General features: G+C 38.9%; 4 protein-coding genes and 1 pseudogene across 4 annotated transcripts; 3 read left to right on the top strand and 2 right to left on the bottom strand.

The window, feature by feature from the left end:
* The first annotated feature begins 58,210 nt into the window (after positions 1-58,210).
* Positions 58,211-535,523, top strand: LOC149216328 (phosphatidylinositol 3-kinase, root isoform-like). The gene is made up of 18 exons (XM_089392772.1): positions 58,211-58,418; positions 79,143-79,286; positions 123,451-123,547; positions 123,811-123,907; positions 148,208-148,366; positions 148,556-148,765; positions 211,701-211,879; positions 258,480-258,627; positions 299,415-299,510; positions 299,725-299,860; positions 374,236-374,357; positions 416,030-416,218; positions 416,420-416,590; positions 468,356-468,493; positions 469,024-469,178; positions 483,777-483,920; positions 534,594-534,741; positions 534,852-535,523. Exons 2-18 carry the CDS (start codon positions 79,181-79,183, stop codon positions 534,987-534,989), a joined length of 2,433 nt encoding a protein of 810 aa, XP_089248898.1. The 5' UTR covers positions 58,211-58,418; positions 79,143-79,180; the 3' UTR covers positions 534,990-535,523.
* A 41,171-nt stretch (positions 535,524-576,694) lies between these two features.
* On the top strand, positions 576,695-577,960 carry LOC149216327 (protein DETOXIFICATION 16 pseudogene; annotated as a pseudogene).
* A 194,989-nt stretch (positions 577,961-772,949) lies between these two features.
* Positions 772,950-775,466, top strand: LOC149216326 (eukaryotic translation initiation factor 3 subunit B-like). The gene is made up of 4 exons (XM_089389910.1): positions 772,950-773,207; positions 773,706-773,852; positions 774,123-774,249; positions 775,390-775,466. Exons 1-4 carry the CDS (start codon positions 773,142-773,144, stop codon positions 775,464-775,466), a joined length of 417 nt encoding a protein of 138 aa, XP_089246036.1. The 5' UTR covers positions 772,950-773,141.
* Positions 775,467-775,485: 19 nt separating this feature from the next.
* LOC149216325 (uncharacterized) lies at positions 775,486-776,484 on the bottom strand. Its single transcript, XM_089389909.1, has 4 exons — positions 776,065-776,484; positions 775,885-775,950; positions 775,722-775,787; positions 775,486-775,581 (listed from the first exon to the last, which is right to left on the bottom strand). The coding sequence occupies exons 1-4, from the start codon at positions 776,482-776,484 to the stop codon at positions 775,486-775,488; spliced, it is 648 nt and encodes a 215-aa protein (XP_089246035.1).
* A 463-nt stretch (positions 776,485-776,947) lies between these two features.
* Positions 776,948-924,530, bottom strand: LOC149216324 (eukaryotic translation initiation factor 3 subunit B-like). Its single transcript, XM_089389908.1, has 4 exons — positions 924,327-924,530; positions 777,920-778,144; positions 777,256-777,402; positions 776,948-776,985 (listed from the first exon to the last, which is right to left on the bottom strand). The coding sequence occupies exons 1-4, from the start codon at positions 924,528-924,530 to the stop codon at positions 776,959-776,961; spliced, it is 603 nt and encodes a 200-aa protein (XP_089246034.1). The 3' UTR covers positions 776,948-776,958.
* Positions 924,531-1,028,289: the final 103,759 nt, after the last annotated feature.

Genomic DNA, 1,028,289 nt, shown 5'->3' with positions numbered 1-1,028,289 from the left:
TCTTGAGGGAAATGTAAGAACCTGGTTTAGGCAGTTACCTGTAAATTCCATTAGGTCTTGGGAAGAGTTAACAAATATATTCAAAAACCAATGGGGTGTGAAGAAATATGCTCTTTACTTTTTGACTGAGTTTGAAGAACTTAAAAGAAACTTTCGTGAACATGTCTCTGATTTTATCAAAAGGTTCAACAAACTTTATCATAAGATGCCCCCTAATTGCAAACCCCCTGTAGCAGTAGCCAAATCTAGGTTTTCAAAAGCCTTTGAAGATGATTTTGCCATAATGTTAAGAGAAAGAACTTCAAGGACTCTTGAAGACATGCAAACTAATGCTATAGAGGTAGAAGAAAATAGGGCTACCTCAGCCACTTTCAAAGCTAAAGAGGAAAAATCCCAAAGAAATATTAAATCTAGTCAAGAGGCCTCTACTTCTTCAAAGACTCCACTCAAGATTCTAAAATTGATGTGATCACTTCACTTCTTATAAATGTATCCAATAGAATTTCCAAGATTGAGACTCAACCTAGAACAGTTCAACAAACAGTAACTCGACCTCAAAATCAAAATCAAGGTCAATACAAAAGAAATCCACAATTACAAATTCTTCAAAGAACTAGTAATGATCAGCAAGTTCCAACTCTTTTACTAAGAGATTATCAACAACCTGATGACAATAGTATGACTATCACTGAATACATTAACAATATGGATACCTCTTCTGGTCAAACCACTATTATTCCTCCCTCTCAACAAAAGTAGGTTCAAGAAGACCAAGATTCCTCATAGGCTTCAAAATACCATGCCTTCTCTGAATTCCTAATTGCAAAGACGAACAAAAGATATGATCTTAGACCTAGACCTGGCCCTGGAAGACCTCCTAAGGAACCTCCAACTATTGAACCTCATACCAAAATTGTTGAAACTAAAACAACTACTATTTGACCATTAAATCGGTCAACTGATACAGCTCAAATTGAAAAAACTATCTTGACTGCATTTAATGTTGAAAAGGAGTTAGAAAGAGTTAAAATCCCTATACCACTTTCGAAAATTTCCAAAAACCCAAAATAAAGTATCCAAATGGATGCAAAACACCTCTGTTGATGTTGAAAGTGATGTTATTAGCCTTCAATATGAAAAGTAACCAATTGTCTTTAGTCCTAGCTCAAATATGAGAAATGAAATAGTATCCCCTTTCTATGTGACACTAAAGACAAATGACTCCATGTTATATCATTGTATGCTAGATTCTGGAGCATCACACAATATCATGCCAAAAACCATCATGGATCATTTAAATCTTGACATAACTAGATCCTATCATGATTTGTACACCTTTGATTCCAAAACAGTACCTTTCCTAGGATTGATTAAGGATTTAGTAATCACTTTTGACCAAATCCCAGTAAAGAGCATAGTGTTAGATATTATTGTCATTGACATCCCTCCCAAATTTGGAATGCTCCTTTCAAGGTCTTGTTGTGCCAAATTAGGGGGAAATCTTCAGATGGACATGTCTTATGCCACTATTCTAGTTTATGGGGGAGAACAACTTAGGTTGTATAGAGAGGCTAAATTTGTCCACACGGTATGCAAAATAGATCAACCAAAGAACCACCCCATTTATGTAATTGATCAAGATTTTGGCTGTTTTCAACTCTCTTCAAATCAAATAAATGAATCTCAAGTAAAAATTGAAGATGTAGTTGAAAACCTGTATCAAATCAAACTGATGTATGGAAGTTGTTCTTTGATGGTTCTTGTACAAAGGATGGAGCAGGGGTTGGGTTTGTGTTAATCTCACCAGAAAAGGAAAACATAAGACAATCATGTAAACTTTATTTTGAGGTTACCAACAATGTAGCAAAATATGAGGCTTTCCTTCTAGGACTACAGTTAGCAAAGAGTTTAAAGGTGCACAGCCTGAGTGTTTTCACTGACTCAGAGTTCATTGTAAGACAAGTTAGAAATATTTGCCAAACAAAGCATCCTAGGCTTAGATCTTATAGAAATGAGGTTTGGGATTCCATTGAAAATTTCTTTGATGCCTTCAACATAGCTTATGTCCCTAGAAATGAAAACATACATGCAGATTCCTTGGTTGTTTCTGCAAACTCCTTTAAGATTCCTGATCAAGCACAACTGTTGTACCAAATCCAAGTTAAATACAGACTATCTATACCTGACAACCAAAAGCATTGGCAGGAGTTTGAGGATGATGAACAACTAAAATCTTTCCTTCAACTTGTAGGTGAATTTTCTCTTCTGCAAATTGATGAAGACAATCTTGATATGGTCAATCCTCAAGCTGTTGATGATCCAAAATTAAATTCAAAGATTGCAGATCATGACATCATACAATTATCAAACAACTTCATTCTTAAGGGGTATAATTCCTTTAGATAAATTATTCGATTATAATGATGTCCCCCGAAACTCTCCATCCATTTCTCCTGAAGATGACACAGAAGAAATCAATATTGGATCCCAAGAAAAAGTGCAAAATATAAAAATCTCTACATCTTTAGCCCCAGAAGTTAAAGATGAATACCTTAAGTTACTTAAAAAATATAAAGATGTTTTTTCTTGGTCTTATGTTGATCTTAAAACTTATGATACATCCCTTATTGAACATAAGATCCCATTAAAAACTAAAGCTAAATCCTACCAGCAAAAACTCAGAAGAATTAATCCAGTTCTTCTACCAACTATTGAGAAAGAGCTTAAGAAAATGTTAGATGCACAAATTATTCTTCCACAAGATATTCTAATTGGATTTCCAATCTAGTACCTATCAGAAAAAAGAATGGTGAAATCAGACTCTATGTTGATTTTAGAAACTTAAATAAAGCATCACTAAAATACAACTATCCATTACCTAAGATGGATCAATTACTTCAACAAGTTTTCTGGAGCCAACAAACTTTCTATGTTAGATGGTTTTTATGGTTATAATCAAATTATGGTGGACAAAGAGGATAGGGAAAAGACTGCCTTCACAACACCTTGGGGTACTTTCATGTATACAAGGATGCCTTCTGGTTTGACAAATGCAGGAGATACATTCCAGAGAGCTATGGATATAGCTTTTGTAGGCTAGGTAAACAAATTTCTTGTTATTTATCTTGATGACCTTACAATTTTCTCTAATTCTGGTAAAAAACATTTATGCAGGAAATTTGGGATATCATTGAATCCAAAGAAGTCTATATTTTCTATCTTAGAAGGGAAATTACTTGGCCATATAATTTCTAAAGATGTTATCAATCCAAACAGAGTATCAACCATTTAGGCATTAACATTACCAAGAAATAAAAAAGAACTTCAGGCTTTTCTTGGTAAAATCAACTTTTTAAGAAGGTTCATACCCAATTATGCTGAAATTGTCAAAGATATAAGTAATATTCTTAAGAAGGGTCATGAAGTTAAATGGACTATCTCTTCTAGACATGCATTTGATCAAATCAATAAAGTTATCTCTGAAGCTCCAACCCTACCCAACCCTGATTATACCAAAACCATTCAGTATCTTTTCCTTTGCCTCTGAAACAAACCTTGCTATTGTTTTACTACAAAAGAATGAAGATTCCCATGACCAACCTATAGCCTTTTTTAGCAAAGTCATGAGAGATGTCAAGCTTAAGTATGACATAATTGAGAAGCAAGCCTATGCCCTTATACAAGCCCTCAAAGCATTCAGGATGTATGTCCTACATTCACCCATTACTGCTTATGTTCCTAACAGTGTTGTAAAAATTGTTTTAACCCAATCAGACACTGATGGAAAGAGTGGTAGATGGATCACTCAGATACTGGAGTTTGATCTAACTATCAAAACAACAAAGCTAGTAAATGGTCAAGGATTAGCTAAGCTTCTAGTTGAATCCAACTATAAAGTGATGGGCATCAAATCTGTTTTGGAAATACAAGGGAAGAATCCACAAGAACCTTCCCAAAATGAAAATAGGAAGAATCCATAAGAACCTTCTGTCTATGCAGAAGTGGAGAATCCACAAGAACCTTCCCAAAGTTTAGATAGGAAGAATCCACAAGAACCTTATATCTATGCAGAAGGGGAGAACCCACAAGAACCTTCCCAAAATTTGAATGAGGAGAATCCACAAGAACCTTTACCTTCAGATCATACCATCTCTTTACACATTGATGAGAAATTTATTTTATCAGATTGGTATCAAGATATTGTAAATTTCTTAATTCATTTTGAGTGTCGTGCATAATTTTCCAAAAGTCTGTAAGACTCTCAAATTGAAAGCAGTTAAGTATTGTATCATAAATGCATATTGGAAGGACCCACTCAATATCTTGCTATTATGTTTAACAGAATCAGAGACTGAAGGGATCATTGATCAGTTTCATACAAGATTTTGTGGAGGACATTATGCTTGGAGAGCAACAACATATAATATATTAAGGGCGGGATTTTATTGGCCAACATTTTTTTTACAAGTCAAAGAATAGATCAGAAGTTGTGTCCCTTGTCAGATGTTTGTTGGTAAGCAAAAATTAGCAGCTCTTCCAATGATCCCAGCAATAGTTTCAACACCTTTTCTTCAATAGGGATTAGATTTTAGTGGAGAGATTCATCCTACTTCAAGCAATCAGCATAGATGGATCCTCACTGCAACAGATTACTTTACTAAATGGGTGGAAGCAATTCCAGTAAGAAATTTTACTGACTCGGTAGTAATCAAATTCATTGAAGAAAATATTTTATCTAGGTTTGGTCGCCCAACCTAGATTGTTACTGACAATGCCACAACATTTTCCAATGTTAAAATTATTGAGTTTTGCTAGAAATATCATATTCTGCTACATCATTCAACTCCATATTATCCTCAAGGTAATGCTCTTGTAGAATCATCCAATAAAAGTCTGGTAAAGGTTATCAAAAAAGCTTTAGCAGATCATAAAAAGAGCTGGGACACTCATCTAATTTATGCAGTTTGGGCAAACAGGATTACTCCAAAGAGATCTACTGGAAAATCTCCTTTTTAGTTAATTTATGGGAAAGATGGAATTTTCCCTACCAATTTGGCCTTCCCTGTTTTAAAGTTTCTATAGGATTCCACTGATGAACCTGATGATTTTTCAAGGAGGATAAATCAAATCACTGAACTAAATGAGAACAGAGATGAAGTTCAATACAAATTGAAAAAGTATCAGAATAAGATGAATAGCCTGTTTGACATAAGAGCAAGGGAAAGAGACTTCAAGGAGGGTGATCTAGTCCTAAGATGGGATTCTAGAAGAGAAGACAAGGGAAAACATGACAAGTTTGACAACCTATGGTTTGGACCTCTAAATATTGTTGAAGTAAAGGGAAACAACACTTTTGTGCTACAAATTCTTGAGGGACTATATTCCACTTATCTTGTTAATGGAAGGTTTCTCAAACATTACATTCAGTACTGCGAAGTTGAAGTAGATTTCATTACTATCATTGTAAAAAGTCTGGTTTATTTTACTTTTCAAACTATTAGTGTGAATTTTTCACAGCAAAGAATCCATAGCCTGAGGAGAAGGCACATGGATCTGCAGGTCCTCTACATTCTACAGGAGAAAGCAGTCCCTAGTTGGAGCCGATGTTGTAACATTCTTTTTTTTGATAAGTTAGCTATTAGATAAAAAATCAAAATGCCATACAAAAAATTATAAGTTAGGATATGGACCAAAAAACAAGATGGAAAATAAAAATGTTAGGAGTAATTATTATTGCAGGTCCATATCAAATAAAATGATAGGGTAGTTTCTCTAAAAAAGGAAGGTAAAATGAAAAAGATAGATAAGCAACAAAAAAACAATATTTGCTTTAGAAAATAAATTAAGGTTGCTAGCTCAAATGCTCTTTGAAAAATGTCCTTTCGATTGATCATGCATAAGTTTTTTAATTACGATTTAATTGTTGTAATAAAGCTTGATGACCTTATAAAATAAGTGACAATGACACTTTTGTCCTATTGGCGGAAATGACAAAACAACACATCGGGCATCGATAACCAATGCGTACTTTTCAACGAAGATCCTTCACTACACCTGGATCAACGGCGGAGGAAGCATTTCGGTCCCCCCCTTGGCCATTTCCCGTTAACGCGGGGGGGAGGGGTCCAAAAATAATTTTTCATGGCTGCCGCTTTTTGCAACGTGGCGCCTCCAAAATGTTTTGGACCCCCAAGGCCCGAAACCACAAACCATTATGACCCTCCCCTGTGAAATCGCTTGCGATTTTTACTCCATTCGACCGTTGATTTCTCTCGCGCCTTGTGCATCCATTATCCTCCATCCAATAACAAACCTCCACATCATCCATCCATTTTCACTTATCCATTCATAGCCCTCCACGTTATAATATCGTTGCCCATACGCTCCATAGCCGTTGTTGTGCCAAATTATCTGTTTAAACGTCCGTTAACCATTAATTCACATTTCCCATACAAATTGAATGCCTACGACTAGATCTAAACAGTCACTTGAGCCCAATTGAACCTATAAATCCTTACATGGCTCCAATCATTGCCACTTTTCGCTTCCATCCATAAACCAAAAGCACCATTTGTCTCTCTGTGTATTTTCGCCACTGTTATCAATTTTAGGTTAAAAGCAGCTTTTGAATTTCCCTTGCAGTAGTGATGGCTCCTAAAGCTAAGATACAGAAGAATGCTGAAGAATGGAATCCCTCCATAGTCTCCCTTGATCTGGATCATATGCCACTTGTAGACTCCTTTTTCAAGATCAATAAATGTGAATGTGAATTTGATTTCTATGAATTACATTCATGGTTAAAACTGAAATATACTGATAAGGAGGATTCCATTCACTTCTGGGAGACTCTTCTGCCATTATTTTCTTTTCCTAAGACCCATCAATTCCCTGATCTAATCTCTTGGTGTCAAGCCAGGTACGACCCTGTGCAAAGAACAATAATGACTCAGGATGGAAAAATGATGGAAAAATCCTGATTACCATCACTGCTCAGAGCATAAACCAGATGCTTATGATACCTCCATCTGATTCCCTTAGCCATTTCTCACCTGCAACTCTCATGGACCTCTACAATAAACTCACTTTCCCACATAGAGCTCTTATATTTGAACTCTTCCTACCAGAAGATGCCGAATTACCTAAGAGAAATCCTCCATATTCATCTTCCATGTTCCCTAAGGCTACTAGACACATTATCTCTTTGTTATCATACCTCCCAGGTTATGAAAATGACCAAGCTGTTGATGAATCCATCCTTGGATTCTTTTCTATCTTTAGCAAAGAATATCAACCTGCCATCATGTATAATTATAGCCACTTTCTAGTTGATAATATACATGAACAGTTTATTAATTTGACCACACAAGGAGTATTCAGGCACAGTTCAGTTATAATTCATCTAATTTTGTTTCAACAGGGAGATCTATTTCTTATTCAGCTGAACAGACAAGATGAGTAGGGAGTGAACAATCAGTGATTCACTGGACAGAGTTAGTGAGAGTAGGATCATTAAATTTTACATTCTCACATTTCATTGATTCATTCATACATCTAGTTCTCCAATTACTCAACAACCAGGTAAAGCCCAAAATTGGAGAAGAAATTAAAAAGACACTGCACCTATCAGAGCAAACCAAGACTGGTGACTGGTACCTATACCAGAATTACACTGAGATTAGGATCTATGGTAGTGAGTTGGCTCCAACTTCCTAAGTATGTGCCAATGAGAATATTCTCACTAGAATACATTTGGAAAATGATAAATATGGATGAAGTCCATTTTCTCTCAGATAAGAAGAAATCACAGTTTAAACTCAATTCCAAAGTAGGGAGTTTCATCTGTGACACTAGGTCTGCAGGTACAGAAGCAGACAGATTGCTAAAGAACATGAAGCTCCATCCAAGCTTCACTTGGTCTTATGATCCTTTTGGGATTATTCCAGCTCTCAGAGTGTAGTTGAAGAAAACACCTTACAACCATACTCCCAAGCCAGAATTGGAGAAGTTCATGAACCAAGAGCAATGGTCCAAATGTACTCTCACAGAAGTTGACGAACGGGTTATATCAACTCCTCAGACAAAGGCTCCTGCTACATAGATTACTCAGCATAAAAGAGCCAAAGAGGAAACTCAATCAACTACATAACCAGGTAAAGAGTACTATATCTTACAAAAGAAGTTGAAAATTAGGCTTTCAATGTCATCAGGAAGAAAGCCACCATAGATAATTGATCTTGGAGAATTGGAAGATGTTTCATTAGTAGGGACCACTGATCTCAAGCCTCCCTCTACTTCTTCAACTCCTTCTTCAACTGAACCTATGGAGATTATCCAATCAACTGAGACCAGCTCAGTAGGAGATACTAATATCTTCTCAACATTTTTGGAAATCAAGCAAAAGAATGAAAGTCTTAAATCTCAAGTTTACAGTAATTTTTGGAAACAGACATCCACTTCTTAGCATAGACTTCTCTCTGCCTTCGACAGTGAAAGAGGAAGGATGCAAATGGAATTTTTTCAGGTTCAGATTCCATTTCCTAAATCCACAGCAGACTACAAGAAGACCATCTTCTCGTTTTATGTGAACCAAATACATCACTTTGATCAAATGGATTTGCATAGGCAATCGGGTGGGATGTTATTTTCCACAATGACTACAACTTCCATGTCTCTTTCCAAGCTCAGAACTACCTTGTCCAATGTACAGTCACAACTTAAGATTGAAAAGTTGTCATCCTTGTCTAAAGATAGCAAATTAAAATCTTTAGAAGATATCATTATCAAGATTGGATATGATCCCTGGGACTGTAAAGCAATTGAATAAATATTGCAAAAGAAGAATGTCGAGATTAAAACCTTGAAGAAACAGTTGAAGCTGCCTTCAACCGAGGATCCGCATACCAAAGAAATGGTAGAAAATGAACAACATAAGGAGGAGATGTTAAAGCTCATTATTGAGAAAAACATACAGATCAAGAAAATGAGGAGCAGATAGAACAACTGCTCAAGGAAAACGAGACAACACAGCTTGATGTGACCTCAGTAACAACAATTCCAATGACATGTGCAGATTTAAGCTCATCTCCTACTAACATTGCTTCGTCTTCAGCGACATGTGAAACAACAAGGTTATCACAGGACCTACAAGCACATAAACAACAAAATGAGAAGTTACTCCTGAAGTTCCAAGCCTTAGAGTCACCAAAGGTGAAAAATGATACCTTGTATGTAGAAGAAATGAAAAAATCACATAAGTTAGAGCTCAAGGTTAAACAGTTAGAAAGAAAGACTCTAATGGCAGACACTTTGGCCCAAGCCAAAGAATATATCTAGTTAGATATTAGCCACTCTATAACAGAAGTATTTCCCTCCATACAAATCATTTTTGAGCAGCAAGAATTGATTGCTAAATGCAAGGCAGAGATAGAGACCTAAAAGGGAGCATTGGGCACAAAACCCAAAGAAGCATTAGGAATGATCAAGGTACTGAATTCAAGGCTAGGCAACATTTACAATAGATAAACATTTCAGATAAGACAACTACTATTTTGGAAATTAAGAAATCCTAGTGAAGAAGAATCTATTAACTCAGCTAAAAACAAAGTGTGATGCTTTGAACACTACAGTCAGGAGGTTTCACTCTAAATTCAGTATATTACATAAGAAAGGTTTACCAGAGATAGTATCATCAAATGATCAGCTAGTAAAATTGGAGGAATATTGTGAAAGGCTTTATACCATTGCAGTAGACAACAGTCAATTTACAGGGATAAAAAGGCAGATTACTGGGAAGGAGTTTTTGGAAGCTTTAATCTTAGACCTCTCCATTAAGTATGAAATTGGTCATCTTTTTCTCACCAAACCCAATTTTGAGAGATATACCGATGTTGATGAGATACTTAGAAGGATGGTAAATCTCGAGATACCTAGTTAGAAAAGGTGGGATCAATTGTGTGAAACAATTGATTAACTTTTCATTCCAACAAGAAGATAGCAGAAGCAGATTTTGAAGGAACAGACATCAACAACTTCCTATCTAATAGGGACACATCATGCAACAGTTTTTATTTTCATATCTTCTTTCAAGCTTTCTTGTAATCAGTTTAGGATATTTTGTTTAGAACTTGTATAAATAACTCTCTTCTATGAGTTATTAAAGGTGGTACCTTTCCATAAGCAATTTTGTAAAAGCATTGATGTACAAGCTGTTTCTGAATTTGGTCTCATAAAGTTTCATTTTCTTCTGTAATTTTTTCATGTGTTTCATTCATTATGTTTATTTTGCATATGTTTAAGTTTTACAGAGATATCAAGTGAGAATAAACGTGTTACAGTTATTCTTAAAATTCCTTTATGAAGTTATTATCATAAAGAGACTGAGATATTGGACTGTCTGTCTAAAAATCTCCCTCTAAATCATAAAATTGTCAGCATCTTATGTAATCTTAAGCATAGTTTGTTTAACTTTGAACATTGGACAAAGGTTTTCCCACTTATGATCATTTATCTTTCTTTCTGAAATCTAAATTAATCACACCCCCTTTCTTAGTATTCTTTCTAAACACCTTATAAATTCAAATCACTGTGTGAAGTCAAATAGTAGCCCTTCGATTATCTATTAGTCTAATCTAAAAGGGTTAATACATCATTCTTCCAGTTTGTTCTATGTATTGGTCCTCCATAAAAACCAAAACCAAAACCCCTAAAACAAATACCTTAGATGCTCTGGCATGATTAATTGACCATTATTATCCCAGAGGAACAACACTACTCACTGCTCAAATTGATCCCACTGATCACTACTCAACTACACATCTGAAAACAAAGTTGTACCAAACCAATCAACCTAAAATGATCAATGTACCGCATTGCTCATGTAAGGCTAAACATCACATGCTCATGAAGTAGTCATCATGTCACACTAATTTTCATTGTACCAAACTGCTCATAATGGCACAATAATCTGACACAACTATCAAATGATGGAACAAACCTAAGTGCCTCAAGTCATCCCTATGACCTGCTCGTAAAGCTCTTAGACTTGAGACAAGGAGGGCTACCAACATATGTATAATTGTTGCTACTTAGATATTCAATGCCCTGGAGCCATCATCACTTACTATAGTCACGTAAAGTCACTATCCAATAGTGTTGCTACAAACCCACTGTATTATTGTTACATTAATGTTGTCATATCAGAGCATTATATCAACATGTGTTATTGTCAATTCAATAAGTAATCAATCCTACTAACGTAAGGGTTCTTAAATTCATGCTACAATATACTTGACAAGACCCAATACTACTAGGTTACTAATTCAAGGTCAAGACTAAGTGTCAAGTTAATAGGCCATGTCAATTTCATTATCTACTATTGCAATCTGAGGAAACTCCTATATTAATGGTGCTACTTGCAGAGGATCAATGTATCAATATCTAATCACGTCATCCATCATTTTTTATTACAAAAATAAAGTTTACTAGTCAATTCATTTTCCAAATTAATATAATGTTCCTTTTTCTGGTGTTACTTATGACATGGTTAGGATGGACTTTCAGAGTTGGGGACAGACAACTCACAGGTGCAAGTTGGTCTCATCAGCGAGCCCAGGGGATTTTAGAGGGGTTTTTAGGAGTTTCTATGAGGCCCGATGGCATTCGCTTGGTATATTCCATCATACGCATAATTTGCCTTTCATTCTAGTGCATTCTGACAACTTTCAAAAAACAGAGTTATTATTGGGTCTGACTCAATTAATTATGCTTAAGGTGGCATTCCGAGAGGAACACTTGACAGAACACCTTAGTCTAATAGCTCGTTGGAACCAAAATGAGAATATATACAGTATGGGATGGTTAGATATAAGTTTCAGTGACCTGAGGAGACATGGTGGCCAATTTACCCTTTTTCCGCATTAAAAGAATATTTTAATTGAAATAAAAGAGGGAGAAGTTCTCCATGATTAAAATAACAATAAAATAGGAGGTTCTAGAGGGTTCGATCAGATCTATGAAAGAGGAATAGGAGGCCATTGGAGGACATCTTGGATTTGACATTTATTCTTGTATGAGAGGTTGAGAACTCAGTTCTCTACTTCATTGGTAGCCCTAGGACGAAAACCCTCACGTATGTTGTGGAGTGTTGGACGAAAACCCAATTCTTTTTTAGGAGAATTCATCCAATAGTTTCATAGAGCTTCAGGGATATTGGAGTGAGGATCATTTGGGTCCTCAATTGGTGCTTTATCGTCTTTCAGTTGATTCAGTGGCAGTTGTTGTTGGAGGGAGAGTGCAGTCGGTGTAGAGTTTCAAGAGATCAGGATCAGCATAGCAACAAAATATTAGGAGGTCCACTCAACTATCATCTTTCCTATTTTGTTTAAGATATTTCCAGTTGTACTCTGCATGATATATTATCATAAATGAAGTTGACACATTCCTTGTGCTGTGTTTTCTGATGTTATTTGAGTTTATGGGTTTATTGTGCTTGTATAATTTCTGGGTTTTTATTTACTAGTGCATTTTGATGTAATCTCGTTGTTTTGTAGAAAAAATGTCAACATAAAATTTTATAAAGAAAACTATCAGAAAAATACCTCAAAATTCCTGAAAAGGGACATTAGAGTGGTATCAGAGTTGTGCATCCTGCCAGCCTAAGGGATTTTCTAGTGAAATTTACTGCAAGAGCACTTCTTCTTGAGGATCGAGTTCCTTCACTCATTGGCGCCAAATTGGGAATTTCCTCTATCTTTCACTCAGCTAGGAAGCAAATTAACAAAGAGGCAGATCAAGGGCTGAATTTCTTATTGGGTACCTGTAGCACATCAAATGCTGACCACCGACATAATTCCAATAAATTGGACCCAACCTCTTTGCACAACAACACATTAAAATTTGACTAGAGTTTCATTCATCATTTTCAGCGGATCTTATAACCAGATCAGGTCAAGATTGAATTAGTGTTGGAATCACGTTGCGCAGAATTGTGCATGGAACGGAAGAGACAATGTCTTTATCATCACATCTGGGTTGTTCAATTATGTTGTAGCAGGTGAATCCCCCTCCAAAATTTTGTCCTGCATCCAATTCAGAGCCTTCCTTGGGGTTTCCTTGATGTTTGCAAGCACTCGAGCTCATCCCATGAGCTCGTGTTGAGTTTTGGCACCCTCTTCGATTGACTGTTCACTTAACATCATTTAGTGTGTTGGTCACAATGTCACGCATGCAACCATGTTCTGGCTACGCACAAAGTTTTTCTTTGTGTGTACAAGTTGTGATCGCTATGTAAGCATCTGTCGCACTCACACACGAAGTTGTATGCAATGTCGTGCAAGTGTCGTCACCGTCATTCAACGATCCATCTCTAGTGTTGCACTTGTCACTCACACTCGTCGGTCAGTCACATTGAGTGTATGTTGTCTTGATGGTTCGAGGTGTCTTATCATCGAGTCATATTGAGTGTGTGTTCGCAAGATCTTGTATGCACAAGTTCACTTTCTCGAACACTTAATCAATTTTTTGAAACTTTGTTGACAGGAACACCCCCTAATAACCGGACCTTCACTGAACTGCATTGCACAGTCTCAGCCCTTAGTGATCATATACTGCTTCCCAGAATTGCACAAAGCTTGAGGCTGCCTCCTAGACAGTCTGCACTGTGCAATCTTGGAGTCGACTTGACTGACTGTCACCCAGAACAATGTAGAAGTTTCTCAGCAAGTCATCTCAATCTGTGTTGCCCACAAGCAAATCTACCAAGCCTCAAGTTGGTCAACCAGAGAGTTTGACCGGGCAGTGACCCTAGGCTTCACTGCAAAAAATTGCGAAAAGCTGCCATCATACCCGACTCTGCTGACTGAAAAAATTGCATAGACATGAAAATTGCGTTGTACTCAGAATTTGCGTAGTTCTATCAGCCAGTCACCCTGTCAACCAATTTGTTGCTCCTCCTGAAAACTACGCAGTTTTCACGGGTTGTATCCCAGCTGCCTGACACTTGTCTTAGCCTAGAAACCACGCAGATATGTCCTGTAGACCAGCCTCCCAGCTCTGCGCAGTTTTGTCTAGCAAGCTCCTGCAGCCTGCTGCCAGCCTCCCCGAAGAACCTACGCATTTTTCACTTCTAATGCCCTCCCTGATGCCTGCACTGTCTCCCTGGAAAAATTACGCAGTTCTTCCCTTCAACCAAGCCAGATCCCACAAACAGTCACTGCTAATCCAGACTGCCCATCTCAGCCTCCCAGTGACCTTTGTGCAATTTTCCTTGATAGTGCCTGAAGCCCGCATACTGACCTGAAATGTGCTCTGCGCAGTTTCAGACCCTTGTCCTCTCTCAGTCACCTACACCTAAAAACGAAAGATGATGCATCATGGTACGCTAGGAGATTTATGGATTTGATGTCGTCTCATCATGAGTGATTGCAGATACAGGTACATGGATGAGACATGGCACAATGATGAATATGATGAAAAAGGAGTGAATGCTAGGAGACTTGTTTGCGAACGGATGAACTCATGAAGCATGCCAAGTACAAGTGAAGGAGAGACATGCACGTGCAACTTAGAGTGAACACCAAGACCATCGAAGACTCCGCACACCTTGCCATGCGGAGGTGAAGTTATGATACACTACGAGCACATTCATCACTCAACAACACTGCAACTCGACATGGACACCAACAACAACATGAACATACTAGTGTTTTCGTGTTGAGTCATGTCATGAGTCATCTCGGTCACACCACTACTGTGGGCCATATTGTTGTAATCAATGTAATGTAACGTGGACGTCAAAGAGACCCACATGTTAAATTGAAGAGTCATGAAAAGTTGAAGAGTCATGTAAGTCAAACAATCATGAGGGAAGTTGAACAGTCACAAGGATCAGTTTCACCCTTGGCTATATATACCCCTCATTTTTACATGCAAAGGAATTTTCACCTTGGCTCCTCCCAAATAACCTTGAGAGTCTGTAATCTTTTCTTTGAGGAGTGAGCAGTGGATTCAACGCCCTGCAATCAGGATTAGTGATGTAATAATGTACCAATATGTCTTGGAACTTTCGCTTAATTCAGAAGCCTGATAACAAGCCAACACGTTTTCGCACATGTATTGTATTCGTTTGTAAGACTATTCTTTGGATGCTTGTAATGCATGTTGCTTTAACCTATATTAAGACAGTTGAACTATTTCAGTTGTTCTAATACATATTCTTTCGAAAATGTGTTGTATAAGTCGTCAACTTTGTCGCTCGTATGGAATATTCTGTCGGACACTCGACAGAACCATTCCCATAAAATTGTTATAATGACCGTCACACTCATGTGGACTATTTCGTTGGGTGTTGTACGTGCTATCCGTTCACTGTGTGTTTGCGATTGCCGCATCCGTGTGGACTACTCCACCAGAAGCTGCACATGTCCTGCTGTGTTGTGTGTCTATATCAGAGTTGGGACTCTTCCCTTTCAACTTGAGATTCACTCCCACCCTCTCCCTCTGCGGTGAAAGAACCTCGACACAAGTGACACTAAGTACTCACCAGGCATGCAAACCTCGCTATTCGAAAACAAATGAAACCACTCTCATGTGCGGACAATCAAGTGCTAAGGAAAATCATTAAGACAATGGAAATTGGGCCATCATACTGGACGGGACTCCTACACCAAACAGTGTGAGGTCTAGTTGGGACTTCATACCGAGGAGATCCTTTGAATGTTTGCAGGTCCAGCACTGTCAACATTTCTAGCGTTAGAAGGAGGGTCGTCAGTTGTTTATGGCTGAATGTCCTCTCACCCCATTCATCAATCATATAGTCAAGGCAATAACTCGCACTCCCTCTCACCTACGCGCATCTCTAAAGTTGGTTACTCCTCACCTCCTAGACCGGGACATGAAATTTCATATCAACACCTTTGCTTTGTCTGTCCCATCACCCGTCCGTTTTCTAAAGCAGTCAGACTAGTCCTAGGAATATAAGATCTTCCATATGCATCAAAGAAGCCAAAGACCACTCCCACAAGAGTTGTTGTATCATCAATGAAAGAAGCAGTCCTTGCCATGCTCGAAGGTCTGCCAGAAGCTATTGGGAATGGAGAGGAACCTCCAATCTTCCGACATGGAGAACAGGAAACCCTCATGATATTGGGTTCATACACCGATACAGGAGGCAGAAGGGAAGGCAACGAAAGAGGCAGAGGTAGAGACAAACCAACAGACTTAGAGCCAGAATTGTCATATTCTTAAGAAGAGGAGGAGGACAAAGAAAAAGACATGGCTGACCAAAACTTGGAATGGATGACTCAGGGACCATTGGCTCTCCCGGGTGCTTTACACAAGATACCAAAGCATTCAGAGAGAATTCTCACAAAGTATGACCCTGACAGAGCAGTGAAGGCAGAAGATCACTTGGACAATTTCTACCTACAATTGCAGACACTCGAAGTACGTTACGGCAATGTTGCATGTAGATTGTTTCCGTGTACCTTGGATGGCCGTGCAATGGTATGGTATCACAGCCTTCCTGTCAACTCCATCCATAATCGGGGTATGTTCAAACATATGCTTTTGGAAAAATTTGCTGATGACAAGACCCCGACCACGTTACTCAAAAGTTGGGCAATTTGAAGATGGAGTCGAAAGAAAAGGTAAAACATTTCAATCAGAGGATTTTGTGCATATTGAACAAGTTTGCAACAGACATGAAGCCTCATGACTCTATCTCTGTCGACTACCATATGTCTGCATTGCCAACCAATATTGTGAAGTTCGTCAAGCAAGCTGTGAAACCAACGTTAATAGAAAACTGTGATGAGCCAATCATTGTGGAGAAAGACCTACACGTGATTGGAGTCATTAAGGATGATGAACCAACAAAGGACTCCAGATATGTGAGTAGGAAGGCCCAGGCTGCGGCGACGAAGGGTAAAGACAAGGAAGCAAGTGACATTGAAATCCTTACTCATCTTGTCAAGAACTTGACAACAGAGGTGTCTGAGTTGAAACAACGAACGATCGACATATCTGCGAGCAGCCAACCTCCTAGACAACATAAAGGAAGCATGTCATTTGGCAACAACCGCTTCCCGGCTAAAACTGCGCAGAGCTCCAGCTAAGTGTTCCACTTGGAACCATGCGCAAACGATGAGTTTTTTTGATTCCATGAAGACGATAACCCGGAAGGGACCGTTTGGAATGGAAATGAGTTGTGGATTAAGTATGCAACCGCACACTAAACATATTGAGCAGTATTAAATGCCATCCAAGATATGTAGACGATGATAAAGATGCTACACTTTATGAGGCATCAAGCACTAGGTAGGTGATCAACATGTATCAACGCTCACAAGCAATGCAGAAAACAAACACCAAGAAACAACCGAAAAAGAAAAATGGTCGATACAATCTAAGAGGTCAAGGGGCTCCCCCTACATTTGGGGAAATGAAAAGCTTGAACTATTGAGGAAGGTTGATCCACTAGTTGTCCAAAAGCAGAAAACACCAAGCAAGCCCAGGAAGACAACAACGAACAAGAGTACGTCCGTGAGCAGTGAACTACAAAACACTCTGTCATACAGTATGAACACGAGTCTAACCCAGGGCATCTCAGCGAATCTACCCTCTCTTGACTACAACATTGTGGAATACATGAAGAAAACTCGCGCAAACATATCTTTGTTCTAGTTAGCTAAGATTCAGAGTCAGCGGGATATTTTTTCGTGCACACTAGGGCAGACATCTGTTGACAGCGGAATCTCTACTAGCAAGGGAGGAAGCACATCTCCCGGTTCACTCACAACTGTGCTCAACACACTCCGGATGGAAGACATGAAATCTGTTTGCCCTCCATTCTTGCTTTCATTTGAAATCTTTAACTACAATGTTCACAACTATTTGGTTGATTCTAGCGCATCATCCAACATCATGCCACTCTTTATTTCCAAGAAGATCACTATGCAATGGAGCAAGACATTTGCACAGATCATCCAACTTGATTGAACGTGTGTGCCAACCATTGGTGAACTTTGGGATGTGATCATTCAATTATCTCATGACGGCCGAGTTCACCAATGCATCAACATTGTCGTTGTGGACATACTGGAAGCATATGGTTTACTTCTCAGCAGAGACCGGTCGAACAATTTGAATGGGTATTTTGCTACAGACTGGTCACACTTGTGGCTTATGTACCAGGGCAAAATCAACCAGATCCAAGTGTTATCCAAGAGATACATGAAACATAATATCACTCCCATCAATGGTGAGAACGAACTGTTGGCTTTCACGGAGCTCATGTTTGGCAACTGCCTCTTGGAAATAACGTTGGGGTGTTATATCGCACAACCAGCCCCAACCCCACCAGACACACAATTAGGTCTCCTTCCTTGCCCAACTGATGGAAATGAAACTTGTATAGTACACTGTAACATTAGTAGCAGTAGTAGTAGCAGTAGCAGCAGCGGTAGTATAAGCACGTCAAACTGTCAGTGTATAGATGAGTTGTGGAGCATGTATTTTGATGGATCAAAGACATAGATGGATGTGGAGCCAGGTGCGTCTTGATTGACCCAAACATAAGAAACATTTGATATCGATCCGCTTGGAGTTCGAGTTCACGAACAACATTGTTGAAAACGAGGCACTCGTGTTGGGCTTGTAAAAGGCCATTAACCTCAATGTTGTTGTGCTCAAAGTGGTAGGTGATTCAGAAATCGTTGTACGACAAGTATGCAACAACATACACTATTTATCACCTCATTTCAAAAGTTTCCATCACAAGGTATGATGACTAATCTCTAACTTCCAAGCATTCAATATCATTGTTGTGCCAAGAACGCATAATGTAGCTGCCAATGCTTTAGCAAACGCAACTTCTAGAATATCACCACTTAGGGATAGATTTACTGTTGAAATTTCATATAAACCTTCTATCCCTGATAGCATAACTAATCTACTTGTTTTTTACGATGATCAACATATACTGCACTTCATGGCCAACATTGATGTCTTCAAAGATGCAACGATTGATGAAGATGAGCACGAGCAGTCTCTACAAGCCGGAGCTGATGACAAGAAAGGTAGCCTCATCCCCAAGGGTGTGGTATCTCTAGAAAATATCTATGCCTTGAAAAACTGCTTTCAGGGGCCAAGGAACAACAAAACCCACAATTCCACCATGATGCACAAACAGATAAACCTGGGAATACAACAAGATCTGAAGTTTGTCAATCTCAGTACGTCTTGCACACAATAGGAGAGGCAAGCCTTTGTCTGCTTGTTCAAACAGTACCATGTGTTAGTTTCAGTCTTTCCATCCTTCCTCCAGTGATCAAATATTCTCTTACAAAGTGGTCTCAGAGTGTCAAGGTCAAATTTTGTCATTTCAAAGAGTCTTCAAGCAAAATTTGGTCACTAGGCATTAGGTCTAGGGCTTGCTTTCACTCCCTCTAAAGTTGTCCAAATGTCGGTCCATGTCATCATTCAGCTGAGTCTATCATCATTCATAGGGTTTTCCTCATCATGTCAGGTTCCATTAGGTCATTTTACACCTTGTTCATACTTCAGTTGCGCCTAGGCAAGGTTCATTTCCCTCTCCTAGGGTTTTGGAGGTAAATTCTCATGGAGGGTCAAATCATCGGAAAAATTTGTATCCTGATGTTCATACACCTTCCCCTATCATTAATGTACCTTATTAAACACTTCCCATCACCGAGATTCCCCAAATTCCTCATTTTTCCACAAACCCTAGTTTCTTGCCACAACTTGGCAATTTTCTAGGCTAGGCCTGTGATTTGCCCTTTTGGACCCCTTCCCCTCACTCCAGCTCTAATATTCCACTTTCCCCTACTTTCTAACATCCCTCCCTACTTCCCAAAATTTCCCCAAGAATTTACAAGGCCCTCATCCCCTTCATTTCGCTTCATTTCCACAAAATTCCTTGTTTCACACATCAGGATAAGTTTCACTCAAAAGATGTTTCAGAGCAATCAAAGATGCATTCTGGAAAACTGAGGGAGGTTTTTGTCCACCACATGCCAAATAAGAAAAACCTCCCTCACTTTTTACACAGGTGTCATGGTTTTAGAGAAATGTCAAAAATACAATCGCCTCAGGAGAATTGATGCACCTCTAAAGTGACCTTGGGAAAATCAGGTTTTCTCCTAGCGTATTTGGCCAAATAACTTTCTTGACGAGTCAAAGGTTAACTAGACAAAAATATATTTCCAATGAGCTATCATGAGCCCAATTTGGAGTTGAGGAAGGCATTCAAAAGTTGACTGCAACAGCACTCTGCCTTGAGGCAACCTCATTTGGCACATTTTGACCAGTCTTGGGAGATTTGATTTTTGACAAGAAAAATGAACTCGAAATTGAAAAATTATGATTGGGTTGGAAATTAGACTCAAATATCTTTCCAACGAGCTATCCTGCGCCCGATTTCGACACCAGGAAGGCCTCCGAAAGCCTCCTGCAAAATGAACTATGTGGCGCGCGGCGCGTTGGGCAGGCGCGCGGCGCATACAGCCAACAAGCCCAAAAACTTCAAAATTTTGCTCCAAAATTGCCCAATATGCTTGGATCATCATTTGTACAAGTAGGTAGGGCCTCCATCTCTGTTTTTTTTTATCCCAGTTTGGTGCTTACTTCATGGTGTTTGATGAATGGTGATTGTTTAAGAAATCAAACCCTACTTCTTCATAATTTCCAAAGCAACAGTGTTAGGGTTATGATTGACAGTTTTGCTACCAAGCTTATCATTCCTCCATCACTCCCTTATTCCATTTTTCCATTCATTTCCTTATTCCCTAAGTTCTCCCACCCCCTAAATTCACATGCCCTAATCCTATATCCACTGTCCCTATGTACCACAGCCCCTTCCTACTTGGCATATTTTGATAATTGAAACAAAAGGCACCAAATTCTCATTTCATACACTTGGAAATTGGAGATAAAGGTACCAATTTCTCATTTTCAACAAGCTGAACATATCATTGGCATAGACTGGTAACACCATGGAGACAGACACCGACACATCATACAACCGAGATAGTGATTCTACCACAGAACTGCATGTACCAGAAGGGCACTAAAATGTCGAAAAAGGGAGGATAGACTTCGAATCTTGGTCGAAGCTTCTTTGGCTGAACATGGCACTTGATGAGGCGCCTTCAGCCCAAATTTCAAGGAATTTGGGGAAAATTTTGTCAATTTTGAAATTTTTGGTTAAAAAAACAGGTTTTTTGCCTCAACGCGTAGTGCACGACCCATAAGATTGGGAGGTCCAAATCACAAATGGTTTGCATTTTTGGATTTGTCATGATAAAATATACATGCTCAACTATTTCCAAGGCATTTCATCAAGGTTTGGGTCCCCAAAAGGTCAAAAAACATGCAAAAAATGACCTCACTGCCCCTTTTTGAACACACAGGAAGCAGTCTTGGGAGAATGCACTTTTGGAGGGGCAAATGGACACCAAATTGGAAAATTCCACTTGGGTTGGAAAGTAGACATCCAGACCTTTCCAACGAGCTATCGTGAGCTCAATTTGGATGCCGGGAAGTGCCCCAAAAGCAGGTGGAAAGGCGCGCGGCGCATAGGGCTCAGGCGCGCGGCGCATCAGGGTTTTTTTTGGCACAATTTTCATCTTCAGCTCAGGAAACGAAGCCAGTTTGACCAGTTTTGACTTGTGATGGATTTTTTCACTCCTCTTGATGTAATTAATGAAACATGATGTAATTTTGGCACTTTATTACTTGTTCTAGAAGATTCATTCACTAAAAAGTGAAAATTAAATGAATGAATCAGTTTCCTACCTTATAGAGGCAAGTTGTTTTGACTGCCTAGATTGTAGTGCTTTGTTTAGAATTGGTTGAAACAGCTCCTAGGATGATGAGCTCGACCCCTAGAGTCAAGGGAATGAGTTAGCTTGCCTATATTATGTATTTTCTTAGTCATTTTCATGGTTGGACTCTTGGGGAAGAGGCTTTGAGACTTTATTGTACATTTTATTTCAGCATTTTGGCAAAGGAAAGACGAGGGTTTTGCAGCACTATTTGGAATTCTTGTGGCTTTATGTCTTGATGGTGTGCCTCTTTCAGTACTTGTAAGTTTTTTATGTGTATCATTTTCCTTCTCTCATCTTCTGCAATTGAACAAATGAAGTGTTAAGGTAGAATTCATAATCTATAATGCTCTGCCTTTAAGTTTGTTTGATCTCTTATGTTTCATTTGTTTAAGGAGAACTCTTCAGGTTTCTTGCTCTCCTTAGCTCCTCACCTATCTGATCTATTCACCTCATTGCTTTTAAGGCATCAAAACAATTGCCTACCTTGCTCCAATCAGATCTCTGCAGAAACTGTGTCTCATCCCCGCACCCAAAATTGCCTTTCCCTTTGATTCAACAAAAACCCCAAAAAATCACCTTTAAACCCCTGCACTTATAATCTAGCCTAAGATTAGTTACAATTTCAGTCATCTCGAGCCTCATTGATTATATTTTTCCGAGATTGACCCGGAGAGAGCCCTCTCCTGTCCTCGTAGGGCTAGCTACAAGGCTGAGCGTGGTTTGATGTTGCCTTGAGTTTTGCCTTCCTTAGCCTGAGGCAAATTCGAGCGTTAACACCATGATGTGTTCGCGTTGATGTATGATGATCTGAAGACATAACACATGTGAATAATCCAACATGTGATTCCAATCAAAGAAGGGGTCAAGCCATTTTAGAAAAAGTTGAGGAAAGTCCATCCATCACATGAACCCCTCATACAAAAAGAGTTGACCAAGTTGTGGATGCACGGATCATTTACAGAGTTCGTCATTCCACATGGGTTTCGAACCTTATTCCTGTACATAAGAAGTCTATGGAGATCCACTTTTATGTTGATTTCCGAAACTTCAACCGTGCCTCAGACAAAGACAATTTCCCTATGCCGTTTATGGAGCATATTTTACAGATAGTATCTGGGGCAGAGATGGTTTCCTTACTTGACAGGTTTTCAGGATATAACCAAGTTCTGGTAGAGGAACCTGATCGACATAAAACTACCTTCTGTACCAAGTGGGGTAAGCTCATATACAGACGAATGCCATTTGGGCTCGTGAATACAAGCAAAACCTTTCAGCATGCCATGGACATCACCTTATGTGGACTCATCGGATAGAGCATAGTGGTGTACCTTGATGACGTGATTGTCTTTTCAAGAAAGGGGTTAGACCACATATGCCACCTGAAGAAGATATTCGAGCGATGCCGAAAATACGGGATTTCCTTGAATTCCAAAAAGAGCATATTTTTAGTGTCTGAGGGGAACCTCCTTGGGCACATCATTTCCAAGAGTAGGATCAAGGTTGATCTGGACCAAGTCTGGACCATTACACAAAGCCGTCACCCAACCAACAAGAAAGCAATGTAGTCCTTCTTGGGAAAGATAAACTTCCTTCGGAAGTTCATCTCGGACTATGCACAAATAGTGAAACCAATGCAAGACATGATCAAGAAGGATGTAGTTTACAGCTAGGGCAAGAGGGAAAAGAATGCATTCACCCATATCAATTAGGTTATAGCAGATGCACCTGCACTTTACAGGCCATATTTCAACAAAGATTTCTTGCTATACACCTTTTCCTCCGACAACTCGCTTGCTTCACACTCACTCGGAAGGATGAGATGAACAATGAACGTCCCATCTCCTTTATGAGTGCAAGCATGCAGGGACCTGAACTCAAATACCTCACCGTTGAAAAACAAGCATACAAAATATACAAGGCGGTGAAACACTTCAGACACTACTTGTTGAAGAACCATTGCATAGTCTACGTGCCTCACCCAACGGTCTGCTCACTGCTTGTACGACAAGAGTTGGATCAACTACGTGCGAACTAGAGGACAGGCTTGCAAGACTATGATCTTGACATCAAGCCAACTCACACCGTCAAGGGTCGTGGTCTCTGCAGACTCGCAACTAAGGTAGTCCATGCACAGGAGGAAGAAGAAGAGCTCATTGGTTGGTAGAAAGAAACCGAGATATGTGATGTAGAGCGAGCACCACCCCTACATGCGAAAACTCTTATTACGAAGATGTGTGCCATGTGAAAATTTATGAATCTAACAAATCGGAAATCCTACAACAACAAATTGATTTGCATTAACTACCTGTTTTCTTCATTTTAACAAGTTATTTTTAGAATTATTCAGAAAATATTAATGAAGATACACTGAAACCTACACCAATATACAAATCTAGTACTCAAAAATAAATGTGACAACCACACAAGGGACACACTTATTTTTGGACTAAACGTCCCTGGAAAAACCCAATGTGATAAAACCAGTGCAACAGATATGAGGGTTTTATTATTAAGCAGATTTTTGAATACAACTAGGGAGCCAAATCTGGCTCACCCAACGAAGCATAAATTGGCAACAGTACCTCTATCTGGAGACAGATATTTTGGTGGATCTAACAATTGGATGAACAAACCCCATTGGTGACTGCGTTGTCCCTAGTGTTGTGCAACGATGGCTGCTCGGAGCTCTGTGTTGGAACTGCGTCACCTCCTCTAGGAGTTGTGTCACCCTCCCAGTGAGCCTTCCTGACTCAGAAATCGATCTGTTGAACTGATGCTCGATCTGCCTCACAGAAACCCAAACATTGCATCTGTGTGACTGCGTCAGCCCCTCTAGCTTCCGCGTCACCCTTGTGGAGTTGCGTTGTCTCTCCATGGTGCTACACTGCCTCTCTGCTATGTATTCTTGGCCTTGGACGAAATTTTTGCTGCCGAACTGCCCCTCTATGCACTAGAAGCTTACTCTGAAATTCTCAGCAAACCACACCCCAAAATTTTGATCTAGCTCAAGTGTTGCTCTCACTATGTGTGTTCTCCAACTGATCCCAAGCCTTCCTTCATACTTTTTCTGTTGATAAATCAACGGTCGTGATCTAATCTCTAATCAAAGATGTGTCCCTTCTATTCGAACACTACTTTGCATAATGGCCAGACTTGATGCAAGCAAAGCATCTTCCTTTCCTTCCATCCTTAGATCCAAACTTCTCATTGAAGTGACCTGTAGATAGGCCACTAGATGTTTTTGTTGCGCCATTTTCATAATCTCTTTTGCTTCGACTTCACCCTTGGTGACTTTGAAGAGGGATGAGGAACACATTGAGTATTTTGTCCTTTACAACTATCTACGGAGATTGCTCTTTCACTCTTGCTTGGGCTTTGTCTTCACCTCAGCTCTGATACCATGTTAAGTTTTGGTATGTTCTATGCTTAGAGAAATTTATTTAATTTTTTCCAATTAGCTCAATATCTTTTCCAGATTAGCAATCACATCATAATAATAATATATTGCAGGTAGAACATAAACATAAATCACAGAAAAAAAAGCCAAGACAAGAGAACACAAGATGTGGCGCCAGCTAGGAACAAACCCCAATGAGGGGAAACCCTTGATCAATTCTTCTTATATGTTCTTCAATAGTTCAGTAAAGAAAGAGATAGTACATATACATCAGAAGTCAACCTTTTGACTTTTCTAAATAAGAGTAGAGATCTTCTTTAGGAAGATGGCATATGAGGAAGCTGATTTGAGCAAACTGCTTCCACTAATCCTAGGTGACTCCATCACCATGATGCACCTCACTGTGCTGCACCCAGTCTTCATGTTGTACTTTATCTTCTTGTTGCACCTACATGTGCTGCATCATGTTGTACCTCACTGTGCCCATCATGTTGCATCTCATTGTAGCATTTATTATCACTGTGCTGCACTTTGTTACCAAATGTTGCACACAACATGCTACACTACACTTCATCACGATGCCCATCATTATGCAGCAGCATTCAACGTCATGTTGAACCTTATAGAAACGTTGTCACATCTTACCATGTTTTGCATTAGTTCAATATTTAGGGGATTCTCTATTTGTTGCAGCAGATTGGGAAACCTTCATCATGGACTGGTTAGGCCATCAAGACCATCCTACCAACCCTCACACATAGGCAACAACATATCAAATACATACCTGGAGCTTGTGCACACTATTATAACATTAGATCATAGGTTAGGGCATCCAAACAATCCTGTTCAACCCTTCTTCCAGCTATAATAGTCCTCTTAAATCTGCAGCTCATCAACCATAGAGAACACCCATCATTCCATGCACAAGTTGCTCTGCAAACCACCTAGGTTTGTCCTTCTTCAATGCAGCTCCCTACTACACTTGCTCGACCCTGTCTAGGGCATCATGCTGCCTATAAAAACACTTCAGAAACCCTCAACATGGCTCCATTTCCTTCGCTGCTGCTACATGAATATGCGGCCTTGTTTTGGAGGGCCTAATACGTCTCAGACTCCAAAACAAGCCTCCCTTCCTACCTGTAATTACCCAAGGAAACTTGACCTATTCACTTGTGAGGTTTCTTTTATTTCTGCCCATAATTTCCCATCGTGACCTCAGCCTCCTGCCTGTAGTAACCAGGCTTCCAAACAGTCTAGAAGGAGGCATAAAGTATGCCTTCCTTCACCTTCACTAGGCTTCTCTCTTCTGCGGCCAAAACAAAGCTCTTTATGCACCATAGATCTTGTCATAAGTCTGCTGCTAGGGCACATTGTGACAGTTCATTTAGGACCTCATAGATCGACATTGTAGGTCTCTTATAGACCTGTATTTAGGGCATCTTCATGACCGCGTTTTAGGGCATCATCTAGATGATTGCGTTTTAGGGCATCATTGTCTTCTTAGGATATCTCCTCCCACCAAAACCCAAGACAAGTGGAGAGGAAGAGATCACAAGAAGTGTGTGTCCAAATGACCTTCAAGGCACCTCTATTTATACTAAAACGTTTAGCACAAGTGATGGCAATTTGGTTGTTGGCCGACCTTGACGAATTGTCCCATAACACAAATAAATTCATATCTCCATGAATACTTGCCGGAATCGAATGATATTTAGATCAATCCCAATGATAGGAATCCAAGAAAAATATCATCTTCCATAAATAAGATGACCCACATGGAGTTTGGCCCTAGATTCCAATTTTAACACAAACATGTTGGCATCAAGGGGTTGCAATCTATGAGTGGTATGATCCGGCAATGTTAACAGGTCAATGCCAAAATTGTTGGCCTCCTCAATTGTTTGCACAACCATGTGGCATCCATGGCCATCTAAAATAAGTAGGTGTTTGTTTTCAGGCGAGACACCACCTGTTACAAATGTAGTAAAGTGACAAAGCCAATTCATGAATAGTTCCTTTATCATCCATGCATGGGGATGTGCTTCCATGCATGCACCTGGTTCATAGTTTTGTATATAGTTTTTTAGTTTTGTTTTACCTTTGAAAGATAAATCCTCGGATTGAAGAACCAACTGCATTGACACAAGAAAGAATAGTGATCCATTCCCTGCTCTTAGGCAAAATCTTAGGCACATTTTTGCTCCCTCTTTTGACAATTACCCACATACCAGAATTCCTTCCCACCTATAAGTGTGTTTCATCACATTTCCATATATAGTTTGGGGCATATGAGTGTTGCTCATATGAAGCAGAAAGAGTGTTATAGAACCTGGACACAATTGTAGGGCGTAGATTTAAAGCCCTGTCTCTATCAAGGCCCCCAAATGTACATAGCACAAGGTCTGGATGCTTTTTTTATATCTACTCCACCATGATTTACCAGGAAACCCATCTTTGAAGGGGTTTGGCCTCCCCTGACAGATTTGAGCTAATGTGGATTTAAGTTGTATAATCTCTAACCCATGTCCCAACTGGGCCATCTCCTTACACCACTCAACCACCTCAACTTCCTCCTCTTCAGTCATAATTGTAATAGGCCCTCTACGCTTCTTATTAGTCAACCCATTTATCCAATAATGTATGTTAGAGGTAGCAATACCATGTTTTTTGCAGAGGCACAGATTGAATGTCCCTTACACTTGATGTCATCAATTACAACTAGCATGGCTTTCTTTGTCCAGCCTCTAATGGAATTACTTTTCTTTGTTGAACTTGCACCTTGCACTGTGGTTGAAGGCAACTCTGTGGTTGATGGTGGGATAGCATGATCTGCCAACACAATTTCCTTTTCAACGAAATTACTGGGCGCATTGGGAGCATTCACATCACCCCCCTATCCTCATTTGATGAACTCGATTGCAGTTGGGCCCCCCTCGCCCCTTGCCTCCTCCTGTTCCTTGTACGATCTACAATAAAAACTCTTGGCATGGTTGCAACAACTTGCAAAGTTACCACCAAATTCTGATTTTAAAAAATTGTATTAGAAAACAAGGAAATTCACTGGCCTTTGCAATCAATGAGCAACAACAATCAGTGCTTTATCTATATATTGTAACTGAATACATCTTGGATCTAAAAATCATTATTGGAAGGGTTTAAACTTCTTTATTTGATTCTTAGATGGTTTTTATGAGTTATCAGGAAGAGCTATTCCTTTTTAATTTTGTAACAGGTTTGACATAACACAATTTCTTCAATTTTTCTGTCCCCTCGAATGATTGTTCTTGGCATTCATTTTATTCCTAGTTGGTAAAAATATGGGTTTTCGGGAAGAGCTATTGCTTTTTCTTTTTGTAATAGATTTGACATAACACAGTTTCTTCAATCCAACTAACTTTCTATGTCCTCAAATCATTGTTCTTGTCATTCACTTTGTTCTTGGCATTCATTTTATTCCTAGTTGGTAAAAAGATGAGTTATCAGGAAGAGATATTCCTTTTTCGTTTTTGTAACAGATAACACAGTTTCTTCAACCCAACAAACTTTTTGTATCCTAAAATCATTGTTTTTTGCACTCATTTTGTTCTTCCCATTCATTTTATTGCTAGTAAGGGTTAGCATGTTTTTATGTAAGGGTTCTTAGTTGTAGTCTCTTTATGTAGTTATTCCCTTTCAAATTCTAGAAGTCTAAGGTGGAGGCATTCGTTTACTAGTGTCTCTCCCCTGTGTAGTTATTCCATTTCAAATTCCTAGTTCCAGTTCTTTTAGTTCTTGCAAGTCAAAACCTAAGTCAAATACAAGTAAGAGGTTTCTTTCCTTCTTATTCTTGTTCCTACTCTATCCTGATTATTATAACTAAACTATCAAAACTATTACAGTTTGGGTTTTCCACACCTAATGGTGCTCTATATGCCTTCAATGTTGCCTCCTACTGTGGTGTAATTCAACCTCAAATAATATTTGGTTTGGTTTTGTTATGCTTTATCTCTAGTTCTTAGAATCTATTGGCTCAATAGTTCTTAGATGTGTTGCGATGTTTGGTTTGCTTGATACTTATTTTGATTTCAGATTCACCTCAGGCACATATCTTTTCAATTTTGTCATTCTTCACTCATTGTTATATTGTTGGAGGCATCTAATCTCAATGAGCATTAATATAGGTAAGAAATTATCCTTACTATTGATTGCTTAGGGGCAACAGATCACACTGAGTTTTTTGTGTGCCAATCAACTTTGATTCTTTACATATTTATGGGTTTGTTGGCAGTATACAACTCCTAGGGGACCCCCTTGAGACTAGAAAATTACTAGTTCAAACAAAGAGCCATAGTCGTGGTAACGCTAGATGGCATATAATTATTAGGCAGGTCCACTGATGCATATTTGCATGATAGCACTCTAAAACCTTCACTTTAAGTTTATGCAGGACTTTGACAGACCTTAACGGAGATAATATAATGTGTTCTCACAGCTATTACAGTTTGGGTTTTTCACACCTAATGGTGCACTATATGCCTTCAATGTTGCTCCCACTGTGGTGTAATTCAACCTCAAATAATATTTGGTTTGGTTCTATTATGCCTTATCTTTGGTTCTTAGAATCTATTGGCTCAATAGTTGTTAGATGTGTTGCAATGTTTGGTTTTCTTGATACTTATTTTGATTTCAAATTCACCTCAGGCACATATCTTTTCAATTTTGTCATTCTTCACTCATTATTATAATGTTGGAGGCATATGATCTCAACAATCATTAATATAGGTAGAAAAATATCTTTGATGTTCACAGCTTAGGGGAAACAGCTCACACTGAGTTTTTTGTGTGCCAATCAACTTTGGTTCTTTACAAATTTATGGGTTTGTTGGTAGCATGCAACATCTATGGGACCCCCTTGAGACTGGAAAATTACCAGTCCAAACAGAAAGGCGTAGTCGTGGTAGGGCTAGATGGCCTATAATTTTTAAGCATATCCACTGATGCAGATTTGCATGATAGCACTCTGGAACCTTCACTTTAATTTTATGTAGGAAATTAAAAAAAGACCTTAATGGAGATAATATAGCATGTTCTTACAACTATTACAGTTTGGATTTTCCACACCTAATGGTGCACTATATGCCTTCAATGTTGCCCCCTTATATGCAGAAGCTCAGCATGGTCCATAAATCAATTGAACGGAAGTGTGATCTATCAGTTTCAGGTCCAAAATATCCAACTTATCCAATTTTAGTTCTTCTCTAATTGGAATAGCTAGTCCTCTAATTCCTTGTAGTTCTGCTCCTGCGATCTTGTAGTTATCTCGCTTTAATTTGATATTGTAATAATTTGATATTCTAATAATTAAAAGAGAATTTCTAAACCAGTGGGTCTATTATTCATTTAGAAATGCTTCTCTAACCAGACAATGAATCTACTTGACATCAAAATTTTCTCTTTGAAAGGATATTCTTTGCTATTATAGTAGTCTGATATTGAATTGCAGGGGGCATTGAAATTGGTTTCTAAATCAGTGGGTATGCTATTCATATAGAAATTCTTCTTGATCTTGTGATCTATTTAACAAGTGATATTGGTTGTCATGGCTTTAATTTACCCTTGTTTCTCAACAAAAAATAACATTATTCATTATTCAACAAAAATGGTAACATTATTCAACAAAAACATACATGTATTCTCTAGCAACTAATGAATAGGATGAATGTAATAATGTGCACCCACTCTATTTGTATGTCTCTAGCAGCTGATGAATAGAATGAATGTAACAGTGTGCACACACTTCGTTTGTATGTTTCTAACAACTTCTGAATAGAATGAATGTAACACTGTCTGAACACTTTGATTGTATGTCTCCAATAACTCATGAGTAGAATGAATGTTTGAGATGAAAATGAGTAAGAGTTTATGTTTTATAGTTTTTTCATATATAATTTAATTTGTAGGGAAGATTGGCATGGATTTCCATCTCCCAAATTCAAATGTGTGGCCTGGATTGATTTGTACATGATCAAATGGCTGATAATATTTGATGGTTGATCCTTGGGTTTTCTTGTTTTTAATTCCTTAATTGAAAAGGTTAGTGTGTTTAATACTTGAATTTAAAGGGTTGGTGTCATTTATTGCATCCTCTAAACTAATTCCTGAATTGAATGTTGTCATTTATTGTCTTCAACAGGTTGAATGGTTAAACACACATGTACATATGGCTGACACACATTTCACCTGTTCTTGTGCAGGTATTACTAAGTAATGGGATGTGTTGCTCGAGTGGATATCTGTAGGTGATTGTTTGATGGGATAGGTGTACTCCTGAATAGAATTCAATGGAATATTTGGTAGTACATTTTGACTTATTTGGTAATTCAGTGTTGGAGGTACTTGGGACATTATGTCTTGTCAACTTGAGATGTAAAGGTTTGGTATTTGACACTTGTTGGCCCAATCAATATGTGGGCCCATTTTGGACTAAATTATAAAACTTAATATAAACTATTTATCTGCATATTTTTTATGTTTTATGAATATTTTTGGATGGTTGTGTGGGACCAATACTATAACTAGTATTTGTTCATGCACAATAATAGAAGGCTCTCCCGTAACTATAATTTTGTTTTGGACAAACGATCTAGCAAAACCACAAAGAGAATAGAGAGGTGGATAGCCTTTTACAGTATGTCCAGAACATGACCTATGGGCTAGGCCGGTCTCCTCCTCATGTCCAATAAAAGTATCCAAGCATACCCACTATATAATCTCGGTTAGGTATTGATATGAGAAAATTACAAATATGTTTAAAGTAAATCTTAAAATCGAATAATTATAAACTTAAATGAAATTTTACTAGTTTAGATTTATGTTCATTATTCATATTTATCAAGTGGGAAAATCTATTTTTCCTCTTTTGTTAAGATTTATGTTCATTATTCATATTTATCAAGTGGGAAAATCTCTTTTTCCTCTTTTAAAAAAGATTTGTTAGATCCAGAGTTAAATGGATCTATATTATTAATTATAATTATAAATATTGATTTTATATTTTATTATTATTATTATTATTATTGAAAAATCAATATATTAAATAAGGGACATTAGAGTATGTTTACTATATTAGACTAGAATTTTATGTTTTTTATTTGTCAAAATTAAATAAAGAACCTAGAATGTCTTTATTATATCAAACTAAAATCTTATGTCTTTTATTTGTCAACATGTTTAATAAAACCACATTAAATTGAACAAAAATCAAATTAACTTCAAAATAAGTTTCAACTAAATAACTTAAACATATGAAAGGTTGAAATTTAAATATATATGAAAAAATATTATAATTAAAAAATAATTGATAATGAGTAAATATTTATTTCATTCTATCTAGAAACTCTTTCGATTGTTATTAAAAAATAATTGATGTTAGATATATTTAATTATAATGAGAGTGCAAATTTCACAATTATTTATATTGAAAGAATTTGAAAAAACTTTTTGGTTGGACACCACCCATAGTAAAGGATTAGAGAAATGAATAATGACAAACAAGCGCTTTGAAGCATTAAATGTGAGAGGTTTGCCAATTAGTAATTAAGAAATAATATTAAATTGATAAAGTGATGGTTAAGAGAAGACAACCAAGATTAAAAATATATATAAATAATTAAATAACAAAAAGATGAGTAAAAAAAGAAAAAAAATTATAAATAGTTTAATAAAAAAATCAAGGAGAGAATTAGGGGACGCAGGAGAGTAAACTAGAATTAATTAAAGAGAAAGACAAATTTGATTAATTTATGAAATTTAACATGGATATAAAAACTTATAAATAAGAAGTAAAATGAATGAAAAATGAAATCTTCAATTTTTAATAAAAAACAATATTAGATATATTTAATTGTATTACCACTAGTACTTAGTATTAATAACCAATGTTTTCCTAACTCATTAGGGTTGTGTTAATAGTAATAATATTTTGCTTTTTGATTATCAAAACATCAATGTTTATTTAATTGTTTGAAACAATGGAAATCAAAGCATACATTTTAACAAGGAGCCACTGCCGTGGCGGTAGTCCCTGCCGAGGTCTGCAGGGACAACACAAATGGATTGTTGTAATTGCACTCAATAGGAACTATATCGATAGATGCTAACCCGCCCCAAGCTTAGTAGGTTGACTCAATAGGAACTATATCGATAGATGCTAACCCGCCCCAAGCTTAGTAGGTTGACGAGCGCATGAGCAGGGCGAAGTAGGTTTTCAGCGGAATGGAATATTGAGGCAGTATTCGGAGTGAATGTGTTAAGATATGGGTATTCATTAAAAAACAGTGTTACATTAAAAATGTAAAATTTTAAAGAAGATATATGCTCAAAAACAGTAAAACAGAAAATGTAAAAAGACATTATTATGGTTATCATTAATCAAATGTTTTTTATTCATTAAGTAAAATATCAAGATCACATATTCAAGCTATAGATAGAGTTGCTCCTGTTGTGCATCCCTTAAATAGCCCCAATAAATAGCCCAGCGCAGAAAGACCAAATCCACTTTGAGTATTGTCTCTCCACAAACATTTTATTTGTTTAAAAAATAAAACAATTAATATATGTAGAAATAAGTAATAATTGAAAAAAACTAAAAAGGTAAATAAACATTTGAGGAGGCACGTTGATCTTGCATGCAAGCCACGTGCCTCTCCTCTCTCGAGCTCAAGTATCTCCGCCATCTGGACAACATGCTTTAAGCATGGCTCAACCGGGGATCCATTGACAATCCTGGAAATTTTCATTAATGTTCTGTAATTTCTAGAATTTGAAACAAAAATGAGAAACTTTTTATTACCTTGAAAACAATTATAAGAAATCTTTATTAATGTTTTGTAATTTCTGGAATTTGTTATTTGAAACAAAAATAGAAACTTTTTATTATCTTGAAAACAATTATAAAAAATCTTTATTAATGTTTTGTAATTTCTAGAATTTGAAACAAAAATGAAAAACTTTTTATCATCCTGAAAACAATTATAAATTAAAAAATAGAAAGCTTTTTATTGTCCTGAAAACAATTAAAAATTAAAAAATGAAAAGCTTTTTATTGTCTGGAAAACAATTATAGATTTACACACTTTTGATTATGGAATTAATTTTCATTTTGAAGTGACTCACCATTTGAAAATCTTGACTTATGTTTTATAATATATAGAATATTTGAAAATTTGAATTATGGAATTGGAATTGTCATTAATTAAGGGATTATCATTAATTAAGGAATTATCATTTTAAAGTGATTACACATTTTGAAATATTTTGAAAATGACTTATGTCCTCTAGATTTCTGGAATTGGAATTGTCATTTTAATGTGATTACACATTTTGAGATATTTTGAAAATGACTTATGTCTTATAAATTTATTGAATTATCATTTTAAAGTGATTAGACATTTTGAAATATTTTGAAAATGACTTATGTTCTATAGATTTCTAGAATACTCTAGACTTTGTAGATTCTAAAATATTCTGGAAATCTTCATTAATATTTTATAATTTCTAGAACTTTTAAAAATGAAAAAAAAAATATTCTAAAAACAATTGTAAATTCAAGAATAGAAATATTTTTATTGTCTTTTATAAATTAAAGAAAAGAGGTTTGATTAAAAAAAAAAAAAAAAAACTCATTTTCATCATTAGTCTAAATAAATTTATAAATTGTATTTTTAAAACCATCACCATTAATCTAAATAAATTTATAAATTTATTCAATCAAAATAAATTTATAAATTATATTTTCAAAATAAAATGAAATTACAAAAACCAATTTTTAAAGCTTATCAATATTCTCCCAATTGCAATTACATCACATACACTACACTTGCAATTACATCACATACACTACACTCTATCATATCATGATAGATATACCCTTTCTACTCTTTCTTATTTAAAAATATATATATTCACCTTTACACATTATATCATTATTTTACAGCTTATTATATGATCATTTTAACAAAAAGAATACTGATATAAAAACAAATATTTACTTAAGCATGATTATATAACTACACATCTACTCTATAAGATTAAATTAAATAACATTACACCTTATTATATTATCATTTTAACAAAAAGAATACTAATATAAAAACAAATATTTATTATCGAGATGCAGTAGATCCAGCCACAGAGCTATCAGTTCCAGGTGTTCTAGTAGTTGATCCGGTCGACACAACTTGATTTTGATCCTGATCTTGATTGAGCTCTTCTCTATTAGCACTTCGGTAAATAATCCGGTAATGGATGAAAAAGTTTGACACGTGTTTCTTACCACAGACACGTTACCAACTGCATGAACCAAATTGGTCAAATGGGGCCCGTTCATCTGACTACGTGTGAACGCCCGATTTTCATCTCCCTACTCATCAATAAACTCTGTTAATGTTCGTTGAATGTTGAATTATCTCGAATTACATTCTTCCTAGAACAGAAGCCGCTGCTGTCAGTTCGTTAAACAGAAGACCGAGAAGCGTCTAAGAGTGCGACCGTTATATTGACGGAAATACTGGCAACAAAGGCGAGTCCGTTGGCTGATTAGGTAGGTAAAAAACAAAACTAAACAAAACATTTGATATGAAGAGAGAAAATATTTCCAGACTTTGAAGGGCTCCAACACATATAAGGGAGTCAAAATAAAACCACTGAATTTTTCGAAAGAATGTTATCCAGAGTTGGAGGGCTCCCTCAAAAAGGTTCTACATGCAATAAACAAGGCAACCTGGAACTTTCTTGTTGATTATAAGAGGAAAACATCAAAAATTGCCCCGAAAAATCTCTTGTACACTTCTTTAAATCCTACAAAAATTCTCAAGTGTCGCACTATTAAAATGAATTAAGAACAGAAGTTGGTGTAGAGCGACTTGATGATACCATAAAAATGACATGGAAAACTCAACAGTATTGATGACAAACGAGCATTGGAAATCCAGTTTTCTCAATATCTATGAATAGCATCACGATTCAACTGCCCAAGTTATAATTAAAATCTTCTTGAAGATTAGTTTGAAAAATAAAGAGACTAGAGCCGCGTCCAGAGGGAGTAAGACTGGTGCAAGCGAGGGTCGTATCCGGGTGGTTAGTTCAAACAGGGGAAACCAAGGTTTGAGAACGCAGATTACTCGCATTGGCGGACAGAGGAACAGGGCTATTTTTATGTGCAATTTTGTACTTTTACTTTCAAGTTTACAGATATTTCCATTAAATATTAAATAAAAAAGAAAGGAATGTCTTTAATAATTCAAGTCAAATGATTAATTGGGTATTGGGTATTTTTATGTTTAAAATTTTGGAAATTATTTTGAACTTTTACCTTTATTTTCAAGGTTCCAGATCACTTTTGATGGACTCCGCCTGTCACAATTAAAGTCAAATTGTTAATTTAGTAGACCTGACAGATTGCGAAGAGAACGCTAACTTCTGCATAATCCGAATATGTTAAAATATAATATTTTAAAAATAAAACTATTGCATGGTACAACTATCCTAGAGGGTACGGCCACCATTCCCTACGAAATGAAAGGTTCCTAAACAATCCTTCACTGAATATAAAACCCTACACAGATCTGGAAAGATTAGCTAACAACTGGCCCAAAAAAGGAGATTTCATTCTTACCACTAATTCGACCAAAACGATGATATTTTGTGACAGAGGAGCTAGATGCCAAGATGCAGAAGCCCCTTTACCAAGGTTCAACAATTACCATCAACAACGAACCCCCACAACAATCACCCAAAACACTAGCCCTAATACAAGCTGTAAAACAACAAAAGATTAAAGGGGGCCACAAAAATAGGCATTTTTTTTCTGAAATACAGTTAAGCCACGGACACATCCTTACCATCAGATAGTTCCCATCGTCGTGTTCCGGCGGCCCTAAACCCTAAAGGAACCAATGCAGCCATTTTAATAAACAAAGAAAGAAACCACGTGACTAAGACCAAGCCATCAGAAATTCAAGAAAAGGTTTTCAGCTTTGGCTAATGCCTCTGAAGACCTAATGCCTCCTGCAGCAAAATGAAAAAGGGGAAGGGAAAGACAGGTATGCCGACTGCCATATAGTATTTGAGAAGTATTTGAGAAATCTGCAAAAGGGCGAGCACGCTGCCATATAGCATTTAGAATTGAAGAACAACGGAAGACAAGTGGCCAACTGAAGACAAGTGGCTACTGCCATGCAAAATTCGTGTTTATGTAAAGTTTGAATTTGAAGGTCTTATTGCGAGGTTGCATAACTTACTGCATCGAAAAAATCCTGTATCCAAAGTTTGAAAACCCTCATGCGCATTTATTGAATGGTTGCAAACATTCTGGATTGGAAAAAAACTTTTAACCAAAGTTTGAACAAAGCTCATGCTGGGAAACTTTGGATAAAGCTATTACACCGGATAATTCATTGTGGATAATTTTTCAAATGAAAAGTTTGGGTAAAAAGATTACACCGGAATTTCATTTTAACATCGGGGCACGTGAAGCGTGCAATAAGACCTCCAATTCACAACTTTGGTTATAAATTTCTTACACCGATATTTGGAGAGATAAACTTTGGTTAAACTGTGATAGTGCACAAATTTTTTTGGTCAAAGGACCGGTTAATGTATGGTCAACAATGGATCGATCGCTATTAGTCCCAAGCAGGGACTAATAATATCAATAAAAAATAAATCCATTACCATAATTCTATTTTTATCTTAATAATAATAAAGTAGTTATGTTAAAAAACATATTGCTTATTTTTAAAGTTAAATATTACTTTTTATATAAAATATAAAATTAAAGTAAGGAAACACGTGCCAACATTTTTTGTTTTTGTTTTTTTTTTCATAATTGTAAACATACATTCTGTGCCAAATTAATTCTAATTACTTAGAATTATTGACGTAAAAGACCTTAGTGTATAAAATATCTTTATGCATATCGCTTACCTCATATAAGCTTGTGCCCTGCATTACTTTAAATTACTTAGAATTATTGATGTAAAAGACATTAACTTATAAAGTGTCTTTATGTATACTGCTTACCTCATATAAGCTTGTGCCCTGCATTACTTTACACCGATAGAAAATGCTCGCTACCCGTCTTACGTTAAAATATCTTTATGCATACAGCTTACCCCATATGAGCTTGTGCCTTGCATTACTTTAAACCACAGAAAATGCTCGTTGCCCCTCTTACATTACGTTTTTAACGAGAGAAAACTGGAGACTGCACCAGCAGGTAAGGCATCGAAAGTCCTTTTCATGGTTGAGTGGTGGAAGGAATGTGTATTAATAAATGTTGATTTGCTTTTCGTGATGGTAATACATGTGGCCAATCGTTGCTAGAAGGTTATTTCTCATTTGAAGAGAAAGCACAAAGAATATTAGGGCAATTTCTATTTCATGGCCTATTGAATACTTATTGAATACTTAATGTGGCTTGACATGCAGGTCATTTAAACTTTTGTCCTCCTTCTCTTAAGGTCCCTCTCGATGGACGTGCTTTCACTGAAAGGGCGAAAGTTTAAATGGCCTGCATGTCAGGCCGCATTAAGTATTCAATAGGCCATGAAATAGGAATTGCCGAATATTAGTAGGCAAGTTGTCTCATTTATTGTATGATGAGAGGAGAGGTTGTACAACAGCGTTGGATAATGGGAGTGCATCTTATAGAATGAGTAGAATCTACTTGAGATCAATTTTGTACTCAACAATGAATGCTAGCAGTTGAAGACAATAGTACCTTAGTTATGATTACATAATAGGTCTATAGCCTTTTAAACTAATTGGATTTTAAATAAATAGAATTAAAAAAATTTAAAAATATATATTTTTGTGTTATAAAGCAGACTTTACAAATTGCTGGTTTAATTATTGGTCAAAATGAGATTAATCCATATTCAGCTCAATATCCATTAAGTTATTACTTGCCTTGCGACAAGAATAATAATGGATGATAATATGTTTTCAACAATTACAATTATATTATAATTATGAAATATTCATATTTACTAAAAATTTATTCATTCCTCCACAATACCAAATACAAAAACCAGACGCATTTTACCAAAATCCATAGGTGGAAATAATAATCATTAAAAAACAACAATAATTGTGTGTAAAAAACTCACTATGCGGTGGGGTTGATACTCCACGACAAACATTAACTATAACTAAAAATGTGATCAGAGCGAGTTGCAAAGTAAAAGAAAAGCAAAAGGGAGGCATGCAGGAGGAGAAGCAGGGTCAGATATACCTAACGTTCAATGGTAATCCAATAATGGCATGTTTTGCAAGCAACACAGGTTGTTGTGGTTATTGCAGTTTCAATTAGCCATCTGTGTTGGCAATTGTTTGCCGGTTTCCACTCATTCATGCATGGAATCTTGTTGTGAAAGCGTGTGGCAAGTTGTCTTATTTATTGTATGATGAGAGGAGAGGTTGTACAATGACGTTGGATAATGGGGGCACGTCTGGTAAAATGAGGTGAATCCACTTGAGATCAATGTTGTACAATTTTGTACTTAACAATGAATGCCACGAGTTGAAGACAATTGTACTTTAGTTATGATTACATAATAAGACTCTAGCCTTGTAAGCCAATTTTATATATATATATATATATATAGTAGTTGCGGGAGTAAAATTTCTTTCCTGTTCTAACATAGAACGCATTACATTAAAATAACCATCTCCTAGAGGAGCATGCATAATGACATGGACATTATATCTATATATATATATATATATAATAAAAAAATTATGCTATAAAGTAGACTTTACAAATCACTAGTTTAACTATTGGACAAAATGAGATTAATCCATATTCAACACAATATCCATTACATTATTACCTGCTTTGCGGCAGGAATAATAAAGCTCCTCTTGAAAAGCTTGGGGAAAAAGTCATGTGACAAGGATTTCTACAACAACTATTGTATGCCTATTGACAAATTCACTTTTTATGCAAAAACAAAACAAAAAACAAAAAACAACTCAATCTCAATCTCAACCTTAACCTTTTTATGGATACTCATGCTTTTGGCCATGGGTAGAGGGGAATTAGACTTGTGATAAGTTTTTGTTGATTCAAAGGTAAGGAAGGCCTCCGTTGTACCACTTTCATCTAAATCAATTGCATAAATTAAAAAGCTATTCGACAGGGATTTCAACACAACGTGCACATGATAGACATATACAAGGGATTTAAAGCATTCAAATTATATACAAGTCATATTGCGAGTTGATTCACACATACAAATCCAACTTTTCCCATTATTCAAAGTCTTGATAAATACATTAGGGATTGCATCCAAATCCTTGAGAATAGGATCAGATAAGCCAATTTTGGTTTAAGATAAAGCTTCGAGCCTTTTCCTTAACAAAATGCTAACAATAACTATTACATGGCAAATTGAATTTATTCTTCTAATCTACACATAACATAATGCAATAAATTATTTTGAACTTTAAAGTTAAAATAAAATTTGACCAATACTCTTGCATCAATAAAATAAATAAATTTTTAACTAATTAAAAATAAATTTAAATATTATTTAAAATAAATAAAATATTTCAATAATTTAAATTACAAAAACTATTTTAATAACAATATTATATATCTTTAAACCTCGTTTAATATGGGATATAAACTTGTCATAACATTTAAGGTTCATCAAATTAATTAAAATGATTTACATGTGTTATTATTTGGCCCATCTACAATTTAGTTTGGGGAGAGATGTACAGGTGTTAGGTTTATGTAAGAAATATTTTATTGTTAACATTTTTTTAAATGTAAGCTTTATTATAATTATCATATTGAAAAGTTCTATTATAATTAACTTAAAAAACATAATTTAATTTCTACGTGTAAATGTGTAAAGCAATAAGAAAGCAAGTCTCATCACCAATGGAGTTTTGGTGTTTATAATCAATTTACAAGAAAGACTGTAATTTTGGTGTTTAGAATCGATTTGCAAGAATCAAATGTCCTAGCTGTGTAGGTTGACATGAATAAGTGAGAAAAAAGAGATGAAAAATTGTTATACGTACATTCAAACAAACTGAAGTGCGTGCAAATCTTTAAAACCTTGGGATGGTTTATTCTCGTTGGCTTTATAATCTATTTTTGCTCTCTTTAGATAAATTTAGAGTTAGATACATCTAGGAAGTCGTATAAGCATTCCTGTGAAGGGAATATCGCGCTAACTGAAAGGCTGGAAGTTGGAAACAATTTATCTTACTGTAGGTAGATCTTTTTTTCAAATTACCCTAAATTTATCCGTCGACATGTGAGCTGCCCTTGTCCATGCTGAGCGCTTCTCACAAGACGCATGCGGACTATGTACTTCTTTTCTTCACCAGAGATTTACTGTCAATTTTAGTTTGCAATATGCATCAACTCCCGATATGAAACCCGAGTTGATCACGACAACATCACAGAGAGGGTAAACGCGCGGGATTTCACAATGACCTGTGCAACTTTTATTTCACGCATTTTTGTTTAAAACTCCAAGTTTTTGGTTTCAACCCTAAGTATTTCCTCCAAATCCAGAAGTATTTAGCTCATGCACATATATTTATAGCCCAGTTATGCCAAGAGTAGAGGATTTTAGGGTTCTGAACTAAAATGGCTCAAAGCTCTGGAAGACCCTCTTTTCTTGATGTTATGCTTGTCCTTTGTTCAAGTGCGTCGAAAACTATGTTTGAGTTTAAGTATGGGGGTTTTACGCAGTGCATTATATTAGATATCATTTTGGGATTCAACTGCGTTAAGTAAGTCATTCATGTATGACCATTTCCATGAGAGGTAGACGTAACTGACTAATTTCTCATGATTTTTGAATAGTTCACTTAGCACTCATTGCATCGGGTGATGCTCACAGGGGTGAAGAAGTGGGATTGAAACTAGTGAAATGAATCACATAGCATCAATCATCACTTCCGGGGCTTGCACCCGGTAACCAGGACTTCCCATGACTTTGAGTTGAAAATGCCTCTTAAAATGCATTAAAAAAGCGCTATGAAATCACCATTTCGACCCCCTTATATTTGAAAAACCAAAAAATCCAATGCTAACACTGTGGCTCTCAGTTCTTCTGAATAAGACAAACATTATTTGAGATCTCTCATTCCTTCCGAATAAGTCACATTCTATTCAAGATCAATGAAAATAATACTCGTGCTATCTGCAAAGATGATTATGTGTAATCCTCTTCTTAAACCACCGAGTTTCCAGAACTCTACCTATGTGCATGCTACACCAGGTCTGCTATTTGACCGCAAAACAAAGTCCTGGAATCAAATTAGTGTAGGTAAAGAATCAAGAGCCACCCCTTTCTCAACCATGAGAATCTGAGTTTCTCTCGCACGACCTCCCCCATCTTACAGAGACCATCAATGAGGGAATTGTAGAAAATAAATTGTGTATGAAATGGATTTGATACTGGCTTTGATTTGCACATGAGACTCATATTTTTCAATCACAATGTTAGGGGGAATTGTAGAAAATAAACTGTGTATGAAATGGATTTGATACTGGCTTTGATTTTCACATGAGACTCATATTTTTCAATCACAGTGTTAGGGCAACAAAGTATTTGGTAATTAAATTATATCCATAATTACGCTGATGGACATTTTATTGTGGGGTTCTTGTAATTATGCTGATGGACATTTTATTGTGGGGTTCTTGTAATTATGCTGATGGACATTTTATTGTGGGGTTATTTGTAATAGCATTGTGTTTATTTTGAAATATGTGGTGAACCTTTTCTCACTCCTAATCAATCCCCTTACCCTCCACCTCTTGAACAAAGGTTTCAACTTTGCTCTTGCTCTTTGCAAGATTCCCATAGAAGAGATTTTTTTTGTTCTATAGAGCTTATTTCCCAAAACCTCCTGTCTCACATCGTTGGAGAAATTTGGCAAGACTGTGGCAGAATTTTATATCACGCAAAACCTCCTAACCCTAACTTATCTAAAGATGAGTTCCAAGCCATCAAGCACCTTAATAATAACCCTCACATCCTTGTCCTCAAGGTGGACAAGGGAAATGTCATGGTCATCATGAACACTATAGATTATGATTCTAAGATGGTCAATCTCTTGTCTTCTTCTTCCTATAAAATCCTCCCTAAGAACCCCCTTAATTCCATTTCTTTGCTTGTGACAAAAGTCATAAAGTCCTCTTCTATTCCTGTGTCCATTCAACGCAAACTCATTCCTCATGCCCCCCAAACTCTTAGAATTTATGGTCAACCAAAAATCCATAAGCAAGATATCCTCCTTCGTCCTATTGTCAGTGCCATTGGAGCTCCCACCCACGCCCTGAGTCATTATCAAGCCACCACCCTTCATCAATTTGTGGGCTCCACTTCCTCTTACATCAAGGATTTTGTTGATTTCATTGAGAAGACTAAACCCATCCCGATTGACGAGAATGACTTGTTGGTCAATTTTGACGTTTTGTTAATTTTCACCAAGATATCTGTCCCTGAAGCTCTGCACTTGATCTCCCAGTAAGTTGACCCCAAAACCCTAAACTTGATCCAAATTTGCCTCAACTCCACCTTCTTCTCTTTTGAAGGCACCATCTATGAGCAGTCTGAAGGCACAACAATGGGCTCCCCCCTATCTCCTGTAGTGGCTAACTTCTTCATGGAACACTTTGAAACCAGAGCTCTCAACTTTTGGCATCTCAAACCCAAACGCTAGTTTAGGTTTGTGGATGACGCCTTTGTCATTTGGCAACACGGTCACCCTGCATTGGACGCTTTTCATTCCCATCTTAATAAAATTTCCCCTCATATCCAATTTCCTATGGAAAGTGAATCCAACAAATCCCTTCCTTTCTTAGATGTTCTTGTTACTTGCCTCCCCAATGGCTCCCTCTCACATCAAGTCTACAGAAAAAAGACTCATACTGATCATTATCTCCACACCCTTTCTCATCACCACCCATCCCAAAAGGCTAGGGTTCTCAAAACCCTCTTCTCTAGAGATTTAAAAATCTCTTCCCCCTAGTTTCTCTCATATGAAAATTCCCATCTAGTCAAGGCTTTCAAAGCCAATGGCTATTCCTCAACTCAAATCTCTAAAGCTCTCCGGTCTGTTGCTCACCCTAAACCCCAAAATTCAAACCCCTCTTCCTCTTGTAACCTTGTCACCCTCCCTTACATTAAAGGGACCATTGATCTTATTGTTAAGATTTTGGCTAAGAAAAGCATAAAAACCGTATTTAAACCCCACAAAACCCTCAAGCAATTGTTCCAATCAGCCAAAGACAAAACAAATCCCATGTTAGGATCAAGGGTTTATAAAATTCCTTGCTCTTGCGGTAAATATTACATTGGTCAAACGGGTCGTCCTTTTAAATCCCACCTCAAGGAGTACATTGCTGACACCAACCATAATCGTCTTTCAAAGTTTGCCATCGCAGAGCGCTCATATATATCCAAGCATTTTATTTGCTTCGATCAATAAAAAATCATAACCTCTACACCATTTCACAATTCTCATATTGTTCGAGAAGCCCTCGAAATTGAGAAGAACCCTAATAACTTTAATAGGGAGGATGGTTACAGACTCAACCATTTGTGGAAATTTGTCATCCACCAGCTCACTCAATGACTTCTTTTCCATCTCTAGTGTCTGTTCCCCCTCCCTAGGGCCTCTTTTTAACCTTTTTATCCTTCCCTTTATCTGGGTTTTCTTGGTCTTCTTATAACATTCTTAACTTTATCTTACATCTATCATTTCATATATGCTTCATCCTCTTATTTGTATTTTATCCTTAAATTCTCTTATTAATTTAATTTTAATTTTAATTTTCGCCTCAATTCTTAGTAGCTTTATTTCCTAGCCATTTTTATTGACCATTGTCTAAAAATTAAGAAAATCCTTAATAATCCCCCATTTCTTCTCTTTATGATCTACAATAAAATAGAGATAAATATGTTCATCATTAATCGGGATATGTTTGTGAGTAATTTCAATCCAAAATCTTCAATTAATTTTTAATAATTAATAATTCATAAAATTCTTACTTTTGAATTCCCATCTATATTGTATACAATCCAATTTTATTTTTCAATCATATAATAAATAAAAGAATCTAATTTCTATTTTTCAATTATATAATAAATAAAAATATCTAATTTATATTTTCACTATTAACAACTCCCGATTTAATTCTTATTATTTTATTAAAAATTGGTTGGTCATATTGTTTAAAAATTGTAATTGGTCAAATATAATTTATTTAATTAAAATTGGACTGTTAATCCAACATTCAAAAATCTCCTATAAAAAGACTCTCCAAGGGTCGTTTACTCTCAAGGCTCTCTGTGGTCCTCATGATGGATGAAGTCACCATCGGAATTACAAAGTATTATTCCGGAAATCTCTACAATTTATTTTTAAAATGTGGTCCTCATGATGGATGAAGTCACCATCGGAATTACAAAGTATTATTCCGGAAATCTCTACAATTTATTTTTAAAATTTGATGACGATTACATAAGCATTATTTATAAAAATTGATAGAACATTTTAAAATGGAATGTTAAATGAAAAACTTCATAATAAAAATAAATTATTAAAATATTTTGCATTTTATATTAATATTTATTAATAATTTCAATTAATATTTTTTAAATAATTTATTTAATTAATTACAAGGTTAGATTTATCTTAACCCTGGATGTATCAACCTTATATCTACCTTAATTTCGTAAGGTGTAAACCTCTTTTTGAGTGCAAAACTCGAGGAAAGGTTTTGCATTGTTTTGTATTTTGAGAGATTTGATCTCTCTCTACGCTTGATAGATCTCAGGTTAAACGCTTAATAGATCTGAGGCTAAAATAGATCTAGGCTAGTATAGGATGAATGATATTTTTAATGTCCACAAGACTAAAAATAGTCTATGGGACCACCAACCTCCTTGCTTTTCACATTTTTCAATGCAATCCTTTTCTTACTCAAATGAACGATGAAATGTTCCAACCTTCTAACAGTGCCCTCATTGAAAAAGACAATGCCAAGGAACTGATGCTAACATATTTCCATAACTGTCTCTGATGTCTTTGAAAGTATCACATTCCAAAATGAAATGTTTTTCCGACTCCACTGCCTTAGAAGTGAAAAATGTACACACTTATTCTTCCCAAGCTTCTTTAGGTCTTTTCCACTGACCCGTTTTCGCAACGAAGTTGATGCGAGTTAGTTCTTAATTGAGCAATACGAATCTTTGCTCTCCACAGAATGCTAGCTCCAATGTACTCTTTTTGTTGGAGACCACAAGACATAATACTTCTTCTTTTTGCCTAACTCTTTTCCTCATATACGTTTACGAAACTTCTCCATAACAAAATTCTTTATTTTCTTACTATTTGTGGGACAAACATTGAGGTAAATATTCATTTTTTGCATCCATTTGTTGTTTTGTCTCATCCATGATTTATTTCTTTCACTCATGCCTTCATTGAAGATAACTTTAGACCATCTACCTACTCCCATTTGCTCAGTTCTTTTTAGGTACATTATGAGACACACCATAACATTGCTTCGATGGGAGTTGCTTTTGTTTCACTCAACATTATCTCATAAGGAACCAAACTTTTTATTTTGAATTTTCTCATGATCAAGCATTTTTGGATTTTCTCAATTTGCTTCCATTTTGAGAGAATGGTGTTGCTAGCCCATTGTTCACACCCATATAATATCACTGGACAAACTAAGAGCCCAAAAAACACTTTAATCATTTTCCATTCCCATAACTTTGTCTCTCCACATCTGTTTTGAAGAGCATATAATGATTTCCACCCTCCTAAAATTCTCTTCTTTCTGCAGTCCTCCCAATTAAGATTGTTGTTGAAATCAATCTTGAGGTACTTGTATTCATTTACTTCTTTAAGAATGTTGCATTCAAAGAAGAATATATGCTGACTCTCCTTCCTTTTATTAGAGAAATCATTGTTTTGGCTTTGTTGGTATTGACTTGCATCCCCATTGCTTTACAAAAATGCTCAAGGGCATATAGGTGCATCTGCAATCACTGGGCCAATTTAACAATCAATACAAGGTCATCAACATATAAAATAAGCCTTAGTTAACTTTGTAGATTTAGCCACTCTTCCAATTTATTAATATATAAACCTAAAAGAGTATGGGATAAAGAACAACCTTGCTTGACTCCGGTGTGGCTTTTAAAGCTTTCTGAAATGCATGATGAAGTTCTAATTTTGACTTTCACCTCTTCATAAAGTCTATGGACAACAATGCTATAATGCAAAGGAATTTCAAATTCTTCCATTCTACTCCACTACTTATCTCTACGGACCGTGTCAAAATGCCTTTTTGATCTGAAAATGAGATCTTAAACAATTATTAAGGTATTACAGACTCATGTGTGTGGATTTGCCTATGTTACTTTGTGCAATGGATCGATAAGATTGCGAAATAAATAGACAGTGAAGTAGTAAAGAAGCATAATAGACAACACACATAAACACAACAAATTTAATAAAGAGTTCACCCAACACTCTTGGGCTACATATCTCGGTCCAGCCTTCAGTGGTGACCTCTCTATTATGTCTTCAGAAACAGAGTTTTTACAAAAGTGAGCTCAATTTGAGTCTCACACAACAGATACAAAACAACAAGGCTTTACTTGGACTCCCCAAGTCTTTCTGAGTACACAGACTCTCCTCACTGACTCTCTGTCTCTGTTTGTTCTCTGTCTCAGCACTGCTTGCCTCTGTCTTATGTCTTATGTGGCTTCAAAGCCAATCTGCGTTGTCTATTCATTTCCTCTCCTCGAGCTTTCTGGCTCCCGGCCTCTGTCTGCTCGAATCCCCCTTCTGAGCATTAAATAATCATTGCTAACACCTTTACGGGAGGTGGCCACCTGTTTTGCAACGGAAGAGTGCATCAGGCCTTTGAAATCCCTGAAACAGCAGCTCTCTATTTACACAGAGAAATGCATTCAAACACGGGAAAAACCGCCAAAACATTGTTCATCGGACTTCAAAAGTCCTCAAATCCGGTCTATACTCCTATCGGGTCCGCCCTTAATCGCTATCGCAAGTCGTAATTGCTCGTTCCATGGTTTCCCTTTGTATTTTTAAAATACATTAAAACATTGGAAAATCCCGCAAAACGGCCCATATTGGACTTGAAACCATATACAACAGCATTAATAAACCCTTTCGGGTCCGGTCTCATCGCATCGACGCTTTATCCTTGGTATTTCATTTATTTAATGAAAACGCGAAATACAAAGGAAAACCCTGTTTTTCGGACCTCAAAATATATCCAATATCGCTTATAATTCTATCGGGTCCGACTATCGCATCGCATATATATATATATATATATATATATATATATATATATATATGTGTATATATATATATATATATATATGTATGTATATATGTATGTATATATGTATATATGTATATATATATGTATGTATATATATATATATATATGTATGTATATATGTATGTATATATGTATATATATATATGTGTATATATATATATGTGTATATATATATATGTATATATATATATATATATGTATATATGTATGTATATATATATATATATATATATATATATATATATATATATATGCGATATTGCGATGTGACTTGTCACAATCGCATATCACACAAGCCCCCGAGCCGTTGCAAGCGCTTCGTTGTAATCTGCCGATGCGATATGGCGGGTTAACTTGGGCCTTCGATTTGCGCGCTTGATTGACGATCCTCGTTGACTCAGTTGATCGCTATCGCAATATTTATGTGGTCTCTGCTGATAACCTCTGCTTGCCACCGCCGATTGCAATTTGCCGATTGGATCTGGACCGTTGATTGGCCAGATCCGACAACTCCTGTGCGTTGCTCCTTTTGTTCGCTGATAAGCCTGTTTTTCAAAGTTTTCTTTGTGTTTTGCCTCCCGATAGTGTAATTCGACTTTTTAAAAGATTCTTCTTATGTGATTGTTCTGATCTTTTAAACGATTTTTGAAGACTTAGAGGGTATTTAGATCCATTTTGGATCACTTTTTGAAGTCAACAAAGTAGCAACAATCCTCTTCTTTGCTCCCCCAAACCTTCTCAATAATGTGTCTCAACGTGATACCGTGATCTACTGCAGAATGTTTCGGCCTAAAACTTGCTTGTTTTTTTGCCCTCTTTTCTTTTACTTCTACCCACTTATTGATTATATTTTCTACCATACTATTGAAGAGCTTTGCAAATAAATAATTGATCATAATAGTTTTATATTTGGAAAGATTATTAACATCTCCACTTTTAAAAAGTAATATTGCTAAATTAATTGTTCAATCTATTAAACTTTTATTCCTACCATATTCTTATAAATTTGGAATGATTAATCTATTTTGTATTAATTTATACAAGAAACATGAACTTTTAACTAATAAAAAAATTATATATTCTTTTAAAATAAATGAAATATTTCAATAATTTAAATTAAAAAATTATTCTAATAATAATATTATATATTTTGTAACTCCATTTAAAATTATTTTAATAATAATATTAAATATTTTTAAACTCCATTTAATTTTGTGTGAAAAGTTGTCATAACATTTAAGGTCCATCGCATTACTTAAAATGATTCACTTGTTATATGGAAATAAATTTCATTTATCAGAAGTTTATAAATGTGGATACATTAACCTATTTTTTAATACAACACAGATTTATTAGATCTGTAATAAAAAATATAAAAAATATTTATAATTGTTTAGATTATTTTATCTTTTTTTTTTTTTGACAACATCGTCTACTCATGTATTATAAAACTTGGAATTCAAAGAGCTATTACAATCAGGGGGGAGATCCAAGAGAAGATATTCAAAATTGGGTACGCAGACCCATAGTTCTCTAGGCTCCTCTTAGCTATTCTAAAAACTGAACTTAAACGGCTATATTGCCTTACATAAGATCCTCCTAACCAGCTGTATTTGCAGTGCATGAGATATTAAGGGGGGTGTTGGGTAACCGAATCGTCAGGGAGGGGATCCCTCCTGCTCGCTCTTGTTGAAGCTTCTCCCTGTTGACTTTCTGTTAGGGTGCGGAGATGGTCGATTACTGCCTCCATATGGATGCAGCGGTCCTTGAGGTCCTCAATTTCTTTTTTCCGCTTCTGCAATTTCTTCCTTTTGGAGTTTCTATCTGCATGGTAGTCTTCAGTTAGCTCTGTCACTTGTTTCTTGAGGGCATTTATCATGACGACGTGTGCCATACACATGTGGCATTCTCTGTTGTTAAAGATGTTGTCCATTGGATTCCTTGGACGTTGCTGGTTTCCCTGCTGGTTGTTCTGATTGGCCATTTTGCAAGAAGCGTTGTCTTTTCTGAGGCTTGACTGATAGGCTGGAGCAGAAAGAGAAATATGGCGCTGCCTATATGCTGGGGCAGGGTGAGCGTGATGGCGTTGCTGATGGTTTGAAGTCGAGTGAGGGAGATGGTGCTGCTGCTGAGTGCTGTCACTGTTTGAAACACAGGCCCAAAGATTAGAATAACAGAGCTCACTAAAAAGAAGGAAAGAGGTTACCCTGCGCGGACAGAGGCCGGGTATGTCTTCTCTCCAAGTGTGGTTCCCCTGAGGACGCCCGCGTGCCCAGTACTCTACAATGCAGACCGCAGTGAGGAACTCGATGCTTCCTTGAACGATAAGACTAGCTTTGCTGCTCAGGAGAAGGCCGCTTTGGTCCTTCCACGGGTTCGAAACTGAGAGAAGGCTGTAAATGAGGAGCTCTGTGTCTCCTTGATCCTTACTGGCTTTGATGCTCAGGACTGTGAGAGCCCTTGTGAGCTTGCTGAGATTAAAAAGGCAGGCGCGTGCCTCCTCCTTTTCGTGCTGTGGGAAACAAGATCTGATCCTGTCCATCACATATTGATTCTGGATGATATGTTTCTGAGCTCGGTGATTTGCGCATGCCTGAGAGCGGTCATGTCTTCTGTCTTCTCCGCCCATATCAATGAGCCCGTTCTTTGTCCAGGTTCCCCTGTTGTAACAGTCGAGAGGGATTTCGTGTGCAGAAGATCGCTGATCTGGTCCTGAATCTCGGGTTGAATGCCTGAGGTGACTGAAGTACAGGGAAGTGCGTCTGGAGATAAGACTAGGGAATATCCTGTGCATAGATTTTTTCATTCTCCCTTACTTGGCCCGCTGGTCTCCTTATGGCCTTGTTTGCCAACTCATCAGCTGCTGTGTTATGGGTTCGAAGGACGTGTTTGAATGAAACATTTCTCATTTCGCTGACCTGTTCCATGATTCGTTCCCGTATTCTGTTGAGGGCGAATTGCTTGAAATTATTGCCCGAGTTCATGGCAGCGATGAGGATGGCTGAGTCCCCCAACACAAGAAGGTCCCTGATACCCGACTTCCTTGCAATGGTGATCCCCTGAAGAAGGCTATAAGCCTCTGCTTTATTGTTTGACAGATTTCCCAAGCTCCATTCATAAGTGATCATCATTCTCCCCTGTTGGTCTCTTATCACTCCCCCTGCTCCAGCTATGCCTGGGTTATTTTTTGAAGCCCCATCAAAATAGAGCGTGTGCGTCTTCTGCCCTTGTATCCAATTGTTTATTTCCTCTTTTGATCCTCTGAGCTTCCACACCTTCTGGCCAGAGCTTTTGATTAGGTTGCGTTTTGGTGATATTCTGTAATTGAATTTTTTCATCCATTCCTTCACCTGATTGACAGTGTACTCCGGATCTGCGTGCTGAATCCCATTTGCTTCGATGGTTTCAGTTGTGAGTGCAATGGTTCTGGCCAGGATACTGTGGACACTTGGCTTTTTGTCTTTAAAGATGCATGAGTTTCTGGCTAGCCATAATTGCCAGCAAAGGTTCGAGGGTATGCTGGCCCAGATTCTCTTGGCTAGGATCGAGTTTTTGCTTGCTGAAGGGAAGAGTTTGCCCCAGCCTTTCTGAAGGAGAGGGACTTGAGCTGGAAGATCCCCAATCTCAAGTGGGCTAGCAATAAGTTTCCAACAAGCTGAGGCAATTGGGCACTCTATAAAAAGATGGTTCAGACTTTCTTCCTCTTTCTTGCACATAAAGCAGATGGATGGCCCCTGTATCCCCTTTTTTCTCAGATTCTCTGCTGTAAGGAGCTTGCCGTGAAGCAACGTCCAGTTGAAGAATTTGATCTTTGGAAGGCTCTCTATTTTCCAAGCGTTCTTGTGATATTGCCAATTGTTTAGAGCGGTTTGGGCTTGAAGCGCTTTGTAGCCTTCCTTAACTGAATAGCTGCCCCCATTAGGGTCCCAAATATAGCTGTCCTCTTTCCCTCTACTTGAAGGAGCTGCACCGGCCAAGGAGAGTTTGAGGTTATTCCATTGCTCCCTGAGCCTATTCGGCATGGACCTGATCTTCCACCCTTTCCATCTATCCTGCTCCCATTCTGAAATGTCATAGAGGCTTGTGAGATTTTTCTCCATCATCCATTGTTGCAGCTGCCTTAAATGGGGGAGCTTTTCCTTGGCCTCCTGTCCCATTATCCTATCATTCCATATACTGGTTTGTTTCCCATTACCTGGGACTTTGGAAATACAAGCCTTAAGTAGGGGCAAGGCCTTCTTGATCATTTTCCAGACCGGGGTACATTGCCTTTCGGCGATTGTGTCTGCCAGTATATTGCTGTTGCTGCCACTTAAGTATTTCTTTTTGAGGATCTCCGCCCACCATGTGCCTTTCTCGGTTATAATTCGCCAAATTAGCTTGAATCCCATTGCCAAGTTTGCAAGTCTTGGAACTCTAATTCCCAAGCCTCCTTTTTCAATGGGAAGGATGACCTTTTCCCACTTGACAAGGCTGAATTTTTTCGATTCTTGCTTTCCTCCCTTCCAGAGGAAGCTTCTGAGAATCAGCTCCATATGTTTATGGATGCTAGAGGGGGCGAGAGTGATGGCGAATTGATATATAGGTAGGGCAGAAAGGACGGATTTGATTAGTACAGTTCTCCCAGCCAGATTGAGCCAGTGCATCCCCCAACCTTGGAGCTTTCCCCTCATCTTCTCGACTAAGTTGGCCCAAACTTCACTTTTGATAGACTCTCTTGCAAGCGGAAGTCCTAAGTACATGAAGTGTGTCCAACTTAACTGAGCTGGGATTTCTAAGATTCTGGAGATCCTTTGGGTTATATGTCTAGGGACGTTCCATGTATAGATCTTGCATTTGTTGTTATTTAATTTACCTCCCGAGGCTTGTAGGAAGAGGTCTAAGATGGTCTTAAATCTCCTTGCCATCAGACTAGAGGCTCCACCAATCAGCAGCGTGTCGTCTGCAAATAAAGAATGGTTGATCCCTTTAGTTCCTCTTATTATATCTACTCCAGTGATTTCTTTCATCCTTCTTTTATTTTCCAGGTGTAGACTTAAGGTTTCAGCCATGATGATGTAGAGGAAGGGGGAGAGAGGGCAACCTTGCCTCAAACCCCTTGTGCTTTTGAAAGCCCTGCAAGGCCTCCCATTGATAAGTGGAGCTGTCCAGTTTTGGGTGACACACTCCATTACCTTGTTGATGAAGAGTCTTGAGATCCCGAAATTAGTCAACACTTTCTCCAAGAAGGAGTGGTTCACCCTATCGAAGGCGCTGGCCATGTCCAGCTTTATTATCATGCCTTTCTCCTGTCTGGCCACGCTGCTATGAATTGCCTCTTGTATCAGGATTACATTATCAGATATGTGCCTCTTCGGGAGGAACCCCCCTTGGTTGTCCGAGATGATTGAGGGCAGGATTCGCTTCAGCCTGTTTGCCAAGATCTTAGAAATTATTTTATAAGAGACATTGCATAGAGAGATAGGTCTGAACCTATCAAAGGATTGAGGGCTTGGATCTTTTGGGATGAGAGCTAAAAATGAAGATTTTACACTGCTGCCCAATTTATTTTTTCGCTGGAAGTTTCTCACCATTCTTATAAAATCTTTTTTTATGGTTTCCCAATGGGTTTTGTAGAAACTTACCGTGAAACCGTCCGGCCCTGGAGCTTTGTCGAGAGGCATGCTGTTGATGGCCCATTCCACCTCTTCCATTGTTATTTCTTTATCTAGGTCACTGTTCTGGGCTTCTGTCACCTTCTCTTCTATGATGTTGACGAAATCAGAGTTGTCTTCATACTGCGGGTCTGCTGTGAGCAGCGTTTGGAAGTGATCTGAGGCAGCTTCTTTTATTCCCTCGTTGTCCGTTATCTCCTTGCCATTATGATTTATCCTGCCAATGTTGTTTCCTGCTCTTCGAACCTTGAGGCAATTGTGAAAAAACGAAGTGTTTTTGTCCCCCGAATTGAGCCAGAGGCATCTGGACTTTTGCCTTAGCTCTTCCTCCTCATTCCGCTGTTGGTTGTATAAGGCTTTACACAGCTCTTCCTCTATTCTTTGGTCCTCCTCCGTTTCTTGGGCTGATTCCTTGTCCTTGTTCCAGCTCTCTAGCTTTCTTTGCAGCTCATTTTTTGCCCTCCTCTCTTCGTCAGCGAAGTCTCTCGCCCAATGTTTTATGGCTATCCTGAGGTGTTTGATCTTAGATTCCCACACGAAGTGTGGAGATCCCAATATCTCTGTCTTCCATGCTTCCTTGACCAGGGATTTAAAGTCTTCTTTGGCGTCCCATGCCTTGTTATATTTGAAAGGGAGTGGCCCTAGGTCCTCCTCCTTTTCTAGACGCAGAACCACGGGCTTATGGTCCGAGATATATCCCTGAGTGATTGAACTGTGGATCCTTTGAAAGTTGGCTGCTGCCTTCTCCTGCACCAGAATTCTGTCAAGCCTCTCTTTGATGTTGTTTCTTCCCGTCCTCTTGTTTGACCACGTAAATCTCCCATTTTGAGGAGGGATGTCAATGAGTTTGTGAGCTTGGATGATTTCTTCCAGATTGTCTCTGAAAGGATCTGTGAAATACTTCCCTCCTAGTTTTTCCTCTGTATTTCGGATTAGGTTCAAGTCTCCTCCCAGATAAATTTCCGCCCCTTGTGTGGTATCCATGTCTGCTTTCAGTGATTCCCAGCATGCGGCTTTGTCTCTGTAGTGGGTTGGTGCATACACATTATAGATTGTGCATTTCTCCTTCTGGTCTGAGCTTTGCATGTCAATTCTAATCCACCATCTGTTATGCGTGTTATTGTTGAGAGTCCATTTGTTTTTTTCCCATAATATTCCTAAGCCTCCTGATGCTCCTATGGCGCTCGTGGCTATTCCTTCATACCTGCTGTTTTTTGAAGTGCTTTGTTGGAATTCTAGGTCGCTGATTTTGGTCTCCTGGAGTAGGAGGAAGTCTGGTTGTTCTGATTTGATTAGATATCGGACTGCGTTTATCTTCAGGGAGGAGCCCATCCCCCTACAGTTCCAAGAGACCAAAATCATCATTTACCTGTTTTATTGTGGTTCCCACTTTTCTCCTTCGACTTCTCGCCGCTTCCCCTAGTCTTGTCCAGGTATGTGTCTATAGGTTGTTGCGTTCCGGTGGTCATTTCTTTTGCTGCATTTTCATCTCTTATCTCCTTGTTTGATTTTCTCCCTACTTTCCTAGGAGGATCCGTGGCTGCACTGGTTTCCTTTGATTTGTTTCTTGTTAAGATCCTTTCCACTGTGCGAGGAGGGGATGCCTGAGGGGGGGAAGAGGGGGGGGTTCTGATGCACTTGGGTGATGGAGGAGGGGATGAGGGTTCTTCAGATGCCAGGGATTCAAAGGGGTTGGAGGAGGAGGGGATGGATTGGTCTAGGCTTGAAGGCTCTTGCTGATGGGGAGGGTTTTCAGACTGGGGTTTCTCAGGGGGAGGGTTTGATTTCTTCTTTTTCCTGACAACTTCCCAAGCTTCTTCCTGTGTCTCCGAGTTGTCATTGGTTTCAGGTCTGGCTTTAGGGCACCTATTTGCAAAATGACCATATTCGTGGCATACCTTGCATTTGAATGGGAGTTGCTCGTAGTCCATCTGCTGGATGTGCGTCCACTGGTCCACTCTGAGTTTGACTGCCTCTGGAAGCCCTTTGCCCAAGTCCACTTCTACGCAGATCCTCGCGCATGCATACATGTTTTCCTTTGGTTCTGATCTGTCCACATACTTCCCTATTGCGTTTCCGATGGCTCTGACTGATTCGTCTGCCCAGCAGTGTAGTGGCAGATGCGGGAGGCGAACCCAAACAGGAACTGCGTTAGGGACGTCCATTTCTGGGTCGAAGTCCGGAGTCCATCGATTGAGATACAACCCTCTGGTGTCCATGAAATATGGTCCATTCCTGAAGATTAAATTTCTGTCCTCCACAGTTTCGAAAAGGAATGTGAAGAAGCCTCGTCCACAGAACCTTATCGCAATTTTCCCATGGACCATGGAGTTCCAATTTCTTTCCACCCATCTCTGGACCGTTTTGGGGGAAGGCCAAAGTCCCGTAAACTGTCCGACTAGCCCACGTTCCGCCAAGGCTACAGCAGATCTCCTTGAAATGGAAGTAGGAAGGGGAATTTCCGGAATTTCATCGAGCTTCTTGATGAATTTTGAGGCCGAGGGGCGGATCTTGTCTGCATTGTTCTCTGGAACAAGTGAAGCAAAAGCTGATTCCAGGTCCGGCTGTCCTGCGCCTGGGGAGCCCATCCTCTGAGCAGCCCCGCTGATGAAAAGGGCGGAGGATCGCGGCTCAGCTAAGAAAAAGAGGCGAGGAGCTGCCTGCAGAGGCAGCGCGAGGATCCAAAGACGAAGCCGAAGGCGGGCAGGAGGCCCAGGTTGCTGAGGGGATAGGTAGAAAGGAGGGGAGGCGCGCAGCAAGGGCTGCGGCCAGGCAGCGGGCCTGCCAAAGTCAGGGATTAGGGCCTGCGTCGGGGGCCATCGCTCCAGCGCTCATCCAGTCGTCTCCTCCATCTGAAAACAAATCCCATTATAATAATATTATTATTCATCAAAAGGTAGTGGGCTTGGCCACGGTTCGGTTACCTTTTCGCACGACGAGCACCAACCTTGCTCGGGATCGAACACAAGACCGGTCCGTCATAACGAGGTCGACCTTACCACTACGCCGCCTCCACGACTTTGAAAGGTAGTGGGCTTGGCCACGGTTCGGTTACCTTTTCGCACGACGAGCACCAACCTTGCTCGGGATCGAACACAAGACCGGTCCGTCATAACGAGGTCGACCTTACCACTACGCCGCCTCCACGACCTTGTTTAGATTATTTTATCTTAATACAATATTACATATCGTAATTTAATTTTCTACGAAAACTCGTAATCACAATGCTATTGGATTTTTCTAGAGGTAGAGTTCAAAGGATTTAGTTAGTTGTTAATGCATTGAGTTTTTCTATATATAGAATTCAATAGAATTTAAAGGAATAATAATGAAATGAAATGATATCTTAAAGTTTATTAGATTAAAAATAATTTATGAGACAATTAGTTTTTTTTGTAATTCAGTGTTTTTCCGATACAAATTGATGATAAAGAATTAGTTAATTAAATTAAACAAAGTTTAAATAGAAATCACATGAAATTAGGGAATAGCTACTAAATAGTATAGAGATGGAATACTGACTGCACCACATGAAATTAGAGAATAGCTACTAAATGGTATAGCGATGGACACTAGGGATCTGTTTCGATACCACGTCACATAATAGTATGGTTTTGTTTGTGCCATAGAATTTTTTTGTCAACGTGAGAGAATTTTTTGGCCGACGTGTTTGAACCAACAATTGTAATTCATCATCAGTACAAGATATTAGTTAGTTGTGAATGTTGTAGTTCATCATCAGTACAAGATATTAGTTAGTTGTGAAGATTGAGGTTGAAGATAGTGAAGTTTTTGAAAGCAAATTGTTAGGTTCGCCAATGCGTGTTATATTTGCCGAACTATTTTGAACTAAACAAGTCAGGACAACATATTAATTAATTGTGAAAATTAAAGTAGAAAAGACTTAAGTTTGTGAAAACGGACTGTTATGTTCGGGAGGCATCGGACAGCGCGAAGTGAAATTTCAGTTCTGTATTTTTCACGTATTTGAAATGATTGTTGCTTCAGAAACCAAATTTTGAAGAGATTCTATCCACCTAGTCGTACTGTAAGCGGCGCTTAAAGGCAGAAGGACTGCTAGAGAATTTCTGCTTTGCGTTCCCAGAATTGATTTCGAGGTTTGAATTTCTTTGTTTTGGGTTTGCTTTTTCTGTCTAGGGTACAATTAAAGTATTTTCGTGTCAGGTTTCGGAGCAAAGATAGTGATATTTTGCATAACTAGTATTTTTTATCTTTCTACATATTTTTTCATCCTCTTGATACATCATGCTGCCGTTAAATTTAAATTTCCTATTATTCTAAGCATTTTCTTACGTGTTTTGAATTCCATAAAGTTTTTGAATCACGGGGTAATGTCAGGCTTGTGGTTTTCATCTCGGATCTCTGAGAGCCGTAAAACATATGGGGGAGATTTGTAAAGGTCAATTAAACGCCATTGGAAATGTTTATGGGATTCTATGGAATCTTCCTCTAAATTTTACAGCATTATTTTGTAAGAATTACAACGCGCAGAAATAAAATTTCATTATTCTCTAAACAGACAAACATAATTTGTTGTTTTTTAACGGCTGCTGTAAAGAGTAAAGTTTCGGAGACTCGGACACGTATAGACCCTCAAATTTCAGGGGTCAATGCAGGTGATGTCGGGGTGCCCGAGATAGAGACCTTAACCCACATATTTAGTATACAAAACCCAAAGCATTACAGTAAAAGAACAATAGAGTCAAAACTGGTATTCAAAATAGGATAATTATTATATTTTTCAAGTCTAAATCATAATGAAATACAATTAAGGATCATATAATTATGTTCATCATCTGTCCTCTCTTACACTGTAAAAAGTCCAGACCGTTTTAAGAATACCGACCTTCCTCAGCGATCAACTAATCATAACTATGGAGATTCAGGAAAGCTTTTCTCCAATATTTTAGAACTATATAAATGATCATAAATAAAATACTTGATTTATTACAAGTTTTTCTTAATGTCCAATAGACCAAAGTAGGTCTCAGTGGACAGTAACAGTCATCATTATCGTCATCAAGAAAAATGAAAAAAAAAACCGAGATGGAACAACGGTGAAATTAGTAGTTACACTCAATCAGCCTTTGCTTGGTCCTTTGCCCCTATGTGCCATAGGAAAATATCAGCATCATCTATGGGAAGCTACCTATTCCATCCCTTTGCACAAGTGGCAACTATGTTCAAGGTGCTAGCTAATGCACAGCTCCAAAATAGGCTTACATTGGGCTTCTCTGGCTCAAGGGTCTATCAGTCACTTCTACAGTGGAAAGGGGTTTTACTCTTCTCTTTGAACATAAAGAATATAGACAATGTTTTGGGATGTGGGTGGAATGGTTTTACTTGAAAGACTGGTTGCGTAGCTTTGGGTCCACGTTTGGAAGCTCAACTATGAACAGATCCCCTTCAAGTGCGATTTTTGCCACTAATATGGGTATGTTGCCAAGGATTGCCCATAAAGAGGAGCTCTGCTCTCTCTCCACCTTTGACTAGGAGGATTGTGGCTTCAAAAAACTGGTTAATCCAATGAATAGAAAACAATCATAGGGCCTGCCAAAAAAGCAACAATGTTCTGAATCTAGAAACAAATTCTTTATATTGTTGGATACCCAACAAGAAGAAGCAATATAACCAAACCCTTTAATGGTTATCCAGGGATTAGTTGCATCAGGTCAAAGCACTAGATAACAAGCTTTCCAAGAGGGAGAAATCCCGGACAAAGAGACAAGGAAGTCTGCTGACAACCTTTTAAAGAGGGGGAAATCCCATACGAAGAGACAATGAAGTCTGCTAAAACAGGCCATGAATCCCGAGAATTTCAGTTTCCGCCACCTGTGAATTCCTGTGGCAAATTTAACCAAAGGGCAGAATCCTTGCCCATCTAAACCTTCTTTCTCTCCTCACTCAAAAGAAGACTTTCTCCCGATGTCACTGCAGGAAGGATAACATAGAAAAGGTCCAAGAACAAGTACTGAAAAAGAAGCAATGGAAAAGGAAGTCGCCAGAAACAAGTATTGGAAATGCAGGCAACCATAAATCATGTATTTTCTCGGTGTAAGAAGCCTGAACCCCTCATTACCATGGAATTGTGGAGGGCCAGGAACCTAGGAAGCCCATTAAGAAGAAAGTTGTTAAATTCGTTAATCAAATCTGAGAACATTGTCATGGTTTTGCTACAAGAAACCAAGCTTAGCCTTGACTCCTTATCATCTTTCTCCTAAGGTTTAATCTTTAACCCTAATGCCTTGTTCCTTATAAGACATCTCCATGACTATTACAAAGTTATAATAGAGTACAATGATGATAATAAATAGAAGAACTCTCTCCTCCCTTTATATACAGAGTAGGCGAGGGAGGCTAACATAAAACAAGTACTTATATTCACACAAGTAACCAATAATATGAAACACCCTCAAGAATGACTCTCGTAGGGCCAATACCATCCTCTAAGATGGTGCACTCTCCAACAAGATGTTCCACTTCTTACTGTGTGACATGTCCTCTCATCTATGCCAACGTGATTACCATGCTGCAACAATTTTCGAATCACCCCAAAAGCTAACACTCCCTCTTCACAAGAAAAGTTCTTTCTATAATGCCAATCAACTCCCTTCGAATTGACAACTTGTGACTTTGATGCGTGTACAAAGCTAAAAGAATACTCCTCTATCATGTTATAACATTAGATCTACTTTGCGAGAGTCATACCCATAAATATGGGTCTTCACACCTCAACATCCAACCAATCATTGCTCACAAAGGTGTATCTCTATTCAAGCAATCAACCAAGATATAATGGGGCAACTTGGTTTACACCACCAAACCAAACTACTCCCTCTTACCCTTTGCTAGAGGCTTGAAAAGAACAATGACCTTTTATGAACTGAAGGAACATAACCCTAGATCATTGTGTCTCATTGAACTTTGAAGTCACTTTATAATAAGGAAGACACCCTATCAGAGATATTTTCCCCTTGCCCATACCCTTCTGTATCGTAGACCATAAATCAAATGCTTTTGTATCCAATGAAAAAGTCATCTTGTTCGCTTCCCTAATGCCAACAACACATCAGATATTTGCTCTTGCTTTTCTCTAATACTTTTTATCAGAGGTCGGCAATTGGAGATACAAGGGTCACAGTGATGTTCAACCTAATACTTTTCCCGATTCCTCAACGTTGATGTCATATTGGGGAAGTCTTCTTGCCTCCATAGATACCCCTATATTAGAGATTGGAAGTCAGAAGAGAGTGTTGTGAAAGATTTGATACATGTTAATTCCTTCTACTTTCTTGGTGCTGACTCTATTGGGGGCAAGCCTTGAACTTAGGTAATTTCGTTATCATCTTTGAGCTTATTCGACAACAATTCATGTCTTGGTCTAAGAGTGGGCCATGCCCTTCAAAACCTTTTCTTTAAACCCTTCCGCAAAGGGCGTATGTTGTCTTTCCACAAGTTCTTTCCGTTTTCTCCAATCCAATATATCATCATTAGGCGTAATGACTAATGGCGCACAACCTTAGAGCATTAATGTTGGATCCTCTATTTCTTCCTCATCGACCCTTGCATGTACCAAATATTAAGACATGCTTTCACAGGACGACTTGCCTTGGTGGCATTAATGGCTAACCTATAGCACATTAGCAACTTGCCTTGATTGCACCTATGCCTTCCCATTTGCGTTAATACCCTTCAATACGACATTAAAGTCTCCACTTAGCTGATATGCCATCGAGAATTTCTATAGACTATTCACTGAAGCCTTGCCATTCACTCTTGTAGTGCTGCATAATCACATTATTCTTTAGCTTTGCATTCTCTCTCGACATAAAGGTCCTGTGCGCACCGCTCAAAGGCTTATCAATACCCAATTCGATTTCACTCTAAATAATACATTAGTTTTGAATTTTTTTTTTTTAATGAACTGTGTATTGCGAAGCTCCTGGTAGTTATTGTTGGTGGGAATCGAAGATACTAAAGCAAAAAAATGTCTAAAACATGTAAGGGAAAGGGGAAAAAGCTTAATTTTGCAAAGCTTGTAGTGCTAGATCCTCCTGTAAATGAAGTATTCTATGGGTATAGCGAAGATAGAATATAAACACAAACAACAGAAGACAAGCCAAGAAAAGAGGACACAAGGTGTGGCACCAGCTAGGGACAAACCCCAATGTGGGGAAACCCTTGATCAAATCTTCTTGTATTCTTCAATAGTTCAACAGAGAGAGAGATAGTACAAATACATTTGAAGTCAAGTCAATACTTGACTTGCCAAAATAGGAGATCAGGCATCAGAGGTCTTCACCATGAAGATGACACAATAGATTTGATGCCAAGGATTGAATATATGTAGCAGGTGATAGGTCTAGAACAACTCAACCAATTACCCCAAAATACTGAAGCTTTCTTTCCATAAGACTCTCCTTTCTTTGGTGCTTCATTGATCATGTCAAGGCTGCCCATTTGGCAACTTCTATATCCTGAAAGGACTGAAACATGTCTTGGCAAACCTGATTACTGGTTAGGGCACAAACTCAGTGTGCTACGACACCCTAAACATCCCCACAGTCCACCTATATACAACGACTAACCTTCATACAGTCCACTGCACCACACACTGCCTTATAAGGCTGCTATCTTTCTGAATGCAACACTTAGAGACCATCAACTGCTGGCTATGGCCTGTGGCCTAGCCCAGCAGTGGACTGTGGCTATGGTCCCTCCAAACAATGATCCAAACAACCCTTAAGTAGCAGTCCTTAGCTCCTCCCTTTTGCGGATACTTCTGCCCAACATACCGAGCTCAAGAACAACTTGAACATACCCAAACAATCCTGAAATGACCACGCTGTCACCTACAACAATGTGGCATTATCCATTATGACAGCGGCTAGGAGACTGTAATTAGGATACGTATTAGGCCTCCTTCTAGACTGCAACTAAGCCTTCTTATGATTGCTGTTAGGATTGCCTTTGACTAGCGGATTGTGTCTCCTCCTGTTGCTGTGTATTAGGGTCTAGATGTTGCAGAGTAGGATCACCCTCTAGCTTTGAATTAGGGCTCAATAGACAACAGATTTAGGGCACCTTTTGACCAACGGTTAGGGCACTTTGGAACAACAGATAAGGCTTGTTAGAACTGCGGATAGAAGCCTCTTCTTGATAGCGATTAGGGCTTGTACTTCACAGCTAATTAGGCCTCCTCCTTGACTGTGGCTATGGCACATTTTACTGTAGCTAGGGCTCCTCCAAGGCTGTGGCTATGTCTCTTCCTTTAAGATTGCGTTTAGGGCAGCATTAGCCCTTCCTTGAAAGCGGATTAGGGCACAACTGAACAACAACTTCAACTCCTAGTTTGGACTGCGGCTAGGGCATCATATCTCTATTAAGATAGTGTAGAGAACCCTTCTTGATTGTGGCCAGATTATCTCCTTTTTTTCCTGCGTCTAGGGCTTCATCATCTAGACCTCTCTTTCGACCAAAACCCAAAACAAGTTGAGAGTGATCATGAGTGAAGTGAGTAAAATGACTTGAAGACCTCTTCTATTTATAATAAAACGTTGAGGGCAAGTGGGGATAATTTGGTTGTTGGCCGACCTTGACGAATTGTCACATAACACAAATAAATTCATATCTCCATGAATACATGTTGGAATCGGATGATCTTTAGATCAATCCTACACCCTCGGCGAGAGGAATTCAAGAAAAATATCAGTAACCATAAATAAGAAGACCCACATGGAGTTTGGCCCTAGTTGCCAATTTTAACAAAGCAACATACTTCTAGATTGGTGAGAAATCAATTGCACCTATGCTCATTCCTAATTCGATACATAGGATGAGGACTACGTATTATCCCATAGAGGGCCCATTATCCTGCAAAGTCCCATTTCCTCTATCCCACCAATTGCTAAACAAACATCTGTGGCACCCCCTTTAGATTGTGAAAATTCGGAAACCCCGAATCCTATTGCAGCAACTGATTAAGTTTCTTCTATTTGTTATAAAAACTGAAATAACTTTGTCGCTCTGACTATTGCGCTACTTGCTGAAGGAGCTGCGCAGCCCTAGCCAACAAACGCAGCAAGAAGCATGTAGCTGCCCCTCAGCGGCCTCCTGCTGCTGGGATGGACGCATCAGAGGACGAAGAGCGTATTTTAGAACAACAGCAAGAAAATGAAGGAACAAAAAAAGCTTTCGCCTCTCTCATTTTTGCAATGGGCCCGACAAAGAACAAACCATCAGTCACCAAGTTTGTTAAAAGATTGGAAGACATTCCTGAAATCTCACTCCCTCTCGCCCTTCCTTGTAAAGCAACACTTTCTCTGGCGGAGCGTGGATTAGTGGGGCAGTTTACTGGGTTATGGCCATCACCCAAAACTGTGCAAAAATGGGTAGAAAGGAACTGGACTGCATCAATAGATGGGAAAATCTCAATCAGGTTCTGTGGAAGAGGTTACTACACCTTTCACTTTGAAACAAAGGAAGATCGAGATTTGATATTTAGGAATGGACCTTATTTTATGGATACAAGGGGATTGTATCTAAACAGATGGATGCCAGATTTCGATCCAGAAATGGATGTACCCAATGCCGTCCCTGTTTGGGTCAGACTGCCACACCTTCCCCTTCGAGATGATTCAGTCAAAGCCATAGGAAATGCAGTTGGGAAATATATAGACAGGTGCGAGCCAAAGGAAAATATGCATGCATGCGCTAGAATCTGTGTAGAAGTGGATCTTGGGAAAGGGCTACCAGAAGCCATCAAAATCAAAGTGGACCAGTGGACGCACATACAACAGCTGGATTATGAACAAATCCCCTTCAAATGCAAGGTATGTCACAAATATGGTCATTTTGCAAATAGATGTACAAAAAAAAAAGAAAATGAAAATGAAAAGAGTGAAGATCTGGAAAACAAATGGGAATAGGTTAAAAGAAAGAAGACAGTCCACAAACAACCAAATCTCTCTTCCTCGCAGCCCTCCATATCCTCCGATCTCCATCCTCTATCACCAAAAGAAGACAATAATCCTCTTGCTAGCCTTAATCCTTTTGAGCCTCTGGATCCTTCAGCCCCCCCATCCCCTGGACCAAGATCCAGATCCCCACAACATACCCCCAACCCCCCTTCATCCCCTCTGGTCTCAAACACTCATACCCCTCTCCCCCCTCAGTAGACAGAATTCTAACAAGAAAGCAGTCAAAGGAAGCACCCCCAAATGTAGAATATAAAAAAAGGCAGGAAGAAAGACAAACAAAGAACTCAGGGATGAAGCAGCAGCAAAGGAAATGGCATTAGGAACGCAACAAGCTATGGAAACCTTCTTAGGAAGGAGTACAGGAAACAACGAAAAAAGCCAGCAAAGAGGGAAAGGAGCCATGCATCACCCAACAACAAATAATGATAGTGGTCTCTTGGAATTGCAGAGGAATGGGATCATCCGTCAAAGAAAATGCCACAAGAGACATTCTGGCAAAAGAAAATCCAGGCATCCTTATGATTCAGGAGACAAACAAATAGCCAAGAAACTGAAAATATCAAAAAAAAATTCAAAAATTATGAAGGGGAAGCAATAAAAGCAACAAGAGCGTCAGGAGGTATCTGCACAATATGGAAAAAAGGAACCTGGGAATTAAAAAAACACAAAAGATCAGCACTAGATTCAAACGGATCTAATGCAAATCAGTACAAAAGAGAAGTACAATGTCATAAATATATACGCCCCAAATCACTACAAGGAAAAAGAGCAATGCTGGGCCACCATAAAAGAAGCACTAAAAGAAATGCAACCTGAGAAAATAGTACTAGGAGGAGATTTAAATTTGGTAAGAAGTATAGAAGAAAAGTTTGGAGGAACATATCACACAGACCCATCTAGGGATGTTCTAGAAGAAATAATGGAACATCACAATTTAATAGACATCCCGCCAAGCAACGGGAAATACACCTGGAGCAATAAAAGAGTGGGCAAAAGCAACATAAAAGAAAGGCTGGATAGGATTCTGATACAAGAAAATATAGCAGCAATGTACAACTCGATCAAATCAAAAGTTTTACACACCACAACATCTTACCATAAACCGGTGACAATAGTCATGGGCAAAATGGAAAACCAGGGACCGCTCCCATTTAGATACAGTTCAAGTTGGGTCAACAACATAGAAATCAGCGAATTAGTCAAGGAAGCATGGGAGCCAAGAGTAACAGGATCACCACAGTATATTTGGGAAACAAAATTAAAAACTGCAAGAACCAAACTAAAGGAATGGGCAAGAGAAAATGAAATAAAAAGAAAATAAAAGAAAAAAGATTTACAACAGAAAATGGATAGCATGCAAATTGAAAAAGAAAGAAGGAAAGCAAGATTATCTAAGAGAGAAGGAAATCTTTTGGGAAATATATAGGGAAATAATGGAAGTCATACAAGCATGCATTTCTACTCCATGGATTGCCCCCCTCATAAATGGAAGGCCCAATAACTTTTTTCAGAGCATAAGAGGCCTTAAGCAAGGATGTCCTCTCTCTCCCTTCCTATATATTATAATGGCAGAAACATTAAGCAGGGCTCTGGAAAAATAAAGAAAGGAAAGAAATATCTCAGGGATCAGAATAGCAAAAGGAATAAAAACAATAAATCACTCTCTTTGCTGATGACACATTGCTGTTGGGAGGGGCATCAACAATAATAGCAAGGAGAATCAAAAAAGTTCTGGATGATTTTTTACAGGTTTTAGGCGGGCTATTAAACAATACAAAATGTAGGATATATGGATGGAATACCCCTCCTAGAACTATGCAAAGGATCTCACAAATCTTAGATATCCTGTATAGGGAAAATGGACACATTTCTTTTACCTGGGACTTCCAATCTCAAAAGAGAACATGGAGGTAGAAATATGGACTAAACAAATTGAAAAAATGAAAAACAAAATACAAAGCTAGGGTATGATGTTGCTGAATATGGCAGGAAGGGTAATATTAATCAAAGCACTCCTTGCAGCACTACCTATCTACCAATATGCAATAATCATGGCTCCAGCAAGTGCCCACAGACAAATGGAGTTAATCTTAAGAAGCTTTTTGTGGCAGGGGGGAAGCAAGAAAACAAAAAATTTAGCCTGGTTAGGTGGGAGCAAGTAGTACTACCTTATGAACAAGGAGGCCTATCAATACAAATACTTGGGCTCATGAATGCAGCCTTGGGAATGAAAATAGTATGGAGACTAATTACAGAAAAAGAGAGCTGGTGGAAAAAGACTCTTATATCAAAATACATGGATGGCTCCAGGAAAAGATTGTTTAATGGAAATGTCCCAATAAGACAATGTACCGAAGCATGGAAGCTGGTAAAAAAAACAATTCCTTTAATGAGTAGATACATCTCTAAAATCCCAGGTAATGGAAAAACAATTTCAATTTGGGAGGACAGAATCATGGGAAAAGAACCACTACAGACTTGTCCAGAAATTGAAGACATACAAGAGTGGATGAAAGGTAAAGGTTTCAATACTTTACGCTCAATCTCTCTATGGAACCAAAAGGAGTGGCAAGACTGGAAAATCTCAGCAATTCCGACAGATCTGGAAGGGCAATGGATCAAAATCAGGCAGCTCCTAAAAGGGGCAATGCCAATCCACCATGATGAGGAAGATGATTATCTCCGAGACCCAAGTGGTGGACACTACACAGTTAGGTCTGGATATAAAATCCTTCAAGAACAGCCAAATCAACAAGACTGGGATTCTTGGAAAATAACATGGAAATCAGAAAGTTTGCCTAAGATCAAAATGTTCATCTGGACTCTTTTAAAAGGGAGAATATTGACCAGTGAAAACTTAAAAAAAAAAGGCTTTCAAGGTCCAACACGATGCCCATTATGCATGCAAGCTGAAGAAAATATACAACATTTATTCCAAGAATGCACTTTTGCCAAAGAATGTTGGCAGCAACTGATAAGTCCATTGGAAATAAGAATAAATTTTGAAAATCCCTTGTCGGATTTTCTTCAGACCTTTGAGAAGGCCTACCCATACACAACAAAGAAGAAAGTCATAATTCAGAGAATATGGAAGTGCACTCCAGTAGTTCTATGTTGGCAAATTTGGTTGACACGAAACAAGTGCATTTTCAAAAATCAAATTCCAAGGATAGGGAAGACCCTCTCAAGAATGTGGGGAGTAACTTTTGAAATCCTCAACGTTAAAGGAACAACACCAACAAATTATAACACTCTTCAACAGGAAGAGCGAGATTGACTCAGCAAAGCCATAATAAATAATAATGGGCAAAAAGGATAGAGGAAGATAAACTCAGGAAATATATGGAAAATAAGAATGAGTGAAGAGGAACTGGCAAACTAGAGGGATAATCAGAATAGATACTGTCCGGAAAAGGCAGGGGCAGGGGGAATAATCCTCGATCCTGATGGGAAAGAAAATGTCACATATGAATGGGGATTGGGACAAATCTCAAATAATAAGGCAGAAGCATACAACTTGTTGATGGGAACAAGAATAATAAAAAAAAGAGAAATTCAAAATCATATATTAATAGGAGACTCAGCCATAATAATAGAGGCAATGGCAAGAAACAAAAATCCAAGCAATGAGTTCATGAGCAGAATTTTTAGAAGAATCAGGAAGAACTTGGAAGGTTTTGGCGATGTAATCTTCAGACATGTCTTGAGAATTCACAATCAACAAGCGGCTTATTTCGCAAACCAAGCAGTGGAAAAAAATGAAGGGAATGTTCGTGAAAACCAGGAGGAATATCACAACTCTGTTCCATAATAATCAACAAACAAAAAACCACAAGTATGAAGCTCACCAAAAGAAAGGGAAAAATAACAATGATAAAAGCAATAAATCAAATAACAACAGTAAAAAATCAACGAAGGACACATCACTGCAGTGAAAGCCAGAAAATCACGAGAATGCAAAGGAAAAATCATGAAACTTCAGAATCTCGCATGAGCAACAACTGGCAGGATGATCGCAATCCTGGTCACAAGAACCAAGTTGCAATCTATCCCATCAAAGGCAGGTCTCGGGCTGCGCTAAATCACTATAAGAATAGAGGGTGCATTAACAAAAATCGTAGCAGCAATCTCAGCGAAGAAATCTCCATTTCCCATGTTAGCATAGTGTTACTTTTGTTTCAAAGCCCCTCCCTGTCTTCTCTAATAGCCCGCAACGTTTCCTCTGTTCAGCACGCAGACTTCCCCTTAAGCCCCCACCCTCCTTCTTACCCAGCTTGCTCACCCCGCATCCCTTCACTCCCTCCACTCAACGATCCATTGCAGCGCAAAGCCTTTCTGAGCACCCTCGCCCTCCATCTACCCCTCCCATTATCTTAGCCCTCCTCCCTGACTGTTATAACCAGATTTTGGTCATCTTTCAATTCTGTCATTCACAGGGACAGAGCTACAACAGGTAGGAAAGTGCAAGACAAAAGGAAAGCGGTCAACATCAGCAGAAGAAGAAGTACCTCAAGCAATACAAAATCAAGGAAGCACAACAAAACAAGGAGCAGTAAGCAGAGCAATAGGAAGAACAAGCAAACAAATCAAATGGAATTCAACCCCATTGAAAAGGCAGCAAGGAATGATGCATGCCCAACATGCAAAGCGAATAAATTCATGATTCAACGCCTGCAAGAGTCACTCAAGGATGTCAGAAACGAAATGAGAATGGAGTATAGCTTCCAGAAAAGAAACATGGCAATGCAGAAAGAAGAAATCATGGCACTGAAAACCAAATGCAAACATCTAGAAGAAGCAGTGGCATATTACAAAAACAACACTATGAGCAATGAAGGAGAGAACTCGGTCAATTATGACAAGAAGAACCAACCAACTCAGGAGCAATCAGTCTACAAGCCATGAAAAAGTGTCAGAGAATCCATGACATGTAAATTTCTTTTCCTAGTAGGTCAGTTTGTTAGGCAGTACTCTAGAATACTCATAAAAATACATGAAGTTTTGAACACAAGCTTAGGAGAAGAGACTGCGTTCCTATCTCATGGCTTAGATGTTTATCATGCTACAGTCAATTGTAATAGGAGCTTGCTCCATCAAAGCTTTTGGTAATATATCAACTACCTGACCTTGTTAAAAAAAAAAAAATTGAACAAATTATCTACTGCATCCTACGGTAAATATCAAAACTAATACACTTTGGCCCCTTCACAAATACAATATTGTGAAAAAAAATAATGTTGGAAGAATAGATGCTCACATACACAAGTACATAGTTATTTTTGGACCAATGTCCCCGAAAAAACCCAACTTGGGAAAACCGTTGCAGCAATTGAGGGTTTTATTATTATGCAGTAGTAAATCTGAGTACAAGACTATGGATGCTCAAATCTAACAATCCATACTGAGAAATGACAAGCAAAAGTCTAGTGAGAAAAATCTCACCCCCACCGGTGATTCGACACTAACCTTGGCTCAAGATGAGCTGCTCTCTGCTCCTTATGCATAATCCCTGTGTAAGCCTATGCAGTGCTGTGTCACACATCTTGGACGACGTCTTTCTCGCTAACTGATTAGTTGTTGTCTGGAAGATCGATTCTTTTGGCCTTTGGGTTCCCACTTCAGGCTTTGCCACTGAATCACTGCTTCTCCCTAGCAAAACAGGATTTCCCGTCTAAAGCACTGTGCTGCCTCTCTGCTCTGCGTTGCCTCTTTGTGGAACTCACTGTCTCTCTGCTATGAACTCACTGGATTGGAAAATCTCCCTCCGACCTTACTATACCTGCCCCTCTCTCACTGCTTCGATCTTACTGAATCATCTCTGGCAACACACAATTGCCAGTCTGGAAATCGATTTCCCAGCAAAATAGAATTTCTTGGTGTCTCAAGTGTGTTCTCCAACCCCCATCGAATTTCTTCTTATAATCTCCCGTTGAAACATCAATGACCAAGATTAAAACATAATCGATGGCTAATATTAACTAGAACTCGATCCATGTCTTCTAAAAGATTCTCACCATTAATTAATACCTTTTAATTAATCATTTTTCCTAAATTTAGACTTAGGCACCATTAAAAAAGATTAATTATTTTAATTAAGTCGTCTCTAGGTGGAATTTCCAGAAACGATTTGGGTTTTGGAGAATGCATGTATTCTAGCCTCTCCACCAAATTTCGTGGCTAGAACACAGCCGATGCTACAAAAACTAACACTCCCTCTTAGTGAGGAAAGTATTTTAGTGCCGCAACCCACTGAAGCAACACCCTGTCTCTGCACCACCTCTTGTCACGCTGTTGATGTCTTGCTGCTCTGCCCATCACTACTGCGCAACTCTGATGTGAGCTGCATCTGTGTTGTTGTTGGCCCTGCTGAACTGCTTCCAACACTGCAACTCCCTCTCCATCTGTTGCTGCTGCAACTACAGCGGAAAAACATCCAAAATACTGAATCAACTGTGACAGTATGACTCATCTGTCACCTGAGTCCTGATTGCTGCTAGACTCTGTGCTGCCACTAAAGCCTCTGCGCTGCTGCTGACTTTTCTCTGTGCCAACTGCATTGCTGCCAACTCAGCTCTACGCTGCTCAATATTTGACCACTACTAGCTACCACATCTATCACTTTGGTATCTGATTGCACCATCTGCCACTAATCCACTGCGTGCTATGGGCTCCCATAGCGAGGTATTGATTCATGAGGTGGACCTCTTCAAGAATCTTACACATCTTGTAGCTCTTTGGGGCTACAAAACCAAGTCACCCCACCTTACTCTTGGAGGTATCTCGGTGATCATGGCAAACTCTTCCTCCAATCTGGAGGACAACTTGTCGATCTTTGCGGAAGTAGCCTGCTTCTCCTCCTTGTCCTTCTTCTTGAGAGAACATTGAGTGCTGTAGTGGCCAAGCTCACCACATCTGAAGCATTTCACTTTGGAAATGTCCTTCCTCCCACGCTGCTCTTGTTGCCCCTTTTGTGCGAGGGCCACATCCTCCTCTTCCTTTACTTGCTTTGTCCCACTGCTGTTGCTATCAGTGATGGCGGTCTTCACCAAATCTCATCTAGTCTCCTCTTGTTGCAGAACAACTCACATACGACCCCTTTCTAGCAACTTTTCTCTGGCCAAAATACTCTGGACGAAGACATGCCATTCTTCAAAAACATTTTTGAGAGCAAATTGCACCAATTTTGTAGGCTGAGGCGCTGACCCTACTGAAGATACATCTTCAGCTGCTCGAAAGATGCCTCGTATAGCGTAGCAAGTACCTCCCACATCTGCCGGGTAGTATCTTTGCCAGCTATGTGAGACACCACGTGATCTCGAACCCCATCAAGAATCAACCTCTTTGCTTTTGTCATCTCCTTCTTGTAGGCCTTCAGCGGATTTGCATCTACGGGTAGAACTACCACACTATTGATGTAAGCTTTGAGATCGTATTCATCTAGAAGACATGGAATTCTTACCTTCCAGATCACGTAGTTGGAGGCTCCCTCCAATTGATCCTGATCTCTCAGCCCTGCTGATGCCATCTCTGCAAAAATGTCGAATTCCTCCTCTTCTCCTCTACGTAGCTGTTGACTGGCTTTTCGCACTCCCTGTTGGAGTGGGCAAATCTGCTCACAACTACTGCTGCTCTGCTATGAAAATTCGAACTTCTAGGCTATTTTGCGCTAGCAAATTGCTGCAAAATGGCTGCGTCCCAGCTGAAAATCTGCTCTGCAAGGAAAAATATTGCGTCTCCCTCTGCCTCTGGTAATCTCTGATCTGGAAAATCTAATTTCTCTGTCGACTCTCTCAGAGAAATAAATTTTCCTCAAAAACTGACCCTCCTGGCCCAAGGATTGCACTGCCTCTGCAGAGATTCAAAATTCTTCCGTCTGCTACTGAGCTCTCCAGCTTATGATCTGTGCTTTGATACCATGTGAAAATTTGGAAACCTTGAATCCTACTGCAACAACTGATTAAGTTTCTTCTATTTGTTAAATAAATTGAACAAATTATTTATTGCATCCTATGGTGAATATCGAAACTAATACACTGCAGCCTTCACAAATACAATATTGTGGAAAAAAATAATGCTAGAAGAATAGATGCACACATACACAAGTACATAGTTATTTTTGGACCAATGTCCCCGGAAAAACCAATCTTGCGAAAATCGGTGCAGCAACTGAGGGTTTTATTATTATGCAGTAGTAAATTTGAGTACAAGACTATGGATGCTCAAATCTAGCAATCCATATAGAGAAATGACTGACAGAAGTCTAGTCAGAAAAATCTCATTCCCATCGATGATCCGACACTGACCTTGGCTCAAGATGAGCCGCTCTCTGCTGCCTCTGCATAGTCCGTGCATCAGCTTACATAGTGCTGCGTCACATAATTCTGACTAGTGTCTCTCTCACTAACTGTTCAGATGCTGTCTGGAAGATCGATTCTTTTGGCCTCCGGGCTCCCACTCCGGCTTCTAGAACTGAATCACTGCTTCTCCCCAACAAAATACGGCTTCCCCTCTGAAGCACTGCGCTCCCTCTATGCTCTGTGTTGCCTCTCTGTGGAACTCACATTCTCTCTGCTATGCACTCACCAGACTGGAAAATCTCCCTTCGACCTTACTATCCCTGCCCCTCTCTCACTGCTTCAATCTTACTGAATCAGCTCTGACAACACACAACTGCTAGTCTGGAAATCAATTTCCTAGAAAAATCGAATTTCTTGGTGTCTCAAGTGTGTTCTCCACCCCCCATCGAATTTCTTCTTATAATCTCTCGTTGAGACATCAGCGACCAAGATTAAAACATAATCAATGGCTAAGATTAACTAGAACTCAATCCATGTCTTCTTCTAGAAGATTCTCACCATGACTTAATTAATACCATTTAATTAATCAGTTTTTATAAGTTTAGACTTAGGCACCATTAAAAAAGATTAATTATTTTGATTAAGTCATCTCTAGGTGGAATTTCCAGAAACGATTTTTGGGTTTTGGAGAATACATGTATTGTAGCCTCTCCACCAAATTTCGTGGCTAGAACACAATCGTTGCTACAAAAACTAACACAGATCACCCAGGGACCTCAACAATGAAGCCGTTCAGTTGGGCTACTATTACTACAACAAATCTACGAAAGAAATGTCTCTAAGAGAAGAAAAATTGGAACCATCCATCATGGAGGAAGAAGTCATTCAGGAAAGCCTAGAGCAGAGGATAATATGGAGTATAATCGATTAGAGCAACCAAAAGGCCGTAATAGACACAACTTGGTTTTAGGATCTCTGGCTACAACAAATAAAGCTACCACATAAAGCTTACCCTTGGGCATAGAGAAATTTGGAACCCGATCAACAATAAGGGTTGGAAACACAACATATAGCATTATTGGAGTCTTTTAAGATTCAATCGGAACAATAGATTGCGCGAGTATCAGTCTCTTTTAAGAGTCAATTAGAACAATAGATAAGCCAACTCAAGGAGGCTCATCTTAGTGAGCTAAAGAATTTGAATGAAAGTCACAAACAAGATATTAATGCAAGGTTGAACATACACAAAAGACACAAATCGACCTCTAGGTATTGAAAGCCCAGGCGATTAGAGTCAATAATGACCTTCAAAAAATACAAAGAGAAAGGACCGATCTCTAATTAATGTGTGGAAATCATAACATGAAGAAAACGAAACAACGATGACTAGAGCCATTAAATTGGCTAAAAGAATGGGGGATGCGGCCATCGAAATGATAGACGAATGGGAACTTGAAACCTTGGAAGTTCTATCTAGCTTCATCTCCATTATACCGATACTTCACAAAGTATCTAAAGTTCGAGCCGTGATATTCCTTGAGATTGAACAACTCCAAAGGGTGAATGAAAAATCAATTGAAAAGTTCATCATCATTCCCACTAGAGAGGCGACACAACTTTGTTGCTATGTCGTTGATATGAAGATGGGCATGTAGAGACAAACAAATCAAGGCTAAATAGTTGGCTGTTTTTTAGGCTTAAGGTCTCAAAATTCATATTTTTCAAACGACAACGTGATCCCAAAATTTCAACAAATTTCAACTATGGGACCTTTAGGGCCTTGGGTCTAGGGTTTGACCTCTAAACCCTTGTTTTGCTTCAATTTTATTACAGTAGTCAAATAATTAGTATCTAAGCCCTAAAATCACATACTAAATTGTCAAAATCATTTAGAATTGCAAAATCTCTATTTTTACAAGTTTTGACCAATTGGGCATCTCTAATTTGACCTAGATCTAACTTTTTAGCTTGCTGGAATTTACTGCATAATTGAAAAATTCAGGTCTGAAGCATATACTGGATAAGGATAAAAAAAATCTGGATTTTCAGTTTCCGGCAAAACTTACTAATTTTAGACATTTTGGGCATCATCTTCAGTATCACTAGCTTGCTGATCTGTGAATAATTTACTGCTGTAATAAATTTATCAGTTCTAAAATTTCTGAATCACATTTCCTAAAAGCCCTAAAAATTGAAAATTTTGAGTTCAAGTGCATTTTTACTATTTTTGGGCATATTGGCCATCTATTTTTGGCATCTTTAGCTTGCTGATATGTGGTTGTCTATTGCTGTAAATTAACAATCAGGACTGAAATATCACTGAATACATGATCACAAAGTGGGCTAAACATGTTAATTTACATTTGCTGGCCTTTGAATTTTGTTATGTTTTATGTGTAAGGCAAATTTCATGATTTGAAGTGGTTTCTTCACTGCTGTTATAACATTGATAAAGTCTGAATTTTTACTGCTGATATAAATTGTCATAGATTTGAAATTGACTTATCTCATCTTTGCACTCAGAATCTGACATTGATCTTGTTGATTGGCATAATATCTTGTGTTTAAATAATCATCGGTGGATAATTTGGTTACTTGAAATTTACACTTGTATCTCTTAACACTCATCTTGTTTAAGATTGTATCACAACATTGTTAAGTACTTAAATAACTTTTCTTAACTCAAGATAATCTCACCCATAATCTCTTGCATAAGCATACTGGATTTAGATTGTTGTAATAATTTACCTCCTAGCTTAAGTTAGGTTGATAGAGATATAGGGCAACCCTTTTCACTTAGCGTGAGGGGTCTCGACAACTCTTCGGTGGTTAACACGGTGACCTTGCAGTTGTCAGAGCCACAATGTCTGCGGCGCCAGAGGTATCGGGTGGTAGGAGCACAACAAAAGGTATCATTAATCAGGCCCTAGCCTGTTTCCTATTGGCCTCCTTCTTACAACTTACCTTGGAGCCCAACTTCAAAATAGTTAAATGAAGGTTACATCTAGATTAGACATTTAACTAAAAATAGCTAAGATCTCTGCATCACACATGGGTCATAGGTTTGCATAACATTTAGGTTAGTCAATCATCTTAAGCAACGGGTGTCCATTCGATCGTTTGGTTCCATTTTATTATAATCAAGACTTTGTGACTCCATTAAGGCACTAGTCTCATATTTTAAAATCTAATCTAATTAATAATCTTGCTTGAATTTAGCCTATGCCACTCATCTGTGTCTCCCAAACAAGTTGGTTTCCAGTTTCCACCTTGTTTTTCTTCAACTCATTCCATAGGGGTTACCCCCCATAACCTGCGGTTGAGAGAGAAGCTAGAACGAAGTGGGTGGGGATTAGAGTGACATCCCCCGCCCCGACTGTTGTCGCGGTGGCTGTACAATCCAGGGGACAACATGCCTCAAGTAGGACGAGTTCTCTTCTATTTATAGGCTTTTCAAGGTGGACGTGGCTCTTCATTTTAGGCTGACTTGCCAACGGCTAGACCGACTTGGTCTTGGAGGGTATTTCGACACTTTTAAAGACAAAAATAATTTTCTTTACAAGGTACAATGTGCCCGATGGGGTCTTCAACTTATTACAATGACACTTTTGATTTCTTGACCTAGGACAAACCCTAGAAGCACTCAATGGGTGCTTGACCTATAAAATAAAAGGCCTTGAGCATGAAATCCATGCTCCAAAAATAATAATAATAATTTTTCTTTCATTTTAAAATTTACAAGAATCAAAAGTTCATTTCATACTTATGAAGACCTAACCTAGTTACACATTTTTCAACAAAATGAGGATTGAGTCTCATAGCTAAGCTCAAAGGAAGATACTCCCTATAACACAATATGATATCATCAAAGAATAACTAGTGCATTTATTACAATGGAGTTTATCTCATATCATTGTTCATTAAGCAAACTTAAGAATGTGGGATAGACTGGTTTACACGAAGGGTGAACATGAGCATAACCTAATGTCATAAAGTGACTTTATTACACAGTGAGTGTTATATTCTAACACTTCACTTGTCCCTATCTGGAATTTTACCAATACCCATGCAAGCACTTGTGCCTCCCTCAAGCAGACATGCAGTTGAAGAAACTGTGCATAAACAATTCACAGATGTATGCATAATGCCCAATATAGAATCTGTAAACATTCATAATATCCATACAATGACCATATGTAACCTTTCATTGCATGGTTGTGAGTGTGCATGCCATTTCAATGTGCAGGGCCTTACAGTCACTAGCTGAGGGAGAGTCTCATGCACTCAGCATGAGCCATTTACCTTGTAAGAAACTTAAACGTCTCGTTTGACCAAGTTAGCATTCCCATGCATTGCCTAAATGCTGTCCTAGATTGGTTCATTTAGGCTTATTGAATACAGATATTCTCATGAAAACTCAGATATTATTTCAGGTGAAATTAAGCCATGCAGCTATAAATTGTCCATATCAATGATGCATAGAATTTAAAGTGAGCAATAATTTCCAGTATTGAGTATATGATTTTTATTTTTCAAAATCAGGTGAGACTAGGTGGAACCGCATCAACCTTTAGAGAGCTGCTTGTAGCATTGTTTAACACAAACAAATTCTTTGATAATAGTAGCAAATACAGGCCCTTTTCCTGGGACCAATCACCTACTTAACAGATAGAAGAGATGGGGATCAACTCTTTGCTCAAACTGTCTGAAAATGCAAAAATCGTACAATTTCATGCACAGTTCATCCTATAGTGATACAATCTTTTGTTAGCTGCAAGTTTTTTGTCTTTTTTCCAGGTGTGTAAATATTCAACAAACTCATGGTTTCCGTCCCTTCTGGGCAATAACCTTGAAGATTATCCTTTGAGGGCATTTGTAGCCCTTCAAATAAGCTCTTACTTTTTGATGGAAGTTTTACATCAGGTTATCTACTCAATTTTAAGGGCTATTTTTTCTTAAATCCTGTATTCCAATTAAAGCTATCTGATTACTTTTAAGAAATTAACTTGTGTGGAATTCTTAAAATAGACTGCGGTCAGTTATTTTAAGAGGAGGGAAAAATAACTGAGTTTTAGTAGTTTAGCTTGACTTATTTTAACAACATTGCTTGGTGGAATTTTGAATGGAATGGTCAACTACTTAGAGAACCAAATCTCATTTTAACAAGTTTGGATATGTCTGTAAAAATATTCAGTGTAATTTACTGAGATAGTGGCATGTGTAAGTGACCTTGATTGATGTACAAATATTTTAACATTTTAATTTGGTTCTATATTTTAAGTAATCTCCACATTGCTTTCGCTATAAGATATTTTCTAGATTCACAGGTATGCATAATCTTTCTCAGCCCTGAGGTGTTCTTGATCACCAATAATCTCCATTCCATCTTTAATCTCAACACATACTGTGAAGCTTTGAGGAAAAATGAATATGCAACTTGTGGCATTTTGGGTGAAATGTAAATTTTGTGCAATTCATTTCTGGAGTTGACTTTAAGCCCAAGGGAATGTGGAGGTCTGAGATCTGATCTTTTCTTTTGTTGCAGGTCAAGAACATTTGGTGTGAATTCCAGTAGTAGCTACAATGAGTGGGAATGAATTTAGGTTCTTCTTGTCATGTGACATCAATTCATCAATTGCTTATCAAGTGGATAAACTAGAAGGCAAGCTATTTACAAATTCTTTCTCAGGTAAATTTCAGATTTGCTTGGCATTTAAACATTTCAATTTTTATCTTACAGGCAAAATAAAGATATGTTAAAAGTGATACGGACAATATGGGTTTAAAATGGAAATCAACTGTTACCTTGATTCAAGTATCTTTTGGGATGGTCTAACTTTTTTCGTAGCATGAACTATGCATTAGGCTTCTGGGATACAGTTCAGCATTTGTCAGTTTCATTTGAATCTGTTTTCCAGAGAATTTCATTTGAATCATACCTTACCAAGAGAGATTAATATCTCTATTCTGCATGCTGCCATCTTTCTTCACCGGGAACTTCCCTCGTTCCAAGGATGTATCTAGGGTAAAGCATAATTTGCAGAAAGCTTGAAGCTTTGTCAACAAACGGCTCAAGGGTGTTACAACAATATACTCAATAAGAGTTCAACATGTCACTTGTGGCAATATAACCTTGGTGGAGAGGATAATGTTGAAAGAAGTTGTCAATGAAAGGTTGTTCAAATCAAAGAGGAAGTTACATATTCAAATAGCATATTTCAAAATATTGTTTTTGGGATTTTAATGCCCCATTTGAATACCCTGTCTTTGAATGCGTTTTTACTCCATTTACCTAGTTCAAATGGAAGCATAGCATATATGGTTGGAAAGCTTATTCCGAGACCTTGCCAATGGTATATGGAACTCCTTCTAGCTCCTTACAGTTGAGGATAAATGATTTTTGAATATTCACTATACATTCTACTAGTTGCACAAGTTGGCCTAGCTAGTGGACAAGTCGGCCTAGTTTAGACCCCAAATGCACTATAAATAAATGTGAGAAGGAGCATTTTAAGTCATTCGATCAAGCAAGTTTGGGTTTGTTCAAACATATGAAGGAAATGAGTTATGAGGTTCATACCTCGTGAACTAGAAGTGAAGAGAACTGATTTGGAGAGACTTTCTAGGAAGGATTTTTGGCACATTTTTGAAGGGGTTTTGGGCCTTGGCTTATTTTGGAAGGATTTTTGGCACACTTTTCGAAGGTTTCTGGCCTTGGTTAGAACTCTGATTGCAGACCTGTTCTTGAGGGCCAAATTCTGCCCCCTTGAAGGCCAAATTTCAGGACTGAAGTTCTGTTGCAAAGAAGGCCGAACTCAAGCTTGTTTTGAGGGCTAAATCCTGGTATGTTTGAAGGCGAGTTTCAGATCTGTTTTGAAGATCTAACACTGTCTTCTATTGAAGAGGCCGAACCCTGTGGAGGAGACAGAGTACTAGGGTCGAGTTCTGCTAATAAGGAAGGCCAAGTTCAAGGATCATTTGTTGAATGAAGTGTTTTGTTTAGGAAGCTGAGTGCCTCTCTGAAGGACAGAGGAGTAGCTACTAGAAAGGCAGACCTTCTTTGACTAATATTGACTCTTGTACAAGCTTTGGTACTGATAAATCAGGGAGTTGGTGCTGGTAAACCAGGGAGTTGGCACTGATAAATTTGAATGTACTCTTCATATATATTAAGAAAAGCATTTCGTGATGTCATGTAAAAATCTGTGTTATGTATATTTATGTGCTTTGCTTTATACCTGTGGATGTGTTCACAAGTTTTTGAAATTAAAAATTGTTAATATTGATTCATCACCCCCCCATTATTGCCGAATATTCCAACAGATAATACACAACTGCTTGGGCTAAACCTAATTGACTCGTAAATAAAAATCACTTAATACCATTGTTATCATTTTAATCTTTCTCATATTCTAATAGTCATAAATCAAGATCTTTGATGCATTTACTCTCTTTTATTCACTTTGGAAGCATAGCTTTATTTTTCAATGAGTAGAACAGACTATTATATTGCCTTTTAAATTTGAAAAATTTTGTAGATTTTTTTTGGAACAGTGCTCTCGAAACAGATGTTGCTTTTCTTATTTGTGTTTTGGCCCAATTTAAACTTTGATATTCAGATGGCTGATTGTCTGTGTACTCCTTTCCAAGCAAATTCTTCTTGGTGATCTGCATATTTGCTGCAACCAACATATCTAGCTAGGTTCTTAAAAATGTGCTTATGAATAGTTCTGCATTAGGCTATTAGTTTCGTCTGCTTCTGCAACTGGCACAATAAATCTGTCTGTTTTAATGGTGCCTTTATGTTGATGACTGGTAAGCTGTGGATTCTTACAAGAGACAACTAACAGCTGACCATCACATTATGAAACATGCTTCCGTCGAAATTCTATGTATAATCTCTGTTTATCCCTGCGATACTATAGTTCACCCTATTTTGTGAGGGTGCTTGCTTGGCTGTAATGAGTTATTGGGCGGTGTTACCCCTCATATTGGATGAGGTTTGTACTTATGATTTTCATCATAATGCTTGTGTTTTTTTATCACAAGGATTGAGCTTGCGGCATTGTACCTGTTACCCTTCCTTTCAGCCGGTGTGTTCATTGTAAATTTTTGATGAACGGAGCATTTTGTGGTACGGAAGAGTCCTTCACTCTCAGTGGGATTTGACCAGTGGTGAAACACTGCATTCTCCAAGAGTTTCATACAACTCCGGTTATCGCAGTGGATCATTGTCAGCTCAAGTTTGTAACCAAACAATATTGTGAGTAGCTTGCGAAGCCAAATGACTTCACAACTAGCTAGACTGGCTGCCATGTACTCTGCCTTAGTTGAACTCAGTGCCACTGAGGTCTGCTTCCTGCTAAACTATGAAATCACTACTGACCCCAAATTGAAGCAACACCTAGAGTTGCTCTTCTGATCTGCATCATTGCCTGACTAGTCTTATTCTGAGTAGCCCTGGAGCCTCACATCATCTCCACCAAGGTACTACAATCCATATCCTATTGCGCCCTGCAAATATCTAAGTTTGTGCTTTGCTGCAACCTAGTGAATTTCTCTTGGTTCCACCATGAACTGGCCAAGGGTGTTAACAACAGAGTTGATTTCTGGCTGAGTGTTGACCAAATACATCAATGAGCCAATCAACTGCTTGTACTGTTTGGAGTTTGCCGACTTTGAAACTTAAGAATCAATATTCTTCGGGTTGGCCACCATTGGAGTGGCCATTGATCTGCTGTCTTCCATCATGAATCTCTTTAGGATCTCTAGTGTACTTCCCTTGTCTGAGGAAGGTCATGCCTGGTTGTTGCCAAACATCAAGTCCTAGAAACTAATGCATCTACCCGATATCCTTCATCTGAAATTCTGATGCTATATTTGACTTGCAACTTGCAACTAGTCTCTCTGATCTGCTGTCTTCCATCATGAATCTCTTTAGGATCTCTAGTGTACTTCCCTTGTCTGAGGAAGATCATGCCCAGTTGTTGCCAAGCATCAGGTCCTAGAAACTAATGCATCTACCCGATATCCTTCATCTCAAATTCTGATGCTATATATGACTTGCAACTAGTCTCTCTGCGCCTGTCATAATGAGATCATCCACATACAACACCAAGATGAGGGGCTCAAAACCAACCAAAAAGAAGTATAGGTTGGGATCTACATGAATCTTGGTGAAGCTTAGTTGCTGCATATAACTGTCAATTCTGGCATACCAGGCCTTGGGCACTTGTTTGAGTTTATACAGGTGCCCTGTTGCTGCCAAAGCTCAAGTCCTAGAAAGAAATGCATCTACCCCATATCCTTCGTCTCAAAGTCTGATGCTAGATCTGACTTACAACTTGCAATCAGTCTCTCTGTACCTGTCAAAATGAGATCATCTACATACAACACCAACAAGAAGTATAGGTTGGGATCTGCCTCAATCTTGGTGAAGCCTATGACCTGCATACAATTGTCAATTTTGGCATACCAAGCCTTGGGCACCTTCAAGTTTGGCATACTAGGCCTTGGGCACCTATTTGAGTCCATATAGGGCTTTCTTAAGCCTGTATACATGCATCCCTTTGTCATGGACCTCCAACCCCTATGGTTGCTCGATGTAGACTTCTTCCTTAATGATGTCTTTGAAGAAGGCGATCTTTACATCCATTTGTTGGATGCTCCATCCCATCTTAGAAGCTATCGAAAGATCTGCTCGAATAGAGGAGTATCTAGCTATGGGAGCAAAATTCTCCTTGTAGCTTGCTCCAGACTCCCTCTTTCTGAGAGAACCCACGAACCACAAATCTGGCCTTGTATTTTTTTACACTGCCATCTGCTGCATGATTTACCTTGTAAAACTACTTGGAAGTCACAATTGAATTTCCCTTTGGTCTCGACTGAATCTCCTAGACATCATTCTTCATGATGAAGTTATGCTCCTCCACCATGGCATCTCTCCACACCTACTGGTTGGCTGCTTCCTCAAAGCTAAAAGGCTTTGAGTCTATGATGCTGACCATCAAAGATATGTATGTCAGAAACTTCTACAGAGGTTTCCTCTTCCTTGAAACTGGTCTTGGGAGGCTCAACATGTTCCTGAGCATCCCACAAGGTCTGCTCTGCTTACTTGGGCCTCTTGAATGATGTCAAAGGAGTTCACTGCTCCTCTTGCACGAAAGGCTTATTATCTCTATAACTGGAAGTCTTTGCTCTTGGTTCCTCTTCTTGAGGCCCCTCTACAACTACTGCTAGGTCCTGAGATTTCCTAGATGCTAAGTTTTCCTTGAACTAGGCATCTCGACTCACCACTGTCTTCCTTTGATTTGTTAGGATGACTCTATAAGACTTTGAATCCTCACTATATCCCACTAGGATGCCCCCCTCACCTTAGGGCTGCAACTTTGTCCTCTTTTCTGTAGGTATGTGGATGTAAACTAGACAAACAAATATCTTGAGATGTCCTATCTTAGGCTTCTTGTATGTGAATGCTTCCTCTGTTATCTTATCCTCCAAAATCTGGTGTGGGCTCTTGTTCTGAAAATACATAGCTGTGTTGCATTCCTCAACCCACTAAAACATCGACAAACTCTATTCATGGATCATGGTCTTCACTGCATTGACGATAGACTAGTTCTTCCTCTCTGCAACCCCATTCTATTGCGGGTTGCATGCCACTGTCCTCATTCTTGCCTCCTTGCAAAAATTAGTGAACTCATTAAACGTGTATTCACCCTCATTGTCTGTCCTCAACGCCTTGATATTTCTTCTTGTCATTTGTTGATTTGGGTAGCATTGGATGTGCTCTAGCCATGAAAATTGGTGGAGAGGCTAAAGCACATGAGATCTCCAAGACCCAGAAATGGTTTGGGCAGATTCTACTCGGTTAAGGAGATATTAAAATAAAAATATTAATGGGCATTGGGTATTAATATAAAACTGAGTTAGAAGGTTCCACATGACATGGATAAAGCCAAATCTAATCTTAGCCATTGATTAGAGATGTAATCTCAGCCATTGAAGGACCAACAAGAAAAGTATAAGAGGAGGCTTGAGGATCAATTGGAGAAAACACCAGACTGATCAATGAGTTCGATTTTCTAGAGCGGGGTTTGCTAAGAGAAATTGAACCAGTGATCAGAGTTGCAGCGAGGGGCAGTGAGTGCATAGCAGAGAGGCAGAGATAGTGCCGGAAGACCAGTGCAAAGGCAAACGCAGAGACTGTAGGAGCCACACAGAGGGCCAGAGGGCCTGCGTCGGTGATGTAGAGGGCTAGGGAGCCAGCGCAGAGCCTCTGTAGGCTGACACAGGGGGTTCTAGGCTGACGCAGAGGCCAGGTGGGTTGACACAGTGCCTCAGAGAGGCGTTGGAGAGTTTTCGTGGAGCATACTTTTCGAATATTTGCTTTCGAAGAGATGTATTACTACCATATTGATTTCTCTGTCGGGTGAGCTGTTGATTTGTGGTAGCATCATATGTGCTTAGCCACGAAATTTGGCAGAGAGGTTGGGGCACATGAGGTCTCTAATACCTAGAAAGGGTTTGGGCAGATTCTAAACAGTTAGGGAGATATTAAAATAATTAATATTTTTAATGGAGTACCTAAGTCTAAACTTAGGGAAATTAAAATATTAATGTGGATTAATATAAAACTGTGTTAGAATGGTGCAAAAGACATGGATCAAGCTAGATCTAATCTTAGCCATCGGTTAGGGACTTAATCTCGACTGTTGATATGTCAATGAGAAAAGTATAAAAGGAGGCTTGAGGGTCACTTGGAGAGCACACCAGAGTGATCAGTCATTCTATTTTCTAGAGCGGGGTTTGCTAAGAGAGATAGAATGAGCGATCAGAGTTACAGTTGAGGGGCATTGAGTACAGAGAGACAAAGATAGTGTCGGGAGAGCAGCGTAGGAGCCAGAGAGAGTGATGTAGTAGCAGCTAGGGCTCACGCAGGGCCATGCAGAGGCAACCGGGAGTTGCGCATTGCTTCAGAGAGGCCAACATTGCTGACGCAGAGGGCCAGAAGGCTGACGTAGGGCCTATTGAGGCTGACGCAAACCCATTCAGGGTGACACAGGGCCAGCGCTGGGCGGAGAGAGGCTGACGCAGTCCAGAAAGGCAGACGTTGGGGTTTTTGGGGAAGATTGGAGCTGAGGAGCTGCCGGAAGGTGTTTTCGGGGTTTCAGTTGGGATATTTGTCTGAAACTGAGAGTTATTACTGCCAAGGAAATTCTCTGTTGGGTAAGCCGGATTTGGCACCCAGATTGTACTATGATGTTGCTTCATAAGAAAACCCTCAGATAGCAACACCTTTTTTCCCACATTGGGTTTTTCGGGGACATTGGTCCTGTTAGTGTCAGTCTTTACAACCTTCCTCCAGTGATCAAATATGCTCTTACAAAGTGATTTTGAAGTGTCAAGGTCAAATTTTGTCATTTCAGTGAGTCTTCAAGCAAAATTTGGTCACTAGGCATTAGGTCTAGGGTTTGCTTTCACTCCTTCTAAAATTGCCCAAATGCCAATCTATGTCACTATTCAGCTGAGTCTATCATCATTCATAGGGTTGTCATTATTATGTCAGTGTCTAATGAGTCATTTTACACCTTGTTTATGCTTCGGTTGCACCTAGGCAAGGTCATTTCCCTCTCCTAGGGTTTTGAAAGCTAATTTCTCTTGAATGGTCAAATCATTAGCAAAACTTGTATCCAGATGTTCATACACCTTCCCCTATCTTTCATGTACCTTATCAAACACTTTCCATCACTGAGATCCCCCAAATTCCTCATTTTTGCACAAACCCTAGTTTTCTAGCTACAACCTGGCAATTTTCTAGGTTTGGCCTGTGTTTTTCCCTTTTGGACCCCTTCCCCTCGCTCAATCTCTGAGATTCCACTTTCCCCTGCTTCCTAACATCCCCTTCATTTCGCTTCATTTCCACGAAATTCCTTGTTTCACACATCAGGATCAGTTTCACTCAAAAGATGTTTCATAGCAATCAAAGATGAATTAGGGGAAACTGAGAGAGGTTTTTGTCCACAACAGGCCAAGGAAGAAAAACCTCCTTCACTTTTTGCACAGGTGTCATGGTTTTAAAGAAATGTTAAAAATACAATCGCTAGATCCAAAGACGGTTGGCCAAAGCACTAAAACGAAGGAAAAGGCCTGATCCCCTCCACATCTTGGTTGAGGCTTCCTTGAAGGAGCATGATGCTAAATGACTTAACTCCAGCACAAATTTCAAAAAATTTTGAGCATTTTTGGTCACTTGTGAATTTTTGGGCAAAAAACAGGTTTTCTCCACCAACACGTCGCGCGCCACGCGCGACCCTTTCGATGGGAAACTCCTTTTCAGGAAAACTCAACATTTTTGGATTTGTCATGCAAAAATACACTTGCTCAGCAATTGCCAAGAAATTTCACCAAGTTTTGAGCCTCCAGAAGGTCAAAAAACATGCAAAAAATGACTTTCTGCCACTTTTTTGACACACAGGAAGTAGTCTTGGGAGATTGCAATTTTGGAGGGGCAAATGGCCACCAAATTCAGAAATTCCACTTGGGTTGGAAAGTAGACATCCAGACCTTTCCAACAAGCCCACTTTTGCCTCATTTGGACACCTGGAAGTGCCTCAAAAGCAGCTCCAAAGGTGCGCGACGCGTTCAGGGTCAGGGCACGACGTGTTGGGCAGTTTTCACAGAAATTCACCTACAGCTTAGCAAAATGCAGTTTTGACTGGATTTGACTTTTTGGAGTAGATTTTGATCCTTCTTGTTGTAAATGATGTAATTTTATGATATTTTGACACTCATTTATCTCTTCTAGAAGATTCATTCATGAGATAGGCAAAAATTTAATGAATGAATTGGTTTCCTAGCTTATAGAGCCAAGTTGTTTTGACTGCCTAGTTTTCAGTGCTTAATTTAGAATTGGTTGAAACAACTCCTAGGATAGTGAGCTCGACCCCTAGAGGCAAGGAAATATGTTAGATTGTCTATATTATGTACTTTCTTGGTCATTTTCATGGTTGGACTCTTGAGGGAGAAGGATTCTATTGTATTACTCATTGTATCTCTGCAATTTTGGCAAAGGAAGAAAGACCAGGGTTTTGCAGTCCTTTTTGGGATTCCTGTGGTTACATGTATTGATGGTGTGTTTCTCTTTGTACTTGTAAGTTTGTTATGTGAATCATCTTCTTACTTTTCCTTCTGCAAATTAGGCAAATGAAGTGTTAAAGTAGAATTCATGATTGCCATGCTCTGCTTTTAAGTTTGCTTAATATCAATGTTTTCATCTGTTTAAGGAGAACTCAAGGTGTTTACTTGCTCTCCTTAGCTCCTCACCAGTCATTCTTGACCATCTGACTCTTTCAAAGGCATCAATACAGTCTCCTACCTTGCCCCAAAGAACCCCCTGCAAAAACTGTGTCCAATCCCCGCACCCAAAATTGCCTTTCCCCGATTTTCCACCAAAATCCCAAAAATCTCAAATCAAACCTTTTATCAGTTTACTAGCCTAAAATCAATGTTCTTTATTGGTTATCTCTGCCCGTTGAAGATCTTTGCCGAGATAGACCGGAGATAGCCCTCTCCTGCCCCGTAGGGCTAGCTACGAGGCTAAGTGGTTTGATGTTGCCTTGGAGTTTACCTTTTTCAGCCTGAGGTGAAATTTCAAGCGCTAACAGGTCCAAAAATAACAGTGTCATTTGGTGTGATTGTTTCTGTTTCCTTCATTTGTTGATCTGTAATATGTTGAGCATGCACTAGTGCTTATTTTCAGTATTTACATTGCAAATAACTTGTTAAGTAACGGAACAAGTAGGTAGGAATAAATCAGATAAAGTGCATGGAGGGTTTCTAACTGGTAGACTTAGAAACTCAACATGAGCCAGGTTGGCACCCAGTTGTACTCAAGAAAGCTGCTTAATAAGAAGACCCTCAAAACTGCTGCACCGATTTTCCCAAGTTGGGTTTTTCCAGAGAATGATTGTCCAAAAATAACGGTGTCCCTTGTGTGTTTGTCTATTTATTTCAGTTGATGATCTGTAGATGGTTGAGACTACATTTGTGTTTATTTCAGTATTTATATGGTTAAATAACTTGTTAAGTAATTAAACAAGTAGGAGAAATTAACCAGACAATACAGAAAAAATTTCTAATGGGTAATACTTAGAAATTTCAACATGGTATCAGAGGGTGTGGTTGCATATCATAGGAGCGTTGAAGACACCAGCTGAATAAGATTATTTGCAACAGAAACAACTGTCCCGAGTGACAAAAGCTGTTCTTAGTAGAAAGTGGCGGAGAAGGGTTGACGTAGAGGGACTGCGTCATCAGTTCAAGCCATAGAGAGGCTAGCACAGAGGCCGAGGAGGGCAGAAAAGGATCAAAAAGAGCCACGCAGAGACCAGGAGGGTTGATGCAGTTGGCTAGGGGAGCATTTCAGCCAGTGTCGGGATTGCGCAGAGCCTAGAGGCTTAGTCCTTCAGTTGCTAGGGCATAGGAAGTTGTGGGCAGATTGTGGGGAGTGAAGCTGGTGGGGTGCTGTTGCTGTCGAGATAGAACAGTACCTAACGGGGCAAAACCAAGGTAGAGGGAGTTGCTACCTAGGCGAATTTCTAGCTAAGAAATCCAGATCAGTGCTGTAGGTGCATAGGAGATCGGAGAGGTGCGAATCGACGATTGGCAGGTGGGTTTCCAGGAGGGAAATCAAGACTCAAAAGGAGTCTAGTAGAGAACTTCTAGGAGGGAAGTAGCGACTCAGAGGGAGTCGAAGAGAGAACTTATAGAGGGAAGTAGAGACTCAGAGGAGTTGAAAGGAAGAGCAAAGAGATGGCCATGAATGGACTGAGGGATCAGGACAGGATGGACATAGCGTCCAACTTTGTCATTTGGAAGGCCAGGATCCTGTCCATTCTAGATAGACATCGCATCAAGGCCTTCGCCTTGAGAAGAATGGCTATCCCAGTTGACGTAGCTAACAATGAAAAGTATGAGGAAGCAATGGCCAAGGTGAAATGCATAATCCTTGATGGGGTCAAGGATCATGTGGTCTAACATATTGCCAAGACGGAAATGATAAAGGAAATGTGGGACACCTTGAAGACGTTGTATCAACACACTTTTGTGCAGAGGAAGATGTTACTTGAGAATCAACTGCAGTCATACTAGATGCAGAAGAGGAGTAAATAGATCACTTCCTCGGTAGATTGAAGGAGATCTGGGACCAACTGACTTCCATAGGGGCCACGCCAGATCAGGAGTTGATGGTGAGGATTGCTCTAAACACAGTCTCCGAGGAGTGGGAGACATTCGTCCAGAGTATTCTGAGCAGAGCGAATCTTCCAGATTGGGAAGAATTGTGGGCGGCTCTTCATCAAGAAGAGATTAGACTACTGTCCAAGATGGGAAGTAACAACAAAGGGGTCCAGATCAAGAAAGAGGAGGAAGAGGATGCAGCTTTGGCATCTGCGGGGAAGCAGGAGAAGAGGAAGAAAAAGGACCTCTCCAAGATAAAGTGCTTCAACTGTGGGGAATTGGGCCATTATGCGAACCAGTGTCCGAGGAAGAAGAATAAGGGAGAGGCATCTGACTCCAAGGTAGCACCAGCGAAGGCAGAAAAGGAGGTAGAGGAGGATGATGATTGTGCCATGAGTGCTCATGTACCTCTAGAGAAGAGTTGGGGATACATGAGCTGTAGTCAAGAAGACTACAGGCGATGAGGGGCAGGATTCTTGAAGTACCCAAACTCTTGGATCATACCTTGCTACGGGAGCCTCGAAGTGAGAAGTAGTAGGATGGCAGATGTCGGTGGAAACGGATGCGGATGAAGCGGCAGAGAGTGCTACAGTGCAGTAGTCCCGGGCAACGCAGAGAGGGCTGCAGTAGTCCCAGAGGCACAAAGGAGGTTGCAGTAGTGCAGGATGGCACAGAGAGGTTTGCAGCTGTGCGAGAGGTAGGGAGTTGTTGCAGCAACGCAGAGGCAACATAGGGAACACATGATAGCAACAGTGAGAGCTTCAACATCGGGAGTGTTTCTAGCTTGACAGGGATGTCAATAGTTGGGTGGATTAGTTACTTACTTCTCAGTAACTGAGTTGCAGTGTAGTAGTTGTTGGCAGTAGCACGATGTAGCATGATGAGAGGGGGTTGCAGTGCAGATGCTGTGTTGGGAGAAAGGACCACCAGTAGCACAGATGCAGAGGGAGCTGCTGTACGAATGCAGCAGTGGCAGTGGCAGGGCCATGGGTAGCAGTACAGGATGCAATGATGCAGAGGATGTTGGGTGGGGAGGCCTAGCATCAGCACAGGTACCGGTGCCGTATAATCAGAGTGATGCTCAGTGTGGAGTATTATTAGAGGATAGTCCTCGCTAATAGGGAGTGTTGATTTGGGGTAGCATCGGATGTGCTCTAGCCATGAAATTTGGTGGAGAGGCTAAAGCACATGAGATCTCCAAGACCCAAAAATGGTTTGGATCGATTCTACCAGGTTAAGGAGATATTAAAATAATTAATATTTTTAATGGAGTTCCTAAGTCCAAACATAGGAAAAATAAAATATTAATTGGTATTAATCTAAACTTGGGTTAGAAGGTTCCAAATGACATGGATCAAGCCAAATCTAATCTTAGCCGTTGATTATAGATGTAATCTCGGTCGTTGAAGGACCAACAGGAAAAGTATAAGAGGAGGCTTGAGGATCAGTTGGAGAACATACCAGATTTATCAGTCAGTTCGATTTTTAGAGCGGGGTTTGCTAAGAGAAATCAAACTAGTGATCAAAGTTGTGGCGAGGGGCAGTGAGTGCATAGAAGAGAGGTAGAGATAGTGCCGGAAGACCACCGAAGAGGCAGAGAGGCAAATGCAGAGATTGCATGAGCCACACAGAGGGCCAGAGTAACTGCGCAGAGGGCCAGAGGGTCTGCGTGGGTGACACAAAGGGCTAGGGAGCCAACACAAAGCCTCAGTACGCTGACGCAGGGGGTTCTAGGTTGGCGCAGAGGCCAGGAGGGTTGACGCAGTGCCTCAAAGAGGCGTTGGAGAGTTTTCATGGAGCAGGCTTTTCGAATATCTGCTTCCGAAGAGAGGTATTATTGCCAGATTGATTTCTCTTTCTGGTGAGCCAGGTTGGCACCCAGTTGTACTCAAGAAAGCTGCTTAATAAGAAAACCCTCATAACTGCTACGCTGGTTTTCCCAAGTTGGGTTTTTCTAGGGACGTTTGTCCAAAAATAACGGTGTCCCTTGTGTGTTTGTCTATTTCTTTCAGTTGATGACCTGTAGATGGTTGAGATTGCATTTGTGTTTATTTTAGTATTTATATGGTTAAATAACTTGTTAAGTAATTAAACAAATAGGAGAAATAAACCAGAGAATACAGGTAAAATTTCTAACGGGTAATACTTAGAATTTTCAACTTCATGTTCTCCACTTGAGCTTTGAATGCTCCGAAATGACTTAAAAAACCTCACCCTTGGTCTTCATGAAGTAGATCCAGGTCTTCCTAGAGAAGTCACAAGTGAAGGTCACAATGTAAGATGCTCCATTTATTAAAGATACCAACATAGGCCATGCAAAATTAGAATGGATTAGATGCAAAGTGCCTTTTGATCAAGTCTCATTGTTAGGGAAAGATGCTTTGACATTCTTGCCAAGTGTACATCCTTTGTGCACCCCCTATTGGTCTAGGCAAAATTCTGGGTGCTTAGTGACAGTCTGTCTTAGTGATGGTAAAGCTCTGTGATGGAGATGCCCCATCCTCTTGTGATAAAGCTCACACTGGCTCTCACTGGTGTGCACTAGTGCATGAGCAGGTTGATCCTGAAGTCTATAAGGTTCCCATCCTAAACTCCAATTCTCATAGTAGTGTCTAGACTGGCTCCCTCTAGGCAAATAAACGCTTGCCCCCTTTAGAATTTAATCTCATAACCTTTGCCTCCATGACCGATAGAAGACAAAAGGTTCCTTTTTAGGTTAGGTACATAGAGTACTTGTTAAAATTGGCAACTAGTGCCAAACTCCATGTGGGTCATCTTATTTATGGCAGTTGATATTTTTCTTGGATCCCTCTCATCGAGAGGTGTAGGATTGATCTAAATATCATCCGATTATGATAAGTATTCATGGAGATATGAATTTATTTGTGTTATGGGACAAATCGTCAAGGTCGGCCAGCAACCAAATAACCCCCACGTATGCTCAATGTTTTAGCATAAAAGGAGGTGATTTGAGAGTCATTTGGACACTTCACTCTTGATTTCTCTCCACTCGCTTTGGATTTTAGTGGAAGAGAAATCTAGGAGGATGAAGCCCTAGACGTAGGAGGAAAGGAGGCTAAACAATACTGCCCTAGCTGTAGTCCTAAAGAGGATGGTCTACCCGTAGTTCAAGAGAGGAGATCCCTGCTCCTATCCGCTGCCTAAAGGATGCCTAGCCGCAAACCAAGTGTGCAACGTACTCCAAGAAATAGCTTTGAAATCGGATGCCCTAACTGCAAATAGAAAGGGTCAAGGAACAACATGGAAGAGGTCTGCTACAGGAGGCCGAGTTTGGTGACTATCTTAAGGCTGAAACAGATCCGAGAGGTTGTTTCTAGGGCCGAGAGGGCAGGCTGCTAGGCCGCAGGACATAGAAAGCGGTTGGAGGTATCCTAGGGTTGCGTTTAGGTGGACAAAACCTTAAGAGGACACCGTGGCATGGGAGGAACTTCTCCAAGGTAGGCCGCAACCCTTGAGGGCCAGTTTTGCTGACTGTGTCTTGGGTTAAGGGCAATTGTACATGCCCTAGCCAAAATTGCAGGTGTAGCAGTGCAAACAGTGGTGACAACAATTTTTTAATGGAGGAATGTTGGGTCAAAGTGTTGACCATAATTGGATCATGATTTAGCAGCCTGTACATGCCCTAGCCAACAACTAAGGCAGTGTGGCAGCATGTCAGAAGTAGCGTCCATCATTATGCAGGAGGTGGACAATATTCTAGGAGATGCAACATTATGGTTGGATACTACAATAGTTGATCCAACAAGTTTAGATACAACCTATGGATGCAACTACATATCTAGATGCAACAGTTGGATGCAGCACCGTGTTAGAGACAACAGTGTAGTGCAGCATAATGATGAGTGCAGCTCGGTGATGGGAGCTTGTGATGAAAAGCAACCTAATGACTGTGGTGCAGCGTGATGATACTTTGCAACATACATCGATCACAGTGATGGGTACAATCATGACTAGTGAAGCATGATGAGATGCAACATAGTGATGATGGGTGTAGCATGGTGCAGCGAAGTGAGGTGCAACATGATGATGAGGTGCAAGACAATGATAGGTGCAACATGGTGATGGAGTCACCTTGGAGAATCAATTGAAGCAGCATGTCTTCAACTGAGTTCAGCTACCTCATGTATTATCTTCTTAGAGATGATCTATGCTCTTATTTAGATAAGTCAAAGTGTTGACTTCTGTTGTATATGTACTCTCTCTCTCTTTGCTGAACTATTGAAGAACATATAAGAAGAATTGATCAAGGGTTCCCCACATTGGGGTTTGTCCTTGGCTAGCACCACATCTTGTGTCCTCTTGTCTTGGCTTGTCTTCTGCGATTTGTGTTTATGTTCTATCTGCAATTTACTATAGTGCTGATGTGATTGCTAATCTGGAAAAGATATTGAGCTAACTGTGAAAATTGAAATAAATTGCTCTAAGCATAGAACACACTTAAAATTAACAGTACCTCTTGCGCATGAAAGGACACTCATGACTCAAGTTGGAATTGTATTATCTCCTGTCCCCTCACTGCATACTTGGCATCATCTCCAAGCTCAACATGGATCCTTGAGTTGTCCTCTCCAAAACTACTGAATAACTCTCTAGCCTATGTCACGTGGCAGGAGGTGCCATTGTCCAAGTACTAGGCGCTTCTAGCAATAAGGCTGGTAGAAAGGTAGAACAAGAGTGGCTGGTAGAAAGGTAAAACAAGAGTGAAAAGTCACTCTCGAACTTGGAAGCAAGCTCACTCAATTGTCTTTGTTGTTGTTGCAATTGTCTACAACCTCTCCTTGCCCTTTTTCCTTTGCGTAGACTGAGAAGCAAAATGGCCATTCTTATGGAAGATATAACATTTGATCTTGTTCATATCTCTCTTCCACCTAGATTGTTGTCTCTCTCCGTAACTATCACCCTTCTTTGTCTTGCTGACCAGGGAAAAGTTTTCATCTGTTGTTCCTTCTCAGTGCTTGCTGGTCCTAGAATCTTTACGAGTCTCCTTTTGGATGTAGTCATCCCAAAGATTTTCCCACTTGGGAAGATACTCTTGGGCATAGATGACCTTGATGAATGGTTCCCAAGTCTTGGTGAACCTATTTAGAGAAACATTCATTAGCTCTTCATCCAATACAACTTCTTTGATAGTTACACGCTGGTCATGGATTTGTCTGATCCTCATAAGGTAGTTGGTCACATTGTCGGAGGGGTTCATTTTGCACTCTCTGAGTGTAGTTTTGAGAATCTTTTTCTGTCTCGTCTTATCAGTTTGAAAAAGTAGTACCAGGGCATCAAGTGTTTCCTTGGATTTGGTTTTTTTTGCAACATGTGGAATTAGATGATCCTTAATAGCTTCAAGGATCACCCTCTGTGCCTTTATTCCCTTATCCAACATTACTTGCACTGAAGGGTCTACTATTGTTGGTAATACCACTGTTAGTGTCTGCGTGCTCCCTAAGTTCTGTGTTGGAGCTAGAGGAGGTTTAGACATGATTTCCCACAAGTTTTGCTCCTTTGAGATTGTTACCCACCATTGTGTGGGCAATATTGCTAGGAGATTTTTTTTTCTCCAAGATGGTCCTTAGCCAACAGCCAGCAGCCCCTTGCAGCCACTAGCTAGCTCATTGTGCCATTTCTTCGCAACCTGAGCCAACCATGTGGTCCCTCGCCCATCTTGCCATTATCGTATGTTTAAAGGTGGGCCTCCCAAACCTAAAGGTATAAATTGTCATTTGGAAATTGAGTAGTGTAGTTTGCTTATCAGGGACACTTCTGGTTATGGATTAATGGGGGGATTCGCCGGAAAGAATGTGCTAGGTTTGTGCTCTTGTCCCCTAGATCCCTTTTAGGTATTAGCCTGAGATTCTAGTCCTGTGGGATCTCTTACAATGACCATTTGGCTCTAGGGATGGTATTTCATGGGAAACCCTGATTTTGGTTGCATGGTCCCGCCCCCTTATCCACTTATATTACCCTCTTTCCATTCATTATTACCCCATTCATCATTTCTCCCACCTGGGTCCACATTCCTCCACAGGGTCCACATAGGGTTAGCATGCCCCATCCTCTTGCACACATCTTGGGGTCAACAGGAAATGTACCACAAAATGCAAAAGATGGTTGGGATAAACACATTTAGCACATGGGCAAAAGCCAATACATGAGCTCTGCCCCACCATCATGGCCATCATCACCCTTGTTCCTATAGGTTTTATGAGCCTCCTTCATCATATAGGAAGCATGATTGTCCCAATCCCTGGTGGACAATGAACCGCCCCACCTTAAAAGGGGGATATTCCCTGCTACATATTACACATCATGCTCTTACCCATTGGGTCCCAAGCAGTTAATCAAAGAAAATCATAAAAAGGCAAAAGACATGTCAAGAAGGGTGGAAAAATCAAGGCTGGGGCACCTCAGGTACCACGATTGCTCCCTCCTACACATTATAAACCCAAGTGTGGGCTTCCCTCTTATTAGCTACCCTTGTACCCCAACATGTGACCTAGGGCCGCCCCTTCTCATTCCCCACTTCATTCACCCATCTGTCACTTGCCACCACCTTTTGAGAGATGTACTTTGACTATATTATCCCCTTTAGAAGTAGAAACCACCTAATAGGATTATTGGTTAACCCCATTTGGATTTTGGGAGACATTGGCATATCCCGAAGCCCATTATGGAAGGGAATGCCATTATGATGTCCCCACTTGTGGTCCATGATTGTTAAGATCATTTACTCGATTTCTCTAATGACTTGTCGTACTGGAAGGCTAGGGGACGCATAGGATCTTATGCAGGATTGCAGATGGTCTCCATCTTGGGTTTGGTCTCCCTATATGGGGTCCTAATCCTCCAGAGGGCTACATTGTCACATGTAGGGTGTGTGTTGAGAGCCATGGGCCTCCATAGCAGTAGATAACACTTTATGGATCTCCACAACCATTCAGAGTTTGCTCGTGGTTCACTCATTGGACGAGGAAGATGCACCTGATGCATCATGCCCAGTTGGCCCCAGATTTTCACCATACACTTCGCAGAGGATCCACAACTTGCATGATGATGTGGCATCACCTACACCATCATCCTAGCCCTTGCAGGCGATCTACAAGCATCTTCCATTTTTTTGGAGACCCATGAGGACACTTGTGTATCCCCACATGTCATTTGGAGCACCACAGGTTATTACAAGGGGCCACCCCCTTGTCCACTGTTTTTGAGGGTCCTACTCTTCATTGTGGCACCCATGGACCTCCTTAGGCCTCTTAGAGGGCCCTACGACATGCATAGATTATTATTTGACCTCTTGAGAGGCTTATTTTTTCATTTATGAGCTAGTTTGTCTTCGAGAGCCCTACGACATGCATAGATTATTATTTGACCTCTTGAGAGGCTTACTTTTTCATTTATGAGCTAGTTTGGTGGGCTTGTCACCAAAAGATGAATTATTAGAACATTATTTTATTTTTGGGCCTTATGTAGGCCAAGGAGGCTAATTCGAACTCCTAAGTTGTGTATAAATACAAGTGAGATGAGCTCATTTGCTCATCATCACTTTGGATTGGATCTTTTCTCTCTCGAGATTTTCGCACTTTTTCTAGAGGATGAATTGGGGCTTTATGGATGAATTTTGATGTGTGGATATTGGTCTATCTTCTCTTGAAGCTTCTCTCTTGTCAATTGTGAATGGTTGGATATATTTTGTTACATGTAAGTACATGCTTTTAATGTTATTCTTGTTTTACTTTGACATATACATTGGATTCAGATTTTCGATGTTCTAGGGCTAATTGTTGCATGTAAGTACATGCTTTTAATGTTATTCTTGTTTTACTTTGTCATATACATTGGATTGAGATTTTTGATGTTCTAGGGCTAATTGCTGTATGCATTTATTGCTTAAAATTGTGGAATTTTGTCTCTATTATAGCATCTCTCAATGTAAGGGCAATGTAATATGAACAAAATCTCCTAGGGGTAATTCTGTCAAAGAATTTGACCTTGATAAGCCATTCCCTTTGTGCATCGAAATATAAAAGTTGCAAGATTGTTTCTCTAAGACCTAGAAGGCTAGCTAAGTGGTCTTGAGGCCTCCTTGACTGGGAACCAAGAAATCCTACTCATATTCATCATAGGATCCATTCTTCCAAAGACTAAGGCACTTATCTACCAAAGGTGGTCAGCAAAATGACATTCTTTCACCTCCTTCCAGGTCTAGCCAAGTTAGGGCACCTAGGGCATCAATTTCCTGACAAGCTAGCCCTACAAAAAGTTCGATCTCCTAGGGTCTCCTGCGTTGGTGTTTCCCCAAGGGCTCCTCCAATTTTGAAGCCATTTCGACAGTGGAGTTGGGAGAAAAGCCAAGCCCTAGCTCCGATATCAATTTGGATAACTCTTTCTTGGAGAATCCAATTTGGATCAGACTTGTGGCATTGGAAAGAGGACACAGAGGTCTACTACAGGTCACAATTTCAAAACTTAAAGATCCTAAAGGACAGAGTTACAGTCGTTTCAAGGTAGAGCTCCTAAAATCAAGAAAAAGCAATATGAGGAAGTGTGTTGGGTCAGAGAGAGTGTAGAGGTTGGAGATCTTGATTTGTAAGAGAGAGTAAATTTGTTGGATAAGTTTAAAATTTTCTATTTTTCCACCCCGGTTTTCAGTTTCACCTTATTTCTCCCATGTAGTTAAATGCCCATTCCCATAGCCATACATTTAACAGACTGAAAAAATAAATATTGCTGAAAACACAAATTTTGGAAATTTTTCAGAGTGCTGGAAATTGCAGAAATAAAAATCAGCAATTAAAAACAGCCATTAAAACACATTAAAACACTGATATTTTTGGTCAACTTGACCCTGGAAAAACCCCCTACAACTCTTGGAGAAAACCAGTTTGAGAGCTCTTTTTTATTTATGGAAAATGCCTTTTTACAGAGAAAATTTTCAGCAAATAAATTTCAGCAAAAACAGAAATTTCCAGCAAGCAAAACTTATCTGTTTTCAGCCCAACAGACAATCTGAAAAGTGTTGTATGAGCTGTACGGACCGTACGGATGTACGGACTGTACGGACGTACGGATGTACGGACCGTACTGACTGTACGGACTGTACGGACGACCGTACAGACTTGTACAGACAGACCTCGAAAAATGTGCAGAAAATCGCCGCCTCGATATTCGTGCTGAAAATTAATTTTTCCACTGTTTTGCTCACAAAAACTGCCTTTTTCTGCTTGTTCTTTATGCTGTTCGGATTTGCTGAAGTGCTGCCTGTATGTGTGCCAAACTGCTGCCTCTTTCTCCTCCTTGTCCAGAAATCTCCCTTGCTCTCTTGCTCTCCTTCTCCCAATCTGCTCATGAAAGAATGGATGATCTTTTCCTCATTTTCCTCCCTTAACCCAACCCTAAATGACTTTTGGGTGATCCCTAAATCCAATGGCTGAAATAGATTTAGATCAATGGCTGAGATTAAATGCTCATTTAAATCTCACTTTCTATTTTTTAATTCACCCCACTTTAATAAAGACCCACTTAGTCATTTATTTCCAAAGTCACTTTTCCTTTCTAATTTTTCATTGACTTTATAAAAGTCACTTTAAAATTAGACTTAGTAACTTTATCACTTAAATTCACTTTCAAATTAGATTTAACTTTATAAAAAATTATAAAGTTACTTTAGGAGAAAAATTAAATTCTTTTGGACACTTTTCCCTAGGCCAAAGATCAAAGCCTTAGGGAACCACCTGTCCTCCGGTACCAAATTTCAACACTCCCTCTTACCGAGGAAGGTGTTCCTCACCACACCCATCTTGTCTCTGAAGTAGACATGCTTGCCCCGTGGTAAGGCTTTGGTAAGAATATCTGCATCCTGCTCATCAGTGGAAATATACTCAAGCTTCACAGCTCCCTTCTGAACATAGTCTCTGATGAAATGATATCTGATCCCGATATGCTTTGACCTGTCATGAAATACTGGATTCTCCGTGAGTTTAATGCAACTCTGATTATCACAGTAAATCACTGAAGGTCTCAACGGCTGACCAAATAAGCCAAACAACATCTTGTGAAGCCAGATGGCCTCACAACTAGCTAGACTGGCTGCCATATACTCTGCTTCCGCTGAACTCAGTGCTACTGACTGCTGCTTCCAGCTGAACCATGACACTACTGCTGAACCCAACCCAAAACAACACCCTGAAGTGCTCTTCCTATCAGAAGCACAACCTGCCCAATCAGAATCAGTGTATCCTGCCAATCTCACTCCATCTCCCTGCCTGTAGTCCAGACCATAATCCACTGTCCCCTGCAAGTACCGCAAAATGTGTTTTGCAGCCACCCAGTGAACCTTCCTAGGCTCACACATAAACTGACTCATCATGTTGACTGCAAAACAGATATCTGGTCTAGTGTTGACCAAATACATCAAGGAACCAATCAGCTGCCTGTACAATGTGGGATCCACCAACTCGGAATCCGAAGCATGAAGCTTCTTCCAGTTGGTGATCATCGGTGTCGACATGGGTCTACAATCCTCCATGTGGAATCTGCTAAGGATGTCCACAATATACTTCCCCTGCCCCAGGAAGAAATGCCCCTCCTCCTGCCACACCTCCAAACCCAAAAAGTAATGCATCAAGCCGATGTCCTTCATCTCAAACTCCGCCGCAAGATCTCTCTTGCAGTGCTCTATGAGTCTCTCTGCACTTGTAATGATCAAGTCATCCACATACAACACCAGAATGAGAGGCTCCTCACCAATCACAATAAAGTAAATGTTCGTATCTGCCTCACTCTTTGTGAAACCCATCCCCTGCAAGTATGCATCTATCCTGGAGTACCAAGCTCTGGGAGCTTGCTTCAGGCCATAAAGGGCCTTCTTCAATCTGCACACATGGGACTCCTTCCCATGCACCTCAAAGCCCTGTGGCTGCTCAATGTACACCTCCTCCTGTATGAAGCCATTGAGAAATGCGGTCTTCACATCCATCTGGTGGATCTTCCAACCCATCTCTGCTGCTATCGATATAATGGAGCGGATCGAAGTATATCGAGCCACGGGAGCGAAGGTCTCCTCATAATCAACTCCCTCTACCTGGGAGAACCCTCTAGCCACAAACCTCGCTTCGAATTTCTCAATGCTGCCATCTGCAGCATGCTTTACCTTGTAAAGCCATCTGGAAGTAACCACGGATTTGCCCTCAGGCCTCGGCACCACCTCCCAAACATCATTCTTCATGATAGAAGAATACTCCTCCTGCATGGCCTCTCTCCAGACCTGCTGGCTAGCTGCCTCCTCATAGCTAGAAGGCTCAGAGTCAAGGATGCTGGTAACCATCGCCATATAACTACAAAACCTCTCAGGTGGTCTACTCTCTCTGACCGACCTCTTCGGCTCAGCAACAGATGTGGCATCTCTCAAGGTGTCCTGAAGCCACTTGGGCTTCCTCTTCCCTGAGCATGCTTCTCCCATAGGAGAATGAAACTCCTCCTCCTCATCACCATCAGTAGCCTGAACTCCTGACTGTCTGTCTGCTGTCCTCCTGCCTGCACCTGAACCTGTAGAAGCTGAGGTACCGTGTGAACTGTCCATCAGTGGACTCCCTAGTGAACTGCTCTGTGAACTGCTCTGCATGCTGCCCGGAGCACCACCCCTCTGGCTCGGCGAGCCACTGCTCACTGATGGACCTGACATCCTCATAGATGTACCTCCGGATCCTCCTGATCCCTGCCCACTGGATCCCTGCGACTGACTCAACTGCTGCTGAGGGTCTGGCTGATCCAGATACTCTAACTCCCGTGACCTCCTAAAGTCCCTGTCCTCCTCGAACTTCACATCCCGTCTGACAACAACTCTCCTCTGTGCAGGAATGTAAATCCGAAAGGCCTTTGAGGTCTCACTGTAGCCCACAAAGATACCCTTCTCTGCGGTGGGCTCTAGTTTGGTCCTCTTCTCCTGGGTATATAGGAGTATGTAATGCATCCAAAGATATGAAGATGACCAAGATCAGGCTTCTTCCCATAGAAAGCCTCCTCCGGAGTCATGTGCCCCAAGGCACGATGCGGACTCCTGTTCTGCAAGTAAACAGCTGTGTTGCAGGCCTCTGCCCACAAGAACAATGGCAACCCCTGATCATGTAACATGGCTTTAGCAGCCCCTATGATGGATATGTTCTTCCTCTCTGCAACTCCGTTCTGCTGGGGGTTGTAAGGAACAGTGAACTCCCTCCTAATGCCTGCCTCCGCACAATAGTCAACAAACTCTCCAAGGGTGTACTCTCCTCCATTGTCCGACCTCAAGGACTTGATCTTTCGACCTGTCTGAGTCTCCACAAGAGCTCTGAACTCCTGAAACCGCTTGAAGACCTCACTCTTGGTCTTCAAAAAATAAATCCAGGTCCTCCTGGAGTGATCATCAATGAATAACACATAGTACTCATATCCACTCAAGGAAACATGAGACATCCGACCGCTCACATCGGAATGAATCAAATCAAGTATCCCCGTCGCTCTGCTGTCATTGCAGGGAAAAGGGGATTTGGCAAACTTGCCCATCGCACAACCTCTGCAAGTATCAAAGTGATAAGTACTGAAATCTGGCACACCTGTAGTGATCTCCCGCAATGTCCTCAAGGCTCCATGATACATGTGTCCCATCCTGCGGTGCCAAATCTCACACAGCTCAGAACTGCTAGCTCTGCTGTCGGTACTACTGCTCAATGCCAAAAGGGGCTGGAATGCAAACTTGTACACCTTTGCATAGCGTACACCTATCACTCTAGCTGAATCAGCTGGAGTGCCCCTGGGATACATCAACACCTGTCCTCCCCTGAACAGTACCTCATATCCTCTGTCCTCCAAAGTTGAGACGGATATGAGGTTCTTCCTCATCCCTGGAACATAAAGAACATCTGACACTTTCAAGGGAGGTCTGGACTCCCTCTGAAATGTCAGTGTACCCACCCCGACTGCTCTAACAACTCTGTCATCACCGAGTACTACCTCAATATCAGTGCCACTCTCTGAAAGCTCTGAGAAGTACTCTCGGACTCCTGTCATGTGGCGTGAAGCCCCACTGTCCACATACCAGATACCTGTAGATGCTCCGCTAATCGAGGGAAAAGCATGCTCCCTCTGAACCTGTGTGGCAGGTGATCCTGCACTAGAGGACTCACATGTAATGAACGCAAACTCCCTGTCAAAACGACCCGCAAAGTCCTCATTCTCAGCTGAAGCTGCCACATCCTGGTTCTTCCCCTTCTTCTTCTTCTCCGGACGCACAACTGCATAGTGTCCCATCTTCTGACAATTCCAACACTTCACTTTGGAATAGTCCTTCTGTGAGTTACCCTGTTTACCTTTACCTTTGCCTTTGCCTCCACCACTGCTTGTGGAAGCCTGCTTCTTCCCTTTGCCTTTCTTGCCTCCTGCCACCAGTGCTACGTCCTCATCCTGCTCAACTGGCTTGGCTTCCCCAAGCTGTCCTTTCCTGATCTCTGTCTGAATACAATCATCCCAAAACCTCTCCCACGTGGGAAGGGTCTCACGTGCACAAACCCCATCAGCAAAGTTCAACCATGAACGGGGGAGGTCATTCACTGCAATACGCACCAACTCAGTGGATGGAATGACCTCTCCAATCGCTGCCAACTCATCTCTCACATTGGTAATCTTTGTGAGATATCCAACTGCACTATCATTCCCCATCTTAATGTTCTTCAGCTTCTCCTTCAGGACCATCTTCCGATTCTCATTGGTACTCTGGTAGAGATTGGACAATGCTGTCCACATCTCATGGGCATTGCTCTTTCCTCTCACATGAGGAATGCAATGGTCTTTGATTCCGTCTAGAATCATCCTCTTACCCTTGTTGTTCTTTCTATTATAAGCTGCCAACTGAGTAGCATCAGTAGGCACAACAACAGGGTGCTGTGCTGTATGCACCATGATATCCCAGACTTCTGCCTCCTCAAAGATACTCTGCATTCTCTCCTTCCAAACGCTGTAATTTGTATGCCCATCCAACCTATCCTCCACCCTCAATCCCAATGACATCTTGGTGTCCTAAAACTGAAAAATAGCACTGCTGTGGTAAAGATAAAACTGCTGTTTATGAAAAATCAGCTTGCTGGAATTTTCTGAGTGAAAAAATCAGCAGCTGTATTTTTTCCTTTTACTGTCCCAAACTGCCCTTCAGCACTCAAGCTCCGATACCATGTAAAATTTTCTATTTTCCCACCCCGGTTTTCAGTTTCACCTTATTTCTCCCATGTAGTTAAATGCCCATTCCCATAGCCATACATTTAACAGACTGAAAAAATAAATATTGCTGAAAACACAAATTCTGGAAATTTTTCAGAGTGCTGGAAATTGCAGAAATAAAAATCAGCAATTAAAAACAGCCATTAAAACACTGATATTTTTGGTCAACTTGACCCTGGAAAAACCCCCTACAACTCTTGGGGAAAACCAGTTTGAGAGCTCTTTTTTATTTTTGGAAAATGCCTTTTTACAGAGAAAATTTTCAGCAAATAAATTTCAGCAAAAACAGAAATTTCCAGCAAGCAAAACTTATCTGTTTTCAGCCCAACAGACAATCTGAAAAGTGCTGTACGAGCTGTACGGACTTGTACAGACAGACCTCGAAAAATGTGCAGAAAATTGCCTGCTCGATATTCGTGCTGAAAATTAATTTTTCCACTGTTTTGCTCACAAAAACGGCCTTTTTCTGCTTGTTCTTTATGCTGTTCGGATTTGCTGAAGTGCTGCCTGTATGTGTGCCAAACTGCTGCCTCTTTCTCCTCATTGTCCAGAAATCTCCCTTGCTCTCTTGCTCTCCTTCTCCCAATCTGCTCATGAAAGAATGGATGATCTTTTCCTCCTTTTCCTCCCTTAACCCAACCCTAAATGACTTTTGGGTGATCCCTAAATCCAATGGCTGAAATAGATTTAGATCAATTGCTGAGATTAAATGCTCATTTAAATCTCACTTTCTATTTTTTAATTCACCCCACTTTAATAAAGACCCACTTAGTCATTTATTTCCAAAGTCACTTTTCCTTTCTAATTTTTCATTGACTTTATAAAAGTCACTTTAAAATTAGACTTAGTAACTTTATCACTTAAAGTCATTTTCAAATTAGATTTAACTTTATAAAAAATTATAAAGTTACTTTAGGAGAAAAATTAAATTCTTTTGGACACTTTTCCCTAGGCCAAAGATCAAAGCCTTAGGGAACCACCTGTCCTCCGGTACCAAATTTCAACAATAAGATCTAGAGTATTATAATCTATATTTTCTTAGTTGGGCCATTATCCCAAGATGGGAGTCCAAGTAATTTTTGAGTTTTATTAATGATGAATTGATTTGTTGGGCAAAAAGCTCTGTGCCTTATTGTGATTCAAATAGTAATTTTGCTTCTGCCTAATATTTTTGTTAGGAACTTGTGTATTTGATCAGTAATTTATTGTTTGGAATTAAATGCTAAGTGCTAGCTTTTGGAAAATCTAACATGATTTGGTAGTCGAAACTCTGAATCAATCTCGAAATTGTAGGTGTTGGGTTCGTATCGCATTGCTGAAGCCAAGTTTGGATGCAATCATTTGAACCAAAAATGATTTTTAAGGGTCAAGGTAAATTGACCGGTTGAGATGAATTTTTTTTCCCGAGTTGATTTCTTTTGGCACCATTTTAAAAAAAGGGCCGTGCGTGAGGTTGACAAGCTTGACAACCCACTTAACTACAAATTGAGTCGAGCTGCTGCCTGGGTTGACAAGTTGGCAAGCAGGTTGTTATGGAAAGATTGGTTGAGGATCGGACGTGTGTAGCAATCAACATTGACAATACAGGTGGATAGTGTGGTATGGCTGCAGGAAACCTAGGTAGAAAAGGGTGCACGATCGTCACAAAGGAGCAATTGAGCGATAGTTAAAGAGTAGGACGGTAGGTGTATTGGCTGATGGCCTAGTCGAGGGTGGCCGATAATGCTATTTGACAGATTTGTTGCCAGGACCAACTGGATTGGAGGAGAATAGTTGCATAGGGCTGCATGTATAGAGTTGGTCGACAATAGATCGCACAATAGTGTTAGATTTTGTAGCTCAGATAGGTGTTATAGTCTTAGGTGGTGTCATTGAGGCTAAGAGCACAAGAGAATAAAATATCTCCAAGCCCAAGAAATTTTTCTAAGGGAAAATTTCTTAATTATATTATTAACTAGTTTTCAATAATTTTCTTAGTCTAACTTGGGAAAACAAGTTAAGTAATTAGTATTAATTGAGACAAGTTGATTTCTCTCTAGTGACTTCTAGAAAAGGTACTTGATAGAGTCAAGATGATCTTAGCCATCGATTGGGATTAGATCTTGGCTATTGAATTCTCAACGAGAGATTATAAGAGGAAATCAATGGGAATCTTGGAGATCAACGAATTGAGGTGTAGTGATAGCGCGAGGTTTGACACGAGTGAGGGTTTTAGTAGTGATTGAGTGAGAGGCATATTCCAGAGTTATTCTTCATTTAAGAGATTTCTAGCTTCAGAGGGAGCTTCGTTGGCTAGTATATTTTTCTGCAGAGAAGGCTGAGTTATTTTCTGGAGCAAGTGCGAGTTTGTTGGAGGAGGTGCGAGTTCTTTAAGAGGCAGTGTGAGCTCGGAAGATAGATCGAGTTTCCAGGAAGGAAAATCGAGTTCCAAAAGGCTGCACATGTGATTAGTGCGAGTTGCCAAAATTCGTGCTACTTTGTCGGAGAGCCAGTGCAAATTTCCAGTTTACCAATGCGAGCTGTAGGGAGGTAGTGGACATTGCAGGAAAGGGGCTGAAGGATTATTTCCCTAGCCATGTTGATCAACAAAAGAGGAGAGAAAAATATTTATGGAAACTTTGCCAATGTATGACAAGCAGTTGTAATATCTATTAATTACAAAATTGTTGACATAATAAAATCTTCATCTATAGAACTGTTTTTCCCCACATTAAGGTTTTTCTAGTGACATTTGTCTTAAAATATCGGTGTCCATTTTTGTGTGGTTTTCTCAGTTCTTGTATATTTTTTATTGGTGAATATTGCAAGTGTTTTTATTCAATATTTGCAATAAATATTTTTGTTGGGACAATCTTAAAAAGGATAGTTTGGATAATTACCAGATAATTGCAATAAGTCTTAGATCAAAGTTAGATTTAGAATTTTCGCAGGTAGTTCGCTGAGACATTACAAGAGAGGTGGTTGGGTCGGTAAGGTGGTGAATAATTGAGGTCTCCAGGTGGGATATGTAGCTATTGACATACAAATTAACAGTGCATGGGTTCAGATCTTGGGGTTAGATGCACAAGGAAACCCCATGGATGCATGGGCGTAAGGGAGCCAACAGGAGTGAATGTGCAGGGTATTTGTTAGTAGTAGGTGTTGTCAACGTGGGGGTCCAATTGTTAAGTAAAGGTTGTGAAGTGACAAAGCAAGCCATGAGAGTTGGATCCACACTTCCATGGGAGAGTAGAGTGTAGTGTCGTGGGTTCCAGGGTAGCAATGTCAAGTGGGGTTTAAGATCAACCAGAGCTGCTACAAGGAATAGGCCAAAGGTGTTGTTAGGGCCATGTGAAAAGAAGCTCGTTGTGCACGTAGAGGAAACGACACAAGAGTGGGTGAGTTGCATCCGATAGCTAGTTCGAGGCCACAACAAGTGGGCTGACCAGGAATCTCAGCAAGCGATGGCCCAAGAAGCTATTGACAACATGACAACAACATGCATGGAGATGGAACGTAGCTTGGGGTCAAAAGGAACCAGGCTGGGATTTGATAACCAACCATCGACAGAGTAGTTGAGCGAGAGTTGTGGATATGTCATATTTGCAGCTATGGGAAGCATCAACTTGCAAAGACAAGATGAGACAAGGCTTTGTGTAGCGATATCTAGTCATAGGCAAAGTGGTGCTCGTGTCGACAAGGTTTTGCTAGGCGTAGTAAGGGTAATGATAGTCAACACAAGGTAAAGTGGCAATGTACAATAGTAGGCTGATAAGAGCAACCAGGGTGTTGAAGAATCAAGGGCTAATATATATATTAGGATTCTTCTCGACTTGATAACAATTTGTGAAGCACATTTACAATTATCTTAGCTAGATCTTCTTCTTATTATTAGAGTGTGTTTCATCAAACTGCTACCAAAACAGAAAGACAAGAACACAAATGTTGGCTCTCTGCCAAGTTCAAAACCTCTCTCTCTTAGTGAGGAAAACACTTTGGTAAGTTTCTTCTATTGAAGTTTCTTTATTGATCAATGCCAAACCGTAGACCCTTGACTAGGATGTCCTCCAAGCACAAGTCAAGTCCTTCCTCCTTTCTGCACTTTGTTTTTCGACACTTAGTCTTCCTTCTTCCGACACTTTGCTCCCCAACACTTTGACCTTCTTCTTCATTCTTTGTCTAGAGATAGACCTTGCTTATGTGAGCTTCTAGTTGAGATGTTCCTTCTTTAATTCTTGGTGATGTCCTTTGCTTATGGAGGCACCCTTTTCTTGCTCCAACGAAATACTTCTTGAGATTGTTGAAATTTCCAAGTCTGACATGTTAGAAATCCCTATTGCATTATCTGGTTTAATTTCTCCTGCTTGTTTATTCCATTAACAAGTTATTTATAAATATAAATAATACTGAAATAAACACAAATGCAGCCTTAACTCATATACAGATCAACAATTGAAATAACTGGGACAAACACACAAGGGACATCGTTATGTTTGGACAATCGTCCCCGGAAAAACCCAATGCGGGAAAACAAGGCAGCAGATATGAGGGTTTTATTATTATTCAGTTTTTGAATACAACTAGGGTGCCAAAAATGGCTCACCCAGTAGAGAATGGCCTCGGCAGTAGTACTTCTCCTTGGAGACAGATATTTCGGCTGATCAACCATCGGATGAACGATCCCACTATAACTATGGCAACTTCCATTGCTCTGCATCACTTTGCAGGGACTGCGTCACCCTTCCCGGCTCACCAACACTCAGTTTACTCCACGAAAATTCTTCCGGCGCTGCCTCTTGGCCTTGTGTCAACTCTGCTAGCCTCTGCACAACCACTGAAGACACTATGTCAGCTCTCAGACCCTCTGCGTCACCCACACTGGCGTCTTCAACCTCTGCGTAGCTCCCAGCTGCCTCTGCGTAGCACCCAACTGCCTTTGCGTTAGCCTCTCCAGGCTTTGTGTCGTCTCTCTGGCACTATCTCTGCCTCTCTACTATGTATTCTTGCCTCGTGCTGAATTGCCCCTCGCTGCAACAGATCACTAGTTTGATTCTCTTAGCAAACCCCACTCCAGAAAATTGAATTGACTGATCAATTTGGTGTATCTTCAACTGACCCTCAAGCCTCCTCTTATACTTCTCTTGTCGAGTCTTCAACGACCGAGATTAAGTCCCTAATCAACGACTAAGATTATATTTGGCTTGATCCATGTCATTTAGAACATTCTCACCCAATTTTATATTAATACCCATTAATATTTTAATTTTCCTAAGTTTAGACTTAGGAACCCCATTAAAAATTTAAATTTTTTTAATATCTCTCCAACCAGGTGGAATTTCCCCAAACTATTTTTGGGTCTTGGAGATCTTATGTGCTTTAGCCTCTCCACCAATTTTCATGGCTAGAGCACATCCGATGCTACCACAAATTAACACTTCCTCTTAGCAAGGAATGTGCTCTAGTAATGCCCCACTACCGAAACATCACACTGATCCTTCGCACTGGTACTTGTGCTGATGCTTGGCTTGCTGCCTCACATCATCTGCACTGCTGCTTCCTGTACTGCTGCCCATGACACTGCCACTGCTACACTGCCACTGCCACTGCTACATCTGTACTGCAGGCTGCAGCGCCTTCTCAACATGTGGCCCATGCTACCCCTAGCACTGCCGCTGCTAACTGTTGCACTGCAACTCAGTTACCGAGAAATAGGTAATTGATTTCTCCCAAACACTGACATCCCAGCGGTTGAAGTTTCTAAGTTTACTTAATTTAGAAACCCTTCATGCACTTTTCCTGATTTATTCCTACCTACTTGTTAATTTTTCTTTAACAAGTTATTTACAAAGTAAATACTGAAAATAAACACCAGTGCATGCTCAACATATTACAGATCAACAACTAAAAGAAACAAGAACAAACACACCACATGACACCATTATTTTTGGACCAATGTCCTTGGAAAAACCCAATGCGGGAAATCCGGTGCAACTATCTGAGGGTTTTCTTGTTAAGCAATATCAAAGTACAATCTTGGTGTCGTAACTGGCCTACCCAACAGAGAATTTCCTTGGCAGCTATACCTCACAGTTTGAGAGAAATCTCCTCGCTGAAACCCTGGAAAACCCTTTCAGCAGCTCCTCTGCTCAAAATTGCTCCTGCAACCCCAACGTCTGCCCAATCTGGACTGCGTCAGCCCCTCTCTGTCTCATGCTGGCCATGCGTCAGTGTTTCTTGGCCTGCGTCAGCCCCAGGACGCCCTGCGTTAGCTCTGGGAGCCTCTGCGTCAGCTACGCTGGCCCCTCTAGTGCTCTGCGCAGCGCTTGGATGCCTCTACGTGGCCCTGCGTGAGCCCCTGCTGGCTCTGCGTCACCCTCCTTGACTACTGCGCTGCTCTCCCTACACAATCTCTGCCTTCTTTGTTCCTCTGTACTCACTGCCCCTCAGTTGCTCTCCCGATCATTGATTCTATCTCTCTTAGCAAACCCCGCTCTAGAGTATAGAATGACTGATCATTTGGTCTGTTCTTCAAGTGACCCTCAAGCCTCCTCTTATACTTTTCCTGTTGACATCTCAACGGTCGAGATTAAGTCCCTAATCAACGACTAAGATTAGATTTGGCTTGATCCATGTCTTTTGGACCATTCTAACACAGATTCATATTAATAAACATTAATATTTTATTTTCCCTAAGTTTAGACTTAGGGACTCCATTCAAAGTATTAATAATTTTAATATCTCCTGATCTGTTCAGAATCTACCCAAACCCTCTCTAGGTATTGGAGATCTCATGTGCCCCAAAGTCTCCATCAAATTTCGTGGCTAGAGCACATTCGATGCTACCCAAAATCAACACTCCCTCTTAGCGAGGACTGTGCTGTAGCAATACTCCTCGCTGAGTATTACTCTAATCATTCGACATCGGTACCTGTGTTGATGCTAGGCCTTCCTGCACAACATCCTTTGCATTGTTGCCTCCTGTATTGTTGCCCATGGTTCTGCCATTGCCACTGCTGCATCTATACGACAGCTCCCTCTGCATCAGTGCTGCTGCTGGTCCTTCCTCCTAGCACTGCATCTGCACTGCACCTCTCATCATGTTGCATCGTGCTGCCCACTGCTTCACTGCAACTTAGTTACTGAGAAGTAAGTAACTGATCTCCCAGTTGGGCTAGAAACACCCACTGATGGTGAAGCTCCCTCTACCGCTGACAAGTGCTCCCTCTCTCTGACCTCCACGTTGCTGCAACACCTCCCTGCATCTCGCACCGTTGCACACCTCTTTGTACCTCCCTGCACTGGTGCAACACTCCTGTGCCTCTCGCACTACTGCAGCCTGCTAGCTTTGTACTATCTTGGGACTACTGCACTGTACCTCTCTGTGCCGCTCCATTCGCATCCGTCTCTACCCACTCAGCCAGTCCTGCTGCTCCTCGTCGGGGCTCCTGTAGCAAGGTCTAATCCAAGAGGCTGGGTACCTCGAGGATCCTGCCCCTCATCACCTGTAGTCTACCTGACTATAGCTCGATTTCTCCCCACTTCCGCTCAAGTGGTGTGTGTGGACTCATGGCATAATCATCGTTTGTCAAAACTTCCTTCTCTGCCCGTGCTGGCGCTGCCTTAGTCTCAGAAGACTCTTCCTTACTCTTCTTCCTTGGGCAATGGGTCGCATAATGACCCATCTCCCCAAAGTGGAAGCACTTGATCTTGGAGAGATCTTTCTTCTTTCGCTTCTGCTTTCCCTCAGATGTTAGGGCCACATCCTCCTCCTCCTGCTTGACCTTGATCCCTTTGCTACTGCTACCTGTCTTTGACTGCCGTCTGATCTCTTCCTGGCGAAGAGCTGCCCACACCTCGTCCAAAGGTAGGAGAGTCCCTCTGCCCAGGATGCTCTGGACAAACACTTCCCACTCTTCTGAGACAACATTCAGGGCTGTCCTCACCATAAGCTCCTAATCCGTTGTCATTCCTATAACAGTCAACTGATCTCGGATCTCATTTAGTCGTTCGAGGAAGGAGTCAATCGTTTGACCCTTCTTCATCTGATACGACCTCATATGGTTCTCGAGAAGCATTCTTCTCTGCACAGAAGTATGTTGGTACAGGTTCTTGAGAACCTCCCACATCTCAAATGTTGTTTCCTTCTCGGCTATATGTGGTACCACATGATCCTTGACCCTGTCAAGGATAATGCACTTGGCCCCCGCCATCGCCTTCTCGTACTTGCCATTATCATTGGGGTCGACTGGGATAGCTATAACCTTCAAGGTGAAGTTCTTGACACGATTCCTGTCAAGCACTGATAATATTCTGGCCTTCCAGACTGCGAAGTTCGATGCTCCGTCCAGTCTATCTTGGTCTCTTACCCCGTGTAGTGCCATGCGCTCCTCTACTTCCCGTTTGGAAGTTCTCTTCTGAACTCCCTCCCAGTCCTGATTTTCCTCCTGGAAATCCTTTGCCGTTTGTCGAGATGCCCCCTACTCTGATCGTCTTGTGCAACTGCACTGCTGATCCAGGTTCCTCGACTAGAAACCCTTAGTAACAACTCCTTTGGCCTTGCTCTGTCAGGTATTGTTCTGACTCCAGTACCTCACCAGCTCCACTCTGCAATATTCCTGTAGCCTTCTAGTCCCCAACAACTGCCTCTCTGTGAACTGTGTCAGCCCTTCTCTGCCTCACACTGGCTCTGCGTCACCCTGGATGGGTCTGCGTCAGCCCTCTGGCCCTCTGCGTCAGTAACGCCGGCCTCTCTGAGGCTCTGCGCAGTTCTCGACTTCTTTTGCGTGGCTCTCGCTGGCTCTGCGTCACACTTCCTTGGCTTCTGCGCTGCTAGAAACAACTTCTGTTACCTCAGGATCGCTGTTTTCTACTGCTATTGCTCCGCTCGGCTGATGTCTCTTAGTCCTCCTGTGATATGCAATCACGCTCTGATAGCATGTTGAAGTTTTCAAGTTTACTTAATTTAGAAACCCTTGATGCACTTTCCCTGATTTATTCCTACCTACTTGTTAATTTTTCTTTAACAAGTTATTTACAAAGTAAATACTGAAAATAAACACCAGTGCATGCTCAACATATTATAGATCAACAACTAAAAGGAACAAGAACAAACACACCACGTGACACCATTATTTTTGGACCAATGTCCCCGGAAAAACCCAATGCGGGAAAACCGGTGCAGCTATCTGAGGGTTTGCTTATTAAGCAATATAAGAGTACAATCTGGGTGCCGTAATTGGCCTACCCAACAGAGAATTTCTTTAGCAGTTATACCTCACAGTTTGAGAGAAATATCCTGGCTGAAACCTCGGAAAACCCTTCCGATAGCTCCTCAGCACAAAACTGCTCCTACAACCCCAGCGTCTGCCCAATCTGGACTGCGTCAACCCCTCTGTGTCTCACGTTGGCCCTGCATCAACGTTTCTTGGCCTGCGTCAGCCCGAGGCCCTGCGTTAGCTCTGGGAGCCTCTGCGTCAGCTACGCTGGCCCCTTTGGTGCTCTGCGCAACACTTGGCTGCCTCTGCATGGCCCTGCGTGAGCCCCTATTGGCTTTGCATCACCCTCCTTGGTTGCTGCGCTTCTCTCCCGACACAATCTCTGCCTCTCTGTTCCTCTGTACTCAATGGCCCTCAGCTGCTCTCCCGATCACTAATTCTATCTCTCTTAGCAAACCCTGCTCTAGAGAATAGAATCACTGATCACCTGGTCTGTTCTCCAAGTGACCCTCAAGCCTCCTCTTATACTTTTCCTGTTGACATCTCAACAGTCGAGATTAAGTCCCTAATCAACGACTAAGATTAGATCTGGCTTGATCCATGTCTTTTGGACCAATCTAACACAGATTCATATTAGTACACATTAATATTTTATTTTCCCTAAGTTTAGACTTAGGGACTCCATTCAAAATATTAATTATTTTAATATCTCCTGATCTGTTTAGAATTTGCCCAAACCTTTTCTGGGTATTGGAGATTTAATGTGCCACAACCTCTCCACCAAATTTCATGGCTAGAGCACATCTGGTGCTACCCAAATCAACACCAGCCATTCTGGAAGCCACGTGAAACTGAAGTTGCCTCTGCTACTATACTGTGCTCCCTCTGATGCTACTACACTGTTGCATACAACTCTGTACCTCTCGCACCGCTGCACCCTCCACTGTGCTGCCTCAGATTTCTGCACTCAAGCACTGCATTGCTGCTCCACTACACTTTGATCCACCCGACATTTGTCATTCTGCTACTGTCGTTAAGGGCTCCCGTAGCCGGATATGATCCAAGAGTTTGTGCACCTCAACGATCCTGCCCCTAGTATGTAGTCCTCCTAACTACAACTCGATGTATCCCCACCTCTTCTCTAGAGGTGCATGAGCACTCATGGCACAGTCATCATCAGTCTCGACCTCTTTCTCCGCCTTAGCTGGAGCTGCCTTGGAGTTGGAAGCCTCTCCCTTGTTTTTCTTCCTTGGACACTGGGATGCATAATGTCCCAGCTCCCCACAATGGAAGCATTTCACCTTGGAGATTTCCTTCTTCCTCTTCTCTTATTGTCCCGCAGATGCTAGAACTGCATCCTTCTCCTCTTTCTTGATTCGACTTCCCTTGCCACTACTCCCCGCCTTGGTCAACCTCCTGATCTCTTCTTGGCGAAGAGTTGCCCACATCTCCTCCCATCTTGGAAGAGTAGCTCTGCCCAAAATGCCTTGGAGAAATGTCTCCCACTCCTCAGAGATTGCATTCAGGGCGGTCCTCACCATGAACTCTGGATCCGGTGTAGACCTTGTGGAAATAAGTTGGTCACGAATCTCCTGCAATCTGAGGAGGAACGGATCTATCTGTTCTCCCTTCTGCATCTGATACGACCGCAGCTGATTCTCCAATAGCATCTTCTGCTGCATGGAAGTGCCTTGATACAAGGTTGTCAAAGTATACCACATTTCCTTTGTTGTGTTCTTTTCAACAATATGTGGTACAACATGATCTTTGACCTTGTCAAAGATCTAGCACTTCGTCTTCGCCATTGCATCCTCATACCTCTCATTTTCAGCTAGGTCGACCGGGACAACCACGGTTCTCAAGGCAAAGTCCTTGATGCGATGTCGATCCAGGATTACCAGGATCTTGGCCTTCCAGATGACAAAGTTGGAAGCCCCGTCAAACCTGTCCTGATCCCTCAGTCTGTTCACTGCCATTTCAGCTCCTCTTCTGGACTCCCTCTGAGTTTCAACTTCCCTCCTAGAAATCTCCCTCTATGTCCTGATTTCCTTGTTGGAAATCCTCCCGCCAAATGTTGAACCGCTCCTCTCCAATCCTCCTTGCAATTGCAACTCGAATCTTGATTCTTGGCTAGAAATCTGTCAAGGTAGCGACTCCCTCTGCCTTGGCTCGGTCCCCTTAGGTACTGTTCTGCACTGACAGAAACAACACCCCACCAGCTTCTCAATCACAAGCTCCCCAAGCCCTGACAACTGAAGAAACTGAGCCTTTCAGGCTTTGCGCAATCCCAGCAACGACAAAATCTGCTCCTCCTAGCCACAACGTCAATCCTTCCTAGCTGAGAAAGATGTTTGGGCACTGCGTAGGTCTGATTTTCCCCTCTCTGCCTCTACGCTGACTCTCCTCTTGGCTCGAAATGATCTTCTCTACTGCTTTTGCTCTGGAACAATGCTGTCTCTTGGGACAACTGCTACTGCTGCAAATTCTTCAGATTATTGCTGGTACCTTCAGTCCTCCTGTGATCTGCAATGCTCTGATTTCATGTTGAAATTTCTAAGTCTGACACGTTAAAAATCCCTACTGCATTATCTGGTTTAGTTTCTCCTGCTTGTTTATTCCATTAACAAGTTATTTATAAATATAAATGCTAAAATAAACACAAATGCAAGCTTAACTCATATACAGATCAACAACTGAAATAACTGAGACAAACACACAAGGGACGTCGTTATTTTTGGACAATCGTCCCCAGAAAAACCCAATGCGGGAAAACCGGCGTAACAGATATGAGGGTTTTATTATTATGCAGTTTTTGAATACAACTAGGGCGCCATAAATGGCTCACCCAACAGAGAATGCCCTCGGCAGTAGTACTTCTCCTTGGAGACAGATATTCCGGTTGATCAATCACCGGATGAATGATCCCATAGCAACTATGGCAGCTTCCACTGCTTTGCGTCACTCTGCAGGGATTTCGTCACCCTTCTCGGCTCACCAGCACTCAGCCTCCCCCACGAAAATTCTTCCGGCGCTGCCTCTTGGCCCTGCGTCAGCTCTGCTAGCCTCTGCGCAGTTATTGAAGCCTCTGCGCAGCTATTGAAGCCTCTGCGTCAACTCTCAGACCCTCTGCGTCACCCTCGTTGGCCTCTTCAGCCTTGGCATAGCTCCCAGTTGCCTTTGTGTATCACCCAACTGCCTCTTCATTAGCCTCTCCAGGCTCTGCCCTGTCTTTCTGGCACTATCTTTGCCTCTCTGCTCTGTATTCTTGGCCTCGTGCCGAACTACTCCTCGTTGCGACAAACCACTGAAATCGAACTCACTGACCAATTTGGTGTATGTCCAATTGACGCTCAAGCCTCCTCTTATACTTTTCCTGTTGAGTCTTCAACAATTGAGATTAAGTCCCTAATCAACGACTAAGATTAGATTTGGCTTGATCCATGTCATTTAGAACATTCTCACCCAGTTTTATATTAATACCCATTAATATTTTAATTTTCCTAAGTTTAGACTTAGGAACCCCATTAAAAATATTAATTATTTTAATGTCTCTCCAACTGGGTGGAATTTCCCCAAACCATTTCTGGGTCTTGGATTATGTGCCTTAGCCTCTCCACCAATTTTCAAGCCCTAGAAAGTCCAAAACTTCGCTCTTCTTCCCTTCTTCGCTGCACTTGGAGACCCTTAGACTTTCCTTTTTGGTACCCTTTACTCGTCCTCTATCTCGCTGATTTCAGAGATGATTATGTTCTTCATTGGGGAGGTCTAATGGCTCCTTATATAGGAGTCCATCTCCTTCTTTTGAGCGGACTTGAGGCTGACTTGTTTATTTCTTCACCATTTTGCTGCTTGAAGGCTTTTGTTGCAGGGAGACGACTTTGACTTTGCTTGGAGGTATTCCTTTTGACTCTAACACAATTATATACATGGTGTAACATGCCCTTAAGGTCTTGAACATTTTCTTTTGACTCCATGAGTCACCTGTAGCACTTAACATGTGCTAGACCTATTTCAATGAGCAAGAAACTCATTGACATATATTATAAAAATAATATTTCTTTTCTTGAGTAAGTACAAATATCAAAAGTACATTTATGAAGGCCGAACCTAGTTACATTTCTTTCAACATAGGGATGGTTGTAGAGGGTCGTGCCATGGACAGAATGTCGCATTGAGCATGATCGAATAACTGCAGGATGCAATGGATAGCAAGGAGTCCCTAGCAGAATTATTAAACAGGGTGGAAAGTCATTGGGCAGAGGATTTGTCGTGACAAGCACAAGTTGGAAATTATAACCAACAATAGGGTACGAAGGACAATACCAAGTCTACTAGAAGGATTGGCGAAGCTCAACCTTTAGAGGGAGAGAGGGAGACTGTACCAATTGGGGGATTGGCAGTAGAGTTTATGGGTGTCTCAATGGACCAAGATAAACCCATAATAGTGCTAGAAGGACTTAGCACAATATCGATGTTAGTGATAGGGATTGAGCATAAAGCTCTGAAGGCCGAGTTGATACTAGGGACTCAATGTTCTAATTTGGTAGATGGGCAGGAGGCCTCTTCCAGATCTGTTAGCACTAGTTGGTATGAGCTAACGTTGATGGATTCTAAGGAGCAGGATTTTAGGAGCATTGTTGGAAGGAACAAGTCTTTAGGTCACATTTTGAAGTAGGTAATAGGGAAATCTTCTAGTTCAGAGGGAGCAACTACAACAACAAATGACGCGATGGGATTGGAGACAGATCGAGGTGGAGGAGGTTCTTCCAGAAGTACCTCCTTGCTAAGAGGGAGTGTTGATTTTTGTAGCTCAGGTAGGTACTTCTAGCTAGTGTCTTGACTAAAAGGACCTTGCTTTGCCTCTTTAGGAGCTTGCATGCGACATGTAGGACATGCATGTTAGTTGCATGTGACATGCGAAGTTTGCATGTTGATTGCATGTAACATGTAGATTGTGCAAGTGAGTTGCATGTGACATTAATGAGATATGCATGTAATGCAAGCTAAATTTATCACTGTTACTTGAGTTAAAGTAAAGAAAGCTAAAGATAAGAAAGTTAACTAAAGTAACTTATCTTTAGTTAGCTTTAACGAGCTAATTTTGGCTGTTGATCTTAGTTAAAAAAAGTTATAGATTGAGCCTAAGGGTTGAGGCAAAGACACAACAACAACACAAGGTTGAGAGCGACATTTTAGTGAGCATGTGTTGGGTTTGAGAGAGTGCAGAGGGGTTGGAGATCCAAATTTGCAAGGGAGAGTAGATCTACTGGATCAGATTCAAAGTATTGTAATTTGTATTTTCTCAGCTGGGCCATTATCCCAGGACAATAGCCCAAGTAAGTTATGAGTTTTATTAATGATGAACTGATGTGTTGGGCAAATATTTGTGTCTCGTTGTGATTCAAATCAAGTAATTTTGCTTTCACTTATTATTTTTGTTAGGAACTTAACTTTGTATTTGTTTAGTAATTTATTGCTTGGAACTAAATACCAGGTGTTGGGTTTCAGAAAATCTAAAGATGTTTGATTTTCTTGTTCACTCACGTGACTTGTGAAATGAATGCTTTCTGTGTGTCTTTGTTTTTTTCCCTCTTTGTCTCTTATAACTTTGACATGAGCCAAAAACCTAATCTTCAATGGTTAAAGATCTAATCGTGAGATCAATGGCTCTCTTTTAATTAAATCATCAAGTGACCCACTTTAGTCACTTTATTAATTAAAGTCACTTTAATGAAAGGACATTCATTTTATTAATTAATTAATAAAGCGAACTTCTGGAAAAAGCATAGGATACCTTTAATGACGATTTCCATATGTGGACACCCTCATGGAATTACTTGTATGAGCTAGAAATACTAACACTTTGAGGACATGTGGCTTGATGTATGGACTGACACCTTTGAACCGGTCTTAGTAGTATTGAGTGGTCTCCCAAAGGGAAAGGCTGAGGAGAAACTCGAGGTCTCACCTTCTTGCTGTTTGATGCTCTCTGGAACTTTGCTTATCATTTATTGCTTCTATATGACAAATTAATCAGGAAGTATGAGGTAATCAGTTTGGTCTTCCTAGTGTGAGGTATGGCATGTAGGAGTTGAGATTTGGGGCTAAAAATATTCCTAATGAAGAGGGCTAAGCACCTTTGATCATAGTATCGAAAGAAAGTAGTAAGGGAGCCTCCTGAGTCCCTATAGAGGCAGTGGTAGCATCCTATGATCTTATAGTATATGGGACATCTGAATATGATGTGCATCTCTGTCTTTGGCTTTCAAAGGTGACACACTTGGCATATCTTATTAGATCATGGTATATGGTTATCTGTCTCTATTCAAAGTCTATGTGAGCTAACCTAGAGCTATCCCAAAGGCATCCTGAGCAAGCACATCCCATGTCTACATGTATAAGGGGGCTGAATGCTCATGCCATCATGTAACTCTAGAAAGTTCTCTAGGTAGAAAGACATCTTTGAGCCTAGGCTCTTTTGGGGTGAGATACTTGAATGTAGAATTTGTAGATATCCTCTAATAGCATGGTTTAGTACTCATCTAGTGAACAATAGATGGTGTGGTGCATCAAGGGAGAATTTGGATGGGGGAAGGCGTTATGGGGATATACTAATCATTTGAAGAAGCTGAGATGCCTGTAAGAACCTATTTCATACTTGGCTTGGGGGAGGGTCTAAGGTGAGATCCTTTGAGGAGTGAAGTGCAAGGTAGGGATACCCTTCTTGCCTAGTGGAAGAGTCTTCGGGAGATTAGACTCTATGAATGAAATAAATGAAGCTGAAAATGACATCGAGGTAAAAAGGATGGACGCCAAACTTTGTCTGAATGACGGGTTATGAGACCATTTGCTTGTAGCAGATGATGCCCCTAAGCAACAAGGTTTTTACTCTCTTTGGAGCTACAAGGTTTGTACTCTACTCTCTCTTGAGCAACAAGCTTGGTATCTAGATCTTGGAGACATAGAGAGTTGTGGGTTTGATAATGGCCTCCTTGAGATAGAGTTTGGTTGAGATATCCTAAAACTTGCCCCTGTAAGACCTCTTGATGAGGGCTAGGGAATCATACACTTTACTTATCCAAGGTTGGAGGGCTTGCCGCAAAACAAAACGAGGCCTTGTGAACTATACTCCTTGGTAAGTGTAAGATGTGGTGATCTCAATCTTTGTCCTTGGGTAGTTGAAATGTAAATATGTAAGCACACACTTTGATGCATTGAATATCAAAACCTAAGTTTTACATAGGATGATCTTGCCTCACTTGAGATCAATGGTTGAGATCATATCTAAGTCTCTTAAACAATTAAATTAGTTATCCTTAATACTTTGGCTTAATAGTCAACAATAATTAATTGACTTTAATTATTGTACTTCTCCTAAGTTAGACTTAGGAAATAAGTTATAAATCGCTTTCTCCACCAAGCAAGCACTTAAAGAGGCAATTAACCATCTTTTACTTGCTAAGACACCAAGCTCATGTAGAAGACCTTCTGAAGCTACCAAGAACTTCAACAATTTTAATGCTTGGAGGGTGATATTGATGATGAGGATCCCAATATAGGCAATGATTTCGATGATACGTAGTTGTTTGTTGTGTCATAAATTTTTTGGATATTAGTTTAATGATTGTCTTGATCTGAATGGGGCATCCACAAACTCTTTTTGAATGATGGGCTGGGGAGTTATTCTCTTGCATTCAATTATATAGTGATAAAAGAGGGCTTAATCTCTCTTAGTGAAGGCCCAATCTATTTGAGCAGGCTAGGTAGTTTTTAGTGGTGAAATTAAGTTTCTAGATTTCTCTTCTTCTCTTCTTATTTCTCTAATATGGGTTCATCAAATCCTCAATATCCACTTTTGAAATAGGTGGAGAGGACAAAATGACAATAATGATATCATAGTTTTCAAAACCGGCCGGTCTGAACTGGAAACCGGTTAAACTAGTCGGTTCATTAGCCTAGCCATCAAATTGGTTGAAAAACCTGGTTTTCTAAGCGACCCACCAGTTTTTTGGTCAGACTAGCCATAAACCGTCTGGTTTACGAAGGAACTGATCGATTTATTGTCAAGCCAACTATGGACCCCGCAGAATGCAGTTTTGTGAGTTTGATGCCATTTTGAGGGAAATTTGGGGTTGTTTCCCTCCAAAAACAACCCCTCTAAGAAAAACATGCCTTCCGTCTCATTTGCCTCACACATATCAACCTTAGCAACTCTAGCAATCAATGGTAATGTTAAATTCTTGAAGTAAAAGGATAAAGTAACATTTCCTTTATTTTTAATTTTCATCCTTTTACTTATTTTTAACATTAGCATGAAATGACTCAGGATGTTTGAGAGTGGTTTCAACCTCATTGGATTTCATATGGAGAAACTAGAATTTTAGAGTCCACTGAAAATTCAACAGACTTAATGGTTTTCAAGATTTCATAGTTTGGGGGTTTCCAATGTTTCCATTTGATTCTATCATGCATGAGGGTATGAGATTGGCGTTTGATTAAGAGCATGGAGCCCTTTAAGAATATTGATGTTGGTGGCATTGATTTTTGAAATTTGTTGATGTTGGTGGTATTGATTGTTGAACTCCTCTATCATATGGTCTTAACAAGAATGTACCCTTTACTCAAAAGACAATAATTGGTTAGGCATGCTAAGCCTTTTTCTACCACATTATAAGGTTGAGGAGATGAACCCTTCACTCAAACCAAAATCATTGGTTAGGTATGTTAAACTTTTTCAATTTCTATCACATTATAAGGTTGAGCAATCCAAGTTTGAAGACTTTGAGTGAGATGATGTTTATGTATCTCTTGTTGATGACCCCATCTTTAGTAGTGCTAAGTCAATGATGAGTTTCATAAGTGATCATGGTGATCAGTGATTTGTAGTTTTGATGTCTATTTCTGTTGCTACTACTACCATTTTACTGCTAAGGTTGCAGAGGAATTTTAGGAGTCCTCAAACACTCAACCAAATTATTTACGTAGCTCATGTTGATGATCCCTTGTCTAGTAGTGGTGATGAGTTTGATCATGATGAGGAGTGATCATGCTGATCACTGATATGTAGACTTGTAGTAGGCCAGTGACCCCATAGCTTATAACATTGTTTTTGGGCTCTAGAGGCCATTTAGAGCCTCATTGATTATGTATTTTGTTGCTGATATGTATTGCACTCGGTGCCAATTTGATATATTCACCTTTACCTCATATATAGATGAACAAACTTTGCATATTTTATCTCTATTGGTCTGGAATCATGGTTTTAAATCTTAAAAATAGTTTTTTCATTAAAAACTAATTATTTCGTGTATTTTTTTAAAGACCGGTTCATTCAGATCTGACTAGTCCCAGTTTGAAACCCGGTTTGATAGGTGGACTGGTCCAATCACTGGTTCTGGTTTTTAAAACTATGAATGATATATCATGATTAGGTTGACTGTTTGGTATTGTTTGATGTTTTTCTAATCTTTATATGATTCTTGAAAATTTCAATTATGTGCATATTTTTGTTGTTACTTTGGTAAAAATGATGTCGTGGCATTATGCAATATGCATGATTTTAAAATTTTTAGTTCATGTATATATATATAGATATGAATACAATGTATCCCTGATGATCCCAATCTTAAGTTAAAGGTTCCGTGCCCATCCCTTTTTTGAACTCATGTATCCTAACAGATTAGAACTTGTTAGCCATTTTTATATTTTCTTATTCTTTTTATATTATGGCCTATTAATATGGACATAAACTCTCCTTTTGGCAAATTGAAAATATGTTCATCTATGCATGGATAGTCAAGTCACAATAAATTGTGCACTATTGCTTTATGCATGGATAAATTTAAAATATTTCTTATTTTAATGTGAGAGATGGATCTGATATTTCTAATAGAAGCTTCCTTCCTGTTCTTCGAAAACATATTCCCTGTTGTTTCTTTGTTTCAGATGATTCCTCTTGCTGTTCCTTAAGAAGTTGCCCCAACTTTGATTCCATTACTGGATCATGTACATTACCATTTCCTGAAACTCATTTCTTATTAAGTCCTGTTTCCCATGTCTAATATTTGGGCCATATTTACTTTCTTCTGATATCTTATTGTAGTGTTGAGAGTTTGTAAAGATCCTAAAGCAACTTATGAAAGTTCCATGATTTTGCAGAGGGGGAAAATTGTATCGAGAATCTCACACCTGAGCTTTATGTTGAGTGTGCTTTATACATTGATGGTGCTCCATTTGGACTTCCCACAAGAACAAGGTTATAAGCAAAATGGACCCTTGAGTCCATTTTATGACAATTTTAGATGTGTTAAGCAATTTTAGTTTTCCATCCTGTTGAGTGCTTGTTATAGTCACAACTATTTTTCGATTGTCCAAGAAATATTTGTGGAGAGGTTGAATGAGATACTAAATTTGTCTTTAACCTTGTCCAATTAAGCTTCACGATTCACATTTTTTTACATTTACCTTGAAGGCCAGTATTCCTGATTTCCTAAAAAAGTTTTCATATTGCTTTCACAGGTTGGAACCTACAGGGAAGCCAAATTGCTGGAATGAAGTTAGTGAGCTGAGTGCAAAGTACAGGGATTTGACTGCTGATGCACGACTTGCTTTCACTGTGAGTTTGAGTAGGATTTGTATTAATGCGCTGTAGATGAATGTAGAATAGAATTCATGGATAAATGGGAGCAAAGAAAATACTTGGGGATATCTAACTGCTGCCATTAATGTGAAATTTTCTTGACATCAAATTTTGCCTTTGCTTCTAGCAATTGTCAATGCTGTTAATTTTTCAATGTTTTATACTGTAACAATCACTTTAACAATTAACTTCAATTACCCAATAACAGTAAGCAATTGTAGATAGAACAGTAAACAATATGCATAATAGAAGACAGCGAAGATCAAATGAGACACGGATTTACATCACAAACCACGGAAAAATCCCACAAGGCGGAAAACCCAACCATATTCTTCTTCTATTAGATGTTCATCAAATGTTCAGCAGAGATACATAGTCCAAGTACATTAAACAACTAGTCAAAGGTCAAATCCTTGAATTTCAAGTCAACTAATCCAATATCCAATCAAAGCACTAGTCTGCAATTTTCAGCCTGTTCAAATTCAAAGTCAACAGAAGTCAACTCAGCCCTAACCAGTCCAAAGTCAATGGTCAAATCAGCTCCAAACAGTTTGGTCAAAGCAGCAAAGTATTCAGCCTTCCTTGCTTGGTCAAACCTAGTCAAAACAGTCCAAGTAATCTGCCCACAAATTCTGGTCAAAGTCAAAGTCAACCTGCAGAAACCATTGCTTCAGATCTGTGGTCAAAGATGCTTAAAGTGCCCAGAAAATTCCAGTTTTCTTCTCTCTGAATTCAGCCTTCTAGAACAGACCCATAAACCAAGTCAAATCACCCAAAGTCAACGCTGGTCAACGATGCCAAAACAAAATTCAACACAGTCAACAAAAATCTCTCTCTCCTTTTCGCACATGTGAGCTCAAACCCTGCAATTTCAGACCAGATCAAACTAAATGAAAAATAAATGATGTGTGTGATGATGCTTCCAAATGATGCCAAGCAAGGTCTATTTATATGTGGTTTAGGTGAATGAATTTCTCCTCTAGGCTGACTTGTACTTTTTGAGATGATTTGGACCCAATTTAAAAATAATACTTTCCCATGTGCAAATTTAAGTTTTCCAAGGGCAAGTGGGGTATCCTTAGGTTTTGCTGGGCTTCCCAAATGGGAAGTTGCTCCCTCCACTGCCAATTTTCAACACTCCCTCTTAGCTAGGGTGGAATTTCCATTTGCATCATAAGTCTCGTCTCGGATGTACATGTCTCATTATCATCATCGCTCGTATCATTTCTCATCTCTGCTCATCTGCTGAACAATGATGTCTCGATCTTAAGAAGAAGAATCATCATAGGGGAGATTAATATACCACCCTATAACCAATGATAATAGGTGAGATACCACTTATCATGAGAGGTGAAGATTAAACACATCCTATTGTCTGCTGATCTCCCACCTTGATCCTCAAGAATCAAGTGGTAGAACACCTGCATCCAATAGCTTGACAACATATTTCCCTTGAGAAAGGAAAATTTCACCAGGTCTCTGCCACACTTCTAAGCCCAGGAAATAGTGCATCAAACCAAGGTCTTTCGTCTCAAATTCAGAGGCCAACTCCCTCTTACATTGGAATATAAGAGGCTGTCCACTTGTAAAGAATAAATCAACATACAATACCAAAATCAAGGGCATACCTTGGACGACTTTGAAGTAGAGATTCAAATCAACATTGCTTCTCATAAATCCAAGCTTCATCAGATAGCTATAAATGTTGGCATACCAAGCCCTAGGGGCTTGCTTTAGTCCAAAGTGCTTTCTTTAGCTTGCACTGAAAAGTCTTCCTGTCATGCACTTTAAAGCCCTGTTGCTGCTCCAAGTATACCTCTTCATCGAAAATGCCATATAAAAATGAAGTCTTCACATCCATATCCCTGGCTAGTAGCAAGAACAACGATAGATCGGATGGTAGTATATCGGGCAATGGACGCAAAGATCTCATCATAGTCCTTTCCCTCTTTTTGGGAAAATCCTCTAGCCGCGAACCTTGCCTTGTACTTTTCAATACTTTCATCAGCACTGTGCTTGATTTTGTAGATCTACTTTGAAGTCACAACAAATTTCTCTTTGTGTCTTGGAACCACTTCCCACACATCATTCTTCATGATGGACTCACATTCTTCAGCCATAACATCCTTCCATATTTGTTCTTTTATTGCTTCTTCAAAATTGCATGGTTTAGATTGTATAATGTTGCTGATAGCTACAACATATCCTTGATATCATCATGGCTTCTTGCTTTCCTTGAAGGGTCCTCTTGCAACATGTCTCTCAACATCTTGTAGAGTGTCACGAAGCCATAATGGTCTCTTCTTGGCAGGAGGATCACACAGAGGGGGATTGAAGGGGTCCATGAGTTCCATGTGATCATCAACAAGATCAGGCTTTGACTTAGGCATAGAAGGCTCTTCTTGCTCATCCATGGTCTTATCCCTTCTTTCAACATTGATAGTGGGAAGAGTGTTCCTTGTTTTCTCAAAGGAAGCATCTTCATCAAATGTTACATCCCTGCTAAACTCAATATTCCTTTGATCAAGTACCTATATTTTATAAGCTTTAGAATTTTCACAATAACCAACAAAAGTACCTTTCTTTCGTAGAGCTTACAACTTGGTCCTCTTTTCCTTTGGCACATGAAAGTAGACGAGGCAACCAAAGAGCCTCAAATGTCCAACTTCAGACTTTACACCTGTGAAATCTTCTTCGGGAGTCTTGTCACCCAAGGCTTTATGAGGAGTCCTATTTTGAACATAGACAACAATGTTAGCAACTTCATCCCAATGAAACTTTGGCAACTTTTGATCATGCACCATAGCTCGGGCCACTTCCATGATAGTCCTGTTCTTCCTTTCAGCAACACCATTTTTCTCGGGGTTGTAAGGTATGATGGCCTTCTTCTCGATTCCAACTTTCTTGCAAAAGTCAATGAATTCATTTGAAGTAAATTCTCCTCCATTGTGAAAGTTGGTGATTTTGATCTTCATCCCTGTTTAATTTTCCACTAGTGCCTTGAAGTTCTGGAACATGTCAAATGCTTGGTCCCTATACTTTAAGAAGAAAATCCATGTCTTGCGGGAGAAGTCATCCACAAAGATTATATAATACAGGTAGCCACCAAGATATGTCACCGACATGGATCCACATAGATCAAAATGTATGAGTTGAAGTATTCATTGGTCCTTCTACTTGAAGGGAATGGTCCCTTCACCTTCTTTTCATTTGCACATCCCTTACAAACTCCATCATGATTTATTCAAATCTCTGGCATTCTAGAAACCATCCATCTCACCTTAGGAAAGGCTTCAAAGTGAAGGTGAGCGAATCTTCCGTGCAACAACTCACATTGATGAGGAGCATCATGAACCAAGGTTCACATAGGGCTCCCACAAACTTTATATAGGCCTTCATTCCGGGTTCCAAGAGTGAAGGCATCTCTCATGCTAATTTTCCTTGGCCATTCATGGACATTCCCGTTGATGAATGCAACCTTGAAAAACTTGTCTTCCATGGCAAAAATTGAGACAAGGTTCTTCTTCAACCATGACACATATAAGACATCATGTATTTGTATGATTTGACCATAGTTCAATCGAAAAGAAATAGATCCAAACCCCTTCACATGATATGTAGAATTGTTCCCAAGAATTATCTTTAAATCAAACTCCCTTTCAAACAAATTTTAGAGGACTTCTCTATAGCTAGTGAAATGTCTAGAAGCTCCACTATCTACCAACCAACCATCAAAAGAATCCCGAAACGAACTAGAAAGACTAGAAACAAGAAAGTACTTAGATTGAGTTTCAACTGCATTATTGTCATACCATGGATTTTGTTGTAGCATTTTTTCGTTTTGATAAGATAAAATATTTGAAAAAATGTTAAGTTAGGATATGGACATAACAATAGTGAATAAAATGTTAAAAAAAAAAATATATCTTGATGATGATGTCCATATCAAAGAAAATGTTAGGTTAGATGTCCTGAAAAATCAAGACAAAAAGAAAATGTTAGGTTAGAAAGAAAAAAAAACAAATAAACTTTGAAAGTGAGCAAGTCTAAATGCCACTACTCTTTTTTTGCAAAATAATGGTTGTGTGCAGCTTGTCTTAAATGCCACAACCCATGACAATCAAATAGTTTAATCTTGACTGCTTCATGCTTTAAATTTGATGTTATAGTTAGAGAATAAAGATTTGGCCAAACTGTTTAATCTTGGCAGATCAGTGGTTAGGTAGAGAATAATAAGGTGCTCATCAGTTTAATCTGAGCCTTTGAGGTTATAAGGGTAGATTTAGATAGTTTGCTTTTGTAAAATAAAAAGAAAGGAAAAGGGTTTGCTAGCTTAAATGCAACCATTAAGTGAAGAAAAAATGATAGGATAAGTAAAGGGTAAGTAGAGCAAAGGTTGCAGAAGTTTGATTATTGATTGGACAAAATGTACATTTATCATGTTTCTATGTCCATGAGGCAATCACACAAAGCAAATGAAGGTCTACAAGATCAATTAATTAACTTCCATCATCCCCATTCATCCCTGTATTTACTAATTTCCCCTTCCTACCTTCATACAGTTCATATTCATTCATTTTCCATAAAAACCCCTTTTCCTAAGGTCAACCCTTTTTGCATAGGAAAAGTGAAAAATCCTATGTAAAATCCCTTTTTACCATGTTAAATCCCCTTTTACCCGAAAAACCCACAAAATGATGTTTAGCCTAGGTATTGATGCATATGCGAAAAGCAAATAAACCATGAAAAGGCATAATACTTAGTGTTTTTCCCTTTTCCGCTCATATTTCATATATTTCCCTTTTCCGCCTACATTTCCCCTTTTTTCGTATATTTTCACTTTCTGCTCTTATTTTCATATTAACACTAACCTATAGTATTAAACCCCTAAAAAGTCCCTTTATATATATTAATTCCCTTTATTAAATAACCCGAAGCCTTTAGTTTTATTAAAAAACTATGTATTTCATAATAATATCGCATCACAAGCCTTTCAAACATGCATCCACTCTCCCCACATTGCGATATGCGATTGCGATGGACCCAGACCCGACGTGATATATATCACAATCCATTGCCATATCGCATCCGCCCCTCATCGCAAGTCCTAGCTGTAACATATACCCTCCGCATTGCGATATGCGATGCGTGACTGACTCGACGCAATATTTCATGCCACATTGCATTTGCCTCCATCGCAAGTCCCGGTTAAAGCAATAACCCTCCATCGTTGCGATCTCCGATATGCGATAGGAAACCTGGACCTGATATCATTTATCCGCCGGCATTCATATTATTTCAAGTCCGCCATATCTATTTTGCAAAGGTTTTCTTTGTTAAATCGTTTTTATAATTTAAACGAAGAATTAACCTTAACCTCCATTTAACCACTAATCTGGGTTTTTAACCATAATAAAGCCATCTGCCGCCATAATTAATCATTGGGACCCTCCGTACTGCTCTTTCACTCCACCACCGTCCGATCTAAGGCATTCAAATCCAGCGACCCTTAGCGATTTTTGGTTGACTCCCTGTACGGGCATTACCCACCTGAAAAGTGGCATTCCACTGTCCTCCCTTGCTATGTGTTAGGCTTTAAACCATTTGGGTGACCCCTTCGCAAAACCACCCGCGCTTCATAAGCGGTGCGAAGAAAACCAAAACCACCTCCTGCATAACGACAAAATGAACACTGTTCATTTTGCGCCATAATTCAAATAGAAGAGTGTTTTTCCATTTAAATGCAAAAAATCACCATTTTGCTCTGTTTTGCCTATTTTACACAGCGAAGCCTCCATAAGCCTCTGCGGCCAAAAAAGCCATCATTTTACCTTCCGATATGCTCTGGACTCCTTCCAATAGCCTTTCAACCTCTATAAATCCATTGAAGACCTTCTGTCACCTATGTTTTTCTTAACAGTTTCTGTGTTTTGCAGGGAAAGACTCTTGTTCCAGTGTTACAAAGGAAAAAGGTCTGTATACAGTTTGAAAACAAATATGAAGGATTTACTGTTGAAAAACACAGTAAAAACCTGAAATGCATAGTAAAGATAAAAAAAAACAGTAAAGGTTACTCTGTAGGGTTAAAGGATATCTACAGAGTTTAAAGAGTATTAGATGAAAGATTAAAATGAAGGAATCAACCAGCGCAAAGGATTCAAACAATCTAGCAGCTTAAAGGGCAAAATATCAAACAATAAAGCCAACACAACCTAAATAAAAGGGACAGCAAGATGCAGTTCAATAGCTGCCCCTGTCTTCTTGCATGAAGATCTTTCCTTTCCTAGAATAAATCTTAAATAGTTTTAGGATATTTTCTTAGTTTTATTATTGTATAAAGAACTCTCTTTTCGAGTTATTATAGGTTCGAAGTTCAAGATTCATTGTTCATTGTTTGTTAAGTTTTGAGTCTTTGACTGTTAATTCTACTTTGAACCTGGAAGCCACCTTTGAAGGAAGCTTTTTTAGACACTTGATGTACTTAGTCTTTCTGGAACCTTAATACAAAGTAAAGGATTCTAAATTTGGTTTTACACAGTTTGTGTTATCCTGTAAGTTTTTCTAGTTATCAATCATTATGTTTACTTCATATGCTTATGACTTATAGAGATATCTAGATAGGAATAATTGTGTCCCAATTTATTCCTATAAGCTCTTGAAGTGATCATCTATTAAGAGAATGGATTAATGAACTGTTTGTTTAGCTAATCCCCTCTAATCAGTAAACCATCAACATCTTGTGTAAGCTTAAGTATACTGCCTTGAACTTTTGGAACGTAGTTTAGAAGGTTTTCCTACTTATGATTGCTCTGTTTTGCAGTCTGGAAACTGTGATAATCATATTATTTTTTGTCTTCTTTTCACCACTATTTTGATCTATATCACTATGTAAAGTCTTATAGCAGCCCTTTGTTGAGATATTAATATAACCCAAAGGATTAATTACTTCAATTCTACATTTGTTTTCATTCATTGGTTTTTAAAAACTAAAACCAAAAAACCCCAAAACAATTATTTTAGATGCTCTGGCATTGGTAGCTGACCTACTACTATCTCAGAGGTACAACAAATTTCTTGATCTCTTTTGAGGACAATGACTTTCTTCACGAGCAGTAGGAGCATCTCATCTTCTTCTATTGTTGAACCCGTTGTTGTTATTGGAGCTTGGAGCACTTCCACTTCCCGGATAATCTCGAGGATATTGACCAAACTTGTTGCAATTGTAACATTGAACTTTAGATGAGTCCCTTTTCACTCTTCTATTGGAGTTCTTGAAAGTTGGAGCAAGCTTGAATTAGATGATCCTCTTGTTTCTTTCCTCTTCTTCTTAGCTTGAGCAGTGAATGTAGTGGGTTCTCCTTCATGCTTTTGAATTCCTCCTCTAGAGACCATCCTAGTCTCCTCTTGAGTGCACTTGCCCAATAGCTCATCAAATGAGGGAAACCTGCCATTGTTGCTAATGGTTGTTGAGCCAAGAGGATCATTCTACAACCCAGTAGGATGTGTACCCTGTCTGTCCGTCATCAAAGTTGAATTTTTGCTCATGTCGACTCAAATAAAAATTTTAAAAATAAAGAAAATTAAATAACTATACAAAATATTTAAATAATGTCGGTTCATTAAAAATTTTCACGTGAAGAAATTGGATACCTCTCAACTCATGTTAGATCCATATTTAAGATGGATCTATGCTGGTAATAAATATCTCCCAAATCATGAGAAGACCTCCAAGGGTGATTAATACCAGCTCTCTATCAGATAAAATCTCTCCAATAGTCAAAACTTGATCCTTGAGTTGGGATTGTTAATTTTCTAGTGTTTTATGCCTGACACAATCACTTACCACAATTCTTCTCAAATTAGCAATCAATTTCCAATATAATTTCAATCTTCCAACAATAATAAGCAATTGTATATAGAACAATAAATCAAATGCACAATAGAAGACAACCAAGAAAAATAGAGACACAGTGGTTTGGTCGAAGACCAGGGAAAAACCCCACAAGGGGGAAAACCCGTTCCAAATTCTTCTTCTATTAGATTGTTAGCAAATGTTCAGTAGAGAGATACAATGTCCAAGTACATAAAAAATGAGTCAAAGGTTAAATCCTTGACTAGTCCAATCAATGATGAGGCCAAAAAGTCAAATATGGTGAAAAGTCAAATTTACAAATTATGGTCAAAGTAAAAAATACTCAAAGATGCCCTTACTAGTCTTGGTCAACGGTCAAATCAACCTCCAAAAGGTTCAGTCAAGGCAACATAAAACTCAACCTCTTTTTCTTAGTCAAACTTGGTCAAAATAGTGCCAAAATATGCCTTTGGAATTGGTCAACATTAAAGTCAACCTTGCGGTCAAAGGGCAACCTCAGATCTGCGGTAAACATGGTCAAAGTTGCCAAAATTTTTTCCCTCGCTTTTGAATTTGGCCTCCAATACAGATCCAAAATCTCAAGTCAAACCAAGTCAAACCATGCCCAAAATCCCAAAAGGCAACGCAAATCAAAGGCCCAAAATAGAAAGTCAATGCAACAAACAAAAATGTCTTCCTTCCCTTCGCACATGTGAACTCAGACCTGAAATTTCAGAGTTGTACGAACTAATCAAGAGAAGATGTGATGTTTGAATGATGCCTCTGAGTGATGTTACATGTGGTCTACTTATATGAGGTTGATGAGGATGAATTTCCTTGCCAAGGCCGACTTGTACTTTTTGTGCAGTTGGGGTTCTATATTAAAAATAATATTTTTTCTTATGCAAATTAAATTCTTCCAAGGGCTGGTAGGTTCCTCTCAGGGTGAGGAAGAGTTCCCGAAGGAGGGTATTTCTCCTTGTTCTGAGTTGTACGAACTAATCAAGAGAAGATGTGACGTGTGAATGATGCCTCTAAGTGATGTGACATGTGGTCTACTTATATGAGGTTGATGAGGATGAATTTCCTTGTCAAGGCCGACTTGTACTTTTTGTGCAGTTGGGCTTCTATATTAAAAATAATATTTTTTTCTTATGCAAATTAAATTCTTCCAAGGGCTAGTAGGTTCCTCTCAGGGTTAGGAGAGTTCGCAAAGGAGGGAATCTCCTTGAGTTGCCTAATTTCAATAAGCATATCCTCATGAAGCATGCTTGAATGCTCTCTCCCATGTTCATTTTGATGTCCTTGAGTTGATTCTTCAAAGAAAGAATTTGGCTCAGGTTGTTGACTTATACATCCCAACCAACTTATCATACATTTCCTTAGACTTCGTCAACTTTTAAATATAAGTGATCAAATGATCTTTCAAGGAATCAATAATAATTTCTTAGCTTTGATTTCACCTTTCTTGTACTTGGACTTGACAGTAGTAGAATAATTTTTCGGAGGCTCAGGTACCTTGCCTTCAACATATTGCATGACATCATTCTCTTCCAAAGTCAAATTCAGCCTGGCCCTCCTTGGAACAAAATTTTATGAGTCATTCAACTTCTCGTCAATCTTAAAATATGAGGTAGACATCTTGACCAAGTTAAATGAACTTCAACAATAGATAAAGTATCTTCAAGGGTGATTGCTTGTCTCCTTGGGCTTGTCTTCACCTTAGCTCTAATACCAATTTAAAATTTTCAATGTTTTATGACGTAGCAATAACTTTAACAATTAATTTCAATCAACAAATAACAACAAGCAATTGTAGATAGAACAATAAACGATATGCACAATGGAAGACAACCAAGATCAAATGAGATGTAGAGATTTAGGTCAAAGACCAAGGAATGACCCCACAACAGGGAATACACAACCAAATTCTTCTTCTATTAGATGTTCATCAAATGTTCAGCAATGCAAGTACATCCAACAACTAGTCAAAGGTAAAAGCCTTGACTTTCAAGTCAACCAATCCAATATCCGATCAAATTGAGAGAGAAAGTCAAATTTGGTCAAAGCACCAATCTGTGATTTTTGGCCCTGTTCAAAGTTAAAGTCAACAATAGTTAACACAATCCTAACTAGTCTAAAATCAACAATCAAAGGAACAAAGAATTTGACCTTCCTTGGTTGGTCGAACCCAATGAAAATAGTCCAGGAAATCTGCCCACAAATTATGGTAAAAGTCAAAGTCAACCTGCAAAAACCCTTGCTGTAGATCTTCAGTCAAAGATGGTTAAGGTGCCAATTTTTTTAGTCTTCTCCTTGAATTTGGCCTTCTAGAACAGATCCAAAAACCAAGTCAAACCAAGTCAAATCACCCGAAGTCAACGCTAGTCAAAGGTGCCAAAAAAAAGTAAAGGAAGTCAACAATAACCTCTCTCCTCTTTGCATATGTGAGCTCAAACCCTTCAATTTCAGACCAAATCAAACCAAATGAAGAAGAAACAACGTGTGTGATGATGCCTCCAAATGATGCCAAGCAAGGTCTATTTATGTGGTCTAGGTGGATGAATTTCTCCGTCAGGCTGACATGTATTTTTGAGATTACTTGGACTCACATCAAAAATAATATGCCTATGTGAAAATTTATTTTTTCCAAGGGCAAGTGGAGTCTCCTTAGGGTTTGCTGGGCTTCCCAAATGGGAAATTTCTCCCTCATCTACTAATTTTCAACAGATGCTAGAGGAAATTACTAGATGGTAGATACTTGAGTTGTAGAACTTCATAGTTCATTATATACAAATCTATGAATGCTTGCCAAAGATTATCTACAGGGAATTTATACCAATAATTATCATTATATGTGGGTCTTACTTCATACAAGGTCAAACAATCCAAACATGATTTAGACCTCTCCATGTATGTTTTCAATTTGCTAGGACACTTCTTGGACAGTTCCAACAATTTACTAACTTGATTCAAAGATGACACTGGAAAATGATGGAAATATATGTCGGGCGTGTTACCTCCTGACATGCATGTGTAATTAGAGGAGACATTTTTCACTTACAAACAGTTCCATAGATGAAATCTATGGTCCTTTCATTGACGCTTGTCCAAAGATGCTTCCTACATTAGCTTAGCTCACTCACATTTCATAATTATTCTTATGAGACTTGATATACATGATGTACATTATTTCATTGCTTCACATTTGTGTTAGTGTCTTATGTACTTATCATGAAAGTGGCAATCATTGGTTGAGTCGAAAAATGAATCTTAACACTGAAAATTTATGTTATTTGCCTTGTTTTGCCATGGTTGGTTTGTTGGAGCTAATAGTAGCTTCGTAAGGTCTTCTGCATAGGCTTGGTGTCTTAACATGTGGTAGATGATTTATTGCCTCTTTAGGTGCTTGCTTGGTGGAGTAAGTGATTTATGTCTTCTTTAAAAAGTACAATAATTAAAGTCAATTCATTATTGTGGACTATTAAGTCATTTTCTAAGGATAACTAATATAATTATTTAAGTGACTTAGAAATTATCTCAACCATTGATCTCCAAGATCTTCTAGAAAGGAGATTAGGGTTAGGGATCTGGGCTTGATGAAGATTATAAAAAGAAGCCTAAGGTAGAGGTGAAGACACGAGAGGAGACACAACAAGGGAGTGAATTTTTTCTAGTGCAAGTGGTTCATTAGGCTAAAGCACAAAGGAAGACTACATGAGGATTCAAGGGTGTATCTAAGAGGCTGAATTGTTGGAAATTGCAACACTGAGTCGCTGAAGAGAGAGGGAGGTTGAATTGGTTAGAGAAGCTAACATGCTAGGGCCAAATTTCTTGAGGCGTAGAGGTAGGCCGAAGGTAAGGCACAAGTTTGATTTGCTAGCGAATCACTGGGCCTAAATTCTCTAGGCCAAGTTTCTCCAAAGGTTGATTTGCAGTAGGCTGAATTCCTTGGGCCGAATTCATCTATTGGGGCCTGAGTTATAGGTTCCAACAAAAATATTTTTCCTTGTAATTTTTCATGGGTCGAAAACCTTGATTTTCCAGATTAATGACTGATGGAGAGTTGTTCTAAGTATTTATTTGTTGCAATGTGTGATTGATCTCTATGAATTTTTATTTCTGTCACCTATATTTCTAGAGGTTAACATACCATTGATTTTATTTTTAAGTACTTCAAAATTTATAAATTGTTGGGAATAAATAATTGTCCCGAGGAAATAAGTCTAGGTTGGTATTAGGAGATTTAAAATGGTATCAAAGCTTTCTAGATAACTCTGAGAGAGATCCAAGATCACTATGGTTTGCAACAACAAGTTTCTTCTTTTTACGACAACGAATAATTTATTTTTTTAATTTTGCAACAGGGGTTTTGTGGCCAAGGTCGATTTGTGAAGATGTCATCAATGAGTAGTTTGCGATATGAATACAAGTTGGATGGGGATGCTAACTTTAGACCCTGGAAGGAGAGGATTACCATGACTCTAAAAATGAATCATCTATGGGATTTTGTGAACATGGACATTTTGTGAAAGCGAGGTGTATAATTTTTGATGGTGTGAGGGATCATATAATTCCTCACATACCAGGGAAGGACACAACACGATAAATGTGGGTATCCCTAACTGGTCTTTATCAAAGAATAAACGAAAATAGGAAGATGGCGATGTGGGAGAAATTAAAAAACATTAGGATGAACAGATTAGAGACTGTAGCATCTTACCTCACGAGGATCCATTAGGCTCATGATGAACTTTCAGTTGTTGGGGAAACTATGAGTGATTTAGAACTACTGAAAGTAGCTCTAAAGGGTTGCGTTAAGCATTGGATCACATTTGTGGATGGGACCCTTGGTAGGAAACAACTTCCTAATTGGAACTGGTTGTGGGATGACTTCATCCAGAAGGATATCTTGGAGACTCATTTACTGGAGGACAACGAAAGGAGTAGTGGGGAGCAAGATGAGCTTGCTCTTGCTACACAAGCGAAAAAGGGAAAAGGGAAGGCCAAATAGAACTAGAGTGGAGGTGGACCTTCTTAGAGTAAAAAGGTGAAGGACATGAGAAACATCTAGTGCTTTGCATGTCACAAGTTTGGGCATTTTGCCAGTCAGTGTCCAAATAGGAAGAAGGGCAAGGGAATGATAGCCATGACAGCCACTGCTCAGATGGATGAAATGGTTGAAAAGTGCGAGAAAAACTTTGCCTTGTTTTCATGCCTTTCTAGAACAGTCCCAGGAGGTGTCTGGGTTGTGGATAATGGAGCCTTGGGTGCTCGAACATTCACAGAACATCATTTGCATTCATGGGCACCTTCGACATGCACGACTCTTGCACTTTGCCCTACATTATTCATGGCATGTTGTGTTGAGAAATCAATAGGGCAGTTAGGTGATTTCTCTTAAGCTTGATAATTGTTTGTGATGTTTTCTTAATTATTAGCTTCCTTTCTTATTATTATGATGTTCTTTTCATCAAACAACTACCAAAACAAGAAGATCAATAATACACAAGAGCACAAGATGTAGGCTTTCAAGGCAGGGCCAAAACCTCTCCTATTGAGAGGAAAACCCACAAATCTCTTCTCTTATTATAGATTCTTCAAATGATGAATTCCAAGACCTCTAGACCAAGACCAATACCCTTCCAAGACCAAGTTGAACTTTCTTGATGATGTGCTTCTCTTGTTGTTAAAATTGGCAACTAGGGCCAAATTTCATGTGGGTCATCTTATTAGCTGATAATATTTTTATTAGATTTCTCTCGTCGAGAGGTGTAGGATTGATCTAAAGGTCATCTGATTTTGATAAGTATTTATGGAGATATGAATTTATTTTGATTATGGAATTATTGTCAAGCCGACCTACAACTCATGTAGGCTCAAAAGCCCAACAGTCGCATCTATTCAAACAACAGTTGTGTATAAATACAGGAGGACTTTTCCTCATTTGCACTCACTCATCTCATCACATCTCTCTCTCTCTCTTGTGCAGAAAAGAGGCTGTTTTCTACTGCGCAAAAAAGAGACTCTTTTCTGCTGCGCAAAAAAAGAGACTCTCTCTCACACGTGGAAGGAAAGCTGCTGAAGCTGAAGCTGCAACTGCAGATTCAAAGATTGACCAGCGCTGACCATTAGATCTCCTCCTCTGAACTGTGTTGTAGGTCCATCTGGACCTCCTCTGAAGGCCGCATTTTTTGGTGGTGGAATCAAGCCGATCCGACGGTTAGTTTGTGAGATATCGTCTGCCCTAGTTTTGATGATGAAGCCGCTAATGCTGATACTGCTGATCTAGGGTTTGCTACTGCTGATATAAATAAGATTTATTGTACTATTTCTCTCTGCTGAATTATTGAAGATAAAAGAAGATTTGATCAAAGGGTTTCCCCACACATTGTGAGTTTTGTCCCTGGCTAGCCGCCACATTTTGTGTCTCTTGTCTTGGCTTGTTTTCTGTTGATTGTTTAATGTTCTATCTGCACTTTACTTATGCACATGTGATTGCTAATCTATGAATAATAATAAGGAAGAAAAGTAAATTGCTCTAAGCATAGAACATACCATAATTTAACATGGTATCAGAGCTGAGCTGAAGACAAAGCCCGATCAAGAGCAAGAGCAATCACCGAAGAGAATATTGGCAAGGCTATCCTAAAAGAACTATGGGGTCCTCAACACTCTTCACTGCTGAAGACAAGCTCTGTGAGAAAGCCGACTATCACGGATGGAAGATGTCTATTGATCTAACCTTGGAAGATCAAGGAGTGTTGGACCATGTGAGAGGCAATATTGTTGAGCCTCCATCAAATGCATCCACTGTTGCCAAGAACAAATGGAAGACTGGAGAAGTCAAAACAAAGAAGATCATCCGGGACTCTATCGACAGGCGCTTGATGGCCTACATCTCCGACCGACACACCTCCAAGGAAATCTACGATAGACTGGTGAGTTTATTTAAAGTTAATGATGCAAATCAAGTTTTGTTTCTGAGAAATAAGCAAGATGAATATTATCTACCAGCTACTCTATCTACCTCTGCTCCTTCGGACTCATTGGGAATTTGGCTCATTGATAATGATGCCTCAAGGAACTTCACTGGTTATAAAGAAGTTCTCCATAATCTGATAGAGAAAGAAACTAACCTGGAAATTGTCCTTGGAGATAATATGAAATATCCCGTGAAAGGTGTAGGCAATGTCTCTCTCAAATTGAATCAAGGTAATACGATCCACTCACAGGATGTATTATATGTACTTGACCTCAAAAAAAACTTGGTGTCCATCTCGGTAATGGAAGACAAAGGCTACAAGGTAACCTTCAGCGATGGCAAGGTACGTATATGGAAAAATAATGTTAAAGATGTCTTCACTCTTGGGTTTTGAGTTGATTCATTATATCAGGTCGGTGGAAGTTCGTTGGGTGTCATGTCTTGTGACACATCTCTTTAGTCCGAACTTTGGCATCGAAGGTTTGCCCACTAAGACAAATGGTAATAGGGATGCCCAAATTCCGAGTAGAGAAAGGTGTATGTCCGGGATGTGCCGAAGGAAAGCTCAAAAGGGGACCATTCCCCTCAACCCTAAGCAAGACCTCCGATATATTACAACTGGTTCACTCAGACATATCTGGTATGATGCCTGTGAACTCCTTGGGAGGATATTCATATTACCTTACTTTTACAGATGACTATTCTCGAAAGACGTGAATATACTTCTTGAAAAAGAAGGATGAAGTGTTCTCTTGGTTTCGACACTTCAAAGCCTTGATCGATAATTAAACTGAAAAGAAGATCAAAATCTTAAGGACTGATAATGGGACTGAATATGAATCTAACGAGTTCCATGATTTTTGTAAAGAGGCTGGCATCAAGAGGGAGACTACTACACCATATACTCCTGAACAGAATGGTGTGGCAGAAAGGAAGAACCATACGATTGTGGAAGCTGTCCGTGCCATGCTCCATGATCAAAGACTTCCGAAGTTTCTATGGGCCGAAGCTGCAAACACCGCCGTATATGTACAAAACCGATGCCCTCATCAAGCATTGGGTTCCAAGACTCCTGAAGAAATGTTCACCGGTAAGAAACCTGACGTATCTCATTTTAGAATTTTTGGAAGCCCTGTATATTTTCATGTGCCGAAAGAGAAAAGGAATAAATTGGGTGCATCTGGAAAGAAAGGAATCTTTGTGGGCTATGGAGAAAATACTAAGGGCTATAGAATCTATGTAGCCGGTCAAAGGGAAGTCGTGATTAGTCATGATGTCACCTTTGACGAAGATATGGCTCTTAGCAAGGTGAACAATCTTCCGACTTTGAGGAGCTCTCAAGAAGCCGACACTAGGGAACCAAAAGAAAAGGATGATGAAACAATGCCTGACGTGGAAGAACCCATGGATCTGATTGATCCTCCTCCACATGAGCCTTCCTCTTCTAGGAAGAGGCCTTCATGGCTTAGGGGGCTACTTGATGATGCTGAAGGACATGCTGCACCCCGAGGAACCTTCCGTGAAAGTAAGAAACCTAACAGGTATCAGGGATACCTGACCATCATGAGCACGATCATACAAAATGAGCTTTCATCATTCTCAGATGCCGTCAAGCATCAAGTATGGAAGGATGATATGACCGAAGAATATGAGACTACTATGAAGAATGATGTTTGGGAAGTAGTTCCCAGACCCCAAGACAAGACAGTTGTCACTTCTAAATGGCTTGACAAGATAAAGCATGCAGCAGATGGAAGTACAGAAAAGTATAAGGCTCGTTTTGTTGCTTGTGGCTTCTCCTAGAAGGAAGGTATAGACTATGATGAGATATTTGCACTTGTTGCCAGATATACGACCATCCACTCGATCATAGCCCTTGCGGCTTCTCAAGGATGGAACCTACATTAGATGGATGTCAAGACCGCGTTTTTGCATGGTTCGATCAAAGAAGAGGTCTACGTGGAGCAACCCGAAGGATTTGAGATTTATGATCGAAAATCTCATGTGTGCAGGTTGAAGAAGGCTCTCTATGGGCTGAAGCAAGCACCCCAAGCATGGTATGAGAGGATCGATAACTACTTGATGAAGCTGGGATTCGCTAGGAGTGAAGCCAATCCTAACCTTTACTTTAAGGTTGAAGATGACAAGCCTCTCATACTGGTGCTGTATGTGGATGACCTCTTTCTAACAGGTGCAGACCCTCTCATTCACAAATGTAAGAGGGAGTTGGCTTCTGAATTTGAAATGAAGGACCTAAGACTAATGCACTATTTCCTAGGACTTGAAGTGTGGCAGAGGCAAGGGGAAATTTTCCTATCTCAAGGAAAATATGTGGTGAAGATATTGGAAAGATTCGGTATGGTGGATTGCAAGCCTGTGACTACCCCGATGGAGCTTGACTTCAAGAAGTTAAGCGGTAGTGCTGCTAGACCTGTTTTACGAAATGCCACCGAGTATCGGCAACTCGTTGGAGCATTAATGTTCTTAGTGAACTCCCGTCTAGATATATGCTTCGCAGTCAACACGTTAAGTCAACATATGGTTGAACCTCACCACATACATTGGATTGGTGCCAAGAATCTGTTGAGATATCTTCGTGGCACAATTACTTATGGGTTAAGATACACTGCCGGAGATGTGAGACTACTTGGATACACTGATGCTGATTGGGCAGGCAATGTGGAGGACCGTAAGAGCACTTCCGGGTGCTGTTTCTCCTTGGGATCTGCTTCAATATCCTGGATGCGCAGGAAGTAGAAGTCGGTGGCTTTATGCACCGTCAAAGTAGAGTATATTGTTGCTAGCATGGCCTCCTGTGAGGCAGTCTGGTTGCGAAATCTCTTCAGTGAGCTGTTTGGATTTACATTGGATACCACCGTGATCTTATGTGACAACCAGAGTGGGATTCGTCTGTCAGAGAATCTCGTATTTCATGATCTCTCCAAGCATATTGATATCAGGTATCACTATATTCGAGATATGGTGTAGTGGGGAGCTATCAGGCTCCAACATATCCGTACAGATGAACAGGTCGCCGACATTCTGACAAAGCCCCTAGGGAAATTCAAATTCCTGACTTTCCGAGAACAACTTGGTGTTGTTCAAAGACCCTTTGATGAGGGACCTGTATGATGCATTGAGCTCTGGGAGCTCCGGGGGGGGTGCAGGGTACTTCTTGGAGCGACATATGACCACAGGGTGATTCACTATCCCTTGGTGGTGTACATGTACACCCCGTGGCGACTATGTAGCAGGATGATTGGTTCTCCTGTGAGGTCTGGATGATGTGTTCTCCATGATGACTATGTAGCAGGATGATTGGTTCTCCTGTGAGGTCTGGATGATGTGTTCTCCATGACGATTATGTAGCAGGATGATTAGTTCTCCTGTGAGGCCTGGATGATGTGTTCTCCATGGTGATTGTGTAGCAAGATGATTAGTTCTCCTGTGAGGACGGGATTGATTAAGTTCTCCTTTCAAGGCATCCTACCCATGCAGTCAGGGACTCATGGGAAGTACCTCTCATTTGATCAATGAGCAGGGAAATGAAGCTAGGGACCATAGGAGTACCGATGGATGCATCCCTGTATCTACCGTGCTTCCTACGCTAGGATGACCTTCATTGATCTGGGATCAATGATACTAGTCTGGGACCAGTGATAGGAGTTGTACCAACTATGACACTAACATTGGGTCGGTTGAGACTGGTCTGGGATCAGTGGGAGTGGTACATACTATGACGCTGACTTCGGGTCGATTGAGACTGGTCTGGGACCAGTGGTACACTCTCTGACACTGTGATACTAGTCTGGGACCAGTGGTAGGAGTGGTACCTACTATGACGCTGACTTCGGGTCGGTTGAGACTGGTCTGGGACAAGTGGTACGCACTCTGAGACTGACTTTGAGTCAGTGGAGGATGATACTGGTCTGGGACTAGTGGTAGGAGTTGTACTCACTATGACGTTGACTTCGGGTTGGTTGAGACCAAGGTTGCACGAAACGGGGAAAGGGGTACGAGTTTCCGAAACGGTAAGCGATACAAAACGCGACCTCCCCAAATTTTGGAAACGGGGAAACGCGAATATATATATATATATATATTAGGACATTTAAGAAATATGTGCAATCATAAAGCATATACGAAACATTCTAATTTATTACATTATGATAAAACTGTCAATTGTCAATGCATAAACTATAAGTATCTAAATTTGCATCACATTTACTCATGAATAATCACATAATGAAAATGGAAATATCCAAAATCAGCCACGAGAAATTTCTAATTTCTTGTCTCGTGCTTGATTGGGAGTCTCTTCCTACATAGTCGAACGACCTTAATGTTCCCGTTTAAATACAAGTTTCATACCCTAGTACCCTACATTCTCTTGATTATTGGGAGTCTCCCTTGCATAGAGGGCTTGGTTCTCTTGATTAAATACAAGTTCCATACCCTCGTACATGATAAAATCCAATGGAAACATTGCAATCCCCCCAATCCTGAAATCCTGAAAAACAAATAAGTCTGTTGGATTTTGAGTGAGATCTAAAATTCTACTTTCTCCATATGAAATCCAATGGGGCGAAAACACTCTCAAACATCCTGAGTCATTTCAATGTAATGTTAAAAATTTAAGTAAAAGGATGAAAATGAAAAATCACTTTTACTTTAAGAATTTAACATTACCATGAACTGCATATCAACACTAGGGCAAAAGCTCACTTTTATAACTTTAGACAGGCATCTGGAAGCAACTAGAAGTCACTAAGCTAACATAAGAATAGATTAGAAAACAAATAAAATAAAAAATAAAAAATAAAAACACGGAAATGCTGAAACGTGGGTTGTATGGCCCTGAAACGCGTTTCAGGCCATACTGGCCACGTTTCAGTTTCGTGAAACGTGGCAGTACGGCCTGAAACGTGTTTCAGGGCCGTACCAAACGCGTTTCAGTGTTTCGTACCTGTTTCCCTACGGAAACGCCCTTCTACCCTACGTTTCTTGCAACATAGGTTGAGACTGGTCTGGGACTAGTGGTACATACTCTAAGACTGACTTTGAGTTAGTATGATACATCCTCGATCATTTCTTCTTTTTCATAATTCGAACAAAAGCAGAGCAGAACAAAACAAAGCAAAGCAGAGCAGAACAGAGCAGAGCAGAACAAAACAAAGCAAAGCAGAGCAGAACAGAGCAGAGCAGTAGAGATCAGTACAGGGCAGAACAAGACAAAGCAGAACAGGCAGAATAGAGTAGAGCAGGGCAAGGGTCAGGCTGTACAGGGCTGTGCATTTGATGGATGAATAGTAGCGACCGACAGATAGATTGCAGATGAAGTTCTCCCTAGTTGAGAGGGAGTGTTAAAATTGGCAACTAGGGCCAAATTTCATGTGGGTCATCTTATTCATGGCTGATAATATTTTTATTAGATTCCTCTCGTCGAGAGGTGTAGGATTGATCTAAAGATCATCCGATTCCGATAAGTATTTATGGAGATATGAATTTATTTTGATTATGGAATTATTATCAAGCTGACCTACAACTCATGTAGGCTCAGAAGCCCAACAGTCGCATCTATTCAAACATCAACAATTGTGTATAAATACAGGAGGACTTTTCCTCATTTGCACTCACTCATCTCATCACATCTCTCTCTCTCTCTCCTGCGCAGAAAAGAGGCTCTTCTCTACTGCGCAGAAAAGAGACTCTCTCTCACACGTGGAAGGAAGCTGCTGAACCTGAAGCTGCAACTGCAGATCCAAAGATTGACCAGCGCTAACCATCAGATCTCCTCCTCTGAACTGCGTTGTATGTCCATCTAGACCTCCTCTGAAGGCCGCATTTTTTGGTGGTGGAATCAAGCCGATCCGACGGTAGGTTTGCGAGATATCGTCTGCCCTAGTTTTGATGATGAAGCCGCTAATGCTAAACTGCTGATCTAGGGTTTGCTACTGCTGATATAAATAAGATTTATTGTACTATTTCTCTTTGCTGAATTATTGAAGATAAAAGAAGATTTGATCAAAGGGTTCCCCACACATTGTGGGGTTTGTCCCTGGCTAGCCGCCACATTTTGTGTCTCTTGTCTTGGCTTGTTTTCTGTTGATCGTTTAATGTTCTATCCGCACTTTACTTATGCACATGTGATTGCTAATCTATGAATAATAATAAGAAAGAAAAGTAAATTGCTCTAAGCATAGAACATACCATAACTTACACTTGTTCATGTCAAACCCAATCAAATCTCTTCTTGTTGCACAACCTCGACCCCTAGCTACAGAAATGCGGCCTCTACTGCAAATCTGAAATTTTGGCCCCTAGTAACAACTGTTGCATCCACATGTGTGAGGAATTTTTGGGCTTTCTAGGCTTCATTTGACCTTTGCTTGAGTTTCTCCTTCTTCTAGGGCTTGATGATGACCTAACAGACCTTCCTTAGACCTTTTTTTTCTGCAATTTCTTCAAGTTCGATCTAGCAGTAGCTAAACCCTAGCCTTCCAACAACAAACGCCTAGCCTTCCTTCTTCGTACGTGAGAGAGGGAGAGAGAGAGATAGCCCAAAACACTTGTCCTTCGTCCTTATACTCCTTCGCTATCCTTCTCTTTCTTCTTCGCTTGGATGAGATAAGAAGTGAATGTATCCAAAGGAAGTTGAGCTCCCTTCTTTATATAGCCTTTCAAGGAGGACAAATTGCCCCATTTGAGGCCGAATTCTTAACTGCTATACCGACTTGGTTTTGGAGGGTATTGTGACACTTTCAAATACAAAAATAATTATTTTTACAAGTTACAATGTGCTCGATGGGGTCTTCTTTATATGATAATGACTCTTTTGAATTCTTGAACCTAAGACAAATCCTAGAAACACTCAATGGGTGCTTGAAATCTAAATAAAATGACCTTGAGCATGAAATCCATGCTACATAAAACAATAATAATAATTTTTCTTTCATTTTACAATATACAAGAATCAAAAGTACATTTCGTATTTATGAAGACCGAACCTAGTTACACTTTTCAACACTCCCTTTTAACTAGGGAAGTATTCATAAATGGTACAGGGACATTCTCAAACTGAAGAGATCTCATAAGAAGAGTCGGATTGGTAAGCCATCTTATAAGCTATTAGTTCAACTTATCTCTTTGCATCATATCAACCAACATTGTTACATAGCAAGGCCTTGACAAACAACTCTATCTCTCCACAAGATCAAAGCCCAATGCTAGTGAACCCAATGACTGATGCACACCATAATCATTGTCTCAAAAGGCGCATACCCCGCCCGGGTGTTTACAGGGTATGTCATTTTAGGACAATTCCTATCTTGGAATGACACATCCTCAAGGAATTTCCTCTTTGACTACTCTTACATCTTGGATGCCCTACCTTATCCTTAATGAGTATCGGAAACCATATTCTTACCCAATCCACCATTCTTTCTTCCCAAAGTGAAGAAAAGAATGATGTGTCTATCTCTCCCTCTCAACTAGGGAGAATATATCAACCAATCCAAGCTTGTCTCTCAAATACACAAGCTTCTTATTAGGAAGAGATTTTGTTAAGACATCAACTACCTGCTCATCCGTGGAGATGTATTGTAGCTTTAACACACCATCTTGTACCAACTTTCGTATGTAGTGATACTTGTTATTTATATGCTTTGTCTTTCCATGAAACACTGGGTCTTCAAATAACCTTATACAACTGGTGTTGTCACAATTTATCACCGTAGGGTCCAGCGATCCTTCAAACAAATCAAACAACAATGCCCTCAACCAGACAACCTCTCTGCTTAATTCACAGGTTGCAATGTATTCAGCCTCAACATTACTCAATGAAACTAATTCTTGCTTTCTACTTATCCATGATATCGAGGATCCCAAACTAAAACCGCCTCCAGTAGTGGTTCTCCCATCCATCTCACTGCTTCCCCAATCAAAATCTGTATATCCAATCAATTGGACATCATTCGTCTTGTCATATTTCAGTCAATAATTGATTGTTCCTTGTAGGTATCTCAGTATGTGCTTTGCTGCTATCCAATTTCTCATGCTTCGACTCTACCTGGAATTGACTGAGAATATTCACTGCAAAACAAATCTCTGGTCGAGTATTTACCAAATACATTAGAGATACAACCAATTGTCTATACCTTGTTGGATCCACAGGACTTGACTCAGATCGTCTCAACTTCTTCAAATTTGTGACAATAGGGGTTATCATGGGTTTGCAATCCATCATGTCAAATATTTTCAACATTTCTATCACATATTTCCCTTGACCTAGAAATATCTCATCTGGACCTTGCCAAACTTCCAACCCAAATAGTAGTGCATCAGTCCTAGATCCTTCATGTCGAATTCTGCTGCCAATTCCTTTTTACATTCTTGAATATGACCTTCCACACCTGTCATGAGAAGATCATCCACATATAGAAGAATGATTACATGCTCATTCTTCACAACCTTGATATAGAGATTCAGTTCAACGGAGCTCTTCGTAATGCCCAATCTTTGAAGGTATGTGTCCATCCCTGCATACCAAGCCCTTGGTGCTTGCTTAAGGCCATAGAGTGCCTTCTTCAGCTTGTAAACATGAGTCTTTCTATCTTTTACTTCAAATCCAAAGGGTTGTTCTATATAGACTTCTTCATCAATAGTGCCATTCAGGAATGCTATCTTGACATCCATTTGATGGATGTTCCATCCCATCGATGCTACCAAAGAGACCAACGATCGTATAGTTGTATACCTTGCTATATGTGCAAATGTTTCTTCATAATCGATGCCTTCTTGTTGAAAAAAACCCCTAGCCACAAATCTTGCCTATATTTGTCTATATTTCCATCTGCTGCATGTTTAATCTTGTAGAGCCATTTGGAAGTTACTGCAAACTTGTCTTGTCAATCAAGTTGCTATGTCTCTACCAAAGGATTTAAGAAATTTTGTATGTGTGAAAAATGCTTCAATCACATGTTTTCTTCATGGAGAAAGTCCTGTCACTCTTCTCGGATTTTTCCAATTAGTGGATTGAAAATCTGAACTTTTGGTCCTAGCACTGAGTTTAACATGCTACTGTGATATTAAGGATACATGATATTTTTCAGCATTCGAATGATTGCATTGTTGGTGCAACCGGTTTCTGTATTTCATGCAACACTGTCAATTTTATGATGAGTATATGTTAGTTTCTGCTTGTTATATCTAACAGGGGCTGTACTAAAAATGTATAGGATGTAGCTATTTGGATTTTTAGAAAGGCGATAAAAATTGTAATTGTCTCAGCTTGTAACTACTTATATGTTTTAGTTCTTATTCTGGAGATAGTGCTATTTTCTTCAGTCAGTGACTCAGTAGAATAGAACTTACTCTTGGATATAACTACATGGTTAACTAGGAACATGCTAAGAACTGACATGGCTATTTGAAACTGCAGGTTTGGGATGTTTCTTCTTCTAAGCAGGACGTGGTCATTGGTGGTGCTACATTCTGTCTTTTCAACAGAAAGAAACAACTTAAAACAGGACAGCAGAAACTTAGGCTTTGGCCTGGGAGAAAAGCAGATGGGTCAGTGCCTACTACTACACCAGGAAAGGTGAAAGTTCAACAATCTAAATGAGAGAAGTCTAGATCAAACGTTCACTTTATACTGCTAAAAGCTTGATATCCTAGATATTTTAGAATGGGTTTTGTTCAGAAAATTTCGGAGTACCATGAGATAAGATTTGTAAATCAGCTTGGGTATTATTTTAAAATCAGAATGCTGATTACTACTTGCATACAGGTACCTAAGTCGGAACGAGGAGAAATTGAGCGCTTGGAGAAGCTAGTCAACAAGTATGAACGTGGGCAGATTCCGCGTATTGAGTGGCTAGATGAACTTGCATTCAGAGCCATTGAGAAAATCAAAGAGAGAGAAAGTAGATGCATTGGGACATCTCATTTACATCTTATTGTTCATCTAGTTCCTTTTGAGCACCAAGTTACTTTCCAGGTTGGCTTTTTAACATTTTTCTTGGTTATCGTAAGAGGGTCAATGTCATCTTATTTATTTCAAAAGCAAAATTTTAATACTTGCAGTTTTATGTTTTTGCAATTTAACATGTTTGTAGGTTATCCTGAGAGGGTTGGTTATGTCATCCATCTTATTTGTTTGAAAAGAAAAATTTAATACTTGTGGTTTTATGATTTTGAAAACTCTTACAAACTTTGTTTGAGCATATGCACCCAGCATTTCTTCACACATGCAATTTGTTCCAGAGCAGTTTTTTATAATGAACATTGAAAACCTGCTTAGCAATGCTGTTGTTTACCATTAGAAGTACTTCTCTATTATGTGTTGCAGAACACTCAAGATTAGATATTTTTTGAGGAAATAAGTGGATAATGTGTAAAAAAAGCAAAACTAAAATATGTACAGCATGTACAGAAGCTCAGACTGTTCTCAGGTTATCTTTCTTAGTGTTAATAAAACTGAGACAAGGTCCAGTTATGCAAAAACATTGTAACCCTTGATGTGTCTTATCAAAAGAAATTTTTTGTCTTGCAGGTGAAAACGTACCTCTTTCTGCCAAATCATAAGGAAAGAAGAAACATAACTAACATTAATGTCAGAGATACATTTGCACCTTAATTTCAAAGGAAATACAAAGCAGTATTCGAAAGCCTGGCAAAAACTAGGAGGACCAACTGTTTAGAGTCACCAGCCAGGGAAAACCTCATAGATTATAAGATAAGTGCAAAGACCATGCACTAAGGACTCACTGAGTATGTGTATTCGATGTATCTTCAAAGAATCAAATCTATGAAACCCACCTGGCATTTAGAGTTTATCCTAGTAGGAACTTCTTATGTAGCAATGGATGCAATTTCTTTGCATCATAACCTCGGGGAGGCTTACCAAAAGACCAACACCAATGTCTTCAAATTGGACCCTATTACCCCTCATTTTGCATGATGCCTATACTAGTGGAATTTTTTTCCCATGCTCGTGATTCTCATCACAAAGAACTTTGGATGGTTAGGGTGTTCGCTTGGTTTCGTGGATTATTGATCACATGGATGATGATGTGCTAGAGGTTTTGATGATGTATTATTTGGTATACTTGTTCAACATAGAGAGATGATGTTACACTTGATCATGTGATGTTCTAGTCTCCATGCTTTGCTAGATGATTGCACATGAAGATGTATGCATCCCTTATGGAATGCCCTTGCAATTTTGGGCTAAGTGAACATTGCATTGGCTTGATCATTTTGTTTGCTTCTGTTGATTTATGGTAGCATCGGATGTTCTCTAAGCCTCAAAATTTTCATGGAGGCTTGGACACATGCATTCTCCAATACCCAAAAATTGTTTTGGGAAATTCCACCCAGAGACAATTTATTAAAATAATTAATTATTTTTAATGGAGGCCTATGTCTAAACTTAGGGAATTAAAATAATTAAAGTGTATTAATCTAAACTATTGGTGAAATTTCTAGAAGAAGGCAGAGATGGAGTCCAAATGATATGAGCCATTGATTAGTATCTAATTTGGGTTGTTGGTTCTCAACTGGAGGATTATAAGAAGGACATCGTTGGGCACTTGGGGAATACATCGAATAGAGTTCAGAAGATCGAATTTTTGAAGCAGAGAGCTGCCAGTGAGAATTCGAAGTGAGATTTTGTAGTGAGGGGTAGGGATAGTTCAGGTTAGATATTTCTCCTGATCCGGGAATACTCAGCTGAGGAGGCAGAGAGAGATCCAAGAGAGGCAGCACAAAGCCAGAAGAGGTTGACGTAGGGTCACACAGAGCCTTGAGGAGATCCGAAATTTGCTGGAGGGATCGATTTCTATAGCTGGAAGCCGAGGTGTGAGACTGGGAGAGCAGAAGTCAGAATCTTAGAGGCAAATCGATCAGCCGGGAGGAGTGACGCAGACCCTAGATAGTGTGACGCTGGGCTGACGCAGTGACTGTGTAGAGACAACGAAGAGGTAGCCAGGGGCTAGTCATTCAGTGGCTGGATCAGCCAGGGTCTCCTATGATAGTGTGAGGTAATCTCACTTATCTCTCTGTCAGTGATATTCTCTGTATTGGATAGCCAGCAGGGCATCCAGAGATTGTATTCAGAAATTACTACTGCATAATAATAAAACCCTCAGCTACTGCATGTGAAAATTCCTAGGCCAAGGAATCCCTACGACAACAAATCTTAATCTACTTCACCTACTTGATTTTTTTTTAAATTACATTCATCAAGTTTTTCTTCTGATTACTGAAGAAAATTACACTAATTAAATATTTGATCTCATGAAACAAAAAACAGAGCAAAGAACAAGATACATAGGACACTTATTTTTGGATACAATAGTCCCCGGAAAAACCTAATGTGGGAAAATTGGTGCAACAACTCTAAGGATTTAATTATTATGCAGGAGAAATATTTGAATACAAATCTAGGATGCTCATCTAGCAATCCTTTACATAGAAAATATTGGTGGAAAATCCGAGTGAGTTGTACCTCACTTCACCTGGTAGAATTTTGATTGATCAGACACAAGACTGGCTAACCCTGACTATTTTTGCATAACCTCTTCTGCCCTCTGCGTCAGCTTTCCCGGCTATTCCGGTAGTTCCCGACAGTTCCGACTTTTGCCCTTTGCGTCGGCTTTCCTCACTGTTCTGGCAATTCCCAGTAGTTTCGGCTATTCTCGACAGTTCCGATAGTTCCCGAAAGTTCTGGTTGTTCCCAACAGTTCCGACTTCTGCCCTTTGTGTCAACTTTCCCGGTTGTTCCGACAGTTCCGACTGTTCCCGACAGTTCTGGCTTCTGCCCTCTACGTCAGCTTTCCCGCTTGCTGCGCTGCCTCTCCGCGAGCCCTCTCTGCCTCTCTGTCAATATTCTCTGGAAAGTCCTTCTCCCGGATTCTCATTGCCCCTCTGCTGCGGAATGATCACTTAATTTGAAATCCATAGCAAACCCTACCCTAGGAATCAAATTCTGGATCAATTTGTTCTCTCTATGTGTTTCCAAATGAACCCCAAGCCTCCATTTTATACTTTTCTTGTTGAGTCTTCGACGACCGAGATTAAGTCTCTAATCAACAAATAAGATTAAAACATGACTTGATCTACCTTCTAGATCATTCTCACCCATATTTTGATTAATACCCATTAATATTTTAATTTTCCTAAGTTTAGACTTAGGAACTCCATTAAAACTATTAATTATTTTAATAAAATACAATTCGGGTGGAATTTCACCAAACAGTTTCTGAATTCTTTAGAACTCATGTGTCTTAGCCTCTCCACGAATGTTCAAGGCTAGAGCACTTCCGATGCTACCAAAAAACTAACGCTGCATCGGTTTTTCTGCATTGGGTTTTTCCGGGGACATTTGTCCAAAAATATCTGTGTAGATGTGTTTTGTATTTCCTTCTTGTTTCCGCATTTATTTAAATGGTGAAGGCTGCAGTGTATTAGTTTCGGTGTTTACTGTAGGAAAACGGTAAAAAATTTGGTCAGTAATTAATAAATAGAAGAAACGTAATCAATTGCTGCAGTAGAAATTTGTGGCTTCCAAATTTTCACAGCTTCATCATAGCATAAAGTGCTTGGCATACACTAAATATCTTGCATGTGATTTGTTACTTGGATGGATGTACATGGTCATGGTTAGGGCTTATTTTCTCCATCGCCCTAACTCTTATGGATGATACATGGATGTATTGGGCTGTATGTGCCATCTTGGAATAATTACACACATGTTGAGGCATATTGTTGGATTACAGGGGGTTCAACCCTTCTTTTTTATGGGAATGATTGTGTTATAGACATTCACATGTTGAGGTCTCCCATTATGTATTCACTTGCTTGATTTGAGGATGAAGTCCACTTTGGAGACTACATTACACATCTGATGGAATTCTCATCTTGGGAGATGCCTCAAGTCTCTTGCGGAGGTTCTTAATGGTTTCATGACCTATTTTGAGGAGACATCCATCTTGAAGAAGGTTGCTTGCACTCGTAGTTGGGAATGTTCCACATTGGAGTAGATTTAGGAGGTTCCGAACCCTATATTTAGGGTTGCATTGCATATTTTGAGGGTGTCCTAGATTAAGGAGCAATAATATTTTGATATATTGCCCATATTTCCTCTAGATTAGTGCCATCATTTGCAAAATATTTTGAAAATGTTGTCATAATAGAAATTTTAGCAAAAATTGACACAATTATGGTGCTTTTAAAGTCTACTACAAGAAAATTTTAGCCACATTTTGACCACTTGTTTGAAGAATGCACAACATGTTTTGCTTGAGCATTTTGTTTATTTGGGGATTTCATTATTGATATATCCCATTGGTGAAGAGAACCATAGATCTTGAGGTCAAGTGGCATATATTTTCATGCATCTATTGGAGGCCTTGTTAACACCTAAATTTTCCCTTGCAATTTTGGAGGGTTAATGACCAACAAATTTCATCAAGCTAGAGGTTGAGAGACATGTATAGATACAATTTTGGTTGGGCAGGGGGTTTTTTCCTATTACTGCAAAATTAGTAGGTCTCATGCAAAGCCTCACTAGGCAATCTAGTCTTATGGCAACAAGAGATCATCCACCATTGTCACCTCAGCTGCCCTTCAACTATTTCATGGCGGATATTATCCCCACAAGGGAGACTTCCCTACAAAAGATCACCATCAAGGTATTCAACTAAGGAGGGCTCAATGGTGATGCAAGGTTTGATAATTGATGGAAAAGTCATTGCCCAACCCTTGAAAAGCTAAGATAAGAGTTGCCTAGAGTTCAAGTGCACTTTTCTAAGACCTTTATAATTTGGTATAAGTTGGGGTTTGTATGTTATGCAGATTTACGGCATGCAATGACATATAACAACTTCAGAAAATAGCGCATGTGATAAGGTCAACAAATGAGCAAAGACTATGAATGAGGCAAGCTAGGTTTAAGTGAACTATGGTTTTGAATGGCTAGGAATGCATATGACAACAATTAAAATCAAGATGTCAACCCTAATTTTGGGGTGGAAACATGCAATTAATGCTAGACTTCACCTTTTTTATATTTATTAATAGGGATATAACAAATGGACAATAAATTGACATGAAATGCAGATTTAAGCTAACCCTAAGCCTAGTTACCATAAATTTAAGAGAAAAAGGAGAAATTAAAATGACCACCACAAGCTAGTCTAGTGTGTTAATGGAGTCTATGATGGCTAGGTCAAAGATAGAGGAACATGGATTAGGTGGGTGGAGGACTAAAATGCCTCTTTTTGAAACCTTAGCGACTTTCTCTAAGTGGAGATTTAAGGTCATAGGAGGCATACACAAAGTTCCTTTGATGGATTCTTGAAAGACTAATTTTGCGAAGGATAAAGAAGCATGATATCATAAAGAACATTGCACTTTTTGATATGGCACAAACAAAGCCTAATTTCAAACATTTGCATGCAAAATGGAAGAAAATCAACAATAAATTTACACCATTCAATCAAGAGTCACTTCATCAATCCAATACAAGTCTCCTCATGCAAAAATATCTCTCCCAAGACAATTCACTCCACCAAGATCACATTGCATCCAAGAGAAAAGAACAAGAGAGCTAGTACACTCTTCTCAACAGAGAGAAAAGTGTTGTGAAGTGTGATGATCCAAAATGAAAGTGACTCCCCTATATGAGGGTAACCAAGTCACTTTTCATTAATTTACAAGTAAAATCCCTAAAAAAGTTTACTCAAGTGTTCTACTAGGCCTAAAGGTCACATTTTGACCTTACAATAGCTTCAAATATGATAAATACATAAAAATAGCCCACATTCATGGGAATAAAGGCTCCCCATGATGATGTCATTCCCTCAAAATAGACAATCTCCCTCAAGCAAGTGACAAAGAGGCTCATGGGTGCTCCTCGCTCCAAGAAATTGAAGTGCATGCATTTATCTCTAAATAACTTCTCCTCCACCATGACCTCATCTCCAAGAAGGTTCATGTCACCCTTCTAAGCCATATGAGGGTGACATGATAGGCTCTGAGGCAAGTGTTGGCACAAGGGCATGATGTATTATCCCTCCCAAGTCATGTCAGCGATAAGCATCCTCATTTGGGCTCTCAAACAAAGCAAATTCCGTTAAATAGGGTCAGGGCCAGCTTGGGGGCATCCTATGTCCTTCTTGGAACATCATCAAACAATCCAATGCCTTGGCTTCCTAGTACAACAATTCACAGGGGGCATAGAACCATGTGGAACCTCATCAAGGCCCAATGTCTATCTCATGAGGGCAACACTAGGGCTACAAGGTCATGTTTTCTCTTAGCAATGGGGAAAACCGTCCTCTAAATGGTGATGGATAGGTGTCAAGCCTTCCTTAAAAGGATATATGTTGTATGAATGATGAACCACCTTAAGCATACCCTCAAGATCAAGTGAGATCAACATCATCAGTGACAAAAAGCGGTTGAATTATCATTGTGATCCATATTGAATGTTAGGGGTAGAAAAATAGTGCATACAAACCTTGCCTTCCAATGTCTTTTTCGCTCAGGATTTGTAGCAGTGACCTTAGAATAAATTATATGATCAAATTGTATGGCAGTATCCTTGCATGGCATAACTTATATGACAACGACAATGAAATATGCAGTGCTCTACAACAGTGACAATGATGTACATGGCGTTCTTATGACAATGTGATATGGAGGTCTGTGCATGCCTCTAATATACTTGTCTATTGCTGGGTTGGTCCTATGAGGCCTAATGTGATTTATGATGGAAGACATATGTCTCATTCTCATTGTACTTTGTATCTTAGCTAAACATTTGTTGAATATCTAATAGACGAAGAAGAATTTATTATGGGTTTTCCCCCTTGTGGGGTTTGGCCCTGGTCTCCAACCAAAATCCCAGTGTCTCTATAGTGTATGCTCTTCTTCTATTTTTGTATACTGTACCTCTACATTGTTGATGTTATTGTTCTCTCTACATAATTTGTAATGACGATATGATGCTATGGGGTGAATGCAATGCAAAAATTTGAAAAAGTTTAAAATACAATTATCTACAACAGAGAACAATTAGTGAAGTTGGGCCGTGATTTTGGAGGAGTGTTGGCCTCTTCATGCAGCCCTGGATTCCCACTTTTGACTTGGTAATAACATCAATTTCTATAGCCCCAGTTTGGGTAAGGCTTTCGAACCTTCCCTTGCATTTTTGGAATCACACATCACTTTCCTCCATTGGGAATGCACTAGGAAAATTCTATCGTAGTTGTCCTGAAACATAATTTTTTTTCAAGGCTACTTATGCTTGCATTTGTGTGGAGATGGAATTCAACAAGGGTTTTCCCGTGGAGATTAATTTGATGGCTTCAAATTATGTTTGCTTCCAAAATATTGATTATGAAAATATCTCATTTCGTTGTAGAGGATGCTATGGAATGAGGCATGTAATTAAAAACTGTCCCAAGTGTTCTCAGAATAGCAAAGACTAGAACCAAATGGTAAGAAGCTGCACAAGGTGAACACTATATGGTACTCAAAGAAGAAGAGCTCCAGGACAAGAAAGAAGACAAGAAGTAACCAGATTCAGTCAAAGAAATCACAACCGTGGAAACAAAATCTAAGAAAGAAAAATCAATTGCCAATGTGGATCTTGTGAAAATTTCTTGATTGTAATTAATAGAAATGTATCTCCCAATTGTTCTGTAGTTTATTTATTATTACGACAAATATCGATAAACTTACAATTGCAATTTTCACAGAAAATAAAATACGTCGCGGAAAATAAACTGGAAGCTAAGAAAATAATGCACACACACAATAAAATGGACACCAATATTTTTGGACTTAAAGTCCCTAGAAAAACCCCAACTTGAAAATTGGTGCAGTAGATGAGGGTTTATTTTATTACTATGCAACAACAAAAACCTGAGTACAATATCTGGATGCCTAACTGGCAATCCTTTGGCAAAAAATTTGGCCAAAAATATAATGGAGAAATTATCTCCCTTTTGCAACAATTCACCCTTCCTCTGGTCTACTTGTTTTATCTCCTCGACAACACGGCTTGCCTGAAACTCGCACTACTGGCCTAGGAAATTCGTACAACCTGCTACTCATCTCAAACTAAGGTGTCCAACCTTCCTTTGCCTCTGGAAATGGCTTGCTCTGCTTTTCGGGTGATCTCTCGGCCTCCAACAACTGAAACGACTTCCATTCTGACGCTCGTACTGGGGTTTATGGTTGCTCGCACTAGCTATTCGACCTCTCTGCAGAATAGTATTGACCTCTTCCTTCCCGCCTCTCCGGCATTGGGAAATTGCTGGGAAACTCCTCTGAAATTCTCTTTGTTTCTCCCTCAATCATTGATGCTCTCCTTCTCTAGCTCGAACTCACTTCCTTGTTGAATCACTGCAATTGGATAACTCGATCTGCCAAGGAACTCACTCCCATATTTTTTCTATCTTCTGTTAATTTGATAGCTTAGTGACAAATTCCAATCATGGGACTAGATTCCTCCTTTCGAGAAGACCAATTTTGACCTTTGAAGATTCAGACATGGGAAAGTGTATTTTTGAAGTGAAGCCCACAATTGCACAAATTGTCAAGGTCAGCCGAAGGACAAATTGCCCCTCCAAAGTTGCATATAAATACAAGTAACCTCAAATTCTTTTGGCACATCATCAACTCAATACATTCCTTCTCCCTCCTCATTTTGATTGGTTCATACAAGTCTGAAGCATCTCTTCGAGGTTCTTGGAGGAATCTTTGATTTTTTTGCGTTTACTTTTTGGTGGGACAACTTGACTTCAGTTGGGCAGAGATTTTTTTCATGGTTTGACTTGCTTTGACTAGAAAAACTTCGATCTCTTGAGGCTGAGTTGACTGGTAGAAAAACCAAGGCAATTTTGGTAGTTTGACCAAGCGTTGACTGCAGGAAATTGCCGATTTGACTACAGGAAATTCTCTCTCCTTTGACTGAGTTTGACTAGGTATTTTGGACTGTTTTTAGGCTGAATTTGACCAGCACATGAGGCCGCATTTATTGCTGATTTGAAGGGTTGACCATTGACTTTCTTAACTGGTTAGGGAAGACTTTGACTGCTGTTGACTTTTTCAGAATTGCAGATTTATGATAGTTGACCAGATTTGACTTTTCATTGGCATATTGGATATCGGTTGATAGATTTGTTGATAAGTCAATGCCTTTGACTTTGACTCCTATTTATGGATTTGGGCTCATTGTACTCTTTGCTGAACATTTTATGACAATCTAATAGAAGAAGAATTTTGAAAGGGTTTTCTTTGACCAAATCAGTGTCTCTTGTTGATGTGTTGATTGTCTCTTATTGTCATTGCTTTTATTGTTCTACTGTCATTTACTATTGATTATTGGAAGAATTAACTATTGTTGAAAATATTGCTTATTGAAGAAGTTAATTGGGCTAAAAGTATTTGACATAGCATAGAACAGTGTAAAAATTAACATGGTATCATAGCTAAGGTGAAGGACAAAGCCCAACGAAGACAAGAGTTGAAGCAAGCATCTGTGGAAAGTTGAAGGAACTCATCTAATCAAACCAAGGTGTCGACATATTTCTTCAAAGAAAATGAGAAGCTGAGAGACTCATCTAACTTTGCTGCATGGAAGATCGGGTTGGAAATCATATCAGAAGACACTAATGTGTTGGAATACATTCAAGGAAAGGTTCTTGATCTCTTGGAAAATTCTTAAAATATGTAACTAACTTTGGTCTTCATGAATATGAAATGTACTATCGATTCTTGTATATTGTAACAAGAAAAGAAAACTTGTTATTGTTATTTTTGTAGCATGGGTTTCATGCTCAAGGTCTTTATTTAGAGGTCAAGCACTCATTCAATGTTTCTAGGATTTGTCCTAGGGTCAATAAGTCAATAGAGTTCTTGTCATAAAATGAAGATCCCCTTGGGCACATTGTAACATGTCAAAATAATTGTTTTTATATTTGAAAGTGTCATAATACCCTCCAAGATCAAGTCGACCTGGCAGTTAAGAAGTTGGCCTCATGGGGCATGTCGTCCTCCTTGAAAGGCTATATAAAGGAGGGAACTCAACCACCTTTGGACACACATTCACTTCTCGTCATCTAAGCGAAGGAGAAGCAGAAGAAGGCTAGCGAAGAAGGAGAAGGACAAAGGTAAAGTGTTTGGGTTATTTCTCTCTCTATCTCACATGTGCGAAGAAGGAAGGCTAGGGTTTTGCAGCGTCAAGGTCGAAATTTTAAAGTTGTAGGTGTTGAGAATTGGTTAGGGAAAACATTTTTTAAATTCTCTTACATGAATACTATTTGTGTAACTCTTCTTGTATTATCGTTGTCCTTATTTATTGTGTGTAGTACATCAAATAACAATCAAAACAATAAGAATAGTGACACAATAATTAGGCTCCAAGCCAAGGCTAAAACCCCTCCTCTTGAGGGGAAAACCCACAACTCTCTTCTTATAGATTCTTCACTAGATGAGTATACTGACCTTGACAATTACATTTGACCCATAACCTCTCCTAGATCAAGACACAGTCATCCTTTATCCATCATGATTGCATCACTAATCATGACCTTCATTGTAGCACACACTGTGATCATCATCGAGCTCTTCCTGAGATAATACCTGAATCTGCACTGTGATGGCGCTCGAAAATCATAGTTCGAACTCCCTTAGATGACACACGAATTCTGTACTGTGGAGACACCCGAAATTGCAATCCCATAGATGCCCATCAAACAGACCCTTCATTCGAACAGACACTGTGGAACTGGTCTGAGGTTCTTCCTGCAATAGTACCCGAGATCACTTCCTGTAATTACACCTGAAAATCACAGAGGAAAATGTGAGATCTTCTCTGACTAGACAGCGAGGGGTACACTCCTTTATATAGTTGTTAGGCTACACATTTAAGCCGACATGAATTGTTGAATTGTCATGTCTATTTATTTGAGCCAACATGTCTTCATTGATGAACCGACATGTCAAATATATATATATATATATATATTGTTGGAGCCGACATGTCATTTCGTTAAGCATATTTTGAGGTCGTTTTATGGATGACTGTGCTTGATCTAGGAGAGCATTATATTGACAAGTGTAACATGATAAAACCTAAAGACATCAAGAAGAAGTCTTTGACCTAAGAATAAACATCTTGCTCATGAAACACAAGAAGCAAGGTGTTAGCGCTTGAGATTTCACCCTAGGCTGAGGAAGGTAAACCTTCAAGGCAACATCAAACCATTTCACCTCGTAGCTAGCCCTACGGGGTATGAGAAGGCTCTCTCCGGTCAAACTCGGTAGATCTTTCAATAGGATGAGCTGACCCAATTAGGAACACTGATATTAGGCTAGTAAACTGATAAGGAGGGTTGATTTAAAGTTTTTGAGGTTTTTGGTGGCAATTGGAGGGAGTGCAATTCAGGGTGTGGGGATTGAGCTCAGTTTTTGCAGGTGGGTCTTTGGGGCAAGGAAGGAGTTTGTGCTGATGCCTTAAGCTGAAATGGATGATCAAGGAAGAAAGAGAGGGAGCTAAAGAGGGCAAACAATGACTTTGAATCCTCTTTAGACAGTGGAAAACATAAATATTAAACAAAATTGAAAGCTGAGCATGGCATGCATGTATTCAAACTTTATCACTTCTTTTGTTTAATTAGCAGCAATAGAATAAGAGATGGAACACATAAACACACTTACAATGACAAGTAGGAAACACACCATCAACTCAATAATCCACAAGAATCCACAATGATGTCTGCAAAACCCTGGCCTTCCTTTTCCTCAAATTGCAGAGATACAAGTAAAATATACAATAGAGCTTCTCCCTCAAGAGTCCAACCATGAAAATGAGCAAGAGAAGGCATAATATAGACCATCTAACTCCTTTCCCCACCTCTAGGGGTCGAGCTCAGCTTCCTAGGAGCAGTTTGAACTAATTCTAAACTTAGCACTAGATAATAGGCAGTCAAAATAACTTGCCTCTAAAACTTAGCTAACTCATCCATGCATTAAATATTCACTATTTACATCAAGGAAGCTTCTAGAAGGGTTAAGAGAGATTAAATCTATCAATGTGCCATGAAAATTATCCATACATCCATCATTTACAAGTACAAATGATCAACCAAGGTAAAAAACAGAGTTTGCAGGCCTGAAAAGTCAAAACTGGCAATTTTAGCTCGAGTGGTCGCGCCCCCTGCTCGAGTGGTCGCGCCCCTTTGCAACACTTTTTGAGTGGGTTCCAGTTGTCCAAATCAAGTGCAAGATGGCTCATTGGAAAGCTCTGTGTGTCTACTTTCCATCCCAAGTGGAATTTCTGGATTTGGAGTTGATTTGACCCCTCAAAAGTCAATTCTCCCAAAGTCACTTTCTGCAACTCAAAAAGTGGGCAGAAAGTCAAAAATTTGATGTATTTTGAGCTTTTGGAGGCCCAAATCTCAAAATCAAGTTGACCCCAAGTATAGGTAATTCTAGTTTTTGCATGCCCTTTTCAAAAATGTCAACTTTTTGTGATTCTGAGCAGTCCTCCCGAGTGGTCGCGCGGGGGGTGAGACCACTCCATAGGCAAAAACCTGTAAATTTCCAAAAAATTTCCAAAATGCTCCAAAACTCTCAAATTTTTTTGATTTTGCTGCTAGGAGGATGCTAATGAGTATCATGATGAGTAAGAGAAGCCTCGGCCAAGATGCGGAGGGGATTTGGCCTTTTTCTCCGTTTTAGTGCCTCGGTCAAACTCCTTGGATCCGGCGATTGTAATTTTGGCATTTCTCTAAAACCATGACACCTGTGCAAAAAGTGAAGGAGGTTTTTCTTCTTTGGCATGTTATGGACAAAAACCTCTCTCAGTTTTCCAAAATTCATCTTTTATTGCTCTGAAACATCATTTGAGTGCAACTTGTCCCGATGTGTGAAACAAGGAATTTTGTCGAAATGGAGCGAAATGAAGGGGATAGGGGGCTTCTAAATTCTTGGGGAAATTTTTGGGAGTGGGGAGAGATGTTAGGAAGCATGGGAAAATGGAATCTCAGAGATTGAGTGAGGGGAAGGGGTCGAAAAGGGCAAAACACAGGTCAAACCTAGAAAATTGCCAGGTTGTAGCTAGAAACTAGGGTTTGTGCAAAAATGAGGAATTTGGCGGATCTAAGGGATGGGAAGTGTTTGATAAGGTACTTTAAGGATAGGGGAAGGTGTATGAACATCAGGAAACAAGTTTTGCCGGTGATTTGACCGTCCAAGAGAAATTGGCTTTCAAAACCCTAGGAGAGGGAAATGAGCTTGCCTAGGCACAACTGAAGCATGAACAAGATGTAAAATGACCCATTAGATACTGACATGACGATGACAACCCTCTGAATGATGATAGACTCAGCTGAATGATGACATGGACTGACATTTGGGCAAACCCTAGACCTAATGCTTAGTGACCAAATTTTTCTTGAAGACTCACTGAAATGACAAAATTTGACCTTGACACTTCAAAATCACTTTGTAAGAGCATATTTGATCACTGTAGGAAGGCTGAAAAGACTGACACTAACACAAGGAATTACAATAAATACATTTTATTCTTCTTTGTTTCTTCTTTTCATAATTATAAGATATTATGAACACTGAACCTAGTTACACTTTTTACAACCCTCCCTCTTAACTAGGGAGGTATTCATAATGACACTAAGTCACACTCAATCACTTTTAAGAGATCTCATAAGAAGAGTCGGGTTGGTAACACATCTGTATAACATCATATCAATCATCATTGTCATAGTGCAAGGTGTTGACTAACAACTCCATCTCTCTACGAGACCATGAGCTACAATGTTGGCAAGACCAATGACTATAAACAACTTCATGGAAAGTGGCCTTCTTGATACATATCTGGAACCTTCGTCATATGGCTACTTCTTCCTCATCATGTTCTTTCAGGAATTTCCATTCACCAACTCTTTGTGCCAGTAGCCTTGCATGAACTCATCCAGATATTATTCAAGAAATTAAAACATAATATTAAATCAAATTGTACATTTTGAGATGGCTTTTCATCATGACATCTTCCTGTAGGTATCAACATCTTTCATACATGTTGACATGTCTCCCAAAGATATCCATTGTCAAGGGTCTTTTTCTTTTTCAAACTTCTATCAGAGTCTTCATGTCTTTCCAGAAGATTTCCTAGTCAAATCTTCTTGGTCTTTTGGATGTTGATCGTCTTCATTGCATATCTCACAATCTCTATTCCCAAGAGCTTTCAATCAGAGTTTCTTGATTGTAGTCAACCACCTCATACTTCATATGAGGACATATTATGCTGATTTCATCTAGTGCGATTTATGCCTTCCTACATCCTTTCAGAGGAGGAGATCCTTTTTCTCTTGATCATGCTTCTCAAAATAGAAGTAGTGATCCATGTTACCTGCAACCATACGACCTAACTTTATAATATTAAATACAAGCATACATACCTTATTTTTACGTTTAGGTCATCTAAGCTTCTTCCAGTAGCTTCCTTGATTGAAAAGATCTTCAATCCCTTAATCTATTTCATTTCTTATGTCATCATACCATCATCTCATGAATTCCATAAGTTGGATTTCATGATGAAACATTTGCTTCCTCTCTAGATTAGTGAACCCTCCATTGAGGATTCCATCAGAGAATCTTGGGAATCTTGCATATCCCCATCTGGTAGATGTTTCCTTTTTGACTTGATGTATGATGAGCCTTGTCCTGGATGACTTCTTCCTTTCCTTTAATGTCCAATGAGGTCCCGAGAGCTACATCCTTCATGTTTAATTGTCATGGATTTTGTCCTTCATGATTCTCATGGTGATTGCACGAGCTCTTGTTTCTAATGCTTCCATGATGTCATGATACATCTTATTATCATGGTCATATCTGTAACAAAATAACTAGGAGCTTATGATAGGATCCTTTTGTGAGGGATATCATCTCAATCATAGTAGAGATTTGTTACTCCCTCTTTCCTTTGTCCTTTTCTTCAGTGTCCTCCATCCTTTCGGCGATATGAGTTTTCTTTCCATAATCCTTCCACAGCATCGAATCTTAGCTATACTATTTGAGGATCAAACTTCCCTTTCCTTTCTGCACATGTTTTAGTCCTTTAACCTTCAATACTTTTGCCATCAACTTTTCTCTATCTAGCATAGAGACCACAAATTGTTGAATGAGGTAACCTTCTTGTTCATGGACATTTGTTACCATGCCTATTAGTTAGAACAATGATGATTATCTTTATCTCCCAATTGAGATCTTATGAACATATTCCTTTATTCTTTGATACCTTCAATCAAGTCTAAGTGATATGACCTTCTTCACTGTATTTCAGAGAGTATATCTTCTAGCATTTCATATCTCTCTTTTATGTCACCTCTCCTGCTACATAGGGATGAGAGGACCTAGGACTAATTTCATATGACTTCTCTTTCGAGGACTATATCTATCCTCCTTTCTTATGCAAGGAATCTTGATGACCCAACCGATTTATAGATCTCCTTACAAACACGAAGTCATTTAAACCAAGGATTGATTATAAACATGAAAGATACTTGTCACGTGAAGAGGAGATCTTCACCTTGATGCTTCCTTGAATGAGATCCTTGCTTGAGCTGCCTAACATGACACAACTGAAATCCTTTTACAAGACTTCCTTTGATACTTTCTTGCACTGTCCAACACCAAGCATCATGACATTACCAAAACTGCTTCGAACTATATGTTATTTAGATCACTTGAGCCTTGAGATACTTTGACTTCTCATACATATGGTTCTTATGATGATTGATATGACATATAACACCGATCATCTTATGGTATTATCATATGGGTTGAACCAGTCACTTGTTTGAGATCAATTATAATAAAGTAGCAATGACAAGGTGAATGATGAGATTACTTCTTAACACTGAGCAACGTCGTGTGGCATATTTCTGTGACATTTTGTGGTATTAATACTGTCACTGTTCGAGGTTTATATCATTGTGTTAGCACTGAATACTTGCTACACTGAAACTTCATTATTGCAGTATCATTTTGATCTTCTTATTGTGAAATCTTCTCATTGTGGTGTCAATGAAAACTTCATCGTTGTAATGGGACCGAACTGAAGTAGTACCCATACTGTGAGACTGTGGAAACACTGAATCATTGAAATGGGGTCATTGTGTAAGCGTTTAACTGTGGTAACATAGCACTGGACTGTGGGAGGCGTAGTACCGAGCTGTGGTACCTGTGGAAACACCAAAATCATCAAAGATCTTCCCTGTAATGCCACTGAAACATCGTTTCTGAGATCACTGAGCTTCTGTTGTATCACCGAAAATATTCTTTCTGAATTGTTGTCTGAACTTACCTCACTAGGATCACCGAACTAAAAGCAACATAGAGATATAGTGTTGAAACAGTGATTGTGTTGACTTCAATCCTTCGCCCAAGAGATAGCCAACTCTTAAGTGTCACTAAGATGCCCTTAACTGTAACTATAGCTCTGATACCATGTTGAGAATTGGGTAGGGGAAACATTATTTAAATTCTCTTACATGATTACTATTTGTGTAACTCTTATTGTATTATTGCTGTCCTTATTTATTATTCATGTGCAGTAGATCAAATATCAATCAAAACAATAAGAACAGTGACACAATGATTAGGCTCCAAGCTAGGGCTAAAACCCCTTCGCTTGAGTTGAAAACCCGCAACTCTCTTCTTATAGATTCCTTACTAGATGAGTATATTTACCTTGACAATTACATTTGACCCATAACCTCTCCTATATCAAGACACAGTCATCCTTTATCCATCATGGTTGCATCACTAATCATGTCCTTCATTGTAGCACATATTGTGATCATCATCGAGCTCTTCCTGAGATAATACCTGAAATCTGCACTGTGATGACACTCGAAAAGCACAGTCCGAACATCCTGAGATGACTCTCGAATTCTGTATTGTGGAGAAACCCGAAATTACAATCCTGTAGATACCCATCAAATAGACACTTCATTCGAATTGAGATACTGTGGAACAAGTCAGAGGTTCTTCCTCCAATAGTACCCGAGATCACTCCCTGTAATTACACCCGAAAATCAAAGAGGAAAATGCGAGCTCTTCTGTGTCTAGACACCGAGGGGTACACTCCTTTATATAGTTGTTAGGCTACACATTTAAGCCGACATGAATTGCTGAAATGTCTTGTCTATTTACTTGAGCTAACATGTCTTCATTGATGAACCGACATATCAAACATATATATATATATATATATATATATATATATATATATTTGTTGGAGTCGACATGTCATTTCATTAAGCATATTTTGAGGCTGTTTTATGGATGACTGTGCTTGATCTAGGAGAGCATTATATTGACAAGTGTGTAGAAATTTCTCATTTCCCACCACGGTTTTCAGTTTCTCCTTATTTCTCCCATATAGTTAAATGCTCTTTCCCATAACCATACATTTAACAAGCTGGAAAAAATAAATTTGCTGAAAACACAAATTCTGGAAATTTTACAGAATGTTGGAAATTGCAGAAATAAAAATTAGCAGTAATAAACAGCCATTAAAACACATTTAAACACTGAGATTTTTGGTCAATGTGACCCTGGAAAAACCCCCTACAACTCTTGGGGAAAACTAGTGTGAGAGCTCTTCTTTATTTCTGGAAAATGCCTTATTACAGTAAGAGAAATATTCAGCAAAAATCAGCAAGCAAACTTTTACAACTTATCTCAACCTTGCTGAAACTCCGCCTTGCTGAAACTCCGCCCTGCTGAAACTCCGCTGTATAGACTTGCTGAAACTTCACCCTGCTGAAACTTCGCTGCTAAAACTCCGCTCTGCTGAAATTCCGCTGTTGAAACTCCGCTCTGCTGAAACTCCACAGCTCACTGTCCAGAAATCTCCCTTACTCTCTTGCTCTCCTTCTCTCAATCAGCTCATGAAAGAATGAATGACCTTTTCCTCCTTTAATCTAACCTCAAGTGACTTTTGGGTGATCCCTAAATCCAATGGCTGAAATAGATTGAGATCTAAGGTTGAGATTAAATGCTCATTTAAATATCACTTTTTATTTTTTAATTCACCCCACTTTAATAAAGACCCACTTAGTCATTTATTTCCAAAGTCACTTTTCCTTTCTAATTTTTCATTGACTTTATAAAAGTCACTTTAAAATTAGACTTAGTAACTTTGTCACTTAAAGTCACTTTTAAATTAGATTTAACTTTATAAAATTATAAAGTCACTTTAGGAGAAAAAGTAAATTCTTTTGGACACTTTTCCCTAGGCCAAAGATCAAAGCCTAAGGGAACCACCTGTCCTCCGGTACCAAATTTTAACACTCCCTCTTACCGAGAAAGGTGTTCCTCACCACACCCATCTTGTCTCTGAAGTAGACATGCTTGCCTCGTGGTAAGGCTTTGGTAAGAATATCTGCAACCTGCTCATTAGTGGAAATATACTCAAGCTGCACAGCTCCCTTCTGGACATAGTCTCTGATGAAATGATATCTGATCCCGATATGCTTTGACTTGTCATGAAACACTGGATTCTCCGTGAGTTTAATGCAACTCTGATTATCACAGTAAATCACTGAAGGTCTCAACGGCTGACCAAATAAGTCAAACAACATCTTGCGAAGCCAGATGGCCTCACAACTAGCTAGACTGGCTGCCATATACTCTGCTTCCGCTGAACTCAGTGCTACTGACTGCTGCTTCTGGCTGAACCATGACACTATTGCTGAATCCAACCCAAAACAACACCTTAAAGTGCTCTTCCTATCAGAAGCACAACCTTCCCAATCAGAATCAGTGTATCCTGCCAATCTCACTCCATTTCCCTGCCTGTAGTCCAGACCATAATCCAATGTCCCCTACAAGTACCGCAAAATGTGTTTTGCAGCCACCCAGTGAACCTTCCTAGGCTCACACATAAAATGACTCATCGTGTTGACTGCAAAACAGATATCTGGTCTAGTGTTGACCAAATACATCAAGGAACCAATCAGCTATCTGTACAATGTGGGATCCACCAACTCGGAATCTGAAGCATGAAGCTTCTTCCAGTTGGTGATCATCGGTGTCGACATGGGTCTACAATCCTCCATGTGGAATCTACTAAGGATGTCCACAATATACTTCCCCTGCCCCAGGAAGAAATGCCCCTTCTCCTGCCACACCTCCAAGCCCAAAAAGTAATGCATCGAGTCGATGTCCTTCATCTCAAACTCCGTCGCAAGATCTCTCTTGCAGTGCTCTATGAGTCTCTCTGCACCTGTAATGACCAAGTCATCCACATACAACACCAGAATGAGAGGCTCCTCACCAATCACAATAAAGTAAAGGTTCGGATTTGCCTCACTCTTTGTGAAACCCATCCCCTGCAAATATGTATCTATCCTGGAGTACCAAGCTCTGGGAGCTTGCTTCAGGCCATAAAGGGCCTTCTTAAGTCTGCACACATGGGACTCCTTCCCATGCACCTCAAAGCCCTGTGGCTGCTCAATGTACACCTCCTCCTGTATGAAGCCATTGAGAAATGCAGTCTTCACATCCATCTGGTGGATCTTCCAACCCATCTCTGCTGCTATCGATATAATGGAGCAGATCGAAGTATATCGAGCCATGGGAGCGAAGGTCTCCTCATAATCAACTCCCTCTACCTAGGAGAACCCTCTAGCCACAAACCTTGCTTTGAATTTCTCAATGCTGCCATCTACAGCATGCTTTACCTTGTAAAGCCATCTGGAAGTAACCACGGATTTGCCCTCAGGCCTCGGCACGACCTCCCAAACATCATTCTTCATGATAGAAGAATACTTCTCCTGCATGGCCTCTCTCCAGACCTGCTGGCTAGCTGCCTCCTCATAGCTAGAAGGCTCAGAGTCAAGGATGCTGGTAACCATCGCCATATAGCTACAAAACCTCTCAGGTGGTCTACTCTCTCTGACCGGCCTCTTCGGATCAGCAACAGATGAGGCATCTCTCAAGGTGTCCTGAAGCCACTTGGGCTTCCTCTTCCCTGAGCGCACTTCTCCCACTGGAGAATGAAACTCCTCCTCCTCATCATCATCAGGAGCCTGAACTCCTCACTGTCTGTCTACTGTCCTCCTGCCTGCACCTGAACCTGTAGAAGCTGAGGTACCGTGTGAACTTTCCATCAGTGGACTCCCTAGTGAACTGCTCTGCATGCTGCCCGGAGCACCACCCCTCTTGCTCGGTGAGCCACTGCTCACTGACGGACCTGACATCCCCATAGATGTACCTCCTGATCCTCTTGATCCTCCTAATCCCTGCCCACTGGATCCCTGCGACTGACTCAACTGCTGCTGAGGGTCTGGCTGATCCAGATACTCTAACTCCTGTGACCTCCTAAAGGCCCTGTCCTCCTCGAACTTCACATCCCGTCTGACAACAACTCTCCTCTATGCAGGAATGTAAATTCGAAAGGCCTTTGAGGTCTCACTGTAGCCCACAAAGATACCCTTCTTTGTGGTGGGCTCTAGTTTGGTCCTCTTCTCCTTGGGTATATAGGAGTATGTAATGCATCCAAAGATATGAAGATGACCAATATCAGGCTTCTTCCCAGAGAAAGCCTCCTCCGGAGTCGTGCCCTAAGGCACGATGTAGACTCCTGTTTTGCAAGTAAACAGCTGTGTTGCAGGCCTCTGCCCACAAGAACAATGGCAACCCCTGATCATGTAAAATGGCTTTGGCAGCCCCTATGATGGATCTGTTCTTCCTCTCTGCAACCCTGTCCTGCTGGGGGTTGTAAGGAACAGTGAACTCCCTCCTAATGCCTGCCTCCGCACAATAGTCAACAAACTCTCCAAGGGTGTACTCTCCTCCATTGTCCGACCTCAGGGACTTGATCTTTCGACCTGTTTGTGTCTCCACAAGAGCTTTGAACTCCTGAAACCGCTTGAAGACCTCACTCTTGGTCTTCAAAAAAAAAATCCAGGTCCTCCTGGAGTGATCATCAATGAATAAAACATAGTACTCATATCCACTCAAGGAAACATGAGACATCCGACCGCTCACATCGGAATGAATCAAATCAAGTATCCCAGTCGCTCTGCTGTCACTTCTGGGAAAAGGGGATTTGGCAAACTTGCCCATCGCACAACCTCTGCAAGTATCAAAGTGATCAATACTGAAATCTAGCACACCTGTAGTGATCTCCCGCAATGTCCTCAAGGCTCCATGATACATATGTCCCATCCTGCGGTACCAAATCTCACACAGCTCAGAACTGCTAGATCTGCTGTCGGTACTACTGCTCAATGCCAAAAGGGGCTGAAATGCAAACTTGTACACCTTTGCATGGCGTACACCTATCACTCTAGCTGAATCAGCTGGAGTGCCCCTGGGATACATCAACACCTGTCCTCCCCTGAACAGTACCTCATATCCTTTGTCCTCCAAAGTTGAGACGGATATGAGGTTCTTCCTCATCCCTGGCACATAAAGAACATCTGACACTTTCGAGGGAGGTTTGGACTCCCTCTGAAATGTCAGTGTCCCCACCCCGACTGCTCTAACAACTCTGTCATCACCGAGTACTACCTCTATATCAGTGCCACTCTCTGAAAGCTCTGAGAAGTACTCACGGACTCCTGTCATGTGCCGTGAAGCCCCACTGTTCACATACCAGATACCTGAAGATGCTCCGCTAATCGAGGGAAAAGCATGCTCCCTCTGAACCTGTGTGGCAGGTGATCCTGCACTAGAGGACTCACACGTAGTGAGCGCAAACTCCCGGTCAAAACGACCTGCAAAGTCCTCAATCTCTGCTGAAGCTGCCACGTCCTAGTTCTTCCCCTTCTTCTTCTTCTTCTTCGGACACACAACTGCATAGTGTCCCATCTTTTGACAATTCCAACACTTCACCTTGGAATAGTCCTTCTGTGTGTTCCCCTGTTTACCTTTACCTTTGCCTTTGCCCCCACCACTGCTTGTGGAAGCCTGCTTCTTCCCTTTGCCTTTCTTGCCTCCTGCCACCAGTGCTACATCCTCATCCTGCTCAACTGGCTTGGCTGCCCCAAGCTGACCTTTCCTGATCTCTGTCTGAATGCAATCATCCCAAAACCTCTCCCATGTGGGAAGGGTCTCACGTGCACAAACCCCATCAGCAAAGTTCAACCATGAACGGGGGAGGCCATTCACTGCAATCCGCACCAACTCAGTGGGTGGAATGGCCTCTCCAATCGCTGCCAACTCATCTCTCACATTAGTAATCTTTGTGAGATATCCAGCTGCACTATCATTACCCATCTTAATGTTCTTCAGCTTCTCCTTCAGGACCATCTTCCGGTTCTCATTGGTGCTCTGGTAGAGATTGGACAATGATGTCCACATCTCATGGGCATTGCTCTTTCCTCTCAGATGAGGAATGCAATGGTCTTTGATTCCGTCTAGAATCAGCGTCTTACCCTTGTTGTTCTTTTTATTATAAGCTGTCAACTGAGTAGCATCAGTACGCACAACAACAGGGTTCTGTGTGGTATGCACCATGATATCCCAGACTTCTGCCTCCTCAAAGATACTCTGCATTCTCTCATTCCAAACGCTGTAATTTGTATGCCCATCCAACCTATCCTCCATCCTCAATTCAATGACATCCTGCTGTCCTAAAACTGAAAAATAACACTGCTGTAGTAAAGATAAAATTGTTGTTTATGAAACAATCAGCTTGCTGGAATTTTTTGAGTGAAAAATCAGCAGCTGTAATTTTTCCTTTGCTGTCCCAAACTGCCTTTCAGCACTCAAGCTCTGATACCATGTAGAAATTTCTCATTTCCCACCCCGGTTTTCAGTTTCTCCTTATTTCTCCCATATAGTTAAATGCCCTTTCCCATAACCATACATTTAACAAGCTGGAAAAAATAAATTTGCTGAAAACACAAATTCTGGAAATTTTACAGAATGCTGGAAATTGCAGAAATAAAAATCAGCAGTAATAAACAGCTATTAAAACACATTTAAACACTGAGATTTTTGGTCAATGTGACCCTGGAAAAACCCCCTACAACTCTTGGGGAAAACCAGTTTGAGAGCTCTTCTTTATTTCTGGAAAATGCCTTTTTACAGTAAGTGAAATATTCAGCAAAAATCAGTAAGCAAACTTTTACAACTTATCTCAGCCTTGCTGAAACTTAGCCTTGCTGAAACTCTGCCCTGCTGAAACTCCATTGTACAGACTTGCTGAAACTCCGCCCTGCTAAAACTCCGTTGCTGAAACTCCACCCTGCTGAAACTCTGCTGCCGAAACTCCGCTCTGTTGAAACTCCGCTCTGCTGAAACTCTGCAGCTCACTGTCTAGAAATCTCCCTTGCTCTCTTGCTTTCTTTCTCTCAATCTGCTCATGAAAGAATAAATGACCTTTTCCTCCTTTAATCTAATCCCAAGTGACTTTTGGGTGATCCCTAAATCCAATCGCTGAAATAGATTGAGATCTAAGGCTGAGATTAAATGCTCATTTAAATCTCACTTTTTATTTTTTAGTTCACCCCACTTTAATAAATACCCACATAGTCATTTATTTCCAAAGCTAAGTTACCGGAAACTCCTGAAGAATTTCCCAGAAACGCGGATCCCCGTTTCCGATACATAAACGGATACGATTCTTGTCCGAAACACTGTAAAAACGTTTTTGTGCCGTTTCAAAAAATCGGAAACTTTAGACTTGGAATTGGATACGTTTCCAAGGGATTTAAATTTTTTTGGATCCGCTTCCGGTAAAACGGATCCACGAAAATTGTGATCAGAATCCACCCTTAAAATGTTAAAAAGATTGAAAATTTGCATAGCCGTAAATACATAATAAAAATGAAGAAATCAGATTTGCAAATAAACTCACTATAAACAGAGACTCATAAAATCTTTTCTAAATCTTTAGAAACAACAACACTCCATATATTTATCAAAAATTCTTACTAAGAAAAAGATAGATGTTCAAAAATGCAAATAAAGGAGTTTGATGAATGTCTTCGTAAAGAGATTTATTTGAGCGATTAATTTTCATTTTGGTTAAGGTTTTGTTAATTGTCATTGATTTTGCTTTTGATTTCATAAATCCCTCCAATATAACAAATCTTCTCTAGCCAATCTTGTGCCTACATATAGTCACAAGACCAAGCTGACATTGAGAAGATTGAAATGTTCAGATAGGTCTTGATGGAATATCCCAATGACCCCATGGGCCTTTTAATTGTCATGCAAGGAAGATAGATCTCATCTGCCATGCATGACACGTTCTTTGAAGGAGTTGGACCCGAAAGCACAAACGCTGTTGCATTTCTGATTACATTATTAATGATGATGATAATATGTTGAATGTTATAATAATCACTAATGATGATGACAATTTTTATGCTGAATTGATGATGATGATTTGTTTATGTTGAATTCATGACGATGACTATGCATTTTTAGATATAGATTCTAGATTCTAGATTCTAAAAGATGAATGGTAATATGAAATATATATATATATATATATATATATATATATATATATATATATATGCATGCCGTTTCCTTGCCGTATCGTATCCTCATATTTTGAAAATTTGTCGTATCCGTTTCAAACCCCGTATCCGTATTCGTTCCCGTATCCGTTTCAGTGCAACTTAGTTCCAAAGTCACTTTTCCTTTCTAATTTTTCATTGACTTTATAAAAGTCACTTTAAAATTAGACTTAGTAACTTTATCACTTAAAGTCACTTTTAAATTAGATTTAACTTTATAAAATTATAAAGTCACTTTAGGAGAAAAATTAATTCTTTTGGACACTTTTCCCTAGGCCAAAGATCAAAGCCTAAGGGAACCACCTGTCCTCTGGTACCAAATTTCAACAAAGTGTAACATGATAAAACCTAAAGACATCAAGAAGAAGTCTTTGACCTAAGAATAAACATCTTGCTCATGAAGCCCATGAAGCAAGGAATTACAATAAATACATTTTACTCTTCTTTGTTTCTTCTTTTCATAATTATAAGATATTATGAAGACCGAACCTAGTTACACTTTCTACAACAATAGGAAGGTCAAAATTGTTGGAAGAAGGGTCTAATAGGTCATCTACTAGCCCTAGAAAAGGAAGCAAGTCAAGTGAAGTTGCTAGGAGGCCTTGAAGACTAAATTTCGCTCACACGTGGAAGCAGTAGAAATTGCAAAGGCTGAAAATTTTAGACTTGCAGTGGAGGTCGAAATTTCGTAGCTGGGGTCGAAGTAGTGCACTTGGAAGAGATTTGATTGGGTTTAACTTGGATAGAGGAAGCACATCATCAAGGAGGTCAAACTTGGTCTTAGAAGGGTATTAGTCTTGGTCTAGAGGTCTTGGAATTGGTCATTTGAGGAATCCATAAGAAGAGAGGAGATTTGAGGGTTTTCCTCTCAAGTGAAGAGGTTTTGGCCCTGGCTTGTGACCTACATCCCGTGTTCTTGTGTATTGTTGATCTTCTTGTTTTTGTTGCTATTTGATGATAAGAACAACATAATAATAAGAGAAGCTAATAATTAAGAAAATAAAAAATACATCACAAACAGTTATCAAGTTGAAGAGAAACCATCTTAGTTGCAGCCCTTTAGATTTCTGAACATGGTTTCAGGGCTAAGGTTGGCTAAGGGCATGATGAAGATCACTACATCCCTGAAGAAATCGTTGAAGCAATGTTTTATGGTGGCAAGTCATCTGAAGCAAGGTATCTTGACATTATGGAATCTCCTCTTATCTATCAAGAATGATATGACCAACACTTCTACAAAGGACAAAGGGTTGTTTTCACACTTACAGGTACATTTGAAGATGAAAACATTTGGGTAATCGACAGTGGAGCATCAAGACGTATGACAAGTGAGCACAAACAATTAAAGACCTTATCAAGAGGAAAATATTCCTACTCTATTGAACTTGGTGACTAGAAGATCTATCCTATAAGAGGAATTAAATCAACATCGCTGGAGCTGGAGAATGGAGGAAACATTCTTCTCAACAACATCCTATTCGTACCAAGTTTGCAAAAGAATTTACTTTCTGTTTCATGTTTAGAAGATAAGGGAGATAGAGTTGCTTTTATAGATGGAAAGGTTATGGTTTGGGATAAAAGTTCTAGCATTGACAATCATAGATTATTGGGATTCGTGAAGGTAGACTCTACAGATTGCTAATACCTCTCTCTCAAGCTTTGGTTCACATTGAAGTAAGTCCATTTGAACTTTGGCATAAAAGGTTGGGACACCTTCAGTACAAAATGTTACCAACTCTAAATTCAATGGTGAATGACATCCATGAACTTAAGGAAGACCATGAAGGAGTGTGTAAGGGATGTGCATTGGGTAAAAATGTTAAGAAGCCATTTGGAAGTAGTACTTAAAGAGCAAAAGAAATCCTGGATCTCATTCACTTTGATGTTTGTGGTCCTATGTCTACAATGTCTCTTGGAGGTCATCTATATATGTAACTTTCATTGATGACCACTCAAGGAAAAATTGGATCTATTTGCTGAAATCCAAGGATGAAGTATTCAACAAATTTCAAGAATTCAAAGTTGAAGTAGAGAATCTTACAGAAAGAAGGATAAAGATACTAAGATCCGATAATGGAGGAGAATACACATCAAAGGAAATCATAGCTTTATGTAAGGAGGCTCGAATTAAGAGGGAGGTGATAGTCCCAAATAAACCGGAGCAAAATTGAGTTGTTGAACAAAAGAATCGCTCAATTGAAGAAAGTGTTAGAGCCATGTTACATGATCACTAGACAACATGACTCTCGAGGAAGCATTCAATGGAAGAAACCAAGCGTAGACCATCTCTGAATATTTGGCTGTCTTGTCTACATTCACATTCCGAAAGATGAGAGAAAGAAGTTGAATCCTACAAGCATGAAGGGAATATTTGTTGGCTACAAAAACACTTCAAAGGCATATAGAATCTACATAAAGGAAGGGCACCAAATAGAAGTAAGCCAAGATGTGATCTTTGATGAAAGTTTTGCATTCAAGAAATCAAAGGACCTCCCGATTGACTCTGATGATGAAGAACTAACAATATTTGAAGAAGAATGCACTAGGGAGGAAGAGGATTCAAATCGTGAAGAAGGTCCCAGTGAACTTGTGCAACGAGTCATAGTCCATGAGAGTAGACAAAGACCTAATTGGTTAAAGTCTACTCTTCTAGATGCAAAGGGACATGGAGAAGCCAAGGGCATGTTTAGAGAAAGCAAGAAGCCTAAAAGATATTCAGGGTATGCAACCTACATGACAGTTAATTGCAGAAGAACCATACACCTTTGAAGATGCTGTCAAACATCAAGAATGGAAAGATGTTATGAATGAAGAATATCAATCAATAATGAAGAATGGAGTTTGGGAAATCGTTCCTAGGTCTGAAGACAAATCTGTGGTAACTTCCAAGTGGCTCTACAAGATTAAACATGCATCGGATGGAAGTATTGACAAATATAAAGCAAGTTTAGTGGCTAGGGGTTTTTCTCAACAAGAAGGCATCGATTATGAAGAGACATTTGCACTAACAACTAGGTATACAACTATACTATCATTGGTCTCTTTGGAAACATCGATGGGATGGAACATCCATCAAATGGATGTCAAGACAAGATTCTTGAATGTTACTATTGATGGAGAAGTCTATATAGAACAACCCTTGGGGTTTGAAGTAAAAGATAGAAATACTCATGTCTGTAGGCTGAAGAAGGCACTTTATGGCCTTAAGCAAGCACCAAGGGCTTGGTATGCAAGGATGGACATATACCTTCAAAGATTGGGCTTCTTGAAGAGTTTTTCTCATCCGAATCTCTATATCAAGGTTGTGAATGATGAGCCCGTAATCATTCTTTTATATGTGGATGATCTTCTCATGATAGGTGTGGAAGGTCTTATTCAAGAGTGTAAAAAGAAATTGGCAACAAAAATTGATATGAAAGATCAAGGACTGATGCACTATTATTTGGGGTTGGATGTTTGGCAAGGACTTGATGAGATATATCTAGGTCAAGGAAAATATGTGATTGAGATGTTGAAAAGGTTTGACATGATGGATTGCAAACCTATGGCAACCCCTATGGTCACAAATTTGAAGAGGTTGAGATGCTTTGATTCAAGTGCTGGTGGATCCAACAAAGTATAGACAATTGGTTGGCTCTCTAATGTATTTGGTAAATACTCGACCAAACTTTGTTTTGTAGTGAATGTTCTCAGTTAGTTTCAAGTAGAGCCTAAGCATGATCATTGGATAACAACCAAGAATATACTGAGATATCTGCAAGGAACAATCCACTACTGCTTGAAGTATGATAAAAGGAATGATGTCCACTTGATTGGATATACAAATTATGACTAGGGAGGTAGTGAGATGGATGGGAGAGGCAATACTGGAGGATGTTTTAGTTTAGGATATTCCTTGATATCCTAGATGAGTAGAAAGCAAGAATCGATTGCTTTGAGTAGTGCTGAGGCTAAATACATTGCAACCTGTGAAGTAAGCAAACAAGTTCTCTGGTTGAGGAAGCTATTGTCCGACTTGTTTGAAGGAATGATGGACCTTATTGTGATATATTGTGACAATACCAATTGTATAAGGTTGTTTGAAGACCCAGTGTTCCATGGAAAGACAAAACACATAAATAACAAATATCATTACATATGAAAGCTAGTGCAAGATGGAGTATTGCAGCTACAATATATCTTCACTGATGAGCAGGTAACTGGCATTTTGACAAAATCTCTTCCTAATAAGAAGCTTGTGTATTTGAGAGACAAGCTTGGATTGGTTGATTTGAGAGGGAGAGATAGACACATCATTCTTGTCTTGAAGAAAGAATGGAGGAATGGGTAATCATCTGGTTTCTGATACTCTTTGAGGATGAGGTAGGACATCCAAGAGGTAAGAGTAGTCGAAGAGGAAATTCCTTGAGGATGTGTAATTCCAAGATAGGAATTGTCCCAGAAGGACATGCACTATGAACACCTGGGTGGGGTATGTGCCTTAAGAGACAATGATGATGGTGTCTATCAGTCATTGGTCTTGCCAGCCTTGTGCTCTGGACGTGTGGAGACATAGAGATATTAGTCAAGGCCTTGCTATGTGACAATGCTGGTTGATATGTGTGAAATTTCCTGAATCTACACATTAGAAACTTACTACAATCACTGGTTTATCATCTCCTACTTGTTTTTACATTCAACAAGTTATTTAATTATTTAAACAACGATGAAAAACACTACTACAGACTACACTGACATAGAGATCATAAACTGAAATAGATATGAGACAATCACACAAGGGACACTGTTATTTTTGAACAATATGTCCCCAGAAAAATCCAATGCGGGAAAACCGGTGCAACAACTCTGAGGGTTTTCTATTATTAAGTAGTAGTTTTGAATACAACTTTGGATACCCTCTCGGCTATCCAGCGATAGAGATAAAATATACTGGCAGAAACCTAAGTGAGATTATCTCACTTCACTTGACAAAATCCCTCTGATGCGGCAACTGGACTGACTATCCCCGACTACCACTGCTCTACCTCTTTGCAGTAGCTGCGTGGGTCTATGTGGAGCACTCTGAGACTCTGCGTCAGATCTACGTTGCCTCCTCTGCCTCCTGAAGCTCTTACGTCAACCTTCTCAGCTGATCCTGTTGCTCCCGGCTGAATTCAAACTTCTGCAGGAGGGAAACTCTTCCCCTGCGCTGGCACTGCGTCAAGCAATGCGTGGGCCCTCCTGGCCCAACGTCAACCTCCCTTGGTCTGCGTTGCCTTTTCTGGCGTCTCTCTGCCTCTCTCTGCTGAGTATTTGAGGTCTCAGAGAAGAACCTGCAACCCCAACTATCCCTGCCCCTCTGCTGCAACTCAGATCACCTGTTCGACTTTCTCAGCAAACCTCGCCCCAGAAAAATCGAACTGACTGATCAATTTGGTGTATCTCCAACTGATCCTCAATCCTCCTCTTACACTTTTCCTGTTGATGAATCAACGACCGAGATTAAGTCCCTAATCAACAACTAAGATTAAAATAGACTTGATCCTTGTCACTTAGAATCTTCTCACCCATATTTTTATTAATGCTCATTAATATTTTTATTTTCCTAAATTTAGACTTAGGAACCCCATTAAAAATATTAATTATTTTAATGACTCATCATCTGGGTCGAATTTCTCCAAACGATTTCTGGGTCTTGGAGATCTCATGTGTTTTAGCCCCTCCACAAAATTTCAGAGCTAGATCACATCTGATGCTACCCAAAATGAACACTCCCTCTTAGCGAGGAATGTGCTCTAGTAATACTTCTCAACAGAAGCATCACACTGATCCACTGCATCGATCCTCTGTGCCCTTCATCCACTACACTGTTGCAACCTGTACTGCTGCCCATGACACTGCCACTGTCACTACTACATCTGTACTGCAACTCCCTCTCAAAATGCTGTATCATGCTGCCCATAGTACTGCGACTGCTAACTACTGCACTGCAACTCAGTTAATGAGTAGTAAGTAACTGAAACTTCACCCAAACACTGACATGCTGGTCAGTATGGATGCCTCGTGATACTGAAGCTACCTCTGCTGCTAAACTGTGTTGACCAATGCTGTTACTACGCTGATGCAATGTGATTTGTGCCTCTCGCACTGCTGCAACCTCCACTGCACTGCTTCAGACTTTGGCACTCTAGCTCTGGCACTGTTGCTCCATCACACCTCATACCAATCGACACTCGTCATTTTGCTATTGTCGTTAAGGGCTCCCATAGCCATATGTGACTCAAGAGTTTGGGCACCTCAAGGATCCTGCCCCTGTGTAGTCCTCCCGACTACAACTCCATGTCGTCCCACCTCTTCTCCAGAGGTGCATGAGCACTCATGGCACAATCATCATCCTCGCCTTCCCTGTCAGCTTTTGCTGGAGCAACCTTCGAGTCAGAAGCCTCTTCCTTGCCCTTCTTCCGGGGGCACTGAGTGGCGAAATGTCCTAGTTCCCCACACTTGAAGCATTTGACCTTGGATATATCCTTTTTCTTCCTCTTTTGCTACCCTTGTTGTCCCGATGATGCGAGAGCTGCATCCTCCTCCTCCTCCTTCTTGACCCGGGCTCCTCTGCCGCTACTCCCTGCCTTGGTCAGCCTCCTGATCTCTTCCTGTCGAAGAGCTGCCCACATCTCCTCCCAACTAGGGAGAGAAGCTCTGCCCAAGATACTCTTGACAAATGTCTCCCAGTCTTCGGTAACTGCATTCAGGGCAATCCTGACCATGAACTCAAGGTCTGGTGTAGACCTCACGGAAGTTAGCTGGTCTCGAATCCCTTGCAAACTGAGGAGGATGGGATCAATCTCTTCTCCCTTCTACATTTGGTACTGTCTCAGTTGATTATCCAATAGCATCTTCTGTTGAATCGAAGTCCCCTGGTACAAGGTGGTCAGCGCCTCCCACATCTCCCTTGCTGTTTCCTTATCAGCAATGCATGGGACCACATGACCAATGTGGCCAAGACATCCCACATCTCCTTAGTGGTCCCTTTGCTTGCAACGTGGCACACCACATGATCCTTGACGCCATCCAGGATCATCCTGTTCGCCTTACCCATCTCAACTTATACTTCTTCAGTGGATCTGCATCCGTTGGGACAACTAGCACATTATCAACATACATCTTGAGGGCATCCTCATCTAGAAGGAAAGTCATCCTAGCCTTCCGGATGACATAGTTGGAACCCCCATCTAAACTTTCCTCGTCCCTCAAGTGACTGGTTGCCATATCTTTCGAAACTTGTCGAACAACTCCCTCTTTCTCCCTACTGCATGGCTTGTGGGCTGCCTTACACACTCCCTAATGGAGCTGGTAAGTCTACTGCTCCTCTGCTATTCAGCAAATGAGAAATACTGATTTCCTTCGGCAAGAAATCACTGAGGAAGTATTCCCTCACTATGCTCTTCTTCTTTCTTCTAACGGCTTTTAGCCTGGCAAAATTGCCCACTGAAAAATCTTCGTCCCACCAATTGCTTCTTACGTTGAGGCTCAACACTGCTCCCTCTACCACAACAAAATTCAAACTGGAAGCCCTTTCTCTCTGTCAACTCACTCAGAGAGACCACCTCGAATTTTCTGCCCTCCGACTAGATCTGCGCAAACCCTCTGGGGTTTCGACTTACTGCCTCCTACAACTTTTCGATTTCCCCTTCTGCTCAGTGCTGGGGTTTCTGGTTCTGTTCTTCTAGTTTCTCCTACACTAGCTCTGATACCATGTAAAAATTCCTCAACAGGAACCCCTACTGCAGCAAACTGATGTTACTTCTCCTACTTGTTAATCCATGCAAGTTATTTACTATGTTCTACGGTAAATATCTAAGTAAATACATCTGCAGCCTTCACTCAATTAACTTATATGCGGAAACAAAATACTAAGCAAGAAAGAAAAATACAAGACATAGGGGACAATTATTTTTGGACAAAACATCCCTAGAAAAACCCAATGCGGGAAAACTGATACAACAACTCTAAGGGTTTTTATTATGCAAGAGAAATTCTGAGTACAATTCTAGGATGCTCAACAAGCAATCTGATACAGAGAGAATACTGAACAAAATACTGGTGAAATGATCTCACCTTGTCACTGGATAATCAATGACTGATCCTGCTGCCCTTGAGGCTCTGCGTCACCCTCTCCGTGGTCTCTGCGCAGAGCTACATCACCTCGGGCAGTTTCTGTGTAACCTCTCCTGGGTATTATGCTGCCTCTCCTCTAGATCCTCTGCTGGCTGAGAAATCGACTTTCTTCCTCCCAGACTCACACCTTGGCTTCCTGTAACTGAATTTCGGCTTCCCTCCGCAGGAACTCGACTTCCTGTCAAGGACTGCGTTGCCTCTGCGTCAGCACTACGTGGGCCATCGTCAGCCTTCTTCTGGACGTCTTTCTGTTCTCCGTTTGCCTCGTACTCTCCGGAAATTCCTTCACCTGGATTCTGACTGCCCCTCTGCTGCAAGATCTCCTCAATAGATTTTCCTCCTTAGAACTTCTCACTTTAGAAAATCGATTTTCTCAATCTTTCTGTGTGTTTTCCAAATGACCCTCAAGCCCTTCCTATATCTTCCTGTTGGACAACCAATGACCTAGATTACATCTTAATCAAAGGCTCAAATCGTTTCGGCTTGATTCGTGGCTTTTTCTACAAGTTTCACCTCTGATTAGATTAATACCCATTGATATTTTAATTTTCCTATGTTTAGACTTAGGAACCCCATTAAAAATATTAATTATTTTAATAAAATCACTTATGGTTGGAATTTCCCACAATGCTTTCTGGGTTCTTTAGAATACTTGTGCCCAAGCATCTCTACAAAATTGGAGGCTTAGAGCACATCCGATGCTACCCCAAACCAACATGGATTACCTCCCAAGATACAAATATCAACAATAGGACCTTCCTTATTGTCCCGAGAGGGTGGTAGATTTAGCTCCTCAATGATTCTTCTTTTTTAGATTCGAGAATGCTTTAGCAGATAGAGTTGAGTAGAGATGGGGCATGATATGACGAAAAGATTCGTGCGATGATTACATGATGTAGTTGGAATTTCTCCCTAGCTAAGAGGGAGTGTTAATTTGGGAGCTCAGTGACAAATTCTAGCCATGGGACTAGACATCATACTTTGGGAGCTCAGTGACATCATCAACTCAACACATTCCTTCTCTCTCCTCATTTTGATTGGTTCGTACAGGTTTGAAGCATCTCTTCTTTTTCACATGTGCGAGGTTCTTGGAGGCATCTTTGAATTTTTGTGTTGACTTTTTGTTGGGACAGTTTGACTTTAGTTTGACCAAGATTTTCTTCATGGTTTGACTTTCTTTGACTGGGAAAACTTAGATCTCTTGACGCTGAGTTTATTGGCACAAAAATCTAGGTAATTTGGGCAGTTTGACCAAGGGTTGACTTCATGAAATTGTAGATTCGACCGCATGAAATTCTCTCCTTTGACTGAGTTTGACTGGGTATTTTGGACTGTTTTTGGGTTGAATTTGACTAGCACATAAGGTTGCATTTATTGCTGATTTGATCGAGCTTATTTGAAGGGTTGACCATTGACTTTCTTAACTGGTTAGGGTAGACTTTCACTGTTGTTGACTTTTTGAGAATTGCAGATTTATGATAGTTGACCATATTTTTACTTTTCATTGGCGTATTAGATATTGGTTGATACATTTGTTGATAAGTCAAAGCCTTTGAATTTGACTCTGGTTTATGGATTTGGGCTCATTGTACTCTGTTGAACATTTTATGACAATCTAATAGAAGAAGAATTCAAAGGTTTTCCCCCTTATGGGGTTTTCCCTTGGTCTTTGACCAAATTAGTGTCTCTTGTTAATGTTTTGATTGTCTCCTATTGTCATTGCATTTTCTGTTCTATCGTCATTTACTATTGATTATTGTAAGAATTAACTATTGTTGAAAATATTGCTTATTGAAGAAGTTAATATGGCTAAAAGTATTTGACATAGCGTAGAGTAGTGTAAAAATTAACATCTACATCCCATCAACTTGTGCTTGTAACCTCTCACTACAACTTCAACGACCATGATTAGATCCTCATCAACGACTAAGATCATCTTAGACTTGACCTGTGTGAGTCTCTTGAGCATTTTGGATATTTCTTAATTAATTCCCATTAATTAATCATTTTTCCTATGTTAGGCATTTTTAATTATTGATCAATTAATTTAATCAAGGCGTTCTGCAAGCTTATCTTTCGAAATGTTTTCTGGGTTTTGGAGATCTCGTGTTCCTTAGTCTCTTAGGCACAAATTGAGACTAGAACACCTATCTGATGCTACCAAAATCTAAGAGATTCTTTGGTTGCGAGTAAGGATTCCCTAGATGCAAAGATAGTGGAAAAGCATCGAACCCTCATTGAAAATAGATTCCCTCTAGAAACCACAAGGAACCTAGTTGAAAAGGAAACTTCTTGGGTATATCAGACGAATGAGGAAGCTCTCAAGAATAATATTGTGCAGTTGCCGAAGAACGATCCACCAGAAATCGCAGAAAATGTGGGTTCGATTCAAGTTGGGAAGAGAGGAAAAGTTTTTCTCCAAGAAAAAAAAGAAGTCAAACTAGATCAAAATAAAATTATAGTGAAAAATGGAATGTAAATTTGTTTGCATTTTGGGGGTTTTTTGAAAAGTATTTAGTTGGAAAGGCACTGAAATTTTTGTGTCATGGGGAACTTGTTTGAGAGTTTGGATTGAGCCTCTGTGCTCAATCTCAAACTCGTAAGGAAGATTGGAATATGTAATGGTTTTGGCCTTGTAATCTGTATTTTTTTAATAATACAAATCTCCACCCATTTCAATTAAAAAAAAAAGATTCATCTCGGTGCAACCAACTTCATTGGCTTTGTAGAATAAATCTTAGTTTTAACTTATCCCATCTCGTTGGGTTTTTTCGATGTCTTAATGTTTATCTTATGCAATATTGTAAAAGCTATAAGAATTTTCAATTGGTTAAATCTTAACATTTAAATGCACTCTCTCTACTTTACTTTATATTTGAAAGGTTGATGATAGAGATTATTCTGTTGAAAATGTAGCTAGTGTCGCTCTTCATAATGTAATTTAATTTCTGTTGAAAAATGGCAGTTGAGGAAGCAATTTCCCCATTTGGGAAGCCCAACAACCCCTAAGGAGACCCCACTTGCCCTGGGGAAAATTAATTTTTGCACATGGAAATATTATTTTTAATGTGGAACCAAGTCATCTCAAAAAGTACAAGTCAGCCTAAAGGAGAAATTCATTGACCTAGACCTCATATAAATACACCTAAAGTCAGATCACTTGGAGGCATCACATCACATCATTCATTCTTCTTCATTGGTTCAATTTGGTTTCAAATTGCAGGGTCCGAGCTCGCACATGCGAAGAGGGGAGAGAGAATTTTGTTGATTGCGTGGACTTTCTGTTTTGGCACTGTTTGAGTAGTGTCGACTTTGGGAGATTTGACTTGGTTTTGGATTTGTTTTTGGAGGCTGAATTTAGGGGAGAGAAGGCCAAATTTTTTTGGGCACTTTGAGCACCTTTGACCATAGGTTTGAGGAAGCTTTGACCACAAGGTTGACTTTGAGTTTGACCAATTTCTGAGGTAGATTTGTGGACTATTTTGTGAAAATTTTTGAATCTAACACATCATAAATCCCTACCGCTATTTCCGGTCTATTATCTCCTACTTGTTCTTTACATTAACAAGTTATTTAATCATATAAAAATCGAAATAAACACAATAGCAGTCTTCACAAATATACAGATCAACAATTGAAATAAACTGAGACAACACAAAGGACACCATTATTTTTGGGCAATCGTCTCCGGAAAAACCCAATGTGGGAAAACTGGTGCAACAGATATGAGGGTTTTATTATTATGCAGTTTTATAAATACAACTAGGGTGCCAGAAATGGCTCACCCAATAGAGAATGCCCTTTGCAGTAGTACCTCTCTTCGGAGACAGATATTCCGGCTAATCAGCAACTGGATGAATAGCCCCACAGTGACTTCGATTGCTCCCTTAGCTGGACAGCGAAAGTTGCTCCAAACTATCCTCAGGAATTGCATCACACTCCAAGGATTGCGTCACCCTCCTATGGCTTTGCATCAACGAATCAACTCTCAGTCTGCCCCACGAAAATGCCTCAGTGCAGCCTCTTCAGCCCAGCGTCATCTCTGCAACCCTCTGCACTGCCTGCATCAGCCACTGCGGCTTCTGCGTCAGCCTCTTGGCCCTCTGCGTCCTCTGCGCTGGCCTCCTCAGCCTCTGCTTCAGCGTTCCTAGCCTTTGTGCTGTCTTCTCCGACACTCTCTATGCCTCTCTGCTATGTATTCTCGGCCTTCTTCTGAACTGCCTCTCGTTGCAACTGATCACTGGTTCGATTTCCTCAGCAAACCTCGCCCCAGAAATTCGAATTCTTGATTTCTCTTGGTGTGTCTCCAACTAACGCTCAAGCCTCCTCTTATATTTTTTCTGTTGACGATTCAACGGCTGAGATTAAGTCCCTAATCAACGACTAAGATTAGATTTGGCTTGATCCTTGTTATTTAGAACTTTCTCACTCATATTATATTAATACACATTAATATTTTAATTTTCCTAAGCTTAGACTTAGGAACCCCGTTAAAAATATTAATTATTTTAATATCTCTTCGTTCGGGTGGAATTTCTCCAAATGATTTATGGGTCTTGGAGATCTCGTGTGCCTTAGCCTCTCCACCAATTTTCATGGCTAGAGCACATCCGATGCTACCAAAAATCAACATATTTTCACTGGGTTTGGCCAACAAAGGAAGGCTGCGTTTGTTGCTATTTTGACTGAAATGTTTGGACCTGATTTGACCTTTGACTTGTGACTGGTTAGGCCTGCATTGATTATTGTTGACTTTGACAAAAAATTGCAGAGTTATTGTTTAAACAAATTTGACTATATTGCTCATATTTGATTGGATATTGGATAGCTGACTTAGTCGGTCAAGGCTTTGACCCTTGACAAATTGTTGATGTACTTGGACTATGTAGTTTTCTGCTGAACATTTAATAGAAGAAGAATCCGGTGAGGGTTTTCCCACTTGTGGGGTTTTTCCCTGGTCTTTGTCCAAAAATCTTTTTGACTATATTGTTCTTGGCTGTCTTCTATTGGTGCATATTGTTTATTGTTCTCTCTACAATTGCTTACTTCATTGGGTGATTGAAATTGAATTGGAAAAATGATTGCTACTAAAAGAAGAATTTGAAAGTGATTGTTACGACATAGAACATTGAAAAAATAACAATTTCATCATCAAAATATTTATTATATTCATTATTATTATTATTTTATTTTAGTCAAAGCATGTTCTTCATGCTTATAAGAGTCAAAAATAAATTATTTTGAGTCAAAGAAAATGTATTAGAGTCATGTTCCATTTGGAGATTCGTAAGATTTTTTTTTGAATTTTTAGAGTCAAAATCCACCAATATGTACAAGTTGGCCCTCCTTGGGAACAAGTTGGCCTAGGATTCCAAGAGCCACACATTCGACCTCCTGGACAAATATATACAGAGGTTAGTTCGATCATCTTGGAGGACATTCAATCATCATCATGATACATATCTTCTGCACCTAACTAGTGGATATCTCATTTTGATTTGATTCTATAAGGGAAGGATTTTTGGGTTTTCCTCCTTGTGGGGTTTCCCTTTGGCTTGGAGCTTGATTTCTTGTGTCTCTCGTCTCTTGTGCATTATGTTCTCTATGTTTTGCTATTGTGTAATTGCTTGATGACATAAATAAACTAGTAAAAACTAAGAAAAAAAATACGTACTAGTTACAAATAATTACCATGATAAGAAATTCTATCAACTATTAGAATTTCAACATATTCCACTTATCAAAATACAAAGCGTTTTATTTGGTCAAACAACCATTGCATTGTTGTTTTCTCTATGTGATTTTCCAGTTTTTTAGGTGAAAATGCATTAGAGGAATTTTGAGGTCTAAATTGGGTCTCCGAAGAAAATGTACAACCAAAATAAACTTTATAAAAACTAATGGGATTCAAGATGATGATGTCAACCATGGGGGATGATTCACAATTTTTACAGTAAAAACGTACAAAGATTAAAAAATAATAAAATAATAAAACTACTTTTTCAACTCATATTTCCAACTTATCCCCCTAATGTTTTACTCAAATTTCAAGCGAGAGTACTCGTTGGATGCAAAATTTAATTCCTCATCCAAAGAGTACTCATGTTGCGTATTTTCGATGGACCCTGCTACATGAAAAATGAGAAATATATTAAAAAACGTGATTGCAATCACGTTTTCATGTATTTTTCATCTCTTGTGTAGCAACGTCCATCGAAAGTATGCAACATGGGTATTCCTTGGATGAGGAATCAAATTCTGCATCCAACGAGTGTTCTCGCTTGAAATTTGAGTAAACCCATAGGGAGATAACTTGAAAATACAAGTTGAAAAAATAGTTTTTTCGTTTTTCCCTCTAAAATTTGATGATGTAATGTAATCTTATTTTATTATTCCCACTATTATTTTATAATTTCCTTAGGAGGCCCATTTTAGACCTCAAAATTCCTCTAATGGTACATGCTAGATCAGGGACACCCCCATGTGGTTGGAAAGCACTAGCATGAATAAAGAGTGAGATTTGCAACTGACACGAAGGGTAAATTTTCCTAGATGTTTCACAAATTCTCATTGCAAAATTTTAAAAGATTAAAATTTAGAAAAATGTACAAATTTTTATTAACAAATTGGAACAGTTGTTTGGGATTGTTGTCAATCTCTAGTTATTCCAACGACATTGGTGAGTTTTTATTTAAATTGCTATATTTTATTTTTCTCACCTAATGACTCCATTGGACATAGGGTCTAATCATATTGGTTGACAAGAAATCCTTGCCATTCGATCATAGCCAAGGCATAGTTCCAGGTCTGAGAGAACCCGAATATCATTTTCTGAGCATGATTAGATTTCTATTGGGAAATTCCCCTAGATTAGTAAGCGTATTATATTATTTGGTAAGTTCATTGCATCCCGCTTCTAATCTTAAATGTTGTCCAGTAAGTGTATCTTCAAAATGCAAGCTTTTGTGATTCATGATTTATAAAAATAATTTCTGGATATATCACGTATCAATTTGAATTTCAATGCGTTTTGAACCACTTATTGTGGTTCATCATCTTGACATAGATGGATAGCTTGAACCAGAGAATAATAAATGGTAGAGATGAAACGACTAAACCCTAACAATCAAAAGTGAAAAGCCTTAAAATAGGGAAATAATATTAAAAGGAAATAAAATTATAAATAAAAATGGAAAAAAGGGAAAAAATCCTCTAAAATTAAAACAAAGGGTAATATAAGAAACTAGTTATAAGCCAATAACTAATAAATAAAATAGAGAGGAATTATGAAAAAGAAAGAAAAATATAATAATAATAAAAATTAGGATCAAGAATATTTAATAATAATAATAATAATTGAAAAACATATAAAAAAATAAATTAAAAAATAAAATAAAATATGAAAGTTCTAAAGATAATTACTAGAAATATTATAATATGAAAGAGGTGAAAACACAAACTAAATCATCAATAATATTAGAATGATTATTATTATTAAAACAATTAAAGTTATATCAAAATAATTATAATTATTATAGTTATAACACATTTTTTTCAGTGTTGCGAAAATTGCGATTTTATTGGAAAATCACGATTTTTTGAGTTTGGAGATATTATCGCCCGATTTTTACGTTAATTTTTTTCACAAAAAATCGTGATTTTTAAATTTATTTATTTATTTTTTTTCGACGATGTTTTTGATGAGGAGGAGGAGCAATAGGAGGAGGAGGTGACACAACCTACCCAAGCTACCTCTGTCACCAGTAGAGGATGTGGTCTACCTTCTGTAGCTCCTAGTTTTTCAGCTTCTAGAGCACAACAGAGTCCACTACCAACTCCACCGACATCTACATCTAGAGGGGCAGAGGAAATCAATGGTATTAGACTTCAGTTATTTGGTTCATTTCATTGTATATGACATTATGACTCATGATATGAGATACATTATTATATTTTTTGTCGATATTTTGAGGTTGAGTTGGGACTCAGGAGTCAGGACTTACTATTCAGGACATGATTCACTGTTATGTGTGATGTAGCACTAGAAATGATATTACACATCTTATATATTAGTTCTTTTATCATATTTATGTGTCAATGTATTTATTTTATGTTGTAGATGCTTTAGATATTAAAAAAATTGAAAAAAATAAATATTTTTGTATGTTACGATTTTTTCCCGATTTTTACCGATTTTTTCCGATTTTTACGGTTTTTTTTCGATTTTTCCCTTTGTTGATAATATCCCGATAACGATTACTGCAACATTGATTTTTTTATTATCAAATAATATTATAATATAAAAGTTAAAAAAAGTTATAACTAACAATATTGTAATAGAAAAGATGCGAAAGCACAAACTTAGATTACTAGTAATATTGAAATCAATGTTACACATCGCGGGGATGTTTTTTTGAAGTGGGGACGCGAAAGTGTCATTTCCCAAAGTCTAGGAAGTGAAGCGTCTTAGAAACATCTACTATATATATTTATATTTTATATATTTTTTTGGATTTATATTAGAAAAAGCATCCAAAATACTAAATTAGTTGTAGAAGACATGAAAACATGCATATCTTTACATAAATGAAGATAGATATGGCATCATTTGTACATCAATGATTAATTTTCTAGCATCAACCATCTAGAATCTAGATTACTCTTCTATTGTCTAGCCTTTGCCTCTACTTCGATTCTCTAGGGATATTAGTCAACATTGCCCAATTTTGATCAAACAGCCTAATCCAAGCCTTATATTATGGTAGAGAAAGCTTAACATGCCTGATCAATCATTTTGACTTGAACGAAGGGTACATTTTTGCTAAGGCCATGACAAAGGAGTTCAACAATCAACAACACCAACACTGGGGTACATATAGGGCTCAATGCTCTTGATTAAATGCCAATCACATGCCCTCATACATGATATAATCCAATGAAACGCCATAATCCCATTGATCCGGAAAACTGTTAAGCTGAATTTTGAATTGGATATAAAATTCTATTTTCTCCATATGAAGTCTGATGAGGTTGGAACCACTCTCAAACATCCTGAGTCGTTTCATAGTAATGTTAAAAATTTAAGTAAAAGGATGGAAATGAGAGATAAAGGAGAATGTCATTTTACTTCAAAAATTTAACATTACCATTAGGGAGCATCTAGGAAGCGTCTAGGGAGCATCAAGGGGCACCTTGGGAGTATTCAGAAAGTGTATTTCCTCACATAACAGTTTGAAATTTCGAAAAAGAAAAAAATCAAAAAAAGCCCCGCGGAACTGTGTGAACTGTCCACTTTCTTTCAGATCTCCGCACGATCCACTGTGGATACACACCCGAACCTCCACGGATCTGCACAGAGTGTTTTAAAAACCGACCGGTCGGAACCGGTAACCGGTCAAACCGACTGATTAGCTAGTCCATCGGGTCAAACTGGCAGAAAAATCCGGTTTGACCCTCCATTTCGCCAAAAAAATGAGCAAACGGGTCCTAACTGGCCGGTTTAGGACGGAACCGACCGATTTGTGGCCAAAACGGCCGGTTAGCTGCCACGACGGCGTAGGACCCACGCAACGCTTTTTCCCAAGTGTTTAGGGTGTTTTGGAGGGAAAGTAAGGGTTCTTTCCCTATAAAAACACCCTCTTGAGGCCTTTAAAAGGCCCTTCTCCCTCTCATTTGGAATATTTGTGAGTTTGATTAGGAGCTTAGAGAGTGTTGAGTTTTCACTGGAGTAGTCATCTTGGAGGCATGGAGTTGGAGTTGGAGCTATTTTGGAGATTGTTTGGCGCTGTCATTGGAGTTGGCATCTTCAAGAGGAGGTTAAGGAAGCTAGTTTGCATTTCCATGTAAGGATTTTCACTTGAAAATTCTTCATTTGACTGTCGTCCATGTATTAAATTCTTTTATGTGTTCTAAACTTCTAACTTCTATTATCTATGTTATCAAATCTCTAGTTCTATGCTATCAAATTTTGTAGGCTACATGTGCATTTGTTTTCCTAAAATTAGCTTTCGTTTTCCATGTTCTTAGCTGCAATTTTTTTTAGAGGACAAATTTCTTTGCAAATTTTAATTATTGAACATGGCTCCAAAAGGCAAGGACAATGCATGGGCTCATTGTGATGTGATTGATGGAACAATGATATGCAAATTATGCCATAAACTTATTGGAGGTGGGGGTATTCTCAGATTGAAACAACACTTGGCTTGGGTAAGAGGCCAAGTAAAGCCATGTGATGCACCAAATGAGGTGTTACGTCCTATTAGGGAAGAATACCTTTCCAAGCTTGAAAAGTTTCATGAGGATAAGGCTAGGTAGAAGGCCATCCAAGATAACATTGCAAGGAAGAGGGAATTATTAGAAGCCATGAAAGAGAGTGGGTATGATGATTATGAGATTCAAGACTCCTCCTTTATCCCTTCCACTAGTGACCCCTTTCACTATGTTCATCCTTCTTTTGGCCAACTATCAAAAGGAACAAAGAGAACAAACATCCAAAGTTATTTCTCATCCTCTGCCAACATTGCCTCTTCTAATCCCACTTCCTCCTAGCCAAATCTTTCACCCACTTTGGATCAACATTGGAAAAAACAATGCAAAAAAACTTCTCATCAATACATTGCTAGATGGTGGTATGATGTAGATATCCCATTTAATGTTTCTCGCTCACCTTATTACCAAGCTATGTGGGACTCTGTTATAGCTGCAGGAAAGGGCTTCAAAGGCCCTAATATGCATGACTTTAGGAGAGCAGTGTGGAAATAGTCGGAAAAAAATCGGGATTAAATCCCCAAAACACGATTTTTTTCAGCGAAATGATTTAATCGGCCGATCTTTTGCAGACTTTTTCCCTGTCGATTAAATTACGATCATATCGAAATACAAAATTGGGAGTCGACCGAAAAAGTTGGCCGTCTCTCCCAGGCCGCGGATAAGAGGTCGAAAAAGCCGAAAAAACCATATTTCTTTGTTGTTTTTGCTCCCGTTCATTCCTGTAGAGAGAGTAGCTGTTTTCCATTGCCCTAGAGCAGGAGATTTGCTAGTTTTGTGGTGGGGATTTGGAGATTTGTCCATTGCTCAACGTGAGAGATTCAAAGTGCCGAATTGCTGCTGCCAGGGATGTATTTTAATTTCTCTCTTAGCCTTTTTTACACAAATGGCTTCTTAAATCTTTCTATAATTCTATTAGTTTGTTTATATCTTATTTTTGGCTAGAATTTTGAAGGGGAAACATTGTTTAGAATCTAGATTGAAGCAAAACTTCAACTTTCAAGAATGAAATGACAAAAATTCAAACCCTTGTTTACTGAATCTGAGTGTTTTCAAGTGACTGAGAAGAGGCATTTAAAATCTAAAATCAACAATTGCATTTGTGTTTGCTTCTTATGTGATGGGAAATTTTTAATTTGTTTCAATTTTGTTTTGTGCCCAGTTTTAAATTCAAGTTCAAAGTTTAAAACAAAATGCCAAGGCTTTTGGACGCTATGTGGGAATATGGTGAACTTGATACTATACTCGAATCTGGGGGGATCAATAGAGTGTATTTGACTTGCAAGTTGTGTGGCAAGTCTATGTCAGGAGGTATCAACAGATTAGAATTCCATTTGGGGCAAATTCTAGGGAAAAATGTTGACCTTGGTCCAAATACATCTCCAAAAATCATCCGACAAGCCATTTAATCTTTGATGGATAAAAAGGGAAAAGACACCAGGGCAACACTAAAAATCCAACTTGTAGGGGCCTCAAGAGTGGGGGGAAATGAGAGTGGCAGTGCTTCTTCAACATCACCTTCCACACCCATATGTCCCAACCCCTCATCTATCTCATTTTTTTTTGTTTCGAGAACCACACTTGGTACACAACCTGGCATCAAATCAACACTTAAAAAAAAGAAAAAGGCAGAAGCTGACAGGTTGGTCAATAAGTGTCTTCTACGGAGTGATGTTCCTTTCAACATTGCCAAGACAAACCCATTCTACCAACCTATGTTTGATGTTGTTGCTGTCGTTGGTCCAAGGTACAAAGTCCCCACCTTTGCGGAATTGAGAGGGCCTCTTCTTCAAGATGAAAAGACTGGTTGCACTTCTAGATTGGAGGAGTTTAGGACATCATGGGAACAAACTGGATCATAGTCATTTTAGATGGTTGGACTGACTAGAAGGGTAGGACCCTTCTTAACTTCTTGGTGATGCACATTTATTATGTGAATTGTTGGACCTCTTCATTCAGGAAGTAGGCCCAAGCAATGTTGTTCAAGTCATAACGGACAACGCTGCAAATTATGTTGCAGTTGGCAAGTTGCTTATGGAGAGGTATCCTAACTTGTGTTGGACACCTTGTGTTTCTCATTGCATTGACTTGATGTTGGGGATATTGTTGAATCATCCAGGAGCATCACAAAATTTATATATAATCATGCATTTGTGCTTAGCTTGATGAGAAAATTCACCAAAAAGTTCAAACAAAGAGTTGGTGCGTCCTGCCATTACACGATTTTCCACTACTTTCATATCTCTTCAGTCTTTGTTGAATTCTATGTGGGATGTGAAGAGCATGTTTCTTTCTCCGGATTTGCCTGCTTTATCTATTAGCCGCAAACCAGAGGGAGAGGGCATATGCTGACTAGTTTCATATGATTAGAGCTTTTGAGCAGGAGTAGAGGAGGTGTGTGCCATTTCAGAACCTTTGGTAAGGGTTCTTCGGTTGGTTGATGGAGACAAGCCCGCAGTGGGCTACTTGTATGAGGCCATGGATAGCGCTGAAGAAGCCATTCATGCTTATTATGAAGATAAGGGAGACAAGGGGTTAGAGAAACAACAGGTCATATGGAGAGTGATTGATGAGCGATGGAACAATACCCTCCATCGCCCCATTCATGCTGCAGGTATCTACCTCAACCCCACATTTTCTTACTTGTGTGGTTTTTCAGATTTGATGCCGAGGTGATGGATGGATTCTTCACTTGTATTGAGAGGATGGTGTCGTATAGCAAGAACGTGAAGATATTTCTAAAGAAATGGAGGTATATAGGATGGGGGGTGGCACATTTGGTTTTACCATGGCTATTAAGAATAGGATGACCAAAATGCCAAGTAAGCTTTAGTTTGTTTCAAACTTTCAAGTTTAGAATTTCAATGTTTTTTTTTTATGTTTCTCATTTTTCTTTTAACTTGTAGATGCTTGGTGAACAAGCTATGGTGGTAGAGCACCCCATCTCCAAAATATTGATGTTCGAGTGCTTAGCCAAACATGCAGTTCCTCTGGGTGTGAGCGCAACTAGAGTGTATTTGACCAAATACACAACAAAAGTGCATCAACTAAAAAAATTTCAAATTAAATTTTTTGAATTCATTTGATTATTTTTAATATTTAAATTTTCTAAGTACTATTTTACAATCTATGACCCTAATACGGATTGGAGTCCCAACGCCTCAATGACATGGTCTACGTCTACTACAATCTTCGATTGTGGGTGAGATGTGGAAGCCAAGGAGTTGGGACAACTTCAGAAACCTCCTGATAAGTATTTGGTTGAGTATAAAGATTTATGGCTCATAACAAGTTGTTCCATCATGTCAGATGGATGGATCGATGGAAAGAACCACACTATCATTAAATTCCTTATTTCTTGCCCTCAAGGAACCATGTTTTTGAGATTAGTTGATGCATCTGATAAGGTGAAGGATGCAATCCTTCTATATGAGCTTTTGGATGACATTATTCAGGAAGTTGGGGAGCAGAATGTTGTGCAGGTCATCACCGATATTGCCTCAAACTATGTTCTTGCTGGAAAGATGCTTGAGTCCAAATATAGGACCATATTTTGGACTTCATGTGCTACACATTGCATATACCTCATGCTTGAGGACATAGGCAAAGTGGAGTGGGTAAAAAAAACTATAGAGCATGCCAAGTGCATTACAAAGTACTTTTACAACCACTCATGGGTATTGAACCTAATGAGGAAAAACACTTGGGGAAAAGAGCTTGTTAGGCCTGCAATTACGAGATTTGCAACTCACTTCCTCATGTTGCAATGTCTCAATGGTCAACATAAAAACCTGCAAATTTTTTTTTTTCTTCTGATGATTGGACTGAATCTCGGTGGGCTTAGACAAGATGGCAACGACACCAAAAAGAAAGTGTTTGACAATTATTTTTGGAAAAGGTCTGTAGAGCTTGTGAAAATTATCGAGCCCCTTGTTAAGGTGCTAAGGATGGTGGATGGGGAAAAATTGGCCATGGGCTACATTTATGAGGCTATGGATTGAGCTAAGGAGCAAATACGGGCAACTTACAAGGTTAGGTTGGTTAAATATGGGCATATATGGGAGATCATTGATAATAGATGTAACAATCAACTCCATCGTCCTATACATGCAACTGGGTATTTTTGGAACCCAAAGTATCATTATAAAGCTCGACTAGGAGATCTACAAGATGGGGAGGTCAGAGCTAGATTGATTGATTGCTTGGAGCGCATGGTCCCTAGCCATGCAGACCAGTTGGAAATTCATAGACAACTTACTCTTTTTAGTATGGCAATTGGTACCTTGGTCAAAAACTTGGCAGAGATGGGAAGAGATGTGGATCAACCAGGTAAGCAATTCCAATTTTCAATTTGTTTTTCTTTTCAAGTTAAATTGTTTACAAATTTACAATTCAAATTATCTATAAATACTTGTAATTTGTAAATAAGTAATGAAATGAACTAAGTTACTAATTAATGTCTTTTTCTTTGCAACACATTGGTGGGAGTCATTTGGCAGCCAATGTCCTCAATTGCAAAAGTTTGCAATTAGAGTCCTCAACCAAACTTGTAGTGCTTTAGGTTGTGAGCGCAATTGATCTGTTTTTGAGCGCATACACACAAAGAAGAGAAACCATTTAGAACAAAAACGGTTAAATGATCTTGTATTCGTGCAATACAATCTTAGACAAAGGAGGAACCAAATGATGAACAAAACACCTCATCTAGATCCCATTGTGTTGGACGATATTGATCCAACATCAGAATGGGTGGAGGAGACTGAAGATCCTGTGTTTGATGTTGATTTTGATATTGACATGGCATTAGCGGGGGATGAAGGAGATTTGGTGGCGCCATCAGAACCAGGATCAGTAGCAGAATCAAGGAAAGACAAACAACCAATGGAAGGCACTAGTCGTGCAGGTTGACCAACTCGTGCTTCCATTAGGTCCACTTCTATTGTTATTGGTGGCATTGCTACTGAGGTTGCAGATCAGGTTGAGGCATCCTCAGACTTCGAACCAGATGATGTCTATGTAGCTCCTGATGATGATCCTGTGTCTAGTAGTGGTGATGAATTTGATGATTGGTCATGTGTACTCTGTAGACTTGTAGTAGGCCAATGGCCTCATAGCTTGCAACATTGTTTTTGGACTTTATAGGCCATTTAGAGCCTCATTGCTTATGTATTTTGTCAATGATATGTAATGCACTCGGTGCCATTTTGATATATTCACCTTTACATGGTATATAAATGAACAAACTTTGCATATTTTGTCTCTATTGGTTTGAAATCATGGTTTTAAATCTTAAAAATAGTTTTTTCAATTAAAAATTAATTATTTAATGTATTTTTTTAAAACCGGTTCGTTTAGACTTGACCAGTCTCGATTCGACCGATTTTGGTTCGAAACCCGGTTCATTAGGTGGACTGGTTCGGTCACTGGTTCCGGTTTTTAAAACATTGTCTGCACTTGATCCTTTCTGGATCTGCAAATCGGGCAACCAAAACTGCGCATCGGGCCCTTGCGTATCCGATTTTCTAGGAATCACCAAAAAAAGGTTATCGGATCTGCGGTTCCACTGATGGATTGGTGGCGGAGCTGTACGGGACACGATTCCGTCTCTGGATCCTTGGTGGGGGGGATAGATCTTGCAACACTAATTGAAATAAATATATTTTTTTATTAAAATAATTAAAGGTATAACAAAATAATAATAGTAAGGAAGAAGATCAATCAAATGTTATCAAGACCAAAAGGAATAGGGCTAAGAAAGCAAGAGGAGGGAAATAAAAATGACAAAAAAAAACCAAGAAGGAAAGGAGGGAGAAAATTAAAAAGTAAAACTTAGGAATAAAGAGAGGGGATCCAACAACGACTTAACTTCCAACCATCATCCCTCTTTAGCGACATAGACCTTTTTTCAATCTCAATGGCCTCCCTAAACTTATGGTGATGGAAGTGATCGATCTTGGCAATGACCTGAGAATCCTCAAGACACGTGCTTTGTCTTTTCAGTGTGCTCAACCAAATCTGAGGAGCTTCTTGAATTCTTTGCTTAATGGAACGACCAATTTGTCCAATGTAGGGAATTTCACAGGAAGATGGGATCAAATACACACCTTTCATGTCTTTAGGATCAACTGGGTCTTTGACTGATCTTAGGGAGCTATGAATCGTGTTCAAGGGTTTGAAGGTGGAAGCATCATCGTGTTTCCTAAGAGCCCAAGCAATCTTGTCTGTATTCCCTTGTATAAAGGGAAGCTGAACACTGGAAGCCAATTCTCTAGGTTCTTTATTAATATTCCAACCTTTGCTCGCCTTTTGAAAAGCTATGATACCTATGGATCTGCTATAGCGGTTCTTCTCAAAGAAATTAAGAAGATGGGTTTTCTCACCCTCTAGGCAACTCTCATCAGAAACCCGCAAAGCACGAGTAGCTAGAGTGTTTAGAACACCCAGCTTCTGGGCTGGATAGTAATGGGAGTCAGCATGAAGATATTGTTCAGTGTGCGTTTTCTTACGAAAAACTTGGTGAGAGAAAGTACCATCAAATTTCTTAGAGAAAAGAACGTCAAGGGAAGGCTACTGTCAACCTCAAACTCCATGGTGAATTTTATGGATCTTCATTGACTGTTAAGATGCTAAAGAAATAGATCTAACTTATTCCTACCACGAGGCCATAAGATGAAGGTATTATCAACAAACCATTTCCACAACTTTGGCTGCAACTGAGCAGAGGCCAAAGCCCTAGATTCAAAATCTTCCATGAACAGGTTAGTTATGACAGGGGAGAGTGGGGAACCCATGGCAATGTTGCATGTCTGTTCATAGAATTCACCTTTAAAGCTGAAAAAAGTAGAGGTCAAACACACTTCAACAAGCTTGGTGGTATCAGGTTAGTGATGTGATTGATCACCTCAACAACCTCTTTGATAGGGATATTGGTGTAAAGAGAGACAACATCAAAACTAACCATGATATCATTAGGTTCAAATTTAATACCCTTTAACTCATTGACAAAAGAAGAGGAGTCTTCAACAAAAGAATCCATATGGCAAACAAGGGCCTTGAGCTTCCGGGGTAAATATTTAGCTAGAAGATAAGTAGGCCTGCCTATTGTATTGACAATGGGTCTGAGGGGAGCCCCCTCCTTGTGAATCTTTGGGAGCCCATAGATCCTCACAGTGAGAGGGTTGATCCCATGTTCCTTTGGGATTCCCTACATTGTAGAAACTAGTTGTTTTATTAATCAAAGAATTCAAGAACATGCAGTTGACATAAAACACTGTAGGACTCGCTTCTCAGCTTTGGCTAAGCACGTTGAGAAGATAAAAACACCACATTAGTATTGAGGATTCTTAGCTCATTGCCAAGATCGATCTCTTCCATCACCGTAAGTTTAGAGAGGCCATTGAGATTGAAATAAGGTCTAATTTGTTAAATCGGGATGGTGGTTGGAAGATAAGCTGTCGTTGGATCCCCTCTCTTTATTCCTAAGTTTTCCTTTTTAATTTTCTCCCTCCTTTCCTTCTTGGTTTTCTTTTTCTTTTTGTCATTTTTATTTCCCTCCTCTTGCTTTCTTAGCTTTATTCTTTTTGATCTTGATAACATTGATTGGTCTTCTTCCTTACTATTATTATTTTGTTATATCTTTAATTATTTAAATAAATTATATATTTATTTGAATATTATTAATAATCTAAGTTTGTGTTTTCGCCTTTTTTCTATTATAATATTGTTAGTTATAATTTTTATAGCTTTTATATTATAATATTATTTGAATTTTTTGTTTTGTTTTGTTATAACTATAATAATTATCATTGTTCTGATATAACTTTAATTGTTTTAATAATAATAAAAGTTTTAATCATTCTAATATTATTAATAATTTACTTTTTGATTTAATTATTATTAAATATTCTTGATCCTAATTTATTATTATTATTATATTTTTATTCCTTTTTCATTATTCCTCTCTATTATATTTATTAGTCATTGGCTTATAATTAGTTTCTTTTATTACCCTCTGTTTTAATTTTAGAGGATATTTCCCTTTTTATTTTTCCACTTCTATTTTTAATTTTATTTCCTTTTTAATATTATCTCCCTATTTTATGGCTTTTTCAATTTTAATTTATTTTTTCTCTCTAACGTTCATGTTCAATAATAATAATAATAAAAATAATAAAATTTTGACTGTTGGGATTTAGCTGTTGCTTCTCTACTATTTATTAGTTATCTGGTTCAAGCTATCCCTCTATGTCCTGATGATGAACCACAGTAAGTGGTTCGAAATGCGTTGACATTAAAATTGATATGTGATTTCTCTAGAAAGCATTTTTATAAGTGTATCTTCAACTGCTTTTTCTTTGATTTTATGACTATTTTTATTTCTAGTTATTGCTATGGTGACTATTCTGCTTATTTTCATCTTGGCTTTTTAGATAGTAGCAGCTAGAAATCCAGTGAGGTTTACCTTTACTACTTATGATGCATTAAATTTCATAAGAATTCCTAATCAACCTCATGATTTGCCCATGTTTAATTATAAGAAATGTTTGCTGGAGTTTGCGGGGAACAACACAATATCGGTTGAAGATCATTTGTCTAAGTTTCTATAATTTGTGGATGGTTTTCAGTGTTGCACACATCGCGATTTAATCGCGATAAAATCGGAAAATCGCGATTTTTTCAAAATGCCGATTCAAATCGCGATTTTTACCCAAAAAATCGGCCATTTTTTTTATAGCGATTTTTATCGAAAAAATCGCGATTTTTACGTAAAAAATCGCCTATGGCGCGGGCAGCGGGCGTTTTAAATGAAAAATCGATTTTTTCATTTGTCATTTAGCAGTCCGCCGCGGAGGAGAAGGAGGAGAAGGAGAAGAAGGGAGGGAGAGGGTTGCCGTCGCTTGTGGGAGCCGATTTTAGGAGGAATCCAAGCCAAGATCGCCAATTTGTCCATAAACCAGGTATGTAGATTAATTTTTTTTTGTTTTGGTTCTCTAAAAACTTTGTTTTTCATTGTTTTTAAAGAATTTTTGGAAATTTTTCATTGATTTGGGATGGGTTATTTGTTATGACTATGAGAACCAATTTTTGATTTTGATTTTCTCATTTTCTTTAAACATTATTTATTTTTTTTGATTTTTCATTGTTTTTTGGCATTTGGTTGGGTAACTTGGGTTTAGAAATTGGGATTTTGGAAATAATTAGCTTGTAATTTTGCAAATGCTAAATTGTAATTTGTATTTACTATTATCATTTATGTAATCCTAAATTCCTATTTCCTAATCCTTATTTTTCCATAGGTTTGCAAATTCAAAATTCAAAAACAAACATGCCAAGGAAATTGGATCCTTTCTGGGAATATGGTGACCCTAAAACTCCGAATGATAGACAAAACTTGTATTGCAAGTTGTGTGGAAAGGAAATATTCGGGGGGGTGTACAGGTTGAAGTTCCACCTTGCACAAATCCCTGGACGTGATGTGGTGCCCTGTCTAAAGACAAATGCTGAAATTATCCAAAAAGCCATGAGAGCATTGGGAGAAATAGAGCACACTAGAGACGCCAAAGAAGAACTCAAAAGGCAACTAAAAAGGTCAGTTGAAGGAAGTGGGCCAAGTGGCACAGGTTCTACTGCAGCGTCAGTCAATCCGGTAGCTGCATCATCATATTTTGTTTCTCGAACCACACCTGGTTCACAACCAACTATTGGTTCAATGCTAAAAAGAACTGAAAAAGAAAAAGCTGACAAGTTGATGACAAAATTTCTCCTCTGGAGTGATATTCCTTTCAGCATTATAAGGAATAATCCATTTTTCCAACCTACTCTTGATGCTGTTGCCAGTGTTGGCCCGGGGTACAAACTCCCTTCTCTTCATGATTTCAGAGGCCGGCTTCTTCAAGATGAAAAGCGTGACTGCACCCAAAGATTGGAGGATTTTAGGGCATCATGGGCACAAACAGGATGCACTGTTATGTCAGATGGTTGGACTGACCAAAAGGGGAGAACCCTTATAAACTTCTTGGTTAGTTGTCCCTTGGGGACTATGTTTATCAAATCTGTTGATGCAACTCATCAAATGAAAGATGCAAAAACTTTATGTGATTTGCTGGATGTGTTTATTTTGGAGGTGGGTGCAGAAAATGTTGTCCAAGTCATAACGGACAACGCTGCAAATTATGTTGCTGCTGGTAGAATGCTTATGGAAAGGCATCCTACTTTATTTTGGACACCTTGTGCTGCCCATTGTATTGATTTGATGTTAGAGGACATTGGGAAAATTCCCTTTATCAAAGAGGTTGTTGACTCATCAAAAAGCATCACAAAATTTATTTACAATCACACATCTGTGCTTAGCTTGATGAGAAAATGCACCAACAACAAAGAGTTGGTGCGCCCCGCCATTACACGGTTTGCGACGAGTTTCATATCTCTTCAATCCCTCTTGAATTCTATGTGGGATTTGAAGAGAATGTTTCTTTCAGAGGAGTGGCGTGCTTCGACAATGAGCCGCAAACCAGAAGGAGAGGCCGTCTGCAGACTAGTTTCATACCAGGAGGACTTCTGGGCGGGAGTGCAGGAGGTGTGCGCTGTTACAGAACCTTTGGTAAAGGTTCTTCGGTTGGTTGATGCTGAGAAGCCCGCAATGGGCTATTTGTATGAAGCCATGGATAGGGCCAAAGAAGCCATTCGGTCCTACTATGATGACAAGGGAGATGATGGGTTCCAGAGACAACTCCTTCTATGGAACGTCATTGATGAGCGATGGAACAACACACTCCATCGTCCCATTCATGCTGCTGGCCTTTTCCTGAACCCTGCATTTTCTTATGCATGTGGGTTTAATTTTGATGTTGAGGTCGTGGAAGGATTATTATCCTGTGTCCAGAAGATGGTGAGAACTTCAGAAGAACGTATGGAGGTCTCTAGACAAATTGAGCAATATAAGTTGTCAGCTGGCACATTTGGCTTTGAGATGGCTGTCATTGATAGGACGGTTAAAATGCCAGGTATTTTTTAGTTTGTAACTTTGTAGTATGTACTTTGTAACTTTGTTTCAAATTTCATTGTTTCTTCAAATTCCATTTGTTTCTTATGTTTATTTAAAATTTTCTTTGTAATTTTGTTGTAGACGCATGGTGGAAGATGTATGGTGGCAGAGTACCCCTTTTGCAAAATCTTGCCGTGCGGATCCTCAGCCAAACATGCAGCTCGTCGGGATGTGAGCGCAATTGGAGTGTATTTGAAAAAATACACAACAAGAAGCGCAATAGGTTAACACTTAAACATTTAAAATATTGCAAATTTCCAAATAAATTTTTGAATTCATTAAAGTTTTAAACAATATTTTTTTTATAATATTAATTATTAATTTATTATTTCATGAACTTTGTACAGGTTGGAGTCCCATAGACTTAATGACATGGTCTATGTCTACTACAATCTTCGATTGTGGGTGAAACAACTAGAGAAGACACCTGATACGGAAGCCATCTCATTGGATGGGATTGACACCACTGCTGAATGGAGGGTTGAGACCGAGAGGCCTCTCATGGATCCCACTGAGGATTGGTTAGTGCAGGAGGAGGGGGAGGAGGAGGAGGAGGAGGAGGAGCAGGAGCAGGAGCAGGAGCAGGAGCAGGAGGAGGAGGAGTTGGAGGAGCAGGAGGAGGAGGTGACACCGCCTACCCGGGCTACCCGGGCTACCACTACCACCAGTAGAGGACGTGGTCTCCGTCCACCTCAGCCTCCTGTAGCTGCTACTACTAGTTCTTCAGCTTCTAGAGCACGTCAGACTCCACTGCCATTTCCACCACCACAGGCACCAGCTTCTACATCTAGAGGGAAAGAGAAAGTTGTGCCATTTTCTCGCAAGAGGGGCAGAGGAAATCAATAGGATTAGACTTTCATTTTATTGTATATGACATTATGACATGATGAGAATCTGAGATACATTATCATATTTTTTGTTGATATTTTGAGGCTGTGTTGGACTTGGGACTCAGGACTTACTATTCAGGACATGATTCAATGTTATGTGTGATTTTAGCGCTAGAAATGATATTGAACATCTTATATATTAGTTTTTTTATCATATTTATGTGTCAATGTATTTATTTTATGTTGTAGATGGTTTAGATATTAAAAAAATTGAAAAAAATTGAAAAAAAATGAATATTTTTGTGCCAAACGATTTTTTCCGATTTTTTCCCGATTTTTTCCCGATTTTAACGATTTTTCCGATTTTTTCCCGGCGCCGATTAAATCCCGATCGCGATGTGTGCAACATTGATGGTTTTGTGATAGAAGATGAGGATGTAGCGATGAAGATGTTTGTACAAACCCTTGAGGGGGATGCATGGACATAATACCTGTACAAATCCCTTCCTGATGCTTCCATTTGTTAATTTTTGTAGCTTCAAAAGGTCTTTTGCATAGGTTGGTGTCCTGGATGTAGGAGAAGTCCTCTTTAGGTGATTGTTAGAGAGAAACAACTAATATTGTCTCACTCCTAAATTTTAACTTAGGAAAGGTATGTTGATTAATTATTTGATTAATGCAGACTTTGGGCTAATGTTTTTCTAAGGATAAATAATTAATTATTTAAGTGACTTAAATGTAATCTACACCATTATCAAAGAAAGCTAGGATTTACACCTCTCAATCACTTCGGAGATTAGGGATTTGGCCTATGAAGAATTATAAAAAGAACCTAAGGGAGAGGATGAAGACACAACACAAGTGAGATAGAAACTCAGAAAGATATTTTCTGAATAACTGGCAAGGGTAAAAATGCAGATTTTGTGAGAGATTCTTAGGTGCTGAAGAAGAAAGAAAAAGATAGTAGGAGATTTTTTCGTGGCTGAAGAAAGCAGCAAGCCGAGCTCGCATGTGTGATGCGACTTCTGGAGAAAGCCACACATGGGATCGCAAGAGAGGTCGAGTAGTTGTATGGGTCACGTGTGATGTGGCAGGGTTTTCCAAGCTGCATGTGTGGATGCACAGGGGCTTGCGTAGGCCAATTGGTTACTGATTTTGCTGGGAGAATTTTTCTCAGGTTTTTCTGTTATTTCCTTGTAATTATGAGAGCCATTTTCCCTAGTTAGGGAATCCATGATTTCTCTGAGAAATTAAAAGATGAGAAGTTGGAGGTTTAATTTCTTTTGCTGTTTTGTCTGATATTTTAAAGTAATTTTTTGTTTTAAATTCTGCTGCAATTTGCTGAGTTATGGGTGCCAAAGTATTTTTTGTTTGTAGTTTTTCGAAATTAATCTATTGCATAGAGAAAAGTTACGAGGGTAAAATGATCACATGAGACGGTAAAGTCTGCAATTGGCACTGAAAATAACACTGATGGATGAGATTCATTCCAACAAAAAATTATAGAAAATGGGGCCACAAACAAGACCATTCATTATTATCAATTGAACTCTATGTTATGGGTAAAGAGGAGAATGCTTATGTGTTCAAATTTAATAACTATTTTTCTAAACTTTATTTTAAGATTATTCAAAAAGATGCATTGTTATTTGAAAGCATACGATGAATTGTTTGGTCCCTTGCTTAGGGCCAACGATCTTCATAATCTAGAGGAAACACATGCTGTTGCTATCAAGCTGAAGAGAAATATTAATGCATCTTGGAAAGTGCAAGCTGCTCAATCCAAGTTGTTTGATCTTCTTAGTGGAGGACCTTAGGAAGTGAATAAGGAAGCTTCTAGTGAATAAGGAAGGATTATGTTTCGAAGATTCGCCCCCTTAACCAAAGGGATGTTTGTGAGCCCAAGCATCATTTTGGACTTTTCAAACTTTTTTCTTCCAAGTGCTTTGATGAAGATGTCAACAATTTGGTCGTTTGTGGAAGAATGTCTCAAATGAATATTTTCTTTACATGATATTGAATGAAATGATACTTTGTGTTCATGTGTTTAGTTCGGTCATGGAATCTGGGAATCTTGGCCAACTTGATTGCCGAAGTATTTTCAACAAGAAAAATAGTAGAATTCAATTTTTTCTTTTGTAAAGCTTCACATATATTCATGAGCCACACAATCTCCTTTGTTGCTTCAACACTTGCCACATATTTTGCCTCTAATGTGGAATTTGTTGGAACTGGCTGTTTGTGTCACCTCTATGAGACAACTGTTGATCTATGGCTCAATGAGATAGCCCGAAGTCGACACTCCATTTTCTTTGCTGTCAACAAAGTCTTAATCAGAGCATCCAATCAAGTTGAAGCCATCCACATTAGAATACTTGAGTCCAAAATCTTGAGTTCCCTTCAAATATTTTAGAACTCTTTTTGTAGTAGACCAATGCCCTTCACAAGGCTTTTGCTTAAACCTAAAAAGATTCCCAACAACGAATGAAATATTTGGTCTTGTGGTCGTGAGGTAAATAGTATTTCCCACAAGTTGTCTATAGATTGCATCTTCAAATTCGTTCCCTTTTTTTATGTGAGCTTCAAATTTTGTTTCATTAGAGTAGAGTCTAGACAGAGGTTTGCGTTCAACCATGCCAAACTTGTTCAATAATTCTCCAATACCTTGGATGTTGAGTCACTTCAATGCCCAAGTAGTAGTGAGGATATCCCAAATCCTGTTATGTCAAAGCCCTTCTTCAACTCTTTTTTTTATGAATGCAATATATCTTCCATTGTTCCCTGTTATATATAGATCATCTATATATGCTTATGAGATATACAACAAATTGTCCAACTTTCTTGACAAACAGGGTTGCATTATCAAGATTAAAGTGTTTGAAATTCAATTTCAAAGATGCTCAGTTTAGTTTTTGTACTAGGCTTGTGGTGCTTGTTTTGGGTTATATAATGATTTGACAAGTTTACATAGTTATTGTTCTTACCAACAAAAACCATCTGGTTGAGACATGAAGAGATTCATTTTCAGGTCTCCATTCAATAAAGCAATCTTCATATCCATTTGATGGACTTTCCATCCATTTTGTGCTAAAGGCAAGGAGAGCCCGCATGTTGGTCCATTTTGATATGGGGTAAAAGTTTCCTCATAATCAAAATCTTCTCTCTGTGCAATCCTTTTGCCACAAGCCTTGCTTTGTGCTTCTCAAGTGATTCATTTGCTTTGAACTTGTTCTATAGACCCACTTAGTCCATTGGTTTGGTTCCAAATGGAGGGTCCACCAACTTCCTTCATGGCGTCCATTCTCCCTCGCTGGGCTCTGATGCCCTTCGTTTCATGAGTCACCTTTAGTGTTGCATTTGTTGGTGTAGGAACCACCTTTTTTGTAAACTCCCAAAGGTCATGCCCTTTCAAAAGCACAGTATTCCTTGCCTTCCAGGACAGGAAGTTAGGCTCTCCATGTAGCCTATCTTCAAACCCGAGACTTGCTATTTCCTTTTCTAGAGCTGATTCCTTCTAACACCCACAAGAATATATTTGTTGCTGGTTTATATATCTGCAAAGATCTCCTTGTAGATTTAATAAATCTGCTCAACTTTTTGTGGATCTGTATTTTGGCCCATTAAAATACCCACAATTTTTTTTGTTGCTGTCAAACTCTTGATTAATATTGTCTTCTTCTCTGCCTCTGAAGTATACGGCCTCCACCAATCTCACTGTTGACTGATCTATTGCTCAAACTTGAAATTGGCGTCCCTCTCAAGTGTGTAAGTTCTTATACCATGTTAATCTTTTTTAACCTCAACAAACACAAAATCTTTCCTAGTAATTCCTTGCTGTAAATTATATTAAACTGCAGATCACTGAATAAAATGCATGTAAAATATTTCCTTATAATTCCTTGCTGTAAATTATATTAAACTGCAAAACATTGAATAAAATGCACAACTGGGATTTTAATTGGTAGATAAAATAAAAGATCGATAAGAGCAAAAAGAGCCAATTTCACACATGCTCACACAGATATCTCTCCCTTCAAATTTGTTGCTCATTAAAAAAATATCTTAGCATACAAGGCTCCCTCACTGGAAAAATGGCCCAATGAGAAAAATACAAGCTACAACAATTTAGATATTTTGATTAGCCACTTGTATGGTCTGTAATATGTATGACCCTTTGATTTTTTTCCAACCTGTAAATCTGCCCTCACAGACTGCTGTATGATTTGTACAGTTCGTACTTGAGACAGTTGTGCGCTTTACGGCTTGCTGTATGACCTGTATGGGTCATACTTGAGATGGTTGTGTGCTGTACGACATGCCGTACTCCCATGTGTGTGCTGCTGTACAACCTGCATACACGAGGGATCATGCTGCCTTCATTCTCTGCTTCTGTTGTGGGATTTGCTGCAGCAGAAATTGTTTATCTTTCGATTACTTGCTACTGGGTTTTGTCCTCTGGCTGTGTTTCTCTAGACCCTGCACACTTGGATGAGAATCCTTCACCCAGGCACTGAGATCCTCACTATCTCGCTGTCTTGTGCTCATTGTTGTTGTCTTTTCCTCCTTCACTTAGCTTTGCTTTTATAAACTTGAGTTGTTGACTGAATCCACAACCTTAATCTCCAAAGTGATTGATGGTTGGGATTAGATTTTACCTCATTTAAGATCAATATTTGAGATTCATCTAATTCATTAATCCAAATAAACTTTGAATTTCATTAGATTAAACTTACAAGAAACACTTTACTTTAATTATTCCTTTAATTAACGTAATTTTGCTAAGGTTAAAGCTTTGGATGACTTCCACGTCTATACACTTAGACCTGCGCGGAAGTACTTATCTGATCCTACAATCATCAACAAAACAGCGGTTTAAATCGTTACACCAAAAGATAAGTCAATATGCACTAGATATGTCCATGATGTTTTTGTCCTTGACTCTAAGTTACATGATGATTCCCATGGTACTAAGGTGACTTTCTTGCAGATTCTTTATATCCAGTGGAATTCCAATTTTAAACTTGTGTTCTCTTTTTTGGTTAGCCAGACCCACGGGGTTTTGAACCGACCTTCACACAAGGAGTGCCTTAAGAGTATGGCATACGCTCTATTGCTGACTGTTCTATAGCTTGTGGGCCACTGTTCACTTTCATATTATCATTTTCTACTCACTATTTCTTTGATCTATATTGTGTGTATGCCAATATTTTTGAGTGCTTGAGGAACACATTTTCATACCTTCATGATGAATAGAAGTTTTTGTGTGCTAAATGAAGAATATGACCTTTGAGGACGGAGCGTCTAGAAGAGGCGTGACATGTAATGAACACAATTAATGTAATTAATCCTAGTTGTTATTAGGTACATCTTCCCGATCTTCAAACTCCTTTGTGTGACCTAACCCTTCATTCACTATTTATCTTGACTTTTGTATTGTATCAAATATGTTATCTCATATCAATATATCTCAATATTTATTGTTTTATCCTTTTCGACATACGGGTCTATCCTTTGCTTTTTGATAACTCCTTGTAACAGCCACATCGTATGTGAAGTCCTCTTGATGGGTTTGGTAGCGTCATTGTTCACCATTATCTTGTAGTAATAGATGAATTGTATGCTACCTCTTTCAAAAATTTTATTTGAATATTTCTTTTTCAGAGTAGGGAAACTGGATCATGACTTTTGTCCTCTGTCTCTACTGCTGCTGTGGCAAATGGTTAGGAAGTGTTGATTCTATAAGTGGAAGGGTTGGTCAGTGCCCTTTGGTATCCTTTTAGCACATGCAAATATGTTCTCTCTGTCAAAGAAATCTAAATGTGGATTATGGGGAGAGCTTATTAGTCATGCTTTTCGATCCAGGTATCAATCCTAACTTTTCTCAGATAATTAATAAAACCATTGAATGGGCTATCTGTACTTTCGTAACACTGATTCCATTTTCCAAAACTTGTGGTGATTGTTAAACTATGGTATGTTCTATGCTTAGAGCAGTTTACTTCTTTTCTTCTTATTAGTCACTGGTTAGCAATCGCATATACATTAAGTAAAATGCAGATAGAACATTAAACGAGCCACATAAAACAAGCCAAGACAAGGGACACTAGATGTGGCAGCTAGCCAGGGACAAACCTCAATGTGGGGAAACCCTTTGATCAAATATTATTTTATCTTCAATAGTTCAGCAGAGTGAAATAGTACAAAATCAGAATTCTGTAATTTTATATCAGCGGCGGCAAACCCTATATCAGCAAAGTCAAACTTGGTCAAACGAGTTGAAATTGACTTCCAATGTGATTGGTCAATTTCCGGTCAACTAGCCCTCGAGCAGCCTGAAGAAACAGCTCTTGAATAGCCCCAAAAACACAGTCAAACTGCTGTTGACTGAAGTCAACCTGCTGCCCAAAACTAGGGCAGTCAACGCTGGTTAAACCTGTGGACGGATTGCCTCGATTTTCGACCTGCCTAGGAGAGGCAGCCACACCATAACCGCACCCTTGATGAGTCAACACTTGGTCAATGTAGGTCAAAGAGACCTTCAACAGCTTCTGCGTCCTCCTTTCAGTGTCCTCCTTCCCCTAATGTGTCCTCCTCCTTCCCACGTGTGAGCTGCTCCTTGTATAACCCAAAGCTAAGGAGAGAGAGAGAGAAGAATGAGTGAGATGAGATGATGAGAAAATGAATCAACCTCTCTTGTATTTATATGATTCACTGGGCATGTGTGCCACACATTTAACTGCTGGCCGACCTTGACAATTTGTCAAGTAAATACAAATAAATTCATATCTCCATAAATACTTGTCGGAATCAGATGATCTTTAGATCAATCCTACACCTCTCGACAAGAGGAATCTAGGAAAAATATCAGCTGCCATAAATGAGGTGACCCACATGGAGTTTGGCCCTAGTTGCCAATTTTAACAATCAATGAAGCCAAGCTTATACTACATGAAACTAAAGGATAACATAAAAACGAGTTGGCTGCCATTGGTGTCATTAGATAAATATTAATTCTAATGAGAAATTCAGCACTTCATAGTGCAGCAATCCATCAGGGTTTGTCTTTAAGAGCTGGATTGCATTTATCATCCAATAGTCCAAATCACAAGGCAGACCAAGATGGTCACTGATCTGCCAAAGAATGCCACAGTGAATTCAGAACTATTTTCCAAGGATATGATTATCCAAGTCCATCTCCATTTAAGGAGTTTATCCTAGTGAATACTGTGAGGTTAAGTTTTAGGATGGCATAAATGTGGCGAGGAGAGAGTTGAATTACTTATTTACCTTGCTCTTGCTAATTTTTTAAGTAAGATCATCTAGGAATCCACACTTGTGATATTCTGTTTTCAGGAGCACATGGGAGTCACAAAATACATAATCATTGCTACAGCTGGTAGGAGACCTTGGTGATGATTGTGCAGCTGTGGTGTGCAGAGAATGGTCCGTGCTAGAAGACAAACATTATGAGGCTTATGACATATCAATGAAGCTAGCTCCAAAAACAAGATTTCCCATTTGGGACATTGCTTGGTGGAGACTACATCCACTACTTCTACATGGTTTTTAGTTAGAATAACCTGCCAGATTCTCCGATGTCTTCTGCAATGCTTTCATAAGAAGAAAACGGACATTGACTATAGTAGTCCATGCCAATGGACACTGGTTTCTGGTCCCAGAAATATGTTTGGTTTTAAAAAATGCTGTTTTAGTCCAATAAATGTAATATTGTTAGAAGAATCTTTTGGGTACACCACCTCAGTTTTGTTAGGATAATGTTTCAGACCAAACATTATTGTGGTCCATATTCAGTAGACACAAGAATATTTGTGGAGAAAGTCATAAATGTTTTTTAGCATTAATTCTACTTCTTTGGTAGTTTCTCTCACATAAGTATTGAAGTATTCAGAGGTGTCTTGATTTGCATTTATTTATCTTTTATGATATTTCCATATTTATAGATGAATTTTTTGGAACTCCACCAGCATATTTGATTTTATTCTAGTCATTATATATAAATGATATTGACTGTCAATTATGAAATATATGCAGGATCTAGGAGCAAATTATCTGTCACCATCTCCAATTTCTTCAACGAATGAGCTAGTAACTGTATGGGATCCAGAAGTAGGACGATTTAACCCCTCAGAAAATAAGCAAGTGAAGCTAGCCAGGAGTTTGACGAGGGGTGTAATTGACCGAGATTTGAAACCTAGTTCTAATGAAAGAAAGTAAGACTCTGCAACATCTTGTTTTTGCATGTGGTTTCTAGTCCTACCTAAATAGCAAGAAAATGTTTTAAGCAGAATTCCACAAGACAAATCTCATATTAGTGTTTAAAATGCGTATATAACATAAACTGTTAGAAGTCTAAAAAATGTTGGCTGAAGGAACGCAATATGTATATACTATAAAGTATTTATAAAGTTGATCCATGGATGAAAAATTTGAATGATGCATGTCAAATTATCAATGGTGTTAATTAAATAGGAACAGTAAGCATGCATCATTGACAAATAAGGCCTCTCACCCCGATTCTCAACATATTAGCATTGTTAAGGGTGGATCATAGATCTGAATTGCATCTCTCTCTAGACACACTCGGACAGGACCACATGGATCTACTGATGTCTAGTTTGGCCCTCTAGTTGGTTCTGTCACTGATGTGCACCTGCTCGGATCTCTTGATCGGCTCGAGGGTGCTGTCTGTACCAACCCAAGGGTCCTGCCTTGTATTAAACCCAGGGTGCTGCTTGCAGTGCTCGAGGATGCTGCCTGAAGCATCTTGAGATTTCTGCTCAAGCAAGGCATAAGTTTGATGTGGTTTCATCTACGTGCCAATGAATTGATACATCTCCAAAAACCAAGCATTGCAGCATATCAAAGGTTAGGTTTGCTTCCTCGTACCCTGCTGCATGGATGGGCATTTCCAAGTGAAACAGTGATGGAAAGATGGGGGACACTCCTAAAAAAGATCCAGAAGTTGACCTACAGCTACATCCTGATGAGAATCATGTGCTTGGATTGGGAGCAGAGGATGGCATGATGACTGAATAGACCCTAAAGTGGGGGTCTCAGAGTTGATTGTTTCCCTGGAATCAGAACATAGCTTACTCTACAGTTTGATTACCACCCTACTGGAAAATAACCCTCTAGAAGGTGCAGCTTTGTGCACTGATCAGTTCAAAACAATGATGGAAAAAGTAAAGGCCTTGACAGAGTGATGGAAGCAATCTGGATATCATCGAAAACTTGGCATTCTGGATGAGTAAAGCAGAATTTGATAGCCATTAACTGTTTGTGATGTATTTTACTTAACTTGATGTACTTTGTAGTTAGCTTCTTCTTTACTTGATTATTATAATGTTTTTATCATCAAACAGCTACCAAACTATGAAGATCAATAACATGAGGACACAAGATATAGGCTATAAACCAGAGCCAAAACCTCTCCTCCTGAGAGGAAAATATACAAGAATTCTTCTCTTCTTATAGGATCTTCAAATGCCGAATTGCAAGACCTAAGAGCCTTGACCAAGACTCCTCCAAGACCAAGTTAACTTCTCCTTTAGTGAGCTTGTCCTTAACTAAGTCAACCCAAGTCAAACTGCTCCAAAACTGCTTCAACTTCTCAAATTCAGGCCTGCACTTTCTTGACTGCAATTTCGGCCCTTACTGCAGAATCCCTAGCTCACACGTGTGAGGGAAATATGGTAAAATAGGCCTCTTTTCTCCTTCGCTTAAGGAGCTGCTTCTTTCTTGATAACTCGGCCTTGAAATCTGATTGTTTTGAGCCCAAAGTTCAACCTTTAGGATGAGTGCAATTTTTTGGTCTTGCTGCAAGAGTAAGATGCCCTAATTTCCTCACACGTGTGAGAAGATGTGCCCTAAAGCAGTCATTTCAACACTTCTCTTTTCACTCCTTTGTTTCCCTTCTTGCTGGTTATTAGGCTTCTTTCCTTGGTCATCGAACTTTTTTTTTGTTGCCTTAAAAGTGTTTTCTACAAATGAGGTCGATGGCTTATATATAGGCTTTCCTTGGAGCCGAATTGTCACCATGAGGTCGACTAGTCCTTTCTTGTAGGCTGACTTGTAGACTGAAGGCTGACTTGCTCTTGAAGGGAGCCTTTTGACTCTTTTGACACTAAATAAATTCCTTTTACATAATACAACATGCCCAATAGGTTTTTTGCTAGTTTTCCACCTTATTCACATTGAATAGGTCAACCCTAACTATTAATATTATATAAATGAATTATGCTTAGAAAATATTATTATTTTAATTGATAAATATATTAATTATTTTTAAGATTATTATTAACTAATTTATTATATCATGATAATGACTAGTTTTCTACCTAATTCACATTGAATAGGTCAACCCTAACTAATAATATTATATAAATAAGCTATTCTTAGATTATATTATTATTTAAATTGATAAATAATTTACAATTTCGATATTAAATAATTAACTATTACATAACAACTATTTTCTAACTAAATATTAGTTAATTTAATAAACATCTCTTCATCACATATTCCTAAATAATTTTATTTCACCAACGGCTAATTTTGAACAGCTTACCCTGGACAATGATACAACCCTGCTATTTATTCTCTCAGATCGATTACTTTCTCACCTTGTCTTGAGGATGAACCACATTAGTTGGTTCCAAATGTCGACCCAATCCTTACAATGTGATTAATTTGAAAGACTATTCTCTACATTATGGATCACAAAAGTCTTAGAGGTAACATAATTAATATTTTTAATGAGTTCCTAAGTCTCAACTTAGGAAAATAAAAATATTAATGGGTATTAATAAGGATAAGGATGAGAAGCTTTTAAAAGATAAGGATCAAGTCTATTTTAATCTTAGCCATTGATTAGGGACTTAATCTCGGCCGTTGATTCATCAACAGGAAAAGTATAAGAGTAGACTTGAGGGTCAGTTGGAGAGAAACTGAGGGAGACCAGTCAGTTCGATTCCTTGAGCGGGGCTTGGTGAGAAATTTGAACTAGAAGACTGGATTGCAGCAAGAGGTAGCGAGTACGTAACAGAGAGGCAAGGACAGTGCCGGAGGACCAACACAAAGATCAAAGAGGCAGACGCAGAGCCACTCAGAAAGACGCAGAGGCAACTAGACTGCGTAGTGACTGGAGGGCTTGCGTGGGTGACACAGAGAGGCCAAGTGTTGACGTAGTGAGGTAGAGGCTAACGCAGAGGGTCTGGGAGCTACACAGAGGCTAGCTGGACTGACGCTGAGCCTAGGAGAAATGCCAGAGGATTTATATTTGTTAGGTGAGCCAATTTGGCACCCTAGTTGTACTCAAGAAAAGTTGATTAATAAAATCCTCCTCTATTGCACTAGTTTTCCCGCATTGGATTTTTCCGGGGACAATTGTCCAAAAATAACTTTGTTGATGTGTTTGATTCTTGTGCATGTATTTGTTTTTGTATAATGGTGTGATATTTGCAGTAGAATTTATTTTAATATTTACTAAAGGGATTTCGTAAATAACTTATTGGAAAATAAGTAGGTAAAATAAATCAGTTGCTACAGTAATAGAATTTTCACTTGGTATCAGAGGAAGGAATCAGAGACAGGAAGGGAAAATCAATTATGGGTCGAGATCATGATGCAGAGGCATCTACGTCAAGACACTCGTGCAACTTTTCAGAAAATTGCAAAAGAGATAGTAATTTCGATTTCTCTATGATGGCTTCCAGGTTGGAAGAAGAAGTTGCTTGTGTGACAAGCTCTGCATCATCAGAGGTATGGTATATAGACAGTGGAGACTCCTGGCATATGACAGGAATCCGAGAATGTTTCTCAAATTATCAAGAGGAAAGGATGAATTTTCAGGTCACCATGGGGAATAAGGTAAAGTGTACTCCAGTAGGCAAGGGTACCATAGATTTTCAAACAGAAACGGGAGAGCGGTTCTGTGCTACCAATGTGCTGCATATGCCAGGACAGGGGATGAACTTACTTTCCGTATCACAACTTCAAAGCAAGGGTTATGACATTTTCTTCATTAAGGAGAAAGTATACGTCAAACACCCGAGTTGGAAAAAGAAAGTGCAGATGGGAATCATAAGTAACAGGTTGTATAGGTTACAACTAGAATCACCAATGGCACTGATAGGCAGTAATGGAGACAAGGATTTGAATGAACTATGGCATAGAAGAATGGGACATTTGCACCATGGGGCTTTGAGAATTCTCAGGAACACTGTAACAAGAGTTCTAGATCTTAGTATAGAACGAGATGATGTATGCAGAGGATGTGCTCTGGGCAAGTATGCCAAAGCAACATTTCCTAGAAGTAAAAACAGGGCCAAGAGTGTACTAGGGTTGATACACTTAGATATCTGCGGACCAATGTCCACTAAAGCTCTTATTGGTGCCGAATACTTCGTCACCTTCATTGATGATCACTCTAGGAAAACTTGGATTTATTTTTTGAAAACCAAGGATGAGGTTTTCTGTCGAATCAAAGAGTTCAAGTCTTTGGTGGAGAATCTGACAGGGAAGAAAATAAAAGTTTTGTGCTCAGACAATGGTGGAGAATATGTCGATAAGGACTTCACCTATTTTTGCGCTAGGGAGGGCATCAGAAGAGAATGGACAACTCTTTACAATCTGGAGTAGTAGAAAGGAAGAAGAAGGCTATCGTGGAAGCAGCTAGGGCCATGATGTATGATCAAGATATGCGAAAATTCTTGTGGGCAGAAGCATGCAACACGACAGTCTATGTCCAGAATAGAACTCCTCATAGGGCATTGGGCAAGATTACTTCAGAGAAAGTCTCCATCGGGAAGACACCTGAGGTCAGCCATTTTAGGATATTTGGGAGTTCAGCATATTGCCGTATACCCAAGGAGAAAAGGAAGAAGTTAGATCAAACTGCAAAGAAAGGATATCTAGTGGGATATAGCGAGAACGCTAAGGCATATAGAATCTATCTTCTAGGGAGTAGGAAGGTAGTAGTTCGACGAGATGTGAAGTTCATGGAAGATAGGGCCTTCAGAAAATCTCGAGAAATGCCTTTCGAGGAGCAGTTAAAAGATGAGCCGTTGGTCAAACCACTTCAACCAGCGGAAGCCAAGAATTCTCCCTCAGAGTAGGAAGAATCACAGGAAGAGGAGCTAACAGATGCACCTACTACCAGAGGAAGAACGAGCCGGGAACTTCAACAGATTCTGCGAGATGCAGAAGATTTCATCGGTGCACCGAGAAACAATAAAAGGGAGTGAAGACAACCAGATAGATATCAGGCCTTAGTAGCTCAGGATGGGGAGCCTTCTAGTTTTTAGGAGGCCACTCAACATCAAGTTTCTATGGATGCGATGGTAGAGGAATACAACTCTATAATGGTGAAAAATGTCTGGGAAGTAGTGCTTAGGCCTTAGGACAGATCAGTTGTAGGTTCAATATGGATCTACAAGATTAAATACGTTGCAGACGACAATGTGGAAAAATACAAAGCTAGGTTTGTGGCTAAGGGGTATGCTTAGAAGGAAGTTATTGACTATGAAGAGACCTTCGCCCCAGTAGCCAAGTATACATCTATTAGAACCGTGATATCTCTTGCAGCACAAATGGGATGGGAGATTCATCAGATGGATGTCAAAATGACATTCTTGAACGGAGTAATAGAAGAGGAAGTATACATTGAACAACCAGAAGGCTTTGAGACACATGAGAAGAAGTCTCATGTATGCAGATTGAAGAAAGCCTTGTATGGGCTCAAATAGGGACCTAGAGCATGGTATGGTTGAATTGATGGCTACTTGCAGAAGATGGGGTTCGTCAGGAGTGACGCAGATCCAAATCTCTACTATCTGGTTGTAGAGAATGAGACTCTAATCCTAGTATTATATGTGGATGATCTCTTCCTGACAGGATCATCTAGGCTCATCGAGGACTGGAAGAAGAATCTAGCTACAGAATTCGACATGAAGGATTTGGGACAGATGCATTATTTCCTAGGGTTGGAAGTTTGGCAGCAGAAGGGGGAGATCTTCCTTGGACAAGGGAGATATGCTACAGAAATTCTGAAGAGAGTCAGGATGCAGGACTGTAGGCCTATGGCTACTCTGATGATCACCAACTAGAAGAAAATTGATGCATCAGAAGGCAAGGATGTTGATTCCACCTTATACAGGTAGCTTGTAAGGTCCCTGATGTATCTGGTCAATACTAGGCCAGACATTTGTTGCGCTGTCAACACCCTCAGTCAGTTCATGGTGGAACCAACGAGGGCGCATTGGGCAGCAACCAAACATGTTCTCAGATATATACAGGGAATAATCGATTATGGACTCTTGTACACCAGAAGAAATGATATCAGACTGAGTGGGTTTACTGATGTAGATTGGGCTGGAAATTCAGTAGATTGGAAAAGTACCTCTGGGTACTGTTTCAACATTGGATCGGGGATGACCTCCTGGTGCAATAGGAAACAAAAATCCGTAGCTCTGAGCTTAGCCGAAGCAAAATATATGGCTGCTAGCACAACTTTGTGCGAAGCTGTATGGCTTAGAAAAGTTCTTGTAAACCTGTTCAGAAGAAGGATGGAAGCGACCAGGATTATGTGTGATAATCAGAGTTGCATCAAGCTCTCTGAGAATCCAATATTTCATGATCAGTGAAAGCACATTGATATTCAGTGTCACTTTGTCAAAGACTGTGTCCAACGAGGAGCTGTGCAGTTGAGTTACACTCCTACAGGAGAACAGGTGGTAGACATCCTTACTAAGGTCCTTGGAAGAACCAAGTTCGCTTATTTCAGGGAGAAGATGGGGATGGTAAAGAATCCATTTCAGTAACAGAAATGGATAAGTATCAGGTGTTGCAGTGCTATGAGCAACATGATGCAACATTTGAGAGAGAGTTGCAGTGCAGATGCAGTGTTGGGAAGAAGGACCAACAACAACACAGATGTAGAGGGAGCTGTAGTACAGATGTAGCAGTGGTAGTGGTAGAGTCATGGGCAATAGTATAGGAGGTAGTAGTGCAGAGGATGTTTGGCAGCAGGCTAAGCATCAACACAGGTACCGGTGCAGGATGATCAGGGTGATGTTCAGTGGTGGAGCATTATTAGAGCACATTCCTTGCTAAGAGGGAGTGTTGATTTGGGTAGCATCGGATGTGCTCTAGCCATGAAAATTGGTGGAGAGGCGAAAGCACATGAGATCTCCAAGACCTAGAAATCGTTTTGGAAAATTTCATCTGAACAAAGAGTTACTAAAATAATTAGTATTTTTAATGAGTTCCTAAGTCTCAACTTAGGAAAATAAAATATTAATGGGTATTAATAAAGATAAGGATGAGAAGCTTCTAAAAGACAAGGATCAAGTCTATTTTAATCTTAGCCATTGATTAGGGACTTAATCTCGACCATTGATTCATCAACAGGAAAAGTATAAGAGAAGACTTGAGGGTCAGTTGGAGAGAAACTTAGGGACACCAATCAGTTCGATTTCTGGAGCGGGGCTTGCTAAGAAATTACTAGAAGACTGGATTGCAGCAAGTTGTAGCGAGTACGTAACAGAGAGGCAGGGACAATGCCGAAGGACTAGCATAGAGATCAGAGAGGCAAATGCATAGCCACTCAGAAAGATGCAGAGGTAGCTGGACTGTGCAGTGACTGGAGGGCCTACGTGGGTGACACAGAGAGACCAAGTGCTGGCGCAGTGAGGTAGAGGCTGACGCAAAGAGTCTGGGAGTTGCATAGAGGCTAGCTAGACTGACGCTGAGCCTAGGAGAAACGCCAAAGGATTTATCTCTATTCGGTGAGCCAGTTTGGCACCCTAGTTGTACCCAATAAAAGCTGAGTAATAAATCCTCCTATGCTACACTGGTTTTCCCTCATTAGGTTTTTCTAGGGACAATTGTCAATAAATAACTGTGTTGATGTGTTTGATTCTTCTGCATGTATTTGTTTCTGTATAATGGTGTGATATTTGCAGTATAATTATTTTAATATTTACTGAAGGGATTTCGTAAATAACTTATTGGAAAATAAGTAGGTAAAATAAATCAGTTGCTGTAATAATAGAATTTTCACATAGTGTCCCCTCAGAGGAGGTCCCAAAGTCTAACTTCCTAGGCGAAGTGAGGGAACAATAATACAGTCAAGATTGGTCAATTATCCAAATCACTCCTTGATCCATATTAGTATGCTGGAGACATTAAGAGAAAGCAGTTGATTTCAAAATGGTTAAAATGGTTTAAGAAGGAATGTTGAGTGAGGAAGAGAAATCTGAACAAAGCAAGAAGTGGAGAATCCTATCATCCTATTATGTTTATCAAATAGGGTTGCTAGCTAGTTGGTTGCCCAAGGAGGAGAAAAGTTTTTTCCTATGGGTTACCCACTTTTTGCTAGGTAACAAGGACCTTTTTCCTAGTTATAACATAGGAGGTAACATGATTCTAGCAAATGATTTTTCCTGCTAAATGGGTGGCTTTGCTATTGTTGCTAGTGTCGCCAAAACAACCACCGTCTACTATCTAGTAAAATGGTTGGCTTCCCCATCCTTGCTATTGTTTCCAAAACAACAATCCTGTTTTATGCAGTGGAACAGGTGGCATCCCTTGAACACGAATGCAGATATCAAGTTATAGGGCTAATGTGTAATATTCCTACTAGGGATTAACAATGATATTCAAGCAAAAACACCATATGCAAACACAAAATTCAACATGCAATTAGACACCCAAAAAATTTCTCAAAAATTGCGCCAAACTAAGCCATTTTATTAATGTGTCAAGGAGATTACAAATGTATGGAGTAGGTGCACCCGGGCTTGTAAAGGCAAGATGGACAAGTCCTAGGTGATAAAATGTGCTGCCTAGAGTAGGTGCACCTGGGCTTGGAAAGGCAAGATGGACAAGTCCCATGTGATATTTCTCCTTCAACCCCTATGCTGGCCCTAGAAATCTACTGTTGCTCGTTGGTAAGGAATTGGGGTTTGACCCCTCTAGTGTGCTCATAAAATTTTGCAAATTTAGCCTTGGAATCTCCTTATGAAACCCATAAAGACCCAGAAAGGGTTGGGCCTAGTTCCAACCTTCCAAAATTAGACCCAATTATAGTGAGCTCCTCCTTCAGCTGGGTAATTCGCACCACCAAGAATTTTGCTACCAAAGCCCTCCAAAAAAGTTGAGCAAACCCCCCAAGAATTCTCCTTATGACTCCTAGCAAAACTCACCCCAAAATTTCAGTAAAGCCTTACCCCACAAGTTCTCTTCTCAAATGATTGTGCAGGCCAAGGACATAATAATTCGGCCTCGAGAATGGCCACTAGATAGGCCCACCAAACCACTGCAAAAGTGGTGCTAAATGCCAAGGTGATGTGGCCCCAAAAGCCTGGAACCAGCTCTGTCCGGAACTATCTCTCCTCAACAATGCGTGGTCCCTTTCTATGCCTAGTATGTTCCAGATGCAACTCGAATCTCCTTGTAATGTCTCCTGGAACAACCCCTCAAGTGTGACAATGGCTCCCCTCAAGTGGCACTCGAAGTCCACCGAAGAAGGAGGTGAGATCTCCCCTTGGAAAACTCAGTGCTAAACAACAATTCATAGACTTGGCTCAATAGCTCAAGCGTACAAGAGAATGTGTTTCTCAAATGATCAGAATCCCCCAAATGATGTCTTCCCCTCATATTTATCATTGAGCTCTCTCTCTCCATGTGGGCCCCATAAATCGATCCCTTTTCCTGTCTCTCCACAAGTGCACTTTCCTCCAAGGGTTCCGTATTCCTCTTGGGGTGCCCCCCACCTTCCACTAAGAAATCAATTTGCCTTATTTTTTTCGTATGTTGGAGTCTTCCCAAGTCAAAAATGCCAAGTGGGGACCTCCTAACCCACTTTTCCCAAGTCTGTGATGGAAAAACTTCAAAATTGGCAAAATTGGTAATCACTTAACAATATGACTAAGTAGGAACATCACAGTCCTCCTTGCTTAAACGTTCCTTGTCCTCAAGCAATTGCAATGATGGGTGCTGGAGTACCTGTTCCCCCTCCCAAGTGGCATCCTCCTCTAGCAAGTCCTTCCACTTCACTAGGAATCCTCGAATAGTCTTGTTCCTGAGCCTCCTCTCTCTCACCTCCAAAATGGTCTCTGTCACCAACACCAAATGCAACACCAAATGCCCCTCATCATCTAAAGGGGGTAAATTGGTAGCCGTTGTCACTCGCTGTCCCAAGGCCTTCTTCAGGTGTGAGACATGGAACACATTGTGTACCTTGCTCCCTGGTGGGAGCTCCAACTCATAGGCAACCTCTCAAAACCACCTCTCCAACCCACTTGGTCATCCTGTAAGGCCTATAAAATCGTGGTTTGAGCTTCTCTGCTCCCTTCTGCTTCAGAGTAGACCGCCTGTATGGTTGAAGCCTCAGAAAGACCAAGTCCCCAACCTCAAAATGCCTCTCAAATCTATGCCGATATGCATAGGTTTTCTGGCGGTTTTGTGTTGTTTGTAAGTTATCTTTGAGAGCCCTGAGGATGTCTTGGCTCTCCTGTATTTCATCTTTGGCCCCTGGGGCCCTGCTGCCTCCAAACACTAAATCAACAAAGGTCAGAGCATCATAACTATATAGTGCACGAAATGGAGAGATGCCTATCGACATGTGATACATGGGTTGTAGTAGTACTCTCCTAGGTGAAGCCACTTCACCCATGCGCGCTGCTGCTGCTCAGTCACGTAGTTGCACTGTACCCCTCCAACCACTTGTTCTCAATCTTCGTCTGGTTGTCGGTTTGTGGGTGATAACTGGTACTGGGTGTGAGCTCAATCCCCACTAATCGAAACAACTCCTTTTAGAATCCCCCTATAGATCGGCCGTCCCTATCACTCACTATGGTCTTGGGGAGACCATGTAGCCTGAAAACCTCCCTGAAGAACAACTTAGACACCTGTGAAGTTGATGATTTTGAAGGTATGGCGGAGAAATGAGTGTACTTGGTTAGCTTATCGACCACTACATATACGCAATCCCTTCCCTGTGTTGCTGGCAACCCTGTAATAACATCCATGCATATACTCTCCCATTTCCTCTCAGGAATGGGTAGGGGTTGCAATAATCCCGCAGGGTGTGTTTGCTCTCCCTTGTTCCTCTGACAAGTATTACACTCTTGTACGTGACTCAAAACACCCCCCTTGAGGTCCCTCCATGTGAAACGCTCCCAGATAGCTCTATACATCTTGAGGAACCCTTGATACCATGCTAGTGGAGAGTCATGTGCAACCTGCATAATCCTCTCCCTCAACTGTGAACCAAGTACCAAATAGATTTGGTTCTTGTAATAAATCACCTCATCCATCACCCGGAATTGGTCATTCGCTACCCCGCCATCAAGGATCTCGCATGCTCGATGATCCTTGGATTTCTCAACTAATAGTTGTGCCTTCCAATCCTGGGTGATGCTCATAAGTGAGAGACTGGTGGGCCTTCTAGATAGCGCATCTGCTACCACTTTCGGTCGGCCCTTGACATACTCTATGTCAAAGTCATAGACCAGAACCTTGCTCACCCACTTCTGTTGCCTCTCTTGCAATTGTTTCTGCGCTAGAAAGAATCTAAGACTGTTGTGGTTAGTCTTCACCTTGAACCTGTTTCCCACCAGATACTGTCTAAACTATTGAGATTTCTAAGTCTAACACGTTAGAAATTCTTCCTGCACTATTTGGTTTATTTCACCTACTTGTTTATTCTTTTACAAGTTATTTAACCATATAAATACTGAAAATAAACACAAATGTAGTCTCAACCATCTATAGATCATCAAATGAAATAACAGACAAACACACAAGGGACATCATTATTTTTGGACAATCTTCCCTAGAAAAACCCAACTTGGGAAAAACGGTGCAACAATTTTGAGGGTTTTATTATTAAGCAGCTTTCTTGAGTACAACTAGGGTGCCAAGCTGGCTCACCCAACAAAGATATCTATCTGGTAGTAATACCTCCCTTCAGAAGCAGATATTCAGCAAGTCTACTCCACGAGAAACCTTCCAATGCTTCTCTGAGGCTTTGCGTTAGCCTTCTGCATCTCTGCACTGGCTCTCTGACCTTCTGCGTCACCCATGCAGGTCTGACTAGCCTCCTCAATCACTGCGCTGGCCCTTCGACACTATCTCTGCCTCTCAGCTATGCACTCACTGCCCCTCGCTGCAACTCAGATCACTTGTTTTAATTTTCTTAGCAAATCTTGCTCCAGAACATCGCATTGACTAATCAAACATGGTGTATTTCCAACTGACCCTCAAGCCTCTTATACTTTTCCTGTCGAGTCTTCAACGGCCGAGATTAAATCTCTAATCAACGGCTAAGATTAGATTTGGCTTGATCCATGTCATTAAAACATTCTCACCTAGTTTTATATTAATACCCATTAATATTTTAATTTTCCTAAGCTTAGACTTAGGAACTCCATTAATAATATTAATTATTTTAATATCTCTCTAACCGGTTGGAATTTCCCCAAACCATTTATGGGGCTTGGAGATTTCTTGTGCTTTAGCCTCTCCACCAATTTTCATGGCTAGAGCACATCCGATGCTATTCCAAATCAACACTCCCTCTTAGCAAGGAATGTGCTTTAGTAATGCTCCACCACTGAACATCACCCTGATCATCCGACACCTGTACCTGTGCTGATGCTTAGCTTGTTGTCCAACATCCTCTGCACTGCTGCCTCCTGTACTATTGCCCATGGCTCTGCCACTGCCACTGCTACATCTGTATTGCAGCTCCCTTTGCATCCATGTTGTTGTTGGTCCTTCAACCCAACACTGCATCTACAATGCAACCCTCTCTCATCATGTTGCATCGTGCTGCCCATAGCACTACCACTGCTACTGCTGTACTTCAACTCAGTTACTGAGAAGTAAGTAACTGATCTACCGAACTACTGACATCCTTGTTAGGCTAGAAGCCTCCTGATGCTGAAGCTACCTCTGCTGCTATCATGTGCTCCCTCTGCTGCCTCTGCATTGCTGCAACACCTCTGTGCCTCTCGCACTAATACAACCACCTCTGTGCCTTTTTGCACTGCGACAACTACCACTGTGCCTCTCGCACTGCTGCAACCCTCACTGCACTGCCAAAGGCCACTACACTCTAGCATTGCCTTGTCGCTCCATTCACATCTTACTTCTATCGACATCCGTCATCCTGCTACTGTCTCTCGGGGCTCCCATAGCCGAATATGATCCAAGAGTTTGGGTACCTCAAGGATACTGCCCCACATCTTCGGTAGTCCTCTTGACTACAAATTGATGTCTCTCCACCTCTTCTCTAGAGGTGCATGAGCACTCGTGGCACAATTGTCATCCATCTTGACTTCTTCCTCCGCCTTAGCCGAAGCTGCCTTGGAGTCAGAAGCCTCTCCCTTATTCTTCTTCCTGGGACACTGAGTTGCATAATGACCCAACTCCCCACAATGGAAGCACTTGATCTTGGAGATGTCCTTCTTCTTCCTCTTTCCCTGCTGTCCCACATATGCTAGAGCCGCATCCTCCTTCTCCTCTTCTTTGATTTGACCTCCTTTGCTGCTACTTCCCGCCTTGGTCAGCTCTCTCATCTCTTCTTGGCGAAGAGCTGCCCACATCTCTTCCCATCTTGGAAGAGTAGCTCTGCCCAAAAATGCTTTGGACAAATGTTGCCCAATCCTCAGAGACTATATTGAGGGCAGTTCTCACCATGAACTCTTGATCCGGCGTGGCCCCTATGGAAGTAAGTTGGTCCCGAATCTCCAGCAACCTGCTGAGGTATAGATCTATCTGCTCCCCCTTCTGCATTTGATATGACTACAGCTGATTCTCCAGTAGCATCTTCCTCTGCACGGAAGTGCCTTGATACTGTCATCAAGGTATCCCACATCTCCTTTGTTGTGTTCTTCTTGGCAATATGTTGTACTACATCATCCTTGACCCCATCAAGGATTATGCACATTGCCTTGGCCATTGCATCCTCATACCTTTCATTATTAGTTGGGTCGACTGGGATAGCCACAGTTCTCAAGGCGAAGCCCTTGATGCGATGTCTATCCAGAACAGACAGGATCTTGGCCTTCCAGATGACAAAGTTTGACACCTTGTCCAACCTGTCTTGATCCCTCAATCTGTTCATTGCCATCTTTGCTCTTCTCCCGGACTCCCTCCGAGGCTCGACTTCCCTCCTGGAAGTTCTCTCCTAGACTCCCTCTGGGTCTCGATTTCCCTCATGGAAATCCTCCTGCCAACTGTTGAACTGCTCCTTTGCGATCTTCTATGCACCTGCGACATGGATCTGGATTTCTTGGCTAGAAATCCCTCAAGGCAGCGACTCCCTCTACCTTGGTTATGTCCCGTTAGGCACTATTATGCTTCAACAGCGACAACGCCCCACCAACTTCCCAATCCACAATCTGCCCATAGCTCCCTAGGCCCCGACAACTGAAGAAACTTAGTCTCTTAGCTTTGCGCAATCCCGGCAAGGATGAATCGCCCTCTCGTCAACTGCGTCAAGCCTACCTGACTAAGTAGGATGACATGGGTCCTTGTGAGATTTTTTTGCATCTCTCGGCCTCTGCATTGGCCCTCTCTTTGGCTCGAAATGATGATGCAGGCCCTCTGCGTCGCTCCTCTGTTGCCTTCTGCTTAGGAACAAATTTGTCTCTTGGGACAATTGTTTCTGCTGCAAATTTTCTGATTTAGTTGGTGCCTTCATCTCTCATGTGATCTGCAATGCTCTAATACCATGTTGAGATTTCTAACTCTAACACGTCATAAATTCTTATTGCACTATCTGGTCTATTTCACTTACTTGTTTATTCCTTAACGAGTTATTTAACCATATAAATACTGAAAATAAACACAAATGCAGTCTCAACCATCTACAGATCATCAAATGAAATAACAGACAAACACACAAGGGACATCGTTATTTTTGGACAATCGTCCTCGGAAAAACCCAACTTGCGAAAAACGGTGCAACAGTTCTAAGGGTTTTATTATTAAGCAACTTTCCTGAGTACAACTAAGGTGCCAAACTGGCTCACCCAACAGAGATCTGTCTGGAGTAATACCTCTCTTCGAAAGCAGATATTCAGCAAGTCTGCTCCACGAAACCTTCTGACGCTTCTCTCAGGCTCTACGTTAGCCCTGCTGGCCTCTGCGTAGCTCTGGAACCCCTTGCGTCAGCCCTCTGCATCTCTGCGCCGCCCACGCAGGCCCTGCTAGCCTGCTCAATCACTGCGTTGGCCCTTCGACACTATCTCTGCCTCTCTGCTATGCATTCACTGCCCCTCGCTGCAACTCAGATCACTTGTTCGAATTTTCTCAGCAAACCCCGCTCCAGAACATCGAACTGACTGATCAATCTTGGTGTATCTCCAACAAACCCTCAAGGCTCCTCTTATACTTTTCCTGTTGAGTCTTCAACAACTGAGATTAAATTTCTAATCAACGACTTAGATTACATTTAACTTGATCCATGTCATTTAGAACATTCTCACCTATTTTTATATTAATACCCATTAATATTTTAATTTTCCTAAGTTTAGACTTAGGAACTCCATTAATAATATTAATTATTTTAATATCTTTCTAACTGGGTGGAATTTCCCAAAACCATTTCTGGGTCTTGGAGATCTCATGTGCTTTAGCCTCTCCACCAATTTTCATGGCTAGAGCACATCCGATGCTACCCCAAATCAACATGAACTTGGCCAATGCATGCATGATGGCCAACATCTCCTTGTCATAGATAGAGTACAACCTCTCATGGGGCTGCAACTTTCGGTTCTCGAAAGCAATAGGATCTCTACCCTTCATCAAAACTACCCCTATGCCCTCTCTAGAGGCATCACACTCCAATACAAACATCTGTGAAAAATATGGTAGCACTAACACTGGACAACTACTCATCTCCTGTTTGAGGCGCTCAGAGGCCTCCTTGCTACTACGTTAGTCCACTCAAACACACTGTTCTTGGTCAGATCGGTGAGGGGTGCTGCCAACTGTCGAAACCCCTTCATGAACTTCTTGTAATAGGTGCAAATGCCCAAAAATCCCCTTAGCTCAGTGACACTCCTAGGTGTTGGCAAATCCAGTATGGCCCTGATCTTCTCCTGGTGCATACACATCCCATCCTCTTCGATGATGTGGCCAAGGTATGGCATCTCTGTCAGGCCAAACTTACGTTTGGACACCTTGGCATATAACTGTTGCTCCTCAAGAATATGAAGCACCTCCAAATGCCTCAAGTGATCCTCCCAAGTCCTACTATAGATCAAGATGTCATTGAAGAACACCAGCACGAGCATGCAAAGTTGCTTGCGAAACACAGGGTACATGCAAGACTGAAAAGTAGTTGGGGCATGGGTTAGCATCAACAAAAACTCGAAATGCCCATAATGGCACTAGGACGCGGTCTTCAGGTTGTCCTGCTCTCGAACTCTGATCTAGTAATAACCTGAGGGCAAATCAATCTTAGAGAAGTATTTAACTCCCCTGAGGTCGTCCATCATCTCATCTATGAGCGGGATTGAGTACCGGTTCTTTAGCATCTTCTTACTCAAGGCCCGATAGTCAATACACATGCAGAGGGTCCCATCCTTCTTCACCACCACAACTGAAGAAGCGAAGGGACTCGAACTGGGCCTAATGTGCCCCAAGGCCAACAACTTGTGTATGTCATGCTCAATCTCATCCCGGTAAGCCTTGGGATGTCGGTATGGAGTGGTGATCACTGCATGCATACCCTCCTCTAACTCAATCGTGTGCTCAAATCCCCTGTCGGGCGACTTGCCTAGAGGAATATCTCCAAAGACTGTTGGATACCTGTCCAATATCTCCTGGATGTCTGGATTCATTGGTCGTTTGTGATCCTGAGCTCCAGTGTCCACTCTATGTCCACATGTCGTAGATCAACCTCCATCCTATGTGTTGACATTGTTTGTAGTGGGTATGAATGCATCCCTCTGAACAACACCAACTTCCCATCTGGCCCCATGGACTCTATCTTAAGTTTCCTCCAATCTGTAGTGACTCACCCCAAGGATCACAACAACTCGACACCCATCACCACATTGGTGTCCGAAACATTGACCACAAAGGAGTGATCGGTCACAGAGTAATTTCCCATAGTCACTGTCATATTAGGGACATATCTGGTGCACTGTATAATCCTATCTTTGGGTACCAACACTGAAAACCCTCAAAGCCATCAGTCTATATGCCTCTTCGCTCCACCATCTGCGCATCAATGAAATGGTGGGTAGCCCCACTGTCCACCAAACCCGCTATGTGCTACCCCTGCATTGTGCCTCAGAGTCATAAGGTCAAATACTTGGGGACACCCCTCAGTTAAGCGATGACCCCTTCAGTGGGTCTAAAAGGGCCTCCATCAAGTGGGGGTAGTGCTCCTCCTCCTCCACCTCCAATACTCTGTGGCTCACCCCCTCCTACATCAACCTCTTGCTCAATGTCATCCTCCAGCTCGCTGTCTAAAAAGACCTCTATATAATGAGCTTTGCCCTTAGTGCACCTATGGCCAGATGCCCATGGCTCCTGACAAGTGAAGCAAAGCTTCCTCCTGCAAAGGTCTCTCTTAGTATCCTCATCCAGCTGGCCACACCCCTAAACATCTCTTTGTAGTGGGGGTTTAGTGTCTCAGTTTGTCTATGGAAAATGGGCTCGAGGTGGCACTGGTTGTCTCGTCCTGAAAATTGCGTCTTGCAAATCCTGTGTGTGGTTTACTGCCTCCTGAAGAGTAGTGGGCCTGCTTGACGTCATTAACCCACGCAAAGGCTCAACCAAGCCCTCTACTAATGTATACAACCTCTTGGCCTCTCACAAGTCTGGCACCATCACTGATAACCTCAAGAACTCCGCAATGTAGTGCTCTGGGTTGCTGGTCTGTTTGAACTAGGTCAGCTCCCTGAATTATCCCTCTTGTCAAAACACTCCACAACCCTTCGTGTTAAGTCCTTGTAAGAAGTCACATCAACGTGCCCTTGTGTGTCCTGTTAATTTTTGGTAGCATCAAAAGTGCTCTAGCCTTGAAAATTGGTGGAGAGGCAAGGCACATGAGTTCTAAAGAACCTAGAAACTGTTTGGTGAAATTCCACCCGGATTGTATTTTATTAAAATAATTAATATTTTTAATGGGGTTCCTAAGTCTAAATTTAGGAAAATTAAAATATTAATGGGTATTAATCAAAATATGGGTGAGAATGATCTAGAAGGAGGATCCAGTCATGTTTTAATCTTAGCTGTTGATTAGAGACTTCATCTCGACTATTCAAGACTCAATAGGAAAAATATAATATGGAGGCTTGGGGTTCATTTGGAAACACACACGGAGAGAACAAATTGATCTAGAATTCGATTCCTAGGGCAGGGTTTGCTAAGGAATCCAGATTACGTGACCATTTTGCAGTAGAGGGGTAGTGAGAATCCGGGAGAAGGACTTTCCAGAGAATACAGACAGAGAGGCGAAGAGAGCCAACAGAGACGAAACGCAGTAGCGGGAGAGCTGACGTTGGGCCAATCTAGGACCGCGCAGCCTTGACGCAGAGCCAGAAGGGCCAACGTAGAGCAGAAAAGCTGCCTGTCACACAGAAGCCAGAACTGCTAGGAACTACCGAGGAAGCTGAAGCAGAGGACATAAGCCGAACTTTGGGGAACAGCCGGAACTATCAGGAACCATCGGGAAAGTTGACGTAGATGGAAGAAGTCGGAACTACTGGGAAAGCTGACGCAGAGGGCAAAAGCGAAAATTGCCAGGAACAGTCAGAATTGTTGGAACAGCTGGGAAAGTTGACACAAAGGGCATAAAAGGTCACACAGGGGCTGACGCAGAGCCTAAAAGGCTGACATAGGGCCTACGTAGGGCCTACATAGTCCTGTGCTGGATTAGCCAAAATTCTACCGGGTGAAGTGAGGTAAAAATCACTCAGATTTTCCGCCAGTATTTTCTTTGTAAAGGATTGCTAGATGGGCATACTAGATTTGTATTCAAATATTTCTCCTGCATAATAATAAACCGTCAGAGCTGTTGCACTGGTTTTCCCGCATTGGGTTTTTTCGGGGACTGTGGTGTCCAAAAATAAGTGTGTCCTACGTAACTTGTTCTTTGCTTTGTTTTCTGTTTCATGAGATGAAATATTTAATTAGTGTAGGCTGCAGAAGTAATTTGCTTCAGTGTTCAGAAGAATAACTTGATGAATGTAATTTAAAAATCAAGTAGGTGAAGTAGATTCAATTTTGTTGTAGTAGGGGTTCCTTGGACTAGGAATTTTCACATGGTATCAGAGCGTTGATTTTGAAATAGGAAGAGCAGATCTAGCGCTGAGAAGTGAGGCCGAAAGCTGCACTTGGTAGCAGTTCGAATCCCCTTGGAGGGATTGCACAGTCCTTGTCGTGAAGCTAATTCGAGGAAATCTCTCTCTGAGTGAATTGACAAAGGTACGATTTCCGAATCATGAGTTTGCAGAGGCAGAGGGAGTGATGCAGAGAGTGCTAGAAGGGTGCAGTTTCTGCCAGGGCAGAATCCATTGAAAAAGAACCAAGACATGTTGAAGGGGGATTTTCTCCTTACAAAACTTTCCGCCAGAAAGTTCGAATTTCTCACTCGCTGGGAAGTTGTGCTAAGTAGAGACTAGAGGAGTCAGTTCGATAGTTGGGTGAGATGGCATCGCATGGGCTCAGAGATCAGGATAGGTTGGATAGAGCCTCCAACTATGTCATATGGAAGACCAAAATCTTAGTTGTTCTGGAGGTATATGAGCTCGAGGCTTACGTCAAAAGTGTTGTAGTTGTTACTGCTGACAACGATCACATGTAGAAATACAAGGCTGAGCAGGGGAAGGAGAAGAGCATGATTCTCGATGGAGTTCGAGATCATGTGGTCGTCTCACACTTGCAGGGCAAGGATACAACTCGGGAGATGTGGGAAGCCTTGTCTTCTTTGTATGAAGGATCTTCTGAACAACAAAATATGTATTTGGAGCAGAAGTTGCAGTGGACTCGATGCAGAAGGTAGAAGGGGTGAACCTCTATCTTCAACGTCTTCAAGACACTAGAGACCAACTTGCTAGAGTGGGGTCTACTCAGCCAACCACGATGGTGAGGATAACCTTGAATGGAGTCTCGAATGAATGGCAAGTTTTCGTCCAAAGCATATTTGGCAGAGAAAAGCTACCTTCATGGGAGGAGATGTGGGCGGCTCTTCAATAGGAGGACTTAAGGAGGGACCTACTGAAGGTAAACCTTAGTGGTAGTAGTGGGAGTGGCACAAGGACGAAGGAGGAGGAGGAGAACGCAACTCTAGCATCGAAGGGACAGCAGAAGCAGAAGCAAGAGGATGACATTTCAGAGGTGAAATGTTTCAGTTGTGGCGAGATGGGCCACTATGCATCCCAAAGTCCTTTGAAGAAAAAGGATAAGGACGAGAAACATGATCCTAAGGTTGCTTCAACAAAGATTGATGAGGATGAGTATGACATGAGTGCCCACACATCTCCAGGAAGGAGATGGGGTGATGTTAAGCTGGAGAAGAGAGGACTACATTTGGGAAGGATCCTTGAGGAGTCCACCTCCTGGATCAATTCCTTGCTACAAGAGCCCAAGATTTAGAAGTAGCGAGATGGACTTAGTGTCAAATGATGCAGTGGAGTGTTTGGAGAAACAGATGCAGTAGCCTAAGACCAGAGATTGATCAACGCAGAGCAAGGTTGGTAGCAGTGTAGTTGGCATAGTACAAGAGTCAGCAACAATGCAAAAGATGAAAGGGTCAGAGACTAGAGTAGTCAGATATTCATTATATTATGTTGAACACATTTAAGTTCAACTAATTTTGGATGTTTTTTAATTGCTTCTCTCATTAACTGAGTTGCAGTACGAATGCAATGCTAGCAGTGGCAGTGCTAGCAGTAGAGCAAATGCAACATATGAGAGGGATATGTAGTACAGATGCAGCATTGGCAATGGCAGTGTCATGGGCAGCAGTACAGACGCAACATCGACACAGTGTTGGTGGTAGCAACAGTGCAGAAAAGAGGTGCTTCAGAGACAGAGCAGCATGCAGTTGAGCAGTGCTGCTAGAGCACTTTCCTCGCTAAGAGGGAGTGTTAGTTTTTGGTAGCATTGAAAGTGCGCTAGCCTTGAAAATTGGTGGAGAGGCTAAGCCACATGAGTTCTAGAGAACCCAGAAACCGTTTGGTGAAAGTCCACCCAGATTATATTTTATTAAAATAATTAATATTTTAATGGGGTTCCTAAGTCTAAACATAGGAAAATTAAAATATTAATGGGTATTATTCAAAATATGGGTGAGAATGATCTAGAAGGTGGATCAAGTCATGTTTTAATCTTAGCCGTTGATTAGAGACTTAATCTCGGTCGTTGAAGACTCAACAAGAAAAGTATAAAATGGAGGCTTGGGGTTCATATGGAAACACACATGGAGAGAACAAATTGATCTAGAATTTGATTCCTAGGGCAGGGTTTGCTAAGGAATCCAAATTAAGTGATCATTCTGCAGCATATGGACAGTGAGAATCTAGGAGAAGGACTTTCCGGAGAATACTGATAACGAGAGAGAGAGCCAGCAGAGAGGCAACGCAGTAGCTGGGAGAGCTAACGCTGGCCAGTCTGGGCTCACGCAGGCTTGACGCAGAGCCAAAAGGGCCAGCGCAGATTAGAAAAGCTACCTGCCATGCAAAAGTCGAAATTGTCAGGAACAACAGAACCGTCGGAACAACCGAGAAAGCTGACGCAGAGGGTAGAAGTTGGAACTGCAGGAACAACTGGGAAAGCTGACGCAAAGGGCAGACACTGGAACTGCCGGGAAAGCTGACACAGAGGGCAGAAGCCAGAATTGTCAGGGATTGTCGGAAGAGCCAGGAAAGCTGACACAGAGGGCATAAGAAGTGACGCAAAGATGACAGAGACTGAAAGGTTGATGCAGAAATAGTCGCGGTTAGCCAGTCTTGTGCCAGATCAGTCAGAATTCTGCCAGGTGAAGTGATGTGAAACTCACTCAGATTTTCCGCCAGTATTTTCTCTGTAAAGGATTTCTAGATGAGCATCCTAGATTTGTATTCATATATTTCTCCTGCATAATAATAAACCCTGAGATCTGGTGCACCGATTTTCCTGCATTTGGTTTTTCCAGGGACTATTGTGTCCAAAAATAAGTGTGTCCTATGTATGTTGGTCTTTGCTTTGTTTCTGTTTCATGAGATCAAATATTTAATTAGTGTAGGCTGCAAAATTTATTTGCTTTAGTATTTAGAAGAATAACTTGATGAATGTAATTTAAAAATCAAGTAGGTGAAGTACTCTTGCTCTTCCGACAGTTCCCTTACTGCAGTAGGGGTTCCTTGGACTAGGAATTATTAGATGGCCAACTCGTGGAACCACCAATCATGTGCCTCTCCTTCTAGATGCAGCGTAGCCATCTTAATGGCCTCCACCTCCGTCATCTCGTTGAGCTAGAAATCTGTATTGAGCTTCTCCACCCATGCCCTAGCCCTGCTCTTGGAAGAGCCATCGGATGTAGGAAGTGTTAGTTTTTGTAGCATCAGATGTGTTCTAGACTTTAAATTTTGTGGAGAGGCCAGAATACATGAAATCTCCAAAAATCAGAAATTGTTTGTAGAAATTTCGCCTAGAAATGACTTAATTAGATTATTAGTCAGTTTTTAAATATTTCTGAAGTCTAAACTTAGGGAATATGACTAATTAATCAAAATTAATTAAGTCAAGGTGTGAATGTTCTAGAAACTCATACGGATCGACATCAAGTTAATCCTAGCCATCGATTAAGATCTAATCTTGGCCGTTGAAGTCTCAACCAAGGATTATAAGAAGAAGTCGATGGGGCTTGAAGAAATCACTTGTGAGGTTCAATTTCACTGGTAGATCGATTTCCAAAGTAGCAACAGTCAGTTGTCGGAGAGACAGTCAGAGAGATCGAAGTAGTGTGAGGGGCAGGGGCAATGATCTGGAGGAAAGATTTTCCAGCTTCGGAGAGGCAATAGCAAGAGGGTTGAGTTATCCCAGAGAGGCTGCATTGAGGGACAACTCAGTTGTCTTAGCGAGGCACTTCGATTTGGAGGAAGGAAAACTCGTTCTCAGTTCCAGAGGCTGGGTAGAAGTCCTAGAGGGTTGGAGGGACGATTTCCTCAACATCCAAGGGCAGATCGACTTCATCAAAGCCCAGTTCGAGGCAAGCTATCTAGCCAACTATGTAGAGCAGCGCAGAGGCTGATGCAAAGCTTTAGGAGGCCGAGTTTGATAGGCAGAGCTGTGTCAGAGATTGCTTGTGGGAGAAGGTAATTCCCTTCAGTATTTTGCCCAGATTTTCCTTCTGTTTGGATTGTCAATTGGGCATCCATAGATGTACTTAGATTTCACTGCTGCATAATAAAATAAAACCCTCACTGCTGCACCGATTTTCCCAAGTTCATTTTTTCCAGGGACATTTGTCCAAAAATAGTTGTGTTATTTTATGTGTGTGTGCTAGCATTTCTTCCAGTTTTTATTTCTTTCGCAGTTTATTTGTCTAGGTTGCAGTGTGATTGATTCAGTATTTGCTGTAGCAAACAGTAAATAAATTGTTAAAGTTAATTAACAATTAGGAGAATTATTTCTAGTTGCTGCAATAGGAATTTGGTGACTGATTTTTCACAGGAAGGTACAACCTCCCGACTATGCGTTGCAAATCTAAACCCTACACATACTCTGAAAATTTGGAAGGCCCAAATTTCTACTGCAACAACTAATTAAGTTCCTAAAATTTGTTAATTATTGAACAAATTATTTACTGCTTCCTACAGTAAATATGGAAAATAATACATTGCAACCTTCACCAATTAAAATTATATGTGGAAACAAGTAATTGAGCAAGAAAGAAATACACAACACATTACACAATTATTTTTGGACAAATGTCCGCGGAAAAACCCAATGTGGGAAAATCGGTGCAACAGCTGAGGGTTTGTATTATTAAGCAATAGTTTTCTGAATACAATCTTTGGATGCCTTGCTAGCTATCCAATATAGAGAATATTACTGACAAAAGATTAGTGAGAAATACCTCACACTAGCACTGCTGATCCCGACTGTTTCAAACAAAGAATGGCTTGTCCCTTGGTTCCTCTACGTTGCCTCTGCGCAGTCACTGCGTAGGCCCAATGTCACAGCTTCTTGGGACAACGTCACCCCTTCTGTTGATCGATTTTCCTCTGAGACTTTGTTTGTCCTCCCGGTCTCACTCCCCATATTCCGGCTTTAGAAATTGACCTCTTAAGCGCAAATACGAATCTCCACAAGGCTTTGCGCTGCCTCTGCGTTAGCCTATGCTGCCCAACATAGCCTTTGCACTTCCTCTCCTGGATCTCTCTCTGCCTCCACTGCTGAGTATTCCCAAATAAGGAGAAATCTCCATCCGGAATTATCCCTACCCCTCACTACAAGAAATCACTTCAAACTTCTCTCTGGCTACTGCTGCATTGTCCTTTTCAGCGATTCGATCGCTGATCTCCCACTCGATGTGCCTTCCAAATGCCCATCAAGCCTCCTCTTAGAATCATTCTGTTGAGAACCAATGACCCAAATTAGATTCTAATCAATGGCTCAAATCATTTTGGCTTGATCCTTGTCTTCTTCTAGAAGTTTCACCCACAGTTAGATTAATACCCATTAATTATTTTAATTCCCTAAGTTTAGACTTAGGCACCCATTAAAAATAATTAATTATTTTAATAAAACTAATTCCAGGTGGAATTTCCCAAAATGATTTCTGGGTATTGTGGAATACATGTGTCGTAGCCTCCCTTAGAATTTTGAGGCTTAAAGCACATTTGATGCTACTAGAAATCAACACATATGAACCTCTGGCTCCTTTGCCCGTATTGCCTTGCTTCAACAAGCACTAATGCTTGAAACACATGGCAACTCGAAACTCTTCCCCTTGGGACTGCCACTCACGAAAATACTCCCACATGGGCATTTTGTCCTGATTCTATTGCTCCGTAGTCTCGATTGTTAGTTTCTGTAGCATCAGAGGTGTTCTAGTCTCGAAACTTTGTGGAGAGGCCAAAACACATGTAATCTCCTTAACCCAAAAATTGTTTTGGAAATTTCACCTAGAAGTGTCTCAATTAGATTATTAGCCATTTTTAAAATATTTCTTAAGTCTAAACTTAGGGAACATGGTTAATTAATCAATATTAATTGAGATGACATGTGAATCATCTGGAAAATCACATAGATCGACTCCAATATGATCCTGGCCCTTGATTAAGATTTAATCTTGGCCGTTGGTGTCCCAACAAAAGATTATATGAAGAAGTCAATGTGTAGATGGAGGATATGTTAGTGGAGTTCGATTTCCTTGGCAGTTCAATTTCCATAGAGCAAAAACAGTTGTCGGAAATCTAGAAAAGAAAGCAGAGACAGAGAGTAGTGACAATGAGTCTGGAGGAAAGTTTTTCCAGATCCAGAGAGCACATAACAGAGAGGAAAAAGAACCACAGTGAGGTTGATGCAGGGACTGCGCAAAAGCCTCTAGAGGCAGTTTGATTTTTCTGGAGAGAAGCTGAGTTTTAGTTCCAGAGGTTGGGAAAGGGTTCCAGAAGGTTGAAGAGACGGTTTCTCAGCGAATGGTAGATAGGATGGCTACATGATGAACTCATTGAAGCTATGCGTGTGAAGGGACTGCGCAAGAGTGACGTAGGCTTGCACAAACTAGTTTGGACGACTCACTTGGAGCTGCAGTGAGAGCCCGAATTTGCCTATCGGGTGAGGAAAATTTCTCACTAGATTTTTGCCATTATTCTTCCATGTAGGATTGCCAGATTTCAACATCCAAATTGTACTCGGAATTTCTCTGTTGCATAATAATAAAAACCCTCAACTGCTGCACCGATTTTCCTAAGTTGGGGTTTTCCGGGGACATTTGTCCAAAAATAACTGTGTTAATATTTTATGTGTGCGCTAGAATTTTCTCGGTTTCCAACACTATTTTCTTCCACAGTTTATTTGTGAAGGTTGCAATGTGATTCATTTGGTATTTTCCATAGCAGATAAATTGTAAATTGATTAAAAATTAGAAGAATTAATTCCAGTTGCTGCAATAGGATTTCAGTATTTGAAAATTTCACACCGGTAAACATGAATGTGGGTATAGTAGCCCTCGTGGGCCCATTGTAAATGTGAGGGTGGCTATGAGGAGTATGAACATCAAATTGGTGGGATGCCCTAGAGCTCTCTCCCACAACGATCTCCCTGTTAGTTTTTGGTAACATTGAAAGTGCTCTAGCCTTGAAAATTGGGGAAGAGGCTAAGACACATGAGTTCTAAAGAACCCAACAACCGTTTGGTGAAATTCCACCCAGATTGTCTTTTATTAAAATAATTAATATTTTTAATGGGGTTAAAATTAAAATATTAATGGGTATTAATTAAAATATGGGTGAGAATAATCTAGAACGCAGATAAAGTCATGTTTTAATCTTAGCCGCTGATTAGAGACTTCATCTTGGTCGTTGAAGTCTCAACAGGAAAAGTATAAGATGGAGGCTTGGGGTTCATTTGGAAAGACACATAGAGAGAACGAATTGATCTAGAATTTGATTCCTAGGGCAGGGTTTGCTAAGGATTTCGAATTAAGTGATCATTCTGCAGCAGAGGGGCAGTGAGAATCCGGGAGAAGGACTTTCCGAAGAATACTGATAGAGAGGCGGAGAGAGCTTGCAGAGGCAGTGCAGTAGCCGAGAGCACTAATGCTGGGCCAGTCTGGGCCCACGTAGTCTTGATGAAGAGCCAGAAGGGCTAGCGCAGAGTAAAAAAGCTATCTGTCACGCAGAAGTTGTAACTATTGGAACCGCTGGGAAAGCTAACCCAAAGGGCAGAAGTCGGAATTGCCGGGAACTGCTGGAACAACCAGGAAAGTTGACGCCAAGGGCATAAGTCGAAATTGCTGGGAGCAGTTGGAACTGTTGGGAACTGCCAGAACAACCGAGATAACTGACGTAGAGGGCAAAAGAGGTGACGCAGGATTGATGCAGAGCCTGAAAGGCTGACGCAAGATCTACACAGAAATAGATGGGTTAACTAGTCTTGTGCCAGATCAACTGGAATTTTGTGAGGTGAAGTGAGGTAAAACTCACCCGGATTTTCCGCCAGTATTTTCTCTGTAAAGGATTGGTAGATGAGCATCCTAGATATGTATTCAGATATTTCTCCTCCATAATAATAAAACCCTCAGAGCTGTTGCACCGGTTTTCCTGCATTGGGTTTTTCTAGGGACTATTGTGTCCAAAAATAAGTGTCCTATGTATCTTGTTCTTTGCTCTATTTTCTGTTTCATTAGATCAAATATTTAATTAGTGTAGGCTACAAAAGTAATTTACTTCAGTATTCAGAAGAATAACTTGATGAAGTAATTTAAAATTCAAGTAGGTGAAGTAGATTCATATTTGCTGCAGTAGGGGTTCCTTGAGGATTAGGAATTTTCACATGGTATTAGAGCATTCATTTTGAAATAGGGAAGAGCAGATCCAGTGCTGAGTAGTGAGTCCGAAAGCTGCACTTGGCAGCAGTTCGAATCCCCTTGGAGGGATTGCGCAATCCTTGCCGGGAAGTTGATTTGAGAAAATCTCTCTCTGAGTGAGTCGATAGAGGTACGATTTCTGAATCGTGAGCTTGCCGAGGCAGAGGGAGTGGCGCAAAGCCTCAGCGCAGTGCTTGAAGGGTGCAGTTTTTGCTGAGGCAAAAATCCGCTAGAAAGGAACGAAGACACGTAGAAGTGGAATTTTCTCCTAGGAGAAATTTCTGCCAGAAAGTTCAAATTTCTCACTTGCTGGGTAGTTGTGCTAAGCAGTGATCAGAGGAGTTAGTTCGACAGTTGGGTGAGATGGCATCGCACGGGCTTAGAGATTAGGACATGTTGGATGTAGCCTCCAACTATGTCATATGGAAGACCAAATTTTTTGTTGTTATGGAGGAATATGATCTTGAGGCCTACATCAAAAGTGTTGTAGCTGTTCTTGCTAACAACGATCAGAAGAAATACAAGGCCAAGCAAGGAAAGGCAAAGAGGTTGATTCTCAATGGAGTTCGAGATCATGTGGTCTCACACTTGCGGGGCAAGGATACAACCCAGGAGATGTGGGAAGCCTTGTCGTCTCTGTATGAAGGCTCTTCCGAACAAGGAAAGATGTATTTAGAGCAGAAGTTGCATTGGACTTTGATGCATAAGGGAGAAGGGGTGAACCTCTATCTTCAATGTCTTCAGAACACTAGGGACCAACTTGCTGTAGTGGGGTACACTCAGCCAACCGCAATGGTGAGGATAGTCCTGAATGGAGTCTCGGATGAATGGCAAGGTTTCTTCCAAAGCATATCGGGCAGAGAAAAACTGCCTTCATGGGAGGATATGTGGATGGCTCTTCAACAGGAGTTAAGGAGGGACCTAGTGAAGGTCAACCTCAGTGGTAACATTGGGAGTGGCACAAAGATGGAGGAGGAGGAAAACGCAACTCTAACATCGAAGGGACAACAGAAGCCGAAGCAAAAGGAGGACATTTCGAAGGTGAAATGTTTCAGTTGTGGCGAGATGGTCTACTATGCATCCCAATGTCGTTTGAAGAAAAGGGACAAGGATGAGAAACATGACCCTAAGGCTGCTTAAACAAAGATTGACAAAGTTGAGTATGCCATGAGTGCCCATGCATCTCCAGGAGGGAGATGGGGCGATATTGAGTTGTGGTCGTGAGGACTACATGTGGGCAAAATCCTTGAGGAGTTCACCTCTTGGATCAATTTCTAGCTACGGGAGCCCAAGATTCAACAGTAGCGAGATGGACTTAGTGTTAGGTGATGTAGTGGAGCGTTTGGAGGATAGATGTAGTAGCTTGGGACCAAAGATTGATCAACACAAAGCAAGGTTCGCAGCATTGTAGTTGGCAGAGTGCAGGAGTCAGCAGTAGCGCAAAAGATTTAGAGGGTCAAAATCAGCAGCAGTTAGATTCCAACATTCATTGTATTATGTTGAACATAGTTAAGTTCAACTAGTTTTGGATGTTTTTCAGTTGCTTTTCTCAGCAACTGAGATGCAGTACGAATGCAGTGTTAGCAGTGGCAATTCTAGTAGCATAGTAGATGCAGTGTTTGAGAGGGAGCCTTCTTGCTCATCGATGTACCATCAGCCCAATGCGATGGAGCCTTCTTGCTCCTCGATGTACCATATCCCAGATAAAGTGGTACCTGATGTCTATATGCTTGGAGCGATCATAGAACACTGGATTCCTCAACAATTGAATCCCCCTCTGGTTGTCACAGAAGATCACGGTGGTATCTAGCATGTGTCCAAACAACTCACTAAAGAGCTTCCTCAACCAGGCAGCGTAACACAAGATCATACTCATAGCTATGTATTCGGTCTCAGCAATGCTCAAAGAAACCGACTTCTGCTTCCTGCTCATCCAGGATATCGAAGCAGAACCCAAAGAGAACGAGCATCCAGAAGTGCTCTTGCGATCCTCCACACTGTCTGCCGATTCAACATTCGAATAGTCATGTAGCTCCACATTTCCGGCAGTGTATCTCAATCCATGAGAGATTGTGCCCCGAAGATATCTCAAAAGATTCTTGGCACCAATCTAGTGAGGCTCAACCATATATGAGCTTCAACATGCTAACGACAAAACATATATCCGGACGGGAGTTCACCAAGAACATCAATGCTAGAATGAGTTTATGAAACTCAGAGGCATTTCCCAAATCAGGTTCGGCATCACTACCACATAACTTCTGAAAGTTAAGCTCCATCGAGGTAGTCACGGGCTTGCAGTTTACCATTCCAAATCTGGAATACAACTCCCTTTTACTTTTGCAAATGAGAGGGTCTGCACCTGTCAGAAAGAGGTCGTCCTCATAAGGTGCTAATATGAGAGGTCTATCATCCACAACCTTCAAGAAATGGTTTGGAGCGGCTTCACTCCTAGCGAATCTCAGCTTCATCAGACAACTATCAATCCTCTCATATCAAGCCCAACGTTTTTGCTCTAAGACATAGAGAGCCTTCTTCCACTTGCATACTTGAGATTCCCAATCATGAATCTCAAACCCCTCAGGTTTTTCCACATCTGAGGTCTTGCTACATGAGGGGAATGGTCCCCTTGTAAGTTTTCCTTCGGTGCATCTCAAACATGTGCCTTCATGCTCTTCTAGAATTCAGGCATCCCTGTCACCATTTGACTCGCATCGTATAGGGCCCCATAATAAGCAGACCTTCGATGCTATAGAAGAGATGTGTCAACTGACATGGTCCCGACTCCCTAATGGACTTCTTGCAACTTGATACAAATTGCCAACCCTGAACCCAAGAATAAAATATCTTGAAAAATTCTTTTTTTTTTTTTTTCAAACATGTACCTTTTCATCGATGAATGCCACCTTGAAACCTTTGACTTCCATTGCCGAAATGGACACCATGTTCTTCTTGAGAGTAGGTACATAAAGAACTTCTTGTTAATGAATCGTGCTACCCTTATTTAATTGAAGGGTAGCATTCCCTACACCCTTTCCGGGATAGGTGGCATTGACTCCAAGTGTAATCTCCACGATTGTTTCCTTCTCTATCAAAGTAGAGAGAGCTTCCTTCTATCCGATGAATTGCCTTGAAGCACTACTATCAATAAGCCAGATTCCCAAAGAGTCTGGAGGAGAAGTAGTGGAGAGGGCCAATATAAGATAATACTTCTTTAGCTTATCAAAAACAAAATTTGATTCTTCATACATGGAGTTCCTTGCTTTCTTTGAAGTGTCGGCCATTTCCTTGATGACTTGCATTACCTGTCATTCCTCTGATCATTAAAGATGTCCTTGGAATGATTGTTATCATCATCAAGTGATGTGTCCCTACCATTCAGACACTCTTTCACATAATGGCCAAAATTATTGCAAGAAAGGCATCTGCCTTTCCTTCCACCCTTAGATGCTTCCGCTGTACCACTCAAATAATATTCTCTGCTGCGATTTCACCCTTCGTGAATTTGAAGGAGATGAGGAACCCATTGAGCCTTTTTTTCCTTTCCAACTGTCTTCGGTGATTGCTCTTCCACTCTTGGTTGGGCTTTGTCTTCACCTCAGCTTTGATACCATGTTAATTTTAGGTATGTTCTATGCTGGGAGAAAATTTACTTCAATTTTCCATATTAGCTCAATATCAATTCCAGATTAGCAATCACATTTAGCATGATAGTAAAATGCAGATAGAACATAAACATAAATTGTAGAAAACAAGCCAAGAAAAGAAGACACAAGATGTGGCACCAGCCAGAGACAAACCCCAATGTGGGGAAACCCTTGATCAATTCTTCTTATGTTCTTCAATAGTTCAGCAGAGAGAGAGATAGTACATATACATCAGATGTCAACACTTGGACTTATCAAATATATACATCAGATGTCAACATTTGGACTTATCAAAATAAGGGCAGAGATCTTCTTTACGAAGATAACACATGAGGTAGCTGATCTAAACTCCGGTGAAGACGCACTGCTTCAACTGATCCTACAAGGTGACTCCATCACCATGTTGCACCCATCACTGTGCTGCACCTAATCACTGAGCTGCTCCCATCACAAAGCAATACCTCATCATCAACAAGCCGCTGCAATACCATGCTGCACCATATTGCACCATGCTTCACCCGTCCTCACTGTCACCTATATGCCGTACCACTATCATTGTGCACTATGCTGCACCATTCATCATGCTTCACTTATCATTGCGCTGCACCCAATTACTGAGCTGCTCATCATCACCATTTTGTTGCATCCTTCATGTTGCTGCAACATATTATGCTACTGCTCTCATTCATGCTTGCTTATCATTATGCTGCACATACAACATCCAATATGTTGCAACCATTTATACTTATCAACCTTAGATGCTTGCTATGGCTTGCATCCTAGTAGAGCAGCTAGGCTATGGTTGTTTAGGCTTCTTTCATATTCAGGTAGTAGAGAACTTCTCTAGGACAGCAACCAACATATTGACAGTCCTCTAACAGTCCTCCTTAACTGCCTCTAACAACCCTCCTAACAGTCCTCTTTAACTATGAATAGGTTCCCTCCATGGATTGTGTCTAGGGCACCAACGTGACACATAAGATTGCGGTTTAGGGCCTGCTAAAAGGCCTCCCTTTGCCGCATCCAAACCCTTAATGAATGTGGCCTAGGACAACGTATTAGAGCTGAGGTAAGTGTCCCTTCTTGTTGCGTAATAAGGCCAACATATAGAGTGCTACACAGAACTGTGACTAGGTCTCTTTTAGACCAGCGTGTAGACCTTTCCTCAGGACAGTGGATAAGACACTTCCTTAAGTGCTGCGGCTAGTAGACTGTATTAGTCTATTATGGTCATCTTCATAGGGTCATCCATGACAACGATAGGCTGCAATGTATATTCTTCTAGGACAGAGTTTAGGTCTCTCTGCGTTTAGGGCATGACAACATTAGAACCCTTGTTCCATGACTGCGATTAGGTGGCATCTTCATTAGGCAACGTTAGGGCTTTATTTCCTTACCAGCGTTGGGAGCTAGGGCATCTTCTTTAGGGCTGCGTACATCCTATTGAAGTTTCTAAGTTTACTTAGTTAGAAACCCTCCATGCACTTTATCGGATTTATTCCTACCTACTTGTTATTTTACTTAACAAATTTTTTACAATGTAAATACTTAAAACAAGGTTGCACGAAACGGGGAAATGGGTACGAGTTTCCAAAACAGGCACGAGTATGAAACGTGACCCCCCCAAATTTTGGAAACGGGGAAACGCGAATATATATATATATATATATATATATATATATATATATATATGAGGACATTTAAGAAATATGTGCAATCATAAAGCATATATGGTACATTCTAATTTATTACATTATGATAAACTTGTCAATTGTCAATGCATAAACTTTAAGTCTCTAAATTTACATCACATTTACTCATGAATGATCACATAATGAAAATAGAAATATCCAAAATCAGCCACGAGAAATTTCTAATTTCTTGTCTCGTGCTTGATTAGGGGTCTCCTCCTACATAGTTGAACGACCTTAGTGCTCTTGATTAAATACAAATTTCATACCCTAGTACCCTACATGCTCTTGATTATTGGGAGTCTCCCTTGCATAGAGGGCTTGGTTCTCTTGATTAAATACAAGTTCCATACCCTAGTACATGATAAAAACCAATGGAAACATTGCAATCCCCCTAATCCTGAAAAACAGGTAAGTTTGCTGGATTTTGAGTGAGATCTAAAATTCTACTTTCTCCATATGAAATCCAATGAGGGTGAAACCACTCTCAAATAGGCATCTAGAAGCAACTAGAAGGCATTAGAAAAACCTAATTAAAAATTAAAAGACAAATTAATAAAAAAAAAGTCAAGTTGCATGTGGAAACGGCATCGTACAGCACAGAAACGCGTTTCTAGCCGTACTGGCCACGTTTCCACCTCGAGAAACATGCCAGTATGACCAAAAATGCGTTTCTGGGCCGTACCGTATGCGTTTCCGCGTTTCTTTTCCGTTTCTCCTCCCCTGCCAGCGTTTCCTGTAACTTAGACTGAAAATAAACACTAGTGCATGCTCAACATATTATAGATCATCAACTAAAGGAAATAGAAACAATCACACCATATGACACCATTATTTTTGGACTAATGTCCCTGGAAAAACCCAATGTGGGAAAACCAATGCAACTATTTGAGGGTTTTCTTATAGCAATATCAGAGTAAAATCTGGGTGCTGAAACTGGCCTACCCAACAGAGAATTTCCTTGGCAGTAATACCTCTCAGTTTTTGACAAATCTCTTGGTTGAAACCCCGAATAATCCTTCCGGCAACTACTAAGCACCAATCTGCCCCAGAAACCCAGCGTCAGCCTCTCTCTGGACTGCGTTAGCCCCTCTCTACCCAGCACTGCCCTGCGTCACCTCGGATGGGTCTGCATCAGCCTTAGGAGGCCCTGCATCAGCCCTCTGGCCCTCTGCATCAGCAATGATGGCCTCTTTGAGGCTCTGCGCAACTCCTGACTGCCTCTGCGTGGCCCTGTGTGAGCTTTGGCTGGCTCTGCGTCACTCTCCCCGGCTACTGCGTTGCTTTCCCGGTACTATCTCTGCCTCTTTGTCTCTCTGTACTCGGTGCCCCTCAGCTGTAACTCCCGATCACTAACTCTATCTCTCTTAGCAAACCCCACTCTAGAGAATAGAATAACTGATCACTCTGGTGTGTTCTCCAAGTGACCCTCAAGCCTCCTCTTATACTTTTTTTTGTTGACATATCAACGGTTGAGATTAAGTCCCTAATCAACGACTAATATTAGATTTGGCTTGATCCATGTCTTTTGGACCATTCTAACACAGTTTCATATTAATACACATTAATATTTTATTTTCCCTAAGTTTAGACTTAGGGACTCCATTAAAAATATTAACTATTTTAATATCTCTTGAACTGTTTAGAATCTGCCCAAACCCTTTCTAGGTATTGGAGATCTCATGCTACCCCAAATCAACACTCCCACTTAGCGAGGACTGTGATCTAGCAATACTCCTCACTGAGTATTAATCTGATCATCTGACATCGTCCCTGTGCTGATGCTGGGCCTTCCTGCCCAACATCCTTTGCACTGCTATATCCTGTACTGCTGCCCATAGTTCTGCCACTGCCACTGCTGCATCTATACGACAATTCCCTCTGCGTTAGTGCCTCTACTGGTCCTTTCTCCCAACATTGCGTTCGCACTGCACCTCCTCTCATCATGTTGCATCGTGCTGCCCACTGTTGCACTACAACTTAGTGATTGAGAAGTAAGTAACTGATCTCCCAATCTGACCTCCTTGTTGGGCTAGAGACACCCACTGATGCTGAAGCTCCCTCTGCCGCTGACAAGTGCTCCCTCTCTGACCTCTGCACTGCTGTAACAACTCCCTGCATCTCACGTCGTTGCACACCTCTCTATGCCATCCTGCACTGGTGCAACACTCCCATGCCTCTTAGACTGCTGCAGCCTGCTAGCCTCGCGCTATCTCGGGACTCATGCACTGTAGCTCTCTATGCCGCTCCATCTGCATCCATCTCTACCCACATCAGCCAGTCCTGCTACTCCTCTTCAATGCTCCCGTTGTAAGGTCTAATCCAAGAGGTTGGGCACCTCGAGGATCCTGCCCCTCATCGCTTTTAGTTTGCCTGACTACAGCTTGATGTCTCCCCACTTCCGCTCAAGTGGTGCGTGTGCACTCATGGCACAATCATTGTCTGTCAAAACTTCCTTTTTTGCCCGTGCTGGCGCTGCATTAGTCTCGGAAGACTCTCCCTTATTCTTCTTCCTTGGACACTGGGTTGCATAATGACCCAACTCCCCATAGTGGAAGCACTTGATCTTGGAGAGATCTTTCTTCTTCCGCTTTTTCTGCTTTCCCTCAGATGCTAGGGAAACATCTTCCTCCTCCTGCTTGATTTTGATCCCCTTGCTGCTGCTACCCGTCTTCGACTGTCATCTGATCTCTTCGTGGCGAAGAACTGCCCACATCTCGTCCCAAGGTGGGAGAGTTCCTCTGCCAAGTGTACTCTGGACAAATACCTCTTAGTCTTCTGAGACAGCATTCAGGGCCCTCACCATCAACTCTTGATCCGATGTCGCTTCTATAACAGTCAATTGATCTCGGATCTCATTCAGTCCTCCGAGGAAGGTGTCAATTGACTCTCCCTTCTTCATCTGATACGACCTCAATTGATTCTCGAATAGCATTCTTCTCTACACAGAAGTATGCTGGTACAATTTCTTGAGAGCCTCCCACATCTCAAATGCCGTTTCCTTCTCGGCTATGTGTGGTATTACATGATCCTTGACCCCGTCAAGGATGATGCTCTTGGCCCTCACCATTGCCTCCTCGTACTTGTTATCATTGGGGTCGACTGGGATACCTATTACCTTCAAGGCGAAGTTCTTGACACGATTTCTGTCAAGTACGGATAAGATTTTGGCCTACCAAACTGCGAAGTTCGACGCTCCGTCCAATCTATCCTGCTCTCTTCCTCTGTGTAGTGCCATAATACTCCTCTACTTCCCTCTTGGAAGTTTTCTGTTCGACTCCTCTGAGTCTCTACTTCTCGTCTAGAAGTTCTCTTCTGGACTCCCTCTAAATCCCGATTTCCCTCCTGGAAATCCTTCTGCCGTTGTCGAGATGCCCCCTACTCTGATCGTCTTGTGCAACCGCACCACTGATTTGGATTCCTCGGCTAGAAACCTTCGGTAGCAACTCCTCTTGGCCTTGCTCTGTCAGGTACTGTTCTGACTACAATACCTCACCAGCTCCACTTTGCAATATTCCCATAGCCTTTCTAAACCCCAACAACTTTAAGATGAGAGCTCCTAGGCTCTACACAATCCCGGCACCAACAACCCAGCCTCCTCAGCCAACTGTGTCAGCCCTCCCAGCTACTGCATGGCTCTACGCGAGGCTCTTTTTGCCTTCCTTAGCCTCTACATTGCCTCTTCCTGGTTCACCCTTGATGATGCAGTCACTGCATCACCCTTCCCTTGCTGTTTTGCTAGAAACAATTTCTGTCACCTTGGGACAACTGTTTTCTGTTGCTATTGCTCCACTCGACTGATGTCCTTAGTCCTCCCGTGATCTGTAATCACACTCTGATACCATGTTGAAGTTTCTAAGTTTACTTAGTTAGAAACCCTCCATGCACTTTATCTGATTTATTCCTACCTACTTGTTATTTTACTTAACAAGTTATTTACAATGTAAATCCTCAAAATAGACACTAGTGCATGCTCAACATATTACAGATCAGCAACTAAAGGAAACATAAACAATCACACCATATGACACCATTATTTTTGGACTAATGTCCTCAGAAAAACCCAATGTGAGAAAACCGGTGCAGCTATCTGAGGGTTTTCTTATTAAGCAATATCAGGGTACAACCTGGGTGCCGAAACTGGCCTACACAACAGAGAATTTCCTTAGCAGTAATACCTCGCAGTTTCTGACAAATATCTTGGCTGAAACCTCGGATAATCCTTCCGGTAGCTACTCAGCGCCAATCTGCCTGAGAAACCCTAGCGTCAACCTCTCTCTGGACTGCGTTAGCCCCTCTCTGCCCAGCGCCGGCCCTGCGTTAGCCCTCTGGCCCTCTGTGTCAGCAACGCTGGCTTCTCTGAGGCTTTGCGTAGCTCCCGGCTGCCTCTGCGTGGCCCTGCGTGAGCTCTGGTTGGCTCTGCGTCACTCTCCTTGGATACTGCGCTGCTCTCCCGGCACTATCTCTGTCTCTCTGTACTCAATGCCCCTCAGCTGCAACACCTGATCACTAATTCTATCTCTATTAGCAATCTCCGCTCTAGAGAATAGAATGACTAATCACTTTGGTGTGTTCTCCAAGTGACCTTCAAGCCTCCTCTTGTACTTTTCCTGTCGACATATCAACGATCGAGATTAAGTCCCTAATCAATGGCTAAGATTAGATCTGGTTTGATACATGTTTTTTGGACCATTCTAACACAGTTTCATATTAATACACATTAACATTTTATTTTCCCTAAGTTTAGACTTAGGGACTCCATTGAAAATATTAATTATTTTAATATCTCCTGAACTGTTTAGAATCTGCCCAAACCTTTCTGGGTATTGGAGATCTCATGTGCCCCAACCTCTCCACCAAATTTCGTGGCTAGAGCACATTCGATGCTATCCCAAATCAATAGATCCTTCTTACCCATGGCAACATTCAGATCTAGGGAATCTCTTCATTAGGGCAGCGCTGTCTCTTAGGATCTCTCCTCCCACCAAAACCCAAAGACAAGTGGAGAGGAAGAGATCACAAAAAGAGTGTGTGTTCAAATGAATAGCAAGCCACCTCTTTTTATACTAAAATGTTGAGCACAAGTGGGGGCAATTTGGTTTCTGGCCGACCTTGACGAATTGTGCCATAACACTAATAAATTCATATCTCCATGAATACACGTCGGAATTAGATAATCTTTAGATCAATTCTACACCTCTCGATGAGAGGAATCCAAGAAAAATATTAGCTGCCATAAATAAGATGAGCCACATGGAGTTTGGCCCTAGTTGCCAATTTTAACAAGTACAGTAGCAACAACAACACAGTGTTGGTGGCAGCAACAATGTAGAAAGGAGGTGCTTCAAAAGCAGAGCAACATGTAGGTGGACATTGTTGCTAGAGCACTTTCCTCGCTAAGCAGTGTTAGTTTTTGGTAGCATGAGAAGTGATCTAGCCTTGAAAATTGGTGCAGAGGCTAAGGCACATGAGTTCTAAAGAAACCATAAATCATTTGGTGAAATTCCACTCGAATTGTTTTTTATTAAAATAATTAATATTTTTAATGGGGTTCCTAAGTCTAAACTTAGGAAAATTAAAATATTAATTGGTATTAATTAAAATATGGGTGAGAATGATCTAGAAGGCAGATCAAGTCATGTTTTAATCTTAGCCGTTGATTAAAGACTTGATCTCAACCGTTGAAGTCTGAACAAGAAAAGTATAATAGGGAAGCTTGGGGTTGATCTAGAATTTGATTCCTATGGTAGGGTTTGGTAAGGATTTCGAATTAAGTGATCATTCTACAATAGAGGGGTAGTGAGAATTTGAGAGGAGGACTTTTCGGAGAATATTGACAGAGAGGCAGAGAGAGCTTGTAGAGAGGCAACGCAGTAGCCGGGAGAGCTGACGCTGGGCCAGTCTGGGCCCACGTAGGCTTGACGCAAAGCTAGAAGGGCCAGCACAGAAAAGCTGCCTATCACGCAGAAGCCGAAACTGCCAGAACAGCCGGGAAAGCTGATGCATAGGGCGTAAGACAGAACTGCCAAGAACTACTGGAATTGCCGAAACCGCTGGGAAAGCTGATGGATAGGGCAGAAGTCGGAACTGCCAGGAGCATCTAGAACTTTCGGGAGCAACTGGAACTGCTGGAACAGCCGGGATAGCTGACGCAGAGGGCAGAAGAGGTGAGGCAGGACTAATGCAGAGCCTGAAAGGCTGATGCAGGGCCAATGCAGAAATAGCCGGGGTTAGCCAATCTTGTGCCGGATTAGCCAGAATTCTGCCCGGTGAAGTGAGGTAAAACTCACTCTGCGAGCATTTTCTGTGTAAAGGATTGCTAGATGAGCATCCTAGATATGTATTCAGATATTTCTCCTGCGTAATAATAAAACCCTCAGAGCCACTGCATCGGTTTTCCCGCATTGGGTTTTTCTGGGTACTATTGTGTCCAAAAATAAGTGTGTCCTATGTATCTTGTTCTTTGCTCTGCTTTCTGTTTCATGAGATCAAATATTTAATTAGTGTAGGTTGCAGAAGTAATTTGATTTAGTATTCAGAAGAATAACTTGATTAATGTAATTTAAAAATCAAGTAGGTGAAGTAGATTTAGATTTGCTGCAATAGGGGTTCCTTGAGGATTAGGAATTTTCACACTCCCTGTGAAGCTCTTTGCTGTGATTTTGCTACCTCATCTCCTTCAACACTTCTTTCTGCCCTTTGGCTAACTCACTCAAGGCTTTCAAAAGTTCAGTGAAGGTTGCCTCCTCTTTGCTGTCTGGTTCTCCCATATTTGCTTCCTCTTGCCCCTGCTTACGACCTTTCAAATCAGGCGTAATCTCCAAGTCTCTTTCCATGCTCCTGTACCTATGCCTTCTATAGGTAATGTTTTGCTCGTCTCCCGGCGTCATAGAAAGCTTCTCCCATGGTTGAGCCATGACCGATGCTATGATACCAGTGTAATATTCCTACTCGGAATTAACAGTGATATTCAAGCAAAAACACCATATGCAAACACAAAATTCAACATGCAATTAAAAACCCAAAAAATTGCCCAAAAGCTATTCCAAACTGAGCCATTTTATTAATATGTCAAGGAGAGTACAAATGTATGGAGTAGTTGCACCTAGGGTTTCAAAGGCAAGCTAGATAAGTCCTAGGTGATGGAATGTGCTGCCCAGATGATAAATGGTACTACTCCTTCAACCCCTGTGCTGGCCTTAATAATTTGTTGCTGCTGGTTGGTAAGTAATTGGGGTTTGACCCCTCTAGACTGCTCATAAAATTTTGTAAAATTATCCCTGGGCTCTCCTCGCTAAACCCACAAAGACCTAGAAAGGGTTGGGCCTAGTTCCACCCTTCTGAAATTACCCCCAATTAGAGCGAGCTCCTCCATTAGCTGCGTAATTCGCACCACTTAGAATTTGGCTGCCAAATCCATCTAAAAGTGCCGTGCAAACCCTCCAACAATTTTCCTTATGACCCCTAGCAAAACTCAACCCCAAACTCCTGGTCAAGCCTCACCCCACAAGTGCTCTCCTCAGTTGACTGTGTAGGCCCAAAGAAGCTCCTTCTGCACATGCCCAGGGAAGAATAATTCGGCCTGGAGAATGGGCACTTGATCAACCCACCAAACCATTGCAAAAATGCTGCTAAATGCCAAGGTGATGCACCCCAAAAGCCTCGAACCAACTTTGTTTGGGACTATCTCTGCTCAAGAATGCGTGGTCCCTTTTCTGCGCCCAGTCTGCTCCAAATGCAACTCGATTTCCCTGTAATGTCTCCCGGAATAGCCCCTCAAGTGTGGCAATGGCTTCCCTTGGGTGGCACTCGAAGGAGGTGAAAATCCCCCTTGAAAATCTTGGTGCTGAACAACACTTTGTAGACTTGGCTCAACATCTCAAGCGTACAAGAGAGTGTGTTTGTCAAATGATCAAAATTCCCCAAATGATATCTTCTCCTCGTATTTATCATTGAGCTCTCTCTCTCCATGTGGGCCCCATACATCAATCGTTTTTCCTTTCTCTCTCTCTCCCCACGTGTGCTTTTCTCCAAGGGGTGCGTATTCCTCTTGGGGTGGCCCCACCTTCCACTAAGAAATCGTTTTGCCTTCTTTTTTTTCCAATGTTGGAGTCTTCCCAAATCAAAAATGCCAAGTGGGGTCCTCCTAAACCACTTTTTTTAAGTCTATGATGGCAAAAATTCAAAATTGGCAAAGTTAGTAATCACTTAGCAATATGGCTAGGTAGGTACTAGGAACATCACACAATGTCATAACCTTCAAAGGTTGTCACTGCTACCATGTTAATTTTGTTTTTGTTTTTTAAACTTGTAGATTAAATGCCAGAGCAGATTCAAAGTAAAAATGCATGCACAAAAAAATGACACCAGGGTTTATGGTGGACAATAGCCCTTGATAGGGTAAAAACTGAAAACTCATTGAAACTTGTAGATTAAAATGCCAGTGCAAGCCCTAAGTAAACGAACTTGTACACAAAAACGATACCTATGTTTATAGTGGGCAGTGTAAAAACTCCACCTAGAAAGGTCATATTATTCCTATGCGTATTAATGGTACTGTTACTGCTCAAACTAACAGGGGGTCCTTGTGGGGCACTTGCTAGGTCGAGCAACAATGAAGCTAAAGCCCACTGTCACCACAGCTAAAGCTTCCCACTATTTACAGACTTTAATTGATGGGAGGAGACCCGATATATAGAGAATCACTTATGAAGGATAGATTAGCTAAGATGGGTGTGAAGTGATCTCAAGGACCCTTTCCTAGCTAAGGCTCAAGAATAGGACTTGCTTGCTTCTCAAATAAGGTACACAACTTTCTAGGAGAAGGGGATGAGCATTTAGGGCTAGGTTCAAGGTGTATGAATTGCAAAGGATCTTCCAAAACCCTGTATCCTTATTGAACTTGGTTTCCCAAGTGGTTTTTAAAGAATTGACTTTTTGAAGGTATGGGACTACACGTGACCAAGTGGACCCAGGTTAGGTCAAGGAAAAGGAATTTAGCAACCAATTATAGTCTTGACCCAAACAAGGAGGAGAAGGGGACCAAAGAATTGATTTTCAGTTGAAGGTGCAAAACGGTTCCTATGAGGAACTAGCCTAGGGGATCTTAGGGCAAAAACCAATCTTGAGGTTAGGGCTTGAGGTATCTCACAATCCCATTGTAGGAATTTCCTCAAATTTGGAGGAGACCTAGGATAGACACCAATGTAGTTGAGGCCAAGAGATCGAAGCTTTCTTGTGGGTGGTTTGTCAGGAAAGTGATTCCCTAGGAGCCCTAATGTGGCTAGACCTAGAATAGAGGAGAGGTGAAGAAAAATGTTTCTTTGAGTGTTCACCTTTTGGTAGACCAGTGCCTAATCCCTTGGGGAGATTGGAGTCAAGAAGAATATGAAGATAAACTTCGTTTCTAGGTCGAGGAGGCTCTAAGACCAACTTCGCTTGTCATCTAGGGCAAATGAGAGTGACCCTAAAAGCTTTTATACTTCGTTTGCAAGGTGAAGTGGCTTGTCAAGATAAATTTGATTAGAGTATTATCCTTAGGAAAATTCATTCAACATACATGGCCCATACATAGAGATATGCTATATAGAAACATCATTCCATAATTTCACAATAAATGCATGAAACAACTAGCCCTAGTATAGCAAAAATTTCATTTTAAATGCATGTGACAAAATAAAAGAATAATAAGATTAAATTTGTACTTACATGTAAGAGAATATATCCAACCACCAATAAACTTGCCAATCATGAAACTCCAAGACAAGAAAAGACAATCCATACATCAAAATTCATCCATGCTCCAAAAATTTCATCCACTAAGAAGGAATAGCGAAAATCTCAAGAGAGATACAAGTCCAAACGAAGTGATGATGAGAAATGAACTCTCATCATTTGTATTTATACTCTCCTAATGAGTTTGAACTCTCATCATTTGTATTTATACTCTCCTAATGAGTTTGATTTACCTATTTGAGCCTACATTAGCCCATAAAATAAAAATAATGTGCAAATAACTAAGTTTTGCTGACAATCCCACCAAACTAGCTCATAAACAAAATAACAAGCCTCTCAAGAGGTTGAGTAATCAATAATGCATGTCGATGGGCTCTACAAGAGGCCTGATGAAGTCCATAAGTGCCAAAATAATGAATTGGACTCCACATAATAAACTTGTGGTGCTCCCAATGGCTGTAAGAGCACACAAGTGACCTCATGAGTCTTCAAGTGTGTCAAAGATGCTTGTAGACCATCTATAAGGGCTCAGATGATGGTGTAAGCGATGCTACATCAGCATACAAGTCTTGGGTCATTTGCCAAGTGCATGGTACAATTGTGGGGTTGGCTGGGGTAAAGGTGAACAAGGTGCATCTTCCTCGTCTAATAGGTGAATCTCGAGCAATCTCTGAACTTCTCTGGGGATCCATGGAGTGTTGTCTACTGCTATGAAGGCCCATGGCTCTCAACACACACCCTACATGTGCCAATGTAGCCCTTTGGAGGGTCAGGACCCCATATAGGGAGAGCATACCCAGGATGCTACTTGCAATTCTGTATAAGATCCGATGCGTCCCCTCGCCTTCCAATACATCAAGTCATCAAGGAAATTGAGTAGAAGAGCTTACAAACCATGGACAATAGGTGGGGACTTCATAATGGCCTGGCCTTCCATAATGGGCTTTGGCATGTGCTAATGTGTCCAAGCTCGAAATGGGGTTAACCAAGCATCCCATTAGGTGGTTTCTACTTTTAAAGGGGATAATATGTCCAAGGTACATCCTTTAAAAGGTGGTTACATGTGATAAAGAGTTGAATGGAGTAGGGAATGAAAAGGGGTAGCCCTGGGCCACATGCTGGGATACAAGGGTAGCTAGTAAAAGGGAAACCCACAATTGGGTATATAATGTATAGAGGGAGCAATTATGGTACATGAGGTGCCCTGACCTTGATTTTTCCACCCTTCTTGATGTGCCTTTTGCCTTTTATGATTTTTAAATTTTCTTTAATTAATTGCTTGGGGCTCAAGGGGTAAGAGCTTGATGTGTGAGATATAGCAGTTGATACCACCTTTAAGTGCGGGTGGTTCATTGCCCACCAGGGATTGGGACAATCATGGGTTGCTAAATGATAAAGGAGGCTCATCCAAGGCCTTGTAGGAACCAAGGTAATGGCCATGATGATGTGGTAGAGCTCATGTATTGGCTTTTTCCCACATGCTAAATGTGTTTTTTCCGACCAATTTTTGCATTTTATGGTACATTTTCCTGGTTGAATGTGGCCATTTATGGTTTTACTTTTATTTTCAGCTGCATCAACCTTCGGGGCATCATTTCAGACCCAACTTAAGGTGTGGGCAAGGGGAAGGGGAAGGCTAACCCTATGTGGACCCAGTGTAGGGATGTGGATCCAGGTGGGAGGGATGATGAATGGGGTTATAATGAGTGGAATGGGAGTGATATATGTGGATGAGGGAGTGGGACCACACAACCAAAATTAGGTTCTCCCATGAAGTATCATCCCTAAAGCCAAAGGGTCAGTAAAAGAGATCCCACGGGACTAGAATCCAGGGTTAACATACAAAAGGGGCCTCGGGGACAAGAGCACAAACCGAGCCCATTCTTTCCGACGAATCCACACATCAATCCATGCCCAAAAGTGTCCATTATAAGCAAAGTACAATACTCAATTACCAAATGACAAGGCATACCTTTAGGTTCAGGAGGCTCACTTTCAAACATACGATCATGACAGTGTTGAATTTTCTAAGTCTATCCGTTAGAAAATTAATCTTTATTCTGCTGGTTTATGTCTTCTACTTGTAAATTCTGGACAAGTTATTTAATACATTTAAATACCGAAATAAACACAGTACAGTCACAACATCTCAGATCATCAACTGAAAGAAAACAAGCACACAAGTGACACCGTTATTTTTGGATAAATGTCCCCAAAAAAACCCAATGCGGGAAAATCGATGCAACTATTCTGAGGGTTATATTATTATGCAGTCTTTCTAAGTACAACTGGTGCCTAACCGCCTCACCTGATAGAGAAAAATACATTACAACAATACCTCTATATTAGGAAATAGGTATTTAGAAAACCTGTCCCACGAAACCCTCTCCGGCACAACTGAAGCTTAATGTTGGTCTTTCTAGCCACTGCGTCAGCCTCCTGTTGACCTGCGTCAGCCCCAGGACCCTCTGCGTCAGCTCTTTGAGGCACTGCGCAACCTCTGGGACCCTCTACGTGGATGACGTAGTCCCTCAGCTTCTGCACTGTCTTTTCTAGGCTCTGCGTAGCTTGGACTGGCTGCTGCTCTCACTCTCTTTGCTTCTACGCTGGTCTCCCAACACTGTCTCTGCCTTCTGCCTCGTACTCACTGCACCTCGCTGCCGATGACTGATTCAACATTTCTTAGCAACCTCGCTCTAGCAAAATGAATGACTGATCACTTTGGTGTGTTCTCTAACTGACCCTCAAGCCTCTTCTTATACTTTTCTCGTTGGTCCATCAACAGCCGAGATTAAATCTCTAATCAACGGCTAAGATTAGATTTGGCTTGATCCATGACTTTTGGACCCTTCTAACTGAGTTTTATATTAATACCCATTAATATTTTATTTTTCCTAAGTTTAGACTTAGGAACTCCATTAAAAATATTCATTATTTTAATATCTCCCAAACTGGGTACAATTTGTCCAAACCATTTCCGGGTCTTGGAGATCTCATGTGATTTAGCCTCTCCATCAATTTTCATGGCTAGAGCAGATCGAATGCTACCCCAAATCAACAGAAAGATGGGTGAGGGTCCACATGGCTGGCTCAGGTGGCGGAGAAGTGGCGGCACAACGAGCTAGTTGGTGGCTGCAAGGGGCTGCCGGTTGAGGACCATCTTGGAGAATTTTTATTCTCCTAGGGATATCACCCATTAAATGGTGGGTAATAGGTACAAGGTACAAAGGACCACAAATTTAATGTGATATTTTAACTTCCTATCATCATAGAAAGAGGATTCTCTTAGAACCAAAAATAGGCTCCATACATGTGTTCTCAATCTCATTTGTCTCACACGACCAATTGTCCCTTAACCATTACATGGACTCTCATAATCCACACATTGCATGTCTGACACTGTCACACAATGGGTAGGAGTTATATTTCATCAGTTTCATGTAGTGCCATAAACTATAACGAAACATGAGTTGACCACTAGAATCAAATGAAGTAGACAGGATAAGAACTTGAACTAGATTATACTAGCATGCAACTAGGGTCCATAGTAGAGGCTAGAAATGAATTGGGATTGATTTACATCTGAAATTCAGATGTAGTTCCGTTCTATATTGGTGATCATCTTGCAAATCTTACCACTAAAGCTGTTGAAACTTTGGGGATTCTCATCATTAACAGCTTTAAAATACTATAATATCTTGATACTAGTCAGATGGACATAACTTTCTTTTGATAGTTAACTTTATAGTTAGTATCTAAAGTTCAGTTTTCAACCAAAATACAGGTTCACATCAGTGGCTTTCTTTTAGGTTAATTTATTTTGTTTCTGATAGTCTTTTGGCTGTTTTCTCTGCCTGAAGAAAACGGGTATTTTTAGCAATTTTTTATACGAATAAAGTTATAATACTTAAAGGAAGATTTTTAAACTTAGTTTTCATTCAAATCTTTATTTTTTGTTCTAAAGGCATAAGGGTACTTGCTTATAGTATTCACACTCCATGAATCTGATTTTTATGGCTTTGACTTACAAGGAGTGGATGTAAATAGAGTGTTTTAAGTCTTTCTGGTAAAGGTTTTCTTGAAACTTTTCTTCCTGGAAAAGGAGGTCATCTGTTTTCTTCTCTTTAAATTGGAGAATAAAGCAGTATGAAATAAGGAAGTTGTTCACTTATTGTTTATATTTCTGTAGGGAATTATTGAAGATATTGAAGTACCCTCCAACACGCACATTAAGAGGAGATGAAAGGCAACTTCTCTGGAAATTTCGGTTTTCTTTGGTTTCTGAGAAAAGGGCTTTGACAAAGTTTCTTCGTTGCGTTGAGTGGAGTGATGCCCAGGTTGGAAATAATATTTTTGCAGTCTTGCACCGTAGCAGATAATTTTGTAAAAGATTTTATATTAAAAAGGGTGATATTTTACAAGACTAGTTTAATCATAGGTAGATTCTGTCATTTCACTTAACAGTTTTTGTTCCTAACGTAAAGGAGTTATTCTCTGTTACTACACCATACTCTTGTATGTAAGGCTGTTATACTGAAATATCTTGTTTTATATAAATTTTCCTATTTGCGTGCTTTCATTTTGTAAAGTTTCTCAGTCACTAGATAATGCACAGCTCATGGTTCTCACCTTGGTTTCCTGCATAATTTAAAATATGTTAGGGAGTATGTTTACATGTAGGTTAAAGTAATTACCAAGATGTTGAAAATAGTAATGGGAAAATTAGGGTCTCTTATCTCATATTTTTGATGATTTTTGAAAAACAGTGCACAAAACCAGAATGTCATAATTCCACAAAAGACATAATCGAAGAGTTATTTTTCTTGAGGCTTTGATAAGTTTTAAAAAAAGTGTGTTCCTTATCTTGTAGTTGACAGTTCCAAGTTTTCTGTACACTTGTGTTGTGTGTCAACTTCTTGTTGTTCCCTATGAAATAATGAAATGTATGATTAATTATATGATGTATCAAGGTTCTAGGGTTTTGGGATTGAAAGTAATGTTAGTTTGGTGATAAGAGCACAAAACCCCTGTTGAAAAATCTTAAGGGCAATGATTAGTGTGATTTCTCTTTCTTTGATAACTGATTGTGATGTCTTTTTACTCACCGGATTCGTCCTAAACCCCCTGCGATTCCCGAATCCGGCGAATCCGACACGATTCGGTCCGGATTCGTGTCCAAATCACAGGGGCGTGTCGCAATTTTCAGGGGCTTGTCACGATTTTAGGACACGTGTCTGGTTTCCAGGACTCACTAAGCTCAGTGCGGGAAAGAAAAGGGCGTGTTTGCTCATTAATATTTTCATTTGGCAAGTGATTTGTGCTGTTGCTGCAAGGAGTAGAGCATTTTGGCAGCTTCATGATCAAGTCTAGGCCCTAGTATTGATATGCTATTCATGGTAATGTTAAATTCTTAATGTAAAAGTGACATTCTCCTTAATCTTCATTTTCATCCTTTTACTTAAATTTTTAACATTATCATGAAATGACTCAGGATGTTTGAGAGTGGTTCCGGCCTCATTGGATTTCATATGGAGAAAGTAGAATTTTAGATTTCATTCAAAATCCAGCAGACTTATCAGTTTTTTAGGATTTTAGGATTGGGGGATTGCAATGTTTCCATTGAATTTTGTCATGTATTAGGGTATGGAACTCGTATTTAATCAAGAGCACCAAACCAAGAGCTTCTGAATATGTCGCTCCCGCTCCCAAGTAACATTGTTCCTAATGATATGGGTTTGGACACCACTGTTGAGTTGGCATTGGCCAACATGGATCTCAATGATCCAGTGCTAGAGCCTGTTAGATTTGATGACTTAGAGGGGTCAACCTCCATACCAACAGATGTAGAGGCCACTATGGATACAGGGGAGGAGGAGGATGCAGAGGAGAGCAGTGGGGACCATGATGATGGGGACAGTGATGTTGATTCTGATGCTGATTGATGCCTTGAGGCTTGTATACCTATAGTTGTTTTATATTTTCTATTTCTATTTGCCATTGGCATTGCACCAACACTACCTATGTAACACATTTTGATTTGATGACTTAACGAGAAAACTACAATTGTCAGTGTGTTTATCTTACTATCTTGTAGTTGTAAGTTGTCTTTCAGTTATGAATTATGAATCATGATTTAAATTTTTAATAGATTTATCATTTATGCGACCAATACCACTGACATTTATTTGAATTTTGTATGTACTCTGCATGCTAATAGCTATAGATGAAGATCTATGTTTGAAATCAATAAATTTGTATCATTAATTAAAATTTGTGTAAGAAATATGATAATATCTAATTTGTAATATATATATATATATATATATATATATATATATATATATATATATAAAATAATATATAACGTGTCCTAACGTGTCCTGTTCCGGGGGGTCAGCGTGTCCGAATCCGACACCACGAATCTCGAATCCTACGTGTCCCGAATCCCCGTGTCAGGTAACAAGAAGAACAAGAACACAGAATATAGGCTGCAAGCCAGGGCCAAAACCTCTCCTCTTGAGAGTAAAACCCATAAATCTTTTCTCTTCCTTATAGATCCTTCAATTGACGAATTCCAAGGCCTTTTGACCAAGACCAATACCCTCCAAGATGGAATCTCTCTGGATGATATGCTTTCCTTGTCCAAGTTAAAACCAGTCAAATCTCTTCCAGTAGCACAACTTTGACCTCCAGTTGCAAAATTTCGGCCTCCACTGCAGACCAGAAATTTTCGGCCTTCCTGCAGTTGTTGCTGCCACACATGTGGGCTTCTTTTGGCCTCCCAAGACTTCCTAAGACCTTCGCTTGGATTTCTCTGACTTCTGGAGTGTGATGATGGCTTCTTTGACCTTCGCTAGACCTGCTTGCCTTCTCTCCTTCAAGATCGAACTTGTAGAGGAAAACCCTAGATCTGCTGTAGAAACCCTAGCCTTCCTTCGCATGTGTGAGAGAGAAATAGCCCCAAAATAAGCCATGTTCATCCTCTTCCTTCGCTTGGATGAGTGAGTGATGTATGTGCTTCAAGGAGGTCGAGTTTCCTCCTTTATATAGGCTTCCAAAAAGGTGGGCGTGGCTTCTCAAATTAGGCCGACTTGCCAGTTGTCAGGCCGACTTGATCTTGGAGGGTATTTTGACACTTTTAAGGACAAAAATAATTTTCTTTACAAGTGACAATGTGCCCGAAGGGCTCTTCAACTTATGACAATGACTCTTTTGACTACTTGACCTATGACAAACCCTAGAAGCACTCAATGGGTTGCTTGATCTATAAAATGAAAGACTTTGAGCATGAAACCCATGCTCCAAAAAATAATAATAATAATTTTCTTTCATTTTACAATTTACAAGAATCAAAAGTACATTTCATATTTATGAAGATTGAACCTAGTTACACATTTTTCAACAACCCCCAAGATACCACGAAATAGACATGGATACGAATCCGAATTCGATAGGGATCCAAGAGATTTTTGAAAAGCCATGATCCGAATATGGTGGGGAAATTCCACATATTAAAAAGACAATAATATTTTTTTAATTTTCAAAAACATGTTCAAAGTTAAAATTCAAAACCAAGGTTACCTGGGAGTGGGAGCGAAAATGGGGAGTAGGAGCAGAAGCGGGAGCGAGAGCGACATTTTCAAAACTCCCGGTTTGGGAGCGAATCGAGGAGCAAATTTTTATATAATATATATATTTTTATATTTTAATGCATATATGTCAACAAAAGCATGTAGAATGATGAATTAGATATAAAAAGCATAAAAACATAGATTGAACCATATAACATCAGTCATCCAAAAGTTATAATCTTCATCAACGACGTCCACAAGTTAGTAACATACAACATAGTGAGTCTCATGATTCATCAATCTTAAAGTTTCAAGCTTTCAAAATTCAATATATAACATTTATCATCATTGATCACCAAAGTTGTAGTTGTGAGCTAAGTGTAACCATTACAACAAAGAATATCTAAAATGAAATGAAACAACTTTCAACTTTCATGAAGCATCATATTCATAATTCATTACCAATGAGTTATTATTGCCAACTTCAAACTTCAAACTTAAATTGTCATATATTTTTTACAAAAAATATCATAATAAATATGAAAGAGTCAATAATTATTAAAACTACTAGAAACTAGAAAAGACAAGTAAATCTATTATCTACAACTTCCTCTTGCCACGAGAAATGTCTAATTTCGGAGCAGGTCATAGTAGTAGTGGTCTTCTAGGAGTCTCCTCTTGCATAGTCGCACGACCAGAACCAGAAGGCACATGCCCTCCACGTGAGTATGTAGATGGAGGCAGCGACAACAAAGGAAAAATAGTTGGAGCTCGAGCATTGGCACTTGTACTGGATGGTGGGGGTGGCATGGTCGTTGTTGCTTCATCATCATCTCTCGAAAGTTCTGCTTCCAATTCTTGAAGATGTATAGTGCCATCCTCCAAATTATCGTCCTCTAGGTGGTTGTCCCAAATTTTGTATGTTGGACCCTCATAAGCTCGATCACAATAATAACTTAACAACCTCAAGTTGTAGTGCACATAAACCAAGCTTTTTGCCCGGTTTTCATTGAGTCTATTTCTTCTCACATTATGTGTGAAACTGAAGGTGCTCCAACACCTCTCTACAAAAGAAGTATTTACAACCTGTAAGAGAATTGTTTTTGCCAATTTTGGCAAAAGTCCCATGTTGCCATATGCTTCCCACCATGTGAGAGCATCAAATATGTCTCTATCTTCCATTTCATGCAAAGAACCAAACAAACCAGTGCAACTGAAGTATCTGCCTAATTCAAGACACAGATTAGCACACTCCTCCCTATCAGGGACTAGCTTGTCTAATGCTTTCATATATCCCTCTTGTACCTCTGGATCTGTATGGGGTTTGGCCCTAACCCCACCCCCAGGTGCAGGTTTGCCCAACCAAGATGGAGAGTAGTATTTTGGCATAAGGATATATGCCAAGGCATGTAGTGGAACATTAAGTTTATTCCACCGTGTACACACACAATTGTGAATCATTGTATACAAGTTGGGATCATTTTCCTGAACAATATCTTTTATTTGCCCCAACATGCTATCCATCTGCTTAGAAACATCACCAATCACTGGTTTATCTGTATCTGCAAAATGAATCATGCTATACTTCCCTCTCACGTGCCCAAAACAGACCATCAAGGGCGGTCTCCTCCACCTGTTCAAAACCTTGCTTGTCAACTCCAATTGTAGGCTTGTCCTTTAATACTTGCTAGTGTTGACTTGATACCATGCTAGTCAATGACTCTTTTACCTTCAAAAGGCGCCTGAAGGTGAGGTAATAGTTAGCAAATCTAGTCTTCGCAATCTTCAACAGCTCCAATCTTGAGTGGCTGCAGAAAAGCCCATGGGTATTGCTATGATTTGTAATAAATTTTATCATTTGTTTGCCTCTCTTGTACAAATCACCAATCCATTTGTATTGTTGGTTTTTGTTCTTAATACTATCATGCATCGAAAGGTTCATTGTGTGAACCAAACACCCAAAGCAAAATATGTTGGGGTATTTATTTTTAATAATTTCTCCCATTGCCTTACAGTTAGCAGCATTATCAGTGATGACTTGGATGACATTGTATCGCCCAATATGTTCAATTGTTTCAAGTAATGGTTCTATGATGTTGATGCCGGTCTTGAACTTCTCTCAGTAATCATATGCTGAAAGGAAGATGGCACCACTAACAGACACAACAAGAACACTTATCAATGGCTTGCCTTTTACATTTGTCCATCCATCAGATACAATGGACACCCCATGCTCAATCCAAGAATTTGTCATTTTACTTAAAGAATGTGATTTTTTTTCTTTTTCATGATCAAGTCCAACGGTTCTAGCCTTGTCATACCTAGGGCTCTTGTATCCTTTGGGGGCATCATTTATGGTAGAAACCATTTCATGCCAATAAGGTGAGCGAGGAACATTGAATGGTATCCCACATGCATAGAGAAACCAGTAAACTTTTGAATCGACATCATTCCTGCACCCTTTGTCAATGAAATCTGATATGGTTCTACGCCTTAAAGAGATGTTTGTCCTGTGCCTCCATATCCACTGCCATGGGAGGATGCTGATGGAGTTCTTTGTGCATGTGATTTTGAGCTATGTTCAAAGAAACCCTTTGATTTTTTAGATTTGTATTGGGCCTCGTCCTCTTCACTTATGTATTTGGCTCTTTCTGTTGCTGACACACTTACACAAGCTTTGATTCCTATTGGTTTATCTCCATCCCATAGCCTTTTCTCACAAAGGTGCCTTCTGGCACGGGTGAATGAACCTGTGTGAATGTTGTTGTAATGGTTGCATGTAAATTTAGTGGTTCCACCCCTTTTCCCTGCTTCAGACCTAGCAACGTATTTCCACAATGGGATTTCGGTCTTGTTTAGTTCTTGGGGCCTCATCATCTCCACTCTCTTCCTCCTCACCAACATACTCCTCTCCAGGGATTTCATCAAATCCACTATAACCCACTTCTTCCTCCTCTTCATCATGATCAACCCTCCTCCTACTCTCCAACACCATAATAACAAAAAAAGGAACCAACAAGAAGAAAATGCCAAGCCATATAGCCATGATGTTTGAAGTTTTGAGTCTGCAAAAAAATGGAGGAATGGGAATGGGAAATAGAGAATTTTTATTTATTTTTTTAGCAATGAACATATAAAAAACAAAAATGCTAGATTAGAGTGTAGATCCTACCTCTTTGGCCTTCAATCCCAAGCTCCAATCTCCCTTGCAAGCTCCTCAAGCTCCTCCAAGCTCCTCTCTCTTGCTCTCTCCAAGCTCCAAACTCTCTCTTGCTCTTTCCAACTTGACAAATGGGTAAATAATGGGAGCCCCCCCCCCCCCCCCGCCCCCCATTTTCCTCTCCCTCTCTGCTGCACGACTTTTGTTTTGGGCTGATACGATCAATTTTTAAGAGGGGGAGGCTCCCCCTCTTAAAAAATCGCTCACGGAGCGGTAAAGGAGTGAACGCTCCCTTAATCTTCCCTCAAAAATAGGGAGCATAATTTTTTTAAAGGTAGCACGCTCCCAAAATTTTCTCCCTTTAGGAGTGCGCTCCTTGCCGCTCCTGAGTAGAGTGTGAATCAGGAGCGGGTTCAGGGGGGAGCTCCCTCGCAACCCTAGTTTGAAGGATCCATTTACGTGGTGGATCCTACATGGAACTGGGTGGATTCATATCTGTATGTGAGACGTGGATCTACAGATCCAACATCAAGATTCTGTAGATCGGAGATCCAGTAACATAACAAAACCCTAATAGCAAAAGAGAAAATCACTCAAACACATTAAAGAAACCTTAATATCGAGTGTCAATGTAATGTTACTAATCCAACTAGCACTTGAGATCAAGGTCTAAGATTGGTGCTCTTGACCATTGAAGTATCCTTGAAGACTTGAAGACTCCATGCCCAAGGATATGTCAAAAGATTCTTGTATCTACAAAGTTCATATATCATTAGAGCTCGTAAGCTTTTTCTTCTTCTTCTTCTCTATTTTACTCAGATTTTGCAAGCCCTGCGAGGATTTTGTAAAGTGATGCTAGCATGATGAAACATAGTCATGTAATAGACCTAGGTAGCTTAGGTGTTAAGTTTAGGTATGTTCTATGCTTAAAGCAATTTATTTCAATTTTCACTGTTAGCTCAATATCTTTTCTAGATTACCAATCACATCAGCATAATAGTAAATTGCGATAGAACATAAACAAAAATTGCAGAAGACAAGCCAAGACAAGAGGACACAAGATGTGGCGCTAGCCAGGGACAAACCCCAATGTGGGGAAACCCTTGATCAATTCTTCTTCTATGTTCTTCAATAGTTTAGTAGAGAGAGAGAGAGTGTACATTTACAACAGAAGTCAACACTTTGACTTATCTAAGTAAGAGCATAGATCATCTCTAAGAAGATGATACATGAGGTAGTTGAACTTAGTTGAAGACATGTTGCTTCAATTGATTCTCCAAGGTGACTCCATCACCATGCTGCACCTATCATTGTGCTGCTCCTCATCATCATGCTGCACCTCACTGTGCTGCACCATGCTGCACCCATCATCACTATGCTGCATCTCATCATGCTTCACTAATCATGACTGTACCCATCATTGTACCGCTGAGCTCTTCATTTCACTATGCTGCATTGTACTTGCAGCTCCCATTGTTGTACCAATGTTGTTGTTGAAGTTTCTAAGTCTACTAGTTAGAAGCCCTCCATGCACTTTACCGATTTATTCCTACCTACTTGTTCCGTTACTTAACAACTTATTTACAATGTAAACACTGAAAATAAACACTAGTGCATGCTCAACATATTACAAATCATCAACTGAAGGAAACAGAAATAAGCACACAAAGACACTGTTATTTTTGGACCAATGTCCCTGGAAAAACCCAATGCGGGAAAATCGGTGCAACTATCTGAGGGTTTTCTTATTAAGCAATTTCAGAGTACAATCTGGGTGCCAAATCCATCTTACCCAATAGAGAATGCCCTTGGCAGTAGTACCTCTCAGTGTGAGACAAATGTCCCATCTGAAACCCCGGATAAACCCTTCGGCAGCTCCTCAGCTCTAATCTGCCCTAGAAACCCCAACGTTAGCTTCTCTATGGACTGCGTCAGCCTCTCTCTGCCCAGCACTGGCCCTTCGTCACCCTGAATGGGTCTACGTCAGGCTCAGGAGTCCCTATGTCAGCCTTCTGGCCCTCTGCATTAGCAACACTGTCCTCTCTGAAGCACTGCGCAGCTCCTGGCTGCCTCTGCGTGAGCCCTGGCTGCTATTGCGTCACTCTCTCTGGCTCCTGTGCTGATCTCCCGGCACTATCTCTGCCTCTCTAGCTCCTGTGCTGATCTCCCGGGACTATCTCTGCCTCTCTAGCTCCTGCGTTGATCTCCTGGCACTATCTCTGCCTCTCTATCTCTCTGTACTCACTGTGCCTTAGCTACAACTCCGATCACTCATTCTATCTCTCTTAGCAAACCCCGCTCTAGAGAATAGAATGACTGATCATTTGGTGTATTCTCCAAGTGACCCTCAAGCCCTGTCTTATACTTTTCTCGTTGACATATCAACGACCGAGATTAAGTCCCTAATCAATGGCTAAGATTAGATCTGGTTTGATCCATGTCTTTTGGACCATTCTAACACAGTTTTATATTAATTAACATTAATATTTTAATTTCCCTAAGTTTAGACTTAGGGACTCCATTAAAAATATTAATTATTTTAATATCTCCTGAACTGTTTAGAATCTGCCCAAACCCTTTCTGGGTATTGGAGATCTCATGTACCCCAACCTCCACCAAATTTCGTGGCTAGAGCACATCCGATGCTATCCCAAACCAACACTCCCTCTTAGCGAGGAGTGTGCTCTAGTAATACTCCTCATTGAGTATCACCTTGATCATTCGTCATCGGTCCCTGTGTTGATGTTAGGCCTACTGCCCATCATCCTCTGCACTGCTGCATCCTGTGCTGCTACCCATGGCTTTGCCACTGCCATTGCTGCATCTGTACTGCAACACCCTCTGCATCCGTGCTACTGCTGGTTCTTTCTCCCAACACTGCATCTGCACTGCAACTCCTCTCATCATGCTGCAGTGCGTTGCCCATTGCTGCACTACAACTCAGTTACTGAGAAGTAAGTAATTGATCTCCCAACTCTGACCTCTCTATTGGGCTAGAGACCCTCCTGATGCTGAAGCTCCTTTTGTCGCTGACAAGTGCTCCCTCCCTAACCTTTGTGCTGCTACAACAACTCCTTGCATCTTGCACTATTGCACACCTCTCTGTGCTATCTTGCACTGGTGCAACACTCCCGTGCCTCTCGCACTGTTGCAACTTGCTAGCCTTGCATTGTCCTGGGAATCCTGCACTGTAGCTCCCTCTGTCGCTTCATCCACATTCGTCTATACCCACATCTGCCAGTCCTGCTACTCTTCAGGGGCTTCCGTAGCAAGGTCTAATCCAAGAGGCTGGGTACTTCAAGGATCCTGCCCCTCATCGCCTTTAGTCCTCCTGACTACAACTCAATGTCTTCCCACTTCTGCTTAAGTGGTGCATGTGCACTCATGGAACAGTCATCGTCTGTCTCCACTTCCTTCTCTGCCCTTGCTGGCACTGCCTTTGTCTCGGAAGACTCTCTCTTACTCTTCTTCCTTGGACACTGGGTCGCATAATGACCCAGCTCCCCACAGTGGAAGCACTTGATCTAGGAGAGGTCCTTCTTCTTCCACTTTTCTTGCTTTCCCTTAGATGCTAGGGCAACATCTTCCTCCTCTTCCTTTTTGACTCTGATCCCCTTACTACTGCTTCCCGCCTTTGTTTGCCGTCGGATCTCTTCTTGGCGAAGAGCCGCCCACATGTCGTCCCAAGGTGGAAGTGTCCTTCTGCCCAGTATACTTTGGACAAATACCTCCCAGTCTTCTGAGACTGCATTCAGAGTTGTCCTCACCATTAATTCCTGATCCGGCGTGGCTTATATGGAAGTCAACTGATCTCGGATCTCATTCAGTCCTTTGAGGAAGGTGTCAATCGATTCTCCCTTCTTCATCTGATATGACCTCAGCTGATTTTCTAGTAACATCCTTCTATGCACAGAAGTATGCTGGTACAATTTCTTTAGGGCCTTCCACATCTTATTTGCCGTTTCCTTCTCGGCAATGTGTGGTACTACATGGTCCTTGACCCCGTTAAGGATGATGCCCTTGGGCCTCGCCATTGCCTCCTCGTACTTGTTGTTCTCATCTGGGTCGACTGGGATAGCTATCGTTTTCAAGGCGAAGTGCTTGACACGATTTCAAGTATGGATAAGATTCTGGCCTTTTAGACTGCGAAGTGTGATGCTCTGTCCACTCTGTCCTGGTCTCTTACTCCGTGTAGTGCCATGATGCTCTTCTACTTCCTTCCTGGAAGTTGTCGATGTGATACCCTCTGAGTCTCGATTATCCTCCTGGAAATCCTTCTGTTGATGTCGAGATGCCCCCTACTCTGACCGTTTCTGCAACCGCACCATTGATCCGGATTTCTCGGCTAGAAACCCTCGGTAGCAACTCCCTCCTCTTGGCGTTGCCCTGTCAGGTACTGTTTTGACCACAATACCTCACCGACTCCACTCTGCAACTTTCCCACAGCCTCCTAAACCCCAACAACCTGAAGGTGAGAGCTCCTAGGCTTTGCGCAATCCCGAAACCAGCAACCCGACCTCCTTAGCCAACTGCGTCAGCCCTCCTAGCTTCTGCGTGAGTCTCCCTTTGCCTCCCTTAGCTTCTGCGCTGCCTCTTCCTGGCTCACCCTTGATGACGCAAGCACTGCATCACCCTTCCCTTGTCACTGCTCTGCTAGAAACAACTTTGTCACTCGGGACAATTGTTTTCTGCTGCTATTGCTCCGCTCGACTGATGTCCTCAATTCTCTCGTGATCTGCAACCGCGCTCTAATACCATGTTGAAGTTTTTAAGCCTACTAGTTAGAAACCCTCCATGCACTTTACTGATTTATTCCTACCTACTTGTTCCGTTACTTAACAACTTATTTACAATGTGAGTACTTAAAATAAACACTAGTGCATGCTCAACATATTATAGATCATCAACTGAAGGAAACAAAAACAAGCACACAAAATGACACTGTTATTTTTGGACCAATGTCCCCGGAAAAACCCAATGTGGGAAAATCAGTGCAACTATCTGATATGGTTCTACGCCTTAAAGAGATGTTTGTCATGTGCCTCCATATCCACTGCCATGGGAGGATGTTGATGGAGTTCTTTGTGCATGTGATTTTGAACTATGTTCAAAGAAACCCTTTGATTTTTAGATTTGTATTGGGCCTCGTCCTCTTCACTTATGTATTTGGCTCTTTCTGTTGCTGACACACTTACGCAAGCTTTGATTCCTATTGGTTTATCTCCATCCCATAGCCTTTTCTCATAGAGGTGCCTTCTGGCATGGGTGAATGAACCTGTGTGAATGTCGTTGCAATGGTTGCATGTAAATTTAGTGGTTCCACCCCCTTTCTCTGCTGACCCGAAGTCAGTCCCATATGAAGAGAGTGTGTCATACCACTCTTACTGATCCCAGATCAGTACCAAAAGAGAGTGAGCTATATCACTCCTACTGACCCGAAGTCAGTTTCATTGATCCCAGATCAATACCACAAGAGAGTGTTTCAAACCACTCATACGGATCAACCAGTTCCGAGAGAGTGTGAGCTATATCACTCTTACTGATCCCAGATCAGTGCCAAAACAGAGTGAGCTATATCACTCTTACTGACCTGAAGTCTGTTCCAATTGATCCCAGATCAATGTCGGTCATCCTAGCATAGGGAGTACGGTAAATACATGATGCGCCCATTGGTACTACTATGGTCCCTAACTCCATTTCCCTATTCATTGGCCAAATGGGAGGTACTTCCTATGAGTCCTAGACTGCATGGGTAGGATGCCTGAATAGGAGAACCACTCATCCTGTCCATAAGTCGCCACGGGGTATCACAGGGGAAGGTTGAACCATTCACCCTGTACACAAGGCACCATTAGGGGAGGTTGAGTCGCCCTATGGTCGCTTGTTGCTCCAAGAAGTGCCCCAAGCCCCCCGAAGTTCCCAGAGCTCAATGTATGCATCATATAGGACCCCCATAAGAGGATCTCTCAACGACTCCAAGTCGTTCTGGAAAGTCACAAATTTGACCCTTCCCTGGGGCTTCGAAAGAATGCCTGCGACTTGCACATTAGTCCCAATGTGATGGAGCCTTCTTGCTCATCAATGTACCATATCCCAGATAAAGTGGCACCTGATATCTATATGCTGGAGCAATCATAGAATACGAGATTTCTCAATAATTGAATCCCCCTCTAGTTGACACAAAAGATCATGGTGGTATCCATCATGTGTACAAACAACTCACTGAAGAGCTTCCACAACCAGGCAGCTTCACACGAGATCATACTCGTAGCTATGTATTCGGTCTCAGCAGTGCTTATAGCAACCGACTTCTACTTTCTGCTCATCCAGGATATCGAGCAGAACCCATAGAGAACCAACAGCCAAAAGTCCTATTGTGATCCTTCACATTTCCTGCCTAGTCAACATTAGAATAGTCATGCAGCTTCACATTTCCGGCAGTGTTTCTCAATCCATGAGAGATTGTGCCCTGAAGATATCTCAAATGATTCTTGGCATCAATTGAGTGACGCTCAACCAAATATGACCTCAACATGCTAATTGTAGAACATATATTCAAACGAGAGTTCACCAAGAACATCAATGCTAGAATGAGTTTATGAAACTTAGAGGCATTTCCCAAATCAGGTCCGGCATCCCTACCACATAACTTCTGAAAGTTAAGTCCATCGAGGTAGTCGCGGGCTTGCAGTTCACCATTCCAAATCCGGAGTCCAACTCCCTCTTACTTTTGCAAATGAGAGGGTCTGCACTTGTCAGAAAGAGGTCGTCCTTAGAAGGTGCCAGTATGAGAGGTCTATCATTCACAACCTTCAAGCAATGGTTTGGATCGGTTTCACTCCTAGTGAATCTCAGCTTCATCAGACAGCTATCAATCCTGTCATATTAAGCCCGTGGTGTTTTGCTTCAAGCCATAGAGGGCTTTCTTCCACTTGCATACATGAGATTCCCAATCATGAATCTCAAACCTCTTGGGTTGTTCCAAACCTGTGGACTTGCTATATGATGGGAATGGTCCCCTTGTAAGATTTTCATTCAGTACATCTCAGACATGTACCTTCATGCTCTTCTTGAATTCAGGCATCCCTGTCAATATCTGGCTCACATCGGTTAGGACCTCATAATAAGCAGACCTCCAATGCTATAGATGAGATGTGTCAACTGACATGGTCCCTAATGGACCATCCTGCAACTTGATACAAATTACCATTCCTGAACTCAAGGATAAAAGCATCTTTGAAAATTGTATTTTCAAACACGCACCTTTCCATCGATGAATGCCACCTTGAAACCTTTGACTTCCATTGCTGAAATGGACCCCAGGTTCTTCTTGCGATCAGGTACATAAAGAGATTCTGTTATGAAACTAGCTCACAAAAGATAGAAAAGATAGATCAACGCCTTAGAAATCAGCCTCTTCGAGGGGGCAACCTCCTTTACATTATACAAATGAACAATTCTTGGATGATACAAATGACAAAACCTCATTTTTATATATATAGGAGTCTAAGGGGTCATAATATAATCATAGCCGACATAACAATAATAATGTAAGGGCACAATAATAACAATAGTGAGCTTCTATGGGGCACAATAATAACAATATGGGGACTACATGGGCACAACAATATAATAAGGGGGTTGTACTAATAACAATAAGGGGTTACAATAGTAGTATAGGGACCTAACATGCCCCTCTTCTTCAAAAAGTGTTGTCCTCAACGCTTGAGTAGTTCTTGATGCTTCTGTATAAAATTCTTGTCCTTCCATGTGGAATCTTCAGTGGGTAAGTTCTTCCACTTGATGAGATACTCCGAAATTGATCGATTTCGTAGCTGTCGGGTTCTTGTTTCCGTGACTGATCCAAGCTCCAATATGATTTTTCCTTCTTCGTCAAGTTCTGGCAATATTGTTTGAACTGGGATCTTCTGCAACTTTTGAATGAGTGGCTACATTTCTTTGTCCTTCTTCCATTCATCCCTTGCTTCGTTTATCCAATCTGGTTGGATAATAGAAATAGCACAAAACAATGCTTCCACATCCTCATCCTTTCTTGAGAGTGCATCTACAACAACATTTTGCTTCCCTTTTTTGTAGATGATTTCAAAGTCATAACCCAACATATTTGTGACCCATTTTTTCTATTCTTCTAAAGATAATCTTTGTTCTAAAATGTATTTAAGACTATCATGATCCATTTTTACCTTGAAGTGTCTTCCCATTAGGTAAGGTCACCATTTCTTAAGTGCATGTAGTATTGCCAACATTTCATTCTCATAAATAGCTTGCTTGAGATGTATCCGTAAAAATACCCAATCGCCTACATCAAAACTTCTTTCACTATGATGTTCATCTGCCTGTTGTTTCATTCGATTCTGCACCAAAGTGGCGTTATCCTTTAAAAGTTGGAGAATTTGTTGTTGATGCTCGATGTGATCTTTCACTACTTGAATCTTTTTCTTCTTGATATGTCCTTCTATCTCGAGAGTTTGAGGAGTCGTAATTTCTTCCAATGCATTACAAGATATGGTTGGATTAATTTTTTGATGCTCGATGTGATCTTTCACTTCTTGAACATTTTTCTTCTTGATATGTCCTTCTATTGATCCGGATTTAAACAGGAACGCAACAAATTACAGAGATAACCATATACACAAAGATGCAGCGGAAATAATACTTCATTTCATTAATGGAAAATACTGAAATATGCTTACAAACAGAAATGGCAATAAACTAGCTAGGGCGATGGTAGCTTATCTCTGAGAAGAGATGTGATGGCTACATGCCTCTGAACTGTGTTACAATGAGGCTCGAAGGCCTATTTATTGTTGAGAAACAATGGAAAAACCCTTAACATTCCAAAACCTAACCCTAGGAGATGAAACGCCAAACTGTGGGCCCCGTTTGGGGGTAAGTTGGTACATCAACTTCCCGGGGTCGTAACTTTGGCATATAATCTCCGTTTGACGCATACAATAGCTCATTAGAAAGATCTATCCGAGCACTATCATTGTTGGAACGGGGAACACCAGTCCATTCCATGGACTCGTGTTGCCCTCGGATTCCCCAAAAAACGTCGTTTAGGGCCTCAAAACGGCTCCGGAAGTTTAGGACCCGAAAAACTGCTAAAAATAGTAAGTTGTGCTACAATTAAGGAAACTGAAAATGCTGAGAAAGACAATGGTGGGGGTCCAGGTGGACCTGGCAGGTGGCCACCAATATCCACCTGGATCATTCCTCCCCCCTTAGGAAGCAATGGTCCCCATTGCGTTGAGCTCCTCCATGAGATGAGGAAACTTCTGCTGAACTTGTTCCCTGGTGAGCCACTTGCCCTGCTGAAGGAGTTGGCCCGCTTTGACAACTCGATACAGTTGGATATTCTGTTGGCGAGTGTTCTTGATCTGTGTGTCCATGATCCGATCAGTTGCAGCTTGTTCCATGCAATCTGGATTTAATTCTGTGGGTTTGAGCTGTTCTGCAATGTCGGATGTGTCTAGCAATGGTGGAAAGTATGGCCGAAGGCGGTCCACATTAAATACTGGGTGCAGGCCAAGGAATGGGGGAATGCTGAGCTCAAATACATTGTCTCCCATAGCCTTAGTAATGGTGTAAGGACCATATCGGAGTGGTCTCAATTTCCGATAGGCTCCAGTAAGGCGTTCCTTTTGCAAATGCAACCAGACTTTGTCGCCCACCTGAAACTTGTGTGGCACCCGATGTTGATCATGTCGCTGCTTGTACTTGGCATTTGATTTCTCAAGAATGTCATGGACCTGTTGGCGAATATGTTGGATGCGCTCAATGAAGCTGGTGGCCTTATCTGTTTCGGACTGGACATGAGCTGAATTCATGTGAGTAGCTGCAAGTGGCATGGCCACATCAATGGGGCATAGTGGCTGGAATCCCAAACCCACCTGAAAAGGGCTATGGCCAGTGGAGCTGTGAAGAGCTCGGTTGTAGCTGTGCTGAACGTAGGGGAGGCTCTCGTCCCATGTGCGTGGATGCTTTGAGTTATACATGCACAGAATGTGCACAATCATCCTATTGACAACCTCTGTCTGGCCATCAGTTTGAGGATGGAAGGCTGTGGACTTCGTGAGTTTGGTGTCCAGCATTGACCAGAGACTGGACCAAAAGGTGCTGAGAAACCGACTGTCCCGATCTGAGATGATAGACTGTGGGATCCCAAAGTGCACCCACACTCGTTCAAAGAAGAGCTTAGCAGTGGCTTCTGCTGTGATATTCTTCTTGCAGGCCATCATAATGGCCATCTTTGAGAACCTGTCGACGACCACAAAAACACAGTCATTTCCATGCTTAGTGGAAGGAAGGCCTGACATGTAATCCATGGAGATGGATTCCCAAGGTCGACTAGGGGTAGGCAACGGGGTATAGAGGCCTTGCTTCTTAATGGTCGGTTTGGCAATGGCACAGGCAGTACATGATCGGATGTACTTCCCAACATCCTGTCGAAGATTCGGCCAATAGAAATAGTTTTGCAGTACTGCCACTGTTTTCTCGACCCCGAAATGCCCAGCAGCCCGACTGTAGTGTGCTTCCCAAATCATCTTGGCACGCTCGCTTGAAGGAACACAAAGGTGACCGAGGTGGCATAATAGGGCATCTTGGAGGTGAAAATCTGCAACCTGCCGACCCTCCAAGAGTGTCTGGTATGTGTGGCCGAATTCTGGGTCGCTTTTGTAGAGAAGTGGCCAATCAGAAGTCTCGTGCCCGCAAGAGTTGAGCACGGTGGTTAGCGCCATGATCGGTGGTCGACTGAGGCAATCTGCAACATTATTGGTGCTGCCCTTTTTATACTTGATATTCAAGTGAAACTGTTGCAGGTATGTAGACCACTTCTGATGGCGATCATTCTGCAATTTCCCTTGGGTCTGTATGAACTGCAGAGGTCGGTGGTCTGTGTGGATGACCGTTTCCTTCCCCAAAATGTAATGCTTCCATTGTCGGCAGGCCTGTACAATGGAATACATCTCTTTATCATAAGTGGGGTACTTCCGGACTGTGTCTGAAAGTGTTTCACTGTGATATGCCACTGGATGTCCATGTTGAGTAAGGACTGCCCCAATAGCATAGTCAGAGGCATCTGTCTCGACCTCAAATGGTTGTTGTAAATCTGGTAACGCGAGCACTGGTGCTGTGCAGAGGCGATCCTTCAACTCCCTGAATGCCTTCTGTTGAGATTCAGACCAAAAGAATTTTGCTTTCGCCCCGCCCTTGGTGACTTGACTCAAGGGCCAAGAAATATGAGAAAATCCCAACACAAACCTGCGGTAGAAGTTGGCAAGACCTAGAAAGCTGCGGAGCTCTGTTAGAGTGGTTGGAGAGGGCCAATCCCGAATGACTTGGACCTTGGCTGGATCGACATGCACCCCCTGTTCATCAATGATGTATCCCAGATACTGAACCTCGGTCATGCCAAAAGTGCATTTCTCCAAATTGGCACATAGCTTGTGTTGCCGCAGTGTTTGGAGAACTTGTCGGATGTGGTGGAGGTGCTCTTCCCAACTCTGGCTGAAGATCAGAATGTCATCCAAGTATACTACTACAAAGGAGTTGGTGAATGGCCGCAAGATGTCATCCATTAGCCTCATAAAGGTTGCAGGAGCATTCGTCAATCCGAAAGGCATGACCAACCATTCGAAGAGGCCCTCCTTGGATTTGAAGGCAGTCTTCCACACATCTGAGGGTTCAATTGGTACCTGGTGATATCCTGACTTCAGATCGATCTTGCTGAAATATTTCGCCCCCTTTAGTTGGTCTAGGAGGTCATCAATCCACGGGATCGGGTACCTATTACGGACAGTGATCTTGTTCAGCGCCTGATAGTCAATACAGAGTCTCCACGTCCCATCCTTCTTCTGTACCAACACTATCGGGCTCCCACAGGGCGAAGAACTCAAACGGATGTGACCTTTCTGCAGGAGCTCCTGAATCTGCCTCTTGATTTCATTGTTCTCCAGAACGGAGCACCGATAAATTGGTCCATTGGGTAGCGGCGCACCTGGGGTCAGATCGATGGAGTGCTTGACTTGACAGTGCAGAGGAACCCCTGCCAGGGAGGTGAAGATGTCTTCGTACTCCTCCACAATCTTGTCCATCTGTAGCTGCCGTGCAGAGGGACCCCGTTTGGAGGCCGCGACCACTGTCTTCTTCTTCCCTTGAGGGCGTATCATCAGGAAAACAAATTTCCTGGTTTTGGAAATGATCTTACTGCATTGTTTTGCAGTAATCAAAGAGATGGCGGCAGGTGGTGCTACCTCTGGTATCCTGAACAACTTATTTCCCAATGTAATAATAACAGCACGGGGCCTTGATTCATACACAGCATGTCGCTTCAACAAGTATGGTTGTCCTAGTAATACATCACAAACTTCAAGGGGAGCAATGTCACACAATACCTCATCCGTGAAGGGCTTGATGTTGTATGGAAGGCGACACTGCTGGCTCACGCGAAGATCTCGCCCTTGGTGAAGCCACCCAATGGTGTATGGTTGTGGATGTGCTGTGGTCGTAAGCCCAACCGCTTCACGACCTCTGCCGAAATGAGGTTCTTTTGACTCCCGCTATCAACAATGAACTGTATCGGGGAGCCCTTTACCCACATCTGGGAGTGGAAGAGACGCTCCTCCTCCTCTGGATCTTCGGGTTCATTTTTCTGGATCTTTGCGGTAGCAACAGTGGCGCTGGGATCCGCATCAATGATCTGCTTCCCTTTTTCATACCCCTTATCGGGTTCTGACTCAGAGTCGGAACATGCATCTGATTCTGAAACCTTTAGCTCAGCCACCAGTGACTGCTTGGCCCGACACTCACTTGTGTTGTGAGTGGAGCTCTTATGGAACTCACACCATTTTCCAGTGTCCTTTCTCGGCTTCGCGGCGTTGCTCTTTGCTTGCAGCTTCGGCTGGTTGTCTTGGGCTGTCCCGCCTTGGCTTTGTCCTTTGTTCTGTGGTTTAGGGGCACCTTTCCCCTGCTTTGGATTCGCAGATCCAAAGTCTCGCTTCTTTTGTTTAAACTTCTGCTCGACCTTGACGGCATACCGGTATGCTGCGCCGAGCGAGGGGATGTTTAGGAACTGTATTTCTTCCTGGATGTACTTGTGCAGGCAGCCACGGTATTTGAGTATCAAATGTTGCTCTGAATCCTTGATACCCAACTTTGTGCGAAGGGTATGGAAAAGATTGGTGAACTCTGGCACGTCTTGGTCCCTTCCCTGCCGCAGCGTGGTCCACTTTATGTATTCATCCTCATAGCTTCCGACAGGGTAGTACTGCTCCTTGATGGCATCCCGGAACGAATCCCAGGTGGGTGCGGCTGAAAATAGTGAGCAGTACTTTCATCCTTCTGCTCGCAGTAGGTTTCCCACCAGTCCTTGACGTGGGGGGCTGCTTTGAGAAGAGCAAAAACAATCTTTTCCCGACTCGAAAATTCATGAACAGAAAAATAACCCTCTAGCAGATTTAACCATTTATCTACGGCATCGGCGTCTATCTGACCCTCGAATATGGGGATTTCAAAATTAACTTGTACCTTAAAGGGTGTGGCGTTTCCAGAGGAGCTGCTGGAAGCCGATGCGCCGCTTCTGGGTAGCCGCTGAAGGATCTGCGCAAAGCTGTCCATCATCGCGTTCCGTTGTCGCTCGAGCGCTTCTTCGAGCAAGATTTTGATGGGATCTCCTGCCCCCTCGTCTTTCTTCTCGTCCGCCATGGGAGGCTGTCGGGATTTGCGAGGCTGGTGTTGCAAAGGTTCAACTAGTTCAAGCCCTAACTCCTTATATCCCGACCTTGTTGGGGACATGCAAAGAAAAACAGAGAAAAAGCAGACCGCTCTGATACCACTGATCCGGATTTAAACAGGAACGCAACAAATTACAGAGATAACCATATACACAAAGATGCAGCGGAAATAGTACTTCATTTCATTAATGGAAAATACTGAAATATGCTTACAAACAGAAATGGAAATAAACTAGCTAGGGCGATGGTAGCTTATCTCTGAGAAGAGATGTGATGGCTACATGCCTCTGAACTGTGTTACAATGAGGCTCGAAGGCCTATTTATTGTTGAGAAACAATGGAAAAACCCTTAACATTCCAAAACCTAACCCTAGGAGATGAAACGCCAAACTGTGGGCCCCGTTTGGGGGTAAGTTGGTACATCAACTTCCCGGGGTTGTAACTTTGGCATATGATCTCCGTTTGACGCGTACAATAGCTCATTAGAAAGATCTATCCGAGCACTATCATTGTTGGAACGGGCAACACTTGTCCAGAAAGATCTATCCGAGCACTATCATTGTTGGAACGGGCAACACTTGTCCATTCCATGGACTCGTGTTGCCCCCGGATTCTCCAAAAAACGTCGTTTAGGGCCTCAAAACGGCTCCGGAAGTTCAGGACCCGAAAAACTGCTAAAAATAGTAAGTTGTGCTACAATTAAGGAAACTGAAAATGCTGAGAAAGACAATGGTGGGGGTCCAGGTGGACTTGGTAGGTGGCCACCAATATCCACCTGGATCATCTATATTGATAGTTTGAGGAGTCGTACTTCCGGCCAATGCATTACAAGATATGGTCAGATTCATTTCTTCTTTCTCGATGTGATCTTTCACTTCTTGAACCTTTTTCTTCTTGATATGTCCTTCTATTTTGATAGTTGTAATAGTTTGAGGAGTGGTAATTCAAGCCAATGTATTACAAGCTATGGTTGGATTTGTTACTTCTTTATCTAGGGTTTGTTCCTGCAGTATATCCTCTTCTTTTGACATTTCTTGTTCCTTTTCTTCCTCCTCTTCACAATCTATGTAGAATAATTTCTTCTCAGCACAGTTTTGACCTTTAGTGTATTTGCTATTACAACTGTAACAAAACCCTTTTGCTCTCTTTTCTTCCAATTGTTGTGGTGTAAACCTTGAAGGTTGTGGAAGGCTAGGAGAAAAAACACTTCCATAATTATAGTCGTGAGTGGTGAGATTCCTTGTTTCCATAATTTAGCTTTCAATTTTTCTTGCCAACCTGAATGCCTTTTCCAATGAATCGGGTTCCCAAAGACGAACCTCATGTTGAATGTTATCCTTTAAAGTCCCTATGAAGACATCAATCCTTTGCTTATCTAGAATATCATTTACCCTTATATTCAATTTTCGAAAGTCCTCAATGTGCTCTGCGATTGAACCCTTTTGTTCGAGATTTATCAGTTGGCTAAAGAAGGTGTTACTCTTTGTATTCTCATAATGTGCTATCATTTTTTCCATGAAAATTGACCAAGTGACAAGTGCTTTACGAGAACAAAGCCCTTTATACCATAAAAATTGATTTGGTTCTTAATATAAATATGCAATATGTACCTTTTGTAACAGTTGAACCTTATGTAGATCAAAATATTGTTCCATCTGTAGTATCCAATTTACCGAATCCTTGCCATCAAACTTCCTCATATCGCCTTTTCTTGATTTTAGGAGTTTGATATTGAAACAATTGTAACTCGGTATCTTCAGATCTCCAAGTTCTGAAATTGCGTCCTGCAGTATCCCTCTGAGTCCTCTTTCTAACCCCACAAGTCTGATTAGAATTTGATTCTCCAACAAAGCGTTATGCACAATCTCCCAATATGACCTGATTATATAATGTTTCAGTAGAGCAAACTTGTATGACGTGCCACATGTCACTGTTTCGACCTTCGGATCTGAAAAATATACACAGAAATCTACAGTCTGTCCTCTTTCTGTAACTTCTTACGAAATTTCAATTTGTTGCTCAGATTAGAATGTAATTTGGGAGTTCGCAAAAACCCTAATTTTCTCAAATTATATCTCCTCAAATATAGCGAGAAAAGAGCTAAGATTCAGACTCGAGCTTCACCAAGAGTTCGGCTCAAATGGTTTTTTTTAGCTTTTGAAATGTCGCAAAAACAAAGTTATAGCGAAAATGCTATGATGACCTGTTTGGAGCAGCGAAACCCTAGAATCCAAAGCTCTGATACCAAATGTTATGAAACTAGCTCACAAAAGATAGAAAAGATAGATCAACGCCTTAGAAATCAGCCTCTTCGAGGGGGCAACCTTATTTACATTATACAAATGAACAATTCTTGGATGATACAAATGACAAGACCTCCTTTATATATAGGAGTCTAAGGGGTCATAATATAATCATAGCCGACATAACAATAATAATGGTAGGGCGTAATAATAACAATAGTGGGCTTCTATGGGGCACAATAATAACAATATGGGGACTACATGGGCATAACAATATAATAAGGGGGTTGTACTAATAACAATAAAGGGTTACACTAGTAGTATAGAGACCTAACAGATTCTTATTAATGAATCGTGTTACCCTCATTCAATTGAGGGGTAACATTCCCTACACCCTTTCCGGGATAGGTGGCATTGGCTCCAAGTATAATCCCACGATTGTTTCCATCTCTACCAAATTAGAGAGTGTACCTTTCTATCCGATGAAGTGCCTTGATGCACTACAATCAATAAGCTAGATTCCCAAAGGGTCTGGAGGAGAGGGCCAATATAAGATAATGCTTCTTTATCTTATTAGAAACAACATTTGATTCTTCATACCTGGGGTTCCTTGCTTTCTTTGAAGAGTCGGCGATTTCCTTGATGACCTGCATTACTTGTCAATGATCCAATCATTGAAGATGTCCTTGGAATGATTGTTGTCATCATCAAGTGATGTGTCCTTACCATTCAGACACTCCTTTGCATAATGGCCGAACTTATTACAAACAAGGCATTTCCCTTTCCTTCCACCCTTAGATTCGTACTTCCCATTGAAGCGATCTTTTGGTAGGTCATCAGAAGTTTCCACTATGCCATTCTAATAATATTCTCTGCTTCGACTTCACCCTTGGTGAATTTGAAGAGGGATGAGGAATCCATTGAGCCTTTTGTCCTTTCCCAACTGTCTTCGGTGATTGCTCTTTCAATCTTGCTTGGGCTTTGTCTTCACCTCACCCTGATACCATGTTAAGTTTAGGTATGTTCTATGCGTAGAGCAATTTATTTCAATTTTCTCAGTTAGCTCAATATCATTTCCAGATTAGCAATCACATCAACATAATAGTAAATTGCGGATAGAACATAAACATAAATCGCAAAAGACAAGCCAAGACAAGAAAACACAAGATGTGGCACTAGTCAGGGACAAACCCCAATGTGGGGAAACCCTTGATCAATTCTTCTTATATGTTCTTTAGTAGTTCAACAGAGAGAGAGAGAGATAGTACATTTACAACATAAGTCAACACTTAGACTTGTCTAAGTAAGAGCATAGATCATCTCTAAGAAGATGATACATGAGGTAGCTGAACTCAGTCGAAGACATGCTGCTTCAATTGATTCTCCAATGTGATTCCATCACCATGCTGCACTTGTCATTGTGCTGCTCCTCATCATCATGCTGCACGTCACTGTGCTGCACCATGCTGCACCCATCATCACTATGCTGCATCTCATCATGTTTCACTAATCATGACTGTACCCATCACTATACTACTAAGCTCTTCATTGCACTATTCTGCACTGTACTTTTAGCTCCTATTGCTGTACCAACACTGCACCATGTACCATTACTGCACAAAGTACCATTGTTGCACCAAGTACCATTGCTACACCATGTACTTGCTGCACCAAGTACCATTGCTCCTATGTACCATTGCTGCTATGTACCATTGCTGCTATGTACCATTGCTCCTATGTGAAGCCACCAATTTGGCTCCCACAGATTGCCCAACAATCTGATCCACGCTGACCCAAAGAACGGATCCAACGCACATCATAACTGCTGCTCCAAGTCTGCTGCACTGCTATTCCTGGTTAGGGCATGTGCATGCTGCAACAACCCTTAAATACCTACACAAACAATCTCCCTTTTGCTATGGCCAAGGCAAGGAAGGTTCCTTCTTACATGAGCTGTTGTTTTGGGGTTTTGTAGCCCCTAACACCTCCATGCTGGCCTGTTTTGGAGTGGCTAGACCTCCGCTGCCTCTTACAACCACTCAATACACCTTATGTTGCCCTTCAAACTGCTGATAGGGCTTGTGGCTTACCCAAAATAGCCTACACTGCCCTTCACCAAAAGTTTAGCACTCAAGAATCTCTTTTCAGAGACAAATATTCGAGCTAATCAACAACCGAATGATTGATCCCACAACAACTTTGATTGTTCTTTAGCTGGACAACAAAAGCTGCTCCAAGCTTCCCTCTAGAACTATGTCACCCTCCAGGGACTGCGTCAACCTTTTCTGCTCTGCGTCTGCCTCAACTTCTAGTTTTCCCCACAAAAATACCTCAGCGCTTCCTCTACAGTCCAATGTCAGCTCTGCTAGCGTCTCTGCAACGTTTGCTGCTTCTGCGTCAGCCTCTTGGTCTTCTGCGTCACTTGCGTTGGCTTCCTCAGCCTCTGCGTCAGCCTTCCAAGGCTATGCGCTGTCTCTTCGGCACTTTCTCTGCATCTCTGATATGTATTCTCAACCTTCTACCAAACTGCCCCTCGCTGCAAACAGATGATGTATCTTAAACCATTCAACAAGATACCATTCAAGATTTAAAGTGCTTTTAAAAAGTGAGCTTATTAGTGTAGAATTAGGATTATGGAACTTCACAAGACAACCAACGTTAGATACTTCTTCAAAAGCAACAAAATATAAACACCACCTCCCACAATGAGCAATTGGAGCATGAGCAGTGAAAGCCTTATGTTCCAATGAAATCAAGTGGCAATTAATGAGCAATTAGGACAGCGTTAAGACAACCTATGACAAAAGTGAGCTAACAGTGAGTAAATTTAGGATTCTGAACTTTGAAAAATTTGGTATAACTGCTTCCTTGGACTTGTGACGAAATAGGTCTAACATTTGGCTCCATATGGGAACACATTGCTTCCATGAAGTGACTTGAGAATCCAGAATCTTGTATCCAAGAAAACAAAAGTCCATCAAATAGATATCCTTTCACAATCCAAATCATCATGCATACATATAATATTTGCTAGAATAGAAAAATCTACTCTAACAAACTGAAATGTAAAGTTATAAAACATAAGTGCATAAAAGGAAAACTAACTAATGACATAAATGAAAGGGAGTAGGGTTAGAGATACTATACAAAAGATGCCCCATTGCATCATATGTCATTTGTGTGGCACAATCTGGAACCCCATGGCATCATGTCATTTGTGTGGTACAATTTGGAAGATCTGCTTGCTGATAGGTAAATCAATAGGCTGCGCTAATTCTTTAATGGGATCATGCTCTACCTCATGAATCTATTTTCCTTTAGTCTTAACTGAACCTCTTTCGAAACCAAGAATCTCTGATTTACCCGAAGCTTTGTTATCTTTTTCTAATTCTTCAACAACATTCTGGGCAGCAGTTACTGTTAAAGTAATAGGCTTGGCACATCGAATCTCGTATTGGTGTCAACACCAAAGGCTTCAACATACTATTCTAACATTGTCTTGTCAGGTGGCTTGTAGTCTTGAGTCATATCCTTTAGAAGACCATTAAATCTTTGATTAAATTTCCCAACTGTCTCATTTTCCCTTTTCTTAATAGAGTTAAATTATTTAACCAATATTTTCCTTCTCCCTTATCCCAAAATTTATCTTTGAATGTGTTAGTGAGGGCCTGTAAAAAGTCAAAAGCATTATCTGGCTTGTATTGAAACCAATCCAATGCAGCCTCCTCCAATAAAAGGACAAACAACCTCATTCTAACATTCTCATGATTTGTATGCATGAGCATATCTTTGTAGAAAGGTGTTTAACTTCTCTATGTGATCAACAACATTGATTGCATTGTTCCCTTGGAAGATCGGAAGCTTGTTCATAGCAGAATCATCTAGAAGATCATGAGGATACCCTTGTATGTTGGCAAAGTTGCAAGCATTGAAATAAGCCATGAATTCTTGATTGGTGAGATTAATGAAAAGCAAGTGGATATCAAGGAGGGCTTCTGTACGAGAAAGATTAAATGCTTTCTAGAATGTAATTTGTTTAATCAAGCTCTTAGAGCCTTTTAAGGATTGGGAGTAGGGTTAAACAAGCTACTAAGATTTCTTCTAGACTAAGCTCTTGTAAATGGATGATTAAGTGGAGTCGCCAACCAAACAGGAAACCAACCGAAATGTCAAGGTGCTAAAGGTCTAGATAAAGAAGATGAAAAGATTAGTTAGATGACAAAAGGTAAGGTGATTAAAAGATGAAGAGATAATGTCACAACGTCGCCATAAAATGTGGCGTTGGTGAGATAGGGAATGATGAAAGATGAAAGATTGAGACGATATCGTTGAAGCGCCGAGAATGACATAAACTCCTCCCTGACAACAGCGCCAGAAAATGTTGTCGCTCAGATTGTATAGGCACAGTGCGACAATGACTCAGGTCGGGGGTTGTCACTCTGATCCCCGACCTCTCAGTTCTAGCTATTTCCCAAAAGCAGAGTATGGGGGGTAGTCCCTATAAAATGGAAATGAAAGGCAAGTTGGCAACCAACGAGTTTGGGAGACACGATTGAATGGCTTAGCCATTTGGTTGATTTAGCAAGATTTATAGATTAGATTAGATCTAGATGTGAGACCAGTGCCTTATGGAGTCATTTTCTTTCTTTATATCAATTAAAGACCAAGTAACTGTATGAACAACTGCTGCTTGAATGCTTAACTATCCTATATGCTATGCAAATCCTAAGACTTAGGTGTGGTGCAAAAATCTTGATTACTTCTAATTATATGCCTTTTCTAGGTATATCCTTCCTCTTAACTATTTTGAAGCTAGTCTCCAGAGTAGGTTGTGAGAAAGAGGCCAAGGGGAAGCAAGCAGAGGCTTGATTAACGATACTTCCCCTTAAGTACTAACCACTCAGTGCCTCTGGCGCTGCAGAGACTGTGGCTTTGAAGATTGCAAGGTCACCGTGTTAACCACTAAAGAGGTGCTAGGCTTGTCAAGCTAGATGAGAAAGGTTTTCCTATGCTTTATCAACCAAACTAATGCTTCGAGGTAAGTTATTAATGCAAGACTAATCTTAGGATGCTCAATGCAAGATTCTTGAGTGCTTCTTGTGTTAAGATTATTCATGTTAAGTACTTCAGTTATGATTTGATCTTAAATTATATCAACAAGTACTTATGAAGATACAATTTCAACCACAAGAGTAACTGCCAATTTAACAAGTGCCGATAATAAACAAGAGATATCCACGATACAATTGCTCAAGTGCTCAAGATAAAATTACCATCCACAAAGATACTAACCAATAATTGATGACAATGATGACAAATAAATAAACCAGAGCACTTATCCACTTAGATAATTAGCCAATGAGACATTATGAGATTGCAAATGTTCTTAGCCAATATTTCTCAACAATTAGCCTCTTCAATGTTAACAAGACAATTTTGATGAGATATGCAATTAGACAAGTGATGTATCTTAAACCAGTGTTGAAAATATCAGTATCGGCAAAATATCGGCGAGGGTCCAGAAAATATCTTATCGGCAATATCGGCTAAAATATCGGCAAGCATAAAAAATAATTTTTTCAGATTTTTAAATATAGCCGATATTTTGCCGATATTTTGAAAATATCGCGATATTTTCTCGGCGATATATCGTTTTGCCGAAAATATCGCGATATTTTCGAATATCGACGATATATCGCCGATATTATCAACAGTAGACTTAAACCATTCAACAAGATACCATTCAAGATTTAAAGTGCTTTTAGAGAATGAGCTTATTAGTGTAGAATTAGGATTATGGAACTTCACAAGACAACCAACATTAGATACTTCTTCAAAAGCAACAAAATATAAACACCACCTCCCACAATGAGCAATTAGAGCATGAGCAGTGAAAGCCTTATGTCCCAATGATATCAAGTGACAATTAATGAGCAATTAGGACAGCAGTAAGACAACCTATGACAACAGTGAGCTAACAGTGAGTAAATTTATGCTAAATATGTCAAACTTTCTCAAATTATGTGACCTTGAGAGCACTTTAAATGTGGACGCAAAACACTTATATCCCTGTTAATATCAGACCTCAACAAGCTTACAACAGTCAGCAAATTTTCTTGAAACAAGCTACATAAATGAAAACCCAATTCATGCAATGATTTACCAATGAGTTAGAGTATTTGTGAACTGAGTTTGTGTCGTTTAGATGAGCTGGATATCACTGTTAGAACAAGATTAGACTGCTGTAGGCAAACAGTGAGATGAGTAAGGCTTTGAGAGGCAAACCAATGGCCCTACGCCCAGTAGAAAATTTGTCCTTTTTCCCAACACTTTGCCAATGAAAGAGGTGTCTGCAACCACCAAAATTATGCCCAACACTGCTGCAAGACACTAAATAATTAGCGCAGAAATCAAGTATTCACCAACAGAGAGGGAATGAGATGAGGTGAGGCCAAACTAAGGCTCAAAGAGGAAACACTAGGCTAGAGGAAGGGACACAACAAGGGACAAATGCCTATATAGGCCTGCGTTGAGGGGAAGGAGACCCTAGAGGCCTGCAGCAAGGCCTCCAAGGCAGGCTGAGAGCTAGAAGGTGGTTTCTGTGAGGCAGCAGAGAAGGAAAAGGGTAAGGAGAGGAAGAAAAAGGGCCGAAAGGGAAGAGAGAGGGGGAATAGAAGGCAGGCGAAGGCCTAGAAGTCTTGCGGCAGGACTAAGGGAGAGAAATAGGGGGGCAGCGGAGGATCCCGAAGGGATAGGGAGTCCCACAGCAGGACTAAGGGAGAGAAATAGGGGGCAGCGGAGGATCCCGAAGGGATAGGGAGTCCCACAGCAGGACTAAGGGAGAGAAATAGGGGGCAGCGGAGGATCCCGAAGGGATAGGGAGTCCCATAGGGCCTGCGGCCAGGCTTTGGCGGCTTAAAATGGCCCACAGCAAACCCCAAAGGGTTTCCGTCCAGCTCTTGGAGGAGGCTGAGGCCTCTAAGCCTCACGACATAGCTAAACAAGGATGGTTGTGGCCCTTAAGGCATACAGCTAGACTAAACACAACAATGGCCAAGGCCTGAGGGTAAACACTGGGCTTGGAGCCCCTAAAAAAATTGAAACCTCTGCCAAATATTATGAATTTGCTTCAGATCTTCAATGTTGCTCAATTTCACTGCAAACTTCCTTGATGTTGGCCCTGCAAAAAATTGGGAGACTAGATCTTATCCTCAAGGGCCTAGATTTAGCTCAAACGCCAACAAATCTTCTTCAAATGGGTTGGATCTCACCTGCACAAATGAAAAATAAAATACCCAAAACCGCAATATATACAAAATTTGAAAAATAAACGCCAAACCCCAGTTGCTGCAAAACAAGGGTTAAAAAAATTTATTTACAAAATTATTTTACAAAATATATTTACAGATATAGAATTATACAATGTTTGAAAGAATTTTTGAAAAATAATTCTTATAACATTGACAATGGCTTGATGTATTTCGAAAGATAGATATTAACCACAGCCTTAATGAAGTAAGAAAATGACATAAATTTGTCAGAATCCAACAAGGCCAGCCTATTCCTGCAGTCCGTGAACTTGGACCCCAATGGCCGAGGAACCTGCAAACTCTATATATTTCTTCAAAAAAACTTGTTGGACACATGGTGAATCAGATCACCTAAGATATACCCAAATTCTACCAATATAATGTTCTTATCACCATCTATTGAATAAACAAGTTTGTAAAATTTTGAGCACAATATAGGAAGACACATACCTAACACATACCATGGATCAATGAGAAAAATACACCATTAACTGTACCCCAATGTTTTTTATTATGAATTTCAAACATTCCCAACAGAATAGTGGCTTCACACCAACGTTTTACAAAATTACATTAGCCAAAGATATCGAATAGAAGCAAAATGCTTTCTATTTATAGGGAAAATCCCTCCAATTGGGAAAATAACGGCTAGTTGACTTGATGCTTGTCAAAATAATCTCTATTGTTGATAAAGACTTGATCAACTTTTAGTCTCTCTCGTCGAAAATATTTATTTTTGAGGAATTTTCGAATTTTTCATAAAAACCATTTTTTATTAATCCAAAAATAATTGTTTTGGATTAATTTCCTCAAACATTTGACTTTGACTTAATGACCAAGGTCCAAGGGCTTACTTTTTCTTAAAAAATCCATTTCTGCCTTGGCGGGGGGACCTTCAAACTTTGACTTCTTCATGACCCACGAAATTTTTGGTCATTTTCCACTTGGCTTAGGATTTAATTTTGTTTTTGCCAGAAAAATTAATTAATTCATTCTTAATTATTTTTCCACCCTCAAATACTTTATCCATGGTGTCTGATTGCGAGGGACCATGTGCTAATTTTTTTTACATCAGATAATTACAAATTCAACCCTCAAAGGGAGAATGCCTGTTTGTTATAGACCCTCATAATGTTTATCCAATTCTGTGACACAATATGATCTAGTAGACCAAGTGATCTGTAATAAAATAATTTAGCTTAATGGCTTAAAATTTCTAAATCACTTTTACAATCGACTAGACTAAAAACACTAGGACTCATCTAAAATTCTATCAATAAATTCGACCCTAGCTTTGGGGTTTAAGTTGGAGGGAAAAACTCTACTGATTATCCATGTTTAGAAACACACATAAGTTAGTGAGACGAAAAACCTCCTAGGATGTAATTTGTCGCTAAAATCATAGGCTTACCTAAGTTGTTACATAATTTAAACGATCGTACTAGCATTATTTACATTACAATTTGGAAAAATTGGTTTTACAATAACATGATAATCGTGTGGCTGATGATTTTGAACTTTGAAAAATTTGGTACAACTGCTTCCATGGACTTGTGACAAAATAGGTGCAATACCTCCCAAGCTACACAAATCAACACTAGCAACACCAACTTAAACTCCATTCAAAGCAAGCATTCATTAAAGACTAAGATAATATAACCATTCATTAAAGACCAAATTTGTATCTTAAGGGCATATTAATATTTCAAACTGAGATCACCTTCCAGTATATAAGTAGACCAAGTTTCGTAAAGGTTTTCTCTACCTTGGTAGGGGTGGCTAATAGTCAACCATATTAGGTTCTTCTAGTCACCAAGGGGAGTTGGCATTTCCAAGGTTAACCTTTCAATCAATAGGTATTGGTGTAATTGAGTGGCAGTGGAGGGGAAAAGCTTCATGGCCAAGTGCCATGGTCAAGGGGACTAACTAACGGGAGTCCACATCTTGAGTCTATAGATGTAATGGCCAAGTGCCATGGTCAAGGGGACTAGCTAACGGGAGTCCACATCTTGAGTGTATAGATGTAATGGAGGTAAGAATCATGGAGGGATAAGTTACCCTGCTTGGCCTACTTTTTCTAACCTTATAGTGTGCCTTTTACTTCTTCATAATAATGCTTTTTATTATGAGTGCATAGCTAAAGGATTAGATCTTGTTTTTTGTGATATAGCATTTAATTTAACCTCTTAAAATGAGGTATTTTATTGCTCATTAGGGTTGGGACATGCAAGGGTTCTTTTTAATGAGGAGGAGCATCAATTGCATAGGAGCCGAGTGATGGCTAATGAGGAGGGTAGAGCTCATGCTATGGCTTTGCCCAATTGCCCATGCGCTCTCTTATCTCCCAACCATATTTCTCATTTTGATTTTCTTTTTCTTTCATTGTGTCCAAAATTTTGCTTTTCATTCTTTTAGGTACATCAACCTCCAAGGCAATGTTTCCTGGTCCTAATAAAGGATGTGGATAAGAGGGTTCCAAATCCTAATGAACCAATGACAAGTTAGACCAAAAGAATGGAGATGGTATAATATGACATGGAAAGTGTTAGGTAGGGTGTAAAGGAGAATGGACACACTATTTCAATCTTTGTTTTCTAAATAGTGTTTCTCCTATAACCCTAAGGTCTCAAGTGAAGGTCCCATGAGACTAGGGCCAAGGATTAACCCCTTGGTAATGTGAGAGAACAAATTCATAGTCAAGTTTGGTTAATTTTCTAGATTGCCACTTTATCTATATTAAATGACCAAAACATCAAGTGTAAGCACTTGATTGCAAAATGATCAAAGTACCTATAGAGTAGCATCCCACCTGTTGATTTGGGGTAACATCGGATGTGCTCTAAGCCTCAAATTTTGTAGGGAGGCTTGGGCACATGTATTCCAAAGTACCCAGAAAGCGTTTTGGGAAATTCCACCCAGAGGTGATTTTATTAAAATAATTAATATTTTTAATGGGGTTCCTAAGTCTAAACTTAGGAAAAGTAAAATATTAATGGGTATTAATCTAATCAGGGGTGGAACTTCTAGAAAAAGGCATGGATCAAGTCAAATCGATTTGAGCTTTTGATTATGTGTTAATCTAGGCTGTTGATAGCTCAACATGAAGATATAAGAGACTTGAGGGTTAGTTGGAAGACACATCAGGCAGATACTCAGTTGCCCAAGAGAAATCGATTTTCTCACTGGTCGAAGTTCGGCAAGAGAAAATTGATTCAGAGGGAGAGTTGAAGGTGGAGGAGAGACAAAGAGGGTTCAACATCAGTCAAGGAGTCATGGATGAGGACACAGAGCAACATAAGGAACAACCCAGGGTAGATTGATGCTGGGAGAGGCAGCGCTGGCTTGTGTGATGCAGGTATTGCGCAAGCCAGTCTAGAGGTTAGAGAAATTGACGTTGGGCAAGCCAGAGAGTCGCAAAGGGTCAAGGAACTTCTCTCTCGGGTCATACACTTGTTCAAGAATGTCTGTAAATATTTCTTAGTTCTATACTGTTGGGTGAAATTTTGTACATGTTGATTTTTGTTGAAGAATAGTAAAGCCCTCATCTGTTGCATCGGTTTTCACGCATTGGGTTTTTCCAGGGACAATTGTCCAAAAATAACTGTGTTATTGTGTTTGTATATGTGCCGACATTTTACTTTCATTTAATTTTTGCAATGTATTAATTGTGAAGGTTGCAGTAGAATACACTTCAATATCTGTAGTAAGAATACAGTAGATAACTTATCTCTGAAGTAATAAGTAGAAGAAGTCATATTAATCATTGCATTAGGATTTCCATTTTAAAAATTTTGACATTGTATCAGAGCTACAGGGAAGCGAAAGAGAAGCCAGAAGATCCAAAGGAATTTGAAATCCCTACTAGAGCAGAAATTCGAATCTCCTAGAGGGCTGAGCAGTTCAAACCAAAGAGAATGGATTTTGTGGGAAAACTCTCTTTGAGTGAGCCGATAGAGAGGTAAGCCTTTTCCAGTCGAAATCTATTAGTGGTAGAAGGAGCAACACAACAGAAGACTCAACAAGGAAGAGACGGTTTTTCCTACAACAATTGCTGAGATAGGTTAGCGTTAGAATTTGGACAATATGGATACTCAAAATATCCAAGGCTTGTGTACCAGATTAGATGAAGAAATTGCGTGCTTAGGTAATTCGACATCAACAGAAGTTTGGTACATTGATAGTGGGGCTTTAGCTCATATGACTGGAGTACGAGAACATTTCTCTAGCTATCATGAAGAACGGATGGACTTCCAAATAACTATGGGAAACAGAACGAAGTGTACCTCCGTAGGGGACACCATAGCTTTTTAGATGGAAGTAGGGAGCGACATCCGAGCCACAAATGTTCTGCATGTGCCAGGATTAGGGATGAATATAATTTCAGTGTCCCAGTTACAGGACAAGGGATATGATGTATACTTCATCGGGAAGAAAGTATACGCTAATCATCTAGGCTGAAAGAGGAAAAAGAAAATTGGGGTTCGAAGTAACAAGTTGTATAGGTTGTAGCTTGAATCGCCAATGGCATTGATAGGCATCAACTATAATGGTGAGAAGAAGCGAAATGAATTATGGCATAAGCGAATGGGGCACTTACGCCGTGGAGAACTGAGGATGCTCAAAGAGACTGTTACAGGGGTACCAGTCTTAAGTAATGAACATGATGACTTATGCAGAGGATGTGTACTAGGAAAGTACGCTAAAGAAGCTTTTCCCAGAAGTAACAATAGGGAAAAGGATGTATTAGGAATCTAGGATTAATACACTCAGATATCTGTGGTCCTATGTCCACAAGGGCTCTTAATGGTGGCGAATACTTTGTCACTTTTATCGATGATCACTCCAGAAAAACTTGGATCTATTTCTTAAAGACCAAGGATGAGGTCTTTGATCATTTCCGAGAGTTCAATGCTCTTGTTGAAATTATGACAGGGAAAAAGATAAAGGTATTGTGTTCAAATAACAATGGAGAATATATACACAAGGATTTCACAGATTTCAGCGCAAAGGAGGGCATCAAAAGACAGTGGACAGGTCCATATAATCCGGAGTAGAATGGAGTGGCAGAACCTAAGTTGCACGAAACGGGGAAACGCGGAAGCGAAACGAAACGGGGAAGCGAAACGAAACGTGACCTCCCCAAATTTTGGAAACGGGGAAACGCGAATATATATAATAATATATATATATATATATTTAAAATATTTAAAAATTATTATTATATATATGTGCAATCATAAAGCATGAATGATACATTTACTTACATAAACATTTAAACATTAAGATTAAATTTACATCACATTTACTACCTGGAAACCCTAAAAAAAATTAAAAACAAATTAAAAAAAAAATTAAAAAACAAGTGTTTTTTTGGGGAAACGTGGCACGTACGGCCTGGAAACGCGTTTCCGGCCGTACGGCCAAGTTTCCGTTTCGGGAAACGTGGCCGTACGGCCGGAAACGCGTTTCCAGGCCGTACGGTACGCGGAAACGCGTTTCCGTTTCGTTTCCGTACGGAAACGGACCCTGTACCTGCGTTTCCTGCAACTTAGGGCAGAACGAAAGAACCGAACTATTGTTGGGGCAGCCAAAGCTATGTTGTATGATTAGGATCTACCTAAGTGTCTATGGGCAGAAGCTTGCAACACGAAAATATATATTCGTAATAGAACTCCTCATAAAGCATTGGGGACGAGAATGCCCGAAGGAGTATTCATAGGGAAGAAGCCGGAATTCAGTCATCTCAGGATATTCGGAAGCATGACTTATTGCTACATATCAGACGAGAAGCGTAGCAAATTGGATCAAATTGTAGAGAATTGGGTATCTTGTGGGATACAACGAGATCTCAAAGGCACATAGAATCTACATTCCGGGCACTAGGAAGATTGTAGTAAGATGAGATGCAAAGTTCATGGAAGATAGAGCTTTCAGGAAATCTCGTGAAATGCCTGCAGAAGATCAGTCAGGAGATGTTACGTTAGTCCAAGAGCCGCAAGGGGGGCTAGAAGGATAGGAAGGAGAGCATACATCTGGGACAAGTACAATGACTAGTACTAGTATTTCCTTAGAGGGAGGAAATGGAGAGGCCTCTCAAAAGATGAAACAACAAAGTGAGGAGGAAGAATTGGTTGAACCTCCCACCACCAGTGGTAGAATGAGTAGAGAAGTGAGGCAGACACTAAGGGATGCAAAGGAGTTTGTTGGAGCTCCTAGAGTCGAGAAAAGGCAACGCAGACAACTAGATAGATACCAAGCATTGGTAGCTCAGGTTGGAGAACCGTCCAACTTTCATGAAGTTGTTCAACACCAAGTGTGGGTGGATGCCATGGTGGAAGAGTACAACTCCATCATGACGAATGATGTCTGGGAAGCAGTACCTAGATCGGAAAATAGATCTGTTGTAGGATCGCGATGGATCTACAAGATCAAGTATGCTGCAGACGAGAACATAGAGAAGTACAAGGCAAGGTTCGTGGCAAATGGGTATGCTCAGAAAGAAGGAATAGAATATGAAGAGACCTTTGCCCCAGTTGCTTGTTACACCTCTATCAGATCTGTTATATCCCTAGCAGCTCAAATGGGATGGGAGATTCACCAGATGGACGTCAAGACAACATTCTTGAACGGGGTGATAGAAGAAGAGGTGTATATAGAACAACCCGAAGGCTTTGAAACTCATGAGAAGAAGTCTCATGTTTGCAGGTTGAAGAAAGCCCGATATGGGCTCAAGCAGGCACCTAGAGCATGATATGGTCGAATTTATAGTTACTTGCAGCAGTTGGGATTTGTCAAGAGTGATGCTGATCAAAATCTCTACTATTTACTGGTAGAGAATGAGCCACTTATTTTGGTACTATATGTAGATGACCTGTTTCTAACTGGATCATCTAGGCTCATCTAGGACTGCAAGAAGAATCTTGAAGTCGAATTCGACATGAAGGACATGGGATTGATGCATCATTTTCTGGGCTTGGAAGTTTGGCAGAAGAATGGGGAGATCTTCCTTGGTCAAGGAAGATATGCTACAAAGATTCTGAAGAGATTTAGAATGCAGGATTGCCGACCCATGGCTATTCCTATGATCACCATTTGGAAGAAAATAGATGCATCAGAGGATAACTAAGTAGATCCCACCTTGTACAGACAACTTATTGGGTCACTTATGTATTCGGTCAACTCTGGGCCAAACATTTGTTTTGTGTTTAACACTCAGTCAGTTCATGGTGGAACCAAAAAGAGTGCATTGGGCAACAACTAGACACATACTTAGGTATGTATGAGGAACATTTAGATATGGGTTGAAGTACTCGAGAGGAGAGGACGTAAGCTTGAATGGGTTGATCAATGCAGATTGGGCAGGTAATTTAGTAGACCAAAAAAGTACCTCTGGGTATTGCTTCAGTTTGGATCAGGGATGATATCATGGTGCAATAGGAAGCAGAAATCAGTAGCACTAAGTTCAACAGAAGCAAAATATATGGCAGCCAACACAGCTACATGCGAAGCCATATGGTTTAGAAAATTGCTTGTGAGCCTATTTAGGAAAAGGATGGAGGTGGCCAAGGTTTACTACGATAATCAGAGTTGCATTAAGCTCTTTGAGAATCCAGTATTTCATGATCAGTCGAAACATATAGATATCCATTGTCACTTTATCAGAGACTGTGTTCAGCGTGGGGCAATACAACTATAGCATGTTCCCACAAGAGAGAAGGTTGCTGATATACTCACAAAGGCTCTCGGAAGAGCTAAGTTTACTCAGTTCAGAGAGAAGTTGGGTATGATTGAAAATTCGTTTTAGTAGCAGGAGCAGGATGCAGTGTAGATGTAGTGTTGGGTGGCAGGACCAACAACAACACAGATCCAGAGGGAGTTGCAGTAGAAATGTAGCATTAACAGTAGCAGTGTCAAAGGCAACAATATAGTAGCAGCAAGAACAACGCAGTAGTTGATGGACAACATGTCAGGCATCAATAACGCAGAGACGATGCTTTAGAGTCAAAGCAGTGTGCCGAGAGGCAATATATTGCTAGAGCACATTCCTCGCTAAGAGGGATTGTTGATTTGGGGTAGCATTAGATGTGCTCTAAGCCTTAAATTTTGCAGGGAGGCTTGGGCACAAGTATTCCAAAGAACCCAGAAAGTGTTTTTGGAAATTCCACCCAGAGGTGATTTTATTAAAATAATAAATATTTTTAATGGGGTTCCTAAATCTAAATTTAGGAAAATTAAAATATTAATGGGTATTAATCTAGTCAGGGGTGAAACTTCTAGAAAAAGCTGTGGATCAAGTCAAAACGATCCGAGCCTTTGATTATGTTTTAATCTAGGCCGTTGATTGCTCAACAGGAAGATGTAAGAAGAGACTTGAGGGTCACTTGGAAGACAGACCAGGTAGATACTCAGTTGCCCAAGAGAAATCGATTTTCTCACTAGTCGAAGTTCGGCAAGAGAAAATCGATTTAGAGGGAGAGTTGCAGGTGGAGGAGAGACAAAGAGGGTTCAACATCAGTCAGGGAGATAGGGACGAAGACACAGAGCAACAGAAGGAACAGTGCTGGGCAGATTGATGCTGGGAGAGGCAATGCTGGACTGTGTGATGCAAGCACTGCGTAGGCTAGTCCAGAGGTTAGAGAAATTGACGCTGGGCAAGCCAGAGAGACACAAAGGGTCAAGGAACTTCTCTCTCGGTTCAGACACTTGTTCATGAACGTCTGTAAATATTTCTCAGTTCGATACTGCTGGGTGAAATTTTGTACATGTTGATTTTTGTTGAAGAACAATAAAGCCCTCATCTGCTGCACCGGTTTTACCGCATTGGGTTTTTCCGTGGACAAATGTCCAAAAATAACTGTGTTATTGTATTTGTATATGTCCCGACATTTTACTTTCATTTAATTTCTGCAATGCATTAATTGTGAAGGCTGCAGTAGAATACACTTCAATATCTGCTGTAAGAATACAGTAGATAACTTATCTCTGAAGTAATAAGTAGAAGAAGTCATATTAATCACTGCATTAGGATTTCCATTTTAGAAATTTTCACACCACCTTCATTTAGGAGGAATGTTGGATGGTGAGAGGTGCATGGCTAATGCAGATGGCATATCTTCATTAAGAAGTGAGCGTCAAGTGCTGCTGGCTGGCTAGTTGTCAAATGTTGGAGAAAAGTTGTTTCCTATGGGATTACCGATTTTGGTGGGCAACAGATAGCACATAAGTTTTTTCAAAACATTGATTAATAAAAGGTTAAAAACCTCATGCAAGTAGATTCCAAGAAAACTTGAACATATTATCGGCAGAGATGAGCAACCTTAACAAAAAAAGTAACTGTAAAATCATGTTTTTTATGCCACTGATCGAAATCTATGTAAAGCACTAGCACAAATAATGCAATGAATAGCACCTTCATCTATCACTCTGAGTGAGACACCATTGATGATAGCTATAGTTTTATTGATGGCAGACTGGTGCAGAACCTGATGGTTGTCAACTACAGCATTAATGCAGTGTACTTGACCAACATCTTCAACTTGGTGATGACAGACTGGTGCAGAACCTGATGGTTGTCAATTGCAGCATTAATGCAGTGTACTTGACTGGCATTTCCAACTCTTGCCTTTCTCTGTCATGAAAGCTCAGGCTGCCTTACAGGGCTGTCTTGTATTCATTTTTCATTTGATTTCATCTAGGGGTGGGTTTTTAACCCCATTCTTTTGCTTGGCTATTATTACGTGTAGTTACTAGTCATTTTGACCTATTTTAGTCTTTAATGGACATTAATGAAATTTAAATTTAAATTTTCAACTTTGACTTTGAAGCTCTAATCAGTGTTATTGGAACTGGACTGGTCATCAAGCAAGTCGACCCCAAAACCAAGAATCGGACCAGAATTGGTTTGAGACCAGATAAAAACAGGGAAAAGAATGGGTAGACCAAAAACTACATAATATGCAAATTTTGGAAACAAACATACACACACACAAATATGCAAAATGCCTTATATATATAGAAAGTTAGGCTGCTTAAAACTAAAATAGCAGCAAATGCAATCCATCTCTGAACCATAATTACATCAACAAAGAAGCTCTAAATGGCTTCTAAAGTCCAAAAACATCATGCTACAACAAATACTTACAAATCATCAAAATCATTGCCTATATTGGGATCCTTGTCATCAATATCACCTTCGAAGCATTACAATAAGATAGAAAAAGCTTAACATGTCAAATCGAGATTTTGTTTGAGTGATGATTACATTTTGACTGGGGTCATGACAAAGGAGTTCAACAGTCAAGGCCTCCAATATCGAGGTACATAGAGGGCTTGGTGCTCTTGATTAAATGCTAGTTCCACATGCTCATACATGACAGAATCCAATGAAAATGTTGCAATCCTCCCATCATGAAATCCCAAAAATTATTAAGTCTATTGGATTTTGAGTGGGATCTAACATTCTTCCTTCTCCATTTGAAATCCAATGAAATTGGAACCACTCTCAGACATTTGGAAACAATTAATGATTATGTTAAATTTAAATTAGGAGAATAACTTCAAGAATATAACATTATGATTAATTACGTAGCATATTAGGGCCCTATGGTTGAATATTAGTCTCTCCCACTCATAAATTATTGTTTTTTTCATTACCATTAATTACATAGCATTATGAGGGCACCATGGTTGAATGTTAGGCTGCCCCACTCATAAAATTCTGTGTTTTCTTAATTCTGCTTTCTGAGGGTACTTAGTTGCATTGTACACCAGTTGGGTCAGTTAGTCCAACTGGTTCCAGTCCAGTGCTGATAACACCTCTTCTAATAACACTAGTTTAATTAGCCCAAGTACTGCCAGTACTCATTCTTTGGGTACACATAGGGTAGTTCTTTTTTGTACTGATTTACACTTCTTTAAAACAAAAGGTAACCATTTATTTTTATTAAGAAGTCTTTAAAACAAAAAATCAAGATAAGGAGAAGATTCCAATAAAAAATTGATTTTCCCCAGTAGTTTTTCTTCAGTTTGAATTGACAATGCAGATTATGCTGTGCTGACAATTATATTTGTAAACTATTGATAGGAAGCCAAGCAGGCACTGGATTTGATGCGGCGGTGGGCACCTATTGACACTGCAGATGCATTGGAGCTATTGTCTCCTTTATTCAAGAGCGAAGAGGTTAGTATAATTTTGAGAATTTTATCTGACCGTTAAGCTGAATATATTCTGTCTATGTAAGTAATGAAGGACGAGGACAATACCAAGAAATATTGGTTATAAGGTTTTATATTGCTGAATTCAGTTTAGAAATAAGTTGTTTTTGCATTCACCTTTAATGTGGTTCAAATTTTTTGAAGTGTATATATATAATTATTTGTTTGTTCTTTAACAGGTGCGTGCATATGCAGTAAATGTCCTTGAACGAGCAGAGGATGAAGAACTGCAGTGCTACTTGCTTCAGCTTGTGCAGGCCCTCCGATTTGAGCGTTCTGAGAAATCGCGACTTGCCCTTTTTCTTGTTCAGCGATGTACGCAAATGCTTAAGCTTTTTGCTACCATATTACATGATTTTTCTTGTTTGAAACACTGGAAGATCAATATTACTTTAAAATTAGAGAATGTGCAAGTCAAAATTTTATCAGAAAAAATCAGTCCTATGCTTGTAACATATGGTTGTTAGAGCTTTTTAATCTTGCATAATATTTGTATTGAGTACATAATAGATTTATATGGTCTTTGTAAAAACAAAAATGTTTCCTTTTATAATCAACAGCAAACGTGTTGAAAACTAAATTTTTAAATTAGCCATGTGTGGTACTTGATCAATGGTTCATTGATTGGTAGCTGCATCGGTTTTTTATTCCCCAAGAGGTAACTACCATAGAGGCACACACACAAGGGTGTGTTGTTGCCATTTCATGATCTTTCTTGCTCAAACTTTCCAGACTGAGACATGTCTCTCATTTTTACCTTTAAACACATTGTGCTAGCTTAGCTGTCATATAGTAGATGGTCCACACTCATCTCTCAGATTGACAGATGCACTTATGGTGTTGGAAAATCAAGAATCTTGTATATTATGTTTGAATTTACTTACTTGATAATTACTTGTGATGTTAGTTGGCCTTTATTACTTTTATTTTCATCAAGCAATTACCAAAAACAATGAAGATCACAAAGAGACAAAGTGCACAAGATATAGGCTTCAAGCGAGGGGGAAACCCCTCCAAGGGGAAAACCCAAAAATACTACTTTTCTTTTTATAGAATCTGTTCAAGATGAGACACCCAAGACCAAAGCCAAAATTCATCCCAAGCACCAAACCAACCCACCAACAATATCTCTTCAAACAAACCAGGTCCTTCCGAAGATAGTGAAGATCAAAGCAGCTTCACTTCAGAATTTCGGCCCTGCATCAAGATCTGCAACAAGGTCTGCATCTTCGACCTAGATTTCAGCCCCTGCAATTCGCACGGAAACCCTAGACAGCTTCACACATGTGGACAGAAAAATATGTTTTTCCCAAGAGACCTGTCTTCTTCGACTTCTTCCTCTTCTTCTTGCCTTTTTCGCTCTTCCTTCTCCTTTGCTATTGCAGATTGAAATTGCTGTCGAGAGTGATCCAAATGAGTTGAAGCCCTTCTTATTTATAGCCTTTTGGAGAGGTCAAATAAGCCTCTTTAGGCCGACTTGTCCTTGTTGGGTCCAACTTGGTCTTGGAGGATAATTTTGCTTTCTTGACTCAAAAACAATTATTTTTCTTTTGTTACAAGGAGTACAAATGGGAGTATAATACATGACAAAAATTCTTCTTTGACCTAGAAAGTCCTAGAAGCATGAAGAACATGCTTTGAACTAGACTTGAGAATGATACCCATGCTTTTACAAATAATATTTCTTTTCCTTTACTTTTATCTTTTTATATACAAAATATACAATGCCATGTTTTTAAAAAGGTCATTATGAAGACCAAAACTAGTTACATTCTGCAACACTCCCTCTTAACTAGGGAGGTATTCATAATCCCATCATGAAGTATAAGGGATCTCAAACTTGAAGTATTCTCATAAGAAGAGTTGGATTGATAAGCCATTTTTTATGCATCTATGTTACAATCAAAATTGTCAACAAGGCCTTAACTTGACAAGCTCAACTTATATGAGAGCATCATGTTGGGAGGCTTTACATGAGATACCACACTACCTCTAAAGGCACATACCCAATCTGGATGTTCACCAAGTATGTCCTTTTAGGACTATTCTTATCTTGGATTATCAATCCTCTTTGACTACCTTATCTTGGATGCCTACCTCATACTTAAAGAGTTTCGATCTATAGATTCACTTATATTTTGTATTTTATGATTCTCAGGAAGTTCGAATGTCAAATGCTTATCCATTCTGTCGGACCCCATTCTTTCTTTATGTCTTTCACTAAGACTTACGGTTGTTAGTCCTGGTCTAGTGCATGACACATAAAGAGAAGAATATACTGTTCATTATCCCTCCCCCTCAATGAGAGAATAGATATCCACCAAACCAAGCTTACCTTTCATGTACTTAAGTTTCTTGTTTGGTAATTCCTTCATTAGAATATCAACTACTTGTTCATTTGTAGGAATATAGTGTAGCTTCACGACCCCATCTTGTACTAGACTTTTGATGTAGTTTGGTATTGATCTGAAATTGAGATCCAAGACAATTAATAAGGTATTACAGACTCATGTGCATGGATGTGCCTATGTTGTTGTGTGCAATGGATTGATCAAATTGCGAAATACATAGACTTTGAGGCAGTTAAAGACTATAATAGATAAACACATAAAAACACAGCAGATTTAATAAGGAGTTCACCCAATACTTCTGGGCTACATCTCCTGGCTAGCCTTTAGTGGTGGCCTCTCTATTAAGTTTTCAAATAGAGTTTTACAATAGTGAGCTCAGTTTGAGCCTCACACACAACAAATGCAATTACAAGAGCTTCACTTGAATCCCTCAAGCTTCCTCTGAGTACACAAACTTCCTCACAGCTCTCAATCTTTGTCCTAACTTTGTCTCGCACTTGCTTGCAACACTGCCCTCCCTGTTTGTTCTCTGTTTGCGGCTTTTGAAGCCATTTTGGGCCGCCTATTCGTTTCATCTCCTCGGCCTTTAGTCTCTCGGGCCTCTGTCCACTCGAATCCCTCTTACAATGTTTTCCAAGTATGGCATAACGCCTGAAGGGGAGGTGGCCACCGATTCTGCAACGTAAGAGTGCCTGGGTCCTTTGAAATCCGTCGGATTCCCAAACGCGACCGTTTTTTTTATCAACACAGAGAAATATGCATAAAACGGGGAAATTCCGCCAAAAACATGATATGTCGGACTTCAAAAGTCCTTTAATACACTTCATTCCCCTATTAGGTCCGCCCACAGGTCATTATCGCATATCGGGAGGGCCCATTCCTTTGTATTTTGGAAAAATATGTCAAACTGCGAAAATGCACTAAAACACTGTAAAATCCCGCATTCTAGACCTGAAATACTGTTCAATATTGTTAATAAACCCTTTCGGGTCCGTGACATCGCATCGACGATTTATTCAACGAAAATGCGATTTACAAAGGAAAACTCAGTTTTCCGGACTTCAAAATATATGCAATGCCGCCTATTTTATTATCAGGTCCATAATATCGCTGCCATCACTGTCATCGGCCCCGCTCCTCTGCACAATTTTGATGCGATGCGGCAATGTGATATATCACAATTGCTTATCGCAATAACCCTCGGGCCGTTTGTAAGTGCTTCTGTAATCCCCGGATAACGATCCTGCGATGTAATACGGGCCGTCAATCTGCGTGCTTGATCGACGGTCCATATTAACTTCGCCAATCTCCGTCGCCATATATATGTGTTAAGCGCCGATATCGCTGTTCACCATTGCAGTTCTTGAGTATATCGCGCTTGATCGAAGGTCCATATTAACTCCACCAATCACCGTCGCCATATATATGTGTTAAGCGCTGATATCGCTGTTCACCATCGCAGTTCTTGAGTAGATCCTGTCGATCTCTGCCGAAGGTTACCGCTGATTGCCATCCGCTAATCGGATCTGGGCCGTTGATCGGCCAGATCCGACGGCTCTGATTTAACATTGTGTTAAAGCGTTGATGGCTCTGTTTACTCTGTTTTCACGGGTTTTGGGCCTCCCGACAGTGTTTTTCTTCATTCTGAAGGGTTTTCTCCGCCATGCTACGGGTATCCCTTTTGCGATAATTTCAATCTTTTAAAGGATTTTGGGCCTTGGGCATGATTTTAAAAGGGTTTATGAAGACTTAGAGAGTTCTCTCAGATCCATTTGGATCACGCCTTCCCACTGAAAAAGGCTTTTGGACCACCAAAAGTTGGTTTTCAAGCATCGCTTAAGTGAGGATACAGCTGCCTCACTTGCCCAATCTCTATCCATTTTGCACTGCTGGGTTTTGAACCTTTGAGTCCAATCCTTAGGTACTCGATATCTCCTCTGCATGTAGTCCTCACCTTCCTGTCCAGAACTGTATCTTCCTGCAACTCATTGAGGTATTCAGGCAACAGATCATCAATGGAAGGCAATTGACTTTGCTCTTCAAGATCTTCAATTAATGAAGGTTCAAACAGTCTTAAATTTTCTGCATTTACTATTGAATAGATGTGCATGTATGCTGGCAGATCAAGGCGGAAAGTATTCTCACCAATTTTCTCAAGTACCTTAAAAGGCCCATACCTTATTGGCTTCAGCTTCTTTCCTTCACCTTGCATTTTGTCCTTGCTGATATACAGCCAGACTTGGTCGCCAACTTGGAAGCTGTGCTCCACTCGGTGCTTATCATGCCTTGCCTTGTATTTGGCTTGGCTCTTTTCTAGTTTTTCCTGCACTGCCTGGTGAATCTCTTGGATTTGTTCAATGAATCTCGTTGCTTTGTCCACATCATTGTGTCCAACAACTGCTATGTCTTTTTCAAAGACAAAATCCAAGGGAGACCTTGGTGTAAAACCAAAACAGGTCTCAAAAGTAGATCTCTGGGTAGAAGAATGTTTAGCACGGTTGTAAGCATGTTGCACATAACATAAGTGTTCATCCCAAAGCTTGGGATGCTTGCTGCAATAACCCTTGAGCAACTGGATCACTGTCCGGTTGACTACCTCTGTTTGGCCATCTGTTTGTGGATGAAAGGTTGTGCTTTTCTTCAATCTGGTGTCCATTAATCCCCACAGGCTTGACCAAAACTTGCCAACAAATCAGGAGTCTCGATTAGATACTATGGAAGTGGGTAACCCAAAATGTACCCAGACATGCTAAAAGAACAATTTCGTTGTTTGTTCAGCTGTAATCTGCTTATTACAAGGTATTAAAATACACATTTTGCTGAACCTGTCCACAATAACATATACATAGTCATGTCCCTTTTTAGATTTTGGCAATCCCCCAACAAAGTCCATGGAAACACTTTCCCAAGGATGGGAAGGAACTGGCAGTGGAGTGTACAAGCCTAGTTTTCTATTGCTGGGCTTGCTTTTAGCACACATGGTACAACGTCTTACATATCTAGAAACTGTTTTATGCATTTTTGGCCAATAGCAGTATCTTTGCAGCTGTGCAACTGTTTTACTTACCCCAAAATGACCGGATATCAGAGAAGTATGTGCCTCCCTAATTATGTTAATTCTCTCTGTTTGTGGAATTCATAACTTTCCCAAATGATACAAGAGTCGGTTCTGTTGTCGCAGGGATTGTTTGGGCAGCGTGACAATGCTCAGACCGAGGGCTGTCACCCTGATCCCCGATCCCTTTGTTTAAGCCGTCTCCTGAGGCTAAGGGGGGTAGACCCTATGGGATAAAGGAAGATCAACTGTAGACTAGTTGGGTTGGGAGACATAGCAAGCACCTGATTGATTTTAGAAATTAATGTACTAGTGCCTTATGGAGTTAATGTTGAAATTTGGTACCGGAGGACAGGTGGTTCCCTTAGGCTTTGATCTTTGGCCTAGGGAAAAGTGTCCAAAAGAATTTAATTTTTCTCCTAAAGTGACTTTATAATTTTATAAAGTTAAATCTAATTTAAAAGTGACTTTAAGTGATAAAGTTATTAAGTCTAATTTTAAAGTGACTTTTATAAAGTCAAAGAAAAATTAGAAAGGAAAAGTGACTTTGGAAATAAATGACTAAGTGGGTCTTTATTAAAGTGGGGTGAATTAAAAAATAGAAAGTGAGATTTAAATGAGCATTTAATCTCAACCATTGATCTAAATCTATTTCAGCCATTGGATTTAGAGATCACCCAAAAGTCACTTGGATCACCCAAAAGTCACTTGGAGTTATATTAAAGGAGGAAAAGGTCATTCATTCTTTCATGAGCAGATTGGGAGAAGGAGAGCAAGAGAGCAAGAGAGATTTCTGAGCAGGAAGGAGAAGGAGACAGCAGCTTGGCACACATTCCAAGACAGCAGTTGAGCAGATTTGTACAGCTGATTCAGCACATAGTGAAAGACAGATTTTTGCACAAACATCGAGGAGCAGTTTGCTGATTTTTCTGCACACAAAACGGAGGTCGTACAACATTTATTGCTGTCCTGTTTGCTGTAATTTCCAGATTGCTGTGAGGCACGGGAAATGAGATAAGTTGTAAATTTGCTTGCTGATTTTTTGCTGAATAATTCTCACTGTAAAAAGACAATTTTCAGAAATAAAGAAGAGCTCTCAAACTGGTTTTCCCCAAGAGTTGTAGGGGGTTTTTCCAGGGTCAAGTTGACAAAAAATATCAGTGTTTTAATGGCAGTTTTTAATTGCTGATTTTTATTTCTGCAATTTCCAGCATTTTGAAAAATTTCCAGAATTTGTGTTTTCAGCCATATTTTTTTTTTCAGTCTGTTAAATGTATGGTTATGGGAATGGGCATTTAACTACATGGGAGAAATAAGGTGAAACTGAAAACCGGGGTGGGAAAACAGAAATTTTTACAGTTAATGTTTAAATGATTATTTATTAAATGTTGCAGAAATATGAACTTTATAATTCTATGATTAACAATCATTTATCATCAAATAACCCAAGCAAAGACTAATTTTGCCAAATGCAAGATAATCAATAAATGCACAATGATGATCCAGCACATAAATTTCTAAAGATTGAATGCTTTAAACAACCATACAATTTAAATGCTAAACAATTACCACTTTCATATAGCTAACTTTAAATAAACATTTAAGTACATTTAACTATAGAAAAGTGGAACATAGATACCACGAAATGCGCCAAAAAAAATGAATTTTCAATTTTTCAGTTAAGCTTTTTTCAAATTTTTTTAATATATATATATATATATATATATATATATATACATATATGAAACAAAACTAAACTAAAAAAAATGTCTAAACTAAAATTTATTAAAATGAAACTCAAAATTACTAAACTAAACTAAATAAATACAATGAAATTTAAAACTAAAAATTATTTAAAAAATCTAATTCTAAAAAAAACTAAAACTTAGATTAATCAAAACCTAAATCGGATGACACTCGAATTTTTATTTTCAATTGTTATCAAAAAATTTAAATAAAACAAAAAATGAGCTGAAATAAATCTAAAAGCTAAAAAAAATTTTACGATTCTAATCAAAACAAAACTATACAGAAATATACATTACCATATCTTCCATAAATCAAAACGCAGACAGATCGAAATCGCTGGTTATTGTTTGCTTGTGCGCAGGTTTTCGACGGCGGAGAAGTCTACGGATGGAGGGCGAAGGTGACAGCGTAATGGCAACTCGACGACAGGGTTGATGGCAGTGTGAAGATGAAATGAACGCAGGACAGGAAAAATCACAAATTTGCTGCGTGAGGGTTCGATGGAGCTCGAATCAGATAGAACACAAGTGAGGAAGCCTGGAATATGACTGTAGAGGGAGCTGAAGGAGTACGTGGCTACGTGGGAGATTTGCGTGGAACAGATGGAGGACGCAGTGAGTAGGAGAGCTGCGTGGAGAGTTGCGTCGATGATCCAAGGGGTAGCAAATCGCTGAAATGGAGCAGAACAGCAACGAAAACGCATGATGGAAGATTTCCAGTGAGGAAACTGCGTGGGAGAGGAGTTTTGGAATAGTGGCGGATTTGAGGGCGTGGAGAATGCTGGTAGCGTGAGGAGGAAAATGCAGTAGAGAGAGAGAGATACGCAGGTGGGCAATGGAGCAGCGTTGGAGCTACGTTGTGTGGAATGTAAGATGTGATACAACGTGGAGGAAATATGATAACAGCAAAAACCCTGAATGGAGTTTTTTTCTTTTTTTTTTTTAAATTTGAAAATAACTTTGCTGGACAGTAAACAAAGTGGAAGATGCTACCAAATAAAACCCAAAAAAAATTTCTCCAGATTTGGACACGATTTAATATCCTGGACTGCAAAACGATGCACCTGCAAAAGCTAGTTCTGAGGCCAGATCTTACCCTCCAGGGCCTAGATCTGGCTTCAAAATCAAATTTCGACTTCAGATCTGCAACCTGCAACTTGTTCCTGAAAACAATGAAAACAAACAACCAGAACTTGAAAATGCAAAAATAAACGAAACGCCAAAAACTCTAAGACGTAGTTAAATAATTAAAGTATTTACAAACTGAAGGCTCTAGGTAGCCAGATTTATCGTTATGGCACAAAAATATTTTTAGAATTTTAAACTTAATGTGAGGTGCTTCAGAAAACCCTTCATGCATTCAGAAGAAAAACTTGAATGATAAGCCCAGGATTAAAACTCGCTGGGCTCTTTTAGAAAACACAATCAGGGAGTTGGTTGGTTTAGCCGAGAACTTCCTCGAACGCTCGGTAATCTAAAAAAAAGGATTTCCTGCACAGCTTAAAATCAACCATTAACATAGAGGGAGAAAACAACAGTGAAATTTAGATCAAATGGAGATACCTGCCATTATATTCAGAAATTAAACTATCATTCAAACCCCAGAGATCAGACAAGATACCTGTGCCTAAATCAATCTTCATCAAGCTATTATCAATGGCTGAAAATAAAATTATGCAGAAAAATAAAACATCTTACAGCATTTCCAGAAAAGTAACACTAGCAAGATTTTCAACCCCAAAGTCTTTCTTTATTGCACAAAAAAAATGACTACAAGAGAGCTTTTTTAGCACAAGACTCATAGATCGAATGATCTCAAATGACCCCTAACACCCTATTTGAAGGAAAAATTCCCAACAGCTAGTTCAAGTGATCCATGTCAAACTAATCTCGACTGTCGATGAGGACCAAAATCCCTTTTAATCTCATCCGTCGAAACTTTAAATGCATTTTAATATATTAAAAAATTAAAACTTTGCATTTATTATTATTATTTTTTTTAAATATTTAATTTATTTTTTAAAATTTATTTTTTTAGTTATTTTTAGTTTTTTAACTTCTTAATTTTTTTTTTATTATTTATATCTTTTATTTTTTATTTTTGGATCCTCGAACTGAGCCTTTGGAAAAATCACCTATGACCTAGGACTTAGGACTTATGAGGGGATTAAAACATTTCCTAACCCTCAAGACACTTTACAAGTTTACATCATGACTTTTACAATTTTACATCTCAAGGGGGAAAACCTATTTGACATAGACTCTCGTAGACCACCCAGTCTTGCGACACAAATATAATCTAGCAGATCAAGCAATTTGAAATAACCTAACCAAATGATTATTTCCAAATTACTTTTAAATAGAATCGAAGCACAGTAGGATTCCCCTAAGATTCTAATGACAAGTCATTCCGGCTTTGCAGTTAGGCTGAAGGAAAACTCTGGTGATCATGGATCGGTGAGACAAAAAACCTTTCGGAACGTAGATTATCACTAGAAAATTAGGTTTGCCCAGGCAATTTACGTACATGACTCAGATTTGCTAAGATTATTTACAATTTACACATGCAGATTGGGTTTACAACATAACATGATCGGGTTGATGATGGCAGTCGAATGGCACGGACATGTCGATCCAGCGCTGTCCCTTTTTGCGAAAAGGGGGTGTATTGCTATGGGTAGTTGACACATAGTTGTCAACATCTGGCTCTACTTGGGGACATTTTGTTGCACTGTAGGAATGTGAGAATCCAGAATCTGCATCCACACAACACACAACAAAATACAAGTAGCGTCCATCCAAAAATCATCATATAACATTAAGCACAGGAAAGATATAAGCTCTTCATTTATTAACTATATAGTAACATGAAAAGTAAATCTAATCCTAAAACAGAAATGAAAACACTGAAAAAGCAAGGAGTAGGGTTAGAAATACAAAGGATGCCCCATGGCGTCAGATGTGTTCAATATGGTGTATACTAAGCATTTGCCTGCTTTCACGCAAATCTGTCGGCTACTTCTCGGATGTGCCATGTCCAATTCTGCATACGGTAGGACTTTTTCCTATCCGAAAATCAAGCTGCTCGCAGCCATCTAATGCATTAAATCTTCTTCTCGTTCTCTTTCTTTTGCATTTTTTCTTTGTGGCAGGCTGTATCACTAATGACATGGAACTTTCTGCTTCAAAGCTCGTAGATGAAGTATGTAATATATTCGTGACATGTCTTTCTTCATTTTGCATTTGCCCTGTCAAGGATGATGGATCAATCTCATAGGTGTCATGAGCTATAACCTAATCTTCTAGACTCGTGGATTAGCCGTGTGAGCCTCAACCTGATTATCAATTTCCCTTTTATCTAGGTCACCTTCAATTATCCACTTTTCAATGGAACAAAGGACCTCATAATAAGATGGAGCTTGTTCCAACAGATAAGGAGGCTCTTGATCTATTGACGTTCCCTGGTTTCTTTCATCCTTTGACTGTTGTTGAATTTTTTGAACCTGTATTTTAATGGCATTTATCTGACTAGAGTGTTCAACCTTCATAGCACTGATTTCCCTAGCATGGCCTTCTTCCATGGTCAATAACTTATTCTGAAGACATATCTGATTAGCTTCCATATCTTTTATTACTTTATCTTCCTTTTCTTTTATGGTCATCAAACAATGCTGCATAAAGTTTATCTCTTTCTTATGATTTGCTTGCATGGTTGTCATATTTTCCTCTAAGCTTGATAACTTGCTTTGCATAAAACTAATTTCTGTGTCATGATTAGTTTTCATGGCCTCAATTTCCTTAGCATATTGATTTTGCATGTCGGTTATGTAATCAGAGTGCTTAATTTTCATGATCTCCATCTCCTTATTATGTTTTTCCAAGTGGGTGCATAAAGTTCTCACATCAGTGGCGTAATTAGTTTGATTGATCTCCATATTTTTTACCATCCGCATTAGTTCTTCTATAATTTGCTTCTGGTCTTCCTTTTCATTGTCAACATTGTTTTTACAATTTGTCCCTGTTTTTCCTCTATCGTGGATTTGATCTGTAATGGTACAGGTGGATGGCACATTCTGATATGAAGAATTGTCTTGAAATCTTTCATCGACAACTGGACCTTTTATAAGATTACTTTCATTCTGTTGCACAATTTTAGGGGCACAAGGCGAGCTATCTGGATAACCATATCTATCTTTAAAAGGATTGAAAACGTCTTCTAAAGAAGTGAAAGAGTCTTCAAGACAATTATTAAACCAATTCAAATCATCACCCTCCAAAGAAAGGACAAATAGACGCATTTTGACATCTTCATGATTATATTGAGGAGATCTACAATATATGATCATTATACGAGTAAACTTGCATAAATGCTTTCTAACAACGATTGAATTACCACCTGAGAACAAAGGTAATTTAGAAATGGCCACTTCTGGAACATCATGGAGAACATCAGTAAAATGACACGGGGTAAACGAATAGTCCATGACGAATAGTGAGGGACCAAATGGATGATAGAAAGAGGTATCTGCTCAAGAAAATCAAGAGATGAAAGAAGTGGAGTCGCCACCTGAACATGAATCTAACTTTAGGATCCAAAAAGCAACAAACAAGCTGATATGAGGGAGGCTTCTTGTCTGGGAAAAAATAAATGAAAAGAAATGGAGTTGCCACCCAAACAAGAAATGAACTGAAGAGTAGGTGCTGAAGGAACGATTAAACGATATGATGAAAGATAAGGCGATGAAAAGATCAAATGACGCCAAAGAATGTTGGCCGTTTGACAGGCTAATGAATGGCGGAAAAGATGAGATGATGCCAAAAAATGTTGACTTTGCCAGCTCAAATGAAAAGATTCCAGATTCCAGATGAGAGAGAAGAATGAAGATGAAATGTCGTTGAAACGCCAGGGACAGAAAAACTCTATCCCCGGCAACGACGCCAAAAAATGTTGTTGCACAGATTGTCCAGGCAGCACGACAACGCTCAGACCGGGGGCTGTCACCCTGATCCCCGATCCCTCCGTTTAAGCCGTCTCCCTGAAGCAGGCTAAGGGGGGTAGACCCTATGGGAAAAAGGAAGACCAACTGGGAACCAGCTGGGTTGGGAGACACAGCAGGGGGAAACAAGCACTTGATCGATTTTAGAATTTGATTAGATCTTTAAATGCTTAAGACCAGTGCCTTATGGAGTTAATTAACTGCTGCTGCTTATGAAGTAATTTAATAATTGCTTGAAAATATTTACAAAATATCAAACATGTAACGAGCATTATATAATCCAATGTCAAGTTATGGTATGCTCTATGCTTATAACAGTTTACTTCTTTTTCTTATTTAACAATCACATGTACATAAAGTAAAGTGCAGATATAACATTAAAGGATCGACAGAAAACAAGCCAAGACAAGAGACACAAGATGTGGCGGCTAGCCAGGGACAAACCCCACAATGTGTGGGGAGACCCTTTGATCAAATCTTCTTTTATCTTCAATAATTCAGCAGAGAAATAGTACAATAAATCTGATTTATATCAGCAGTAGCAAACCCTAGATTAGCAACATCAGCATTAGCGGCTTCATCATCAAATTAGGGAAGACGATATCTCACAAACCGATTGTCGGATCGGCTTGATTCCACCACCAAAAGTTGTGACTTTCAGAGGAGGTTCAGATGAACCTACAACGCAGTTCAGATGAGGAGATCTTCTATTCCACGCAGGTCGATCTTTACTTCTGTAGTTGCAGCTTCAATTTTCGCCGCTTCTAGATTCAAACTAGGGCAGTCGATATCTTGCAAACCGTTTGTCGGATTGACTTGATTCCACCACCAAAAGTTGCGGCTTTCAGAGGAGGTTTAGATGAACCTACAACGCAGTTTAAATGAGAAGATCTTCTAGTCCACGCAGGTCAAACTTTACATCTAAGTTCTGCAGTTGCAGCGTCAGTTTCAACAACTTCCTTCAAACTAGGGCAGTCGATATCTTGCAAACCGTTCGTCGGATTGACTTGATTCCACCACCAAAAGTTGCGGCTTTCAAAGGAGATCCAGATGGACCTACAGCGTAGTTCTAAGGAGGAGATCTGATGGTTAACACTAATCAAACTTTGGATCTGCAGTTGCAGCTTCAGGTTCAACAGCTTCCGGCTTCACATGTGTGAGAGAGAGACCCTTTTCTACGTAGTAGAGAAGAGACTCTTTTCTGCGCAGTAGAGAGAGAGAGATGTGATGAGATGAGTGAGTTCAAATGAGGAAAAGTCCTATATTTATACACAACGTTGGTGTTTGAATAGATGCGACTGTTGGGCTTCTGAGCCTACATGAGTTGTAGGTCGGCTTGATAATAATTCCATAATCAAAATAAATTCATATCTCCATGAATATGTATCGGAATCGGATGATCTTTATATCAATATTACACCTCTCGACGAGAGGAATCTAATGAACATATTATCAGCCATGAATAATATGACCCACATGAAGTTTTTCCCTAGTTGCCAATTTTAACACTCCCTCTCAACTAGGGAGAACTTCATCTGCAATCTGTCTATCGGTCGTTACTATTCATCCATCAAATGCACTGCCCTGTACAGCCTGACCCTTGCCCTGCTCTGCTCTATTCTGCTTGTTCTGCTTTGTCTTGTTCTTCCCTGTACTGATTTGTACTGTCCTGCTTTGTTCTGCTCTGCTCTTGCATTGTTCTGTTCTGCTCTGCTTTTGTCCGAATTATGAAGAAGAAGAAATGATCGAGGATGTATCATACTGACTCAAAGTCAGTCTCAGAGTATGTACCACTGGTCCCAGACCAGTCTCAACCAACCCAAAGTCAGCGTCACTGTGAGTACAATTCCACTAGTCCCAGACCGGTATCATCCTCCACTGACTCAAAGTTAGTCTCAAAGTGCGTAGTGCATACAACTGGTCCCAGACCAGTATCGCAGTCTCAAAGTGTACCACTCATCCCAAACCAGTATCGTAGTCTCAGAGAGTGTACCACTGGTCCTAGACCAGTCTCAACCGATCTGAAGTCAGCGTCACAGTATGTACCACTCTCACTGGTCCCAGACTAGTGTTGCACTGACACGAAGTCAGTCTTAGAGTATGTACCACTAGTCCCAGACCAGTCTCAACTGACCCGAAGTCAGTGTCATAGTATGGTACAACTCCTACCACTGGTCCCAGACCAGTATCATTGATCCGAGATCAATGGAGGTCGTCCTAGCGTAGGGAGTACGGTAGATACAACGATGCGTCCATCGGTACTACTATGGTCCCTAACTTCATTTCCTTGCTCATTGATCAGATGAGAGGTACTTCCCATGAGTCCTAGACTGCATGGGTGGGATGCCTCGACAGGAGAACTAATCAATCCTGTCCTCACAGGAGAACACATCAATCTTGCTACAATTGCCATGGAGAACACATCAATCCAGGTCGCCATGGAGAGCACATCAATCCAGGCCTCACAGGAGAACACACCAATCCTGCTACAGTTGCCATGGAGAACACATCAATCTAGGCCTCACAGGAGAACTAATCATCCTGTTGTACAAGAGAACGAATCATCTTGTCCCACAAGAAAGCGAATCATCTTGTTCCGGTGCGCACCACCAGGGGAGGGTGAGTCACCCTGTGGTCGTATGTTGCTCCAGTAAGAACCGCAAGCCCTCAGAGCTCCCAGAGCTCAATGCATGCAACATGCAGGACCCTTGTACAAGGGTTTCTTGACGATTCCAAGTCGTTTGGGAAAATCACAGGTTAGATCTTTCCTCGGGGCTTTGACAAGGTGTATCGACCTCTACATCATCTTAATGCGATGGAGCCTCCTTGCTCATCGACTTACCATATCCCAGATGATGTCTATCTGCCGGAGAAATCAATGAATATGGGATTCTTCAATAATCGAATCCTACCTATACTTGTTACAAAGAATCACAATGGTATGTGTTCAAACAACTCACTGAAGAGCTTCCCCAACCAGACAGTTTCATACGAGTTCATACTCATATATATGTATCCGGTCTCAGTGGTGCTTATGGCAACCGACTTCTGCTTCCTACTCATCCATTATATCGAAGTAGAATCTAAAGAGAAACAACACTAAAAGTGCTCCAGTGATCCTCCACACTACCTGCCTAATCAACATTCGAATAATCATGCAGTTTCATATTTCCGGCAGTGTATCTCAATCCATGAGAGATTTTGTCCTGAAGACATCTCAGAAGATTCTTGGCACCAATCTAGTGAGGCTCAACCAAATATGAGCTCACAATGCTAATTGCAAAACATATGTTCGGACGGAGGTTCACCAAGAACATCAACGCGAATGAGTTTTTGAAACTCAGAGGCATTTCCCAAATCTGGTCCGACATCACTACCATATAACTTCTGAAAGTTAAGATCCTTGAGGTAGTCACAGGCTTGCAGTCCACCATACCAAATCTTTTCAGAATCTTCACCACATATTTTCCTTGAGATAGGAAAATTTCCCTTGGCTTCTGCCACACTTCAAGTCCTTGGTTCTTCATTTCAAATTCAGAAGCCAACTCCCTCTTACATTTGTGAATGAGAGGGTATGCACTTGTTAGAAAGAGGTCATCCACGTACAATAGCAGTATGAGAGGCTTGTCATCTTCAACCTTAAAGTAAAAGTTAGGATCGACTTCACTCCTAGTGAAACCTAGCTTCATCAAGTAGCTATTGATCCTCTCATACCATGCTCGGGGTGCTTGCTTCAGCCCATAGAGAGCCTTCTTCAACCTGCAAACATGAGATTTTCAATTGTAAATCTCAAATCCTTCGGGTTGCTACACATAGACCTCTTCTTTGATCGAACCGTTCAAGAACGCGGTCTTGACATCCATCTGATGTAGGTTCCATCCTTGTGAAGCCACAAGGGCTATGATTAAGCGGATGGTCGTATATCTGGCAACAAGTGCAAATATCATAGTCTATACCTTCCTTCTGGGAGAAACCCCGAGCAACAAAAAGAGCCTTATACTTTTCCGTACTTCCATCTGCTGCATGCTTTATCTTGTAAAGCCATTTTGAAGTAACAATTGTCTTGTCCGGGGTCTGGGAACTACTTCCCAGACATCATTCTCCATAATAGACTCATATTCTATGGTCATAGCATCCTCCCATATTTGATGCTTGACGACATTTGAGAATGATGAAGGCTCATTTTGTATGATCGTGCTCATGATGGTCAGGTATCCCTGATACATGTTAGGTTTCTTACTTTGATGGAAGGTTCCTCAGGGTGCAACATGTCCTTCAGCATCATCAAGCATCCCCCTAAGCCATGAAGGCCTCTTCCTAGAAGAGGAAGGCTCATGTGGACGAGGATCAATCGGATCCATGGGTTCTTCTACATCAGGCATTGATTCATCATCCTTTTCTTTCGGTTCCCTGGTGTCGGCTTCTTGAGAGCTCCTCAATGTCGGAAGATTGTCCATCTTGCTGAGAGCCATATCTTCGTCAAAGGTGACATTATGACTAATCATGACTTCCCTTTGACTGGCTACATAGCCCACGAAAATTCCCTTCTTTCCAGAATTTATTTCTTTTCTCTTTCGGCACATGAAAATATACAGGGCTTCCAAAAAATGAGAAACATCAGGTTTCTTAACGGTGAACATTTCTTCAGGAGTCTTGGAACCCAATGCTTGATGAGGGCATCGATTTTGTACATATATGGTGGTGTTTGTAGTTTCAGCCCATAGAAGCTTCGGAAGTCTTTGATCATGTAGCATGGCCCGGACGACTTCCACAATCGTACGGTTCTTCTTTTCCGCCACACCATTATGCTCTGGAGTATGTGATGTAGTAGTCTCCCTCTTAATGCCAACCTCAAGTATGCCTGAGTGAACCAACTGTAATATATCGAAGGTCTTGTTTTGGCTTGAGGGGAATGGTCCCCTTTTGAGCTTTCCTTCGGCACATCCTGGACATACACCTTTGTTTTCTACTTGGAATTCGGGCATCCATGTTACCATTTGTCTTACACCGAGTAGAGCTTTATAATGAAGGTGGACAAACCTCCGATGCCAAAGTTTGGATTGAAGAGATGTGTCATAATATATGGCACCTAGCGGACTTCCATCGACCTGATATAATGAATCAACACGAAACCCAAGATTAAAGGCATCTTTAACATTATTTTTCCATATACGTACCTTGCCATTGCTGAAGGTTACCTTGTAGCCTTTCTCTTCCATTGCTGAGATGGACACTAAGTTCTTTCGAAGGTCAGGTGCATTTAATACATCCTAGAATTTCTAGCCTTCTTGAATGGTTGTCCTCTTCCTTGATTTCCAGCATTCCTTTTATCTTTGCTATTGAATTTTTCATTCCTTTGATTGCCATCAGAGGGGTTTTGATCATCGTCCCGGTGTGAGTCCTTTCTATTAGGGCACTCCCTTGCACTTCTTCCCTTGTTTCTTCTTGAATGCATCTAGCCATTAATTCCTTGAAACCAGGAATTACATTATTGTTCAGAAGAGTAGTCCTGAACACGTATCATTTGGATGGTAATCCTCCAAGAGTTGTGAGTGCCATTTCTCTGTCAGTAATAGTCTCCCCAATAGATAGGAGATCGTTCTTGATCTCGGTGATTCTTAAGAAGTATGCTTGCATATTTTCATTTTTACACTTCTTGATTTTCCTCAGCGTATTTCTAAGAAACAAAACTTGATTTGCATCATTAACTTTAAATAAACTCAGCAGTCTATTGTAAATTTCCTTGGAGGTGTTCAGGTCAGAGATGTAGACCATGAAGTGCTTGTGGATAGAGTCCCGGAAGATCTTCTGATCTGACTTCTCCGGTTTTCCATTTGTTCCAGGCAACAGCGGATGCATTTGATGGAGGCTCAACAATATTGCCTCTTACATGGTCTAGCGCTCCTTAATCTTCTAGGGTTAGATCGATAGACATCTTCCATCCGTGATAGTTAGCTTTCTCACGAAGCTTGCCTTTGACAGAGTGTTGAGGACCCCATAGTTCTTTTAGGATAGGATGATTGCTCTTGCTCGGGCTTTGTCTTCACCTCAGCTCCGATCCCATGTTAAGTTATGGTATGTTCTATGCTTATAACAGTTTACTTCTTTTTCTCATTTAACAATCACATGTACATAAAGTAAAGTGCAGATAGAACATTAAACGATCGACAGAAAACAAGCCAAGACAAGAGACACAAGGTGTGGCGGCTAGCCAGGGACAAACCCCACAATGTGTGGGGAAACCCTTTGATCAAATCTTCTTTTATATTCAATAATTCAGCAGAGAGAAATAGTACAATAAATCTGATTTATATCAGTAGTAGCAAACCCTAGATTAGCAGCATCACCATTAGCGGCTTCATCATCAAACCAGGGTAGACGATATCTCACAAACCGACCGTCGGATCGGCATGATTCCACCACCAAAAGTTGCGGCTTCCAAAGGAGGTGTAGATGAACCTACATCGCAGTTCAGATGAGGAGATCTTCTAGTCCACGCAGGTCAAAATTTGCTTTTGCAGTTGCAGCGTCAGTTTCAGTAGCTTCCTTCAAACTAGGGCAATCGATATCTTGCAAACCGTTCATCGGATTGACTTGATTCCACTACCAAAAGTTGCGGCTTTCAGAGGAGGTTCAGATGAACCTACAACGCAGTTCAGATGAGATCTTCTAGTCCACGCAGGTCAAACTTTACTTTTGCAGTTGCAGCTTCAGTTTCAGCAGCTTCCTTCAAACTAGGGCAGTCGATATCTTGCAAACTGTCCGTTGGATTGACTTGATTCCACCACCAAAAGTTGCAGCTTTCAAAGGAGATCCAGATGGACCTACAACGTAGTTCTAAGGAGGAGATCTGATGGTCAACGCTAGTCAAACTTTGGATCTGCAGTTGTAGCTTCAGGTTCAATAGCTTCCGGCTTCACATGTGTGAGAGAGAGACCCTTTTCTGCGCAGTAGAGAAGAGACTCTTTTCTGCGCAGTAGAGAGAGAGAGAGAGATGTGATGAGATGAGTGAGTCCAAATGAGGAAAAGTCCTCCTATATTTATACACAACGTTGGTGTTTAAATAGATGCCACTGTTGGGCTTCTGAGCCTACATGAGTTGTAGGTCGGCTTGATAATAATTCCATAATCAAAATAAATTCATATCTCCATGAATACTTATCGGAGTCGAATGATTTATATATCAATCCTACACATCTCGACGAGAGGAATCTAATGAACATATTATCAGCCATGAATAAGATGAACCACATGAAGTTTTGCCCTAGTTGCCAATTTTAACATCCAAACAATGATTAATTTAACCTGATGCAAGATATTCAAAGGATGCGCAATGTCCCAACAATTAAATTTCAAAAGATCAAAATTCATTACTCAACCATGAAATTCAAATGCTAACCAGCCCACAAAATGATTCAACATTTTTCAATAGCTAATATTTAAATAAACATTTAAGCGCATTTAATTATAGAGAAATGGAACATAAAGACACCAAAAATAATTTTCAATTTTTAGTTGATCTTTTAAAAGAAAAAAAATTAATTTTTTAATTTTTAATTTTTAATTTTTTTTTTTTAAATAAAAAATGAAATCAAAACTAAATCAAATCTTTTGCAAAAAATTAAATAAAATTCTAATTTAAACTAAATAAAAAGATACCTAACCTAATGAACAAAACTACATCTAAAAATAAGTAAAGATCAAATTCATTTTTTTAATTTTATTTTTTGATTTGATTTAAAATAAAACTAAACCTAACTATATAAAACTCTAAATCTAAATCAAATAAAAAAAAATCTAACCTTTTATGAATTTTATTTTTTTATTTTTTTTACAAATGACTATCATAAAAATCAAAATATATGAAACAAATTTACATACACTCTAACTCTTATATACATCCTAATTAGAACAATGCATATATCATAATAACACAATTAAAAAATAAAAAAATAAAAAAATAAAAGGTTAGATTTTTTTTTATTTGATTTAGATTTAGAGTTTTATATAGTTAGGTTTAGTTTTAGTTTTATTTTAAATCAAATAAAAATAAAAATAAAAAAATGAATTTGATATTTACTTATTTTTAGATGTAGTTTTGTTCATTAGGTTAGGTATCTTTTTATTTAGTTTAAATTAGAATTTTATTTAATTTTTTGCAAAAGCTTTGATTTAGTTTTGATTTCATTTTTTATTTAAAAAATCTAAAAAAAACATTTAAAAATTATTATTATTATTTTTTTTAAAAGATCAACTAAAAATTGAAAATTCTTTTTGGTGTCTTTATGTTCCACTTGTCTATAATTAAATGCACTTAAATGTTTATTTAAAGATTAGCTACTGAAAAGTGGTGAATCATTTTGTGGGCTGGTTAGCATTTGAATTTCATGGTTGAGTAATGAATTTTGATCTTTTGAAATTTAATTGATGGAACATTGCTCATCTTTTGAATGTCTTGCATCTGGTAAAATTAATCATTGCTTGGATTATATAATGCTCGTTACATGTTTGATATTTTGTAAATATTTTCAAGCAATTTTTAAATTACTTCATAAGTAGTAGCAATTAATTAATTACTTGGTTAACTCCATAAGGCACTGGTCTTAAGCGTTTAAAGATCTAATCAAATTCTAAAATCGATCAAGTGCTTGTTTCCCCCTGCTGTGTCTCCCAACCCAGCTGGTTCCTAGTTGGTCTTCCTTTTTCCCATAGGGTCTAACCCCCCTTAGCCTGCTTCAGGGAGACGGCTTAAACGGAGGGATCGGGGATTAGGGTGACAGCCCCCGATTTGAGCATTGTCACGCTGCCTGGACAATCTGTGCAACAACAGGTCCTTAACATAGTAATCCAATTCTTCTACCTTTTTGCCATTACTTAAAGCTGCATATACATCTTTAAAGTCTATATCTTGAGCATATTGTTCAATGTAGCTTTCATGCATTACTGAGTTATGCTTAAGTATAGTAGATGCATTTATGATTGGTCTAGACAACATATCTGCAACTTTATTGTGTATGCCCTTTTTATATCTGATGACTAAATGAAACTGCTGTAGGAAACCCATCCACCTATAGTGTCTTGATTGCTGCAATTTAGTTTGTGAGTGCAAGTACTGAAGTGGCTGATGATCAGTATGTATTATTGTTTCTTTGCCCATTAAGTAATGTTTCCACTTCTTCACACTCTGAACTAATGCATACAATTCTTTATCATATGTAGGATAATTAACTACTGCAGAATTAAAAGTCTCAAAATGGTAGCATATGGGTTTACCATGTTGCATCAACACTGCTCCCATGGCATAATCACTGGCATTTGTTTCGATCTCAAATGGTTGTTGAAGATTTGGCAATGCTAGTACTGGTGTTGTACTATTTTTTTTTTCAAGGTGTCGAAGGCTTTCTACTATTTTCCTCCCCACTGAAACACCTTGTTCAATCTTGTCAAAGCATGTAAGGGAGCTGCAATTAAGGAAAAGTTAGCAATAAAATTTCTCCAATATTGTGCTGCCCCTAGGAAGCTTCTAACTTCTGTAGCAAACTTGGGTTTAGGCCAGTTTACAATGACTGCAACCTTAGAGGGATCTATCTTCAGTTCACCACCCCCTACAATATGACCCAAATAATTCAAAGATGTTTTACCAAATTCACACTTTGATAATTTAACATAAAGATTTTCTTTTTTCAAAACATCTAGAGTCTGCTTTACATGCTTCAAATGTTCTTCCCATGTTTTACTGAATACAAGAATGTCATCTAGATATACAATTACAAAATCATCAATAAAAGGCCTGAGTACATCATTCATTACTTTCATGGAGCATTAGTTAAGCCAAAGGGCATAACTAGCCATTCATACAACCCTTGCTTTGTTTTCAAAGCAGTCTTCCATGCATCTTGCTCTGCTACTTTGACCTGATGGTAACCACTACGTAGGTCCAACTTGGAAAAGTAAACAACCTCTTTCAGCTGATCCAATAGATCATCAATGCGAGGAAGGGGATAACGATTCTTGATCGTTATTTTATTCAGTGCTCGGTAATCAATGCACATCCTCCACGAACCGTCCTTCTTTCTCACCAACACTATTGGGGATCCACATGGCGATGTGCTTGGTCTTATGAACCCTTTCTTGAGCAGCTCTTGTACCTGCTTCTTGATTTCTGCATTCTCTAAAACGGATAACCTGTACATTCCGATGTTAGGCAATGGGGCATCTTGTTGCAAATTAATATCATGTACAATTTCCCTTTTTGGTGGCAGACCTTTAGGTTCTTGAAATAAGATGTCATATTCTGAAACAACCTTTTCTAAATCAACTTTTTGTTTAGCATCACATCACTCAAATACATTGGTTTTTTTAGGTTTCTTTTCCTTTACAACCATCAGTAAAAATTGTTTTCATGAATTTACAATCCTTTTCATCTGCCCTGAGTTTATGAGAGTATAATTATTTTTGAGTTTGTGAGCTCTTACAATATATTCTATTCCATCTTTAATAATTTGATACTTATTTTCAGCGCTATAGAAGATGGCTTTTCTATCATACGAGTGAGGACTTCCTAAAACAATTCCACATATATCCAAGGGATTTACATCCAACTCAACCTCATCTACAAATGTTGAACCAATGGCAAACCTAAGTTTACATTGTCTAGTCACTTGTAGCTTTGCTTTATCACATAACCAACCCAATGGATATGGCTTCTTGTGAGGTGTGGTTAGTAATCCCAGCTTCTTTACAATTGCTTCATAAGTTAAATTTACTTGTGAGCCACTCTCAAACAAAGTATCAATCTTTTGATGCTTGGAAATAACTCTAATATGAAAAAGCTCATGTCTTTTTCTCTCATTTTCTTCACTATCAATAGTTTGGGAAGAATTACTAGTAGATGCTTCATAATTTTTACTTTGTATACATGTTGTTGTGATGGTTGTTTCATCACTTGAGTTGGACCCCAAATCCCTCTGAATAGCAGCAACAACCTTCTTCTTCTTGCCATCGAACTTCTTGGGTTTCAACTCTAGATGCAAAGACCAGCAATGTTCATCATCATGTCCATCTTTCTTGCAGTGAGTGCATGAAGGTTTGGCCTTTTGTACAACATTGGCCTTCCTCTCTTTCCATTTATGCTTCTTCTTTTCCTTGTTCTTGCTTGTAGTGGGTTCTAGGTTCACATTTTTGCCTCTAGCCTCTAGATGGGTAGCTTGAACAGATACCTCATCTATGCTAGTAGGGCTAAACATGAGAATGGTATGTCTCAAATAACTATGTAGACCACCTATATACTTCAGCAAAGATTCAGGTGAGTCTAAATAAATGCCTATAATCAAAGCTCTTTTTCTAAACTCTTGGGTGTAGATTTGTACACTTTGCCCTTTCAATTGGCGAAGAGTTTGCCAACTCATCATAGCTTGCTGCATATAGGCTAGTGGATAGAATTGTTTTTTAATTGTAAAAACAAATTCACTCCAGACAGAAAGAATTTTACCATGCTTCTTCAAGTTAGCTTGTGTCCTGCCTTCCCACCATACCAAGGTAGTTCCTCCAAGGCGTAGGCTGGCCAGCTGAATTTTACTTCTGTCTGAATCAATGCTCTGCACCCTGCAATACACATCAATCTATCTGATCCAGTTATTTAGTTTCTTTGCATTTAACTCTCCATCATATATTGGCAAATCAAATTTAACATCTAATTTATTCAATGATGTTTTTTGCTTTGTATTTTCAGGGCTATCAGGAGGTGTGGATAGGGGAGCCTCTTTTTCTTTCCTTTTGCCTTCAGAATGGTCATCTCGAAGAGATTCTTCTATTCCTTTTTCTTGTTTGGAAGTTGAAGAATCTTCACTTCGACCTTTCTTAAATTCTCTATACATTTCTTCTACCATGGCTCTCATAGTCATGAAACTGTCCATGAACTGAGAGTCTGATTCCAAGGGAATTTCTTGTGCCATTTTCCTCCTAGGATAGACTCTACCAATTTCTAGGTTAGTTTCAACCAATTCTCGTTTTCCTAATTTAAGGTTTGACCTAGTTATCATTCACTAACAGTCCAGCACAAGCTTGTCTAACCTTAGAAACCTAAAGCTCTGATACCACTTGATCTGAAAATGAGATCTAAGACAATTAATAAGGTATTATAGACTCATGTGCATGGATGTGCCTATGTTATTTTGTGCAATGGATCGATCAGATTGCGAAATACATAGACTTTGAAGCAGTTAAAGACTATAATAGATAAACACATAAAAACACAACAGATTTAATAAGGAGTTCACCCAATACTCCTGGGCTACATCTCCTGGTCTAGCCTTCAGTGGTGGCCTCTCTATTAAGTCTTCAAACAGAGTTTTTACAATAGTGAGCTCAGTTTGAGCCTCACACACAATAGATGCAATTACAAGAGCTTCACTTGAATCCCTCAAGCTTCCTCTGAGTACACAGACTCCCTCACAACTCTCAATCTCTGTCCTAACTCTGTCTCGCACTTGCTTGCAACACTGCCTCCCTGTTTGCTCTCTGTCTGTGGCTTTTAAAGCCATTCTGGGTTGCCTGTTCGTTTCATCTCCTCGTCCTTCAGTCTCCCGGGCCTCTGTCCGCTCGAATCCCTCTTACAACGTTTCCCAAGTATGGCATAACGCCTAAAGGGGAGGTGGCCACCGATTCCGCAACGTAAGAGTGCCTGGGTCCTTTGAAATCTGTCGGATTCCCAAACATGACAGTTTTTTTTTATCAGCACAGAGAAATATGCATAAAACGAGGAAATTCCGCCAAAAACATGATATCTCGGACTTCAAAAGTCCTTTAATACACTTCATTCCCCTATCGGGTCCGCCCACAGGTCACTATCACATATTGGGAGGGCCCATTCCTTTGTATTTTGGAAAAATATGTCAAACTGCGAAAATGCACTAAAACACTGTAAAATCCCGCATTCCGGACCTGAAATATTGTTAATAAACCTTTCGAGTCCATGACATCGCATCAGCACTTTTTCCTTAGCTTTTCGTTTATTCAACGAAAATGCGATTTACAAAGGAAAACTCAGTTTTCCGGACTTCAAAATATATGCAATGCTGCCTATTTTATTATTGGGTCCGTAATATCGCTGCCATCATTATCATTGTCCCCGCTCCTCTGCACAGTTTTGATGCGATGCGACGATGCAATATATCGCAATCGCTTATCGCAATAACCCTCGGGCCATTTGTAAGTGCTTCTGCAATCCCCCGATAGCGATCCTGCAATGTAATACGGGCCGTCGATCTGCGCGCTTGATCGACAGTCCATATTAACTCTGCCAATCGCCGTCGCCATATATATGTGTTAAGCGCCGATATCGTTGTTTGCCATCGCAGTTCTTGAGTAGATCCTGCCGATCTCTGTCGAAGGTTACTGCTGATTGCGATCCGCCGATCGGATCTGGGCCGTTGATAGGCCAGATCCGACGGCTCTGATTTAACGTTGTGTTAAAGAGTCGATGGCTTTGTTTACTCTGTTTTCACGGGTTTTGGGCCTCCCGACAATGTTTTTCTTCATTTTGAAGGGTTTTCTCCACCATGCTATGGGTATCCCTTTTGCGATAATTTCAATCTTTTAAAGGATTTTGGGCCTTGGGCATGATTTTAAAAGGGTTTATGAAGACTTAGAGAGTTCTCTTGGATCCATTTGGATCAGGTATAGACTTATGGTCTATACAGTTTGTAGGCGACCTTGGCTCTAGTGTAATATTTTGCATACAACTCTCATGCGTGGTACCCTCATTTTTGACAACTTTGATGTTTCCTGTTACCCAACACTTCGTGGGTGATATCCCCAACATAAATTTTTCTCCACGGTGAGCCTCAGCTGGCAGCCCCCTACTAGCTCGCTGTGCCATTTCTCTGCCACCTGAGCTAGCGATGTGCTCCCTCACCCACCTTTATTGATTGTATGTTTGAAGGTGGGCCTCCAGAATCTAAAGGGTATGTCTTGTCATATGGTAATTGAGTATTGGGTTTACTTGTCATGGATACTTCTGGGTATGGATTGATGGGGGGATTTGGCGAAAAAGGTGGGCTTAGTTTGTGCTCTTGTCCACTTGATCTCTTCTGGTTGTTACCCTTGGATCTTTCGTCCCGTGGGATCTCCTTTATTGACCATTTGGGTCTAGGGTGGTACTACTTTGAAAACCCAACTTTGGTTGCATGGTCCTGTTTCTTTACTTGCATATATTACTCCCTTTCCACTCACTATATGCCATTCATTATTTCTCCCACCTGGGTCCACATTTCCATTCTGGGTCCATATAGGGCTAGCCTCCCTACCCTCTTGCCCCACCTTGTGTCACGTGTAACAAACTAAATTTATATAAAAATAAACGCAAATAATGTAAACGACAACAAATAAGATTAATGATTAATTAGTTAGCAATTAATGAAAAGGTATGTCCCTAAGGACATAACCTTTAGTGAAAGGATACTTACCTGGTTATATATACAGGACCCTCATTCTCATTTGTATCATCATATATCAATTCTTTTATACAATATACAATTTACAATTACTATCCTAAGATGGATGTCTTTGTCTACGAAGTATTTTTAAATATTTCTGCTGGTATTTGACTTTTGTTTGTTACATTAGTATCAGAGTAGTTCGATCCTCTGGCCACTCCACCGCTGAACAGAGTCACGGTCTCCGATCCAGGCCCTTGGCCATCCAAGTTTCGTTAACATTGTTGTCGTCGAGATTGAAGAATTTCGCTACACTTTTGGGAGTTTCTCCATTGCTAATTCGTCAGAGGACTTTGGTCATTAAATAAAAAAAAGAAAGAAGAAAGGAAGATAGTCAAAGAAAAAAAGTACATATAAAGATTTAAAAATAATTAAAGAAAAAAATCATATAAAATATGAATGAAATGTTTTAAAGATTATTTGTCTCGATAAGATTGCATCATTTGATCTGAAGTATAAATGCTTGAAGGTCACTTTTCTTTTCTTTTTCTCAACATTGGATGAAGCTGACTTTCCGGGTCTCCTTGATCAAGAAGCCAAGTTCTTACTCACCATCATCCTTGACTCCATATCTCCAAGTGAGTTAGGCATTGACCCCTAAAAATGGTGGTCACCTCCTTCACCTTCTTCACCTTTTACCACTTTTCCCAAGTCTAGCCCTCAAGGTCACCTAGGGCATCAATTTCCCTGGAATTGACCCAAGGAAAAATTTTGATCACTTATATACTACTGCGATAGTGGGTCCTCCCCCTCTCCTCCAAATTTGAGGCAATTCTAGTGGTGGAATCTCCAGGGATCCTAAGCCCTAGCTTTAGGATCGAATTTTTCCTAGGCATCCCCAAGGCTAGACCTCAACAGTATCAATTCAACCTTTTGAAGTAAATATTCCTGTTTTCTCCGTTTCTTGCACCTTGTCCAGGATAGGAACATCATTAGTTGCTGCAGTCCATCCCCGAACTTGGGTGTGAAAATTTGGAAGCCCCAAATTTCTACTGCAACAACTGATTACGTTTCTCCTATTTGTTAATTACTGAACAAAATTATTTACTCTTTCCTCCAGTAAACACTAAAACTACTATATTGCAGCGTTCACTCATTAAATTAAATGCCGAAACAAGAAACTAAGCAGAAAGAAATACACAACACATCTACACAGTTGTTTTTGGACAAATGTCCCCATAAAAACTCAGTGTGGGCAAACCAGTGCAATAACTGAGGGTTTTATTATTATGCAATAGTAATTTCATAATACAATCTCTAGATTCCTTCTTGGCTATCCAATATGTTGATTTGTGGTTGCATCGAGTGCTCTAGCCATGAAATTTGGTGGAGAGGCTAAAACACATGAGATCTCCAAGACCCAAAAATGGTTTGGGGAGCTAGTTAGAGAGATATTAAAATAATTAATATTTTTAATGGAGTTCCAAAGTCTAAACTTAGGAAAATTAAAATATTAATGGGTATTAATATAAAACTGGGTGAGAATGTTCTAAATGACATGGATCAAGCTAAATCTAATCTTAGCCATTGATTAGAGACTTAATTTCGGCTGTTTAAGACTCAACAGAGAAAGTATAAGAGGAGGCTCGAGGGTCAGTTGGAGATACACCAAGATTGATCAATCAGTTTGATTTTCTGGAGTGGGTTTTGTTGAGAAAATTCGAACAAGTGATCTGTTGCAGCGAGGGACAGTGAGTACATAGCAGAGAGGCAGAGATAGTGCCTGAGGGTTAGCGCAGAGATAGAGAGGCTACGCAGAGGCAGCAAGAGACTGCGCAGAGGCAGCTAGAGACTGCATAGAGGCAACTAGAGACTGCGCAAAGGCTAAGGGCAGACAACAATATCATAAATTTGTAGTAGTAGCAGCTATCCCGAGAGACAGAGCCAGAGCCAGAGAGAGGGCCATCGCAGAGGTAGAGAGAGGCAGAAGAGGCTCACGAAGAGCCACGTCATCTTGCTCAGCGAGGTAGGCTTGATGCAGTTGGCCAGAGGAGTGATTTAGCCTTTGCTGGGATTGCACACAGTTGGAAGGCTCAGTTTCTGTAGTTGCTGAGGCCTAAGGATTTGTGGGAAAATTGTGGATTGGGAAGCTGGTGGGGTGCTGTTTCTGCTGAAATAGAACAATACCTAACAGGACAGAACCAAGGTAGAGGGAGTCGCTGCTTTGACGGATTTCTAACCAAGAAATCCAGATCTGAGTTGCAGTTGCAAAGAGGATTGGAGAGGAGCGGATTGACAGTTGTCGGGAAGATTTCAAGCGGGAAAATCAGGACTTAGAGGGAGATTTCTAGGAGGGAAGTTGAATCTCAGAGGGAGTCCAGAAGAGGAGCGGAGATGGCAATGAATGGACTGAGGGATCATGATAGGTTGGACGGGGCCTCCAACTTTGTCATCTAGAAGGCCAGGATCCTGTCAGTCCTGGATAGACATCGCGTCAAGGGCTTTGCCTTCAGAATCATGGCTATCCCAGTACACCCAGTTGATAATGAGAAGTATGAGGATGCAATGGCGAAGGCAAAGTGCATAATCCTTGATGGGGTTAAGGATCATGTCGTACCACATATTGTCGAAAAGAACACGACAAAGGAGATGTGGGATACTTTGACGACATTGTATCAAGGCACTTCCGTGCAGCGGAAGATGCTATTAGAGAATCATCTACGATTGTATCAGATGCAGAAGGGGGAGCAGATAAATCTATACTTCCTTAGATTGTAGGAGACTCGGGACCAACTTACTTCCATAGGGGTCATTCTAGTTCAGGAGTTCATCATGAGGACCGCCCTGAATGCAATCTTCGAGGAGTGGGAAACATTTGTCCAAGGCATTTTGGGCAGAGCTACTCTTCCAGGATGGGAAGAGATGTGGGCAACTCTTTGCCAAGAAGAGATCAAATGGTTGACCAAGGCGGGGAGTAGTAGCAAAGGAGTTCGAATCAAGAAAAAGGAGGAGGAGGATGCGGCTTTGACATCTGCGGGACAACTGGGGAAGAGGAAGAAGGAGAATATCTCCAAGGTGAGGTGCTTCCATTGTGGGGAGTTGGGTCATTATGCAACCCAGTGTCCCAGGAAGAAGAATAAGGGAGAGGCTTTTGACTCCAAGGCAGCTCCAGCTAAGGCGGAGAAAGAAGTCGACACTGATGATGATTGTGCCATGAGTGCTCGTGCACCTCTAGAGAAGAGGTGGAGTGACATCGAGATGTAGTCAGGAGGGCTACAGAAGATGACGGGCAAGATCCTTGAGGTGCCCAAACTCTTGGATCATATCTGGCTATCGGAGCCTTGAATGACAGTAGTAGGACGACGGATGTCGGGAAGAGGCAAGATGCGATGGAGCGACAAGGCAGTGCTAGAGTGGAGAGGTCTGTAGCAGCACAATGGGGGTTGCAGCAGTGCGAGAGGCACAATGGAGGTTGCAGCAGTGCGAGAGGCACAAGGTTGTTTACAGCAGCGCAGAGGCAGCAAAGGGAGCATAGGATAGCAACAGAGGTAGCTTCAGCATCAAGAGGCTTTCGGACTAACAAGGATGTCAGGATTTGGGTAGATCAATTACTTACATCTCGGTAACTGAGTTGCAGTGCAACATTTAGCAGTGGCAGTGCTATGGGCAGCATGTTGAGAGGGAGCTACAGTACAGATGAAGCAGTGGCAGTGGCAAAGCCATGGGGATTAGTATAGGAAGCAACAGTGCAATGGATGTTGGGTAGCATGCGAAGCATCAACATAGGTACCGGTGCAGAAGGATCAGTGTGATGTTTAGTGGTGGAGCATTACTAGAGCACATTCCTCGCTAAGAGGGAGTGTTGATTTGTGGTAGCATCAGATGTGCTCTAGCCATGAAAATTAGTGGAGTGGCTAAAGCACATGAGATCTCCAAGGCCCAGAAATGGTTTGGGGAAATTCCACCTGGTTAGAGATATATTAAAATAATTAATATTTTTAATGGAGTTCCTAAGTCTAAACTTTGGAAAATTAAAATATTAATGGGTATTAATATAAAACTGGGTGAGAATGTTCTAAATGACATGGATCAAGCCAAATCTAATCTTAGCCGTTGAAGACTCAAACAAAAAATGTATAAGAAGAGGCTTGAGGGTTAGTTGGAGATACACCAAGATTGATCAGTCAGTTCGATTTTCTGGAGCGGGGTTTGCTGAGAAAATTTGAACAAGTGATCCATTGCAGCGAGGGGCAGTGAGTACATAGTAAAGAGGTAGAGATAGTGCCTGAGGGTCAACGCAGAAATAGAGAGGCTATGCAGAAGCAGCGAAAGCTACGTAGAGGTAGCAGGAGCCACGCAAAGGCAGCGAAAGACTGCGCAGAGGGTGAGGGGCCTGCGTGGGTGACGCAGAAGGCCAGAGCGCTGACGCAGAGAGGCAGAAGGTTGACGTAGAGGGTTCTAGAGCTACCCTGAGGCTAGTAGGGTTGACGCAGAGCCTTGGAGAAGTGTCAGGAGGATTTTCGTGGGGCAGACTTGCTGAATATCTGTCTCCGAGAACAGGTATTATTGCCATGTTAAAATCTCTGTTGGGTGAGCCAGTTTGGCACCCTAGTTGTACTCAAGAAATATGCATAATAATAAACCATTAGAACTGTTGCATCGATTTTCCCGCATTGGGTTTTTCTGGGTACGATTGTCCAAAAATAATAGTGTCCCTTGTGCGTTTGTCTAGTATTTCAGTTGCTGATCTATATATGAGTTAAGGCTACATTTGTGTTTATTTTCAGTATTTATATGTATAAATAACTTGTTAATGGAATAAACAAGTAGGTGAAATAAACTAGATAATTTAGTAGGAATTTCTGACGTGTCAGACTTAGAAATTTCAACACAATATAGAGAATATCACTGACAGAGAGATAAGTGAGATTACCTCACGCTATCATGGGAGACCCTGGCTAATCCAGCCATTGAATGACTAGACCCTGTCTACCTCTGCGCTCTTTGTGTAGTCACTGCGTTAGCCCAACGTCACACTATCTAGGGTCTGTGTCACTCCTCTCAGCTGATCAATTTTCCTTTGAGATTATGACTTCTGCTCTCCTGGTCTCACACACTGACTTCGAGCTACAGAAATCAATCCCTCCAACAAATTTCATATCTTCTCAAGGCTATGTGCTGCCTCTGTGTCAGCCTACGTTGTCTCTGCATGGCCCTGCGTCAGCCTCTTCTGGCTCTGCATTGCCTCTTTCGGATCTTTCTCTGCCTCCTCTGCTGAGTATTCCCGGATCAGGAGAAATCTCCAATCAGAACTATCTCTGCCTCTCACTGCAAAAGGTCACTTCGAATTTCTCACTAGCAGTTGCTCTGCTTCAGAAATTCGATCTTCTAAACTCTATTCAATGTGTTCTCCAAGTGCCCATCGATGTCCTTCTTATAATCCTTCAGTTGAGAACCAATGGCCCGAATTCGATTCTAGTCAATGGCTTAGATCATTTGGACTCGATCTCTGTCTTCTTCTAAAAGTTTCACCCACAGTTAGATTAATACCCTTTAATAATTTTAATTTCCTAAGCTTAGAATGAAGTCCCATTAAAAATAATTAATTATTTCAATAAAACTGTCTCCGGGTGGAATTTCCCAAAACAATTTCCGGGTATTGGAGAATGCATGTGTCTAAAAGCCTCCCTGCAAATTTTAAGACTTAGAGCACATTCAATGCTACCAGAAATCAACACTGGGCTGGGTCCACTTGGCCCCATATGGTCCCACTTCCCAATAAAGATTACTTGTCAAGGACCATTTGGGAATCCAAGTTTCCCAAGGATTATAGGGATTGAGAACCTTGTCTATAAGTCTATTCCTTCTCCCTCAACCCTCCAATCCTCACCCCTCACCCCTAGAGGAACACGTCCCTTGCTTAAAGAGCAAGCAAGTTTCATTCTTCACTCCATCCATAGGAAAGGGTTTCCGGGGTCACTTCCCATCTATTCATTGACATATACTCTACAAGTGATCCCTACACTACCGAGACTCCTCCCATCGGTGAAAGTCCGTAAAGAGCAGGGAAACTTAGCTGTGGTGACAGTGGGATAAGCCTCCACTGTTGCCCTTAATCTAACAGTTTTCCTCTTAGGAACCCCTTTTTAGGTCCCCTGCTGGTTTGAGTGGTAACATTTCTAGTGCTGTTGCTAGGGAGGAAGTAGGTCTGCCTCCCTAGGGAATCATTGAGGAATTGATTCATTAACGACACTCATTATTCCTCTGGTGACTCCACGCATTGTCAAAACCCCTAGTCTACTTGAAGAAGACAACCTTCCTCCTCTAACTAGGGTTACTGCAAGAAGGAACTGCGAACCATCACCTGGTGGCATTGCTCTCCTTCCTGAATTTGAAGAAGTAAGTGACCCCACTTCGAAAATGATGGATACTTCTGGCACTCGAAACAATAAGATGACCAAAAGTGAAAGACATTTGGTTAGCATATTTGCTCCTTTGAAGCTGAGTAATGATCCCAAGCCATTACTTGAAAAATACAATCGACGGTTGCCCTGGTTCAAAGGAGATGCCACTATAAGTGTCTGTGACTTTGTTGAATAATTTTATTGGCAATTGTCCCTTACGATGATCTTCGATGAAGATAGAATCATGATGCTGTTTGCTTTATCATTTGAGGGACAAGCAAGAGAATGGTACCTTAGTCTTCCCCTTGGATGCATTAGTGACTTCGGTGAGTTTGAAGACCTATTCATGAAAAGTTGGTCTTGCAATGCCCAAGAAACCTTCAAAATTGATAAGTTTTATCAAATATCCAAGGGAAGGGAAGACCTCTGGGAATTCATTCAAAAATTTGATAGGGTCATACGGGATATCCCTGATCACCTAAAGCATTTCGATGCTAATATCCTTGATAAGTTTGTTAAAGTTGTTGGGGCCCACCTAACCTATGCCTTCAAAGACAAAAACCTTCCACATTGGGAAGCCAAAGAGATGGCAATGTAGGTTGAGGAAAACATTCGTATCTTAGAAATGAATGTTGATGACCTCCCTAAAGCCAAAATTGAGACTAAGAAGGAGAAATGAAAGGATCAACATGAGCAAACCCTTCTAGCTATCCTCAAGAAAATGGAAAAGCTTACCGAGGAAATCCATTCACAAGATCGAAATGTTATGAACAAAATCACTGCTTTGTAGAAAGCCCAAAAATCAAATTTTATTCCAAGGGGGAAGCCTTTTCTAGGAAAGCAAGGTGAGGAGGATAAGCCTAGCTCATCTCAAGTCCCAAATACCTTGGCTCCAACCAATATAGTTGACCAAGATTCATCCCCTGGAGATGAGCCTAGTGAGAGTGATGAGAGTGATGATGAAACAAACGAGCAAAGTAACCTTGTCGAATTCGATATATTCAACATTCTACTTGGAGGTTCATACACTCATCCTCCCATCAGCGAGGCCATAACCAAAGATGAGAAAGAGGAGCCTATTCTGAACACTGATGAGCGTAGTGGAAGATTCAAAGGGGCCCAATATTCCCGAAGAGACAATAACAAAGACCCCACAAACTCCAAAGAGCCTAACAAAGAGGACTCTTTTCCCAAGCAAGATCCTCCCAAAAATGTCCCCTCTAAAGAGTCTCCCAAAGAGAAAGTCCTTCCGAGAAATCCTCCGAAAAAGGATTCCCAAACTAAAGCTGAACCAAAAAAGGGCCCTTAAAAGGGTGAAAGCACCAAAAAGAAAGAAAAGGGAAAACATGCTGGGCTTAACATTGACATGGATGTTGCTGTTGGAAAGATGACCGTATCTGTCCCTCTAAAGGAGGTTGCCAAACTTCCCAAACAACAACAACAAATTAGGAAGTACTTGGGTTTTGAAGAGGAAGAGTTACCTGAAGACTTGCAAAACATCCACATTCCTGATCGTAACCCTAGACACGAACCTTTTATGCTCACTTTTGCTATTAATGACCTTTATCTCCATAATTGTATGCTCGACTCAGGGGCTTCTCAAACATCATGCCTTTAACTGTTATGAAGCAATTGGGTCTCATCATCACCTGACCGTACAAGAAGGTTTGTGGATTTAACTCCAAACCTGTGGAAGTGGAGGGTCTCATTAAAGATGTTAAGGTCTCTCTGGCTAGGAACCTTGACATATCCCTTCTTATGGACATTTTTGTCATTGATATTCCTGGTGTATGGGGGATGTTGCTATCTAGGAAATGGGGAGCCACTGTTGGGGGTCATGTCCATTGATTTTTGGTAGCATCGGATGTGCTCTAAGTCTCAAAATTTGCGGGGAGGCTTAGACACATGCATTCTTCAATACCCAAAAATCGTTTTGGGAAATTCCACCTGGAGACAATTCTATTAAAATAATTAATTATTTTTAATGGGACCCTAAGTCTAAACTTAGGAAATTAAAATAATTAATGGGTATTAATCTAAACTCTGGGTGAAACTTCTAGAAGAAGGCGAAGATCAAGTCAATTTGATCCTAGCCATTGATTAGAATCTAATCTGGGTCGTTGATTGATCAATGAGAGGATTTTAAGAGGAGGCTTGATGGGCACAAGAACACATCAGAGGCAGATACTTAGTTACTTGAGTAAGATTGATTTTCTCACTGGTCGAAGTTCGGCAAGAGAAAATGGAATTGGAGGGAGAGTTGCAGGTGAGAAAGGAAGAGAGGGCATGAACATCTTTCGAGAGTGCAAGGCAGCAAGACGCAGAGTAGGAACAAGGTGACGGAGAAAGAGGTAGCACAAAGCAGGAATAGGGTGATGCAGAAAGAGGCAGCGCAGAGGCAGATTGACGCAGGGCCCGCGTGGGCTGCTAGATGATGGGCGAATGTGCGAAGTTTGATGCAGAGGGACGCAAAAGGATTCCGGGGAAGAGGAGTACTTCACCTGGATCATAAATTTGTCAGGAAGCATCTGTAAAATTTCTCACTCTTGTTTTGTTGGTTGTAATTTGTACATGAGAATTTGCTGAAGAATAATAAAGAAACCCTCATTTGCTACACCAGTTTTCCAACATTGGGTTTTTCTGGGGATGATTGTCCAAAATTAACTATGTCATTGTGATTATATTTGTGCCAGTATTTTTCCTTACATTTACTTTCTGCAATATTTTAATTGTGAAGGTTGCAGTAGAATATATTTCGATATTTGCTATAAGAACACTATGAATAACTTATTTATGAGATAATAAGTAGAAGAAATAATATTAATCACTGCAGTAGGATTTCTATTTAGAAATTTTCACATGGTATTAGAGCTAAGGGAAAGCAGAAGGAAGAAGCCGGAAGACCCAATGTTGAAGGAAGAAAGGAATTCGAAATTCCTGTAGGGGCAGTAATTCAAATGTCGAAGGGGCTTGCGCAGTTCAAAGCCAAGAAAATTAGATTTCGTGGGAAAACTCTCTTTGAGTGAGTCGACAAAGAGGTAAGTCTTTCCGATTGAAATTTGTCAGTGGTAGAAGGAACAATGCAACAAAAGATTCAGCGAGAGGGGTTGTCTCAGGTGGGACACAGTTTTTCTTGCAGTAGTTGCTGGGATAGGTTAGCATTAGAAATTGGCACAATATGGATACTCAAAGTGTCTCAGAGTTATCTACTAGATTAGATGAAGAATTCACATGCCTAGCAAATTCAGCGTCAGCAGATGTTTGGTACTTTGATAACGGGGCTTCAACTCATATGAATGGAGTACGAGAACATTTCTCGTGCTATCAAGAAGAACAAATGTACTTCCAAATTACTATGGGAAAACATAACGAAATGTACTCCAGTAGGGAGAGACACCATAGCATTTCAGACGAACGCAGGGACCGGCGTCCGAGCCACCAATGTTCTACATGTGCCAGGATTAGGAATGAACTTGATTTAAGTATCCCAGTTACAAGACAAGGGATATGATGTATACTTCATGGGGAAAGAAGTATACATCAAGGATCCAAGCTGGAAGAAGAAAAGGCAAATTGGGATTCAAAGCAACAAGTTGTGTAGATTGCAGATTGAGTCACCAATGGCACCGATAGGTAGCAACTATAATGGTGAGAAGGAGTGAAATGAATTATGGCATAGGTGAATGGGGCATTTACACCATGGAGCATTGAGGATGCTCAGAGAGACTATTACAAGAGTACCAGCCCTTAGTAGTAAACATGTGGACTTATGCAAAGGATGTGTACTAGGGAAGTACGCTAAAGTAGCTTTTTTCAGAAGTAACAATAGAGTAGAATGTGTATTAGGATTGATACACTCAGATATATGTGGTCCTATGTCTACGAGAGCTCTTAGTGGTGGCGAATACTTCGTCACCTTTATCGATGATCACTCCAGAAAATGTTGGATCTATTTCTTAAAGACCAAGGATGAGGTCTTTGATCATTTCTGAGAGTTTAAAGCTCTTGTTGAAAATGTGATAGGGAAAACGATAAAGATATTGCATTCAGATAATGGTGGAGAATATACGGACAAAGACTTCACATATATCGGCACAAAAGAGGGCATCAAAAGAGAGTGGAAAACTCCATATAATCCGGAGCAGAATGGAGTAGCATAACAGAAAAATAGAACTATTGTTGGGGCAGCCAAAGCTATGTTGTATGATTAGGATCTACCGAGGTATCTATGGGCAGAAGCTTGCAACACAACAGTGTATATCCAGAATAGAACTCCTCATAGAGCATTGGGGAAGAAAATGCCCGAAGGTGTCTTCACAGGGAAGAAGCCTGAAGTCAGTCATCTTAGGTTATTCAGAAGTGCGGCTTATAGTCACATTCTAGACGAGAAGCACAGTAAACTGGATATGACTGTAGAAAAATGGTATCTCGTAGGATACAATGAGACCTCAAAGGCATACAGAATCTACATTCCTAGTAGCAGGAAGATTGTAGTGAGACGGGATGCAAAGTTCATGGAGGACAAAGCTTTCAGGGAATCTCGTGAGATGCTTGTAGAATATTAGTCAGGAAATGTTCCATTAGTCTAAGAGCAACAGGGGCAGCAAGGAGGACAGGCAGGAGGATAGAGACTTGGGACAAGTACAGTGACTAGTACCAGTATCTCCTCAGAAGGAGGAAATGCAGATAGTTCTCAGCAGATGGAACAACAGGATTAGGAGTAGTTGGTTGAGCCTCCCACCACCAGTGGTAGAACCAACAGAGAAGTACGACAGACACTAAGAGACATAGAGGAGTTTGTTGGAGCTCCTAGAACCGAGAAAAGGCAACGTAGACAACCTGACAGATACCAGACATTGGTAGCTCAGGTTGAAGAACCCTCTAGCTTTTAGGAAGTTGTTTAACACTAAGTATAGGTGGATGCCATGGTAGAAGATTACAACTCTATCATGACGAATGATGTCTGGGAAGTAGTACTTAGACCAAAAGATAGATTAGTTGTAGGATCACGATGGATCTACAAGATCAAGTATACTGCAGATGGCAATATAGAGAAGTACAAGGCAAGGTTCGTGGCAAAGGGGTATGCTCAGAAAGAAGGAATAGACTATGAAGAGACCTTCGTCCGAGTTGCTCGATACACCTCTATCAGATCCGTTTATCCTTAGCAGCTCAAATGGGATGGGAGATTGTAACAACCCATCTAATTGACCCATTAATAAAAACGTTAAACTTTATAATATATGAATATATCTATATATATACATTAAATTTTATGATATATAGTTAGACTTTACAAATATAATTTAAAAAATATATATATATCATTAAATGATTATAACATACTTTGAAATGTTATAAGTATACATATATCATTAAATATTTATAACATATACTTGATAAAATGTTATAAGTAAAAATCATTTAATGTATATAAAATATATTAAATGAAATGTTATAAGAAATATCATTAAAGTTATACCATGTATTAAAGAAATGTCATGAATATATATATAAGTTAAAGTATGAACTTATGCAAATAACGTGCCAACATGGATATCGATCAAACTATATATATATATCAGATATAATGGATCGTAAAAAGAATATCTGAACTCATAAAGACTACCCTACCTACTGAGGATTTATTACAAGAAATATCGCAGAGAGACTTCAATGCTGAGAGGCGGTGGCTGCAAGTGGGAGGGCGGCCACCGCCAGGCGAGGGGATATATAGCAGAAGCCTGACCCGGGAGCAGGGGGCGGAAAAACGAGAGAAGAAAAGACTCATTAGCAGGAAACCCAGAGAAGAGATTTTACAGTGGAAGAGCTTTGAGTGATCTGAGTTCTGGGCACGGAGGGACAGAGAGCCTCTGTGGAGAGCTTCTCTGGATCGGGCAACCAGGTTGCTCTGTTTGGTCGGGTGGTATTGGCCATCTCGAAATTGAATCAAAGGATTACCAGTTCAGCAGCGGAATCGGAAGTCAGCAAGCAGCTCAGGTAGGTGCAAATTTCAATTTTATGCATTACTGTTTTCAAATTTCATATGCGTGTCTATCTGGTTACTGTAAATTCGGGATTAGGGTACTACAGAGATTCACCAGATGGATGTCAAGACAACATTCTTGAGCGAGGTGATAGAAGAGGAGGTGTATATAGAACAACCCGAAGGCTTCATACTCATGAGAAGAGAACTCATGTTTGCAGATTAAAGAAAACCTTGTATGGGCTCAAGCAGTCACCCAGAGCATGGTATGGTCGGATTGATGGTTACTTGCAACAGTTGGGATTTGTCAAGAGTGATGCTGATCCCAATCTCTACTGTTTGATGGTAGAGAATGAGCCACTTATTCTAGTATTATATGTAGATGAACAGTTCCTAATTGGATCATCCAAGCTCATACAGGATTGCAAGAAGAATCTTTGAAGTTGAATTTGGCATGAATTACATGGGGTTGATGCATTATTTTCTAGGGTTGGAAGTTTGGCTGAAGAATGGGGAGATCTTCCTTGGACAAGGAAGATATGTTATAGAAATTTTGAAGAGATTCAGAATGCAGGATTGTCGACCCATGGTTACTCCCATGATCACCAACTGGAAGAAAATAGATGCATCAGGAGACAAGGAAGTAGACCCCACCTTGTACAGGCAACTCATTGGGTTGCTCATGTATCTGGTCAACACTAGGCTAGACATTCGCTTTGCTGTCGACACTCTTAGTCAGTTTATGGTAGAACCAAAAAGGGTACATTGGGCAGCAACTAGGCACATTCTTAGGTATGTATGTTAAATAGTCGGATATGGGTTGAAATACTTTGGAGGGGAAAACGTCAGATTGAATGGGTTCATAGATGCACATTAGTCAGGTAGTTCAGTAGACCGAAAAAGTACCTTAGGGTATTGCTTTAGTGTTGGATCAAGGATAATACCTTAGTGCAGTAGGAAGCAGAAATCGGTAGCTCTGAGCTAAGTAGAAGTAGAAAATATGGCAGCCGGGACAACTATGTTGCTTCTAGGGCTTCTCGCTTGCTGTCTTATGGCTCCTTCTTACAGCAGCTAGGCTCTCCCTCTGACTGTGGCTAAGGCCTTCCTGTCCGCGTCTTTAGGCCTTCCTTGACTACAGGTTAGTGCTTCTCTTCACAACGAGTTGGAGCCTTCTTATTGACAATGGATTGGACCTCCTTTGGCTGCGACTAGCTGTGGATATGAGCCTCTTTGAACAACGGATTAGGGCTTGTTCTTCATAGCTGATTAGGCCTGCAGTTAGGGTACTAGGGCACCTTCAAGGCTGCGGCTAGGGCATGGCTAGATCTCCTTCCTTTAGGACTGTGGCTAGGGCTTCTCCCTTAGTCTCCTCTTCACCTACAGCTAGGGCTTCTCCCTCTTGACCTCTCTTGCCACCAAACCCAAACGAGTGGAGAGAGATCATGAGAGAAGTGTGTGTAACAAATGACCTGAGGCCTCCTCTATTTATAATGCCACGTTGAGGTTGAGTTGGGGGTAATTTGGTTGCTGGCCGACCTTGACAAATTGTCAATAATACAAATAAATTCATATCTCCATAAATACATGTCAAAATCGGATGATCTTTAGATCAATCCTACACCTCTCGGAGAGAGGAATCCAAGAAAAATATTTGCTGCGATAAATAAGATAACCATCATGGAGATTGGCCCTAGTTTCCAATTTTAACATTTTCTTATGCGAAATTGTGGAAATTTAATCTTTTGTAGCGTTGCATCATCTCATGTATCATGTGTGAAAGGGTGAATGTTCCTAGAGATTGTTTCTATTGAGCACATCTTGATAAGTCATCAATTATTGCAAAGTGAAGTATAGATTCTTCTAGTCGCTCCTCTCATACCCTAATTGCCATGTAAAGCTGTCTAGAAGGCTCCTTGATTGGTTGTAGTTCCTCTAAATCATAAATCTCATCTTGACTCCATCTTCCCCAAAGGATAAGGTACCGATCCTTCCATAGTTGATCATTTTCAAAGAGAATTTCTCTCACCTTCTCAACTTTTTCTAGGCCAAGCCTCCATAGGTCACCTAGGGCATCACTTTTCTCACAATTTAGCCATCGCAAGAATTTGATCTCATCCCCACAACTGCGCTGGTGTATCCTCTAGAGGCTCTCCAAATTTCACGAAATTTTGATGGTGGGATCTTGAGATATTTCAAGCCCTCGCTCGAAGATCGATTCTTACCCTTGGTTTCCCATTGGCTAGTGACCTTATTGGGATCATAGCATTAAATCATCAAAAAATATTCTTTCTTTGATCTTGTTCCCTTCCCTAATTAGGTCATGCACATACTTGGTTGACCAACTCCATACCTTTGACCTAATTTTGATTCCACTTCACCCTTTGTGGTCCCACAACCTTTTGATTCCAATTCCACAAAGATCACTTAGAAGCCAAGCATTCATAGGGCCTTTTGAGTCTAGGGGCTTCCTTGATAAGATATATTCTCAAACCCTAACCTCAAAGACCCTCTTAGCCCTTCCTAGAGAGCCTATCACCTTGCTTCTAAAGAAAGCAACCCATATCATTGAGTCTCTCTTGTGAATAGGCTTGGGAATCACCTCCTTATCTTATGATTGACTATATATTCTTGTGATTCCATCATACCGAGACTCCTTCCATCGGTGAAGTCCGTAAAGGACAAGGAGCCTTAGTTGAGGTGATAGTGGGCTATTGCTCCATTGTTGCCCCTAACCTAGTAGTTGCCCTATAGGATCCACTCCTAGGACCCCTGCTAGTTTGAGCAGTAACAGGTCTGATAGCCAAGAGCAACATGATGGTTAGATTTTAGCCTGGCACATCCGAAAAGCAACCCACATACCTACCTCAGAGTCGACAGATGCACAATATACACAGGGATGACATCTGATGCCATGGGGCATCTTTTGTATAGTATCTCTAACCCTACTCCTTTTCATTTATGTCATTAGTTAGTTTTCTTTTCACACACTTGTATTTTATGTCTTCACATTTCAGTTTGTTAGAGTAGATTTTTTCTATTCCAGCAGATATTCTATATATGCATGATGGTTTGAGTAGATATCTATTTGATGGAATTTTGTTTTCTTGGGTCATGAAGAAGTCAAATTCGTGGGTCATGAAGAAGTCAAATGTTGGAGGTCTCCTACGAAGGAAAAAATGGATTTTAAAGAAAAATTAAGCCCTTGGACGTTGGTGGTTAAGTCAAAGTCAAATTTTTGAGGAAAATAATCCAAAATAATTACTTTTGAATTAATAAAAAATGGTTTTAGTGAGAAATTCTAAAATTCCTCAAAAAATAAGTATTTTTAACAACAAAGATTAAAAGTTGATCAAGTATTTATCGACGGTCGAGATTATTTTGACGGGGATCAAGCCAACTAGCCGTTATTTTGCACTTGGAGGGTTTCTTTATAAATAGAAGGCATTTTGCTTCTATTCAACATCTTTGGCTGATTTAATTTTGTGAACGCTGGTGTGAAGCCATTATTCTATTAGCAACTTTTGAAATTCATAATAAAAGACTTTCGGGTTCAGTTCATGGTGTCTTTGTCTCATTGAGGTTCAATTCATGGTGTCTTTGTATCATTGATTTGTGGTACATGTTGGGTGTGCGCTTTCCTATATTGTACTTAAAATTTTATAAGATTTGTTTATTCATTAGATAGCGATAAGAACATTCTATTGGTAGATTTTGGTTCTATCTTAGGTAATTTGATTCGCCATATGTTTAACAAGTTTTTTGGAAGAAATATATAGATTTTGCAAGTTCCATAGCTCTTGGGCTCCAAGTTCACAAACTGTCGGCACATGCTAACCTTGTTTGGGCTCCGGGAAATTTATGTGATTTTCTTACTTCGCTAAGGCTCTAGTTAAATATTTATCTTTCAAAATACGTCAAGCCATTGTCTATTACAAAAGATATCTTTCAAAGAATCTTTCAAGCATTGTATATTTGTATATTTGAAAGAAAATAATTTTGTAAAATAATTTTTTGTAGAATATTTTTTCAAACTTTTGTTTTGCAGCTAGTTGGGGTTTGGGGTTTTATTTTAAATTTTTGTATATATTGGGGTTTTGGACATTTTTATTTTCATTTGTGCAGGTGAAATCAAAGTTACTCCAAGAAGATTTGCTAGGGTGATCTAGGCCATTAGGGTAAGATCTAGTCTCCAAAACTTTTGCAGGGCCAACAATAAGGAATTTTCTAGTGAGTTTAAGAGAAATTGAAGATTTGAAGCAAATTCACACTTTGGCAAGGGTTTGTAATTTTTTTTAAAGGGATTTTCTAGCTCCAGCATGGCCCTTTAGCCTAGCCGCAACCCTGGTTTGCCCATTAGCCATAGTCGCTTGCCATTTTTGGCCTAGATACCCTTGCTATGGGCTCCATATGCTTAGCCGCAAGCCTCTAAGGCCGCCGGCCTGCCTTTCCTTGTCTGGGTGTGGGATTCTTCAGGCCTGACCACAGGTCGTAAGGCCTCCTTCCAGCCCTCCGTCCTCCTTTGCTTGCCTTCTGTCCCTCCTCTGATCCCTTTCCATCCTCTTTGCTACCTCCCTTGCCCTCGACCAACCTCCATTAGCCTCGTTGTAGACCAAAAGAGGCATTGACCTCTGTTTTCCTAGATGACAACCCATAAAGGGCACGCTGTGAGCCTTTGTGGCTCCTTTCCTAGAGTCGCATGCCTATTAGGGCTTTGATCCCCTAGACAGTGTTGAAAAGTATAACTAGGTTTAGTCTTCACAATGACGTGTAATTATGATTTTATGTAATTGATGTAAAGAAGAAAATAATATTATTTTTGTAATGCTTGAATCATGGGTTTCATGATCAAGAAATTTTATTTTTAGTTAAGTTTCCCATTGGTTAGGATTAGTCGTCATGTCACAAAGTCTATAGAGTTAATGTCAAAGATGAAAGACCCATTTGGGCAAGAAATCTATTGTAGAAGAAAAATTGTGAATCCTCCAAGACCATGTCACAAGGTCTTCTTGAAGTCAGCGTTAAGATAATTCTAGAAAGGCATGTCGGCCTTGCCACTAGGAGATGTAGGCTCATTTTGAGGAGTAAACCACTATAAATAGGCAACTCGACCTTCTTTCTAGACACAAAATTTCGGTCAAGGATAAGAAAGCTGGAAGAACTACAAAGTTCACAGGTAAAGCAACCTCATAACTAGCGAGGAGAGGAAAAATCGAATTTGTTTGGCAATGTTTTTCGGCTAATATCTTCACACATGTGGCAGAAAACTAGGGTTTCTATAGCAGTGTCATAACAACCCAAGAGAAAGTCACCAAAAGGGTCTCCAAACCAGTGCCATTGCTAGCCGATTTCTCCTAAAGAAGTCCCCAAGTATAGCGAAGGAAGGAAGGCATCTCCAAGGTCATTTCCTCTCCTCCCATGTGTGAAATTGCAGAAGTATAGACTGCAAGTATGTGGAAAAGGGACCGAAATTTCAGATAGCCCAAAAGTGTAGTGCATGAAGACAGTTTGACTTGCGTTGACCTGAGCAAGGAGAAGAAGCATAAAATAAGGAACTTGTGACTTGGTCTTGGAGAGTTTTTATGTCAAGGGTCTAGGTCATGGTCTTGGTATTTGTCAATTGAAGTCTCTATAAGAAGAAGAGTTCGTTTAGGTTTTCCTCTCAAGTTGTTAAGGTTTTGGCCCTGGCTGACCCCCTACATTACATGTCTCTTGTCTCTATTATTGATGCTTTGGTAGTTGTTTGATGAAGAATAACACTATAATAATCTAACTAAAGAAAAGATCCTAAGCTAAAGAAATAAATAGCATTCACAAGCAGTTTTCATTATAGAGAAAACTCCTAGTCCTATTGCCCTAGATTTCTCAAGATGGTATTAGAGCTAAGGTAACAAACTCAAAGAAGGGCATCTTATCAAGAGACACACAAGCATTCAAGAAGGACATCAAACAAACCTAGAAGATAATCTCGAAGTCAAGATCTACAAAGATGTACTGAAACCCTATATCCAAGAAGAAATCTACATCAAAAATAAGTGTTGGGATCCTTAAGTTATCATCAAAAGGCCACAAAGACCCTAATCAAGTTGAAGAGATGTACAATGAAAGTAGCTTGAAGTCTATTTATCCAAGAGAGGCGAGATCAAGGACGTTGTCATCGCCATCAAAAGTTCAACGATAATTGATGCAAGGTCCTTACCATTGAAGAACATCATCAAGAAGTCATCATTGATCATCATCAATAGAGACATCACCATCAAAGGATCTAAAGTGATCTCCCTCCTTGTGGGGTCAAGGATCATTCCTGAAGAGAACTATCTTCATCAAGGAGATGTTTTCTATTAACTATACCATCATCAAATTCAAGGAGGCAACAAGTGGAAGAAGCATCTTCACAAGTAGGTATATTTATGTTTGAATCTGTCAAAATGGATTTTTGCAAGGAAAGCAACAAATTGGTTGGGGCTTCAAACTTTCTTGCATGGAAGAAAATGACAAATCTAAATTTGATTGAGAATGAGGTCATTGTTGAAATTTCTAAGTATTACCCGTTAGAAAATTTTCTGTATTCTCTGGTTTATTTCGCCTACTTGTTTTGATTACTAACAAGTTATTTAACCATATAAATACTGAAATAAACACAATACAGTCTCAAACATCTACAGATCAACAACTGAAAGAAATAGACAAACACATAAGGGATACCGTTATTTTTGGACAATCGTCCCCAGAAAAACCCAACTTGGGAAAACTGGTGCAACAGTTTTGAGGGTTTTATTATTAAGCAACTTTTCTTGAGTACATTGGGTGCCAAACTGGCTCACCTGACAGAGATAAATAATTTGGCAGTAATACCTCTCTTCAGGAGCAGATATTCTGAAAGGTTGCTCCAGGAAACCCTCTCTAGCGCCTCTCTAAGGCTCAGTGTCAGCCCTCCTAGCCTCTGCGTCAGCCCTCTGAGGCTCTGCGCAGCCTCTTTGGCCTTTTGTGTCACTTCTACAGCCTCTGCGTTAGTCATGCAAGCCCTTCTGGCCTCTGCACAGTCACTGCTGGCCTCTGCATGGCTTCCTCTGGCTTTGCGTCTGCCTCTTTGCCTCTGCGTTGGTCTTCCGACACTATCTCTGCCTCTCTTCCTTGCCCTCACTGCCCCTCGCTGCAACTCTAATCACTAGTTCGATTTCTCTTAGCAAACCCCACTCTAGAAAATCAAACTGACTGATCACTCTGGTGTGTCTCCAACTGACCCTCAAGCCTCCTCTTATACTTTTTCTATTGAGTCTTCAACGATCAAGATCACATCTCTAATCAACGACCAAGATTAGATTTGGCTTGATCCATGTCATTTAGAACCTTCTAACCCAGTTTTATATTAATATGCATTAATATTTTTATTGTCCTAAGTTTAGACTTAGGAACCCATTAAAAATATTAATTATTTTAATATCTCCTTCACTGGGTAGAATTTCCCCAAACCATTTCTAGGGCTTGGAGATCTCATGTTCTTTAGCCTCTCCACCAATTTTAATGGCTAGAGCACATTCGATGCTACCCCAAATCAACACTCCCTCTTAGCGAGGAATGCGCTCTAGTAATGTTCCATTACTGAACGTCACCTTGATCATCCGACACCGGTACCTATGCTGATGCTTGGCCTTCCTGCCCAACATCCTCTGCATTGCTGCAGCCTGTACTATTGCTAATGGCTCTACCACTGCCACTAGTACATCTGTACGACAACTCCTCTACATTTGTGCTGCTGTTGGTCCTTTCTCCCAACACTGCATCTGCACTACAACCCTCTCTCCTCATGCTGCATCGTGCTGCCTATAGCACTACCACTGCTACTGCTGCATTGCAACTCAGTTTCTGAGACGATAGTCACTGATCTACCCAACTACTGACACCATTGTCAGGCTAGAAACCCTCCTGATGCTGAAGGTCTCTCTGCCGCTATCCTGTGCTCCTTGTGCTGCCTCTGCGCTGCTCCAACACCTCTATGCCTCTCGCATTGCTGCAACCCTCTTTGCGCTGCCAGGGGCTACTGCACTCTAGCACTCTCTGTCGCTTCATTTGCATCCGCTTCTATCGACATCCGCCATGCTGCTACTATCACTTTGGGGCTTTCCATAGCCAGATATGATACAAGGGTTTGGGTACCTCAAGGATCTTGTCCCTCATCTCTTGTAGTCCTCCTGACTATAGCTCGATGTCTCTCGACCTCTTCTCTAGAGGTACATGAGCACTCATGGCACAATCGTCATCATCCTCTACCTCCTTTTCTGCCTTCGCTGGTGTTGCCTTGGAGTCAGACGCCTCTCTCTTATTCTTCTTCCTTAGACTCTGGTTTGCATAATGGCGTAGTTCCCCACTATTGAAGCACTTTATCTTGGAGAGGCCCTTTTTCTTCCTGTTCCCTTGCTGCCCCGCAGATGCCAGAGCTGCATCCTCTTCCTCCTCTTTCTTGACCCAGGCTCCTTTGCTACTGCTTCCCACCCTGGTCAGCCGTTTGATCTCTTCTTGACAAGAGCTGCCCACAGTTCTTCCCAATCTGGAAGATGATCTCTGCCCAAAATGCTTTGGACAAATGTCTCCCACTCCTCGGAGATTGTGTTTACAGCGGGCCTCACCATTAACTCCTGATCTGGCATGGTCCCTATGGAACTCAGTTGGTCCCGAATCTCTTTCAACCTGCTGAGGAAGTGATCTACCTGCTCCCCCTTCTGCATCTGATACGATCACAACTGATTCTCCAATAACATCTTCCTCTGCATAGAAGTGCCCTGATACAATGTCGTCAAGGTGTCCCACATCTCCTTTGCTGTATTCTTCTCGGCAATATGTTGAATTACATGATCCTTGACCCCATCAAGGATTATGAATTCGCCTTGGCCATCGCATCCTCATACCTTTCGTTATCAGCTGGGTCGACTGGGATAGCCACGGTTCTCAAGGCGAAGGCCTTGATGCGATGTCTATTTAGAACAAACAGGATCCTGGCCTTCTAGATAACAAAGTTGGAGGCTCCGTCCAACCTATCCTGATTCCTCATTCCATTCATGGCCATCTCTGCTCTTCTTTTCGACTCCTCTGAGTCTCTACTTCCCTCCTGGAAGTTCTTTGCTAGACTCCGTTTGAGTCTCGATTTCCCTCTTGGAAATCCTCCTTCCAATAGTCAAATCGCACCTCTGCGATCTCCTATCCTCATGCAACACTGATCTAGATTTCTTTGCTAGAAATCTACCTAGGTAGCGACTCCCTCCACCTTGATTTTGTCCTGTTAGGTACTATTCTGCTTTGACAACAACAACACCCCACCAGCCTCACTCTCTGCAATCTACCCACAACTTCCTATGTCGCAACAACTGAAGAACTAAGCCTCTAGGCTCTGTGCGATCCCTGGTAAGAATGATTTGCTCCCCCGGCCAACTGCGTCAACCCTCCTGGTCTCTACGTGGCTCTTCGTGAGCCTCTTATGCCTTTGCTTCTACACTGGCCTCTCTGTGGCTTGAATTGATCACACAGGCCCTCTGTGTCAACACTTCTCTGCTGCTTTCTGCCTAGGAACAACGTCTGTTACTCAGTACAACTATTTCTGCTGCAAATTATCTGATCATCTGTTGAAATTTCTAAGTATTACCCATTATTTTATTTTTTTTGTTATCTTTTGTTTCTGTATTCTCTGGTTTATTTCGCCTACTATTTAATTACTAACAAATTAACCATATAAATTATGAAATAAACATAATACAGTGTTAACCATCTACAGATCAACAACTGAAAGCAATAGACAAACACACAAGGGACACTGTTATTTTTGGAAAATCGTCTTTGGAAAAACCCAACTTCCGAAAACTTGTGCAACACTTCTGAGGGTTTTATTATTAAACAACTTTTATTGAGTACACTAGGTGCCAAACTGGCTCACCTGACGAAGATAAATAATCTGGCAGTAATACCTCTCTTTGGAAGCAGAGATTCTGAAAGTCTGCTCCACGAAACCCTCTCCAACGCCTCTCTAAGGCTCAGTGTCAGCCCTCCTGCCTTTGCGTTAACCTGAAACCCTCTGTGTCAGTCCTTTGAGGCTCTACATAGCCTCTTCGGCCTTTTGTGTCACTTTTGCAGCCTTTGCATCAGTCACGCAGGCGCTTTTGGCCTCTGGGCAGTCACTGCTGGCCTTTTTGTGGCTTCCTCTGGCTCTGCGTTTGCTTTTTTGTCTCTGTGCTGGTCTTCCGGCACTATCTCTGCCTCTTTCCCTTGCACTCATAGCCCATTGCTGCAACTTTGATGACTGGTTCGATTTTTCTTAGCAAACCCCGCTCTAGAAAATCGAACTGACTGATCACTTTGATGTGTCTCCAACTGACCCTCAAGCCTCCTCTTATACTTTTTTGTTGAGTCTTCAATGACCGAGATTAGATTTGGCTTGATCCATGTCATTTAGAACCTTCTAACCCAGTTTTATATTAATACCCATTAATATTTTTATTTTCCTAAGTTTAGACTTAGTAACCCATTAAAAATATTAATTATTTTAATATCTCCTACACCAGGCAAAATTTCCCCAAAGCATTTCTGGGTCTTGGAGATCTCATGTGCTTTAGCCTCTCCACAAATTTTCATGGCTAGAGCACATCCGATGCTACCCCAAATCGACAACCATGGATCATGTTAAGGGCTCAAATACCAATCCTCCAAAAGAAGATGCTCAAGCACTTGTAAGATTCATGAAAGGGGAAGTAAGGGCTTAAAGGATTCTCATAGAATCCATCAAGGATCCCCTCATCCCATATGTATCTAAACTTGAAACTTCAAGATAAATATATGAAAAAATTGTAGAGTTGTTTTCCGTAAGCACTGCAGGAGAAGTTATCTCATTAAGGAAAGAACTCTACAAGCTAAGGATATCAAAGGAAGAAGGAATAGTCTCATACTTTATGAGCATATCTGAGATCAAGGATATACTTCAAGATCTAGGAGAAATAATGTTTGATAAAGAGATGCCACTTTAGTACTAAATGCATTACGAGAGGAGTGGGGTAACTTTACTTCATGTGAAAATTTCTGAATCTACATATCAAAGATCCTACTGCAATCATTGGTTTATCATCTCCTACTTGTTATTGCATTCAACAAGTTGTTTAATTTATAAACAGTGATGAAAAACACTACTGAAGACTACACTGGCATTCAGATCATAAACTAAAACAATATGAGACAAACACACTAGGGACACTGTTATTTTTGGACAACACGTACCTGGAAAAACCCAATATGGGAAAACCGGTGCAGTATATAGAGGGTTTGTATTATTAAGCAAGCAGAATCTAAGTACAACAGGTTGCTTTTCACACCGGCTAAACTTTCAGAGAAATATCGGCAGCAAGAAATACATATGAGGGTTTACCTCATTCTCTAAGTCACAACTGATCCACTGAATGGCTGACTCCGGTAAGCACTGCGAAAATCCTAGCACAATCTGTGTTGGCCAACGTCTTGCCTCTAGGAGACTATGTCACCTTTCAGCTGGATCGATTTGCTCTCGGGAGCTTCAACTTCAGCCCTCCTGGCTCAGAACATTGAACTCCCAGCAAAATCTCGAACTTTCGACGATTATCTTGCATTGCCACTGCAAGAACCCTCTTGGCCTACATCAGCTCTGCGTGAGCCCCTTCTTGGGTTGCGTAGGCCTCTGCGCTGCCTCTCTGAAGCTACTGTTGCCTCTCTGCCTGGTACTTGTTGGCTTAGAACTCCCTTCCGATCCAACTATTTGCTACTACCCCTCTCACTGCAACTCAGATCACCTATTCAATTTTCTCAGCAAACTACGCCCCAAAAAAATCGAATTGACTGATCAATATGGTGTATCTCCAACTGACCCTCAAGCCTCCTCATATACTTTTCCTGTTGATGAATCAGTGGCCAAGATTATTTCCCTAATCAATGGCTAAGATTAAAACAGTCTTGATCCTCGTCACTTAGAAGTTTCTCACCCATATTCTTATTAATACCCATTAATATTTTTATTTTCTTAAGTTTAGACTTAGGAACCCCTTAAAAATATTAATTATTTTAATAACTCCTGATTCGAGTGGAATCTCTCCAAACGATTTCCGGGTCTTGGAGATCTCATATGTTCTAGCCCCTCAACAAATTTCGGAGCTAGAGCACATCCGATGCTACCCAAAATCAACAGTTCAAGCATTTATGGGAAGGAAGAAGCTACTCCATTCCAGGATCTATGGTCACTATGCAAGATTGAAGAAAGCAGATTGAAGGCAAAGACTAATGTGGGATCAAATGAGCAAAATTAGGCATATGCTACAATGACAAAAAGAAAAGGTAAATTTGGAAAGTGTGGTCCTCAGAAAACGAAGAACATGGCCAAGGTTCAATGCTATGGATGGCAAGAATATTGACACTACAAGAGAGATTGTCCTAAGCTCAATAAGGACAATAACATAAGAGGAAGAGAAGAAGCCAATATCACAGAAGAAATGGAAGAAGCCGAAAAGAAGAAATCCAAGGAAGAGGAAGTAAAAGATCTCTACTATGATTGAGATAGTCTTCCTTACTTAGTTCATTTCAAGTTTTCCTGTTGTAAGGTATGGCCAACATGAGTCTCTGAGGAGCATGATAGGATGCATCATGGCCTCGTAGAAGCATTAAAAACAAGAGCTCGTGACATCATCATAGAGAAGCATGCACGGTAACTGGAATGAAAATATATGGCAATCACCTATGGAAGGATATAGCTCTTGGTAACCTCATTAGAAGTATAAGTGGAAGAAAAAGTCATCTCGTACAAAGTTCATCATACATCAGTCATAAGGAAACATTTGTTGAATAAGGATACTCAAGACCCTCTATTGGAATCTTCATTTGAAGATTCACCATTAAATGAATGGAAGGGTTTCATCAAGAATTCCAACTTGTAGGAATTCGTGGGATGGTGGTATGATGTCGAAAGAAGTAAAGCAAGTGAAGGAATTGAAGTTCTTTCAATCAAGGGAGTTGCTGAAGGAAGTCTAGATGACCTAAAGGAAAAATGAGGTATGTGTTCTTGTATTTGATAATCTAGAGTCATGTCATATGGTTCCAGGTAACATAGATGAATGCTCTATCTCGAGCATGAAGGAATCTCCTCCCTTGAAAGGATGCAGGAAGGCATGGGTCACACATTAACTGACGAAACCAACATAATATAGCATCATATGAAATATGAGGTTGTTGACAATAATTGGAGGAACTATGATTGGAAATTCCTGGAGAGAAAAATGTGTGATGAAAGAAGGGAAGAGATCTTGGAATATGCAACTATGAAGAAGGGAATCAACATCCAAGAACTGAAAGATTTGACTATGATATATCCATGAAAGCTGTGAAGACTTTGATGAAGTCTGAAAAAGAAGGAGACCCTTGAAAATGTACATCATTTGGAGATGTGTCAATATGTATGCATGATGCTGATGCAAATTGGAAGATGTCATGATTAAAGATCATCACAAAAGTAATTTTAATTTAATATTCAATTCATATGATATCTGAATGGGCTTATGCAAGGCTGCCAAGGGAAGAGTTGTGAATGTCTTCCACCACTGATGACCATATAGCAGGATGAAAGATCCTTAAGGGAACATGGCATGAAGAAGGCAGCATGGCATGGAGGAAGACCATATATGAACTAATGGATCACTTTTAAATGAAAGAATCAATGAGATGAACGACTCATGGATGAGGGTGATGGATGTTCTGGGCCCTACAAAGAAGTCCCAAAAGATGTAGACTCTATGACAAAGAAGAAATTCTTGACATCAAAGGAAGGAGTTCTACAGGCAGCTGGTTGCCCCATGATCTCCACTTGAAGAGCTGCTGAAAGCAAGTCCCTAGTCAAAAGGGAGCTTAGACAAGTTGTTGATTAAGAGGGAGCTTGGGTACACTATTTTTATGGAATGGGTTGGTCATCCCTAGTTAATAGGGAGTGACAGATATGGTCCTCTACTTAATGTGTAATGCCCTAGACCAGGACTAACAACTGTAATTTTTAGTGAAGGCCATGAAGAGAGATAGACACATCATTCTTGTCTTCACTTGAGAAGATAGAATGGAGGATTGGGTAAACATATGGCATCGAATACTCTTTGAGGATGAGTTAGGGCATCCAAGACAAGAGTAGTCATAGAGGACTAATATTCTTTGAGAACTAGGAATCGAAGATAGGAATAAGTCCTGGTTGAACACACTTTGAAAACTTGGGTGGAGTATGTTCCAAGAAAGATAATGATGAGGGTGTATGTTCCAAGAGATATAGAGTTGTTAGTCAAGGCCTTGCTCTGTGACAATGTTAATTCATATGATGCTAAACAGATGGGTTACCAATCTAACTCATCTTATGAGAATTCTTCAGATTGAGAATATCCAAGTACCTTGTATGGATTATGAATACCTCCCTAGTTAAGAGGGAGTGTTGAAAAGTGTAACTAGGTTTGGTCTTCATAATGACATGTGTAATTATGATTTTATGTAATTGATGTAAAGAAGAATATAAAATTATTTTTGTAGTTTTTGAATCATGGGTTTCATGATCAAGGAATTTTTTTTTAGTTAAGACTCCCATTGTGAGCTTTTAGGATTAGTCATCATGTCATAAAGTCTATAGAGTTGATGTCAAAGATGAAAGACCCATTTGGGGATGTATTCTTTTGTAAAAGAAAAATTGCGAACCCTCCAAAATCATGTCACAAGGTCACCTTGAAGTTGGCTTTAAGAGAATTCTAGAAAGGCATGTCGGCTTTGTCACTAGGAGATGTCGACTCATTTTGAGGAGCAAACCAATAAATAGGCAACTCGACCTTCATTCTAGACAAATAATTTACGTCAAGGATAAAAAGGCAGTGAGAAGTTCGAAGTTCACAAGTAAAGCAGCCTCATAACCAACGAGAAGAAGGAGAGGAAAAATTGAAGTTGTTTGGCATTGTTTTTGGGCTAATATCTTCACACGTGCAGAAAACTAGGGTGTCTGCAGTAGTGTCATAATAGTCCAAGAGAAAGTCACCAAAAGGGTCTCCAAACCAGCTCCATTGCTAGCCGAGTTCACCTAAAGAAGTTGCCAAGTATAGCGAAGGAAGGAAGGCATCTCCAAGCTCGTTCTCTCTCCTCCCACGTGTGAAATTGCAGAAGTATGGATTGTAGGTATGTGGAAAAGGGACCGAAATTTTAGATAGCCTAGAGGTGTAGTGCATGAAGATAGTTTTACTTGCATTGACCTGAGCAAAGAGAAGAAGTAGAAAAGAAGGAACTTGTGTCTTGGTTTTGGAGAGGTTGTTATGTCAAGGGTCTAGGTCACAGTTTTCGTATTTGTCAATTGAAGTCTCTATAAGAAGAAGAATTTGTTTTAGTTTTCCTCTCAAGTTGGAGAGGTTTTGGCCATGGCTTACCGCCTACACTATGTGTCTCTTGTCTCTTTATTATTGATGCTTTGGTAGCTGTTTGATGAAGAAGAACACTATAATAATCTAACTAAAGAGAAGATCTTAAGCTAAAGAAGTAAATAGCATTCACAAGTAGTTATCATTATAGAGAAATCTCCTAATCCTAATGCCCTAGATTTCTCAATAGACGATGGGCCTGCTAGGCATTGTTTCCTTAGCCGTGGCCCTAATAGGCCTTCCAACCCCTCTTTAGCCCCAAACCCTAGCCCTCTAGGGCTTAGCGTTGACTCTTCATAGCCTATTTATGCCTCATTCCCTCACTGTTGGTGATCACTTGATTTCTGAAGCTAAATCGTGGTGTTTTTTGCAGAGAAATTAGGTAAAATTTTATGTTTTTCAGGTGTCATAACTATTGGAGAAAATTTCGGCAAGTAGGCTAGTCTCCTCCAAGGCCTCAAGGCCTAAGGATTTGATCTCTAAACCCTCTTATTCTCACTGTTTTGCTACAACAATTTAATGTCTTTGATAACAGTGGTAAAGAACATAATGAAGTGGCATAAAATTAATTGGTAAACTATTTAACGTGTTAGCGCTTGAATTTGGCCTCAGGCTGAAAAAGACAAAATCCAAGGCAACATCAAACCACTTAGCCTCGTAGCTAGCCCTACGGGAACAGGAGAGGGCTCTCTCCGAGTCTATCTCGGCAAGAGGTCTTCAAAGGGCGGAGATGACCAATAAAGAACACTGATTTTAGGCTAGTAAACTGATAGGGAAAGTTTGATTTTAAATTTTTAGAGTTTTGTTGGAAAACTGAGCACGACAATTTTGGGTGCGGGGATGAGACAGTTTTTGCAGAGGTCTTTTTGGGGCAAGGTAGGAGATTGTCTTGATGCCTTTGAATTAAGTGAATGGATAGAAATGACCGGTGAGGAGCTAAAGAGAGCAAGAAACCTTCGAGAGTTCTCCTTAGACAGATGAAAACATAGATATTAAGCAAACTTAAAGGCAGAGCATAGAAACCATGAATTCTACCTTAACACTTTATTTACTTAATGTGCAGAAAAGAGAAGTAGGGAAATGATACGCATAACAAACTTACAAGTACATGAGAGAAACACACCATCAACACAAAACACCACAGGAATCCCAAATAGTGCTGCAAAACCCTGGTCTTTCCTTTGCCAAAATTGCAGAGATACAAAGAGTAATACAGTCTAAGCTTCTCCCTCAAGAGTCCAACCATGAAAATGACTAAGAAAGTACATAATATAGGCAAGCTAACACACTTCCTTGCCTTTAGGAGTCGAGCTCATCATCCTAGGAGCTGTTTCAACCAATTCTAAACTGAGCACTACAATCTAGGCAATCAAAACAACTTGCCTCTATAAGCTAGGAAACCAATTCATTCATTAATTTTTTGCAATTTTATGAATGAATCTTCTAGAATAGGTAAAAAGTGTCATGTCAATCATGAAATTAAATCAAATACATCAAGGAGGATACGCGTAGCGCCCCTCTGACGCGTAGCGCACTTGTAAAATTACACTGAAAAAATCTCCCTGACGCGTAGCGCGCCCCTGAAACTGCTCAACTTGCTCAAGAACTCCTCAAATCGACTTTGCAAGGATTCACTTAGCTTGTAAGAGGCAAATGAGTTGCAAATGAGGAGTGATGTGCTTTTATAGGTTTCCTTTTGATTTTTACTTACCCAAAACCCACTTTGTAATGTTTCGAGTGTTGACACTTTTTGAATTAATTGGCTCTGACCTTTGATTTATTTTCTTTGAAAAATTGGTTGAAATGATGATTTCTTCTGAAAATTTTTGCAGGGATAGCTTCTAGGATGCTTTGGCAAAGGAGACCAAGGCTGCACTTCGACATTTGAAGAATTTGAAATTTTGAGAATTTTTACAAAAATGAGATAATGACCTTTGTTTTCAAAAATAGAGTTTTTGAGAACAAGGTGAAAATTTAGCTGTACAATGATGAGAATTTTTGAAATAATGTTTAATGAAGGACATCCCTCTGGCCTACTGGTCCTTTATGACCTCTCAAGACAAAAATGGACTCAACCCTAGACCTAAGACCTTAAAACTTAAAGCAAGATGAATGACCGTTTGAGGATTTTATTTACTTGAACAAACCTGAACCAGCAGTGCCAAACAAGAGGGGAATAACGACACAAACTCCCTCCACCAGGATTATGGCATGCCTAACGGAATGCAACATGATCACACTGATGGGACACCTAATCATGAAATGCAAAGAGCTTTGATCTCTGGTGGAGGGCTACTAGACCGACTCTAACATTGGCTCCAATGGGGATGGTAGCTCTGTGGAGGTGCCAAGAACCGCAAACCTCTGGGAGAGCAGACCAGTGCTTTCAACCATTGGGCGATGGAATCATTATTTACTCATTTGACACAAATTCTGATAGCTTTAGTGACTGCAGATTTGACTGAAAATTGGACACAACTTTGACCAAAACTAACTCAATTGTGGTTAGAAAATGGACTGATAAAAACACCTTGACAAACCTCAAACCAACCAATCTCCATCTTCAGAATTATAGCCTTCACCGCGGGCCCCAGACTGAGGATGAAAGATCAGTACACACATGCGATAAAACAGAAGTAAAACGGTATATACAATGATGGTGACAAGAATAGAAAATGCTCAGACATGGTACCTCTTCAGCAGCCGACCATTGATCGACCCTTCGGGATAATCATCTCCGTTCATTTCTTTGAGAAGAAAAGCATTTTGGCCACGATATGCTACGATCTTATAGTGACCCTTCCATAGATTATCAAATTTGCCGTGCTTCCCTTTGTCTTCATTCCGAGCATCCCACTTCAAAACCACATCATCTATTTGGAAGCCATCTGATTTTGTTTTCTGGTCATAAATCTTCTTTATGCGCTCTTGCAACTTGAGAGTATTGTGAAGAACCTCCTCCCGTGTCTGCTGTAAATGAATCATTTGATTAATCCGCCTTTGCATGGGATCTTCCTCACTATCAGCTTCTTGAAGCAATTTGACCACCGGAATAGCAAGCGAAGTAGGAAACACTGCATCTATCCCGTACACCAACTCAAAAGGAGACATGCCAATTGAATTTTTATGACTTACCCTATCAGCCCACAGTGCATTCACTAATTTTTTATGCCAACTCTTCTTATTGATTTCCAGCAACTTTTTAATGATATTTACCAAGGACTTATTTGAAGATTCTGCCAACCCATTTCCTTGCGGATGGTAGGCGGTAGAATGCCCCAAGCTGATATTGTATTTGTAGCAAAAGTCAACCATTCTCTTTGATTTAAATGCTGCTGCATTATCTGTAATTATCTTACTTGGACAGCCAAAACGCGACAGTATATTATTTTCAAGGCAAGAAATAATTACCGTATCCGTGGCCTGCCGGGTGGGAATGGCTTCAATCCATTTTGTGAAATAATCGGTAGCTATCAATATCCATCTATGTTGTCTTGATAATGTCGGATGAATCTCGCCGATAAAATCCAAGCCCCACTGCTGAAATGGTGCTGATTTCAATTGGTTTGAGAGGCAATGGCTGTAATTTCTGTTTCCCTTGAAAAATTTGGTACTCATGACAACTCTTAACAGCTTTATATACATCTGAAAACAATGAAGGTCGATAAAAACCTGCCCTTAGGATCTTATTTGCTGTAGTCTTCCAAAACAAATGACCCCCACAGTCACCTTTATGAAAATCTTCCACCACTGTTTTGGCTTCCTCCTCAACCAAACAATTCAGCAATATTCCACCGGGATCTTTCCAATATAGTGCAGTTTTGAGGATGCAAAACTTGGCTGCTTTCAACTTCAATGTCCTACTTTTATTTCGAGGCATCCCAGGAGGTGAAGACAAATTTTGAAGTACATATACAATATCAGCATACCAAGGAGAAGAAATAAAGATGTCAGATACCTGTTGTGCTGAATTCTCCTCATTTTCATCAGACATGGAAGCTATCAAATTGATGTCTAGTACATGTAGATTTGTTTCGGCCATCAATTTGGCAAGACCTTGCCCTTTGATCAGCGTAGTGGGTTTAATTTCCACATCATATTCTAATAATGCTGCAATCCACTTTCCCCGCCTTCCTTCCGGTTCTGTCTGTACCAACACATCCTTTACTGCCGCGTTAGGAACATAAGCTATAATGTGGGAATGCAATACATACACACGGAAATCCTTCAGGGCCTTCACAAGTGCAAGTGCTTGTTTTTCAATGATGTTATACTTTAATGTTCCATCTTTAATAATACGGCTGAAAAAAGCAATGGGCTTCTCAACTCCATCTCTTTTTTGCATTAATACAGTTGCCAATGTGTGCTCAGAGGCAAATGAAAACAAAATAAAATCTTGTGTGTAATCCGGACTGATTAGAGTAGGGGCTGAAGATAAAACCAACTTTACCAAATTGAAAGATTTTACTGCCTCTTCGGTCCACTTGAGCTGGCTGTCCTTTTTCAGCAGTTTTGTGATTTCTCTAAGATGCTCAGCAAGATTCGGAATGAAGCGACGCAGAAAATTCAGCTTACCATTAAAGGACTGTATTTCTTTTTTGTTCCGGGGCTGCTCAAGCTGCTGAATAGTTTCAACACGTGTAGGATCTATACGGATGCCATCTTTTGAAATGATGTGGCCCAAGAGCTTGCCTTCACTCATGGCGAAAAGACTCTTCTTTGGATTCAACGAAATACCATATTTTCTGCACTTTTGAAAAACAACTTTCAAGTGATATAAATGTTCTTCATCAGATTTTGAAAATACAGTCAAATCATCAAGGTAAACAACTAAAAAGACATCTTTCTCATTTGCAAAGGCCATGTCCATCGCACGCTGAAAAGTGGCACCTGCATTTTTCAAACCAAATGAAATTTTTGCATAATGAAATGTTCCCCATGGAGTAGTGAATGCGGTTTTGTCACGGTCATCCTCATGCACCAAAATCTGATTGTACCCAAAATAGCCATCGAGTAGCGACATCCTTGATGCTCCAACTACTCGTTGCAATATATGATCCATTTTGGGCAGCGGATAATTGTCCTTTAAAGACACCTTATTCAAATTTCTGAAGTCAATGCATAAACGGATCTCACCGGTCTTCTTTCTTACGGGTACAAAATTGGATATCCAATCGGAAAATCTGATAGGTACTATGATTCCAGACTTGTACAACCTATTCACTTCTTTTTCTATCAATGGCAGCAATTTAGGATTGATTCTCCTCAACTTTTGGCGGAAAGGCTTTTGATTTGGCTTTATAGGAATAGTATGCTGAATGATAATAGTATCATATGTTTTCAGATCTGAATAATCCCATGCAAAGACATTAGAAAACGAAGACAACAATCTGACATACTCCTTCTTTACCTTTGGTGACAATGACTTAGATAGCTTTACCATTTTGGAATTCTCAGCTGCTCCAATGTTTACTTCTTCAACACCTTCTTCAGTTGGTCTCAATGTCGGCTTGCGGGCCACATCATCTTGATCAAAAAGCTCTTCCAAAGGAATCAATCCTTTAGGAATAAAATTATCCTTAAGTTGCAGCACATCCATTTGATTTACCTCATCCGGTTCGGTATCTATGGAGATGTCCTTAAACTCACCCTCAATCTGCAGAAAATCTTTGATTTCTTCATCATCCTGGAAGACTTGCCAACATCGTTGATTATCTGGAACTGTGGGGCGGTGTTTCACATAAATCTCAAATTTGTTGCTGGAGTTCATTGGAATTTTTAAGTTACTTGCTGCCTTGGCCAATGCATCAGCAACACCATTTTGTATGCGGGGCACACATGTGAAAGTATGTTCAGAAAATAATTTCAAAATATCTAGGACAGCATTTCGATATGCCCTCATGCGAGGATGCCTAGCCTGAAACTCACCTTTAACTTGCTTTATCACCAACTCGGAGTCGCCATAGACTGCAATCTTCTTTGCTTTCAACTTGCGAAGAATTTTAAGGCCAGCAATAAGAGCCTCGTATTCTGCCTCATTGTTTGAACAATCAAATGCTAATTTATAAGAACACACTCTCACCTTGCTTGGGACTTTGTCTCGGGCAGAAAAGGGACTTCGAATCCACACACCAATACCAGCATCATCGCTGCCCACAGCGCCATCGAAATCCATGGTCCAAAGACCATCTTCATCTTCCTCCAACTGCTGAAACTGTGTTGCCTTTGTTTTTTCTGTTTGCTGCCCCTTAGCTTCAGCTGTTTGCCTCATGGCAGCTGACTTTTCTTCTCTTTCCTTTTGTAAAACTTCTCTAAAAGTTTCAGTAATCTCTGGTATATCTTCTGTCTGAACTAACTGACTATCTATCTCATTAAAATTATCAGCAAACAAAACAAACGACTCCAAATCTGTATGTACATAATTTACAGGATGATTTATTGGCTTTTCTTTGCTAGTTATCATGTATTTCATCTTTTGCTCCCGATATAACTTTCTCATTTGACCGAAGATTGGAATTGTAGCATAAGAAAAATCGAGCTAAAGTGTACCTTTCAACTTAGCTCCCCAAGATCTTGAAAGCAACATACCAAAACACGAAGGAATATCCGCCACAACCACATCCATCAAAACATTCTTAGCTGGAATTTGATCTAGGCTTACCACCAAATCCTTGATCAATCCGATACACTTTACCCGGCTGGAATCAAATGAATACAAATCATGATATTTTCTTGTGATGTCCAATCCCAGCCTTTCCATGATTGCTTTCGGCATCAAATTGTGCGAAGCACCCAAGTCAAACATAGCATTATGTAAAATATACTCGTGCAACCTCAAATTGATATAGAAGGGAAGAACATCATTTTCAGGAGACTCACCATTCAAAGCAGGCCCAAAAATTAATTCTGGCTGATCATCTTCTACATTTACCGTGTCAAGCATTGGATCAATATTCAGAATTTTAGAAATTTGACCTCGGTAGGTGGTGTTTTTCATGATTTCGGTCAATGGGATAGATAGTTTCAGCTTTGAAATTTCATTCTCCAAACTAAATGCTGAAACGTTTTCACCTTCTTTGGCCGGAACTTCTCTTTTTTCAACTTTATCCTTCATTATGCTTGGTGGCTGATTTACCTTATCCGCTGAAGATGATTGACTTGCTGGGGGATCAATTATATCTTTTCCTTTTGTCTGTGGGGAAGTTGAATCATTTTTTGCTGAAGCACCTTTCCTTTTCTGAATGGGATTTATAGGAACAGCTCGATTTCTTAATTGTCTCTGTTGAGCGGACAAAGCATTGAGATATCCTCTTTGGTACTCCTCCGATTCTTCCTCAAGTGCTGCATCATTTGATAGGATATAATTCTCATCTTGATGTATGATGGAATTTCTCACAAATTCTTCTTCTTCTGTAATATGGGTAGGCAGATCATCAGGAGTGAAAAAGTGATTTTCCTCTCCTATAGTATCACCTTCATCCTCGGATTCTTGGCTAACAAAATTCTGCTGAAGCGGAGGTTTTACTTGCTGCTAAACTGCTGTTTCTTGTGCCCTTGTTTCACGCTGCTTAATTCTGTATTGTGGCTGCTGCGAACCTCGGAAATTAGGATTACGGATCTGTGGTTCCGGCTTGCTGAGATGAGTATTTTCAAGCAACCTTTCTACCCTTTCTACCTTGCGAAGGAGCTGATCTGATGTAGAAGCTTCCTCTTTGATTGTCACTCGCTTTTCGGCTTTCATCCTTGCTCTTTTATCATTCAAATTCGCTTCAACACTAACAGCGATTTTCTGCATATCCTCCAAGGTAGGCGGATCTCTATCTCGCAATGAATAAGCCATCTCCGGATCAAAGCCATCCGGGAATTTGAGAAGTGCTGATTTTCTAGATGGTCTTAAATCATCTGGAATAGCATTGTAAACTGTGTTAAATCTGATAATGTAATCTTGGACAGACTCACCATGATTACGTTTGAGATTGTTGTACTCAGCATTGATCTGAAGTGGATCTTTTCTGATTTCCCATCGATCTAGAAACTGCTTCTGAAGTTCTTCCAATGTGGGTATGCTTCTAGCTGTCAAACCTCTGAACCATTTTCTTACTTCTCCTCCGAATGTTTGTACAAACAAACGCATAGTTACATCCTCTTCATCTATCTCATATAGATCAAAGAAAGTTGTCATCTTGTCTATATGCTGCTGAGCGGAAACACCCTGAGGAGTGCCATCAAACATGGGAATTTTACTCTGATAATCAGCTGGCATATCATGCAGATTTTGAGGAAGAGCAAGTGGGGCAAACCGGGCAGCCATTGCTTTAGGTAGATTGGGTTTAGGAGTAGCAGGTGGAGTAGGTGTAGCTGTAGTATGAGGGGTATAGGGAGGTGTAGGCAGAGGAAAAGCAATATGTGATGAGGAAGGAGAATTGACTGTGGATTCAGGATATGTAACTATAGGGGATATAGAAGTAAAAGGAGGATTGGTCTGTTCGTGCGGAACTGAAGCCGTGATAGTAGATCCAATATTGCTAGATATAGTTTCGAGGAAATCAGCAAGATTAGTGACTTGGATATTCGTCTGAAGGTGTCTTAGGATGAAACTTTCAACCAATTTATTGTGTCTCTCGATTGCAAGGGCAGTAGCAAAATCAGGGTTGGGAACTAGAGAACCAAGTGCACTTTCAGATTTGGTTTTGAACAAGGACAACTCAAAACTCTCGTCAAAATCAATGTCTTCAAGATACTCAAAAACAGCTGGACATGAATGAGATTTGAATATATGACTGGAATCTGAAGCCAGTTTGGATATCAAGGAACAAATAGCCAATCAGCCTGTGCAAACTCTCAACTTATCATCCAAAGTTCAAAGTTTACAAATATACTGGGGTAAAAATACAATCAAAGTGCTGTATTCACAAGCTCACGGAGATGGACTGAAGCAGCGCTTATCTACTTCCGCTTATGCAAAGCAAAAGCGTTTTGAAGGCTACCTGGCATAACTTCAGGCTCTGTCTAAGACTTATGAAATAAACACATCAATCCACAAACAAGTTTGTTCTCCCCAGGTTCTAGTATGGTCGCCAATATGTTAGCGCTTGAATTTGGCCTCAGGCTGAAAAAGACAAAATCCAAGGCAACATCAAACCACTTAGCCTCGTAGCTAGCCCTACGGGGACAGGAGAGGGCTCTCTCCGGGTCTATCTCGGCAAAAGGTCTTCAAAGGGCGGAGATGACCAATAAAGAACACTGATTTTAGGCTAGTAAACTGATAGGGAAAGTTTGATTTTAAATTTTTAGAGTTTTGTTGGAAAACTGAGCACGACAATTTTGGGTGCGGGGATGAGACACAGTTTTTGCAGAGGTCTTTTTGGGGCAAGGTAGGAGATTGTCTTGATGCCTTTGAATTAAGTGAATGGATAGAAATGACCGGTGAGGAGCTAAAGAGAGCAAGAAACCTTCGAGAGTTCTCCTTAGACAGATGAAAACATAGATATTAAGCAAACTTAAAGGCAGAGCATAGAAACCATGAATTCTACCTTAACACTTCATTTACTTAATGTGCAGAAAAGAGAAGTAGGAAAATGATACACATAACAAACTTACAAGTACATGAGAGAAACACACCATCAACACAAAACACCACAGGAATCCCAAATAGTGCTGCAAAACCCTGGTCTTTCCTTTGCCAAAATTGCAGAGATACAAAGAGTAATACAGTCTAAGCTTATCCCTCAAGAGTCCAACCATGAAAATGACTAAGAAAGTACATAATATAGGCAAGCTAACACACTTCCTTGCCTCTAGGAGTCGAGCTCATCATCCTAGGAGCTGTTTCAACCAATTCTAAATTGAGCACTACAATCTAAGTTGCACGAAACGGGGAAACGGGGAAGCGAAACGAAACGCGGAAGCGAAACGAAACGCGACCTCCCCAAATTTTGGAAACGGGGAAATGCGAATATATATAATAATATATATATATACCAGCTACTGAAACAACTGCCAATCTCCAAGAGAAACTCCTTGCTGAATAGTGTGATGAGAGAATGAGAGGCACTGCTCTTTTATAACTTTAGAAATGGTTTCTAGAACAGCTTAGAAACCCTAAAAAAATTTACAAACTAATTAGAAAACAAAAAAAAATTAAAAAACAAGTGATTTTTTGGAGGAAACGGGGCCCGTACGGCCTGGAAACGCGTTTCCGGCCGTACGGGCACGTTTCCATTTCGGGAAACGTGCCTGTACGGCCGGAAACGCGTTTCCAGGCCGTACGGTACGCGGAAACGCGTTTCCGTTTTGTTTCCGTACGGAAACGGACCCTCCCCCTGCGTTTCCTGCAACTTAGACTACAATCTGGGCAATCAAAACAACTTACCTCTATAAGCTAGGAAACCAATTCATTCATTAATTTTTTGCCATTTTATGAATGAATCTTCTAGAATAGGTAAAAAGTGTCATGTCAATCATGAAATTACATCAAATACATCAAGGAGGATACGCGTAGCGCCCCTCTGACGCGTAGCGCACTTGTAAAATTACACTGAAAAAATCTCCCTGACGCGTAGCGCGCCTCTCCTGACGCGTAGCGCGCCCCTGAAACTGCTCAACTTGCTCAAGAACTCCTCAAATCGACTTTGCAAGGATTCACTTAGCTTGTAAGAGGCAAATGAGTTGCAAATGAGGAGTGATGTGCTTTTATAAGTTTCCTTTTGATTTTTACTTGCCCAAAACCCACTTTGTAATGTTTCGAGTGTTGACACTTTTTGAATTAATTGGCTCTGACCTTTGATTTATTTTCTTTGAAAAATTGGTTGAAGTGATGATTTCTTCTGAAAATTTTTGCAGGGATAGCTTCTAGGATGCTTTGGCAAAGGAGACCAAGGCTGCACTTCGACATTTGAAGAATTTGAAATTTTGAGAATTTTTACAAAAATGAGATAATGACCTTTGTTTTCAAAAACAGAGTTTTTGAGAACAAGGTGAAAATTTTGCTGTACAATGATGAAAATTTTTGAAATAATGTTTAATGAAGGACATCCCTCTGGCCTGCTGGTCCTTTATGACCTCTCAAGACAAAAATGGACTCAACCCTAGACCTAAGACCTTAAAACTTAAAGCAAGATGATTGACCGTTTGAGGATTTTATTTACTTGAACAAACCTGGACCAACAGTACCAAACAAGAGGGGAATAACGACACAAACTCCCTCCACCAGGATTCTGGCATGCCTAACGGAATGCAACATGATCACACTGATGGGACACCTAATCATGAAATGCAAAGAGCTTTGATCTCTGGTGGAGGGCTACTAGACCGACTCTAACATAACGCATTGATAAGTCAGTTGAGCATATTTGGTATTCATAGTTTGGGCAATTTTCATATATTTTTAATGATTGTCATCTCTGATGGGAAGGCTTACTGAGGTCTGACATAAACAATGGCATTCTCAACATAAGAAGGCCTAACACATTAAGAATTTTAAGTTGGTTTGATAGTGAGATTGCTCATTTACATATGGCATGCATACGCATCTCATCTTTGCATACTAAAAGTGCTCTAATCTAATCTAATTCACTATTGTCCTAAAGGTTGGTTTATTTCTCATTAATGTGATTGTAACATAAGTAGCAAAAGGAATTTCATTATGTCGTGCTCTATTAATAATAATTGCTTATTGTGGAAAGTGGTGTTTATATTGAGTTGCTCTGGAGAGGTATCTAACGTTTGTTTTCTTGTTAAAGTTCCATAATGTTGATTTTGGGTAGAATCAGATGTGCTCTAGCCACGCAAATCGGTGAAGAGGCCAAGGCACATGAGATCTTGAAGACCCAGAAATGGTTTGGAAGATATTAAAATAATTAATATTTTTAATGGAGTCCCTAAGTCTAAACTTAGGGAAAATAAAATATTAATGTGAATTAATATAAAACTGAGCTAGAATGGTCCAAAAGTCATGGATCAAACGAGATCTAATCTTAGCCGTTGATTAGGGACTTAATCTCAGCCATTGATGGACCAACGAGAAAAGTATAAGAAGAGGCTTGAGGGTCAGTTGGAGAACACACTGAGGGAGACCAGTCAGTTCGATTTCTGGAGTGGGGTTAGCTGAGAAATTCGAACTAGTGGTCTAGAGAGTAGCAGGAGGCAACAAGTATGGAGTAGAGAGTCAGGATTAGCAACAGAAGACTAGCGTAGAAGTAGGAGAGGCAGACGCAGAGCCTTTCAGGCAGACGTTGAGGCAGTAGGAGGCTGCGCAGTCACTAGAGGGCCTGCGTGGGTGATGTAGAGAGGCTCAAGGCTGACACAGACAAGAAGGGGCTGACGTAGAGTGTCTAGGAGCCACGCAGAGGTCAGCTAGGCTGACACTGGGACTGGGAGAAGTGCTGGAGAATTTTTCTCTCTGTTGGGTAAGCCAGTTTGGCAACTAATTGTACTGAAGAATTGTTGAATAATAAAATCCTCCCTTGCTGCACCAGTTTTCCCACATTGGATTTTTCCGGGGTCTGTTGTCCAAAATATCTGTGTCAATGTATTGATTCTTGTGCATGTGTTTGTTTCTATGTTATGGTGTGATATCTGCGGCAGAATTTATTTTAATGTTTATTTAAGGAATTTCATAAATAACTTATTGAAAATAAGTAGGCAAAGTAAATCAGATGTTGCAGTGATAGAATTTTCACATGGTATCAGAGAAAATAATCAGAGACAGGAAGGGAAAATCAGTTATGGGTCAAGACCATGATGCAAAGGTATCCACGTCAGGGGACCCGCACAAATTTTCAGAAAATTGCACAAGAGATTTTGATTTCTCCATGTTAGCTTCTAGGATGGAAGAAAAAGTGGCTTGTATGACTAGTTCTGCATCGTCAGAAGTATGGTATATAGACAGTGGAGCCTCTTGGCATATGACGAGAATCAGGGAATGTTTCTCAGAGTATCGAGAATTGAAGATGAACTTTCAGATCGCCATGGGGAACAAGGCAAAGTGTACTCTAGTAGGGAAGGGTATCGTAGTTTTTCAAACAAAATCGGGAGAACGGTTCCGTGCTACAAATGTGCTGCATGTACTAGGATTGGGGATGAACTTACTTTCCATGTCGCAACTTCAAGGCAAGGGCTATGACATCTACTTCATCAAGGAGAAGGTATACATCAAACACCTGAGCTGGAAAAAGAAAGTGTAGATCGGGATCAAAAGTAACAAGTTGTACAGATTACAACTAGAATCACCAATGGCACTAATAGGCAGTCATGGAGACAAGGACTTGAACGAACTATGGCACAAAAGAATGGGACATTTGCACCATGGGGCTCTGAGAATTCTCAGGAGCATTGTAACAGGAGTTCCGGATCTTAGTACAGAACGAGATGATGTATGCAGAGGATGTGCTCTAGGAAAGTATGCCAAGGCAACATTTCCTAGGAGTAAACACAGGGCCAAGAGTGTACTAGGATTGATACACTCAGATATCTGCGGACCTATGTCCACCAAAGCTCTTAGTGGTGCCGAGTATTTCCTTACCTTCATTGATGACCACTCAAGGAAAACTTGGATTTATTTTCTAAAAACCGAGGACAAGGTTTTTTGTTGATTCAAAGAGTTCAAGGCTCTGGTGGAGAATCTGAGTGGGAGGAAAATAAAAGTTTTGCGCTCAGATAATGGAGGAGAGTATGTTGATAAGGACTTCATTGATTTTTGCGCTAAGGAGGGCATCAGAAGAGCGTGGACAACTTTGTACAATCCAGAGCAGAATGGAGTAGCAGAAAGGAAGAACAAGACTATTGTATAAGCAGTTAGGGCCATTATGTATGATCAAGATATGCCAAAATTCCTGTGGGCAGAAGCATGCAACACAATCGTATATGTTCAGAACAGGACTCCTCATCGGATGTTGGGCAAGATTACTCTAGAGAAAGTTTTCACAGGGAAGACGCCTGAAGTTAGTCATTTCTCAGGATATTTGGGAGTTTAGCATATTGCCGCATACCCGAGGAAAAGAGGAAAAAGCTGGATCAAACTGTGGAAAAGGGATATCTAGTGGGTTATAGCGAGAACGCTAAGGCATACAGAATCTATCTTCTAGGGAACAGGAAAATAGTGTTCAACGAGATGTAAAGTTCATGGAGGACAGGGCTTTTAGAAAATCTCGTGAGATGCCTTCCGAGGAACAGTCAAAAGAAGAGCTGTTGGTTAAACTTCTTCAACCAACAGAAGTAAAGAATTCTTCCTCGGATTAGGAAGATTCACAGGATGAGGGGGAGCAAACAGAGGTACCTGCTGGAAGAGGAATATCTAGCAGGGAACTTCGTTAGATTCTGCTAGATGCAGAGGACTTCATCGGTGTGCCAAGAAACAATAGAAGGGAGCGAAACCAGCTAGATAGATGTTAGACATTAGTAGCTTAGGATAGGGAGCCTACCAGTTTCCAGGAGGCAGCTCAACATCAGGTTTGGCTAGATGCGATGGTAGAGGAGTACAACTCCAAAATGGTGAACGATGTTTGGGAGGTAGTGCCAAGTTCTCAAGATAGATCAATAGTATGTTCGAGATGGATCTACGAGATCAAATACGTTGCAGACTGTAGTGTTGAGAAATACAAGGCCAAGTTTGTGGCTAAGGGGTATGATCAAAAGGAAGGAATTGACTATGAGGAGACCTTCGCCCCGGTAGCTAGGTATACATCTATTAGGACCGTGATATCTCTTGCAGCTTAGATGGGGTGGGAGATTCATCAGATGGATGTCAAAACGACTTTTCTGAATGGGGTAATAGAAGAAGAGGTATACATTGAACAACTAGAGGGCTTTGAGACACATGAGAAGAAGTCTCATGTATGTAGTTGAAGAAAGCCTTGTATGGGTTGAAACAGGGACTTAGAGCATGGTATGGTCGAATCGATGGCTACTTGCAAAAGATGGGATTTGTTAAGAGTGACGCGGATCCGAATATCTACTATCTGGTTATAGAGAATGAGCCGCTAATCTTAGTATTGTATGTGGATGATCTCTTTCTGACAGGATCATCCAAGCTCAGTGGGGACTGCAAAAAGAATCTAGCCATAGAATTCAATATGAAGGATTTGGGACCAATATATTACTTCCTAGGGTTGGAAGTTTGACAACAGAAGGGAGAGATCTTCCTTTGGCAAGGGCGGTATGCTACAAAAATGCTGAAAATATTTAGGATGGAGGACTGTAGACCCATGGCTACTCTAATGATCACCAACTGGAAGAAGATTGATGCATCAGAAGACAAGGATGTTGATCCCACCCTATATAGGCAGCTCATAGGGTCCCTGATGTATTTGGTCAGTACCGGGCCAGACATTTGCTTTGCCGTCAACACCCTTAGTCAGTTCATGGTGGAACCAAAGAGGGTGCACTGGGCAACAACCAAACACATTCTCATGTATGTACAGGGAACAATCGATTATGGATTCTTGTACACCAGGGATAAGGATATCAGATTGAGTGGATTTACTGATGCAAATTGGGCAGGTGATCCGGATTTAAACAAGAACGCAAGAAATTACAGATATAACCATAAATACAAAGATTCAGTAGAAATAACACTTCATTTCATTCATATCAAATATTGAAATATGCTTACAAACAGAATGGAAATAAGATTAGCTCGAGCGATGGTAGCTTATCTCTGAGAATAGATGTGGCGGCTATATGCCTCTGGACTGTGTTACAATGAGGATCAAAGGCCTATTTATTGTTGAGAAACAATGGAAAACCCTAAACGTCCAAAAACCTAACCCTAGGAGATGAAGTGCCAAATTATGGGCCCCGTTTGGGTAAATTGGTACCTCAACTTCCCAGGCTCGTAACTGTGGCATATTATCTCCGTTTGATGCGCACAATACCTCTTTAGAAAGATCTATCCGAGGACTACAACTTTTGAGTGACGAACATTGGTATATGATCCATGTTGGTCCCAGTTTTCCCAAAAAACGTCATTTAGGGCCTCAAAACGGCTCCGGATGTTCAGGACCCAAAAAGCTGCCAAAAATAGTAAATTGTGCTACAAATAAGGAAACTGAAAAACTGAAATAAACAATGGTGGGTGTCCAAGTGGAATAGGCAGGTGGCCACCAATATCCATCTGGATCATCAGGAAGTTCAGTGGATTGGAAAAGTACCTCTGGGTATTGTTTCAACATTGAATCAGGAATGACTTCCTGGTGCAGTAGGAAATAGAAGTCCGTGGCTCCGAGTTCATCTGAGGCAGAATATATGGCAGTGAGCACAACTTCATGTGAGGCCATATGGCTTAGAAAACTGCTTGTGAACCTATTTAGAAGGAAAATGGAGGCGACCAAGATCATGTGCGATAATCAGAGTTGCATCAAGCTCTTTGAGAATCTAGTGTTTCATGATCGGTCAAAGCATATTGATATCCAGTGTCACTTTGTCAGAGACTGTGTCTAACGAGGAGTTGTACAGTTGAGCTACACTCCTACAGGAGAACAGGTGATAGACATCCTCACCAAGGCCCTTGGAAGGACAAAGTTTGATTACTTCAGGGAAAAGATGGGGATAATAATGAACCCGTTTTAGTAGCAGAAATGGGGTGATAGCAGCACAGATGCAAAGGGAGTTGTAGTGCGGATGCAGTATTGGGAGAAATAGACCAACAACAACACGGATGCAGAGGGAGTTGCCATACAGATGCAACAGTGGCAGTAACAGAGCCATGGGCAGTAGTACAAGATGCAGCAATGTAGAGGATGTTGGGCAGGGAGGCTTAGCATCAGCACAGGGACCGATGCTGGATGATCAGGGTGATACTCAGTGAGGAGTATTACTAGAGCACAGTCCTCGCTAAGAGGGAGTGTTGATTTGGGGTAGCATCGGATGTGCTCTAGCCATAAAAATTGGTTTAGAGGCTAAAGCACATGAGATTTCCAAGACTCAGAAATGGTTTGGACAAAATCTAACCTGTTTGGAAGATATTAAAATAATTAATGTGAATTAATATAAAATTGAGTTAGAATGGTCCAAAAGTCATGGGTCAAGCCAGATCTAATATTAACCATTGATTAGGGAATTAATCTCGGTCTTTGATGGACCAATGAGAAGAGTATAAGAAGAGGCTTGAGGGTCAGTTGGAGAACACACTGAGGGAGAACAATCAGTTTGATTTCTGAAGCGGGGTTAGTTGAGAAATTGGAACTAGTGTTCTGGAGAGCAGTAGGAGGCAGCAAGTATGGAGCAAAGAGTCAAGATCAACAACATAAGGCCAGCGTAGAGGTAGGAGAGGCATACGCAAGGCCTTTCATGCAGCAGGACACTGCATAGTCACTAGAGGGCCTCCGTGGATGACGTAGAGAGGCCCAAGGCTGATGCAGACAAGCAGGGGCTGACGCAGAGTGTCTGGGAGCCACGCAGAGGTCAGCTAGGCTGACGCTGGGACTGGGATAAGTGCTAGAGAAATTTTCTCTCTGTTGGGTAAGCTAGTTTGGCACCCGGTTGTATTGAAGAATTGTTGAATAATAAAATCCTCCCTTGCTGCACTGGTTTTCCCACATTGGGTTTTTCCGGGGACTGTTGTCCAAAATTTCTATGTCGATGTGTTGATTCTTGTGCATGTGTTTGTTTCTGTATTATGGTGTGATATTTGCAGTAGAATTTATTTTAATGTTGTTGAAGGAATTTCATAAATAGCTTATTGAAAATAAGTAGGCAAAGTAAATCAGATGTTGCAGTGATAGAATTTTCACACATAATTGTAATTGTGCACATAAGCTCACTCTCTAAAAGCACTTGGCATTAATATCTTGTTACATGGTTGAGTATCTTGTGTTACATCAATTGTCCTTTTGAAAATCTAATTGTCTCTATCAACCTAATTGGCATTTGAAGTACTTGTTCTATTTGTGGAAGCATTAAATCATGCATCTCTTAGGTGTTTAAAATCATTGGCATTGATTGACATTATGTTGTTGAGCTTCTAATGGTCTAAAGAGCATCACTAATTTTATTGAGAAAGAATCACTGGATAATTGTTCGAAGTGGATAAGTGCTCTAGTTCTCTTTCTTGCCATTAATGTCATTTCATGGTTAGTATCTTTCGTGGATGATATCTTTATCTTGAGCATATTGGTGATCTATGTTTGTGAGCAATTGTATCGCGGATATTTCTTGAATTTGGTTGGCACCTGTTAATTTGGTACATACTGTTGTGGTTCAGATTGTCTCTCATTTTCCATTGATAAGTAATTTTTGTCATAATTTAAGATCAATCATAAGTTATAACTAAAGTACTTAACATTAACAAACTTGCCTTAAGAAACACTCAAGCCTCATCTTGCATCTCATCCTAGAGTTTGTCTTGCATTAATAATTTACCTCCTAGCATAAGCCTGGTTGATAGAAAATAGGACCACCTTTCTTGTCTAGCTTGAGGAGCCTAGAACCTCTTTAGTGGTTAACATGGTGACCATGTAGTTGTTAGAGCCACAGTCCCTGCAGCGCTGGAGGCACTAGATGGCTAGTACCTAAGAGGAGGTATTGTTAATCAATCCTCTACTTGCTTCCCCTTGGCCTATTTCTCACAACCTACTCTAGAGACTAGCTTCAAAACAGTTAAGGGGAGGGATACATCTAGAATAGACATATAATTAGGTGTAACCAAGATTCTTGCATCACACCTAGGTCATGCCTTAAGAAGCACTCAAGCCTTGTGTTGCATTTCATCCTAGAGTTTGTCTTGCATTAATAATTTACCTCCTAGCATAAGCCTGGTTGATAGAAAATAGGACCACCTTTCTTATCTAGCTTGAGGAGCTTAGAACGTCTTTAGTGGTTAACATGGTGACCTTGTAGTTGTTAGAGCCACAGTCTCTGCAGCGCTGGAGGCACTAGATGGCTAATACCTAAGAGGAGGTATCGTTAATCAAGCCTCTACTTGCTTCCCCTTGGCCTCTTTCTCACAACCTACTCTAGAGACTAGCTTCAAAACAGTTAAGGGGAGGGATACATCTAGAATAGACATATAATTAAATGTAACCAAGATTCTTGCATCACACCTAGGTCATAGGATTTGCACAACATATAGGTTAGTTAAGTATTTAAGTAGTGGTTGTTCATCCAGTCATTTGGTTCCTAATTGATATAAAGAATGTAAGTTGACTCCATAAGGCACTGGTCTTATAAGTAATTTAATCTAATCTTTAAGAACTTGCTAAAATCAACCAAGTGGCTAGGCCATTCAACTGTGTCTCCTAGACTTGCTGGTTGCCATCATGTCTTCCATTTCTATCTTCCATAGGGACTACCCCACATCGCCTGCTGTTGGGAGACAACTAGAATGGAGAGGTCAGGGATCAGAGTGATAGCCCTCGACTTGAGTCGTTGTCGCAATGCCTATACAATCCGAGCGACAATAAGAATCATCCACCCAAGGTAATGGTAAGAGTTTGGAGGTTTACTAATGCCTGCAGGTCTTGGTTTAATGGAAAACGCCAACATGGTATCAGAGCCTTGGCCCAAGTTCAATTTGCTTGAGTTACATTGGAGGTGGGGAGTTGGACTAACCACCACACCTCTGGGAATCGATCACCTGGACTAACCGCTACCTTGGGAACATGGGACTAACTGCCCACTCAAGGTAATGACAAGGGTTTGGAAGTTTACTAATGTATGTGTGTTTGGGTGTAATGGGAAACCTCAACATGTATTGAGGCAGTTGGGGTTATCAACCAAATGATTCATAAACTTTATAGATGGAAAATAGTATTACACAATGTGAATGTAATACATGATTGTAGTGATGTTTCTAAGTAGATCAATCAAAATTAGTTTGTTAAAAGGACATATTTCTCTAATGTACAAGTCAATTACAGGGAAGCTTTGGTTAGCGTATTTTCTATTAGGCTCTGAAAATAGGCTTTTGCAATTGATTGTAAAATGGAACTTGGTAGAAAACTAGTACGTGTTCTATGCCATTAATTCTAGTTGTTTAGTGTCTGGACTTCAACATGAATGGTGTAGTCTATTATTTTGGCTAATAATATCACATCACTATCCCCTTTTTTTTAAACATATATGCCTTTATTTGATAAATATATTTGGCAGATATAAATGTACTCTTTCTTCCCTTTTGCGGAAATTGCTGCTTATGTTATTACGAAAAATATAACAAGTACATCTGACCTGGATGCATTTAAATGTCCTCTTACTTTTGCCTTGGAATGTTTATGGATAATGGCTTAAATGTGTCTTGTTCATGCTGTTTGTCAAATAATTGTGTTCTAACAGACTATGACCTGTATTTTTGTGCAGCTGCACGTAATATTGATTTGGCTAGCTTCCTTCGTTGGTATGTCATGGTGGAGATCCATGATCCTACATATGCAAAAAGGTTCTACATTACATATGAAATTTTGGAAGACTATATTTTAAAGGTACATTGTTTATTCACGTTTTGATATTCTACAAATATGTCTCTCATGACCCCTAACAATATAAAAAATGAAAAGAAAACACATTGCAGATAAAAGGAGGAATACAAGCAATACAAGTATTACAGTTTTGTCAATGAAAGTAAAAATGAAGAAATCTACTGTTTAAGTCTTTTCCTACACTTCTGGTTTCTTTTCATCATTTATAAACTCTAGAAGAACTAGGACCTGCATAACTACCACCATTGTTGGCATACAAGAAAGAGATGCATATCTTGGTAAAATATCCTGTTACATATCTTGTGGCACTCATGAAAGGCCACGAGCATTCATAAACAAAGGAAAAAATTAGTTCAAAATGGAAAATATAATATTTATGGACATGAAAATGATGGATACAAAGCACAACATATATGATATCTACAGTGGTGCAGGGGTGTGGTCTTGAGGAGTCGTGATGTTTAGTTAGGATAATTAATCATAGATGTGTAAGTATATCACATGCCCTCCCATCTAGGAAGGCTTCATCATTGAAGCAGGAACAAGTGATGATGCTGGAGTGCAAAACATCTACTAGTAGTCAACAACACAACATGTTCTTTGTCTAGTACACAAAATGATCCGCTAATCATTAATATTGGCAATTACGTCTCTTCAGCAATCAAAATAATGTCATAGATATAATGTGGATTTGAGAAATAATCAGTAGAGGATGATTGAACAATAGTGATGCAATAGAAACCTCACGCCTATACTTTATATAGTAATATAATATCTTAAAGGAAGGTTGATTCGATCCTTTGGAAATTGTCATGGATTTATGAGGAAGTGATAAAAACCTCATTATCGTCCCTTGTCATGCACAATCATCTTCAATACTTTCCTTAACATGTGGTTGTACTTTATCTTATTGTTATGAATATAGGAAATAATGTAAATGATAATAATCATAAATAATGAAGTAATTAGTAATTAGGTTGAAGAGGCATGGCTAAGTGAGACATGACTCTCCATGAAGAGGCACTGCCTAGTATATAAGTAGGCCTTTCACTCTCACTTGTATCATCATTCTTACTTATACATTTTAATATATATTCTTGTATCTCAATGGAGATCTACATATTCCAAGTCTTTTGGAGTATTTAACCTGAAGAATGAACTTTGTTTGCTTCATTTGGTATCGAAGCAGTTCGATCCTTTGGTCGCTTCATCAGTGCACAAAGCTCGTTCTTTGATCTAGGTCTTTTGGCCACTGAAATTTGTCAACTTTGTTGCCATTGAAAGCGTTTCGCTACAAGCTTTTGGAGGGTCTCCATTTTCACTATCAGGCCTTTGGCCATTTAAAGAAAAGAATATATTAAAAAAACATATTAAATAATAATAATAATAATTTGAAAAATAAAGGTCATATATATATTATTATTATTATAAAAATTTATATTAAAGTAAATAAATAAATAAAAATTACTTGCACCCTCTGTTGCAGTCTCCACTGTCGACAAAGTCCACAATCAAAGACGTCTGGACACTGAAGTACCCTGAGCTATATAAAAGTGATGTTGGAATTTGATGACTAAAACGTTTCCTGCAATCCCAACCCGGTTTTAATTTCACCTTATTACTCCCATTCAATTAAGTGCCCTTTCCCATAAACATGCATTCAACATATAAAATTCTGGAAATGAATTTTTCAGATTAAAACACAAGGGACTGTCAACACATGTTGAAAATAAATATGGACATAAACAGACCAACAAAACACATAAAAATACACAGATTTTTTGTCAACTTAGACCCAGGCAAAACCCCTTCAATATTCTCTGGGGAAAACCTCTTAGAGAGCTCTTCAAATTTATCTTTCAAGTTCAGGAAAAATACATTTGTAAACAAAACAAAACAGCAAAATAAAACTTATCTCTTCAGCCCAAAACTCCTTGAAAATTGTGCCCACTTTGCCCTGATTTCCATGCCCACTTGAAGCTAAAAATATGTACTGTACGGATATAGATTGTATGGAATGTACTGTATGGATTCGGTACGGATTTCATGGATTTTCATACAACGATACAGATTGTACGATTTTTTTAATTTTTTTCCTCAAAAACTTCTCTCAAACGACGTGCAGCTCCCAACATTAAAAGTTGTTCGTACTATACCTTCTGTAGTCTTCTATGCCTTGATTTTCATGCCCAACTTTGCCCAAAAATCTCTCTTTCAGCTTGCTGCAACAAATTTCTCCTTCAAAACTTTTCTCCAACTCTCAGTGTCCTTTTCCAATCTGTTCATGAAGAATGAATGCAGTCTCTCTTTCCTTTTCCCCCTTTTGTTTCCCTAAATGACTTTTGGGCAACCCTAAGATCTAATGGCTCAGATTCATTTAGATCAAGGGATCAGAATAAATGTGCATTTAATTCTCACTTTCTATTTTTAACTCACCCATTAAATAAAGTACCCACATTGTACTTGATGTCTGAAGTTACTTTTCACTTTATAATTTAACATTGATTTTACCAGTTATAAAGTCACTTTCATTTTATAATGTTACACTTAGGAAAAGAATTATTTAGACAATTTTCCTTAGGTAGAGACTAACCCATGGGAAACCACTTGTCCAAGGTGCATTAAAAATCAACAAGTGACAGGTTCCCAACAGTTGCATTATCGTCCCATCGTTGCTATTGTTCTGCTGTTACACTCAGCACTGAAACTGGCTCCTAAACGCTCAAACTACAAAGACACCACACTGTCTGATGCCTGTAGACAACTGTCATCCCTGCTCACCCCACAACCAGCAGCCGCTATCGCTATTCTTTCTGCTTGTTCATATCACAGCTGTCCAACCGAAAGTCTGTCGACGTATCTGTGTTGCCCTCTGTTTACTTGTGATTCTACCCGTAATTCATTATTTCCTAATCAATTGCTCGACCGTCACGTGTGTCCACCGCCGACCTTTAGACTTTGCCTTGAAAACGCTGTCCTGTGTTATTCTCCTTCGTTTTTTCTCTTTTTTGTCTGGCCAGTTAGAAATTCAAATCAACCTGCGGGCCCATAGTCAGTTTCTCCAATGCGTCGATTAATTATATATATGTAACGTTGACTTAAAACTATGTTATATAGTTAAGTTTTATTATATAATTAATTAATAGTTATTTAAATAGTTAATTATAAAATTAATTATTTGTAATTTAGATTAAAAAGAAAAAGAAAAAGAAAGGGGAAGTTTAGTTCATTGAAAATTCAAGTTTGAATTACGAAGAGGGTTATTCAAAATTATCGAATAGTTAAAGGGTATCATCAAGTTTCAAGTCAAGGAAAAGTTTCTTTAAATTAGGAAGATTAATATTTTAATATAAAAATTAGAAGGGTTATTTAAAAAAAAGAAAACTAAGTTCATCTTGGCAAGAAAAATGGCATCTAATTCGGAATTGAAGAAAGAAAAATTTTTAGAAACCTTACCCAGTTATGCTAAAGCGCTATTTAACATTAAGGGAACTCTCGTAGGAAAAGATGTCACTATTTCTATCTCTCCCGTTGAAAATAAAAATTATATAACACCTAAAATCACAAACCAATTAGTGATTCTAGAGTCAAATATAACCGAAAAATTACACTGTGTTGGCAACAAAAAATATTACATAACCAATTTACAGTTAAACATGGAGGATTATACATTTTATCACAATTCTTAGTTCAAACCCTATGGAGCAATCAAAGTGACATTATTTTTTGATCACCTTGGATGGAAATGTTGGAATTTCTATGTCTGACACATTAGAAACCCTTCATGCACTTTACTGATTTATTCCTACCTACTTGTTCTGTTAATTAACAAGTTATTTACCATTTAAATACTGGAAATAAATACAAGTACATGCTCAACATATTACAGATCATCAACTGAAGGAAATAGAAACAAACACACACGTGATGCCATTGTTTTTGGACTAATGTCCTTGGAAAAACCCAATGCGGGAAAACCAATGTAGCTATCTGAGGGTTTGATTTATTAAACAGTTTCAGAATACAATTTGGATGCCAAATACAGCTCACCCAACAGAGAAAAATCTTGGCAGAAGTACCTCTCTATTCGGAAGCAGATATTCCGGCTGAAACCTCGGATAAACACTCCAGCAGCTCCACAACTCCAATCTACCCCATGAAACCCTAGCGTCAATGTCTCTCTAGCCCAACATTATCCCAATGTCACTTTGGCTTGGCCTGCGTTAGTCTCTGGAGGCACTACGTCAGCCCTCTGGCCCTATGCATCACCCACACTGGCCCTCTGAGACAATGCGCAACTCCTAGCTGCCTCTGCGTGAGCCCTGGCTGGCTCTGCATGAATCCTTGGCTGCTTCTGCGTCCCTCTCTTCGGCTACTGCGCTGATCCTACCAGTGCTATCTCTGCCTCTCTGCTTCTGTATTCACTGCCCCTCAGCTATAACTCTGATCACATTATCAACTTTCTTAGCAAACCCAGCCCCAGAAAGTCGAAATCTTGATTTCTTGGTGTGTTCTCCAAGTGACCCTCAAGCCTCCTCTTATACTTTTCTCATTGACAATTCAACGACCGAGATTAAGTCCATAATCAACAACTAAGATTAATTCTAGCTTGATTCATGACTTTTGGACCCTTTTAACACAATTTTATATTAATTCACATTAATATTTTATTTCCCCTAAGTTTAGACTTAGGGACTCCATTAAAAATATTAATTATTTTAATATCTTCCAAACTGGTTAGATTTTGCACAAACCATTTCTGGGTATTGGAGATTTCATGTGATTTAGCCTCTCCACCAATTTTCATGGCTAGAGCACTTCCGATGCTACCCCAAATCAACACTCCCTCTTAGCAAGGACTGTGCTCTAGTAATACTCCTCACTGAGTATCACCCTGATCATCTAGAATTTGTCCTTTTGCTGATGCTAGGTTTGCTGCGCATCATCTTCTGCACTGCTACATCCTGTACTGCTACCCATGGCCCTGCCACTGCCACTGTTGCATCCGTACTACAACTCCCTCTGCATCTGTGCTGCTCCCCATGGCTCTGCTACTGCCACTGTTGCATCTGCATTGCATCCCTCTCATCATGCTGCCCATAGCACTATCACTGCTAACTGTTGCTCTGCAACTTAGTCACTGATAAGTAAGTAACTGATCTCCCAACTCTGATCTCTCTGTCAGGCTAGAGACACCGTCGATGTTGAAACTCCCTCTGTCGTTGACAAGTGCTCCCTCTCTGACCTCTGCACTTCTGCAACAACTCCATGCATCTCACACTGTTGCACATCTCTCTGTGCCATCCTGCACTGGTGCAACACTCCCGTGCTTCTTGCACTGCTGCCTCAGGTTGTCCTAGGAATCCTGCACTATAACTCCCTTTGTCGCTCCATCCGCATCCGTCTCTACTGACATCCGCCAGTACTGCTACTTCTCTTTGGGGCTCCCGTAGCAAGGTCTAATCCAAGAGGTTGGGTACCTCGAGGATCCTGCCCCTCATCGCATGTAGTCCGTCTAACTACAGATCGATGTCTCCCCACTTTCACTCAAGTGGTGTGTGTTCACTCATGGCACAATCATCGTTTGTCTCCACTTCCTTCTCTGCCCTTGATGGCGCAACCTTGGTCTCGGAGGCCTCTCCCTTGCTCTTCTTCCTTCAACACTGAGTCACATAATGACCGAGCTCCCCACAGTGGAAGCATTTGACCTTGAAGAGGTCCTTCTTCTTCTGTTTCTCCTACTTTCCCTCAGATGCTAGGGCAACATCCACCTCCTTCTCCTTCTTAATTCTTATCCCCTTGCCGTTGCTTCTTGCCTTGCTCAGTCTTCTGATCTCTTCCTGGTGAAGAGCAACCTACATGTCCTCCAAATCTGGAAGGGTCGCCCTGCCCAATATGCTCTGGAAAAACACCTCCCAGTCTTTTGAGAATGCGTTCAGCGCTGTTCTCACCATCAATTCTTGATTCAGCGTGGCCCCTGTGGAAGTCAGCGGATCCCGGATCTCCTTCAATCGATCGAAGAAGGGGTTGATCTGTTCTCCCTTCTGCATCTGCTATGATCACAGCTGATTTTCTAGTAACATCCTTCTCTGCACAGGAATATGCTGGTACAATTTCTTTAGGGCCTCCTACATCTCATTTGTCGTTTCCTTTTCGGCAATATGTGGTAGTACATGGTCCTTGACCCTGTCAAGAATGATGCTCTTGGCCCTCGCCATTGCCTCCTCATGCTTGTCATTATCAGCTGGGTCAATTGGGATAGCTATCGTCCTCAAGGCGAAGTTCTTGACACGATTCTTGTCTAGAATGTATAGGGTTCTGGCCTTCTAGACTACGAAGTTTGAGGCTCCGTCCAGTTTGTCCTGGTCTCTTACCCCATTCACTGCCATCTTGCTGCTCCTCTACTTGCCCCCTGGAAGTTCTCGGTATGACTCCCTTTGAGCCTTGATTTCCGTCCTGAAAACCCTTATGCCAATGTCGCGATGCCCCCACTCCGATTGCTAGGGCAACTGCACCACTGATCTGGATTTCTCGACTAGAAACCCTCGATAGCAACTCCCTCCTCCTTGGCCTTGCCCTATTAGGAACTGTTCTGACTAGAGTACCCCACCACCTCCACTTTGTAACTTACCCACACCCTCCTAAACCCCAGCAAACTGAAGGTTAGAGCTCCTAGGCTCTGCGCAATCCCTACACCAACAAATCAACTTCCCCAGCCAACTGCGTGAGCCCTCCTGGCCTCTGCATGAGTCTGTCTTTGACTCCCTCAGCCTCTGCACAGCCTCTTCTTGGCTCAATCTTGATGACGTAGGCACTGTGTCAACCCTTCCTTGTAGCGACTCTGCTAGGAACAACTTCTATCACTCGGGACAGTTGTTTTCTGCTGTTGCTGCTCTTTCTCAGCTAATGTCCTTAGTTCTCATGTGATTTGCAACCACCCTCTGATACCATGTTGGAATTTCTAAGTCTGACACGTTAGAAACCCTTCGTGCACTTTACTGATTTATTCTTACCTACTTGTTATGTTAATTAACAAGTTATTTACCATGTAAATACTGGAAATAAATACAAGTACATGCTCAACACATTACAGATCATCAATTGAAGGAAATAGAAACAAGCACACAAGTTACACCGTTGTTTTTGGACTAATGTCCCCGGAAAAACCCAATGCGGGAAAACCAGTGCAACTATCTAAGGGTTTGATTTATTAAGCAATTTCAAAACACTGTTAATCTAGGTTGTCATTGATGTCAATATGGCAGTGTTTGTGATGGAAAATTCTTGTGACGTGTGGTTTCCCATTGATGCCCATTGATCATAATACTGCTCATGGAGGATCCAAGGATCGAATACACACATAATAGAAATGGTGGAACCGAGGAGGAAAGATATTGAAATCCATTAGAAGAGAAAGAGTAAGAGTAAAGAGGAGAAGCCATGAAGCCAAAGAATAAGAGGAAGAATTCATCAGAAGTCATCAAGGACGTAGGTTATCGCATATGCCAAGGGTAAGTGTTATCGAAAGAACAAAGAGCAACAACGATATCAGAGGAGCCATATTGGAAGTATCGCATGTAATATATGCCCAAGAAGAACCAATAGGAAGAAAATAGTGGAGGAGCATAAACAAAGTTATTGGAGGTCATAGGAAGATAAGCCACAAGAGCAACAACTATCGAAAGAGCGGAAGAGTGAAGAGAAGTCACAGGAACAAGAACCCAAGAATAAAACCATGTAATAACACCGCATCAGAGAAATTATATCTGAGGAACTTTATCGACGGTTCCATTATATTAAGTTATGTAATATTGCTCAAAACCCCTGATTGCGATATGCATTGCGGACCCAATCGCTCAAATACAACACACCTCAATAAAATATCGCATCCTTTGCGTCACAAGTATTGAAGCCTTGTTACACTCGAATTCCTCGATTGTGATTTGAGCTGCGGACCCGACTCCTTTAATAGAACGCACCCTAATTAATATCGCATCCACCGTATCAGAACCTTTGCGTCGCAAGTTATGAAGGCTAGTCACATTAAAGCTCCGATTGCGATATGTACTGCGGACCCGATGGTTCCATTATAATACACCTTAATGAAATATTGCATCCACATTGGAAGTTATGTATCACAAAGGAATGCCACTTGAAAACTGCGATTGCGATAGCATTGCAGACCTGCTGCACCATTATAGCATGGCTTAATTAAATATCGCATCCGCAGTAATCGCAAAGTTCAAAGGAATGTCAAACTGTCGATTGTGATAGAGTTGTGGACCCGACGGATTTATTAAAGTAGTTTATTAAATATCGCATTCGCCATGGGGTGATATGTGAATATCGGTGTTATTGAATGTTGCGACTGTGGGATTCTCGTGAAGTTGTGATCACGGGATTAAGCCATGACATGATGTGTGGGGACCTCTATTCATGTGGATTTTCATAAAGTTGCATTTGCGAGAGTCTTATGAAATTACGATTGCGATAAAGTGGTGGACCCAATGGGTTTACCAAAATAGTTTAATATAATATCGCATCCAATAGGGGCAATCAACCATCAACTATGTTATGGGCACGACTTGTAAAAGACCTCCGAAAGTTGCGATTGCGATTGAGGTAGTGATGTGGCATGTGGGTCCTCCCTATGGGTATAGAAGCTCCTATATGGTTTCTGTGAATAATCAAGTCTATGGATAAAAGACTGTCTGATATATATTTTTAATATACAAGTCGGCCTCCTTCCAAATGAACATGTCTTTTGAGTATTGGTGAACATCATATAAAAACGAGTTAAAATGCTTCATTTCTAAGTATCTATCTCGGGCATAAAAATAGAGCATAAAGAAGTTCACAATTCGTGAACTTGAAGACAGAGGAAGCTGAAGATCAAGAAGTTGAAGGTCGGGAAGCCAAAGGTCGAGCAAACAAAAGTGGAAGCTGAAGGTTGAGCGAGTGAAGAAGGAAGCCGAAAGGTCTAGCAGAAGAAGAAGGAAGCCAAAGGTCAAGCGACTCTGCTGAATGGGTAAATCTTTGAAAGGCTTGAACTTGTGATGAAATAATAGGAGAAGTACAGATCGTAACTCAAAAGAACAATTCAGTGAAGCGAAATAAGGTTTGATCTGCCATCGTTTGAAGGGAGAAATAGACCACCAGTATTGAAGTATTTGTGAGTATGATCCTTGGAAGTAAGATATTGCGACACTAAGAACAGTGAGAAGCAGTCACTCCTGAAGCACTTACTGCGACAGATAGAACAACAGGTTGAAATAGAGAATTGTTTTTTGTGTAGACATTGAGGCTTAGTGCAACTTATCAAAGATATCTTGTTGAAAAGCATCAGCAGATCTTGGAGACATTATTGGAGATCATGATGGCTATTTGAAATCATCATGAGGTAACTTTGCAGACTTTGTTTGGGCAATATGAAGAGTTGTGAAGACTCCTTCATATGAAGACAGATTGTCATTGATGATGTAGCATGGAGACTACAGTGAAGCTGTGAATTGACAAAATTCAGTGAAGAAGATTTTGGGAGGAAAGAATTACTACCAAACATATCTAGACAATATATAGTAAAGGGTTGGAGCCCTTGGGGTTGGTGCCTTAGAATTGGAAGGATTGGTGTCCTTGGAGTTGATGCTCCTAAATCCAAGGTTAGTGCCTTGACAAGATAGGGTCGGAGCCCTTGGGGTTGGTGCCTCAAAATTTGAAGGATTGGTGTCCTTGAAGTTGGTGCTCCTAAACACAAGGTTGGTGCCTTGAGAAGATAGGGTTGGTGCCCTAGAGGTTGGAGCCTCACAAAAGACCAAGTTGGTGCTTGGCAACAGGCTGGAGCCTTGTATATATTGTACCTAATTTATTGGAAAGATTATATTAATAAAATCATTTATTCCTATTGTTCATTTTGTGTTCTAAATATAAATGATTTAACTGGTAAAAATAACAATTGAAAAGGAATACTGATTCACCCCCCCTCTCAGTATTTCCAACAATTGGTATCAGAGCCAGTACCTTCACTCAAAACCTAACAGCTTGAAGGTTGATCATTAGAACACAAATGGCGAAGCCAAGGAAGAAAGTCTCCATCCTCCTAAAGATGTGCCTCCAATCCTCCTAAAGACGTGTCTCCCTCAACCACCGAAATTGAAGTCAATCAATTTGTGACGGCTCCATTGTTCAATAGGAACTTTGATATATGGGAGGCAAGAATGAGGAATTTCTTAAAGACTCAAGGCATTGAAGTATGGGAATCAGTAATTACTGATAACATGATGAATGGAGAATCTAAGGAGTACAATGCAAAAGCGATGAAGGCAATCTTGAATGGGCTACCAAATTCTATAAAGAACAATTTAGGAAAATGTTCATCAACAAAGGGTATATGGGACAAACTTCATGATCTTCACTCAAAAGGAACGTTGACAATGATCTCTAGTCAAGAAAATGATGGAAAACAACAAGAAAATCCAGAGCCCATCAAGGCTAAAGAAGACCTAGAAAATGAAGAGAATGAAAAAGACTTTGAAGAAGATCTCCTCACTAAGCTTTTGGCTGCCATGGAAGAGATTATCAATTTGAAAAAGGAAAAAAAGGAACTTAATAAGAAAGCACTAGCTGGTGACCAAGACTAAACAAGGAAGAAAGTTGACCTTGTCAAGATTCAAGTACAATAAAGGGATGAAGAGATTGCCAAGCTTAAGAAGGAATTTTATCAAAGCAAAATAAAGCATCATGAAGAAGTCATATCCATGAAAAATCAATTGGATAAAACAAAGAAACGGGAATATACCTTGTCAAGTCAACATGAACAAAGGCACAAGAGCTTGAACAAACTTGAAGAAGAGATTGGTTAGTACAAGGTATAGGTCTCCTCTCTCAAACCTCAACTACAAGAAGCAAGAAAGTTAGCACAAGGCACTGAGAAGACAATGGAAGCATTGACAATCATAGAAGGACAGGTTGATGAAGCAGAAAAGGAGAGAAACACCATGATATGTCAACTAAAAGCAAAGGATGGAGAAATCTTCAAATTAAAATCTGACATCAACCTTCTCAAGGCCGAAACATGTAAAGCTACAAGGATCAAGGAAGAAATGGAGAGCAGTCTAGCTAAGGAAAATGAAGAAATCTTCAGAATGAAATCATAAATCATCTCCCTTAAAATAGAATCAAATGAAGCAATACGTATCAAGGAAGAGTTTGAGAAACAACTTGCTAAGAAGAATAATGATTGTGAAAGATTGGAAGAAGAGATTGTCTCCCTCAGAAAAAAGGTTGAAGGGATGGACAAATTCTTGAAAAGCTCTCAAGCCTTGGATGACATGCTCAGCCATCAAAGATCTCCATTTGATAAATCAGGTCTCGGGTATGCAGGTGAATCCTCAAGCAAGAATGATAATGCTTCAAACAACAAGGACATGAGGCAGCCTGATGGAAATAATAATGCTCGCAGTTCCAACAAAGGCAAGGAGTCAAGGCAACAATGGAAGAAACCCCGCTCCAAGAAGACTTGCAGATGATGTCAAGAATACAAAAGGCGATGAATATTATCAAGGAATCCCAAGGTAGAAAGGCTTCAGAAGTACATCGAGGAATCTCCATCTCCCAGGTACCAAAATTTATTTCTTGGTTATTGTTATTCTTGTACAAACTTTGGACACATGGAAAAAGATTGTAGGGCTTATAATGATCCCCATCAATCTCTAAGAAGCAATTTCGCAAGAAGAAGTCATGAATTCTTATTCATGAACAACATAGAATGCTTCAAGTGTCATAACATTGGTCATATGGCACGTAATTGTAACTTGATTTGGGCACCTTCTCAAGCTAGAACTATGCCAGATAAGAAAGTTACACAAGTATGGAGAAGGAAGCAAATACAATCCGAAAGTCCCTTGAACTCTCCAGCCAACAACACATGTTGTTGACCTGATCTTCGACAATCTAAGCATTTGATGGGAAGACTCTGCCAAAAGAGATGATGCATACAATTAGGGGGAGCCTGTGATTCTTGATCATTATTGCAGAAGCTATTCGTGAAAGGGTCCTTATGAAATCCTTGATGAGCTATATTAACAATCATTCTTTGATAAAGATCATTTCTCAGGAGCACTACATTGAAGAACATGATCTTGTAACCATTCTTTGGATTGTTGTTGAAGATGTTTTCCACTTGATCACTAAGGATAAATTGGAGCAGTAGAGAAGGCCATCCAATGCTAGAGAAATAGGGCAAATAACTATGTTGTTGGTATTACAGAAGTTGAATATCTCGACTCAGGGATATGATGTGAGAACAGGTAAATCAAGGATAGTAATAGAGGCAACCTTCAAACAAACAGACACATCTAGGAATAGAGCTTGACGCAAGAGCAGTTGGAAGAATTTAGCATAATTGAAGCATTGCAAAAGTTGTCAACCAGTAGAAAGAATTTAAAAGACAGCCAAGGACTAGATAATTAAAAAGGGGGAGAATGTTGTGCTGTCGAATATAGATCAACAACTTAAGGAGAAGCACAAAGATACAAAGGAATCATGATTTGAAGAAAGATAGCGAGAATGACAATTTCAGTGGCATCTTCTCTTGATTCGGACTATGAAGGCCTCTTAATTCAGATTGTGGAGACAACAGAATACAGTGTAGAAGCATAAAAAATTGGACTTGGACATTTGGTGTATGACTATTTGGAGTTTGTTTTGAAGCATTGAAGTGGAGCATATTTACACATTGTTGAAAGCATTATGAAGAAGTTCTGAGACATGAAGAAGGGATAATGTGCTAGTTGATGATGAGGCAACAATCCTTCTATCTTGAGTAAAAAGAAGAGCACCATGATAGGGGGAGTAACATACCCATAAAAATATTAAATTCATAAAGAACAGAAGCAATGTGACAAGGGGAGAAATTTGATAGGGGGAGTCCTTCTGCATTGCTTTGCCATTGATGTCAAAGGAGGAGAGAAGAAGAATATTGCCATCAATGATGAAGGGGGAGACTGTTAATCTAGGCCGTCATTGATATCAATATGGCAGTGTTTGTGATGGAAAATTCCTGTGACGTGTGGTTTCCCATTGATGCCCATTGATCATAATACTGCTCATAGAGGATCCAAGGATTGAATACAAACATAAGAGAAACAGTGGAACCGAGGAGGAAAGGTATCGAAAGCCTTCAGAAGAGAAAGAGAAAGAGTAAAGAGGAGAAGCCATGAAGCCAAAGAACAAGAGGAAGAGTTCATCAGAAGCCATCAAGGAAGCAGGTTATTGCATATGCCCAAGGGTAAGTGTTATCGGAAGAACAAAGAACAACATCGATATCAGAGGAGCCATATCGGAAGTATCGCATGTAATATATGCCAAAGAAGAACCGATAGGAAGAAAACAGCGGAGGAGCATAATCAGAGTTATCGGAGGTCACAGGAAGATAAGCCACAGGAGCAACAATGATTGGAAGAGCAGAAGAGTGAAGAGAAGTCACAGGAGCAAGAACCCAAGAATAAAACCATGTAATAACACCGCATCAGAGAATTTATATCGGAGGAACTTTATCAACGGTTCCATTATATTAAGTTATGTAACATTGCTCAAAATCCCCGATTGCGATATGCATTGCGGACCCGATCACTCAAATACAACACACCTCAATACAATATCGCAACCGTTGGGTCACAAGTATTGAAGCCTTCTTACACTCGAATTCCCCGATTGCGATTTGAGCTGCGAACCCGATTGCTCCAATAGAATGCGCCCTAATTAATATCGCATTCGCCGTATCAGAACCTTTGCGTCGCAAGTTATGAAGGCTTGTCACATTAAGACTCCGATTGCGATATGTATTGCGGACCCGATGGTTCCATTATAATACGCCTTAATGAAATAGCGTATCCGCATTGGAAGTTATGTATCGCAATGGAATGCCACTTGAAAACTGTGATTGCGATAGCATTGCGGACCCGCTGCACCATTATAGCATGGCTTAATGAAATATTGCATCCATAGTAATCGCAAAGTTCTAATCCACCTCACATTGCTGCTGTCACTGCTTTGCTGCTATTTCTGCACTGTTGCTGCAACCACTACAATAGTGAGACTGATCCCACTTGATCTCCCCCTGAAATAGAACTGGAAAATCTCTCCTAGATGAAAACTCCTACATGGAGTCTCACTCTGGATGGAACTGCTTGTACAACTGGGAAATTCACATTGTCTGCCTACAACTGGGAACTCGATCTCTGTTGATCTATTGTGTCTTTGCACAGACTTTACCAATGTCCCGACTCCCTTTAGTCTCTGATTGCAAGTAGCTCTGCGTTGTGTATTGAACATTTGATTGTTCCCAATTGTCTCTACGCTTCTAGTATTTAACTGAAGCTATTTCTGCATTATCCTTTAAGATTTGGCTACACTTGTTGAAGACTAATCCTCTTGTTACTGAGTACTATGGGGCCTGATAGAAAAGGTAATGATCCTTGAGCAAACACTCGTTCGATGTTGTGCCTCCTGTTGAAGAAAGTGTAACTAGGTTCGGTGTTTATAAATGTAATTTTGATCTTTGTACTTGTAAAGAAAAAGAATGATTATTTTTGTCATTTAAAAAATGAGTTTGTTGCTCATTGAGTAGATCAAGCAAGTTAGAATCAATGTCACGCTCTTCTTGAGCCTATGTTCTATGTATACATGTCTATGAAATTTCCAATATCCCTCTAAATGACAAGCACAATCCTCTTCGTCATGTCGGCCTTGTTATCACCTGCCGCCTGCACCTACCTACAGGTTAGTGAGAAAAGCCTTCAAACCCACAAGGTGTGGTTGGTGGCAGGGAACTTAGAGAAGGGGTTGTCACACTAATCCCAACTCTTTCCATTTGAGCTATCTCCTAGGTTAGCTAAGGGGGGCGGTCCCTAATGAAAAGTTAAGTTAAAAGATGTGAGTTTCTAAGAGAGTGTTATAGTGAAAATGGATTACTTTTAAGGATTTATGAGCAAATATAAAGTGAACAACTTGAAATAACAATGCGAGTCATTAATATGACAAAAACCATAAAACCAGTGCCTTATAAGAAATTTGTTTAACAATTTAAAGATATATTTGCTCAAAATAAAATGCAATGCTCTCAAAAGAGAAAGCAAAGTAACCTTAAAATGTAAACAAAAATTGTTAGCACAAGATATGTAAGATACAAAATGTTTTTGAGATAATACTCTTTATAAATCAAAACATGTGAAACATATCTTGCCAAAACCCCAAAAATAGTAATTAACTTGGAAATGTAAAAGAAAAGAAGTGCTAAACCAAGACATCAATATGCAATTAGAATTGAAGCATGAAAAGAAAGCACTTGTTTGAAAGGATTACAATACTTGTTTTTGGAATAGACTTTGCATATGAAAACTCAAACCATCAAGAGATAAGTAAAGTAAATGTAATGGAAAGTACTCTTGGTTAATTTTATTAATTATCTCTTCAACAAGATTACAATTTAACTCTTCAATCCTCAAACCTCACTCTCGCCAAAAGATATGGATCTCATAGTGAGGAGTCAATAGAGGAGTAGAAGGTCCCTAAGATGTCTACTTCGACCAACTTATTTTGGAGGTAAAATTTTATTGAGGTTTGGGGCCTTCCTATACTAAAATGCTTAGATGAAATTCATATAATTTTTTTCCCAAAATAAAATAATGTTACATGCAAATGCTTCAAAGAGATTGATTTGCAATGCTTGAAAATGAAATAGTGTTCAACATAAGTTGCAATTACAACTTCAATTGGAGGAATAAAATTAGCTTACAAGTGTTGCATGTGTCTCATCAATGAATTAAAATGATACAAGTAATTTGCTTGAAAGTAAAATTTGTTTCAAATAGACAATGCCAAGAAATTGCTCCAGTATTCAAGATAACAATGTGGCATAAAAATGAAGCATGTATTCAAGTGCTCATGAAACAATTTACGAAGGTAAATGGAAATGAATCGAAGTTTGTTAAGAATATAAAATGCTTGCATGTAAAGGATGAATTGCCCAAAGTAAAGTGTAAGCTTGTAGCTTCAAGCAACAATGAGATAGAGAATGCGAAGCTCAAATGAAATTGTAACAAACTTTAACTTAATGAAATTTGATGGTGAGGTTGTGTTAATTCCCAATTAAAGCATGCATGTAAGTGAATGAAGTATGAAAGCTTAAACCATGCAAATGTCAATCCACCCAAGAAAAGCCTCCCTCTAAATGGGGAGATAGGATACCGTGGGAGAAATCCCAAGCTCCCACAACAAAATTAGATATTTTATTAATATTACAATGAGAAAAGTGCCCTTCAAAGCCCTCAACTAAACTTCAAGAAGAGTCTTCACAATAATTGCTTGAAACTTGGACACTATACTTCCTTTCTTGAGAAAGTAATGACAAGACTTCGCAAAAAAACTTATGCAAGGGAAACAAGGTGAAAGCTTCCTCCAAATGCCCACGGCTTAGAGAGGAAAATGGGCAGCTCTCCTGTGAACTCAACTTGTCCAAAAGAAGCCCCAAAAGAGCTCACCACATCCTTGGAAATCGAACCCCCAACATTTGGAAAAGGTCCTACAAACACTTGTTAGATGTTGTAGGAGGTTGCTCTTCAAAATCTGTCACACAAAAGTTAGCAAACAATCTAAACAATGACTACAAATTACGTTAAGTATTAGTGAAAAATCAACAAGATAAAATGTATATGTACAATTATAGTTTATAAAAGGCTAGGCTAAAGAGTGAGAGTAAACTCTTGTCTTTTTTAGCCATCTTCAAGCTCTTAGATAGCAAATAAAAGAAATGAAGTACAATGTTTTTTAAAAGAGATTTAAATTTAGAAGTGCTCAGCTTGTGTACAAGCTGTGTCAAAACCTTTGCAAAACCACTTTGTAAGATAAGACTATGAAGGATGAAAGAACAAATGAGAGCTCTTTTAAGAATGTATCAAGAGTGGGTTGGTCTCTCCAAAGACTTCCCCTCACGCTTGATTTTGTGATCCCAACAAGATGTTTCCTCAACAAAACTTCAATTGAGAATTAGTTCCATATAGATTTAGCGATAAACAATGATTAAAAACTCTAGAGATTTATTTAAAACCAACTAGAGCATTCTATACTTAGAGCATACTTCTAAATCAAATGTCAACACAATATAATTCTACGTTAACAAATCTACAAGAGCATATGCAAACAAATTAAATCAAAGCATGAGTAAAATGAATTTTACCAATGATCAATAATTCATCACAATCCCAAAGGAGGAACACCTCATGAATGAAACCCCAAAGTCTTTATTGATATTTTTGAAAGTGTACAAGGCACCAATGCTTCTGCAAGCACAATAGCTAGTAACAATATGATACAAATGAGAGCTCAAGGCTCTATTATATAGAACTATGGGAGCCAATCCCAATGTAAAAGTGATTAAACAAGTGGCATGAGGTGACAATCCCAAAAAGAAATTTGAATTTGTTGAATGGAGCTCCAATGCCAAGTGTAAAAATCAAATTCTGGCAAGTGAACATCATTTTCTTCTTCCCTTATGTGCCAAATTCGAATTTTATGATGGAATGACAAGTGTATATGGGTGGTGACCCATGTGGGGACAATTTCCCACAAAAATATCCACCAAATATTCTCCTAAATGTGCATTAAATGCAGAAATTCAATTCCAAGTAAGCAACTTTTTCATTTCATGCCATAAATTCAATTTTATTTGAGCACGTCCTTTCCTTGATTTTAGGAGTCCACATCACCTTGGGACTTCACTTTAACTCCCCCCATATTTTCCACCTCATTTCCACAACATTTAGCATGTGTGGATATTTATTTTTCTCCATCTATTTAAGTTATGGCTTAATTAATTGCTAGATTTCTCACTAAACTTACGAAAAATGGGTTTTGAGGGTTAAAAATATATTTTTAACCCCTCAAAGTGTGTCATAATAGAAAGTTGAGGGTGAGAGGTGCAAATTTCATTATTCATACTCCATACAACTTCTTTAGACATCACTTATTACATTACAAGTACAATTTTATTACAATTTCCGCAGTGCGGAAAATCTAAAAATTTAAAAAATGATTATCTAGATCTAACCAAATCCACAGATTTTTTTTGTGTAATCTTGTATGGTAATATACATCAACTCCATGCCCATGGAGGATGATTATATGAAAGACTCCATGCCCAAGGATGATCCAGAGGACATTTGTACCATCAGATATCATCAGTCAACAGGCCTACAAAAGTCGAATTAAAAGAAGTTGTGTCGGCTTGCACATCTCTAAGTTGGTTCAAGTTGGCTTATTATGGAGTTGAAACTACTATATATACCTCGCTAAGGGTCTGCCCAAAAGTGACAAGTACAAAACTCAATTCTCTATGATTTTCGGATGGTCTGAGATCCGCATTACAAGAAGAAACTATTACAGATGCCCCTGAAGCTTCATGGGTGATTACAGTAAGCAATTACAAGATTGGTGTAGGGAAGATCTCGATACAGGGAAGAACTTTATCACAACCACGATGGATATCACAGAGAAAAACTTGAACTAGCAACCTTTGCATATATTTGATGAGATGGCTTTTGGTAACCCTCGCTTTCTCGACAAACACTCTAAAATGCAGCGGCAATCTTGTGACTCACTATCTTGGCATACACTCTAAAACGCATTCATATACTAATGGATGGAGAGATACACTCTCGACATACTAACAGTGTCGACATATTTAGATCTCGGTGCAAGGAAGGATTACAATCACTATATTTGCGATGATAATCTTTGTGATTCCATAGTATCACACTCTCGACATACTCTGTCTCGGCATATGGATGATAAACAGATCTCACAGTAACACACTTTGGCACGATTTGGATGAAGTCATGATCTTGGTCTAAGTTACAAAGTATTGATCATGAAAAGATCTCTGTGCAGCTGTCAAAGATATATACATATCTCAATATTGAGATCTCATTGTTCTAGTGATGATTTCATTAAAGGTGTAGAGATGATCTCAGTAAAGAAGCAATGAAGATCTCAGTGAAGATGTGACAATCGAGGTGTAGTAATGATCTCATTGTTATAATGAATATCTCAGTGAAGGTGCAGTAATGATGACCTCGATGAAGCAGCAGTAATGATGATGATCTCAGCAGTGACGAAGAAGAGGATTGGTGTCTTGGCCTTGGAATGACTTAATAGGTCAAGGGTCCAGGTCTTGGTGTTCATCAATTGGAATCTCCATAAGAAGAATTTTGTGCGGGTTTTCCTCTCAAAGAGTGAGAGGTTTTGGCCCTGGCAAAAAGCCAACATCGTGTGTTCTTGTCTCATTGGTTTTTGATACAGATAACTATTTGATGAACTAAGCAGACACACTCTAATAATAAGGAAATATTGTACTAGTAAGAAAAGTTAATAGAACCTCACAAATAGGTATTATGGCGAGAAGAATCTTATTAATCTTAATTGCCCAAGATTCCTCAACATGGTATTGGAGCTAAGGTTCAAAAGTCAAAGGAAGGGTAGAAAAGAGACATTCAAGGATCAAGTTTCAAGCAGGGCATCAAAGCAAGTCGAAGGATATCAAGATCTACATTGAAGAATCATCTTGATCAAACCTTAGATCAAAGAAGTAGTCTACAACAACAAGGCTTTTGTAGAACAATAGTCAAAAGATGAAGCATTTAGAATTCGAGTACATGACAACAGTTTTGGTGCTTCCCATAGTTTCGGTCTATGACATATTAAAGTTGCACATTACGAGATTTGTCATCTCAAATCATTCATAATGCATACTACAAGGTTTGAAGCAATTTAGTGTCATCTCATATCATAGGCATCAGATGTAAAAGTCGTAGTAATTTAAATGCAAGCTTCCTATCGCTACAACAAGGATCTCATCTGAAGGAAGCATCAATGCATTTGCTTCAACCACTTTCAACATGATCAAGGTGAAGATTTTATCTTCACATGTCAAGTAAGTATTTTCATTAATCAATTTGGTGAAATGACTTCATAGGTTGGATGGATCATCAAAGGTCCTTGCATGGAATAAAGAGGATTGTCATAGTCCTCATAGAAAAGAGAAGTCATTGATATATATATAGAAAAGTCTCTGAAGGTCAAGCATTGTTTGAATGCACGAAAAAGAATCAAGGGACTCATAGGATTCTTCTAAAATCAGCCAAAGGTCCTCTCATCCCTATGTAGCAAGAGAGGAGACATAAAAGAGATATATGAAATGATGATTCAGTGAAGAAGGTCATATCACTTAGATCTGATTGAAGGTATCAAAAAATGAAGGAATATCATCATGAGATTCACCAATACAATAGCTATTAAAGGAGTTCACCCTAGGGCTGTTGCAACACTGAGGACAACACTTATAACATGAAACACTACACAATAAGATCCAGTTCTGCTATTACTAACAACTCACTATTCATTGGGTTGTAAGGCTTCCACTCATCCTTCGATTGCCAACTGGGACTTCGCTATTTCAATGATGTGCTTCAGGTAAGCTTGCACAAACTGTGATCTAGATTGCCCTTGGTTTTGTTAGTTTTTGGTTGCATCAGAAGTGCTCTAGCCTTGAAAATTGGTGGAGATGCTAAGGCACATGAGTCCTAAAGAACCTAGAAACCATTTGGTGAAATTCCACCCGGATTGTGTTTTATTAAAATAATTAATATTTTTAATGGGGTCCCTAAGTCTAAACTTAGGGAAATAAAAATATTAATGGGTATTAATCAAAATATAGGTGAGAATGATCTAGAAAGTGGAACAAGTCATTTTTTAATCTTATTCGTTGATTAGAGACGTAATCTCAGTTGTTGAAGACTCAACAGTAAAAGTATAAAATGGAGGCTTGGTGTTCATTTGGAAAACACACGGAGAGATCGAATTGATCGAGAATTCGATTCCTAGGGCAAGGTTTGCTAAGGATTTCGAATTAAGTGATCATTCTGTAGGAGATGGGTAGTGAGAATCTTGGAGAAGGACTTTCTAGAGAATACAGACAGAGAAGCGGAGAGAGCTAGCAGAGCAGAAAAGTTGCATGTCACAAAGAAGCCATAATTGCTAGGAACAACCGGAACTGCTGGAACTTGCCGGACGGGAAAGATGACGCTGAGGGTAGAAGATGGAACTGCCAGGAACAACTGGAACCGACGGGAACTGCCAGAACAGTCAGGAAAGCTGACGCAAAGGGCAGAAGCCGGAACTGTCGGGAACAACTAGAACTGCCGGGAACAACCGAAACTGTCAGGAACTACCAGAACAGCCCGAAACGCTGACCTAGAGAGCAGAAGAGGTGACGCAGTAATAGCCAGGGTTAGCCAATCTTGTGCCAGATCAGCTGAAATTCTCCTGGGTGAAGTGAGGTAAAACTCACTTAGATTTTCTGCCAGTGTTTTTCTCTGTAAAGGATTGCTAGATGAGCATCCTAGATTTGTATTCAGATATTTATCTTGCCTAATAATAAAACCCTCAGAGTTGTTGCACTAGTTTTCCCGCATTGGGTTTTTTCGGTGACTATTGTGTCCAAAATTAAGTGTGTCCTATGTATCTTGTTCTTTGCTCTGTTTTCTGTTTCATGAGATCAAATATTTAATTAGTGTAGGCTTCCAAAGTAATTTGCTTTAGTATTCATAAGAATAACTCGATGAATGTTATTTAAAAATCAAGTAGGTGAAGTAGATTCGGTTTTGCTGCAGTAGGGGTTCCTTGAAGAGTAGGAATTTTCACATGGCATCAGAGCATTGATTTTGAAACAGGAAGAGAAGATCCAGTGCTGAGAAGTGAGGCCGAAAGCTGCGCTTGGCAACAATTTGAATCCCCTTTAAGGGATTGTGTAGTCCTTGCTAGGAAGCAGATCCGAGGAAAGCTCTCTCTAAGTGAGACCAAAAAAGGTACAGTTTCTAGTTCGTGAGTTTGCAGGGGCAGAGGGAATGATGCAGATCCTTAGCATAGTGCTTGAAGGGCGCAGTTTCTGCTAGGGCAGAAATCCGTTGGAAAAGAGTGAAGACAAATAGAAGGGGAATTTTCTCCTCAGAGGACTTCCAGCCAAGGAGTCTGAATCTTCACTCACTGAACAACAGCGGAGAGGGGCAGATATACAAGCTCCAACAGGGAGTGCGTAGGCCGGTCTAGTGCTGTGCAGAGGAGAGAGGAGGTCATTCGACATTTGGCAGAGATGGCAGCCACATCTCTAGGAGGGAGGTGGGGAGATTTAGAGCTGTAATTCGAAAGAGCTACAAATGGGCAGGATCCTTGAGGAGTCCACCTCTTGGATCAATTCCTCGCTATGGGAGCCCAAGATTCAGTAGTAGCGAGATGGACTTAGTGTCAGATGATGCAGTGGAGTGTTTGGAGGACAGATGCAGTGGCTTGTGACCAGAGATTGATCAACACAGAGCAAAGTTGGTAGCAATGCAGTTGGCACAGTGCAGAAGTCAGTAGCAGCACAGAAGATTCTAAGGGTCAGAGACTAGACCAGTGAAATTCCAACATTCATGTTATTATGCTGAACACAGTTAAGTTCAGTTAATTTTGCATGTTTTTCAGTTGCTTCTCTCTGCAATTGAGTTTCAGTATGGATGCAATGTTAGCAGTGGTAGTGCTAGCAACAAAGCAGATGCAATGTTTGGGAGGGAGTTGTAGTACAGATGTAGCAGTGGCAATGGCAGTGTCACGAGCAATAGTATAGTAGCAGCAACAACACAGTGTTGGTGGCAACAACAGTGCAGAAGGAGATGCTTCAAAAATAAAGCAACGTGCAGGTGGACATTGTTGCTAGAGCACTTTCCTTGCTAAGAGGGAGTGTTAGTTTTTGGTAGCATCGGAAGTGCTATGGCCTTGAAAATTGGTGGAGAGGCTAAGGCACATGAGTTCTAAAGAACCCAAAAATCGTTTGGTGAAATTCCACCCGACTTGTATTTTCTTAAAATAATTAATATTTTTAATGGGGTCCTTAAGTCTAAACTTAGGGAAATTAAAATATTAATGGGTATTAATCAAAATATGGGTGAGAATGATCTAGAAGGTGGATCGAGTCATGTGTTAATCTTAGCTATTGATTAGAGACTTAATCTCGGCCGTTGAAGACTCAACAGTAAAAGTATAAAATGGAGGCTTGTGGTTCATTTGGAAACACACATGGAGAGAACAAATTGGTCAAGATTTTGATTCCTAAGTGTTAAGTTATGGTATGTTCTATGCTTATAACAATTTACTTCTTTTTTCTTATTATATTCCACTGATTAGCAATCACATGTACATAAAGTAAAGTGCAGATAGAACATTAAACGATCGACAGAAAACAAGCCAAGACAAGAGACACAAGATGTGGCGGCTAGCCAGGGACAAACCCCACAATGTGTGGGGAAACCCTTTGATCAAATCTTCTTTTATCTTCAATAATTCAGCAGAGAGAAATAGTACAATAAATTTGATTCATACCAACAGTAGCAAACCCTAGATCAGTAGCATCAGCATTAGCGGTTTCATTATCAAACTAGGGCAGATGATATCTTGCAAACCGTTCGTCGGATTGACTTCATTCCACCACCAAAAGTTGCGGCTTTCAAAGGAGGTTCAGATAAACCTACAACGTAGTTCAGATGAGGAGATCTTTTAGGCCACGCAAGTCAATCTTTACTTCTGCAGTTGCAGCTTCAATTTCAGCGGTTTCCGGCTTCAAACTAGGGCAATCGATATCTTGCAAACCGTTCGTCGGATTGACTTCATCCCACCACCAAAAGTTGCGGCTTTGAAAGGAGATTCAGATAAACCTACAACGCAGTTCAGATGAGGAGATCTTCTAGGCCACGCAAGTCAATCTTTACTTCTGCAGGTGCAGCTTCAATTTTAGCAGTTTCCGGCTTCAAAATAGGGCAATCGATATCTTGCAAACCGTTCGTCGGATTGACTTCATTCCACCACCAAAAATTGCGGCTTTCAAAGGAGGTTCAGATGAACCTATAGTGCAGTTCCAAAGAGGAGATCTTCTAGGGCACGCAAGTCAATCTTTACTTCTGCAGTTGCAGCTTAAAATTCAACAGCTTCCGGCTTCACATGTGTGAGAGAGGGAGACCCATTTCAGCGCAGTAGAGAAGAGACTCATATCTGCGCAGTAGAGAGAGAGAGATGTGATGAGATGAGTGAGTCCAAATGAAGAAAAGTCCTCTTATATTTATACACAACGTTGGTGGGTGAATAGATGCGACTGTTGAGCTTCTGAGCCTACATGAGTTGTAGGTCGGCTTGATAATAATTCCATAATCAAAATAAATTCATATCTCCATGAATACTTATCGGAATTGGATGATCTTTATATCAATCCTACACCTCTCGACGAGAGGAATCTAATAAAAATATTATTAGCCATGAATAAGATGACCCACATGAAGTTTTGCCTTGGTTGCCGATTTTAACAATCCCTCTCAACCATGGAGAACTTCATCTGCAATCTGTCTATCGGTCGTTACTATTCATCCATCAAATGCACTGCCTTGTACAGCCTGACCCTTGCCCTGCTTTGCTCTATTTTGCCTGTTCTGCTTTGTCTTGTTCTGCCCTGCACTGATCTGTACTGTTTTGTTCTGTTCTTCTCTGCTCGTATTGTTCTGTTCTACTCTGCTTTTGTCCGAATTATGAAGAAGAAGAAATGATCGAGGATGTATCATACTGACTCAAAGTCAGCCTCAGAGTATGTACCACTGGTCCCAGACCAATCTCAACCAACCCAAAGTCAGCGTCATAGTGAGTACAACTCCAATGGTCCCAGACCAATATCATCCTCCACTGACTCAAAGTCAGTCTCAGAGTATGTACCACTGATCCCAGACCAGTCTCAACCGACCCGAAGTCAGCATCATAGTATGGTACAACTCTTATCACTGGTCCCAGACCAGTATCATTGATCCCAGATCAATGGAGGTCATCCTAGCGTAGGGAGTACGAGTTACAATGATGCGTCCATCGGTACTACTATGGTCCCTAACTTCATTTCCCTGCTCATTGATCAGATGAGAGGTACTTCCCATGAGTCCCAGACTGCCTGGGTAGGATGCCTCGAGAGGAGAACTAATCAATCCTGTCCTCACAGGAGAACACATCAATCCTGCTACAATCGCCATGGAGAACACATCAATCCAGGCCGCCATGGAGAACACATCAATCCAGGCCTCACAGGAGAACACATCAATCCTGCTACAATCGCCATGGAGAACACATCAATCCAGGCCTCATAGGAGAACTAATCATCCTGCTACACAGGAGAGCGAATCATCCTGCTACACAGGAGAGCGAATCATCCTGTTCCACAAGAGAGCAAATCATCCTGTTCCACAAGAGAGCGAATCATCTTGTCCCACAAGAGAGCGAATCATCTTGTTCCACAAGAGAACGAATCATCTTGTTCCAGTGCGCACCACTAGGGGAGGGTGAGTCACCATGTGGTCGTATGTTGCTCCAGTAAGAACCACAAGCCCTCAGAGCTCCCAAAGCTCAATGTATGCAACATGCATGACCCTTGTAGAAGGGTTTCTTGATGACTCCAAGTCGTTTGGGAAAATCACAAATTAGATCTTTCCTCAGGGCTTTGACAAGGTGTATCAACCTGTACATCATCTTAATGCGATGGAGCCTCCTTGCTCATCAACTTACCATATCCCAGATGATGTCTATCTGCTGGAGCAATCGACGAATACGGGATTCCTCAATAATCGAATCCCACCTCTGGTTGTTATAGAGAATCACAATGGTATCCAATGTAAATCCAAACAGCTCACTGAAGAGCTTTCGCAACCAGACTGCCTCACACGAGGTCATGCTAGCAACAGTATATCCTGCTTCAGCGATGCTCAAAGTCACCGACTTCTGCTTCCTGCTCATCCAGGATATCGAAGCAGATCCCAAGGTGAAACAGCACTCGGAAGTGCTCTTACGGTCCACCACACTGCCTGCCCAATCAGCATCAGTATATCCAAGTAGTCTCACATCTTCGACAGTGTATCTTAACCCATTGTGCCACGAAGATATCTCAGAAGATTCTTGGCATCAATCCAGTGAGGCTCAACCAAATATGAGCTCACAATGCTAACTAAAAAACATATGTTCGGATGGAGGTTCACCAAGAACATCAATGCGAATGAGTTTATGAAACTCAGAGGCATTTCTCAAATCTGGTCCGACATCACTACCATATAACTTTTAAAAGTTAAGATCCTTGAGGTAGTCACAGGCTTGAAGTCCATCATACCAAATCTTTCCAATATCTTTACCACATATTTTCCTTGAGATAGGAAAATTTCCCTTGGCTTCTGCCACACTTCAAGTCCTTGGTCCTTCATTTCAAATTCAAAAGCCATCTCCCTCTTACATTTGTGAATGAGAGGGTTTGCACCTGTAGAAAGAGGTCATCCACATGAAACACCAGTATGATAGGCTTTTCATCTTCAACCTTAAAGTAAAGGTTAGGATCGGCTTCACTCCTAGTGAATCCCAACTTCATCAAGTAGCTATCGATCCTCTCATACCATGCTCGGGGTGCTTGCTTCAGCCCACAGAGAGCCTTCTTCAACTTGCATACATGAGATTTTCAATCATAAATCTCAAATCCTTCGGGTTGCTCCACGTAGACCTCTTCTTTGATCAAACCGTGCAAGAACGCAGTCTTGACATCCATCTGATGTAGGTTCCATCCTTGTGAAGTCACAAGGGCTATGATCAAGTGGATGGTCGTATATCTGGCAACAGGTGCAAATATCATAGTCTATACGTTCCTTCTGGGATAAACCACGAGAAACAAAATGAACCTTATACTTTTCCATACTTACATTTGTTGCATGCTTTATCTTGTAAAGCCATTTTGAAGTAACAATTGTCTTGTCCAGGGTCTAGGAACTACTTCCCAGACATCATTCTCCATAATAGACTCATATTCTATGGTCATAGCACCCTTCCATAGTTAATGCTTGACGACATGTGGGAATGATGAAGGCTCATTTTGTATGATCGTGCTCATGATGGTCAGGTATCCCTGATACTTGTTAAGTTTCTTAATTTGACGGAAGCTTCCTCAGGGTGCAACATGTCCTTCAGAATCATCAAGTATCCCCCTAAGCCATGAAGGCCTCTTCCTAGAAGAGGAAGGCTCATGTGGATGAGAATCAATCAGATCCATGGGTTCTTCTACATCAGGCATTGATTCATCATCCTTTTCTTTCAGTTCCCTGGTGTTGGCTTCTTGAGAGCTCCTCAAAGTCAGAAGATTGTTCACCTTGCGGTGAACTTTTCTTCAAGAGTCTTGGAACCCAATGCTTGATGAGGGCATCGATTTTGTACATATACAGTGGTGATTGTAGTTTCAGCCCATAGAAACTTCAGAAGTCTTTGATCATGTAGCATGGCTCGGACAGCTTCCATCATCGTGCAGTTCTTCCTTCCCACCACACCATTCTGCTCAGGAGCATGTGGTGTACTATTCTCCCTCTTAATGCCAACCTCAGGTATGCCTGAGTGAACCAACTGTAATATATCGGAGGTCTTGCTTTAGCTTGAGGGGAATAGTCCCCTTTTTGAGCTTTCCTTCGGCACATCCCGAACATACACCTTCTTTCTCTACTTGGAATTCGGGCATCCCTGTTACCATTTGTCTTACATCGGGTAAAGCTTTGTAATGAAGGTGGGAAAACCTCCGATGCCAAAGTTCGGACTAAAGAGTTGTGTCACAAGACATGACACCTAGCAGACTTCCATCGACCTGATATAATGAATCAACACTGAACCCAAGAGTAAAGGAATCTTTATCATTATTTTTCCATATACATACCTTGCCATTGCTGAAGGTTACCTTGTAGCCTCTGTCTTCCATTGCCAAGATGGACACTAGGTTCCTTTTGAGGTCAGGTGCATTTAATACATCCTGGACTTTCTAGCCTTCCTGAATGGTTGTCCTCTTCCTCGATCTCCAGCTCTCCTCTTACCTTTGCTGTTGAATTTGTCATTCCTTTGATTTGCCATTAGAGGGATTTTGATCATCGTCCCGGTGTGAGTCCTTTCTTCTCTTTGCATGAGAAGAAAAGGCAGCAGGAGGACCTTTACCCTTTTTTTGCACTTCTACCCTCGGTTCTTCTTGAATGCATCTAGCCATTAATTCCTCGAAACTAGGAATTACATTATTGTTCAGAAGAGTAGTCCTGAACACATACCATTCAGATGGTAATCCTCCGAGAGTTGTGAGTGCCATTTCTCTGTCAGTAATGGTTTCCCCAATAGATAGGAGATCATTCTTGATCTCGGTGATTCTTAAGAAGTATGCTTGCATACTTTCATCTTTACCCTTCTTGATTTCCCTCAACTTATTTCTAAGAAACAAAACTTAATTTGCATCATTAACTTTAAATAAACTCACCAGTCTGTCGTAGATTTCCTTGGAGGTGTCTAGATCAGAGATGTAGGCCACCAAGCGCTTGTCGATAGAGTCCTGGATGATCTTCTTTGTTTTGACTTCTCCATTTTTCCATTTGTTCCAGGCAGCAGCAGATGCATTTGATGAAGGCTCAACAATATTACCTCTTACATGGTCCAACACTCCTTGATCTTCAAGGGTTAGATCGATAGACATCTTCCATCCGTGATAGTCAGCTTTCTCACGGAGCTTGTCTCCGGCAGGAAAGAGTGTTGAGGACCCCATATTTCTTTTAGGATAGCCTTGCCAATCTTCTCTTCAATGATTGCTCTTGCTCTTGCTCGGGCTTTGTCTTCACCTCAGCTCTGATACCATGTTATGTAGAAATAGCCTGGGTTAGGTAGTCTTGTGCCGGATCAGCTAGAATTTTGCCAGGTGAAGTGAGGTAAAACTCGCTCAGATTTTCCACCAATATTTTCTCTATAAAGGATTGCTAGATGAGCATCCGAGATTTGTATTCAGATATTTCTCCTGCATAATAATAAAATCTTCAGAGTTGCTGCACTAGTTTTCCCGCATTGGGTTTTTCTGGGGACTATTGTATCCAAAAATAAGTGTGTCCTGTGTATCTTGTTCTTTGCTTTGTTTTCTGTTTTATGAGATCAAATATTTAATTAGTGTAGGCTGCAAAAGTAATTTTCTTTATTATTCAGAAGAATAACTTGATGAATGTAATTTAAAAATCAAGTAGGTGAAGTAGATTCAGTTTTGCTACGGTAGGGGTTCCTTAAAGAGTAGGAATTTTCACATGTTCTCCTAACCGTTTCCTTGCTGTCTACTTACTTCTTGAGATGTCTAGATTTGTGGTGGGTTATATTGCAGCTTGAAACCATAGAGATTTTTGGGAATGATCGCTATTGATTTATGTTGCATTGGATGTGCTCTAGCCTCAATATTTTGCAAAGAGGCTAAGACACGTGCAAAATCCAATACCCAGAAATCGTTTTGGAAATTTCCTCCTAGAGATGGTTTAATTAAAATAATTAATCATTTTTAATGTATTCCTAAGTTTAAACTTAGGTAGCCCCAAGGGTTAGCTTGTAATATCGCTAACCCGGAATATCCCTCAAACCCCACCAAAACTCCAACCAAATATGTGCAAATAATATAATAACCCAAAGATGACAAAATAACAGTGGTACAACATATAATAATGTAGACAAGAAATATAAGCAGTTACTCAAAATACAGCGTGAAATGCTAAGCCATTTTATTACACTGAGCAATAAAATGAGTATAGGAGGTGATCAGAAAGATGGTACCTCGACTTGCACAAGGCAAGTGAAGAAATATTCTCAGAATAACAAAGAATGACCTCTCTGCGTCGATGCTGCTAGAAAACTGTCATGCTGCTGCTGCCGCTAGAAAACAAATGATGATTTGGGGCTACTCCCTTCCTCGGAAAATGCTGAAACTCTGGAATCGGGCTCTACTCAAGAAGCCCAGAAAACCCAGAAAGCTTTCCTGGAATAGTCAACCCTCGAAAATCACTCCCTTGGGTATCTGCGCAGTTCCTCACTGCTCTGCGCTGCCAATGAAGAAACCCCTCCAGAACTCTGCCTAAAACTCTGCCAAAAATCCTCCAATAAACAAGGGTGGGTCCCCTGCTCAATCACCCAGCATAAATCCTCCTGCAAAAACCCCAATCCAACACTACTGCCAGAAAGAACTGCGTCCCTCTCTTAGTGCTGCGCAGTCCTCCAGAAAGCTGATGAAACTACTGCGAAATGCTGATAAACTACTGCTGAAATGCCATTGGAAATACCTTGCCCGAGTAGGGACTCGAAGTCCCCCAAGGCTAAGGGTGAGATCCTCGAACGGAGACACTCAATGCACTAAACACTGCTGCAGACCAGCTAAAAAGCCAGCGTGCTCAGAAGTCGAAACGACTAGCTCAAAATGCACATAACTGAATGATCAAAATGAGGGGGTTCCTCTCTCTTTTATAGCCTTTGCCTCTCTCAATCCCAAGGCTCACCTCCTCTTGCGTGGTTCCCCTCTTGCCACGTGTTCCTTCCCTCCCGCGCAGTCTCTCCATGTGTCTGCAGGGGCTCCATTTATGCGTCCCCTTTTGGCCCCCTTGGCTCCCGTTTAAGTCACAACGTTGTGCTACTAGGAAGTGACTTTTTATTCTAAAAGTGAGTTATGTCCCCTGTCCTCACTTTTTTTATTTACAAATAACTATAGAAGGCAAAAATTGAACAAATTCGAATATTCCAATTAGCCATGGCTAATTAGGAATATTACAGTCTCCCCCGGCAAAATGTTGTTTGTCCTCAAGCAACTGAAGTGATGGATGCTGCAAGATCTTCTCACTCTCCCAAGTGGCATCCTCATTTGTCAAATTCTTCCATCTCACCAAGAATTCTCGGACTGTCCTGCTTTGCAGCTGCCTCTCCCTAGTATCAATGATAGCCTCCGGCTGCAATACCAAATGTCTCTCGTCATCCATGGGTGATAGATCATCTGTCACTGTCACCTGCTACCCCAATGCCTTTTTCCGGCATGATACATGAAAAGCGTTATGAATCTTGCTGCCTTGGGGCAGCTCCAACTCATATGCAACCTGTCCAACCCTGCGTATCACCCTGTACGACCCATAAAAGTGGGGCTTGAGCTTCTCAGCACCCTTCTGCTTTAGTGACGATTGTCGGTATGGTTGTAATCGTAGGTAGACCATGTCCCCTACCTCGAACTGTCTCTCCACCTGACCCCTGTCGGCATACAGCTTTTGCTTGTTCTACGCTGTAGCGATGTTATCCTTGAGAGCTCAGAGAACACCCTGGCTCTCTTGGATCCAAATCTTGGCTCTAGGAGCCTTGCTATCACCAAACATCACATCAGCAAAAGATAAAGGATGATACCCATGTAAGGCATAGAATGGTGACATACCAATGGACATGTGATGTGAAGTATTGTAACAGTACTCCCCTAGATGCAACCACCTCAACCATGCTCGCTATTGCCCACTTACATAGTTACGCAAGTAGCCCTCTAGCCACTTGTTAACTATCTCTGTCTGCCCATCCGTCTATGGGTGATAACTGGTACTCGGTGTCAACTCAGTCCCCACCAACCGGAAAAGCTCCTGCCAAAACCTGCCCATGAAACGGCTGTACCTATCACCGACGATGGTCTTAGGAAGATCATGCAGCCTGAAGATCTCTCTGAAGAATAGCTTAGCCACCTGTGCTGCTGTATAGTGTGCAGATATGGCAAAAAAGTGTGCGTACTTCATCAGTTGATCAATGACGACAGAGATACAATCCTTGCCCTGTACCATGGGCAACCCTGTGATAAAGTCCATCGAAATACTCTTTCATTGCCCCTCCGGAATGGGAAGAGGCTGCAATAATCCTACTGGATGGCTCATCTCTCCTTTGTTCCTCTAGCAAACATCACACTCCCAGATGTGCTGGAGTACGTCCTCCTTGAGGCCCTTCCATGAGAACCTCTCCCTAATGGCCCTGTAGGTTTTGGTAAACCCCTGATGTCTTGCAAATGGTGAATCATGTGATGCTTGGAGTATCTTCTTCTTGATCTGAGACCCCTCAGTCAAGAAGATCTAGTCCCTGTAATAGATGATCTCATCGACCACCCTCTACCTATCATCTGCCACCTGTCCATCTAGAACCTCACATGAAAACCTGTCTTTGGAGTACTCTACTAAGAGTTGAGCCCTCAAGTCTGTATCCAAGCTCATAAGAGACAACGTGGCTGGTCTACGTGAAAGGGCATCTGCTACCATGTGTTCTTACCCTTGACATACTCAATGTCAAAGTCATATGCTTGGATCTTGCTGATCCACTTCTGCTGCCTCTCCTATAGCTGCTTCTGCTCCAAAAAGAACTTGAGGCTGTTGTGATTAGTCCTCACCCTGAACCTGTTACCCACCAAATATTGCCAGTACTTAGCCAATGCATGCACGATGGCTAGCATCTCCTTGTCGTATATAGAATACAACCTCTCGTGCAGAAGGAGCTTCCGGCTCTCAAAGGCTATAGGGTGACCTCCCTGCATCAACATTGCGCTGATCCCCTCTCCCGATGCATCACACTCCAAAGCAAATATCTGCGTAAAATCTGGCAACGCAAGCACTGGGTAGCTGCTCATAACCTCCTTGGGCCTGTCAAAGGCTCGTTGCGCTGTGTCCGACCAACTAAATGTCCCCTTCTTCGTCAAATCTGTCAGGGGTGCAACAAACTATGAGAAACCTTTGATGAAATTTCAGTAGTAAGTACAAATGCCATTGAATCCTCGAAGTTTTGTCACGTTTCTCGGCTCCGGCCATTCTCTGATGGCCCTGATCTTCTCCTCGTGGACTCTCACTCCGTCCACCCCTATGATGTGTCCCAGTTACAACATTTCTGTCAACCCAAACTCACACTTAGAGAGTTTGGCATAGAACTGCTGCTCCTGTAAGATATGCAATATTGTCTTAATGTGCTGGAGATGCTCCTCCCAAGTCCTGCTGTAAATGAGAATATCATCAACGAATACCAACACAAACTTCCTCAAGTGACTACGGAAGATGTGATTCATGCAGGACTGAAATGTAGTGGGGGCGTTGGTTAACCCAAAAGGCATCATCAAGAACTCAAAGTGCCCATAATGACACCTGAAGGCGGTCTTGGGAATGTCCTGCTCCCTCACACGAATCTGATGGTACCTAGATCTCAAATCAATCTTTGAGAAGAACCGTGCTCCCCTCAACTCGTCCATCAACTCATCGATCCTGGGTGTGGGGTACCTGTTCTTCAGGGTCTTTTTGTTCAGGGCGTTGTAGTCAATGCACATCCTCAATGTATTGTCCTTCTTCTTCACCAACACCACAGAAGAAGCAAAAGGACTCGTGCTTGGTCGAATGTGCCCAAGAGGCAGCAACTCTTGGATAGCCCGCTCAATCTCATCCCGATAGGCCTTGGGGTGCCTATAGGGGTGGTGATCACTGCCTGTATGCCCTGCTCAAGCTCAATGGTGTGCTCAAACCCCCGATCTAGTGGCTGTCCTGGTGGAATCTCCCCAAACACTATGGCATACCGATCAAGGATGGACTGTATCTTTGGATGTACCGTCTGCTCTGTAGTCCCTGCCTCTGATGGCCGCAGTTCCATTGCCCACTCTATGTCTCCCTTCTGGAACACTGCCTCCATCTGATGAGCTGCCACAGTTTGAGGTGGATATGTGTGTTGTCCCCGTATCTTCTCATCATCCCACTCCATCTCTAGGGTCTTCCAATCTGTCGTGACCTTCCCTAGAGTGATAAGCCACTGAACACCCAGTATCATGTTGGTGTCCGGGATATCGACCATGAAAAAGTGGCCAGTCAATGTGTATGTGCCCATCGTCATTGAAAGCTCTGGAACATAACGAGCACACGTCATGGTCTAATCTCCTGGGACCAAGACTGAAAACCCATCGAAGCTCTCTGTCTGAATACCTCTCCGCTCAACCATTTGTGCATCAATGAAGTTGTGGGTCGCCCCACTGTCAACCAAAAGTGATACCCGCTGTCCACGTACTGTCCCTCGTACACGTAGCATCAGATACTTGGGTACTCCTCGCAATGCTGCAAGGGCCCCTCCGGTAGGTGCAAAAGATGCACCACCTGCTGCTGGCGGTGGAGGTGGAAAAGGTCCCTGTATGGCATGGCTATCTCTTGCCTCCACATCATCCTCGTCATCCTCTTCTCCACTGCTCTCGGAGAAGACCTCAATAAAATGTGCTTTGCCAGCAGCGCATCTATGTCCTGGTGCCCAAGGCTCCTGACATGTGAAGCAGAACCGCTTCTTCTTCAGCTCCCTCCTGACATCGTCCTCAATTTGTACTCGTCCTGGATTCCCCTTTGGAGGTGGAATCCTCACATCCTTCCCCTTAGACTGAAAGGGCTGTCTTTGGGGGTAAGGTGTCCGGGTCCTGGGTAAGACATCTTGTAAGTCCTGGGTCTTGCTGATAGCGTCCTGGAGTGTGGCTGGTCTAGTGGATCGGACTAGACCCTGAAGTGGCTCTACTAACCCCTCAATATACATATATACCCTCCGTGTCGTGGATAGGTCCAATACCATCACGGAGACGCTTAAGAAATCTGCAATGTAGGTCTCTGGGACCCCCGTCTGTTTGAGCCTTGTTAGCTCAACAAAATGCTGCTCTGGATCCCTCCGATGAAATCGCTCCATCAATCTCTTGGTAAACTCTGCATATGTTGCCATTGTAGAGTTCTCGAGTGTAACTATCCTGTGAAACCACCAATCCTAAGCCTCACCATCCAAATGCATCGTTGCCACCTTGATGGCCTCTGCCTCCGACATCTGGTTAAGCTAGAAATAAATGTCCAGCTTCTCCACCCAAGACTAAGCCGAATTGTTTGATGAACCATCAAACATAGGCAAGTGGAATCTACTCGCTGCACGATGAGTGTCACCATCATGGTAATGCTGGTTTCCTCTGTGATGGTCGCGGGGTCTACTATCCCACTGGAGCTGAACAAAGTCTCTGAATGAAAGGGCATCCCTGAACTCCTGCCCATAGGCCTGGTACTCTGCAAAATAATCACCCATATGGCCGGGCTCTGCCTCCTGCTGGGCTCCGACCCCCGTGTCTACTCCTAAGAACGTGGGCATGGTAGAGCGTGTAGGGGAATGCGAGGCCACCTGCTGCACAGTATCACGCTGCTTTGGCAAATGATGGGATGCACCTGATCCCTCACCAATCTGAAAAATCTGTGGGCTCTCACGCTGTCTGGCCTCTACTGCCATGAATCTCTGCCCCATCACCTCAATCTGCCTCGACAGATCCTGTACTGATTTGAGGAGCATATCTGCAAATCTCTTCCCATCTTCGTCTGCCATCAGATCCCTCTGCTCTGCGTCCACCACCAGAACACAGTCTCCCCCTCCGTAGGTGTTCTCCAACGTACGCCCAATGTCTCTGTATCTCCTATCTCTGTAGCAAGTGTAGGGCTTTTCCCCCGGTGTCATATATTGCTAGCTCCACAGGCTGAACCAGATCTATGCTCTGATACCACTGTAATATCCCTAATTGGAATATCCCTCAAACCCCAGCAAAACTCCAACCAAATACGGACAAATAATACAATAACTCAAAGATGACAAAATGACAGTGGTACAACCTATAATAATGTAGACAGGAAATATAAGAATATCCCTCAAACCCCAGCAAAATTCCAACAAAATACGGACAAATAATATAATAACTCAAAGATGACAAAATGACAGTGGTACAACCTATAATAATGTAGACAGGAAATATAAGCAGTTACTCAAAAATGCAGCATGAAATGCCAAGCCATTTTATTATACTGAGCAATAAAATGAGTATAGGAGGTGATAAAAAAGATGGCACCTTGACTTGCACAAGGCAAGTGAAGAAATACTCTCAGAATAACAAAGAATGCCCTCTTTGTGTGGATGCTGCTGGAAAATTGTTGTGCTACTACTGCCGCTAGAAAACAAATGATGATTTGGGGCTGCTCCCCTCCTCTGAAAATGCTGAAACTCTGGAATCAGGCTCTACTCAAGAAACCCAGAAAAAACCCAGAAAGCTTTCCTGGAATAGCCGACCCCCGAAAATCACCCCCTTAGGGATCTGCGCAGTTCCTCAATGCTCTATGCTGCCACTGAAGAAACCCCTATAGAACTCTACCTGAAACTCTACTAAAAATGCTCCAATAGGCAAGGGCGGGTCCCCTGCTTAATCACCCAGCATAAATCCTCCTGCAAAATCCCCAATCCAACACTACTGCCAGAAAGAATTGTGTCCCTCTCAATGCTGCGCAGTCCTCCAGAAAGCTGATGAAACTGCTGCCGAAATGCTGATAAACTATTGCTAAAATGCCAATGGAAATACCTTGCCTGAGTAGGCACTCGAAGTCCCCCGGGGCTAAGGGTGAGATCTCCAAATAGAGACACTCAATGCACTAAACAGTGTTGTAGACCAGCTAAACAACCAGTGTGGTCAGAAGTCGAAACGACTAGCTCAAAATGCACATAACTGAATGATCAAAATGAGGGGGTTCCTCTCTCTTTTATAGCCTTTGCCTCTCTCAATCCCGAGGCTCACCTTCTCCTGCGTGGTTCCCCTCTTGCCACGTGTTCCTTCCCTCCTGTGCAGTCTCTCCATGTGTCTGCGTGGGCTCCATTTCTGCGTCCCCCTTTGGCCCCCTTTGCTCCCCTTTAAGTCACAACGGTGTGCTACTAGGAAGTGACTTTTTATTCTAAAAGTGAGTTATGTCCCCCGTTCTCACCTTTTTTATTTACTTATAGCTATAGAAGACAAAAATTGCACAAAATCAAATATTCCAATTACCCATGGCTAATTAGGAATATTACATAGCTCAATTGGCCGAGTCCCCGTTGTTGAGTACATCGCCAATCGGGAGGTCACAGGGTCAATTCTCCTTGACACCCTTGGGGTTAGGCCTTGTTAGTTTGGTCGACGAGCTTTAAAAGATCCTCTTCGGGGTTGATCCGCCCACATTTTCCCATGGAAAAAAAAAAGTTTAAACTCAGGAAATGTGATGAATTAAAGGTTATTAATTAAATATGGTGCAAATCTTCTAGAAGAAGACGAGGATCAACTCCAGTTAATCTTAGCCTTTTATTATGTTTTATTCTTGGTCATTGGTGCTCCAACGAGAGATTATAAGGGAGCTTGATGGGAACTTGGAGAACTCATAGAGATAGAGAGATCAAGAGATCGAATTTCTCAAGAGTAGTAGTTAATCTTAGCCTTTTATTATGTTTTATTCTTGGTCGTTGGTGCTCCAACGAGAGATTATAAGAGAGCTTGGAGAACTCATTGAGATAGAGAGATCAAGAGATCGAATATCTCAAGAGTAGTAGTGCTGAGTTGTCGGAGAGAGATCGTGTGATCTTCTTATAGTGAGGGGCAGGGATAGTAGTCTGGAGGAGAGTTTTCCAGATCCGAAGACTACAAGGCAGAGGAGGCATAGAGAGGTTTAGTGAGGAAGCACAATACAACACAGAGGCAGCGCAAAGCTTCAGAGGGAGTTTGAAATTCAGTTGGGAGAGTCGAGATCTAGTTCCAGACAATGTTGCATTAATCGTTATCGGGATATTATCGGTGAGGGGAAAAGATCGGAAAAAACGTAAAAATCGGGAAAAAATCGGTAAAAATCGGGAAAAATCATAATATACAAAAATATTCATCTTTTTTCAATTTTTTTAATATCTAAAGCATCTACAACATAAAATAAATGCATTGACACATAAATATGATAAAAGAACTAATATATAAGATGTGTAATATCATTTCTAGTGTTACATCACACATAACAGTGAATCATGTCCTGAATAGTAAGCCCTAACTCCTGAGTCCCAAGTCAGCCTCAAAATATCAACAAAAAATATAATAATGTATCTCATATCATGAGTCATAATGTCATATACAATGAAATGAACCAAATAACTAAAGTCTAATACTATTGATTTCCTCTGCCCCTCTAGATGTAGATGTCGGTGGAGTTGGCAGTGGACTCTGCTGTGCTCTAGAAGCTGAAGAACTATGAGCTACAAGAGGTAGACCACATCCTCTACTGGTGACAGGGGTAGCTTGCGTAGGTTGTGTCACCTCCTCCTCATAGAAAAAAAAAAAAATTCACGAATTTTTCCAAAAAATCGCTGAAAAAAATTGTTGTATTTATTGGGCGATAATATCGCCGGTTTTAAAAAATTGCGATTTTACGATAAAATCATGAGTAGTGCAACATTGGTTCCAGAAGCCAAGGTGTGAGACCAGAGGGCTAGAGGGTTGAATTTCTAGACAACAGGAGATCAGAGGAGGATGTGATGCAAAGCCCAGAGATTTTCACGCAGATCTGCGTAGGTTGACGCAGAGGCAGCGTGGGGCTAGCCATCCGGACCCTGGATCAGATTTGGATCGCTAGTTACAACGTGTGATTTTTCTCACTACCTCTTTGCTAGTTTATTCTATGTATTAGATTGCCAATTTGGGCATCTAGAGATTTGCACTCAGAAACTACTGCATAATAATAAAACCCTCAGTTGCTGCACCGGTTTTCCCAAGTTGGGTTTTTCTGAGGATGTTTGTCTAAAAATAATGGTGTATTTGTGTGTTATTTCTTCTCTCCTGTGCAGTATTTAGTTTCTGCAACATTTATTTTGTGCAGGGTGCAGTGTATGTATTTTGATATTTGTTGTAGAAAACTACAAGTTACTTGTTTAAAGTAACTTAACAAATAGGAGAAATATCATCAGTTTGCTGCAGTAGGATTCGGGTCACCGATTTTTCACAATCATTGCTCCAAGAGGATCTTGATTGCTGGACTGCTACCTTAAAGTGGCCCTTGGAGATAACCTAGCTGTCTTAAATTGACTTCAAGCAAGAACGGTCCCCAAAATAGCCTTAGTGAGTAAGGCCGCATATAGGTGATATCCTAATTTGCCTCAGGCTGGACTCAAAAATCATCAGCGGGTCTCCTGTACGGATAAGTAAGGAGTGTCCTCCACAGCTTTACATTGGATGCACCATAGGAAAAATCACTGGGAGTAAGTCTTGCTGTCCCAGAAATTACTTGAGGTGGCAAGGTGTCCGCATACCACAGAAAGATCTTCGCTGCTCCTGAACAAGGCTTGATTTGACCAGATATTCACCACAGAGAATTCACTTCCTTGTTTTCCAAAACCGAATCAAAGATGCTCCAAAATATTATGCTGTAAGAGGTGTAAAGGAGAGGGGGATTAGCTAAGGTGGGATCACCTCCACCAAACTAATGCAAGGGAAAAGGGTATCAAAACCCTCAGAGCCACAACTCAAAAGAAACAGCAATATTTCAATCCAAATCAATCGTGAGAAAATGATTCTATCTCCTTTATTTATATATTTCTTATGGGGGTTTCTCTTCCTTAATCTGATGTGAGGGTTTACAAGTGTAGCCCCCACTTTGGGCTTTTTGCCCCAGCTATCCCAAATTTATCCAATGTTGCCCCAAGACATTGGATAATGGGTTCTCCCCTTTATCAATGACTATAGCCCTACGGGGTTGGATAGGCTATTTTGCCCCCCTTAGGGCAATTAATAAGAAAGAGACATTACAGCATACGAGCTCCAAATTTCATTCACTAAGTGAGTAAAGGGGCTTTCAAGGTTACAAGTCTCCAAGTATTTTGCAAATAATCTCCAAGCGTGGGCAAGTATGCCAAAATGATGTTAATAATGTGTTCCATGATGCCAGTTTCACCCCAAAAGGCCATCCATGGGCATGTTCATTAATTAAGCAAGAAATCCATTCATATATCTTTTCAAAACCAACATAGTGCTTATGGATGACAACTCAGCATACAACTGTGAATACAAACCTCCCAAACAGGGGTCGAATCTTCTTGTATAGCAATATTAGGAGTCGGGACCAAATCAGGTCAGCCCCAATTAATTAATTTTAAAAATCATAACCTCAAACTAATTTAGGTCAGCTCTGAACTTCTGAGAAAGAGATCACTACCGTCTGAAGTTTGAGCGAGTTGGAAACAGGATCATTTACTTCCACTGTCTGAGGTCTCAGGGCACAGTGAACAGGTCTGAGGGTTGCCACATAATTAAAATATCGGTCCTACTGTTTACCAGGCTGAGGTTTCATGCATCCTTTGACAGGTACCATTTTGTTGCAGGCCTTGGATGCACAATTGGCAGAGGCTTAAGTGGGCAATCATGTGCCATCTACTGTACGAACTCATTTCTCCCAAACTGCTTGTACATTACATCAGACTCCTTTAAAGCCATATGTAAGTACAGCCTGTGTTAAAGTCACCTCATATGTAGCAATCAGGGTCCAGTCTTGATGCTGTTTTATTCTTCTACAGGTCTGGAACAGAGTTCTGAATTATGCTGTGTATACATCTGAACGTTTAGGTTGAGTGCATCACATCAACCATTTCTTCAAATGCTATTACATTTTGGGAAAATTTCTGGGTATATTCTTCATTCGGAGTAACTTGAATTCACTGTATATAAGATTTTCTGGCCTCAAACATGGCAGCCGAATTATCATAGTCTGGTAGCTTTGGATGAACATGAGCCACCCTTTGCTGATCTTTCCCCTTGATTACCTCAATTTTGTGCAGGACAAAATTGTGGGTAATAGGCCCTACAAGCCAACAGCTGCGGTTTTTCCACCTGGAAAGTACCAAAATCGATGATGAATTATATAATGACCAATCTGGATCCTCACTTGATTGGCTTGACATTGGTCCAACACCATTCTCTTCAAAATGTAGTGGTGTTCATGAAATTTGACTTTACTGATTTGGAGAAATTAGTTGCATATTTGACGAAGGCAAGAAAGTTCATTGTAGGTTTCAAGCATTTATGTCCCAGGTATTTAAAGCATAGTTGAAAAAGCAACAAAAGATGGGTAACATTGCGAAAAATTGTGATTTTTGAATGGTTTTGATTGTTAACTTTGAATTTTATTTTTTATATTTTTAAATCATAATTTTTTTTATATCTTTTTATACTTGTCATACCATGCTGTATCTGGAGCCTGGCTTTCAAAAATTCTGTGGATCTGTATCCATCTCCTGTCAACTTCGGGTTATTTTTTAATTTGAATCCTAAATTGCAGGAGATTTCTAAGGATTATAACGCTAAGTTTAATTTGCCTCTTTTAGATCTATAAAAACTTTGTAGAGTTCATTTCATATTTTCACACACATGGCTTAATATATAATGCTATATGGGATTTGATATATAAATGGGATTATTATTAACTTGCCAGCCATGTTTGTCATTTTATGTTTTCTAGATAATTTGCTATTTTAAAAAATCTACTTTTAAAAATGAAATCATGTTGTATATTTTAAAAATCTATTTCTACCCCATTTGCTGAGATTTGGGCAGTTGCCAGCTATAATTGCAGGGCACTGCTATTTCGGAAATTCCAAGTGTCTTGCCATTTGTCCACATGAAGGTCTCCTTCTATGGAATTTCCTCATTTTTGCCAATAAGCAGTTGTATCCTAACTGACCTAGTAACTGTTGAAAAGATGAAGTGTTATTCAGGGAACATTAATGGACACGTCAGGGACAATTGGACTAAATTAACACTTTTTATCCTTTAATCTAGTAGTTATTTTCTGAATGTTGGGAAAATGGAGAATTGAAAGTGTCTTCCTAAAAATGCAAATGTTCATTGATTACAGTACAACCCCGAGGGGAGAGAGAATGATGATGGCACTAAGATGTGGCAGAGTTTAGTGCGTCAGACAGAATTAATTGCTCAGTTGTGCACAATCATGAAAGATGTTAAAACTGTCCGTGGGACTCAGAGGAAAATTGAAAGGTTGCGACAATTACTTGCGGGTCTTATGAGTGAGCTCACCTACTTTGAGGTGGTTATTACACTAAATCATCTTTTCTTTACGTGAGCATATTTTCTTCCAATTGTAGAACAGTGTAGTTATAGGATCTCTATTCTATCCTTAAATTAAAGGTTCCACTATAGTGATAAGTATTATATCGATTGAATTGTCATTTTTCGACGTTAGCACAACTTCAAAATGAATGGCTAATTTATTCAATTTTCTTTCCAGCCAATACCTTTACCTTTGGATCCTAAAGTCCTAATCACTGGGATAATACCAGCGGAATCATCCCTATTCAAGAGCGCTTTACATCCTCTACGTTTGACTTTCAAAACTGCAGATGGTGGAAAATGCAAAGTCATGTTCAAAAAGGGTGATGACATCAGACAGGATCAATTGGTAATTTTCATGTTAACCTTTTTTCTTTATTTGTGAGAGACATGTTGTTTAAAATATATTTGAAGTGATTGAGAATTCACATTCAATCATTCTTTTGTCTTGACTCTTATTTGCTTTGTCATTATAGCATTTAGTGTCTATAAACAATATATATACAAAGCATGTCATAAAATAATTTCTTCTCTTTACAAACTTATATATATTTGCAATTTTTTCTTCTTTTCATTACTTTGTTAGGTGATAATTTGTTGCAATCAAGTATCAGAATACTGATCTTTTAGTTAAGGATATCCCGTATGTAATGTCCCTTTCTAGATTTACTAAAACACTGGCAACAATTCTTAAAAATTTTCTTCATGCATTTGGACAATCACTTTGCTTGCAAACTATTATTCTAATATTTAGCATGAAAACAAGAGAAAAAATTTGATCATAGGGATATTTCTTCAAATAGTTTGCCTACAATTTAAATATCACAACCTTATTCTATAAGTTAACTCAAATATGGCTAACTAATTTAGCCAATCTTATTTGTTATTACTGAACAGAAATTTAAAATCCCAGCACTTAAATATTGTCAGCTGTAGCAATCCTGCAAAAGGCATGACCTGCCTGTATAATAGGCTGCATTCTGTCCTTCATTGGAACAGACTTCGACCCCTACAAAATTCGGCTGATAGAGAAGAACTTTGGCCCTCAAATATCATTAATTCAGCCTGCCAACCAACATAATCTCAGTCTGGATATGATAATTAGTCAGCCTGTAGCAGATGAGGAAACTCGGCCTCCCACATAGCAAATCTTGATCAGCAAATAGAGTATAATTCTCGGCCAACAAGAGGCTGTAACTCGTCCTCCAAGGTTGTTGTGACTTGGGCTGTAGAAATAAAACCTCAGCCTGCTTGAATCTGGGCCTCAGTGAACAAATTCGGCCCAACAAACACTTGACCTCCAACAATTTGATTTCTGGCAATAAGAAATTAGGTCTGCTTGAGTTCCTGGACCCAGTGAAATAATTCAGCCCAAGGAAATAAGAACTGCTGCAATGATAAGGTGTTACTCCTTCAGCTCCCACTAATTCCTGTAACTAAATTCTCCAATCAACACATGCGAGGAATCTGGCTGATTCCTCCTCTAGATTAGCTAGGGTGGATGGGTCCCCCTTTCAAAACTAATTTTGATCAGCTATGGTGTATGATCTCAACACCGAAACTGATCTATATGAAAATTTTCATTGATCTCTTAAGTCAGAACAGAAAACAAAATCAGCAATCCATCCCCATGAGTGAGCTCTAGTCTTCTTTTTAATGATATGGGCTGCCAGAATACCATGAGTGATTTACCATGGCCCATGGGTCATCCAAATACCATGGTTGTCCCCCTTTTACCTTTTTCCCTCACAATAATATAAAGTGACTTTACAAAGTTTTATTCCTTAATTAATCAAAAGTCACTTAATAATCTCTTTTTAGTTTAATTTCTCAATATCACCTTAGAGATGACATTAAATAATCACTTGATTCCATTTTTCTGACTATAACCTATGGGAATCCGATAGGCTAATGAGTCATTCCCCTGCGATGATCACTTGGAAAGGGACATGACAGTCCTCTGTTTCCGAGATTGCTTGTCCTCAAGCAATTGCAAAGCGAGGTGTTGCAAAATATGCTCTTCTTCCCATGTGACATCCTCCTTTGGAAGGTCTCTCCATTTGACAAGACATTCCTTTATTACCTTGATCCTTAACCTCTTGTCTCTGGTATCCAAGATCTCATGAATCAAGACTAGTTGTCCCTATTCATCTAGTGGAGGAAACTCGACTGAAGGTATGACCTGCTGCCCCAATACCCTTTTTAGACAAGATGCATCAAAGTCATTATGCATTCGGCTCTCTTCTGACAGTTTAAGCTCATAAAAAAACTCTCCAATCCTCAGTATCACTTTCTAGGGACCATAGAAACGAGGCTTCAATTTCTTTGCCTTGTTTTTCTAGTTAGATTTTCTTGTATTGTTGCAACCTCAGAAAAACCATGTCTCCTACTTCAAAGCTGCACACAATCCTGTGTCTGTTTGCATATGTCTTCTGCTAATTTTGGGCCACCTGCAAATCCTCCTTAAGTGTCTTGAGAATGTCTTGACTCTCCTGTATCCAGTCTTTGGCCTTGGGAGCTCTATTGTCCCTGAAAATCAAGTCCACTAATGAAGGAGCATCATAGGCTATAGCCATATATTACTTGGAATGGAGTCATATCAATGGGTTTGTGGTAGGTGGTGTTGTAGCACTGCCCACCTAGGTGCAACAATTTGATCTAATCCCGCTGCTCTCCAGTCACAGTTGCACAGATATCCCTCAAACCGTTTGTTTACAGCATCTGTTTGACCATTAGTCTGAGCTTGATGGCTGCTGCTCAGAGTTAGCTTTGTGCCAACTAATCTGAAATTCTGAATAGCTCATGCCAAAATGCATAGAGAAACCTACTATTCCAATTGCTGACAATTAACTATCTTGCTTTTTGAAAGAACAACGAACAAGTGCGCAAACTTCGTCAACTGGCCAACCACGGCAATGATGCAATCTTTACCCTGTACTCTCAGTAGCTCTATAACAAAATCCATCGATATGCTATCCCTCTTCTGCTCAAGAATAGGTAGTGGATGTAACAATCTTGTAGGGTGGGTCTGATCTAACCTGTTTTGCTGGCAAGTCATACATTCCCTCACATATCTGAGTACATTCTCCTTGAGGCCCTTCCATGCTAACCTCTCCCTATTTTGCCTACAAGTCTTGAAATATCCAAGATGCCCTGCCAATGCTGTATCATCGACCACCCACAAAGTCTCCTCTTTGATCTTGGATTCTGGCATCAAATATTTATATACCCTATATTGGTAGTAGATAACATCATTTACAACTCTGTACTCGTTGCCTTGGATGAGACCATCCATTAACTCAAAAGAAAAAATATCTTTGGAATATTCTACCAACAAAGGTGAATTCCAATCTGCGGATATCTGCTTGAGGGAGCAAACTACTGGTCTCCTGGAGAGGGAATCGACAACAATATTCTTGTTAAGATAGTCTTCGGCAAAATCACATAACCAATCTTTTGTCGACGCGTTTCGAACCAACCAGTGTGGTTATTCTTGTTGAGAGATCTTTTGGTAAAAATCACATAAAGAAACTTTTAGTGGATTAGGATTGATTTCTCTTAATTTGATAATTACTTGTGAATTTTTGTTGGCTTCTTATTAATTTTATATTCTCTTCATCAAGCAGTTACCAAAAATGTACAAAACATGAAGATCACATGGAGACAAAGGGCACAAGAAATTAGACTCTAAGTGAGGGCGAAAACCCACAAGGGGGAAAACACAAAGAATTCCTCTTCTTATAGAATCAAATTAAAGTGAGACATCCAAGACCCAAGACCAAGACCAAGACAACCACAAAGATCCCAATTCATCCCTCCTCCAAGTCTCTTCAACAAGTAAAAGTCAACAAAAAGTCAATGCTAGTCAAACCCTTTGTAAGGTTCTCAAATAGGGATTTAAGTGATATTCCAAATAAATAAACAGTGCAGCAACATAAAATTAAAAACAAACATTAAACACCAATGAAACACTGTAAATCTGGAACTGTTGAGCCATATATTATGAAATATGAGAGCATAATAAGTACAATATATAAATGAAGTGGTGCACTTGGGTTTGTCTTAAGGGAAAGTTGGACCAAACCCAGGTGATGGAATAGCTGAGACGATGGTTGTTCAGTTTCTGCACCACTTTGCACTGCACTGTCCGAGTAAAACTGTTGATCTTCTGACTTCGACTCGGTGGAATGTGCCCAAAAACTGCCCAGAAATTTCTGTCCTTTCAAGCTTAGATTCCTTGGACAAAACCCAGAAAAACCCAGAAGGGAATTTCTTTGATTTTGACTTTGGATTTTCGGCCTCCTTGGAGCCCCTCTTTAGCTACTGCTACCAAATTCGATTTGCAGGAAATAGCCTGCAAATCCACCTAGAAACACCCCTCAAATGTTGCTTTCACCTGTGATAGTTGTTTCCTTGCTCCCCGGATGATCCTTGGCCCAGATGGTTGCTCTCCTAAGCCCCACGAAATTGCTACCAGAGGCCATTGCGCAGTGCCTCTGCCCAGAAATGCGTACTTCTATAACTACTGACTGGCTAGCTGCAAAACTCTGAGAAAATGTCCTCAACCCTCTACCTTTCCTGCTCTTGGAACCCCCAACAAGCTAGGGACCTCCTGGCTATCTCAATCCTCTTCTGCGTATTTCTGGCTACCCAGAAAACACATAATCTCCTCATTTGCGTGGCTGGGTGAATTGTAAATTGATGCTGGAACTCCTGCAATCTCTGTGGAACTGCCTCCCTAGGGAGGGCACGGATAGTCCCTCGAAGTAAAGGTTGAATCCTCTGTGCAGAAGACTCATGGCTAAACAGCCAGTAGACTCGCTAAGCAACAAAACATCCAAAGGTAAGTTTGTTTGTTAAATGATCAAAATTCTTGCAAAATGAGAGCTCCTTCCTCTTTTATCACTTTGGGCCCCCTTAGCCTCTTGTGGGCCCCTCTTTCCACTAGTTCGATTTCCCTCCAACGTATTCCTTGGCCAATTCGAATTATTCATGTGGGTGGCCCTCACATTCCATTATCTGCTAGAAATAAATTCGAATTGCCTATAGTTCCTAAGTTTTGCGTACAAAGGTAAGTTTGTTTGTCAAATGATCAAAATTCCTGCGAAATGAGAGCTCCTTCCTCTTTTATCACTTTGGGCCCCCTTAGCCTCTTGTGGGCCCATCCTTCCACTAGTTTGATTTTCCGCCAACATATTCCTTGGCCAATTCGAATTATTCATGTGGGTGGCCCTCACATTCCACTAGTTGCCAGAAATAAAGTCGAGTTGCCTATAGTTCCTTAGTTCTGTGTGTGGGGTCCTCCTGCTAAGCCAAAATTGATGCCAAAATTGTGTACCTACACCCCGTGACTAATACATTTGAGAAGGGACATGACACCCTTTTGAAAACTGGTGAATGTATAGAAAATCTCAGATTTGCTGTGAAGGCCGCATTTCAGCCCTATAACAGCCTCAAAACCACAAAAATTTCGCACATGTGAGCAAAATTAGGGCACAAACAGTTCACTTTCTCTCACCTTTGACTTCACTCTCTCTCCTTTGACTTTCATTGATTTTCTTTTTTTCTTGCACATAAGTTGACGTGAATGGATTGGTGATGAATTGGCTCCTCAAGTAATGAAATTGACTCATATTTGTAGCTATCCAGGAGGTCGAATAACTACGTCTTTAGACCTACTTGACCAAGAAGGGCTAACATGGCCTTATGGATGATATTTTGACTCTCGCTCAAAGCAAAAATAATATTCCATTTTCTTACAAGAAGTCCAAATGGGACATTACATTTCTTTGACTTATAATAAATTTTCTTTTGACTCAATTGACTCCACAAGCATGAAGAACATGCTTTGACTAAAAATGAATACAATGAATGAATATAATAAATAAATCAATAGTACATTTGAATTACATTATGAAGACCGACACTAGTTACATTTCCAACACTCCCTCTTGACTAGGGAGGTAGTCATAATGACACAATAAGATACTTTCAAGTTGAAATATTCTCACAAGAAGCAATTCAAATTGATAAGCATCAACATAACCAACATTTTCAAAAATAGCAAGGCCTTCACTAGACCAAAGCACTGTTGATTTGGGGTAGCATCGAATGTGCTCTAGCCATGAAAATTGGTCGAGAGGCTAAAGCACATGAGATGTCTAAGACCCAGAAATGGTTTGGACAAATTGTACCTGATTTGGGAGATATTAAAATAATTAATATTTTGAATGGAGTTTCTAAGTCTAAACTTAGGAAAAATAAAATATAATGGGTATTAATATAAAGTTGGGTTAGAAGGGTCCAAAAGTCATGGATCAAGCCAAATCTAATCTTAGTCGTTGATTAAAGATTTAATCTCGGTTGTTGATGGACCAACGAGAAAAGTATAAGAGGAGGTGTTGTCACGCAGATTGGCACGACAACGCTCAGACCGGGGGCTGTCACTCTGATCCTCGATCCCTCCGTTTAAGCCTGTCTCCCGCAGCTAAGGGGGGTAGTCCCTGTGAGATGATGAGGCCAACTGTCGACCAGTTGGCTGGGAGACACGAGATACGATTAAGATAAGCACTAAAAAGATTTAATTAATTTAGCAGACCAGTGCCTTAAGAGATTATGGTTAAGATGATTACTTGTTAGATGATATAGAAACGTAAATCGTGAACAACAATCATTTGTCATCGAAAGGTATCAGCTAAATCACATGACCAAAACGATATCCGGCAACTGAAAATTTTGAAGAGATAAATGCCTTAAAACACCACGAGAATCGTAAATCATTAACCAGATATCAATTTCGTATCTCGACTTTGAAAATTTAGATCTCAGCATGAAAGATGATAAATCCCGAAAATGACTGGATCTGACGAAGAAAACTTCCACAATTTTTTAATATTTTTTCAAAGTTTTTTAAATCTTTTTTCAATTTTTTTTTTTTATTTTTTTTTATGATTTTTAAAACAAAATAATTAAAATAAAAATTTAAAAAATTGAAAAAAAAAAGAAAAGCTAGACCAAAATTAACTCTAATCTAAGTCTAACGCTTATATATTTTTTTTTTTTATTGAATGTATATTATTTAAAAAAATAAAAGTAAAACTAAACTAAACTAACACTATATCAAAACTATATCAGAAAAAAAAAAATAAAGAAGATTATCAAAACTACATCTAAAAAAAACTATATTTAAAATTTAAATTTCAAAACTATATCTAACCACAAAAAACTAACACTCACCCACCTCTCATAAAAAACACTTACGCAAATCTAAAAAAAAAATAAAAAGCTCTAACTATGCTAACACTAGACTAAAGCTAACCTACGTCAAGACTAAACCTAACTAAAAATCACAAAACGAAACTAAAATCAAAATTAAAATCTAATTAAAAATCTAATTAAAATCTAATGTACGTAACTATACAAAAATTTAAAAGCAAAAACTAAATCTAAAAAATCTAACGAAATGAAAACGCATGTGCATATGTGATAATGAAAAGCCGAATCGGAAATTACTGAACGCCTGGAGCAGAATTTCGACAGGGATAGAATGCGGCGGACAGAGAAGGATTTAAACAAATCTGTAACTTACCTGAGCCGCAGAGAAATTTTCGAAAATTGCAGAAAGGAGCGACTTCGTTTTGAGGTCAGATCTTCTTACCCTCTGCGTATGCATCAAAGCTCGATCTTCCTGAGTGATGGCCTGCTACGCAAACGGAGAATAGATCACTGCGTTGCCGCGTCCTCAATACCTCTTCTCTGGTTGTTTTGCAGGTATCCGATGGTAGCAACCGGCAACAGGTTCTATTTCCAGGCCGACGTTTGACAATTGAAATAGCTGAGCTTAGAATGATCCACGCATAAAAAAAAATTTACCATCGATCTGGGAATGCTGGTCTCCGGAAGTTAAATATGCTACAACGCTGAAGCTATCCACGGCTTAATAAAAAAATCGTGACCCCAGATGGAATCTCGTGCCACCTTTTGAGAGCATGCAGTTATCATTTCCCAAATAAAATCGTATTGGAGCTGAAAACGTCCCACCAGCTGCTCGTACTGAAATGATTTCGATATACTTCCAGCAGAATCTACTCAGCTGAATTATGTGAAGCCTCAGTTTACACAGCAGAGGCAGAAAATCTTAACGCTGATTCCGTGGGGGACAGGGGTGCTGAGACTGCATGCAATGCCGTGGTTATCTTGTCTAGAAGAAAACTGGTGTTTTCACCGTCTGTAATCTGACTCCAAAGTCTCAATTTCTTCTGATCCAGAAACCCTATACCTGCAAATACAAGAAAAGAAAACCAAAACCCTAATCAAAACTGCATAAAGCAAAAAATCTAAAACCCTAGATCAGGAAAAATTGAAAAAAACCCTAAGCAGCTGATTAATTTACAGATTTGGCCCCTTAACAGCCAGATTCAGCAGTAAGCACGGAAAACATTTTAAAGAACAGAAATTTCAGATCGTCACTGTGAAGATCTTCAGAAAATCTCTCATGCAAACTTAAAAAAAATAAACCGAATGATAGACCCAGGATCAAATCCAATTGGGCTCAGCAAAAAATGCTTGCGGGAGTTGGCTGGTTCAGCCGAGAACTTCCCCGAACGCCCACAAAATTTCCTTCAACATCGAGAGTGTTTCTTGCCTGACAGGGATGTCAGTAGTTGGGTGGTTCAGTTACTTATTTCTCAGTAACTGAGTTGTAATGTAGTAGCAGTATGAAGCAGCACGATGTAGCATGATGGGAGGGGATGCAGTGTTGGGAGGATGGATCAACAATAACACAGATGCAGAGGGAGTTGCCGTACGGATGCAGCAGTGGCAGTGGCAGTGGCAGAGCCATGGGAAACAGTGCAGAGGATGTTGGGTGGGGATGCCTAGCATCAACACAGGGACTGGTGCCAGATGATCAGGGTAATGCTCAGTGAGGATTATTACTAGAGTACAATCCTCGCTAAGAGGGAGTGTTGATTTGGGTTAGCATCAGATGTGCTCCAGGCATGAAAATTGGTGGACAGGCTAAAGCACATGAGATCTCCAAGATCGAGAAATGGTTTGGATAGATTGTACCCAGTTTTGGAGATATTAAAATAATTAATATTTTTAATGGAGTTCCTAAGTCTAAACTTAGGAAAAATAAAATATTAATGAGTATTAATATAAAACTAGGTTAGAAGGGTCCGTCGTTGATGGACCAACGAAAAAAGTATAAGAGGAGGCTTGAGGGTCAGTTGGAGAATACACCAGAGTGATGAGTCATTCATTTTGCTAGGGCAGGGTTGCTAAGAAAAGTTGAATCAGTGATCAATAGCGAGGGCAGTGAGGGGAAGCGAGTACAAGGCAGAGAGGTAGAGACAATACTGGGAGACCAACACAAAAGCAGAGAGAGCGAGAGCAACAACCAGTCCAGGCTACGTAGAGCCCAATAGAGAGCGCAGAGGTAGAGGGACTGTGTCATCCACGCAGAGGCTATTGGAGTGATGCAAAGGGTCCCAGAGGCTGCGCAATGCCTCAAAGAGCTGACACAGAGGGTCTTGGGGCTGACGCAGGTCCGCAGGAGGCTGACGCAGAGGCTAGAATGGCCAATGTTGAGCTTCAATTGTGCCGGAGAGGGTTTCGTGGGACAGGTTTTTTGAATACTTGTTTCCAAATATAGAGGTATTGTTGTTGTATATTTTTCTCTGTAGGGTGAGCCGGTTAGGCACTCTATTGTACTTAGAAAGACTGCATAATAATATAACCCTTAGAATAGCTGCACCGACTTTCCCGCATTGGGTTTTTTCGAGGACATTTGTGCAAAAATAACAATGTCGCTTGTGTGCTTGTTTTCTTTAAGTTGTTGATCTGTAGATGTTGTGACTCTATTGTGTTTATTTCGGTATTTAAATGTATTAAATTACTTGTTTCGAATTTAGACAAGTCGAAGAAATAAACCAATAGAATAAAGATTAATTTTCCAACAAATAGACTTAGAAAATTCAACAAGCACAATGATGGGAGGCATAAATTTGGACACCACCACCTCTCTAGGCACATATCTTATCCGAATGTTCACCAAGTATGCCCTCATAGGATTGTTCTTATCTTGGATACATATCCTCAAAGAATATCAATCCTCGGGACTATTCTTATCTTGGATACAAATCCTCAAAGAATATCAATCCCAAATGCTTAGTCAATCCACCATTCTCCTTCGTGGCTTTACTGGGCTTACGATTGTTAACCCTAGCCATAGTACATGACATAAGGAGAATATAGTGTCCACCCTCACTCCCTCTCAACCCGGGAGGAGACATCTACAAGCCTAAGCTTGTCCCATTCCTTTTCATAGAAAGGAACATTATCAATACGTTAGCTATCTGCTTTATAAATGGAGACGTACTACAACTTCACGACTTCATCTTGCATCATGCTATAAATCATAAAGCACTTTGACCTTTCTAGTTCTCTATCAATTTTCCTACATCAAATAGTTCATCAAATGCCTCAAGGAACCAAACTTTCTTCACAACTTTACATCTTTATTTGTATAGAATTTTGCTTCATGCTTTTCCAAGAAATATCTGCTCCTAGTCATCAATAGTATCTCTATCAGCGTCAAGATTCAATACTATCAACCAATCATTTTCTAGTACAATATCAGAGTTCCTCAATTTCTTGCTAAAGGGTGTTGCCATTGATTTGTAATCTTGTCTCTTTTTTATCATAAGATTGTCTTTTTCTTCCTCCATAGTGTTTATACTTCTTCTATATATATTCTTACAGGAAGCCATACCATATCCCAAACATTATTGATATCATTCCTAATTATTAGAGTTGCCAAAACAATCGATATATAATCTCAAGTCAAGTTGTAGGATTCTTCATGTCAATTTCTGCTGCTAACTCCCTCTGAGGTTAATCATTACTTCCTTCACACTTCCTAGCTTCACATTCTTTCAGGAAGTTATATTGAATAATGACCAATGGTAGTGTCAACAAAAGATGATGTGTTCTGTTGCTAGACCAAGGCAAATAATGTTTGTCATATGTCAAACAACCATCTAGGAGAGTCTTAATGATTTGACTTTCCTTTTCAACTTTCTAACCAAGATATATCATGCATTTTCCATTAACTTTCTTCCCAAGTATATTTCTGATGCATCATGTTCTTCCTTCAACTCCCTTTGAAGATATGAGTCCTCATTTAAACATACATCTGAAATATCTGACATTGATCCATCTACTATTGAATACTATGGGCCCTTGTAGCAAGGGTAATGATCCATGAAGAAGCACTTGTCCAAAGCTATCCTCCTTTGACCCTGCTGAAAATATCTGCAACCCTAGGAACTAGAGTTCAATGTCTCCCCACCTCTCTCTTGGAGGTATAGTTGCATACAAAGAAAATTCATTCTCCAACCTAATGGACAAATTATCGATCTCTATCAAAGCAGTTGCCTGCTCTTGCTTCCCCTTCTTGTCCTTCTTCCTTTTGGGACATTGGGTACTATAGTGACCAAACTCACCACATCTGAAGCATTTGATCTTTGACATGTCTTTCTTCTTCTTTTCTTCTCCCTTTGAGCTTTGTTCCTGACTGGGACCTTTCTTTGCCTTCACTTTAGATGCAAGGGATACATTATCCTTACCTTTCACACACTTCAGTCCTCTGCTACTGCTGCTGCTGATGTTACTCTCGACAAGAGCAAGCCTCATCTCTTCCTGAGTGAAATCGACCCACAACCAATCCCAAACAGGTAGTGTAACTCGTCCAGTGATACCATGGACGAATGTTGCCCACTCCTTGGTGAAACCATTGAGAGTTGTATTAGTGAGGTGTCTCTCCAACTACTGCAAGCTCATCTTGAACATTCTAAATTCTAGTGAGATAAGGAGTAACTCCACCTTTTTGCATCCTGGTGGTCCTCAACTTCTCTTTCAAGAACATCTTTCAGTTCTTGGAAGGATTCTAGAAAAGCATTGCGAGAACATCCCACATTTCTTTCGCAGTATTCTTGACAACTAGATGTGAGACTATATGATCTCGAACTCCATCGAGGATCATCCTCTTTGCCTTGGCCATCTCCTTATTGTAATTCTTTAGTTGTTGCCAGTCTATTTCACACAATGCTCATTTAGTAGGAAAGTGATTATGGCTTTCCAGATACAATTTTTAAAGGCTCCATTACGCCTATCTTGATCTCAAAGTCTCATTGAGGCTATTTTTGAAAAAATCATATCTGGGAAAATAAACCTAGAAGCTCTCTCTCTTCTTGTGGCTCTACAGTTGCTACTCGCGCTCCTTGAGGAATGCGCAAATCTGCTTCTGCTTGCCTACGGAAATCCTTCTCCATCCAATGTACCGCCTTTAGATTCTCACTGAGACTACTCGCTTAGCCTTTCAAATGTCCTTCTCTAGGAACGAGCACATAGATTTCAATCTCGACAAATCAAACTAGCTACTTTGGTAAACTCACATGACTTTCTGCAACTAGAAATTGTAGATTTGCTCCTGAACCTTGATCTGGAAACTCTGTGAGAAAATTGGAAGTTTCCTTTAGTGTGTGCTTTTTGTTTCCACCCAGTGCTGATCTGTTGCTTCAAAAACTGTTGCATATCAACTGCGCCCAAATCTTCTCAATGAACTGACTTATTTGTTCACTAGAACCCTCTATCTGGCAAATCCACACCTGCAAATCTATGCAACTAAGGTTGATCGACTTTTCTGCTGATTGCAAATTGAAAATTAAACCCCTGCCTCTGCAATTTGCACTCCCTAGTGGGCCTCTGCGCAGATCTAGAAATTTTAAAGACTCCCTTTTGAAGCTACAAAATTTCCTCCTCGTCATTGAGCCATTGATCTGTCTAAAAATACGCTTTGATACCATGTGAAAAATCCTTGAAATGCGACAACCAGAATTTATTCTTCTAATTGATTAATTATGCAATTTATTTTATTACGACAAAATAACGAATAAATCACATTGCAATTTCTTCGCAATAGAAATGTTGCAGAAAATAATCTAGAATAGAGAAAATAGATGCACACACACAATTAAATTGAGATTGTTGTTTTTGGACAAATGTTCTCGGAAAAACCCAATCTGGAAAAACTGGTGCAACATATGAGGGTTTTATTATAATTATTCAACAACAAAATATGAGTACAATCAATTGGATGTGAAACTGGCGATCGTCTCCTAAGAAATCATTGGCAAAATATCTGAGGGAATTTTTCCCTTCACCACAAGAAATCTGGCAACAATCTGACCATTCGAATTGGCTATCCAAGAACCCCTGTAGGCCTCTGCGCAAATGTTGCACAATCCTCCACTGCAACTACTCGGAATTGCCTCAATTCTGCCTCTGGTTGTTTGCTACTATTCTCAAAGTGATCCTTCAGCCCTCGGAAAAACGCAATCTGGAAAAACTAGTGTAGCGTATGAGGGTTTTATTATAATTATTCAACAGCAAAATATGAATACAATCAACTGGATGCGAAACTGGCGATTATCTCCTAAGAAATCATTGGAAAAATATTTGAGGGAATTTTCCCCTTCACCACAAGAAATCTGGCAACAATCTAGCCATTCGAATTGGCTATCCAAGAACCCCTGTGCAGGCCTCTGTGAAAATGCTGCACAGTCCTCCACTGCAACTACTCGGAATTGCCTCAATTCTGCCTCTAACTATTTGCTACTATTCTCAAAGTGATCCTTCAACCCTCTAAAAAATTATCCCGGCCTCATGCAACTGAATTGACCTTCTCCTGAGCTCAATCGAACTGCATCCTTGAATCTCCGTGCAAGCCGCTACGCAACCTCCTGGTGGATTACTCGACCTCTCTCAGCTGACTCTTCCAGCACTTGAAAACTCCATTGGAATCTTTGCTGCTTCTCCCTCTCACTTTTGGTTTCTTCTGGGTCAAGCTCTTCTTCCTTGCTCTGCTACTGTAGGTGGATAGTGCTATCTACCAAGGAATTCACTCTCATGTTGTGCTTAATTGTGTCTTCCCCTCTACCCATAGAGTTGCTCTTATAATCTTTCGTTGGTGAACCAATGACCATGATTGGATGTCCATCAATGGCTAAGATCATCCCAAACTCAATCTCTAAGAGTTTCTAGAGAATTCTCACATTTCCTTAATTAATTCCTATTAATTAACCACTTTCCCTAAGTTAGACTTAAATGATGGCTAATTAATTTAATTAAGGCATTTTGCAAGCTTGTCTTGCTAAACATTTTTTGGGTTTTGGAGATCTCGCGTTCTTAGCATTTATGACATAAGTCGAGATTACAACACCTATTTGATGCTACAAAAACTAACAGAGCACTCAGATGAAGGTTTTTGTGGATGCTTCTCAATGAATGGGCGTTTAATAGAAAAATGTGTTTGTATGTGATATGATGAGTAAGTGGTCTTTTCATTTCCTTGTGCTATTATATCCTCATTGGTTGTAAATTTAGTGTTCTTCTCTAGTGGTGGTGGTGCATTCTCTCCTTCCTTGATCAACCCCTTTTCAAGTATTCAAGCGGAGAATCTTGCCTTGACCTTCTTGAAACTTGTTGAACTAGGGTGACTTATTAGGGTTGTATTGGAAAGCCCTAGTTATCATTTTATTTTCACTTGTAACTTCTGAATGAGGAGCCTTATTAGACCTTGTGTGCCCAATGAAAAAGAAAAACTTTTCGATCCTTCTATCACTCCTAATCATTTAACTCTTTTAAACTGTTTTGTGGACTTTACTCTTCAAATCAGCTTGGAAATCATTGCCTTGAAATCCCAATAGTCCTACTCTAGGGTAGTCCCCCTTGAGTCGATAGAGAGCTGGCCAAAAGTGTAGAAGAGGGTTGGCGAGATGATAGTAGGCTCCCTTTTAGCTTCATCGTTGTTGCATTTGGGCTTTAGGACTACTCAAGAGGGGTGGAATTGTGTATAATGATGACCAAAACTCAACATATGTGGAAAGAAGAGGACATCAAGAGGGAAATCCATGAGGTATGTAGTCCAACACACCCAAAACTATTTTAGGTGCAATAAGTGTCCAAGTGCACTAGAGTGTTCACACAACAAAGCTTAAACCATGCAACATGTTGCCAAACATAGTCATTGAGAGGGATAGATGTTAATTTTTGGTAGAATCAAATGTGATCTAGCCTTGAAAATTGGTGGAGAGGCTAAGGCACATGAGCTCTAAAGAACCCATAAACCGTTTGGTGAAATTCCACCCGGGTTGTATTTTATTAAAATAATTAATATTTTTAATGGGGTTCCTAAGTCTAAACTTAGGGAAATTAAAATACTAATGGGTATTAATCAAAATATGGGTGTGAACGATCTAGAAGGCGGATCAAGTCATGTTTTAATCTTAGTCGTTGATTAGAGACTTAATCTCGGTTGTTGAAGTCTCAATGAGAAAAGTATAAGGAGACTTGGGGTTCATTTAGAAACACACATGGAGAGAACATTTGGAATTCGATTTCTGGGGCTAGGAAGCTGAGAAATTCGAATTGAGTGATTAGTTGCAATAGAGGGTTAGGGATAGTTTGAGAGTACTGACAGAGGGGTAGAGAGAAGCTTGTGGAGGCAGCGCAGTAGCCAAAAGGACTGATGCTGGGCCAATTTGGGCCCACACAGAGCCAGAAGGGCCAATGTAGAAGCAAAAACTGCCCTCCATGAGGAAAGCCGAAACTGCAGGGGAATTGTTGGAACAACCAGGAAAGCTGACACAGTGGCCAGAAGAGTCAGCACAGGGCTGACACAGAGCTTGAAAGGCTGACACAGGGCCTACGTAGGGCCAACACAGAATTTTCCAGATCAACTGGAATCTACCGGGTGAAGTGAGGTAAAACTCACTAAGATTTTCCGCCATTGTATTTTCTCTGTCACTGGGTTGCCGAGAGCACCTCCAACATTTGTATTCAAAACTACTGTTAATAATAGAAAACCCTTAGAGCTGCTGCACTGGTTTTCCCTCATTGGGTTTTTCCAGGGACTATTTTGTCCAAAAATAACTGTGTCTTATGTATCGTGTAACCGATTTTATAGTGTAGGTTGCATAAGTAATTTGCTTTAGTATTTGGAGAATAACTTGATAATGTATATTAAAATCAAGTAGGTGAAGTAGATTTGGATTTGTTGCAGTAGGGGTTCCTTGAGGAGTAGGAATTTTCACATGGTATCAGAGCATTGATTTTTAAACAGGTGTTGATTTTTGGTAGCATCAGATGTGCTCTAACTCCGAAATTTTGTGGAGAGGCTAGAACACATGAGGTCTCCAAGACCCATAAATTGTTTTGTGAAAGTCCACTTGGATTGTATTTGATTAAAATAATTAATATTTTTAATGGGGTTCCTAAGTCTAAACTTAGGAAAATTAAAATATGGGTGAGAAGCTTCTAAGAGACGAGGATCAAGTCTAATTTAATCTTAGCCGCTGATTAGAGATTAAAACACGACCATTCATATCTCAACAGGAAAAGTATAAAGGAAGACTTGAGAGCCATTTGGAGACACAATACTCAATAACTCGAGGGAAATTGATTCTCAAGGAGTAAGAATTTGATTTCAGAGGGAGAGTTGCAGGGTGAAGGAAGAGGAGGGCATCAGCATCAGCCAGAGACTGAGGAGGAGGTGACGCAGAGCATCAGAGGGATAGTGCAGAGGAAAAGCTCAGAGAGGTAGCGCAGCAAGGGACGCGGTCCTCACGCAAAAATGATGCAGAGGTGATGCATTGAAGGCTGGAGGGTCTCTGGGGTGTTAGAATTTCTCCAAAGGGAGGAGAAAAAAATTATCTCAGGTGTTTTCTCAGAGGTTCTTCTATGTTCTGTAAAATCATTCCTTGTAAAGAGATTGTTGCTGAAGAATAATAAATAAACCCTCATTTGCTGCACCGACTTTATTGCTTTGGGTTTTTCTGGGGACTATTGTCCAAAAATCACTATGTTGATGTGATTGACTCTTGTGCTTGTATTTCACTATTATTTTCTCCATGCTATTATGTCACAACTGTAGTAGAATTTATTTTGATGTTTACCGAAGGGTCTTGTAAATAACTTATTGTGGAAAATAAGTAGGAGAAATAAATCAGTTATTGCAGTAGAATTTCGTGTTAGAAATTCTCACATGGTATCAGAGCAGAGATCGGGCAATAGGATTAGAGAATCTGCAATGAGTCGTGAACATGATGCTGGAGTAGTAAGGGACTCACACAGTTCTCCTAGGAAAGAGGAAAGCACGAAGAATATAATGGATCACAACTATTCTATGTTAGCTTCCAGATTGGAAGAAGAAGTCGCTTGCTCAGCAAGTTCTGCTTCCTTTGAGGTTTGGTATATTGATAGTGGAGCTTTTGCGCACATGACATGAATACACGAATGTTTCTTAAGCTATCAAGAAGAACAAATGAACTTCCAAATCACCATGGGAAATAAGTCAAAGTGTACCCTGATAGGAAGAGATACCGTAGTTATTCAAACGGAAGCAGGGGATCGACTTCGAGCTACCAATGTGCTGCATGTGCCTGGATTGGGGATGAACTTAGTATCTGTATCTCAGTTACCAAATAAGGTCTATGATGTTTTCTTCATTGGGAAGAAAGTATATGTCAAACATCCGAGTTGGAAGAAGAAGGCCCAAATTGGAGTCAGAAGCAACAGACTATATAAGTTACAGCTAGAATCTCCAATGGCAGTGATAGGTAGCAGTGAGGAAAAGGATTTGAATGAACTATGGCGCAGGAGGATGGGGCACTTACACCGTGGGGCTCTAAGAATTCTCAGAAGAAACGTCACAAGAGTTCTAGAATTAAGTACCAAATGAGACAATGTATGCATAGGTTTCGTACTAGGCAAGTATGCCAAAGCAGCTTATTCCAGAAGTAACAGTAGGTCAAAGAGTGTTCTAGGATTGATACACTCAAATATTTGCGGACCCATGTCCACAAAAGCTCTTAGTGGCGCCGAATATTTCATCACCTTCATTAATGACCATTCCAGGAAGACTTGGATCTACTTTCTAAAAACCAAGGATGAGGTTTTTGATCGCTTCAAAGAGTTTAAAGCTCTGGTTGAGAATCTGACAGGGAAGACGATAAAAGTGTTGCGCTCAGACAATGGTGGAGAATACATTGAGAAGGACTTCATTAATTTCTACTCAAGAGAAGGCATCAAAAGAGAATAGACAACTCCATACAATCTGGAGCAGAATGGAGTAGCAGAGAGGAAGAACAGGACTATTGTTGAAGCAACAAGGGCAATGTTGTATGATTAGGATATATCCAAATATCTATGGGCAGAAGCATGGAACATAATAGTATATGTCCAAAACAGGACTTCTCACATGGCATTAGGTAAGATTACTTTGGAGAGTGTCTTCATCGGCAAGAAGCCTGAGGTAAGTCATTTCAGAATATTTGGGAGTTTGGGATACTTCCATATAACCGAAGAAAAGAGGAAGAAGTTGGATCAAACTGCAGAAATATGATATCTTGTGGGAGATAGCGAAAATGCTAAGGCGTATAGAATCTATCTTCCGAGAAATAGGAAGATTGCAGTACGATGGGATGTAAAGTTCATGGAGGAAAGAGCTTTAAGGAAGAGCAGTCAAAGGATGATCCATTGGCCTAGCCACTTCGACCAGTAGAAACTAGCACCAATATTTCTCCAAAAGACAAGAATCCAGAGGTATCATAGCGGGTGGAGTCTCAGGAGGAAGAGAAAATAGATCTACTGTTAATTTTAGGTATGTTCTATGCTTAGAGCAATTTATTTCAATTTTCATAGTTAGCTCAATATCTTTTCCAGATTAGCAATCACATCAGCGTAATAGTAAATTGCAGAAGACAAGAAGACACAAGATGTGGTGCTAGCCAGGGACAAACCCCAATGTGGGGAAGCCCTTGATCAATTCTTTTTATATGTTCTTCAATAGTTTAGCAGCGAGAGAGAGAGAGATAGTACATATACAACAAAAGTCAACACTTTGAATTATCTAAACAAGAACATAGATCATCTCTAAGTAGATGATACATGAAGTAGCTGAACTCAGTTGAAGACACGCTGCTTCAACTTATTCTCCCAGGTGACTCCATCACCCATCATAGCACTGCACCTTGTCATCATGATGCACCTCACTGTGCTGCACCATGTTGCATCCATCATCACTATGTTGGACCTTATTATCATACTGCTGCAACTTATGTTGCACTTTCCTGTACTGCAACATCTTGTTGTACCTTATTATCTTGCTGCACTCACCAGTACTGCCTCATCCTGTACCTCACTGTGCCCGTCATGCTATCTCATTATAGCATTTAACATCACTGTACTGCTCTTGGCAAGTGTTGTGCACAACATGCTACACTTCACTTCGTTACGATGCCCATCATTATGCAGCAGCATTCCACATCATGCCGCACCTTATCACAATGATGTCACATCTCATTGTTGCACCATGATTGCTTGTTGTCCCATGTACCATGCTCCACCAAGCATCATAGCCTTGCTGTCCCATTTACCATGCTCCACCAAGCATCATAGCTTTGTTGTCCCATTTACCATGCTGTCCCATGTGCCCGTTGCTCCTATGTGGCATTGTCGTGCCTTGTGGCATTGCTGCACCACACTGTCACACTACTAGCACTGTTGTCCCACTGTTAGTTAGCAAGACTAGCCCTCTAGTGCTGCGACCAACCTAGGAGAGGCTCCTCCATGCCACGTTGTCCTCTTGAGGGTCTGTCCACCTCAATGCAACCCTAGAATAACGTCAACAACTTGCTATGGCTCGCAGCCTAGCTTGTTGTAGCTTTCAGTCTCCTCAACGTGCCCAAACAGTCACTTAATTTCTAGTGTTTAGCTCCTCCTCTACTCAGCCTAGCAGCCTGCCCTCTCGGTCCTAGATCCTTGGCCCTCCATCCAACAATTCGATCACTTAAAGTGGCGTATGGCTAGGGCATCATGGACCTGTGGCTAGGGCAGGATGGACCAGCGTACAGGGCAGAATAGTCCTGCATGTGAGGCAGCGTGTAGGCCTCCTTCACCATGTCATATCTCCATCTTGTTAAGGCCTCCTCCATAGTTGCGTTTAGAGGTAAGGGTTCCTTTAGGTCAGCGTATAGGTTCCTACCATAGCTGTGATTTGATCTCCATTAGGGCAGCGTAGAGGTTTCTCCTTTTGACTGCGTCAAGGTCTCATGCTAGGGCTCCTTACCTTCTCCGTTTAGGGCTTCCTCTCCTAGATTTCTCTTCCACTAAAACCTAAAGCGAGTGGAGAGAAATCAAGAGTGAAGTAATGACTATCAAGTCACTTCCTTTTATACTAAAACGTTGAGAACATGTGTGGGTTATTTGGTTGCTGGCCAACCTTGACGAATTGTCTTATAACACAAACAAATTCATAACTCCATGAATACTTATCGGAATCTAATGATCTTTAGATCAATCCTACACCTCTCGATGAGAGGAGTCCAAGAAAAATATCAGCTGCCATAAATAAGATGACCCACATGGAGTTTGGCCCTAGTTGCCAATTTTAACATCTACACACTACAAGTGGAAGAACGAGCCAGGACCTTCGACAGATACTACTGGATGCAGAGGATTTCATTGGAGCTCCTAGGAATGAGAAAAGGGAGATAGATAACCAGATAGATAGCAAGCCTTGGTGGCTCAGGTTGCAGAACCCTCTAGTTTTCAGGAGGCTGTTCAACATCAAGTATGGGTAGATGCTATGGTGGAGGAATACAGTTCCATAATGGTCAATGATGTGCGGGAAGTGGTGTTGTAGGTTCAAGATGGATCTACAAGGTCAAATATGCTGCAGATGGCAGTGTGGAAAAATACAAAGCCAAGTTCGTGGCTAAGGGGTATGCTCAGAAGGAAGGGATAGACTACGAAGAAAGCTTCGCCCCAGTAGCCAGGTATACGTCTATTAGATCTGTGATATCCCTTGCAGCACAAATGAGGTTGGAGATTCATCGGATGGACATCAAGGCTGCATTCTTGAAGGGGGTGATAAAAGAAGTATACATTGAACAACTAGAGGGTTTTGAGACACATGAGAAGAAAACTCATGTATGCAGGTTGAAGAAAGCCTTGTATGGGCTTAAATAAGCACCTAGAGCATGGTACGATTGAATTGATGGTTACTTGCAGAAGATGGGATTCGTCAAGAGTGACGCAGAACCCAACCTCTACTATCTGATTGTAGAGAATAAGCCTCTAATTTTGGTGTTATATGTGGATGACCTTTTTCTAACAGGTTCATCTAGGCTCATCAAAGATTGCAAGGAAAACCTAGCTATAGAATTTGACATGAAGGATTTGGGACAAATGCATTATTTTCTGGGGTTCGAAGTTTGGCAGTAGAAGGGTGGAATTTTCCTTGGACAAGGGAGATATGCTACAATTTTTTTGAAAAGGTTCAGAATGTAGGATTGTAGACCTATGGCTTCTCCAATGATTACCAACTGGTAGAAGATTGATGCGTCTGAAGATAAAGAAGTTGATCCCACTTTGTACAGGCAACTCTTAGGGTCCCTGATATATCAGGTCAATACCAGGCCAGACATTTGTTACATTGTCAACACCCTTAGTCAGTTCATGGTGGAACTAAAGAGGGTGCACTGGGCGACATCGAAGCATGTTTTTAGATATATACAAGGAATAGTCGAGCATGGACTAATGTACACCTGAGGCAATGGCATTAGGCTGAGTGGGTTCACTAACATAGAATGGGCTGGAAGTTCAGTAGATTGGAAAAGTACTGCTAGGTACTTTTTCAACATTGGATCAGGAATGACCTCCTGGTGTAGTAGGAAACAAAAGTCTGTAGCTTTGAGCTCAACTAAAGATGAATATATGGCAACTAGCACAACATCATTTGAAGCGATATGGCTTAGGAAGTTGCTTTTGAATCTATTCAGGAGAAGGATGGAAGCGACCAATATTTTGTGTGATAATAATCAGAGTTGCACCAAGCTCTCTGAGAATCCAATTTTTCATGATCAGTCGTAGCACATTGACATCAGGTGTCACTTTATTAGAGACTGTGTCCAGCGAGGGGCAGTATAATTACGGTACACTCCGATAGGAGAATTTGTTTCAATAGTAGAAGTGGATAGTGTAGGGAGTTGCAGTGCAGTAGTTAGTAGTGGTAGTGATATGGCCAGTATGATGCAACATATTGAGAGGGAGCTACAGTACAAATGTAGAGTGACAGTGGTAGTGTCATGGGCAATTGTACAGGTTGCAGCAGCACAATGGATGAAGGGCAGCATGCTGAGCATCAATATCGCAGAGGATCGATGTTGTGGATTAGTGTGATATTTCTGCTGGGAAGTATTGCTAGAGCACATTCCTCGCTAAGAGGGAGTATTGATTTTTGGTAGCATTGGATGTTCTCTAACTCCGAATTTTTGTGGAGGGGCTAGAACAGATGAGATCTACAAGACCCAGAAATTGTTTGGTGAAATTCCAACCGAATTGTATTTTATTAAAATAATTAATATTTTTAATGGGGTTCCTAAGTCTAAACTTCGGAAAATTAAAATATTAATGGGTATTAATGAAAATATGGGTGAGAAGCTCCTAAGGGACGAGGATCAAGTATAATTTAATCTTAGCCCCTGATTAGAGATTAGATCATGGTCGTTGATATCTCAACAGGAAAAGTATAAAGGAAGACTTGAGAGTCATTTGGAGACACACTGGGCAAATACTCAGTAACCATAGGGAAATCGATTCTCAAGGTGTAAGAATTTGATTTCAAAGGGAGAGTTGCAGGGTAAAGGAAGAGGAGGGTATCAACATCAGTCAAAGACTGAGGAGGAGGTAAGAGCAAATCCAACGCTGAGTAGAGAGGCCAATAGCTGCATTTGGCAGAAATTCGAATCCCCTTGAAGGGATTGTGCGATCCTTGCCGGGAAAGCGGAGATTCTGAGGAAATCTCTCTCTGAGAGAGTTGACAGAGAGGTATGAATTCCAGTTCGTGAGTTTGCAGACGCTGAGGTAGTGACACAGAGCCTCAGCGCAGTGCTTGAAGGGCGCAGTTTCTGTCGGGGCAGAAAACCGTCAGAAAAGAGCGAAGACACATAGAAGGGGATTTTTCTCCTCAGAGAACTTTTTACCAAAAAGTTTGAATTTTTCATTTGCTGGGTAGCTGAGCAGTGACTAGAAGAGTTAGTTTGATAGTTAGGTGAGATGGCATCACATGGGCTCAGAGATTAGGACGAGTTGGACGGAGCTTCCAACTATGTCATATGGAAGACCAAAATCTTAATTGTTATGGAGGAGTACGATCTCGAAGCCTACATCAAGAGTTTGTGGCTTTTCTCCTTGACAATGATCAAAGGAAGAAGTACAAGGCTGAACAAGGGAAGGCGAAGAGGCTTATTCTCGATGGAGTTCGAGATCATGTAGTCTCACACTTGCAGGGCAAGGATACAAACCCGAGATATTTGGGAAGCTTTGTCTTCTCTGTATATAGGCTCTTCCGAACAACGGAAGATTTACTTAGAACAAAAAATGCAGCAGACATTGATGCAGAAAGGAGGAGATAACTCCTATCTTCAACGTCTTTGGGACAATAGAGACCAACTTGCTGTAGTGGGGTCTACTCCTCAGTCTACCGCGACGGTAAGGATAGCCCTGAATGGAGTCTCGGATGAATGGCAAGTCTTCGTCCAAAGTATATTGGGTAGGGAAAGACTACCTTCATGGGAGGAGATGTGGGAAACTCTTCAACAAGAGGAATTAAGGAGGGACCTAGTAAAGGTCAACCTCAATGGCAATAGTAGGAGTGGCACGAAGACGAAGGAGGAGGAGGAGAACGCAACTCTAGCATCAAAGGGACAACATAAGCATAAGTGGAAGAAGAACATTCCGAAGGTGAAATGTTTCAGATGTGGCAAGATGGGCCACTTTGCATCCCAGTGTCCTTTGAAGCAAAAGGATAAGGATGAGAAACATGATCCTAAGGTTGCTTCAACAAAGATAGACAAAGATGAGTTTGCCATGAGTGCCCACGCATCTCCAGGAGGGAAATGGGGTGATATTGCGCTGTAGTTGGGAGGAATACATGTGGGTAGTATACTTGAGGAGTCCACCTCTTGGATCAATTCCTTGCTACAGGAGCCTGAGATTCAGCAGTAGCAAGATGGACTTAGTGTCAGATGATGCAGTGGATTGTTTGGAAAGACAGTGCAGTAGCCTAAGACCAGAGACAGATCAACGTAGAGCAATGTTGACAGCAGTGCAAGCATCAACAACAGCGCAACAGATTTAGGGGTCCGAGACTAGTAGCAGTTGCAGTAGCCTGAGACCAGAGACTGATGAACGCAACAAAGGTTGACAACAATGCAGCAGTCAGCAACAACACAGAAGATTCAGGGGGTCAGAGACTAGTAGCAGTTAGATTCCAACATCCATGGTATTATGCTGAAAACAAATAAGTTCAGTATTTTTGGATGTTTTTCAATTGCTTCTCTCAGCAACTCAGTTGCAGTACGAATGCAGTGTTAGCAGTGGTAGTGCTAGCAGCATAGCAGATGCAACATTTGAGAGGGAGTCGTAGTACAGATGCAACAATGGCAATGGCAGTGTCATGGGTAGTAGTACAGTAGAAGCAACAACACAGTGTTGGTGGCACCAACAATGCAGGAAGGAGGTGCGTCAGAAGCAGAGTAGCATGTAGTTGGACATTGTTGTTAGAGCACTTTTCTCGCTAGAAGGGAGTGTTAGTTTTTGGTAGCATCGAATGTGCTCTAGCCTTGAAAATTGGTGGAGAGGCTAAGGCGCACGAGTTCTAAAGAACACATGAACCATTTGGTGAAATTCCACCTGGATTGTATTTTATTAAAATAATTAATATTTTTAATGGGGTTCCTAAGTCTAAACTTAGGAAAATTAAAATATTAATGGGTATTGATCAAAATATGGGTGAGAATGATCTAGAAGGTGGATCAAGTCATGTTTTAATCTTGGCCATTGATTAGAGACTTAATCTTGACCGTTGAAGTCAAAACAAGAAAAGTATAAGAAGGAGGCTTGGGTTTAATTTAGAAACATACACAAAGAGAACAATTGATCTGGAATTTGATTTCTGGGACTAGGAAGCTGAGAAATTCAAATTGAGTGATCAGTTGCAGCAGAGGGGCGGGGATAGTTCGGGAGTACTAACAGAGAGGGGAAGAGAAGCTTGTGGAGGCAGCACAATAGCCATGAGGACTGACGCTAGGCCCACATAGGCCTGACGCAGAGCAGAAGTGCCAACGTAGAAGCAAAAGCTACCCTCCACACCGAAAGCCGGAACTGCCGAAACAACCAGGAAAGCTGACATAGTGGGCAAAAGAGCCAGTGCAGGGCTGACGTAGAGCCTGAAAGGTTGACGCAGGGCCTACACATGACCAACGCAAAAGTAGCTGGGATTAGCTAGTCTTGTTGCCGGATCAACTGGAATATGTCGAGTGAAGTGAGGTAAAACTCACTCAGATTTCCCCCCATTGTATTTTCTTTGTCACTGGATTGTTGGGCGGGCATGTAACATTTGTATTCAGAATTATTGCTTAATAATAGAAAACCCTCAAAGCTGTTGCACTGGTTTTCCCGCATTAGGTTTTTCTGGAGACTATTTTGTCCAAAAATATCTGTGTCCTATGTATCTTGTTCTTTGCTTAGTTTTCTGTTTCATGTAATCGAATTTAAGGTAGTGTAGGTTGCAGAAGTAATTTGCTTCAGTATACAGGGAATAACTTGATAATGTATATTAAAATCAAGTAGGTGAGGCAGATTCAGATTTGCTGCAGTAGGGGTTCCTTGAGAAGTAGGAATTTTCACAATAGAACTGTATAGAAAGTGGCACATATGAGGAGTGATCTGTTAGGACATGTAAATCATGCCAAGACACCACATCGATGCTAAACAAGCCCACAAATCTTAGGGCGTTTTTCTACAAGAGCCTAACATCAACTCATTACCAACATCCAACACCTTGAAGGGCTAAATCATCATGCAAATGTGTGTACATATGGATTGTTCTCTCAAAATGATGAAAATATATATCGAGGACAACACTACAATTCTGCAAAACACCTTGTGAGGTAGGGCATTTCTTAGTCAACATTAGGAACTGATGAAAGTCATCAACATAATCAGTGTAAAGCTGATGCAATAAGGAAATGTATGCAAAATGATGAGTGTGTCATTGCATGAACCAATAAACCTAAGTTGCCGGAAACGCCGACCCTAACGCTCTAAAACGCTGATCAATGTTTCAGATTCGGAAACTTGTATGGTCCGCCATGGAAAAGGAAAGGATCCATATCAGTCCTGTTTCAGGTTTTTGGAAACTCGTTTTTTTTTGGGAGCTGAACCCTTGGTGTTTTTCAAATTTTTTAAAACGTTTTGGAAAATCCAGATCCGTATCACGGAAATTGTGATACGGATATGGAAATCGTGATACGGATCACGATTTTCTGGAAACGAATCGCTTGCTGAATTCCTTCAAGCCGGAAACAGTAGGTAGTTTTGCTGCCGTGAACGAGCAAATCGCCAGAGGAAAGCATTTAACTTTTTCAAGTTTCAACGTGACAAAACTTAAAAGTTGAAAAACCTAACCTGTGACTTTACCATTCTCATTTTCCATTGGAGCTGTCGCGTAAAACGTGAGCCTGGAGCGTAAGTTTCTTGGAGCCTGGAGGGCTGAGGCTTGGAGTTCGTTGGACAGTCGAGCAACAAGCATAGAGACTGGACAGCGGAATTTGGAACCCGCAGTCGCTACCCGCTAGACAGTCAAGCGACGACTCACAATCTGGACAGGGTTAGTATTTACTTGTTTACTCAGTGGAACTTGTTTACTTGCCCTCCCAACCATGACATTCACCCACCGATGTTCAAATCCACCAAAACATGTTCACTGTTCAGCCACCCCTCAAAAATTTACTCCTTACATGATCAACATATTTGTAGCTTAGTCCTATAAGGACTTCAATACCAGCCTCACAAAATCATAGCAATTCCATTGCATAGCTTGAAACAAACTAGAATATAATAATGAAAATATCATGCCTAACTTACTGGAAATATGAACAAATTCTGAACTTTGAAAAACTTTTGACTGCTTATTTATTTACTATACCAGTATAGAAAATGCTAATGACTTACAGCTTGGCAATTTCAGATGTATCAAAACGAGGGTCAAGACCTTTTCCAATGCCATCCAACACTGAAATACATTTTCAAATATTATCAACACAAAAGAAGTAACCCTCCGGGTACACAGATTCACATAATATTCTGCAAATATTTTCTTTGATGAGAGGCTTTAGAGCTAAGAATCAACCTGAGAGTCAACATCTCAATGACTCCCACCCTAGGGCCTAAACATCTTGGCCAACCCCACCCTCAACATCTTATCTAAACGACTCTAGAGTCTATATGAATGTTGGAAGACAGCTAAACTCACACAAACAAGAGAAGGGCACTCATGTCTCATTGATATAAGATGAGGCTGTTAAAAGAAAGCAAAACAAAAATGGAAATGCTAAACGATTGGAAGAAAGGAATATTTGCCACAATGTGATAACAGAGATCACACTTGGTACACAATAACGGACTGTCCAAGCAACAGAGAGCAAAAGAGTACTAGACACGCAAAATGAATTCTACCAAACAGTCAAGAAACTAATCACCTAAAGGGCAGACTTGATACATCACAATAAGAAGAAATTGTTCAAGTGACAGGGAGTATGATATATGACTTGCAGTTAAGAAATTAGTCACCGGATAGATTGAATCATTGCCACTATTTGAAACTGAGTACCTGCTTTTCCATCTCTTTTGTTTAAAGGTAGGATTTTTGTTGGATTCTACTTGATAAATGGAGCATTCCAACTAATGTACAACATTTTAGAGGTTAATAAAAAGTAAGCAGATTATAGTTTCCTTGTTCTTTTTAACAAACTACCCTTGTCTTGATCTGCAGAATTTGAGTTTGGAATCATTTAAATTCTTTCCAATGATCAGATTGTTTTGCCATCATGCTTGCCTTTCCATGTTTCTTTACCCCTTTAGAGCATCTCTTACAATTTTTAAGGAAATTCGAAAACCTGTCTAGATTGCATTGTGACCCATCAATTTTATTTTGCAGTTTCATTTACATCATCATCATGGCAACTTCAAGTTCAGCCATTTGTGAGGCATAGGAAGTGCAACATGAAATCGAATTTGTCTCTAAAGTTGATCCAAAGTCACCACTTTGGAAATATGTAAGTATTGTTGGGAAGATCCAAGGAGGGGGATCATTGGCATGGGTTTGTATTGAGCAGTGTTGAAAATATCAGTATCGGCAAAATATCGGCGAGGGTCCAGAAAATATCTTATCGGCAATATCGGCTAAAATATCGGCAAAATATCGGCAAATATCGGTAAGCATAAAAATTAATTTTTTCAGATTTTTAAATATAGCCGATATTTTGCCGATATTTTGCCGATATTTTTCCGATATTTGCCGATATTTTGAAAATATCGCGATATTTTCTCGGCGATATATCGTTTTGCCGAAAATATCGCGATATTTTCGAATATCGCCGATATTATCAACAATGGTATTGAGTGTAAAAAGGAGTATAAGGGATCATATACCCGAGTTAAAGCACATTTACTTGAGTTAAAAGGCAACGGGATTCGAATATGCAATGGCCCACCTAAAGAGAATGGGACAAATGGAAATGGTTTAAGCATGGAAAAACTTGCAAAATATCAGAAAGAACAAGATGAGGCAGATGCTAAAGCAAATGAGGCAAATCCTTCCTCTTTAAAACACCCAACAAGGTTGGAAGCATCTTCATCAAAGCCTCCACTTCATTCTCATGGACTTGTTGGTTCAAAGTGGTCTAATTTGGCACTGTTTGAAAGGAGTTTTAATAATGATGCTTGAGAGACGACAATTGCAGCTATAAGTCAATGCATTTATGAAAATAGCCTTCCTTTTAACCTTGTGCGATCTTCTTATTGGGCAAAGATGTTGATTTGGGGTAGCATCGAATATGCTCTAGCCATGAAAATTGGTAGAGAGGCTAAAGCACATGAGATCTCCAAGACTCAAAAATGGTTTGGGCAGATTCTACTAGGTTAAGGAGATATTAAAATGATTATTATTTTTAATAGAGTTCCTAAGTCTAAACTTATGAAAAATAAAATATTGATGGGTATTAATATAAAACTGGGTTAAAAGGTTCTAAAAGACATGGATCAAGCCAAATCTAATCTTAGCTGTTGATTAGAGATGTAATCTCGGCCGTTGAAGGACCAACATGAAAAGTATAAGAGGAGGAGGCTTGAGGGTCAGTTGGAGAATACATGAGAGTGATCAGTCATTCGATTTACTAGAGCGGACTTTGCTAAGTAAAGTCGAATCAGTGATCAATTTGCACCAAAGGGCAATGAGTATTGGATAGAGAGGCAGAGATAGTGCCGAGAGACGAGCGCAGAGGCAGAGAGGCAGACACAGAGGCCAGAGCAGACCATGCAAAGCCCAGCAGAGACAACAAATAGCCAGAAGGGCTTGCGTCATCCACGCAGAGAGCAACAGGAGTGATGCAGAAAGTCATAGAGGCTGCGCAGTGCCTCAGAGGGCTGACGCAGAGGCCAGGAGGGCTGACGCAATGCTTTAGTGGTACTGGAGAGGGTTTCGTGGGGAAAATTTCTAAATATCTGCTTCTGAATAGAGGTATTATTGCCGGTTAGTTTTCTCTGTTGGGTGAGGCAATTTGGCACCCAATTGTACTCAAGGATATACTGCATAATAATATAACCCTCAGAATTGCTGCACTGGTTTTCCCAAGTTGGGTTTTTCCGGGGATGAGTTGTCTAAAAATAACGGTATCACTTGTGTGTTTGCTATTTCTTTCAGCTGTTGATTTGTAGATGGTTGAGACTATATTGTGTTTATTTCGATGTTTATATGTTTAAATAACTTGTTTGTAATTGACAAGTAGGAGAAATAAACCAGAAGAATATAGATAAAATTTCTAACGGGTAGACTTGGAAATTTCAACATGGTATCAGAGCATCGTTGCAGATCACAGGAGAGCTGAAGGCATCAACTGAAGCAGAGCATTTGCAGCAGAGACAACTGTCCTGAGTGAAAGAAGTTGTTCCTTACAGAAGGCGACAGAAGAAGGGTTGGCGCAAAGGGACTGCCTCATCAATCCGGCCCGAAGAGAGGCTAGCACAGAGGTTGAGGAGGGTAGAAAAGGGCTGACACAGAGACCAAGAGGGTTGATGTATTTGGCTAGGGGAACATTTCAGCCAGTACCGAGATTGCGCAGAGCCTTAAGGCTTAGTCCTTCAGTTGTTGGGGCATAGGAGGCTGTGGCAAATTCCGAGTGAAGCTGGTGGGGTGTTGTTGCTGCCGAGTCAGAATAGTACCTAATGAGAAAAACCAAGGTAGAGGGAGTCGCTACCGAGGCGGATTTCTAGCCAAGGAATCCTGATCTGTGTTGTAGGTGCACAAAAGATTGGAGAGACTCAACAGTTGGTATGCAGATTTCCAAGAGGGGAATCGAGACTCAGAGGGAGTCTAGCAGAGAACTTCCAGATGAGAAGTAGCGACTCAGAGGGAGTTGAAAAGAGAACTTCCAGAGGGAAGTAGAGACTCAGGGGAGTCGAATAGAGGAGCGGAGATGGTTGTTGATGACGATTGTGCCATGAGTGCTCATGTACCTCTAGAGAAGAGGTGGGGAGACATCGAGCTATAGTTAGGATGACTGCACGTGATGAGGGGCAGGATCCTTGAGGTACCCAAACTCTTGCATCAGATCCTTGCTACAGGAGCCCCGAAGAGAGAGTAGCACGACTAGCGGATGTCGGTAGAAACATATGCGAATGAAACGACAGAGAGTGCTACAGTGCAAGAGTCCTGGGCAGCTAGAGCTAGCAACCTGCAGCAGTGCGAGAGGCACAAAGAGGGCTGCAACAGTGTAGGATGGGACAGAGAAGGTTGCAACGGTGCAAGATGCAGAGAGTTGTTGCAACAACGCAGAGGCAGTAGAGGGAGCACTTGATAGCAACAGAGAGAGCTTTAGCATCAGGAGTGTTTCTAGCCTGACAGGGATGTCAGTAGTTGGGTGGATCAGTTACTTACTTCTCAGTAACTGAGTTGCAGTGCAGTAGCAGTTAGCAGTAGCACGATGCAGGATGATGAGAGGGGTTGCAGTGCAGATGTAATGTTGGGAGAAAGGACCAGCAAAAACACGGATGCAGAGACAGTTGTCATACGGATGCAACAATGGTAGTGGCATAAGCAAAGCCATGGGCATTAATATAGGATGCAGCAGTGCAGAGGATGTTGGGCAGGGAGGCCTAGCATCAACATAGGTACTGGTGCTGTATAATCAGAGTGATGCTCAGTTGGAGTATTACTAGAGCACAGTGCTCACAGTGGAGAGGCTAAAGCACATGAGATCTCCAAGACCTAGAAATGGTTTGGGCAGATTCTATCCGACTAAGAAGATATTAAAATAATAAATATTTTTAATGGAGTTCCTAAGTCTAAACTTAGGAAAAATAAAATATTAATATAAAACTCGATTAGAAGGTTCCAAAAGACATGGATCAAGTCAAATCTAATCTTAGCCATTGATTAAAGATGTAATCTCGGCCGTTGAAGGACCAACAAGAAAAGTATAAGAGGAGGTTTGAGGGTCAGTTGGAGAATACACCAGAGTGATCAGTCATTCGATTTACTAGAGCAGGGTTTGCTAAGTAAATTCGAATCAATGATTAGTTTGCAACGAGGGGCAGTGAGTACTGGACAGAGAGGCAGAGATAGTGCCGAGAGACCAACGCAGAGGTAGAGAGGCAGACGCAGAAGCCAAAGCAGGCCACGCAGAGCCCAACAGAGACAGCGCAGAGCCAGAAGGGTCTGCGTCATCCATGCAGAGGGGAGCAGGAGTGACGCAGAAAGCCGTAGAGGCTGTGTAGTGCCTTAGAGGGCTGGCGCAGAGGGGTTTGAGGCTGACACAATGCTTCAGTGGTGTTGGAGAGGGTTTTGTGGAGCAAAATTTCTGAATATCTACTTCCGAATAGAGGTATTATTTCTGGTTAGTTTTCTCTATTGGGTGAGCCAATTTGGCACCCAGTTGTACTCAAGGATATACTGCATAATAATATAACCCTCAGAATTGCTACACCGACTTTCCCAAGTTGGATTTTTCCGGGGACGAGTTGTCCAAAAATAATGTTGTCACTTGTGTGTTTGCTATTTCTTTCAGCTGTTGATCTGTAGATGGTTGAGAGTCGAGACTGTATTGTGTTTATTTCGATGTTTATATGTCTAAATAACTTGTTTGTAATTAACAAGTAGGAGAAATAAACCAGAAGAATACAGATAAAATTTCTAACGGGTAGACTTAGAAATTTCAACAAAAGATGATAAAAGTAGTGAATGAAGCCCTAAAAAGGTTGAAGAGCCCTAGATATGAGAAGGTCCGTACCTCAATGTTGAGTGCTGAAAAGTTAGATTTGGAGGCTAAATTAAGCCTCATTCGTAATTCATGTCGCATTTCAGGGGTGCCCATCATTTTTTATGGATGGAAAGATCAAAGGAATAGGCCTTTGATCAATGTGATTGCTCAGAACCTAAAGGGGGCAATGTTTTTGAAGGTAGTGGATTATGAGGGGCAGATGAAAGATTCTCAATATATTGCTGACATCTTGATTGAAGCAATTGAATTGGCGGGGCCAAAAAATGTTGTCCAGGTAATAACTGACAATGTAACAGTGTGTCAAGCAACAGGCCTAATTATTGAAGGCAAATATCAACAGATCTTTTGGACTCCTTGTGCTGTACATTCATTGAACCTCATGTTGAGCAAGATGGGGAAAAAAATTGAGTGGATTCGAGTTATTTTTTAAGAGGCAAAAGAAATTCAAGCCTTCATCACAAACCACCACATGTCCTAAGGCATCTACGGGGAATTTCTGAAGTTGGAGCTCCTTAAGGTACCTAAACTTTAAAGTTTATTTCATAAATTCTAATTCCTTTGACTCTAAATTCAATTATGTAATTTGGATTCTCAAATGTCATGATTCGTGAATCATAATAGTTATTCAATCAAATTATGATTTTAATTTATTGAAACATTCGCAATTTGGCACCTATAGGTTGTCGAGACTCATTTTTCTTCTCATATCGTAGTCTTAACAAGGCTTATGTAGGTGAAAGATGCATTACAATCAATAGTATGCAGTTCTCTTTAGAATCAATGCAGGGAATCCCAATCTGATAGAGCACAAGCAGTGAAAAGGTTGGTTGTTGATGATGAATAGTGGGATAGGGTGGAGTACCTCTTGGTATTTATTAAAGCAATTGTGGATTTGCGCCGTTTGTTTGACACAAATATGCCTAATTTGGGAGAGGTGTATGAAGGCATTGATTCCATGATAGAAAAGATAAGGGTGGTTATAAATGCCATGGAGAATGACCCAAATGAATTCTTTTAAAGAGAAGTAAAAGATATATTGACCAAAAAGTGGAACAAGATGACCACCCTATTGCACCTTTTGGCCTATGTAGTGAATCCAAAATATTGTGCTACAGAGTTGCTAAGTGATCTTGAAAGAACCGCACCAAGAAAAGACCCAAAAGTCTCACAAAGATTTAAAAAGGCTTTTAGAAAGATTTTTGTAGATCTTGAAATTGGGCTTCAGATTCGTGTAGAGTTTGCTCATTTTGTGGGATTAGAGGGTTGGGGTTCTGATATTGATTGTATGCAGGACAAGAGGGTAATGATTCCAATTGAATGGTAGAACTACTATGGTGAGGAACTTCCAAAAATTGGCCATCAAGATGTTGTCACAGGTTGCTAGCTTCTCTTTAGTAGAAAGGAATTGGAGTACATATGGCTTCATCCATTTAGAGAAGCGAAACAGATTGAGCTCTAAGAAGGTTGAGGAACTAGTGTATGTTCATTCAAACCTTCACCTTCTATCACACAAAATAGACGAATACAAATTTGGGGTCGCCAAATTATGGGTTTTGGAACTAGAGTTGCCTGACTTGGTGTTATGAATTTAAATTCATAAAAATTATTAAAATGTTAAAATATTATCTAAATAAATAAATGATTAATTATAATCAATTAATTAACAATTAATTAGTTAAATGAAGAGACATTAGTCCCAAAGGACATGTCTCTTTGATTAGGCATGGCCAGTCAAATCCTATTATAGGAGCATTGCCTTAGACTTGTAATCATCATATTCGAATATTTTCAATTAATAAAATATATTACATTCAAAAAATTGTGTGTATTGACGGCAATCAATTAGCAATTTAGAAATTAATATTTCTAACAGTGCGTTGAATGCCAGGTCTCATATGACTTTGTTTGATGCAGAGTCACCAATAGGTGGATCTTCAAGTGGACATGGCAACAATGCTCCCACTTCTGGAGAGGATGTGGAACATCTTAGTGACAGGAATGCAGACATATTTGATGATATGTAAATGTAATTTATGATGGTGTTTTAGGCTTTAAACTTTTGAACAACCATATGAATTATGAATAATGATAGTAGACTACCAATCGTTGTTCATTTTGTACTTTGTACATTATTAATTTTGGTGATGATGTTGTAACTTGTCATGTTGATGATTGAAATTTGAAACAAAAACTTGATGATATGTTGAATCATGAATGTTATAATAATCATTAATGATGATGGCAATGTTTATGCTGAATTGATGATGATGATGATAGATGATAATTGATTATGCATTTTTAGATATAGAATCTAGATTCTAATGTTGGCCAAAGTTGTCATTGATGTCTTAATGGCATTGTTGAAGATGGGTAAATATGATTACTTTGAATCCCTAGCCTAATATAGGATTGCTTGTTGATGAAACCCTAGAAGCAAACCCTAACCCTAGATGCTTGAGCAAACCGTAGGTGAGAAAACCCTAGATCCTAAATACATGAACACCTAGAAAACCTAACCTGTCTTAAAGAATCTCCTTGCCCTAGTTTCCTTAAAATGACTGAATACAACTAAAGAGATAAGAAGATCTGAAGTGAGAACTTGGACAAGTTGACGAGAGGAATTTGGTGAAGGAACAATTCAAGGACCCTTGACGCAAAAAGGCACATCTTTAAGGAATATAAAATTCTCTTGATCTATCTTTTTCATTGAAGGAAATCTGCTATAGCTAGTTAAAATAGTGAAATGTCGATAATCTGAAGTAAATGACGAGTGCCTTGTGGAAGTTCTAAGTATATTATTGGGAATGGCCCTTGGGTTATTTTAGCACACTGAAATTCGACTACATCTAACGCATCTTCTGTGTGCAAAGAGTTCATATATGTTCCGAATTGTCTCTGATGTCATTGAATTACTCACTTTGGTAACATTTCAGTCAAAATTATTTCTTTGGGCTTATACTTTGGAGCAATGAATTGTACAAGGAAATAAACTAAGTTAAAGCACAGTCTTGGGATAATTTTGATACTCTATTGGACAACAGACCTTGTGATTTGTTGGGATTGATTGGGAAAATTTGTTGGAACTGAATTTATTGCGCTTGGATAAGGATTTGTTGACCTATTGAAGAACTTGTTGAAAATCTGAAGCAAGCTTAAGTAACTTTTTGAAGATTTCTTGACTAGACAATAGGTGGGCACTGTTGAAGAGTTTTTAAAGTATTGATTGAAAGGACCTATTGTGCACCTTTGAAACAGACCAAAAGAAGTGTCCCTTGGAGCAACATTATTGAAGTTTTTTTTTTGCATACACTTGGAACACTATTTGGGAAAAGCGTGAAAACAACTTTGAAGATTAATTTTTGGATTGTTGAAGACATTAATGAGGACCTCATAATGCATTTAGAAATTCCTCATGATGTAACCTTGAAGAAAATTGTTTGGGTGACATGATAGCTGTGGAGACACTTTTTGGAGAACATAAAGTTGTCATTGATGAATGAAGGGTTACTGAAGATTGATTGAGAGCATTGTTGAAGACATTGGTAAGGCTTGTTGCAGAAGTGTTTGGGAAGCCTTGAAGAACATCTTGTACTCATTATTGAAGAATTGAAGTAGTGGGTTGGAGCCCTAGAAGTTAGAGCCTGATAAAGACTAGGTTGGAGCCTGGACCAGTGGATAGGGTTGGAGCCTTAGAGGTTGGTGCCTCATTAAAGTCTGAGTTGGAGCTTGGCACAGTGTAGGTCAGAGCTTGGTCGATTGAAAATTGGAGTCTTCATCTAGGGTTTGAAGCCCTAAACTATTGTTGTACTTGATTTATTGTAAAAAGAGGATTGGAGTCCTCATCATTGATTAATAAAATTATTTATATCATTGTTCATTTTGTGTTCAAGTTATAAGTGATCTTAATTGGCATAAAAAATAACAATTGTAAAAGAAATATTGATTCACCTCCCTCTCAGGATTTCCAACAACTGGTATTAGAGCCAGTACCTTCAACTTCATCCTAACAGCTGGAAGGTAGATCCTTAGAACACAAATGGCAAGATCAAGGAACAAAGTCTCCAAACTGTCTAAAGATGTCTCTTCCTCAATCAAGAATATAGATAAAAACTAGGTTGACAAAGCCCCTTTGTTGAATAGAACAAATTTTGAAGTATGGAAGGGTAGAATGAAATTCTCTATGATGGCTCAAAGTTTTGAAGTTTGGGAATCAATTATTACTAGAAGCACAATAGAAGAAGAATCCAAAGCGCATAATGTAATAGCAATAAAGGCAATTTTGAGTGGGATACCAAATCCTATAAAGGACAAAATGGAAAATTGTTCATTAGGAAAGGAGCTTTGGGAAAAGCTTCAAGATCTTCACTGTAAAGAATTATTGGTCATAACTTCTGATCCAAAAGATGATGACAAAGAACATCAAGATGAATGAAAGAATACAAATGAAAGCAAAAATGAAGGGACCAACTATATAAAGGAAGATGATGATGAAGAAATTCTTGAAGTAGAAGTTGAAATAGATCTCAAGAAAGAGCTTGTAGCTGCCCTAGAAGAAATAAGCAACTTGAAAAACAAAAATGAGGAACTCGAAAGGCAAGCACAAGATGGTGACCATGACCTTGACAAAACAAGGAAGGAAGTTGACCTCTTCAAGCTTCAAGCACAAGAAAGAGATAGGACCTCACCAAGCTTAATGAGGAATTGCATCAAAACAAGAAAAGACATCATGAAGAAATCATATCCGTGACAAATCAATTGGATAAAGCAAAGAAAATGGAAGACATTTTGTCAAACCATCTTGAGCAAAGACATGAGGACTTGAACAAATTTGAAGCAAAAATTGGTCAATACAAGGAAGAGGTCTCCTCCCTCAAATCTCAGCTAGAAGAAGCAAAGAAACAAGTACAAGGAGCTGAAAAGGTGATGGAAATTTTGGCTCTCCTAGAAGGACAAGGAGGTGAAGCAAAAAAAGATAGGAATGCCATAACATGCCAACTAGAAGAAAAAGATGAAGAAATCTTAAGATTGAAATCAAATGTCTCCTCTCTCAAGGCCCAAACATGTGAAGCAACAAGGATGAAGGAAGAAATGAAGAACCATCTAGCAAAGAAGGATGAAGAATGCAAGATGATGAAGGATGAAATTGATCTCCTAAGGAAAGAAGTTGATCAATTGAACAAGAGTCTAAAGAGCTCTCAAACCCTAGATGACATCCTAAGTCACCAAAGATCCCCACTTGATAAATTGGGTCTTGTTTATGCAAGTGAACCCTCAAGCAAAAATGATGCAAACCCTAATGCATCAAACAACAAGGATGTGGAGAAGCTTGAAAGAGATGTTGATGCCCCTAGTTCCAGCAAAAGCAAGAAGATTAATCAAGATAACCTTAAAGGAAACCCTACTCCAAGAAGGTATGCAGAAGGTGTCAAGGATGCAAGAGGCAATGGATATCATCAAAGGATCTCAAGGCAAAGAGACTTTAGAAGTACATCAAGGCAAGCATCATCCTCCAGGTACCAAAGTATATTTTTTGGTTATTGCTATTCTTGTACAAATTTTGGGCATATGGCAAAGGAATGTAGGGCATACAACAAGGACAAATATAATGGTCCCCATCAGCCTCCCAGAAGCAACTTTGCAAGAAGAAATTATGCCTCCTCATTTATGTACAAAATTGAATGCTACAAATGTCATAATATTGGTCATATGGCTCGTGATTGTAACTTGAATTGGGCTCCTAAACAAGCTAAAAACATAACAACCAAGCATGAAAAGAAGGTTAAACAAGTTTGGAGAAGGAAGCAAGTTGAACCACAAGGAGATCACGTGGAATGTGTCTTGAATACTCAAAACATCAATTCATGTTGTTGATCTAATCAATACATCTTTGGTAGATATGATATTTCCAATTTCGATGATAAGATTCTGCCAAGACCATGCATATTGTTAGGGGGAGCTTATGACAATTTGACTATTCTTCCTTGATAAGCCTTGGGAAACCCTTGACATGTCACACATGGACAATCATGCTATGAGACACATAGATATATCTCTTGATGGATCATCTCTCAGAAATTTTTGAAGAAAATCTTGTTGGACAAATTGGTCTCTCTTGCATAAAGACATCATCTACTTCATTCCTTTCCATGCATGCAAAGCTTAGGGGGAGCAATTCCATTGAAGAAAAGCATGATATTGTGTCTTCACTACACATCCATTGTTGAAGATGCCTTCCACTTGATCACAAGGCAACAATCTTTCTTGTCTTGGGTTCCATAAGCAAAAAGGAGAGCAGGAGGAGTTTATGCAGGCAGGGGAGCTGGTTGATCACATAAAGAAATGCAAATTAAGGCATCTCCCTTGCTCCACATTGTCAAAATAAGGAAAGCATGATGACAGGGGGAGTTGCATGAAAATAACAAAAAGTAGCAGCATGATAAGGGGAGTAGCATGACAAAAGGAAGCATGATAGGGGAGAACTTGATGGAAAAGATGTTGTCAGGACACCCCATTTGCCATTGATGTCAAAGGGGGAGAGAATATTGAAAAGGCGAGAATATTGCCATCAATGACAAAGGGGGAGATTGTTGGAAAAAGTTGTCGTTGATGTCAATATGGAATTGTTGAAGATGGGGAAACCCTGATTACTTGGAAGCACTAACCTAATCTAGCATTGCTTGTTGATGAAAGCTACCCTAGAAGCAAACCCTAACCCTAGATGTTTGTGCAAACTCTAGGTGAGAAAACCCTAGATCCTAAATACATGAACACCTAGAAACCCTAACCTATGTCCTAAAGAATCTCCTTGCCCTAGTTTCCTTAAAAATACCTTAACCCTTACCCTAGTCCTAAAACCCTAACCCTAGTTCTGTCCTAATCCCTATCCTTGTTCATTAATTATGAAACCCTAACCCTAATACATAGATGTAACCTAATAAAAAAATTTTTTATTAAACCCTAATTATGAACAATTTCCTAATTCATAAATTATTAAATCCTAATTCCATAATCCCATAATTCCTAAAACTTCTAAAACCCTAATTCCTAAATTCCATAATTCATATATTCTAAATCCTACTCCTATCCCTATTTCAATTGAAATCCTAATAAAAATCTTACTATAAAATTTCCCCAGCTTATTAATCAATTACGCACACATTATTCACAGATAAAATTTTTAGAACACTCGATTACAACAGTGCTGCTCTTTTTCCAACAAAGTTATTATTCAGTGTCATCAAGCAATATACCATTTACCTTGCTACCGACAAATATATTATTCCTATGGGTCTTCATTAAAACTTGGCCTGAATCACATCTTTGAGGTTAAAAACACGCACAAGTATTTCGCTACAACAATGGTGGGTTCCAGCACGCCTAGTCTGCTCATTCACACTGGTCGGTCCTTTCAGCCAACCGATGTGTCCGTTGATACAAACAATGTGCATAAATAAAAAATGGGACCTTTCATTCAAATGATCGAATACAACTGAAGAGATAAGAAGATTTGAAGTGAGAGCTCAGACAAGCTGACAAGAGGAATTTAGTGAAGGAACAATTCAAGGACCCGTGAGGCAAAAAGGCACATCTTTGAGGAATACAAAATTCTCTTGATCTATCTTTTTCATTGAAGGAAATCTACTATAGCTACTTAGAATAGTGAAACGTGAAGTAAATGATGAGTGTCCTGTGGAAGTTCTGAGTATATTCTTGGGAATGGCCGTTGGGTTATTTTAGCTAGTGAAGGACGACCCTTATAAGACCCGCAAGTACCCATGGGTGTTGATGTGTTCTATAGCGAGACGGGTCACTCACATAGGATCCGCGGTCTCTACCCATACTCATCCAAACCCACATAGAACCCGTCTACTCGTATTGAACCCATGAAGACTCGCATGTGACCCGCATAGGACCCGCCTAAGACCTGTGGACCCACTCAAAATTCATATTTTTTTAATATATATATTTTTTGGGAGATCATATCTTTTTTAGTGTTTTTATTTTTTATATTTTTATTTCTATTTCTTTTCTATATTTTGTAGAATGTTATACGAGTGTTATATGGGTCGTTCCCGAGTCTTATATGGGTCGCCGAGTCAATAGCCAGACGAGTCTTATACAAGTACGAGTTGTGCAACATTGATTTTAGCATACTGAAATTCGACTACATCTAACGCATCTTCTATGTGCAAGGAGTTTGTATCTGTTCCGAATTGTCTCCGATGTCATTGAATTACTCACTTTGGTAACATTTCTGTCGAAATTATTGCTTTGGGCTTATACTTTGGAGTAGTAAATTGTACAAGCAAATGAACTATGTTAAAACACAAACTTGGGATAATTTTGATACTCTATTGCACATCAGACCTTCTGACTTGTTGGGATTGATTGGGAATGTTTGTTGGAACTGAATTTGTTGCGCTTGGATAAGGATTTGTTGACCTATTGAAGAACCTTTTGAAAATCTGAAGCAAGCTTAAGTAACCTTTTGAAGATTTCTTGAGTAGACAAGAAGTGGGCAATGTTGAAAAGTTTTTGAAATATTGATTGAAAGGACCTATTGTGCACCTTCAAAGCAGACCTGAAGAAGTGTCTCTTGGAGCAACATTTTTGAAGTTTTTTTTTGCATACACTTGGAGCACTATTTGGCAAAATGTTAATTTTAGGCAACAATGGTATGTTCTATGCTTTAGAGCAATTTTACTTCAATTTCTTTATTAGCCCAGTGTCAATATTCAGATTAGCAATCACATCAACATGATAGTAAAATGCAGATAGAACATAAACATAAACAGTGGAAGACAAGCCAAGACAAGAGGATACAAGATGTGGCACTAGCTAGGGACAAACCCCAATGTGGGGAAACCCTTGTTGAAATCTTCTTTTAGTCTTCAATATTTCAGCAGAGAGAGATAGTACAATTTACAAATTTGATAATTTATAGTAGAAGCAAAAGAGCCCTAACCAGAAAAGTCAACAGGGCAGATTTGAGCCTCAGCAAATCGGTCAACTTCAATCAACTTTGGCCTCCAAACAACAAGATAAAACAACTATCAAAACAGTCAATTTCAACCCAGTCAAAGTCTAGTAAAACAACCCACTTGCAGTCAACCCTAGCTGCAGCCAATGCTGGTCAACACTTGGTCAAATTGTCCAGCAATTCGGTCCCCTGAAATTTCGGCCTCCTGAAATTTTGCTCTCTTGAAATTTCGGCCTCCTAAAATTTCGCTCTCCTGAAATTTCGGACATGTGGAGAGAGAGGCGCAGAAATCTGTACCTACTCAATGAGGTGAGAGAGAGAGAAGTGTGAAAACGAGTGTGTCCAAATGAGGCTAAGTCACCTTTTATTTATATGCAACATTGCAGATGAATAGACGTGATTGTTGGGCTTCCAAGCCTACATAAGTTTGTTGGTTGACTTTGACAATTTGACCATAATCAAAATAAATTCATAACTTCATTTTTACATGTTAGAATCAGATGATCTTTAGATCAATCCTACACCTTTCGGAGAGAGGAATCGAAGAAAAATATCAGTTGTCATAAATAAGATGACCATGTGGAGTTTGGCCCTAGTTGCCAATTTTAACACTCCCTCTCAACTATGGATAACTCCATCTGCTAATCCATTTGCCAATCTGTACTATCTCTGCCATCAATGCATTGCTCTACTTAACTATGAAGAAGAAGAAGTGATTGAGAATGTATCATACCATTCTCTACTGACCCGAAGTCATTCCCAATCAAAGGAGAGTGTGTCATACCACTCTTACTGACCCGAAGTCAGTTCCAATCGATCCTAGATCAATATTGGTCATCCTAGCATAGGGAGTACGGTAGTACATGATGCGTCCATCGGTAGTACTATTGTCCCTATCCTCATTTCCCTACCCATTGGCCAGATGAGAGGTACTTCCCATGAATCCCAAACTGAATGGGTAGGATGTCTCAGCAGGAGAAGGATGAACCACTCATCCTGCCTACATGTCGCCAAGGGGTATCACAGGGGAAGGTTGAACCACTCACCCTGTACACAACAAACCACTAGGGGAAGGCTGAACCACTCACCCTGTGGTTGCTCATTGCTCCAAGAAGTACCCCAGACCCCTCGGAGCTCCCAGAGCTCAATGTCCATCTCATACAGGACCCTCATAAGACGGTCTCTCCATGACACCAAGTCGTTTTGGGAAGGTCAAAAACTTGACCTTCCCCAGGGGCTTTGTCAGAATATCGACGACCTGCTCATCAGTCCCAATGTGATGGAGCCTTATTGCTCCTCGTTGTACCATATCTCGGATAAAGTGGTACCTGATATCTGTATGCTTGGAGTGATCATGAAACATGAGATTCTCTGATAATCGGATCCCACTCTCGTTGTCTCAAAGGATCATGGTGGTATCCAAGACATGTTCAAATAGCTCACTGAAGAGTTTCCTCAACTAGACAACTTCACAAGAGGCCATACTAGAAGCTATGTATTTGGCCTCGGCGATGCTCAAGGCAACCGATTTCTTCTTCCTGCTCATCCATGATATCGAAGCAGAACCCAAGGAAAAATAGAATCCGGAAGTGCTCTTGCGATCCACCACACTGCCAACGCAATCAACATCAGAATAACCATGCAGCCTCACATCTCCAGTAGTGCATCTCAGTCCATGAGTGATTGTGACCCAAAGATATCTCAGAAGATGCTTGGCACCAATCTAATGTATATGATGAGGCTCAACCATATATTTGTTCAATGTGTTAACTGCAAAAAATGTGTCTGGACTGGAGTTCATCAAGAACATCAATGCTCTTATGAATTGACGATACTCAGAAGAATTTCCCAATTCAGGTCCAGCAACACTACCACATAACTTCTTAAAGTTAAGTTCCATCAGAGTAGTCACAGGCTTGCAGTCCACCATCCCAAATATTTCCAATATCTTCACAATAGATTTTCCTTGAGAGAAGAAAATTTCACCTGGCTTTTGCGAGATCTCCAACCCTAGGAAACAGTGCATCGGTCCTAGGTCCTTCATCTCAAATTCAGAAGTCAACTCCCTCTTACATTTGTGAATGAGAGGGTCTGCACCTGTCAGAAAGAGGTCGCCCACATAAAGTACCAGAATGAGAGGTTTATCATTTTCAACCTTAAAGTAAAGGTTCGGATCGGCTTCAATTCTAGTGAATCCCAACGTCATCAGATAGCTATCGATCCTCTCATACCAAGCTCAAGTTTCTTGCATCAATCCGTAGAGAGATTTCTTCAACCTGCATACATGAGATACCCAATCATGAACCTTGAACCCCTCGGGTTGTTCCACATAGATTTCCTCTTGTTGAAATTTGATGGCTAAAATTTTTTCTTGCAATCCCAACCTAGTTTTAATTTCACCTTATCACTTTCATTCAGTTAAATTCCCTTTCCCATAAACATACATTCAACATATAGAATTTTGGAAATGAAATTTTCAGATTAAAACACATGGGACTATTACCACATGCTGAAAATAAATATAGACATAACCAAGCCAGCAACAGACATAAAAATAGATAGATTTTTGGTCAATTTAGACCCAGGCAAAACCCCTTCAAACTTCTTCGGGGAAAACCTATTAGAGAGCTCTTCAAATTTATTTATCTTTCAAGTTCAGGAAAAATACATTTGCAGACAAAAAGAAACAACAAAATACAACCTATCTTTTCAGCCCAAAACTCCTTGAAAATCGTGCCCACTTTGCCACGGTTTATGTGCCCACTTGAAGCTGAAAATATTTACTGTACGGATACAAATATACGAATTGTACTATACGGAGTCCGTAAGGACTATACGGATTTTCGTACCGTTGTACAGATTTTCGTATCATTGTACAGACTATACAAACTTTTTTTCATTTTTTTTCAAAAACTTCTCTCGAACGGCATGCAACTCACAACATTCAACGTTGTTCATATTGTACCTTATGTTTTCTTCTATGCCTTGATTTCCATGCCCAGCTTTGCCCAGAAATCACTCCTTCAGCTTCTTGCAACAAATTTCTCCTTCAGAATTTTTCTCCAGCTCTCAACCTTCTTTCTCCAATCTGCTCATGAAGAATGAATGCAGTCCCTCTTTTCTTTTCCCCCTTTTTTTTCCTAAACGACTTTTGGGCGACCCTAAGATCTAATGGCTCAAATTCATTTAGATCAAGGGATGAGAATAAATGTGCATTTAATTCTCACTTTCTATTTTTAACTCACCCTTTATATAAAGTACCCACATTGTACTTTATGTCTAAAGTCACTTTTCACTTTATAATTTAACATTGACTTGACCACTTATAAAGTCACTTTCACTTTATAAAGTCACACTTAGGAAAAGAATTATTTTGGACACTTTTCCCTAGGTAGAGACTAACCCATGGGAAACCACTTGTCCAAGGAACATTAAAAATCAACACCTCTTAGATTGAGCCATGCAAGAAAGTGGTCTTGAGATCCATTTGATGTAGGTTCCATCCTTGCAAGGCAGCAAGGGCTATGATCAAGCGGATGGTGGTGTATCGGGCAACAACGACAAATATTTCATCGTAATCTACACCTTCCTTTTGAGAGAAGCCTCGAGCAACAAAGCGAACCTTGAACTTTTCTGCACTTCCATCAACTCCATGCTTGATTTTGTAGAGCCACTTAGAGGTGACAACTGATTGTGAAAATTTCTGAATCTACACATCAGAAATCCTACTGCAATCACTAGTTTATCATCTAGTACTTGTCTTTACATTCAACAAGTAATGTAATTATTTAAACAATGATGAAAAACACTAATGTAGACTACACTAACATACAGATCATAAACTGAAATAGATATGAGGCAAGCACATAAGGAACACTGTTATTTTTGGACAATACGTCCCCGAAAAAACCCAATGCGGGAAAACTGGTGCAACAACTCTGAGGGTTTTCTATTGTTAAGCGGTAGTTCTGAATACAACTTTGGATGCCCTCTCGTCAATCCACTTACAGAGAAAAAATACACTGGCAGAAACCTTAGTGAGATTACCTCACTTCACCTTGCAAAATCCCTCCGATCTGGCAATTGAATTGACTATCCTTGGCTACAACAACATTGCCCCTTCGCAGTGACTGCGTGGAGTTCTCTGAGGCTCTACGTCAGCTCTACACTGGCTCTCATTGGCTCTTGGAGCTCTGACATCAACCTCCTGGCTGATTGGCTGCTCGTTGACAAATTTCAGACTTCTACAGGAGGACAACTATTCCTCTACGCTCGCACTGCGTGGGCCCTCCTGGCCCAACATCAGTCCTCCTTAGTCTGCGTTGCCTCCTTTGGTGTATCTCTGCCTCTCTCTGCTAAGCACTCAGGGTTCTGGAGAAGATCCTCAACCCCATCTATCCTTCCCCTCTGCTACAACTCAAATCACCTATTTGATTTTCTCAACAAACCTTGCCCCAAAAAAATCAAACTGACTGATCAATATGGTGTGTCTCCAATTGACCCTCAAGCCTCCTCTTATACTTTCCCTTTTGATGAATCAACGACTGAGATTAAGTCCCTAATCAATGGCTAAGATTAAAACAGACTTGATCCTCATCACTTAGAAGCTTCTCACCCATATTTTATTAATATCCATTAATATTTTTATTTTCCCAAGTTTAGACTTAGGAACCCCATTAAAAATATTAATTAATAACTCATCATCCGGGTGGAATTTATCCAAACAATTTCTGGGTATTAAAGATCTCATGTGTTCTAGCCCCTCCACAAAATTTTGGAGCTAGAGCACATCCGATGCTACCCAAAATCAACACCTATTTGTCCTGGTGTCTAGGGACCACATCCCATAGATCATTCTTCATAATTGACCCATATTCTTCATTCATAGCATCCTTCCATACTTGATGCTTCATGACTTCTTCGAATGATGAAGGTTCATTTTGAATGATAGTGCTCATGGCGGTCAAATATCCTTGATACGTGTTTAGCTTCTTGCTTTCTTGGAAAGTCCCCCTTGGTGCAATGTGTCTCTCCACATCTTCGAGAGTCTCCCTAAGCCATGAGGGTCTCCTTTTGGAGGAGGAGGGTTCATGAGGAGGGGGATCAATAGGATCCGTAGGTTCATCAACATCAGGCATTGTTTCATCTTCTTTAGAACCTTGATTTTCGGTGTCAGCTTCTTTGTCCTTCCTTAGGATAGGAAGGTTGTTGATCTTCTTGAGGGCCATATGTTCGTCGAAGGTGACATCATGACTTATGTCAATTTCCTTCTGACCAGCCCCACATAAATTCTATATCCCTTAGAATTTTCATTGTAGCTCACAAAGATTCCTTTCTTCCCAGATGCACTCAATTTGCTTCTTTTCTCTTTCGGCACATGAAAATATACATGACTTCCAAAAGTTCTAAAATGAGAGACATTGGGTTTCTTACCAGTGAACATTTCTTTGGGAGTCTTGGAGTCCAATGCTTGATGAGGGCATCGATTTTGAACATACACGACGATATTTGGAGCTTCAGCCCATAGGAACTTCAGAGGGCCTTGATCATGAAGCATGGCACGAACTGCTTCTATAATAGGGCGATTCTTCCTTTTAGCCACACCATTTTGCTCAAGAGTGTATGGCATTGTAGTCTCCCTCTTAATGCTAACTTATCTACAATAATCTTGGAATTCATTGGATTCGTACTCGGTCCCATTATTATTCCTCAATATCTTGATTTTCTTCTCAGATTGGTTTTTGATCAAGGCTTTGAACTATTGGAACTAGGTGAACACTTCATCCTTCTTCTTCAAGTAGATCTAGGTCTTGCGAGAATAATCATCCATAAAGGTGAGATAATATAAGTATCCTCCCAAAGAGTTTACGGGCATCATACCAGATGTGTCAGAGTGGATCAATTGCAATATATCTGTGGTCTTGCTATTACTTGAGAGGAATGGTCCCCTTGTAAGTTTTCCTTCGGCACATCCCAGACATACACCTTCATGCTCTACTTTGAACTTGGGCATACTTGTCACTATTTGTCTCACATCGGGTAGGGCCTTATAATGAAGATGGGAAAACCTTCGGTGCCATAGTTCAGATTGTAGAGATGTGTCGCAAGACATGGCTCCCAATGAACTTCCTCCAACTTGATACAAAGTGTCAACCCTGAACCCAAGAGTAAAAGCATCTTTAAAATTTCTTTTCCAAGCACGTACCTTTCCATCGATGAATGCCAGCTTGAATCCTTTGTCCTCCATGGCTGAAATGGACACCTGGTTCTTCTTGAGATCAAGTACATATGTCATATAGTACTTCTTGCAAATGAATAGTGTTACCTTGATTCAATTGAAGGGTAACATTCCCTACTCCCTTCACAGGATAGGTGGCATCCTCTCCAAGGATGATCTCCAAGTTTTTCTTCTTTTCTATTAGATTAGAGAGGTCTTCCTTGTATCTGGTGAAGTGCCTTGAGGCACCACTATCAATCAACCAATTTACCTAAGTGTTCGGAGGAGAGGCAGTGGAGAGGGCCGATATAAGATAATACTCCTTTTGCTTATTGTTAACAACATTTGATTCTTCATACCTGGAGTTCCTTGATTTCTTGGAGGGTCGACCACTTCCTTGATGTCTTGCATTCCTTTTTCCTTTGCCATTGGACTTGCCATTCCTTTGGTCGTTGTTGTTGAAGTTTCCCCTAGAATGATTGTGATCATCATCATGTGATGTGTCCCTTCTATTTGGACACTCCCTTGTATAGTGGCCAAAATTATTGCAAACAAAGCACCTGCCCTTCCTTCCTCCCTTAGATCCAGGCTTTCCATGGAAATGACCTTTAGACCCTGCATTATTGTCCTTTTGGCATGAGCGGAGAATGCAGTGGGGTTTCTTCTATTAGAAGGCATTTCTTGCTCCACCATTCTTGTTTCTTCTTGAATGCATCTCGACATCAATTCTTCAAACCCTGGAATTCGATCATTGTTGAGGACGATAGTTCTAAATACATACCACTCAGGTGGGAGTCCTCCAAGGGTAGTGAGAGTAAGTAAGTAAGTTCCCTGTCAAGAATGACTTTTCCAATTGAGAGTAGATCATTCTTGATCTCAGTAATTCTCAAGAAATAGGATTGAATATCCTCATCCTTGCCCTTCTTAATATCCTAAAACTTATTCTTGAGAAACAAAATTTGATTAGCATTACCAACCTTGAACATGCTGACCAACCTATCGTAGATCTCCTTGGAGATCTTCAATTCAGAGATGTAGGCCACCAAATGCTTGTCAATGGAATCCCTGATAATCTTCTTTGCTTTGACTTCAACCCTATTGTACTTGGTCTTCACAGCAATCAGTGCATTTGAAGGAGGTTCAGGGATTTACTTTGCACATAGTCCATCACTTCTTTTTCTTCCAAGGTCAAGTCAAGAGACATCTCCCATCCATGATAGTCAGATTTATCATGGAGCTTGTATTTAGCCGGGAAGTAGGATGAGGAACCCATTGAACCTTTCGTCCTTGTCCAACTATCTTTGGTGATTTCTCCTTCACTCTTGCTTGGGCTTTGTCTTCACCTCAGCTCTGATACCATGTTAATTTTAGGCAACGATGGTATGTTCTATGCTTTCTAGAAATTTTACTTCAATTTCTTTATTAGCCCAATATCAATGTTGCAATAATCGTTATCGGGATAATATTGGCAAGGGAAAAAAATCAGGAAAAAATCGTAAAATACAAAAATATTCATTTTTTCTCAATTTTTTAATATCTAAAGCATCTACAACATAAAATAAATACATTGACACATAAATATGATAAAAGAACTAAATATATAAGATGTATAATATCATTTCTAGTGCTACATCACACATAACAGTGAATCGTGTTCTGAATAGTCAGGCCTGACTGCTGAGTCCCAACTCAGCCTCAAAATATCAACAAAAAATATAATAATGCATCTCATATCATGAGTCATAATGTCATATACAATGAAATGAACCAAATAACTAATACCACTGATTTCCTCTGCCCCTCTTGTGAGAAATTGCAATAGTTTTCCCTCTAGATGTAGATGCCGGTGGAGTTGGTAGTGGACTTTACTGTGCTCTAGAAGCTGAAGAACTAGGAGCTATAGGAGGTAGACCACGTCCTCTACTGGTGACAGGAGTACATTGGGTAGGTTGTGTCACCTCCTCGTCCTCATCAAAAAATCGGCCAAAAAAAAAGAAAAAAAATTCAAGATTTTTTCATAAAAATTGCGATTATTTCAAGTTATCGCAATTTTTTCATGATTTTTTGCGAAAAAAATTAACGTAAAAATCGGGAGATAATATCGCCAAACTCAAAAAATCGCAATTTTCCAATATTATCGCGATAATATCGCAATTTTCACAATAGTGCCCAGTATCAATATTCAGATTAGCAATCACATCAACATGATAGTAAAATGTAGATAGAACATAAACATAAATAGTAGAAGACAAGCCAAGCCAAGACAACACAAGATGTGGCACTAGCCAGGGACAAACCCCAATGGGGGAAACCCTTGATCAAATCTTCTTTTAGTCTTCAATAGTTCAGCAGAGAGAGAGTACAATTTACAAATTCGATAATTTATAATAGCAACAAAAGAGCCTTAACCAGAAAAGTCTACCCTGGTCAATAGGGCAGATTTGACCCTCAACAAATCGGTCAACTTCAGTCAACTTCAGCCTACAAACAACAAGATAAAACAACCCTCAAAATAGTAAAATTCAGCCCAGTCAAAGTCTGGTCAAACATCCCACCTGTTGTCAGCTCTACCTACAGTCAACATTGGTCAACACTTGGTCAAACTGTCTATAAATTCGGTCTCCTAAAATTTCGCTCTCGTGAAATTTTTGATGTGTGGAGAGAGAGAGGCCCAAAAATTTGTACCCAATCAATGAGGAGAGAGAGAGAGAAGTGTGAAGATGAGTGTGTCCAAATGAGGCTAAGTCACCTTCTATTTATATGCAACATTGCGGATGAATAGATGTGACTGTTGCATTTTTTGAGCCTACATAAGTTTACTGGCCAACCTTGACAATTTGACCATAATCAAAATAAATTCATAACTTCATTTGTACATGTTAGAATTGGATGATCTTTAGATCAATCCTACACCTCTCGGAGAGAGGAATCAAAGAAAAATTTCAGCTGTCATAAATAAGATTACCCATGTGGAGTTTGGCCCTAGTTGCCAATTTTAATAGAAAAGGGTGAAAACAACTTTGAAGATTAATTTTTGGATTGTTGGAGACATTAGTGAAGACCTCATAATGCATTGATGAAAGTCCTCATGACATAACCTTGAAGAAATTTTTTTGGGTGACATGAAGAGCTGTGGAGACACTGTTTGTAGAACATAAAGTTGTCATTGATGAATGAAGGGTTACTGAAGATTGATTGAGAGCATTGTTGAAGACATTGGTAAGACTTGTTGCAGAAGCGTTTGGGAAGCCTTGAAGAACATCTTGTACTCATATTGAAGAATTGAAGTAGTGGGTTGGAGCCCTAGAGGTTGGAGCCTCATAAAGACTAGGTTGGAGCTTGGACTAGTGGATAGGGTTGGAGCCCTAGAGGTTGGTGCCTCATTAAAGTTCGAGTTGGAGCTTGGCACAGTGCAGGTCAGAGATTGAAAATTGGAGTCTTCATTTAGGGTTTGAAGCCCTAAACTCTTGTTGTACTTGATTTATTGTAAAAAGAGGATTGGAGCCTTCATCATTGATTAATAAAATGAAAATTATTTATATCATTGTTCATTTTGTGTTAAAGTTATAAGTGATCTTAACTGGCATAAAAACAACAATTGTAAAAGAAATATTGATTCACCCCCATCTTAGTATTTCCAACATCTAAAAGTTGAATGATAATATGAAATTCTTATTTTGTTATATATATATATGTGTGTGTGTGTCAATTCCTTCTGTATGGTATCCAAATTTGTTGAAAATTTGTTGTATCCGTATCCGTATCTGTTCCCGTATCATATGTGTATATATGTGTGTGTGTGTGTGTGTGTCGTTTCCTTCTGTATCGTATCCAAATTTTTTGAAAATTTGTTGTATCTGTTCCTTTATCTGTTTCAGTGCAACTTAGCAATAAACACGATATCCGATCCAAAAATGAAAGCAAATGGATCTCCTCCAATCACAACACTGAACCAAATGAATCAAGTGATAACATCATCTCCTAGCAAATCATATGTATCCCTAGTCCATCAAATGGTCCATTAGTGTCATCCTGCAAAACTGTGACATGTGTGATGAATGTCACAAATGCTGTGATAAAATGTCACGATTGGAGGTCTCATACAAAACAAGGGGTAACAAGTCACTAAATTTTAGTAAATGACTTATACTATTTTTGAAGTTCTAATTTTCCAATGGATCCATGATGCACCTTTTGCAATATTTCTCTGAAATATTTCTGCATAGGCTTGGTGTTTTCTTAACATAATGAAAAGATGAAGGTAGTATTGCTTTGAAATTGTACTGTTCGTAAAATATTTTCTAATCTTAATTTTGAGAATAAGAGTCACAGGAAGATAGAATTGTTCGTAATTCTTTATGCCTTTCTTTATTTTTTGTTCTAGCTATATGAAGCAACCATAGCACTATAATCAATATTTATTCACAATGTTTTTTGATCTTATGATTCTAGGTTATTCAAATGGTGTCATTGATGGATCGACTATTAAAGCTGGAAAATCTTGACTTACAATTAACTCCATATAAAGTATTGGCAACGGGACATGAAGAAGGAATGATAGAGTTCATCCCGTCAAATTCTTTAGCTCAAGTAAGTTAAATTTCAATGCACAATTTATAAGAAATTGGAGAAGACCAATGCCTTTTTTGATGGATAAGTTTGTAATGTCTTATTTCAAAACTGTCTAAATAAATGGTTAATCCCGAGTTAAATCAAAAACTTCATCTTCTACTTCAAGAACATAAAACATTCATTTTGTAGGGTGGCTAAAATATGTTGATTCAATAATAAGATAACGTCTCTTTAGTTTAATATTCTAAGCATACTTCTTTAGTGTAGAGTATGAGGTGAAGCAACTAGTAAGATGAAGAATTGAGTGCTTTGATATGTCATTCTTGCATGATCAAAAAATAAAGTTGGTATTCTTGATTTAACAAGATATGTTGTGTGTACGTACTTCTATATTTAGTTCCTCATTAATAATCAATTTCTCATATGCATTCTTTGAACAGTTTCTTTCTACAAGCACATAACCTGAATGAGATTTAGTGGGTTGGCTTTGACATGTGTCTTCAGTAAGTATATAGCACTGACTTTTCTATCCTTTTTATATTTGTCAGATTCTTTCAGAACATCGGAGTCTTGTAAACTATCTGCAGCAATATCATCCTGATGAAAATGGACCTTTTGGCATCACAGCAACATGTCTGGAAACATTTATTAAAAGCTGTGCTGGCTACTGTGTTATTACCTACATCCTTGGTGTTGGTGACAGGTTTGTCTAACTTTTAAACTCTCTATCTGATAGCCTTAAACTTAGATGCATTATTTTTTTTTGTAATGTATAGTACTAGAGTGGAAATTTTTCCACCAGAACTACCACCTGAAGTCAATATTTTTGTTTACGTTAAAAACCCAATTGTGCATTTATTCAATAGATCTGAGATAGTCCGCTAGGTTAAGAAATTGACGAGTGTTGGGACAACATTATCTTCTTGATTGAGCAATTTCCGGTGCTTGTTGTTCATGCTGATTTGACATAACATAGTGTTGAGTTTGGTAAGTTATTTAACATATGCCTAGAAGAAAAGATAATTTGTAGATCTGTTGTTATAAAGTGTTTTTTGGATCTGGTGTATGTGTAAATGTCTCTTATAGGCTTAATATTTGAGGGGATTATATCCTGGAAAATTAATATGTGAGCTGAAATTTTTGAATTTGCATTCATTTCCCTAGAATGAAATTTCAAGATCTTTCATATTATTGGTGGCCATGATATTTTCATGAAGAATGGAAACATATCTGTGAATGCAAACACCATCTTTATTTATTTGCTAAACAACAATCACAAAATTAATGAGGGTTTGGATTATTATTGGCATATCTTCAAATGGGTACAACAATCCCATCTCAAATCTCCTCCAAACTTGTAAATGATATGCAGACTACTAATGTAGATTCCACTCCACTGAAAGCAATCTATATCAATGCCAAGGTCACTTCCATTCAAGTCTATTCACCTTGTGATAGACGTCGTGGACAAATTTCCTTGGTGCCTTGTGAAAAACCATTGCTATTAGACATAAGGTTCCCATTGTTAGTTCCAATAGTAGATGGATCAACAAATCAAGGCCAAGTTAGGGTTCTCAATGAGACAAGCGCTAAATTTGACAAAGAGAAGGAAGGGAAGTTTGTAGTGAGGAATGCACCCTACACCTCAAACCCTTGAGATCAAAGGATTCAAACTACCACTATATAGTGGATCTATAGATACATATACTATTGGAACTAGCAATGGGGCCCTATGTTTAGTAGTATGGTTTTGTGCAAGGTGTGCCATGTTGCTACAAAATCTAGCAAGTCCAATGGAAGAACTCACTAAACAAGGGTCAGACACTATGGCAACATTGAGGAAGGATTGCCACTGTCACCTCAACAATCTTCCTCTTGTTGTTTAGTGAGTTCGACCACAAGGAAGACTTTCCTATATTTACCTAAAGGGTTATTCTAATTAGCGGGCTCAAGGTGATATGAATGGCCTGGGGAAAGATACCTTAAAGCCAAAATAGACTTAAATTTTCTTTATAAAGGAACAAGTAGTCCAACCTTACACTAGGTAAGGACCACTACAAGTTAGGGTTGATTGATAAGTAATGATAAGGAGTATCTGAACATGCAAAAGTCAAAGAAAATATTCCGTAGGTAAATTAAGTCAACAAAGGGATAGGGGGACTCTCAGACAAGCTTCAAGTTGAAGCTTGGCTAAGGGCTAGAGTTTCAATGGCATGAAGGAACCAAGAAAGGATGAAATCAACCCTAATTACTAAGGTTTTACCACAACAAATACTATATTTTGCATATAAATTGTTTATGAAGGAAAACCTTGGAATTTCATCGACAAGCATCCCACTCAAAGTCCACTCTATGACAAATTGACCATAGAAAAGCCCTAGCGGATTGCCGTAGAAAGCCTAGGAGAGGTAAGGAAGAGATAAGAATTAAATTATTGATGGTTTTTTATCAACACAACCTAGACTAGTGGCTAATCCTAGAAGGGTTAATAGAGTTTTTGGGCAACTTTTAAAGGAAGATTAAATCTGCTTAGAGTAAGGGGGTAAATTTATTTTGATGTGCAAAACCCTAGCTACATATAGAAGATGCACGCTAGGAGCACTTCTATATGTTTCAAGGAAGAATAATTTTAACCTGCAAAATCTCACCAAGATTTTCAATAAAAAACATACATTTAGACATTGAACATTTTAGAAACCCTAGCATAAATTCATTTACATGAAAAATATAGAAAAATAAGCAATAAACTTACAAATTCCACCAAGAAACTCCTTTCAATCCCAAAAAGGCATCTCCAATGCAAAAGTCAATCTCCAATATAAAGGCACTCCATAGAAATAACATTGTGCCAAGTAGTGATTTAGCTGAAGGTAATTTGCACTCTCTCTAAGGAGGTTGACTTCACATGTGTGATGATGATCAAATGAAATGGAGGGATCCTTGATTTATACGAGGTCTATTCCTTCACTTTTAGAAAAAAATAAAGCCTACAATCCCTAAAACAAGTTTGACTTTGAGTGTTTCATCAGACAAGAGGTTGCGAGCCAACCTCATGGCTCAAAACAATAAAATAATGCCATAAATGCCCACAAGTGGGGGTCAATATCCTCTACAAGCATGACATAATCACCTTTTGAGTAATAAATGCCACAACAATGCGTGGAATGGACTTAAGGAGATGCTTCACCATCATAATCAACTCCAAATCCTAAGGGGAAGCCTCAAGAAGTGCCTCAAAAGACCTCGAAGTTTTAAAACCATTTTGTGGGTACCTTACGTCACCTTCTTGACGACTGGATAGGTGACGTGGCACCTCTCTCTCTCTCTCTCCTACGTTGGGACTCCAAAAATGAGTACAAGTCCTCCCTTGTCATCTTAGGGATTACCATCGCCACCGGGATTCTAGAACAAGCAATGTCTATCAAACACTATATCAAGACTAGCCTAGGGGTATCCTGGGTCCTCAAGGTACAACATCAAGTAAACACAAAGCAAGAGGAGCTCAACATTTTAGTATCTAGAGGGTACTTCAAGGTGTCAATCAACATGTGGAACCATGAAAGTGCCCATCACTCGCTCTGTAGGGGCAACACTGCATCTGCAAGGTCATCACTCCTCTCTGGAAGGTGTAAAACGACCTGGGCATGTTGTGTACTGGATGTTGAAATTGTAACTAGGTTCGATCTTCGTAAATGTATTTGAGTCATTATGTAATGTACTTGTCAAAAAAATGAAAAATATTTTTTTTATTATTATCACAATGACTTATTAAAGCATGGGTTTTATGCTTGAGTCATCATGTTTTAGGTCAAAGTCCCCATTGAGGACTTCTAGAATTTATTCTGAGTCATTAGAGTCATTGTCAATTTAAAGAGACGCTTCTTGGGCTTTTGAATCATGTAAAAAGATCTATTATTGCGTCAAATTAGGTATTTGACACCTCCACACCAAGTCGGCCTGAAGGAGATCAAATCGACCTTAAACAAGGCAATTTGACCTCACCTGAAGCCTATATATACAAGGAGATCAAATTCATTTGGAGCACTCTCTCACTCACTCATAAGTTTGATATCTTGAAGAAAAAGCTAGAAAAGTGCGAAGAAGGAAAGGAGGCTAAAAGAAGTGCGAAGAAGGAGAAAGAGGAAGGAAAAGAGAAAATCGAAGTTTTGGGCTATCTCTCTCTCTCTCATTTTGGTTACTTCGGTAGATCGAAGTTTTTCTTCTCTAGTCGAAGCTGCTGCAGCTACCATCTGCTTGGTCGAAGTGTTGTCGCTTCAAGGTCGAAATTCTAGGCTGAAGTTGCTAGAAGAGGAGGTTGACTTGGGGGTTGGAGGAGGTTTGTGTCTAGGTTGAAGAGTCTCAAGAAAACTATTGAAGGAAGATATTTTGATTGGGTTTTCCCCTAGATAGGGGTTTTTCCTTGGCATAGTGCTTACATCTTGTGTCTTGTGTTTTTGTGATCTTCATACACAAATAATTTGGTAATTGCTTGATGAAAGATAATATAACAAATAAGTAAAAGAAGCCAACATAATTCACAAGTAATTATCAAGAAAGAGAAATCTAACCGTAATTCTACTAGCATTGATTTCTCAACATGGTATCAGAGCTAAGGTTAAAGAAGATCGAAGATCATTTCGTTGGCTTGAAGGAAATGACTACTCCCTCTATGATAAGAATGGGATTCAATACTGCAAGAAGCTAGATCAAGAAGTTCTTCTACTACTTATTCAACAAGGTCAAAAGTCAAGGGTTCGTAACTGCACTTATAGGTTCACTTAATGATGATAATGCATGGATCATTGACAATGGATCATCAAGGCATATGACAGGGGGAAGTAAACAACTTCAAAATCTATCGAAGGAACCATCTTCTCATGCAGTGGAATTGGGAGATAAAAAAAGCTATGCTATTAGAGGCTTGGGATCAACATCTTTGAAGCTGGAGAATGGAGCTAAACTACATCTCAACAAGATACTATATGTTGCAAGGTTGGAAAGAATTTTCTTTCGATTTCTTGCTTAGAAGATAAAGGGGATAGAGTTGCTTTTGTTGATGGAAAGATCTTGGTTTGGGGAAAAGATTGAAGTATTGATAAAGCTAGGGTTATTGGAGTTTGTGAAGGAAGCTTATATAGAGTCATTACACTAGCTCTTCAAACCCTAGTTCATATGGAAATCAATCCCATTAAGCTATGGGATAGAAGATATGGTCATCTTCACTACAAGGTCATTCCCACTCTTAATCAACTAGTTCATGGCATCCCCGATATCATAGAAGATCATGAAGGAGTTTGCAAGGGATGGTCTTTGGGTAAACATATAAGAAAACCATTTTCAAATAGTGAAACAAGGTCTAAAGAAATATTAGACCTCATTTGTTCTGATGTGTGTGGGCCTATATCCGACAAATCACTTGGAGGTCATCTTTACTATGTGACATTCATTGATGATCACTCTAGAAAGACATGGCTCTAACTTCTCAAGAAAAAAGATAAAGTATTTGAAAAATTCAAGGAGTTTAGATTTGAAGTGGAAACCCTAACCAAAAGAAAAATAAAGACTTTGAGATCCGATAATGGTGAGGAATACACTTCTAAATTTGAAAATTCTATCTATTGCAGCGATTGGAGATTATTCTTCTAACTTAGAAATTAATTTTGTAGTTTGTTTACTACGGAAAATAATGAATAAAATCACAACTGAAATTTTTCACCATACAAATACTGCAGAAAATAAAATATTGGAAACTGATAAATTATAGCACACACACAATAAAATTGACACAATTATTTTTGGACAATTGTCCCCAAAAAAACCAACTTAGGAAAACCGATTTAGCAGATGAGGGTTTTATTATTAATGTTCAACAACAAATCTGAGTACAATAATTTAGATGCCCAACTGACAATCTAATATGAAGAAATCACTGGCAAAATTATTGTTTGAATTTTCTCACCCCACAGCTATTTTCTGCCTCTAAAATAGCTTCCCCAACATCTGTGTGAGATGCTTGCGTCAGCCTCAACGTAGTGCCTACGCTGGCCCTCTGAAGATTTAGGCCTTCCTTCCTTCGACTTTTTGGGAACTGAAAAACTTTCTCCCAGAATGTTGCTGCTCTCATGCTACTCACCTTCTGTCTCTATCTTCTCTACTGAGTTGTTGCTACTAAGAAAATCGAAGGTCACTGAGTATCTGCATTGGATGATGTCCATCACCACATCAACTTTCTTTTATATTTCACTGTTGGAGCACCAACGATCAAGATTAAAACTTAATCAATGGCTAGGATCACTTTCGGGTCGATCGTGTGAGTTTCTAGATGATTCACGCCTTATCTCAATTCATACTCATTAATTAACCCCCTAAGTTTAGACTTAAGAAATACTTTAAAAGCTGGTTAATAATCTAATTGAGACACTTCTAGGCGGAATTTCCAGAAACGATTTTTGGGTTTTGGAGATCTCATGTATTCTAGCCTCTCCACAAAATTTCATGGCTAGAACACATTCAATGCTACAAAAATTAGTACTCCCTCTTAGCGAGGAATGTGTTCTAGCGTTGTTGCCCCCTGTAGCAACACCCTATGTCTGCATCATCTCCTGTCACGTTGCTTGTTAGTGTCAGTCAGTTCAGCCTATCACTAGTGATCAAATATGCTCTTAGAAGGTGTTGTTAGCGTGTCAAGTCAAATTTTTGTCATTTCAGTGAATCTTCAAATAAAAATTTGGTCACTGGTTGTTGTGTCTAGGTCACTACTGCTCCCCTCACTTACTCATGGTCTTCATCACTCATCCTAGTCATTGTCTTCTTCGAGGTATCATATCTTCATTTAAGTGTCTTGGGTCATGAAATGGTTAAATTCCTCATTTTAGGTCATGATCTAGGGTTTCACTGCATGTGTCATCATGAAACCATAGGTCAAAACAAAAACATGTCCATCATGTAATTCAGTGGATAAAGGGAGTTAGCAGCTTAGGGAAAGAAAAATAAAGGTAAAGGTAATGTTTTATTTCAAATAAGACAATGTTGTAGTACACTACCTCGTCTCATCATTTCTCATAGGGACAATTTTGCTTCAAAATATGTTTCTGACCAAATGGAGAAGAATTTTACAAAAGTGAAAGAGGTTTTTGTCAATGATAGGCCAAGGAACAAAAACCTCCTTCAGTTTATGCACATGTGTTATGATTTGAGAGAAATGCCCAAACTACACTTGCTACAGGAGAGTTGCTGCACTTCTGGATAGTTTGACTTCAAGACAGTTTTTCAGGGATTTGGAGTAGGTGTTGGCAGTGCTTAAGGACTCTATTGTGTAGCAGGCATCCTAATCTTTCCAATGGTACCTTCAGATAGTGATTTGGATTAATGGAAGGCATCCAAAAGTGCTCTGCAAGTTGGCACTGTGCTTTTGTCAGAGACACCTTGTGTTTTTGGAGTGACCTTGGGAAAATCAAAATTTCTCCTTGCTGGAGTGTCCAAATTACATTCTTGAGGAGTCCATCTTGTAGCAGACTTCAAGAGCTTTCCAACGATCAAGTTCTCAATTTGGAGCAGTTGAAGGCCTACAAAAGCAGGTTGCAAGTTGGCATTGCGCTTCTGGAAACTGTGCTACGCTTCTGAAGGTGGCGATGCACTTCTGGACATTGCGCTGCGCTTGTTTCAGAGTAGGCCGAAAATCGCCCAAACTCATGCAAATTTCGATTTTTGAGCTTGTGTTCTTACTTCTTGCTATTCTAAGCTTGTTCACAAGGTTTCTATTATAATGGAGGGAGGTTCTTCACCATTAGAAAGGAGAAAACACCATAAAGGAGGCAAAATCCTCAGATATGAGCCTACCAACTACAATGAAATCAATTGATCACCATTCATCAAGCAGTGTTTTGAAGATGTCAATTATCTAGGGTTTTGCAAAAGGGTATGTGAAGTGGGTTTCCATGAATAGTTAACTAATTGGATTACCACTCATCTGAAAGGGGAAAGGGCCATCATAGTAGGGGTTGAGTTTACTTTTTTAGTGGCTACCATTTCTCTTGCCACAGGGATACCTGATCACGAAGAGTACTAGTTTAAAGGCATGATCTTGGACCTTGAACATTACAGATCTTTCTTCAAATCACCCTACAGAGAGACCCATACACACATCATCCCATTTAGGTACCTGTTGGAGAATTATGTGCCATTGATGAAGATTGTAATGAAGTTTTTTACCTGTGAGGGAAGATTTTCTAGATTGTATGCATATCACATTAGGCTTCTAATGCACTTCATAGCTCAAAAGACTCTCAACATGTGTAATTATCTATGTAGAAGCCTTGCTAAAATGTTTGAGAAGGTACAAGTGAAAGACAAAGAACACTACCCTAGTCTTTTTCATCACAACTTGATAAAAGGTTGTAGTTCTCCATCAGCTAGCAGAAAAGAACATGACATGGGATTCATTCATAGAAAAAGCTTTGCAATGGCATGAAATTTCTTTTTCAGTTCATCATCAAGAAATATCAACACAGCAGGTGGAGGTAGGATCATCAAGCAAGTCAGTGGAGGTGCCCACGACATCTAGACCTGAGGTGACCAAAATGTATCAAAGAGGAAAAAGGCTTGTGTTTACTTCTCAGGTTGAGAAAAGGGCCAAGCCTTCTACATCAGCAAAACAGGGATCACATGTACAGGATGAAGACCTAATTGAGCATGATTTTGAATTGGTGGACTTGGAAGTAGCAAATGAACCTTCAAACATGCAACGGATTATCAAAGAGAAAGATTTTCAGATAAAAGAACTCATGGACAATATGGCAAGAGCAAGGCTACACAACTCATCATGGAGAAAGAGCAATCTAAGGTGTTGTAGCAAGGAGGCAAAGGCAAAGCAGTGTTGGAGCCTAGTGAACATGAGGAAACTAAAAAACAAGTCAGGAAAAAGAGGCCAAGGACCAAGGGACTCAAAAAGGCATTGAAGGAGGAGAGAGGACACAATCTGCTAGATGAAGACCTAGACATGGAAAACAGAATTTCCTTGGAGGTCAATGAGGATAGACAGTATTTGCTAAATAAGGTAAATGACCACTTAGAAAAGCTTCTTAACAAAGCCATCATGGATAATCAACTATTGAGACACATGGCCCATCATTATCAAACCAGAAACATGATATCCAATATCAAGCTCAAGCAGTTGAAAAATAAGCTAAAGGAAACCCTAAAGGACAAAAATGAGAGGGATAACAGGGAGATGCTCGCTGAAGCATCCATGAGGGCTTGACATACCTCATTTTGCACGTCATGACCAATTTTGAAGCTTTTCTAAGAATTTTTTGTTTTTTGACTATTTGGTGCCAAATTTAGAAATTGAGCTAGTCATAGAAGTGTAGTGCCTTGGCGCTGCGCTTTTTCCTCAGACCTCCAAATAACAAATGGCTTGCATTTTTTGAAAGCTCATGGTCTCCTCTCAGACGCTGCACTTTTTCCTCAGACCTCTAAATAATAAATGGCTTGCATTTTTGGAAAGCTCATGGTCTCCTCTCAAAACCCATTTCATCATATTCTGAAATAGGGCTCAAATTTTGAGAAAAAGGAGAAAAATGGGTCAAAAATCATCATCCTGCCACTCTTTTTGACAGAGGCTACGCTTCTGGAGACACCTTGGGAGAATGAGTTTTTGAATGCCTTCCCATGGGTCATTTTAAAAAATTCAAGGTGTTCTGGAAACTAGACAGGCAAGGCTAGTTGACCGTTCTCTCAGATTTCAATTTGGACTTCAGGAAGGCACCTTAAAGTGGGCTCAAAGTTGGCGCTGCACTTATGCAAATTTATGAGTTTTTTTTTAAGTTTCACTGTGTAATTTTTTAGTTTTCAGTTTGACTTGGTCAAAGTCAAAACTCATGATGTAATTGAAGTAGTTCAAGGTGAGATGATGTAATCATGAATAAATAGACATGATAGGCTAAGTCACCTGACATGAGGATTCGAGATTCGACGGATACGGGGATTTGAGTGTCAGATGTGGACACTTTGACCTCACAAAACAGGACACTCGAATCCCCATATTTGTCGAATCTCGAATCCTCGTGTCAGGTGACCTAGCCTATCATGTCTATTTATTCATATACATATATTTCTTACACAAATTCTCATTCGTGATACAAATTCATTGATTCAAACATAAATCTTCATCTAGATGTAAGTTTTACAAAGTAACATTATGCATACAAAATTACAAATACGATTGTGACATAAATGATAAATGATAAATGAGAAATTATAAATTTATAATACATATTCAATTCATCACTGATCCAATAGGAGAAAGACAAGATAGTAAGATAAAGATATTGTAGTTTTCTCATTAAGTCATCAAAATCAAAATGTGTTACTGTTTACATAGGTAGTGCAATGCCAATGGCATATAGGAATAGTAAATACAGAACAACTACAACTACAAGTCTACTAGTATACAAGCTTCAAGGCATCAATCCTCATAGTCATCATCAAAATCATAATCACTGTCCTTATCATCATGGTCACCACTTCTCTCCTCTGTTGCATCCTCCTCCTTTGTATCCAAAGTCATCTCTGCATCTGTTGGTGTGGAGGATGACCCCTCTATAGTATCACCATCATCAAATCTGATAGGCTCTAGCACTTACTTGTTGCTTGAATCTCCTTGAAAATGCTCCCACACCCTTTGCTCCTTGCTTCCAAACACCCACGACGAACTAAACAAGTGAATGTGCAAATAGAATGGGGAAATACGCGTTTATAACGCTGCGCGGGTTCTTGATTTTCGGATTTGTGTCTGAAAATTAGGACACGTTCCAGATTTGAAGTGTCCTGTTTGGGACACGTTCCGGATTCGAAGTGTCTTGATCAGACACAACGTGTCCTGATTTTCAGACACGTATCCGACTGAATCGTGTCCGATTCGCCAGATTTGGGACACGTAGGGCCTAGGGGATGAATCCGGTTTCGTAGATGATAGGTTGTTTTTATGGTTAATTCGACCTCATTAAGGAAGCAAATTTCAAAACAAAGTCTAAGAGAAGAGTTTGTATTTGACCTTCTCACTCTTACCTAGTGTGGAAAAAGTTGGCAAAAAGTCGAGATTAAATCCCAAAAACCCGATTTTTTCAGAAAAATGATTAAATCAGCCGACTTTTTGCAGACTTTTTCACTGCCGAAAAAATCGCGATTTAATCAAATTAATCTCGATTTTATCGGGAGTCGACTGAAAAGGTCGGCCATCTTGAGAGTTGAGACTTAGACAAGATTCAAGATTCAAGAGTTGATTCACTATTTTGATATGTGATGTAGCACTAGATTTCATATATATATTATATATTAGCTTTCTTTACATGTTTATGTGCATTTATTTGATGTTGTGGATACACTAAATGCTAAAAAAAAAAAATTGTGTTCTTTTAATTTTGCTGACTTTTTCAAAAAACTCCCAACTTTAACGAGTTTTTCAACTTTTGGACCCTTGCCGATTTAATCCCAACTTCGACTTTTTCCACATTGCTCTTACTTGTTGGTTGAGATCATCTTGGAAGCAGTTCCACCACCTAGTAATTCGACTCTTGAAGGTGGGGAAGTTGTTTAATTAAGTCTATATGTATCATTTCTCATTCAGAGAGAGGGGTTGGAATTTTGTGGAGAAGCTTGTACCTTATGTTCTCTTACAGCTAATATAGGAGCAGTTGCAGCTATATTTCAGGAATTCTTGTTCAGTGAGTCTATGGTGTTGTTTTATTTTCCTATCAGTTTCTAATGGATAAATCATCTCTCTTTTCATGCTTTATCTTCTTCCTATGAATTTCCTTGCAGTTATATAGACAAAAATCTTAGATTTAAGCTCTGTTTATGTGGAAATCATGCTTGTGTTTCTTTTCTTCTAAGACTAATGAATTCATGCTTTTACATGCTCATTATGTTCTCTTAAACTCTTAGACCTATACTACATTGAAAACACTTTAAGTTCACCATAAAACACTGATATCTAGCTCCTTTTTATACTTGTCACTGCATACTTGAAGCCTTGACCTAATTACCTGCTCTAATCCCTAGTCCAACAAACCAAAAACCCTAAATTCACAAATACTCAAACAAGACTTGTATATCTAGCCTAAAACCTATTTATTTTCAGTTATTCATTGACAAATCCTTAGAGAGATCCCTCTTTGGTTCAATGGGGCTAGCTACTGAACTAAAAGTGTTTCGAGTTTACCTCTTTCAATCTCCTCCTCAGCCTAGGAAATTGTAGGGGATAACACTGCTGATGTCTAGCTGCTGTTGTCCACCAACCACTGCGCAACTTTGATATACACTACATCTATGTTGGTGTTGACTCTGCAAAATTGTTGCCAACATTGCATTCGCATTGCGGCTCCCTCTTCATCTATTGTTGTTGCAACTGCAACATTTGCAACATGCAAAATAGCCTATCCCTGCTACTGAAACAGGTTCTCCACCATACCCATCTGTTCTCTGAAATAGACGAACTTAGCTCTCCCCAGAGCTTTCGTGAGTATATCTGCAACTTGCTCCTCTGTGGGGACATACTGTAGCTGGACTGCTCCTTTGTGGGAACATATTGTAGCTGGACTGCTCCTCGCTGTACACAATTTATGATGAAGTGACACTAAATATCGATGTTTTTCGACCTATCATGAAACATTGGATTCTCATAGAGATTTATGCAACTCTGATTATCACAGTAGACACTGGTCGCCTCCATCCTCTCCCTGAACAAGCTTACCAGCATCTTCCGAAGCCATATAGCTTCACACGTAGCTGTGTTAGCTACCATATACTCTGCTTCTGCAGAGCTCAGTGTTATTGACTTCTGCTTCCTGCTACACCAAGAAAACATCCATGATCCAACACTGAAGCAATACCCGGAGGTACTTTTCCTGTCCATTGAACTGCCAGCCCAATCTGCATCTGTGTACCCGCAATGTCTAATGTCATCCTCTTGAATATATTTCAACCCATACTCGACTGTGCCTCATATGTACCTTGGAATATGCCTTGCTGTTGCTTAATGTACCCTTTTTGGTTTCACCATGTGGGACCTGGGGGCTAACAGTTGCGTGACACACATATGTTCCGACAGACATTTATCAATGTTAAATAATATGATAATAATATGTTAAATGCCCATTTGAATAATCGTTTGACGCACATATGTTCCGATAGACTTTTGTTACCTAACTAGTCCGACCAACGCACCTTCATTTGCAGAATCGATCAAGCTGCCGCCATAGAACACATGATTTTGTAGGTTTGTATTTACTACGAAAGGTTCATTATTTTTGAAAGTGCACAATGCAGATCCTAGTGGACCTGGATCCGGATCCGTATCTGATCTGGGGATCTGCGGATCCAACTACCTAGCCCCACAGATTCGGTAACATAGCCTACTTTTCTTCAAAAGGAACGTCGAATGGTGAGAGGTGTCTGACTAGTGCAAATGGTGGGGGATCTTGGCATAATTTCTTGTACTGAGCAATGTAGGGTTGTTGACCAACTGACTGTCCCAAGAAGGAGAAAAAAATTCTCCTATGGGTTTACCCACATTTTGGTGGTAACAGGGTAGTGACTGAGACATGCCAAGCCATAAATATGACAAATATAGGGAAGGAAAGATTGCTTTGAGTCATACAAAGTGCACCTTGAACCCTTCAAATCAAAGGAATTAAACTAGCATCTGTGGTTACAGAATACTTCATGAAAAAATATTCGAACTGTGTTAAAAGGTACAGGAAGCAAATTTAACTCTAGAAATCACAATGGATGTGTGTACCCTATGTCACGTGGTTTGGGTTCAAATTCGAGTTCGACAATGATTAAGTTCGATTCAAATTCAAATGTTTCAATGAGGTTCGACATTAAGTTCGACTATACATATTTTTCAATATATATATATATGACAGAATAATTTAAAATAAAAATCATTCAATAAACATATATAGTAAGAATTAGTAAACATACGTGAATAACTTAATCATAGTAACATCTAATTATCAATGACATTAGTTAAATATACACATACACCATAGTAGTTTTCAAATGCAAAAAGAAATGGCATAATTTTTAATCTCAAAATTTAAAAGAATGTCTATAATATCAAATACTTGTAATCTCAAAAATTCAGATAATTAAAACATAATCAAAATTTAAAATCATGGAGAACCTATTCAAATTTCAAAATTTAAAAAGGGAAGTCAATGATGTCAAGTAGTTATAATCCATAAGTCCGACCCTCAATTTTTTTTTTTATCAAATTCGGCTTTAGGTTTGGCTTGAGGTTCAAATTTGATCAGGTTCGACTTTAGGTTTGAATTCGATGAGGCTTGACCTTCAGGTTCAGTGGACCTAAATGCATTTGAATTTTTTTTGGGGGTTCCCCAAATTTCAAACCTCAAGGTTCAAATTCGGCGAACCCCGTGACATTGTGTGTGTCGGATTCATCTATAATTTCTACTAATAACAAAATAATATCCTTTCTGTTGGAACTTGAAGGCTTCATTTTCAGTCCCCAATGTAATGAATCAACCATTTTGTGGGACTGTTGGACGTGCAATAACTTTGGAGAGACAATCGCTTCCATACAGCTCAGGGTGCATTCTTAAAAGTTAATACATACAACATATCCACTGCATAAACAGTGGACTGAAACAAAGTCTCATCAGTCATTACTTTTTTTTTAATTAATTATTTTTAATCTTAACTAACCACATTTGGAAATGTTGTGACATGGATCATTGTGCCTATGAAGTGCTACTCATTGTTTATTTTTGGCATCATGGGTTGGCACTTGGAAGTGTTTGTGGATGATATGGAGTTTTCCTGGGAATTTATTTTTAAGTGGCCTAGTCAGCATCAAATTAATGGCCTTACAAAGTGTTTACTGAAAGCAGGATATGTTCAAAAGGTTCATCCAGTGTCAGTTGCGAAGACCTTGAGGAATTTTAACGAGCTTATTAAATACCTTGTAGATGAAAAAAAATGATCAGTATTTCCAACCTAAACCATGTGAACTCTGTGAACTGCATTTTGCAGTAAATTTCATTTAACGTTTTGCTATTGTTACGTCTAGGCTCTGATTATTTTTCAATGCCATACCATAGGGCATAATTTTCTATGCAATGCTTTTTTACATCCAGTAACTACACTGGGAGCATCTACAGAAATGGTAGATGCCATCCAGTGAAACTATGGGAAATTGTAAGGATTTGGTTTCCTCTAGTGTGAGTTGTACTCTTTGACAATTAAATGCTCATTCTATGCTTTCACGTTTTTTCAGGCATCTTGATAATCTTCTTTTGAGGGATGATGGAGGACTTTTTCATGTTGACTTTGGTTACATTCTTGGTAAAGATCCTAAACCATTTCCACCACCAATGAAACTGTGCAAGGAAATGGTAGAAGCAATGGGTGGAGCAGAGAGGTATTGATTTCTAGTTCCATAACATTTTTGATATGTATATTATTCTGCAACACACTAATGAACTTTATATAGGATATTTTCTGTCAACGCTTGATATAGCATAATAAAATTTGTGAAAGATAAGAGCCATAATTAAACGCAAAAAACAAACTTCAAAAACATTGCAAACTCAACTATTTTTATTCCTTAAACTGGCATTCTGGCAGCATAACGGTACAATAAAAGGCACTCCTTTTCACTTGGTGAGAGTTGAGCTATATATTTGCTTTGTTCAATTTTTCTACTAAAATCATCTAGCAGAATCACAATTCTAGAGTATTGCCTATGCATCAATTTCTATCATACTAAGTAGTCACTAATTTGTGACAAGTGTGACATGAGAACTCCAAATCTCATATAATAATGCATTAGGTGTCAATGAGGACTGGACTAGAATCACAGGTGCATAAGGAAGATGCGATTTTACAATATATAAACAATCATGAATACTATATAAATATGTAATTGAACTCTTTCCAAGCATTTATGGCTGGACATTGATTCAAAAATATGATAAAAGAGATAAAAATTATTCCCAACTCAAATCAATTGCCTATTGACTTCTTCATGAGAACTTCTATTTTTTGGTGGATGTAGCACTTGTTTATTTTAGTAGCTCTTGTTACCCATCAAAATGCATGGGTAACCCTAGGAGATACTTTTTCTCTTACGTTGTAGCTTGTCTATGTTAAAGAATGTAAGTAGTATCGTTGTTCATAATTTTATTTGAGTCATAATGAAATGCATTTGTCAAAAGAAAGAAAATTAAATTTTATTATTAAAGAAATTGACTTATTAAAACATGGGTTTCATGCTTGGGTCCGTTTTTTTTAGGTCAAAGCCTCCATTGAAGGCTTTTAGGATTTATGTCAAGTGTCCTTGTCCATGTCATAATGTAATAGACCTTTCTTGGGCTTCATTTGTCAAGAAAGAGATTTATTTTAATGTAAAATAGGTCAATTAGGCTACCTTTGCCAAGTCGGCTTCAAGAAAGGACAAGTTGGCTTCAGCAAGGGAATTTGACCTCACAAACTCACTATATATTGGAGGAACTCAACTCATTTGGACACACATCTCTCACAAGTTCGAATTGCAATAACTAGGTACAGAAAAAGAGTGAAATTCAAGAAGGAAGAAGGAAAGGGCTAGCGAAGGAGGAGTTCGTTATTTAGCTAGGGAAGTCAAAATTTTCTCTATTTTGTCTCACACGTGTGAAGGAACTGAAGCTGTAGGAGGGCTGAACTTGCAGTCTTGAAGCTGGGCCGAAATTCTGATGCAGTAGGGTAAAAAATTTGTCCTTGAATCCTTGATACAGCTTTGATGTAGTATTGAAGCAGTGTTGATGAAGTTGATCTTTGAAGGTTGGAAGATTAGTTTGAGGACTGACTTGGTGGAGGAGGAAGGTCTTTTTGTCTAGGGTCTTGGTCTATCTCTATTTGAATCTACTGAAGGAGGAATTTTGACTGGGTTTTCCCCTATAGAGGGGTTTTAGCCCTGGCAGAGCGCATATATCTGGTGTATTTGAGCTTCGCATTTTGCTTTTGGTAATTGCTTCATGAAACTAAGATAATAGAAGAACCTAAGAAAGATAATAAGAACTCAAAGATATCACAAGTGATTATCAACAAAAGAAAAACTTTCTTCCTTTCCGATTTTCTAACATGGTTTCAGAGCTAAGGTGAAGAAGGGAGAAAAAGGCAACTTAAAGATCCATTGAAGGAAAGGGATCAAAGGAAGGTCAATAAGGAAAAATGATTATATAAGAAGAAGAGCTTATTGTCTACAAGAATTATGACAACTTCAATGAAGGGAGAAAACAAGCTAGAAGTAGCATCCAACTACAGGGCATGGAAAAAGAGGATAGATCTTATCCTCAAAAAACACAAAGTTTTGAATCTTGTTCAAGGAAAAGTCAAGAAACCCACTGATGAAGCAGAGAAAGAGAAGTTCAAAGAAACTTAAATCTTGGCCATGAACCTAATAGTGGATGGAGTAAAGGACAACCTAATTCCATACATATCCGACATAGATTCTGCTCAAGAAATGTATGAGGCTCTCTCCAAATTATTCACCATCAAGAACATTGGTCAAATAGCAAGCCTCGAGAATGAAGTAAGAACTATTAAGATGATGAAAGACGATATTGTATCATCCTAATTTATAAGAATATCTAGAATTAGAGATGAACTCCAAGAAATAGATGAAGTTGTACCAAGAAAGTAGTTCATAATTACTACTCTTCTAGGACTACCGAAATCTTGGAGTGCTTTTGCATCAGGAATTAACAGTTGGAAGGATACTCCAATATTTGAACAAATGTGGAATGCATGCATTCAAGAAGAAGATCGAATATCGTTAGTAAAGAACAAGGAGGATGAAGAAGAAAACACCTCGAATGCCAATTCTTCTCATCACAAGAAAAAGGGAACCTTCAAGAAGTTCAAAGGACCAAAGAAGTTGACCTATCAAAGATTGAATGCTGCAATTGTCATAAGATGGGTCATTATCAAAGTCAATGCACTGAGAATCCAAGGAATAACAAGAGAGATAGGGAACAAGAAAATATTGTCGATGAAGCTCTACCGAAGAAGAACAAAACTGAGGAATCAAAAGTCTAGGAGCTATACTACTAAGTCGTCTTCTACATATCCTTCTTAGTCTCATATCGTTTTCTTTTGTGTTTTGATTTCTAGAGTTTGTAGGTCTAACATGTCTTGTTAGAACATTTTTGCATTATTTTGATAAGTTGTAGGTATCCCTCAGAAAGCTTGGATTAAGAGGGAGCCTCCACCATTTTACCAAAAGATAAGTATCTTATGCTTTGTTTCATCTTTTCATATTTGGTTTCCTCCTCACATAAAGACTTTTTTGTATTGTATGCTAATAACATTTTTCTTTATATTTTCCTTGGTTAGGAAAGATTGCGGAATAAACAAAGGTTGTGGAGGAAACTTTAAAGGATAGACTTGAAGCATGGAAGAAGTTTTGTTGCAAGAGAAGTCCTTCAAGAATTGATGTCCTACAAGGTTTGTTAAGGAACAATTCAAGGTATGTCCTATACTATAAGCTTTATTATAAACTTCTCTTCATGTAAATGGTATGATCATTATTCTTTTGAAATTTGCTTTACATTACTAACATTGTTATGTCTAGGGTTTTGAATCACAAAGATTCTTGTTAGGGTGATTAATCATTAGATTGAATCTACCCTCATGTTATTATTTGATCATTCTTGTGTAACCCTAACCTCTAGGGTTCACTATAAAACCCTAGCCTACTTAGGGTTGTTGATGAAATCTAAAATTCCTATTCTTTTGATGTTTAGGTGTTGGTATTGTTATGATAGAAACCCTAGCCCTTTAGGGTTTGTTGTTAATGTCTAAGTTATTAAACCCTAGATTTTTAATTAAGGGTTCAGGAACAAAACCTTTATAGTAAGATCCTATGAATGAAATCCTAAGTGTATATTCATCCGATCGAAACCCTAGTTTGAATGAAATTGTTGTATACCTAATTTTGATGGATTAATGTGTGTCTTGGGTTTACCTAGTAGATATGGATATTGATATGAGATGCTAGTACATGATAATGAAACCTTAGAAATGTATATGCGAGTATGCTAACGTAATTGTTGGTGCTCATGTTTTAGTTTGTGAAATCTAGGGTTTGTAAAAAAACCCTAGTAAAGATTGATATTGTAGGGCATGATAATATTGTTTTCAAAATGATTTAGCTTTGATGATAAGATCTAGGGTTTGCAACTAACCCTAGTAGAAGTATAAGATGTAAAAGCATATTGTTGATGTATAGCACTATGATTGGATTGCTATTTGATTGAATTGTTGATATCTAAGGCTTTGTGTCACAAAGATAAAGTCTAGGGTTTATGACAAAACCCTAACAAGAAGTCGAAGTCTAGTATGTGTCTGTTATGAGCCTAACTAGGTTTAGGAATTTGATGTCTAAAAGTTGAATGAGTTGATGTTTCCATTATAATGACATAGTTAACTTCATGCTTCTATATATTTGTTGTAGGTACATAATCTTCAAGATGTTGAAAATGTTAAGTATGATGAAAGAAGTTCAAGATGAACTTGATGCCATAAGATGGAAAGAAGCCATGAAAGGTTCTTTGATGTTATAGAAGAAGGAAGTCGTTGATCTCCCTAAAGTTGAGAGGGAACCTGGATAGAAGAAATGATATATCTGCCCAATTGAGAAGGAGGGCATATTATAACAATAAATTCCTTGAAAAAGTATTATAGGTGATTGTTCATGAGCAAACAAAAAGCTTGAGAAAGATCTGAAGATGTATTTGGTGCAGCTGAAGAAATGGAAGAAGAAGAAAGCTTTTGACAAATTGTATATGGATAACTTGATGATGAAATTAGCATCAGAATGATTAAGGACCCCAAGGGTTTGTATTTACTTATATTTGAAAGTTTATTGTCGATTGGGGTTTGTACTTGTATAGGTAAATCTCTCCATAGAAAGGTTGAACACTCTGGAAGCATGCTTGGAGAAATGGATATATTTGATTTAGTTTATTAGGGAGTGATGAAGCATCTAATGGCAAGATGCTTGGGAGGACATCTGGTCGACCTATGTGTTGATGTTTAGGTCCCGATGAGCGAGGGTGGTGTTGGTCATGGAGCTCTGACCTTGGACATGCACGTAGATCCCTAGGTTGGTGGTAGAGCTTAAAATCCTTATGGTACCTAGAGTTGGCTAAATCTTGAGTCCCCTTAGTCCCACTCGGATAGAATACCTTGGTTAGGTATCTAGTCTGCAACATTGAGTGTGCTAGAACTCTTCGTAGTTCATTTTGAGATTTGCCATGTACCTCTATATATATGTAATTATGAATACCTCCCTATGTAAGAAGGTGTTGAAGAATGTAACTAATATCGGTGTTCATAATTATATTTGAGTCATAATGAAATGTATTTGTCAAAAGAAAGAAAAATAAATTTTTTTTTTAGAAAATTGACTTATTAAAGCATGGGTTTCATGCTTGGGTCAGTTGTTTTTAAGTCAAAGCCTCCATTGAAGGCTTATAGGATTTATGTCAAGTGTCCTCAATGTCATAATGTAATAGATGTTAGTTTTTGTAGCATCGGATGTGTTCTAGCCACAAAATTTGGAGAGGCTAGAATACATAAGATCTCCAAAACCCAGAAATCATTTCTGGAAATTCCACCTACAGATGACTCAATTACATTATTAACCTATTTTTTAATGTCTCCTAAGTCTAAACTTAGGAAAACTAGTTAATTAATCAGAATTAATTAAGTCAAGGTGTGAATCATCTAGAAACTCACACGGATTGATCCGGAAATGATCTGAGCCATCAGTTAAGATTTAATTGTGGTCATTGGAGTTTCAACAGGAAGACATAAGAAGGGATCGATGTGGTGATGGAGAAAGCAGTAGTCACTTGGAGAATTCAATTTTCCAGAGTAGCAGCGATCAATTACCGAAGAGTTCGAGCTTCAGTGAGGCAGTAGAGTTAGTGAGGGGCAGAGACAGTGATTTAAAGGAAGTTTTCCAGATCTGGAGAGGCAGCAACTGTGAAATTTGGAAGGCCCAAATTTCTACTGCAACAAGTGATTAAGTTCCTTCTATTTGTTAATTACTGAACAAATTATTTATTGCTTCCTACAGTAAGTATCAAAACTAATATAGTGCAGCCTTCACCAATTAAATTTATATATGGAAACAAGTAAATAAGAAAGAAAGAAATACACAACAAACTACACAATTATTTTTGGACAAATGTCCTCGGAAAAAACCAATGTGGGAAAATCGGTGCAACAACTGAGGGTTTGTATTATTAAGCAGTAGTTTTCTGAATACAATCTTTGGATGCCTTGTTGGCTATCCAGTATAGAGAATATTACTGACAAAATATTAGTGAGAAATATCTCACACTATCATTGGCAATCCCGACTAATTCAAACATGGAATGGCTTGTCCCTTCCTGCCTTTGTGCTACCTTTACGCAGTCACTGCATAGGCCCAACATCGCAGCTCTTGTTGGCTATCTAGTACAGAGAATATTACTGACAAAGTATTAGTGAGAAATACCTCACACTATCATTGGCAATCCCGACTGATTCAGACACAGAATGGCTTGTCCCTTCCTGCCTTTGTGATGCCTTTGCGCAATCACTGCATAGGCCCAACGTCGCAACTTCTAGGGAAAACGTCACCCCTTCTGCTAATCAATTTTCCTCTGAGACTTTGATTTTGTCCTCCTGGTCTCACACCCCGGCTTCTAGCTTCAGAAATTGACCTCTTTAGCAAAAATATTGATCTCCCCAAGGCTATATGCTACCTCTGCGTCAACCTATGCTGCCTCTCCCAAAACTCTGTCTGCCTCCTCTACTGATTATTCTCGAATCAGGTGGAATCTCCAACCGAAGCTAACCCTGCCCCTCACTGCAAGAAATCACTTTGAACTTCTCTCCGGCAACTACTCCGCTGCTCTCTTTAGAAATTCAATCTCTGATCTCCCACTCGATGTGTCTTCCAAATGCCCATCGAGCCTCCTCTTATAATCCTTTTGTTGAGAACCAACGACCCAGATTAGATTCTAATCTATGGCTCAGATCATTTTGGCTTGATCCTCGTCTTCTTCTAGAAGTTTCACCCACAGTTAGATTTATACCCTTTAATTATTTTAATTCCCTAATTTTAGACTTAGGCACCCATTAAAAATAATTAATTATTTTAATAAAACTAGTTCTGGATGGAATTTCCTAAAACGATTTCTGGGTATTGTGCAATACATGTGTCCAAGCCTCCCTACAAATTTTGAGGCTTAAAGAACATTCGATGCTTCCAAAAATCAACAGCAGCAAGAGGGCTGAGTTATTCCCAGTGAGGCAGCACAGAGGACTGCGCAGTCACCTTTAGAGGGAAATTCAATTTAGCTGGAGAGAAATTCGTTCTCAGTTCCAGAGGTCGGGCAGAGGGTCCAAAGTGTGGGAGAGGCGATTTCCTCAGTAGAAACAGGTAGGACGACTTCATCAAAAACAATTTGGAAGCTTGACGTCATAGGGTCTGCACAGAGCAGCGAGAGGTTAATGCAGAGGGTCTTGGTGGCCGAGTTTTTTGAAGCAAGTTGCGCCAGGATTGCTTGTGGAAGAAGGGTAATTCCCTTCAAATAATTTTGCCAGATTTTCTTGCTGTTTGGATTGCCAGTTGGGCATCCATAGATTATATTCAGATTTAAATATTGCATAATAATAAAAACCTCACTACTGCATCGGTTTTCCGATGTTGGGTTTTTCGAGGACAGTTGTCCAAAAATAATAGTGTCATTTTATGTGTGTGTTAGTATTTTCTCAGTTTACAATGCTATTTTCTTCCGCAGTTTAGTTGTGAAAATCACAGTGTGGGTTATTTGTATTTGTTGTAGCAAACAACAACTAAATTGTTAAATAAATTAACTAGTAGGAAAATAATTTCTAGTTGTTGTGATAGTCGAAATTTTCACATGGCATCAAAGCATAAGTGATCAACCTTGGAACTTAGAAGCGAAAAGAAAATTTCGCTGCTCAGAGGGAGCAGCAGGCCAAAATTTTCTAGTGTAGCGCAATTCCTTGACATGCAGGCCAAATTGTTGGGGTAGTAGTTCGATTATCAGTTGCGGGTTGGCAGAAAAGTCGAATAACTTGGGATAGTGATTCCAACAGTCACAGGGAGCATTTACAACTCAGATGTTCGCTGATTCCTTGGTTGGACGCAAAGGATTTTTAAAGCAGTAGAACCAGCGTCGGGTGGAAGAGAAAAGCACACACACAAAGGGAAATTTCTCTTAGAGGGTTTCTAGCCAAGAAATTTGATTTTCCCAGTTGCAGATTGGCAGTAGCAGCTACCAGAACAGTGCATTCCAGGAGGCAGTGTTAGTAGTAGAGTAGCAGTCGAGCAAAGGAAGAGGGAGTTTCCAGACCAGATCAAAGTGGCCACAACTAGGCTCAGGGACCAAGATAGATTAGATAGTGCCTCCAACTATGTCATCTGGACGAAAAGGATGTTATTCCTTCTAGATGAATATGGTCTGAAGCCCTATGCAGAGAGTGTTGTAGCAGTAACCCAAGATGCAAAGCAGCTCAAGGAGTACAGGAAGGAGATGGCTACGGCCAAGAGGATGATTTTGGATGGAGTCCGGGATCATCTCGTCTCATATGGAGCAGGACATACAACAACTAAGGGGATGTGGGATGCCCCAACAGAGCTTTTTTAGAGTTCTTCCAAGCAGTAGAAGATGTATCTCCAAGAGAAGCTGAGGAGCACGAGGATGAAGAAGGGCAAAAGCAGAGATGCCTTTCTCACTCGGATTAAGGAAGTCTGAGATCAGTTGGCAGCTAAGTTGCACAAAACGTTGGAGAAGGGTCCGTTTCCGGCCGGAAACGAAACGGAAACAAGGAGACTCATATTGTACGGCCTGGAAACGCGTTTTCGGCTATATCGGCCAGTTTCTCTAGGAGGAAATGTGGTCAGTACGGCCAGAAACGCGTTTCCAGACCGTACGACAGAGTTTCCTCTTCTAACTTGATTTTTTCTTGTATTTGTTTTTTATTTTTTCGCTTCTAATTTTTTATTGGGCGACTAAAATATCTTCTGGATGCCTCTCAAGTTATAAAAAAGAAGATATTTTTAAGTGGAGCAGCCTACTGTTCAAGCCTATGGCCCTAGTGTTGATATGCAGTTCATGGTAATGTTAAATTCTTAAAGTAAAAGTGACATTCCCCTTTATTTTTCATTTTCATCCTTTTACTTAAATTTTTAACATTACCACGAAATGACTCAGGATGTTTGAGAGTGGTTTCGCCCTCATTGGATTTCATATAGAGAAAGTAGAATTTTAGATCTCACTCAAAATCCAACAGACTTATCTATTTTTCAGGATTTTAGGATTGGGGGGATTGCAATGTTTCCATTGGATTTTGTCCTAAGTTACAGGAAACGTAGGGCAAGGGGGCGTTTCCGTACGAAACGCTGAAACGCGTGTGGTACGGCCTTGAAACGCGTTTCAAGCCATACTGCCACGTTTCACGAAACTGAAACGTGGCCAATATGGCCTGAAACGCGTTTCAGGGCCGTACAAGTTACAACTCACGCTTCAGCTTTTTACTTTTGTTCTTTTAATTTGTTTTTTAATTTATTTTTATGTTATCCTAGTGACTTCTGGTTGCTTCTAAATGCCTGTTTAAAGTTCTAAAAGTGAACTTTTGCCCCAGTGTTGATATGCAGTTCATCAAGAAGTTTGAGGCATATGCAGTTCATGGTAATGTTAAATTCTTAAAGTAAAAGTGATATTCTCCTTTATTTTTCATTTTCATCCTTTTACTTAAATTTTTAACATTACCATGGAATGACTCAAGATTTTTGAGAGTGGTTTCGCCCTCATTGGATTTCATATGGAGAAAGTAGAATTTTAGATCTCACTCAAAATCCAGCAAACTTATCTGTTTTTCAGGATTTCAGGATTGGGGGGATTGCAATGTTTCCATTGGATTTTATCATGTACTAGTGTATGGAACTTGTATTTAATCAAGAGAACCAAGCCCTCTATGCAGGGGAGACTCCCAATAATCAAGAGCATGTAGGGTACTAGGGTATGAAACTTGTATTTAATCAAGAGCACTAAGTTCGTTCGACTATGTAGGAGGAGACTCCCAATCAAGCACGAGACAAGAAATTAGAAATTTCTTGTGGCTGATTTTGGATATTTCTATTTTCATTATGTGATCATTCATGGGTAAATGTGATGTAAATTTAGAGACTTATAGTTTATGCATTGACAATTGACAATTTTATCATAATGTAATAAATTAGAATGTATCATATATGCTTTATGATTGCACATGTTTCTTAAATGTCCTACTATATATATATATATATATATATATATATATATATATATATATATATATTCGTGTTTCCCCATTTCCAAAATTTGGGGAGGTCGCGTTTCGTATTGCTTCCCGTTTCGGAAACTCGTACCCGTTTCCCTGTTTCGTGCAACCTAGATTTTGTCATGTACTAGGGTATGGAACTTGTATTTAATCAAGAGAACCAAACCCTCTATGCAGGGGAGGCTCCCAATAATCAAGAGCATGTAGGATACTAGGGTATGGAACTTGTATTTAATCAAGAGCACTAAGGTCGTTTGACTATGTAGGAGGAGACTCCCAATCAAGCACAAGACAAGAAATTAGAAATTTCTCATGGCTGATTTTGGATATTGCTATTTTCATTATGTGATCATTCATGAGTAAATGTGATGTAAATTTAGAGACATTGTTTATGCATTGACAATTGACAATTTAATCATAATGTAATAAACTAGAATGTATCATATATGCTTTATGATTGCACATACTTCTTAATGTCCTAATATATATATATATATATATATATAGATATTGCGTTTCCTCGTTTCCAAAATTTGGGGGGATCACGTTTCGTACCCATGCCTGTTTTGGAAACTCGTACCTGTTTCCCCGTTTCGTGCAACTTAGACTGGCAGTTGTTGGGTCAGTACCTCAATGTACAAAGCTTGCACAATTGCCACTGAATAGTGTCTCAGAGGATTGGCAGGTATTTGTCCAAAGTATCTTGGGTAGAGATACCTTGCTTAGGTTGGACAAGATGTGGTCTGATATGCAGCAGGTAGAGTTGAGGATGGCTCTGTTGGAGAGCACCATCAGTGGCAACAGCAGTAAGGGTGTGAAGAGTGGGGAGGAGAATGTTGCTCTTGCATCCAAAGGTCTTAGTCAGGCATAGGGGGAGCAGAAGAAGAAGAAGAAGGACCTGTCGAAGGTCAAGTGCTTTAGGTGTGGTGAGCTTGGTCACTACAGCACGCAGTGTCCTCTCACGAAGGACACGCAGGAGAAGCAAGACCAATAGGCAACATTAGCAAAGATTGACAAGTTGTCTTCCAGGTTGGAAGAACAGTTTGCCATGATTTCCCATATACCTCCAGGAGTGAGGTGGGGTGACTTGGAGTTGTAGTAGAGAGCTACAGAGATGCGCAAGGTCCACTGAGTCCACCTCATCGATCATTACTTGGCGACAGTTGATGCAGTCAGTACTAGAGTGACAGTTGCAGAGACTAGTAGCAACTAGATGTTGGAGAGCACAGTGCAAAGTTAGCAACATTGCAAGTGGCACCGTGCAAAGTTAGCAACAACATAGTGTCTTCAGTTGACAAAGAAGTAGCTAGTAGCAGTCAGAGACTCAAGTGACAAATGCATCATACTGAACACAGTTCATTTAGTATTTTGGATGTTTTTCAATAGGGTCAGCAACAACACAGATGCAACATATATCAGAGTTGCACAGTGGTTGGTGGTAAGTAGCAAGAAGTCATAGTAGCCAGACATCAGTAGCATGACAGGAGATGATACAGAGACAGGGTGTTATGACGGGGAGTGCAGCACTAGAAGACATTCCTCGCTAAGACAGAGTGTTAGTTTTTGTATCATCGGATGTGTTCTCCTCATGAAATTTGGTGGAGAAGCTAGAATACATGGCATCTTCAAAACTCAGAAATCGTTTCTGGAAATTCCACCTAGAGATGTCTTAACTAGATTATTAACCTATTTTTTTAATGTTTCCTAAGTCTAAACTTAGGAAAACTAGTTAATTAATCAAAATTAATTAAGCCAAGGTTCGAATCATCTAGAAACTCATACGGATCGATCCAGAAATGATATGAGCCATTGATTAAGATTTAATCTTGGTTGTTGGAGTCTCAACAGGAAGACATAAGGAGGGATCAATGTGGTGATGGAGAAAGCACTAGTCGCGTGGAGAATTCGATTTTCTAGAGTAGCAGTAGTCAGCTGTTGGAGAGTTCGAGCTTCAGCGAGGCAACGAAGTTAGTGAGGGGCATAGATAGTGATCCGAATGAAGTTTTCCAGATCTGGAGAGGCAGCGAAAAGAGGGTCGAGTTATTCCTAGTGAGGCAGCGTAGAGGACTACATAGTCACCTTCAAAGGGAAATTCAATTTAGCTGGAGAGAAATTCGTTCTCAATTCCAGAGGTCGAGGAGAGGGTCAGAGCGCTGGAGAGGCAATTTCCTTAGTAAAGACGAGCATAACGACCATTAGAGGTAGTTTGGAGACTTGACATCATAGGGTCTGTGCAGAGCAGTGCAAGGCCTGACGCAGAGGATTCTGGAGGCCGAGTTTTTTGAAGGAAATTGTGTCAGGATTGCTTGTGGAAGAAGGGTAATTCCCTTAAAATAATTCTGCCCCGATTTTCTTGCTGTTTGGATTGCTAATTGGGCATCCATAGATTGTACTCAGATTTCACTACTGCATAATAATAAAAACCCTCACTATTGCACCGATTTTCCCAAGTTAGGTTTTTCTGGGGACATTTGTCCGAAAGTAATAGTGTCATTTTATGTGTGTGTGTGTTAGTATTTTCTTAGTTTCCAATGCTATTTTCTTCTGTAGTTTAATTGTGAAAATCACAATGTGAGTTATTTGGTATTTGTCGTAGCAAACAACAAATAAATTGTTAAATAAATTAACAATTAGAAAAATAATTTCAAGTTCTTGTGATAGATGAAATTTTCACAATAGAACCTTCTTGGGCTTCATTTGTCAAGAAAGGAATTTATTTTAATGTAAAATAGGTCAATTAAGCCTCCTCCACCAAGTCGGCTTCAAGAAAGGACAAGTTGGCCTCAACAATTGAATGTGACCTCACAGACTCACTATATATTGGAGGAACTTGACTCATTTGGAAACACATCTCTCACAGGTTCGAATTGCAGTCGCTGGAAGAAGAAAAAGTGTGAAATTCAATAAGGAATAAGGAAAGGGATAGCGAAGGAGAAGGAGGTCGTTATTTAGCTAAGGAAGTTGAAATTTTCTCTATCTTGTCTCACACGTGCGAAGGAACTAAAGTTGTAGGAGGGCTGAAATTGCAGTCTTGAAGCTGGGTTGAAATTCTAATGCAGTAGGGTCGAAAATTTGTCCTTGATGTAGTATTGATATAGTATTGAAGCAGTGTGGATGCAGTTGACCTTTGAAGGTTGGAAGAATAGTTTGAGGGCTGACTTGGTGGAGGAAGAAGGTCTTTTTGTCTAGGGTCTTGGTCTATATCTATTTGAATCACTGAAGGAAGAGTTTTGACTGGGTTTTCCCCCATATAGGGGTTTTAGCCTTAGTAGAGTGCCTACATCTGGTGTATTTGATCTTCATGTTTTGCTTTTGGTAATTGCTTGATGAAACTAAGATAAAATAACATAAGAAAGATAATAAGAACTCAAAGATATCACAAATAATTATCAACGAAAGAAAATATTTCTGCCTTTCCGATTTTCTATTAGTCAACCAACAACCCTACAATGATGCATAGATAGCCAAGCCTCAGATGCCTCTCATCCTTGATCTGGTCAGTATATTCATTGATCTAGCCTACTTATCTTTTGAATGTGGGTCACTTATTGTGAGGTACTTAAACATTTTTTGCAATCAAGCGCTTTCATTTAATGTTTAAAGCTTGCTAGTATGGATGGACAGGTCGGCCCCACAAGTGGAAATCACCCCTCCTATACGACATATAAATAAGTCATTGTTGGAGGTCATTTTGGCATATCACATGATCACATGACAAGTTCAATATGATTTGAAAATTGTAGGGAGACATTCACACGCGCGAAGGAGGAGAGAGAGAATTGTGACCACCATTGACTTTTTTTTTTGGGATGTGTTGACCTAGGTACTTTGATTCTGATTTGACCGAGCTATTTGGATTGCTTTGGGAGGCCAAATATTCTTGGAATATTCTCTTTTTGACCAAACCTTTTTGGGCACCTTTTCTGAGGTTGACTGCAGGTTTGACTAAGGTGTGACTACAAGGTTTGAATGTGGAATTTGATTGAAAATTGCATGAGAATTTGACCTTGTTTGATTGAATTATGACTGTGGAAATAAGATCGAATATTTTGTTGGGCTGACCAAAATTTTTGTTAATCTAGGTTGTCATTGATGTCAATATGGAAGTGTTAGTGATAGAAAATTCTTTGATACATGATTGCCCATTGATAATAATGCTCATAGTGATGAAAGTTTGATATATGATATGATGATGAGATGGAGGACCTAAGTGGATTGAATATATATATACAGACAAAATAGAAGCAGTAGATCTATGAAGCAACAGGAGCAAGAAGCCAAAGAGGAGAAGCCATCGTGAAGTCAAAGAGTAAGAGGAAGAGTTCATTGGAAGCCATCAAAGAAGCAGGTTATTGAAGCAAGAGAAGCAGGTTATCGCATATACCCAAGAGTAAGAGCCATAATGGAGGAGTTAATAGTAATAAACCATGAAAACTCTTTAAAGATCATAGTGCATCAGAGAAATCAATATCGGTGGCTTTATCGCTTTATTATGTGTCACATTGAATCCCTCGACTGTGATATGTATTACGGACCCAATGGTTCCATAACAATATGCTCTATTGTTATATCGCATCCGCCATACCAGAACTATTGCATCAAAAGTTATGTAATGCAAAGGAATGTCACCCTTAAAATCTATGATTGTGATATATATACGGACCCACGGGATCATTACAATTCACCTTAAAGAAACATCACATTTGCCTATCGGAATTGTCATATCGCAAAGTCTTAAAGGATGTCACGTTAAAACACTGATTGCGATATTACTGCGGACCCAACAGCTCCATTAAAATAAACATTCATGTAGTATCGCATCCGAGTATCAGAAATTATACAAATCATAAAGGGTTGTCACCCCAAACCACAATTGCGATAGCATTGTGGACCTGCTGCACCATTATAGCATGGCTTAACTAAATATCGCATCCATAGTAATCGCAAAGTTCAAAGGAATGTCAAACTGCTAATTGCGATAATATTGTGGACCCAATGGATTCATTAAATATCACATCCGCTCCATTGGAAGACAAAGCATGTGCACACTTGTAAAACCTTCGATTTTTATGAAGTTGCGATTGCGGGTTTCAAGGAATGACTCTGATTCTCATGAAATTGCGATTGCGGGATTAAAGGTAATGACGTGGCATGTGGGACCTCCATGTGGGTATAGCAGATCTTATATGGTTTCTGTAAATAATCAAGTCTATGGATAAAAGACTCTCCGATATATATTTTTAATATACAAGTCGGCCTCCCTCCAATAGATGTGCCCTTTGGTCATTGGTGAAACTCGTATAAAAACGATTTAAAACGCTTCAGTTCTAAGCATCTATCTCATGCATAAAAATAGAGCATAAAGAAGTTCACAACTCGTGAACTTGAAGAGACAGAGGAAGCCAAAGGAATAGTAGAAAGAAAGTCGAAGGACGAGTGAGCACAGAGGAAGCCGAAGATCAAACGAGAAAGAAGGAAGCTGAAGGTCAAGTGACTCTGTTGAATGGGTTAATCTTTGAAAGGCTTGAACTTGTGATGAATTAATAGGAGAAGTACAAATCGTAACTCCGAAGAACAATTCAGTGAAGCGAAATAAGGTTTGATCTGCCATCGTTTGAAGGGAGCAATAGACTACACCAGTATTGAAGTATTTGTGAGTATGATCCTTGGAAGTAAGATATTGCGACACTAAGAACAGTGAGAAGCAGTCACTCCTGAAGCACTTACCACGGCAGATAGAACAATGGGTTGAAATAGAGAATTGTTTTTTGTGCAGACATTGAGGCTTAGCGCAACTTATCAAAGATATCTTGTTGAAAAGCATCAGCAGATCTTGGAGACATTATTGGAGATCATGATGGCTATTTGAAATCATCATGAGGTAACTTTGCAGACTCTATGTGGGCAATATGAAGAGTTGTGAAGACTCCTTCATATGAAGACAGGTTGTCATTGATGATGTAGCATGGAGACTACAGTGAAGCTGTAGATTGACAGAATTCAGTGAAGAAGATTTTGGGAGCAAAGAATTACTACCAAACATATCTTGACAAGATAGGGTCGGAGCCCTTGGGGTTGGTGCCTCAGAATTGGAAGGATTGGTGTCCTTGGAGTTGGTGCTCCTAAATCCAAGGTTGGTGCCTTGACAAGATAGGGTCAGAGCCCTTGGGGTTGGTGCCTCAGAATTGGAAGGATTGGTGTCCTTGGAGTTGGTGCTCCTAAATCCAAGGTTGGTGCCTTGACAAGATAGGGTCGAAGCCATTGGGGTTGGTGCCTCAGAATTGGAAGGATTGGTGTCCTTGGAGTTGGTGCTCCTAAACACAAGGTTGGTGCCTTGAGAAGATAGGGTTGGTGCCCTAGAGGTTGGAACCTCACAAAAGACCAAGTTGGTGCTTGGCAACAGATTGGAACCTTATATATATTGTACCTGATTTATTGTAAAGATTAAATTAATAAAAGCATTTATTCCTATTGTTCATTTTGTGTTCTAGATATAAATGATTTAACTAGTAAAAATAACAATTGAAAAGGAATATTGATTCACCCCCCCTCTCAATATTTCCAACGATTTTTTGGGCATGTTTCACTATTGACTTTGACCAAAAATTGCAGGTTGTTGACCATGGTTGACTAAGCTTCCACAGGCCAAATTTGAACCCTCTGTTGCAAATTTGAACTTTGACCAAATTTGACTTTTCTCTCTCATTGTATTGGTTTTGACTTGGTTACTTGTGAAAGTCAAAGGTTTGACTTTGGTTGGTTTATGGATGTACTATTGGACCATGTATCTCATGTCAAACATTGATTGACTAAGAAGAAGAAGAATTGATTCTAGGTTTTCCCCCTTGTGGGGTTTTGCTGTGGTCTTTGACCAAATATCTGTCTCATTGTGCTTGGCTCTCTTCGATTGTGCATTTACTATTTACTTACTCTATCTATAATTTCTTAACCATTATTGGGATGAATGAAATTGGATGAAATTGTTTTAAGTGATTATAATAGTATAGAACACTGTTTAAAATTAGCATGGAATCAAAGTTGAGGTGAATATTAGCCTTTAGAGAGTAGAGAACACCCCTTTGGGACACTTTCTTGTTGATTGTGAATCAACTCTCTTGGACAAGATGACTACCTCCTACTTCAAGATTGAAGAGAAGCTTAATGATGTCTCCCCAACTTTGCATCATGGGGGGCTAGATTGGATCTTACCCTTGAAGAGAATGATGTGATAGAGTATGTGCAAGGCCAAGTCGTTGAACCTTCTGGGAATGCCATTGCCAGTGTCAAATCCAAGTACAAGAAGGGTGAGATCAAAGACAAGAAGATCATCATTGACTCTCTTAGATGTTAGAAAATGTAAAGTGGCAGCTTATTGTAACTTATTTTCTTTTACCTTGATACTTGATTGTGAATCTTTAGTTATCTTCTTTATGTTCTTTAGTTAGATCTATTCATCGAACAATATCAAGAAACTACAACAACAAAAGAGGACACAGATGTAGGCTCTCAACCAGTGCAAAAGCCTTCCAAGGGGAATACCCGAAAACTCTTCTCTTCTTAGAATCTGCTTCAAATGAGATACAGTAACCCAATACCTAGACCAAGTCCTTCTTGCAATTCTAAATCCACCCTTCCTCAATACCTTCCCTCAAACTGCTTCTTCTTTGCAACTTTGACTTGGCAACAACTGCCTAGCTACTTGACCCAACAACTTTGTCTTCCAACAACTTCGTCCCGACAACTACTACAGAAACCCTAATCTATCTTCCTTTTAAGACCTTCCTGGAGGAAGGCAGCTCTCTCCAAGGTCAAGAAGGTCAAGACAAGGATTTCACTCTTTCTAGCAACTTGTTCCTACAATTCTGCTCCCCAATAACTTAGACCTGCAATTGAGGCCTCTTTCTCGCTACAGAAACCCTAAATTCTTCGCATGTGTGAGAGAGATAGAGCCCAGAAACAACAAATTTCGTCCTCCTAGCTTCTCCTAGACTTTCGCTCTCGTTTTCTTAGCTTCACAGCTACAGATATAACTCTTTCCTTGATAGATCGAACTTGTGAGTGAGTGTGTCCAAATGAGGTCGAATTGCTTCTTTTTTATAGCCTTCTTAAGGAGTCGAATTCCCTCCTTTAGGTTGACTTGAGGATCCCAGGGCCAACTTGTACTATTGGAGATTCCAAGACTTTCTAGACTCAAAAATAACTCTTTTTACAATTACAAATTGCCTGGAAGGGTCTTATAAAGATGATGTTGACTCCTTTGACTCAAGATAATAAATTCTAAGACCAAAAAAACCCTAGAACCATGAAGAACATGCTTTTACCTAAAGACCATCAATAATGAGCATGAAACCCATGCATTAATAATAATACTTTTTCTTTTTCTTTTTGTTGTTTGTTACATAGGATACATATTGAAATGAGTACAACAATTATGATGACCGAAACTAGTTACATTTCTCAACACTCCCAATTAACTAGGGAGGTATTCATAATTGTACAACCAAAACAACATCACATCTCAAACTGAAGAGTTCTCAAGAAGAGTCGAATTGATAAGCCATATCGTAAGCATCATCGTCATGTCCAACATTGTCCTTGAGGCCTAACTGAACAAGATCTTCTTTATTTAAGAGCATTATGTTGGGAGGCTTTATGTGTGATATCGCACTACCTCTCTAAGGTACTTACACCATCCATATGTCTACAAGGTATGCCCTTTTAGGAGTATTCTTATCTTGGATCTCCATACGTAAGTCATAGAAAAATATCAGTCCTCTTCAACCACTTTTCTTTTGGATTCCTATACTATTCTCAAAGTGTGTCGGTCTCTTTCCTTTCTTGGAAGTTATATCCTCAAGGAAACAATAGATGCTTATTCTGTTGAAATATGTAACTTGGTTTTGTCTTTGTAAATATGAAATGTACTCTTGTTTCTTATATATTGTAAAAATAAAGAAAAATTATTATTGTTATTTTTTGTAGCATGGGTTTCATGCTCAAGGTCATTTTACGTATAGGTCAAGCAACCATTGAATGCTTCTAGGATTTGTCATAGAGTCAAGAAGTCAATAGAGTCATTGTCATATGAATAAGACCCCATTGGGCATCTTGTAACATGCCAAAAGAATTATTTTGGTGTCTAAAGTGTCAAAATACCCCTCCAAGACCAGGTCGGCTTAACAACTAAGAAGTTGGCCTCATTAGGTCATGTCGTCCTTCTTGGAAGCCTATATATAGGAGAGAACTCGACCTGCTATGGAAATTCATTCATTCTCTCATCATCCAAGCGAAGAAGAGGTAGAAGAAGGCAAACAAAGGAGAAAAGAAGGAAGAAGGACGAAGTGTTGGGTTGATTCTCTCTCTCTCACACGTGTGAAGATAGGGCTAGGGTTTTGCAACTACAAGTTCAAATTTTTCGAGTTACGAAAAGAAGGTCGAAATTGGTGGAAGAAAGGACTTTTAGGTCACCTACTAACCCTAGAAGAAGAAGCAACCCAAGAAAAGTTGCTAGGAAGCCTTGGAAGCCCTAATTTCCCACACACGTGTGGAAGCAACCTCTGTTGCAGGGGCCGAAAATTTCAAACCTGCAGTGGAGGCCGAAATTTTATAGTTGGGGGTCAAAATTGTGCAGATGGAAGAGATTTGACTAGGTTTGACTTGGATAGAAGAAGCACATCATCAAGAAGGTATGGCTTGGTCTAGATGTCTTGGAATTTGTCATTTGAAGAATTTATAAGAAGAGGATATTTATGGGTTTTCCTCTCAAGAGGAGAGGTTTTGGCCTTGGCTTGCAGCCTACATCTCGTGTTCTTATGTGCAATTGATCTTCATGTTTTTGGTAGCCGTTTGATGAGAAGAACAACATAATAAACAGAGAAGAAGCTAATAATCAAGAAAAAGTAAAAATATATCACAAGCAGTTATCAAGTCTAGGAGAAATCCCTAATTGTAGCCCTATTGATTTCTCAATATGGTATTAGAGCTAAGGTTGACAAAGGGCATGATGAAGATCAAAACATCTCAGAAAAAGTCATTGAAGCAGTTTTCTATGATGGCAAGTCATCTCAAGCAAGGCATCAAAGCATTTTGGAATCTTTTGTTGTCTGTCAAGAATCATATGACCAAGACTTCTACTACAAAGGAAAAGGGGTTATTCTCAGCACTTACTGGTACTTTTGAAGATGAAAATGTATGGCAATTGACAGTGAAGCATCCAAACCAGTGTTGCACGAAGTGAACCCCCCCTCGGTTCCAAGCCCCGAAGCGCGTCCCATATGAAAGCGCCTAGGAAGCTTGGCCGGAAGCGGCGCTTCCGAATTCGGAAGCGCTGCTTCGGCTTTTTTAGCCGCTTCCTGGAAATTTGGAAGCGTTGTATGGAAGCGTCGAAGCACGCTTCGTACGACGCTTCAGCTGTCGGAAGCATGGCGCTTCGAAGGAGGAAGCGTATGCTTCCCATACGCTTCTGTACGCTTCCAGAAAAGCTTCCGAAAAAGCATTTAGAAAATCGTTTTTTTTTCAATTTTTTTTTTAATTTTAGGTGAGTTTGCTTGTCTGGGGTGGGTCCACCTTGGGTTAGGGTGACGAATGAAGGAAAAAAAAATATAAATATAGCAGATGCTCCCTCATGGTAATGTTAAATTCTTAAAGTAAAAGTGACATTCTCCTTTATTTTTCATTTTCATCCTTTTACTTAAATTTTTAGCATTACCATGAAATGACTCAGGATGTTTGAGAGTGGTTCCAGCCTCATTGCACTTCATATGGAGAAAATAGAATTTCATATCCTATTCAAAATTCAGCAGACTTAACAGTTTTCAGGAATTCGGGATCAATGGGATTGTGGCATTTCATTAGATTATATCAAGTATGAAGGTATGCGATTAGCATTTAATCAAGAGCACCAAGCCCTATATGTACCCTAGTGTTGGTGGTGTTAATTGTTGAACTCCTTTGTCACGCGACACACCCTTAGTAAAAAATTACCTTTCAATCAAGTCAAAATCATTGATCAAACATGTTAAGCTTTTTCTACCATATTTTAAGTCTTGAATTAGGTAGTTTGATCAAAATTGGGCAATGTTGACTAATATCCCTAGACAATCGAGGTAGAGGCAAAGGCTAGACAAGAGGAGAAGAATCTAGATTCTAGATCATTAATGTACAATGAATGTTATATCTATCTTGATTTATGCAAAAATATGCATGTTTTCATGTCTTCTACAATTAAATTGGTATTTGGGATGTTTGTTTTGAGTATAAATGCAAAAAATTATAAAAAAGTATATATATAGCAGACACTTTCGCAGACGCTTCGCTTCCTAGATTTTTGGAAAATGACGCTTCAACGTCCCCGCTTCCAAAAAACGCTTCCGCTTCGTGCAACATTGATCCAAACATATGATAGGTGAGCACAAACAATTGAAAACCCTATCAAGAGGAAAGTCTTCTTACTTTGTTGAGCATGGAGACAAGAGAGCTATCCTGTAAGAGGAATTGGATCATTCTTCGCTGGAGCTAGAAAAGGGAGGAAACATACATCTCAACAACATTTTATTCGTACCAGGTTTGCAAAAGAGTTTACTTTCTATTTCATGTCTAGAAGATAAGGGAGATAGAGTTTCTTTTATAGATGGAAAATTTATGGTATGGGATAAAAGCTCTAGCATCAATAATGTAAAAATCATTGGAATTCATGAAGGAAGACTCTATAGGTTACTCATGTTAGAAAATCAGAAAGGAAAATATTTTCTTATTCTTGATAAATACTTGTGATGTTTTTTGTTATTATGATTCTTTATATCATCTTTCTTTTAGTTCATCAAGCAATTACCAAAGCAGCAACACATAAAACAATAGACACAAGATGTAGGAACTATGCCAGGGAAAAACCCCCCTTGAGGGAAAAACCCTGTCAAGAAGTTCTTCCTTTCAATAGTATTCTTTGAGACTTTTCACCTACACCAAGGCCAAACCTTCCCTCCACACGAAGTCAGCTTCCCAAAAATTCGACCCCTTTCCAGCAACTTCGACTAGGCAGTAGCTTCCAGCAACTGGCAGCTTCCGACAACAGTGAAACTTGGAAGACTTCAATCTCCCAATCTAGGGCACGAGACAAAGAGAGAGAGAGGCACCAAAATTTCGTTTTTCCTCTTTTCTTAGATTCCACCCAACTCGCACTTCCTTTGGCTTCTCGGCTTCAAACTTTGCACTTCCCAGCTTCCTTGGAGATACCGAACTTGCTCGAGATGGAGTGCTCCAAATGAATTCGATGTGCTTGTATTTATAGGCTCCATGTGAGGTCAAATTAGTGTCCTTAGGCCGACTTGGTGTGGAGGATACATAAATTATATTTCACTCAATACTTAATCTTTTTTTATGATTCAAAAGCCCAAGAAGGGTGTCTTTAAAAGTACAATGACTCTACTAACTCAGAATAAATCCTAGAAGTCCTCAATGGGGACTTTGACCTAAAACATGGCGACCCAAGCATGAAACCCATGCTTTAATTGTTGAAGGAAATGTAACTAGGCTAGGTCTTCATAAATGTAATTTTTATATTTGTACTTATTCAAGAAAAGAGAAATTATTTTTCGTATTATTTGTCAATGACCTTCTTGCTCATTGAAAATAGGTCAAGCACATTTTGAAGTGCTTCTAGAGATTCAAAGTCAAAATATAATTATGATAAGACCCTTTGAGGGCATGTTACATCATGTATGGCATCATACAAGGTCAAGGGAACACCTCCAAGCATGGTCAAATCCTCTCCTAGCATCAACATGGTCTCCAAGTAGCAAAACGATGGGTAAAAATTGAATTATAATGCAAACTGTAAGTCGGCCTTAAAGATAGTCAATTCAACCTAAAGACGAGGGATAAACCTCTATTCATAGAGGTTGTCCACTCCTCATTCAACATGCAAAAAAATAGGCTCTAAAATCCGCAAGCAAGAGGAGATAAGAAGGAAAAAGAAAAGCCAAGCAAAAGGGTCTGTTAGGGTAGCGAAGCAAGGAGGAAGGACAACGAAGGTCAAGGGGATTGTCTATAGTGTTCAAACAGTCACACGTGCGGAGGAATGAAGGTTTGCCTGTGGCTATAACAGCAGAAAGGTACAAGTCATTACAACTCATTGTTTTGGGTGCAAACTAGGCCTACAAGGCCTCTCTCTCCAGCAAGGAAGGAAGTAAGAATCAGCAAAGATAAGAAGACTATCTTAAGGCTCTTGTCCACATGTGCAACAAGAAGACACTCCCAGACTTGACAGCAGATGAAGGCAGCATATTAAGAGACCTCATTTGGAGGTATAACAAGGTCTCCAAGAAAAGTGAGGAAGTTCCTCCTTATAGCGAAGTAAAGGAGCCCATGTTCTAGGGTTTCTTAGCTTAGACAAGCAGCGGAAAAGGACAAATTACTAAGGAGCAAAGTGCCAAAAGGAAGAGGTTCATGTGTCGGAAGCAACAGCGCGGAACAGTGTTGCACGAAGTGCCCCCCCGGTTCCAAGACCCGAAGCGCGTCCCGTACGGAAGCGCCTAGGAAGCTTGGCCGAAAGCGCCGCTTCGGCTTTTTTAGCCGCTTCCTGGAAATTTGGAAGCGTTGTACGGAAGCGTCGCTTCCGAAGCGCCGAAGCGCGCTTCGTACGGCGCTTCGGGCGTCGGAAGCGTGGCGCTTCGGAGGAGGAAGCGTATGCTTCCCGTACACTTCTGTACGCTTCTAGAAAAGCTTCCGGAAAAGCGTTTAGAAAATCGTTTTTTTTCATTTTTTTTTTTTTAATTTTAGGTGAGTTTGCTTGTTTGGGGTGGGTCCACCTTGGGTTAGGGTGACGAATGAAGGCAAAAAAAATATAAATATAGCAGATGCTCCCTCATGGTAATGTTAAATTCTTAAAGTAAAAGTGACATTCTCCTTTATTTTTCATTTTCATCCTTTTACTTAAATTTTTAACATTACCATGAAATGACTCAGGATGTTTGAGAGTGGTTCCAACCTCATTGGACTTCATATGGAGAAAATAGAATTTCATATCCTATTCAAAATTCAGCAGACTTAACAGTTTTCAGGAATTCAGGATCAATGGGATTGTGGCATTTCATTAGATTATATCAAGTATGAAGGTATGCGATTAGCATTTAATCAAGAGCACCAAGCCCTATATGTACCCTAGTGTTGGTGGTGTTAATTGTTGAACTCCTTTGTCACGCGACACGCCCTTAGTAAAAAATTACCTTTCAATCAAGTCAAAATCATTGATCAAACATGTTATGCTTTTTCTACCATATTTTCAGTCTTGAATTAGGTAGTTTGATCAAAATTGGGCAATGTTAATATCCCTAGACAATCGAGGTAGAGGCAAAGGCTAGACAAGAGGAGAAGAATCTAGATTCTAGATCATTAATGTACAATGGATGCTATATCTATCTTGATTTATGCAAAAATATGCATGTTTTCATGTCTTCTACAATTAATTTGGTATTTGGGATGTTTGTTTTGAGTATAAATGCAAAAAAATATAAATATATATATATAGCAGACACTTCGCTTCCTAGATTCTTGGAAAATGACGCTTCGGCGTCCCCGCTTCCAAAAAAAGCTTCCACTTCGTACAACATTGGTGCAGAAAGAGGAAGGATTTGACTTATGCTTGGAGGATATCCTAGTCAAGGGTCTAGGGTTTGGCAGTTGTTCAAATAAGAAGTTTCAATAAGAGAAATCTTACAAAGGGTTTTCCTCTCAAGAGTGGAGAGGGTTTGTCCCTGGCAGAGAGCCAAATTTTGTGTTCTTGTTATTTTGTTTTGGTAGCAGTTTGATGAAGCACACACATATGCACTAATAAGAAGAAGTATAAGCTAACTAGAAAAAGTAAAAAGACTTCACAAATTGTTATCAAGAACTAGAGAATCATCACAACACTACTTTTCCCGAGATTCTCTAACATGGTATCATAGCTAAGGTGACACATCAAGGAAAGGGAAACTCAAGAACACTCATCAAGGAGAAACATTTACAAATTTGAAGCATCAAGCCTAGCAGTCTCAAATCACTTCAAGGACAAGAAGGGTCTACAATCCATCATTCACCAAGGAGGTCTACAAACCTAGAAGAAGAGCCTTATATAAAGGCACCTACAAAGAAGAGCATATTGGAGCAGGACCTATATCAAGCTACAAGTCGTCAAGCAAGTCCACTTGAAGAAGGCAACTTGAAGAGCATCAAGATCCAAGAAAAACAATCCACCAAGCCTGCAAGAAGGAATTTCCATTACATCTCAAAATCTATCAAGTAAGTACATGTCCCCTTCTGAATATACATCAATGTAATTTTGCAAGGAAAGCAATAAATTGGTAGGGACCAATAACTTTCTTGCATGGAAAAAGAGGATTGATCTACTTCTCAAGGAGAATGAACTCCTAGAACTTGTCAAAGGGAATATCACTATCCCTGCTAAGGAGCAGACTCAAGCCTTAGCCAAGTACAATAAGGATGAGACAAGAGCTCAAAGGATTCTGATAGAATCAATCAAAGACTCTCTCCTTCCCTATGTCTCCAAGTTTGAGACATCGAAAGAAATTTATGATAATCTAGTAGAGCTATTCTCAGTATCCCACAACCGGAGAAGTAATATCCTTGAGGAATGAATTACACAAGATGAAGATAACAAAGGAAGGAATAGTTGCCTACTTCATGAAAATCTCTGAAATGAGAGATCAACTTCAAGAGCTTCTGGAAGTCATGTCTGACAAAGAGATGACAACTGTTGTACTCAATGCTCTACCTAAGGAGTGGGGAAACTTCACATCTAGCATTTATGCCAAGAAGGAAGCAACCACTCTCAATGAAATGTCGTCTCTATGCAGAACAGAGAAAACCAGACTTAAGGTAAAAGAAGATGTGGGATGAAAGGAGCAAGCATTTTCTACCATGGCCAAAAGAAAGGGTAAATTTGGTAAGTTTGGTCCACGAAGAACAAACAACAAAGACATGTCCAAGATCCAATGTTTTGGATGCCATGAATATGGACACTACAAAAGGAATTGCCCTAAGCTTAAGAAGGACAACAACAACAAAAGGAAGAGGGAAGAAGCTCACTTGACTAGGTCAAAATCTTTACTTGTAGACTTCTTTCAAAGTTTTGAGTAGAATAGGAGCATATAGGAATAAATTAAATTGCATGGCTAGAATCACCCTCGAGAATCTAGCAGCATAATGTACATAGAGTTCTAGTCACTCATGTAGATGTAGCATTTATGATAAGAACAAAAATGCATAAGTAGAAATATCTTCTAGAATATAGGAGCATGACAAATATAGCTCAAGATATTCGTGTAGAAGAAGCATACCTAGTATATGACCAAATATATGGTGAAAGAAAATTGATCATGATAAGAATCTTAGAAGACCAACATCATCAAAAGAAAGGAAACATGTGCAAGGCTAGGATCTTTAAGATCCTATGATTGAATCTTCAAAATAAGGTTCATGAACCAAGGTAAATGTCTCATTGGGAATCCCATTCATTGGTTTCAAGAAAAGGATGATATGTAGGCAAGCTAAGATGAAGCAAGAAGGGCCACACCAAAGGATGATCAAAGGAGAATCAAGATGAGGTATGTATGCATCAAAGTTTAATTCATGTTATCATTTGTATATTATTGAGTCATGGGTATAGTTATATAACATGATCAACCATGAAAGAATCTCTTTCACCAAGAACATGCTCGAAGGCATGTACCACAATTCGATGAAGGTGAACAAAAGAATATGCTCACATAAGGAGCATAAGATTGTTGACTAAGAAGCAAGAAGAAATGTTGACAAGTCCAGAAAGAAAGCAATGAAGGAATACTCTCACGAGAAGCATTAGATAGTTGACCTATCTATCTGAGGAGAAGCAAATGAAGAAAGAGATCAAGCATGTGAAGAAAAACCATGATCACCAAGGATCACTATCTGACAAAATGCCTTGATAAAACATCTCCCGAAAAAAAGGCAGAACAACACTGATAAAAGAAGAAAGGACCCTTGACACCTTTGAAGGCCTTGGAGATACAAAAGGTGCAGATAACTGATTCTACTCTACAGAGATGTCGTGATGAAGAAGCCATCCAACAAAAGAAAAAGCAATGTTGAAGCAATATTAGAATGAAGTCATAATGGGCTACTAGGTCAAAGCATGTAACCTAGCAAGCACTATGAAGCATCCATGAGGAGAGTATTCTGAAGCATGTACAAGATGACAAACTTGATAGTCACTTTCCACGAAGAAATGACATGACTAACCAAGAAGGAAAGTGATCAATGGATGTGCCCTACCAAGAAGAAGTTTGATCGAAGACTTCATGACATCAAGAAAGGAAGAAGATCAAGCAACTGAAGGACCCATGAAGAAGAAGCTATTAATGAAGGAAAGAGTTCCCAGTTAAGAGGGAGCTCTGATAGGTCCCTAATCAAGAGGGAGTTTTTCGATCACCCCTGATTACAAAGGAGTGACAATTGTGTTTTCCATTTCATGGGTCATGCACTAGACTAGGACTAACAACCGTAAGTCTAGATGAAGGCCATGAATGGAAATATAGACACAAGATAGACACAACATTCTTGTCTTCACTTAGGAAGAAAGAATGGGAAGATTAGGTAATCATCTAGCATTCGATACTCTTTGAGGATGTGTAGGGCATCCAAGGCAAGAGTAAGCAAGAGGACCGATATTCTTTGAGGGTTGGGAACCCAAGATACTCAGAGAACACCCAGGTGGGTATATACCTTGAGAAACAATGATGAAGATGTCTATAAATCATTGGTCTCGCTAGCATTGTAGCTCAGGGTCTCATAAAGAGATGGAGTTGTTAGTCAAGGTCTTGCACTATGACAATGTTGATGAATATGATGCTATAACAGATGGATTGCAAATCCAGTTTCTCTTATGATTGAAAATTGCCAAACACCTTGTAATATTGTATGAATACCTCCTTAGTTAAGAGGGAGTGTTGAAGGAAATGTAACTAGGCTAGGTATTCATAAATGTAATTTTGATATTTGTACTTATTCAAGAAAAGAGAAATTATTTTTTGTGTTATTTGTCAATGAGTTTCTTGCTCATTGAAAATAGGTCAAGCACATTTTGAAGTGCTTCTAGAGAGTCAAAGTCAAAATATAATTATGATAAGACCCTTTGAGGGCATGTTACATCATGTATGACATCATAGAAGGTCAAGGGAATACCTCCAAGCATGGTCAAATCCTCCCCTAGCATCAATGTGGTCTCCGAGTAGCAAAATGATGGGTAAAAATTGAATTATAATGCAAACTGTAAGTCGGTCTAAAGAGGAGGGACATACCTCTATTTATAGAGGTTGTCCAATCCTCATTCAACGTGCAAACCTATGTTGCAGGAAACGTAGGGAAAGGGGGCGTTTCCGTACGGAAACGGGTACGAAACGCTGAAACGTGTTTGGTACGGCCCTAAAATGTGTTTCAGGCCGTACTGCCACGTTTCCCGAAACTGAAACGTGGCCAGTACGGCCTGAAAGTTGAAACGCGTTTCAGGGCCATACGACTCATGTTTCAACGTTTTACTTGCGTTTTTTTTTGTTTTAAATTTAGTTTGTTTTCTAATTTATTTTTAGGTTATCCTAGTGACTTCTAGTTGCTTCTACATGCCTGTCTAAAGTTATAAAAGTGAAATTTTGTCCTAGTGTTGATATGCAATTCATGGTAATGTTAAATTCTTAAAGTAAAAGAGATATTCTCCTTTATTTTTCATTTTCATCATTCTACTTAAATTTTTAACATTACCATGAAATGACTCAGGATGTTTGAGAGTGGTTTCACCCTCATTGGATTTCATATGGAGAAAGTAGAATTTTAGATCTCACTCAAAATCCAGCAGACTTATCTGTTTTTCAGGATTTCAGGATTAGGGGGATTTCAATGTTTCCATTGGATTTTATCATGTACTAGGGTATGGAACTTGTATTTAATCAAGAGAACTAAGCCCTCTATGCAGGGGAGACTCCCAATAATGAAGAGCATGTAGGGTATTAGGGTATGAAACTTGTATTTAATCAAGAGCACTAAGGTCATTTGACTATGTAGGAGGAGACTCCCAATCAAGCACGAGACAAGAAATTAGAAATTTCTCGTGGCTGATTTTGGATATTTCTATTTTCATTATGTGATCATTCATGAGTAAATGTGATGTAAATTTAGAGACTTATAGTTTATGCATTGACAATTGACAATTTTATCATAATGTAATAAATTAGAATGTATCATATATGCTTTATGATTGCACATATTTCTTAAATGTCCTTATATATATATATATATATATTCGCGTTTCCCCGTTTCCAAACTTTGGGGAGGTCGCGTTTCGTATCGCTTCCCGTTTCGGAAACTCGTACCCGTTTCCCCATTTCATGCAACTTAGGTGCAAACAAATAAGCTTTGAAATCCGCAAGCAAGAGTAGATAAGAAGGAAAAAGAAAAGCCAAGGAAAAGGGTCTGTTAGAGCAGCAAAGCAAGGAGGAAGGACAGTGAAGGTCAAGGGGACTGTCTATAGGATTTAAACAGTCACATGTGCGGAGGAATGAAGGTGTGCGTGCAGCTATAACAGTAGAAAGGTACAGGTCATTACAGTGCGTTGTTTTGGGTGCAAACTAGGCCTACAAGGCCTCTCTCTCCAACAAGGAAAGAAGTAAGAATCAGTGAAGATAAGAAGACTATCTTAAGGCTCTTGTCCACACTTGCAGCAAGAAGACACTCCTAGATTTGACAACAGATGAAGGCAACATATTAAGAGACCTCATTTGGAGGTATAACAAGGAAGGAAGTAAGAATCAGTGAAGATAAGAAGACTATCTTAAGGCTCTTGTCCACACTTGCAGCAAGAAGACACTCCCAAACTTGACAACAGATGAAGGCAACATATTAAGAGACCTCATTTGGAGGTATAACAAGGTCTCCAAGAAAAGCGAGGAAGGTCCTCCTTATAACGAAGTAAAGGAGCCCATGTTCTAGGGTTTCCTAGCTTAGACTTGTAGCAGAGAAGGACGAAGTACTAAGGAGCAAAGTGTCGGAAGGAAGAGATTCATGTGAGAGAAGCAATAGTGCAGAAAGAGGAAGGATTTGACTTATGCTTGGAGGATATCCTAGTCAAGGGTCTAGGGTTTGGAAGTTGTTCAAATAAGAAGCTTCAATAAGAGAAATATTACAAAGGGTTTTCCTCTCAAGAGTGGAGAGGGTTTGTCCCTGGCAGAGAGCCAAATTTTGTGTTCTTGTTATTTTGTTTTGGTAGCAGTTTGATGAAGCGCGCACATATGCACTAATAATAAGAAGTATAAGCTAACTAGAAAAAGTAAAAAGACTTCACAAATTGTTATCAAGAACCGAAGAATTATCACAACACTACTTTGCCCTAGATTCTCTAACATTAATAAGTCACAATAATAATAATTTTCTTGATTCGTTTGACAAGTACATTACATGATGACTCAAATACATTAAATGAAGACCAAACCTAGTTACATTTTCCAACACTCCCTCTTAACTAGGGAGGTATTCATCATATACAAGTGCAATGGAAGATCTCAAACTATATGAACAATGAAGAAGTTTAGGCACTGCAATGCCATGGACTAGATTCCTGACCAAGGAAATCTATACATTGGTCTCTCAACAATTTAGGCACCACAATGCCACGGACAAGATTCTTGACCAAGGCAATCTATCCAAGTGGGAATAAGGTGGAATCAAGCTTTCAGCCCCTCTAGGTTCCATCAAGCCTACTTGCTAACCACGAACCCAAAGTCTAGGGGTGTATCCAAAAACAGAGCTTTATAATCAACACCACCTTTCCAACTTCGGGACCTAGAGTCATCAACACAATGTGTCGTTCAGATGTCCTCCCAGGCAATGCTTCACTCATAAAGCCTCAACACTCTCGATCCAGCAGATCAAAGATGACCAATCTCTCCCAATCAAATTGATTTGTAACCAGCATGCTATCAAATCCTTTGAGAGATTCACCTGTATTAAGCACAACCCCAATCAATAATATACTTTCACATGTACATAAACAAATACAAACCTCCAGGGTCTTTCCGACAACTTGATGTTGCTTCTCAACTTTTCATAGTAGGACTATCAACTGAATCTCTGACAGAAGATTCCTCAATCATACACTTTCCTTTCCTACTTCCCATGTAGCAACATATCCTCTGAAATTCATTCTTCAATCAAAACCAAGTTATGCCCTTTCTCTCAACCAGGGAGCAATTCTTTATCTAGACTCCCTCTTAATCTTAAGGAGATTTCTAGGCTTCCTCAGGGAGATCAGCTTCTTCTTTTCATCATCGGAGAATCTTTCATGGCTTCCAACCATTTCATCAAAGTTATCATCATCCCCATCATGCTTACATCAACGAACATCTTCATCATATTGAAGATTGTGTACCTACACAACTCAGATAGCAAGTACAACCAAATATATAGAAGCATGAAGTTAGCCATATCATATTCAAGGAAGCATTTCAACCTTACATATATTAGATACCAAAACAAGAGATATATACTCTTCAATATCTTGTTATGGACTTTGTCATAAACCCTAGACTGCTTTATAACAAATTTTCATTCTATCTAGGGTTTCAATGTTTCTTTCAAAGGTACGACATACCCTACTACAACATATAGAAAACCCTAGAGACAATATAGATTTGCAAAGCATCTAGCAATTTGTTAGACTTCCCTCTAGGTTTCGTGCAAATCCTAGATTTCATACAAAGAATTAGACAAAGTTAGTCACAACTTAGTCATTAACATGACTAGCTTCCACTAGGGTTAGTTGCAAACCCTAGATTTTCATTCAACCATCAATTTCAACCAAAACTCAAATTTCGACAATCTTACACAAATCTCAAATCATCATATTGTCATTAGAGATTTTACTTCTACTAAGGTTCAACTTCAAAACCCTAGAATTTCATTTTCACAATCTCAACAATCATTATATAAATAGATCTCAGATTGTTATATTAGACATACTAGAGATTTTAATTCCTACTAGGGTTTAGTTGCAAAATAGATTTCCAAATATCATCCTAGAATCTTAGACAAGGACTTATATCAAATCCTAAGACTTATGACCATCAATAACTAGGTCAACACACATATCTAGGAATTCATAATCATGCATAAGCATATCATATGTCCAACAACATTAATATATTAGACATATACTGACCTAGACCATGCTAGGGTTTTGACCAAATGGACACATCTATATATACCTAGGGTTTCATCATCATGCAAAGACATTACATATCATGTGCTAGTCAAACCCAACATCACAAATATCAATAGAATTTGGACAAACAACAAACTTGATTAGAATAGGGTTTGATTAGACAAACACACATACCAAGGAAATCATTTCTAAGACATTATAAGGGTCTTGCTTATACATTCCACCAAACCCTAATGAGTTAAGGTTTCAACATAGGAACATAGAAAACCCACAAACTTTAAAGGTTCGGGATTTTAGACCTTATCATTCAACCCTAAGTTAGGTTTTCCTGATCATACCAAAATTACAAACATGACATCATCAATGAAACTTCAAATAACATTTCACAATATCCCTAAGCAGTTTAGGGTTTTAGACATTCACATTAGCATACCCTTAGGTTAGGGTTTTCCGGAGAACTTGTGTAGGGTTCTATAAAAACCAATGAAACAGGAATCGCCGACTTTCCCGATTACTCACAATTATAAATCTGCTCGCTTGCCAAACGAGCCGACTCAAAACTCTATGAGTCAAACTCATGTTGACCGAGTTTGACTCGTGGTCAACGTGAGTTTGATTCGCGAGTCCTCGAGTTTGCCGATTACGTTCGACTTTACCCGATTTGTGGTTGCAGACTTGGTCGGCATGAATTTAATTTTAGGTTTGACGTCGGTGGGCGAGCAAGGATTTAGTTTTAGGTTTGACGTTGGTTGATTTGGTTTTTTTAAAACAACCTGCGTCATTGTCATAGTCTGCAAACACAGCCGCTGTCACATTCCGCATCCCACTAAATTCAACGCCGGTTGATTTGTCTTACACTGTACAGACAACAGTTCGCAAACGCAGTCGCGACTCACAATCCATTCAAACTTCAAACGCTGTCACAGACCGCAACCCGCAGAAGTCTGAAACACAACCGACGTTGGTCACTGTACAATAGCCATAGGGAGAAAATTATTCAGAGGGCGATTTTGCAGTAGAGAAAGCATACTTGTGAGCTATAGATCGATCCCAGGAAGCCATTCAACATGCATGGGGACAGAAATAGGCTTGGGCATGTCTGCAACAACAGGAAAAGGGCAGTACAGACCACACATGCATGACATAGAGGTTGTACGAGCTTGTACGAACTCACATGTGCATGGGCGGGCAGAGAAAACTGCTCAAAAATTCCCATACGTGCCCAGGCAGACTATAACAATGCGTGGGCAAGTGGAAAACAGGCTTAGGCAACAGATTGTGTGGCTGTATTTAAACGCAGTCCGCTGAAGCCTGAAAAACCACTGTTGTCACGCAGTCCGATATCACTGTGTTTTCACGATATCTCAACCATTGTCATTGTCCATCAAGACGACTCCAGGAACGAGGAAGACTCTAGCTGTTGTTCACCAGGACAACTCCAACTGCTGTTCATAGTCACACTGCACAGTTTATCACAATTTCGTATCGTTGTTCAAGCCTCAAGGTTGATGTCGCCTTTAGGCTTTAGTTTTAAACTTTTGTTAATTCGACTCTCGAGTACTGTTTTTAAAATTTAAACTTTAAACTTAATTCAAGATGCTGTCTGACAAATTTGTATTTTAAAGTTTACTGCTCTTGACAAATTTGTATTTTACAGTTTACCACACAACAAAACACAACATAATAAAGTTGTAGCTCTCTGACTAGAATTTATTGAATTGCTTGAGAATACAAGCAATTTTAAATTTTTTATTGTCTTTTACAGGAGCCAAATTAAACAGAAGGCACGACTCCAAATCTTAACAGAAGCCACAATTTAAACACAAGTCCAAAACAACAACAATGCCAAGGGAGAAGGACTTTGCTTGGGCTTATTGTGACAAGATTCCCGGAGACCCCAAGCTCCTTTGTAAATTTTGCAAAGCAAAATGTAGTGGAGGCATTTATAGATTCAAGTACCACCTTGCACAAATACCCGGCCATGATATAGGTCTCTGCAACAAGGTTGACGAAAATGTCAAACACCAAGCAACCTTGGCCATTGATATGTTGAGACAGCATAATGCCAAGAAAGAAAAGCAGAAAAAAGAAATAGGAACTCCTGGAGTTGACGATTTTTCTTCCACTACCCCCATGTCATTTCCCTCTGTTGAATCCTCAATGATGTTCCCAAGTTTCCCACACATGCCTCCAAGTCCAAGTCCAACTCAAGGCCAAATGAGTCCTCCTACATTCAACACTGGAGGTGGAAACATAAACACCTTTTTTGCTCCCCACACTAAACCCGGTTCCCAACCTACCTCGGATGCCACTAGTTGGAAAAAAATATCCATAGTCAAGCAAGGAAGGCCATTGCTAACTTTTGGTACTATTCTGACATACCTTTCCATTATGCCAGAAGTCCTTATTGGCAAGCTATGATTGATGCAGTTGTTGTTGTAGGTCCAGGGTTCAAAGCCCCTTCATTAGAGAGCCTTAGGATAGATTTGTTGTTAGAGAGTGTTGAAGATGTCATGCTTGTGTTATCTGAGTTTCATTCATCATGGGTAGAAACAGGGTGCACCATCATGAGTGATGGATGGACAGATTAGAGGAATAGAACTTTAATAAGTTTCTTTGTATCTTGTCTAGCAGGAACAATGTTTCTCAAATCATTGGATCCCTCAGACAAGGTTAAGACAACCCAACTTATTTGTGAAATGATGTAGGAAGTCATTCAAGAAGTGGGAGAAGAACATGTTGTACAAATTGTCATTGACAATGCAACTAATTATATGGCTGCTGGTAGACTTTTTGAGATTAGGCACCCCACTATTTTTTGGACCTCTTATGTTGCCCATTGAATAGATTTAATGCTTGAGGACATTGGTAAGCTTCATTGGATACATGAGGTTGTGGAGAAGAAAAAATCCATAACCAAATACCTATACAACCACACTATTGTCCTAAACACCATGAGAAAATACACTAAAGGTAAGGAAATTGTTTGACCTGCAGTGACTAGATTTGCAATAAATTTTGTATCTTTGCAATCTGTGGTTGAGCAAAAGATAAATCTGAAGAGGATGTTCTTGGGACTGAGTGGATGTCATCTAAACATTCCAAGGCCCTTGAAGGCATTGAAATTGTTGCAATTTTGTTTACGGTTTTTGGAAAGATGTCGAAGAGATTATTGTTGTGACGGAGTCCCTTGTTAGAGTTCTCAGGTACTTCAAGTCTTCAAGTCTTTTAACTTTTTCATTTTTAAAATTTCATTTCAAGCTTCTTTTTATTTTCAATGTTTCATATTTCTTTAAATTTGAAAGCTTAAATTTTCAAGATGGTTGATGGTGACAAACCTGCTATGGGTTACATTTATGAGGCGATGGATCTCGCAAAGGAGGCCATCAAAAGAAGATATGGGGATGAGGAGTTAAAGTATATGCTTCTTTGGGACATTATTGATGCACATTGGGATAGGCAATTGCATTCCCCCTTACATGTTGTTAGGTACTTCTTAAACCCACAATATTTTTATGATAAAAGCAAATTTAATGAGGATGGGGAGGTTGGCAGAGGACTTATGACATGCATGGAAAGGTGCTTCCCTGATCCAGATTTTCAAAGTCGTGTCTTTTCCCAACTACAAGATTATAGGGCGCCAGCTAAATTATTTGCCTATACCAGTGCTATACGAGAAAGGTCTAAGATGTTGCCAGGTACCCTTTGAGGCTTGAAGGCTTCATCAATTCATTAAATTTGTTTAAAGTTTAAACTTTATTTTGTATGTTAAATGTTTTATTAAATTTTGTTGTCTTTTTAAGTTTTTACTATTTAGTATTTAGTATTTACTATTTAGTACTTCTACTCACAAACCCTTGCCACTTGCTAGGTCTTTGGTGGCAAAACTTTGGTAGTGATACGCCAGATTTGAAGAGATTTGCCATTCGAATCTTAAACCAAGCATACAGTGCTTCAGGTTGTGAGCGCAAATGGAGCATGTTTGAGAAAATACATTCTAAGAAGTGCAACCGATTGACACAAAAGTGCTTAAATGACCTTGTATTTGTCCATTACAATCTACGACTTCGCAACAAGCAAATACTAGGTGAGAGATTGAATTTGAAGGTTTCATAATCTGATTTGCACTTTAAAGTTTAAACTTTAAAGTTCAAAGTCAAACTTTAATTCACATTTCAATGTCTCATGATAATGACAGGTTTGGATCATTCACCAATCGACCTTGAAGAGATAGATCTGCAAACTACAAATGCAGTAGATTGGGTCCAATTAGAGGAGGCTCCTCTTTTTAGCCTACATGACTTGGAGAACTTTGAGAGTCAAGCAAGCGAAGGAGTGGGAGGAATCGCTTCTAGTTCTCACTCTTAAGAGTCTTAGACTCTTAGTTACTGATTTTTTTCTGATTAGTATGCAGTTTTTTGTAAACTTTTAGAAGCAAATGCTTCTGGTTCTATGTAGTCACTGGTTAGGAGTCAGGACTCAGTACTTTGGATCATGTTTGGACTCATAACATATATGAGATACTTATTCATTCATGATATGTTGGACATCTATTGATAATTGATATTATGCATTGTTTGAACATGGCTTTACTGAATATCAATGAAAAATGTTTTTTTAATTCAATATATGTGTATATTTTTATTTATTGAATTCACCGATTTTTCCCAATTTTTTGCCGATTTTTTCCCTAGCCGATTTAAACTTTTCACTCTTTTGCCTCGCCAATTTATTGATGATTCTAAGTTTGGTAACATTGATAAAAACAGTTAGGAATAGGAGTGGGGTAGATTTACCAAGTGATGAATCACCTAAAATAAGAGTCAATGTGATTCACTATAGCTAGACACAACAATGTTGGTAACAGATTTTCAAATGAATACACATTTATTATAAAGAAATCAATGTTTTAAAGGTCCTTGACAAACCTTGTCTTGAGAGGTCCCCTTTCATACTCCTATAGAATATATCAGATGTTCTCCTAATCAAGACAATAGAGGGAGAATGATGATTAGTATTTAATATAATCAAAACTAAATGAGTACATGAAACCAACAACTGAAAGGAAATGAGATACTTATCTTTGGGAGTTGTTGGGGGCTCCCTCCAAATTTTGAGGGATACCTACAAACTTATAAAATCACTAAAGATGTCTTTTCCAAAATATGCTAAAAACCTATAAACTCTAAAACATATAAAACAAGATATCTAAAGCTACGAGCAAAGGACTTAGTAGTGTAAGTCCCTAATGTCAGATTCTTCGGGCTTGAATTTCGTTGGGTCTCCGTCTTCAGCAAAGTTGGCTTGATCTCTCTCTCTTCTTGTTTCTTAGATTGTTAGGATAGTCACTCCTATAGTGACATTTCGTATGACATTGATAGCTGACCTTAGACATGTCAACTTTCTTCCTTGGTCCTTTCTATTTCTTTCCTTTATGTTGAGAAATGTAGGCATTTGACACTACTTTAGGATTGGCAACTAATGAAATCCTTAATTCTTCTTGACTGCAGGCAGTTCATAGTTCTTCAAAGATGGGAGCTACCTTCCAACTGTTAAGTCCTGTAGCAAATGCACCCCAAGTAGGTGGAAAACCTAATAGGGAAGTGATCATGAGTTCTTTGTCTGGAACAATTTCATCAATGGCCAAAAAGTCATCCCTGATTCTTGCTATCTTCACAAAGAAGGATACCATTGTGTCTTCTTTAGTCATCTTTGTGGTCCTTAGCTCATTCTTTAAACTTGCTACTTGACCAATGTTCTTAATAGTAAATAACTTTGACAAGGCTTCATACATTTCCTGCGCATGATCGATGTTAGCTATGAATGGGACAAGGTTGTCCTTTATTCCTTCTACCATTAGAGTCATGGACACCAATTCTAGTTCCTTGAATTTCACTTTGTCAGCATCACTGGAATCCTCTTTAGGCTTCTTTTTTTTTCCTTTGACCAAGTCTAGCACCTTGTTCTTTTTAAGGATAAGGTCAATCCTCTTCCTCCAGGACCTGTAGTTTGAGGCCCCTTCAAGTTTTTGTCTCCCTTGATTGTGTTAGACATCTTCCTTGAATATAGTAGACTCCTTCCCTGAGATAATCCCTTTGAATGGTTCCCTGATCAAGTGCTTGAGATTTCCTTTTACTTCCTTCTTCACCAAAGTTCTGATACCATGTTAGAAAATCAGAAAGGCAGAAATATTTTCTTATTCTTGATAATTACTTGCGATGTTTCTTGTTATTACGCTTCTTTATATCTTCTTTCTTTTAGTTCATCAAGAAATTATCAATGCAACAACACATAAAACAATAGACGCCAGATGTAGGCACTATGCCAAGAGAAAACCCCCCTCGAGGGGAAATCGCAGTCAAGAAATTCTTCCTTTCAATAGTATTCTTTGAGACTCTTCACCCTAGACCAAGATCAGACCTTCCCTCCACACCAAGTCAGCTTCCCAGAATTTCGACCCTTTTCTAGCAACTTCGACTAGGCAATAGCTTCCGACAATAGTGAAACTTGGAAGACTTTGATCTCCCAATCTAGGGCATGAAACAAGGAGAGGCACCAAAATTTTGTTTTTCTTCTTTTCCTTAGACTCCACCCAACTCGCACTTCCTTTGGCTTCTCGACGTTAGACTTCGCACTTCCCAACTTCCTTAGAGATACCGAACTTGCTTGAGATGAAGTGCTCCAAATGAATTTGACTTGCTTGTATTTATAGGCTCCATGTGAGGTCGAATTAGCGTCCTTAGGCCGACTTGATTTCTTCGAGGCCGACTTGGTGTGGAGGATACATAAATTATATTTGACTCAATACTTAACCTTTTTTATGATTCAAAAGCCCAAGAAGGGTCTCTTTAAAAGTACAATGACTCTATTGACTCAGAATAAATCGTAGAAGTCCTCAACGGGGACTCTGACCTAAAACATGGTGACCCAAGCATGAAACCCATGCTTTAATAAGTCACAATAATAATAATAATTATTATTATTTTCTTTATTTGTTTGACAAGTACATTACATGATGACTCAAATACATTAAATGAAGACTGAACCTAGTTACATTTTCCAACAACTCATACCTCTCTCTCAACCCTTGCTTCACATTGAAGTCAACCCCTGTGAGCTTTGGCATAGAAGGTTTGGACACCTTCATTTCAAAATCTTACCAACTCTAAAGGTAATGGTGAATGGCATCCCTAAACTAAAGGAGGATCATGGAGGAGTTTGCAAGGGATGTGCATTAGGAAAAAATGTTAAGAAACCATTTGGAAGCAATGCTTCAAGATTAAAACAATTTCTAGATCTCATTCACTCTGCTGTTCATGATCCTTTGTCTACAAAATCTCTTGGAGGTCATTTATACTATGTGACTTTCTTTGATGACCACTCAAGGAAAACTTGGATATATTTGCTAAAATCCAAGGATGAAGTATTCGAAAAATTTCAAGAATTCAAAGCAGAAGTAGAAAATCTTACAGAAAGAAGGATAAAAGTACTGAGATCTGACAATGGAGGAGAATACACATCAAAGGAGCTCATAGCTTTTTGTAAGGAGGCTGGAATTAAGAGGGAGTTGATAGTTCCATATAATCTAAAGCAAAATGGAGTAGTAGAACGAAAGAATCGCTCAATTGAAGAAAGTGTTAGAGCTATGTTACATGATCAAGACTTACCTCAATTTTTGTGGGGTGAAGCATCTAAAACAACTGTCTACATTCAAAATCAAAGTCCTCACAGATCACTTGACAACATGACTCTTGAAGAAGCATTCACTGGGAAGAAACCATGTGTAGACCATCTTTGGATATTTGGTTGTCCTGTCTACATTCACATTCCAAAAGATAAAAGAAAGAAGTTGGATCCTACAAGCATGAAAGGCATATTTGTTGGTTATAGTAACACTTCAAAGGCATATAGGATCTACATAAAGGAGGGACACTGAATTGAAGTAAGTCGAGATGTGATCTTTGATGAAAGCATTGCATATAAGAAGTTTAAAGATCTTCCAATTGATTCTAATGATGAAGAACTACCTATATTTGAAGAATGTTCTAGGGAAGAAGAAGATTCCAATCATGAAGAACAAGAACATCACAAGCAGTTATCAAAGTAAGAGAAATCACCCTAATCTAGCTGCCCTTGATTTCTCAATAGAGCCCACCCTTGAGAAGTGTGGCCTAGCCTTGTGTGCACAAAATGAGGAAAGCAAATGGTTCATAGATAGTGGATGTTCTAAGCATATGACAGGTGACCAAAAGAAGTTCATCTTGCTAAACAAGAAGGATGGAAATGTGACTTTTGCAAGTGGATTTGCTAGAATTGTTGGAAAAGGCACAATGAATCTTGTAAATGGTAAAGGAAAAGCAAAAAATGCACTATTCATTGAAGGACTCAAGCACAATCTTCCAAGTGTCAACCAAATTTGTGACCAAGGACATGATATCATATTTAGTGCCAAGGATTGTGCGATAAGAAAGTATTCTTTAGGAAAACTTGTTGCGCACAAGCGATTGGGACAACTAAACTTTGATAATTTGGTGAAGATCAACAAACCTCAAGCAATGAGAGATATCCCCATAATTTCAAAACCTAAAAAGGTTATTTGTGCACCATCTCAACATGGAAAGTAGACCAGGACCAGCTTCAAGACAAAGTAATACTCATCATTAAAGCCTTTAGAAATCATTCATGCAGATCTATGTGGGCCAACCAGATCTCTATCTCTTAAAGGAGAAAGGTACTTTATATTTTCATAGATGATTATACCAGAATGATGTGGGTATTTTTCATAAGTCAGAATAACTGGAATGTTTTAAAACCTTCAAAGCAACAAATGAAATGAAAGAGAGTCAAAAATCAAATGTCCAAGGACAAATAGAGGAGGAGGATTTACCTTAGGGGAATTCAATGAATTATGTGAAAAACATGGAGTCAAGAAGGAATTATTTGTTGCTAGGACTCCTCAACAAAATGGAGTGGTTGAAAGAATGAACAGATCCGTAAAAGAGACTGCAAGAACAATGCTATTAGCAGCTGATTTACAACCTAAATTTTGGAGAGAAGCAGTTGGGGCAGCAGTATATACTAAGAACAAGGCACAACTCCGAGCGAATAATGACAAAACTCCATATGAATTATGGAAAGGAAGACTTGCTTCAATGAAATATTTTAGAATATATGGAAGTGCTTTATGAAGATCAATGATGACTCACTGCGAAAATCTAGAAATTCCAAATCCTACTACAGCGACTGATAATATTTCTTCTATTTGTTAATTTACTAAAACAAATTATTTGTAGTTATCTATGGCAAATATCGAAATACATACACTATAGTCTTCACAAATTAATTACTGCGGAAAAATAAATGTAAGGAAAATACTAGCACAACAATAACACATTAACACAGTTATTTTTGGACAATTGTCCTCGGAAAAACCCAATGTGGGAAAACCGGTGCAACAGATGAGGGTTTCTTTTATTATTCTTTAGCAAAATCTCATGTACAATCTATAGATAGTAGAATAGAAGAAGAATCATTGAGAGAAATTTTACAAACAAATTTCTCCACTCCACAATGAATTTCTGACACCTGAGAGGACCTGTTGCCCTCACGCTAGCCACATTGCGTCACTCTCTGCATAGTGACTACGTTGTCCTTGCATCACTGCCTCTGCATGGGTGATCTATGTCCCTCTTCTGCACTGCCTCTTCCTGTCGTTTCTTGCACTCCCGACTGTTGCTAATACCCTCTCTCTCTTACCTGCAACTCACCCTCTGATTCGATTTCCTCTTGCCAAACTTCAACCAATGAGAAAATCAATCTACTTGGGAAGCTGAGTATCTGCCTGGTGTGTCTTCCAAATGCCCATCAAAGTCCTTATAATCTTCTCGTTGAGTAATCAACGACCCATATTAGATTCTAATCAATGGCTCGGATCATTTTGACTTGATCCTCGTCTTCTTATAGAAGTTTCACCCCAACTTAATTAATACCCTTTAATTATTTTAATTTCCTAAGTTTAGACTTAGGCATCCATTAAAATTAATTAATTATTTTAATAAAACTGCCTTTAGGTGGAATTTCCCAAAACGATTTCTTGTTATTCTTGAATACATGTGTCCTAGCCTCCCTGCAAATTTTGAGGCTTAGATCACATCCAATGCTACCAAAAATCAACGCTCCCTCTTAGTGAGGAATGTGCTCTAGTAATGCAACCCGCTAAAGCATCACCCTGCCTCTGTAACATCTACCTCTGCGTTGTTGATGTCTGACATCATTGCCCACCAACTACTGTGCAAATGTTTCATTCGTGTTGTTGCTGACCCTGCACACTGTTGCCAATTACTGCATCTGCACTGCAACTCCCTCTCATCTACTGTTGTAGCAACTAAGAAACTATATGTTTCTGCTATTGAAATGGGTTCTCTACCATACCCATTTGCTCCCTAAGTTGGATGAACTTAGCTCTTCCTAGAGCTTTTGTGAGTATATCTTCTACTTGATCTGCTATGGGGACATACTGCAGTTGTATTGCCCCATGTTGAACACTGTCCCTGATACAGTGACATCTAATATCAATGTGTTTTGACCAATCATGGAATACTGGATTCTTAGAGAATTTGATACAACTTTGATTATCGTAGTAAACACTAGTCGCTTCCATCCTCTTCGTGAATAAACTCAAGCAATTTTCTAAGCCATAGAGCTTTGCACGTAGCTGTGCTAGCCACCATATACTCTGCTTCTGTTGAGCTCAGAGCTACTGACTTCTGTTTCCTCCTGCACCAAGAGATCATTCCTAATCAAAAGTTGAAGCAATACCCAAAGGTACTTTTCCGGTCTACTGAACTACCTGTCTAATCTTCATCTGTGAATCCGTTCAATCTGACATCATCTCCTTGGGTGTATTTCAACCCATATCTGATTGTTCCACACACATATCTAGGAATGTGCCTAGCTATTGCCCAATGTACCCTTTTCGGTTCTACCATGAACTAAGGGTGTTGACCGCGAAACAAATGTCCGGCCTAGTGTTGACTAGATACATGAGCGACCCAATGAGCTGTCTGTACAAGGTGGGGTCCACTTGTCTCCTGATGCATTTATTTCTTCCAGTTGGTGATCATAGGCATAGCCATGGGCTGGCAATCTTGCAGTTTGAATCTCTTTAGAATCTCTGTAACATATCTTCCTCGCCCAAGGAATATCTCCCCATTCTTTATCCAAACTTCCAACCCTAGAAAATAATGCATCAACCCTCCTTCATGTCAAATTCTGCTTCAAGATTGTTCTTGCGGTGCTTTATGAACCTAGATGACCTTGTTAGAAACAAGTCATCTACATATAATACCATAATAAGTGACTCATTCTTTACCATTAGATAGTAGAGATTGGGATCAACATCACATGAATCCCAACTGTTGCAAGTAACTATCAATTCGACCATGCCATGCTCTGGGTGCCTGCTTAAGCCCATATAGGGCTTTCTTTAACCTGCATACATGAGTTCTCTTTTCATGAGTCTCTAAGCCTTCAAGTTGTTCTGTATACACCTCTTCTCTTATCACCCCATTCAAGAATGTTGTCTTGACATCCATTTGGTGAATCTCCCATCCCATTTGAGCTGCTAGGGATATAACAAATCTAATAGAGGTATATCTAGCTATTGGGGCAAAGGTCTCCTCATAGTCTATTCCTTCCTTTTGTGCATACCCTTTTGCCACAAACCTAGCCTTGTACTTCTTTATACTGCCATCTGCAACATACTTGATCTTGTAGATCCACCTTGATCCTACAACTGATCTATCCTCTAGTCTAGGTACCACTTCCCAGACATCATTCGTCATGATAGAACTATACTCTTCTACCATGGAATCCACCCAAACTTGGTGTTGTACGGCTTCCTGAAAACTGGAGGGTTCTTCAACCTTTGCTACCAAGGCTTGGTACCTGTGAGGTTGTCTACGCTGCCTCTTATTGATTCTAGGAGCTCCAACAAACTCCTCTGTGTTCCTTAGCGTCTGTTGTAGTTCCCTGTTGGTTCTACCACTGGTGGTGGGAGGCTCAATCAAATCCTCCTCCTGTTCTTGTTGTTCCATCTGTTGAGAACTGCTTGAATCTCCTACTCTTGAGGAAATATTGGTGTTGGTTATGGTACTCGATCCTAATATTTCTCCTCCCACTTATCCTTCATGCTGCCCCTGCTGCAGTTGGACTAATGGAACCTCTGCTGATTGATCTTATGTTGGCATCTCTCAAGATTTTCTGAAAGCTCTATCTTCCATGAACTTTGCATCTCGTCTTACTACAATTTTCTTGTTGCTTGGAATGTAGATTTTGTATGCTTTTGAGGTCTCACTATACCCTACGAGGTACCCCTTTTCTACAATCTGATCCAACTTACTACACTTCTCATCTGGAATGTGACAATATGCGACACTTTCGAATATCCTGAGATGACTCACATTCAGCTTTTTCCCTATGAAGACTCCTTCAGGCATTTTCTTCCCTAATGCTCTATGAGGAGTTCTGTTCTAGATATATACTGCTGTGTTGCATCCCTCTGCCCATAAGAATCTAGGCAAGTCTTGGTCATGTAACATATCCTTTGTTACCCCAACAATTGTTCTATTCTTCCACTCCTCTACTCCATTCTGTTGTGGATTTATGGCACTTTCCACTCTCTTTTGATGCCCTCCTTTGCGCAAAAATCTGTGAAGCTTTTATTTGTATATTCTCCACCATTATTTGAACGCAATACCTTTATCTTTTTCCATGTCATGTTTTCTACGAGGGCCTTAAACTCTCTAAACCAATCTAAGACCTCATCCTTGGTCTTTAAGAAATAGATCCAGGTTTTTTTAGAGTGATCGTCAATAAAGGTGACAAAGTACTCGCCACTACTAAGAGCTTTTGTGGACATCGGGCCACAAATATCTGAGTGTATCAATCCCAACATGCCTCTTTCTTTGTTGTGACTCCTGGGAAAATTTGCCTTAGCGTATTTCCCTAGTACGCATCCTTTGTATACATCATCATGCTTGGTACTAAGGACTAGAAGTCTTGTAACAGTCTCTCTGAGCATCCTCAATGCTCCATGGTGTAAGTGTCCCATTCGCCTGTGCCATATTTCATTCAACTCCTTTTCACTGTTATGATTGCTGCCTATAAGTGCCATTGGAGATTCGAGCTGCAACATATACAATCTGTTGCTTCGAGCTCCAATTTGTCTCTTCTTCTTCCATCTGGGATGTTTGACATACACCTTCCTTCCAATGAAGTATACATTGTACCCCTTGTCCTGTAATTGGGACACTTAAATCAAATTCATTCCTAACCCCATCACATACAGCACATTGGCAGCGCTTATGTTGGTTCCTAGTTCTGTCGGAAACACTATGGTGTCTCTCCTTACTGGAATACACTTCGTTTTGTTTCCCATATTGATCTAGAATTCCATCTGCTCTTCTTGATGTCTAGAGAAGTACTCTCGTACTCCAGTCATGTGAGCTAAATCCCTGCTATCAATATACCAAACACCTATTGATGTTGAACTTGACAAACATGTGAATTCTTCCTCCAATCTAGAAGATAATACATCTTGAATATCCATGTTGTTCCGTGCTATTCTCCTTCTCAACGTTGTACTTACTACTGCAAGACACTTCACTTTAGCTGGAGATCTTATCTGCAAGGAAACAACGCTACTCCCTTCTGTGTTTGGAAAGCTTCGATATGGAGAATCAAATTTCTCTGTTGACTCACTCAGAGAAATCGATCTCACTCGAAACTTCCACCTCTTTGGCCCAAGAACTGCATTGCCTTTTGGGGTTTTGAATTTCTACCTCTACAGTAAATTCGAACCCCCTCTTCCTTTCTGCTCTGAGCTCTCCTGCTCACGATCTGTGCTTTGATACCATGTGAAAATCTGGAAATTCCAAATCCTACTACAACAACTAATAATATTTATTCTATTTGTTAATTTACTAAAACAAATTATTTGCAGTTATCTATGGCAAATATCGAAATATATACACTGCAGTCTTCACAAATTAATTATTGCGGAAAAATAAATGTAAGGAAAATAGTAGCACAACAATAACACATTAACACAATTATTTTTGGACGATTTTCCCCGGAAAAACTCAATGTGGGAAAACCGGTGCAGCAAATGAGGGTTTTTTTAATTATTCTTCAACAAAATCTGATGTACAATCTACAAATAGTAGAATAGAAGAGGTATCACTGAGAGAAATTTTACAAACAAATTTCTCCACTCCACGGTGAATTTCTGACACCTAAGACGACATGTTGCCCTCACGCTAGCCACACTGTGTCACCCTCTGCGCAGTGATTGTGCTGTTCCTGTGTCACTACCTCTGCATGGGTGATCTGCGTCCCTCTTCTACATTGCCTCTTCCTGCCGTTTCCTACACTCTCGACTATTGTTGATACCCTCTCTCTCTCACCTGAAACTCACCCTCTGATTCAATTTCCTCTTGCCAAACTTCAGCCAATGAGAAAATCGAGCAACTGAGTATCTACTTGGTGTGTCTTTCAAATGCCCATAGAAGTCCTTATAATCTTCTCGTTGAGTAATCAACAACCCAGATTAGATTCTAATCAATGGCTCGGATTATTTTGACTTGATCCTTGTCTTTTTCTAGAAGTTTCACCCCCAGCTTAATTAATACCCTTTAATTATTTTAATTTTCTAAGTTTAGACTTAGGCATCCATTAAAAATAATTAATTATTTTAATAAAACTGCCTTTGGGTGGAATTTCCAAAAATGATTTCTGGGTATTCTGGAATACATGTGTCCTAGTCTTCCTGCAAATTTTGAGGCTTAGAGCACATTCGATGCTACTAGAAATTAACACTCACTAGGCAAGTTTGATTCTCGAGTTGATGAAGGCATCTTTCTTGGATTCTTTACAAGAACAAGGCATACAAATGCTACAACAATCGATTGCGAGAGATAGTTGAAAGTATTGATGTAAAGATTGATGAAGTTTTTCTTGAAAAGGAAGTTGAAATTAGTGGAGAAGATCCTATCCTTGGAGATCCGGAAGAAGAAGCTGCAAAAGAAGAAAAAGAGCCAGAAAATCAAAAGGAACCATCTCAAACTCCATCAAGGGTAAAATTTGTTCAAAAACATAATCCAGAAGATCAAATTATTGGTGATGTAGATGATGGAATACAAACTCGAAGAAAGATGACAAATACACCAAAAAAGAATGGCATTGCCTTACTATCCTTGAAGTAGCTTTTGTTGAAGCATTCTTGAATATTTTATGAGGCAACATTGCAGACTTGCTGGAGTATTCTCTTGAAGCATTGTTGAAGACATTTTGAAGGCCCTTTTTGAAGTAACTTTTTGACTTGACCAAGTTGGAGCTTGAGAAATTGAAAGGATTGGAGTCCTTATTTGACCAAGTTGGAGCTTGGAAGTTGTTGAGAGGATTGGAGTCCTCATTTTGACCAAGTAGGAGCTTGAATCTATTCAAGGCTGGAGCCTTGAAAAAGTCAAAGATATTATTATACAGGTTGGAGCTTGATTTGTTGTACAAGAGGATTGGAGTCCTCACTATTTTGACCAATAAAATTATTTTTTGTTTGATCTCTTGAGTTCTGGTCTATTTTTGTGATAAAAATCTTTACTGGCATAAAATAAAAATTGAAAGAAATACCGATTCAGCCGCCCCTCTCAGTATTTCCAACAATGTGTTGAAACTTTTATGGATTGAACATCTTTGCAAGATTATGATCAAGTTTCCATTAAGGGACCTTAATATAGGTTCCATGCATTTTATCTCCAATTTGATTGAAAATCGCTAGGGTTTGTGTAGAGAAACCTTCTCATAAACTTTTCTTTCTCAAAAATTCTTCCATCAGTCCTTTCCTATAGCCTTTGCCTTAGACTCCATTAGCCCCCTTAATTGAAGAAGTATAGTCCAGTATTGTGTCAATCCTCTTAAAATACAAAATTTAAAACCCTAAATTTTATTTTTTAAATGTTTTCTAGGGTAAATTAGGGTTAGGTTATGGAAAAATCTGCATTTTATAGCATAAATTACCAAATTAGAAAAGCACCAGTATCATTTTTCATGCATTTTCCAGCCATCAATTAGGGATGACGTTTAGGGTTTTTATTGTTGTTTTATGTGTTTTCAGCCATTGAAATTTGTTATAATTTATTCCTAGTTTATTCATTAAATAGGCCTTGTTTCCTATTGTCTCTTATCAATTTTAGGCTATTTTTGCATTTCTGTTATAAATTTTGCATGTTGCAATTGTGCTATTAGAAACCCTAGTTTATAACAACAATTGGTAATTCAAGGTAGCATGTGTTTGGGAACCCATTTGAGCTTCTTCAAGAATTACAAAGCCCTCTAGATTTAGCCATAGGGTCCTTTGAACTTGATATCTTGGAGTTATATCTCATCTCACCCAAAACCTTATTAAACACTATCCTTGGCTGATTTTATTAGCAGAACCCTTAGGGGGTATTTAGTCTAGTAACACTTGGGTTATTAAATCCATAAAGATTTGTTGAGTAAGCCTCTCTTGTGGGGATAATATCCAACCACAAAATAGCAGGCGAACAATTGCTAAAGTGACAGTGGTGACTGATTGCATTGTTACTCATAATCTAGAGATCTTAGTGAGACTTTGCACTATGGTGATAAATTTTGCAGTAACAATCCCCTTTCCTAGGAGCTCAATGGAACATTGGTTATGAAACTTGCTTCCTAACTCTAACATGATAGAAGAGAGAAGCAATTAACACTTGGGTGTATGCCAATGACCTCTAGAGAAGTGCTCCACTCAAAAGGCACATAAGTTTCCACTCAAGGTTGTGCTCCTAATGTTACATGGGGATGTACTCTTTGGGGTAGGGGATACACCCATGTTTCTTGCATTTATGACATGGAATTAAATGTGGGATGTTTCTCTATGTTCCCCTCAAGGAGATGTAGAATGGAATATTTCGATGTAGAATGGGACATTTCACAAGAAATGGATGGTGTTTCCCTTTTGTGGAGAAGGCTTGGGCACTCACCCCTGCCCTTTCCTTGAAAAGAGGGCTTCCAGAATGCCACCCTACAATGTTTGCCCAATGACCTTAGAAAACATATAAAAAACATAAAAAATAAAATCCATAAGATAGATTAAAATGCCAAAGCAACAAAGATGCAACTCTTCATAAAGAGTCTAAGGCACATTCCAATTTCTTATGTTCATATTTGTGACTAGTCATTGTTTCATATTTATAAATTCTCCTTTTTTAAAAGGATTTTGGATGGGGTACCCAACATTTCCCTGACATTTTCTAAAATTTTGGGGCAAGTCTCCACATATACCCGGGACGTGGTTCCCTGTTCCTGCACCCCCGCTGGCCAGGAACTTGGTGGAACAATGTATGCTGTTAGTGAACAAAATGGTCAAAATTAATCATCCAGGAGTTGTCTTAGTGATTTTTAATGAGTATTACTCACCCCCTGCACCTGTCCACTTTAACAAATGCACCAGTAGCAACCACACGAAAATTATTCTCACAAAATAGTGAAAAGAATCCTGGTAACATTGGTTTTAATTTTGAAGTGTACTCTATTTCAATGCCGAAAACCATCTCCATTGGTTTTGGTGTCATAACTATTGTTGCAAAAGACTGCAAACCAAGATATGCTATTGTTGCCAACTTGCCACTCAACTTCAGGTTGGTAATTGTATATTTGTAAAGTTTTGGCAGTTTAAAGTCTGTCAAAGCGTCCTCTAAAGCAATAGAACACAACCTAAGTGAAGGTGAGTAAAAATGACATAATATGTATGCTCTTCTGATTTACAAGAGCAGTAACAAAGAAAACTCTAGAAAACCAAAAAGCAGGCTTTGTACTGGAAAGAAAAATTGAGTATTCTAATATCTGATAGCTCGATAAAAAAGGAAAACGGCTAGAGCAGTAGTATTTCTATGATATAGCTCAACAAAGAGGTTTTCACTGTACCTTGGCCTTTTACGATTGCTTTCCTTGTATAGTTGCTCCAGTTATTAGCCATCGTGTTTGCCACAGAACCTCTGTTCTGCATGCTCTGTGGATCTCTTTTGGTAATGTCAACATGTGGCGAAAGTTTGCAGCATTTTTTTCTTTTGCTAATCAAACCATGGTCGGAAGGTAAACCTATCTTTAGCATTCTTTAATATCACAACCCAAAAGGTACAAGTTAGCAGGTGATCCACTCTGTTTTGTAGATGCATCGAATAGATTGTTACACAATTGTAGTTTTAATTGCACACTTTGAAACCTCAGTAAGCATTTGAAAGCTATCCTTGCATTTCCCCGTGGCAATTATTGAGCCTAGTGCCTAGAAAAGAAAAACATAGAACGAACTGATGTCTGCTCTTTTATTACATGCTTCCACTCACACGTGCATATAATTTGCTTCAAATTGTTTTTGATTTGTTCTTGCAGCCAATACTATGGGAGATTCAAATCTTATTGCTGCGAGGCCTACAACATCCTGAGAAAATCCAGTAACCTCATCCTGAATTTGTTCCATTTAATGGCTGGAGCAAGCATTCCTGCTATTGCATCTGATCCTGAGAAAGGGATTCTTAAGGTCTGTAGAACTTAATCTAATACTCTCCCTTTGATTTATTTTTAGGTGGAGCTTGGAAAGTTATTGTCTTTTATGGAAAAACTTACGAACAAAATTGATATTATGAGCAGCTTCAAGAAAAGTTCCGTTTGGATTTGGATGATGAGGATGCAATACAGTTCTTCCAAACCCTTATTAATGAGAGTGTTAGCGCTTTATTCCCTCAAATGGTGGAGACAATTCATAGATGGGCTCAGTATTGGCGTTAAAGATGGAGGATATACGTATTGTACAGATGTAAATCCATATCATTTCCATCAAGAACTTGTCTTGTTCAATTGAAAAATTGTGTCATCTGCATCAAGGATTCACATTAGATATCATTATTGATAATGTTATGGTGATATTTCCAAGACGAATGGCAGACCTGCATTATTTGTACCTCATTCTGTGATCCCTGTAGAACATCAGCGTTGGAGTACTGTTGACCAACATAATATTTAATTGATTTTATGTTATCTGAGTTATCATAAATGTGCATTTTTAGAACAGGAGATTCAGGAAATGGTTGGATTATCATTTTATCGGTGTATATAGAACCCGAAGCTCAGAGAGAAACACTTGGATGGTCAGTTCGTGGGTGAAAGAGCTTCTTATGTAATTTCATTGAAGCATAAAGTTGATTAAAATTTATCTTGTGTTATCTTAGAAAGGTGGAATAACCTAAAATACTCGGACTCTGTATTAAGAAATTCCTTGGTGGATATTTTTCCTTGCAAGAAATACATCTTAGTTTCTTGGTATGTTATCTTATTCTAAAAGACTTATTATCTAAGAATATGTTGGAAGGAGTCCTGATTTAATTTTAAGTTAGTTTTTACATATTATTTTCTGAAAAGATCCACAAATTATAAATTATTTTTTGGTAAATAAATGCATCATAATTTATGTTACTGCTGCATAGAGAGATAAAAAGACACAGATTGGTGATTTTTAGGTTCAGATCGAGGATCCTAAACAAGTCTTTCCAGGAAACAACATATTAAAATACCACGTCGATATTGTTGAAATTATAGGTAATTTTCGCTTAAGGCCATGTTCCGACCCACTATTTGGTGTGCTGAGGGTTTAATAACCCTACATATTGGTAAGTTACACTTATTATGGAGGCGGGCTAGTGTACGGGCTAGTGTGGTGTATAAATATTTTCGTTAATAGATAGGTATGTTTATTTTGGAATAGGATTTATAGTATTTTAATTTAATTATCAATAATTATGAGGTGGATGCTAGGGATTTAACTTTATTACACAAATCAATGATTGATACTTATCTCCAAAATAGTTATGACCTTATTTCCTTTTTAATTAAATTGATTAATTATAAATATTTTCATTAATAGATAGGCATGTCTATTTTGGAATAGGATTTATAGTATTTTAGTTTAATTATCAATAATTATGAGATGGATGCTAGGGATTTAACTTTATTACACAAATCAATGATTGATACTTATCTCCAAAATAGTTATGACCTTATTTCCTTTTTAATTATATTGATTAATTATAAATATTTTCATTAATAGATAGGCATGTCTATTTTGGAATAGGATTTATAGTATTTTAATTTAATTATCAATAATTATGAGGTGGATGCTAGGCATTTAACTTTATTACACAAATCAATGATTGATACTTATCTCCAAAATAGTTATGACCTTATTTCCTTTTTAATTAAATTGAATAATTCAAAAAAAATGTCATATGAGCAATCTTGATATGAAGTGAGTGATGGTTTTTTGATAAATCATGGTATTGACCCATTGTATTGTAACAAAGTCTATTTATAGATTAAGAATCTCTATTGTAAAGTGAGGATAAATCTCCATGGTTAAGAATCTTGTTCCATATTTTTTTAAATGTATATATGTTTAACTTACACATTAATTATTTTTAAAATTAATAGTAATAATTTAAAATAAAGTTATAATTTAGTTAATTTTTTATGATTTTTTTAATTTTAGAAGCTTGGAATGTATCATGGACTAAGTTTTTTTGATGTTGATACGGATTGATGTCTATCAGCATTTAGCAACAATTAGTGTGCTAGTAATAGTGTAATGGAACCTTTGAAATTTCCCTCTATTTTTGGATGATAGTTCTTTGTTATGGAATTGGAATTTTTTTGATGTTGATACGGATTGATGTCTATCAGCATTTACCAACAATTAGTGTGCTAGTAATAGTGTAATGGAACCTTTGAAATTTCCCTCTATTTCTGGATGATAGTTCTTTGTTATGGAATTGGTTTTTCCTTCTTCAAGTGATACTATGATATGGTTCAATCTAAGTATGAAAAGTATTAAATTTTGTTATGATTCTACTTCTTTTTTACTTACTTGGATTAGGGTCTTGTAGAAGTGTTCCTCAGATCTTCCACCTCTTGTTATTTCAATGTGGTATTAGAGTTATCATGGACTCCTTTTGTTCAACATTTTTCAAGTTTGAAGAAAGGTTTTCCAACTCTTTTTTTAAGGTAAGTAGAACTCTACCCTTTCTAACTTTAATTCCTTCCAATTTTCAGTGATTTTTTGGGTTCTCCTAGTGAATTTGAGGGATATGCTTTGTCGTACATGTTGGAAATACTGAGAGGGGGGTGATCAATATTTCTCTTACGATTAGTTCATTTATCTTTTGCAGAGCATTAATTTAGCTTCAACATTAGATTAAAACCACAAATTAATAGTGCACATAATAAAAACAGTAGACACCGAAATTTTAGGTGGAAACGCTTCCTAGAGAAAAACCACCGAACGCTTCACTGATAATTTTTATGAGTACATCAATGCTTCAGCTCTAACTGAAAGGGAATCCCCAACTCCTAAGTATGCTAGAAAAACGTTCAATTTTCTAGCTCCAACTGGAAAGACACTCCAATGCTTTGGTTTTATTAGTTGTTACTGATAGGATGCTCCAACACCCTTGCAAGCTCCAATTTTCCCTAGCACTACCCTACCACCCTAAAAATGATAATAAATAAGACCAACTATTGTGGGCTCTTGTACTAGGGATAATGACCTAATTACAATGATTTTCAACAAAAACCCCTTACTACCAATGTGTTTCAAATGTATGATGAAAGTCCTTAAAACCATTATTGGAGAACAATAATAAAACTCTAACAATAAATCCTTATTGTTGGACAACACTTCAACTCATAAGAGAAATGCATAATATTGTTGAGAATTAATCAATTGTTGCCATATTAATAATCAATGTACCTAACGCTGACATTGTCCGTATTACTTGTTTTGTTTGAAGCTTGACTTGTTTGCTAAAGATGACAATGTTAGCCTACTGTTGTAACCAAACAAACCTTCAATTACTACTAATACTCAAAATGATGATGAACTCTAAGCCTCACTACTACAAAAGTAAAACCCTTATTGTTTGACAATGACCACGATAAGATTGCTCTAGGACTGCCAAGCTAAAACCCTTAATTATTGTAGCAAAAGGAATATGATAATGAAACCTTGATGATGAGACTATTGTAAGCAAATTCCTTACTACCACTAAAAGTAATCCTTTGCACATATTCAACTTTTGATGACAACTTAATCTATGATTTGGACATACCTCAACTAGTTGTGGTTTTTCACAAAAGCCTCCAAAAGATGATCACTGTAGAATGCATGGAGATTGAACTCTTGATGTTTCACAAGTCACAAAACATCACAATGGGCTCATCAACCTTCACATGTAGATCCTGCAACATTTGTTTCATCTAGGGGACTTGAGTACAACATGTTGTTGTGGCTATACATTCTTCCTATGTTATAGGTAAGGACACTGGAGACTATTTCTTACTTGACCGTGACACAAAACATCCACCAAAGTAAAAGGTTGCTCCATCGATGCTCTTGTGATCATTAATGCAACTTGCCAAGTTTGCATCAATATAAGTTGTAATAACCAATTCATTCCCTTTAGGATACCATATACCAAAATCAATTGTCCCTTTGAGGTCTCTGAAGTGTTGAGAAATCTAAGGCAGCTTAGTTAGGGCATTTAAATTTGATTTCTCTTTAACTTCGATAAATGCTTGTGATTCTTTTATTAAATTCTTATTCTTATTATTATTATGATTATTATCTCTTTGACCATCAAAAAACTACCAAAAACATGAATACAAATAGACATCAAATGTAGGTACTTAGCGAGGATAAAACCTATATGGAGGGGAAAAACCCTCTTCCACTAATAGATCCAAATTAGGTTGAGACAACCTAAAATTTTGACCAAGACATGGAGTGAATCCATCCACCAAGTCAACTATTGGCACAAATTTATTCATATCAAATCTAATTATAACTCGACTCCTCTGCAACTTATGAAACTGACCTTTTGAAACTCGACTCCTGCATGTATTCTTGTAATCCTTCTTTAACATACTCATTCCTTCACCTTCTTTCATAAATAAATTCTTTTTGCCTTTATGAACATCTTTTCTCAAGAGAAATTGTGGATCGAATTCGATTGTTGTTGCATCTCATCTAGCAAGATCGAATGCTCCTTTATATATAGTCTTCTTGCAAGGTGGACATGTCCCTTCATGACGCTGACTAGACTTGTTGAGGAGGCCAACATATCAACTAATTTTGAGGTTAACTTGAAGAATAGACAAGCTAGCATATAGGAGAGGGCGCTGACTTGGTGGAGGAATTTCCTTTGACACAAAATAATTTTCTTCTTTGACTTTAATACAATACAAAAATCCTAGAGCACTCAATGGGTGCATTTGAGCCATTGACCATTGACCCAAGCATGAAACCCATGCTTTAATAAGTCAATTTACTTTAACAATATTTTTTCTTTCTTTCTTTTGACAAATAATTATGAAGACCAACACTAGTTACATTCTTCAACATGAAGATCATTTTTACAGCAAGGACATGCGATTATTTTGGTGTTGCTTGGAATTTTGCAACCTCTCCAACTATCTACATTATTTTTAGTCTAGAAGCTACCACATACAGTAGGCTACCAATCATGGATATGTATAATCTCTTGTCAACTTCCTTAGATTCATCATCCTTACTTAGCTTGCATCATGACTCCATGGGAATGCTAATTGGTTTTCAATCTTCCATTCAAAATTTCTTCAACATGTATTGGATGTACTTTGATTGAAATATGAATATTCCATATTCTTTCTAAGAAATCTGAAGTCCCAAGAAGAAATTTAATTCTCCAAGTAAGGATATATTGAACTCCTTTTGCATGTCATTGAAAAATTTCTTACTTAACCTGTCATCATCACTGCCAAAAAGGATATCGTCCACATATACTACTTCCCTCATCAAGCTACCTTGTTCGATCTTAATATATAACTTGTTTTCAGCACTTACTCTTCTGAAACCTTGCTTCTGCAAATATTTATCCAAGTAGGCATACTATGCTCTTTGGGATTGCTTGAGACCATAAAGTGCTTTGTTTAACATGAAAACAGTGTTTCTTATCAGTAAGCATAAATCCTTCAAGTTGCTCTATGTAAGCTTCTTGTTCTAATTCTCCATTCAAGAAGGTTGATTTGATGTCCATCTGATATACTTTGATCTTTCTAGAGCAAGCATAGGCCAAGAACATTTAGATGAATTCCATTCTAGCCACGAGAGTGAATGTCTCTTTGAAATCAATTCCCTCCACTTGTGCATATCCTTTACAAACCAATCTAGCTTTATTCCTAGTAACCTATCCATATTCATTCATCTTATTCCTAAAGACCCATTTTGTGCCTATGACATTTTTGTCTTTCTTTCTTGGCACCAGTTCCCATGTGTCATTCTTTTCAACTTGATCAAGTTCTTCATTCATGGCCTTGACCCAATGCTCATCATTACTAGCTTCTTCTGGTTCGAATTCCTGCACCTATGTCTCCAATTATATGTTCTAACAAATGACTTTTCTGGTACCATTTCTTAGGTTCTTTTTGTTGGAAAATGTAACTAGTTTCAATCTTCGTAATTGTCATTGTACTCGTGCCATTATGTATATCTTATGTTACAAGAAAAAGAAGAAAAATATTATTTCAAGCATGGGTTTCATGCTCTATTTGTATTGGTAAACTAGGTTAAGCATACATTTCATGCTCCTAGGGTTTGTCAAGTCAAAAGAATATTTTTCTTGAGTCAAAAGAGTCTTTATCGTTTGTATAAGACCATATTGGGCAAGTTGTAACATATAAAAGATATTGTTTGGAGTATAAAAAGTCAATATGAGCCTCCAAGCACAAGTTGACCTAGAAGAGGCTATTTGAACTCTTGAAAAGCATATATAGAGGAGATTCAATTCATTTTTTAGGACACGCTTCTCATTAGGGGAATTTTGAGGTCTAAAATCGACCTCCTAAGAAAAATGTACAACCAAAATAAACTTTACAAGAACCAATAGGATTCAAAATGATGATGCCAACCATGGGGGGTGATTCACCATTTTTAATGTATTTCTCATTTTTCATGTAGCAGGATCCATCGAAAGTATGCAACATGGGTACTCCATGGATGAGGAATCAAATTCTGCATCCAATGAGTGTTGCTGCTCAAAATTTGAGTAAACCCATAGGGAGATAAGTTGAAAATATGAGTTGAAAAAATAGTTTTTTATTTTTATTTTTTCCCTCTAAAATTTGATGATATAATCTAATCTTATTTTACTATTTCTACTATTATTTTATAATTTCCTTAGGAGGCCCATTTTAGACCTCAAATTCCCCTAATGGAAATGTGATCTTAAGCAAGAGAAGCAAGACAAGAAGAGCAAATGAGACTAGAAAACAAGAGGCTAAAAACATGACCTTTTTGCTCACACGTGCATGGATTAGGGTTTTTATAATATTATAGGGGGCTGAGAGTTGCAAGTCGAAGTCTCTGGAGTCACTATAGGTCCGAAGTTCTAAAATTGGAGACCAAAACTAAGATTTGAAGAAGATTGAAGGAGGATCAACCTTTGTTGACTTGGTTGATCTTTGAGCTATTTGGAATAGATCCTTGGATGGATGACTTGGTACTTGGTGGAGGCTTTTACATTGATCTTTGGGTCTTGGTTTTTCTCATTTGATCAAATTCTATAAGAAGAGAAGATATTCTTTTTGGGTTTTCCCCTTGGACGGGTTTTTCCTTAGCTTGAAGCCTACTTCCTATGTCTATTGTCTTTATTGTTTTTTCTCTTGATAATTGTTTGATGAAAATATCTAATAAAGAAACATAAGAAGATAACTAATATTCACAAACAATTATTAATATTAAGGAGATTTGGTTTAAATAGTTTCCCTAGTAGATTCTCCAACATGGTTTTAGAGCTAAGGTGAAGAAAGAGAAGGCAACTTGAAGACCATGTTGTTGACATAAGAAGGGATTTCTTTTCCAGAGGTGTCATTTTCAAAAGGATAGAAGGAAAGAAGAATAAGACCAATTGACCTAGAAGGAAGGTATATTACATGAAACTTTCATTAAAGACCTCATCATCTTAAGAAGGATCAAGCTCTCATTAAAGGAAGGGAGGATAAACTCTTGTGGAAGGCTCTCTAGTGCACTCCATTGAAGAAAAGGAATCATCAAATAATCTTGGGATCATCATCCACTCTTTGAGGATATTTGAAGACACTATTGTTGAAGGCATCCTAGAAGTCATCTTTGTAGTCTCTTTGAAGGTCTTGAAAGCATCAAGATAGTTGGAGATATCACCTAAAGGAGGAATCTTGGTTGACAAGTAAGTATCATATTGTTTTCTCTGTCTCAACCTACAAGATCAAATGGATACATTTTGCAAGGAAATAAACAAGCTCATTGGATTAGTGAACTTCCTAGCATGGAAGAGGAGGATTGACTTGGTGCTCACAAAAAATGAAGTCATCGAAAACGTTGGTGAAGTTGTTGTACCATACAAAGAGAAGACTCAAGAGTTAGAAAAATAAAAGAAGGGAGAAGTGAGAAGACAAAGGGTCATTATTGAATCCATAAAGGATCATCTTGTTCCCTTTGTTGTTGATTTGAAGACATCCAAGACTATGTATGATAAGTTGGTGAAATTATACTCTATAAGTACATTAGGTCAGAATAAGGAATCAACTATATAGAATAAGGAAATCAAAGGATGAAGATATGACCACTTATCTTATGAAGATCTCACAAATAAGAGACCAATTGCAAGGGATTGGAGAAGTTGTTTTTGATTCATAAATCACTACTTGTGTATTAAATGCTTTTCCACTTGATTGGCACGGTTTTGAAACTAGTGTCTACTCATGAAAGGATACTACTCCTTTTGATGATTTATGGGCTCAATGTCTCTTGGAAGAAACTAGGATAAAGGAAAAGGATGACATCAAATCAAATGAAAAGTCTCAAGCTTTTATTGTAAAGTCCAAAAGAAGAAGAAAGGGAAGTTTTGAATGTCCACTGGAAAACAAGATATGTCAAAGATACAATGCTTTGGAAGCAATGAGTATGGACATCTCAAGAGGGGTTGTCCAAACAAGAAAAACGTCAAAATAAATGAAAGGAGTGAATCTCTCATAGCTGAAGAAAAGAGAGAACCTGAGAAGAACCTGAAAGGAGAACATCCCAAGGATGTTTATTGTTAAGGAAGCTCCATATCCATCTTGTTAATTTGTAATTTGTCTTTCTTTTACTAGAAAGCACAAATTAGAGTAGCATGCATCATTGCATTTTCTAGAAGAGTCTTGATTTTTATAAAGCATGGAATCATAGAAGGAAGCATATGATGGTAGAAGAATTAAATCCTACATGATCAAGTTGCTTTGGTAGGAATATTCTAGCTTACAAGAATAAGAAGATTGGGACCATGTTGCATATTATAGTTGATCTAAGCATTTTCTAACATAATGTTAGAAGTAGTCATTTTGCAAGAAGGATCATTAAAGATCCTCCTATAAGAACCATCATATAGGGAATGTTCTTGGAAGAAGCATTATGACTAGTATACGCCACCTAGTGTGGAAACAATACTCTTGAAGGATGAAAGGAATGCACATGGGAAAGTTGCAATATGAAAGGTGGAATTGACATCTTTCTACTCTTAAGAAAGAAAAACTTATTTTCAATGAGGTTGAATGCAAGATCATGCAAATATGGCTATATGGTTGTATGGAAGCAAAGGTATGGTTTTAAATAACTCTTCTCTAGAAGGTAGAGTTCATATCTACAAAAATATTATAGAAAGAGTTGGTTATAAGAATGTGCTTGTTAGCTCTTCCATGTGGTTACTCGATGCTTGAAAGAAGTTTAGTATGCTTCATAATGGCTAAAGATCAAGACTCTCACACAAGATAGCATGACATAAATATAATAATATTGATCAAGATCAAGTATGGTCTCTGGAAGAAATAAAGGGAGTTAATAATGACAACTCCAAGGAAGATAGTATAGCTTGCTAATCAAGTTCGGTCCATGGGCACCTTGACTAAAAGTGAATTCATGGAGAAGGATTCTTGTACAATATCATATGAAAGGATGTTGATCTCAAAGGATTAAATTAAGAAAATACTTTGATGAATGGGATATCATGATAAGGTAAGTTTGATATTAATATTTTGGTATTGGTTATCTCGTTGATATATAGTTTTTGCTACTTCGGAAAATGTTGCACAAGTTTGTAATGGTTGTTGAGACAAATAAATATGCAAGTGTTTACTTTGAACTCAATCCTGTGAATTGAGTGAATGGCTTGGATAATCCCTTGAAGGATTATGTGGTCAATATGTGTACATCATCTTGGAATTGATAGGTAGCAGTACTAGAAGACAACCTAATATTCATGTTCATATAACAATGAAGATCACTTTCATGTTTAGAGGAAGCTATGATAGGCTCACTATAATGCCTTTATTTATGATAAATATAAGAAAATGATATGTAAGGTTGATGTTCTGAACCTTATCACAAAATTAAAGGAAGAGGATGGTTGCATAATGTCTAGGAAGGTAGAAGCTTAATAAAATAAGATGCAAGATACGGGAGGACCCATGCAGCTACTACTTGAAGATATCCATGAAGAACTAGTTGTTGATACATTTATGAAGACCAGTAAAGAGCTTGTCATTATGAATTCCCAATGAAGAGGAAGTAAGGTATTTCCTCTATATTTTAGAGGAAGTAAGAAGTATCCTTGAATAATTGAAAAAGGAGCAAGGATCTATTCCCTAATCAAGGTAGAATGATGAGCTACTCTCTAGGATGAGAGGGAGTGATGTTAAAAACATCATATTCTCCATGTGTCATGCACTAGACTAGGACTAACAACTTTATGTCTTAGTGAAGGCACTCGGAAGGAGAATGGAGGATTGGATAAGCATATAAGATTAATACTCAAGGATAAAAAAATCCAAGATAGGAAGTATTGTTGTTAACCAACACTCTTTGATGGTTGGACAGGTATCCAAGACAAGAGTGGTAAAAAAGGACCAATATTATTTGAGGGTTTGGAATCAAAGATAAGAATAGTTCTAAAAGGACATACCTAATGAACATCTAGATGGGGTATGTACCTTGATAGGTAGTGGAGTATCTCACATAAATCATCTCAACATTATGCTCTAATATAAGAAGAGCTTGTCAAGTTAAGGCCTTACTATGTTCACAATGTTGGTCATGATGTTGATGATGACTTACCAATTTGACTCTTCTTATGAGAACTCTTCAATTTGAGAATATCCTACCAATTGCAAAATTATGAATACCTCCCTATTTAACAGGGAGTGTTGGAAAATGTAACTAGTCTCAGTCTTCATAATTGTCATTGTACTCATGTCATTATGTATATATTATGTTACAATAAAATGAAGAAAGAAAAATATTATTTCAAGCATGGTTTTCATGCTCTATATGTATTCATCAATTAGGTCAAGCATACATTTCATTTTCCTAGGGTTTTTCAAGTCAAACTAATATTTTTCTTGAGTCAAAAAAGTCTTTATCATTTGTATAAGACCCTATTGGGAAAGTTGTAACATATAACAGATATTTCTTGAGCCTAAAAAGTAAATATGAGCCTTCAAACACAAATCGGCCCTACCCGTGTCAAGTTGGCCTAGAAGGGGTTATTTCACCTCTTGAGAATCATATATATAGAAGGAGATTCAACTCGTTTTTGAGGACACACTTATGCAATTCAATCTTAAACAAGAAAAGAAATACAAGAAGAGAACAGGAGACTAGAAGACAAGGAGAAAAACCCTAGGGAAGAAAAGAGGCTAAAAACTAGATATTTTATCTCACGTCTGCAAGGATTAGGGTGTATGTTCTACTATAGGGGGTTGAGAGTTGCAAGTCGAAGTCTTTGAAGTAATTGCAGGTCGAAAATTCTAAAATTGGAGGTAAAAACTGAGATTTGATGCAAATTGGAGGGTTGACTTTTGTTGACTTGGTTGATCTTTGACTATTTGGAAGAGATTCTTGGAGGGTTGACTTTGGGCTTAGAGGAGGCTTTGACTTTGGCCTTTGGGTCTTGGTTTTTCTTATTTCATCGTATTTGAGAATTTATTCTTTCTAGGTTTTCCCCTTGGAAGGGTTTTGCCTTGGCTTGGAGCATACTTCCTTTGTCTATTGTCTTTATTGTTTTGTCTCTTGATAATTGTTTGATGAAAAGATCTAGTATATAAACTAAGAATATAACTAAGATTCACAAGAAATTATTAAGGGTAAGGATAATTGGTTTAAATAGATTCCCTATTAGATTCTCCAACACTCTTGAAGGTGCTTGAGAGGTTTGTTGATTAGTTTCTCCTTTCCCTTCTGTTGGTTTTTCTTACAATAGTTCTTCTTTCTTCACCTTCACCTCTTTCCTTGGTGGTTCAATTTATTTTTTTGTTGAATCTTGGTTTTTCCATGTCCAATAACCTTCATCAAATGTCAAATTGATGCTTTCCACTATTTTGTTGAGCCTCGGGTTATAATGCTTGTATGCCTTCCTTTATGTGGAGTACCGACAAATATACCTTTGTCTACCTAGGAATCTAGCTTGCCAATGTTCAAGTAATCCCTCTTTATATAGAATTTACGTTTGAAGACTTTGAAGTGCTTGAAATTTGTTGATCCTCCTTTTCATAACTCATAGGGATTTTTTTCATTGTTATTCCCGAGCATTCCTCTATTTAGGATATGATATGTGAATTCAACTGCATGAACCCAAAAGATATTGCTCAAATTTGAGTCACTTATCATGGTTTTGGCCATTTCAACTATAGTCATGTTCTTCCTTTCTACGACTCCATTATTTTAAGGTGTCATCACTATTGAGAACTGTCTTTTTATGCCATGTTCTTCACAATAGTGCTGAAATTGTATGAATGAAAACTCAATTTTGTTGTTCAATCTTAAGCAATTTATCTTCATATCAGTTCATTCTCAACCATTTCCTTGTATATCTTGAAATGATTGAAATATTTTGACTTCTTCTTGATGTAACTAGTAGCTCTCATTTGATTGTAATCATAAACAAACAATATAAAGTAAAGCTCACCTTTCATTCCTTTAGTTCTCATGGGTCCACATAAGTTGATGTGCACTAGCTCCAATGGCTTTGAGGTAGAATGTTCCTTAGTCTTAAATTCGACCTTTGTATGTTTTCCATGACAACAATGTTTTCATATGGAATTTGTTGGCTTCGTGATTTCAAGCATTTCTTTGAATCCTTCCTTCTTGTTGAACTTAACAAGTTTGTCAAAGTATATGTGACCCATTATTCTATGTGAAAGCCAACATTCATCTTCATTTCCTACGCTATATGTTTCCTTTCCAATTTCATCTAGAGAATATAAGCTATTTGTTGGAAATCACGATTGTCGTTAGACCAAAACCCACAGGTGTTAGTCAACAATCTCATCACCAGATATAAGGATCCACGAGAGGCGGTTAGTCCATGTCACGAAACACGCGGGGAGCGTTGGTTTATCTAATGTCCAACAATCCCCCCCCCAACGCGAGCTAGGTGTGTATCGAACTCATGACCTATGGTTTGATACCACTTGTTGGGAATCACGATTTCCGTTAGACCAAAACCAGCAGGTGTTAGTCAACGATCGCATTGCTAGAGATAAGGTTCCACAAGAGGTGGTTATTCCATCTCTCAAAACACGCGGGGAGCGTTGGTTTATCTAATGTCCAACATTATTATGTCCATGAGAAGTTGTAGCCACCACTTTACCAATATTTTTCTTTTTTATTTTACACTTTTTGGAGTCGAAAATAATTGTGTGCCCTTGGTCACACATCTGATTCATGCTTAACAAATTGTGATTCAAATCCTCAATGAAAAAGATATTTTCTTCATCAGCACCTTTACCTCCAAGCTTAACTGTGCCTTTTCCCAAAACTTTGGATGATCCATCAGTTTTGAATGATATTATTCCATATTTGTCCTTTTACAAGTCTATAAACCTGCCCTTGTCTCCTATCATATGCTTTGAGCAACTGATTTCAACTAAACATTCATGATTCTTGCATTTTTTAGTGAATGCAAGTTGGTTACATTTCTCATCTTTCCTTTCCCATACCTTTGAAGGTGCATTGAATTTTGGCTTTGTCTCTTTCAAAGGAGCGCTCATTCGATAGTATTTTGCTATATGTCCAAAATTATAGCACTCGTGGCATTCTACTTCATTGTTCAATAATGAAAATTGGATGTAGTTTTGAATGTGATATTCACAAGGTAACCTGACATAGTTATTATGAGGATAGCTTTTATAGGTTCCCATGTTTCTAGTGTTGCAATACAAAACATTGTGCCCAAAATTGTTGCAAGAATAACAAACACCAAGAAAAATAGTTTGATACTTGGAGGAAAATAATCTTCTAGGTGGTCCACTTCTCCATGAACCTTCCCATGGGTTGTTAGTGGGTTGCTTCCTAAGCATACTTCTAGTTGGTTGATCCTGAGTTGAAAAGGATTGCTTCTTCCTGATGGACTCTTTTGACAGCTTCAACATAAATTTTTTGTTCATCCTCCTTCCTTTTCATGTAGCTTGATCCCTTAAAAAATCTTGTATTACATCCTTACCCAATTTTCTCATCACTTGACCTTTTATTACCTATGATCTCCTCCAACATTTTTGAGTTGTTCATAAAGTTTTGTTGAACATTTTTCTTTGGACTTCCTTTCAAAGGGAGACTATTTCTACTTCTAGTCTTTCTCTTATCTTGGAGCTTTCTTCCAATTATTTGTTGAGCATTTATTCAATATTCTTTGCTTCTTCTAATTGAGTTTTAAAATTGATGATAATATTTTTAGAGTCACAAGATTGTTCTTTTAATTTACTCAGTTTCCTTTGCAATTTCTTGACATTTTTATTTTCTGTCTTCAAATCATCAAGAGCACTTATCAATTCACCTTTTAAGTCAACTTCTCCTTCCATATTTCATTTATCCTCAAAGACATCTTGATTTTCAAATTCCATAAATAATACCTGTTTCAAATAACTATCTATATCACTGTCATTGTCAGATATAAAATTGTCTTCCTTAGAGTAGAAGCTTCACTTAAGAATTTTCTTTCTTCCTTGTTTCGTGTTTCGCTTTTGATTTTTCTTTTTCTTGGGAGCTTCATATTCTTCATCATTGTCAGATAGTTTTGCATAGGGGCATTTTGAAGCAAAGTGGCTATTCTTCCACAACTAAAACATTTTAAGAGCAAATTACCTTTGTACTTATCAGTTCCTTTCTTAAGCTTCATTACAATATTGGCTACTTCTTCATCTGATTCATTTTTGTTGCTTTAACCGTGCTTCAATTTTGATTCTTGCTTTCTTTACTTATCTTATTTGAGGCCTTGAATTTTTCTTCACTTGTAGATGTCTCTTCCTATTCAGTGCTCATTTCATAGGCTGTAAGAATCACATGTAGCTTGTCCATGCCAAGTTTTCTAAGTCTAATCTATCTTCTAGAACAAAAACTTTAGGAGTAAATCTTATTGGAAGATATCTTAGAACCTTTCGCACAATAAACTTTTTATCTGCATGTTCTCCTAGTCCTTCTAGGGAATTTGTTACTTCATCCACTCGATGAAAATAAGCTCCAATATTATCATCTTCTCTCATCTTAAGTTTTTCAAATTGTGCTATGTAAATCTGAAGTTTTGGTTCTTTGACATCTGAGTCTCCTTCAAATATGTTTTGAAGCTTGCCCCAAAGTTCCTTAGCATTTTTATAGCCCATCATCTTAACATTGACAAATTTATAAATTCCACTCATGATGGCATTCTTGGATTTAGTGTCATTCTCTTCACGTTTCTTATTACTTAAACTGTTGGAGAGGTTGGTGAAATGTAACCATTTTCTACAATGTCCCAAATATCATATCTTTATGCAAGTGTAAATACTTGAATCCTTCTACTCTATAGTGAATATTTTTTCCCATTGAATAAATGAACTCAATTCTCGGTGTATTCTATGATATCCCTTCACTGGTTAGAGTGATTGTACAAGGACCTACTCTGATACCAATTGTTGGAAGCACTGAGAAGGAGGTGAATTTATATTTCTCTTACAATTAGTTTTTTTTTTTGGTAGAGCATTAATTAACTTCAACATTAGATTAAGACCATATATTCAATAGTGCACAAAATCAAAAGGCACTAGACGCCAAAATTTTAGGTGGAAACCCTTATGAGAGAAAAACCATTGAACACTTCTCTAATAATTTTTATTAGTACATCAATGCTTCAACTCCAACTAAAAGGGAAGCCCCAACTCCCAAGTACTCTAGAAAAACGTTCAATTTTCCATCTCCAACTAAAAGGACACTCCAACGCCCTAATTTTATCAATTGCTACTGATAAGATGCTCCAACACCCCTACAAGTTTCAACTTTACCTAACAGAACCCTACCACCCCAAAGGTGATAATAAATTGAACCAACTATTATGGGCTCCCTACTAGGGACAATGACTCACTTACAATGATTTTCAACAAAAAAAAACAATTACTACCAATGTGCTTCAGATGTACAATGAAAGTGATTAAACCCTTACTACAGAAAAATAATAAAACCATGACAATAAATCCTTATTGTTGGAATCCTTCAACTGATAAGAGAAATGCATAGTACTGTTCAGAATTAATCAACTGCTACCATACTAATAATCAATGAACCTGATGCCGAAACTATCCTTACTACTTGTTCCATCTAAAGCTTGAATTGTCTGTTGAAGATGACAATGTTACCCAACTGCTGCAACAGAACAAACCGTCAACTGCTGCTGATACTCAAAATGATGATGAACTATGAGCCTTATTACTGCAAAAGTAAAACCCTTACTGCTTGATAATGACCATGATAAGACTGCTCTAGGACTTCCAAATTGAAACCCTTAACTATTGTAGCAAAAGGAATATGATAATGAAACCATGATGATGACACTGACGTAAGCAAATTCCTTAATTCCATTGAAAAGAAACCTTTTCACAGATTCAGCTTTTGATGACAACTTAATCTATGATTTGGACATACCTCAACTGGTTAGGATTTTTCACAAAATCCTCCAAAAGATGACCACTGCTGTACTTAACTTCCTTGTAATGTTACTTAGTGTTTGTTATGAAAATTAGTCTAAGGATCCTAGACTTTGCTCACCAAATTCACAGAATGCATGGAGACAAAGCTCTTAATGTTTCGCAAGTAATGAAAGCACTACACTTTAGGCATTTGTTCAGTGAGAAACTTATGTTCGAGCTTCAAGGATTCAGATGACAACTACACTAGGAAAAAGTGCTTTTAATACCCTTGAATTATCCTTCGTAGGATCACACACGTTTTGAGATTATTCCGTCAAAGTTCCCCATGGCCATAGAGAATCAAGGCCACAGGGGTCTCAAGGAATTTATGCTTTCTCTGTCTTAGATCATCGACCTATTGCACTTGAGATCCTTGTCAACAGAGCTACAAAAATGTAAGAGATTTGTAACATAACAAGGCCGCACGAATTAGCAATATTTTTGCTTAGAATTTCCGTAATCAGTGGTTCAAACAATTATTGATTTTCCTCAAAAGAAAAATCGAGGCTACTTGTGACAACCTTGAATCGTGTCCACCTTACTCAATTACCTTCGCTAGCTTCAGAAGCACATATATGAGGACCTAGAAGTATGATCCAACGAAAATAAACAAGTGTTCAATCCTCCTCGTTTTAATCTTCATAATTTTGCTTAGTGTTTATCTTGTGCCCCAATAAAAAACACTTGATCTTCCAGGACTTCATTTAATCCGTAGAGGATTGGATTGAGGTTGAATTTAACTAATCTTCGTATCATCGTTCTATCAAATCAAAGGCTATAGGTACCTCTAATGGATCCGATCCTCAGATTAGGTTCATAACATAGGCCAAAGTTTTGGGTTTCCTGCAACCATATCCAAATAAAAACAAATTGCTTTATCCTTGAAACAATTTGGTCTTCTTACTCTAGTCCTGCAGAGATTCACCCAACAACAAAACCCTTATCATTGCATAACCAAAGATATAACCATAACCTAAAACCCCTTTCAATTCTGCCTCTCGTTAGATCTTCAACGATTCCTCAGGGCCAAGAGAATTTCAGAGCTAATAATCTTATGATTTGCAGTAAATACTTGATCAAGGAGAGCTAACGAATACCATTATATGGGTTTTGAAGAGTCAGATAAGAGGCTAGCCAACTTGAGGAACTTTAGGAGGGAAACCTCGTTGATATTAGAATTTGAATTTTGAAATGTACCCAAAACGTTTGTCCAAAAAAATATTTAAAATGTGTTCTTTTTAATAATTTAAAAGTGCATTGGTCCAAAAGTAATACATGTAGTTTCAAAGTTCATTTATGCCTAAGAGATAAGAGAATATCCAATGAAAGGTTGTTCTTTTGTTGGGATCTTTGACCATATGGTCACGGCTCAAATTTCAATTCAACATAACTCTCAAACAATGAAGGCCCTTGTGGCATGCTACATATTGTCGAAATAGCATGACGGGGTGAATCAAACAATGGTGATCTTGACACGAGAAACCATTATTTTCCATGTGATTTTGGTCAACAAAGGTTGGGCTCCACTTCTGGTGTTGCTTGGGTTGACATCAATGACAACCATATTTCAACAGTATGTTTCTCTAAGGTAGTTCACCCTTTCTATATTTTTTGGGGGCCCATAAATCATTGTTTGTAATTGGCATATGGTTGGTATTATGATTTGTTCCTATCCATTATGATAATTTTGAAGTGAAAATTGGGCCTAAAAAAATGTACTAACAAAACTAACTTCAAAAGAATCAATAGAATTTAAGGTGATGATGTCATCCATAGGGGTAAATATTTTGGGAGGAAAAAAATTACTTTTTAATCATATTACTAACTCTTCTCCTTCTTGTTTACTCAAATTTCAAGTGTAGGCAATTAGTTGGATTCAAAATTAAATTCTATAGTCAACGAGTTCCCACTCGACTTACTTTTGTGTAGATCCACCCTATGAAAAGTTGCAAATTCATGAAAACACATGTTTCTTGAATAAAGTATTTGATTTACGAGTTGCCTACAAGCAAAGTATGTCAAAAAAAACAAACAAACAAAACTTCATATCCAAGTCTTGCATTTTTTATTTTCCAAGGATTTACGGACTTGCAAGAGTAAAAATTTGTGACATGACTCTTCTATTTATGTTTGTAATACAATTTTCAGTTATATGACTATAGGGTTTGTCCCACTTTACTCTATTTATGACTCTAGATGTTTCTTAATGGGTCAACTTGTTTGTGTGGATCTTGTCTTCTTGTTATGATATTTTTCCTTGTTGGGCATTCTACATGCATGATCATTTGGTATTTCATATGGATCTTGTCTTATTTCCACATTTATGATGTTGGTCCATTTTAGATATACTTTCTATGGGAGATTCAATGCCATCAGTTAATTTTGCTTCTTGGTGTCCCTTTAGTGAACTAGTAAATTTTAGTGGCTACTTTCATACCCTACCAAAGACCCCCTTTTCTTGTTTGTGGAATTGTGCTAATATTGGTATTATGGTGTTTTATGGAGGTTCTATCTTCAAATGACCCATGTTGTGGAATTGTGTTGGTATTGGTATTATGGTTCTTTTTAGAGGTCATATATTTAAATGGCCCATGTTCAACATTAAGGGGAGAAGGTCTTATACAATGCTTTTGTTCTTAAATGTCACTTGTCAATCTTTAAGGACATAGGGCCAACCCTATATTGGTATGGGTATCATTAACCCTTTTACTTTTTTTCGTATATGGTTCACCATTCTTTTGAGTTGGATACCTACACCAACTCTCACTTGTATTTGCATTAAGTATTCATAGGCCCACCCTTTGTGACGAGCTTTGATATTTATAAACCCACTCTCTTATATTCAGGCTTCCTTTCAAGGTTTTCTCTCTTTGGTGCATGTGTGTTTGGTATCCAAAAAACCATAGTTGTATTTGGGTATGCTTACTTAGGTTCAAGCTTTTTCATATATTTGAAGTCAGATCTTATCACTTAGTTTAGTGACCACTAATTTATTTTGTGGGTACTCCTATATATTATAGGTCGCTTATTTGGACACCTCTCAAGATGGATAGTTTAATACCACTCACCAAGTACATGAATAGTATGTAGGGATATATCTTCCCGCCCTCCTTCAATGTATGATTAGGTTAGTATCATTGATTTCTAGTAGATGGGTTGATTAATGGTGCATTCATTATTCCTATACAATATGACCCTTCTGACACCTCTTTAGGTGGACAATTTAATAATATTGCTCGTTGTAAATAACTAGTATGGAAAGGATATATCTTTGTACCGTCCTCTCTTGGATGTGCATGTTAGTGACATTCTTTCTAGTAGTAGAGTAGATCATTGGATACATTATTCATTTCTATGATGTTATTTCTCTCAATACTCCATTATATGAGAATTTTTAGTACCACCACAATCCTAGTAGGTGTGTAGTACTATATGGATATGTCTTCACACCCTTCACTTGATGAGTAGGTTAGAGACAATTTTCTCGAAAAGTTGAGTACTTTGGTGGTAGTAACCTTTTAGTGTATTGGCTCCACTTATTGGGTTAGATCACCATGAATGCACTCTCTCGAATAATGATTGTCTTACATTGAGTTGGGTATGTCCACTCTTATTATACCTACTCTCTCTTATATTCATGTGTCTTACAACACTCTCATTAGAGGAAATTTCAACCTAAAAGTGCCCATGAAATTTTAACGTGCATAATATGTAAACCAATCAAAATCCTTTAAATTTAAAAATATGTACATGTAAATATTTTGGAGGGAATTTTTTTATTTTATTTTATTTTTATTTTTATTTTTATTTTTTTAATCTTATCTCATTATAGTTTTACTCAAATTTCAAATGTAGACACTTATTGGATGTAGAATTAAATTCCACACCCAACAAGTACTCGTCGTGCATATTTATGAGAAGACTCACAATGATAAAAATTGAAGATACATTAAAAAAGTGTGTTCATTTAATGTATCTTCAATTTTTATCAATGTGGGTCTTCTCAGAAATATGCATAATGAGTACTCGTTGGATGTGAAGTTTAATTTCATATCGAATAAGTGTCTACACTTGAAATTTGAGTAAACCTATAAGGAGATAAGCCAAAAATAAATTTAAAAAAATAGTTCTCTTATTTTCCCTCCAAAATTCATAACTCTTATTTTATTGTTTTCCTATAATTTTATTATTTTTCTTTAGGAGGCCATTGTTAGGCTAAAATTTCATCTAACGTGTATTAGATGTACAAATTAGGATCATATTCCCCAAGACACTAAATGATTCACTAGTGTCATTTTTTCTAGAGTTGGATAATTCCACGATGATGATGGTTGGATCTTCATGTATCCATCCGTGCTTGTATTTTTGTTTGGTCATCTCAAATTCTCTTGTTTATGTTTTAGTTATTATTTTCTCTCTTTTGAGTTGGGTATTCCCACTCCTCCACTCCTATCTCATTATCTTTTTCATGACCTCTTGTTTAACACAAAAGTAGGTGTTAGCCTCCTATTGCGACAGGTGTTCATTTTTCATGATTGACATTTTTACATGCCAAATATGTCATACTTTGCATGCTGCAGTGTTCCATATTTCAAAAAAAAGGGGGTTAAAGAAGATACTATGAAAGAGTGCCAATCCAAATGCCACTGCTGAATTCCAATTTTGATGACTCAACCATTTTTGTCCTATAAAAGGGAGGGCCAAACAGCTTAAACTTGGTCTCCCTAGGTTTCAATTTCCTGTTTTAGAATATAGAGAATGATATCTGTCCAAACAGTTTAATCTTGGCAGATTTGTAGATAGGTAGAGAATCAAAGGAGCCCAACTGCTTAATCTGGGCCCTTGGCAGAAATAAGTGTAGACTTAGATAGGATAACAGAAAAAAGAAAAAATTTGTAAAGCTGGGTCTACAAGTCTAAGTGCACCCAAACCAAAGAGAAGAAAAAATGTTAGGATGGTAGGCTGGGTAGGTAGTTTTGAGGTTGCAGAATGATGATTCATGATCAATTTTGTGTTTCTAAGTGTTATATCTTTTCAGATCACAGCCATGATGCAGTTTTCATCTGGAGGAAGTCAAGCTGGACATAACTAACTCCCTTGTTCATTCTTATTCCCCAAATCACTCACTAATTTTCCCAAAGAGGTCAAGATCTACTTGATGCCTCTTAGTCATCATTTTCCACATCATTGGCCTTGGTGAAGATCTGCTTTACTCAAGGATTTCCATTCTTCTATTACAAAGTCCTATTCCCCCAAAATGGCCTAAGGTTCCTTACCTTAGTGCTTTCTCATCATCTCCATATTAAATCTTGACTATATTATATGGCCCCCTATCTATTTCCCCCTCCCCTACTAAATATATACTAAATAACTCCCCTATATAAATACCCCGCCCTCTAGCACTATAGCTATGTATTTATTAGTTCTGGGAAATAATAGTCCACCTGGGACTATCATGAACCCATCTGCATCCGACACCTGGTCATGCTAACAACCTTTTTCCCTAACCCTAGCCCTGAAAAACCCTCTTTTCCGCCCTTAACCTAAAGTTGTGTGCATAAAACATTAACCCCGCTCGTTAAACAACCCCATAACCCACATTTCCTAAGTTCTAAACCCCCCCGCCGCGTCGTATGAAGATTCACATATTCGCGTGCCTGTCCATTATTCTCCCGCCAGCTCCGCGCTCCGTCCACCGTCAGATCGGGCCCTCCCCATCCGACGGCTCTCGGCATTTTCGGAGGCGCCCCGCTGCTCAGTCGTTAGCTTCCGATAGCGAGGCGGTTTTTCCGCCATACCCAAAGACACTTGTCCACTTCCTATTGCATCGGAGGGGCTCTGACGGATACCGCCCCCGTACAGAAAGCAGTCCGATGAAACCGCTTTCCGCGCTCTATACGCGCCATGTTGCCTGTCTGGTTCCACATGTCTGCCAAGTCACCTTCACCACGTCATCTGCACAGGTCGGCCCTCTGCCAAGTCACCCTTGCCACATCATCAACCGTACATGCTGACGTCACCCTGCTGATGTCACCCTGCCACGTCATCCGTCGTACCATGGTCCCACCCACTGACATCATGCTGATGTCATCATCAATTTTGAGGTGAAAGGCGAAAATCGTGCTTAGGAGGCCCGGATTCAAATTCCGAGGCAGTTTTTCATGCGCCGGGAAAAGGGCCAAAGTGGAAAATCCCTCATTGCGCAGCCCCCAACAAACCCAAAAGGCACCGAATGACCCGTTTTTCTTCGCGAGGCATGCAGAGAGGAACAAAATACAATTCTAAAGAAAACAAAGGGTCGAACAATGACCATTAATTTTGATTTGACCCACAACGAGAGAGAAACGAGCCCAATTCATTTGTCAAAGAGTATCATAGGAGAGATGAAGCGGCAAAGAGTATCAGTTAGTTTTTTAATGAAAATCTTCAGTTCCCAAGGCAGGTCAGCATTAATTGGCCTCCAACAGAGTCAAGTCAGGAGGTGTAAGCCCATCCCAGCTCTCAAATCACAGTTAAAGCACTTAAAGCCACCGAACTACAATGGAGCAGAAGTCCATGCTCAGTTATTGTAGAAGCACTACACCAAGCCACCGAGGACAACACATTGATTCAGTTCTGATACAGCTACCCTCAATGCAGCTCATAGATATTTTTTGCATTTATAAGTTTAGGTTAGAGTAATCATTTACTTTCAAACCTGCTTAGGTCACAACTGTAATAAATAATTTTGGAGAATCTTCCCTATATATACCACCCACTGTATTGTTTCAAGGGTTGGTTGATTGATAACTTTTCATTAGAGACTAGCATTATATGTCTGATACTTTTCTTTAATCAAAGATTGCTGAAGAGATTGGAAGAATGACTGCTTGATGTGTTGTTACTGGTCTCTAGAGACAGAATGATGGAATTCTTGTGCTGCAACATGAATCAATAAGTGCCTCTTACCTCTGTTTTCATTTTTCACCATCTAAATAGTAAAAAGAAAGATTAGTTTAGAACTTGTTTAACTGCACTCTAGGCTCAATTTCTGCTATTTATTTATGTTTTTTCATCTGAAATAAACTGGACATGAATATGAATTCCTTGTGGCTCATATTTACTCTTATTCACATGTGTTTGACAGTTATCTAGGGATTCTTTACTGCCCCTAAATAGAGATCATCCACTTTCTCTGTTAAGCTGACTGAGAGATTCTTAATTGCCTCTCCTTCCTTAGCATTCTTTCCATCCTTTAAAATTTGGAAAATTGTTTCATGTGCAGCTACCTTGCTCCTAATTCCTCTTGTGACCAAGAAAACGCACCAGCAGTCTTATTTCCTTGACTCCATGCCCAATGGTTTGAAACTTTCACACTACACTTGCCTCTTTACTTGAAAACATCAATTTTCCCACCAAAACACAAACACAAAAAATCCCTGAACTCAATAGCTAGCCTAAAATCATCATCAAAAAAGCTAAATCATAAAGAGAGAGCCCTCTCTGACTGCAAGTGGGCTAGAACCTGCAGTCCAAAGTTGGTTTGTGGTTACCTCGGCCGTATCCCTTTACTCCGACCTGGGGGACAACCTGAGTGATAACATAATGGCGACTCCACTGGGGACATCCTCAGTTAATTTCACTAAGAAGGTTGGAAAAATCCACTAAGCGAATCAATTTTCTAATTGTTGTATATCCCTTAAAACTACAGATGAAGCCTGAATGTCAGCCAGGAAGCCTTTGAAACTGTTCCTGTTTTACATTAACAGAAGCAAATAAAAGCTGCTTCAGTCAATCTTCATGCTAGTTTTAAGCTATACACAGCCATTTCAAAATCTGACAGTTCCTTGCCAATTTCCAAAAATATTCCCATAAAAATACCAAAAAAACAACATTCGGAAACTGGCTCCCAAGAAGAATCCACGATATACAAGGTCAAATCCAGATCCAGACCCTCCGGCTGTTTTTGAAAATCCGAACCTAATCCCAAAGATCCTCAGGAAGCAAGAGCAAAGACAAGATTTTGCTGATTTGAGTCCTGAAGCAGCTCCTCCGAGTTGTGTTCCAACCCCTGTTAAAGTTTTATTTCGTTCAACCCCTACTTCCCCTTATTCATCATCCACATCTCAAAGTACTCCATCCACACCTCCATTCACTGCACATACTACAAAAACTACAACTACTGTTTCAGTTACTCCTGTTATCCCGGTTATCCCTGTTATCCCCGTCGTCCCACTTATCCCTGCCAATATGGCTAATCAATATGCACCCCTGCAATTGCCTGCTAATCCCGGGGCTTTACCTCAGGAGTACCAATCTAAAATTACCTATTTTGACAACACCGATCCTTTCATAGCCCTTCAGCATACCAAAAAGATGCAAGACTATTTTGAAAACTACGAGATAGATGATGATAGCGTGAGAATGAAAATTTTTTGTTCAAAGTTTAACCGGTGATGTAAGAACTTGGTTTAGATCACTTGCTGCAAATTCCATAACTACTCCAGATGAGCTTTACCAATCCTTTACCAACAGATGGGAGAAAAGGAAAGACCCCTTGCACATACTACTGAATATGATACAATTAAAAGAGGTCCTCAGGAGACTGTCTTGGAGTATTGTGCAAGGTTCAACAATGTCTATAATGCAATACCACAGAACTTAAGACCCCCACCTGACCTTGCCTTGTATAAATTTCCTGATGGATTCGATCCAGACATGGCATACCAGTTAAAAGAAAGAGCTCCTCAGACCCTTGCGGACATGCAAAATGTTGCTGTCAACATAGAGGCCAACCTAATTGCCAAAAGAAACAGAGCCAGAATGGAAAGAAGAACCACCTTTAAGGAAGAACCCTCAGCCTTTGATCACAAGCTTGATGCGATTATCAGTGGCCTACAAAGGCTGGGAGAAAGAGTAGAAAATGTTGAGAGAAGATTATCATGGGAAGGGAAACAGTCCAATACCATAAGGAACCCAAATTTTAGGAAAATGCAGAACACAAATGTTGGTAGGACAAGCCCAGACCATGACATAAGACCCCCTTTTCAATATAATTATGTTGAAGAATCTACATCCAATGAGAAAATAGAAGACACTCATATGAATCTGATGGATCTAAAGGGTGAGCATCAGAATTTTCTGAGCCAAGAAGACCAAGATGAATATAACTTTAGTCAATTTCAAACTAAGTCTGGCGAGTCTTTTGACTTTAAACAAGGATATGATACTGTTGTGTATGAAGTACATAAACAATACAAGCTGAGAACTAGAACCATTGACATTTCTGAACCTAACAAAATAAAGGATGGCAAACAGCCCAACAAGATTAAGAGCAAGGCTGTCATAACAAAACGAGCTGATACAACTGTCCCAAATCCGCATCAAGTAACCGTAGAAGACATTACAGAATCGCAACCTTCTGTAGATAAGCTTTTTCCACCCTCTTCCTTTGAGCAAAACTCGAACAACGTTCCAAAAGGCCTTCCTGAAGTTGAAAAACCGCAACCAATCAATTCCCATAACACTGATAAAAAAGAGCAAAACACTGATAATTCAAATGAAATAGAAAAAACTGCCAGCATCAATACCAAGACTCCATTGGAAAAGCCATTTAATTTAGAGGCAGAAATAGCCAAGTTGAAGATATCCATCCCCCTCTCAGAATTTGTCAAACATGATGTATATAGGCAACAAATTCAAAGATCACTTCAAATCCCAGAGAATAAGGACAATGTGAATGTCTTGGATGATACCCCTGAACTATTGTTTGGCCCAGAAGTTAATGGAAAATCAACCTATGGACCTATTCATCCCTTTTATGTCAGTTTGCATATACATGACAAAGTTCTGCACAACGCTATGTTTGACTCAGGAGCATCACACAATCTGATGCCCAAAGCAGTTATGGAAAAGTTGAACCTTGATATTACAAGACCCTACAAAGATTTGTACTCATTTGACTCAAGTCAAGTCAAGTGTTTAGGCCTCATCAAAGACTTGTGTGTCTCTTTAGTCCAATATCCCAATAAGACCATCCTCATGGACGTGGTAGTGGCTGACATCCCACCAAAATATGGTATGCTCCTATCAAGATCATGGGGAGAAAATCTCCAAGTATCCCTTCAACTAGACCTCTCTTATGCTACTATTTCAGTCTTTGGGCAACCAAAGAGACTGTACAGAGAAACCCTCATGAAATATGTGGTAAGTAGTGAGAGCAAGCCTGAAAATTTTCCTATTTACTCAATCCATTTTGATATGGATTCTTTTATTTTGTTTAATGATAATACAAATTCTCTAACTGATGATGAGTCGTTGGCTCTAGAACAATGAGCACAAATCAATGAAGAAGCGGTTGCATATACCCATGAGACTGTCACAACAATTAATGCAACCAGCATGATAGAGGAAACTCCCCAAACAGAAATTTCAACTCTGCCCAATCCTAACATAGCTGAAACTCTTGGCACAAACCACAAGCAAGAAATCACATGGTATTTAGAGTTTGATGGCTCTGTCAACAAGTTAGGAGTAGGGGCAGGTGTGTGGATTCACAATACACATAACAATCATGCGGAAGGTCATGCCTACAGACTGAGCTTTAAATGCACAAACAACATGGCAGAATATGAGGCTCTGCTTTTAGGCCTTAAACTACTCAAAGCTCTAGGAGCTGCAAAGGTGTCTATTTTAGGAGATTCTGACCTATTCATACAACAGATGAAAGGTAACTTTGTAACCAATGAAAATAGAATGAGGGCCTATAGGACTGCTGCCACTAATATACTCAATGCATTTACTGAATTCAAACTGGCCAAGATTTCAAGAGAGCATAACATTCATGCACACAGACTAGCCACCTTTGCTAGTACATGCAAGCTTCCTTTTGACCCAAACCATCACTTCACAGCTGAAATAAAACATAGGCCCACTGTCCCAAACAACGTGAAAGATTGACAGGTGTTTGAAAATGACGCCCAGATCAACAATTTCCTCACCCTTGAGCATGAGTTCTCTAATATCAACATTGACATGGATGCTATGAACGATGTCCAACAACAAACAAATGAAAACCAGCAGGTTGTAACAACTACAACAGCTAAACAAATCCTAAACCCCACTGTTTTTGACAAAACAAACATAGAACAGCTGAAACAAATACATTTGGAGGAAATTGCCAAAACAGAAGCAGAGATCATTGACTTGAAGGATAATTTTCTGCTTGCTGGCCTAACCCCATTAGAAGACATGTTTGACGCCAATGATGTTCCCAGAAAGCCAAAATTACAACCATTGAACACCGCTATAGAAGAACACAACATTGGGACAGCAGAGAATCCCAAAATGATCAAATTATCGAGAAAATTACCACCTGATCAAAAGCCCAAGTACATTGATTTGTTCAAAGAATTCCAAGATGTATCTGCTTGTAGTTATGAGGATTTGAAATCCTATGACACCTCGGTGATCCAACACACAATTCCCTTAAAACCAAACCATAAACCTTTCAAACAAAAACTTAGGAGAATTAACCCTATGCTTCTTCCCATGATTGAGAAGGAAGTAAAGAGGATGTTTGAAGCAGGCATAATAGCACCCATCAGATTTTCTGAATGGGTATCGAACCTCGTTCCTACAAGAAAAAAGACAGGTGAGATTAGACTTTGTGTAGATCTGAGAAATTTAAACCAAGTCTCCCTAAAATACCACTATCCTTTGCCCAAAATGGACCACATCTTACAAAGAGTAGTGGGGTCATCTAGAATCTCTTTGCTAGATGGCTTTTCAGGTTTCAATCAAATACTTGTTCACCCGGATGACCAAGACAAGACAACCTTTACCACACCGTGGGGAACATTTAAGTATGTTAAGATGCCATTCGGACTTAAAAACGCTGGTGCAACCTTTCAAAGAGCAATGGATATTGCTTTTGCCAAAGAAATACATGACTTCCTAGTTGTCTATCTTGATGACCTAACCCCGTTTTCCAAATCTGATGAAGAGCACCTCAAGCATCTTAGGCAAATATTCATCACATGCAGGAAATATGGCATTTCCTTGAATCCCAAGAAGTCTCTATTTGGCCTTGAAGAAGGCAAATTACTGGGTCACATCATATCAAAAGATGGGATTAGAATTGATCCTGAAAGAATCCAAGCCATCCTCCAAATCCCATATCCAAGAAACATAAAAGAGCTACAAGCATTCCTTGGGAAAATCAACTTCCTAAGAAGATTTATTCCAAATCTAGCTGAACTGATACGACTGTTAAGCAATATGTTAAAAAAAGATGCCAAGGTAAAATGGTCTCTTGAAACCAAACAGGCATTTGAGAGTATCAAATCCGCCTTAACACAAACCCCTGTCCTCACCAGCCCACAATTTGACAAAGATTTTATCATCTTTTCTTTTGCGTCTGATCATACTATAACTGTTGTCCTTTTGCAAAAGGATGAACAGGGAGCTGAAAAGCCAATTTCAATTTTCAGCCGAGCGTTAAGAGATGCCCCTTTGAAGTACCCAATCATGGAAAAGCAAGCCTATGCACTTGTTAAGGCCATCAAGGATTTCAGAGTGTACATTTTGTATTCCCATGTGATTGCCTATGTCCCACACGCTGCTATAAAAGACATATTGACCCAAGAGGGATTAGAAGGCAAAAGAGGCAAGTGGATAGCAAACATCCTTGAGTATGACATAGAAATAAAACCAACCAAGCTGATAAAGGGACAAGGTTTAGACAAACTGATGTCTGAAACAAACTTTCAAGCCTTAGACATTAACCAACTGGACAATGAACAGGAGCTGGCGACTCCACAGATCAGTGAGACCTTCTTGCAATCTCCCAGGTATGCTAATATATGTTTTGTAATGTTAAACCTGTTTGCTCCCCCAGGATTGTCCAGAACCAAGAAAATATTTTTGAAAATGAAAGCTTTAAAGTTTTGTGTCATAGATGGTGCATTATTCTGGAGAAATCATGAAGGTATATTGCTTAGTTGTTTAACCATGAATGAAACTAACAGTGTCATGAAAGAATTCCATGCAGGTGACTGTGGAGGACATCTATATTGGAAGTCCACTGCGGATAAAATTTTAAGGGCTGGTTTTTATTGGCCCTCTCTTTTTGCAGATGTAAAGAAGTTTACCATGTCATGCCACAAATGCCAAGTCTTTGAGGGCAAGAGAAAGCTATTACCTTTGCCCCTGAAACCTATCTCTACCGAGAATCCTTTTCAACAATGGGGTCTTGACTTCATTGGTGAAATCCATTCCTCTTCCTCAGGCCAGCACAAATGGATCCTAACAGCCACCGATTATTTCACTAAGTGGGTTGAAGCCATTCCCTGCAGGCAAGCCAATGACATCGTCATTATCCAATTCCTTGAATGCAATATCCTTTCTAAATTTGGCTGCCCTGAGAAAATCATCACTGACAACGCTGCTACTTTTAAATCCAAAAAGATGGTTAGTTTTTGCCACAAATTTGATATTACCTTGGGCCACTCTACAGCCTATTACCCTCAAGGCAATGGCTTGGCCGAATCTTCCAACAAGAGCCTCATTAACATCATAAAGAAAGTGTTGGAAGAGAACAAGAAGAACTGGCACAAAAAGTTGGTAAATGCCCTATGGGCAGACAGACTTTCAAGCAAGAGATCCATTGGAATGAGCCCTTATGAGCTGGTATATGGCATGGAGGTCAGATTTCCATCATCCCTGGGCATTCCTACTATCAGACTGTTACAGGAAATTCACTCTGAACAAAATGACATTCAAAGAAGGATAAATCAGACCATTCATCTTCAGCAAACCAGAGAAAAGGTTTATGACAGAGCTCAAATTTTGCAAGAAAAACTCAAAAAGATGTTTGATAAGAGAGTTAAAGCTGAGGATTTCTACATTGGTGACAAAGTTCTAAGATGGGACTCACGAAGAGAAGACAAAGGCAAAGATGCCAAGTTTGATTTTTTATGGAAGGGACCATTCATTATTTCTGCTGTTCAGGGAAATAACACTTATTTTCTCAAGTCTGTAGGGGATAGTTTTGTTGAAGAAGGCCCTGTCAATGGCCGTATGTTAAAACATTACCATGATCCCTTATAAGGGACACAGTGCAGCTTTGTATATATCTTTTGTACAATGATATTTGTAAATATCAACACTTTGTTTTCACTTTTTTTTATAAGCAAACCCATTGTCAAGGGAGCAGCAGTAAATTTTGAGAAGACATAGCCAATACAAATACTCCATTTCAAAAAGCTCTGTCTCTGCACTAACCTCAACAAAACAACAAAAATGGCACAGTCACATCACAACAACTCATGGTAAAGGGAAATTGTTGGTAATCTTCAGTCAAAGGTAGCAAAACAGAGCAGTATTTCAGTTCATATCAGCACCCTTGGTCAAAGCAAAGTAAAGCAAACATATCAGTTTTGATCCATGTTTTGAAAATGTTTCAAACGCAATGCTCAAGCAACATTCTACATAATAGCAAGCACGCAGAAGAAAGCAGGCAGTGCTATGCATTGCACAATATTTCAGTTGAGGAGGAGGTTGTTTATATTACAAAGTTTTAATTATCTAACAGCCAGCATAAAGAAGTTCCTTCAATCTGCAGCAACCATAGAAGATCAAGGCACTCTGACCTGCTGTTCTTGGCTTTCCACAAAGAAAAGCCATCCCCAAGTGGAGCCACTATTAGCCTCCTGTTGCGACAGGTGTTCATTTTTCATGATTGACATTTTCACATGCCAAATATGTCATACTTTGCATGCTGCAGTGTTCCATATTTCAAAAAAAAGGGGGATAAAGAAGATACTATGAAAGAGTGCCAATCCAAATGCCACTGCTGAAATCCAATTTTGATGACTCAACCATTTTTGTCCTATAAAAGGGAGGGCCAAATAGCTTAAACTTGGTCTCCCTAGGTTTCAATTTCCTGTTTTAGAATCTAGAGAATGATATCTGTCCAAACAGTTTAATCTTAGCAGATTTGTAGATAGGTAGAGAATCAAAGGAGCCCAACTGATTAATCTGGGCCCTTGGCAGAAATAAGTGTAGACTTAGATAGGATAACAGAAAAAAATTGTAAAGCTGGGTCTGCAAGTTTAAGTGCACCCAAACCAAAGAGAAGAAAAAATGTTAGGATGGTAGGTTGGGTAGGTAGTTTTTGAGGTTGCAGAATGATGATTCATGATCAATTTTGTGTTTCTAAGTGTTATATCTTTTCAGATCACAACCATGATGCAGTTTTCATCTGGAGGAAGTCAAGCTGGACATAACTAACTCCCCTGTTCATTCTTATTCCCCAAATCACTCACTAATTTTCCCAAAGAGGTCAAGATCTGCTTGATGCCTCTTAGTCATCATTTTCCACATCATTGGCCTTGGTGAAGATCTGCTTTACTCAAGGATTTCCATTCTTCTATTACAAAGTCCTATTCCCCCAAAATGGCCTAAGGTTCCTTACCTTAGCACTTTCTCATCATCTCCATATTAACTCCTGACTATATTATATAGCCCCCTATCTATTTCCCCCTCCCCTACTAAATCTATACTAAATAACTCCCCTATATACATACCCCTCCCTCTAGCACTATAGCTATGTATTTATCAGTTCTGGGACATAATAGTCCACCTGGGACTATCATGAACCCATCCGCGTCCTAACAGGAGTTAGTGTGACACTTGGTCATGCTAACAACCTTTTTCCCTAACCCTAGCCCTGAAAAACCCTCTTTTCCACCCTTAACCTAAAGTTGTGTGCATAAAACATTAACCCCGCTCGTTAAACAACCCCATAACCCACATTTCCTAAGTTCTAAACCCCCCCGCCGCGCCGTATGAAGATTCGCATATTCGCGCGCCCGTCCATTATTCTCCCGCCAGCTCCGCGCTCCGTCCACCGTCGGATCGGGCCCTCCCCATCCGACGGCTCTCGGCGTTTTCGGAGGCACCCCGTTGCTCGGTCATTAGCTTCCGATAGCGAGGTGGTTTTTCCGCCGTACCCAAAGACACTTGTCCACTTCCTATTGCATCGGAGGGGCTCTAACAGATACTGCCCCCGTACAGAAAGCGGTCCGATGAAACCGCTTTCCGCCCTCTGTATGCGCGCCCCATGTTGCCTGTCTGGTTCCACGTGTCTGCCAAGTCACCTTTACCACGTCATCTGCACACGTCGACCCTCTGCCGAGTCACCCTTGCCACGTCATCAACCGTACATGCTGACGTCACCCTACCACATCATCCGCCGTACCATGGTCCCACCCGCTGACGTCATGCTGATGTCATCATCAATTTTGAGGCGAAAGGCGAAAATAGTGCTTAGGAGGCCCGTATTCAAATTCCGAGGTAGTTTTTCATGCGCGATTAGCGCATAGCGCTAATCGCACATGGCTACGGGAAAAGGGCCGAAGTGGAAAATCCCTCATTGCGCAGCCCCCAGCAAACCCAAAAGGCACCGAATGACCCGTTTTTCTTCGCGAGGCATGCAGAGAGGAACAAAATACAATTCTAAAGAAAACAGAGGGCCGAACAACAGCCATTAAGTTTGATTTGACCCACAGCGAGAGAGAAACCGACCCAATTCATTTGTCAAAGAGTATCAGAGGAGAGATGAAGTGGCAAAGAGTATCAGTTAATTCTTTAATGAAAATCTTCAGTTCCCAAGGCAGGTCAGCATTTATTGGCCTCCAACAGAGTCAAGTCAGGAGGTGTAAGCCCATCCCAGCTCTCAAATCACAGTTAAAGCACTTAAAGCCAACGAACTACAATGGAGCAGAAGTCTGTGCTCAGTTATTACAGAAGCACTGCACCAAGCCACCGAGGACAATGCATTGATTCAGTTCTGATACGGCTGCCCTCAGTGCAGCTCATAGATATTTTTTGCATTCATAAGTATAGGTTAGAGTAATCATTTACTTTCAGACCTACTTAGGTCACAACTATAATAAACAATTTTGGAGAATCTTCCCTATATATACCACCCACTGTATTGTTTCAAGGGTTGGTTGATTGATAACTTTTCATTAGAGACTCGCACTGTATGTCTGATACTTTTCTTTAATCAAAGATTGCTGAAGAGATTGGAAGAATGACTGCCTGATGTGTTGTTACTGGTCTCTAGAGACAGAATGATGGAATTCTTGTGCTGCAACATGAATCAATAAGTGCCTCTTACCTCTGTTTTCATTTTTCACCATCTAAATAGCAAAAAGAAAGATTAGTTTAGAACTTGTTTAACTGCACTCTAGGCTCAATTTCTGCTATTTCTTTATGTTTTTTCATCTGAAATGAACTGGACATGAATATGAATTCCTTGTGGCTCATATTTACTCTTATTCACATGTGTTTGACAGTTATCTAGGGATTCTTTACTGCCCCTAAATAGAGATCATCCACTTTCTCTGTTAAGCTGACTGAGAGATTCTTAATTGCCTCTCCTTCCTTAGCATTCTTTCCATCCTTTAAAATTTGGAAAATTGTTTCATGTGCAGCTACCTTGCTCCTAATTCCTCTTGTGACCAAGAAAACGCACCAGCAGTCTTATTTCCTTGACTCCATGCCCAATGGTTTGAAACTTTCACACTACACTTGCCTCTTTACTTGAAAACATCAATTTTCCCACCAAAACACAAACAAAACACAAACACAAAAAATCCCTGAACTCAATAGCTAGCCTAAAATCATCATCAACAAAGCTAAATCATAAAGAGAGAGCCCTCTCTGACTGCAAGTGGGCTAGAACCTGCAGTCCAAAGTTGGTTTGTGGTTACCTCGGCCGTATCCCTTTACTCCGACCTGGGGGACAACTTGATTGATAACAGTAGGGGCGTTGAGATTATGGGTAACATTCAATTAAGACTATGTTGATCCACTATTGAGGGCTTATGAGTAAGTTACCAAATTTATTATGGATAATTTATATATGGGTATGTTACCAACTTTATTATTTATAACTAGGTTGGTCAAGTCACTTTTTTAGGGTTATCACCTTGTTGATGGGCCCAAATGTTCCACTAATGGTAAGGGGATCTCCCTGGTGCAAATTCTCAATTAGACGTTTACACCGTTTGGAGTAGGAGTCCCATTCGGTATGTGGACTCGACTCCCACCATGTTGTTTTGAGTTTTGTTTGGATGGAATTAGAAATGCGTGAGAAAATTATTATAACTCTTGACAAGCACAAATAATAGTAGCTTTATGAAATACTATACGAGTAAGATATAAAAGACACTGTAAAAACTAAATTAAATAACATGAATATTTAAAGGAAGGATGTTAGCATACTTCAATTAATATACATGGATAAAGAATTATTTGTTTATCGATTGTAAATTAGTTTTCACCCAAAAACGATGAAAAAATCATAAATAGAAAACAACTTCAAATAAGATATGTGTTAATTGAATTAAGGCTTTTGTGATCCATATCAAGTTTTTGAGACAAATTTTCGGCTATAATCACATCAAAATTCATTTGTCGACGTGTTTCAAACCATCAAGTGTGGTTAATCATCAGGACAAGATGAAGAATCAGATCCAAGAAGCAAGTTAAATAGAGAGACCAATCCATTCCAACAGTTAGAAAAATAGCTACTTTGACCAAGAGAAATGACTACCTTTGCCTGGGCTTCAACTAAAATTGACAAGACCAGTTGAAACCTAGTCAATGGTAGTCATTTCTCTTGGTCAAAGTAGCCATTTTTCTAACCGTTGGAATGGATTGGTCTCTCTATTTAACTTGCTTCCTGGATCTGATTCTTCATCTTGTCCTAACGATGAACCACACTTGATGGTTCGAAACGCGTCGACAAATGAATTTTGATGTGATTATAGTCGAAAGCTTGTCTCAAAAAAAGATATGTGTTATAATAAATTAAATAGTTCATTAACTTCATCACATGTAAATACAAACACATACTATCGAATCACCAAGATTTGAGTCTCACAATGTTCAACAATATAAGCATGAAATTGTTGCCTCGATTCAATGAGCTTCTCAGTAGTATGTAGAAATTTCTAGTGCACCATTATAAGAAGCATCCATGAAACCCAATAGGGGAAATGCTAAGCTATCACCTGATTTCTCAAAAAGATGTATAAGCTCTCTAAAACATGGTGCTCAAAATGAAGTCCAAAACTAAAAGTCCCATTTCTCTAAAATTATGTAGATGGAGTGATTACAGAGCTCTGCTACTATGGTGTCTAGGGCTTAACCCTAGCCAACTGTTGCTCCTCCTCTCTTGACGCTTTACAGATGGAGTCTTCCTCACTCAACATTCCCACTGGTGAAACTTCAATATTAGTTGATTTGGATGGAGTTCTTCTAGATTTTTCAGCCTCTTTGTCATTGGGAATTCCGCGTATGTTTCCCTCTATGAGCTTGGCAGACGGCTTGTCCTTGCCCCTCGCTTTAGGATTGATTGGGAAGAGCGCAATGTCCCATAGGATCTTTGTCAAAACATTTCCTTTCAATAAGTGGTGAAATCAATGGTTGGTCCTCCTTTCGTTGGACCTTCAATTCAAGAAGCCCCTATGCTCAAGGTTTCTTTGGTGACTAAAGCTTGTCAAGACACAATTTTTGTCTCAAAGTGTGGATTGATATGCAAATTCAATGGCCTTTAGCCATGTTTATTTGATTTAAGCACTAGAAGTCACTAATATCAGATGAGTTAAACATCTACCCTTTGGCTATAGGCTTCTTCATCTCAGTGTTTGAAAAAGCAAAAGATCGAGTGATTGATCTCATATTTCAGTTTGTGGTTCTAGGGTAGTGCAGGCCTACCAATGTAACCTTGGTTCCCATCCTTAGACCTCCTTTCAGCCTCTATTTACACCACTTTGATCTAGGTAATTCTCCCTAATCTCCCTTGCATTTGTGGAATATTTCATCTTTGAAATCTATTGGAAATTCTTTAGGCACATTTTATTGTCATAGCAATGACACAAAGCAGTATTTGAAACCCACATATGCCCACATTTTGTGGAGATGGATTTCAGTAAGGGATTTCTTATAAAAAATAATCTGACATGCCCAAATTTCTAATGGGTCCAAAAGTTGAACTATGAAAATACCTCTTTCCGTAGTAAAGCTTGTTACGAGATAGGGAAATCTTTCAAAATTTGTCTCAAACATAGTTACCAATCAAACGGGAACTATTACATTAAAATAGGTACTCTAGCCCAAAAACCCCAAAAAGACATGGAAAAAATGGCTGAAAATGAAAGGCAGTGATGCTGGAATAACACTTTTTTTTAAATGGCAGTAAAAACCAAATTTTTGTGTGCAAAAAACACCATGAAAAAAAGTGTTGATGTTGGAATAATGTCTTTTTTTTCACGGTTAATTTTCAACATTTTTTAATAATGGCATTGAAAATAAAATATCATGGCTCTGAAAATATTTAAATTTACAACAATTTTCAAGCATGACGTTAAAGATAAAATATCACGTCTTTGAAAATCCTTAAAATTCCAAGATTTTTATGCATGACATAAAATTTAAAATATCACGTCTTTGAAAAACCTTAAAATTCCAAAAAAATTCAGGCATGGTGCCAAAGGAAAAATATTTATCACTGTTTTCAACCACAGCATTAAATATAAAATATCATGACTTAGAAAAACATTAAAATCTTGACAATTTTTCAACCATGGAATTAAAACCAAAGAGTATGGCTACAAAAAAAATCTAAGGTTTTCAAAATATTTCAAACATGATATTATGGAAAAAAATTATGATTAAAAAACCTTTAAAGATGAACGCCTGAATGAAAGAGTTATTAGACCAAGAGTAGTTTATTTTTTAAATGCTAAGTGTACGGCAATTTTAAAATCTTAGCCTAAGACAAGTTGATATATTATAACAAAAATTTAAAAACCAACCATCAAATTGACATGCAGTGTATGTAAACTAGGCCCATTGTAATGAAAACTTAAAGACCAACCATGAAATTAGCACATTGTAGATACAAACTTGATTCATTACAACGAAAATTTTAAAATCAACTACCAAATTGGACATAATGTGATCAGGTAGTTAGATGAGCATCGACATGAACCCTTCAGAAAAAAGAAAAGAAAAAGAAAAATAGATAAATAAATAAATATCAAAATAATGAAAATATATAAAATAAATAAAAATGAAAATACAAAAGAAAAAAAATCAAATATTGAAAAAAAAAAAGATAAAAACAAAATAATACAAAAGAAAACAAAAATTCAAATATTGGAAAAATTTAAAAACAATAAAAAAACACAATTAAAAAAAAAAAAAAAAAAACATGACAAAAAAATCAAAAGACGAAAAAAACTATAAAATGTAAAAAAGCAAAATTAACTTGTAAAATAAAATAAACAAACAAACAAAAGAGGGAAAATATTTAAAAAAAATATGCATAATTTAAGAAAAAAATTAACAAAAAAACAACAACAAATGTTTTTAAGTTAAAAAATAAATAAAATAAAAACAAAATAATTAAAAAATTAAAATTAAAACTTAAAAAAAGAGAGTAAATATTAAAATAAAAACCATTTAAAAAAATATATAATAAAAATCATTAAAAAAAATTGGAAAAAACCGAAAAATAAAGGCTCTAGGGTGGCAGGGGTCAATTCCCGAAATCGACCCCTACCACCCCATGTCATGTTGAGCTGCGAGGTGGGTAGGGAAGGAGCTGCAAAGCCCCTTCTTCGCCTACCCCTGTGTAGCAGCTCCCTCCCCGTCTATCCCTGCGACCCAACAAGCGCTGGCGTGGCAGGGGTCGATTCCGGAAGGCCCTTTATATATATATAATGTTTTATTTTAATATTAATTTTTAGATTTTTTATTTTAATTTTGTTATCTTTTTTATTTGTTTTTTAATTATTTTGTTTTGTTTTTATTTTATTTGTTTAACTTCAAAAATATTTGTTTTTGTTTTTTTTTTCATAAATTATGTTTTATATATATATATATATATATATATATATAATTTTTTTATTTTTTTTTAAGTTTTTAAATTTACAATTAAATTTTGATTTTTTTTACATTTTATATTTTTTTTGTATTTTTTATATTTGATTTTTTTTGTCATGTTTTTTATTTTTTATTTTATGTTTTATTACTTGTTATTATTATTTTTAAATTTCATGTTTTTATTTTTTTCCAATATTTGAATTTTTGTTTTCTTTTATATTATTTTGTGTGTTTTTTATTGTTTATATATGTATATATTTTTTTTGAATATTTCAATATTTTTTTAGTTATTTTTTTAGTCTTTTATTTTTACAAGTTAATTTTGTTTTGTTTTTTGTTTTTTTGTTTTGTTTTGTTTTGTTTTATTTTGTTTTTTTGTTTTTTTGTTTGTTTTTGTTTTTTTTTTTTTTTTGTCATGTTTTTTTATTTTATTATTAACATGAAAATCTACACTTAACACATTAGAAAATTTAAAGTGTAAAAAATAAGCCCTCTAAACAAAAAAGGTTGATGTTGCATCATCACTTTTCAAAATCAAGATGAAAATCATTAACAAAAAAAAATGTTTATACTTGATACATAAAAAAGTTATAGTGTAAAAAATAAGCCCTCTAAAAAAATGTGTTGATGTTCCATCAACACTTTTTAAAATCAACATGAAAATCACTAACATTTAAAAAAATGTTCATACTTGATACATAATAAAATTTAAAGTGCCAAAAATATGCTCCAAAAAAATATGGTGTATCAACACTTTTCAAAATCAACATGAAAATCACTAACATTTAAAAAAAAAAATTCATACTTGATACATAAGAAAATTTAAAGTGCCAAAAATATGTTTTAAAAAGAATGTGTATTTTGAATCACTTCTTTTCAAAATCAAGTGGCTTTTTGCTACCTAAAAAAACAGGTGCTAGGTAATTTTCTCGTTTGATTGGTAACTATGTTCCCAAAGTCGGGATGATTAATGCCAAAAATTCAAGTCACAAACCAAGATGGTACGAAGGAGAAAAATCATATTATTACATGATTTTTAAAGAATATCTTCCTTTAGTGAATAACAAATATGCACCCAAGCAAGAGACATCCGCCCCATCCATTCACAGGGAACCTCAACAAGAAGTAAAGAGTATGCATAATGCAAAAATGAAAGCGAGCACAACCTTGAGACTATCAGCTCTTCAAATGCTCCTCATAATTCCAATTTGGAATCTAAGGATAATTTAGGGTTGTTTGGTGCCTCCCCTCTCTCTTTAGAAAGAAAGGAAAAAAAATCAACCTCTTGGGCAAACAAGATAGAGGATGATGAACAAGAAGAGAACTTGGATGTGGTGGGTGAGATTTGAGTCAACAAGTAGGAAACTAAATCAATAGATGTTAAATATAATGCAAGTTGGATTCAAGTGAGGAGAAAGGAAAATAACACTTCGTCGAGGGAAAAAAGTAGTCAAACAAAGAGGAATATAAATGAAAAGCTAGGTAAAGTCAGGCCTTCCAAGCCCATTGAAATTTCTATGTATTAATGTATTTTAGATTTGTCTGGTTTTTGGGGTAGCTTTTTAGAATATATGGAGGGTTTCAATGTATAATTATAGTGTAGAGAACCCATAGAGGCAAAAATACTCTGCTATGTATATATTGGAATGTTGACACTGTAGAGATCACAAAAACAAGTTTTGTAGCCCTAGATGTAAACGGTTCTAGCCATACAATCCCAACTTTATAATAAGAAAATATAACCATTTTGTTTTAAAAAAAAACACAATGGGAGGTTGAAGTTATTATAAAGACATACCATGAGGTTTATAGGTCTTTGAAAATTTCGAATTAATGTAAGTTGTGACCCAACCCTTTACGATTATTGATTGGTATCGATCTTATCAAAGTTGAGCTTTTAATATATACCATGCAATATTTATATGGTTCATTAATCAACGTATTATTGGTCAATATTATGGTTTATAACATATAAATAGTGGTGTACGCATGATTGAAGGCTTGGAGGTATGAATCTATTCACAAGTCTTAATCGAGTGATGCCTTATGAAGAACCTATATGCATAATATGTATATTATAAACTAAAACAATGTAACATGATGCAAATATCACATTGTACGTATGTAATATTCTCGTTTTGAGATCTCCACGTTGGATTTTGTTTTTAATAGTGTGGGATGAATAATAAACCATTCTCCTTCAGTGGCATCATACATAGGTAGCTACTATAACATCTAATTTGAGAAACATTTATGGAATAAGCTAGTAGGAAATTATTTGTGATTGATCATGTGAATGCCTATTACATAGAAACATACATGACCTCTAACATTGATGGTAGCATTCAAAATGAGCAATGGGAAACAACATTAAAATGCATCACTCATCCAATGCGTTAACAAACACACATGACTTGGACTTTCACATGGCCACTAAGCATTTAATGGTGTACTAATTCTTTATGACCTATTTTGTTTTCAAGTTAATGCATATATGGATCCAAATTTTGAGCTAATAATCCTGTTATCACTGAAAATGCTGTTGTCAAAATTTTTTAGTCTAGCTTAAAGTCAGGGTATTTTCGCAGCGCCAGAATTCTTTTTAGCAGTTTCGCAGCGCTACCTGTTTGAGTGGTTTCGTAGCGTGCTACGAAACTGGGGATTTGTTTGAGTTTTCAGTGAAGGTCCAAATCCTAGCATGCTTATTGTACAGAGTTCTACTTCCCTCCAGGAATGTTGATGAGAGCAGTGGCAGTATGTTCAAGGAGACACCTTATGATGATGCAGCTATTGTAGGATTGCCATCAAATACATTAAGGGAGTTATCTCTGAATTCTGGCTCATGGGTGATTGTGAAAGATGTACATACTAATGTGGGAGACTTGCAGGAAATTTTGTGTTGAATCCTCTAGACAAAGAATCTATTAAATTTTATGAGTCATAGAGTGTTTGACATTTGGGATTGTCTTTTCACAATCTGTAACTTCTTTCACAAAGCAGGGCGCCACAATGGATTGAAAGATTTTAAAAATATTTATGATAAAGTTCATGTTCCCACCTTGTTCATGCTGCGAAGTACTTGGTAATTGTTTTGACAGACTTTGGGACCAGTTTCAAACTTGTAGAAATTGTCCATGAAGGAATTCAGAAATACTCTGAAGCTCTAAAAGCAGATAGCTGCTATGTTGTTGCTTAGTATAATTTGGGGTGGTTTATTAAGAAATGAGCATATCGAGCCTAAATCTGGCTGAGGCATTGACAATGGATGGAAGAAAGAAGCCTTTGATATTGGCTAGCACCAATGGAGTTATTAATTCCGCCTTGCTTTCTGGAGAACATGATGGCACCATGGATGGATCTAAGAAATATGCAACAACAACAACAAAAACATTAGCAAAGAGGAAAACTGACTACTTTCGACTTTCTCCTCCATTAAGAAGAATTGGAACTGCCTTCCTCTAACAAAGATGGGGATGGCAGGTGCATTAGAAACACTTTGCGGACAAGCATATGGAGCAAAGCAATATCATTTGCTTGGGATTCAACTGCAGAGAGCAATTGTTGCTCTTTATTGTGTGAGCATACCAATTGCTGTGATATGGGCATATATGGGACACATTCTTGTAGCCCTTGGCCAAGACCCTCTAATATCTTTTGAAGCAGGGAACTTTGCAAGGTGGATGATTCCTAGCTTGTTTGCTACTGCGGCTCTTCAACCCCTTGTGAAATTTCTTCAATCACAAGGTGTTGTCTTTCCGATGATGTTAAGCAGTTCAATAACTCTGTGTTTCCATGTTCCCGTTTGTTGGGTATTGGTGTTCAAAGTTGGATTAGGTAATAAAGGGGCTGCGCTTGCAAATAGCATTTCCAATTGGCTAAATGTGGCACTTCTATCAATTTATGTTAAATTTTCCCCTGCATGCAAGAAGACATGGACATCCTTCTCAAGGGAAGCTTTATATGACATTACAAACTTTCTTAAGCTTGCTATTCCATCTGCAGTAATGCTTTGCTTGGAATACTGGTCTTTTGAAATGCTTGTTCTCTTCTCCGGTTTGTTGCCTAAGCCTGAACTTGAGATGTCAGTTCTCTCCATCTGTCTTAGCACTGATGCAGTTGCATATATGATCCCCTTTGGCGTGGGTGCTGCTGTAAGTACACGAGTTTCCAATGAACTAGGAGCTGGACGCTCACGCACTGCACAGTTATCAGTGTGTGTCGGGGTTTGTATGGCAGTCATTGAGGCTCTTATGATAGGATATATTTTATTCTCTATCAGAAATGTATGGGGCTATGCTTATAGCAATGAAGTAGAGGTAGTTGAATACATTTCAACCATGATGCCACTGCTTGTACCCTCAACATTTATGGATGCCATCCAAGGTGTTCTATCAGGTATTGCTAGAGGATGTGGATGGCAAACGTTGGGTGCCTATGCAAATCTTGGGGCATACTATGTGGTTGGCATGCCTATAGCTGTCATTTTGGCCTTTGTACTGCATGCTGGCGGCAGGGGACTTTGGCTTGGACTTATTCGTGGTATATTTGCACAAACGGTTTTACTGTCGATAATAACGTTTTGTACGAATTGGGAAGAGCAGGGAAAAAAGGCAAGAGAAAGAGTTTATACATCACCATTGCCGAAGGTTACAAGTAATATAATAAAGGATGAGCAGTAAGTTATCGGCCTGCATGGTTGGAGTCCATTTTCAAACTCCCCTGCCATACAATTGAATGGTGGAGATCACCGGCTTCATATGGTTGATGCTGCGGAAAACACACGCAGTCCTAAGTGATTAAATGCCAAGTGTCAAGTGGTTTCTATAAAATTTGATTGCCACAAGGTCGACAATCTGAAGTTAGATTACAAGCATCATATGGAGAAGACGAAGGCAGATATGAAGAAGGCAGTTCTGAAAGTGTTCATGTCGAAGGTCGAGGAAGCTAAAAGCCAGAACCTTATCAATATGAAGGTTGAATCAATTTTGGAAGATTTGTTTTCGGGATTATTAGAGTTTATGGTGGATCCTAATGATTGAAATTCAAGGAGGTGTGGCGTCTTTGGAGAACGCATGCCTATTGTTTGATTAAATGTATACACCAGAATGTTCTTATGGAATGTTAATTCAATTATATTTCCATGTGCGTGGCTATATCAGCAAGGCGTGTTGACCACTTGAAACCGTAACAGGAGACCTGAATTATAAGGTGACAGTTGGCGGCGGGGTTGTGCTGAGGTGTATTTGAAATTTGTGAATCGACCTCTTGACACATTGTGAAAAGGACGTGTTTATCAAACGAATAGAGAAGCCGCAAATTTTGCTGTGGTGTTGCGCCATTTGTCGTGTATGATTATTGCTGTTAAAAGAACTGAAACTCCCGGAAATCTTGTGACAGATGTTCTCTGTAGGGAGTATGCGCTGTCAAAGAAAGATTTAGATGAAGTAATTTCAAATTCCATGCATTGCATTGTCCCGTCTTTTTCGGATCCATTTGAAATAGTGTGCTGTGATCCTGAGACAGAAGATATTAAAAAGGCGGCATTTCTGAGATCTGTTGAGTTACTAATTTTTATCCATGACAGAGTATGTAATTGGCTAAACTTGTACATGTCCCCAAAGCTAGGATCATTTCTGCGTGGGAGTAATCCTATTCGCACAAGTATCCAAGGTTTTAATATACAGGTTTGATGAATCATTCCGGAATATAGATTGAACAGGTGTTGAAATTATGTTGGAATTGTTTTCTGGGAGAACAAGTATAATATGGATGCAGTGTATTCCTGGGGTAAGCAGAATTGCTTCTAGTTGATGACATGAACAGGGTTAGGGTGGTAAAACTTCATCATCGGCCTTTGATGAAACCTAAAAGTCTACAATGTGTTCAGACCGCAAAGAGGAGATTTTCTCATCTTCTTCTCAAGAAACTTCTCAGGCTGTAAGCAAGGCCTCATCAGAATTTGAGCTCAAAGTTTACATGCTAGGTGATGCCATGTCCTTTTTGAAGAACATTTCCTTGGATAAGATCGCTGAAGATGTTGGTGATTTCCAGCCACAGAAGTTTTGGAGTTTAGAAAATTACCAAAGCACAAGTCAAATTCAGAGGGAGATTGTAAATATTCCAAGAACCATGGCTCTCAGAAGACTTGCGCTACATGAGATTACATTTATCACATTTTTGATAAGAATGCTGCTAGTTCTGCGCTCTGTAGCGAAAGTATCAGGCATCTTACCTTCCATGTTTTGTTGAACAAAGAAAATGATGGACAAAGAAAATTTAAAGAATACTTGCAGCTTCTGATTGAGCAGTTAGAGAAAGAAAAAGGAAAGGATTTTTTCAAATCTCGGGATTCAGTTTCAAGTTATCATGTCTGAAAGCTGGGACTCAAATGTTGTAGATGTTTTGTTCTCTTCTTATAAAAAGAGACCTTTGGGAAACCGGATCTGTCAACTTATTTGTCTTGTACCCATCCAAATAGCCCGGGCTGAAAACAATGGACTACATCCTTTGCTTGATGGACTGTGTTGAGTCAGTGAGATGATAAAATCATGGTGGTCTCATCAATTGCAGTTGGTTCATCTGATGAAGGTTCATGTTACAGGGAATGTGATTCTGAATCTCAGCATAGCAAAGGTGAAACCGAAGATTGGCAACATCAGCTATTCAATTTTGTGAGAATTTTAAAGGAGGACTGTGTTTTTTAAATCACATAGCAGTTTCGTAGCGCGCTACGAAACTGCTGTAGGTGATGATTTAAAGCGCAGGGCAGCTAGTGTGATACTGTGAGCAGCTAGTTTGACACGGTGAGTGGGAGTTGAGGAAGAGGAACAGCTGTCTATCAAATACCACCTACAGCACATCAGAAACCTGGCATCTTTCCATACTTGGGGTTATTAAAAGATTTGGGAGCAGGCTGCTATATTTTAGGAGAATGTTGGGAGACAGAAACCGATAAATAGGAGCACACCTTCTGGTCATTAAATGAGGCATCAGCGCTTTCAAGCATCCCAAGTCAGCATTCATCGCATCTGTAAGCTCAACCATCTCAACTTAACTAAAGGAGGACAGCTGTCACAGCATTCAAGAAAGCATCAAGCATACGAGGAGAAAGGAATTAATGTTTTAGTTTGATTAGGATTGTGTGCAATTACATTTCAGCACTTTGTAATAAATACATTAAATAGCATGTAGGAATAGTTAATAGCCACTTTCGAGGCTCCCCTCATGCTGGAGGAGGAAGCTCGAGGTGTTTTAGTTTGCTTGCCTATATATGGGCCAAGGTTAGATGTAGAAAGGGTTGGATACTTTATAGAAAAACAGAGGTGTTTTGGGCCATTGTAAGACCTTTTTTGACAGTAATAGTAAAACAGAGTTATTCTCTTCTCAAGATTCTCGATGGATTGTCATGTTCAAATATAATGATGGTGTTTTATATTTTATGTTCTTTTATAGTCTTGTTGTAATGCAATCACTCAGAATTCATAATCATATGCTCTGACTTCCTGTGTGTTCAGCAAGCTATGTTTTGGTGGAGTATGTTTGACATGTAATGCTAAGAGCCTTGATTTCTATGAGATCACTGTGTTTTCCTTGTTTACTTAATATTATAGACTCCATAGCCCAATGAGAACCAGTTTGATGTGTTTCCAACCAGTTATGCTTTCATAAGTGAATAAAGAGTTAGCCATCTAGTGTTTGAAGGATTTTATCAAGAGTTTGTGAGAGAGCCCTCTCTGATCAAAGAGGCTAATCTTTGATCTAAAGTTAGGTTTGAAAGAGTTACATGAAATCTTGCTTGGTTGCAGCCCTCAGTAGTGATTTTGTGATAACAAATCCAATATTTTTCGGGACCGTTCTCATACTTTGCAATCACAATTTGTCCTAGAGATTGTGGTAGTTAGCAAGAAGCAAGAGACAAGAACCTAAGCAATTGAAACTATCACAACTAAAAGAGTCTAGTTGAACACAACCTCATAGAAAATGTATGCCTCATCCTCATTATCTAGCTAAACAAGAAATTGGTAGATTGTTCTTGGTGTTTCATAAATTGAATTTGCAATGAGTTTTCATTTGCTCACATTCCCCATCTTTCCCTTCTATTTTTATGAACTACTCAACGTTATAAGACAACTACTAAATTCTTTTTATACACCCATTTATCATGATTATGTTGAAATCCTTCCTTTCATTCTCCTTGCAGAAAATACACAAGCTTATATATCTATGTCAAACATAATATATTTCTCATTATATTTCTCTCATGCTTTGAGTACTTTACTATCAAAACTATGTTTTCATTTCCATTAATACACTTAGTATTACCATTCATGTGATAAACTCAAGCTTACATTGCATGGTGAAGAATTATGGGCCTACATGTTAGGTCCCTATACTACTAGTGTAGCTCCTTATTGTTATTAGTGCAACCCCCTTATTGTAGTTTTGTGCCCATGTAGTCTCCATGTTGTTATTATTGTGCCCCATAGAAGCCCACTATTGTTATTGTTGTGCCCCTACATATTATTGTTATGTCGGCTCTGATTATATTGGGACCACTTAGACTCCTATATATAGAAATGAGGTATTGTCATTTGTATCATCCAAGAATTGTTCATTTGTGTAATGTAAAGGAGTTTTCCCCGTCGAAGAGGCTTATTTTGAAGGCGTTGATTTATCTTTTCTTCTATTTTGTGAGCTGGTTGCATAACAATTGGTATTAGAGCTTTGGATTCTAGGGTTTTGCTGCTCCAAACAAGCCATCGTGGCATTTTCACTATAACTTTTTCTCTACAAAGTTTTGAAAGTTAAAAAAAAAAAAAACTCATTTGAGCCAAAATTGTTCTAAACCTTGGGTATGAATTTCAGATCTTGTCTCGCTATATTTTTGGAGATATGCTTTGAGGAAGTTAGGGTTTTTTCAAGCTCCAGAATTTCATCTCAAACAGGTCATTGTGGAATTTTTGCTATAAGTTTGTTTCTACGAAGGTTCAGACTCTGAAATTAAAACCCATTTAAGTTGTAATCTTGCTGAAGCTCAAGCCCAAATTTCAGATCTTGTTTCGTTATATTTTCAGAGATATAGTCCAAAACATTTATAGTTTTTGCAAGCTCTTGAATTACATACCAAACAAGTGACCTAGGAAAATCATCATAACTTCTCTCTGAGAATTAGATTGAAATTTCGTAAAACGTTAGAGAAATTAGATGGCCTGTAGTTTTCTATGTATCATTTTCAGGTCCTAAGGTCGAAAAAGTGAAACGTGGCACTTCGTACAAGTTCCCTCTATTGAAAAAATATATAATCAGGTCATCTTGGGAGATTGGGCACAACTCTTTCTTAGAGAATCCAATATTGATCAAACTAGTGGGGTTAGAAAGAGGACTCATAGAGCTACCACAAGTTGCAATTTTAGGCCTTGGAGATATGAAATTTTAGAGATACAACAGATTCAAGATCGAGCTCCTAAAATCAAGAAAAAGAATGGCTCAAATCAAGAAAATAGAAACACCTAGTATGCAAAATTGGAGGGATGATTTGAGGAATGCGATCAAAGCTAAGATAAATATTTTTATATGTGCCATGGAAGGAGATTTTAAGAAATGCATGGAAGATTTGAAGAAAGACATGGATGGTTTGAAGGAAGGTGGGAGAAAGCTGCTACAAGAAAGGCCTCCTAATGACGAAAAAGTAGTAGAAGAAACTCATGATGAGAAAAAAATAAATGTTAATCATGATTTCATAGAATCTAACATTGGATTGAAGACCCACCATATTCCAAAGATCGATATGAGGAATTCTGATGGCAAGGATCCCATAACATGGATACTACATATGGAGAAATATTTTGATCTACATAATGTGCAATTGTTACAAAAGGTACGTATTGCATCTTTATATTTAGAACCGAACCAATTTTTATGGTATAAAGGGATTTTTTCTCGTAAACTACTTATCACCTGGTCAATTTTCACGGAGGAAATGATAGCACATTATGAGGATACAAAGAGAAACACCTTCTTTAGCCAATTGATAAATTTCAAACAAAAGCGTTCAATGGCAGAGCACATTGAGGACTTCCAAAAATTGAATATAAGGGTAAATGATATTCTAGAGACACAGAGGATTGATGTCTTCATAGGGACTTTAAAAGATAACATTCAACATGAGGTTTGTCTTTGGGTACCTGACTCATTGGAGAAGTAATTTAGGTTTGCAATAAAAATTGAAAGCAAAATTATGGCAACAAGAAATACTACCAATCACAACTATAAAGATGGAAGTGTTGTTGCCCCTAGCCTTCCACAACCTATATTGTTGACACCACAAAAATTGGAAGAAAAAAGAGAAAAAGGGTTGTGTTATATTTGTGATAGAAAATACATGAAAGGTCATAAGTGTGCTGAGAAGAAATTATTTTACGTAGATTGTGAAGAGGAAGAAGAAAAGGAACAAGAAACATCAAAAGAAGAGGATACACACCAGGAGCAAAACCTAGAGAAAGAAGAAATGAATCCGACCATATCTTGTAATTCATTTGTTGGAATAATCACTCCTCAAACTATCAAGATAGAAGGACATACCAAGAAGAAAAAGGTAATATTGTTGATTTATTCAGGAAATACCCATAATTTTACTCATTATAAGATAATGAAGGAATTGAATTGCTTCTTATATCTAGCACCAGAGTGTCAAGTGATGGTTGCAAATCGAAGAACCATAAATTGCTTTGGAAGGTGCCATAATATCAAGCTATCCATGGGAGAATATATGTTGAATAATCCAATGTTTTCCATTCCAATAAGTGGTGTTGATGTTGTACTAGGAGTCCAATGGCTACAATCTTTGGGTACAATAGCTTTCAATTTTCAAGAACTTTTCTTGAATTTTTTTTTCAGAAGGAAAGGAAGTTGAATTAAGGGGTATCGCAGGGAAAGTGGGAAAGATAATTAGCTCTAATGACATGACAAATCTTATAAAGAAATAAAAATGTGGTGTAATTGCACAATTATGTTCGCTAGAGGTCCCCATGTCGTAATCATCTATTTCTCTAGATCTCCAAAAGGTTTTGGACATTCATTCCAAGGTATTTGAGACTCCCAAAGTCCTCCCACCTATTAGTGATCATGATCATGCTATTCATTTGATTCCAGGAAGTGTTCCTCCAAACATCATGCCTTACATATATCCCTATGCACAAAAGAGTGAAATTGAATGTATGGTTGTAGAAATGCTAGAGGCTGGTATAATTCAACCTAGTCAAAGTTCTTTCTTTGCTCCAGTAGTATTGGTGCAAAAGAAGGATGGATCATGGCACATGTTTCTATATTATAGGGAGATTAACATGCTCACTATTAAAGATAAACTTTCCCATTCCTCTCATTAATGAATTATTGGATGAATTGCATGGAGAAATTTACTTCGATAAGTTGGAACTTCATGCAGAATATCATTAAATCAGAGTGAAGACTAAAGACATTCCGAAAACAACATTTAGAACTCATGAGGGTCATTATGAATTTTTGGTGATGCCTTTTGGCCTTGCCAATGCACCTTCAACATTTCAAGGTGTTAGAGTCGGTCTAGTTATTCCTCCGTCAGAGATCAAAGCTCTTTTTTTCATTTCATGTTTAGGTGTCCCATCAGTTTCGATTAGTTTCATTTCGTTAGGCATGCCATAACTCTGATGGAATGGTTTGTGTTACTCATTCCCCTCGTGCTTGGAACTGCTCGTTCAGGTCTATTCATAAAAACAAGTCTTCAAAGGTCATGTACAGTCCTGTTTCAAATTTCTGGGTCATAACAATAGTTATTGGTCATTAGGTCTTAGGTTGAGTCAGTCTTGTTTTGCAAAGTCTAAGAAGACCAGCAGGCCAGAGGGATGTCCTCGATAGGTGGTTACTTCAATAATTTTCATCATTATACATATAAATTAGGACTTCTCTTCAAAAATTTGTTTTGAAGATAAGTCGTCATCTCATTTTTGTAAAAATCTCCAAAAATTTCAGTTCTTGAATCGTCCAAGCACAGCCTTGGTCTCCTTTGCCAGATCATATCACAGCTATCCCTGCAAAGAATTGCAAAGAAAATCATTATTTCAACCAAATTTAAGGAGGAAACCAAAAAGGTCAGAAGTCTATTAATCCTGAAAAAGTGTCAACGACAAAACATTACAAAATGGGTCATGGACTAAGCAAAAATCAAAAGGGAGTCTTTATAAAGATATTTCATGACATTTTCAACTCATTTTGCATGCCAAGAGTGAAGAACATCATTCCAAAGTGAAATTGTGAGTTTGTGAGGAAGTTGGAGCAGTTTTAGGGGTGCGCAACGCATTGGACTAGGCACGCGGCGCATCAGGCAAAAAATCGCAGTGTAAAAATACACGCGCGCGGCGCATCAGAGGCGCGTGGCGCGTTGGGTGAGGTGCGCGACGCACTGGGGTTTAAGCCCAAAATTTGCTTGGAAACACATGAACTCGCCTCCTCTCCGCACAAAATTGCAGGTAGGATCACATCCACCACTCGTGCTTGGTTTTTGAAAGATAAATGTAATGGGTTCATGATATGTTTGCCTTAGAAATCCAAGTGGAAAGCCCTCCTTGTCAATGAAATTGTTGTAGGGTTTTAATGCAAAAAATTGTTGTAAGGGTTTCAAAAACAGAGTGTAACCAAGGTTGTCATTATTTCTCCATTTCCCTTTGTTTACCATCCCCAAATTCACCCTTTTTTTTCCCCATTAATTCCCTCCTTCATCCTACACTATAATCCCTCAAATCCTAGTCCCTCACCTCTATTACAAAACACATTATCCTTATCATTTCCCTTCCCTTCTCTAAGTCCCTTGTTTTTATTTCCAAATTCCCTAATTCCCTAATGTTTCCCCTTTCCTAATATTCTCTTGTGCATTTGTGTCCCCTTGGTCATAGCATTTTTAGGGCAAAAGAACAGTTTACAGGCAATTGTGCACGCAGTTTATACATCAGCATATATATTCCAGCTATCTTGTTTTCAAAGACATGTCAGAGACCGAATCTGTCTATGAGTAGTAGCATGATAGTGATTCTACACCAGAGGTAAATGTGCCAAATGTGCCACGGAGGTATCACAAAGGTGGCAAAAGTGGTCAGCATGTCAGGGAGGAGCCTACTTCTTTGGCCCAATTGCAAGCTTGCCCACTTGCAATGGATTGTTTTCGGTGTCAATCATGTTTCCAATACTGTGAGATGATCTCACAAATCCAGCATCATCGGGAACTAGTCCGTTTATTTGTTCTACATTTACAGGATGGTCATGTAAACCTTGCCGGAGTGAATTTCACCTTGTCACCCGAGACTATTGCTTAGGCCACCAGGATACCAAATGTAGGGCAGGAATGGAGTAAACGCTAGCTGTTAGACAGATTCTACTATGAGCCATATATGAAACCCGGGTATATGAGACACTTGAGCGCAGTTTTTCCTTTCAGATTCCCGAGGGATGAGTATGCACCATTGATTAAACTCATCATTCGATATTTCAGTTGTGAGGGCAGATTCTCGCGTCTCTATGCGTACCATGTCCGTTTGTTGATGCATTTCACAAGGGTACATATGATGAACATTCCTTTTTTCATGTGTCGCAACATAGAGAGGATGGTGCCTTTAGTACAAACGAAGAGCCCAGCACATCAGCATAAGAGAATATATCATTATGCGTTGATCAAAATCATAGTGATGCATCAGTTGGCATAGCAAGGCATTACTTGGGAGGATTTCATCTCCTGAGATTACTTCGCAGCGCTACAGCCGCCTCCCAAGATAGTTCATGATGAGTGAGTGCCTTCACACCAGCCAGGCATTCCCGAGACTGAGCATATAAGTGCTCCTCCATATGTGACATACCAGCGAGGCCACAGGGCCTTATTTGCATCTACACGACGAGTACTATCTCCACCCAGGGTGGAAGGGGTCTCGTTGACTTCATCAGCACAGTGAGTATTATCTCCACATCATGTGGAAAGGGTCTCGCCTTCTTCTTCATCACAGGTACAGATCCAGGATAGGGGCAAGAGGCCCATGTTTGATGAGGGTCCTTCAGGAGGTCAGGACATGGATATCATTGATCTTGATGCGAGCTCCCCTAGCTCGGAGCTAAAAGAGATCATCCGACAGCAAAGGGCTGAAAATGACTCGCTGCAAAAGAAATTGCAGATGGCTAATTGGACGATCAACTACTTGGAGCAGCGCAAAAAACAGCTGGAAGATGAACATACACTTTATGAGCTACGACAAATCCGGGAAGACCGAGAATTGGCCCGAAAGAGACCTGGTGATTTGACACCGATTGATCGAGATTCTATGCTCATCCGGGTGAACACTTATTTGGAGAAATTGTTGGCGAAGGCAAACAGAGACAAGGACATGCTTCGTCATATGAAAACTCACTATTGGGCTCGCATGCATGTTTGCAAAGCAAAAATGAAGATCCTTAAGAGGCGATTGAGCAAGGCACTAAAATGGCAGAAAAAGCCCGATCCACTCCAAATTTTGGCCGAGGATTCATTGGCGGGGCACAATACATGATAGAGGGTCTTTACTCCGAATTTGAGCAAATTCGGAGAAATTTTTGTCATTTTTGAAAATTTTGTCCTAAAAACAGGTTTTTTGGCTCAACGCGTAGCGCGCCGCGTGCGACCCATAAGATTGGGAGGTCCAAATCACAAATGGCTTGTAGTGTTGGATTTGTCATGATGAAATATACATGCTAAGCTATGGCTAAAGCATTTCATCAAGTTCTGGGTGACCAAAAGGCTCAAAAACACCATGAAAATCACCTTTCTGCCACCTTTTGCACCAGTAGGAAGTACTTCCGGGAGAATGCACTTTTGGAGGGGCAAATGGACACCAAATTAGAAAATTCCACTTGGGTTGGAAAGTAGACATCTAGGGCTTTCCAACAAGCCAAACTGAGCTTAATTTGGATGCCGGGAAGTGCCCCAAAAATAGGTGGAAAGGGGCGCGGCGCATAGGGCTCAGGCGTGTGGCGCACAAGGTTTTTTGGCACAATTTGTTGGGTGTGGAACCTGATTATCTTCTATATTCAAAGGTATCGCCACATAGGACCCCAGTTCGAAATGGGGGCAGCAACGCCGACCGTAAAATATTCGCTGCAGGGGGGGTCCAGGGGGGGCGGCTGCGACCTTTGGGAGCCCCCCCCCTGGCGGGGGGGTTTCTGGGGCAGTGCTACTGAAGCTAAAAATAGCTGTAAAATTGCCTTGTAAAAGTATAGTAATTTCTAGTCAATCTAGGCCGTTCATTAGGCGGATGATCTGACGGTAGAACTTATGTTTAATTTAGGGTTTTTTGCCCTAGAAGGCAACCCCTCTCTTTGTATGAGGGTATTGTATTTGAGGCTGTGTGATAGATGTGTATTCTGTGAGCAAGAAATAGAGAGGTGAGACTGTGAGAGAAAATAGAGGATATTACAACGGATTTATTGTAGGTTGTGTCTCTTCATTTTGCTGGATAATAGAAAGGAAGGACTGGCTGTTCGGGGTGGACGTAGCCCAAACTGGGTGAACCACGTATATATGTGTCTCTCTTTTTTTGTGCGTTTTCTGTGTTTATATTTCTGCAATATTTTATGTGTTCCATTGCTCCGTAATATATAATTTTCTAACATAATTTTCATCTTCAGCGCAGGAAACGAAGCCAGTTTGACCAATTTTGACTTGTGATGTGATTTTTTCACTCCTCTTGATGTAATTAATGAAACATGATGTAATTTTGGCACTTTATTACTTGTTTTAGAAGATCCATTCACTAAAAAGTGAAAATTAAATGAATGAATCAGTTTCCTACCTTATAGAGGCAAGTTGTTTTGACTGCCTAGATTGTAGTGCTTTGTTTAGAATTGGTTGAAACAGCTCCTAGGATGATGAGCTCGACCCCTAGAGGCAAGGGAATGGGTTGGCTTGCCTATATTATGTATTTTCTTAGTCATTTTCATGGTTGGACTCTTGGGGAAAAGGTTTTGAGACTCTATTGTACATTTTACTTCAGCATTTTGGCAAAGGAAAGACCAGGGTTTTGTAGCACTGTTTGGAATTCATGTGGCTTTATGTCTTGATGGTGTGATTCTTTCAGTACTTGTAAGTTGTTATGTGTATCATTTTCCTTCTCTCATCTTCTGCAATTGAACAAATGAAGTGTTAAGGTAGAATTCATAATTTGTAGTGCTCTGCCTTTAAGTTTGTTTGATCTCCTATGTTTTCATCTGTTTAAGGAGAGTTCTTGAGGTTTCCTTGCTCTCCTTAGCTCCTCACCTTTCTGATCTACTCACCTCATTAGCTTTTAAGGCATCAAAAAATTGCCTACCTTGCTCCAATCAGACCTCTGCAAAAACTGTGTCTCATCCCCACATCCAAAATTGCCTTTCCCTTTGATTCAACAAAAACCCCAAAAAATCACCTTTAAACCTCTGCACTTAATACCTAGCCTAAGATTAGTTACAATTTCAGTCATCTCGAGCCTCATTTATTATATTTTTCCGAGATTGACCCAGAGAACCCCTCTCCTGTCCCCGTAGGGCTAGCTACGAGGCTGAGCGTGGTTTGATGTTGCCTTGAGTTTTTCCTTCCTCAGCCTGGGGCAAATTCGAGCGTTAACACAAGGTTTGATGAATTCCATTTTCAAACCAAACCTTAGAAAAATTGTGTTAGTATTTTTTGATGATATACTAATCTACAAAAAGTCTTGGAAGGATCATGTTCAACATGTTGATAGAGTGCTCATACTATTGGAGGAGAAACAATTATATGTAAAAACGTCCAAATGTTTCTTTGGAGTACAAGAGGTGGAATATTTGGGTCATATTGTATCTCATGAAGGTGTTAAGGTAGACCCTCAAAAACAACAAGTTCTCCAACTTTTAAAGGATAACCTCACTTTGGCACATAATAGAATGATAAAATAGGTAGATCAACATCGCAACGAAAGAATTTTTTACGTAGGAGACTGGGTATTTCTATGGCTAGAAACATACAAACGAATGTCCCTGAAGCAAGCTAAGAAGGATAATAAATTATCACAAAAGTAATATGGTCCTTACAAGGTGTTGCAAAAGATTGGTACTATGGCATACAAATTGGAGCTCTTTGCATCTTCCTGAGTGCCCCCAGCTCTCCATGTTTCATGCTTGAAGAAGGTTATAGGTGACAAGCTCCCAGTTCAAATAATATTGTCGGAACTTGATGAGGAAGGAAAAATCATATTGGAACTTGAATTAGTCACGGAAACCAAAACCCAATAGCTACAAAATCAATCAATTTCATAGTATCTTATCAAGTGGAAGAACTTACCCACTGAAGATTTTACATGGGAGGATGAGAATTTTATACCGAAGCATCCAGAACTACTCAAGCGTTGAGGACAACACTTTTTAAAGGAGAGGGGCATGTTAGGTCCCTATACTACTAGTGTAGCCCCTTATTGTTATTAGTGAAACCCCCTTATTGTAATGTTGTGCCCATGTAGTCCCCATGTTGTTATTATTGTGCCCCATAGAAGCTCACTATTGTTATTGTTGTGCCCCTACAATATTATTGTTATGTAGGCTCTGATTACATTGGGACCACTTAGACTCCTATATATATAAAGGAGGTTTTTTCATTTGTATCATCCAAGAATTTTTTATTTGTGTAATGTAAAGGAGGTTGCCCCCTCGAAGAGGATGATTTTGAATGCGTTGATCTATCTTTTCTTGTATTTTGTGAGTTGGTTGCATAACACTACACCACTTCATGAAAAAAAGGCACCAAATCCAGTATGGACAGGCCTGGTCGTGGAATCTATCACCCATTACTACACTCCATGTCATGCGTGAGAGCCCTAGAGACCTTAAGGCTTCAGAAAAAAAGGACTGAAACTTTGTTCAGTAAAAAATAATGGTTCCATTCCTCCATGCCCCCCACTCTTCTTTAACCTGTTCCATATCTTAAATCTCATAGAAGTTATTTGCAATTTTTCTTTGTATTTTAATTCTTTGACAAAGTCCCTATGTTTGCTAAGGTGAGACCATCTATACATGTGTTTTACATTTGCATTGATTCACATTTGACTTTGAAAAACTCAAATGATTAATTTGTTTTCAGGGTTTAATGATATGGTTGTTAACTCCTTAGTATATGACCATGGTATGGTATTACTGTATGTATTCACATGGGAAAATTTGTCCTATCTCAATGAGCCCTTTTTGGTTGTTTCCAATAAATATAAAAATATAAAAAAATAAAAGGTGAATAGCCTCATCTTTCCCTTTTGTTGTCTTATCTTGCAATCATGCATTTTCCATAATTGTCACCCTAAAAATTACTTTAAAAGATGCAAACAATCTCAGGACAAACAACCAATTTACTATCGTCAAATTTAGAACTTGTATTTTTTTAGCAGGCATGTATAAACCAATGTTTCTTTGAATACCTCATGTATTCAACATCATTCATCAATGTTGACAAGTACAAATTTTCCCTTATATCTATTAGGAGGTACATAAAATGAGTGATATAAAAGGAAATTGTAGCAATGACATCCTTTCATAAATGATGATTTTTTGTTTGTTTCATTGTATACTAGGAAATTTCCACTCCCTACAAAAATATTCCAATTATGTGCTAATTAAAACTCTTATAATGGTAAATTTGTTAATTTTGAAATGATTTACCTCTTTGTAATAATAATATAGCATTAATTTTCTTCTACAACATGAGTTTCTTTAGTCGTTGTAGAGGCAACAAAGGAAGAGGCCTTGGGATAAGAAGTAGGAGGCCAAGAATATCAATTCATTTTGAAGGGGATTATGAAGAATTTAACAATTGCATCAAACTGGAGTAGTTAACCTGATTAGTCAACTTGTATTTCAACCTCCTTAGCCTTCCATTCATAATCGACTTAGCATTGGTATCCATGTTCCCCCACATATGTATGAAAAAATGGTTGTCCCTGCTAACAATGGTTGGAAAAACATCATGTAGCCCCAACCATCACAACTTGTTCAAGGGTGGCCTACAACTCATTTAACTCATTTTCCACCTTTTCCTTTGATCCAACCATCACAACATCTATAATCTATTGCCTCATAATCTAATCTCGCTCCTCAGCCAACAGCTCAGTCATCCCAATGTACCAATCTATCTCCTCAACCTACAGTTAGTCACAAGAAGCACACAACCCAAGTTACTAAATTTGATTCATCACATGGATCCTATCACCCTATTACCTCTCATGCCCACCATGACGAGCGGGAACATTAGGTTGAAAACATAGTAAAAGGGAAGGCTACTTCTCAAAGCAAGGAACATTTTTAGTTTCAGTCTCTTGTTATTTTCAGATTTGAGGTTTATGTGCATTGAATTTAGTTTTCAACAACACATTTTTAGTATAGATCATGTATAGTAAAAACTCTTCCTTCAATTCTTATACAATACTACATTTGTAGATTTTTAACACAACATATATTTTGGGACAACATCTTATTTCATATTTTATGATATATTGCATACATTTTTTAAGAATGTTAATACATACTCTATACTTTATTATTTTATTTTTTATTAAAAGGATACATAAGGAGGTTATCACAATGTTGGGAGACACAAGTATTAAGGGTTTCATTTTTGTTTACTTGATTTATTTTCTAGCATGATGTATAGTTCAACATGTTTTTGGCATATATACATGCATATGGGTTATGACTACCTTCATATTATTTATTTATTTAAGGAAAACTTTGGTTGGAAAGTCAAAAGGGAAAATAAATTCCTAAGGATTAGGAGAGCCCACCTACTAAAATAAAATATAAAACATAATAACAAAAAGTCAAATCTATTCTAACTTATTCCTTGAGAAATATCCTCCTTGCATTCTAATCAACACTTCATTAAAAATAAATCCTAAGGAATTTCTCAAGTAGTTTAACTTCCCAAATAACTTTTAAGGCCTTTAAAAAGAGGATGAAGCCTATGAAGGAGAGGGATAGAACACTGTGAGGAGAGGTATGCATTAAATGATCTTAAGCTTTCATTCATTCCTCCTAGTTTTATTTTTTGTGAGTTTTAATAAGTTGATCCAAAGGTGGTAGTAGACTAATTTCGAAGGGGAGACATAGTTTAAAGGAAACTCCACTCAAACTTTGAGTAACTTTTTAAAGGTAACTTTAATTGTATTTTCTGGTAGAAGGCTTAGTTTTTTATTAACCGGTGCTAACAACCATCAATATTGTAGATAAAACAAGTTATCTAAAGTTATATCAGATTGCTAGAGGGTTTTTTAAAGTTGTCTTATAATTTATTTCTTTCCAGAATATTTGTATATGATCTATGTTACATTGCATATATTCTAGAATTTAGTTTGGCCAAAGGTTCTTCATAGGAACTTGCCATTGTGATTTGTTGTACTCACAGACACAATTTTAATTAAATCAATCAGTTTTTTGCCCATTTATTGTGCATATTTCTAGTAGAAATTTTCACATTTATCTGCAGTCTATTATCTTTATTTTTGCAAAATTAAATTGTGGGTCAGGCTCTATATTTTTTGAGGTCATAAGGCTTCAAATGATGACTCGGTTGTTGCTAATTAAAGTCTTGAGTTTTTAATTATGTTTGTTGATATTGTTACGTAAAGTGCTTATTTGTATAGTTCTACAGAATTTATATCATAGTTCAATATATATGTGTTTTAGTTTTTTTTTTTTGATGTAAATAAATCTAATGTATTGAAAACCTGTAAATTCTATCTTAATCAATCGTCAACCTTTAGGGTGTAAAACAATGGGAAAATTTTCTCGTTATCTCACTTTCCCTACAAGATTTGAGGAGTTGGTTGAGAGAAGTATAATAATTTCTCCTGCATCAATACATGGCTTGAAATGCATGGTTCAAACCCCAAATTTCTATTTCCAAGGTCAACACAAGTTCTTTGCATTTAACTAGGCAATGTCAAACTTTTCATCTTATGAACATACAATATATAGTGATCAAAATTTATATAAGAGAAAGACTTCCATTTACACAACATTAATAATCATCGCAAGATGATTTTCAACATTCAAACAACTATGTTATACCTTAACTCTTTGTTCATGCTCATTTCAACATAACATTCAATATGAATATATGTGTGTGTATGTGCATATAACTAATTTTTGCGTACAAATACATATGTACACAGTAAATTTGACATGGTATATAAATATGAATCACTGAACAACATCTACAATTTATTTACAAGTTATAAATACATGTATCTATTTGTGTGGGCCAACCAAAGAAGGGACTGCCACTCTTCACGCAACCACAAGCATAACTACACTACAAATTTCTTGCAGTTTCCCACCCCCAAATCAAATCCAAATATTGGAAGATGCTTCATTCAAAGAATTTCACCAAAGGATCCATTTAGGGTATAGTGTATGAATTCCATTTTCCATCACTCATAAGAACAAGAAACATGAGTACTACCCCTCAAGCACAAGGTATGGGTTATGTACACATCAAAGTATGCCCAACACAAAGAGATATCCATTCACTTCTTCCTATGGTTCCAATTGTCATCCTCTCTTCATCCAATTCATTTTGTGCATAAAATAATCAAAAAATAGGTTTCTTTTCAAGTTACCTAACTCAAACTCAAGGATTCCTCATTTATTTCCTCAATTAGCACAACTAGATTATTCACACAATAATGTACGACCAATGAGGGTATCCAAAGGATAAATAGAGATCCATTCACCTCTTTCTATGATTCCCTTAGAAATCCCTCTTTTCAGTGATTATTGTGCTCAAAATACACACACATAGATCATTAGTCACTGGTTCACAATGGGTTTTAGGGATCACCATTCATAGTCACACCTCATTGGTTCTTCGATTCACATTCACACATGATCTCCCCCATCATCACACACATCATAATTTCCTATTTTCCACCATATATCACCCCCAATGAATTTTTCCTCATGTATGAGGGGTCTGGGTTCCCTTTTTGGGTAGTTTGATACTTTCTACCCCATCTATCCCATAAACTCTTTAGTTGTTGGGTGGTTCAACTTGAACATCAAGGGTAAAGATGATTAAATTCAAGGAATATAGGAAACTTACCGATCTCCATTACTGACATCCTCAAGCAATATATCCTTATAGACTTTGGGATCCATATAGGCCAATCCTCATTTTCAACTTTAATGATTTTTAATTTAAGTAAATAGGATATTTAGATCAAATTTTCGTAGAAATACATCCATGCTGGCCCTCTAGTATTATCATCTTTTAATTATATTTAAAAAACATGATTATTATAAAATGTATGTTATAATCCCCACCATGTTCAAGGAACATCATCGTCAGTGTTCACATCCCTTTCAAGTGTCACCCTTAGTAGCATTGCATTATTTCAAGTGCTTTTTTTCATTGTGGTAGTCTATGGAATGCTACCTTTTAACCACACCAACATCCTTGATGTGTCCTCATCTACATCTGCAACATGATCCCCTTCATCCATTCTTCCTTGCTATTTTACATCATAGTCATATGTATGTTATTTTCCTTTCGTTTTTCTTTAGCAATGATATTTGTCTTCATTTTTTGGTCACTTTTATACTTACTTGGTTCCATCTAGTATCTACATCAACAAACTAACATAAAATAAGTGTTATGATCATTTCCATATACATTCATTAAATGTTCTCAATAAGAAATATCAATTTCCATAAGGCAACATGCATTTCAACCATTTAATTTTTCTACTTAATATGTATCCATATAGCTATCCTTTTCTTCATTAACCTTCCACATGTGACAACTTAGCTCATTGCTTGAATTTGATATACTCATTCATATTCCCCATTCAGTGAGTGTGTGGCAAGTCTCCCCTTCTTGGTAGTTACTCACCATTTATGTGTCTGGGAAATCCCCTTCCTTGGAAATCTACCTGACTAAGGTTTTCTTGTGTAGGAATATTGAAGAGATTGTTAGATTCTTGTAATCAAGGCATTCCATTGGATTTCTCCAAACATAGTTTACTTGTCCCAAGGTCCAAGTTTGCTTCAGTGGATTTTTTATTGGGATCTTTGCTTTTCAACCTTTACCTACCTTTCTTGGGCGAGTCATCACTTCACCTATGATTTCTCTTTATTTTCCATTATTGCTTCACAAAGAAGCTAGTCTCACAAACATGAGACTTTTCTCATAATGTTGGGCTAGTCGCAGGTGGTGATATTTTAGATTTTATTATGGGCCTACATCCCATGCCGTATTCAAGACCATTTTACCTACAATCTTGTATTTGCAATCAACCAAAATATATTAGTTGCTACATGCATATAAATATTTCAATATAGTTTTAAAATAACCACTAACATTGACTTAAAAGTCATCACATCGTTAACCATTCAGTCGATTTAGCTACATAATATTTTCCTCGAAAGGAAACCGTCATTGCATTACATAATTAAACTATTTTCATTCCATTCAATCATTCTTATGGTTTCATATGATCAAGCTTTTCATGTCCGCAATTCAAATTTTCTCAAGTCCACAAGTTTCATATTCACTCTCTCTACTAATATTCATCTCATAATCTTTTAGCAATTAATATTCAACCTTTCATTCTGTGGTAGTGAGGGAGTTACACCGCTCACTTTACTAATCAATTGATATTTAAATATATCAATCGTCATTCTTTCTATGATACTTAGTTGCTCTAAATCTTGCCCTACACAAGTATGCGTGCATCAAGTGCATCAAAATCACATTAATTTTTAAGAAATCATATCTAATATAACGACATTGCTATTATATTTCATTGAATAGTTTGTGACCAATATACATTATCAATCCCATTTTTTTTTAATTTGAAAATGCATTTATCACTTATTTAACTATTTTTCATCATGATACCTTAGTTTGAAGGAATTTTAACTTAAATCCTTCAACTTACCAACTATTGCATCCCGACTTATTTTTAGGTCTACATGTTTTTCATTACCATCTATTCACAGTTGATGTTTTCACAAAGAGTCCACATGGCTCCTTGTTTAGCCTTTCATTTTATTTTCATTTTCCCTAAGGTCATTTGTATGGTTGAAGGCACGTGTGTTGCCTCAAATCTCATTTTAATGTTAATTTATGAGAATAATCTTGCACCATTTCCTACTTCACAATCTTATCCACACATCACATGTTAATTAAATTAGTTAAATGCATACACTCTTAATATTTCTATATCCACTTGGCTCCTTTTTTACATTTCATTCTCTTTTCATTGTTCCCAAGGTCATTTGTATGTTTGAATACACTTATGTTGCCTCAAATTTCATTTTAATGTTAACTTCCAAGGTTATTATTGCACATTTTCTTGCTTTACAATCTCATCCACACATCACATGTCAATTGAATTAGTTAATGCATATGCTCTTAATATTTCTAGTTTAGCAGCCAATTTCATTTTACTCCTTTATTCATCTCCAAAACTTTTAACCATAAGTTAATCACTCTTAAGCTCAAGCCATTTCATGATTTTATATACAACCTAATCAAGTATACTTTTACAATTTTTTAAATATTCAAAATATTCCCTTTATGTTTATTCAACAATGGTGATTAGCACATCAGCATATGCACAAAATTTGGTAAAGTTTCCTTAAGGTGTGTGATAATCTCCAAAACCCAAATGTTCTTTGAATAGGTCTAGGGAGCACTCCCCCTTGCACTCTTGTGCATATAAATTTATGCATTATATAAATATCATTAAATATAGTCAAGCACATAGTTCTACCCTAGAATTTCCTTCAACTCTCTAATCATCTTAGAGAGATTTTTTCCATTTCTCCCTCATTCCTCTTCACCACCAAGGGTGAGTGATTCAACCTTCTCAAATTCTCCAGGTGTCCTCTTATAATTGGATACACCTTTCAACTCTTGGCATGTTTTCACTGCGTTACTCTAATTTTCCAATATTATATGAACTTTAGACATGCTCTTGGCTATTTATTCCATTGTGATAGTCTCTTGTACATCTAAAAAATTATTTCCATTGTGATACTTATTTGGGTTGTAATGGAGTAGGTTCTCCTCCCCACACCCCCAAGATTTAGATTTTTCTTTTAGTCCTTTGCATGTTCCCTCACTAATCTGGTGGTCCCCTTATCTCCTTAAGTGGGATAAATTTTCTAGTGTACACCTTTCCTTGGAAACTTGAATTTAGCACTCTTTCCTAATAGCTTATATCATGACGCATTGAACCTTTTACTCTCGAGCCTAAGTTACTTTGTCTTTCTTCTTTATACCTCATGGGTCTCCACCTTCTTTCTTCTTTATACCTAATGGGTCTCCACCGTAGTCATTGACTCATCATATCACTGCTTTTGTTTTCAAATGGTATCGTCAATTGTCTTGGATTCTTCATACTCTACTTGATCTTGAAAATGTTTTGGAAACCCACTAAGAAAGCAACATATCCTCATATCCTCCTCCTTAATAAATTCTACATACTTCAACAACTCTATGAACTTATTAGAATAGTAATCTAGGGCGAGTTGTCCCAATTTGAGTTTTGGAAATCCCTAATATCTTTGTCATAATATCTTTATACTCCTCTAGTAGTTGGCCCATGTTGCAACAAACTATGCATGCATGACAGGGTTTGTATCAACATTGCATTTAGCTCTAGTTTCTTCTCTTGTTGTCTAATGAGTTTCTCATTATTGTCCTTGCAGCTACGAAGATCAACCTTTAGAATTCTCACTTCCTTTTCTAATTCTAGGGCAGATTTTATAACTTTCCTCTCATTCGATTCATCTTCTTTGATTCATGGAATTACTTGCATGTTACATTGTACTACTATGTTGGTAGTTTGCTCTCACTATTGGGTGTCTTATTATGTGCTAAAAACAACACACCAATGTTAGCTAAAAAAGAGAGATTATATTTTCATTATATTTAATTACTTATGCCACATATGCATAAGACTATAATGGTTTGGAAATTAAACTCTACTTTAACTACAAGTCACACTCATATTTTGGTTAGTATTCCAATTAAAATAAAATTCCAAAACTCACTAATCTAATTTAACAATTTATCACAACAATCATTTTATATTTATGCACACATGAATTCATTTCAAGATTCTATGCCTTGTTATGTAAGAATATATCCAACCTATTCTCAAACGTACACACACAATTGTATCCATTTCATTTTTCAACCTTTAATTATACTCTATTGATCCCAAGGTTAGCATCAAATATATGAGTTGACACAAACTTTTAGTAGCCTTTTGCAATGAACAAATTTTGAAACCTGACTCTTTTTCAAGAGAGTATTTGTTTCATACAATTTATCTATATTAAACAAAATAAAAATTTAAATTTCAATCAAGGTAGAAGTAGTACTGTAAAACAGTAAATAGCAAGCTCCATTTTTTTCTCAAATTCATCTCTAAGGTACATCTCTAGCCCTCCAGGACTAGGGTTTGAAGCACAACTTGACCTTACTGACAATAGGCTTAGCTCCTACTCCATACTCACATCAAAATTCATGTCATTACGATGCATTACACAAGGTATTAAAGGGAACCTTCATGTATGTTTTTGATACCTTAATATGTTCATATACAAGCACACTCAGATGTATAACCTCATACCTAATAATCTCACTAAATTTTTGAACAACTCTGAATTGCATGGGTTTTCTTCCCTTGTCACTCATTCCATTAGTAGCATTGTGGATCTTCTAACAAGATAAATTTCTCTAACACACTTGCATCCATTGATGTCATTTTCCATATATACTCCCACTAAGGCAGCCTATGTAGTACCATACCCTTTCCAAAACATCTCAAACAACCTGTTCACAGTGTTGGACCCACCAACATGTCAAGGGGATCTCCCCAGTAAGAAGTCCCAATTAGACCTCACACCGTTTGGTGTAGGAGTCCCAGAAATGGGTCGTAAGGTAATGCCTTGACCGCAGTGTCGCACAGAGGCAAGTATAATAACTTTGTCAGCAGCAAGGGTGTGACTGAGGCGGTGAGTCAAGGAAGGTGTATGAGAGGTTTGAACACTTCAAAAGGGGAAGGAGGTGAAGGTGAGTTCCAGGTTGAAAGGGAACAGTGCCAACTCGGCTAGGAACACACAACACAAAGGACATGCACAGCTTCTGGCATAGTAGTCCACTCGGATGCGACAATCACATCATGCAAGGTAAGATAACATGTACAACACTCACAGATCAGTCCGAGACGAGTGTGATGGTTGTTATAGTAAGGTTCAAGTGAAAGGTTTGTCTGATGTCCAGTAGAGCAGTCGACACAGATGGTGACAACATTAACAACATATGCAACACATTAACAACAAGATCATATAATTGCATGTGAATCAATTCATACATAAGTACATAAGTTAAAAAACACATATCATTAAAGCAACTAAAGAAATCCAACTACAATAACAACATATGCATGCAAATGTGTTGACTCTTATTATATAAATAAGTGTAAGTCACAATCATACAATACATCCATGTAAACTTGTTAGCCCCAATAGTGGAATGTTACAGCCAGATCTGCCTGCTCCTCCAAAGAGATGTACTAGCTTTGTGCAGTGGGGAAGCCAAGGCGTGTTACAATACTATCCAAGCCTTCTTCAAGATAGTCTTAGTAGAAGCTTGGCTGACCAAAAGCCCATTCAATGAGTTATGAGGGACTATTTATAACAAAGGGTGGGGTGACCCTTGACATTCCCCTTTGTGACAGTTCAACTACCCTCATGACTCTTCACCTACTCTATGATTGTTACATCCAATTGTTAACACTTGACATGACTTAACATTACAATGCACATGTACTCATGTGAGACAACATGGCTTGAGCAAGCCTTGAAAGACATCACTGACACTCGGTCCGTTGTGGTGAGACCAACTCTTTGACATGTTTGTGATGGTAAAGCTGGTGAGCTGATGCCAAGCTTGGTCGTTCGTGATGATGTGCATGCACCTCATGGTGACATCTTGCTGAAGCGAACTCTTGCTTCCATTGCAACCAGTGCATTGGTTCGACCCCTTCATCCATCTTATCTGCTAACATGCACATGGTATTCTTGGGTGTGGCTGAAGCGGCAGCACATTGATGCATAGTGTCCATGTTGATCTTCAAGTGTGTGATGGTGGTCATGCACATCAACTTGTCAAAGTACAAGTTTGGCTCCAGTTGGACTTGCTTCTTGTCTTCGCCTTGGTGAGTGTGTTGAATGGGTGGGATTGCATGCATGTGCACAATGACATGCATGCTGCTGAATCCCTTGCATGTGATCAATCACACTGCTCACCATGTATACTCCGTGTTAGCTGTTGGGATGGATCTTTAACTTGTTCGGGTGCAGTTTCATCTGTGAATGCACATTGCGGCCATTGTTGTTCCTAATCATACTGCAACTCATTCGTCTATCTGCGCAGCTTCATGTTCTTCCTGAGTTGTTGCTTCAACTCATGCAACTCCTTCTTTGTTACATCTTCTGCCTTCGCGCGATCTTCATGCCATGCCGTCACTCCATAGCCAGAGTCTCCAAAGTTTCTTTCATCATCAATGGACCTGCTTGAGCTTGCAACCTTGTTTCGCCTCCATGTTGTCAACAAACCTCCTCTTGCATTCATTGCATTTGGTATGTTGTATTCAATTGTTGTTCATAATGTTGCTCATTGTGATGCTTACGCTTAATGTCTTTGTCTATGAATAACTTGATGTCTTCATGAGTAGGCAAGCTCATAGACACTTGATCGACTGCATCCCAAAATGTGCTCTAAATGGTGTCCTCGTCTCTTCTCTCCTGGAAACCATTGTACCTGTATTGCTGAGAGGAAGATGAACACCTGTGATACTTGGAGACATGGAAACACTCATAGCAAGCAATCTATTAGTCGAAAACCAAAATGAACATGAGAACTGACTTACAACATACTTGGGTGAATGATCATGAAGGTTGCGCAATTTCGGTTAGGAGGTTTGGAGACCGATTGGCAAGACTGCTCAAGGCATAGTCTGGGCTGCTGGGAGTTTGGATGACTACTGGAACTACGCAATGCATAGTCCATTTTGGCTGCTGACTATTGCAATTGTGCGATGCGCAGTTCTAGCTGGGAAGGACTGCTGGCCTAGGGACAGTTTTGTGCAATTTCTTGGGCCAAGCAGCCACTGTCCTCCAGAAATGCACAAAACAGTCCTAGAAGCCAGTTTTGGGTAGGAATGTGCAAGTCTAGAGAGGAAGGTGAGCCTTCCTTTCCTAGATTGTGCAATGCAACCTTGGTGAAGGCAGAGCCTAGGCCAAGGTTGGCCCGACTTGCCGACGGGCGACTGAAAGTAAGTAAGTCAATGAATGCATGGCAATGCTAAGTGATAGAAGAAGTGATTAACAGTGCATGCAAAACATGAATGAAAGATTCAACAAATAGATCAACATGCATGTGGGTGATTCAATTCACCGGTTGGGCGGACATCCATGTAAAACAGTTTCATGCATGCGACAATAGTGAAATAACAATGAAAACTGAAACAGAGCTAGGATAAGCTAGTATACAGGTAAACGACAACAAGGGTTCAAATAAATCAAGAAAAAAGTACTCCCACAAGCAAAAACACAAAAAGTGACACAAATGCAGCATAGGGCATGGGAAGCGAGATTACCCCAAAACAGTTGAGCTGAATGTGCCGACTGCTCCTAGATGTGATGTGGGATGTCAGAGCTACAAGGTTGATGTGAGAAATGAGCTCTGCAACATCCACTTGATGAGTTTCGATAACATCAAGGTTGTGATGCACATGTCATAAATCTAGGGGAAGTAACACTTGGTGGGAGGTTTTTGAATTGCTCCTTGCATATAACCTCCAATTGTTGCCTTGGGAGAAGCAGCCCATGCATGAAAGTCTATTTTGCTTAGTCCCGGAGGGAACCAGTCAACTCAGCTGCACATGCAAGAGACTGCTCTACTGCTGGAGAAAAATGTGCATTTCTGGCTGGGATCTGGGCTGACTGCTTAGGATTTTTCCACAATTTTTGGGTAAAGCAGCTGAATGCTACCTAGATTTGCTCAAATCCTGGGCTGAACAGCCTGCTTCTGGGAAAATTTGCGCAAATCCTGCTGGGGGGATTGGTTGTCAAGATTGCGCAATCCTGGAGCCAAACAGGCTATCATGATTGCGTAATACCTGGAGGGAAGGTTGGTTTCCCTCCAGGAATGTGCAATTTTCAAGGGGAGCAGTCTGTGAGGGGAATGGATCAACTGTGATAGACAGGCTGCCTTTGTGCGATGAAAACTCATGAATCTTGAGTACTTGATGAAGCAAGACAAAGTGTTGTGCAGGTTTGGTAGGGAGGCTCCAAAATAGGCTAAGGAAAAATTTTGGAGGGTGGTCGTAGCTGCTACAACACTTGGCGACACACTGGTAGAACTCCAACTCTCTGAATGGACCTTGTTCATGAAAAACAAGTCTAACACCTCCGGAAGTATTGTTCAACCCTCAACTCATCTTGGCTTCAAACTAGCTTGATGTAAGATGTAACATATGCCAAACTCTTGGTCGATCGACACACATTCCAAGCCAAGGAAACATAGTTGTTTTGACTGGGTTTGAGGGGTATATAGGTGCACAAGAAATATAGTCACCAGAGTTTTAGTTTCATCTCCGGTGTTGCTCCACTGCTAGCAGGCCTGGACAGTACCCCGGTGGAGTCACATAGGAACACAAGCATGGCTCCACTGCTAGCGAGCTTGGTCAGTACCCCGGCGGAGTTACTTTCATCACCTCCCTGCGCAAGAAGCCTTTCTCTTCTTTCACCTTATTCACTTTTCATTTTTGAATTTTTTGAATTTTCATTTTTTATTTTTTTTTCAATGTGCATAGCACTTATTCATTTCAGAGGCGGAAGAGGTTGTTCCAACAGAGAAGTAGTTTATGGTATCTCTGATGTGCTTGTTAAGGTTCCCCTCCCCACCTTACTCTACTTGAATGAGCTGACAAGGGTTAACCCAAAAAAAATTGACTAGAGAAGGTGACACTAGTTAGCGCGCAAGTGTTGTGTTTTCACCAAGGCTCACTTTGAACAGTATGTATTTTCCTTCAACGTATCATGGACTAAAAGTAACAATCTCATCATACAGAGGCAAGATGACAGATAACCCAGTAGTGATAGTTGTACAAGCCCTCTTACACTTTACCCAGCTCGTTTCATGAGTCACACATGGTTTCATGCAAACTAACCTACAAATGAAACAAGTGAACGAACTAACAATCAACAAAGAAAAGCAAGAGAAGAAGCAAAAATGAAAGTGAAGCAAGTAACAAATAAGCAATGATCTGAAAATGGGGCTCTTAGACTTCTTGTCTAACTTACAAGAACCTCTTCCACTTCCAAAGCTTGAATATTCCCAAGTCTTAATGATTAACCAATGCGGAATTGAGAATATGCTTGAAAATATAGTGTATGCTTATGCTTGTTTTAAACTGATTATATGCTTTAAATTTTTTTTTGTTTTAGTTGATATGTAAATTTTCTTAAACATATATATTAATGCATATAACAGTGAATAAGGCAGCAATAAACAATCACACAGAAACAACAATTTAATTAGGAGTTCACCCACAACTCTTGGGCTACATCTCCGTGAGCTCTAGTTAATTCAACTAGACTCTCTGGGATTATGGTATAAGTCTTTTTTACATGCTCTTGGCTTAACTCCTACCTTTTTTACACAAAAATAGTGGGTTTAGACACCATATTATTCCCTATGGCTCTTGAATATTTGGCTCTTGGCTCTGTCTCTTGGCTCTTGGTTCTGGCTCTTGGCTCTGACTCTAGCTCTTTGGCTCTTAGTGTTGGCTCTTGGCTCTGACTCTGGATCTTTGGCTCTCTAGTTCTTTAGCTTTGGATTCTTTCTACCCTTTATCGGTTCACAACCCTCTTGGCTTTTCACTTGGCTTCCAAGTGACTCCCTTGGCTGCTCTTTTGTTTTTGCATTGCCTCTTTGGCTCCTGCGCTGCCTCCTTCACCTTAGCTTCCTGCTTTGGCTTCCTTTCAGCAACAAAACCCAACAACAGCAACCAACAACAACTCAGCTACCATCAACAACCCAACAACCGTCAACAACCTTGTCTCTGTTGTTTTGTGGCATTTTAAGCCAAATCGGCGATGTTGGTTCATATTCCCTCTCGGGCTCTCTGTCTTCCTGTTTTGGTCCACTCGGATCCCTTCTGAGCAATAGCAATCATTGCTAAACACCCTTGGGGATGGATGCCACCTTTTTCGTAACAGAAGGGAACTATCAACACTTGAAATCCTTAGAAACAGTCGTTCTCTGTTTACATAGAGAACGCTGTAAAAACATGGGAAAATCCACAGAAAACACTGTTTCGGACTTCAAATTTTCATAACCCCGCTTCATAACACTATCGGGTCCGCCCTTAGTCGTTGTCGCAAGTCGCAATTGGCCTGTCCCTTTGTATTTTTAGAAATACATAAAAAACTGTGAAAACACTGCAAAATGGCTTATGACGGATTTCAAATATCATGTATTTTCATTTTGGAAGCCTTTCGGGTCCGGTTTTCATCGCATCACGCTTCCCCTTTGTATTTGGTTTAATAGCGAAATATATGAAAATACATAAGAAAATGCATGTCGGCGAATTTCAAAATATGTTAAACCTGGTTCATATTACCGTCAGGTCTGACCATCGCATTGCATATATACCATATAACATATCTCCACTCCTCTATAATGCGCCGATGTGATATTACGATGTGACAAGTCAAAATCATAGATCGCACAAGCCCGAGGCCTTTCCCATATGATAGGGTCAATGTCAACGCCGATTGCAATCCGCCGGTATTGATGATCGCAATATCGCATCGGCCTGGTCCCATCACATGTTATGCCTCAAACTGCCTCCTCCTGTCACCGCCGATGCGATATGCCGATCGGATCTGGACTATTGATTGGCCAGATACGACGGCTCCTGTGCATTCACTGTTCACTGTTGACTTAAGCCTCTGATAGGCTCGATTTCATGGTTTTCTTCATGTTTTTGGGTTCCGATAGTGTAACCCAAATTTTCTAAAACTTCTCCTTTTGTGGTGGTTTTGACCTTTTATGAGGATTTTTAGAAGACTTGAAGATTTAGAAGGTTTTTAGGAGCCATTTGAAAGGTATTTTACCTCTTCTTTTCAAAGGAAAAAGGCGGCTTCATTTTATGATAACTTCTGCATCCTAAGTCAGTTTTGGCCCATTCAAGTTGTAGTAGATTCAGAATGAGACAATCTCTACAATGTGGATAGTTCTAGGAACTTCCTTGGACTTTCATTTTCCTTAGTGAGGAACACTTAGACTTAGGAGTCTATCCAAAATCCATTTTGGATCAAGCTAGAAAACAAAAAAAACAAACAAAGCATGTAAGCAAACAAGCATGCAACCAAACAACTGAAATCAAACACTACTCCTACTCCTACACTAACGGTGCATGGGCCTAATCACGTGAAGTGGTACTTCCAATGCAGCAACCGATGCATTGGTAGACCCATGTTGGTGAAGGCTTGGTCCATGAGCAACCCAGTTGTCCGGAGGAGCAACCAAGAAAGATATAACAATGAAGACAACCACACTTCGTGTTTCAAAGTGTCCACGGGACATAAGTGAGTGCATGTGCATGACGGGCAGTCCGTAGACTTATCATGGTGATGTGTGACACTACGTGCAAATTTGAAGCATAAGCACACTCTTAATTGTGACATGCAAGCAAACAAAAGAAACAAAGATAACTTACATCATGCACGCGTGCTTGCAATGTAAGATTCCTCCAATGCATGAGCAATGGGATCATGTAGTTCGAGTGGAGGAAGTAAAATCTGAGTGTTGGATTGATCTTGAGTGAATACATATGAGTGATGAGGAGTCTTGAGTGTTTGAACAATTTCTGGATCGGAAGCGAAACCAACCTCAAGACAACGAGGGCCTGACATAACCATTAGCTTAGGTTGAAGTGCCTCAACGGTCTGTGGGGTTTCGACTTCATTGAAAGATGTATCTTCGTAGACCAATGGCTTAGACAGATTAACAATTAGTGAATCAACATCATGATCAGATGATGAGGTGAAGAGATCACAGCAACCAAGATCAGAAAATTCAGGATGTTGGTCAGCATCCTCATGGTTGGATGAATCACACAGAGGGGTAGATGAAAAGCGAACGAATTCATCCTCTTTGTTTCAAGAAAAGACAGATGAAGGATAAAGTGGATTTTTAACGAGTAACTTATCCTCTCCATTGTTGAATGATGGACTAACATCCGGTGAGTTCCGCGAGTGATCAACAATGGGTGCATCCATGGATAAAGATACACATGAAAAATCATGGATGGCAGGTTCGCCAAAGAGGTCAGGAAAGAATGGAGGGGACTATTATAGAAGGGAGTCATCCTTCGCCAAGTGTGATGTTCAAGCTCCCAGTCATACTCTTCATGAATGACAGTGCATGTTGGTTGTGCAACAATGACTCCATTAGTGGGTTGTTCCTCATTCACAACAAGTGGAGATTCCAGAATGGATGAACACAAGACATCATCATCCGAAGGAACACCTGAGTGTGAAGACAGAGGCCAAAGAAAAGAATGCATATGAGAACTCGAAGGACTCACAACCAAAGATGCACGAAAATCAAGTGGAGTGATGTTGGGAGAGTGTGAAGGATGAACAGGTGTGTGGGCATGATCCTCAACATCACTGGGCAGTGGTGGAGTTGTTGAATGAGAGGGAGGTGAATAGTCAGTTGAGACAGTGCACGCTCCCACATGAGATTGCGCAGTTCCATTAATGAAGAGTGTTGAGCGAGGCTTGATATCAGGCTTCCTCTTGGGACGGGTAGATTTCTTAAGGTAGTACTTGAACTCGTCCCAAAGATAAGCAAATTTCATCTGGCTCTTCGGAGCTTCAAACTGCAAGTCACGGAAACGCTGCCAAAAATAAATAACGAATTCTTGCGGAGCCCTCCGTTGTTGTAACAGTAACTGGTCAAGATAGTCTAGATCAAAATGATAGAATGTGTCTTCAATGAGATCACAGAAGTGCTCAAATGAGTGTGTTAGTGCTTGAAATTTCACCTCAGGTTGAGAAAGGTAAACTTCAAGGCAACATCAAACCACTTAGCCTCGTAGCTAGCCCTACGGGGCAGGAGAGGGCTCTCTCCGGTCTATCTCGGCAAAGATCTTCAACAGGCAGAGATAACCAATAAAGAACACTGATTTTAGGCTAGTAAACTGATAAAAAGGTTTGATTTTGGATTTTTAGGGTTTTGGTGGAAAGTTGGGGAAAGGCAATTCTCGGTGCGGGGATCGGACACAGTTTTTGCAGGGGGTTCTTTGGGGCAAGGTAGGAGACTATATTGATGCCTTTGAATTAAGTGAATGGATAGAAATGACTGGTGAGGAGCTAAAGAGAGAAAGAAACATTCAAGAGTTCTCTTTAGACAGATTAAAACATAAATATTAAGCAAACTTAAAAGCAAAGCATGGCAATCATGAATTCTACTTTAACACTTCATTTGCCTAATTTACAGAAGGAAAAGTAAGAAGATGAATCACATAAAAAACTTACAAGTACAAAGAGAAACACACCATCAATACATGTAACCATAGGAATCCCAAAAAGGACTGCAAAACCCTGGTCTTTCTTCCTTTGCCAAAATTGCAGAGATACAATGAGTAATACAATAGAAGCTTTCTCCCTCAAGAGTCAAAAATGACCAAGAAAGTACGTAATATAGGCAATCTAACATCTTTCCTTGCCTCTAGGGGTTGATCTCACTATCCTAGGAGCTGTTTCAACCAATTCTAAACTGAGCACTAAAAACTAGGCAGTCAAAACAACTTGCCTCTATAAGCTAGGAAACCAATTCATTCATTAAATTTTTGCCTATCTCATGAATGAATCTTCTACAAGAGATAAATAAGTGTCAAAATATCATAAAATTACATCATTTACAACAAGGAGGATCAAAATCTAATCCAAAAAGTCAAATCCAGTCAAAACTGCGTTTTGCTGAGCTGTAGGTGAATTTCTGTGAAAACTGCCCAACAGGTCGCGCCCTGATCCTGAACAAGTCGCGCGCCTTTGGAGCTGATTTTGAGGCACTTCCAGGTGTCCACATGAGGCAAAAGTGGGCTTGTTGGAAATTTCTGGCTGTCTACTTTCCAACCCACATGGAATTTCTGAATTTGGTGGCCATTTGCCCCTCCAAAATTGCAATCTCCCAAGACTGCTTCCTGTGTGTCAAAAAGGTGGCAGAAAGTCATTTTTTGCTTGTTTTTTGACCTTCTAGAGGCTCAAAACTTGATGAAATCTCTTGGTAATTGCTGAGCAAGTGTATATTTGCATAACAAATCCAAAAATTCTGAGTTTTCCTGAAATGGAGTTGCCCATCGAATAGGTCGCACGCGGCGCACGACGTGTTGGGGAGGAAAACCTGTGTTTGGCACAAAAAATTCACAGTTGACAAAATTTTCTCCAATTTTTTTGAAATTTGGGTTGGGAGTCCCCAATCAAGTACCATGCTCAGTCAAAAATGCTTTGGCCAAAATTTGGAGTGGATCAGGCCTTTTCCGTCGTTTTAGTGCCTTGGCCAACCTCCTTGGATCTGGTGATTGTAATTTTGACATTTCTCTAAAACCATGACACCTGTGCAAAAAGTGAAGGAGGTTTTTCTTCCTTGGCCTGTTGTGGACAAAAACCTCTCTTAGTTTTCCCAAAATTCATCTTTGATTGCTCTGAAACATCTTTTGAGTGAAACTTGTCCCGATGTGTGAAACAAGGAATTTTTTCGAAATGAAGCGAAATGAAGGGGATAAGAGGCTTCTAAATTCTTGGGGAAAGTTTTGGGAGTGGTAGGGATGTTAGGAAGTAGGGGAAAGTGGAATCTCAGAGATTGAGCGAGGGGAAGGGGTCCAAAAGGGAAAAACACAGGCCAAACCTAGAAAATTGCCAGGTTGTAGCTAGAAACTAGGGTTTGTGCAAAAATGAGGAATTTGGGGGATCTCAGTGATGGAAAGTGTTTAATAAGGTACACGAAGGATAGGGGAAGGTGTATGAACATCTGGATACAAGTTTTGCTGATGATTTGACCGTCCAAGAGAAATTACCTTCAAAACCCTAGGAGAGGGAAATGACCTTGCCTGGGCGCAACTGAAGCATGAACAAGGTGTAAAATGACTCATTAGACACTGACATGATAATGAAAACCCTATGAATGATGATAAACTCAGCTGAATGATGACATGGACCGACATTTGGACAACTTTAGAAGGAGTGAAAGCAAACCCTAGACCTAATGCCTAGTGACCAAATTTTGCTTGAAAACTCTTTGAAATGACAAAATTTGACCTGGACACTCTGAGACCAATTTGTAAGAGCATATTTGATCACTGGAGGAAGGCTGGAAAGACTGACACTAACATTGGCTCCAATGGGGATGGTAGCTCCTTGGAGGTGCCAAGAACCTCAGACCTCTGGGAGAGCTAGACAGTGCCTTCATCCATTGGGCAATGGAGTCAAAAACTCAAAATACAATGCATGACTGAAAACTGATGACTTGACAACACAAATTAACTCTCACTTAACTAAAAACTGACTCAATACTTAAACACAACCGAAAAACTGGAAATGATGCTCAAAGGGGAGCTTATTCATCACAACCTACTCTAACAGTTTCATTCATCACCTGATCAAGTGAAATGAAACAACCAATGCAACCAAGTAAGTATTCCATCTGCTGTTCGAATTCTCCGCAAGTGCTCACTTATGAACAACAAGAGAGAACTACTGAAAGGCAACTCCCATGACAACTTGGAAACAGATCCGTTGAATGATATGAATTCTCTATTCGCCTCCAAAAACACTGCATAAGGATCTTGAAATTCAAGCACACTGGAACTTAGCTCATCCAATGGATTACTTCTCTTCTCCTCATACCATGAATGCAAACTTTGATCTGAGCCTTGTGATGAGACCTCTGCTGAAAATGACAAAGAAACCGGCTGCCGGATCAAATTCATATCAGCACATGTTTCAAGCTCACATGTAGTCAATGCGAGAAAGACTTTGACTGAAAACCTCATCCAAAACAACAGCTATTGTATCATAAAAAACTTGAAAAGACTGCTGTAATGTATCCATTGAAAACGTATTACATCCTTCTAGCTGTTCATCTTTTTCTTGAGAGATTTTACGAAGATTCTACCTTATAAACTGAAATGCTTCGAAACAAAAGGGTATAGAATCTTCCTGCATCATCAAATCATGTATTTCATCTTTCACAACTTCATCTGTAATTTTCCCTTCAATATCATTTGGTGGCTGCAAATCTGATGCTACAGGCTGCTCAAGAATTTTGTTACCAGTCTCATCCTCAACATTAACACTGAGAGATTGCTGATTTGTTATAGGCTGTTCATTTGAAGATTTACTATGCAATCTACTGATTTGTTATAGGCTGTTCATTTGAAGATTTACTATGCAATCTACCCTTCAAAAACTGAAATGATTCAAAACAGAATGGTACGGAGTCACCTTGAATCATTAAATCATGTGTGTCCACTTCCAAGTCTTCAACTGCAACTTGACAATCAATGGCTTTCGGGGGTTGCAAATCCGAATATGATAAGTCTTGAACAAAATTTTCTTTGCTCTCAAGATGCTTCAAATCAAGACTTGTTGACATTTGATTTCTGATTGCATGGTAGTTATCTCTGATGAACTGAAACAAATCAAAACAAAAAGGAAAAGATCCTTCACTTACTTCAAACTTTGCTGCACTTTCCTCGTCAATTTCATAGCTGATATGCATCATTTGATCATTATACTCGAGCTGCTGTAAGTGAACTTCCTCCTCCCACAAACTAGCTGCTGGTTCGTCTGCAATATTAGCTTCTTTTTAGAGAACATAATCATCATCATACTGGTCAAACCGAGGCAAATCATCGGTATGAAAGACATCATCAAGAATGCAGGTCATATCAACAGTGCTTTCTTCGCCAAGGTGATCTACAAAACAATCATTATTAGATCTATGACAACTAGGATAAGAAACAAAATGTTTTGGATCAGCAACTTGTTCTTCTTCAATTAGCGAGCCATGGGCTTGAACATTATTCTCATTCCTTACATTGATCTTGTCCATCATCTTTTCCACTGCACTTACCAAAATGTCAAGCTTTACCTCTAGAGATGTCGATTTTTCCGGATCTATGTTTTTCATCTCTTCTTCCTTCAACCTTGCCCTTCGGATCAGCAGATGAGCCTCTACATTTACTGCACTGTTTTGCATCTTGTGAAGTGTTGCAATATTCCTTTCTCTTAGCTGAAACTCCATTTCCGGATCAAAGGCACCCGGATAGTGCAAGAGAGCAGATCTAGGAGTAGGCCGTATCTCAACTGGCATCAAATAATAAGCTTGGTTAAATCTGGCTGAAAACTATTGTACTGTCTCCCCTGGAAATCTTTTCAGCTGGTTATACTCTTCTACAATCAAGAAAAGGTTCTGCCCGATCATCCACCTGTCGAGAAAAACTTTGACGAACTGCTGGAAACCTGAGATACTTGCATTAGGCAGGGCTTTGAACCAACTCTTCACCTTGGCTTGCAAAGAAAGAGCAAAAAGCCTTATACTAACATCTTCTTCATCAACTTCAAAAAGATCTAGAAAATTCTCAAAATTCTGCACATGTTGCTCAACGTTGACATTCTTACTTTCACCATCAAACCTCGGCAAGTATAGATCATAGTTTTTGGGGAAAGCATGGAGAACAGAAGGTAAAACAAGAGGTTTATACCGATCTGGAATTTTACAAGGTGTAGGGGTATGTACAGTAGGTATAGAATTAGTCTTGTTTGCTTGGGGCTCATCAATTTGAAGATGGTCATCACAAAATTCAGAAAAAGGATCGTGATCAAGCTCAAAGGCATGCAAATCTTTGGTATTCACAATCTTCAGAGGGAAAGAATCAACAACAGGCCGAGGATATTTTCTCAAGCATACTATACTTTGCAAAGCCTTCTTGACATTTTTGGGAAAAGAGAAGAAATAATTTATGACAAAGAACAAAATGTCTTGGATGTAATTCCAACTTGAATACCTGATCTGTTGATGTTGTCATTTCATTTTTTTGCTGGTCGGGATCATCCTCCAGTGGAGTCTTTGGATATGATCTCGAAAATTAATTTGGAACCGCTAGATGAATGATTTCAGCCTTTCAAGTGTCTGATCGTTGTCCACCATCAACAATCAGAGCTGAACTTGATACATGTACTGGGGTGAAATGCAAATGAAGTGTTGTATTCACAAGCTCACGGAGATGGACTGAAGCAGCGTTTATCTACTTCCGCTTATGCAAAGCAAAAGCGTTTCGAAGGCTACCTGGCATAACTTCAAGCTTCGTCTAAGACTTATGAGACAAACACATCAACCCACAGATAAGTTTGTTCTCCCCAGTATGGTCGCCAATATGTTAGCGCTTGAAATTTCACCTCAGGCTGAGAAAGGTAAACTTCAAGGCAACATCAAACCACTTAGCCTCGTAGCTAGCCCTACGGGGCAGGAGAGGGATCTCTTCGGTCTATCTCGGCAAAGATCTTCAACAGGCATAGATAACCGATAAAGAACACTGATTTTAGGCTAGTAAACTGATAAAAAGGTTTGATTTGGGATTTTTAGGGTTTTGGTGGAAAGTTGGGGAAAGGCAATTCTCGGTGCGGGGATCAGACACAGTTTTTGCAGGGGGTTGTTTGGGGCAAGGTAGGAGACTGTACTTATGCCTTTGAATTAAGTGAATGGATAGAAATGACCGGTGAGGAGCTAAAGAGAGCAAGAAACCTTCAAGAGTTCTCTTTAGACAGATTAAAACATAATATTAAGCAAACTTAAAAGCAGAGCATGGCAATCATGAATTCTACTTTAACACTTCATTTGCCTAATTTGCAGAAGGAAAAGTAAGAAGATAAATCACATAACAAACTTAAAAGTACAAAGAGAAACACACCATCAATACATGTAACCACATGAATCCCAAAAAGGACTGCAAAACCCTGGTCTTTCTTCCTTTGCCAAAATTGCAGAGATACAATGAGTAATACAATAGAAGCTTTCTCCCTCAAGAGTCCAACCATGAAAATGACCAAGAAAGTACATAATATAGGCAATCTAACATATTTCCTTGCCTCTAGGGGTCGAGCTCACTATCCTAGGAGTTGTTTCAACCAATTCTAAACTGAGCACTAAAAACTAGGCAGTCAAAACAACTTTCCTCTATAAGCTAGGAAACCAATTCATTCATTAAATTTTTGCCTATCTCATGAATGAATCTTCTAGAAGAGATAAATAAGTGTCAAAATATCATAAAATTACATCATTTACAACAAGGAGGATCAAAATCTACTCCAAAAAGTCAAATCCAGTCAAAACTGCGTTTTGCTGAGTTGTAGGTGAATTTCTGTGAAAACTGCCAACAGGTCGCGCCCTGATCCTGAACAGGTCGCGCGCCTTTGGAGCTGCTTTTGAGGCACTTCCAGGTGTCCAAATGAGGCAAAAGTGGGCTTGTTGGAAAGGTCTAGATGTATAATTTCCCACCCATGTGGAATTTCTAAATTTGGTGGCCATTTTCCCCTCCAAAATTGCAATCTCCCAAGACTGCTTCCTGTGTGTCAAAAAGGTGGCAGAAAGTTATTTTTTGCTTGTTTTTTGACCTTCTGGAGGCTCAAAACTTGATGAAATCTCTTGGTAATTGCTGAGTAGGTGTATCTTTGCATAAAAAATCCAAAAATGCTGAGTTTTCCTGAAATGGAGTTGCCCATCGAATAGGTCGCGCGCGGCGCGCGACGTGTTGGGGAGGAAAACTTGTGTTTGGCACAAAAAATTCACAATTGACAAAATTTTCTCCAAATTTCTTAAAATTTGGGCTGGGAGTCCCCAATTAAGTACCATGCTCAGTCAAAAATGCTTTGGCCAAAATTTGGAGTGGATCGGGCCTTTTCTGTCGTTTTAGTGCCTTGGCCAACCTCCTTGGATCTAGCGATTGTAATTTTGACATTTCTCTAAAACCATGACACCTGTGCAAAAAGTGAAGGAGGTTTTTCTTCCTTGGCCTGTTGTGGACAAAAACCTCTCTCAGTTTTCCAAAAATTCATCTTTGATTGCTCTGAAACATCTTTTGAGTGAAACTTGTCCCGATGTGTGAAACAAGGAATTTTGTCGAAATGAAACGAAATGAAGGGGATAAGAGGCTTATAAATTCTTGGGGAAATTTTTGGGAGTGGGGAGGGATGTTAGGAAGCAGGGTAAAGTGGAATCTCAGAGATTGAGCGAGGGGAAGGGGTCCAAAAGGGCAAAACACAGGCCAAACCTAGAAAATTGCCAGGTTGTAGCTAGAAACTAGGGTTTGTGCAAAAATGAGGAATTTGGGGGATCTCAGTGATGGAAAGTGTTTATAAGGTACATGAAGGATAGGGGAAGGTGTATGAACATCTGGATACAAGTTTTACTGATGATTTGACTGTCCAAGAGAAACTACCTTCTGTTAGTGTCAGTCTTTCCAGCCTTCCTACAGTGATCAAATATGCTCTTACAAAGTGTTCTCAGAGTGTCAAGGTCAAATTTTGTCATTTCAGTGAGTCTTCAAGCAAAATTTGGTCACTAAGCATTAGGTCTAGGGTTTGCTTTCACTCTGTTCAAAGTTTCCCAAATGTCAGTCTATGTCATCATTCAGCTGAGTGTATCATCATTCAGAGGGTTGTCATCGTCATGTCAGTATCTAATGAGTCATTTCACACCTTGTTCATGCTTCAGTTGCCACCCAGGCAAGGTCATTTCCCTCTCCTAGGGTTTTGAAGGCAATTTCTCTTGGATGGTCAAATCACCGGCAAAACTTGTTTCCTGATGTTCATACACCTTCCCCTATCCTTAATGTACCTTATCAAACACTTCCCAACACTCAGATCCCCCAAAATCCTCATTTTTGCACAAACCCTAGTTTCTAGCTACAACTTGGCAATTTTCTAGGTTTGGCCTGTGTTTTGTCCTTTTCGACCCCTTCCCCTCACTCAATCTTTGAGATTCCACTTTCCCCTGCTTCCTAACATCCCTCCCCACTCCCAAAAATTTCCCCAAGAATTTAGAAGCCCTCTATCCCCTTCATTTCGCTCCATTTCGACAAAATTCCTTGCTTCACACATCGGGACAAGTCGCACTCAAAAGCTGTTTTTGAGCAATCAAAGATGAATTTTGCAAAACTGCGAGAGGTTTTTGTCCACAACATGCCAAGGAAGAAAAACCTCTTTCACGTTTTACACAGGTGTCATGGTTTGAGAGAAATGTCAACAATACCGGCGAGAACGAAGGTGTTCCAAGGACGGTTGGCCAAAGCACAAAAACGAAGGAAAACGCCCGATCCACTTCAAACTTTGGCCAAAGCCTCTTTGACTGAGCATGGTACTTGATTGGGGACTCCCAGCCCAAATTTCAAGAAATTTGGAGAAAATTTTGTCATTTGTGAATTTTTTGTGCAATTTACAGGTTTTTCCCAAGAACTGGTCTCACCCCGGGTGAGACCAGTTTGAAGGGCTGCTCGGAATTTTTCAAACTTGGCATTTTTGGAAAGGGCATTCAAAAATAAAAATTACCAATACTTGGGAGAAGCCTGATTTTGAGTTTTGAGCCTCCAAAAGCTCAAAATACACCTAAAAAATGACTTTCTGCCCACTTTTTGAGTTGCAGAAAGTGACCTTGGGAGAAATGGTTTTTGAGGGGGCAAAACAACTCCAAATTAAGAAATTCTACTTGGGATGGAAAGTAGACAGACCAAGCTTTCCAATGAGCCATCTTGCACCTGATGTGGATCAGTGGAACCCACTCAAAAGTAGCTGCAAAGGGGCGCGACCAGAACTTCCAGATTTGCCAGAATTCACATTTTCGGTCAAAAAACACTGTTTTGACTATGGTTGACTATTATTACTTGTAGATGATGGATAAATGGAATATTTTCATGGCACTTTGGTAGATTTTATCTTTCTTTACCCTTCTAGAAGCTTCCATGATGTAAAAAGTGAAAAATTAATGCATGGATCAGTTAGCTAAGTAATAGAGGCAAGTTGTTTGGCTGCCTATTTTCTAGTTCTTAGTTTAGAATTTGTTCAAACTGCTCCTAGAAAGCTGAGCTCGACCCCTAGAGGTGGGGAAAGGAGTTAGATGGTCTAGATGGTCTATATTATGCTCTCTCCTTCTCATTTTGGTGGTTGGACTCTTGTGTAAGGAAGCTTTATTGTATATTGTGCATCTATTTCTGCAATTGAAGGCAAGGAAAGCCAGGGTTTTACAGACATCTTTGAGGATTCTTGTGGATCTGATTGTTGATGGTGTGTTCTCTACATGTTCTTGTAAGTTTGTTTATGTGTTTCACATCTCTCTTATGCTTCTAAATTGGACAGATGAAGTGGTAAAGTTTGAACTCATGTTTTGACATGCTTAGCTTTTTAGTTTGTTCAATTTTAATGTTTTCTACTGTCTAGAGAGGATTCTAATTGTGTGTTTGCCCTCTTTAGCTTCTCCTCTATCATCTCTGATCATCCATCTCAAATTAAGGCATCAGCACAAGTTCCTACCTTGCCCCAAAGATCCCCCTGCAAAAACCGTGCTCAATCCCTGCACCTTGAATTGCACTCCCTCCAATTGCCACCAAAAAACCAAAAATCTTTAAATCAACCCCCCTTTATCAATTTACTAGCCTAATATCTTTGATCCTAATTGGTCAGCCTAATTATATTATAAGATCTATCAAATATGACCCGAGAGAGCCTTCTCATACCTCGTAGGGCTAGCTACGAGGTGAAATGGTTTGATGTAGCCTTGAGAGTTTGTCTATCTCAGCCTAGGTGAATTCCAAGCGCTAACATATTGGCGACCATACTGGGGAGAACAAACTTGTTTGTGTGTTGATGTGTTATTTCATAAGTCTTAGACGGAGCCTGAAGATACGCCAGGTAGCCTTCGAAAACGCTCTTGTTTTACATCAGCGTTAGTAGATAAACGCTGCTTCAGTCAATCTCCGTGAGCTTGTGAACGTAGCGCTTCATTGACTCTTTACCCCAGTACATGTATCAAGTTCAGATCTGATTGTTGATAGTGGACAACGATCAGACACTTGAAAGGCTGAAATCATTCACTGGCGACTCCTTCACTGAAAACTCTAGAGATCAATGCTTCATGGTGACTTCACTGCAGAGAGATCAGTAGCTTTGAGATTTTAAAGATGGATCGGATTGCAAGAAGATATGCTCCCTTGAGCCGAGATCACATCCCTGGTTTTCCAAATAAAATTCCGAAGGTAGATTGGTCAAGGAATTTACCTATATTTAATGATGACGGTAAGAAGGATGTTGCTCTACATCTGGTTAGATTTCACATGCATATTCGCAAATTGAAGGTTGATTTTCCTGAAGATTGCTTGATGAAGATATTCCTGGCCACTTTGGAAGGTAAAGCCCAATCATGGTATGAAAGTTTGCCGCCTGCTTGTATTTACTGTTTAAAGGATTTTCATGCTATGTTCATTGAAAGATATCACGCATCTTATCCATCATTAAATTTGGTTCATGACTGTTGCAAGCATGCTCATAATTTTATTGAAAGCCTTGAGAAGTATTATGAAGATGATAATTTTATGGATTATGAGATCATGGAGGTTCTGTATGAGAATCCATTTCAGCAGCACACAGAAATCTTAGAGGATATTTGTCAAGATCAGCAGGTTGAAGATGGCTATATGGCTGTAATTGATGAAAGAGAAGAGCTTGTTTCAGATCTGCCCACAGAAGAAGACATCGTGCAAGGTAGCCAAGTTTCAATCTTAGAATGTGATAAAGTCAAGTCAGCCATTTCAGATCTAAATTCGGATCGTGATGATCAAGACTACCGTGTGTTGAATCCCATGAAGGAGAGCTCTGTTGTTGAGATTAGCTGGCATGAAGAAAACGAAGTTACAAATCTAAGTGCTCCCACCTCACCGGAACTAGATCTTCATGAGGAGGTCATTCAGCCAGCTCATGAACAGCAAGACGAGATCTTTGTTCAAGTAAGTGAAAACTCTTCTTTCAATCATAATTTGGATAGTTTGATTGCCATGTCATATGAAGATGATCAACAATGTTTCCAAGTTTCAGAAGATCGGGATTGTCATTCAGATTTTTCATGTTTTGAAATGTTATTTCAAGAGGAGATCTGCTCATCTACTTGTTCATAATTTTTTGAAGCCCATGAGCATACTTTCACCGTAGCACATGATGAAGGTAGATCAGAATTTGAAGCAAAAGACACCTTGTTCTTTCAGCAGGAGGTGGCAGTGGCAAATCTTCATGTTTTTCACGATCCTCTAGCAAGTTTGTTGCAGCCAGCAGTGATAGTGTTTATTGCAGTGTTCAGTGATGAAGGAGATCATGGTCAGCTATGTTTTTGGATGCCCGGTTACCAGTATCTTTTGTTGATCATGAGATCTGATTGGGAGAATCAATCAAGAAGGCATTTGCTTGATTGGTTGCATTGGCATTTTGATATAGTTTAATGTATATTTTCTTGTAAGAAACACAGGTGGTTGTCATCATGATTTCAAATCTTGATGGACTGCTGCCCTTCTCTTGTTTTAGTTAAGTCAGTCATGAGTCATTTGTGTTTGGTCTATTGAGTGAGGTTTTTCAAGTTATTTTAGTTTGCCATCGAGTCCGTTTGAGTCAAGTTTCAGTTAAGTTTCAGTCAGTTTTCAGTCAAGTTTTCATTCAATAAATGAGTCAAAGTCTTGTGTCGTTTGCCGAAATAATGACTCCATCGCCCAATGGTTGCAAGCACTGGTCTGCTCTCCCAGAGGTCTGAGGTTCTTGGCACCTCTAAGGAGCTACCATCCCCATTGGAGCCAATGTTAGTGTCAGTCTTTCCAGCCTTCCTACAGTGATCAAATATGCTCTTACAAAGTGTTCTCAGAGTGTCAAGGTCAAATTTTGTCATTTCAGTGAGTCTTCAAGCAAAATTTGGTCACTAAGCATTAGGTCTAGGGTTTGCTTTCACTCTGTTCAAAGTTGCCCAAATGTCAGTCTATGTCATCATTCAGCTGAGTGTATCATCATTCAGAGGGTTGTCATCGTCATGTCAGTATCTAATGAGTCATTTCACACCTTGTTCATGCTTCAGTTGCCACCCAGGCAAGGTCATTTCCCTCTCCTAGGGTTTTGAAGGCAATTTCTCTTGGATGGTCAAATCACCGGAAAAACTTGTTTCCTGATGTTCATACACCTTCCCCTATCCTTAATGTACCTTATCAAACACTTCCCAACACTCAGATCCCCCAAAATCCTCATTTTTGCACAAACCCTAGTTTCTAGCTACAACCTGGCAATTTTCTAGGTTTGGCCTGTGTTTTGTCCTTTTCGACCCCTTCCCCTCACTCAATCTTTGCGATTCCACTTTCCCCTGCTTCCTAACATCCCTCCCCACTCCCAAAAATTTCCCCAAGAATTTAGAAGCCCTCTATCCCCTTCATTTCGCTCCATTTCGACAAAATTCCTTGCTTCACACATCGGGACAAGTCGCACTCAAAAGCTGTTTTTGAGCAAGAAAAGATGAATTTTGCAAAACTGTGAGAGGTTTTTGTCCAAAACATGCCAAGGAAGAAAAACCTTTTTCACTTTTTACACATGTGTCATGGTTTGAGAGAAATGTCAACAATACCGGCGAGAACGAAGGTGTTCCAAGGACGGTTGGCCAAAGCACAAAAACGAAGGAAAACGCCCGATCCACTTCAAACTTTGGCCAAAGCCTCTTTGAATGAGCATGGTACTTGAGTGGGGACTCCCAGCCCAAATTTCAAGAAATTTGGAGAAAATTTTGTCATTTGTGAATTTTTTGTGCAATTTACAGGTTTTTCCCAAGAACTGGTCTCACCCCGGGTGAGACCAGTTTGAAGGGCTGCTCGGAATTTTGCAAACTTGGCATTTTTGGAAAGGGCATTCAAAAATAAAAATTACCAATACTTGGGAGAAGCCTGATTTTGAGTTTTGAGCCTCCAAAAGCTCAAAATACACCTAAAAAATGACTTTCTGCCCACTTTTTGAGTTGCAGAAAGTGACCTTGGGAGAAATGGTTTTTGAGGGGGAAAAACAACTCCAAATTAAGAAATTCCACTTGGGATGGAAAGTAGACAGACCAAGCTTTCCAATGAGCCATCTTGCACCTGATTTGGATCAGTGGAACCCACTCAAAAGTAGCTGCAAAGGGGCGCGACCAGAACTTCCAGGGGCGCGACCAGAACTTCCAGATTTGCCAGAATTCACATTTTCGGTCAAAAAACACTGTTTTGACTATGGTTGACTATTATTACTTGTAGATGATGGATAAATGGAATATTTTCATGGCACTTTGGTAGATTTTATCTTTCTTTACCCTTCTAGAAGCTTCCATGATGTAAAAAGTGAAAAATTAATGCATGGTTCAGTTAGCTAAGTAATAGAGGCAAGTTGTTTGGCTGCCTATTTTCTAGTTCTTAGTTTAGAATTTGTTCAAACTGCTCCTAGAAAGCTGAGCTCGACCCCTAGAGGTGGGGAAAGGAGTTAGATGGTCTAGATGGTCTATATTATGCTCTCTCCTTCTCATTTTGGTGGTTGGACTCTTGTGTAAGGAAGCTTTATTGTATATTGTGCATCTATTTCTGCAATTGAAGGCAAGGAAAGCCAGGGTTTTACAGACATCTTTGAGGATTCTTGTGGATCTGATTGTTGATGGTGTGTTCTCTACATGTTCTTGTAAGTTTGTTTATGTGTTTCACATCTCTCTTATGCTTCTAAATTGGACAGATGAAGTGGTAAAGTTTGAACTCATGTTTTGACATGCTCAGCTTTTTAGTTTGTTCAATTTTAATGTTTTCTACTGTCTAGAGAGGATTCTAATTGTGTGTTTGCCCTCTTTAGCTTCTCCTCTATCATCTCTGATCATCCATCTCAAATTAAGGCATCAGCACAAGTTCCTACCTTGCCCCAAAGATCCCCCTGCAAAAACTGTGCTCAATCCCCGCACCCTGAATTGCACTCCCTCCAATTGCCACCAAAAAACCAAAAATCTTTAAATCAACCCCCCTTTATCAATTTACTAGCCTAATATCTTTGATCCTAATTGGTCAGCCTAATTATATTATAAGATCTATCAAATCTGACCCGAGAGAGCCTTCTCATACCTCGTAGGGCTAGCTACGAGGTGAAATGGTTTGATGTAGCCTTGAGAGTTTGTCTATCTCAGCCTAGGTGAATTCCAAGCGCTAACACCTTCAAAACCCTAGGAGAGGGAAATGACCTTGCCTGGGCGCAACTGAAGCATGAAAAAGGTGTAAAATGACTCATTAGACACTAACATGATAATGAAAACCCTATGAATGATGATAAAATCAACTGAACGATGACATGGACCGACATTTGGACAACTTTAGAAGGAGTGAAAGCAAACCCTAGACCTAATGCCTAGTGACCAAATTTTGCTTGAAAACTCTTTGAAATGAAAAAATTTGACCTGGACACTCTGAGACCACTTTGTAAGAGCATATTTGATCACTGGAGTAAGGCTGGAAAGACTGAAACTAACAGAGTGCACGGTGTCAACCGGTAGGCTAAGCACCCAACGAAATGGAGATTCGCGAAGTGTGTATGCAAGCAGCAAACCGGCCTGTTCGTCAGAAAACTCATCTTCCTCATAAATCATGAAAGTAAAGTTATATAAGTTATTAGGCTAGGCCACTTCACCTTCACCATCATACATGTGAGTGTACAAGAGATTGAAAAGCTTCCCCAAGATGGAGACATCTTCACGATTCAAAAAACACCTTCGGGGAAGAAGAGTGCAAGACTCCATGAAAGATATGCAAAGGTTCAAAACTATATGAGAGGACATAACTTTTCATCAGGCCCTCCTTCTAGCACCCAAAATGTTGATGGTGTTGGACCCACCAACATGTGAAGGTGAGTTCTAGGTTGAAAGGGAGAAATCCCAACTCAGCTTGGAACAAACAAAACAAAGGACATGCACAACTTCTGGCGGAGCAGTCCACTTGGATGCGACAGTCACATCATACAAGGTAAGATAACACATACAACACTCACGGATCAGTCTGAGACAAGTGTAATTGTTTTTATAGCAAGGTTCAAGTGAAAGGTATGTCTGATGTCTGACACAACATTTGACACGGATGGTGACAACATTAACAACATATGCAACACATTAACAACAAGATTCATATAATTTCATGTGAAACAGTTCATACACAAGTACGTAAGTTAAACAACACAGATCATTATATCAACTGCAGCAATCCAACTACAATAAAAACATACGCATGAAAATGTGTTCGCTCTTATTATATAAAGAAATATAAGTCACAATCATAGAATACATCCATGTAAACCTGCTAGCCCCAACAGTGGAACGTTACAACCACATCTGCCTACTCCTCCAAAGAGATGTACTAGCTTCATGCAATGGAGAAGCCAAAGCACGTTACAATATTTTCCAAGCCTTCTTAAAGATAGTCTTAGTAGAAGCTTGGCTAGCCAAAAGCCCATACAATGAGTTATGAGGGACTATTTATAGCAAAGGGTGGGGTGACCCTTGACATTCCCCTTTTTGACAGTTCAACTACCCTCATGACTCTTCACCTACTCTATGACTGTTACATCCAACTGTTGACACCTCAACATTACAATGCACATGTACTCATGTGAGACAACATGGCTTGAGCAAGCCTTGCAAGACATCACTGACACTCGGTCCACTGTGGTGAGACCAACTCTTTGACATGCTTGTGATGGTGAAGCTGGTGAGTTGATGCCAAGCTTGGTCATCCGTGATGGTGCGCATGCACCTCATCGTGACATCTTGCTGAAGTGAACTCTTGCTTTTGTTACAACCGGTGCATTGGTTCGGCCCCTTCATCCAACTCATCTGCTAACATGTGCATGGTCTTCTTGGATGCAGCTGAACCGGCAGCACACTGATGCATATTGTCCGTGCTGATCTTCAAGTATGTGCTGGTGATCATGCACATCAACTTACCAAAGTTCCCGTTCGGCTCTAGTTGGAATTTCTTCTTGCCTTCCCCTTGGTGAGTGTGTGTAATGGGTTGGATTGCATGTGTGCACATAATGACATACATGTTGTTGAATCCCTTGCATGTGATCAACCACACTTCTCACCATGTCTGCTCCGTGTTAGCTGTTGGGATGGATCTTTAACTTATCCAAGCGTAGTTTCATTTGTGAGTGCACACTGCGCCCACTTTTCTTCTTGATCCTGCTACAACTCATATGTCTGTCTGCGCAGCTTCATGTTCTTCCTGAGTTGCTACTTCAACACATGCAATTCCTTCTTTGTTACATATTCTTCCTTCACGCGATCTTCATGTCGTGCCATCACTCCATAGCTAGAGTCTCCAAAGTTGCTTTCATCATCAATGGACATGCTTGAGCTTGAAACCTTGTTCCGTCTCCGTGTTGTCAACAACCCTCCTCTTACATTCATTGCATTTGGTATGTTGTCATCAACTTTTGTTCATGATGCTGCTTGCTGTGATGTTGCTACTTATGTCCTTGTCTATAAACATCTTGAAGTATTCATGAATAGGCAAGCTCGTAGACACTTGATCGACTGCATCCCCATGCGTGCTCTGAATAGTGTCCATGTCTCTACTCTCTTGGAAACCATTGTACCTATAATGCTGAGAGGCAGATGAACACTTGCAATACTTGGAGACATGGTAACACTCATAGCAAGCAATATGTCAGTTGAAAACCAAAATGAGCATGAGAAATTACTTGCAACATACCTGGGTGAATAATTATGAAGGTTGCGCAATTTTGGCCGGGAGGTCGGGAATCCAACTACGAAGACTGCTCAAGCCATAATCTGGGCTGCTGGGAGACTGGCTGACTGTTGGAACTACACAATGCATAGTCTAGTCTGGCTTCTGACTACTGGGATTGTCCAATGCACAATTCCAGCTGGGAAGGACTGCTAGCCTAGGGACAAATCTGTGCAAATTCATGGGCCAAGTAGCCACTGTCCTCTAGAAATGCGCAAAACAGTCCTGGAGGCCAGTGTTGGGAAGGAATGCACAAATCTGGAGAGGAAGGTGAGCCTTCCTTTCCTAAATTGCGCAATGCAGCCTTGGTGAAGGCAGAGCCCAGGCCAAGGTTGGCCCGACTTGCCGACGGGCGACTAAAAGCAAGTAATTCAGTGAATGCATGGCGACACTAAGTGATAGAAGAAGTGATTAACAATGCATGCAAAACATGAATGGAAGATTCAACAAATAGATCAACATGCATGTGGGTGAGGCAATTCGCCAGTTGGACGAACGTCTATGCAAAACAGTTTCATGCATGCGACAATAGTGCGATAGCAACGAAAAATGAAACATATCTAGTACAAGCTAGTATACATGTAAACAACAGCAAGCATTCAAAGAAATCAAGCAAACAGTACTCCCACAATCAAAAACAGAAAAAGCGACAGAAATGCAGCACAGGGCATGGGAAGCGAGATTACCCCAAAACAGTTGAGTTGAATGTTCCGACTGCTCCTAGATGTGATGTGAGATGTCAGAGTTGCAAGGTTGATGTGAGGAATAAGCTCTGCAACGTCCGGTTGATGAGTTTTTATAACATTGAGGTTGTGATGCACATGCCACAAATATAGGGGAAATGGCACTTGTGGGAGGTTTTTAAATTTCTTCTTACATGTAACCTGCAACTGATAAACATAAATCCTTGAAACAAGGGATCTCTTTCCATGCTGCGCTGGGAGAAGTAGCCCATGCATACAAGTCTATTTTGCTCAGTCTTGGAGGGAACCAGTCAACTCAACTACACATGCAAGAGACTGCTCTACTACTGGAGAAAAATGTGCATTTCTGGCTGGGAGCTGGGCTGAATGCCCAGGAGGGTTGCGCAATTTCTGGGTAGAGCAGCTGACTGATGCTGAGATTTGTGCAAATCCTGGGTTGAACAACCTGCTATTGGGAAAATTTGCGCAAATCTTGTTAGGAGGGTTGGTTGTCAAGATTGCGCAATCCTGGAGCCCAGCAGGCTGTTAGAGAGGATTGCGTAATTCATGGAGGGAAGGCTAGTTTCCATCTAAGAATGCACAATTTTCAAGGGGAATATTCTCAACCTATAGTTGGACCAAGTCCTGGTGAGCATCCTATGATGGGAATGCATCAACTGTCATCGACAGGCTGCGTTTGTGCGAGGAAAAATCATGAAGCTTGAGTACCTAACAAAGCAAGACAAAGTGCTATGCAGGGTTGGTAGGGAGGCTCCACAATAGGCTAAGGAAAAATTTTGGAGGGTGGTTTTAGCCGCTACAACAAAACCTTATGCTTTCTTACTAGCTTAGTTGATCCATACATCTATCCTTGCACCTTCCTTTTTGTCTTTTCGTTGGAAAAGGTATCTCCTTATGTCTTGGAATAACACACACATGTATTATAGTTAACAATAAAAACATTAAGTTACCTTGGATATATTAGCACTAACTTAGGCTAGCCTAGAACATAAGTTAAAAAATTATCAGGGTTTTGAAATAAATAAAGTCATCCAAAAAAATATTCAAATTAATTTTCTCTACTCAAATCCCATTCAACATAAATGTTGAACCCTATATTTTTGAAGTAGAGCTCCAAAATTCCTTCCTATGGAATATTGTTGGCCCTCTAACATAGGGAAAATTTTAGGGGCTAATATTCGCAGGTGAGCTAATTTTATATGTTAAAAAAAAATAAATTCCCATTTCCATTTTTCTAAAATATATTCCCCCAAATTTTATAGTTTAAAATTATTGTACCTTAAAAATCACCAAAATTTTATAGAGAATATCTAAAATAATAAGAAATTTGAATATTTTTACAAAAATATCGCCAAATATTTTATAGTTTTCATTTTAGGAATTAGTAAGATTTGGAAAGTTTCTAATACCACTTTGTAACACACCCAACCCCCTAATGCCATCTTAGGGTTCTGGGTCATAATTAGATACAATATTCATGGCACATTATGAAGATGCATTTATTCAAAAATCCCTTTCTTCCAACACCTCAAATCATAGTTTCAATACCATTGTAATCTTCTACTTGTTGAGAGCTTTCAAATGATATAAATTCCATCTCATTGCAAGCTCCAGGCACAAAGTTATGGCCATTTGCAGTTTTACCCTTTGAAGGGCCACTTCATCTTTCATACATGTCAATATTGCTAACACATGGCTTCCTTTTCTATGTGGTGCCTCTTCACTAGTCCATGTCTCCAACCCACGTGTCATACTAGGTCCTTTTCATATTGATGTTTTCCACATATATATGTTATTTTCTCTCCTAGGAGTTTTGATATCTAATATGATTGATATGACACATCACTAATATATCCATTATGATGATATGCCAAAATCATTTGATACACCATTGTATAATATGGTCATAAATCCCTTGGTTCATTGATATGCCAATTTAATTGCTCTAGAAAATGTCCTTCCATATGACTATATACCTACATGATTGACCAAGTTATCAATGAATTTCTTTATAATTGAAAATCACTGCAAAATATTGATAATTTTTTAGGCCTACAGCTAGCTCATCATGCCACCTCATTTTTTTACATCCAATTACAATTCGACATATGGTGAAGGATGACATGCTAGACACATGGAACTACCAATGTGTATATTAGGATATTGGGATATTGGATACTTTCCTAGCACAATCCCTTAGAAGTTTTTATATATCAATATGTCTACATGATAGCTTAGCTTTCCACATCGCCCTCCAATGTCCAATCACCACCTAACATGTAGAAAAGGATAATGTGTCCTTTTTCATGTGGCACCCGTTGTCCTTTGAGATAATTCTAGGTTAATTAATCATGCCAGAGCGTCTAAAATGTTTTGTTGTTTTAAGGTTCTTTGGATGACCAATGTTATGAATAGTTAAAGACAGGTGCTTAAACCATAACAATGTTGAATATAATGAAAGGGATGATTCTTTGTCTCTAAAAAGTTAATTATTTATAGTTTCATGAATAGCATAGTTGAAAACGTTATAACTCACTAAATATTCAAACTGAGTATTTAGCTAATTATAAGACAGATTGCAGGTAAATAATGTTTACAGCCCAAACAAAATGTATTTAATTCTATGAAGATGGGTGTGAAAATTTATAAATGTAGAGGAGTTTATAATAATAGACAGTCTTATAAACTAATCTCTAGTATTAATTATAACTTCACCAGGGATTTAAGATAGACTAATATTCAGTTTAATCTTACTTATAGTTCTTCATAAAAACTTAAATACATGAAGAATAACATTATGAATGAAAACATGAGAAAGACTCAAAAGGAGACTAAATATTTGAGGCAAATCCAGAATCCTTTCATTAATTCAAAGAGAATCTCTAGTTTGATTACAATTCTACTTTGAAAATCTCATTCAAGGGTTCAACCCTTAATAACTTGAATGAGGAGTTATTTATATAAAACACCTGATTTTCTAGAAACATCTTTAACAAATTACAAAAATAGTACAAAAATATAGGAATCGAAAAATTGTTGAGCTGCTGCCACTATCTTCAAGGAATTTGTTGATGACCTGGCCCCCAGAATGTGCTGCCTCATTGTTTGTTAGTTGGTGGTGAAATTTACTCAATGATTTCAGACAAGTTATCCCATATATCTTCACTTGGTATAGAAATATTAATTAATTTTCTATAGACTTCAACCACCTCGGTATACTTTTCAAAAGTAGGCTTATTGACAAAGATATGTTTAATTTCATGCTTGATCATTAAATCAAAGTTTAAAGCCTCTAAGAAAACCTTCCTTATAAGACATTGACATTTGATACCTGTAAATTTAGCTTTATCAATTGCAATTGTATAAAGATTTTGGCAATATTCCTCCAAACTGATCAATCTTTCATTTGGTGCTACTAGTCCTGGAAATCCTCTTTGATTAAGAAAGTTGAAATTAAAATGAAATATTTGGACAACAGTTCTCAAAGTCTGGAACTTTGTCTCCAACTGAGCCATAAGATTCTTCTTCTGCAAAACTTTCTTAATCCTGAAATGGTTTATGTTCTGTCTACAATCTAAATCTCTTCTAATTTAACCATACTTTTTGAATTCATCACTTTAATCATATACGTGGCCACATCTGGTTTTTGTTTAAGTGATGCTTTGACTTATTCAATAGCTGTTTGAGATCTAGTAATAAGCTCATCCTCTTCAAAAATAATTTGTATGGAGGACCAAACTTTAGTTATAGCTTGACTTATATCAACCCAAATGTTTTCCTTGGCTTGGGCCAAGGTCTGAGCCATTAGTGACTCATTTTCCAACTCTTCAATATTCCTGGTTAGTCTGTGGGTATTCTGCATCTCTTCTACATAAAGAGTGTCATTCCTTATTTTTTGTGCCTCCAGATTTTTGAATTTCTTCTGAAGATTTTCATTTTCCTATCTCTGGAGAGACAATTCATGTATGAATTTATTTCGATCACCTATTTTTGATGTAGACTCTATTTTTTCTGATGTTGATTCTCCTGCTATCCCTACCACTGTGATGGGTATAGCTATGATTGGAGATATGGCCACTTGTGTAGACTCTTCCTTTTCCTTGAGCAAGATTTCTATCTGCTCCTCCATCTTCCTTATTTGTATATTCTGCTCAATGATTAGTTTGATCATTTCTTCTTTATGTTGCTTGATTTCTTCTATCTCCTTGATTTGAGGATCCTCTGTAGAAGGTAATCTAAGTTGCTTTCTAAGTGCTGTAATGTCCACATTATTTTTCTTGATGATGTCCTCTACAAATTTAACATCAGTGGGATCATACCCAATCTTGATCACTAAATATTCTAATGATTTGACCCTAATATCCTTTGCCAAGGAGGATATCTTCTTTATTTTCAATTGTGACTAAACATTTGAAAGAGTTGTTCTCAACTTTGACAATGCCATGGTAGTGTTAGTCATGGTGGAGAAAATAATCTCTCTAGACTGTCTATGCATGTCCATTTGGTCGATATGATGTATTTGTTTTGCATCAAAATAAAATATGGTTTTCTTGTAGTATGTTGAAGTCTTTGGAAAAGGCACTTGGGCCTCTAAGAATTTCATTTACATCCTTCCATTTTCACTTTCAAATGTTGTCAACAATCTATGTTGTGAAGTAGATGTCTGCTTCCAAAATTGAGCATAGACATTGGCCTTAAGAGTTTCTTTCTTTTAATTAATTTCTAGAAAATTAGTGAAAATATTGGGTTCTTCTTGTTCACTTACTTCTATTGATTGTGTAATCTCTAATACTTTGTGAATATGAAGAGGAGGATGGAGTATTAAGGAAATTTTCATCTGATCCTGTAGAAATCTGTGAATCATCCAAATTAATAATTATTGGCTCTTTCTGACCCTGAAAAGTGGTAACTTTAGGATTAGTATTTTGTTTCTTCTAATAAATTACAAACTCTTTTACACCCCAAAGATTATGATTCTTCTCTCGGCCTCTTTTTATGTTTTCTTTGAGAAATAGGAGTTTGGAGGGTAGAAGCAGGTAGAATTTTCTCTTTTGCTTCCTGAAGTGTGTTCTCTTCCCACGATTCTTGATTCTTATATTTCTCAACCTTTGGTCTAAGAGTGCGATTATAAGGTGTGGTTTTGAGTTCCACCCTTAAATTAGAGACTATTTTGAATGGGTCATATGACCAGGTAAAGCTTGGTTGGAATCCCATCTTCTTGAGAATTGAATCTGCTTCAGTTCCTATTGCTCTAGTATAACATATAAAAGGTCCCACTTGGGACTTGATCTTAAACTGAGACTTCCTATTACTTGAAACAAAATGAAGCTCATCCATGTTAATCATTTGGCTTATATATTCCATAGTGAAAATTATCATTGGAACATATTTAGGCAACTTATATGGAGCTATCTCACAGCCATATACCCTTATCTCTCTATAATTCTACTAAAGATACCAGTCTCCAGTTTTGGCTTGGTCACTTAAGTGCAAGACCCTTTTTATCTCTGAATTGATTCTAGGCTCACTCTGGCTATTAAGAAGTTGTGCAACTGGATGAATGAAACAATCAATAAAATCTATAAATTTAAACTCATTTGAGTTTCTTCTGACCAATGAGGCCCACTATATAGCTGATTGATTGATTTGTTGAACATCCTGCTTATGTAAAGTTATTGTCAACATGTCTCCTTGTTGAAAAAGGAATGTATGAACCAATATAGAAGAGTATCTAAACACATTATCAATGGTGATCTTAATTATTTGTTCATGCATATTTTTAGCCAAAAATTTATTGTAATTATACATGAATGTTGGCTTGTTCTCTTTGGAGAAGATGGATGGATAACATAGAATAGGTTCATCTACCCATTTTTCTGTCTGGTAGCCTAACAGGATATAAACTAGGGATATTATTTGTTTATATCTCTCTTGGAACATAGAGGCTGGATATGGAGGATTCTTTTTGGGAAGCTCAACATCTTCTAGAAGAAAGATTTCGAAAATTTAAGCTCTTTGGGGGAAAGTGATTTTATGATATAAATCCATGAGGACAACAACAGAAAAATGACCAAGGGAGTCATTCTCAGGAATTAACAACATTTTGTTTATGGTTTCAGGTGTGATAGAGATCAAAATGTCTCCATTCTGGGCCACACTAGTTCTTTGGAGGGGATTATACCTACCTGACACCATATGACCAAATCGGCAATAAGTGGGCTTGAGGGAACATAAACATGGGAAACATGGATTCCCATAGATTAATCTCATCCTATGAATCTTGGTAATTTTTTTTTAGCTAGTGGTGTAATTCGAACATATTGAATTCACACTATCTATCAGTGATTTTTAATAACTGGTATGCTAAGGGGATATGGTCAAGGTCTAAGGTATCATAGGTTTTAGGATTTTCCTAAGTTGGGGTTTTACTGTCAGAGGGTTGTATTTTATCTTTGGTGCCATATTCTGATAAAACAGAGAGGAAGAGCAACAGGATGTTGATAAGATAGATACCTAAACATAGTGCAGTCTCTATAGACACTGGTGAGCCTAGTATCTACTTGAAAAAGTAAGCACAATCTATAATAGAGTTTAACTAGAGCGAAGCTTTAAAACCTGTAATTTCAAACAGTGGCGATGAAGTCAGGGAAATCGTGCGAAAGGAATGGATGGTTTATTTATAACAACAAAGTGAAATAACATCAAGATCAAACCATTACCAAATGGGATTTGGGAGCATTAATGAACAGCGGGAGCCCAGTAACGGGCAGGAGTGTAATGGGCATGTAGAAATGTGTATGGAAATGTGGGAGAAATTCATTAGTAGAGGGAATGTGCAGGAAGTGGATATAAACGTTGGCGGGTTAGCGTATTGATGTGATTAGGAGGAGCAGATTTTGGACGGGGCGATAGTGGTAAGCGGTATTGAGCGGGGAGGGTGCGAAGCTGCGAGGGGATGACATGTCGCAAGGGGCCCACCAAAAAGAATACTAATTTTTGGACACAACCCCTCGCCCTGTTGTTACCGTGAAATGGGGGTAAGGGGTGCAAAATGACTTCCCCACCATTGATTTGGGTGAGTAAGAGGATCATCATTGAAAGCAAGCCGCTCAATAGTGATTGGCGACAAATGAATTTTGTCATTTTATGACTTTGGAATAAAATCATTTCATAGCTTTATTACATATCATTAATCGCCCTTTAAAAAATGATTAACTCCTAATTAAAGCAGAAATACTTTATGAATAGGCGCGTTTGATCTAACAGCCATTTTATTTTTCCTAACTTTATTCTAACCATACTCTAGTACATATTTTGCATTTGGCCAAGTTTTGAGTATATTTGTTAAATTTTTCTTCCTATTCTATCCTATCTAATTCATGTTCAATCAAGATTAAATAATTTGTTGAACTTATTCATTAATCTAGAGACAAAAATTTAAATGATTTAATCATGGTTAAACTGTATGATTCAAACCAGAATATTAGGTTGTGGCATTTGAACAAGATGCACACAAAAACCCTAATTTATTTCTAATGCAAATATTATCCTTTCTAGTGGCTTTTAAATTTTCTCATTTATACAATTGTTTTTTCTTTTCATGGGGTTTCCTTTCATCATTTATTTATTTATTTCATTTTCGTTATTTTATTCTATTTTTTATACTCTCTTTTTCTAAACAAAAACTAACTTATCAAAACCAAATATGTTACAACATCGGCTCCAATTGGGGATTGCTTCCTCCTGTAGGATGCAGAGAACTTGCAGATCCATGTGCCTTCTCTTCAGGCTAATGGGGTCTCTGTTGAAAACAATTACACACTGCATATAAAATAAAACAATCCAGTGATGTACAAATGATGAACAAATGAAAGACTCTCAATATTGGATATAATGCTTCAAATATTTCCCATTGACAAGAAATGAGGAATATTGTCCTTCCAAGTTTTGCAAGATTAAAGTATTGTTTCCTTTAACCTATGCAATGTTAAAAGGTCCAAACTATAGAATATCAAACTTTCCATGTTTTTCTCTATCTTCCCTTCGAGTATCTCATCTTAATACTAAATATCCTTCTTAAAATCTCTTTCTCTAGCCTTTCTATCAAACAAAATTTTCATTTTGTTGTGATATTTCCAAAGCTTACAATGAACTTCATCTTTGATTTCATTAAGTTCTATAAGCTGATTTATTTTTCTATAAGAATCACCATGTTCTTCATTTGATTCTTGTAAAAACCTCATGACAAGAAAATCTAGATGTCTAGGAAATATGGCTTCCTTACCATAAACAAGTTGAAAAGGATGTTTACCTATTGACCTCTTTGGAGAGATTTTCTTTGCCCAAACTGCATATATGAGATGGTTGTCCCAACTTATTTTGTGGTCCTCCAGTGTTTTCTTAATAAACTTAACCAGACTCTTGTTTGAAGATTATGCCAGTCCATTTCCCTCTGGATAGTAAGGGGTAGAATGATGCAAAAAAAATTTGCATTTCTGACAAAATTCAATCATCTTGACACTTTTGAATGTTGTTGCATTGTCTGTAACTATATGTTGGGGACATCCAAACCTAGAAAATATATTCTCTTCAATAAATTTAATTACTCCAGTGTCTGGAATTGCTTCTACCCATTTGGTAAAGCAATCCACAAAAATCAATATCCATCTATGCTAGCTGCTTGATGCTGGATGAATTTCCCAATGAAATTCAATCCCCATGGTAGGAAAGTTGCTTTAACTAATACTAGAACTGGAGGAAGTGCTGCTAATATTTGCTTTCCAGCAAACATTTGGCATTGAGTACAACTTCTAAGCTTTTCACCTACTTGTGTGAACAATGTGGGCCAATAAAATCCTTCCCTTAAAATCTTGTATGTTGTAGCTATCCAAGCATAATGTCCTCCTCAAATACGTACATGGAATTGATCAATAATTCCCTTTGTTTCACTTTCTGTCAATAAAAGAAAAAGGACGTTGAGGGGGTCTTTCCAATACCAATTTGCATTGATGATACAATATTTTATGGCTTTCAACTTCAACGTTTTACATTGATTCTTTATAAATTCATGTTAGCCTCACTCTCATAATAAAACAATTATAAATCCAAAAACCATAATTAAATAAATCAAATCTTGAGAATTAAGAGTTAGTTCCTCAAACTAGGGAGTTTAGTTAGGATGAGAGATTCTCTCCAACTAGTTCTCCTAGATTAGTGTTTTGTTGAGAAAATATCTCAACCATAGTGTCCAAGATAGACGTACTATCTTGAGACCAACTTCCTCATGTATTTATTTGTACTATTATCATTCTTTGTACATTGGATTGATTAATAATGAGAATGTGAAAAATGTTGTAAGGCTAAGGACTTTTTCGACATGTTAGGTTTCTATATTTCTAAGTGTTTATTTTATTGAGTTTATTTTATGTGTGTTAGTTTTCTTCATGTGGTATCAGAGCACCGAGGTCGAAAATTGAAATCGCTGGGTTTTTCATTTTTTTAGTTGTATGATTTATAATTGACATGAATAAGAGCAAGAAAGTTGTGGTGGCTTTGGGAATTAGTGGCGCAGGAAGAATTGTGACTAAGATTGCATCATCGTAAAGCTCCAGGATGCCACGTGCTTAAGATGGAGTATTGATATCTCTTTCCTTGTCTAGACTGAAAGTCACTTTTTATTGAGGTTAAGTTTATAAGTGCTTCCATTCGTGTTAACGTGTGGGGTTGCTGTAGAAATTGGTTTTCGTTTAGAGCCACGCCTGAAGGATACATAAGACCAGAAGTAAACAGTTTTAGACTTGGATCGACCACCATAGGAGGCTGGACTATGACATCTGCTGATCCAGATTACCGAAACAAAAATTTTGGATTTCGATCTTTGATGATTACCTGCATTAGCATTATGGGTATGAGCACAAGCTCTGCACATAAATGCAATACTAGCTGGAGCGAGGATGTTGTTCTGCTGTAGCATGTTGTCCATTTTATTGTCGCCAAGTATCCAAAGCAATTGTGCTACCACAAAAGCAGCATGGAGAAAGAACTGTCTGTCGTGGGCTTGGAGGAGGCCGCAGTACGAGGTTAGATCTGAGCTTGGCAAGGTGTAATTGGAGCATTAGAATTTTGTGTTGTTTCACCTCATCCATAGAAATAAGCCTTTTATTTGAAGCTCCCCTTGAGACCTTCTAAATTAGGATGTGTTTGTGTAAGCTTCAACCAATCCATTTGATTGTATCCTTTTTCAAATGGAACCTTTGCTCGAGGTACCGGTTTTACAATTGCAACAGGTTTCTTGAATGTTGAACCTTTTGGAGTGGTTGTCTCTTGCACTTCAATGCTTTTGACTTTAGGAGGTGCAACCTAAAAAAATTTTGAACTTGTGTCGCTTGACACTTTTGGTTTTCCATGTTCAGCACTATCAGATTTGTCATCTATACAAAGATTAGAAACCCGAGGCATGGGTTTTGGTGAGTCCAGTTGATCTTCATCGGCCAATGAATTACCCTGACAAAAGTAAAATCATCCATGATTTCCGAAATATCATTTAAATCATCCAAGTTGAAGGACAAAGGAAAGTGACGAATCCCTGAATGTGAATACTTAGGCATTTTCAATTATAATCACTCAGCTTTTGATGATGATCCTGAACGAGGCCAACAATGAGATCCGACTTCGACTTCCATAGCGTAGCGCATAGTTCTGGTTACTGCCCAGGAAGGTGTCTGTAGATCCACAATCATAATCAGTCAAAGGGTGGAGCTGTTAAGGAGAACAACTTGGGCAATGTGGGCTTACATGCTGAAAAGTGATGGAGTGATTTCACTTATGAAATGGAATGAGAGATTAAGTTTGTTGGATGCATTACAGAGGCCGTAATTTCATTTTGAGATCGAGTTGATGTGTTGATAATGGAAACCACCATTGAAGACTGCAACATGTCTAGTAGTGAAGGCTCGCCTCTCCAATATAATGGAGTCTTGGTGGTGACTACAACAGAAGTCGGATGCCCTTTGTCGTTAAGCCTCAACTTGTACATCTTCTGAAAACTGTATGGAGGAGGATTGGATTAAAGGTGTGCTTTATAATTTTTTATATTCGCATTTGAAACGTAAACTCACTTTTTCATAAAGTGATTTTATTAAATCCATAAAAAAATTAATTGAAGTTTAAAAGAGAGGTATTAAAGTGAAACTTTTGCAGTGGGGAGATAACATATATTTTTTAAAATGAGTGGTTTTTGGGAGAGATAAAGAATGTATAAAATATTTTTTATTTGGGAGCAATAAGGGTGAAGATTGGGAATAATTCTGAATAAGGCTGATGCTTTTAAATTTTTTAGTAATAAGGTGTGAGTTTTGTCACTTTGGAGCGATAAGGTGTGACTTATAAATCTTTGGAGTGATAAGGTTGTAATTCGTGGTTTGAAAAGTTCTTTTTATTTTTTAAGCCAAGTTGCTTCAAGAATTTGTGAGCTTGGCATTCTCATTGTTTGAGAAGTTTCACGACAAAGTTGTGACATTGAAGAATTATGTACTCCAATAATTAATAAAATCATAATTTTTGTGGTGCTTATGTCATAGATCTGCCCGAAATTGAATAAGGGGATCTTAGGTACACCATTTGTAATAAATGTGTGTGCATGACTTGTGTTAACATTATCTCTTTGTATTATGCTTAAACAACTATATGCACACAAGCAAGCTTAAGTATAAGAACGCTTAATCAAGATCCTGTAATCAAGCTTAAAGTACACAAGAACAAAGTGTCACATCATCAACTTGATAAGATGACATTCCAAGCAAGCAAATTTTACATCATGTAATCAAAGCAATCAAGTTAAGGAAACTACAAAATCAAGCATTTCAAGCCAAGATGACATCAACATGATCAACACTTTTTGTATCACTTGCAGATAAACATTTTTTAACTGAATTGTATGGGCTCATTCTTGGTTGTAATCGACACCCTAATTTGAATTGTTAAGGTGAATACCTTAAGTCAAGTAAGTCTTCTACCGAGTCATCTAGATTTAACTTGTCATTTGTCTCTTGGGTGTATTTTTGACAGTGTTCTACACCCTTCCTTTTTTAATCAACACATTCAGTGAGTACATTCAAGAAAGCACAAAGTGCCAGTAATCAATCAAGAAAGTTCAAGCAAGCCATATAACAAGCAATCATCATTAAACAAGTGTATTCTATTCTTCACGCGAGTGTGTCCTCCAAACAACAAAGCAAGCGAGCGTGTCATTTAAATAACAAAGCAAGCGAGCGTGTCATTTAAATAACAAAGCAAGCGAGCGTGCCAAAATCAAGTGCGAAAGTTCACAACACGACATCTACAACAAACGAGCTAGTGTGAAGTTGATTGAAGCATTCACAAAGTGTCAGTGAAGCATTCAAGCAAAGCGATCATCATCAAGCGAGCATGATTTCAAGAGTTCAAACAACCAAGTCATAAAACTCTAGAAAGTGTTTAAAGCATCAACAATCAACAATAGTACAAGCGAGTGCAAGCTAACATGGCGACACACATTCAACTATCCCAAATTCTTAACAATTTGATTTTATCATCAACTGGTGACATGGTGAACATCAACAAAACAACTCTTGCTGATATTCAAGTGCATCTTCAACATGCACATGAAATGATCGAGTTTCTTCAACTGGAGTCACAACTTCAAAGAGATGAGTTGCAACAGAAGAGTGATGTTTTCAAGTCTTTCATTCGTATAGATGAAGATAAAGATGTTAATTCCAAGTCACTGATCCAATCAACTTCAAGTGTCAAAGTGGTCCCTGATCCAGTTTAACTTTCTTCCAAACCAATCATCAAGCCATGGGAAGAAATCCAAAGTAACAAAAATCAACGAGGCCTAGGGTATGTCAAAGAGGATGCCAACTTGAATATCCTAGATTATTCAAGGCCCATTAAGTTTGTCAGTGCAAGGTTTCTTGCATAAATCACATCAACTAGTTCTGAGAAAGTTGAAGCCAACCAGAAATACACAAAAACTGAAGTTGCAGTCAAATCAAAATGCCTTCATTGTCAAATAACCGGTCATCTGGAAGATCAGTGTTTTGATCTCCATCCTTGTCACCATTGTGGCAAGTCAAATCATTCATTAGCACAATGTAGCAAACAACAACAATCAAGTAGATTGAAGATCAATTATTCATGGATTGATCCCTGGGAATGGTCATCCACAGTCAAAAGATTGTATAATTTTTACAATCAAATTCACTCACACATATTGTAGCCAACAGTAAAAATTAAGATGGTACTCTTGTGCAGTTGAACGGGGGAGTACACCAATGAAACACTCCTACACCTGAAGGGCGGGGTTTCAGAAATAATTTGAAGAAGATTCTCTTTCCTTTCAGCTGACAAAGGGGGGAAAATATCAATGAAATTGACAGTGATTGTTAGACTGAAAGTCTCGACAACATCAACGAAGAAGCCAATGGATTTTTTTCATCAACGAATGAGCATCAACAAATTTGCTAGTGGGCGATCGACAACAAAGTTAGCAGTGAGAAATTTTCAAACATAGAAAAAGCAACAGTGAGTTGTTTTTCAACATCATCAACCAGTGGGCATTCTCAATATTTTGTCAGTGGACACATGATGCTGATTTCAAGAAAAGGACAGTTGGATCCTTTTGAAGCTTGGCACATGATGGAGTTGTCAAGCGATATTTAGAGATGAATCAGACATGTAGCTGACTCATGGTCTCTTCATATTGCAGTTTCTTCAGCATCTAGCTTTGGTAGTTTTTCAAGCAAATATTTTTTGAGGATCAACTTGAGAACTTGGAAGAGGGTTCCTTGTTCTTGTTTTGGATTTATCATAGAGGGGGGGAATGTTAGCCTCACTCTCATAATAAAACAATTATAAATCCAAAAATAATAATTAAATAAATCAAATCTTGAGAATTAAGAGTTAGTTCCTCAAACTAGGGAGTTTAGTTAGGATGAGAGATTCACTCCAACTAGTTCTCCTAGATTAGTGTTTTGTTGAGAAAATATATCAACCATAGTGTCCAAGATAGATGTATTATCTTGAGACCAAATTCCTCATGTATTTGTTTGTACTATTATCATTCTTTGTACATTGGATTGATTAATAATGAGAATGTGAGGAATGCTATAAGGCTGAGGCCTTTTCCACCATGTCAGGTTTCTATATTTCTGAGTGTTTATTTTATTGAGTTTATTTTATGTGTGTTAGTTTCCTTCAATTCAGATGGACACTCAAAATCTCTAAGCAAAATTATAGTATCAGAGTACCATTTAGATAACAAAAATTTCACATCAATATGAATAGGAGTTGAATGGATTGAAGATGAAGGTTCTTGTGGATTCTTCTCTGTTGAAGATTGAGAAGGTTCTTGTGGATTCTTCTCTATTGAAGATTGATAAGGTTGTTGTGGATTATTCTATGTTGGAGATTGAGAAGGTTGTTGTGGATTCTTCTATGTTGAAGATTGAGAAGGTTCTTATGGATTCTTCTCTAATGAATATTGAGAAGGTTCTTGTGGATTCTTCTATGTTGAATATTGAGAAGGTTCTTGTGGATTCTTCTCTGTTGGAATTTCAAAAACACAATTAATTCCCAAGACTTTACAATTTGACTTAGCTAAGAGTTTAGCCAAGCCTTTTCCTTTTACTAACTTTGTAGTTTTTATAATAAGATCAAATTCCAATATCTTGGTAATCCAACTCCCTCTCCTTCCATCAGTATCAGGTTGAGTTAACACAGTTTTGACATCACTATTATGAACATAGGAAATAATGTAAGAGTGAAGGACATATACTCTAAAAGTTTTCAGAGCTTGGACTAAGAAATAGGCTTTTTATTCAATGATATCATATTTAAGTTCAACATCTCTCATATTGGAGCTAACTTAGCAACCCAATCATATCTCAATGGAACTATAATCTTGGCATAAAGTAGTGTTTTAAGCTCTGTTTCAATGGTAGGAAGAAGGAAATGATTAATTATCCTTAACTTTGTTTAAAAGGTAGCTTCAGGTTTTAAAGGGACTGTATGCTCAATGAGAGTGGTATCATATGTCTTCAACTCACTATAAGACCAAGAAAATACATCTTTATAAGCTCTAAGGAGATCTCAATATTTATATTTCACTTCCATTGGCAAGGATGTAAAGATTTTAATATTTATGATTTCTTCTAAAGTTTCAATATTACATTCTTCTATATCTTTTTCAGGTGAATTTGATAACAGATTTTTAGGAACATCATTATGGTCAAAAAAAATTTCAAGAGGGACCAAGCCCTTATGAATGAAATTTTTGGATAACTAAATAATACTATGATCACCAATTTTTGAGTCAAATTGAGAAGTTTGGCTTTCCTTATTTGACTCATTGTTATCCAGTTGTTCTTCTTCAATTTGCAAGGCTGAAAATTCATCAATTAATTGCAAAAAGGATTTCAACTTCTCATCATCATCAAATATTTTCCAAAGGAATTGATGGTCTATACTTAACTTGAATTTGATATTGGGCAAGAATTTGATCAAGAATTTTAAAAGAACTAGCTGAAACAACTAAAGAATCAGCATGAGTATTTTCATCCATTGGAATAGCAGTGATGATAAAAGCTTGAAATAAATTATCCACTAAATCCCAAAACGTCACTCCTATAATATCAAAGTCTAGGATGCTTTATTTGACAAAGATTCCTTACTTTTTTGACAAATATTCCTTACTTGTTTGACAATGAGCTCTAAGTCACTGAATACACTTAGATTATGCACTTTGAGGTTTTTGGCTATTTCCAATCCTAGCAAGAAGGCTTCATACCCTGCTACATTATTTGTCACATCAAATTCAAGGCTATAAGATTGAGTTATATTCTCTTTTTCTGGTGAAACTAGTACAATACCAGCTCCAACTCCTTCCTTTGAGCAAGAACCATCAAAGTATAATCTCCAAATATCATTTTTAATGGTCCTTGGTTTCTCTACAATGTTTTCAATGCTAAGCTGAGTGTTTGATAATTTATTTGATGATAATTCAAAACATCCAAAGTCTTGATCTACTGCATAAATGAGATGATTTATTGCTTGATTTGATTTGAAAACAATATTCATGAATCTTACTTCTTTGTGTACTCTGAGATGCTCACCTCCATATAAGTGAATGGTAGCGAAAGACATGTCCATTTGAAGACTTCCTCCTAATTTGGCACAACATGATCTTGATAATAAAATGCCAAATTTAGGAGGGATATTAGTGATTACAATGTTTAATACCACACTCTTAATAGGGGTTTGAGCTCAAGTGGCCACTAGATCCTTTATAAGTCCAAGACAAGGTACTTTTTTGGAATCAAAAGTATAATATAAATAATGATAAGTTTAGGTAACCTCTAATTGAAGTTGGTCCATGATTACCTTTCGCATAAAATTATGAGAGGCTCCTGAACCTAACATGCAGTTGTATAATAAAAAATCATGAACTTTTAGGGTTAAATTGAGAGGAGGTACATTTTTGTCAATCATATCTAAACTAGGACCAAAGACTACTGAAGGATTTTCATATCGTAAACTTATTACATCTCCTTCAACATGAAGTCTGTATGACTGGATCTATTTAGAAACTTGATTTTTATATCCTGGATTCTTTGAAAGTTTAGATAAAGGAATGGGTGCTTTGACTCTTTCTAATTCCTTTTCAACATTGAAAGTGGTTAAAGCAATTTTATCAATTGAAGTGATTTCATTTGACTGATTCAATGGTTGGATTGTCACTATTTGATATTCTCTAGATTTGATTTGTGGTTCATTTACAATGAGATTTTTGGGAAGTATACCAGGTCCTGACCTAGGTCTTAAGTCATATCTCTTATTCAGTTCTACAATAAAAAATTCAAAAAAGGCTTGATACATCGAAACTTGTGAGCCTTCTTGATCTTGTTGAGAAGACTGATTTAAAGGAACAGAGACAATAACATTTTGTACAAATGAATGACCAAGATGATTTATATCCTCAGTAATAAAAGGGCTAGTGTCTTTAGGTTGTTGAGCATCATTCATCAATCAAGGTTGAATTCGTTGATCATTATTTGGTCTTTGTAAGATTTGGGTTTGGGGAGTTCTCCTACATTGAGTTTGAGGTCTAGAAGTAGTTTGTTGAATTGATCTAGGCTGAATTTCTATTTTTGAAATTCTATTTGAAAGGTTTCTAAGTAATGAATTTATTTCATCTATCTTTTGATCTTCATTTTTAGTTTTTGAGGAAGAAACTTCTTCCTTGGCTTTCATTTTCCTATCAGCTTTTTCTGCCTTAGCATTAAGTTTGGCTAATGCTAACCTATTGGCTTCAGCTTATATAGCATTTTCTTGCATGTCTTCTAGGGTATGGGATGTCCTTTCCCTAAGCATAACTGCAAAATCATCTTCAAATGCTTTAGAAAGTCTAACTTTGGTTGCTGCTACTGGTCGTTTACAATTAGGTGGCACCTTATGATAAATTTTATTGAATTTTTTTATGAAATTTGCCACTGAATCACCATGGTTTCTTTTTAGTTCTTAAAATTCTATGAGATACTAAATAGGATCCATATTAACCCCACACTGATTCTTAAATATGATAGTTAATTCATTCCAAGATAAAATCGAATAAGCTCTCAATTGTCTAAACCAAATCCTATCATTCCCTTCTAGTGATTAAAAAAAAAATCTCATATATACATCTTCATGCTCAATATTCATGTTATCAGTAAAATCCAAGAAGGCGGCTAAATGAGCTTTAGAAGACAAACCAATTTTTCCATTAAACCTTGGTAGGTGTTTTAAATACCCATTGAGAAAATTATTGAGTATATTAGGAAGTTGTAAAGCAGCATACCTAGCTTGAATAATAGGTTGGAAAGCAACCATATTTGAAGATGAATATGAATCAGTAGAAGATGTGGTAGATGATGAGGTAGAGGATGATGAAGCTGTAGGTGAAGATGGAGGTGTAAAAGTAAGTAGTAGGAGGAGGAAAAGAGGGTGGAGGATCCCTTAAAGTTTTAAAGGGTGTTTTGATAAATAAATTTTGAACCCCTGTTTCAACTTCTTCTTTCTTTTCAAACAAAGGATTTGAATATATCGAAAAAGTTACCTCAGGTTGAGCAGAAGTAGAAGGAAATGTATAATGAGTGGGGGAGATAAAATTAGTAGGTTTTAACTCTCTTAAATGTACATCCAATTCTTCTTTTGACTTGGGTGAATCTAAAAGTATCTCAGGAATTTTATATGATTCTAATAAATGGACTAAAAGAGATGATTGCAAATCAACTCCTTTGGATAGTAGTTCTAAAACCAAAGGTGTGAAGTCATCCAAATCTAATGGAGATGGTACAGACCTAAAGGGATTAGAGGCTATTTATCTTCAGGTTGTAAGGGTACAAAAGAAGAGTTAGAAGCCTCAAGTATCCTTGTTAAAGAGGCTTCTCTTACCAATCTATTTGGATTAGATAATGGAGAAACAATTTGAGAGTCAGAATGAGACCTGGTATGTCTTGAAGGAACCAGTTTGGGTTTGTGAAGTCACAAGGTGAAATATTTTAACCTACTATTCCCTTATTCACCTTAAAGGAAAATCTTTATCGTTGTCCCATGGAAAAATAATTCAATTTTTGATCCCCAACAACAACACCAATCTGATGTTGTCCTCTGAGATAATTCTAGGTTAATTAATCATGCTAGAGCTTCTAAAATGTTTTGTTTTTTAAGGTTTCTTGGATGACCAATGTTTTGAACAGTTGAAGATAGGTGCTTAAAACTTAACGATGCTGAATATAATGAAAGGGCCGATGATTTGTCTCTAAACAATTAATTGATTTATAGTTGCCAGCTAATTATAAGACAGAGTGTAGGTAAACAATGTTTACAACCCAAAAAAAATGCATTTAATTCTACGAAGATGGGTGTGAAAATTTATAAATGTAGATGGTTTTATGATAACAAACAATCTTATAAACTAATATCTAATAGTTATTATAAATTCACAGGGGATTTAAGATAGACTAATATTCAATTTAATCTTACCCATAGTTCTTCATAAAGACTTAAATACATGAAGAATAACATTATGAAATGAAAACATGAGAAAGACTCAAAAGGAGACTAACTATTTGAGGCAAATCCAGAATCCTTTCATTAATTCGAAGAAAGTCTCCAGTTTGATTACAATTCTACTTTGAAAATCTCATCTGAGGGTTCAACCCTTAATAACTCGAACGATGAGTTATTTATACAAAAACACCTGATTTTCTATAAACATCTTTAACAAATTACAAAAATAGTACAAAAAATATAGGAATGCAAAAAATGTTGAGTTGTTGCCACTATCTTCAAGGAAGTTGTTGATGACCTGGCCCCCAAAATCTGTTGCCTCACTGTTTGTTAGTTGGTGGTGAAAGTTACTCAATGATTTCCCATAAGTGATCCCATCTATCTTCACTCGATATAGAAATATTAATTAATTTTCTATAGACTTCATCCACTTCAGTATACTTTTCAAAAGTAGGCTTATTGAAAAAGATATGTTTAATTTCATGCTTGATCATTAAATCAAAGTTTAAAGCCTCTAAGAAATCCTTCCCTGTAAGATGACCTTTGATACCTACAAATTTAGCTTTATCAGTTGCAATTGTATAAAGATTTTGGCAATATTCCTCCAAACTGATCAATCTGTCATTTGGTGCTACTAGTCCTAGAAATCCTCTTTGATTAAGAAAGTTGAACTTAAAATGAAATCTCTAGGAAACAGTTCTCAAAGTATGGCACTTTGTCTCCAACTGAGTCATATGATTCTTTTGCAAAACTTTCTTAAACTCTAAAATGGTTTCTATTCTATCTACAATCTAAATCTCTTCTAATTCAGCTTTGGTTTTTGAATTCAACACTTTAATCATATTTGTTGCCTCATCTAGTTTTTGTTTAAGTGCTTCTCTCACTTGTTCAATAGTTGTCTGACATCTTTCCTTGGCTTGGTTAGTCCATGGGTCTTCTGCATCTCTTCTACATAAAGAGTATCATTCTTTATTTTCTGTGCCTCCATATTTTTGAATTTCTTTTGAAGTTTTTCATTTTCCTGTCTCTAGAGAGACAATTCTTGTATGCATTTATTTAGATCACTTGTTGAGTTAGACTCTGTTGTTGCTGATGTTGATTCTCATGTTGTCCCTGCCACTTTGATAGGTATCACTGTGATTGGAGCTATGGTCACTTGTGTAGACTCTTCCTTTTCCTTAAGCAAGATTTCTATTTGCTCCTCCATCTTCTTTATTTTCATCTTCTGCTCAATGATTAGTTTGAGCATTTCTTGTTTATGTTTCTTTCTTTCTTCTATCTCCTTGTTTTGAGGATCCTCTATAGAAGGTAATCTGAGCTACTTTCTAAGCATTGTAATGTCTGCATTCTTTTTCTTGATGATGTCCTCTAGAACTTTAACATCAATGGGATCATACCCAATCTTGATCACTAAATATTCTAATGATTTGACCCTATTATCCTTTGCCAAGGAGGATATCTTCTCTATTTTCAACTGTGACTACACATTTGAAAGAGTTGTTCTTAACTTTGATAGTGCCATGGCAGTGTTAGTCATGGTGGAGAAAAGCATCTCTCCATACTATCTATGCATGTCCATTTGGTCGATAGGATGTATTTGTTTTGCATCAAAATAAAATATGGTTTTCTTATAGTCTGAAGAAGTCTTTGGAAAAGGAACTTGGGCCTGTAAGAATGCCATTTTCATCCTTCCCTTTTCACTGTCAAATGATGTCAACAATCTATGTTGTGAAGTAGATGTCTTCTTCCAGAATTGAGCATAGACATTTTCCTTAAGAGTTTCATTATTTTTCTTAATTTCCATAAAATTAGTTAAAATATTGGGTTCCTCTTGTTCACTTACTCCTATTGACTGTGTAATCTCCAATAGATTCTGTGAAGATGAAGAGGAGGATGGAGTATTAAGGATATTTTCCATTGATCATGTAGAAACCTGTGAATCATCCAAATTAATAGTTATTGGCTCTTTTTGACCCTGAACAGTGGTAACTTTAGGATCAATCTTCTATTTCTTCTCATAAATGAAAAATAGTTTTTCACCCTTTGCTAAAGATGGCGATTCTTCTCTCGGCCTCTTTTCCTGTTTTCTTTGAGAAATGGGAGTTTGGAGGGTAGAAGCAGGTAGAGTTTTATCTTCTACTTCCTAAAGTGTGTTCTCCTCCCATTGTTCTTGATTCTTGTATTTCTCAATCTCTAGTCTAGGAGTGTGATTATAAGGCATGGTTTTGAGTTCCACCCTTAAATTAGAGATTATGTTGAATGGGTCATATGACCAGGTAAAGTTTGATTGGAATTCCATCTTCTTGAGAATTGAATCCGATTCAGTTCCTTCTACTTGGTATTACATATTAAAGGTCCCACTTGGGACTTGATCTTAAACTGAGACTTCCTCTTACCCGAAACAAAAAGAAGCTCATCCATGTTAATCATTTGCCTTATATATTCCAGAGAGAAAAATATCATTGGAACATATTTAGAAAACTTATATGGAGCTAGCTCACAACCATGTATCCTTATCTCTATATAATTTTGATAAAGATACCAACCTCCGATTTTGGCTTCGTCACTCAAGTGCAAGATTCTTTTTAACTATAAACTGATTGTAGGCCCACTTTGGCTATTAAGAAGCTGTGCAACTGGATGAATGAAATGTCAATAAAATCTGTAAATTTAAACTCAGATGAGTTTCTTCGAACCAATGAGGTCCAATGTATAACTAATTGATTGATTTGTTGATCATCCTTCTTATGTAAAGTTATTGGCACCATGTCTCCTTATTGAAAAAAGAACATATAAACCAATACAGAAGATTATTTGAGCACACCCTCAGTAGTGATCTTCATTATCTATTCATGCATATTTTCAGCCAAAAATTAGTTGTAACTATACATGAATTTTTGCTTGTGCTCTTTGGAGAAGATGGATAGATAACCTAGAATAGGTTCATCTACCCACTGGTCTGTCCAGTAGCCTAATAGGCAAGAAACTAGGGAGATGATTTGTTTATCTCTCTCTGGGAACATAGAGTTTGGATATGGAGGATTATTTTTTGGAAGCTCAACATCTTCTGGAAGAAAGATTTCGAAAATCTAAGCTCTTTGGGGGAAATCAGGTTTATGATTTAAATCCACGAGGACAACAACAGAAAAATGGCTAAGGGAGTCATTCTAAGGAATTAACAATGTTTTGTTTATGTTTTTAGGTGTTATAGAGATCATAATGTCTCCATTCTAGGCCACAACGGTTCTTTGGAGGGGATTATACCTAGCTTGACACCACATGACCAAATCAGGGAATAAGTGAGTTTGAGGGAACATAAACATGGGCAACAGTGATTCCCATAGATTAATCTCATCCTCTAAATCCTAGTAAGTTTGTTTTAGCTAGTGGTTTAATTCGAACATATTGAATTCATGCTCTGTATAAGATTTTGAAGAATTGGTCTACTAAGGGATATGGTCAAGGTCTAGGGTATCAGAGGTTTTAGGATTTTCCTGAGTTGGGGTTTTTCTACTAGAGGGCTTGTCTTTTCTCTTTAGTGCCATATTATGATAAAATGGAGAGGAAGAGTAACATGATGTTGATAAGATTAATACCTGAATAGAGAGTAGTCTCTGTAGACACTAGTGAGCCTGGTATCTGCTTGAAAAAGTAAGCGTAGTATGTGATAGAGTTTAGCCAGAGCGGAGCTTTAAAACCTGTAATTTCAAATAGTGGTGATGAAGTCAGGGAAATCGCATGAAAGGAATGGGGGGTTTATTTATAACAACAATGAATTACGGTTAGAATCAAACTATTACGAAACGAGATTTGGGAGCATTAATGGACAACGTGAGCTTGGTAACGGGAAGGAGTGTAATAAGCATGTAGCAATGGGTATGGACACATGGGAGAAATTAATTAGCATAGGGAATGCACAAGAAGTGGTGATAACCATTGGAAAGATGAAGTATTGATGTGATTAGGATGAGCGGATTTTAGAGGGGGGGTAGTGCTAAGTGATATTGAGTGGGGGGTGCGAAGCTGCGAGGGGATGACACGTCGTAATGGGCCCACCAAAATGAATACCACTTTTCAGACCCCCCTTCCTGCCGTTAACGTGAAACAGAGGTAGGGGGTGCCAAATGACTTCCCTGCCATTGATCTGGGTGAGAAAGAGGATCATCGTTGAAAGCAAGCCGCTCAATAGTGCTTAGTGACACACGAATTTTGTTGTTTTATGACTTTGTAATAAAATCATTTCATAGCTTTATTACATATCATTAATCACCCTTTAAAAAGCAATTAACTCATAAGTAAAGAATAAATACTCTATGAATAGGCGCATTTGACCTAGCAGCCATTTTATTTTTCCTAATTCTATTCTAACCCTACTCTAGTACATATTTTGAATTTGGCCAAGTTTTGTGTATATTTGGTCAATTTTTCTTCTTGTTCTATCCTATCTAATTCATGTTCAACAAATATTAAATAATTTGGTGAACTTATTCACTAATCTAGAGACAAAAATTTAAAGGAATATTAGGTTGTGAAATTTAAATAAGCTGCACACAAATACCCTAATTTATTTCTAATGCAAATGTTATCCTTTATAGTGGCTTTTAAATTTTCTCACTTACACAATTGTTTTTTCTTTTCATGGGGTTTCCTTTCATCATCTTTTTTATTTCATTTTCATTCTTTTATTATATTTTTTATACCCTCTTTTTGTAAACAAAAACTAACTTATCAAAACCAAATATGTTACAACGACATCCACTGACAGGTGCCACATGTCACTCATATTTATATAGTTGGCATGCCCAAAAAGTAAAATCCATGTGACACATGTCATATATGTATCATTTCCAAATTGTCAATATTTATGTCATCATGACATAATCTTACAAATCTTCATGTTTTCGATACTCTAGGATTTCCAATTTTCCAAGATCCTAGGATTTCCAATTTTTTAAGATCCTAGTGCCATCATTCGATGTGTTAATTTAATAAATTGTTGTTAACTAATGGTCCATATCTTGGGGTCACACCATACCGAGACTTTCCCACAATATTCAATACTAAAACTTCTAGGGCCCAATATGCCAATAGTTATGTGGCCCATTTTTAACTATATATGTGATCCATAATCTATGATTTACCAGGATTATCCAAGATATTTTATTTGGTTGATGTTAGAAAAATTGCATGAAAGAGCATGTAAAAACCATATGTTCAAATACTTAAAGAAGAGGAAACATAATGGATACCATAAAAACAATGCACACAATGTTTGATAATGGAGTTTGTCTAATGTGGACTATGTCTCTGAGCCCTGCTTCAGTAGTGGGGAGGTCACTTCATTCATCTAATCAAAATAAACACAAGCACATTGAAAATTACATCATTATACCTCCATTCATAAGAGTAACTTGAAATTTTACTACTCAAATCACAACAATCATAGCACTAGCAGGTTTGTCTCATCCTCCTTAGACTTTTGAATGTAAACATGATCTACTTCTAACAGGTGCATTGTTGTCTCAAAATTCGTGCCCGACAATTAATGATGAAGATGGTTTTCTACCATGACCTCTGAATTCTTGTTCCCAGATGTAATAAATGATTTCACCATTGCAATCATTTCGAAATTATAGTTAAAATGAGTATAAAGACAACTACATTATGCCATTGTCATCTCTAGAACCCCAAAAAATATTCAAGATTCCACAAGAATGAAAATATACTTAGAATATTCCATAAAATATTCCCTAACATATGCTCTAAGAGTATTCCTAAAATCTTCACGAGATTTGTATCTTCATTGGCCTATGTTCGCCCTCCTCTCTCATGTGTTCTCCATGGTTCCCCTTGAACCATTCAAATGATACTTTATAACAAAGTGTGAGGGTGAATAAGACAAATTGTATGGTTGGCATAATCATATTAAGTTACTTTTTGTTAAGAAGGCTTTGAGTTTAAAACCCATGGACTCCCAATTTTGGCTTTAATATGGTTTTAAATCCAAATTTTGGTTTTAATATAGTTTTCAAACCATATAATATATCGTAAACATATGTCGACATTGTAATGACCCACCAAACCATGAAAATAAGAAAAAACGGGAGGTTGCATCATTCCAAGACCACTTGGGACTAATTTGAGATTCCATGTCGTACTATGTGATTTGGCCATGTGGCAGGCTCTCATTGGTCCACATCATATGCCACCTTTTCCACCTACTTGCCATGTGTCAACTTATGGTGTTGCCATGTCACTTGCTTGTGGGTCCACCTAATTTGTTGACCCGAATACCACATTAGTTTTGTGGGTTCGACCTAGCCTGCTGACTTGGCTTCCATGTGTTAGCCTATGGGAGTGCCATGTGGCACCCTAGGTTGACTTAGACTTTGATGTTTTCCTAGTTCGACCAAAACTTTGACTGGCCATAACTTTGTCATACAGACTTAGATTGGTGTGTCATTCACGCTGTTGGAATCAGATCGCCAAGCTCTAAAAAATAGTACTAGTTTCGCTGCAATTCAAGGAATTTGATTTTTGAGGTTTTCTAGAGCCACCTGGATCAAGATGGGTCACATCCATTTTTCTGGTTGATGACTAGGGGTTAATTCTAAGGCCATTCAAACCCTAAATCTCCAATGCTCTTCCATATCAATAAGGAATGCCACCTTGAATTATCCGATACTCCAAAGCACTAAGGGGCTCAATCCCCAAATTTCTATTAATGGCTTGGAAGGCAAGGTTCAAACCCCAAATAAGGCCCAAAGAATTATTTGCATTTAACTAGGCAGTGTCAAACTTCTCACTTCCTGACACATCACTATAGTAAGTACAAAAAATCATTATGACCACATTCATGAAACGTTAAAGAGCATAGCCATTATATTCTAGGTTAAGTTCTCATCTTACGAACATACAACATATAATGATCAAAATTTACATAAGAAAAATACTTCCATTTTCTTAGAATTCATTAACATCAAAGGATGCTTATCAACGCTGAAGCAACTGTGCTAGACCTCAACTCTCTATTTGTGTTTATTTAAGCATAAAATTATTATGAATATATATAACGACTTTCATCCCATGAATACATACATACACAATAAATCCAACATGGTATATAAATAGGCAGCATTTAATAGCATTTACAATTCATTTATAAGATAGAAATACACTTATCTATTTGTGCAAAAAAAAATAAAAAGGATTACCACTCTCCACCCAATTGTAGGCATAACTACACTGCAAATTTCTTGTAGCTCGACACCCTAAGCAGAAACAAAGTCTAAAGGATGCTTCACTTAGGTACTTTCACCAAATGTTATATTCAATGTATAGGGTTTGAAGGCCATTCTCCTTCACTCATAGGAATAGGAAATATGAGTACTACCCCTCAGGAACTTGGTTTGGATTGTACACACATCAAATTATGGCTAATAGGGGCCTACGTAGTACAAAGCGAGACCCCTTCACCACTTCCTACAATTCCCTTAGTAATCCTCTCTTTCTCCAATGCTTTTCATTCATTAAAAAACCAGACAAAAGACTTCTTTTTAGGTTATTGAACTTAGGCTAAGGGATTCTTCATTGATTTCCTCAACTAGCACAACTCGGTTATTCACACAACTAGTTATTTCCAAGAAGGTCATATATAACACAAAGGGAGACCTCTTAACCCCTTTCTATCATTCCATCAATGATAATCCCCCTTTCCAATGTTTCTCATGTTCAAAATACACACACGTAGTGTATTGACGACTAGTTCACAATGGGTTTTGGGGATCACTAGTCATGGGTTTACTTAGGGGTTCTTCGATTCTCATTCACACAGAATATCCTCCCATTATCTCACACATTGAAATTATAGTTTTTCTACCCAATTTTACCCCCATGAGCACCACCTCGCATATGATGGCTCTAAGATCCCTTCTTGGGCTAGAGGGTCAATCCAGAACCTGCTACATGGTAAGAAATACATGCTTGGTGGAAATCTAGTACCTCATTCCCCATATCTCTCATAGTTTCTTTGGAATTTGGGTGGCTCAACTTGAACATTATGGGTCTAAATCATTAAATTAACGGAATATAGGAGACATGCCAATATCCTTTACTAAATTCCTTAAGAAATCTATCCCTTTATACCTTGAGATCCATATAAGTTGGTTCTCTTCTTTAGCTTTAACAGTTTATAATTTAATTAAATAAGATACTTACATCAAATAGTCTTAGAAAGACATCCATGTTGTCCCTCCAACATTATCATCCTTTAATTATATTTACAAAACACGTGGATTAAAAAATGGATATAATGGTGACACTTCAAACCACAACTATAATGAAATCCCAATACAAGAAAACCCCAATGACATCCGTTGTCAACATATAATTTTCAATCATCAAAATAGTGGTGTATCAAAAATTGTTGGATGTTGGGTGATACACTGAGTAGCTACCAATGCAACCCTTGATACATATAGAAACTAATAGGTCGTAAATGGGAAGGTGGGGTTTTCAATTGATAGTCCATTATTGGCTTATCAAGCCATCGACTATCAGGTGTCAAGAGATTGGATATGAAGAGGTCAAGACACCATTTATTAGTGTTTCTTCCTAATACTAATAAAACCTAATAAGGTGTAGATGTGGCATGATAACATAGATAGATGATCTGGCACAAATTTAGTTATTTAATGATTTGGCATGTTAATATTATGTAGATGTGGCATCCCAACATGGAAAGATGACATGTAAATATGATGTGGATCAACATGTGTAGTAGAGCTAAGGTGGTGGTTAGGTGGAAGTCAAGGTAGAGGTAACATGGACTTGACAATATCAAGATATTGGATTATCAAATGTTAGGGAATTGAATGGTTAGATGTCAAACTATCAAAGACTTTAGGTTATTAGATATTGATCTAAATCAAAGTGAATTATGTTACATGTCCCAGTGGCCTAGGGTCCTATTGACCTAGTAGAAAGAAATGGTAGTTGAAACAAGACTAAGTCTATTAATTGATGACCCCTTATCAAATCATACCACAATCGAATAAGTAACAAATCAAGAATATTAACTCATTGGTATATTAGCTTGGTTTCCATATGGCCAATGTGATAGCCAATGGAATGGGTAGGTTGATGTGGTCACTAACATGGCCTTATATGATAGTGACACAAGTGAAAAAGGACCGCCACATGACTTCCAATTTATATGGTATGGATGTTGAGGTGGCACCTGGAGGAGAATATTCAAATGGTCATAAATCCATGCTTAGAGGTTTTGAATGAGATTAAATTTATATCATTGGAATTCCCTCAAGGAGTAGAAGATGATGGTGGCCTTAGAAAGGAGTTTTAATGTTATTGGAGGAAGAAATTTTTCTAAAACCCTATCTCCATAAAAATATTAATGAGTTGGATATGTTACAAATGGTATGAGATCTAAATTTAAACACTTGGATAGAATGTGACAAGAAGAGATAAAATGGTATCAAATGTTAGGTCCCTAGGATACTAGTGTATTCCCTTATTATTATTTTCATTGCAGCCCCTTATTGTTATTGTTGTGCCCATGTTGTCCCCATTTTGTTATTATTGTGCCCCATAGAAGCCCACTATTTTTATTGTTGTGCCCTTACATTATTATTGTTATTTCGACTCTGATTATATTGTGACCCCTTAGACTCCTATATATAGAAAGGAGATCTTTTCATTTGTATCATCCAAGAATTATTCATTTGTGTAACGTAAAGGAGGTTTCCCCTTCAAAAAGGCTGATTTTGAAGTCGTTGATCTATCTTTTCTTCTATTTTGTGAGCTAGTTGCATAACATTTGGTATCAGAGCTTTGGATTCTAGGGTTTCGCTGTTTCAAACAGGTCATCATGGAATTTTCACTATAACTTGTTTTATATGAAGTTTCAGAACCTAAAATTAAAACCCATTTGAGCTGAAATCTTGATGAACCTCGGTACAAATTTCATATGTTTTCTCGCTATATTTGCGGAGATATGATCCGAGGAAGTTAGGGTTTTTGCAGGCTCCCAAATTATATATCAAAAAAGTGACCTGGGGAAAGTCGTCATAACTTTCTCTTTGAGCATCAGATTGAAATTTCGTAAAACAATATAGAAATAAGTTGGATTGCAATTTTTTGTGTATCGTTTCCCGGTCCGGCGCTCTAAACAACGACACGTGGAACTTCGCACAAGTTCGCTCTACTAAACCAGTCTATAATTAGGTCATCATGGGATATTTGGAATAACTCTTTCTTGTATACTCCAATCTTGATGAGACTTATGGGGTTGGAAAGAGGACTCAGAGGGCTACCGTAGGATGAAATGTTAGACCTTGGAGATCCAAAATTACATAGATACAATAGATTCAATATCGAGCTCCTAAAAAGTGAAAAAATGGGTGTAGTCTTTTTAAAATTTTGCATAAGTTTGGTTTGAAAAATTAGTTTGAAGGAATTCAAAGGGAATATTGAAGCATAATTATCATTAATTGATTCCCTGAAGAGATAAATGGAAACACCTAGTAAGCAACATGAAAGCTCTAGCATGACCCATGAAGAAGAGGAAGAAATTCAACATGATATATACAAATTACGAGACCAAGTGCAACAAATTTCACTCTCACAAAAGGTAACAGAAGCTAAGATGGATGGTTTAAGGAAATGTGTGGAAGATAAGATGGATGGTTTAGAATTAAACATTTAAGATTTGAAGAAAGACATAGAAGGTTTCAAAGGAGGTTTGACAAAGTTGCTACAAGAAATGCTTCCTAATGGCGAAAAGGTAGTAGAGGAAACTCATGATAAGAACAAAAGAAATGTTAGTCATGATTTCATAGACTCTAGTGTTGGATTGAAGACCCACCATGTTCCAGATATCGATATGAGGAATTTTGATGGCAAGGATCTCATAACACTGATACTACATATGGAGCAATATTTCGATCTCCATAATGTGAAAAACACACAAAAGGTATGCATTGCGACTTTATATTTGGAACCCAGTCAATTTGTATGGTATTGATGGATTTTCTCTCCTAAAAAAATTGTCACTTTGGAAATTTTTATGGAATAAATGATAGCACATTATGAGGATACAAAAGAAACACTTTTTTAAGCCAATTGATAAATCTCAAACAAAAGGGCTCAATGGTGGAGCACATTGAGAACGTCCAAAAATTGAATATAAGGATAAAATATATTCCAGAGGAGCATAGAACCAATGTGTTCATAGGGAATTTAAAGGATGACATCCAACATGAAGTTTGCCTTTGGGAACCTGATTCATTGGAGAAGGAATTCATATTGTCAAGAAAAATTGAAAGCAAAATTATGGCAACAAGGAAGCCTACCAATCACAACTATAAAGATGGACGTGTTGTTGCCCCTAGAATTCCACAACCTACAAGGTTTACACCAAAACAATTGGAAGAAGAAATAGAAAAAGGGCTTTGATACAATTGTGATAGAAAATACACTAAAGCTCATAAGTGTGCCAAGGAGAAATTATTTTACATAGATTGTGAAGAGGAACAAGAAAAGGAACAAGAAACATCAAAAGAAGAGGATACACACCAGGAACAAACCCTAGAGAAAGAAGAAATGAATCTGAACATATATTGTAATGCATTGGTCGGAATTACCACTCCTCAAACTATCAAGATAGAAGGACAGATCAAGCAAAAAAAGGTAATAGTGTTGATTGATTCGGGCAGTACCCATAATTTATTCATTGTAAGATAGCACAGGAATTGAATTGCTTCCTATATCCAGCACCAGTGTGTCAAGTGATGGTTGCAAATGGATGAACCATAAAATTTTTTGGGAAGTGCCATAATATCAAGCTATCCATGGGAGAATATGTGTTGAATAGTCCAATGTTTTCCATTCCAATGGGTGGTGTTGATGTTGTACTAGGAGTCCAATGGCTACAATCTTTGGGTATGATAACTTTTAATTTTCAAGAACTTTTCTTGAATTTTTTTTCATAGGGAAAGGAAGTTGAATTAAGGGGTATCGCAGGGAAACCAAGAAAGATAATCAGCTCTAATGGCATGACAATGATTCTAAATAAATAACAATGTGGCGTAATTGCACAATTATGTTTGCTAGAGGTTCCCATCGAAATCATCTATTTCTCCAGATCTCCAAAAAGTCTTAGACAATCATTCCAAGGTATTTGAGACTCCCAAAGTCCTCCCACCTATTCGTGATGATGATCATGCTATTCATTTCATTCCAGGAAGTGTTCCTCCAAGCATCAGGCCTTACAGATATCCCTATGCCCAGAAGAGCGAAACTGAACGTATGGTTGCATAAATGCTAAAGGTTGGTATAATTCAACCTAGTCAAAGTTCGTTCTCTGCTCTAGTACTATTGGTGCATAAGAAGGATGGATCATGGCGCATGTTTCCGGATTATAGGGAGCTCAACAAGCTCACAATTAAAGATAAATTTCTGACTTCTGTCGTTGATGAATTATTGGATGAATTTCATGGAGTAATTTACTTCACCAACTTGGACCTTTGTTTAGGATATCATCAAATCAGAATGAAGACTGAAGACATTCCAAAAGCAACATTTAGAACTCATGAGGGTCATTATGAATTTTTGGTCATGCTTTTTGGCATTACCAATGCACCTTCTACATTTCAAGGTTTGATGAATTCCATTTTCAAACCCTTCCTTAGAAAATTTGTGTTAGTATTTTTTGATCATATACTAATCTACAACAAGTCTTGGAAGGATCATGTTCAACACATTGATAAAGTGATCAAACTATTGGAGGAGAAACAATTATATGCAAAAGCCTCAAAATGTTTCTTTGGACTACAAGAGGTGGAATATTTGGGTCATATTGTATCTCATGAAGGTGTTAAGGTAGACCCTAGCAAAATTAAATCCATTATGGAATGGAAAATACCCACATCCATAAAGCATCTATGATGATTTCTCGGGTTGACAGGGTACTATCGCAAGTTTGTTAAGAATTATGGGAGAATAACAACACCTTTAACAACATTATTGAAGAAAGATGCATTTTCTTGGACTCTAGAAGCGAAAAAATCCTTTGAAAATCTTAAATAGGCAGTGTGCCAAGCACCGGACTTAGCTATGCCAGACTTTACAAGAACCTCTATTGTGGAATGTGATGCCTCAAGAAATGGAATTGGTGATGTTTTAATGCAAGAAGAAAGACCCATTGTTTTTGAAAGTCATCCAATCAAAGGAAAGTATTTACACAAATCTATTTATGAGAAGGAAATGTTGGCAAGACTACATGCACTTAAGAAATGGAAACCTTACCTAATGTGAAGACACTTCAAGGTAAAAACGGATCATGAGAGTCTTAAATACTTTTAGAACAAATATTATCTTCAGAAGAGCAGCAAAAATGGGTCACAAAGATGTTGGGTTATGACTTTGAAATAATCTACGAAAAAGGAAAGCAAAATTTTGTTGTAGATGCACTCTCAAGAAAGGATGAGGATGTGGAAGCATTTATTTATGCCATTTCTATTATCCAACCAGATTGGATAAATGAAGCAAGGGATGAATGGAAGAATGAAGAAGAAGTATGGAAAAGCATTCAAATGTTGCAGCAATATCCCAGTACATATGATACATTTAGCTAGAAAAATGATTTGTTATGGTACAAAGATTGCTTATACCTCTATAAGAATTCCCAACTCAAACAAAATATCCTTATGGATTTGCACACTTGTCCCTTAGGAGGGAATTCAGGATTTTTAAAAACTTACCACAGGGTTAAGAAGGAATTTTTTTGGGATGGCCTTAAATTTGATATTCAAAAGTTTGTGGTGGAATGTTTGGTTTGCCAACAAAATAAAGTTGAGATAACTAAGACCCTAGGGCTATTACAACCTTTATCCATTCCAAGTCAATGTTGGGAGGAGGTTTCAATGGATTTTATCATAGGTTTACCCAAGTCTGAAGCAAAGAGTGTCATCATGGTGGTAGTTGATAGACTTACCAAGTATGCACACTTTTGTGCATTATCTCATCCATTTAAAGCTAATATAGTTGCTACTGAATTTATGGAAACAATTAAAAATCTACATGGAAACTCAAAGATTATTGTAAGTGATAGAGATCTTATTTTGATTGGAAATTTTTGGACAAAATTATTTTCTTGTCTGGGTACTAGGCTAGCTCATATCTCATCTTAACATCCTCAACCTGATGGGCAAACTGAGAGAGTGAACAAATGTTTGGAAAGATATCTTCGTTGCTTTGTATCTGATAAACAGACACAATGGGTTAATTGGTTGCATTTGGTTGAATGGTGGTATAACACTTCCTTCCATACCACAGAAAAAATGACCCCATTTATGGCACTTTATGGATATCATCCACTTTCCATCACATCGTATTTAAGAGAAAATTCTAAGGCTCAAGCAGTGGAATATCACATCGAGAATCAACAAAAAGTTCTCCAAATCTTAAAGGATAACCTGAATTTGGCACAAAGTAGAATGAAACAATAGGTAGATCAACCTTGTAGTGAAAGAAGTTTTGATGTAGGTGACTGGGTATTTCTACAACTACAACCATACAAAAAAATTTCCCTCACGCAAGCTAAGAAGGATAGTAAATTATCACCAAAGTATTATGGTTTGTACAAGGTGTTGCAAAAGACTAGTACTATGGAATACAAATTAGAACTTCCTGCATCTTCCCTAGTGCACCCAGTTTTCCATGTTTCATGCTTAAATAAGGTTATAAGTGACAAGCTCCTAGTTCAAAAAATATTGCCATAACTTACCGAGGAAGGAAAAATCATATTGGAACCTAAAGCAGTCACTGAAAAAAGAACTTGGCAACTACGAAATCGATCAATTTTAGAGTATTTCATTAAGTGGAAGCACTTACACATTGAAGATTCCACATGGGAGGATGAGAATTTTATATAGAAGCATTCAGAACTACTCAAGCATTGAGGACACCAATTCTTTGAAGGAGAGGGACATATTAGGCCTCTATACTACTAGTGTATTCCCTTATTATTATTTTCATTGTAGCCCCTTATTGTTATTGTTGTGCCCTTGTTGTCCCCATATTTTTATTATTGTGCCCCATAAAATCTCACTATTGTTATTTTTGTGCCCTTACATTATTATTGTTATGTCAGCTCTGATTATATTGTGACTCCTTACACTCCTATATATAGAAAGGAGGTATTGTCATTTGTATCATCTGAGAATTGTTCATTTGTGTAATGTAAAGGAGGTTTCCCCCTCGAAGAGGCTGATTTTGAAGTCGTTGATCTATCTTTTCTTCCATTTTGTGAGCTAGTTTCATAACATCAAATCTTTGGTTCAAACAATAGTCCTTTAAGGCTAGATATATGCCATAAAAAGGACATTTGAGCTTTGATACAAATGGTATTAGAACATATTTCAAACACTAGACTTTGGCGGAACATACATAAAACAACAAAGCAGACTATTAGAATTTTGAATCAACATGAAGCCTAAAATGTTAGAAATAAACCATAAGTACATAATTGTAAGAGGATTTAATTGAAGGAAAATCATAAATCAAAGGTTCCAAAGCAACGAGTACAATGTTAAGGCTGCATGGGATGGGCAGTATAGACATAATGTATAAGTGCTTGAATATACAAGATTCATGACATATGTAATAGATATATCTTAAGTGATTAAGATATAACTACTAGATATAGAAAACAAATAAATCCAAAGGATTATTATTTGACACAGTTATGAAGAATACAATTAGCATGTTGGTTATACTACCCTTGAACAACTCAATTGAATGATAATGGTAGATGAACATGGCCAAGTGATGAAGCTATAGTTATGAGGGGGAATATTCGAAATTTATTTGTTACTCTTTTGAATGTTTTCTTCAAGTTTTTAAAAGGTATGAATGAACGAATGGGAGATATGGTAGTCACATGATTTCTTATTGTTTTTTGTGATATGAAAGGGGGAAGCATGTTATGCTTATGCTTATAAAGCCTATCATTGAATGACTAGAATATCACATTAGACAAGATGTTATTACATTTCATAGATCTACATAAATGATGAGAAAAAAAATGTAGGAAGTGCACAAGCATGATAATGTGGATGATTGAGGCATTATTTGAATGCATGGTCACATGCATGCTTATGAAAATGCTCATGTAATGGATATGTAAGTAGCCGAAATGATAGAATTGGTACTAACTCATGAAACTAAGACCATCTCAAGGGATTTGAAGATATTGCCAATAAGGAAATTTACATAATGATATAGCCATTGTATATGAATCGAGTAGAAGAAGGAAATTACTGAGGAAGTAGTGTTATGAAAGATAAAAACAAAAAGTAAGTATTTATTGAATTAAGGCTTCTGTGATCCATATCAAGTTTTTGAGACATGTTTTTCAGCGATAATCACATCAAAATTCATTTGTCGGTGCATTTCGAACCAACAAGTGTGGTTCAGCATTAGGACAATATGAATAACCAGATCATGGCAACAAGTTAAATAGAGAGACTGATCATTCAAATGACTAGAAAGAAACAACTACTTTTGACCAAAGGAAACAACTACAATGGACTGGACCTCAGCTAAAATTGACTGGACCAAGAATTGGGGAAAAGTTTGTTAATTAATTAATTAATTAGTTAATTAGTTAATTTTTAAATAAGAGAGGAATAACCTGTAGTTATTCCCCTCTTATTTAAAAATTCTCCCCACTTGTATGGATTCATTATTTAAAAATTAGTTAATTGTTAGATTTAATTATTTCATTTAAATCTATATGTAACTAAATATATATCCTAATATCCTAAATAATTGTTACGGGACAATATAAGATCTTCCTTTTCAATTAAAAAATAAACTACAAATAAACTTATACTACTATATGAATAAAAATATGAATGTTTAATAATTAAATAATCAAATTAGTTAATTTGTTTATTAAGTTTATTTATTTAAATATATATGTAAAAATATATTATCCTCAATTTTTAATTAAAAATAAAATATATATAAATTTATGAAGAATCATGGGACAAACTAAGATACAAATATAAATGATTCCTATTAATTAATTAAATATTAAAATGTTTATTAAATTTATTTATTTTCATTTGAATATATATGTTATAATATGGGATAAATTAGGGTTAAATATAAATGTTTACTAATTAATCAATTACTTAGTTAATTTGTTTAAAAACTTTATTTATTCAATAACAATGTAACTTATTTAATTAAAAAATTAAATAAAATGAATTTTACAAGAACCTATACTTTTATCTTCTTATTTATAATTTAAAAATAAACTTATAAGAATATTATTATAGGATCAAATTGAAAATATTAATAAAAATAGTGAAAAAATAGAGGTAAAGAGTACCAAAAAAAAAAAAAAACTATAAATCAATAGAAAAGGGAACAAAAACAAACCAGAAGTCGAGGGAATAAAACGAGAAAGGAAAACAATGAAAAGAATGAAGGAGGGTAAAAAATGGGGGGGGGGGGGCTAAGAGGAAAGGGCAGGGATCCAACAATTTCTAATCTTCCAGCTATCATTCCTATTAAGATTACTCGGTGTCCTTTCAATTTCTATGGCCTCCGTAAACTTACAGTGATGAAAAGGAGCAATCTTAGCAATAACTTGGGCCTCCTCAATACATATATGATGCTTAGACTTCTCCGCGTGTTCATCCAAGGCTGAAGACCAGGTCCACCCATGCTTGATGTTGGTTGCATGCTCATGATTCCTCTTATTAATAGAGCACCCAGTTTCACCAACATAGGGGGTACGTTGGTGAAACTAGGAACTCTATTAATCAGAGGATTCACGAGAACGCAATAAACATCAAGCATGGGAGGAATCGGTCTTCAGCCTTGGCTAAACATGCAGAGAAATCTAAGCATCATATATGTATTGAGGAGGCCCAGGTTATTGCTAAGATTTCTCCTTTTCATCATCGTAAGTTTAGGGAGGCCATAGAAATTGAAAGGAGACTGAGCAATCTTAATAGGGATGACAACTAGAAGAAAAAAGTTGTTGGATCCTTTCCCTTTCCTCTTAGCCCCCCCCCCATCACCATTTTTTTTACCCTCCTTCGTTCTTTTCATTGTTTTCATTTTTGGTTTTATCCCCTCGACTTATGGTTTGTTTTTGTTCTCTTTTTTATTGATTTATAGTTTTTCCTTTTTTTGGTACTCTTTACCTCTATGTTTTTACTATTTTTATTAATATTTTCAATTTGATCTTATAATAATATTCTTATAAGTTTATTTTTAAATTATAAATAAGAGGATAATATAGCTTAGCATAATATTTATTTATTAGGTTTAATTTCTAAGTATAGGTTCTTGTAAAATTCCTTTTATTTAGTTTTTTAATTAAATAAGTTACATTCTTATTGAATAAATAAATTTTTAAACAAATTAACTAAGTGATTGATTAATTAGTAAACATTTATATGTAACTCTAATTTATCCTAGAATATAACATATATATTCAAATGAAAATAAATAAATTTAAGAAACATATTAATATTTAATTAATTGATAGAAAACATTTATATTTGTATCTTAGTTTTTCCCATAACACTTTATAAATTTATATATTTTATTTTTAATTAAATATTGAGGATAATATATTTTTACATATATATTTAAATAAATAAACTTAATAAACAAATTAACTAATTTTATTATTTAATTATACATTTATATTTTTATTCATATAGTAGTATAAGTTTATTTGTAGTTTATTTTTAAATTGAAAAAGAAGATCGTATATTGGCCCTTAACAATTATTTAGGATATATATTTAGTTACATATAGATTTAAATAAAATAATTAAATCTAACAATTAACTAATTATTTAATTAATTAACAAACTTTGTCCCAATTCTTGGTCTAGTCAATTGTAGCTGAGGTCCAATCCATTGTAGTTGTTTCCTTTGGTCAAAATTAGTTGTTTATTTCTAGCCATTTGAATGATTAGTCTCTCTATTTAACTTGTTGTGATCTGGTTCTTCATCTTGTCTTGACGATGAACCACACTTGTTGGTTCGAAAAGCGTCGACAAATGAATTTTTATGTAATTATCGCCAAAAAACATGTCTCAAAAAATAAGTATTTTGACACTATTAGATTAGATTTGATTTACTATTTTAAATTGGATTTCATGAGACTAATATGTTATATGTTAATATGGTCTTGTGAGGTGGTTGTGTTATGTATAACGGTCGATTCAATCGAGGAGAAAATGTTAAGCCCAATTGATAATAAATGCTCAAGAAAATGGGGAAGCATTTATACGAATTCCAAGATATGCAAAGGAATCAGAAGGGGAAAACCTTTGCCTTTCTTCCTTTCTAATGCTTTGCTAGGGACAAAAGACTTGGAATGTAAAAATTATATAATCTTGAGAATACTCGATTGTATTGAAAGATATTAGAATATGAATGAAAAAGTAAAGTGAATTGGCTTTTGAATTAGAAAATAATAAGGCATATGTTTTTATTGATTTGACTAATAACTTATGTGTGAATGAAATTTTGAATCAAAATAGGGTACAAAGTTTTCCTGTGAAATTTGATATTAAGACTACTTAATTGATGTGGGATATAAGGCAAGGATGTGCCTTCATCTATAACAATAATTTGAGGACAATGATAAAAGAATGAATAAAGGAAGCCCTAAGTGGACTCCTTTAGAAATCATCAGTTGAATATGCATAATGATGGCAGCTATGTAAGTATGGAAAGCAGCCATAGTACAGCAACTAATAAGTTGAAGGAATTGGGTAAGAATTCCTTTAGGTTATGTTTGTATCTCTTTTGAGATAATTTCAATTAAATGCATGCATCACATGAATAAATTAAAGTGTTATCATTAAGGTAGAGATATACCATTGCATAATATTTGGTAAAATTATTAGAAATCTAAGTGAGTTGTCCTTATGGAAAACTTGGATAAGTAAGTAATACACTCATATGTCAAAGAGAATTTATGGAAAATAATTCATTAAGGGAATGTATGTGTTAGTGTTAGTCTTTCCAGCCTTCCTCCAGTGATCAAATGTGCTCTTACAAAGTGATTTTGAAGTGTCAAGGCCAAATTTTGTCATTTCAGTAAGTCTTCAAGCAAAATTTGGTCACTAGGCATTAGGTCTAGGGTTTGCTTTCACTCTTTTCAAAGTTGCCCAAATGTCAGTCCATGTCATCATTCAGCTGAGCCTATCATCATTCAGAGGGTTTTCATTATCATGTCAGTGTCTAATGAGTCATTTTACACCTTGTTCATGCTTCAGTTGTGCCTTGGCAAGGTCATTTCCCTCTCCTAGGGTTTTGAAAGCCAATTTCTCTTGGACGGTCAAATCATCGGCAAAACTTGTTTCCTGATGTTCATACACCTTCCCCTATCCTTAAAGTACCTTATCAAACACTTCCCATCCCTTAGATCTGCCAAATTCCTCATTTTTGCAAAAACCCTAGTTTCTAGCTACAACCTGGCAATTTTCTAGGTTGGGCCTGTGTTTTTCCCTTTTCGACCCATTCCCCTCACTAAATATCTGAGATTCCACTTTCCCCTGCTTCCTAACATCCCTCCCTACTCCCCAAAATTTCATCAAGAATTTAGAAGCCCCTTATCCCCTTCATTTCGCTTCATTTCGACCAAATCCCTTGTGCCACATCACTCAAATGATGTTCCAGAGCAATAAAAGATGAATTTTGGAAAAATTAGAGAGGTTTGTGTCCAAAACATGCCAAGGAAGAAAAACCTCCTTCTCTTTTTACACAGGTGTCATGGTTTGAGAGAAATGTCAAAAATAACGTTGCCTTAGGAGAATCAAAGGCACCTCTGAAGTGACCTTGGGAAACTCAAGTTGTCTCCTAGCTTGGTTGGCCAAATGACTTGCTTGATAGGTAAAATGATAACTAGACACAAATATCTTTCCAATGAGCTATCATGAGCTCAATTTGGGGTTGAGGAAGGCATTCAAAAGTTGACTGCAACAACACTATTCTTTCAGGCAGCCTCATTTGGTACTTTTTGACCAGTCTTGGGAGATTTGATTTTTGATAGATCAAATCAACTCCAAATTAAAAAATTATAGTTGGGTTGGAAAGTAGACTCAAATACCTTTCCAACGAGCTATCTTGCGCCCAATTCTGACACCGGGAAGGCCTCCAAAAGCCTCCTGAAAAAGCGCGACCCGTTGGGTGGTGCGCGACCCGTCAGAGGGTTGTTTGCAGTGTAAAAATACAACGTGCGCGACCCGTTGGGAGGGGCGCGACCCGTTGAGCTGTCTCCCTGCAAATCATTTTAAATTTTCTTAAGTTCCCTCCAAATCATCAAATTTCTTGAGGAAGGGTCTCCCAACTTGGAAATGGTTGCTGGTCATGTTTATAAGACATCATGAATTTGTTTTGAAGATCAAATTATGCAAGAAAAGAGACTCCAAATGGCTGCTTGTTAATGTTTGTAAAATGCTAGGGTTTTGTGACTGTTTCAAGTTATTTTGTCCCATTTGGTCCCTTCCCTCTTTTCCCCTTTCATTCACAGTAATGCTTTCATCTCTGTCCCATATTATTTGTACATAAAATGTAGACTTTTTCCCCATCCCTAAACTATAAACCCTACCCCTCTCCCAAGCACACAAAACCCTAATTCCCTCTACCATACACATGCAAAAATAAAAGCAAAAAGAAAAGATACATTTGCAAATAAAGAAAAGAGTCATGTGAAAATAAATGTTGCTGTATATCTAAAGTCATGTACATAACCCCTACATGCCCTTGACATCCCCTTGTACATGAAAACCTTCCCTCTATGTTAAAACAATGTACATGTACTCCTTATCAAAAAATTTGCCTTATGATACACATGAACTCCTATAAGTAAATTTGGTGTATGGTGTCCCTATGTCCCTATTGATACATGTATGCTCCTTCCATGTTTACTATCACACATGTTTTTTGTCCCATATTCAAACATCTTTGCAAATGATTTCCTAAATTCAAATACATGTTCCTATAAGCATGATCATTTGTAAAATTTCCCTTGAAATTCCCTGTTATTTTCATATATTCCCATTCCTTGTTAAGAAGTTCCCTCCCCTAACATTTCCCTCATGTTTGGTTCCCCTTGAAACAACATAGATTTCAGCACTTTTGCAGGCAGAGACAACAGTTCATTTTGTCCACTTTGCTCCAAAACCATGTCAGAAACCGAAACTTATGAGCAAAGTGATGACCATTCATCATCTACAGAGGATGGTGCCCATGTTGCAGAGGAAGACCCCGGCTCAGCAGTACAGGAGCCTTTGCCATTATGGTTTGATTCAGCTCATAGTCTCACATCAGTTGACTCAGCAGGGCATCTCATGGGAGGAGTTCATCTCCTGTGAGTTTTTCACAGTGCCACCTCAGCCACATCAGGAGGCCATTCATGAGGAGGGAGGACCATCTCAGCAGCCCGATGCTCCCGTCACCCGACATGTCAGCTCCATTCCTTTGGTCACATATCAGAAAGGCCCAAGGGCCTTATTTGCAGTGGCTAGGCGAGTACTATCTCCATATCAGGTGGAAGGGGTCTCGCCTTCATCATCAGCTCAGCGAGTGTTATCTCCACATCAGGTGGAAGTGGCCTCACTTTCTTCGCCAGCACAGGTATTACAGAGGGGCAAAGAGCCCATGATTCATGAGGATCCAGTGATTGATCTCGAGGTTAGTTCTCCTAGCCAAGAGGCAAAGGAGATTCAGCAGCTCAGGGCCGAGAATGATGTTTTGCAGCGGAGACTTGAGGGTGCCCAATGGACCATCACTTATCTAGAGCAGTGAAACACACAGCTTGAGGAGGAGAAGGCACTTGATGAGCTTTGGAGGATTCGTAGTGATCGAGTCCTAAACCGTAGGAGGCCCGGTGATCCATTGCCTGCTGACCGGGAGTCATTGCTCATTCAGGAGAATGCCCACTTGGAGAGGCTGTTGGCTAAGGCCAACCAAGAGAAAAGGCTGCTAAGGAACATGAAGAATCACTATTGGACGAGGATGCATGTTTGCAAGGCCAAGATGAAAATGTTCCAAAGGAGGTTGTCTGAGGCTCTTAGGCGGAAGAAGAAGACCAACCCACTTCGTATCTTAGCTGAGGCATCCCTCAAGGATCATGACACCCACTAGCCTCTTCACAGCACCAAGCACAAAATTTTTTGGAAGTTTTGGCTCATTTTTGGCATTTTTGGGAAATTTACAGGTTTTGGCTTCTCAACGGGTCTCACCCCCGGTGAGACCCTTTGTCATCGTAGCTCTGTTTTGCGAAAACTCAACATTGCTAGATTTTGCATGCAAAGTTACACATGCCTATGGATGTACTTGAGTTTTCATGGAGTTTTGGGCCTCCAAAAGGTCAAAATACAGCCAAATTTTGACTTTCTGCCCCTTTTTTGAGCTGCAGAAGTAGTCTTGGGAGAATTGAATTTTGACTAGGAAACTGACATCCAAATCCAAAGATTCCAATTGGGTTGGAAATTATACTCAGAGACCTTTCCAACGAGCTATCCTGCACCTCATTCTGACACCGGGAAGGCCTCAAAACAGGGCTCCAAAGTGCGTGACCTGTTGAGGAGGATGTGCGCGACCCGTTGAGGGAACTTTGCCAGATTTCACTGTATAGCTCGAAAAAGCACAGTTTGACTTGGTTTGACTTTTTGGGGTTGAAGATGATTATCTTTGATGTAATTTTTGTAACTCTAAGACACTTTTACTCTTGTTTAACACTTCTAGAAGATTCATTCATGTCAAGGGTAAGTATTTAATGAATGGATTGGTTTCCTAGCTTATAGAGGCAAGTTGTTTTGACTGCCTAGATTTTAGTGCTCAATTTGGAATTAGTTGAAACAGCTCCTAGAAGGATGAGCTCGACCCCTAGAGGCAAGGGAAGAGGTTGGCTTGCCTATATTATGTATTTTCTTAATCATTTTCAAGGGTTGGAAGGTTGGACTCCTGAGGGAGAAGTTATCATTGTATTATCACTTGTATATGCAATTTTTGGCTAAGGAAGACCAGGGTTTTGCAGTCATCTTTGGGATTCTTGTGGACTCATGTGTTGATGGTGTGTTTCTTCATGTTATTATAAGCTTTTTTATGTGATTCATTTCCTTTCTATACTGCTGCATATTAAACAAATGAAGTGATAAAGTTAGAATTCATGCTTGCCATGCTCTACTTTTAAATTTGTTTAATTTCTATGTTTTCTGCTGTCTAAAGAGAATTCAAATCCATTGTTTGCTCTCTTTAGCCTTCTTTTCATTCTTCCTAATCATCCATTTCAACTAAAGACATCAATACAGGTTCCTACCTTGCCCCAAAGACCCCCCTGCAGAAACTGTGTCCAATCCCCGCACCCTAAATTGCAGCTCTTCAATTTGCCACCAAAAACCCCAAAAACCCCCAAATCAACCTTCAAATCAGTTTAGTAGCCTAATATCAGTGTTACCGTGTTGGTCATCTCATTCCATTGAAGATCTACCGAGATTGACCGGAGAGAGCCTTCTCCTGCCCCGTAGGGCTAGCTACGAGGCTGAATGGTTTGATGTAGCCTTGAGGTTTACCTTTCTCAGCATGAGGTGAAATTTCAAGCGCTAACATACTGGCGACCATACTGGGGAGAACAAATTAATCGTTTGCTCATTGACGTGTTATTTCATAAGTCTTAGACGGAGCCTGAAGTTACGCCAGGTAGCCTTCGAAAACGCTCTTGTTTTACATCAGCGTTAGTAGATAAACGCTGCTTCAGTCAATCTCCGTGAGCTTGTGAACGTAGCGCTTCATTGACACTTCACCCCAATACATGTATCAAGTTCAGATTTGATTGTTGATAGTGGACAACGATCAGACACTTGAAAGGCTGAAATCATTCACTTGGCGACTCTAAATCATTTTTGCGATCAGATCCAAAGACTCCACTGGAGGATGATCCCGACCAACAGAAACATGAAAGGACAATACGACAAGATCAGGTATTCAAGTTGGAATTTCATCCAAGACATTTTGTTCTTTGTTCTAAATTATTTCTTCTCTTTTCCAAAGAATGTCAAGAAGGCTTTGCAAAGTATACTATGCTTGATAAAAGATCCTCGGCCTGCAGTTGATTCTTTCCCCTTGAAGATTGTGAATACCAAAGATTTGCGTGCCTTTGAGCTTGATCAAGATCCTTTTTCCGAATTTTGTGATGACCATCTTCAAATTGATGAATCTCAAGAGACCAAGACTGATTTTATACATGCTGTACATATCCCTACACCTTATAAAATTCTAGATCGGTATAAACCTCTTGTTTTACCTTCTTTTCTTCATGCTTTCCCCAAAAACTATGATCTATACTTGCCGATGTTTGATGGTGAATGTAAGAATGTCAACGTTGAGCACCATGTCCAGAATTTTGAGAATTTTCTAGATCTTTTTGAAATTGATGAAGAAGATGTTAGTATTAGGCTTTTTGCTCTTTCTTTGCAAGCCAAAGTGAAGAGTTGGTTCAAAGCCCTGCCTGATGCGAGCATCTCAGATTTCCAGCAGTTCGTCAAAGTTTTTCTCGATAGGTGGATGATTGGGCAGAACCTTTTCTTGATTGTAGAAGAGTATAACCAGCTGAAAAGATTGCCAGGGGAGACAGTACAACAGTTTTCAGCCAGATTTAACCAAGTTTATTATTCAATGCCAGTTGATATAAGGCCTACTACTAGATCTGCTCTCTTGCACTACCCGTGCGCCTTTGATCCGGAGATGGAGTTTCAGCTGAGAGAAAGGGATATTGCAACACTTCATGAGATGCAAAACAGTGCAGTAAGTGTAGAAGCTCATCTGCTGATCCGAAGGGCAAGGATGGAGGAAGAAAAGATGAAAAACATAGATCCGGAAAAATCGACATCTCTAGAGGTAAAACTTGACATTTTGGTAAGTGCAGTGGAAAGGATGATGGACAAGATCAATGCAAGAAATGCTTATGATGTTCAAGCCCATGGCTCGCTGATTGAAGAAGAACAAGTTGTTGATCCAAAACATTTTGTTTCTGATCCCAGTTGTCATAGTGATTGTTTTATAGATCATTGTGAAGAAGAGAGATCTATTGATATGACATGCATGCTTGATGATGTGTTTTATAGTGATGATTTTCCTCGTTTTGATCAGTATGATGATGATTATGTTCTCCAAAAAGAAGCTAATCTTACAGACAAATCAACAGCTAGTTTGTGGGAGGAGGAAGTTCATTTTCAGCAGCTTGAATACAATGTTCAGCCATCACATATCAGCTATGACATTGACGAGGAAAGTGCAGCACAGTTTGAAGTAAGTGGCGGATCTTTTCCTTTTTGTTTTGATTCATGTCAGTTCATTAGAGACAACTTCCATGAAATTAGAAATCAGCTGTCAATAAGTCTTGATCTAGACCATCTTGAAGGCAATAAAAACCTTGTTCCAGACTTTACATATTCAGATTTGCAGCCCCCAAATGCCATTGGTTTTCAAGTTGCAGATGAAAGCATGGAAGCTGACATATTTGATCAAATGATACAAGAAGGTGACTCCGTACCATTCTGTTTTGAATCATTTCAGTTTTTGAAGGGTAGAGTGCATAGTAAATCTTCAAATGAACAACCTATAACAAATCAACAATCTCTCAGTGTAAATGTTGAGGATGAGACAGATGACAACATTCTTGAGCAGCCTGTAGCATCAGATTTGCAGCTACCAAATGAAATTGAAAGGCAGATTACAGATGAAGCTGTGGCAGCCGAAATACATGATTTGATGATACAGGAAGATTCTATACCCTTTTGTTTTGAAGCATTTCAGTTTATAAGGCAAAATTCTCATAAAATCTCTCAAGAACAAGATGAACAGCTAGAAGGATGTCATACATTTTCAATGGATACATTGCAGCAGCCTTTTCAAGTTTTTCATGATCCAATAGCTGATGTTTTGGATGAGGTTTGCAGTCAAAGTCTTTCTCCATTGACCACATGTGAGCTTGAAACATGTGCTGATATGAATTTGATCCGGCAGTCAGTTTCTTTGTCATTTTCAGCAGAGGTCTCGTCACAAGGCTCAGATCAAAATTTGCATTCATGGTATGAGGAAAAGAGAAGTAATCCATTGGATGAGCTAAGTTCCAGTGTGCTTGAATTTCAAGATCCTTATGCAGTGTTTTTGGAGGTGGGGAGAGAATTCATATCATTTTACGGATTTGTTTCTAAGTTGTCATGGGAGTTGCCTTTCAGTAGTTCTCTCTTGTTGTTCATAAGTGAGCACTTGCGGAGAATTCGAACAACAGACGAGATACTTACTTGGTTACATTGGTTGTTTCATTTCACTTGATCAGGTGATGAATGAAACTGTTAGAGTAGGTTTTGATGAATAAGCTCCACTTTGAGCATCATTTTCAGTTGGTCGATTGTGTTTAAGTATCGAGTCAGTTTTTAGTTGAGTCATGAGTCCTTTATGAGTCAATTTTTAGTCTTGTTGTTAAGTTAGTTTGTGTCAGTTTTCAGTCATGCATTTCAGCTTGAGTTTATGACTCCATTGCCCAATGATTGAAAAGCACTGGTCTTCTCTCCCAGAGGTCTGAGGTTCTTGGCACCTCCAAGGAGCTACCATCCCCATTGGAGCCAATGTTAGTGTTAGTCTTTCCAGCCTTCCTCCAGTGATCAAATGTGCTCTTACAAAGTGATTTTGAAGTGTCAAGGTCAAATTTTGTCATTTCAGTAAGTCTTCAAGCAAAATTTGGTCACTAGGCATTAGGTCTAGGGTTTTCTTTCACTCTTTTCAAAGTTGCCCAAATGTCAGTCCATGTCATCATTCAGCTGAGCCTATCATCATTCAGAGGGTTGTCATTATCATGTCAGTGTCTAATGAGTCATTTTACACCTTGTTCATGCTTCAGTTGTGCCTTGGCAAGGTCATTTCCCTCTCCTAGGGTTTTGAAAGCCAATTTCTCTTGGCCGGTCAAATCATCGGCAATTTTTTTTTCCTGATGTTCATACACCTTCCCCTATCCTTAAAGTACCTTATCAAACACTTCCCATCCCTTAGATCCGCCAAATTCCTCATTTTTGCACAAACCCTAGTTTCTAGCTACAACTTGGCAATTTTCTAGGTTGGGCCTGTGTTTTGCCCTTTTCGACCCCTTCCCCTCACTAAATCTATGATATTCCACTTTCCCCTACTTCCTAACATCCCTCCCTACTCCCCAAAATTTCCTCAAGAATTTAGAAGCCCCTTATCCCCTTAATTTCGCTTCATTTCGACCAAATCCCTTGTGCCACACATCGGGACAAGTTTCACTCAAATGATGTTCCAGAGCAATAAAAGATGAATTTTGGACACCTGAGAGAGGTTTTTGTCCACAACATGCCAAGGAAGAAAAAAATCCTTCTCTTTTTACACAGGTGTCATGGTTTGAGAGAAATGTCAAAAATACCGTTGCCTCAGGAGAATCAAAGGCACCTCTGAAGTGACCTTGGGAAAATCAAGTTTTCTCCTAGCTTTGTTGGCCAAATGACTTTCTTGATAGGTAAAATGATAACTATACACAAATATCTTTCTAATGAGCTATCATGAGCTCAATTTGGGGTTGAGTAAGGCATTCAAAAGTTGACTGCAACAGCACTATTCTTTCAGGCAGCCTCATTTGGTACTTTTTGACCAGTCTTGGGAGATGTGATTTTTGACAGGTCAAATCAAGTCCAAATTGAACAATTCTAGTTGGGTTGGAAATTAGACTCAAATAAATTTCCAACGAGCTATCTTGCGCCCGATTCTGACACCGGGAAGGCCTCCAAAAGCCTCCTGGAAAAGCACAACCCATCAGAGGGTTGTTTGTAGTGTAAAAATACAACGTGTGCGACCCGTTGGGAGGGGCGCGACCCGTTGAGCTGTCTCCCTACAAATCACTTTAAATTTGCTTAAGTGCCCTCCAAATCATCAAATTGCTTGAGGAAGGGTCTCCCAACTTGGAAATGGTTGCTGGTCATGTTTATAAGACATCATGAATTTGTTTTGAAGATCAAATTATGCAAGAAAAGAGACTCCAAATGGCTGCTTGTTAATGTTTGTAAAATGCTAGGGTTTTGTGACTGTTTCAAGTGATTTTGTCCCATTTGGTCCCTTCCCTCTTTTCCCCTTTCATTCACAGTAATGCTTTCATCTCTGTCCCATATTATTTGTACATAAAATGTAGACTTTTTCCCCATCCCTAAACTATAAACCCTACCCCTCTCCCAAGCACACAAAACCCTAATTCCCTCTACCATACACATGCAAAAATAAAAGCAAAAAGAAAAGATACATTTGCAAATAAAGAAAAGAGTCATGTGAAAACAAATGTTGCTTTATATCTAAAGTCATGTACATAACCCCTACATGCCCTTGACATCCCCTTGTACATGAAAACCTTCCCTCTATGTTAAAACAATGTACATGTACTCCTTATCAAAAAATTTGCCTTATGATACACATGAACTCCTATAAGTAAATTTGGTGTATGGTGTCCCTATGTCCCTATTGATAAATGTATGCTCCTTCCATGTTTACTATCACACATTTTTTTTGTCCCATATACAAACATCTTTGCAAATGATTTCCTAAATTCAAATACATGTTCCTATAAGCATGATCATTTGTAAAAATTCCCTTGAAATTCCCTGTTATTTTCATATATTCCCATTCCTTGTTAAGAAGTTCCCTTCCCTAACATTTCCCTCATGTTTGGTTCCCCTTGAAACAGCATAGATTTCAGCACTTTTGCAGGCAGAGACAACAGTTCATTTTGTCCACTTTGCTCCAAAACCATGTCAGAAACCGAAACTTATGAGCAAAGTGATGACCATTCATCATCTACAGAGGATGGTGCCCATGTTGCGGAGGAAGACCCCGTCTCAGCAGTACAGGAGCCTTTGCCATTATGGTTTTGCGCGACCCGTTGAGGAGGATGTGCGCGACCCGTTGAGGGAACTTTGCCAGATTTCACTGTACAGCTCGAAAAAACACAGTTTGAATTGGTTTGACTTTTTGGGGTTGAAGATGATTATCTTTGATGTAATTTTTGTAACTCTAAGACACTTTTACTCTTGTTTAACACTTCTAGAAGATTCATTCATGTCAAGGGTAAGTATTTAATGAATGGATTGGTTTCCTAGCTTATAGAGGTAAGTTGTTTTGACTGCCTAGATTTTAGTGCTCAGTTTGGAATTAGTTGAAACAGCTCCTAGAAGGATGAGCTCGACCCCTAGAGGCAAGGGAAGAGGTTGGCTTGCCTATATTATTTATTTTCTTAATCATTTTCAATGGTTGGAAGGTTGGACTCTTGAGGGAGAAGCTATCATTGTATTATCACTTGTATCTACAATTTTTGGCTAAGGAAGACCAGGGTTTTGCAGTCATCTTTGGGATTCTTGTGGACTCATGTGTTGATGGTGTGTTTCTTCATGTTATTGTAAGATTTGTTATGTGATTCATTTCCTTTCTATACTGCTGCATATTAAACAAATGAAGTGATAAAGTCAGAATTCATGCTTGCCATGCTCTACTTTTAAATTTTTTTAATTTCTATGTTTTCTGCTGTCTAAAGAGAATTCAAATCCATTGTTTGCTCTCTTTAGCCTTCTTTTCATTATTCCTAATCATCCATTTCAGCTAAAGACATCAATACATGTTCCTACCTTGCCCCAAAGACCCCCCTGCAGAAACTGTGTCCAATCCCCGCACCCTAAATTGCAGCTCCTCAATTTGCCACCAAAAACCCCCAAATCAACCTTCAAATCAATTTCCTAGCCTAATATTAGTGTTACCGTGTTGGTCATCTCATTCCATTTAAGATCTACCGAGATTGACCGGAGAGAGCCTTCTCCTGCCCCGTAGGGCTAGCTACGAGGCTTAATGGTTTGATGTTGCCTTGAGGTTTACCTTTCTCAGCCTGAGGTGAAATCTCAAGTGCTAACAGTATGGATATGAATGACGTTCTAGTAAGGCACATGAATATGAATTATGAGTATTCTAATATGTGAATGCATGTTTATCATAAAATATTTAGGGGCACGTGATAAGATGAATTTGTTGATCTTGAGCTAATTTGATTTGCTAGGATGAAAATTTCATTTACATATGGAATTTTTTTGTAATAATTGAGATGATATCGAATGATTATGTGGTGCAATTATGTTATCTTTTCTTTTCATATATAATTCATTTAAAATAATTGAATGATTGACTATGTAGGTGGTTCTTAAGAACCAATTTATTGGATGTAGTAAATGATATATTGAAAGGATTTTATGCATGAGAAACTAACAATATGTGGTTGAGTATGAATGCATAGTGTATGTATAATTCCTTGGATATGACATGAAATGTAAGAACAAGATAGAGGATGAAAATATTAACACCTACAACGAGCCAAATGTTATGAAAAGAGTCTTATTTTCGTGAGACCTAACTTTTGTATGAAGTACGTCTAGAAAATAATTTTTTTGGTTGAAAATTTTATGATTAATATAATAGGAACTATATGAATGTAATACAAGTGAGATGATGGATATATATAATGAGGGACAAAATATAAGTTGTAAAGCAAACATCTCAGGAACAAGACCCATGTAATTACATTGGAACCCCATGACAAGTAAACTATGTTAGAGTATGTCATAGGGATGCCTCAGCTACTCCATGAGCAATGACATATATAATATTTTAGAGAAAGACAGTGGGATTCATTGGCTATAAGAATCTAACAATATCTTTAATATTCCTATAGATAAATCCTTGTTTGAGTAGATCTCCCAAGGAAGAGGATTTCCTAAACCTAAAATGGCCAGTAATTGCAAAGAAGAGGAGACTTAAAAGAACTAGATATGAAAATATTATATCACATGCTCATTGGGATCATGAGTATGAATGGGTGTGTTTAATGCAGGTAGTGAGATGAAATTTTTACATGTGGAATCCTAATGGAGTGAATCATAACCGTACATAGAAGTATTAAGTTGAAAAAAATCATCATTAAAACACATTTTACTTTGTGGAAATCAAGATATGGAAATATATGCAAATTTTCGTAGCTTGTATGTTCTATTGGTTGTGTGATATAAGTACTATATGAAATGTTGTAAGTCTGAAAGTAGCTAGGTGGTGAAGATAAATGTAATTGTTGAATCCATTCGAAAGGAAAATAACATGAAGATGATGCTAATATACAAGAGTAGTGATGTTGGTATTCCACATATTGTTCTAGTGAAAAAAAGCCACTTGGAATTGTGTTATGCTGAGAATGACACTTAAAATGGTGTGAACACTAAGGATAGTTTTTCTTTAAGTGAAAAGATATTGTAACACCTAAACCTATAATACACATTGATATTGTAATTGCAATAAATTCTGTCAATGATTCTTGTGTGGGAAGGTAAATGTGAATGAGTTAAAACACCTAGAAAAATTGTAATATTCATTTTCACTGATTTATTTCCAAAGATAAAGAAGAGAGAATCTAACATAGATCCTAATGCATAATAGAGAAGTTACGATGGGGATTTGTAGAATATTCTAATCTAAATATGAAATATTGTTTTGATTCATTCCTAGTGGTTGAGCTACATTTTACCACAAAATATAGTAGGCCTAGTGCAACGCCTCATTGGGTAGGGCTAGATATTATGGAAATAAGAGAAAAGGTTGTCAACATCACCTTAGAAACCTTTCTCGCACACGTTTGTGGTAATTAACAATATGATAGGTTTCCCTATATCACCTAACATATATTTTAATACTATGGGTCAAGGTGATGAATGAGTGGCCTATAATATTGGATAGAGTACTAGAAATGCCTAGGAAGGCCTTGATATTATATAATATGGTTCAAATAAACTATTCCTAAACCAAGGATAGGAATACTATAAGCTATGGTTTTTTTATATGAAATTATAAGGAGCGTGATTGTATAAATTAATAGAATTTCAATTGCTCAAGAATTTGAATTGAAAACAAGAGACACAAAACCTTCTCTACAATTCTGTGGAATGGGAATCACAATTTAGAGACACATGCAATGAAATGCTAACCATAAAAACCAAAAGAAAATAATGATTTACAAGGGAACCCAATTGGGAAAAATACTTTTGCCTCTTTGCATTAATTTATATGAAATGAGAAGTTATTACAATGACTTGCTTCGAGACTTAAGCACACCCTACACTGTAAAATTGTTCTCCTGCTAAATGACTATCTCTGGCCAACACTTATCCTATTTAAGCCTCAACCAACCTTTCATTTCCTTGTGCAATTTCCAAGGACTAATCAGTTACCTCCAATATAGAATTTGTACACTTAACTAGTATACAATTAGTTTTACATTATTGTCTTTCCCTCCACGCCAACTGGGCAATTCGAATTCCATGCATGTTTGGGCTATTTTGGGTTGATTGATCAGTTAACTAAGGTATTACTGAGTTGGGAGTATTCATAACTACTCGAATGACCTTCAACTGGATCCATTAATTGTTTTAGCTTAGTTAACTGAGTTCAACTGAAAATAATAGAACTAGATTGCTAAAGTTTAACAATCACCACATGCACAATTGAACTCTAAGCTTACAAACTCAAATTTGTTTATCTAACTGAGAGAAAAATCCATGTCACACAAGTTAACTACCATCCAAGTTGTCCTACTAATGTGGAAAATCAAATTACTCATTTTGATTAATACAAAAGTCAAGTTGAGCCTTTCTTGCTACAATTTCTAACACTCCCTCTTAGCAAGAGAATGATTTTGCACCACCCCTATCATGTACTTGTGGAATTCAAATTTTCTTCTTACCAATGCCTTTGTCAATATATTTCCATCTTGCTACTGATTTGAAATTTATTGTAGCATCATGATTCTTCTTTGCACACAGTCCCTTAAGTGATGATACTAGATATCAATGTGCTTGGATTTGTCATGAAATACTAGATTCTTAAAGAGTTTGATGCAACTTTGATTATCATAATAAATCAGTTTCAGATCCATCTCCTAACTAAAATTACCAACAAGTATTTTCCTCATCCATATGGCTTCACATGTTTCTTGACTTGCAGCCATGTATTCAACCTCTGCTGAGATAAGTTCCATAAACCTTTGTTTCCTTCTATACCAGGAAATAGTTGTAGACCCAACACTGAAGATAGCACCTAAAGTAATTTTCCTGTCTGACTGACTCCCTACCCAATCTGCATCAGTGAATCCTTGGAGGTTAACTCCCTCTTTCCTCTTGTACCATAATCCATAATCTGTAGTGCCTCTGTGATATCTTAACACATGGTTTTCTCCCTTCCAATACAACTTGGTAGGCTTCACCATGGCTTGACTCAGCTGATTAATTTCATAGCATATGTCGAGCCTTGTGTTCACTAGATACATCAAGGATCCCACAAGTTGTATGTAGGTGGTAGCATCTACTGACTCTCCTGAAGAACCATGATCCTTACACTAGTTCGTAGCTAGAGGTGTGTACATAGGCTTGCAATCCTAGATATGAAATCCTTGTAGTATGTTGGGGGTATACTTCCCCCGACTCACAAAAAACTCTCCATCTCGCTTCCATACATCAAAACCAAGGGAGTAATGCATCAATCATATGTCCTTCATATCGATCTCTCTTTCAAGGTCCTCCCTATAAGAGTGGATCAACTACTCATGCACTGTAAGTATAAAGTCATCAACATACAATGCCAAGATAATAAACTTTCCATATACCATAGTATGCTATATATTAGCATCTTCTTCACTTTTGGTGAAGCCCAATCCACTGAGATATGTGTTGATCCAAGTGTACCATGCTCGGGGCTCCAGTTTGAGACTATATAGGGATCTTCTGAGTCTACACACATGTGTCTCCCTATCATATGTCTCAAATACTTCTGGGTACTCTATGTAATTTTCTTCCTCAACAACATCATTGAGAAAGACGACCTTCACATCCATCTGATGGATCCTCCACCCCATTTGTGCAAATAATGAAATAATAGATCTAATTGAGGAATATATTACCACAGGGGAAAAAATCTCCTCATACTCCACTCCCTCTACTTGTGAGAAGCCTTTGGCCACAAATCTGACATTGTACTTCTCAATTCTCCCATCAACTGTATGCTTCACTTTGTAGATCCATCTGGAGCCAACCACTAACTTGTTTTATGGTCTTGGAACCACGTCCCATACATTTTTCTTCATGATGGAGTCATACTCCTTCACCATAGCATCAACCCAAACTAGTTGAGAAACTGCTTCCTCAAATGAAGAAGGCTCTGACTCAATGAGCTCTATCGTGAGAGCCATATACCCACTGTACCTATTAGGTGAATCCTCTACTTGTGCAAGGATGTAGGAGCTCCCAAATGATCTCATGCATCCTGCACCAATTTTTCAGCTTCTTTGTTTCTCTTCCTCCCCTCTCTAGAAGATTATGGTTTATTGGGTGCCTCCACACAACATACTAAAGATCCTCCACTTGTGGTTGCTCCACAACATACTGAAGCTCTATATAAAGCTCATATTTAGTAACTATAACCTCCTCCTTTGGTCGGATACAAAGCTCTTTCTATAGAGAGCATCTCATTTCCTTCTCCTCATCAAATTTCACATCTCTCCTCACCACAATGATTCGGATTGAGTCAAAATACACCTTATAGTTATGTGGAGTATTTATGTATCATATGAAGACTCCCAACTCAGTTGTAAGCTCCATTTTATTCATGTTATACTTGGATACATATATACATGGTAGCTCCAAAAAATAAAAAATGAGATACATTTGGCTTTCTCTCAGATAAGGCTTCTTTGGGTGTGACCATGCCAAGTATTTTGTGAGGAATCTAGTTTTGCAAATAAGTTACGGTGTTGCATGCTTCTACCCATAGATTCAATGACAAACCTTGATCATTCAACATAACCCTTGCAGCTTCAACGCTGCTTTTTTTTTCCTCTCAAGCACCCCATTTTGTTGTGGGTTATGGGGTGCTATTATTTCTATTCCAATCCCATCTTTTCCACAAAATGCCTAGAAGGTGTTAGAAACAAATTCTCCTCCATTGTCACTTCTTAAGGCTTTCACTTTTTGACCAGTCTCCTTTTTTACCAATTCTTTGAATTCAAAAAATTTGGAAAACACTTCATCCTTTTTCCTCATGAAGAAAATCTAGAATTTTCTAAAAAAGTCAACAACAAAAATTACATAATACCTATGTTTAGTTGTCGACTTTGTAAAAAAGGGTCAACATAAATTAGAGTGGTCTCACTCCAAGATTTCTCTTGCTCTACTGTCTCAGCCCTGGAAGGTGGATTTGACATATTTCGCCAATGTACATCCCTTGCAAACATTCTACTGGTTAAGGGTACATTTTAGGAGACCGGTGGTAATCTGTTGCATGATTTTTAAGGCCCCATGTTGTAAGTGACCCAATCTCCTATGCTAGAGTTCTCCAACATCTCGGCCCACATTTTCTTCCTTACTACTCAGTGTAGCACAACCTTCCACCTCAAATTTGTATATGTTCTTCACTTGAACTCCAATTTGCCTCACTTTCTTGGTAGTTACTAAAACAACACCATAACCTTTATTCTCCAATACAACTACAAATACAAAATTATTCTTTAGCCCAGGTACATACATAACATCTTTTAGATGAAGGTGGTATCATGACTCCCTCTTAAAGGATACAGTTCCAATTCCTTTGGTATTGTGCCTCCCATCATTTCTAAGATCGATGTGCATCTAGAGATCTGTCTCCTCTAGGCTACTAAAGAATTCTTTTCACCCTATCATACGGAACGAGGCACCTAAACCTAGGTAGCACACACTACCCATTACAGTGCTAGACATGAATGCAATTAGGGTGAAGTCTAATTCGAATTTTAAGGATAATGCTTCACCTACTGCTCCTCCTGAAGGATTTTTGGCTTTTTGTTAGACTTCTTGTGTAGACATTTTGTAGCATAGTGCCGATATTAGTGGTAGTGAAAACATTTTATCTTGCTCAAGTCCTTATTTCCATTATTTTTACTGGATTGTGGTTTTCTTTGGGCCTTCTTTCCCTTATCCTTATTTCCCTTCCCATCCAAGGAAAAATTCTCTTCTTCCTCAACTTTGGATGTTCCTCCATCCCAGGTTTTCCTTTTGATCTCTTCTTATACCAAATTGGACCACAATCACTCCCAATTTGGTAATTGTTCCCTTCCATTTACAGAGCCCTAGTAGTTCTACTAGGATTTTAGAATGCCTAGGAGAGCTAGTCTTACTATATTAGTCATTGGTACAACTTCTCCAACACCTCCAATCTCATCTCGAACTTGAGTGAACCAAGAGAGATATTGGACTACAAGTACATTTTTATGTTGAAATTTCTAAGTATTTCCTGTTACAAATTTTATCTGTATTCTCTTGTTTATTTCTCCTACTTGTTAATTATGAACAAGTTATTTAACCATATAAATAATGAAATAAACAAAATATAGTCTCAACCATCTACAGATCAACAAATAAAAGAACATAGACAAACACACAAGTGATGTCGTTATTTTTGGACAACTCGTCCCTGGAAAAACCCAACTTGGGAAAATCGGTGCAACAATTTTGAGGGTTATATTATTATGCAATCTTTCTGAGTACAACTGGTTTCCAAACTGGCTCACCCGATAGAGAAAATAATCTGCCTATAATACCTCTCTATTCGGAAGTAGATATTTAGAAAGTCTGCCCCACGAAACCCTCTCCAGCACAAGTTGAAGCTCAATGTCAATCCAAAACCCTCTATGCCAGCCCTCTGAGGCACTTTGCATCCTCTATAGCCCCTTGTGTCACTCCTGCAGCCTCTGCATTGATGATGCATGCCCTTCTGGCCTATGCGCAGTCTCTTTTGCCTCTGTGTGGCTCCCTTTGGCTCATCGCCCACCTCTATCTGCTTCTGTGTTGGTTCTCTCGGCACTATCTCTGCCTCTCTGCCTCGTAATCACTACCCTTCGCTGCAACTAATCACTGATTTGATTTCTCTTAGCAAACCCCACTCTAGAAAGTCGAATGACTAATCACTCTAGTGTGTTCTCCAACTAACCCTTAATCCTCCTCTTATACTTTTCCCGTTGGTCCTTCAGTGGCCGAGATTACATCTCTAATCAATGGCTAAGATTAGATTTGTCTTTATCCATGTCATTTAGAACCTTATAACCCATTTTTATATTAATACCCCTTAAAAACTTAATTTTTCCTAAGTTTAGACTTAGGAACTCCAATAAAAATATTAATTATTTGAATATCTCCTTAACCTGGTAGAATCTGCCCAAACCGTTGCTGGGTCTTGGAGATATCATGTGCTTTAGCTTGTCCACCAATTTTCATTGCTAGAGAACATCCAATGCTACCCAAAATAAACACTCCCTCTTAGCGAGGAATGAGCTCTAGTGATACTCCACACTGAGCATCACTCTGATTATACTGCACCGGTACCTGTGCTGATGCTAGGCCTACCCACCCAACATCCTCTGCACTGCTGCATCCTGTACTGCTACTCATGGCCCTACCACTAACACTGCTGCATCCATACAATAGCTCCCTCTGCATCTGTGTTGCTGCTAGTCATTTATCCCAACATTGTATCTATACTGCAACCCCCTCTCATCATGTTGCATTGTGCTACTGCTAACTGCTACTGCATTGCAACTCAATTACTGAGAAGTAAGTAACTGATCCACCCAACTACTGACATCCCTGTCGGGCTAGAAACACTCTCGATGTTGAAGCTCTCTATGTCGCTATCTCGTGCTCCCTCTACTGCCTCTACGCTGCTGCAACAACTCCCTACCTCTCGCACCGCTGCAAACCTCTCTGTGCTATCCTGCACAATTGCAACCTCCTCCGTGCCTCTTGCACTGGTGCAACCCTCTTTTCACTGCCCAAGACTACTGCACTGTAGCACTCTTTGCTGATTCATCTGTATTTGTTTCTACCGACATCCACCATCCTACTACTGTCACTTCAGGGCTCCCGTAGCCAGGTATGATCCAAGAGTTTGGGTACCTTAAGGTTCATGCCCCTCATCGCATGTAGTCCTCTTGAATACAACTCGATGTCTCCCCACCTCTTCTCTAGAGGTACATGAGCACTCATGGCACAATTGTCATCCTCCTATACCTCCTTTTCCGCCTTCACTCACGTTGCCTTGGAGTCAGACACCTCTCCCTTATTCTTCTTCCTCAAACACTGGTTCGCATAATGCCCTAGTTCCCCACAGTTGAAGCACTTTATCTTGGAGAGTTCCTTTTTCTTCCTCTTCTCCTACTTCGTCGCAGATGCCAGAACTGCATCCTCTTCCTCCTCTTTGTTGACCTGAACTCCTTTGCTGCTACTTCACGTCTTGGACAACCATTTGATCTCTTCTTGGCGAATAGACGCCCACAATTCTTCCCAATATGGAAGATTTTCTCTACCCAGAATACTCTAGACGAATGTCTCCCACTCCTCGAAGACTGTGTTTAGAGTGGTCCTCACCATCAACTCCTGATCCGGCGTGGCCCCTCTGGAAATCAGTTGGTCCCGAATCTCCTTCAATCTACCAAGGAAGTGATCTATCTGCTCCCCTTCTGCATCTGGTATGACCATAGCTGATTCTCAAGTAACATCTTCCTCTGCATAGAAGTATGCTGGTACAACGTCTTCAAGGTGTCCCACATTTCCTTTGTTGTCTCCTTCTCAAAAATATGATGGACCACATGATCCTTGACCCCATCAAATATTATGCATTTTGCCTTGGCCATTGCTTCCTCATACTTTTCATTGTCAGCTGGGTCAACTAGGATAACCTATGTTCCCAAGGCGAAGGCCTTGATGCGATGTCTATCTAGAATGGACAGGATCCTGACCTTCCAGACGACAAAGTTGGACGCCTTTTCCAACCTGTATTGATCCCTCAGTCCATTCATGGCCATCTCTCTGCTCTTCCTTTCGACTCCTTCGAGTCTCTACTTCCCTCTAGAAGTTCTCTCTTCGACTCCCTCTGAGTCTCAATTTTCCTCTTGGAAATCTGCCTGCCAACTATCGAGTCACACCTCTCTGATCTCCTATGCACCTGCAATATTGATCTGGATTCCTTGGCTAGAAATCCTCCTAGGTAGTGACTCCCTCTACCTTGGTTTTTCCCTGTTAGGTACTGTTCTGTCTCACCTCACCATCTTCACTCCCCGCAATCTGCCCACAAATTTCTATGCCTTAGCAACTGAAGGAATGAGCTTCTAGGCTTTCTGCAATCTTGGCATTGGCTAAAATGCTCCACTAGCCAACTGTGTCAATGCTCCTGGTGTCTGTGTGGCTTTTCATGATTCTTTTTTGCCCTCCTAAGCCTCTACACTGGCCTCTCTCTGGCCTGAACTGATGATGCAATCCTTCTGCGTGAACCCTTCTTCTCCACTTTCCGTTAGGAACAACTTATGTCACTCGAGACAATTGTTTCTACTGCAAATGCTATGATTCAACTAGTGCCTTCAGCTCTCTTGTGATCTGCAACCTCGCTCTGATACCATGTTGAAATTTCTAAGTATTACCCGTTAGATATTTTATCTGTATTCTCTGGTTTATTTCTCCTACTTGTCAATTATGAAAAAGTTATTAACCATATAAATACTGAAATAAACACAGTATAGTCTCAACCATCTACAGATCAACAACTAAAAGAAAATAGACAAACACACAAGTGACACCGTTATTTTTGGAGAACTCGTCCCTGGAACTACCCAACTTGGGAAAATTGGTGCAGCAATTCTAAGGGTTATATTATTATGCAGTCTTTCTTAGTACAACTGGGTGCCAAATAGGCTCACCCGATAGAGAAAAAAATCTGGTAGTAATACCTCTCTATTCAGAAGTAGATATTTGGAAAGTCTGCCCCATGAAACCCTCTCCAGCATAATCTGAAGCTTAGCGTCAGCCCTTCTGGCCTCTGCATCAACCTGAAACCCTATGCATCAACCCTTTGAGGCACTGTGCAACCTCTACAACCCTCTGCGTCACTCCTACAACCTCTGTGTGGATGAGGCATGCCCTTCTGGCCTCTGCGTGGCTCCCTCTTGCTCAATGTCTGCCTTTCTTTGCTTCTGCGTTGGTTCTCTAAGCAATATCTCTACCTCTTTGCCTCGTAATCACTATCCCTCACTGCAACTGATCACTGATTCGATTTCTCTTAGTAAACCCCACTCTAGAAAATTGAATGACTGATCACTCTAGTGTGTTCTCCAACTGACCCTCAAGCCTCCTCTTATACTTTTCTTGTTGGTCCTTCAACGACCAAGATTAAATCTCTAATCAATGGCTAAGATTAGGTTTGGCTTGATCCATGTCATTTAGAACCTTCTAACCAAGTTTTATATTAATACCCATTAATATTTTATTTTTCCTAAGTTTAGACTTAGGAACTCCATTAAAAATATTAATTATTTTAACATCTCCTTAACCGGGAAGAATCTGCCCAAACCATTTTTGGGTCTTGGATATCTCATGTGCTTTAGCCCCTCCACCAAGTTTCATGGATAGAGCACGTCCGAGGCTACCCCAAATCAATATTTTCTACATCTTGAAATTTTTGAGCTTGTCCTTCAATGCCAATTTTCTGGCATCACTGCTATTCTCAAATAACTTAGTGAGTGTCTTCCACATAGAAAATGGAGTTTACTTTCCATGTAAATTTGAGACTATGTTATCTCTCACACCCTCCAGGATGATCCTCTTGTATTTTTCAATTCTCTTCTTCCACTGGGTTAAATGTTGTGCATATTGTTGGAAATACTAAGAGAGGGGGGGCGGGGGTGGGGAAGAGATGGGGGGTTTATTCCTTAGCAATTAAAACTTTAAAATCATTTCAGAGAACTAGTTAATCTTGAATTATTATTAATGTTTATGTCATAATAACAGTAAATTAAAGAACGTAGTAGGCACAAGAATTTTAGGTGGAAAACCCCCTCCTGGTCAAAAACCACCAAACACTTTTCTAATAAATTCTTTAATCTTCAGCCCCAACTGAAATGAAATCAACAACTTCCTAGAATTTTAGAAAATCATTCTTATCCAACTCCCACTGGAAGGATGCCCCAAGACCCTGGTTTCTTCAGTAATCAACTGAATGGATGCCCCAACACCCTAGCAAGCCACAACTCTCCCTAGCACCACCCTACCATCCTGTAATGACTAGAATAAGAAAACATTGTGGATTCCCAAGCCAGGAAAATCAATCCACGATGCAATAATATGTACAATTATTTTCGTGTAATTTACCAAATACCCAATCACTCTATGACCTACAACCCAACCATGACATCATCCCAAAAGTGACTCTTATACCTCCCAACACTGCCTCTTTGACTCTAGGCAGAATGAATCTTTCACAAATCACTCTTTTACAATCTTTACAATGATGACTCTTTTATAAATGACTCTTTTACAACTTTACAATGATGACTCTTGGCCTTAACAATACTTCACGATATTTGGATGGCTATCATGTCTTCAAGGATGTACTGTTGCAATACTTCCTTTGATTTGATACTTTTTCTCTTGAATTCTTGCTTGATGTTGTACTTGAATCTTCTTCTACCTGCATGCAAAATTTTCTTGGCGAAACCAATCCCAAAACAAAACAAAATACCCTTTAACTTACCTCTGTCTGCAAAACACATGTAAGTGCATAATAATGAATAAATACAAATACAAATTGCAATGCATACCTGAAGTGTGCTTGTCACTTTTTTTGTTGACTTGTTGTAACAATAGAAAAAGACTCCCACTCTTGATATAGGCTTGGACTCTATGCAAGACTATATACAAAAATGACCTACAGATATATACAATAAAAACTGATGATAGACTCTAGACTTGTGATGGACCAATTTCTAATTACAACAACAAAGACCATTCTATCAACTAAGAAAAGGCAAGTAACATGAACTTACAACATAATATAGATATATATATATATATATATATATATATCTATATATATATATATATATATATATATATATATATATATATAGCAGACTTGGTGTAGCATCAAGAATATGTAACATCAAATATGTAGTATCAAGAATAGGACATCTGAAATGTGGTATCAAAACTAATTGTGACATATAGAGACATAGAGATATAACCGATACCCTATATATACTACCGTTGTCCTGCAAAAACATATGTCAAAGATGATACTCAAAATTAAAATGTAAACACTAATCATACATACGTTGTTGTAAGAGACTTACCCTTGACTGTTGATGTGTGGTCCTTACTGTAGTGATCCTTGAATGCGTGTTTTTTCTTTCCTTCTAGGATCTCGATATTGAATCTGTTTTATCTATGTAGTTTCGTATCTCCAGGGTATGAAACTTCATTATGTGGTAGCCCTCTAATTCCTATTTCCCACCCCATAGGTCTTACCAATATTGGATTCTTCAAGAAAGAGTTATTCCCAATATCCCACAATGACCTGATTATAGACGGGTTTAGTAGAGTGAACTTGTATGACGTGCCACGTGTCACTGTTGCAACCTTCGGCCCTAAAAATGATAACCAAGAAACTACAACATGTCCTCTTTCTGTCACTATTTACAGAATTTGAATCCAATGCACAAAGACAATGTTATGAAAATTTTCCCAATTTCACCTATTTGACATGGAATTCGGGAGTCTCCAAAAACCCTAACTTCCTCAGATCATATCTCCGAAAATATAGCGAACCAATATCTGAAATTTGGTCACTAGGTTCATCACAATTTCGGCTCACATGGGTTTTAATTTTCGCTGATGAAGCTCCGCAAAAAAATAAAAAAATAATATATATATATATATATATATATATATATATATATAATATATATATATTATATATATATATATATATATATATATATATATAGTGAAAATGCCACGATGTCCTGTTTGAAGCCACAAAAACCCTACTAGAGGAGGATGTTGGGTCCCTATAATACTAGTGATTACCCCATTACTATTGTAGTTATACCCCTTATTTATATTGTTGTGCCCCATTACCCCCATATTGTTATTAATATGCCCATAGAATCCCTCTATTGTTATTTTTGTGGCTTTATATTATTATTGTTAGGTCAGCTGGATTATATTGTGACTCCATAGACTCCTATATATAGAAAGGAGGTTTTGTCATTTGTATCATCCAAGAATTGTTCATTTATGTAATGTAAAGGAGGTTTTCCCCTCGAAGAGGCTGAATTCTAAGGCATGGATCTCTCTTTTCTATCTTTTTGTGAGCTGGTTTCATAACATTTGGTATCAGAGCTTTGGATTCTAGGGTTTTGCTGCTCCAAACAGGTCATCGTGGCATTTTCGCTATAACTTTTTTTCTGTGATGTTTCAGAAGTCACAAAAAAAACCCATTTGAGAAGAAATCGCGCTGAACCTTGGGTCCGAATTTCAGAGCTTTTCGCGCGATATTTTCGGAGATATGATCTGAGGAAGTTGGTCTTTTGCAGACTCCTGAATTACACTCAAAACAGGTGACCTGGGGAAAATCGTCATAACTTTCTTTCTGAGCATCGGATTGAAATTTCGTAAGAAGGTACAGAAAGAGGACGGACTGTAGTTTTCTTTTGTATATTTTTCAGATTCAAAGGTTGAAACAGTGACACGTGGAAATTCATACAAGTTCGCTCTACTGAACTAGTCTATAATCAGGTCACTGCGGGAGATTGGGCATAACTCTTTCTTGGAGAATCCAATTTGGTTCAGACTAGTGGAATTGGAAAGAGGACATAGAAGGCTACTACAGGTCACAATTTCAGAACTAGATGATTCGAAATTACAGAGATACATCAGATTCAATATCAGGCTTCTACAAAGTAAAAAAAGGTGTGTTGTTTTTATTTTTTATTTTTGCATAAGCTTGGTTTGAAGGAATTCAAAGGGCATAGTAAAGCATTATTATCGGTAACTGATGCCCCGAGGAAAGAAAATGCAAACACCTAGTAAGGAACCTGAAAGCTCTAGCATGACTCATGAAGAAGAGGAAGAAATGCAACATGATATATCAAAATTACAAGACCAAGTGCAACAACTGTCCCTTGCACAAAAGGGAACAGAATCTAAGATGGATGGTTTAAAGAAAGATGTAGAAGCTAAGATGGATGGTTTAAAGAAAGGTGTAGAAGCTAAGATGGACTGTTTAAAGAAAGGCATAGAAGCTAAGATGGATGATTTGAATATAGATTTGAAGACAGACATGGACGAATTGAAGATAAATATGAATAAGTTGCTATAAGAAATCGTCCCTAAGGGTGAAAGGGTACTAAAGGAAACTCATGATGAGAACAAAAGAAATGTTAATCATGATTCCATAGACGCTAATGTTGGATTGAAGAATCACCATATTCCAAAAATCGATATGAGGAAGTTTGATGGCAAGGATCCCGCCACATGGATATTACAGATGGAGCAATTCTTCGATCTCAATAATGTGCAAAACACACAAAAGGTACGTATGGCAACTTTATATTTGGAACCAAATCAGTTTGTATGGTATCAATGGCTTTGCTCTCGTAAACAATTTATCACTTGGGCAATTTTTACGGAAGAATTGATAGCACATTATGAGGATACAAAAAGCAACACTTTTTTTAGCCAATTGATAAGTCTCAAACAAAAGGGTTCAATAATGGAGCACATTGAGGAGTTCCAAAAATTGAACATAAGGGTAAAAGATATTCCAGAGGAGCATAGGATTGATGTGTTCATAGGGTCTTTAAAGGATAATATCCAACATGATGTTCGCCTTTGGGAACCTGATTCATTAGAGAAGGCATTCAGGTTAGCAAGAAAAATGGAAAGCAAAATTATGGCAACCAGGAAGCATACCACTCACAACTATAAAGACGGAAGTGTTGTTGCCCCTAGTCTTCCACAACCTATAAGGTTGACACCACAACAATTGGAAGAAAAAAGAGCAAAAGGGCTTTGTTACAGTTGTGATAGCAAATACACTAAAGGTCATAAGTGTGCTGAGAAGAAATTATTCTACATAGATTGTGAAGAGGAAGAAGAAAAGGAGCAAGAAAGGTCAAAAGAAGAGGATATACTCCAGGAACAAAGCCTAGATGAAGAACAAATAAATCCGACCATATCTTGTAATGCATTGGCGGGAATTACCACTCCTCAAACCATCAAGATAGAAGGACAAATCAAGAAGAAAAAGGTAATAGTGTTGATTGATTCAGGAAGCACCCACAATTTTATTCATTGTAGGGTAGCAAAAGAATTGAATTGCTTCCTATATCCAGCACCAGAGTGTCAAGTGATGATTGCAAATGGAGGAACAATAAATTGCTCTGGAAAGTGCCATAATATCAAGCTATCCATGGGAGAATATGTATTGACTAGCCCAATGCTTTCCATTCCAATGGGAGGTGCTGATGTTGTACTAGGAGTCCAATGGCTACAATCCTTGGGTACAATAGCTTTTAATTTTCAAGAACTTTTCATGAAATTTTCTGTGGAAGGAAAGGAAGTTGAATTAAGGGGTATTGCAGGGAAACCAGGAAAGATAATCAGCTCTAATGGTATGACAAAGCTTCTAAAAAAGGAGCAAAGAGGTGTAATTGCACAATTATGTTCGCTAGATGTTTCCACATTGGAATCATCTATTTCTCCAGATCTCCAAAAAGTCCTGGACAATCATTCCAAGGTATTTGAGACTCCCAAAGGTCTCCCACCTATGCGTGATCATGATCATGCTATTCATCTGATTCCAGGAAGTGTTCCTCCAAACATCAGGCCGTACAGATATCCCTATGTCCAAAAAAGTGAAATTGAACGTATGGTTGCAGAAATGCTAGAGGCTGGTATAATTCAACCGAGTCAAAGTTCTTTCTCTGCTCCAGTAGTATTGGTGCACAAGAAGGATGGATCATGGCGCATGTGTCCGGATTATAGGGAGCTCAACAAGCTCACTATTAAAGATAAGTTCCCCATTCCTGTCATTGATGAATTACTGGATGAATTGCATGGATCAATTTACTTCACCAAGTTGGATCTTCGTTCAGGATATCATCAAATCAGAATGAAGATTGAAGACATTCCGAAAACGACATTTAGAACTCATGAGGGTCATTATGAATTTTTGGTCATGCCTTTTGGCCTTACCAATGCACCTTCAACATTTCAAGGTTTGATGAATTCAATTTTCAAACCATTCCTTAGAAAATTTGTGTTAGTATTTTTTGATGATATACTAATCTACAGCAAGTCTTGGAAGGATCATGTTGAACATGTTGACAGGGTGCTACAACTATTGGAGGAGAAACAATTATATGCAAAAAGATCCAAATGTTTCTTTGGAGTCCAGGAGGTGGAATATTTGGGTCATATTGTATCTCATGAAGGAGTTAAGGTAGACCCTAGCAAAATTAAAGCCATTAAGGAATGGAAAATCCCCACATCCATAAAGCATCTGCGAGGATTTCTTGGGTTGACAGGGTATTATCGCAAGTTTGTTAAGAATTATGGGAGAATAGCAGCACCTCTAACAACATTATTGAAGAAAGATGCATTTTCATGGACTCCGGAAGCAACAAAGGCCTTTGAACATCTTAAAGAGGCAATGTGCCAAGCACCGGTCTTAGCTACACCGGACTTCACAAAAACCTTTATTGTGGAATGTGATGCTTCAGGAAATGGAATTGGTGTTGTTCTAATGCAAGATGAAAGACCCATTGCTTTTGAAAGTCGTCCAATCAAGGGAAAGTTTTTAAGCAAAGCTATTTATGAGAAGGAAATGTTGGCAATACTCCATGCACTTAAGAAATGGCGACCCTACCTAATGGGAAGACACTTCAAGGTAAAAACGGATCATGATAGCCTTAAATACTTTTTAGAACAAAGATTATCCTCTGAAGAGCAACAAAAGTGGGTCACAAAGATGTTGGGTTATGACTTTGAAATCATCTACAAAAAAGGGAAGCAAAATGTGGTGGCAGATGCACTCTCAAGAAAGGATGAGGATGTGGAAGCATTTTTGTGCGCCATTTCTATTATCCAACCAGATTGGATAAATGAAGCAAGGGAGGAATGGAAGAATGACGAAGAAGTGTGGGCACTTATTCGAAAGCTACAACAAGATTCCAGTACGTCTGATACATTTAGCTGGAAAAATGATTCGTTATGGTACAAAGATCGCTTATACCTCTGTAAGAATTCCCAGCTAAAACAAAAGATTCTTATGGAATTGCACACTTCTCCCTTAGGAGGGCACTCAGGATTTTTAAAAACTTACCACAGGGTTAAGAAGGAATTTTTTTGGGATGGCCTTAAATCAGATATTCAAAAGTTTGTGGCGGAATGTTTGGTTTGCCAACAAAATAAAGTTGAAACAATTAAGACACCGGGTCTATTACAACCTTTATCCATTCCAAGCCAACGTTGGGAGGAGTTTCAATGGATTTTATCACAGGTTTACCCAAGTCTGAGGGAAAGAGTGTCATCATGGTGGTAGTTGACAGACTTACCAAGTATGCACACTTTTGTGCATTATCACATCCATTTAAAGCCAGTACAGTTTCTACTGCATTTATGGAAATCCCATTTTCGCTGGAAACTTTTGGACAGAATTATTTTCTTGTCTTGGTACTCAGTTAGCTCATAGCTCATCTTATCATCCTCAATCTGATGGGAAAACTGAGATAGTAAACAAATGTTTGGAAGGATATCTTCGTTGCTTTGTATCTGATAAACAGACACAATGGGTCAAATGGTTGCCTCTGGCTGAATGGTGGTATAACACTTCCTTCCATACAGCAACAAAAATGACCCCATTTATGGCACTTTATGGGTATCAACCACCATCCATCACATCATATTTAAGAGAAAATTCTAAGGTTCAGGCAGTGGAACATCACATCGAACATCAACAACAAGTCCTCCAACTCTTAAAGGATAACCTCGTGTTGGCACAAAATAGAATGAAACAACAGGCAGATCAACATCGCAGTGAAAGAAGTTTTGATGTAGGTGATTGGGTATTCCTACGGCTACAACCATATAAGCAAATGTCCCTCAAGCAAGCTAAGAAGGATAATAAATTATCACCAAAGTATTATGGTCCGTACAAGGTGTTGCAAAAGATTGGTACTATGGCATACAAATTGGAGCTTCCTGCAGCTTCTCGATTGCACCCAGTTTTCCATGTTTCATGTTTAAAGAAGGTTATAGGCGACAAGCTCCCAGTTCAAACAATATTGCCAGAACTTGACGAGGAAGGAAAAATTATATTGGAACCGGAAGCAGTCACAGAAACAAGAACTCGACAGCTACGAAATCGATCAATTTCAGAGTATCTTATCAAGTGGAAGAACTTATCCGCTGAAGATTCCACATGGGAGGATGAGAATTTTATGCAGAAGTATCCAGAACTACTCAAGCGTTGAGGACAACACTTTTTTTAAGGAGAGGGGCATGTTGGGTCCCTATAATACTAGTGATTACCCCATTACTATTGTAGTTATACCCCTTATTTATATTGTTGTGCCCCCATTACCCCCATATTGTTATTAATGTGCCCATAGAATCCCTCTATTGTTATTTTTGTGGCTTTATACTATTATTGTTAGGTCGGCTGGATTATATTGTGACTCCTTAGACTCCTATATATAGAAAGGAGGTTTTGTCATTTGTATCATCCAAGAATTGTTCATTTATGTAATGTAAAGGAGGTTTCCCCCTCGAAGAGGCTGAATTCTAAGGCGTGGATCTCTCTTTTCTATCTTTTTGTGAGCTGGTTTCATAACAAAGGATATGAGGGTCACTATTTATATGAATGCCTTGAGTTGAGAGAGTCCTCAAAAAGTGAATGTTACAGGGATTTTAGGAGGAGAAAAAAAACATTATTGATTATTGACTATTCAATGACCACAACCAATTATGAGTGCCATGCCACAACCCCATATGGTTTTACCCCACTAACTGGGGTTACTAACTTCAAACATCAATATCTCTCAATCCATGAAGAATTACGTGGCATGCCTTATATCAATAGAAACATACCGACGCGTAGAATCCATCTAGAAGATCATTGACTCATAATAGAGTAAGTTTTTAATTCAAAATGACAATGCAAGATCAGGGTAGCCTGTGGTGCTGCTTTGGTCGACATCATTGACAACCACTTATCAACAATCTCCCCCTTTATCCTTGATGGAAACACAAGTAATCCCCCTGCGATCATGACACCTCTTCCTACTACATTCTCTCCCCCTTTGTCATCAATGGCAAAGGGTAACTCCCCTTTACAAACTGTCATCCTATGGACCTGTACACACCTCCACTCCCCCTTTCTACTTAGTTAGATAAGAGAAGGATTCTAATGAGAACTTGGGATAATCCCAAGCTTTTGGTGAAGATACTGAAATGCTTCAAGAGGTAATGATTTGGTAAATATGTCAACAATTTGTTCCTTTGTGCCAACATATTCAAGCTTGATATTCTTTTCAACGACCTTCTCCCTAACGAAATGATATTTGATCAGAATGTGCTTTGTTTTGGAATGCATCACATGATTTTTGGAGATATTGATGGCGTTGGTGTTATCGCATAATATGGGAATAGGCTCATCAAACATAACTTGAAGATCTTGCAAGGTTTGTTTCATCCAGAGAAATTTAGTACAACAAGATACTGCCTCGATGTATTCTACTTTTGCTATGGATAAAGAGATTGAAGACTACTTTTTTCTTAACCATGAGACAAGGAAACCACCTAGGTAGAAAATTGCTCCACTGGTACTCTTATGATCATCAACACTTCCTGCCCAATCTGCATCTGTATAAGCTTGGATGACCAAATAATTTCCTTTGGGATATCAGAGACCATATTCCATTGTGCCCTTAATATATCGAAGAATCATTTTAACGATAATTATATGATATTCTTTTGGTGCTACTTGGAATCATGCTACTTTTCCAGCTGCCTGCATCACATATGACCAAGAGGTTGACAAGTATACGAGACAGCCAATCATGGATGTATGAAACCTTTGGTCCACATCCTTCGATGAGTCTTCTAAGCTTAACTTGCAACCAGTGACCATGGGGGTCAGGAATGGCTTGAAATCTTCCATCTGTAATTTCTTGAGCGTTTCTTTGATGTACTTGGTTTGTTATATGAATATTCCTTTATCCTGCTAAGAAATATGAAGCCCTAAAATGTATGTTAGTTCGCCATGCATAGACATTTCAAACTCACTTTGCATTTTTGTGGTAAAGTCTTTACTTAATCTGTCATCACTGCTTCCAAATATTATATCATCCACATATACTTTGATAATTGTTAGGTTATCTCAATCCACTTTCACATAAATATTGTTGTCAACTCTTCCTTTCTTGAACCCCTGTTGATGTATATATCCATCAAGACGATCATACCATGTTGGAAACACTAAGAGGGGGGTGAATCAATATTCCTTAGAAATTATCACTTTTAAATATTTTCAGAGCATTAGTTAATCTACAATAATTATTAATGTTTATGCAGTGATAACAGTAAATAAAAGAACACAGTAGGCACAAGAATTTTAGGTGGAAAACCCCATCTAGGTCAAAAACCACGAAATGATTTTCTAATAAATTATTTAATCTTCAGCCCCAACTGAAATGAAAAAAACAACTTCCTATAATTCTAAAAAATCATTCTTCTCCAGCTCCCACTAGAATGACACCTCAATGCCCTGGTTTCTTAAGTATTCAATTGAATGGATGCCCCAACATCCTAGACCAACCTACCACCCTGTAGTGTTCATAGGCTCCACCCTGTAGGTGACTTCATGCAACAACCTAACACCTGCCACCCTATAATGACTAAAATAAGACAAGAGTGTGGATTCCTGTACCAGGGACAACGATTCACGATACATTATGATTTACAATGATTTTGACCAAACACCTAATCACACTATGACCTACAACCCAACCATTACATCATCCCAACAGAGACTCCTATACTTCCCAATAATGCCTTTTCGACTCTAGGTAGATTGACTCTTTTACAATAATGACTCTTCCAATGATGACACTTTTACAAATGACTCTTTCACAACTTTACAATGATGACTCTTGGCCTTGACACTTCTTCACAATATATGGATGGTTGTCATGTCTTCAAAGGATCTCCCACTGCAATGCTTCCATTTATTTGAGACTTCTGCTCTTGAATTCTTGCTTGAAGTTGTATTTGAATCTTTTTCTACCTGCGTGAAAAATTTGCTCGACAAAACCAATCCCAAAAAAAAATATGTATACCCTTCGACTTACCTCTGCCTGCAAAACACATGTAAATGCATAATAATGAATGAATAGAAATTAAAATTACAATGCATGCCTAAAGTGCGATTGTCACTTTTTTTGTTGACTTGTCGCTGTGGTAGACAAAGACTCCCACTATTGATATAGGCATGGACCCTATGCAAGACTATATCCAAAACTGACCTAAAGATATATATAATAAAAACTGATGAAAAACCCTAGAATTGTGATGGAACAAGTTCTTAGTACAACAATAGAGACCATTATATCAACTACGACAAGACAAGTAACATGAACTTACAACATCATATAAATTTAGCAAATTTGGTGTAGCATCAAGAATATGTAGCATAAAATGTGTAGTATCAAGAATAGGACATCCGAAAAACTAATTTGACATATAGAGACATAAAGATATAACTAATTTGACATTCTCTATTGATATTCTTTTCAGTGACCTTCTCTCTAACGAAATGATATTTAATCAGAATGTGCTTCATTTTGGAATGCATCATAGGATTCTTGGAGATACTGATAGCGTTGGTGTTATCGCAAAATACGGGAATATGCTCATAGAACTGACTGGAAGATCTTACAAAGTTTTCTTCATCCAAAGAACTTATGTACAACAAGCTGTTACCATGACATATTCTTCTTCTGCTATAGATAACGAGATTGAAGACTGCTTTTTACTTAACCATGAAACAAGACAACCAACTAGATAGAATGTTGCTCCACTGGTACTCTTATGATCATCAACACTTCCTGCCAAATCTTCATCTGTATAAGATTGGATGACCAGATCATTTCCTTTGGGATACCATAGACCATCTTCCATTGTGCCCTTAAGATACCGAAGAATTCTTTTGACAATAATAATATGATATTATTTTGGTGCTGCTTGGAATCTTGCTACTTGTCCAACTTCCTACATCACATCAGGATGGGATGCTGTCACATATAAGAGACTACCAATCATGGATCTATACAACCTTTGGTCCACATCCTTTGAAAATTTTTCTAAGCTTAACTTGCAACATGTTACCATGGGGGTAAGGACTGGCTTGCAATCTTCCATCTAGAATTTCTTGAGCATTTCTTTGATGTACTTGGTTTGATATATGAATACTGATTTATCATGCTGAGAAATCTAAAGCCCTAAAAAGCATTTTAGTTCACCAATAATAGACATTTCAAACTCACTTTGCATTTTTTGGCAAAGTCTTTACTTAATCTGTCATCGCTGCTTCCAAATATTATATCATCCACATATACTTTGATAATTGTTAGGTTATCTCGATCTACATTCACATAAAGATTATTGTTAGCGCTTTCTTTCTTGAATCCTTGTTGATGTAGATACCTATCAAGACGAGAAAACAAAGCCCTAGGAGCTTGCTTGAGAACATAGAGTGCCTTATTTAACCTGCAAACATAGTTTTCTTTGTTAGTGAATAGACAACATTCATGTTGTTCAATGTAAACTTCTTCTTCCAATTCACCATTTAGAAAGGCTGACTTAACATCCATTTGGTAGACCTTAATTTTTCTTGAGCATGCATATGCGAGAAACATCTTGATATCTTCTATTCTGGAAACGGGTGAAAATGTTTCTTCAAAATCGATTCCTTCAACCTGTGCATATCCTTTGTAGACTAATCTTGCCTTGTTCCTGGTAACCTGTAATCCTTCAACTATTTTTCTCCCCTTAACCTGTAATGAAAATTCCATCTTGTTCAAAATAATGAGTCAACTAACGGGCCATCTTGACTTGAGTCATTATCTGAAGCAACTGCTAATTCCTCATGACCTTTCACTTTTACAAATCCTAAAAGCATAATTGTTGAAACCTTGTTATCTACTTTGTCTTCCTATACCTATTTCCTTTTCCAGACCTTCTTATTCTTGCAATCTCGAGCCATATGTCCATAGTTATGACACTTGAAGCATTCAATGTTGTCCATAGGTGATTCCATCTGATATCTACAGCCGCGAGCGCTATGGCCATAGTTATGGAATTTGAAACATTCAATGTTTAGCCCATCCAACATGTATTTTCTTCTAACAAAATTATCGTGGAACCTGTCTCATGATCCTGTAAACTTGCTTCCAGGGTTTTGCAGATAATTATTGTACCTGTCAAAAACTCCACAATCCCTAGCCATATGTCCAAACTTTCCACATGCATAACAATGACCATGAAAGATAGGTTGATACTTGGGAGGAAATCTTCTTCGAGGAATTGTCTTCCAAGGTTCTTCCTACGAATCTTGATCTCTTGATCTAGCTGGGAGATCTACCTGCTTGGTAAATTTTGCATATCCATCTTCTTTAGTTGTCATAGAATGACTTGAATCCTTTTCAATTTTTTTTTTGTAACTAAGACTAGTCTTTTCACTGCAAGATCACTGGTTTCTGATGAGTTCATCAAATTATTTAATTTGTTGGCTTAGTTTTGAAGAGTTTTTCAATTTTTACTTCCTTTCGTAAAGAAACGATTTCAGCTTCCAATGCTTCTCTTTCCTTGTTGCTTTCCTTTAATTCTTTCCTGAGCGATTCTTCGATTTGTTTGTATTCTTCAACCTTGATTTTAAGATTTAGGACGTATTCCCTTTCTGTCTCTAATTCATCTTCAAGAGTTTTGACGTGATTCTTCTCATCCTTCAGCTCTTTGATAACCCTGATTACTTCATTTTGAAATTCAGCCTCATTCATTTCTTCTTCTTTGTCTCCTTCTTCATCAGATGCCTCTTGATTATTATGCTTGGCCATAAACAATACTCTTCCATTGAGTTCTTCTTTATTATCACTCTCTTCTTTGGATGAGGAGCTATATTATTTGTAGAGGAAATTTTTCTTAAACCATTTCTTCCTGCCTTGCTTTTTGAACTTCCTAGGACTTTTCTTTCCTTTCGTAACAACCTCATTTTTGCGAGGACATTTGGCTGCAAAATGCCCAAATTCACCACAATAAAAACATATTAATGGAATTTTACCTTTGAATTTTCCCATACCTATTTTGATTTTTCACATGAAGTAGGCAAACTCTTTATCTGAGAATTCTTCTTCATCTTATTCCCTTTCGTCATCCTTACAATTGCAAGTTTTTTTCTTTCAGAGTCTGCTTGTCCTTACTATTCTTCTTGTATGTAGAAAATGTTGTTTCTAAGTGAGATGTATCATCCTCTTCTTCAATCCTCATTTCATATGCCGTAAGAATTCCATGCAATTCATCTATGCTAAGATTGGTCAGATTTGATCTATCTTCCAAGATAGATACCTTAGGGTTAAATCTTGCTAGAAAGGTTCCGAGAATCTTTCGGACAACAATTTTCGTTTCAACAGGTTCTCCAAAACCTTCCAATGTATTTGTTGTTTCATCAACACGCTGAAAGTGTGCAACAATATCTTCATCTTACCTCATTTTGAGTTGCTCAAATTTTTCCCTGAAAACTTAAATCTTTGCTTCTTTTAACTTTGAGTCACCTACATATATATTTTCAAGCTTTCCCCATACCTCTTTAACAATTTTGCAACTAAATACCTTAAGATAAATAGATTCGATAAGCCCACTAATAATAAGATATTTAGCCTTTGCATCATATACCATATTTTTCTTACCTTGTTCATCCTGGGTCGGTGTGAAGCCTTTGTCAACGATTTCCCATACTTCGTATCCTTGTGCCAGCAAATGAACTTGCATTCTTCCACTCCAAAGTGCATAGTTATTTCCATTGAAAAAAGGAACTCTATTCTTAGTATACTACATGATCTCCTTCCAGTTGTTAGACTGGTATTGAAGGAACCAAGCTTTGATACCAATTGTTGGAAATACTGAGAGGGTCCTTAGCAATTAACACTTTTAAATCTTTTCATAGCATTAGTTAATATTCAATAATTATTAATGTTTATGCAGTGATAATAGTAAATAAAATAACATAGTAGGCATAATAATTTTAGGTGGAAAACCCCCTCCGAGTCAAAAACCACCGAAAACTTTTCTAATAAATTATTTAATATTCAGCCCCAACTGAAATGAAAGCAACAACTTCCTAGAATTCTAGAAAAGCATTCTTCTCTGGATACCACTGGAAGGACACCCCAATGCCCTAGTTTCTTCAGTAGTCAACTAAATGGATGTCCCAACATCATAGACCAACCTACCACCTTTAAGTGTTCACAGGCTCCAACTTGTAGGCAACTTCATGCACCAGCCTAGCACCTCCCTGCCACCCTATAATGACTGAAATGAGACAAGAGTGTGGATTCTCGTACCAGGGACAACGATCTATGATACAATATGATTTACAATGATTTTGACCACACCCAATCACACTATGACCTACAACCCAACCATGACATCATCCCAACATAGACTCCTAGACCTCTAAATAATGCCTTTTCGACTCTAGGTAGATTGACTCTTTTATGATAATGACTCTTTTACAACTTTACAATGATGACTCTTGGCCTTGACACTTCTTCACAATATATGAATGGTTGCCATGTCTTCAAAGGATGTCCCGTTGCAATACTTCCTTTGATTTGATACTTCTGCTCTTGAATTATTCCTTGAAGTTGTACTTGAATCTTCTTCTACCTGCAGACAAAATTTGCCCGATGAAACCAATCCCAAAGAAAAACAAAATACCCTTGAACTTACCTCTGCCTACAAAATACATGTAAGTGCATAATAATGAATAAATACAAATTAAAATTACAATGCATACCTGAAGTGTGCTTTTCACTTTTGTTGTTGACTTGTTAGCGGTAAACAAAGACTCCCACTCTTGATATAGGCGTGGACTTTATGCAAGACTATATCCAAAACTAGCCTAAAGATATATACAATAAAAGCTGATGACAAATCATAGACTTGTGATGGACCAAGTTCTAAGTATAAAAACATTGACCATTCTATTGACTATGACAGGACAAGTAACATGAACTTACAAAATCATATAGATTTAGCAAACTTGGTGTAGCATCAAGAATATGTAGCATAAAATGTGTAGTATCAAGAATAGGACATTTGAAAAACTAATTGTGACATATAGAGATATAGAAATATAACGGAGACACTATATATACTTAAGTTGCCCTAAAAAAACATATGTCAGAGATGATACTCATATTTAAAATTTAAACACTAATCATACATGCCTTGCTGTAGGAGACTTACCCTTGACTGTTGATGTGTGGTCCTTACTGCAGTGATCCTTGAATGCATGTTTTTTTCATGCCTTCTAGGAGCTCAATATTAAAATTTTTGTATCTATGTAATTCCGAATCTCCAGGGTTTGAAATTTCGTCCTGTGGTATCCCTCTAAGTCCTCTTTCCAACCCCATAGGTCTGATCAAGATTGGATTATTCAAGAAAGTGTTATGCTCAATATCCCATGATGACCCGATTATAGACATGTTCAGTAGGGCGAACTTGTATGAAGTGCCACGTGTCACTGTTGCAACCTTCAGCACTGAAAAAATACTAAAAAAACTATAGTCAGTTCTCATTCTGTTTCTATTTAAAAAATTTGAATCCAATGCTCAGAGAGAAATTTATGACGATTTTCCCAATGTCACCATTTGACATGGAATTCAGGAGCCCGCTAAAACCCTAACTTCATCATATCATATCTCCTAAAGTATAGCGAACCAAAATCTAAAATTTGGTCACGAGGTTCACCTTGATTTGACGAAAATGGGTTTTAATTAAAACGTTATAGAAAACATTCCACAATGACCTGTTTGAAGCCACAAAATCCCTACTAGAGGAGGATATGAGGGTCACTATTTATATGAATGTCTTGAGTTGAGAGGGTCCTCAACAAGTGAACATTGGATGGATTTTAGGAGAAAAAAAAACATCATTAATTATTGGCTATTCAATGACCACAACTAATTATGAGTGCCATGCCACAACCCCATAGGGTTTTAGCCTACTAACTGGGGTTACTAACTTCAAACATGAATATCTCTCAAACTGTGAAGAATTACTTGGTGTGCCATATATCAACGGAAAAATATCGACGAGTAGAATCCATCTAGAAGATCCTTGACTCATAATAGAGTAATTTTTCAAGTCAAAATTCCCATGCAAGATCGGGGTAGCCCCTGGTGCTGCTTGGGTTAACATCAATGACAACCACTGATCAACATACATGCCTAGGAGCTTTCTTGAGACCATATAGAGCCTTCTTTAATCTATAGATGTAGTCTTCTTTGTCAGAGAGCAGAAATTCTTCGGGTTGTTCATTGTAAACTTCTTCCTTCAATTCACCATTTAGAAAAGCTGACTTAACATCAATTTGATAGACCTTGATTTTTCTCAAGCAAGCATAAGCGAGAAACATCCTGATAGCTTCCATTATGGAAATGTGAGCAAATTTTTCTTCAAAATCGATTCCTTCAACCTGTGCATATCCTCTGCAGACTAATCTTACCTTGTTCTTGGTAATGTGTAATCCTGCAACTATTTTTCTCCCCCTAAACCTGTAATGAAACTGCCATCTTGTTCAAACTACCTTCCTGTTAATCGTAGACTTGTTCCATATACTACAACATAGACTCATCTACAAACATCAAGGAGTCAACAAGCCAGATTGTTGAAAATAGTGAGTCACCTAATGGGTCACCTTGACTTGAGTCATTATCTGAAGCAACTGCTAATTCCTCATGACCTTTTCCTTTTACAAATCCTAAAAGCATAACTGCTAAAACCTTGTTATCTGCTTGATCTTCCTATACCTGTTTCCTTTTCTAGACCTTCTTATTCCTACAATCCCAAACGATGTGCCCATAGTTATGACACTTGAAGCATTCAATGTTGTCCATAGGTGATTCCATCTAATATTAGAAACCACAAGTGTTATGGCCATAGTTATGGCATTTGAAACATTTAATGTTTGGCCCATCTAACACGTATTCTCTTCTAAAAAAATCATCGTGGAACCGTTCTCGTGATCCTGCAAACTTACCTCTAGGGTTTTGCAGATAATGATTGTACCTATCAAAAACTTCACAATCCCTAGCCATATGTCCATACTTAGCACATAAAAAGTAATAACCATTAATTAACAAACATACCCAGAAGATTTTTTCATTCTTCTTTAGAGGCAGCGTTGTAGTTTTTTGTCGTCATTTGTTCTTGATTTATTTGGTCTTGTTCTTTGGAGTTGCAACACTCTTCTTTTTCTTTTCACTTTGATCAAATTCCTTCTTAGAATCATCCTGCGAAGATGTGGAGATTGTACCTTCATCAACTTCCTTCCTTTTTGCTTCTTCATCTATCTTATCTTGTAAGTGTTCTTTTTGTGATCCCTTGAGTTTGATGATCTCATCACGCGTTGCATGAAATTCTTCTTTCTTTTGAACAAGATCTTCTCGAAACCATATTTTCAAGATCTCCCTTATTTTCTCTACCTCCTCAACTTGTAGCTTGAGAAGAGTGGTCTTCTCTACTTCTCTGTTGAGAACCTATATCTCTTCCTTCTACTTCTCATTTTCAATCCTGATCCTGATTGTTTTTACTAAATATGTTTCTAATTTCTTTTTCTTTTGGTCAACTACGGATATGTATCTTTGATCATATTCCTACATTTTAATTTCTGCTTCTTGCATATGTTGTGTGATCCTACTAATATTTGCAAACGATGTGTTGAGTTCTTTATGATTCTGTTGGACTTCTCTCATGAGGTCTTGTGTCTCTGTATTCTTGATTTCTTCCAATTGAGTTCTAAGACTTCTAATCATCTTCTCAAACTCTTCATTTTCTTTGATGAGTTATTTTGTTGTCTTCAATTCTGCTTCCAAAAGTCTTGTCTTTTCCTTTTGACTTTTGAGTTCCTTTATCACCTTGATCACTTGATTTTGAAACTCTGTTTTACTAATTTATTCCATTTCTTCATCATAATCAGAAGGATCTGAATTTTCAATAACATCTTGACTTGATTTCTTTGTTGAATAGAGATTATGAAGTTTTTCCCAAATTTCTTTAGCTGTTGAACATTGACCAACCTTTGTTTTCACAGAATTTGGCAAAACATTCAAAATTACATTCATGGCCTTTGAATTATACCTTCTAACTTCATCGGTAGATGTGTCTTCAGAAACAATTGATTCCCATACTCCATGTGCTTGCAAATGTACTTCCATCGTGGATTCCCATATCCATTAATTATCTGCATCAAAATTAGGGGTTGGTACACAATACTCACGTTCTTAATATTTTTTTGTACCTATACCTTCCTTTGAAATCCTTGCAACCTGCTTCTTTGACTTTCCCATCTCTATGCTCTGAAAACTTCCTTTCAACAGTTAAGTTATTACTGAAGGAACCAAACTCTGATACCAATTGTTGAAAATGTTGGTGGGGGAAGGGTGAATCAATATTCCTTAGCAATTAACACTTGTAAATATTTTCAGAGCATTAATTAATCTTCAATTATTATTAATGTTTATGTAGTAATAAAAGTAAATAAAAGATGATAGGCCCCTATACTACTAGTGTAACCACTTATTATTATTAGTACAACCCCCTTATTATATTTTTGTACCCATGTAGTCCCCATATTGTTATTATTGTTCCCTATAGAAGCCCACTATTGTTATTATTGTGCCCTTACATTATTATTGTCATGTCGGCTCTGATTATATTATGATCCCTTAGACTCCTATATATAGAAAGGAGGACTTGTCATTTGTATCATCTAAGAATTGTTCATTTATGTAATGTAAAAGAGGTTGGCCCCTCGAAGAGGCTTATTTTTAAGGCGTTTATCTATCTTTTCTATCTTTTTGTGAGCTGGTTCCATAACATTTCGTATTAGAGGTTTGGATTTTAGGGTTTCGCTGCTCCAAACAGGTCATCGTGGAATTTTCGTTATAACTTTTTTTGTGTGACGTTTCAGAAGCTAAAACAAAAACCCATTTGAGATGAAATCACGTTGAATCTCCGGTCTAAATTTCAGATTTTTATCACTATATTTTCAGAGATATGATCTGAGTACATTAGGGTTTTTGCAAGCTCCAGAATTTCATCTAAAACAGGTCATCGTGGAATTTTCGCTATAATGTTTTCTCTACAAATTTTCAAAAGCTAAAACAAAATCCCATTTGAGAAGAAATTGGTTTAAACCTTGGGTCTGAATTTCAGATCTTGCATTGCGATATTTTCAGATATATGATCTGAGGAAGTTAGGGTTTTTTCAAACTCCCGAATTACATCTTAAACAGGTGACCTTGGGAAAATAGTCATAACTTTCTCTCAGAGCATCAGATTAAAATTTTGTAAGAATTTACAAAAATATGACAGAATATAGTTATTTGTGTATATTGTTCAGATCTGAAGGTAAAAACAGTGACACGTGGCACTTCATACAAGTTCGCTCTTATGAAAAGGTATATAATCAGGTCATCTTGGGAGATTGTACATAACTCTTTCTTGGAGAATCCAATTTTGATCAGACGGGTGGCATTGGAAAGAGGACGCAGAGGACTACGTCAGGTCACGATTTAAGAACTGGAAGATCCAAAATTGCATAGTTACAATCATTTCAATATTGAGCTCATAAAATCAAGAAAGGCAATATGAGGAAGTTTGATGGAAAGGATCGGGTAAATTGGATACTACAGATGGAGAAATATTTTGATCTACATGAGGTGCAGCTATTACAAAAGGTATGTATTGAATCTTCATATTTAGAAGCGGATAAATTTTTATGGTATAAAGGCCTTTGTTCTCGTAAACCACTTGTTACGTGGTCAATTTTCACGGAGGAAATGATAGCACATTATGATGATACAAAGAGAAACACCTTCTTTAGCCAATTGATAAATCTCAAACAAAATTGTTTAATGGGAGAGCACATTGAGGACTTTCAAAAATTGAATATAACGAAAAATGATCTTCCAGAGAAGCTGAGGATTGATGTCTCCATAGGGACTTTAAATGATAACATTCAGCACGAGTTTCGTCTTTGGGAACCTGATTCATTGGAGAAGGCATTTAAGTTGGCAAGAAAAGTGGAAAGCAAAATTATGGCAACAAGGAATTCTACCTCTCACAACTATAAATATGGAAGTGTTGTTTCTCCTAGCCTTCCACAAACTACAAGGGTGACACCACAACAATTGGAAGAAAAAAGAGCAAAAGAACGTTGTTACAATTGTGATAACAAATACATTAAAGGTCATAAGTATGCCAAGAAGAAATTTTTACATTGATTGTGAAGAGGAGGAAGAAAAGGATCAAGAAACATTAAAAGAAGAGGATATACACCAGGAACCAACCCTAGAGAAACAAGAATTGAATCCGACCATATCTTGTAAAGCATTGGAAAGAATTACACTCCTAAAACTCTGAAGATAGAAGGACATATCAAGAAGAGAAAGGTTCAAGAAGTGAAAGATCACATCGAGCATCAAGAAATGAATCCGACCACATTGTGTAAAGAATTGGAAGAAATTACCACTCCTCAAACTCTCAAGATAGAAGGACATATCAAGAAGGAAAAGATTCAAGCAGTGAAAGATCACATCGAGCATCAACATCAAGTTCTCCAACTTTTAAAGGATAATGCCACTTTGGTGCAAAATAGAATGAAACAATAGGTAGATCAACATCGCAGTGCAAAGAGTTTTGATATAGGTGATTGGGTATTTTTACGACTACATCTCAAGCAAGCTATTTATGAGAAGGAAATGTTGGCAATACTACATGCACTTAAGAAATGGAGACCTTACCCAATGGGAAGACACTTCAAGGTAAAAATGGATCATGATAGTCTTAAATACTTTTTAGAAAAAATATTATCTTTAGAAGAACAGAAAAAATGGGTCACAAATATGTTGGGTTATGACTTTGACATCATCTACAGAAAAGGGAAGAATTTTTTTTTTGCAGATGCACTCTCAAGAAAGGATGAGGATGTGGAAGCATTGTTTTGTGCTATTTCTATTATCCAACCAGATTGGATAAACGAAGCAAGGGATGAATGGAAGAAGGACGAAGAAGTGTGGCCACTCATTCAAAAGTTGTAGAAGATCCCAATTCAAGCAATATTGCCAGAACTTGAAGAGAAAGGAAAAATCATATTGGAACTTGGAGCAATCACAGAAACAAGAACTTGACAGCTACGAAATCGATCAATTTTAGAGTATCTCATCAAGTGGAAGAACTTACCTGCTGAAGATTCCACATGGGAGGACAATAATTTTATACAGAAGCATCAAGAACTACTCAAGCATTGAGGACAACACTTTTTGAAGGAGTGGGGCATGTTAGGCCCCTATACTACTAGTGTAACCCCTTATTGTTATTAGTACAACCCCCTTATTATATTGTTGTGCCCCATAGAAGCCCACTATTGTTATTATTGTGCCCCATAGAAGCCCACTATTGTTATTATTGTGCCCTTGCATTATTATTGTTATGTCGGCTCTGATTATATTATGACCCCATAGACTCCTATATATAGAAAGGAGGTCTTGTCATTTGTATCATCTAAGAATTGTTCATTTATGTAATGTAAAGGAGGTTTCCCCCTCAAAGAGGATTATTTTGAAGGTGTTTATATATCTTTTCTATCTTTTTGTGAGCTGGTTTCATAACAAAAGAACACGGTAGCCACATGAATTTTAGGTGGAAAACCCCCTCTAGGTCAAAAAACACTGAACGCTTTTCTAATAAATTCTTTAATATTCAACCCCAACTGAAATGAAAGCAACAACTTCCTAAAATTCTAGAAACACATTCTTCTCCAGTTCCCACTGGAAGGACGCCCCAATGCATTGGTTTCTTCAGTATTCAACTAAATGGATGCCCCAACATCCTAGTCCAACCTACCACCTTGAAGTTTTCACAGGCTCCAACCTGTAGGAAACTTCATGCACCAGTCTAGCACCTCCCTGCCACCCTATAATGACTAAAATGAGACAAGAGTGTGGATAATCACACTATGACCTACAACCCAACCATTACATCATCCCAACAGAGACTCCTATACTTCCCAATAATGCCTTTTCAACTCTAGGCAGATTGACTCTTTTAAAATAATGACTCTTCCAATGATGACACTTTTACAAATGACTCTTTTACAACTTTACAATGATGACTCTTGGCCTTGACACTTCTTCACAATATATGGATGGTTGTCATGTCTTCAAAGGATCTCCCACTGCAATGCTTCCATTCATTTGAGACTTCTGCTCTTGAATTCTTGCTTGAAGTTGTACTTGAATCTTTTTCTACCTGCATGAAAAATTTGCTCGACAAAACCAATCCCAAAAAAAAAAAAAAACCCTTCGACTTACCTCTGCCTGCAAAACACATGTAAATGCATAATAATGAATGAATAGAAATTAAAATTACAATGCATGCCTAAAGTGCGATTGTCACTTTTTTTTTTGACTTGTTGCTACAGTAGATAAAGACTCCCACTATTGATATAGGCATGGACCCTATGCAAGACTATATCCAAAACTGACCTAAAGATATATATAATAAAAACTGATGACAAAACCTAGACTTGTGATGGAACAAGTTATTAGTACAACAATAGAGACCATTATATCAACTATGACAAGACAAGTAACATGAACTTACAACATCATATAGATTTAGAAAACTTGGTGTAGCATCAAGAATATGTAGCATAAAATATGTAGTATCAAGAATAGGACATCCGAAAAACTAATTGGGACATATAGAGACATAGAGATATAACGGAGACACTGTATATACTTACGTTGTCCTGAAAAAACATATGTCAAAGATGATACTCATATTTCAAATTTAAACACTAACCATACATACCTTTCTGTCGGGCTTACCCTTGACTTTTGATGTGTGGTACTTACTGCAGTGATCCTTAAATGCATGTTTTTTCTTGCCTTCTAGGAGCTCGATATTGTATATGTTGTATCTATGTAATTTTGGATCTCCTGGGTCTGAAATTTCATCTTGTGGTAGCCCTCTGAGTCATCTTTCTAACCCCACAAGTCTAATCTTGATTGGATTCTTCAAGAAATAGCTATTCCCAATCTCTCACGATGACCTAATTATAGACTGTTTCAGTAGGGTGAACTTGTACGAAGTGTCACATGTCACTTTTGCGACATTCGGCCCTGAAAACGCTACTCAATAAACTAAAGTGTGTCCTATTTATGTGACAATTTACAAACTTTCAATCAAATGCTCAAAGAGAAAGTTATGGCGGTTTTCCCAACGTCACATGTTTGACATGGAATTCAAGAGCCTACAAAAACCCTAACTTCCTCAGATCATATCTCTGAAAATATAGTGAACCAAGATCTGAAATTTTGTCACAAGGTTCATCACGATTTCAGCTCAGATGGGTTGTAATTTCAGCTTCGGAAGCTTCATAGAAAACAAGTTATGGTGAAAATTCCACAATGACCTGTTTGAAGCCACAAAATCTCAACTATAGGAGGATATGAGGGTCGTTATTTATATGAATGTCTTGAGTTGAGAGGGTCCTAAACAAGTGAACATTAGAGGGATTTTAAGAGAAAAAAAACACTATTAATTATTGACTATTCAATGACCACAACCAATTATGAGTGCCATGCCACAACCCCATAGGGTTTTATCCCACTAACTGGGGTTACTAACTTCAAACATGAATATCTCTCAAACCGTGAAGAATTACTTGGTGTGCCATATATAAACGAAAAAATCTTGACGGGTAGAATCCATCTAGAAGATCCTTGACTCATAATAGAGTAAGTTTTCAAGTCCAAATTCCCATGCAAGATCGAGGTAGCCCCTGGTGCTACTTGGGTTGACATCAATGATAACCATTGATCAACATACCAAGCGCTAGGAGTTATCTTGAGACCATATAGAGCCTTCTTTAATCTGAAGATGTAGGCTTCTTTGTCAGAGAGCATAAAGTCTTTAGGTTGTTCAACGTAAACATTTTCCTCCAATTCACCATTTAGAAAAGCTAACTTAACATCCATTTGGTAGACCTTTTTTTTTCTCAAGTAATCATAAGCAAGAAACATCTTGATAGCTTCCATTCTGGCAGTGGGAGCAAATGTTTCTTCAAAATCAATTCCTTCAACCTGTGCATATCCTTTGTAGAATAATATTTCCTTGTTCTTGGGAACCTGTAATCCTTCAACTATTTTTCTCCCCCTAAACCTGTAATGAAACTGTCACCTTGTTCAAACTACCTTCCTGTCAATCGTAGAATTGTGCCATTTACTGCTGCATAGAATCCTCCTCTACAAACATCAAGGGGTCAACAAGCCATATTGTTCAAAATAGTGAGTCACCTAACGGGACATCTTGACTTGAGTCATTATCTGAAGCAACTACTAATTCATCATGACCTTTTTCTTTTACAAATCTTGAAAGCATAACTGCTGAAACCTTGTTATCTACTTGATCTTCCTATACCTATTTCCTTTTCCAAACCTTCTTATTCCTACAATATCGAACCATGTGCCCATAGTTATGACACTTGAAGCATTCATAGTTGTCCATAGGTGATTGCATATGATATTTTCAACCGCAAGAACTATGGCCATAGTTATGGCATTTGAAACATTCAATGTTTGGCCATATAACACGTATTCTCTTCTGACAAAATCATCGTGGAACCATTCTCGTGATCCTGCAAACTTGACTCTAGGGTTTTGCAGATAATGATTATACCTATCAAAAAATTCACAATCCCTAGCCATATGTCCATATTTAGCACATAAAAAGCAATAACCATTAAATAAACAAACATACTTGGAAGATTTTTCATTCTTCTTTGGAGGCGGTGTTGTAGTCTTTTGTCGTCCTTTGTTCTTGATTTATTTTGTCTTGTTCTTTGGAGCTGAAACATTCTTCTTTGGTTTTTCACTTTGATCAACTTCCTTCTTAGAATCATCATGTGAAGATGTGGAGTTTGTATCTTCATTAACTTGAGCTTTACCATCTTTAATTGCCTTCGTTTTTTCTTCTTCATCTGTCTTATCTTGTATGTGTTCTTTTGCGATCCCTTGAGTTCAATGATCTCATCATGGGTTGCATCAAGTTCTTCTTGCTTTTGAGAAAGATCTTCTTGAAACCATGTTTTCAAGATCCCCCTCCTTTTTTCTGCCTCCTCAACCTATAGCTTGAGAATAGTGGTCTTCTCTACTTCTCTGTTGAGAACCTGTATCTATTCCTTCTACTTCTCATTTTCAATCTTGAGCCTGATTATTTTTATTGAATATGTTTCTAATTCCTTTTGATTTTGGTCAACTGCAGATATGTATCTTTGATCAAATTCCTTCCTTTCAATTTCTTCTTCTTGCATATTTTGTGTGATCCTGCTAATCTCTGCAAATGCTATGTCGAGTTCTTGTTGCTTCTATTGGACTTCTCTCATGAGGTCTCATGTCTCTGTATTCTTGATTTCTTCCAATTGAGTTCTAAGACTGCTAATCATCTTCTTAGGCTCTTCATTTTCTTTTATGAGTTATTTTGTTGTCTTCAATTCTGCTTCCAAAAGTATTTTCTTTTCCTTTTAACTTTTGAGTTCCTTTATCACCTTGATCACTTGATTTTGAAACTCTGTTTTACTCATTTCTCCAATTTTCTTCATCATAATCAGAAGGATCCAAATTTTCAATAACATATTGACCTCATTTCTTTGTTGAATATAGATTATGAAGTTTTTCCCAAAGTTCTTTAGCTGTTGAGCACTGACCAACTTTTGTTTTCACAGAATTTGGCAAAACATTCAAAATTACATTAATGTCCTTTGAATTGTACCTTTTAGCTTCATCAGTAAACATGCCTTCCAAAGCAATTGATTTCCATACTCCATGTGCTTTCAAATGTACTTCCATCCTGGATTCCATATCGAGTAATTATCTGCATCAAAATCAAAGGTTGGTACACAATACTCACATTCTTCAGATTTTGTTGTACTTGTACCTTCCTTTGAAATTCTTGCAACCTGCTTCTTTGACTTTCCCATATCTATGCCTTGAAAAATTCCTTCCAATGGTTAAGCTAAAACTGAAGGAACCAAACTCTGATACCAATTGTTGGAAATACTAAGGGGGGGGGGGGGGGGGGTGTGAATCAGTATTCCTTTTCAATTATCAATTTTAAATCTTTTCAGAGAATTACTTAATCTTAGATTATTATTAATGTTTATGCAGTAATAAAACTAAATAAAAGAACACAGTAGGCACAATAATTTTAGGTGGAAAACCCCCTCTAGGTCAAAAACCACCGAATGCTTTTCTAATAAATTCTTTAATCTTCAGCCCCAACTGAAATGAAAGCAACAACTTCATAGAATTCTAGAAAAGCATTCTTCTCCAGCTCCCACTGGAAGGATGCCCCAATGCCCTGGTTCCTTTAGTAATCAACTAAATGGATGCCCCAATGCCCTGGTTCCTTTAGTAATCAACTAAATGGATGCCCCAACACCCTAGAAAGCCACAACTTTCCCTAGTACCACCCTACCATCCTGTAATGACTGAAATAAGACAAGACTGTGGATTTCGAAACTAGGGATAATAATCCACAATACAATAAGATGTACAATGATTTTCATGTACTTCACAAAATACCCAATCACTCTATGACCTACAACCAAACCATGACATCATCCCAACAATGACTCCTATACCTCCCAACACTGCCTCTTCGATTGTAGGCAAAACGACTCTTTCACAAATCACTCTTTTACAATGATGACTCTTCTACAAATGACTCTTTTATAACTTTACAATGATGGCTCTTTTACAATGATGGCTCTTTTATAAATGACTCTTTTACAACTTTACAATGATGACTCTTGGCCTTGATAATACTTCACGATATCTGGATGGATGTCATGTCTTCAAGGATGTCCCGCTAGAATGCTTCATTTGATTTGATACTTTTGCTCTTGAAGTCTTGCTTGATGTTGTACTTGAATATTTTTCTACCTGCATGGAAAATTTTCTCGGTGAAACCAATCACAAGACAAAACAAAATACCCTTAAACTTACCTCTGTCTACAAAACACATGTAAGTGCATAATAATGAATAAATACAAATTAAAATTACAACGCATACCTAAAGTGTGAGTTTCACTTTTGTTGTTGACTTTTTACAGTAGTAGACAAAGATTCCCACTCTTGATATAGGTTTGGACTCTATGCGAGACTATATCCAAAACTGACCTAAATATATATACAATAAAAATTGATGACAGACCCTAGACTTGTGATGGACCATGTTCTAAGTAAAACAACAGAGACCATTATATCAACTATGACAAGACAAGTAACATGAAACTACAACATCATATATATTTAGCAGACTTGATGTAGCATCAAGAATATGCATCATCAAATGTGTAGTATCAAGAATAGGACATCTGAAATGTGGTATCAAAACTAACTGTGGCATATAGAGACATAGAGATATAACCAAGACCCTATTTATAATTATGTTGTCCTGCAAAAGCATATGTCAGAGATGACACTCAAATTCAAATGTAAACGCTAATCATACATACCTTTATGTAGGAGACTTACCCTTGGCTGTTGATGTGTGGTCCTTATTGCAGTGATCCTTGAATGCATGTTTTTTCTTGTCTTCTAGGAGCTCTATATTGAATCTATTTTATCTATGTAATTTTTGATATCTATGGTCTAAATGTTTATCTTGTGGTAGCCCTCTGATTCCTATTTAGAACCCCACATGTCTGATCAATATTGGATTCTTCAAGAAAGAGTTATGCCCAATCTCCCATGATGACCTGAGTATAGACTTGTTCCATAGAGTGCACTTGTACAAAATTCCACATGTCACTGTTACAACCTTCGGCCCTGAAAACGATACCCAACAAACTGAAATCCGTCCTATTTCTGTCACTATTTACAAAATTTGTATCTAATTCTTAGAGAGAGAGTTATGACTAGTTTCCCAACGTCACATGTTTGACATGGAATTCGGGAGCCTGCAGAAACCCTAACTTCCTTAGATCATATCTCTGAAACTATAGCGATTAAATTCGGTCACAAGGTTCATAAAGAGTTAGTATCAAATTGGTTTTAATTTCTGCTTTTGAAGCTTCTTAGAAAAAAAAGTTATAGCAACAATTCCACAATGATCTGTTTGAAGCCACAAAAATGCTACTAGAGAAGGATATGAGGTTCACTATTTATATGAATGTCTGAGTTGAGAGGGTCCTCAACAAGTGAACGTTGGAGGGATTTTAGGAGAAAAACAAACATTATTAATGATTGACTATTCAATTACCACAACCAATTATGGGTGCCATGCCACAACCCCATAGGGTTTTATCCCACTAAATGGGGTTACTAACTTCAAACATGAATATCTCTCAAACCGTAGAATCCATCTAGAGGATCCTTAACTCAGGATAGAGTAAGTTGTCAAGCAAAATTCCCATGAAAGATCAGGGTAGCCCTTGGTGTTGCTTGGGTTGACATCAATGGCAACCACTGATCAACACATACGACTCTGGAGGTTTTGCAATATCAATTTTAATATATTCCAACACTCCATTATCATTGAGAACAACCTCCACCTTTTCCTTCCAAGATATGAAATTTGAGCTTCCCTCCAGGGCATACTCCAATCTCAATCCATTGAAAGACTTTTTCTCTCATGGAAGAAAAGCTGCTTCAATGAACCTTCAATTCGAAATTTCTGAAGGAGAGGCTCAGGTAATTGGTTTCTATTGTGATTTCAAGGCTCTGATACCATTTAGAGATTGATATAAATTACAATTTCTCAAGAATTTGAACTGAAAACAAGAGACACAAATTCTTCTCTAGAATTATGCGGAATGAACATCAAAACTTAGAGACACATGCAATGACTTGAAACCATCAAAATCAAAAGAAAACAATGATTTATAGGGGAACCCAACTGGGAAAAACCCCTTTTCCTCTTTGCATTAATTCAAATGAAATGAGAAGCTATTACAATGACTATCTTCGATATTGAAGCACACCATGCACTACAAAATTGTTCTCCTATTGAATGACTATCTCTAGCCAACACTTGGCCTATTGAAGCCTCATCCAACCTCCTATTTCCTTGTGCATTTTCCAAGGATTGATCATCTTCCTACAATGGATAATTTTACACTCAACTAATACAATTAATTTTACATTGTTGCCTTTTCCTCCACTCTAGCTGGGAAATTCAAATTCCATGCATCTCTGGGATATCTTGGGCTAAATGGTTAGTTAACTGAGAGATCACTGAGTTGAAAGCAGTCATAACTACTCAACTAACCTTCAATTGACTCAATTAATTGTTTGGCCTTAGCTAGCTGAGTTCAGTTGAAAATAAATGAACTAGATTACTAAATTTTAGAAATCACAACATGCACAACTGAAATCCAAGCCTACAAACTCAATTTTTTTTTATCTAACTGAGAGACAAAGCCATGTCACACAAGTTAACTACCATCCAAGTTGTCCCGTTGATGTGGAAAATCGAATTACTCAATTTGACTAAGGTAAAAGTCAAATTGAACCTTTCTTGCTACAATTTCTAGCAATGATGTCATATAGAATCCAACAAAAATCAACAACAAGAGATCTAAGGCCTTCTAATAGATATTAGGATTAGGTTAGGGAATTTATTTCCATGTCTATTATGTATGCATAAAGATAAAAAATAAGCTGAAGTCAACCCTAAATAAGAGGTGTAAACCATGCACTATGACATGTTTTTCCTTTACACAATTTATAGATGAGAATACTAATTTATGTGCCACAAAAATCCAAAAAAAAAAACAATTTTATGCATAAATCTACCCTAGAAATCATAGTGACTAACCCTATATGTCTAGGAATGAGATAAAGAAGACAAAGGTTAATAAAATTAATGGATGATAATCACACCAATGATTAGTGCCTTATCCTACTACACTTTAATGGATTTTTTTATGGAAAAATTTCATGGGAAAGAATTTGATGGAGTAAGGGAGGATAGCTAGGGTATACAATTTTTAAAACCTAATTATTATTTTTGTGATGGGAGAAATCAAATATACAGAATGCACATTCATATTTTCCCTATAGACCTTAAAGATAACAATTTTACATTTGTTAATATTCCAATAATAATCAAGGATTTAGTCATTACATGAATAGAAACCATACTTCATAAATTCATCATGAAAAATATAAATGATAAAGAACTAAGTTACAAAATTCTCCACCAAGGCACTTGTTTCAATCCTATAATAACTTCTCCATGTAAACATAGATTCCTCAAGAAAATCACACCAATAAAAAATCACATTTTTCACATAGTAGCGAGAAAAACTAGCTTACGCTCTTAAAGAGAAAAATAATATAATGTGTGATGATGAAAAAATGAAATGATGGGAGTCTCTACTATTATGTGATTTATCCTACTCATTTATACAATAATACGTGTAACAAGCACTAACTACAAGTTTAATTTGAGTGTTCCACAAGATATAGGTTACAAGGCAACCTCATTTCTCAAAAACATAATATAAAATTCCATAAATGCCCATGTGTGGGAGAAATACCTCCTCCACTATGATGTCATCTTCCAAATGAGTTTTAAATTCCAAAAGTATGTGTCAAGTGGGCTAATGAGTGCTCCATACTTCAAGATTTAGCTCTAACATCATGGGCATGCTTCCAAAGTGCCTCCATACCAAGATGACGTCTCCATGGTGCCCAAGGAATTTTGAGGTCTAAAATGGGCCTCCCAAGGAAACTATAAAATAATATTGGAAATAATAAAATAATATTAGATTACATCATCAAATTTTAGAGGGAAAATGAAAAAATTGTTTTTTTAAATCGTATTTTCAACCCATCTCTCTGTGGGTTTACTCAAATTTCGAGCGATAACACTCGTTGGATGCAAAATTTGATTCCTCATCCATGGATTACCCATGTTGCATACTTTCGATGGACCCTCTATACGAAAAAATGAAAAATACATGAAAAAAGTGATTGCAATCACATTTTTCATGTATTTATCCATTTTCGTGTAGCGGGGTCCATTGAAAGTATGCAACATGGGTACTATTACACAGTAATTTGTCACTGACCTCATCTCAGTCCCCAAGCGACATCTTCGTTGTGTCATACATCAGATAAACATATCCATATCTTCCCACTCATTCAAGAAGATTAAATAAGTTCTCTCTAATACTGAAGATTGACACTTTTCCCTATGTTTCTGCATCGTCGCAAGGGAACCATGTTCTCTCAACGATGATTCTCTATGCTAAACTATATCGTCAGGACGTCGTTAGTGGGGTACATTTTTTTCCTGTGACGGTCGCATTTTATGGCTTGGTGCAAGTCCTCAAAATATTTCTTGCGACGATTTGTCTAAATGCATTGCTTCTTTGTGACGTCCTCGCTAAGACTTAGTGTATGACTTGTGACGATCCAGATATGGCGAATTAGTTAAAATAGTTGGCCTTCTGGGTGATTCTAGAACTGGTTGTTGGGTCAAGTTGGTTCACTTTTCCTCCTCTGGGATGGTAGTTCCACCTTTTGAGAAACCTCCCTTGACGATAAGCTCCGTCTCCCTCATTTTATGGAGGTTCCTCCTGTTATAAAAGCACTCCCCATTTCTATGATCAGCTAGTTCTTGGTTTTTGGATTGAAGCAAATTTGCTAGCTTTGGTGTGAGTTTGACAAGTCTGCAGTGTGAATTGCTGATAGTTTAGCAATTGGTTTTGGATTTCCTTAGCTTTGTATTAGAGCTTGTGAGTGAGAGAGAGTTATCATCCATTTGGGAGACCTTTTTTGAGAGTGAATGCTTGAAGAAACATACCGGATGGACCCTCCAAGAAGGCTTACGACATTAAGGCTTGGTTGCAAGCTTTGCTTTTGATTCATTTTAATACAATCAATGATGATTTCTTATGCCTTGCATAAAATATACTTGATAGCCCATGGTTCCTTGAATCTATAAGTAAATAGATCATTGTTGTTCTCAGTTACATGTTCTATTGTTCTATTGTGTTGTTTCAGGTTGATTTCTTATTGAGGAGAAGGAAACGATAGCTGAAGCGGTGCAACGAAAGCTTCATCGAACACCAGTTTGAGATAGGCTCTTTCAATAATGACTGTTTAAGGAAATTGATTGTTGTTTTGTTTTGCTGTGACTAGACCCACTCTAGGGCAAGAGGGGTTGCCTCTGTCCGCAGAGGGAACATTTCCTACATCACAAGTTGGAGACTCTGCTGGGGAGTCCTTTGTATGTTTTCTCTTGTTGCTCTTAATTTGTTTTTGATATAGTGTCTCTTGATTTTGGGTTAAGCCATTAGTATTTTGGGTTACATGGGTCGATCTGGGAGTACCTCCTACTGTTTGAAAGATCAATCTAGTGTCCTTAAGGTGTTTTCACTTAGTTTTTTCTCTTAATTGAGATCATCGTTGTTGATAGCTTAATAGTTGTGATGACTTCGCACCTGTCCTCTTTAGTAAACCTACAAGTTGTAGATACCCCGTTGTACAGTTGTGACGATTCCTAAAATTAGACTGTCGCAGAAGACATGTGTACACCTGCGACGATGTCACCCAGTTGTTGTCTCTATGCTTGCGATGATTGGCTTTTCATCTCAAGTTGCTAGTTGTAGACCCATGATGATTCTTGTACAAGTTGTTTTTACAACTTCACCTCCTGGATTAACTAGTCCTGTGTTATCACTGAAAATTCTGTTGCCAAATTTTTTTAGCCTAGCTTAAAGACAGGGTGTTTTCGCAGCGTCTGAATTCTTTTTTAGCAGTTTCGCAGTGCTACATGTTTAGGTGTTTTCGTAGCATGCTACGAAATTGGGGTTTTGTTCGAGTTTTCAGTAGAGGTTAAAATCCTAGCAGGGCTGTTGATCCAAAATGGCCAATGGAAGGATTCATTGAGTTCAACCAAGTTATGTGTAAGGAATGGAAATGAGCTGCCCTTTTGTATCACTCATGTTTCAAGTTGGCGGTAATGCAACATGTCATAATATGGGTGCTTGCAAAGAGACGGTTGACAGTTGTATAAGCGAAAGTTGTGGTGGTTATGAGGTGGACATAATGCACTTTCAATAGGAACCGCAATTCCAGGTCGTTTGTCTGGCACCAACATAAGTGATAATACAAATGGCACTGGAGGAAATAGGTTTTCCCATTTGGTTAATCTATATGCATCCACATAGTCGGTGTCTTGATGGATTGGATCCTCTTTGTGGTACAGTCTAAAGATATTTTTGATCAGAAGGCAAGTGATAGAGATTGGATTGATGTGCAACTTCGGTGGGGAGATTATGATTCTCATGACCTTGAACGGGAGCGTATAGGAAAGGACCTGCAACTTTATTCTTCGGAACCAACAAAACCGTATTTGTCATCTCAAAATTGTGTACAATAATAATTGGTATTTTTTACAGTCAATATGTTCAGTTGATGCAGAGTGTGATAAGGTATTGATTGTATTTCTATTCCGAACTGTGGGTATCAGATAAAACGCAGAACTAGGTATCAGAGGTAGCCAAGAAGGTAATAGCAGTCGAGTTGGATCCTCGTATGGTGCTGGAATTGCAGCGCAGGGTACAAGGCACAAGCAGTGCCATTCGGCTGCAGGTCATTCAAGGAGATGTTCTCAAATGTGAACTGCCTTATTTCGATGTGTGTGTGTAGCAAATATTCCTTATCAGATATCTTCTCCGCTTACATTTAAATTGTTATCACACAGACCAATTTTAGATGTGCCGTTATCATGTTCCAAAGAGAGTTTGCTATGAGACTTGTTGCAAATCCAGGAAATAATTTGTATTGCTGGCTTTGAGTGAATACTCAATTGCTAGCTCGTGTTTCACATCTCTTGAAAGTTGGCAAGAACAATTTCAGGCCTCCTCCAAAAGTTGACTCCTCGGTTGTATGTATTGAACCCTGTAATCCTCTTCCTCCAATTAGTTTCAAGGAATGGGATGGCATGGTTCGCCTCTGTTTTAATTGTAAAAATAAGACTTTAGGGGCGATCTTTAGGCAAAAGGCTATCTTATCACTACTGAAAAAGAACTTCAAGACATTTCAAGCATTGCAAGAAGCATGTCAGAAGACAAATGAGTATGAGAACAATTCCAGAAGATATGGATATTCTCGATGAAAAATTGCTTGAGAATATTGATGATACAATTGTCAAAGGTTTGAATGGATACAGAGTTACCGCACGGATCCTTCAGCTAGTACCCAAGATTGAGAACTTCCATTCCACCCTGAGATGTATCAAGTTTTGGGCAAAGAGGAGAGGAATATATTCACATACTTTCAGGTTTCTTGGAGGAATACACTGGGCTGTGCTTGTTGCACGGGTTTGCCAAATGTTTCCAAATGCCACCGTCAGTATGCTGGTTTCAAGATTCTTTTGGATATATGCACATTGGCAGTGGCCAGCTCCAGTGACATTGGTGGAGACCCAACCTGATTATTCTAATGGATCAGATAGACATCACCATATGCCAATTATCATACCAGTGCACCTCTATAGTCGCTGCAGTTACAATGTTACAAAAAGCACCCTACAAAAACTCAAGTCAGAATTTTCACGTGGCTGGGATGCAATAATGAAAATGGAGTTAAATTGGAGCACTTTGCCAAACAGTGGTGACTGGAATGTACTCTTTGAACGGTTTCCTTTCTGCTCTAGTTATGATTTTTTCATTCAAATCCATGTTACAGCTTCAGATGAAGATGATTTTCAGAGTTGGAGAGGGTGGTTTGAATCACGTTTCTGTCATCTTCTCTTGAAGTTTGAAAAGCTTCCAGCATACTGTGATCCAAATCCATACCCATATTTTGACAAGAATCTAAAGGAAGCCACCAACAGGGTAGTTTTTCCATAATGACCAATAGCAACAGCTGCAACCAGTGGGTTTGTCTACGATGGCAGTATCTTTCAAACGGTGAACCGTGAAGCCTAGCAAACAGCAGTTATTCAATTTTGTGAGGATTTTAGAGGAAGACAGTGTTTTTTAATTCACACAGCAGTTTCGTAGCGCGCTACGAAACTGTTGTAGGTGGTGTTTTTAACATAAACAGGCAGTTTGGTATACAAGCGGGAATTTTAAAAAGAGAGACACATGTCCATCAATACAGCCTACAGCTCATCCAGGATGTGGCGATCCGCTCTATTTTAGTTAATGAAAGGTTAAAAGCATACTCCTTTGGATTCGAATATGTTGAGGCAAACCAAAGACCGACAATCAGGAACAGTTTCCTATATTTCAGGGTGTGGGAGAACATGTTATATTAAAGGCCAGCAAGCAACTGCAGAAACCTGTCACAGTCAAACTAAAAGAAGCCATTTGTCAGAGGATGAGCCTATTCTCTCCTTTTTCTCGTAGGAGCACCATATTGGTTGTAATAAATGTCATTTCCAGCATGATGTAGAATTAGAGTTTTAATTGTTTTAGGACTCTTTGTAATTACAGCTCAATACTTTATGTATTTAATAATTTTGTTTAAAAATAGATAAGGGTAGTTAATGATAGGTCATCGAGCTCTCCCCTCATGCTTGAGGAGGAGATTCAAGAAAGTTTTAGTTTTGGTTTTCCTATATATAGTGAAAACTCTGATGTAAGTAGGGTTGGAGATTTATGAAAAAACAGAGTTTTTATCAGCTCATGTAAAAGACTTTGACAGTAATATAAAGATTACTTTTTCTTCCCAAGATTCATCAAGTGTTCAAATGCTCAGAATGTGTGAAGTTTTGTCATTATCCTTTATATATTTTACAGCTCACTAAATGTGCAATCACTCTGAATTCACCTAGTGCTCAGACTTCCTGTGTATATTTATGAGTTGTGGTTCTTTTTGAGAAATGTTTTGAGTGTTAAACATTATATGCCTTGGCTTCTATGATTGAGTGATTAATAGTTTACTGCAGAAGTGTATGACTCCATGAGCCCAATGGAAGAAGTGTTGTTTTGTTTTTCCAACCAGCTTTATTTTCATGAAATGTGTGAAGAGTTAGCCATCTGTTTTTGTAATTGATTCTTATCAAAAGTCTGTGAGAGAGCCCTCTCTGACTAAGGAGGCTAATCCTTAGTCTAAAGTCTGGTTGAAATAGTTACATGAGATCTTGCTAGGTAGCAGCCCTTAGTACTGATTTTGTGATAACATTTTGGTGCGTCTGCCGGGAGCCTGATGATTACTCATTCCCGAAGTTTTAAGATTGAATTTCTGAAGGTAGCAGGAGTTCAAAGTGGTTTTCGAGGCTGCAAACCTACCTTGGCGACTCCATTGTTGAAGAATTCAAGGTTCATACATTCATGGTGATTCCACTGGAGTTATGAAGGACCCAGAAGCTGCCATTCTTTGTTCAAGGTATGCATGCATAGATTTCTCAGGAATTCATGGTTTCCCAAATCATTTTCCCAAGGATGCATATTTTCTAAGGAATGGTCCCAAATTCAACGGAGAAGATTTGAGTTTAACCTTGAAGCATATATCAGATTTTTGTGAATTTTTAGAGCTTCTTAGAGTTAAACATGAGGATGTTTGTATAAGGTTATTCTATGATTCACTTCAAGGGAAATGCAAACAGTGGGTTGAATGCTTTCCTGCCAAATCCATTAAGTCATTTCAAGACCTTTGGCTCATGTTTTTGGAGGAATGGATAGATAGGTCAGAGTTGGTGGCAGACTCTCCCTCAGTTGAAGGTTTCAAACAATGGAATGATGATCATAGTAAAGAAGAAACAAATGAATCTTTTTCTTTGTCATTATCCTCATATCTAAAATCTTTTGACTGCAAGGCAGAGGATAGGATGAGATTTTTGGATGAATTTGCTGAGGACCTTGAAAAAGAAATTGAAGGTTTAGAAGGACAAATTCAGGCATACAGTTTTCATGATCATGATCATTATTCTCAGAAGTTTTCTATGGCAGAACGCAAGGAGACTATGCTGGTTCTTTTCTCTTTCACGATTGAGGAACTGAACACTGTGGTTGAAGATCAGTTTGCACAACTGGAAAGTTACAACGAAAAACAAGCTGATCATGTATTCTGGGATCCTGTAGCTGATTACATGGAAGAGTTTTACTCTCCAGTGTTTCAGTTTACTTATAAAGATCAGAGACAATTTCAGTGGCAGCGGTCATCACACCATCATATTGGCTCTGAATTCCGATGCAGTCAAAGAAATCAAGTATCAGATAAAACAGAGGATTGGCTACATTGGAAATTTCATATTGATTGAGCAGAAGGAAGTTGAAATTGTTAGGGTAGGTAGGTATAGGTAAATGCAAATAAGCTCAAGGTCAACTGAGCATTTTTCAGTAGATGTAGCCTTCTTTCTCCTACAGTCATGCTTGTCAAGCAAATTTCTGTTTGTCATAAATGGATAAGGCACTGGACCTGCGAGTTCTTAGTGTACCACAAGGGCACACTATCCCAAGTGGAGCCACTGTTATCACTGAAAATTCTGTTGCCAAAAATTTTTAGCCTAGCTTAAAGACAGGGTGTTTTCGCAGCGCTTGAATTCTTTTTTAGCAGTTTCGCAGTGCTACATGTTTAGGTGTTTTCGTAGCATGCTACGAAATTGGGGATTTGTTCGAGTTTTCAGTAGAGGTTAAAATCCTAGCAGGGCTGTTGATCCAAAATGGCCAATGGAAGGATTCATTGAGTTCAACCAAGTTATGTGTAAGGAATGGAAATGAGCTGCCCTTCTGTATCACTCATGTTCCAAGTTGGCGGTAATGCAACATGTCATAATATGGGTGCTTGCAAAGAGACGGTTGACAGTTGTATAAGCGAAAGTTGCGGTGGTTATGAGGTGGACATAATTCACTTTCAATAGGAACCGCAATTCCAGGTCGTTTGTCTGGCACCAACATAAGTGATAATACAAATGGCGCTGGAGGAAATAGGTTTGCCCATTTGGTTAATCTATATGCATCCACATAGTTGGTGTCTTGATGGATTGGATCCTCTTTGTGGCAGAGTCTAAAGATATTTTTGATCAGAAGGCAAGTGATAGAGATTGGATTGATGTGCAACTTTGGTGGGGAGATTATGATTCTCATGACCTTGAACGGGAGTGTATAGGAAAGGACCTGCAACTTTATTCTTCGGAACCAACAGAACCATATTTGTCATCTAAAAATTGTGTACAATAATAATTGGTATTTGTTACAGACAATATGTTCAGTTGATGCAGAGTGTGATAAGGTATTGATTGTATTTCTATTCCGAACCGTGGGTATCAGAGAAAACGCAGAACTAGGTATCAGAGGTAGCCAAGAAGGTAATAGCAGTCAAGTTGGATCCTCGTTTGGTGCTGGAATTGCAGCGCAGGGTACAAGGCACAAGTAATGCTTTTCGGCTACAGGTCATTCAGGGAGATGTTCTCAAACGTGAACTGCCTTATTTCGATGCGTGTGTAGCAAATATTCATTATCAAATATCTTCTCCGCTTACATTTAAATTGTTATCATACAGACCAATTTTAGATGTGCTGTTACCATGTTCCAAAGAGAGTTTGCTATGAGACTTGTTGCAAATCCAGAAGACAATCTGTATTGCCGGCTTTGAGTGAATACTCAATTGCTAGCTCGTGTTTCACATCTCTTGAAAGTGGGCAAGAATAATTTCAGGCCTCCTCCTCGGTTGTATGTATTGAACCTTGTAATCCTCTGCCCCCAATTAGTTTCAAGGAATGGGATGGCATGGTTCGCCTCTGTTTTAATTGTAAAAATAAGACTTTAGGGGCGATCTTTAGGCAAAAGGCTATCTTATCACTACTGAAAAAGAACTTCAAGACATTTCAAGCATTGCAAGAAGCATGTTAGAAGACAAATGAGTCTGAGAACAATTCCAGAAGATATGGATATTCTCGATGAAAAATTGCTTGAGAATATTGATGATACAACTGTCAAAGGTTTGAATGGATACAGAGTTACCGCACGGATCCTTCAGCTAGTACCCAAGATTGAGAACTTCCGTTCCACCCTGAGATGTATCAAGTTTTGGGCAAAGAGGAGAGGAATATATTCACATACTTTCGGGTTTCTTGGAGGAATACACTGGGCTGTGCTTGTTGCACGGGTTTGCCAAATGTTTCCAAATGCCACCGTCAGTATGCTGGTTTCAAGATTCTTTTGGATATATGCACATTGGTAGTGGCCAGCTCCAGTGACATTGGTGGAGACCCAGCCTGATTATTCTGATGGATCAGATAGACATCACCATATGCCAATTATCATACCAGTGTACCCCTATAGTCGCTGCAGTTACAATGTTACAAAAAGCACCCTACAAAAACTCAAGTCAGAATTTTCACGTGGTTGGGATGCAATAATGAAAATGGAGTTAAATTGGAGCACTTTGCCAAACAGTGGTGACTGGAATGTACTCTTTGAACGGTTTCCTTTCTGCTCTAGTTATGGTTTTTTCATTCAAATCCATGTTACAGCTTCAGATGAAGATGATTTTCAGAGTTGGAGAGGGTGGTTTGAATCACGTTTCTGTCATCTTCTCTTGAAGTTTGAAAAGCTTCCAGCATACTGTGATCCAAATCCATACCCATATTTGGACAAGAATCTAAAGGAAGCCACCAACAGGGTAGTTTTTCCATAATGACCAATAGCAACAGCTGCAACCAGTGGGTTTGTCTACGATTGAAATATCTTTCAAATGGTGAACCGTGAAGCCTAGCAAACAACAGCTATTCAATTTTGTGAGGATTTTAGAGGAAGACAATGTTTTTTAAATCACACAGCAGTTTCGTAGCGCGCTACGAAACTGCTGTAGGTGGTGTTTTTAACATAAACAGGCAGTTTGGTATACAAGCGGGAATTTTAAAAAGAGAGACACCTGTCCATCAATACAGCCTACAGCTCATCCAGGATGTGGCAATCCGCTCTATTTTGGTTAATGAAAGGTTAAAAGCATACTCCTTTGGATTCGAATATGTTGAGGCAAACCAAAGACCGACAATCAGGAACAGTTTCCTATATTTCAGGGTGTTGGAAAACATGTTATATTAAAGGCCAGCAAGCAACTGCAGACACCTGTCACAGCCAAACTAAAAGAAGCCATTTGTCAGAGGATGAGCCTATTCTCTCCTTTTTCTCGTAGGAGCACCATCTTGGTTGTAATAAATGCCATTTCCAGCATGATGTAGAATTAGAGTTTTAATTGTTTTAGGACTCTTTGTAATTACAGCTCAATACTTTATGTATTTAATAAGTTTGTTTAAAAATAGATAAGGGTAGTTAATGATAGGTCATCGAGCTCCCCTCATGCTTGAGGAGGAGATTCAAGAAAGTTTTAGTTTTGGTTTTCCTATATATAGTGAAAACTCTGATGTAAGTAGGGTTGGAGATTTATGAAAAAACAGAGTTTTTATCAACTCATGTAAAAGACCTTGACAATAATATAAAGATCACTTTTTCTTCCCAAGATTCATCAGGTGTTCAAATGCTCAGAATGTGTGAAGTTTTGTCATTATCCTTTATATATTTTACAGCTCACTAAATGTGCAATCACTCTGAATTCACCTAGTGCTCAGACTTCCTGTGTATATTTATGAGTTGTGGTTCTTTTTTAGAAATGTTTTGAGTGTTAAACATTATATGCCTTGGCTTCTATGATTGAGTGATTAATAGTTTACTGCAGAAGTGTATGACTCCATGAGCCCAATGGAAGAAGTGTTGTTTTGTTTTTCCAACCAGCTTTATTTTCATGAAATGTGTGAAGAGTTAGCCATCTGTTTTTGTAATTGATTCTTATCAAAAGTCTGTGAGAGAGCCCTCTCTGACTAAGGAGGCTAATCCTTAGTCTAAAGTCTGGTTGAAATAGTTACATGAGATCTTGCTAGGTAGCAGCCCTTAGTACTGAATTTGTGATAACATCCTGCTTGCCTCCTGTTGCTTCTTGTCTCTCATCAACTTGTTTTGAATGCTTTTGGTTAAGGCATGTTTCTCTTTGGTTTCATTGAGTAGAATCTTGTGTTTTTAGACCATGTGACCTAGCTCCGTTCAAGGTTTTGTCAAGAAGATGTTTGTTTGGGTTACTCGTCCATCCAAGACTCATCCACAACCATCTGATTGATTTGCTTGAGGTTGTTTTACTGCTTGTTTTCTTTCCGATTGCTCTTTAGTGTTTGGTTATTGAACCAATTCCTCATATTGATTTGATTTCTACACTATCAAACATAGATCACATTTTTTGGATCAGTCAGGTTTACACTTACTTGTTTGTCATTAAAATTCCAAAAATAAAAAATATTGCATTCATACATCATACGAAAGTGAAAGTGTATTTTCATTACTGAATTTTCATGATCGAGAAATTGGAAAGCAAAAGTACAAATCTTTCATTAGTAGTTGTGAGATAGGTGTATTGGTGCATTGTGTTTCTTAGTGCTTTCATTTGCTTGTCTTGGTTTGCTTTCGCTTGGAAATGAACTCTTTACCCTCATTTAGGTAGTTGTTCATCGAAATGATTGATGCTTTACTCATTGTGGCTGCATCCTAGGAATTGTTGAAATACATTAGGTAGGGCCTGGAAACCGAAACTTAATCCAAGATTAACTCTTAAAATCAATTGAATGAACCTAAAAATGCATTGGAACTTAATTCACATTATCTAGAGGTCTAGGCTAGAGGCGTGCTTCGGCGTCGTTCAACCTAGTCACTATTGTTTTCGCTTAAGGTTGGGTGATTCCTCCTTCTGTGATTCAATCGCTGCTAGTACTGACTTGTGCTCCCTGTACCTTCGCGTATATATTGGGAGACCCCATTGGGTTATCATCTTATATCAATAGGAAGCCGAGTCTACCACCTTGCAAATCGTAATGCACCGAACACATCATTCGGGAAGCTTGACTGTCGTACGGAAAGTCCTTGGTCATTTCTCTTTCGTTTGATCACCAAGGTGTATATGCAGTTTTGCAGTTTGTCTGGTAAACCTCTTATCTAGTACCCCAGAGTAGTCACTTTCGTTCCTTTTCGACTCCTTAAAAGAAATAGATCATCTGAGCACTTGTCCTTTCAGGCTCATTAAACCTCAAAAGAGATAGAGTCACCTTTTCGTCCTTTTCTCGACTCTTGAAACATGAAAAGGTCCAGTTTTGTTCCTGTGTCATAAAATTTACTGTCCACAAAATATTCCTGGTAATAGTTAGAGTTCTTGGTTACACTATGAGTGCATTTCAAGGTTGTTTCCAATGGAAAAATTCCCCAAGTCTACTGGCCAAGGTCTTCCCCCAGATGGAAATCCTAGTCCGTTTCCGCGTTTTGGAAATGTTGGTGCTCTGTATATGGCAACATTGTCCTTGCCTGGGTTAACCATCGGTTTGCCCATTTGGTTGTTTTCAACCTCGATTGTCTCTAGCATCATGACCCTTGTTCCATCGTCTCCTTCATTTGAATCATGACATGATGATTCTAAGATTGAGTCTGCGCCTTCTTCCCCCATTTCTTCATCCTCATCTCCTACTTCGCCTAGTGAAAGTTCCACATCCAATAACCAGGAGGCTAATAAGAAGAAGAGGAAGATGAAGAAGAAGAAGAAGTTGGATATGTGTGGGGCCGCCAATGCAACTATTGCTCTGAGTACATATTAGGTTGGAACACCTTCTGATCCTTCGTGGAAGGTTAAGTTTCCCTGTAAATTGTGTAAGGGTGACCATCTTCTTCGTGATTGTCCTGGTATTCCTAGGATCTTAGAAGCATGGTATCACGATCTGGCTCATCCTTCATCATTGTCTGACTCATGTAGATGTTCAATCCTCAATTGGCAGTGGTTAGAAGAAAGGGAAGATTCGATTCCTCTGTAGGCTATGAGAAGGTAACCATCTCCTTCACCTTTGTCCGCTCATGGATAAAGCTTCTACCATTTTGAAAGCTATTACAGCTTCTTCGCCTCCACTTCCGATTGGTTATCAGAGGCTCTCCTCAGACCCTGTCCCTGTTGACATAGAGATTGATTTAGATTCTTCTCTTGTCCATCCTCCTCTTCCCGAGCACGACTGCGCTAAGCCTGTTCCTGAGGAACCATTGGTCGGGAAGAGTGTTGACCTGGGTTCACCACTAGTTGTCCACTCTGTTCCCGAAGAGCATCATGATCACACTGCTCATGTTCTTCTCATCTCGTCGGATTCTCTTGAATCTGAGAACAACACTCCTATCCCCGCTAATCAAGAGAGGCCTTCTTCGGTTCCTGTAGAATAGGGGGGCACTCCCATGATGTGTTATAGACAATTTTGTGCCTTACAGCAAACAAGCATGAATTGTCAATAATCCAAGGGATCCAAAGTTCCCTAAACATGATGTTCCTACCCCTAGAGGAACAATGTCAGCAAACCAACAGCTCTCAAATCAGTTCTCCACCTGAAAACACTCAAAAACAAGCAATCCTGAAATCAAAGCAGGTGCTCCACTAGGTTTTTGCGCTGAAACTCAGTTGCTCCATGGTGTACCTGCGTTGCAAAGCAAGTGGAACAAAGGCCACCTGCGCTGAGCGAGATGGGACAAGTGGCACAATGAGTCATTGCTTTGGAATCTTCCAAAAATGACACTTGGATCAGGTATTTCGCCTTGTGATGAGTCAGAGGCTCTGTTTCTCCAAGTGGAAGCAAGGTTCTCCAAGTGGACTCAAGAACTGAAGATCAACTAAAGATTAACTGAAGAGAGAGAGGACACAAGGCAGCTACACATCAGTTGCAAGCTGACTCATCCTTTCTCAATTCATCTATATATTGAGCTCTCTCCTATGAGCTCAGGAGGCTGGAATTTTGTGCAAAGTAATGACATGCTGTTGGTTTCACTATTGAGCTATTGGGTGATTGTTTGAGAGAGGTGAAGAGGAGCAATTCTTTCTGCTGGGAGGTGTTGCTGGGTTGGAGCCTTCAATGGTTGTAATAATCTCAGAACCTTTACTTCTTCATTAATAAAAGCTATTGAGGTTCTTCTATGTGCTCTTGTTTCAATAATATATTGTGATGATTGCATGTTTGGTTTACACTAATCCATGAACCAGTTATGATTGCATGCCTCTTGTAGTTTCCTTCTTTGTTATTTTGCAGGATCTCATTGTAGCTGGGCAAGAAAAAGAACAAGGAGCTAGGAGCAAGCGGCCAAAGAGAAGAGTTTGGATTCGACATTAAGCGCAAGGCAACGGTTAGTGCATTTCTCCATTCTCTTTTGCTTTCATAAAGAAGTAAACCTTAAGTAGTTTTTTTTACAGTTGTTGCTAAGGAACTATCACCCTTAGAGTGGGATAGGGTCATCCGAGTCGGATACTTTTCCCTACAACAAACTGGCGACTCCGCTGGGGATCGTATCCGTTTGATTGTGTTTGTAGTATTTTTCTATTCATTTCCTGAACAAAAGAGTACCAAATCGAAAAGCTTTTGACTATATCAAAAGCGAAGTAGAGGGCAGCTACTCTAGCTCATTTCTGAGCAAGTTCATTATTTGAAGAGCTGATCTACAAGGATCCTTGTAAGCTCTTAGTGATAGCTTTGCACCTTCCTAATCATCCCTTTGAGTGTGCTTGACTGATTGTTTCTGATTTGAGCAAAAACCGTGCATTTTTGAGAAAATTATGACCCGGAAACTGTGAAAACGCAATTCTCGTTTTCCAAAGCAGGTAGTACACAGGCTACCTGCTTTGCAACGCAGGTCCCGAAGGGGCTACCTGCGCTGAGAGCCAGTTTGGCTGTGCAGCACCTGCGTTGGCCCAAATTTGCCTAGTGCATTTGGGGTTTCCTCCCTTTCTCTTGCATGTTTTCACCATTGATTTGGCTGCCAGTTACCAGTCTTGCACCTGTTCTGAAACCAATATTACTTGCCATCATTCTGCCTCTGTTATATAACGAAATTGTACTTGTTCTTTGTATTTCTTACTCATTTACAATTTCCCATAACGAAGAGTAAACTAGTCTTGCTTTTGGCCTCTTAGATCTGAACCTGTGTTAGGCATTTTGCTGGTCTAAAGAGTTAGCTTGTTTGCTGTCCATAGCTGATTAGTCATTTTACTTTCGTCATTATGGTTTGATTTCATGTATTTCCAGTGATTAAGCAAGTGAATCTTAAGGTGTCTTTTGATTTTGGACAAGCTTGTTTACTTTCGCTTTAAATCGAAATCAAAGTTATATAACGACTTTCTTTTTGTAATCCATCCACATTAAGAAAGGGAAAAGAAAATACATGCATTGTGCATTTTGCATTTGACTGTTTTCTTGACGATTTAGGAAAAAATTGCATTTAGTGTGTGCTCTATGATCTGTGTGAAAAGATTTACCTTTCTTTTCCCTCAGTAGTTAAGGTTTTCAAAGTTGAAAGATTGAAAAGTTTTCTTCTCATCTTAGACTGCATTCAGGAATTTGTTATATACATCTCGTGGTGATCCTTAAAGGCAAACTGCTAAGCAAGATCAACATTAAAATAAATCCAATTTACATAACAATGCTTTGTAACATAACGCAAACACATAGAGGTCTAGGTAGAGACGTGTTCCGGCGTCGTTAAACATAGTGACTGTCGATCTCTACGAAGGTGGGTGATTCCTCCTGAGAGTCGGTGGCACTAATACGGACTTGTGCTCCCACGTACCGTCGAGTATATATCGGGAGACCCCTATAGGAAATTATCCTTTATCCATAGGAAGCCGTGTCAGCCGCCCTACTGATCGCGATGCAGTGAACACAACATTCACGAAGATCGACCACCCGTACCGTAAAACGTATTCTGTGGTTTCGCGAAAAGTTTGGCACACCCTCTGCCTAGAACTCCAGAGCAGTTTCTTTTGGCCTTTTTCAAACTCTATAACTGAAAAAGTCCATCCGAGCATTTGTCACTTCGGGCTCGTTAAAACATCGAAGGTGACTAGAGTCATCTTTAGCTTTTTCTCGACTCTTAAAACATGAAAAAGCAAGTTTGTGTCTAAAAGCGTCGTTAATAAAATTTATTTTAAACGGAACATAATCACCTGTTATTCCCACGTTGATCTTTCAGTTGAAAAATATGGAGCCCACCAACCAAGGAAGTAACCTTGGTGGAAGTCCAAATCCCTTCTCCTCTTGGGGAGATGTTGGTGCACCTCATATGGCAACATTGTCACTTCCAGGATTGACAATTGGCCTACCTGTATGGCTCTTTTCAACTAATGTAGTCCAGATCGCCACTAATCCTGAGCAGTCGAATCAACAGTCAGAACAGTCTAGAGCTACCCACCAGCCTTCCACTTCTTACAATTCTTCCTCTAATCCTTCATCTTCACAAGGTAGAGCCGGCAAAAGTCAGCCTCCCATGGAGAAGAAGGAAAAGAAGAAAAGAGAAAAGAAGCAGAAGGAGCCTATGGCGAAGGTGACTGGGGGCAAGCAAAAGACAGCTGACAAAAACCCACACACTGCACCGACCAGGCCTAAATCGCCATGTGTCATTTGCAAAGGGACCCACTTCCATCATGATTGTCCTTGTATTCCCCGGATACTAAGGGACTGGTCCCCAAGGTTGCACAATCCGGTAGCATCAACCTCTGGTAGTCATGTTGATTGCAGTCCGTCAACTAGCGAGAGTGAAGGACGAAGAGGGAGACCAAGATCACCCTGTATGTTGTGTGAAGGCGAGCATGCCATCCACCGATGTCCATTCTTAGATGAGGCAAAGAGAGTTTTAGAATATCATCCGGTTTCACCGTTACGACTTCCTCCTGGATATCAAAAACTCACGCCTAATCCCTCGATAGTTGACAATCCAGCTGACCCGCTCAAGTGGTCGGCTGAAGTGTCGGTCATTGAGAATGAACCTACTGAATCCAGACCAGACGAAATTCTAAAGGTCGAAACGGCAGTTGACCCGGTTCTTCCTTCAGAGGTTTCATCCTCCAATGACTCCGTCATTGAAGACCCATCTTCAAATGACACCCTCACTGAAGAGGATAAGGATGACACCGTCCATATTCTTTTCATCAACACAGACTCTGATGAGCATCAGGGCAATGCGCCCATTCCTTTATCGCAGGAAGGAACATCGCCAGAGTCGTATCCGGCCGTATATTCGGTCCCACCACCAAGCAACCTAGTTGTGTCCTTTGATTGGAATCAACTAGGCAGACCCCGGTTACCAGCCAGTATCCCATTCAGAATCATAGTCCAAATCTACAGAATGGTGATGGCTGGAACTATCATTGATGAAGGGGCATCTGTGAGTATCCTTTCCTCTATTGCTTGGAAATCACTGGGTTGCCCGGCGCTTTTATCTGAGATGAGAAATCTATCAGGTTTTGATAAAGGAACCAGTCACCCGTTAGGGATTCTCCCCAATGTTCCAGTTACATTGAAAGGGAAGACAGTTCATATGAACATCATGGTCGTCCAGGGACCCTTGGTTTATAACTTACTCCTTGGATGAGACTATATATATTGCATGGAGGCAATAGTGTCCTCGCTCTTTAGAGTCATCTGTTTTCCGCACGAAGGAAGAATGGTCAAGCTCGTAGACCAACTTTCATTTCCAGGATCACGCATTGCAAATAGTCAAATACCATCCCTTAACGGTTTATTCACTCAAGGAATGCCACCACCCCCGGTTCTACTTCCCGATGAATGCGAGTAATTCGAGAAGAAAAGAACTGGGACCCAGGGGGCATGCACCCTGGCCTGCCTTGGGCAGAGAAAACCTTGGGTATAAAGTTAATTTCCGCAGAAGAATGGACTAGTCCGTACCCCGTCCGAAAAAGGAAGAGAGGGTTGTTCTAGGATAAAATTCTTTTGTCAAAGTTATGTTGAAGCGGAAGAATCGCTCCCTTTGTCTAAAAAAGTAGGCTCTCCTAAGGAGGAGATCTATTTGCGACAGCAAGAAGGCACCATCTTTGAATGTCAAGCCTCACCCATTAAAACAATATGTTTTGAAAGAGAGTAGGGGCAGTCTTCAAAGAAAGAGAGGAAATTGCTGTAACAAGTAGTCACCATCCTTAGCAACCTAATGATAGACATCGCCGAAAAGAGAGTTTAGTTTGCGGCAGCAAACAAAGCCATTTTTCGGATAATAAGTAAGAGGACAGAATCTCAAAATTATACTTTATACCTGGGGGCATGCAAACCTTTTGGAGTGCAAGCACGGGACGACTATTTATTTTTTAAATTTTTAGGTCCTCCCTTTAAACCTGTAGGTCTAACCTATTAAACTCATAGGATTAGCCGTTTCCAGCTTGCATAAAGAAAGGATGAAGGGCAAAAGTTAAAACCTGCCAAATTGGAGTAATTAGTGAGGTATCACTCCTTAAATAAGATTACCTCACCTAAGGCATTCCTTGTATTAAGACTGGTATAATCGAGCAGTTTTAGCAATGTTCATGCTCGTTAAAAAATAAACGCAAGAATCGAGCAGTTTTTGTATAGAGTTCATGCTCGTTAAAAAATAAACATAAATTGTGAGCAATCTTTCCCTAGCAGTTCAAGCTCATTCAAAAAAAATGAACCGGTAAATAACCTTGAAGAATGTAACCTTTGAAAGCCATATTAAAGCCCTTGGTCGTGTTCTTGCAATCTCACCTCCATCCGTTCATTTGGCCAATCGTTCACCTCCATGTGTTTATTTACCCATTTTGAGGAACAGCTGCGAAGAGTGATTTCACTTAGCCATCCTTGTGACACTGCCGTGATTGGAGAATTCCAACCTGTACCTGGAATCTGCTGCTATCCCTATTTATCACTCGTTCCTCAAAAGACGAGTCTTCTTTGAGCTCTTTTCACTGACTCGTAAAATATGAAAAGTTTGCCGAGTTTTGGCCTTCCAGCTCGTTAAAAAGGACCGGAAGAGCTATCCCTCCTCTAGATTTTAATCTTTTTTGACCTGAGGGATTATTGCACAAAAAGATCGAGCGCTTGTTTTGTTCGGCTCGTTAAAGAAATCGAAAATTCATCCCTTCTGTATGGTTTTATACTTTTTCGGACTTAAGGGATTAGAAGACGAAAAAGGAATTTTGGAGTTAACTTTTCGTACCTTTTCAGACTCTCTAAAAATGAAAAGGACCGAGTTTTCCTTGTCGTTAGACTCGTTAAAATGATTAAATAGCGACAAACTTGTCTTTAGACGAGAACGAGTTTCCCTATCGCTAGGCTCGTTAAAACATAGCGATGGGCTTGCCCGAAGGGCAGGTTATAGAACAAGCATATGTTATCCTCCTCAAGCTTGACAAAAATAAAGAGGTACTGGTCAGCAATGACTGGGGAAAAATTGGGAGAACCTCACAGCATTAATGGTAGCAAGTCGCTCTTGAACATGACACTTTGTCCTTCGTATCACATCGGGTTGGGTTGTTTCATTCACCGGTCTCATAACCATGGTCCTCGCCACACCATCCACAATTGGGGTAATGCTACCAATCCATCACATCAGTGTCGTTATATGTTCAAGAGATGTGGTTCTGTAAAGAGTCAACCGTGTTCCACCCACTGCCATACATTATCCTTCATCCACTTCATGACCGCCACCCTGAATCATACATCACAGTTTGTTTTCACCTCATCACAATCACTAGCTCCGTTCCGTGTCACTGATGTGGGATTCATTAAGGCCCTCCTTTGACGGATCGCTCCTTCTCGACATCAGCTCATTATCCAAGGAGTTGATCTAGGAACACCCCCTCCAGTACTTTGAAGCTTGCATGCCTCAATGGCAAGTTTCTCACTTCCGGCGACAGGTATACATCAATGACCTTCGACCAGAAGATTTTGCATGGTGGTCAACGCCAAGTCCTTTATTCCCACCATGTGGATTGTACTGCCGTACCTTGAGGGTCATCATCCTCATTGGTGATTCCTCTCGCGCTTGTTAACGGTTTACATCATTGACCGGTAATCAAGTGATGTCTTTCCATGTTCGACTTCAAGAAATTCTCACATGGATCGACTTGTACATCGAGTGAAGATCGGAACAGATTGAAGACCCTGGATCTAGTTTCATCCATCCGGGCTGCGATATATATTCAGGACATAAAGACATTTGATATGTACATCATTACAGCAGATGATCATCCTTCTCAAAGGATGATAATTTCAGCAGAAAATTATCAGTCTACAATCAGACGGTCGTCTGTTCTATGTACCGAAATGTATTTATAAAACTGAGCATGGGAATGCCCGCCTCAGCTAGATCATGAAAATGTATGAAAAAATATTGTATTGTATTGTATCTTATTACAGAACACTTCTCAGCAGATTGAATGAACTTCGGATCCTCTCAATAAAGCATTTCACCCGATAAACGACCTCATACTTTAGGGGGCATCTGTTATAGACAATTTTGTGCCTTACAGCAAACAAGCATGAATTGTCAATAATCCAAGGGATCCAAAGTTCCCTAAACATGATTTTCCTACCCCTAGAGGAACAAGGTCAGCAAACCAACAGCTCTCAGATCAGTTCTCCACCTGAAAACACTCAAAAACAAGCAATCCTGAAATCAAAGCAGGTGCTCCACTAGGTTTCTGCGCTGAAACTCAGTTGCTCCATGGTGTACCTGCGTTGCAAAGCAAGTGGAACAAAGGCCACCTGCGCTGAGCAAGATGGGACAAGTGGCACAATGAGTCATTGCTTTGGAATCTTCCAAAAATGACACTTGGATCAGGTATTTCGCCTTGTGATGAGTCATAGGCTCTGTTTCTCCAAGTGGAAGCAAGGTTCTCCAAGTGGACTCAAGAACTGAAGATCAACTAAAGATTAACTGAAGAGAGAGAGGACACAAGGCAGCTACACATCAGTTGCAAGCTGACTCATCCTTTCTCAATTCATCTATATATTGAGCTCTCTCCTATGAGCTCAGGAGGCTGGAATTTTGTGCAAAGTAATGACATGCTGTTGGTTTCACTATTGAGCTATTGGGTGATTGTTTGAGAGAGGTGAAGAGGAGCAATTCTTTCTGCTGGGAGGTGTTGCTAGGTTGGAGCCTTCAATGGTTGTAATACTCTCAGAACCTTTACTTCTTCATTAATAAAAGCTATTGAGGTTCTTCTATGTGCTCTTGTTTCAATAATATATTGTGATGATTGCATGTTTGGTTTACACTAATCCATGAACCAGTTATGATTGCATGCCTCTTGTAGTTTCCTTCTTTGTTATTTTGCAGGATCTCATTGTAGCTGGGCAAGCAAAAGAACAAGGAGCTAGGAGCAAGCGGCCAAAGAGAAGAGTTTGGATTCGACATTAAGTGCAAGGCAACGGTTAGTGCATTTCTCCATTCTCTTTTGCTTTCATAAAGAAGTAAACCTTAAGTAGTTTGTTTTACAGTTGTTGCTAAGGAACTATCACCCTTAGAGTGGGATAGGGTCATCCGAGTCGGATACTTTTCCCTACAACATGATGCCCCCACCAAATAGTTCTGTTGTCTCCTTCGACTAGAGTCACTTGACTGCATTTTTCCTTCCATCCTATGTGCCTTTCCAGATTACTGTACACGCCTATAATAAGGCAGTACCTGGCACTCTCTTAGACGAAGGTGTGTCTGTTAGTCTCATGCCTTCCACTACTTGGAAAGCTTTGGGTTCCCCACAGCTTGTACCTGTCAGTCAGAATCTGTTGGCTTTCAACGGAGGAACTCATCAACCTTTTGGGATCCTTCCAAAGTTCCCTGTGACTTTGGGAGGCAAAACCATCTATATAGACATGATGGTTGTCCAAGGTGCTTTAGATTTGAGTCTTCTCCTTGGCCGTGACTATATTTATGCCATGAGGGCTCTTGTTTCTTCGCTTTTCCATGTGGTTTATTTCCCACAAGACGGACGAATGGTGACCATCGATCAACTGTCATTCTTTAATCACCCGGTGCCTCCTATGCAGCCATCATCCCCTATTGGTTCTTGCTCGCAAGCAGTACCTTCCCCGCCATAGGTCAATTATGTGGCTACCCGTTTCGTCTCCACATATATTAATTATTATATAGATGGTCTCATACATCATGTACTAGGAGCATTGGAACCTAATCTATTGTTGGTGCCCAATGACATGTATTCCTCCCACAGTGTGTTTCTTCCATCTAGTGAATATCTCCTTGAAGTCATTTTTTCATATGGCCCATGACTAGGTGTCTAAGGAGAGTTCTTTTCTTGTGTCGACCTCGTTAAAAAATGAAACAAGGAGTCTTGAGGAAAGTTTTTGATCTTGTGTCAACCTCGTTAAAAAATTAAACAAGGGTTATGAGGATAGTTCTTTTACTGTGTCAACCTCATTAAAAAATGAAACAACTCCCTTTTACAAATCGAGTATTTCATTAAGATCTCATAAAATCTGAGTCGAGTCTTTCCAAGATCTCAAAAGTGAACCTTCATTCCATCCACCTCGTTGAATGCAATGAAGCTTGGGGGGCATGTACCTTGATTTGCGTCATTATGCTGGGGGCATGCGAACTTATAACAAGCATAGTTTTTCGTTTCAAGCTTGTGTAAACATGAAACTGAATCGAGGCAAAGTTCTCCATGGTTCAAGCTTGTGTAAAAATGAACCCACACCCAATTTACATCTCGTGATTTCTGTTTTTATCCGCTAATTTCTGCTAGATGAGCCTTGGTTGTTTCATCCCATTGCTACCATCTCTTTGGCTGATCATATGCTTTCACTTGGTTGTTTCTCCTTTCTTGAGGGACCACAGCGATGAGTGGTTTTATTAGCTAGCCTCTTGACCATTACATGTTTTGAGCAGTTCCAACATTTCCAGAATCAGTTGCTACCCTTTATACCACTTGTCCCTCTAGCATGAGTCTTCTTTAAGCTGTTTTTCAACTCATAAAATATGAAAATATTACCAATTTTTTCCCTTTTTGACTCGTTAAAAGAGAATAAAAATTGCGGTCTACTTTCAACTCTTTTCCGACCATTTAAACACGAAAATATGGTCACGCTTTTGTCATTTCAAGCTCGTTTTTTGTTATAAAATGTCGTGTCTCTGATTACGTTTTTACTTTTTTGATCGGGAACGCTAGTTACGAAAAGTACTCCTTGATTGAAATGGTCAAGTAGTTCTCTCAAGTATTGTTTTCTACTTTTTCGAGCTCGAGGGACACAAATTTACAAAAAGGGACCCCCCTGGAGTTTTCTTTTCCGTGTCTTTTTCAAACTCTCTAAACATGAAATAGACTCCGAGTTTTACCTATGTCAGACTTGTTAGCTCTGCTATTACTTTCAACAGTTGAAGATCAAATACAGGCATGTTCGAGTCGTTTCTCTCAAAAAAGGATGTGTCTCAGTTGTTCTTCTCTTGTTCCTCCATTTTTGTGTACTCCCATAGCCCACGTTGCATTTGTTTTCCTACATTTCACCTCTAAATTTCTGTGAAATTCCATGTTCTTTCGGCTCTCGAGTGCTAATTTTGAATCGTCATATAACCAAAATCACCTAACCATATGCTTCTCCCCGCCACCACAGTCTTTTTCCCGCGCATTAAACATCATTCCTTTTTCCCGCCATCTGACCATCCGTCATGTGAGCGGACGGTAGTCACTCCTCCCGATCGTGCGAGTTTCCCACTCGTTAGCACGGGGGGAAAGCAGTTTCTTGCCCGTCGTGGAAGCCAAGTGTTGTGCTTTGTGTGGGATTGCGTGGGTTTATATGGAAACTACTGCAAGCTCTAAAGCAATGTAGGGAATACTGCCCGCCCCCAAAACCGCCGTCCCCACACGTTATCTCCCGTGCATCTTCCGCTCCCGATCACCGTCAGATTTGACTGTATAAGATCCAACGGCCCTTGTCTATCCCAATCGTCCATCTCTCGATTCCTCCTATCAAATGATCTCAGCCATCCGTCCATTTCATCCAACGGCTCGCATTTTTTGTTCCCGCTTCCTCCCGATAGCCATTGCAAAGCACTCCCCGTTGTCGATCCATGCTATCCAACGGTGGATCTTCCTCCATGCTACCTGTGCCCACAGCCTATACCATGCTCCTCAAGGATAGAAACGGCCATCTATCAGTTTTTGGCACATTTACTCTTCAACGACCGCATTCAAGGGACAGTATGGCCGAAGAAGGAAAGGACATGCCTCGAGTAGTTGAATTCATTCAGTAGTTATGGAGCTTTCATTCATACAACATTCCACCTGCTCAGAGAAGGACCGCTGAACAACAAAGAATGTCAAATTCATTCATTAAAGCAGCAAATCGTAGCAGAGGCCCATTTTAGAAAGTTAATGTGGTTGGTGGTCCATTATGACCCCTCCACGCATAGGATAGCAGATATTTTTGTAATCAACCTCTATATATACCCAGAAAGAAGATGTAATGGGGGTTGATGGATATTTTTTTGATGTAAGGTTCAACTTCTAGAGACTATAACTACTGTGATACCTGCAGCGTCATTTTCAGCTAATGCAAGCTTCTTTTGCTGTTAATTGCTCACTTTCCACTTCTTCTTTATTCCAGGCTATGCATGTTATGCATTTTTCATGTGATCTTGATGTTTAGCATTAGAGGGGCTATCATCCCACCTCTGTGTTAGGATCTAGTATGTATCACTGAAGGTGTATGCAGGTTTTTGTTATTTTAATGAAAGAGAGCTGTCATCCTGTCTGTGCATTAGGAAATAGATTTACAGACCTTTTAACTGGTTGCAGCTGGCCATCACAGGGTCCTGTGCATCTGCTGGTGTGGTCAGTATTCTCCATCTTCACATGTTCCTCAAACTGTGAGTAATTGGTGGTCTAAAGCCTTGTAGTATGGGGGTGTTCACCCATGTCTGGGGTTAAGCATAGTGGAAGTGGTTATCTGGCTTGAATATGCATCATTCCTTCCATTCATCCACCTATTTCCAACATTTTTGTTGAGTTTGTAATGTTCCTGAGCATCTCTGAGATAAAACATAGGAGAGTTTCTTGGGGTGATAACACTAATTGGTGTCGTTTCCAGGGAGAGGAGATTGAGGCTCAGCTTCCCTGGGAAAATGACACAGTTCCAAGCTTTGATGATAGATAAGGTTTGGACACATGTTCTGGTTGTAATCATCTATCTGGCGACTCCACTGGAGGAAGACCAACCTTTGGCGACTCCACATTGAAGTCTTGGCTCATTTTGTGAGACATACTCGAAGAAATCCTCAGAAATCACCAGCTGAACCATTGCCTGACCCTGAGAAGATTGTCAAGTCGAAGAAAACATCACAGAAAGGAGCATCAGGATCAGGTAAGCCCAAGAAATCTTATTTGTCTCTGCATGAGGAGTTTTTAGTTGAGAATACACAATTTGAAGACTTAGAGCCTAGTGTTGCTAGTGAACAAACACCTGTAGAGATTCATAAAGCTCCTTGTCCATCTAGTTCCCCTTTGAATCTCACTCCAAAGAAAGTTTCCCATACAGTTCATAACATCCCTTTGTCTTTGCCATCCATCACATTACTTCCTACCATTCAATCTGCCAGTGTCCTTCCACATACCCCAGTCATGGCAGGACAACAAGCACCTACAAAGATAGAAAGAATTGTAGCTACCAGGTATGGACCCTTGGTCTTGCTTGTTCCTTTAAATGCTATGCCTATAGGATAATATCAGAAATATATGCCCAAGTTCACTGGCATAGAGGGAGTAACAGCAGAAGAACACCTTGAGGCTTTTTACAGTTATGCTGATAACTTAGACATAAGTGAAAGTGATGTGTGGATGAGAGTTTTTGTCCAGAGCCTTGATGGAGAGGCCAGGAAGTGGTTCAGAGAACTAGCCCCTAGATCTATTGCTGATATTGAAGCCTTAGATGATGCATTTTTGAAGCACTGGGGAGATAAAAGAGACTTGCTATATTACCATACTGAGTTTGGTAACCTGAAGAGGGAAAATGGGGAATCATTGCCTGATTTTAATAAGAGATTCAATCGTATGTATAGTAAGATACCAGCTGAGGTAAAGCCTACCCCCACCTCTTCCAAACTCACCTATGCCAATGCTTTTGACTCTGATTTCTGCCTGTTATTGAGAGAAAGGAGATGTGCTACTCTGGCAGACATGCAGGATGCAGCCCTAGAAGTAGAATCTAATATTATGGCTGCAGAAAAACTAAAGAGTCATGCTGATAGAAGAAGGCAGAGAGGTGAGGCTTCTTCTTCCTCTGCTTCATCTTCAGAGCGAAAATTAGAAAAAAATGACTAGGATGATAGAGTCATTAGCTGTTGAAATTTCTAAGCTGAAGGTTGAGCAGAATTTAGGAAAGACAAGGAAGTAGAACACATTTGCTCCAAGAAATCCAAATCCATTCAGAAGAGAAAATGAATAGTTACAAATCATTCAGAGGGGTAAAGAAACAAATGAAGAACAGAAATTTAAACCTCCTTTCCAAAATGTAGTCATGGAGGAGGAACAATTTGAAGATGAGGATGAAATTCACTACATGGAAAATAAAGGCAGTACTGCCTTTTTGACATTGGCCGCATATGAAGAATCATTGCTGCGGGAACAAGACAGTCAGGAGTGGGACAAAGAGGCTGGTCTGCAAACTGAGGAGCAGTGAAGATACAATCTGAGGTCAAATGCAAAAAATGTCAAGGAGAATCCTGCTCAAAGAACTGCTGTCCAAACAGAATCATAGAGTGTTAGACAGAGAAGACCAGCAGCTGATCTAGTCATCCTTAAAGCACCAGTTCAAGAGGTTCTGACAAGTTGTCTTCCTCTTTCAGCTTTGAGTCAGAAGTTCAGAAATTGAAAATATCTATGCCTTTGATAGAGTTGGTGAAGAGTGAAATATTTAGAAAGCCTATCCTTGAAGCTCTTGAGTTGGAAACCACACAGACCTCCACTGACTCGGTCAATTTGCAAGATGATAAAATTGATGTTGTGCTTAGCCCCATGATTGAACCTGTTGATAATACTTCTCCATCATTTTATGTCTCCTTGACCATTCACGACAAAATCCTCCACAATTTCTTGCAAGATATAGAGGCTAGCCACAATCTGATGCCTAAAGTTGTCATGGAAGAGTTAGGCCTTAATATCACTAAACCATATTATGATTTATTTTCTTTTGATTCAAGGAAATTGAAATGCCTAGGATTAATCAGAGACCTGGCCATTACCTTAACTCAGCTGCCCATGAAGAGTATGATGATGGAAATTGTGGTAGCAGATGCCCCTCCTAAGTTTGGCATGCTGTTGTCTAGGGGATGGATTAAGAGACTAGGTGGGACATTACAAAATGATCTATCTTATGCCACTGTCCCAGTCTTTGGAGGAGAAAGCAGGAAATTGTACAGAGAAGCATAACTGGCATACATAATTAGTGATGAGAAGAATCCTACTAATCATCCCATATATGTTGTGGACACCGATTTTGGAGCATGTATCCTCCAAATAGAAGAATCTCAGAAGGCCTCATTTCAGATCAAGAAACCAGTGAATCAGGATGAAGGAGAGCAAGGAAGTCAGGTTTCGGAGATGTTCTTTGATGGAGCATGTTCCAGGGAGACTGCAGGAGCAGGGGTGGTGCTAGTATCTCCAAAACAAAAAAGCACACATCTGTCTTTCAAGCTAGCTTTGCAAGTCACGAACAATATAACAGAATATGAGGCTCTGATATTGGGCCTTAAAGGTGTTTGGAGATGATGATCTAATCATTCAGCAAGTAAATAGAACATTTCAGGCAAAGCACCCAAGGCTGAAATCATACAGAGATGAGGTATGGAGAATCAGGGATTCTTTTGATTATTTTTGTATTTCATATATTCCTAGAGCCCAAAATCAGCTTGTTGATTCCCTTGCTGTGTCTGCTAGTCTGTTTATCCCTCCCATGCCTCCCAGACTAGTTTATGAAGTTCAAATGAAGTATAGGCCATCCTTTCCTGACAATGTCCGAAATTGGAAGGTTTTTGATGATGATGAGATAAATAGTTTCCTTCAAGTCATTGACGAGTTTTTCGAAATGAAAAGTGACCAAGAGAATGAAGCCTTGGAAGAAAGCCCCCAATCCCAGCTTAGAAATAAAATTGGCAAAGATAGCATTGTCCAGCTTCCTAGCAATCATATACCTAGGGGTTTAATTCCTTTAGAAAGACTGTTTGACGAGAATGATGTGCCTTACAAGGCTGCCCAAAAAGAAAACCAATCTGCAGTCTGTAAGCATGATATAGGGAGTCCAGGTTAGCCTAGATACATAAATTTGTCCTCTCATCTGTCTGCTGACCTAAGTGCTGAATACTGCAAATTAATGAAGCAATTTTCTAATGTGTTTGCATGGGAGTATAGTGATCTGAAAACGTATGATAAGAAGATAATCCAGCATAAAATCCCTCTGGAGAAAGATACTATCCCTTTTAAATAGAAGCTGGGACTGATAAATCCTATGCTCCTCCCTATGATTGAAAAGGAAATTAAAAAGTTGTTGGCTGCCAAAATCATAGTCCCTCTCAGATATTCAAAATGGGTGCCAACCTAGTAGTGATGAGGAATAAAAGTGGACAAATCAGACTGTGTGTTGATTTCAAAAACTTAAACAAATGCTCCAAGAAAGACAATTATCCCTTACCCAAGATGGAGCATTTACTACAAAAAGTCTCAGGAGCCAAAGTAATGTCTTTCTTAGATGGATTTTCAGGGTTTAATCAGATTGTTGTGCATCCAGATGACTAAGAAAAGACTACATTCACCACTCCTTGGGGCACTTTTATGTATGCCAATATGCCTTTTGGGTTGATGAATGCCGGAGCTACCTTTCAGTGAGCTATGGATATAACATTTGTAGGAGAGAAGGATAAATTTGTCCTCATCTACCTAGATGATATAACAGTATACTCTAGTAGCCATCAAAACCATTTGCAACATTTGAAAAAGGTGTTCCGGAAGTGCAAAAGGTTTTGGATTTTAGTCAATCCTAAAAAGTCACAGTTTGCTTTAGAAGAAGGCAAGCCGTTAGGACATGTTGTTTCTGCTGCAGGTGTCCGAATTGACCTAGAAAGAGTAAAAGCAATACAGACTTTGTCTGTCCCCAGATCAAATAAAGACACCAGTCCTTTCTGGGAAAGATTAATTTTGTGAGGAGGTTTATACCAAATTTTGCAGAACTGGTTAAGCATATTACCTTCCTTGCGATGTCCTCGCTAAGACCTAGTGTATGACTTGTGATGATCCAGATATGGTGAATTAGTTCAAACAGTTGGCCTTCTGGGTGATTCTAGAACTGGTTGTTGGGTCAAGTTGGTTCACTTTTCCTACTCTGGGATGGTAGTTCCACCTTTTGAGAAACCTCCCTTGACGATAATCTCCCTCTCCCTCATTTTATGGAGGTTCCTCCTGTTATAAAGCACTCCCCATTTCTATGATCAGCTAGTTCTTGGTTTTTGGATTGAAGAAAAATTCACTAGCTTTGTTGTGAGTTTGACAAGTTTGTAGTGTGAATTGATGATAGTTTAGCAATTGGTTTTGGATTGCCTTAGCTTTGTATTAGAGCTTGTGAGTGAGAGAGCGTTATCATCCATTTGGGAGACCCTTTTTGAGAGTGAATGCTTGAAGAAACATACCGGCTGAACCCTCCGAGAAGGCTTACGATGTTAAGGCTTGGTTGTAAGATTTGCTTTTGATTCATTTTAATACAATCAATGATGATTTCTTATGTCTTGCGTAAAATATACTTGATAGTCATGGTTCATTGACTCTATAAGTAAATAGATCATTGTTGTTCTCGGTTACGTGTTCTATTGTTCTCTTATTTTTTTTCAGGTTGATTTCTTTTTTAGGAGAAGGCAACGATAGCTGAAGCGATGCAACGAAAACTTCATCGAACACCAGTTTGAGATAGGCTCTTTCAACAATGACTGTTTAAGGAAATTGATTGTTGTTTTGTTTTGTTGTGACTAGACCCACTCTAGGGCTAGAGGGGTTGCCTCTGTCCGCAAAGGGAACATTTCCTACATCACAAGTTAGCGACTCTGCTGGGGAGTCCTTTGTATGTTTTCTCTTGTTTTCTCTTTATTTGTTTTTGATATAGTGTCTCTTGATTTTGGGGTTAAACCATCAGTATTTTGGGTTACTTCGGTCGATCTGGGAGTCCCTCCTACTGTCTGAAAGATCAATCTAGTGTCCTTCAGGTGTTTTCACTTAGTTTTTTCTCTTAATTGAGATTGTCGTTGTTGATAGCTTAATAGTTGTGATGAAGTCACACCTGTCCTCTTTAGTAAACCTGCACATTGTAGATACCCCATTGTACAGTTGTGACGATTCCTAAAATTAGACTGTCGCAGAAGACATGTGTACACCTGCGACGACGTCACCCAGTTGCTGTCTCTATGCTTGCGATGATTGGATTTTCGTCTCAAGTTGCTAGTTGTAGACCCACGACGATTCTTGTACAAGTTGTTTTTACAACTTTACCTCCTGGATTAACTAGTCCTGCTTGTCCCCTGTTGCTTCTTGTCTCTCAACAACTTGTTTTGACTGCTTTTGGTTAAGGCATGTTTCTCTTTGGTTTCATTGAGTAGAATCTTGTGTTTTTAGACCACGTGACCTAGCTCCGTTCAAGGTTTCGTCAAGAAGACGTTTGTTTGGGTTACTCGTCCATCCGAGACTCATCCACAACCATATGATTGATTTGCTTGAGGCTGTTTTACTGCTTGTTTTCTTTCTAATTGCTCTTTAGTGTTTGGTTATTGAACCAATTCCTCGTATTGATTTGATTTCCACACTATCAAACATAGATCACATTTTTTTGGATCAGTCAGGTTTACACTTGCTTGTTTGTCATTAAAATTCCAAAAATAAAAGATATTGCATTCATACATCATATGAAAGTGAAAGCGCATTTGCATTACTGAATTTTCATGATCGAGAAATTGGAAAGCAAAAGTACAAATCTTTCATTAGTAGTTGTGAGATAGGTGTATTGGTGCATTGTGTTTCTTAGTGCTTGCATTTGCTTGTCTTGGTTTGCATTCACTTGGAAATGAACTCTTTACCCTCCTTTAGGTAGTTGTTCATCGAAACGATTGATGCTTTACTCATTGTAGCTGCATCCTAGTAATTGTTGAAATACATTCGGTAGGGCCTGGAAACCGAAACTTAATCCAAGATTAACTCTTAAAATAAATTGAATGAACCTAACAACACATTGGAACTGAACGCACATTATCTAGAGGTCTAGGCTAGAGATGTGCTTCAGGGTTGTTAAACCTAGTCACTATTGTTTTCGCTTAAGGTTGGGTGATTCCTCCTTCTATGATTCAATAGCTACTAGTACCGACTTGTGCTCCCCATACCGTCGAGTATATATTGGGAGACCCCACTAGGTTATCATCCTATATTGATAGGAAGCCGAGTCTACCGCCTTACGAACCATAATGCACCGAACACATCATTCAAGAAGATTGAATACCATACGAAAAGTCCTTGGTCATTTCTCTTTCATTTGATCACCAAGGTGTATATGCAGTTTTGCAGTTTGTCTATTAAACCTCTTATCTAGTACCCCAGAGTAGTCACTTTCGTTCCTTTTCGACTCCTTAAAAGAAACAGATCATCTGAGCACTTGTCCTTTCAGGCTCATTAAACCTCAAAAGAGATAGAGTCACATTTTCGTCCTTTTCTCGACTCTTGAAACATGTTCCTGTGTCATAAAATTTACTGTCCACAAAATATTCTTGGTAACAGTTAGAGTTCTTCGTTACACTATGAGTGCATTTCAAGGTTGTTTCCAATGGCAACATTCCCCAAGTCTACTAGCCAAGGTCTTCCCCCAGATGGAAATCCTAGTCCATTTCCGCCTTTTGGAAATGTTGGTGCTCCGTATATGGCAACATTGTCCTTGCCTGGGTTAACCATTGGTTTTCCCATTTGGTTGTTTTCAACCTCAGTGGTCTCGAGCATCATGACCCTTGTTCCGTCATCTCCTTCGTTTGAATCACGACACGATGATTCTAAGATTGAGCTTGCGCCTTCTTCCCCCATTTCTTCATCCTCCTCTCCTACTTCGCTTGGTGAAAGTTCCACATCCAGTAACTAGGAGGCTAATAAGAAGAAGAGGAAGACGAAGAAAAAGAAGAAGTTGGGTAAGCGCAGGGCCGCCCATGCAACTATTTCTCTGAGTAAATCTCAGGTTGGAACACCTTCTGATCCTTCGTGGAAGGTTAAGTTTCCTTGTAAATTGTGTAAGGGTGACCATCTTCTTCATGATTGTCCTGGTATTCCTAGGATCTTTGAAGCATGGTCTCACAATCTGGCTCATCCCTCATCATCGTCTGAAGCTCATGTCGATGTTCAATCCTCAATTGGAAGTGGTCAGAAGAAAGGGAAGATTCAATTCCCCTGTAAGCTATGTGAAGGCAACCATCTCCTTCACCTTTGTCCGCTCATGGATAAAGCTTCTGCTGTTTTGAAAGGTATTACAGCTTCTTCACCTCCACTTCCAGTTGGTTATCAGAGGCTCTCCTTAAAACCTCTCCCTGTTGACATAGAGATTGATTTAGATTCTTCTCTTGTCCATCCTCCTCTTCCCGAGCACGACTGCGCTAAGCCTGTTCCTGACGAACCATTGGTCAGGAAGAGTGTTGACCTGGGTTCACCACTAGTTGTCCACTCTGTTCTCGAAGAGCATCATGATCACACTGCTCATGTTCTTCTCGTCTCGTCAGATTCTCCTGAATCCGAGAACAACCCTCCTATCCCCGCTAATCAAGAGAGGCCTTCTTCAGTTCCTGTAGCACAGGGGGGCACTCCCACGATGCCCCCACCAAGTAGTTCTGTTGTCTCCTTCGACTGGAGTCACTTGACTGCATTCCACCTTCCATCCTATGTGCCTTTCCAGATTACTGTACACGCCTATAATAAGGTAGTACCTAACACTCTCTTGGACGAAGGTGTGTCTATTAGTCTCATGCCTTCCACTACTTGGAAAGATTTGGGTTCCCCACAACTTGTACCTGTCAGTCAGAATCTGTTGGCTTTCAACGGAGGAACTCATCAACCTTTTGGGATCCTTCAAAAGTTCCCTATGATTTTGGGAGCAAAACCATCTATATAGACATGATGGTTGTCCAAGGTGCTTTAGATTTGAGTCTTCTCCTTGGCCGTGACTATATTTATGCCATGAGGGCTCTTGTTTCTTCACTTTTCCATGTGGTTTGTTTTCCACAAGATGGAAGAATGGTGACCATCAATCAACTGTCATTCTTTAATCACCTGGTGCCTCCTGTGCAACCATCATCCCTTATTGGTTCTTGCTCGCAAGCAGTACCTTCCCCGCCACAGGTCAATTATGTGGCTACCCATTTCGTCTCCAAATCTATTAATTATTATACAGATGGTCTCATACATCATGTACCAGGGGCATTGGAACCTAATCTGTTGTTGGTGCCCACTGACATGTATTCCTCCCAGAGTGTGTTTCTTCCATCCAGTGAAGATCTCCTTGAAGTCATGTTTTCACATGGCCCATGAACAAGTGTCTGAGGAGAGTTCTTTTCTTGTGTCGACCTCATTAAAAAATGAAACAAGGAGACTTGAGGAAAGCTTTTGATCTTGTGTCAACCTCGTTAAAAAATTAAACAAGGGTTATGAGGATAATTCTTTTACTGTGTCAACCTCATTAAAAAATGAAACAACTCCCTTTTCCAAACCGAGTCTTTGATTAAGATCTCATAAAATATGAGTCGAGTCTTTCCAAGATCTCAAATGTGAACCTTCATTACATCCACCTCATTGAATGGAATGAAGCTTGGGGGGCATGTACCTCGATTTGCGTCATTATGCTGGGGGCATGCAAACTTATAACAAGCATAGTTTTTCGTTTCAAGCTTGTGTAAACATGAAATCAAATCGAAGCAAAGTTCTCCATGGTTCAAGCTTCTGTAAAAATGAACCCACACCCAATTTACATCTCGTGATTTCCGTTTTTATTCGCTAATTTCTGCTAGATGAGCCTTGGTTGTTTCATCCCAACGCTACCATCTCTTTGGCTGGCCGTATGCTTTCACTTGGTTGTTTGTCCTTTCCTGAGGGACCACAGCGATGAGTGGTTTTATTAGCTAGCCTCTTGACCATTACATGTTTTGAGCAGTTCCACCATTGCTAGAACCAGTTGCTACCCTTTATACCACTTGTCCCTCTAGCATGAGTCTTCTTTAATCTCTTTTTCAAATCATAAAATATGAAAAGATTGCCAATTGTTTCCCTTTTTGACTCGTTAAAAGAGAATAAAAATGGTGGTCTGCTTTCAGCTCTTTTCCAACTGTTTAAACACAAAAAGATGGTCGCACTTTTGTTGTTTCAAGCTCGTTTTTTTTTATGAAATTTCGTGTCTCTGATTACTTTTTTACTTTTTCGGATCGGGAACGCTAGTTACGAAAAGTAATCCTTGATTGAAATGGTCAAGTAGTTCTCTCAAGTATTGTTTTCTACTTTTTCGGGCTTGAGGGACACAAATTTACGAAAAGTGACCCCCCTAGAGTTTTCTTTTCGTGTCTTTTTCAAACTCTCTAAACGTGAAATAGACTCCGAGTTTTACCTATGTTGGACTTGTTAGCTCTTGTATTACTTTCAACAGTTGAAGATCAAATACAGGCCTAATCGGGTCGTTTCTCTCAAAAAAAGGATGTGTCTTAGTTGTTCTTCTCTTGTTCCTCCATTTTCTTGTACTCCCATAGCCCCCGTTGCATTTGTTTTCCTACATTTCACCTCTAAATTTCTATGAAATTCCATGTTCTTTCGGCTCCCGAGCGCTAATTTTGAATCGTCATATAACAAAAATCACCTAACCGTATGCTTCTCCCTGCCACCACAGTCTTTTTCCCATGCGTTAAACATCGTTAGTTTTTCCCGCCATTCGACCGTCCGTCACACAATCGGACAATAGTCGCTCCTCCCGATCGCACGAGTTTCCCACTCATTAGCGCACGGGGAAAGCAGTTTCCACCCATCATGGAAGCCACGTGTCGCGCTTTCTGTGGGATTGCGTGGGTTTATACGGAAACTACCGCAAGCTCTAAAATAGAGCAGGGAATACCGCCCACCCCCAAAACCGCCATCCCTGTGCATTATCTCCTGCGCATCTTACACTCCCGATCACCATCGGATCTACACGTATAAGATCTGACAACCCTCGTCTATCCCAATCGTCCATCTCCCGATTCCTCCTATCAAATGATCTTAACCATCCGTCCATTTCATCCAACTACTTGCATTTATTGTTCCCGCTTCCTCCCGATAGCCATTGCAAAGCGCTCTCTGTCGTCGATCCATGCTATACCCACAACCTATACCATGCTTCCAAAGGATAGAAACGACCATCTATCAGTGTTTGGCACATTTACTCTTCAACGACCGCATTCAAGGGATAGTATGGCCGAAGAAAGAAAGGACATGCCTCGAGCAGTTGAATTCATTCAACAGTTATGGAGCTTTCATTCATACAACATTCCACCTTCTCAGAGAAGGACCGCTGAACAACATAGAATGTCAAATTCATTCATTAAAGCAGCAAATCATAGAAGAGGCCCATTTTAGACAGTTAATGTGGTTGGTGGTCCATTATGACCCCTCCATGCATAGGATAGTAGATATTTTTGTAGTCAACCTCTATATATACCCAAAAAGAAGATGTAATGGGGGTTGATGGATATTGTTTTGATGTAAGGTTCAACTTTTGGAGACTATAACTACTATGGTACTTGCAGCGTCTAGTCTTCATTTTCCACTAACGCAAGCTTCTTTTGCTGTTAATTGCTCACTTTTCACTTCTTCTTTATTCCAGGTTGTGCATGTTATGCATTTTTCATGTGCTCCTGATGTTTAGCATTATAGGGGCTATCATCCCACCTCTGTGTTAGAATCTATTATGTATCATTGAAGGTGTATGCAGGTTTTAGTTATTTTAATGCCAGAGAGTTGTCATCTTGTTTGTACATTAGGAAATAGATTTACAGACCTTTTAACTGGTTGCAGCTGGCCATCACAGGGTCCTGTGCATCTGCTGGTGTGGTCAGTATTCTCCATCTTCACATGTTCCTCAAAATGTGAATAATTGGTGGTCTAAAGCCATGTAGTCTGGGGGTGTTCACCCATGTCTGGGGTTAAGCATAGTGGAAGTGGTTATCTGGCTTGAATATGCATCATTCCTTCCATTCATCCACCTATTTTCAACATTTTTGTTGAGTTTGTAATGTTCCTGAGCATCTCTGAGATACAACCTAGGAGAGTTTCTTGGGGCGATAACATTAATTTGTGCCGTTTCTGGGGAGAGGACATTGAGGCTCAGCTTCCGTGGGAAAATGACACAGTTCCAAGCTTTGATGATAGACAAGGTTTGGACACATATTCTGGTTGTAATCATCTATCTGGCGACTCCACTGGAGGAATACCAACCTTTAGCGACTCCAAATTGAAGTCCTAGCTCAGTTTGCGAGACATACTCGAAGAAATCCTTAGAAATCACCAACTGAACCATTTCCTGACCCTGAGAAGATTGTCAAGTCGAAGAAAACATCACCAAAAGGAGCATCAGGATCAGGTAAGCCCAAGAAATCTTATTTGTCTCTGCATGAGGAGTTTTTAGTTGAGAATACACAATTTGAAGACTTAGAGCCTAGTGTTGCTAGTGAACAAACACCTGTAGAGATTCATAAAGCTCCTTGTCCATATAGTTCCCCTTTGAATCTCACTCCAAAGAAAGTTTCCCATACAGTCCATGACATCCCTTTATCTTTGCCATTCATCACATTACTTCCTACCATTCAATCTTCCAGTGTCCTTCCACATACCCCAATCATGGTAGGACAACAAGCACCTACGAAGATAGAAAGAATAGTAGTTGCCAGGTATGGACCCTTGGTCTTGCCTGTTCCTTTAAATGTTATGCCTATAGGAGAATATCAGAAATATATGCCCAAGTTCACTGGCACAGAGGGAGTAACAGCAGAAGAACACCTTGAGGCTTTTTACAGTTATGCTGATAACTTAGACATAAGTGAAAGTGATGTATGGATGCGAGTTTTTGTCCAGAGCCTTGATGGAGAGGCCAGGAAGTGGTTTAGAGAACTAGCCCCTAGATCCATTGATGATATTGAAGCCTTAGATGATGCATCTTTGAAGCACTGGGGAGATAAAAAAGACTTGTTATATTACCATACTGAGTTTGGTAACCTGAAGAGGAAAAACGGGGAATTATTGCCTGATTTTAATAAGAGATTCAATCGTATGTATAGTAAGATACCAGCTGAGGTAAAGCCTACCCCCACCTCTTCCAAACTCACCTATGCCAATGCTTTTGACTCTAATTTCTGTCTGTTATTGAGAGAAAGGAGATGTGCTACTCTGGCAAACATGCAGGATGTAGCCCTAGAAGTAGAATCTAATATTATGGCTGCAGTAAAACTAAAGAGTCATGCTGATAGAAGAAGGCAGAGAGGTGAGGCTTCTTCTTCCTCTGCTTCATCTTCAGAGCCAAAATTAGAAAAAATGACTAGGATGATAGAGTCATTAGCTTCTGAAATTTCTAAGCTGAAGGTTGAGAAAAATTTAGGAAAGACAAGGCAGCAAAACACATTTGCTCCAAGAAATCCAAATCCATTCAGAAGAGCAAATGAATAGTTACAAATCATTCAGAGGGGTAAAGAAACAAATGAAGAACAGAAAGTTAAACCTCCTTTCCAAAATGTAGTCATGGAGGAGGAACAATTTGAAGATGAGGATGAAATTCATTGCATGGAAGATAAAGGCAGTACTACCTTTTTGACATTGGCTGCGTATGAAGAATCATTGTTGCGGGAACAAGACAGTCAGGAGTGGGACAGAGAGGTTGTTCTGTAAACTGAGGAGCAGTGAAGATACAATCTGAGGTCAAATGCAAAAAATGTCAAGGAGAATCATGCTCGAAGAGCTGTTGTCCAAACAGAATCATAGAGTGTTAGATAGAGAAGACCAGCAACTGATCTAGTCATCATCAAAACACCAGTTCAAGAGGTAAGAGATTCTGACAAGTTGCCTTCCTCTTTCAGCTTTGAGTTAGAAGTTCAGAAATTGAAAATATCCGTGCCTCTGATAGAGTTGGTGAAGAGTGAAATATTTAGAAAGCCTATCCTTGAAGCTCTTGAGATGGAAACCACACAGACCTCCACTGACTCGGTAAATCTGCAGGATGATAAAACTTCTGTTGTGCTTAGCCCCATGATTGAACTTGTTGATAATAATTCTCCATCATTCCTTGACCATTCATGACAAAATCCTCCACAATTTCCTGCTAGATACAGGGGCTAGCCACAATCTGATGCCTAAAGCTGTCATGGAAGAGTTAGGCCTTTACATTGCTAAACCATATTATGATTTATTTTCTTTTGATTCAAGGAAATTGAAATACCTAGGATTAATCAAAGACCTGGCCATTACCTTAACTCAGCTACCCATGAAGAGTATGATGATGGATATTGTGGTAGCAGATGTCCCTCCTAAGTTTGGCATTTTGTTGTCTAGGGGATGGATTAAGAGACTAGGTGGGACATTACAGAATGATATATCTTATGCCACTGTCCCAGTCTTTGGAGGAGAAAGCAGGAAATTGTACAGAGAAGCACAACTGGCATACATAATTAGTGATGAGAAGAATCCTACTAATCATCCCATATATGCTATGGACACTGATTTTGGAGCATGTATCCTCCAAATAGAATAATCTCAGAAGGCCTCATTGCAGATCAGGAAACCAGTGAATCAGGCTGAAGGAGAGCAAGGAAGTCAGGTTTGGGATATGTTCTTTGATGGAGCATGTTCCAGGGAGACTGCAGGAGCAGGGGTGGTGCTAGTATATCCAAAACAAAAAAGAACACATCTGTCTTTCAAGCTGGCTTTTCAAGTCACGAACAATATAGCATAATATGAGGCTCTGATATTGGGCCTTAAAGGTGTTTGGAGATGTTGATCTGATCATTCAGCAAGTAAATAAAACATTTCAGGCAAAGCACCCAAGGCTGAAATCACACAGAGATGAGGTATGTAGAATTAGAGATTCTTTTGATTATTTTTGTATTTCATATATTCCTAGAGCCCAAAATCAGCTTGCTGATTCCCTTGCTGTGTCTGCTAGTCTGTTTATCCCTCCCATGCCTCCCAGACTAGTTTATGAAGTTCAAATGAAGTATAGGCCATCCTTGCTTGATAATGTCCGACATTGGAAGGTTTTTGATGATGATGAGATAAATAGGTTCCTTCAAGTCATTGATGAGTTTTCCGAAATGCAAATTGACCAAGAGAATGAAGCCTTGGAAGAAAGCCCCCAATCCCAGCTTATAAATAAAATTGGTAAAGACAGCATTGTCCAGCTTCCCAACAATCATATACTTAGGGGTTTAATTCCTTTAGAAAGATTGTTTGACCAGAATGATGTGCCTTACAATGTTGCCCAAAAAGAAGACCAATATGCAGTCTGTAAGCATGATATAGGGAGTCCAGGTTAGCCTAGATACATAAATTTGTCCTCTCATATGTCTGCATACCTAAGTGTTGAATACTGCAAATTAATGAAGCAATTTACTGATGTGTTTGCATGGGAGTATAGTGATCTGAAAATGTATGATAAAAAGATAATGTAGCATAAAATCCCTCTGGAGAAAGATACTATCCCTTTCAAACAGAAGCTGAGATTGATAAATCCTATGCTCCTCCCTATGATTGAAAAGGAAATTAAAAAGTTGTTGGCTGCCAAAATCATAGTCCCTCTCAGATATTCAAAATGGGTGCCAACCTAGTAGTGGTGAGGAAGAAAAGTGGATAAATCAGACTGTATGTTGATTTCAGAAACTTAAACAAATGCTCCAAGAAAGACAATTATCCCTTACCCAAGATGGAGCATTTGCTACAAAAAGTCTCAGGAGCCAAAGTAATGTCTTTCTTAGATGGACTTTCAGGGTTTAATCAGATTGTTGTGCATCTAGATGACCAAGAAAATACTGCATTCACCACTCCTTGGGGCACTTTTATGTATGCCAAGATGCCTTTTGGGTTGATGAATGCTGGAGCTACCTTTCAGAGAGCTATGGATATAACATTTGTAGGAGAGAAGGATAAATTTTTCCTCATCTACCTATATGATATAACAATATACTCCAGTAGCCATCAAAACCATTTGCAGCATTTGAAAAAGGTGTTCCGGAAGTGCAGAAGGTTTGGGATTTTAGTCAATCATAAAAAGTTACAGTTTGCTTTAGAAGAAGGCAAGTTGTTAGGACATGTTGTTTATGCTGCAGGTGTCCGAATTGACCTAGAAAGAGTAAAAGAAATATAGACTTTGTCTTTCCCCAGTTCAAAGAAAGACATCCAGTCCTTTCTGGGCAAGATTAATTTTGTGAGGAGGTTTATACCAAATTTTGTAGAACTGGTAAAGCATATTACCTCCATGTTGAAGAAAGGGTCAGAGGTCAAATGGACTGATGCAGCAAGAAAATCATTTGAGTCTATTAAAAAAGCTATTATGGAAGCTCCCACTCTAAGCAGTCCAGATTACAACAAGGAGTTCCATATATTCTCATTTTCCTCTGAAGACACCATTGCAACAGTTTTATTGCAAGAAGATGAAGAAGGTTCAGAGCACCCGGTGGCATTTTTCAGCAAAAAATTAAGAGATGTTGAACTGAGTTATGACATTATTGAAAAATAAGCATATGCTCTTATCAAATCATTGAAAGCTTTTATAGTTTATATCTTGCATTCCAAGATAAATGCATATGTACCCTCTGCTACAATAAAAGATGTCTTAACACAACCTGATGCTGATGGAAGGAGGACTAAATGAATTGCAAGGATTTAATATAGAACTGAAGCCCACCAAACTTGTCAGAGGTCAGGGTCTTGCCAGGTTGTTAGCTGGAGAAAATTGCAGATCATTGGGTATTGATTTCTTGTGCACAATTGCAAAAATTGGTCAGACAGGTGAAGAAGAGGAAGCAGCTGAACCAGAAAGAAATCAGACACTCGCCGAAAATCTAGCTTCTTGTAATTGGTATTATAAAATAGTTAAATTCTTGCTGAAGCTAGAAATCTCTCTAGGCTTAAGCACAAGTCAAGCTAGAACTATAAAGCTTAGGGCAGCTAAGTATTGCATTAATGAAAATCTGTTCTACTGGAGGGATCCATCTGGAGTGCTTTTGAGGTGTCTGGACAAAGAGCAGTCAATAGAAGTCATGTAGTAGTTTCATACCAGCATGTGCGGAGGACATCATTATTGGAAGACTACAGCCCATAAGATCCTCAGAGCTGGATACTATTGTCCCACCTTATTTTCTGATGTGTTTTCATTTATTAAATCTTGTGACAGGTGCCAAAGATTTGAAGGAAAGCAGTAGTTGAAGTCCCTGCCCTTAAAACCAATACATGAAAAAGGACCTTTTCACCAGTGGGGCTTGGATTTCATTGGAGAAATCAATCCACATTCCAGTGGCCAGCACAGATGGATATTAGTAGCCACTAATTATTTTACTAAGTGGATTGAAGCAATCCCTACCAGGAAGGCTGATCATAATGTGGTCATGAAGTTTTTGACAGAGAATATCTTTACCAGATTTGGTTGTCCACATAAATTAGTCATAGACAATGCAACAGCCTTTAGGGCAAAAAGAACTGGTGGAAATGTGTGATTCAATGAGTATTAAAATGGTTCATTCCACCTCATATTATCCCCAAGGCAATGGTATAGCAGAATCTTCAAATAAAAGCCTGATAAGGATAATTAAAAAGCTGCTGGAAGACAATAGAAAAAATTTGGATTCTAAGCTCAAATATGCATTGTGGGCTGATAGAGTGACCACCAAGAGATCCACAGGGAATTCTCCTTTTAGACTGGTATATGGCACTGAGGCTGTGTTTCCAATTCGGTTAATTCTCCCTATGGCAAAATTCCTTCAAACAGAACAAAATGAAGAAGAAGATATGGCAAAGAGGATTACTGATTTGGAAGAGGTACATCAGATCAGGGAACAACTGGTTAAAAAGGTTGTAGGACATCAGAAAAAGATCAAGGATGCTTTTGATAGGAATACAAAGACAAGCAATTTTCAGGTTGGAGATCTAGTGCTAAAGTGGGATGCACTAAAGGAAAAGAAAGGAAATCATGGGAAGTTTGATGCTTTCTAGACAGGGCCTTTCATCATTTCTCAAATTCAAGGGAACAACATCTTCATACTGAAAAGTATGGGAGGAGAAACAGTTTTTGATGGCCCAATTAATGTGTGTTTTCTGAAAATTTATGTGATTTAAGGTCTTTTGGCCTTAAAGGTTGTAAATATTTTGTTTTATCAGTTTTAGTTAGACTCCATGCCAAATGGAACACTAGGAATTTTGTTTATTTATTTTTCATCAGGAAGGCATTGATCTACAGGTTCTTGAGACCTCACAGGGAGGATCTCATCCCCAGAAGGAGCCAGTGTTAGCTCTGCTATTACTTTCAATAGTTGAAGATCAAATACAGGCTTGATCGGGTCATTTCCTCTCAAAAAAGGATGTGCCTCAGTTTTCTTCTCTTGTTCCTCCATTTTTGTGTACTCCCATAGCCCCCGTTTCATTTGTTTTCCTACATTTCAACTCTAAATTGCTGTGAAATTCCATGTTCTTTTGGCTCCCGAGTGCTAATTTCGAATCGTCATATAACCAAAATCACCTGACCGTATGATTCTCCCCTCCACCACAGTATTTTTCCCGTGCGTTAAACATCGTTTGTTTTCCTCGCCATCCGACCGTCCGTCACGTGATTGGACGGTAGTCGCTCCCCTCGATCGCGCATGTTTCCCACTCGTTAGCGTGCGGGGAAAGCGGTTTCCCGCCTGTTGCGGAAGCCACGTGTTGCGCTTTGTGTGGGATCATGCGGGTTTATACGGAAACTGCCGCAAGCTCTAAAGCGGTGCGGGGAATACCGCCCGCCCCCAAAACTGTCGTCCCCGCTCGTTATCTCCCGCGCATCTTCCGCTCCCGATCACCATCGGATCTGCCCGTATAAGATCCGATGGCCCTCGTCTATCCCTATCGTCCATCTCTCGATTCCTCCTATTAAATGATCTTAGCCATCCATCCGTTTCATCTAACGACTCACATTTGTTGTTCCTGCTTCCTCCCGATAGCCATTGCAAAGCTCTCTCTGCCATTGATCCACGCTATCCAATAGTGGATCTTCCTCCATGCTGCCTGTGCCCACAGCTTGTACCATGCTCATGAAGGATAGAAATGACCATCTATCAGTGTTTGGCACATTTACTCTTCAACGACTGCATTCAAGGGATAGTATGGCCGAAGAATGAAAGGACATGCCTCGAGCAGTTGAATTCATTCAACAGTTATGGAGCTTTCATTCATACAACATTCCACCTTCTCAGAGAAGGACCGTTGAACAACATAGAATGTCAAATTCATTCATTAAAGTAGCAGATCGTAGCAGAGGCCCCTTTTAGACAGTTAATGTGGTTGGTGGTCCATTATGACCCCTCCACGCATAGGATAGCAGATATTTTTGTAATCAACCTCTATATATACCCAGAAAGAAGATGTAATGGGGGTTGATGGATATTGTTTTGATGTAAGGTTCAACTTCTAGAGACTGTAACTACTGTGATACCTGCAGCGTCTGGTCTTCATTTTTAGCTAATGCAAGCTTCTTTTGCTGTTAATTGCTCACTTTCCACTTATTCTTTATTCCAAGCTATGCATGTTATGCATTTTTCATGTGCTCTTGATGTTTAGCATTAGAGGGGCTATCATCCCACCTCTGTGTTAGGATCTAGTATGTATCACTGAAGGTGTATGCAGGTTTTTGTTATTTTAATGCCAGATAGCTGTCATCCTCTCTGTGCATTAGGAAATAGATTTACAGACCTTTTAACTGGTTGTAGCTAGCCATCACAGGGTCTTGTGCATCTACTGGTGTGGTCAGTATTCTCCATCTTCACATGTTCCTCAAACTATGAGCTATTGGTGGTCTAAAGCCTTGTAGTCTAGGGGTGTTCACCCATGTCTGTGGTTAAGCATAGTGGAAGTGGTTATCTGGCTTGAATATGCATCATTCCTTCCATTCATCCACCTATTTCCAACATTTTTGTTGAGTTTGTAATGTTCCCGAGAATCTCTGAGATACAACCTAGGAGAGTTTCTTGGGGTGATAACAGGACTTGTTAAACCCTGACGACATTGGACTCGTCACCTTGATGAGACCTGAGCTTCTCCTCCCTAGGGTTCATTAAAATTTCACTAGGTTGGATTTGTCCAAAGGTCTAACTTATATCAAAAGCATATGTTATCCCCTTCAAGCTTGTTTTTCAAAAATAATTGGGTACTCACCAGCAACGGTGGGGGAAAGATTTGGAAATCTTCATTGGTTACCTATGGCAGCTAGTCACTCTTGAACATCGACACTTTTTATTCTCGTCAGGTTTGGGATATCCTCACATCATCATTGGCCTTCTAGGGTTTGGGTTGTCATTTTTCCTCATTCCATTTGATCCTTGTTGTCTCCATCAGACCTCCAATCCCTTGGTACCAAAATGCTACTTCATTCCAGAGTCGTGTTGCTGATATGTTCAAGAGTATAATCCTTCTGCAGTTTGCACCCTTACCTCCTCCTCTGATTCTCTGTTTCACCATCTTCCTCTTGTTCCTTGTCTCATTTCATTGATGAGGAAACATTATGGCCCTCCTACAATGGGTCTCTTCCTGTCGACCCCAACTCATTATCCAGGAAGTCAATCTAGAGATTCCTTTCGGTACCTTGGAACTTGCATGCCTCAATGGCAGATTCTTTGCACTCCACGATAGACTTACATCATTGGTCTTTGATCGGGTGATTCCATGAGTGTTCGACTCCATATCATTATTCAAACTTTGTGGATTGTATTGGCAGTACCTCGAATACCATTGACATTACTGGTGGTCTCTCTCATGCTTGTTAATGGTTTACATCATTGACCGATAATCAAGCAATTTTCTACCATGCTCGACTTCAGCACATCTATTCGCATGTTAGAAATTGTACTATGATCGGTTGGGATTCAAGACCCCGGACTAAGATTACATATGTTCGGGTTGCATGGATTGGTTCGTGATTGCATACATGACTCTTTGATTGGATGGTTGTGACAATACCTAAGTCTTTCTAGATGGCTGCGACCATACCTCTATCTTTATATATGGTCTTATCATTTGGGTGGTTGGGTCCATACCACAGACCAAGTTTCATATGTCTTTTGGATGGCTGCACCCATGCCTAGACTACATGTATTTCACTATCAGAGATATCAGTTGTACTTGCGCCTGTAGGTTTTCCAAAATGGTGTTCCGGTTCGGTTATGATTTCGTAAAGAATTTCACCCCTCCCACTCTCTTGGGCTTCATGCTTTAGGGTGCATCTGTTACACAGTAATTTGTCACTGAACTCATCTTAGTCCCTAGCGATTTAGTTCAAATAGTTGGCCTTCTGGGTGATTCTAGAACTGGTCGCTGGGTCAAGTTGGTTCGCCTTTCCTCCTATGGGATGGTGGTTCCACCTGTTAGAGTCGCTCTTGTAGCCCTCCATCAGCGATCAAAGCTCTTTTCATTTGCATAAGTAGGTGTCTCATCAGTGTCTTGCATTCCATTAGGCATGCCATAACCCTGATGGAGGAGCTGGAGTCTTTGTCCCCCTCTTGGCACTGCTGGATTAGCTTGTTTCAGTCATTAAACTTTGTCATGGTTACTTTTCTATTGTGTTGAGATCAAATTTTTAGGTCTAGGGTTTTTGGTCAAATTTGTCTTCAAGGTCATGTCTTTGAAGGTCAATAAGTGCCCAACAAACTAGAGGGATGATTTTCAAAGTGTTTCTTCGAAAGATTCTATCTTGTGCAGATGATTGTAAAAAATTCAAAATGATTCAAAGGACAACATATAACCCTGGCTCCCTTGTCAAGATCCCTCAGATGCTGTCCCTGCAAAAATTATCAAAGAAAAGCATCAAATCAACCAATTTCAGGATAAAAGGAAACCATGTGGGTTGTGACATGAAATTAATTCAAACAAGGCTATAAAAGCCCTAATCTCCCTCTATCAAGCCTCATTATGCATCCAAGTGATAGAGCAACTGATTGCAAGACAGTTTGAGTGAAATTTGTGAGCTTGACAGGCGCGTGACCCGTTAGACCAGGCGCGCGACCCGTCAGAGGCGCGCGACCCGTCAGGCACCCTCTGCCAGTGCAAAATTATAACGGGCGCGACCCGTTGGGTGAGGCGCGCGACCCGTCAGCGCCCTCTTTGTAAAACCGCCTGAAAATTCACCAAGGAGCCACAAATTGCCAAATTTTGCAAGGTAGGCCCTCCATCATGAAAAATTATTGCTTGCTACAATTCAAGAAGATCATGATTGTATTTTTAAAGGTCTTCATTTGCAAGTAAAAGTCTCCATTGTGCTTTTGGGCTTAAAGTTGTCAAAATGCCAATTCATGTCACCATTTAGCTGATTCTATCATCATTCAGAGGGCTTTCATCATCATGTTAGGTTCCATTGGGTCATGTTACACCTTGTTCATGCTTCAGTTGTGCCTTGGCAAGGTCATTTCCCTCTCCTAGAGTTTTGAAGGCAATTTTTCTTGGACGGTCAAATCATCGGAAAAACTTGTATCCTGATGTTCATACACCTTCCCCTATCCTTAAAGTACCTTATCAAACACTTCCCATCCCTTAGATCCGCCAAATTCCTCATTTTTGCACAAACCCTAGTTTCTTGCTACAACCTGGCAATTTTCTAGGTTTGCCATGTGTTTTGCCCTTTTGGACCCCTTCTCCTCACTCAATCTCTGATATTCCACTTTCCCCTGCTTCCTAACATCCCTCCCCACTCCCAAATATTTCCTCAAGAATTTAGAAGCCCCCTATCCCCTTCATTTCGCTCCATTTCGACAAAATTCCTTGTTTCACACATCGGGACAAGTCGCACTCAAATGATGTTTCAAAGCAATCAAAGATGAATTTTGAAAAACTGAGAGAGGTTTTTTTCCAAAACATGCCAAAGAAGAAAAAACTCCTTCACTTTTTGCACAGGTGTCATGGTTTTAAAGAAATGTCAAAAATACCGGCGAGAACGAAGGTGCTCTAAGGACGGTTGGCCAAAGCACAAAAAACGAAGGAAAACACCCGATCCACTCCAAATTTTGGCCAAAGCCTTTTTTACTGAGCATGGTACTTGATTGGGGACTCCCAGCCCAAATTTCAAGAAATTTGGAGAAAATTTTGTCATTTGTGAATTTTTTGTGCCATTTACAGGTTTTTCCCATTAACGGGTCTCACCTCGCGCGCGACCCTTCATCATGGCAACTCCTTTTGGCGAAAACTCAGCATTTATAGATTTTTCATGCAAATTTACATATGCCCATGGATGGACTTGAGATTTTGTGCAGTTTTGGTCCCCCAAAAGGTCAAACAACTACCAAAAAATGACTTTCTGGCCCTTTTTTGAGTTGCAGAAACCAGTCTTGGGAGAATTAAGTTTTGACAGGGAAGATGACCTCCAAATTCAAAAATTATAGTTTTTTTGGAACGTAGACTCATATACCTTTCTAACAAGCCCACGTTTTCTCAATTTGGACACCTAAAAGTGCTCCAAACATCGCTCCAAAGGCGCGCGACCCGTCAGGCAAATTTTTCCAAAATGCACTCTACAGCTCAGAAAAACGTAGTTTGACCCAGTTTGACTTTTTGGGGTGAATTATGATTCTCTTTGATGTAATTATTGTAATTTTTAGACACTTTTACTCTTATGTAACATTTCTAGAAGATTCATTCATGAAAAGGGTAAATATTAAATGAATGAATTGGTTTCCTAGTTTATAGAGGCAAGTTGTTTTGACTGCCTAGATTTTAGTGCTCAGTTTAGAATTAGTTGAAACAGCTCCTAGAAGGATGAGATCGACCCCTAGAGGCAAGGGAAGAGGTTTTCTTGCCTATATTATGTATTTTCTTAATCATTTTCTGGGGTTGGAAGGTTGGACTCTTGAGGGAGAAGCTATCATTGTATTATTCACTGTATCTCTGCAATTTTTGGCTAAGGAAGACCAGGGTTTTGCAGTCCTCTTTGGGATTCTTGTGGAATCATGTGTTGATGGTGTGTTTCTCAATTTACTTGTAAGCTTGTTATGTGACTCATTTCCTTTCTTTTACTTCTGCACATTAAACAAATGAAGTGTTAAAGTAAGAATTCATGCCTGCCATGCTCTGTTTTTAAGTTTGTTTAATTTCAATGTTTTCTATTGTTTAAGGAGAATTCAAAGTTATTGTTTGCTCTCCTTAGCTCCTCACCTGTCTTTCTCAACCATTCACCTCAGTTAAAGGCATCAACGCTGTCTCCTACCTCGCCCCAAGTAACCCCCTGCAGAAACTGTGTCCAATCCCCGCACCCAAAATTGCAATTCCTCAATTTGCCACCAAAAACCCAAAAAACCCCAAATCAACCTTTTTAATCAGTTTACTAGCCTAATATCAATGTTACCTTGTTGGTCATCTCATCCCATTGAAGATCTGCCGAGATTGACCGGAGAGAGCCTTTTCCTGCCCCGTAGGGCTAGCTACAAGACTAAATGGTTTGATGTTGCCTTGAGGTTTACCTTTCTCAGCTTGAGGTGAAATTTCAAGTGCTAACACCACCTTTTGAGAAACCTCCCTTGAGGATAAGCTCCCTCTCCCTCATTTTATGGAGGTTCCTCCTCTTATAAAAACACTCCCTATTGCTATGATCAGCTAGTTCTTGGTTTTTGGAGTGAAGCAAATTAGCTAAACATCAGATAAACATGTCCATATCTTCCCACTCATTCAAGAAGATTAAACAAGTACTCTCTAATACTGAAGATTAACCCTTTTCCTTATGTTGCATCGTCGCAAGTGAAACCCGTTCTATCAACGATGATTCTATGTGCTAAACTATATCGTCACAACGTCATCGCATGGGTACATCTGTTTCCTGTGACGGTTGCATTTTAGGGCTTGGTGCAAGTCCTAAAAATATTTCTTGCGATGATTTGTCTGAATGCACTGCTTCCTTGTGACATCGTCGCTAAGCCCTACTGTATGACTTATGACGATCCAGATATGGTGAATTAGTTCAAACAGTTGGCCTTCTGGGTGATTCTAGAATTGGTTGTTGGGTCAAGTTGGTTCGCCTTTCCTCCTCTAGGATGGTGGTCCCACCTTTTGAGAAACCTCCCTCAAGGATAATCTCCCTCTCCCTCATTTTATGGAGGTTCCTCCTCTTATAAAAGCACTCCCTGTTGCTATGATCAGCTAGTTCTTGGTTTCTGGATTGAAGCAAATTAGCTAGCTTTAGTGTGAGTTTGACAAGATTGTAGTGTGAATTGCTGATAGTTTAGCAATTGGTTGTGGATTACCTTAGCTTTGTATTAGAGCTTGTGAGTGAGAGAGAGTTATCATCCATTTTGGAGACCCTTTTTGAGAGTGAATGCTTGAAGAAACATACCAGTTGGACCCTCTGAGAAAGCTTGCAACGTCAAGGCTTGGTTGTATGCTTTGCTTTTGATTCATTTTAATACAATCAATGATGATTTCTTATGTCTTTGTAAAATATTCTTGATAGCTTATGGTTCCTTGACTCTATAAGTAAATAAATCATTATTGTTCTTGGTTACGTGTTTTGTTGTTCTCTTGTGGTTTTTCAGGTTGATTTCTCATTGAGGAGAAGAAAACGATAGCTGGAGCAGCGCAACGAAAGCTTCATCGAACACTAGTTTGAGATAGGCTCTTTCAACAATGATTGTTTAAGGAAATTGATTGTTGTTTTGTTTTGTTGTGACTAGACCCACTCTAGGGCTAGAGGGGTTGCCTTTGTCTACAGAGGGAACATTTCCTACATCACAGTACTCCTTGGATGAGAAATTAAATTTTGCATCCAATGAGTACTTAGACTCGAAATTTGAGTAAAACCTTAGGGAGATAAGTTGAAAATACGAGTTGAAAAAGTAGTTTTATTATTTTTACTTTTTTACTCCAAAAATGGTGAATCATCCCCCATGGTTGACATCATCATCTTGAATCTGATTGGTTCTTATAAATTTTATTTTGGTTGTGCATTTTTCTTAGGAGGCCCATTTTAGACCTCAAAATTCCCCTAATGACCACCCTCTAAATGGTAAGAGGGGTGATGTGGCACTCTCCTACTCAAGCATTGGGGCTCAAGCATGAATTTCAATCCCTCCATTATCATCACAAGGACAACCATGATCATCTTTGCTCTGGAACAAGTAACATTCATAAAAAAATATCAAGGCCAACCTTAGAGTGTCATGAGTCTACTAGGAACATCATCAATATATTCAAAACAAAGCTTCATGGCCTCAATGCTTTAGCAATTAAGGGTACCTTGAAATTTCCAGTACCATATGGGGTCATCAAGTAGCGCAACACTCTACTCTGGATAGGAAACACTGCATTATCAAGGTCAAATCCCATCTCTAAAATGCATAAAATGACCTCTAGATTTGTGTTAAGACATAGGATAGCTATGCCTCTAAAGGCCTCTACTATTGTGACAAATCCACCTAAAAAAACCTTCTCAAGATCTAGTGAAAAGCAAAAAATAACCAATAATGCACCATAGTGGACCATACGTAATGTTGGGGGCATAATAATGCTTCACAAAAAGCTCACCTTCAAATATCTAGCTAGATCAAGTCTTGTAAAAAGGTTACCTTCTTATGTTAGGGATGGTTAGATGGATAATCATATTAGGTCTTTCTAGCCTGCAAGGGGAAGGGACAAGCCCCAAGTTAGCCCAACAGTCCATAGGTGTGTGTGAAAGTGGTGGTTTTGAAGTGGGAATGACTTGAGGGCAACGTGTCATATCCATGTGACCAACTAATGGAGATCCAACATCTTGAGTTTATAGATATAAGGAGCGATAAATTGTGGAGGCATGAGTTACCTCTTTCCTTAGCCTGATTTTTCCACCACTCCGGTACACCTTTTACTTATTTATGATTTTCTTTAATTTGGGTGCTTAAATCATGATCCCAAGCTTTATATTCAATATTTTTTATTTATTACCCCTTTAATATGAATCATTTTATCACTCATCAAGGTTGGGACAATATAAAAATTTCTTTTAATAGATGAAGCATCATGTGCTCTAGTAGCTAGGTGATGGCTAATGAGTGGGGTAGAACTCATGCTAGGTTTCTTCCCATGTGCTAATAAAATTTCCTAGTCATATTTTTCATTTTTCTTTAATTATGGATTTTATATTTATTTTAGTTGCATCAACCTCCATGGAAATGTTCTCCAACCCAGACTTAAGGATAACGATAAGAAGGTATCAATCCCAATGACCAATAATCACTATTCTAAATAATGGAGATGAAATAAAGGGGAAGATGGGAAGTGGTAAGTATGAAATACGCTGGAAATTCTACTTCAATCAAATCCTCCCCAATAGTTCCCTTCCTAAAACCCTAAGGCCTTAGAGGAGGTCCCACTGAACTAGAGTCCTCCCAAGTGAAGTGAGGGACAACAATACAATCAAGATCATTCAATAATATACTTTTCCCTTAATCCATATTAGTATTCCCATAACATTAAGTGAAATAATTTGATTATGAAACAATTAAATTACATGTCAATGGATGGCATGTAAGATCCCCCACTTCACCTTTGTTTTTGTAATGTTAAAATCGCGACTATGTAATTCCAACATGGAGGCAATGGTTGGATAAGGCATTATGTTTTAAACATAAAATAAATGGATTTTAATTGGTTAAATTGAATGGAGGACACACAAATCCAATGCTCTAATGAGGTTTCCTATTGTGTGCATGTTGGGTTTTTATGGCATGATTATTGGTTTCTTGTGATGTGCCTGTTGCATGATTGTTGTGTGCATGTTGCATGCCTATCAGCTAGATCCATTCTAGTAGAATTTAATATATTTAACATTTCCTTGACTAAGTACCAACCTATGCTTCTAGGAATTAAGGTACTAGAGTGGGAAGCATGGGTGGAAGATGATGCCTCCTTGTGTATCAAGACAAAGAGAACATAAGCCTCAGTAAAACATAGTGGAGAAGTGGAGATGATTCTCTCACCTCGAATAGGGAGAAGGTGGCATAACATATCAAACCACCTCTTTATAGTTGGAAAATATGTGATTGGATGAGAGGATTGTGAGAGGTGGTAGTGGGGGGAAACAACAGAAAACATAAAATAGGGAAGAAGATGTGGGCATGGATCCATTGGAAAAGGGGGAAGAAATCTTGTGTCAATGAAATGGATGGAGACACTCTCTCAAGAAATTGATAATAAAGTAAAACTGTTGCAAAGGAGCTAGAGGAGGCAAACTGAAAGACTAAACTAGGATGGAAATTGGGTTGAGGCCCTATGATTGAGATTATAAGAGTGAGGGAGTTGTTACGGTGCATGTTATTGAAGAGAAATAAACCAGTCCCATGAACAATGGACTTTATCTCATGAGTGTATTAAACAATGTAAACTTTGAAACGGGAACTATAAACTCAAAACGGGAACTCTGGCCCAAAAACCCCAAAAAAACCACAAAAACAGTGCTCAAAACGAAAAGTGTGTATACTGGAACGATGTTTTTTTTTTTTAGGTGTCAATTTTGTGGCTGTTTTAAAAATGGCAGTGACTACGAAATTTTCTACGAAATTTTCCTGCAAAATATAGCTTCAGAACAAAAGTGTTGATACTGGAATAATGATTTTTTTTTTAGGTGTCAATTTTGCGGTTGTTTTAAAAATGGCAGTGACTACGAAATTTTCTACGAAATTTTCCTGCAAAATATAGCTTCAGAACGAAAGTGTTGATACTGGAATCGACCCGCCGCCGGTCCGGTGCGGCGGGGCGGCCCGGGGGTGCCGCCGCGTGGAATTGGTAATGTGGATCGTCATTTGATGCGTGGATTTGGTAAAACCCAAGCTGCCCGTCAATGGAGAATGTCTGCGTCTTTTCACTTTGCTGAGTCTCTCTGTCGCGTACTGTCTCTTTGTCCGTTGTATCGCACCTACAAGCTGACGTCCACCCTCGAAACCTGTAGTCGGGGATGCGAAGGAAACCTAACGTCACCTTAAAATTTTCATCAAAACTATAATGCTAACTATATATAATTGGAGTACAGACAAAATAATAGAGCTCGACCAAATATAGATATCGTTGCTCAAACATTCACATAATAAATAACAAATTTAATATATACAATTAATTTTTGAAAAACATGTTGCTTGGACCATTGTTGACCTAAGAGGCATCCTTCACAGTATCATATAATAAAATACAATATATTACAATAGTCTTTAAGAGTCCATGAAGTGTAATATGGTCTTGAAATACACTATACATGTGAGGACTTCCAACCAAAGGGCGTATGCATCACTAAAGAACTTATCCAATCCTAATATTTGTATTGTTCCAAAGCATAAGGGTTCAATGAATATGCACGGTTGTTTTTTAACTAAGCGCAACCATATCTATGAGAATCCTCCTATTTGAATTCTCTCATGCATCCCCCTAGCAACTTCCCCTGAATCCTTCTTCTTATTCCAAGAATGGAGGTGAGACACCTCTTTAGTCTTCCTAGTCAGAATTTGCCTCCAAAATTTCTTAGGAGCTAGCTTAGAGAGGTGTAAGAGATTCCCTTGTCTTTGACGAATGTATTGCCTCTTTTTCCTTTTAGTTAGGGCTTTATATATTTTTATCTTGTCCATTTTAAGACATTCATCAACAACTTCCTTAATTGCTCTCCTCGCACTTTTACACTCTTTGTCATACCATGGATTGGTTTCGCTATTTCTTTTATTATTTGATATAGGAAAAATAATTTGCAAAATTTGATAACTAATTCTCTAAATCCCTTTCCAAGACTAACACTTGAAAAATCAATTAGGTAACAAACATGTTATTAGATAGAACTATTTGTTTCTTTATTTCACCAAACCAAATTGAAAAAATAATTTTATAAATTAAAAATCAATAATACAATCTTAGAAGCAGTTTAAACCTATTATTATAATCATGATGTGAAATTGAATAGCTAGATTCTTAGCACATCTAATATTCTCTTTTATTCTGCTATCAATGATATCATATTTTCCAACGTTTGATACATTGTGCAAGGCCTATCTATATAAAAGGATCATGAAATACAAAAAAAAGGAGAACCTTTTCCCACGAGCATGTGTGTGCTTGAAGGAGTGGAAATGCCATTATAATGGCTTATTTAGTGCTTCAAGGACATTATTATAAGAATGTATGACTCGTAGATTTTGTCTAAGTTATATAAAGGTCATAATTACTTGCATCCCAATCTAAGAGCCTCTCTAAAGTTTGAATTTAAGAAAGCACTGCCTCCATTTATTTATGTAATGAGCATATATGGAGTACACCAGTAGAAGGTATGCTTTTCAAAGTTTTTCAATTTTTTTTTCCTTTTCAGGAACAAGATCATCTCATCTGTGATTTCCCCCATTGGTAGCCCTCTCGACGGAATCCTTAATCTTGAAGAGGGGCAATTACTTGAGTATTTTTGGCTCAACTTGCTCATGGGCTGAAGAATTTACATCTTTTTTCCAATTTTCTACTGCAATTTTGACTACATTTATCTGATAGGAACCTTCATAACCATCCTTTCTACATAACTTTGTCACATTGCATATGTACATTTTCATTTGAGCTACAAAAGGTTATGTGAAGGTAATGATTCTATTATTCTACAATTTTATATGTTTTTCTTACAAAAAAAAAAACTAATATGTGAATATTACATAAATTGACAAATTTTGTAGCTCCTTTGTCAATCTATAGAATAATAAATGGTTAGTACATATCTTCAAGGAAGAAAGTCAAACCAAGAATGTATACAGATGGCAAAAGATGGAAATATTGTGAAACACCTATCTATCACATTAAATAAGTGATCGAGTCATCACTATGGCATTTTCAAAGCCACAATCAACTAGTCATGTGCCATAACATAATGATAGAGTATATGAGGATTGTTACATCAAAGAATAACCAACATTAGGTGAGCATGATATCTTCTTGGGATCAATAAATTTTGAATAATAACACATTAATAAAGTATGTGTTCATATGAACTCGGTGAATCATAACTGAGGAATAGGTATTTGAATATGAAAATTAGCAGTAGAAAACTTAATCATCATTTTTTCTCTAATCTATAACATTTTAATCCTTAAGGGTGTTATCTAAAAAACAATAAATATTGATCTCACAAGACAAAGTAAGGGACACATAGAGATATTGAGTCTTAAACTAATATATGGCTTATTTTATTTAATATAATCTTAGACCGTTGATCTTTTTCTTCCATTACAAATTCATGAGTAATTGAGATCACTTAGAGAAAGTTTCTAAGGCTTGTGTAATTAACTATAGGTCTCCCTAACAATACATATGAAGTTGTTGTTGGGCCCGCGGTTTTGTCTGTTTGGTGTGCGTCCATCTGTCATTTTGTTTTAGATGTATTCTCTGGTGATCCATAAAGTTAAAGTCAATTTGAATTGATATGATTTGTTCATCTCGTCAGTTCTGTACCAATTCAATTCGGAGTTTACTCTTTTTCTATTCGTTTCACCAATCTATATCATGTCTAATTTGCCACTAGTGAGGATGAGGAGGAAGACGAAGATTCACTAGAGTTCGAGACTGGGTTCGGCAACATTGTAGTTGTAGACAATCTCCCGGTTGTCCCTACAGAGAAGTTTGAGAAACTCGAAGGTGTTGTTCGCAAGATCTTTGGGCAGATTGGTACAATCAGGGAGAGAGGGCTTTGGATGCCGATTCATCCCGAAACCCAGAAGACTCAAGGATATTGCTTTATAGAGTACAATACCTCTCAGGTACAACCTAGTCTTGATCACTCCGTGCTTTATTATTTTAATTCATAGAGTACAATATCCTTTAGGTACAAGCTAGCCTTGATCACTCCTTGCTTTATTATTATTATTATTTGTTTAATTTTTTTTCAAGGACCAGAGGCTTCGTACTTTTACTTGCAAGTGTCTGGGAAGTGTTCCTCAAAGTTCTAGAATTGCTACTAGTTTTGTAGATGGCCAAGCTGCCCTATCATTAATATATCGGCAAAGATTAACTGATGCTTTTATTGGCTTTGCGGCAAGTTTATATTGAGACTATTAATTCCTTATAGAATCTTTAGAATGTTACCATTTCTTATTTTTATAGCACGTTTGTTGTATTCTAGGTTGATACCTGTTGGTGCATTGCAAATATCTCTCTCTTTAGTAGGAGCGTTCGAATAAGTTTGAATGCCATTTTGTCAATCTTGTCTTCCTACTCATAGTTCTTCATAACACAATTTTGTTGTTTGCGTGACGCAGGAAGCACAAACAGCAAAAGATCAAACAAATGGATATAAGCTAGACAAATCCCACGTATTTGCTGTGAGCATGTTTGATGATTTTGATAGATTTATGAAAGTATCAAACGAATGGATTTCTCCAGAAACGAAGGCCTATACACCTGGGGTAAGAGTCATTATCTGTTTACATGACACTAAGCTATCTATGAAAGTGAGCATTTTGGATCTATAAGAGTTCAAAAAATATCGAACATTGAACTATATATGAGAGCAGAACCCATCAATAATATATAATTTATTACTTCCAGACAGAACTGTTGATTCTTGGCTTTCTACGATCGAGCATCTCTATTACATTAACACGTCTAACACTGCTGAGTTGAATTCGTATAAGTTTGTTTTTGCTTTTGGTAAACATTGTGTTGTTACTTGGCAGGAAAATTTACAACAGTGGCTAACAGATGAGAAAGGACGTGATCAATTTGTTATCCGTGCGAACACTGACACAGAAGTTTATTGGAATGATCCTAGAAACTATACTACAGAACAACTTCATCCGATGGGTCATAGTCCAGGAAACAAACAAACGATCATGACGGGTCGATTCCCGGAATCGACCCGCCGCCGGTCGGGCAGCGCGGGGGTGGCGCTGCGCACCGCAGCGCCACCCCCGCGCTGCCCGACCGGCGGCGGGTCGATTCCGGGAATCGACCCGTAGCTCTAGTGAATACATATTCGTTGTGCAAGCTTTTACCGTCTGCACTTTTCTATTCTCTCTACCAACTGCCAAACCTATGGGTGCGCTCACAGCCGTCGATGGCTGCAGAACAGTTGACCATGCCAAAAAATCTGCATTCCAAAAGAATTAACATACAACTGGAGTACTACATAAAAAGGAAACCCATGTTTTTTTAATTAATACGCAGTTACCTTGGTGAGAACTCTGTAATCAAGCGATCTATAAGTAGCCGGATACTTCTCAATGCTGGAACTCGTTCGCATGTGCCGGTAGATGAAGCAGGAGGAATCTGTATGGTATGTGCTATCAAATTGTCTGGTCGTTGTCTGAGATCTGCTAGGGATTTTATAGCTTCATAGGACTCTGTTTCTGATACTTCAGATATCTAGACAAGTGAGGGAGGAGTACACTCTGTTGCCTGTTTGGGACCGATGCAGTCATATAGATAGATTGTAGTTTACAAATTTTTCAATTATAAATGAAAAATTCATTTTTATCCTCAACATTTAACCATTGGACTGCAATTAATTACCTAAAAATAACCCAGTAATTTATGATATCAAATTTCACATTTCTAATGTATCTGCTCACATTATATGATAGAGTGGGTAAGCATTATGAAAGACCGCCAGGTACATGCTACAAATGTAGTATAAAAGGACGACAATTTGAAGAGGTTAAAATCGAAGAAACTGACAGATATTTTTTCAGATATAGAATCGGAATACATAGAATATATACTGTACTGGTTGAAAGCGAAAAGATTTGAAGACAAGGGAGGGTAATACTGTTCGTAATACCCAAAAACGGTACATATATGGTATTAATCGTATTAATGGTCAGCGTAACTCCATGAATTTCAGCACTCTTCGTCCGTGCCCAAAAAAAAACAAATATTAATTATCAGTGTGCACTTGCTACCTATTTTGTTGGATTAGAAGGCTCAAAAATACGGTTTTGGCAGACATCTATTTTCAGCCAGAGTCTCTTCCTATTGCAGGTAGAATCAGCTTCAACTTTTCTCAGACAATTCATGGTTGAGCTAACGATCTGCTCATCTCTATATGGTCGAATTGAGGCCCAAAGCTGCCTGGACGTCCATGCCTGCATTGAACGCAATGGGCGTGTACATCCAATGCTCGTCGGAGCTAAGAAGCTACGCCAAAAAACATTACTCATCAGTAACAGCTCGTCAAAAACTTGTAGTACAGAAACGGACATTATCAAGATTAGGTTTAAATCTGTCTCTATACCTTAAAATTTAATGGATCTGGAACTCCAGAACTTTACACTCACCTTGATTTGGAGCTGCATGAACTTCACATAATCAATTGCCTGCTCTAGCATTGTACTGATATCAACCTGATCACAAACCGGATGCATGTTCGTTTCTCAGATAAAGGCAATTGAACTCAGAGCTAGCGAAACCTAAGTGCTTGACCCTAAACGCAGTTCATACCTTGGTACCATTTGGAATAAGACACTGTAACATTTTCAACCTTTCATTGATTTTTTCCCGTCGATTCTGTAGAACGAAATAAAAAAGGTTAGAACATGAGCTCAAGCATCTTATATTGATAAATATTCAAAACGTATGACTGCACTGTGGGACTTCAGAGCAGGTTATTAGTTTAATTACCCGCGCATAAAGGCTTTGCGGATTGCTTGCAGAGCACCTTCTAGCGCGTGGTGCGATTGAAGTGATACCCGCTAGTTGTGACTTACTAGACATGCCAATACCACGATCTGAAGAGCCCCCAATCGGCTCAGACCTATTGTCACTGGTACCGGCTATTTGCCCACCATTGCATGTCTGAGACAACAATCCCACTGATTGTTCCCCTGTACACAATCTTTTTCCATGAGAAATCTCGTGATCTGATATATCCAGATCAACCATCTTTCGCTTTTGGTCCATAGCATTACAGGTTGTACTCATCTCACATGATTGCTGGTCAGAGTTCAAAGATTCTATCGAAATGACATCATTGTCCTCGTTCAATGCCAAACCAAGATCATAAAGCGCGAAAGATTCCAAGCCATGACATTGTATCGCCATAGATGTATTTTCTGATAACAAATTGGTGCTCAGCAGCAATGGCATTGAACCATTTGCCCAATAATTTTCATGGACAAGGTAATTCGGAGATTCATTATCACATGAACACGAGGACGAATATCCACGCTCGGCCCAACAGTTGAAGTTGTATTGGGGCTCCTCAGGATAGAGCATGCTAGCTTCAGAGGCAGCATGTGTGTCGTATTCGAGATTAGCGTCTAGCAATGTGGAATCAGGGGAATCCACTTCCAGCCAATCTTCGTCTTCCAGTAAAAGCTTGCACAACGAATATGTATTCACTAGAGCTACGGGTCGATTCCCGGAATCGACCCGTCATGATCGTTTGTTTGTTTCCTGGACTATGACCCATCGGATGAAGTTGTTCTGTAGTATAGTTTCTAGGATCATTCCAATAAACTTCTGTGTCAGTGTTCGCACGGATAACAAATTATAACAAATTGATCACGTCCTTTCTCATCTGTTAGCCTGTTGTAAATTTTCCTGCCAAGTAACAACACAATGTTTACCAAAAGCAAAAACAAACTTATACGAATTCAACTCAGCAGTGTTAGACGTGTTAATGTAATAGAGATGCTCGATCGTAGAAAGCCAAGAATCAACAGTTCTGTCTGGAAGTAATAAATTATATATTATTGATGGGTTCTGCTCTCATATATAGTTCAATGTTCGATATTTTTTGAACTCTTATAGATCCAAAATGCTCACTTTCATAGATAGCTTAGTGTCATGTAAACAGATAATGACTCTTACCCCAGGTGTATAGGCCTTCGTTTCTGGAGAAATCCATTCGTTTGATACTTTCATAAATCTATCAAAATCATCAAACATGCTCACAGCAAATACGTGGGATTTGTCTAGCTTATATCCATTTGTTTGATCTTTTGTTGTTTGTGCTTCCTGCGTCACGCAAACAACAAAATTGTGTTATGAAGAACTGTGAGTAGGAAGACAAGATTGACAAAATGGCATTCAAACTTATTCGAACGCTCCTACTAAAGAGAGAGATATTTGCAATGCACCAACAGGTATCAACCTAGAATACAACAAACGTGCTATAAAAATAAGAAATGGTAACATTCTAAAGATTCTATAAGGAATTAATAGTCTCAATATAAACTTGCCGCAAAGCCAATAAAAGCATCAGTTAATCTTTGCCGATATATTAATGATAGGGCAGCTTGGCCATCTACAAAACTAGTAGCAATTCTAGAACTTTGAGGAACACTTCCCAGACACTTGCAAGTAAAAGTACGAAGCCTCTGGTTCTTGAAAAAAATTAAAAATTAAAAAAAATTAAACAAATAATAATAATAATAATAAAGCAAGGAGTGATCAAGGCTAGCTTGTACCTAAAGGATATTGTACTCTATGAATTAAAATAATAAAGCACGGAGTGATCAAGACTAGGTTGTACCTGAGAGGTATTGTACTCTATAAAGCAATATCCTTGAGTCTTCTGGGTTTCGGGATGAATCGGCATCCAAAGCCCTCTCTCCCTGATTGTACCAATCTGCCCAAAGATCTTGCGAACAACACCTTCGAGTTTCTCAAACTTCTCTGTAGGGACAACCGGGAGATTGTCTACAACTACAATGTTGCCGAACCCAGTCTCGAACTCTAGTGAATCTTCGTCTTCCTCCTCATCGGCAAATTAGACATGATATAGATTGGTGAAACGAATAGAAAAAGAGTAAACTCCGAATTGAATTGGTACAGAACTGACGAGATGAACAAATCATATCAATTCAAATTGACTTTAACTTTATGGATCACCAGAGAATACATCTAAAACAAAATGACAGATGGACGCACACCAAACAGACAAAACCGCGGGCCCAACAACAACTTCATATGTATTGTTAGGGAGACCTATAGTTAATTACACAAGCCTTAGAAACTTTCTCTAAGTGATCTCAATTACTCATGAATGTGTAATGGAAGAAAAAGATCAACGGTCTAAGATTATATTAAATAAAATAAGCCATATATTAGTTTAAGACTCAATATCTCTATGTGTCCCTTACTTTGTCTTGTGAGATCAATATTTATTGTTTTTTAGATAACACCCTTAAGGATTAAAATGTTATAGATTAGAGAAAAAATGATGATTAAGTTTTCTACTGCTAATTTTCATATTCAAATACCTATTCCTCAGTTATGATTCACCGAGTTCATATGAACACATACTTTATTAATGTGTTATTATTCAAAATTTATTGATCCCAAGAAGATATCATGCTCACCTAATGTTGGTTATTCTTTGATGTAACAATCCTCATATACTCTATCATTATGTTATGGCACATGACTAGTTGGTTGTGGCTTTGAAAATGCCATAGTGATGACTCGATCACTTATTTAATGTGATAGATAGGTGTTTCACAATATTTCCATCTTTTGCCATCTGTATACATTCTTGGTTTGACTTTCTTCCTTGAAGATATGTACTAACCATTTATTATTCTATAGATTGACAAAGGAGCTACAAAATTTGTCAATTTATGTAATATTCACATATTAGTTTTTTTTTTGTAAGAAAAACATATAAAATTGTAGAATAATAGAACCATTACCTTCACATAACCTTTTGTAGCTCAAATGAAAATGTACATATGCAATGTGACAAAGTTATGTAGAAAGGATGGTTATGAAGGTTCCTATCAGATAAATGTAGTCAAAATTGCAGTAGAAAATTGGCAAAAAGATGTAAATTCTTCAGCCCATGAGCAAGTTGAGCCAAAAATACTCAAGTAATTGCCCCTCTTCAAGATTAAGGATTCCGTCGAGAGGGCTACCAATGGGGGAAATCACAGATGAGATGATCTTGTTCCTGAAAAGGAAAAAAAAATTGAAAAACTTTGAAAAGCATACCTTCTACTGGTGTACTCCATATATGCTCATTACATAAATAAATGGAGGCAGTGCTTTCTTAAATTCAAACTTTAGAGAGGCTCTTAGAATGGGATGCGAGTAATTATGACCTTTATATAACTTAGACAAAATCTACGAGTCATACATTCTTATAATAATGTCCTTGAAGCACTAAATAAGCCATTATAATGGCATTTCCACTCCTTCAAGCACACACATGCTCGTGGGAAAAGGTTCTCCTTTTTTTTGTATTTCATGATCCTTTTATATAGATAGGCCTTGCACAATGTATCAAACGTTGGAAAATATGATATCATTGATAGCAGAATAAAAGAGAATATTAGATGTGCTAAGAATCTAGCTATTCAATTTCACATCATGATTATAATAATAGGTTTAAACTGCTTCTAAGATTGTATTATTGATTTTTAATTTATAAAATTATTTTTTCAATTTGGTTTGGTGAAATAAAGAAACAAATAGTTCTATCTAATAACATGTTTGTTACCTAATTGATTTTTCAAGTGTTAGTCTTGGAAAGGGATTTAGAGAATTAGTTATCAAATTTTGCAAATTATTTTTCCTATATCAAATAATAAAAGAAATAGCGAAACCAATCCATGGTATGACAAAGAGTGTAAAAGTGCGAGGAGAGCAATTAAGGAAGTTGTTGATGAATGTCTTAAAATGGACAAGATAAAAATATATAAAGCCCTAACTAAAAGGAAAAAGAGGCAATACATTCGTCAAAGACAAGGGAATCTCTTACACCTCTCTAAGCTAGCTCCTAAGAAATTTTGGAGGCAAATTCTGACTAGGAAGACTAAAGAGGTGTCTCACCTCCATTCTTGGAATAAGAAGAAGGATTCAGGGGAAGTTGCTAGGGGGATGCAGGAGAGAATTCAAATAGGAGGAAACAAACTAGAAAAAAAGGAATGAAAATAGAAGTTTAAGAGAAGAGAATGGGATAAAATGAAGTGCGACGAGTATATAGACTAGATCAACTCTTAAAAAAGGTGGATCCATTTTCAACATTGTCCCTCCTAACGTGCGTCTAGAAATAAAACAATTGCATGTGAAGGTGGGAGAATAAAGTATTCATTGTTTGATTCGAAATTACTTGAAGATTTGGGTAGATGTGTTCTAGATCCGCGCAGCGCCACCCCCCGGCCGCCCTGCCCCACCTGACCGGCGGCGGGTCGACCTCGGAATCGACCCGCTGCCAGTCAGGCGGGGCGAGGCGGCCCGGGGGTGCCGCTGCCGCGGAGGGGGCGGGGGAGGGGGAGGGGGAGGGGTGGCCGAGGAGGGGGCGGTGGCGGTGGAGGGGTGGGCAGGGGGGCTGGGAGGGGGCGGTGGTGGGGGATGGGTGGGCGGGGAGGGGTGGGCAGGGGGGCCGGGGAGGGGGCGGTGGCGGGGGATGGGTGGACGGGGTGGGCGGGCAGGGGGCGGTGGCGGTGGGCGGGCAGGGGGCAATGGCGGTGGAGGGGTGGGCAGGGAGGGGGAGGGGTGGGCGGGGAGGGTGTGGACAGGGTGGGCGGGGGGGCAGTGGCGGTGGCGGTGGCGGGGGATGGGTGGGCGGGGTGGGCGGGGTGGGGGCGGTGGCGGTGGAGGGGTGGGTGGGGGCGGTGGCGGTGGAGGGGTGGGCGGGGGAGAGCACAACTGTGATTTTCCCATTGATTTTTAAGTTAATCATTTTTTTTTGAAAAAAAAGTAGTTATTATTATCTTTTTGACATGAAATTCATAAAAAAAACTATTATTTGACCATTTTTAGTTAATATTTTTGTATAAAAATTGTGATTTTGACATGTTAATTCTAGCAAAAAATTATCAAAACGTTTAGTTTTTTTGTTATATTTATGTTAAAAATGGTTATTTTTTATGTCCATTGTTAAAAAATGTTGTTTTTTAGAAACAATTATTTCATGTGGATTGAAAAATTAATTAAGGGGGTTGAAAAGATGTCTAAATATGTAGATTATCTAAAATTCAAACTATCGACTTTATAATTTAAAAACGCAAAACAATAAAAAGCCCACAAAAAAAAAAAAAAAAATTAAGATAGAGAACAAGAAAATATGAATATAATGACGACTTCAAAAACTATCAAATTTAGAAAATAATTTTTTACATTTCACACACTAGAAAAATTAAAGTCAAAAAATAGGTCTTTTAAAAAAAGGGTGTGATGCAGAATACACACTTTTTAAAATCAGGATGAAAAACACTACCATTCACCGAGCCTCACCCACTTAATGCACATGAAAAAAATTAAAGTTCCAAAAAGCATGTTCTTAAAAAAACATGTGTATTCTGCATCAACACTTTTGAAAATCGGGTCATTTTTTTGCCACCTCTACAAAACGGGTAACAGTATCAGTTCCCGTTTCAAAGTTTACATTGTTATTACCCAACCATTGGTGTGATTCTCTTAGAAAAGCATCCCCATAGACTTTATATCTAGCTTGAGGGTGTTTAGCTACACAAAAGACTACAGTGAGTCTAGCCTATGGTTAGGTTCAGAGTTGAAGTACTTCCTTCAATTTACAACTAATCTAACACACTCATATGAGTATAATGGTTTATTCATTGTTGGATTATGGATTATTGTAGTATTTTTTATGTTATTGACTAATGTATAGTCATGTGTCATTCTTGAAAGAATGTATGATTCACTGTCTAATCATTTTTGAACAAATATATTGTTTTCCTATGGTGCTAATGAATGCTTGATTTTCTGATCATTTTCTTCTTGGTGAATTGCAGGTTTTCCATTATGCTCAGGAATGGGGCCCTGAAAATCACCTACGATTAACTTATTATCTTCTTATAAATTTTTTGTTATCTACTATGTTTAAGAATTTGGGAAGCTCACTATCAAGCTCTCTAAAATATTTAAAAGTTCCTCTCAAACTATTTGAAAGGAATTTTGGGATCTTAAAGTTGTTGTAGACCTTTGGGGAAGACTATGATTAAAATCTTGTGCATGTATGAAGTGTCCTTATTGGAGTAAATATGGAATGTGTGATGTGTTGAAAATCGATATATTTTTCAATTATTTATTTGTTGTTGGCTACACATTTTCCTTTTACTTTTGTTGACTTTGAGCATGGCGATGTTGCTTTGTGTTGTTTTTCATATGTTATTGTTTTTATTCCTTTTTTTTTATTTTTCTCTTTGTTTCCTTTGTGGTTTGGTATTGGTTTTATTCATTGGGTGTAGGAGAGGAAATAAGTTCATGGAAAAGAATTGAGTAAAACCCAAATTGAAGTTAAATGCCCTAATTAAATTTTATGCATCTGATAAATTGCATTAGAGGGAAGATGATGAGAACATATTAGCCAAGGGGATATGACTAGGTCTACATGAAAAAAATGGACAACAAGGTGACAATTGTGAAAATGGCATAAGATGGAAGTTCCCTTAACTGAAAATTTGCTTGGATGATATGGATATATATTTTATATTTTATGAATATGTGAATGATGGGAAAAATAAGAAAAGGGCATAATGATTCCATTTCATTTGAAAGGTCATTTGTTGATAGCCATAATGGTAGGAAGATAAGGGATTTAATTTTTAAAATATTATGAGTATTGTTGTACCAAAAATAAATATGATACAAGGAGCTATTTCTCCATGGATGTTTCCCAAAATATGTCAAATGGTGTGTGGAAGAAAGTGCAACTAGACCAATCCCATATACATGCACACAACATGGAAATTACAAAGTATGGAAATAGAGTGTACTTTCAAACTAAAGAGATTGTCATTTGGTGTTGCTAGCTTGACTAATCCACTAGAAGGCGTTAGTCCCCGATTTCTAATGTTGAGAACCTACACACATGCAAACAAAATATCTATTGAAACAAATACCCTACACAATCCATTAGCACGAACATAATCGAATTATAATGTATAACCAGAATACGACAAGAGAAATTTATATGATGAGAAAGGAATAAAATTTTCATTAATAAGCCAAAATAAAATACCATCATCATATGACCACTCCTCCTCAACTTGCAGTCTTGGTTACCTCTAAGATCATAATAGTCTCTAGGAAAAAACATAATAGAGCTCTCTCTATAATTATGAATAACTCTTCTCCTCTTGACAGGGTTAGATTATATTTTGCACTCTTTGAGAGGATGTATCTGGACATATAGGGGTTCGATAAGTTAGGAAACTTCCACAATAATTTACCCCTAGAAAAATCCTGAATAAGTAGGTCGAGTTGATCTCCTTAGAAATGATAAAATATAGAAGTCTGACCAAAGTCGTATCCAAACTATGAGTAGGGAGAGTTTGAGTTGCTATAATGTATACTACATGATAAATTCTAACCACAATATGTTTGTGTCTTGGGGGAAATTTTGTTGCTAAACAGGAAAAAATAAGAGGAAAATATACGCATCAGGGTCAACAATTCAAAGATCTCTCTCACTGACTCAAGGTGGGTAAAATAGGCTATAGAAGATACCCCATAATGCATGACGTTAGAAGATAAAATGATGGATAAAATGAATTACAAAAATATATAGCTCAAAAGGGAACGAAGGAGATAGGACTAAAGGAGAAACTCAAATATTGAAGTTTCAACCTTACTTATACCATCCCCTAGTCGGGCATACCCATACTCATTCATAAATAGAAACTGAACATGGATGCAAACTACACATTGCATATACATGAAAAGAAATGTTAGGACATCACCACAAGGAATACATAATGGATCCATGTGGAAAACTAGAAGATCATAGCCACTAGAAAATAAAACATGGATCTATGTCACAGTATACATCAATAGGACTATGGAAACTTAGAAGGGAGGCGTCACAGATAATCCTCAAAGTACATAAGATGATACATAGCTCCAATGCATCTCAGGAAGGGTTCCATTTAAGAGTGAAATGTCCCAAACCTAAGGTCTTCTGCACAACCTAATGGTACGAATGTAAATCATGCGAATAGATGTGTTGATGTTGAGCATGGTAGAAACTACATGATTACTTGTCATTGAGGTATATCATTGACAAACATAAGGGGGCTCACTAATGATGAAAATGGACCCCAGGGTACCCAACACAGTACACTAAGTATGAATAAATGAGCAAAGGTTGAACACACACGAACTCGATCGATCAAGAGTCAATGAGGGAAACCTAGTATTGATCGTATGGAAGCCTTCCATTTAGGTCTGCAAGCTCCAACGTATTACTAGATCTTGGATCAAGCTCCTAGATAATGAGTTGGAGTCAATAGGAGAATATTTATTGGAGGGCATTAATGTATCACTCACCAATTAGCAAAAAATAAATTGAGAGATGGTGTCAAAGGATGAAGTCATGAAGTACAATTGACATAGGGGCGATTGACACAAAAAGGTCAACAAGGACTACAAATGGCTGAGATTTCCCCTAAACATATAATGGCATGACACAAAAAGTTACTTAGAAACATTAACTAATGAACATCAAAAGAGATTGTACAAAAACACATAAGGAATCAGAAGCATGCTCCATAATGACTGGAAGAGTGAGTAACCATAGGAGTAGAAAACATAATATGTATGGTATGAGTCCTAGGCAAGCTAAAAAATGGTTATGAGGAAATGATGCAACATGTGCCATGTTCAAGGGCGATGTGACTGACGTTTCCATTTTCACTAATAAATCAAGAAAATGATATCCCTTCCATTTTCTCCTTTTATTATCCATAATTTAATTAGCACAAAAGAGAATACAAGTAATCTCAATATTTTCTTTTTTGTTTAGTTTTAAAATGATTGAAAAGGAGATAAAAGGATGATCAATGTCTTTCAAGTTTTAACGAGCATATTAAGGAAAACAAGGAAGCTCATCCTGGAGGAATGAATGGTATAAATGGTAGAAACTAGTTCCAATCATACATAACTTCCCTAAGAAAAGTGAAGCAGGGAGGCTAGAAAAGGAGACCACTCATTGCAGTGACCCCTTTAGGAAAGGTAATAACACCAAGTGAAAGAAAGAAATGGGACAAATATGATTTTACAAAAATGGTGAAATATGACCAATCATTATCAACATGCATAAATAAGGCTAAATATAGTTGCAATCACAAAGTATAAATGGGTGGAATCCTTGTAGGGTAAAGACAAAAGATGACAAAGAAGAGTAAATGAGGCTCATATTCTATGTCATGGTAGGCCAAAAGGAAGAATTGTAAAATGGGAAAATAACATTGCATGGAAACCAACATGAAAAACAGGTGTTAATTTAGGGAATCCATGTATAGGAAAGCTCTAAATACAAGTTATAACATGCAACAAGAGACAGGTTAATATCATAGATTGATGGGATCATACCTAAGGCATATTAAAAATAAATGGCAAGGGTGGCTTTATGCCCCAATGAAGGTAATACAGAACCTACCCCTACATGCCAGCTAAAGAAAAATGCACCTCAGGGCCATTGTGATAATGAAAATATGAAAATACTCCATCTATAAAGACCAAGAAATTGACAAACTCCTACAAAGAAGGTGATTAGAATAATAAAATAATATAATTGACCCCAACCTTATTTTTTTCAAGGAAAAAATGGTAAAATTCCCTCAATGTAAGTTTATAAGTTGTCTATATAAGAAGAAATGACCCACCCATAACTCATTTTTACTTTAACATAGTGTCAGGCGGAAAGAGTCGATAGTGCGGACACAACCAACCTCCCTAGGAGCCTAAGACTCTCTAGTGACAAACAAGACAAACAAGAGCAATCCTTCTCTAAACATGCATTTACTATATAAGAAATCAAGTGTTTAGATCCTACCTGTAGTCCAACGCTGTTGTAGCAGTCCAGCCTCGCTGACCCGGATGAGCTCCTCCTTCACTTCGAAACCTGCATTCACTAATAATCAAACGATTAAATAGCACTTGATAATCTCATAAAATAAAACATATTTAACACATAGACCAAGGAGTACATGAAACAACTCATAAATAACAAGTTATTGAGAAGAATGGACTCATTTGCATTAATAGGAAACAAAAGGAACAATTACAACCTGAGCCTTGGTGTTGTGCAAGTCCCTCCCAGGGTCCATCAAGAGTTCTCCTTTACTTTGACAAAGCTCACCCACTTCCAAATAGAACAAGCAAAGATGGCAATCTCTCCTCACAAGCTTCTAAATGGGAGTCCTAATTCTAGCAGCATCTACCCTTAGAAATGTTTAGCTTCCAACCTCTCCTCCTTCTGGCCCAATGCCTGTATTTATAGTGCTCAAGAGGAAGTTAATCAGGTCCACCATCAATGGGATAATCCCATCTTTGGATGGGATAGCTCCCTTATTGATGGGATAAGTTCCTCTTTGGTAGGGGTACATGAACCATCTGGAGGCGCTTCATACACGTCAAACATACTTCTAGAAGCCTCTAGAAATGACCACAAGTAACTTTTTTGGAGTGAAACTTGCGCCTTTTGACCTTTACAGGGGTACGCACCTACCCCTTTACATACAGAGTGTACAAGTACGTATTTTTTGTGAACATTAGGTGCGTATACGCAGGTAAGGCCGAGAAAATCTGCGTACCCAGAGATAAACACATTTACAAAGACTTTCTCTCTTTTTCGAGTTTGACATGGAAAGCAGAGGCATAAGACTTGCCCAGGAGGATAGCATGACTGTTGATAGAGCCATACTAACTGTAAATAGCCATGGTGACATTTTTTAGTGTAACAGATTGCCCCCTAAAGTGCGAAGCCTGTAGTAGATTAGGGTTTTGTATTATCTAGGAAGGGTGAAGCGCTTTATCATTTCAAGGATTATCTCGTGGAGAGCCTGTCAGAACCTGCAATTTTCAACAAAAAATACATGTATAATATTATATCATCGCTGAGGTAGGAATTCCCATACTCAGATCAAAACTTTAACTAACAGACTAACTACTCTGATACAAGAATGATCTTGCAGTACATCATAATCATAGACTTTTGTAGACACATTATGGGCGCAGCCATCTGTTTATGATTAGTCTACTAGATAATGAATACAAAACTCCTCGCAGCCTGGATGGTGGAAACTAGATCCAGGGTCTTCATTTCTACTTCCCGAATTGGTATGATTCTAGCCATGCGAATAAATGAGTTGATGTCGAACATGGTAGAAACCACTTGATTACCAGTCGATGATGTAAACTGTTAACAAGTGTGAGAGAAACCACCAGTAATGTCAATGATTCTCAAAGTACCCAGTACAATCCATGAGATGTGAATGAATGAGTTGATGTTGAACATTTCACGGAATCCTTCGATCGAAATTCAATGATGTAAACTGACGTCAAAGGCGAGAAACCTACCATTGATGCATGCAGACTTCAAGGTACTGACGATTTCTAAGTCATCTCTCTAGATAGTGTGCTGATGTCGATAGAAAGTGACCCGTTGCAGGCAAGCCCACAACACGAAATCATTGTTCAAGTTGAAGAAATGTTGCTGTAAGGACTGACTCAGGGATGGTCAAATGGATGAAAAGTATTTTGCAGATGAAAGTTTATTTGCAGAGACCTCTTGAACACATAACGACACGACAAATGGTTTGGTTACGATTTGACCCAAAATTAATACCCGGAAACGGTTGAAGACTTTCCAAAGTGGTTTGATCAACTTTTAAGGCAAAGGATTTCCCAACCCAGGTGAACGGAAAGTGTCTTGTTCAAGAGCGGTGATAAGGTTCTTCTGTAACAAAAGATAACAAATAGGCTCATTCTTCTCTCTTTTTCCCCCACCATTTTTGGCAAGTACCTCTTTATTTTTAACAAGCTTAAGGAGGATAACATATGCTTGATTATAAGCTCATCCTTCGGATGAGTCCAACCTAGTTTTGATTCGAACCCTAGGAAGGAGTGGTTCGTTCCTGTTTGTTATTGAACAGGTCCTTTACTGTGAAATTTTAACGAGCCCAGTATAGGAGAAACTCGGCGTTTTTCAATTTTAGAGAGTCTGAAAAACTTAAGAAGACTCCAGATTGACCTTTTTCGTAAATTTGTGTCCCCCAAGCCCGAAAAAGTATAAAATAATACCTGGGAGAACCGCTTGATCTTGCGACCAAGGAGTACTTTCATGATTAATGTCTCTGACCTGAAAAGTAAAAAGCGATCAAGGACACGTCGTTTTATTTCCGTATCGAGTTTGAAACGACAAAAACCCGGCAATCTTTTCCTGTTTTTACGGTCAGAAAAGAGCTATAAGGGGACCGTCTTTTAATTCCATTTTAAAGAGTGTAAAAGAAACGCTCGACAATCTTTTCATATTTTAGGAGTCAGAAAAGAGCTTAAAAGATGACTCTGATGTTTTGGTTCGTGAAAAATGATGATTTTACTCTAAAGTCCTTTTGTCCTGCACAAAAACGACACATTACTCATACATGTTTAAGATGGGTAAAAATACATTGGAAAATGTCCTTTCATGGTAAAAAATAAACAAACTTAGCATTCATTCATCCAAAAAACCTATAAAAAGACTTTTTACCATGTCATTTTACCATTTTACTGTTGAGGTTGAGAAAAGGGATTTTGACAAGAAAACTTCCTGTGGTCGTTGCGGAGAATCCGACCGTCAGAATCGAACGCCGTCTCATCAGGTATTCTACAACATCCTTCTCTTGCTTTCCATCCGTTTAAAATTCATTTTTAAGTTTTTATTTGATTTTTTGGGGGTCTTGGGGTTTCAAGATGTGCCCTTCGGGGTACGCAGGTCATGCACTGCTGACCTGCGTACCCCGATATTTTCTCAATGGGGAAAATACCAGGGGTACGCAGCCGGCCTTAAGGGAAGCTGCGTCCAGACGCTCTGTCCCTAAAAGCCGGGGTGCGTACCCCGCAAAACGCATTTTGAAACCCTCATTTCTCCAAAATGAACCAAAATTTTAAAATTTTATGGATTCTAACAGATGTTTTATGATGTGCAGGGAGCACACCATGCTTGATTGGCGTGAAATTGAGCACGAGGACGTTTATTTGGCCGCGATAGGTCATCAACCTTCCATTGATGCATTAAAAGCATGCGGACTGTATAAATACTGGGCCATACCTAGCATGAGGGGCCAGGTGCCATTCCTTGAGTGGCTGGTTGAAAGGTGGAACATTCAGGAGCAATGTTTCTACATCGGAGAGCACCAGCTCGAGATAGAGTCCTCCGACATATATTTTCTCACTGGCTTGCCTAACAGGGGCGAGCACCTCTCTCTATTCGGGACTAGGCCGGGTGGCCAATCCCTTGCTAGTCTCCGACTAGAGTGGTGCAACAATCAAAACCAGGAGAAGGGGATAGAAATCAAGTACATATCCCGTCCTGAACTTATGGTGATAGCATTTACTGTTACCAGACTTTGCGGCGCGGCTGCTTTGCACCATGCCACCGGGTCCCAAATGCGGATGGCTATAGATTGCTTCCAAGGCACCATTTTCAACTGGTGCGATGCTGTGTTGGCTAATTTGAAGGGCCAACTAACTAGGGAAAAGAGAGGACAAATCAAGACCTTTGGATATGGGCCTTTAGTCGTGAGCTTTTCCCTAGAGAGAGTTCCAATGCTGGTCCCCTAGCATCTTACAGTTCAGTTGGGGCTCCTCGGGAGCCTAAGTTGACGAGATGGGTTGCGGTAATGGCTCGGCATCTTGATGAGGGTGCAACAGTTGTTCGATTTCCTGATGGTTACTTTCACTGGCTAGAGAGCCAGGTCTTTGCTATTCAGGACTTTCCTTATGCCGGAATGGATTTTCGGAATGATCCGGACATGGTTATTCCACAGGGAGAACAGTGGGACGACAGAGGTATTTCATTTTTCACAGGTTTTTTAAATTATGTATATTTTTTTTATTTTTATATATCGTCCTCAAAACTGACAGCACAAATTTTCAAAATGCAGATGTAGGTCCACGACATCCAGCCAACCTCCGGGCTTTTGAAAGGAGAGTACCAGCTGTACCAGCACCAGCCCCACAGGATGCGGCCGCAGAGACCTTAGCCGAGCTGGAACAGGATCTAGAGCATCTGACGACGGATATACCAGAGACCACCATAGATGACATTCCCATTCGACTTCAGCGCTATGTGGTCGCAGTCCCAGGACCTTTTAGGAGGTTCTTGTGTAGGGTAGTGCGGGCAGTGGTCTCGTATAGAGAGCACCACCAGTGATTGGCTAGTCACTTTTGTAGACACATATGACATTTTTGGTTTTTTGTACTTATCATTTTGCCGATCATAAGGTGTTTTAAACCTATGATCGAAGACGATGTATATTTTTTGACACACTCCTATCTATATATATATCATTATTACCGGCTCATTTTGTTTATCATATGTGATGAAATGTTTTTTAAATTTACTTGCATGATTATCGTAAAGTTCTGTCCAACATTCGAGAAGCAATTGCATCTGCTAATGTATTTAAAGACCTTGGAATATCCTGATATTCAATGTAATCAAATTCACGTTCCAAGAGGCGCACTCTCAAAAACAACCTTAATAAAACAGGATTTCTAAGGGCATATACTCTATTAAGCTGTAATACAACGAGTTCAGAATCTAACCTCACTATCAAACGTCGAATTCCAAATGAAATAGATTCAGACAATAATTCAACCACTGCACTGTATTCTGCAATGTTGTTCGTCGTTTGACCGAGGCTCACCCCATGCATAGAAACTAACTCGTCAGAGGGCGAATAGATAACCCAAGCTGCGGAAGAGATATTCTGTGTACTACGACAAGCACCATCGGCAAATCCAATGTACGTTTGGAGAGGCGTCGACATCTGCAATATCAAGAGTAAAACCAAGATAAGCCAGAATAACGACGAAAAACACACTTTCTAAGCTAAGCACACTATCTAAACTAAAAAACATACTAGCTAGAAAGAAAACCTAACCTAACTAAAATTCTCCATACCCACCATTTAAGCATAATACCTCTTTAGGTAAAGTCCATTTCTGGGTTTACCCAAAGAGTCCCCATCAAAATCCACTAGCTCATAGGCCCCTTTTGCTAGCTTTCGCTCTACAATGTAGGGTCCATGCCACATAGGAACGAATTTTCCAGCACCTAGTTTATCGTTAGCTTGATCATATAATAGCACTAGGTATCCCTCCGAAAAACTTCGAGGGGTTACATTTCTATCATACTGAGCTTTCATTCGCTTCGCGTGAGTCTCGATTGGGATTTTGCATTCAATGGGTAACACAGCTTCCAAACCATAAACTAGCTGGAAAGGAGTGAACCGTGTTGAAGTTTTCACTGAAGTTCGGTATGCCCATAGCGCGGAAAACAACATGTTGTGCCAATTCGACCGATGAATACCAATGATTTGTTGGATCATGATAACCAGAACTTTGTTGATAGACTCAACCAAACCGTTGGCTTGCGGATAATAAGGAGTAGAGCTATCGTGGCGCAAACCAAGCTGGCTTGTAAGCTCAGTCATCATGATGTTTCGAAAATGGCTCCCATGGTCAGTGATGATTGCTTGCGGGACACCAAACCTAGTTATAATGTTATTGAATACGAAAACGACAGCTGTTTTGCCGCTTGCGTCAAATGTAGGCATCGCCTCGGCCCATTTAGTAAAATAATCAACCGCGAGGATGATATACGCATGCCCCCTGGCCAAGTGAGGGTTACAAGTAATAAAATTGATACCCATTTGGCGAAAGGACCAACGGAAATTATAGGATGGAGAGGAGCAGGTGGTGTGCGTATCTTGCGATCAAACACTTGACAATTGTGGCACTTTCGGACCGCAATGATACAATCTTTAAACATGGACAGCCATAAATAGCCAGCGCGCAACACCTTCTGAGCTGTGGCATACCCAGACATACGACCGCCACATGCTCCAAAGTGACAATCATTCAAAACCCTTTCAGCCTCTTCGTTAGTTAAACAACGTCGAAAAACTAAGTCTGTCCCCCGGCGATAAAGTGTATCTCCAATAATTCTGTATTGCTGGGATTGAAACCGAATTTTTCGACGTTCCGACTTTGAAGCTTCAGGCCGAAAGGTTTGGGTTTGGAGATAGATGATTATATCCCCGTACCACGGATCTAAAGTACTGATAAGAAACAAAAATTCGTCTGCAATGGACTCCTCTGCCATAGTTTCTGTGTCAGCACGCGGGAGGTCACACATCAATTCCGCAAAAACTAAGGATTTCTTAGACTTGGACTTCTCAAACTCCAAGTCGAACTCTTGCATAATAACGATCCATTTAGAGTACTTTCCCCCTAGCAGTTGTTTTGTCAAAATATAAATCATAGGGTTGCAATCTGAAATAACTGTAGTTTTACGGAGAAGAATGTAGTGACGAAAACGTTGGACAGCTTGAACGGCTGCCAGGGCCAATTTCTCCACATGCGAATATTTTAGCTCAGTGGGGTTTAATGTCCTACTAAGATAATATATCACATGTTCCGTTCCGAATTCATCTTCTTGGACTAGCACCATTCCAATAGTGGAATGCGAAGATGCGAGGTATAAGAAGTGGTCCTGGTTGTAGTTGGGAGGATGCAACAACGGTGCATCGGTCAACGCGTGTTTAAGTGCATCAAAAGATTGTTGGGCAATCTCGTCCCAAAAGAATTGAGCGTTCTGTTTCAACAACCGTGTAAAAACTTTAGTGACCTCGGCGTAGTTTGGAATGAATCGGCGTAGAAAGTTCGCTTTCCCTTGCAAACTTTGGAGTTGGCACAAACTCGAAGGAGGAGGCAATTTGATGATAGCTTCGACCTTCGAGGGATCGACGCGAATGCCGGCTTTTGAAACAACAAATCCCAGCAATCGACCCGTTTCTATACAGAATACACACTTGTGAGGATTCAACCGAATACGATAATGCCTAGACCTCATAAAGATTGCTCGTAAGTGGACAAGGTGATCAACTCGATGTAAAGAATGAGCAGGCAAATCATCGAGGTACGGTTGCACAATGTGCTTGATGTCATGAAATGCGTAAGACATCTCCCGTTGAAAAGTGATTCCGACATTCTTAAGCCCGAAAGGTAATTTGCAGTAAGAAAATGTCCCCCATGGACAAATGAATGCCGTTTTTGGTTGATCGGCAGGTAGAATATTGATTTGATTATAGCCCGAAAAACCATCCATAAAGGAAAACATTTCACTTCCGGCACAATCATCAATAATTTGATCGATATAAGGCGTAGGATAGTTGTCTTTTGGACAAGCTCGATTTATATACCTATAGTCGATACAGATTCTTATTGTTCCTTGTTTCTTATTAACCGGAACAATATTCGATACCCAATCCGTTAACGGGATTGGATAAATGAAACCTGCTTTCAACATCTTCTCGACTTCTGCTTTAATCGCAGCCTCTTTTCGAGGGTGAATCTGACGCAACCGTTGCCGGACGGGTTTAGCGTCCGGGTAGGTCTTTATTTCATGAACAACAATGGCAGGATCGATTCCTGGCATTTCCTCGTAAGACCAGGCAAACACATCGTGAAATTCTTGGAATAGGGCCTTGTAAGTTTGAATTTCATCTTCTGTACATGAGGCACCTATATGAATGTTTTCCTCAATTCCGGGCTTCACTAAAATGTCAATGGGAATAGTGCGAGAAATATTCCCTAAATTCAACTCCGAATCAGAATGTTTCATTGGATTCTGAGCGTCTTTAACATATTCAGCGGTAAAGATAGATGAAAAATCATTTTCAAAAGCATCATCCTCAGGTAAAAATGAAGATCTATGATGAAGATCTTCCCATGGTAGATCGTCTACACTTAGGATTTCGCGAAGTTGCTCGTCAGATGACACGACTTCTGGAAACACTATCCGTTCTGAGGTTGATATGAAAAGTGATTCTTCACTGACCACATTCATTTGGTCGATTTGGGTTGAACGCGAGTCGGTAAAAGACATGAAGGCTTGTTAGAGAATCTTCGGCAAAAATCACATAATCAATCTTTCATAAGAAATTTCATATGGACTCAAAGACATAGCATCACCAAATGAGTCTATCTCAGATTCAGATGGGACAATCCAAGGATCGTCGTAAATAATGGTGTCTGATGTAATTTTTAGCGCTTGAAATTTCACCTCAGGCTGAGAAAGGTAAACCTCAAGGCTACATCAAACCATTTAGCCTCGTAGCTAGCCCTACGGGGCAGGAGAAGGCTCTCTCCGGTCAAACTCGGTGGATTTTTCAATAGGATGAGCTGACCAATTAGAAACACTGATATTAGGCTAGTAAACTGATAAGGAGGGTTGATTTAAAGTTTTTGGGGTTTTTGGTGGCAATTGGAGGGAGTGCAATTCAGGGTGTGGGGATTGAGCTCAGGTTTTGCAGGTGGGTCTTTAGGGCAAGGTAGGAGTTTGTGCTGATGCCTTTAGCTGAGATGGATGATCAAGGAAGAAAAAAGAGAAGCTAAATAGGGCAAACAATGACTTTGAATCCTCTCTAGACAGTGGAAAACATAAACATTAAGCAAATTTGAAAGCTGAGCATGGCAAGCATGAATTCAAACTTTATCACTTCATTTGTTTAATAAGCTGCAGTAAAGAAAGATATGGAACACATAAACACACTTACAATTACAATAAGAGAACACACCATCAACACAAGAGTCCACAAGAATCCCAATGATGTCTGCAAAACCCTGGTCTTCCTTTTCCTCAAATTGCAGAGATACAAGTAAAATATACAATAGGAGCTTCTCCCTCAAGAGTCCAACCATGAAAATGAGCAAGAGAAGGCATAATATAGATGATCTAACTCCTTTACCCACCTCTAGGGGTCAAGCTCAGCTTCCTAGGAGCTGTTTCAACTAATTCTAAACTGAGCACCAGATAATAGGCAGTCAAAACAACTTGCCTCTAAAACTTAGGAAACTTATCCATGCATTAAATTTTTACCATTTACATTCAAGAATCTTCTAGAAGTAATCAAGGAGAGTAAAAGCATCATAGAGCCATGAAAATTACACAAAAATCCATCATTTACATGCCGAAAACATTAAACCAAGTGAAAACAGTGTTTTTCTAGCCGAACTGGTCAAAACAGGCAAAATTCCCTGACGGGTCGCGCACATTGAGAGGCCTGTTTGGGGGCCGTCCCGGTGTCCAAATAAGGTACACGATAGCTCATTGGAAAGGTCTACGAGTCTACTTTCCAACCCCACCGGAATTTTGAAATTTGGAGTTGATTTGACCCCTCAAAACTAAATTCTCCCAAGACAGATTTCTGCAACTCAAAATAGGGGCAGAAAGTCAAAATTTGCATGTATTTTGACCTTTTGGAGGCCAAAATCTCCATAAAAACTGAAGTCCATCCACAGGTAGGTGTAACTTTGCATGAAAAATCCAAAAATGCTGAGTTTTCCCCGTTTTGAGTTGCCCCCATGTAGGGTCGCGCGCGGGGTGAGACCCGTTAAAAGGCCAAAACCTGTCAATTTCCCAAAAATGCCAAAAATGCCTCAAAACTTTCAAAATTTCTTGTGCTAGCTGCTAGGAAGAGGCTAATGAGTATCATGGTGAGTGAGAGAAGCCTCGACCAAGATACGGAGTGGGTTGGTCTTCTTCTTCCTCTTGCGGGCCTCAGACAACCTTCTTTGGAGCATTTTCATCTTCGCCTTGCAAACATGCATCCTCACCCAATAATGATTCGTCATGTTCCTTAGCAGCCTCTTGTCCTGGTTGGCCTTCTCCAACAGCCTCTCCAAGCGAGCATTCTCCTGAATGAGCAAAGACTCCCGGTCAGCAGGCAATGGGTCACCGGGCCTCCTACGGTTCAAAGTTCGATCACTGCGGATCCTCCATAGCTCATCAAGTTCTTTTTCCTCTTCTAATTGCTTGTTGCGTTGCTCCAGATAAGTGATGGTCCATTGAGCCATTTGGAGCTTTTGCTGCAACACGAGGTTCTCCTCCTCTCTCTGTCTGATAATCTCATAAAAATCTGAAGAAGGAGAGCGGACATCAAGGTCAATGAAATCATCATGTGTATCACCGGCTCTCTCATCCTCAACCATGGGTTGCTTGCCCTCTCGCACTGCCTCTGCTGATGAAGAATGCGAGGCCCCTTCCACCCGGTGTGGAGATAACACTCACTGCCCTAAAGATGATGACGAGACCCCTTCCACCTGCTGTGGAGAAAGTACTCGTCGAGCTGCTGCAAACAAGGCCCTGTGGCCTCTCTGGTAGGTGACCTGAGGTGAGGAAGCAACATGTCTCGGAACAGTGATCTCGGGCTGGTGATATGGACCTCCCTCCTCATAAATGACCTCTGGTTCCGGCTGTGGCTGTAGTGGCGCTGTGAAGAACTCATGGGAGATGAACTCTTCCCATGGAATGCCCTGCTGACTCAACTGATGGGAAACAATGAGCTGGATGAGACCATAGTGACATAAACTCCTAAACTGCTGGGCTGGGGTCTTCCTCTGTAACATAGGCACCATTCTCTGAATATTCTGGAAGACGAAAACCGGGATGTTCATCATCCTCACTCGGGTAAAGTGCATCAACAGGCGGATGTGATAAGAGTACACCTGTGAAAACCTGCCCTCACATGTAAAGTAATGCATGATGAGTTTCAAGATCGGAGCATACTCCCTCCAGAGAAATCTGAAAGGAAAGACCCCCGACAAGTGTCTCATGAAGGCTGGCATGACATATGGCTCAAAATGAACAAAATCCAACACTTTGCGCTTGGGCCACACCTCACCCACATTTGGTATCCCGGTAGCCTCTGAAATCACTTCCGGAGACAACACAAAGTTCACTCCTGCCAGAGTGACCTGCCCATCATGAAGGTGCAAAAAAAATAAGCGGGCCAACTCCCTGTGGTGCTGGATCTGAGCAAGCCTCTCGCAAAACTGAAAACATGACATATACCGAAAGCAATTCACTTCCAAAGGACAGACCTGCAATTCTGCCAATGAGGTGGGCTCCTCTCTCTTATGATGACCACCTTTGCCCCCCTACGAGGCCTCAGCTGTACCTCAACCTCTGTAGAAGAAGACTGGTCATCACCTTGCTCATAGGTCTTGGTGGTTGACATGGTGCTTTTGAGTAAAGTGGAGAAAATAGACAAAGTAAACTGCTGCCCTTGCCTGCAAAAATGCTGAGTTGTATGCTGTTTTCAAGGGGAAAAAATCACGAAGGAAATGTTAGGGGAGGGGATCTTTTAATAAGGAAAGGGAAACATATGAAAACAGGGAATTTTCAAGGGACAATTCACAAGCTGTCAAACATATAATCTCATCTTAATCAGCGGGAAATCATTTGCAAAGAAATGTTTTTAATAGGGAAACATGGATAATAATAACCAAGGGAAATGACATGTATGCTCAATAGGGGGATGGGACAGCATAGATAACTTGCTCATTTGATTTCCACCTTTCAATGTACATCATAAGGCACACTCTGTTTTTTCAAAGGGGTTCATGTACATTTGATGCTAGGGGAAAAGGGCTTCATTGACAAGGATATTAGGGGATAGAAGGGACAACATGGTTTTTGCTTTTTAGGACCACAACAACATTACTTTTGATCAAATATACATAGCAATATTTCCTTTGCTTTTGTTTATATACACAGCCACATTTTCTTTATTTCTTGTTTTGGCATTTTATCATCATATTGCTTTCTTTTTTGCATAATCATTTTGTTTTTCTTTCATAGCATTTTGTTCTTTTTGTTGTGTGTGTTTTTATATCACAATGGAGGGTATTAGGGTTTTGGGAATGTGTTTAGGGAGGGGTAGGGTTTGATACTTGGAAGGAGGAAAATTTCATATTCTTTGCAAATAAGATAAGATAGAGACATATGATGACAATTGTGAAATCAATGGGGAAACATGGAGGGAACATAAATGGGAATTAAAACCTTGAAAAAAAAACACCAAACCCTAGCATTATGCCTACATTGACAAGAAATCACCAAAATCTATTTTCTTTTCATTCTTAGTGATAAAAACATATAAATGAAAGCTCATCATTCACCATTCATCAATTCATCAAGTGTATAGACCCTACCTCGGTCGATTTTGCAACTTAGAGGGTGATTGGACAAAATTTGGGGCGGTTTTGGTGTCAAAAGCTTGACGGGTCGCGCAAGGCACCCAACGGGTCGCGCACAGCCCGACGGGTCGCGCCCGTTACAAATTAACACTGCTGGGGGGCGCCTGACGGGTCGCGCACCGCCCAACAGGTCGCGCACAACCTCTGACGGGTCGCGCACCTGAAACTGGTTCAATTTCTCTACACTTTGCCTCCTTTCACCTCTTCGCCCTATCACTTCTTCTTGCAAGCTCTTTGGATGCACAATGAGGGTATTGAGAGGGAATTTGACTCTTTATAAGCTCAATTTGAAAAATTTTACTTACCAAACCCACTTTCTAATGTTTTGCTTTGACACTTTCTTTTAACACTGTTTTGAGTTTTCTTTTGTTCTGAATTTGACTTTTTGGGTGCTTTAGCTCCGTTCTTTTTGCAGGTAGACCATCTAATGGACTCTGGCAAGGAGACCAGGGTTATTGCCGACATTTTGAAGAATTTTTGAAATTTCCTTATTGTTTTACAAAATTGACATGACCTTGGGTTTAAAAACAAGGTTTTTAAATCCAAGGTATAAATAAGCTGTACATGATGAAAAATATCAATGAAACATATTTACATACCTCCTTCTGGCTTGTTGGGGACTCATGGACCTCTGACTCATGATCTTGCAATGACATTTGACTAAAACCCTAGACCTAAGACTTTGGACTTCAAGACAAAACAAAACAAGTGTGACACAAGCTCATTAGCTGATATGACCTGATCCAGCAAAGCCAAGAAGGGAACAAGGACCAGCTCCTCCATCAGTTTTATGGCATGCCTAATGGGATGCAAAACTGACATTGATGAGACGCCTACTTATGCATAGGCAAAGAGTTTTTTGATCACTGATGGAGGGCATCATGAGCAACACTAACAGTAATCATATGAATTGATGCAAATGAAGGGTCTGCGTTGATTGGAGGGAAAGGAAAAGTTCCCAGTAAACCGGAATCTTTAACTAAACCTACGCCAACGTCCCTATAAGGGATTGTCGTCTTACCGACATGCTGGATACTTTCTGAAGAGGCTGGGTCAGATGAAAAGTATGTCAGCTGATCAATGGTCACGATCTTACCGTTATGTGGAAACTTTATTACTCTGAAGACCGATGAAACGACTACTGTCATAGCGTAAGACCAACTTCGACCCAAAAGAAGGTTGTAGTCTAGAGGGGCATCAACCACCTCCACATCCAAACTAACAGTTTTACCTTCTACCCCTATAGGCAATTCTTGTAGAATACCAAACGGACGGAACCCACGGCCATCAAAGGCCTTAAGGATGGTCGGGGATTGGTTCAGCGAAGGAGAACCAAGCGATCTCCAACACTGAATCGACATAATACATGTAGAAGCTCCCTCATCAATTACAGTCCGATGAATAGGCCTATTTTTGACTATCATTGGAATCTGGAAAGCCATTTGATGGGGTAGACGCGGTGTACTATTTTCTAGATCGAAGATTATTAGATTCGGGTCTTGAACATCAACAGCTCCGATAGCCGACAAAAGTAATTTTCGTTGTGCTGGACATGATTGCAGCACTTCTAAAGCCGACATTGCTGAGGGTGAAACAGCTAAGTCCTCAACAATGTTGTAATTCTGGGCCGCTCTCGCATGTGGATTGAAAGCAGACCTTCGAAGTACACCCTTGGCGGGCGGTTTGATTACTAAGTCCGGGTTAGGTTTTTCGATCTGTAGTGGATCGGAACCAAGAGCTGAGGTTGATGGATTAGAATGAGAAGATTCTGCTTCTTTACCATCAACAGGATTCTTACTACCATAATCTTGCGATCGAGTCGCAATCCTCACATGAGACATCATCAAAATGGGTTCTTCACTGGCAGTCGAGGAAGAACCTATCATCTTACTCTCCTGCTTTGGAAATGGATCTTTTAACACAGCAGGAGTGGGAGAACCTTTGACTATTTTCACAACCTCGGCTCGATGAGGGCAATCTCTTGTAAAATGATCCTCTTCACAAATAAGACAAGGATATCGAGGTTTGTGCTTTTCGTCATTGGTTTTCGACTTTTTTGTTTTCTCCTTCGGAGTCTTGTCTGCTTTAGCCTTCTTCTTTCCTTTCTTCTTTCCACCATTTTGTGATTTGGCCATAGATGACTCTACAGCGTGAATATCGGCGGAAAGTTCAGGAGAAGACTCTCCTGTCGGGGAATCAGGCAAGGTGATTATAGGAGTAGTAGAATTCTTGGAAGACTTCTTCTTGCTCTTTGTATTCACCGTACCAATCATACCATCAGTGGCATGAGATCCCGAAGGAGCAGCAGCGATTTGATTCGATTTTGGAAGATCTGGGATCTTCTCGTGTAACGTACCTGACTCAGTATAAACTAAGTCAAGGTACTGCGCCTGAGCAATAACTTGCTCCTCAGTAACTACTCCGACCTTAGCTACATCTTCAGTAATATTCGGTAATAATGATTTAACAAACCATTCAGCTAAGATTTGGTCCGGAATAAAAACTTTCACTAACCTTCTTCGACGTCTCCACTCATGAATATGATCAAAAATATACGTGGACGTCGATTGTTTTAGTGAAGTTAATAACTCCGTGCCATTATCGTATCTGACCGACAACTGAAAGTGAGTTAAGAACGAGGTAGCTAACTAGCTAAAATTGTAAAAAGAGGCTCGTGGCAACTCAATGTACCACTTGGCCGCGAGACCGATGAGTGTACGCTGGAAAAGACGTAAGCGGATCGAATCATCCGAGATAGAATTTGAAGCACACCAGAGGTGGTAAGTCATCACATGATTGGACGGATCCTCTCCAGACTTACCTTCGAACTTGGGTATATCACTGGGCAACTTATTTGGCATTGGCGGCTAGAACGGAAGATATTGAATTGGATCATTCGTTAGGCGCGTCAAGTCTGGTAAATCCAAAGTTGCGATAAACGGTAATTGCCGGTTAGGATCTCTAAAACTCTGGGTCACAAGACCAGTCCCAGGAGGAGGATATCTAGGATAACTAGGAACATGAATCGCATTAGGGATATTATATCCTCCTGGAAAACCAGGATTAACTGGACCGTGCTGGGGTTTCTGAGGTTGTTGATAAGTGTACCAAGGATACGGTTGATACTGGTAAACCGGCTGCTGGACAACTTGCCCATATTGGTAGTGTCCCTGGTACGGTTGATGAACAAATTGAGGTTGAGTAGTGACAACCGTACTTATACCAGGCTGACCTGTAGGCATCTGGACCGTGGTTTGAATCGTAGATCCAGATAACAGTAAATATGTCTGAGGAGTGGTTGCAGAGACAGTAGAAACCGGAGCTGTCGATACTCCAGAAGTAAGTGCGGCAGATGTTACGGTAGTTGCAGCAGCCGTTTGAGATGGAGTACTAGGTGCAATTGGCGGCTGAGTAACTATCGAAGTTACAGAAGTTTTAACATTTGACTGGACAGGTTGCGGTTGCTGGGGTGGACCAGAAACTACGGGTTGTCCAGTTTGAGGTACCAACTGTATAGTTGGCTGCAACACTTGTTGACCCTGTGATGGATCCCACACTAGCATTCCGGGGTATTGACCCGTAACAGGTTGAGAATACTGAGATCCATAACCGGATTGAGGATAGGATTGATAACTGAAAGGTACAGTTCCCATACCTTGAACATATGACTGACCTTGAGGTGGTTGATAACCTTGACTCGAGTATTGACCTTGAGGTTGATAACCTTGGGGTAAATACTGATACTAGGGTTGACCTTGACCTTGAGGTTGATACCCTTGAGGTTGATACCCTTTGGGTTGATACCCTTGAGGTAAATATTGATACTGAGGTTGACCTTGGGGTACATATTGAGGCTGGGGTTGACCTTGAGGCATGTATTGCACCATAGGTACATACTGACCTTGAGGCTGCCCTCCAGACACAATTGGTGTACCTTGAAGTTGCCCCCCAGGCGGTAATTGGCCACCTTGAGGTTGAGAAACGGGAACTGAACCTGACATCATGTAAATGTCTCCTACGCCCAACGGTTTATTACCATTGTTTCCAACTAATAACCCATGATCAATGGATTGAGGAGATGCCCCCGCAAAGGTACCAGAAAGTGATTGATACCCGGTGGGAACAAAAGGACCGCCGTGTAAGAAATATTCAGGAGTTTGAGTAAACACGGACGACTGACCAGACATATTTACAGGAGTATAAATACCTCCAGGTGGAAAAGGAGTACGAGGTGTAGAAAAACCTATCCCTGAGTTGTCTAAATAATTGGTTAACGAAAGGTACCAAGTAGTACTTCTAGGAGGACTGTAAAAGATAGATTCACGCTCCCTGAGCTCAATAGTAATTTGATCTTCAAGGTTAGAGACGCCTATTTCTTCCTCTGGAGCAAGTTCTTCAATAGCAATCAAACTAGTAGGAATATTTTCGGTGATAACTCGTTCTACTCTTGGTGAATCTGGAACACTAGAAGTTGGAGTAACAGGTTCAGATATTTCAGGTTCTTCGTCTATATCACTAGTAGACGAAAAACTACCAGCAAGCTCAGAAACTGTAACAGCTTCGGGATTATAACCGGCCTCTAGACTTTGGTAATCTGGATGGACTACCAAGGAAGATTCTCCTTCTTCAGGTGAACCTACTCTACTGCCACTAGGAGGAGTTACAAGGACCTTCAATCCTTCGTACTGACCCGGGACGTCTTCAGGAGATCCACCCCGTGATCTACAGAGTTTCCTCAACAAATCAATTCCGGTAACAATCTCAGGTGACTTGCCCCGAAGTCTACGGGACTGTCTCGGTAATTCCGCCACAGCTAAAAACTTTTAACTACTACACATGAAAACAAAGTAAAATCTCAAATCAAACCACCTAAAGTCGCTAAAGAACCAAACAAATTTGAATCACACGCCTAAAGAATCTAGGGCGTCAAACCAAGCACAAACAGTAGCCTTCCAGACCGAAAATGCTAGATGGAGATGAAACCCAAAATCGCCGGATTCAGTACAGAAGTGGCGGGTGGAATAGTTACCCCGACAACCTTCTTAATGAATAGACCGGCACAAGTTCCTCCACTTTAACCGTCTCGAGTGAAGTGAACCCCCCGGAAAATCCAAGTGAGTCTAGCCGACGTCTGCTCCAGGTACAGTGGGATCTTCCCTCCATCGTCACCTCGGTAGAATCCTAAAGATAATGGTCTCTAAGGTTACCAACCGCAACAAATGCACCTGGGGGAACAGTCTACACTCCGACAGCACGCAAGGGCAGAGTATCAAGCTCAATCCCCTTGCTAGTTCCTTGACAATAATCCAAGGTTTACCGACAAGTGACCCCTGGCTCCTCGACAATGGTTAATCTGAGGTTTACCGTTTGTAAATACGTGCGTGTCTGGCATCGTTCCCAACGAGGGAGGATTGATCCCCTCACTGGTTCGGACACGAGCTCGTGCTTCTCCTTTAAGAGGAGCTTTCCCAGAGTACAAATGAGACAATTGGATTTATTCTATCACAAGGTAAGCTACTTGTTTGGTTTTGTTGTCTTGGAGAGTTAATTACTCTCCTACTCCAAGACACTAGCCTGATCTAAATTGGTGTTTCAGAGCCCTAGTAAATAAAAGTTACTACATTGATTTTACTTTAAGCGTTAATTTTATGGTTTTTCTTAAAGACAAAAGGTAGCGGAAATGAAACCAATGGTGTGTAGACTCGACTCAAACCACTACAAAGATGCACCTAAGATGATTTACGCTACTTTTCTCTTTTAATGAAACTCCTAACTAAGAGAGTTGGAAAATGCAAATTTTATAGAAAACAACTTTCTTAGTAAAGACAATCAAAGAAACAATTCTCTTTATCTTTCCAAGCATACAAACATGACCACTCCTTACGTGCACGAAAAATTCTCTTTCTTTCAAAATACCTCAAAGCTACTTGAAACAAAACTTTTCAAAGGAGATGTTTTTTGTATTTTTCTTATTTAATAAAGCATATAAATCTATTTTAACGAAAATCAATCTCAAAATCTATAAAATCTATGAAAAATTGATTCACAAGCAAATCAAAAAGAAATTTACTCTAAAGCAAACCTAACAAGGCAAAAGCTTACAAAGATGATTCTAGGTTGTTTTACTTGACCACAATCAAGCCAAGGACCAGCTAATGCAGAATCAAAAGACCAGTCAAAACAAAACTCAAATCTTTTTGTTCTTTTTGTAAAATGGAATTCAATACTCAATCAACAAGCACTTCGAAATTTGCCAAAGAGACAACCCAAAGGTAGGTTTCTCTCACAGGTAGACTTTATGACAGGTCCGACTCCTAAGAAAGTTGACAAAACCAGAGAGATCTAAGGCTTGACAACTTCTACCGCCAAAGTCACTACAGGACCTACTCAAAAATCAAACCCTAGGGCTTAAACTTCTATGAAATCCACTAAAACACTCAATGCTATCGAAACAAGTTCAGGTGAAGATCTTTGACAAGAGACTAATGGATCTGGGCAGTAAAAACTAAGAAAAAGAAAAATCTAAGAGGAAAAATGTAAAAAATGAAAATTTCTTAATTTTTAGCAGGGTACGCAGGAAACCTATTATGACAGGTGCGGGCCCGCTCTGTGCACACAGCAACAGTGCGTACAGGTACGCATTGTGCAATACTCAGAGGGTGCGTACTACTGGAAAAACCAAGAAAAACTAAATTCAATCTAACCCTAAGCTAACCCACCCAAATACAAAGTCACAGAGCCAAAAACCAGAAAATAAATGACTTTTCTCATATCAAAGTTGCATACAAAGGAAAAACTTTCTCATCAATGGAGTCCCCAGCGGAGTCCCCATTTTGTCAGGTGGAAAGAGTCGATAGTGCGGACACAACCAACCTCCCTAGGAGCCTAAGACTCTCTAGTGAAAAACAAGACAAGCAAGAGCAATCCTTCTCTAAACATGCATTTACTATATAAGAAATCAAGTGTTTAGATCCTACCTGTAGTCCAACGCTGTTGTAGCAGTCCAGCCTCGCTGATCCGGATGAGCTCCTCCTTCACTTTGAAACCTGCATTCACTAACAATCAAACGATTAAATAGCACTTGATAATCTCATAAAATAAAACATATTTAACACATAGACCAAGGAGTACATGAAACAACTCATAAATAACAAGTTATTGAGAAGAATGGACTCATTTGCATTAATAGGAAACAAAAGGAATAATTACAACCTGAGCCTTGGTGTTGTGCAAGTCCCTCCCAGGGTCCATCAAGAGTTCTCCTTTACTTTGACAAAGCTCACCCACTTCCAAATAGAACAAGCAAAGATGGAAATCTGTCCTCACAAGCTTCTAAATGGGAGTCCTAATTCCAGCAGCATCTATCCTTAGAAATGTTTAGCTTCCAACCTCTCCTCCTTCTGGCCCAATGCCTGTATTTATAGTGCTCAAGAGGAAGTTAATCAGGTCCACCATCAATGGGATAATCCCCTCTTTGGATGGGATAGCTCCCTTATTGATGGGATAAGTTCCTCTTTGGTAGGGGTACATGAACCATCTGGAGGCGCTTCATACACGTCAAACATACTTCTAGAAGCCTCTAGAAATGACCACAAGTAACTTTTTTGGAGTGAAACTTGCGCCTTTTGACCTTTACAGGGGTACGCACCTACCCCTTTACATACAGAGCGTACAAGTACGCAGTTTTTGTGAACATTAGGTGCGTATACGCAGGTAAGGCCGAGAGAATCTGCGTACCCAGAGATAAACACATTTACAAAGACTTTCTCTGATACCATTTAGAAATTCCTTGTAGATTCAAACTACTAATTGTAATCTACTAAAACAATAGACTTGAATCTACTCTACTCATCAGTGGAAAAAATTAAATGATCACGAAATCACGAAGCATACAAGAGAATTAATTCAATTAAAAAATTACCCAATGATTTCCTAGGGAAATCCATAGCTAAAAACCCCTGCTATATGTATATAGCATTACTCAGAAAGTATGAGAATATTACAATGCTTTGCTGAAGCCCTAGAAACGTCTACACTATCCCTATTTGTCTCACTACTTCCTAGACAATCCTAGGTCAATACTTAGCCAATTTAAAGCTACCCCAAGTCCCTGTTTCCTTGGGAACTAACCCTTATTAATTAGGGAAATTCCTCAATTGGAATTGGACAATCCTCATAGGCCTTTCTCTAACTGCATGCACCACCTGTACAATTTGAATGATTATACAATTGATATTACACCATCCCTGAACTCCAATATCAATTGGGTAACTCTTAGATCTAACATGCATGAGTTATTAATGAGTGAATCGACAGTTAACTGGTTGAACACATGAAGAAACACCCGATTTTCTGACCTCCTACTAGTTCCTCCATTAGTTGGAACTAGTTTCATTGGCTTAATTAATTAAAACTAAAAATAAACTCAACCAGGGCTCCTATAACCTAGGAGACACTCTACATGACTCAATTTAGACTCTCAACTTGAATTAACTGAGCCAACTAAGTCAAATTAACTTAGTTAAATAATACAACTTGTCATGTGATGTGGAATTACAATTTTATTCCTAATTTAATTCAAGGAAAAAAATAAATTAGGATTTTCTTGTTGCATTTTCAACACTCCCTCTCAACAAGAAATAGATTATCTACTACCCTGATATTGCCTCTATGAAACTCAAATTTTCTTCTTGACAAATCCTTTGTGAAAATATTTGCATCATGTTCCTCTATAGGATTGTACTCCAACAACATGATTCTCCTCTGCACACAATCTTGTAGATAGTATACCAGATGTCGATATGCTTGGACTGATCATGAAAAAATGGATCCTCAGATATTTTGATACAACTATTATTGTCACAATAAATCATTGTAGGATCCATCTGTTGACAAAATAAACCAACAAGGATCTCCCTCAACCAGACAGCCTCACAAGTTGCTTGACTAGTAGCGACGTACTTTTCTTTTGCAGAACTGAGTGCAATTGATCTTTGCTTCCTATTATAACAAGAAAATGTTGCTAGCCCAATGCTAAAGATCCCCCCTGATGTGCTCTTCATGTTAGATGGACTCCCTACCCAATCTGCATCTTTGAAGCCTTGCAACTTCACTCCCTCTATTTGTCTGTACCAAATACTAAATTGGCTAGTGCTTCTGAGGTATCTCAACGCATGTTTAGTTTCCTTCCAGTAGAGGTTGGCTTAACCATTTCTTCACTAAGATGGTTAACTACAAAAATATGTATGGTCGTGCATTCACCAAATACATAAGTGAGCACACAAAGTTCCTATAAATAGGAGCCTCCAATACTTCACCTAAATTAACATATTCCTTACTCCTATTCCCTACTGGAGGAGTCTCCATGGGTTTTTTTCTCTCCATGTGGAACTTCTTCAGTATATTGTTGTTATACTTTCCCTGAGAGACAGACAATTCCGCATCTCCTTGTCATACCTCCATACCAAGGAATTCTCGAATTCTCTTGCAAGGTACTCTTTGCAAGATTTTACCATCTTCTCATCCCCTGTTAGAATTAAATCATTGACATATAATACTATAATCAACAATTTACCTTCAACCACAATATGGTAAAGGTTTGCATCTACTTCACTTTTGGGGAAGCTCAACCTAGTGAAATAATTGTCAATCCTAGTGTACCAAGCACGGGGTGCTTGTTTCAATCCATATAACGCTCACTTGAGTCTGCGCACATGCGACTCTCTATTGAAGGTCTCAAATCCTTCCAATTTCTCAATGTACACCTCTTCCTCAATCACTCCATTGAGGAATGTAGTATTCACATCCATATGATGTGTCTTCCATCCCATATGTGTTGAATTTGATATAATAGATTTGACTCAAGAGTACCTTGCTACTGGAGAAAAGGTCTCATCATAATAAATTCCCTCCACCTAAGAGAACCCTCTGGCCAAAAATCTAGAATTGTGTTTCTTCACACTCCCATCAACTAATGTCTTTACCTTGTAAATCCATTTGGAACCCACCATTGACTTGTCTCCTGGTCTTGGGACCACTTCCAAAATACTATTTATGATAACGGAGCCATACTCCTCTACCATGGCATCAACCCATAATGGTTGCTACACTGCTTCCTCGATTAATGAGGATGGCTCAATCTCCACACTCTCACTCATTAGAGCCATGTGGCTAATGTACCAATCTAGTGATCTCCTCTGTATGTGTTGTGATGTGGGTGCTCCTACATTCTCTCTAGCATCATGCATCAATCTTTCAACCTCTTTGGAGTGATTCCTTCCATCTTTGGAAGTCTCTGAATGAGTGGGTGCTTCCACTCTCTACTCCTCTGTATGTGGCTTCTCCACATCATCCCGAGGTTCTTCCTTTGGAGCTAAAAGTTGTTCATCTACATGTAACTGAAGCTCTCTCTCAAGGGAAAATATCATGGCCTTCTCTTCATCGAACTTCACATCTCTACAAACCATTGTCATCTCGTGAGCTGGTAGGTACACCCGATAGTTGTGAGGTGTATCAATGTACCCCACAAATATCCCCAACTCATATGTTGTCTCTAGATTTTTCCTTGCATCCTTGGTAACATGATAGTAAACTGATGAATCAAAGATCCTGGTAGGTACACCCGATAGTTGTGAGGTGTATCAATGTACCCCACAAATATCCCAAACTCATATGTTGTCTCTAGATTTTTCCTTGCATCCTTGGTAACATGATAGTAAACTGATGAATCAAAGATCCTGAAGTGTGCCACATCAGGTTTCTTACCTAAAAAAACTTCTTCTGGTGTACTTATCCTGAGAATCTGATGAGGACTCCTGTTATGCACATATATAGTTATGTTTCATGCTTCAGCCTACAAGTGCAATGGTAGGCCCCGATCATGTAACATTTGTTGAAGAAAGTGTAACTAGGTTTGATCTTCATAAATGTACTTTTGATATTTGTATTTATTCAAGAAAAAGAAAATTATTTTTGTTATATTTTTCAATGATTTTCTTTCTCATTGAAGTAGGTCAAGCACATATTTAAGTGCTTCTAGGAAGTTAAAGAGTTAATGTAATTATTGAATAGCCTTAAGGGCACATTACACCATGTATATACTTGTATAAGGGTCAAGACAAATCTCTCCAAGCAAAGTCAATTTCTCTCCATGCAATGACATCCTCCTAGCAAAAAAAATGATGAAGAAACTTCAATTCATACTATAGTCAACAAGTCGGCCTCAAATCAACCTAAAGGAGGGACAATTCTCTATATATAAAGGCTATCCACTCCCTCATAACGATAATAAAGCATCTCCGAAATCAATGAAGACAAGGAGCTGATAAAAGGTGAAGAAAAGACAAGTTTGAGGAACCTATAATGCAGAGAAGAAGGAGAAGTCTATACCAAAGTCAAAAGGATTGTTTCTAGGGTGGAAAACAGTCACACATGTGAGAAAAAGGAAGCCTCGCTGCAGTCATAAAAACAGTAGCATATCAGCACCATATTTCTCATCATTTGTGCTAGTAACTTAGGCATATTAGGCCTCCTACTATAGCGAAGAAAATAATCACTCAAGCGAAGATTAAAGGAGCCTAATACTCAAGGAAATAACCCACACATGCAAGAAACTATGGTTGCTGTGCAATCACGCTAAGTCCCCAACTACACCTCGAGAAGGATCTAGATTGGTAAAAAGAAGGAAGGTGTCTCCATGAATTAAGGGTATCACTAAGTATAGAAGAGAAGCATCTCATCTAGAGCTCGCATAAGCAAAGACTATATCCAATCAAAGAACAAAGAAGTAGGATGAAGTGATGAGGAGAAAAGTGCTAGAAATAGTAAGACTAAGTGTCAGGGAAAAAGGTGCCAAAGGGAGGAAGGACTTGACTTGTGCTTGGAGTAAATTCTAGTTAAGGGTCTAGAGTTTTGCATTGATGAATAAGAAGCTTCAATAAGAGAAACTTACAAAAGGGTTTTCCTCTCTAAGAGAGAGAGGTTTTGGCCCTGACAGAGAGCCAACATTTTGTGTTCTTGTTTCTTATGTTTTGATAAAAATTTGATGAAGTAAACACACACACTAATAATAATAAGAATATCAAATTAATATAAATTATAAAAGTGCTTCACAAGTTGTTATCAAGTTTAGAAGAATCCTACTATATATAACTTCCCTTTATTCTTCAACAACATTGCCTGTGCAACTCCCCCAATAATTTTGTTCTTCCTTCTAACCACCCCATTCTATTGTGAGTTATGGGGTTCTATGAACTCTCGTCGAATGAATTTTGATGCACAAAAGTTCTTGAATTCATTTGACACATATTCTCCACCAGTATCGCTCCTGAGAGCCTTCACTTTCCTGCTAGTGTATTTCTCAGCAAGTGATTTAAATTCATAAAATTTAGCGAACGCATGATCTTTCTTTTACATGAAGAAAATACAACATTTATGAGATAAACCATCTAAAAATATTACATAATGCTTGTATTTGGTCGTGGAGGCTACCAAGAACGATCCATGCACATCTGAGTGAACTCTTTCAAGGATCGCTTGCGCTCAACTATCATTATCATGAGAGGTGGATTTGGTGTACTTCCCAAATATAAACCCTTTGCATGTATCTCTCTGCTCTAGTACACCCTTGGGAAGTCTTGCAGAAATATGTTAAATGATCTTCAAATATCCATGTTTAAGACGGCCCAATCTTCCATGCCATAATTCACCAATGTCTCGGCTCTGCACCTTCTTTTCTTTTGTGCTCAAATCAACACAGTCTTCTACATCCAATTTTTAGAGGTTCTTCACCCAAACCTTGATCTGCTTCACTTGTCTTGAGTCTATGTGATGAAAGAAAGCCTTTTCTTTGCTAAGTATAACATCGTAGCCACAATCCTCCAACATAGAAATTGAAACTAAATTATTCTTCAAACCCAGAACATACATGACATATTTTAATGTGAGAGGAGAACCAGACTCCATCTGAAAAGTGACAGTACCAATGTTTGTAATGCTATACCTTCCATCACCTCCCATTTTGATGTGCATATGGAGGTCCTTTTCCTCCAAGTCATTGAATAATTCTTTGTTTTAAGCCATATGGAATGAGGTCCACTATCCAGATACCACATGCTACCCATCATTGATGTCACCAAACAAGCTGGGAGGGTGAAATACAACTCGAATTGTGAAGCAAGAGCTTCACCTTCCGCTCCTCCTGAGGGCTTATTGTCGGCCTTCTTGTGCAGACACTTTGTGGCATAGTGTCCCAACTCATGACAATGAAAACATTTAATCTTCGACATGTCCTTCTTCTTGCCTCCCTGACTAGAATCTAATTTTGAATGGGATGAGTTCCCTTTCCCTTCCTTTTCCTTTCCATCCAAGGGGAATTTCTCCTCACCATAATGCTTGGATGAGGATCCATCTCTTGTGTTTCACCAAATCACTTCTTGTACCAAGTCGGACCACAAAGTCTCCCACTCTTGTAGCTTCACCCTCCCATTTACCAAATCCTTGTAGTTGTGCCAACTCTTGGGAAGGCATAGAAGTGCTAGGATAGCTAGATCATCTTCAGAAAATTGTGATGCCAACACTTACAAGCTCATCCCGACATTGGGTGAACTTGGTCAAGTACTTTGGTATTGTGTCTCCCTTCTCCATCTTGATTTTCCTAAGCTTGTACTACAGTGCCAACTTCTTGTGGTCATTGTTGTTCTAAAATAGGTCTATTAAGGCCTTCCACATTGGATATTTCTTCCCATGGAGGTTCGAGACAATATGATCTTGAACTCCTTCTAGTATGATCCTTCTCGCCTTTGCAATACATTTCCTCCGCTATACAAGATCTTGAGCATCAATTGTTGGAGGCTTAGGAATATATTTATCTATGAATTCCTTCATCCCTTTGTCTTCTAGCACTACCTCCATCATATCCTTCCAAGAAATATAGTTAGAACTACCCTCAAGGGCATATTCGAGTCTCAAACCATAGAATTATGTCCTGCTAGATTTAAAGAATGATACTACAAATTCGATTTCACCTACAAAAGACAAAATCGTATTTTCCTCTTCTAGAGTGATTTATGCTCTGATACCATGTATAAATTACTTTTAGATTCAAAATACTAATTATAATTTACTAAAAAAATAGACTTGAATCTACTTTATTCATTAGCGAAAACAATTAGACGATCACGAAATAACGAAGCATACAAGAGAAATAATTCAATTAACATATTACATAATGATTTCCTAGGGAAATCCACAACTAAAAAACCCTGCTATCTGTATATTGCATTAGTAAGAAAATATGAGAAGGTTACGAGGATTTTCTCAAGCCCGATCAACCTCTGCACTATCTCTATTTGTCTCACTACTTCCTATACAAGCCTATGCCAATACTTAACCAATTTTATGCTTTCCCAAGTCCTTATTTCCTTGTGTTTTTCCTTGGGAATTAGACCCTATTAATGAGGGAAATTCCTCAATTGGAATTGTGCAATCCTCATAGGACTTCCTTTGACTTCATGCACCACCTATACAATTTGGATGAATATACAATTGATAGTACACTATCCTTGAACTCCAATCTCAACTGGGTAACTCTTAGATCTAACATGCATGAGTTACTTATGAGTGAATCATCAGTTACTTGGTTGAACACATGAAGCAACACCCCATTGTCCGACCTCCTACTAGTTCCTCCATTAGTTGGAACTAGTTTAATTGACTTTAACTTAGTTAAACTGAATTAATTAATTACAACTCAAAATAAACTCAACCAGGGCTCCTATAATGTAGGAGACACTCTACATGACTCAAGTTAGACCCTCAAATTGAATTAACTGAGCCAACTAAGTAAAATTAACTTAGTTAACTAATACAAGTTGTCATGTGATGTGAAATTACAATTTTATTCATAACTTAGTTCAAGGACAAAATTAAATTAGGATTTTCTTGTTTCATTTTCAACAATTGGGATGACAATGTATTAGAGATTAGGATATCATGTGTTAGGTGGAGAGTGATACATTAAACAACTAACTATGTAACCCCCAATAACTAATAGAACATAATACCTTACTAGATATGAAGGTGGGTCCATTACTTGGAAGTCCATTATGAGCTTATCAAGCCATAAACTATGACATTTTATGAGGTTAGGACTCTAGTTATTAGGTTTCCTCCCAATACAAGAAGAACCTAATAAGGTGTAGAAGAGGCATGTTGATGTGGAATGAAGGTAGGTCTTTGATGATGTGGTATGCAAACATGGAAAGATGGAATGGATAAAAGTGTGCAGTGATGATAATGTGGCATCTAGCCCACTGCCAAGGTGGAGGTTACATTGACTTCTTGACATTGGGATATTGAACTATGATATGTTGGGTCATTAAATGGTTAGATTTCAGACTATTGAGATGTCAGGTTATTGGATATTGGGTTAAAGCAAAGTGCATTATGTTATGTGTCTCAATTTCCTAAGGTCTTAGTGACAATGGTATTTCAAATAATATGGATTTCCATTAGTTGATGATCCATTATCATATAAGGATGAGATTGAACAAGGCACAAAAGAAAGAAGATTATCCTCATGGTATATTGGCATAGTGGCTATGTGGTCAATATGATAGCCAAAAAAATGGGTAGGCAAATGTGGAAAATGATGTGGACTTTTATGATGGTGACATGTGAGGAAAATGACTTTGATGTAACTGCCAAGTGGTATGGTATAGATATTGAGGTGGCACTTGGATGAAAATCTTAAAATGGGCATAAATTTGTGCTTAGGGCTCAAAATAAGATGAAATTTATATCATTGGAAAGCCATTGATGAGTAGAAGATGGTTTTTTTCTCTTAAATGAGTTGTAAATTGGTTGAAGGAAGAATAAATTTGACAATCTAGTCTCCATAAATTAAAATCTAAGGTCTGGTCTAGATACCCCACGTCGTCAATGAAGTATTAAGGGTCTAGATATGTTACAACTTGAATGACTCAAATGTAAAAAGAGTTTGAAATGGTATCCACACATTATCTTAAATGTCCCCTCGTAGGTGAGGTACCATTATAGGCACAAGTAAAAATTTATATAAGGTGTTAAGAGTGAGGTCCTTAGGGTAACTTTCTCATCACCTTGCAACTCCTCATCACTTCCTGTAAAATCTTGTTGGAGGATACCAAAATATGTGTTATTCCTTTCAAAGCACTTTTCTCATGTTTTAGGTAGCCTTGTAAACATAGAAATATTTTCCTTTTTCACTTGATAGTCACCCTATGCATTATAGTAAAGAGATTGAGTGGCTGGCGGAATTCTAATGCTATCTCCTTATTAAAACCATGAAGATGATGAAAATAATGTTGCACATGTGTTGTCACTGATAGCAGAGTTGTATTCATTACTTTCCAGGGTGTTTAAATGATAAGGAGATGATTGTTTCATGGGGATCCTCTACCTATTCAAACATATTCACACAGAGAAATAATGCTTATGCTTGAATATTATAGAATAAATTTGGATACAGAAGAATATGGATAAATCTAGATTAAGGTGGTCATTCAGATGAAATATAAAATTTAGTACTTACCATACATGGGCATTCTCTAAGAATTATGATCATCTGGATGAAATGTGAAATCCATCCCTCAGCATATCTAGACACACTCTAATAATTATCCCTAGCAAACATTCCAAACTTTGGATCTATAAGTAGGGTGACCTAAGCTCATGGTTCAATGATAGGGTTAGGAGCTAATGAAATAGCACTCAAAGCTAAAATATAATTGAATAGGAAATTCATCCATTCAATTTCTCAACATATCTGGGTTGTTAATAATAATGCACCCATAAATTTGATTTGGATCACTAGATACCCAAATTTTGGCTCAACTAGTTGGCACAAGTAATCAGGGTAACAAGTGGTGCCATGAGGAGGTTACATAGCAATAAATAGGACATGGGCATGTTAGGAAACAACACATGGAAAGCTGAATTGGCACTTTTAAAAGTTTAAATTGTTGAGAGGTAGGTGACAAGCTGGGACACATGGAAAAAGGACATGTGATGCTCATTAATTGGTCTACATTTGCATGATGTGGTAGCTATAGTAATCTTGGGACTCATTCTAGGACTTGGTTTTGAAAGGGATTGTATTGTTAATGAATTATTCTGTTTAAATTCATTCGATGCCCAAAGGATATGGAAGACTTATCAACACAAAGGTACATAGGATTTTTTAAATTCCTGGAATTTTTGGTATATTTGAGCCTCTAGCTTAATCTGGGCTACAACAAATGTGCACCATAAACTTGAGTTAGATTCCTGGACTCCTGAATATCTAGATCAAGGCACCAAGGGACATAACTATATCTTTGGATTGTGTGGTATGTTGTACTTAGATTCCTGGTCTTGTTTGTTATATCTTGCCTCCAACTCATTCGATATTAAAAAAAAATGTGTGTTATATGGTTGAGGGAATTCTTGATCTGGATCACACATTATAAAAATAATAGTCATCTTGGGACTCATACTAGGACTTGGTTTTTGAAAGGGATTGTATTGTTAATGAATTATTATGTTTAAATACATTTGGTGCCTAAAGGATATGAAAGGCTTATCAACACAAAGGTACATAGGATCTTTGTATTTCTTGGACTGTTTGGTATATTTGGGCCTCTAGCTTAATCTGGGCTACAATAAATGTGCACCATAATCTTGAACCAAATTCCTGGACTCCTTGATATCCGAATCAAGCCACCAAGGGATATCTCTAGATCTTTGGATTGTGTGGTATGCTGGACTCAAATTCTTGGTCTTGTTTTTTGTATCCAGCCTCCAACTCATTAAAGATTCAAACAAAGGTCTGTTATAAGGTTGCGAGAATTCCTGATCTAGATCACATATTATAAAAATAATAATAAGCGTTTTGGTTTGATCTAGGTCATAGAGCCCAGTTCTACATGGTTAATGGACATTGATCCTAAGATACAAGTGTTAGAAACTAGGACAATACTAGGGGGGGCTGAATCAGTATTGTAGGAATTTATTAACTTTATTTCACTTGCAATGATAATAGGACACCAAGAAATGTTTCAACAGTTAATCTAGATGAGCTTGGCAAGAATCAGCATAACTAGCACAAATAGTACACATACATTCTTCAAAATTTTCTTCAATATCTTCATAAGAGAAAGATACTACTTGCTATTACAAAGTTTTTTGGCTACAACCAATAGGAAGCAACTACACCTTGATCTATCAGCTACCACTGAAAGGAGATACAACCCCTAATTTTATTAGATTCTACTGAAAAGAGATTCAACCTCTAAAAATTTACCAACAACTACTAGAAGGAGCTACAATCCCTGACTTGCAAGCTACAAATTACATGACCTCTATGATTCATATTTCATACAATTTTCATACTCAAATCATGAAGCCATTCCTTTTACAAATAAATAAATTTGTCTCTTAATGACTCACCAAAACCACCATTATGAACACCTTCAACAATATTTCATTACTGAGCACACTAGAAGAATTACCAACACACTTGATCACAAAATTTCTCTTTTGCACACACATAATACATGTTCACAAACTTTCTCAGCCCATTATGCTTATAAAGTTTTTTTACTGATATTCTTAGAATTGAAGATTTTTTTATCTTCATTTTTGTTCTTGAATGAATATTTTGTTTTTTCCTTTGTCTTGCTTATATCAATTCATTTGCATCTACTCTCAAATTATACAAATACTTCTTTGTTATGTCTTTGAGAAAAATTAAGTTAAACTATTGTTTTCCTCAATTCTAGTGAGTTACAATATTTAGCAGAGGTTATTCTATTTTTAACAAGCTCCAACATTGGTTGAATTACCAAATATGTCTCTAAACTCATCCATGCTACCATCAGATCTACTAGCTCATTCATGCATAATTATTAAGCTTTAGAGCTCTGCTATTATATTTGGAATAACTACCAAATCCAAATGCGTTGACTCATCGATGCATACATGGCATATAACGCCAAACTTAGTTGTCAAATCGTTCATGCATGTGCCCAAAACACTTTAATACTAGTTTTGTGTGTGTGTGTGCACCATAAATTCCATGGGATTATTTCCATATCCCAAAGGCACATGGTTCAATACAAATGAAACGCCACAAAGTTGTGTCCCAATAACACTTTTTGTTTTATGATGGAAAATTAAATGTTTGCAATTGTTATATCTCTCGAGTCCATTATCCCAACCATTTTTACTTTTGTATCTTTGTTTTCCTTTAGAATTAAGCTAGTTGGGCTTACATGTTCACCATGGGTATATTGTTGTGCCTTCCTCATGTAGAAATTATTGTGAATATCTGAAATTTCCCATGTAATTTTGCTAAAACACAATACTCAAATCTATTCTGCTCAATTGCGGAAGTTAATTCACAATCGAGAACACAAATCATAAACATGCATGACGATTTATCACACATACACTGATATTTATCTAGGGGAAAGAAACTACTCAAAACCCCTTCCTATCTATATTGAGTTAATCAAAGAATAGAGAAGAAATACAATACTTGCTCAAGCCTGAGCACACTCTGTAACTATATAGTCTATCATTCTTCCTAATTGACTGATTCTGGCCAATACTTCACCAATTTTCCTATCCTCCAAGCTACCATTTCCTTGTGTCATTCCTTGAGGATTTAGGCCCTTATTAATTATGAAATTCCTCGATGACAATTGCACAATCCATTAGGCTTGTCCTTTGACTGCATGCACCACCTGTGAAACTTGGATTAGTCTACAACTGATAGTACACTTCCCTTGAACCTCTATCTCAAATGGGTAAATCAAGTTCTCTACATGAATCAATTATTTTGGGTTGATTTATTAATTAACTGAATGATCATTAAAGATGGCTGAAATCAAACCCCACTACTAGACCCTCCAATAGTTCGTCTAATAGTTGGAACTAGTTTAACTGACAATAACTCAAATGAACTGAAATATATTTCTATAAATTAGTAATTAATCATATTGTACTAAATTCAAGCTTCTACAACTCGAATTAACTGAGTTAATTGAGTGAAAAGTGCCATGTTACCTCATTTAAACTTCCTTCATTATTTTTGTTGAAATAGAAATTCAAATTCTCTCTAGTTTGACCAAGGCAAAGTCAAATTGAGAATTTCTTATTGCACTTTCAACACTCACTCTCAGGAAGAAAGGGATTATTTGTCACTGCAATCCTACCTCTATGGAACTACAATTTTCCTCTTGGAAAATCCTTTGACAAAATGTCTGTGCCATATTCCTCTATAGCAATGTATTCCAACAACATGATCCACCTCTACACACAATCCCGTATATGGTGATATAAAATACTGGTATGCTTGGATTAATCATAAAATATAGGATTTTTATAGATTTTGATACAAATTTGATTATCACATTAAAACACAGTAAGATCCATCATCTAACCAAATAACCCAACAATAATCTTTCTCATCCATATCGCCTCACATGTTGCTTGACTAGAAGCTATGTACTCTACTTTTGTTGAGCTAAGTGCCACAGATATTTGCTTCCTACTGTACCAAGAAACCACTGTGGACCCAACACTAAAAATTCCTCCTGATGTGCTCTTCCAGTCTGATGGAATCCCTACCCAATCTGCATCTGTGAAGCCTTGAAGCTTCACTCCCTCTGTTCATCTATACCATTGTCCAAAATAGGTGGTCCCTCTGAGGTATCACAACACATGCTTTTTCTACCTTCCAATACAGTTTGGTTGGCCTAACCATAACTTGACTAAGCTGGTTGACTGCACAACACATGTATGGTCATGTGTTCACCAAATACATCAGTGAACCCATAACTTGCTGACAGATGATAGCCTCCACTACTTAACCTAAATTAGTATCCACTTTCCTCTAATTCCTTGTTAGAGGAGTGTCCCTGGGTTTTCTACTCTCCATGTGGAACTTCTTTAGTATCTCACTGGCATACTTTCCTTGAGAGAAAAACAGTTCCTAATCTCCTTGACATAGTTGCAAACCAAGGAAATAGTGCATGAGTCCCATGTCCTTCATTTCAAATTCTCTTGTAAGGTCATCCTTACAAGATCGATCAACTTCTCATCACCGATTAAAATTAAATCATCTAAATATAACACAATAATCAATAATTTACCTCAACCACAATATGATAAGTGTTTTCATATACTTCACTTTTGGTGAAGTCCAACTCATTGAGATAGCTTTCAATCCTGGTTTACCAAGAATGAGGTGCTTGATTGAGTCCATACATCGCTTGCTTGAGTCTGCACACATGTGACTCTTTGTCGAAGGTCTCAAAACCTTCCTACTGCTCAATGCACACCTCTTACTCAATAACTCCATTGAGGAATGTTTTCTTCACATCCATTTGGTGGATATTCCATAACATATATGTAGTCAGTGCTAGAATTGACATGATGTATGAGTACCTTGCTACTGGAGAAAAATTCACCTCATAGTCAATTCCCTCAACTTGAGAGAACCCCTTGGCCACAAATCTGCCCTTGTATTTCTCTATGCTTCCATCTGTTGCACAATTTACCTTGTAAATCCATCTCAAACCTACCATTGATTTGTATGCTGGTCTCACGACCACTTCCCAAACACTGTTTTTTAAATCGAATCATATTCCTCTACCATGGCATCAACTCATACAAGTTTCTATACAACTTCCTCAAATGAGGATGGCTCAATCTCTACTAGCTCAGTCATCAAAGCCATGTAGCCATTGTAATGATCCGGTGACCTCCTTTTACTACACTATGAAGTAGGTTCTACCACATTCTCTATAGCATCATGCAATAATATGCCAACTTCTCTTTTTCATTTCCTTTTTTCTCTGGATGTCTCTAGTTGAGTGGTTGTCTCCACTATCTACTCCTCTACTTGTGGCTACTCCACACCTTCCTGGGGTTATTCCTTTGGAGATCAAATATCCTTATATGAATTCAACTGAATGTCCCTCTCAAGATAAGACCTCATTTCCTTCTCCTCATCAAACTTCACATCCCTTCAAACAACCGTGATTATGAGGGATGGAAGTCACACCCAATAGTTGTGAGGTGTTTCTATGTACCCAAAAAATATTCCCAACTCTATTGTTGACTCTAGATTTTTCCTTGATTCCTAGGAGACATGGAAATATACTGATTCTCCAAAGATCCTAAGGTGTGACACATTTGGTTTCTTCCCTGAAAAAGCTTCCTCTGGTGTACTCATGCTAAGAATTCTATGAGGACTCTTGTTCTGCAATAGACCATTGTGTTTCATGCTTCAGCCCACAAGTGCAATGATAGGCCTTGGTCATGCAACATTTCCCTTGCTTCTCCCAAAATACTTCTATTCTTCCTCTCAGCCACCCCATTCTACTGTGGGTTATGGAATGTTGTCAACTCTCTTCAAATGCCTTCCTTTGCACAATTTTTTTTAAACTCATTCAACACGTACTCACCTCCATTATCTCTCCTGAGTGTATTCACTTTATTTCCATTTTATTTCTCAACAAGTGCTTTAAATTCAACAAAATTGTAGAATGTATGTTCTTTCTTTTGCATGAAGAAGATCCAAAACTTATGTGAGAAGACATCTACAAATATAACATAATGTCTATGCTTGGAAGTGGAGGGTGTGAATAAAGGTCCACAAACATTAGAATGAATCCTTTCAAGGACTACATGCGCCTTGCTATCTCGATCATGGAAGGTGGATTTTGTGTACTTCCCCAACGTACACCCTTTTCATGTATCCTGTCGCTCTAGTGCTCCTTTGGGAAGTCCTATGGCAATATTCTGCATAATATTAAAAGAACCATGATGCAAATGGTCAAGTCTTCTATGCCACAGTTCACTGACATCTTGGCTTTGTACCTTCTCTGACTTTTTGCTCAATGAAAAACAGTCTTCCACATTAAGCTTGTAAAGCTTCTTCACTCGAACCTTGATTTACTTTGTTAGTGTCAGTCTTTCCAACCTTCCTCCAGTGATCAAACGTGCTCTTACAAAGTGATTTTGAAGTGTCAAGGTCAAATTTTGTCATTTCAAAGAGTTTTCAAGCAAAATTTGGTCACTAGGTATTTGGTCTAGGGTTTGCTTTAAATCCTTCTAAAGTTGTCCAAATGTCGGTCCATGTCAACATTCAGTTGAGTTTATCATCATTCATAGGGTTTTCATTATCATGTCAGTGTCTAATGAGTCATTTTACACCTTGTTCATGCTTCAGTTGTGCCTAGGCAAGGTCATTTCCCTCTCCTAGGGTTTTGAAAGGCGATTTCTCTTGGACGGTCAAATCATCAGCAAAACTTGTATCCTGATGTTCATACACCTTCCCCTATCCTTAAAGTACCTTATTAAACACTTCCCATCCCTTAGATCCGCCAAATTCCTCATTTTTGCACAAACCCTAGTTTCTAGCTACAACCTGGCAATTTTCTAGGTTGGGCTTGTGTTTTTCCCTTTTGGACCCCTTCCCCTCACTCAATCTCTGAGATTCCACTTTCCCCTACTTCCTAACATCCCTCCCTACTCCCAAAAATTTCCTCAAGAATTTAGAAGCCCCTTATCCCCTTCATTTCGCTTCATTTTGACAAAATCCCTTGTTCCACACATCGGGATAAGTCACACTCAAATGATGTTTCAGAGCAACAAAAGATGAATTTTGGAAAACTGAGAGATTTTTTTGTCCATAACATGCCAAAGAAGAAAAACCTCCTTCACTTTTTGCACATGTGTCATGGTTTTAGAGAAATGTCAAAATTACAATCGCTAGATCCAAGGAGGTTGGCCAAGGCACTAAAACGACGGAAAAGGCCCGATCCACTCCAAATTTTGGCCAAAGCCTCTTTGACTGAGCATGGTACTTTATTGGGGACTCCTAGCCCAAATTTCAAGAAATTTAAGAAAAATTTGTCATTTGTGAATTTTTGTGCCAAACACAGGTTTTCTCCACCAACGGGTCGCGTGCCGCGCACGACCCTTTCGTTGGGCAACTCCATTTTGGGAAAACTCAGCATTTCTGGATTTTTCATGGAAAGTTACACTTTCTCAGCCATTTCCAAGAAATTTCACCAAGTTTTGGGCCTCCAGAAATTCAAAAAACAAGCAAAAAATGACTTTCTGCCACCTTTTTGACACACAGGAAGTAGTCTTGGGAGATTGCAACGTTGGAGGGGAAAATGACCACCAAATTTAGAAATTCCACTTGGGTTGGAAAGTAGACATCCAGACCTTTCCAAAAAGCCCACTTTTGCCTCATTTTGACACCGGGAAGTACCTCAAAATCAGCTCCAAAGTAGCGCGACCCGTTCAGGAAGAGGGCGCGACCCTTTGGGCAGTTTTCACAAGAATTCATCTACAGCTCAGGAATTCGCCCAGTTTTGACTTGTGATGGGATTTTTCACCCTCTTTGATGTAATTAATGTATTTCCATGTTGACATGACACTTATTTACCTATTCTAGAAGATTCATTCATGAAATAGCAAACATTTAATGAATGAATTGGTTTCCTAGCTTATAGAGGCAAGTTGTTTTGACTGCCTAGATTTTAGTGCTCAATTTAGAATTGGTTGAAACAGATCCTAGAAGGATGAGCTAGACCCCTAGAGGCAAGGAAAGGTGTTATCTTGCCTATATTATGTATTTTATTAGTCATTTTCAGAGGTGGGAGAGGTTGGACTCTTGAGGGAGAAGCTACTATTGTATTATTCATTGTATCTCTGCAGTTTTGGCAAAGGAAGAAAGACCAGGGTTTTGCAGTCTTTTTGGGATTCCTGTGGTTATATGTATTGATGGTGTGTATCTCTTTGTACTTTTAAATTTTTTATGTCATTCATCATCTTACTTTTCCTTCTGCAAATTAGGCGAATGAAGTGTTAAAGTAGAATTCATGATTGTCATTCTCTGCTTTTAAGTTTTCTTAATATTATATGTTTTCATCTGTCTAAAGAGAACTCTTGATGGTTTCTTGCTCTCTTTAGCTCCTCACCAGTCATTCCTATCCATTCATTTAATTTAAAGGCATCAGTACAGTCTCCTACCTTGCCCCAAAGAACCCCCTGCAAAAACTGTGTCCAATCCCTGCACCCAGAATTGCCTTTCCCCAATTTTCCACCAAAACTCTAAAAATCCAAAATCAAACCTTTTTATTAGTTTACTAGCCTAAAATCAGTGTTTCCTTGTTGTTTATCTCGCCCGTTGAAGATCTTTTCCGAGATAGACCGGAGAGAGCCCTCTCCTGCCCCGTAGGGCTAGCTACGAGGCTAAGTGGTTTGATGTTGCCTTGGAGTTTACCTTTCTCAGCCTGAGGTGAAATTTCAAGCGCTAACATATTGGCGACCATACTGGGAAGAACAAACTTGTCTGTGGATTGATGTGTTTGTTTCATAAGTCTTAAACAGAGCCTGAAGTTATGCCAGGTAGCCTTCGAAACGCTTTTTCTTTGCATAAGCAGAAGTAGATAAACGCTGCTTCAGTCCATCTCCGTGAGCTTGTGAATACAACACTTCATTTGCATTTTACCCCAGTACATGTATCAAGTTCAGATCTGATTGTTGATGGTGGACAACAATCAGACACTTGAAAGGCTGAAAGCATTCACCTGGCGACTTCATTCACTGAAAAATCCAGAGATCAATGCTTCATGGTGACTTCACTGCAGAGAGATCAATAGCTTTGAGATTTTCAAGATGGACCGAATCACAAGAAGATATGCTCCCTTGAGCCGAGATCACATCCCTGGTTTTTCAAATAAAATTCCGAAGGTAGATTGGTCAAGGAATTTGCTTACATTTAAAGATGATGGTAAGAAGGATGCTGGTCTTCATCTAGTTAGATTTCATATGCATATTCGCAAATTGAAGGTGGATTTTCCTGAAGATTGCTTGATGAAGATATTCTTGGCCACTCTGGAAGGTAAAGCCCAATCATGGTATGAAAGTTTGCCGCCTGCTTGTATTTACTGTTTAAAAGATTTTCATGCGTTGTTTATTGAAATATATCAAGCATCTTATCCATCATTAAATTTAGTTCATGACTGTTGCAAACATGCTTCAACTTTTATTGAAAGCCTTGAGAAGTTTTATGAAGATGATAATTTTATGGACGTTGAGATTATGGAGGCTCTGTATGAGAATCCATTTCAACAGCACACAGAAATCTTAGAGGATACTTGTCAAGATCAACAGGCTGAAGATTTCCATATGGTTGAAAATGAGGAAAGAGAAAATGTTGTTTCAGATCTGTCCATAGAAGAAGACAACATGCAGGTAAAGCAGGAAAGTAATGTTCCAATCTCAGAAAGTGATGATGATAAATCAGATCGGGAGATAAATTGTGATGAGGCAAAACATGTTGTTCCGGATCTCATAAAAGAGAGTTGTATTGTCGCGGCTGCCTCAAATGAAGAAAATGGAGTAGCAGACCTAAATGCTCTCATCTCACCAACACTAGATCTTCATGAGGAGGTAGTTCATTGCCTCTGTGAAAAATAAGACAAGATCTTCGTTCAAGTAAGTGAAAAGGTTGATAGAAATGTTAGTGTTGGGTTTTACAAAACATCTGAAAATTCTTTTCTCATGATTGATGAATGTAATGAGAATCTGGCTATCATATCCTATGAGGATGACCTACCATATTGTCAGACTACCGAAGATCATAGCATACAGGATTTCCATTCAGATTCCTCTTCATATGTTTCATGTGCTAAAATGATTTTCCAAGAAGAGATCTGCCCATCCATTTGTTCAGAGTTTTTTGAAGCCCATGAGCATACTTTTACCGAAGCACATGATGAAGGCAGATCAGAATTTGAAACAAAGGACACCTTGTTCTTTCAGCAGGAGGTGCCAATGGCAAATCTTCATGTTTTTCACAATCCTCTAGCAATTTTGTTGCAGTCAACAGTGAAAATGTTTATTACAGTGTTTTGTTGCAGCCATGGTCAACTATGTTTTTGGATTCCCAGTGATAGGTTTGTACTGTTGACCAGAAGTTCTGATAGGAAGAATCAGTCAAGAAGACATCTTCTTGATTGGTTGCATTGGCATTTTGATATAGTTTGATGGTATATTGTCTTCTAAGAAACACAGGTGGTTGTCATCATGATTTCAAATCTTGATGGACTGCTGCCCTTCAATAAGCTTTGTAAGTTCTTGTTTTAGTTAAGTCAATCATGAGTCATTTGTGAGTCAGTTTTCAATCATGTAGGTTTCATAATTGAGTCGGTTTGAATCAGGTTTCAGTCAATAAATGAGTCAAAGTCTTTTGCCGAAATAATGACTCCATCGCCCAATGGTTGAAAGCACTGGTCTGCTCTCCCAGAGGTCTGAGGTTCTTGGCACCTCCAAGGAGCTACCATCCCCATTGGAGCCAATTTTAGTGTCAGTCTTTCCAGCCTTCCTCCAGTGATCAAACGTGCTCTTACAAAGTGATTTTGAAGTGTCAAGGTCAAATTTTGTCATTTCAAAGAGTTTTCAAGCAAAATTTGGCCACTAGGCATTTGGTCAAGGGTTTGCTTTAACTCCTTCTAAAGTTGTCCAAATGTCGGTCCATGTCACCATTCAGCTGATTTTATCATCATTCATAGGGTTGTCATTATCATGTCAGTGTCTAATGAGTCATTTTACACCTTGTTCATGCTTCTGTTGTGCCTAGGCAAGGTCATTTCCCTCTCCTAGGGTTTTGAAAGGCGATTTCTCTTGGACGGTCAAATCATCAGCAAAAATTGTATCCTGATGTTCATACACCTTCCCCTATCCTTAAAGTACCTTATTAAACACTTCCCATCCCTTAGATCCGCCAAATTCCTCATTTTTGCACAAACCCTACTTTCTAGCTACAACTTGGCAATTTTCTAGGTTGGGCTTGTGTTTTTCCCTTTTGGACCCCTTCCCCTCACTCAATCTCTGAGATTCCACTTTCCCCTACTTCCTAACATCCCTCCCTACTCCCAAAAATTTCCTCAAGAATTTAGAAGCCCCTTATCCCCTTCATTTCGCTTCATTTCGACAAAATCCCTTGTTCCACACATCGGGATAAGTCGCACTCAAATGATGTTTCAGAGCAATAAAAGATGAATTTTGGAAAACTAAGAGAGGTTTTTGTCCATAACATGCCAAAGAATAAAACCCTCCTTCACTTTTTGCACAGGTGTCATGGTTTAGAGAAATGTCAAAATTACAATCGCTAGATCCAAGGAGGTTGGCCAAGGCACTAAAACGACGGAAAAGGCCCGATCCACTCCAAATTTTGGCCAAAGCCTCTTTGAATGAGCATGGTACTTTATTGTGGAATCCCAGCCCAAATTTCAAGAAATTTGGAGAAAATTTTGTCATTTGTGAATTTTTGTGCCAAACACAGGTTTTCTCCACCAATGGGTCGCTGCCGCGCGCGACCCTTTCGTTGGGCAACTCCATTTTGGGAAAACTCAACATTTCTGGATTTTTCATGGAAATTTACACTTTCTCAGCCATTTCCAAGAAATTTCACCAAGTTTTGGGCCTCCAGAAAGTCAAAAAACAAGCAAAAAATGACTTCCTGCCACCTTTTTGACACACAGGAAGCAGTCTTGGGAGATTGCAATTTTGGAGGGGAAAATGACCACCAAATTCAGAAATTCCACTTGGGTTGGAAATTAGACATCCATACCTTTCCAAAAAGCATACTTTTGCCTCATTTTGACACCGGGACGTACCTCAAAATCAGCTCCAAAGTAGCGTGACCCGTTTAGGAAGAGGGCGCGACCCTTTGAGCAATTTTCACAGTAATTCATCTACAGCTCAGGAATTCGCCCAGTTTCGACCAGTTTTGACTTGTGATGGGATTTTTCACCCTCTTTGATGTAATTAATGTATTTTCATGTTGACATGACACTTATTTACCTATTCTAGAAGATTCATTCATGAAATAGCAAACATTTAATGAATGAATTGGTTTCCTAGCTTATAGAGGCAACTTGTTTTGACTGCCTAGATTTTAGTGCTCAGTTTAGAATTGGTTGAAACAGCTCCTAGAAGGATGATCTAGACCCATAGAGGCAAGGAAAGGTGTTAGCTTGCCTATATTATGTATTTTCTTAGTCATTTTCAGAGGTGGGAGAGGTTGGACTCTTGAGGGAGAAGCTACTATTGTATTATTCATTGTATCTCTGCAGTTTTGGCAAAGGAAGAAAGACCAGGGTTTTGCAGTCTTTTTGGGATTCCTGTGGTTACATGTATTGATGGTGTGTATCTCTTTTTACTTGTAAATTTGTTATGTGATTCATCATCTTACTTTTCCTTCTGCAAATTAGGTGAATGAAGTGTTAAAGTAGAATTCATGATTGTCATGCTCTGCTTTTAAGTTTGCTTAATATTATATGTTTTCATCTGTCTAAAGAGAACTCTTGATGGTTTCTTGCTCTCTTTAGCTCCTCACCGGTCATTCCTATCCATTCATTTAATTTAAAGGCATCAGTAAAGTCTCCTACCTTGCCCCAAAGAACCCCCTGCAAAAACTGTGTCCAATCCCCGCACCCAGAATTGCCTTTCCCCAATTTTCCACCAAAACTCTAAAAATCCCAAATCAAACCTTTTTATTAGTTTAGTAGCCTAAAATTAGTGTTTCCTTGTTGGTTATCTCGCCCGTTGAAGATCTTTGCCGAGATAGACCGGAGAGAGCCCTCTCCTGCCCCGTAGGGCTAGCTACGAGGCTAAGTGGTTTGATGTTGCCTTGGAGTTTACCTTTCTCAGCCTGAGGTGAAATTTCAAGCATAACATACTTCACTTATCCCATGGTGATGAGTCTCAGGAGTGCTTTCCCTTTGCTAAAGATCACATCATAACCACGCTCTTCCAACACCACGATGAAAATCAGATTCTTCTTTAGACCTGGTGTTATCACAAAATCAAGCACTGGAAGGCTGCTGACCAGGTAGACTCTGTGTAACTGTTTCAGACCAATATTTTGACTAAGGCTTAGCCTCCTTAGCCTGAGAGGGCTCTCTCAAAAGGTTATTGATTTTGACTATTGATGAGATGCCTAACTCTTGCAAAGTGAATTTAACAAATATGTTGGCTGGACAGGAATTACACAGACTTCCATTGGGCTTATGGAGTTAATCATCCTTCAGTAAACTATAACACTACTCATTCATAGAAGTCAGGGCATGTAATGTTTAAATACTCAAAACACATCTCATAGAAACCTCAGCTTATAAATACACACAGGAAATCAGAGCAGCAAAGTGAATTATGAGTGATTGTGTATCTATACAACTGTAAAAACATAAAGGATAAAACAAAACCACATATCTTGAGCATTTGAAACACTGTATGAATCCTAGAAGAAAAGTGGTCACTTGTATTACTGAAAATGGGTTTGTACACAAGCCAAAATAACACTCTGTTTTCTCAAATATCCAACCCTCATTACATAAAAGTTTCATCTATATATAGAAACATAACTTTAACTACTTTGAGCGTCCTCCTCTAGCAAGAGGGGAGCTCGATGACTGCCACTAATTACCCCTATCCACTATTGAACTAACTCATTAAATACAATAAGTGCTAAACTGGAATTTTAAAGAGTCCTAATTTAACTATAACTCTAATTGTATCCTCCTCGTAGAATGATTCTTTCTTGTTCTTTGACACCTGTCTCCTTTTAGTTTGGCCGAGATGGCTGAGAAAAGGATTCAATGTCCCATACTAGCTTTGGATGCTGAATGCTTTGATGGTTCAGTGATGTTAGGAGAAAACCCCTGTTTTTCCGGTTCCAGTCTTCCACCACTTATTCGAAAATGCAGCAGCATGTCTCCAGCTCTTTAATATCCCAAAAATGTAGAGCACCACCATGTTTCCAGATGTGTTGGAGGCTTCGTTGATGGACAGGTGTGCAAGCCAAGTCTCCTCGTATGCAACTCCTTCCAAACCCTAATGACCGGTAATAAAGTGCCTTTATAATCAAAACTTTAACTTGAGCCAAAACATTTCACTTTTACAAAGGTACACCTGTCATCATTTGAATGGCTATGCTATCTTCATTTGGTCTCCTAAATGTCCCTCAGATTTTTCCTTTGAAAATTTCTGATCATCCTATCAAACTGTTTGTCTGCGTTAAAAAACAACACCTACAGCAGTTTCGTAGCGCGCTACGAAACTGCTGAATTTGCTAAAACAGTGTGTATTTGCCCTGAGGTATTTACTGCTTGGACCTTTAATTTTTTAAACCTCCTTTACATGTGGCAGAGATCTATATGTCCTCAAAATAATGAAACTAAGCAAAATTTTACAAAACTTAGAACAACACCTTTCTCAACATCAGTTAGCAGCTATTTGACCTAGCTGTGCCTTTAAGTCTGCAACCTCCTTCCTCAAGGCTTTGTTTTCAGCTCTTAAATGCATGTTTATTTTTCTAATGGATTTGGCCTGTTTGAGAGCTGGAACAGTCCATGTGTAAACATCAGCTACTGAATCCACCTGGCTTACTAGGTTTTTACTTCCTCTCAAAACAACTTTTCGATAATTTGCATACCTGACTGCAGACTCCCTAGTGGCACTCTTCACCTTGGCAATTACATTTTTTGCTGCCTCCAACTGGTTCTTTATAGCTATAATGTTACCTCCTTGGGAAATAATGACTGTTCTATTCTTGTCTTTTTGCTTAATTTTCTCTGCCTCCTCTGTTCTGGACAATTCCTCTGCTACCTCTGTTCTGGGAAATTTTTCAACTTCCTCTGCTCTAGGTAGTTTCTCAGCTTCCCTTACTTGTTTTCTTGTAACAGGTCTTCTTGGTTTGAAGATAAATTCATCACCTGGTTCATCAAACCTCAGTCTTTTTGAAGCTTTAGATTTCTTAGTGCTTTCTGGTGATGATTGAGTCAAATCAATGTGCATTGGTTCAATATGCACCGGTTCAACCTGCTCAAACTCAATGGCCTCAAGCAAATCACTCAAGCTGGCCTTAGATATCGGGCTTTCCTCAACAGTTAATGCTTTGCCTTTTTCTTTGCTTATTTGACTCCTTGTCCTAACTCTTGACACTGTTTCAGATCCACTTGGTCCAGGTACAGCTTTCTTATGCTTAGCTTCTTCTTTTGATGATGGTTGGGGTTGTTCTTTAATGATCAGTGGCTTCACTGATTTTCTCAACTGTGACTTGGCCTTCTTTTTATCTTTTGCCTCCTTTCGAAGCTCAGCTATCGTGGGTTCTTCAACTGATTTTTCTTTTTCTCTAACCGGCTGTGGAGTAAGACCTGTTTTACTCTGGAAACCAGCCATGAAGATGAAGGAGTTCCAATCCCTACCTATTTTCTGAAGACCATCCAAAACCAACAATTTAACCAAACCATGGTGAAATAACGATGTTTCACAGTCATCCTTCCTTAATTTCACTTTGTCACACATTTTGCTTAGACTGCGAAACAAGTAAAAGGGAATATCTATGGATGCTTTACCAGTAAAATGTAACAACAACTTGAAGTGATAGGAGTAGACCTTATTGTATCTTCCCTCACAGGTTAAGTACTTCTGAATACAGGTGAGAAGAATGGCATAGTGCTCCTTAACATAGTTTCTAGGCACTGCTTTTGTTAGGTCTTCAGTCACATATGTCTCTTTTAAAAACTCTTTGCAGGGGTTCATATCAAATTTAAAGTTCTTAAACCATTCTTGCCCCCCTCTTGGAATCTCAGTTACAGCAGCAATTGCCTCCGGAGACACTTGAACTTCTAACATAGCTATTTTAGAATTCAAACCCGTGAAGTTTAAAGCAAAATCCTTTGTTACCTGAGCATGGCCACCCTGCAGCTTCTTACAGAAATTCCAACAGCCGGCATCCTTGAAGGCTTTCTTCACGCCTTCATCTCTTAATGCAAGGTCCAAACCTTCAGGCTCTGTTCTCTGACATTTTCCAGACCTATGTTCTTTCCTCTCCATTTCTCTTTTGAAATTTTCACACAGAGAATGGCCAACAGCTTCAACTCAAATGGTAATTCAATTCTTTTTAACACGGGCTCGCTTGTAATCAGGCTCACTTGAAAAACTTGGGCTCACTTGCAAACTCAAATATCTCATCACACAGGTTGGTCATTTATGCATCATCTACGATCATCATAAAAAATCCTTGCACGGTAAAACCCATTTGAATAATATTTATGTGCATGCCTACAAATCTATTGGTGGAGTGATGGTTAATGAGTGTTTGGGAGGTACGCCTACTGACATGAACGGACGGAAGTGGTGACTCATCAACAGACTTGACCCTTTGAGGAATATACGCTGCAAAACGCACGAATCTACGATTTCGTAGCGCAGTTAGTTATGAATTGCCATAATGCGCTGCGAAACGGCTTGATGCTGACGCGCTGCGAAATGACTAAACAATGATTACGCTGCAAAACTAACCAATGAGACTACGCTGCGAAATTACGGAAAGGATCGGTGACATGGATAGGACAAGACATGGCTTTAGCAATCATGATGGAGGATGACCAATAGGATTAGAGAACGATTACATCAAACACCTTTAAAACTTCAACCCTAAGTAAGAAACATAGGACAAAAACCATTTGACACCAACTTTTGACATTTAACTTGGACAAAGGATTATATACATATGTTTATAGTTCTAAGTGATAACAGTGGCTCCACTTGGGATAGTGTGCTCCTGTAGTACACTAAGAACTCGTAGATCCAGTGCTTTATCCATTTCTTAAAAACACACACACAGTTGACAAGCATTCCTTTCTAGCTTTGTGGGCCTTCTCCTCGGGCTAAAGCTTTTCTGTTCAGCTTGTCATTTATTTTCAACAGGAAAGATTCATAAAACGGTTATATACAATGCTCATGAGATTCTTGGCAGACTTTCAGTGATTGTAATGCTTTAAGAACCTGCCATTAACAGGTCCTCCAGCATATGGTGTTCCATCAACTTCCTGCAGAATATAGGTGTTATTTCCATGGAAAGCAGAAATCTGATATGGCCCTTTCCACAAATTCTCAAATTTACCATGTTTACCTTTCTCTTCAATTCTGGCTTCCCATTTCAGGACTTTATCATGAATCTGAAATGTAACCTCTTTGATCTTCTTGTCAAACGCTCTCTTGACCCGATTCTGGTTTTGTTGATGACCCTCAAACACCTCACTCCTTTTCTCCTGCAAAGCTATTAGCTGATTTATCCTCCGCTGTATGGCATTTGGTTCCTCTTCTAATCCTTGAATCAGCTTCATTACTGGTACCCCGAGAGATGTTGGGAATATAGCCTCTGCTCCATACACAAGTTCATATGGTGATGTTCCAATGGACCTCTTTGTACAAATTCGATCAGCCCACAAGGCATACTTCAGCTTCAAATGCCAAGCCTTTTTATTTTCCTGCAGCAGCTTCTTAATAATCCTCACAAGACTCTTGTTTGAACTTTCAGCTAAGCCATTTCCCTGTGGATAATAAGCAGTGGAATGACCAAGGGAAATGTGGTATTGATGACAAAAATTTATCAGTCTTTTGGACTTAAAAGCCTGGGCATTGTCTGTGATAATCTTGATTGGACAACCAAACCTTGATAAGATGTTATTTTCTAAAAAGGAAATTATCACTGAATCATTTGCTTGCCTGGTAGGTATTGCCTCTATCCACTTTGTAAAATAATCAGTGGTTGTGAGAATCCAGCGATGCTGTCCTGATGAAGGAGGATGGATTTCCCCTATAAAATCTAATCCCCACTGCTGGAAAGGTGCTTCAACATAAATAGGAACAAATGGCATTTGCATGAGCTTTCTCTTTCCTTCAAATACTTGACATTCATGGCATGATGCTAGCTTTTTATAAATATCTCTGAACATAGTTGGCCAAAAATATCCAGCTCTCAAAACTTTATTTGCAGTGGCTTTCCAATAGTGATGGCCTCCACAATCCCCCTTATGAAATTCATCAATTACCTTATCAGCTTCTTCTTCAATGAGACAATTTAATAAAATTCCTCCTGCATCCTTCCAAAATAAATTTTGATCATATACAAAATATCTGAGAGATTTCAACTTGGTGAACCGAGCTTTAGATTTTGAAAGGTTATCAGGGGCTCTATTGTGCTGCAAGACAAATGCTACATCCTTATACCACTCTGAGATTAAAAAAATTTCATTGATTTGGACCAATTCTTCTTCACTCTCAGAAATTTCTGAGATTTCTGTGCTAAAATTGATACCAATGCAGTCCAGATTTGATTGAGTCAACAATTTTGCTAAGCCTTGGCCCTTTACCAACTTAGTGGGCCTGATCTCAATGTCATACTCCAACAGCTTTGCTATCCATTTCCCCCTTTTTCCATCTGGGTCAGCTTGTGTAAGAATATCTTTTATAACAACGCTTGGCACATATGCAACAATATGAGAGTGCAACACATAAATCCTGAAATCCTTAATTTCTTTCACCAATGCATATGCTTGCTTCTCTAAGATATTATATTTCAATTTAGCATTAGCCAATGTCTTGCTAAAGAAAGAAATGGGTTGTTCAATACCTTGACTTCCTTTCTGTAATAAAACTCCAGCAATGGTATCTTCAGAAGCAAATGTGAAGATCAAAAACTCCTTGGTGAAATCCGGGCTGATGAGGACTGGTGCTTGAGTGAGTGCTTTTTTAATCTCTTCAAATGACTTCTTTACTTCAGCTGTCCACTTAAAATCTGCTCCTTTCCTTAACATTTTTGTTATATGTTTGACTACTTCAGCAAAGTTAGGAATGAATCTTCTAACAAAAGTAACCTTTCCAAGAAAGGATTGAATCTCTTTCTTGCTCCTTGGAAAATCTAGCCTTTGAATAACACTAACTCTATTAGGATCAATCCTAATTCCCTCTTCAGAAATAATATGTCCAAGCAATTTGCCAGAAGTTAAAGCAAAGATACTTTTGGTTGGGTTTAAAGAAATACCAAACCTCCTACACTTTAGTAAGATCATTTCAAGGTGCTTTAAATGGTCCTCTTCCTTTTTTGAAAAGACTGTGATATCATCAAGATATACCACCACTGATTTATCTTTTTCTTCAGCAAAAGCAATGTCCATAGCCCTCTGGAAAGTGGCTCCTGCATTCATGAGGCCAAAGGGCATCTTTGCATACATAAATGTGCCCCATGGTGTAGTGAAAGTTGTCTTCTCCTGATCATCCGGATGAAAAAGGATCTGATTATACCCTGAGAAGCCATCTAGCATAGACATTCTTTGGGAACCAACAATATTTTGCAAAATGAAATCCATCTTGGGGAGAGGGTAATTATCTTTCAATGAAGCCTTGTTTAAGTTCCTGAAATCTATGCAAATTCTAATCTCCCCATTCTTTTTTCTGACTGGTACCAAGTTAGCAAGCCAATTTGAGAATCTGATTGGAACAATAATTCTTGCATCAAAAAGCTTTTTCACTTCTTTTTCAATTAGTGGCATCAGAAGTGGATTAATCCTCCTTAATTTCTGCTTAAAAGGCTTCTCATTTTGCTTAATTGGAATGGTATGTTGTATGATTGAAGAATCATACTGTTTCAAATCAGCATAGCTCCATGCGAAAACATCAATAAATTTCTTCATCATTTCAACATATTTGACCTTCATATCAGCTGATAAGAACTTTGAAATCTTGACTAATTTGGGCACAACTGAGTCACCTAAATTACAGCTTTCTATTTCCTCTTCATTAGCTTGCAATCTTGGTGCTTTAAACACATCATTTTGATCAAATAACTTTTCAAGTGGAATAAGGCCTTTAGGAATTAGGTTGTTTTGTAGCTGCAACACTTCAGACTTTTCCCTTGTCTCTGTTAACATATTCTGCTGATCTATTTGATTATGCTCAAATTCCTCTTTCAATTCAAGAAAATTTCTTACCTGCTGATCATCTTCAAAGACTTGCCAGTTTATAATATTATCTGGGATGACTGGTCTATGGCGAACTTTCACTTCATAGCTATCAGAAGAATGTTTAGGAATAATAAAAAGACTAGCTGCAACAGCAAGAGAATCTGCAATAGAATTTTGATCTCTGGTTTTAATAGTGAAGGAATAGGATTGAAACTTTTCCAACAACTCCAATACTAAATTTCTGTAGGCTCTCATCCTGGCATCTTTTGTTTGATATGCACCTTGTACTTGCTTAATAATCAATTCAGAATCTCCACAAACAACAATGTTCTTTGCCTTCAACTCTATCAAGGTTTCCAGGCCTAAAACCAGAGATTCGTACTCAGCCATGTTATTGGTACAATCAAAGTTCAGTTTGTATGACAGGAACTTACTTTCTTCAGTTGGACTAGTGATCCAAATCCCAGCTCCTGCGCCTTCTTTCCCTGTTGCTCCATCAAAGTATAGGGACCAGCAACCAGTGATGTCTCTTTCATTTCTCTGCTGTACCTCCTGACACTGATTTTCTGCATGTTCATCTTGTGATTCTTTTCCAACTGATTCATTGAAAAGGATAGCTGATCCAAGACCTGTATCACAAGAATAAATAGGAAAATTCTAAGGCTTGTCCTTGCTGCTTACCATATATGCCATCCTTGTTTCATGATACAACCTCCTTTGTTCACCAAACACTGGAATGGTAGCATATGTCAGATCCATTTGCATGGTACCCTTGATTTTTGCTGTCCATGACCTTGAAAGAAGCATCCCAAACTTAGGTGGAATGTCTGCAACAACAATGTCCATGACAGTTGTTTTTGCTGGGATTTGTGTGAGCGCCACAACAACATCTTTTATCAACCCAATGCAATGAACTCTCTTTGAATCAAAAGAAAATAAGTCCTTGTATGGTCTAGTTACTTCTAATCCCAGTCTTTCCATAATTACCTTAGGCATGAGATTATGTGATGCCCCTGAGTCCAACATAGCATTATGTAGAGTCATATCATGGATATTAATGCTTATATAAAAAGGAGGAAACTCATCATTTTGTTCATCCTCAAGTCTTGGTCCTAAAGAGATAATAGGATTATGCTCTTGCACATTTAGAATATCAGCCCCTCCTAGTGGAGAATTAAGCATTTCCACAATCTTGCTTCTATATTTGTCTACTTTCAGAATTTCATTGAATGGGACTGATATTTTAATTTTTGCAATCTCATTTTCTATATTAAAAACAGAAGTAGACCTTTCAAGTTCCTTAGGAGGTGCAGGGTTTTGAATATCCTTTCTATCAACAGAGGAATCACCTTTACCATCAATCTGCTTTGACTTTTCCTTTTTATATTCATCTGCCTTTGAAATATTCTTCTTGGGTTGTGCTTTATTTGCTGTAATAGGGACATCTCGGTTTCTGAGATTGTACTGCTTCTGAATCTCAAATATGGCATGCTGATAACCCTTTAAGAAATCTGAAGGCTCCTCTTCTGCCTTTAACAAACTAGACTCATCATGTTCCTCCTTAGTTAAGAAAATTTCTGAGTCTTCCTCACTAAAACAATGAATAGATTCCTCAGGTACTTCAGGTTCTTCTTCTTCATCCACCATGTTTTGTTGGAAAGGAGGTCTCACTGGAGGATCTACCTGCTGATTTCTATTGTCTGTTGGCCTTTGCTGATTTTGAGGCCTTCTAAATTGAGGGTTCCTAAACCGAGGCTCTTGTTGTGCTTGGGGAGCAGCAGTATTCCCAAGTGCTAATTGGTCCATCAATTTCTCCATGGTTTTCATCATGGTTTCAAATTTGTCTTCTTGAGCAGAGGTAGAAGGTTTCTCCTCTTCCTTTATCTTAGTCTTTGCCATCTTCGACTTCTTAGCAGCAAGCATATTCACATCTACCTTGACTGCATCATTCTGCATTTCAGCCAGAGTAGCAGACTCTCTTTCTCTGAGCAAAAGAGAGAAATCTGAATCAAATGACTTAGCATATCTTAACTGTGCCAAAGCTTCAGGAGGTTTCAAATGTGCTGGAATGGAATTATATACTTTATTAAACCTCTTAGAAAAGTTTTGGACAGTTTCATCTGGAGCTCTTCTTAGACTATTATATTCAGTGAGGGCTTGAACAGGATTGGTTCTATTTCCCCATTTCCTCAGAAAACTATCTTCAAACTCAGCCCAACTATGAATGCTACCAGCTCCCAGGGCTTTAAACCATTTTCGGACTTCCCCAATAAAAGTTTGAGCAAACAGTCTTAACTTTACATCTTCATCATCCACTTCTTCCCTATCAACAAAATCATTGAATCTATCCACATGTTCTTCAGTTGTAATGTCTTCATCCCCTCCCCATGTTGGAATTCTAGCAGCATATTTACTAGGGAGATCATGCAAAACAGCAGGGAGAGCTAGAGGAGCATACCTAGCAGGTACAGCCATAATGAAAGGAGGAGCATGGATAACAAGTACTGTGTGACTAGGGGGACCAGAACTAGTATGAGATGTTGTCTGAGGACTATTTGGACTAGCAGAGGCAGAAGACAAAGTATGAGTACGGAAAGGGCTATTGGGACTTTGTAAACCACTGACAAAAGAACTCCAATTTGGGAGAGGTAAACCAGTTTTAGATTTAAGCAAAACTTCAAAAGGGTCAAGCTCCTTGAGCTATTTCAAGTCCTCCTCCTCTAATAACAATTCAGAAGTAACAATTTCCCAAAACTCTTCTTTATCTTTTTGTGACACTAAAGATGAAGTATCAATGCCTCTCTTTTGTAAATCCAAAATGATACCAATAAGTTCTTCTTCGTTTTCAGACCTCAACAATACTTCTTGAATTTTATCATCAACAATTTTGTCTTCAGGACTTCTAGAAAACTCAGGAAACAAAGACTTTGAAATATTTGAAGTACCTGGTATATCAGAAAATCTTTGTCTAGTCCTTGAGATGATATTAGGATTATCCACAGGACTAGGTGGATTTGGGTCAGGTTTACTCCTTGTATATCTTCCTCTCGAAGCCACCTTTTAAACTTTAAGAATTAATGGAGTCACCAAGGTAGAATGCAGCCTCGAAAACCTTTTTGAGCTCCTGCTACCTTCATAAGTTCAATCTTAAAATTTCGGGAATGAGTAATCTTCAGGCTCCCGGCAGATGCACCAAAATGTTATCATAAAATCAAGCACTGGAAGGCTGCTGACCAGGTAGACTCTGTGTAACTGTTTCAGACCAATCTTTTGACTAAGGCTTATCCTCCTTAGCCTGAGAGGGCTCTCTCAAAAGGTTATTGATTTTGACTATTGATGAGATGGCTAACTCTTGCAAAGTGAATTTAACAAATATGTTGGCTGGACAGGAATTACACAGACTTCCATTGGGCTTATGGAGTTAATCATCCTTCAGTAAACTATAACACTACTCATTCATAGAAGTCAGGGCATGTAATGTTTAAATACTCAAAACACATCTCATAGAAACCTCAGCTTATAAATACACACAGGAAATCAGAGCAGCAAAGTGAATTCTGAGTGATTGTGTATCTATACAACTTTAAAAACATAAAGGATAAAACAAAACCACATATCTTGAGCATTTGAAACACTGTATGAATCCTGAGAAGAAAAGCAGTCACTTGTATTACTGAAAATGGGTTTGTACACAAGCCAAAATAACACTCTGTTTTCTCAAATATCCAACCCTCATTACATAAAAGTTTCATCTATATATAGAAACATAACTTTAACTACTTTGAGCTTCCTCCTCCAGCATGAGGGGAGCTCGATGACTGCCACTAATTACCCCTATCCACTATTGAACTAACTCATTAAATACAATAAGTGCTAAACTGGAATTTTAAAGAGTCCTAATTTAACTATAACTCTAATTCTATCCTCCTCGTAGAATGATTCTTTCTTGTTCTTTGACACCTGCCTCCATTTAGTTTGGCCAAGATGGCTGAGAAAAGGATTCAATGTCCCATACTAGCTTTGGATGCTGAATGCTTTGATGGTTCAGCGATGTTAGGAGAAAACCCCTGTTTTTCCGGTTCTAGTCTTCCACCACTTATTCGAAAATGCAGCAGCATGTCTCCAGCTCTTTAATATCCCAAAAATGTAGAGCACCACCATGTTTCCAGATGTGTTGGAGGCTTCGTTGATGGACAGGTGTGCAAGCCAAGTCTCCTCGTATGCAACTCCTTCCAAACCCTAATGACCGGTAATAAAGTGCCTTTATAATCAAAACTTTAACTTGAGCCAAAACATTTCACTTTTACAAAGGTACACCTGTCATCATTTGAATGGCTATGCTATCTTCATTTGGTCTCCTAAATGTCCCTCAGATGTTTCCTTTGAAAATTTCTGATCATCCTATCAAACTGTTTGTCTGCGTTAAAAAACAACACCTACAGCAGTTTCGTAGCGCGCTACGAAACTGCTGAATTTGCTAAAACAATGTGTATTTGCCCTGAGGTATTTACTGCTTGGACCTTTAATTTTTTAAACCTCCTTTACATGTGGCAGAGATCTATATGTCCTCAAAATAATGAAACTAAGCAAAATTTTACAAAACTTAGAACAACACCTTTCTGAACATCAGTTAGCAGCTATTTGACCTAGCTGTGCCTTTAAGTCTGCAACCTCCTTCCTCAAGGCTTTGTTTTCAGCTCTTAAATGCATGTTTATTTTTCTAATGGATTTGGCCTGTTTGAGAGCTGGAATAGTCCATGTGTAAACATCAACTACTGAATCCACCTGGCTTACTAGGTTTTTACTTCCTCTCAAAACAACTTTTCGATAATTTGCATACCTGACTGCAGACTCCCTAGTGGCACTCTTCATCTTGGCAATTACTTTTTTTGCTGCCTCCAACTGGTTATTTATAGCTATAATGTTACCTCCTTGGGAAATAATGAATGTTCTATTCTTGTCTTTTTGCTTAATTTTCTCTGCCTCCTCTGTTCTGGACAATTCCTCTGCTACCTCTGTTCTGGGCAATTTTTCAACTTCCTCTGCTCTAGGTAGTTTCTCAGCTTCCCTTACTTGTTTTCTTGTAACAGGTCTTCTTGGTTTGAAGATAAATTCATCACCTGGTTCATCAAACCTCAGTATTTTCGAAGCTTTAGATCTCTTAGTGCTTTCTGGTGATGATTGAGTCAAATCAATGTGCATTGGTTCAATATGCACCGGTTCAACCTGCTCAAACTCAATGGCCTCAAGCAAATCACTCAAGCTGGCCTTAGATATCGGGCTTTCCTCAACAGTTAATGCTTTGCCTTTTTCTTTGCTTATTTGACTCCTTGTCCTAACTCTTGACACTGTTTCAGATCCACTTGGTCCAGGTACAACTTTCTTATGCTTAGCTTCTTCTTTTGATGATGGCTGAGGTTGCTCTTTAATGATCAGTGGCTTCACTGATTTTCTCAACTGTGACTTGGCCTTCTTTTTATCTTTTGCCTCCTTTCGAAGCTCAGCTATCGTGGGTTCTTCAACTGATTCTTCTTTTTCTCTAACCGGTTGTGGAGTAAGACCCGTTTTACTCTGGAAACCAGCCATGAAGATGAAGGAGTTCCAATCCCTACCTATTTTCTGAAGACCATCCAAAACCAACAATTTAACCAAACCATGGTGAAATAACGATGTTTCACAGTCATCCTTCCTTAATTGCACTTTGTCACACATTTTGCTTAGACTGTGAAACAAGTAAAAGGGAATATCTATTGATGCTTTACCAGCAAAATGTAACAGCAACTTGAAGTGATAGGAGTAGACCTTATTGTATCTTCCCTCACAGGTTAGGTACTTATGAATACAAGTGAGAAGAATGGCATAGTGCTCCTTAACATAGTTTCTAGGCACTGCTTTTGTTAGGTCTTCATTCACATATGCCTCTTTTAAAAACTCTTTGCAGGGGTTCATATCAAATTTAAAGTTCTTAAACCATTCTTGCCCCCCTCTTGGAATCTCAGTTACAGCAGCAATTGCCTCCGGAGACACTTGAACTTCTAACATAGCTATTTTAGAATTCAAACCCGTGAAGTTTAAAGCAAAATCCTTTGTTACCTGAGCATGGCCACCCTGCAGCTTCTTACAGAAATTCCAACAGCCGACATCCTTGAAGGCTTTCTTCACGCCTTCATCTCTTAATGCAAGGTCCAAACCTTCAGGCTCTGTTCTCTGACATTTTCCAGACCTATGTTCTTTCCTCTCCATTTCGTTTTTGAAATTTGCACACAGAGAATGGCCAACAGCTTCAACTCAAATGGTAATTCAATTCTTTTTAACGCGGGCTCGCTTGTAATCAGGCTCACTTGAAAAACTCGGGCTCGCTTGCAAACTCAAATATCTCATCACACAAGTTGGTCATTTATGCATCATCTACGATCATCATAAAAAATCCTTGCACGGTAAAACCCATTTGAATAATATTTATGTGCATGCCTACAAATCTATTGGTGGAGTGATGGTTAATGAGTGTTTGGGAGGTACGCCCACTGACATGAACGGACGGAAGTGGTGACTCATCAACAGACTTGACCCTTTGAGGAATATACGTTGCAAAACGCACGAATCTGCGATTTCGTAGCGCAGTTAGTTATGAATTTCCATAATGCGCTGCGAAACGGCTTGATGCTGACGCGCTGCGAAATGACTAAACAATGATTACGCTGCAAAACTAACCAATGAGACTGCGCTGCGAAATTACGGAAAGGATCGGTGACATGGATAAGACAAGACATGGCTTTAGCAATCATGATGGAGGATGACCAATAGGATTAGAGAACGATTACATCAAACACCTTTAAAACTTCAACCCTAAGTAAGAAACATAGGACAAAAACCATTTGACACCAACTTTTGACATTTAACTTGGACAAAGGATTATATACATATGTTTATAGTTCTAAGTGATAACACCTGGTACAAGCATCACATCCTTGAGCTTGAGAAGGGATCCTGAATCTCTCTGAAAGGTTACTATACCAATACTAATCGTGTTATGCCTTCCATATCTCCCACCTTGATGTGCATCTCGAGGTCTTTCTCCTCCAAGTCACTAAACAATTCTTTGTTCCCCATCTTGTGGAATGAGGAACCACTATCCAAATACCACACACTCCCCATCATTATGCTTGCCATGCATGAAATAAGCATAAAGTCCAACTTGAATTATGAAGCCAAAGCTTCACCTACCGCTCCTCCTAAGGGATTCTTTCCTACCTTCTCGTGTGGAAACTTCATTGCATAGTACCTGATTTCATGACAGTGAAAGTGCTTGATTTTGGATGAATATTTATTCTTGCCCCTTGACTGGAATCTCCTTTGGATTGGGATTTATTCCCTTCCCCTTCTTTTCCTTTCTATACAAGGCACAATTTTCTTCATCCTCACCCTTGGATGAAGTCCTATCTCTAGTATTTCACCTTATCTCCTCGTGTACCAAATCAAACCAAAGGCGTTCCCAATTTGTTAGCTTCTCCCTCCCATTCACTGAACCTTGGTAGTTTTTCCAGATCTTGGGAAGACATAGAAGGGCTAGGCTTACCAAATCATCTTCTATAACCATAACCCCAACACTACTAAGTTCATCACGACATTGTACCAACCTACAAAGGTATTGCGGGATGGTCTCGCTCTTCTGCATCTTGATATTTCTAAGCTTGTCCTTGACTGTGATCTTCTTTTCATCACTATTGTTTTAGAAAATATTTGTCAATGCTTGCCACATTTCATGCATATTTTCTTTCCCATTGATATTTGAGACAATATGGTCTCATACTCCCTCCAATATGATATCCTCACCTTGGCTACACACTTCTTCCTTCTACTAGATTCTAAGTATTAGTTGTTGCGGGTTTCTAGATATATGTATCAACAAATTCCTTCAACCCATTATCTTCCAACACTTTCTCCATGTGGTCCTTCCAAGAAACATAATTTGAGCTTCCCTCAAGGGCATGCTCGAGTCTTATTCCATAGAAATCCATCCTACTAGCTCTGAAGAAATGATCCTGTAAATTCAAAACTCCTGGAATAACAACTTTGAAATATCTTCTCGACTGTGAATATTGCTTTAATACCATGTATAAAATATTGTGTATATTTGAAACCGCTCATGCAATTTACTAAACCACAAGACTAAAATATACTCTACTCGATTGTGAAAGTTACTTCACGATCGAGAACACAAATCATAAACATGCATGAAGATTTATCACACATACATAGATGTTTATCTAGGGGAAAGAAACTACTCAAAAACCCTTCCCATATGTATTGCATTAATAAAAAAATAGAGAAGAAATACAATGCTTGCTCAAGCCTTAGCACACCCTGTAACTATACAGTCTATCCCTCTACCTTACTTACTAACTTTGGCCAATACTTAGCCAATTTTCTTTTCCTCCAAGATCCTATTTCCTTATGTTGTTTCTTGAGGAATTAGGCCCCTATTAATTAGGAATTCTCTCAATGAGAATTGCACAATCCATTAGGTTCATTTTCTAACTACGTGCACCACCTCGAAAACTTGGATTACTCTACAACTGATAGTACACTACCCTTTGTCGTGGCGGAAAAAGTCATTTGGGCTGACACAACTGACCTCCCTAGGAGTTTACACTCTCTAGCGACAAACAAGACAAAATGGAATGATCTTTCTCTAAATATACCTTTTATGACATGAAAAGTACAAGTGTTTAGGCTTACCTTATTCCAAAACGCTGTTGTTGTAGTTCGTCCTTGCCAATCCGGATGAGCTCCTCCTTCAAGCCAATTCCTGCAACCACAAACAATCAAACAATTACCGAGCACCTGTATTTCATATAATAAAACATACATTCAACATGCAAACCAAGGAACACATGAAATAACTCATTAACACAAGCTATTGAGAAAAATAAACCAGTTTGTATTAATAACGAAACAAAGAAACTCTTACAACCTGGCCTTGGTGTTGTGCAAGTTCCTCCCGGGGTCCATCATGTGTTTTCCTCTACCTTGACAAAGTTCACCCACTTCCAAGTAGAATCATGTAAAGACAATCTCTCCTCACAAAGGTTCTAATGGAAGTCCTAAATCCTGCAGCATTTACCCAAAGAAAATGTATAGCTCCAACCTCTCCTCCTTCTGGCTCAATGCCTTTATTTATAGTGCTGTAAAGAGGTTATTCAGGTCCACTATCAATGGGATCATCCCCCTCTATGGGTGGGATAGCTCCCTTATTGATGGGATAAGCTCCCTCTTAATAGAGATACATGAACCAACTGGAGGCGCATCCATTCCATCAAACCGACCTCTAGAATGTTCTAGAAGTAACCACAAGTAACTTTCTCAAGATAAAACTTGCGCATTTTGCCTTTTACAGGAGGACGCACCTGTCCTTTAACATACAGAGCGTCCATGGACGCAGTTTTTGTGAACATGGCCTGCGTCCCCGCAGGTAAGGCTAGAGAGAACCTGCGACCCGAGAGATAAACATAGTTTTTACAAGACTTTCTCTCTTCTTTGAGTTTGAGATGGATAACAGAGGCATAAGACTTGCCTAAGAGGGTAGCATGACTGTTGATTTTGAGCCATACTAACTGTAAGTAGTCAAGGTGACATTTTTTAGTGTAACATATTGCCCCCTAAAGTGCGAAGCCTGGAATAGATTGGTGTTTTATAATTCTAGGAAGGGTGAAGCGCTTTATCATTTCAAGGATTGACTTGTGGATGACCTGGTTGGAACCTGCAATTTTCAACACAAAATACATGTATAAGATTATATCATCACTGAGGTAGGCATTCCCATACTCAGATTCAAAACTTTAACTAATGGACTAACTATTCTGATACAGGAATGATCTTGCAGTACATCATTTTTATAGACTTTTGTAGACACAGTATGGACGCAACCATCTGTTTATGATTAATCTACATAGATAATGAATACAAAACTCCTCGCAGCCTGGATGGTAGAAACTAGATCCAGGGTCTTCACTTCTATTTCCCGAATTGGTACGATTCTAAACATGTGATTAAATGATTCGATGTCGAACATGTTAGAAACCACTTGATTACCAGTCGATGATGTAAACTGTTAACAAGCGTGAGAGAGACCACTAGTAATGTCAATGGTTCTCAAAGTACCAAGCACAACCCGTGAAATGTGAATAGATGTTCTGATGTCGAACACTTCACGGAATCCTTTGATCGAAAGTCAATGATGTAAACTGTCGTCAAAGGCGAGAAACCTGCCATTGATGCATGCAGACTTCAAGGTACTGTCGATTCCTAAGTCATCTTTCTAGATAATGTGTCGATGTCGATAGAAAGCGACTCGTTGCAGGCAAGCCTGCAACACGAAATCATTGTTCAAGTTGAAGAAATGTTGCTGTAAGGACTGACTCAGGGATGGTCAAATGGATGATAAGTATTTTGCAGATGAAAGTTTTTCTTGCAGACCTCTTGAACACATAACGACACAATAGATGGTTTGGTGACGAATAACTCAAAGTTGATCCCTGAACCCGGTTAAAGATTTTCAAAGTGATTTGGTCAATTGTGAGGTAAAAGATTTCCCAACCCAGGTGAAATGCAAAAGTGTCGTGTTCAAGAGTGGTAATAAAGTTTCGTTTGAGACAAAAGGTGACAAATAGGTTCATTCTTCTCTCTTTTCCCCCACCATTTCTGGCAAGTACCTCTTTATTTTTATCAAGCTTGAGGAGGATAACATATGCTTGGTTATAAGCTCATCCTTCGGACGAGTCCAACCTAGTTTAAATTCGAACCCTAGGAAGGAGTGGTTCGTTCCTGTTTGTAATTGAACAGGTCCTTTACTGTAAAAGTTTAACGAGCCCAGTATAGGAACAACTCGGCGTTTTTCAATTTTAGAGAGTCTGAAAAAACTTAAGGAAACTCCACGTTGAACTTTTTCGTAAATTTGTGTCCCTCAAGCCCGAAAAAGTATAAAATAATACCTGGGGGAACCGCTTGATCTTGCGACCAAGGAGTACTTTCATGATAGTGTTGTTGACCTGAAAAGTAAAAAGCGATCAAGGACACATCGTTTTATTTCCTTATCGAGTTTGAAACGACAAAAACCCGGCAATCTTTTCCTGATTTTACGGTCAGAAAAGAGCTAAAAGGGGACCGTCTTTTAATTCCGTTTTAACGAGTGTAAAAGAAACTCTCGGTGATCTTTTCATGTTTTAGGAGTCAGAAAAGTGCTTAAAAGATGACTCTAAGGTTTCACTTTTTCGTAAGTTTTAACGAGTTCGAAAAAGGGATAAAAATGTACTCATGGTCTTCACTTTTTCGTAAGTTGTAATGAGTTCGAAAAAATGATAAAAATGTACTCATATGGCCAACTTTCAATTTAATTTACGAGCAGGAAAAGATGGAAAGAACTCGACATTTTCATTTGTTTTACGAGAATGAAAGATAGCAAAATAATCTCGAGATTTTCATGAGTTTAACGAGTCTTGAAAATAACTGAAATTGACTCGAGATAGGTTTCATTTTTACAAAAGCTTGAAACAGAGAAAAACTATGCTTCAAAGTAGTTTTATTTTTATACAAGCTTGAAACAGAGAGAAAACTGTGCTTGATGCCCCCTAAGTGTAACTGCTAGAGTGCATGCCCCCCTGCTTCATTTCATTCAACCAGTTGGATGAAATGAAGGTTCAAGAACGAGATCGTTTGAAAGACCCGACCTAAACTATAAGAAAATTATGCAAAACTAACTAACCTAAATATACAACGTAACATCTATGAGATCTAGTCAATCTCTCGACTCAAGTAGAGGAGGATTTGTTTCATTTTTTAACGAGCTTGACACAGGAAAAGAACTATGCTCGAATTCGGTTTCATGTTTACGCAAGCTTGAAACGAAAAAACTATGCTTGTTATAAGTTCACATGCCCCCAGCATAATGACGCAAAGCTAGGTACATGCCCCCCAAGCTTCATTGCATTCAATGAGGTGGATGGAATGAAGCTTTACTTTCAAGATCTTGGAAAGACTTGTGGGAGTTGTTTCATTTTTTAGTGAGCTTGACACAAAACAAGGAACTATGCTCATAACTACTCTCTACAGTCTACCTAACAAAAACTTTACTCTAAAAACCTTGATTCATTTTTTAACGAGCTTGACACAAGACAAGGAACTGTGCTCTAAAATCCTTGATTCATTTTTTAATGAGCTTGACACAAGACAAGGAACTATGCTCATGACTACGCTCTACAATCTACCTACTTAACCTACCCTTGTTTCATTTTTTAACGAGCTTGACACAAGACAAGGAATTATGCTCAAAAAGTTCGCATGCCCCCAGGATAATGATGCAAAGCGAGGTACATGCCCCCCAGGCTTCATTGCATTCAACCGGCTGGATGAAATGAAGGTTTACTTTCAATATTTAACTTGAAAAGGGAGTTGTTTCATTTTTAAGGAGGTTGACACAAGAAAAGAACTATCCTCATACCTGATTCATTTTTTAACGAGGTTGACTCAGTGACAGGAACTGTCCTCAAAACCCTATTTTCTACAATCTATCTACACATCCTAAAATCTAGCTGATTCATTTTTTAATGAGGTTGACTCAGTAAAAGAACTATCCTCATGCTCACTGATTCATTTTTTAACGAGGTTGACACAGTAAAAGGAACTTTCCTCACTACATCCCGTTTCATTTTTTAACGAGGTTGATACAAGAAAAAACTATCCTCGCTGCATCCAATTTCATTTTTTAACGAGGTTGAGAGAGGAACAAACTATCCTCGTACTAGCCTATTTCATTTTTTAACGAGGTTGATACAGGAAAAACTCTCCTCGTTCACACTGATTCATTTTTTAACGAGGTTGACACAGTAAAAGGAACTATCCTCATTGCATCCAGTTTCATTTTTTAACGAGGTTGAGACGGGAACAAACTATCCTCACTAGCCTATTTTATTTTTTAACGAGGTTGACACAGGAACAAACTATCCTCGTTAGCCTATTTCATTTTTTTAACGAGGTTGACACAGGAACAAACTATCCTCGTACTCCTTGTTTCATTTTTTAATGAGCTTGACACAAGACAAGGAACTATGCTCATGACTACTCTCTATAATATACTTACTTATCCTACCCTTGTTTCATTTTTTAACGAGCTTGACACAAGACAAGGAATTATGCTTAAAAAGTTCGCATGCCCCCAGCATAATGATGCAAGCGAGGTACATGCCCCCCAGGCTTCATTGCATTCAATCGGCTGGATGAAATGAAGGTTTACTTTCAATATGTAACTTGAAAAGGGAGTTGTTTCATTTTTAAGGAGGTTGACACAAGAAAAGAACTATCCTCACACCAGATTCATTTTTTAACGAGGTTGACTCAGTAACAGGAACTGTCCTCAAACACACTGATTCATTTTTTAACGAGGTTGACACAGTAAAAGGAACTTTCCTCACAACCCTACTTTCTATAATCTATCTACATATCCTAAAATCTAGCTGATTCATTTTTTAATGAGGTTGACTCAGTAAAAGAACTATCCTCATGCTCACTGATTCATTTTTTAACGAGGTTGACACAGTAAAAGGAACTTTCCTCGTTAACTGATCATGGCTTCCAACTGGAAGAAATACATGTCAATGGACACACCTTGATCATGGCTTCCAAAAGGTCTTCATCCGAAGGAAGAATACTCCTCTGGAAGGAACACATGTCAAGGGACTCAACAGGGATCAGAACATCGTGTTCAAATAATCCCATAGAGTTTTCCATGTCAATTACCGGATCTAAATCAACAGTGAGAGGCTCACTTACATCGGTAACTGAAAACATGGGACCGGTTGCCACATAATTAACCCGTGGCAGGGTAGATACCACTTTAGAATCAGGAACATTTAGGGGTGTCATATTATTGGTAGTTGAAACAAGACTAGGGAACGAAAGCTGGTCTACAGTCACAATACTGCCATTGTGAGGGAAAGACATCACGCGAAAGAGTGTCGATACGACAACTTTCATTGCATAAACATAGTCTCGCCCAAGGAGTAAATTGAAATCCAAGGGACCTCGAACTACCATAAGATCAATACAGACAGTTTTACCTTCCAAGGTAATGGAAAACTTAGGAAGGATCCCTAAAGGTTCACTAATGGTTCGGTTAAAAGCTTTCAGATTCTGCGTAATAGGCGCAAGCTGAGGGGAACCCAAAGCTTTCCAAACAGTTGAGGATAAAATACTAACAGAAGCACCCTCATCTACCTGAGTACGATGTATGTCCCTACCACCAGCCTTGACAATGATTTGGAAAGGGATGGAGGAAGGAAGACGAGGTTCTGTCAGTCTATTCCAATCAAAGGAAAAGACCTCAGTACTTGGAGGGGGTTCTGTAGAAACAGGTGAAATGCCCCCCGGCATAGAAGAATCTGATGTAACAAGAAGAACCTGAGCGGCATGAAGTTTACTCTCGAAAGGGAGAGTGTGATCGACCGAATGTGAAATTGAATCGACCACTTGATCAACTAAAGGATCATCAACCTGAGTGACATGAGTTTCACTCTCCAATGGAAGAGTGTGATTGACCGTACTTGAAATTTGATCAATCACTCCGTCAGTTGACGGTAGGTTGGGAGAAAGTTTACGGTAACCAGTTGGAAATTCTTGCTGTGGAACAGTAAGTTTTTCCAACAATGTTGAGGCTTCATCCATGTGAGGGCAAATGTGAGTTTGATGACTCCCTTTGCATAACTTACAAGGAAACCTAACTTTACCCTTTTTCCCAGGAACCTGACTATCACTGGTTGATGGATCAACGGAAAGTTGATGAGATTTTTCTGACCATACTTCCAAGACCTTTGGAATACCAGGACAATTGACAAGGAAGTGGTCACCCTTACAAAGCCTGCAAGGGTATTTGGGTTTACGGTGCATGTCGGAATTTTCCTCAACACAACTAACACTTACAGCCATGGTTGGTTGGTTGACTTCTTTCTTATCTTGCTTCTTCTTCTTCTTCTTCTTCTTCCCTTTCTTCTTCTTCTTAGCCTCCTGGTTACTAGCATCAAGGCTTTTACCAGGCGAAGAGGAAGAAATGGAGGAAGAAAAATTAGGCGAAGAAGGTAAAGGGTCAACAGAAGGTTGGTGATGTTGAGATGGTGAACTCTGTTGAGGTGAAGCATCCGGTTGAGGTGGAACAATTGGAGTATTTTGGGCCAACGAAGTTGAAAATAACCATATCGGTAAACCTATTGTAAATCCAGGTAATGACAAAGTAGCCATATAAGGAGGACCAACATTCCCAAAGTAAGGAAAAGTACTAGGATTCTCATTAGGAGGGGTTCCTAGGTTGATAAATTCCGGAACATTTGCCATTATATTCAACTTCAGTGAATTTTATTAACAATTTTAAACTAAAATTAACAATTCACAATTTACACCTAACAATTAAAATTCACAATTCACACCTATGGTCTCTAAAAGTAAAAACAAACAAATTAACACGCGCTATCAAATCTAGGAGTCAAACCACACACAAACAGTATTCTTCCGAACCAAAAACGCTAGTTGGTGATGAAGCCCAACCTCGCTGGATTCAGTACAGAAATGGCAGGTGGAACAGTTACGCCGACAACCTGCTTAATGAATAGACTGGACCAAGTTCCTCCACTTTAACCGTCTCGAGTGAAGTGAACCCCCCAGAAAATCCAAGTGAGTATAGCCGACGTCTGCTCCAGGTACAGTGGGACCTTCCCTCCACCGTCACCTTGGGTAGAATCCTAAATATTATGGTCACTAAGGTTACCAATCACAACAATTACACCTGGGGGAACAGTCTAAACTCCGACAGCACGCAAGGGCAGAGTAACAAGCTCAATCCCCTTACCGGCTCCTTGACAGTAATCCAAGGTTTACCGATAAGTGACCCCTGGCTCCTCGACAATGGTTAATCCGAGGTTTACCGTTTGTAATACGTACTGTCTGGCGTCGTTCCCAACGAGGGAGGAATGATCCCCTCACTGGTTCGGACACGAGCTCGTGCTTCTCCTTTAAGAGGAGCTTTCCTAGAGTGTAAATGTAACAATTGGATTTGATTCTATCACAAGATCGACTACTTGTTTGGTTTTACTGTCTTGGAGAGTTAAGTACTCACCTACTCCAAGACACTAGCCTAAGCTATGTTGGTGCTTCAAAGCCCTAGAAATGTAAAAATTACTAGATGAATTTTAATTAAGCGCTGTGTTATTAAGGCTGTTATTACTCAAATGGGTAAATGGAGATGAAACCAATGGTGTTATGACCCGACTCAACTGAATGCAATCGAATATGATAATGTAATCTTTTCAATTCGATGAATCCTAACTAAAGTAAGGAGAGAGTTTCCATTCACTTCCAACAATGCAAAAAATTGATCACTAAGAGAAAATATAACAAATTCTCTAATGCACTAATTTCATCAAGAAGAACTAATGCAAATCAATTCCAAACCATTTTTTTTTTTTTTTTTTTTTTGTGCAAATTCAAATCAAAGAAAGTTGATCTAAATCTACGATTGATATTTCAGAATGTAAACTATGCAATGGTAATCTAAGCACAATTCATTTGAAAAGTATGCAAATGTAATCTATGCACATTTTTCATTCATATTCTGAAGATGAGAATTCTAATTATGCAAATGTGATCTATGCAAGAGAATTCTCAAACACAAGATGATTCTAATGCAATCTAAGAACCAATCAAGTGCAAGTCGAGAAAATTGGGTGAGAGTTCCAAAGATCAAAAAATAAAAACACTCAAAGGCGATTAACACTCATACACAATTTAGCCCCCCCCGGCGAATGAGGGGGAATTTTTTTTGCAAAAACAGAAGCAAAAAGATGCAAAATTGTGAAAAGACTGAGCCAAACCTCCAAGTAATGACCAAAGGAAATCAAATCAAGAATTTCTCAAGAAAGAGACTCAAAACACCCAATTGATGAAAGCTAAGAGCAGGAACAAGCTTAGGTGAAAATTTTTGACAGGGTACTAAAGGATCTGGGCAGAAAACATTAAGAAAAACCAAAATATAAAAGCAATTTAAAGCAAAAATGGAATTTTCTTAACTTTTACAGGAAGACGCAGGCCACCCGTTGTCACAGGTGCGGGCCCGCACTGTGCAGACGACAACAGCGCGTCCAAGGACGCACTGTGCAGTACACAGAGAGTGCGTCCTTCTGGAAAAAGGAAGAAAAACTAAAGCTAACTAAATCTACAGCTAAGCCACCCAAATACTAATTCTCACAGTCAAAAACCAGAAAATAAAAATAATTTTCTCAAAGCAAAGTTCATATAAAGGAAAAGACTCATTCATTAATGGATTCCCCAGCGGAGTCGCCAATTTGTCGTGGCGGAAAAAGTCATTTGGGCTGACACAACTGACCTCCCTAGGAGTTTACACTCTCTAGCAACAAACAAGACAAAATGGAATGATCTTTCTCTAAATATACCTTTTATGACATGAAAAGTACAAGTGTTTAGGCTTACCTTATTCCAAAACGCTGTTGTTGTAGTTCGTCCTTGCCAATCCGGATGAGCTCCTCCTTCAAGCCAATTCCTGCAACCACAAACAATCAAACAATTACCGAGCACCTGTATTTCATATAATAAAACATACATTCAACATGCAGACCAAGGAACACATGAAATAACTCATTAACACAAGCTATTGAGAAAAATAAACCAGTTTGTATTAATAACGAAACAAAGAAACTCTTACAACCTGGCCTTGGTGTTGTGCAAGTTCCTCCCGGGGTCCATCAAGTGTTTTCCTCTACCTTGACAAAGCTCACCCACTTCCAAGTAGAATCATGTAAAGACAATCTCTCCTCACAAAGGTTCTAATGGAAGTCCTAAATCCTGCAGCATTTACCCAAAGAAAATGTATAGCTCCAACCTCTCCTCCTTCTGGCTCAATGCCTTTATTTATAGTGCTGTAAAGAGGTTATTCAGGTCCACTATCAATGGGATCATCCCCCTCTATGGGTGGGATAGCTCCCTTATTGATGGGATAAGCTCCCTCTTAATAGAGATACATGAACCAACTGGAGGCGCATCCATTCCATCAAACCGACCTCTAGAATGTTCTAGAAGTAACCACAAGTAACTTTCTCAAGATAAAACTTGCGCATTTTGCCTTTTACAGGAGGACGCACCTGTCCTTTAACATACAGAGCGTCCATGGACGCAGTTTTTGTGAACATGGCCTGTGTCCCCGCAGGTAAGGCTAGAGAGAACCTGCGACCCCAGAGATAAACATAGTTTTTACAAGACTTTCTCTCTTCTTTGAGTTTGAGATGGATAACAGAGGCATAAGACTTGCCTAAGAGGGTAGCATGACTGTTGATTTTGATCCATACTAACTGTAAGTAGTCAAGGTGACATTTTTTAGTGTAACACCCTTGAATGCCTATCTCAATTGAGTAACTCAAGTTATCTACATGCATAAATTATTTTTGGTTGATTGATCAGTTAATTGAATGTTCATTGAAGATGACTGAAGTCACACCCCACTCCTATACCCTCCATTAGTTCCTCTAACAGTTGGAACTCGTTTAAATGAAAATAACTAAATTTAACTAAAATAGATTGCTATAAATTAGCAATCAATCATGTTGTATTATGCTCAAGATTCTCCAACTCGAATTAACTAAGTTAAATGAGTGAGAAGTGCCATGTCACCTCAGTTAAAATTCTTTCAATATTTTTTCGAAAATAGAAATTCGAATTCTCTCTAGTTTGACTAAGGTAAAGTCAAACTGAGAATTTCATATTGCATTTTCAACACCTCATTGGCCCCTACACTTTGTCGTGTATGTTGTCTAAGTTCTAGTATGTACTAATGCCTTATCGGCCTAGTGTTCCTCTTTTGTGCTAAGCCAAAACCTTTTAGGTTTACAAGATTGGGTTAATGTGTCTTGGTGGTTCCACCCACTATGTACAAGAGAAAATAATCTTCTTGTAAGTCGTCAATACCACATGTTCCTGGTGTGTATCCAGTTCGTAGGATCCTCCTCTACACACTTCATAACTTTTCAGGATAAAGCCTCCAATATGGTGTTATTCTTATGTCATCTCCACTACATTGTTCCTCCAAAGTGTGACACATGTCACTTGGATTTGGCCCAATAGGGTACCTAGAAATGATGCATATGTCTACCATGTGTCCCCTATACCAATTTCATTATTAAAAAAATTATGTTGCCACATGTCTTGTTAGAGAGGAGAGGGAAAAGGGTCCTAGGATTTGTGTTTTTCAACAAATTCCTTTATTAAATTATTAAACAAAAACCATTAGATCCAATCCTTTTCATAGAAATTTAAAGGTTCCCGTCCATTTATTCAATGGTGTATTTTCCACAACTGCCCAGTTTCTTTTCTATTAGTGATTGTGTGTTTCTTCTCTTCGCCATGCTATCCTAGTGCTTAGTCAAATTGGTTCCTCCCTCTGTGCATTTCTTTAAGTTCTTCTAGGCAAGCCTTCATGAGCTTAGCTATTATGTGGGCCTCCCCTTTTAAAATTTTGCTAATCAAATTCCATTTCCCCCAGTGTGGATTTCCGCCTCCATCTCGTTTTTTGTCATCCCAGGTGTTCCATTGTGCACCCTTTTAATTTCTTCTAGGCTATTACTGTCAATATGAGGTGTATAGGGGGCTCCACCAACTGCTAATAAAATGCTTTCGCTACCTCATTGTCTTCTCCACATCTGCCCAACTCTCATTTAGCATCTCCACTAAAATACTTTTCCACATTTGGAAATGCGGTAAAGTAATCATGCACCAGAGGTTCTCCACCACTAATAGCTCTACAATCTTTGACTTTGGGGTACCTAAAATTTGATTTGAAATAATTTAAGATCTAGGAGGCCACTTTCGATCTTCCACATATCGCTGGAAAGATATTTTAACGCTCTATCCATCTGTTGTGGCCACCAACAACCCCCCTCCTTATATAGTATTAGCAATAAAACTAGGTAAGTGGGGACCCTTAGTAAAAAATTCAAAAAATTCAATTAAGGCTCATGCATTTTACTCAAGAAAAAATCACATCGCGCAAAGAATGAGAGGAAATTTCCTTATGAGTAAAAATGATAAACTGCGAAAGTGCGACGCGAATTCCATCACATCGCATGCATTAAGAAACGCTCACATTGGAAAACCTTAAAAGATTGCCAATATCCGATATGCGATATCGCAATGTCACATGAAAAACACATAACCATTTAATGATTGTAGCGATCCGCGATCTTGCGATATTATGATCCGCAATCTTACGATAGCGCGATACTGCGATCCGTGATCTTGCGATAACGTGATCAAGCGACCCTGCGATAACACATCTTAATGAAATTTGCGGTAATGCAATATGCGATGCTGCGATGCGAATCACAGAAACGTTCCATCGCAGATTTTCCCCGGCTCAACATTCAAGAAAAAGCTTTCCATAAACCAAGAACTGGATACGCGCTTTAATGATAATTAATGAATGATATGCCAGTTGTTAATGAAAGACGGTTTTGTGTTTTTCGAAGAGTCAGTTCACGTCAGATGGCATGTTTTTGTACATCCGTAGAGCTTAAATCTTTCTTGTCGATTTTTATTATCATTACTCTCTCCTCATGTGTGAACTGCAGGAACGAAAAACAGAAGTAACATGAAGCAATGTGCAGGAAGCCATAAAGGAAAAGGGTAAAGCTCCAATGCTCAGAGACAGAGAAAAGATGCTATCATAAACGGATACCGCATGCAACAGAGCCGCAGATTCACAGAGCGCTGCTGAGCTATCCATTACAGATCTTTCATTCACAGCCATGGTTGAATGAGTATTTGAACAATTTTGATATCTACAGGCGGTTTAACGCTCAAGGTCAGAAGCTCATGAAAGTAGTATGTTTACAAATTTTGAAGCTTATACCCGGTGAAGGAAAAGGCGCTAAAGGCGAAAAATGCATCAGAGAGGCCCGGATCAAAGAACGGAGGCAGTTTCTGATGCGCGATTAGCATCGCTGAGAAAATTGCTCAAAAAGAAAACGCCCCTAACTGCTCAATCACTTGTAAGCCCAGAAAATGCAAGAAAGCAATGGTAAAGAATAAACTGGAAACATAAAACTGAAAGAAGGGCAGAATCAATTCGAGGTTTAACTAAGTGGAACTTGGATTATTACTGGGCATACACAGTAAATCCACATAGCCAGAGTATGACTCTCGAGTATACCATTTATTTTGATGAAAAGATGGTGCCAGCTCTTACCATTTCTGTTTTCTTAGCTCAACCAAAAGTAGAAGACAGTCAGCCGACTCTACTCAGGCAAATATTGAATGCTCGCAACAGTAAGGAGCAAATGCAGAAATAGTTAGATATTAGATTTAATTTTTAGAAATAGTTTTGCTTAGAAAAAGGGCGGTCATTTAAACAGTATCCTGAATCTGTGTAGTTAATTTATTTAGTTAGTAGTATTTAAACCCTTCTCATGCATTTAGAGAAGGGTCCAGAAATTTATCAAAAACTTGTCCTAAGAACATGCACTTTTGCACCCTAAGAGGAGGTTTTGGTGAATGAATGGATCAAGATTTGTTGATGTTTTCATTTGATATCTGCTACTGATGTTGCACTTCTGTACTCTTAGTGGATGTTAGAGCAAGGAGAAATAAATCATTGTTGCTTGAAGCTTATGAGTAGGACTAGTCATAAATGGTACTTTCATCTCTTGACCATTTCTGCTTATATGTTAAAGTGATATACAGTTTTTAGTTGTTTATGTATTATTGCATGAATGCTTGAGTTATCATTTGGAACTTTTGTACGGTGATAGCTATTTATTTATGCCTAATGTATGAATAGCTCATTATGCGATACGTTGTTCACAACTGTTTCGTCTAACTTTTTATGCGAAGTGGTTCATCTTGATTGATTTCCTTTCTTATAATTTCTAAATGATCTTTATTACCAGTTGTTATTTGAAATCTTTTTATATCGCATAATAAAAGAATTGCATCCCGGGTTAGTATAGATTTAGATGTGATGTTTATTAGATTACAATAGCATAGAATTAGATTAAAGTTTGAATTAGAATATCTTAGATAGGAACTGTTAGAACAGCAACATCAAATTCTACACACACACACTCATAAATTGGGAAACTAGTCCCATTATCCCCAGTCGGACCTGCTATACCAAACGGATAAAGAGCTGCCAACCAAGGTCTGGACCGGGCGGGTATCCCCCTTTTTGTCGACCCGATTTTCGAGGCCTTCAACATATTTGGCACTAGAAGGAGGGCATGAACTATGAATGGCAAGTAAATCCAAATCTGAATACCATTCTGAGAGTAAATCACCCTCATCATCTCCCCCGACTTCTCCATTACATTTAAATCCAAAGTCAGAAGTCGCTCGAGTATCAACCACTGCTACACACCCTGATATTTCAGAACAATATACCGTTGAACTTCCTGAAGTCGAATTCCTGATTCACAAACTTCAGCGATTTTCCGTTTCTCCTCAGGGGTCTGATAAATCTCAAGGCAGCGTGACTTCGCAGTACAACCCTGCTCATCCCCTGACCAGGTTAAAGAGTGAAAATTTTGGCGTCCAGCCAACCAAATTACCTCTTCCCACCAGGAAAAGAGCAAGGAAATCACCACAAGGTTCTAATAGTGAGACTCTTTCGTCAACATCGTCCATCTCAACTACTTCACCGCGAAGTCAACCATCCACTCCTCCACTCTAGATCATCGTCCATCCATCCACTGGAACCCCCACAACCCCTCTTCAATCATCTAAAATCGTAGTATCCTCATCCTCCCAGCTGCAGGGATCATATTCTGCACTTTCCTCTGTTAGCAGTTCAACAATGGCCCAGTCTCCATGGAATAACCCTGGGGTAGTATTAATGCCTGCACCCTTGAGTCAAATATTGGCCCATCCTGAGAAATGGCTGCCTAAATTCAATCCCGAGGCAGGCATTCTAGCAGAAGAGCACATAAACAACTTCATGCTTTCCATTAATCTCAATGGGGTTACTAATGAAGATGTTGTTGTTTGGCTTTTTCCTTATACACTGCAAGGAACAACCGGGTCGTGGTACTCTTCATTACCCTCCGGATCCATCACAAGTTGGGATATCTTCCAGGACCAATTCCTAACCAATTTTGGTGATGACAGGTCTACGGCAACGTTAATCAATGACCTATCTAATCTTAAAAGCCGAAACTAGAGAGCCTATCAAGGATTTCAATCTATGTTTCAACAAAATTCCTACTGCTTCCCAGCCCAGCGAAGAAGTACGATGTGAATGGTATATCACCGCTCTACCATCAAACATAGCAATCTTCGTGGACAGGGCCAATAAAATAACCTTAGCTGATAACATGAAAGAAGCGATAGCAGTAGAGAAACGAATAATAGCCCTGGAAAAGAGATATGCGATAGAGGAACGTAAATCCAAAAAAGTCACCTTCAAGGAAGACTCCAAGAAGAAACAAGCCAAATATCCATTTGATTTGGAATGATTGCAGAAAGTTATAAAGACCATGTCCAATGAAATGGTCGACATAAAAAAAACAAGTAGCAGAAACTTCTTTAAAAAAGCCCTACAGAGCTTTTAAAAGAGGTCATTCAACGGATGCAAAGCCACCTAATGCCATTTCAAATGCTGAATCCAAGGAAGAGGAAGAGGAAATTGCCATTGAAGGGCAGATTGATGATGAAGAAGTTGTGGAATTACAAGGAATTTGGGATTTCATCCTCCCACAAGAAGAAGATCAAGAAGTATTTCCAGTTAGCACACGAAGCAAAAACCAGCTTGATCCTCCCCAAACTATCCCTAAACCGAAGAGCGCAAGCTCTGCAATAAAGGATAAATTCGCGACAAAGAAAACGATATCTAAAGCGACTCAAACTAGCCCAGTCCAAACAGATGAAACGGCTCCATCAAAAACACTGATAGTGTCGGATGAAATGGAGTACAATATTATTGAAGACATGAAGAAGACTAGGGCTAACATCACCCTTTACGAACTGAGCAAGTTGAAACATCAACAGAAGATAATGATGAAAAAATTACATGCCGTGCCAGTTGCACATTTGCATGCCGCTGTGCTTTCTCAAGCTTCCCATAACATGGGAAGACCTCCAACTAACACGATCAATAAGATTGATCCAAATGACATCGCCCTAATTGGAGGAAGATCAAGATCTTACACTCCCCCGTTTCTCCTTACTTATGAAATATTCAATAAGAATGTGCACAATTGTTTGGTAGATTCCAGTGCTTCATTGAATATTTTACCCAAATCTATATGTGCCAAGTTAAATGTTCAACCACAGAAATCCGCAGTCCGCATATTTCAGCTAGATCGATCTCAAGTCAAAGTGATTGGCGAACTAAAGCAAGTAACCATAAGGTTGTCATCCAACCCAAAGGTATGTTAGGTTATTGACATTCTAGTTGCCGATATCCTAGAATTCTATGGCTTAATTCTTAGCAGGGATTGGTCAGAAAAACCCCATGGATACTTCGCAACCAACTGGTCGCACATGTGGCTGCCCTACAATGGTAAATCGAATCAAATAAAAGTTGAACGAGAACTACACCAGAAGTACATAGTAACGGAGTTAGAGGGAGAAAATGAACCAGTAGCGTATAACAACAGCATTATTGGCAATTACTCAGTAGATTCTTTCCTGGGTAATTTCAATGCTCATGCGTCACCCTATTTAGAACACTCTGTTTTGTCCCAAGTCAAAAAAAATTCTCGAACTGATAGTTCGAAATGTATCAATTTTTTAGATAAACCTGTAAATAAATCTTTGTTTTGGAAATTATTTTTTGATGGTTCTAGATCTAACGAAGGAGCAGAAGCATGATGCGTTCTGATTATTCTAGAAGGAGATAAAATCATGCTCACATGCAGACTCGAATTCAATTGCACAAACAATACAGCAGAATACGAGGCTTTGGTTCAAGGCTTGTACAAAGCAATTGGGTTAGACGTCAAGTATCTTCAAGTTTTTGGAGACTCAGAGATTGTGGTTAAATGGGTACGTAACACTATACATTTCTTATCAGGTCATTTAAAACACTATCAATCCTTAGTACAAGATCTGACTGAGCATTTCATAGCATACAATATTTCTTCAATCCCCAGGCTCCAAAACGCAAGTGCAGACCTTTTGGCGAACGTAGCTTCTAATCTTATTCCGTCCGAAGATTTTAGTCCAGATAGATTCTCAATAGAATTAATCTTTAGACCATCCATTCCTAACAACATCCGAAATTGGAGAATATTCAATAACGATCCTGATATCGTAAATTTCCTCACATCTGAAGGATCCTACTCCAATCAAATAATTGACGAATACCAGCACGATCGACAATTGCAACAAAATAGCACTAATAATGCTATACCTAAGTCGGTGGTCAAGTTAGAAGACTTGTATGATTTGAAAGATCAGTTTAAGAGGTCTACCAATTCAAAACTCCAAATTTCAACCTTGAACTACGAATTATTAAACCTAGGGACCGATGCTAAACCACAAAACATTAATCTAGGCCTCGGCCTAGCCCCTAAAGAGAAACTAGAATATATTCGTCTTTTGAGACAATATAAAAATGTTTTTGCCTGGAATTATGATGAGCTGAAAACATACGACACTTCCATCATCCAGCATACTATTCCCATGATTGATAATGAAAAACCTGTCCAACAAACGCTGAGAAAGATCCACCCCAATTTAGAAAATCAGATAAAAACTGAGCTCAATAAGTTATTGAAAGCCAGGATAATCTTTCCCGTCAGACATTCCAAATGGGTCTCCAATATGGTACATGTTAGAAAGAAAAACGGAGATATTAGGATTTGCATTGACTTTTGGAACCTTAACAAAGCCTATCAAAAAGATAATTTTCCTCTACCACCTATGGAACAGATACTGCAGGTCGTGGTGGGCTCATAATTAATGTCTTTCTTGGATGGATTTTCACGGATACAATCAAGTGTTGGTACATCCTGATGATCAGTTGAAAACCACATTCAGAACTAAATGGGGCACATACGCATATCGAAAGATGCCATTTGGTTTGATTAATGCTGGTGCTACATTTCAAAGAGCCATGGACATCTCATTCAAAGGTTTAGTCAATAAATCTGTAGTAATTTATTTGGATGATATAACAGTGTACTCGAAGAAGCGAAGTGACCATCTCAAAGACCTGAAACAAATCTTTCAATGGTGTTTAAGGTATGGAATTTCACTTAACCCAAAGAAATCGTTTTTCGCACTAAGTGAAGGGAAACTTCTAGGATTCATAGTATCAAAATCCAGCATTCACGTTGATCCTGACAGAATCAAAGAAATTTCTGAAATATCCCTACCTCATAACAAAAAATCCATGCAATCCTTCCTTGGTCAGATCAATTTTGTAAAGAGATTCGTTCCAGATTTTTCACGAATCATGTCTCCTTTGCAAACCATGATTAAAAAGAATTCAAATTTTAAATGGGGTCAAGATGAACATGAAGCATTCAACCTGATCAAACAAGCTATTATTAATGCTCCATCTTTAGCAACTCCGAATTTTTCAAAGCCTTTTATTTTATACACATTTGCCTCAGATAAGTAATATGCTACGATTCTAACTCAAGAAAATCAAGAAAAAGTGGAAGCTCCAATTGCATTTTTTAGCTCAAATTTACAGGGTGCTGAACTAAATTATTCAGATGTGGAGAAACAGGCTTATGCTGTTTTCAAAGCGGTCAAATACTTCAGACCTTTCTTACTTAAAACCCATACTAAGATCATAGTACCGTTTCTAGCGGTAAGGAACCTTCTAGTACAGAAGGATGTGGGTGAGAAAAGGGCCAATTGGATTACTGCCTTACAGGAATATGACATTGAGATCAAACCAGCAAACATTGTAAGAGGTCAAGGCTTCTGCAAAATGCTGGCTGGAGCATCGCAAATTTCTGAAATTCCATCTGAAGAGGTACAAATGTGTGAGGTAAGCCTAAACGATGCAGAACCATTATATGCTGATATCATTTATTATCTTAAGAACAGGTATGCTCCTTCACACCTTGATCATACTAAGAAAAGAGCCCTAAGGTTGAAAGCCAAACAATATCAGCTCATAAATGATATTCCTTTTAGAAAAAATTATGATTCTGTTCTTCTTAGGTGTCTTGAGAAAGTTGAAGCTGAAAAAGTTTTACAAGAACTCCACGATGGGCCGGCAGGCGGACACTATGTTGGAGATGCTACTGCACATAAAATCTTACGCGCAGGATATTACTGGCCCATGCTGTTTAAAGACTCACACAGTCACGTGAGAAGATGTCAAGTCTGACAAACTACTATTGAAAGACAAAAGAAGGCGTCCCTGCCACTACAGCCGGTAAACATCGAGAAACCTTTCAGTTAGTGGGGCTTGGACATAATAGGTGAGATCGTTCCTCACTCTTCTAAACAGCATAGATACATCCTCATAGCAACAGATTATTTTACTAAGTGGGTAGAAGCAGTTCCACTCAAGACGGATAATTATGAAAATATCATTGGGTTCATAGATCAATTTATAATCACCAGGTTTGGATTGCCATCCGCTTTAATGTTTGATAATGCATCATACTTTTATGGAAATGCAATGACTGAATTTTCACTTAAAAGAGGATTCAAACTTAAATATTCAACCAATTACTACCCACAAGGTAATGGGTTAGCTGAGTCAACAAATAAAAACCTAATCAGGATTATTAAAAGAACAGTTGACCAAAATCATAAAAATTGGCACAAGGCTTTGATATATGCTTTATGGGCAGATCGGATAACACAAAAAGCTTCTATTGGCACTTCTCCCTTTAATTTAGTTTATGGGAAAGAAGTGGTTCTTCCAACTCACTTAGCAATTCCCTCTTTGTCTTTAATACAATACATTGATGAAGTACCCACTTCCTCCTTACAGCTAAGACAAATGGAAATAATTAAATTAGAAGAACAACGAGAACAAGCTAGGAAAATGCATGCTCATCATCAAGCACTAGTAAAATCCTCTTTTGATTCAAACGTAATGACCAGAAAAGATTTTCAGATGGGAGATTTAGTTTTAAAGTGGGACAAGGCTCATGAAGAAAAGGGCAAACATACAAAATTTCAAAGGATGTGGCTTGGTCCTTTTCAGATTGTAGAAGTCGTAGGTCCATCAACGTTTGTGTTACAGGATTTAGCAGGTAAGAGGGATCCTTTCCCTGTTAATGGACAAATTCTCAAGAAATATTTTCCATAGAAGATTATTCTTCTATTTTTGTAGAATAGTTATTTTTATTTTTCATAATAAAACCAGTTGTGAGTGGTTACATTAGGCATTTACGAAAAAGACACCAATTCTCTTTCAGATTTTGAAATTTTCGCTTGTATAAATAGAAAATATTTTGGAAAACTGATCTTTATTATTGATAGATATAGTTAAAAGCTTTAGATTAGATATGATACTAGTTCCAACTTCATAAATTTTGACGAAAACAACCTTTAGTGAAGAAATTGTTTTATCTCAGTACAATGAAAGGTATCAATAACAAAATAAAGATTCTCTGTAGAATAGTTGTTTCCAAAAAACTCTATTATTGTCGTCCACAACTATCTTAAGGAAACAATGACTTCCTCCCTGCTAAAGAAAATCGTAACGTTCAGAGGAATAACCTAAGGATACACTTTATCTTGAAGAATAAGAGGTCTCATCACGAGTCGGCTTATCATTATCACAGATATTATAACTTGCTGATTTTGCCAAAACTGTACACCACAACAGGGCAATGACTCAAGATTGTTGCAATCAAAAGACAAGGGGTCTCATCACGAGCCAACTTGTTCAGTAAAGTTATAAATCAAGTGAATGGCTGTGTCATAATTTGGCTACCAAACCAAGACATTGTTATTTAAGAATAAAAATAAAATCAAAGCAATAAGTGTTGATATGGATTTTTCTTTGAAAGTTGCAGACCACCTTAAGTAGGATACAGGATCATTGCTGGGTAACAGGTAACCCTGTCGAGGCTATAAACGCCTGCTGGCAACAGAGGCTCTACCCACGACAAATGAGCATATTTAAAACAGGTTTACAGAGGAGACTTTGTTTTATCTTTACAAGACCAAGTAATTGCTGATGTAAATACAAGGACTAGCCTGAGGAAGCAAATAGTCAAAGTAGAAAGTGGTTGAAACAAAATATCATTGACGGTTTACAACGTAATGTACTCTATCTTTCCATAACAAAGTTTAATTTTCTAAAAAAAATTCTGTTTTGGAAGTTTGAAAAATTCAATAGATAAAGAGAGATAACTAGTTCTTCCAAGTAAATCGCCAATTGTTGTGGCCACCAAAAACCCCCCTCCTTATATAGTATTAGAAATAACACTAGGTAAGTGGGGACCCTTAGTAAAAAATTCAAAAAATTCAATTAAGGCTCATGCATTTTACTCCTTAAGAAAAAATCGCATCGCGCAAAGAATGAGAGGACATTTCCTTATTAGTAAAAATGATAAACTGCGAAAGTGCGTCGCGAATTCCATCGCATCGCATGCATTAAGAAACGCTCACATTGGAAAACCTTAAAAGATTGCCGATATCCGATATGCGATATCGCATATCGCAATTTCGCATGAAAAACACATAACCATTTAACGATTGTAGAAATCTGCGATCTTGCGATACTGCGATCCGCGATCTTACGATAGCACGATACCGCGATCTGTGATCTTGCGATAGCGTGATCAAGCGACCCTGTGATAACACATCTTAATGAAATTTGCGGTAATTCGATATGCGATGCTGCAATGCGAATCACAGAAACGTTCCATCGCAGATTTTCCCCGGCTCAACATTCAAGAAAAAGCTTTTCATAAACCAAGAACTGGATACGCGCTTTAATGATAATTAATGAATGATACACTAGTTGTTAATGAAAGACGGTTCTGTGTTTTTCGAAGAGTCAGTTCACGTCAGATGGCATGTTTTTGTACATCCGTAGAGCTTAAAGCTTTCTTGTAGATTTTTATTATCATTGCTCTCTCCTCATGTGTGAACTGCAGGAACGAAAAACACAAGAAACACGAAGAAATGTGCAGGAAGCCATAAAGGAAAAGGGTAAAGCTCCAATGCTCAGAGACAGAGAAAATATGCTATCATAAATGGATACCGCATGCAACAGAGCCGCATATTCACAAAGCGCTGCTGAGCTATCCATTACAGATCTTTCATTCACAACCATGGTTGAATGAGTATTTGAACAATGTTGATATCAACAGGCAGTTTAACGCTCAAGGTCAGAAGCTCACGAAAGCAGTATGTTTACAAATTTTGAAGCTTATACCCGGTGAAGGAAAAGGCGCTAAAGGCGAAAAACGCATCAGAGAGGCCCGGATCAAAGAACGGAGGCAGTTTCCGATGCGCGATTAGCGCTAATCGCGCATCGCTGAGAAAATTGCTCAAAAAGAAAACGCCCCTAAATGCTCAGTCACTTGTAAGCCCGGAAAATGCAAGAAATCAATGGTAAAGAATAAACTGGAAACATAAAACTGAAAGAAGAGGCAGAATCGATTTGAGGTTTAACCAAGTGGAACTTGGATTATTACTGGGCATACACAGTAAATCCACATAGCCAGAGTATGACTCTCGAGTATACCATTGATTTTGCTGAAAAGATGGTGCCAGCTCTTACCATTTCTGTTTGCTTAGCTCAACCAAAAGTGGAAGATAGTCAACCGACTCTACCCAGGAAAATATTGAATGCTCGCAACAGTAAGGAGCAAAAGCAGAAATAGTTAGATATTAGATTTAATTTTTAGAAATAGTTTTTCTTAGAAAAATGGCAGTCATTTAAACCGTATCCTGAATCTGTGTAATTAAGTTATTTAGTTAGTAGTATTTAAACCCTTCTCATGCATTTAGAGAAGGGTCTAGAAATTTATCCAAAACTTGTCCTCAAAACATGCACTTTTGCACCCTCAAAGGAGGTTTTGGTGAATGAATGGATCAAGATTTGTTGATGTTTGCATTTGATATCTGCTACTGATGTTGCACTTCTGTACTCTTAGTGGATGTTAGAGCAAGGAGAGATAAATCATTGTTGCTTGAAGCTTATGAGTAGGACTAGTCATAAATGGTACTTTCATCTCTTGACCATTTCTGCTTATATGTTAAAATGATATACAGTTTTTAGTTGCTTATGTATTATTGCATGAATGCTTGAGTTATCATTTGGCACTTTTGTACGGTGATAGCTATTTATTTATGCCTAATGTATGAATAGCTCATTATACGATACGCTATTCACAACTGTTTCGTCTAAATTTTTATGCGAAGTGGTTCATCTTGATTGATTTCCTTTCTTATAATTGTTGAATGATCTTTATTACCAGTTGTTATTTGAAATCTTTTTAGATCGCATAATAAAAGAATTGCATCCCGGGTTAGTATAGATTTGGATGTGATGTTTATTAGATTACAATAGCATAGAATTAGATTAAAGTTTGAATTAGAATATCTTAGATAGGAATTGTTAGATCAACAACATCAAATTCTACACACACACACTCATAAATTGGAAAACTGGTCCCATTATCCCCAGTCGGACCCGCTATACCAAACGGATAAGGAGCTGCCAACCAAGGTTCGGACTGGGCGGGTATCCCCCTTGTTGTCGACCTAATTTTCGGGGCCTTCAACACCATCTAAGTGGGTTCCAACTACTTTTGAGGTGTTTTCCTATACTATAAATGGCTCCAAAATATTTGTATGTTTACCAACTTTTTTTTTTCTCAACTTTTTCTTTAATATTCATCATCTTTACCATCAATGACAACATATTTCTAACATCCCCCCCCCCCACTTTGTCATTGATGGCAACACCTTGATCAAACAAAATCATCACCATAAAGAATTTTCTCCTTATTTTTCATCTTCTTCTTCTTTGGATGTTCCTCCCCCTAATGCACTCCTCTTCCACTGTAGTACTATTGTGATTACTTCTCCTTTCTATAGAAATATTCTCTTATTTTATCACGAATACAACTCCATTTTGTTTGTTTGATCAAAAATACTAATCCCTCTTTGACTTCAATGGAAAAGACACCAACATGCTCCCCCTGTCATTAATATTCCCCTGTCATGAGGATCTTGTAGACCTAGAAACTTCATCTTGATATGTTGAATGCTTGCTAGTTTCATTTCTTCTTCTTGAAGGAAGATCTAGTGGGGAGAGGCAAGAGGAACAACTCCCAATCTTTGCCTTAAATACTCAAACTGACATATTGGGAGAGGTTTAGTGAATATATCATCTACTTATTTTTTTGTGGATACATATGTTGGCTTGTTGAGGCCTGACCTAGGTTTGGAGATGATTTAGCCAAACAAATCCGGGTACTACTGGCTCTTCTGGCAACAGTCCACGAAGCATGGATTGAAGTCTCACTCGAAGTAGTATGGGAGGGTGCTAAAACAAGGTTTCCGCACCCTAGGGATGTTTGATGGTTTCAAGTGGTCCACGGTTTGACCCTGCATGCACATCGCTACGGCTCTTACCCGTACCTCGCATCCTGGGAGGCTACCTTCGCGCAGCCCTACTCGGGGACCAAACAGTGTTATTACCCAAATCCTTACTAGTAACCCGATATTAGTTGATTAACTTAGCTTATCTGTATGCTTTCAGTTATACTTAACAATATTTACCATTCATACAAATGCGCGCAGTAAATAAACAGTATAATTTCAAATGATATCAAACAGGTAATAACACAAGAATAGATACATGGAATTTAGATAAAACTTCTCCTTATTATTCTTCTTCCTCTGTTACAGACTTGACTCCTCCATGCGCAATCAGCTGCGGACTCTACTAGGCCTCTGCGCACTCAGTTGCAGAGCCTCTTCCTACTACTATGACCCAAGATACTTAGACTCTTGCTCTATGATCGATATCTTATTCTATCTGTCAGGTTCCATCCCTTCATTCCTTACTTTACAACTTAGAGCCTCACTTTATTTATACAATCCCATGGTCCACAGACCATGGGTAAGCTGACACTACATTCAAAAATTAGGGCGGACAACCCTATGACTCTAACATACAATTCGTGCTCCGCACCCACAAATTCGCGGAGTCATTACAACAATATTACCCAAAACTTGGGCTTTGAGCCCCAAGCCATGCTGTGGGGGGATTCCATGCCCAATAGGCCCCCAACACAAACATTGTGACTCACCCTCAAGTTACTCTATTGGTGCGATGATCTTGGCGTGGAGTCCCTCCAACTATTCCCGTACGGTGTTGATTATTACAGCTGATCCAGGTGGATGTTGGTGGCCACCCACCTATCCCATGTGGACCCCCACAACTATCTCTTTCAGCTTTTTTAGTTTCCTAAATTGTAGCATAGTTTACTATTTTTAGTAGCTTTTCGGGTCCTGAACTTCCGAAGCAGTTTTGAGTCCCTAAACGACGTTTTTTGGGAAACCTGGGGCAAAGTGGTAGTGCTCGGATAGATATTTCTAACAAGCTATTGTACGTGTCAAACAAAGATCGTATGCCAAAGTTAGGACCCCGGGAAATTGATGTACCAATTTACCCAAACGGGGCCCACAGTTTGGTGTTTCATCTTCTAGGGTTAGGTTTCAGGATGTGAAAGGTTTTCCATTGTTTCTCAACAATAAATAGGCCTTTGAGCCTCATTGTAACACAGTTCAAAGGCATGTAGCCACCACATCTCTTCTCAAAGATAAGCTACCATCACACTAGCTAGTTTATTTCCATTGTTGTTTGTAAGCATATTTCAGTATTTTACATTAATGAAATGAAGTATTATTTCCGCTGCATATCTATGTTTATGGTTATTTCTGTAATTTGATGCATTCTTGTTTAAGTCTGGATCAGCAGCGCACTGAGTTGCTGCTTACTAAACCTACTACATTTTTCTTTTAAGACCTTTGTTTCTGGCATGCTGCCTTGTATCTGTGCATGCATCCCCCAAAGTTGTGCGAGCTTTCCTTCAATATATGTCGTGATTGTGAAGGCTTCATCAATCCATCGCTGGACGTGCTATTTGAGAACTACTTCCTTGTGGCGTGCCGCGTCGACCTGCTCCTTTAATGCCTTAGCTTTTCGCATCCTTGCAAGCCATTGAGTGAGGACTACTATCTGCGTAGTCCCTCTAATGTTGTTGTATTGCTGTTGGAGTTCGCAAGCCTTTGTCTCCAGCCATTGGATGCTGGGATCCTCCTGCAAAGTTGTGATGACCTCCAGTTCTTGTTCCAACATATTCGTATAGTCGCGCATTGCACCTCCAATATCTTCGAACCCTGTTGCAATAGCGCTGGTGTGTTGTTCTTGGATTTCCGCAGGAGTGGAAGGCTGCACTTTCAACCACAACTCAACGATCTGGAGATTTAGCTCCAGCTACACCCTTTTCGTTTCTTCTCTTACATTGTGGACTCCACTAGCCAAATTGTGGATTCTCCTACTGCATCTCTCATATCGCACAACCCCCAGGCAGAATATTTTATAGTCCCGTGCTTTCTTTCAACTGCCTGGAGTGCTAATATTTTCCTTCCTATGGCTAGTCATGTGGGTGCACCACCCATGCGGGGCTTCATCTCTTCCTCCACCATGGTTCGCGGAGAATCCCCATCTTCCATTGTAGTGATCGACATCTCACACTCTATTATTTGGATTGTGCTGCCCTAGTTACTACGTTTGGCGAGATGCGGTTTCAGCCACGGCAGCAGACTAACCAATTCACGATGATAGCCTTCCAATTTGTCAGTATGACCGTACACACCTTGCCTTTCCATCCTCAGTTTTTCGATGAGAAATGCTTCCTTTATTTTGTTTTCCAACTTCTTGACCTCTGCATCCATTAAAGCGCTTTTCTCCCTTAGTCGTACCCGGTCTTTTTCAAGTTCGCGAAGTCTAAATTTTCCCCGTTGGATTTCTTCCTCAAGCCTTATATGTTCTATTTTACGCAACTGTGTGATTTATTCATTTCGTTCTGTGAAAACCATCGTATCTACAGGTGTTGTTATGTGCCGACTCGTCTTCGAATACTCCACAGGGACTATAACCCCTGCTTCATACTTCAGCTTCGGAAGCGCTTGCGTGGTCAGATTTTTGCACATGGTCCTATAAGCCCATACAACTGCTGGTATGCGTAGGTCCCAGTTGGTGCATCTCACATGGTGGACCCTGTTTAGCACTTTGCACACCTTGTCAAAGGCTTCCCTATGTATGATTTTTGGCATGCTAGGTTTCATCATGCTTAGTTATTCGCACACTTGTCTTGCCTGCTTCTTCTTGTTGTTCTTGTTTCCTATCGTGATAGCAGTGTGCGTTCGTGCAGGCTGTGTACCATGTGCCTGTACCCATATGGAAAGGTGGGTGCACAAGGTGTGTTTCACCCCTCATAACCGGCTCTCATCCATAACTGAGGTTTTCCAAATTGTATAAGCATCCCCCTTTTGCATTTGCACCAGCTTTCAATACTTCTCTGATGTGTACCCCACCATCTTGTGGGCGTCGTGCACAATGCCCATTTCAGAGCATCGAACCGTTTTTGTTTTGGTACTACGCTTTCAAATTTTTTCAAGAATTCATCCACCACTGTCAACCCGTCATACATAGGCAGATCCCTTACCTCTGTTGTCATGCACTGCAGCGATCTTACCATCATGTTGCAATTGAGCGTGGTTACCTCGTGTAACTGGTTCTGCCATAATTCTATTTCCTCCTCCAAATATGATGTGCGGGAGCTTTTGCGCTTCCAAGAAATCCATCCATCCGCTGTAGGATTCACCCAATCCTGTTCCCGATCAGTCATCTTGTAGATACAGTCTAGCTCGTCGTCGCACACTGGCTCTATGTAGCACACTCCTTCCACGGGGTCTAAAGGCACCACTATGTGTAGTGACTTTTTCTCAAAAATCATTTTGCGCTTCTTTATATTTATTACTCTGTTCATATCAGTGGCACAGTCTATTATCAGTAGTGTGGGATAGGGATTGTTGTCATCGATAATCTCTATCACCTCGAAATCTGCAAGCACACTCGCACCTTTGATGTCTACTGTTATCCCCTGCAATCTTCCCATCGGTAGGATCTTCTGCTGGTTCGCCATTCGCAATTGAATGGGAGACCATTGCAACGTAGGCCTACCCATGCACTCCCATGTTTTCTTTGGCAGCACATTCATGTCCGATCTTAGATCTATAATTACTTGATCCATTTCATACTCCCTGATTTGTGCAGTCACTCGCATTTCCCTTCCCGTTCGCGATGTATGTTTCCCGAGCTTCTAGACTACGTGAGGTTCCCCTAACCTAGCGCATCTAGTGATAAGTTCCTGTAGTCCTTTCATAGCCTTGCTATCATGCAACAGCTTCATACATGTCTCCAGAAAGGTAGTGATCATTGAAGGATCCATCTCCGGCTCTAGTTGATCCTTACTACCTGAAGTGGAGGCCTACGTGCAGCTCTTCTTAGCTTCCACGAATGTATCCTTCACGTGCTCTAAATAAAATTTAGGTTCCTTTTTAGGAGCCTTGCGAACCCACGCACTTTCTTTAGGCTGCTTACCTTTGTCATCTCTTGTCGTGATACTGCTTCTGAGCACTATGTTTACATTCGGGTCCTCTTTGCGCGGCTCAGACCTCATCATTTGCAAATTTTGAGTTGGGGGAGGCTGGAGTATCTCTTTATCGTGCATCCTCGCTATCAGTGTAGGGCAGTCCTCTGTCTCATGATCAAACTGAGTATATTATAAACATGATGCTCTTGTCGGATTCGTACAATTGTGAGCATAGTTCCTTGGCCCTCCGCAATTGTAACAAATCAATTGTTAGTGACCTCTTCTTGGTCCCATTCCACCTCGACCTCGTCTGTGCCCCTGAAATCTAGCATGCGCCATTCTCGCATTTGGGTTGAGGGCTCATGTTTCGGCTTGCACTCTGTAGGCAAGAGTCTGATCCATCACTAGTTCATAACTTCTACATGTGCGCTCATCATGGCCTACTGACCTGCAAAAATTATAAAACAATTGCTAGGACGTCTGCATATACTTCTACAATAGATGAAAATTATCCGTAGCGTGTTTTCCTCCTATCTGACAAATCATGCACCATAATGTAGGCATTGCGCTCGGTCTTTCTTTTACCTTTGGTCTTAATGGCATTGGCCCTCCTCCCACCAAGTAATTTGTGAAGACTCGACAATGGTCATTGTCATGCCCCTGGCCTTTTCACTTTATGCACCATACCTCCTCACATGCCTCCTCATTGTCTTGTCCTGTTTCAAACTATGCATTTCCAAACACAAATTTTGCAGTTGTGCGTGGATTTGTTGGACTCCCAAGCCGAGATCTTGTATTTGGGTCTCATGCAGTCTCATTGCAATCTCCAAAGCTTCAGCCTGGGTGGATAACTTCTACTGTGACAGTGTCATCCTTAGAAGCGGTGTTAGTGACGCTACAAACCATGCGCGGTGCTGCCCATTTTTCAAGGTCATGTTGGCTTCATGAATCATACTCTTTATTCTTTGATCCAGATCCCATGGGGTCTCGCCGGGAAGCATCGCGATCTCCTTAAACCCAATAATAAATTGTGTCTCCAACTTTGGCCTGCTAAATTCCTTGTTCAGTGCGACTTGGATATCTGCGATCCCTGTGTTTGGATGGTCATTAGAGTGCTTAATCTACGATGTCAATGCGCAATCCTGCAACGCACTCACCAATGTTGCCTTCTTTATATTGTCAACCATGACTCCTTGTGCTTCCCATATGGCCCATACCACGAACCAAAATTGGTCTGGATCTTCGTTCCCTACTCCTTTCAATACAGGCAATTTTATCGCACTCGCCATATTGAATTGTGGTGGTGGCGGAGGTGGTGTGGGCAGAGATGGAGGTGAAGACTAGTGGTGGCATAGGTGGGGGTGGTAGGTGCAGAATTCACTGCCTTATTAGACTGACTGTGCTCCTCAGAGAAACTTGCACGAGCTCTTCCTCACTTTCTCATTGAGGTGAAATCAAGGGGCTATTTTCTATCTCTGTCCTATCTTTGTTTCTATAGATCCTCCCACTTCGTGTATCCCCAAATGTCAATTCATTCACATAACCCTCTTTTCACACAATAGAATCTTAATCCAAGTGTTCAAAGATTTAATGTACTTAGCTCGCGGTCCTTTGAGGAATCGTCCTTCCGCCTAGCTATAGTTGATTGTCGTGTCTACCGCGAACTCGGTGATAAATCCTCCTATAATTTGATTGAGCCAATGGTCCACAGCACACACGATATTATCTTACAATAATTCTAGTTTGTGCACTAATTGGTTTGTCGAGCCTACACCTTCCTTGACTGTCCATAAGATTCACGATCCACTCATACAACTCAGAGGGGAATGATGCAAAGAAAAGTTTGTGGATTTCCGTATATAAGTAGTGCTCCAACCACTGTTCCATTGATACTCACGGATTCCTATTTTCCTATGCCTCAAACTCATGAATATTTTCGTCTAACCACCCTTCAACTTCTTTCTTCGTTGGATTCCAGTGACATGACATCAAACATCCCTTATGTAGATCCTGGTCCCGACAACAGAACCATTTGTTGGCTGTTGAGGCCTTACCCATGTTTGGAGATGATTTATCCAAGCAAATCCTGGCAGTACTGGCCCTTTCAGCAATAGTCCACAGAGCGCGGACTGAACCCAAAGTAGTATGGGAGGGTGCTAGAACTAGGCTTCCGCACCCTAGGGATGTCTGATGATTTCAAGTGGTCCGCATGCTTACCCTTACCTCGCAGCCTAGGAGGTTGCCTTCGCGCAACCCTTCTCAGGGGGCCGAACAGTAGTATTACCCAAATTCTTACTAGTAACCCAATATTAGTTGATTAACTTAGCTTATCTGTATGCTTTCAATTATACTTAACAATATTCACCATTAATACAAATGTGTGCAGTAAATAAACAATATAATTGCAAATGATATCAAACAGGTAATAACACAAGAACGGAGTGGGTCTAGCCACAAACAAGACCATCTAATGCAAATTTCCTTAGATTAGAATTGAATAAGAGGGCATACCTCTTATAACGCTAATCCACTTGATGGTGATCTTTCTTCCTTGCTCCAGCTTCCTTTTGTTCCTTTTGTACAAGTACCTAAAACAAACATGCAAGAAACAACAATAAACATGAGCATAAAATCAAATCTAATCTACTTAAAAGGCTAAGGAATTCTAAGCTATCAAATGTGATATTACACCCAATATAGTAAATAAACCATTAGTTGTATTAAAATAAACTTCAAAGAGAAATACAACCAAAGCCTTGACATTGGAGATCTCCTTTGCGGTATCCAAGTCCCACTACACACCTTTTCAACACTCTTTTCCTCCTCTAGCTTGACATGAAATGGATTCCAAGCTCTAACTCTTTCTCCTCATGCTTTAGCTACCAAAGACTAGTCTTTTTTCATCTAAGACTAATCTTCTTCTATCAAAAGCTAAAGATTTCAAAATTTTGCAGCTGGTTCTATCTCTCCACCACTTTCACTATGTGTTGTATTGTAACCAAAAAGGGTAAGAGGAAGTGGTTTATATAGGGAGAGGAGGATAAGAATGAGATCCAATCAAGGGGGAATAAGGTCTTATCTCCTTAGGAAGGTCCACTTTTAAGGGGGAAAGAACCTTATATGGAGTTCTTGGCCCTTATCCAACCAAACAAACATCCAACACATTGCCACTAGAAGTTTCTAGACATGAAAATCTATTTCCTTTTATAAAAATAGTCTATAAGTATATCAGTGTAGGTATTGGGCTAACAGTAGTGTCGATCGGCGGGGGTCACAGTGTAAAATGCTTCCATTGGTGCGGGTGAGACATTGGGAAAGAGCATTGATCTCAAAAAATGGGTTTTAAGAAGGATTCTTTGGAAATGTTCTAAAGGGAGCGGGGAATACTTTATTCAAACTCAAAGGGATGCAAGAGCATAGGTTTCATGATGAAAGTATAACACAATAATCACTACTAGGGTTCTCCAGGATCAGGAATGAGAAGTGACAAGAGAGTGACAAATTATTGTGTAACAGAAAGCACCACCACTTGTTATGTTTCAATTATTTACATCACTTTCCCAATCAACATCAATATAAACAGTTAGTGAAAAATATTTACCTCTTGGGTACCAAATTCCATAGTGCATCATGGCTTTGAGATATCTAAGAATCCTTTTGGTTTCTAAAATATGAATCTATCTAGGGGCTGCTTGAAATCTTCCAACAATACCAACTTCCTACATAATGTCTAGTCTTGAGGCTATCAAATATAAGATGTTTCCAATAATATACCTGTATAAAGTTTGTTCCACTTCTAGTGATTCATCATTCTTGCTAAGCTGGCATCCTGTAACCATTGGTGTGCTCACTAAAGAACACTCCTCCATGCCAAAGTTCTTCAATAATTCCTTGCGTTACTTGCTTTGTGAGATGAAAATACCTTTGGGATTATGTGCAATCTGCAATACAATGAAATATGAAATCTCTCCAAGCATGGACATCTCAAACCTAGCCTGCATATCAACTACAAATTGACATGTTAGTGAATCAAAATCACTAGAAAATATAATATCATCAACATAGACAATTACCACTATTAATTTGACATATAAATTACTATCGATTGCCCCTATTTTGAAACCACACTTGGGAAAGTAACTATCCAACTTGTAATACCAAGCCTGTGGGGCTTGATTGAGACCATATAAGGCCTTCTTAAACTTACAAACATAATCTAGTTGATTTGATAACTAAAAACCATCTAGTTTCTCTATGTAACTTCTTTTTGAAACTCTCCATTTACTAAAGCATATTTGACATCCATTTGATATATCTTTAATTTATTCAAAACAATAAAATTCAAAAAGAACATTCTAATGGTCTCTAATCGATCAATAGGAGCAAAAGGTTCATCAAAATCTAGACCTTCGATTGGTGCATATCCCTTGCAGTCTAATCGAGCCTTATTTCTGACCACTTCACCATGCTCATTAAGCTTATTCATGAAGAACCACTTAGTTCCCATTCCATTCTTATTTCTTGGTCTAGGAACAAGCTACCAAGTTTCATTTTTTCTCTATCTTTGCTAGTTCTTCATGCATAGTTTTTAACCAATTATCATGCTGACTAGCTCGCGCAATATATTTTGGTTCCTTTATCGATAACAGAGCCACCTGTGCTTTTGTAGGGGGATTTATCACCTTCCTTATTTTTTGCACACATCTATTTAAATCACCAAAAAATTGATCAGTTGGATGTTGTTTTTACACATACCTTGAAGTATATTTGGCTCAAGTGTTGAGAAATCTAGGGCATACATAGATAAGTGATTTCTCTACTTATTATAATTGCTTGTCATATTATTTTTACTTCTTGATTATGATATTCTCTTCTTGATTTATTATTGTGTTATTTTCATCAATATAATTACTAAATCATGAAAAATAAAGAGACAAGAGACATAGTATATAGGTTGTCAGCCATGGCTAAAACCTCTCATTCTTTGAGAGGAAAACCCAAACAAATTCTTCTTATAGAACCTTCAGTTGAATAATACCAAGACCATGAAAAAGACCCTTGACACTAGATCTCTCCCAAGACCAAGTCACCAGTCTCCTCTTAAATGCTACTCTTCCTCTTCCCTTTCTTGGCTTCCTTGATAATTTTGGCCTCTTCTTATAGGTTTGCAGTCCTTTTCTTCACAATAGAAACCCTAGTTCAGGTTTTCCTTTTGAATAGTCTCCTCCTTGAAGGATACCCTTTCCTCTCTTAATCCTCTTCCTTTAGAAAAGTGTTATGCTCTTAACCTGTAAGATGATACCAGAATACCAAATATGCGAAGAAATATACCTAGAACATAGAACAATGAGAAATAACAACAAGTATTTTATGATTCAGAAAGCAATGTTCACTTGCCTCTTCGAGGGGGCAACCTCCAATAGAGCTAAGCTCAATTACAAAATAAGACACGGTGCTCCTCGAGGGGAGTCTCTATCCTTTATATAGAATTCATATATGTAATACCATGGTTCTTATTAATACCATCTATCTAATACCATGGCCCATTTGCAACTAACTGTGGTCCCTTCATTAAATGCGGGTTAACCACTTACAACTATTAATATGGGCTTTATTGACTCTTTACTTAACTATAACTATGACTCGATCCTATTACATAAATAAGGGGGTTAGGGTTGGACCCTAACAAAAAGTTCTTCACCAAAACAATATCGCCTTAATGTGAATGAAATCCTCGATCTTCCTTTTCCTTCTTTAGACATGCAATTCTTGCACGTGTGAGGGTAAACTTATCCCAAAACAGTCCACAATGATGACCCTCTCCTTCGTTTTCCTTCCTTATTTCTTCATTGTCTTTAAGGTTCTTTCTAAGATGATTTGTGTAGTTGATTGTGGATACTTGCTTCACCAAATTCTTGTTCTCCGAATGAGGCTGAGCACCATTATATATAGTCGTTTTTCCATGTCAATTAGGCTGTCATGATCCCTTGGAGTAGGCCGACTTCATCTTCTATATTTATCCTTTCATTGTAGCTTGAATTGATTGAGGGCTAGTGACAAGGTCTTGGAGGGTGACCTACAAAGACAAATATGACTCTTTACAATGTGTAACATGTCATCATTGCATGAAAATGACTCTTTAGACTTTTATGACTAAATGAAAAAATTCCTAAGAGCTCACAATGGGAGCCTTAACTAAAATAAAATATCTAGCTTATGAAACCGGCGATGCAAGAATTACAATAGTTTTATTTTTCTTGTTTACATCTATTACATATAATTACATGTAATTATGAAGACCAAACCAATTTACACTTTTCAACACTCCCTCTTAACTAGGAAGGTATTCATAATGGTAGTTGGCAATTCTCAATAAGAAGAATTTCTCATAAGAAGAATCAGATTGGTAACTCATTTGTATAACATCATATCAACCAGAATTGTCACATAGCAAGGCCTTGACAAAAAACTCTATATATCCACAAGATATAAGCGCAATGATGGCAAGACTAATGATTTATAGACACTCTCAACATTATCTCTCTCGTAACATACCCCACTCGGGTTCTCAGAGTGTGTTCCATTAGGACTATTCTTATCTTGGATTCCCAGTCCTCAAAGAATATTAGTCATCAACAACTTCTCTGATCTTGGATGCCTTATCTCATCCTCAAAGAGTATCAGATGCCAAATGATTACCCAATCCTCCATTCTGTCTTCCCAAGTGAAGACGAGAATCATGTGTTTATCTCTCCCTCTTAATTAGGGAGGAAGTGTCTATTCCAATAAAGGAATGTACTCATTCCTATGGAAGGAATGTAGCTAAGATCCCTTTTGGCTTAGGAATTTTTCTTCCAAGTTTCTACCAAGTAAGAAACTTGTTTCCAAGATCCTTCTTAATTAGGGACCTAAAATAGCTCCTCAAGTGGAGATATAAAACCAAGTGCTTGAAGAGCTCCTTCCTTCGATGTCATGAATTTATTTGTCACGAAGTCTTCATCTTTTGGGACTTATTCATAGGGAATAGACCATCCAACACTTTCATCCATGAGTAAGTCATGTCATCATTCATCAAAAAGTGATCCATCAGTCTACATCTAGCCTTACTTCATGTCATTTTGCCTTCTTCATACTGTATTCTTCAAAAGGATCTTATATCCTTCTACGAAGACATCCACAGTTATTCCCTTTGGTGATACTACATAAGCCCATCGAGATACTTGTTCAAAAATAAGAAATGAACATTAGAATCAACATTACCTTTGTGATGGTATTTCATCATTACATTTACATGTTTGCATCAACATCCTGCATACACATCGACACATCTCACAAAGATATATATTGTCGAGGGTCTCTTTCTTTTTCAGACTCCATCAAAGTCTTCATATCTTTCATGGAGATATCCTAGTCAAATCTTCTTGGTCTTATGAATGTTTATTTCCTTTACCATTTTTGAATATCACATGATCTCTTCCTTCCTTTCTTCACACATTTCATTCCCAGGAGTTTCCAATTAGAGTTCCTCAATTGTAGTCAGAGGACATATTATGTTGATTTCATCTAGTGTGAGCCATGCCTTCCGACATCCTTTCATAGGAGGAAATTCTTTTCCTTTGGTCATGCTTCTCAAGATAGAGAAGTGATGCATGTTACATGCAACCATACAACATGCCTTTATAATATTTAATAAAAGAATACATACCTCATTTACCTTTAGGTCATCTAGGCTTCTTTCAGTAGCTTCCTCGATTGAAAAGAGCTTCAACTCTTTGATCTGATTCATCTCTTATGTCATAATAACATCGTCCCATGAATTCCACAAGTTCGAGTTCCTGATGAAACACATGCTTCCTCTCTAGATCAATGAACCTTACAATGAATATTCCATCAGAGAATATTCAGGATCTTTCATATCCTATCCTGCAGATGTTACCCTTTGACTAATGTATGATGAGCCTTGTCCTAGATGAATTTTTCCTTTTTCCATAAGTATCACTTGAGCTTTCAATGAGGTTTCCAAAAGCTATATCCTACATAGTTGATTGCCATAGATTTTTTTCCAAACATCCTTCATGTTGCCTATGTCATGAGCTCTTCTAATGCTTCTACATGACACCATTTTCTAAAACGATGAATCTTATCTTGTATATAATGATTCCTATAATTTACACAATTGAAGATTACTTTTAGTGAAGGAGATTATCTCATCCATAATAGATATCTCTCACTTCCTCCTTCTTAGGATTCTTCATCTAAGGTTCTTCCACTTCTTCAGATATATGGGCTTCTTCCTTATTTATCTTGTTATTGTCCCTTTTAAGTTTAGGAAAATCTATTCTATAGTGCCAATATTCTTGACATCCATATAATTGAACTTTAGCCATGTTTTTCCTTTTCTTCTGAGGACCAAATTTACCAAACTTTCCTTTTCCTTTTGTCATAGCAGTGTATAGTTGATCTTTCTCATTTGATCCTACATCATTTTTTGCCTTCATTTTGGTTTCTTTGATTTTTCACAATGACCATAAATCCTGGAAAGGGGTGGCTTATTTCTTTGCATAAATACTTCAAGTGAAGTTGCCCCATTCCTCTGGTAGTGCATTTAATACTATAGTGGTCATTTCTCTGTCAGACATTATTTCACCCGAATCTTGAAATTGATCTCTTATTTCTGAAATCCTCATGAAATATGAGTTTATTCCTTCTTCCTTTGAGATCTTAAATTTATAGAGTTATTTCCTTAGAGAGATATCTTCTCCTGTAGTACTTACAAAAAGAAACTCTGCCAATTTGTCATATATTTGTTTTGAAGTGTTTAATTTTTATACATATGGGATGAAAGAGTGCTTGACAAATTCTATAGGAACCCTCTAGGCTCTCACTTCCCCCTTTCATGTATTTGGCAACTGCTTGAGCATAATCTTGAGAAGGTTGGGTTATTGACCCCTTAATGTGTTCCATGACTTAATTATCAATAAGGTTTATATCTATTCTTTTCTTCCACGCAAGAATATTTGAAGCCCCAACTAATTTGTTACTCTCCTTGCAAACAAACATTTTGATGGATTCAGATGAAGTCATAAATGTACTTACTTGTGTAGATGCTACTTTTATATACTTGCTTCCTCCTTTAAATTGATGGTGATATAGATAGTAGAAGACTACTCCTTGATAAATTATTCCTACAGGAGTAATCCTTGATCCTTTTGGTAGAAAGATCACTTTGATGAAGTCCTTTAAAGGTTAAAGTTTTGTTTTAATGAGAGAGAGTTTGCTTTACAAACAATTTTGAAGATGATGAAAATGTTATTAGATCTAGCCTTATTTAGTCTTTAAAGGGGCTTCCACTCCTTAGATTATGGATGAGTGATGATCTCAAAAATTATTTTAGGGTTTTGGTATTTCTTTCTGCTTCCTCCTTGATGATAATTCCAAGATTGTTACTAAAGTAGATTTTTTTAATCTAGGGTTTCGATACAATGTAGATCTTGATCTTTCACTTTGGTATTATTTGACTCACTTTGATCCATTTCTTGGAACTTGATCCTTGTGTGTCTCCTTGATTAGATTCCCCTCCTCGACTTTATCACCTTAGCTCTAAAACCATGTTAAGAAATCTAGGGCATCAATAGATAAATTATTTCTCTACTTATGATACTTGCTTGTGATAGTATTTTTACTTCTTGATTATGATCTTATCTTCTTGAGTTATTATTGTGTTCTTTTCATCAAGAAAATTACCAAATAATGAAAAATAAAGAGACAAGAAAAATAGTATATAAGCTGGCAGCAAGGACCAAAACCTCTCACTCTTTGATAGGAAAACCAAAACAAATTCTTCTTATAGAACCTTCAGTTGACGAATACTAAGACCATGACAAAGACCCTTGACACTAGAGCCCTCCCAAGACCAATTCACAAGCCTCCTCTTCAATTTTGCTCTCCCTCTTCTCTTTCTCGGCTTCCTTCAAAATTTCGGCCTCTTCTTGTAGGTCTGCAATCCTTTTTCTTCACAACAGAAACCATAGTTCAATTTTTCCTCTTGAATAGTCTCATCCTTGAAGGAGACTCTTTCCTCTCTTACTCAACTTCCTTCAATTAAGTTCTTCATCCAAACAAGATTGCCTTCATATGTATGCAATCCTTGATCTTCCTTTACCTACTTCAGACCTACAATTATCGCACATGTGAGGGTAGACTTAGCCAAAAGCAGTCCACAAAAATGACACTCTCCTTCGTTGTCCTTCATTATTTCTTCACTGACTTTAAGGATCTTTCTAAGATGATTTGTGCAGTTGATAGTGGAGACTTGCTTCATCGAATTCTTATTATCCAAATGAGGCCGAGCACTATTATATATAGTCATTTTTCCATGACATTTAGGTCGACATGATACCTTGGAGTAGGCTGACTTCATCTTTTAGATTTATCCTTTCATTGTAGGCTGACTTGAGTGAGAACTAGTCACAAGGTTTTGAAGGGTTACCTACAAAGACAAATATGACTCTTTACAATGTGTAACATGCCTTCATTACATGACAATGACTCTTTAGACTTTTATGACTAGATGAAAAATTCCCAAGAGCTCACAATTAGAGCCTTAACTAAAATAAAATCTCTTTCTCATGAAACCCATGATGCAAGCTGTTAGAGTCGGTCTAGTAGCCCTCCACCAGAGATCAAAGCTCTTTGCATTTCATGATTAGGTGTCCCATCAATGTGATCATGTTGCATTCCGTTAGGCATGCCATAACTCTGGTGGAGGAGTTTGTGTCTTTTATTCCCCTCCTGTTTGGCACTGTTGGTTCAGGTTTATTTAAGTAAATCAAATCTTCAAAGGGTCATTCATCTTGTTTTAAATTTCGAGGTCTTAGGTCTAGGGTTGAGTCAATTTTTGTCTTGAGAGATCCTAAAGGACCAGCAGGCCAGAGGGATGTCCTTCATAAAACATCATTTCAATAATTCTCATTATTGTACAGCTAAATTTTCACCTTGTTTTCAAAACTCTGTTTTTGAAAAACAAAGGTCATTATCTCGTTTTTGTAAAAAATTGTCAAAATTTCAAATTCTCCAAATGTTGAAGCCCAGCCTTTGTCTCCTTTGCCAAAGCATCTCAGAAGCCATCCCTGCAAAAATTTTCAGAAGAAATCATCATTTCAGCCAATTTTTTTTTTTCAAAAAAAGGAAATCAGAAGTCAGAGCCAATTAATTCAAAAAGTGTCAACATTCAAACATTATAAAGTGGGTTTTGGGAAAATAAAAATAAAAAAGGAGCCTATAAAAGCACATCACTCTTCATTAGAAACTCATTTTCCTCTCATAAGCCAAGTGAATCCTTGCAAAGGCGATTTCAAGAGTCATTGAGCAAATTGGGCAGTTTCAGGGGCGCGCTACGCATCAGCTGAGGCGCGCTACGCACCCAGGGCGCGCTATGCATCAGCGCGACTTTTCCAGTGCATTTTTACTCAGGCGCTACGCACCAGAGGGGCGCTACGCGTTGGGTTTTTCGCCCAATAAACTGCCAGCAAGCTACCAAATCCTCTTTTCTCTCAAGCAAATTTCAGGTAGGCCTCTCCTCCATGGCTAGTTTTGGTTTTGCAAGATGAATGAGAAATTAATATGTTAAAAATGCCATTAAAATGAGAAGTTAAAACCCTACATTGCTGTGGAAAATTTAAAGACTTAGTTGTGTTAGGGTTTCAAAGTATTTTGCTGTCCAAGGTTGCCCATTTTTTATCCCTCTTTTCCCTCATCTTCACCAACATTCTCCTTCAAATTTTCCCATAAAATTTTATAATCTTCCTCTCTAAAATCCCTAAAACCTACTAAATTCCCAAACCCTACTTCACCTTAAAATCCCACAATATTATGATTTCCCATGTTGCCTTCCCTAAATTCCTTATTTATGTTTATTGTCCCTAATTCCCTCATGTTCCCCCTTCCCTAACAATCCCCTTGTATTTATGTCCCCTTGGTGACAACATTTGAAAAAGTCAAACAACAGTTAATTGGGTGCAAAGTCAGCAATACATTTCAGCCATCTTGCCTTCAAAACCATGTCAGAAACCGAATCAGATTATGAGTAGAGTTATGACAGTTATTCGATACCGGAGATAGAAGTGCCAAGGAGGCATCATAAGGGTGGTAAAGTTGGTCGGCATGTCAGGGAGGAGCCCACTTCTTTGGCTCAGTTGCAAGCTTGTCCACTTGCAATGACATGTTTTCAGTATCAATCATGCTTTGGATATTGTGAGTGGATCTCGCAAATTCAACATCACAGAGAACTAGTCCACTTGTTTGTCCTACATTTGCACAATGGTCAGGTGAACCTTGCAGGAGTGGACTTCACCCTATCACCCGAAATTGTTGCTCAATCCACCAAGATACCAAATGTTGGGGAGGAGTGGAACAAGTGCCAACAACTAGACAGATTTCATTATGAACCATATATCAAACTCGGGTGTATGAGAAACCTAACTATGTTTTTTCCTTCAGATTCCTAAGGGATGAGTATGAACCCTTGATGAGGCTCATTATGCGCTATTTCACTTCTGAGGGCAGATTTTCACGTTTATATTCGTACCATATCCGTTTGTTGATGCATTTCACCCGAGTACAAATGATGAACATTCCATTTTTCATGTGCCGAAATATAGAGAGGATGGTGCCCTTAGTGCAAAGGAAGAACCCCGCACAGCAACACAAGATTATATATCATTATGCACTGATCGAGATCATAGTGATGCATCAGTTGGCACAGCAGGGTATTGCTTGGGAGGATTTCATCTCTCGTGACTTCTTCACAGTGCCACAGCCACCCCATGAGATTGTCCATGATGAGGGAGGGCATTCACATCAGTTTCAGATTCCAGAGCCCGAGCATGTCAGCACTCCAGCATGTGTTACATATCAGAGAGGCCACAGGGCCTTATTTTCATCTGCACGGCAAGTATTATATCCACACCAGGTGGAAGGGGTCTCGCCTTCTTCATCAACACAGTGACTGTTATCTCCACATCAGGTGGAAGGGGCCTTGATTTCAACAGCAGCACAGGTACAGGAGAGAGGCAAGCAGCCCATGATTGATGAGGGACCATCAGGTGATCCGGACATAGTCATTATTGACCTTGACATCAGTTCTCCTAGCTCGGAGCTAAAGGAGATCATTCAGCAACCGAAGGTTGAAAATCGCTTGTTGCAACAGAAATTGGAAACGGCCAATTGGACAATCAGCTACTTGGAGCAGTGTAACAAGCAGCTAGAAGATGAACACACTTTTGATGAGTTGCGGCGAATCCGAGAAGACCGAAACTTGGCCCGCAAGAGACCCGGTGATTTGACACCTATTAAGCAAGGGTCTATGCTCATCCGGGTGAACACTCATTTAGAGAAGTTGCTAGCCAAGGAAAATAGGGACAAAGATATGCTCCGCCACATGAATAATCATTATTGGGCCCGCATGCATGTGTGCAAAGCGAAAATGAAGGTACTCAAAGGACGATTGGCCAAGGCACTAAAACGGAGGAAAAGGCCCGATTCACTTCAGATTTTGGCTGAAGCCTCCTTGAAGGAGCATGGTGCTCAATGATACACCCCCAGCTATAAATTCAGAAAATTTGGAGCAATTTTGATTTTTTTTTTTTTTTGCTAAAAACAGGTTTTTGCCCTCAACGTGTAGCGCGCCGCACGCTACCCTGAAGATGGGGAGGTCCATTTCACAAAAACTTTGCATTTTTAGATTTTTCATGACAAACTACACTTTCTCAGCCACTGCCAAGACATTTCATTGAGGTTTGGGCCCCCAAAAGGTCAAAAAAACAAGCAAAAAATGACCTTCTGCCACTTTTCGGACACACAAGAAGCAGTCTTGGGAGATTGCATTTTTGGAGGGAAAATGGGCACCAAATTGAGAAATTCCACTTGGGTTGGAGATTAGACATCCATAACTTTCCAAAAAGCCCACTTGAGCCTCATTTGGATGCCGGGAAGTTCCCCAAAAGTGGGCTCAAAGGCGCGCTACACATCAGGGAAATTTGCCAGTTTTTCATCTACATCTCAGGACAATGCAACTTTTGACTAGTTTTGACTTTTCATGCGTTTTTTCACCCTCTTTGATGTAACTAAAGTATTTTCATGATGAAATGGCACTTTTTTTTACCTATTCTAGAAGATTCATTCATAAAATAGCAAAAAATTAATGAATGAATTGGTTTCCTAACTTATAGAGGCAAGTTGTTTTGACTGCCTAGATTGTAGTGCTCAGTTTAGAATTGGTTGAAACAGCTCCTAGGATGATGAGCTCTGGTGAGCTCCAGTATTGTAGCAATAATGCTACAACTCCTCGGGCTTCCTGTCTCTCATTTTATCAACCCGGTAGTTCGTACAAACTTGGAAGCGACGGTGCTATATGCACAAGTACTAGCTCTTGTCGCAGCTATCACTTGGTCAACTGGCACAAGTCCGCTAGGGCTCAAGCCAACTTCTATAGGCTCTCAGAAGAAGCTTTCTAATTGATGGACGAAAGCTAATCTCAAAGGAAAGCTATTCTACTTGACAAAAATGAACTGAAAGCAAATCAAAGCATGTAAACCTAGGAAACCCTAATTTAACTAGTCTGACCTCTACAATGCATGGAATGTAAATGCAACTTCTACCAATGCTGTCACTACCTCTGATAAATGAAAATGCATCATTCTAAACTACTTGCATCATGAAAGTTATGTTTTTGTATTTTCTTTTAAGTGTGTGTGTGATGATGGTGATCTTGAGCTAACTAGGGTTTGGTTGTGCAGATGGGATGGAGAAGGAAGGAAAGCGTGGGATAGGTTGGGGAGGCTAGGAGAGGTCCCTAGGGATCCTTAGCACCCATCCACAGAGGTTCCTCGCATTCAGATGCTCAGCAACCGAGAGAGTGGCCTCCTACAGGATGGCTGTGGAGAATCCTACAGGATACTCTGTTTTCTACAGGATGTCTATAAATGGCTACAGGATGACCTACCGTGAGTATTTGGAGTGATGGAGGGATGATGAAATGGTAGAGGGAGATGTGTAAGGTAGGGATGAGGCTGGTGATGGCTTTAGAAGTGAAAGATTAGGATGGGAAGCGAGTGTAGGGAGGAGGATGGAAGGTGAAGGGTTATGTCAACGGAAGGCTGGAGAATGGAAACACGTGAGGGATGAAAGACTTGGTGAGGTAACAGAGCGGAGCAGGGGTCAAAGAGATGTCTGCATGCATGGTCAAGATGGAGGACAAAGTGATGGAACGAGAGAGAGAGAGCAATGTAAGTGAAACAAATGATTATGATTGTTACTTAACCAAAAATGCATCAACCTAAACTACTTGTGCTTGTAAATTCAATGAGCAGCAATCGAAATGTGGAAGAGAACGTGCATGAAGCTGTGGTAAGGAAGTGTGGTGCCTGTGTGAATCATGTAAAAGAATCTAACCTAAAGTGTCTGTGTTGGCAGCAATCATGGAATCAAGAAATGCGTATTTTTGGTGGTTAATCATGGACTTCACTCCAATCCCAGATGAGACGGCAGTGAGCCTTAACAACCTTTTTGTTGGAGCTCCAATCGATTATATCTATCCTCTGCTACACTAAGCAAATGGAAACAAATTCACTATAAGCAAACTCCTATCTACTTCATGGAAAAGACCAACTCATCAACCTGTAATTCGAATTGCATGTGTAAATGGAAAGCTCACAGTGCTGAAAGGAAATGGAAACAACACTACAGCAGAGGGGATCTATGGCTCTCAGGTTGGGCCCTAACCTGAGAGCTATAGTCTCCTTAAGAAAAACTCAGAACTAGATCACAAACTTCCTTCGTTATTCACAACTGATATCATGCCAAATTGGCTTACAAAAAGGAACGAAAACTGAACTGTGCTCCAAAATTACAATAGCAATACGAGAGTTTCAACAACCTATCTAAGGCTAAAGCCTTCATACTTATACAAAAACGATGATCCAACAAGTGTCCTACATTTTAGGAGCTTGGCTGTCCAACTAGAGTTTAACTGCTGATCCTGTAGGATGGACATAATTGTTGTTCCTGTAGAGCAGTTTATAACTGTTGTTCCTGTAGAACAGCTGGCCGTTTTTTAAGCTCGGAGGGGAGATGGATTTAGAGCTCGGAGTTCTTGATGGGAATCACGAGGGATGTCCCTAGAACCGTGGACATCCTCTCCCAAAACCCGCAGTGCCACCTCGTTGTCTCCTTAACTCCTTTTTCGTTGTCTTTTGCTCCCTTTTAATGCCAAAACCTGGAATCAACATGCATCAGTCACGTAGAGAGAGTGCCTACCCTTCTCCCTACAAACAACATGAATAAACTAAGAAATGCATGCATAAGCAATAAAAAAGAATGGTTTGATCAAGAATAATAGGCCAAAATGAGCCCAAGTTGTACCAAAATTGGGGCTCATCATCACCCCCCAGCTGAACCATTTGCTCATCCTTGAGCAACCTTGCTCGTGCTTCTCGTCCTTGGCTGAGGACTTGGGACCGAAACAGGGGCTTTCTTTTCTTCTTTTGATGGCCCTGCCTTCTCTGCCCCTGGTGGTGATGACGGTGATGTTTCCTTCCCCTTTTCCATTTCCTTGAGTCGGCCTTCAGAAGGCGACTGGCCTATCTTTCGAGTCCAGGAGGTTATTTTTGGGCTCCCCTTTTCTGGGGTGGCTGATGTTTTAGAGGGGGTCCTTGGACTGGGTGAAGTAGGGACATCCCCTGAAGTGGTTTTGCTGCTGGGTGGAGGCTGTGGCTTGCCCGTGGTCATCCTCTTGCTTCTCCTGACTTCAGGTGGTAGAGGGGTCTCCCTCTCCCTTTTCTCTTTCAGTTTTGGAGGTGTGCTGAGGGCAGCCAGTGCCACTGCTGCCTCCTTCTCAAGAATGCCAGCCTTCTCTTTCTTGCGATTTGCTCTCTCGGAGCTCCTTGTGGAAGGCCTCTCCTTTTTAGATTTCGGGCTTCTTGTGGAAGACCCTGCTTTGCCCGCTTCCGGGCTTCCTGTAGAAGACTCTTTCTTTGTCTTCGGACTCTCTATAGGAGGTTGTTTCTCAATGACCTTCGGGCCTCTTGTAGAAGCCCCTCTTTCCAATCTTGGGCTTCTTGTAGAAGCCCCTGTCTCTGTCTTCGGGCTTCCTGTAGAAACCCGTGGTTGCACTTTCGGGCTTCCTGTAGAAGCCTCTTTCTCCGTTTTTGGGCCTCCTGTAGAAGCCTGTCCTCCAATGATTTTCGGGCTTCCTGTAGAAGCCTTGGTTGTTGCTCTTGGGCTTCCTGTAGAAGCCTGCTCCTCACTGATCTTCGGGCTTCCTGTAGAAGCCTTTGTCTTTGTTTTCGGGCTTCCTGTAGAAGCCTGTTTTTGTGTTCTCGGGCTTCCTGTAGAAGCCTGTGCTTGCGTTCCTGTAGATGCAACTTCCGCCACCTTTTCTTTCTTGGCTGCATGGATTTTGCTTTTGGCTTTGCCTGCAGGAGCTGATGAGGTGCTTGGGCTGGCAGGGACCACCTCAGTTTTGACTGCCCTGCTTTTCAACCTCTGTTCCCTTGCTGACAGGATGGGGGTGTCTTCTTTTGTTCTGTCATCCTTTCCCTCCTCCTTCTCTTTTCGTTCTTTCTTCTGTGTTGGAGTCGGGACCTTTTTGCTTTTCCCTTTCTTATTCTTGGCTACGGGCTCTTCTTCTTCACCGCTAGAGGACCCCGTTTCTTCAAGCAACATTTTTATGTCCCCTTCTCTTGTTAAGTTCCTAAATGATTCCCATGCGAGGGGGACTTTATATGAGCGGAGAGAATCCTCCACAAGCAATTTTATCAGCCCATGATGGGCTATCTGATCAGGGATTCCGTCCTTGAGCTTCGTAGAGCACTCTATCAAGGACTGCAGTAAAAAGTAAGGGATGATCAGCCTCTGTGCTGCAGGGAGGTCAATCTGGTGTCGTAGTTCATTGAGCAGCCTGAAGTGATACGCATATATGATGCTGTAACGACCCTCACAGGTGATATATTTCATAATTTGAAAACTGACTTCGTGCCACGGTGGTGACAGGCTGGTCCTTTTCACCCCATTCTTGTCCTCTGTGAATGATTCCTCAAGCGGGAAGAACTCCTTCTTTGCTTGCTGGCTCTGCTTCCGCTCTTCTTTATCCCACGGCAGACCCATGGGCAGTTCCGTGACTCGACTTATGTGCTCTGGGGTGAGTTGGAGGCTGAGGCCTCGGAAGCTTACCGTGGCTAGTGTCGGGGATTTAGGCTTCAAGGCCTGCAAGAATTCCTCGGCTACTTCATCATCGTAGCCTCGTAGCTTATCACAAAAAGGCATCCATTGTGCCCTAGTGAAGAGCTCAACCACTGCTGGGTTTCTCCTTAATTTGGCGGAATCTGTGGGTTCGCGCCTGATAAACCCACTAGGCATGACGAACACAGTGGTTTTGACAAAAGGCGGTAGATACAAAGGAAATTCGGTCTTATAGACAGAGCATGCAATGAATTCACAAAACCACAGTCTAATTATACTGCTATCCTGTAGAAGCGATAGTATAGGCACGGTAATCCAATATCTTTTATGACCAGACTGTGAATAATGACCTTGCCACCTTTGAAAACCAATTGCGGAAGGAGTTTCAGGGTTACCTCTTTTCCGCCACCTTTTTTTACGTGAAGACTTCACCTTCCTGTAGATACTGCTTTCCTGTAGATACTGCTTCCTGTAGAAACTGTTCCTGTAGGAGCAGTGCGCAGACTTCGGAGGGAGCTATAGTTGGACAGTGGTCGAGAGGTGCCTTACCAGCGTTCAGGTGGCCAAGAGCTTGGCGTATCAACATGCAGAGGTAATCAGAGGAGCTACTCGAGTCTTGAAGTGAGGTTGATGGATATACACGCTTAATCGAGCCGATTAGATTTTGAATCGGCGCAGCTCGTGGCGCGGGGGTGAGTTGTCCCCGCTGGACCGTTGGGTGACGTCACCCATCATCCGCCTGCACATTCACTTGCTACCGCATTCATTCCCACAGATCTGCCGCCGCCCTTTCCGGTTAAACTCGTTTCACGGTTGACGGGACTGATCTTCACGTGCGTGCTGCGTGTGTCCTTTGTTGTGGCTGCCACCTCATCATCCTACTATCCCTTTACTAGCCGATGTGGCCAGTCAACTGGCCTTACGGCCGCTCAACCATTCACCTTTATGCCATGCAAAAAAAATCAAAGTAATATCCATGCGATTTGATGGAGAGAAGGATTAGAACACTTACCTGCGCGCGTCTGCATATGATTTTCAGGTTTTTTGGACGACGGATCTACCTGCTGCATGTATCTTACACAGTCCGGAGGCTCGTGGTCACGGGATGCTGGCGCTGTGGTGGACGTTCTGGTTGCATGCGCCCGCGTTTTGCCTGCAGATGGCTGGGCGATGAATGGCATCCACTCCTGCAGGTTTGACTGCTACAGGATTCCCGTGGGAGCCTTGCAACAGTCTCACCTCCTGGGGTGCATGCTGCATGCTGGCGGTTCTGGCTTCTCGATCACGACCCCAGCGCTTCTGATGCACAACGTGGATGTGGTATGGCTCTCGGTGCTTGGTTTTTTTTCTTTAACAGGCGTTTTTTTCACGAGAACTCATTGCTTTGTTGTGCTGCTGCAGGGATCTTGTTTGCATGGCGACGAGGATGGTCGAGCAAGATAATAGCAATGTTCAGGGGTGCCATCAGTGGCATGCATGCATTCAATCCATTCCTCAGTCGCTAGATCTTCATTTAAAACACATTTCGGCCGTCGCAACCTTCTACAGGAAGTTTCCTGTAGAACACAGAGCTTCCTGTAGAAATTTTGCACTTTCCTGTAGAAGATCTGCGTCTTCCTGTAGGAAGACTGTATGTTCCTGTAGAAAGTTGTATCTTCCTGTAGAAGATCGAAATCATGATGAAAATTGCACATACCTTGGAAAACATTGTTATTCTTGGAGGAGGTGTTGATGACATCCTTTGATAGCATGATGAAGGCCCCTGGCTTGGAGTGGAGAGGCTTCTTCTCCTCCATAGAACATCTGCATGCAAAACTTTTATTGTGCTTATTGTTTTTTCTTCTTTTTTTTGAAAAGATAGCAGGGGCGCCCCAGAGAGGTTTTCACCCTTGCTACCTGCCCTGAGCGCCTCAGGGAGGTTTTCACTCAAGGATCTTTTTTCTTAAACTTTCTCTTTTTTTTTTTTTTGAAAGACAATAGGAGCGCCTCAATGAGGTTTTCACCCCTACTGCCTGCCTTGGGCGCCTCAGAGAGGTTTTCACCCAAGGATCTTTATTAATTTTTTCCTTTTTTTTTTCTTTTTCTCTTTTTTTTTTTCTTTTTTTTTTTCTTTTTTTTTTTTTCTTTTTTTTTCTTTTTTCTTCCTTCAGGGCATGCCCAAAATGGAGGCAGAACCCTTCTCTATGACCAAAACAGATTTCTCCATAGTGCTGATAAACTCTTGTCTTGAGGGAGGCTTCCTGTAGATCTTCAATCGGTGCCCATTGACAAGCATGGGAATGGCTTCCTCATCAATGGTTCGAATGAGGACAGATCCATTGTCATGGCACTGCTCCACTACATATGGCCCTAGCCATCTGGTTCTCAACTTCCCCTTGAAATCTTTGAATCTGGAGTCATACAACAAAGCCCAATCTCCTGGCTGAAATTGCTTGTCATGGAGATGTAGGTCATGCCATACCTTCCTCTGAAGTTGAACCACTTCTGAGTGAAGGAGGGCCTGCATGCGGTGCTCATCCATTCCATTCAGCTGCAACAACCTTTCTTGTTGTGCATGGCTGAGATCTAAGTCCAGCTGAGCTGCCATCCTCAAAGTGTTATACTCAAACTCAATGGACAACAAAGCTTTCTTCCCATAGACCAGCTCATAAGGTGTGAAGCCGGTGGTGGTCTTCCAAGTGGTGTTGTAAGCCCAGGTGGCTTCAACCAGGCGATCTGCCCAGTCCTTTCTGCTGCTGCTCACCACTTTGGTCAAGATCCCCTCTAATGCTCTATTGGTGACCTCCACCTGCCCATTTGCTTGAGGATGATAGGGAGTGGAGGTTCTATGCTTGATCTTGTGATGAGCTAGGAGATCTTCAACCAAGTGGGAGGTGAACTGGCTCCCTTGATCGGTGATCAGCTCTCTTGGATAGCCAAACTTATAGAAGATGTTCTCTCTCAGGAACTCGGCCACTTTTTCTTCTGTTGCTGCTTTGATGGCTTTGGTCTCTGCCCACTTCGTCAGGTAGTCAGTGCACACAATGATGTAGGATCTTTGCCTCGAAGAGGGATTGATTGGACCCACAAAGTCCATGCCCCACTTCTCAAATGGCTCAAGAGTCACTTGAGGTTGGAGAGGCATCTCATCCCTTTGGGTCGGTTTTCCCATTCTTTGGCATTGGTCGCACTGGCTGGCATATCTTCTGACATCTTGATGCAGTGTGGGCCAATAGTAGCCTGCCTGCAGAATCTTGAAGGCAGTTCTCTTTGCTGCAAAGTGTCCTCCACAAGGCCCATCATGACAGGTGAGGAGGATGTCAAAGACTTCCTCTTCCCTTACACAATGCCTTAAGATCTTATCGGGGCCAAGCTTGAACAGGTTGCCCCCAATCCATGTAAATGAGGCACTCTTTCTGATGATTTTGCTCTTCTCTTTTGAAGAGAGGTGCGGAGGGAACTGAGCTGAAACAAGGTAGTTTGCTATATCAGCAAACCATGGAGAGAGTACTAATATAGAAAACAGATGCTCATCAGGCATCTGATCATCCACCGTCCCATCTTCATCTGCAGACAAATCCAATCTAGACAAGAAGTCAGCAACAACATTTTCTCTCCCTGGTTTATCAACAATGGCTAGATCAAACTGCTGCAATAAAAGTAACCATCTTATAATACGAGCATTCACATCTGGTTTATTCATCAAGTATCTAATAGCAGCATGGTCAGTATGTACAAAAGTCTGGTAACCGGTAATATAATGACAGAACTTGTTCAGTGCATGGACCACAGCTAAGAATTCCTTCTCGGTTACAGTGTAGTTCAGCTCGGCTTTGGACAAGTTTTTGCTAACGAAGTAAATGGCATATGGAAGTTTTTCCTCAACTTGTCCTAAGGCTGCACCTATGGCTTTGTTTGAGGCATCAGTGTGGATGTGGAAAGGTAGGGCCCAGTTTGGACCTCTCAAGATTGGTGCAGACACCAACTTGTCCTTTATCTCATTCAAACTCTTCTGACAATCGTCAGTCCACTTAAACTCCACATCTTTTGCCAACAGACCAAACAATGGTGAGGCTAACTTGCTGAAGTCCTTAATGAATCTCCGGTAGTATCCTGCTAATCCTAAGAAACTCCAGACATCCCTTACTTTTTGAGGAGGTGGAACCCTTTTGATGAGAGAAATTTTGTTGGGATCCACCTGCAATCCTTGGGAAGAAATAGTATGGCCTAGCACGATCCCCTCAGTCATTAGGAATTCACATTTTTCAGGACTAAGGGACAAGTTCATCTCAGTGCACTTGGTGAGGACCTTTCCCAAGTTGGACAATGCTTCCTGGAAGTTGGCCCCATAAGGGGTAAAGTCATCCATGTATATTTCCACTGCATCATGGACCAACTCCGAGAAGATGCTTAAGACAGCTCTCTGAAAAGTAGCAGGAGCATTGCATAGCCCAAAGGGAAGGACTTTGTAGGCAAAGGTACCCCGAGGATAGGTGAAGGTGGTCTTATCTTGGTCTTCCGGGCTGATTTGGATTTGATTGTACCCGCTAAATCCATCCAGGAAAGAGAAGAACTTCTTTCCTGCCAGTCCATCCAACACTTGATCTATGAAGGGTAGGGGGAAATGGTCTTTCTTGGTAGCTTTGTTCAGCTCACGGTAATCTACACAGATCCTCCACTTCCCATTCTTCTTGGGAACCAACACTAGAGGGGACACCCATTCACTATCTGAGATGGGGTAGATGAATCCGGCATCCAACAGTTTTTGCAACTCTTCCTTGACAATGTCCTTGAGGGCTGGATTCATCCTCCTCTGGGGTTGCCTAACTGGTTTACAATCCTCTTTGATGTATATATGATGGGTACAGACCGAGGGATGGACTCCTTTCATCTCCTTATAGCTCCAAGCAAAGGCATCTAAGTGGCTGGCCAATAGGCTATACAACTCCTTCTCCTGAGAAGGAGATAGGGAGGAGCTGATCTTTAATGCTCTCTCAGGGCCAAACTCCACACTTTTGATTCTGGGAGTGACAGGGTCGGTTGGACAGAGGTCCACTGAGGTGCTAGCTTGGGCATCCTCCACCAACTTCTCTAAAGATAGTGCACTGGAGGGTGGATTCTGGATCAGGGTCTCAATCAGATCATCCTCGGTAGGAGGGTCTCTTCTATTGGCTTCTATGGTACACAAAGGTGTTGAATACACCTCGTCTTCTTCTCCTTCTTCCAACCAGAGTGGTAAATCATGCTCTAAATAAGGTTGGGCAGGAGGGTATAGGACAAGTTGCTTGGACATGGGACCATTCTTGATGGTCATGTTTCCTGCCCGACAACTTATGTAAGCATCTGCAGTAGCTAACCAAAGCCTTCCCAAGATGAGAGGGTATCCAGTAAGCTTGGCCTTTGGTTGCAGAACCAGGAAGTCTGCAGGGTATTCCCAAGAATCAATAGAGACCAAGACATCCTCCACAATCCCTTCGGGAGTCACGGTGGAGCGATCTGCTAATTGCAGTACTGTCGAGGTCTTCCTCAAGGAACCCTGAAGATTGAGTTTAAGCATGGTATCTCTGGTCATCACATTGATGGCTGCCCCCAGATCAATCAAGGTGTGGGGGATAATGGTGCCATTGATGTGAACATCTACTACAGGGCTTCCAGGATCTAGGTACTTTGGGCATATGACTTGTCCTAGCATAAGGTCAGACAGTTGTCCTATGACATTGATAGTTGAGGCATCTTTCTTCCGTCTGCCTGGGTGCTTCAAACACTTCTCCTTAACCAGCTTGTTATATATAGGCACATCCTTGATGGCTTGGAGAAGTGGGATTTTTACACACAACTGCTTGAGCTCACCCAAAAGCTCATCTTCTTCTGGGTTAGGTTGTGTGGTGGCTGTTAGTCTGTCAGGAAAGGGTGGAATAGGCTTTGGTTCACTCTCCTGATGGTTTTCCTCATCCTCTGGGGGAGGAGGTTGGCGATCTGGAAGAGTCTTTCCAGATCTAAGATTGATCTCCTGGATCTCCACAGCATAGGTAGGGCATGAGGTCTCCCCAGTATATACCTGTTGAGCCTGTCTATTGTTGGGGTTCGGGTTCGGTTGAGCAGGCATCTGAGGTTGCCTGGGAGGAGCAGGAGGTAAAGGCTGAGGTTGGACTGGTGGTGGAGGCAAAATGGCAGGAGGGGTGTTGTATTGGGGCCTCCACCCCGACTGAGGATCACTCCATTGAGGCTGCAACTGGGTATGTGAGTGATATGGATGAGAGGGCGGTTGAGTAGGATACTGAGGTGGATAAGACCATGGAGGAGGCATGGACCAAGAAGGATGAGCAGGGGGACCCCAGGAAGGCATAGGAGTCGATTGGTTGGGGTTGTAATAGGCTTGAGATGCCCCTTGCATCCCCTGCTGATAAGGTCTAGATCCTTGAGGCCTCCTTTGATTGATGAAGTAGAGAGGTTCAGTGGGGGCTTCAGTCCCTTGGTACATGGCTTTAAACCCAGGTAATGTGGGACACTGATTGGTAGGATGGTCCTCCTCACAAACAAAATACAATTCAACCGAATGCAATGGGAATTCGTTCTTAGGGTGTCTTCTGGTGCACCTAGGACAGAAGATAGCCAAGGCTCTCTCAGCTTGTTATTTCTTCTACTGGATCCTGAATGTGTCCAGCTGCATGGCAATGGTCTGTCTCACCTCACTCTTAAGATCTTCTAATTGGTTTGTAAACTCATGTTTGGAGAAGGGGACACCAGTGGAGAGGAGATTTCCTCTACCTCTTTTCCTAGCTGCCCTAGAATGATTTCGGAACACAGTCTTGATGTCCTCATAAGGCAGTTGGTAAATTTCCCCCCCAGCTAACATGTGAAGGGTGTCTAAGAGATCTTCAGGGACTCCTCGGAGTAGAACCAACTTGAGGGATTCAGGGTCAAGTGTGCACCTGGCCCGTTTATAACTAAGTTGGAACCTCTCCTCATAATCCTCTAAAGACTCATCATTCCCCATGGTCATTCGAAAGATCTCTCCCTTAGTTTCCTTGGACCTACAATAATCCCTATACTTGGTATTGAAGGCTTGCTGCATCTGAGCCCAAGTAGCTATGCTATTCCCAGGTAATCCCATGAACCAGCGTAGGGCTGCATCCTTAAGGGTGGAAGGGAAAAGCTTCAGCTTTTGCTCATCTTTAGTATAGTCATAGGTTCTACAAAGGACCGCAAACTCAAATAAGAAGGTATCAGGATCCTCAGTGGTCAGTCCATGGAAGTGAGGCAAAGCAGAGGGGCTAATGTTTTTCATTCTCATCTCTCCATTGGTCTCTCGGATGGGGAAAGCTCCTTCTATTCTCTCATCTTCTCTCCTATTATCAGCCATGGCTACAGATGGAGTGGTCTCTAACTCTTCTTCTTCTAGAGGGTCTTGATGTATCTTCGGATGTTCACCTATAGGTTCCTCTAGGTCACGGTCACCAAAGAAGAGTGAAGGGTGACTCAGTGATGTGGTGGGGGTGTTTGGTAGGAATTTGCCTGATCTATCACGGTTCCTACAAGGCATGAAATGGAAAGGACTTTTTTTTCTTTTGTTTTGAGTGCTTTTTCTTTTTCTTTGGTACCTGCAAAACTGAAACAAAGTGATCTAAAACTAACTATATTGCTCAAATGAAATTGCAAAATTGGAAAGCTAATCTAGGAAAGCAGGAAATATTAATCTAGGAAAGCAGGAAATATTAATCTAGGAAAGCAGGAAATGCTAATCTAGGAAAGCAAGAAATGCTAAGCTACTTTTGCAAAAAGGGAAATGAAGTAAACTACTGAGCAGAAGTAAGAGTATGGAAGTAGAAGAAAAGCAACAATTAATAATACTCTGACGCTTCCCCGGCAACGGCGCCAAAAAGATGGTGAGCTCCAGTATTTTAGCAATAATGCTACAACTCCTGGGGCTTCCTGTCTCTCATTTTATCAACCTGGTAGTTCGTACAAACTTGGAAGCGACGGTGCTATATGCACAAGTACTAGCTCTTGTCGCAGCTGTCACTTGGTCAGCTGGCACAAGTCCGCTAGGGCTCAAGCCAACTTCTATAGGCTCTCAGAAGAAGCTTGCTAATTGATGGACGAAAGCTAATCTCAAAGGAAAGCTATTCTACTTGACAAAAATGAACTGAAAGCAAATCAAAGCATGTAAACCTAGGAAACCCTAATTTAACTAGTCTAACCTCTACAATGCATGGAATGTAAATGCAACTTCTACCAATGCTGTCACTACCTCTGATAAATTAAAATGCATCATTCTAAACTACTTGCATCATGAAAGTTATGTTTTTGTATTTTCTTTTAAGGGTGTGTGGGATGATGGTGATCTTGAGCTAACTAGGGTTTGGTTGTGCAGATGGGATGGAGAAGGAAGGAAAGCGTGGGATAGGTTGGGGAGGCTAGGAGAGGTCCCTAGGGATCCTTAGCACCCATCCACAGAGGTTCCTCGCATTCAGATGCTCAGCAACCGAGAGAGTGGCCTCCTACAGGATGGCTGTGGAGAATCCTACAGGATACTCTGTTTTCTACAGGATGTCTATAAATGGCTACAGGATGACCTACTGTGAGTGTTTGGAGTGATGGAGGGATGATGAAATGGTAGAGGGAGATGTGTAAGGTAGGGATGAGGCTGGTGATGGCTTTAGAAGTGAAAGATTAGGATGGGAAGCGAGTGTAGGGAGGAGGATGGAAGGTGAAGGGCTATGTCAACGGAAGGCTGGAGAATGGAAACACGTGAGGAATGAAAGACTTGGTGAGGTAACAGAGCGGAGCAGGGGTCAAAGAGATGTCTGCATGCGTGGTCAAGATGGAGGACAAAGTGATGGAATGAGAGAGAGAGAGCAGTGTAAGTGAAACAAATGATTATGACTGTTACTTAGCCAAAAATGCATCAACCTAAACTACTTGTGCTTGTAAATTCAATGAGCAACAATCAAAATGTGGAAGAGAACGTGCATGAAGTTGTGGTAAGGAAGTGTGGTGCCTGTGTGAATCATGTAAAAGCATCTAACCTAACGTGTCTGTGTTGGCAGCAATCATGGAATCAAGAAATGCGTATTTTTGGTGGTTAATCATGGACTTCACTCCAATCCCAGATGAGACGGCAGTGAGCCTTAACAACCTTTTTGTTGGAGCTACAATCGATTATATCTATCCTCTACTACACTAAGCAAATGGAAACAAATTCACTATAAGCAAACTCCTATCTACTTCATGAAAAAGACCAACTCATCAACCTGTAATTCGAATTGCATGTGTAAATGGAAAGCTCACAGTGCTAAAAGTAAATGGAAACAACACTACAGCAGAGGGGATCTATGGCTCTTAGGTTGGGCCCTAACCTGAGAGCTATAGTCTCCTTAAGAAAAACTCAGAACTAGATCACAAACTGCCTTCTTTATTCACAACTGATATCATGCCAAATTGGCTTACAAAAAGGAACGAAAACTGAACTGTGCTCCAAAATTACAATAGCAATACGAGAGTTTCAACAACCTATCTAAGGCTAAAGCCTTCATACTTATACAAAAACGATGATCCAACAAGTGTCCTACATTTTAGGAGCTCGGTTGTCCAACTAGAGTTTAACTGCTGATCCTGTAGGATGGACATAATTGTTGTTCCTGTAGAGCAGTTTATAACTGTTGTTCCTGTAGAACAGCTGGCCGTTTTTTAAGCTCGGAGGGGAGATGGATTTAGAGCTCGGAGTTCTTGATGGGAATCACGAGGGATGTCCCTAGAACCGTGGACATCCTCTCCCAAAACCCGCAGTGCCACCTCGTTGTCTCCTTAACTCCTTTTTCGTTGTCTTTTGCTCCCTTTTAATGCCAAAACCTGGAATCAACATGCATCAGTCACGTAGAGAGAGTGCCTACCCTTCTTCCTACAAACAACATGAATAAACTAAGAAATGCATGCATAAGCAATAAAAATGAATGGTTTGAGCAAGAAGAATAGGCCAAAATGAGCCCAAATTGTACCAAAATTGGGGCTCATCAAGCTCGACCCCTAGAGGCAAGGAAATGTGTTAGCTTGCCTATATTAAGTTCTTAGTCATTTTCATGGTTGGACTCTTGAGGGATAAGCTTAGACTGTATAACACATTGTATCTATGCAATTTTGGCAAAGGAAAGACCAGGGTTTTGCAGCACTATATGGGATTCCGGTTGTTATTTATGTTGATGGTGTGTTTCTCTCATGTACTTGTAAGTTTGTTATGTGTATCATTTTCCTACTATTCTCTTCTGCAAATTAAACAAATGAAGTGTTGAGGTAGAATTCATAATCTTGTATGCTCTGCCTTTAAGTTTGTTTAATATCTATGTTTTCATCTGTTTAAGGAGAACTCATGAAAGTTTCTTCCTCTCCTTAGCTCCTCACCAGTCATTTCTATCCATTCAATTCCTTTAAAGACATCAGGACGATTGCCTACCTTTCCCCAAAAAGACCTCTGCAAAAACTGTGTCACATCCCCGCACCCAAAATTGCCTTTCCCTGTTTTCCAACAAAACCCTAAAAATCTTAAATCAAACTATCTTATCAATTTACTAGCCTAAAATCAATATTCATATCGGTCATCTCATCCCCTTTGAAGACCTCTTGCCGAGATAGACCCGGAGAGAGCCCTCTCCTGTCCTCGTAGGGCTAGCTACGAGGCTGAGCTTGGTTTGATGTTGCCTTGAGTTTCGCCTTCCTCAGCCTGAGGCAAATTCGAGTGCTAACACAAGCATTACAATAATTTTATTTTCTTCTTTACATCTCTTACATACAATTACATGTCATTATGAAAACCGAACCTAGTTACACTTTTCAACATTGAGGACTAAGGGGATCTGTATTGATTCATCTAAAAGGGGTTCATTGACCTTCTCACCATTGTTGACTAGTTTAGTGAAGTTGTTATTTATGTTGGGAAAAATACTGGGGGGTGTGGGGGGGGGGTGTAAATTAGTATTTTCAAATCATTAAACCTTTCAATTTCACATTTTATTTTTTTACACGACTTTACTGAAGGGAACCTACGTGTGTTTGCAACCGTTGTTCATACAACTAGCGTATATCTAGTAAAACACGCTTTTTCAATTAATTCATCTTTTGTTCATCTTAAATAAATTCATCAGTACTTCATTCAACATTCTATAAACAGTAACCATGTGTAGTAAGAGAAAAATAAATCATCATTGTTAGAAAATTATATATTATCGAGCAATGGAACACCTAAAATATTGCATAAATATAAACACGGAAAACACATAAAATAATAGAGACAGATATATGTGGTTCACCCAATTTCAGCTACATCCACAGAGAAACAACCATTCATTCCTTTATATTATCTATCAAAATTAAGAGATACAACCTACAACAAATCCGTTGTAATTTACTCTTCACTCTCAGACAATATCCTCTCTATTTCTCACTTAGAATGCACATCTACATAGCCACAATACAATTCCCTCATATATAGTGATGGGTTGCCTTCTAGGGAAAAAGACCTAAATTAAACATAACTTCTACCGTCAGATCATTCGCCTAATGAGCAACGCAGATTGACCATGAAATTACAATATTTTACAAGGCAATTTTACATCTATTTTTAGCTTTGGGGGCATTGCCCCCGAAGCCCCGTCGGGGAGGGGGGCTCATGAAAAGCATCATCGCCCCCCTGGACCCTCCTGGTAGTGAAAAAATAGGTGTGTGTTTTCGCCCCATTATGAACTGGGGTCCAATGCGGTGATACCTCTGAATAAAGAAGATAATCAGGCTCCACACCCAACAATCACATATAAGAAACACACATGAACACTATGATTTATGGTGGAAACCCAATGTGGGAAAACCATTGTTGTCTTTGTATTACTTTTAATATAAATAAAAAAAACCTTACAATCTTGTATTACACAATATGTCTTTCTACATGTTGCGACTTGAGTATGCCTTGGAGGGAAACTCGAATTACATAGCTTGGAAGGACAAGATGGAAGCAGCGCTAGAAGACAATGGCCTCAAGGAATTCATAGATCATGACATTCTTAAGCCTTCAACATCAGATGCTACAGATCTATTTGAATGGAATAAGTGTGTGGAAAAAGCGAGAAGGGTGATCCTGGAGGGAGTTCAAGACCACATTGTCTTGAGTCTCCATGGAAAGGATACTCCATACTTATTGTAGAAGACATTGACAGACCTGTTTCAAAATAGCAGTGACCATAGGAAATTGGCACTAAAGGACAAACTTAGAAATATAAAATGGAGAAGGGCGACTCTAATCTGAAGTACCTGACCAAGTTCAACCATTGTAAGGATGAGCTTGGAAGTGTCGGGATCACTGTTTCCGAGGATGATATGGTGAGCCTAGATCTTCTAGGACTTCCCAAGATTTGGCACAATTATCAGGACTCTGTCAATGGGAGGGAGAAGTGACTAGATTGGGAATGAATGTGGTTGGATTTGGTACATGAAGAGATTTGGAGAAATACTAGAGATGGATCCTCATCAAAGACTGACGATGAGGAAAATCGTGCCTTAACAGGTAAGGAAAAGAAAGGGAGGGGGAAGTCATCCCATTCCAAATCAAATTATTTCCATGGAGGCAAGAAGAAGGAAATGTCGAAAGTAAAGTCTTTTCATTGTCATGAGCTGGGACATTTTTCCACAAAGTGTCTATTCAAGAAGGCCAGTAAGAAGCCCTTAGGAAGAGCGACAGGAGGTCAGGCGCTTGCCTCACAATTCAAACTAGACTTTACCCTCATCGCATGTATGGTGTCATCGATGATTGGTAGTGTATAATACCTAGACTATGGAGCTTCTTTCCACATGCCTGGTAACAAAGATCTCTTCAGTAAATTAGAGGAGAAGGACCTCCAGATGCATAGCGAGATGGGTGATGGCGGGAGGTATAATGTGTTGGGTTGTGTTATATTCTTTCCACGACTAGCCCACTTAGTTATGTGTTTTATGTGTTTTTTTGTGGAATTGTAATTATATGCAGGTAATTTATGTATGGGGTTAAAACCTACATTTGGTATCACAGTTGTTTTGGGTTCAAGGGGATGCATTTGTTGTTGAGGGGTTTCGCTCGGGCCTATGATAGACCCTATTCAGTGGAAGATCTACTGGATCGATTCTGGTGGTGAAAGAGGATGGCGAGCAGTGGAAAGATAGAGGTCGAGAAATTTAATGGTCAAAGTTTTGAGTTGTGGAAACTCAATATGGAGGATCTGTTGGTGGATAAAGATCAGTGGATCATGGTAAATCTGGGTACTAAACCAACAACAGTGTCCGATGAAGAATGGAAGAAGTTGGATTGGAAGGAAAAGAGCACAATATGATTGTGTGTCTCAAATTCAGTATTGCTGAATGTATCAGGGGAAGCTACGGTGAAGTCTTTGTGGGACAAGTTAGGGACTTTGTACCAATCTAAGTCTCTGGTGAATAAACTGTTCCTATGGAAAAAGTTGTATAACATGAGGATGAAAGATGGAGACTCGGTGACAAAGCATCTAAACGCATTTAATAATGTGGTAAGTCAGTTATTATATGTTGATATTGAAATTTCAGATGAAGATAAGTGCATCGGTTTGTTGTGTTCTCTACCAGATTCATGGGATAGTCTGGTTATTGCAATAGGTAACAATACAACTGCCTTGCAGTTTGATGAAATAGTCTCATCCTTGCTGACGGAGGAGATGAGACAAAAAAATATGGAGAGCCAGAATGGTGATGCCTTGTCTATACAAGGACGGTCCCATAACATAAACAAAAATAAGTCATCGAGTGGGAGATCTAAATCTAGAGAGAGATCTAAATCTCCAAGAAAACATGTAAAGGTGGTGTGCTGGAAATGCGGAAAGGAAGGGCACTATGAAAGGGATTGTAAATCTAAAGCTCCTGACAAAGGAAAGGGATCTGATGATGCTCCTTCTATAGAGGCGAAAACCACCTCAGATGAAGGTGGGGATGTGTACTTTTCTTCTTCAAGTACACATGTAGATCACAAGGCATGGTTGATTGACTCAGGTGCATCCTTTCACTTCACTCCCCATAGAGAGTGGTTCTGCGAGTATGAGAAATATGATGGTGGTGATGTCTTTTTGGGGGATGATAGGAAGGCTATAATCATTGGTCGTGAAAAAGTAAAGTTGAAGTTGCAAGGTGGAAGGGTTAGAACACTTCCAGGTGTTTTGCATATTCTTGCATTGGCCAGAAATTTGTTTTTGTAAACAAGCTGGATGATGCAGGTGTAAAAACAATGTCTGAGAATGATACCTACAAAATAGTCAGAGATCACTGGTATCGACGTGGGGAGTTTGGATTGGAACTCTATACAAGTTGTAAGGTAGCACTGTTATTTATGGGTGCAACAATTCCATGGTTCCTGAAAGTGGAATAGAAAATATAGTGGTATTTGGAGAGAAGACCATGCTATGGCATCAAAGGTTTGGACATATTGGAGAGAAGGGCCTTCGAATACTTCATGGTAAAGGTATGGTAGAATGTATGAGTAATAGCTCTCTAGATTTTGACTTTTGTGAAAATTTTGTATATGGGAAGCAGAATCGGGTGAGTTTCCCCTCTGGTGGTAAGAGGGTGAAACATATATTAGAGCTTGTGCACAGTGATGTGTTTGGACCTGCGAAGGTTCCATCACTGGGTAAGTCTGTTTACTATGTATCATTTATAGATGACTTCTCAAGGAATACATAGGTATATTTCTTTAAGAATAAATATGAAGACTTTGACAGGTTTAAAGCATTTAAGGCTTTGGTGGAAAACCAAACAGAGAAGAAGATAAAGGTGTTGAAGACAGATAATGGTGGAGAGTTTTGCAGTAAGGAATTTGAATAATTTTGTAAGAAGTGTGGTATAGCATGGAAGAATACTACTCCATATACACCTCAGAAAAATGGGGTTGTAGAAAGAATGAACAAGACGTTGATGGAAAGGGCAAGAAGCATGCTCAGTGGTGCTAGGTTAGGACAAGAATTCTGGGTAGAGGCGGTGGAGACTGCATGTTATGTCATAGCTCTGATACCACTTGTTATAGATCTAACCCAAAAATATATGATAATATAAATAAACCCAGAAATAAGAAGATAGAAATAGATAGAAATGCTTGTTTATTAATCAAACCCTTAAGGTAGGGCAACACCATACATTCACTCCTTACGGAAGGAGAACACTCCACAAGCCATATGCTTGTTCATACAATAATCCTTGACATCTCTCAATGTGGAGTCTCTAGCCTCTATATAGGCCTCATACATACAATACCATGGGTCATTACCATGGTTTCCTCAATACCATCTATCTAATACCATGGGCCCATTACATTATTACTAACTACTTGTGGTGCCTTAAATGATACGGGTTAACCACCTTATTTATTACTATGGCCCATCCCATTATGACATTATTCTCTTGGGTACCTCCCTTTGTACCCCATATTATCCCCCCTAGGAACACTACATTCCACCCCCCTTAACATGTTTCGTCCCCGAAACATGGGAAGAACACAAATAATAAAATCTACTCAAAAGAGTAGTCCACTGGTACCATGCATGTACATCTAGCCATCCAAGAGAAAGGTGAACCCTTGATCTTGTTGGTGCTTCGCTTGCTTGAGATGGAAGTTGACTGTGGCAGTTCTTCTTTGTTGATGCGTAGTAGGTGGATATTTGCTCCTCTCTATCTGTCATGCAGGGGTTGTTGTCCTTGTAGCTAATTCGTTTCCATCTTATTGGTTGTTTTCTTGCGGGGTGATGTGGGTGGTGATATGCTGAAGTTTTAACCCATGGTGTCTTTTTCTTTAATTCACCACCTAATGGAGCCTGATTGGTAGTTGGTACCTGTTGCTTATCTTCTAATATTACTTCAACCACTGAGTCCTCATCTGATGTAACATTTTTTGCTTCAGCCTCTACCTGTTTTTCTGGTACCTAGTTTGATGTTTGTGTGTGGTTGTCGACCATCAATGGCTCATCATCTGATATGTCAGTCCCTGGAACATCTTTTGCTTCAACCTCCGTGGACTCTACCTGTTTATTGATGGAAATATCCTGTAATGTAATTTTCTTCTTTTTATACCAGAGCTTCAGGAATTTCTTCTGCACATTAATATTGATAGTACCCACAGATTCCATCCAAGGATATCCCAAAACAACATCCATGTTATCCATATCTGAAGTATAAAAATCACCATGCAACACATACTTATCCATAGAAAGCTTCAAATCCTTATAAACTTGAACATCCTCATCATCAACCTGTGTGTTTTCAATGTGTTTGGCTGGAACTTGCAATTTTTTTGCCAAATTAACATTGATAAAATTATGCTTGCAACTAGGATTTATAGACACACAATCTTATCCTTCTAAATCAATCCATGAACCTACAATAAGGAGACACGAGTTGAAAATAACCCCTTACATGTCTCATTCTCCTTTCTTCCAGCATGAGACCATTTGTCTAAAAGGAATCTTTCCAATTCTGCATCTGAAAGTTTGGTCAACGGCTTGTTGTCAAGTGAGAACCACCATTTGTAAGTCTCATCTTTGAAACCAAGCCACACTGAATTCTTCCAATCTTTTGCCCATTTTGACTTGTTTTGTTTTATGTATTCTTCAATAGTAGGACCATTATCTTTTCTTGTAAAACTTGGAACCGCCATGAAGAGGTTTTTGAAAAAAGATCACTTTCTTGGCGAAAATTTAAAGTGGCCATAGTTTAGTCAATATTGCTTAGAATCTTTATTATGACCTGTTTTTAGAATGGAATGACCATTCTAGATCTTCCCATGTAGTAGAAATCTCGATCTAGACACTGGAATTTCAATTCCGTGCTGCAACTCTCCCACCATCACCAAAAATTCTAAAAAAAAACATTGAATTGAAATCAGTGATATCTCCCTCATCCAGACTCCGATTCGACTTATTTTTTTTTGAAATAGGGTTTTTTTTCACAAATAATCCAAATCTACAATTACTTTTTGCAGATTTTGTTCCAAAACATACAGATCTATGCCGCAAACTCGTTGTCCCGAAAAAATGTCTGCAACACCACTGATTTTTAGATTAGCGATATCTCTTTCATCCGGACTCCAATTCGACTGATTTTTTTTTAAAATTGGGTATTTTTTCACAAAGATTCCAGATCTACAATTAGATTTTGTATAGTTTTCCCCAAAACATATAGTTCTACACCGCAAACTCGCTGCCCCGAAAAAATGTCTACAACACCACTGATTTTTAAATCAACAATATCTCCTTCATCCGGACTCCGATTCGGCCGATTTCTTTTTGAAATCGGGTATTTTTTCACAAATGATCCAGATCTACAATTATATTTTGTAGATTTCTCCCCAAAATGTACAAATCTGATCTACAAACTCACTGCCCTAGAAATTTCTAGCAAAAAAAAAAAATTCTCCACTTTTGCCCAAGAAAGTGCTCTGATACCACTTGTTATAGATCTAACCCAGAAATATATGATAATATAAATAAACCCAGAAATAAGAAGATAGAAATTCTTATTTATTAATCAAACCTTTAAGGTAGGGTAACACCATACATTCACTCCTTATGGGAGGAGAACACTCCACAAGCCATATGCCTGTTCATACAATAATCCTTGACATCTCTTAATATGGAGTCTCTAGCCTCTATATAGGCCCATACATACAATACCATGGTTCCCTCAATAAAATCTACCTAATACCATGGGCCCATTATATTATTACTAACTACTTGTGGTCCCTTCCATGATACGGGTTAACTGCCTTATTTATTACTATGGCCCATCCCATTATTACATTATTCCCTTGCGTACCTCCCTTTTTACCCCATATTATCCCCCCTAGGTACACTACATGTTACCTGGTCAACAGATCACCTTCATCAGCATTGGAAGATAAGACTCCAGAAGAGGTATGGATTGGTAAGCAACCTTCTCTTTCACATCTAAGGGTATTTGGATGGGATGCATATGTACATGTTCCAAAGGAGAAAAGAACCAAGTTGGACAGTAAATCTGAAAAGTGCATCCTTATTGGGTATAACGGCGATTTAAAGGGTTATAAGATTTGGAACTCAGTAACAAGGAATGTTGTGTACAGTCGAGATGTGGTGTTCATAGAGGTGAAAGATGTTATTAAACATGAATTCCAACCAAAGTAACCTGAGAAGATAGAGTTTGAGCTAAAAGAGGAAGAATCAGACTCTACAGCAGAGGAGGAATCAGAAGATGAAGAGCCACAAACTCTAGGTGTGATAAGATTAGTTTGATAAAGAAGGTAGCCATAAAGGTATAGTCCATCTGATTTTTGTTCAAATTTTGCTTTATTTATTATTGATGATGATCCCAGAACTGTGAAGGAAGCAGTAGATTCAGAGGATGGAAAACTCTAAAAAGAGATCATGGTTGATGAAATGGTATCTTTGCACAAAAATGAAGCTTGGGATCTGGTGGTCCTGTTAGCTGGAAGGAAACCCATTGGCAGAAAATGGGTGTTCAAGAAGAAGACAAATGCAGAAGGAAAGGTGGAGAAATACAAAGCTCAGTTGGTAGCAAAAGGTTATTCCCAAGTGTCAGGAATTGATTTTGGTGATATTTTTTCTCCTGTTGCCAAGGTAACTTCTATTAGATTACTTTTATCTGCTGTTGCTGCTTTTGATTTTGAGGTAGAATAGATGGATGTGAAGACAACATTTCTTCACGGAGATCTGGAAGAGGAGATCTACATGAAGCAACCTAAAGGTTTTGTAGTGAAGGGTAAGAAATAATTGGTATGAAAGTTAAAGAAGTCTCTGTATGGGTTAAAACAGTCACCAAGGATGTGGTATCAGAAATTTGATACATTTATACGGGGACTTGGCTTCACCAGAAGCAACGCGGATCACTATGTGTATTTTAAATTAATTGGTGACTGTGTTATTTATCTAGTCTTGTATGTGGATGATATGTTGCTAGTTGGAAATGAAAAAGAAATTATCCGAGATTTGAAGGCCCATTTGTCCTCCAAATTCAACATGAAAGATCTTGGTGCTACAAACTATATTTTCGGTATGGAAATTAAAAGATATCGGACAAAGAGAAAGCTCTGGTTAAACTAGAGAAAGTATGTCAAGACAATATTACAGAGGTTTAATATGCAGGATAGTAAACCGGTGAAGGTTCCTATTCTTGTAGGTGTAAAGTTATCTGCTGAATAGTGTCCTAAGACACAAGAAGAGGAAGAGGACATGTCCCGTGTTCCATATGCAAGTGCAGTCGGTAGAATGATGTATGTGATGGTCTGTACTAGACCAAACATTTCACATGCAGTGGGAGTATTGAGCAGGTTTATGTCAAAACCAGGGAAGGAGCACTAGATGACAATGAAGCGGGTTTTCAGGTATTCCAAATTAGATTCTTTCCATGGAGGCAAGAAGAAGGACATGTCGAAAGTAAATTCCTTTCATTGTCACGAGCTGGGACATTTTTCTACAAGGTGTCCACTCAAGAAGGCTAGTAAGAAGCCCTTAGGAGGTGAGGTGCTTGCCCCACAATTCAAACTAGAATTTACGCTCATTGCATGTATGGTGTCCTCAAAAATTGGTAGTGTATAGTACCTGGACAATGGAGCTTCTTTCCACATGCCTGGTAACAAAGATCTCTTCAATAAATTGGAGGAGAAGGATCTCCAAATGCATAGCAAGATGGGTGATGGTGGGAGGTGTAATGCTACCGGGCTTGGTATAGTTACCTTTCAGAGGGATTCAGGTGCTCCCCTCACTTTGGAGATGTTATGTATGTTCCTGGTTTGAAGAAGAACTTGGTATCTATTGCCATGTTGGAGGATAGAGGCTATGATGTGATATTTAGTAAGGGAAAGGAGTTCCTTCATCACATAGCCACGAGATAGGTAAAGAGGATAGGGGTTCGGGTGAAGAATATATACAAGTTAGAGGTAGAATATTGCACTTCCTTGAGCATAAAAGTAGAGAGGGTGCATATTCGATACATCAGTGAGTTGCATCACAGGCGGCTGGGTCACTTTCATCATGGCACTTTGAAAGTTATGCAATTAAATTTCTACCAGTCTTCCCAAAGGTACACTAGAGCAAGTTGACACATGCAAAGGGTGTACTTTGGAAAAATACACCAAGACTTCTTTTCACAAAAAAGATAGTCGAGCATAGGTGATCCTTGATTGAGTCCATTGAGATGTGTGTAGACCATCTTTGAAAGAATCCACGACCAAGCATAGGTATTATGTTATATTTGTTGATGACTTTTCTCGTAAATGTTGGATCTTTTTCATGCAAAAGAAAGATCAGAATTTTACAAAGTTTTGTGAATGTAAAGCATTGGTCAAGAATGATACAGGTACGAAGGTTAAAGCTCTTAGGAGTGATAATGGTCGAGAGTATGTCTCGAATGAGTTTAAAAACTTCCATGCAGCAGAAGGAATTTGATGAGAGTTGATACCACCTCATAACCCACAACAAAATGGGGTGGCTTAAAGGAAGAATAGAAGCATAGTAGGGGTAGCATGAGCGATGTTGCATGATCAGGGCCTACCACTACACTTGTGGGCCAAGGCATGCAACACAATTGTTTATTTACATAATGGAATCCCTCATCGAATTCTTGGGATGATTACACCGGAGGAGGATTTCTCAGGGAAGAGACCAGATGTGGATCACTTTAGGATTTTTGGCTCATCGATCTATTTCCATGTAACCAAAGATGCATGGAAGAAGCTTGATCTAACAATAGAGTTGGTGATATTTGTGGGGTACACTGATACACCTCATAACTATCGGGTGTACCTGTCGACCAACAGGATGATAGTGGTTCGCAGGAATGTAAAATTCATTGAAGAGAAGGCCATGAGATGTTCCCTTTAGATGGATCTTCAAGTACAGGCAGTTGAGGAGCTTTTAGCTCCTAAGGAGGAACCTCAAATTGATGTGGAGAAATCACATGCAGAGGATTGGGGAGTGGAGACACCCACTCAAGAAAATTCTTCCAGAGATGGGAGAAAGTGCACCAGAGAGGCTAGCAGGTTATTGCATGATGCGAGAGAGAATGTGGGATTACCCGCATCATAGCACAGGTAGAGGAGGTGACCTAAGAGGTACACTGGATGCATAGATCTTATGAGTGGATGTGTTGAGACTAAGCCACCCTCTTTTGAGGAAGCAGTGTAGCAAACAGTTTGGGTTGATGCCATGGTTGAGGAGTATGACTCCATTGTTAGGAACAGTGTTTGGGATGTGGTCCTAAGACCAGCAGACAAGTCAGTGGCGATTTCTCGATGGATTTACAAGGTAAAGAAAGCAATGAATGGTAGTGTGGAGAAAAATAAGGCCAGGTTTATGGCACGAGGATTTTCTCAAGTGGGGGGGATTGATTACAATGATACCTTTTCTCCTATTGCAAGGTACTCATCAATCAGATCCATTTTGGCACTGTCAGCACAAATGGGATGGAAGATACATCGTCTAGATTTAAAGAAAGCCTTCCTTAATGGGATGATTGAGGAAGAGGTGTATATTGAGTAGCCTGAAGGTTTTGAGACCTTCGGCCGAGAGTCTCATGTGTGATAACTCTAGTGAGTGTTGTATGGGCTGAAGAAAGCACCCCATGCTTGGCACACCAGGATTGATAGCTATTTCACCAGGTTGGGCTTCACCAAAAGTGAAGCAGATACGAACCTTTACCATATTGTGGTTGAAGGTAAATTGTTGATTATTTTTTTATATGTCGATGATTTGATTCTGATAGATGATGATAAGTTGATCAAGTCTTGCAAAGAGAGTTTGAAATGAAGGAAATGGGGCTCATGCACTACTTTCTGGGCATGGGAAGTATGGAAAGGTGATGAGGAACTTTTTGTCTCTCAGGGAAAGTATGGCAACAAGATACTGGAAAGGTTCCACATGGAGAATAGTAAACCCATGGAGACTCCTCTAGCAAGTAATTGGAGGAAGGAGGATGTTACCTCTAGTGAAGTAATGGAAGATACTATTTACAAGAAGCTTATGGGTTCACTCATGTATTTGATGAACAAATGACTAGACATGTGCTATGAAGTTAATCAACTTAGTCAAGCGATGGTTAAGTCGACCAAAATGTATTGGAAGGCAACCAAGCATGTGTTGAGATACCTCAGAGGCACTACTCAGTATGGATTATGGTACATACGGATAGAGGGAGTGAATGTTAAAGGCTTCACCAACGAATATTGGGTAGGGATTCCATACGATAGGAATATCACATCGAGAGGGATCTTTAGTATTGGTTCAACAACTATTTCTTGGTACAACAGGAAATAGAGATCAATTACACTCAGTTCAACAAAGGCATAGTACATGGTTGCTACTCAAATAGCTTGTGAGGCTATCTGGATGAGGAAAATTCTAGTTGGTTTGTTTGGTTAGTAGATGGATCCAACTATGATTTACTGTGACAATCAAAGTTGTATCAAACTCTGTGAAAATCCAATTTTTCATGATCGGTCCAAGCATATTGATATTTGGTATCATTAACTTCGAGATTATGTGTAGATTAGAATTATCTTGTTGGAGTACATTCCCACAGAGGAGCAGGATGCAAATATTTTTATGAAGGCATTGTCAAGATGCAAATTTGAGTTTCACAAAGATAGGATCGAGGTAGATGATAATTCCTTTCTTGTTAGATCTTAGACTTTTGTGATCAATATTGATAATAAGTTTGTCTTTCAGATTAATCATAGCATATAGATTTGGTAAAAGTTTTGAACCAACTAATGTGGTTCATCCTCAAGAAAAATGGTGAAAAAATCAATCTTCACAAAGGTTTAAATAACAAAGAAGCATCCTTGCCTAGAATTAGTCATTAGGAAAGTAGTCATTATAAACTAGTAGTTAGGAAAAGGTTATTCAAAATTAATTAAGGAGAAATAATATTGAATTATTAATTAATTTATTAATTACAATTTCAATGTTCTTATGTGATAAATTAGTGTTTATAGTGATATAATATAATAAAAAATAAATTAATGCGAAAGGGTTTTATTTATTAATAGTGTATTTTTAATATCATTACTAGTTATAAATTGGTATTCAATAGTTTGAAGAAAACGATATTAATAATAATGTAATTAGATTAATAATGGAATAATTAAGGATAAAATAGAAACTTATAAATAAGTCAAAATGAATACCCAACTATAGTTATACTATAATAATTAGGTCGGAAAAGGAAACAAGGCATCAAGAATGAAGAAAAGGATTGCATGAAAAAAGGTAGAATACAAGAGAGAAAAAGAATATGAAAATAGAAAAATAAAGGGAACAATCAAGAGGAGAGGGCAAGAATATACCTCCTTCTTAATTTCCAACCATCATCCCTATTGAGATTCGTAGAATGCTTCTCAATCTCGAAGGCTTCTCTTAACTTCTGATGATGGAAATGATAAAACCTGGCGATGAATTGGGTATCCTCAATGCATACATTGTGCTTCAAATTCGCAACATGTTCAACTAAGGCTAAGGAAAGAGAGAGGTTGTGCCTAATGCCTGCCACTTGTTCTTGGATTCTTTGGTTTATGGATCGACCAACCTAACCAATGTAAGGAATCCCACATGCGCATGAAATTGAGTAAACCCCTTTCATGTCTTTAGGGTTGATGGGTCTTTAATGGATCTAAGATAATTTCTAATGGTATTAAGGGGCTTGAAAGAGGCAGCAATATTATTCTTTTTAAGAAAGTGAGAACTCATATCTATGGTCCCTTGGATGAAGGGAAGTGACACACTGGAAATATGATCATCACGAGTAGGATTAACATGAGATTCTTTACAAGCTCTTTGGAATTCTCTGAGGTGAGATTTATTGTTGAGAGGGAGTGTTAAAAATAGCAACAAGAAATTCCAATTTAATTTTTCCTTAAATTAAATTGTGAATTAAACTTGTAATTCAATTCTCATAGCAACTCGTAATAGTTAATTAAGTTAAATTGACTTAATTGACTTACAAAATTCAAGTTGGAGGTCTATATAGAGTCATGTAGAGTGATCCCTAAATTTTAGGGGACCAAGTTGAGTTCTTTGGATTTGTAATTAGATAACTCAGTTTAACTGAGTTATAGTCAGCTAGACTAGTTCTAACTATTGGAGGAACTGGGCTCAAGTTGGAGCAACATTATTGGCTAAGTGTTGGCTTGAGTTGGCTTGTGAAGAAGAGAGTTAGGTTGTATTAGTGCAGGAATTATTCAGGATGAACAAGAATTGTATTTTCTTCTCATATCTTTCGGTTAATGCAATATAGATAGTCGGGGTTTTTAGCAGTTTATTTCCCCACAGAAATATTTTGTTATATGCAATTGATATTCTTCCTCTTTATGCTTATTTTTTTCATCGATAATTTTTGGTTTCCACTGAGAAGAGTAGAGTAGATTCTTGTCTTGTGTTTTAGAAAATCACATAAGTTGTTGGATCTATAGGAAAATATACACATGATGTCTGTAACATCTCACACACACCCGAGAAGAACTGGTACAATTGTCTGGATCACCAGACCATCAAGTGTATGATTCTCAATTGTGTGATAATGAGTTGGCATTGATCATGTGAGAAACAACCAAAGAAAAGGGAAATTATCATTCCCTCTTCTTGGTCTGATGCACTGAACAAAGATGAAGGTTGGAACCAAGGTACACCACCCTTTGACCACACTTCTGGAATAAATGTGTTGAAGTCGACAGAAGAGGGCGCGCCAGAGTTAAGGAAATGAGGAATCCTTAATAAAGGAACGAGGGATCATAGTAAAGTGATTAATGGACTGAAACCAGGGATGATGATGGAAAGAAACAAGATAAAAGGAAAATTGTTGACTTCCCTTATCTATGCATAATATATATGGTTTACTTGGCAGTGACTGACTCAATTCTAGAGGGGATGGTTAATTACTCAGACATGGGATTTTTAAAGACAGAGAAGTGTAGTTGGAAGCCAAATATGAGCACAATGGGATGAATGTGACATAAATATGTAAGAAACATTGTAACTGAACTCAAGGGGACTCGGAACAGACTCCATAGATACAAGGGTGACTTATCTTTGATGCTCTGAACAAGGGTGACTCGATGACGTTGGCACATGGGGAGGCACAGGGGTAACCATAAAAACATGAGTAGATGATGGTTACTCATGATGAAAATTGACGCGTGAGTCGACCAATGCAAAGGTAAAGTGGTACTAGAGTACAAGTAGCTCATACAAAGAAATTCAATTTTAATAAGTGGCAAAGTGAGACCTCATGGAAAAATAAAATGGATTCAAGGTGAAGTGTCAAATTACCAAAAACAAAGAGAGACCCATTATATAACTTGGAGAGAGCTTTCCAATGGTGTTGATGGTTTTTTAAAATGAGCTACATTTTGGTCACAATGGGTGATAGAAAAAGTAGGGTTTTTCCTATAAAAGGGCTTCATGCCTCCAAAAGAAAATTCATTTGCATAGTGAGTTGTTGGAGAATATTGGGAGGAGGAGAAGGCCTTAAATCTTGAGGAGATTGTAGTAGACAAACCAACAGTTAGAATCAGGATTTGCAAGTTGGAGGTAGGTAGCCTAAACTTACTCATCAATTTTGGTGGATTAGATTTTCATATTAGGGCTTTAGCTCATTGGGGGAAATCCCTTCTCTTCCTCACATTCAGAGCACACTTTTAAGGGAAAATAATGTGTTCTAGGATGAGAGGAAAAGCATGATGGGGGGTCTCTACTAAGCTGAAGCTTTGAACCAATTTTATGTGCCTTTGAATATGAACTGACAAAACATATTGGTATGTTGTAGGTATGGAAGAGCTAAAGGTGTCATGTTGAGAATGAGATTTAGAAACTCTTTGTGCGAAGATTCAGGACAACCAAGCAGTCAGAGGGGTTTCGACATGGTATGGGGTGCTAAAGTTCTTGGAGAACCCATTGATGAGGGATGGTGAGCCCCTGTTTTTGAGGATTGTGAGCTACTGGGACCCAGATCAAGAGGCCTTCATAGTACAGGGGCACAAGATCGAGATCACTATCTAGGACATATACATTTTGATGAGATTTCCTCCCTTGGGAGTCGTAGGGGAGATACGTCCAGTGCTACCTCATGGGAGGCATACAAAGATTTTGTGGATTGTCATTATGTATTGGGTGTTCGTGAAAAGTGCACAACCATCTATATTATTGACTTAAAGAGGCTGAAGACATGGGTTGCAGCTACAGAAGTGTAGTCATGCCTTTCATCACAACACTCGGGGGAAAATGATTATTTTGGAGAGTGTATTGGCCCAAATGATGTTTTCATTGTTGAAACAACATTTGACACTATACAGGTGATGGACCAATGATAACTGTTCATTTGGGATAGTTGTGTACTCATTCTTCTTTGAGAAGATTGCGACCATCCGACCACATGTACAGATCTATGATGGGGGCCCACAAGAGCCTAGGATATGCCCCTAGGGATAGCTATTGTGAAGAGGTAGAGGAGGGGGAGTCCCAGTGCTGCCTCATGGGAGGCATACAGAGATTTTGTGGATCGTTGTTATGTATTGGGTGTTCGTGAAAAGGGCACAACCATCTATATCAGTGACTTAGAGAGGCTCAAGACACGGGTTGCAGCTATAGAAGTGTAGTCATGCATTTCATCACATTAATGGGGGGGAAATGATGCTTTTGGAGAGTGTATTGGCCCAAATGATGTTTTCGTTGTTGAAACAACATTTGACACTATACAGGTGATGGACCAATTATAACTGTTCATTTGGGATAGTTTTGTACTCATTCTTCTTTGAGAAGATCGCGACCATCCGACCACATGTACAAATCTATGATGGGGGCCCACAGGAGCCTAGGATATGCCCCTAGGGATAACTATTGTGAAGAGGTAGATGAGGGGGAGTCGAACGAGTGTTCTGACCTAAGTTATTTGCACATTGAGACTAGATGTGATTGTACATAGATGATTATCCATATAGTGGAATGAACTATCAGGGACATCTTGACTCACTACCTTTTCCAAGATGAGCATAGGGTCCAGATGGTATGTGAAAGTTTCTATATATTTTATGCTTTAAAGTTTAAGAAATATGTGTATGTGGTATTGATTTCTACATTTGTGGTATGCAGATATAAAATTAGTGAAGATATACAGGACAAGCTGCAATGCCTAGGGCTGAGGATCAGGGTTGTTCGACATGCTACTGACCAGGGTGACAGAGCGCGGATGGCATAAATCAGAAGATCGGTATACAGATGAGTGAATTGTTCTTCCCTCGGAATTGTGAGGTATCATGAGGCACATAGCTATGATCGGTCAAGAAGTTTGAGACTTACAGGCTGGTGAGATAGAGCCATTGGCTTGGGAGCCTCCAGATGATAGTGATTAGGAATAGGGACATGTGAGTCCCCATTTTTGTTTTGTTGTAACATGTGATGAGCATGTCAGATATATTTAGAGTATTGGAATCCAAACACTATATGTTATATATTATGATACGTAATATGGTTATGCATATTTTATGACGATTGTGGTTCACCATTTGTTTATGCTATGGATGTCTTCTTGAATATGCATGTGATAAATGCCAATCTAGAATGTTGTTTGCAATGGTGTCTACATAGTGATTTTGTGCTCTAGGAACATGATTGAATGTAATGAATTCAAATTCACGTGCCAAAAGCTTAACTTGTATATATTTTCTAAATAGGACAAGATTACACACATGATAAACGCAGTCCAATTGCATGACAAGTAGCAAGGAATCGAGACAAACATGAAGGTGAAGGATGCATCGATCAAGGGAATCAACTAACAAACCCATCAAAAAAATCATATTTTACCTAGTTATTGGTGGCAGATCGAATGCATATGTTGTTGGAGTGGACTAACAAATGAAAAGGGGTGAAAAGGGCTCAAGGTGCCAAGGCTAGATTCCTAGAGAAGTGACTTGCACCATTGGCATAACCAATATGAGGTGTAGATGATGGATCCATATGAAAGACACAAGAAGATAATCAATGAGGGAGACAATGATGAAGGGCATTGTTAACACCGTGATGATGAATATCGTCATCGATGAGGAGATAGCGAGGTTATTGATTCGAATACATAGTTGATCATCACAAGGAAGATGGGGGTGAATTTCTGGGCTTTCAAATAGGTGAGGATAATGTTGGATTCCACAACATATTGATCATGGGTTTATTGCAGAAGCAAGTATGCACGATGGTGCATATCATCCCAAGGATAATCAGGGGAGGTCATGGCTTCCATGATATCTTCATGAGAATGAAATATGGGAGAAATGGAGGAAGAGAGACCATGTGATGAAGATGAGGTACCTAAGGCATATTCATGAGAGACAAGGTTCATATATGCATCGTCAATGCTGGGAGACAGATGACTAGTAAATGTGACATCTACCAATGTTAAGACCGAAGTGTTCATCAAATAAGGTTCAATAGAATCACAATATGGGACATCTAGAGAGTCCCAATATATATATTCCATGGATGACAACATGCACAGAATAGGAGCAGCGTTATCCATCATCTTGACATCAAGAAGAGGGATCACGATGGGTGTTTGAGAGACCTCCTACTCTAGCATAGGAGTGGGACCAGAACCCGTTGGTAGATGAGAGGTGGAATCACTACAATTGGCTTCTAATTCGAGAATCACTTGAAGTGTATTACAAAATTCTTCGAGATGGGGACAGTGATGAGAATAATGGTCATAATTATCACACAAAGCACAAGGGTGATTCGTGTGTAAGGATATGTTATTCTTAGTTGACTCGGATAAGGTGACATGGACCTCAGGAATGTTACAATCAAGAAAGGTATCAGAGACTGCATTCTTGATATGAGGGAGTTCAAGACAATTATTGGTGGCATGACCAACAACATCACACAAAGCACATGGAGGAGTAGGCTTTGGTGGCTTAGGAGGAGTTGGAATTGGTTGGGGTACCTTGTCTTTGGTTCCATTTTTCTGGGATTTACACCCTTCGCTAGATGCTTTCAAAACATGAGTAGGTTTCGGTTGAGGTTGCTAAGGAACTAAATCAAATGAAGGGGTAGTAACGATAGGTTGAACAAGGGCAAAATCTATTTTATATTTGAGTTGATTAGGGGGGATGTTGGCGGGAGGGTCAATGTACCAGACTAGGATCCCCAAGGTAATGTTAGGTAAAATCAACGCAACCATGACAGGTGTAGAATAAAACATAAGGGGTGGAAATAAGAATGATATATAACCAGAAGGGTAATGACCTAGGGTAACTGCTTCGAGATGGTTAAGACCTGGGGGAACAGTTCTGGGCTGAAAAGGACGACTGATATCAATAGAAGGAAGAGGACCTTGAGGAGTAATACCTGAAGGCTGGGTTGAGTTGGGAACAACAATTTTTAGAGGTGTTTGATGTTGTGAAGACGTACCTGACCGCTTGCGAGTATCCCATGGCACTTGAAGCATGCAAACACTGGATGATATAGGCTCAAAAAGAGTAGGCAGTGGACCATAATAAGCACCAAGAAAGGTGGAATCTTTGTAGACTCCAAGAGAGACATTGGTGAGGGATGAGACAATATTATTTCCATTCATCAATGAGATAGTGGACTAAGGTGAAGTCTGAGACTTAGGATCATAGTACGTTAGTTGATCGATAGTGATGATCTTTCCATTATGAGGGAAGCACATCTTATAGAAAATCACAGATGCGACAAATCACATAGCATAAGTTTAACTACGACCCAAGAGGATTTTATAATATAATGGGGCATCAATGATCTTGATGTCAATAGAGATAGTATTGCCAGTAAAAATGATAGGATAGTTGCAATATAAGCCATGGGGATGAGAGGAATGACCATCCCAAACACAGAGGGTGATGGTGGAAGGGGATAGGTCAAGTGAACCAAGTTGCTTCCAAACACTAGCGACCATCACATAGGTGGAGGAGCCTTTGTCTACAATACACCACTAGGTAGTGGTGTTTATTATTAAGAGTGGTATTTGAAATGAAACAGATGAAGGAAGGGGGTATTTTCTGATTTTTCCATGTCAAAGACAATCATACAATCATCAGAAGGATCCACAATTCCCAAAGTAGAGATTAGATCTTTCCGTTGGGATGGGAATGTCTGGATGACTTCCAGCGTTGACATGGTAGCAGGAGATTGCACCAAGTCATCTACTATGATTTAGGTATGGGCATATTTAGTGCAAGTAGCGTTTCGATGTAATGGAATTTTGGTGAACTTGGGGATAACCTATACCTTAAGTAGAGGGATATGTAAGGTACCATTTCATGATGACATAGCCTCGGTGGAAACTTGGAGTTGGGACTCATTCGTTGACTTAGAAGTTGGCTTGTCATATTGGCACGAATGACTTTGAAGGTTGACTTGTTCGATGTTGACTTCATTAGAATTCATCATAAGAATCTAATAATCATTGTGACCAGATGATGGGGGTTGGGGCGCTGCATGACCTTGTGTAGGTTGAGCAACAATATGTCCTTAGTGGTGAAAATGATTGGTAACCACAACCAGTTGAGTTGAATCAGTAAGATGAGAAGGAGCTATCAGATGTTGTCCTCTAGAAGTAGATGCTTGAGCTTCCCATACTTGATGCATCTAAGGTAAAATGGGACACTCATGAGTATAATGGTCATATACGCCGCACCAGGCACATGTTTTTTTCATACAAGGAGCCTTATTTTGTTTGGGTTGTCCACCCTGTTGCTGGGTTGCAGGATTAGGCAAGTTTCCCTGAGGTTCATTAGGTGGTGGACCCTGGTTACCCTAATTACCATGAGATTGTTGGTTCTGGTTACCTTTCCCCTTGTTCTATTTCTTAAGGTTGGGGGGATTGGTTGTGCTCTGTTGAGAATACACTTGACCTTGTGGGGGAGTTTGGTGTTGTGGTAGAGGTGGAGGAGCAATGGGGGACTTGGGCACTAGTGTTAACAGGGTGGGAGCGTTAAACGATGCATAAATATAGCAAGGATATAGGGTAACATTAGGATATACAGGTGGAGAAATAGCTAGCATTGACATCTTCTAATGCAGATGGGGATATGCATATGATGTGCAGGGACCTGGATAAGAGTTTCCATGTGAAATAATGGGGGAGGGGATAGAGGTAAGAGGAACTAGTCCCCCCTTTGATTGACCATAACTCATAGGAGGTGAAGCATATGGTTGAAGTCAAGGGTGTGAAATGGATCCAGTGACACCATCAGTGACATGAGATTCCCTAGATGCATTAACAGTTCCAGAACGAGGCAAATCGGGAATGCTAATATAAACATATCCTGATTGGGCATAAATCAGGTCAAATTTCAAGACTACTTGGAGTGCATATTCCTCAAATTGGGGGAAGTGAGAAGTGAGATATTTAGCAATGGGGGTAAAAAGTGATCTAAGGAACCAATCCATATAAACGTGGTCTTTGAATTCAGGAGCTTTACATATTCTCCCCCTTCTACGGCATTCTTGAACATGGTCAGATAGGTGAGTGGTAGAAGTTTGACAGAAAGAAGTCAATAGTTTGGTACCAATGTCATAATGGAGAGGTAACTAGAAATTGGATAGAAATTCTTTTGCGGGAGCCACGAAAGTGGAATGAGTGGCCCTGGGTTGATCAACATACCACTTAGAAGTAGCTCCACTATGAGTGTGTTGGAAAAGGAGAAGATGAATGGAGTCTTCAATGATAGAGTTGGATGAACAACACATATGGAATGAGCGAACATGATTTGTGGGATATTCTCCAAGATTACCTTTGAACTTGGGTATGTCGAAAGGAATCTTGGTAGGCATAGATGGCCCATTGGGTTCATGGAGAAGAAAGTCATTAATGAGCTAGATGAAACCAGGGAGACTTAAACCAACCATAAAAGGAAGAAATGGAGTAGGAGTGACTATACCGGTGGAGGTTCCATTCGTGGGGTTACCCTGGTTAGTACCTAGGTGGTACCTTGGTTTCTTGCACCTGTGTTGGTGCCTAACATGGTGAGGGTATGGGGTTGAGAAGACATAGAATCAAAGGAAGAACTAGAAGAATCAGTAGAACTAGATTTAGAATGAGGACTTGACGGAGGACTAGGCGGGTGAACTCTAACTTGATAGGGAGGAGTAATATGTCCTAATGGAAACTAAGGGCAAAGGCCTCGAATTATTCATGAAAAACGCCTAGGGGGTGCAAAGATGTCAAGATAGAGATGAATCGAAGGATTAAATGGCTATAGGAGAAAAAGAGTAATAAACAGAAAGAAAACACCTAGTGCAATGGTGCCAAGTGTAAACTAACTATATTCATATGCTACTGTAATAGAAGAAAGCAAGTCCTATCAAAGAAAAATACCTCTAGCCTATAGGTGGTATAAATCCTCAAATAATCCTAAATCTATTGTTTCAGATGGCCTTCCAAAGAAATTATTATTTAACGTAATCTAATCCCCATAAGCAGAGTTGTCTAGAGAAAGGTAGGATACATAACCAACTACTTCCCACATCCAGTCCTATAGGGTGTTTTCCTAAGATTGGTCAGTACGGTTACCTTCGTCCCATGGGGTTGGTCATGTCTTGAGCTTTTTGATGACTAACCATCACAAAGGATTCCCTGCCACGGGTTGGGTAGCACTGAGAAGAACCACTCACACGATGGCCTAGCCTAACCCCCTCTTAATTGGGTTTCTGATGCACTCCAACTTTAGACCGTGGGATGGTGAAGGATTTTAAGCTCCCTAATATGTCAACTTCTATGTCTTAATGTAATTGATCGATGGGTGTTATTGGAAGCCTATCCCACTAATCCTACACCTAAACTACAAAGATTGTTTGGTCTTGGTGCCCAAGTGGGCTTAATCTATGTGTGTTGAATTATTAAGGTATATTGTTTCAAGTCTAGGCTTGGCGGCGTTAACCAAGCTCATGTTCGCTTAGGGTGTGAGGGTGTGAAAATCATGTGTTGAGTGGATGAGTTAATTGAGCATGTTTTATGATTCCACGTGTTGCTAAAAGTAAAGTGATAAAATACTCTAAATAATGTTGAAAAGAACAAAAAAAAATCAATAAATCAATCACACAAAACCCCACCCAAAAAAGGCTATCAAGGAGCTTAGAAATAGAAGGTAAACAAGCTATCTCTTACAGGACCTTTAACAAGTAAATGAACACAGCAAGATTGCGGAATTTTGAACTGGAATTTTTATTATCCGGATGCAGATATTACATAAGAAAATCTCCTTACAGAGATTGACTGTCTAAGCATTCACCGGACTTTCTACCGTTCTCAAGGAACAAGTATTACCGGAAGCTCCTGGCAATAGATAGGCTCTGCCTCAGAGATTACAGACAAACTCTCAGACTTTCCTAATGGTTCAGCCACTTTAGGTTCTCACCAGTGCCGAACACACTGATGCGCAGGCTTCCAAACCAGACTCTAAGACTTAGAAAACTCTTCGTGATGCAAGCAGATCAGACACAAATGTCCGCAGATGCAGAGCAGGAAAAGTTTATGACTCTAAACTCTCTCGACCCGAATGAGTCTTACTTCGCAGCTAGCTCTTATTTATAAGCTGGAAGGGAACAAACATTCATGAGTGCGCTATGTACAGACTGATGACTCAAAGACACAAGTACTTAGACAGATCTGAATAGATCGCCGAAAGTAAGATTCGGGCATAGGACACTATCGTCCTATGTTATCTCGTCCCTACTCTTTATCAGAGAGCCTGAGGCATGTGGGGACCGAATCTTAGTACCAAATGAACTATTTACACAGAGGAAATTCATTAGTGAACCCTCGAAAGACTTAACATGTCATAAAATATTAGATTTGCAAAATCCATGATTTGTACAAAGTGGAGATTCCAGAGCGAGGGAATCCACGAAAGCTCGTCCAGCACCATAGTCGGCCAGAAAGACGTCACTCAATCCATAGTATAGTATTCTATCTGCGGATGTGTATAATGCTGATATCTGAATCTTTCAATCAGAGAATTATTGAAGTATTGTACTCTTATTTCTTTCTCTGATTCCCACATCTGTGAAATATTTTGGTTGGGCGGTTCCAAAAAGTTGATAGGTTGGAAAGGATTTGATGCGATATCAACCTGATGGTGGAAATCTTCATAATTAGTACTATGAGATATCATCCTTGCCTTGTACTGGTTTGTAACAAACCATCTGATGTGACCACAGCGTCTGATTGCTTGTAGAAAAGATAAATCACTGATGTCGGCAACATTTTCAATATCTTTGTATACAATTCCATTCAAATGGGCAAACGGTTCACTGAAACCAGGGATTTTAAGCATTTGGAGTGTATAGGGTTTGATGATTAGAGCTGAAAGACCATATATCTGCCACCACTCAATGAACCATTCTGGTGTAGGATCTTATTGTTCCAAAGCTTCTGCTGTCATGCCTTCAAATAAAAATGAGGACTGTATAGAATAAAATAAATTAGCTGAGCAATTTTGAAGATTCATAGCTGTATAGAAACATTCCTTTTGTCTGTCAGGGTCATAATTTTCTCTGTGGAGAGGATTATCAAATCTTCTCAGTGTGATGTGGTAGCTTGTTATCCGTTCATCATCCTCATCATCTCTCTCAAGAGTATAGTGTATGTTGCCAATGTATTCCAAATAGTCCAGAGCATCTACTGCTTCTTGATTCATTTCGTCTTGCATTGTTTCTGTCCATAAGTAAGGAATATCTTCTCTATGTCTAATTTCTTTGATTGGGTACCAATCTACATCATGGATAAGTACTGGAGTTTCAAGCATATAACTTACCCAACCATTTGGTGTTTCTATTTCAACAGTGCTTTCCCTTCTCCTGATAAAATTGCAATCCAAACTCAAAATTGAATGTTCTGACAGAAATTCTCTACTCAGCATATCTGCGAAATTGTTCTTATCGCCTTTAACAAATTCTACATCAAAATTGTACTGGCTTAACTGCATGATCCACCTGACCATAGAAGCATCCTCAAAATCACATTTATGAATTGCAAATTTTAATGCCTGGCAGTCTGTCTTAACAGTGAATTTGGTGTAGATAACAAAATCTCTGAATTTTTCTATTCCTAGGCAAACTGCTCTGAGTTCTTTCTTTAAACTTGACCAATTCAATTGATTTTTTGCCCATAATCCAGATGCATATTGGCAGATTTCAATTTCTTTTTTGCTGCAGGGATTTTTCTGACATAAAACTGCTCCCCATCCTTCATAACTGGCATCTGTCATGATGATCTTCTCCCATTCTTATCTGATAGGGGAGAGTGGTTGAATTTTTCTGACCTTTTCTTTTATTGCCCTGACTGCCTGTGTGCAATCATTATTCCATGGAATTGGATTCTTTTGAAGCCTTTTGTTCAATAATTTCCTTTCTTGTGCACAATGCTTCAGAAATTTTGAAATGTAATTCAGGCTTCCCAAAAACCTTTGCAGTTGAGTTTTGTCCTTGATTTCATCAGGGAAATGATCAACAAAATTTAAACTTCTTTGGATTACAGTATAGGATCCGTACTGTATATTATAACCCAAAAAGTCTATCATTGGCCGGAATAATTTCAACTTAGATTCTGATAAGACTATGCCGATTTCTTTAACCCTGCGGAGAAAGATTTTCAAATGTTTGATATGGTCAGCAATATTATCAGAATGAATTAGTAAATCATCAATATACTTCTTCAAGAAACTTTCCATTCCTTCGAAAGTTTCATCCATTATTCTCTGGAAAGCCGAAGGAGCATTAATCAGGCCAAATGGCATGATGTTCCATTCATAATGCCCTTCTGGTACAGAGAATGTTGTCTTCCATTTATCATCTTCTTTAATTCCTACTTGCCAGAAACCAGATTTGAGATCAAACTTGGAAAATATCTTGGACTTTGATATCTGAGCAAGTATGGAAGATGGCTTTGGCAAAGGATATGCATCGTAATCCAGAATTTTATTCAGAGGTTTATAATTCACAACTAACCTTGGTTTTCCTCTGGCAACTTCAGCATGCTTATTTACATAGAATGCAAAACATGCTATGGGGCTTTTACTTTTTCTGATAAGCCCTTTCTTCAAAAGATATTTAATTTCTTCTCTGCAGAGTGTCATTTGTTCTTCATTCATTGCTACTGCTTTAGATCTTCTTAATTTTCCACTGAAATCCTTCTTGAGAGGAAGTTCTACCTCTTGTTTCTTAATATGCCAAAAGGCATTTGGATCATCTGAACAACATTCTTTAAACTGGGAAGTGAGATTTGCTATCTCAGAAGCATACTTTCCATTATCTAGATGTTCTTCTGTTTTCAATACTTCCCTTTTCACTTCCATTTTTGCCAAAAGATTCTCCATTCTTTCAACTCTCTTAATCCTTATTGGAGAATTAGAATTAATGAATGGGAAAAAGACTTCCTTATTATCAAAATTAATAAAATATCCATACCTCTGGGTTCTTGCATCAAATTTTGCTCCATGCATGCTGAAATTCTGAAAAAATGGTGTCCCGAGGTACATTGCACAATCCAGTCCTGGAACAACAGGACAAACTAGATGAACTCCTATTTTGTCTGTGAGCAGAACATCAATTTCTGCTTCATGTTTTGTGGGAATGTCTCCACTTGCTGTGATCACCCTTGGACATGTTGTTGGCCTTCTGTGATGCATGCCAACTACTGTATCACTTACGATGTTTAATCTGGAACCAGTGTCCATAAGTACTTTCCAGAATTCATACTGGTGTCCAATTTTTACTTTCATTTTTACACAATACATGACATCTCTATTCATGCTATTGCATCCAAAGTCTGTTCTTGCTACTTCTTCTTCTTCTTCTTCTTCTTCTTCTTTATGCTGCTGTTGAACTGGCCCCATATGATAGGTCCAATTTTCTGTCTGTCCTGAAATAGGACCTTGTGATGAAGAAGCAGGAGGAGCTTGTGCATTGAGCATCTTTAGGCTTAACTCATTGTGGCTTTCAACACACAATCTCCTATTCTCTTTGATTGTTTTTCTCAGTTCTTTTATTGCCTGATGCACTGCAGGTAAAGTTTGTGGCAAGTCTTCTCCAAAATCTTCATTCTTAAATTGTCTGGTTAAGGCTTCAACAGAGAAAAGAGTAGCAGGGGGCACATACCCTTTATTTGGAGAATTCTTTGAAGTAGAGGGTGCTTTCTTCAGATGTTCTGTCAGCAAAGATCTGTACATTTCTTTCATTTGTGGATCTGTGGCAGCCATCATTTGTGCAAAAATGTTCTTACTGATTTCATCATAATCAGTCTTCATCATCCTAACTGCATTGCATGTACAAATATCAGGATCATCACAATCACAGTATTTACATTCTGTACAATGGGGATCATTACAGAATTCTTCATCAGATGATTCATCTGAATCAACAAAATTAAGTTCATTTTCAGATTCTGAATCAGAAGATACCAATTCATCACAGCTACTAGGAAGATCGAATGAATTTATCTTTCCTTTCTTATTTCTATACTGGACTTTCCGTTTGGAAGAGTCTTTCTTTTTATTTGGACAATTTGGAGCTGTGTGACCTTTTTTGTTACAGTTGTAACAAATTATTTCTCTATCCTTAGAAAACATCTTTGTATGCTTGTAAGGTTTTTCTTTGTAATGTTTTCCTTTTGGCTTATCTTGGGAGGTCTGGGTATTCTTCTTGAATTGTCGTTTTCTCCTCTTATGCCCCTCAGAATTTCCAGCTTTACCAAGATGCCATTGTTTGCAAAGCTGTTGATATCCATGTGGCTTTTTAGGATTTGTGGCAGCTCTTGCAATCTTCATTTGTGAACATAATTCAACAATGATTGCTTTTACTGCTTGTCTGATTATGCCAAATTTATAGTCTCCAATTTTGCCTGGTAATTTATTTACAATTGCTGAAGAGACCCATTGAGGAAGAGATGCAACAAAAATTTCCTTCCATTTTGGCTCAAGAATGAGATCTGGAGTCAAAGTATGCAATCTATGAAGGAATTCATTAAAATATTCATCAAAATGTTGCATATTATGCAATCTCATGGCTAGCAGAGTGATAGTTGTAATATCATTGGTTATCTGGGGGAAACCAATGAAATTAACTATGATAGCATAAAGAAGTTTTCCTATCATATTATTGACAGGCAAACTAGTGACAGGATCTATATGAGTAGATCCATCTTCATTTTCAACAACTGATCGTTCCCATCCTGCAAGGAGATTAGGGTCTTTAACTGTCTCAGCTTTTAGCCAAGAATCCAATGTTCCTTCAAATCCTCCTATTATTCTCCTTGTAGCATTAATAGGTCCTATGTCATCTGCAAGATAAGTCCTATAACATAAAAGCATGGAATGTAAGACAGACATGATCTCAGCCTCTGTGCAATTATCAATATTCCATGAGTAAGTAGCATTTGCAGACCAATCCTTATGATATTCAGACTTCATAAGATCTCTTCTGTCAGGAGCAGGATTCCAGGTAGTTTTCCATCTTGACCTGGATGATGTAGCATTAACTTGATTTTCATTATCAAGTTGATCTTGTTCTTGATCTGTCAAGGATAAGTTATTGATACAGGTTTCAAGCTCTTCGATTTGTGGTTCTGCCTCTATTTTGTGAAGAGTCATATCACCAAAGGATGTTTCTGTTTTGTGGAAACTTGTATCAAAACTGTCTTCTTCTTCTCTAGTATAGGGATCTTCATTCTCCGGATTAGAAGATTCTGGTTTGCTGGATTCACTAGTCTCTTTAGACTGTTTTATGACAGGATGTGGGCTAAAGAAACTGGGGTTTGCAAACAAAGAATATGGATGAGAAGAGGTGGGTGGTGGAAAGGTTATAGAATTTGGTGTTCTAATAAGGCTTTCCACAGAAGGAGTAATAGAATATGGGACAGAAGTCTTCGGTTCTGAAAATATAGTTGCTGATTTATAAGTTTCAACCTTACGCTTCTTTTTCAAGGATTCTATCCCTTGAGTTACTTCCCAAACTTGTTTCTTTACAATATCAAGGGAATTACTGATCTTTACTATTTCCTTTCCATGAGCATTACTAGCATCATGGGTCTTCTTATCAATCTGCCCTGTTTGTAAAGATAATCTGTCAAGACTCTTAGCAAGAGCCTTATCATTTTCTGCCAAAGTATTAACAGTGTTATTCAAACAGACTGTATTATAGTCTTGTTTTCTCAAGATACTTTCAAGCATAATCTTCATTTCAGAATTGGCAGTATCAAGATTTTCAAACTTAGAACTGACAAATTTCTCTAGACTGGATAGAGCTAAATTTGTCCAATTGGTAGCAGCAACAGCATCTCCTGCTACTAGATTAGGATCATCTACATGAGATGGGAGTAATTTATACAATTTCCCATCTTGACTTCTGATCACAAAATTTTTCCAAGGAGGAAACTCTGTGTCTGTTTCTAAAAGATTTCCATCAAGAAGTTCCCACTTGTGTTTATTTGGGGTCCCAGTCTGCATCATGTTTACTTGGAACTGAGAACATATTTTCCTTAGTAATTTTTCTCCTTCTATTTGAACAGCAATCAGAGATCTTGGAATGTTTGACTTGCTTAACATACTCTGAATCTTTGGCTGAAAAACATGTGCTTTCAAAGGAGGAGGAATTACTACTGGATTTTCTTTCAGTTTTTCTTCTACAAATTTTTCTGGATCCTTGATTTTTTTCTGTTTAGCCTGGTTCCTGAATTGCTTCATCAAGGATTGTTCTATGATATTTGCAGAAGGGTAATACCATTCATAGAATGATATCCATTGATTTTCTGCCTTCATCCATTCTTTCCATTTTTCAACATTCTGTCTGTTGAAGGCAGGACGGTCATTTTTTGGAAGAAGCATTACTTCTTCAAAATATAAATGTTCTTTCTCATGTGTAAACATATCCCAATTGAACATATTCTTTTTCCATTGATCATCAGGATCATATGGACTGATTCCTTTAAAGATTTTTAAAAAGGCGATTATCTCTGAATCAGAAGGAATTTCAACATGTCTTGGAATCTTATCAATGGGATTTCTTCTGTATTCAGGAATAGGTGAAGAATCAATATAACCTAAACCGTAAGTAGAAGAACTGGATACAGTATGTACAAGTAGTTCTTCTTGTGGATTAAAAAATACAACCTTTTTGTAATTTTCTTCAGATGAGTCGGATGAAGGAGTAAATCTGATCATATTTATTCTATGCCGATCTGATGACTCACCATGTGGAGTTGGTGGTTCTGAAGAAAATTGACAGAAGGTTTTGGAGCAGTGTGGATGGTCACAGACTGAGCTAAAAGGCTGAGATGAGCTTGGCTGTGAAAACATTCTTCTGATAGAGTCATACACTGCTTGGTCTATTACAAACTGTGGGGGTGCAGGAGATTGACCCGGATGTAACTGACTGATTGTAGTAGGAATGGCAGAGATAGAAGTAGAGGGTCCTTCATTGTGAACTCTAGGGAATCTTGTGGTAACTTTCCCATCTATCTCTGTTATTATTGACTGTGCAGCAGCAACAGGTTTCTTCGTAGGCTTTCCCCAATTGGTTACCCAATCATCAGGTGGACATAAATCATTTCTGGAGACATAGACTGGGGCTACTGGATTGCAAGATGAATCATACTGGATAAGAGTAACTCGGCCTTCATCTTTATCAGGAGTATGCAGAACAGCAGGACATCTCTTACAGGACCTTTAACAAGTAAATGAACACAGCAAGATTGCGGAATTTTGAACTGGAATTTTTATTATCCGGATGCAGATATTACATAAGAAAATCTCCTTACAGAGATTGACTGTCTAAGCATTCACCGGACTTTCTACCATTCTCAAGGAACAAGTATTACCGGAAGCTCCTGGCAATAGACAGGCTCTGCCTCAGAGATTACAGACAAACTCTCAGACTTTCCTAATGGTTCAGCCACTTTAGGTTCTCACCAGTGCCGAACACACTGATGCGCAGGCTTCCAAACCAGACTCTAAGACTTAGAAAACTCTTCGTGATGCAAGCAGATCAGACGCAAATGTCCGCAGATGCAGAGCAGGAAAAGTTTATGACTCTAAACTCTCTCGACCCGAATGAGTCTTACTTCGCAGCTAGCTCTTATTTATAAGCTGGAAGGGAACAAACATTCATGAGTGCGCTATGTACAGACTGATGACTCAAAGACACAAGTACTTAGACAGATCTGAATAGATCGCCGAAAGTAAGATTCGGGCATAGGACACTATCGTCCTATGTTATCTCGTCCCTACTCTTTATCAGAGAGCCTGAGGCATGTGGGGACCGAATCTTAGTACCAAATGAACTATTTACACAGAGGAAATTCATTAGTGAACCCTCGAAAGACTTAACATGTCATAAAAGATTAGATTTGCAAAATCCATGATTTGTACAAAGTGGAGATTCCAGAGCGAGGGAATCCACGAAAGCTCGTCCAGCACCATAGTCGGCCAGAAAGACGTCACTCAATCCATAGTATAGTATTCTATCTGCGGATGTGTATAATGCTGATATCTGAATCTTTCAATCAGAGAATTATTGAAGTATTGTACTCTTATTTCTTTCTCTGATTCCCACATCTGTGAAATATTTTGGTTGGGCGGTTCCAAAAAGTTGATAGGTTGGAAAGGATTTGATGCGATATCAACCTGATGGTGGAAATCTTCATAATTAGTACTATGAGATATCATCCTTGCCTTGTACTGGTTTGTAACAAACCATCTGATGTGACCACAGCGTCTGATTGCTTGTAGAAAAGATAAATCACTGATGTCGGCAACATTTTCAATATCTTTGTATACAATTCCATTCAAATGGGCAAACGGTTCACTGAAACCAGGGATTTTAAGCATTTGGAGTGTATAGGGTTTGATGATTAGAGCTGAAAGACCATATATCTGCCACCACTCAATGAACCATTCTGGTGTAGGATCTTCTTGTTCCAAAGCTTCTGCTGTCATGCCTTCAAATAAAAATGAGGACTGTATAGAATAAAATAAATTAGCTGAGCAATTTTGAAGATTCATAGCTGTATAGAAACATTCCTTTTGTCTGTCAGGGTCATAATTTTCTCTGTGGAGAGGATTATCAAATCTTCTCAGTGTGATGTGGCAGCTTGTCATCCGTTCATCATCCTCATCATCTCTCTCAAGAGTATAGTGTATGTTGCCAATGTATTCCAAATAGTCCAGAGCATCTACTGCTTCTTGATTCATTTCGTCTTGCATTGTTTCTGTCCATAAGTAAGGAATATCTTCTCTATTTTTAATTTCTTTGATTGGGTACCAATCTACATCATGGATAAGTACTGGAGTTTCAAGCATATAACTTACCCAACCATTTGGTGTTTCTATTTCAACAGTGCTTTCCCTTCTCCTGATAAAATTGCAATGCAAACTCAAAATTGAATGTTCTGACAGAAATTCTCTACTCAGCATATCTGCGAAATTGTTCTTATCACCTTTAACAAATTCTACATCAAAATTGTACTGGCTTAACTGCATGATCCACCTGACCATAGCAGCATCCTCAAAATCACATTTATGAATTGCAAATTTTAATGCCTGGCAGTCTGTCTTAACAGTGAATTTGGTGTAGATAACAAAATCTCTGAATTTTTCTATTCCTAGGCAAACTGCTCTGAGTTCTTTCTTTAAACTTGACCAATTCAATTGATTTTTTGCCCATAATCCAGATGCATATTGGCAGATTTCAATTTCTTTTTTGCTGCTGGGATTTTTCTGACATAAAACTGCTCCCCATCCTTCATAACTGGCATCTGTCATGATGATCTTCTCCCATTCTTCTCTGATAGGGGAGAGTGGTTGAATTTTTCTGACCTTTTCTTTTATTGCCCTGACTGCCTGTGTGCAATCATTATTCCATGGAATTGGATTCTTTTGAAGCCTTTTGTTCAATAATTTCCTTTCTTGTGCACAATGCTTCAGAAATTTTGAAATGTAATTCAGGCTTCCCAAAAACCTTTGCAGTTGAGTTTTGTCCTTGATTTCATCAGGGAAATGATCAACAAAATTTAAACTTCTTTGGATTACAGTATAGGATACGTACTGTATATTATAACCCAAAAAGTCTATCATTGGCTGGAATAATTTCAACTTAGATTCTGATAAGACTATGCCCATTTCTTTAACCCTGCGGAGAAAGATTTTCAAATGTTTGATATGGTCAGCAATATTATCAGAATGAATTAGTAAATCATCAATATACTTCTTCAAGAAACTTTCCATTCCTTCGAAAGTTTCATCCATTATTCTCTGGAAAGCCGAAGGAGCATTAATCAGGCCAAATGGCATGATGTTCCATTCATAATGCCCTTCTGGTACAGAGAATGATGTCTTCCATTTATCATCTTCTTTAATTCCTACTTGCCAGAAACCAGATTTGAGATCAAACTTGGAAAATATCTTGGACTTTGATATCTGAGCAAGTATGGAAGATGGCTTTGGCAAAGGATATGCATCGTAATCCAGAATTTTATTCAGAGGTTTATAATTCACAACTAACCTTGGTTTTCCTCTGGCAACTTCAGCATGCTTATTTACATAGAATGCAAAACATGCTATGGGGCTTTTACTTTTTCTGATAAGCCCTTTCTTCAAAAGATATTTAATTTCTTCTCTGCAGAGTGTCATTTGTTCTTCATTCATTGCTACTGCTTTAGATCTTCTTAATTTTCCACTGAAATACTTCTTGAGAGGAAGTTCTACCTCTTGTTTCTTAATATGCCAAAAGGCATTTGGATCATCTGAACAACATTCTTTAAACTGGGAAGTGAGATTTGCTATCTCAGAAGCATACTTTCCATTATCTAGATGTTCTTCTGTTTTCAATACTTCCCTTTTCACTTCCATTTTTGCCAAAAGATTCTCCATTCTTTCAACTCTCTTAATCCTTATTGGAGAATTAGAATTAATGAATGGGAAAAAGACTTCCTTATTATCAAAATTAATAAAATATCCATACCTCTGGGTTCTTGCATCAAATTTTGCTCCATGCATGCTGAAATTCTGAAAAAATGGTGTCCCGAGGTACATTGCACAATCCAGTCCTGGAACAACAGGACAAACTAGATGAACTCCTATTTTGTCTGTGAGCAGAACATCAATTTCTGCTTCATGTTTTGTGGGAATGTCTCCACTTGCTGTGATCACCCTTGGACATGTTGTTGGCCTTCTGTGATGCATGCCAACTACTGTATCACTTACGATGTTTAGTCTGGAACCAGTGTCCATAAGTACTTTCCAGAATTCATACTGGTGTCCAATTTTTACTTTCATTTTTACACAATACATGACATCTCTATTCATGCTATTGCATCCAAAGTCTGTTCTTGCTACTTCTTCTTCTTCTTCTTCTTCTTCTTCTTTATGCTGCTGTTGAACTGGCCCCATATGATAGGTCCAATTTTCTGTCTGTCCTGAAATAGGACCTTGTGATGAAGAAGCAGGAGGAGCTTGTGCATTGAGCATCTTTAGGCTTAACTCATTGTGGCTTTCAACACACAATCTCCTATTCTCTTTGATTGTTTTTCTCAGTTCTTTTATTGCCTGATGCACTGCAGGTAAAGTTTGTGGCAAGTCTTCTCCAAAATCTTCATTCTTAAATTGTCTAGTTAAGGCTTCAACAGAGAAAAGAGTAGCAGGGGGCACATACCCTTTATTTGGAGAATTCTTTGAAGTAGAGGGTGCTTTCTTCAGATGTTCTGTCAGCAAAGATCTGTACATTTCTTTCATTTGTGGATCTGTGGCAGCCATCATTTGTGCAAAAATGTTCTTATTGATTTCATCATAATTAGTCTTCATCATCCTGACTGCATTGCATGTACAAATATCAGGATCATCACAATCACAGTATTTACATTCTGTACAATGGGGATCATTACAGAATTCTTCATCAGATGATTCATCTGAATCAACAAAATTAAGTTCATTTTCAGATTCTGAATCAGAAGATACCAATTCATCACAGCTACTAGGAAGATCGAATGAATTTATCTTTCCTTTCTTATTTCTATACTGGACTTTCTGTTTGGAAGAGTCTTTCTTTTTATTTGGACAATTTGGAGCTGTGTGACCTTTTTTTGTTACAGTTGTAACAAATTATTTCTCTATCCTTAGAAAACATCTTTGTATGCTTGTAAGGTTTTTCTTTGTAATGTTTTCCTTTTGGCTTATCTTGGGAGGTCTGGGTATTCTTCTTGAATTGTCGTTTTCTCCTCTTATGCCCCTCAGAATTTCCAGCTTTACCAAGATGCCATTGTTTGCAAAGCTGTTGATATCCATGTGGCTTTTTAGGATTTGTGGCAGCTCTTGCAATCTTCATTTGTGAACATAATTCAACAATGATTGCTTTTACTGCTTGTCTGATTATGCCAAATTTATAGTCTCCAATTTTGCCTGGTAATTTATTTACAATTGCTGAAGAGACCCATTGAGGAAGAGATGCAACAAAAATTTCCTTCCATTTTGGCTCAAGAATGAGATCTGGAGTCAAAGTATGCAATCTATGAAGGAATTCATTAAAATATTCATCAAAATGTTGCATATTATGCAATCTCATGGCTAGCAGAGTGATAGTTGTAATATCATTGGTTATCTGGGGGAAACCAATGAAATTAACTGTGATAGCGTAAAGAAGTTTTCCTATCATATTATTGACAGGAAAACTAGTGACGGGATCTATATGAGTAGATCCATCTTCATTTTCAACAACTGATCGTTCCCATCCTGCAAGGAGATTAGGGTCTTTAACTGTCTCAGCTTTTAGCCAAGAATCCAATGTTCCTTCAAATCCTCCTATTATTCTCCTTGTAGCATTAATAGGTCCTATGTCATCTGCAAGATAAGTCCTATAACATACAAGCATGGAATGTAAGACAGACATGATATCAGCCTCTGTGCAATTATCAATATTCCATGAGCAAGTAGCATTTGCAGACCAATCCTTATGATATTTAGACTTCATAAGATCTCTTCTGTCAGGAGCAGGATTCCAGGTAGTTTGCCATCTTGACCTGGATGATGTAGCATTAACTTGATTTTCATTATCAAGTTGATCTTGTTCTTGATCTGTCAAGGATAAGTTATTGATACAGGTTTCAAGCTCTTCGATTTGTGGTTCTGCCTCTATTTTGTGAAGAGTCATATCACCAAAGGATGTTTCTGTTTTGTGGAAACTTGTATCAAAACTGTCTTCTTCTTCTCTAGTATAGGGATCTTCATTCTCCGGATTAGAAGATTCTGGTTTGCTGGATTCACTAGTCTCTTTAGACTGTTTTATGACAGGATGTGGGCTAAAGAAATTGGGGTTTGCAAACAAAGAATATGGATGAGAAGAGGTGGGTGGTGGAAAGGTTATAGAATTTGGTGTTCTAATAAGGCTTTCCACAGAAGGAGTAATAGAATATGGGACAGAAGTCTTCGGTTCTGAAAATATAGTTGCTGATTTATAAGTTTCAACCTTAGGCTTCTTTTTCAAGGATTCTATCCCTTGAGTTACTTCCCAAACTTGTTTCTTTACAATATCAAGGGAATTACTGATCTTTACTATTTCCTTTCCATGAGCATTACTAGCATCATGGGTCTTCTTATCAATCTGCCCTGTTTGTAAAGATAATCTGTCAAGACTCTTAGCAAGAGCCTTATCATTTTCTGCCAAAGTATTAACAGTGTTATTCAAACAGACTGTATTATAGTCTTGTTTTCTCAAGATACTTTCAAGCATAATCTTCATTTCAGAATTGGCAGTATCAAGATTTTCAAACTTAGAACTGACAAATTTCTCTAGACTGGATAGAGCTAAATTTGTCCAATTGGTAGCAGCAACAGCATCTCCTGCTACTAGATTAGGATCATCTACATGAGATGGGAGTAATTTATACAATTTCCCATCTTGACTTCTGATCACAAAAATTTTCCAAGGAGGAAACTCTGTGTCTGTTTCTAAAAGATTTCCATCAAGAAGTTCCCACTTGTGTTTATTTGGGGTCCCAGTCTGCATCATGTTTACTTGGAACTGAGAACATATTTTCCTTAGTAATTTTTCTCCTTCTATTTGAACAGCAATCAGAGATCTTGGAATGTTTGACTTGCTTAACATACTCTGAATCTTTGGCTGAAAAACATGTGCTTTCAAAGGAGGAGGAATTACTACTGGATTTTCTTTCAGTTTTTCTTCTACAAATTTTTCTGGATCCTTGATTTTTTTCTGTTTAGCCTGGTTCCTGAATTGCTTCATCAAGGATTGTTCTATGATATTTGCAGAAGGGTAATACCATTCATAGAATGATATCCATTGATTTTCTGCCTTCATCCATTCTTTCCATTTTTCAACATTCTGTCTGTTGAAGGCAGGACGATCATTTTTTGGAAGAAGCATTACTTCTTCAAAATATAAATGTTCTTTCTCATGTGTAAACATATCCCAATTGAACATTTTCTTTTTCCATTGATCATCAGGATCATATGGACTGATTCCTTTAAAGATTTTTAAAAAGGCAATTATCTCTGAATCAGAAGGAATCTCTACATGTCTTGGAATCTTATCAATGGGATTTCTTCTGTATTCAGGAATAGGTGAAGAATCAATATAACCTAAACCATAAGTAGAAGAACTGGATACAGTATGTACAAGTAGTTCTTCTTGTGGATTAAAAAATACAACCTTTTTGTAATTTTCTTCAGATGAGTCAGATGAAGGAGTAAATCTGATCATATTTATTCTATGCCGATCTGATGACTCACCATGTGGAGTTGGTGGTTCTGAAGAAAATTGACAGAAGGTTTTGGAGCAGTGTGGATGGTCACAGACTGAGCTAAAAGGCTGAGATGAGCTTGGCTGTGAAAACATTCTTCTGATAGAGTCATACACTGCTTGGTCTATTACTAACTGTGGCGGTGCAGGAGATTGACCCGGATGTAACTGACTGATTGTAGTAGGAATGGCAGAGATAGAAGTAGAGGGTCCTTCATTGTGAACTCTAGGGAATCTTGTGGTAACTTTCCCATCTATCTCTGTTATTATTGACTGTGCAGCAGCAACAGGTTTCTTCGTAGGCTTTCCCCAATTGGTTACCCAATCATCAGGTGGACATAAATCATTTCTGGAGACATAGACTGGGGCTACTGGATTGCAAGATGAATCATACTGGATAAGAGTAACTCGGCCTTCATCTTTATCAGGAGTATGCAGAACAACAGGACATCTCTTACAGGACCTTTAACAAGTAAATGAACACAGCAAGATTGCGGAATTTTGAACTGGAATTTTTATTATCCGGATGCAGATATTACATAAGAAAATCTCCTTACAGAGATTGACTGTCTAAGCATTCACCGAACTTTCTACCGTTCTCAAGAAACAAGTATTACCGGAAGCTCCTGGAAATAGACAGGCTCTGCCTCAGAGATTACAGACAAACTCTCAGACTTTCCTAATGGTTCAGCCACTTTAGGTTCTCACCAGTGCCGAACACACTGATGCGCAGGCTTCCAAACCAGACTCTAAGACTTAGAAAACTCTTCGTGATGCAAGCAGATCAGACACAAATGTCCGCAGATGCAGAGCAGGAAAAGTTTATGACTCTAAACTCTCTCGACCCGAATGAGTCTTACTTCGTAGCTAGCTCTTATTTATAAGCTGGAAGGGAACAAACATTCATGAGTGCGCTATGTACAGACTGATGACTCAAAGACACAAGTACTTAGACAGATCTGAATAGATCGCCGAAAGTAAGATTCGGGCATAGGACACTATCGTCCTATGTTATCTCGTCCCTACTCTTTATCAGAGAGCCTGAGGCATGTGGGGACCGAATCTTAGTACCAAATGAACTATTTACACAGAGGAAATTCATTAGTGAACCCTCGAAAGACTTAACATGTCATAAAAGATTAGATTTGCAAAATCCATGATTTGTACAAAGTGGAGATTCCAGAGCGAGGGAATCCACGAAAGCTCGTCCAACACCATAGTCGGCCAGAAAGACGTCACTCAATCCATAGTATAGTATTCTATCTGCGGATGTGTATAATGTTGATATCTGAATCTTTCAATCAGAGAATTATTGAAGTATTGTACTCTTATTTCTTTCTCTGATTCCCACATCTGTGAAATATTTTGGTTGGGCGGTTCCAAAAAGTTGATAGGTTGGAAAGGATTTGATGCGATATCAACCTGATGGTGGAAATCTTCATAATTAGTACTATGAGATATCATCCTTGCCTTGTACTGGTTTGTAACAAACCATCTGATGTGACCACAACGTCTGATTGCTTGTAGAAAAGATAAATCACTGATGTCGGCAACATTTTCAATATCTTTGTATACAATTCCATTCAAATGGGCAAACGGTTCACTGAAACCAGGGATTTTAAGCATTTGGAGTGTATAGGGTTTGATGATTAGAGCTGAAAGACCATATATCTGCCACCACTCAATGAACCATTCTGGTGTAGGATCTTCTTGTTCCAAAGCTTCTGCTGTCATGCCTTCAAATAAAAATGAGGACTGTATAGAATAAAATAAATTAGCTGAGCAATTTTGAAGATTCATAGCTGTATAGAAACATTCCTTTTGTCTGTCAGGGTCATAATTTTCTCTGTGGAGAGGATTATCAAATCTTCTCAGTGTGATGTGGCAGCTTGTCATCCGTTCATCATCCTCATCATCTCTCTCAAGAGTATAGTGTATGTTGCCAATGTATTCCAAATAGTCCAGAGCATCTACTGCTTCTTGATTCATTTCGTCTTGCATTGTTTCTGTCCATAAGTAAGGAATATCTTCTCTATGTCTAATTTCTTTGATTGGGTACCAATCTACATCATGGATAAGTACTGGAGTTTCAAGCATATAACTTACCCAACCATTTGGTGTTTCTATTTCAACAGTGCTTTCCCTTCTCCTGATAAAATTGCAATGCAAACTCAAAATTGAATGTTCTGACAGAAATTCTCTACTCAGCATATCTGCGAAATTGTTCTTATCGCCTTTAACAAATTCTACATCAAAATTGTACTGGCTTAACTGCATGATCCACCTGACCATAGCAGCATCCTCAAAATCACATTTATGAATTGCAAATTTATTGCCTGGCAGTCTGTCTTAACAGTGAATTTGGTGTAGATAACAAAATCTCTGAATTTTTCTATTCCTAGGCAAACTGCTCTGAGTTCTTTCTTTAAACTTGACCAATTCAATTGATTTTTTGCCCATAATCCAGATGCATATTGGCAGATTTCAATTTCTTTTTTGCTGCTGGGATTTTTCTGACATAAAACTGCTCCCCATCCTTCATAACTGGCATCTGTCATGATGATCTTCTCCCATTCTTCTCTGATAGGGGAGAGTGGTTGAATTTTTCTGACCTTTTCTTTTATTGCCCTGACTGCCTGTGTGCAATCATTATTCCATGGAATTGGATTCTTTTGAAGCCTTTTGTTCAATAATTTCCTTTCTTGTGCACAATGCTTCAGAAATTTTGAAATGTAATTCAGGCTTCCCAAAAACCTTTGCAGTTGAGTTTTGTCCTTGATTTCATCAGGGAAATGATCAACAAAATTTAAACTTCTTTGGATTACAGTATAGGATCCGTACTGTATATTATAACCCAAAAAGTCTATCATTGGCTGGAATAATTTCAACTTAGATTCTGATAAGACTATGCCCATTTCTTTAACCCTGCGGAGAAAGATTTTCAAATGTTTGATATGGTCAGCAATATTATCAGAATGAATTAGTAAATCATCAATATACTTCTTCAAGAAACTTTCCATTCCTTCGAAAGTTTCATCCATTATTCTCTGGAAAGCCGAAGGAGCATTAATCAGGCCAAATGGCATGATGTTCCATTCATAATGCCCTTCTGGTACAGAGAATGTTGTCTTCCATTTATCATCTTCTTTAATTCCTACTTGCCAGAAACCAGATTTGAGATCAAACTTGGAAAATATCTTGGACTTTGATATCTGAGCAAGTATGGAAGATGGCTTTGGCAAAGGATATGCATCGTAATCCAGAATTTTTTTCAGAGGTTTATAATTCACAACTAACCTTGGTTTTCCTCTGGCAACTTCAGCATGCTTATTTACATAGAATGCAAAACATGCTATGGGGCTTTTACTTTTTCTGATAAGCCCTTTCTTCAAAAGATATTTAATTTCTTCTCTACAGAGTGTCATTTGTTCTTCATTCATTGCTACTGCTTTAGATCTTCTTAATTTTCCACTGAAATCCTTCTTGAGAGGAAGTTCTACCTCTTGTTTCTTAATATGCCAAAAGGCATTTGGATCATCTGAACAACATTCTTTAAACTGGGAAGTGAGATTTGCTATCTCAGAAGCATACTTTCCATTATCTAGATGTTCTTCTGTTTTCAATACTTCCCTTTTCACTTCCATTTTTGCCAAAAGATTCTCCATTCTTTCAACTCTCTTAATCCTTATTGGAGAATTAGAATTAATGAATGGGAAAAAGACTTCCTTATTATCAAAATTAATAAAATATCCATACCTCTGGGTTCTTGCATCAAATTTTGCTCCATGCATGCTGAAATTCTGAAAAAATGGTGTCCCGAGGTACATTGCACAATCCAGTCCTGGAACAACAGGACAAACTAGATGAACTCCTATTTTGTCTGTGAGCAGAACATCAATTTCTGCTTCATGTTTTGTGGGAATGTCTCCACTTGCTGTGATCACCCTTGGACATGTTGTTGGCCTTCTGTGATGCATGCCAACTACTGTATCACTTACGATGTTTAATCTGGAACCAGTGTCCATAAGTACTTTCCAGAATTCATACTGGTGTCCAATTTTTACTTTCATTTTTACACAATACATGACATCTCTATTCATGCTATTGCATCCAAAGTCTGTTCTTGCTTCTTCTTCTTCTTCTTCTTCTTCTTCTTCTTCTTTATGCTGCTGTTGAACTGGCCCCATATGATAGGTCCAATTTTCTGTCTGTCCTGAAATAGGACCTTGTGATGAAGAAGCAGGAGGAGCTTGTGCATTGAGCATCTTTAGGCTTAACTCATTGTGGCTTTCAACACACAATCTCCTATTCTCTTTGATTGTTTTTCTCAGTTCTTTTATTGCCTGATGCACTGCAGGTAAAGTTTGTGGCAAGTCTTCTCCAAAATCTTCATTCTTAAATTGTCTGGTTAAGGCTTCAACAGAGAAAAGAGTAGCAGGGGGCACATACCCTTTATTTGGAGAATTCTTTGAAGTAGAGGGTGCTTTCTTCAGATGTTCTGTCAGCAAAGATCTGTACATTTCTTTCATTTGTGGATCTGTGGCAGCCATCATTTGTGCAAAAATGTTCTTACTGATTTCATCATAATCAGTCTTCATCATCCTGACTGCATTGCATGTACAAATATCAGGATCATCACAATCACAGTATTTACATTATGTACAATGGGGATCATTACAGAATTCTTCATCAGATGATTCATCTGAATCAACAAAATTAAGTTCATTTTCAGATTCTGAATCAGAAGATACCAATTCATCACAACTACTAGGAAGATCGAATGAATTTATCTTTCCTTTCTTATTTCTATACTGGACTTTCCGTTTGGAAGAGTCTTTCTTTTTATTTGGACAATTTGGAGCTGTGTGACCTTTTTTGTTACAGTTGTAACAAATTATTTCTCTATCCTTAGAAAACATCTTTGTATGCTTGTAAGGTTTTTCTTTGTAATGTTTTCCTTTTGGCTTATCTTGGGAGGTCTGGGTATTCTTCTTGAATTGTCGTTTTCTCCTCTTATGCCCCTCAGAATTTCCAGCTTTACCAAGATGCCATTGTTTGCAAAGCTGTTGATATCCATGTGGCTTTTTAGGATTTGTGGCAGCTCTTGCAATCTTCATTTGTGAACATAATTCAACAATGATTGCTTTTACTGCTTGTCTGATTATGCCAAATTTATAGTCTCCAATTTTGCCTGGTAATTTATTTACAATTGCTGAAGAGACCCATTGAGGAAGAGATGCAACAAAAATTTCCTTCCATTTTGGCTCAAGAATGAGATCTGGAGTCAAAGTATGCAATCTATGAAGGAATTCATTAAAATATTCATCAAAATGTTGCATATTATGCAATCTCATGGCTAGCAGAGTGATAGTTGTAATATCATTGGTTATCTGGGGGAAACCAATGAAATTAACTGTGATAGCATAAAGAAGTTTTCCTATCATATTATTGACAGGCAAACTAGTGACAGGATCTATATGAGTAGATCCATCTTCATTTTCAACAACTGATCGTTCCCATCCTGCAAGGAGATTAGGGTCTTTAACTGTCTCAGCTTTTAGCCAAGAATCCAATGTTCCTTCAAATCCTCCTATTATTCTCCTTGTAGCATTAATAGGTCCTATGTCATCTGCAAGATAAGTCCTATAACATACAAGCATGGAATGTAAGACAGACATGATCTCAGCCTCTGTGCAATTATCAATATTCCATGAGTAAGTAGCATTTGCAGACCAATCCTTATGATATTCAGACTTCATAAGATCTCTTCTGTCAGGAGCAGGATTCCAGGTAGTTTGCCATCTTGACCTGGATGATGTAGCATTAACTTGATTTTCATTATCAAGTTGATCTTGTTCTTGATCTGTCAAGGATAAGTTATTGATACAGGTTTCAAGCTCTTCGATTTGTGGTTCTACCTCTATTTTGTGAAGAGTCATATCACCAAAGGATGTTTCTGTTTTGTGGAAACTTGTATCAAAACTGTCTTCTTCTTCTCTAGTATAGGGATCTTCATTCTCCGGATTAGAAGATTCTGGTTTGTTGGATTCACTAGTCTCTTTAGACTGTTTTATGACAGGATGTGGGCTAAAGAAACTGGGGTTTGCAAACAAAGAATATGGATGAGAAGAGGTGGGTGGTGGAAAGGTTATAGAATTTGGTGTTCTAATAAGGCTTTCCACAGAAGGAGTAATAGAATATGGGACAGAAGTCTTCGGTTCTGAAAATATAGTTGCTGATTTATAAGTTTCAACCTTAGGCTTCTTTTTCAAGGATTCTATCCCTTGAGTTACTTCCCAAACTTGTTTCTTTACAATATCAAGGGAATTACTGATCTTTACTATTTCCTTTCCATGAGCATTACTAGCATCATGGGTCTTCTTATCAATCTGCCCTGTTTGTAAAGATAATCTGTCAAGACTCTTAGCAAGAGCCTTATCATTTTCTGCCAAAGTATTAACAGTGTTATTCAAACAGACTGTATTATAGTCTTGTTTTCTCAAGATACTTTCAAGCATAATCTTCATTTCAGAATTGGCAGTATCAAGATTTTCAAACTTAGAACTGACAAATTTCTCTAGACTGGATAGAGCTAAATTTGTCCAATTGGTAGCAGCAACAACATCTCTTGCTACTAGATTAGGATCATCTACATGAGATGGGAGTAATTTATACAATTTCCCATCTTGACTTCTGATCACAAAATCTTTCCAAGGAGGAAACTCTGTGTCTGTTTCTAAAAGATTTCCATCAAGAAGTTCCCACTTGTGTTTATTTGGGGTCCCAGTCCGCATCATGTTTACTTGGAACTGAGAACATATTTTCCTTAGTAATTTTTCTCCTTCTATTTGAACAACAATCAGAGATCTTGGAATGTTTGACTTGCTTAATATACTCTGAATCTTTGGCTGAAAAACATGTGCTTTCAAAGGAGGAGGAATTACTATTGGATTTTCTTTCAGTTTTTCTTCTACAAATTTTTCTGGATCCTTGATTTTTTTTTGTTTAGCCTGGTTCCTGAATTTCTTCATCAAGGATTGTTCTATGATATTTGCAGAAGGGTAATACCATTCATAGAATAAATATGATCAGATTTACTCCTTCATCTGACTCATCTGAAGAAAATTACAAAAAGGTTGTATTTTTTAATCCACAAGAAGAACTACTTGTACATACTGTATCCAGTTCTTCTACTTACGGTTTAGGTTATATTGATTCTTCACCTATTCCTGAATACAGAAGAAATCCCATTGATAAGATTCCAAGACATGTTGAAATTCCTTCTGATTCAGAGATAATCGCCTTTTATAAATCTTTAAAGGAATCAGTCCATATGATCCTGATGATCAATGGAAAAAGAAAATGTTCAATTGGGATATGTTTACACATGAGAAAGAACATTTATATTTTGAAGAAGTAATGCTTCTTCCAAAAAATGACCGTCCTGCCTTCAACAGACAGAATGTTGAAAAATAAGAGTACAATACTTCAATAATTCTCTGATTGAAAGATTCAGATATCAGCATTATACACATCCGCAGATAGAATACTATACTATGGATTGAGTGACGTCTTTCTGGCCGACTATGGTGCTGGACGAGCTTTCGTGGATTCCCTCGCTCTGGAATCTCCACTTTGTACAAATCATGGATTTTGCAAATCTAATCTTTTATGACATGTTAAGTCTTTCGAGGGTTCACTAGTGAATTTCCTCTATGTAAATAGTTCATTTGGTACTAAGATTCGGTCCCCACATGCCTCAGGCTCTCTGATAAAGAGTACAGGACCTTTAACAAGTAAATGAACACAGCAAGATTGCGGAATTTTGAACTGGAATTTTTATTATCCGGATGCAGATATTACATAAGAAAATCTCCTTACAGAGATTGACTGTCTAAGCATTCACCGGACTTTCTACCGTTCTCAAGGAACAAGTATTACCGGAAGCTCCTGGCAATAGACAGGCTCTGCCTCAGAGATTACAGACAAACTCTCAGACTTTCCTAATGGTTCAGCCACTTTAGGTTCTCACCAGTGCCGAACACACTGATGCGCAGGCTTCCAAACTCTCTCGACCCGAATGAGCATTACTATTCAAATCTCCTGATGTCGGCAACATTTTCAATATCTTTGTATACAATTCCATTCAAATGGGCAAACGGTTCACTGAAACCAGGGATTTTAAGCATTTGGAGGTTATAGGGTTTGATGATTAGAGCTGAAAGACCATATATCTGCCACCACTCAATGAACCATTCTGGTGTAGGATCTTCTTGTTCCAAAGCTTCTGCTGTCATGCCTTCAAATAAAAATGAGGACTGTATAGAATAAAATAAATTAGCTGAGCAATTTTGAAGATTCATAGTTGTATAGAAACATTCCTTTTGTCTGTCAGGGTCATAATTTTCTCTACTCAAAGACACATAAAAGGCATAAACGATCTAATGTCAAAGAAAATGAGATCTAGACACACTAATATGCTGTAAATGGTGTAGACACATAACAAAAACTAGAGGTAAAAAATATTGTGAAGGATAGGTATGAAGCTCCAAAACCTAGGATACTTAAGGGGATCCTACGGGGGAAAGATAAAAACCAAACTATAGAGGGAGAAAAGGTGAAATAAACCTATCCAAAAGTGTTGAAAAATAATGGATCAGATCTCTAAAATTAGTGGTTGGATATAATCAAACCCTAAAATCCTCACCTAACCAATCTCTTCCTAAAAATATGGAGGTGTACTCTAAACCCTAGGGGTATTTTTCCTTCCTCAAAGAGAAAAACTAAGAGAATCTAGGCCTAGGGGAGACTGAAACAAAGATAAGAAACCCTTCCCATTCCACACACAACACTCTCAGAAAACCTGGAAAAATTATGAAAAATTCTAGGACAAAATCCCAAACGCGGGTACTTACTTAGAAACGGTGGAAAACGCAGATATCTGTCCAAAAATGCGCTCTAGAATGAAAATGTGGGGCTGAAAAGCGCACTTTTCTCCCAAGACTCTCAATCATAAGATCTCACATAAATTTTGTCGTCTCCTGCTTGGCTAGTACTTGTGACCTGTGGAAAGAACCAAAAAACCAATAGAATCCAAAAATTTGACTGAAAAAGGAAAGAAAACTATAAATAGAAATTGATAAGCTATAAATAGATGTAGAAAACCCAAAAATTTATTGAAACACCAGCCACATAGGAATTGAATTACTACACCAGTGGAGTCGTCATTTTTTAATGACAAATGTAGCTAAATCCCCAGCGGAGTCGCAATTTGTTAGTATGAAATTTCTTATAAGGTGTACCAAAATCACTTCACTTAAGTCATTGGTGATAAGTGACCATAACAACAATTTGTGGCTACTTACGCTTCATACTTGCAATAATAAAATGACAAAAACCTGCAATAAAAATATATATGCGATCCAAAATAACAAACAACAATAGAAATCCAATGTAATAACCCAATATGGAAATACTTTTAAATGAAAAATAACTTTTATTGATAACACCTTGTGAAGGAGATCTACAAAAGGGTCTGCAAATACCCTTCTGTGGGATGGGTCCTTTGATTTCCTTGATTCTTTAGTGATCGATTTTCTCTCTCAATATGTGAAAACCCAAAACAATGTGTAGAACTCTAGTGGGAACTCAAATGCAAGAAGATGATAGTGGTGATGATGATAATGATTATGGTGAAGAATGAATGAAAAACCCTCTTATTTATAACAAGGTATTGGGTTGATCTCGAAAATGGAAAATAATAAAATAATATTGAGCTAATCAAGGTCTAACAGTTAGGAATATTTTATTATATTTTTTTGGAGAGGGAAAATATATTCAAAGTGGGAAAATATCTTTGTTTAGACATAATTAACAAATAAAATGATTTACTAATTATTTCCTGAGGATTAAGTATGGTGTGAAATTGAAAAAATTATTAAATAATGACTTAACAATTATTCCAATAATACAATTACGGAATAATAAATAAATAGTGATTTATTTAATTATTCCTAGGTGATTTAGTCAAATATGACAAGGAATAATTATCAAATAATGATTTAATAATTATTCCTAGAGAAAAATAAATAAATAATGATTTATTCAATTATCTTCATGGGGTTTTTTAATTTTAATCAGAAATAATTTAATAAAAATGGTTTACTAAATTATTTCTTAGGGTGAAAGTGATTTTACTATGGTAAAAATTAATCCTACTATTAGGTCCCTATAATGCTAGTGATACCCCCATTATTATTTTCATTGTATCCCTTATTGTTATTATTGTGCCCCAATTGTCCCCATATTGTTATTAGTGTGCCCCATAGAAACCCACTATTGTTATTGTTGTGCCCTTATGTTATTATTGTTATGTCAGCTTGATTATATTGTGACCCCTTAGACTCCTATATATAGAAGGGAAGTAAAAGAGGTTTCTCCCTCAAAGAGGTTGAATTCTAAGGTGTTGATCTATCTTTTCTATCTTTTTGTGAGTTGGTTTCCTAACATTTGGTATCAGAGCTTTGGATTCAAGGGTTTCGCTGCTCCAAACAGGTCATCATGGCATTTTCGTTATAACTTTTTTTCTGCGATGTTTCAGATGCTAAAAAAAAATCCATTTGAGCTAATGGTAAAAATTAATCCTACTATTAGGTCCCTATAATGCTAGTGATACCCCCATTACTATTTTCATGTATCCCTTATTGTTATTATTGTGCCCCTATTGTCCCCATATTGTTATTAGTGTGTCCCATAGAAACCCACTATTGTTATTGTTGTGCCCTTATGTTATTATTGTTATGTTAGCTTGATTATATTGTGACCCCTTAGACTCCTATATATAGAAGGGAGGTAAAAGAGGTTTCCCCCTCAAAGAGGTTGAATTCTAAGGTGTGGATCTATCTTTTCTATCTTTTTGTGAGCTGGTTTCCTAACATTTGGTATCAGAGCTTTGGATTCAAGGGTTTCGCTGCTCCAAATAGGTCATCATGGCATTTTCGCTATAACTTTTTTTCTGCGACATTTCAGATGCTAAAAAAAAATCCATTTGAGCTGAAATTGTTCTGAACTTCAGGTCCGAATTTCAGAGCTTGTCTCGCTATATTTTCGGGGATATGATTTGCGGAAGTTAGGGTTTTTGCAGATTCCCGAATTACATTCTAAATAGGTGACTTGGGGAAAATCATCATAACTTTTGTTTTGAGCATCAGATTGAAATTTTTTAAGAAGTTTCAGAAATTGTTTTGGTATCAGTTTCAGGTACTAAGGTTGAAACAATAACACTTGGCACTTCATACAACTTCACTCAACTAAACTAGTCTATAATCAGGTCACCGTGAGAGATTTGGCATAACTCTTCCTTGGAGAATCCAATCTTGATCAGACTTGTGGGGTTAGAAAGATGACTCAAAGGGCTACTGCAGGACATGATTTCAGATATTCGAGATCCACAGTTACAGAGATACAACAGATTCAATATCGAGCTCTTACAAAGTGAAAAAAAAGTGTGTAGTTTTTTTTATATTTTGCATAAGATTGGTTTGAAAAATTAGTTTGAAGGAATTCAAAGGGAATAGTGAAGAATTATTAGCATTAATTGATGCCATAAAGAAAGAAAATGGAAACACCTAGTAAGTAACCTGAAAGCTCTAGCATGACACGTGAATAAGAGGAAGAAATGCAACATGATATATCAAAATTACAAGACCAAGTACAAAAAATTTCACTCTCACAAAAGGTAATTGAAGCCAAGATGAATGGAGTGGAAGCTAATATGAATGGCATGCAAGTTAATATGGACGGCATGGAAGCTAAGATGGATGGCATGGAAGCTAATATGAATGACATGCAAGTTAAGATGGATGGCATAGAAGCTAAGACGAATGACATGGATGCTAAAATGAATGACATGGATGCTAAGATGGAAAAATTGAAGATAAATTTGAATAAGTTTCTACAAGAAATGGCCACTAATGGTGAAAAGGTAGTAAAGGAAATTCATGATGAGAATAAAATAAATGTTAATCATGATTTCATAGACTCTAGTGTTGGATTGAAGACCCACCATGTTCCAAAAATCGATATGAGGAAGTTTGATGGCAAGGATCCCGGAACATGGATACTATAGATGGAGCAATTTTTTGATCTCCATAATGTGCAAAACACACAAAAGGTACGTATTGTAACTTTATATTTGGAACCAAATCAGTTTGTATGGTATCGATGGCTTTGCTCTTGTAAACAATTGGGCAATTTTTACAGAAGAAATGATAGCACATTATGAGGATACAAAAAGCAACACCTTTTTTAGCCAATTGATAAATCTCAAACAAAAGGGTTCAATGATGGAGCACATTGAGGACTTCCAAAAATTGAACATAAGGGTAAACGATATTCCAAAGGAGCATAGGATTCATGTGTTCATAGGGACTTTAAAGGATAGTATCCAACACGAGGTTTGCCTTTGGGAACCTGATTCATTGGAGAAGGCATTTAGGTTAGCAAGAAAAATGGAAAGCAAAATTATGACAACCAGGAAGCCTACCACTCACAACTATAAAGGTGGAAGTGTTGTTGCCCCTAGCCTTTCACAACATACAAGGTTGACACCACAAAAATTGGAAGAAAAAAGAGTAAAAGGTCCTTTTTACAACTGTGATAGAAAATACACTAAAGGTCATAAGTGTGCTGAGAAGAAATTATTCTACATAAATTGTGAAGAGAAGGAATAAAAGGAACAAGAAATGTCAAAAGAAGATGATATAATCCAAGAAAAAACCCTAGATAAAGAAGAAATGAATCTGACCATACTTGTAATGCATTGGCTGGAATTACCACTCCTCAAACTATCAAGATAGAAGGAAATATCAAGAGGAAAAAGGTAATAGTGTTGATTGATTTGGGAAGTACCCATAATTTTATTCATTGTAATATAACCAAGGAATTGAATTGCTTCCTATATCCAGCACCAGAGTGTCAAGTGATAGTTGCAAGTGGAGGAACCATAAATTGCTCTAGAAAGTGCCATAATATCAAGCTATCCATGGGAGAATATGTATTGAATAGCCCAATTCTTTCCATTCCAATGGGTGGTGATGATGTTTTACTAGGATTCCAATGGATACAATCCTTGGGTACAAAAGCTTTTAATTTTCAATAACTTTTCATGAATTTTGTGTGGAAGGAAAGGAAGTTGAATTAAGGGGTATTGTAGGGAAACCAGGAAAGATAATAAGCTCTAATGGCATGAAAAAGCTTCTAAAGAAGGAACATCGAGGTGTGATTGCATAATTATGTTCGCTAGAGGTTCCCACATCAAAGTCATCTATTTCTCCAAGTCTCCAAAAAGTCTTGGACAATCATTCCAAGGTATTTGAGACTGCCAAAGGCCTCCCACCTATTCATGATCATGATCATGCTATTCATTTGATTCCAGGAAGTGTTCCTCCAAACATTAGGCTGTACAAATATCCCTATGCTCAAAAGAATAAAATTGAACACATGGTTGCAGAAATTCTAGAGGCTGGTATAATTCAACCTAGTCAAAGTTCTTTCTCTGCTCCAGTAGTATTGGTGCACAAGAAGGATGGATCATGGTGCATGTTTCTGGATTATAGGGAGCTCAACAAGCTCACTAATAAAGATAAATTGCCCATTCCTGTCATTGATGAATTATTGGATGAATTCCATGGATCAATTTACTTCACCAAGTTGGATCTTCGTTCAGGATATCATCAAATCAGAATGAAGACTGAAGACATTCTGAAAACAACATTTAGAACTCATGAGGGTCAAAATGAATATTTGGTCATGCCTTTTGGCCTTACCAGTGCACCTTCTACATTTCAAGGTTTGATGAATTCCATTTTCAAACCCCTCCTTAGAAAAATTTTGTTAGTTTTTTTTGATGATATACTAATCTACATAAAGTCTTGGAAGGATCATGTTGAACATGTTGACAGGGTACTCAAACCATTGGAGGAGAAACAATTATATGCAAAATTCTCCAAATGTTTCTTTGGAGTACAAGAGGTGGAATATCTAGGTCATATTGTATCTCATGAAGGTGTTAAGGTAGACCCTAGCAAAATTAAATCCATTAAGAAATGGAAAATCCCCACATCCATAAAGCATCTATGAGGATTTATCGGGTTGACAGGGTATTCTCGCAAGTTTGTTAAGAATTATGGGAGAATAGCAGCACCTCTAACAACATTATTGAAGAACGATGCATTTTTATGGACTCCAAAGCAACAAAGGCCTTCGAACATCTTAAAGAGGAAATGTGCCAAGCACCGGTCTTAGCTATGCCGGACTTCACAAAAACCTTTATTGTGGAATGTGATGCTTAAGGAAATGTAATTGGTATTGTTTTAATGCAAGATGAAAGACCCATTTCTTTTGAAAGTCTTCCAATCAAAGGAAAGTATTTACACAAAGCTATTTATGAGAAGGAAATGTTGGCAATACTACATGCACTTAAGAAATGGCGACCCTACCTAATGGGAAGACACTTCAAGGTAAAAACGGATCATGATAGTATTAATTACTTTTTAGATCAAAGATTATCCTCTAAAGAGCAACAAAAATGGTTTGCAAAGATGTTGGGTTATGACTTTGAAATCATCTACAAAAAAGGGAAGAAAAATGTTGTGGCAGAGGCACTCTCAAGAAAGGATGAGGATGTGAAAGCATTATTGTGCGCCATTTCTATAATCCAACCAAATTGGATAAATGAAGCAAGGGATGAATGGAAGAATGACAAAGAAGCAGGGGAACTCATTCAAAAGTTACAACAAGATCCCAGTACATCTGGTACATTTAGCTGGAAAAATGATTCGTTATGGTACAAAGATCGCTTATACCTATGTAAGAATTACCAACTCAAACAAAAGATTCTTATGGAATTGCACACTTCTCCCTTATAAGGGTTAAGAAGGAATTTTTTGGGATGGCCTTAAATCGGATATTCAAAATTTTGTGGCATAATGTTTGGTTTTCTAACAAAATAAAGCTGAAAAAATTAAGACCCCAGGCATATTACAACCTTATCCATTCCAAGCCAACGTTGGGAGGAGGTTTCAATGGATTTTATCAAAGGTTTACCCAAGTCCGACAGAAAGAGTGTCATCATGGTGGTAGTTGACAGATTTACCAAGTATGCACACTTTTTTGCATTATCGTATCCATTTAAAGCCAGTACAATTTCTACTGCATTTACGGAAACAATTCAAAAGATACATGGAAACCCAAAGATTATTGTAAGCGACAGAGATCCCATTTTCACTGGAAATTTTTGGACATAATTATTTTCTTGTCTCGGTACTCAGTTAGCTCATAGCTCATCTTATCATCCTCAATCTGATGGGAAAAATGAGATAGTAAACAAATGTTTGGAAGGATATATTCGTTGCTTTGTATCTGATAAACAGACACAATGGGTCAAATGGTTTCCTCTGGCTGAATGGTGGTATAACACTTCCTTCCATACTGCAACAAAAATGACCCCATTTATGGCACTTTATGAATATCATCCACCATCCATCACATCATATTTAAGAGAAAATTCTAAGGTTCAAGCAGTGGAACATCACATTGAGCGTCAACAACAAGTTCTCCAACTCTTAAAGGATAACCTCATGTTGGTGCAGAATAGAATGAAACAACAGGAAGATCAACATCACAACGAAATAATTTTTGATGTAGGTGACTGGGTATTCCTACGGCTACAACCATATAAAGAAATGTCCCTCAAGCAAGCTAAAAAGGATAATAAATTATCACCAAAGTATTATGGTTCGTACAAGGTGTTGCAAAAGATTGGTACTATGGCATACAAATTGGAGCTTCCTATAGCTTCTCGAGTGCACCCAGTTTTCCATGTTTCATGTTTAAAGAAGGTTATTGGTGACAAGCTCCCAGTTCAATCAATATTGCTAGAAATTGACGAGGAAGGAAAAACCATATTGGGACCAGAAGAAGTCACAGAAACAAGAACTCGACAGTTATGAAATTGATCAATTTCATAGTATCTCATCAAGTGGAAGAACTTATCCACTGAAGATTCCACATGGGAGGATGAGAATTTTATACAGAAGCATCCAGAACTACTCAAGCGTTGAGGACAACACTTTTCGGAAGGAGAGAGGCATGTTAGGTCCCTATAATACTAGTGATTCCCCCATTACTATCATCATTGTATCCCTTATTGTTATTATTGTGCCCCTATTATCCCCATATTGTTATTAGTGTGCTCCATAGAAACCCACTATTGTTATTTTTGTGCCCTTATGTTATTACTGTTATGTTGGCTTGATTATATTGTGACCCCTTATACTCCTATATATAGAAGGGAGGTTTAGTCATTTGTATCATCCAAGAATTGTTCATTTGTGTAATGTAAAGGAGGTTTCCCCCTCGAAGAGGCTGAATTCTAAGGCGTTGATCTATCTTTTCTATATTTTTGTGAGCTGGTTTCCTAACACCTACATGGTGTATTTCCATCTGCCTAGTTATAAATGACTAGATGATCATCTTTTGGTGATAACATATATTCTTATTCCACAACATCCCACACTTTATCTACAAATGATTAAATGTAGGTTTCATCCTTACTTTCCAAAACACACAATTTTTTCCATTGAACATAGGTGCCCTATTGGTAAATCCTCCTTCCTAGTTTTCTAGGGTACTTGATCTTCCTTGCAACTGCTAAACTAAGCATGAAGGAACCTGATGGCTCTGATACCAATTGTTAGAAACTGAGACAATATTGAGAGGAGGGTTGAATTAGTATTGTAGGAATTTTAAAAAAAATCTTTCACTTGCTATGATACCAGGACACCAAGAAATACTTCAACAATTAATTCATATGAGCATAGTAAGAATCAACATAACTATCACAAATAGTACACAGATTCTTGAAAAATTTCTTCAATATCTTCACAAGAGAAAGCTACTACTTGTTGTTACAAAGTTCTCTCACTACAACCAATAGGAAAAACTACTCCTTGTTTTATCAATTACCACTGAAAGGATCTTCAACCCCTAAACATTCACCAACAACTATTGGAAGGAGCTACAACCCCTGACTTGAAAGCTACAACTTGCATGACCTCTATGATTCATCTTTCATAAAATTTTCACACTTAAATCAAAGACCCATTCCTCTTACAAATAAATCAATTTTTCTCTCAATCACTCAACAAAATCACCATTATCAACACCTTAAAAAATATTTCATTACTAAGCACACCAACAAACTTGTTCACACAATTGCTCTTATGCACACACATTGTTATCACAATTTTAGTCAATAGTTTTAAAACACTAATAGTTTTAGTGTCAGCATTGATCAATAAATAATAAAAAATTTAAAGCACTCAAAATGATACTGTCAGCACCAATTTGTAATAAACATTGTGAAAGTGATGACACTGAGATTGTCAACGTTATTGTATGTTTGAAAAAAAATGCACTGACATTAAGGGTACCAGTGCCAAAAGGTGATCTGAAAATGGGGCACTTAGGCTTCTTGTATAACTTACAAGAACCTCTCCCACTTCCAAAGCTTTAAAATTTCCCAAGTCTTAATGATTAACCAATGCGGAATTAAATATGTGCTTGAAAATATGGGTGTATGCTTGTATTGGTTTTTAACTGATTATGTGCTTTAAGGTCTATTGCCTGTACTGTAAGTTGATGTCCTAAAATTGATATACAAATGCATGTAACAGTAAACAACGGAGCAATCAAAAATCAAACAAAAACAACAATTTAATTAGGAGTTCACCCACAACTCTTGGGCTACATCTCTGTGAGCTCTAGTCAACTCAACTAGGCCCTCTGGGATTATGGTAAAAGTCATTTTTACAAGCTCTTGGTTCAACTCCTGCTGTTTTACACAGAAATAGTGGGTTCAAACACCATTTTATCCCCTGCCTCCTGGCTCTGGCTCTTTGCTCTTGGTTCTGGCTCTTGGCTCTGACTCTAGCTCTTTGGCTTTGGCTTTGGCTCTTGCTCTTTGGCTCTAGCTCCTTTCTACTCTCTATTAGTTTAAAACCCTCTTGGCTTTTCACTTGACTTCCAAGTGACTCCCTCAACTACTCTTTTTGCTTCCGTGCTGCCTCCTTCGCCTTATCTTCCTGATTTGGCTTCACTTTCAGTAACAAAACCCCAACAACGACCTTAGGAACCAACAACACCCCCCCGCTGTTCTTGACATTAATGGATTTTAAGCCAAATTCACGCCTCCTGTTCATTTTCCCTTTCGGGCTCTCTGTCTTCCAGCCTTTGTCCACTCAAATCCCCTCTCTGAGCGTTATCAATCATTGCTAAATGCTCTTAGGGATAGTGGCCACATTTGTTGTAACGGAATGGAACCATCGACGCTTGAAATCCTTAGAAATAGATGTTTTCTGTTAACACATAGAAACACTGCAAAAACATGGAAAATCCTCCAAAACACTATTCATCAGATTTGAAATATTATGAATCCACTTTATAACTCCCATCAGGTCTGCCTTTGTAGCGATATCACATCTCCACCATTGATCTGGGAGATCCAGATCCAACGGTTGTAGTCTATTTCATGCATCCCTTCCGTACAGAGGTTAACCACTCGATGAGGGTGGTTTCCTCTCTCCTTAGCCTAGACACGTGGCAGCCAATGTATGGGCTCGGGTAGAGCCCAGTCCAAACCACTTACCGCTTTGTTCCTCCCAAAATCCAGCTTGTTTCATGGATTTCATTTGCATTTGGAAAATACCTTAAAACATTGGAAATAACGCAAAAATGGCTTCATGCGGACTTGAAACAATATATATTTCCAGTCTCAAATCCTTTCGGGTTTGGTTTTCATCGCATCAGTGTTGTCTTTCGCTTTTCGTTTATAAAACGAAATATACAAAAATACATATAAAATGCCTTTGGGCAAATTACAAAATTTATGGAATATTGTTTATTGCTCTATCAGGTCCGACTATTACATCGTGCATATATATATGTATATAGCTGCTTCTATGTGTAGCTCTAATTTCAATCCGCATATCCGATCATTGGTGATCAGCGATTGCATGGTCGGTGATCGACAGATCCATGTCCCGATATCGCATCTCTGTCTGCCTCCAATCGGATCGATCAGATCAGTGGATCAGAGTTTCCTCCACCTTCACATAAAATCTGGCCTTCACCTTTTTCCGATGTGATTTCCCTTTTTAAGGGTTCTTTGCCATTTTTAGGGGTTTTTGCCTCCTTTTTCAAAGAAACTAGGCATCTTTTGCATGCGATAACTTCTACATCCTAAGTCCATTTTAGCCCATTAAAGTTGTAGTAGATTCAGAAGGAAAATATCTCTACCATGGGACTATTTCCAGGAACTTCCTTGGACTTTAATTTTTCCTTTGTGAGGACCACTTAGACTTAGGAGTCTATCCAAAATCCATTTTGGATCACACCTTCCTACTAAAAGAACTTTTGGTCTCCAAAAGACTGATATACTGATCTGAACAATAAATGAGAGTGACTCACCCTCTTCTTTCAGCCTCCCTACACTTGCCTTTGCATAGTGCCTCTGAACCAAAGTCTCTGACCACTTCCCCTCCTGGATGGGCTGGTCTTCCTGGGAAGAACTGTCTTCCTCCTTTCTTTCCTACAGAACTTCTGTTGAATGGTCATAGAAGGTGGTTTGAACTTCTTTGCCTTGATCATTGATCCAAGGTGGCTCAAACAAATGTCAAGTTAATCTGCTTCACAAAAACTTTCATTTGCACTTGTTTGAAAAGCTGTCAACGACAACTATTAACAACATAGAAATACATACAACAACTGGATGGACCAAACTTCTGCTTCAACAAAGAAACAAATTTCACATCTTGTGAACACCTCCATGTCTTACATCTACATACAAATGATGGACTAGACAACAAGCCCACAAAACATGCCTTTAAACAAATGACCCTTCAAGTCAAGCATGTAGAAAAAGACCATTAGGATTATTTTCAAAAGATGAAACACTTCATCATTATCTCCATTTGGAGACCAAGTTAACTTCTCCCAAGTCAACATGGCATCACATGCATGTCAAAGAAATCAACCCTGCAAGTTAATTATACATACATGTTCAAAAACAAGGAAATCATCAACATCCCTGTGTTCATGCATCTCATGCTCATGCATGCATTTCATCCTTCAACTTTCACTTAAGCACACTGTACTTTCGAAGTTGAAATGAAATATAATGTAGATGCATCAATAGACATGCAATCTTAATCGGATAAGAACTCTAACCATTCCTCACCAATCCCTTTCAAAGGTACTACCTTCGTTTGCACATCAGCATCATGTGAATCATCCTGAGACACATCAATCATGGAATCTTCCTTTCCATTTCTACCATCTTCTCTTTCCACTTTCTTCAGCGTTTGTGGAAGCATTGTTGGATTCAAAGTCCAACATTTTGCAGCAAGATTTCCTTTCTTATGGCAGTAAGTGCACTGCATGTGCATCCTCTTGATAACATGATTTGCCTTGTCCAATGGACCTTTGGCTTATTGCTTCTTTTACTTCAAAAGTTTCCTGTATGTGGCCATTCTCTTCCAACATCTAGAAACATGATGGTTATCCAACCCATAAAAGGAACATGCAATTCTTTTCCCATACATATGTGGAAATTTATCATGCTTTGCACAATCAAAAGGAAAATGTTTAGAACCAGATTTATACCTTTCTCTTTCACATTTATTGCCTTCATGACGAGGTGAATCAAATGAAGAAGTGGCTCCCTTTGGGACACCATCAATCTCTTCAAGGCTATTAGAGTCTCGCCAACTCTCTGGTTCAAGTGTGTGCTTCTAAACACTTGCATCCTGCAAAATTATGTTTCAAGCCATTGCATTCCTCTTGAATACAACCTTCACACTCTACAATGCAACCCCTTCTTGGAGTTGTTTCAATGGCCTTCATGGAAACTTTGGAACTCTCTCCATAAGACTGTCCATAGCCAAGACCCAAATACTTAGGCCTTTATTCAACCATTATTGGCTCAACAATACCTTGTGCATGTCTACCGAAGCCTTTTCTTCATAGCCCATCTTGGACATTAGCTTGGAACCTATGCCTTTAGTATGTTTTTCAAAAGAACTAATATAAGCATTCTCAAACGAATTTGAAGACAAATTGGAATGGTTTACCTCTTCTTCAAGCCAATACTTGACCAAAGCTTCTTGGGAAACAAAGAGGTGTGACTCCAACTCATGCATCCTCTTCAGGTTCATATTTTCAATATGAAGTTGCCTCTCCATTTCCTGCAATTTGTCAGAAAGAATCTGCTTCTCTTCCTTCATGGAATTCAACTGCTCTCTCAGTATGTTTCTCTTTCTTCCAACCTCATACATTTCTCTCACCATATCCATCATGGTGGACAATTCTTGTTTCATTTCCTCATCAAATAATCTTGTGAAGAAAGAAGAATTTGAGGACCCACTTGTAGAAGTTGTCATTATGCCAATGAACAAAGAAAAACTTCAACAAGATAATAAAGAGCTTATTTAAGCAACCTTTTGCAACAAAGCTCTTGTGATTTGGATTTCCTTGAGGTCCTTTGGGATAGAAGAATATCTTCAACCCTTCTTCCTTCTTGTCCTTCCTGGATTGAGTTATAAATAGCTTTCCCTTTACCTCTGCAAACTCAATAAATATTCAATCAGCGAAAAGCATACATCAATCAGAAAATCAATCCTTGACTGCCCAAACACCTTTCAGAGAAGCAATCTTTTCTCTATCAATCAAGCATTCTAATATAACCTCCTTTGAAGGTGGGGTTAATCAAACTTAAACTCTGATATCTCCTGATCTAAAAATGGGGAACTTAGGCTTCTTGTCTAACTTACAAGAACCTCTCCCACTTCCAAAGCTTAAAATTTGTTCAAGTCTTAATGATTAATCCATGCAGAATTAAATATGTGCTTGAAAATATGGGTGTATGCTTGTATTGGTTTTTAACTGATTATATGCTTTAAGGTCTATTGTTTGTATTGTAACTTGATGTGCTAAAACTATTATATAAATGCATATAACAATAAACAACACAACAATAAACAATCACCCAGAAACAACAATTTAATTAGGAGTTCACCCACAACTCTTGGGATACATCTCCGTGAGCTCTAGTCAACTCAACTAGGCCCTCTGGGATTATGGTAGAAGTCCATTTTACAAGCTCTTGGCTCAACTCCTATTGTTTTACACAGAAACAATGGGTTCAGACACCATTTCATCCCCTGGCTCTTGAAGCTCTAGCTCTTGGATCTTGGCTCTAACTCTGGCTCTGGCTCTTACTCTTTGGCTCTGGCTCCTTTCTGCCCTCTATAATTTTACATCCCTCTTGTCTTTTCACTTGACTTCCAAGTGACTCCCTCAGCTGCTCTTTTTGCTTCTGCGCAGCCTCCTTCACCTTAGCTTCTTGATTTGGCTTCACTTTCAGCAACAAAACCCCAACAACAACCTTCGCAACCAACAACAACCCCCCGATTGTTCCTGTCATTCATGGATTTTAAGCCAAATCTACACTGCCTTTTCATTTTCCCTTTCGGGCTCTTTGTTTTCCAGCCTTTGTCTGCTCAAATCCCCTCTCTGAGCATTAACAATCATTTCTAAACACCCTCGGGGATAGTGGCCACCTGTGCTGTAACGGAATGGAACCATCAACGCTTGAAATCCTTAGAAACAATCATTTTCTATTAACATAGAGAAACACTAAAAAAACACGGAAAATCCTCCAAAACATTGTTCATCGGATTTCAAATATTATGAATCCGATTTATAACTCTTATCAGGTCCGTCTTTGTAGCGATATCACATTTCCACCATTGATCTGGGAGATCTAGATCCAACGGCTCTGGTATATTTCGGGCGTCCCTTCTGTACGGAGGTTAATCCCCTGATGAGGATGGTTTTCTCTCTCCTCGGCCTAGACATGTGGCAGCCAATGTATGGGCTCGGGCGAAGGCCGACCCAGACCACTTACCGCTTTGTTCCTCCTGAAACGCCGCTTGTTTCGTGGATTACCTTTACATTTGGAAAATACATTAAAACATTGGAAATAATGCAAAAATGGCTTCATGCGGACTTGAAACAATATATATTTCCATTCTCAAACCCTTTTAGGTCCGGCTTTCATCGCATCGACGTTATCCTTCGCTTTTAGTTTATCAAACGAAATATGCAAAAATACATAGAAAATGCCTTTGGGCGGATTTCAAAATTTGTGGAATATCGTTTTTCTCTATCTGGTCCAGCTATCGCATTGCGCATATATATATGTATATAGCCACTCCTCTATGTAGCTCCGATTGTGATCTGCCAATCCGATCATTGGCGATCGATAGATCCAGGTCCCAATATCGCATCTTTGTCTGGCTCTGATCTGATCAATCGGATAAGTGGATCAGACTTTCCTCTGCCTTCGCATAAAATCTTGCCTTTGCCATTTTCCAATTTGATTTCCCTTTATAAGGGTTCTTTTCCATTTTTAGGAGTTTTTGCTTCTTTTTTCAAAGAAACTTGGCATCTTCTGCATGCGATAACTTCTGCATCCTAAGTCCATTTTAGCCCATTCAAGTTGCAGTAGATTCAGAAGGAAAATATCTATGCCATGGGGCTATTTCTAGGAAATTCCTTGGACTTTCATTTTTCCTCTGTGAGGACCACTTAGACTTAGGAGTCTATCCAAATTCCATTTTGTATCAAAAGGAGAAATTTAATTTTTTGACAAATCAAAGTGTTGAAGGAGTGATAACTTATATTACAAGATGAAACTTTGAACAAGGTTCCATTGTGATTAATAGATGGCTCTGTAAAAACAAAATTTCAGCAAAATACTATGTTTTTTCCTGTAAAAGGCAATAATTTTGGGCACGATCTCTGAACAAATAGGACTGAAATTTTTAAAACCGAAAGACATTTTTGTCAAAAATGAACCCATTAACAAAAAAATCTCTCATATTTTGCACATATGTCATATTTGAAGGTTCTAAGGAATACTTACAACACGTTTTTCCATATTTAAATATTGAATAATTTCCTATAAAAGACAGTAAATTTTGGTGAGGTTTACAACTGGAAATGAATTTTTGAAAACCAAAAGAGGTCTTTCTTTGGAACATATCCATTAATAAAATACAACCTCATATTTTACACAAGTGTCACATTTTGAGATATATGAAGGAATATTTGGAGCCTATTGTTTAGGAATTCACCAAACTTAGTTTTTTCTATATTTAGAGAAATACCTTATCAACTTTGACTTGGATGCCACCTCATAAAATTCAACGTGGGGATCCTTAGATTCATCCATGACTCCAACAACAACATGATCTTAAGATATATAATTCTTTTGTTTTTACTAAGGAAAGATGTAATGTATTTAGTTTTAAATAAGAGAAATGCTAATCTAGTTTTAGACTTTGTAACTAAATCTTTTCTAGAAACCTGTCGTAAGTTGTAATATTTTCTATAAAGGCAAGATCTATAGAATGAAGAAGTGTTAGATTTTTTTTTTTTTTAATCATACCTGGTATATATGATTTTGATATTAATATAACTCTTTGCAAGCAGTATTACATAATTTCAGAGATTCATGTATTGAAGGTTTCCAGTCAACTTCCTATTGTGTTCTTCCTCTTTCTTAATCAAAACTTGAATCCATAGATCTTCAGTGATTTGAATAAAGGTTATGAAATAGAATTCTGTGTAAATGCTTCCTTTTCAATTTATTCATATTTATTATGTGTTTTTCAACTTAAATGTCAATTGCAGAATTCACATGGTTGCTCTGTTTTTTATGTTTACTTCTACTGTCTCCTACCATATCTTGTTAATGATTTGTCTAAGAAACTCGTTACTATCTTGCCTCTGTTAGAATGATTTGTCTAAGAAACCTGTTGCTATCTTGCCTCTGTTAGATTGATTTGTATGGCCTGTAGCCAGTGTTTTTTGTATCAAGAGACTCCATGCCCAATGGTTTTACCTTTCCTTTCCAAACCAAATTCATATGATCCAATCATATCTAGCCATTGTTCTAAGTACATAACTAGTCATATTTAACTAAGTCATAGGAAGGATCCCATGTCGGATTAAAAGGGCTAGCTTTTAGTTCAAAATATTGGTTAGATGTTACCTTAGAGTTTTTCCCACATCCAGGGTTTTCTCTAAGTGATAACATTTTTGCGTTGTTGACGAGGAGGCAAAAGCATCAAGAAAATATCTCAGAATAATGACAATGATCAAACTTGACTTCTGATAGTGAATAGAGGTCAAACACAAATAGGTTGTGCACCATTCCCATGGTGAATCCATTGTCAAAAAATCCAAAGCTCAGAACATCCATGGCAGTTCCATTGTTCGAACAATTCAAAGCTTGAACTGCATATCTAGTTACCTAATAAATCAAGATGACAAGGTATGTTGAAGATATTTTTTCTATTAAAGGTTTTAAGGAATATTGGGACAATTTTAATGATGATCAATTTGATGAAGCCTTCTCAAGTTTCTTATCTATTTATTTAAAGTCATGCAAATGTAGTTTTGAGGATAAATTCATTTCTTAGAAGCATTTTCTCATAAAATTGAAAAGGATCTTGAAGCCTTAGAGATTCAAATACAATCCCATAATTCCCAATCATCAGTCCTTTGAAATCCTTTTTCAGCCAAGTCAAGAGGAGGTAGTGCCCTCAGTTGTCAATATTGAAGAGTGTTTTATTTTCTGGAATGATTTTGACAATTCATAGTGGAGGTCATGGTTTGACATAGTGAATAGATCTAGGAAATTCAACCATGATTATCTAGTCATTCAATACCTTGAGGGTCATTAGATAGATCATCATTTTTATGATCCCATAGTTGACTACATGGAGGGTCTTTTTAGTTTGAATTTTTAGCCATATTTTCACTATGGAGACAAATTACATAATGAGTTTCCGTTGCCACTATACTATCCAATTTTGATTTTGCTGAAACACAATAAAAAATCCATGGTATTTGAGAAGCTACTAGATTGGTTGCATTGGAAATTTTGTTTATTTTATTGAGAAATTATTTCAGCAGTTTAGTGTAGGATGAATGTGAAATAAGATTGTTGGCTAAGCATTTATTTTCAGCCTACATTTTTCAGTTTCAGTTTACAATGTAGTGTACAGTTTAGTTTGGGTTACAATTTGGTTTTCATTTGAAGAATAAGTGCAGGTTATAAGTTGTAGTTGTTGAGTTGGGATCAACCCAATGGATCAGGCTTCTAGCTTATGGGAATCTTGCTGCCATCTATGATTGACAACCTCCCTATGGAGCCAACTGTTATCACAATTTTAGTTAATAGTTTTGAAACGATGACAATTTCATTGTCAGCGTCGATCTATAAATAAGAAAAATATTAAAGCACCAACAATAGGACTATCAGCGCCAATTTGTAATAAACAGGGTGAAAGCGATGAAAACGGGTGTGTCAGCGTTATTGTATGTTTGAAAACAAATGCACTGACATTCAGGGTATCAACCCTAAAAGGAGAAATTCATTTTTTTATAAATCAAAGCGTTGAACGAGTGGTAACTCATATTAGGAGAGGAAACTTTGAACAAGTTTCCATTACAATTAACGGGTGGCTCTAACAAATCAAATGTAAAAAAAAAAAAAAAAACCAAACAAACAAAAAACAAAAAACAAAAAAAACAACACTCTTTTTTTTCCAGTGAAAAGAAATATTTTCAAGCATGTCAAATGGGAACGAACTACAAATCAAATGTCAGAAGAAGAAAATAAAAAATAAAATATATATATATATATATATATATATTACTTTTTTTTCCAGTCAGAAAAAGTAATTTCAGGCACTGTCTTTGAACAAATGGGAACAAATTAAAAAAAAAAACAAAACAAAACAAAAAATAAAAAACAAAACCCTTTTTTTCTACTGAAAAGAAGTAATTTCAGGCACTGTCTCTGAACAAATGGGAACGAATTAAAAAAAAACCAACTTTTTTTACTTTTTTTTTCCCGTGAAAATAAGTAATTGTCTCTGAACAAATGGGAACGAATTAGAAATCAAATGTCCAAAAAAAAACTTTTTTTACTCTTTTTTTTCCAGTGAAAAGAAATAATTTCAGGCATTGTCTCTTAACAAATGGGAACAAATATTTTTTAAACCGAAAGGGTTTTTTTGTAGGGAACGAGATGATTAACAACAACCTCTTTCATATTTTGCACATTTATCATGGTTTGGAAGATTCAAAGGAATATTAACAACACTTTTTTCCAAATTTAAATATTTCAACAAGGTTTTTGAATAACCGGAAACAAATTTTTGAAAAAAAGAAGAGGTTTTTGTTTGGAAAATATCCATTAACAAAAGCTCTCTCATATACAAATGTTTCATAGTTTGGGAGATAACAATGACTATTTGGACCCTATTTTAAGGAATTCACCAAAATTAGTTTTTTCTATATTTAGAAAAACACTTTATCTACTTTGACTTGGATGCCACCTCATAAAATTTGACTTGGGGATCCTTATATTCAAACATGACTCCAACAACAACATGATATTAAAATATAGAATATTATTTCTTTTGTTTTTATATTCAGTTTTTAACTAGAGAATTGCTCATCTAGTTTTAGACTTTGTAATTAAATATTTTCTAGAAACCTGTGGTAATTTGTAATATTTTCTATAAAGGAAAGATCTATAGAATGAAGAAGGGTTAGAAATATTTTGAAAATCATACCTGGTATATATTATTTTGATATTAATATAACTCATTGCAAGTAGTATTACAGAATTTTTGAGATTGACGTGTTGAAGGTTTCCAATCAGTTTCCTATTGTGTTCTTCCTCTTTCTTAATTAAAAATTGAATCCATATATATTTAACGATTTGAACAAAGTTTATTAAACAAAATTAAGTGTAAATGCTTTGTTTTCAAGTTATTCATATTTATTATGTGTTTTTCAGCTTAAATGTCAATTGCAGAATTCACATGGTTGCATTGTTTTCTTATGTTTACTCATATTGTCTCTTACCATATATTGTTAATGATTTGATTAAGAAAGATGTTGCTATCTTGCCTCTGTTAGAATGATTTGTATGGCCTATAACTAGTTTTTTTGTATCAAGGGACTCCATATCCAATGGTTTTACCTTTCCTTTCCAAACCAATTTCATATGATCCAATCAGATCTAGCCATTGTTCTAAGTACATAACCAGTCAGATTTCACTGAGTTATAAAAGGGACCCCCTTGAGATTGAAAGGGATAGATTTTATTTCAAAATATTGGTTAGAGTTTACCTTCAATTTTTTCCCATAGCCAAGGTTTTCTCTAAGTGATAACATTTTGGTGATGTTGTCGAGGAAGCGAAATCTTCAAGAAAATATCCTAGAAGAACGACAACGATCATATTTGATTTCTGATGGTGAAAAAAGGTAAAAAAAAAAAGTGGTTGCACCATTCACTTGGCGACTCCATTGTGAAATAATCCAGAGTAAATATCATCCATGGTGACTCCACTATTCGAAGAATTCAAAGCTTGAACTACAGATCTAGTTACCTAATCAATCAAGATGACTGGATATGTTGAAGAATTTTTTTCTATTAAAGGTTTTATGAAATATTGGGACAAGTTTGATGATGATAAAAGTGATGAAGCCTTCTCAAGTTTCTTACCTGTTTATTTAAAGTCATGGAAATGTAGTTTTGAGGATAAAACTCATTTCTTAGAAGAATTTTCTAAGAAACTTGGAAATGATCTTGAAGCCTTAGATATTCATATACAAACCCATAATTCCCAATATCAGAATCTATCTTTTGAAAGCCTTTTTCAGCCAAGTCAAGAGGAGGTAGTGTTGCATTCAGTTGTCAAGATTGAAGAGTGTTTTATTTTTTGGAATGAGTTTGACAATTCAAAGTTGAAGTCATGGTTTGACATAGTGAATAGATATGAGAAATTCAACCATGATTATATATTCATTCAATACCTTGAGGGTCATCAGATAGATCATCATTTTTATGATCCCATAGTTGACTACATGGAGGCTTTTTCAGTTTCAATTTTCTACCATTTTTTCCCTGTGGAGGAAAATTACATCATGAGTTTCCTTTGCCACTATACTGTCTGATTTTGTTGAAGCACAGTAAAAAGGCAACGATATTTGAGCAGCTACTAGATTGTTAGCATTGGAATTTTTGTTTACATCATGAGTTGCCTTTGCCACTATACTGTCTGATTTTGTTGAAGCACAGTAAAAAGGCAATGATATTTGAGCAGCTACTAGATTGTTAGCATTGGAATTTTTGTATTAGTTAATTGAGCAGTTTTTCCAGCAGTTTAGTTTAGGACGAGTGTGCAATAAGATTGTTGGCTAAGCATATATTTAAAACCTATAATTTTCAGTTTCAGTTTATAGTGTAGGGTACATTTTAGTTTGGATTATAGTTTGGTTTTTAGTTGTAGAATAAGTGTAGGTTGCAAGTTGTAGTTGTTGAGTTAGGATCAACCCAACAGATCAAGCTTTTGTTCTATGGGGTTCTTGCTACTATCTATGATCGAAAAAATCCCCGTGGAGCCAATTGTTATCACAAATTTAGTCAGTTTCAGTTTATAGTGTAGGGTACATTTTAGTTTGGATTATAGTTTGGTTTTTAGTTGTAGAATAAGTGTAGGTTGCAAGTTGTAGTTGTTGAGTTAGGATCAACCCAACAGATCAAGCTTTTGTTCTATGGGGTTCTTGCTACTATCTATGATCGAAAAAATCCCCGTGGAGCCAATTGTTATCACAAATTTAGTCAGTAGTTTTAAAACATTGATAGTTTCAGTTTCAGCGTCAATCTATAAATAATAAAAAATTTAAAGCATTGACAATGGGAATTTCAATGCCAATTTGTAATAAACAGGGTAAAAGCACTGAAAATGGGAGTGTCAGCGTTATTGTATGTTTCAAAAAAAAAATGTGTTGACATTCAAGGTATTAGCGCGAAAAGGAGAAATTCATTTTTTAATAATTCAAAGCATTGGAGTGATCACTAATATTATGGGAGGAAACTTTGAACAAGGTTCCATTAGGATTAACAGATGGCTCTGACAAATCAAATGTTAGCAAAAAAAAAATTGTTTTACTCTGTTTTTTCCAATAAAAAAAGTAATTTTGGGCGCATCTGACAAATGGGAATGAATTTTTTAAAACTGAAAGGGTTTTTTTTGTATGGAACGGAACCATTAACAAAAACCTCTCTCATATTTTGCACATATGTCATGGTTTAGAATATTCGAAGGAATATTTACAATACTTTTTTCTAGATTTAAATATTGAATAATTTCGTGTAAAAGACAGTAAAATTCGTGAGTTTTTTGAAACGAATTTGTGAAAACAAAAATATTTTTTTGTTTGGAACATATCCATTAACAAAAAACTCCCTCCAATTTTACACGAATGTCATAGTTTGAGAGATGCAAAGGAATAATTGGAGCCTATTTTTTAGGAATTCACCAGAAACAGTTTTTCTATATTTAGAAAGACATCATATCAACTTTGACTTGGATTCCACCTCATCAAATTTGACTTGGGGATCCTTAGCTTCAGCCATGACTCTAGCAATAACATGATCTTCAGATACAAAATATTATTTCTTTTTTTTTTTTATGGTGGAAAGATGTAATGTATACAATTTTTAATTAGATAATTGCTCATATAGTTTTAGACTTTGTAATTAAACCTCTCCCAGAAAGTTGTTGTAAGTTGTAATATTTTCTATAAAGACAATATTTATAGAATGAAGAAGGGTTCAATTGTCTAATCAGACCTGGTGTACATTATTTTTATATTAATAGAACTCACTGCAAGTAGTATTAAAAAATTTCAGAGATTCATGCGTTGAAGGTTTCCAACCAGTTTCCTATTGTGTTCTTCCTATTTCTTAATCAAAACATGAATCCATAGATATTCAGTGATTTGAATAAAGGTTATGAAACAAAATTATATGTAAATGCTCTCTTTTCAATTTATTCATATTTATTATGTGTTTTCCAACTTAAATGTCAATTCCAGAATTCACATGGTTGCTTTGTTTTTTATGTTTACTTCTACTTTCTCCTACCATATCTTATTAATGATTTTTCAAAGAAACCTATTGGTGTCTTGAATCTATTAGGCTGATTTGTACGACATGTAGCTAGTGTTTTTTGTATCAAGAGACTCCATACCCAATGGTTTTACCTTTCCTTTCCTAACCAATTTCATATGATCCAATCAAATCTAGCCATTGTTCCAAGTACACAACCAGTTAGATTTGACTGAGTTATAGAAGGGATCCCCCTTATTGAAAGAGATAGTTTTCAGTTCAAAATATTGGTTAGAGGTTACCTTAGAGTTTTTCCCACAGTTAGGGTTCTCTCTAAGTGATATAACAAATGATCAATTCTCACAAACTTTCTCAATTGATTCTTCTTATAAAGAATTTTGACTGATATTTTTAGAATTGAATCTTTTGTTATCTTCAACTTTTTTTCTTGCATGAATATTTTATTTTTTCCTTTCTCTTGCTTCTATCAAATAATCAACATCTTCTCTTCAAGTCTTAAAATGTTTCTTTTTTATCTCTCTAATAAAAATTAAGTTAAATTTTTGTTTTCCTCAATTCTAGTGAGTTACAGGATTTAGTAGAGGTTATTTTATTTTTAGCAAGCTCAAACTTTGGTTGAACTTCCAAATTTTCCTCTAAACTCATCCATGCCTCCATAAGAGCTACCAACTCATTCATGCACATTTATTAAGCTTTAGCACTTTGTTGTTATGTTTGGCATCACTGCCAAACTCCAAAGATGTCGACTCATCTATGCCAAAATTACCTACCGAATCATTCATGTATGTGCCCAATGCACTTTAATATTGTTTTTAAATATATTCCATTAAATTTATAGGATTATTTCCATATAAATTGAAGGCCCATGGTTCAATACACATGAAATGTTGTAAAATTGTGTGTGAGGAGCACTTTTTGTTTTATGACAGAACAATAAATTTCAACAAATTTTCCATCTCCCGAGTCCATTATTCTGACCAGTTTTACCTCTGCACCTTTGTTTTCCTCTGGGATTAAGCTTCCCAGGCTTACACATTCACCATGGGTCTGCCCTTGTGCCTTCCTCATTAGACCTTGTGCTTTGTTGTGTATTCTATATAAGATCTAGCCTCTCATGATGACTCTCCTCTTTTGTGCTAAACCAAAACCTTATGAATTTATGGGACCACACTAATGTGTTTCAATGGGTCCACCTGCTATATACTAGAGTCAATCATCTTATTGTCGAGATGGGTTTTCACTAACACATGTGCTCGTTTCCTAGTCAACCCACAAGTTCCTTCTCTACTCACTTTATAACATTATGGGACAAAGTTGTTGGGATCACGTCATGATTATTTCATCTTTCCCACATAACACCTCCAAAGTGTGCCATGTGTCACTCGGATTTGGCCCACTAGATTACTTGAAAATATGAATTTTCCTGCCACGTGTCCCCTATACCAATGTCATGCTAACATCATGTTAACCACTAAAATGCTACCATTTGTCCTATTAGAGAGGAGAGAGAAAAGGGTCTTGGGCTTTGTATTTTTCAATGAATTCTTTTGTTGAATTATTGAACAAAAACCACCAGATGCAATCCTTTTCATAGAAATTTAAAGGGTCCCATCCATTTCTTCAATGTTGCATTTTCCACAAATACCTAGTTGCCTTTCTATTGGTCATTGCATGCTACTGCTCTTCGTCGTGATAGCCTGGCACTTAGTCAGCCCAACGCCTCCCTCTGTGTGTTGCTTTAAGTTCTTCTAGGAAATCCTTCACAGGCATAGTTATCAAGTGGGCCTCCCCTTTTAAAATTTCACCAATCAAATATCATTGTCGCTTGTGTGGACTACCACCTCCACCCAAATTTGTGTCATCATGGGCATTAATTTGTTCACCCTTTTAATTTCTTCTAAGCTACTCCCTCCGGGATGATCTGCATAGGGGTATCCACCAACTGTCAATAAAACACTTTTGATGTTGCATTGTCTACTCCACATCTGCTCGACTCTCTTTTAGCGGCACCACTAAAAGACTTTCGCTTGTGTCAATGAACCAAACTAATCATGTTCTAAAGGTTCTCCACCATTGATTGCTATGTAATATTTGAATTTGAGGGTATCTAAACTTTGAATAATAATTAATTTATGATTCAGGGGCCAATTTTTTATCTTCCACATACCATTGGAATCTCTTTCAAATCTTTATCCATATAAGTGGGTTCTAACTAATTTTGAGGTGTTTTCTTATACAAGAAACAGCTCCAACTCTATGCACCTTTACCAACTTTGTGTTTAGCATACTTTACACCTATCTGAACTGTTCCTTTCATATTCATCATATTTTCCATCAATGACAACATATTTCTAACAACAAGGAGGTTTAAAGAAAGCCTACTATCACACACAAGAGTAATATGGGAAAATAAGATATCTGGATGTCAAGTTATTATTTTTACACAAGTGGATGCAGATCACATATTTGTTAAAACATTTTTAAACACAGTCATGACATATGATCTTGAGATCTCAATGTGTTGAAGAAAAGTGTAACTAGGTTCGATATTTATCAAAGTAATTTTGATCTTTGTACTTGTCAAGAAAAAGAAATATTATTTTTGTAAATTATATAAATGAGTTTCTTGCTCATTCCATAGGTCTAGTAAAGTGAAAGAGCTAAAATCATGTTAAAGAGCTCTTATTGAGCATATTTTTAAATGTATATGAAGCTACTTAGTGTTTAGAACAACCCTCCAAGACCAACACAATCCTCTTGAAGACAAGCAAGTAGAACAATGAAAAATTTTGTCACATCGACGAACAAAATAATTTAAAATTGAAGTCAAGTTAGCTTTAAAAAGAGACACAACAAATCACTTGGTTAGTTCGGCTCGTTATGGATGCATGACCACTATATATACCCACCTAGTTTCACCGCAAATAAGATGAACAAAAACTTACACTTCTCTATGAAGCAATTCATTTGGGTATAGGAATTTTAGAAGTCTAATACATGGCAATGTTTCATATGGATCTCATTACAGGAGGAAGACACCTCTCTTTCTTTGATGACAATTGCAGTGAAGTATATGGGCCTCCTCATATTACAGTGGTCTCAACATACCTATAAAGTTTCGAATGAAGACACAGTTAAGAAAGATACTTGAAGCTTTTTAGGTGGCATTGTAACTTAGAATTTTGAGTGAATAAAGTAATCATGTGTTTCTCAGATGGTCATCATGTCCTATAGTAGTTCCACAGAGATGAAAATTTTGGCACGTTGATATCTATGATCTCAATGCAAGAAAAACAAAGTCATAGTCTCAATGAAAAGGAAGAAGATGGATCGTGGTGATCATTATTATGAAAAGGATATAAGTAATCCTACATTGTTACTCTGTATCGATATGAAACAACAATCAAGATCTCGATGGTGCATATAGAGTGATGATCTCGGAAAAGGTGCAGGCAGTGATGATGATGATCGCAACAGTATGAAGAAGAGGATTGGTGTCTTGGTTTTGGAGTGGCTCAGTTAGTTAAGGGTCATGGTCTTGGTGTTCGTCAATTGGAATCTCTATAAGAAGAATTGTGTGTGGGTTTTCCTCTCCAAGAGGGAGAGGTTTTGGCCCTGGAAGAATGCCAACATCTTGTGTTCTTGTCTCTTTGTTATGATGGCTATTTAATGATCTAAATAAGACACACTAATGTTAAAGAATATTATAACAAGTTGAAAATTAATAGTTATCATGTAAAAGAAGAATATCATTAACCTTGTTAGTTTCATTCTTTCCAGCCTTCCTCCAGTGATCAAATATGCTCTTACAAAGTGGTCTCAAAGTGATAAGGTCAAATTTTGTCATTTCAGTGAGTCTTCAAGAAAAATTTGGTCATTAGGCATTAGGTCTAGGGTTTGCTTTCACTCCTTTCAAAGTTGCTGAAATGTCAGTCTATATCACTATTCAGCTGAGCCTATCATCATTCAGAGGGTTTTCATCATCATTTCAGGTTCCATTGGGTCATTTTACACCTTGTTCATGCTTCAGTTGCGCCTAGGCAAGGTTCATTTCTCTCTCCTAGGGTTTTGAAGGAAATTTCTCTTGAATGGTCAAATCATTAGAAAAACTTGTATCCAGATGTTCATACACCTTCCCCTATCCTTCATGTACCTTATTAAACACTTCCCATCACTGAGATCCCCCAAATTCCTCATTTTCGCGCAAACCCTAGTTTCTTGCTACAACTTGGCAATTTTCTAGGTTGGGCCTGTGTTTTTCCCTTTTGGACCCCTTCCCCTCACTCAATTTCTGAGATTCCACTTTCCCCTACTTTCTAACATCCCTCCCTACTTCCAAAAATTTCCTCAAGAATTTATAAGCTCCATATCCCCTTCGTTTCGCTTCATTTCGACAAATCTCTTGTTCCGCACATCGGGGTAGGTTTTACTCAAATGATGTTTCTGAGCAATAAAAGATGAATTTGGGAACACTGAGAGAGGTTTTTTTCCAAAACAGGTCAAGGAAGAAAAACATCATTCACTTTTTACACAGGTGTCATGGTTTTAGAGAAATTTCAAAAATACAATTGCCTCGGGAGAATTGATGCATCTCTAGAGTGACCTTGGGAAAATCAAGTTTTCTCCTAGCTTGGTTGGCCAAATGACTTTCTCGATAATTCAAAAGATAACGATACACAATGAGATTTCCAATGAGCTATCATGAGCTAAATTTGGAGTTGAGTAAGGCATTCAAAAGTTTACTGTAACAACACTCTGCCTTTGGGCAGCCTCATTTGGCACATTTTGACCCGCCTTGGGAGATTTGATTTTTGATAGGGAAAATGAACTCCAAATTAAAAAATTCCAATTGGGTTGGTAATTAGACTCAAATACCTTTCCAACAAGCTATCCTGCACCTAATTTCAACACTCGGAAGGCCTCCAAAGGTCTCCTGTAAAAAGGCACTACGCATAGGGCTATATGCGCCGCGCCTTCCCTGTGCGCTGCGTCAGTGTATTTTTGCACTGAGAAATAAGGCTATATGCGCCGCGCCTTCCATGTGTGCCACACCAGTTGCCCAATGCGCCGAGCCATCAAAAAGTTCACAAATTTGCTCCAAATCGCCCGAAACTTGTGGATCATCACTAGTTCAAGAAGGTTAACCCCATGTTATTGCTTTTTATCCAAATTTGATGGTGGTTTGATGGTGAGTGTGTATGGTGAGTGTTCAAAAGGAAACCAAACTCTACCTTTGAAATTTCTCAAAAAAAATTGATGCTTATGGTTTCAAACTGTTTTTTTGTTACCAAGTCCATCCTTTATTCCCTCACCACTCCCTTATTCCATTTTTATCTTGATTTCCCTATCCCTAAACTCACATATCCCTAAAAAGTTCACTAATCTCATATCCCAAATCTCATTTCTCAAAATTTCACATGAAAATTCCCATACCCTAGCTACACATTCCTAAACCCTAATCATTATCCCAAAATCTAAATACTATTCCTTAAACCCCTTGTTCCCCATATCCAAAAATGACATCAAGGCTGTCTCTGCCAATGAAGCAAGGAAATCAATTTTAATCAAACACCATCCTCTGTTCTTCAAGGCAATGATCCATTGTTGACAAAGGCACCTTCAGCCACGAATCAGTTGCATGTACAGCTAAGAAATCAGTTTGAGGCACGAAATCAAAGCTTGATGCAAACACAATCAGGCAATCAAATGCAATCTCCATCTGGTTCACATGTAGAGTTAGCTAGTCAGGGGCAGTCACAAAGTAATAACCAATTTCTTACTCAATTCACACAACAGGCACACTCATCTTTCAAGGACAGCCTTTAGGCCAGGTACAGTCTTCTGCCTCTAGTAAAATTTTTCCTCAGATATCGGGTTGCCATTCTTAGAATATTAATTACTTGGGCCAGCAAATTTATGATCAAGGTATTCCAAAGCAGATTAATTATCAGCCTTCAAATCAAAGTGATATCTCAGTCAAGATCCTTGAAACGAAGGGGGCAGAAAAGTTTGCTAGGCATTCTACAAAGTGAGATGAGTGATATGAGGTCAAAGAGACTGCTGAACAGGGCCAATAGGGATAATGCATTGCTGAGACACATGGCTGTCCACTACAGGGCACAGAACAAAGTTTGCAAGGCACGGATAAGGAATCTAAAGGTGAATTTGAAGAAGGAAATCAAGAAGAAAAAGAAGCAAAGAGAGCTCGATCCTCTTTAGATTTTGGCTGAGGCCTCTTTGGCCCAGCATCACACTTGATAAGGAAGCTCCAGCCCAAATTTCTAGAAATTTGGGGCATTTTTGGTGATTTTGGAAATTTTTGTGTTAAAAAACAGGATTTTTCCCTATATGAGCCGCGCACCTTGCGCGACGCATAGGATTGGGAGCTCCAAATTACAAATGGCTTTCAGCTTTGGATTTGTCATGAGAAATCATGAATTTTGGTACTTGGACAAGAAACTTGGGCAAGTTCTGCGTCCCCTAAAGGTCAAAACAAATGCAAAAAATGACCTCACTGCCCCTATTTTGACACACATGAAGCAGTCTTGGGAGAATGCATTTTTGGAGGGGCAAATGGACACCAAATTGGAAAATTCCACCTAGGTTATAAATTAGGCAGGTAGAGCTTTCCAACAAGCCAACTTGAGCTCAATTTGGACTTCAGAAAGTGCCTCAAAATCAGCAGCAAAGTAGCGTGGCGCATATAGATTTTTTGCCCAATTTTTCATCTTTTAGCTCAGAAATTCAGTCAGTTTGACTAGTTTTGATTTGTGATGTAATTTTTGAATTCTCTTGATGTAATTGAGTGAACATGATGTACTTTTGGCACTTAGTTACTTGTTCTAGAAGATTCATTCGCCAAAGAGTGAAAATTTAATGAATGAATCAGTTTCCTACCTTATAGAGGCAAGTTGTTTTGATTGTGTAGATTGTAGTGCTTTGTTTAGAATTGGTTGAAATAGCTCCTAGAATGATGAGCTCAACCCTTAGAGGCAAGGGAATAGGTTGGCTTGCCTATATTATGTAATTTCTAAGTCATTTTCATGGTTGGACTCTTGGGAAAAGCTTGACACTCTATTGTACATTCACTTCTGCATTTTTGGCAAAGGAAAGACCAGGGTTTTGCAGCACTATTTGGGATCCTTGTGGTTTTATGTGTTGATTGTGTGCTCCTTTCAGTAATTGTAAGTTGTTATGTGTATCATTTCATCTTCTGCATCTGAACAAATGAAGTGTTAAGGTAGAATCCATAGATTGTTATGCTCTGCCTTTGAATTTGTTTGATTTTCCATGTTTTCATCTGTTTAAGGAGAATCCTTGAAAGCTTCTTGCTCTCCTTAGCTTATCACCAGTCAGATCTAGCCATTCATTCTCTTTAAAAGCATCAATATGATCGCCTACCTTGCCCCAAGTAGACCTCTTCAAAAACTGTGTCTCATCCCCGCACCCAAAATTGCCTTTTCCTTTGATTCAACAAAAACCTTAAAAAATAAACCTCAAACTCCTTGTACTTCATACCTAGCCTAAGACCAATTGCCAATTTAGTCATCTCGAGCCTCATCGATTACCTTTTGCCGAGATTGACCCAGAGAGAGCCCTCTCCTATCCTCACAGGGCTAGCTACGAGGCTGAGCGTGGTTTGATGTGGACCTAGAACCTTGTCTTTCCAGCCTGAGACAAATCTAGGCTCTAACAAACCTCATGCCCCAAATTCTTCAACATGGTATTAGAGCTATGGTTGCAGTCTAAGGAAGGGCATAAAATAGACACTTAAAAGATCACTCTTCAACCAACAATAGTAAGACAAGTCAATATCAATCTCAGTTAAGGTGAAGGATTAACACTTTTTATCAACACCCATATGCAAACACTATCTCCGCATTCCTGTCTTGGTCTCCTCATGAATATAATATTCAATGCAATCACTATAATACCATCTTGGAATGCTCGAAGGAGAGAAATACACTATCTTGGTATCTCTTTTTTGGTAATCTCTCAACATAGTCTCAACATACCTATAACAGAAGGATACAATTGCAACACATCTTTGTCAAGGCTTTGGATAGCTGTAATAAGAAAAATTGGATGATTGAACAAATACATACTCTATCTCATCACAGTCATAATTGAATATACTCATAATGAACCTCAGTACAACTGTGACACACATTGTCACGGTTTGGAAGAAAGCCATGATCTCGAAGTGTAGAGATGATTTCAACAAAGAAATAGTGAAAGTATCAGGAAAAATATGACAATAAAGGATGTAGCAGTGATGAATCTCGGGTGGGGACAGAGTATACAATCTCACGTAGATGGAAAGGACCACTGAAGCACTCATGGTCTCGACATAAATTATAATCTCAGTTTTGATGCTAAATTACAAGAGTAAGTCTCAGGTTCCTTACTACCATGATCTCAGTCAAAAAAATATTGTTGAAGAAGACAGTCTTAGTAATAAGACAGTCTCTTTATACACAATCTGGTTACTATCTCTATCTATGTTATTCGGTGGCAACTTCGGGCTCACATCATGGTGCTTCTCTACATACTTCGTATGTACAATTCTCATAAGTACAATGTCACAATAATATACTTTTCACAATTTCGAATCTTGTCTATAAACATAGCATGATGCTCAATGCTCAAATTCGAGTATGAATTTGTTGATGATGAATGTAATAAGGTCCACTTGTGGGATGGCAATATCACAAGCATGTCAACAATGTGTTCAAATATAGGATTCAAAATTACCAAGAAGATGAATTAGGAATCAAGATGATCTCAAGATCATAAAGCAGTTTCGGTGAACACAAGATAAAAAAATGTCATGGTGCTAGAAGGTCTCCAAAGAAGTCTTGGTAAAAGGATACTAGCAGTTCATGATGGGCAGCTCAAGCAAAGGAAGCATCAAGGAGAAGATATCCTCTTCACATGCCAAGTAATTATCTCTCATGTTTAATCAATTCTTGGTTTAATGAATTTGGTTTGCAAGGGAATGGAAATTCTAGAGGATAGTCATAATCCTCATGACAAGGTCCTTGCATAAAATAAGGATGATAATTATGGTGCTCATAGATGATTGAAGTCATTGAACAATGTTTCCTTTGAATTGATAAAGGTATACATTATAAAAGTTGGTAGAGGAACCATGAACATTATGAAAAAATTCATGTCACTAGATAGGATGGAAGCCCATGGTAAGAGGGAGTAGGATTCATTGAATTAGTCTCTCTATAAGTCTCTTTTTGGACTCCTAGATCCTGCGTAGAATGTGACTACAATATAGATTATAGATATGATATGACATCATGGAAATATTATAAACAATATCGTGACATCATCACGATGGTGACAAGAATATCAAGTATAAGTAAGATACCTCATTCATCAAATTAGGGTTTCTATGAAAGAAGGAACGTTGTAGGCAACAACTTGGCATAACTCCAACACTTAAAAGAAGGCTCATCATGCAATAAAAAGGAAACATCTGCTAGATAGGGATCTTTAAGATCCTTAAGATTCTCTTATGGAATCTTCACTAGAATATTCCCTAATCTGGGGATGAAGCAATTATTTCAATAATAACTCCAACTTGTGGAGTTCATGAATAATGATATGGTGGCGTAAGAGTAATTCAAGGGGCTGAATATATTTCAATCAAGGAAGCTGCTTAAAGAATCCTAGACAACCTAAAGGTAAAATGAGGTAGTATACTTGTATTTAATTTTTATAATGTCATGTTGTATGGTTGCAAATCATTAACTCTATCTTAAGAAGCATGATTGAAGGAAAAGGATCTCCTCCTCTGAAAGGTTGCAAAAAGACATAAGTCACACAAGATGAAATGAACATAATATGTCCTCATACGAAATATGAGGTGGTTGACTACAATTACATAACTCTAATTAGAAACCCCTTGGAAATGGAATGTGTGAGGAGGGAAGAGATTATAAGATATGTGACCATGATAAAGGCAATCAACATCCCATGACCAAGAAGAGTTGACTAGGAAATCTCCTGGAAAGATACGAAGACTCTGATGGAAGTCTGGAAAAGATAGACACCCTTGAATATATATATATATATATATATATATATATATATATATATATATATATATATATGGGAAATGAGTCAACATATATGTAGGATGCTGACAGCAATGATGTCGTGATAAAATCTATCTCAAAAGGTATGATTTGATTTATTTTTATGCCTTGATTTCTTGAATAATGTCTGGATGAGTTCATGCAGGTTTATTAGAACAAGAGTTGTAAGCACAAGGACAAATAGCATTCATGTGGTGGATGGAAATTCCTGAAAGTAGCATGAATAGAAAGAAGTAGCCAGATGGAGAAGGTTCTAGATATGTACCAAGAAGGCCACTTTCCATGAAGAAAGGAATGACATGAAAAACTATGGAGGAAAGTGATCAATGATTGTTTCCCTACAAGAAATAAGCTCAATTAAAATTCATGACATCAAGGAGAGAAGTTTATCAAGCAGCTGAAGGGCCCACAAAAAATAAGTTGTTGATGTATTGAAGAGTCCATCACTCAGAGGAATCTCTGACAAGTCCATAATCAAGAGTAAGATTGAATTAGATCACCCTTGATTAGAAAGGAGTGAAAGTTGTGTTTTTCTATTTCATGTGTCATGCACTGGACCAGGACTAACAGTCGTAAGTCTAGGTGAAGGCCATGGATGTAAATGAAGACACATAGTAGACACAACACTCTTGTCTTCACATGAGAAGAAAGAATGGAGGTTTGGATAATCATATGGAATATCATACTCTTTGAGGATGTGTAGAGCATCCAAGATAAGAGTAGGAAAGAGGACCGATATTCTTTGAGGGCTGGGAACCCAAGATAAGAATAGTCCTAGAAGGTCATACTCAGTGAACATTTGGGTGGGTATGTACCTTGAGAGACAATGATGAAGGTGTCTATAAATCATTGGTCTTGTCAACATTGTAACTCATGGTCTCACGGAGAGATGGAGTTGTTAGTCAAGGGCTTGCACTGTGACAATGCCAATTGATATGATGATATACATATGTGATTACCAATCCAATTCTTCTTATGAGAAATTCTTCAGATTTAGAATAATAAAGTACCATTGTAAATATCTCCCTAGTTAAGAGGGAATTTTGAAGAAAAGTGTAACTAGGTTCGATATTTGTCAAAGTAATTTTGAGCTTTATACTTGTCAAGAAAAATAAATATTATTTTTGTAAATTATATGAATGATTTTCTTGCTCATTCCATACGTCTAGGAAATTCAAAGAGTCAAAATCATGTTAAAGAGCACTTATTGAGCATATTTGTAAATGTATATGAAGCTACCTAATGTCTAGAACAACCCTCCAAGACTAGCACAATCTCTTGAAGACAAGCAAGCAAAACAATGAAAAACTTTATCACGTTGGCCAGCAAAATAATTTCAAATTGAAGTCATGTCGGCTAGAAAAAGAGACACAATGGATCACTTGTTTATGTAGGCTCATTATGGAGGCATGACCACTATATATACCCACCTAGGGTCACTGCAAATAAGATGAACAAAGACTCGCACTTCTCTCTAAAGCAATTTTTTTAGGTATATGAATTTCATAAGCTTGATACAGGGCAATGTTTCGTATGGATCCACATTATAGGAGGAAGAAACCTTTGTTTCTTTGATGACAATTATAGTGAAGTATTTCGGCCTCCTCATATTACAGTGATCTCGACATACCTCTGAAGTTTCGAACGAAGACATAGTTAAGAAAGATACCTGAAGTTTTTTGGGTGGCATAGTAACTTAGAATTTCGAGTGAGTAAAGTAATCATGTGTTTCTCGAATGGTCATCGTGTCCTGTAGCAGTTCCACAAAGATGACAATTTTGGCGCATAAGTATGATCTCAATGCAAGAAAATCACAGTCATAGTCAATGAAAAGGAAGAAGATGGATTGTGGTTATCATTGTTATGAAAATGATCTAAGTAATCCTACAATGATACTTTCTCTCGAGATGCAACAACAGTCAAGATCTCAGCTGTGCAGACACAATGATGATCTCGAAAAAGGTGCAGCGATGATGATGATCTCAGTAGTATGAAGAAGAGGATTGTTGTCTTGGTTTTGGAGTGCCTTATTCATTCAAGGGTCATGGTCTTGGTGTTCATCAATTGAAATCTCTATAAGAAGAATTATGTGTGGGTTTTTCTCTCCAAGAGGGAGAGGTTTTGGCCTTGGCAGAATGCCAACATCTTGTGTTCTTGTCTCTTTGTTATGATAGTTAATTAATGATCTAAATAAGACACACTAATGTTAAAGAATATGCTAACAAGTTAAGAATTAATAGTTATCATATAAAAGAATAATCTCAATTAACCTAATTCCCTAGATTCTTCAACACAATAGTTATGACCCTAGGAGGCCAAGGAACCATGAAAATAAGATCCATTTGAGTCACCCGAAATAGATCTCCATCCATGAAAATAGAAGAATTAATCCAGGTTATCCAAATTAGTCTCCCATGGCATGTTGGCCCTATCATGTATCTATTGAGTTAATGTGGTTTAAATATATTAAGCCAAAGAAGTTTTAGTTATGAAAAACATGTGACTATATGTGATAATAAAGCTGAGAATCAAGAAATCTGAGTTTTTTAGGTTGAATGTGGGGGAAGTCTAAGAATAAAGTCTATGATGTGTGATTTGGAAAATGAAGATGGTCAATTTGAGCATGGATAAATGTCGAGAAATGTGTAAGTATAATGATTTTTGTAGTATAAAAGGATGTTTTCTAAATTCTTAGAATATGTTTGTGAAGTAATAGAACAACATGTTGTATGCCAAGTAAGCAATATAGAATAGAAAATAGGATTGTGTAGAATCATAACAAGGTGCAGTGTGCAAGAGATCATAATTAGTATCTTATGCAAGAATGTGTAGTACATATAATTGTATTGGTTTAGGGGACGAGTGTCTTATTTTATTGGGTGCGAATAAATAATTTTAGGGGATTGGTGTCTCCTTCTAATTGGAGCCAATAAATCATTTCAGGAGACTGGTGTCTCCTTCTAGATGGTGTCGATAAATCATCTCAAGGTATTTATGTCTCCTAGTTGGTGCTAGTAAATGAATGTAACAATAGGTTAGTTCCTAGTGGATCATTCATAGTAACATAAATTTCATACACATGTCATGCATTTCTCATGTTACTAATGCAAATTGATATTATATATGCATTGAAATATTTTTACATATTTAATAACTTAATTTCCATTATATTTATTGACCCCTTTCCCAAGTACAATCATAATTCCAAAAAATATTATATCTACCCTACTTTTGAAATTATTCTTATCATACAAGGAATCCTATGGATAATTGGTCTATCTATGGGTTCACAATTTATGGGTGGTCCTCTCATGGATGCCTACAAGCAGGGGGAAGGCTTGGATGCTCAACGTTTTGTAGAGTGTTTGGCTCAAGGTTAACAAATTCATAAAAAATAACCGATTTGGTTTGCGACATTTATTTTTGACTAATAAGACAGAGATGGGAGCACATAATCGAGGGGATGTGACAACAATATGAATTATGATTATCCCAAAGTTTGTGTATATAATATCATTAGTCAGATAGGGGATTATGGTGTTTGTTCCTTTATGCAATTGTCATTCACCATATTTCTTATTATTGTAGGAGGTGACCATGCCTCGTCATTCTTTGCAAATGAACTTCAATCTTTTTCTAAATTAGGTTTTGTTTCCTTGCTAAAAGAAAGGGTGTCAATTATGGAAATATTCAAAATGGAGTTCCTACCCCACCCAAGGTGAATCATTTTCTTGTTCCCAACCAATGGAAAGAGGTAGGGTGACACTATTATCTATGATATCATCTTGGACAATTTGGAATGTATGAAATAAAAGAACACATAAATGGTCATTACCTGTATAAATGATTCAATGGAGTTGCCAAACTAGTTTGATTTGAAAAGGTTTCCTAAATTGGTGGAAATATTAGAAAACTTTAATGATGTTGAAGCCTAAAGTTTTTAATTGTAGTTTCCTACTCTTATAGGGTATGGAACTTTTTAATTTTTTATGAAGAGCACAATTAATTTGAAAATGAAGAACTTTGAAAAAGTTTTGATGATGTTGAAATTAGTGTTGTTGAATATTGATTATGTTGAAGGTGTTATTACTGAATCCTAAAAATGCTAAAATTGCTACTTTTGAATCTTCATAATTTTACATTTTTATATGTTGAAGATGTTGTTTATGGTTGTTGAATATGTTATTAGTGGTTGCTGAAAATGTTGAATGAGCCAAAATGTAGTAATGGTAATATTTTTTATTGTGTTATGTAATTAAGGATGATTTGCAGCATCCCAAAAAGGATTCCTAATAATTTATTTTATTCCATTGTAAATATCTTTCTAAAAATGACAATAAGTTCTTTGTACAAAAGTTAATACTGATGATGCATATTCAAAGCATATTTCCTTATCATCATAGTTTGGAATCTTGCATGAGATAGAAAGAATATGAAAGGTAGCTCCAAAGTATCCAATTATATAGAAAGTAATTTTGTTTGTAATAATTTCTTATTTTTATTGGATTCTCTCTCTCTCTCTCAATAAGGGAAACCTTTTTCAACATCTTGGTTTTTAGTGGGTACCTTTCTAACAATGCCTCGAAAGATATTTCTATAGTTATGTTATCAATAAATGCATATTGTCAATGATACTAGAAAGATGTTAATTTTATAGTAGCATTGAGTCTTGCAGTTATTGGAGGTGAAGTTGATGGCTTAACAATTTCAAGGTCTATGTATATGTATATGTATATGTATATGTATATGTATATGTATATGTATATGTATATGTATATGTATATGTGTATATATGTGGATGTGTGTGCATTATATAAAAATAATATTAAGCTATTGGAGGTGAATTTGATGCATTAACAACTTCAAGGTCTTCCTAAGCTATTACAATCTTCAGTAATGCCTCTTTGGAGAATGGACAATGGTATGCTCACAATTGATGCCCATTTGAATAGTGGAGCATGGTTTCGATCAATGGTCCAAAGTTAGTACCATATTCAAAGAATACATCTACTTTGTAGGTTCCTTTGAAATACTTGAAGTGATAGTCGTAAACTAGTGCTTAGTGACCAACTTTAAATGTTCTATGCTTGATGAATTTACCATGCCATTTCCTATGTAGTTGTTGGATGATAAAGGTTTGTTGTAGTGAAATATTTCAAAGCTCATCTAATTTATTAATCTAATCCTAAAAATATTGATGTGATTTTGTAAAATATATGCCCACATCTAGAGTGTTCCTTAGTATTTTCACCTCAAATTCAGTAATAAAAACAATAAACTTACCATACACAATGTTATTATCCTATAGTCATAATAGTTAGAAATAAATTTTGTCTTTTAAATTTTGTTAAAAGTATAAAGGTGTGGCTATGATCTTGTGGAAGATCAAGCTTTAGGTATTATGTTGGAATAAGATCTTATTATTCATTGTAAATATGAAAAACTGTGTCAAGAGTCACAAAATTTGTCTTTTATACCCCAAGGGGTCAAGTTAAGTAGGTCTAGGGTCAAGTTGCATTAACAAATCATGAGAAAGATTGTGTTGTCATGCTTTGTCATCATGGGAACAGATTTGTAAGTGTCTTGAGTTAGTTAAAATTTCAAATCATGATTATTCATGACATCAAAAACAATACAACGGTTAAGAGGATGATGTTGCACTTTTCCAAGTGTATGCTTTTGGTTATCAGGTTCAAATTGTAATTATTAACCATAAAGTTTGCTCTCAACAGTTAGAAAATTATATATTGCGGAGCAATGGAACACATAAAATATTGCAGAAATATAAACACAGAAAATGCATAAAACAAGAGAGACACAGATATACGTGGTTCACCCAGTTTGGGCTACGTCCATGGAGAAACAACCAGTCCTTCTTTTATTATATTATCTAGCAAACTGAAGAGATACAACCTTCAACAAATCCACTGTAAGACCCTCTTCACTATTAATCTCCTCTCTCTTCCTCACTCAGAATACAAATATTCAGATATACATAGACGCAATATAATTCCCTCATATATAGCAAGGGTTTGCCTTCTGGGGCAAAAAACCCTAAACTGAACACAACTTCTACCGTCAGATCATCCACCTAATGAATAGCCTAGATTGACTAGAAATTACTATACTTTTACAAGGCAATTTTACATCTGTTTTTAGCTTTAGGGGCGCTGCCCCTGAGCCCCTGCCAGGGGACCGCTGGCCCCCGGACACCCCAGCCGGGGGGATCGCCCCCCCGAACCCCCGCGGGGGGAAAAGGTCCCCCCCCCCGCGTGGAGGGGTGTACAATCTTCCTGGGGTATACATGCGACTGAGACCTTTGAATACAGAAGATAATCAGGCTCCACACCCAACAATATCCCACTTGGAGACTGATTATAGCAACTCCATAGCTGCTTCATTTGCTAGACAATGACTCCTCTTTGGACCTAGATATTTCTCATCTTCTTCATCAAACTTGAAGACCAACTGAAACTGAGCAGATTCTCAGTTTCTCCCTGGTTATGACTTTTGTTAACATATTTGTAGGATTCTGGCTAGTGTGTATCTTTTCTAGATTCAACTATCCATCTTCTAATGCTGACCATATGAAATGGTACTTGAGCTGTATATGCTTAGTCTTGGAATGAAATGCAGAGTTCTTTGCAAGATGTATGGCACTTTGGTTGTCACTGTATAGCGTGCCCAACTCCTGCTTCCTATCCAATTCATCCAGAAACCTTTGTAACCAAATCATTTCTATACTAGCCTCTGTAGAAGCAACATACCTTGCTTCTGTTGTTGAAATTGCAACAACACTTTGGATTTTTGAAACCCAACTGACAGTTGTTCCACCTACAGTAAATACATATCCTGTAGTGCTCCTCTTGTTATCTCTGTCACCTGCCATATCTGCATCAACATATCCCTGTAGAGCAATGTTTGAACCACCAAAGCATAATGCTTGATTTTGTGGTACCTCTCAAATACTTGAGAATCAACTTCACTGCCATCCAATGTTCTTTTCCTGGATTGTTCATGTACTTGCTTACAGGCCAATTTCAGGCCTTGTGCAGACCATTGCATACATTAATCTTCCAACTGCTGATGCATATGGAACTTTAGACATATGATCCATTTCTTCCTAAGTCTTGGGACATGCCTCCTTACTTAATTTTAAATGGCTAGCCAAAGGTATACTAATTGGTTTTGCATTCTGCATATTAAACCTTTTCAACACCTTTTCTATGTACTCACTTTGAGACAATTTTAATTTGTGATTCTTCCTGTCTCTAGTTATTATCATACCAAGGATTTGTTTTGCAACACCCAAATCCTTCATTGCAAATGAGTTTGCCAATTTCCTTTTGAGCACATTTATTTCCTGCATGTTAGAACTTGCAACAAGCATTTCAGCTGTGTACAATAACAATATAATATAGCTGCCATCATTTTTCCTTTTGAGATAAACACAATGATCAGAGTGACACCTAGTATAACCTTGTTTAGACATAAACCTGTCAAATTTTAGATACCACTGCCTTGGAGCCTATTTTAATCCATACAAGCTCTTCTTCAACCTACACACTAGTTTCTCCTTCCCTTTTACCTCATATCCTTGTGGTTTTTGCATATATATCTCTTCCTCCAAATCCCCATGGAGAAAGGTAGTCTTTACATCTAACTGGTCAAGGTGAAAATCTTCAGCTACTACTAGAATTAGAATAGTTCTGATTGAAGTCATTTTCACAACAGGAGAAAATATCTCATCAAATTCTATACCCTTTTTCTGTGCAAACCCTTTTACCACAAGTCTAGCTTTATACCTTTTTCTACCTCCATATTCTTCCTTCAACTTGTAAACCCATTTATTCTGCAATGTTGTTTTACTTATAGGCAACCTGACTAAGTCCCAAGTCTGATTATGTGCTGAGGAGTCCATCTCTTCTTTCATGGCTTGCTCTCACTTCTTTCTGGTTTCTACCTGCACTGCTTCTTCATAACATTCTGGTTCACTAGAATCAGTCAACAATACATAATATAATGAAGGAGAGTATCGTTTAGGGGGTCCACTTATCCTAGTAGATCTTCTAACACCACTTTCAGGTGTTTGAAGTGCTTGTTGCGGTTGTGGTTGTTGTTTTGGCTATTGATCATTATGATTTTCAGGCACCATCACTTTTCCTGTGATATCGTCATGCACTGTGTATTCTCTGTTTTCTTTTTCCTGTTTCTTTTCCTGCAACTGATTCTTATACAAGACCTTTTCATTGAATATTACATCTCTGCTCCTAATGATTTTGTGAATTTTCATAATCATATAAGCGATAACCAAAATCATTAACACCATATCCAATAAAGGTACATTTCTTTGATTTTTCATCAATATTTGCTCTATTTTCTTTATTAATGTGGACAAAGGCTTCACAACCAAAAGTCTTTAAAAATGAGTAGTTTACCTTTTTACCTGTCCATGCCTCCTCTGGAATACCACCATCCAAGGAACTTGAAGGCCCTTTGTTTACTAGAAAAACAACACTGTCTATATCATCTGCCCAAAATTGTAAAGGCAATCCTGCATGCAATCTCATGCACCTTGCACGCTCCATGATTGTCCTATTCATCCTTTTCGACACACCATTTTCTTGTGGTGTTCCTAGAACTGTCTTCTCTCTATGAATTCCATTCTCTAAATAGTACCTATAAAACTCTTTGCTGCAATATTCACCTCCATTATCTGATCTGAGACGCGTCAACCTTTTTCCTGTCTCATTTTCAACCAAAGCTTTCCACTTCTTGAAAATATCAAATACATAAGATTTATTTTGAATACAATAAATCCAGGTTTTTATGGTTGCATCATCAATAAAATTAACATAATAACGAGAGCCACCAAGGGATGATACCTGTGCAGGTCCCCACACATCTGTATGCACAAACTCTAATTTTCCACTCTTCTTTTCTTTCCCAACTCTAAGGAATCTGACTCTCTTTTGTTTTCCATAAACACAATTCTCACAGAATTTTAAATCAACATGCTTCAAACCTGGCAACAAATTTCTTGAGTGAAGAATCTGAATCCCCTTCTCACTCATGTGCCCGAGCCTATGATGCCATAATGTCGTATCTTCTCCTATAGAGGTTAAAGAATTAACAGAATTAGAAATACCATTGCATAGATACAATGTACCAACCTTTCCTCATTTCGCTATTACCAAGGATCCTTTAGTGACCTTCTAGGTTTTATCTGTGAAAGTACTTACACAACATTCACCTCCCAACTGCCCTATTGAAACCATATTTTTCTTCAGATCTGGAACATGCCTTACCTCCTTCAATAACCATTCATTTCCACTCTTTTGTTTTATGAAAATTGTACCCATTCCAACAATTTTACAGGGTTTATCATCACCCAATCGAACCTGTCCAAAATCTTCTTGAACATAATCATGAAAATGTTTCTTATCAGGTGTGGCATGGAATGAGGCGCCTGAATCTATCATCCAGGCATCAATAATATTTTGTAATGAAAGAATCAATGCATCTTGCAACACATCACATGTTACATTCACTTCATGATTAGTTTCTTGTTGCACATCTCCTTCTCTTCCCTTCCAAGACTTGAAATCTTTCTTCAGACGTCCTTTCTTCCCTCATTTCCAGCACACTATCCCCGATCTGGACTTGGATCTGCCTTTTCTTGACTTACTGCGATACCCTGGGCTCTTTCCTCTTTCCATTTTTCTTCCCCTAGTCTCTGCAGTCAAAGCATTTCCTGATGTCTCACCAGAGATTTTCAGTCGCATTTCCTCGCTAAGGATTGCACTGACAACATCATCAAACTTTAAAGTAATAGATCTAGAGACAGAGTTACTAATGGACATAACTAAGCCATTCCAACTTTCTGGGAATGAGCACAGAAATAACAAAGCCCTAACTTCATCATCAAAATTTACCCCTACGGAACTTAACTGACTTGTAACTGTATTAAAATCATTTAAATGGTTTGCAACAGATCCACCTTCTGACATCTTCATATTAAATAAACGCTTCAAAAGAAATACCTTATTTGAGGCCAAGGGCTTTTCATATAGTTTGGCCAATGCCAACATTAAACCCTCTATTGTCATTTCCTTTGAAATATTAAACGCTACCGACGCCACTAGGCACAGCCGTATTGTTCCAAGTGCCTTTCTGTCGAGAATATCCCATTTTGTGTCTGTCATACTTGTTGGCTTCTTTCTCTTTCTGCTCAATGGTAGGTACAGATCTCTCTGATACAGATAATCTTCCATCTGCATCTTCCATAGCTAGTAGTTTTGGCCGTTGAATTTTTCGACCCTAAACCTACCATCCTCTGCCATTACTCCCACTCGAACCAGGAACCCTTCTCTCTTGTGAGTTTATTAGCCAAATAGACCTTCGGCTCTGATACTAGTTGCTAGAAAATTATATATTATGAAGCAATGGAACTCATAAAATATTGCATAAATATAAACACAGAAAAATGCATAAAACAAGAGAGACATAGATATACGTGGTTCACCCAGTTTGGGCTATGTCCACAAAGAAATAGCCAGTCCTTCTTTTATTATATTATCCAGCAAAATGAAGAGATACAACCTACAACAAATCCACTGTAACACCCTCTTCGATCTCAATCTCCTCTCTCTTCCCCACTCTGAATACAGATATTCATATATACATAGACGCAATACAATTCCCTCATATATAGCGATGGGTTGCCTTCTAGGGCAAAAAACCCTAAAATAAACATAACTTCTACCGTCAGATCATCCGCCTAATGAACAAACTAGATTGACTTACAAGGCAATTTTACATTTTCTTTTAGATTCGAGGGTGCTGCCCTTGAGCCCCCATTGGGGGCGATCAGCCCCCCCGAACCCTTGCAGGGGGGACAAGTCCCCCAGCGTGGAGGCGTGTACAGTCTTCCTGGGGTATACATTCGGCTGAGACCTTTGAATACAGAAGATAATCAAGCTCCATACCCAACATCGACCACCTTGGGAAGTTAATTGCATAATTATATTCACATAAGGTCTTACAACACTCCATTTTTCCATCAGAAATATTTTTGTGTGGTCATCTATGGTCGTTTCCCAAAGGAGGTAGGGGAGCGATGCGCTTGCAGACAGTTTTGTGTTTCTCTCAACCCGGTGGTCAAATTGCCTCTCCAAGTGAAAAATCTAGTTTTATTCGGTACCTTGGTTTTGTATGACTTCCAAATTGCATGCATGAAATAAGAAAACAACCTATTTACCTGCAAAATACTGAATTTCATCATCACTGTGTTTTTTGCATTGCTACATAGTCTATCATCATTGCATTTTTTTCCATTCGCTACGCTTTCTTTGTGTGCTGCGTTTTTGTGTTTACCCTTCCCAAACAATTAAATTCTAGTTTTTAACCTCCATATATAAATTCTACCATGTGATTGAAACTAAATTGAAGCTCTTAACCTAATCTTTGTATGATTTAAAGGTGATTTAGTTTGTTTTCCCATGCACTGCGCTTCTGGTGCTGCGCCTGCCATTTAATTTTTTTTCCACTAGGACCAAGCATGCTTTTTATTGGGGTTTTAAAGAGGTAATTGGTGTTAATTGGTCTATTTTATAGGGTTTTATATTCTCATTTGTCATCAAAGATTAATTTGGAGCCTGTTTTTCATTCTTGATGTCAGACTTCTTTAACCATCTAAATTTGCACTGAGATTATAGTTTAAAAACCCTAGAGTATCCCTCTTCTACAAAATACCATGTCAAATCCATAGGGAAGGAAAAAAAAGGGAGGCTTCATTGTCATATTTGAACCACAATACCTCACCTTTATCAATGCAAACCCAGCTATTAAAGTTTCCTTTGAGCAAGTGGGATGTATCAGGTTTTGTGAAAATTTTCAAGTGTATAATGTACAACTTACTAAGGAGTTTGCCATGAACTTTAATGGGTTGGAGGATAAGGTTGGAGAGCTCACCTTTCCAATTTAAAATTTCACAATATTAGCTACAATAGATATTCCCCTTCAGTGAGAGAAATGGTTCAAGGACATGCCTCTTGATATTGTCCATTATAAATATTTTCTAAAGCCTAAGTATAGAGATAAGAAGTATGGCCCCACTGTTCCTAAAGAGTATTTACTTGAACACCACAACAAGAGTTTGTAAGATATTCATAGTTATTTTACATGTGAGGGTATGTTTGGAAGGATTTATAAATACCATTTTATACTCTCAATGCATTTTACAGGGAAGAGGCCCTTGAATTTTCTCTTCTATCTATTTAGGAGTCTCAACAAGATGGCAGACAAAGTGCAAGGAAAACAAAGCTAAGTGGAACCTAGCCTTTCCACTTTTCCTTAACTAAGTTGTTGTATTGGAGGAGATAAATAAAACAAATCAATCATGGCAGTAATTTGTAGATTCTTTAAACCTGGTGGTTGACTTACCAACCAGTTATTTGAGCAAGAAAGAAACACCCCCAACAGTGGTAAAATACATCCAATCACCAACTGGAAGTTCAATGAAGAGGCCCTCAACTATAGTGCAGTAAACATGAAATAATAAAGGCAAGAAGCTATAGTTTTCTCCAGAAGTGGTGGTTTTCCTTAAAAATCCCCTCACTCGGTCTACTGCAAAAAGGTTGCCCTTGGAGTAGACATTTGAAGACATGGAAACCATACCATAATATGAGGTTCTTGATGATAAAGTCAAATGTATTTCACACTTGCAAGAAAAATTGAAGAAGGCCCATTAGTTGGAGTAGGAAAATAGGGAATTAAAGAAGCTTATTCTAGAAAAGACAAATAAACCTAGTGAAGATGGACCAATGGCTAAGGTTGTACCAATTGCTGCAAAATCCAAGGGAAAAGCAAGTGTAGTGAAAGAAGATATTAAGAATGAAAAATTTTGAGCATCTAGAGTTACCAGATCCTCATCTAGAAAGCTACAAATCCAAGAAGAGGACAAATATAGATGAGGGGAAGCACGCCTTTAATAGGTTGACAAATTAATTGAAGGAGGCTAATAGGGAGAGTTATGAGCTCAATAAATAGGATGAAATGGCTAGGAAACAAATGAGAGCTCTTTTGGACATCTACCAGCCAACAATGGGAAATGAAAAATATATGTTGAATAGGTCCCTTCCACTACAGAAGCAAATGAAAAACATATGCAAGAAAAATATTTCTATGAGGAAAGAATCAAGAGCCACCAAAAAACTATTAAAGGAGATGCAAGAGAAATATAGAGGCAAGTTGGACCTATTGACTGAAGCAGCCAAAGTTTGAATGATGGAAAGGGTGAAATATCACATTTTTATTTTTTAGTTTTTTCCTAGAGTATGTTTGTTTATGAGGTTGAGGTTAAAAGTGATAATGTTTTGCATAATATCCCTCCTGAAAAGAAAGTTAGTCCAAAGTTCATAAGTCATTTTGGAGAAGAACCTTTTACAACATTTTTGTGCCCTAGCTAGCATTAGGGTTAGGGTTTTTGGTGTGGAGATGAATGTTTTGTATTTTTGGAAAAAGTACGTTTGAAAGGGGTATGTGGAATGACCAGTGCAGTGTCATCATCATCAAAAACATGTGTAGCTTGTCCAAAAACCTCACTCTTACTCAAACCATGAAAACAAATGGCATTGTGATTTTTTAACTAGCACTATGTTTTTTGCTATGGATGAAATTGTCGAAGTTGGAGGCTTTGTGTGGTGAAAGAATTATTATAATGGGGAAATTATCCATGTACAAGCTTGTTCACAAATGTTGAAGTCATCAACAAGATCAGGGATCGACCAGAGTTATATCAACCATGGAGCATTGTGTTTACTTGTTGCATTTTTGTTTTTCTAAAGAATTAGGAAGTTGCGTAGCACCGACGTTGTGCTTCTAGACAATCGTCCTTTTGAACAAGTTACCCAAGTCAAAATATTCTGTAATTTTTTTGTGGTCTTATTAATTATAATGAAGCATTTAGTGACTCATAAAATTGATTTGGGGCTGATAATTTAATGTAAAAATTCTTAGAAAAGATCTAGTCAAGCAGTCCCTAGTTTTTAGAAATCTGTTCTATTTTCATTGCATAAGTTAGAAACAAAAATCCCAATGAGGAATTCAGTTCCTAGAGGTGAGAAAATAATTATATTAGCCTATTTATGATATTATTGTAAAGTAGAAAAGGGTTGGTCAGGTTCAAGAGAAAGGGAATTGTGTACTATACTTATTTTTTATATATTTTACAATGAATTACGACACAAGTGGAATTTACATGGATTCTTGTTTTAGTTTTCTTTGGAGACGTGGTTTATTCCTTTGTAATTTATACTCTATAAAAATCATGCTTTTAACTGTATCCTTTTTTTTAGTTAAAAAAATATTGATTCAGAATTCACTCCAAATAGTGCTCTTTTTCAGTTTGCTAGACATCTATGTTTTCTGCTAAAACTATAGTTAGAATTCATCTTGGTGTTTGATGATCTATTTTTCATTTTCCATTTGTCTTCCACTCACCATCCTACAATGCATTTAGACTAAAAAACTCCAAAGAGACTACCTACCTTTTCCCTGTAGAAGCTCCATTTTCTCTTCATTTCATCACTAGAAACCTAATCATGTAGACATGACTCCATGCCCAATGGACCTGTCTCCTCTCCTACCAGCAAATATTTGAAAATTATACCTAACTGAGAACCATACCTAGCCTAACATCTGAGTAATTGAACATTCTAGATAGAGTGATCCCTCTCTAAATCTAGAAGGGCTAGATTATAGCTTACAAGTGGTTTTGTGGTTACCTTTGAATTTCTCTCCTCAGCCTATGGTGTTATGCCATGTTGTTATGTAGACCCAAAGAGGTTCTTGGAGTCTAGAATCCTATTTCTAGTGGTGGAACTTTACTATATATGTCAAAATAGGTTCTATCACTTTGTTAGTGCCTTCCACTTTCCCATTGGTTTCCAAATGATATGGAGACATAGTCTGATGATGAGTTTGATAGTCTTTGGTAAAAATTTCTATCAATTGGGAGGTGAAATATGATACTTCATTGGTGTTGATCTCTCTTAGTACTCCAAAATGAATAAATATTTCTTTGTAAACGAAATATGTTATTTATTTCTCTATTTCTCATGAAATTTTTTTATCCTTTATCATTTTAGTCATATAGTCAATGCAGACCATAATGCGAACTTTCTATTGAGACAAAGGTTGATTGGTACCATGAAATAAAAGGGCCATTGTTTGAATGGCTAAATTAATTTATAGTTCAATAGTGGATTTTCATTTGACGTATCTAACCTACCCATCCTCTGACAATTGTCATAGTTTCACACCTACTTTTTGTCGTCATGGAACAATGTAGGCTAGAAGTATCCCATATTGAGTACCCTATGTGTAATTGTTTTGTCTGTAAAATTTCCTCCAAATGGTTAATCATGATAGGACTTAGGGATGTCATATATCTCATCTTCACAATCACAATTCCCAATTATGAGATCATTCCTAGTATAGAAGAGGCAACCCTAAATACAAGAGTATTAAGGCACTTTGTCAAATAATGTGTTTCTATTCTTTTAGGTATAGGTGTTTTGGGAGCTCTCCAACATTGGAAAGCTAGAAATACATATATACCATAGTGAGTGAGTAGATAATGAAAATATATGTTCATTATGAAAATTATCTTCTACATGCATAACTTCACCTTCATTAGTTAATCTAGATAAAAAGTTTGTAACAACATTGTCTTTACTATGTTTATCAATAATAGTGATATCAAACTCTTTTAACAACAATAGCCATATATTTACTCTACCATTACTGAGAGGCTTATTCATCAAATAACATATAGTAGAATGTATGAATTAAAACAGATTACCCAATAATATAGTGCATAAGTTTTTTAATAGAATAGACAACCACAAGAAAGTCATTTTTAATGACAACAATGTAGTTCCATTGGAGCCAAACGTTTTCTAATTTAGTAAATGACAAAAGTATTAGTTTCCTCCTGTTATCCTAGTACTACTATAATGGATATATTTGAAGCATCTCCAGAGATATGGAAGGGAAAGAACAAATATGATCCTCTTAAAATAGGGGCATTAATCATGAAATCCTTGATATTATGAAATATAACCTATCAACTGTTACTCTACAGGAATTCAATATGTTTAGAAATTAAATAAAACAAAGGAAACACAAGATGACTAAATTTGTCAATAAAATACCTATAATAACCAATCCTTCCTAATATATGTACCTCTTTTTTTTATTTTATTTTAGAACAAGGATATTTTTTATTACTAGGAATTTTGTTAGATCGATCTTGATACTTGTGGGATAAATTTAAATGTGGTAATCAATATAAATACCTTCTATAAACTTCATTTTGTACTTTCCATTATTAATAACAAGCCTAGCCTCTCTTCATTTATTGATTATTTTTTCCATATTATCAAGGGCTTCTTTGAATGTCTCATTGTTTGCTATAAAACCATCCATATATATTTCAATACAATCCTTATTTAAATCTGATAAAATTGCAAGGACTACTCATAGGAAAGATGCAAGAGTGTTATATAATCCAAAGGGAAAGACTTGATATGTGACTATCTTCCACAAGTCACTGACATTTGTCTTCTTCTTATCCTCCAAGGCTATTTGTATTTGGTTGTATCTAATAAAACTATCTAGAAATTAAAAGTACTTATTCTTAGACAAACTGTCAAATAATTGGTTAATGAATGGAAAATGGAAGTGGTTCTTGTTTTTTAGCATAACTTTATTTACTTTTCTATGGTTGAAAAATATTCTCCATTTTCCACCATTTTTCAATAGTATCACTGAAGGAGAAACCCATCGGTTATTAGATATAGGGTAAATGAATTTCCCATCTAATAGCTTTTGTAATTTATGTTTGACTATAACTTTTAATGTCGGTTTCATTCTACATTGTGGTTTTCTAACAAGTTTCAAGACATCCTTTATGTAAATGTCGTGCATGCATAGTCTTGGGTACAATACCTTTATATCTATATATCCTATGTAAATTATTTTCTTTGTTATTAAAAAGTTTAATCAATTGTTGTTTCTGGGGTTTAGAGAGGTGCGAGTTAATGTTTACGTTTTTTTTAGGGCTGATTTCTATAGGAACACTTTTATCTTTTGCATCTAAATCAGATATGTTAATGGTTAAGAATTTGGAAGGTGGGTCCTGAGTGGTGTCTACTTGGCTCATATCCATTATGGCTTTTAAAATTTGGGCATTAGTGTAAGAGGCTAGGGTTACTACGGAAACCATTAATTATATTGTCTTTTGTACCATCCTTAAGGTAGAGTGTTGAGTCTATATTAAGGTTTGGTTGAATGATTTCCTCATTTTCCTCTTAATATTCTATCCATACAGGGTTTTGTGATTTATTATGGGTTTGATAGATTGATATAGATTAAGGTGTTTTGTAGAGTTACCATGCTATATTGTAATACTACTTGATATGTAACCAATGTAAGCATCAACAATGGCTAACCATGGTCTTCATAGGATAAGGGGATGAAAATATAGAGTATATATTGGTTGTAGGACTACAAAATCAATTAGGTATTCCTCAGAGTTAACAAATATGATGAAATATTGTATGATTTCTTTAGGATTGATTGTGGATTGGTCTACAAGATGTTAGGATATTCCGACACATAGGATATAGTTAAGTTCAACTTGGTCTAGTATAGAGTTAGGTTAGAGTTAGGTAAAGTGTGTTTCTTTACCGTTGTACATTTTGTAACTTACAATCCGACGGTCACGATATGTAGTGATCCGACGGTTCACTCTCACCTCGGTATTACCGACACTTGATCCGTGGCTTGACACCCGATTGGTCCATGAGTTCTATTTAAAGCGCATGGAGGGTCATTGTTCGGGTAATCCGTGCATGAGAGAAGCTTATGTAAATTTTCATTCTTTGATTAATAAATTGCCTGTAGTACCCACGTTGGGACAGGCCGTGGACTGTTTCCCTCCTTGCACTCTGAGGGTTTTAACCACGTCAAAAATACTGGTGTATTGATTTGAGATCTGGTTGTGAGCGGTGTCCTTTTGGTATTCTTTCTGTGGAACTTACCCTGTAAATTCCTACATGGTATCAGAGCTATTTGAGGGCCGCGTCCGTTGGTGATCCAAATCTGAAGCCGGTAGAACTGCATGCGGCTGTCGTTTCCTAGATCTGCTGTTTCTGACTGCTTTCAGGCCGAGAGGACTGCTCTGTTGCGTTCGGAGCATCTGTTTCAGTGAGGAACCCCTTTCGTTTCACGCGAAAAGGTTTCCGGTAGCCCTAGCTGCGTCATTTTTCAGATCGGGAGGTATACAGTTTTTTTTTTTGCAGTTTACTGTCATTTTCTCTCTGCTTATTTCGGTTTCGGTTTATTTAGCCTTTTTTTTCCGGATCTATACCTTTCATTTCTGCGTATGCTCTTTGCCCTGTGACTCTGTGCGATCTGGGCAAATCAGAAACAGAAAGAAAGGATTTTTCTCATGTGTATGCTCTTTTCCCTGCACCTTAGTGTGATCTCGGAAAATCAGAAACATTGAGAAAAATATTTAGTTTTTCGGCTAAAGCTAACTTTGAGATTTTTTTTTAAATTTCTAGTTTTTTGGCTAAAGCTAACTTCGAGCCGTAAGGTTCGTTTTTCTTTGGATATTCGTGTTGGGTTTTGTGTTTTGTGTTTTGTAGGGGAAAAGAGTCTTCCCAAGGCAAGCACGCAAATCGAGGCCCCCCCCCCTCTCTCTCTCTCTCTCTCTCTCTCTCTCAAATATTTTGTATAGATCAATTGGTTCAAAGACCCAAAGTTGGATCCTCAACTTCCAAGATGGGTCCGTGCTACTCGGGATGCAGCAGGTGATCTTGCCGGTGATCCTACAGATCAGCGACGTACACGTTCTCAGTTTGAAAGAGCCTCTTCTTTACTGGCTCAAGCTCCAGTGAATCATGATCCTAACACTTTTGCAGAAGCTTCAGGCCATCCACATTGGGAAACAGCTATGAATGAAGAATATCATTCATTGATGACAAATGATACATGGGATCTTGTTCCTCTACCAAAGGGACGCAAACTTGTTAGATGCAAATGGGTTTACAGAACCAAGTATGGACCAGATGGGAAAGTTGATAAACATAAAGCTCGTCTAGTTGCTAAGGGCTTTTCACAGGTTGAAGGCATTGACTACACTGAAACCTTCTCTCCAGTTGCCAAAATGAACTCTATCCGCCTTGTTCTTTCCCTTGCTGCCTCTTTAAAATGGGAAGTACATCAAATGGATGTTAAATCTGCCTTCTTGCATGGGGACTTGCAGGAAGAAATCTATATGGAACAACCCATTGGCTTCATACAAACAGACTCCAGCCTCGTTTGTCGCCTTAAGAAATCCCTTTATGGCCTCAAGCAAGCTCCTCGAGCTTGGTATGCCAAAATGGATAGCTTTCTTTTAGAATCTGGCTTTTCTAGGTGTCATTCTGACAATACTGTCTACACCAAGAAAGTGGGCAACTCTCTCATCATCCTTGTTCTTTATGTTGATGATCTTATTCTTACTGGTAGTGATCCCAACCTTATAAACCATGTGAAGTCCAGCCTTAAAAAGAAATTTGAAATGACAGACTTAGGACACTTACACTATTTTCTCGGTCTTCAAGTCTTGCAATCCCAAGAGGGTATTTTCCTTTCCCAGTCCAAGTATGCTTGTGATATTCTTCGTCATTTTCACATGGAAGACTGTAAGCTAGCCCCTTCTCCCTTTCAGTCTGGAGTCAAACTTTCAGTCTCTTGTACTTCTCCTGAAGTTGATGCTACCTTATACCGTCAACTTGTCGGAAAACTCTTGTATTTAACACATACTCGTCCTGATCTTTCCTTTGTTGTTGGCCTTGTTGCTCGTTTTATGCAAAACCCCCGTGAAAGTCATTGGAAAGCAGCTAAAAGAATACTTCGTTATGTTCGAGGTACAATACAGTTTGGGATTCATTACAGTGCCAAAGCAGCTCCTCTGTTAGTTGGTTTCACTGATTCTGATTGGGCTGGTGACCTTGATGATCGGAAGTCTACTGCCGGTTATGTCTTCACTCTTGGTTCAGGACCTATTACATGGGCTTGTAAGAAACAGGCTGCCATTTCTCTTTCGTCAGCAGAAGCAGAGTATCGTGGTGCCGTGGAAGCTAGTAAGGAAGCCTTGTGGCTTCGTCAGATCCTATCAGAGTTTGGCTTTGAGCAGCAGCATCCAACCACACTTTGGTGTGATAATCAAAGTGCCATTCAGCTATGCAAAGATCCAGTCCAGCATCAGCGCAGCAAACACATTGAACTACACATGCACTTCATCAGAAAGCTCATTCTTGACCATGTTCTTGAAGTGCAATATTGTCCAACGGATGATCAGGTTGCAGACATCTTCACAAAGGCTCTCACAGAGGCGAAGTTCACTAAACTTCGATATATGCTTGGAGTTCAGGAAGTTGTCACTAAGGGGGGATAGGCTCTAGTGCCTCCTTCCTTCTCCTATTGTGTCATATTTGTAAATCCTTCAATCCTATCCCAAGTTGTTCTTAAGGGGGGATGTTAGGATATTCCGACACATAGGATATAGTTAAGTTCAACTTGGTCTAGTATAGAGTTAGGTTAGAGTTAGGTAAAGTGTGTTTCTTTACCGTTGTACATTTTGTAACTTACAATCCGACGGTCACGATATGTAGTGATCCGACGGTTCACTCTCACCTCGGTATTACCGACACTTGATCCGTGGCTTGACACCCGATTGGTCCATGAGTTCTATTTAAAGCGCATGGAGGGTCATTGTTCGGGTAATCCGTGCATGAGAGAAGCTTATGTAAATTTTCATTCTTTGATTAATAAATTGCCTGTAGTACCCACGTTGGGACAGGCCGTGGACTGTTTCCCTCCTTGCACTCTGAGGGTTTTAACCACGTCAAAAATACTGGTGTATTGATTTGAGATCTGGTTGTGAGCGGTGTCCTTTTGGTATTCTTTCTGTGGAACTTACCCTGTAAATTCCTACACAAGATATTATATTATGGGGATTTGTCTTAAATTGATTAATCCTAGTTTTTCCATGTTTTCTCTACTCATTATATTTATGGCAACACCTAGTCTACTAAGGTGTTAGATATGCATCCATAAATGATCTCAACATCAATGATTGGGTTCCCTAGGTCATCATACTTAGTAATGACAATTTCTATTAATATTAAATCTATTAATTTTTTAGCTACATGAATGATTTTAGGGTCTCTAGGTTTTTTGTTAGGCATCTTAGTGCATATATATCCTTGATAACTTTAGCATGAGTTGGGACATATTTTATTGCATGGAGCAAAGGATTTTTTGTGGATACATTCTGGAGTTCTCCTACTAGGTCAAATTCATTGAGAACTAGAATTTTTCTATACCTAATATTTCTAGAAAGGGAGTTTTATTTTTGAAGTCTGAGGTTGGGTTGGATTTTTAGGAAGGTTATATTTTGAGGTACTAGGTAGGTGTTCCTCATGATTCCTATTACTATTGTTTCTTATTGGGTAACAAGATTCCTCTTAGTCATGTTTAGTAATAATAAGTGGAGCACTTTTATTTAGCATTTTACATGATCATTATTAGATGCTTTGATAATCAGTAGGGAAATAGAGTACGTGGGATACTCAAGCCATTCAATAGTGTGATTTTACTAAATGGTTTTATTATTAGGGTTAGGAGTGAGTTGTGTTGGAAATTGTGGGCTTGGAGGAGCAATAAGATTGGCCAGTGGGAATTTTGGTTGTTAAGGGAATTAGGGAAACTATTTATTTCCTTGACTCAAGTTTATTCGTTTATTTGAGAGGTTTTATGGGTTCCCTTGATTATTCATATTCCAATTGTGAGACCGTTGTTACTTAGGGGTTGGTTGCGATGGAAATTGTTTTCATATCAATGGGGGATACCATGGTTGTGAGAAATGAAGAAAAGTTTATAATTTTCTTAATGGGGACCTTGGTAAGTTTCTTTCAATTTTGGAAAGGATGGATAATTGTTGGTAGATTTCTCTTGCTCATAGAAGTTGTATATTTCAATGGTATTGAGTGGAAATTCCCTTAGAGGATGCTTTTGTTTGCATTTCAAAAAAAATCTTGATAATAATCTTTCAACTTCTACATATTTTGGATGGTTCTACAAAGTGTCAATTTGTAGTGGCAAAGAACTATGGATGTCTATTTTGATACTTTCCAACATAGTACCTATTTTTTTTAGGAAATTACTCTTGCAATTGATTTGTTAATTATGGTGAGGATGTACCTCGATTCCTTACCTTGCTTAGAAATGCATCTTGAATATTTTCTACATAGCTCACAAATATTATCGTATTATTCTTGGGAAATATCTCCTCCGCCCATGATATTTTAAATATCTATAAACATCTTTCATTACCTTAAGTAATATATGTTGTAAATTGTTCTTGTCCAACTTGATCTTGGACCTATGGAGACTGCATTGAAACAATTATATATAGTATTCGAAACTAGTCATCCCTTTTCGAGTCATTATAAATATTTCCTCTCAAAGGTCCCTTCCCTTACAATAATCTTGATATTTCTACAAGAAATTACTCTTCATGTTATCCCAAGTATTAGTAATTTTCCCACCATGTGGCATGAACCAATGTAATGAAAAACCCTTAAGATTATCAAGAAACAATTTCAATTTTTGAGCATTTGATATGTAATCATAACTTTGGCATAGTACATCAAATTCAAATAGGAAGGTGTTATAGTCCTCACTAGATAATTGATGGAATTTTGGAAGAACATAAAGATGGATGTTCATCATTGGGGATTCTCTTTCAATACCTTAGATGGGGAATTAAAAATTCATGTTGGAGGCTACTAATTCATCTCCCATAATGACTTCTAGGAAATCTGGTCTTTCTACAGTCCCTTGTTCTTGATATTTATGAAAAATTTTATTGCAACCATTGGATTGTCCTAAGAATTGACTTAAAAATTATGCTACCCATTGATCAATTCTTAATTCTCTCCTTTTCCTTAAAAATGTGGAATATATTATACATCTTCTTCTTAAATGGAAGGAGAAGGTGTTACATCATTTCTTTTTCTTGGACCTTGTCACCCTCTTACTCATGGTTATCCTCATCCACCTATAACTTTGTTAGTATTATGGATGATTCTTATTACATCAAATTATTAGGGCTTTTTTCTTTATCCATTCATAATACCATCCTCAACATCGGTGAATTAGAAAATCACCTCATAATTTTCCACGGTGAATGTGTAGGTTGTTACCTCTTGTCTTGTCGTCCTTTATTCCCTATGTTAAAAAAAAATATATATTCATGCTTCTAAGATGAAAGGTACTCTAGACAAACTTTATCAAAAGGCTTGGTAATTTACCTCCTTACAACAATTATGGTTACTAATTTCAATTAAAATCAATTCTTGGTGTACTATTACACCTTCGGTATCCTCCTTGGCAACAATTCCAAAATGTGGGTGAAAATTAATTGCTCAAAATAAATAAGAAATTTTCCTTGTCATTTATTTCTCAATCAGGGTAAATCCTTTTATTTCAAGGTTATTTTTCATTGCCTTTCTAGGATACAAATTCTTCCCATACACATAGTTTCTTTATCAATGCAACTAAATTCTTAAATAAAGAAACCTTTACAAACCAATGGATAGGAAATTCAAACTCTAGGAAATTAGTCATCCCTATCAAGTCTACATTTCGAATCTATTCTAAGCATGAACAAGATTAAAGAGACTCAATAGCTTATGATACAATGACAACACAAATATAAAACAAGGCATTGAGTCACTAAAGCAAATCCATATCTAGCATTGTATTGGTGGAGACCAGATAAGAGAAGGATGATTGCTTGGATTGAAATTAACACTTCACTAAATTGGAACATGTGTCGTCTATGTTAATCCCTATCCTACTCTATTTAGCATGGAACAAAATAGTGCAAGTCAACTATATAGACAAAAAATAAGAATAAAATATTCAACAATCTAAACAACATCAAACTTTGTGCATAACCTATAGTATTGATAAATCAACAGATAGATTACATAACAATGAAATACAATTGTATGCAACCTACATCAACTATGAAGTAAATAGTTGAATTAAATAACTAAGGAAAAGTTTAGAGATGGAAATTTATCTTAAAATTTAGAAACATTAGTAAATCTTACTAGTCCATAATATGCAAAATTGTAAAATGTGGCTATATTTTTGTAAAAATATTAAAATTCCAGAAAATTATATATAGTGTCTATAAAATTTTGGTGATTATTAAGATAAAATAATTTTATACTATAAAATTTGGGTGAATAAGTTTTAGAAATAAATAGAAATTGACATTTTTTTTTTGGAAAAATCATGGAAAATTAGCCCACCTACAAATATTAGCCCTTAAAATTTTCCTTGTCAATAGTAGAGCTACTATTGTTTATCAATTGCATATAATTACTATAATCCAATAATAATTTGTGATAGACAATGATGATATCTAGAGATTTAAGTAATTATAATTAAAATTACATGAACAATATCTATTGATCCTGGATTCAATGTTCCTCCTAAAATAGATTATTTCCTAAAGAAATTTCAACATTAAGAAGAGTAACTTAATCATGCACACAACATTTCAATAGTAGTAAAATGCTTTTAGTATTAAAATAAAATTGTTACATTCTAGAGTTTAGGTAATCAAAACATAATAATTGGATCTTTTGCTTGCAACAGGGAACCAATTTATACATTGTGAAAATGTTATATAATTAAACAAATAAGTTGTCTTCAAAACACATATTTAGGTACCCTCCATAAATTTAAAGCTCTTTTTCCCCTTAATTAGTTCATGTGAATAATGTTTAAAATACTACGTTATCTCACATTTCTAGATGGGACGACTCTGGTGGTTGGTTTGGCTGGAATCTAGAGAATATCCCTATCAATCTTCAACCTCTAGTGGAAAATTTAAAAATAAAACTTTCAAGATGTGCTCCTTAGAACCAACATGTCTAAGATAACCTTGGATGGAAATCTTCTTCCTAAATTATCAAGGAAGGGTACAAGGAGTCCCTCTTCTCCTCACAATTTCCTCTTAAGTCCTCTCTCTAGAGAAAACTATGGCACACACGTGTTATTCCCAATGTTAACACCTTTTGTTGGATCCTCTCCCATAAAAATAGTCTAAATTCCAAAAATTTAATTAAAATAGGTATCCAAGACCCTTCTCAATGCCCATTATGCTTGCAGCATTAAGAGACCATTAACCACTTCTTTCTTTGATGCCCCTATATTAAGTATATTTGGACCATTTCCTTAATATCTCATCATCGCCGAATAAGATGGCCTTATAAACTCCATGCATTATTTTATTATTGGCCAAAGCACTATTATATATCCTTATTAGGAAAACCCAGTCTAAAAAATCTAGGTCTCCCTCCCCAAATATCTCACTTGGAAAATTTGGTTGTCTAGGAATAATGTTATTTTAAAAAATTCCCTTATCCCTCCTATACCCACTACTCCAGAAAAAATTTCCTTTTGTATGGAGCTCTTCATCCCTTCTCACTCTTCCCTTGACCCTTCCTTAGATTAACAAGTGAAAGCTTTGATGAAATATCTCCCCATCTCCCCTCAGATTTTCACCTCTCCTACTCCCAAATCCCACCCACCCGATAAGGCTTCGAAACTTCATCTCCAACAAAGCCTTCAAAGCCTGGAAAAAAAGGTAAAAATCATCAAATACTCAAATTTTATGTCACTTCTAAGCGAAATCGAGGGATGGAAAGAGGGGAAGGATTCTCACTAATCACGATGGAAAACTTGTAGTCAAATATTCAGGGGATTTAGGTAAGAAAGACAACAATCACGCTGACATGTATGGTCTTATTTTGAGATTAAATTTAGATTAAGTCAAGGTAATCTTGGACCTTATCATCCTAGGGGACATTATCATCACTATATAACATTTAATTAGTGGCACATATCCTTGAGAAAATCTCTTAAATCCCCTCTTTAAAATAATTAATCACACTCTTAGCCTATTTTCCTCATTTTCTCTCTTTCACATCCTCTAGAATCAAAACTCTTAGGTTGATTACCAAGAAAACTTAGCCTGGCTTTTGGCTGAAGGTTAGAAAGAAATCAATGGAAACAAGGAGTCATAAACCATACCATAGTTTAACATTCCTATTTCTTTCCCTATGTTTTCCTCCTAAATCTGCCCACGTATGAATAACTTTTGGAACGCTAGAAATAATAAAATCAAAACTCCAAAGGCCTTGAAGGTTGATGTCATGGAAACAAAGAATGTGGCTCTCATGTGTGGGAGTCAATTATAATCCTTTAAGTTCTTCCCTGCAAAGTATTGTACATGGCACCAAGCCCAATTACTCAACCCTTTGTACTGATTCCTTTGAAGCGACTAAATCTATGGAGTTTTAATTACGATGAGATGGGTCTCACGTGTGAAGGGTCTCTCCCCATAGTTAAATATATGGCTTGGTACAACCCCTCACATTTCTATGTCTCACCTTATCCTCTGTTGAAGTCCTCCTTTCCCTACCTTCTTGGTTCACCTAGGCTCCTCCCCTTTACTAGAGAGTGGGTCAGCTAGTTTTCGTTCCAAGTAGTTATGTAACGAGCCCCTTGAGATTGGAAAGTCCATCTTCATATATGGCATGAGACCCTAGCTACCCCATCTCTATAATTTAATCTGGTAAAATTATCTTTCAAGGACCTCTTATATAATGATAAACAACAAATATTGTGCATGGGTTGGCTTCAACTTCTAATGACTCGAAGGAATTGGGCATCTTGAGGTCTATCCTTGTTGCATGTGTTATGTTTTATATCTTCTGGTGATTTTTTTAGTCATATATTTCTTGAAACTCTTTGGTTTAGATCTGTTTCATTTCATTCCCCTACTCTATTGTGGTTATCCCTCACCATAACCCTCTATCTCCATTTCCCTATTACTTCAGGCATCCCCTGCTCTCTCTTGGGATCTTAGTTTGGGAATTCTATAATATTATTCACTACCCGTGTCTCTTGTATCTTCATCACAACCCTTCGAACCCTCATGTTATCTGCTTACAATTACCACATCATTGACTTTTCTCCCCCTTAGACTCCTCTTAGTTGCCCCGGTGACCGATATCCATGTCCTCCAATATTAATTCCTCAGGATCCTCTTGTGATTCTCCTGGTAATGCAATAAAAAATCCATTGGAGACTCTCCAAATGCAAATTATGGACTTAAAGTGAAGAATTCTCCAGCAATATAATCTCTTAATTCTTTTCATTGAGGATATTTAGTCCTTCAAACTCATATATTCTCATCAAGGTGATGAGATTGATGTTATTAGAAGACATCATGAGGATCTCCCAAATAATGGAAACAATGCAAAGAATGAGAATCATACTGGTACTTCTCTAGGCCTAGCTCATGGCAGTCTAAATTTTGAATTGAACAAACCAACTGATGAGGACACCCTTTTTCCAGTGTAATCAAAGCTTACTGTAAATTTACTTTTTTTCTATCTCAGTTTTGCAGAATCTATATATGTCAGACTGATATTGTAGTTGTTTTTTAGTAGTTATATGGTCCTAATATAAAATTACTCTCTAAAGGACCCTTTGAAAATGATGAGATGTAATGATTTTAAGAGTATTTTCTACGACCGAGTGTAGATTTAATGCAAATACATACTCATTATTATTTAATAAAAAAAACATAAATTTAAGTTGTTTTTGTTAGAATTATGATTATACTAGGAGGGGGTGAATCAATATAATAGCCAAATTATAAATTTATAAACAATTCAAACCATATATACATAAATCACATAAGAAACACATGAGAACATTAGATGTACATGGAAATGCATAAAGGGAGAAAACGACAAAAATTATTTTTTGAGTATTTATGCAGGCACCAACCTATTATTACATCAATTTACTAGAACCAAATAGAAGGATACATCCATCCCCTAATTTACGGGCACCCTTGAAGGAGACTTTAAGTGAACCAACTTGTAGGAGACACCTATCAGGAAGAAACCTAAAGGAGACACATATCTACTGATCTACTTCTTTTTTGTATTTTGACTAATGTTGATCCAATCAACTCTCTGGTTAGATCTTTGTTATCTGATCTCAACTCTTTTGCATTCTGATATTCATAGTTAAGCTCTCAAGTCTTAGTAATTCAATTCTCTACATTCTACAGTCTGATCTACATATCACTAAATGTTCATACTAATCAACTTTGGTGTACTAAGCTTCACTCCTCTTATTGTTCAATAAATCTTATGGCTTCTCTGTTTTGTGTTACATGTGCACAAACCTTAAGAAATATTTGGTTATGGATCCGTCATGCTTCTATTGTTCCACTCTAATATGTGTTAGATGAAAAAATCTCCTTAGAATACAAACTAAGGTTCAATCCTCTACTTGAATTTCTTGGCTTCTCTTCTTTACTGCTTATAATGCTTCATGTATGGCCCTGTGGATATTCTTGACTCTCATTGACCCACACACTTCATTATTGTAAATTAGGAGTAATTATAGAAGTCTAATTGCATGATCAAAGCTAACATAGGGATAAACAACTTGGATCTAATACAATGGGCTTCTCAAAAACCATGGGATAAAACCACGGGCTTGCTAAAAATCTCCCTTTAGCTCTAGGTGCTAGACATCCAAGTGCTTGCGATGACACCCTATAACCAATTTCTAACCCATATTAGATATTGAGTATTAGTGTTTTCATGAAAGTGATCCCTTGGTAACATTGTGATGTTCTGAGGCCTCAAGGAGCTAAACCATCAAGCACCCAAAACCATGTGGTGTGACCTTGGTCTAAACACAATGTTTCAGTATTCTCTAATGTCAAATGTTCTAGTCTTATATGATAATTGAACCCGATAGACAGATCACCACCGAATATAATTTTCAAACTTATCAACAAGTGATGTAATTTTCCCATCATACTAGAACACCACAAACTAGAGTGTTCTAGCATGCTTGTCCATTTTGGTAACTTGTTACACCATAACACCGCAAAACACTTATGTTATGTGGAACCATGATAGGTTAGAATCATGACCAAAAATACAGAACATTGGGCTTCTCTTCCATATTGGAAGGATTCTAGTGTTATACAACCTGGTATGATATGCATAGGGCCCAGAGGCTAAGCCCTAGGCTCTTTGTGACCATGGCTTATAACTACAAAATTTTGGCTAAAAACAATAATGCGAGAAAAACTTACCAAGCCTGGTCTTGGAAAAAGTCCTAAGAATAGTTCTACCACATCAAAACATCATGGAACAATCACTATCCACCATGTGGTCCATATGAAATGTCATGTGTTGTGTCATATGCCACATTCTCTACCATGTGTCACCTCTTAACCCTACCTTCTAACCGTAGTACATGTCACTTTCCAAAGCCATGTTGGCTAGCCAAAAACTTGATTTTTTCCTACCATGTGTCACTCATGACTAAAGCCATGTCATCATCTCTTCCACCTGTCATCCGCGTAGGAGCACCACATCATACCAGATACCAACCTATACTTTTCAATGTTTATACAATATAAACTTTGATATTGAATACCCCGGTATCATTCCATCTATTATCTATATGATTAAACCTATCTTGTACCTTCTAATTATCCTTTAATTAATATAATCATGGTTTAATGAAAGGTTAGTGGAAAATATTCAAAAACTAGTTTTTGTGGACAAAATGTTTGATTGCAATTTTAAATTTTCTCCCTTATTTTTTTACATACCGACATTGTGTTATCCTTTTCAGTGCATAATCATTCACTTAGTAGCTAGTATTATCATATCTGGTATGGGCATGTCACATATTAGTAAATATAACATATGTTGGAATCTAGTTATTTGGTTTGGCCTACTTGACCCTCTGTTGCTTAATATGGTGCACCTCGAGCGACCTGCTTGGTCCATTTCTATTGATCTGGTTTAGATCCCCTTGACCTTAACATCAATAAAAAAACTACAGTTAAAAGTTTTACATTTTTTTCAAAGGTTATAGAATGACCTTTTTATTTATTATAAAATAAATTATTGTTGTTCATTTATACTTTCAGGAGGTAAACGAAAATCATCTAGCGTGGATCCTTAATGTCCTAGGTAAAAAGTGTCAATTGTAGTTTAGGAACTAATTTTTATAACCTTGTTGTTCACCATGAATGCCAAACTATTGCTTCTACATGCAAAATCCATTTCACAACTTATATAGTAGACATTAGACCTATAGCTTCTGTTAGCGCTTGGAATTCACCTAGGCTGAGATAGACAAACTCTCAAGGCTACATCAAACCATTTCACCTCGTAGCTAGCCCTATGAGGTATGAGAAGGCTCTCTCGGGTCAGATTTGATAGATCTTATAATATAATAAGCTGACCAATTAGGATCAAAGATATTAGGCTAGTAAATTGATAAGGGGGGTTGATTTAAAGATTTTTGGGTTTTTGGTGGCAATTGGAGGGAGTGCAATTCAGGGTGCGGGGATGGAGCACAGTTTTTGCAGGGGGTTCTTTGGGGCAAGGTAGGAACTTGTGCTGATGCCTTTGGCTTGGATGAGTGATCAGGGAAGAAAGAGAGGAGGTTCAAGAGGGCAAACAAGGACTTTGAATCCTCTTTAAACAGTGGAAAACATAGATATTGAACAGAATTAAAAGCTGAGCATGGCATGCATGAATTCAAACTTTATCACTTTACCTTGTTCAATTAGCAGCAAAGAAAGAGAGATGTAACACATAAACAAACTTACAGTAACAATTAGAAGACACACCATCAACACAATGATCCACAAGAATCCACAATGAAGTCTGCAAAACCCTGGCCTTCCTTTCCTTAAATTGCAGAAGTAGATGTACAATACACAATAATGCTTTCTCCCACAAGAGTCCAACCATGAAAATGAGAAGGAGAGAGCATAATATAGACCATCTAGACCATCTAACTCCTTTCCCCACCTCTAGGGGTCGAGCTCAGCTTTCTAGGAGCAGTTTGAACAAATTCTAAACTAAGAACTAGAAAATAGGCAGCCAAACAACTTGCCTCTATTACTTAGCTAACTCATCCATGCATTAATTTTTCACTTTTTACATCATGGAAGCTTCTAGAAGGGTAAAGAAAGATAAAATCTACCAAAGTGCCTTGAAAATATTACATTTATCCATCATCTACAAGTAATAATAGTCAACCATAGTCAAAACAGTGTTTTTTGACCGAAAATGTGAATTCTGGCAAATCTGAAAGTTCTGGTCGCGCCCCTGGAAGTTCTGGTCGCGCCCCTTCACAGCTGTTTTTGAGTGGGTTCCACTAGTCCAAATCAGGTGCAAGATGGCTCATTGGAAATCTTGGCCTGCCTACTTTCCATCCCAAGTGTAATTTCTAAATTTAGTGTTGATTTGACCCCTCAAAAACCATTTCTCCCAAGGTCACTTTCTGCAACTCAAAAAGTGGGCAAAAAATCATTTTTTAGGTGTATTTTGAGCTTTTGGAGGCTCAAAACTCAAAATCAGGCTTCTCCCAAGTATTGGTAATTTTTATTTTTGAATTCCCTTTCCAAAAATGCCAAGTTTGCAAAATTCCGAGCAGCCCTTCAAACTGGTCTCACCCGGGGTGAGACCAGTTCTTGGGAAAAACCTGTAATTGGCACAAAAAATTCACAAATGACAAAATTTTCTCCAAATTTCTTGAAATTTGGGCTGGGAGTCCCCAATCAAGTACCATGCTCAGTCAAATAGGCTTTGGCCAAAATTTGGAGTGGATCGGGCGTTTTCCTTCATTTTTGTGCTTTGGCCAACCGTCCTTGGAGCACCTTCGTTCTCGCCGGTATTGTTGACATTTCTCTCAAACCATGACACCTGTGTAAACAGTGAAAGAGGTTTTTCTTCCTTGGCATGGTGTGGACAAAAACCTCTCTCAGTTTTGAAAAATTCATCTTTGATTGCTCTGAAACATCATTTGAGTGAAACTTGTCCCGATGTGTGAAACAAGGGATTTTGTCGAAATGGAGCGAAATGAAGGGGATAGAGGGCTTCTAAATTCTTGGGGAAATTTTTGGGAGTGGGGAGGGATGTTAGGAAGCAGGGGAAAGTGGAATCTCAGAGATTGAGTGAGGGGAAGGGGTCGAAAAGGACAAAACACAGGCCAAACCTAGAAAATTGCCAGATTGTAGCTAGAAACTAGGGTTTGTGCAAAAATGAGGAATTTGGCGGATCTAAGGGATGGGAAGTGTTTGATAAGGTACTTTAATGATAGGGGAAGGTGTATGAACATCAGGAAACAAGTTTTTTCGGTGATTTGACCATCCAAGAGAAATTGCCTTCAAAACCCTAGGAGAGGGAAATGACCTTGCCTGGGTGGCAACTGAAGCATGGACAAGGTGTGAAATGACTCATTAGACACTAAGATGATAATGAAAACCCTCTGAATGATGATACACTCAGCTGAATGATGACATAGACTGACATTTGGGCAACTTTGAACAGAGTGAAAGCAAACCCTAGACCTAATGCTTAGTGACCAAATTTTGCTTGAAGACTCACTGAAATGACAAAATTTGACCTTGACACTTCAAAATCACTTTGTAAGAGCACATTTGATCACTGTAGGAAGGCTGGAAAGACTGACACTAACATTGGCTCCAATGGGGATGGTAGCTCCTTGGAGGTGCCAAGAACCGCAGACCTCTGGGAGAGCAGACCAGTGCCTTATAGTCATTGGGCAATGGAGTCATTATTTACACCTTTGACACAAAACTTTGACACATTTATTGAATGAAAACTTGACTGAAAACTAACTGAACTTGACTCAAACCGACTCGATGGCAAACTGAAATAACTTGAAAAACTCACTCAACAAACCAAACACAAATGACTCATGACTGACTTAACTAAAACAAGAGAAGGGCAGCAGTCCATCAAGATGTGAAATCATGATGAAAACCACCGGTGTTTCTTACAAGACTATATACATCAAACTATATCAAAATGCCAATGTAACCAATCAAGCAGATGTCTTCTTGATTGATTCTCCTGATTAGATCTTCTGGTCAACAATACAAACCTATCACTGTGCATCCAAAAACATAGTTGACCATATTCTCCTTCATCACTGAATGCTGCAATAATCACCTTCATTGTTGGTTGCAACAAATCTGCCATTGGATCCTAGAAAACATGAAGACTTGACATTGCCACCTCCTGCTGAAAGAACAAGGTATCCTTTGCTTCAAATTCTGATCTACCATCATCATGTGCTACGGTGAAAGTATGCTCATGGGCTTCAAAAAATTCTGAACAAGTAGATGAGCAGATCTCCTCTTGAAATAACATTTCAAAACATGAGACATATGAAGAATCTGAATGGAAATCCTGAATGCTATGATCTTCTATGGTGTGAATGTGTTGTAGGTCATCTTCATATGATATCACAACCAAATTATCAAGTTCCTTATTACATTCTTCAATCATAAGGAAAGAAACTTCAGCTGATTCTTGACGTGCAAAAATGACATTTCTATCATCTACCATAAATTCATCCAAAGGGACTGTTTCACTTACTTGAATGAAGATGTCATCTTGCTTTTCATGAACTAACTGAATTACCTCCTCATGCAGGCTCTGTTCTGATGGCATAAGGACATTTGGATCAAGAACTTTGTCCATGATCTCAACAACAAAACTCTCATTTTCAGGATTCGGCACAAGGTATGCTTGGTCACCATGATCTGAATTTTGATCTGAAATAGTTGAGTTAACTGCATTACATTCTAAAATTGAATCTTGGCTACCCTGCACGCTGTCTTCTTCTGTGGGCAGATCTGAAACAAGCTCTTCTCTTTCATCAAGTACAGCCATATGGCCATCTTCAACCTGCTGATCTTGACAAATATCCTCTAAGATTTCTGTGTGCTGCTGAAATGGATTCTCATACAAAGCCTCCATGATCTCAACATCCATAAAATTATCATCTTCATAAAACTTCTCAAGGCTTTAAATAAAACTATAGGCATGCTTGTAACAGTCTTGAACTAAATTCAATGATGGATAAGAGGCTAGATATCTTTCAATGAACATAGCATGAAAATCCTTTAAACAGTAAATACAAGCAGGCGGCAAACTTTCATACCATGATTGGGCTTTACCTTCCAGAGTGGCCAAGAATATCTTCATCAAGCAATCTTCAGGAAAATCAACCTTCAACTTGCGAATATGCATGTGAAATCTAACTAGATGTAAAGCAGCGTCCTTCTTACCATCATCATTAAATATAGGCAGATTCCTTGACCAATCTACCTTTGGAATTTTATTTGGAAAACCTGGGATGTGATCTCGGCTCAAGGGAGCATATCTTCTTGGGATCTGATCCATATTGAAAATCTCAAAGCTACTGATCTTCCTGCAGTGAAGTCACCATGAAGCACTGATTGTTGGATTCTTCAGCGAAAGGAGTCGCCAGTGAATGATTTCAGCCTTTCAAGTGTCTGATCGTTGTTCACCATCAACAATCAGATCTGAACTTGATACATGTACTGGGGTAAAGAGTCAATGAAGCGCTACGTTCACAAGCTCACGGAGATTGACTGAAGCAGCGTTTATCTACTAACGCTGATGTAAAACAAGAGCGTTTTCGAAGGCTTCTGGCGTAACTTCAGGCTCCGTCTAAGACTTATGAAATAACACATCAATGAGCAAAAGATCAGTTTGTTCTCCCCAGTATGGTCGCCAATATGTTAGCACTTGGAATTCACCTAGGCTGAGATAGACAAACTCTCAAGGCTACATCAAACCATTTCACCTCGTAGCTAGCCCTATGAGGTATGAGAAGGCTCTCTCGGGTCATATTTGATAGATCTTATAATATAATAAGCTGACCAATTAGGATCAAAGATATTAGGCTAGTAAATTGATAAGGGGGGTTGATTTAAAGATTTTTGGGTTTTTGGTGGCAATTGGAGGGAGTGCAATTCAGGGTGCGGGGATGGAGCACAGTTTTTGCAGGGGGTTCTTTGGGGCAAGGTAGGAACTTGTGCTGATGCCTTTGGCTTGGATGAGTGATCAGGGAAGAAAGAGAGGAGGTTAAAGAGGGAAAACAAGGACTTTGAATCCTCTTTAAACAGTGGAAAACATAGATATTGAACAGAATTAAAAGCTGAGCATGGCATGCATGAATTCAAACTTTATCACTTTATCTTGTTCAATTAGCAGCAAAGAAAGAGAGATGTAACACATAAACAAACTTACAGTAACAATTAGAAGACACACCATCAACACAATGATCCACAAGAATCCACAATGAAGTTTGCAAAACCCTGGCCTTCCTTTCCTTAAATTGCAGAAGTAGATGTACAATACACAATAATGCTTTCTCCCACAAGAGTCCAACCATGAAAATGAGAAGGAGAGAGCATAATATAGACCATCTAGACCATCTAACTCCTTTCCCCACCTCTAGGGGTCGAGCTCAGATTTCTAGGAGCAGTTTGAACAAATTTTAAACTAAGAACTAGAAAATAGGCAGCCAAACAACTTGCCTCTATTACTTAGCTAACTCATCCATGCATTAATTTTTCACTTTTTACATCATGGAAGCTTCTAGAAGGGTAAAGAAAGATAAAATCTACCAAATTGCCATGAAAATATTACATTTATCCATCATCTACAAGTAATAATAGTCAACCATAGTCAAAACAGTGTTTTTTGACCGAAAATGTGAATTCTGGCAAATCTGGAAGTTCTGGTCGTGCCCCTGGAAGTTCTGGTCGCGCCCCTTCACAGCTGTTTTTGAGTGGGTTCCACTGGTCCAAATCAGGTGAAAGATGGCTCATTGGAAAGATTGGACTGTCTACTTTCCATCCCAAGTGGAATTTCTGAATTTAGTGTTGATTTTACCCCTCAAAAACCATTTCTCCCAAGGTCACTTTCTGCAACTCAAAAAGTGGGCAGAAAGTCATTTTTTAGGTGTATTTTGAGCTTTTGGAGGCTCAAAACTCAAAATCAGGCTTCTCCCAAGTATTGGTAATTTTTATTTTTGAATTCCCTTTCCAAAAATGCCAAGTTTGCAAAATTCCAAGCAGCCCTTCAAACTGGTCTCACCCGGGGTGAGACCAGTTCTTGGGAAAAACCTGTATTTGGCACAAAAAATTCACAAATGACAAAATTTTCTCCAAATTTCTTGAAATTTGGGCTAGGAGTCCCCAATCAAGTACCATGCTCAGTCAAAGAGGCTTTGGCCAAAATTTGGAGTGGATCGGGCGTTTTCCTTCGTTTTTGTGCTTTGGCCAACCGTCCTTGGAGCACCTTCGTTCTCGCCGGTATTGTTGACATTTCTCTCAAACCATGACACCTGTGTAAAAAGTGAAAGAGGTTTTGCTTCCTTGGCATGTTTTGGACAAAAACCTCTCTCAGTTTTGAAAAATTCATCTTTGATTGCTCTAAAACATCATTTGAGTGAAACTTGTCCCGATGTGTGAAACAAGGGATTTTGTCGAAATGGAGCGAAATGAAGGGGATAGAGGGCTTCTAAATTCTTGGGGAAATTTTTGGGAGTGGGGAGGGATGTTAGGAAGCAGGGGAAAGTGGAATCTCAGAGATTGAGTGAGGGGAAGGGGTCGAAAAGGACAAAACACAGGCCAAACCTAGAAAATTGCCAGATTGTAGCTAGAAACTAGGGTTTGTGCAAAAATGAGGAATTTGGCGGATCTAAGGGATGGGAAGTGTTTGATAAGGTACTTTAAGGATAGGGGAAGGTGTATGAACATCAGGAAACAAGTTTTGCCGGTGATTTGACCATCCAAGAGAAATTGCCTTCAAAACCCTAGGAGAGGGAAATGACCTTGCCTGGGTGGCAACTGAAGCATGGACAAGGTGTGAAATGACTCATTAGACACTGAGATGATAATGAAAACCCTATGAATGATGATACACTCAGCTGAATGATGACATAGACTGACATTTGGGCAACTTTGAACAGAGTGAAAGCAAACCCTAGACCTAATGCTTAGTGACCAAATTTTTCTTGAAGACTCACTGAAATGACAAAATTTGACCTTGACACTTCAAAATCACTTTGTAAGAGCACATTTGATCACTGTAGGAAGGCTGGAAAGACTGACACTAACAGCTTCCATAGTTGATACATGTCTCAAAGCTTCTGTAGTAGCATTGTGAAGTGAATGGTACAGGTGGATATTGGTGGCCACCTACCTATTCCACTTGGAACCCTACCATTGTTCCTTTCAATTTTTCAATTTCTTGTAGCACAATTTACTATTTTTGATAGTTTTTTGGGCCCTGAACTTCCGGAGCCGTTTTAAGGCACTAAACGGTGTTTTTTTAGAAAATGGGAAAAATTGAGTCTTAAATTAAAGTTTGTAGTCAAAATTTATAGTCCTCGGATATATATTTCTAATGAGGTATTGTGCATGTCAAACAGAGATCGTATGCCAAAGTTACAACCCTCAAAAGTTGATGTACCAATTTACCCCAACAAGGCCATAATTTTGGCGCTTCATCTCCTAGGGTTAGGTTTTTGGATGTTTATTGTTTTCCGTTGTTTCTCAATAATAAATAGGCCTTCAAGCCTCATTTTAACACAATTCATAGGCATGTAGCTGCCACATCTCTTCTCAGAGATAAGCTATCATCGCCTAACCTAGTTTATTTCCATTCTCTTTGTAAGAATATTTCGGTTCCCTGATATTAATGAAATGAAGTGTTATTTTTGTTGCATCTTTGTATTTGCGGTTATATATGTATTTTTTTACGTTCTTGTTTAATTTCCTAACGGTATTAGATCAGTCTTCTCTTTCTCTATTTTTCTTTGCATGTCCCCAATGAGGTCGGGGTATAAGGAGTTAGGGCTCAAACTGGTGGAACCCTTGCAAGACTAGCCTCACAAACCTCGACAACCTCCCATGGAAGAAGAAAATAAAGACAAGGGAGCACAAAATCCTTTTATTACTCAAAGAATCCCTCAAGGGATAGAGGAACATGATGATGGACAAATTTTACCAGATCTTTCGACGGTTACCCACATATGAAGCATCTTATTCCAGAAGCCACTCTTGGAGCGCTACTCCCTTTAAGGTACAAGTTAACTTTGACAGCCCCATATTTGAAGGTCAGATAGATGCAGATGTCATTGATAAATGGTTAAATATTCTAGAAGGATATTTCTCAGTTCATGACTTTTCCAACCAGGAAAAGATTAATTTTTCACTCCTCAAAGCCACCCCCCACGTCAAGGACTAGTGGGAAACCTACTGCGAGAAGAGGGACGAGAGTGAACCCTCACTATTCTTAGCTGCACCCACTTGGAATTATTTTTAAGACACCATCAAGGAGAAATATTACCCTGTTGGGAGCTATGAAGATAAATACATAAAGTGGACCACACTGTAGTGGGGAAGGGACCAAGATGTGCCAGAGTTCACAAATATTTTTCATACTCTTCGCATGAAGTTGGGTATCAATGATTTTGAGTGGAATTTCTTACTCAAGTTTTATAGTTGTCTAAAAAAGTACATCTAGGACGAGATGGAATTTATGGGCATCTCCTTACTCGCCTCTTCCTATCAATATGTTGTCAAGATCGAGCAGAAATTTTAAAAAAAGACACAAGGCTTTGGATCTGTGAATATGAAGCAAGTGAAAGGCACCCCCAATTCATAGAACAAGGGACAAAGCTAAGTCAGGTTGACCTAGGACAACCTGTTGAAGCCATAAGAAAAGAACAACACCGTGAAGACAAAAAAGGACACTAGGAAATGGTGTGAGTTCCATAAGAGCCCCACTGACAACACAAGTGAGCGTCGGGCCAAGCAGTCACTGGTGGTCGAGATGAAGGCTTTTGAATTAGATGCATGTTCTGAATCTGAGTTGGAACCTGACAAAGGTAATGACAAAAGGAAGCATATTATTAATGCGGAGCCTAGTTCCATCATTTCCACCACCAAGATACATGGGGATGAGCCCAAAGATCCAGAGGAGGGGAAGCAACTCTTCCACTCCTAGATGTGGGTGAAGGGTTCTCTGCTACAGTTCATTATCAACAGCGAGAGCCAAAAGAACCTCATTTCAGCATAGGTTCTGAAGTAGTTGAGCCTACCGACCACACCACAGCTGCAACCGTACACCATTAGGTGGCTTCACCAAGGGTGAGATCAACACGTTAGCCAATAGTGTCACATTCCCTATAACATCAACCCCTTCACATATAAGGTACTGTGTGATGTTGCTTCTCTTGAATTTTGTGATGTATTATTAAGCAAACCATATTGGTGGAAGTGACATGTTGTGTATGAGTCTAGGCCTCACACTTTTATTATAAATTTAGGCAATAAATTGTACTAGATACTGGAGGTAGTACCATATACCACCACTTCATTGATCAATGTCAAGAAATGCAGTAAAATCATTTCCAAGACAGGGAAATTTGTTTTCCTTATCATTCATCCTTAGGGAAGGAATAAGATTGTGGCCACAACCTCTAGACAGGGCTCATCTGCACAACAACAACAGATGGACAAGGTTTTGGAGGAGTATAGGGACATCTTCAGCTCACCCATAGGGGTACCTCTACACTGTCAGGTCAAGCACTCCATCAATCTAACCACAGGCGCGTCGCTACCCAATGGACTGATCTATCGACATTCTTTCCTAGAGAATGATGAAATCAAGAGACCAATTCAAGAGATGTTGCAGAAAGGACACATCAAGCCAATTTCATCACCATGTGTGAGTCTAATTGTGTTGGTACAGAAGAAGGTCAGGACCTGGAGACTCTGTATTGATTATCGGGCACTGAACAAGATCACTGTCTAGAATAGGTTTCCAATCCCACAATTTGATGACCTTCTGGACCGACTCAAGGGTTCCAAGTATTTCAGCAATATCGACTTGAATCAAGTTATCACGAGGTACCGCTCAAACCCTCCGATGTGTGGAAGACTACCTTCAAATCCAAGGAGGGCCTTTTCAAATGGTTGATCATGCCTTTCAGGTTGACGAATGCCCCCGAAACCTTCATGAGGTTGATGGAAGACACATTGCGACCCTTCAACAACTCATTTGTGGTGGTGTATTTGGATGACATTTTGATCTTCAACCATATTTGGGAAGAGCACCTCCATCATATTTGACGGGTCCTCCAAACCTTGCGGCAACACATGTTGTGTTCCAATTTGGAGAAATTCACTTTTGGTATGACCCATGTTCAATATCTGGGGTACATAATTGATGAGAGAGGTGTGCATGTGGACCCAACCAAGATACAATTAATTTAGGATTGGTTAGCCCCAACCACTCTAATGGAGCTCTGTATATTTCTGAGTCTTTCTAACTTCTACCATAGCTTCATGTTGGGGTTCCCTCATATCACTTGGCCTTTGAGTCAAGTCACCAAGGAAGGAGCGAAAGAAAAGTTCTTTTGGTCTAAATCCCAACATAAGGAATTTTTTGAGTTGAAGCATCACCTCTACTATGCACCAATGCTCACATTACTAGACCTGCAACAACCATTTTAGATAGAGATAGATGCTTTTGGCACAACTCTTACTCAGCAAAGGGCATCCAATGGCATATCATAGTGATATGCTTTTAGACACAATCTGAAAGTATCCCACTTATGAAAAAGAGATGTATTCCATTATGTAGGCCTACCGAAAATGAAAGAATTACATTCTTAGGAAGGAAACGGTCATCCACACAGACCATCAACCCCTCCAATTCATACAAATACAAGGAAAGCTCCAAAACAATCGCCATAAAAAATGGTCCAAATATCTACAATAATTCCCTTTGAAAATTAAGTACAAGAAGGGCAACACCAAAAATGTTGCAGACTTCTTCAACCGACTTCCATTCATGGCGCTGACCACTGTGCTCGACTCTTATGGGCACGAGACTGTGGGGTGTCCAAATCTTTACAAGAGTGATCTTGAATTCGCAAACACATACCATATAGTCCTGGAAGGCAAGCAAGTTCCAAATTTTCACCTCCAAGATTGACTGTTATGCACCTTGGCACACCTATGTGTTCCTTCAAGCAAGCATGCCAAGATGATTTGGGAGGCGCACTATAATCGAGTTACTAGACATTTTGGGGTAGAGAAAATAATGGCAGTGCTGCAAAAGTATTTTTACTGGCCGAACATTCAACGGGATGTTGGGAAGTACATCAGACCCTACACTTCCTACGCCATTGCCAAACCAACCATCAAGTAGTAAGGCTTATATACTCCTCTACCTACTCCCATTTGACCTTGGGAATCCATCTACATGGATTACATGCCAGGCCTTCCTTCTACTAAGCATGGGAACAATTGTGTTTTCATGGTGGAAAACCATCCAAGTTAAAACACACTCTAATATAGGGAGAAGAGATGATAGTAAAGTTTCCATGATTTTAGGGTGAATCTAAAAAAACCTAAGGTAAGGAAACAGAGGATGATTATAAGAGGGAAAGGCACTAAGACGAATTAGACTTTAATATTTTATTAATGATACAATATGGATTTAGATGATTAGAATAATTTAATTAGGTTTTAGATTAAATTTACCAAAAAAATAGTGAAGGAAATCAAGCCAATTATTTAGGGTTAATTAACAAGCAATTCCTTTAGTGAACTAGAAACCTTAATGTTGAAAATGGAAAGTGATGAAAGAAGAGAACTCACTCAAAATTCATTATTAGATATCATGAAACTCCCTAGGATGAAGCAAAGGGTTATAGAGAGTAAAGTAGGGCCTTTCAAAAATAAAATACTCTCACATGGTTAAAGAAAACCCAGAAAATATTTACAAAAAAAAATATAAAGGTATAAATATGAAAATGAGTGACATCAAAGTGTAAGATAATGTTGTATTAGCCATTAGATTACTTGAGTCATAACTAATTGTCACACCTTGCCTTTTGACGATGTACCATGGGTTTGTTTATAATGGCACCACATGCTTTTAGGCCCAAAACGACCATCTATTAGGCAACTTGTGGATTATAGTTTTTGTAACATACAAGAATCTATTATATTATCAATGCCAAAATACAAAGAACTTTTAAGGGTTTTGATCCAGGTTGTGTACATAAATTGAAAATCTCAAATGAATTTATGTATCTATGGACCCAATTTAAGGGGTTTACATCCCCAAATAGACCCATGATGTTAGGGAGTGCACCAAATGGGTGTCCTAGGGGATCAAAATGAGTAAAATTTGTGACCAAAGGAAATAGGGTCCTAACGAACACACCTGTCGAGCAGTAAAAAGGGTCTTTTTCACCTCTATTTACCCTACATTAGTTATCAATCTAGGTATGATTTGTTATCTCAAAGAGTGTACTCAGTTTGAGGCAATCATTTGTCAGAGTAATGCTAGTAGTATAGTGCTTTTGCAAAAGTAACTAAATGTTGAAAACAAACTTCTAAATGTAATGGCAAGAATTGGAAATGCTTGTAATTAAATCATTCAATGAAGAAACTACAGTACTTCATCAGTCAAGGGTTCAGTAATAATAACTCTTCCCTTTGTAAACTGATGTAATTGAAAAGAAATCAAAGAAAATATCATCAACCTAGGAACTGGGCATAATAGTCAATGTTCACTACAGTTTCAGATCATTTTGTTCACACCAAAGCAATGATAATTCAAATAATAGAAAAAGGAACAACAACTAATCTATTTAACAAGATTGAACAACAAATCTTTAATTTACATAAATGAATGAGGCAGTAAGTGTAATCTACAGGAATTAAGCAACAATCTTTATCTCAGAAACGATTTAAACAGTAAACGGAAATGGAATAGCAAACTAAAGTGAAGTATTGAAATATTGAACAACAACCTGAATCAAATGTAAATGCACAACAAACCAAATCGAATATTACACACAACACTTCTATATTGAAAGAAATAGTAATCTGAGTTTCGGTACAACAGTTATTAATCACGGTTATGAAGAAACAACAATTGCGATCACAGTGGAACAGCAGTCCCAATGAACAGAAATCACGTTTGGAAGTAAACCGTAGATAAATAGACAATAATATTGATTTATAAATACACAACATTGTTACTCTGTAATCGAACAACAATGGAAATCTGGAAGGAACAACAATGTTATACAATAGTATCAATCTATAAAGGAACGACAATGCGATATAAATTCAGAATGAACATCATAACATTCCAGTCGCTGAAGACAACCTTACTATTCAAATATGAATGAAATATAACAAAGCCAATGCATGAAATAATAAAGAACAGCAAATTACTGAACAAAGCGAATAAGAGAAATCAAACCACACACGAATCGGAAAATAATGGTACAGGAGCAAGTGATCCACCAGGGCCGGGCCCTTAGCCTCCGAGGATGCACTGCTTAAGATTACTCCAAAATCAAAGACGGAACAACAACCAAAGTCTATATATTAAGCATCAAAACAGAGTTACAGAAATCGCTCTTTTAAAGAGAGTCGATGATCAAAGTTTCAGTTACAATAGTGAATTTCATAAAAACAACAATAGTCCGTCCCTTAGGCTTGCAATGTTGTCCCTCCTTATAGCAGCCGAGCGAAGATATCAACGACACAGAGAATAGTTAAGGTAGTGATCCCTCAAGATCAAAGGATCCTGAGGGATTCACCATATTGTTAGCTCTCAGTTATCTTCTTGTTCTCTTGCACCGATTTGGTATCTCCTCTTCCTTTTCTTGGCTTATACGCTCCAATCTGGATTGCCTCATTTGGATGCGGTTCCCTGTCAAAGGGACAACAGTTAATTTCATCTTGTCTTTTCCTTTGGAATGGCAATCTTCCGTTTTCTTCTTTTTCTGCATAGGAAAAGGGTAATTATTAGTCATTTTACGTTGCACACAAATCTTCTAAACTTTATCATAATATTTCACCATATACTTATTTCATAATGTAAAGAAGTTATGAATTTAAGGAAAAGATGACAAAATAAGTGGTAATTGCATACCTTCTCTAGTGCTCAACGCACCCCCTGCTTACCCTTTTTCATGCCCTCATGAGAACATTGTAATTGACATGCAAGGCAGTTAGGGAATAGGCTAGAGAAGGGATCTCATGAGGTGGTCTACAACCATGATGGCTAGCTAGGAATTCAAAAAAATGTCATGGCTGACCTTCAGGCATTTCACATAAGTCTTGATATCCTGGTACAGGGTGCCAAATAATTGGACTTTTGAACCTACTGCCTAACCAAGATGGGCCTTCTCTAAAAATGAGGTCACCATAGATACCCAAGCGGTCAGTAGCTAGCTTAAAGTTCTCATAATTGAATGGTTCTCGGTTTTGGATGTTCAGATTAGAAGTCTGGTATCGAAATTTGGCTGCTGCTATGGCAAGGTCTTTGATAGTAAAGAAGTATTCTACCCCTTTCCGGATGACTGTTGTGTGGATAGGTCCCAATGCCTCGATCACTCCCTGAGTTCTCATTAGGCTCCTATGTTTATTCCATAATTGTTGTGGGTCTCTAGGTTCACCTCTCACCCATAAATCTAATCCATTCTCTTGTCTTTGAAAGACATTGTAGGCTTTAAGCCACTTTATTTGATTAACACCAAAAGAAATGAATGCCTACAGTTGGACATCACCCACAAAAGGGCTAGGGTTCTGATCTGTTTCTCCATCTAATACAAGATTGTGCAAATAGAATTCACATAACAATCGCTGAACTTTCACCCCGTAATGCTTACAACAGTTTATAAAGTCATCAATGGTTTTTATCTCTATAGATTCTCCTGCTTTGATAGCTTTAATTTTCAATTGTAAATATCTTTCCATTAAAAACAAAGAATAGTTCCTAGCAGGTGCCTTACACGCTAGAACATCAGTATACAAAGAGCATAAGGTTTCCATTTGTTTGATGACTATTTCTAGTCTATGAGTTACCTTTTTGACTCTTTCTTCTACCTTTCACCATCCTTCAAAGGTCTGGCTTTCATATATGTTAACATTCCTCAGCTGATATTGTAATGTCTCATGTTTTTCTCAAGGGACAGTCTGCTCTGTAAGTTTCTCTATTGTTTACTGGGCTTGTGCCAAATCCTTTCACAGAGTTACTATCCTCGGGTCATTATCCAACATAATAGTTGTAGGCAGGAGATATACTTGGATCTTCTTATCACAATGTCTCATCTTTATGGTTTGAGTTTCCTTAGAGGATGGTGCCTCTATCTGAATTTCCTTGTCACAGGTCGATACATTCTCTATTTGTACTTCGACATGGACAACAGCCAGATGTTGTTCCTTTCGGTTTTGAATGGCAGGTTGGACTTGAGTCCTCTTAATATTTTTCTTAAGGGGTTTTTTCTGAGCGGTTGCATGCTTTACCACAGAGGTTCCTTTTGACTTCTTCCCCATTTTCAAAACCCTTATCTGTTGTCGAAGTTGCTTAATCACGTTAAGCAGTCTCTGCTGTTCCTTTCGCAATCTTTTAATTTCCTCTGTTTTCTTGGAAGGAACAGTCGTTCGTTTACTCGGGCCTGGGCTTTGTACCTCAAGTGTTGTGCCTTCTTCTTGGCCAATTTCCTTATTTTTTTCTCGGGCTGCTTCTTTAGTGCTATTCTAACCAAGTTTTTCAGGGGTAGAAACCTTAGCTTGCTTTGTTGCTTCCTGGGTAACCTCTTCTTCTACCCCTTCATCAAGAAATTCTTCTAGTGTATTCTGACTAGGAACAAATTGTTCCTCTTCTTCATTCTCATCACTCTTCGTCCCAAATACACTCTCATCATGAGTAGAGTGATCCTCTTCTCCTTCCTCCTCATCGCACAATTCCTCAGATGCACTTTTATCATGGGTAGAGTGCTCTTGCGGTCCTTCTTCACTGTGGGGGTTAGGTGGGTTATGAGCTTGGACATATTCGCCCATATTGGCAAGAATTTGGGCCAATTCATTTTCTTGTAGCAGGTTTTGCAGTGGACTTTCACTGCATTGCTCTGCTCCCTCTTTTTCCTGACCGGATTTCTCAGTCTCCTCCTCCGGTTCTCCTTCATCGTTATCCTCTAATTCTTTTTCATTCTCCCCTCCTTCCAATTGTGGGGGTTGTTCATCTCCTGAATCATGTATCTCCACAGGTTGACTACTATTTTCCTAGAAATTTCTCAGCATTCCCTTGATCCTTGCCAATATAACAGATTTCCTTCATTTCAGTGGTCTGTTCGATGTACTGGCAACATGTTTTTGTTTTGGGGTTGGCAAAGCCATTCCCCCGTCTATTGCAAAAATCAGTTCTTCCCAACTAATCTATTGTTGGGCAAGACTGTGGCTGACCATCAGTTGTATTAACCCATGGTGGCTTACTACTGACTCTAGATGGCAAGATTTCTTCATACTTCGGGCAACATCATGTAATAAAGAATTTAAAAACACAGGCAAATTCACAGTGCACTTTTGCTTTAACACAGCTAAGAGTTTAAGATGTCGTGGTCTTACCACGTATTTTCTGCCGTCAAAAGTGATGTAGCTCTAGATAATTCTCACCAATTCTGCCCATGGCTCTCCCAAGGTTGCCGGTAAAACTCCCTTCCCTTTTACAGTCAGGTTCTGCCCTTCATCCTGGAAGATTTTCATTGCGTCTCACAGTCTCACCTTTTTTAGAGTCCACACAGGTCCAGTGGATGGCAGTCTCGAAACCTCTGCAATTATGTCATCAGTGACTGCTATCTATCTCCCTCTCTTCATGGAATGATGTTCTTGCAAGTTCTGTAGAAACTCAATTTCCACCATCTCGTTGGATTGTTGTAGACAGTTAAGATAAACTATCCATCTTTCCCTTGCTAGGATCTCTTGTGCAACATCCAAGACCATCAACACATGTGGCTCACTACGAATTGATCTTCCTCCCATGCTTAACACACTGTAAAAAAAACACAGAGATGATAATGGAACAACAGGCTATTCAAATTTTTAGCTCACTGTTAGCAAACACAAATAAGATGATGGAACATCAATTTGTTCGAATTTCAAAATTACTGCTAATTTTTGCAAAGAAAAACACGGAAATAACTTTGGAATAGCAAGCCATGAATATTTGGAAACAGAATACCACTAAGCACTGTTATTCCTGAGTCATTAATTCTTCTGAATGACGAGCTGACATGTATGTCAGCCAATTATGGGGATCGCCTGCGCCCCCCTGCAATATGATAGGCTGACCTCAGTCGTCAAATGAAGGAGCAGTGTGTTGAATTGCCCTAGTACAGAGTCATAAAGGAATAGCGTATACAGAAATGACATGTTTACAATGACAAGCGGATTGCCGAAATCGAGGCGTATAATAGAATCGCTTAATAAATAAGGAAATGTTGTGATATGATGCGAGAATTGGAGGATAGGACAGTTGACGTGCATAAAAGGTCCTATGCAGTCATTATCAACTTTTACCGTCATAATTGATTTGTAATTAATTTTCATGTATCAAAGGTTCGAAAGGGTTATATACATAATCTCATTTTAACCATTGATAAAGATATAAGAAGAAGGATTTTATAATTACTATTGGTGTATAAGAAATATGACTTCAATACCATCAACATAGCTCTATTTCCCACAGGTGTCCATAACCTTGACAGAGTTTTTTATTTCACCCTTGGAACCATAATCCTTTGTGTATGCCTAGGAAATTGCTGTGCAGTGTCAGAATGGAGGCCATTATGCTGGCTTGGTAACCAGATGAATCACAATGCCATTCACCAGGAAGGAGTGAAAGGTGGGTAGGCCGACTCGTGATGAGACCTCTTGTTCCAAGGAATTTTTATTTTTTGATGTGCCTCTTGGATCATATCCCTGGTGTGGTGGCCATAGTGGGAATGCCACTTCACTTTCTTCCTTATGATCATGGTAGGTTGGCTCTTGATTAGACCCCCTATCCTTCATCTGACAAATCATGTTAACAATCATATAAACATTTTTTCTTTTTCTTCTTTTTTTCTTTTATATAGTACTTTTCCTATTTATATACAGAAGGTGGTTCAACACTCCTTAAGAGTAGGGATAGTGGAAGAAGTCTTAACATCTCAATAGAGAAAATATACCTTTATTCTTATTCAATAATAATGATCAAAGAGAATTATGGGGATTTAGGAAGAACCATCATGATAAAAATAATCAATCATATCAGTGTTAGTAAAATAATGACAGCAAGGTGATCAATAGTTGTGTCCTTTCATGTTTTCGCTCATCAATTATAAGCAATTTCTTCTAGAGATAATGATTTTGGTGTAATTTGCTGATTTCAGTATCCTCTAGTTTTTGTATTGTTGCATAAATGTATAGTTGTGCTTTAGATGAACATGACTCACAAAAATGATCTAAATGGTAAAACACACAAAAAAGAAGAAAATGCACTCTAAAAATGTTGTTCTCAAGATAGAACAGTGACTGTACACAAAACCGCAAGTAAAAGGAAAAACATGCTCGAAACTATTGTTCATTGATAGGAACAACAACTATCCCTTAATTGGAATAGTAAATAAAACAAGTGCAAACAAAAAATGCGAAAATGTTGTTCCTTCCGAAAGGAACAACAAAAAAATGAAAATGTTGTTCCTTCGAAAATGAACAATAGAAAAATGAAAGTGTTGTTCCTTCAAAAAGGAACAGCAGAAAACGAAAGTGTTGTTCCTTCGAAAATGAAAAACATAAAATAAAAGTGTTGTTCCTTCGGAAAGGAACAGAAAAATGTAGAAGTGTTGTTCCTTCGGAAAGGAACAGCAAAACGTAAAAGTTTTGTTCCTTCAGAAAGGAACAGCAAAAAGGCGGAAGTGCTATTACTTCGGAAAGGAACAACAAAAATATAGAAATTCTGTTCCTTTGGAAAGGAACAGCAAAACGTGAAAGTGTTGTTCCTTCGGAAAGGAACAGCGAAAATATGGAAATGTTGTTCCTTCAGAAAGGAATAGCATAATGCAAAAATGTTGTTCCTTCGGAAA

This window comes from Pinus tabuliformis, chromosome 1_1, assembly GCF_031772625.1.
Source record: "Pinus tabuliformis cultivar Carrire ecotype Pingquan chromosome 1_1, CPIR1, whole genome shotgun sequence".
NCBI classification, from domain to species: domain Eukaryota; kingdom Viridiplantae; phylum Streptophyta; class Pinopsida; order Pinales; family Pinaceae; genus Pinus; species Pinus tabuliformis.
Note: the sequence above shows the minus strand (reverse complement) of the source record. Positions and strands in the feature narration are given on the sequence as shown.

Bases quoted from the DNA above. Each gene is read 5' to 3' on its own strand.
- LOC149216324 (XM_089389908.1), bottom strand. From the start codon at position 924,530: ATGCTTAAAATCCCTGGTTTCAGTGAACCGTTTGCCCATTTGAATGGA. The intron at 777,403-777,919 runs GTACAACCTAGT...TGCGTGACGCAG, and splicing joins TAGAGTACAATACCTCTCAG to GAAGCACAAACAACAAAAGA. The intron at 776,986-777,255 runs GTAAGAGTCATT...GTTACTTGGCAG, and splicing joins CGAAGGCCTATACACCTGGG to GAAAATTTACAACAGGCTAA.
- LOC149216328 (XM_089392772.1), top strand. From the start codon at position 79,181: ATGAGTGGGAATGAATTTAGGTTCTTCTTGTCATGTGACATCAATTCA. The intron at 416,591-468,355 runs GTAATTTTCATG...TTATGATTCTAG, and splicing joins ACATCAGACAGGATCAATTG to GTTATTCAAATGGTGTCATT. The intron at 468,494-469,023 runs GTAAGTTAAATT...TATATTTGTCAG, and splicing joins CGTCAAATTCTTTAGCTCAA to ATTCTTTCAGAACATCGGAG.
- LOC149216325 (XM_089389909.1), bottom strand. From the start codon at position 776,484: ATGGCGATACAATGTCATGGCTTGGAATCTTTCGCGCTTTATGATCTT. The intron at 775,788-775,884 runs GTATGAACTGCG...GTTTGTGATCAG, and splicing joins TTATTCCAAATGGTACCAAG to GTTGATATCAGTACAATGCT. The intron at 775,582-775,721 runs GTGAGTGTAAAG...TTTTTGGCGTAG, and splicing joins TCATGCAGCTCCAAATCAAG to CTTCTTAGCTCCGACGAGCA.
- LOC149216326 (XM_089389910.1), top strand. From the start codon at position 773,142: ATGCCGATTCATCCCGAAACCCAGAAGACTCAAGGATATTGCTTTATA. The intron at 773,853-774,122 runs GTAAGAGTCATT...GTTACTTGGCAG, and splicing joins CGAAGGCCTATACACCTGGG to GAAAATTTACAACAGTGGCT. The intron at 774,250-775,389 runs GTCATAGTCCAG...CGGTTTTGGCAG, and splicing joins AGAACAACTTCATCCGATGG to ACATCTATTTTCAGCCAGAG.